The following is a 1,153,433-nucleotide window of genomic DNA, read 5'->3' on the forward strand; positions in this document are numbered from 1 at the left end:
TTTGCTCTCTTTAAATTATTTATCAACCCACTAAAGAAGGAACTAAAAATAACTTGGGGTTGTATGTTCCTGTAAAGAACAGTGACTCCTTTTATATAATAATGGCTATATTTGAAAGCTTTTCTTTCATTTACAGATATTTATTGAACACTAGCTATGTGAAGGGACTCTGCTAGACATTAGGAATATAAAGAAAAAATTCTTCAAGGTCTTGTTTAACTGTTTGTCTTTCTGCCTGTAACAGGCAGCCTATGCCTATTTAACTCATTTAATGTTTCCATCAAAATCAACTTCTCAATTGATTTTGTTTTCCATTCTTGAGCACTTTTGCCTTTATGGAAATGTCTCCCATGTGTAGATGCCTGGAACTTAATGTCAAAGGGCAGGTGTGTTTTCTGTTTTGGCCATATGCCATTCATCATATGGGCACATCCATATTTCATCTTGGACATCCGTATTATACGATATGCTCATGCCTTAGTGTAACCTTGGCTCACTTCCAGTGTTGCTGCTTTCTATTTTTCAGCACAAAATCTCTGTGGTTTGGCTTATTAAGTCCCAGATGTATTCATCTGGACTCCTTCCCTCAGGAAGCGTGGGGTCCTGGGGTGGTAGTGTCTGAGACAAGTGCTCAGAATTTCCTGTAATGAGTCCTGATTCTGGCTTCATGATGCTGTCACTTACCCCTCATAGGGAGCGATTGCTGCCAGGTCATTATTTCCATGCTGAAGCTGCTCCCTGCAATTCTACTTGGGAAGCTTCATACCCCAGCTTTCTATGTGGCATCCACATGAATCCATTTGAATTTCATGGTTGGAGAAATTTATTCATGAAACCTGGATTTTTTGCCTTGATGTGGTCCATTGATCTGTAGGTCTTTAAACAGATATGGTAGGCCAGAAGCTACTGCTTAATTATACTCTTTTGGGAGAAGTGAGTTGAGCGGAGATGAGGTGCCTGTCTCAAAGATCCCAGAGAGCAGAACTTCTGGGTAGATGCTTATAGAATATCACACTATTCACAGAAAAGTGATTTATATGGATCAAAATAAACATTATCATTATTTAGTGTAGAGAAAAATGGAACCCAGGTAATAAGCTGGGAAGTACTAACTGCCCTTTGATACAATATTGTTCTGCTGTCCTAAATGTTACTCTTTCTTTATCCATCTATATTTTTTATCTTTAAAGGTAGATTGCGTTTACAGAGTCCCCAGGGGCAGAGAGGAGGAATAGAAGTTACACTATTTCATAAAGGCAGGCAGACTGCCCTGCCATTCTGACTTCCTCACAAATACTGCAATCATGGCAACTTTCCCTTTTATGGAATGTGTTGAGAGACTTATCAAATTTAACACCATGAAATATTTCATAGGAGCTGCAAGTTTATACCTCAAGCCAGAATTCTTAAATGAAAAAAAAAAAAAAAGGTATGATGTCATGTCCAAGTTACTAATTGAATTAAGCCTAGAGTGAGCTTCACAGAATGAAAATATGTTTAATAGTGGGAGGAGGGAAATGATAGGCACATCATGAATCCTGTTCCAAAGATAAATTACAGTGTTATGACAAGGCTTGTGTTAATCTAACTGTGCTCTCAATGAACTATTCAGTAGGCAGGCAGCAACCATAACCTGCCAGTTGTTGCTTTAGAGCTGAAAGACCTTTATTCCCTACATATAAAATAAAATATATAAATGTATATGTTTGGGTGGACAGTTTTATGTGGAAATCACATTAAAAGAGACTGATATACAATTCAATAATCGACACAGTCTCAACTGCAGCAACCACAAATGTCCAAACTCATGCCAATGGGAAAAATAGCCCTGATTTCCTTCTACCCAGATTCCCCTATAAAATATATATAGAGAAGTATGTATTTAAAAGAGGAATGGAGAAGGGCATGGCAAAGAGAACAGGCAAGGCTGACATGGCAAAAGATAATGCATCTGTCAAAATGCCAAACAGGAGATTCATTCAGAAGACAAAAAGGCATGGATTTTGTTTAGACAGTCATATTTTGAAAAGAAAAGGGAAAGGGAGGGAAAGGAAAGGATGGGAAGGAGAAAAAGGAAAGGAAAGATGAGTTTATATGGGCCCCTTGCATCTGTTTATACTGACTCCATAGGAAATGCTTGACATTTCTTGACAAAGATGAAATAGAAGGGACCCGGGGGCCACATCTGCATGATGCCATCACTGGGGCCTCATGGGGCACCGGATGCCTCCATGCAGCATTTGCTGAGTGGGATCATTGCTGCCCATTTGATTTCCCTGGCTTGTATGCTTCCTTCCAAATAGGTGCTTCCACTCTAGTTCTGAACCACATCATGTTCAACACATGCTGGCTTATTAGTTCTGTCCCCTTCACTTTCCAAATCACCTGCCCAATTATCTCTTTTCCCTTTCCTTCTTTCTTAAATTACTCCACCTTGGATAAGTCTTCACTTAGACCATTTGAGCTTACCTGTGTATTTAATCAGAGCTCAGGGGCAATGACAACCCACTCCAGTGCTCTTGCCTGGAAAACCCCATGGATGGAGGAGCCTGGTAGACTGCGGTCAATGGGGTCACGAAGAGTTTGACAGGACTGAGCGACTTCGCTTTCACTTTTCACTTGCAAGCATTTGAGAAGGAAATGGCAACCCACTCCAGTGTTCTTGCCTGGAGAATCCCAGGGACGGCGGAGCCTTGTTGGCAGCCGTCTAAGGGATCGCACAGAGTCGGACACGACTGAAGTGACTTAGCAGCAGCAGCAGGGACTTCCCTGGTGGAACAATGGATAAGAATTCACCTGCTGGGGACACAGGTTTGGTCCCTGGTCTGGAAGATCCTATATGCCGTGGAGCAACTAAACCCATGTGCCCCAACCACTGAACCTGTGTTCTGGAGCCCAGGAGCCACAACTACTGAGCCTGCATGCTGAAACTACTGAACCCCACATCCTCTAGGGGCCCCCAACCACAACTACTGGAGTCCACTTGCCGCAAGTCTGTGCTCCGCAACAAGAGAAGCCACTGCAATGAGAAGCCTATGCACCGCAACTAGAGAGTAGCCCCCACGTGTCACAACTAGAGAAAGCTGCACAAAGTACTGAACACCCAGGGCAGCCAGAAATAAATAAATGAAATAAAGAAGGGCTCAGAAATAATTTGTCTAAAGAACACGATCACTTCAAGTTTTCTTTTTGTGATATCTGATTCATTCCAGTTGTGTGTGTGTGTGTGTGTATTCTTCAAATCCTATACAATTTTTCTGTAATATATTTTTCAAGACTCTTTGCTAAGTATCTGCTAAGGCATTTAAACTAGCATGGCCAAGAGAATAGTTTCTCATCCTTTTCTGTGTGGCCCTTGCTATTTTTACTCATTATTGATCTCTGGGTTTGGTGTTTTATTGTTTTAAGGCCTTGCAATTTTTTTTTTTTTTGAACTCCCAAGTACTCATATTCATGTTATATCTGAGTTCCTTTAGCCCAGTCTTTGTTAGCTAATATCTGTAAGAGTGTGTTTCCTTATATATAGACCACAGAATGCAAGGAAGAATTGCATTCTGCCTCATCTCCTTCCCTGCCTCCACTCCAGAGGCTCTGTGTAATGACAGATAGTGTTTATTTTTTTGTTTGATTAGAATTTTTAAGTGAAACATATTTTCCACAATAGGAAAATTATGAACGTCATGACATTTTTTTTTTTCTTTTATTCTTTTCTATCTGCCCAATCCACCTTTACCTTAACCAATCTACTCTTACAAGAGTTTGAGGACAGGGGATGAGACGATGACAATGGGGAGGACAGGAGGAATACTTTTGTTTAATGATTTTATTCTCCATGACATGCAGGCTTCAGATCCACTACTACAGCCTCATTCTCATGACCAAGACAGTTTGAGCTCTAATGTTAAGAATCCATCTGTAAGAGACTGGTGTTTGTTCAAATTTCTAGAGTACCAAGCAGCATAGTAAATAAACATATGAAAAGGTGCTTAGCTTAGTCATTCGAAAAATACAAGTTAGATCGCCACATACCTCTATTCACCAGAAGAATGGCTGAAATGAAGAAGCAGACAATAGCAAGTGCTGACACTACTGTAGAACAGCTGGAATGGTCATACACTCTGAGTGGGAGTACAAATTGGAAAAATCACCTTGGAAAAGCATTTGGCAATATGTACTTAACCATCTGATCAATGATCTCAATCCTAAGCACATGGCCAATAGAAAGACACATTTCCTCGTGTTCTGACAATACTATTTATAATGTGTCTATGGAGAAGCAAACCAGACACTACGTATTGTGCTCGGACGATGGAATGCTATATACATCATTAGGATGAGCAGATTATTGCTTCAGGAAATCATAGGAGTCAATTAAAAAGTATATACTAATACAGTTATGTAAAGTTTAAAAATAAAATTAAATTAAAAAAAAAAAAGATAAAAAAATAAATATAACAGAGAGGTGAAAAGCCAAAGCTGAAAAAGTATACAATGTACTTTGAGAAACAGAAACAAACAAACAAATGTGTTAGAATTCAGATATTGTTACCTTTCAGAAGGTAGTGCCTGGGAGAAGATACTTGGTTGCTTGTCATATTCTATAGCTTGATCCAGGTACTGGTTATATGGATGGCTCATTTTGCACATAATTATACACAACAAGCTGTATAATTACAGTTTGTGTGTTTTCCCATTGGTATAGTATACTTCAGTAAAAAATACCTAAAATAAAACAAAAGAATTTTGATATTTACTAATCATGTCCATTAACTGAAAATAGCAGATAACTTGGCAAATTACAAAAAACCAATGTTTTGCATAATTTTACTGAGGCCATACATTTTTTAAACACAGAAAACTAGTGAATAAAACCAGTAACTAAATATCTTTAAAGTGATGTGTAAAGTAAACAATAGCCACAAAGATACCAAAACTAATTATATTTTTCAGCATTTTGGAAGAAAATTATTTTCACTTCATTCTTGAAACGTGTATGTTTTTCCTATCCTGGATGGAGAAAATTGAAGCAAAATTATATTTTCTTGGCTCAGAATCCTTAGAAAGTCACTGGATTGGAAAGTAGATTAGTCTCATAATTTTGGTGGTTTAGTAGACATTTTCAGAAGTCAAAGGGATTTAAAAAGTAAACTTTACCCACTCCCCTAATTTAACATATTTGCCTGCCCATACTCATATTGTTAGCAATGTGCCTCATTTTAAATTCTTCACACATGAATGTAATGAGTAATACTAAACTCCTCTGCCTTCAAACTGTGACATTACTGTCTGATTTACCAAGGTTCAAGGAAAAGAAGAAACCACTTAGTAGTGAATAAATCAGCCAAACTAAATCTTTTAATTTAATCTGATTCTGTTGCAATCACATAGATATGACAGAAATTAACTCTTATAAAAAAAGGAAAAATGACAGTAATTTTTAAATGTTTTGTAAAACAATTATAAAACATGTAGTAAGAATCTCCGTCTAACTAAAATGGTATTTTTAAAAAATGAAGACAGCCTAGCTATTTCCACCGATGAATAACTGATTGATTGTAAATGATACATTCCTATTATTAATGAGACCTGACAATTCCATTAGAGTAATATGCAACAACTTCACTTAATTCTCTTGATGAGCTTATCATTCATTTTTCCAGAGCTGAGGAATGCTAAACGAAAGCAAGAGTATTTAGAAGGTGAAATGAAGGTACAACTGTAAGGATTAAAAAGACTGCTTCTCTTCTCCTGGATCAAATGATGAAGAAGAATGTTGAACTTCTAATCTATCAAGAGTTATGTTGTCACTTCTCAAGTAATCCATTAAATAGTTTTTATGGTTTGAATAGCTACATTTTAGCCCATCGATTTATTGAATATTAGTCTGTTCTTTCTAATTCTTTGGAGCCAGATGCTTAAACCACTCAAACAAATCAGAGACCACAAGCCCATGAGACTAAACTCGGTTTTATCCAGCTTAAAAGAAGAGCAATGCCCCCAGATTTATGATCTTCTAAGTAATCTGGGTTTAATAGGCTGATTCTGTGAGATTCAATGACTCTCTGTCCTTGAACAAATCACTCTACCACTAATGAGAGCTGGTTTTTGCACTCTGAATACAAAAGTGTCTTGAGACACTGAAGTAATGATACAAGGTACATCAAATAACAACTGGTTTCCATATGGCTAGATCTGTGAGGGTCCAAACAAGAATTCTATTAAGATAATAGCAGGAAATATGAGGGAAACACATGTGCAAATGAAACTACCAGAATTTGAAGAATACCAAATTTATTTTGCAATTTATTTAGCTACAAAAAGCAAAATACAAAAATTCAATTATATTCATAAGTGACAATTCCATTCCAAATGATTATTTACATGTCAATCTCCTTTGAGCTATATTTATGTATTTGTCATTTTGATGGAAATGTACTGAAATTTACTTAAAATGTACTTTAGGGAAACTATTTATTCATTCACTCTCTTGAGAAAACAATTGTTAAATACTCATGCTTTGTGCTAACTTCTTTGGAAGGAAAAATATCAAGTGAGACTTCATTTGACTCTCAAAGAGTTTAAGAGCCATTAGTGGAGAAATACTTCCAATGTTGATTTGGGTTGTATTAATAGACTGAATTTATTTCTTTGTTTTGTTGTTACTATAGAGGATGCAAGAGAAGTATTTTTTTAATCTACAGAAATGCAGAGAAAGTAGCAATCTCAAATGAATGACATGATCAGAGATGTTTTGAAGTAGGAGTACATATCAACCAGGCTTTCCAGGTGGCGTCAGTGGTAAGGAACCCAGCTTCCAATGCAAGAAACATAAGAGACACAGGTTCAATCCCTGGTTTGTGAAGATCCCCTGGAGGAGGGCATGATGACCCACCCCAGTATTCTTGCTAGGAGGTTTCCCATGGACAGAGGAGCCTGGTGGGCTATAGTCTACGGGGTCACAAAGAGTCAGACATAACTGAAGCAACATAGCATGTAGCATGCACACATGAAGCAGGGGTTACCAGCATAAAGGTTTGTGGGTGACAGGAGAGTGACATAAAGGAACAAATTGGGGAGCCATTTATAAGAAGAAGGGGAGTGGTAGAGACTAGGGCAAAAGGGAAAGTGTGTGCTCTGTTTAAAGGGAAAAACCTTTCCTTAGTTTTGGTTAATCATAACCATGTATTTGGAGAAGGAAATCTCAACCCACTCCAGTGTTCTTGCCTGGAGAATCCCAGGGACGGCGGAGCCTGGTGGGCTGCTGTCTATGGGGTTGCACAGAGTCGGACATGACTGAAGCAACTTAGCAGCAACCATGTGTTAGAATCCCTATGTGGCAAAGTCATCTGATTTCTCAAGTAGCCACAAATCTGGATTTTTTGGTACAATCTCTATCCTTCCAAATTTTGAAAAATTATATATACATAAACATGATATATAGTTATATGTAATTTGTAAAATTATATATAATATACAAACAGATTATAATATTTATATAAACACACATGTTTATGTGTGTACATATATACATACAATCAATTTTTAAAATATACCTAAAGCCCATATTTGAGCTGCATACAATCAACCTTCAATCTCAACACTATATCACTGCTTCGGTAAGATGGCTGAATGTAAGAAAATGGAGAAAAAACAGTTCTCTAGGAGAGAAAGCGATAAGGGGGAAAGTAAGGAAAGGTCAATTAACATTAAGAGGTCTAAACTGACTGTGTGTGCGTGTGTGTGTGTGTGGGTGGGTGTGTGTGTGTGTGTGTATGTGTGCGCGCGCGCGCGTGCGTGCATGTTTGTGTTTGAGCCAGAATCAGATACTGATGGCAGATTACATGGTTACTGAGGAACCAGAGATCAAATTGCAAACATCCGCTGAATCATTGAAAAAGCAAGAGAGTTCCAAAAAAAACCACATCTATTTCTGCTTTATTGACTATGCCAAAGCCTTTGACTGTGTGGATCACAATAAACTGTGGAAAATTCTGAAAGGGATAGGAATACCAGACCATCTGACCTGCCTCTGGAGACACCTGTATGCAGGTCAGGAAGCAACAGTTAGAACTGGACATGGAACAACAGACTGGTTCCAAATAGGAAAAGGAGTACATCAAGGCTGTATATTGTCACCCTGCTCATTTAACTTATATGCAGAGTACATCATGAGAAATGCTGGGCTGGATGAAGTACAAGCTGGAATCAAGACTGCTGGGAGAAATATCAATAACCTCAGATATGCAGATGACACCACCCTTATGGCAGAAAGTGAAGATGAACTAAAGAGCCCCTTGATGAAAGTGAAAGAGGAGAATGAAAAATTTGGCTTAAAGCTCAACATTCAGAAAACTAAGATCATAGCATCTGGTCCCATCACTTCACGGCAAATAGGTGGGGAAACAGTTGAAACAGTGGCTGACTTTATTTTGGGGGGTTCCAAAATCAATGCAGATTGTGATTGCAGCCATGAAATTAAAAGATGCTTACTCCTTGGAAGGAAAGTTATGACCAACCTAGACAGCATATTAAAAAGCAGAGACATTATTTTGTCAACAAAGGCCCATCTATTCTAAGCTATGGTTTTTCTAGTGGTCATGTAAGGATGTGAGATTTAGACTATAAAGAAAGCTGAGTGCAGAAGAATTGATACCTTTGAACTGTGGTGTTGGAGAAGACTCTTGTGAGTCCCTTGGACTGCAAGGAGATCCAGCTAGTCCATCCTAAAGGAGATCAGTCCTGGGTGTTCATTGGAAGTACTGATGTTGAAGCTGAAACTCCAATACTTTGTCCACCTGATGCGAAGAGGTGACTCATTTGAAAAGACCCTGATGCTGGGAAGGATTGAGGGTGGGAGGAGAAGCGGATGGCAGAGGATGAGATATGGTTGGATGGCATCACTGACGCGAGGGATGTGAGTTTGAGTAACCTCTGGAAGTTGGTGATGGACAGGGAGGCCTGGCATGTTGTGGTTCATGGGGTCGCAAAGAGTTGGACATGACTGAGTGACTGAACTGAACTGAATACCATAATAATGATCTTGGAACTTTTGCAAAAGCCCTAGAAACTGACAAAAAGTTTTCAAGAAAGGAGTGACTCAATACAATTACCAAAAAGAAGACATACAGATGGCAAACAAACAATGAAAAGATGCTCAACATCACTCATTATCAGAGAAATGCAAATCAAGACCACTATGAGGTACCATTTCACACCAGTCAGAATGGCTGCGATCCAAAAGTCTACAAATAATAAATGTTGGAGAGGGTGTGGAGAAAAGGGAACCCTCTTACACTGTTGGTGGGAATGCAAACTAGTACAGCCACTATGGAGAACAGTGTGGAGATTCCTTAAAAAATTGGAAATAGAACTGCCTTATGATCCAGCAATCCCACTGCTGGGCATACACACTGAGGAAACCAGAAGGGAAAGAGACACGTGTACCCCAATGTTCATCGCAGCACTGTTTATAATAGCCAGGACAGGGAAGCAACCTAGATGTCCATCAGCAGATGAATGGATAAGAAAGCTGTGGTACATATACACAATGGAGTATTACTCAGCCATTAAAAAGAATTCATTTGAATCAGTTCTAATGAGGTGGATAAAACTGGAGCCTATTATACAGAGTGAAGTAAGCCAGAAGGAAAAACACCAATACAGTATACTAACGCATATATATGGAATTTAGAAAGATGATAACAATAACCCTGTGTACGAGACAGCAAAAGAGATACTGATGTATGGAACAGTCTTATGGACTCTGTGGGAGAGGGAGAGGGTGGAAAGATTTGGGAGAATGGCATTGAAACATGTAAAATATCATGTATGAAACGAGATGCCAGTCCAGGTTCAATGCACGATACTGGATGCTTGGGGCTAGTGCACTGGGATGACCCAGAGGGATGGTATGGGGAGGGAGGAGGGAGGAGGGTTCAGGATGGGGAGCACATGTATACCTGTGGTGGATTCATTTTGATATTTGGCAAAACTAATACAATTATGTAAAGTTTAAAAATAAAATAAAATAAAATAAAATACAATTACCTTGTAAGACTTACCAGATTAGAGACTCAAAACACAGAGACCTCTCAGGTTCCTAATGTACTAGCTTAGTAATAAAGTGGCTACAGCCGAGCTGAAATCATAACTATAGCATTAGAGAGGAAGAAATGGACAGAAGAGATACTGTCATGGAGTAGGACTTGAGAGTGAATAGATATAATGAAAGGTTTATAATAAAAGATGTCAAGATTTAGTCTCAAATTTCTTATTGTTTTTTTTTTTTTTTTTTTTTTGCCTGTGAAGTCATAGAGACTATGTTAAGACAAAAGACTATGAGCTGATATGAAAAGATACTTATGGATTAATTTTAAGCATGTTCAAGTGGCAGCATTTGCAAAGTCCAAAAGACTAAGTGGGGAGATATTTCTAATAAGTTTTAAGCCATAACTGAGGTGGAAATAATGTGAACCCATTTTCTTTTATTTCTTATTGTTTTTAAAGATATAAATCCAATTCATGTTTTCAATTGAATTGAATTTTAAAATTCTGATTGATTACCTTTTAAGAACCAAGAAATGAGCTCTTATAAAAACAACCCATACTTCCAATTTGGTTTTGAGAAGGTCTCCATTATTGTAGGTAAGTCTAGTAAAATATGACCCCTAAAAATTAACTAAACATTATGCTTTGAATATTAACTTTGTAGCATACAAAAGAAGAAAAGTATCAGTTTTCATATTCATTTTGTCATAGATCTTTTGAGATAATTCCCATGGAATTAATTTTTTGGCAAATGGACTTCTCTGGATCAGTTTTGGAAACTTTAGACTTGGGACCAAGCAACTGCCAGATTGCCTCAGAGAGACAGCACTATCATTGAACATTCTAAAGTATGTGGATTGATGAGTAACTGGAGTAGTTGTGAAGCAACTATTTTGAAAAAGAATATGAGCTTGCAACAGATAACATCTATAATCAGATGACTACAACAGAAAATGGTCATATGGACCTAATTTTAGTGCTTCTTCCAAATTGTATTATACAAACTTGCTCAGTTGGGAAAGCTGAGACTTGCTGATTAATTGGCTATCGTATCAGAGTGCTAGGCAAAATATGGAGTTTTTTTTTCTTTTATATTTCGGTAAGCACTCAGTTTTTCCTCTCAATCTGGAAAAAATAGTGTTTCTTTTTTTAGTTATCTTCTAGAATTAGTTATTTGATATTTTCTTTCTTTGTTGTCCTTAGATTTTTATAAACTTTATCTTCTAGAATTTCTTCAGGTCTTTGTTATTGTTGTATTGTTTTGTGTATTCATTTTCAAGTAAACTTTTCGTATCTTAGTACCCGTTTTGTATAGCTCCTGTTCCTGTTTAATGAGTATAGTTTGTTTCCTAAAACTATTACCTTTTTTTTTTTTTTTCCTTTTTTGGAGGGGTGTAGTTTTCCTCTGCTATCTTCAATGTCTCTCTCTTTTCTGATTTCTTCCTTTTCTCTTTTTCCTAATCTTTGTATTTCACATTAAAATCTTATTTAAATATCTTGTAATCCTTGTGTGTTTCTTTAATGGTAAGTGAAGCACTACACAGATCTTTACAAATTCCATACAAATCTTTACAAATTGCATAGTTGGGCTTTGTCCACTGGTGGTTTTATTGTAGAATAAACTTGTTTAGCTATTTCATTTCATTTGAAAGCTCTAACGGCTGTCATCTATAGATTTTGTCTCTTGTCCCAGGCAGTTTCCTTGAAATGTCTTTAATTCAGAGATTAGCGAACTTTTTATGTAAAAGGCCAGAGAGCAAATACTTTATACTTGATCAGTTAGATACTCATTGCTGTAACTATTGCATTCTGTCATGATAGTACAGAAGCAGATATAGACAATACAACATGAAAGTTGTCTCTGTGTTGAAAAAAGACTTCATTATAAATAGTCAACAGGCCATTGTTTTCAGTCCCTGTTTGAATCTCCTGCTTTGGGCTATAAATTCAAATTCCAGCATTACATCTAGTGAAAAAAAGGGATGAAACATGGCTGCTTAATATGGTCTTCTAATAAATCCTTCTGTTTTCAATATGATATCCCATCCTCATCTGTAACTTGTGTTCTTAGGATTAAAGTGTCTCTCCTAATCCCCAGAAGGTAAATCTCCACTCCTTGGCTGTGAAGGGAGGTGGAGTAGGAAACTCTACAGAGTATGGGATATAGTCTCAGAGGCATTTCAACAGTAACCTGTTTTCACCATCGCTTGTTGCCCTGCTATCCAGCTGTACCTGGTGCCTTCAATCTGGAGCTTTTCCAGGGCTCTATATCATGAATGTGCCTTAAGGCTGGCCTCCCCCACTGATGGCTTAAAGTTTTCTCTGATCCTTAGTACCACCCATAATTTAATAATTATCCATCCAAATGTTGTCTGCTTTCCAACACTGTGTTGCTGTATCTTTCTCACCTACATTCTTTTTTGGGGGGTGGGGGGAAACAACTTTCAGGTTTTTACTTTTCAAAAATCCTTTAACTGACATTTTAGTAGAGATTCTCATGGGATTAGCAGTGGATATGCGTGATGAGTTTTCCATGTTTAACAGGAAATCTTCACAAAGCACATATAGATATTTTGATATTCTGAACTTTGATATTGTGGTCTAAATGTTATCCAATTGCAGGTGTAATCCCATTATACTCAAGAGCATACTTTTACATGTAGGTTTTCTTGATACTGTACTTGATACCATCTTAAAGATATTTCATATCTCTGGAATACAAGATTGCAAACTATGGTTTCGAGTTTTTACTCTTTCAAATTCCACAATTTCCCAAGTTTAAAAAAAAAAAAAAAAGATTGCTTTGAGGCAGGACAAACACAGTTTTATTTATGTACCCCAGCTAGGGAATTTCTACTTTCCTTCATGCCTCAGGTCATGAAAATTCTGTACTTTCCAGTACTCTCATAAAACGGAGTCTATAATTTTATATGTTTTCCCACAGGCACAGGCTATTCCCTCAAATCTGAACACTAGTCAGATGCTCATACTCATTTAATAGTTAAATAAAATGGATAAGCATCATTCCACTGTGGGAAACCTTGAACCCTTCTAATGCAGCTTAACCCTCTCTCTCTCCATCTCTTCTCTATTCTATTCCTCTTTTACACTCTGTCTTATGATTCTTTTTCTATGTCCATTTTTTTCGGCCCATCATTATTATGAGTCCTGTTAGTTTTCTATTTCTTTGTATCACATTACCACAACTTTGGTGGCTTAACACAGTACCATTTATTAGCTCACAAATGTGCATACTTGCATGAGCTAGGTTGTGTTTTACGCTCAAGGCTAAAATCATGGCACTGGCTTTGATCTCCAGGAAAGAATCCACTTTAAAAGTTCATTCATGTTGGCAGAATTCAGTGCTTTGTGGCTATAGGAGGAAGGTCCCAGTTTCCTGGCTGGAGGTTAGCCGTGGGCCTCATTCAATTCCTGAGGGCCATCACAACCCATCTCACTTCACCCCATTCATCTTCAAACAAACAATGGTGCAAGTCCTTCTAAGGTTCCATGTTTCTCTGACTTTCTTTTTTGCTATGAGCCAGAGGAAGCTCCCTTCTTTTATAGACTCATGTGATTAGATCAGACTGACCTGGATAATCTCCCCATCTCAAGGGCACTAGATGATATAACGTAAGAACAGGGGTGATATCCAGACGTGTAAGCAGGTTCTACAGATTAAGCTGGGGCATCACTGAGGGATCATTTTAGAAATTCCATCTGTTACACTCTATTCATTTTACAGAAATGCCACTGGAAGGAAAAGTATGTAATAGATTTTACTCAAAGTTAGAGTTAGCAGAGAGGACCATATCTCAACACACAGACTAGATTATAATAGACTATCAGATATCACTGTCCTGAAAAACTTACTCCCTGTTCCCTGCCTTGGGGACTTTCTTGATCAACTTGCCTTCAGTTGCACCCCAGGCTTCAGAGCTTTTGTTGGACTTGACTCTTTTGTTTTTCCTCATATCTCTATTTCATTAAAGCACCTCCATCATTAGACCTTCCAGTCTGGATAAAAATCTAGGTTACAGTGTTCTGTGTGTGGAAGTAAGCAGTACTTACAGACTCTCTCAGAAACACTTCTCAGACTGTTGGGCAAGTGAGAAAGTTCACCTTTCGTATCTAAATATACCAATTAAAAATGAACATTTTCAGAGAACAAGATGGTGGAGGAGTAGGTGGATGTGGAGTACCTCTCTCTCCACAGTTACATCAGGGATACACCTTCAGACACAGAAGTGCATGCAGAACACCAGCTGAGAGCAGACAGGAGTACCTGGCCAAAGGAAAAGAATTTATAGAACCACACAAAACTCGGTAGGATGAAGGACCTAGGGGGAAAAACAGGAGTGTTAGTAGGACTGGACCTGCCCTCAGTGGGTGAGGGAACTGAAGCTGGGGTCTGATTCTCACAGTGGGGCAATTGTCTGAGTCAGAGGAGAAACATTTAAGGCTGAGAGTGAAGCAGCTGATCTCTGGCAGCCTAAATGGAATGAGAATCAGACGGTCCTTGCTGCAGCCATACATACCCCAGAGAGGGATGCAGGTCACCAGAAGGCACAGTGACTGGGAGTTGGAATTTAGGGACTGTGGAGCAATCCCAGGGCAAGGGCTGCTGTTGACTGTGGAGAGATGGATGGAGGGGGTGTGAGGGAGGAGATTGTGGTGGGAAATGCCAGTGGAGGAAAGCCAGGCAGCCACAGAAGCAAGATGATACTGCTGAGTCACACATAGGGGTGGAGCCATCACCATAGCCTCTCTGCACCGCCCCCCCCCCACACACACACACACCAGCATCGGCCGCTGAACATTAGAGAGGCAGGCCCATCAAACACCTGGTGCACTGAACTACAGAGTACGACCCCACGCAGGGTGCCTCTTTAAGTGCCTGATGCACTGATCTACAGAGTAGGACCCCACCCAGGGGGGGGCCCTCTATGTGCTGGTGAGCCAAACAACAGAGAATGAACCCAGGTAAGGGAGCCATCTAAGTGCCCGAACAGGAAGAGCTACAGAGAAAGACTGGCCAAAGAGGCCTTCTGATTGCTAGCTACAAGAGGCTCAAAAAAAGACTCTGGTAGGGCCATAACTCCTGCAGCGGACGCAGTCCGTGTCCCTGTACACTTGGAGCCTCTAGAGTCCCAGCAAGCCAAGCAGCTGTACCACCTTAACACTCAACCCTCACTGGGGCAGAGCTGCCACAACCAAAGTCCTGAGTCTATATACACATCATCGCTTAGGTCGTGTCCAAGTTTGTGACCCTGTGGACTGTGGCCTGCCAGACTTCTCTGTCAGGGGGGTTCTCCAGGCAAGAATACTGGAGCACATTGGCCAATACTGGTTTCCATATGCTTCTAGAGCACAATATTTCCTGCTGCCCTAGCCACCAACTCCCCTTGAGAATTTGGTGCTGCCAGAACCCCTGCAACCTAAACAGCTGCACCACTTCCACACCTAGCCCTCACTGGGGCAGACCCAAGTCCTCCAGAGCAGCCTCAGGAGCAAACCCGAGTGGATGACCCACATGCAGAAATGGAAATAAAACCACAATTGAAACCCAGGGGCAGTGTGGCTAAGGAAGAAGACCCAAAATCTTCCCACCAGCTGCACAAGCTGCAGATTAAATCCACACAATCAACTAGGCATATTCTGTGTCTATAGGATATATAAAAGGATGTTGAGAGCTCCCACAAAAGAAAACGCACTAGTTTTGATAACTATAGACATTGGAAGCAAGAACACACAGGAGTAGGACCAGATTAGAATCTGAGCTGTGCCCACAGCAGATCCAGAGACCAGCACAGTGTTGGAGGGCATCCTAGGGAGAGATCAAGCCCTGAGCCTTTGGAATGGGAGCTCTGATTCCAAGACCCTAGACTACCAGAGAACTTATCCTGCTGCTAAGTCGCTTCAGTCGTGTCCGACTCTGTGCGACCCCATAGACGGCAGCCCACCAGGCCCCACTGTCCCTGGGATTCTCCAGGCAAGAATACTGGAGTGGGTTGTCATTTCCTTCTCCAATGCATGAAGGTGAAAAGTGAAAGTGAAGTCGCTCAGTCATGTCCGACTCTGAGCGACCCCATGGACTGCAGCCTACAGGGCTCCTCCGTCCATGGGATTTTCCAGGCAAGAGTACTGGAGTGGGGTGCCATCGCCTTCTCCAGAACTTATCCTAGGGAGTATCAAACAGTGAGCACTTACACAAACGAAACCACTTGAATACAAGATCCAGCATCACCCAAGCACCAGTAGCATCCTGTGCAGGACACCTCATCTAAACAACAAACAAAACAAAAACACACACCCAGTCATCAGCAAACAGGATTATCATCTCACTCAGCCTTGCCCATCAGAGGAAAAACAAGCATACAAACAAACAAACAAAAAAGCTCAGCACAAATCTCACCCTGGACCAACCTTAGGAAGACAGAAATCAAAAGGAAAAAAGAATTCAACCTTGAAGACTGGGAAAAGGAGACCTCAAACACAATAAGTTAAAAAAAAAAAAAAAAAAACAATGAAAAGGCAGAGAAATACTACACAAATGAAGGAACAAACTAGAAACACAGAAGTCCAAATAAATGAAGAGGAAATAGGTAAACTACCTGAAAAACAATTCAGAATGATGATAGTAAAGATGATCAAAACCTTGAAAACAAAATGGAGAAAATGCAAGAATCAATTAACAAAGACCTAGAAGAATTAAAGAATAAACATACAGAGACAAACAAAACAATTACTGAAATTAAAAATACTCTAATAGGAATAAATAGCAGAATATCTGAGGCAGAAGAACGAATCAGTGAGCTTGAATATAAAATGGTAGAAATAACCTTTGAAGAGCAGAATAAAGTAAAAAGAATGAAAATAACTGAGGATAATCTCAGAGACCTCTGGGACAATATCAAAAGCACCAACATTCGAAATTACAGGGGTCCCAGAAGAAGAAGATAAAAAGAAAATATATGAGAAAAATTTTTAAGAGATTATAGTTGAAAATTTCCCCAACATGGAAAAGGAAATAGTCAATCAAGTCCAAGAGACATAAAGAGTCCCATACAGGGTAAACCCAAGGAGGAACATGCCAAGACACATACTAATCAAACTAACAAAGAATAAATACAAAGAAAGAATATTAAAAGAAGCAAGGGAAAAGCAACAAGTAACATACAAGGGAAACCTCATATGTTTAACAGCTGGTCCTTCAGCAGAAACTCTGCAGGCCAAAAGGGAATGGCAGGATATATTTAAAGTATTGGAAAGGAAAAATCTACAACCAAGATTACTATACATGGCAAGGATCTCATTCAAAATTGATAGAGAAATAAAAAGCTTTTCAGACAAGCAAAAGTTAAGAGAATTCAATACCACTAAACCAGCTTTACAACAAATGTTAAAGGGACTTATATATAGTCAAGAAATACAAGAGAAGAAAAAGGTCTACAAAATCAACCCCAAACAATTAAGAAAATGGCAATAGGAACATATATATATATATATAAATAATTACTGTAAATGTAAATGGATTAAATGCTTCAATCAAAAGATACCAACTGGCTGAGTAGATACAAAAACAAGACCCATATATATGCTGTCTACAAGAAACCCACTTCAGACCTCAAGACACATATAGACTGAAAATGAGAGGATGGAAAAATATATTCCACGCAAATGGGAAGCAAAAGAAAGCTGAAGTAACAATCTTCATATCAGAAAAAAATAGACCTTAAAGAAGATTATAAGAGATAAGGAAGGGCACTAAACAATGATCAAGGGATAAATCCAAGAGGAAGACATAACAATTGTAAATATCTATGCATCCAACATAGGAGTACCTCAATAAATAAGATAAAAACTAACAGACATAAAAGGAGAAATTGACAGTAACACAATAATAGTAGGAGACTTTAACACCACACTCACACCAATTGACAGATCATCAAAACAGAAAATTAATAAGAAAACACAAGTATTAAAGGATACATTAGATGAGATGGATCTCATTGATATCTTCAGGACATTCCATCCAAGCAGAAGAATAGACCTTCTTTTGAAGTGCACATGGAACATTCTCCAGGATAGACCACATCTTGGGTCACAAATCAAACGTCATTAAATTTAGGAAAATTGAAATCATATCAAGTATCTACTCTGAACACAATGCTATGAGACTAGATATCAATTACAAGAAAAAAAAAATGGAGATTAAACAATATGTTTCTAAATAACCAACAAGTTACTGAAGAAATCAAAAGGGAAATCAAAAAAAATTCTAGAAACAAATGACAATGAAAACATGACAACTCAATACCTATGGGATGCAGCAAAAGCAGTTCTAAGAGGGAAGTGTATAGCAATACAATTCTACCTCAATACACAAGAAAAACATCAAATAGACAACCTAACCCTAAAAAAAAACTAGAAAAAGAACAACAACAACAGAAAATTAGAAGGAAAGAGATCATAAAGATCAGAGCAGAAATAAATGAAGAAGAAAGGGAAAAAATAGTAAAGATTAATAAAACTAAAAGCTGGTTCTTTGAGAAGATAAACAAAATCGACAAGCCTTTAGCCAGACTCAACAAGAAAAAAAGAGAAGAATCAAATCAACAAAATTAGAAATGAAAAAGGACAGGTTACAACAGACAATGCAAAGTAAAAAGCATTATAAGAGACTATTATGAACAACTATGTGGCAATAAAATGGATAACTTGGAAGAAATGGACAGATTCTTAGACAAGTTCAATCTTCAAAGATTGAACCAGGGAGAAATAGAAATTATGAACAATCCAATTACAGGAACTAAAATAGAAGCTGTGATCAAAAATCTCCTAAAAAACAAAAGCCCAGGACCAGATGACTTCACAGGAGAATTCTGTCAAACATTCAAAGATCTAATGCCTATAATTCTAAAACTCTTTTAAAAAAATTACAGAGAAAGGAACACTTCCAAACTCATTCTACAAAGCCACCATTACCCTGATACCAAAACCAAACAAAGGCAAAATAAAAAAGAAAACTACAGGCCAATATCACTGATGAACATAGATGCAAAAATTCTCAAGAAAATTTTAGCAAACAGAATTCAACAATACATCAAAAAGCTCATACACCATAATCAAGTTGGGTTTATTCCAGGGATGAAAGGATTCTTCAATATAGGCAAATCAATCAATGTGATACACCATGTAACAAATTGTAAGATAAAAACCATATGATAATCTCAATAGATGCAGAAAATGCCTTTGACAAAATTCAGCACCCATTTATGATTAAAACTCTTTAAAAAATGGGTATAGAAGGAATATACCTCAACATAGTAAAGGCCATTTATAATAAGCCTACAGCAAACATTATTCTCCATGGTGAAAAACTGAAAGCATTTCCCCTAATATCAGGAACAAGACAAGGTGCCCACTTTCACCACTATTATTCATGATGGTTCTGGTAGTCCTACAGGAATCAGAGAAGAAAAAGAAATAAAAGGAATTTAGACTGGAAAAGAAGAAGTAAAACTCTCACTGTTTGCCAATGACATGATATTATACATAGAAAACCCTAAAGATAGTATCAGAAAATTACTAAAGCTAATCACTGAATTTAGCAAAGTTGCAGGATACAAAATCAATACACAGAAATCACTTGCATTTCTACATACTAACAATGAAAAATCAGAAAGAGAAATTAAGGAATCAATCCCATTCACCACTGCAACAAAAAGAGTTAGATATCTAGGAATAAACTTACCTAAGGAGACAAAAGAACTGTACACCTAAAATTATAAGACACTAATGAAAGAAATCAAAGATGACATAAACTTATGGAGAGATATTCCATGTTCCTGGGTAGGATGAATCAGTATTGTGAAAGTGACTATACTATCAAACAGTCTACAGATTCCATGCTATCCCTATCAAATTACCAATGGCATTTTTCACAGAACTAGAACAAAAAATTTCACAATTCATATGGAAACACAAAGACCCTGAATAGCTAAAGCAGTCAGAAAGAAGAATGGAGCTGGAGGAATCAACCTTCCTGACTTCAGATTATATTACAAAGCTACAGTCATCAAGACAGTATGGTACTGGCACAAAAACAGAGACATAGACCAATGGAACAAGATAGAAAACCCAGAGATAAACCCATGCACCTATGGGTAACTTATTTTTGACAAAGGAGGCAAGAATATACAATGGGGCAAAGACAGCCTCTTCAACAAACAGTTCTGGGTAAACTGTGCAGCTATATGAAATAGAATGAAATTAGAACACTTCCTAACACTGTACACAAATATAAACTCAAAGTGGATTAAAGACCTAAATGCAAGACCAGAAACTATAAAACTCTTAGGGGAGAACAACAGGCAGAACACTCAATGACATAAATCAAAGCAAGATTCTCTATGACCACCTCCTACAGTAATGGAAATAAAAACAAAAACTAAGAAGTGGGACCTGGTTAAACTTAAAAGCTTTTGCACAGCAAAGGCAACCATAAGCAAGGTAAAAAGACAACCCTCAGAATGGGAGAAAATAATAACAAATGAAACAACTGACAAAGGATCAATTTCCAAAATATAAAAACAACTCGTACAACTCAATACCAAACAGCCCAATCAAAACGTGGAGAAAAGACCTAAACAGTCATTTCTCCAAAAACAAACACATAAAACAATGCTCAATATCACTCATTATTAGGGAAATGTAAATCAAAACTACAATGAGATATCATCTTACACCAGTCAGAATGGCCATTGTCAAAAGGTTTACAAATAGTAAATGCTGGAGAGGGTATGGAAAAAAGAGAATGCTCTTTCACTGTGGTGGGAATGTAAATTGATACAGCCACTATGGAAGATGGTATGGAGATTACTTAAAAACTAGGAATAAAACCACCACATGATCGAGCAATCCCACTCCTAGGCTTATACCCTGAGGAAACAAAAATTGAAAAAGACATGTGTATCCCATTGTTCACTGCAGCATTATTTACAATCACTAGAACATGGAAGCAACCTAGACATCCATTGATAGATGAATGAGTAAAGAAATTGTGGTACATATACAATGGAATATTACTCAGCCATAAAAAGGAATGCTTGTGAGTCAGTTCTAATGAGTTGGATGAACCTAGAACCTATTATTGGAGAAGGCAATGGAACCCCACTCCAGTACTTTTGCCTAGAAAATCCCATCGACGGAGGAGCCTGGTAGGCTGCAGTCCATGGGGTCGCTAAGAGTCGGACATGACTGAGCAACTTCACTTTCACTTTTCACTTTCATGCATTGGAGAAGGAAATGGCAACCCACTCCAGTGTTCTTGCCTGGAGAATCCCAGGGACGGGATGCCGGGTTGGCTGCCGTCTATGGGGTCGCACAGAGTCGGACACGACTGAAGCGACGCAGCAGCAGCAGCAGCAGAACCTATTATACAGAGTGAAGTGAGTCAAAAAGAGATAAATACTGTTTTCTAACTCATATATACAAAATCTAGACAAATGGTACTGAAGAATTTATTTACAGGGTAGCAATGGAGAAATGGACATAGAGAATAGACTTATGGACATGGGGAGAGGGGAGAAGAGGGTGATATGTATGGAAAGAGTAACATGGAAACTTACATTACTGTATATGAAGTAGATAGCCAATGGGAATTTGCTGTGTGACTCAGGAAACTCAAACAGGGGCTCTGTATCAACCTGAAGGGGTGGGATGGGGAGGGAGATGGGAGGGAGGTTCAAAAGGGAGGGGATATGTGTATACCTATGGCTGATTCATGTCGAGGTTTGACAGAAAACAACAAAATTCTGTTAAACAATTATCCTTCAGTTAAAAAATAAATAAATTTTTAAAAATGAACATTTTATTTCTAAAAAGCATTTTGCTTTTTTTCCCTATCTCTACCATTTCAAACTACTTATATGGTCTTACTCTTACAAACTCTCTCTTAACCCCAAGATTTTTTAAAAAATAAGTGAATAGTGGATAAAATAATACATGTAAACTTCAGTATAGTCTCAGAAACAACTAGAAACAAATGTTAGTAAACACTGTTATTGAAGATAGAACAACAGTGCATCATTTAGTATTTCTCAATTAACATCACTTAAAAAGCTGCCTATATGTAAGAGCACAGAGATGCATTAAAGTCAAATAGTTGATAATGTACTGTGCTTTTGTGAGACTGAGAATCAGAATAGGCCTTTCTTAATAGGTTAGACCTAGAGATCTGAAGTCAGATATGTGTGGTGATAGCCTCTATAATTATCCTGAATTGTTGATGCTGTGTTCTGAACTTCATAGCTCATCCACGCCCGTTTTGTTACACTTTGCGTCACCTAGAATTAGTTTCATGCCTGAACTGCTGCATCCCAAGATGGTAAACACAGCTCCATGGTCATTCCTTGCTTCACTAATGGCAACTCTGATCATGTAACAGATGTAAAGCTTAGTGAATAAATATATAATTATTCTCCATAAGGACAAACATTCTCCCTCCCCTGCCCCCTCTATACACACACACACACACACACACACACACACACACAATTCATATATATGACTTCCTGACTCTAAATCCAACAACTGCAAACCCTCTTCCCCACCCACTCTTATAAAATATTGTTTTCTTAAGTCATTGTCAGAGCACTGCATTTACTGGGTAAGAAGAAAATGATGTATGTTTTCCTTTCTGGAAATTTCAATATGTAGTTCTTTCCTGCTTCTCCATACATTTCATTTCATTTGTTGAAACTAGATGAAACACTAAATTTTAAATGTTTTATGAATTGATGAGGAAGAAATCATTTTACAAAATATATATTTTATGGTTGACAGTAAGATTTTTATAGTTACTGAAGTGTTTTAAAGCTAATTGGGAAAAATGAATAATTTTAAACCATTTACCTTCGGTAAAATATAAAGGAGTGATTGGTTAATTTTAAAGACAATAGCAAAAGTAGGTTTTACTTAAAACATAATGATGGTTTTAAGTCAATTCCCAAGGTCCCAGAGCTATTTATTTGCTTGGCTATATAACACTGAAAGGCTTTTCACTAGAAATTATTAAGGTTTTATGTTCAACTGAAGACATTAAAGAACAAATAGGTCATACCATTTTTAACCCCTATACTTATATTAATAGGAAAATGTTAAAGCCAATTGAAGTTGGCCCGTGTAGTCATTTTGTGATTGAGAAATCCAATTCAGGGTGATTCCAATATATGTGTAATCATTCCCAGCTAATTGCCACAGATGGAATTTCCTGCACACAGAAATCAGGGCTATTTTAAATATTAATATTCCTTCCAGGATGCCTTATTAGAAACTTATGTCAATCAAAACTCCAATGACTTTCCTACTGGAAAGGTCTTATTAGATCAGGGTAGCAGACCCACATCAACTCTAAACATGTACAACTTCTTTCAATAAAAGAAATCCTGTAGTTAAATTTGGGTTACATAGAACCACAAAGTGTTAGAGCATTTCAGGTTCTATGCAATTACTGAGCTGATAAATGATTTAAAAATGTTTTTAAAGCTTATATCCTGTGAACATTTTAAATATGGAGTATACATAAAAGTGGAAATAAACCCCAAAATGTTTTAACTATTTTTAAAAAGTGGAGAGAAAGAGAAGAATTATCTAGAAGCCTGGGTAAGACATAAGTGCTATGGAACAGTTCAGGAAAATATACTTGAATTGCATTCTGCAATTGTCTTATTAAAAATTGAACGATGAAATGTCATTTGACATATGAGATATGACACAAGAATGGTTTGGGGCCAAGAGCCTGGCAAAACCCCGTTATTGCTAAGATGAAGAAAATCTCACATAATTATTGAAGCAAAAGGGTGGGCATATTGGTGTGGAATTGTTTAGACTGCCTGATATCAACTAGATCTAGATCTTGACTTGTGGCCTTAAAAATGCTAGTGAAAAGCCTGTGGTGTACCCCTGCATCTGCGAGTAGTTTTGGAGTGTTCTCCAAGGCTGGTAGGATGGACACAGCAACTCACAGCAACTTAGTTTTAAAGATGATAAATATTCTCTTGGGTAGGGGGAGTGCTGTGGAAAGAAACTAGCAGCATGCATATTTTTGTTAGAAGCCAAGGAAATCTTTCAAGCAGGGAATTTGCTGCTCTCGGTGGAGGACTAGACTAATTTATTTGTCACTGAGAATTTCCTGTTTTTAGAGGATGACCAGCTAGGGTCCTAAATAAGAGACTCTAACACAGAGCACAGGAGTGAGCATAAATCTACCCATTCCTACGAGAGCCACTAGTTTTGCCTCTAATATGATAATTTTTGTCAGAGGTAGGGGGAAGTGAATGTATGAGGTTAGGGAGAGAATAGATTTTTCTCCTTAAAATTTAGAAAAAGTTTCACAGAAAATTATATTTTCATAGAAAATACTTTCATAGAAAAATTATAATACTTTAATCAACTACCATTTATTAAGCCAGGTGCTTTTTATTCTTCACCTATCTGAATACTTACAAGCTGTCATCAAAGTTTAGATGTTAATAGTCTCATTTTACAGATGTAGACACATGCTTAATGAAGAACAACTTGCCCAAGATCACATATACACTGAATCATGTTCAAAGCTGCAATCCCAGGCTCCAAACAGCGACCCTTTCTCTGATCTGTGCTGCTGTCTTAGCTTTCTCAAAGACTCAAGAGTATACAAGACCCTTGAGTATAAAAACTCAAGATACACTTAAAGGAAATACAAAAAAGAGGGGGTATATGCAAATGTATAGCTGATTTAATTTGCCATACAGTGTAAGTGTTAGTTATTCAGTGGTGTCCCACTCTTTGCGAGCCCATGAACTGTAGCCTTCCAGGCTCCTGTCCATGGGATAGAGCAGTCAAGAATACTGAAGTGAGTTGCCATTCCCTTCTCCAGGGTATCTTACTGACCCAGCGATTGAACCCAGGTCTCCTGCATTGCAGGCAGATTCTTTACCATCTAAGTCACCAGAGAACCTATGCAGTAGAAACTAGTACAATATTGTAAGGCAAATATACTCCAATAAAAATTAATTTTTAAAAAGATGTACTTGTGTTTGCCATGTGGATGGAGATCTCTCTCGTTTAATACATCCATCCAGTCTCTATGTAACATGTTGGTGAAATAAGATTTCTAAATTAATAAACATTTTGGTCAAAAGTCTGAAGTTTGGTATATTTATAACTTGGCTGTTACTGTTTCCTGATCACTGTCCACCTCTGTATTGTAACCTATTGTTTTTACTACAGTCATAAAGGTTGATGGCAATCATAGAGACAGCAAAACACAACAATAAAAACATAAGATAAGTGCATGGGATTACACTTTATAGGTAACTGTAAACACATCAGCTACCCATTATCTGTAGAGGTGGGGGTACACCGTGTGCCAATATGTCTCATAGGAACTGAGAATCATCTGAAACTTCAAGTAAAATGGCCTATTTTTTATCAATTCATTTAGTTGGTGATCAGCACGATGACTGTCAAAAAGCATTATTACCTACTCTATATTTTTAAATATCCAATTATTCTTTTTCTCTTCTGGACTTTCAGTTTCAAATGCACTAAAGTACTAAAGTTTGACTGTATTGATTATAGCCTACATTAATCTTTCAAAATAAGCACTAGATTTCAAAAGACCTCATTTGAATCAAGTATAAAGAACAAGTATCTGCTCTTTGGCATTCATGAAACAATATTTCATGCTTTCAGTATAAGCACTTTAGAAAACTGTAAAAGCCAAACACTCCTCTTTATCATTGTGATTAGACTGGTAAATGCTGTGACAATTAACTCCCAAAATCCTTCAGGATTTACCCTTGAAAGAAAGAGCCAAGGACTTACATGGTAGAAAGAAGAGGTAAGGTACACATCTCATGGTATTAAAACTCATGTTATCTTTTAGTGGTTGGGAAGAGAAGAACCTGGGCCAACTTTCCTTTGGCTAATGTGACTGAAGGAAACATAAGATTTATGGGAAAATCCTAGGCTAGATAAAATTCACATCAGGTGCTATGTCTAACACTGATGTCAATTCAGATGGGGCATTTAGGGATTTGGGGGTGATTTAAAATCTTTCTTAAGCTTTGACATAAATGGATTCATAGGTGGAGTAGAAAATGGAAAAGAAGAGGACAAAATACTTGTGTTTTGGAATTACTCAAAATTCTGATTCAGTTCTATGGCCGTAGAAATCTTCTACATGTGAATAAAATATGTTTTCTCTGACAAGGTCCTACAAGAGGGTTTTCTTTTTTTCATAAACACCCAGGTATGAAAGTTTTCATATATTTATTTGTCATTAAACATAAGTTTAGTGTTTTGGCATGGCCTTTAAATACACACAGCTTGCAATTAGGGGCTTGTTAGCTATTTCAACTTTAGGTTATAAAATGTTACCATGAATGAGCCTCTCAAATAAGACAGTTAGTCTCTTGATTCTAGTTTTACATTTTTAAAATATAAGATTATCATGAAGATCATCATTAATCAGTTCAAAGACATTAATGCCATGGCCCCAAGGAAAACAGTTCACAATGGGTGACAAATCTATTTCCTGCTTTTTTTACATATGCCCATGTTAAAATGATCCTTATTTTCAAATTTTGTGATTATAAATCCTTCAATATATTCATCATGAGTAGAAATACTTCATCTCTTTTAGAGTTGGGTTCATTTAAATCAGTTAACGGTGTCAACCTAGATGTGATAGGGAAGTGGTAGGTCTTTTCCCTTGGTGACCGTGTTATCACAATGGTGTTTAGGTCAGCCCACTCTGCACTATTAAGAAGAGAATGAGTTTGTCTTTGGTGCTTCTCCTCTGATTATTTCCATTCTTCTTCCCCTACCTCTCCCATCTGCATAAACACCTGGCTTATACCTTCCTGGCCTTTAGGATAAATAGTATGAATGGCCCCTTAAACTACAATCAGTTATTTCATTATATTGTAAACATGGAAAGGCTCCTTATCTTTGGCTAGAATTGTCTTAATTTCTGTCAGAATTGGGTATATTGGCCTGCTATCAAAAAAGTACATACTACAGAGCTCATCTTCTTCACTAGATCTCTGTTGGAATCTGAGAAAGAAACATTGTCTATATGTTCTCATAAACTCATTGACTTTCATCTCTGTGTTAATCCTTCCACAGAAATTATGTCCTAAATTCAATTTACAGAATATAGTTTTGCCATCTGTGTAGCCATTTTATAAGCAACTCTTTAGAGATAACTGTTTTTAAGATCATTATCTTTAATGAATATGTTGCAGAATATTATTTTTTTTACCATTTTGTCATCAAGAAATAATAGGAATTCTCCAGGAAACACCTAGGAGTCTCCTATCTGTCTACATTCACATGGCTATGACCACATCCAGAGGTTAATGACCATTCACTTCCACTTTCCATATCTTTCTGTATTTACCCTTACAAAGAAGCAGACTTCAGAAGATGCTACTCCAGATCTCAAAGGGAATGATAAGTGATTCCAGGATAACAGGAGCCAGTCCATTAAGGTTTTAAAATAAACTCAAAATGAATTAATGACTTAAATGAATTAAAGACCTAAATATAAGACTGGAGACTATAAAATTCTTAGAGGAAAATTTAGTCAGAACACTCTTTGACACAAATGGCCATAGTATCTTTTTTGATCCATCTCAAAAAAGAAATGGAAATAAAAACAAAAATAAACAAATGGGACCTAATTAAAGTTAAAAGCTTTTGCACAGCAAAGTAGTCATAAACAAAAAGAAAAGACAAATCACAAAATGGGAGAAAATATTTGCAAACAATGTGAATGACAAGGCATTAATCTCCAAAATTTACACATATCTCATGTGGCTCAATATCTAAAAAAACAAACAACCCAATTAAAAAATGGGCGGAAGACCTAAATAGACATTTCTCCAAAGAAGACATACAGAGGACCAAGAACAAATGAAATGATGCTCAACATTGCTAATTATTAGAGAAAAGCAAATCAAAATGACAATAAGGTATCACCTCACACTAGTTAGAATGGCCCTCACCAAAAAATCTACAAACAATAAATACTGGAGAGGATGTGATGAAAAGGGACCCTCCTACACTGTTGGCAGGAATGTAAGTAAACTGGTGCAGCCACTATGGAAAACATTATGGAGATTCTTTTTTTTTAGTGATTTTTTTTTTTTTTTAATTATTATTATTTTTTTTTACTTTACAATATTGTATTGGTTTTGCCATATATCAACATGCATCCACCACGGGTGTACACGTGTTCCCCATCCTGAACCCCCCTCCCACCTCCCTCCCCATACCATCCCTCTGGGTCATCCCAGTGCACCAGCCCCAAGCTTCCTGTATCCTGCATCAAATCTGGACTGGTGATTCGTTTCTTATGATATTATACATGTTTTAATGCCATTCTCCCAAATCATCCCACTCTCTCCCTCTCCCACAGAGTCCAAAAGACTGTTCTATACATCTGTGTCTCTTTTGCTGTCTCGTATACAGGGTTGTCGTTACCATCCTTCTAAATTCCATATATATGTGTTAGTATACTGTATTGGTGTTTTTCTTTCTGGCTTACTTCACTCTGTATAATAGGCTCCAGTTTCATCCACCTCATATAATGTAAATACTATATGTGGCCAGAAATGCCACTCCTGGGCATATATCTGAGAAAATCATAATTTCAAAAGATACATGTACTCCAACATTCATTGCAGCACTATTTATGATAGCCAGGACATGGAAGAAACCTAAATGTCCATGACAGAGGAAAGGATAAAGAGGATGCAGTACCTACCCACAATGCAATATTATTCTGCCATAAAAAGAATAAAACGATGTCATTTGCAGCAACATGGTGGATCTGGAGATTATTATACTTAGTGTAGTAAGTCTGAGAAAGACAGTGTCATATGATATCACTTATATGCAGAACCTAAAAAAGGTGATACAACTGAATTTCTTTACAAAACAGAAGCAGACTCACAGACTTAGAGAAAGAATTTATGGTCACCAGGGACAGTGGTTGTGGTTTGGGATGGCTATGCACACACAGCTATATTTGAAATTGACAGTAAACAAGGACCTATTATATAGTACAGGAAACTCTGTTTAATACTCTGTAATAACCTAAATGGGAATTTCTTTTTAAAGATTGGACATATGTACATGCATACCTGAATGAACTTGCTGTACACCTGAAACTAAAACATTGTTAATCAGTGATACTCCAATATAAAATAAAAATTAGAAAAATAAATAAAAATTTAAAAATTGTCTGTGTTGGGGGTTCCCTGGTAGCTCAGTGGTAAAGAATCTGCCTACCAATCCAGGAGACATGGTTTCAACCGTTGCCCTAAACTATAGGGCAATCTGATCTCCATCATATTCTGCAATTGTGGCAACACTCAAATACAGTACACTTGGATCCTCACTCTCTTTTCAAGAGCCCTTCATGTGTGGTATCGAAGAGGATCCCTTGGTGAGAAGGATAGGCTATATTTTAAGCCTTTACAGCAGAGTCTCAGTAGGAAATATTAGATCAGCATTTTCATCCATATATTTTATGTTTCATATATTTCAGTTCACCCACAGAGCCTGGCACCTCAAAGATGCCTAGTGCATATCAAGGAATAAATATATGAATAAGAGTGTCCTTGACATTTCTTTTACTATGTTCTTTGTGTCTGCTCTTCCTCAGCTTGCTACTTAGCATGTGCTCTTCCTTCAAATACTTTCTTTTCTTCCAGAAATGGATATTCTTTGTCCTAGGTATCCCCAGGTGGCCTCTCTCTGCCTCTTGTGTTTATTGCTTAATTCTCTCCCTACGCCAGCTCTAGTCACTGCACATGACTACTCATCTCTGACTGCATTCTGTCACCGAAGTCCAAGGAACTAGACTATAACTTACTTGATGATTAGTTCTAGAATGAATGAATTTAGGGCTCTGCATATGCTCCGAGAAAACCACAGTTCTAAAAGACACATGTATCTCAATGTTCATTACAGTACTATTTACAATAGTCAGGACATGGAAGCAACCTAGATGTCCATTAACGGGTGAATGATAAAGAAGTCGTGGTACAAATACACAATGGAGTATTACTCAACCATAAAAAGGAATGCATGTGAATAAGCTGAGCTGAACTGGATGAACCTAGAGCCTGTTATACAGAGTGAAGTAAGTCAGAAAGAGAAAAACATATAGTGTGTGTGTGTGTGTGTATATATGGAATCTATTATAGAAAGTCTATTACAGAAAATTATATTGATGAACTTATTTGTAGGGCAGCAATAGAGATGTAGACATGCAGAACAGACTTGGGCAGCATTCTAAACATTTGACTACAGACTGTTTTCTAATATTTATTTTTCCCCATTGCTATTAGAAGACTTTCTAGTCTTTAAAGCATGGCCACATAAGGGTTAAAAGACCCTTTTCCCCAAGCAGGGTAGGGGGTCTTACTGGATAGAAATTTGCCACCATCTGTACATTTCACCCACAAGTTTTTCCCCAGTGTGTGTTCCTGAGCCCAATGCTATAATCACAGAATCTCTGAGGTTGTTGTTGAAGAAAAAATGATAGAAGATTTTTAAAAATATCAAGCCCAATGTGAAATATGGAGATACTCAATTCATGGGAACTCATTTTACCATAAACATTCTAGCAGCACACTGCTTCCATAAACTTATTGTGGTTCAAGGGAAAACATGATATTGTATTTATGTTCGTCCAGTATTCTTGCCTGGAGAAGGAAATGGCAACCCACTCCAGTGTTCTGGCCTGGAGAATCCCAGGGACAGGGGAGCCTGGTGGGCTGCTGTCTATGAGGTCACGCAGAGTCAGACACGACTGAAGTGACTTAGCAGCAGCAGCAGCAGTATTCTTGCCTGGGAAATCTCATGGACAGAGGAGCCTGGTAGGCTCCAGTCCATGGGGTCACAAAGAGTCGGACACGACTGAGCGACTTCACTTCTCGTCACTTTGTTCTCATTGAGCAGATCCTATATTTCCTGAGAAATATTTCAAACTCTTTCCATTCCTGTTGTCACTTTTTTTCTCTCAGTCTCATCACTGTCCTATGAATTCTTTAATACCACTCCCTTCTTCAAAGCTTCATGCCTTTAGTTCATTTTCCACAATGCTGGTAGAACTTGGTCCTAAATATTAACCATATTAGCATACTTCCTCCCTTTAAATATTTTGATTGGCTCCCTCTTGCCTAGTTAAACTGCTTTATTTATTGTAAGTCTCCTTCAAGCCTTTTATTTCCTAATAAGCATTATGAATCTCTAAGATAGAGACATATGTCACAGTTATACCAATGCATTCGCACTAAAACTTTTCTAAAACAGCAATTGATTTAGGGAATTATTACATAGGAACACACAGGGTCATGCTATTCAACAGTAGTTAAGTCCAAACCTCTAAGTACTAATACACAAAATATGCTGGCAATCCTTTCTCAAATCTCAGCTCTCTAGGCTTCATACTCCCTTCAAACCTGCTATTCTCCAATAACATTCTTTGCAGTTTTGTCCTCCCGTTTGCCGGTGGTATTATTGACCTCAAGCACTTGCCCCAAATCCTAAACTCACTTCTCCATCTACTCAATCTGCTCAACTTGGTAACCTGCTTATTCTTTAAGAAACAGCTCAAATGCTATTTTCCTCTGAAGCTGTTTTATTCTTCTATCTCCTGAGCAATGTGAGAGATTGGGAGCTTAAAAGGAAGAATAAACAGTGTTCATACTTCTCATAATTTGTTCACATCACCAAGTGAAACTCTCTCTCTCTCATTCAAAACTAATTCCATATGGCAGGTATGGCCACGCTTCATCCTTTTTGTAGCTCCTTTTCTAGTTCATTGCCTAATATACAGAGATGGTGTGTAATGAAAGTTTACCAAAATATTTGCTAACTATGCCACTGATAAAAGACAGAATGGCATGAGTCACACATACACACATGTGTACACATGCACACAGAAAAACTGTCTCCAAGTGATTGTAGTTAATAACTTTTATCTTTGGGAAAGCAAGCATTTACTCTGATCCATGAATCTTCAGAAATTCTGATTTCCCTGTTTCCAATCATACACATCCCATACACTAGATCCCTCAGGAACCATAAACTCTGCAAAGTCACTGTAGAATATCCTCCTTAACAAGGACATGGTTGTTCTATTTTGTGCCAAATCAATGTGACAGCAAACCCAGGTGACATGTAAGTAAGTTTCTTCCTGAGCTCCCCACCTGCAGCTCCTGTGCAAAAGTGCAAGAGGAAGCTCCGACTGTTTCTGTGAAAACCCACTTTGTCATTTTTCATCAATGGTCCTCAAAGCATTGCCCACTTGTATCTCATCCCAACACTCAATAATGATTTCAACAGAAGAGCAGCTGTTTTGTATTGTATGCCTCTCTGTGAATAGCACCCAGGTACTGCCATTCCAATTTCTTTATGAAAGTGTGAGAAAAATGGCTGGTTGCCAAAGACAGCATCCACATGATTGTTTGAAACAACGCCCCAGACATAAAAAGAAAGAAAAAGAACCCCTCACAGAATACAGTGTGTACAGTTTCGGCTGTTTTGCATATCCTCTGCAGCTGTGCATTCATGATGCTATATTTAAGCAAAAATCTGTGTAAAAATCAGTCACTAGGAGATGGAAGCTTAGTGGCCACTTGCATGGTTTGGCTGCAGTGGCTGCCAAGATTCTCTGCATCTGAACAAGCTCTGCCTATCTTATAGTCAACTGGAGATCAGATGTGACCCCTTACCAGAATTTAGCATTTTCATACATTGTAGGACTTTCTCCAAAAATTAGCAAACCCTCATTATTATTTTTTTTTTCTGAAAAGGATTACTGTCACTTTGTGCCGGTTCTTTTAGAATCACAACTGTCATAAAGTTGGAACTCTGAACAGTCATTAAAGAGAAACTTTTGAAAAGTCCTATGTGTCAACTTAGTATTAACTTCTTATGCCCCACCTTTCTCACTCTGAGGAAACTGATGGTAAAGCTGTAATTAATGAGGAGAAGGTTGCTCAGTTGGCATGAACAAGACCAACTGCTTATCTTTAGGATGCAAATAAGGCATCACCAAATTCTCATTGTCAGCCAGAAGAAATACTTCAGACCAACTCTGCTTGTTAAGGAAGGAAAATAAAATATCCCATGAATTCATCTATAGATGAAGAAAGAAATATGATGATTAACAAAAGGGAAAATAATTAGTTGGGTTGTTATCGGGTTGCTATAAACTGCCTTGCTTTTAGGATATGTAAAAGCTGAAAAGTGAAAGTGTAAGTTGCTCAGTTGTGTCCGACTCTGTGACTCCATGGACTGTAGCTCACCAGGTTCCTTTGTCCATGGGATTCTTCAGGCAAGAATACTTGAGTGGGTTACCATGCCTTCCTCCATGGGATTTTCCTAACCCAAGGATCAAACCCATGTCTCTTATGTCTTTTGCATTTGCAGGCGGGATCTTTACCACTGAGCCCCCAGTGAGGTCCCCAGCAAATATGAGCTATCATTAAAAGTTTGTCTACAGTATGTACTCAGTAAAATTAGCTCTTTTCATTGCCTAAATGACAATTTATTTGTTGATAATTTTAGAAGCAATTTTCAAAGTGTACAGAGTTTATTGTAGAGATGCCAAATTAATTTACTAAAATTCATTTATACAGATAAAATGCCATTTTTGAATATTTACAATTCCCACTAACAGATTTCTAGATAAGTTATGAAATAGTTGCTATGACTTGCTTTGAATTTTACAAGGGATTAAATTGCATATTTAGTTTTTATATGGTTGCTTATTTTGAATGTAGCTCTGGGCTATGATTATCTAGTGTCACAGTTGACCGACTCTGTTATTTTTGTGAAAATTTAAGAATGTTTGTTTGCTGTTGGGTAGACAAAATCATTGAAAACTGACTGAAAAATAAAGCTACAATGGATCCAGACTTTGCAAGACATCCTAAAGTAGCCAATAACATTACTAAGTGAGAGGAACAAGAAGTGGCTGGAGAATAAAGCATGGAGTGCTGTGGCACTGACCCCATTAGGGTCAAAACACCCTCCTCAGCTCCAGAACCATCTTCCCATTTTTTAATATGAGCAATCATTTTTTTCAAAAACTTATAAAGTGTTAAACAATTTTTCTTGAAACACTCCCTTTTATTCCATTCAAAAGCAGACTGCCATCCCTAGATCCCTAATGTAAATAAATTCTACAAACACCCCTGGTGTCAGTAGGAACATTTCTATACCCGTCCACAAGGTTTGACTATGAGAGCCATAGACTCTTTACTGTGAATAAAGGTATTAATATATTGAATTCAAAAGCTGCATCAATATCAGTTGCTTTGAATACTCTAGCATGATGTCAGCCCCTCACTGAGTTCATCCTCTTTCCTTTCCTAGGTAAAGCTTCTTCCTTTAAATTCAGATGAGGCTGTATTTTGCCTCCTTGGAGCTGGAGAACAGAAATATTACCATGCCCTTAATTCGGAGAGGATCCCCAGAACTGGGGAGGCCATCTGATGCGCTGCTGATTTATGAATGGCCCACAGAGAAGCAAAGTCATCACTATAAATGAAGAAGTGTCACACAGAGGCAGGGTGGACTCTGACCACGTTTCCATGATAATTATTCCCCCCAAGTTCTTAGTTAGCCACCAGGGAAGCCCCATCTGAGACTCCATCCTGGCTTTAATTCATGGGGTCTGAATAAAACATTGCATTCTTAATTTATTGCATAAAACTATCCTTTGTCTTAATCCATCAACTAACCTCATGTATACTGGACTTGCCCTTAACCTACCTGAAAGCTCAATGAGGTTGAGGATCCCTGGGTGCCCTAAAATTAAACACAATGCCTACTACATGCTATATATATGTTTATATAGCATATAAACATATGCTATATGTTTAATAAGTATATGTTGAAAATTACATAATTTCTTCAGGCATAGCTCTTGGCTAAAGATTCAAAGTTGAACTTCTCTTTGCTCTGTCTTTGTATTGCACTCCTTTGGGGGAAAATGTGGAAAAATCAGAGAGTAAAGGGTGTTATCTTCACCAGGACTATGATAAAGTATTAATCAATTCCGTGTCTTCTGATGACTTCAAAATACAAGCAAGCGGAAAGAAATGAGGAGTGATGAGATGTAGTCTGCACAAAGAAGAGTTTTTCTGATTACTGGGAGAACTGGGGGATGGGGAGAAGCAGCACTGTCAATCAACTCAGTGATGACATGTAATTCCAATCTGGGAGCACAGCATCACTGAATCTGTTCCGGAGGCTTTGCCTCTTTTGCTTAGTGTTCTATGAGGAAAAGATGATTTTGCTGCTGCAAGGGCTGATCAGGTAAGTATCTGATACATTTACCTTCACAATCAGACATATCATATATATTTCCTGGGGAAGAGTGAACCATACATACAAGATCTGGCCCAATATTTTTAGAAGTGTGGGAAGGTTTCTAACACTTACAGAACTACAATCTTATTTATCATAAACAATTTCCAATATCATCTCACAGAGAGACCATTGCTTGAGTTTCCTGAATGGCTTCATAACATATATCTGGCCGTTCTCTAATGAATTTCTGCACATCACTGTGAAAATTCATCTTATAAAAATAAAAGTTTTTACAAAGGAGGGTTCTATCTTAAAAATATACATGCACACATGCAAATAAAATTAGTCATCCTTTACTGCCTACAGAACAAAACTAATCTGCTTTGTCTGGTGTGAAAGTGGAAGTGTGAGTTCCTCAGTCTTGTTCAACATTTTGTGACCCCATGGACTGTGGCCCGCCAGGCTCCTTTGTCCATGGAATTCTCCAGGCAAGAATAATGGAGTGGGTAGCCATTCCCTTCTCCAGGAGATCTTCCCAACCCAGGGATCGAACCTAGGTCTCCCACATTGCAAGCAGATTCTTTACTGTCTGAGCCACTAGGGAAAAATGTTGTTGCTGTTCACTCACTAATGAGTGTCCAACTCTTTGTGACCCCATCGACTGCAGCATGCCAGGCTTCTCTGTCCTTCACAATCTCCTGGAGTTTGCTCAAACTCATGTCCATTGGGTTGGTGATACCATCTAACCATCTCATCCTCCTAGACTGGGAATCAGATGGATCTTAGTTCAAATTTGGACTCCGCATTTATTAGATGGTCTGAAGACAGTTGCAGGCACCTCTCCTAGGCTCCCTATTTGTGAAATGAAAATGGTGATTCTCACCTCAGGATTACTAAAAACTTCACTAAGGTAATAATATACAAAGGTATCCAGACATGTCCAAGCCATGGTTCAGTGTCTGGAACGTAATAAGTTCTCAGTAAACTATAACCAGTTCTGCTTTTCATTTTACAATTAGTATTATTATTCTTCAGGCTCACTCATTCTTTCTTATTCTACCATTTTTATTATTACCCCATTGAATATATTATTTCATTTTCCTACTTATTCATTGTCCATTTGACTTTCTTCACTCCTTGCTTCATTCATATTATTACATCCTAGTCATAGGTAAGTATGACTATTTCTGCATGAGCTAAGATGGGGATTGTGATATCTGGTAACATTAATCAAAGTTAATATGCTGAGGCCAAGTGAAAGAGGTGACTGACCCATGGATTCAATCTGAGCAAGATCAGGTGGAGCAGATATGAGAAAGAACTATAACTAGGGAAAGGAAGGTCCTCTGAGTGCTCCCTGGCCCTTGTCTGCTAGTTGGCTTCAGCAGGCCAACTTTTCCACTCCTCCAGAACACAGACAGCCACAGGCAGCTCCAAGGTTCTCATCTTCTCAGCTTTACCTCATGAGGAAAATGAGCTTCTATTTTTAACTTATTCAAAATACAACGGAGAAAATCTGTGATTGGCTTACATGTGCCCAGTCCCAAATGAAAGGCCATGTTCAACAGAATGGACCACAAGTTGTATCTTAACACTATTCAGGTGTTCAGGCTTCACGTGGCTGAGAGAAGTATGTGTTAGTTGCTCAGTTGTGTCCAACTCTTTGGACCCCATGGACTATAGTCCACCATGGTCCTCTGTCCATGGAATTCTCCAGGCAAGAACACTGGAGTGGGTTGCCATTTCCTTCTCCAGGGGATCTTCCTGACCCAGGGATTGAACATTGGTCTTCTGCATTGCAAACAGATGCTTTACTGGCTGAGAAAAGAGAGTGTATCTAGAAGATGGCAGTTTTCTCAGGAACTAAATATTACAGTGTGGAGAGTGAACAAATCCAACAAATTAAAAAGCATGCTCTTTCAGAATAAGGCTTTGGTCCTTAGGAAAGGAAAAGGCAAAACAATGACCATCTACGAGCCAACTGTAGGCTTAACCACAGCTATCAATCAGAGCAGATCTGCAGAGCTCTATTTTGGTAGATCACATAGATAATCTAAGAAAGTCTTATTTGAGTAGTAAGCTTACAGTATTTACACTGTGGAATTAATTTGAACCCTGGGTTATTTTTTAACCCCATAGAGTTTAAGCTTAGATTCTGGTTATGTTGCTAAATTTCTATTTTAGTCACAAGAATTACCTGGGAATGGTAAGATTGTCTACAGGATCTGTTGTCTACACATTAGATTAGATTATGTTTATGCACATGCTTTACACTTTTAGGCGTTTAGTCATCAAGATACATTTTTTCAGTCTATTATATAATGATGACTGCTTTTGCTGTACTCAATACAAATTATCTCATTATCTCTTGCCTTTTTTCTTAGACCATTGCCTCCCTATGAATAGTCAAGCATTATGCCTTTCTTGGAGAGCCTCAAACAACTGATGATTATCTAATATGCATTACCACAGCCTGCAACAGAGGAAAAACCACAAGAACAAAAGCTCACCAATTAAAATCAACTTAGGGATCTTTCTCTTTTAACTGCACAATTTGTAAAATTCTTACAAAATTAACATTAATCACTGCTGGTGTAATTGCTAAGTCATGTCCAGCTCCTTGCAACTCCAAGGATTTTAGCCTGCCAGGCTCCCCTGTCCATGGGATTTCCCAGACAAGAATACTGGAGTGGATTGCCATTTCCTTCTCCAGATTTTCCCGACCCAGGGATGGAACGATTGTCTCCTGCATTGGCCCGTAGATTCTTTACCAGTGAGCCATCTGGAAAGGCCTATCATTAATTAGTAGCATGAAAAAATGAAATAAAAGAAAGTACACATCCATTAACTAATTATCAGTTCTGGAACAATCAACGTTATTTTATTTAAAAGTATCTTCATATTTTTGTGAATGTATTTTTGATTGTTTTTGATATAATCACATTTTATGTCTAACTTTGTGTTCTTCTGAATATGTACTAAATATACTAACATTAAGCATCTGCATGTTAATGCACAGCTTTCTTAATAATTTCAAACAGAGCAACATAAATAGTTGATGTTATTCACAATTTTCATAATAATTTCTCTTTGTACATTATAACGAAATTAAGATATTTCAAAACTTTTCTGCTCATTAAGTAATGCTATAAGTATTTCACATATTTTTAATCTTATTTATTTTTTCCTTATTTTAGATTTATAAAGTGAAATTCTAGGTAGAAATGTACAACTCTTCTTTTAAGAACTGTTACCCAAAAACATGTTTTAAGAAGTAAAGTAATCCACTTCCCCCCAGCTTTAACTTTATATTTTCTTCATAACCCATTGAAGTGACAATATAACCTAAAAGATTATGTCTTTCAAAAAATTCCTAGGGGACCATGTAAAAAAATAAAGGCCTCACAATTATTTTAAAGACCAGTACTTTGGCCACCTCATGTGAAGAGTTGACTCATTGGAAAAGACTCTGATGCTGGGAGGGATTGGGGGCAGGAGGAGAAGGGGACGACAGAGGATGAGATGGCTGGATGGCATCACCGACTTGATGGATGTGAGTCTGAGTGAACTCCGGGTGTTGGTGATGGACAGGGAGGCCTGGCGTGCTGCAATTCATGAGGTCACAAAGAGTCGGACATGACTGAGCGACTGAACTGAACTGAACTGATGGTAGGTAAGATGTGTTATCAAACTGCAGAGGTTCTTCCTACATGTCTGTTACCTTATTACTTCTTATTCATTGACAGCTCTTCAAAAACTGTACTTTGGAGTTGTAGCTGACATCCTGCTTTGCCTATTTTCAAAAATGTCAGTGAACTGATGCATCCAGGAAGTTCTCTTAATTAAGCTGAAAGAATCCCTCACAATTTTAGAAGATTTGTGCTGGGGAGACCTTATTCTATCAAAATATTTCCATCAGAGACTTCCATTCATTCCTTAATGTCTCCCAAATTATTTAAATCAAGTTTACTGATGTATCATTTAATTCTAATAAAATTGATCTCTTTTTAGCATCCAGTTCAACCAGATTTGAATAGCCATGTTTCTGCCACCACCAGGAAGATTTAGAATATCTCCATCATTCCTAGAAGTTTCCTTAGACACCTCTGTAGACAATCCCCTCGTCCCACTCAGTCTCCGGTAGCCAGTGATCCCATGGTACACTGGCACTCTAGCATTGTCTTTTCCAGAATGTCATGTGAATGGAATCGTGTAGGCTTTTGTAGCTAGTTTCTTTAACTCAGCATAATGCTTTTGAGATTCAAACATTTTGCTGCATGTATCAATAGTTTGCTCTTTTTTATTGCTGAGAGTAATTCTACTATATGGATAAACACAATTTGTATATCCATTTATCAACTAATCGGCATTTTAGTTGTTTCTAGTTTGTGGATGCTGTGTATAAAGCTGTCATAAACATTCATGTATTTATCTGTGGGTGGGAATACTTTTTGATTTCTCTTAGGTATGTCTAGGTGTAAGAATACAGAATGTTGTGTAAAGTGTTATTTGAATTCCTACAAAAATTATCTGCCCAAATCTCTTTAAACATTCATTCTGCCTGGTTTTCTCTCTCTCATCCCTTTAATGCTCCAATTATTCTTGTGTTAGATTGCTTAATATTGCCTCTAAGTCAGTAAATTGATCAGATCAATAATTAAACAGCTTGTGGGGTTTTTGTTGTCATTGTTGCTGTATTTAACTTCAGTGAATCACACTTCAGCAATGCCCTGATGTCAACTTATTTAATTTGGATCTTGGAGTGGAGTGTCCTATGACCTTTAATCTTTGATGGTCTCATGGTAAATCATGATTTTGTAGATTATCTGGATTTTTCATTAAAATGGAACAACAGAGAAGCAGAATGCCTCTTCAAATGATTTTGTTGGCACATCAATGCAGCTAAAATACAGCTCTGGACTTTCCCCTCCACATTAAGGTCAGAACAGTAAGACTATACAGGAAAAAAATAAGTTCACTCATTTTATTTTCTTTTTCCAGTTTCTATTTCATTCTAGACACTTTTGTTTTCTTTTTTGTTGTCAAATTAAGAATACCCCAAGTTAAAATATTTTTTTTAAGAAGGAATGGGAAAATGGCAATGTTTGGGAAGATGTTTTAAAATTCTCCTTGGAAACCATGTGATATTATTTTTCCAGTCAGATCAAATGACTTTTTGATGTGTTAACTATGGAAATTTTCCTTATGCCTTATCCAGCCTGGGATGTTGATAAATGATCATAGAGAAAGTATGTCAAAACATATGAGGAGAGACTTCTCATTGTCTTATAAATTTCCCAGCCAACATGGAAAGAAAAATAACACTGCTTTAACTCATTCTCTCATCAATCCCCAATACTATACAAGTCAGAGAATCTCCCTCTACAACCTTTGGCATATGTTTAAAATCCTGTTTCCCTATTGATAAATTCACAGTGGGAAGCCATTAAACAAGAGAAGAATATATACATGCTTTTTCATGAGTGGTTTTCTTCTAAAATCCAGCCTTTAGCCATAAAATTCCAGAAATCCCTTTTATTACCTCACATAGAGGCAACTGGACCCAAATACTTTTGATAATTCCTTACTAAAAACTGAAATGCCAATGTATTCATTTATTTAAAATAAAATCATGACTAAAATATACTTAGCTTTAAGCTTGGTATGTAGGATATACTCAATAAACATTGACTTTTTTCCTGCCATTCTGATAATTGTTGTCATTACTCTTATAACAATAGATGGACTGAAACCAAGACAGGGATCAGCTTTTGAAGAGGCAAGGCAGAGTGAACTGGCTGTCCACCAAAGCTCATGTTTCCTCTTCTGTAACAGAGTTACTATTGGGAGGTGGCTATCCAGTCAGTGATTATATTTCCCAGACTCCCTTGTGCCTATGTGTGATCAGATACCTAATTTTCACCATTAGGAGGAGAAAATTAAGCCTGTATTTCATATGTCTTTTTAATCTCACTTTTTCGGCTTTTATTGAATTTTACATTGTTCTATGATGAATTAGTGACTGCTTTCACTTTCACATGATGAATTAGAAATTTTAAGAAATAGTCCTTTAATATAAATGGTTTGAGTAGCACTTCAATAAAATATTGCTATTATCCCTTGCAGAAATAGCATCTCTTTCTGTGGTATTCTCAGGCACCTGCTTCTAGCTAAATAACTTATACAAGAATCCTCTCAATGCGACCTGACAGCCTCATCCTCTTCCACTCAAAGGATGAATTGTTTTAAACAACTTAGTTTAACACAAGGACTCCTTTGCAGGGAATATTTTTGGCTATCAGTAAAAAGTTATTTTCAAGTTTTCATAGGTTTTGAATTCCTAACCTTCCTTATTCACAGTTGCTATTTTTATCTCTTAAGAGTCTATTAATTCTTATTAATCATAAACAAAATATCCTTCTTTTCTACCTTTTCCTGAATTGCCTATCACCTGGCTCCTACCTCACAGGCCCTTTTCCACTTCCTCCAAAACTCCCAGGCCCTTCACCAAATATAAAATAAACAAACTGGCTCCCATGGCTTCGGGTGTCCGACTCTTGAGGCTCTGCAAAGTTTGTACATCACATGTATGTCTTTTCCCACAGAAATTCTTACTTTAACTCACTTTAAATATCTAAACATTTTGAAAATTAAACAATTTTATGTCTTCGAAGTATGGCTGATACAATTACATAACAGCTATTTCAACAACTGGACTTTTCCTTCAACAATATGAGGAATGCTTATTCAGACACTAGGTTCTATAGAAAATGCAATCTTTGAGCAAGAGAGGATCTCTTTTCTTCAAGTTGCTTTTAATGCCAGTTACCATAATATAGAATGGCAAGGGCCCTTATAACATCATTATCAACATATTGCATTGTAATTACCTTTACATTTATTTTTGTCTTTGTAATAGATGCTCTTATGTTCCTCAAATGCCACAAAATGTTACCTTTCTCTATCCTTTAAAAAATAGATATATTTTAATCTATGGTTCCTTCAACTGGTATAAAACAAACATTCAATAAATGTTTATTTTTAAAGCTTCTGAATTGCTCTTTTGGGAGACAAGAATCTTCACCTGAATATACTGATAGAATATTAGGGCTGGCTAGCTATCTCCTCTCCCATCTAAGGGCTGATAACCACAGTCTGGTAAAACTACCAGGGTTTCCAGAGCCAGAGAACACACTGAAAATCCTTGCTCCACTCTTTAGTCTTGAGTGAACTTAAGCATACCACTCAGCCTGTTTCAGCCTCAGTTTCTTTATTTGCTAAAATCTACCTCTCAGGATGTTATTGTAGAGATTAAAGAATGTGGCAATTACTAGACCACAAATACAAAAGGGCTACTTTTCATCTGGTTCAATCCCAATTATTTCATTCTGGCTGAGACTTAGCAAAGCAATGTGATATGTCCTGAAATTTATATATTTTTAAGTTAATGTAGCAAAGCTGGCCAGAAAATACTTATATCCTCAGTTTCAGTTTCATGATAGCTCATTTCTTTTTCTAAGGATTATTTATACCTCAGATAATTCTCCTAAGGTTTCAGGTCAGATCAGATCAGATCAGTCACTCAGTCATGTCCAACTCTTTGCGACCCCATGAATCGCAGCATGCCAGGCCTCCCTGTCCATCACCAACTCCCGGAGTTCACTGAGACTGACATCCATCGAGTCAGTGATGCCATCCAGCCATCTCATCCTCTGTCGTCCCCTTCTCCTCTTGCTCCCAATCCCTCCCAGCATCAGAGTCTTTTCCAATGAGTTCCTAAGGTTTAGGTGCCCAAAATAAAGTTCTAAGGAAAGATGAAGGCAAATTATAAAAAACATATCTGACATTAAAAATAAAAAGTCAAAGTCCTACGAAAAATCACATTGCTTGACTTTATAGGAACTGCTTCCTAATCTAAAATGTCCTCTAAGTACTCGTAGGAAGAAGGTAGTTCATGCTTTATGGAGTGGACCAGTGGAGATCAGTGAATAGTCGTCACTAGAAACACTGGCATGGAGCAAAAATTATCTTAGGTACTATAAATGCAAGGTCCTGAAAAAGTATATATATATAACATGGAAACATTCTGAAAATGTTCAGCTCAAGCTGTCATCGTTCCCTCTGCCAACTTCCCATTTCCATATCTTGCTAGCCCAGCCTCTTGTCTCTCTTACTGAACAGTGTTCTTTCATCTTTTCTTTTCATTCAAACCCACTTGGTTGTGAGGGGATCTGGGAAGTAGTAAAGAGAACCAAAAACAATGAGTGTTTCCTCTAGACATGGCACGGACTACTGAAGAAAGACATTTTGGATTTAACACTGTTAGCTTGGAATTTATTAGAATCAAAGCAGATGTAGCATTATTATACCTCAATAACCTCTGCATAATTTAGAAGGATGCGAAGTGTGCTTTTTATGAGAATGACAATGCCAAATGCTTACAGATGCTAAGATAGCAGTATTGGAGAAATTGGAAGCAATGTTATTGTCAAATCATATAAAAATGGGTCTGTGTGTAAGTGTGTTGCCATTTTTCAGCAGCAGGAAATGATACCACAAGGGAAAGTCTGTTCAGTAGTGAGGTAAAAGAAGAAAAATAATCATATTGATTTGAAGTTATGTTGATGAAGGAAAACTAGTGGAAAGAAAATATATAAAAGGGCAATGAAACTCACAAGAGGAGGCACTGGTCATAATTTTAATGGGTAAAACTTGCTGTCCTCTGTAGCCAGTTCTGTGGTCCTTTCCAATTTCCCTACACATTCTATTTCTCTGGTTGTCACCCTTTGCCTTAATATTTCTAGTCTCCATATACCTGCTTCTTTCTTTCTTTATAGGCAGTGATATCAGCACACTTCAAGTTTGTCCATCACGACAAACAGGCTGCTTCCTTTAGAAAGGGCGTAATCTCACCAATATGTGAAATCTTAAAAAATCAAATTCATAAAAGCAGACAGCAGAATGGTGGTTGCCAGGGACAAGAGGGTAGGGAAAGGCAGAAATGTTGGTCAAAGGGCACAAAGTTTTATTTGTGGAGGAAGAGTGATTTCAAGATTTCTAATGTACAGCATGGTGACTACAGTTAATAATACCATATCTGATACTTGACACTTCCTAAGAGAGCAGTTCTCAAGTATTCTCACTACGAACAAAACATATGATAACAATGTGAGGTGATAGATATGTTAATTAACTTGTTCATGGTAACAATTTCACTGTATACATATAATTTATAAACAAAAGTTGTATGTATTTAAGATGTAAGTCATATTTACATACATATATATTTATATTTAAAAATATATATGTCATTGTATACCTTACATACATAAAATTTTTGATTGTAAATTATAGTTCAATAAACCTAGAAGGAAAAGAAAGAGCTATTTTCCCAATGCATCCTGACAGGCCCATCTCAGAGCTTGTCTAGTTTTGTTTTTGTTTTTTTTTTCCTTTGGGTAAAGACACCTATTTCTGCTTCAGCCTCACTGACTTCCCTTCCTGAAGAAATCCTATAACGCTGACAAGCTCACTTTCCTTTGCATGTCCCTATATTTTCATTGGCCCTTCTACTAAGTGTAAAGCACCCAGAGCGTCTTGATGATGTCACTATGTTAAGGTCTAACAACACCAAAACCTGGGTTTTTGATATATTGTGTAATAAATGTTGGCTTGCAGGTAACTTTTTATACAAATTAATATGTTAAGTGGTCAGAAACAGGTTAAAATAGGTAACTTCCTGCTGCCAAGTTTGAAGTTCCCTTTTCAGGGGTTTACAATTTTATCCTGGGGAAGCAGCAAGTATATGTCATGTCTCACACTGTGTATATTATTTTTGTGTGCTCATATGATGGACAAAGGGGCAGATTTGAGACAAAGGCTTCACCTGGGAGTAGTTGGGAAACGTTTTATAGACATATCCTCTAAGATTGGTCTCATTATTATAAGGAGAACCATTATTTAATTATTAGACACTTTCTATATGCCAAGCACACTCTTTAAGTATGTTTTATTATCAGTGTGGAAAAGATAGCACTATGTCCTCCAGCAGTAGAAAGATGAATGAGCCTATCACTGGTGGGAAACAGATCTACTGAACCCAGGATTCTAATCTCTCTGCTTATAACACAGTTCTAAATCCCACTTGCTATGGCTCCCTGAGGCTCTCTGCTGATGAATCAAGAAGAGTTTACCAAATACAGGAGAGAGAAAAGGTCTCTGGGAGCTCTGCTCAAGAAAGTATCATTCATATTCTAGAAAAGTAAGCAGGTAGCGGGAGAATACATAGAATCATAAAGCAGGCACTTTTAAATTGGGTTTGAATGGTGAATGATTTTGGCTTCATAGCCATTGTTGTTAGCAACCTCAGTATTTTTCTCTGTCACCTTCCTATAAGAAAGGTATAAAATGGGTATGGAAACAAAAAAGACCCCAAATAGCCAAAGAGATCTTGAGACAGAAAAACAGAGCTGGAGGAATTAGGCTCCCTGATTTAAGACTATACTACAAAGCTGCAGTCATCAAGACAGTACACTCTAGGCAGAAATATTGATTGATGGAACAAGACAGAAAGCTCAGAGAGAAAGCCACACACCAGTGGTCAATTTATTTACAACAAAGGATACAAGACTATACAATGGCAAAAAGATGGTCTCTTCAATAAGTAGTGCTGGGATATTGTTCAGCTATACGTTAAAGAATGAAACTAGAACATCTTCTAATGCCATGTGTTCATGTTCAGTTGATCAGCTGTTTCTAACTCTTTGTGACCCTATGGGCTATAGCCCACCAGGCTCCTCTGTCCATAGGATCTTTCAGGCAAGAATACTGGAGTAGGTTGCCATTTCCTCCTCTAGGGTTCTTCCCGACCCAGGGATCAAAGTCATGTCTCTTGCTATCTCCTGCATTGGCAGGCAGATTCTTTACCACTAGGCCACCTGGGAAACCCTTGTGAAAGTGAAAGTCACTGAGACTCGTCTGATTCTTTGCGATCCCCTGGGACTATACAGTCCATGGAATTCTCCAGGCCAGAATACTGGAGTGGGTAGCCTATCCCTTCTCCAGTGGATCTTTCTGACCCAGGAATCAAACTGGGGTCTCCTGCATTGCAGGTGGATTCTTTACTAACTGAGCTATGAGGGAAGCCCCATCCGCAACAATAGATTAACATGATACACAACAATAAACTCAAAATGGATTAAAGACCTAAATATAAGACCAAATACTTTAAAACTCTTGGAGGAAAATATAGGCAGAAACTCTTTTTGACATAAATCACAAAATATCTTTTTTTGATCTACCTCCTAGAGTAATGAAAACAAAAATAAACAAATGGAATCTAAATAGACATTTCTCCAAAGGATACATGTGTGTGCTCAGTCACTAAGTTGTGTCTGACTCTTTGTAACCTCATGGATAGTATCCCGCCAAGCTCCTCAATCTATGGGATTTTCCAGGCAAGAATACTAAAGTGGGTTGCCATTTCCTCCTCCAGGGGATCCTCTCGACCCAGGGAATGAACCCATGTCTCCTGAGCCTCTGGCATTGGCTGGTGGATTTTTTACCACTGAGCCACCTGGGAAGCCCTAAAGGAGACATGCTGCAGATTGCCAAAAAGCACCTGAAAAGATATTCATATCACTAATTATTAGAGAAATACAACTCAAAATTACAATGAGGTTATCACCTCACACGTTTCAGAATGGCCATCATCAAAGTCTACAAACAATAAATGCTGGAGAGGATGTGGAGAAAATGGAACCCTCCTCCACTATTGGTGGGAATGTTAATTGGTGTAGCCACTATGCAGAAGAGTATGGAGGTTCCTTAAAAATCTAAAAATAGAGCTATTATAGATCTAACAATCCCATTCCTGGGTATATATCCAGACAACACCATAATTCAAAAAGACAGAGGCACTCCAGCGTTCATCGCAGCCCTATTCACAATAGCCAGGACATGGAAGCAACATAAATGTCCGTCAACAGAGGAATGGATAAAGAAAATATGGTACATATATACAACACAATATTATTAGCCATGAAAAAGGATAAAATAATGCCACATTTGGCAACATGGATAAACCTAGAGATTATCATAATAAGTGAAGTAAGTCAAAGAAAAATATCATACAATATCACTTATATGTGGATTCTAAAAAAATGATACAAATTAAATTACTTACAAAACAAAAACAGACTCACAGACTTTGAAAACAAACTATGTTTATCAAAGGGAAAAGCTGTGGGGGGGAATGGGTAAGTTGGGAATAATATATGCATATATATATATATATATATATATATATATATATATATATATATAGCAGATAATAGGGACCTCCTATATAGCACAGGTAACTCTACTCAATATTCTGTAAAAACTTAAATGGGAAAAAAATCTGGAAAAAAAATTCTGTAGACTCCTCTGATCACTAGCTTTCTACCTCTAACTTCGCTCCCAATATGGGACTTTAACAAAGTTTTGTTTTGTTTTGTTTTTTAATCAACAGCTGCCAGCTTTGTATCTTTCACCCTATAATAAATCTGGTCACACTGCAAGCCTTTTTCCACATCATAGCCAAGTGAGGGGGTGAATAAAATAAGGAAAAGCCATCTTTCCAGACACAAGCTGTAAAGCAACCTCTGAGACCCAAAGGTCCTGGGCACCTATGGCAACAGGCAAAAAAGCCACAACTCCAACAGTACTTGCAATGTAGAGTTAGGTATAAAGGATCTTAAGATTGACATGTGGTGGCTGGTGTCACACTTTGAAGAAGATTTTTGAAGCTGAATAGAAAAAAATAATTTTAACATGACACAACAAACACTTTCAAAGTATAGACTGCCTATCTCATCTGTCAAGGGTTGTTTTTACTGATTACCAGCTATTTTTAATGTATCAAGGTAGATTAGCCTATTGATCATGGAAAGAGAAGCTATTTCATGAAATTTTCTTGGCCCTGATCACTATCAAGTAATTACAGGAAATTACTTCCCATTGGTGTTCGAGAGGCTTCTTTCGGGGTCTGTTTGCCCATTTAGACTAGTTTTGTGTGTCACTGGGTTCTTGGGAGGTAATGGATGTGTTTTAATTACATTTGAATTGCCAGGCTTTGTGTCTAAGGTGCACATTTTTGCACTGAAAGGAAAAGCAATCAGCAATTTTTAATAAGGAAAATCTTTAGCTCTGACTTTGCTGTCACTACATATCTTACCAAAATAGTTTGGGGATGGTGTGGTTGACACTTAAAACATGCAGTGAGCTGCGAAGAGGGTAAATGTAAATATATTTCTCTATTTCTTCACAGAAATTGGTTCTTTGATGGGAGAAATTTTGTGAAGTGAGACTAATGATATTAAATTGTATCTGTAATCATGACAGCTAGCATGTACTTGAGCACTTTTACATCTCAGCAGAACCCAGAAGAGATGCCATACAACCTAGATCTCATTTAAAGAAAGTAAAGTTCTGTAAAAAAAAAAAAAAAAAAAAAATCAGTTAAGAGCCCATTGTGAGCCTACAAGAATTAGAGTCTGGAATATATACAGGTTCCTACATGTTAATAGGCTAAGGCTCTCACCATGGGTCCCTGACCTTGCATAAAGTGGCTGGAATGTCTTGAATAATCAAGAGAGTTCTTCCAGGAAAAAAAGTTCAGGAAGGAAAGCTCAAAGTTCCTCTGCATAGTGAGAAAGAAAAAATGTTCCTACTTGTCAGTTAATAGATGGTAAAAATTTCCCTATGTGGCTGCCAGGTATAACTCTGTGAATACTATTAAAGTATACAATAGATATTTATAGGACTGCCAAGTAAAGAGAAAACAGAATAGATCTATATATCCCAACATGACACAAAGCACAGTCTGTGCACAATGTTCCTATACATTTCCAACAACAATTTCATCTTTTTGCTCTAACCTCCCTACCTTTAAGGAAGACATGATGCAATTTAAAGACAAATTGCTACAGGCAGTGGACTGGATTTAGGGCCCCCATTCTAATAAGGGGAAAACAAAAACAAAAACAGGACAGGTACAATCCTAGGGCTATTTCAGCTTTAAGGGCAACGTAGAATAGAGTGGCTTGGAGATTATCTGCATATTCAAGGAAACATTCTGGCCCAGCATGCACTGTGCCCACTGATGATAACGCTGAATTCTAAACTTGATTGTTAGAACGATGAAACTGGTAAACATTCTTGCCCTAATTTCTGGCTCAGGAACTTGACGACAACCAAATCAAGTGGGGTAGGATTTCAAGAACTTTTGATATGACGGCTGAGTAAATCAGATCCCAACAGATTCATGGAAATATTTATAGGTTTAGAATCATGGAAATGGAAGAAATCTCTATGAAGTATCCAGTCTAGCTTTTGCCACCAAGTTAATTTTTCTTTTACCCAGGACCAAGGAAATGTTTTACCTCAACACAGATGCAGAGTGTAACATGTCTTTACTCCCCCTTCCCCAGGTTAAAGGAGAAGAAAAAAAAAAAGTAGATTTTTCTTCTTTTCTAATTCTATACATTTTACTATAAATGCTGCTTTAAGTGTATCTCACAAATTTTGATATGATGGGTTCAAATAACTTTTAAATGTTTTCTAAATTTCCTTGTGTTTTTCCCTTTGATTCATGAGTTATTTAGATGTGTGATGCTCAGTATTCAAATACCGGTAGCTTTTCATCATATCTTATTGCTATTGATTTCTGATTTCTCTTGCTATCAGAGATTGTATTGTGTAGGTATTCAATCATTTGTACTTTATAGCTTATTTTACTGTCCATTTTTGACCGACAGTCCATGTCTATTTGAAAAGACTTTATCCTGCTGTGTTGCATGAACTAATATAGAAATGCGATTGGGTAATGTCAAGGTGGATTTTAAAGTTTTTGCAAGGCTTCTATATCTTTATTAACCTTTCTGTCTAGTTTTCTTCCAAATACTGATCCGGGATGTTAAGATCTCCAACTTTTGTCTTTTTTCCCCTTTAGTTCTTCCAATTTCTGTTTCTTACATTTCCTAGACCTGTTTTTAGGTTCATGTGCTTTCATAGATCTTTGAGTCTTTCTTTAGAATTGAACTTTTTCTTAATCACATTGTATCATTATGTCTTCTAATATTTATTTTGAAATCTATTTTGTCTGATAATAATAATATAAGCAGTATGACTTTATCATGCTGTTTGCAAGACAAAAATTTTAAACTGTAATGTTGCTTCAAGCTATCTGTGTCTTCATATCAAAGTTCATCTTTTGGCACTGATACATTTCTCATCTTGTTTTCCTATGTTTACTCCGTTGGTGTTTGATAAAAATTGTTGATATTAATTGATTTGGGCATTTTGCTATTTTCTGTCCTTGTCACCTGTTTGCTATTCCTGTGTCCTTTCTATTCTGTCATCTTAGATTATTAGAATATTATGTTAGAATTTCAATTTTAACTTACTTATTAACATGTTGTTTCCTTGCTCTTTTAGAGAAGGGGATGACAGAGGATGAGATGGTTGGATGGCATCACCGACACAATGAACATGAGTTTGAGTAAACTCCAGGAACTGGTGATGGACAGAGAGGCCTGGCATGCTGCAGTCCATGGGGTTGCAAAGAGTCAGACATGGCTGAGCAACTAAACTGAACTGAATTGTACCTCACACAGTGCTATTGCTGTCATATATCACATTCATGTGTCATCACTCAAGTCATGTCCAACTCTTTGCAACCCTATGGACTGTAGCCTGCCAGGCTCCTCTGTCCATGGGATTCTCTAGGCAAGAGTACTAGAGTGGGTTACCATGTCCTCTTTCTGCATATCTTCCTAACCCAGGGATCAAATCTACATTTCCTAGGTCTCCAGCATAGCCAGATGGATTCTTCACCAAACTCTACAATATCTTGTTATAGGCTTTGATTTTAAAAGTCATTTAATTTTCAAAGAAATTAACAGAAGAAAATTCTATCCTCTTTTACTTTCACCAGTATTTATCATTTCTAGAGTTTTTCACTTCTCAGTTTGCATCTAGTAGAATTCTAAAGCTTCACCACTTTAGCATTTTTTATAGGTCTGCAAATGACAGATTATGCCAGTTGTCATCTATTGAAAATATCTTTAGTTTGTTTTTCTTCTTGAAGGATATTTTTTGCTGAATAGAGAATTCTGGGCTGATTTTCCTTTTTGGCACTTTAAACGTGCAATTATATTGTCTTTTTGCCTCTCAAGTCTGATCAGAATTTTTACTATTTTTCCCTTCCATGAAATTTGGTTTCTTTATCACCAGTTTTCAGTTACTTGAATTTGATCTGGCTGGCTATGACTCTCTTTGCATTTTATCCTGCTTGAATTAACTAACTTTTAAAAATCTATAACATAAAGCTTCACAATAAATAGAGGCCACAGAGCTTTTTAATTAATAAAATTATGTTTTTCACCAAATCTAATATTTTCAACAATTAATTTTTACATATTTTTCCTGCTTCATCCTCCTTTCCATTTAAAACTCAAAGTATACACATGTATGACAACTTTATATTGTTTTATGGGTTAATCATTTTTCTTTGCTCTTTTCACATTCAATAATTTTATGTATCTTCAATTTCACTAACTTTTATTTTTGCCATTTCCAATCTGACTCCATGTGTATATGGTGATTTTTTATTATAGCATTGACCTTTTACGTTTTAAAATTTCTATTTGGTTGAGGTTTTTAACATACAATTTTAATTCCTTACTAAGTTTCATTATTTACTACAACTATTCTTTTGAGCCCTTGAACATATTTAGAATGACTGCTTTAAAATCTTTGTCTGACAATTCAGATGTTTATGTCACCCCAGGCTAGTTTCAATTGATTTTTTTTTTTCCCCCTCTTGACTATGGTTCAAGAAAAGTTGGCGGTAACAGGTCACATTTTTTTTCTATTTCATTTTATGCCTGGCTTCTTTTCATTTTACACTACACATTTTGGAAGACACATTATAGAAATTCTGGATTTTTCTTACTTTCCTCTGAAGATGATTCAGTTTTATGGTAGAGCTAGTGGATCAAATTGGATTCAAACCCCAAGTTGTCTCTTCTCTGAGATGAGGAGCTGGTGAAATTTTGTCTTGGTTCATTCAGCCTTCTGTTACTTTTCTCTGGGCCCCATAATCAGTCCAATATTTGATCAGAATTCATAGATAGATTTGGGGCTTTCCTTCACCTAGTGACTCCTCTCTTTCCAGAATTTCCTCCCTCACCTTCCAGTTTCTCTGGAGCACTAAATTCCACTCCCTAACACCTCAGGTCATTCACATGGCAGCATCTCCTGTGTTCTACTTCACTCCATACAGACTAGGAATTTCAGGGAAAAGTTATCTTCATGTATATGACTCAGTGTAGTTTCCTTTTCTCAAGAGTCAACTCTCATCCTGTTTTTACTTTGCTCATAGAAAGTTACTCTCTGATTATTCTCTAGTACCTGTATGTATGTGTTTATTTTAAAATATGTTGCCAGTGTTTATAACTATTATCTGTGAGAGGATATGTTACAATTCATTCTGTAATTTCTGGAAGGGAAATCTCTTGTTTTCATTTCAAATCACCATCATCTTTCACCTAAAAGTATGCCTTTTATTTAATATTTCTGCTTCTTAAATTCTATTCCCTATCTAGTTTATAAAAATGATCTTTTCAAAACATATACTATATTGTCATCATTCATTTGCTCAAAAATCTCTAGTGGCTTTTCATCTTAGACTAAAATCTCAGTGTCTGATAACAGCATGATCTGGCTATGCCTTTCGAGTTCATCTCTTAATACTTCCCCATTCTTCCTGTTCCAGTCATCACGTCACCATTCATCCTTGCCGTTGTTCCCTGAACATGCCCAGTTTGACAGTCTTACTTCTTATTTGGGATATTTACACTGGTTATTAATTCTATCCAAACTATACCCCTCTGTACAGATTATCACATACATGGCTTCTTCTTGACTTTCTGATCTCAAATTAGAAGTGAATTGCCCAGAGGAGACCCTCCTAGCCACCCAATCATAAATAGCCTCAATTATAGTAATTAATTTCAAAGCACTGTTTTTATTCTTTGTATTAACTATCACCAACTGAAATTATCTAATTTACGTATTTAACATATTTATTGTATTTTATTAACACTGAATATAAGCCCTGGAGATGTGAGTTTGATTCTGGGGTCCAGAAGATCCCCCAGAGAAGGAAATGGCAACACACTCCAGTATTCTTGCCTGGAGAATTCTATAGACAGAGGAGCCTGATGGGCTACCGTCCAGATGGTCATAAAGAGTCAGACATGACGTAGAGATTAAACAAATAAGCTCTAAAACAGCAGTAACACTTTTTTCTCTTCACTTATATCCCTAGTTCTTAGCATTATGCCTGGTGCAGAGCTGACTCTCAATACAACTTTGGTGAATAAAGGAATGAGTGTATGAATTGCAAGCAATTGTTAGAAACGGACAGAGGCATTAGGTGAAGAGAGGCCTTTGGCAGGAGCACAAGCCTACCTTCAAGATGCTATATTGACTTTTAAGGTGTGAGGGCTTAATTACACTAACAATATGTCAAATCATTACACCCAATCAGGCCCCACATCAGCCCCACTGTGGAGACAGGAACTGGAATACATTTGACTAAGGCATGTGCTCCATGGTAGGCAGATTTGGTACATTCCCCAGAAGTTTCTCTCCTCACAGTAATTGACCTGTCAGCACTTTGCCTGCATAGCTGCCTTCTAGACAAGCGACAGTTTAGCAAGGAGTTCACTCCAGTACTCTAAACTCCAAGATTCCTGCTTTACTGTGTCAGAAAACAACAGATTTTAACTCAGAGAAGCAAGGGCATGCAGAGGTTGAATATCCGTAGCAAATGGACAGTTTTTAAAAGTAGGCAGAGAAAAATGATTACGCAGTGCCAAACTGGACCTTCAAAATCCCAGTGCAAGGTACCCTCTCTTGTCTGGGTCTTCATCAGCTTATAAAATTACAACTTGAACAGACTTGCACTTTCTTTCAACAATTCGCATAGTTTTTGTGCATGTGTGTGCTTGTGTCTGTGCCCAGGAGACTATTTGGTGCAAACTGTCCATCTGCCCGTGTTTTCCCAGATTTTAACACCATTTACCTTGGATCCCTTCTGATTGTATTTGTGCCAGGGTGAAGATTATTTATAAGCCCAGTGCTTATGTGAACTGTTGTGCAGTGGGTCTCTGAACTCTCTAACTAAAGTGATACTTTGCCAGTATTCAACTCATGAGCTGAGTTTTCCTATTGCAAACAGACATTTGCAGGAACATGGAAAATCATGCGGCAAAAAATAGCCTGTGGGGATTTGTAAATGACATCTAAGCTTCTGAAAGCTGACCTCATCTGAAATGCATGCCAATCAACTTGGCAGATTGGAAAAGTATGACCATTATTAAGAATGAGGTCAATATCTATGGATTGATTATTTACTATATAATCAAAGTTCAAGTCAATAAGTCAATATGCATTGATTGTTTACTATATGATTAGAGAGGGAGTACAAATGGAATATGTCAGTTCTTTATTACCCACAATATTAGCAAAAACAACAACAACAACAACAAAACAAAACAAGAAGTTTGGAATACCTGTTGCTGTAAGAAAGCTATTGTGTCCTTGTGGAGATGAAAGACTGGCCATGGACGAATGAATAAAGAAAAACAGGCATTGATTAATAATAACATGTAAACTCTGGACAATATTTGCAAACTATGAATGGGCAGCTCCTCGTCTTTACTTGGGCTATTTGGGGCTTACTTCATACAACATGCACATAGACATTAGCAATGTAGAGAGGAGGAGATCCTTTTTTTTTTGGAGGTCTTTTTCATAATGATAAGTGTGAAGATGAATACGTTTGGAGTCATATTGCTTAGGTTGGCATTCTGGCTTCTGTTAACTACATGTTAACTGCATAACTTTACTATGTCTACTTGAGAGAACATTGCATCATTTTTGAAATGAGGATAATCATACTTCATAATAATAATTTATAAGTACTTACACCATTAGGTTGGGAGATAAACGTATTCAATAAGTATAAAGCACTTAGAGAAGTAAAAGATCCCCAGTAACTTCATTGCTCTTGCTGTTAGCTATTCCTATTATTAAAATTATAACATTCCAGGTATGTCATCTCTCATCCGAATTAGGTGTTGCATCACTATCCATCTTTGGAGACAAATTCACGAGGGAAGGAGTGATGCAACAACTCGCCTGGGGTCACACAGCTAGGAAATGGCAGAGCCATCAAAATGGCAGCGCCAGAATTCAAACACAAGACAGTGTGAGGTGGAAAATGTATATAAAGTAACTCTTTTGTTATAATAACAAATGTATCCAATCTGTTTAATCCTGTGATGTTTTGACAGTGATGATTCCTGACAGTGGCCTGGTTCCCTTGTCCAGAAGGAAAGAAATTTCCAATGAATTCAGTTCTTTGCTTTTACTTCTAAAGGTGAAGAGCACTAAATATCATGGCAAGAATTCCCCTCTGATTTTAAAGCCCATGCTATTTCTTTTTATTCCATTCTATTTTTTTTTTTTTTGCCACTACATTTTTCCAGATCAAATGCAATTACATGACCCCCAAATTTCCTTAAGTACGTTTTTTCCCTCTGCACAGTTTACAAACACTGTAGAGAATAGTAAAACATTCTTTGTATCAAACTAAGGAATTGCATCATGAGAATCGCTGGGCTGGAAGAAACACAAGCTGGAATCAAGATTGCCGGGAGAAATATCAATAACCTCAGATATGCAGATGACACCACCCTTATAGCAGAAAGTGAAGAGGAACTCAAAAGCCTCTTGATGAAAGTGAAAGAGGAGAGTGAAAAAGTTGGCTTAAAGCTCAACATTCAGAAAACGAAGATCATGGCATCCGGTCCCATCACTTCATGGGAAATAGATGGGGAAACAGTGGAAACAGTGTCAGACTTTATTTTTCTGGGCTCCAAAATCACTGCAGATGGTGACTGCAGCCACGAAATTTAAAGATGCTTACTCCTTCGAAGGAAAGTTATGACCAACCTAGATAGCATATTCAAAAGCAGAGACATTCCTTTGCCAACAAAGGTTCGTCTAGTCAAGGCTATGGTTTTTCCTGTGGTCATGTATGGATGTGAGATTGGACTGTGAAGAAGGCTGAGCGCCGAAGAATTGATGCTTTTGAACTGTGGTGTTGGAGAATACTCTTGAGAGTCCCTTGGACTGCAAGGAGATCCAACCAGTCCATTCTGAAGGAGATCAGCCCTGGGATTTCTTTGGAAGGAATGATGCTAAAGCTGAAACTCCAGTACTTTGGCCACCTCATGCAAAGAGTTGACTCATTGGAAAAGACTCTGATGCTGGGAGGGATTGGGGGCAGTAGGAGAAGGGGACGACAGAGGATGAGATGGTTGGATGGCATCACTGACTCGATGGACGCGAGTCCGAGTGTACTCCGGGAGTTGGTGATGGACAGGAAGGCCTGGGGTGCTGTGATTCATGGGGTCACAAAGAGTTGGGCATGACTAAGCGACTAAACTGATCTGAACTAAAGGAATTGCAAATGACCAAATGAATGGAAGGAAACACATCTCTCTCCTCCTAGGCACATTTCCAGACAGGTAAGCATAGCTATGACTCTAGGCCCATAATTATATCTTCTATTTTAAAAGCACTATGAACAGTCACATTTGCTATTTAAACAAATATACATATGCCATTACTCTTCCTAGAAATGCATATGGTTTTTATTTTTAATGGCTATATTTTCCCCAGCATTCTCAATAGATACTCTATTAGTATAATGGAAAATTAAAACACATTTTAATCTTTTTCTTTGAATATGTACTAGTCATTATTATCAGCTCTCTTACTTATTATTATTCTGATATGTATCTCATTTAATTGGGAAACATTTCTTCTCCATAAGTTGTATAAAACTTTCAAAAATTTAAATATATTTGCAGTGAGCCTGATATTTGTGTTGAATTGTTCTTTTGAAGTCTGGGAAGAATTCATTGATAGACTGATTGATTAGAATTCATTAGTATCTGATGTCATTGTAAGTTACTACCATTAGGATGGCCCATGGGTCTATGCAGCAAGTGCCCTAACTCTTTACAAGATTTGTTTCACACTCCTTTTAGGACAGATTGCACTTTAAAATACTAGTGTTCAGCCTAGAGTTTTCTCACAGGGCCCATGTGTTCACAGAGATGAACTATTCTGCTGGTGAACAGACTATTCTTATAAAGACTCAAAGCGCTTCTATCCCCCTCTTTCCTAGCACCCTTTCTTGTGCCTCAACAATGCTCAAGACAGTTAAACAGAAGGTGCACATCATGGTTACACACAAGTATCAAGACTATTTTCTGAATGTCAAACAGCTGTGAAAATGCACTTGTTAAATTATATGACCAACAGTGGTTAATATTCAAGATACACAAACAGCTCAGACAATTCAATATCAAAAAAACAAACAACCCAATTAAAAATGGAGCAGAAAACCTGAGTAGACATTTTTCCAAAGAAGGTATACAGATGGCCAACAGGCATGTGGCAGGATGCTCATCATCTCTAACCATCAGAGAAATGCAAATCAAAACTACTATGAGATATCCCCTCACATCTGTTACGATGCCTATCATCAAAAATACTAAAAACAATAAATGTTGGAGAGGATGTGGAGAAAAGATGATTCTTGTATACTGTTGAAGGAAATGTCAGTGGGTACAGCCACTATGGAAAACAGTAAGGAGGTTCTTCAAAAACTTAAAATCACACCTACCAAATGATCCACCAATTCCACTTCTGGATATATTGCCAAATAACAAACACTATTTCGAAAAGATATATGAACCCAAATTTTTACAGCAGCACAATTTACAGTAGCCAAGACGTGGAAGCAACCCAAGTGGCCATCAACAGACAAATGGATAAAGAAGATACAATATATTCACACACACAGACAATAGAATGTTACTTGGTCATGAAAGATGAAAATCTGCCATTTGCTGCAATTTGGATGGAGCTACAGAATATTATGTTCAGTGAAATAGGTCAGAGATTTATTGTATGATATCACTTATATGTGGATTCTTAAAAATAAAATAAACTTGTAAATAAAACAAAAAAGGAATAGACTCAAAGATATAAAAAACAAACCAGCTATTACTAGAGGGAGAAGGAAGGGGGAGGGATAAGTTAAGGGTAGGAGACTGAGAGAAACCAACTGCTATGTATAAAATGGACAAGCAACAAAAATACATTGCATAGCACAGAGAGATAGAGCTACTATTGTTTAATAACTTTGATGTAAAGTCTATAAAATTGAACCATAATTTTGCATACATTAATATACTATTGTAAAACAGCTATATTTCAATAGAAAATTTTTAAGAAATATAAAATATGAGATAAAAAATAAAATAACCCTACCTACCTATAACCCCAGACTTTTCAGATTAAAATAAATGTGACTATTTGATGACAGTATTTTTAGCAAAATTTATATGCTCATACATGTGTGTGTATATATATATACACACACATATACATATATATATATATATCACACACATATATACAGACTCCAATTTCTTTTTACAAAAATAGATTTCTTGAATATCTCTATGCATAATGTATAAGAGCATATTATTCCACAGTAGGAGTATACTATATTTTGCTCCCTTATATGAACATTCAATTTATTTTTCCAATCTAAAAAAATATATAATCTATAAAAATATATAATCAGTATCTTGATGAACATGTCCTTAAATACTTAAAACAGATTCTCAAAATTAAAAATTGCTAAGCTGGGGTATATGTACATTTAATTTCTAGATGAGGCCAATTTTATTTTTCAAAATTTTATAAAAATTCATTTTCACAGTAGCAATCTATGAGTACCCATTTCAAGAAATCTTTACCAGTGAGGAACTTAATATACTCCTTAATTTTCATATCTTATGAATTATAAAAATGCTATCAATTTTTATAACTTGTATTTCCCTAATTGCTCGTGAGGCTGACCATCTGTTCATGCATTTACTGGCCAGTTTTATTTTTCTCTTCTATGAAATATCCATTTTTATCCTTTATCCATTTGTTTTTGGCCTGTTAATTTTTTTCTTTATTGATTTGTAATAGCTCTTCAAAAATTGGACATATTAACCCTTGGCTTGATTACACTGAGCATATTTTTCCGGTTAACCTTCAGCCCTCAATATTTCCATGTTTTCTATGCACACTTTAATTTTTTTTCAGGACGTTTATCCTATGACCTCCTCTGTATCTGTGCATTCTTCCTTAGTGAATTCATCTAGTCTTGTGGCTCTAGTTATTTTTATGCAGATGTTTCACAAGTGTCTCCAGCCCTGACCTCCACCTTGAGTTCCAGACCACTATATGTTACTGCTTGCTAAACATCTTCATGTGGAGATTAAATACCATTTGAAAATAACATATCCAGAAGAGAATTCTGTAATATATGCTGCCATTCTTGCCAGTCTTATATTCCTCCCCATCTCAGTAGATTATAGGCATCCTTAGTCACTCAGTTGCTCAAGCCAAAAAACCTAGGCATTATTTTTCTTTCCTCTCTTTCCTTCATCCTTAAGGCTCTCTTGAGTCTTTCAGCCAATTCTGGTAATCTAACTCTAAAATATGTCCTGTGTCTATCTTCTTCTCTCAGTATCTGTTATTACTCTTTCAGCCTGAAGCGCCATCAGCTATTACTTATTAGTGTAATATTCGATAAAATTTTCTTCCCTTTATCCATTTTTGTCTCATACCATGGAGAAGGCAGTGGCACCCTAGTCCAGTACTCTTGCCTGGAAAATCCCATGGACGGAGGAGCCTGGTAGGCTGCAGTCCATGGGGCCGCTAAGAGTCAGACACAACTGAACGACTTCACTTTCAGTTTTCACTTAAATGCATTGGAGAAGGAAATGGCAACCCACTCCAGTGTTCTTGCCTGGAGAATCCCAGGGATGGGGGAGCCTGGTGGGCTGCTGTCTATGGGGTCGCACAGAGTCGTACACGACCGAAGCGACTTAGCAGCAGCATGCGTCCTATAAACAACAGAGTAATATAATAACATTTTAAAATAAAAATTAGAACAATTTATTTAGACTACCAATTCTGATAGCTTCCCACTGCACTTCAAATAAAATTCAAATCACTTACCAGACCTATTAGAACCTAAATGATGTCACCCTTGGCTACCTCTCCTGGCTCTTTTACCAAATTTCCTCCTCACTCACTACATTCTTGCTTAGCATGTTAGGTGGCTTTCAGTTATTTAACATGTCATGCTTATTGCATTTTCAGAGACTTTAGCCTTATTTTCTCTTTCTGGAATGCCCTTTTATAGAATGTTCTATGGTTTTCCCTTATTACTTAGGTTCATGCTCAAATGCCATCTCCATAGAGAGGTTTCTCTGGCCATATTATCTAAAGTAGCAGCTCATTCCATTCTTATCTATAATACAGTCCAACGTTGCTATCTTTTTCAGCAGGCACCACTAACTGAAATTACTCTATTTGTTTGGCTTCCCTAGTGGCTCAGTGGCTAAAAGAAAAAAAAAAAAAAATTCACCTGCCAATGCAGGCGACATGGGTTTGATCCCTGATCCAGGAAGATCCCACACACTGCAGAGTAACTAAGCCCATGAGGCGTAACTATTGAGCCTTTGGTCTAGAGACTGGAGCATCAACTACTGAAGCCGGCGCACCCTAGAGCCTGTGCTCCACAACTAGAGAGTAGCCCCTGCTTGTTGCAACTAGAGGAAAGGTTGCACAGCAACAGGCTTCTCTTGTGGCTCAAACGGTAAAGTATCTGCCTACAAGGTGGGAGACCCAGGTTCGATCCCTGGGTTGGGAAGACAGCCTGGAGAAGGGAATGGCAGTCTACTCTAGTATTCTTGCCTAGAGAATTCCATGGACTGAGGAGCCTGGCAGTCTGCATAAAGCAATGAAGACCCAGTACAGCCAAAAATAAGTAAATAAAATTATTTTAAAAAACAAATGAAACACTGACAAAAGATTAATTTCTAAAATATACAAACAGCTTATACCAGAAAAACAAACAATCCGGTTAAAAAGTGGGGAAAAGATCTAAACAGACATTTCTCCAAAGAAGACATACAGATGGCTAACAAACACATGAAAAGATGCTCAACATGGCTCATTATTAGAGAAATGCAAATCAAAACTACAAATGAGATATCACTTCACACCAGTCAGAATGGCCATCATCAAAAAGTCTACAAACAATAAATGCTGGACATGGTGTGGAGAAAAGGGAATGCTCTTGCACTGTTGGTGGGAATGTAAATCGATACAGCCGCTATGGAAAATGATATGGAAATTCCTTGAAAAACTATGAATAAAACCAAATGACCCAGCCAACTCACTACTAGTCATAAATGCTGAGGAAATCAAAATTTAAAAAGACATATGTACCCCAATATTCACTGCAGCACTATTTACAATAGCTAGAACATGGACACAAACGAAATGTCCATTGACAGATGAATGGATAAGAAGCTGTGGTGCATATATACAATGGAATACTACTCAGCCATAAAAAAGAATGTATTTGAGTCAGTTCTAATGAAGTGGATGAATCTAGAGCTTATTAGTCACAGAGTGAAGTAAATAAGAAAGAGAAAGAGAAATATCACAGACTAACACATATATGTGGAATCTAGAAAGATGGTACTGATGAATTTACTTGTAGGGCAGCAATGGAGAAACATAGAGAACAGACTAGGAACATGGCAGGTGGGGAGGGAGGAAGGCTAAGGTGAGATGTATGGACGGAGTAACATGGAAACTTACACTACCATATGCAAAATAGATAGCCAATGGGAATTTGCTTCTATGACTCAGGGAACTCAAACAGGGGCTCTGTAACATCCCAGAGGGGTGGATCAGGGAGGGAAATAGAAGGGAGTTTCAAGAGGGAGGGGCATATACCTATGGTTGATTCATGCTGATATTTGGCAGAAAACAGAAAAATTTTATAAAGCAATTATCCTTCAATTAAATGATGAATAAATAAAAAACAAATGAATGCATATATTATGCTTTATGTCTTCTGAATGTTCTCTTAAAAAGCATTCCTCAAAACATATGCTTTAAATCATTTTTATTTACATTTATTTTTATATTTTGATCCAATCCATCTACAATGCATTGTTACAAGTTAATCAATGTGTGAGTCCAGAGGTTTCCATATGGATAACAAATCATGCCACTACCATCATTATCTAAATTATTTTAATGACATCTGTGTCATACATAATAGGCTTTCCAGATGGCTCACTGGTAAAGTATATGCCTGCCAATGTAGGAGATACAGGATATGGGGGTTCGATCCCTGGATTGGAAAGATTACCTGGAGAAGGAAATGGCAACCCACTCTAGTATTCTTGCCTTGAAAATCCCATGGACAGAGGAGCCTGGTGGGCTAAAGTCCATGGGGTTGCAAAGAGTCAGACATGTCTTAGTGACTGAGCATGCACACTTGTCATATATAACTGCATATACATTTGGATCTACTTCTGTAACCTTTACTCTATAATTTATTTTTCTCTTCTGTGCCACTATAACATTTTCCACTATAGCATAGTTATAAAATGCTTTCTTATATAGCATATATGGAAGCTTTCTTTACTTATGATTTACATTTAGTGTCATTTAAAAATAACTATTATAATCCTTTTTCCTAGAAATATTGTCATCGATGATTATCAATAATTGTTGGCATCCATTAAAATAATCATGACTTTGCTACTTTGGAAACAATAGAAAAGGTGAGGGACATTATTTTTTGTGCTTCAAAATCACTGTAGATTCTGACTGCAGGCATGAAATTAAAAGACGCTTGCTCCTCGGAAGAAAAGCTATGACCAAGCTAGACAGCTTATTAAAAAGAACAGACACTACTTTGCCAACAAAGGTCCATCTAGTCAAAGCTATGATTTTTCCAGTAGTCATGTATGGATGGGAGAGTTGGACTATAAAGAAACCTGAGTGCCAAAGAATTGATGCTTTGAACTGTGGACTATAAAGAAAGCTGAGTACCAAAGGATTGATGCTTTGAACTGTGGTGTTGGAGAAAACTCTTGAGAGTCCCTTGGACTGCAAGGGCATGAAACCAGTCAATCCTAAAGGAAATCAGTCCTGAATATTCATTGGAAGAACTGATGCTGAAACTGAAACTTTGGCCACCTGATGCGAAGAACTGACTCATTGGAAAAGACCCTGTTGCTGGGAACGTTTGAAGGTGGGAGGAGAAGGGGATGACAGAGGATGAGATGGTTGGATGGCATCACCAGCTCTATGGACATGAGTTTGAGTAGGCTCCGGGAGTTGGTGATGGACAGGGAAGCTGGCATGCTGTAGTCCATGGGGTCACAAAGTGTCAGACGTGACTGAGCAACTGAACTGAACTTTCTACTTTGATGTATTTTGTAATGTAGCATGTTTTAAAATTTCCTAATCTGAAAGAAGTCCTAAGACCTGCTTTTATAACATGCTTTTAATGTACACTTTATGTTCTCCCAGCTGATAATACATTTCCTTACTAATTATTTCAAAACTACTGTTGAGAATGGACAAATTATTACATAATTTTAGGTCAGCATTTCCTGCATTGTCTCTGTCCCTCTTTTTCAGGTAATAATAATCAGCATCGTTTCAGAATGAAATGACCTGAGTGAATGAAATTTCACCTGTTAGGTGTTTTTATTTTCTTGGTACATAAAGATGCTAAGAGATTTTTTTGAGATGTATTAAGTAATGTGAAAGATAAGAAAATACATAGATTCGTTAAAAACAAACCAGAATTGCTTCATCTGGGAAATTTGAAACAAAGCGTAAAGCAGACCACGAAGGATGGCTTTTCAAGCATTTTTTTCCAAGGAAAACATTATTTCTTGGTGGGAAACATTTGTTTTATTAGTTCCTTAACATTTCATATAGGTTGATTTTATATACATCATTTATGATGTTGTATATATGATTTTATATACAACATTGATCTAGAAAGTAACTTTGAATGGAAGTATGACCATCATCTACCATGAATGGTAGTGCCCATGGCTGCAGACGCTTTACCGTCTGAGCCACTAGGGAAGCCCATCATTTCACTAGGGTAGTGCTAATAGGATGATGCTGTAGAAAACATGACATGTGAGCTATTGGTGCCAATGTTATATCTTTGGTTCTATTAATAAAAATATTCCCTCTGTGAAGCAACTCTCCCTAAATCCTTCAATTATCATATTTGGCAGAGAAAAGAGACCTGGAGTGACTTGACTGTGGAAATCCATAGGGTCAGTTCTCCCTATCTTGTTCCAGGCCAGCTATGTTACATGGGAAAAATCCTTTGTGTAGTTAGGGACAAAGGATTTTCAGGCTTCCTTAGTTAGTAAAGCTGTATCTTGGGGAGACACTACAAGATTTTACAGGGAGTAGGGAAGACTGTGGGGACTATCAACAGTCTCGCAAGAGGCCCTCACAGCATTTAGAACATATGAGAGTAAACTCTCTAACTTCAACGGCAGCTACTTAATCCCCAAGAGAATCTCCTGACACTTCATTCCTTAGTTTTTAATGCATGTGGTTACTCAGCTATTCTTTCTTTTGTGCCTGCCACCATCTCCCTAGTGAATCTACATTTTACTCTCTCCTTTATTGTGATACTTGATTTCTCAAGGCTTGTGCTTATTGCATTCTCTCTACATGCTATTTTACTAAATTCAGTACCTTGTATATTTCACATTTAAAGTCCCCAAGAAAGATATGATCTGATTAGTTCAACCAGTTATTACTGAGTGTAAAGGAATAGCAGAGCTCATTCCCTGAGCCATGTGATAGTTCCTTAGTCTCAAATCAGTTGATTTCAGTTCAGTTGCTCAGTCATGTCCAACTCTTTGCAGCTCCATGGACTGCAGCACACCAGGCTTCCCTGTACAACATCAACTCCTGAAGCTTGCTCAAACTCATGTCCATTGAGTCGGTGATGCAATCAAACCATCTTATCCTCTGTCATGCCCTTCTCTTCCGCCTTCAACCTTTCACAGCATCAGGGTCTTTTCCATTGAGTCAGTTTTTGCATCAGGTGGCCAAAGTATTGGAGTTTCAGTTTCATCATCAGTCCTTCCAATGAATATTCAGGACTGATTTCCTTTAGGATGGACTGGTTTCATCTCCTTGTAGTCCAAGGGACACTCAAGTGGTGTTCTCCAACACCACAGTTCAAAAGCATCAATTCTTTGGCACTCAGCTTTCTTTATAGTCTAACTCTCCCATCCATACATGACTACTAGAAAAAACATAACCTTGACTAGATGGACCTTTGTGGGCACAGTAATGTCTGTTCTTTTTAATATGCTGTCTAGCTTGGTCATAGCTTTTCTTCCAAGGAGCAAGCGTCTTTTAATTTCATGGATGCAATCACCATCTGCAGTGATTTTGGAGCCCCAGAAAATAAAGTTGGTCACTGTTTCCATTGTTTCCCCATCTATTTGCCATGAAGTGATGGGACCAGATGCCATGATCTCAGTTTTCTGAATGTTGAATTTTAAGCCAACTTTTTCACTCTCCTCTTTCAATTTCATCAAGAGGCTCTTTAGTTCTTCTTTGCTTTCTGCCATAAAAGTGGTGTCATCTGCACATCTGTTATTGATATTTCTCCCAGCAGTCTTGATTCCAGCTTGTGCTTATTCCAGCACAGTGCACGCAGTCAAAGGCTTTGGTGTAGTTAATAAAGCAGAAGTAGATGTTTTTCTGAAACTCTCTTGCTTTTTCAATGATCCAGCGAATGTTGGCAATTTGATCTCTCGTTCCTCTGCCTTTTCTAAATCCAGCTTGAACATCCAGAAGTTCACGGTTCATGTACTGTTAAAGCCTGGCTTGGAGAATTTTGAGCATTAATTTGCTAGTGTGTGAGATGTGTGCAATTGTGCAGTAGTTTGAACATTCTCTGGCATTGCCTTTTTTCGGATTGGAATGAAAGCTGACCTTTTCCAGTCCGGTGGCCACTGCAGAGTTTTCCAAATTTGCTGGCATATTGAGTGCAGCACTTTCACAGCATCATCTTTTAAGATTTGAAATACCTCAACAGGAATTCCATCACCTCCACTAGCTTTGTTCATAGTGATGCTTCCTAAGACCCACTTGACTTCGCATCAGGATGTCTGGCTCTAGATGAGTGATCACACCAGTGTGATTATCTGGGTCATGAAGATCTTTTTTTGTATAGTTTTTCTGTGTATTCTTGCCACCTGTTCTTAGTATCTTCTGCTTCTGTTAGGTCCATTCCATTTCTGTCCTTTATGGTACCCATCTTTGCATGAAATGTTCCTTTGGTATCCCTAATTTTCTGGAAGAGATCTCTAGTCTTTCCCATTCTGTTATTTTCCTCTATTTCTTTGCATTGATTATTGAGGAAGTCTTTCTTATCTCTCCTTGCTATTCTTTGGAACTCTGCATTCAAATGGTATATCTTTCCTTTTCTCCTTTGCCTTTCACTTCTCTTCTTTTCTCAGCTATTTGTAAGGCCTCCTAAGACAACCATTTTGCCTTTTTTCATTCTTTTTCTTGGGGATGGTCTCGATCCCTGCCTCCTGTACAGTGTCCTGAACCTCCATCCACAGTTCTTCAGACACTCTATCAGATCTAGTCCTTGGAATCTATTTGTCACCTCTACTGTATAGTTGTAAGGGATTTGATTCAGGTCATACTTGAATGGTCTAGTGCTTTTCCATACTTTCTTCAATGTAAGTCTGAATTTTGCAACAAGGAGTTCATGGTCTAAGCCACAGTCAGCTCCCAGTATAGAGTTTCTCCATCTTAGTCTAATTTGGGTCAAATCCCATTCCTAACCTCCTCAATCTGTGTAGTGGGAGACAGTGGAATGGGACACTGAGATTCACTTATGGAGGACCATCCAGAAGAAGGATACAGGCAGGGATTGTTTTAACGGCACCCTCAAGATTTTGCTCACATATCAGATAAATTAATAAATGCCAGAGGTTTGAGTACCAACTAAATTGTTCTGTCTAGTTAAAAAAAGATGGCCAAAGGCATCTAATTATTCTTGGAAACTTCTTTCATGATTTCTTGGTTTGATACTTCATTTCTCCATGTCTTATTTTAAATTCTTGTTAAGATTCCCTGTATATATCATAGGTGGCATTAGTGGTAAAGAACCTACCTGCCAATGCAGGAGATGTAAGAGACATGGGTTCAGTCCTTGGGTCAGGAAAATTCCCTCGAGAAGGGAATGGCAACGCACTCCAGTATTCTAGCCTGGAGAATCCCATGGACAGAGGAGCTTGGCCGGCTACAGTCCATGGGATCGCAAAGAGTGGGACGTGACTGAAGTGACTTACCACGCACGCACACATGAATCACAGACTATCAGATTACAGGTATTTTCACAATGATGTGAAGAGCCGACTCATTGGGAAAGACCTTGATGCTGGCAAGATTGAGGGAGAAGGGAGTGATAGAGGATGAGATGGTTGGGTGGTATCACTGACCTAATAGACATGAGTTTGAGCAAACTATGGGAGATAGTGAAGGACAGGGAAGAACAGGGACAGAAGCCTGGTGTGTTGCAGTCCATGGGGTCACAAAGAGTAAGCCATGACTGACTGAACAACAACAAACAACAATACAATAATTTCCACAAACATTCAGTGATGAGTTTCAAAGTAAAACTATAGTGAGCAGATTGTTGGTCTGCCTAGGAAATGACTGTTTCGAATTCTATGTGTCTCTCTGTGAAATAACATATCCTACAGGGAGGGAGCAAAAATATAATATTCACCCTACCTCAAGTTGGAAGCTTTTATTTGGTTGGTTGGTTTTCTATTTAAGTTTAGAGGAAGATTATTTATCTACGCTTATATTTCTTACTGCAGCTGCAAAGAATACCTCACACAGTAGGTCCTTAGGGAACATTTTCAAAAAGAAATAGAGAATCTAGGACATAATTAAATCTAAAAGTGAATTGTCATTATGAAATCCCATTTCAAAGGAAACTCAAAGTACTGGAAAATCTTTGTGAATTAAGTAGGATACACCCAAAATGCTACAATATGGAAAAACATGCTGGTTTTCACATTCCTTCTCTCATAAATGCATTCTAAGGTCCAAAGCAAATTTGTCTTACTGCATATTGAGACATAATAGCATATTGCTATACACTTTAAAGCTCTTATCATCGTTTACATTTCAAAGGGAAAAATTTTGCTTCATCAGTTCATATCATGATGATCAGTAGAATCATTAATATGAAAAGTTAAATCCTCCATCAATTTTTTTGGCCTCAAGAGCTTTGCAAAATTCTAATTTCTTTAAGCTGATTCTATTTTGTGTTCTTTACCTTATCTTAAAAAAAATCCATGCAACCAGAGAGGATGATTTATGAAACACAATGATACAATGTTTACTAAATATACTTCAAAACTAATACTGGGAAGATTCAGCACAAGTGGTGAAAGTTTAATATGAAGTTCTTTGAGACCTTAGCTATTTTTTTCTTTTTTATGCATTTTGCTTAACTGGGTTTTTAATAAAGTCATGCATGGATTATTTATCTAGTCCTACTTAAAGTACTAGGTGATTCTCACACCCTCCTTTACTTCCTGCCTATCAGGTTTAAATATAATGAAAACAAAGGTTAAGAAAATAAAGCTTCATATCTTGGATACCTTTGCATTATTTCACTGGGTATAATTTTTCTGGAAAGTTGAAGGATCACACCCTATGTCTCCACGTTATCTGATCACGTAGTCTTTTTGCTTGTCACCAGTTCATATTTTCTATAGTTCCAAAATAATTGATTTTTTAAAAATTACTCATATTATAAATAAATGCAATCTCATTATTAAAAAGATTCACACAATATTTCACTATCTAAAGCATTTCAAGATAGTCAAATATTTTAAATAATTTCTTACCTTATGATATATCCCCTAACTTTATTTCTAAAACAAAACAAGAAACTCCCTCCCCATTTCATGTTAAAATTAACTGAGCCTTTTATTTCTTTTTTTCCTTTTTACCTTAGGCATCAAAAATTAATTAGAAGTAAACAGAAGTTTTATTATTTTAGTTAGTTTTCTTGTGTTTGTTAAATCACATTTCTGTATCTTGGGTTTTTTTCTACCATTACTGAAATACATCCTCAGCCATATTTTTCAGAGACTGAGGGGGGTAAAACCAAACCATTGCTTGTCTAAATTTTTTTTTTTGTCTTTCCACAGAAATATAATATGGTCAAGTATATCAATTCTGGTTCAAAACATTATTCGGCAGAAATTTGACAATAATGTTTCAATGTTTTATTGAAATCAATATTGCTATCAAAAATTCTGATTTAAAATACTGCGTTCCATCTTTTGGACAAATCTGGATTTAAATTTTGATTACTTGTGTGTTTTTCCTATGTGAATGCATTTAGGATTTTTCTGTTTATCCTCAGGTTTCTAAAATTTCATGACGGTGTAACTCACCCTGTCTTTCTACAGTCATCCTATACGACTTTTGGTGAGTCTCTCAGTTTGAAGACTTCTATTTTTCTTCAAATCTGAGAGCTCACTTTCTCTATTTTATTGCTGTATTTCTTTCTCTTTTAAATTCTCTATTTTCTTCTAAAACTCCTATTATACTGATGTTAAAAATTCAGGATCTATACTATTATCTAAGTTTTCTCATCTTTTATTTCTACACTATTTTGGACAGTATTCTGAGATAAGTCTCAGTTTTTATTATGTACAAATTTTAGTTCTCAACAGAGAATATAGTCAAAGAGGGTTCAAGTTCAAACATCTGTTTTCCCTGACTTAGGAACAGCCATTCATTCACTCAGTATACACTATATCTTTATCTCCAGGGTTTAAGATAGTTTCCTTAACCCAGTGGGAAATAAAGACAGAAATTAAACAAGGCCTCCGCCCTCTAGAAACTTTATGAGCTATAGAAATAAAATGATGCATGTGTGCCTGATGTATAGAAGTAGAAGAAAATGAAATAAGATCTGTTAGAGATGCCAGATTTAGGATTCATTCTAATCCCAAAGAAAGGCAATGCCAAAGAATGTTAAAACTACAGTACAATTGCACTGATTTCAAATGTTAGCAGAGTAATGCTCAAAATTCTCCAAGCAAGGCTTCAATAGTACATGAACCGAGAACTTCCAGATGTTCAAGTTGGATTTAGCAAAGGCAGAGGAACAAGAGATCAAATGGCCAACATCCATTGGATAATAGAAAAAGGCAAGATAATTCCAGAAAAACATGTCTGTCTGGTCAAGGCTATAGTTTTTCCAGTGGTCATGTATGGATGTGAGAGTTGGACCATAAAGAAGGCTGAGCACTGAAGACTTGATATTTTTGAACTGTGGTGTTGGAGAAGGCTCTTGAGAGTCCCTTGGACTGCAAGGAGATCAAACCACTCAATCCTAAAGGAAGTCAGGCCTGAATTTTCAATGGAATGATTGATACTGAAGCTGAAGCTCTAGTACTTTGGTCACCTGATGCAAAGAACTGACTCACTGGAAAAGACCCCGATTCTGGGAAAAATTGAAGGCAGGAGGAGAAGGGGACAACAGAGGATGAGACTGTTGGGTGGCATCACCAACTTGATGGATGTGAGTTTGAGCAAGCTTCAGGAGTTGGTTAAGGACAGGGAAACCTAGTGTGCTGCAGTTCATAGGGTTGCAAAGAGCCAGACATGACTGAGCAACTGAACTGAACTGAAAGATACCAGAAGAAACCAGATGATCAAGATCTTGAATGTCATGAACAGGAATTTAATGTTATCAGAAATATAGAGGGAAGCACACACTGAGTTTTAAAAAGTGCTAATGTGAGCTAGTTCATTATTTTTAAGATTACTCTGACTGCCTTGTGAAAAACAGATTGGAGGGAAACAAGAGTAGGAGTAGAAGACTATTGCAGGAGGTCATCACGTGGATGAGCTTAGCTTTATATGTTGGCAGTGCAGATGGAGAGAAATGGATAAATGTGAGATAAATTTAGGAGGTATGCATGTCATGAGTTGCTAATCAGCTGAATACGGAACATAAGAGAGAATGAGGAATCAAAGACAATTCTGGAGATTTTGACTTACATAATGAGCTCCAAGTAGATATGAGGGTGATGGTATTATTTTTGAAGTAATTTTTAAATTACTTAAAAATTAACCCATTTGAATGGGTTTTGAAAAGTAAATAAATGGATGAAAAATAAAAGAAAGGGTGCAGGGAGACCCTGTACCCTGCACCCTAGACAAGATGGTAGATGCAGTGGCAAAAAAAAAAAAAAAGAATGAGAAAACATGATGAATTAAAAAATGAACATGACAGGAGGAGCTGGATAAATGTATGGATCATTCATTTATCATTTTTTAATGTAGAACCCATGCCCTAAATCTCACTTTCCAATAAGACCTTACAATTTAGATTTTCTCAACTAAAATTGTTAATCTGAATTTATGTTAATACATATTTTCAAATGAGTATGATTTCCATTAATGAGTGTTGCCAGTTCATAGTCTTCCTTGGATTATTTTTTATTATAGTGCTTTATTTTTTATTATGTCCTATGAAGCCAGCTTATAAACTACAGAGAAATAATGGGGGAATATGAGGTGATTTGGAGTGTTGGTCCTTCTACCATCTGCTGGTTTCCTGGATTTCATTTATCAAACAAAAAAATGGACTTGTTTCAGAGACACATGTGAGCACACAAGAGTCCATGAAGTACCCGTGGAGTCTTTGCTCATGTCTTAGACGTACCTATGTTATACTGTTCCCATTTCATATTTGTTGTACCTTACTTTTTCCATCTTTTTCAGATCCTGAAAATAATAACCTGTTTTTCTAAAGATAAGTCACTTAGGTTCCTCAAAATTCTATGGCTCAAAATAAATTCCCATTCTTGTCAAAGTACTTTTCGTATACTGTATATTATATATGTATGAAAGTGAAAGTGTTAATCACTCAGTCATGTCCAACTCTTTGAGACCCCATGGACTGTAGCCCACCAGACTCCTCTGTCCATGGAATTCTCCAGACAGGAATACTGGAGTGGGTTTCCATTTCCTTCTCCAGGGGATCTTTCTGACCCAGGGATCAAACCTGGATCTCCGGCATTGCAGGCAGATTCTTTACTACTGAGCTACCAGGGAAACTCTCTCTCTCTTTCTCTCTCTCTCTCTCTCTCTCTCTCTCTCTCTATATATATATATATATATATATATATATATACACACATATATATATATAAATACATACACATATGTACATAACATAGATACACACTCTCTTCAGCTTAACGCAGAGTATTTGCTGAATTCATCATCGTATGGTTGAGTACCTTTTATTAAAAAATAAAATGTCTCTTTCCAAGATAATAAATTTCTCTATCACTGACTACTAATAATGGGGTAGAAACCTCTGATTCACAATGATATACAATCACAGTTGTCTAGGTAACGTCAGGACATTTCTCCTGACGGGTACACATCTTTGCTCATACATCTCCAAGGAAGATAAAACTACATAATAAGGAACATCTAGATTAGAAACTGTATAAAGAATTAAAGTACTTTTCCATGTGTCTTAAAATACAAACATTACTGTATGTTTTTAAGCATAAAAAATCCCTGTACTGTTTAGCATGTAAGGAATGATATTAATGCTAAAATTTTATTCAATTCAAATTCTAACTTGCAACAGGAACCCTTTCAGTCCTTTTTATATAATTTGCCCACCCTTAAATTTTAAGAATTTCTCAGAGTTAAATTTGGTCCTATACTAGACACTACAACTTCTGATACTGTCCACTGGAAGTTGGAAATATACTTCACATTCTTGCCTTGAATTTATCTAAATAGCCAAGCAATGCTTAGTTGTTACTTGTAGGAACATTTGATGCATTTACAACAAATAAATGACCTCTTATATTTCAAAAAATATTTTGTAAATGTAACTCAGAAGAGCAACATCCTGAAATATGTTTGATATCTTTAGGATTCATACTCATTGCTTTAGAAAAAAGGACATTCTTCAAAGCTACCGAGTAATATTACATATATGTTTTAGTCAGTTAAACACTATGGGCTTTTGACAAATGCTTTCCTGATTCATTCTTCAATCATAAGGTCTATAATAGTCCCCATCTGCCACTTTGCTATTTTCACAACAGTTTGGATATAACAAAGAATGTGGACATTTGCTTTGTCCACGCAGTTAATATGTGTATCCTATTTTCTAATAAAGCCTATAAGTTCTATTGATAGTGAACAAATTTGGTGACAAAAATACATGCATGACAGCTTGAATTGTTAAACACAAATGCACTCTCTTAAAATAACCAGGAAAATAGCAATGCCTTCTATGGACAACAGCTGGTGGGATGGAAATATTAGAAAGAGTATAGTGTTTGTAGCCAGTCAGAACTAACAGGGTCTGAATAAGATTCCTAAACTTCACTTTCTTTATGAATTGGCTAAGTGAAAGCTTACTTCAGTTCACAGCAGTGTCAAGAAAAGAGAATAGCTAAAGTAGAAGTTCCCAATTACTGCCAGTCAATGGAGCCACGAAATATCAATGGCCTGAAGTAGGAGTCTCCAACTCCAGTATAAGATTTAAGACAAAGGAGTATTAAGGGCTGGGAGGAATAGACAAGTTCAAGACTCTTTTAAAATATGTAAACTCATTAGTTTTATTTCCTAAAGTAATCTAATAAAATAGGTCTGCTGATAATTTTGAGAAGCCTAGCCCTGACCTCAGGGAGAGTGTCTGTGCTTCTCAAGTGCTCATAAGCAGGACTCTTGCATATTTCTCTTAGTTCAAGCCAGTATCATACTTCAAAGTGCCCACTTTTGCCTTTTTCACATCCAGATCAAAGATTTTAATTCAAAGAAAACAATGGCGATAAGGCTGCAATTTTCTCAGCTTGTCTCTTCCTGCAATTAATAACAATGTATCTTCCTTAATACTGGCTTCTTCACCTATTCTATTTCACCTGCCAGTGGTCAATCTCTCTAACCATGTTCTGGATCTGAACTCACTTTCTTCCCCATGGCTCATCCATCTATAGTCCCCTCTCGCTTATATGTTCAGTATCTTCTATTATAGAAATTCATCTGTAAACATATCAGCTTATTTAAAAACTATAATTATAAATCAACATAAGATGGTTCATAAAAGGGAAAAATCCATCAACTAGACTTCAACAAAAATGTTTTGCTCTTCAAAAGAACCTATCAAAAGGAAAGAGAGTTAATGATGAGGACAAAATACTTATAAACCACATGCCTGGCAAAGGACTATTATCTAGAATATACAAAGTATTTTCAAAACTCAACAGTAAAATAAACAATCCAATTAGGAAATGGACATGGCTATAAACCATAAAGTGACATAACTAAAAGCTTGATATAATTACTATGGATGCAGATGATCTTACAACATTACAGCAATGAGAGTAGATGGTAAATAAGGAGGACAATTTAATTTCATGATAATTTGTTGGCTAGAGTGGAGAGTATCAAAACTCTAGAAACAACTCAGCTTGATTTAAAAAATTAAAACAGAGAAAGAATAGAAATTGCAAATGAATATGGCTCACTACCTTCCAGGAAAGGTAGTGAAATTTAAAATTGAAAGACAGAGACTCCTTGAATTATCTATATACTAAAATGCGTTACATAGAGGCTTGAAACACTAGGCTACACTCTCCTTTCTCAACAGTCAAGTAGGACACTAAACGCAATGGAATGATGCCAAGAAAGTTCTGAAATGGAAGCATTTTGACCCAAAGATCTTATTCCTGGCTTCACCCTGAAAGCACCTCATCTCAAGCATGATCTGAATCACTTTTACTTCCTTTATCACATGATTCCTAACTCCATGAGGTGGAATACCTCTGGGCCTGCTGGGCATTCAAAGGTTAGGTGGGCAACTCACAAATGTGGAAATGGGAACACTCTATGGGTTTACCTTCAACTGATTAATAATGGAAGCTGATAGAAAGATTCACTCTCTTTTATCCTTCAGCTGAACGGTTTCTGAAATACTTTCTAAGGAGCCTCATAGGAAGTCCCAGAGGAACCATCCTAGTACACCACACCAGTGACTGACTCAGTTTCAGCCTCTGCAAGACTTCCATTCTGTGGGATCACTGGTCATAATAAATTGCTTTATATAAGACCCTTTCCTCCCGTTCTTTCTAGAGGGAACTCCGGCTGAAACATTTGATACCAGAAAAGTATCAAATAAGGTAGAAAACAAACACGGAATGATATTCTGGAACCAGATCATTCACAAGTGAGGTACTGCTAAGAACCCCACTGTTGATGCAAGGCAGGTAGTTAATCCGTGACATCCTGCAGATTCAGGATTATTGAGAGGCAGGTTGGGATGAGGTATGGGTGATAGTGAAGCATTGGCCTATTCAGCTGTTGTAACTCTTGGGCATTACAGGGTCAGTGATAAGGATTTTGCCTAGTGCTTTAACAGCCTTAAGGAAATAAAAACTGTCAACTCAAAGCATTCTGTGAAATGGAGGAGGCCTCAAGATTTACACATAAAGGTAGTACAATAGAACATCAAATGAGATAGGATATGGGATTGCACATACACGATGATGGTGGGACCTTGATATTTGACTAGATATACCTGATATTTTTATACCCCAGACTTTCCCATACAATCTGGACTAGTAAAAGCAGGTCCTTCTGCATGTTTATAAGCAAGCAGCCTCCTAATGCCTAGAGACACTACAAAGACCTCACCTGAGGAAGGGGCCATGCAAAAATGAAGCCTGGTCTCTTCAACATGCTTCCTACATTCCCTCTCAGATTGCAGGCCAAACACTACAGCTCAAATCAAGCACCAAATGCCTCTTCTGCTCTGAGAGAAAATAGCATTCATCCACAAAGAACTGTAATATTTGGCTTGTTGGTACTGACAGAAACCAGCAGAGTGGGTCTTGAAGGCATTGGACTGGGGAAGTACGGAATATAAGTCTGGATAGGGGAGAATTCAGTAACATAGAAGCCCTATTCTGGACACAGGATGTTGTGTTTTGGCAAGGAACTATTGTTAATTAACCATTGCTATGTAGCAGATTCCCGTCAACCTAACGGATGTAATGGTACACTCTTAAAATCCTTGTTTCTGTAGTTTAGGAGTCTGGGCTTCTCTTTGCTTCTGAGTCTCACAAGGTTACATTCAAGGTATTAACTTGGGCTGCAGTTTAATCTGAAGTTTTGAGTGAAGAAGGGTCCTCTCCCAAGCATATTCCATTGTTGGTAGAATTCACTCCCTATGGTCTACTGGACTGAGGGCCTTGGTTCTCAGTTGGCTATTAGCCAGCATGTCTGTCGCCTTAGTTTATTTGATTATTGCCTCTCAATAGGGCAGCTCACAGTATAGTTGCTCACTTTAAGTCAACAAGGGAGAGACAGTGTATCCTAGGAGAATGTGCTATGATGTTAACTAACATGATAACAGAAATGGTATTCTATCACCTTAGGCATAATCTACTGGGTAGAAACAAATCGGTTTCTGCCCAACCTAAGTGGAAGGGATTACACAAGAGCAAGAGGACCAAGAAGCAAGGGTATTTGGGGGGCATCCTAGAATCTTTCTGCAACATTAATACACTACTGGGAGGACCCAGGAAGTTTCCTCAATGGCCTCAGGTAAATAAGGATAAGATACTGGAACTTGAAAAAGAATTGATATAAAGTTCAGAAGACTCAAGTAGATGGGGATATTGAAATGAATTTAAGATATTTGATTGGCAACTCCACCACCTGATTGTTCCACAGAGAAACTCTCCCTTCACTAAAGAAGTAAGAAATAAGCTCCTGTAGAGGGGTAGCTGTTTCTCTCTACACATACTTGCTCAAAGGAGATGCTGCTATGGAATTGGGCTAGCTGGTATGGGGAATAATCAAGTCCTGTCATGGCAAAGGCCAGATAGCAGCATTCAACAGAAAGAAGTAAGATGGAAGGCATTGCTATGAAGGCAGCCAGGCCTTCACTTATACTTTATATTCCAGAAACAGGCACATAAGTTTATGAGAAAATTTTAGTCCAATTGTATCTTTGTTTGTATCTGACTCAGGATGTACTCATACATTAAAATGAACTCAAGCAATAAGAGTCAACCACATTTTGGAAATAGTTGTGAAAAAAGATACAGTACATGATTTTGTAAGGATTATGACATTGGAAATGCTGGCTAAACTTGTAAAATCTCAGGTTTTTTGGGTCTGTAGAATACTTAGATGTTTCTTTTGTGCCACACATTATTCCAAAAGCTGGTGATACAAGGCTGTGACACAAATTTACCGGGTCCCTGAAATGCTGGCATACCAATGGAGGATGTAGAAACTAAAAAGAATGTAAAAGAATATATAATGACCTTACTGACAATGTCCTGAGGGGAAAAAAAAAGCATGGTGACAGGTAAAGAGTTTTGAGGACTACTGTAGGTGGAATGGTGAAGAAATCAGATCTGAACAAAATGAGGAAGGCTTATGACTTCTTGGAAACAGTAAAAAGGCCCACCTAGAGAACATGACTGGAATATGTGAGGCATCTTGAGGAGGTCAGAGTGGTTGCTACTCAGGAAAACAGTGATAAAAGTGTTAGGAAGTAGGGGCACAGGAGATGCTAGAATTTATATTATTCAGAAAACTGTTTGGATGATTAAATCAGATAATATTTATAAGACTTTTGGCATACAACAGCATCCAGCTCAAAAGGTCATCTTGAGTTGTTATTTCATCTGATAACAAGCATATCATGGGAATTCTAAAGAACCAAGTTTAGGTTTCATAAATAAATCAAATTCTGTAGCTGGGGTGTCAAGACTTAGAGAAACTACAACTCTCAGATATAATGAATTGAATAATGTGTCAGGTTTATCACTCTATGTAAAGCTGGTAAAGAGACTAATGAAAGGTTTTATAATGAATATTCTCTTCAACAGAGTAAAAAATATATATATATATTTATATATATAAATATATATTATATAAATATATAAAATATAAATATATAGATATAATATAAAATATAATATATATATATATATATATGTATATATATATATTGGAGAAGGCAATGGCACCCCACTCCAGTACTCTTGCCTGGAAAATCCCATGGACAGAGGAGCCTGGTAGGCTGCAGACCATGGGGTCGTGAAGAGTCGGACACGACTGAGCGACTTCACTTTCACTTTTCCCTTTCATGCATCGGAGAAAGAAGTGGCAACCCACTCCAGTGTTCTTGCCTGGAGAATCCCAGGGACAGGGGAGCCTGGTGGGCCGCCGTCTATGGGGTCGCACAGAGTCAGACACGACTGAAGTGACTTAGCAGCAGCATATATATATATATATATATATATATTACTATAAACCCTGTTGTTTCCAACCAGAAGGGTCTTAGTTACCAAGGAGGCTAAAGTCAATAGAATGACCTGAAGAAGCAGTGACTGGAAATGAAGTTACTGGAGTAACTAAGCCCAATTTGCATTCAGCAAGCTTTGTGTCAGAAAACAACAGTCATGTCACAGATCAAACAAATAACAGGTCAAACAACTCAGGAACATTTGGTCTGGTGGGCTGAGTGGTCCTATGATGTCAACTTCTTTATCTCTATAACCTGTGATAAGTCACTCTATATAGCCGAAGAGACTTTCCAGATATGAGTAAACCTTAGGATCTTGAAATGGATAGATGATCCTGAATTATAGCAGTGGGCCAAAATATTATATTCACATGGGTCATTGTGAGAGGGAAACAGGAAGGCTAGAGTCAGAGAGAAAAATGGGAATATGCTGCACTGCTGGCTTTGAAAATGAAAAATAAAGCCATGAGTCAAGGAATGCTGGCAGCTGGACAAGATGGAAAACACAAGGAAAGGGATTATACCTGGTGACCCTCCAGAAGGGATGCAGCACAGGCGATGCTAGAATGCTTAGCCCAGTTAAAATGATATTAAAATGATTCTGACCCTCCAAACTGTAAGATAATAAAGATGTGTGGTTTTAAGCCACCAAGTGTGTGGTAATTTTGTATAGCAGCCATAGGAAGCTAATATATCATGGAATAGAAGGCAACAGTTAGTATGAAAAAAATAAAATTCCCAAAGATAATATAAAGAAAAAGTTCAAACCAGGAATTTTAAAGAAGACTCTACAAAGAATGGGAAAGATGTTGTCAAATCTCCCTAGATAACTTGAAGTCAAGAATGACAACCCTTGTCCAATTTCATTTCTAAGTATCACTGTGTTGAAAGGCATAGATTTAGATTAGATTATTAAAGGCATGTGTATTTAGATTATGGAATACAGTAGCTGATTGCATCGCTTCATTACTGTTTATTTTAATGCTTCACTAACAGAGAACAACATGGCTTCTGAAAGTCCCACAGCCTGCGTATGAATTCTGGCTCCATCACTTACTAGATCTGTGACTGAAAGAAGTCACCTGAACTTTGTGCCTCATCTCTTATCTATGAACACGTCAAGTTACTAATGTCTGATTTACAGAGTTGCTATGAGCACTAATCGGAGAAGGCAATGGCACCCCACTCCAGTACTTTTGCCTGGAAAATCCCATGGAAGGAGGAGCCTGGTAGGCTGCAGTCCACAGGGTTGCTAAAAGTCGGACACAACTGAGCGACTTCACTTTCACTTTTCACTTTCATGCATTGGAGAAGGAGATGGCAACCCACTCCAGTGTTCTTGCCTGGAGAATCCCAGGGACAGGGGAGCCTGGTGGGCTGCCATCTATGGGGTCGCACAGAGTCGGACACAACTGAAGTGACTTAGCAGCAGCAGCATGAGCATTAACAGAGAGAATATTTAAAAGCATCTAGAATGGTGTCTGATATACATTAAGTACATGCAAAATTTTTCATTTGATTCTTCAGTTCTCACATCACCAGAGTGAGAATAACACTTAATACACTAACATTTTCAAGACAAAGAGAAAAAGGTATCATGTGTCACATTCTAGCTAGCATTTCTCAATGGTTTTCCTCTTTTCATAATTATTTTATATTAACTTGTCTTTCATGAAATTCACAAATGCCATGTTACTGGACTGTTGTCAAAATTGAAAAAAAAAATATGCTTAAGAAAATACATCCAGGCATTAAGTTATGGGTGACAAAAATTCTGTACCAAAAAATATTCCCTAGAGGAAATATTTTCTTAATTCATTTTATATTAATTTATTGAGTTGTATTTTGGGGGAAATATTTCTGAATAGTTTCTTCTATGCTGTCATATAGAAGATCAACACAAAGAGGAGATGAAGATGGGGGAATAGGAGGACATTGAGCTGACCTTCCCTCACGAACATATCAAAAAAATATATCTATATCTGGAGCAACTCTTGCTGAAAACAAACTGGCATCTGACAGAAAGACTGTTATACAACAAAGGCTGTAAGAATGATATACAAGGAATCAGACAGGAAGAGAAGGGAAGAGATCAGGTAGGGATAGGCACCCCTATGAGGGCACACAAAAGAGAGGATTGCATAGACTGAGTGCAATCCCTGGGGAATGAGATGTTGAAATCACAGGCCAGAGCTATAGGGTCTGCTACTGGGTAAGTCCCCACTGACTGCTCTGAAGACCAGTGGGATTCGCAGGGGCAATGTGAGAAACTGGAACTGCACTCGTGAAGAGCATGCACGTGCTGAAACAAGGCAGAGAAAAATCTGAGGCAGCCTAGGACTCTTGCTAGTTTCCTGTGACTTTCCCAGCATCTGTCCCAATCCACAGTGAGGGACAGCTCTGGCGTATCCTGCTCTGTGGCAGAGACCCTCACCCACCCCCCGCCACTAATGGGAAGGCCAGCATTGACACGGAGCGTGAGCAACTATGGGGACAGAGCAGGCTTGATCCAGCACTACACTGAACAGTGCAAGAGCATCCCTTAGACACACTTGTGGAGGCAGAGGACTGGGAGCAGTCTGGGGTGCCATGCCAAGACTGCCAAAACACATACCCCAGCCCATACTGGGTGCCACTCTAGCACCTTTTATTTTAGCATTGCCGTCCTCTGGGGTGAAGGTGCCAGAGGAGAGATCACACACTTAGAGGGAAGAGAACCAGTTCAGACCAGAAACTCAGAGTTTCCTCCAGAGCCCAGGGACCACCCCCTGCCCCTAATCCAGTGGTATCGGCCACTGAGCCTAGGAAAGCCCTAACTCACATCTGGCTGTCTCTAACCTTGAAAGTCAAAGTGAAAATTTGGTGGTGTCCAACTCTTTGCAACCCTGTGGCCAATACAGTCTATGGAATTCTCCAGGCCAAAATACTGGAGTGGGTAGCCATTCCCTTCTCCAGGGGATCTTTCCAAACCAGGGAATGAACCAAGGTCTCCCGTGTTGCAGGCAGATTCTTTACCATCTGAGCCACAAGGGAACTCTCTAACCTTACCTCTCAGGAAAAAGAGAAGGATGTTCATACTCTTCACCTCTAATTAACATAGCATTGGTAGTCCTACCTATAGCAATCAGACAAAAAAAAAGGAATAAAATGCAACCAAACTGTAAGGAAATAAATAAAACCATCACTATTTATAGATGACCTGATACTTTATGTACAAAACCCTTAGGTTTCCACCAAAAAATTAAAAAAAAAAAAATGATGAGAACTAATAAATGACTTCAGTAAAGTTTCAGGACCAGAAATCAAATGATCAAATTGTCAACATTCATTGGATCATAGAAAAAGCAACAGAATTCCAGAAAAACGTCAACTTCTGCTTTATTGACTATCCCAAAGCCTTTGACTGTTTGGATCACAACAAACTGTGGAATATTATTCAACAGATGGGAATACCAGACCACCTTATCTGCCTCAAGAGAAATCTGTATGCAGATCAAGAAATAACAGAGCCAGACATGGAACAATAGACTGGTTCCAAATTGGGAAAGGAGTACATCAAGGCTGTATATTGTCACCCTGCTTATTTAATTTGTATGCAGAGTACATTATGTGAAATGCCACGCTGGATTAATCACAAGCTGGAATCAAGATTGCTGGGAGAAACATCGATAACCTCAGATATGCAAATGACACCACCCTATGGCAGAAAGTGAAGAGAAAGTGAAGTGCCTCTTGAGTAATGCACTAAAGTTTATTTCATAGTTTTGAAAAATGTACCATGGTTGTGTAAGATGTCAGCATGAAAAATAATAACTGAGGCCATTTGGACAAATGGAATATACCCTTCTTGAGTTAGACTTTATAGATTTCAAAGTTGTGGAACTCATGTTTGAAAAAAGTGTTCTTTATAAACATAAAAGACTAAAATTTGAAAAAAAAAAAAGCAATGCACGGGGACCTGTGAGCTTGTGCAAACTACCAGTGAGCCAGCACCACAGTCCACCTAGCATGGTGTTTGATAATAGGAAGTCTGGCAATCCAAGAGTGGGGCATGAAATCAATTTGGAGCCATAAAGCCTTTTTTTTTTAAATTTAATACAGTGAACTTTATAGATGTAAAAAAAAAAAAAAAGAAAGAAAGTAAAAGAGGAGAGTGAAAAAGCTGGCTTAAAACTCAACATTCAGAAAACTAAGGTCATGCATCTGGTCCCATCACTTCATGGCAAATAGGTGGGGAAACAGTGGAAACAGTGACAGACTTTATTTTCTTGGGCTCTAAAATCACTGCAGATGGAGACTGCAGCCATGAAAGTAAAAGATGTTTGCTCCTTGGAAGAAAAGTTATGACCAACCTAGACAGCACATTAAAAAGTAGAGACAGTACTTTGCAGACAAAGATCTTTCTAGTCAAGGCTATGGTTTTTCCAGTGGTCATGTATGGATGTGAGAGTTGGACTATAAGGAGAGATGAGCACCGTAGAATTGATACTTTTCAACTGTGGTGTTGAAGAAGACTCTTGAGAGTCCCTTGGACTGCAAGGATATCCAACCAGTCCATCCTAAAGGCAATCAGTCCTGAATATTGATTGGAAGGACTGATGGTAAAGCTGAAACTCCAATACTTTGGCCACCTGATGTGAAGAACTGAGTCATTGGAAAGGACCCTGATGCTGGGAAAGATTGAAGGCAGAACAAGGGGAATGACAGAGGGTGAGATGGTTGTATGGCATCACCTTCTGTATGGACATGAATCTGACCAAGCTCTGGGAGTTGCTGATGGTTAGGGAAGACTGTTTTGCTGTAGTCCATGGCAAAAAGTTAGACTGGGCTGAGTGACTGAACTGAACTGAACTGAAAGTTTCAGCATACAAGATTATCATACATAAACCTGCTGCTTATCCATATACTAATAATGATCTATAAGAAAGAGAAAGGAAGAAAACAATGACATTTAAAATTGCACAAAAATTTCTTTAAAAAGAGCAAAATACATAGGAGTAAATTTAACCAAACAGGTGAAAGACCTACATTTTAAAATCTCTAATACACTGATGAAGAAAACTGAAGATGATACAAAGATATAGAAAGACATCCCATGTTCATGGCTTTGAAGAATTAATATTGTTAAAATGTCCATACTACCAAAGAAATCTACAGATTTAATGCAATCCTTATCAGACAGAACTAAAACAAATGATCCTGAAGTTTATATTAAACCACAAAAGATACCAACTAGCCAAAGCAATCTTGAGAAAAAAGAACAAAACTGGAAGTTTCAGGCTTCCTGACTTCAGACTATACCACAAAGATACAGTAATCAAAACACACTCTGGTACTGGAACAAAAACAGACATAGATCAATGGAACAAAATAGCTCAGAAATAAAATCACATATGCTTAATCTATAGTAAAGGAGGCAGGAATGTACAATGGAGAAAAGATAGTCTCTTCTATAAGTGGTTGCTGGACAGCTACATGTAAAATAATACAGAATCAGAATATTTCCTCACACCGTATACAAAAATATTGTGGATTAAAGACTAAAGTGTAAGACTGGAAACCATAAAACTCTTAACAGAGAAAATAGCAGAACACTCTTTGATATATACTGAAACACTATTTGGGGGGAATCTGTTTCTTTCCCCCCAAAAGGAAACAAAAGCAAAACAAACAACTGGAACCTAATAAAATGTAAAAGCTTTTGCACAGGAGAGGAAACCATCAATAAAATGAAAAGACAACCTATGGAATGGGAGCAAATATTTGCCAATGATATGACCAATAAGGGGTTAATATCCAAAATATATAAACGGCTCATGCAAATCAATACATTTAAAAAAACTTGATTAAAACTGAGCAGATTACCTAAATTGACATTTTTCAGAACAAAACATATATATGGCCAACAAGCACATAGAAGGATGCTCATCTCCAATCATTAGAGAAATGTAAATCAAAACCACAATGAGATATCACCTCATACTGGGCAGAACAGCCATTATCCAAAAAAGAACAAAAATAGCAAATATTGGCAAGAATGTAGAGAAAGGTGAACCCTTGCACACTGTTAGTAGGAAAAGAAATTAGTGCAGGCACTATGGAAGAACAGTTGACTATTCCTCAAAACTAAAAATAGAACTACATATAATTTGGCATTTCCACTCTGTGGTATATAGCTGAAGAAAACAAAAACACTAATTCAAAAAGATGCATGCACCCTAATGTTCATAGCAACACCATTTACAATAGCCATTATATAAAAGCAAACTAAACGTCTTTAAACAACTGAATGGATAAAGAAGATGTGATGCATACATGCACACACACACACCTACAGACACACACACATACACACAATATGGAATGTTACTCAGGCACAAAAAGAAAAAAATTCTGCCATGTATAAAAACATGAATGCGCATAGAGGTTATTATGCTTAGTGTGGCTAAAGAAAGACAAATCTCTATATAATCACCTATATGTGGAATCTAAAAAATAGAAAGAGAAGAAAAAAAGAATATAACAAAACAAAATACTGTAAGATATAGAAAACAACTTAGTGGTTACCAGGGGTGAGGTAGACGAAAGAAGCAAGATAGGGGTAGGGGATAAGAGATACAAACTACTAGGGTATGAAGTAAATAATCTACAAGTTTACATTGTTCAGTACAGGAACTATAGCCAATATTTCACAATAATTTTAAGTGGAATACGCTCAATGAAAATATTGAATAACTGTTGTTTGCCTGAAATTTATATATATATTCTAAGTCAACTACACTTAAATATATTAAAAAAAAAAAAAAAAAAACCCTGAAGGGTAGAAAAGACAAAATCTGGAGAGCCTGGGTGAAGGAAACAATAATGTAAGCTTTGGGAGATACCAATGACTATCTGTACTGTTCACCATAATAACCCTGCTCCTGATTCAGGCCTTAAAAAAGAGTAGCCATTCAATTCATACTGTTAGATGTATGAATACACGAACTGAAACTTCCTGGTGCCAACTCTGACTCAGATTATCAGTTAATCCTCACAACAATATTGTATTCTAGTTTTATTGATACTCTTTATTAATATTTTTATTTCACTGATGATTAAAACTCATGCCTAGAGGATTTTACTAATTTGCTCAAGAGAACACATTATGACATTGGGATTCAGAACCAAGTCTACACAACTCCATCATCTGAAAGCTTTACATGCTGCTGCTGCTGCTGCTGCTGCTAAGTCGCTTCAGTCGTGTCCGACTCTGTGCGACCCCATAGACGGCAGCCCACCAGGCCCCACCGTCCCTGGGATTCTCCAGGCAAGAACACTGGAGTGGGTTGCCATTTCCTCCTCCAATGCATGGAAGTGAAAAGTGAAAGTGAAGTCGCCCAGTCATGTCTGACTCTTAGCGACCCCATGGACTGCAGCCTACCAGGCTCCTCCATCCATGGGATTTTCCAGGCAAGAGTACTGGAGTGGGTTGCCATTGCCTTCTCCAGAAAGCTTTACATAACCACATTAAAAATGCAAGCCTTTAAATAAAATGGCAGTCAGTATTCCCAGGGCACATATACATGGTTAGCCTGCACAAGGTGAGGAGAGCAAGGGGCTGAGTGACTTACCACTTTTGAAGTTGTCTGAATGATCACTGTTCCATCAACACAACTGAATGCTTTGCCTTTGAATAACAAATGGTTTCACCAATATAAGTTGTAATTTAGTTAGTATATACTACCCAAAGGGACTTCCCAAGTGGCACAGTGGTAAAGAATCCGCCTGCCAATGCAAGAGATGCAGGGGATACTGATTTGATCCCTGGGTCGGGAAGATCTCTTAGAGTAGGAAAGAGCAACCCACTCCAGTATTCTTTCCTGAGAAATCCCACAGACAGAGGACCCTGGTGGGCTACAGTCCATGGGGTCACAAAGAGTCTGATGCGACTGAGTGCACAGACACACACATACTACCTAAAACTGTGAGCATACTTTGTATCACGTTGCCACTGACCAGCAGAGGTATATTCATACAAATCAGGGCCTGTAAGTTCAGTCCTTTGGGACAGGCCAGTTCAGGTGAGGTAGATTCAATTAGAAAGAAAAATCTGTTTCTTAGCTGCAAACTGTTGTTCATAATGAAGTCCAGGCAGACCAGCTCAGATCCATCATCCCCTGCAGCCCGTACAGCTCTGTTACCTGCCAGGCTGATGGAGGATCAATAGCATCATCATATACAAGGGCTGCTCAAACATGAGCTTATTATTTGCTGACATGTTGATCGCTGCTGCCCATGCTCACTGCAGTAATTCCTCCTATGCAAAATTTATAGCTTCCATTCCTATGTAATATTTTTCAATGACATCCCTTATTTAGCTGACATTTGTGCATCTTTTTCTATTCTTTTCTTCATATCAACTCTACCCCAAGTATGGTAGAAAAGTTTTAGCTTTGATGGAGAAGATGCATCTTAATTCTCCATATAATGAAGATTTTTAGCATACAAAGTGTAGACATCTTCAGGAACTGCCTTTATAATAGAGATGTAGTTTTAGATTATGTTAGATAACCAACAGTGAGTCATTTTCACAGAGTTCATAAACCCGAGCTTCCAGATTAGAGTTATCTAGATTTAGTTCTGTTCAGTCATGATTATGTTTTTACATCACAATTTAAAACAGAAAATTAAAATACTGTTAAGTGTCAACTACTGAAAGATGATCCATATATTCATAAATATATGCAAAATACCAGAATATCAGGAAGCTTTTCCAAGTCCAGGGATTATGTCACATGCATCTATGTATCCCTATTTGCCAACTGTATGAGTTTTTTTGCATGTTTTAAACACCTGCTTGATGTGATTGTATTAAGAAGTACATATTGTGACATTTGAGAAGAATTAGCATAAAACTGCTGAAGGTTAAGATCTTCTTATCCAAGACATACCAGAAAACCCACATTGAATACATTTTTACATATTTGCCACCACACATTCTCACACTTAATATTCAGTTATTCCTATTAGTAAATCTTAAACAGAAATTTTTGTCTGGTGATCAGCACTGCTTATACACCCATGAAAATTTGGTGTGAAAAAATACTGTATGATGAGTTATGATTATGATAAATAATAATGATAATAGCTCTTGATTTTTTTCAATAGTCTGACTAGTTTTGTTTAAATAGTGGTCAAAGCTGCACAACATTTTAAAATATGGTAAATCTATTCAAGATAAAATATGACTTTTCTAATATTCTGGTTGAGGCATATTTATGTTCAGATATTTTATGTGGCCTTTTAAGATATTATCCATGATCTGCAAAGGAAGTACTTAAATTAAAAATATTCTGAACTTCCTACTGAATTTATAAAATTAGGAACTAGATTCATACATAAGCATTAACTAAGGGAGATTTGTTTTCATAATAAATATATCTGAATTGATCATCACTTGAATTTCATGGACATTCATATTAAATCAAAGAGAAATAAATGGATGCAAAGATATAAAAATCTATGATTTCTACATGCAGAGAAAGTGCCTATGTGAATTTTTTCCAGCTTACTTAAATGTAACTCAGAAAAAGAGCAAAGAATAAAAAAGAGCTAATCCAGAGTTATATATTTAAGTTTCCTCTATTTTCTTACAAAAAAAACAAAAAAACAAAAACAAACATTACCAGTCAAGGACAAAGTTGTGGCCTTCCGTTTTTATTTTCATTTGTGAAAGCCATTGGTGTGTTATCTATCAGCTCTCTTTAAATCAAACCAGTATTGGCTGATATAGATTAGCTGCAGAAACTAAGTAAGAGAGAATTGATAAAAACTACTGTGACAACTTCACTGTGGAAAACATAAGGACTCATCCATAATGTATCTATTGATTGAACAAGTACTGAACCTGGCTGTTTCACCAATAACCTACAGCAGATTGCAAAGTAATGAACTTCCCTTTTTTTAAGTCTACATTTCAATCAAGACAGTAGACTTTACACAAAACAGGCAGATCCTACACCAGATAAGTCAACAATCATTCTTCCACGCCTCCTGTATTTTCTACCCTTTCTTTTATCTAATAACCATTGTGTTGCTATCATATGGCCAGTTGGTTGTTAAATGCATACTTAGTCGCTTAGTCATGTCTAACTCTTTGCGATCCCATGGACAGTAGCCCACCAGGTTCCTCTGTCCATCGGATTCTCCAGGCAAGAATAGTGGAGTGGGTTGCCATTCCCTTGTCCAGATCTTCCTGACTCAAGGATCAAACCTGGGTGTCCCACATTGCAGGCATATTCTTTAGCATCTAGCCACTAGGGAACTCCAAGTCTGCTAAACAGGACATACCTAAGGAATTAGGACTCAGGGTTCTTACTGATGAATGTTAGCATCTTAGGTCAGTTCTTAATCAGATCTTATGCAGGTTGTTTTAACAGCTCCTTAAATACTCATCTACTCTATTCTTTTCTCAGTTGAATTTATTCTCCACTCTGTAGATAGTTTTCTCAATGACTGTGTGACTCACCTGTCTAAAAACTATTGTCTGTTACACACACAGATAACTCCTCTCTCATGCACTTAATTTTTTAATTTAATTTTATTTATTGAATCATAGTTGATTTACAATATTGCACCAATCTCTGCTGTACAGCTAAGTAAATCAGTTATATACATATAGACAATCATTTTTATATTCATTTCCATTACGGTTTATCACAGGATATTGAATATAGCTCCTTCGTACAGTACTTGATTTTGCTTGAATAGGTCATCAGATTGTCTGTGTTCATACGTTACAGACACATTTCCCATGTTTAGAAGATCCTCCCTTTAACACAATCTGCTTTACCAATTGTTCTCTATTATTTAACATTCACAAGGTATTTAAAGTTTCCTCTTCTGAATCTGAAATGAATTAGTTGTATCCTACATAGAGTTTTTATAGAATTGCATGCATGGCTCTTAATAACAGCAATATTACTAAGACTGCTATTATTTTGTATTTTATACCTTTTTTTCTCCTATGCTTCCTGAGCAAATAGATCGAGTATGGATATATTTGTGTCTCCTATCACTTACCATAACCTATACATTTTAGGTACTATATATCCTCTCCTTGCAGACAGATTCTTTACCAACTGAGCCACTAGGGAAGCCCACACTATGTATCAGTTATTTTCAAACCTAACTTTGTGACACAATCCCTTGTGTGATATTAAAAACATATTTGGAAGGGTTTTCCTGGTGGCTCAGTCATGAAGAATCTGCCTGTCAATGCAGGGGATTCAGGCTTGGTCCCTGATCTGGGATGATCCCACATGCTCCAGGACAACTAAAGTCAATGTGACATAACTCCTGGGCCAGTGCTCTAGAGCCCGTGAGCCACACTCAAGAGTAGCCTGTACTTGCTGCAACTAGACAAAGTCTGCATGCAGCAACCAAGACCTGCCACAACCATGAATAAATAAATCTTCTTTACAAAATGAAGAATTAAAATATATATATATGGAGAATGGCCTGAGCTTCAGGTAAAATGTTTTAAAGTGAAATTTAAATTTATTTTAAATTGGACCCAGGTAATTGCATTTCTACTGCACTTATGAAACCAAATAATGCCCCTATAAAGATTTCTGGGAAAAACAGTTTTATCAAGTTCCCACACATGGCAGCAGTTAAAAATATGATTTTGATTATATGGAAGCTGAAGGAATTGCCTCAGTCCCCCATTGTGTCTGGGAATGCACTGTTTCTTGAACCTTCTATAGCTAATCTGGCTATATAGTTGGTATTCTATGAGCTTTGTGAGTTTTCTGTGGGAATCTTCAGAAACCACTAATACTAATAATAGTATTTACTGAATACACATGTGTGACATGGTCCCAAATCCTCATTGAATATCTAAGTGTTCACAATAACCATATCAGTTATTAACTGTATTTTATAGTTGAAAAACCTGTACTTAGATAAAGTATGTAATCCATCCAGAGTCAAAAAGTTTGGAGTTAGGCTGAGCCAGGGTTAGAACACATGCAGTTTAAGTTCACAGCTTCTGTTTCTATACTGTCTCTTATGAAAATTCAAGTATGGAACTCATTCCGTACAAGTGAAGAGCTGAAGATCTACAAAATAACAAAAGAACTAAAATAGATCAGGAATCATTTTTAGAGAATTTAAATTTACACCCTAAAAGTTGGTTTTAAGAGTAAACAATGTATACCTTAAACCTAGGTAATATCATGCAACATTTGCAAGGACCTTGGCACAGCAAATACACCCATATATGGATATTTTTATTTATTTCAACAATTCAGTTAAATACCCTTATCTCCATGTGAGAGAGAACGTAAGTGACTTGCCCAGGTTCATACAGTTAGGAAGGAGTAGAATGGGACCCACACCAGGTCTAGAAATGCCAAGGTTCATTATTTTTGCTTATTTTATTTTTCCTCCCAATTTCGATATCTATGCCACTGATGGTTCTCTCTCTAAGATGTCAAAATTAAATAGCCATCTTTTATATACTATAAAATTCTGAAAGAGATGGGAATACCAGACCACCTGACCTGCCTCTTGAGAAACCTATATGCAGCTCAGGAAGCAACAGTTAGAACCGGACATGGAACAACAGACTGGTTCCAAATAGGAAAAGGAGTACATCAAGGCTGTATATTGTCACCCTGCTTATTCAACTTCTATGCAGAGTACATCATGAGAAACGCTGGGCTGGAAGAAGCATAATTTGGAATCAAGATTTCTGGGAGAAATATCAATAACCTCAGATATGCAGATGACACCACCCTTATGGCAGAAAGTGAAGAAGAACTAAAAACCTTCTTGATAAGAGTGAAAGAGGAGAGTGAAAAAGTTGGCTTAAAGCTCAACATTCAGAAAATGAAGATCATGGCATCTGGTCCCATCACTTCATTGCAAATAGATGGGGAAACAGTGGAAACAGTGGCTGACTCTATTTTGGGGGGCTCCAAAATCACTACAGATGGTGACTGCAGCCATGAAATTAAAAGACGCTTATTCCTTGGAAGGAAAGTTATGACCAACCTAGATAGCATATTCAAAAGCAGAGATATTACTTTGCCAACAAAGGTCCGTCTAGTGAAGGCTATGGTTTTTCCACTGGTCATGTATGGATGTGAGAGTTGGACTGTGCAGAAAGCTGAACGCCGAAGAATTGATGCTTTTGAACTGTGGTGTTGGAGAAGACTCTTGAGAGTCCCTTGGACTGCAAGGAGATCCAACCAGTCCAGTCTAAAGGACATCAGCCCTGGGCGTTCTTTGGAAGGAATGATGCTAAAGCTGAAACTCCAGCACTTTGGCCACCTCATGCAAAGAGTTGACTCACTGGAAAAGACTCTGATGCTGGGAGGGATTGGGGGCAGGAGGAGAAGGGGACGACAGAGGATGAGATGGCTGGATGGTATCACTGACTCGATGGACGTGAGTTTGAGTGAACTCCGGGAGTTGGTGATGGACAGGGAGGCCTGGCGTGCTGCGATTCATGGGGTCGCAAAGAGTCGGACACTACTGAGGGACTGAACTGAACTGATATACTATACCATCAGGCACAGGGTAGGAAGGAGTGAACGGAAAGGAGAGGATACAACTGCCTAACTTGCTTTAATGTATATTTATGCTTATCTCATTACTGATATTCATTGTTTTATTACATGATACTATGGCATTTTACTCATCCATTCATTTGTTTAAGGGTTTTGACCTTTTCTTGCATACAGTGCACTTTCTAGGCTCCAAATATATTGAGATTTATACAGATCAATAATTTCTTAGCTCATCCCATTGAAATATAATGCTCTTTCTCCCAGTTTTGCACAGATGTACTATAAATCAATAATTGCTTTTTACTTTATTCATTCATATTCCCAGTATCTTGACATTCACCATAGTACTGAAACACCAATTTTCTGTGTATTTACTGATTGGTTTCTCCTTTAAAAGTAGTAAGACAATTTGAAAATTATTAGACTACACTAAACAGCAGTAAAAGATGATCTGAAATTGATCTGTGAGTTTAGAATTTTCATTCCTCTAGTCAATTGTCTGTATGTATATTGGTGTGTTTGCATGTATAGACACTGATGCTTCTAAGGCATCAGAATACATCTGTAGTTCCAAAAGTGTATTTTCTTTGTTAAGAAAACACTACTATGCCCTGAAGCTAAGTATTAAAATGCCTGATTTATAACATAATGATGAGTTCTCTTCATTGAATGAAAGATACAATTGGAGACTGCATTAGCCTAGTAACAGCCCTTTAATGATGATGATGATCTCCAATAATTATCAGTGTAGCATTTCTTTCAGAATCATCTACTTCAGGTTTTCTGTCACAGTAATCTTTCTGAGGCAAATGAACATTATTCAATGTTTCCTTTTCTTAAGAAATTTATGGAAGCAAAGCTGAATATCCCTGTTGAGATGGAAAAATAGCTCTTGATTCTACCTCACATATGGTGGCATGTGCATGGTGATTTGTGGGTTTTGTATACTGACAAATACTTTGGTACAAAGTACTTTTCCACTTACTAAAAGGAACACATTTTTGAATGCTGTTCTGTTGCTTTTTAATGGATGTGTAAAGTGTTAGCTCTGGTTCATTATTGTTTCCTAAATTGAATTCACTTAGTCATGTCTGACTCTCTGCAACCCCATGGACTGTAGCCTACCAGGCTCCTCCGTCCATGGGATTTTCCAGAGAAGAGTATGGGAATGGATTGCCATTTCCTTCTCTCAGGGATCTTCCCAACTCACGGATAGAACCCTATGGATGCTACAAAAACCACAACAAGATAGCTTATGTTATTAGTTTTGCTGAAAAATAATATATAAGGAACCCAATAGACCAAAGACATGCTTGTTCAATATTAAATGGATTCCAGTAAAATCTGAAGGCTTTGAGAAGTACTTCTAAATAGTTCATTTCAGTTGGAAAACCAAAGAGCGTGAATTCCAAGAAAATCATTTTTTCTATAAATAATTATTTCACATCTTGAGAGATAAAGAAACAACATTTTCTGGATATGATTCATATTCATGGACCTTTGTGATTTTCCCAGGCTGAAACCCTCATGGAACAAGCCTCAGTGCTGGCAGGAAGCAAAGCAGTCACGTCTCCTTCCAGGTAGATGTTTCCCTGAGCCATGAGTACCCTGGCTCTGTAGGCCCCCCTGTCTTCAGTCCATGGGATATTTCCTATTCTCTTTCGGAACTGCCAGGCACCAACTAGCTCATATCATAGGCTAGGCTTAGCTTGTGCTGTCAAACCAAACTCATCTTCCTTTCCTTTTCTTTCCTTCAAGTCTCATTCTTTGTTCTCTCTTTTTTTCTGTTTCTTCTTTTCCCCACTCATGACTCCCTGAACTAGCTAAGGATGTATGCTTCACAAGTCTCCATGCAGACCCATCTCCAATTAGTGGTGAATTTCCATGCAAGCCGGCACTTTTTCCTGTACCCTCTCATTTTTTTCCCCAGCTTTCCTCTGTCTAAATCTTGCATTCCAGGATCTGACTTTTCTGGAAGTTTCAAAATTAGGCTTTCATGTTTATGAGTTCCCTGTTTACAGAAAATTTCATGTAAACATGTTTGTGCTGAATTTCCTGAAACAGTTTATTTCATCCTCACTTGAGATGTGCACCCATTTTCAAAGAAAGAACCAGATTGGATTTGCTGCCATTTAGATGATTCCCTGGTGGCTCAGATGGTAAAAAATCTGCCTGCAATGCATGAGACCTGGGTTTGATTCCTGGATTGGGAAGATCCCCTGGAGAAGGGAATGGCAACCCACTCCAGTATTCTTGCCTGGAGAATCCCAATGGACTGAGAAGCCTGGCAGGCTACAGTCCATGGATTTGCAAAGAGTCACACATGATTGAGTGACTAAGCATAGCATATAGATGATTTCCAGAAGGAATCCAAATGAGAAGCATACAGAAGGATCAACTCATAAAAGTCTGAGACTTTCTCTGCTCTAGTGCATCAAGCGTATTTGTTTCCTTCTGTTTCAAAGGCAATTAAATTTGGCTGTCTCCAGTCTACTGGTAAATTTTGTTAAGAAGCCAAATCCAAAATGTTAAGTTTGAAATATCACAATAGGCTCTGCAGTAGATAGTATGTCTTATTCTATAACAGGTATATGAATGTAAATAATGAGCATAGTATGGGGGGGCATACGAAAAATATTCACAAATTCCTCACTTCAAGTTTTCAGTGTAGTACTGCACAAAGTTCTATTCACCAATTCATAACAGAAAGCTCAAAAGTATGTGAAATAACAATGTCAAAGGTGAAATGTGTGCTAAAGTCGCTTCAGTTGTGTCTGACTCTTTACAGCCCTAAGGACTGTAATGCTCCAGGTTCCTCTGTCCATGGGATATTCCAGGCAAGCATACTGGAGTGGGTTGCCATGCCCTCCTCCAGGGGATCTTCCTGACACAGGGATCAAACTTGCATCACTTCTGTCTCCTGCATTGCCAGGTGGGTTCTTTACCACTTATAGTACTAATAGTTTTGAGACAGTAAAATCTGTTCACCTACAAAAATTCACATCACTAATAATCATCAGTATAAAAATCAAAAACCAAAACACAGATTCAATACTAAATATATCCAAGTTGTCAATTACATGAACACCATTTTACATTCCACCATTCTTTTATACCAAAGTTAGGCTCTTCAGAAAAAATTCAAGGGGAAAGAATGGGAAGTGGAGAATACTGGCAAATAAAAGATAGTAAGTAAAATTTTGTATTTGTAATTGTAACCATACACCACATATGTGTATACACAAATACACATATACAAATATATACATATATATTTCATATATATATATATATCACTCATACACAAGTATATGTGTGCAGGTGTACTAGGAAGAAGAACAATAACATTTGTTTTTGCATTGCTAAACATTAGCACCTTGATCTGAATGCACTGCCCACAGCATGATAATCTAGCCAGTTAATTCCTCTTGTCTGCAGTGACATCTGTTGGTGAGGGCAGAGCTGATTAACCGCAGGTTTGGCTTTACTGGCAAAAATCAACCCACAAGCTGTTTCAGTCTCTAGCAGATGTTTCCCTTCATTCTATTCATTCTGATTTTTGTATGAGTGAAAACCTTTCCAACTGAATTAATCTAGTTTTTGATAATGTGAATAAAAGCAAACCTGGAACTTCATAAAAATCTCAGTAAAATGCCGATCTGGTAACTGTTGTTTTAGCAGCTCTTCCCTACCCTCAAAATATGTGGAGTAGGACTGAGGTAAAGCTGTATTCTGATGCTGGAAGTATGTTTAGAATAAGAACTGTCAGGATGTATGTTAGCAGGAATTCAGTATATTCTCTTATGATCCCATGTCTTGTACTAAGATTTGTCAGGGAAATACTGAAAATACTAAACAAGGGCAAACCACTTATAATCTGGATCTCAGGCAAAGGGATGGGGTCTGAGGGATACTTTTCATGGAAGAGTGAGGGAGCTGGGTATAGGACCCTCTCCTTACCTGACTACATGTTATTAGACATCCTAGAAGAGGTTTTTTCCAACAGTTGAACCACACTCCAGACTAAATAAATCTTTCTTTGTGTGCTATGACCATTAAAACTTCTAAAAATCCTCTCATGAGATTTTAATTTGCAGCCAGGGTTGAGGACCATTAGCATAGAGGTTTTAAGGTGGGCTTTAGAAAATGCCAAGATAGTGCTGGACTTTCAGCTCTTTCCATAACCCGTCCTGAGATCCTGCCATCTCTCTGAGTCTCAGTTTACTCAACTTGAAAAAGAAGATTATACACACACAGTTGTTTAAAGATGAAAACAGATCAAGTAAGAGACTGTATCACATATTAAATGTTTAGTACTTTTAAATTTCTTCAAGTTTCCACTTCTGTGGCCAAATTTATAATTGATACATAATTAAATTTATCATATTTATTTTTCTTCTTTCACTGAGTTGTTTTCTCCTTTAAGATTTTTACAATGACTATTAATTTCTAAATTTGAAAAAACAATTTAAAAGTCCCATTGAAAGTGTTGGCTAGGCACATTAGGCTGCACAGCTAAAGATCTCCATGTTCCACTGTGATACATTTAGGTTATCTTGTTTTTCTACACAACCATTTCAGTGTGGCACTTCTGCCATCACATCAGTACACATGCTTTTAATGAACCTTGTTTATATATTATGTATACACTAAGATAAGGTCTTTTCCCCAAAGGGATGTGGCATATACTAAGAATTGATAATTAAAACTCAGTATAGTACCATTTCATTTTTCACTCATAAGTACTCAAATTTATTTTATTCATATATTCCTATTTTATAATATTTTTCAAAAATATCAGCACAGTCATAAAAGTATATGTGTGCATTTGTATGTTTGTGTGTGTGTGTGAATGTGTGTGTGTGTGTTGCTTCATTAGTCTGACTGATGGAGAAGTTTTAATATATGAGCATACATAAAACCTGTTCCTTCAATGAGGTCCATTCAAATGAAGACTATAATGATTATTTTCACTGCTCATTTTGTTTTTGTTATATGAAATTCTATAAAATTTATGATGGGGAGAAGGTGTTGAGAACAAGATTTAGTATTTACAACTGAGCACAGGATTAACTTCATGGCATTATAACAAAGTATTCATTGACTGGCAAAATAAAACTAAATGCTTTCATTGTAAAAGTGAGAACATGAGCCATGAGAAGAACAGGTCACAGTGCTTAAAAAGGACATTCTTAGCTTTTTTTTTTTTTCTTAACTAATAATAACTTTTCTGGTAAATGCTCATTATTAGAAATTCCAGCAAAATAAGAATGAACACAAGAAATTATTCACAGATAGATATGTATGTAAAAGAGGGATTTTACAATGCATGCTATTCTTAAGTGAAATATTAATTTCTTTTTACTTGAATTCAGTAGATAAAGGAAACAATGAAAAACTAAACAAATTTAAATACACTTCAATTATTCCTATACAAGAGATAGTAGTATATAAAAATGAAATATTTGAAAGAAGAATACAAACTTGCTGAGTATAGAATTATGACCTACTTTCAATTTTATATTTCCATTTTAAATATTATCAGTTGACTTCCTGATAAGAAATCCGATAAGGGACTGAGTTCTCCCACTTCTTCCTGGGGCTTCTGTGTTGTTTAATTACAGAGAATACCATTCACATTTTACAGCAATGACTCCCCTTGGAATTGTGCAATACAGCAACCATGATTCTTCTCACATTCCAAAGTGTGTTGGTTGTATGGTAAATATTTCCTTTCTCAAGGATAATAACACTTTCTGTTTTGTAACCATAACTATCACAGTTCCTTGGTCTTAGCTCTTTATTTAAATGGTTTCAATAATACTGTTTTTATTCATTTTACTGTTGGCTAGATTTCATGATCCATACATGTCTTCAGGAAATATCTGCACATTTACAGCCTCTGAAGGTTTTATTTTTATGTGTATTTATCTATGCCTTCATATACTAGTGTATATTTTATAATTCAAAGAATACATGTTAAAAGGATAACGTGAAAATTATATTTCCTTTCTACACATGGAGTACTTGTCTTTTGTGTCTCCTAGGAAAGAGCATCTCTGATGTTGGAGACCAGCCCCTACATGCTACATACCTGTAACAAGGGCTTCTTTTGGAAAGTCAGCTCATTTAAAGGCAGCTGCTACTGTGCACACAGACATTTCCATGCAGTTCTGTGTTTGCTTGCCATTTGCTTGTGATTTTTTCTACACACACACATTTTCTATTTCCAAATTCATATAGTTTTTTTTTTTTTCAGTTGCTTTTCATGAAACCATTGGACATAACCAGCCATGACAAACTTTTTGTGATGGCCAATTTCATTCTACCCATTTAATTTTTCATATGCACAAGTAGCAACTCAATCAGTATTTGAGAAATGCATGCAGAACTCAGCATGTAACCTTGGCACCAGAGTCCATGTGTGTTATATTTGGCCCCCTAGCCTGAGGGGCACTGCAGAAATACTATTCCTCCACACTCTAGACTGCTCTATGGACTTTGATCCATGAGTATCAGTACCTCCCCACACTAGCACTGTGGTTCTCAAAATTTGGTGAATATCAGGATTACCTGGAAAACACATTAAAAGCTAGACTCCTGGGTCCCATGCCCAAAGTTTATGATTCAATAGGTCTGGGTGGTGTGCAAAATCTTGCTCTGGTTACTAGGTGATTCTGATTCTGCTGATGGAAAAAAAAAAAAAAACACATTTTTAAAAACTACAATTTTCTGGCATTCCTAATTGCTAGTTTCCTATCTCCATGACAATGGGAATGACAAAAGCTTCTTTTCACAGTAAGGTATTTGGGTCTGACGGGCTCTCAGACAAACAACTAAGAAGAAGATAGCAATCGGCTGAGATTTATGTTTTATGATGTTTGTTGTACTTAACCATAAGCAAGTGAAGTCGCTCAGTCATGTCCGACTCTTTGCGACCCCATGGACTATAGCCCACTAGGCTCCTCCGTCCATGGAATTTTCTAGGCAAGAGTACTGGAGTGGGTTGCCATTTCCTTCTCCAGGGGATCTTCCTGACCCGGGGATCGAACCAGGGTCTTCCACATTAAGGGCAGACACTTTACGCGTCTGAGCCACCAGGGAATCCCTGTTCTTAACCATAACAGTCTCCAAACTTTTTGGCACCAAGGATCAGTTTCATGAAAGATGGCTGGGGTGGGGGGTGGGTGGCCGCAAGGAAGGGTTTCAGTATCGCCCAGTACTCACCTCCTGCTGTGGGGCCTGGATCCTAATAGACCATGAACCAATGCCTGTATGTGGCCAGGATGACAATTTGGCTGAACATGATATTTCAGGCTTATTTTAGGTTTTTCCCTCAGCACTTCACACACATTGCTTTACTGTGTTATGGAACTGAATATTGCAGATGCCAGCCTGAAGGTAACTGACTCTTCTCTCTTTATACCTCTAAAAATTCATTGTTTATATCTTTTATGTTCAATAACTTAACCAGGCAATGGCTTGACATCCACTGCGGCATCATTATTCCTGCAATTAAGTGTGGTCCTTTGAAATATATATTTAGTCCATCCTTCATTACAGGAAAATCATCTGCTATTTCATTATAATGAATTACCTTTTTTCACATAAGGTCATAATTATCCTTATTTAGGATCATCTTTGACTGTTTCCATATCAATCATCTTCCCTCTATCACTAAACTCTCTGATATATTTTCTCTGCTTGTGATTTATTGAAGCCTTTCACTATGTTAGTAACTTGATTTTCAATAGTATTTATTCTTCTCCTAACTGGCTTCCATTTTCACCCTTTAGTCCTATAATGAATCTATTTTGCTTATTAGTTTTTTTTTTCCCTTAACTAAGCAGATCAGACTATGGTTTAATCATCTCATTTTCCACTTTTGGCTTATTTAATTCATGTTCTTACTAAGATATTCTGAAGAGTAAAGTACATAGGAATACTGAACAGGAAGTTTTTTTTTTTTTTTTTCCACTCCTTGTGTTAAATTTTCTTTGGTTTGTTTTCACTTTTTTTTTAACTTTTGAATTTTGTTCTTTTCTGTTGTTCTTATTATCTGTTTGCTTGTATGCTTGACACAACTGCCATATTATGCTTTTTAATCTCTTTGATAATATATGAATAGATATGTCCAGACCTTCTTAATGTCTAACATAATACAGTTCAACACTCTTCAGCCCCGTTTCCTGCATTTTAAAACTTCTCTTTCCTCCACTGCAGCCTTTATTTATTCTGTCAACTTTTTTGAAGTTGTAAGATAATAAAGGGTTGTTGAAGAGAAGAGCTTGGCTGGTGCTCAAGTCCTGCACTGGAGCTGCTGCTGCTGCTGCTGCTGCTGCTCCAGTCCTCTGTTGCTGGAGTCCTGAACCATGCTTTCTAATCTTAGTCTCTGCCACCTGAGACAACTTGATCCCCACAGGGAAGAATCTTCTTTCTCTAATTTTAACTCTTCATCTTGACTGTCTAGTGGTTTTCCCTAGTTTCTTCTATTTAAGTCTGAATTTGGCAATAAGGGGTTCATGCCACAGTAAGTTCCTGGTCTTATTTTTGCTGACTGAATGGAGCTTCTCCATCTTTGGCTGCAAAGAATATAATCAATCTGATTTGGGTATTGATCATCTGGCGATGTCCATGTGTAGAATCTTCTCTTGTATTGTTAAAAGAGGGTGTTTGCTATGACCAGTGCATTCTCTTGGCAAAACTCTGTTAGCCTTTGCCCTGCTTAATTCTGTACTCCAAGGCCAAATTTGCCTGCTACTCCAGGTATCTCTTGACTTCCTACTTTCGCATTCCAGTCCCCTATGATGAAAAGGCTATCTTTTTTAGGTGTTAGTTCTGGAAGGTCTTGTGGGTCTTCATAGAACTGTTCAACTTCAGCTTCTTCAGCATTATTGGTTGGGGCATAGACTTGGATTACTATGATACTGAACAGTTTGCCTAGGAAACAAACAAAGATCATTCTGTCTTTTTGACACTGCACCCAAGAACCGCATTTCAGATGCTTTTGTTTACTATGAGGGCTATTCCATTTCTTCTAAGGGACTCTTGCTGAGAGTAGTAGATATAATGGTCATCTGCGTTAAATTCACCCATCCCAGTCCATTTCAGTTCACTGATTCCTAAAATGTCGATGTTTACTCTTGCCATGTCCTATTTGACCACTTCCAATTTGCCTTGATTCATGGACCTAACATTCCAGGTTCCTATGCAATATTGCTGTTTACAACATCGGACTTTACTTCTATCACCAGTCACATCCATAACTGGGCACTGTATTTGTTTTGGCTCTGTATCTTCATTCTTTCTGGAGTTATTTCTCCATTTCTATCCAGCAGCATACTGGGCACCTACCGACTTGGGGAGTTCATCTTTCAGTGTCCTATCTTTTTGCCTTTTCATACTGTTCATGGGATTCTCAAGGCAAGAATACTGAAGTGATTTGCCATTCCCTTCCCCAATAAGGAATTTTGAACTCCTTATTGAAAAATTCAGACTTAAATTGAAAAAAGTAGGGAAAAGCACTATATTATTCAGGAAAGACCTAAATCAAATCCTTTACAATTATACAGTGGAAATAATAAACAGATTCAAGGCATTAGATCTGATAGATAGAATCCCTGAAGAACTATGGACAGAGGTTTGTGACCTTGTACAGAGCGCAGTGATAAAGACTATCCCTAAGGAAAAGAAATGCAGAAAAGGCAACATGGTTGTCTAAGGAGGCCTTACAAATAGCTGAGAAATAATAGAAGCTAAAGGCAAAGGAGAACAGAAAAGATATACCCATTTGAATGGAGAGTTCCAAAGAATAGCAAGGAGAGATAAGAAAGCCTTCCTCAGTGATCAATGCAAAGAAATAGAAGAAAACAATAGAATGGGAAACACTAGAGATCACTTCAAGAAAATTAGAGGTACCAAGAGGACATTTCATGGAAAGATGGACACAATAAAGGACAAAAATGGTATGGACCTAATAGAGGCAGAAGATATTAAGAGGTGGCAGGAGTACAGAGGAGAACTATACAAAACAGATCTTCATGACCCAGATAACCACAATGGTGTGACCACTCACCTAGAGCTAGACATCCTAGAATGAGAGGTCAAGTGGGCCTTTGGAAGCATCACTATGAACAAAGCTAGTAGAGGTGATGGAACTCCAGTTGAGCTATTTCAAATCCTAAAAGATGATGCTATTAAAGTGCTGCATTTAATATGCCAGCAAATTTGGAAAACTCAGTAGTAGCCACAGGACTGGAAAAAGTCAGTTATCATTCCAATCCCAAAGAAAGGCAATACCAAAGCATGTTCAAACTACTGCACAATCGCACTCATCTCATGCTAGCAAAGTAATGCTCAAAATTCACCAAGCCAAGCTTCAACACTGCGTGAACCATGAACTTCCAGATGTTTAAGCTGGATTTAGAAAAGGCAGAGGAAACAGAGATCAAATGCCAACATCTGTTGGATCAGAGAAAAAATCAAGAGAGTTCCAGAAAAACATCTACTTCTGCTCTACTGACTATGCCAAAGCCTTTGACTGTGTGAATCACAATAAATTGTGGAAAATTCTTGAGGAGATGGGAACAACAGATCACCAGATCTGCCTGCTGAGAAATCTGTATGCAGGTCAAGAAGCAACAGTTAGAACTAGACATGGAACAACAGACTGGTTCCAAATAGGGAAGGGAGTATGTCAAGACTGTATATTGTCACCCTGCTTATTTAACTTATATGCAGAGTACATCACGGAAAATGCCAGGCTGCATGAAGCACAAGCTGGAATCAAGATTGAAGTCTCTCAGTCATTTCCAACTATTTGCAACCAATGGGCTGTAGCCTGTACCAAGCTTCTCTGTCCATGGAATTCTCCAGGCAAGAATACTGGAGTGGGTTGCCATTTCCTTCTCCAGGGCATCTTTCTGACCCAGGGATTGAACCCAGGTCTCACGCATTGCAGGCAGACGCTTTACCGTCTGAGCCACCAGGGAAGCCTGTTTGCTGGGAGAAATACCAATAACCTCAGATATGCAGATGACACCACCCTTACAGAAGAAAGTGTAGAAGAACTAAAGAACCTCTTGATGAAACTGAAAGAGGAGAGTGAAAAATTTAGCTTAAAACTCAGCATTCAGAAAACTAAAATCACGGCATCTGGTCCTATCACTTCATGGCAAATAGATGGGGAAAAAATGGAAACAGTGAGAGCCTTTGGAACTAGCGTGGGCTCTAAAATCACTGCAGATGGTCACTGCAGCCATGAAATTAAAAGATGCTTGTTCTTTGGAAGAAAAACTATGACCAACCAAGAAATCATATTAAAAAGCAGAGACATTACTTTGCCAACAAAGGTCCGTCTGGTCAAAGCTATGGTCTTTCCTGTAGTCATGTATGGTTGTGAGAGTTGGACTATAAAGAAAGATGAGCACCAAAGATTGATGCTTTTGAACTGTGGTGTTGGAGAAGACTCTTGAGAGTCCCTTGGACTGCAAGGAGATCCAACCAGTCCATCCTAAAGGAAATCAGTCCTGGATATTCACTGGAAGGACTGATGCTGAGGCTGAAACTCCAATACTTTGGCCACCGGATGTGAAGAGTTGACTTATTTGAAAAGACCCTGATGCTGGGAAAGATTGAAGGCAGAATGAGAAGGGGAAGATAGAGGATGAGATGGTTGGATGGCATCACTGGCTTGATTGACATGAGTTTGAGCAAGCTCCGGGAGTTGGTGATGGACAGGGAAGCCTGGCCAGCTGCAGCCCATGGGATCTCAAAGAGTAGGAAATGACTAAGTGACTGAACTGAACTGAACTGAACTTTTCATCCAACATGATTCAAGATACTGCAAATTAGCTTGCTCTTCTGAAATCCTCCCGTGGTAAGTGGATATCCAAGAGCTCACTTTATACCAAGTATCTATGTAATTCTCTATGTAATTGGTAGATGTTACTGAATATTATCAGTGTTTCATTTAACTCTTTCTCCATGCCTTTTGTGGGTCAGGAAGATCCACTGGAGCAAGGATAGGCTACCCGCTCCAGTATTCTTGGGCTTCCCTTGTGGCTCAACTGGTAAAGAATCTGCCTGCAATGTGGGAGACCTGGGTTCAGTCCCTGAGCTGGGAAAATCCAATGGAGAAGGGAAAGGCTACCCACTCCAGTATTCTGGCCTGGAGAATTCCATGGACTGTATAGTCCATGGGGTCCCAAAGAGTTGCACATGACTGAGCGACTTTCACTCACTCTTTCTGACTGTCGCAGTGTATTGAGAATCACACTGTGAAACATTTAAATGTCTGTTTTCATTTATTATTTATAATTTACAATTTATGTGATGAAATTGTATCCTTTTCCTTGGTCATTCACTCATTTTTATTCATTATTGTGAGCAATTGCTTCTATGTTCTGAGCTCACAATATATATTTAACTCCTAGAGTTCTTGATTCATGTATCTTCTCCCTCTCTAGACTATAAATCTCTTCAAAAGTAGACACTATGCTCTTTGTTCTGGAGTCAGTAAAATTACTGATAATGGTGTCTTTATATAGTGTACAAATTTAGTTGAATTTATTAAAACATGAGTTTTTAAAAATATTTTGTATAAATTTATGAAAATCATGCAGCTATCTAATTTAGTAATAAGAACCACCGCACTCCAGTACTCTTGCCTGGAAAATCCCATGGATGGAGGAGCCTGGTGGGCTGCAGTCCATGGGGTCGCGGAGAGTCAGACACGACTGAGCGACTTCACTTTCACTTTTCACTTTCATGCATCGGAGAAGGAAATGGCAACGCACTCCAGTGTTCTTGCCTGGAGAATCCCAGGGACGGCAGAGCCTGGTGGGCTGCCATCTATGGGGTCGCACAGAGTCAGACAGGACTGAAGTGACTTAGCAGCAGCAGCAGGAATTTATTTTAAACAAGTGGCAATAAACACATACAATTACCTTATATGTAAATGGACTAAAGAGATGGAAAGATATACCATGTTCTTGGATTGGAAGAATCAATTTGTTGAAACGATCATACTATCCAAGGTAAACTACAAATTCAATGCAATCACTACCAAAATACCCTGGGAATTTTTCACAGAACAAAACCAAATAATTTTAAACATTGTATAGAAACACAAAACATCCTAAATAGCCAAACAAAATCTTGAGGAAAAAAAAAATTGCTGAAAGAATCAAACTTCCTGATTTCAGACTGTAACACAAATCTACACTAATAAAAATAGCATGTTGCCAGCATAAAAACAAACATTAATATCAATGGAATAGAATAGAGAGCCACAAAATAACTCCATAAACTTATGGCCAAATATGTTATGATAAAGGAGGTAAGAATATAAAGTAGGAAAGCATTTCACCAATAAGTGGTCCTGGGAAAACTGAAGAGCAGTAAGCAAAAGAATAAAATAAAAACATTTCTTTTTTTTATTTTTAAACTTTATAATATTGTATTAGTTTTGCCAAATATCGAAATGAATCCGCCACAGGTATACCTATGTTCCCCATCCTGAACCCTCCACCCTCCTCCCTCCCCATACCTTCCCTCTGGGTCGTCCCAGTGCACCAGCCCCAAGCATCCAGTATCGTGCATCGAACCTGGACTGGCGACTCGTTTCATACATGATATTATACATGTTTCAATGCCATTCTCCCAAATCATCCCACCCTCTCCCTCTCCCACAGAGTCCATAAGACTGTTCTATACATCAGTGTCTCTTTTGCTGTCTCGTACACAGGGTTATTGTTACCATCTTTCTAAATTCCATATATATGTGTTAGTATACTGTATTGGTGTTTTTCTTTCTGGCTTACTTCACTCTTTATAATGGGTTCCAGTTTCATCCATCTCATTAGAACTGATTCAAATGTATTCTTTTTAATGGCTGAGTAATACTCCATTGTGTATATGTACCACAGCTTTCTTATCCATTCACCTGCTGATGGGCATCTAGGTTGCTTCCATGTCCTGGCTATTATAAACAGTGCTGCGATGAACATTGGGGTACATGTATCTCTTTCCCTTCTGGTTTCCTCAGTGTGTATGCCCAGCAGTGGGATTGCTGGATCATAAGGCAGTTCTGTTTCCAGTTTTTTAAGGAATCTCCACACTGTTCTCCATAGTGGCTGTACTAGTTTGCATTCCCATCAACAGTGTAAGAGGGTTCCCTTTTCTCCACACCCTCTCCAGCATTTATTGCTTGTAGACTTTTGGATCGCAGCCATTCTGACTGGCGTGAAATGGTACCTCATAGTGGTTTTGATTTGCATTTCTCTGATAATGAATGATGTTGAGCATCTTTTCATGTGTTTGTTAGCCATCTGTATGTCTTCTTTGGAGAAATGTCTATTTAGTTCTTTGGCCCATTTTTTGATTGGGTCATTTATTTTTTTGGAGTTGAGCTGTAGGAGTTGCTTGTATATTTTTGAGATTAGTTGTTTGTCAGTTGCTTCATTTGCTATTATTTTCTCCCATTCTGAAGGCTGCCTTTTCACCTTGCTAATAGTTTCATTTGTTGTGCAGAAGCTTTTAAGTTTAATTAGGTCCCATCTGTTTATTTTTGCTTTTATTTCCAATATTCTGGGAGGTGGGTCATAGAGGATCCTGCTGTGATGTATGTCGGAGAGTGTTTTGCCTATGTTCTCCTCTAGGAGTTTTATAGTTTCTGGTCTTACTTTGAGATGTTTAATCCATTTTGAGTTTATTTTAGTGTATGGTGTTAGAAAGTGTTCTAGTTTCATTCTTTTACAAGTGGTTGACCAGTTTTCCCAGCACCACTTGTTAAAGACATTTCTTCACAGCACATGCAGGCACATGAAAAGATGCTCAACATGGCTGAATATCAAAGAAATGCAAATCAAAACTACAATGAGATACCACTTCACACTGGTCAAAATGGCCATCATCAAAAAGTCTACCAATAATAAATGCTTGAGAGGGTTTGGAAAGAGGGAACCTTCCTACACTGCTGGTTGGAATGTAGATTGGTGCAGCCACTATGGAGGTTTCTTAAAAAACTAAACAGTTGAAGGTTTCTTAAAAGACTAAAAATAGAGTTACCATATGATCCAGCAATCTCGCTGTGGTACACATATCTGGAAAAGATGAAAACTCTAATTTGAAAAGATATATGCACCCCAATGTTCAAAGCTATGCTATTTACAATAGCCAGGACATGGAAGTGGACCTGAATGTCCACTGACAGATGAATGGATAAAGAAGATGCTGTGTGCACATGCACACACACACACACACACACACACACACACACACACACACTGGTATATTACTTAACCATTAAAAATAATTAAATAATGCCATGTTAGCAACATGGATGGACCTAAGGATCATCACACTAAGCGAAGTAGGTCAAACAGAGAAAGACAAGTACCACATGATATCACTTATGTGTAGAAGCTAAAAATAATGATACAAATGAACTTATTTACAAAACAGAAATAGAGTCACAGATGTAGAAAACAAACTTAAATTACCAAAGGGGAAAGGTGGGGAGGGGTATATTGGAAATTAGGGATTAAAAGATACACACTCAGATCACATCAGATCAGTTGTTCAGTCGTGTCCGACTCTTTGCGACCCCATGAATCGCAGCACGCCAGGCCTCCCTGTCCATCACCAACTCCCGGAGTTCACTCAGACTCACGTCCATCGAGTCAGTGATGCCATCCAGCCATCTCATCCTCTGTCATCCCCTTCTCCTCCAGCCCCCAATCCCTCCCAGCATCAGAGTCTTTTCCAATGAGTCAATTCTTTGCATGAGGTGGCCAAAGTGCTGGAGTTTCAGCTTTAGCATAATTTCTTCCAGAGATCCCAGGGCTGATCTTCAGAATGGACTGGTTGGATCTCCTTGCAGTCCAAGGGACTCTCAAGAGTCTTCTCCAACACCACAGTTCAAAAGCACCAATTCTTCGGCGCTCAACCTTCTTCACAGTCCAACTCTCACATCCATACATGACCACAGGAAAAACCATAGCCTTGACTAGACGAACCTTTGTTGGCAAAGTAATGTCTCTGCTTTTGAATATGCTATCTAGGTTGGTCATAACTTTCCTTCCAAGGAGTAAGCGTCTTTTAATTTCATGGCTGCAGTCACCATCTGTAGTGATTTTGGAGCCCAGAAAAGTAAAGTCTGACACTGTTTCCACTGTTTCCCCATCTACTTCCCATGAAGTGGTGGGACCGGATGCCATGATCTTCGTTTTCTGAATGTTGAGCTTTAAGCCAACTTTTTCACTCTCCACTTTCACTTTCATCAAGAGGCTTTTGAGTTCCTCTTCACTTTCTGCCATAAGGGTGGTATTATCTGCATATCTGAGGTTATTGATATTTCTCCCGGCAATCTTAATTCCAGCTTGTGTTTCTTCCAGTCCAATGTTTCTCATGATGTACTCTGCATATAAGTTAAATAAACAGGGTGACAATATACAGCCTTGACCTACTCCTTTTCCTATTTGGAACCAGTCTGTTGTTCCATGTCCAGTTCTAACTGTTACTTCCTGACCTGCATACAAATTTCTCAAGAGGCAGATCAGGTGCTCTGGTATTCCCATCTCTTTGTGAATTTTCCACAGTTTATTGTGATCCACACAGTCAAAGGCTTTGGCATAGTCAATAAAGCAGAAATAGATGTTTGTATAGTTTATACAAAATAAACAATAAAAACCTACTGCATGGCACAGAGAACTATATTCAATATCTTGTAATAGCCTTTAATGGAAAAGAATCTGAAAATAATATATATTATGTGTGTGTGTGTGTGTATACACACATATGTCAAAATATACTACCACTAAGATATTAACGAAATTATGAAATTGCTTTTGTGAGATCTGATTGCTGTTTATTTATTCATGTTTTCTGATAAGACCTTTAGGAAGACATTACAAGCATGGATGTCAAGAGGTTATGATTTTTAGCTAGACCTCTTACTAGTCATTACATTGGCCAAGTTACTTAATCATTCTGTGCCTCAGCTTCTTTATATGTAAAATGGAAATAACAAGTACCTAATAGATTGTGGGAATAGAATGAGTTAATACATGAAACACAGATAGTTCCTAGCATGTAGTTCATGCATTAGACACATTTGCTGCTGTCTGTTGTAAACAAATCATTGATTTACCAAGAGAAAAAAAAAATAAAACTTTTTAAAGAACAGTTTTCTATTAAGTATAGACTCTGAAAGATTTTAGTGGGCTTTACTATTGCCAAGATATATTCTCCCTTCCTGTGTATCTCACTATTTAACTTGAAGAAAATATCACATTCTCTAACGAAACTATCATAAAATAATTTAAATATTCATGAGAACTATACTTGGCAGTAATTACCACCTGATACTGTGCTTTGCTGAATACACTAAATAGAACAATTTGAAATGAAGATGGTCCTTCAAATATTACAATTACATTATAGGAAATAATTGGTGAACAGAGATGGACTGGATGGTTTCAATTGTGGCTAAGAATAAATCTGTTACTGTATTAGAGCCAAAGATTATTTACCAATATTGTATTGATACAAATAATACAATGCTTGTGTATATAGAGCTAGTGATTCTAAGATTATTACATTTCTGAAATTTATTAAATATGAAATAAAACAAGTGAACTCTATCTACCTCTACATTTTCCAGAGTAATAATCATAGATGAAATTAAGTCATTTATAATTGAATGATAATACAGATCTATTATTTATATAGACTTAATGGGGCATTATATTGGCTTTCATTCTCTGAGATACAAGACTCTTAAGGACTATTTCAGTGATGAAATATTTAACCAAAAGGTCTTTGGGGGAAATGAGGACATTTTAATATCATAAAGAAAAAATTCTATGAGCCAGGCAAAACTTACTTGAGGGTGGGACTGCTTTATGTTTATCAACTAAATAAGTACATTTTCAGAGATTATTATTATTACTATTTAGCCCAAAATAATATTTTGCTGTAAGTTTAAGTCCACAGGGTCACAAAGAGTTGGACACAACTGAGCGACTCAACTGAACTGAATGATTAAAATAAAAAAATTTTGTGTCGCAAGTTACTCCTAATAAAACTTGATTTGATTGCTTTTATTGAAATTGTAAAATTATCGGTGAGATTGGAGATATCTGAAGGAATATCTCAATTAGTAGCCACAATTTGTGCATATTTAAGCTTTTCCAATCATTTTTCAACAAAGATTTCAAATACACAAAAATATTGAAAGAATGGTGCAGTAAACACACATATATTGACCTCATAGATTCTATAATTAATAATTTACTATATTTGCTTTATCACATATCTGTCTTTGCAATTATCTATATTTATATCTATCTTTGTGTAGTTCAATGAGTCATGTCCAAGTCTTTTGAGACCCCTTGGACTATAGCCCATCAGACTCCTCTGTCCAAGGGGTTCTCCAGGCAAGAACAGTAGAGTAGGTTGTCATTTCCTTCTCCAGGGGATCTTCCTGACCCAGGGATTGAACCACAGTCTCCTGCATTGGCAGGTGGATTCTGTACCACTGGGCCACCAGGGAAACCTACATCTATCTTTATTTTGATGCATTTCAAAAAAACTTGCAGAAATCAAGTTGTACACATGTACACTTTGCCTCTAAATGCTTTAGCATGCATAACATCAACCAGAGTTCAATAACTGTATGTGAATTTTTTGGGCGGGGAGGTAACAAGGAGATCCAACCAGTCCATTCTAAAGGAGATTAGTTCTGGGTGTTCACTGGAAAGACTGATGCTGAAGCTGAAATTCCAATACTGTGGCCACCTCATGTGAAGAATTGACTTACTGGAAAAGACCCTGATGCTGGGAGGGATTGGGGGCAGGAGGAGAAGGGGACAACAGAGGATGAGATGGCTGGATGGCATCACTGACTCGATGGACATGAGTTTGGGTAAACTCTGGGAGTTGGTGATGGACAGGGAAGCCTGGCATGCTGCGATTCATGGGGTCACAAAGAGTTGGACATGACTGAGTGACTGAACTGAATTGAACTGAACTTTACATACCATGAAATATACAAATCTAAAGCATACCATTCCGTGAGTTATTGGGGGTATGTCTATTTTTGATTCACACAAATATTCAACACACATTAAGGAAAATATATGTTGAGGGTATTTTTTCAGAGAATCGGGACTATAAACATGAACAGCACTTTCTCATATAGAATAAACTAGAACAATGTAAAAATGTCTTTAAAATGGACCTCTGGGAATGTAATTATTTGTTTATCCAATTTTACAAATAACTTTCAATTCAAAATATAAGACACATATTTTTAAGTGGCGACAAAAGTAATCTTTACAAACAATCTAATTATATTACCTCAGCCTTTTCCTTATTCAGCTGATATAACACAGAAAGCACGATTTGACATATCATATACATGAAGCTCTACGTTATACAAAATGCACAAAGGAAAAAAATGCCACATATATTGATTTGCAGTATACATGTGTCAAATGCTATTACTTGACATTATACAGCTACAGTCTAAGACACTGTGAGAGAGGGTTTGTGCATGCATGCGTGTCCACAGTCATAGTCTCAAGGAAATAAGAGTTAGAGCATGTATAAAGTTTTATAAATACTCCAGTGTGTTCAAAGAATAATAATAGAGAGAAGACATCCTAGAAAATCATCTACATAATATATCATTGTTTAATAACCACCACAGCCATAACCCTTTGAGCATTAATTTTCATGTTGAATTTAAAATTGCTGTAATTTTTTTTCCTTGTAATTTATTTCCCTGGAAAAGTTTTAACTCAAAGGAGCACCTGCTCTACAGTCCTTGCCCTTACTGACCACTCTTTCCCATCATATTACAATTGGGTTCACAAAACTCAGGGTCACCAATAATCTGGCCAATGGTCCCAAGTGAATCATTGACTTAAAAGTTCTCTCCCCTGATAGACCAGTATTTAGAATACATCGTTAAAATTAACACATATTATAATATATCCCCAGGCTTTTATAAGGATATTATGTTCTTTTTAAGATATTTAAATAATGTCATTCACATAAATTTACTTGGAGATGTACTATTTCCAATTCCACATAAATCTACAACACAGACACATGTAGTTTAACCTTGAATGTCTCCTCCAATGTTAAAAATAAAAGAAGCAATCATCTTAACATTTATGAGATACTGACTATATACTTAGTAAAGGATAGTGCATATTAAACTAGAAGACTATAATACTAAGGGTTTAGCTTTTAAATTTTATGTGAAAGCTGTGTGGCCTCAGCAAAATCACTTCATTCCTCTGAGCCTCATTAATTTCACTTGTAAGAAAAACATGGTGATTGGCCAAAAGAAGTTTCCAGCTCTTTCCAACTCTGAGGTTCTCATATTCTAAGAATAATCTGTACAGGCAGACTTTCTTTGATCCTTTTTCTCTTTGGTAATTGTAATAGATTATAATACCATCTGGGGCAAGACATTAAGTTTGCAATTGCATTTTTTTTTTTTTTTTTACCTAATCAGTAGATATTTAAAATGGCTCATGTTCCAGACGTAGTGCTAAGCACATCTTTGTATTGGTTTGAAGTGGTTCAACCAGACATATTGAAGAGAACTGATATAAAATGGTGATTCCACAAGGAACATTTAAAGGAAGCAATTATAAGGTGTATTCGTTTAAGAAATATTTTGCCAAGTAGCTTTTCTTTTCATATTGTCTCACTGGCTGACCAACTATTAATCAAGCTCTCCATCTCTCAGTATGGGAAAAGTCAAATGAATTTTGTCATCAGCTGAGCCATCTGTCTCCTCATACTGTTCTGCTATTTTTCTTTTTCTTTTTGAAACTCGTTAACTGAAAGTAGAAATGGAGGAGGAAGGAAAGGTAATCAGTGAATATAACAGCATTTCATATGCTTTGATTATTTTTTAATACTTAGGTAATATGAGGTATAAATAGCACTTCATATACATTTGCTGTTTTACATTCAAGGTCCAGTGAATTTTTCTGGGAGAAATTAGATACTGCCCTGCAGTATAGATGCAATAAAATGTGTCTGCTCTAAGCTGAGCACAGTGGTGCTAGGCCCTGCATACTAAAAGATGTGAATTCTCTTAACCAAAGCAAAAAGAAGTCTCACATCTGTGTCTCTAGTATTTATCTGTTCTGGGAGGATAGAGTGCCTGGGGCTCTCACATCAAGAGGGTTAAGGCTTCCTTTATAAAGTGTTGACAATAATTCTTACCATTCTCTTGGCCATCTATCAGAAAACAACTACTTATTTCTCTTGGCTTTATTGGGAATCTATCTGCCTGAACTTAGATGTTTGAAATGAGAGTGAAAGATAGAGAGCAGAGCCAAGGAGATCAAACAGAAATGCACTCCCAAATAAAAGTCCCCTGAACCAATCTCCCACTACTATGGGAAGCCCTACTGCAGTGCTCTTGTTAAAGCCACATGGTTCTTAGGTGCATCCTGTGTGGACAGCTCTATTTATCTTAGGGGGCAGCCTGTCTCTTAACTGGGCAGCACCTACTGTCAGGAAACTGAAAGGGTGGAAGTGTTATCCTCTGTAATCTGGCCCTATGCCGCCTCCCACAAGTCTACCTTGATTTCTGTTTGCCAACTTACAACAAGCTGAAAAGAAGAAACCATTTTCCAAGGCAAGTCTCTCTTTACTTCAGGTAAATCAACAGTTCCTTTGGTGGGTCCCTATGCTTTCTTGTATCCTCAACCTTCTTGTTACTCTTTTTTGGACATTCTGAGTCTTTCCCAGGAATAATTATATTTAGGAATCCTGTCGGCTGCCTACAAATGGATCACTCTTTTTAATGAGATAGATTTTACTATATTAAGCATTGAATTGAGGAAAAATAGAATCTTTCCACTTCTATTTTGCATAGTTGAGTTGTTGAAATTTTACAATAAATATACAACTATTTTGTGACAATGAAATAATTTAAACAAACAAACAACAACAAAAAACCAAGGCCCTGGGTTCCTTCCTACATAAAAGATAAAGAAGATTCTTGGCATGAAAATTCTCTTTCCATCTTATCTGACTCAATGGTCATTTATAAAGTACAGATAGATTTATTACGGCATCTTCATGATTGATAGGGACAAATCTTGCTATATATGAGGGATTTAGGCTCAGAGGCTATCAGTTTTTACACTGTATTTTATATGTTTTCCAGAAAATATGCTGAGGAGTCATTCCTCTGTTCCTTTTTTTTTAAAAAGCCCAAACACATTTTCAGGTAGAGAGACCTCAAACTATTTGACATTAGACACATGCAAGAATATTCCATCTTGTTCTATCAAAAACAGCATAAACTTATCTTTGAACATTTAAAGCATACTAAAGTTTCAAAGCCATACCGTGCCAGAAATAGAATCCTTGAAGAAGGCCATTGGTAGATAGTCTGCCTCTCAAAATAGAACTATGTCTTATTCAGCTTCTGGTTTGGGGGGTCCTGCCTAGTGCCTGACCCATGAGAGGTGCTGGAGCCTAAAACCAACCTTGAGGTAAAGTAGCCTGTTATTAGTTTAGGGACAGTAGCTGGTGGCTGCTGCTTCTTTTCTCTTCTGCTTTTTGAATAAAATAGCACAGTCCTCTGAATATTACAGAGCATGGCTGGAAAAGGACATCAGTATTTCTAGATATCTTTTTCTTAGTATTTAATTACAAAATGGAGAACAAATAATAGCTGCTTGCTCTCTATAACACACATAGCAAAAGAACAGCTGCCCTTACTATGAACTCATCTTTCAGGCAGAAAAGACCTCAGAAATGTCTCTGAAATTCCTTCCTGGTTTAGGAGGAACCAATTTACAACATGGGAGAGGGGAAGTTAGGAATTGTTACCATTTGGCTGCGTGGGCGCAGGAGGGCCTAGAGGAGCTATCCCACGTTGAAGGTCAGGAAGGGCGGTGGTGAGGAGATACCCCTCGTCCAAGGTAAGGAGCAATGGCTGCGCTTTGCTGGAGCAGCTGTGAAGAGATACCCCACGCCCAAGGTAAGAGAAACCCAAGTAAGACGGTAGGTGTTGCAAGAGGGCATCAGAGGGCAAACACACTGAAACCATGCTCACAGAAAACTAGTCAATCTAATCACACTAGGACCACAGCCTTGTCTAACTCAATGAAACTAAGCCATGCCCGTGGGGCAACCCAAGATGGGCGGGTTATGGTGGAGAGATCTGACAGAATGTGGTCCACTGGAGAAGGGAATGGCAAACCACTTCAGTATTCTTGCCTTGAGAACCTCATGAACAGTATGAAAAGGCAAAATGATAGGACACTGAAAGAGAAACTCCCCAGGTCAGTAGGTGCCCAATATGCTACTGGAGATCAGTGGACTCATTGGAAAAGACTCTGATGCTGGGAGGGATTGGGGGCAAGAGGAGAAGGGGACGACAGAGGATGAGATGGCTGGATGGCATCACTGACTCGATGGACGTGAGTCTCAGTGAACTCTGGGAGTTGGTGATGGACAGGGAGGCCTGGCGTGCTGCGATTCATGGGGTCGTAAAGAGTCAGACACGACTGAGCGACTGATCTGATCTGATCTGATTGGAACTAGCTCTCCAGTGGCTCAGATGCAACTGGATTGATCTGCACCTACCTGGAGTGGTACATGTGTCATGTGAGTAGAATTTAAACTTTTGCTTAGAGTAGGCAGTGACTTTCCTGACAGTTCCAATGTCCAGGCAATCTTTCTGAACTATCCCTGGAGTGAAGGCTTGTTGTTGGCATACCTATTTTTAAATACTACAGGCCAAGAGAAATAAGGCAATATGTGTGTGTGCTCATATAATTGTAATATAACTAGAATCTGTTAAAATGTTGCTTTAAGAGTTTATGATCTAAAATTACAGGAACGTCAGTGTTTTATCAATTTATGAGGAGCCATGATGATGGCAACGGCACCCTACTCCAGTACGCTTGCCTGGAAAATCCCATGGACAGAGGAGCCTGGTACGCTGCAGTCCATGGGGTTGCTAAGAGTCGGACACGACTGGGTGACTTCACTTTCACTTTTCACTTTCATGCATTGGAGAAGGAAATGGCAACCCACTCCAATGTTCTTGCCTAGAGAATCCCAGGGACGTGGGAGCCTGGTGGGCTGCTGTCTATAGGATCGCACAGAGTCAGACACAACTGAAGTGACTTAGCAGCAGCAGCAGGCAGTAAATTAGTAAAGACATAGTTGGCCTCAACAATACCACCAATCACCTGGACAAAAAGGACACTGAAACTACTTCCAGCATTACCAAAGACACATTTATCCAAAGCTCATGTGGAATATTCACCAAGATAGACCGCACATTCTGGCCATAAGACACAACAAAGAATAGAAATCACACAATGTCTGCTCTCAGATCACAATCTGGTCTGAGACGATGAATTAAATTAGGCATCAATAACAGAAAGATGGATGCAAAACTCTAAAATGCATAGATTAAACAATGCATTTCTAAGTAACTCATAAGTCAAAGAAGACATCGCGAGAGGAATTTTAAAATGCTTTGAACTAAATGATAAAAAAACACAACTTATTGAAATGTCTCAGAAGCAGGAAAGCAATACTTAGATGGAAATTTATAGCACTGAAAGTATATACTAGAATGTAAGAAGATCCAAAGTCAAAAATCTAAGCTCACCTTAGGAAACTAGACAAGCAAGAGCTAATAAATCCAAAGTAGATAAAATAAAATAAGTAATCAAAAGTAGAATAGAAATCAACGAATCAAAAAGAGGAAATTAACAGAGAAAATCAACAAAACCCAAAATGGGTTTTCTGAAAAAAATAAAATAAAATTTAAATTAATGAAAACCTCTAAGCAGGCTAACTAGGAAAACACAAGAGAGGATACAAATTCTGATACAACAGTATCAGAAATGAAAGAGGGACAATCTCTATAGATTCTATGAATGATTAAAAGGATAACTGAGGAATACTATTGACAATTCTATGTCCACAGATTTGATAATTTAGATGAAATGGCCAAATTTTCTGAATGACACAATCTGCTGAAACTCACAAGAAACATACAAGCTAAATAGGCCTATATCTATGAAATAAATTGAATAATTAATTAATAGCATTTCAAAACAGAAAGCACCAAACCCATACAGATTGACTGGCGAATTATACCAAACATTTAAGGAAGAATTTATACCAATTATTTATAGTCTCTTTTGGAAGTTAGAAGAGGGCATACTTTCTACTGCATTCTATGAAGACAGTATCATCCGACAACCAAAACCATACACATTACAAGTAAAGAAAACCACAGACTGATCTCTCTCATGAACACAGATGCAAAAATCCTCAACAAAATAAGATATATTAAAAAAAAATTATATATCATGACATAGAGGGATTTATTCTACGAATGCAAGGCTGGTTCAACTTTCAATTAATTATTACTTCAACAGACTAAGGAAGAAATACCACATGATCTAATCAATACATATAGGAAAAGTATCTGACAAAATCAAATACACATTCATGATAAAAATTCTCATCAAACTAGTATTAGAGGGAAGTTTACTCAACTTGATAAAAAATATTTATGAAAAAACTACAGCTAACACAATAATTAATGGTGAAGAACTATGAATTTTCTCTATCAGATGAGGAACAAAGAAAAAGATACCCTCCTTCACCATTCCCTTTCAACATCATACTCAAAATCCTAGGTAATTCATCAAGTCAAGAAAAGGAAATAAAAAATGTAATGGTTGAGAAGGAATAGATAAAACTGTCTTTGTTCACAGATGACATGATTATATACAATATGTTGAAAATCTGAAAGATTTGACAAAACTCTTGGAATTAATAAACAATCATAGCAATGCAGCAGGAAACAAAGTTAACATACACAAAAAGCAATTACTTCCTTATATACCAGCAAGGAACAAGTGACCTTTGAAGTTAAAAACAATGTCATTTATAATACCACACCCCAAAATGAAATACTTAGGTATAAGTCTAAAAATGTGAACAAGATCCATGAGGAAAAACTGCAAAACTCTGATAAAAGGTATCAATGAAGAACTAAATAAATAGGATTCTACATTCATAGATAAAAGGATTCAGTATTGGCAAGATGTCAGTTCTTCCCAAGTTGATCTTCAATACAATCTCAACCAAAATTCCAGGAAGTTATTTTGTAGATATTGATGAACTGATTCAAAAGTTTACATAAGAATCAAAATCCTCAAAATAGTCAACACAACATTGAAAGGGAAGAACACATTTGGAGAATTAGTACAACCCAACTTCAAGACATTATACAGCTACAGTAATTGAGACATTGTGGTACTAACAAGAGAATAGTCAAATAGATCAATGGCAGGAAAAAAAAAAAAAATCAATGGCCGGAAATAGACCTGCATAAATACAGACAACCAATTTTTGACCAAAAAAAAAGTGATACAATGGCACAAAGTGAGTCTATTCAACAGACAACACTGGAACAACTAGATACTTACATGCAAAACATCTAAACATAGTCCTTATACCCTTCAAAAAAATTAACTCAAAACAGAACACAGACCTAAATAAAAAATGTAAAATTCTAAAACTTCTAGAAAATAACTTAAAAGAAAATGAGATGACTTTGATTTTGGTCATTACGTTTTTGATACAACACCAAAAGCACAATCCATTAGAGAAATAATTAATAACTTTGACTTTAAAATTAAACATTTCTCCTCTATGAAAGATACTGCTAAGAGAATAAAAAGACAAGCCATTGACTGAGAAAAACTATTTGAAAAATATACATATGATAAAGGACTGTTACCCAAAATATACAGAAATTCTTAAAGCTCAAGAGTAAGAAAACAAATGACTTGATTAAAAAAAAAAAAAAATGAGTCAAAGACCTTAACATTTCCTCCAAAGATGAAGTTAATACGGCAAACAGCCATATGAAAAGACACTATGTGTCCTATAACATGTATCATACAATTGAGCAATCATGTTCTTTGGATTTATCCAGAGGAGCTGAAACTGATGTCCACACAAAAATTTGCATGTTTAAAAATGGATGTTTACAACTGCTTTTATCATTAACTGCTGAAAATTGGAAGCAACCAAAATGTTTTTCAGTAGGTGAATGGATAAATAAACTGTAGTTCACCTAGAAAACTGAATATTTTTCCGTTATAATTAGAAATGAGATACCAAGCCATGAAAATACATACAGGAAACTTAAATGTGTATGATTAAGTGAAAGAAGATAATCTTAAAAGGCTACATACTGTATGATTCCACCTGTATGACATTCTGAAAGGCAATTATGTGCAATCAGTGAAAAGCTGAGTGACAGCCCGTGGTTAGGAAGGAGGGAGGTGATGACAAACTGAAATAACAATGAAGCAATCACAGTTCAGGCATACAAAAATGCGGTTGGATGTCCATTTAGTTTCTGGTCTCAGAACTGTCTCTGCACCACTGAAAACTTGAACCTTCTTTGAACTGGACCAGATCCAAGGATACTACCAGCCCTATTCAGAATAACACCTGCAAGCTACATTATGGCTTCAAGGACTACCTCTGTAATTGTGTAACCATTTCAGAATCCAATCAATACTTACTGAACACCCTTGCTTCTTGCAAGTTCCAATCATAATTCTTGGCAAATAGCTCATGTAACCAACTGTAACCTTGCTGTTTTTGCCTTTACAGGCCTCTCCCATTTCATAGTTCAATAGATGACAATTCAAGTGCTTCTTGAATCTGTGCTTCCCAGGCTGCTGTCCTATCAAACCCCAAATAAACATCCTTTTGTTTACATCAGACTCGCCTTATAGCTCAGTTGGTAAAGAATCCACCTGCCATGCAGGAGACCCCGTTCGATTCCTGGGTCGGGAAGATCCCCTGGAGAAAGGACAGGTGACCCATTCCAGTATTCTTGGGTTTCCCTTGTGGCTTAGTTGGTAAAGAATCCATTTGCAGTGTGGGAGACCTAGATTCGATTTCTGGGTTAGGAAGATACCCTGGAGAAGGGAAAGGCTACCCACTTCAGTATTCTGGCCGGGAGAATTCCATGGACAGTCCATGGGGTTGCAAAGAGTTGGACTTGACTGAGCGACTTTCACTTACCATTTCTAAAATTTTGGTATGAAGACAGGTAGAACACTGGGGATTTTTTTTTAAGTTTTTAATTGTAGAATAATTGCTTTACAATATTGTGTTGGTTTCTGCTGTACAACAATGTGAATCAGTTATAGGCGACATGTATCCCCTCTCTGTTGTGCCTCCCTCCCACCACTACCTCCTTCCTACCACTCTAGGTCACTACAAACTGAACTGAGCTCCCTATGCTATACAGCAGCTTCCCACTAGCTAGCTAGCTATTTTACACATGGTAGTGTCTATAAGTCAATGCTACTCTTTCATTTCGTCCCACACTCTCCTTCCTCCAGTGTGTCCACAAGTACATTCTCTACATCTGCATCTCTATTTCTGCCCTGCAATTAGTTTCATCAGTACCATTTATCCAGAATCCATGTGTGTGTGTGTGTGTGTGTGTGTGTGTGTGTGTGTGTGTGTGTGTGTGTTACTATACGATAATTGTTTTTCTCCTTCTGACTTACCTCACCCTGTATGACAGACTCTAGGGCCATCCACCTCACTGCAACTGACTCAATTTTCTTCCTGTTTATGGGTAATATTCCATTGTATATATGTACCACAACATTATCAATTCATCTGATAATGGAAATCTAGGTTGCTTCCATGTTCTGACTATTGTACATAGCTCTGCAATGAACACTGGGGTACATGTGCTTTTTTGAATTATGGTTCTCTGAGAAGGCAATGGCACCCCACTCCAGTATTCTTGCCTGGAAAATCCCATGGACGGAGGAGCCTGGTGGGCTGCAGTCCATGGGGTTGCGGAGAGTCAGACACGACTGAGAGACTTGACTTTGACTTTTCACTTTCATGCATTGGAGAAGGAAATGGCAACACACTCCAGTGTTCTTGCCTGGAGAATCCCAGGGACGGGATGCTGGGTTGGCTGCCATCTATGGGGTCGCACAGAGTTGGACACGACTGAAGCAACTTAGCAGCAGCAGCAGCAGGGTATATGGCCAGTAGTGGGATTGCTGGGTCATATAATAGTTCTATTTCTACTTTTTAAAAGGAATCTCCATGCTGTTCTCCATAGTAGCTGTATAAATTTAAATTATCACCATTTTTTAAGACATTGAAACTACTCTATATGATTCTACAAGTATGAATACAAGCAATTATACATTTCTCCAAAGCCAAAGAATTTACAACACCAAGAGGGAACCCTAATGCATACTATGGACCTTGGATGATTACAATTTGTTAGTGTATGTTCACCAATTGAAACAATTACACCACTCTGGTGGAAGATGTCAATAATGGGGAACACTATGCATGTGTGGAGGCAGAGGGTATATGAGAACTCTCTTTCTCTCAATTTTGCTGTGTAACCAAAAAAAGGTTCTAAAAAATAGTCTCTCTCTCTCTCTTTCTCTCTCTCTCTCTATATATATATATATATATCTCATATATATATGTCAATGAGAATTAACTATTTTTATAGGCATCAACGTGGATGAATCAAAAACATGATACTGAGTGAAAAAAAATAAAACCATATAAGTTTCAAAATCACCAAACTAATCAAATTATCATTAAAATCACAATATGGTAAATTTGGAGAGGGAAATGGCAACCCACTCCAGTATTCTCGCCTGGAGAATCTCTTGGAAAGGAGGCTGGCATGGTACAGTCCACGGGGGTCACAAAGACTCAGACACAACTGAAGTGACTTAGCACAGCACATGGTAAACTTTGGGGGGTGGTTGCCATATTTTGATAATACAAAAAGTTTTCTGGGGACTGTCAGTGCTCTATTTCTTTACCTGGGTGATGGTTTAATGCTTGCATTCACTTTATAAGTATTTATCAATATACACACTAATGAATTATGTATTTTTATAGGTATATTACAATTTGTTTAATTAACATGATAAATATTTTTATATTTCATTGGACTTATGAGATTTTTAAATAATTTAATTTCAAAAAGAATTGTATCTCTATTTCTCCTTTCAACAGAATTCTACCACTATATTTCATGATTATTTTTACTTTCAAATTTGTGGAGGACTACTCATATTAGCTTTCTTTTCAAGATTCCACTACACTAAAATGGCAACTGTAGAGCTGTATCAATAATGAGTAGTTGAGGCTTACTTTCTCTGTTTGGATCTTGATAGTATATCAAAAAAAAAAAAGTATTTAAAGAATGTATGGTTAAAAAAAAAGGTAAATAAGAATTTTTCTTTTTCAATTTTCTCATTTTATTCCAGGGTATATTTTAGAAAACATAACTGTCTCTGACACTAAAGAAATTAATATAATTTGCATGCATGACTTTTTAAAATAGTGAAACTGATCAAGAAAATAAAGAATGTGATTAGTTAATGTTTACAAATCAGGCTTGCAAATTTTTGGATAATAATGAATTCCAAGATAAAAAATAAGAATTAATGGAAAATACAGTTTAAATTGAAGTTAAGTGGAATCATTTAAATACTTGGTTGTAGGGTGAGATAGTTCATAGTGATTACAAGTAGACTTGGAAATGCTGGAGTAAAATACCACAATCTAGTAGGTAAAAAAGAAAACAGGCTAAGAAATTGATTGATACAGAAGAAAAAAGTGAAAATCATATATTGTGGTCCTTTGGTCTCACCTATATCGGAATAAAGGACCAAAATATTAACACTAGAGTAATATGCAGAAGAAAAATAAATCTCCAAGGAAAAATATAACCAAGTTTACTCAGTTTTAAGAAGTACAAGTTTTGTGTTTTCAGAAATGAATTTGAATGCTAAACTTACTATTGCAAAAAACTTAAAAGACAGGAAAATTTCATGATGAACTTATTTACAACCTATATATGTATAGGTTGTATATATATGTAAATGTATACATATAATATTGATTCCCCAGAGGGCTGAACAATTTAAGCCAATGGTCAAGGCTTGCAATCAACTCTCTGGAGAGAAACAATCAATAGCCCAGCTTCTACCTGGAAAACTGTAACTTCAATTAACATGATTCTGTTCATAGAAAGGAATGAATAAGAACAAACACTTCATTTAAAAAAAAAATAGTGTGGGTTTTGTTTATATCTAAGCCGACAACAATTGTGTAACTAAGATAATATTTGTAATTTCTTTTTAATTTTCATGACTGATGTACAATTCCCTAGGTTCTTCTCCCCTCCAGAAAATAATTGACTAGTGAGAGATTATCTTTTTTCCTAACAATTCACATTTTGGGTTCTGGTTTGCTAATAAGATATGTACCATAAAGAATTCTTACCAACCTGTAAAGAGGTTTTGAGACGTATCAAGTATTAAATTTCAGGCATACTTCTGTCTTTCCAAAGCAAAAAATTAATGTTAGAGAAGATATTTCTTAGAAAATCTCAACAAATATCTTTTATATTTTACATGAGGCAAAATTTGCATATGTATGGACACTTATCATATAGACATCCATGTGTTATACTTCAATACATTTAAAATTAATTACTGGTGCTTAAATAAATAGATATATTTATTTACATTCTGCCTTAAAAATCTTGAGGTGATTTTTTCTGACTTATATTCTTGGAAATTACTCTTTTGCTTGTTTTAGTCTTGCAGAAAGATTTCCTTAAGTCCTCAAGTATTTTTGTATGTGTCTGATAGGAGTTTTAAGAAATGATTGTTAATAGTTTTATCTCTCCCACATATGAATTCGTATTAACTTCAAAGGAAGCCAGTTTACATATAGAAGAGATAAGTACACAGAGGGAGCAGAAATCAGCCCCTCAGAATTTAGATAAATGGTAACTTTCAAGTTAATTCTGAACCACAAAAGCTAGGTAAGTCATGGTATATCAAATACAGAGAAGAAGAAAATCTGCAGCACACACATATATATATATTTTTCCCTAGCTACAACTGCTACATCTGCTAGAAATTGCCATTATAGCACCTTAGAGAGGATTTATTCAACAACAGTACTAATCTTCATGGAAATTTAATAACAAGAGTCTATTTTATCTCTGTCAGGTAGCCTTCTTACTCAGCCTCTAGGTCCTTTCAAACTGACACTTTTTAGCTCATTCTTAACTATGCAAAAAAAAAAAAAAAAGCTGTTGAGTACCTACTTAGTATTAGGGCAGTGAGTAGCACTTGAAGGGTCCTAAAGCAACATTTGCTGAATGGTGATCAAATAAATGAATGAACAAAAAGAAAGCTTTTTACTTTGAGAGTGCTAATGACAAGACAAAGATCAATCAGCCAGAAATCTAACCTTCAGAGTTTATATAGTCTGGCAGACTGGATGTGAACACCTATGGCTGGTTCATGTCAATGTATGGCAAAAACCACTACAATACTGTAAAGTAATTAGCCTCCAATTAAAATAAATTAATTTTAAAAATGGGATTTGCTCTAGATAGAAACCTCAGGAAGTTCAGAGAAGAGAGAGCTCACTTGGAGTTCTGAGGTTCAAAGAAGACTTCACGGAAGAATCAGAATTTAAGATTACCTTTGCTGTTGACAAGATTCAGGCCATGTGGAAAGAGAATAAATAGAATGTTGTGCAATGAGAAGACCATGAACAAAATCAGGGAAGTCAGGAAGAATAGAAAAGAAATTCCAAATAAATAATTCAGTTTGGCCAGAACACAGGTAGGCCATGAGAAGCAAGAGAAATAAAGTCAAGGTAAATATTTATCCACAGATAAATAAGATTATGTCTTACACATTATACTGAAGGATGGAATTTTCTTATGTAATCAACAGAGAACACTCAAAATTTGAGGGTTGAGGATAGATGGAGAATGACAGAAAATTAGCTTCTATTGCTATGAGGTTTATATTTTAAGTAAGGGGTATTTTAATGGTGTAACATATGAAATTTTTTTGAGCTTTAAAAAATACTTTATTATGTTTTAATCTAAATTTATTTATTTTAATTGGAGGCTAATTACTTTACAATATTTTATTGGTTTTGCCATACATCAACATGAATCCACCATGGGTATACACGTGTTCGCCATCCTGAACCCCCCTCCCACCTCTCTCCCTGTACCATCCCTCTGGGTCATCCCAGTGCACCAGCCCCAAGCATCCTGTATCATCCATCGAACCTGGACTGGCAACTCGTTTCATATATGATATTATACATGTTTCAGTGCCATTCTCCCAAATCATCCCACCCTCTCCCTCTCCCTCTCCCACAGAGTCCAAAATACTGTTCTATACATCTATGTCTCTTTTGCTGTCTCACATACAGGGTTATCGTTACCATCATTCTAAATTCCATATGTGTGTGTTAGTATACTATATTGGTGTTTTTTTTTCCTGGCTTACTTCACTCTGTATAATAGGGTCCAGTTTCATCCACCTCATTAGAACTGATTCAAATGTATTCTTTTTAATGGCTGAGTAATACTCCATTGTGTATATGTACAAGGCAACTCTCAATTCACTGCCGTTTCCTAGCAAGAGGCAAGATGAAGAAAGAAGAAGGGAAAAAAAAAAGCCAACTAAAAATTAAGTGATCAGGACTCTGACTTAATCTCAGTTCTGGGACACTGAATAAGTGAAAAGAATCACTCTGGACCCCAAAACAGAACTTATAAATTAAGGGATTAAGCAACAACCCCCCTTTTTTTCAAAATTCTATCGTAATTTAAAACATCTTCTTGCTTTGACTCTGACGTTTGTCAAAAGTTACTGTAGAAATTCTGAGACAAATCGTGAAATATGCCAAGGTTAACTAGAAACTTTAGGATCCTTATTTTTACATTCCGTTTAGTTCATATTGATGGAGTTTTAAACAATATATCTTATATCTCTGCTTACAATCAGATAATCTTAAACAATACCCTAAGCACTGAATGACTGATATTTTAAAATGCTGTTTAAAATAAAATTTTATACAAGTATATGTTAATAAACATATATACATTTTATGCCTTCACATACATTCATTTATGCAAATATAGTTTGTTTACAGTGTTGGAAGAATGTTACAGTGGACTTTTTGTCTATGGACTTTCTATGACAAAAAATAAAACTAAACAATAAATAAATAAATATACACACACATGTAACTGATCCTTGAACAGTTTTTCAATAAATAAATTAGAGAAATTGTGAAAGTATGAAAAAACTCAGGCTGAATAAGTATGTCATTAATGTATAAAATATATGTAAGCAAATACTAGTCTTCTCATGCATATATAAGGTGACTGATGCGTAACATAAAATCAATGATATGTTAGTTTTCTCACTGTTTTACATCTTTGTTTTCAAATAATTATATTACTATATAACATGTCTCTCTCTTGTAATTGGAGAAAATGCCCATCAGCTTATCACCAAAGGGGAAGAGGTGTAAAAAACATAATATTGTTTCCAATACTGTATATGAATATGATTGTAACCAGTCAGTCAGGTCAGTCACTGAGTCGTGTCCAACTCTTTGAGATACCATGGACTGCAGCATGCCAGGCTTCCCTGTCCATCACCAACTCCTGGGGCTTACTCAAACCCGTGTCCATCGAGTTAGTGATGCCATCCAACCATCTCATCCTCTGTCATCCCCTTCTCCATCTGCTTTCAGTCTTTCCCAGCATCAGGATCTTTTCAAACGAATCAGTTCTTCACATCAAGTGGCCAAAGTATTAGACTTTCAGCTTCAGCATCAGTCCTTCCGATGAATATCCAGGAATGATTTCATTTAGGATGGACTGGTTGGATCTTCTTGCAGTCCAAGGGACTCTCAAGAGTCTTCTCCAACACCACAGTTCAAAAGCATTAATTCTTCAGTGCTCAGCTTGCTTTATAGTCCAATTCTCACGTCTATACATGGCTACTAGAAAAACCATAGCCTTGACCAGAAAGATCTCTGTCAGCAAAATAATGTCTCTGCTTTTTAATATGCTGTCTAGGTTGGTCACAGCTTTTCTTCCAAGGAGCAAACATCTTTTAAATTCATTTCTGTAGTCACCATCTGCTGTGATTTTGGACCCTCAAAAAATAAAGTCTCTCACTGTTTCCATTGTTTCCCCATCTATTTCCCATGAAGAGATGGGACCAGATGCCATGATCTTAGTTTTCTGAATATTGAGTTTTAAGCCAGCTTTTTTACTCTCCTCTTTCACTTTCATCAAGAACTCTTTAGTTCTTCATTTTCTGCCATAAGGGTGATATCAGCTGCATATCTGAGTTTATTGATATTTATTCCAGCAATCTTGATTCCAGCTTATACTTCATCCAGCCCGGCATTCCACATGATGTACTCTGCATATAAATTAAATAAGCAGGGTGACAATATACAGCCTTGTTGTACTCCTTTCGCAATTTGGAACCAGTCTGTTGTTCCATGTCCAGTTCTAACTGTTGCTTCCTGACCTGCATACAGATTTCTCAGGAGGCAGGTCAGGTGGTCTGATGCTCCCATCTCTTTAAGAATTTTCCCCAGTTTGTTGTGATCCACACAGTCAAAGGCTTTGGCATAGTCAATAAAGCAGAAGTAGATGTTTTTCTGGAACTCTCTTGCTTTTTTGATAATCCAATGAATGTTGGCAATCTGATCTCTGGTTCCTCTGCCTTTTCTAAATCCAGCTTGAACATCTGGAAGTTCACAGTTCACGTACTGTTCAAGTCTGCCTTGGAGATCTTTAAACATTACTTTGCTAGCATGTGAGAGGAGTGCAACTGTGTGGTGGTTTGAACATCTTTGGCATTCCCTTTCTTTGAGATTGACATGAAAACTGACCTTTTCAAGTCTGGTGGCCACTGCTGTATTTTCCAACTTTCCTGGCATATTGAGTGCAGCACTTTAATAGCATCATCTTTTAGGATTTTAAATAGCTCAACTGGAATTCCATCACCTCCACTACCTTTGTTTGTGATGGTGCTTCCAAAGGCCCACTTGACTTTGCATTCCAGGATGTCTGGCTCCAGGTGAATGATCACACCATCGTGGTTATCTGGGTCATGAACATCTTTTTTGTATAGTTCTCCTGTGTATTCTTGCCACTTCTCCTTAATATCTTCTGCTTCTGTTAGGTCCATACCATTTCTGTCCTTTATTGTGCCCATTCTTGCATGAAATGTTCCCTTGGTATCTCTAATTTTCTTGAAGAGATCTCTAGTCTTTCCCATTCTATTGTTTTCCTCTATTTCTTTGCATTGATCACTGAGGAAGGCTTTCTTTTCTCTCGTTGCTATTCTTTGGAACTCTGCATTCAAATGGGTATATCTTTCCTTTTCTCCTTTGCCTTTAGCTTCTCATCTTTTCTCAGCTATTTGTAAGGCCTCCTCAGACAACATTATAATAATTACAATGACAGTAACACTGTATGTGATAAAAATGTTGTGATACATGTATAAGCTAAGTTACCATGAAGCAATTAAATGAATTATAATAGGCTACCATAAGCTAACCACATGGCTGATTCTTTGTTTTAAATGCATTTATTTTTATAACTACAAATAAATATAAATTTATTTTTTAATTTCTTTTTTCATGTCGAGTGTAATATGTATAGTATCTATTGCTTTTTATTGTATAAGATTCTACTGATATAGGTACTGAGAGAGAATTCATCTTGTAAAGAGACAAAATAAAATTATGGTGTCATTAATTACAGTACAGAACTATAAGAGCTTTTCTCTTAGGATTTTCCTAACACTTTCTCTGGCTTATTTTATTGTAAGAGTGTAGTATATAATATATATATAACATAGAAAATATGTGTTAGCTGACTACTTATGTTATTGGTAAGGCTTCCAGACAACAACAAACTATCGTTAGTCAGTAAAAGCTGCTCAGTCATGTTCGACTCTTAGAGATGCTATGGAATTCTCCAGGCAGATTCTTTACCAGCTGAGCCGCAGAGGAAGACCAAAAATACTGGACTGGGTAGCCTATCCCTTCTCCAGCGGAACTTCCCAACCCAGGAATCGAACCGGGGTCTCCAGCATTTCAGGCAGATTCTTTACCAACTGAGATTTAGGTAAATTTTGAGGGATTCAAAAATTAAAAAGCAAATGTCTGACTGCATGGCAGTCTGTGCTTTTAATCCTGCAACCCTTCTCAACGGCCAACTGTATTATGTTTAACAATGTCAGAAATCTTTTTCTTGAGATGCTTTTTATTGATTAGAAGTGATAAACTGAAAATATTTGAGAAATGGTCTTTCTCACTTGGTTACTTTTTAGAAATTAGGAGTTGTTTTTAATTACCTTGAATGTGTCTGATTAATCTTCCCAGGGGGCACTAGTGGTAAAGCAACTGCCTGCCAATGCAGGAGACATAAGAGGCTCAGGTTGACCCTGGGTTGGGAAGATGCCCTGGAGGAGGGCATGGCAACCCACTCCAGTATATTCTTGCCTGGAGAATCCCATGCACAGAGGAGCCTGGTGGGCTACAGTCTATAGAGTCACCAAGAGTCAGGCACAACTGAAGTGCCTTACCATGCACATACATGTCTGGTTACTTTGTACAGAATCTTTGGTACAGAATTTCTCATGTCAAGTTACAAAATTATTGGAAATCAGTATGAAGAGGAAAAGGCCCTTAGGATGATACTTGATTGCATGTATCTCAGCAAGCCCACACATTAGTTTGTAATAACAGAAAGCTTCTTGACAGAATACTCATGACCTGAATCTTCAGGGCAATTCACCTAAAAACTGTCATTACTCTATGGCTCTCTTAAATGCCTAATACCTACTTATGGACATCTTCAGTGTTGAAGAGTTTTCAAGGATCAAGAAGCCATCCTCCTTTGCTTCATTTACCATTTTGAGTAAAAAGCTATTTTCAGTCCTATTCTGAGATTTAAATTTCATTTAAAAACACCATATATTACATTTTTACCTTAATTTCCCCTTTCTTAACAGAATAAGTAAAATAACTTCTGACTGCAGAGCTCAATAAAAGGTTCAGCAATTTTTTGTTATTTCCTTCTCATGTCAGCTCAGGGACATACACTGAACAAATCCCTGAATCTCTCAGGTACTCTGTTTTTTAAACTGTGAAATGGGCATAGTGAGCTTGACTTGCTTCCAAAGGATCTCCTATGGAATTCACTTATTCATTATGATTCATTAAACTTCACTTCTAAAATATAACACATCATAAAAATGCAAAATATTATTATTAAATATTCAGAGTGAGTGTTTTTCCCTCTTACATTATTATCATGCTGCTCAAACAGATGCTAATAATGTAAACTCTGTGGGAAACAATTTCAATTATTCATGGCAATAATGTCCACAATGTGTTGTTGGTGGATATCTGGGCAACGCATTTTCACCTATTCAGTGTGATGGCTTCTGACAAAACCTCCCTCTCCAGGTAATATGAAATGAGATGCTTTAGGCAACTATTTCTTTTAACAGCTCTCTATCTGATACACAACTTTATAGGAAAGTTTCTGCAATCTGTGTCAAACTTCTTGTCTTCAGGGAGGCCGATTCACCTATATCAAACCTTCATATTCTCAAATGAATGGGAACGATTGGAAGGTGAGCGGGCTGTGCAGAGAAGGAAAAAGAAAGTGGCATAAATCAAGAGAGATTAAGTCAAACATATCCTAACAGGGATGAACGCAGAAAGCCATACCAAGGAAATGAAATATGCACTAAATTGACAGTTTATTACTTCCAGAAAGAACCTTCTGAATTCTGAAATTGTGAACAAAAAACTGGCATTAGGAATATTCCATACGTTTTACATAAAAGTGAAGATGTTATGAATAATCAAAATGGGAACAAAAATAGAAAAATGATTAATAAACGAGTAAATGTGCATATAAATACAAACTTCCTATACCTGGAAAATTACTTGTGAAATTCTTCATAATTTCATGTTTCCTAGATAAGTATTGTTGATTATATGTGTGAAAACATTAACTGTACCAGAGATCCATTTTTGGTAAATATATTTCACTAGACACAGAGATCCTTATTTGTAGAGTGATCCCAGGTTTCTACTGTAATACATACTTGGAAGGTCATGAGTAAGACAGATAATCATACTTTGGTGAAAGATCCAAGGAGTCAAAGATGTTTACTGCTTCAACTATTTCCTAAAGGCGCACCATTAGGAAGACACTTTTAAATGAAATCCAATATTAATACCATTTCTTTGAATAAAGACAGAGCTGTTGACTCTAAAACTCACTGTTCTTTCACAAACTGCTATTAAGAGCCACTTAGAAGATAGTGGTTATCCAGACTGATTCAGTGATTTTGCTTCTTAGAATTATTGAAAAACAAAAATATATGTAACAAGCTGTTTATAGCAAAATTATTTATCATGGTAAACTTAGTAAGTATTCAGGGTTTTAGGACAGCTAATGAGAATATTATGCAACTATAAATTCAACAACTGTGAAAACATGAATAACTACTGAAAGCAATAATTTTAAAATAATATATATACTTTAAAATTATAAACATTCAAGTATTATAATAAAAATAATGAAGTAAAACTAGATTCTGTCTAGAAATTATAAAACCATGAATAGATTTCAGCTTCTGTGATGTTTTAGTTTTAATTCTTGTGTTTACCAGAAAATAAAATCAAAGCATTAAGGACCTACTTAAGCCATCAGTACAATGGAATAAACACATATTTATTATTTTAGATGTGTTCAATAGCAGAGTAGAAAAAATAGAAAAGCTAATTATATATGGAGCACAGAGTGTGTCCCAGACACAAAACTGATTTAAATTTGTATCTCACTTAACTTTCACAACAAATTTAAAAGATAGTTGCTGGTCTTCTCCCTTACATATAAGAAAATTAATACTAAAAGACCCCAAACAACATGCTTGATGTCCCAGAAGTAGCAGAAGAGAGATAAAAACTAAACCTGACTCATGTATTTTCCACATCATCCACATTTTCTCCATTCAGATATGTGGGAATGCCTGGGAAGTGTAATTTTAGTTGGCATATCAGGGGAATTCTGGCAAGATGGTCCGTTGAGGAGCAACATGAGTCATGGAACCACCAAATCTTGGAGGGGAAGTGATAGGGTAAAGAGGTAATGCCAAAGGTACTTTTTTACTAACTCAGAATTATATTGGTTACTATGATTTCACATCTTTTACTTACTGACATTGTGAAATAAAATATCTAATATTATACAAAATTAAAGTAGGCATTTTAATTCACAAGTAGCTTGATTCATCTGGGACCCCTCTTCTCTCCTCGGGAGAAAAGTGCATCAAGTTCAAATTAATTATACTAGCTGGTGTCTCAAAGCGAACATTTGCTATAATATCTGCTGATATTTTAGGGCTGATTGCTTGGCAATAAGAAGGTATAGGAAATCAAAAAACAGACAAATGAAGTTGTACAAGATAGGAATATAGTCTCTGAAAATGAGGGTTTGCAGATACTTAGGACTCCACATTACACAATTGCAAAATATTATCCAGAGAGAATAAATATCCTCTTCACTGCATCAACAAAAAATTAGGTACATTGGTACCATTAAATCCCCTTTCCTGATCTCCCTGGAAATGGGAAACTTCATCCTTCCTGAGTGTAAGAAAGACAAAAGGAGAAAAATGAAAAAAAAAAAAAAAAGGAAAGGTTTGCAACACAGAGTCATCAAAATGAGCCAAAAGGTTCCCTGGTGAGAGAGAACACATATTCGAGTCAGACTGACCAGAGGTCCCCTGACCACACTGGTCATGACTGAGGCATCTGTTCATCAGGCTGGTGTAATCCCCAGATCTGGTATTCTCTGGAGACACAGGAGTGAAGGGATCCTGTGCCTGGGGACAGATTTCTCAAGTTACAGTAAACAGCTACTGCTTTGAATTGCCACCAATCAAGGCAAGATTAAGAGTTTCATCAACCTCCTCAAGGCTTTTGAGTGTTTCCTTAGCTCATTCTTTCTTCAAGGTACCTTCAAGCAGCACTATGCAGTAAGACTGGATGAATGAAAACATATCCAAATCACATTATCAATAAAAGCATCATAGTTACATAGGATACATACAGAGATAAACACGATCTTAAAAAGATATAAGTATAAATGGAAGTAGTGTCTAAAAGCAAAATAATGTTTTCAAGTACACTAATTAAGTCCTTATTTATGATTCTGTTTTGAAGGATAGCCATTTAAACCTTGCAAATATCCTATATCTTAATTTTAATTATGTGTCTTAATATATTGCTCAATTTTGTATGAATGGAGGCAATTCTTTTTTATAAAAGAATTTGTGAAATTCAAGTATTACATGAATGTCTTGGAGATGAGAATGAAATAGGACATCTTAATTAGCAAGTATTTTTAATTGGGACAAGAGGATAATTAATCATTTGTATTCATCTTCCCTTCTTGTACAGCCTGGTGGATTATAGCCAAGATGCATATACATAAAGGTTATATGGCATTGAGCCACTGTTTAAGAAGCACTATATACCTGTAAACATTCTAGTTCAGCTTCCTTATAGATTGTTTTTAAACTTCTCCATATTTCAAATCCTAAAAGATGATGCTATTAAAGTGCTGCAGTCATTATGCCAGCAAATTTGGAAAATGCAGCAGTGGCCACAGGACTAGAAAAGGTCACTTTTCATTCCAATCCCAAAGAAAGGCAATGACAAAGAATGCTCAAGCTACTGCACAATTGCACTCATCTCACATGCTAGCAAGTAATTCTCAAAATTCTCCAAGCCAGGCTTCAAAGTATGTGAACAATGAACTTCTAGATGTTCAAGCTGGATTTAGAAAAGGCAGAGGAACTGGAGATCAACTTGCTATCATTTTTTGGATCATCAAAAAAGCAGGAGAATTCCAGAAAAGCATCTACTTCTGCTTTATTGAATATACCAAAGCCTTTAGCTGTGTGGATCACAAAAAACTGTGGAAAATTCTTAAAAGAGATAGGAACAACAGACCCCCTTACCTACCTACTGAGAAATCTGTATGCAGGTCAAGAAGCAACAGACAGAATTGGACATGGAAGAACAGACTGGTTCCAAATTGGGAAAGAAGTACATCAAGGCTGTATACTGTCACCCTGTGTACTTAATTTATATGCAGAGTACACCATGCAAAACGCTAGACTGGATGAAGCACAAGCTGGAATTTAGATTGCCAGGAGAATTATAAATAACCTCAGATATACAGATGATACCACCCTTATGACAGAAAGCTAAGAACTATAGAGCCTCTTGATGAAAGTGAAAGAGGAGAATGAAAAAGTAGGTTTAAAACTCAACATTCAGAAAACTAAGATTATGGCATCTGGTCCCATCACTTCATTGCAAATAGATGGGGAAACAATGAAAACAATGACAGACTTTATTTTGGGGGACTCCAAAATCACTGTAGATGGTGACTGCAGCCATGAAATTAAAAGATGCTTGTTCCTTGGAAGGAAAGCTATGACTAACCTAGACAGCATATTAAAAAGCAGAGACATTACTTTCACAAAAAAAGGTCCATCTAATCAAAGCTATGTTTTTTTCAGTAGCCATGTATGGATGTGAAAGTTGAATTATAAAGAAAGCTGAGTGCTCAAGAATTGATGCTTTTGAACTGTGGTGTTGGAGAAGACTCTTAAGAGTCCCTTGGACTGCAAGGAGATCCAACCAGGCCATCCTAAAGGAGATCAGTCCTGGGTGTTCATTGGAAGGACTCATGCTGAAGCTGAAACTCCAATACTTTGGCCACCTGAGCTGAAGAACTGACTCATTGGAAAAGACCCTGATGCTGGGAAAGACTGAAGACAGGAGGAGAAGAGGATGACAAAGGATGAGATGGTTGGATGGCATCACTGACTCAATGGACATGTGTTTGAGCAAGCTCCGTGAGTTGGTGAAGGACAGGGAAGCATGGTGTGATGCAGTCCATGGGGTCACAAAGAGTCAGCCACAACTGTACTGAACTGAAACTTCTCCAACTTCCTTCACAGTCTCAACCATGATCTGATTTCATGGGCAAGTGCATAGGTTGCTTCAGGGAGAGTATGATTGAATATATCTACCCTGCTTTGTTTTTTTAAATATGACCTTGTAGAGTGAAAGTTTTCCAGCTCTTGTTTTAATTTTTTTAACTTTTTATTTCATACTGGAGTACAGTTGATGAACAATATTGTGTTAGTCAGGTATACAGGCAAGTGATACAGTTATGTGTATCTATATATTTATATATATACACACACACATGTGTATCTATTCTTTTTCAAATTATTTTCCCATTTAGGTTGTTACATAATATTGAGATTTCTCTGTGCTATATAATAGGTCCTTATTGGTTATCCATTTTAAATATAGTAGTATGTACACTCCCTAACTATCCCTACTTTTGTTGGTTTAATTCAGTTTAGTCTGCTCAGCAAATCCAAAGATTTAAATGACTTAATTTTTCATTGTGTAGAAAATGCTAGTTCCTAGCATTGAATGAGTTGTTGTTGTTGTGTTGTGCTGGTCACTCAATTGTGTCCGACTCTTTGCGACCCCATGGACTGTAGCCTGCCAGGCTCCTCTATTCATGGGGATTCTCCAGGCAAGAATACTGGAGTGTGTTGCTATGCCCTCTTCCAGGGGATCTTCCCAACCTAGGAATGGAACCCAAGTCTCCTGCTCTGCAGGCGGATTCTTTACCCTTTACCATCTGAGCCACCAGGGAAGCCCAAGAATACTGGAGTGGGTAGCCTATCACTTCTTCAAGGTATCTTCGTAACCCAGGAATCAACCTGGGGTCTCCTGCATTGCAGGCAGATTCTTTACCAGCTGAGCTACCAGGGAAGGATTGAATGAGTTGAGATAAAATATGAAGTTTAGTACTTAGAAAAGATGGTCCATTAAAAAGGAGAAGAGAAACTAGTTTCTGATGGGAAGAAACATGCTCATTGCAATAAAATTTAATCATTTGTGCAAAAGAGATAATAATGAAGTTCAATTAGTTCAAAAGTCTTTTTTAAAAATACTATGTTTCAAATTATTGAGGATGTGATAAGAATCATATCTACCTGAATTCATCATATTGTTAATTTATTTTAGCAAGAAATTTGAATTTCTATACTCTATATAGTCATTCTTGATCTTTAAAAAGTAGGCTTGAGTTTCATTTTCTATGAAAGATTTTTTTTTGCTGCGTTTTTAGAGTATGGATAAATTTATTTACTGATTGACATAAAAGAATTACATCACTGGGAAGCTAGAAAGTGCTAGTAGCTCAGCATTATTTCACAGAAAGAATGTCAGAGGAGATGCAATTAGGTGAGCACAGGGTTTAGTCGATCATACATATGTTTTGTGTGTGTGTGTGTGTGTGTGTGTGTGTGTGTGTACATCTATCTATCTAAATATTTATTGTCTATTGATCTATATATCAATGAAATTGGCCCATCAATCATTTATCAGAATGCTGGTCTGCTTTCCTGAGAGCCAACCCTATCTTTTCAGACTGTATCATAACATGGTAGGGGACTCTAAGGCAGTAATGGATTCAGCAAAGCTAATGTCTTTTTCATTATCTGGTTCTTTTAATAATTGGAGGTTTCAGTTCTTCTGTTCTTTCTCACTTAAGTCTTTTTGTCCTCTGGGACCTAGGTGTGTTAAAACTAAGGAGATGATGTAATTTATCTTTCATCTAAGGACAAGGACACAGCACTCTCTTCTTTGAGAGTAAAAGAAGACACCTTTAATAACACAACTGGGCAAATGGCATAAATCAGGAGAGACTCAGGAAAAGAGGGATCTATGGTCATGTTGTCAAAGATTCACATCTAAAATCCAACAGCATCCTCCCATCAGACAGTTTACTTTTATTTACCAAACTTGTGACTTGTATGTTTATGGTAGTTTCCCATTTGAAAGATTAGCTAACTTTATGTTGACTTCAGGACAGCCAGTCAATATGGCCTCTGGATTTATAAGTGTTGACTCTGAGCTCACAGGTGTCATGTTTGGTACTAAGAAATATTTATGAACTTTTCTGTCAAATGTGGCAAGTTATTACCTGCAAATGGCCAGATGCACTGTTTAAAGTTTCCAGATGGATCAGTGTTCAGCTGCTGTTACTATAATTTCATGGTGTGTGCTGTCCTTTCATTCTTGAAAATATTCTCTTCCAGGTGGCAATTTCCCTTCTCATTCCCAAATTACCAAAACATTTCAAGCAAACCAATGAATAGTTTATTATAAAAGTACCTCTGTGGTACTAAAAAACTGCATGAAGAAAACACCCCACATATATTTACCATTGGACTCATTTTAGGGCTAAGAACTAAATGAACTGGATCAAAAGTTGGTATTAAAAAACCTGTTTGTCTTATTGATCTTCATCACTATAAGGCAATGCAAAAATTCGACACTGAAGTTGAATGACATAACTTTTGGCTGGTTCTTTCCGTTTTCAGGTTTCAGCTCAATCAGCATCTCATCAGAGATACCTCCTTAAGCAAAATCTCTGATGTGGTTTCTCCCATACAGTTTCAGAAAACTGACATCGCCTTTTAATCTCAAATATAAAATTATTTGTAGTTCCATTGTCGTTTATTTTGTTTGATTGTATATCATTTAATTTAAGACTCACTGAAACTAGAGAATGGGGAGTAGAGGCTGGGACATTATTTGTTTTGTTCATGAAATATAGTAGGAAATCAGTATGTATTAAACAAATAAATGGTTGAATGACTAAATGAACGTGCTGCTTTCAGAAATGCAGGACTTGCTTATTTAAAGAGATATTTCACTTTCTAATATGAAGGCAGTGTCCTGAAAACTTCATTGTCTCCTTTTGATCCTTTCCTGTTTTATGTCCATTAAATGTCCTATTTGAATAATAAGATTCTGAAAGGTGAGGCTTTCAGATATGTAATCAGGGGCACCTCTCAAATATTCAGTGATTGTAGAAGCCAAACATCAGAATGGAAGCTGTTCCCATGATTCACTTGGAAGGGAATCTGTTGCTACTTTTGACCCAGGCCCCTGACCACAGTTGGACAAATGTATCACACAGCTCAAAAAGAAATTCATGTATAGGTCTGCCAGTGGCCTTCACTGTGATATAATGGCAAAATACCAAATAAGGAAGATGGTGATTAAGTTCAAAAGAAATGGATTACCTGGCTTAAAAGGAACAGCAAACAGTATAAGCCAGTTCACAATGACAGGAAAAGATGCAGAGCGATGACTTTCTGCTGCTGAGAAGTTGACACACTAATCCCTTCGGCAAAACTTCCAAGGATACTTGGAATCTATCTTGAGGTACAGTTCTCCTGAAGCTCCTGCTCTTTCTCAGAGGCACAAGTGTTTGTCTTTCACGAGCCTTCTTAAAGGTTTGAACTGTGTAATTCTGATGTGTTCTTACTGTAAACTTTCTATTGGAACAACCTGAATAAGTCTGTTTCTCATAAAAAGAAGAGCATCTTATAATCCCAAGTATTGGGTTGGCCAAAAGATTCATTCAAGTTTTGTTTTTTTTTTTCCCCCACAATATCTTACACAAAAACCCAAACAAACTTTTTGGCCAGTTCAATAATATAAATCTCCCTCATTACATTTGATTTAAATAATTATTTCTGTAGCTGGAATGTGAAAAGTGACCTGTTAGACTTTATGGGAAAGAACAATATTCTTTTTTTTTTAAACTTTACAATATTGTATTGGTTTTGATAAATATCGAAATGAATCCGCCACAGGTATACATGTGTTCCCCATCCTGAACCCTCCACCCTCCTCCCTCCCCACACCATCCCTCTGGGTCCTCCCAGTGCACTAGCCCCAAGCATCCAGTATCGTGCATCGAACCTGGACTGGCGACTCGTTTCATATATGATATTATACGTATTTCAATGCCATTCTCCCAAATCATCCCACCCTCTCCCTCTCCCACAGAGTCCAAAAAACTGTTCTATACATCAGTGTCTCTTTTGCTGTCTCACATACAGGGTTATTGTTATCATCTTTCTAAATTCCATATATATGTGTTAGTATACTGTATTGGTGTTTTTCTTTCTGGCTTACTTCACTCTGTATAATAGGGTCCAGTTTCATCCACCTTATTAGAACTGATTCAAATGTATTCTTTTTGATGGCTGAGTAATACTCCATTGTGTATATGTACCACAGCTTACGTATCCATTCATCTGCTGATGGACATCTAGGTTGCTTCCATGTCCTGGCTATTATAAACAGTGCTGCGATGAACATTGGGGTACACGTGTCTCTTTCCCTTCTGGTTTCCTCAGTGTGTATTCTAAACGAAGTTTTGATGATGATTGTCAGTATGGTGGGAAAGGCACTACCCAGTCTTAATCTCATGATGGGGAAAGTGAAATGTCACTTTCCAGATTCAAACAATGAACCAAGGATAGCAGTCTCCAATGCCCTTCTACTTTCTTTTCTGCTGTTTTCTTTATTCCTTTCCCTTCCTCTTCCTCTTCTCTTCTCATACTTGTTTTTGATCTTTTCTTCCTCTTCTCCCTCTAGCTCACCCTTTCAAATTCTGCCTTATCAGAGTGCTGTTACTATTTTCTCAGTCAAATAATATAAGTGATCGGTATTACTGTGTTATGAATCTTCGGCTCTATTTGTACCAATATTTAACCTAAAAAATGATGAAGTAAACAAAGTGTTATATGCAAGATTTGTAGTAGGACGTTTAATATTCAGAAAAGTGACTGCATATAATGGATATGTGTGCTTCATATATGTCCTTATATGTACCATCAATAGCTAAGTAGTGAATGTTAATTTTAAGGGTAATGAAAAGAATAAATAAATATTTATAACAATTGTGCCTTTGGTCTTTGATAGTAGGTCAGAATTTAATGCAATAAACTTACTTGCAAAGACGGTTACCATGTATCTGATTTCTGTACTCAGCTGTTTTCAGAGATCAGATCAGATCAGTCGCTGAGTCATGTCCGACTCTTTGCGACCCCATGAATCGCAGCACGCCAGGCCTCCCTGTCCATCACCAACTCCCAGAGTTCACTCAGACTCAAGTCTATCGAGTCAGTGATGCCATCCAGCCATCTCATCCTCTGTCATCCCTTTCTCCTCTTGCCCCCAATCCTTCCCAGCATCAGAGTCTTCTCCAGCGAGTCAACTTCTGGCATCAGGTGGCCAAAGTACTGGAGTTTCAGCTTTAGCATCATTCCTTCCAAAGAGATACCAGGGCTAATCTCCTTCAGAATGGACTGGTAGGATCTCCTTGCAGTCCAAGGGACTCTCAAGAGTCTTCTCCAACACCACAGTTCAAAAGCACCAATTCTTCGGCACTCAGCCTTCTTCACAGTCCAACTCTCACATCCATACATGACCACAGGAAAAAACATAGCCTTGACTAGACGAATCTTTGTTGGCAAAGGAATGTCTCTGCTTTTCAACATGCTATCTAGGTTGGTCATAACTTTCCTTCCAAGGAGTAAGCGTCTTTTAATTTCATGGCTGCAGTCACCATCTGTAGTGATTTTGGAGCCCAGAAAAATAAAATCTGACACTGTTTCCACTGTTTCTCCATCTATTTCCCATGAAGTGATGGGACCGGATGCCATGATCTTCGTTTTCTGAATATTGAGCTTTAAGCCAATTTTTTCACTCTCCTCTTTCACTTTCATCAAGATGCTTTTGAGTTCCTCCTCACTTTCTGCCATAAGGGTGGTGTGATCTGCATATCTGAGGTTATTGATATTTCTCCTGGCAATCTTGATTCCAGCTTGTGTTTCTTCCAGTCCAGCGTTTCTCATGATGTACTCTGCATAGAAGTTAAATAAGCAGGGTGACAATATACAGCCTTGACATACACCTTTTCCTATTTGGAACCAGTCTGTTGTTCCATGTCCTGTTCTAACTGTTGCTTCCTGACCTGCATACAAATTTCTCAAGAGGCAGATCAGGTGGTCTGGTTTTCCTATCTCTTTCAGAATTTTCCACAGTTTATTGTGATCCACACAGTCAAAGGCTTTGGCATAGTCAATAAAGCAGAAATAGATGTTTTTCTGGAACTCTCTTTATTTTTCCATGATCCAGCAGATGTTGGCAATTTGATCTCTGGTTCCTCTGCCTTTTCTAAAACTAGCTTGAACATCAGGAAGTTCACGGTTCACATATTGCTGAAGCCTGGCTTGGAGAATTTTGAGCATTACTTTACTAGCGTGTGAGATGAGTGCAATTGTGTGGTAGTTTGAGCATTCTTTGGCATTGCCTTTCTTTGGGATTGGAATGAAAACTGACCTTTTCCAGTCCTGTGGCCACTGCTGAGTTTTCCAAATTTGCTGGCATATTGAGTGCAGTACTTTCACAGCATCATCTTTCAGGATTTGGAATAGCTCAACTGGAATTCCATCACCTCCACTAGCTTTGTTCATAGTGATGCTTTCTGAGGCCCACTTGACTTCACATGCCAGGATGTCTGGCTCTAGGTCAGTGATCACACCATCGTGATTATCTAGGTCATGAAGATCTTTTTTGTACAGTTCTTCTGTGTATTCTTGCCATCTCTTCTTAATATCTTCTGCTTCTGTTAGGTCCATCCCATTTCTGTCCTTTATCGAGCCCATCTTTGCATGAAATGTTCCTTTGGTATCTCTGATTTTCTTGAAGAGATCCCTAGTCTTTCCCATTCTGTGATTTTCCTTGATTTCTTTGCATTGATCACTGAGGAAGGCTTTATTATCTCTTCTTTCTATTCTTTGGAACTCTGCATTCAGATGCTTATATCTTTCCTTTTCTCCTTTGCTTTTCACTTCTCTCCTTTTCACAGCTATTTGTAAGGCTTCCCCAGACAGCCATTTTGCTTTTTTGCATTTCTTTTCCATGGGGATGGTCTTGATCCCTGTCTCAGGGTACAATGTCACAAACCTCATTCCATAGTTCATCAGGCACTCTATCTATCAGATCTAGGCCCTTAAATCTATTTCTCACTTCCACTGTATAATCATAAGGGATTTGATTTAGGTCATACCTGAATGGTCTAGTGGTTTTCCCTACTTTCTTCAATGTAAGTCTGAATTTGGCAATAAGGAGTTCATGATCTGAGCCACAGTTAGCTCCTGGTCTCTTTTTGCTGACTGTATAGAGCTTCTCCATCTTTGGCTGCAAAGAATATAATCAATCTTATTTCCATGTTGACCATCTGGTGATGTCCATATATAGAGTCTTCTCTTGTGTTGTTGGAAGAGGGTGTTTGTTATGACCAGTGCATTTTCTTGGCAAAACTCTATTTGTCTTTGCCCTGCTTCATTCAGTATTCCAAGGCCAAATTTGCCTGTTATTCCAGGTGTTTCTTGACTTCCTACTTTTGCATTCCAGTGCCCTATAATGAAAATGACATCTTTTTTGGGTGTTAGTTCTAAAAGGTCTTGTAGGTCTTCATAGAACCTTTCAACTTCAGCTTCTTCAGCATTACAGGTTTGGGCATAGAGCTGCTTTAGTAGTGTCCAACTCTTTGCAATCTCATGAACTACAGCCTGCCAGACTCCTCTGTCCATGGGATTTTCCAAGCAAGAATACTGGAATGGATCACCATTTCCTTCTCCAGGGTATCTTCCCGACTCAGAGATTGAACCTGCATCTTTTCTGTCTCCTGCATTGGCAGGCAGGTTCTTTACCATTAGTACCACCTGGGAAGCCCATCTCATGCATAAGAAACGTGTAAAGAGAAATACTTCAAATACGACAAGATGATAGCTATTGTATCTGTGTATTTTGTCAGTATTATGTTATCATTACAACAATATAATTGCAACATCACAACAAACAAAATTTGCAAGTATATCTCTTAATGGTAAATAATAAAAATTAATTTTAAAGTCTTTGACTGTGTGGATCACAACAAACTGTGGAAAATTCTTAAAAGAGATGGAAATACCAGACCACCTTACCTGCCTCATGAGAAATCTGTATGTAGGTGAAGAAGCAAGAGTTAGAACTGAACATGGAGCAACAGACTGGTTCCAAATTGGGAAAAGAGTATGTCAGGGCTGTATATTGTCACCCTGCTTATTTAACTTATATGCAGAATACATCATGCAAACTGCTGGGCTGGATGAAGCACAAGCAGTAATCAAGATTGCTGGGAAAAGTATCAATAACCTCAGATATACAGATGACACCACCCTTATGGCAGAAAGCGAAGAGGAACTGAAAAGCCTCTTGATGAACATGAAAGAAGAGAGTGAAAAATCTGGCTTAAAATTCAAAAACAAAGATCAATGTATCTGGTCCTATTCCTTCATGGCAAATAGATGGGGGGGGGAATGGAGACAGTGATAGACTTCATTTCCTTGGGCTCTAAAATCATGGTGACTGCAGCCATAAAATTAAAAAGATGTTTGCTCCTTGGAAGGAAAGCTATGACAAGCATAGACAGCATACTAAAAAGCAGAGACATAAGTTTGCCCACAAAGGTCTGTCTAGTCAAAGGTACGGTTTTTCCATTAGTCATGTATGAATGCAAGATTTGGACCATAAAGAAAGCTGAACACTGACCAACTGATGCTTTCAAATTGTGGAGCTGGAGAAGAATCTTGAAGTCCCTTGGACTGCAAAGAGATCAAACCAGTCAATTTTAAAGGAAATCAACCCTGAATATACATCAGAATGACTGATGCTGAAGCTGAAGTTCTAATATTTTGACCACCTGATGAGAAGAACTGACTCATTAGAAAAGACCCTGATGCTGGGAAAGACTGAGATCAGGAGGAGAAGGCAGTGACACAGGATGAGATTGTTGGATGGCATCACCAATTCGATGGACATAAGTTTGAGGAAACTCTGGGAGACAGTAAAGGACAACAAAGCCTGGCATGCTGTAGTCCATGAGCCACAAAGATTTGGACATGACTTAGTGAATGAATAGCCACAGTATGTGACTCAAAATTCAATCCAGAATTTTATTTATCTGTAATTGAAAAGAATTAATTCATAATCATTTTAAAATTTTATAGAAAAATGAAACTCAAAGGTTTTATCTTTTAGTTCAGTTGCTCAGTCATGTCTGACTCGTTGTGATCCCATGGACCACAGACATCAGGCTTCCCTGTCCATCAGCAACTCCCAGAGTTTACCCAAACTCATGTCCATTGAGTCGTTGATACCATCCAACCATCTCATCCTCTGTCATCCCCTTCACCTCCAGTCCTCTATCTTTCCCAGCATCAGGGTCCTTTCCAATGAGTCAGCTCTTCGCATCAGGTGGCCAAAGTATTGGAGTTTCAGCTTCAACATCAGTCCTTCCAATGAACACTCAGGACTGATCTCCTTTAGAATGGACTGGTTGGATCTCCTTGCAGTCCAAGGGACCCTCAAGAGTCTTCTCCAACACCACAGTGCAAAAGCATCAATTCTTTGGCACTCAGCTTTTTTTTATAGTCCAACTCTCACATCCATACATGACTACTGGAAAAACCATAGCCTTGACTAAACGGAACTTTGTTGACAAAATAATGTCTCTGCTTTTTAATAAGCTATCTAAGTTGGTCATAACTTTTCTTCCAAGGAGTAACTGTCATGGCTGCAATCACCATCTGCAGTCATTTTGGACCCCCCCCCCCAAATAAAGTCAGCCACTGTTTCCACTGTTTCCTTATCTATTTGCCATGAAGAGATGGGGCTGGATGCCATGATCTTAGTTTTCTGAATGTTGATCTTTAAGCCAACTTTTTCACTCTCCTCTTTCACTTTCATCAAGAGGCTCTTTAGTTCTTTTTCACTTTCTGCCATAAGGGTGGTGTCATCTGCATATCTGAGGTTATTGATATTTCTCCCAGCAATCCTGATTCCAGCTTGTGCTTCATCCAGCCAAGCATTTCTCATGATGTACTCTGCATAGAAGTTAAATAAGCACGGTGACAATATACAGCCTTGATGTACTCCTTTTCCTATTTGGAACCAGTCTGTTGTTCCATGTCCAGTTCTAACTGTTACTTCCTGACCTGCATACAGGTTTCTCAAGAGTCAGGTCAGGTGGTCTGGTATTCCCATCTCTTTCAGAATTTTCCACAGTTTATTGTAATCCACACAGTCAAAGGCTTTGGCATAATCAATAAAGTTTTATCTTTAGGTTCATTAAAACTGGTTTGGTCCATTTCTGGGATAATTACTGAAACAGAATCCATAAATAAACACAATAGAAGAAATACTTTTGTTGTCTATTACCTTCTAAATCCATGGTTAATTCATGAAATATGTTGTCTGCACACATGAGATACAGAATTCAAGTCATCACATGAAGGGCCTTATTTTTATCCAATTGAATGGAAAATGAATTGGTCCTCCTTAATTTATTTCTTTGAGGAAGAGATATTCACTGAATTTTATTGTTTGTACCACAGCCATTATTTGCTAAAAAGTTTCCAAGTCTCATTTTTCTGCTAGCATTTTGCTGACTAAACCAATCATTAGCAGAAGCAACTATCAATATAAAAGTTGAGGTAGGCTCCATTCCATTTAAACATTTGATTTCAAAAGTTGGACTGCAGTATGCCATTCAGTTAAACCAATAGAAATTTGTGATTCTATGTTCCTTCAATACCAAAACTGTCAGCTCCTTTTATTTATTATTATTTTTTTTTTTACTGAGGCTGATAAAATTCTTTATTTTCCCTACTTTTATATCTGTTCTATGTTTATTTTTTAAAATTTGTCAGCTTCTTTTAAAGTCAAGTCTTTGTATCTTATTTTTCCTTCTACAAGCTCTGTCTATCTGCATATCTGTGCTAGGATTGTGTGATAAACAATCATAGGTATCTGCCTCTGGGTCATGCCCATCTACTCCTTTATTCTCTGATCCCCACACATCCTTGTAACAAAATGGGTGATCTTAAAAAATACATACAAATCAAGAGTCACTCATTGCTATAAATCCTCCAAAGACTTCTCATTAAAATTAGAATAAGAGACTAAGTCCTTTTATGGCATACAAGACCCCATATGACATAATTCATATTTCACTGGCCTCATCCCTTAAGCAGAGAAGGCAATGGCACCCCACTCCAGTACTTTTGCCTAGAAAATCCCATGGATGGAGGAGCCTGGTAGGCTGCAGTCCATGAGGTCGCTAGAGTCGGACATGACTGAGTGACTTCACTTTCAGTTTTCACTTTCATGCATTAGAGAAGGAAATGGCAACCCACTCCAGTGTTCTTGCCTGGAGAATCCCAGGAATGGGGAAGCCTGGTAGGCTGCCATCTATGGGGTCGCACAGAGTCGGACACGACGGAAGCGACTTAGCAGCAGCAGCAGCAGCAGCAGCAGCAGCAGCATCCCTTAAGAATATTTTCCATGTTCATTCAGCAAACTCCAGTGATATATAACTGTCCTTTGAGTTTACTGACTATTTTCCTGGATTAGAGTACTTTATACTATTTGTCCCTTCTTCCTGATGGCTGACTCTGAATCTTTACTGGCTCCTTCTTATCACTCAGATCTTGGTTCAAACGTTGCTTTTTCAGAATGATCTTCTCTGAATTCCTTATTTAAGCCCCAACTATGTCATTCAATTTTATTAGCTCATTTAATTTTCTTTATTGCATATATTGCTCTTTCTAGTTGTCTTATGAGTTTTTTTTTTCCTTTTGTGTACTTCTGTATAGATTTCTACATTCCCTAAAAGAATATATGATAGATAAGGGCAATTGTTGGTTAGTGTAGAAAAAATGAAAATAAATATAAAAATGAGTTTTTTCTCTTATCATCAGTTCCTCAGGTTCCTTTCTTGGCAATTTGATTTAGGTTTGCAATCTGTACATTTGACTTTGACACCTCTCTAGTCCATAAGTGTATCCCAGTCCAGAGTAAGCAAATCCTTGGAATATGCCTTAGTGATCTGGTGACCTAAACAGAAGTGTCAATTTCTTCCACCATCTCCATTCTAATGGTGAAAGAGAACTGATCTCTTTGTAATTATTTTCAATTGATCCAAAACAGTACACTAGGTTATATCAAGGTGAATTTTTTTTTCCCACATGGTAAATAGGCAGTTATAAATCCTCTGCTGGAGCCAGCTGATAATGGCTTGCAAGAGCCAGTTGTTCAATATTCAGAAATTTTGGGAGCCATTGTTAAACTGATATGAAAGAAGTATGAAACTACAAAAATTGGCAACTTGGACATATTAGAGTGTTTTTCTGCTCAGAGATACGGTTTATCAGCCTACCATCAAATATATTATCCTTTTTATGACTATCTGCAGGTGATTTTCAGGCTTCCCTGGTGGCTTAGTGTTAAAGAATCTGCCCGCCAATACAAGAGATGCTGGTTTGATCCCTGGGTCCGGAAGATTCCCCTGTAGAAGGAAATGGCAACCCACACCAGCATCCTTGTCTAGGAAATCCCATGGACAGAGGAACCTGGTGTGCTACAGTCCATAGGATTGCATCAGAGTCAAACATGACTTAGTGACTCAAATCTAGTTTTTTCCTTTTGAAGGATGTAATGAGACGTGTTTGTTGAAGACATGTCTAAAGATCACTCACCCTAAAATGTGATCTGTCATCCATAAAAAGCTAGAATTACCCACAGGACTCACTCTTAAAAACACCTAAACATTCTTAAGCTGATGAGGGTGAGTAAAGATTCACTTTTGTGTTAATCATATAGGACTGAAATTGCGGCTCTGCAGCACCATACTCTGACATGAAGGAATAGAGCAGAGAAATAGTAATCTACAATCTGAAAGCGTATGCCTTTAGCTATCAAACCCTAGAGCTCAAAGTAACAGGATGAGCAGTCATCTGTTAATCTTCCATGATAATCAGTCTCTTGGAATTTTAATAAGGCTAAGTTTTGGTTCACCCAATTAAGGAATTTCCTTTGTTATTTCAGTGTCAGTATGCGCTAGCAATATTGGTGTGAGGGGATCATTGTGGCACACAACAGCAACAGGAAGAGCTAGAATTTCCTACCTCTTTCCAGGGAGATAGCTGTGAGTTTCAGAAGCATCAGCCCATCGTTGCTAGTGTTATGAAGAATCAAGGCCAGCTGGCTTGCCATTTCTAGCATTTCTCCTCTTCCTCAAACTGGGGCCTTATGAATCCCACTTTTGATTAAGGACTGTCACGGATTCTGACTTCCCTGGTGGCTCAGATGGTAAAGCGTCTGCCTATAATGAGGGAGACCTGGGTTGTATCCCTGGGTTAGGTAGATCCTCTGGAGAAGGAAATGGCAACCCACTCCAGTACTGTTGCCTGGAAAATCCCATGGATGGAGGAACGTGGTAGGCTACAGTCCATGGGGTTGCAAAGAGTAGGACACAACTGAGTGACTTCACTCACTCATGGATTCTGAGGACTCCCCTGGTGGCTTGGTGGTAAAGAATCCACCTGCCCATGTAAGAGATGCAGGTTTGATCCCTTGACTGGGCAGACCTCTGTGGAGAAGGAAATGGCAACCTACTCTGGCATTCTTGCCTGGGAAATCCAGAGGAGCCTGGTGGACTATAGTCCCTGGGGTCACAAAAAGAATTGAACATGACTTAATGACTGAAGAACAATAGTTTCTGAACATTAATTCCTAACCTCCAATATAAGAGACCAAAATGTGCTGGGTCATCCAGCATGTAGCCTCCAGACCAGTCTCTTACTGCGGCTGCAACTGTAACCCAGCATATCAACACAAATGATTAGGGATCTAATCAGAGGGCCTCAGGAGCTATCTGGGAAGGTGCAAACTCCACAGTAGCACAGAAGTTGGATCTTGCTTTTGCACTTCTCCTCTTTACTGGTGACTAATAAAACATTTTTTCCCTTCCATTTTTCTGTAAGAGGATACAACCTATTCCATCCAAGAAGATGGAACAAAAAACAAAGCCTAAGGCACTGTGATTTTGAGAAGCAACAAGGCCAGTACTATGATGCATGGCTGGCTCTGAGAGCATCATCATTTCAAGCATGCAAAGCTCTCCTCTCCATCCAAATCCAAATCTATCTGTAGAAAATCCATGATGGCATGTCTGTTCACCCTTATACAAGTAGAACTTCACATGTTCTAATCACACACTACATGCTCCATAAACTTGGTTGTGGAAATAAACAAAAGCATTTCTCAAAAGGGGAGGCAGAGACTTAACATTTCTTTTTGAGTAGATTATTTGCATTGTCTCTGACATAAAACAGGAAGCTAATCTCATTAGCATGGTTAGAATGAAAATGTATCTGACCTTTCACCTTGAAGTTTCTTTCTTAAAATATGGGCAGATAAATTGAATACGCTCACCACCTTGCACTCTGACCTGGATAATTGTGGACTTCTCTTCCAGCCCACAAGAATATTTGTCTGACAAAGCCTGGACATTCCCAGAGGACTGGGTAAGCTTAAATAGGGAGGAAGGACAATCAAACAAAGGACATAGGTAAAGTGGTGTAATATCCTCAGCCTAAATAAGGGTGACTACTTTAATTCTTCAGGGGAAGACTTGATTTGAAATAACTGGCAACTGAAAATTAATTTACCACACACCATGGGCCAAAGAAATCAGTACAGGAGAAGGATACAGAACTGATTTTGGTTCCGCCTCTATCATTTACTAAGCCATATGGAATTAAGTCAATCATATAAATTATGTGGGTATCACTTGTCTCATCTGTAAAACAGGGACCTTAATACTATATTTCTTAAAGAGATTACAGAACAATTCAAACATCACTCAGTAAGGTATTTTAAGATTTTATTCATTTGTTCAAAAATTATTTACTGAGTATAAAGTTTTGTAACAAATCTGCAAACGCTAATGTCAGGTATAGTCCTATGGTACTGATAGACATTGTGTGATATGGTACCTATGTTAGTATTACTATTGTTGCTGAGAAGTAGAAAGGAGCAGTAGAATAGTCTTGCCTCACGGTACACAGAGTTCTTTTCCTATATGGAATTTTGAATGTCAGCAGCTAATTGTATCTACAACCCTCACTTTTCCAGTAGTCAAATATGGATGTGAGAGTTGGACTATAAAGAAAGCTGAGCGTCAAAGAATTGATGCTTTTGAACTGTGGTGTTAGAGAAGACTCTTGAGAGTTCCTTGGAGGAGATCAAACCAGTGAATCCTAAAGGAAATCAGTCCTGCATATTCATTGGAGGACTGATGCTGAAGCTGAAACTCTAATACTTTGGCCACCTAAGGCGAAGAACTGACTCATTTGAAAAGACTCTGATGTTGTGAAAGATTGAAGGCAGGAGGAGAAGGGGATAACAGAGGATAAGATGGTTGGAAGGTATCACTGACTCGATGGACATGAGTTTGAGCAAGCTCCAGAAATGGGTGATGGACAGGGAAGCTTGGCATGCTGCAGTTCATGGGGTCCCAAAGAGTCCACTCGCTTCAGTCGTGTCCAACTCTGTGCGACCCCATAGATGGAAGCCCACAAGGCTCCCCCATCCCTGGGATTCTCTAGGCAAGAACACTGGAGTGGGTTGCCATTTCCTTCTCCAATGCATGGAAGTGAAAAGTGAAAGTGAAGTCGATCAGTCGTGTCTGACTCTTAGCGAGCCCATGGACTGCAGCCTACCAGGCTCCGCTATCCATGGGATTTTCCACACAACTGAGAAACTGAACTGAATTGAACTGACCCTCACTTGACCTCAGGCCAGATAGGAGTTAGAAGGAGCTTCATAAAAGTAACTATGGGAAACAATTGTTTTCTTTTAAAATGTATTGACCTTGTGAACCTCAGTGTGGTTGAACTTGTGAGGAATGATAAAGATGGCAAGATTGAAGAAGGCTTCAGTTGCCCATCTTGACAAATGAAGTCTATCTCAGCAAATGAAGAAGTGTCTATCAATGTAAATATGATTCAATGATTCAGATTTTCCATTTTGAGCCAAAAGGGCAGGGGGACGTGTTCGAACACTGAAGAGATGAGACAACCACTTTTAATGATTTTTCTAAAGGTTCTAAAAGAAAGTTAAGTTGAAAGTGGTCACCACAGAGCATATAAAATTCCACACCAAACTAGGCCCACAAACTGAACTGAACTGAAGTCGCTCAGTCATGTATGACTCTTTGCAACCCCATGGACTGTAGCCTATCAGGCTTCTCCGTCCATGGGATTTTCCAGGCAAGAGTGCTGAAGTAGATTGCCATTTCCTTCTCCAGGGGATCTTCCTGACCCAGGAATCGAACCCAGGTCTCCTGCATTGCAGGCAGACGCTTTACTGTCTGAGCCACCAGGGCCCACAAATTCCCTCAATTTTTCTCTGACTTGAAGAAATCAGCTCCTGCTCTACATTTGCTTGATCACCTGTCTACACGGTGAGTACAAAACTTGTAATGTTTGATAATGCAAAGAACACAAAGGAATTTTTACATGCCTTTTTATCTGAAAACTGAGCTCTACCATGTTTTTGAACATGAACTCTTCTAAGAGGTTTTTAAGCTTAAAAAAGAAAAAAAAAAAAAACAACTATAATTTTAAAATCTATTTGGATGGCTTGCTTCTATGGATGTGAGTGTCTGCCTTTCAGCCAGGCCTGTGTATCTTTAGAGTAAACTCAGAGATAAACAACTACAAAACTGTTCTGCCATCATTTCACACCAAAGTTTTCAAAGGGTTGCCTGAGGGAAATAAAATATGTACCAAAATTATCAATCAGTAGCCTCTTTTGGCAAAGATGAACTGAGAGATTTCTGTATTTTAAGGGCCAATGTAGATGAAAGTGAAAAAGTGAAGGTATTAGTCATTGAGCCATGTCTAACTCTTTGTGACCCCATGGATTGTAACCCAACAGGCTTCTCTGTCCATGGAATTTTCCAGGCAAGAATACTGAAATGGGTTGCCATTTCCTTTTCCAGGGAATATTCTCAACCCAAGGATTGAACCTGGGTCTCCTGCATTGCAGGCAGGGAATGAAAGCATACACAAATTTTTCAGCAATATCTTACACACTTGGAGAGAGACAGACATATTTACCTTGGAAATGCATTTATTTATTGTGCCAGTAACCAGCTTATTAGAAAACTCTAACCCCTTGACAGTTGTTCTGAGGATCAGAAACAGTTCTTAGCCAGGTCAGAAGTTAATATCCAAAAAATGCACCACACCCTATTTTCGAAATCTGCTTCATGACCTTCAAGATCTCTGAACCCAGAGTCTGCCTCAAAATGGACTTAATATACACAAGTCAGTACCTGACAGGGATGAGCTTAGAATAACAACCTTCCTTCCTGTGGGAGTCCCAGCTTGCTATCTCTAAGAAACTTCATTACAAAGAACACAGGAACTCACACTGGAGGACAAGCACTTTTAAAACAGTAAGAAATCTGTGTGAAGTAGTCTATAGTCAATATAATATTTCCTCTTCTCCATTCTCTACCTCACTCCTTCTCCTTGCCTCGCCATTGATTCATTTTAGTTCTTGTGAAAAGTAAACAAAAAATATAAAGAATGACAGGAATTCAATCCATAATTGAAGCTTGGGATTTAGTAGAGGGTGGAGTTCAGCCACCTGTCACATCCTGGTTTCAAAACAGAATAAAAATTGATTTCTCTGCATTATGTTGTGGAGACACAATCTTCTGAACCAAAAAGGTTAACTTAAAATTCCTTACTTTGCATTTCCTGCTTGTTTTCTGGCTTTTTTCTGACTCTTAACTATATTCACCTCTGCCTCATCTCTGCCTCTCTTTTCTCTCAACATTTATTCCTCTTCATCCCCTACTGCCACTTTTTATACACCAAGTGACTCTGTTTAATTATTAACATGACCCACAAGTTAAAAAGCAAAAGAGACACATCTTTTAATACCAACGACTTTAAAAAAGGTCTATCTTTAAAAGTGAGTATTTTTAATAAGGTTACTTGAAGATCTAAAGAATTTATGAATACCACATATATGTTCTATATGCACATTTTATAAAATTCTAAAATTTTCCATATGTATGTATGCATGAGTATATACATATATGTACACACACACACACACATATATATACACATATATGTACACACTCATAGGTATATATCAGTGTGTGTATATTTACCTGCTTTGCTTTGAATAATTACAGAACTCTAATTACATAATTTTTAGAATTATGGTAATCATACACATTTCAGATCTCGATGGTCTACAACAAAATAGAGAATGTAAGTTATACAACCTAGAATAGTGCAGCCGGACAGTCTGCTCAAGATGGAGCATTTTTGACAATTTCATCAGCCTCGTTATATGGGAACCTGAGGACTTACATATCTTAATCCATAGTTTGAACATAGTCATTTTAAATGAGTTTTATGATATATCTCGGTTCCTCAAGCTCACTGCTATGGCTAATCTCTGACCCAGGACATATATATATCCAGTGCTGTCATTTTACTTTCTTGTTTCTGTGTCTAGATATTTAAAAAAAAAAAAGAGAGAGAGAGAGAGAGATGTGTTGTTTTTCAACAATGAGAGAATAAATATGGGATGGAGTGTTATATTAAAATGTTAGTCTTCAACTCCAGCCACACCAGTATTTTCCTTTCCCCTATAGTGACTAGTGACTCTCAGCAAAGCAGATACTCTTGGGGAAAAAAGTATTGTTTATGCAAAATAAAATGAACAATTCAGAATGAAGATCTTTTACTAGATCATACACAAATCACTAAAGTAACTAAAAGTGGGGTGTGGACCTGGCTGAATCTAAAAATGATCATCTTAGTCTTTGCAGCAATCCAATTACCATTCATTTATATCAGCAACTTCCTCCTGCCCTGCCTGCATGAATGATTAGGCCCTGCTTTATCTGACTTCCTCTCCCTGAAGGTTTTGAGAATAATAGATTCCTTCCTTGTTTAAAAAAGAAAACAACAACAAATCCTCTTTATAGTGTGTCCCTGAAATATCAGTCATTTCATCTCATCTCAGATTCTGCTTTTTTTTCCAGATCTTATGCCTGCTTCTCTTTTGCTGACCTTCAACAGAGCTCTATCACCAAGACTGTTTTTCTATGAATGACAGTTATTGAAAATTGCTAGAATTGACTCTCATGCTGAAGCTTAAGACTAGTGAAGCCTAATTTTCACTCCTAACTTTTATAGCTCCCCCTGGTACAATTTTGATCTCAGGGTTCTCCAAGCTTCGGAAGGTCATCCTAAGGCCAGGCTACTACATGATTACACAGAATGGACCAATAATCAACTATTTCCTCTAACCATTTCACTGATTTTCTCCTCTTCAAATCCAATCAGAATGAGAACTTATAAATGTTCCCTAGACTCATCCACTAAACTTGCTCAATCAATCTCTTTTCCAAGATTTTTTTCATTTCCTTCTCTTAGGCAACACTTAATTTGATTCAACTTCCCACTTATTTGAACTCCCTCCTTTTTTTAAACAGAAGCAAATAGAATATCCTTTCTCAAATCTCCCATTATTGTATATGAATCCTATTTCAATGTTCACTCATCTTTATTCATCCTTTAGCAACTGCCATGGTCATATTATTCTCACCTCTACTACAAAGCTATAGGTAGAATGTGCTATGTTTATTTCAATATATTTTCTTGGAGTCTCTTTTCTACATGTGTTGCATAGCCATAATTGTTCTCCTCCTAAAGTGTAACCCAACATTTCCAAGAGTTATTTTAATATGACTAGTGATCCAATATCTCTATGAAGAAGTGGGACCATTAAGTTTTTTCTCTTGTGATTGTTTGTTCTTTGTCTTGTTTCATTGTTAATAACTATCTCTCCAAGTATTAATTAAAATTGTCAAAGTCTTCATGATATTTTCTGTATAACCTCATTCTTTCTTGATACCGTCTTCCATGTTTCCTTCACATATAAACACACTCAGATCGAAGCACATACATGTGCAAGTCAGTAGACAAGAAGTAATATGCTTTGGTTGTTTTTGTTTTAGTGCCAATCCATAATAATGAGAAGTGATGGAAAAAGTGGACAAGGATAACGACAGAAACACTACATTCTAGAGCTAAGAATGAGTTTAAGAGGAACAAAATAAAGAGCACTATGACAAAGACCCAAGAGAGAAAAACTGGCTGCTTGTCTTGTAACAGTTTAAATAATAAGACTGAAGTTATAAAAAGCACACTGCAATTTGCATCTACCAGCATTAGTAGACTATTACGGCTTGTCTTGCTCTGTGACCCAGCTGACCTGACAAAGATTATCTACTCTCACACTTCAACTGTAAAGACTGTACATGTACTTGCCTTACAAATTTTTTGAAGCTAGCAACCTAGAAACATGAACCAGAAAATTACTGTATATTTCATCCTCATATTTTTATGCATTTAAATAGCTCAAGTCATTTTTCTTTATTTAACTTCCTACTTATGATAATCATTTACTAGAATGACTCTTTCTTTTTCCAATATAGGAATCTATTACCTTTGAAGCTGAATCAGTATTTTGAATCTGCTTGAATACCATGAAATTGGCATCTACCAAATATTGGATCTAGGAAAAGGTTAATAAAAGTACTATAAATAATTACTATTTTGTGTATTGCCATAATGTGACTGTCACCCAAATTGTACAGAATTCAGCTTTTAAGGAAATTTGTCCCTGCACTTTATTTTGTGTCCGTATTTTCATTTTTAAGGCTTCTCATCACCTCACATCTGCATATATATTGTTTCTTTACACCCTGTGATTCTTCATTTTCCCTCTGACCAGTTTGTCTTCTTTTTCTCAATCTTGTCATTCTGGATTTTTATCTTCTCACAAGTGCCAAGGCCTGAAATGAAACTGTTATGTTGTTAAAGTGAAAAGGATGAATATCATTGTTGAAGAAAATCCTTGTAATACAGTATTGCAGTATCATTTGTTTGAACTTTTTAATATGCCAGATGCTCCCTGAAATTATGATTTTAGAATTAGGAGTGCTATATAGTTTAGAAATTTTCTCTTTTTCCTCTTTCTCTCTCTTTGAAGGTCATCATATTGGAGGATATAAACATGCCGCCCTAAAAGACCGGATGAATGCAAATATTATTGGGTCAGACAATATTCATGGTATGCTATTCATGGTGAAAACACGAAATTTGCCAAAGAATTCAATGGCAAGAGATCAAAGTTAAAACAATATAGATTTAGGGAAGGACTTTTGGCATAGAGTAAGGCATTCTTATGTGATAAATTGTCCTGTTTACTCTAACTGGTTTCCATTTTGTTTGTAGTTTGATTTAGCATCAGAGAAATTTAGCACCCCCAGCTCCCATCCTTTAATATAACTGCTAACATAATCATCAAACCAAACATAGTTTCTTAAAGAATATCTGCAACACATGAGTGGCTATGTGTTGTAGAGATGAAGAGATAAAGGCATGCTCTCCACTCAAAGTGCACTGTACTCCTGAAGATATTTTGACTACTCTTAGCTTACTCAGGAGTAGCAGATTTAAACTCTAAGATACTCTCTCATGTTATTAATGTTGGCTGTCTGATGGGACATGAGAACTTCAAAGCTAATGTTTCACGGATACTTAAACATTTCCCTAAAATCTTCTAGTTACTTAATGTGAAAGAACATTAAATCTACCTATATACCTACTTACCTACCTATCAACATACCTACCCACCTACTATTTATCAGTCTTCTATTTCCTAATCCCTCCTCTTGTCAAACAGCAGAATATACTATACTAGATGATGATGTGACAACAAATAGCATCTCGGGGGCTCCAAAGGAATATGTTTTTTTTGTCTTCTCTCATGTATGCACATTTTGGACAAATGACAGCTCTGCCCCGCATCATCAAACAAGTGTCAGGCTCACGGAGAAGTCTATGATCTCTAGGTTTACAGCAGAAGGACAAAAACAAAAGGCAAATCATGTTATGGTTTTCAAGCCACCCGCTTAAGAAAGATATTCACACTTCTATTTATGAGTCAAAAAGCCACATGTGGATATAACAGGTTGGGAATAAATCCTCTTTTCTCAGGGAGGTTCACTGAATGGCTGCAGAATATGCTGCAAAAAGGAATGAATTCTATCAAACATATAATATTTTGACATGCAAGCAATGTGCATTTAGAGTACCCTTTGTATATTTTTTGTCTAATTTTATTGTGAAAAATTTCAAATATACACCCACGTTGAAAGAATTGGGCAGTGAATTCTCATACACACACCACCTACGTTCTACTATTAACATTTTATTATACTTATTTTGCGACATATTTATTCATGTATCATCCCTTTTTTCTAAACAAAGTAAACTGCAGACATCAAAGTATATTGCAGATATCAGTTTACTTTTCCCCAAATATTTCAGCCTGTACATCATTAATGAGAGTTTAGTATTCATAAAGAGTTTTTCAAATGAAATTTACATACAATGAGGTATATGAAAATAAATATTCATTTCCTGAGTTTTTATAGATGCATAAATCTGTTCAACCCAAACCCCTTTTATTATAGAACATTTCTATAGCCCTAAGCATTTCCCTCAAGCCCTATCAAGTCATTCTTAGCCTCCACCCATTTCCAGAAACCAACACTAATTTAATTCATCTTATCTATTCTAACACTTTGCATAAATGAAATAATATAGTGAGTACCTTTTGTGTAAGGCATATTTTTATTTGGCATTCTTTTTTTGATTCACTCAGTATTATATCTATAGGTTAATTGTAAGAATATACACAGTTTATTCATTCTCATGTTGATGGACATCTCATCTATGCCTTTTTTATTGTTGCTGTTTTTAATTTATTTTTGATTGGAGGATAAACACTTTACAATGTTGCATTGGTTTTGCCTTACAACAATGTGAATCAGCCATAGGAGAAGGCAATGGCAACCCACTCCAGTACTCTTGCCTGGAATATCCCATGGACGGAGGAGCCTGGTAGGCTGCAGTCCATGGGGTGGCAAAGAGTCAGACATGAATGAGTGACTTCACTTTCACTTTTCACTTTCATGCATTGGAGAAGGAAATGGCAACCCACTCCACTGTTCTTGACTGGAGAATTCCAGGGATGGGGAGCCTGGTGGGCTGCCATCTATGGGGTCGCACAGAGTCGGACACAACTGAAGCGACTTAGCAGCAGCAGCAGCATACATATATTACTTCCTTCTTGAACCTCCCCCTCCCAAAACCCCTTCCCAATCCTATCCCTCTAAGTAATCACAGAACATCTGGCTGAGCTCCCTGTGTTTACAGTAACTTTCCACTAGCTGTCTATTTCACATGTGATAATGTATATGTTTCAATGCTACTCTTCTCAGTTCATCTCACCTCCTTCTTCCCCTGCTGTGTCCACAAGACTGTTCAGCTATTTCTAATATTTTAATTATTAATAAAATGTTGTGTACATTTATATACAAGTCTTTTGGTGGATATAAGTTGATATTTCTTTGGGGGTAAGTTCCTATGAGGGGAATCACTGCATCAAATGGTAACTATATATTTATAAGAAACAACCAAAAAGTTTCCCTAAGTGTTTACATTTTAAATCTCCTCTAGCAGTTACTCATTAATGGCCTCACTGATATTTTTAAAATTTTACTATTTTAATGTCTGTGAAGTAGGTTCTCAATGTAGTTTTAATTTGCATATCCCAATTGAACATTGTGCTGGGGATAATTTCATGTACTTATTGGCCATTTATAAGTCATTTTTTATGAAATGTCAAATCAAATATTGCACCAGTTGATTTTGATTGTGTTATTTTTCTTATTATTACTGATTGAATTCTAGAAATAGATAATTTGTCAAAACATGCCTTACAAATATTGTCTTGCTGTACATGGCTTACATTTCATTTTCTTAAAGTCTTTTGGTAGTAAAAATCTTAAGTTTTGATGAGTCACACTTACCACTTTTTCTTTTAAGTTTAATGCTTTTTGTGTCATACCAACAATCTCTATCTGTCTCTAGGTTGTGAAGCTATCTTCTATATTTCCTTCTAGAAGCTTTATACTTATTGAATTGAATTTAGATTCATGATAAATGTCTTATGTTTCATTTCAAGTGATTTCATCGTTCTTTTTTTTTTTTTCAAAAAAATATCTAGTTTTATAAACTAACTCATTTACAAAACAAAACAAAAAATCAACTTATGGTTATCAAGGGGGTGGGAGGTGGGGGATAAATTGGGAAACTGGGATTCACATATACTCACTACTATACATAAAGTCGGAGAAGGCAATGGCACCCCACTCCAGTACTCTTGCCTGGAAAATCCCATGGACAGAGGGGCCTGGTGGGCTGCAGTCCATGGGGTCGTACGGAGTCAGACACGACTGAGCTACTTCACTTTCACTTTTCACTTTCCACTTTCATGCATTGGAGAAGGAAATGGCAACCCACTCCAGTGTTCTTGCCTGGAGAATCCACAGGGATGGGGGAGCCTGGAGAGCTGCCGTCTATGGGGTCGCACAGAGTTGGACATGACTGAAGCAACTTAGCAGCAGCAGCAGCATACATAAAGTAGATAACTAGTAATAACCTAATGTACAGCACAGGGAACTCTACACAATACTCTGTAGTGATCTATATGGGAAAAGATTCTTAAAAGAGTAGATACATGTATAACTAATGTACTTTGCTTTAGAACAGAAACTAATACAACATTGTAAATCAACTGTACTCTTATAATAATTAATTTTTTAAAAACCTCCTGAAATCATCTCTGCTAAGTACATTTTCAAAAACTCAAAAAAATAAAACAATCTAGTTTTCATAGCACTAGATGTTAGAACACCATTTCCCTCCAGCATGGTAGTACCCTTTTGAAAATCAACTGGCCATATATATGTGAGCTCATATTTTGATTCTCTGTATTTATACCAATATTATATTGCCTTGAAATGTAGTTTTCATTTAAGTACTGAAATAAAGCGTGTGTGTGTCCTCCAAATATGTTTTTATTTTTCAAATCTATCTGGCTATTCTAAGTTCTTTGCACTTCTAACTGAAGCTTTAAAATCAATCTTATGATTTCTACCCAAAAAAAACCCAAAAATCTTTCTGTGATTTTGGTTGAAACTGTGCTAATACTATCAACTTGAGGAGAGAGGACAGTGTGATAGATTAAAGACAGCCACAAAATTTTACTACTCCTCCTGTTAAGAGAGAGTTTCTCCCCTTTAATCTAGGGCTGGCATAAGCAACAGAACACAGAAGCAGTGACTCAGTGACTTCTGTAGTTGGGTCACAAAAATACCATGAATTCTACCTGATACCTGAGTTTCCACCTAAGGTGTATGTCTCATCACTTTGGGAGAGTCAGCTAGACATCTTTACCTTATTCCCAATTTTAGGGTAAAAATGTTCAATATTTTTCCATAGCATAATACTAGATACAGGATTGTCATATATGTTGTTTATTGTGCTTGGATGGATGATGGCTCCCCTTGCCAAGATGTTTAAATTCTAATTCCTGTGACCTGCAAATATATTATCTACACGGTAAATGATATTCTAAATATAAGTAAAGATTTTGAGATGTGTAGATCATCCTGGATTATCCAGGGGGCCCAATACAAAAAACAAGAGTCTTCATAACAGGGAACTGGAAGGAACAAGGATAGGAAAGGATACACAGGGACAGAAGCAGAGGTGGAAGTGATGCAGTCTTGAAATGGAAGAAAGAACCATAAGCTAAGGAATGCAGGCAGCCCTTAGGAAATGGAAAAAGACTAAAGAGCCTCTGAAGTATCCAGAAAACAATACGGCCCTATGACACCTTGATTTTAGATTTCAGACTTTCGAATCTGTAGAAGATAATATTTTATTATTTTAAGCAGATAAATTTGTGGCAATTGGTTCCAGGTGCAATGAGGAAATAATTCCAGATTTAGAAATAAAAATGTTACTGCAAGAACAATATTAAAACCAAATGGTAAAAGTGAGCATTGTCTTATTCCAAGTTTTAGGGAGAAAGTTCTTAACATTTCACCATTAAGCATAATGAAAGATGTATACACACACACACACACACACACCTTTTATCAAAATTGCAAGGAGAAATATCAACAACCTCAGATATGCAGATGATACCACCCTAATGGCAGAAAGCAAAGAGAAACTAAACAGCTTCTTGATAAAGGTGAAAGAGAAGAGAGAAAAAGCTGTCTTTAAAAAATATTCAAAAAACTAAGATCATAGCATTCAGTCCCATCACATCACAGCAAATAGATAGGGGGAAAGTGGAAACAGTGACAGATTTTATTTTCTTGGGCTCCAGAATCACTGCAGACAGTGATTGCAGCCATGAAAGTAAAAGATGCTTGTTACTTTGGAAGAAAAGCTATGACAAATCTAGACAGGGAATTGAAAAGCAAAGGCATCACTTTGACAACAAAGGTCCATATAGTCAAAGCTATGGTTTTTCCAGTAGTCATGTACAGATGTGTGAGTTGAACTATAAAGAAGGCTGAGTGCCAAAGAACGGATGCTTTCGAACTGTGGAGCTGAAGAAGACTCTTGAGAATCCATTTGGAGTGCAAGGAGATAAAACCAGTCAACCTTAAAGAAAATCAACCCTGAATATTCATTGGAAGGACTGATGCTGAAGCTCAAATACTTTGGCCACCTGATGTGAAGAGTGGACTCATTGGAAAAGACCATGATGCTGGGAAATATTGAAGGCAGGAGGAGAAGGGGTGACAGAGGATGCAACAGATGGATGGATGACATCATCAACTCAGTGGACATGAGTCTGAGCAAACTCTGGGAGATAGTGAAGGACAGGGAAGCCTAGCATGCAACTTAGGGACTGAATAACAACAATATCTTTTATCAAGTTTAGAAAGTTCTCTTCTAACTGTGAGTCTTCTCATCATAAATGGATATGAATTTTACCAAGTTGTTTTTTTCCTGCATCTATTAAGATGATAACATGAATTGTATCTTTGTTTTATATAAATTTCATTGATTGATTTTTGAATTGTATTTGGGATACATGCTTACTTGTATTGTAATAGTTTTCATTTCTTTTTTCTTTTCATATGGTCCTTATTTAAATTTGCTGATATTTTCAGGAGGCTTTTACATCTATATTCAAAAAGATATTTACCTATAACTTTTGTTTTTTATCATCTCTTTACCTTGTTTTGGTGTTAGGTTATACCAGTGAAAAATTCAGAAATTGTTTCTTCTCCTTTATTCTGAGTTTATGTAAGGGCATATATATCTTAAATGCTAGAAGAATACATCACTTAAACCATTAATCTGTAAAAACGATTATGACTATAAATTTAAGTATAGGCTTATTCTTCTGGAGAAGGTATAAGCTACCCACTCCAGTATTCTTTGGCTTCCCTGGTGGCTCAGCTGGTAAAGAATCCACCTGCAATGGGGGAGACCTGGGTTTGATCCCTGGGTTGGGAAGATCCCCTGGAGAAGGGAAAGGCTACCCACTCCACTGTTCTAAGCTGGAGAATTCCATGGACAGTCCATGGGGTCGCAAAGAGTTGGACACGACTGAGCAACTTTCACTTCACATAGGCCTATTCAAATTTTTATTTCTGTGTGTAAATTTTAAATGCAATTCTTAAGAAATTTGCCAATTTTGATTTATTTATTAAATGTATTGGTATAAACTTTTTGGGAAACAAATGGTCCTTTCATATTTTGACATGATCAGGGCTTTCAGAAGAAAAATCTACTGGCAACCTGGGTTAAAGGATCCGTGAAAGGCAAACAATCCTTGGCAGCTATTTCTAAGTAAGAGAGGTCTCCGGAGACATTCACATGCTTACATCCCCTTTAGCCATTTGTTTGCATTCCAAAGTGTATTGAACCTAGGAAGCTTCCCCACCTCTCCACTAGCAGGAATTGCTTAACTCTTGTGAGTTCATTCTGCCTTTCCAGAAAGAAGAGAATTAGCTGTTGTGTCAAACATATAAGCCTCAAATTTGTATCTTTAAGCTCCTATCTTGTGTCATGGACACCTCCATACGTACAGGTGATATCTGCCCTCAGTGTACCACTTCATGTGGAGTTGGGGTATGGGGAACCTATCCTAAGAAGCTTTCAAAGTAAATAATAGGTATTCTCTCTGATTTGAATCCCTATGTTTTGTCAGGATAAAAATACATAACAGATGCAAAAGCTTTAACAATAGTTCTTCACACCATTCTGAGTTGTATCTAGATGTGCTTTTCGTTCGATGCACGATACTGGATTCTTGGGGCTGGTGCACTGGGATGACCCAGAGGGATGGTACGAGGAGGGAGGAGGGAGGAGGGTTCAGGATGGGGAACACATGTATACCTGTGGCAGATTCATTTTGATATATGGCAAACCCAATACAATATTGTAAAGTTAAATAAAATAAAATTTAAAAAAAATGTGCTTTTCTTTCTGTTCACCTTACTAAGTGCTCACTAACTTGCTTGTATATCAAAATTAATGCATTTTATTAAATGCTGCTGCTGCTAAGTCGCTTCAGTCGTGTTCGACTCTGTGCAACCCCAGAGACGGCAGCCCACCAGGCTCCCTTGTCCCTAGGATTCTCCAGGCAAGAACACTGGAGTGGGTTGCCATTGCCTTCTCCAATGCATGAAAGTGAAAAGTGAAAGTGAAGTCGCTCAGTCGTGTCCGACTCCTAGTGACTCCATGGACTGCAGCCCACCAGGCCCCTTCATCCATGGGATTTTCCAGGCAAGAGTACTAGCGTGGGTTGCCATTGCCTTCTCCGTTTTATTAAATGGCAAAATTCAAATACTTTTTCAATATTTGCCCAATGCCCTCCAACCACTGCCTTCTTTATTGCCATGTTTTACAGCTGTTTACAGAAGGAGAAGTGGTTCAGAATCAGTTACTCCTTAATGGCCTGAAGGAGCATTGCAACCATCCATTTAAATAGTGATGGCTCTGAAATCAATGTATTTGGCCAGATTCCCTCTTCTAATTCCCTCTTCTTTTAATACATATGGTCAATTCTCTACAGGTTAACCATATGATGTCCCACATTGAGTTATCTCAAATTCAAAATTTGAGTCCACAAATAGGCTAATTTGCTCTTCCATCAATATTCTTTCCTTTTATTCTTTGTATCAGAGAACAGCATCACAAATTATCCATACTTCCATGACAAATATGTGAACATCAGTCTAAAATGCATCATTGTGGGGCACAGAATAATGGCCCTCCAAAGTGTTCACATCCTAATCTTTGGAACCTGTGAAACTGTTACCATGCATAGCAATAAAGAGCTTGAAGATGTGATTTATGCAAAATATTTGAGGTAAGATTATTGTGGTTTATCCTGGTGGGTGCAGTGTACTCAAAGGGCCTTTAAATAGCAGAAGTGAGTCATAAAGCGGAGGTCAGAGAGAGGATTTTGAAGATGCTATGTAGCTGGCTTTGATGATGGAGGAAGGGGTCATGGACCAATGGATGCAGGAGTCCTCTAGAAACTGGAGAAAGCAGAAAATAGATGCTCCCTTAGAGTCTCCAGAGAAAAACAAAACAAAACAGAGCCCTCTGTCACTTTGTGTTCAGCCCAGTAAAACCCTTCCAGGCTTTGATCTCCAGAACCATAAGATAGTAAGTGTACGTTAATTCACTAAGTGTGTGGTAATTTGTTACAGTATCAATAGAAAACTAATATAATCAACAATCTCCAACTCCTGTAGAAACTCTCTCACTCTCTTCCTTCCTTATCCAATGTCACTGATTATTCAGGCTCATCCCCAGATCTACTTCACTGGCCTTGAATCCTGTCTCCCTACTACCAGTTAACCTGCAGCATCCATCCCCCTAGTCATCCCATCCTAACTAAACTTTATGCTGCTGCTTGAGTAACATTCTATTATAATTCATTTTGGGCATTCTCTGTTTAAAACTCTCCAATGCATTATTATACTTTCAAGATAACTTCTGATCTTGAGGTTAGTACACAGACCCTTCAGTTTCACACTTTTTCCTCTTTTCTGTTACTACTGGTCCACCAGCAACAGTGTTACTCCAGCACTCTGTTCTTCACCTCTCTCTACTGCATCTCATGTACAATATATCATATCTCCTAATGTGCTCACAAATATGCTTTCCTCTCTCCTCTTCTGTCTGGGACATTCTGTAAATATCTATTATGAAAAATCTATGAATATAATATCAACATGAACAGCAAATTAATTGGATATTACGCATTTGGTATTCAGATTAAAGTATATGAATACATTTGTTTTCTTTCTGAACCACATATAATATTTCTTTACACAAGGCTAAAGCCTTTGTTTGTCCATGCTGCCCTTTACTCAGTATTCTAATGCATATTAGAAACTGGTTAAAGAGTTTATTTTAGAAATGAAACTAATGATAATATACAATTCTTTCATAGCAGTGGTCATTTTCAAACCTACTTCAGTTCAGTTCAGTCGCTCAGTCATGTCTAACTCTGCGACCCCATGAATTGCAGCACACCAGGCCTCTCTGTCCATCACCAACTCCCGGAGTTCACTCAAACTTATGTCCATTGAGTCAGTGATGCCATCCAACCATCTTATCCTCTGTCGTCCCCTTCTCCTCCTGCCCCCAATCCCTCCCATCATCAGAGTCTTTTCCAATGAGTCAACTCTTTGCATGAGGTGACCAAAGTATTGGAGTTTCAGCTTTAGCATCAGTCCTTCCAAAGAAATCCCAGAGCTGATCTCCTTCAAATGGACTGGCTGGATCTCCTTGCAGTCCAAGGGACTCTCATGAGTCTTCTCCAACACCACAGTTCAAAAGCATCAATTCTTCAGCACTCAGCTTTCTTAACAGTCCAACTCTCACATCCATACATGACTACTGGAAAAACCATAGCCTACTTAGGAATATTTATTAGTTTAACTACAAGCTATCTGTTTGGAATTATGAGAACATGACTCTTCTTACTGCTTACATACTGACTTTAACTAAAGCCTTTCAGAAATGTAGTTGTTTGTTCTTCATTAAAATATGAAAAATTTGATAAGGTCATAGTTTTCTTTAAAACTTGAAACTTCTTATGTTGTATATATTCTAAAGGAATAAAACTGACAATTATAACAAAGTCCTATCATAAAATTATATACATAGGAGAGAGATCTATAACTCAGATAGAGACTCTGGAGTCAGGATGCCTGGACTGAAATCCCACCTCCGTTCTTTCCTAGCTGTGTGACCTTGGGATTGTTACCATTCTTCTCTGTGACTATTTCCTCATTCTGTAAAACAGGAATAGTAATAGTATCTATCTCAGAGAACAATTATGAAAATTAAACAACATTTTTAAAGTGCTTAAACCAGTGTCTCCCCATTCTAAGGACTGCAGATATGTAAGATATTTTCTTCATATGTTTATTAGCTGTTTATCATTCTCATAGGGGCTTCCCCTGTGGCCCTAAAGAATCTGCCTGTAATTCAGATCACTTGCAACACAGGTGGTACGAGTTCGATCCCTACATTGGAGAAAGAAATGGCAAACTGCTCCAGAATTCTGTCTGAGAAGTCCCATGGACAGAGGAGCCTGGCAGGCTGTAGTCCATGGGTTGCAAGAGTCGGACATCACTTAGTGACTAAACCATCAACCACTAGCATCACCTTATACAGAATGTTTCTTTCCCTTGCAGTATCTTTCTCTGATTTTTCTGATAAAACATGAAAAAGCTTAGCTGGGAACTCAGAAGTCCCTGACATTCAGTTAAGATGACAGGTTAAGAGGAAGGATTCCTTTACAAAACCAAACTTTCTATCTGATCTATACAGACCATCATACATTTGCTGTGAGGGTATTAAAGCCTTCCCCACTTGACAAATGAAATTTCATATGCATCATAGATTTACAAGGTAAACGTTGTTGAGATTTACAACTAGAATCCTCAAAAATGTAACTTTATCCTCCAGGAAGTTATTTTTTTTCCCTTTACTTTATTAGAAATACCTAATAAAGAGAAACTTTTATATGCCTAAATCAAAATGTCAACACTTTCTCAAAAGTCTATGAATGCTATAGTCTGGCATAGAGGCATTCAGATAAATTTTTCAGCACCTAAATATATATCTTAACTTTGGGTAACTACAGTTGCATTAGTGAAGAGAGTTTTATGTTTTAAAAAATTATGATGGGTAGTAGTTTTAGGAGCCCTATAATTTATTGCTTCACAGAATATAATTTTTAGAGAATACCACCTACTATACTTTATGTGGAGAAATAACATATTTGAAGGTCAATTCCGTAATTTATAGTAAGAGAAAAAATGACTTACTATATTAGATTTCCCCATTTGATTCTAGGCGTACCTCCTCGAGACACCTAAGACAGAATTATAGTTCAGGGAGAGCTGTGCCTAATTACAGCCCTCGGTCAGAATCTCCATATTTTAACCAATAAAGTGACCTGTAATTGGGTCCATGTCCCAGCTCCTGCATTGTTGGCACCGCAACTTTCCTAAATATATCCAGTGAACCTCTCCAATTTCTCTCTAGCAGATTTTATATGTGGTATTAAATTCAATATTTTTATTATATTATCAAAATTACCACCAGTAGAACAGTTTGAAATGAGGGTTCTTACTAATGGCAGCTTCTACTTTTTAGACATTAAAAAAAGTTATCTAAAAAAACTCATGTGTGTTATGTGCAGACTAAAAGAATATCTCATTATATTTTCACAAAATCTGGTTTTAGAGAAGAAATGCATTGTGAAAGATAAGGTCACTGTTTTTTCTCCTTTCCTCTGTGCCGTTCTCTCTCACCCTTTGAGAGGCATCCACAACAAAAATTAGGTATGAAAATTTCTATACTGTTTTGATAATTTTGGGCCCACAGATAAGTACAGTCAACTTATTAGACTATTTTAAAAGTATCATGTAAATTCTATTAGAATGTGTATATCGTTCCACAGTAGATTTTCTTTTCATGTAAATACTATGCTTCTGAAAACTATTCAAACTGAAAAATTAATCTAATCAACTCATTCTGCTTTTGCTAAAATAGAAAACAAAACAAAACAAAAACACTTTGCATTGCTTATAGAAGATTGATAATTTGGATGACAGAATTCTCATCTGAAACCACGAATCCCAGAAGGATGTACACAACATGTGTCAAGTTACAAAAGAAAGAACTGTCAACCACCACTGCTTTATTCCATGATTTCATGATACACAAGTATACATTTTTGAATTCTCTGTACCACTGATCCATTCATCTTTTCTCTTTCAGTATGTCACAACTTTAATTATCCAGCTTTATAAAAAGAGTTGATATCTGGAAATCAATTCTCCCTTGTTTGTTTTTAATATATTCTTGGCTATTTTTTTACATTTATACTTCTATATAAAGTTCTATAATCAATTTGTCAACTTCTATAAACACTTGTTGGAGCTTTGACTGGAATAATGATAACTTCAAGATGGTGAATTTTCTCACCAATGAAAATACTATGGCTTTTCTTTAATTTAGGACATATTTTTATATCTTTTAAATAATACATTTTTTTTCTATAAAAATTTTACTTATCTTTTTAAAATTTATTTGTAGAAAGCATAAATCTGTTGTGTCTCCAGTAAGACTTAGTTTGTAATACCTTTCATTGTATGAATATCTCTTATATATTGAACATGATTTAAACACTGATTTGTGTATGTCACACAAAACAAGCCATAAATGCATCAAGCCCACTGCTTAATTACAAAGGTAGTATTTTATTGCAACACGAGACAAAATTGAGAGCATGTGAGTTACTGAGAAACAATATGTTAAATGTATTCAATATATAAATGTTTAAAGATTATTTTGATTGTACTAACATCATTGTCCTTAGAAATGTAATATCTTTTCAAGCTCGGTTGCATTTAGTGCATACACACACACATATACACACACCTAGACGTATATATGGATCTTCCCTCATAGCTCAGTTGGTAAAGAATCTCCCTGCAATGCAGGAGACCCAGGTTCAATTTCTAGATAAGGAAGATGCCCTGGAGAAGGAAATGGCAACCCACTCCAGTATTCTTGCCTGGAGAATCCCATGGACAGAGGAGTCTGGCAGGCTATATATAGTCCATGGGGTTACAAGAGTCAGACACGACTTAGTGATTAAACCACCACCAGACATATATATACATATATATTACATATATATATGTATCCACATATATTACATATATTTGTTATATTTTGATTCTAGGAATATACTCATTGATAGAGCACCTTGCTGAAGTTAAAAGTGATGGAGGAAACAGATGAAGTAAAATTTTTGATGTATATACTGCTGATACCTATGGCAACAGATGTTGTGTTTGATGGTAACCTTTGGGTAAGTACATTATACTCACATTCTTCTAACTTTCTAATGCATGCAGACATCCATGTTAAAGACATATATATCTATCCCAACTACTGGAAATAAAAGACATTTTTACCACTTGAATATATGGAAAAACTTACTAAGAACAATCTGAAGTAAATTTTAGGTAAGCAATCAGAATTGCCTAATCAACTACTGGGGAAAAATCTGTCATTATTATACTTATGAATCAGTGTCAGATTACTGATTTGGTAATGTAAATTCTATTAGAATGTGTATATTAGAATCAGGGACAGATTTTATTTTGGGGGGCTCCAAAATCACGTGGTCAGTGACTGCAGCCATGAAATTACAAGAAGCTTGCTGCTTGGAAGGAAAGCTATGACCAACCTAGAGACCGTACAGCATATTGAAAAGCAGAAACATCACTTTGCCTACAAAGATCCATATAGTCAAAGTTATGGTTTTCCCAGTAAAGAATTGGGCCATAAATTAGGCCGAGTGCCCAAGAATTGATACTTTGGAATTGTGGTGCTGAAGAAGACTCTTGAGAGTCCCTTGTATTTCCATATAAATTGTGAAATTATTTGTTCTAGCTCTGTGAAGAATACCGTTGGTAGCTTGATAGGGATTGCATTGAATCTATAAATTGCTTTGGGTAGTATACTTATTTTCACCATATTAATTCTTCCAATCCATGAACATGGTATATTTCTCCATCTATTAGTGTCCTCTTTGATTTCTTTCACCAGTGTTTTATAGTTTTCTATATATAGGTCTTTAGTTTCTTTAGGTAGATATATTCCTAAATATTTTATACTTTTCGTTGCAATGGTGAATGGAATTGTTTCCTTAATTTCTCTTTCTATTTTCTCATTATTAGTGTATAGGAATGCAAGGGATTTCTGTGTGTTGATTTTATATCCTGCAACTTAACTATATTCATTGATTAGTTCTAGTAATTTTCTGGTGCAGTCTTTAGGGTTTTCTATGTAGAGGATCATGTCATCTGCAAACAGTGAGAGTTTTACTTCTACTTTTCCAATTTGGATTCCTTTCATTTCTTTTTCTGCTCTGATTGCTGCGGCCAAAACAGCAAGGAGATCAAACCAGTCAATCCTAAAGGAAATGAGATGGCTGGATGGCATCACTGAATCAATGGACATGAGTTTGAGCAAATTCTGGGAGACAGTGAAGGACAGAGAAGTCTGGCATGCTGCAGTTTGTAGGGTCAAAAGAATTGGACACAACTTAGCAACTGAACAACAACAATACTTGTGATTTTTCCCTTTGAAATCTGTAAATTGTTAGCAAAAGAAAATTGGCTTAAAAGCCCCTTTCCTATTTCACCATTTACACACACTTTAAAACAGCTTAATGTAACCACTGCAGGTTATGTGTGGCTATATATCTCAGCCATTTTTCTTGGGATTGTTAATTTGAAATTTTTTGCTGTGTTGGTATCATTTATGTCTTGTAAAGAAATGATATTTACATGGTCTGGACCTTTGATTCAAGTACAGTGTAAAATTTAGATTAACATAGGTGAAGTTTTAGTTTACTTAAAATTTTTAAGAACTAAAGAAAGAGTTAATATATACTTATTGTAGTGACCAAATTGACTCCTCCAACTATCTGCTTTTAAAAAATTAAATATCATCAGTTTCATCCTTTCATATTTTTCCATGTGGTTGCCAAAGTCCCCTACACTGGATTGTAGTACAGTTTGATTTATGTGTGTCTGACTCATTGCAACCCCATGGACAGTAGCCAACCAGGCTCCTCTGTCCGTGGGATTCTCTAGGCAAGTATACTAGAATGGTATACTTCTCCAGGGGATCTTTCTAACTCAGGGATCAAACCTGAGTCTTCTGTATTACAGGCAAATTCTTTACCATCTGAGCCACCAAGGAAACCCTCCCTTGGTAAAGTCTTTGAGGAAATAAAGAGGCTGGAATGGGTAACTATAGCAATATAAAGAAACAAACAGGAAGAAAAGAGAAAGATAAATAAAATAACTTCTGTTGAGCAACTATTTTGTGCCCAGTAGCTGCATCAATCCTAAAAACAAGGTTGCAAAATTATTTATCTTTTGCAAAAGAGAAAAAGAAGACCATGAGTTAACATTATCAAGTCCACACAAGCAATGAGGAATAGGATAAGGGATTAAAACCAGATCTCTCTAACTCAAGTATCCATGTTCATTCCATTTTAAAGAGAATTTTAATAACCCTATTGCTAATGATTCTACAGGTCTTTAGAAATTTGGAAATGTGTTTAGGTTGTCAAAATGTTTGAGAATAACGAGTCATTGTTGGTATTTTAGTTAATGGGTGATGTTCTAGGATAGTGTCTAGACAGCCTGCAATATTAAGACAATCTTACAGAATAAAGAAATGACTTGTGTATTCTGTGATTTGAAAGTTTCCCTAGAGATTACCATAGAAAAAACAATCTATTAATAATTTTTACAAAACTCAAACCTAACTCTGCTTTGCATATAAACAGAAAGATTTTTTTAAATATATATTGAATTTTCCATAAATGCACATTCTGGATAATTCAAACAGAAGATTAAAATTTGTTTTGTTGAGAGATTTCCCAAGAGCTACCTGCCATTTAAAAAATCTTTTCACTCAAGATATTGCTGGTTATGGTAATAAAGTTACCAGTATCACTTAAGTCACACGTTATTAGTCTGCAACAATCATTCACATAGTCATGCCCTTATTTGGTTCTCATATTGCAATGTTAAATATAAAAAAAAAAAAGTCAAAATACTCTGGTTATTATTTTCCTCTTTATAAATACAACCTTATTTATTATGAAATCTTTGCAAGCATTCAGCTATATCATTATGCCAACTAGTATAGTTAATCCTTTGCATTCTAACAATGAAACACAGGGACCCGTGTTCACACACAGTTTGCAGGCTTGGGCCAGAAAAAGTCACACACCTTGAGGAGTGGGGTGGGGTCTGTTTTAGAAACCTGTATGCAGGTCAGGAAGCAACAGTTAGAACTGACATGGAACAACAGACTGGTTTCAAATAGGAAAAGGAGTGCTCCAAGGCTGTATATTGTCACCCTGCGTATTTCACTTACATGCAGAGTACATCATGAAAATGCTGCCTGGAGGAAACAAGCTGGAATCAAGATTGCTGGGAGAAATATCAATAACCTCAGATATGCAGATGACATCACCCTTATGGCAGAAAGTGAAGAACTAAAGAGCCTCTTGATGAAAGTGAAAGAGGAGAGTGAAAAAGTTGGCTTAAATCTCAACATTCAGAAAACTAAGATCATGGCATCTGGTCCCATCACTTCATGGTAAATAGATGGGGAAACAGTGGAAACAATGGCTGACTTTATTTTTCTGGGCTCCAAAATCACTGCAGACAGTGATTGCAGTTATTAAATAAAAAGATGCTTACTCCTTGGAAGGAAAGTTATGACCAACCTAAACAGCATATTAAAAAGCAGAGACATTACTTTGCCAACAAAGGTCCATCTAGTCAAGACTGGTTTGTCCAGTGGTCATGTATGGATGTGAGAGTTGGACTATAAAGAAAGCTGAGTGCCAAAGAATTGATGCTTTTGAACTGTGGTGTTGGAGAAAACTCTTAAGAGTCCCTTGAACTGCAAGGAGATCCAACTAGTCCATCCTAAAGGAAATCAGTCCTGGGTGTTCTTTGGAAGGACTCATGCTGAAGCTGAACAGTACTTTGGCCACCTGATGCGAAGAGCTGACTCATTTGAAAAGACCCTGATGCTGGGAAAGATTGAGGGCAGGAGGAGAAGGGGATGACAGAGGATGACATGGTTGGATGGCATCACCAACTCAACAGACGTGGGTTTGGGTGGACTCTGGAAGTTGGTGACAGACAGAGGCCTGGCATGCTGCAGTCCATGGGGTCACTGAGTCAGACACAAGTGAGTTACTGAACAACAAAAATCATGCCCTCTAACTTCTTACACTAATTTAATTTACACCAATTTAAAGTGACTTACACTAATTTACTGTAATTGTAATGGTCTTCTGTGTACACTTATGTGCCAAGCTGCTTTTTCTCAACTTTATTTTTGTAAGATGCATCTATGATTAGTATGTAGCTATGGTTCAACCTTTTTCATTGTTATGTAATATGCAATTATATTTTACTCCTTTCTACTGTTGATGGATATTTGTTGTGTTTTTCAGTTTCTGATTACTATGACTAGCTCTGTGACCATCCTGTGATGAATATATGTAAGCAGTTTGGTTCAATATATACTTAGGAAGGTAATATGTAGGGTATTCATATGCTCAATTTTTTAAATTTATTTTTTATTGAAGTATAATTACTTTACAGAATTTTGCTCTTTTCTGTCAAACCTCAACATGAATCAGCCATAGGTATACATATATTCCCTCCCTTTTGAACTTCCCTCCCATCTCCCTCCCCATATGCTCAGTTTCATTAAATACTGCCACATAGTTTTTCAAAATGTTGGTACAAACTTTTGTTTCTCCTAGCAGATTTTGAAAGTTCCAAATATTCTACATCCTCACCGACATTTGGATTCATCTGTTTTTCTATTTTAGCTCCTCTGATGGATTTATATTTGTAACTCATTAATTTAATTCACATTTCTAATGGCTACTGAAGGAGAATACATTTCATATGTTCACACAAACCCCCTTTTATAATGTTCAAATCATCTATTTTCCTAATTATCTCATTTTCTATTTTTCCCTATTTATTTGTAGGGATTTTTTAATTTGTTTATTTTTATTGAAGAATAATTGCTTTATAGAATTTTGCTGTTTTCTGTCAAACCTCAACATGGATCAACCACAGGTATACTTATACAAATTCCTGTTGGCTATCTATTTTACATATGGTAATTAAGTTTTCACGTTACTCTTTCCATACATTCCACCCTCTCCTCCACTCTCCCATGTCCACAAGTCTATTCTCTATGCCTGTTTCTCCACTGCTGCCCTGTAAGTAAATTATTCAGTAACATTTTTCTAGATTCCGTATATATGTGTTAGAATACAGTATTTATCTTTCTCTTTCTGACTTACTCCACTCTGTATAATAAATTCTAGGTTCATCCATCTCATCAGAACTGACTCAAAGGTGTTCCTTTTTATGGATGAGTAATATTCCATTGTGTATATGTACCAAAACTTCTATATCCATTCATCTGTTGATGGACATCTAGGTTGCTTCCATGTTCTAGCTATTGTAAATAGTGTTGCAATGAAAAATGGGATATGTGTATTTTTTCACTTTTGGTTTCATCAGGGAATATGCCTAGGAGTGGGATTGCTGGGTCATATGGTAGCTTTATTCCTAGTTTTTTAGGGAATCTCCATATCATCTTCCATAGGGGCTATATCAATTTACATTCTCACCAACAGTGCAAGAGTGTTCCCTTATGTCCACACCCTCTCCAGCATTTATTGTTTGTAGAATTTTGACGATAGCCATTCTGACTAGTGTGAGGTGATATCTCATTGTAGTTTTAATTTGCATTTCTCAAGGTTGTATATTGTCATCCTGCTTATTTAACTTATATGCAGAGTACATCATGAGAAACGCTGGGCTGTAAGAAGCACAAGCTGGAATCAAGATTGCCGGGAGAAATATTAATAACCTCAGATATGCAGATGACACCACCCTTATGGCAGAAAGTGAAGAAGAACTAAAGAGCCTCTTGAATAAAGTGAAAGAAGAGAGTGAAAAGCTGGCTTAAAGCTCAACATTCAGAAACTAAAATCACGGCATCTGTTCCCATCACTTCATGGCAAATAGATGGGGAAACAGTGGCAGACTTTATATTGGGGGGCTCCAAAATCACTGCAGATGGTGACTGCAGTCATGAAATTAAAAGACACTTGCTCCTTGGAAGAAAAGCTATGGCCAACCTAGACTGCATAGTAAAAAGCAGAGACATGATTTGCCAATAAAGGTCCATCTAGTCAAAGCTATGGCTTTTCCAGTAGTCTTGTATGGATGTGAGAGTTGGATTATAAAGAAAGCTGAGCACTGAAGAACTGATGGTTTTGAACTGTGGTATGGGAGAAGACTCTTGAGAGTCCGTTGGACTGCAAGGAAATCAAACCAGTCCATCCTAAAGGAAATCAGTCCTGAATATTCATTGGAAGGACTGATATTGAAGATGAAATTCCAATACTTTCGCCACCTGATGCAAAGAACTGACTCATTTGAAAAGACCCTGATGCTAGGAAAGATTGAAAGCGGGAGGAGAAGGGGACAATAGAGGATGAGTTGGTTGGATGGCATCACCAACTCAATGCACATGAGTTTGAGTAAATTCCAGGAGTTGGTGATGGACAGGGAGGCCTAGTATGCTGCAGTCTATGGGGTTGCTAAGAGTCGGACATGACTGAGTGACTGAACTGAATAATGAGCAATGTTGAGCATCTTTTCATGTGTTTGTTGGCCATCTGTATGTCTTATTTGGAGAAATGTCTGTTTAGGTCTTTTCTCCACTTTTTAATTTGGGTTGTTTGTTTTTCTGGTATTGAATTGTATTAGCTGCTCATATATTTTGGAAATTAATCCTTTGTCAGTTGTTTCATTGGCTATTATTTTCTCCCATTCTGAGGGCTGTCTTTTCACCTTGCTTAGTGTTTCCTTTGCTGTGCAAAAGCTTTTAAGTTTAATCAGGTCCCAATTGCTTACTTTTGTTTTTGTTTCCATTACTCTAGGAGGTGGGTCATAGAGGATCTTGCTTTGATTTATGTCATCAAGTGTTCTGCCTATGCTTTCCTCTAAGAGTTTTATAGTTTCTGGTCTTACATGTAGGTGTTTAAACCACTTTGAGTTTATCTTTGTGTATGATGTTAGGAAGTGTTCTAATTTCATTCTTTTACATGTAGCTGTCCAGTTTTCCAAGCATCATTTATTAAAGAGGCTGTCTTTGCCCCGTTGTATAGTCTTGCCTCCTTTGTCAGAAGTAAAGTACCCATAGGTACATGGGTTTATTTCTGGGCTTTCTATCTTGTTCCATTGGTTTATATTTCTGTTTTTGTGCCAGCGCCATACTGTCTTGATGACTGTAGCTCTGTAGTATAATCTGAAGTTAGAAATGTTGATTCCTCCAGCTCCATTCTTTCTCTGACTGCTTTGGCTATTCGGGGTCTTTCGTGTCCCATGTGAATCGTGAAGTTGTTTGTTCTAGTTCTGTGAAAAATGTCATTAGTAATTTGATAGGGGTTGCATTGAATCTGTAGATTGTGTTTGGTGTAGTCATTTTCACAATATTGATTCTTCCTACCCAAGAACATGGAATATCTCTCCATCTGTTTATGTCATATTTCATTTCTTTCATTAGTGTCTTAGAATTTTTTGTGTACAATTCTTTTGTCTCCTTAGGTAAGTGTATTCCTAGATATTTAATCCTTTTGCTGCAATGGTGAATGGGATTGATTCCTTAATTTCTCTTTCTGAATTTTCATTGTTAGTGTATAGAAATGCAAGTGATTTCTGTGTATTGATTTTGTATCCTGCAACTTTTCTAAATTCACTGATTAGCTCTGGTATTTTCCTGATACTATCTTTAGGGTACTCTATGTGCAGTATCATCTCATCTGCAAACAATGAGAGCTTTATTTCTTCTTTTCCAATCTGGATTCCTTTTATTTCTTTTTCTTCTCTGATTGCTGAAGCTAGGACTTCCAGAACTATGTTGAATAATAGTGGTGAAAGTGGACACCCTTGTCTTGTTCCTGATCTTAGTGGAAATGCTTTCAGTTTTTCACCAATGAGAATGATGTGTACTGTAGGTTTATCTTATCTGCCTTTTGCTATGTTGAGGTAGGTTCCTTCCATGTCCATTTTTTGAAGAGTTTTAATAATAAATGGATGCTGAATTTTTTCCAAAGGCTTTTTCTGCATCTATTGCAATTATCATATGGTTTTTATCTTTCAATTTGTTAACATGGTGTTTCACATCGACTGATTTTCATATATTGAAGAATCCTTGCACCCGTGGAATAAACCCAACTTGATCATGGTGTATGAGCTTTGTGATCTGTTGCTGAATTATGTTTACTAAAATTTTGTTGACGATTTTTGTGTCTATCTTCATCAGTGATATTGGCCTGTAGTTTTTCTTTTTTTGTGTTGTCTTTGTCTGGTTTTGGTATCAGGGTGATGGTGGCCTTGTAGAATGAATTTGGAAGTGTTCTTTCCTCTGCAATTTTTTGAAAGAGTTTTAGATGGATAGGCATTAGCTCTTCTCTAAATGTTTGATAGATTTCTCCTGTTAAGCCATCTGGTCCTGGGCTTCTGTTTTTTGGGAAATTTTTGACCACAGCTTCAATTTCAGGGCTTGTAATTGAGTTGTTCATAATTTCTATTTCTTCCTGGTTCCATCTTTGAAGATTAATTTTTCTAAGAATCTGTCCATTTCTTCCAGGTTATCCATTTTATTGCCATATAGTTGTTCATAATAGTCTCTTATAATCCTTTGTATTTCTCCATTGTCTGTTGTAACCTCTCCTTTTTCATTTCTAATTTTGTTGATTTGATTCTTCTCTCTTTTTCTCTTGAAGAGTCTGGAAAAAGGTTTGCCAATTTTGTTTATCTTTCTGAGGACCAGCTTTTAGTTGTATTAATTTTTACTATTGTTGCTTTCATTTCTTTTTCATTTATTTCTGCTTGGATCTTTATGATTTTTTTCCTTCTACGAATTCTGGGTTTTTGGGTTTTTGTTGTTGTTCTTCTTCTTTTTCCAATTGTTTTAGGTGTAAAGTTAGGTTGTCTATTTGATGTTTTTCTTGTTTCTTGAGATAGGATTGTATTGCTATAAACTTCCCTTTTAGAACTGCTTTTGCCACATCCCATAGGTTCCGAGTTATCATGTTTTCATTGTCATTTGTTTCTAGAAATTTTTTTATTTTCCTTTGGATTTCTTCAGTAACCTGTTGATTATTTAGAAACATATTGTTTAATCTCCATGTGTCTATATTTCTTATAGTTTTTTTTTTCCCTTGAAATTGATATCTAGTCTCATGGTGTTGTGGTCAGAGAAGATCCTGGATACAATTTCAATTTTCTTAAATTTACTGAGGTTTGATTCATGACCCAAGATGTGGTCTATCCTGGAGAATGTTCCATGTGCACTTGAGAAGAAGGTGTATTCTTCCGCATTTGGATGGAATGTCCTGAAGATATCAATGAGATCACCTCATCTAATATATTGTTTAAGACTTGTGGTTCCTTATTAATTTTTTGTTTTGATGATCTGTCCATTGGTGTGAGTGGGATGTTAACATCTCCTATTATTATGGTGTTACTGTCAATTTCTCCTTTTATGTCTGTTAGTGTTTGTCTTATGTATTGAGGTGCTCCTATGTTGGGTGCATAGATATTTACATTTGTTACGTCTTCCTCTAGGACTGATCTCCTGGTCATTCTGTAGTGTCCTTCCTTATCCCTTGTAATCTTCTTTATTTTAAGGTCTGTTTTGTCTGATATGAGGATTGCTACTCCAGCTTTCTTTTGCTTCCCATTTGCATGGGATATATTTTTCATCCTCTCACTTTCAGTCTATATGTGTCTTTAGGTCTGAAGTGGATTTTTTGTAGACAGCATATATGGGTCTTGCTTTTATATCCATTCAGCCAGTCTGTGTCTTTTGGCTGGAGCATTTAATACATTTACAATAATTATTGATATATGTATGTCCTTATTGCCATTGTCTTAATTGTTTGGAGTTGATTTTGTAGATCTTTTTCCTTCTCTTGTGTTTCTTGACTATATAAGCCCCTTTAACATTTGTTGTAAAGCTGGTTTGGTGCTACTGAATTCTCTTAATTTTTGCTTATCTAAAAAGCTTTTTATTTCTCTGTCAATTTTGAATGAGATCCTTGCTGGGTATAATAGTTTTGGTTGTAGATTTTTCCCTTTAATTACTTTAAATATATCCTGCCATTCCCTTTTGACCTTCAGAGTTTCTGCTGAAAGGCCAGCTGTTAAATGTATGGGGTTTCCTTTGTATGTTACTTGTTTCTTCTCTCTTGCTGCTTTTAATATTCTTTCTTTGTGATTACTATTTGTTAATTTAATTAGTGTGTGTTTTGGCATGTTTCTCATTGGGTTTACCCTGTATGGGGCTCTTTGTGCCACATGACTATTTCCTTTTCCATGTTGGGGAAATTTTCAACTATAATCTCTTTAAAATTTTTCTCATACATTTTCTTTTTCTCTTCTTCTTCTGGGACCCCTGTAATTCGAATGTTGGTGCTTTTGATATTGTCCCAGAGGTCTCTGAGACAATCCTCAGTTCTTTTCATTTTTTCTACTTTATTCTGCTCTTCAGCAGTTATTTCCACCATTTATCTTCTAGCTCACTTATTGGTTCTTCTGCTTCAGATATTCGGTTATTGATTCCTTCCAGAGTATTTTTAATTGCAGTAATTGTGTTGTTTCTCTCTGTATGTTTATTCTTTAATTCTTCTAAGTCTTTGTTAATTGATTCTTGCATTTTCTCATTAAGGTTTTGATCACCTTTGGTATATTATTCTGAATTCTTTTTTAGGTAGTTTGCCTATTTCCTCTTCATTTGTTTCAACTTGTGTGTTTCTAATTTGTTCCTTTATTTGTGTAGTATTTCTCTACTTTTTCATTATTTTTTTTAACTTGTGTTTGAGGTCTCCTTTTCCCAGTCTTCAAGGTGGAATTCTTTCTTCCTTTTGATTTCTGCCCTCCTAAAGTCAGTTCAGTGGTTTTTGTAAGCTTCATATCTGGTTAGATTTGTGCTGAGTTTTTGTTTGCTTTTCCTCTGATGGGCAAGGCTGAGTGAGTAGGTAGTCCTGTCTCCTGATAACTGGGTTTGTATGTTTGCTTTGTTTGTTGTTTAGATGAGGGGTCCTGCACAGGGTGCTACTGGTCATTGGGTAAGCCAGGTTTTATATTCAAGTGGTTTCTTTTGATTGAGTTCTCACTTTTTGATACTCCCTCTGGTTAGATCTCTGGTAGTCTAGGGTCTTGGAGGTGGTGCTCCCACTCCAAAGGTTCAGGGCTTGAATTCATTTTGAAAGTCAGAAGAACAAAATGGTTATCACTGGGCTATAATCAACGTGTTGGCAGGGCTGTGAACCTTCTGGAGGCTTCAGGAAGAAATGTTTCTTTGCCTTTTCCAACTTCTAGAGAGAGGTACCTATACTCTGTGAGGCCCCTTCCACCATCTTCAAACCTCTCTTTAACTCTCACACTCCTGTAGGGATTTTTTATATTCTGATATTAGTTAGTCCTTTGTAAACCACATGTATTATGAATATCTAACCCTTAATATCATTGTTGAAACTGGATTTAGGAGTTCTGTGCTATAAATATATAAAGATTGGCCCTTCAGGGTAAAGAAAGTCTTGATTTACAGTGTTTACTGACTTTGTGGTATAAATATTCGTACCATGGCCAGTTCAAGATAATAATCTGAGGTCACTGAACAAAAGTCTTAGGAATACAATATTATATAATATTTTCACTGCAGAATTACAAAAGATGGAAATAAGCTTGAGAACAGATAATAGTAAAATAATTACCAAGCTATATATTTTGAGTAATTATCATGTTTATTTTAATATACTTTATTTAGGTTTTAGTTTTTACAGTGGCCCAGGATCAATCCCTAGTTGGGGAACAAAGGTCTCACAAGCCACATAGCGTGGCTAAACAAACAAACAAACAAAAAACAATAGCTGAGTTTGAAAGCCAGCTCACAAAATTCCTGAAAATTAGCTGCTGGTTCTCACAAGTTAGTTCAAGCCAGATACAATACAACACAGGAATCCAGTTACCCTGATGCACCCTTCCTATGAACTCTCTTAAGCAATCACACAATTATTATTGTATTAAATAATGTGTTATTGAAGCATGCCACACAACAGGGAAATGCACATATATTACGTGTACAGCTGAATGTACTGTCACAAAGTAAGCGCGTTCATGTAACTACCTACCACCTAGATTGCAATAAAGATGATTACCAGCCCCAGAGGTCTCTCTCGTAGCCCTTCTCATGCATTAACCCACAAAAGTAACCATGACTGTGATTCAGCATCATTGATTGCAGGGGTCTTGAACTTGACATATGGAGCTATACATTTTTTTTTAATGTATAAAAAGGTTACTGTCAAAATTACATATCACTCCTTAATTAGTTGAGGGAAGTTTCCTTGAGGAAGTAGGTTTCAAAAGCATTCTGACTTTTGTTCATCAGGTTTGGTGACCCTGATATGTTCTAGAAAGATTTGCAAATGGAATGCTACCTGCCCACTGTTGTCATTTGAAATATTTGACTAGGTTATATTTCCAATAAAATGTATAAAACTGTCTCATATTTTAAATGCATGTGCAGTATGCTTTACTGAGCATATCTAACAAGTATGTGGGAAATCTATTGTATTCATTTCCACAAGGAACACACATGCCAGCTTTCCCAATCTACACCATAATGACTGTCAGGATAGGATTGTGACTGTGGAGGAACGTGTGAATTGTCTGAATGTATAAGTGAATTCCTCCCAGAATGTAATCCTCTGGTGCATCTGTTACATATTTAGACTTTTTTTACATAGTTTATTGTGAGCCAAGCAGATGTGCAGTTCTCTCACCCATGATATCACATAAAATGAAAAGTTCATGACTGTCCATAAGCTCAGAACAGTGAGGATCAAGAAAGGTAGACTTCTTTGCTCCCACAAACTGAGTTTCAAATCCATGGCTCTCATGGGGAATTTCTAAGTGGACTAGTGACCCTGGAACAAGAATGCACAATTTGGCAAAAGAATCATTTCTGCATTTTTTTCTAGTATCTTGACATCGAGGTCTCTTTCAGAGCCATGGTTTTGATTCTTGACAGGGAGAGAAAGTATAAAAATGTGACTAACACTCCCTTATTGGGCTTGAGAGTGAGATGGGGGGAGAGAGAGAGAGCGTGCATGAGCGATGTGGGCTCAACCCAGCTTTTTTTTAATGAAATGGTTTCATTTCCCCTCAAATATTTGTATTTCTCCTCACTTTTACATCTCACTCTCTGTTCTAAAAATCATGCAGTACATTATCACCAGAGCTAAGCTTTTGTCTCTCCTATTTGGGTCTGCTCTGATCCCCCACTCAACAGTTTGCTTATGAATTTAGTCAGTTCAATCAGCAGGAACACTCTCTCCCTAAGAGTATTGGAGTTTCAGGCCATTGGCATATAGCAAGAAGAAATTCCCCCTAAATTTCACATTGCTTTTCCTATTTCAGTAGTTCCTCTTAGTATTCTCATACCAGAAGTGAAAACTTCCAGAACAACCATATAAGAGAGAAGGGTTATGTGTCTGTGTTCCTAAGGGCATTTGTACACAGAAGATGCACCTCAGAATACAAAATTAAACCACTAACCCTCACAGCACTCCCATCATTATAATGACCCACATAATCAGCAGAAAGTAGCTACTGAGGGATTTAGGAGGTTTCTGTGAGAATATGGAGGAAATGAGAGGTTTCCTTCTTTGTGCCTTTGCTCTGTTCTCCTCTGTCTAGAGGCCTTTCCAGGTTGTTATCTGCTAGATACATCCTTTACATGAAATGTCTTATTTCTGCTTATAAAATAAGAGCTGTCTAAATGCTTTGAATATGTGACAACAGTCAGATACAGAACTGCTTTGTGACCTCTTAAATGCCAAACTTGATTTTAGGGCAATGGAGGGAAATGGTAAGATAGACTGTTCTGTTGCCCTACTCAGCATAATCTACTGCTGGTGTGCCTTCTTCCTAATAGCTGTGTGTGGGATGATCAACACCCTGTTGGCTTTTTAGTTTGCAGTCACCATCGGCTCATTAGGCTTCCTGTATGGGAAATAGCAGTCTCTGATTTACTGAGGCCACATACAACTAAACGCCTTCCATTACACCAGCTCCCAACACACTCTCCAAACATCTATAAAGGAATTCCTTAATCAGTGACTCATGCAGCCACATCTGGGGAAGACCTCAATCAGACATTCACAGCACATAATCATCACAGGGAAAAGTCATTAGGAAATTGGGATGGGAACTAGAGACATGGATCAGATTTCATATTTTCATAGAAATTTTTAAAAGGATACACCGCTGTTTAAAAACCAGGGTTAGTCTCCATCCTATTTCCCAGGCAATCAAGAATCAATCATCGATTTCTGGTATCTCAAAAAAAAGAAAAATCTGATGAAAAGAGAGCCATGATCACTAGTGATTCCAGGTTATCAGAGGTAATTTGTCTAGAAATATGTTCAAGAGGCACTCCTGTTGCCTTCATAGTTGTAATTCTACCTTCAGAATCAGTATTTCAGAGTTACAGACATATTAATGTCCCACTGTTAGAGATATGTCATAAGGAAACAAAACTTCAGAGTATTCTTTCCTCCTGCCTCTCAATGTACTAAGCATTCATTACCATAAGCCAAGGAAAAAGACAGTAAAGTTACTTAGCATTTGATTATTTTCATTACACATCATCAAGTCTATTTGGTATAATGTTCTTTAAACATTGATTTAAACATAGTCCCTACTTTTAGAGGATTAATGACTAAGGAACAGAGGGACATCCCCAAAAGCATAAGAGCAGTAGGAATCAAGAGTAGAAGGGTTATTCTTGCATTGCTGGTGGGAATGTAAATTGATACAGCCACTATGGAAGATGGTATGGAAATTCTTTAAAAAGCTAGGAATAAAACCACCATATGACCCAGCAATCCCACTCCTAGGCCAATACCCTGAGGGAACCAAAACTAAAAAAAGACACATGTACCACAATGTTCATTGCAACACTATTTACAATAGCTAGAACAGGGAAGCAACCTACATGTTCATTAACAGATGAATGGATAAGCTGTGGTATATATATACAATGGAATATTACTCAGCCATAAAAACACATTAATTTGAGTTAGTTCTAGTGAGATGGATGAACCTAGAGCCTATTATACAGAGTGAAGTAAGTCAGAAAGAGAAATATAAATATCATATACTGACGCATATATATGGAATCTAGAAAAATGGTACTGATGAATTTATTTGCAGAGCAATGCAAATGGAGAAACAGACATAGAGAGCAGACCTATGGACACGGGGAAGGGGAGGAGGGAGAGGATGAGATGTATGGCAAGAGTAATATGGAAATTTACAATACCGTATGTAAAATAGATAGCCAATGGGAATTTGCTATATGACTCAGGGAACTCAAACAAAGCTCTGTGACAATCTAGAATCTAGGGTGGGATGGAGAGGGAGATGGGAGAGAGGTTCAGGAGGGAGGGGACACGGGTGTACCTATGGCTGATTCTTGTTGATGTATGACAGAAAACCACAAAATTCTGTAAAGCAATTATCCTTCAATTAAAAAATAAAGAGGCAAAAAGAAAAAAAAAAAAAAACAAAAACAAAGAAAAGAAAAAGAAAAAAAGGTGAAAGGGTTGAATATGGAACTCACTTTTAAAATTGGGAGTTTGGGTTTAAAGGAAACTTTAAAAACAATCTAAACACCAAAAGCTACTAGCGCTGTGTTAATTTTGATTCACATTTTACATATATTTCTTTTATCTCCTTTCATTCTTCCTTCTTAAATTGAGGTAGTAAGCTTGACAGTGTGTGTGCTCAATCGTGTCTGACTCTTTGCAACCCCATGGACTATAGCCTGCCAGGCTCTTCTGTCCATGAAATTCTCCAGGCAAGAATACTGGAGTGGGTTGCCATTTTCCTGTCCCTGAATTTAAAGTCTGTATTCAATTCAGTTCAGTCGCTCAGTCATGTCTGACTCTTTGTGACCCCATGAACTGCAGCGTGCCAGGCCTCCCTGTCCATCACCAACTCCCAGTGTCCACCCAAACCCATGTCCATTGAGTCGGTGATGCCATCCAACCCTCTCATCCTCTGTCATCCCCTTCTCCTCCTGCTCTCAATCTTTTCCAGCATCAGGGTATTTTCAAATGAGTCAGCTCTCTGCATCAGGTGGCCAAAGTATTGGAGTTTCAGCTTCAACATCAGTCCATCCATTAGCCTGGGCTATTTATTTTTGTTTATAGCCCAGAATAATACAGGCTTTAAACTCAGATAAGAGGAGAAACTTCTAGAAGAACAACAAAAAAGCAAATATTTCACATAAGCGAGAAAGCAAAGCTGCATTACAGGATGAGGAACACATGTACACACATGGCTGATTCATGTAAATGTATTTCAAAAACCACAATATTGTACAGTAATTAGCCTCCAATTAAAATTTTTTCAAAAATGCATTTAAAAAAAAAGGAGGAATAAGGGTAACAGTTACAGATTAAAAGAGACTTAAGAGATTTAGCAGCCAAATTCCTTGTGTAGACCTTGTTTGGATCCTGATCTAAATAAACCAGTGTGAAAAGTAATTTTTGAGACAATTAGGGAAAATTGGACCTGGACTATCTCATAGGATAGTAAGGAGTTACTGTTAATTTCCTTCAGTGCGATCATGAATTATGGTTATTTTAAGTTCTTACAGTTAGAGCTACTTACTAAGATATTTACAAAAGCAATGATATAAAATGATATGTCTAGGATTTGCTAAACTGTGAGGGATAGTAGAATAGTAAAATAAAGCTGAGTGATGAGTTCAATAGAGAAAAAAAAAATGAAAAGATATATCAATACATTAAAAAGTGATTTAATGCTTATGTTTTTACTTTTCATCATTAGAGACTGGAGTTCCTAATGATAGGAGACACAGACAGATACAGGAAGGAAGAGGGTGGGGTGAAAAGACTGTTGGCAAAACACATGAGTTAAAATGTCAAAATTTGGACAGGAGAGTTTGGAAGGGGAAAAAAAGAAGAGTGCATTGCTCTTAAACCAGTCTGCTGCTGGATACTTAGGTTAGCTCTTAGAAAAGTGCTCAGTGAAAATAACAGAAGAAGGAAGACAAAGTGCCTTTTGGATCTTGCCTAGCTGATACCACCCTTATGGCAGAAAGTGAAGAGGAACTAAAAAACCCCTTGATGAAAGTGAAAGTGGAGAGTGAAAAAGTTGGCTTAAAGCTCAACATTCAGAAAACGAAGATCATGGCATCCGGTCCCATCACTTCATGGGAAATAGATGGGGAAACAGTGGAAACAGTGTCAGACTTTATTTTTCTGGGCTCCAAAATCACTGCAGATGGTGACTGCAGCCATGAAATTAAAAGACGCTTACTCCTTGGAAGGAAAGTTATGACCAACCTAGAGAGCATATTCAAAAGCAGAGACATTCCTTTGCCAACAAAGGTTTGTCTAGTCAAGGCTATGGTTTTTCCTGTGGTCATGTATGGATATGAGAGTTGGACTGTGAAGAAGGCTGAGCGCCAAACAATTGATGCTTTTGAACTGTGGTGTTGGAGAAGACTCTTGAGAGTCCCTTGGACTGCAAGGAGATCCAACCAGTCCATTCTGAAGATCAGCCCTAGGATTTCTTTGGAAGGAATGATGCTAAAGTTGAAACTCCAGTACTTTGACTGATCTGATCTGATAGCTGCTGTTACTATGTAGCACTTTGGATGGAAAGCTGAGCAAATTTACTAAATAAATAAACCTTTGGCAATGTATTTAAATTGTGTTGAAAACCAAAGCATTTCAGGATGCCGAGTAGTAGTGAATCAATAAAGTGAACTTTACCACATATAAATATATTCTACTCACATAGATCATTACCCAAAATTCACAATGATAGTCTGATTAATAGTGCATGGAGTAGATCTCCCAGATGCCAGCCAGATGTTCAAAGAAAACTAATGCTGTCTGACTTAAGGAGAAAAGTATAAATTATATGTTCTCTGACATATGTAATGGAACAAATGGAAAGCATCCCGTGTGAATTCCAGATTTATTTCATCGTTCTGTTTATATTAAAGATGAGACAGAAAATGCTATATAATTTTTAGGCCTACAAGAAAAAAGTAAAGGAGAAAAATACCATTTAAATATAGTCAGAGAGCATAAACAGTTAATTACACCTGTTATAACTTAACAATAATATTTTTGTTTTTTGTTAATACTTTCATTCTAGAAGATGATCAATGGTATTTTGCAACCCGCCATTGTTTGCTGAAAACTTCAAAAGTATAAAGTAGCAAATTGGCAATAATAGAAAAATTCAGTCCCCAACAGATCCAGATATGAAAGGATGTCTTCTAAATTTTCAATTATCAGAGGTTTTAAGGTTCATCAGACATTGGGTACAGGAACAATGATCAAAAGATATACTTCTAATATTAAAAAGCAGTTTTTCCTTTTGCTTATAGTTACTACAAATGACTAGAAACTAAGACTTTTTTTTTCAAAATAAATATATCAATTTCTACTTTGATAGACTTGTCTGATATTATGTTCAATTACAGTTCTTAGATTATAAACAACTTGGGGAACAGCAGCACTGGCCATCTGCACTGTTTAAAATCCACAGATAACATGCAGTCAGCCCTCTGTATTTCAGATTTGTCCTTATGTGTGGCTGTTTATCCGTGATGTCAATCAACATGGATCATATATTAGTATAGTATTTATTACTGAAAAAAAAAGTCTAAGTGTAAGTGAACCCATACAGTTCAAATCTGTGTTGTTCAAGGATCAGCTGTAGTTAAAAAGCCAATAGTTAAAAAAAAAAAAAAAAAGAAATGAGAAAGCTAGGTTAAAACAGATACTCTTTAAGAAAAGAGAGAAAACAAACAAACAAACAAAAAAAAACCAGTGGCACTCTAGGAAATTTTTAACAAATGCCATCAGAAAAAAAGGGGGCTGGATTCATAGTATGTGCCAATTCCCATGGTGTAAGTATGTAGTCTATTTTTGTGATCATGTTGCTATCATGATGTCAATGAACACAAGTGAGTGAAAGAAAACATGCTCCCATGAGCTCTGGCTCTAACACAAAAGAACCATACTATTTGCTCATTGAATAGAGCTAACAATCTATTGTTAATGGCCAGGATTTCTTCTAAGCCAGGGTGGCAGACAGCAGGGTGGGTAGATGGCTGGAACATACTTATGTAATATACTGCGGCTTGGTTGATTCTATAACAGAGAATGTTGTGGAGTGTAGTATTTCTCCTATTGGATGAGGAGATCTGTTATGGTATGCTAACGAAACATGAAAGGGTGAATAAAGACAGGCCTCGATAATGGAAAGTATCTATCATCTTCCCAAGAGAGTCAAATGTAAGGTTTGTGCTAAACTGATCAGGACCTGTCATCCATATTTTAACCTGTATTTACATTGTTTCTCTTCCTTTTATTTCTTTTTGTTACAAAAATAATGCAAGGTGGTCTATTTTTCTATTTTATACACACAGATTTCACTGAGCAATACATAAAACATTCTCTTCTACTCTATTTCATACTATGCTGTGCTATACTATTTTATATGTATTTATCATGACCCCTAACATGTGCCTAAATTCTTCTAAACAGTATGAAAGATAAAAATATAGGATACTATCCTATTCTTCTGAAGAAGACTCTTGAGAGTCCCTTGGATTGCAAGGAGATCAAACCAGTCAATCCTAAAAGAAACCAAGCCTGAATACTCATCAGAAAGACTGATGCTGAAGCTGAAGCTCCAATACTTTGGCTACCTGATATGAACAGCTTACTCATTGGAAAAGCCCCTGATACTGGGAAAGACTGAGGCAGGAAGAGAAGAGGGCAATAGAGGATGAGATGGTTGGATGGCATAACTGATTTAATGGACATGAACTTGGGAAAACTCTGGGAGATAGTCAGGGACAGGGAGGCCTGGCATGCAGTAGTCCATGGGGTTGTAAAGAGTTGGGCACAATTTAGTGACTGAACAACAACAAATCCTGTTCTTCTAAAAACTAAGTATCCTAATTATTATATAGCAACAATAAACAGATCAAGTATAGACCAAGAATTTGGAATGAGGCACCAAGAAAAGAATAAATGACCTTTTTGTATCCTAAAGAATAACTATATGATACTTTTATATACTAGAGCACAGAGATTAACATCATTTCTAGGAGTTTTGTCAAGCAGTTTTTATTTAAGATTAAAATATCATATAATATTTAATCTATTAAATGAAACTATTATATCTCATTCCTGTCTTCTTCATGATACCTCTATGCTCAACATGTAGGCCATAAACTGAAATACAATGTTCAAAACAGAAAATTCCAACAAGTTTTAAAATGATATATCTATTTATATTATTAAACTAAGTCTTCAAAAATATAAACTTTTCTCAGTTTCATATATTGACAATCTTGGATGCTAGACCTTTAATGACTGAGAAAAAAATCTGCCTTGACCTCCCTCCAGTGATATCTTTTGACAGATATCAAGGCTTTATAGGTTAAAGTTAGACTCAATAGGCAAAAGAGAGGAAACAAGTGTTATATCTGGGATAGTCATCAATTTCTCTAACTTCAGTTTCTCTTGCATGAACTCCTTAAGCTTTGAGCCCTTTTTCTTCCTTGAGATTTATAACATTTCATAACATTGTATGAATTACAAATCAAGATGTACTACAGAAATGACAAAGTATTGATTTCATAAAACGAGAAGCCTCGTTCTCGCAACAACTTTCAGAAATAACCTGATTCTTTTATTTCTGGCCCGTTTAAATGTGAATGAGCCTGTGTCATGACCTGTCTTTATAACTGTTTGCATACTTTCCTGCACAATATAAACTGTCCCTTGCTTTAACCCACCTCACCACAAGACAGTGCATAATTATGATGTTTCTTTTAGCTGCCTTTAACATTCTTGTTGGCTTGTGATCCAATATCCTTTGCCAAAGAGTACAATAAATCTTACAATAAGGGTATCTAGCTATGATATACATAATTGACATAATACTACTTGTGAATCTTATCTCCATAATAATAAATTAACCTGCAGTATTAAATGATGAAGATACAGATCAGTAGTAAAAGAGGGTACTGTGTAGAACACCACAAGGCTATGGTTCTTCTGACTATAATGCTTTGCACTGGAAAGTCCCATTGAGAAAGTTGTGAAGGGCATAATGTGCATACATCTTTTGAAAGATTTGGGGAAGACCCTAGATAGCAACTGTTTAAAACATTCATTTTTAAGTGATAGATTGACGATTTTGTCCCTTGCTCATGTAGCCAAGGCAAAGGTCTCCAGACTTGCTGTTCCCTGAATTACTGTGACTCCTTAATATTCTCTTGGCATCATGTGAGGAGTTACGTGGGATTCAGTCTTTCCCCGTGTTCTCTGAGGGGACGGAGGACCTCTTTACTCACTGCTTCCAGCAACCTTATGACTACAGAGTTCAGCTGTGCAAACCCAGTACTTCTTAGAATGGAAAACAGAAACACCACTGGGACTTTTCACTATCCTGGGGTCACTCAGCTGTTCCTTTCTGACTTGATAAGGATTCCATATGTTAACTTTGGAACTGCAGTGTACACATTTTCAGAAATGACACTGCTGACACCTTGAGCTTCTGGTATTCTTCTGTGATTTTAAAAAGGAAGGACAACTTGCCACTTTCCTCTTGACAAGGAAAAATAACCATAGTGCACATCCTGCCAAATGAATTTAATGGACTTTCTAATAAAAAGCAATTGTAAAGAATAAATGTTTGATATTTTTAGAGAATATGTTTAAGTTGACCACCAAATTAGTTTCTTGCTCAAACGAATGAATAGAGACTATCAAGGGACAAAGGAGGCATTCATAAAGGAAAGCCAAACTTTCCTACTTTACCTTTGGCTTTGAATCTGTCTATTGGCTATTTAATGGATACCAAAAATTATCTTGCAAACACCTTGGGAATTTTTGGAAGTTTGGCTTGTTACTGAAACTATTTAAGCCTTTGTGTTTCTCATCCATAAAAGATGTCCATAAAATGATCACATCCTAACATTACTATGAATAGCAAATGAGATAACACACATAAAGCACTTAGAATAGTTCATAGAATACATATACTCTCATATGAATCTCAATGATAATGATGATAGTGATGATGATGATTTATACACCAATATCTGAAGTAAAGTGTGTAGGCTGAAACTGTCTCAGTTCCCACAGGTAATGTATGATCCTATTTGCCAATGAATTTCCATAATTGGATTTCCTTTAGAGAATGATCAGAGTTGTACTAGCTAAGCTGCAAAGTTGCAGCTCAACTTGCAAAGTTGAGATTGAGAAACTAAATGTTTATGCCAACTAGCTCTTTACCCTAACGATTACAGTGGTATATAAAAATATAAATAAAAATTTCCCTGAATTTATACATGAATTATTTTATGTTTTTGATGGTAGAAGTGTCCTGTTGCAGGTACTGCAACTCTTTTTTCAAAACCCTAAAATGCATTAAACTCCAAATGTAAAGAGGAAAACATGCCTTAAAAGTAGCCTACACCCTTTCAGTTCTCTGTCATTTCCTCCTCTGTAACTTGGCCCTCACCCAGTGAAAAAATTAATGAAGCAACTCAAAATTGATAGTCAAATGAGGCAAAAGACCAAATTCCTGCTCCCAGTAGGAAACTAACATTTTGAAAAGACGACAGGTGAATTATTTCATTCTCCATTGCTCTAACTTTCTGAAAATATATTTACTGTTTTCAATAGCAGTGGCCTTGGCAAGAAACTTAAAAGTTTCTTCAGGGATTTGGACAACCACACACAACCATTTCAAACCAGACCAGCAGCCTTACATTCCTTCTCAAAGGCCCAAATTATATCCCGTGAGACAGAGCAGCCTGCTTCACTAAAAGGACAGTTCTTATTTCTAGAGGAAAGTTACAGTATGAAGCTATTTCTTCCCACTGTAATACTTGCTGCTCAAAGGGACACCTTCAAGTTTGTTAGGCTAAGAAATGGTGCGCATATGTGCTCAGTCATGTCCAACTCTGTGACCCCATGGACTTGCCTTAAATAATGGTCCCTGTGGCTTTCAGTGTACTGATTTTAGGCTATGTGTTTTATTGTAAAACTATTCTTGTCATAAAAGAGAGAAGGCAACATATGCCAGTAACATTCTCAGATCAAATAAACAGGTACTTCTAAGCAGTTATTAATTGCACAGTGTTCTACTAAGAGTTATGATCTCAAATGGAAAGAAACTGGACTCCCGTAGTGCTTTCAACCCACCTAGCTGCCCAATCTGGTGTAAATGCCAATGGATGTGATTTTGCTACACCTCTGATAAAAGGGAAACTGTGTTAAAGGAAACAGGTCATTTGATTGCTCAATTTTTAATCTGTTTTTCTTTAACATCATTTTCACTCTTCTTATGCTCATTGACCAATTCTATGGTATATAATTTAAGTCTCATGTCTTTTCCTGACCAGTGTATTTAAACTTCAACTTCCTTTTAATCTTGTTGCTATCTAATTTAATTTTTTCTCAATGGAAGTTATAAATATATAAAATTATCTTGTTCAATTATTTTATCTATTTTTCTTTAATTTTCTATCATTACAATACTTAAAACTTAATCAGCCCCACAAGAGCAGGGCATTATGTGGGTTTTTTATCTAGAAAAATGTCTAGGAGATGCTGAACAACTGTACAAAAAAGATCTTCATGACCAAGACAATTACGATGATGTGACCACTCACCTAGAGCCAGAATCCTAGAATGTGAAGTCAAGTGGGCCTTAGAAAGCATCACTACGAACAAAGCTAGTGGAGGTGATGGAATTCCAGTTGAGCTATTTCAAATCCTGAAAGATGATGCTGTGAAAGTGCTGCACTCAGTATGCCAGCAAACTTGGAAAACTCAGCAGTGGCCACAGGACTGGAAAAGGTCAGTTTTCATTCCAATCCCAAAGAAAGACAATGCCAAAGAATGCTCAAACTATCACACAATTGCACTCATCTCACACGCTAGTAAAGTAATGCTCAAAATTCTCCAAGCCAGGCTTCAGCAATAGGTGAACTGTGAACTTCCAGATGTTCAAGCTGGTTTTAGAAAAGGCAGAAGAACCAGAGATCAAATTGCCAACATCTGCTGGATCATTAAAAAAGCAAGAGAGTTCCAGAAAAACATCTATTTCTGCTTTATTGACTATGCCAAAGCCTTTGACTGTGTGGATCACAATAAACTGTGGGAAATTCTGAAAGAGATGGGAATACCAGACCACCTGACCTGCCTCTTGAGAAATCTATATGCAGGTCAGGAAACAACAGTTAGAACTGGACATGGAACAACAGACTGGTTCCAAACAGGAAAAGGAATACGTCAAGGCTGTATATTGTCACCCTGTTATTTAACTTATATGCAGATTACATCATGAGAAATGCTGGGCTGGAAGAAGCACAAGCTGGAATCAAGATTGCCAGGAGAAATATCAATAACCTCAGATATGCAGATGACACCACCCTTATGGCAGAAAGTGAGGAGGAACTAAAAAACCTCTTGATGAAAGTGAAAATGGAGAGTGAAAAGTTGGCTTAAAGCTCAACATTGAGAAAACGAAGATCATGGCATCTGGTCCCATCACTTCATGGCAAATAGATGAGGAAAGAGTGAAAATAGTGTCAGACTTTATTTTTTGGGCTCCAAAATCACTGCAGATGGTGACTGCAGCCATGAAATTAAAAGATGCTTACTCCTTGGAAGGAAAGTTATGACCAACCTAGATAGCATATTGAAAAGCAGAGACATTCCTTTGCCAACAAAGGTCCATCTAGTCAAGGCTGTGGTTTTTCCTGTGGTCATGTATGGATGTAAGAGTTGGACTGTGAAGAAGGCTGAGTGCCGAAGAATTGATGCTTTTGAACTGTGGTGTTGGAGAAGACTCTTGAGAGTCCCTTGGACTGCAAGGAGATCCAACCAGTCCATTCTGAAGGAGATCAGCCCTGGGTGTTCTTTGGAAGAAATGATGCTAAAGCTGAAACTGCAATACTTTGGCCACCTCATGTGAAGAGTTGACTCATTGGAAAAGACTCTGATTCTGGGAGGGATTGGGGGCAGGAGGAAAAGGGGACGATGGAGGATGAGATGGCTGGATGGCATCCCCAAGTCGATGGACGTGAGTTTGACTGAACTCCGAGAGTTAGTGATGGACAGAGGAGCCTGGTGGGCTACAGTCCATAGGGTCACAAAGAGTCAGACGTGACTGAAGTGACTTGGCGTGCATGTACTCACATAGATATAGATAGACAAAGACACAGACATAGATACAGACAGGGTTTCCTGTGTTAGTCACTTATTTGTGTCTGACTCTTTGTGACCCCATAAACTGTAGCTTACCTCTGTCCATGGAATTCTTCAGGCAAGAACACTGGAGTGGGTTGATATTTCCTTCTCCAGGGGATCTTCCTGACCCAGGGATTGAACCCTCATCTTCTGCGTTGTAGGCAGACTCTTAAGTATCTGAGCTACCAGGGAAGCCAGGGGGTTGCAAAGAGTAAGAAAGACTAACACTTTCACTTTCAGGGCTTCCTGAGTAGCTCAGTGGTAAACAGTTCACCCACCAAGTAGGAGATGTAGGTTTAATCCCTGGGTCAGGAAGATCCCCTGGAAAAGGAAATGAAAACCCCCTGCAGGACTTTCCTGGGCAATTCCATGGACAGAGGAGCCTGGCAGGCTATAGTCCATGGGGTCATAAAAAAGTCAGACATGACTTAACCACTGAAAAACAAATATAGATATATATTTCCCAAATATATATATTTGCTCTTTTTTTCCAGGATATAGAATGACTCAAGATTTTAAAAGAAAAAAAAAAACATGTTTAAGGTTCTGATAAAACTGCTACAAATTTTTATTCTAGTGCATAAAATCAGTTCAAAGGTCTCATGCCCTTTATATTCATGTTCATAGCCATAGTAAATTTAAAATCAAAGAAATAAAATGAAATAGTAGCAAGTCTCACAATAAAGAGTTTTTTCCCCATATATATTAAGTATATGTTCTGATATTCCCTTAAGAAAAAGTGAACAAGAGAAGTAGGTCTAAAGCATTATGTAGAGAAATAAAGTTTTATATTTTGTTTGATAAGAAATATTATGTTCACAATTGATTTGTAGCAGAATTAACCATATCATATTCATTTTTTAGATCTTCTACCAATTCTAATCTGCTTTTAAAATCATAATTACTATATTAACAGACATTTACTTAAGGCATACCCTATATTCCACTACGCCAAGGTTTGGAACTGTAGGTCCCTTGTACCTAAAGAGTAATAAATAGCTCTTTAAGATAAATATAGTAACTGTGATAAGAAGAGTTAAACAAATAGTCTTTGGAAACATAAAGAGAAAGAACTAACTCTGCTTTTCACGAAAGAGAGATCACTCATTCATAAATTCATTTACTTTCAAGTATCTATTGTGCCAACACTATATATTAATATCACAAGCTGTACTATCTGGTAAGGTCTATACACAATCTTTTTTAAAATTTATTTTTTACTGAAGTATAATTGAATATTTATAGACTTGAAGAAAATCTAGAAATTATAGACTAGAGAGGAAGAGAGAATTTACAATATGGTTGTAGCAAATAGTAAAACACAGAAGTACATAGAGCAGTTGAAAAGAACTCAGCTCACATTGGAAAATCAGGGAAAGCTTTAAAACATGACGAAATTTCTAATCTGAGAGGTGAAGGATGAACTGGAATTATGAAGTAATGATGAGATGTGCTGAAAAAGAAAGCCATGCAGATAGGCAAAGAGCATATTCAAACATGTAGAAAAGAGAATTTAAGATGTTCTAGGAACTTAAGATAGTTCAGCATGAATAGAGCTAATCATAAACTTGAGAAATAGATGAGAATTGAAGGAAGAAATAATCAGAAAAAAGAAAAAAAGAAATAATCAGAGGTTATTTAATACACCACTTGGAAAAACATGTTGAGATGACTATTGAAGTCTATCTACCCAAGAAAGAAGGAATGAACATTCCCAGAAAGAGAGACTGACTGGTACAAACACACAGAACTATGTAAGCCTTATTTAGCAAAAAGCAACTAAGTCTATAGGATGGAGTTAAGTGGTTACTGAATAAGTATGAAAGGAACAAGAGAAAATAATTAAGTCTTATCTGCCACTTTAGATCAAAAATAACCCTTTCCTTTGAACATTATCATTTATTGCCTTGAAAATTCATCACATATTAAAATCATAATACCCTTTTTTCTATATTTATCTATATTGTTATTTATGTGAATGTCTTATAATTTAAGGTGCATGATGCTTAAAGACAGAGATTGCCTAGTATTCGGTCATGAAATTATATTGATACTTGTTGATTTGTTGATAGAGTGGATAGGATAGGGAAAAAACAACATTTGAAGATAGCACGCTTGAATTTCTTTGTTAATTTTTTACTTTCTGGCACTTCTTAATGGCAGTAGGGAAAAAAAAAAAAAAACTTGAGAAAAGCCAAAACAGATACAAAGCAGAATCTGTCTATATCCTTGTTATAAATACCTACATAGAGATAAATACTGAGTAAATAACAGACTCATCCTATTCCTGAATTCCCAATAATATGCAAGCAAATATTACTAAAATTTCTCCCTACCTTACTAAATTTTGATACATATTACATTATTATTAATAAACTGAAGGAAGGAGAAATATACAAGACATACACTATTTGTTTCCTTTCATCTTCTAACTGCATCTAAAAAGATGTTGCTATTTCATAAGATATTTTGTACATTATATTTCATCTTCAAACTGACTACATTCACTGTTCATATTTGTTATAGGTGAGATCTGTATGTTTAAATGGATTATGACTCCTTTTTGTCATTTAAATCATTTCTGATTAAGGTAAATCATTACTAGGCCAATTTGTCATAATTGATGCTATTAGTATTTGTAGAGATCAACATAATCTGAATTATCAGGCTTAATTTCTAGTCTGTGACCACATGCAGGAGTTCATCCTTTTTCTAATCTAAATTAAAGCTGTTTTCCTGTTCTCTGTTCTAACTTCTTAATGATATTCTAATCTAATTAGCATAAAATATTTTTCAGTTGTTAAAGTAGCCAACAGATAGTGCTATGTATAACATTTTTATGTTAGTGTATAATATTTAAAAATATAAATTACAGCTGAGCTGCACTTTAATTACATTGTTAGAAGACATATGAAAGTAAATTTCTTGAAAATACATATTTCATAAAACTTGTAAGATGAGAAGAAAATACAAAGCCACTGAAGAATGAGTTGAGTCAGAGGTCACAGGCTTTTCAATTATGCATGCAAACCTGTCACAGTTTGGGATGTTTATGTTCATAAAAAATGAAGCTTAACGTTTGGTTTGATTTGGGGGGCCTGGAAGTGATCAACATGCTTCCTGTGACACCAACTGTCTGTCTGTTCCTAAAAAATCTTTCTCTGAAATCTTCTTTCTGCCTCCAATATCCTGTCTCTCCAATTCATCTTTACATGAATGACCACCACATTGACTTTTCAAGGTTTATCTTTTTGCATTTAGCAATGAGAAACCGATGATGGTCTTTGAGAAACTGAATAAAAGAATTCTAGATTTTCAATCTTGTTCTCCTCAAAGAAATACCTAATATACTAATTTTAACTTTTCACTTTTACATAGCTTGTATGGATAGCTGTTATAGTTATGCTCATCACTTTTGTGTGTGTGTGTGTGTGTGTGTTGTAGAATGTGCCAGGTGGATGATTTACTGGTTTTGAGAAGCTAAGTGTTTGTGGAATGGAAGGAGAAAGAACAAAAATACTAAAAAACAAACAGACAAAAAACAAAATCTATTTTTCAAGGAAGAAAGTACCGATTTCAGCCATAATAAAGTATTTTAAAAACTACACTAGGCAAGACAAATAATGAGAAAACAAATCTTTACAATTGGCATAGGTTGTAGCATCCAGGACATTTGAAAATGCCTGAATTCTCATACGTAGAACATTTCATTGGTTATTGTAAGCTTGTTAACCAATTTGTAAGCATTTTCACTTGACTTGTTTTTATATCTGTACTTTTTTTATATTTATTATTATTTGAGTCATTGTCTCTGTTCTTTGACTTCAGGTCAGTTCAGTTGCTCAGTTATGTCCGACTCTGCAACCCCATGGACTGTAGCACACCAGGCCTCCCTGTCCATCACCAACTCCCAGAGTTTACTCAGACTCATGTCCATTGAGTTGGTGATGCCATCCAACCATTAAATCCTCTGTCATCCCCTTCGCTTCCTGCCTTCAATCTTTCCCAGTATTAGGGTCTTTTCAAATGAGTGAACTCTTCTCATGAGGTGGCCAAAGTATTGGAATTTCAGCTTCAGCATCAGTCCTTCCAAAGAACACCCAGGGCTGATCTCCTTTAGAATGGACTGGTTGGATCTCCTTGCAGTCCAAGGGACTCTCAAGAGTCTTCTCCAACACCACAGTTCAAAAGCATCAATTCTTCGGCTCTCAGCTTTCTTTATAGTCCAGCTCTCACATCCATACAAGACTACTGGAAAAACCATAGCTTTGACTAGACAGACTTTTGCTGGCAAAGTAATGTCTCTGCCTTTTAATAAGCTGTCTAAGTTGGTCATAACTTTTCTCCCAAGGAGTAAGCGTCTTTTAATTTCATGGCTGCAGTCACCATCTGCAGTAATTTTGGAGTCCCCCAAAATAAAGTCTGCCACTGTTTCTACTGTTTCCCCATCTATTTGCCATGAAGTGATGGGACCAGATGCCATGATGCTAGTATTCTGAATGTTGAGCTTTAAGCCAACTTTTTCACTCTCCTCTCTCACTTTCACCAAGAGGCTCTTTAATTCTTCTTTGCTTTCTGCCGTAAGGGTGGTATCATCTGCATATCTGAGGTTATTGATATTTCTTCCGGCAATCTTGATTCCAGCTTGTGCTTCTTCCAGCCCGGCGTTTCTCATGATGTACTCTGCATATAAGTTCAATAAGCAGGGTGACAATATACAACCTTGACGTACTCCTTTTCCTATTTGGAACCAGTCTATTGTTCCATGTCCATTTCTAACTGTTGCTTCCTGTTAGGTAGGTAGAATAGGAGAAAGGAATCCAGAATGGTGATGGCTAAAAGACAAGGAAGGGAAAAGCCCGAGAAAATAGAAAAAAAGTAAGGTCCCAGGACTGGGTGAGGACCTCAGGTAGAACAAACAGCAATCCTGGCTAGCCCAATTTACACAGGGCAGGCCTAGGGGAGGAGAAAAAAAACATAAAAAGAGGAGCAATAGGGCCGGGGGTCTCTCTCTCGGGCACTCATTCTCTCTCTCTTCTTTTCGTGTCTTTTGCGTCCGCATGCCCTCATGCCTCGAGGATGTATTTTCCTTTATTTTCTAAATAAAACTGAGGTGTAATATGGAGCTGTAACACTGATCTGTCCTAGAGTTGTGACAATTAACGTCCATTGCTTCAAATTTTTGTTGTGACGAGACAGGACCAGGGAAATTACATACTCCTCTGACACTTCCTGACCTGATTTTTTAAAATATGGATAATTTCTAATTTTCAATCTTTGTCAGATAACTGGAGATTGTTTTTTCTGAGTATGAATTATGTTTTTAAAATTTCTTTCATTGTCTTGTAAAATTTTTATAGAATATTGGTCATTTTATATAATATAATTTAGTAATTTGGATTTGGATATTTTCTTACTAAACATTGTGGTTGTTTTGACTTGATTTGCTTGCTTGTTTAGCAACTTCTCTGGATTAAATCCCTGAAATTTGTTTTTCCATGAGTGTGAATTTTTTTTATTGCTTTTATTGTTGCATTTAAAAATTTTAAACCTGGATCCCTAGAAGTTTCTTCCTGTGTCTGCACAACTTGGTATTCACTGAAAGATTGATCAGAAATTCTACTCAAGCATACCCAGCCAGTACGTCTTCCACTCTCTTTTGATGGATCTCTGTGTGGCTCAAGGTACACATTAAAAGTTTAAATTATTTTCAGGTCTGCTCTGACTGTTATTTTATGCCATGCTCTCTTCCCATCTCCTCCATATGTGTGCACAGGTTCCCTTGGACAGTGATGCATGGGTGGCTTGCCTTTCCCCCATCCCACATCCTTGACTCTGCAGTGCATTAGCCCAGCCTTAGGTGAAGCTGTATAGAGCCCTTATCAGCTCTTTAACTCTGGCACTCCCTGGAAAACTATCTTGCTATCAGTCATTTGCTTGCCCTAAAAGGACCAAAACCTAAAACTACAAGATCTCTGGCCCTCCTTGTTTGCTCGATACTGACTTCACACTTTAACTGATGAGGCTTTATTTCAAGATAACCACCTGCAATAGCAGCAGTTGGACTGTTAATTTTCATGATCTGCTGTATCCCGGTTGAACCACTTGCCACAAGAGATGAGGTGTGTTTAGGAGCACTGCCAACACAAGTGTCATATACTACTGTTCCTATCCAATGTTCAGCAGTTTTCATGAATAAAAAGCCTCTGGTTTGTTGTACATATGTTATCTATTTCTCTAGCATTTAAACAAGTTGTTTTTGATAGTTCTGGGCAGTTTTATACTCACTGTCTGAATAAAGAATTTTTCAACCTCTTTACTTCACCGTGAAAAAAGTGAATCAGTACTTTTGTCCTCCCTAAAGAACATTCATACCAAATTCATCAATCGGTGGTCAGTCTAATAACAAATATGTTTTGTTTCCTCAGTTTGACATGTAATTCTACATAGATGACATACTCGCCACTGAGATATAAAAGTTGACCTAGTTAATTGGCTTATTTGTTTAAGATTTAAGGTCATTACTAGGGTTATATATTTGGTTTAATCTCAAGAAATATCCACCCAATTACTTTTGAAATGCATCTTTACCTCTGATTAGCTCATTTATATGATTTATACAAAATTTTCTCATTAAAAATAAGATAAAGCAAATCTTGTATTTCCTGCTATGATAATTTTAAAAAAGAAGTTAAAATACATTAGAAAGCAAACAGTTGTCTCTACATTAAGTGGTGTTAGAAAAACTGGATAACTACATGTAAAAGAGTGAAATTATAACACTCCAAACTCCATACACAAACATAAGCTCAAAATGGTTTAAACCCCTAAATGTAAAGCTGTAGACTACAAAACTCTGAGAGGAAAATAAAGGCAGAACACTTTGTGACATAAATCACAGCAAGATCTTTTTTTTTTTTTTTTTTGACTCACTTCCTAGAGTAATGAAAATAAAAACAAAAATTAATAAATGGGATCTAATTAAACTTAGAAATTTTTAAACAGCAATAGACACCATAAATGAGACTAAAAGACAACCTCAGGATGGGGGGAAAGATTTGCAAACAAAGCAACTGAAAATGGATTAATTTCCAAAATAAATAGCTCATGCAGCTCAATATCAAAAAATCAAACAAATGGATGGACAACATAAATAGACATACCGATGTCCAAGAGGCAAATGAAAAAATGCTCAACATCACCTATTATAAGAGAAATGCAAATAAAAACTTACACAATGAGGTATCACCTCAGTCAGAATGGCCATCATCAAAAAAATCTACAAAGATGTTGTAGAGGGTGTGACAAAAGAGAAATCCTCCTACACTGTTGGTGGGGATGTAAATTGATACAGCCATTATGGAGAACAGTATGCTGCTGCTGCTGCTGCTAAGTTGCTTCAGTCCTGTCCGACTCTGTGCGACCCCGTAGATGGCAGCCCACTAGGCTCCCCCGTCCCTGGGATTCTCCAGGCAAGAACACTGGAGTGGGATGCCATTTCCTTGTCCAATGCATGAAAGTGAAAACTGAAAGTGAAGTTACTCAGTCATGTCCAACTCTTAGCGACCCCGTGGACTGTAGCCTACCAGGCTCCTCCGCCCATGGGATTTTCCAGGCAAGAGTATGGAAGTTCCTTAAAAAAACTAAACATAGAACTAACATATGTCCCAGCAATTCCACTCCTGGGTACATACCCAGAGAAAACTGTCATTTGAAAAGCTACATGCAAGCCAATGTTCATTACAGCACTATTTATATTAGCCAGAATATGGAAGCAACCTAAATGTTCAACAGAGGAATGGATAAAGAACATGTGGTAGATACAGACAATGTAATACTATCCCTTGGTTGGGAAGATCCCCTGGAGAAGGAAATGGCAACCCACTCTAGTACTCTTGCCTGGAAAATTCCAAGGATGGAGAAGCCTGGTAGGCTGTAATCCATGGGGTCACAAACAGTCAGACATGACTGAGTGATTCCACTTTCTAAGCTGAAGGGGTGAAAGATATTAGAATATTTGTATTTATTTGTTTTAAAGTGAATTTACTCATATCTTTACATCATTTTCTTGAAACAAAAAATTGCATGATACTTTGGAGGTGACAGCTAACACTGCAGGAATCAGGATGTCATTAGGCTGAGATCTATTGAAATTGACTTTATTGGAGTTGGATAAGTTAAACATAATTTCCATGATTTCCTATGGTCATTCAGAGCTCTAGTTACATACTTGAAATTGTGGGTATAAGCATATTTTAATGTGGTGAGAAAATAACTGCGTCTAGTATTTTGATGTTTCATATGAAAAAGAAACTATTCATTAAACAATTGTGTTTCCATTACTATTATCTGAAAACAAAATAAAACATCAGTTTTAAAAGGGGGAAGTTTGTGAATTCCTACTTAACCTATTTTATAGAAAAAGATTCAGAAGAGAAATAGAAAACGAGGGCAAAATTAAGGTACATAAAATAATAGTTATTGGCTCGGAGCAAAAATAAAATACTTCAAAATAAGTATGTAAAATGTCAAAATATCCTTGAAAATATTAATTTTAATTTTTTGGATCCTTTATATTACATCAAATATAACAGGAAGAATTCTGATTTATTTCATTAAAACAGTAAATATATTGAGTCAACAGTTACCCTTTGTGCAATTTGGCTAAAGAATAGGCAGAAAAAAAGGCACATAAAAATTGTATAAAAATAATGAAAAACCCTATTTTTAATTTTGAAAATGTTTTGTGAGAAAGGCATTAATTCCACCAAAAATTTGTTCACAGTAAGTTATCTGTGCTCCTGCTGCTGCTGCTGCTAAGTCGCTTCAGTCGTGTCCGACTCTGTGCGACCCCATAGAAGGCAGCACACTAGGCTCCCCCGTCCCTGGGATTCTCCAGGCAAGAACACTGGAGTGGGTTGCCACTTCCTTCTCCAATGCATGAAAATGAAAAGTGAAAGTGAAGTCGCTCAGTCTCGTCGGACTCTTAGCTACCCCCACGGACTACAGCCTATCAGGCTCCTCCATCCATTTTTCAGGGGTTTTCCAGGCAAGAGTACTGGAGTGGGGTGCCATTGCCTTCTCCGAAGTTATCTACCATATTCAAATCACATGCATGTAAACTAGTAGCTCACTACAAGGTTGATGTTGGCTTTATTTAATGTCAAATAAATGACCTTTTAAGTTTTATTACCTTTTTTTATTTAGAGAATATTTTATTAGTTTCCGTAATCAAACCCATGTAGATAAGACTTTACATATTTAATACAGTGCATTACCCATGTACAAATGAAAAAAATATGTTTTTTCATTTAATATTTCTAGACCAATATGTCTATTAATTTCTGTACAATGCCAACCTTTTATACATTAATTTTTCACTTTTTACCATGTATTTTTGTAAATATTTTCTCTATAATATGACTTTTATAAGAAATAAATTGCTGCCAGATATCCAGCAGATTGGAAGCATATATTTCACTACCTTAAATATCTCATTTTTAACCAAATCTGGTTTATCAATTTTTATAAATACCTCTGCAGAAGTTTTCTTTCAACCTAAAACAGTGGCATTACACTCAGTTGCTTAACAGTAAATGACTCATAAGTTTCCTGACACAGAAAAAAGTGGACTTAATGTTTTATAAGTGCAACTACTTATAATAAAGATTTTTTTGCTCTGGATTTAGGTTCCAGAGCCCTTTGGACAACTGGAAGTATTTGATACTTAAACTGTCAACAAGGTAGTGTTTAAAAATGAAAAGACGCTTGCTATGGCTAACTTGCAATTAACAAACTACTGCTTCCATCAACCCCAAAGAATTAATTGAAAACTAAGTATCAATCATAATGTGCAGAACAACACTATTTACAATAGTCGGGACATGGAAATAACCTAAATGTCCATCAGGAGATGAATGGATATGTGGTACATATATATAATGGGATACTGCTCAGTCATAAAAAATGAAATAATGTCATTTGCAGCAATATGGATGGACCTAAGGCAATGGCACCCCACTCCAGTGCTCTTGCCTGGAAAATCCCATGGACGGAGGAGCCTGGTAGGCTGCAGTCCATGGGGTCGCTAGGAGTCGGATGCGACTGAGCGACTTCACTTTCACTTTTCACTTTCATGCACTGGAGAAGGAAATGGCAACCCACTCCAGTGTTCTTGCCTGGAAAATCCCAGGGATGGGGAAGCCTGGTGGGCTGCCGTCTGTAGGGTCGCACAGAGTCGGACACGACTGAAGCGACTTAGCAGCAGCAGCAGAGATTATCTTTATCATACTCAGTGAAGTAAATCGGACTTACTTTTGATATAATACCATATCAAATATCATATGATATCACTTATATTGGGAAAACATATTTTAAAAAATACAAATGAATATATTTTTAGAATGCAACTCATAGAAAACCCATAGAAACTAACTCATAGATCTTGAAAACCTATGACTACCAAAGGAGAAAGATTGGGGATTGGAATAAATTAGGAACTTGGAATTCACATAAACTCACTACTATATATAAAACAGATAATTGGCAAGGATCTATTGTTTAGCACAGGGAACTCTACTCAGCATTCTGTAGTAACTTATATGGGTAAAGAATCTGAAAAAAGAATGATATATATATATAACTGAATCACTTTCTGTACATTTGAAACTAAAACACCTTAAATCAACCAAACTCCAATAAAGTTTTTAAAATGTAATAATTTAATAAAGAAAACTGAGCATCAAGAGAAATTGAGGAAAAGATTTACAAAGATTATTCTAAGGCCCCAGCTCTTAATTTGTCACTGTCATTCATCCCTACTAATTGTCTCTACTGCGTATTCTTATTACTAGTAAGAGTTAGAGTTTGACATAAACTTTAAGTACAATTTTATAACCTATTAACTTAGAGTTTTGGGGAAAAACCCATAGATGAAGTAAACTTATATAAAGCAATATTGCACTCTAGCAAAACTTTTTTAAAAGGCTTCATTTTTAGGGTTGCGCTTATAAGAATTTATTAGCAAATGTTATATGCCATATGGTAACCTTGATTTATAAACTGCAGGTGTTTCATTCCATTTTTCCAATTATTAAATGAAAATATTTTTATGCCAGGGATTTTTTTTTCCTTCTTCTCTCCCAGTGCGTTTTTACTGAACAACTGCCCATTACCTCATTTAGCCACTTCTGTTCAAATGAGTTTTCACACAGTCTCTGTAGAGATTTTCCTTCAGTTCTGCTTAGAATCAGGGAAAGAGACCTAAATAGAGGATTCTCTTCAGAATATTGGTTCTATAATATAACCATTTGTGTGAATCTATACAAATACTCTTGAATGAATATATAATCAAAATTCCTTTCAGCATATCTCTCAGTGGTCTCAAAATGACCATGTGAAGAGCTGTTTGCCAAATCTCCCCTCTGCCCTCCAACCACCTTCTTCCTTCTGGCTCTGGTAAAGGCTGCTTTGTTTCCTGAGAAGGGTACTACCCATTTTTCTGTTAGATTCAACTGATACATGCTTAGTTGAGCTCAGTGAAAGAGCCTGCAGAGGTTTTTCTGTTTTGCTTTGTTTTTTTTCCAGCTATTCTTTTGTTCCACACCAAAAGCCATAAATTCTTTATTGAAATAACTATCACTTCAAGGGAGTGATTGGTCAGGAGCCAATTGTGAATGGAGGAGGTTTTTTAACTGCAACCTTGAAGCTACCCACGGAATCCTGACTTGCCGCAAGCTGGAAGGGGCCCCAAACAGAAGATATTTCAGTCAGTACACAGCTTCACAGAGTCCCAGGGTGGGAGTGGGGAGAATACCACTGTGTCTTTTAGACAAGATCTTGGCCAGGCCTCTGTCAAGCTATATTTAGAGGATTTTTTTTTTAAGAGTTAGCAGTTGGATTCAAGAAATGCAATGGATAAGGAAAGAAAAACTCATATCCCTTCTGTCTACAGAAACTTAGACTAAATAGACCCGATATTCTACAGCTACCAAAACACCTGAGGCTGGACGACATGGGAGCATTTTATTGGCAAAAGGATGTGGGGTCTTAATTGGATCATTTGCATCTAAACAAGTCCATGTGATTTGTGGCTTTTTACCTTAACCTGATGAAGAAATAATGACAAGCAACATTTACTGAACATTTAATATGTATCAGCCATTATGCTAACAGTTTTATGTGTTATTAAAATATATAAAATTGCCATGTAGACAGATTTGGGCAATTTCACTTAGTTCTGTGTGATTTTACTTCAATTGATGTTCACAATACTTATGAACAGATATCATCACACCAACCCTACAGATAAAGAACTAGTCTTCTCCCGACTTTTGTGGAGAAGGTATTGTTTTACGCATCTGATAAAAATGAACCCATTTATTTCAGTGACTTAATGAGATAGATTATATCCCGCATTAAGATTTAATTACAGATGAGAAAGCTGAGGCACAGAGTAGTAAAGCACATTGCTGAAGGCAGCACAGCTGGTAAGGGAGTAAAGAGGGAAACTGAACTGAAGCAATATGACCCCAGAGGTAAAACAGGAAAATACAGAAGATCAGATAACGTTTCCATTGTCACACCATTAGGAAGATACAGAGGCACAGTTCAACTGAGACCTTTTTGATTTTACAGATTATACTCTTTAGAACTATTCTATCTTGTGGTTGAGAACTGAACAAAGGAAAGCAATGCTTGGCAACCATTCTACAGTTACTATTAATAGAGATGAAGTATTTGGATTCTGTTTTATGAAAGAAACTAACATTTTTTGGACTGGATGAAACACAAGCCGGAATCAAGATTGCTGGGAGAAATATCAATAACTTCAGATATGCAGATGACACCATTCTTATGACAGAAAGCAAAGAACTAAAGAGCCTCTTGGTGAAAGTGAAAGAGGAAACTGAAAAAGTTGGCTTAAAACTCAACATTCAGAAACTAAGATTATGGCATCCAGTCCCATCACTTCATGGCAAATAGACGGGGAAACAGTAGAAACAGTGACAGACTTTATATTTTTGGGCCCTAAAATCACTGCAGATAGTGATTGCAGCCCTGAAATTTAAAGACGCTTACTCCTCAGAAGGAAAGTTATGACCAACCTAGACAGCATATTAAGAAGCAGAGATATTACTTTGCCAATTAGGTCCTTCTAGTCAAAGCTATGGTTTTTCCAGTGGTCATGTATGGATGTGAGAGTTGGACTATAAAGAAAGCTGAGAGCCAAAGAATTGTTGCTTTTGAACTGTGGTGTTGGAGAAGACTCTTGAGAGTCCCTTGAACTGCAAGGAGAGTCAACCAGTCCATCCTAAAGGAAATAAGTCATGAATATTCATTGGAAGGACTGATGTTAAAGCTGAAACTCCAATACTTTGACCACCTGATGCGAAGAACTGACTCATTTGAAAAGACCCTAATAACTGGGAAAGATTGAAGGTGGGAAGCCAAGGGGACGACAGAGGATGAGATGGTTGGATGGCATCACTGACATGATTTTGAGTAGGCTCCAGGATTTGGTGATGGACAGGGAGGCCTGGCATGCTATAGTCAATGGGGTCACAAAGAGTTGGACACAACTGATCGACTGAACTGAACTGAACATTTTTGGAATGTTCATTATATTATAGACACCTGACTGACAATTGAGTTACCAATTTCCATCCTTCTACAGGGAATTATTATTCCCATTTTAAAGATGGGGGAAAAGTAGTTTCAGAGGAGTTAAGGAACTTGTTCAAATTGGCAAAGCAGGCATGCAAGCCCGAGTCTGTGTCATTACATTTGATAATGTAGTGGAAGGAGCAGAAACTCAAGAGTTGGTATTATACTGAGTCTGAAATTGGGTTTCTGGGGTTGCTTAGCACCACAGGGCAGGCTGAGGTGGTCTTCAGGCTCTGCATATGCCTAGAGAGCTAGGCACCCTGGTCTCTTGCAAGGTGGACCAAGGAGTAATCCAAAGCCCCCTTCGTCATCCCAAGCTGTGCAAGACTCAGAGTTACAACCTCCATTCGCCTGCCAGTGTCTTTTCTTCTGCAGGAAGCTTTGCCCTGCAGGGCCAGGATCAAAACTTGGTCTCCACAGGCCTCCTCCCACAGATTGTTACCAAGAAAGTAAACAATCTAAAATAAAAAATTCTGCCCTGGAGGAGGCAGGAAAGATAAGAGGCCTGACTACGCTTGCTTATTGCAAACAAGACAGGTTGGGCTGCAGCTGGTGCATGGGAAACTCATTACAGCCACTTGAAGCCTTGACAAATGCAGTGGGTAACCTGAGAGCCCAGCACAGAGCCTCCTGGCCCAGGAGTCAGTCAGCCTGTCGGCAGGTCAAAGCAGACAGCTCACACCAGAGTGAGGCAGCAGATTAGGCCCCAGCAGTATGTATGGTCAGCTAAGTAGGAAAACAGGGCTGGGTCATGATCAGCAGCGATGGCAGAAGCAGCTCAGCACAGAATGATCATCAATTTCTCTGAAGCAGAGACCAGGTTTGATGAAGTACCCATGAGAAGGGTGGCTCCATTATTAATAACTATAATAACTATGACAATGATAATAATAATAATAGTATCAATACAATAAGTACTTTACAGTTATTAGTCAAGACCCTGGCAATAAACAGAACTCTGATCAGACAGATTCATCAAAAATAAAAAATATAAGGGCAGATTTAAGAGACCCTCAAGTAATGTTGAGATGCTTAGAATTTAGTAAGCCTGAAAGGTAAAAGGAGAAAACACCATGCTGCTAGGGATCAGTGATAGCTCAGGGGAGCTATGATTGTGCAGGAAGCAGCCACTGTCAGGACTGTGATGCTCAAAGTGGGAGGGAGTAAGGAGAATATTCCCCAACTTCTTTTTCCTCCCATGGACTGAAGCAACCCAAAAGCCACAATGGAAAGAAAGTCCAGCTGATGCAATCTGTGCAGATGAGCTGCTCAGAGATGGGCATACGGTGTTTCTGAGTGAGAAAACACATTACTCATCTACCATGATAAATGGTTCGGTTTTTAGAACAGTGGCATCAAAGGCAAGTATCTTCAGAGGATACACAGGTATGCAAACAGGAAGAGAAAGCAGCGTGGGTCAGTAAAGGGCTACTGAGTGTGTTCATCTAAGAGTGTATGGATACCATCCACATCACTGCCTTCCAGCCTCAGGGTAATATGGATCCAGCACTGCTAGAAGATCTAAGATCTATTTTTAGAAGTGAGGCAGAAAGTCCAGATTACTGTGTGAAATTTCCCTACTTTTAAATATTGGCAGTTCATTGGGGGAAAAAAGTAGAGTTCTGGATGATCAAACAAAACATACCTGGGAGCAGTATTAATGCTACTTTTTTGGAAACGAAGCAGATTATCCTGTGAGCTCTATTGATATTTTAATCATTGGAAATTCACTGAAAAAAAGATTGTGTGATAACCAAATAAAGAACATCTGTGTAGGGATCCATTCCGCAGGCCACCTATGTTGGATGACTCTTGTTCCCCCACTCACATCTTTCAGGCTCATGTTTACTCCAGACACTCATAAGGCAAAAAAGCTCCACTTTGAGGAACATACGTTTTTCAGCAGCACTGAAGAGATTTCACTTTTCTACCCCAGGACTTTTCTGGCCACCCCCCCACCCCGACCTCCGCTGAATTCTACAGTTGGAGGACTCACATATAGTACTCAGTAACTGGGTCTGAGTAATAAGAAATTCAAGTAGGTAAAATGATCAGTATAGTACCCAAGCTGGTTGATAATCACTCCTTGTCTCATGCTTGTCTCATGCTTGTCTCACGTTCAGATCTCCCTGATAGCTCAGCTGGTAAAGAATCTGCCTGTAATGCAGGAGACCCTGGTTTGATTCCTGGGTTGGGATGATTACCTGGAGAAGGGATAGGCTACCCACTCCAGTGTTCTTGGGCTTCCCTTGTGGCTCAGCCGGTAAAGAATCTGCCTGCAATGAAATGTGGGAGACCTAGGTTCAATCCCTGAGTTGGGAAGATCCCCTGGAGAAGCAAAAGGCTACACATGCCAGTATTCTGGATTGGAGAATTCCATGGACTGTATAGGCCAGAGGGTTGCAAAGAGTCAGACACAACTGAGCAACTTCCACTTCATATCATTTCCTTTTCTCATGCACTTGGCTGGACAATTCCAAGACTCATATACATGGCTCCTCAGAGAGTTCAGCTGCAATAATCCACAGTAGTAGACAAAGGATGAGAAAGCATCCTTATGCTGGTTTCTCTTCTCCAGTGCTTTGTTTTCCTGAGTCTCTCACTCAGGTACCTCTAGTAGAAAACCAAAACAAACCACCTGCACACAACCTCTTTCTTAGGCTTAGCTTTTGGAGAGATTGTTGCTAAGACCCTATCATTTTGCAAATTCTGCATGAAAAAAAACATCTAAAAAGGTTTATCTGGCTTTGTCTAAAAGACATATTATGTCCATAGAATAAATATTAAATATCACTGGATATATCACATCCAGTGACAGAGGTCCCACCCAACCCTAATTCTAAAATGTTTAAATAGGTGCCTTTAAGCTGAGATAGAGAATAGAAAGACAACCTTGGTGTTTGTGGCCAGTTACTGACCCAAGTTAAGAAATACATTCTGTTATGAGTAAGCATGAATGTTTGGTTACCTTTTGAGCTCTCATCCTTTAGGAAATCAGTAAGAAATCTTACCTCGAGATATTTACTTTTTTTATGTTTAAATGCTGATTCCTATGAGTTTTTGCACTCTTCTAGGGAAGCAAATGTATAAAAATATATTAACATCCTTCACAGTAATAATATTAGTGTGTAAAGCCTAACAAATGAGCATTTGATTAAAGAAAATAAGAGAGTCTCAAGTGATTTATATTCACAAGCTATATATTGATCTATCAATTCACCCATTTATTCATATGCTCAGTGTACATGTATTATGTATTTTGTGTATGTCAGGCACTGCTCTACACTCTGGGTTAGCACAGTGAAGCCAAAGCATTACCCCTGCAGGCCAGGAAGACCATGCAATGCTTGTTAAAGAGTGTGGTCTTTGGTTTTGAGGTAGTAAGGGGCAGAAACTCTCAGGTTTTCTAAGCTTTTTATGTAGGAGGGCATGGCAAAACCCAACAGCCAAGGTGAACCCTTTTCAAAGACAGGCAGGGGCTAGCTACTGGGAACAAAACACACACAAAGCATACTGAAGTTGGGAAGTGGGTTGGATGGTGGGGAATTGCTACACCACCACAGTAAAAAGGGATCTGAGGATTTCTGGGTGAAATGCTTTCATTATTCAGTAAACTCAGTACTTATCAATGTGTATGAGTCATTATAGCTACACACATTAACAAGCACAAATTATTTTGCAGTGTTATTTAATATTACCAATGCTTTTACATTATTTAAAATTATGGATGGCTTGAGTTGGGTAAAACAGAAACCAATATAATATTGTAAAACAATTTTCTCCCCATTAAAAATAAATTCAAAACAATTAACAAAAGATAATGTAAACTCTTCATTATACAGAATGTGTCTGTCTGGCACATTGACAGCAAAAATAGTTAGTAGCTGACCCAACTTGAAAAGTTTAGATGACCACAGAACCTATAGCTTCAGAATCCAGGTCTCCCTAAAAGTTAACATTTGCTTAGCTCCTCTTCAGTGGTATTTTTCTGCCCCCATCTCCTTGGCGTTGGGTGTAAGGTTCTCTTCTGGGCTGCAACCATGGGATCCCTGACACACAATGGAGACAAACCAGTTGCCCACCAAGCGATTTACTTAGAGCACATTTGCACTAATGCCTAGCAGTGGCCCGATGAAAACATGTGGAAGGCTGTCATCTTCCTCTCTGTTTCAAACATGGTCATGCTCTCCTTACAGCTCTAATTCAGCTTTTTGCTACCATTTACAGATTGCTGTAAACTCACAAATGATTAGCCCCAGGGCTGTCATTTTTGCATCTTAGGTTCAAGACAAGAAGGGCACCAAGGTACAAACACTAGGAGGTGTTCACTTTTCCATTCATGTCAATGCCAGCCCTGCCCTTGCAAAAACCTGAGACTGAGTGTCTCTTAAAACTGTGCACCCCAAGTGCCTTCCATCTCTCACCCTAAACAGAGCCTAGCCCTAAGGAGATTCATTCATGTAATAGCACAAAAAAGGAGGCACTTTCTCTCCACAGGTCAGAAATGGTTATCTTTCTCCTCACTCCTTTTCACATCCAGTGATGAATTTTGTATCATTAAACCATTCAAATCCAAAATGTATACACTCCAAAGAAAGAACAACACAAAACACAATCACGGCACCATAGGCATTGTAGAAATATGGCAGAGCTCGCATTCGAGCAGAGCACATACACATATGTAAAGGAGAAGAGAGCTTCTGTCTTCCTGTGTTGTCACACAGTAGATGAGGACATTATACAGAGTCTTTAGAAAATTACTCAGGTGTTTTTGTATCATTCCTTCATTCATTCATGTAATAAGTGTCCTGAATGCCAACTATACGCCGAACATGGAGTCCGGTGCTGGGGACACAAAGATGATGTAGATGCTGTACGGGTTTCATTTCAAGAAAGTAATTTAATCTCTCCTCCTGTCGCTGTGAAGATGACAGACCACTGTGACAGAAAGTTCATAAAAAAGTAGAAAAGGCTATTTTAGTAACATATCCCGTATTCTAACTGTCCTTTCAGCATCACAGCTCTCAGTGACTAAAGAACAATTTTCAAGTGGCAGATTGAAAATCAGACATGGCATGCGTAGTCTGAATGCAAAAGTGCTGATAACCACGTGCTGCATTTGAATAATAACTAGTAGTAGAAGCAATTAAATCAGTTCCAGGGAGAACTGGGAGATGGGATAATAAACTTGGCTTGAAATGAACAGATTGAAAAGAATTCACTTTACTTGCACACAGGTGTTTGCTGGCCTGGGTCTGATTACTAAACTTCATTTTAAGATGAATAATTTAAGTCTAAAATGTCAAAGCAAAATAAGCTCAAATTGTCAAAATGGCCAAGACTGTGGTTAGGATCAGAAGCTCTGGAACCCAACTGCCCAGAGCTGTTACTCAGCTTGGCCGCTTACCGTCTACTGCACCTTGAATGAGTTACTTAACCTTCTGTCAACCAGTTTCCTCATCTGTAAAATAGCTAAAATAATAATTTCTACTTCAAAGGGTTCTTATGAGCAATAAATGAGTTAATTGTAAAATTCTTAAATCAAGGCATGGAACATTGAAGCACTCAAAAAAATGTCTTGACATATTACTGCCTGGAAAAGATGAGTGATGTTTGTTTTTCTTGAGATATATTTGTGCAGGTACGTAAAACAGAACTAAATATATCAACAGTAAATTTTTTAAGTATTTATTATGGTAAAATGTATATGATATTAAACATTTTTTTTACCATCTAGTGTACAATTGAGTGGCATTAATTATATCCGTAATGTTGTCGACCATCACCATTATTTCCAAAATGCTTTCATCACCCCAAATAGAAACTGTAACCATTAAGCAATAATTCCCTATTCCCATTTTCAATCCCCATTAACCTCAAAAGCACTTTCCATTTCCATTAATTTGCCTGTCCTAGGTATTTCATGTAAGTGGGATCATATGAAATTTGTCCTTTTTTGTCTTACTTCATTGAGCATAATTTCTTCAACATATTGTAGTATGTTTTAGGACTGCCTTTCATTTTATGGTTGACTATTATTCATTGTATGGATATGCTGCATTTTGTTCCTCTGTTGATGGACACTGCATGATTTCTACTTTTGACTACTGTGAATAATGCAAGAAGAAATGCCAGTGTACAAGTACCTATTTGAGATTCTGTTTTCAAGTCTAGTAGGTATATATGAGTAGAATTTCTGGGATATGTGATAATTCTATGTAACTTTCTTTAGGGACCACCATGTTGTTTTTCCCAATAGGTCTACCATTTTCCTTTGCACTACTAAAAATTTAAGAGTTCCAATTTCTTCACAATCTCACCAGAGTTCATTGTTTTCTGAAGAGGATGATGAGTGCCATGTCAGAAAGTTGAAAGCTCATTGTACTTTTGATTTCTATTTAACTAAGGACAAATGATGCTGAGCATTTTTCCATATGCTTATTGGCCATCTGAATATCTCTATTTTTGGAAAAATGTCTATTTAAGTCCTCTGCCCATTTGTTAATTGGATTATTTGTCTTTGTTGTTGAGTTGTATGAGTTCTTTATATAATCTGGATATGAAGCCCTAATTAGACATATGACTTGAAAATACGCAAAGATTTGCAAAAGATTTTTCTTATTCTGTAGGATGTCCTTTTTGATGATAAGGTCTTTTGATGCACAAAAAATTTTAATTTTGATAAAGTTCTATTTATCAATTTTCCTTTGCTGTCAAGGTCAAAGATTTAGCTGTTTGTTTTCTCCTAAATGGTTTATGATTTCAGCTTGAATTATATACAATAAATTGTTTTTAAAACATCTATCATGTACTATTAAGTAGTACGCTTTCACCCAGATCTACCCGTAGGACATTAACACACTCCACTCTAATGATCTGTGGCAGAGATACTGCATTCATGATCATAGCATTCTCTAGGCATTGCACATATTTGTAGTAGTTTTAATCCTCTCTTTTAGTCATATATTTGCACCTGTTGGAAAGACTCAAATAAATGTAGTGGGGCAACTGTTTGTGACATAAACCTAGAACAAAGTGTTAGTGCTCCTGATCTCAAGTACTAGTGATTAGAAGACTTTAACCCCTGAAGATGCATAAGACAAAAATTAAGCTAAAACTTTGATATATTTAAGGAAAAGTTCTATAAACCCATGGTAGTTTTTACCAGATATTTCTGCAACACAGGAATTTCAAAAGTTATGCAAGACCTCAAATTAGAATTTTCCTTTACTGAATAGCTCTTCAATTATCCTTTCAATTGCCAAAAAATTCATCATAGAGTCATCATAATCAAAATAATAACTCCTTTAATGTATTTTTTAAAGTCTTGGTGTTAGTTAAAAATACTAATTAATGATGATATTAGAATCTAAAGCATTTCATAAGATCAAGAACATTTACATTAGAAAAAATATGGCATAGGAACGGAGATAAAAATGCCAACATCTGTTGGATCATCAAAAAATCAAGAGAGTTCCAGAAAAACATCTACTTCTGCTTTACTGACTACACCAAAGCCTTTGACTGTGAGGATCACAACAAATTGTGAAAAATTCTTAGAGATGGGAATACCAGACCACTTGACCTGCCTCTTGAGAAATCTGTATGCAGGTCAAGAAGCATCAGATAGAACTGGACATGGAACAACACACTGGTCCCAAATCAAGAAAGGAGCACATCAAGGCTGTATATGGTCACCCTATCTATTTAAATCCTATGCAGGGTACATCATGTGAAATGCTGGGCTGGAGGAAGCACAAACTGGACTCAAGATTGCTGGGAGAAATATCAATAACCTCATATATGCAGATGACACCACCCTTATTGTAGAAAGCTAAGAGGAACTGAAGAACCTTTTGATGAAAGTGAAACAGGAGAGTGAAAAAGCTGGCTTAAAACTCAATATTCAAAAACCAAAGACCATGGCATCTGGTCCCATCACTTCATGGCAAATAGATGGGGAAACAATGGAAACAGTGACAGACTTTATCTTCTTGGGCTCCAAATTCACTTCAGATGGTGACTGTAGCCATGAAATTAAAAGACTTCTGCTCCTTGGGAGAAAAACTATGACAAACCTAGACAGCATATTAAAAAACAGACATTACTTTGCTGACAAAGGTCCATCTAGTCAAAGCTATAGTTTTTCCAGCAGTCATGTATGGATGTGAGAGGCAGACTATGAAGAAAGTTTAGCACCAAAGAATTGACGCTTTTGAACTGTGGTTTGGAGAAGAGTTGAGAGTCTCTTGGACTGCAAGGAGATCCAACCAGTCCATTCTAAAGGAGATCAGTCCTGAAGATTTATTGGGAGGACTGATGCTGAAGCTGAAGTTACAATACTTTGGCCACTAGATGTGATGAACTGACTCCTTGGGAAAGACCCTGATGCTGGGAAAGACTGAAGGCAGGAGGAGAAGGGGATCACAGAGGATGAGATGGTTGGATGGCATCACCGACTCTATAGATATGAGTTTGAGTAAGCTCTGGGACTTCGCGATGGACAGGGAAGTCTGGAATGCTGAAATCCACGGGATAGCAAAGAAACAGACATGACTGAGTGACTGAACTGAACTGAAAGTATTTCACAAGATAAAGAACATTTGCATTAGAAAAACTATTCAGTTCAGTTCAGTCGATCAGTCGTGTCCAACTCCTCGCGACCCCATGAATCGCAGCACGCCAGGCCTCCCTGTCCATCACCAACACCCAGAGTTCACTCAGACTCACATCCATGGAGTCAGTGATGCCATCCAGCCGTCTCATCCTCCGTCGTCCCCTTCTCCTCCCACCCCCAATCCCTTCCAGCATCAGAGTCTTTTCCAATGAGTCAACTCTTCGCATGAGGTGGCCGAAGTACTGGAGTTTCAGCTTCAGCATCATTCCCTCCAAAGAAATCCCAGGGCTGATGTCCTTCAGAATGGACTGGTTGGATCTCCTTGCAGCCCAAGGGACTCTCAAGAGTCTTCTCCAACACCACAGTTCAAAAGCATCAATTCTTCGGCACTCAGCCTTCTTCATAGTCCAACTCTCACATCCATACATGACCTCAGGAAAAACCATAGCCTTGACTAGATGAACCTTTGTTGGCAAAGGAATGTCTCTGCTTTTGAATATGCTATCTAGATTGGTCATAACTTTCCTTCCAAGGAGTAAGCGTCTTTTAATTTCATGGCTGCAGTCACCATCTGAACCGATTTTGGAGCCCCCCAAAATAAAGTCTGACACTGTTTCCACTGTCTCCCCATCTATTTCCTATAAGTGATGGGACCAGATGCCATGATCTTCATTTTCTGAAAGTTGAGCTTTAAGTCAACTTTTTCACTCTCCACTTTCACTTTCATCAAGAGGCTTTTGAGTTCCTCTTCACTTTCTGCATTAAGGGTGGTGCCATCTGCATCTCTGAGGTTATTGATATTTCTCCCGGCAATCTTGATTCCAGCTTGTGTTTCTTCCAGTCCAGAGTTTCTCATGATGTACTCTGCATAGAAGTTAAATAAGCAGGGTGACAATACACAGCCTTGACGTACTCCTTTTCCTATTTGAAACCAGTCTGTTGTTCCATGTCCAGTTCTAACTGTTGCTTCCTGACCTGCATACAGATTTCTCAAGACTCAGGTCAGGTGGTCTGGTATTCCCATCTCTTTCAGAATTTTCCACAGTCTATTCTGATCCACACAGTCAAAGGCTTTGGCATAGTCAATAAAGCAGAAATAGATGATTTTCTGGAACTCTCTTGCTTTTTCCATGATCCAGCGGATGTTGGCAATTTGATCTCTGGTTCCTCTGCCTTTTCTAAAACCAGCTTGAACATTAGGAAGTTCACAGTTCAGGTACTGCTGAAGCCTGGCTTGGAGAATTTTGAGCATTACTTTACTAGCATGTGAGGTGAGTGCAATTGTGCGGTAGTTTGAGCATTCTTTGGCATTGCCTTTCTTTGGGATTGGAATGAAAACTGACCTTTTCCAGTCCTGTGGCCACTGCTGAGTTTTCCAAATTTGCTGGCATATTGAGTGCAGCACTTTCACAGCATCGTCTTTCAGGATTTGGAATAGCTGAACTGGAATTCCATCACCTCCACTAGCTTTGTTCGTAGTGATGCTTTCTAAGGCCCACTTGACTTCACATTCCAGGATGTCTGGCTCTAGGTGAGTGATCACACCATCGTGATTATCTGGGTCATGAAGATCTTTTTTGTACAGTTCTTCTGTGTATTCTTGCCACCTCTTCTTGATATCTTCTGCTTCTGTTAGGTCCATACCATTTCTGTCCTTTATCAAGCCCATCTTTGCATGAAATGTTCCCTTGGTGTCTCTAATTTTCTTGAAGAGATCTCTAGTCTTTCCCATTCTGTTGTTTTCCTCTATTTCTTTGCATTGATCGCTGAAGAAGGCTTTCTTATCTCTTCTTGCTATTCTTTGGAACTCTGCATTCAGATGCTTATATCTTTCCTTTTCTCCTTTGTTTTTCGCTTCTCTTCTTTTCACAGCTATTTGTAAGGCCTCCCCAGACAGCCATTTTCTTTTTTGCATTTCTTTTCCATGAGGATGGTCTTGACCCCTGTCTCCTGTACAAAGTCACGAACCTCATTCCATAGTTCATCAGGCACTCTATCTATCAGATCTAGGCCCTTAAATCTATTTCTCACTTCCACTGTATAATCATAAGGGATTTGATCTAGGTCTTATCTGAATGGTCTAGTGGCTTTCCCTACTTTCTTCAATTTAAGTCTGAATTTGGCAATAAGGAGTTCATGATCTGAGCCACAGTCAACTCCTGGTCTTGTTTTTATTGACTGTATAGAGCTTGCCCATCTTTGGCTGCAAAGAATATAATCAATCTGATTTCGGTCTTGACCATATGGTGATGTCCATGTGTAGAGTCTTCTCTTGTGTTGTTGGAAGAGGGTGTTTGCTATGACCAGTGCATTTTCTTGGCAAAAGTCTATTAGTCTTTGCCCTGCTTCATTCTGTATTCCAAGGCCAAATTTGCCTGTTACTCCAGGTGTTAGTTGCCTTCTTACTTTTGCATTCCAGTCCCCTATAATGAAAAGGACATCTTTTTGGGGTGTTAGTTCTAAAAGGTCTTGTAGGTCTTCATAGAACCATTCAATTTCAGCTTCTTCAGTGTTACTAGTTGGGCATAGACTTGGATTACTGTGATATTGAATGGTTTGCCTTGGAAATGAACAGAGATCATTCTGTCGTTTTTGAGAGTGCATCCAAATACTGCATTTCAGACACTTTTGTTGACCATGATGGCTACTCCATTTCTTCTGAGGGATTCCTGCCCACAGTAGTAGATATAATGGTCATCTGAGTTAAATTCACCCATTCCAGTCCATTTTAGTTTGCTGATTCCTAGAATGTCGACATTCACTTTTGCCATCTCTTGTTTGACCACTTCCAATTTGCCTTGATTCATGGACCTGACATTCCAGGTTCCTATGCAATATTGTTCTTTACAGCATCAGACCTTGCTTCTATCACCATTCACATCCACAGCTGGGTATTGTTTTTGTTTTGGCTCCATCCCTTCATTCTTTCTGGAGTTATTTCTCCACTGATCTCCAGTAGCATATTGGGCCCCTACTGACCTGGGGAGTTCCTCTTTCAGTATCCTATCATTTTGCCTTTTCATACTGTTCATGGGGTTCTCAAGGCAAGAATACTGAAGTGGTTTGCCATTCCCTTCTCCAGTGGACCACATTCTGTCAGATCTCTCCACCGAGTCCCACCTGTCTTGGGTTGTCCCCAAGACAACTAAGCATGGCTTAGTTTCATAATTGGTTCCGGGGTCAAACTGAGTCCGACGTAAAATCTGGCTGGGTCAAAGTCAGTCCAAATTAAAGTGAACTGGTAGTAGTGTGAGGCCTCAAGTAAATTAAAATTTGTTTTAAGGATGAACCAGCAGTTTAAATTTACCACAGATAATCTTGAATTACGGTGGCTGCAGTGCGGGAAGTTGAACAATCTCAGGCTTTACCGGTGTACTAAGAGCGGCGGCAGCTGAGACCGGCGCACTAAGAGCAGCGGAGCGGAGCTACCCCACGTCCGAGGTCAGGGGCAGGGTCAGGGGCAGAAGCTGGGAGGACCCCATGCCCGAAGGGCGGCGGCCAAGAAGAGTTACCCCACGTCCGAGGTCAGGGGCAGCGGCCGAGAGTGCCAGGCTGCAACGACGCAGGAAGGGAGAGAAGAGCTACCCAAGTCCGAGGTCAGGGGCGGTGGCTGGGAGGAGCTACCCTGCGTCAGAGGTCAGGGGCGGCGGTGGAGAGGAGATACCACTGGAATGAGGTCAGGGGCCACGGCCATGAGGAGCTACCCCACGCCCCTACGCCTGAGGCCAGGGGCGGCGGCCGGGAGGACCAACCCCACGTCCAAGGTGCAGTGGCTGCGAGCGCTCAGGAGGGCCTAGAGGAGCTATCCCATGTTGAAGGTCAGGAAGGGCGGTGGTGAGAAGATACAGCTCGTCCAAGGTAAAGAGCAGCGGCTGCGCTTTGCTGGAGCAGCCATGAAGAAATACCCCACACCCAAGGTAAGAGAAAAACTATTAACTTGTCCAATTTAAAGTAAGGTGTAACAATTATATTGTAAACGCTATCAGTAAAATTATCAAAATAAATAATGTGCTGACGAGACAGTAGAGCTTCTATGGTTATGTGTCCTTAGTGACTACACTGAATGGCTTACAATTACACAGGGATTTTTAATATGGATCAGCACATGTCTCGTTATTTTGTATTCCATACGTTTTTAGAGGAAAAGGCCATCAAGACCATGTATTTTTAAACTCATATCCCACTATTCCTTTCACATAGTGGGCCTTCTAGAAACATTTGGTGGACAAAATATATAGTGGTATACATAGCTTACTCCTTGGAAGGAAAGTTATGACCAACCTAGATAGCATATTCAAAAGCAGAGACATTACTTTGCCAACAAAGGTCCGTCTAGTCAAGGCTATGGTTTTTCCAGTGGTCATGTATGGATGTGAGAGTTGGACTGTGAAGAAAGCTGAGCACCGAAGAATTGATGCTTTTGAGCTGTGGTGTTGGAGAAGACTCTTGAGAGTCCCTTGGACTGCAAGGAGATCCGACCAGTCCATTCTAAAGGAGATAAGCCCTGGGTGTTCTTTGGAAGGAATGATGCTGAAGCTGAGGCTCCAATACTTTGGCCACCTCATGCAAAGAGTTGATTCACTGGAAAAGACTCTGATTCTGGGAGGGATTGAGGGCAGGAGGAAAAGGGGACGACAGAGGATGAGATGGCTGGATGGCATCACTGACTCGATGGACGTGAGTTTGAGTGAACTCCAGGAGTTGGTGATGGACAGGGAGGCCAGGCGTGCTGTGATTTGTGGGGTCGCAAAGAGTCAGACACGACTGAGTGACTGAACTGAACTGAACTGATACATTATCAGGGTGGAAATTAACAAATATTTGATCATTTAAGGAAAAATAAATTAAAATAATGAATATATAAAGAATATTATCATATTAATTATTTCAATTGTGGAATACAATGTATTTTTCCATTTCCTTGTATTGTTTTCAAATTCGTTCATCAAAGTTTTAGAGTTTTCAGAGTATAGTTTTTAAACCTCCTTGGTTAATTTTATTCCTAGATATTTTATTATTTTGATGCAGTTTTAACTGGGACTGCTTTTTTATTTTCCTTAACAGTTATTATCAAAAAACAATAAATTGCTGTATACTAATCAGTGTATTATTAATATGCTGAATCCTGAAACTTTACTGAATTCATTTGTTACTCTTTCACAGAATTAGAACAAATAATGCTAAAATTTGCATGGAAGTATAAAACTTCAAATTGCCAAAGCAATCTTGAAAAAAAGAACAAAGCTGGAGATGTCACATTCCCTGACTTCAGACTATATGACAAAGCTTCAGTCAACAAAAGAGCGTGGTATTTTAGTCTTTTAGTTGCAATGGTAAATGGGATTTATTCCTTAATAAATAAAGAAGAACTGGACAACTATGTGTAAAAGAATGAAATTAGAACACCATACACACAGGTAAAATGGATTAAATACCATTCTTAGAAGAAAACAGGCAGGCCATTGTATGACATAAATCATAGTAAGATCCTTTATGGTCTTCCTCCTAGAATAATGGAAATAAAAATAAATAAATGGGATCTAATTAAACTTAAAAGCTTTTGCACAGCAAAGGAAACTATAAACACAGTGATAAGACAACCCCCAGAATGGGATAACATAATAGCAAATGAAAGAACTGACGAAGGATTAATTTCCAAAATACACAAGCAGATCATATAATTCAATAACAGAAAAACAAACAACCCAATCAAAAAGCAGGCAAAAGACCTTACAACAGACATTTCTGCAAAGAAGACACACAGATGGCTAATAAACACAGGAAGAGATGCTCAATACTACTCATTATCAGAGAAATGAAAATCAAAATGACAATGAGCTATAGCCTCACACCAGTGAGAAAGGCCATAATCAAACAATCCATAAACAACAAATGCTGCAGTGGGTGTAGAGAAAAGGGAATCCTCTTGCATTGCTGGTAAGAATAAAATTTGATACAGCCACTATGGAAGACAGTATGGAGAATCCTTAAAAAAAATAGGAATAAAACCACCATACGACCCAATAATACCACTTCTAGGCATGTACCTTGACAAAACCAAAACTGAAAAAGACACATGTATTCCAATGTTTATTGCAGCACTATTTACAATAGCTAGTACATGGAAGCAACCTAGATATCCATTGATGACTGGATAAAGAAACTATGGTACTTATATACAATGGAATACTACTCAGCCATAAAAAGGAACACATTTGAGTCAATTCTAACAAGGTGGATGAACCTAGACCCTGTTATACAGAGTGAAGTAAGAGAAAAACAAATGTTGTACATTAATGCATATGTATGGACTCTAGAAGGAAGGTACTGATGAAACTGTTTTCAAAGCAGCAATGGAGAACACAGAGATAGAGAAAACTCTTATGGACAAGGGTAGGGGAAAAGAGGGAGCGGGTGAGATGAATGGAGAGAGTAGCATGGAAGCATATATACTAACATATGTAAATAGATAGCCACTGGGAATTTGCTGTATGGGGATTCAGGGAACTCAAACTGGGGCTCTGTAATAACCTAGAGAGGTGGGAGTGGGTGGGAGGTAGGAGAGAGTTTCAAGAGGGAGGGGACACATGTATACCTATGGTTAATGCATACTGATGCATAACAAAAATGAACCAATACCATAAAGCAATCATCAGTCAATTAAAAATAAATTTAAAAAATATGATACTGGCTTCAAAACAGACACAAAGAGTAACAGAATAGAAAGCCCCAAAATAACCCCACACACGAATAGTCAGTTAGCCTAAACAAAGAAGGCAAGAATAGAGAATGGAGAAAAGACACTCTCTTCAACAAGTAGTGCTGATAAAACTGGGCAACTAAATGTCAAAGAATGAGATTAAAATATTTCTTCATACCTTATACCAAAAACAAACTCAAAATGGATTAAAGACCTTAATATAAGACCTGAAATTAAAAAAAAAAAAAAAACAACAAACTCCTAGAAGAACACAGGTATAACAGTTAATGACATAAATTTTAGGAAACTTTTTTTTTTGCTCTGTATCCTAAGGCAAAATAAGCAAAAGCAAACATAAACAAGTGGCACCTAACTAAACTTAAATACCTTTCATAGCAAAGCAAATCAGCAACAAAACAAAAAGAAGGCCTACTGAATGACAGAGGTGTGTGTGTGTGCTGAGTCATGTCAACTCTTTGTGACCCCATGGACTGTAGCCTGCCAGAGTCCTCTGCCCATGGGATTTTCCAGGTAAGAATCCTGGAGTGGGTTACCATTTCCTTCTCCAGGGGACCTTCCTGACCCAGGGATCAAACCCACGTTGCTTACGTCTCCTGCATTGGCAGGTGGGTTCTTTCCCACTGTACCACCTGGGAAGCAGCACTCAATGAGAGAGAATATTTTCAAATAACATGATCAAAAAGGGGTTAATATCCTAAATATATGAATAGCTCATATTGACTCAATATATTAAAAAAAAAAAACTGATTATAAAACAGGCAGAACAGCTGAATAGCCAGTTTTCCAAGGAAGACAGACGACCAATGGGGATATGAAAAGATGCTCAACATTGGTACTCACCAGAGAAATGCAAATTAAAACCACAGTGAGTTATCACCTCACACCTTTTACAATGGCTACTATCATCCAAAAGTCTACAAATAATAAATAATGGAATAGATGTAGAGAATGCTGCTGCTAAGTCGCTTCAGTCGTGTCCAACTCTGTACAATCCCATAGACGGAAGCCCACCGGGCTCCCCCGTCCCTGGGATTCTCCAGGCAAGAACACTGGAGTGGGTTGCCATTTCCTTCTCCAATGCATGAAAGTGAAAAGTGAAAGGGAAGTCGCTCAGTTGTGTCTGACTCTTAGCGACCCCATGGACTACAGCCTACCAGGCTCCTCCGTCCATGGGATTTTCCAGGCAAGAGTACTGGAGTGGGGTGCCATTGCCTTCTCCAGATGTAGAGAATAGAGAACCCTTATATACTATGGTGCAGATGTAAATTGGTGCGGCCACTTTGGAAAACAGTATGGAGGCTCTTCAAAAAACTAAAACTAGAACTACCATATGATCCAATAATTCCATTCTTGGGTATATATTCAGAGACAAGTGAAACAGCAATTTGAGAAGGTACATGCACCTCAGGGTTCATAGCAGCATTATTTACAACAGTAGAGATATGGAAGCAACCTAAATGTCCTGCAACAGGTGAATAGAAAAATGAGATTTTTGTTGTTGCTGTTGTTGTTGTTTAGTCACTAAGTTGTGTCTGATTCTTTGTGACCCCATGTGTCCTCTGTCCATTGGGTTTCCCGGCAAGAATACTGGAGTGAGTTGCCATTTCCTTCTCCAGCAGATCTCCCTGACCCACGGATTGAACCTGCATCTCCTGCATTGGCTGGTGGACTCTTTACCAATGAGCCACCAGGGAAATTCTATCACTTATATATGTTTTCTAAAAAATAAAACAAAGAAATGTATATAACAAAACAGAAACAGACTCATAGATACAGAGAGGAGACTACTGGTTTCCAGTGAAGAGAAAAGTGAGGAAGGGGGAAAATAGGGTTGTGGGATTAAGAGATACGAGATACTAACTACTATGCATAAAACAGAAAAGTAATAAGGATATATTGCAAAGCACAGGAAGATATAGCCATTGTCTTGTAATAAACTTAAAGTAAAAGTGAAAGTCACTCAGTTGTGTTCGACTCTTTGTGACCTCCAGGGACTATATAGTCGATGGAATTCTCCAGGCCAGAATACTGGAGTAGGTAGCCTTTCCCTTCTCCAGGGGGTTTTCCCAACCCAGGGAATGAACCAAGGTCTCCTGCATTACAGGCGGATTCTTTACCAGCTGAGCCAAAATGGAAGCCCAAGAATACTGGAGTGGGTACCCTATCCCTTCTCCAGCAGGTCTTCCAGTCCCAGGAATCGAACCAGGGTCTCCTGCATTACAGGCAGGTTCTTGACCAACTGAGCTATGAGGGAGGCACACTGTAATAAATTTAAATGGAGTATAATATATAAAAATACTGAATCACTATATTGGATACCTGAAACTAATATGATATTGTAAATCAACTCATACTTCCATTTTTTTTTTAAAAAAAAGGTGTACACTGTTGAAAACAGAAGTAACAAGCAATTCAATAGCTCAGGGAAAGAGAACTAAAAATGATTTTTTGTGTGTGAATTAGATATACATTAATATCCTATGCATTAATACAAGGTACTTTATACATACAATCTCCAGAAATGAAGATGAGTTTTCAGAAAAATAATAAAGTATGGATGCCAGTTGGATAAAAATACATCTCAGGTGTGTACTGACTTTATTGTACAGTGCTCTACATAGTGGATAGTGTACTCATATGCCTATAAGGAAAGATAGTGTCGCTGAGTAAGAAGAAACCTTGCAGAACTAATGTAATCACTTCCACTTCAGAAAACAAGCTTTCAAATCAGAGTTATTTCTAAGAAACTAGAACACATGAAGCTCGAAGTTCAAACACTGGAACTGTTGTTGAGTCTCAAAAGACACTGTCTCTTTCATCCACAGATGAATATACATAAAAGAATACATATATTCTTTTACTTGTGCTAAGTTCAAAATCTGACAAGTACTTTTCACTTATTTAGGACTACTGTGGATGGCATACATCTAGGGTGACTTAATATGGGTTTTTTCTCCCCAAATAGTTTAACTGTGGTAAAATACATATAATGTAAGATTTATCACCTCAACCATTTTTTAAGTGTATAGTTAAACTGTATGCAAGATTAATTTTAAATGCACATTTTATAATATTTTGAATATTTACATTCTGCTGCTGCTGCTGCTAAGTCACTTCAGTCGTGTCCGACTCTGTGCGACCCCATAGACGGCAGCCCACTAGGCTCCCCTGTCCCTGGGTAGCCCTATCTATCTTTGCCCGGCAAGCTAAAGCAAACCTATGATTGCAGCTAGAATAAAAAAAATAAATAAAGTCTGCTGATGAAATATTTTCCTTCACCTAGTTACCTCAGCAAAACAACAATGCATTCAATGTAATAAGTGTATTCACTTTACTGTAATCCTTTAAACAAAAGGTTGGTTGTTTCTCTGAATTGACAGATATCTCAGGATGTATACTCATGACCTTACATAGAAACGTCTAGAGCCAAAAACTGGTTCACTGGTTTGGCACCTGAGAGAAACAAGCAATCTCTTTGGGTTGATTTTATTTTTCCATGAGACAGCATATCTTAGACTTCATCTTAAATCTATCAATCTTACCCCGTCTGTAAGAACTATGTCTTTTAAAATGACAAAACTGTGTCTTCAACACCTTTAACTGCCTTAACCATGTTTGAAGCAGGGTCTCGGGTTACTACTATGAAAATGGAGAGGAAGTTACAGGCTGTGATGGGAATGTATATTAAATTAGATCCTTCCTGAGCTGGTAAAATATATGAAAAAAAAGAAATGAAAATAAGAAATAATAGTGCCAGTCATTCATCACTTTAGAGACATATTTTAAAATACCCATAAAATTCTATACAGTTGAGAAACTCTTCTCATTTTAACAATATTATGTCTCTGAAGACCTCATAATGGAAATAAATATTTGCAATGAAAGCTCACTTTGTACAGTAAGGGCAATTAGATTTTTTTAAACTATTCTTTCTTTATGTCACTTTTGCCTTGCCCTGGTGAGTGACGAGGATTATATTGTGTATATAGTACATACTTGAGTAATGCAATTTTCCAACAGTTTTCTTTAAAATCTTGGCATGAACTGCAACTACAAAATAATTGTGTGCGTGGCAAGTGATCTTTAAAATCATTTTCCAAGACTGGTCTGCTTTCAGCAGAACCTTTTCGCTTTTGATTAATACTCTTTCCTGTTTTCTAGTTCAGAACACAGCTTCCTAGAGCTACAAATTCAGTTTATGGAGTGCCTTTGACCCGCAATCCACTGGATAAAAATAAGTGTCAATCCAGTGAAATGCAAAGATCTATTTCTTCAGCATCTTCAGGTTTTCATGGCCAATGCAGGGGCTCTGTAAATTTTCAGTTACTGTGTGTGCACAAAGTGCCAAGAAAGAGAGTTAAAGTAGCATTAAAAAAAAAATCTATTGTATTTCCTCTAATCTAGTCTGTCAGATGATTTTGGATGAAGTACCTATAGTGAGAAGAGCTCAAGAGTTCACTCCAAGTTCTTCATAACACAGAACAAAAGGGAAGTTCATGCTGAAGGCCTTTGGGTTTATATTCATTCAATAACCCTTCAGAGTTACTACTTAGATTTCACTAGCGCCAAAACTCACACTACTTTCTCTCCTTACTCCCCTCATTAATATCCACTTAACCATATTCTGATTATTCTGAAAAAACACAGTGAGAACCAAAAGGTTTCAATTCATTAAAAACAGTCATCAATATTGACAACCACTTTGTCCTCATATCCAAAGGGCATCTGCCACAAGACTTGAAGTTAGAAGGAGCCAAGTTTTTATTTCTTCAAGTCTACTACTTATATTCAGTTCCCCCATTTCTTTCCTTGTACATATGCCACCATCCCTTGCTCTGCCACCCATGCATAACAATGCACACAATTCTTTATGACAGCTGAGGAAAGGGACAAAAAATGGGAGAGCTAGGAGCGGATGAGCTGTGGGAAACACTGTACGTTGCTTTCAAAGCTTAAAACGCATGATAGGATATAAATTGTCTAAAAATACAAAATAATGTCAGTTCATCCCTGTTTCTGATACTTTAAGAATAGTACAGCACTTTCTGATATCCTGAAGGGTTGCAATACTCTAATGAAAAGCAGAAAAGCTACAAAGAAATAGTGACAGTAAAACTTACTGATTAAGACATGGACTTTATCCCTGGTTCAAATAGTGACCCATCGTGTTGTTGGCTGTTTCCTTGGACAAGTCACTTAAAAGCTCTAAGTTATAATTACCGTCTTTACCTCAAAGATGAAGAAACTGAAGTTTAGAAAGTTTAAGTACAAGCTTACATGAGACGTAAATAAGACTTGAAACCAGATACATCTTAGTACAATAGTCCTGCTCTTTCTCATTATTATGACATGACCACCTCACCATGATTATACAGAATATTTTTTTCCTACATGTAAACCCTTCCATCTAGGGTCACAAGCATGTCAAGTGCTGAGCAAATTTTGTCTATTAAAACTATGTTCAATAATCTTAACTATGCAAGGCATTTCAGTCTGAGGTGTGGCACAGTTGGAGATGAGAAGAAAAGATCGGCATTGGTTAATGTGGACAGACCTCCTTGTGCAAAATTTGCAGAATTAATTAGCCTGATGTGATAATTTTTGAAAACTCTTAGTCAAGCTGCCATAAATATGTCCAAGAGTGCCTTCTCTGTATGTTTACATAATTTTACCCGAAAGATGAGCAATTACTATTCATGTACATTGGCTGTATTTAGGTGCAAATGAGGTTTCCATGATTTCACAAGTGTCCAAGATAATTATTGTTTTGGTGAACACAGGCCTGAGAGGCAGAGTCTTGGCAGCTGCAACTGAAGTGAAGAAAGCAGTTTCAATCTCCTGCGGCAGAACTGTCTCAGCAGGGGCTGGGCTCAGGATGATAAAAGAGAAAAGGACAAAGCAATCCATGGACCAGGAGGCTTCATGTAAATAAGAAGCACATGATTTTTATATGAAGCTGAAATCTATTTCTGTATCACTCTTTGTAACAAAACCTTTTGTCAATGACATCCCTAACTTCACGTAGGGTGTATCTGCTATGACCTATGACAACTTACACTTTCCACAGCTTATTTTATTATTTTGTAGCTCTTTAGAAGTCATAGATCACTTTAATGTTGTTGCTGGAAGGATAACAAGTCATGATGAGTAGATCACAATATTTTTAAAACCACAATTTATATTCCATTTCACAATGAATAATTATGTGGGAGACAACCTAGTTAAACAGAAAAGGGTAAAGTAATTCAAGGGGCCAATTAGTAACTGCAAGCAACTGAATCACTTAAATATTATTTACATTACCTTGGTTTTTCCAAGTAGGAAAAAAATGACCTAAATCTTTTTTAACTTCATGACCTCAACTACTAAAATTATATAAGAACTCATACACAATTTCCATGAAGTAAAGAAGAGTGGCAAACCCATAATTTTTGTCTATTTATTTTGAGTACATCCTCAAACAAATGTTGACTGACTTACTTTTGAAGGGAGTCTTATAAAATTGAATGTGGTGTGACATTTGTGCAGAATGCAGTCCCTTACCATCTTGACACAAAGAGCATGGATAAAGTGATGACTTTTAAGTAATTATAGATTAAGATGACTGACTTCAGATAGATAAGTTTAAAGTGATGGGTATTTTTAGATAATTGAATAAGTCAACTAGAGCAGAATAAAATAACGTAGTTAGATTGTACCACTATTATTTATGATAGTTTTGTGATGAGACTCTCTTTTTCTAGGAATCTATATAAAATGTAGACAAATGTTGACGCTGGAAATCTGCTTGTATTTTATTTTGACAGCATTTTGTCACCTCTAGTTTGATAGATGTAGGAAATCTCCTGAGACTTATTGATTCTGAATGCACTAGTAGGAAAAAATTCATTTGCAAGGGAAATACTTGACACAGAGAATAAGGTACCATTTATGCAAAATTCAAAAAAAAAAACACACAAATTGTGTCAACTGTAGTCTTTTATAAATATTTATGATACTAATTACAGAAATTTGTCCTAGTTTGCTAGTGAATGGGCTAACCAAATCTCATTAGAAAAATAAAAATTCAGTAAGCAGAATCTTATTACATCTATAAACTAGGATGGGCATAGTATTTGAATGTCTTAACTTAAACATCCTTATATACATTATTTGACAAACTGAAAAGAAAAATATAATCCTGATGCACAAAAGCAGATATAAACAATCAATCAGAATATTTTAGAGTACCAAGCCAGGCATTTCAATGATCTTGACTGAGCTATAATCATCAAATAATATGTTCTCTACCTGCTTCTGATTTATAATAAATAATCCTAGAATCGGTGTCAGTATATTTCTTTCTCCAATTAATCAGCTAATTAGTCAAGTAATGCCAGTATTTACAGAACATTTTTTTTTAATCAGAAATATGTCTTTTGTGCTTTGAACATCATCATCAAAAAAGTAAAAAGATTTCTCCCACAAAATGAGAGAAAACATTTACAAATCATATTATCTGATAAGGGACTTGTACTTCAGAACACACAAAGAACCCTTACAACTCACTAATAAAATAGGCAATTCACACACTTTACTAATGAGAAAGGGGGTCTTCACTGGTGGCTCAGTGGCAAAGAATCTGCCTGCTAATGCAGGGGGCACTGGTTCAATTCCTTATCCAGGAAGATCCCACATGCTATGGAGCAAATAAGCCTGTGCACCACAACTTTTGAGCCTGAGCTCTAGAGCCCTGGAGTCGCAACTACTGAGCCCATGTGCTGCAGCTACTGAAGCACACCAGCCCAGAGCTGGTGCTCCACGACAAGCAGAGCCACTTCAGTGAGAAGCCTGCTACTGCAGCTAGAGAGTAGCCCCCACTCACCACAACTCGGGGAAAGCCCATGCACAGCAGAGAAAACTCAATGCAGCCAAAAATAAATGAATAAATAAAATTATTAAAAATGAGTATCTAAATGCATATTTCCTCAAAGAAACAGTTTCTCAAAATGTAAACCATAGAACTAGAAGATGATCAATAATTCTATTCCTAGATATCTACCCTAAATAAAATGAAAAGATATATTGCAAAGCAATTATCCTCCAACCAAACATTTTTTAATCTAATTAATATGATTTACACAAAAGCAAATACATGAATATTCATAGTAGCATTATTCATAGTAGCTGTGAAGTAGAAACATGCTAAATGCCTATCAACTGATGAATGGATAAATATATGGTATATACATACAATGGAAAATTACCATCAGTAAAAAGGAATTAAGTACTGAGATATACTAGAACCTGGATAAACCTCAAAAACATCATACTAAATGAAAGAGGCCACTTACAATGGCCATGTACTATTTAACTCCATTAACATAAAACATCCACAACAGTCAAACCTATAGAGACAGAAATTAGGAGTTGATTAGTGCTAGCCAGAGAGGTGAATGGGGAGCTCCTACTATTTGCTGCATTGTTTCTAGAGTGATGATAATGATGGTTACATTACTTTCAATATACTGGAAACCCATGAATTATATACTTAAATAGGTGAATTTTATGATGTGCAAATTATATCTCATAAAGCTATTTAAAAAGATTGTGTCTTTTTCTTTCTGTATTTGTATAACCCATATTCAAGATTACTTAACTACTTTTATTTTTTGTTTATTGCTTAATGTTATTTTTTAAAATATAGTTTTAATTTTCATATGGAAATAGCCCATTCAAAACTCATTGTTGGATGAAAATTCACTTGAATTAGTAAAACTTAATAGAATCATATCTACAGAAAAACCTCAAACACTTTATAAGAATTATCAGTTTGGGTATTCCATGTCATGCTGCTGTTACTGCTGCTAAGTCACTTCAGTCGTGTCCAACTCTGTGCGACCCCGTGGACAGCAGGCCACGAGGCTCCTCCATACACAGGATTCTCTAGGCAAGAATGCTGGAGTGGGTTGCCATTTCCTTCTCCACCATGTCATGCTAGAAAATAATAAATTTATTGATTCATATTAAATATGGGAATACCAGAGCACCTGACCTGCCTCTTGAGAAATTTGTATGCAGGTCAGGAAACAACAGTTAGAACTGGACATGGAACAACAGACTGGTTCCAAATAGGAAAAGGAGTACGTCAAGGCTGTATATTGTCACCCTGTTTATTTAACTTCTATGCAGAGTACATCATGAGAAACGCTGGACTGGAAGAAACACAAGCTGGAATCAAGATTGCCGGGAGAAATATCAATAACCTCAGATATGCAGATGACACCACCCTTAATGCAGAAAGTGAAGAGGAACTCAAAAGCCTCTTGATGAAAGTGAAAATGGAGAGTGAAAAAGTTGGCTTAAAGCTCAACATTCAGAAAATGAAGATCATGGCATCCGGTCCCATCACTTCATGGGAAATAGATGGGGAAACAGTAGAAACAGTGTCAGACTTTATTTTTCTGGGCTCCAAAATCACTGCAGATGGTGACTGCAGCCATGAAATTAAAAGACACTTACTCCTTGGAAGGAAAGTTATGACCAACCTAGATAGCATATTGAAAAGCAGAGACATTACTTTGCCAACAAAGGTCCATCTAGTTAAGGCTATGGTTTTTCCAGTGGTCATGTATGGATGTGACAGTTGGACTGTGAAGAAGGCTGAGCGCTGAAGAATTGATGCTTTTTAACTGTGGTGTTGGAGAAGACTCTTGAGAGTCACCTGGACTGCAAGGAGATCCAACCAGTCCATTCTGAAGGAGATCAGCCTTGGGATTTCTTTGGAAGGAATAATGCTAAAGCTGAAACTCCAGTACTTTGGCCATCTCATGCAAAGAGTTGACTCATTGGAAAAGACTCTGATGCTGGGAGGGATTGGGGGCAAGAGGAGAAGGGGACGACAGAGGATGAGATGGCTTGATGGCATCACCGACTCGATGGACATGAGTTTCAGTGGACTCCGGGAATTGGTGATGGACAGGGAGGCCTGGTGTACTGCGATTCATGGGGTCGCAGAGTCAGACACGACTGAGTGACTGATCCGATCTGATCTGATCTGATTAAACGTGAGGCCAATGTTCTGCATCCATCTAAAGGTTTTATTTTTTTGTTATTTTTTTATTTTTCTCATTCTTTTTTTCAGTTTTTTTTTTTTAACTTTACAATATTGTATTGGTTTTGCCATATATCAACATGAATCCGCCACAGGTATACACGTGTTCCCCATCCTGAACCCTCCTCACTCCTCCCTCCCTATACCATCCCTCTAAAGGTTTTTAAATGTGTGTGATTAGGGAAGAATATTAAACTAAGATTCTAGGCTTCAGATATTTAGAAAGAGTAGTTATTAGATGGTTCAAAATCTGATAAATTTTATAGTTAGGAATGTTAGTGAAGGAAAGGAAAGAACCTCAGGGTATCTGGAAAAACTTTTAAGTAAAGTCTATTTGTTGAAGTCACATAAAGGAATAAAAAGGTAGTGAAAAGTAGCAAATAGGAACAAATCATAGATAGTAATACATTTCAGGTATTTTTATTGAGAGAGAAAGAACAGATTTTTTAAAAAGAGAAGAAAGAAATAGAACTAATGAAACAAAGCATCGGGTGATTGATTTTCCTAACTGCCTCATGGTAAAGTAAATTGGGATCAGTTTGCCATGATAAATAAAAGACTACTGGAAAAAATTTACTTTACCATTAGTCCTTAGATACATATTTCAGCCTTATGGAGGCAGGAGGGCACAGAGAGGCAGCTGAAATCAGGCCACCTGTGTTGAATTGTATCCCTCTTACTGACAGCAACTTGAGGAAGTTAATTAATTTCTATTTTCTTTGTTTCCCCATGCAAATATCATAGAGTGATATCTGTACATCTTAGATATATGGTTTGGTTCAGTTCAGTCACTCAGTTGTGTCCGACTCTTTGAGACCCCATGAATCGCAGCACACCAGGCCTCCCTGTCCATCACCAACTCCCGGAGTTCACTCAAACTCATGTCTATGGAGTCAATGATGCCATCCAGCCATCTCATTCTCTGTCGTCCCCTTTTCTTCCTGCCCCCAATCCCTCCAAGTATCAGAGTCTTTTCCAGTGAGTCAGCTCTTCGCATGAGGTGGCCAAAGTACTGGAGTTTCAGCTTCAACATCATTCCTTCCAAAGAACACCCAGGACTGATCTCCTTCAGAATGGACTGGTTGGATCTCCTGCAGTCCAAAGGACTCTCAAGAGTGTTATCCAACACCACAGTTCAAAAGCATCAATTCTTCGGTGCACAGCTTTCTTCACAGTCCAACTGTCACATCCATACATGACCACTGGAAAAACCATAGCCTTGACTAAACGGATTTTTATTGGCAAAGTAATGTCTCTGCTTTTTAATATGTTATCTAGGTTGGTCATAACTTTCCTTCCAAGGAGTAAGCGTCTTTTAATTTCATGGCTGCAGTCACCATCTGCAGTGATTTTGGAGCCCAAAAAAATAAAGTCTGATGCTGTTTCCACTATTTCCCCATCTATTTCCCATGAAGTGATGGGACCAGATGCCATGATCTTCGTTTTCTGAATGTTGAGCTTTAAGCCAACTTTTCCACTCTCGTCTTTCACTTTCATCAAGAGGCTTTTGAGTTCCTCTTCACTTTCTGCATTAAGGGTGGTGTCGTCTGCATATCTGAGGTTATTGATATTTCTCCCAGCAATCTTGATTCCAGCTTGTGCTTCTTCCAGTCCAGCGTTTCTCATGATGTACTCTGCATATAAGTTAAAAAAGCAGGGTGACAATATACAGCCTTGACATACTCCTTTTCCTATTTGGAACCAGTCTGTTGTTCCATGTCCAGTTCTAACTGTTGCTTCCTGACCTGCATATAGGTTTCTCAAGAGGCAGGTCAGGATATATGGTATGCTATAATATAAGGCTGTTAGATAGGACTCTATTACTAGATGGCACTTTAACAACACAAATATAACTTAACCTCATTGATGAATGAGCAAGTAAGCACAGTGATGTCTAAGATTTCTTCCAGTTCAAATTTTATGCCATCCATTTTTTTAAAAATTTAGGATCTAGTATTAACAGTTTGATCTGTAGGCTGGCCTGCAAGTGGTGAAGATCAGACCTATGAATTCTATCCCCACAATTTGAATAGTCAGAGAAACCTCAGGTAGACTGTGAATGAGGAAAATGCCCAGTGGAAAAATCTAGAATAACACAAATCTATCTGTGATGGCCTTTTTACTGCATCAAATTAATTACTACAGTGATGAAAAGGAGTATAGCAGCTATTTTTGTAATACTGTATACACATCATCTTCTGGTTCTTCAATCAAACACTACCATGGACACTGCTGTGAGGGGACTATGCAGAAGTTATTAAAGTGCTAATTAGCTGACTTGAAGTAAGAGAGGCTACACTGGTGGACCCGACAATCAGTAGAAGCCTTTTAAAAGCAGACTTAGGCACCCCCTGAGACATATTCCAACAATTGGTGATCTACAATTTATTTTTCCTTTACTGGATTTTCCTTTCCTTATTACTTCTGAAAACAGCTTCATTCAGGGCCCATGGGGGTTTCAGTCTGCTCATGATCTTGCCTTTCTGACCATCTTTCCTCTGGATTGCAGACTTCCATCATTAGTTCCCACAACCACGTGTTCCTTGTAAGTTTTCTCTCCTTTTCCCACTGACAGATAGACTACACTTTTGATTAGACAAGACATTGACTACTTTTTTGATTAAACATTTCTAAGAGGTCCAGAAAATGTTTCTTTCTGTCCTCTCCACTTTGGTTCTTAATTCATCTGCTCATGGCAAGCACTTCTTCCATAACAATACAAAGGCCTAGGCATTGTTGTTGCTGTCCAGCTGATGAAATTCTAACTGAGAAAATAAACTAATAAAAAAGACCAGATATCAAGGAGTAAGTAAAAGTCAACAGATATAAATTCAGACTGCCTTATAAATCTAAATTTTCACCTTTAACTACATATCCTTGATCTTTACACATAATATCACAGTTCTTGAAGTTCTCTGCAACTCATATGAATTTTAGATTGTTTTTATTCTTTCTGTAAAAAAAAAAAAAATGCCAATGGGATTCTGATGAGGACTTCAGTTAATCTGTAGATTGGATAATAAGGATATCTTAATAATATAACATCTCTAATCCATAAACATGAGATTTCTTTCCATTTATTTGTCTTCAATTTTTATCAATATTTTTTAGTCATATATATATGGATATTCCATCTTCTTAGTTAAGGTATTCCTAAATATTTTATTCTTTTTATCTTACTATAAATGGAAAAATAAATAAATTTCATCCAAATCAGAGAGGAAGAAATAAAATTATCTCTACTTGCAGATGACATGATGTTATGTGCACAAAATCCTAATGATGCCACATATCCAAAGCAAACAAACAAAAAAATCTGTTAGCACTAATAAACTCAGTTGAGGATGCAAAATCAACATGCAAAAATCAGTTGTACTGCTATACAGTAACAAGAAACTAAATATGAAAAAAACAATCTCTTGTATTTTTAATTATTTATGTTAATCATCTTTGGGACATATAGGACAGTTTCCAGTAAAGAATGTTCTGGAAAATATGTGATTCTAAAGGTGTACTATACAAAAATGCAGTTTTGTTTGTGACCAAGTTCCAAAAAACTTCCTTCTGTTAAGGAAGTCAGAGTAGTGTTCAGAGAAGAGCTACACAGATGATAAACAATTGGAATATAGGAGCCGTTTCAGGAGCTAAAGAAACTGAGACTATGTCTGGAGACTGTTAAAGCAGAGGATTATAACTTCTTGTTTTCCAGAAAGTCCTGGAAAACAAGAATAAAGAAAATGGATTTACACAGAATGAGCCATATTAAAAATACATAAAATTGTCTTGGTAGTGACTATTGTTAATTACAGAAATGATTCAGGCCATAGACTCTCCTTCTTGGCAGACTTATAAAAAGTAAATGGTTTTGGTTCAACTGGGAGAAAAGGTAATGAAAGAATGGATCTCTGATGGATCCTATCAAGGTTCATTAATAGAAAACAACTGCTTAAAGGAACTTTTGAAGAAATAATATATCTCTTCAAAATAACTTGCAAACTGAATCTGAGTGATAACAAGTGACTGGCAGGTATCTCAAGGCTACAAAGGATATTTTTTTATCCAATGTATTTTAATGAACGAAACTGAGATTTATGAACTCATGATTTGCTACATGTATAATTTTGGAAAGCTCTAAAAATGTACTGTAAATTAAAAGATATAGACACATTTAAGGGAGTAAGTGTGCAAAAGTCACATTATATACTATGGAAAGCATTCATCTCTCTATAAAATATCTAAAGTACTTTCAAAGCTTGAGTATAGCAGATTGTTACAAATATAATAAATTTTATTAGAAAAGAAATCCAATACTTAGAAAGGTTAAAAAACAGAAATGATCCTCATCCTTGAGAATTCAAAATCTAAAAGTGAATCTGATTCAGTTCAGTTCAGTTCAGTCTCTCAGTCGTGTCCGACTCTTTGCGACCCCATGAATCTCAGCACACCAGGCCTCCCTGTCCATCACCAACTCCCGGAGTTCACTCAGACTCACGTCCATCGAGTCAGTGATGCCATCCAGCCATCTCATCCTCTGTCATTCCCTTTTCCTCCAATACTTAATTGCCTAATGCACAAAAATGTGATGCTAGAAATACAAAGAGTTGTAGGTGCATAAAAGATGGAGTTACAGCCTCTACTAGGGAACAAAATATTCAAAATGGATTTTATAGAATGAGCAAGAGTTTCTCAAACACATAAGGCAGTGGGCAGGCTAAGTAGTGAAAACCACAAAGGCATAGAAGAGAGAGAGAGAGGATGATATGCCAAAGAATGTGAAAAGTTTAGTATGCCTGGAAGGCAAAGTAACCACAGGAATAGCAGAATATTAGTTAGAACCAGACTATAAAGGTACCCTTGCCTGGAGAATTCAGTGGACAGAGGAGCCTGGTGGGCTGCTGTCCATGGGGTTGCACAGAGTCGGGCACAACTGAAGTGACTTAGCAGCAGCAGCAGAATAAAGGTAAAGTGTCTGGACTTAAACTGTTCAATGAAAATTCATGTGTAAATTAGTTTCCTTAGTCTCAACCCCACAGTTCTAATTGGGAAGATGACTGTGTTGCAGCTTTTCAAGGATCAAAGTTTGAGAACCTAGAATACAAGGCAATGGGGAACCAAAGAAATTCAAATTTTTGTGTTCCTGGGAAACCTAACAAACTCTTCCAGAAAATTTGTAAGAAGAGTCAATTACACCACTTTTCTTGATCCACAAATGGTTTCAAAAAGTGCTCAACAGGACAATAATGTCAACTGTGCCCCTAGACTGGAGAAGAAAACAGACAAATCTACAAAAATCTCCCAGGTCTAAATTCACTGCACAGTGCATTGGAAAATGACTGGATTTTTCTTCAGTTCCAAAGAAACAGAAGATGTACTTGGGCAAATAAAGTAAGGTTGATTAATTTACATGCATAGCTGCCTTCCAGGCTAACTGTCATCCATTTGACAGGATGAAGCAGCCTGCCATTCCAAACACGACTATTTCATAGCAAAACCATGACTCTTACCAATAAATAGCATCAAGGGTTGGCAAAGAGGGCAGTGAGAGATGTTTATAGTCGTGTTGCCACCGGATAAATACCCCCAACACCTGAAGTTAGCCTTGAGTGACAAAGCTTTTCAGAGGAAATATATAAGATATAAGGCTTTCAGTAAGTCAAAGATATTTAAGTCCTTGACTCTCAAATAACCATTAAGTGCTTTTGTAATTTTTAAAATGTGATGTGAAAAATGGTTAAAGATAATATGAATGATCTGCTATTGCTTATGTGATGAGAGAAACTAAAGACTGCATATTTTAGGACTTAATCCAATTGTATGGATTTGGGAAACAATGAAACCTAGGAGTAGAGATCACTTAGGCGGTATACTTGTACTCAGAACATGAACTAATGAAAGGCTAAAAATAAATAATTATAGGAATATATGTAGGGGTAGAAATATGAATCATTTGCCTCTAGGATAAAATTTTAATCATATGCCTTATAAAGTAAACATAATGACTTTTTTGGAGCCATACATAATTGATATAAGTAATGCAATAAAAAATACTTTGTAAACCTTTGCTGGGATTAAAAAAAAAAACAAAAAACACCTTTTATAAATCAAGAGGGAGAGAGACCAGTTTAGTCAGGTCCTTTTTATTAGTCTGAAATGAAACATACCTTAACAGAAAGTCCAGAATACCTGAACTGAATTCAGAATCGGCATTTTCAAATTTTCCATCTTTTTACTGCAGCTTTATTGTTTCTTACGCTTACTCCTTGGAAGAAAAGTTATGACCAACCTAGATAGCATATTGAAAAGCAGAGACATTACTTTGCCAACAAAGGTCCATCTAGTCAAGGCTATGGTTTTTCCAGTGGTCATGTATGGATGTGAGAGTTGGACTGTGAAGAAGGCTGAGTACTGAAGAATTGATGCTTTTGAACTGTGGTGTTGGAGAAGACTCTTGAGAGTCCCTTGGACTGCAAGGAGATCCAACCAGTCCATTCTGAAGGAGATCAGCCCTGGGATTTTTTGGAAGGAATGATGCTAAAGCTGAAACTCCAGTATTTTGGCCACCTCATGTGAAGAGTTGACTTGTTGGAAAAGACTGATGCTGGGAGGGATTGGGGGCAGGAGGAGAAGGGGACGACAGAGGATGAGATGGCTGGATGGCATCACTAACTCCTTGGACGTGAGTCTGAGTAGACTCCGGGAGTTGGTGATAGACAGGGATGCCTGGCGTGCTGCGATTCATGGGGTCGCAAAGAATCGGACACAACTGAGCGACTGAACTGAACTGAACTGAAAGAATTATGAATTCCTAGTATACCATAACTTCATGTGAAAGTGTAGTCGCTCAGTAATGTCTGACTCTTTGCAACCCCATGGACTGTAGCTTACCAGGTTCCTCTGTCCATGGAATTCTCTAAGCAAGCATACTGGAGTGGATTGCTATTTCCTTCTCCAGGGAATCTTCCCAACCAAGGGATTGAACCTGGGTCTCCCACCTTATGGGCAGATTCTTATTGTCTGAGCCACCAGGGAAGTCTAAGAATATTGGAGTAAGTTAGTCGCCATGCCCTCTTCCATGGTTACATGGAATCTTCCCAACCCAGGGACTGAACCAGTGTCTCTTGTGTCTCCCGCATTGTCAAGCAGGTTCTTTACCACTAGCACCACCTGAGGAGCCCGTAACTTTATACTTAGGTGTGAATATAAAACCATTGAAGAATTATCTAAGTATTATATAACAGGGAAGATTCTAGTATTTATTGTGACTAAAAAATATGGGAATAACAAAAAATGGATACTTTTTAAATGAGATAAGAAAATATTTGATCAGAAAGTCAATATTATGGATTCATATATGTACAAATAATAATTTACACTTAATTTTAGTGTGATCATTGGCACAATAAATCCAGAACATTCCATTACAATACATGTACACGCTTATACTCACTTATTTTCTAACTCTCTTCTATTTTCAAAGTATGGACAACTTACCAATTATTCTAGTCATGATGTGCTCTGTCTTCAAATTATCATTCTTATCCAGTCAGGGTGTTTGTTGTTCTGAATGTTCTAAGTAAGTACTTTAATTCAATGGTTTTCTAGGTTATGTGTAAACCGAATTCAGATGCAGAATATACCTCTTATATATAGAAAAAAATTTCAACAGTATCATACAAAATAAAGTTTATTTATTTCTCTGATTATTATTCAGTACATGACAATTTACTTCTCATGAGTGCAATACCATTGAAAATGCTAATGCCTGTGTTTGAGAGACACAGGGCACAGCAGAAAATCAAATTTTGCCCATCTGAATTATAAAGATGCTTGCTGTTATTTCATTATCTGGGTATCAGTTTCCCATTGATCTCAACTTATTTTCAAAAACACTGGCTTGATTACATAGATATAGAGTTTGGGCCATTAGTAAATTCTGTTAGTAGTCTTCTCTGAAGACCAGAGGATATCATCATTTGGTATAATGTGTGTAATATCAAGAAAAAGAACATGAAATTGAAAGATATTATTCATTGTTAGATTTAGGGACAGGAGTAAGTTCCAGACAAATAAATAAACTTACAGCTATGTTTTGCAGCATTCTGTGCATGTAAGCTAAGTTGTTTCAGTCATGTCCAACTCTGTGTGACCCCATGACCTGTAGCCTGCCAGGCTCCTCTGTCCATGGGATTTTTCAGGCAAGAATACTGGAGTGGGTTGCCATGCCCCTTCATTTTCTGCTAAAGGTTTTTCAAATGAATAATAAAGAAATACCTGACTTGCGTTTGCTGAAATTAGAAATTTCTGGACCTCAGATAACAGAGATCCCTTTGGTATTCAGCTCTATATAGTCTGTAAACAGCAGGATAAAGAAAGTTACTTTAAAAGCTTTTTTAATGAATTAAATTATTTCAAACACGGGCTTCTCATTACTTATTATATCTGATGCTGGCTCATCTCCGTTGTCTACTTTTATGTCCATCACATCACACTGAAAATCTATAGCCTGATATAATGACAAATGGTAACAGAGTTTCTTTTTCTTACAAGCCTTACTCTGCTAGTATCAAGTAAAGATAGCATCATCTATTATTCTTATTACTGAGGACATGTCATTAAGTGGAATCTTATGTTTCAGAACTATTTCCATGAGGTTCCAATTTTATAAAGAGAGAAGATAAGTGAATTCACTTTAGTTTTCTTGGGAGGGATTATAAAACCAAAAACGTATAAGGAATACAGCTAAGTGGACTTTACTAGGATCAAAATAAAGCTCTTGATATATCAATGCCTATGTCCTAGCTCAGTTCCCCTCTTGTCTTCCTCAGCTCTACTGAGGACTGCCAGCCTTCCAATCAGAATGATAACTGGCTACAGAAGGCTACTCAGTTCAGTTCAGTCGCTCAGTCGTGTTCAACTCTGAGACCGCATGAATTGCAGCACACCAGGCCTCCCTGTCCATCACCAACTCCTGGAGTTCACTCAAACTCATGTCCATCCAGTCAGTGATGCCATCCAGCCATTCCATCCTCTGTCGTCCCCTTCTCCTCCTGCCCCCAATCCCTCCCAGCATCAGAGTCTTTTCCATTGAGTCAACTCTTTGCATGAGGTAGCCAAAATATTGGAGCCTCAGCTTCAGCATCATTCCTTCCAAAGAACACCCAGGGCTGATCTCCTCTAGAATGGACTGGCTGGATCTCCTTTCAGTCCAACACCACACTTCTCCAACACCACAGTTCAGAAGCGTCAATTCTTCGGCGCTCAGCCTTCTTTACAGTCCAACTCTCCCATCCGTACATGACTACTGGAAAAACCATACCTTGACTAGACAGACCTTTGTTGGCAAAATAATGTCTCTGCTTTTCAATATGCTATCTAGGTTGGTCATAATTTTTCTTCCAAGGAGTAAGCATCCTTTAATTTCAGAAGGCTACTACCTGACCATAAAGACTAGTTGAGAAAAAGAGAACATCCAACGTACTTTTTGTATTAGAACCACTACTACGTGTAAACTGTTGTATGTGCCCTGCAAAAATCAATGCTGACTTTTTAAGATACAAAAAGTCAATTAAGAAACCGAAGCTTCACTTTTTTACCCAAGCTGTAGCTAAACATTATAGTCAATGTTTATTGATGCTGTAAGTTTCACTGGATTCTCATTTCTACTTGAGGTATAAGCTTTTTTAAAAAAATCTTTATTTCTTAACTCTTGTTAGTGAAGATATTGGAGAAGTACTTTAGGTAGAATTACATTGTCTTAAAGGTAAGATTTTTTCTGCCATTTTGTACTTTTTGTCTTAGCCCTTCTGGACAATTATCTAACAGGAGAATTCACTTTCAGTATCAGTGCCTTCTTAAGAATGAATATTCCTGTCATCAATCCTACCCAGCCTCTTTGCGAACAGCCAAAACTGCTTTTCTGGCTCTTTCTATAACTATGGCTATTTGTAGATGTATAATTACATGCATTTTATAAAAATAAATAAATAGAGTGTGGCTGTTTATATCACATGCCTGCCCCACCCCTGCTCCTCCTGGAGATTATATCCTCCTGGAAATTATATAAAAGCAATAAAGATTTTTTCCTACACACTCCATTTTCAATGAAACTAGGAGAGGAATATACTACGCATGTAACAAATAAATATGTACTGACTGTAAGTAGGTGAGATTTGGCAGAAGGTGCACAAGAGGAAGAACAGAGGAGAGAGTGAATAGAGGCCCCGTGGTAACAGTTCTTTGAAGGCAAAGAAAATATTTCCTGAAGGTGAGGTACTTATTCAGTACTGCAAAGATTATATACTTTGTATGCAGGTTGATACTGAAGCTTCTTTAATAAAGTTTAGAGAAAGGTAAAAATTACATTATATAATGCAATCAATGCAGGGCCAAAAGGAGAACATAAACAAAGTGAAAATAAACATAAGTACTTTTGTAATGTATATCTCTAATACAAACATTTGCTGTGTCATGAGCACATAGAACACTGCACAACACATAATAAATATTGGGTGAATTAATACATTAATTAAGTAGAAAAATTTTGGCAAAGACTATTGTTTGCAGAAAAGAGAATACAAATGGCTTTTATACATATTTTAAAATGTTCAAACACTAATCATAATAAGATAAATTATTCCCTTTTTATCTATAAGATTGGCAAAAATCCAAATACTTGATAAAACTTCCTGTTGGCAAAGCTGTGAAGAAACAGTTATCATCATACATAGCTGATGGGCAAAATCTGTACAAAGTTTTTAGAGAGCAAGTTAGCAATATCTGTCAAAAGTACAAAGGCATGTATCTTTTGTCACAGCAGTTCCAATTTGTGGAGTGTCCTAGAAACCTGTTCATGTGCATAATGAAGTATGGATAAGGTGAATCGTTGCATCATTATTATTATTAAAAGTGAAAGAATGGGAAGAAATCAAAGTTCCATTGACAGGGGAGTAAGACTGGTTAAATTAATTACAGTGCATTTACTCAATGGGAATATGATACAGCTATAGGAAGAATCAGAGCACTCCCTTAAGATCTTCAGGATATATATGATTAAATGAAAAAAGTGTAAGTCAAGACAGTATTTATACTATGCTACTTTTTGTGTTTAAAAAAAGGTAGAAAATAAGACTATTTATTTGTAGTTATTTGTTTATACACAGAGAACTCTGAAAGCACTCACAGGAAGCTAAAACTAGTTGTCCCCTATCTGAGTGATAGAAGTGGGAAGAAAAGAGACAGGAAAGAGATGTGGGAAAGATATATATATAGATATATAGATATATAGATATACACACACACATAGCTTTTAAATCTTGGAACTGTGCAAAGGATTTACCTATGAAAGATTTTTAATTTAAATTGAGAAATAAATTATGGGAGGAATAAAGCTAGGAAGTCAAATAATGTACTGATGTCCTGATTCCTCACAAAACAACAGTCTCAGATTTATAGCAGTATAAAGACTCAAGTCAATTATGCATGTGCTTTCTCAGTTGCTCAGTTATGTCCCTTTTTTGCCACCCCATGGACTGTAGCCTACCAGGCTTCTCAGTCAATGGAACTTTCCAGCAAGAGTACTAGAGTGTGTTGCCATTTCCTACTCTAGGAGATCTTCCCAACCCAGGGATGAAATCCACACCTGTTGCATCTCCTGCACTGGCAGGCAGATGCTTTACAACTGCACCACCCAGGAAGCTCCCAAGTCAATTATGTAATGCATTTCACAAAAGCTTATTGAATTACTCCCTCTATTCAAGATTATAGAGATGCCGTGCTGATCTAAACAGAAGTAGACAAAATGACTATTTCCCTAAAACTTCTATTTCAGTATGATAGGAAGACAGAAAATTAAAGAAAATAATAAAACCAGGATTATATCAGATGGTTTTAAGTGTTATTATGGAGACAAAACAATACAATATTTCATAGGCAGTGACTTGAGAGCTTTATTTTCCGGTAGAGTGGTCTGCGGAATCTCTTTGAAAATTGACATCGAGGTGCCTATATTTGAATCATGACATGAATGACCGGAAAAAAAAAAAAAAAGGTGCATCAGGGTTCTGAGTGGCTCTTAGAAGGGTTGTTACGGCTGCACATTCCCATAATCCATCAACTTTCTTGTTGGAGCATGTCTACCTAGCCTTCCCTGGGAAGTATGAAAATTGACACTGAGGTGCCTATATTGAATCATGACATGAATGACCAAAAAAAAAAAAAAGCTGCATCAGGGTTCTGAGTGGCTCTTACAAGGGTTGTTATGGCTGCACATTCCCATAATCCATCAACTTTCTTGTTGGAGCATGTCTACCTAGCCTTCCCTGGGAAGTAGGGCTTTGCCGCATCCCAGCTACATTTTTGTCTATTGGAGGCTCTACCTCATTCCCCCCACAAAAAAGAGACAATGACATGGAATTCACTCCCTCCCAGGAATACATCAAAAGTACATCTAAACATGAAACAATTCTCAATGAAAACTAAGTGGAAACTGTTAGAAATACCCCTGTACAAACAAGACTGTAAAAAATGATCCACGTGGAATAAGTAGGCAGGGAAGAGAAGGGATCAGGTTGGAACCTGTGCTCCTGAGAGGGGACTCAGAGAGAAAGGAAGGATATAAGGGCTGAGATCCTTGCTGGGGAGTTAGCAGTTCACACTAAATATTGGGCACCTAGTTCTGATGTCCAACATAGGGAGGATGAGTCCCTTTGGCTGGATGGAGGGCCCATGTGCCCAACAGGAATCCTATTATTCTGTGGGAATCTTGAATTCTGCTTGTGAGGACTGTGTGTGCCCTAGTTAGCTCCTAAAGAAGGGTGGAGAGGGTGGAGTGAAAATGAGTGTGTGGAGGGCAGGTTTCCCACCACCAACCTGCCATGCAACCCAGCCTAAGCTGAGCTAATACCCCAGCCCCACTTACTTCACACTGCAGCACCACACTGGAGCAAGGGCTGCCACAAAGAAAGAAAGGAGTTGGCCGTGACACACAGAGATGGCTCAGACTCAAGGCAGCATCTGGGTGGACATTACTGGCGCCTGCACAGGAAGTTCATCAGAAGCATCCCCACACTCTGTCTGTAGTTGGACCACCACAGCCCCAACCCTACACATGCCTAGAGCCCTGCAGGGTGGGGCAGTCCTACCCCAGGGTGAAGGTGCCAGAGGAAAAGCCAAGAAATCAGATATGAGGAAAGAAGGAGACTCAGATCCAAAGAAGACTCAGATCCATGGAATAAGGCAGGGTAGCTGCTACTGGAGTCAGAAGCAGCCCTGACCTCCACCTGGAGCCTCCACAACCCACACCACAATGCATGCCTAAAGTCTGCAGGGGCCCCTCTTACTGAAGCACTGCTCCCCTCCACAGCAAGGGTGCTGGTGCTAGGAGGAAGGAGAGCCCAGTCTTGAAGGTGACAGAGACAGATTGGACCTAACCTCAGGGCTTCTGATTCAGTGCCTTGGAGCCTGCCCTGGTAGGTTGGTGACAGCCACTGAGCAGAGGAGAAGCCCTGGCTCAAATTTGGCATCTGCCCTAGCTCCTCCTTCTCCAGGCACATGAAAAGAGGACATCAGAAATAAGGGGAATGCAAGTTAAAACTATCATAAGATATCACCTTCCACTAGTCAGAATGGTGGAAGATGGCAGCTTATTGCAGTTTTAACCTGCATTTAAACTAGTATTTGATTTTTTATCATCAAAAAGTCTATGAATAAAAAGTGTTGGTGAGAATGTGGGTAAAAGGGAACCTTCATACTCTGTTGGTGGGAATGTACACCGGTGCAGCCACTTTGGAAAACAGTGTGGGGATTCCTCAATAAACTAAAAATAGAATTTCAGTATTATGCAACAATTTCACTCAGGGTATCAATCCAAAGAAAATTAAAATGCTAATTTGAAAATATACATGTACCCCAATGTTCACATAGCACTATTTATAATAACCCAGATATGGGAGGAGTCTGTGCTCATCAAAAGATAAATACATTAAGAATATGTGTTATATATATAATAGAATATTACTCAGCCATAATCTATCTATTTCTGCTTTATTGACTATGCCAAAGCCTTTGACTGTGTGGATCACCATAAACTGTGGAAAATTCTGAAAAAGATGGGAATACCAGACCACCTGACCTGCCTCTTGAGAAACCTATAGGCAGGTCAGGGAGCAACAGTTAGAACTGGACATGGAACAACAGACTGGTTCCAAATAGGAAAAGGAGTACGTCAAGGCTGTATATTGTCACCCTGCTTTTTTAACTTAAATGCAGAGTACATCATGAGAAACGCTGGGCTGGAAGAACCACAAGCTGGAATCAAGATTGCTGGGAGAAATGTCAATAACCTCAGATATGCAGATGACACCACCCTTATGGCAGAAAATGAAGAGGAACTCAAAAGCCTTTTGACGAAAGTGAAGGAGGAGAGTAAAAAAGTTGGCTTAAAGCTTAACATTCAGAAAATGAAGATCATGGCATCTGGTCCCATCACTTCATGGGAAATAGATGGGGAAACAGTGGAAACAGTGTCAGACTTTATTTTGGGGGGCTCCAAAATCACTGCAGATGGTGACTTCAGCCATGAAATTAAAAGACATTTACTCCTTGGAAGAAAAGCTATGACCAACCCAGATAGCATATTCAAAAGCAGAGATATTACTTTGCCAACAAAGGTCTGTCTAGTCAAGGCTATGGTTTTCCAGTGGTCATGTATGGATGTGAGAGTTGGACTGTGAAGAAAGCTGAGCGCCAAAGAATTGATGCTTTTGAACTGTGGTGTTGGAGAAGACTCTTGAGAGTCCCTTGGACTGCAAGGAGATCCAACCAGTCCATTCTGAAGGAGATCAGCCCTGGGATTTCTTTGGAAGGAATGATGCTGAAGCTGAAGCTCCAATACTTTGGCCACCTCATGCAAAGAGTTGACTCATTTGAAAATACTCTGATGCTGGGAGGGATTGGGGGCAGGAGGAGAAGGGGACGGCAGAAGACAGAAGATGATGGATGGCATCACTGACTCGATGGACACGAGTTTGAGTAAACTCTGGGAGTTGGTGGTCACAGGGAGGCCTGGCATGCTACGATTCATGGGGTCGCAAGGAGTCAGACATGACTGAGCGACTGAACTGAACTGAACTGACTCAGCCATAAAAAATTAAATTCTGCCATTTGCAACCATATAGATGGTCTTGGAGAGTATCATGTTTCGTGAAATGTCAGAGTGAAAAAGGTAAATACTCTGTGTTATCACATATATGTGGAATCTAAAATATTTTAATAAATATTTTGAATAAATATAACAAAACTGAAACAGCCTCACAGATAGAACTAATGCTTACTAGTGGACAAACACATGGAGCAAGGTTCAACATAAGGGTGTGGGATTAACAGATACAAACTATTTTGTATAAAATAGATAAGGAACACGAAATTATTGTACAGAACATGGAAAATAACCATTGTTTTGTAGTAACATTAAATGGTGTATAGTCTATAAAAATGCTATCACTATGCTTTACTTCTGAAACTAATATATTATTATAAATCAATTATACATCAAAAAAAAATAAAAGAACATGAACAAATTTCACTCAGAGACTGAAGGAGAAAAAGCATGCTTGGGGTAGGCACACACCTAGCTTGTTTGAGGAACGTGCAATGTGCAGTATGAATACAGAGAAAGAAACAAAGACTATAGTGGTATGAATGAAAAGAAAATGTGGACCTGTGATGGGGAGCCATCCAGAGCCTTGATGGTTAGGGCAAGAAGTCTAGACTGCATTCTGTGTGAGATGAAAAGCTACTGGAAGCTTTTTCATACATGAATCATGTGATCTGACTCATGCAAAGAAAAGGCTTATGTGTGCAAGTTGCATATTTTATGGACAGAGAGCTGAAGCAAGGGTAACAGGTATTCAACTCAGGTGGACATGTATATTAAACTTCAGAAAAACTGAGTTAGGACAAAAAGATTTGGGGAACTGCCTACATGTAAATGCTATTTAAAATAAAATGAGACAAATGAAATCATATATGAAATAGAAAAGACATACAAGAAATAATAAACAGAATTCATCTCATAGGCCTGCCAACTTTTAGAACTGGGGAAGAAAAGAGATTCCAAAAATGTATAGATTAATTCATACAGTTCAGTTCAGTCACTCAGTCATGTCCAACTCTTTGGGACCCCATGGACTGCAGCATGCCAGATTTCCTTGTCCATCACCAACTCCCAGAGCCTGCTCGAACTCACGTCCATCAAGTCAGTGATGCCATCCAACAATTTCCTTCTCTGTCATCCTCTTCTCCTCCTGCCTTCAATCTTTCCCAGCATCAGGGTCTTTTCCAATTGGTCAGTTCTTCACATCAGGTGGCCAAAGTATTGGAGTTTCAGCTTCAGCATTAGTTCTTCCAATGAATATTCAGGACTGATTTCCCCTAGGATGGACTGGTTGGATCTCCTTGCAGTCCAAGGGACTCTCAAGAGTCTTGTCCAACACCACAGTTCAAAACCATCAATTCTTTGGCGCTCAGCTTTCTTTGTAGTCCAACTCTCACATCCATACACGACTACTGGAAAAACCATAGCTTTGAGTAGATGGACCATTGTTTGCAAAGTAATGTCTGTGCTTTTTAATATGCTGTCTAGGGTATCATAGCTTTTCTTCCAAGGACCAAGCATCTTTTCATTTTATGGCTGCAGTTACCATCTGCAGTGATTTTGCCACTCAAAAAAATAAAGTCTCTCAGTCTTTCCATTGCTTTCACGTCTATTTGCCATGAAGCAATGGAACTGGTTGCCATGATCTTAATTTTATGAATGTTGAGTTTTAAACCAACTTTTTCACTCTCCTCTTTTACTTTCATCAAGACGCTCTTTAGTTCTTTGCTTTCTGCAATAATCATCTGCATATCTGAGGTTCTTGATATTTCTCCCAGCAATCTCAATTTCAGCTTGTACTTCAGCCAACCAGGCATTTCTCAAGATGTACTCTGCATATAAGTTAAAAAAGCAGGGTGACAATATACAGCCTTGATGTACTCCTTTCCCTATTCGGAAGCAGTCTCTTCTTCCATGTGTGGTTCTAACTCTTGCTTCTTGACCTGCACACACATTTCTCAGGAGGCAGGTAAGGTGGTCCCATCTCTCTAAGAATTTGCCACAGTTTGTTTTGACCCACAAGTCAAAGGCTTTGGTGTAGTCAATAAAGAAAAAGTAGATGCTTTTCTGGAACTCTCTTGCCTTTTCAATGATCCAATGGATATTGGCAATTTGATCTCTGGTTCCTCTGCCTTTTCTAAATCCAGCTTGACTATCTGGAAGTTCATAGTTCTGTTGAAGCCTGGCTTGGAAAATTTTGAGCATTATTTTGCTAGCATGAGATGAGTGCAGTTATGTGGTAGTTTGAGCATTCTTTGGCATTGCCTTTCCTTGGAATTGGAATGACAACTGACCTTTCCCAGTCCTGTGACCACTGCTGAGTTTTCCAAATTTGCTGGCATATCGATTGCAGCACTTTCACAGCATCATCTTTCAGGATTTGAAATAGCTCAACCTGGAATTACATCAGCTCCATTAGCTTTGTTCGTAGTGATGCTTCCTAAGGCCCACTTGACTTTGCAGTCCAGGATCTGGCTCTAGGTGGGTGATCACATCATCATGATTACCTGGGTCATGAAAATCTTTTTTGTATAGTTCTTCTGTGTATTCTTGCCACCTCTTCTTAATATTTTCTGTTTCTGTTAGGTCCATACCATTTCTGTCCTTTATTGTGACCATCTGGATTCATGTCATAGACCTGTTCTCTAAGAATACATACAAACTTCATCTCAAAAGAGTCTATCCAGAGGGAGGAAATGAGAAGAATATATTTCCCAGTTTCTATCTCTCATTTGTCCAAATATGTATCCTTAGGGAAGCTGAGAATTCCCTAGACTTTCAGACTGCCTGTGTCCGGGCATTGAGAGGAACCCCATACTCTTTCTGTGCCTTTGGGATACAAAAGTAGGCCCTAAGATGGGAGGCATGAGGAGCAAGACAGAAGCATGAGGGAAGTCACTGTCAGGTTCTAGCTGTGCAGGTTTGTTGGCGCCCACCAAGAGTGGCTGGCCCCAAGAAGTGATTACAACAAGGCATCCAGAGGCTAAAAGGATGTGAAGTGGGACAGAACAGTGGTTCTCAAATTGCTGCAGCATCAGAGGCATCTGGAAGCTTTTTGGAACACACATCACTGGGTGTCTCTCCCAGAGTTTCAGATTCTATACTTCTGGGGTAGAGCCAAATAATTCTCCTTTCTAACAATTTTGTAGGTGATTCTAATTCTACTAGTCCCAGACTACATGTAAGACATACTTCATAAACCTGTATTGCATTCACCCCTCCTTCACATGTTCCTCTAGGGCTGTTAGTGTACAATAGTCAACTCCTGCAGTTCCTTCTGGGTGTAATTCATTTCCTCCAGGCCACGAACTATACTTTTCTGGTTACGCTGGAAGTTGACTCTGGTGATCTTCCTAGAGGCAAGGAAAATGGTATTTTCAGAGATAAGAGTCCAGGTGGTCTTTGTATAACCAGAAAGAACAACGAGGTTCATCTCTGGCAAGGTGAGAGAGTTGCTTGTGGCCAGTACAGAGGATACAATAGATTCCAGAAGATCAATGAATCCTAAGCCCCCAAATTCCTTTTTTTGATTACCTATCTTTTCTGTTCAGCTACACATTGTGCTGTTTTATGAGAAGAGGGAAATATTAAGGTAAAGTTTATTTTCAGTTTACCAAGCTCCATTTTATGTCCTTATGTATTTGTAACTGAGACTTTTAAGAATAGTAAGGGAATATTTTATCAAAGTGCTAATTGAGCAGTAAGTCTATCTAGAGATAAGAAACCTTGATATAAAAATAGGATCTCACAATATAGATAAATTGTAAAATGATGACTACAGTTGGAGAAGTGATTCTTTGCTTTTAATAAAGAGTATCTGTAAGGAATTTTTTGAGATCCCTTGAACCAATTAAGATAAGTATCACAAAAATCGCTACATATCATCCATTTAAGAACAAGTCTGCTAAATAAAAAATGAGGTTCAGAGGCACAGAGAAACATCCCATCACAATTATTTCCCAAGCAATTGCTCTTGCTGACCTCACTGCTGTAGAGTCCAGGTCCTTCCAGTAGCCCCAAGAGAGCATCTGTTTAATTGAATTAATAATTTAATCATACCTAGTAGAAAACCTGTGAAATCAAAAGTAAGGGATGAAACTATTCTAAAGAAAGCAGAACATTTGGACAATTTCCTTTCAGCCATTCAGTATTTATTGAACATCTGTCTTACATTAAGAACTTTGCTAAGTACTGTGAAGTACAAGGATGATAAATATTACCTCTGTCCTCTAGAAGTTCATGGTCTACTATGGGAGATGATAAATAAATAATTCCAATAATTTGTGCAAAGGACCTTTTTAAATTTAGGGCAAGTATGAGAGAATATTCCTTTTAGAAGTGCTATTTAGGTATTATGTAACCAAGACCATTCATTCTGGCTTCAGTTTCTAAACCCTCTCATACTTGTGCTTAGTCATGAAGTTGAGTCCGACTCTTTTGAGACCTTATGGACTATAGCCGGCTAAGCTTCTCTATCCATGGGATATCCCAGGCAAGAATATTTGAGTGGGTTACTACTTCCTTCTCCAGGGGATCTTCTTGAACCAGGGATCGAACCCATGTCTCCTGTACTGGAAGGTGAATTCTTTACCACTGAGCCACCAGGGAAGCTCTGGTGTAAACCTTATCCTTATTATTTAATTTTCATTTATTGTAAAGTGAATGCAGATCAAATGATAAAATGTATTTATGATAATCTATTATGTACACATGCACACAGAATATAATTCATGAGACACAATTTATTATCAGTATACTCTCTCTGTCCACCTTTCCTGAATCTGAACTTTTTCAACCTGCTTCATGATATAACACCGATATTCTGTGGAAATGGGGTAGAATGAAAGAGGTGAGGAGAGAAATTTTTAATAGTAAAAAATGTGATTCTATGCTGCTAAATGTAACTACAATTACTTGTTCTCATCAATTGTCTGATTGTTCAGGGTAGTTCAAGAAGTGGGAATTCTGGAAAGGCTTCTGCTCAAACTATGTCTTGCCACTTCTCCCATAATATACAAATTAAGTCATGGATACTGTGCGACACCTTAAGAAAAAAGGTAAATAGGATACAAAGTATAAATGGAACAGGATCCTAGAGGGGCCTTTCTTTTAGGGAATTATTTTGTTTATTTAATTTAAAAAATTGTAAAGGTTAAAGTTAATATTTTAATAACCTGCATTCTCTAAATATTAAATATAATTAGATTTTAAAAGACATATTCATTATAGCAATCATTAAATATTAATAGAATTATTAGATATGAATTATAGCTCATGAGGGCAACCACAAGAGAAGAGGAGATACATTTTTTCTCTTTTCTTCTATTTCTCCTCATCCTTCCCCCCTTTCCCTTCTCCCTCCCTTTCCTTTCTCCTTTATTAAATACAGAGTTCTGGTTTAGCCATACAACAGCTAAGTGCTTGGGGAGCTCAGAGGCTGTGATATTGTGCTAGATGAGGTAACATTTGACCTTCACATTAAGAAGAAGGGGCGGAGTTATCCACGAGCAAAATCACTCAGGTCAGAATTAACTAGTTGTGAACTGAGGACAGATGGGGATAGAGCCTGTCACTCACACTCACAGCGACCTGCATAGCTACCTGACACAGGCTCTGCCTGCATGCCACAGAACATTCGCATTTTTGTTACATGTCTTTCAATGCAGCCAGTTACAGATCTTTTGATTAAAAAGCATTGCTTTTTAACCCTTTGAGAAAATTAAAGTGGTAATATAACAGTCAAAACCAATTAGACAGAATTAGAGGGTTTCCTTCTTAACACCTACTTGAGAGCCTTGTGGGACCTTGGAAAACACCAGGCAGAGAAAGCAGGCCAAGAACATAGAATGAAAAAGTAATGAGAGAAGCTTCATCTTTATTTGAAATCCCTTATTTCAACATTCTCCCCATGATTAACCATGAGCCCTTAACATGGAGAATCTCTCTTCCTCTGTTTTCTGTTTGACCCCATGTCTCTTCTCACACTATTGCCAAAGACAATTTAAGACTCAGCAGTAAGACAGTCCCCAGTTGGTAGTCTAACTATGCTGAAGATACACAAAGACTACTTTGGTGGCTGGATCTGGGACCCTTTTTTCCATTTAGATACTGTTTTACCAGGAAAATTCATTTCTCATTTTCAAAGAACAAACCCAAACCTAGTTTGTGTTGGAAAAAAACTCACTGGTATGTTGGACACTTACATGTATAAAAATTCAAAGGACATGGGATTCATCCCTGGCAGTGACAACCTTCTGAGTTGGATTTTTCTTATCCAGTGGGCCTGGCAAGGACAATGGGAGGCAAGCACTGGTGAATCTTTCATTACATTGAATTTCACAGTAGATAATGCTAAAAGGTGCATGGCTATTTAAATGTCAGCTTTACCTTTTGTTGATTAGTTCATTGATAAGTTTTGTATAAAGTTCTAACATAAAATAATGAAATGTTTTTTGACTTCATACTGAGATCAGACTGTGTAGAGTAAATAATTATGAACGAAAGAAAAAATGTTTATAGCAATAAAAGGTCCATGAGAAACACGAAATTATACTAAAAGGACATTGCATTTCCTAGTTTGAATATTGTGAATCAGAAGTTTCAAGTATTGTAAACCTGAGTTAGAAGTTGGGATTGTACTGGTTTTTCTTTTACCATTTAAAACCTTCTTGAGGTTGTCATGAAGATTTGTCTAATTTTTGTAGTTCTATAATCCAAATCTAACCACAGCTTGCTTCCTCACCTTTTTCTCTTACTATTTTACCTCCAGTCTCCTCATAATCACCCACTGACATCTATTTTTATTGATACTAAATGTATTACATTTTTCTTAACACTTTGTCCTTAAACCTCTTCTGAAGATTACATCCTAACATCCTTTCTAAATGACCTTTCTTATTTCATTTTATATATATGCTAAAATAAATAAAACACTAATTAAAAGAATTCATTTGGTGGAAATGTCAGTATTTTTCTTTCATTTATCTTTCAACTGGAGGTGCAAAGTATTTTTGGCAACTAATAATAATGAAAAAACTGAAAGTCACTAAGTCGTGTCCAACTCTTTGCAACCCCATGGACTGTAGTCTATGGAATTCTCCAGACCAGAATATTGGAGTGCGTAGCCTTTCCCTTCTCCAGGGCATCTTCCCAACCCAGGGATCAAACCTAGGTCTCCCACATTGCAGGTGGATTCTTTATCAGCTGAGCCACTAGGGAAGCCAAAGAGATGCCATTATTGCAGAGGAAATGGATGCCTCTATGGCTTTACTTGTGTATTTGTATTGGAAAGTGAGTGATGTGGAAACAACACAACTTGAAATTTAAAAATCCTTATTCAGTTCAGTCAGTTCAGTCGCTCAGTCATGTCTGACTCTTTGTGACCCCATGAATCACATCACGGCAGGCCTCCCTTTCCATCACCAGCTCCTGGAGTTCACCCAAACTCATGTGCATTGAGTTGGTGATGCCATCCAGCCATCTCATCCTCTGTCGTCCCCTTCTCCTCCTGACCCCAGTCCCTCCCAGCATCAGGGTCTTTTCCAACTGGTCAACAATTTGCATGAGGTGGCCAAAGTGTTGGGGTTTCAGCCTCAGCATCAGTCCTTCCAATGAACACCCAGGACTAGTCTCTTTTAGAATGGACTGGTTGGATCTCCTTGCAGTCCAAGGGACTCTCAAGAGTCTTCTCCAACACCACAGTTCAAAAGCATCAATTCTTCAGTGCTCAGCTTTCTTCACAGTCCAACTCTCACATCCATACATGACCACTGGAAAAACCATAGCCTTGACTAGATGGACTTTTGTTGGCAAAGTAATGTCTCTGCTTTTCAATATGCTATCTAGGTTGGTCATAATTTTCCTTCCAAAGAGTAAGTGTCTTTTAATTTCATGGCTGCAATCACCATCTGAGTGATTTTGGAGCCCCAAAAACAAAGTCTGACACTGTTTCCACTGTTTCCCCATATATTTCCCATGAAGTGATGGGACCAGATGCCATGATCTTAGTTTTCTGAATGTTGAATTTTAAGCCAACTTTATCACTCTACACTTTCACTTTCATCAAGAGGCTTTTAAGTTCCTCTTCACTTTCTGCCATAAAGGTGGTGTCATCTGGAGTAACAGGCAAATTTGGCCTTGGAATATGGAATTAAGCAGGGCAAAGGCTAATAGAGTTTTGCCAAGAGAACACGCTGGTCATAGCCAACACCCTCTTCCAACAACACAAGAGAAGACTCTACACATGGACATCACCAGGTGGTCAACACTGAAATCAGACTGATTATATTCTTCACAGCCAAAGATGGAGAAGCTCTGTAGAGTCAGCAAAAACAAGACTGGGAGCTGACTGTGGCACAGATCATGAACTCCTTATTGCCAAATTCAGACTTAAATTGAAGAAAGTAGGGAAAACCACTAGACCATTTGGGTATAACCTAAATCAAATCCATTATGATTATACAGTGGAAGTGAGAAATAGATTAAAGGGACTAGATCTGATAGATAGAGTGCCTGATGAACTAAGGACTGAGGTTTGTGACATTGTACAGGGACAGTGATCAAGACTATCCTCAAAGAAAATAAATGCAAAAAAGCAAAATGGCTGTCTGAGGAGGCCTTACAAATAGCAGTGAAAAGAAGAGAAGTGAAAAGTAAAGGAGAAAAGGAAAGATATAAGCATCTGAATGCAGAGTTCCAAAGAATAGTAAGGAGAGATAAGAAAGCCTTCCTCAGCAATCAATGCAAAGAAATAGAGGAAAACAACAGAGTTGGGAAGACTAGAGATCTCTTCAAAAGAATTAGAGATACCAAGGGGACATTTCATGCAAAGATGGGCTCGATAAAGGACAGAAATGGTATGGACCTAAGAGAAGCAGAAGGTATTAAGACGAGGTGGCAAGAATACACAGAAGAACTGTACAAAAAAGATCTTTATGACCCAGATAATCACGATGGTGTGATCACTCACCTAGAGCCAGATATCCTGGAATGTGAAGTCAAGTGGGCCTTAGAAAGCATCACTATGAACAAAGCTAATGGAGGTGATGGAATTCCAGTGGAGCTATTTCAAATCCTGAAAGATGATGCTGTGAAAGTGCTGCAATCGATATGCCAGCAAATTTGGAAAACTCAGCAGCGGCCACAGGACTGGTAAAGGTCAGTTTTCACTCCAATCCCAAAGAAAGGCAATGCCAAAGAATGCTCAGATTACCTCACAATTGCACTCATCTCACACACTAGTAAAGTTATGCTCAAAATTCTCCAAGCCAGGCTACAGCAATATGTGAACCGTGACCTTCCACATGTTCAAGCTGGTTTTAGAAAAGGCAGAGGAACCAGAGATCAAATTGCCAACATCTGCTGGATCATCGAAAAAGCAAGAGAGTTCCAGAAAAACATCTATTTCTGCTTTATTGACTATGCCAGAGCCTTTGACAGTGTGGATCACAATAAACTGTGTAAAATTCCTCAAGAAATGGGAATACCAGACCTCCTGACCTGCCTCTTGAGAAACCTATATGCAGATCAGGAAGCAACAGTTAGAACTGGACATGGAACAACAGACTGCTCCCAAATAGGAAAAGGAGTACATCAAGGCTGTACATTGTCACCCTGCTTATTTAACTTCTATGCAGAGTACATCATGAGAAACATTGGGCTAGAAAAAGCACAAGCTTGAATCAAGATTGCTGGGAGAAATATCAATAAGCTCAGACATGCAGATGACACCACCCTTATGGCAGAAAAATCCTCATTATAATCAGTCAAAACCCAGCACTTTGAGCGCCTGCTATGAGAATAATATGGATTTGGATTTATTGTAATTCTGAGAAAGGAAGTTTTAATGCTGCAACTCTAGCACAGGGAAGGCTACTCAAAGGCACAGAAAACCTTAGGCAACAGAGTGAGGAGAGCAAAGGAAATAGCAGAGGAAAGTGATTTTTCAAGAGTTTATGACTACAAATAGTGTTTTTCATTTCAAAGTACACTCACCTCCAAGAATTATGGTGCTCTATCTAAACAACACACTTAAAATTATGAGTTTTTTCCATGAAATAAAAATATAACATATTAGAAAGTGTCCCACCTCAACACCCCTGTCCAGATCCTTGAACTCATTGAAAAATTACACAGTGACTAGGCCAATTTCAGTTTTGAGTTCAGCCAGAAGTAAATAAGAATTAATAAGAAGGAAATCTCTCTACGGGTCATATAGGAAAACCATGTCTCAGAGCCCAGATGTCAAAGCTTCAGGAGTTCAGAGAGAGTATCAAACCCTCTTGGACTTTCAAACATGCACCCTTCTCAGGGCCACCTGATTCTGTGACTAGGTTCCTGCAGGATTTGATTTAGGTTTTGTTGGCCTTACATTGGCTCAAGCATGCTTCATGTAGTTTTTCTTTCAGGGCTTTTCCAATGCTGTGATAAGGTGGGGAGGTGAGAGACAGAGTGGCGTGCACACACGCACAGCTCAGAAATACCAGACGTTACTCACACACCCAGGGAAGCTCCCCCACAAAAATAAGAGGAGACAAGTTGATTTTTCTGGGAAATTTCTAGTGGACAATTTGAGAAATATTCCATTTACTCCTCAGAAGGGCTCCTGGAGATCAAGTTTCAACAGCCATATCCAGTGAGCCATCTGATGGTATATTCTTATGGAGACTTGTGGTCTTTCCCTATTTATTCTCAGTGGTGCCTCAATGATGCTCCCTCAACTGATCTCCTTTCTTTCTCCAAATAAACCACCTATATGCAATTCCTTTGTTCAGGCTCTGTTTGTGGTTGGAAAACCAAGCTTCCCAAAGAGAATCTAAATCCTATTCAGAATACTCATCATGATTGTGGGGTAGAACTCTGTTTTCTCAATCTGCAGAACCATCAAGACTCATAACAGAGGTATATGCCCAGGCACAAGAGAGTAGAGTTTAAGATTTTACTCAGTGCTAGCAAGGCTTTGGCACCCCACTCCAGTCCTCTTGCCTGGAAAATCCCATGGACGGAGGAGCCTGGTAGGCTGCAGTCCATGGGGTCTCGAAGAGTCGGACACGACTGAGCGATTTCACTTTCACTTTTCACTTTCATGCATTGGAGAAGGAAATGGCAACCCACTCTAGTGCTCTTGCCTGGAAAATCCCAGGGACAGAGGAGCCTGGTGGGCTACTGTCTATGGGGCCGCACAGAGTCGGACACGACTGAAGCGACTTAGCAGCAGCAGCAGCAGCAGCAGCAGCAAGGCTTTATCTACAGAAGCCATCAGTCGAAGTTTCTCCTTATTCTTTTAATATTCTTTGCTTTGAATTCTTTAAACTGAGTCACTCCACAATACAGCAGAAACTAGCACACTGTTAATCAACTATACTTCAATAAAAAAAAGTTTTAAATAAACAACCAAGCTACCTCAAAGTATCTTAGTCTACAGAAATTTATTTTCCCTTTATTGAAACGTCCTCTCTGAGGTTGCACTCTTCTAGTATCTTAACCAAACCGCTTCAAGTCCAGCCACCTATTCCCCTTTTTGGCCTTCCTTATTATATTATTATATTATTTGGGAGTGACCTTAAAGTTTAAACCCATGAGTTTAATGGAAAAAACGAAGGCTCAGAAATGGCAAAATTACCCAAGGTACACCAAATGGTTTATAACCTACATAAATCACTGTCTATCATCTTTATGTCAAATGGACAACCAGAACTAAAATAATTTCTAAAAAATAATTTAGCATTAAATCAATACATATTTCTTCCATGATGTATGTTCTCATTATTCTGTTTTACTCTTTTCCCCTGATTATAGTAATGCTTGTGTTCTGTTATGTTAATCAGACATTGTACTTCATGTGCCAATGATATATATAGTCACAAATATTTTCCATAATTCAAATTGGTATTTAATAAGACATTTGATAATAGTAAAACAAAAATAACAAGTCTGCCTTTTACAAAAATGATATGCATGTACTGTAGCACCTTATTACAATTATTCTATATATAAGTAGAATAAGATAATGCCAAATTATCTGATTTGTGTTTGATTGTTTATTAATAGCTTCTGGGTTTCAGCTACAGGGGCTGAGTTTAGCAAAGTCATCAGTTTATTGCATGTAATGAACCTGTTTAATGAAAAAGTCCTCTCTTACTCTATTCATTCATTCTCATTTATAGTATCTTACTTCTCCTTCCTTCATCCCCAGGGAACAATTTTAATGTATTCAATGTGTTTCTGTTTATTTTAATATGCTTTTACGAAACATGAATTGTATAATGTGCAAATATTTTAATTTACTTAAATGGCAGTATGTTATGTATCTCATTATAGTTTCTACTTTTTTCATTGAAGAATTATGCTTAAAGACCCATCCAGAGGTTTTGCCTCTGCTTAGAATATAGAAAACTACAAGAGATCATTGCTGTCACCCAACAATAAAAGCTAAATACATATATATACACACACAAAGCAAGAGGTTTTTTTTTTTTTTTAATCCATCAGTAAGTTGAAGTCTCAAGGCAATGAGGTAAATTGAATTTCAGAGTGTGACAAACTCCCACAAGGAAAAATAGGACTTTGCCCTGACAAAGTACCAGATAGAGAAATAGCACCTATTAAAATGGGTAAGAAAAAAGAAATAACTGCAATGTTAACAGAAATGTAAAAGTAGAATATGAGCTAGTATGACAGGTTAAAAACCCCTGGAAGTTTCAGAAGCTAAAAAAGTCCCAGCCATTTGCCAAGTGTTTCTGATAAACCCTCACCAGGCATCCAAGAGAAAGAAAGGGTGAAGGCAATGAAGGATCCTTGAGGACATCTTCCCCGGCAGTGCAGCCTGCAGAGAACAATTTACTGGCTGCTTCTGTGCAATAGACATGAAACCCAGAAGGGACTGGGACTCTTCTCTCATAGTAACCCAAAGCTCTCTTCCTCTAGGTATGGGGCAGAAAAATCTTCCCAGAAATAGTTAAGGGGTCTCTGGAGAAGGGATGAAACAGAAGCTGTCTCTTAGGGAAGAAGAGAAAAATAGCCCTTCTTCCTATCCCAGGCAAAGGTTGGCTGCTGCTGGTGGGAAGTCTCTAGTTTTAAGTACTCTACAAAAATAAAAAGTGCTACCACCACTGGAAGAGAAGTAAGAGATTTGCTTGTGTCCAAATATCTCTCAGCAAGATTGCTCATCTACAGATGGTAGTTTGGCTATTGTGTAGGGAGGGAGAAAAATGCAAAAAATGAGCCCCCTTTGTACTCCTGACAGTTCAGGGTCACAGAAACTAATGACAATATTGTCTTAATCCCTCACAAAACCTGCCAGAAGCAGGGAACACTGATTTCTAAGACTCGATGTCATCTACCTTACTCTGTACCCTTCTTTTACACAAATGTTCAAAATCTAATTTAAAAAACAATATGAGACACAAATTGGAAAAAAAAAAAAAACACTAAAAGAGATATACTTATTAAGCTATAGGTGAAGATAAAATGGAAAAAAATTTAATTCTAATTTAAATAATAATAATTTAATTACAATAACTCCTTTAATTCTAAGGAGGGGTGAAAACATAAAATTTGAACAAAGCAAGAGTGGGATATATTGAAAACAAAAAGTAAGAAGAGATATATAAATGTATCAACATTGCTTTCATATTAACGTATCAATCCTAACATACAAATAAATGCTTTAACTGTAGTTTGTAATTTGTCTAAACACTGCTAAAACCAGGTAGAGATGTTCAGTTTAGCTAACAAAGCCATATCCAATTTTAGGCTATTTAAAAGTTAAGACAATGGAAAATGACACATCATGAAAGAGTAATGAAAAGAAAATTCTTTTGGCTATATAAATGTCAGATAAAACAAGGAATTTTATCAGAGAGTAAAATCAACTAATTCACATTGAAATAACATTCAACAACAGCACAATATTTTCAAGAGACATGAATTATTCAATAAGAGAGACTATAACCTCAGAGATCAAACCTCAACAAATATAAAAAAACTGAAATCATACAAAATAAACTGTTTATAAAAAATGAACTATACATATATAACAATATATGTGGAAAATCCTCAAGTAATCAAAGTGTACCAACACATTTCTATGTGGAATATGATTAAAAGAAATTGCAAAACAAATGAAACAAGATTTGCATTGAGTGGAAATGAAAATATAACATCAACATTTATGGAAGACAGCTGAAGCAATGTTTAAAATCAAATTTTTAGCAACAAATGTTTATAATTATACAATAAGAAGCCTCAAAAAAAGACACTGATTTCTAACACAATCAAGTGAAAAGAGTCAATTAATCTGAAAGCAAACAGAAGAAAGGAAACAATACTGGTCAGGACAAAAATGAATAAAACAAAAAAGAAAAAAAAACAAAGAAAAAAGTAAATAAAATCAAACTTTTTTTGTAAAGATTAATGAAACTGATAAGACTCTAGGCAGACTAATCAAGAAAAATATAGCTTACTAATATCAGGAAAGTATATAGCACTACTGTAGTTCTGCAGCAACAGTTAGAACTGGACATGGAACAACAGACTGGTTCCAGATAGGAAAAGGAGTACGTCAAGGCTGTATATTGTCACCCTGCTTATTTAACTTATATGCAGAGTACATCATGAGAAATGCTGGGCTGGAAGAAATGCAAGCTGGGATCAAGATTGCCGGGAGAAATATCAATAACCTCAGATATGCAGATGACACCACCCCTATGGCAGAAAGTGAAGAGGAACTAAAAAGCCTCTTGATGAAGGTGAAAGAGGAGAGTGAAAAAGTTGGCTTAAAACTCAGCATTCAGAAAACGAAGATCATGGCATCTGGTCCCATTACTTCATGGGAAATAGATGGGGAAACAGTGGAAACAGTGTCAGACTTTATGTTTTGGGGCTCCAAAATCACTGCAGATGGTGACTGCAGCCATGAAATTAAAAGACACTTACTCCTTGGAAGGAAAGTTATGACCAATCTAGATAGCATATTCAAAAGCAGAGACATTACTTTGCCAACAAAGGTCCATCTAGTCAAGGCTATGGTTTTTCCTGTGGTCATGTATGGATATGAGAGTTGGACTGTGAAGAAAGCTGAGCACCGAAAAATTGATGCTTTTGAACTGTGGTGTTGGGGAAGACTCTTGAGAGTCCCTTGGACTGCAAGGAGATCCAACCAGTCCATTCTGAAGGAGATCAGCCCTGGGATTTCTTTGGAAGGAATGATGCGAAAGCTGAAATTCCAATACTTTGGCCACCTCATGCGAAGAGTTGACTCATTGGAAAAGACTCTGAAGCTGGGAGGGATTGTGGGCAGGAGGAAAAGGGGACGACAGAGGATGAGATGGCTGGATGGCATCACTGACTCGATGGACGTGAGTCTGAGTGAACTCCGGGAGTTGGTGATGGACAGGGAGGCCTGGCGTGCTGCAATTCATGGGGTCACAAAGAGTCCCACACGACTGAGTGACTGAACTGAACTGACAGCTCTGCATATAGGCATTAGAAGATTGGTAAGGAAAGAACATGAACAACTCTATGACAATGTATTTGATAACAAGATGAAATGGCCAATTCCTTGAAAGATATAAATAACCAAAAGTCACACAAGAAAATGTATAATCTGAGTAGTCTCACAGTGTATGTTCAGTCACTCAGCAGTGACTGCAATCCCAGGGACAGTAGCCCACCAGGTTCCTCTATCCATGGGATTTTCCAGTCAAGAATGCTGGAGTGGGTTGCCATTTCCTACTTCAAGTCACATAGTAAAAAACTTAAATATGTATTTCTCAAAAATAAAACTTCAGGCTCAAAAGCACAAGCATTTGTCAACACTCGAAAAATCAATCAACATGATTAACCAACTACCACAGACTGAAATGGGTGAAACGGATCAAAAGGTACCAATTTCCAATTATGCAATAAATGTGCTGAGGAAGTAATGTATAGTACGATGACTATAGCTAATTATACTCTATTGTGTATTTGAAAACAGCTAAGAGACTATATCTTAAAAGCTCTCATCATGAGAAAAAAAATTATAACTATGTGATGATGTATCTTAACTAGATATATCACAAGCAATCATTTAACTATATATATATATATCAGATCATGATGTTACACACCTGAAACTAACATACTGTTATATATCAATCATATCTCAATTTGAAGGAAAATAATAAAAAAGAATTTCAGAAGCTCAACAGAAAAATACCAAACAATCCAATTAGAAAAACTGGCAAAAGAAACGAAGAGACATTTAACCAAAAAGGATATACAGATGGCAAATAAGAGCTTGAAAAGATTTCCAACCAATGATAAATTCAAAATGCAAATAAGTAACGCTGTGAAATGCCACTACATACTCAATAGAATGAATACAATAACACAAGCAGAAAATATCAAGTACTGATGTGTATGTGAAGCAACTAAATCTCTCAGATTCAGCATGTTAAATGGTAAAACCACTTAGGAAATGTTTAGTGGTTATTAAAAGTTAAGCACTCACCTACCAGATGATCATGCCATTTCACTCCTAGGTATTTACCTAAAATAAAAAGAAATATATATTCATTCAAAGATTTTTACATGAATGTTTAGAACAGTTTTATTTATAACACTTTAAAACTAGAAACAACCCAAATGTTAATCAACAGGTAAATTAATGAACAAATGGGTATATCCATACAATGGAATTCTAATTAACACTAAAAAGGAAGGAGATATTGATACATGAAATAGAAAGGATTAATCTTAAAATAATTAGGATGAAAGGAGAGAAAAAGGAACACTGTATGCTATGATTTGATTTATATCAAACTCTAAAATAAGTCAACTAATCTATGGCAACAGAAGTTAGTAAGGCCATTATTATATATTAAACACCCAACATATAATTTATGTGTAAATAATTTTAGATATATAATTAACACACAGTAGCACAGATTTAAATGGATATATATATTTTTTTTATTTTAATGAGTTAAGAATGTTTGAATTTCCAAAGCAAAGCAATTTAGAGTAATATTTCCTATTGTTAAAAAAGAAAAACTTCAATCAGAAAAGAAAAGAAGTGTAGAACAGATTGAAAAAAATAAATACAATTCTATTCTTATTTGACAATATCTACCACATTAAACATGGTCCACTGAAGAAGAGAATGGCAAACCACTTCATTATTCTTGCCTTGAGAACCCCAGGAACAATATGAAAAGGCAAAAAGATAGGAAACTGAAGGAGGAACTCCCCAGGTGAATAGGTGCCCAATATGCTACTACAGCTCAGTGGAGAAATAACTCCAGAAAGAATGAAAAGATGGCGCCAAAGCAAACACACACACACACACACACACACAAACACACTTGTGAATGTGATGGGTGAAGGACATAAAGTCTGATGCTGTAAAGAGCAATATTGCATAGGAACCTGGAATGTTAGGTCCATGAATCAAGGCAAATTGGAAGTGGTCGAACAGGAGATGTAAAGAGTGAACATATACATTTTAGGAATCAGTGAACTAAAATGGACGGGAATGGGTGAATTTAACTCAGTTCAGTTCAGCTCAGTCATTCAGTCATGTCTGACTCTTTTTGACCCCATGAATCGCAGCACGCCAGGCCTCCCTGTCCATCACCAACTCCTGGAGTTCACTCAAATTCATGTCCATCAAGTCAGTGATGCCATCCAGCCATCTCATCTTCTGTTGTCCCCTTCTCCTCCTGCCTCTAGTTCCTCCCAGCATCAGGGTCTTTTCCAATGAGTCAACTCTTCACATCAGGTGGCCAAAGTATTGGAGTTTCAGCTTCAGCATCAGTCCTTCCAAAGAACACTCAGGACTGATCTCCTTTAGGATGGACTGGTTGGATCTCCTTGCAGTCCAAGGGACTCTCAAGAGTCTTCTCCAACACCACAGTTCAAAAGCATCAATTCTTTGGCGCTCAGCTTTCTTCACAGGCCAACTCTCACACCCATACATGACCTCTGGAAAAACCATAGCCTTGACTAGATGGACCTTTGTTGGCAAAGTAATGTCTCTGCTTTTCAATATGTTATCTAGGTTGGTCATAACTTTTCTTCCAACAAGTAAGCGTCTTTTAATTTCATGGCTGCAATCACCATCTGCAGTGATTTTGGAATTTAACTCAGATGACCTTTATATCTAATACTGTGGGCAAGAATCTCTTAGAAGAAATGAAGTAGCCATCATAGTCAACAAGAGTGTGAAATGCAGTACTTGTATGCAATCACAAAAACAACAAAATGATCTCAGTTGGTTTCCAAGGCAAACCATTCAGTATCACAGTAATCCGAGTTTATGCCCTGAATAATAATGTGAAGAAGCAGAAGTTGAACATTCTATGAAGACCTATAAGACCTTCCAGAACTAACACCCAAAAAAGATGTCTTTTTCATTATAGGGGACTGAAATGTAAAAGTAGGAAGTCAAGAAATATCTGGAGTAATGGGCAAATTTAGCCTTGGAGTATGGAATGAACCAGGGCAAAGGCTAACAGAGTTCTTCCAAGAGAATGCATTGGTCATAGCAAACACCCTCTTCCAACAACACAAGAGAAGATTCTACACATGGACATCACCAGATAGTCAATACCAAAATCAGATTGATTATATTCTTTGCAGCCAAGGATAGAATCAAGAATACTGAAGCAGTTTGCCATTCTCTTCTGCAGTGGACCACATTTATGTAGTAGATATTGTCAAATAAGAACAGAATTGTATTTCTTCATTTCAATCTGTTTGCTCTACATTTCTTTTGATTTTCTGATTGATTTTTTTTCTTTTTTTTTTTCTTTTTTTTTAATACAGTCAGCAAAAACAAGACCAGGAGCTGACTGTGGCTCAGATCATGAACTCCTTATTGCCAAATTCAGACTTAAATTGAAGAAAGTAGGGAAAACCATGAGACCATTCAGGTATGACATAAATCAAATCTATTACAACCATACAGTGGAAGTGACAAATAGATTTAAGGGATGAGATCTGATAGACAGAGTGCCTGAAGAACTTTGGACTGAGGTTCATGACACTGAACAGGAGGTAGTGATCAAGACCATCACCAAGAATAAGAAAGGCCAAAAGGTGAAATGATTGTCTGAGGAGGCCTTACAAACAGCTATGAAAAGAAGAGAAGTGAAATGCAAAGGAGAAAAGGAAAGATATACCCATTTGAATGCAGAGTTCCAAAGAATAGCAAGGAGAGATAAGAAAGCCTTCCTCAGTGATCAGTGAAAAGAAATAGAGGAAAACAACAGAGTGGGAAAGACTAGAGATCTCTTCAAGAAAATTAGATACCAAGGGAACATTTCAGGCAAAGATGATCACAATAAAATACAGAATGGTATGTACCTAACAAAGGCAGAAGATATTAAGAAGAGGAGGCAAGAATACACAGAAGAACTATACAAAAAAAATCTTCATGACCCAGATAATCACAATGGGGTGATAATCCACCTAGAGCCAGACATCCTGGAATGCGAAGTCGAGTGGGCCTTTGGAAGCATCACTACGAACAAAGCTAGTGGAGGTGATGGAATTCCAGTCGAGCTATTTCAAATCCTTAAAGATGATGCTGTGAAAGTGCTACACTCAATATGCCAGCAAATTTGGAAAACTCAGCAGTAGCCCTAGGACTGGGAAAGGTCAGCTTTCATTCCAATCCCAAAGAAAGGCAACACCAAAGAATGCTCAAACTACCGCACAATTGCACTCATCTCACATGCTAGCAAAGTAATGCTCAAAATTCTCCAAGCAAGGTTTCAGCAATACATGAACTGTGAACATTCAAATGTTCAAGTTGGTTTTAGAAAAGGCAGAAGAACCAGAGATCAAATTGCCAAGATCCGTTGGATCGTCAAAAAAGCGAGAGAGTTCCAAAAAAACATCTATTTCTGCTTTATTGACTATGCAAAAGCCTTTGACTGTGTGGATCACAACAAACTGTGGAAAATGGTTCAAGATAAGGGAATACCAGACCACTTTACCTGTCTCCTGAGAAAATTGTATGCTGGCCAAGAAGCAACACTTAGAATTGGACATGGAACAACAGACTGGTTCCAAATTAGGAAAGGAGTACATCAAAGCTGTATATTGTCACCCTGCTTATTTAACTTATATGCAGAGTACATCATGAGAAATGCTGGGCTGAATGAAGCACGAGCTGGAATCAAGATTGCTGGGAGAAATATCAATAACCTCAGATATGCATATAACACCACCCTTACGGTAGAAAGTGAAGGAAGAACTAAAGAGCCTCTTGATGAAAGTGAAAGAGGAGAGCAGAAAAGTTGGCTTAAAACTCAACATTCAGAAAACGAAGATCATGGCATCTGGTCCCATTACTTCATGGGAAATAGATGGGGAAACAGTAGAAACAGTGTCAGACTTTATTTTGGGGGGGGGCTCTAAAATGGTGACTGCAGCCATGAAATTAAAATATGTTTACTCCTTGGAAGGAAAGTTATGACCAACCTAGATAGCATATTGAAAAGCAGAGATATACTTCGCCAACAAAGGTCCATCTAGTCAAGGCTATGGTTTTTCCTGTGGTCATGTATGGATGTGAGAGTTGGACTGTGAAGAAGGCTGAGCACCGAAGAATTGATGCTTTTGAACTGTGGTGTTGGAGAAGACTCTTTAGAGTCCCTTGGACTGCAAGGAGATCCAACCAGTCCATTCTGAAGGAGATCAGCCCTGGGTGTTCTTTGGAAGGAATGATGCTAAAGCTGAAACTCCAGTACTTTGGCCACCTCATGCGAAGAGCTGACTCATTGGAAAACACTCTGATGCTGGGAGGGATTGGGGGCAGGAGGAGAAGGGGACAACAGAGGATGAGATGGCTGGATGGCATCACCGACTCGATGGACGTGAGTCTGAGTGAACTCTGGGAGTTGGTGATGGACAGGGAGGCCTGGCGTGCTATGATTCATGGGGTCGCAAACAGTTGGACACGACTGAGCAACTGAACTGAACTGAAAATCACTGCAGATGATGACTGCAGCCATGAAATTAAAAGATGCTTGCTCCTTGGAAGAAGTTATGACCAACCTAGACAGCTTATTAAAAAGCAAAGAAATTACTTTGCCATCAAAGTTCCATCTAGTCAAAGCTTTGGTTTTTCCAGTAGTCATGTATGGATGTGAGAGTTAGACTATAAAGTAAGCTGCGCACCGAAGAATTGATGCTTTTGAACTGTGGTGTTGGAGAAGACTCTTGAGAGTCCCTTGGACTGCAAGGAGATCCAACCAGTCCATCCTGAAGGAAACTATTCCTGAATATTCCTTGGAAGGACTGATGCTGAAGTTGAAACTCTAATACTTTGGCCACTTGATGTGAAGAACTGACTCATTTGAAAAGACCGTGCTGCTGGGAAAGACTGAAGGTGGAAGCCAAATGGAACGACAGAGAATGAGATGGTTGATGGCATCACTGATGCAATAGACATGAGTTTGAGTAGGCTCCGGAGGTTGGTGATAGACAGGGAGGCCTGGCATGCTGCAGTCCATGGGGTCACAAAGAGTCAGACATGACTGAAAGCCTGAACTGAACTGAACTGAACTACATTAAAAAATCCCCCAAAATCTAGGTAGACCCACTTGAACTAATAAGTGAGTTTATCAAGGACTCAGGATACCAGCCAAAATACAAAAATCAATTGCATCCTTACATTCCAAAAAAGAAAATTTAACCTCAAATTAAATACACACTCACACACATATATAATGTTCATCCCATTGAAAAGCATGAAATAATTAGTGGTCAATTTAGCAAGTATTACCAAGAACTATATACTAAAAGCTATAAAACATTGCTGAGAGAAATCAAGCAAATGAAGAAAATTACACATTTTCCTTATCAGAAGTCTTAAACTTACTTATCTGCAAATTCAAAAACATTTCAGCATAATTCTTGAAGAATTTTTGTATTAATTAAGGAGCTGAGTCTAAAACGTGTATTGCAAAGCAAATATAAAATAGTAAAAACAATTTTGAAAAAGAACAAAGTTGGAGGACTCATATTATTGATGATAGGACTTATTATTAATATAAAGCTAGAATAATCAACAAATTATAAAGGTTTTACCTATAGGGTATGAAAGTTAGATAGATCTCTCAATGGAACAGAATAGAAATACACACAGAAATATATGCATACATGTGCCAAATTAATTTAATGAAGAAAAGATATTTTCAACTCAGTACTGGAAAAATTAGGCCTTCATATACAAAATAGTTACCCTTATTCTTACCTAATGTTGCACACAAAAACTAACTTAAAAATGATCAGAGACATAAATTTATGTATTCAACATATAAAATATATAGAAGAAAACAGAAAACTATTTGTGGCAACAAAATACGCCCTAAATATGATTCCAAAAACATCAACCATAAAGAAAAAATTAGCTAAACTCTACTACACTGAAATTAAAAAAAATAAAAGTTTTCAAAATAAAACTTTAGAAAATGAAAATACAAGCCCCCAGTTAGGAGAAAAATGTTTGCAAATCATATATCTTACAAAAGGACTTGTAGCCACAATATAAAAAGAACACCTTATAACTGAACATAATACAAAAAAGGCAAAAATCTGATTGGGACATGTCAGCATAGACAGTAACAAATGGTTTTAAAAGCATGTGAAATTGATGACCAAATGAATTAGCTATCAAGAAAATGTAAACTGAATCTGTAACACATGAGTAAACACATAATAGGATGGCTAAAACAAACAAAAAAAAAGGTTGGCATTAGCAAATGATGATGTAAACATAGAACTGGAAATCTTATACATTGTTAGTGGAAATTCAAAAGGGTATATCAATTGGAAATGAGTTTAGCAATTTCTTATATAGTTAAATATACATTTTCCATATAAGCCAGCTATTTAATTTCTAGATATTTACCCAAGAGGAATAAAAACATATGTTCTCACAGTATATGTATGCACATATTCATAGCAACTTATTCAAAACAGCCCAGATCTGGAAACAACCCAAATATTCATCACTTGGTGAAAGGATAAACACATTTTGGTTATAGCACAATAAGAGAATATTACTCAGCAATACAAAGAATTGTTATGTTTATAGCAGAAGAATCTCTAAAATGCTAAGGGAAAGAATAAGACTACACACAGTTCAATTCAATTTTTATAATATTCTAGGATAGGCAAAATGACAAGAAAGTTAATCAGTGATTGGTTGTACATAAATATAGTAGAGGGAATTAATTGCAAAGGGGCATGAGATAATTTGGGGGTTGATGAATGAATATTTGTATATCTTGATTATGCTTGTATTTACCTGATTGTAGAGGTTTATCAAAGCTCATCAAAATGCACATTTAAAAAATAATTTAATGTGTGTAAATTATTGCTCAATAAACTTAAAGAAAATCTATCCATGTTGCTATGACAGTGAAATTGAAGTAGCTCAGTCATGTCTGACTCTTTGTCACCCCATGGACTGTAGCCTGCCAAGTTCCTCCATCTAAGGGATTCTCCAGGCAAGAATATTTGAGTGGGGTTCCATTTCCTTCTCTAGGGTATCTTCCTGACACAGGGATGGAACCCGGGTCTCCCGGACTATAGGCAGACTCTACCCTCTGAGCCTCCAAGCACTCCACCAAGCCACCATCTTGCTATATGCACATCTAACTCATTGTTTTGAATCACTGACAGATTCACTATGTTACACATTTATTTACATGCATTTTACTAATGAAGATACTTAAATGGTCTCCAAATACTGCTAATCATAAACATTGCTGTAATTAACATTTCACACATGCATATGAAAAATCTATGGAATATATATGTAGTAAGCGCCTGAGAACAGGACTGCTGAGTCATAAGATGCAAGCAATTGGTATGCCTTAATATCATCAATTTGCCCACTTAAAAGACTACACCAATTTGTCTTTAGTTCTTCTATCTATATGGAAGATTAAAAGTGTGATGCATCACATTAACACACTAAAGAATAAAAATCATAGGATCATCTCAATAGATTTAGAAGGAAGCTTTTGATAAAATTCAACATCTATTTATGATTAAAAAATAAAAACTCTTCAAAAAGTGAGCACAGAGGGAACATATCTCAACATAATAAACTCTATATATGACAAACATGCAGCAAACACCATACTCAACAGTGAAAAGATGAAAACATTCCCTTTAAGATCAGAAATTAGGAAAGAATGGCCACTCTCACCACTTTACATCAACATAGTTTTGAAAGTACTAATCATAGCAATCAGAGGAAAAAAAAAAGAAATAAAAGGAATCCAAATTGGAGAAGTAAAATTGCCACTGTCTACATGAAATGATGCTATTCACAGAAAATCCTAAAGATGCTACCAGAAAACTATTTGAGCTCATCAGTGAATTCAGTAAAGCTGCAGGATACAAAACTAATATATTGAAATCTGTTGCATTTCTATACACTAACAACAAAAAAATAAAAAGGAGAGATTAAGGAACAATCCTAAGTATCATCACATCAAAAAGAATAAAATACCGAGGAATAAGCAGGTCAGGAAGCAACAGTTAGAACTGGACATGGAACAACAGACTGGTTTCAAATAGGAAAAGGAGTACATCAAGGCTGTATATTGTCACCCTGCTTATTTAACTAATATGCAGAGTACATCATGAGAAATGCTGGGCTGGAAGAAGCACAAGCTGGAATCAAGATTGCCAGGAGAAATATCAATAACCTCAGATATGCAGATGACACCACCCTTACGGCAGAAAGTGAAGAGGAACTCAAAAGTCTCTTGATGAAAGTGAAAGAGGAGACTGAAAAAGTTGGCTTAAAACTCAACATTCAGAAAACTAGCATCATGGCATCTGGTCCCATCACTTCATGGGAAATGGGGAAACAGTGGAAACAGTGTCAGACTTTATTTTTTGGGGCTCCAAAATCACTGCAGATGGTGACTGCAGCCATGAAATTAAAAGACGCTTACTCCTTGGAAGGAAAGTTATGACCAACCTAGACAGCATATTGAAAAGCAAAGACATTACTTTGCCAATAAAGATCTATCTAGTCAAGGCTATGGTTTTTCCAGTGGTCATGTATGGATGTGAGAGTTGGACTGTGAAGAAGGCTGAGCACTGAAGAATTGATGCTTTTGAACTGTGGTGTTGGAGAAGACTCTTGAGAGTCCCTTGGACTGCAAGGAGATCCAACCAGTCCTTTCTAAAGGAGATCAGTTCTAGGTGTTCATTGGAAGGACTGATGCTAAAGCTGAAACTCCAATACTTTGGCTACCTCATGTGAAGAGTTGACTCATTAGAAAAGACCCTGATGCTGGGAGGGATTAAGGGCAGGAGAAGGGGACAACAGAGGATGAGATGGCTGGATGGCATCACCGACTCGATGGACATGAGTTTGGGTAAACTCCAGGAGTTGGTGATGGACAGGGAGGCCTGGTGTGCTGCGATTCATGGGGTCGCAAAGAGTCGGACACAACTGAGCGACTGAACTGAACAGATCTGAACTGAACTGAAGGAATTAAGAGACCTGTCCTACATACTATGACACGGGTGGAAAAAAAAAAAAATGAAGACAACACAAATAGATGGAAAGATACACCGTGCTCTTAGATTGGAAGAATTACTATTGCTAAAATGACTATACTATTCAAGGCAACCTACAAATTCAATGCAATCTCTATCAAATTATCAATGACATTTACCACAGAAGTGGATTGAAAAAAAATTTAATTTGGAAACACAAATGGTTCAACTAGCCAAAACAATATTGACAAAGAAGAATGTAGCTGGAGGAATCAAGCTCCCTGATTTCAGATTATAGTACAAAGCTAAGGTAATTTAAACTGTGTGGGACTGACACAAAAACAAACACAGTGATAAATGGAACAAGGTAGAAAGACTGGAAATAAATCCATGAATTTATGGTAATTTAATCTAAGACAAAGAAGGCAAGATTATATAGTGCACAAAAGACTGTATATTGTGTCTTGAATAAGTGGTGCTGAAAAAACTGGACACCTACAAGTAAAACAATGAAATTAGAACATTCTCTAACACCACATACAAAAATGAACTCAAAATGAATTAAGACCTAAGAGTAAGCCTACATACCATAAAAATTCTAGAGGAAAACATAGGGAGACATTCTTTGACATAAATCAGAGCAACATTTTTGGGGATGTGTGTCCTAGAGACAATGGAAACAAAAGCAAAAATAAACAAATGGAGCCTAATAAAATTTAAAAGTTTTTGTAGAACAAAGGAAACCATATAAAAACAACATGATGACCTATGGAACAGGAGGAAATATTTGCAAATGATGCAACTAACTGACAAGGGATTAATTTCCTAAATATACTAGCACTGTACACAGCTCAATACCAAAAAAACAAGTGATCCAATAAAAAAAAATAGGTAGAAGATCTAAATAGACATTTCTCCATTGAAGACATCCAGATAGTCAATAGGAAAATGAAAATATACTCAACATTCCTAATTATTAGAGAAGTGCAAGTGAAGAAAAACTAAAGAGCCTCTTGATGAAAGTGAAACAGGAGTGAAAAAGTTGGCTTAAAGCTCAACATTCAGAAAACTAAGATCATGGTATCCAGTCTCATCACTTCATGGCAAATAGATGGGGAAACAGTGACAGACTTAATTTTTGGGGACTCCAAAATCACTGCAGATGGTGACTGCAGCCATGAAATTAAAAGACACTTGCCCCTTGGAAGAAAAGTTATGACCAACTTAGACAGCTTATTAAATAGTGGAGACATTACTTTGCCAACAAAGTTCCATCTAGTCAAGGCTATGGTTTTTCCAGTAGTCATGTATGGATGTGAGAGTTGGACTATAAAGAAAGCTGAGACCCAAAAAATGGATGCTTTTGAACTGTGGTGTTGGAGAAGACTCTTGAGAGTCCCTTGAACTGCAAGGCAATCCAACCAGTCCATCCTAAAGGAAATCAGCCCTGAATATTCATTGGAAGGACTGATGTTGAAGCTGAAACTCCAATACTTTGGCCACCAGATGTGAAGAACTGATTCATTTGAAAAGAACCTGATGCTGGGAAAGATTGAGGGCAGGAGGAGAAGGGGACAGCAGAGGATGAGATGGTTGGATGGCATCACCGACTCAATGGACATGAGTTTGAGTAGACTCCAAGAGTTGGTGATGGACAGGGATGCCTGGCAAAAGTCGGATATGACTGAGCAACTGAACTGAACTGAACTGAAATCAATACTATAATGAGGTACCATCTCACAGCAGTCCGAAAGGCCATAAACAAAAAGGCTACAAATAATAGATGCTGGAGAGAGTATAGAGAAAGGGAACATTCCTGCACCACTGATGGAAATGTAAATTGATGAAGCCACGATGGAGAAAAAAATGGAGTTTCACTAAAAATTTAAAAATAAAGTTACCGTATAATACTACAATCCCATCCCTGGACACACATTCATAAAAGAGGAAACTTCTATTAATAATTCAAAAATATACATTCACCTCAGTGTTTATAGCAGCACTATTTACAACCGCCAAGACATGTAAGCAACCTAAATGTCCCCTGACAGAAGAATAGATAAAGAAGATATAGTGTATGTGTTTATATATACATATATGTTGTTGAGTTGCTAAGCTGTGTCCAACTCTTTTGTGACCCCGTGGACTACAGCTCACCAGGCTCCTCTGTCCATGGGCTATCCCAGGCAAGAATACTGGAGTGGATGGCCATTTCCTTCTCCAGGGGATCCTCCCAACCTAGAGATCGAACCATGTCTCCTATATTAGTCAGCAGATTCTCTACCACTGACCCACAAGGGAGGTCCATCACATATATACACCCATACAATGAAATAATACTCACCCAAAGAAAGAATGCAATAATGCCATTTGCAGTAATGTGGACTGACTTAGCAGGGCTTCCCTGATAGCTCAGTTGGTAAAGAATCTGCCTGCAATGCAGGAGACCCCAGTTCAATTCTTGGGTTGGGAAGATCCACTAGAGAAGGGATAGGCTACCCACTCCAGTATTCTTGGGCTTCCCTTGTGGCTCAGCTGGTAAAGAATCCACCTGCAGTGTGGGAGACCTGGGTTTGATACCTGGGGACTGACTTAGAGATTGTCATCATAAGTGAAGTCAGACAAACAAAGACAAATATCATATGGGATCACTTCTATGTGAAATCTAGAAAAAAACAATGATACAAAGAAACTTTTTAACAAAACTTAGAAACACAGGAACTAACTATAGTTACTAAAGGGGAAAGGTGTAGGATAGGGATAATTTAGGGATTTGAGATTAACAGATACACACGATCATAAATAAAATAAATAAGCAACAGTGACCTACTGTATAGCACAGGGAACCATATTCAATATCTTGTAATAACTTACAGTGAAAAGAATCTATCTATCTATGTGTGTGCATGTGCATGTGTAACTGAATCATGTGTAACTGAATCACTTTGCCGTACATGGGCTTCCCTGGTAGCTCACTGGTAAAGAGTCTGCCTGCCAATGCAGGAGACACAGGTTCCATCCTTGGTCTGAGAGGATCCCACATATCACAGAGCAGTTGGGTCAGTGTGACACAACCATTAAGACTGTGCTTTAGAGCCCGTATGCCAACAACTACTGAGCCCAAGTGCCCCAACTACTGAAGCCTGTACACTCTAGAGCCTGTGCTTCTTAACAAGAGAGTAGCTCCTGCTCACCACAACTACAGAAAAACCTTCATAGCAATGAAGACCCGGCACAGCCAAAAAAAAAGTAAATGACTCATAGAAAACCATCAGCTTTTTTGTAGGTGACTTTCCATGCCATTAGCCTCACAAGCTACCCAAATGTCTTAATGGAGATTACTTTTGTGAACTTCTGATTGTTCTCTGTCCATCTGGTCAATAATATTGATTTTTATCATCTTTCCTTTGCTACATTATGCTTTCTGAAATTGGTCTTCCCCAATAAAATTGTATCTCATAGCAGTTTTAAATTCGTCTTTAAATTACTTCTTCTCTCTGATTTGTTCTGTCTTCTATTCAGTCTTGCTGGCTCAGTGAGAGATTATCTCTTTTCAAATTCGAGTTTCATTTCAATATTTTTCCTGTATATTCTTGCCCATGATTCTTATTTCAAGAGAAAAATAAATAAAACTCAGCTTAGTTGCTCAGATTATCAACAGTGAGTTATCTTGAAAAGCTCTTACACTCAACTTCTACCCTAAACCTTTTCTTTGTCACATTTGGAAAGATAAATTGAATGATTAACATCTACACTGCACATATATTTAAACACGCAGTTGGGAGTTTTAAGCTCAGATTGTTGTTTATGAGCAAAACTAAAGACATTAAATTTTTTAAATTTATTTTTATATAAACAATTAGAATATCTACAATAAGTCCCAATCCTTGAGTTTGTGGCAATTATTTTGTGCCTTTCTCAAAGTATTTATCAAATGATTCATGGATTTTTCTACCAGCTGCTTGATTTATATTCTGAGTTCCACTTCCTGCACCACATATCACAGTATAAGATAAAATTCTTCTGCTTTTCTGTAATTAAGCACAAGAATAATTCTAGTATTTACATTTGCTATACAATCTTAGGCATATCAAGGAATTTTTATTGAGGAGTTGAGTTTTCAGTTCAGTTCAGTTCAGTTGCTTAGTCATGTCTGACTCTTTGTGACCCCATGAATTGAAGCATGCCAGGCCTCCCACTCCAGGAGTTCACTCAGACTCACGTCCATCAAGTCGGTGATGCCATCCAGCCATCTAATCCTCTGTCATCCCCTTCTCCTCTTGCCCCTAATCCCTCCCAGCATCAGAGTCTTTTCCAATGAGTCAATTCTTTGCATGAGATGGCCAAAGTACTGGAGTTTGAGCTTTAGCATCATTCCTTCCAAAGAACACCTAGGACTGATCTCCTTTAGAATGGACTAGTTGGATCTCCTTGCAGTCCAAGGGACTCTTAAGAGTTGAGCCTTATACCATCTCTTTTTATGATAAAGGGAAAAGACAGTTCTAGTAGTCAACATTCCACTTTAATGAAGTGAATACAGAGCAACATAGTTTAATTCATTTTATGAATTTTGTTTTACATGGTTTTGTGTGAATTAGATACTCACTTATGAGTATTCTATTTCAAATAATAAATATTAGAGTAATAATCAATATATAAAGCACTGATCTACAAGAAGTAAACACAATAGCTATCTTCAAGCACTTTAGAGAAATTTTTTACTTCTGAGCAATATCATTATTATAGGCAACTTTCATAATTTATATTTCTTAAAACTTACATTATCCTTTTTAAGTACTCTAAGTTTAATAAAATTTTACTTTTTTAGTTGTTTTTAATTTCATTAGTTTATTTCTGAACAAGTAGCATATATAATTTAAGAAAAATTTCCTCCCTTTGACCCTGGGATAACACAACAGTCCTATTTTTCCTGGCGTTGATGGTGTGCAGAATAAATGAAGCAAGCAATTACAAACTAGAAAGCATAAGCATTAAAGATTCTTTCAGCTTTGGTTAAAGCTCACGTGTTCACTAATGTGCCTGTTTAAAACTGTCTCCAATAACCTGAAATATGCAAAAAGCAGAGGCAAAGCAATACAAGGAATTGTCACTAGGAGCATGTTCAGTAAATAGAAACCAAACCAGTAGACAAACTTTGACCAAGTAGAGATAGATGAATTGTTCGAAGTCTACATTGTAGGCACAAATGTACTCAGACACCGCCTCCTCTTCACAACCTCTGGATGCTCCCTCACTCTGGCATGTATTTATAAAGATGCTAAATTTTAAAACACTCAGTTTATTAGGCAACAATACATAACTTAGATCAGAAATATGAGGTCAAACAAGAATGAACTGTTTATTCAAACATAAAACAAGAAGCTATATCATTTGGGGAGTTTTACTCTCTGAGAGTAGAAACTACAAAATTGAATAGATAAGAGAAAGAAAAAAACAAATTGCAAATTCCTGAGAATCTGATTCAACATTCAATCCTTTTTAAGTCATTAGTGCTAACAACTGTCCTTTAATTTGACTTTCACAAAACTAATTACAACCAAAATATACTATAATAAATTTTGTTAGGGTTTTTTGTTTGTTTGTTTGTTTATGTCAGAGGGTATAAACTTCCATACTACAACCTAATTTTTTTGTCTGTTCAACACAAACTATTGTTTTCAATCATTGTTAAATTGAAATGGTCTTTCCAATACCAAATGTAGCTGAGTGCAGGAGTAATCTGACAGCGCTCTGCTCAGAGGCATCCCAAATCTCTTCCTCAACCTTGGGGTTTCTCTGCTATTACCTCCTGGGACACTCTGTAAACACCTGTTCAGGCATTCCAACGCATGCAAAAACTTAACAGTGCTTGCCAAGATGATAAAGCAAAACCTTGATGAGAGTGGATTAGCCTATCAAAAGGTGATATGGATGACACATTGAAAGCCCACTGGATTTTAAAGTTAGTTGGATAATTAGTTGTATTTCTTGGCATAAAAAAATGAACAGATAAGTGGAATTTTTCTCTGACAATATTAAATCTCTTATGGTCTAAAAAACTGGCATTCACTTCACAACATTTTATGTTTCCCAAGTGGTCGTCAGAAAAAAAAAAAAAAGTAGAATCTTAATTAGAAGAATAAAATGCTACCAGTATATTTTCAACCTGAACTTGCCTTCTCATTTTAATATACACACATAAAAGTATTTATTTAATGGTTGCTAGTTCACTGTCCACCAATGAAACAAAAAACTCTTTATCAAAGCATCAGAAACATCCTATTAATGGAATTGGAGAAGGCAATGGCACCCTACTCCAGTACCTTGCCTGGAAAATCCCATGGACGGAGGAGCATCGTAGGCTGCAGTCCATGGGGTCGCTAAGAGTCCGGCACGACTGAGCGACTTCACTTTCACTTTTCACTTTCATGCATTGGACAAGGAAATGGCAACCCACTCCAGTGTTCTTGCCTGGAGAATCCCAGGGACAGCAGAACCTAGTGGACTGCCATCTATGGGGTTGCACAGAGTCAGACATGACTGAAGCAACTTAGCAGCAGCAGCAGCCTCTATCTTAACATTCCCACAACATTATATCCAGCAGATAAAAATTTCAGGATTTGAATAGTCCCCAGACAAATAAGTTCATCAACTTTAGTTCTCCAAAGTGGTATATACAGTTATTTAAGTCAAAAACATGTTAACACATTCCACAACATACACGCACAGAGCTGTAATGCTATTCTGCTGGTTTCATTGTCTACTTAATGAACGGTATTAGTCAGTAGATACAAAGGAGCTATGAAGTCAATTACCATGAACTTGGACTTCACTTTCTAACAGTGAAGGAAACAGAATAGTTACTCTAAAAGACTTCATATTACAATGCTACTAAAATTGAATAAAACTTGATTTGAAAGATATTGATGGGTTCATACGGAGAAGGCAATGGCACCCCACTCCAGTACTCCTGCCTGGAAAATCCCATGGACGGAGGAGCCTGGTAGGCTGCAGTCCATGGGGTCACTAAGAGTCAGACACGACCGAGCGACTTCATTTTCACTTTTCACTTTCATGCATTGGAGAAGGAAATGGCAACCCACTCCAGTATTCCTTCCTGGAGAATTCCATGGGTTGGAATTCCATAAGCCTGGTGGGCTACACTCCACGGGGTTGAGAAAAGTTGGACACCACTGAGAGACTAACATTTTCTCGGTCGTAATACTACTGTAGAGTACAATAACTTACTCTCCTTTAGCAACCAGGAGTCATCATGCTCAGGAGGCACTGTTAAATTGGCAAAAAAGGATGCAGCATGTTTCAAAATAAACCTCAAGTTGTTAAAGTGGATGTTGAACGTTCAGTCTCTGGTGGTGATGCACCCCTTCTGTCTTCGCAGAATAACACAATCTGTTTCACGTGTTAGGCTACCTGCCTGCTTCCTGAGGGCATCTGTGTTTTTGAACCACAAATTAGCAGACTGTGCAAAGTCTGGTGCCAGGCTGATGACCTTTTGTTCCGATGAGGGCAAGCAAAAGAGGGCTTGCAGTGGAAGTGGGATTTGATAGGCCCAAGTAGGGAAATGGAAGGATGTTCAAAAGTTGCAGTTTCTGTTTCCCATCTCGACTCCCCATGTTCCAAACAGTTTGTTATTTATCAGGGATGTTCCCCTCTGTGTCTCTTGTACCACATGGAATCCAATGCCAGGTCCCTTGGATAAAGGAACACGTAGCTGAAATATCTGCGGTCATTTTTACATCCCTTTTGGCAGCTTTTCTGGTTTCTGACATTGCATTTACCCAGTCTCCTGGAGTTTGGGGTATCATCCTACACTATTTTTTTTTCCTGCAGCTGATGTTCCTCCAGATTTATTCTGTACAAATTGCCTGGAGTATCAAAATCAAATCTTTCCATTCCTAAATCACTGCACTACAACATCCACAAATTAATTAATGCAACAATTAATAGTGACCAATACATTTCTATACTTTCCATGCAATTAAACCCAGCTACATATTAAAAGGAGAATAATTGAATTATCCCACTAAAATAAACCATCCTAAACTGCAAATGACTCATTTATTATTGAGCAATTCTTTCAAGGGCTTTTCATAGATTTGGAGGAGAATATATGGAAGAAAAGTCTTTGAGCTTCCTTTTCAGCAACAGAGGGCAAAATAGCAAAGTTTATGGTTAAAATAATAAAACATTAAAGGCTTTCAACTGTTTTCATATGATATCCATTATGTAAGAGCTATAAATTCAGTAGTTATATAAGACAGAATGCACAATAACATTCCATATTCATATAAATAAATTTAATATTTTTTCAAGTAGTAAAAATACACCAACGATTCTGAGTCAGGGGAGTCTAGTCTCAATTCTTGCTTTGCCATCAGGTTGATCAGTGTCTTTAGCTTGCTGACTTTCTTGTTATTTTGTTTTCCATCATTAAACAGAAATGCAGTATAATGGCCTTTGAGAGGCAAATTTAGAAGCAAGATTTGACTCCAAGCTGTGGGGTATTTATTAAGTTATTGAAGTCTCATTTTGCTCATGCTCAAAGTAGGAGTAATACTGATAGCTTCAAATCCAAAGGATTTTAAGATGATTAAAATGGTATTTAAAAGCCTTTATCATGATATTTACCTTGGACATGAAAAGTGCTCAAAAAAGTTGTCTCTTCTTAACTGAAGAGACACACAGAAAAAAACATACAATCAGAAACTTATATTTTTTAAAACCTCCACTCTTTCAGTTTGATTATTCTACAGTCTTGATTTCCCCTACTTTTCATAATAGCTTCTCTAAATCTTCTCTATGACATAGATATAGACCAAAAAAAAAAAAAAACCCTAAATTGTATAAAATGTGTCCTGTGACTCTGGAAACAAGATACGAGAGTTGGTAACATTTCAATACTCATATTTTAAAATAGAGATGTCTCTGGCATAAATCCATTCAGCTTTGGCCTTATTATTTTGGGCTGAGTTACATTTGTATTGGCCAGGATAAAATGTTTGTTCTAAGACGGGTAGGATGAGCCTTGTTCCTAAAAATGATTGAATGACTTGGGAATGGAATTGAGGAAAGTAAGTAACAGTTTAAATTTAAAAGCCTACTGAGTGAATTTTGACTACCTTGGTCTTAAAAATGTTGCTAGAATTTTCATGCCATGAAGAGCTAAATGAAACGTTTCACATAATTAATATTCTAACACGAGTCCACAGACCACAAGAGCTACTTTAGATGGAAGTACTTAGCTTTCTTTCATATATTCTATGAGGTTCACATAAATATAATTTTATGACAAGTATGTTTCTGATTACTAAGAGAAATGATAGAGCTCCCTATTTGCAGAGAGAAGAGAAGGAAATGAGCCAAGGGTATATGGTTAAGAAGGGGAAGCTTTCAGAGGCGTATTAGCGAGTTTCCATCAAGATTCCAAAATTCCTGGGGGAAGCTAGAGTGATAGTGTGACCTTCAGCAAAAACATCCTCTTGCTTGTGTTTAGTGGATGTCCTTGGAGATAATTCAGAGGTATAGAAAGTAGGAGTGAATAAGGATCACTGAAGGTGAAAACGTGTCTCATTCACTGTATAAACAAAAGGGAGGGGAGTTGAAGTTAATGGAACAGAATTGTTCACAAACAAAAGGCAGTTCAGTTGGTAAAGAATCTGCCTGCAGTGCAGGAGACCCTGGGTTCAATCCCTGGGTCTGTAAGATCCCCTGGGAAGGAAATGGCAACCCACTCCGGTATTCTTGCCTGGAAAATCCCATGAACAGAGGAGCCTGGAGGGCTACAGTCTATGGGGCTGCAAGAGTCAGACACAACTTAGTGAATAAACCATCACCACCAAAATATTCACAACTTTGCCCAATTCGTTCATGCAAATATGTCTCTTTTCCAGTTCCCTCTACCACTTTGAAGTCTTTCACCGACGAAATTTATATCAATATACTAAAATCAAAACAGGATCCTGTTCATTTCTCTAAATGTTGCTCAACATAATCCCTTTTTGTTAGTGCCTAGTCCATAAAGAAGTCAATGCAACTTAGTAATTTATTGAGATGTCAGCTCCACAAACTTTGTTGGAGCCTAGAAAGACAGGCTACAGCATCGTTTTCCCTTTTTAAAGATGCATTGACTTCATGCAAGGAACACTTCAAGGAGTTTTGTTTGGATGATCGATAGACTTCTATATTTATAAGCCTAATCAGAAGCCATCTGCTTTTCTGCTAAAGCACTGCTCAGAGAGTCACATAATCAAAATTATAAACTTTGTTGCATTGATTTTTTTTTTTGTTCTACTTGTTACTCAGACCACAGAAATAATTAAATATTTTTGTTTTAATAACTGCAACTTGACACAAAATCATTTCTTTGGGAAATATTTCCCCAACATCAGGACTATGGTGTCTGATAAGCTCCATTGTGCCATTTTTTATCCTAATTATTAGACTTTAATAGGTCTAAAACTTGTTTTAAATGTTCTAGTCTCAAAATTTAACAGCTGTTCCCCAGGCCATATATAGAAAGCCAGTCAGCTGCCTTGAACTGACCTCAATGGTGCAGTCCCAGAGCCAGATCTCCACCAGAGACTCTGGCTTCACATTATAAATACTGCAGGGTCATCTATAAATATGTACATTTCACCATGTTTCACCTGCTGTTGTTTTGCTGAGGCAAGTGCCTGCTGTCCTTGTTCATGTAGCAGCAAGCACCTCTGGAGCAACATGGGGACTACAGAGCCTGTGGATGTCTCACTGGCTCCATCAAAATGTAGGGAGAGGATTCAAAGAAGAGAAATGAGGACTAACTTGGAGGAAACGTAACAAAATGAAAATGACATCTCACAATGAAAATGATAGTCCAGCCTTTCATTTGCTGTTAAGTCAATGTATCTTTCTATAGTATATGGTTAATCACATCACACTGGCCTAGGCACATTTATCACATGATTTACTACAGACAGAGTCTACATGGGGTTGTAATCAGATAATTTCTGCCTGCCACATCCAACTCATTGCCTCTACTCCCAGAATTTTCTCCACCAAGATGACTTTTCCATTTAGGGAGGTGAACCGTACCTGGAGACACCTACACGCTTAGTATTTTCACTTTATATTTGAATATGCTATTTGGCTAATTTAGGGCATATGATGTCTTTGCTGCTGCTGCTGCTGAGTCGCTTCTGTCATGTCCGACTCTGTGCAACCCCACAGACGGCAGCTCACCAGGCTCCCCCATCCCTGGGATTCTCCAGGAGAGAGTACTGGAGTGGGGTGCCATTGCCTTCTCCAATATGATGTCTTTACTAGGCAATAAATATGTCCTTTCAGACATTTAGGCTTCCTCAACTGTGGGATGGAGAAGGCAATGGCACCCCACTCCAGTACTCTTGCCTGGAAAATCCCATGGACGGAGGAGCCTGGTGGGCTGCAGTCCATGGGGTCGATAAGAGTCGGGCACAACTGAGCGACTTCACTTTCACTTTTCACTTTCATGCATTGGAGAAGGAAGTGGCAACCCACTCCAGTGTTCCTGCCTGGAGAATCCCAGAGACGGAGGAGCCTAGTGGGCTGCCATCTACGAGTCGCACGGAGTCAGACACGACTGAAGCGACTTGGTGGTGGCAGCAGCAGCAGCAGCAGCAGCGACTGTGGGATTCCTGAATCAAAAACTGCAGCTCCATTTGGATTTCTTAAATTCTTCAAAAGTACAAATCAATTAACATTTGTTTTCTCATAGCCAAACTAATTTGCATAAAATCAAGAGTAGATGCTCAAAATCAGTATCTTAATTTCAATTTTTAAAAGGAAAAATTATCATAAGTGCTTTTTGAAATATTTTATGTCCTTGTCATCTTAGCAGAGATATATAATATATAAATTGCTTCTATCTCAAAAATTTAAAAAGATTATTGTGTTTATTTTACTATTCAAAATTCTTTGTGTCCTATGTTAACATACGTAAAATTTATATTTTATTGACATATAAAACACACTTGATATATTTAAATAAAAAATTAAAAAATAAAATAAAGTACGCAATAAAACCTGACACCTATAAACACATACACACACACTTGATATTGTAGGTAAACTTATGAATGATGATCAATTCTATAAAGCTAAAAATGTACCATCAACTTTCCAGATGCCAAAAGAATCTTGTTTTTCTTTATGGAATATGTGTGGTTTTGCAAAATCTTCCCACAAAGTCAGTCTTTGGAGCCCTAACACAGTGAAACAATATGAATTCCAATAATAGCACACCACAGTGGTGAGTTTCCTGTAAATAGAGCTAAAATTCTGATTATGAAGATAAGCATAAATCCAACTAGCATAACTTGAGGCTTAATATGCAATATTATTTTCAAAAATTAAGGAAACAATTGTTTTAGATAAAAAATATTTTGTAGCAAGCATTCAAGTTATGATATTTTCTGGACATGCTTGGTGATAAAGAAAGCAGTGACCTCTGAAGAAATCAAAAGTATGAATGGTCATTTAGGCCCAAACATGCATTTTACGGCAGCTACATCATCTTCACCATCCACAGCACTTGACAGCCTAAGATAGTTCCTGTATCTCCTAAAACAGCCACTTTATATTGAGATAGCTTACACTGTTCAATATAACATCAACCAGGGATCTACCCCATTAGTACATTGCTACTGGTCACAGGCACAGACATAGTTTCTTTGGAGCCAAGTTTACTCCAGTTTATTAAGAAAAGACAAAACATTTGCCTCAACTTTGTATGTCTGCAAGGTTTTAGGCTCAGAGGAATTGTTGGGTTTAGAGAAATAGATTTGGGAATAGTATATTCAGTAGTAGGAGTCAAAATCCTATGAATGAAAGAGTTCCTAAAAATGAAGTATTAAACAGGAATGGAAAATATGGTACTGCCTGCTGCAGAATGTTATGTGGGGCATAAATAAGTATCTTAATATCATTTAATAATCCTGCATATACTTTCTACCTTAGAAACCCCAAAAAACCTAAGCAAACCATTTCATAAACCAAACCATCAATTTCTAGTACTATTATAACTTGGCATATCAGTGGCTATAAATGACATTATGTGACATAATCCAGAACAGTGGAGTAATTCTGTTTTTTTAATTTAGAAATATAGCATATGTAATTAATGATTATATATTACTTGATTGCCATATATATGTACATACACACATATATCACATGCAAACTTTTCCATTATTCCTTGGAACATTTAGGTTAATTCTAACATCTTTTACCATTATATTCATCCTAAAACTAGAAATTATATTTTTGATTAAAATGCTTATTATATGCAAACACAAATGGAAATTTTAAATGATTACAAGAACATTTTTAACAACAACAAAATGCATACTAAAATTGAGTTATTTAGCTAAATTTTTGTGTACATCAATAATTGTGTACTTAACTTTTCCCTACAGCAAAATTTCAGAAAGGCAATAAATGTGTCAAAACGAATGTTATCATCAGGCTTCTGATATCTATAACCAAAATCTCCTCCAAAACCTTGTATAAATTTATACTCCAATGGAAAGTGCACTTTCCATTGTGTTTGTTTCAATTTTGTGGTAAGAAGCTGGACTGAGGTGTAATTTATATACTATAAACAGCACTTTACATACTATATACTTAGTATTTATATACTTAGTATTATATATTTGGTATTGATATACTAAATATTATATGTATATACCATAAACTGGCATTTATATTTTAGTGACTTTTACTAGATGTATGCAGTTATATCACCAGCACCACCACCATCAGAGTAGAGCATTTCCAGCACCCTAAAAGATTTGTTTCTGACTATCTACAGTCAACCCCTGCTTCCATCCCTGAATCCAGGCAAACACTGCTTCCTGTCTCTCAGAGATTTGCCTTTTTATAAATTTCATATAAATGGAATCATCAAATACACTGTCTTTTTTTGTCTACTTTCTTTCACTATTTGTTGATACCTTTGAGATTGATCTATGTCATAGAATGTTTCTACAGTCTTCTCATTATCAATACTGAATAGTATTCCCCTGTATAAACATGGTGAATGTTTTAAACCATTCCACCAGGTGATGGATATTTGGATTGTTAGTTGTTGCTGTTTTTTTCCCCAATTCTGAATCATAAATATCTGTGAACATTTGTATCAGACACAGGTTTTTGCTGATTCTCTCAATTTCGTTAGAACCATTTTAACACTCTAGTTTTAAATGTGAGAATCTGTACATTCCCTTGTGAGGTGAAAACCAGTAATTCCAATATTTCTAGAAGTAGTGGAATTTTTTTAAGGTATTTATTAATAGTGATAGTTCACACTCCAAAGTCATTTTTATACCATATTTTCCCCTAACTTCGCTCTGCTGGAAGGAAGGATACTCTATTATTTAGACTGAAAAGAAGTGAGACTGTTTTCCTAAGTCCTTAGTACACCTATGTTATTCAACAATATATTAGAAAACACTGCTTTCTGAGTTATACATGCAACTTGAATTTTATTTTTATATTTCAAATTCATCTATCCATTCAACAAATGTTACTGATCCCCTACAATGTATCAGACATTGAACTGAAACTAGAGAAACAAAATAAAATATGGCCCTTGTCCTTATGGAGTTTTACAAAGTAAGGAGGCAATCATAGTTCAGTGTATTAATGAAGCGTGGTAGTCTCTACAAAAAAAAAAAAAAACTAATTTTAAAAACCTAGATCTACAAAAAGAAAATCTAACTCAACTTTAAGAGGTTAGGAAGCCTTGCCAGAAGAAGAAATATGCAAGCTGAGATCTGAAGGAAAGGTGGGTTATCTAAGTAAGAGGATGAGAAAATCAGTCCGGGGGGAAATTATAACATAAACAAAGGCCTTGAGTCAAAAAGAATACCATGTCTTTGGGAAAATACAAATAACTTTTATGGCCCAAGAAAAGCTTTTGAAAGGGGAACAATAGGAGCCAGAGAAACAAACCGGGGAAAATTTATGAAAGGATTCATTAGCCACATTAAAGACTTGTTAGCCAAATCTCCTTTCACTGAAGTTTACCAATGTTCTCCTTGATAATTTCTGTCCATATTATCAGGTTCAGCTAAAACTTAACTTCTGTAAAGAAAGTATTTGGGGGCCTTAAAGTCATGAGGGCACATGATACAGAGTTGCACTGTTTCACAGCTCCCTAGGATTCTCCCTTAGAATTTAAGTGAATTAGATATGAATGATAGATGTCTCTTCTATTAGGACATAAGCTCTTTAAGGCAGTGTTTTGTTTGCCACAATTTTAGTATTATTCCACACAGTAACTTGCTTATAAATGGCCCTCGACAAATAAGTGTTGAGTGCTGAAAGGAAAGGGTTTGCTCTTTAACATACAGATATTTAAGTTTATTTTTGCTTTGAAAAGGTCACTGTTCTGTGGGAAATGGCCTGAAGAAAAAGGACAAGACAGAATGTAAGAGAACAAGTTAATAGGAAATATGTATTCATAGCCAGATGATGTCCTGAGTGCCTCCTATTTTTTTCCTTTCTTTTTTTAGTCTCTGAAATACCACAACCCTGTAAAGTAGAACATTATTTTCATTTAAATAAGTTTAGGATTTTAAATCTTAAGCTTAGGAAATTGCATAAGATCACAGAGTGTATGAACTGGTTACCTTAAGAGTCCACAAGTGTCACAGGGACTAGAGACAGACAGAGCTGGAAAGGTAGACAAGCCAGAATGCACGGGCTTCTTTCTGTAAGCCAGGTTCATTCTCAAAACAATGAGAATCAACTGAACAAGACAGCATAACAATCAAATGAGTCCTTGAACAAAACACTGTAAAAGAAAACTGGTGAATGAATTTGGGGAGAGTGGCAGAAACCAGTACAAGAAGACAGAAAATTGATTCAGTTATCCCTGGGCAAAGGAGGTCAATATCCTGGACCATAATCATGGTAGTATATGTGGGAAATAGTGCATAGTCAGAGGAGATATGTAAATATCCAAGGCAATGGGCAGGCCACTCTGATCCAGGACCATAATCATGGTAGTATATGTGGGAAATAGTGGATAGTCAGAGGAAATATGTAAATATCCAAGGTAATGGATAGGTCACTCTGAAGAAAGAAGAGGTGGTTATGGGAACAAAGCTTATCTCAGAAAAACAGAACATGGTTTTTTCCTGAAAGAAAGGAGAAAAGGCTTGGTACATATTCAAGGAAGGAAGAATGTTGTGGCAGAAAAGTGAAGAAATTGTGTGGATTTTATTTACTCTGTGAAATAGGTAAGGCATCTGCTGAAAGTGAAGGGCAGATAAGATTCACTGTAAACCTCAAGGGTCAAGAACGGAAGTATAACTGTTTCAAACATTTTGCTTAACTGACTTTATGATGATGAGATAAGAAAATAACAGATACATCCTGAAGGACAATAAGAGATATATCCAAGTGATTCTGTATACCATTCCTCATGGAATATTCAGTATCATGCTGCTACTAAGTCTCTTCAGTCATGTCTGACTCTTTGTGACCCTATGGACAGTAGCCTGCCAGGCTCCTCTGTCCACGGGATTTTCCAGGCAAGAGTACTAGAGTCTACCCTCTGGGTGGATGGTTATTTGATGATTTGATTTTTAATTTTTTTTTCCTCTGTAAACTTATAACCTGGCTTTTTCCCATTTTAATTCCTGTGATTTATGCCAATAAAGTTTGCCATTATTTTCAAAAAAAAAAAAAAAAAAGAGTACTAGAGTGGGTTGCCATGCCCTCCTCCAGGAGATCTTCCCAACCCAGGAATCAAACCCACATCTCTTACATCTCCTGCATCGGCAGGTGAGTTCTTTACCACTAGTGCCACCTGGAAAAATATGGCAATTCTTATATTAAATTTTAATTAATAAAGTCACAATCAAAATGTCAATAGGACTATGATCTTAGATACAGGAAAACAAAAAGATCTAAATTTATATGGAAAACAAAATGTCAAAAAATATAAGACAGTACTTTATTGGATTTAAAACATTATAAAGCAATATTAAGTAAAGCATGGGTAGAATAAAATATAATAAAGTGTACAGAATAGGTTATATGTGTATAGGTATATATATTATACTATTAATAATATATGTGTGTGAATTTAATATATGTTTAAAAACAATAACACAAATGAATGTTGAAAATTGATTTTTCAATACATGGTTTTATAGTAGCTGCATTGAAAACAGGCACTTTGGAAAATAAATATATTGAACCACTATTTAATTCCTAACACTGAAATAAATTCAAAATGAATGGCCTATAGATGTATACAAAAATTATTTGTGAACAAAAAATAAAGAAAATTAAAAACATTGGGGAATGGCTAATTTTTTAAATAAGACATAAAACCTAGAAACCATAAAAAGTTTAATGAATTTTACCAGGCAAAATTAAAAACCACCTAAATGGCAAAATAAAAGCATAAACTATGTCAAAAGAAGAACAAACTTCAAAAAGTAATATTGCTGCATACATCAGAGGTGAGGGGTAATCTCCTTAATATAAAAATACTCACTGAAATTAATATTTCCAAAAATAACAAACATTTTAGAAAAAAAGGATAAAGGACACCAAACAGTTCACTTAAATGAAAATATAAATAATCCTTAAATATACAAAAGGGTACATAATGTTACTCATGCCAGTCAGAATAGAAACAGAAGTTACAAATATATTACACTTTACCCACTAAATTGTATTAAAATTGTGTAGGAAAATGGAAACATTATTTATTATTGAGGGGAATATAATTTAGTACATCAATGGAGAGAACACTGACAATGTCAAAATTTTAAATGTATATATTCTACTCTTAGGATTTATTATAAAAGTATATTTTTATGTTTGATTATTATAGATGAGCACATATACACATGCAAAAATATGTTATTTTAGCATTTTTTAACAAAACAAAAATTTTTATTTTGTAGTAAGACAGTGGAAACAGGCTAACTGCCCATCATATAATGACTAAATAAATTATGGCATATTATAGAATGGAATACAGTAAATCCCTTTTATATGAACAAGTTCTGCTCTAAGAAATTGTTCCTAAGTCCAAGTTGTTCATAAGTCCAACAAAGTTTGACTAGGTACCCAAATAACAAAATTGGTTATATAGTACTGTACTGTAATAGGCTTATAATACTTTTTACACAAATACAAAAAAAAAAAAAAAACAGACTAAAACATTTTTTTATGTTACAACATAGTACCTTGAAAACTATAGTAAAAGAGCTGGCACACAGGGGCAGTTTCGCATCTTTGAGAGTTCACAACATGAAGGTTTGTATATAGGGGACTTACTGTACCAAAAAAGACTACTGTCTCTTCAAAAATGAGATAGATACATAAAAAGCTCTAAGTAGCTTTTAAGAGAAAATTATCTTGTGTACATTGTACTCTTATTTGTGTAAAAATTTTCCACATACTTTTTATTCATTCATCTATCCATCCATCCATCCATTCACCTATCTTTGTAAAAGAATGGGTAGTCAAGAGACTCACCTCAAAACAAGGGACACATACAGACTGAAAGTGAAGGGCTGGAAAAAGGTATTTCATGCAAATGGAGATCAAAAGAAAGCAGGAGTAGCAATACTCATATCAGATAAAATAGACTTTGAAATAAAGGCTGTGAAGAGAGACAAAGGACACTACATAATGATCAAAGGATCACTCCAAGAAGATAAAATAATTATAAATAGATATGCACCCAACACAGGAGCACCACAATATGTAAGGCAAATGCTAACAAGTATGAAAGGGGAAATTAACAGTAACACAGTAATAGTGGGAGACTTTAATACCCCACTCACACCTATGGATAGATCAACTAAACAGAAAATTAGCAAGGAAAAACAAACTGTAAATGATACAATGGACCAGTTAGACCTAATTGATACCTATAGGACATTTCACCCCAAAACAATGAATTTCACCTTTTTCTCAAGTGCACACGGAACCTTCTCCAGGATAGATCACATACTGGGCTATAAATCTAGCCTTGGTAAATTCAAAAAAAAAAAACTGAAATCATTCTGAGCATATTTTCTGATCACAATGCAATAAGATTAGCTGTCAACTACAGGAAAAAAAAAAACTATTAAAAATACAAACATATGGAGGCTAAACAACACACTTCTGAATAACCAACAAATCACAGAGAAAATCAAGAAAGAAATCAAAATATGCATAGAAACAAAGGAAAATGAAAACAGAACAACCCAAAACCTATGGGATTCAGTAAAAGCAGTGCTAAAGGGAAGGTTCATAGCAATACAAGCTTACCTCAAGAAACAAGAGAAAAATCAAATAAGTAGCCTAACTCTAAAGCAACTAGAAAAAGAAGAAATGAAGAACCCCAGGGTTAGTAGAAGGAAAGAAATCATAAACATTTTGGCAGAAATAAAAGAAAAAGAAACAAAGGAGACCATAGCACAAATCAACAAAGCTAAAAGCTGGTTCTTTGAGAAGATAAATAGAGTAGACAAACCATTAGCTAGACTCATCACGGAAAAAAAGGGAGAAGAATCAAATCAAGAAAATTAGAAAGGAAAATGGAGAAATCACAACAGACAACACAGAAATACAAAGGATCATAAGAGACTACTATCAGCAACTATATGCCAATAAAATGGACAACTTTGAAGAAATGGACAAATTCTTATAAGACTATAACTTTCCAAAACTGAACCAGGAAGAAATAGAAAATCTTAACAGACCCATCACAAGCACAGAAATTGAAACTGTAATCAGAAATCTTTCAGCAAACAAAAGCCCAGGACCAGACAGCTTCACAGGTGAATTCTACCAAAAATTTAGAGAAGAGCTAACATCTTTTTTACTCAAACTCTTCCAGAAAATTGCAGAAGAAGGTAAACTTCCAAACTCATTCTATGAGGCCACCATCAACCTAATACCAAAACCAGACAAAGATGCCACAAAAAAAGAAAATTACAGGTCAATATTACTGATGAACATAGATGCAAAAATCCTTAACAAAATTCTATCAAAGAGAATCCAATTAAAAAAAATCATACATCATGACCAAGTGGGCTTTATCCCAGGGATGCAAGGATTCTTCAATATTTGCAAATCAATCAATGTGATTCACCACATTAATAAATTGAAATATAAAAATGATATGATTATCTCAATAGATGCAGGGAAAGCCTTTGACAATATTCAACATCCATTTATGATAAAAAAACCCTCCAGAAAGAAGGAATAGAAGGAACATACCTCAACATAATAAAAGCCATAGATGATAAACCCACAGCAAACAGTATCCTCAATGGTGAAAAATTAAAAGCATTTCCCCTAAAGTCAGGAACAAGACAAGGGTGCCCAGTCTCATCACTACTATTCAGCATAGTTTTGGAAGTTTTAGCCACAACAATCAGAGAAGAAAAAGAAATAAAAGGAATCCAGATTGGAAAAGAAGAAGTAAAACTCACTGTTTGCAGATGACTGATCCTCTACATAGAAAACCCTAAAGACTCCACCAGAAAATTACTAGAGCTAATCAATGAATATAGTAAAGTTGCAGGATATAAAATTAACACACAGAAATCCCTTGCATTCCTATACACTAACAATTAGAAAACAGAAAGAGAGAATAGGAAACAATCCCATTCACCATTGCAATGAAAAGAATAAAATACTTAGGAATAAATCTACCTAAAGAAACAAAAGACCTATATTTAGAAAACTATAAAACACTGTTGAAAGAAATCAAAGATGACACAAATAGATGGAGAAATATACCATATTCATGGATCAGAAGAATCAATATAGTGAAAATTAGTATAATACCCAGGGCAATCTATAGATTCAATGCAATCCCTATCAAGCTACCAACAGTATTTTTCAGAGAACTTCAACAAATAATTTCACAATTTGTATGGAAATACAAAAAACCTTGAATAGCCAAAGCAACCTTGAGAAAGAAGAATGGAACTGGAGGAATCAACCTGCCTGACTTCAGGCTCTACTACAAAGCCACAGTCATAAAAACAGTATGGTACTGCCACAAAGACAGAACTATAGATCAATGGAACAAAGCCCAGAGATAAATCCACACACCTATGGACACCTTATCTTTGACAAAGGAGGCAAGAATATACAATAGAGAAAAGACAATCTCTTTAACAATTGGTGATGGGAAAACTGGTCAACCACCTGTAAAAGAATGAAACTAGAACACTTTCTAACACCATACACAAAAATAAACTCAAAATGGATTAAAGATATAAATGTAAGACCAGAAACTATAAAACTCCTAGAGGAAAACATAGGCAAAACACTCTCTGACATAAATCACAGCAAGATCCTCTATGACTCACCTCCCAGAATAATGGAAATAAAAGCAAAAATAAACAAATGGGACCTAATTAAACTAAAAGCTTTTGCAAAATGAAGGAAACTATAAGAAAGGTGAAAAGACAGTCTTCAGAATGGGAGAAAATAATAGCAGATGAAGGAACTAACAAAGAATTAATTTCAAAAATATACAAGCAGCTCCTGCAGTTCAATTCCAGAAAGATAAATGACCCAATCAAAAAATGGTCCAAAGAACTATACAGACATTTCTCCAAAGAAGACATACAGATGGCTAACAAACACATGAAAAGATGCTCAACATCACTCATTATCAGAGAAATGCAAATCAAAACCACAGTGAGGTACCATCTCACGCCAGTCAGAATGGCTGCTATCAAAAAGTCTACAAGCAATAAATGCTGGAGAGGGTGTAGGGAAAAGGGAACCCTCTTACACTGTTGGTGGGAATGCCAACTAGTACAGCAACTATGGAGAACAGTGTGGAGATTCCTTAAGAAACTGGAAATAGATTTGCCATACGACCCAGCAATCCCACCGCTGGGCATACACACTGAGGAAACCAGAACTGAAAGAGACACGTGTACCCCAATGTTCGTTGCAGCACTGTTTACAATAGCCAGGACATGGAAGCAACCTAGATGTCCATCAGCAGATAAATGGATAAGAAAGCTGTGGTACATATACACAATGGAATATTACTCAGCTATTAAAAAGAATGCATTTGAATCAGTTCTAATGAGGTGGATGAAACTGGAGCCTATTATATACAGAGTGAAGTAAGTCAGAAAGAAAAATACCAATACAGTATACTAATGCATATATATGGAATTTAGAAAGATGGTAACGATGACCCTATATATGAGACAGCAAAAGAGACACAGATGTAAAGAACAGACTTTTGGACTCTGCCAGAGAAGGCGAGGGTGGGACGATTTAAGAGAATAGCATTGAAACATGTATACTATCATATATGAAATAGATCACCAGTCCAGGTTTGACGTATGAGACAGAGTGCTCAAGGCTGGTGCACTGAGATGACCCTGAGGGATGGGATGGGGAGGGAGGTAGGAGGGGGGTTCAGGATGGGGAACACATGTACACCCGTAGCATGGCAAAAACCACTACAATATTGTAAAGTAATTAGACTCTGATTAAAATAAGTAAATTAATTTTTTTAAAAAAACCTCCCTATTATTTTCAGAATAAAATTAAGACTCCTTAAAAAAAAAAAAAAAAAGAATGGGTAGAGAACATAAGAAACTGTTAATATTCTTACTTACAGGGAGAAAAAAAAAAGATACTTGAGAGATATAGGTGGAAGATAGTTTCATTTTCTCCTAAACTTTATTCTATTTTAGAAACATATTTTCTCAAATATCAAAGTGGACTGTGCTCTCTAGAAGGTTTTTAAAATAAACTAACTTCCAATTCAAACACATGAAATGTTTAATATTTGGCTGAAAAACTTTTGCACTTAATAATATATGGCTTAGAATATTTCACACTATCATTTAAGCTCAAGTTCACAGAATTATTAGTCTTTTTGCTTTGGTCAAGATGCTTGCAGAAAGAGAGGGAGCAATAAAGTAAGGAAAATTTAAAGAGTATTTTTAATAAAGACACGTTCTGAAAAGGAACTAGCAAGGTGTTGGGAAATCTTAGGACAGTGTAGTACTGTATACTAGAAATAGCAGGCTTAAGTTACTTTCCTTAGATTAAAAGTCAAGGGAAGAAAGTGTTATCAGACAATAGAGATGGGAGACTGTCTACAGAGAGTGTTTCAGTAGGAGCTAAAAACCATTTATCAAGTAGCATAACCATATCGCAGCAACTCTTTGAGGAAAGAGCTGGGAGAATAAAGCATTCAGCATCTTTCCTTCTTCTAGTCTCTTGCTAGTAGTATTTACCAAATGGCTAACCAACACACAAATAAATCCATTGGCACAGCAAGCCTCCTTGGCACCAAGAGAGAAAGAGATGGAAAAAGGACATAGAAAAAAAATGGATGGTATTATGCACAAAAAAACCTGCACACAATTACCTTCCCTCCATCCCGCCCTCTTTCTCTCTCCCTCTCAATCTCTCTATCTCTCCCTCCCAAGCAATTTCTCTCTCTCTTCCCTCCATACTCTCTGCCTCTGTCTTATATCTCTTTACCTTCCCCTTTTATTGGTCATGGTATATATATCCAGGCAGCATAATCACATTTTTATATTTTAGGTATAACATCTGAATTTTCACAATAACAGAATCAGAATTGTGTTAATATTTTTTCTTTATTTATATCACCTCCAAAATGTGTACAACAATAGTAATTACATTAGCATTGACTCTTGAACAATATGAGTTTTCACTGTGCAGCTCCACTTGTATGTGGATTTTTTTTCTAACTAATGCTGTAAGTACTATAGCAGTATATGATCCTTGGTTGGTTGAATCCGTGTGTGGTACAATGTACAATGGTACACTGAACCTATATTGTCACACCATAATCAAATCACCCAAAGTCCGTATTTACTTTGTGGTTCATTCTTGGTTTTGTACATTCTGTGGGCTTGAACAAGTACATAATGACATATATCTGTCAGTGTAATATTAAATAGGGCATATTCACCCCTGAAAATCCTCTGCTGTGCCTGTTCATCCCTTCTCACTCCTTTGGCCAACACTGTTTTGTTTTTTGTTTTTTTCCCCCTTACCTCTGTAGTTCAACCTTTTACAGAACGTCATATAGTGGAATCACAATATGCAGCCCTTTCACCTTGGCTTCTTTCACTTAGTAATATGCATTTAAGATTCCTCCTTTTCTTTCCATAGTTTGATTCCATAGCTTCATTTTAGTGCTGAATAATATTCTATTCTCTAGATTTTTCATAGTTTATGCACTTTTCTGCTGAAGGATCACTTGATTGCTTCCAAGTTCTGGCAAATATGAAAAAAAAACCTGTTAAGTAATTGTGTGCAGGTTTTTGTGTGCATGTACTTTTTCAACTCCTTTGGATAAGTCTCAGGGAGCACAGTACTGCATCATATGTTGTTCAGTCACTAAGTTATGTCCAACTCTTTGAGAGCCCGTGAACTGCAGCACACCAGGCTTCTCTGTCCTTCACTATCTTCTGGAGTTTGCTTAAGCTCATGTCCACTGAGTCACTGATGTCATCCAACAGCCTCATCCTCTGTCACCCCCTTCTCCCTCCTGCTTTCAATCTTTCCCAGCATCAGGGTCTTTTCAAATGAGTCAGTTCTTCAAATCAGATGGCCAAAGATGGGAGTTTCAGCTTCAGCATCAGTCCTTCCAATGTATATTCAGAGTTGATTTCCTTTAGAATTGACTGCTTTGATCTCTTGCCATCCAAGGAACTCTTAAGAGTCTTCTCCAGCACCACAATTCAAAAGCATCAATTCTTCAGCTCTCATCCTTCTTTTTGGTCCAACTGTCACAAACATACATGACTACTGGAAAAACATAGCTTTGATTAACACATCTTTGTCAACAAAGTGACATCCCTGCCTTTTAATATGCTGTCTAGGTTTGTCAATAGTTTTTCTTCCAAGGAGCAAGAGGTGTTTTAATTTCATGACTGCAGTCACTGTCCAAGGTGATTTTGGAGCCCAAGAAAATAAAATCTGTCATTGTTTTCACCTTTTCCCCATCTATTTGCCATAAAGTGATTGGACCAGATGCCATGATCTTAGTTTTTTGAACGTTGAGCTTTAAGCCAGCTTTTTCACTATACTCTTTCACCTCATCAAGAGGCTTTTTAGTTCCTTTTCACTTTATGTCATTAGGGTAGTATAGTCAGCATATCTGAGGTTACTGATATTTCTCCTGACAACCTTCATTCCAGTTTGGATTCATCTAGCCCAGCATTTTGCATAATGGACTCTGCATAGAAGTTAAATAGCATGTGACAATATACAGCTTTGATATACTCCTTTCCCTATTTTCCATTGTTCCATGTCCAGTTCTAACTGTTGCTTCTTGTCCTACACACAAGATTCTCAGGAGGTAGGTAAGGTGGTCTGGTATTCCCATCTCTAAGAATTTCCCACAGTTTTGTGTGATACATACAGTCAAAGTGTTTAGCATAGTCAATGAAGCAAAAGTAGATGTTATCTTGGAATTATCTTGTTTTTTCTGTGATCCAAGAGATGTTGGCAATTTGATCTTTATTTTCTCAGCCTTTTCTAAACCCACCTTGTACATCTGGAAGTTCTCAGTTCATGTACTGTTTAAACCTAGCTTAAAGGATTTTGAGCATTAGCTTACTAGCATGTGAAATGAGTGCAGTTGTACAGTAGTTTGAACATTCTTTGGCATAGCCTTTTTTGGGGATTGGAATGAAAACTGACCTTTTCCAATCCTGTCGCGACTGCTGAGTTTCCCAATTTGCTTGTATATTGAGTGCAATACTTTAGCAGTATCATCTTGATATTGTATGTTAGTTTTGTAGAAAATAGCTACTAATGGTCTTCTAATTTTACCTCTCTCACAGCAGTAAATGAGAATTCCTCTTGCTTCACATTCTCCTCACATTTGCTGCTGTTATATTCCACAGTTTGGCCATACTAGTGTGTAGTAGTGTCTTATTGACCTGTGAATTTCCATTTCACTGATGACATATTATGTGGAACATCTTTTCATATTTGTATTTACTATCAATATATCTCCTTTTATGAGATGTCTTAAGATATTTTGCATATTTTTAAAATTCTTTAGAGTTTTAAAAGTTCATATATTTTGGATAACAGATCTTTATCAGATGTGCCTTTTGCAAACATTTTTTCTCAGTATATGTCGTTAATGTGTCATACCTTTAGTGGTGTATTTTAAAAATCCTCACTGTACTCATGGTCGTTTAGATTTTCTTCTGTGTTATCTTCTAGGTGTTTTTATACTTTTATGCTTTACATTTTGGTCTGTGATCTGTTTTGACTTAATTTATGTGAAGGGTGTAAGGTCTGTATATACATTTGTGGTTTTGCAAGTGGTTGTCCAGTTGTTTCAACACTGTTGAAGAGACTATCTTTTCTCTGTTTTATTACCATTGCTCTTTTGTCAATAATCAGTTGTCCTATTTATGTGGGTCTACTTCTGGATTCTGTATTCTATTCTTTTGATCTATTTGTCTGTTATCTTGTCAATACCACACTGTCTTACTGTAGCATTATATTAAGTCTTCAAATTGGGTAAGGTCAGTCCCCCATTTGTTTCTCCCCTTTAATCTTATTTTGGCAATTGTAAATTTTTTGACTCTCTATTTAAACTTAAGGATCATTTTGCAACATTTTTTCAATATCCATAGAGTAACATTCTGAGATTTTGATTGATATTATATTAAATCCTTAGATTGGGTTGGCAAGAACTGACATCTTGATAATATTGAGTGTTCTTATCCATGAGCATGAAATATCTCTTCATTTAGTTAGTTCTTCGATTTTGTTCATCAGATTTTTGTAGTTTTTTTCAAATAGATTTTATATGTAGCTTGTAAAATTAACACTAAGTATTTAAATTTTGGTACTGTGTTTTTCAAAAATAATACTAATTCCACTTGTTTATTGTTGGTATATCTTATAATTTTAGTTCCTTCACTGTTCAGATCTCTCTCAATCTCAACTTTTTGAGTCTTAGATATTTCTATATGTTATCTCAGTTGGGGTCCAGTTGCAAGACACATCTCATCAGTTACTTGAACAAAGTAATGTGGTATAAAGAATGGCTAACTATTAATAGCTAAAATATGAGTAACTACCAAACACAGTAAAAGAATATTCTAAAGCATGAAACACAGCAAAGTTAGAGGCAGGAGGAGAAGGGGGAGACAGAGGATGAGGCTGGTTACTCCATCTTGAAGTGAAGTCACTCAGTCATGTCCGACTCTTTGCAACCCCATGGACTGTAGCCTACCAGGCTCCTTGGTCCATGGGATTTTCCAGGCAAGAGTACTGGAGTGGGTTGCCATTTCCTTCTCCAGGGTATCTTCCCAACCCAGGGATTGAACCCAGGTCTCCCACATTGTAGGCAGACGCTTTACTGTCTGAGCTACCAGGGACTCCATCTTAACTGGAATTAAAATCACTTAGCCATTTAAAAACCAATCAATACCTTTCAAACTTTCAGATGTTAAAAAACTTAGATTAGGATTTAAATTTTTCACATGTAGTCTTGTTTTCCATTACTCTTTATTTTCAAGATTTATATACTTATTTTTTATTAAAATGATGCTATATGATTATTAATAAAGTAAAACATCCATTTATGGTTAAGTAATCTCTTTTTCTTTAGAAAAAGGAAACTCCATATTAGACTTTGATCAGGACTCATGTATTTTGCTGTGATAATTTAGTCACTGAATATTTTATAGTTAAATTACAGAGAAACCTTGAGCAGTTGTCTGTTCCTTTTATAGTAGTTGCTTCTACAGGAGGGTAAATTCTATTAAAAGCCATTGGAAATACGCTGGATCAGAAAAGCAGACATGTCCTAATGAGACAGGGATAAGGAGTGTAAGAACATCAAGATTTTCTAACTTTGCCTGGTTATCATCTTGTCTTTCCTTCACCTTAATGATCAGCAGTGAAAAGCTTAAGTGGGAAATTTTGAAGTAATAGTCTTCAGGAGCAGCTATATGGGTGGGCTGAAGGTTGGGTGTCTAGGTAGATTTTTGTCTATCACTGAAGCAAAACCTAGCAGATAAATCCCTGAAAGGCAAATGTGGGCGAGGGCAGTTCCTAAAGAAGTAGAAATCAAGCTGAGTAGTTGAAGCAAAGAAGAAAGCAAAATACAAAACAATAGGCAGAGTCTGAACAGAAGACCTAGGGTTACGCACTGGAAAGCTCTCCATGAGGCTTACTCATTAGTCACTAGCCCAGAAATAACTGGTTCTTTCTTAACATATTTCATTTGGGGAAATTAGAAAGAAACTTCAGCATGCATGAGGAGAATGAATGAAAGAGGGAGGAATGAACTTCACTAATTTCAAAGATATTAGATTATTCTAAAGCTTATTTTTTTATTACTAGTTTTCTTCAACCACATTATTTGAGATTATGCATGGCTTGTCCCAAAGAAAGCTAAAGTAGTATAAAATCAAGGAGATCATTTGGCTTTTATAAAATCTAATACATTTTACTGATACTTACAAAGACACTGTTTAAAGTAACACCTGAAACCACTGGATCAATTTATTGGTTAATATTAAAGAAAAAGAAAGACATAAACACGCGTGTTTTTTTTTTTTTCCCCCCTGAAAAGCCTCCAGTCCAGATAGTAAAGTTAAAGTTGTATATTTTTTAGAGGAATGCCTTTCCTTCTGTACAATACACAAAATACTGTTCCTTGCAAGGCTCTGTAATGTTTATCTAGCTTCTCAAATCTGCCCAAGTTAACAATGGCAATTCTGCCACCCTCATCTAAGCTGCCATTTTCCTTTTTCTAGACATTGTAAATAGTGTCTTTTTTCTTCAATTACATGCCTATCACTTATTGCTTGATTTGAGAAAGGGTTATAAATTTGTACCTACTTTTCTAATCTATTACTTTACTGAAATCTTTGTTAAATCCTCTTATGGGCTGACTTGTGTACCCTAAAATTTGTAAGTGGAAGTGTTAACCTCCAGTACTTTGGAATGTGACTGTACAAAGGGAAAGTACCTTTTAAGAGATAATCAAGGTAAAATAAATTCACCTTACTGTGCTACAACCCAACACAACTGGTATCCTTATAAGAGAAGACCAGGACACAGACACAGAGGAAAGACCACATAAAACCTAGGAAGGCAGTCATCTACAACCAAGGAGAGAAACTCTCAGAAGAAACAATTAGGCACACATCTTAAATTCAGACACCTATTCTCCAAAACTATGAAGAAATACATTTCTGTTTTTAAACTATCCAGTTTGCACTACTTTATTATGGCAGCCCTGGCAAACTAAAACAAATTCTTATAGTTTTTTATTCAGCTTCTTCACTGTCTAGGTTCACATCTTATCATCTATCAGTTCAGTTCAGTCGTTCAGTAGTGTCCGACTCTGCGACCCCACGAATTGCAGCACGCCAGGACTACCTGTCCATCACCAACTCCCAGAGTTCACTCAGACTCACGTCCATCGAGTCAGTGATGCCATCCAGCCATCTCGTCCTCTGTCGTCCCCTTCTCCTCCTGCCCCCAATCCCTCTCAGCATCAGAGTCTTTTCCAATGAGTCAACTCTTCGCATGAGGTGGCCAAAGTTCTGGAGTTTCAGCTTTAGCATCATTCCTTCCAAAGAACACCCAGGGCTGATCTCCTTCAGAATGGACTGGTTGGATCTCCTTGCAATCCAAGGGTCTCTCAAGAGTCTTCTCCAACACCACAGTTCAAAAGCATCAATTCTCCGGCGCTCAGTCTTCTTCACAGTCCAACTCTCATATCCATACATGACCACAGAAAAAAACCATAGCCTTGACTAGACGAACCTTTGTTGGCAAAGTAATGTCTCTGCTTTTGAATATGCTGTCTAGGTTGGTCATAACTTTCCTTCCAACGAGTAAGCGTCTTTTAATTTCATGGCTGCAGTCACCATCTGCAGTGATTTTGGAGCCCAAAAAAATAAAGTCTGACACTGTTTCCACTGTTTCCCCATCTATTTCCCATGAAGTGATGGGACTGGATGCCATGATCTTCGTTTTCTGAATGTTGAGCTTTAAGTCAATTTTTTCACTCTCCTCTTTCACTTTCATCAAGAGGCTTTTTAGTTCTTCACTTTCTGCATTAAGGGTGGTGTCATCTGCATATCTGAGGTTATTGATATTTCTCCCGGCAATCTTGATTCCAGCTTGTGTTTCTTCCAGTCCAGCGTTTCTCATGTACTCTGCATACAAGTTAAATAAGCAGGGTGACAATATACAGCCTTGATGTACTCCTTTTCCTATTTGGAACCAATGTTTTGTTCCATGTCCATCCTTTCAATTTTTATACTTACTATTTATTCCACATATCTAATTGCTTTGGCTAGTATTATCAGAACAATGTTAAATATAAGTAATATTAGTGTCTACACTTCTATTTACTTTGTTATAATAGGATACACCTAGTACTTCATTACTGAATATTAATATTGCTGGCCTTAGACTTCTTATAGGCATTCTTCTAATATATTATGCATGCCCCCTCGCTATGTTTTTTCCCTAAATCAGGAAATATATTTTATCACACATCTTTTACATTTAGGGAATGCCATTAAATTACTGTCCTTTAACCTATAAATATTATATCAATAGATTCCTAATATTAAACTACTTTTACAACTTGGAATAACCCATACTTAACATTCAACCAGCCTCTGATTGCCTGACTGGCAAAAATGTTATAACAGCAATTGTATATTATTTGAAGGAAAATTAGACACAATTGTAAAACAATATGACAGTAGGTAGGATTTAGGGGTCATAGGCTACTAAGTGATAAACTACTACTTTTGCAAAGGATGTCCTCTGGCAAATTTCTAAGTTTCATTCTTAGTGATTATCCTATTTTTATTTCATATCACTTTTAAAGTTAATTTGAATAATATTTTAATTATCAATATTCCATGCACAGAAGCACAAATATTTTCTTTCATAACTCATTTTCTTTTTCTCCTTGCCTATAATCTTTCTAAACATACTTAAGTTTGAAATAAAAAATTCGCTTCTTTGTTCACCAATTATGTTTTCTAATATCTATTGATGTATTATCTAGCTACATTTCAAATAAACAGCTCTTAAAATTAGTCATCAAGTGATAAGACAGCTCTTTTCTATTTTCCAATGTATTAACAATGTTTTATTACTTCTATTATTGAAAATAAATTTTTCAGTGGCCTAGCATATAATCAAATTTTGCAAATGTTTCATGGACTTAAAAAATTAAGTGTATTGCCCACATTTTCAAATCACCACTTTTGATATTTATCTTTTAGATTCATTTTGTAAACATACATCTCCTATCTCCTATATCCTTATTTACTTTTTTCCTTTTTGATTTCAGTTAATCTACACCATACACCAAAATAAACTCAAAATGGATTAAAGATCTAAATGTAAGACCAGAAACTATAAAACTGCTAGAGGAGAACATAGGCAAAACACTCTCTGACATAAATCACAGCTTGATCCTCTGTGACCCACCTCCCAGAATATTGGAAATAAAAGCAAAAATAAACAAATGGGACCTAATTAAAATTAAAAGCTTCTGCACAACAAAGGAAACTATAAGCAAGGTGAAAAGACAGCTTTCAGAATGGGAGAAAATAATAGCAAGTGAAGCAACTGACAAACAACTAATCTCAAAAATATACAAGCAACTTCTGCAGCTCAATTCCAGAAAAATAAATGACCCAATCAAAAAATGGGCCAAAGAACTAAATAGACATTTCTCCAAAGAAGACATACAGATGGCTAACAAACACATGAAACAATGCTCAACATCACTCATTATCAGAGAAATGCAAATCAAAACCACAATGAGGTACCATTTCACACCAGTCAGAATGGCTGCCATCCAAAAGTCTACAAGCAATAAACGCTGCAGAGGGTGTGGAGAAAAGGGAACCCTCTTACACTGTTGGTGGGAATGCAAACTAGTACAGGCACTATGGAGAACAGTGTGGAGATTCCTTAAAAAACTGGAAATAGAACTGCCTTATGACCCAGCAATCCCACTGCTGGCCATACACACCGAGGAAACCGGAAGGGAAAGAGATACATGTACCCCAATGTTCATCACAGCACTGTTAATAATAGCCAGGACATGGAAGCAACCTAGATGTCCATCAGCAGACGAATGGATAAGAAAGCTGTGGTACATATACACAATGGAGTATTACTCAGCCATTAAAAAGAATGCATTTGAATCGGTTCTAATGAGGTGGATGAAACTGGAGCCTATTATACAGCGTGAAGTAAGCCAGAAAGAAAACACCAATACAGTATACTAACGCATATATATGGAATTTAGAAAGATGGTAACAACCCTGTATGCGAGACAGCAAAAGAGACACAGATGTATAGAACAATCTTTTGGACTCTGTGGGAGAGGGAGAGGGTGGGATGATTTGGGAGAATGGCATTGAAACATATATAATATCATATAAGAAACGAATTGCCAGTCCAGGTTCAACGCAGGATACAGGATGCTTGGGGCTGGTGCTCTGGGATGACCCAGAGGGATGGTACGGGGAGGAAGGTGGGAGGGGGTTTCAGGATGGGGAGCACATGTATACCCATGGTAGATTCATGTTGATGTATGGCAACACCAATACAGTATTGTAAAGTAATTAATCTCCAATTAAAATAAATAAATTTTAAAAAAAGCCAAAAGACCTGTGACAACATTCTGAAAAAAAAAAAAGAAGTCTTGAAGGTTAATTAGTTGAAGCCTACAATATTATCAAATATATGGCTATCACATATTCATATACCTAAATCTAACCATATTTATTAATAGTACTCCTTCAAATAATTAAAGCTTTATTTATTTGTAAATGTGATATTCTACAATAATAAGGATTTGATTCCAAATTCAAGCTCAATTACTTAATAGCTGTATAAACCCAAGTGAGTTACCAACTTTGCTGAGCCTCAGTTTTCTCACTTATAAAATGAGATGAAACTGTAAAGCATTAAAGATAGTATACATAAAACCTTGAATCTACTAATTAGCAGCTGCTATTAGTATTCTGTCCATTTGATCTGTTATTGAATCATAGTGACATACTAAAATTTCCATTATCATTTTTCCTTAGTAACTACTTTATTCCTAATTGCTTGTGGTTTTGTGACTTATTGCTGCTGTAGTTTAAACAATGTTTGTGATATGTCTTTGTCAGAGATCATCGTTTTTTCAATGTAACATGATTCTGTATCATTTAAACATCTTTTTCTTACTTGTGATACTACCTGCTTTTCTCGCCTTCTTATTTATCTTATATATTAATAATTATCACAGAATTAGGACATTTCTAGGGTCTTCTCTGATGGCTCAGTTGGTAAAGAAACAGGCTACAATGCAAGAGGCCCAGGTTTGATCACTGGGTTGGGAATGTCAACCCACTCCTATGTTCTTGCCTGGAGAATCCCTTGGACAGAGGAGCGGGTGGACTATAGTAGTCCAAGGGATGGCAGAGTCAGACACAACTGAAAGACTAACACTTTCACTTTCACTTTAGGACATTTCTAAAGATTAAAACATTCATACTAAAAATGTTTTGTGATATTACTGGAGAACTGTGCTCATTGAAATGTAGTCCATATTGCTATATTTAGTATTTTTCTTGCTTTATGCTTATAATTTTTTGCCATTGCCCTTTTATCTTTTTCCACTTATGCTAAATTTCTTGTTTTTTCTTAAATCATTTGAAGAAACAATTATCGTATTTAATTTCAGTGATGAATAATTTTTCTTCAAAAATTCAAATTTTAGTATTATCAAATTATTGAAGTCAAGATCAAACCCATTTTGGTTACATTCATGAGGGATGAGTAAGTCTCCAAATTGTCCTTTTATTCCTCACTTGCGTATGCATGCCTAGTCACTTAGTCATGTTTGACTTTAGCCCGTCAGGCTCCTCTGTTCATAGGATTTTCCAGGCAAGAATACTGGAGTGGATAGCCATTCCCTTCTCTAAGGGATCTCCCTGTCCCAAGGATCAAAACCAGGTCTCCTGCTTTGCAGGTGGATTCTATACCATCTGAGCCACCAGAGAAGCCCTTTTATTCGACAGTGTAAAGGAAAGCATGCATGGCTTCTTCCCTGACATACAAAATAAGTGAAAAAAGTGGAAAATAGCAAATGTAAGGCCAGAAAAAAGCCTTATCAGGACCCCCAAAACAGCTACATATCAAGAAATACAAAGAGTAACCACCCAGTTGTGTCTACAGAATAAAGCTACTTTACTCATTAGGGGTACAAAAGGAGAATTAAAAGATGACAAATATTATACTTTTATCCAACACAGCTTTTCCTGTCATCTCAGTTCAGTTCAGTTCAGTCGCTCAGTCGTGTCTGACTCTTTGCGACCCAATGAATCGCAGCACGCCAGGCCTCCCTGTCCATCACCAACTCCCGGAGTTCACCCAGACTCACGTCCATTAAGTCAGTGATGCCATCCAGCCATCTCATCCTCTGCCGTCCCCTTCTCCTTCTGCCCCCAATGCTTCCCAGCATCAGAGTCTTTTCCAATGAGTCAACCCTGTCATCTAGCATGGCTTTATATCTGCTGAAACAAATTAGAAATCAACTTACTATTTGCCTGTGAAACAAATAGGCAAAACGTCTTTAAACCAGTTTTACTGTGTATTAATCACAGTGACATATTTGCCTCAAGGGACTATTTTTTTTAATCCTGTGGTTTAGTTACCTGTAAAGTTATCATAGACATTGTTAATGGAAAGTGATGATTTTACTAATCATTTGAGGCCTAGTAATCAATGAAGCTTACAAAACCAAAGACAAATTTGACAAGAAAGATATTTTCTTGACAATTTTAAGAATGGGTTATTTAATTTTGAAATTATTTACCACATCAAAATTGAATTTAAATTATTGAAATGCACATTGTTTTCTTATTTAGTGTTGATGGATTTGGAGTGGAAATTGGGAGTTACTTGCAGTAATAGACTCAGAATACACTGGGACTCAAAGAGACACAAAGTTCATGCAGTCTGAAAATCCGCAAGATCATACACCATGCAGGAGGCCTGGGTTCAATCTGTCGGTGAGGACGCTCTCCTGGAGGAATGCATAGCAACCTATTCCAGTATTCTTGCCTGGAAAATCCCATAGACAGAGAAGCCTGGCGAGCTACAGTCCATAGGGTTGCAAAGAGCTGGACACAACTGAAGGGACTTAACACACATGCAATCACTACATTGATAAGAGGTTGCAATTAAATTTTTATTTCTTTTTGAGGTACAGAATTTTTTGTTCCAACAATAATAATTAGCAACAAGCAAATAAATATTTGAAAGAGATACTTGCAAAAATCAAAATAATATTTAAACATGGCTACAAATGCCATCACTTCATGGTTGCAAATATTTGGCAAATTAAAAAAAAAATAATAACGGACACTAAGGAATAGATGGATGACCAACCCTGAGCATTTTTCAATCTAATGTGAACCACTCTTTCATTTGATCTTCTAAGTTAGTAAAGTGTAACTAAAATCACATTAAATTATATACTAATCAGTGTTCATATTTGTTATTCTGTATTCATTCATGATCTACCATAAAGCTGTATCACAGATACTGATTTAAAGTATTTTATAAAATGACCTTATGCATGGCATTTCTGTTAATTAAAACAAGAGAAAGTAGCTTCAAAGCTTATTACTCATTTAATCTAACAGTTCAAAATCTATTTTTATAGATGTTTGAAGGAATAGCACACAAGCTTAATTTAATTGTAGATATCTTATTTAAAAAGCCAGAAAGACACTAATGCCCTTGATAAGCTTTTAAGAAAATTCTTGTCCAAACAGATGATGCTCGACCAGATGCCTTCCTATTCTCTTCATAAATGGCTATCTGCCAGTGAAGGGGCTTGCCTTAGTCCTCCTGCTAGACTCCTTAAATAGTTTACTTCTTGAGTTTTAATATGTATATACTCTGTTTAGATAGTAATTTAATACCAATGTACTTTTTGATTAACAAGAAGCATTTGCATTTTAATATTTCATTATCACATAAGCTTTCTGAATAAAAAATAAAATGTAAACAAATACATTTGACTGCTATTTTTAGAACTGTTCTGTTTTGTGAGCAAAATATTGAGATGATGTTCTATGTATACCTGTGGCTGATTCATGTTGATGTACGTCAAAAACCATCACAATTATGTAAAGTAATTATCCTCCAATGTAAATGAATTAATTGAAAAAATAATTATTTCAAGGCAATGGAATAGGTTTTCTTCCATAGATTTTAGAAGCGTTCATGAAGGTGGAATGCTAAGGTTCTAAGGAATTAATATACATGAAAGCGCTAACTCTACATATGCTATATTAACATTACGATGTTTGTAGACCTTCATTAAACACTGTCAGTATTTTTAGATGTATTTTCTACAATATTTTTCTTAGCAAATCAATCAAACAAAAATCACAATAAACAACCAAGAAATGAAGAGGGACAGAATCCACTTAAGTATCTTATTTTAAAAATGATATCCTAGTTCAATGCTCCACTGAAACAAGTCTTACTGAAGTCAATAATGATCTCAATTTTCCCAAATCTCATAGTCTTCATTTTACTTGAATTTTCAGCACCACCAACACTAAAACAATTCTTAAAACACTCTTCCCTTGGCTTTTATCATGCAATACTCTACTTCTTTACATCTATATATCTTAGTATATATTTTTCTTACTTTGTGTGTGTATGTTAGTCACTCAGTCATGTCCAGCTCTTTGTGAATACATGGACTGTGGCCCATGGAGGCTTCTCTGTCCATGGAATTCTCCAGGCAAGAATACTGGAGTGGGTTGCCATTTATCATACTATATATATTTCCTTCTATATATCTTCCCTATCATGTGCTTAATATTTACTTTGTAAGCGCTTGATTTGTTTAATAAACATTAATATTTTAAAATCTTTTACCTTAAAGTCTCCCCTGTCATTATCCCATTCTTTCTCCTTCTATCATCCATGCACATAAATTATCCCATGTACAGATAATTCACAAATGTATATCCAAGTCCATGCTTCTGATTTGGATCTGAAATTCTCCATTTATTATTTTCGCATTTGGACTTGGATGTCTCGGGGTGTTGATTCAAAATCAACACATCCAAAAGTGAACCCAAGAGTTCATTCAAAACACTGGTTCTCCATCGGTGTTTCTTTTATCCATGAAAGGCACTGCCATTTATCTACTCATTCAATCAGGACCCAGGAGTCAAGCTGACACTTCTCCCTACTTCACCCCTATTTTTAATCTATATGGGAGACCTGACAAATTCACTAAATACATAGATAAATCTCTAGTTATAGACACAGATATACAGATGTTAAATCTGACATCTTTACAGAGATGCATTCAGAAAAAAAAAAAAATTGGGGATTTAACTCTCTCAAGAACAATTAAATTATAAAAGATCCAAGAGAACGGGAGTCAAGCTGCTAGGCTACTAAATGGGGTACTTAATACTGAGGTCTTTTCCAACTTTGAAATTCTTAAATAATTTACTGATTTTGGACCACAGAGCCTTCATCTGTCAAAAAGAAACTATTCTTTTACACCTTTCAAGATAGCCTAGGTTTTGATGGGTTAAAGCACTCTCAAATCTCAGTGGCAAAAAAATGATATGGTTTATTTTCAATTTCTGCTACAAGTACATCTTAAGTGGCTGAGGCTTCTATTATGCAGCATTCATATTCTAGAGACAAGCAAATGAGGCAGCCATGATTAAGTATGATGTCTGAAAGAAACTGTGGATCAACAATGAAAACGGTATCAGTCAACAAATATAGTGGCCCAGAAGTAACATATATCACCCCTGTTCACAACTGATTTGCCAGAACATTCACATGTCCTCCTCCCCTCATAAAAGTGTATGTGCCTAGTAGGCAAAGAGCTGGAAATATTTGCTGAACAAATCTTAGTATATTACTTCTAAATATATTACTCAAAAGAACTGTTATTTTTTAAAAGATGTAATAAAAGATGAAACAGTTAATTCTTTGGATGTATTCATTATGAGCAAATCCTACTGATGCCCAAATCATTTTTTATACCTGAAATATTATATATGGGAGCAAATAATGTTTTACAACTTTAATTAAATTATAATTGTTAAAGATATTTCTATTTTTCAGCTCTTCAAATGTAAGCCTTCAGTTACCAACTCATCAACCATACAGGCCTGATTACTTGAGTTTCAATTACCATAACCTTGTCGTTGGGGAGATTTCATGGAAAGAAGAGCTTATCTAAAGAGAAAAACATCTCCCTAACTGGACATTACATACTTCTATATGTAAAATGCATAACCAACAAGGACCTACTGTATAGCTCATGGAACTCTATTCAATATTACGTGGCAGCCTGGATGAGAGGGGAGTTTAGAGGCGAAAGGCTACATGTGTGTGTACGGCCGAGTCCCTTTGATGTTCACCTGAAACTATCATAACATTGTGTGTTAACTGGCCATTGGAGAAGGCAATGGTCACCCACTCCAGTGTTCTTGCCTGGAGAATCCCAGGGACGGGGGAGCCTGGTGGGCTGCCGTCTATGGGGTCACACAGAGTTGGACACGACTGAAGTGACTTAGCAGCAGCAGCGTTACAAAAAGTTCTTAAAAAAATTTTTTTTTAAAAAAGAGAAACATCTTCCTTAGCCTTTGATCATTATCTCTCCTTCAGAACAGAGAAAGTCCTACTTCTTTGGGACTAAAATCCAATGAAATATTCTAAATCCTCACCAGTATCTGATAGGTGTTGAAGGACAAATAACATAAATTTTGAGATTTTCTTGGTGTTCTTTCATTTTTAACTGTTCTGCTTTTCTTCCACTCTGTCTTGTTTTGTTTTTGGCAGGATTCATTTACTCTTTTTAGTAAGTGGCTAGAAGCAAAAGAATTGTATTTCCTCAACAATTTATCTGCTTAAAATTCAACAAGTTTGAAGGAAGAAATGATGCACAAAATTTCAAAAGTACTTGAACTTTAGTCAAATTCCCATTTCAGGATAACAAGAAGCAAATCAGTCAATATATGCTGCCTCTGGCAAGCTCTTTTTAAGTGAGACTATGGTTACAATCATCTGTAACTTGGTTTCCAGACTGTGTCAGAAAAAATGTCCTTTCCATTCAGTATGAAGGATCCTTCTTCTCAGCTATGTGAGTTTCCTGACAAGACGATTTTTAATGCTCTCTTTCAGTAGAACATTGAGTAACTGCAATTCCATGATCAGAGAACAGTATGCCTGATTGGCCAAGGTTATCGGAACGTTAGCTAAATTCTTCATCAAGGAAAAAGAGGCACTTAGATTCTTTCCCCACAGCTATAGCTAAACCATATAATATGACTTGCAAGTGTAGATCACATCCCATTATAATATTTATGGGTTATAAGTACTATTAAAAAAAAATGTCATGCAACCTAGAGAGGTGAGATGGGGTGGGAGGTGGAAGGGAGGTTCAAGAGGGAAGGAGCATATGTAAACTTATGGCTGATTCATGTTGATATATAGCAGAAGCCAACACAACATTATAAAGCAATTATCTTCCAATTAAAAATAAATTTTAAAAAATTGTTATGAGCCCCCTCCTGTCAATATGTAAATGTAACTTTCATAGAAATTCTTTTTAACAGAAGATATTAAGTATAACTCAAAGTGCAAAATAATAGCTGTCCACTTTTGTGAACTGTTTAGCCTTATTAAAAGCATTCATTTCCGAAAGCCTCTTAACTATCACTGGGGTCATCAGAGGCTTTTATAAAATAAACTTGGATGTCCTTCTTTTTGAGCAGCACATTTTCATGGCATGTTATACACTTGGCTACTAAATTTTGACTGATCATCCAACAGAACAGAGAATATTTCCTCCAGGGAATATTCCAAAATAAAATATTATGGAAAATAAAATGTAGCCAGAAGCAATGAGTTAATAGCCGAAACATAAGTATGCATTTCCTTACCAATGATTAATCACTAACTGGTGTATATATAAACTTTAAATAAGTGTTTGGGGTTTTTCTCTCTTCCTGTTTTTCATGGGTTTATAAAGAAATAGCTTGGAAATTAGTTGACAAAGGGATTTGGCTCCAGAAGAATGATAGCAAGCAGAGAAAAACATCAAGAAAGGTTTCTCTGTTGTGTGCTAGTAACAACTAATCAATTGCATATTTGCTATTTGTCTTTCATGGAAAGCTGTAATAGTTATTTTATTTTTGTAGATAATTAAGACAGTTTTTATTCAAACTATTTTCACCTCTCATGCTGATAAAATGTTAAAAAGCAGAGTGGGGAAAATCATATATTTGAAACCCCATGTCTCTAGTTGTGTTTGTAAAGTACATGACTCTGCAAACTGTACTGGCTCAGATTCTGGAATAGCCTTGTTATAATTCACTGTTATTATCTGTCTAATCAAAGGGTAAAGACAGTGATTTCTGCACTTAGGCAAAACTCTCCTTAGGCCCACGATTTCTGTTTCCATTTGTGGTGGGTTAGTGTACTGCCCTGGTTTCTGATTTCTTTGTTTGACAATCTCAAGCTGAAACTCATCTTTTCTGGGCCTCTGTCAGCACTGTGTAAACCTACTATGCCATATAAATAGTACTCAGGGGTCTTCCATGAAAAACTTTTGTATGTAGTAAATTCTATCACCAACCCAAACTTGGAGACCTCTCTTAGATGCTGACCCCACAGCCAGCCACTGAATGAGCCTTGCAGGAGCTGTGCATGATATAAAAACAGATTTATATTTATTATTTTCTTATGAAAATATTACCAGCTATACCATTTGAAAATGCTTATAAAAATCAAATTGCAAAGCTGAATTGAAATGAGAAATGTCACCAAGTCTTCAAGGAGAATTATTACCATGGAGAGGGTTCTTTTACATGTTTCCTTTTATTTGGGGAATTGCTTAGAATGAGGTCATTATTGCTATGTTCTCTACAGACATAACTATCATTTAATAACAATGATAGAGATGGTAGAATTTAAAACACCATTTCTAATGTGGGACTCTGTATTCAAGGAACTTGAGAATACTGGAGACTGAAATGATAAGAGAAAATGAAAAGAGACGTTATTAGCACAGTAATATTAATTATTTGGGGTTACATACTTCCCCTCCTATGGTTAAATGTTGAGTTCAATCATGCCTATAAAAATGTTATCTAATGGTGAGCAACTGTTTTCCATTTGTACTGTAATGACTCTTTAAAAAAAAAAAAGCAGGTTTATTACCTGAGTTATCTCAATAATTGCCAGAACACTGTAATTTGTCTGTGGCACACTAGTCAAAACAAGGAAATAAAGCTAAAGTGACTATTAGGCTGAGGTACATCAACCTTCTGTAAGCACTGAGGCTTCATGCCTTTGTCAATAATGAAAAGTAAGGACTAGAGTTTTGGTTTTTTTTTTTAATTGGAATATAGTTTTTTTACAATGTTAGTTTCTGCTGTATAATGAAGTGAATCAGCTATGTGTATACAAATATCCCCTCTTTTTTAAAATTTCCTTCCCATTTAGATCACCAAAGGACATTGAGTAGAGTTCTCTGTGCTATACAGCAGGTTCTCATTAGTTATCTGTTTTATACCTAGTACTGTATATATGTGTAAGGACTAAAGATTTTCATGAAGAGGATTCAACTCACTCTTTTGAGATGACTAAGTATAATTGTGTCCAAAGGCAGGAAGATGAGCAAAGGACTTTGCCTTTGCTTCTAGCTTCATTCTTTCATTTAATCACTTCCTCATTTAACAGTTTCCTGTTCTGTACATCAAGCTTTGTACAAGGCACTAGTGATATGTAGAAAAAGATACAGATCCTGTCTCCAAGGAGATCCCAGGGATTTGGGTGAGGGATGCAATGCCAGTAGAAGGAGGGGCTTACTCAGAACCATGGGACATTTTGAATAAACATAATTATTATGCAACATAATTATAATCAAAGCTTTAGTATAACAGGGTGTATTTTGGACAAGTGAACATCAGGGATTGTTTGGTTTATTCCCTTGCTTAGCTCTGACCTCTACCCCTTCTGTATGGCTTCTCTGGTGGCTCAGGTGGTAAACGTACATAAATTACCATAAAGAATCTGCCTGCAATGCAGGAGACCAAGCTTCAGGAAGATCCCCTGGAGAAGATCCCTTTTGGTTACTCACTCCAGTATTCTTTCCTAGAGAATTCCATGGCCAGAGAAGCCTGGTGGGCTACAGTCCATGGGGTCACAAAGAGTTGGACATGAATGAGTGACTAACAGTGTCACCCTACCCCTTCTGAGTGTAACAGTACAGAAATAATTTAGAGGTTGAAAGAGTAAATAGTTAAAGAGCGGCTTTTAGACATCTCAAAAACACAATCCTTTTATAAGTGAAAATATATTTGAACCACAGCCATCTGAGGAAATTTGGAATTTTTTGGTTCTTCTTTTACAGAAGCCACATTCCCAGACTAAAGTTATTTTATTTGATCTGTAGAAAAAATGATAACAAGCCCTCTGAAGTTAACATTTCCTACTCTTTTACTAGGAATTAAATTTTAATGAATTATTTTATTTTTAAAACTACATTATAAATGCTGATTTTATAAAATGTTATTAGGCTGGGCAGGACAGGGAAGAAGGCCATAAGAGTATGGCTAATTTTGGTGACAATTTTCAACTAATATATCATAGTCAACATATATATAGTCAAAACTTATAATTTCTAACTAAAGATTACACATTTGAATATTTTTTTTTCTACTCAAAAAATATTTAGTGAATATCTACTATGCGCCAACAGTGATATAAAAGCTGAGGATAAAAAGTAAGAGAAACAAGAAATAAAACCCCTAGTTTTATGAGGTGCACATTTTAGAGGGGGACATACAAAATGCAAATGGATAAGTAATAGATAAAATATCTCATATTTGATTTTTATTATCATAAAAAGTGAGTGACCATTACAAAATTGAGATAGTCTCATAGATTCCTGAGGGTGCAGCAAGAAAATCTTGCCTTTGTTTAGTTCATTGAGTTATATTTATACATTGTAAACTGAGATTTAAGTAGAAAATCATAGAATGTTTCTTCCTACATGCACTTTAGACTCCAGTACCTTCAGACTAATAACTGTGTATTATAGTTGAAGGAGCTGCAAGACACAGATGTAGAGTGATTAGGGAAGGACAAAGACAAGAGGAGAGATAAAAGCAGGAATAGTAGAGGAACTTGAAACTTCTGGCATCTATGCTAAAATTCCTCTCTGCTGCTGCTCCTGCTAAGTTGCTTCAGTGGTGTCCGACTCTATGTGACCCCATAGACTGGACTATGCAGACACCAGGCTCCCCTGTCCCTGGGATTCTCCAGGCAAGAACACTGGAGTGGGTTGCCATTTCCTTCTCCAAAATTCCTCTCTAGATTAGCATAAATGCTCACCCCAAAGATTATCCTATACATCATGTTTGGCTGTCAACAAAAAAATTATAAGGCACATCAAAGGCAAGAAAAACACACTCTAAACACAAGCACCAGAACTAGACTCAGATAGGATGCAAATGTAAAAAATAATAGATAAGGAATCTGAAATAATCATACTTAATATGTTAACCACTTTAATAAATTGTGTAGCATAAGAAATCAAATGAGTAATATACACAAACAGAAAGTCTAAGAACTCAATAATAGAGCACAAAAAATGCTAGGGGAAAAAAATAGCAAAACTGAAGAATGACTACAGTGGGCTCATCGGTAGATTCAGCATAGACAAGCAAAGGATTTCTGAGCTTGAAAACAGTTGAAGAGAAACTTCACAGTCTGAAATTCATGAAACAAAAAATAAACAAGGAGAATATAATATCAAAGAACCATGAAACAATTTCAGTAGGTAAAACATACATGTAATGGTAATTCCAGAAGAAGAAAGAGAGAAGAGAACAGAATAAATATCTGAAGTAATACTGGCAATGTAGTGTCCTACATGGGATCCTGAAATAGGAAAAGAATGATAGGTAGAACTGTGAAAATCTGAATAAAATACAGTCTTTGACGCATAGTATTTATCAATATTGGTTCATTCATTGTGATAAAAATACCATATTAACACAAAATGCTAATAAATGGGGAAACTGGATATAGAGTATACAGGGGCTATATAGTCATCGGGTAACATTAGTTTTCCAGAGAAAAAGAATACACACACACATAGTGAGGAAATCACTCACTTGATTATATAGATTGATAAGTCCCACTATCTGCCCTCTATAAGCTAGAGACTCAGGAAGCCCAGTGGTTACTTCAGCCTGAGTCTAAGGACTTGAGAACTGGGGGTAGAGGGTGGGGTGTAGGATGATTTAAATTCCAGACCAAGGGAGGGCAGGATATAAAATAGCTCCAGCAGAGAAAGTATGGGGGAGGGAAGTGATGAAATCCACATCTCTCTGCCTTTAGTTCTATTCAAGGCCTTCAAATAATTAGATGATGCTCACCACATTGGGCAGAGTAATCTACTAAGTCCACTGATTTAAATGCTGATCAGTCCAGACACAGAGAGGAGGAAAGCACAGGAGAACCACTAATAGTCCCAGAAAGAATGAAGCAGTTGGGCCAAAGTAGAAACAACTCTCAGTAGTGGATATCTGGTGGTGAAAGTAAAATTCAACGTGCCAAAGAATAGTATTGCATAGGAATCTGAAATGTTATGTCCATGAATCAAGGTAAATTGAACATGGTCAAGCAGGGGATGCTAAAAATAAACGTCAACATCTTAGGTTTCAGGAACTAAAACGGACAGGAACGGGCAAATTTAATTCAGATGACCTTTATATTAACTACCATGGGCAAGAATCCCGTAGAAGAAATGGAGTAGCCCTCATAGTCAACAAAAAAGCCCAAATTGCAGTAGTTGGGTGCAACATCAAAAATGACAGAATGATCTCGGTTCATTTCCAAGGCAAGCCATTCAACATCACAGTAATTCAAGTCTATGCCCCTACTGCTGATGCTGAAGAAGCTGACCAGTTCTATGAAGACCTAGAAGACTTCCTAGAACTAACACCCCCAAAGGATGCTCTATTTATCATTGGGGATTGGAATGCAAAAGTAGGAAGTTAAGATATATCTGGAGTAACAGGCAAGTTGGGCCTTGGAGAACAAAATGAAGCGGAGCAAAGGCTAACTGAATTTCTGCCAAGAGAATGCACTAGTCATAGCAAATACCCTTTTTCAATGACACAAGAGACAGCTTTACACATGGAAATCAACAAATGGTCAATACTGAAATTAAACTGAGGGTTTTGCATTCAATATGTCAGCAAATCTGGAAGACCTAGCAGTGGTCACAGGACTGGAAAATGTCAATCCTCATCCCAATTCCCAAGTATGGTAGCACTAAAGAATGTGCTAACCATTGGACAGTTGCACTCATCTCCCATGCTAGTAAGGTCGTGTTTAAAAGCTTGCATGCTAGGCTTCAGCATTATGTGAACCAAGAACTTTCAGATGTCCCAGCTGGATTTATAAAAGGAAGAGGAAGTAGAGATCAAATCACCAACATTTGCTGGATCATAGAGAAAGCAAGGGAATTCCAGAAAAACATCTACCTCTGTTGCATTGACTACACTAAAGCCTTTGACTGTATGGATCATAATAAACTGTGGAAAGTTCTTAAAGAGATGGGAATACCAGACCATCTAACCTGTCTCTTGAGAAACATGTATGCAGGTCAAGAAGCAACAGTTAGAACCCTATATAGAACAACTGATTGGTTCAAGATTGAGGAAGGAGTAAGGCAGGGTTGTCTGCTGTTACCCTGTTTATTTAATCTATACCCTGAGCAAATCATGAGAAATGTGGGGCTGGATGAGTTACAATTTGTAATCAAGATAGGTGGGAGAAACATCAACAACCTCAGATTTGCAGATAATACCACTCTAATGGCAGAAAGCAAAAAGGAACTAAATAGCTTCTTGATGAGGGTGAAGGAGGAGAGTGAAAGAGCCAGCTTAAAACTAAATATTAAGAAAACTAAGATTATGCCATCTGGCCCTATTACTTCATGGCAAACAGAAGGGGAAAGGGTGGAAATAGTGACAGATTTCCTCTTCTTGGGCTCTAAAATCACTGTGGATGGTGACTGCAGCCATGAAATCAGAAGATATATGCTTCTTGGTAAGAAATCTATGACATACCTAGACAGTATGTTGAAAAGCAGAGATATTACTCTGCCAACAAAGGTTGGTATAGACAAGGCTATGGTTTTCCCAGTGGTCATACACAGTTGTGAGAGCTGGACCATAAAGAAGGCGGAGTGACAAAGAACTGAAGCCTTCAAACTGTGGTGCTGGACAAGACTTCTGAGAGACCCTTGGACAGCAAGGAGATCAAACAATTCAACCATAAGTGAAATCAGCCCTGAATATTCGTTGGAAGGACTGATGCTGAAGCTGAAACTCCAGTACTTTGGTCATCTGATGTGAATAGTTGACTCATTGGAAAAGTCCCTGATGCTGGGAATGATTGAGGGCAGAAGGAGAAGAGGGATGGCTGGATGGCATCACCAAAGCAACGGACATGAGCTTGAACAAAGTTTGGGAGCTGGTGAGGAACAGGGAGGCCTGGTGTGCTGTAATCCATGGAGTCACAGAGAATTAGACATGCCTGGGTGATTGAACACCACCACCACCACCACCCACATTGGGCAGCATAATCTACAGAGCCCAATGATTTAAAAGCTAATCTCTCCAGACATCATCACAGACACACCCAGAAATAATGTTTAATCCAGGCAACCCCTAGCCAGTCAACTTGACAGATAAAATTAACCATCACAGAAGTTCTCAGTAATATCTTTGCAATGTTCAATAACTTTTAATTTTAGAATAGTTTTATGTTTTTTAAAAAAGAATTCAGAAATATATTAGCCAATGAAAATTTATGAATTTCAATTTGATTTTGATAATTGAAAAACTATGACATGTATGAGGTAATTAGAACTGTTAACACTGATTGGCTATTTAATATTATTAAGTACCATCTGTAAGTTTTTGGATAGTATTTTATTTTCTTAAAAAAAGAATACTTTTGCAATAGCAATGCAAACTGAAATATCCAAGGATGCTCAATGTAATGTCAGGGATTAGCTGTGAATTAAGAGTGGATTGGGGGAAGTAGGTAAATTTATGGATGGAGCCAGACTTGCAAGAGTTAAAGGTTGTTTCCAACGGGTTATGGGTGTATGGGTCACACCCTGCTGTTCTGCGCTGTTCCATTTTGTATATGGTAGACATCTACCTAACAAAAGGATTTTTTTTAAAGTCTCATAAGGAAACATGCACAGCTTCTTAACCTCTATGAGGGCCTAAGAGTAAACAAAAGTTTAAAAAGACGAAACTTCTCTCAAGATTAATAAAGAGCAGTTTAGTAAAAACACTTAAAATTATACAAACTCAGATTCTTTAAATACAATAATTTCATTATCCTTGACAACAACAACAAAATACCATTCATTAGCAGACCATCTGGATGCTCATCTTGCCACCATACCTTTCATTCCTATCTGTACAGATACCAAGATAAAGAATAGCAATCCATACAGATAAAAAAGGTGGCCCTGCCCTGAAATAATACTGAATTAGACTAGAATATGGCAAGCAACAGGGAGATAAACAGCTGGAATGCCAAGTAAAACATCACAGGGCTACATATGAGTGAGGCCAACCAGGGGACCTAGGGTATAGACTTTCTACCTCCTCAAAAGCATTGTAAATAATTAGTAATGGGTGTGTGTAAAGCATTGCAAAAAATTAGTAATGGGTGTGTGTGTGTGCCTTTTAAAGAACATGACTTATAGTACAGATAAGATGAAAGCCTAAATTAGTACAAAAAATAAATTTTTTTATCATATCTGTTTTCCTAACTAGCAAAGCCAGTCTTTAGAGAAATATATTATACTTCTTAATGTGTCTATGAAACTACAGATGAATAGACTATACACAAATACACAGTTATTTTACATTAAAAATGAAGAATAAGACATATTAAATGTAAACCTCATGTTGAAATAAATGCAATGAAAATTTGGGAGAAAAAAATAGAGCTTTTATGAAACACTATGGAGGGCTCTCGGGTGTAACTGAAACTCAACTGTATAATAAAAGAGGTTTAAAACTATTCTGGCTTAAGGCTTTTTACACATCATTAATATCTACCACTTCAAGTCACTTCAAATTAGGCATCCCAGCAGTTAAATTCATAGTTTCCTTGCTTCAAGAAAAGAATAAAAAATGTGAGACCAAAAAAAAAAAAAAATTAAAAATACAGCATTTCAGTACTGAAATACAGGAATCTGGAACAAGAAACCTAATGGATTATAGAAAGAGCAAGAATCGGGCATCCTGAGCACAGAAGACTTTCTCTGTCCCCTGTTTCATTTTGTAGGAAACAGGCCTCAGCCTCCAAGACCTTCTCTGAGTTCCAAAGAAAGTAAGATATTGCTAAGTCGTGTCCGACTCTTGTGATCCATGGACTATAGCCTGCAAGGCTCCTCTGTCCATGGGATTCTTCAGGCAAGAATACTGGAATGGGTTGTCATTTCCTTCTCCAGGGGAACTTCCCTCCCCAAGAACTGAACCCAGGTCTCCAGCATTGAGGGAAGATGCTTTACCAACTGAGCTTTAAAGCAATTGCTATTCAGGGAAGGGAGAGGATGCAGAGAAAAGGTAGCAGCAGTCAAGAGACAATAGTGCAGCCTTGGATTTTGGTTCCCCCTCAAGGGATGCACATAACAGTATCTTTGAGCTCTTCTGCAGAGCTAAAACTTCCAACAAATGGAAGATGTTAACTACTTAATGAAACATTCTTCATTCCAGAAAGAAGGCCACAGTTTGATAATCTCAGAATCTCCTCAGGAGACCACCTGAGGCCAGATTAAGGCAACACAGGCCCTTTGATTCTTGACCTGCAGGTCAAGAAGCAACAGTTAGAACTGGAAATGGAACAACAGACTGGTTCCAAATTGGGAAAAGAATATGTCAATGCTGTATATTATCACCCTACTTATATAATTTATATGCAGAGTACATCTTGTGAAATGCCTGGCTGGCTGAAGCATAAACTGGAATCAAGATTGCACGGAGAAATATCAATAACCTCAGATATGCAAATGACATCACTCTTATGGCAGAAAATGAAGAACTAAAAGTCTCTTGATGAAAGTGAAAGAGGAGAGTGAAAAAGCTGACTTAAAACAGCATACAAAAAACCAAGATCATGGCATCGGGCCCCATCACTTCGAGGCAAATAGATGGGAAAACAGTGAAAACAGTGAAAGACTATTTTCTTGGGCTACAAAATCACTGCAGATGACTGAAGCCATGAAATTAAAAGATGCTTGCTCCTTGGAAGAAAAACTATGACCAACTTAGACAGCATATGAAAAAGCAGAGACATTACTTTGCTAACAAAGGTCCGTCTAGTCAAAGCTATGGTTTTTCCAGGAGTCATGTAAGGATGTGAGAGTTGAATCATAAGGAAGGCTGAGCACCAAAGAACTGATGCTTTTGAATTGTGGTGTTGAAGAAGACTCTTGAGAGTCCCTTGGACTGCAAGGAGATCCAACCAGTCAATCCTGAAGGAAATCAATCCTGAAAATTCATTGGAAGGACTGATGCTGAAGCTCCAATATTTTGGCCACCTGATGGTGTAAAGACGATTCATTAGGAAAGACCCTGATGGTGGTAAAGACTGAAAGTAGGAGAAGGAGGGGATGACAGAGGATGAGATGGTTGGATGGCATCACTGACTCAATGGACATGAGATTGAGCAAGCTCCAGGAGATGGTGAAGGACAGGGAAACCTGGCATGCTGCAGAGCATGGGGTTGGAAAAAGTCAGATAGGACTGAGTGACTGAACAGCAAGGCCGTTTATACACCCTGATCCTTATCAGCAACTGCACCCTTAAACTACAGCTATAAAACTCCTCACCTGGGACTTCCTTAATGGTCCAATAGATAAGATTCAGCACTTCTGAAGGAGGGAACAGAACAGGCTCTATCTTGAAAACAGGACTCCATCCTGGGCGGGACTGTGGACTTTGAGCTATATGCCCAGTATCTATGGAAAGGACAGAACAACTGGAAAACCAGACCCCTGGAAGGAAGAGCTCCAGGGCTCTCCATTGCCTAAAAGAATACCCTAATTATCTGTGTAACTGAATAGAATCATACATTCTATTATGCTTATTGGGGTATGACCACAGGCCTATTGATAATTGTCCACTGTTAACTACCTAGGCTTAAGGCATATGATCACAGATTAACTTTGATTATATCTTTCTCTTTCCTTTGTTCAGACTAGTTTCAAGGAACCTTATGCACTTAAGATATATAAGGTTTTCACAATAACTGGTTGGGGTCCTTGGCTAAGAGGAGACTCTGCCTTGGGCCCACCAGTATAATAAATTGCGCTCCACTATCTGCATTGTCTTTCTGAGTTTGTTTCCTGGAACATGTAGCTATAGCACAAGGAACATGGCTTAGATCCCTGGTCAAGGAGCTAAGATTTTACACACCATGTGGCATGGCCTATAAATAAATAAAATGTTAAAAAAATGAACGTCTCCTCACAAAAATATCCACCCAGGTTGGGACACACAATTTTTCAGGGCATGGGCCCACTGTTTCCCCTTTGCCTGGCAAAGCAATAAAGCTATTCATTTCTACTTCACTCCAGGGGATCTCACCAACCCAGGGATCTAACCCTCCTCTCTTGGGTCTCTTGCATTGGCAAGCATTTTCTTTACCACTGCGCCACCTGGAAAGCTCTTCGACATCAACACTGAATTGAAATTCTGTGGCTCTACAGATGTCATCTCACTTCCATAATTTTCAGTTTTGTGAAGATAGGTAATGGTTGAAGATGTATAAAATTGTAAGCCATGTTGAACAAAGAGGATGAGCTTCTATATGGTGGTGACAAGACTCATGGGAGATGAGCCATCACTAGCTGACTCTGAGTTAGAGCTGTTGACTAAAAAAGATATGCAATGTGAGAAGTGCAAATTAAGTTTTATTGGGGGCAAAATGAGGACTTTAGGCTGGAAGACAGCATCTCAGAAAGCTCTGAGGTGGTGGGGAAGGTCAATATATATGATATTAGTGAAGGGGAGTTCAATGCAGTCAAGCACTTATTTTACAAAAGGTTTTCTGCTAGTCATCAGGAGCTGACATCATCATGAATGGATTTAGTGCTTTCCTAGATATAAGGAGATGCAAAGATTGGGACCATGAAATCGGTTCATGAAAATATATAAGTATTAATATCTAAAGTCCTGTTCCACCAATTTCCCTGGAGCACAAAGTGCTTCATTCTCCACCCAGAACTCTCTTCAGGGCATGTCAAAGATCAACAACTGTGGCAGCACAGAATTCAATCTCTGCAGAGGCAGATGGCAAATGCCCTTGGAAAGCACTAATTTGTAGTTTATAGGCTTTTCAAAATAAGGCATCTCCATGTTGAAAAGGAAATGGGAAACTCATAATAATTCATTCTACTGAGATTTGGGGGGATAGTTTATAATTTGAATTCATATGTGATGTATATGTGAGACAATTCATATTTTATAGCAAGAAAAATTTAAACACAAAAAATTTTCTCTGCCCTTTGGCCTCCTCTCTCCCTTCAGTGTGTACTGTGTACCTACATGATGCGTGGATCAAGCCTCCCCCAATAGAGGAATACCTGCTCAACCACAAAGAGCAACATTCTTCCAGAATCTACAAGACAAAGTGAAAAACTAACCTTCCTTCTTGATCTTGTAAGGGTTCACATAATCCACCAGGACGATCCCTAGATCTGGATTATGTAAACTGTCAATAAAATATATCCTTTAATGTACAGCTCTCTATCTTAATGGAGAAGGAAATGGCAACCCACTCCAGTATTCTTGCCTGGAGAATCCCATGGACGGAGGAGCTTGGTGGGCTACAGTCCATGGGTCGCAGAGTCGGACACGACTAAGCGACTTCACTTTCACTTTCATTTTCTCTATCTTAAAAAACTTACATAACTGTGCCTTGATTTTCAACTGGCACAACAGTGCCCAGAGCTTTCTGAGATGCTCTTCCTAGGTTATAATTCTCATATTTGGCTTGAATAAAATTTTACAATTTTTTCTTAGATTGATTAAGTTTTGTTGATGATGCATGTTATATTTTGCTCTGTGTTAGCATATGTCCACACAGATTTCTTTGCAATGGGCTATTATTTAAGAGTATGGAGGAAAGTTAAGCATAAGTCCTGATAACCAAAACTGTTTTCCAGAATGAATTTACCCTCTCAAAAAATGTATAGATATATGGCCCAGATTATGGCAGTGGGCATAGGTCATTTTGAGCTGTGAAGCTTAAGGAAACAGAAATTTCAGAAACATTTGGGAGTCAAGGAAATAACCACAAACATTATTGTGGTATAAATCATGGGAATTTTTGTTTATACCATCAGAAAGATATAGGGAAGTTTATTTGTGAACACCTGGAAGACAACCAAAAAAAATGGAAAAAGAAAATGAAGAAAGACATGAAATTATTTCTTCAATGTAGATTTTGTTGCCAAGAGTTTCAATTAAGGAAGAAAATGCAATAGATGGATTTAGTGACTGTTAAAGTTTTTAATACATGGCCTCAAGGCATCTTACTGAATATTTAACTTAAATTGGCTTGAAAATGAACACTATCATCTCATAGAAACTGGAAGCTTGGCTGAGAGAAGATAAACTACAAATGCTGATCAAACCAAGGTAAATGAAGTGACTAAAATTGTAGACACTTAAGTCAATATTTGGCTTATTTTCCCTGCAAATGTTTTCTCTTACAAATGTAGTGATGGTATGTTCACATGGGTGATATTCCCTGCTCCTTTAAAACAAATGTCTTACCAGAAGAGATGATACACAGACTACAGTAGATGCAATCACAATTTCCTTTTGTTATAGCGAGGATAAAGTTCATACTAAGTAAGCAAAGAGCATGTATAAACAAGAACAGGAAGGAAAACACATCCCCAAAATGGCATATACAGTTTATCAGGATAAATACAGAAATGTGTCAAGAAGAGCCAGGAGTGGAATTGGCAGCCGCTCTCTTCTCTGTAGACGTGGTCAAATCAAACCTATTTCTAAATTCATAAGTGTAACTGAGCAGAACCCTTCCTGGGACAGCCTCTTGCCCCATATCCTCTGCTTTAGCTCCTTTCTGAAATACCTAGACAGCAGATGATGCACATTTCCTGAGTTGCTTTACAGATGGTAAAACCCCCATCAACCGAAAGACCCTAAGGGCTTGATGACCTTGATTTCAAATCCCTAGGTCTACTAGAACCTAAGGATTAATGATGTTAACTCTGAGACATGGTTCTGTTACCTAAACACCAATCAATCAGAGGACTATTCATGAGCTGATCACAAACCCTGAAATTCCCCTTCCTCACCTTGACTTTAAAAATGCTTTCCTGAAATCCATTGGGTGGGGGTGAGGGGGGCATTGGGCTTTTTGAGCACTAGCTGTCCCAGACAACTTATATGATGCCTTATAATAAATACTTCATTTCCTTGACTGCTACCCAGTGCCAGCAGATTGACTTTATTGGGCATGGGTGAGTAGACTTGAGTTTGGTTTGGTAACAAAAATAGCTGCATTCAAGTGTCCTTAAAATGACTTAAGAGGCCAAAAATCACAGTTGCTTAAACCACCAGGATTTTGTCCAGGGGATAAAATCTGTGAATAATGTAATCATAGAGGAAATAAAAATGTATTTTAAAGGAGGAGGGAGAAGATGACATCAGCACAGTTGAAAGAGAAGCATTTTCCGGTTGAAGTATAGAGTTCTATCCCATGTACATTCATGATGCATAGCTCCAAGCCCGATATTCTTCTTGCAGCCAAGCTGCCTAGAGTAAGGAAAGATTTACCTCCACTGAGAGCACCTTGCTGGGGATGGTATCAAAGAGAATGCTGCAAAGGAAGCTGAAGAAGAAATAAAATTTTTATTGCCATTTGAGAAAGTTTAGTAGATACATACTGCCCTTTCTCTAATAAGGGTAAAAGGAAATTATGGTCCAGAGTTGAGCTCCCTTAAAATAATTTTTGACACACTTATTTTTTAATATTATGAAAACAAATGAGGAAATACCAAAAGAGCTATGTGAAGTAACTCTCTAATATTTCTAATCCTAAAAGTTAGGTTAAAAATAATAATTTCATAATCTAACTCCAGTTTTCCCCACCTGCCTTTAAGAGAAAGATTATAAACTGGCAGCTCATGAATAAGTCTAGCCCATCCAATATGCCACCAAAGTTTTTTCAAAATAATACATTTTATATCAACATTTAAAAATTGGGTTAAAAATCTATTTTTAATCTTTTATTTGGATTTTTAAAAAAAAGACTAGGAATCCTAGGACACATCAGCTGAAGTTAAGTTGCTAAAGCCAGCTTTCAATAAAGCAGACCTCTTACCTCCCAACATTTCCCACCTGAGTCACTTTTTCCTTTTATTTCTACTGCATGCCCTTGCAGGCCGGAGAAGGAAATGGCATCCCACTCCAATACTCTTGCCTGGAAAATCCCATGGATGGACGAGCCTGGTGGGCTGCAGTCCATGGGGTCGCTAGGAGTCAGACATGACTCAGCGACTTCACTTTTACTTTTCACTTTCATGCCTTAGAGAAGGAAATGGCAACCCATTCCAGTATTCTTGCCTGGAGAATCCCAGGAATGGGGGAGCCTGGTGGGCTGCCGTCTATGGGGTCACACAGAGTTGGACACGAATGAAGCGACTTAGCAGCAGCAGCCCTTGCAGGCATCTGATATCTTCAGTAATGCAAACTCATGTGCTTATTGATACATTACATTCTTTAAGTAGAAAATAATTGTTCATTAATATTTGACATGTAATATTAAAAAAAAAAGTTCTAGTTGCATACTATGAGGAAATAAACCACAATGAGTTTCCTGTGTTTTCAATGACGACTGGTTGAATACATCAAGAATGCACCCACATGAGTTGGAGATTTAGGATCTAGGAAAGATGACCTAGGTTCCGCCATCTTTCCAACACTTAAAAAAGAACAAAAACAAATCACTGAATCAACAAGCCAAACACTGTACTCTTCTCAAAGTAGGGTTGGATATCAATTTCCTTTGTAACACCTGCTAGTTAACTACTCTGCTCAACCAAATTTCCGGTATTTTTTTTAAACTTGTTAAACATAAGTTACTTTAAATCCTAAAAGGCTGAAGCAACTAAGGGTTTTATAAGGGTAAGACTCTGTCAAGAAGTAAAATATATCTGGGCTTCCCTGGTGGCTCAGATGGTAAAGAATCCACCTGGGTTCGATCCCAGGGTTAGGAAGATCCTCTGGAGGAGGGCATGGCAATCCACTCTAGTATTCTTGCCTGGAAAATCCCAGGGACGGAGGAGCCTGGTGGGCCACAGGCTCTTTCTATGGGGTTGCAGAGAGTCAGACACGACTCAGCGACTAAGCACTATTAAAAAATATCTAGAAAACTGAAAAGCCAGGTGGAAAAATGACAACAGCTTGGAGAATAAAGCAGGACTCTCAGAATCCATTTAGCCTAAACATTCCTCAGTGTCTGTCCTGCAATATAACCAAACACTGCTCAGTTAATCAGAAGTGATTAAAATTATGAGTGGCCCAACTGGCTATGTCCCCTTCTTAGATCTACATCATACCCTGCTATTCTGCACAGCAAGTCCTAATTGGTCTATCCCAGGTCTATGCCATGGTTGGGTTTGCAACACCAAGCTGCTGGCATTCATTCTGCAAGTGACTTCTGAGACCACTCAAGAGAATGCAACCATGAAACAGTCCATCACTGAAGTTGCCAGAGGGCAACAAAAACTTCACTGGCCTGATTCTAGGAGCCATCCTGGCAGTTGTCCCCAAGTCAGGGTAACGGGGCAGGTATGACAGAATCCGGAGCTAGAAGCTGCCTGGAATGCTCTGGCAAGCTCCCTTCCACTCAGTTGCCTGCGGCACCCTCCTCACTGAAGGCCCAAATATCCCAATTAGGTGCTAACAAAGAGCAAGCTGAGCAAATACATTAGGCAGAGGGCTCTGCTGGGAAAAGAGGTGCTTTCACATTGATGCAAGCCCTGGAGCTGTTGAAGTCAAGCACTAGGTACTCTCACAGCAAGTACGCTGAGTATGTGTGAGGACTGCCAAAGCTCTCAGGGCACCAGGTTATTCCACCAACTCCAGAGGACTGCTGCCTCTGCTCTGCCAGAGGGCCAGGAATCACTGAGAGAATACCAGTGATAGATAGGCCAGAACTCAGAGGTAGTTCAATAGCAGAGAGAATGAAATCACAAGTCACACAGTGCATGAACTCTTCCCTCCTCTGCTCAGTGGTAAAGAATCTGCTTGCCAATGCAGGAGACCTGGGTTTGATCCCTGGGTGGGGAAGATCCCCTGCAGGAGGAAATGGTAACCCACTCCAGTATTGCCTGAAAAATCCCATGGACAGAGGAGCCTGGGAAGTGGAGCCTGGGAGGCTACAGTCCACCGGGTCGCAAAGAGTAGGATACAACAGAGCATGCACATAGGCAAAATATAGTAACTATAGAAGTATGCAGTAACGTGAATGAATTCAGTTTGCTGTATTTGTGATATCATCCATTTTTGTTAGAATGAGATTTTTTTACTTTATTCTCACAACGTGGGTGCACATCTCTGGGCAAATACTGTTCTTTATCATCCGTATAGAGAAAAATAATAATACATCACAAAGAATAACTTCAAGGCAAATACCAATGTTTGCCCTTGTCTACAGAATCTTTTAGCAATGACCTGATGCTGATTAGAAACCTAAAATGTGCTATATACTTATATGATGGATAAGAAGAAATATTAGGAAAACAAGAGATGCTTTCCATCTTGTTTAGATGCTTAGCAAAACCAACTTTAGTCAAATTTTCTTTCAGAAACTTAACTATTAGGGTAATTTTTTTTCTTATGGAATTTCTACAATTAATTTGGCCATTACTTGATATTTATAGAGTACTTTAAAATTTCCTAGTGTTTTACAATTGTTGCTTATTTTTTCTTTACAACATTCCCGAAAGGTGTAAGCAGTAAAACTTCTCACCAGAAACAGAACAGGAAATTCTAAACTGCCATTAGAAAAGATATTCTTATAAGGTGTTCTGGGTGGCAAACAGAGTAAGGAAGTCAGCTGCTTATATGCGTTTTACCAGGTTAATTTGGAGTAAAGTCTGCCAACATTTATTTAAACTCAGGTGTTACATTAATCTTCCCTGGTTTAATTATGATGAATTATAACAAACCCTGGCAAGGAACTAGAGTTTAATACAGGGGTCCTGAGACTGAGTCCAGAGCTAGAAGGACCTATAGAGGTCATTAACTCCAGAATAGCTGTGAAAGGCAGTCCATCTCTGATAGATGGGAATTGATTTTAAAATTTTCCAAATAACACCCTCTCTTCAAACTTCTCCAATTTAATGACTTTTGGTACAGAAATATTATTTTCTGATAGTCCATCCTAAAGGAAATCAGTCTTGAATATTCATCGGAAGGACTGACGCTGAAGCGGAAACTCCAATACTTTGGCCACCTGATGCAAAGAACTGACTAATTGGAAAAGATCCTGATGCTGGGAAAGATTGAAGGTGGGAGGAGAAGCGGATGGCAGAGGATGAGATGGTTGGATGGCATCACCGACTCAATGGACATGAGTTTGAGTAAACTCTGGGAGTTGGTGATGGACAGGGAGGCCTGGCTGCTGCTGTCCATGGGGTCGCAAAGAATCGGACATGACTGAACGACTGAACTGAACTGATAGCCAACCATAATTCAGGCTTTAAAATAAGCCTATTTCCTCTGGTTCATACCACATAGGAAATGGAGAAATTTGGTTACAAATTTATAATAAACTTAAAAAGTAATATTAGCACATTCCACAGATACTTACTTTGCAGTGGATATACTTGCTCTTTATACCACATGACCTTAACTGAGCTTTTTACTATGCACTTCCAGGCTCAGTTGGGACTGATTAAAACAGTTTCTATATATTATACCATAGCTTAGACAGTCTTTAAAATGAGCAGCAATAGAGATTGACAAAAGTTAATTAAATGTTGAACCAAAAAAAAAGTCACAATGACACCATTATAATACAATGATTTCAACAAGCATCTGATGAGTCTTTACACTTAATTCTGAGAAGTGGATGCTTCATGTAAAAGGAAAAAAAAAAAGTAGTTTCTGCCTAGAAGATGATTAAAATATATTATGGAAATAAAACCACATTTTAAACATTCAAACAACTGTAAACAATATAAGAAAAATGCAACCTCTGTGGTTTAGACAGAATTAAGAGAATGGCAATGTGAAGTAAGAAAGATTCTAATGAAGAGGTGGGATAGAACTAAAACTTCAAAGAGGAGTCTATATAACCAGAAAAGAAGGAAAACACATTCTCAATAAAAGAAGCAACACTTATAAAAACTATGTAATCAGAATGGTCTATTCTTAGGTGAGTGATAGAAAATACCTACATAAAATAATTCATACAGTGCAGCAAAGATTAACTTGAATAACAAAGGGAAGATTATCATTTGATCTCATGTAAATGACATAATTGTTCCATGTGAAAATTTTGATCTGTCTTAGAGATTAATATAAAAAGGCAAGACAATGATCAATGATGTACAACATCAGTAATTTAATGAATAATAAAGACACAAATAGGTCCACTGAGAAAGAGAGATGAGATAATATAAAGGAGATGATTTGATGGGAAAATAAGACACAAGAGAGGAAAACAAAATTATATTTTAAAAAGTCTGTTAAATGTAAATCTCTTAATGAATAAAGAGAAATGAAGACAACTATTACCATAATCTATCACCATAAACTATTACCAATTACCCAAATTGGACATCTTTTTATAGAATAAATCTATCCTCTTTCCATCTATCATAAAATTGTCTCTTTAAGCTCCTCTGTAATATTAGCTTCTTGATTCTCTTATTTTATGAGCTTCTCTACAAACTCTCCCTGGTGTTGCTTATTCAATTCACTGGATTCAACTCTTTTGAGCCTATGCACTTATAGAAAACAAACACGGGCCTCAGATTTACTTTTCTGGTATTGAACTTCTGGTTGAATGCTGTCAATAGATGTTTCACAGACCATCCCCAATATTCACTTCATCAAAAAGAGAATTCCAGGATTGCCCTTACAGTCTGGTGGTTAAGACTCCATGCCCCAAAAACAGGGGACATGGATTCAATCCCATCAGGGAAAGAAGATTCTGCATGCCCCATAGTGTGGTCAAAAATTAATTACAAATTGATTAATTAATTATTTTAAAAAGAAAGAGAAATTTCTACATTTCCCCCAAACCCAGAGCCCCTACAGCAAACCTCCATGTCTTCTAATCTGATGCCATCAAATAATTTAAGTCTACTTCTCACCCCACATTCCTTACAGCAGCCTCTCACTTAATCTCTCTGGCTCCAACTTTTCCCATCTTTATATTTAAACCATATGTTTGATCAAGTTACTTCACCACTACAAAATTCAGCGAGTTTTTTTTTTGGAGGGGGGGGAGTGGTGCTCTAGAACTGGTGATTTAGATGATAAAGAATCCACCTGCAATATGGGAGATGGGAATTCAATCCCTGGGTTGGGAAGATCCATCCCCTGGAGAAAAGAATGGCTACCCACTCCTGTATTCTTGCCTGGAGAATTCCATGAACAGAGGAGTCTGGTGGGTTACAGTCCATGGGGTTGCAAAATGTCAGGCAACACTGAGCCACTAACATTTTTACTTTCAGTAGAACATATGTCCTAGTAACATCCAAGATTTCCTTCTCCCTTTTCCACTTTTTCTCTCCAGAGACTCTACTACCTTCATGTTTTTTCATTTCCAGAATATTATCTGGAAATCTCTCTCCAATCTGAAGGCATGGCTACAGATATTTGTCCATATCTAAAAAACTTATTTTTCCTTAGAATTTTTTCTATTATTTAGAAGGCATCTTCTCCTTCAACCTCTCACACAGATTTAATGAGCAACTCCTCTAAATGACTGCTACACTTCCATCTAGCTCTACTGGAAATTTGAGTGACCACCATACTGGCATATTGTTCTACTGTGACCTTATCAGACTATCAGACTGCAGGTCCACAAGTTTCAGCCACAACTGTTCAATAAATATTATGATATTTTAATTGAGATCTTTCTGTAATCTAGAGAAAAATTTTAATTTCCTGGAAGTAATTGCCAAAGTAAAAAATTATGAGTACTTATCCAATTTTTTATGAATCTGTACATTTCTTTGCTTGTGAGATTTTTCTTACTCTTCCTATCACACTCTGAATAGTGTCAGCTCATTAGGCACCAAAAGATGAAAATAAAAAATAAATCAACCTAATTACATGGGAGAAGGGAATGGCAACCCACTTTGATATTGTTGTCTGGAGAATTCCATGGACAGAGGAACCTGGTGAGCTGCAGTCCATGGGGTCACAAGAGTCAGACATGACTGAGTGACTAAGCCATGACACCACCATTATAAAGAAAGAAAAAATAAAAAAATTGAGCACCACTGCAGTGCTAGTCACACAGCAGCTGCTCTATTTGTGTTGTTTACAAAGATTTCCAATATAACTAGTTAATATAACTACATTAGGAAAGAGTATTTGGATAAAGTAGAATAACAGACTTCAACATAGTTTAGGGTTTTAATGAAAACTAAATGTTACACAGTAGCAGTTCAGACACTGGAATGAGACAGAACAACTGATATCTAACATTTCAAGATTTACATACCTCATATGGCTGTTAAAAAATTAAATGAAATAACACAGGCAGAAAAGCTCATATATAATTACCTATTTTGATCATTACAATAATTATGATTGCATTATATATAAACTGGACAACAGAGGAAAGAGCTTGGACTGGGGAATCAGAAAGGTCCAAGTTTAAATATCTGCCAGATGTGTGACCTAGGATAGTTAATTAACTTCACCGAATTTTCTTCCATTTTTTTTTTAACTACAGCGATAACTAAAATTAGACACAACCTCAGACTTTTAAAATGAGACAGACATAGCAACTAGAACGAAAAATGGCATATAGAAAATATTAAAATATTGCTTCTTTTCTCCTATGTAAAAGGCCAATTTTCACTTTTATTTTTAATAGTTTAAGTTTTGAAAGATACAAAATATTCTCTACTAATTATATTAGAAATTAGTAGCCTATTAACAGAGAATAGAGATTTCTCAGTGTCACTTTCACCAGAGAGCCCTCACTAGAATAGTGTTTAGGGTTTGATTTTTCTAAAATTAATAATAAGCAGAAATTTAGTGGACACAGAATAATGGCACAAGAGATTTTAAAGTATATCCTCCACAATTATACATGAGTAGCCCCAAAGTCCTTAAAATTCCAGTAATTTTTGTCTCCTCCCCACAAATTAAAAAAAAAAAAAAAGAACAAATAATGAAAACCCATTATCCTTATTATCACCTAACTGACAATGTGTTTCCACTAATATCTAGATTTATTTTGAGATGTGTCTTTTAAACAGAAAACTCTCACTGTTCTAATCCTGCTCTTGGTGGTTGGGATTTACAGCCCTGATATTAATGATATTCATTACTTCTGAAGGAATAAAGACACAAGTGAGAAATATTAGAAGCAGGGAATGAAAGGGATAAAGAACTCCTTTATTAAGCTCACTTATTTTTACCAATGTTCTTCTAAATTTATTTGCATGATCTATAAATTTCTAGTTATTACACATTATTTGTAGTAGAGGGGAAACAATGGCAATATCCACTTTTATTTATGATTTTAGATGCTACGAAGAATTCAGAATGTCTTAAACAAGCCATATATGTCTTCCCTCAGTGAAATCAGTGCTTTGAGAGGATTAAATACTGATTTTTTTTTTAAACCAATTCTGAGAATACACAAATATTTAATTCCTAGACAACCTTTCTAGAGAGGCTAAAAGAGAACTCTCACTCTCCCTGATTTGTGTTTTTTTTTTTAAACTGAGGTCAATTTACTGGAAAAAATGGAAAAGGACAGAGAGTTTTTCATTTCCTCACCAGAATGTACTTTCTTCAATACCTCTTCTTCTACAAATCTCATTTATAGAAGTTGGAAAAAATAATTTTGATTAATGACCTAATTTTAAGCAAAATGAGTTTGATTAATCAACATTATCCCATGAAGTATCACTTTTAGAGCAAGATCCTTTCGTGACAGTTTATAGGAATTTGCAATCTTTAGGTACCTGTTAAGCTTCCTAAATATACCAACTGTAAGTTTTTCACAATCCATTGATTTAAAAGTATTTTGCACAGTTTTTGAGAGGAGTAGATTAACATGAAATGTGTCAGTAATATTGCCTTTCTCACAAGCTATAACTTTTGTAGAGTTGAGTCTGAATCTGTTTCTTCTATGCATACTGAGTATTAGCATGAATACGATTAGATCCAACTGAAAAATGCCCCTTGCTGCCTAATCACAAATTGTTATCCTCTTTCAGCTTTCACGGTATTCTCTTTGTGTTTGGATTTCAACAGTTTGATACGTTTACTTGTGATTGACTAATAATTGATCAAAAATTACCTAAAAAACCTTGAACTATTAAATCTCTCAGTCTTTGCCAAAGGGGTTATGTGTGCTTTTTGAGACACATTTTCAACGCTCTGTCAGAGAGTTTCCAACTCTGCCTTAGCCTTCACTTTCTACTTGTATATAGGGCCACAAGGTAAGCCAAAGGTGAAAGATAAGTGTCTTTCTCAACTCTTTCCTGGGCATGAGCATAACTCTGCCTATGGAAGTGTCCTTCTAGATTCCCAGATACATGTCAGAAGAGTTTTACAAAATTTTCTTTTGCCAATATTTCCTTTAAGTTTTTTTTTTATTTTTTTGGTAAGCTTCTTATTAGTGCCAACTGATATAACTTCCTTAGGCAACTAGAATTTAACTAATTGCTGCTGATTGCTTCTGACAAACACCCAAAGAATAAGGCTGAAGACAGAATATGGCTGCCTGTACTGAGTCAGGCCAAACAGAGACAGGTGCTAACAATGGAGGTTTTTAGAAAACTGTTATATGGGTCAAATACAGACAATGAGGCTTTTCGTAAGCTCCAAATCTATTCTGCTTATTCAGTGACTACCACACTACTGTTTTTCACAGCTACTGGGCTTGCAATGCTTTTGTTTTCAAAGTCACTACAGGTCTGGGAAGAGGGAGCTGGGAAAAAGGCAAGTTAAAACATGAGAGAGTTCGTTCAATTTACTGAGATTCCATTTTTTTTCTAAATTAAGTACTCCTTATGGTATGGACATAACAGAAGCAGAAGATATTAAGAAGAGGTGGCAAGAATACACAGAAGAACTGTACAAAAAAGATCTTCATGACCCAGATAATCACGATGGTGTGATCACTCACTTAGAGCCAGACATCCTGGAATGTGAAGTCAAGGGGGCCTTAGAAAGCATCACTACGAACAAAGGTAGTGGAGGTGATGGAATTCCAGTTGAGCTATTCCAAATCCTGAAAGATGATGCTGAGAAAAGTGCTGCACTCAGTATGTCATCAAATTTGGAAAACTCAGCAGTGGCCACAGGACTGGAAAAGGTCAGTTTTCATTCATATCCCAAAGAAAGGAAATGCCAAAAAATGCTCAAACTACCGCACAATTGCACTCATCTCACACGCTAGTAAAGTAATGCTCAAAATTCTCCAAGCCAGGCTTCAGCAATACGTGAACCGTGAATTTCCAGATGTTCAAGCTGGTTTTAGAAAAGGCGGAGGAACCAGAGATCAAATTACTAACATCTACTGGATCATCGAAAAAGCAAGAGAGTGCCAGAAAGTGCAGAAACATTTATTTCTGCTTTATTGACTATGCCAAAGCTTTTGACTGTGTGGATCACAATAAACTGTGGAAAATTCTTCAAGAGATGGGAGTAACAAACCACCTGACCTGCCTCTTGAGAAACCTATATGCAGGTCAGGAAGCAACAGTTAGAACTGGACATGGAACAATAGACTGGTTCCAAATAGGAAAAGTAATACGTCAAGGCTGTATATTGCCATCCTGCTTATTTAACCTCTATGCAGAGTACATCATGAGAAATGCTGGGCTGGAAGAAACACAAGCTGGAATCAAGATTGCCAGGAAAAATATCAATAATCTCAGATATGCAGATGACACCACCCTTAATGCAGAAAGTGAAGAGGAACTAAAAAGCCTCTTGATGAAAGTGAAAGAGGAGAGTGAAAAAGTTGGCTTAAAGCTCAACATTCAGAAAACAAAGATCATGACATCTGGTCCCATCACTTCATGGGAAATAGATGGGGAAACAGTGGGAACAGTGTCAGACTTTATTTTTTTGGGCTCCAAAATCACTGCAAATGGTGACTGCAGCCATGAAATTAAAAGACGCTTACTCCTTGGAAGGAAAGTTATGACCAACCTAGATAGCATATTCAAAAGCAGAGACATTACTTTGCCAACAAAGGCCCATCTAGTCAAGGCTATGGTTTTTCCTGTGGTCATGTATGGATGTGAGAGTTGGACTGTGAAGAAAGCTGAGTGCTGAAGAATTGATGCTTTTGAACTGTGGTGTGGGAGAAGACTCTTGAGAGTCCATTGGACTGCAAGGAGATCCAACCAGTGCATCCTAAAGGAGATCAGTCCTAGGTGTTCTTTGGAAGGACTGATGCTAAAGCTGCAACTCCAATACTTCGGCCACCTCATGTGAAGAGTTGACTCACTGGAAAAGACTCTGATGCTGGGAGAGATTGGGGGCAGGAGGTGAAGGGGACAACAAAGGATGAGATGGCTGGATGGCATCACCGACTCGACTGACACATAAAAAATAGAAATATGATTAAAATATTCCAGAATTTATTTATATAAGCATTTAACTATTTAAATTAATGGGGGATCCCCAAGTGATTGACATAATGATTATAGCCATAATGAAATACTCAAGAAAATATATATACAGCAAACTCATAAATTTGGACTATAAAGAACACCTCAATTTAATTCATGACAGCTATCTTACCCAAAGCAAGTCCTTCCCAACTTCTTTAGCCAGAGTCATGCTCCCATAGCACTTTAATCATAATTTTCTTATAGTATATACCAATGTAATTCATCTTTTTATCTACCTTTTTATCTACCACTAGACATGATAACCTCTGAACACAGATACTGCTACTGTGAACCCCCAAGATCTAAAAGATACAAATTATATGTATTTAACAATTGCTCCTTAAATGAATGAATGAATGAAATGCTTGAATTTACCTTCCACTTTGCATGGGCAAATAGAGACTCAGAATGGATAGGATAGCATAAACTTTATTCTGGAGGTGAATGTGTGTGTATTTAGGTCAACGGACTGTGTCTATTGACATGCAAGAGGAAAAACTGAGTTCAGCTACCTGAGGTACAGGGATAATTTTTTTTTAATCTGGGAAATTCTTTCCTGAGATAAATACAAGTGCCAAAACTTTGCTTCATAGAGTCTGGGAATGAATAAACACTATTCACATCTGGTAACTCAGTTCCCACCTCTGCAGAAAGAATAAGCCAGGAAAAGCCAGCATGGATTAAGAAAAATCTTCCTCCTTCTTATGCTGTCATAAGCTATGCTTTGAAGAGCTCTTAGGCCATTTGCTTTTATACCAAAAGTTAAAAAAGAGAGAGAGATAATCTCAGGGGATGGTACATAACCACTTCTACTTATTATTTTTAAATTTGGTGTTACCAGCAGCGGATGCAAAGTCTTCCCTCTTGGCAGAAATAGAGCCGAAGAATTCCATTGTTGTGAATTATCCACTGCAGAAACTATTCTGTTCATATCCATAATTTACCATAATAAAAAAGATATGTCCCTAAGTAGCAAAAGCAGACATAAAACTTATGAAGTTATACGTAGTAGATGTAGGTACAATGAAAAGAAAGGGTCAAGAATAGAATATTCTTACAAAGAATAGAATTATTCACTCAGTTACTAAGTGAATCTCATTTTCAAAAGTAAGGATGAATTTTAAAATGAGTATTTTTACTTCTATGATAAAAGTTCTTTAAGAAATAATAGTTTGTGAAAAATCCATAAGGACTGTACGTACAGTCATAAAGCCGAATCACGTTATATTACCTATATGTTACATCCATTATTTTTTTAAAAACTTCAGGTTCTCTATATCGAACTCTATGTTGTCTCATTAAAATTAGATAACTATAAATTATTTGATATTGTTTTGAGAGCACTTACCATTCCATTCTTTCTATTAAATACAATCAACTCTTATTATTATTATTAGTTTATATTACTGGCATTCCATCTTCAGTCACTGACTTGTTTTTCCTTTAACTTTAATGTTATCCAGTAACTGCAACAGACAATGGGGAAAAATAAGCTCCAAAAGTGTTCTCTACTGCTCTTTATGCATATTTTGGAGAAAATAAATGAGTTTGCTGCTTTGCATTCAGTCAAAATAGCTTCAATTTTAGTCTATTTTTTAGCAGATGTGTGTATGTGTGATTCCTGAGAATGGTAAAAACAGTTGCATATATATTTATGGCCAACATTTTTACCCTGATACTGACACATGAAAGTATAAAATCAGAACACTTTCATTTCTAATGAATGTTGTTTGATGGCCAAAGGGGCCCAATAAATAAATAAATATGCAAGCAAGCAAGCAAGGCTATCTTTAATTTCCTTTAGGACTCTGTTAGATTGCTTTGATTCATTCTTAAACTAATCCTTTTCTGAAGTTGTCTCCCAAAATCTCTGAACATAAAGAGACGCAAAGCATCATCTGATAAACCATTATCTAAAGGAAGCTACAGCAAAATGCAATGTGGTTAGAAACATGGAACTTCAAATGAGGGACTATCAAAATTAAAGTTCCATCAACATTGAATTTGCTGCTTGAAGAAGTTTCACTCTTTCTTGAATCAAACATCTAAGTGCTTCTTCCCTGATTCTCCTCCAAATGTTACCTGTGGCTGAAATCCTCCAGACTGCAGTAGGTCACTCTAGAGAAATACTTTTCATTAGACGAGAAGGAAGGAGGAACAGAGAGAGAGTGCAAAAGGGAAGAGGGAAGGAACTAGTAGAAGCCAGGACACAAGCAAGCAACGGAGGCTTCAGGAAGCTATAATAGCACCCGAGAACGGGCTGAGTTGCAGAGCAGAGCATATTGATTCTTTATACCAGTACTGTCCCAAAGTATAGTAAATAACAATTACTCTTTCAGAACTGCAATAGATGAAACACTAAAAAGCTGGACAGACATGTTAGCTGTAGTGCATTCTATTTTTTCATATATCTTTACACGTTATATGTATGGATACAATCCTCCCAAACCACGCCCCTACCACCGCCGCCATGACCACCAGTGAGATTCTCCTGTTGATTTGGGGGCAATGAGAAGCACAGACACAGGCCAGTGCTGGTACGACTTCATTTGCATTTTTCATATACCAGTGAACCTGGTGTCAAAATGAAACCGTGCACACAACAAGGCAGTAATGACTTCGTTCAATCTCTACTTTCATTCGTTATCTAAACATCAGAGGTGGGGGGTGGGGTACACGCATGTGCGTGAAGTAGAAGAAAGAAACTGAATTTTTTTTTTTTTAATCTGGAACAATTTTATTTTATTTTTTTTTATTTAATTTTATTTTTAAACTTTACATAATTGTATAAAGCTACAAAGAAACCTTGGTTGTTAGCAGCTTTGTGAGTTGCCTGCTCATATAGAAAGCAGTAAGGAAATACACAAACTTGGAAAAACAAAATGGAATGGCTTTACTCAGATAACAGACATCTGTGGAAAGCTGAAATGTTAAAAGAAGTCTTTTAGACTAAAGACGGTTGTCTTGCGCTTTTACAGAAGAATTTTTCTTGTTTCCTCCTGAATTTTACTGAGAACCAAGCAATAAAATGTATGTAACTTAGCCAGAATAATTTATTTTCCCATTTCTGTTAGGTTAACATCTTAAAAAAAAAAAAAAAAAAAAAACCTGTTCCCCCACTTATGTCACCTCTGCACTGATTTCTCTCATTTAAACAAGAACACACCTGATTAAGGAGCAGATGTCTTGTCCCCAGGTGGTTGGTTTATTTTTACATAACTATTACATTACAGAAAAGAGACTAAATTTCCTAATAACTGCACTTTAGTTAAATAATTCTTTGATCTGGTCTTTTCCACTTCTTAGAAGTGAACATATCATATTCCATACACAAAACCATAATACTACCATTACCAAAATCAGCTGAGAGTTTTATAGGAAAAGACTCTGAGCTTAAACAGAGAAATTCTTAATTGATAATTAACTTGGAAAGGTCCCTTAGCTGTTCCTACTCTCAGGTTCCTAATCTGTGGACACACAAGAGTGATAATACCTTTCAGGGTTGCTACAGAGGGTAGGCTATCCCGTGCTATGGTTGCCATGAAAATATCTAAGAGAATTATAATATTACGGTTGAAAGCTTCATTATCTGAAGGAATGATTTCAGCTTGGATCCAAGAAAGGAATGGCTCTTTCTATCAAAAAGAATTTAAAAACTCCCTGTCTTGTTGCCCTCAAAAACACAGGGAGAGAAATCACTTCAAAGAATCTAATCATGAAATCTATTATTGCATTTAGAAAGCAAAAGGGCTGTTGCACTGCAGAGCTTTTTGTTTGTTTTTAATCAATTTATTTTTTATTGAAGGATAATTGCTTTACAGAATTTTGTTGTTTTCTGTCAAACCTCAACATGAATCAGCGATAGGTATACATATATCCCCTCCCTTCTGAAACTCCCTCCCATCTCCCTCCCATCCCATCCCTGTAGGTTGATACAGAGCCCCTATTTGAGTTTCCTGAAGTGTTAGTTGCTCAATCATACCCAACTCTTTGTGACCTCATGGACTGCAGCCCACCAGGCTCCTCTGTCCATGGGACTTTTCCAGGCAAAAATACTGGAGCGGGTGGCCATTTCCTTCCCCAGGGGGTCTTCCTGACCCAGAGATTGAACCCAGGTCTCTTGCACTGCAGGCAGATTCTTTACCACCTGAGCTACAAGCCATACAGCAAATTCCCTTTGGTTATCTATTTTACATATGGTAATGTAAGTTTCCATGTCACTCTTTCCATACATTTCAGCCTCTCCTCCCCTCTCCCCATGTCCATAAGTCTATTCTCTATGTCTGTTTCTCCACTGTTGCCCTGTAAATAAATTCTTCAGTACCATTTTTCTAGATCCCATATGTATGCGTTGGAATACGATATTTATCTTTTTCTTTCTGACTTACTTCACTCTGTATAATAGGTTCTAGGTTCATCCAACTCATTAGAACTGACTCAAGTGTGTTCCTTTTTATGGCTGAGTAATATTCCATTGTGTATATTTACCACAACTTCTTTATCCATTCATCTGTCAAAGGACATCTAGGTTGCTTCCATGTTCTAGCTATTATAAATAGTGCTGCAGTGAACAATGGGATACATGTGTCTTTTTCAATTTTGGTTTCCTCAGGGTATATGCCTAGGAGTGGGATTGCTGGGTCATGGAAAAGACTCTGATGCTGGGAGGGATTGGGGGCAGGAGGAGAAGGGGACGACAGAGGATGAGATGGCTGGATGGCATCACTGACTCGATGGACGTGAGTCTGAGTGAACTCCGGGAGTTGATGATAGACAGGTGCCGGGAGCTGGCGAGAGACATTCCGCTCGTGACAAAGGTCATGAGGAAGGAGGCTCGGCATATGCAAAGGCGGGATCGAGCCTCGGGAGTCTCCCCAGATATTCTCGAGTATCTTCCCCCAAAAAACCAGAGTCTGCCTACTTTATTGCTTTGTGCTCTCACCTCTGACTCTACTGGGGGCTGTCCCCTACCACCATCTCGCTCTCTCTGTCAAAGAGTTAACTTACAGCTCCAATTAATAAAGTTCCTGGGCAATTAGGAGTGTTTAAATCCAAACCTCTCAGATGGCTCTCTAACTCGCCTGACAAGTTTACCCGGACTCCTGCAGCTATGCATACGATTGTTTACAGTCTCCCAGCCTCCAGAGGCACGGGAAGCTTAAGATATTCAAATAGCTTAGAGCCTCTCAGAGAGTTAGAAACTGTCAGAATAAAACTAGTAAAGGATTTCATTGATGAGTCAATGCTTGTTGCCAAGTTTTCACATCCCCTGAATTGTATCCTTGAATGTGTATTAATTAATAGTTGGTATGTAGAAAAAATAAGTAGTGGCCTTGGTGTTAGTAACTTTAGACCCTTAAGGTAATAAATTCTTTCCTTTGTTGTAAACCCATTACACATCCACCCTATAGGAATGCAATTTTATCTTTGGAAGATGGCACCAAACCTTAAAATAATTACTCTTAGAGAAAATAAGTCTTTGTTGATAAGTCCTTGTCAAGAGTCATAAAATGTTAGTAGGCCTTCTGGCCAGAAGATGATGTAAATCACCTAAACCATTTGTATACGATAAATTTGCAGGAAAGAAACCCTGGTTTTTGATAAGAATCAAAGACTGCTGACTTTGCATCCCCTATTATCCTCTATGTGTAACTTAGGGTATAAAAACCCCTGTTGAAAATAAAGCTATGGGCCTTGCTCACCAACGCTTGGTCTCCCCATGTCATTCTTCCCTTTAACTTACAGCTGAGTCTCCATCTGGAGCGCGGAACCCACCACGCTTACTAATTATGCCTGGGCTTCTCAGACCCACTCGAGAAGGTGTCTAGGGTGAGGCACCTTCCACTATTCGAGAGGGCGCCTGCGGCCTACGTAAGTGGTGCAAACTTCTTGTCTTGAAGTTTTATTGGTCTCCCGCGTAAACCAAGCTACTCAGCCTCGTTTCTCCACTGAATTTTCCTACTGAGCTATCCTCATTCCATTATTCTTTATATCTCTAATTAGCATATAAATAGTCGCCTAGGCCATCTCTCCTTCGAATACCCTGGATCAGCTGGGGCTGTTCCCCGGCAGACAGGGAGGCCTGGTGTGCTGTGATTCATGGGGTCGCAAAGAGTCGAACATGACTGAGTGACTGATCTGATCTGATCTGATCTGATGGTGGTTTTATTCCTAGTTTTTTAGGGAATCTCCATACCATCTTCCATAGTGGCTGTATCAATTTACATTCCCACCAACAGTGCAAGAGCATTCCCTTTTCTCCACACCCTCTCCAGCATTTATTGTTTGTAGCCTTTTTGATGATGGCCATTTTGACCAGTGTGAGGTCATATCTCATTGTAGTTTTGATTTGCATTTCTCTAATAATGAGCGATGTTGAGTATCTTTTCATATGTTTGTGAGTCATCTGTATGTTTTCTTTGGAGAAATGTATGTTTAGGTCTTTTTCCAACTTTTGATTGGGTTGTTTGGTTTTCTGGTATTGTTTGTTTTTTAGTCTCTAAATTTATAAGGTCAACTGGTTTTAAGGAGAGAATGCTATTGTTTAGTTGCTAAGTTGTGTCCGAGTCTTTTGTGACTCCATGGACTTTAGCCCACCAGGCTCCCCTGTCCATGATATCTCCCAGGCAAGAATACTGGAATGGGTAGCCATTTCCTTCTCTAGGAGATCTTCCCCACCCAGAGATCGAACCTGCCTCACCTGCATGGCCAGGTGGATTCTTTACTGCTGAGCCACCAGAGAAGCTCTTAAGGAGAGAATAGTGTATGGATATATGTCTTCTAAAAGAAGAGAAAACACTGAAGATTGACAGAAAATAAGTTAAAAACATGTGTAAACAAAACAAGGAATTACGATTTGGATTTTTTTTTCCACAGAGCAAAAACCCAATGCCCCACAGCAAAAAATGAACAAACATGACAGAAACTTGAGGCTGTATAAACTGTATAAAGCACAGATCTGGCCTGTATAAAGCTGCTTGTAGAATATCAAGGTGGCAACGGTGAAGCACCTACTCCATTATGAAAATATACAATTTGACACATATGTTGAAAGTTGAACAAAACTAGTGGAGGTGATGGAATTCCAGCTGAACTATTTCAAATCCTGAAAGATGATGCTATGAAAGTGCTGCACTCAATATGCCAGCAATTTTGGAAAACTCAGCAGTGGCCACAGGACTGGAAAAGGTCAGTTTTCATTCTAATCCCAAAGAAAGGCAATGCTAAAGAATGCTCAAACTACCGCATAACTGCACTCATCTCACACGCTAGTAAAGTAATGCTTAAAATTCTCCAAGCCAGGCTTCAGCAATATGTAAACCATGAACTTCCAGATGTTCAAGCTGGTTTTAGAAAAGGCAGAAGAACCAGAGATCAAATTGCCAATATCTGCTGGATCATGGAAAAAGCAAGAGAGTTCCAGAAAAACATCTATTTCTGCTTTATTGACTATGCCAAAGCCTTTAACTGTGTGGATCACAACAAACCGTGGAAAGTTCTGAAAGAGATGGGAATACCAGACCACCTGATCTGCCTCTTGAGAAATCTGTATGCAGGTCAGGAAGCAACAGTTAGAACTGGACATGGAACAACAGACTGGTTCTAAAAAGGAATAGGAGTATGTCAAGGCTGTATATTGTCACCGTGCTTATTTAACTTCTATGCAGAGTACATCATGAGAAACGCTGGACTGGAAGAAACACAAGCTGGAATCAAGATTGCTGGGAGAAATATCAATAACCTCAGATATGCAGATGACACCACCCTTATGGCAGAAAGTGAAGAAGAACTAAAAAGCCTCTTGATGAAAGTGAAAGAGGAGAGTGAAAAAATTGGCTTAAAGCTCAACATTCAGAAAATGAAGATCATGGCATCCGGTCCCATCACTTCATGGGAAATAGATGGGGAAACAGTGGAAACAGTGTCAGACTTTATTTTTTTGGGCTCCAAAATCACTGCAGATGGTGGCTGCAGCCATGAAATTAAAAGACTCTTACTCCTTGGAAGGAAAGTTATGACCAACCTAGAGAGCATATTCAAAATCAGAGACATTACTTTGCCAACAAAGGTCCGTCTAGTCAAGGCTATGGTTTTTCCTGTAGTCATGTATGGATGTGAGAGTTGGACTGTGAAGAAGGCTGAGCGCCGAAGAATTGATGCTTTGAACTGTGGTGTTGGAGAAGACTCTTGAGAGTCCCTTGCACTGCAAAGAGATCCAACCAGTCCATTTTGAAGGACATCAGCCCTGGGATTTCTTTGGAAGGAATGATGCTAAAGCTGAAACTCCAGTACTTTGGCCACCTCATGCGAAGAGTTGACTCATTGCAAAAGACTCTGATGCTGGGAGGGATTGGGGACAGGAGGAGAAGGGGACGACAGAGGATGAGATGGCTGGATGGCATCACTGACTCGATGGATGTGAATCTGAGTCAACTCTGGGAGTTGGTGATGGACAGGGAGGCCTGGCATGCTGCGATTCATGGGGTCGCAAAGAGTCGGACACAAATGAGCGACTGAACTGAACTGAACTGTTCAAAGTTGAAACATATGCTCACATGGCAGAAAAGGAAGTTTGGTTAGCTGGGAGCTAATAAATATTAATATTTTATTCCCTACCCTGCAGACACAGCTGCCTCTGAGTTCAACTACTGGTAAGGTTACAGGAGCAAAGCAGCCAGCAGTGCAAGAGCAGAAGGATAGGTAGTTATACATCATGTTGGCTTGAGGGGCAGAGCCATGCACCTTCTCTTCCTTCAACCTTGTGCTACTCCAATCAGCCCTTTAGGATTAAAGTGAGGTGCCCATTCATCATAAAACATCTGTCCTGCAATGTGCTATATATCTTGGGCTAGGGTTGAGTACATAGGGCCATGTGCAACTGCCCACCTTGCATGTCTGTCCTATCAGCCTGCCCCAAAACAGCCCTACCTCTTACTTCAGGCTCACTCCTGGCAAAGAGCAGCAAGGAGACATTGGGCTGGGAAACAAGACACCTTTATTGGATAAAACCTTCACGGAGACCAAGCAAACTTTAGGAACCAGTTCTTGGGGAAAAAAAAAAAGTTGGGAAGACTGTGTCTGCTTGATCAAGATCCAGTAATAGTCTAAGCCTTTTTCCCAGTTGAAGCATCAAAGGGATGCCAGTAACTAAAGTTCAAAATCATTATTAGACATGTGATCACACGTGCCAAATGAAAAGTGGCTACTGGTGGTGAGCTTATCACTAGTAAAAAGTATGTTTTATGAAAAACAAAAGCATGAATATAAATCTTTAAGATTGAACAGAGTTTCAGAAAAACATCTATTTCTGCTTTATTGACTATGCCAAAGCCTTTGACTGTGTGGATCACAATAAACTGTGGAAAATTCTGAAGGAGATGGGAATACCAGACCACCTGACTGGCCTCTTGAGAAACCTATATGCAGGTCAGGAAGCAACAGGAAACAGGCCAGGAAGCAGGTCAGGAAGCAACAGGAAGCAGGTCAGGAAGTTAGAACTGGACATGGAACAACAGACTGGTTCCAAATAGGAAAAGGAGTACGTCAAGGCTGTATATTGTCACCCTGCTTATTTAACTTATATGCAGAGTACATCATGAGAAACACTGGGCTGGAGGAAGCACAAGCTGGAATCAAGATTGCTGGGAGAAATATCAATAACTTCAGATATGCAGATGACACCACCCTTATGGCAGAAAGTGAAGAAGAACTAAAGAGCCTCTTGATGGAAGTGAAAAAGGAGAGTGAAAAAGTTGGCTTAAAGCTCAACATTCAGAAAACTAAGATCATGGCATCTGGTTCCAGCACTTCATGGCAAATACATGGGGAAACGGTGGAAACAGTGGTTGACTTTATTTTTGGAGGGCTCCAAAATCACTGCAGTTGGTGATTGCAACCGCGAAATTAAAAGACTCTTACTCCTTGGAAGGAAAGTTATGACCAATCTAGACAGCATATTAAAAAGCAGAGATACTACTTTGTCAACAAAGGTCCATTTAGTCAAGGCTATGGTTTTTCCAGTGGTCATGTATGGATGTGAGAGTTGGACTATAAAGAAAGCTGAGAGCTGAAGAATTGATGCTTTTGAACTGTGGTGTTGGAGAAGGCTCTTGAGAGTCCCTTGAACAGCAAGGAGATCCAACCAGTCCATCCTAAAGGAAATCAGCCCTGAATATTCATTGGAAGGACTGATGTTGAAGCTGAAACTCCAATACTTTGGCAACCTCATGCGAAGAGCTGTCTCATTTGAAAAGACTGTGATGCTGCGAAAGATTGAGGGCAAGGAGGAGAAGGGGATGACGGAGGATGAGATGGTTGGATGGCATCACCGACTCAATGGACATGGGTTTGGGTAGACTCTGGCAGTTCGTGATGGACAGGGAGGCTGGCATACTATGGTTCATGGGGTTGCAAAGAGTTGGACATGACTGAGCAACTGAACTGAACTGAACTGATCTTCCCTCAGCAGACCCAGGACAATATGCACACTTAGAGTAATCCCCTTTTTCAATACTAAAGCTCCAATTTCTAGAGTTTCAAAGATCCTTTAGACATAATATTTTTCAGTAAAGCCTATAATAAACAGAAGAATTATCACATAGGTAAAATCACTATCCTTCATATATAAGATTGTTGTTGTTTAGTCGAAAGTCTCATTTGACTCTTTTGTGATCACATGGACTGCAGCCCACCAGGCTCCTCTGTCTATGGGATTCCCCAGGCAAGAATACTGGTGTGGGCTGTCATTTCCTTCTTTAGGGGATCTTCCCAACCCAGAGATTGTACCCGCATCTTCTGTATTGCCAGGAGCCACCTGGGAAGCACACATGTATAAGATAAGGATTGATCATTTATCATTTATTTGGATTTTAAAAAGCACTGCTGATGCTTTATAAGTAAAATTTGGAGAAACTTTAAAAAAGTATATATAAGATAAATGATATATTTTATATAATTAAATATATGAAGATATCAAATAAAACAAATTTTACTGATTTAAAATGTAAGTATGAATGTAGCTATTGACTATATTTCTCATCCAAAGATGAGGTAGTTGGTTGGTATCACTGACTTGATGGACATGAATTTGAGCAAGCTCCGTGAGTTGGTGATGGACAGGGAAGCCCAGTGTGCTGCAGTCCATGAGGTCGCAAAGAGTCAGACATGTCGGAGTGACTGAACTCACTGAACTGATACTTCTCTTAAACAATAAAAGGTTTTAAAGGTAAGGAGAAAATGTTTCAAAATATAATTTGGATTTTGCTGGACACAAAGCTTTTAAGAAATATATTTGAAGCAATGAAAGCTGGAATTTTCTCAATGGTTTTTTGTTTTCCAAAATCTTTATTGAATTTGATACAATGTTGCTTAAGTTTTGTTTTATTTGGCTGTGAGGCATGTGTGATCTTAAAACTCTGCACAGGGATGGAACCCACACCCCATGCATTGGAAGGCAAGGTCTTAACCACTGGACTCCAAGCAAGTTCACTTCTCAATTCTTTAGAAGAAACAGCTGAGTCGAGGCTAATAGCAAGCAATCCCTTCGGAGAGCACTGTATAGACACATGTTAGTGTCTTAGAAATAATGATGTCAAATTATAAAAATGATATCATGGCCTTATCACCTGTCATCATAGCTTTCCTGTATAAAACAAGGGAAGGCATTTGAGTGTGCAAAACAGAGAGATAAGATACAAAGTAAGATGCTGTTGTCCACCTGTGGAGATTTATACTGGCAGGAGGAAATGGAGCCTAGGAGAACCAGTCCAGGAACAGACTTGTAAAACTAACCAAGACTGATTTTGGTGAGGGTTGGAAAATGATCAGAAGATTGGATAGCCAGATCTTTCTGACAGGTCTATTACCAAATGCATAAAACCATTCTTGTACTTTTGAAATTTGAGTTTCTTCATTATGCATAGCTAAAACCAAAATGCTTCATCCCAGTAGTGATTTGTTCTCTAGGTCTTAAATAGTGTTGTAGAAAGAATGTCTTTACAGGTTTATGTATAATGTGTAGATGGCTGTAAAGTTATTTGTGGCTCATGAAAATACATTTCAAAACTAGTCCAGAAAGTTGACCTTTTGTAGCTCATTTTTTTTGTTGTTCTTTTGAAATAACTTATATGTACCCTTCTTCTTTAGTTAATTGTAATGTTGATCCACTGCAGTAATAAAACAGTTATATATTGAGTATCTGGGTTGGACCACTCTGCACTGTTATATTATAACTGTTTATAACTTTTTAATGCCTTCATAAATGTGATTCATTACACTAATAAACATGCAAGACAACTACAGCATCTTGCTGTTTCTTTGTCCACATTGCTTGGCCTTGATACTTAGACATGACTTTTACCTCCTCCTTGGACAGAACTCCAGCAAGTCTATGATTTGATTTTACATGTTTATTTCCATTTATATTTTTCCAATATTATAGAAGCTCATCAGAGGAGCTCATCAAAATAGCTCATCATACACTGTAAAAGGATGAGTTAGGAGTACTTGTAATTAAAATCTCTCTCATGGGAGAATCTAAAAATTACTGGACAGTGAGAAAACAGAACATATAGTTAAAAATTTAGGGAAAAATGGGGATTTCCCTGGTGGTGCAATGGCTAAGACTCCATGCTCCCAATGCAGGGGGCCTGGTATCAAACCCTGATCAGGAAACTAGATCCCACATGCCACAACTAAAGATCCTGTATGCCTCACCTAAGTTTCAGTGCAGCCAGAAGAAGTAAAATCAATAGAAACAGTTTAGAAAAAAAAAAAAAAGAAAATTATTTAGACTGTAGTTAAGAAGAAGGATAGCAAATTATTTCCTTTTCAATAAATAATGGATTTTGGGAGGGGTCAAGGGAAGACCCAGTGAGTATTCCCACTCTATTTCTGGTGGAGATGGAGATAAAAGAAATGAAGTCAAATTGAAGACTAGCTTTTGGTGAGGGAGAGAAAGGCAGAGTTTCTGCTTTCAGTGTTTATGATTACTTGTAATATTAGAAGCACTATATAAAGGAACACTCTGCAAATACTCAGTGGAGTTCCTTAATAACACAAATTGAACTTCATTATCGAAGAATTGGGGCAGGGGGGCCTGGTGGGCTGCCATCTATGGGGTCGCACAGAGTTGGACACGACTGAAGCGACTTAGCAGCAGCAGCAGCGAAGAATTACACCTAGCATTTTTTTTTTTTTCCTAAAGTAGAGAATAACTGAATGGTCTGTGTCTGGCTTCAGCAGCCTGTTTTCTGCAAACTCCCATCTTTCAGATCAGATCAGTCGCTCAGTCATGTCCGACTCTTTGCGACCCCATGAATCACAGCATGCCAGGCCTCCCTGTCCATCACCAACTCCCGGAGTTCATCCAGACTCACGTCCATCGAGTCAGTGATGCCATACAGCCATCTCATCCTCTGTCGTCCCCTTCTCCTCTTGCCCCCAATCCCTCCCAGCATCAGGGTCTTTTCCAACGAGTCAACTCTTCGCATGAGGCGGCCAAAGTACTGGAGTTTCAGCTTTAGCATCATTCCTTCCAAAGAAATCCCAGGGCTGATGTCCTTCAGAATGGACTGGTTGGATCTCCTTGCAGTCCAAGGGACTCTCAAGAGTCTTCTCAACACCACAGTTCAAAAGCATCAATTCTTCGGCGCTCAGACTTCTTTACAGTCCAACTCTCACATCCATACATGACCACAGGAAAAACTATAGCCTTGACTAGATGAACCTTTGTTGGCAAAGTAATGTCTCTGATTTTGAATATGCTCTCTAGGTTGGTCATAACTTTCCTTCCAAGGAGTAAGCGTCTTTTAATTTCATGGCTGCAGTCACCATCTGCAGCGATTTTGGAGCCCAGAAAAATAAAGTCTGACACTGTTTCCACTGTTTCCCCATCTATTTCCCATGAAGTGATGGGACTGGATGCCATGATCTTCGTTTTCTGAATGTTGAGCTTTAAGCCAACTTTTTCACTCTTCATTTTCACTTTCATCAAGAGGCTTTTTAGTTCCTCTTCACTTTCTGCCATAAGGGTGGTGTCATCTGCATATCTGAGGTTATTGATATTTCTCCCGGCAATCTTGATCCCAGCTTGCGTTTCTTCCAGTCCAGCATTTCTCATGATGTACTCTGCATAGAAGTTAAATAAACAGGGTGACAATATACAGCCTTGATGTACTCCTTTTCCTATTTGGAACCAGTCTGTTGTTCCATGTCCAGTTCTAACTGTTGCTTCCTGACCTGCATACAAATTTCTCAAGAGGCAGATCAGGTGGTCTGGTATTCCCATCTCTTTCAGAATTTTCCACAGTTTATTGTGATCCACACAGTCCAAGGCTTTGGCATAGTCAATAAAGCAGAAATAGATGCTTTTCTGGAACTCTCTTGCTTTTTCCATGATCCAGCAGATGTTGGCAATTTGATCTCTGGTTCCTCTGCCGTTTCTAAAACCAGCTTGAACATCTGGAAGTTCACGGTTCACATATTGCTGAAGCCTGGCTTGGAGAATTTTGAGCATTACTTTACTAGCGTGTGAGATAAGTGCAATTGTGCGGTAGTTTGAGCATTCTTTGGCATTGCCTTTATCTTTATGCACTCCTGTATGTCATAGGCACTGATGTCTCTAATATTAGAGTGCCAATGAGTTACAAACACAGATCTGAAAAAATGCACCAAGACTTTGGGAGTCTCATTCTCAACCACAGAGGAAATTAACTCACAATATCTAGTCTTAGCCCTGGACAATTATGGCTCCTGAGCTATGGCTTTACCCTAGCGCCAACCACACCACATGCGTTCAGTTCATGTGACGGTGTTGGGTGGAGTCACACTGGAATTCTTAATCAGCCTTCTGTCTAGTCTACTTGACAAAGGCCTTGAAAATCTATTGTGTTCAACCTCATAATTCGGGGTTTGGATCATATTTGTTACACTCTTAATTGCCAGGTGGGGTCTTCCCTAACCGTTCATACTATCATAAGTTTGGTAGTCAGATGGTTGACTTTTTTATCCCTGAAATAGCAATGATAAAAGTCATTGTAGGGGGAGGAGCCAAGATGGCGGAGGAGTAGGACGGGGAGAACACTTTCTCCCCCACAAATTCATCAAAAGAGCATTTAAACGTCGAGTAAATTCCACAAAACAACTTCTGAATGCCGGCAGAGGACATCAGGCACCCAGAAAAGCAATCCAACTCTTCGAAAGGAGGTAGGAAAAAATATAAAAGACAAAAAAAGAGACAAAAGAGGGGGGGATGGAGTTCCGTCCCGGGAAGGGAGTCTTAAAAAGAGAGAAGTTTCCAAACACCAGGAAACCGTCTCACTGCCGAATCTGTGCCAAGCTTTGGAAGCACAGAGGGCAACATAACAGGAAGAAAAAATAAATAAACAATTAAAACTCGAAGATTGCGAGTCCTACGGTAACTCCCCCAGCGGAGAAGCAGCGCAGACACCTGCACGCGCCATTAGCAAGTGGGGGCTGGGCAGGGAGGCGCAGCGCAGGCTGCATCGCTTAGAGTAAGAATCTGGCCTGAATACCCTGAGCACTATCTGAGCGAAATAATTTGGGCTAGCAAACCAGACTGTGGGATATCTACCACGCGAAAAGCCAGCCCCAACCTAAGACACCGCCAGGCCCACGCACAGAACAAAGAATTGAACAGAGATAGCCGGCTGCAGACCTTCCCCCTCTGGTGACAGGCAGCCAGAGCCGGAAGGGGGCAATCGCAGCCCCAGAGAGACATTATCTATAAAACTGTAAGCAGGCTTCTTTGCTAACTAAAACTTTTTGGGGGTCTGGACGGTTAACATCTGCCTGAGAAGGTGCGCCGGTTTTACACCCAGATAACTGAGTGGCGGGGAGGTGATAAGTCACAGCATTGGCGCTCGCCAAACACCTCATCACTTGAGCTGCTCGGACCTGGGAAGAGCACAAAACTCAGGCCCAAATGAGTCTGTGCCTCTGAGGACTACCCGAGTGCCTGAACCTGAGCGGCTTGGACCTGGGAGGTACATGCAACCCAGGGCCAGCCTCGGATTGTTCCCGGCAGAACAACCTAGAGCCTGAGCAGTGTGGGCAGGGAGGCTACATGCGCCGTGAGTGGGGGCAGACCCAGTGTGGCTGAGGCACTGCGAGCGCACGCCAGTGTTATTTGTTTGCAGCATCCCTCCCTCCCTCCCCACAGCGCGACTGAACAAAGAGAAGAAATATAGCTCCACCCATCAGAACACCGACACAAGCTTCCCTAACCAAGAAACCTTGACAAGCCACCTGTACAAACCCACACACAGCGAGGAAAAGCCACAATAAAGAGAACTCCACAAACTGCCAGAATACAGAAAGGACACCCCAAACTCAGCAATTTAAACAAGATGAAGAGACAGAGGAATACCCAGCAGATAAAGGAACAGGATAAATGCCCACCAAACCAAACAAAAGAGGAAGAGATAGGGAATCTACCTGATAAAGAATTCCGAATAATGATAGTGAAATTGATCCAAAATCTTGAAATTAAAATGGAATCACAGATAAATAGCTTGGAGACAAGGATTGAGAAGATGCAAGAAAGGTTTAACAAGGACCTAGAAGAAATAAAAAAGAGTCAATATATAATGAATAATGCAATAAATGAAATTAAAAACACTCTGGAGGCAACAAATAGTAGAATAACAGAGGCAGAAGATAGGATTAGTGAATTAGAAGATAGAATGGTAGAAATAAATGAATCAGAGAGAATAAAAGAAAAACGAATTAAAAGAAATGAGGACAATCTCAGAGACCTCCAGGACAATATTACACGCTACAACATTCGAATCATAGGGGTTCCAGAAGAAGAAGACAAAAAGAAAGACCATGAGAAAATACGTGAGGAGATAATAGTTGAAAACTTCCCTAAACTGGGGAAGGAAATAATCACCCAAGTCCAAGAAACCCAGAGAATCCCAAACAGGATAAACCCAAGGCGAAACACCCCAAGACACATATTAATCAAATTAACAAAGATCAAACACAAAGAACAAATATTAAAAGCAGCAAGGGAAAAACAACAAATAACACACAAGGGAATTCCCATAAGGATAACAGCTGATCTTTCAATAGAAACTCTTCAAGCCAGGAGGGAATGGCAAGACATACTTAAAGTGATAAAAGAAAATAACCTACAGCCCAGATTATTGTACCCAGCAAGGATCTCATTCAAATATGAAGGAGAAATCAAAAGCTTCTCAGACAAGCAAAAGCTGAGAGAATTCTGCACCACCAAACCAGCTCTCCAACAAATACTAAAGGATATTCTCTAGACAGGAAACACAAAAATGGTGTATAAATTCGAACCCCAAACAATAAAGTAAATGGCAACGGGATCATACTTATCAGTAATTACCTTAAACGTAAATGGGTTGAATGCCCCAACCAAAAGACAAAGACTGGCTGAATGGATACAAAAACAAGACCCCTACATATGTTGTCTACAGGAGACCCACCTCAAAACAGGGGACACATACAGACTGAAAGTGAAGGGCTGGAAAAAGATTTTCCATGCAAATAGGGACCAAAAGAAAGCAGGAGTAGCAATACTCATATCAGATAAAATAGACTTTAAAACAAAGGCTGTGAAAAGAGACAAAGAAGGTCACTACATAATGATCAAAGGATCAATCCAAGAAGAAGATATAACAATTATAAACATATATGCACCCAACATGGGAGCACCACAGTATGTAAGACAAATGCTAACAAGTATGAAAGGAGAAATTAACAATAACACAATAATAGTGGGAGACTTTAATACCCCACTCACACCTATGGATAGATCAACTAAACAGAAAATGAACAAGGAAACACAAACTTTAAACGATACAATAGACCAGTTAGACCTAATTGATATCTATAGGACATTTCATCCCAAAACAATGAATTTCACCTTTTTCTCAAGCGCACATGGAACCTTCTCCGGGATAGATCACATCCTGGGCCATAAAGCTAGCCTTGGTAAATTCAAAAAAATAGAAATCATTCCAAGCATCTTTTCTGACCACAATGCAGTAAGATTAGATCTCAATTACAGGAGAAAAACTATTAAAAATTCCAACATATGGAGGATGAACAACACCCTGCTGAATAACCAACAAATCACAAAAGAAATCAAAAAAGAAATCAAAATTTGCATAGAAATGAATGAAAATGAAAACACAACAACCCAAAACCTGTGGGACACGGTAAAAGCAGTCCTAAGGGGAAAGTTCATAGCAATACAGGCACACCTCAAGAAACAAGAAAAAAGTCAAATAAATAACCTAACTCTACACCTAAAGCAACTAGAAAAGGAAGAAATGAAGAACCCCAGGGTTAGTAGAAGGAAAGAAATCTTAAAAATTAGAGCAGAAATAAATGCAAAAGAAACAAAAGAGACCATAGCAAAAATCAACAAAGCCAAAAGCTGGTTCTTTGAAAGGATAAATAAAATTGATAAACCATTAGCCAGACTCATCAAGAAACAAAGAGAGAAAAATCAAATCAATAAAATTAGAAATGAAAATGGAGAGATCACAACAGACAACACAGAAATACAAAGGATCATAAGAGACTATTATCAACAATTATATGCCAATAAAATGGACAACGAGGAAGAAATGGACAAATTCTTAGAAAAGTACAACTTTCCAAAACTCGACCAGGAAGAAATAGAAAACCTTAACAGACCCATCACAAGCACGGAAATTGAAACTGTAATCAAAAATCTTCCAGCAAACAAAAGCCCAGGTCCAGATGGCTTCACAGCTGAATTCTACCAAAAATTTAGAGAAGAGCTAACACCTATCCTACTCAAACTCTTCCAGAAAATTGCAAAGGAAGGTAAACTTCCAAACTCATTCTATGAGGCCACCATCATCCTAATACCAAAACCTGACAAAGATCCCACAAAAAAAGAAAACTACAGGCCAATATCACTGATGAACATAGATGCAAAAATCCTAAACAAAATTCTAGCAATCAGAATCCAACAACACATTAAAAAGATCATACACCATGACCAAGTGGGCTTTATCCCAGGGATGCAAGGATTCTTCAATATCCGCAAATCAATCAATGTAATACACCACATTAACAAATTGAAAAATAAAAACCATACGATTATCTCAATAGATGCAGAGAAAGCCTTTGACAAAATTCAACATCCATTTATGATAAAAACTCTCCAGAAAGCAGGAATAGAAGGAACATACCTCAACATAATAAAAGCTATATATGACAAACCCACAGCAAACATTATCCTCAATGGTGAAAAATTGAAAGCATTTCCTCTAAAGTCAGGAACAAGACAAGGGTGCCCACTTTCACCATTACTATTCAACATAGTTTTGGAAGTTTTGGCCACAGCAATCAGAGCAGAAAAAGAAATAAAAGGAATCCAAATTGGAAAAGAAGAAGTAAAACTCTCACTGTTTGCAGATGACATGATCCTCTACATAGAAAACCCTAAAGACTGCACCAGAAAATTACTGGAACTAATCAATGATTATAGTAAAGTTGCAGGATATAAAATCAACACACAGAAATCCCTTGCATTCCTATACACTAATAATGAGAAAACAGAAAGAGAAATTAAGGAAGCAATTCCATTCACCATTGCAACGAAAAGAATAAAATACTTAGGAATATATCTACCTAAAGAAACTAAAGACCTATATATAGAAAACTATAAAACACTGGTGAAAGAAATCAAAGAGGACACTAATAGATGGAGAAATATACCATGTTCATGGATTGGAAGAATCAATATAGTGAAAATGAGTATACTACCCAGAGCAATTTATAGATTCAATGCAATCCCTATCAAGCTACCAACAGTATTCTTCACAGAGCTAGAACAAATAATTTCACAATTTGTATGGAAATACAAAAAACCTCGAATAGCCAAAGCAATCTTGAGAAAGAAAAATGGAACTGGAGGAATCAACCTACCTGACTTCAGGCTGTACTACAAAGCCACAGTTATCAAGACAGTATGGTACTGGCACAAAGACAGAAATATAGATCAATGGAACAAAATAGAAAGCCCAGAGATAAATCCATGCACATATGGACACCTTATCTTTGACAAAGGAGGCAAGAATATACAATGGATTAAAGACAATCTCTTTAACAAGTGGTGCTGGGAAATCTGGTCAACCACTTGTAAAAGAATGAAACTAGAACACTTTCTAACACCATATACAAAAATAAACTCAAAATGGATTAAAGATCTCAACGTAAGACCAGAAACTATAAAACTCCTAGAGGAGAACATAGGCAAAACACTCTCTGACATAGATCACAGCAGGATCCTCTATGACCCTCCTCCCAGAATATTGGAAATAAAAGCAAAAATAAACAAATGGGACCTAATTAAACTTAAAAGCTTCTGCACATCAAAGGAAACTATTAGCAAGGTGAAAAGACAGCCTTCAGAATGGGAGAAAATAATAGCAAATGAAGCAACCGACAAACAAATAATCTCAAAAATATACAAGCAACTCCTCCAACTAAACTCCAGAAAAATAAATGACCCAATCAAAAAATGGGCCAAAGATCTAAATAGACATTTCTCCAAAGAAGACATACAGATGGCTAACAAACACATGAAAAGATGCTCAACATCACTCATTATCAGAGAAATGCAAATCAAAACCACTGTGAGATACCATTTCACACCAGTCAGAATGGCTGCGATCCAAAAGTCTACAAATAATAAATGCTGGAGAGGGTGTGGAGGAAAGGGAACCCTCTTACACTGTTGGTGGGAATGCAAACTAGTACAGGCACTATGGAGAACAGTGTGGAGATTCCTTAAAAAACTGGAAATAGAACTGCCTTATGATCCAGCAATCCAACTGCTGGGCATACACACTGAGGAAACCAGAAGGGAAAGAGACACGTGTACCCCAATGTTCATCGCAGCACTGTTTATAATAGCCAGGACATGGAAGCAACCTAGATGTCCATCAGCAGATGAATGGATAAGAAAGCTGTGGTACATATACACAATGGAGTATTACTCAGCCATTAAAAAGAATACATTTGAATCAGTTCTAATGAGGTGGATGAAACTGGAGCCTATTATACAGAGTGAAGTAAGCCAGAAGGACAAACACCAATACAGTATACTAACGCATATATATGGAATTTAGAAAGATGGTAACGATAACCCTGTATACGAGACAGCAAAAGAGACACTGATGTATAGAACAGGCTTATGGACTCTGTGGGAGAGGGAGAGGGTGGCAAGATTTGGGAGAATGGCATTGAAACATGTGAAATGTCATGTATGAAACGAGATGCCAGTCCAGGTTCAATGCACGATGCTGGATGCTTGGGGCTGGTGCACTGGGACGACCCAGAGGGATGGTATGGGGAGGGAGGAGGGAGGAGGGTTCAGGATGGGGAACAAATGTATAATTTTTTTTTAATTAAAAAAAAAAAACTCATTGTAGGTTTTCTGTGAACTAAATGAGATAAGACACATACATCTTGTATCTAGTTTGGGTTGGCCAAAAATTTCACTCAGGTTTTTCCATAATATCTTATGGAAAATCTCAACTGAAGTTTTTGGTCAACCCAGTTTATATATACACATCAGACAATCCAATCATTGGTTCTTTCCCTCTTATGCTTCCAAGCACTAACACTTACTATAACCTCTAGTGACATACCCTTACCAGTACAATTTACCCCACGTAGTCACTGATAACAGCTAAAATATACTACAGCCCTCTGAATCTGATGTAAAAATGGGCAAATAACATGAATAGGCATTTTTCCAAAGAAGACATACAGATGGCCAACAGGTACTTGAAAAGATGCTCAACACTGCTAATCATTAGAGAAATGAAAATCAAAGCCACAATGAGACATCATTTCACACTTTTCAGAATGGTTATTATCAAAAAGAACACATAGAAAATGTCAGTGAGGATGTGAACAAAAGGGAACTTGGGCATACTTTTGATGAGATTGTAAATCGGTACAGCTACTATGGAAAACAATATGGAGTTTTCCTCAAAAAACTATAAGTACCATATGATCTAACAACTCCAGGTCAGGGTATATATTCGAAGAAAATGAAAAAAACTAATTCAAAGAGCTATAAGCACCCCAGTGTTCACAGCAGCATTATTTACAAAAGCCGAGTTACGGATGCAAGGTAAGTGTCCATCAACAGATGAATGGATAAAGGAGACATGGGACACACACACACACACAGACACAGACACACACACACACACACACACACACACACACACACACAGAGGAATATTACTCAGCCATAAAAAAGAATGAGGTTCTGCCATTTGCAGCAATATGGGTAAACCTATCTTAATAAAGCATCTTTTAATATTTACTATCCAAGTTACCCTATCATAGACATACTAGACATTGTCAATGTTTCCCTTAGAGCTAGAATGATCCAGAAATGGCAGCAGCTAGAGCAGTGTATACCAGAGGGACTATTTGCCTTGGTCTGGACATTATATTTTTATAACTGCTACCCAGATTGCATTACCTCTGAGAAGCTGAATCTATAGTTCTGACTCATATTGAGTCAGATAAACTGACTCAATAATCAATCATTTTATCTCCCTGGGATAAGCATACGTATAATTCAAGTAAATTCAGGTTTTTCTTATACACCTATATATTTCATTTTTAAAATTAATTTTACATGTATAAATTTTAAAAGCTACTTCTGATTTTTTATTATAATCTTAATTAGATTCTTGGCAGTAACATTGTTTTTGTTCAGCCATTCAGTTATGTCCAACTCTTTGTGATCCCATGCACTACAGCACAACAGGTTTCCCTGTCCTTCACCTTCTCCTGGTGCTTCCTCAAACTCAAGTCCATTGAGTCAGTGATGCCATCCAATGATCTCATCCTCTGTCATTGCTTTCTCCTCCTGCCTTCAATCTTTTCCAGCATTCAGGTCTTTTCTAATGAGTTGGCCCTTCACATCAGGTGGCCAAAGTATTGGAGCTTCAACTTCAGCATATCTGCATCCAATGAATATTCAGGATTGATTTTCTTTAGGACTGATTGGTTTGATCTTCCTGCAGTCCAAGGTATTCTCAAGAGTCTTCTCCAACACCACTGTTCAAAAGCATTAGCTTTTCAGCGCTCAGCTTTCTGGTCCAACTCTCACAAGCATACATGACTACTAGAAAAACGATAGCTTTGACTATACAGACCTCTGTTGGCAAAGTAATGTCTGCTATTTAATATGCTGTCTAGGTTTGTCATAGCTTTTCTTCCAAGGAGCGTCTTTTAATTTCATGGCTGCCATCACCATCCACAGTGATTTTGGAGCCCAAGAAATTAAAACTGTCACTGTTCCCATTGTTTCCCCATCTACTTGCCATGAAGTGATGGGATGGACCTTCATTTTTTGAATGTTGAGTTTTAAGTCAGCTTTTTCATTCTCTTCTTTCACATTTGTCAAGAGGCTCCTTAGTTCTTCTTCACTTTCTGCCATAAGGGTGGTGTCATCTGCATACCTGAGGTTATTGATATTTCTCCTGGCAATCTTGATTCCAGTCTGAGCTTCACCCAGCCCAGCATTTTGCATGATGTACTCTGCATATAAGTTAAATAAGCAAGGTTACAGTATACAGCCTTGACGTACTGCTTTCCCAATTTGGAATTAGTTTATTGTTCCATGTCTGGTTCTAATTGTTGCTTCTTCAGCTGCATACAGTTTTCTCAGGAGGCAAATAAAGTGGTCTGGTATTCCCATCTCTTTAAAAATTTTCCATAGTTTTCTGTGATACATATAGTCAAAGGCTTTAGCATAATCAGTGAAGCAGAAGTAGATGTTTTTCTGTAACAGAGCATTTCCTATATCCAGTAAATGAGTAAAAGATTTTACTTTTTCCATTTCATTTACTACCTTTAGTGAAGTTACCCCCATATGTGTTTATTTGTTAGAAAACAGATACTCTACAAGACTAGGTTATTTGATGATCACCACAGAGAATAGAAAAGCTAGTGACTGAATCTATGTTTATCCATGCAAAAAACACATTCTTCCAGAACATGAGACACTCTCAGAGTGTGATACAGTAGTGAGTCTTTCTTTTAACATTACTCTTTCTGAAAGTTTGAAGACTAGGCCTTTCAGATTATTATCTTAGTTATTTATAAACAAGTTACAACAGCAGCACCAAGGACAGAGTTCTGTGACATGCCATCAGGGAACTCTTTTCTTGCATTGGCAATGACCCATTAGTCAATACTCTGAGAAAAAGAATTTTACCAGCCACAAGCTGACCTAATTTTGCTAAAGTCCAACACATATATCAGCATTATATGTACAAGAATACCATAAAATACTTTGTCAAAATTCTTGATGAAATTTGAAACATTCTGTCTACCTGCAGCATTTCCAAAATCCTCTTGCACTTGAGAACAAATGTGGGTCACCTTAATGTAACAAAAGTGTACTTGGTTTTAGCCCTTCAAGATTTTTCAGAGCCCTTACATTGTTAATGACCACTGTTCACAGAATATTTATTATAATGTACTTTGCCAGAGACCCTCTGTTTTTTTTAACATTAATGAAAAGGACATGTTTACCTTTATTATAAGACTGATGTCCTATGGAATATACTTTGCTAAACAATTGATTCACAGATTAATTTCAGTCTGAAATATCTGATAGGAAGTGATTTGCCATTAGTTTGATATAATTTTATATCATCAATGAAAAGCAAAAGTGAAAGTCGCTCAGTCGTGTCTGACTCTTTGCAAGCCCATGGCCTATACAGTTCTTGGAATTCTCCAGGCCAGAATACTGGAGTGGGTAGCCTTTCCCTTCTCCAGGGGATCTTCCCAACCCAGGGATCGAACCCAGGTCTTCCGCGTTGCAGGCAGATTCTTTACTAGCTGGGCTGCCAGGGAAGCCCTAGAATACTGGAGTGGGTAGCCTATCCCTTCTATAGTGAATCTTCCAGACCCAGGAATTGAACTGCGGTCTCCTGCATTGCAGGCAGATTCTTTACCAACTTAGCTATAAAATAAGCCCTGTATCAAAATATCATATAAGCACTCACATATATAAATGTTACTTACACACACACACACACACACACATACACACACATACACACATCACTAACAGGATTCTAGAATTCTGGTAGACATTGGCATCCAGTTAAATGATTTTGTCTCCTTTGGGCTGTTCCATATGTACAGTGCATTTGTATATCTATTCTCATTCCTCTGTGTAGACGCCACACATAAAAAGTGATATGTTTATCTCTACTCACATCTATTTTTTTCTTGAATTTCTAACAACCCCATGAATCTCCTTAACCATGTATCAACCACAGTCTCTATGTGATGTACCCTCAGAGATATAATAAATTGTATTTCCACAGAATCTTCAACCTCTTGAATTAGCCAAGTCACACAATAAATAAAAGCTTGCTGGCAGAAATAGAGACATACACACAGAGAACAAATGTGTGGACACCAAGAGGGGAAAAGAGGAGGATGGGATGAATTGGGAGATTGGCATATATACACTAGTGTGTGTGTGTGTGTGTGTGTGTATATATACACACACATATATAAATTGGTGACACTGATATATGTATACAGTAATACATATAAAATAACTTTGAGAACATGCTGTATAGCACAAGGGACTCTACTTAATGCTCTATGGTGACCTATGGGAATGAAATCCAAAAAGGGAATGTTTGTATCCATACAGCTGATTCACTTCACTGTATACCAGAAACTAACACAATATGGTAAAGCTATTATACCCCAACTTAAAAAAAATACTAATACCTTGCTTACTTGACTCCAAATCTTCCCAATACTTCTGCATAAAAAACTTTGAGAAATATTCTGTGGCCTCTTTCATTCTGTGTATTTCCCCCAGTGTTTTATGTGTGTTTATGATTTATTATCTCTGCCTTCAGATTCATTTTGCTTCTTTCTCCAATTTTCTCATAGACCTCCTTTTAAGTATTTGCATTCCAAGATCACCGATGCCCATGAAATATTAATCATGAGATAATGAAACAGGAATGTCTCTGAGCTACTTATCTCTTATAGAGGAGTATGATAAGATTAGTTCACAATATTGAAAAGAAAGTCTATTGGCCACTTCTTAGCCCCAACTCTGGTCCTGTCAAACTATCTTTCTCATCACTGCAGCAGTAGCTAAGCTCACATATATGCACCCTGCCAGCACCTCACCTCTATAGTATCCTGACTCACTAGATATATGTGGAAACTCTCATGTTACTCACATATATGGAATCTGAAAGGGCGAGTGACATACACATAGCTGACTCTTGACCTATGAGACATGACAGCCAATGGACAGAAGTGCCTCCCTATGTTTCTTTAGCAGACAATTCTGAAGCTTGTTCAATATGTCAGAAGGTCAAGCTCCAGCCACTCATCATGGCAGCAACTTGATTGTGCACCTTTGTACATCTTTAAAAAATTAATTTTCCCTCTGCCGTTTCACTCTGCAGTCTGTTGATCCTGCTCTCTGGAATTGTTTCACAAGTAAACCACATGGAGGTAAACTCTGGTCTGTCACTCTGCCAACTGAGGAAACCCAGGCTAGGACAGGAAGCATTATGTCCTTCACGTTTGGTACAATGTGACATTCATTTTAGCTCTTTATTTCAAGCACGAAGTTTTCTTGCCAAAATAGGATTAAAAATCGCCATCAAGTGTCCCAGTCTCCAGTAACCCTTGTGGTCTCACACAGAAATAGCAGCTACCAAACAGCACACAAATATAGTCGGACACGACTGAGTGACTTCATTTTCACTTTTCACTTTCCTGCATTGGAAAAGGAAATGGCAACTCACTCCAGTGTTCTTGCCTGGAGAATCCCAGGGACAGAGGAGCCTGGTGGGCTGCCATCTACGGGGTCACACAGAGTCGGATACAACTGAAGCAACTTAGCAGCAGCAGCAGCATAGACACAGAGGACACAGTGTACTTAGAAGAGGAAGATAAAAGTGCAGGGTCCCCACGAGTACTGAGTTTAAGATGGGACAAGTCTTATAATGGCAAACTTGTAGCTAGAAATCAATTGATGCAGTCTGGGCTACAATGCTGGGCTTCTCGGGTGGCGCTAGTGGTAAAGATCCTTCCTGCCAAAGCAGGAGATGCAAGAGACACAGGTTCAATCCCTGGATTAGGAAGATCCCCTGGAGGAGGGCATGGTAACCCACTCTAGTATTTATGTCTGGAGAATCCCATGGACAGAGGAGCTTGGCGGGCTACAGTTCATAGGGTTGCAAAGAGTTGGACACAACTGAAGCAACTTAGCACACACACATATAGAGGCTACCATATAAGCATATCATCATCATCTTTATCAATCCAGAAGTACCTATTTCAGTGCATCCTGGGTGGGAGAAACCACTGAGGAACATAGCCAGGGTATGGTGACTTGAGTCAAAATACTTTCTTTAGCTGTATGTGCTAATAGGATGAACTGATTGAAAATATTTCTTATAAATTTGTTAGATATAAAAGCATGCAATTGACGTTTAGAATTGTTTGCAGAAGCTTTTCATACTGTTGTCCATCTTTTAAAATCTAAAATTAGAAGACGCATATTCTAATCACAATGTACAGTTCATATCACCATGGGTTCATTAAGCTGATCTACCACAATTAGGATGTTTTTTATTTTAAGCAACAGAAACATAGGCTTCGACTGCACTAAGGATTAAAAAAGTGTTTTATCTGTTGTAAAAAGAAGACTACTACAGTGGGTTTCAGGATTCATTGATCCAGCAGCTCAGGGATGGAACAAGGGCCCAAGTTCTTTCTGTCTCCAGGCCATTCTTGCTGTCAGCTGCTTCCTCAGACTGGTAACAAGGAAGGTGCAGTTATCTCCAGGGTCGTTTTCATTCTGCCAAATGTTCAGATGTGGAGCAGGTACCTGGGGCTTTTTTGTATGAGTACAGATTCTTTTAACTGGAAACTCTGATTTCTCATTAGCAAGAATTTGGTTACATGACCCAAGTAAACTCACTGCTGTCAGTGGGAATGAAATCCCTGTGGGTGACTTAGACTAATGGTCTGGGCTGGCATGAATGTTGAGGAGTCAGCCACAGGGTCCAGGACACACACTTTGCTTGATGTATGTGTGCATGCTCAATCACTAAGTCCTGTCTGACTCTTTTGAGACCCATGGGCTAAAGCCTGCCAGGCTCCTCTGTCCATGGGATTTCCCAGGCAAAAATACTGGAGTAGATTGCCATTTTCTCCTCCAGGGGATGTTCCTGACCCAGGGATCGAAACTGCACTGCATCTCATATGGCTCCTGCACCGGGAAAGGGATTCTTTACCACTGAGCCACCTGTTTCCTTGATAATAAAGCCCACAGTTTCCTTGATAATAAAAATCAAATTCTCTTACATCTAGAGTAAACAAAGGTGGATAAAGACCCCCTTTAACCAACTCAAGTTTTACTACATCCAGCAGCAGCAGCACAAAATGATTTTTATGCCACAAAAAAACTTGGTTCAGAAAGATTTCCAGCACAGTTTCCCAGATTAAAGTCCCTTCTGCAAGATTCAGATCATTATCTGAATGCTGAGCATAATGAGGTCACTACAACAACACTTCGTTTTTGTGTTTATTGGCTTCCATGTCACAAAGTTACATACTAGAGTTCTTTGAAGTTCAAAAGAGGACAAATCAATAGCTGATGTAACAAACCTGCCTCATACCTTTTAGATTATATCCCTATATAATTTATGTATCCCATATATTCATTAGACTGTTGTGCAATTTCTGCACATTAGTCCAACTGCTGGCTTGAGGTCAATGAATACTTATTAACAAACCGGTTGCAACTCATACTGTGATGAAGTTCTGACATTTTACTGGGGGCCTTTCTGCAGCTTGAATCCTCTGTCATTTTGACAATTGAATCTCATTTGCAAGGAAAGGGTAAAAAAAGACAAATCTACATCCTGACATCTTCTGACATGTCTCTGGAGGTGATGAATCCCGGTTTGGGGGAAGGCTCAAAATAATTGAGTAATGGAAAGTAAATGAGAGAACAGTTTTCCAGTAGCTTCACTCTTAACAGTCTGTCAAAACATCTTGACAGGTTACAAAATAATGATTTAAATCCCAAATGCAACTCATCTTGCATCCATGTGAGGGACTTACACATGCATGCTGAAGACTCAGACGTGCATATATCGGAAATATTCGCCAAGGCTGTGGATTGTGTTACGTCTTATTCCCATATCAGTAAATAACATGAAAGAACACCTATATCCAAAAAATCCAAATCACTGTAACACAAAAAAGACACATTTGCTGTATTTATTTGAAACTGATTTGATCAACATTTTAGAAAAACAAATATTTTGTTTTGTGTTTAAAAGACTAGTCCCAGAGTCCCAGCATTGCTGCGGGTCATACAAGATGACAGGGCATTTGTCTTAGAAGGGTCCAAATTTTTTCATCTATAATATGTGTTAATGATTTATTATATGTCTATGCCTATAGAATGATCCCTTTTTTACTTCAATTTAAAATTAAGTATATCAAGAACACGTATTCCATAGATCTCTTCTGATTTATAAAATAAATAAAAATTTTATTTCTACAAAACTCCCCTGAATATTTATGTGTTCCTTGTATTTCTCCCTTGAAAGGAAAAATAAATGTACATTTTATAAATATTGGTTTTAAAAGGACAACTACATAAAGGCTGGCTGTCATTGACGTCAATCCTTCATTTAACAAATGTTATGGATCACTGCCTTCTAAATGCTGGAAAAATCATAACAAACAAGACAGAGTTTCTTGGCCCCAGTCAATCCTGCACTCCAGTGCCTGAATTTGTCCATCTAGGTCCTTGGGTGGGGATCCTGATGCAAGCATTGTCTCAGTTCCCCAACCACCTCCAGTCTGGGAGGATCGGGGTGTTCAGTGAGCTGGTTCTAGTTCTCCTGTCTCTAGAATAAAATGCACTGAAAGTCCCAACTTTTAAAATGGGAAATTATAGTCCAGCCTCATCTTATAATTCTTGAAAACTGTCTCCTTCCCCCTGTCTTTCTCTTTGAAATACACTGATTTATGTGAAGGTGAAACCTAAATTAAGGCATTTTCAAAGTACTACTTAAAGAAATTAAATACTAATATGTCACATTAAAAATTCAACTAAATTTTTTCACAAAGTAATTGTCCTCTCTTCTTCTGCCAATAAGGAAAGGCTAGACATCTCTCATCGGAGAAGGCAATGGCACCCCACTCCAGTACTCTTGCCTGGAAAATCCCATGGGCAGAGGAGCCTGGTAGGCTGCAGTCCATGGGGTTGCTACGAGTTGGACACGACTGAGCGACTTCACTTTCACTTTTCACTTTCACGCATTGGAGAAGGAAATGGCAACCCACTCCAGTGTTCTTGCCTGGAGAATCCTAGGGACAGGGGACCCTGGTAGGCTGCCATCTATGGGGTCGCACAAAGTCGGACACGACTGAAGTGACTTAGTAATAGAATAGTAGTAGACATCTCTCATATACATAAAACCAGCTAAAGACTATGGATGATAAGGAACCAGAACTCACAGAATCTCATATATGCCAATTTCACTACAGTACTTATTTAATTAGGAATTTGAAGCCATCCTTCTCATTTAAAGATAACTCTAAATGTGTACCATTATTATTTGGATTGTCTAATGTGGCAAATACAATGACAATGCATTAAGAACGTTTATACTTATTCAGCAAATATTTATTGAGCAAGTACTATGTATAGATTCAGTTTTAAGAGCTTGGCATATGGAAATGAAAAACAGAAACAAAACAAACAAACAAAAATAACACCTCTCTTGCTCTGGAAGAGCTTACATTTATTTAACACCCCTTGAACTTCTCATCCTCCAGTGGTACTAGTGAAGAATTCACCTAACAATGCAGGAGGAATAAGAGATGTGGTCTCCATCCCTGGGTCAGGAAGGTCCCCCAGAGAAGGAAATGGCAACCCATTCCAGTATTCTTGCGTAGAAAATCCCATAGACAGAGGAGCCTGGGGAGCTACAGTCCATGGGATCACAAAGAGTTAGACACGATTGAAGTGACTTAGCACAAACCTCTTGAAGCGTGTGCTGTTATTAATCATATTTCTTAGAAGATGGCATAATGGGATTTAGAAGTTAATTAATTTGCCTAATTAAGTACACAGGCTTTGAATCTAAGTCTGTATCCATCTAGAGCTTGAACTCTTAAATAAAAAACCCAATGGATCATACATTCTAGTTGACCACAAACTGGTAGCAATTTCCTTAAGGTCTTTAACATATAAAAATATGGAATTAATTATGATAAAAAGAATTAACCTGGCAAATCAACTACTTCCTTTTTGAGCCCCCCTCTGTAAAGGTTAATGGCTATGGTAACAAACATTAGAGATAGTGCGAAATAACATTAAGTACATGGGGTTATGGAGTCTGAGAAGCTTAACATCTGTTCTTTTCCTGCTGCTTGCTAGAAAGCTAGAGAGCATAATGTTGAGCATTCACATAATGCCTCAAAGTCTTGGTTTCCTCACCTATAAAATGGAGTCTATAATAGCACCCGCCAAGCAAGCCACTCTGCGTCTTAAGAAAGGTGGCTATGTGTAGAGAGCTCAGCATGGTGTCTGACAGAAATTGGACCTAAGTCATGTTACAATTATTCCTGTGAATAACCAGCTAAGGCAGGAGAACTATCCATATTTCAGTTAAAATAACCCGGTGAGCTACCTGGAGTGAGGATAAATATTGGATTTTTATAGCTCTTGGTTTCTCAGAGCCTTAGGAGAGTCTCAGGCATCTAACCCGAAGAGAAGAGAGTTGTTTTCATTTTAAAAACACCTAATTTGTTGCCTCTTGCTTAATTTATATGTGTATAAGCACTCATAATGCAAAAAAGCAAACTGGCTGTCTGAGGAGGCCTTACAAATAGCTGTGAAAAGAAGAGAAGTGAAAAGCAAAGGAGCAAAGAAAAGATATACCCATTTGAATGCAGAGTCCCATAGAATAGCAAGGGGAGAAAAGAGAGCCTTCCTCAGACATCAATGCAAAGAAATAGAGGAAAACAATAGAATGGGAAAGACTAGAGATCTCTTCAAGAAAATTAGAGATACCAAGGGAATATTTCATGCAAAGATGAGCAAAATAAAGGACAGAAATGGTATGGACCTAACAGAAGCAGCAGATATTAAGAAGAGGTGGCAAGAATACACAGAAGAACTGTACAAAAAAGATCATCATAACCCAGATAATCACAATGGTGTGATCACTCACTTAGAGCCAGACATCCTGGAATGTGAAGTCAAGTGGGCTAGTGGAGGTAATGGAATACCAGTTGATCTATTTCAAATCCTAAAAGATGATGCTGAGAAAAGTGTTGCACTCAGTATGTCATCAAATATGGAAAACTCAGCAGTGGCCACAGGACTGGAAAAGGTCAGTTTTCATTCCAGTCCCAAAGAAAGGCAATGTTAAAGAATGCTCAAACTACCACACAATTGCACTCATCTCACATGCTAGTAAAGTAATGCTCAAAATTCTCCAAGCCAAGCTTCAGCAATATGTGAACCGTGAACTTCCAGATGTTCAAGCTGGTTTTAGAAAAGGCAGAGGAACCAGAGATCAAAGTGCCAACATCTGTTGGATAATTGAAAAAGCAAGAGAGTTCCAGAAAAACATCTATTTCTGTTTTATTGACTATGCCAAAGCCTTTGAATGTGTGGATCACCAGAAACTGTGGAAAATTCTGAAAGAGATGGGAATACCAGACCACCTGACCTGCCTCTTAAGAAATCTGTATGCAGGTCAAGAAGCAACAGCTAGAACTGACCATGGAACAACAGACTAGTTCCAAATAGGAAAAGGAGTAAGTCAAGGCTGTATATTGTCACCTTGCTTATTTAACTTATATGCAGAGTACATCATGAGAAACACTGGGGTGTAAGAAGCACAAGCTGGAATCAAGATTGCCAGGAAAAATATCAATGACCTCAGATACGCAGATGACACCACCCTTATGGCAGAAAGTGAAGAAGAACTAAAGAGCCTCTTGATGAAGGTGAAAGAGCAGAGTGAAAAAGTTGGCTTAAAGTTCAACATTCAGAAAACTAAGATCATGGCATCCAGTCCCATCAATTCATGGGAAATAGATGGGAAAATAGTGGCTGGTTTTATTTTTTGGGGCTCCAAAATCACTGCAGATGGTTATTGCAGCCATGAAATTAAAAGACGCTTACTCCTTGGAAGGAAAGTTATGACCAATCTAGACAGCATATTAAAAAGCAGAGACATTACTTTGCCAGCAAAGGTCCATCTAGTCAAGGCTGTGGTCTTTTCAGTAGTCATGTATAGATGTGATAGTTGGACTATAAAGAAAGCTGAGTACCAAGGAATTGATTGCCGGGGTCCTGCCCCGGCTGATCCAGGGTATTCGAAGGAGAGACGGCATAGGTGAGGATCAGGATACAATAGCTTCAATTAGATATTAATTAAAGATATAAAGAGTAATAGAATAAGGATAGCTCAGTAGGAAAATTCAGTGGAGAAAAGAGGCTGAGTAGTTTGGTTTACGTGGGAGACCAATAAAACTTCAAGACAAGAAGTTTGCACCACTTACGTAGGCCACAGGCGTCCTTCCGTTCTCCCGAAGGAGAGGAGACACTGAGGCCTCCCCAGTCGGATCCTAGAAGCCCAGGCATAATTAGTAAGCATGGTGGGTTCCGCACTCCAGATGGAGACTCAGCCAGAGTGAGAGAGAGAGCGACATGGGGAGACCAGTATTTCGAGAAACTGATCCCAATTCTTTATTTTCCAGAGTCTGTTTTTATACACTGAGATGTTATACAAAAGTCACGTGGGGACAGCAGTCCTGACTTTTATTAAAGTCAGGTGCTTCACACAAATGTATACAGAGGTCTTAAGGGTGTTACATCATCTTCTGGCCAGGGGGGCCTGCTGACAATTTACGACCCTCTCCTTGTGACAGCGGTCAGTCAATCAGGACACTTATTTCTCCAGGGCTGATTATTCTCAAAACAGACGCCACCCAAATAAAGTTACATTCCTACAGGGTGAGGGTGTAGTGGGTTTTAGTTAAGGAAAGAATTTACTTAGCCTAAGGTCTAACGTGATTAATATCAAAGGTTAATACTTATTTCTTCTATATATTCATTAATGTGTGTAAAGGCAGGGGATGTGGAGACTTAGCAACAAACATTGGCTCAACAAATGAAAAACCCTTCACCAATACAATTTCTAATCAGCCCATTATACTTATACTAATAGTTTTCTAACTTTTCTAAGGAACCTGTTTTTAGAAGGTTTAAAGCATCTCGTGCCTCTCACGGTTGGGAGGCTGTGAGCAATCACATGTGGCCGGACAAGCCTGTCAGGCAGGCTAGAGAACCTTCAGAGGAGTTTGTAGGTTAAAACAGTCTTATCACGCCCAGGAATTATTATTAACTGGAGCTCTAGGTTAACTCCTTCTCCGAAAGAGGTCGTGGGGGACAGCCCCCCGTAAAGTCAGAGGTGTAGGTAAGAGCACAAAGTAGTAAAGTAGGCAGGCTCTGGTTATGGGGGTAGACGCTCGAGGATTTCCAGGGGGACTCCTGAGGCTCGATCCCACCTTTGCGTATGTCGAGCCTCCTTCCTCATGACCTTTGCCATGGGCGGAGTACCTCACTCTGGCCCCCAACAATTGATGCTTTTGAACTGTGGTGTTAGAGATGACTTTTGAGAGTCCCTTGGACTGCAAGGAGATCCAACCAGTCCATCCTAAAGGAGATCAGTCCTGGGTATTCATTGGAAGAACTGATGTTGAAGCTGAAACTCCAATACTTTGGCCACCTGATGTGAAGAGCTGACTCATTTGAAAAGACCCTGATGCTGAGAAAGATTGAGGGCAGGAGAAGAAGGGAACAGCAAAGGATGAGATGGTTGGATGGCATAACTGACTCAATGGACATGAGTTTGGGTAAACTCCGGGAGTTAGTGATGGGCAGGGAGGCCTGGTGTGCTGTGGTTCATGGGGTCACAAATCTTTTAGCTTTAAAAGATTAATTATCCATGTATTTGTTAGCATAAATAGATATTTATATATACATACTTGTATGTATATATCTTTAACTATATATATACATCCATATCTTTATCTACACCCATAGTGTTCTTAGAGTGTGGGCAGTCTATAAAATCCATAATAGGCAAGATAAATGTATCTGAAATCATAGAAAATGAAAGTTTTACCCAGAAAAAAAGGCAATAAGCAATGTTTTAAAATATATTATAGACCAGAAAAACAGTAACATATATGATATGCAAAATTATTTCTACTCAATGTTCAATAGGTTACTAAAAAAATGAAAAATAAAAAATTCTTAGGAAAAAGTAGGCAAATGACATAAAAGTGATTTCACACGAAGGAAAAACGAAACAACAATGGCGCTGCATATTTGAAAAAGTTCAGATTTACTCAAAATTGAAAAAATATAAATTAAAATACCTTTTTTTTTTTACAAAAGTGAACAGCATATATCAAAAGTAAAATTAATGCTCAGCATCAGAAATGCATGGGTAAATATGCTTTCCTTGTTCATAGGAATATAAATTTGTGAATCCTCTTTGGAAAACAACTTGACAAAATATTAAATATATAATAAAATACTAAAATGCAAGTATTTTTTCCTCAGTTTTCTATTTCTGGATTTTATTTATAGGCTATATATGCACAAAGATATTTACTTAAAAACTTTACCATTGTTTATGGAAACCAAGACTAAAATACATGTAAACCGCCATCAAAATTGCAAAAAAAAATTATATTAAGTCCAATGGTATAACAAAAATAGGTCTATTTATATAGGTTATAATGGAATTATGTCCAAAATATATGACAGAGAAATTTACTTAACATAATAAGCTCCCATTTGTGTAAAAAAAAAAAAAAATGTATCTAAGTATTACATAAAAAGGGAGATTTATGTTTCATGTCTACATTATTTACTATCATATTTTTTTATTGTTAAGCTAATAAAATATATATTAAAATATACTGTTTAAAGAAAAAGACTAATCTAAACAGCCAGAACAGATAATGCTGGGAAAGAGAGAGAGAGAAACAGCATGGAAAATAAAAGTGTAAGAGATACTGAGGACTAATTTAAGAGGTTTACAGATATCCATTTACTATGCATTCTGAAAAAATGTTCTGAAAAGAAGAAATGTGAATAATCATCATCCAATCCACAGATAAAAGTTTTCCAAAGCCAAAGGTCCTTATCTTTAGATAGGAAAAAAAAAGTTAGATAAATGAAAAAGATTGCCACCTAAAAACGTAGCTCTTCAGAATAGAGAGGTTAAAGAGAATGGCCTAAATACTCCAGAGAAAGAGAAAAAAATGGTTATCTCTCAAAAACGCAAATTTGGTGTAATATTAAAGATCTTATTTGCCATTCTGGTTTCTAAATACAGTAGTGAAACTTATCAAACCTCTGATAAAAAGCTAATTGTAATCTATAATTCTATACCCAGCCAGAATATCAGTAAGTATGAAGGCAAATAGGGAAGTAAGTATGAATATGAAAAGACTAAGAAATATTATTTTCTATGAGGAACCAGAGATCAAATTGCCAACATCCACTGGATTGTGGAAAAAGCAAGAGAGTTCCAGAAAAGCATCTATTTCTGCTTTATTGACTATGCCAAAGCCTTGGACTGTGTGGATCACAATAAACTGTGGAAAATTCTGAAAGAGATGGGAATACCAGACCACCTGATCTGCCTCTTGAGAAATTTGTATGCAGGTCAGGAAGCAACAGTTAGAACTGGACATGGAACAACAGACTGGTTCCAAATAGGAAAAGGAGTTCATCAAGGCTGTATATTGTCACCCTGTTTATTTAACTTATATGCAGAGTACATCATGAGAAATGCTGGACTGGAAGAAACACTAGTTGGAATCAAGATTTCCAGGAGAAATATCAATAACCTCAGATAGATGACACCACCTTTATGGCAGAAAGTGAAGAGGAACTGAAAAGCCTCTTGATGAAAGTGAAAGTGGAGAGTGAAAAAGTTGGCTTCAAGCTCAACATTCAGAAAACGAAGATCATGGCATCTGGTCCCATCACTTTTGGGAAATAGATGGAGAAACAGTGGAAACAGTGTCAGACTTTATTTTTCTGGGCTCCAAAATCACTACAGATGGTGAGTGCAGCCATGAAATTAAAAGACGCTTACTCCTTGGAAGGAAATTTATGACCAACCTAGATAGCATATTGAAAAGCAGAGACATTACTTTGCCAACAAAGGTTCATCTAGTCAAGGCTATGGTTTTTTCCAGTGGTCATGTATGGATATGAGAGTTGGACTGTGAAGAAGGCTGAGCACCGAAGAATTGATGCCTTTGAACTGTGGTGTTGGAGAATACGCTTGAGAGTCCCTTGGACTGCAAGGAGATCCAACCAGTCCATTCTGAAGGAGATCAGCCCTGGGATTTGTTTGGAGGGAATGATGCTGAAGTTGAAACTCCAGTACTTTGGCCACCTCATGCGAAGAGCTGACTCATTGGAAAAGACTCTGATGCTAAGAGGGATTGGGGGCAAGAGGAGAAGGGGATGACAGAGGATGAGATGGCTGGATGGCATCACTGACTCGATGGACGTGAGTCTGAGTGAACTCCGGGAGTTGGTGATGGACAGGGAGGCCTGGCGTGCTGCGATTCATGGGGTCGCAAAGAGTCGGACACGACTGAGTGACTGATCTGATCTGATTCTTCCTTTAAAATTAACTAAAAGATATATTTCAGGAGAATACAGTAATAATAAGAAGACATGCAATTCAAAAAGGACCAAAAGTAACATTAGAAACCAAAGAAAATAAAGTCATGGATAACATTTATTTAACTTACAAAAGAGAAATTTTCCCAAATTTGGATAGCAAATTACAGACTCTCTGGGCTTCCCTCGTGGCTCAGCTGGTAAAGAATCCGCCTGCAACGCGGGAGACTGATTTTGATCCCTAGGTTAGGAAGATCCCCTGGAGAAGGGAAAGGCTACCCAGTCCAGTATTCTGGCCAGGGGAATTCCATGGATACAGTCCATGGGGTTGCAAAGAGACGGACACAACTAAGCGACTTTCACTTCACTTCACTTCACAGATTCTCCAGAAGTTTTTCCTTAATAAGAAGCATTTAACTGATTTCACTGAGTAGGTAATGTAAGATGTTGAAATATTTTGGTAATAGAAGAGTGATTATGTATTTTATTCCTTTAAATTAAGTAATATTTAACTACTAAGATTATCTCTCCAGTATGTCTTTCTCTGCAGCTACTACTTCTTAATCTTAGTATTATGGCTTGTTTTTCACCATTATAAAGCATTTTTAAAAATCATACTATTTAATACTGGCAGTAGAATATTTATTCAATTTAGTAAGCAGTTTGCTTACGCTAATCCTAAGGGATTAGACCATTTGAAAGGGACAGTTTCATTTTTATAAGTGAATTCATGAAGAGTTGACCAAAACAAACAGACAGCCAAACAACAATAACAACAACAAAAAACCCTAATACTAAAATTTCCAAGCTGGAATAAACAGCAACAAAAATGAAGAACTGTGGATTTAGTGATGTGTCTTTAAAAAAAAAAACTAACTCATTAATTCCCTAATTAGAAACTACTTGAAAGCTAAGTATTTGAGAAGACATGCTATGACACTTTATGTAAGTTTAGTTTGAATTAAGAAAAAAAAAAAAAACTAAAGTTTTTTTTATGGAGAGTTAAAAAGGTGAAATCACTGGGATGCTGTTACAGCCAGCCCAGCTGACACAGAGAAACTGATAAAACATCACTGTCATCAGCTTCATGGCTTCAGCTTGAGCGATGTTTAAAGAAGGAAAACGTGCAATGTGTATAATTATTTGATTATATCACACTGCTGTGCAGAAGTTCTGATATAAAGAAAATAATTTTAAGTTACTTTCTCTAGACTTATTCATTTGATTCTAATGCCCCTCTTTCATCACCAAAGACTTTTAATTTTATTAAATGCAACTTTAAAGCAAATTTAAGTTAAAATGGATTCCAAATAACACATAAGACCTAGGAAATCATAGATTAGCTGATAACAGTAATAGATTACTCTATAAACTAATAGGCAGCCATATACATTAATACAAGTATGAGAATTTAAAAAAAAAAATCTAGATTAATCTTTAGGCTACTTATGAGCACTAACAACTACTCCCTCAGAAAAAGGGTCGTGAAATTGCATTAAGACACTAAACTATGAGTTGTGAAATCTGTTTAGATGCTTTCCCAGGCTCTGTGAGAGTACTCTTGCCTGGAAAGTCCCATGGGCGGAGGAGCCTGGTGGGCTGTAGTCCATGGGGTCACTGGGAGTTGGACACGACTGAGCGACTTCACTTTCACTTTTCACTTTCACGCATTGGAGAAGGAAATGGCAACCCACTCCAGTGTTCTTGCCTGGAGAATCCCAGGGATGGGGGAGCCTGGTGGGCTGCCGTCTATGGGGTCGCACAGGGTCCAGTGCAATCAGAATGGGATTTGCTAGGAGCGTAAGAAACCCTATATGCATTTGAAGAAGGAAATGGCACTTCACTCCAGTATTCTTGCCTAGAGAATTCCATGGACAAAGGAGCCTGGCAGGCTATATATAGCCCATGGGGTCACAAAGCGTCTGACATGACTGAGCAACTATCACTAATATGCATTTCTTTTCATGGGTCTTAAGGGGTAAGAAAGGTCAGAAGAATGCTTAGCCCTTTGATTTGATGAACAGTGTTTTGCGATAGGCATGAGCTCCTCTGTTCTCCCTTCTAGTGACTTCCTTATCCCTCTCTTTCCTGTGACTGACAAGTTAAACTGGGCCTGCAGCCATTCTCTCAAACCAAGTGGACCATGGGTAAAACACTCCAGCTCTTTTCTAGACAGAGAGGAAAACTCACTTCTTCTTAGCTCACGCAGTCGAGACTGGACATTCTTTACCACCAAAGCTATGAAACCTGAGACACGGATTTAAAAAAGGGTGTTCAACTAATATAGCTGGAAATCTAAACAAATCTGTCTTTTTATATATTTATACCCACTGACTAGCTCTATATAGTTAGCAAAAACAAGACTGGGAGCTGACCTGGCTCAGATCATGAACTCCTTATTGCCAAATTCAGACTTAAATTGAAGAAAGTAGAGAAAACCACTAGATCATGCAGGTTTGACCTAAATCAAATCCCTTATGACTATACAGTGGAAGTGAGAAATAGATTCAAGGGATTAGATCTGATAGACAGATTGCCTAAAGAACTATGGACAAAGATTCCTGACATTTTACAGAAGGCAGTGATAAAGACCATCCCCAAGGGGGAAAAAAAATGCAAAAAGGCAAAATGGTTGTCTGAGGAGGCTTTACGAAAGCTATGAAAAGAAGAGAAGCTAAAGGCAAAGGAGAAAAGGAAAGATATACCCATTTGAATGCAGAGTTCCACAGAAGAGCAAGGTGAGATAAGAAAGCCCTCCTCAGTGATCAGAGCAAAGAAATAGAGGAAAACAATAGAATGGGAAAGACTAGAGATCTCTTCAAGAAAATTAGAGACTCCAAGGGAACATTTCATGCAAAGATGGGCTCAATAAAGGACGGGAATGGTATGGACCTAACAGAAGCGGAAGATATTAAGAAGAGGTGTCAAGAATACACAGAAGAACTGTACAAAAAAGATCTTCACAACCCAGATAATCATGATGGTGTGACCACTCATCTAGAGTCAGACAGCCTGGAAGGCAAAGTCAAGTAGGCCTTAGGACGCATCATTACAAACAAAGCTACTGGAGGTGATGGAATCCCAGTTGAGTTATTTCAAATCCTAAAAGATGATGCTATGAAAGTGCTGCACTCAATATGCCAGCAAATTTGGAAAACTCAGCAGTGACCCCAGGACTGTAAAAGGTCAGCTTTCATTCCAATCCCCAAAAAAGGCAATGCCAAAGAATGCTCAAACTATCACACAATTGCACTCATCTCACACGCTAGCAAAGTAATGCTCAAAATTCTCCAAGCCAGGCTTCAACAGTACATGAACCATGAACTTCCAGATGTTCAAGCTGGATTTAGAAAAAGCAGAGGAATCAGAGATCAAATTGCCAACATCAGCTGGATCATCAAAAAAGTGAGAGTGTTCCAGAAAAACATCTACTTCTGCTTTATTGACTAATCCCAAGCCTTTGACTGTGTGGATCACAACAAACTGTGGAAAATTCTTCAAGAGATGGGAATACCAGACCACCTGACCTGCCTCTTGAGAAACCTATATGCAGGTCAGGAAGCAACAGTTAGAACTGGACATAGAACAACAGACTGGTTCCAAATCAGGAAAAGAGTGTGTCAAAGCTGTATATTGTCAGCCTGCTTATTTAACTTATATGCAGAGTACATCATGAGAAATGCCGGGCTGGATGAAGCACAAGCTGGAATCAAGATTGCCAGGAGAAATATCAATAACCTCAGATATGCAGATGATACCACCCTTATGGCAGAAAGTTAAGAGGAACTGAAAAGCTTCTTGATAAAGGTGAAAGAGGAGAGTGAAAAAGTTGGCTTGAAACTCAACATTTAGAAAACTAAGATCATGGCATCTAGTCCCATCACTTCATGGCAAATAGATGGAACAGTGACAGACTTTATATCTTTGGGCTCCAAAATCACTGCAAGTGGTGACTGCAGCCATGAAATTAAAAGACACTTGCTCCTTGGAAGAGAAGCTACGACCAACCTAGACAGCTTATTAAAAAAAAAAAAAAAAAAACAGAGACATTACTTTGCCAATAAAAGGTCCATCTAGTCAAGGCTGTGGTTTTTCCAATAGTCATGTATGGATATGACAGTTGGACTTAATGAAAGCTGAGCACCCAAGAATTGATGCTTTTGAACTGTGGTGTTGGAGAAGACTCGTGCGAGTCCCTTGGACTGCAAGGAGATCCAACCAGTCTATCCTAAAGGAAATCAGTCCTGAATATTCATTGGAAGGACTGATGCTGAAGCTAAAGCTCCAATACTTTGGCCACATGATATAAAGAACTGATAAGCTGGGAAAGACTCTGATGCTGGGACAGATTGAAGGTGGGAGAAGGGGATGACAGAGGATGAGATGGTTGGATGGCATCACTGACTCAATGGACATGAGTTTGGGTAAACTCTGGGAGCTGGTGATGGACAGGGAGGCCTGGCATGCTGCAGTCCATGGGGTCGCAAATAGAAGAACATGACTGAGTGACTGAACTGAACTGAATTGAATCTACCGGCTAAGAGACTGCATGGGGCTTGGTGCCAAAGTCCTTGCTAGTAATAAGTGTTCCTTTGCCTGAACTTGTCCCCTATTCATATATCATTTTAAGAAATGTATATCATATTTCTTATAAGAAATGACTCATACATCATTTTAAGGAAAGAAAGAAAAAAAGCTGGTAAAAGATAGAGCAATCCTCATTAACAGCTTGATACTTCTGCTTCTATGAATAAACACCTCTTGAAACCACTCCGAAATTCAGAATGGAGTGAATTTTCCTTTCACATTACCCATATTAGAATTTTAGACAATAGAGCAGAACAAGTATAAGAAGTAAATACTGCCTCTCTCAATATCATTTTCCTAGACCTGGGATTACTTTGAAAGCAAAGATATTTTCACATATTTTTGTAAATATAAAGGGTTCAAAATGTCAAATCAAAATCCAGAGTAATTATTATGCATGTGGATATAGAAACAGACTTTTGTGGTTAACAGGAAACATACTCACAACTGACTTTTGTAAGATATTACAAAGTGTCAAAATAAGTTTGCCCTTGGGAGAGCAAAAGTCTGAGAGTGCTTTTCTAAAACATACACCATTTGATACATTAGAAATCTTTATTTTAACCCTTGGCCAGTCAAAAGCAAAGAAAAAATACAATGCCAATTAATATGGAAAATGATCCTAATTTGTGGGAAACAATTACCTACAAAATTAATTGTGAGGAATTTAAGGTTTACTCAAAAAGCATATTTTCTCTCAAAGAATGAGCTTAAGTCACATGTATACTCATAAAAAATTCATAATCAGTATTTTGAATCATACTGTGTTTACTTTGAAGTAGTTTATCATTTGCTTCCATCGTTTTTTTAACCAAGTCAACTTCTCGAAAAAATCTTTAGTTTCTAAATAGCTTTAAAATACCCTGGATATTAGTTTATTCCTAATATAAAAGACACATTGATGGATTTGGACATTACACTTCTATTTTACTAAATGACTTACTACAAGAGTTATATGTGGGGGTTAATGTTTTGAACTCCTTTCTGTGGTTGGTCCCCTGATAAACCCTGACTTGTCAGGGAATCCTACAAGTCACAAAGAGACCAGTGATGTTTCACGAATTATATGGCCCCTCTACCTCCACAGCCTAGCTGCTGTTAACGGAGAAGGCAATGGCACCCCACTCCAGTACTCTTGCCCGGAAAATCCCATGGACGGAGGGCCTGGTGGGCTGTAGTCCGTGGTATCGCTAAGAATTGGACACGACTGAGCGACTTCACTTTCACTTTCTACCTCCACAGACCCAGTTGCAGAATGAATCAAAAAGCATACAGAAAGAACACTGGCCCAGTTTCAGGGTGCCGTAACTGACAATTCCACGTGATTTCCTTGATGCTTAACCAGGGGACAATGATAGTGTGTAGTATGTTTTAGAAAACAGAAATGCTGAACAATGAAAATATCATTCATTTTTGCTCAGCCTTAGCTTTCATACATCACATAGCATGAGACTTGCATTTGAGTCTGGAGCCAAATTACCTCTATTGATGTTTCATTATTAAGAGACTCAGAATAAAAGAGGATAGATGTGAAACGATCTCGTATATATTAATATTTGAAATATACTAGATTGCATCTTTTATTTTCTTGTCAGATACTTCTTTTTTTATACTTGTTTTATAATTTGACAAAGTTCTTTGTAGCAGAAGTACTAGTGCACCATGAGAAACATGTATTATAAGTAAGAAGAGTCATCTCACTTCCTCCATTCCTACTTGCAGCTGCTCATGTGACACATAACTTCAGATCATAAACCATTTTAGTTCTTTGTCCTTAAGGAGATATGCAGACACAATGTCAAATTGTAACTCCTATCTGGCTTCATTTAAAATAAACTTTCTACTAATATTAAGGATTAAAAATGTTTACTGCATATCATGCTAATTTGGGTGAAAAAAGAAGAAACAAAGAAGATCTGTACAAAGGAAAAAGGAATTTCCAAGGTATTAAAGTCACTGTTTTCTTTTTTTTAATATTGACATTCATGGCTTTAAAGTCATGCTTTTAATAACAGTAAAGAAAAAGATTTTCATTTGAGAGAGAGGCCATAGGACTGCAAAATTAACTACTAATGGATCTTTTTTAAAGATCCACCCTAAATTATGTGACTAAAGCCCTATTTCATGTAAATTTTCAAATAATTCACATCACTACTTAAAATTCAGTATTTGCATGCATGCTTAAATAACTGTCAGTGTTCACATGACTTTATTCATATTAGCTCAAAGTTAGAGTGAACCCAAATATCTATCAACTGGTAAATGGATAACAAACATATGGGATACTTCTGCAAGGGATACTGCTGGACAGTAAAAAGGAGTGGACTATGATATCACTACAGCACAGATGAATTCAAAACATTCACTCCAGTGAATGAAGTCAGCTACATGTGAGTTCAAACTATCCTTCCGTTCATACTACATTCAGGATAAGAAGAACTAGAAAGACAAAAAGCAGATCAGTGATTGTCAGGGGCCCAAGGTTAAGAAAAGAGAGGGGCCAACTGCAAAGAGCCAGGAAGCACTTTCTGTGTTGGTGGAAATGTTTTATATCTTAGTTGTAATGATGACATAATTCTGTACATGTATCAGAAATCAACTAGTGGTATATTTCATTTCAGTCACTCAGTCATGTCTGACTCTTTACGGCCCCATGGACTGCACCACGCCAGGCTTCCCTGTCCATCACCAACTCCCAGAGCTTACTCAAACTCATGTTCATTGAGTCAGTGATACCATCCAACCATCTCATCCTCTGACGTGCCCTTCTCCTCCCACCGTCAATCTTTCCCAGCATCAGGGTCTTTTTCAGTGAGTCAGTTCTTTACATCAGGTGGCCAAAGTATTGGAGCTTTAGCTTCAGCATCAGTCCTTCCAAGGAATATTCAGGACTGATTTCCTTTAGGATGGACTGCATGGATCTCCTTGCAGTCCAAGGGACTCTCAAGAGTCTTCTCCAACACCACAGTTTAAAAGCATCAATTCTTCGGTGCTCAGCTTTCTTTATAGTCCAACTGTCACATCCATACATGACTACTGGAAAACCCATAGCTTTGGCTAAACAGACCTTTGTTGACAAAGTAAAAAGTGGTATATTTAAATTGGGTCAGTTATGCTGTGCTATGTTTTATTTCAATAAAGCTAATTTTAAAAAATTAGGAAATTTCTATCAAGGGGATAATAGACTAGACCATATATCACTGAAAACAAGGTTGAAAAAATTAGTAACAACATGTGTGCACTAGCTTTAAAAAGCAGTTTCTATTAAAGGTAAAGTGAAACAAGTTAATATGACCACTCCAAAACATCCAAGTTGTGCAAAACAGGGACAATAATTTTAAATAATTCTTAGGATTAAAAAATTAAATGAAATGGTTAACATGCTTAATAATATGTGTCACATAGCAAGAGCCCCAAAAAAGTAATTATTTTATTATCACTAAGGCAAATTCTTTAAGCAACTGCTTATAGCATCAATGTCTTTTCAATTAGCCTTCTTAATATTTTATGTTATGTTAGTTCCATCTCTTGCCATTAAGTTCAAATCATGAAAAGTGCTACAAAGTGGAAAACTATGGCATTATACTGAATTATAACAAACAGAGGTCATATAGATTTGCAGTCTATTGGAGTCTTCTTTAAGAAAAGAATCCGTGAGCTGAGACCTAAAAGATAAAGGAGTTTGAAAAAAAGCATCCTGTGTACAGAGAAGAGCAACGATTCTACCAGAGAAAGTTTGACCAACTCAAGGAAATGGAAAACAAAACAAACAAAACCAAGACTGCTCAGTGGATAATGAGACAAGAGGAAAGCTGAAGGTGATAAGTGTGGAGAGGTTAACACAGCAGATGGTGGAGAGGTGGAGAGGCTGGGGGCCCAGGTTAACACCATCTTTCAAGTATCCATCCTTTTAAGATAACAGTAATAACAGTTATCAAGTGACTTCTATATAACAAACAGTATTCCAAGTGTTTTCCAAGAGCTGTCTCATTAAGTCCTCACAGAAACTCTATGTGGTAAGTGTTTACTATCATGCCCATTTGATAACACAGTCAACTGAATTTAAGAAATATGTCCAAGATCACAGATAGGATACAAACATCAAAGGTTAGCATCTCTAGCTTCAGAACCCACCCACTTAACCACTAGCTTCTCCCTGCCTCTCAGTTTAAGATGAAAACACGTTTCAACAGGATCTACTTTGTTAATTGAAAGGTTTACCCCCATCTGCTGTGGGAAGGATGGATTATAGAGGAAGAAGTGAGTGAATGGAAAACAAAAATTAATCGCGGAGTCAAAGCCAGCTTCAAGGCACATAAACCGTGCCATTGCACCAGACCCCATACTTAGAAGGGCACTGCTCTGGGCTTAACTCTGCTGTAGCTGTCATGAAATTCTAAATAATTACTGAACCTGGGGCCTTGCATTTTTATTTTGGACTGAATTTCACAAATTACACAGCTAGCCCTAGCAGTAGTCTATGCAAGAGATTCAAATGGCTTAGGTTTTTAGATTAATTCACTCACATTGATGATAAGAGCTCTTAATGCCCTTACCAATATCCTTCCTTGGGGGCTGGAGAGAATTGCCATTTATTAAGTACTGAGCTAGATAAGATCCTAGAGCTTTACATATAACATTCAATTAATCCACACAACCACTTTATAAAGTAGATTCTATTATCAGCATTTTGTTAAGTGAGAAAACTCTGTCTCAGAGATGATGAATAATACGATATAGCTGATAGATGAAAGCTAAGGCTGTAATTTCAAACCCATTCTTCTAAACCAAATCTTGTCCCCAAGACCTTGGTTTCTACTACCCACCCTAGCATGCCTATGCTATCACCATGCTCAGCCCACTGATTGGGATACCTCACCACTGTTTGGAGCCCAGAGGTCAACATTTTAAGCCTAACCAGTCACTGGAGGTTGCCCTCCCACATAAACCCACTGTGATGCCTGCTCCCTACTAGAGTCTGGACTGAACTGACATTTTCTCAGGTTTTAATAATCTGTGAATTAACAGACATCTTTCACTAACATTTTCTTAGAACAAATACAATAAAGTGCCATCCTCCAAATCTGCACCATTTCCTTCAAACCCTGGAATTTGTATGCTTACTGGATCCAGAGAGTTATGGAACCTCAAGGCTATTGACAACCAGTCTTTGTATGTGTGCATCTTATCTGCCCACTGAAAGTATCTGCGGATGTGACAACTCTGCTTCATTGAATCATAGTCTCTCTAAACTCTAGAGATTGAGAATTGACCCACAGTGAATCTTAATTTCCATTCCAATTCTCTTTAATATCAGAAAAAGTTTCATGTTTCAGCTGAGCTCTCCTAGCGGCAAGTACAAGAGAAGTGTAAGAATCAAATTCAGTCACTGATGGGGAATTTTTAAAGTTTTATTATGCAATGTAAACATTTTCACAAAACATGAAATATATCCTATTTACTGCCCAAGTTTTGGATTTCAGTCATGTATTAAAATAAGCAAAAAAATTGTTATGTTCATATTTTCAAAAGCAAATTTTAGTTGTAATAAAGTTACTAATTAATCAGTTCAGTTTTCCTAACAATTTCTGGTTAATCATGCAAAATCAAAATCAGTGTGGTAGCTATAATTAAATGGAACAATATTCAATATGTGTTGCAATTATTCATGAGAATTTGGTTCTCAAAATCTCCATTTCCATTCTGTTACATGCCTCAAAGGAGAAAATACAATTCCATTACACTCTTTTGAATACTGGAAAGAATAAGACCAAAAAAAAATGCTATCTTCTGCTGAGAGGAACTTAATGATGAATCATGCCCCATTTACTGGGTATTTATTGCTTAGGCCAGATATCCACTGAAAGGTGCAACATCCTATTCTTTTCAAGAATGGAAGTTTCATTCTCAGGTAGACCTGATTTGTTCATTGGAAGCAAAAATCAGGTGACTGCTAAAGATATTGTGCCTAATAGCATTCAAACTGAGCTCTAAGCCTTCTGCATTTTTTCAGAATGAAATTCAACTTGACACTTTTCACTTCCATAAAGTTGACAGTTTCAGTCTGTTGGAAAATGTTCTGGAACTTTGAGTTCCAACATAGGCATAAATGCTAACATTCAGTAGACTGCTTCACCAAAATAGAGGAGTCTTTCTTCTTAGTTTCTGGTTTATTTAGTGATTAACACGGAGTAAAAACTTTTCTTTCAGACTAATATCCTTTCAGTTCATTTCAATTCAGTTCAGTTGCTCAGTCGTGTCCGACTCTTTGCAACCCCATGAATTGCAGCACGCCAGGCCTCCCTGTCCATCACCAACTCCCAGAGTTCACCCAAACCCACGTCCATCGAGTCGGTGATGCCATCAGCCATCTCATCCTCTGTCATCCCCTCTTCCTCCTGCCCCCAATCCCTCCCAGCATCAATGTCTTTTCCAATGAGTCATCAATTGGGTTTTTTCAGTTTGCTGTAACAATTCCCCTAGTGAACAGAATGAGTCATGAAGATTCCCACATTCATCTCCTCATGCTTGAACTGCTGTTAGAACAGTATGCTAAATAACCATATCAGAATCGACTGGCATCTCGTCTGAACAAATAGAAAACTATTGAAAAAAAAAAAAACACACAGCAAAAAAGTCAAACTGAACTTATTGAAAGATGAACAAATTGTGAAGGTGTTTGGAACCTGTACCTGGTGTGATGGAAGATTTATTAGAAAATATTAGAGTTGGCAATCTACATTATTTGCTCCATAAATGATATATCCTCCAAAGATGAAACCTTTATGTAACTGATTAAAAGTGAATAGTCAAGAAGTGTTAATTAAAATTCTAAAGATCAATGAAACTATGAGCTGGTTCTTTGAAAAGATAAACAAAATTGATAAATCTTTAGTCAGATTCATCAAGAAAAAAAGGGAGAGGGCTCAAATTTAAAAAAATAAATTAGAAATGAAAGAGAAGTTACAACTGACATCACAGAAATACAATGGATTGTAAGAGATTACTACAAGCCAAAAAAAAAAAAAAAAAAGGACAACCTAGAAGAAATGAACAAATTTTTAGAAATGTACAATCTCCCAAGACCAAACCAGAAAGAAATAGAAAATATGAACAGATGAATCACAAGTACTGAAACTCTAATTTAAAAATGCTCAGCTAACTAAAGTCCAGGACCTGGCTTCAGAGGCTAATTCAATCAAACACTTAGAGAAGAGTGAACAACTATCCTCTAAAACTACTGCAAAACATTGCAGAGAATGGAACACTCCCAAACGTATTACATGAGGCCACTGTCACCATGATACCAAAACCTGATAGAAATACCATCAAAAAAAGAAGAAACTGATAGGTCAGTATCAGTGATGAACACGGGTGAAAAAATCCTTGACAAAGTATTAGCAAATTGAATTCAACAATACATTAAAAGGATCATATAGCACGACCACATGGGATTTATCCCAGGAATTAAAAGATTTTTCAATATCTACAAATCAATGTGATACACCAGATTAACAAACTGAAGAATTAAAAAATATATGATTATCTCAAAAGTTGCAGGAAAAATTTTGACAAAATTCAACACCCATTTATGATTAAGGAAAAAAAAAACTCTCCAGAAATCAGGCATAGAGGGAATATACCTCAGTGTAATTAAGATTATACATGACAAACTCATAGTTAGCATCACACTTAATGGTGAAAAGCTGAAAGCATTTCCTCTATCAGGAACAAAGATAAGAGTGTCCACTCTTAGCACTTTTGTTCAACATATTTTTGGAAGTCCTAGTCATGGCAATCAGAGATGAAAGAGAAATAAAAGGAATCCAAATTGAAAAAGTAAAAGTAAAATTTTCACTGTTTGCAGATGACATGGTACCATGCATCAGTTCAGTTCAGTTCAGTCGCTCAGTCTTGTCCGACTCTTTGCGACCCCGTGAATCGCAGCACGCCAGGCCTCCCTGTCCATCACTAACTCCCGGAGTTCACTCAGACTCACATCCATCAAGTCAGTGATGCCATCCAGCCATCTCATCCTCTGTCATCCCCTTCTCCTCCTGCCCCCAATCCCTCCCAGCATCAGAGTCTTTTCCAATGAGTCAACTCTTCCCATGAGGTGGCCAAAGTACTGGAGTTTCAGCTTTAGCATCATTCCTTCCAAAGAAATCCCAGGGCTGATCTCCTTCAGAATGGACTGGTTGGATCTCCTTGCACTCCAAGGGACTCTCAAGGGTCTTTTCCAACACCACAGTTCAAAAGCATCAATTCTTCAGTGCTCAGCTTTCTTCACCGTCCAACTCTCACATCCATACATGACCACTGGAAAAACCATAGCCTTGACTAGACGGACCTTGGTTGGCAAAGTAAAGTCTCTGCTTTTGAATATGCTATCTAGGTTGGTCATAACTTTCCTTCCAAGGAGTAAGTGTCTTTTAATTTCTATACTATGCATAGAAAATCCTAAAGATGCTACAGAAAAATACTACAGCATATCAATGAATTTAGTAAATCTGCAGGATAAAAAATTAATACACAGAAATCTCCTGCATTTCTATACACTAACAATGAAAGACCAGAAAGGAAAATTAAGGAAACAATCCCATTTACCATCATGTCCAAAAGAATAACAATACCTAAGAATAAACCTACCTATAGAAGCAAAGGGCTTCCCTGGTGACTCAGTAGTAAAGAATCTGCCTTCAAATGAAGGAGATATGTGTTTGACCCCTGGGTGAAGGAAATGACAACCCACTATTATATTCCTGACTGGGAAACACCATGGAAAGAGGAGCCTGGCGGGCTACAGTTCATGGGGTTGCAAAAGAGTTTGACACATCTTAGTGACTAAACAACAAGGAAGCAGTCCTGTACTCTGAAAACTATGAAGTGAGACGCTAATGAAAGAAATCAAAAAGCACACAAACAGATGGAAAGATAAGCTATGTTCTTGGATTGGAGGAATAAATATTGTCAAAATGACTATACAGCCTAAGGAAATCTACAGATTCAAGGCAATCTCTATCAAATTGCCAAAGGCATTTTTTTTTTGCTATATAAAACAAACAAACAAAAAATTAAAATTTGTATGGAAACATAAAAGAACCTAAATTGTTAAAGCAATCTTGAGAAAGAAAAAGAGAGCTGGAAAATCAGGCTACCTGACTTCAGGCTACATTATGGTATGCTGCTGCTGCAAAGTCGCTTCAGTCGTGTCCGACTCTGTGCAACCCCAGAGACGGCAGCCCACCAGGCTCCCCCATCCTTGGGATTCTCCAGGCAAGAACACTGGAGTGGGTTGCCATTTCTTTCTCCAATGCATGAAAGAGAAAAGTGAAAGTGAAGTTGCTTAGTCATGTCCGACTCTTAGTGACCCCATAGACTGCAGCCTACCAGGATCTTCCACCCATGGGATTTTCCAGGCAAGAGTACTGGAGTGGGGTGCCATTGCCTTCTCCAACACTACAGTATGGTACTCACTCAAAGACAGATTTATAGATCAATGGAACAGAATAGAAAGCCCAGAAATAAACCCACACACCTACCATCAATTTATCTATGACAAAGGAAGGAAGAATACAATGGAGAAAAGACAGTCTCTTTAACAAGCCATGGGGAAAAAAAAGGACAACTATGTGTAAAAGTATGAAATCACAACTTCCTCTAACACCACATACAAAAATTAATTGAAAATGCATTAAAGACCTAAATGTAAGACCTAATACTCTAATTCTTAGAGGAAAATACAGGCAAAACATTCTTTTGCCATAAATCACAGCAATATCTTCTTGTATCCACCTCCTAGAGTAATGAAAATAAAAGCAATAATAAACAAATGAGACCTAATTAAATTCAAAAGCTTCTACAAAAGCTTTAAAGGAAACTATAAACCAAATGATAAGACAACCCATGGAATGGGAAAAAAATTTGCAAATGAAGGGAATGAGAAGGGATTAATGTCCAAAATATACAAAGAACTTGTGCAGCCTCAGTATCAAACACAAAAACCCAAACAACCAACCCAATTAAATTCTAGGAAGAAGATCTAAATAGACATTTCTCCAAGGAAGACATAGAGATGGTCAAAAAGCACATAAAAGATGTTCAGCATAACTAATTTTAGAGAAAGGCAAATCAAAACTAGAAAGAGGTATCACATCACCTCAAACCAGTCAGAATGATCATCAATAAAAATTCTACAAAATGCTGGAGAGGTTGTGGAGAAAAGGGAATACTCCAACACTCTTGATGGGAATATAAACTGGTAGAGCCAATATGGATAACAGCATGGAGTCTCCTTAAAAAAACTAAAAATAGAGTTACTATATGATCCAATCATCCCACTCCTGGGCATACATAAGGGGAAAAATCACAATTCAAAAAGAATGTTCACCACAGCACTACTTACTATAGTCAATAAATGGAAGCAACCCAAATTTTAATTGATAGATGACTGAATAAAGAAGATGTAGTATGTATGTGTGTATATATGTGTGTGTGTGTGTGTGTGTGTGTGTGTGTGTGTGTACACACATATATGCCACAGTGGACTATTACTCTGCCATAAAAAGAAAGAAATCATGCTATTCGCATTAACATGGATGGACCAAGACATTATCATACAAAGTAAAGTCAGCCAGGAAAACGTCACTTACACATGGACTCTAAAAAAAAATGGTAAAAATGAACTTATTTTCAAAACAGAAACAGACTCACAGACTTAGAGAAAAAAACTCCTGGTTACTAAAGGGAAAAACTGGCAAGATGGAATAAATTAGGAGTTTGGGGTTAAATATACACACTACTATACATAAAATTCCAAAGAATGGCAAGGATACATAAGAAAGCCTTCCTAAGTGATTAATGCAAAGAAATAGAGGAAAACAACAGAATGGGAAAGACTAGAGATCTCTTCAAGAAAATAAAAGATACCAAGGGAACATTTCATGCAAAGATGGGCACAATAAAGGACAGAAATGGTATGGACCTAACAGAAGCAGAAGATATTAAGAAGAGGTGGCAAGAATACACAGAAGAACTGTACAAAAAAGACCTTTAAGACCCAGATGATGGTGTGATCACTCACCTAGAGCCAGACATCCTGAAGTGAGAAGTCAAGTAGGCCTTAGGACGCATCATTACAAACAAAGCTACTGGAGGCAATGGAATCCCAGTTGAGCTATTTCAAATCCTAAAAGATGATGCTATGAAAGTGGTGCACTCAATATGCCAGCAAATCTGGAAAACTCAGCAGTGGCCACAGGACTGGAAAAGGTCAGTTTTCATTCCTATCCCAAAGAAGGACAATGCCAAAGAATGTTCAAACTACCACACAATTGCACTCATTTCACATGTTAGCATGGTTGGAAATGGTTGAGCAACCTCCAGGAGATGGTGATTGATAGGGAACCCTGGTGAGTTGTAGTTCACAGGTTCACAAAGAGTTGGACATGACGAGCAACTGAACAACAATACATAAAATAATCAACAAGGACCTATAGAATAGCACAAGGAACTCTACTGAATACTCCATGATAACTTATATGGGCAAAGAGTCTGAAAAAATACATATATGCATATATGTATAACTGAATGACTTTGCTGTACACTTGAAACTAACATAACATTGTAAATCAACTTACTCCAAAACAAAAATCTTTTAAAATAAAATAAAATTCTAAATATAGCTTATAACTAGGGTAATCATATAATTTATTATCTAAAGAGACATTTTTTAAAGTAAAATGAGGGCTTAATTATTACATTGAAGATAGCAGGAATAAAATATAATTCTCATGAGGAAACCAGGAATATACAATTTAATCATTAGATGACTTTTACCTTCAGTGCATATCCAATTTAAAGAAGATAACTTACAAACTACAAAACACAGTGGACATGCAGATAGAATACTGGATAATTTAAATCCATTAAACATAAAATTGTATATAGGCAACATATGTATTCTGTTCTTAGAAGCTATGAGAACTATGAGCCACAGTGGTAGTTTGGGGAAAGAAAAAAAAAAGCACCATTAAGCACATAGTCTTTAACTAAAACAAAGGCTCAGGAAAAGAAAGTCAGACAGAAAAGTATCTAGGAAACATGACACAAGAGAGACGTTTGAAAAGCCTGTGGAGATTTAACCAGGAAAGAGAATATTTAGCAGCGGGTCATGTATTTTTGACGGAGGAGCCTGGTAGGCTGCAGTCCATGGGGTCACGAAGAGTTGGACGCGACTTCCCTTTCACTTTTCACTTTCATTCATTGGAGAGGGAAATGGCAACCCACTCCAGTGTCTTTGCCTGGAGAATCCCAGGGATGGGGGAGCATGGTGGGCTCCCATCTATGGGGTCACACAGAGTCGGACACGACTGAAGTGACTTAGCAGCAGCAGCAGCAAGTATTTGTAAATCCTTTGAGGACTGTCATGAGCAAGAGAATTATATGCGTTTTTGTGCCATGAGAGGTCAGAGCTAGGATTTAGTGTTGAAAAAAAAAAGGGGAAGTAGGTCTTTAGTTCAACAAAAGAGATCATTTTTGAACAGCGGAGAGTGTCCAAGTCACTTGAGTGATCTCTCCAGCACTAGCAGCACACAGGTAGAATGTGGACAATTATTTCTCAGGCATTTTGATAAATAGTTAATGAGCAAAGTCCTATCTGAAAATCACAACATTACTATAGGTTGGTCACTATTATAATCATCTGTTTTATAAATGAGGAAACTGTATCATGTCCAACGACACAGATCTAACATATATAATGTCTAATTGAACCAAATTTGATTTCTATATTTCCTTGTATAGTCAAGAAGGAAGTTATTTTCAAGCCCTGATTGAAACTGCCTTAAATACTAAAGCAGGCATCTCAAATAAGAAGTTCAGAAAACAGCATAACTATAGGTATGCTGCTTGGGTTTCTCTCATTATCTTGACTCTGACCTTTTCCCAGTGCTATCTTCATCCACATGTTGTTTGCAAGATATTGAGCTAATGTCAATCATCATATGCAGAAATAAGAGCATGCAGAAGCGGAGAAGAAATCTTCTCTTGTGGAATCACATTCTTACACATGAAAAATATTTTTTCTGTATCTAGCAGATCTCCTCTCACATGTCATTGGCCGGATGGCCACTAATACATCACTGGCAAGAATGACTGCATTTCAGCAAGTAGAAATCAGCCTTGATTCAAACGAGGAAGACATGGGCACAAATGAAACATTTCTGGCAATAAGGTGAAGAGAGTTCAGTGGGTGTTAATAGGATATGTAGTAGGCCTACAATCTTATTACTCACGGTATCTATGCACCTGGGAGCTTGGTTAGAAATGCAGAACTCCAAGCCCTACCCCAGATCCACTGAATAAATTCTGTGCTTAGGAATGAGATTTCTGTTTACATTAAAATTTGAGAAGGTCTTCCCCATTGTGTCTACTACAGGCAATTCCAGATTACTTCATCTTATCAAAACATCCTATAAAACAGTAAAATCACAATGACAGAAGTAAGTGTGAATTTGGGTTCTCAGTATGAACTGTAGAGTAAAAAAACCCTCTTCTTAGAACTCAGTTCAAGCATGTGGTACTGGCTATTTTGTCTTTTTATGTTAATACATAGTGGTCATAATCAGACTAGTTCCCAAAGGGCTTCATGAAGATTAGGCATATACAGATGTGCTGATATGCATATATTTTCATCTTTTGTTGGTGTGAACCACCAGATTGCTCTCTGAAACAGTCATACAATCACAAGTATGTCTGGCAATTCCACAGCCTCTTTCATCTGGATATTGATCAAATGCTTTATAGATAATTGGCCTTTGGGGGGAAGGTGGAAGACTGTGGTGATTTGTAAACTTGTGTTTGAGGTTGGCTTACTAGAATATTACCATAATTTTGAGATAGCTAATATGCAAAAGACAACATGGCTCTGGGGAGCCTTTTATGGATGGCACAGTAATTAACTGGTTGTGGCCAAAGGTTATTATCTGAGCAGCTGCTTCTTTATAGAATCTACATAATCTGTAACCAAAGAGTTATTATGAAAGGAAAAAAAAAAAGGTTTACTTGTGATACTGTTGGCCCCTTTAAATTAGGAATTTACTGTACGCCCTGTATGCCTTTCCTGTACAGGCCTTCTGCAACTCTGCCTAAGAGTAGAAGCAGCAGTTCAATCAGGTGGTTAAAATGTAAGGACAGAAGGTTATACTCTATTTAGAGTTCACTTCTCACCATGAGGGTTTCCCTGATAGCTCAGCTGGTAAAGAATCTGCCTGCAAAGCAGGAGACCCTGGTTCAATTCCTGGGTCGGGAAGATCCACTGGAGAAGGGATAGGCTACCCACTCCTGTATTCTGGCCTGGAAATTAATCCAATTGCCAAATATATCAATGTTTACTATGTCCTTGGGGATTGGATAAATGACCACAGGATGGGTGTGTAGACACAGTGCACTCAATGCAAGCCAGAATTCCCCTGATTCTCTGACCCACAAATGCCTCTGTTCCAACAAGGCAACTAGGATGACGGCTGTGTCTGCAGATATCAATGCCAACTAAATCTGTGCTCAGTAGTCTAATGATGTCTGCATTCAGCTCCTTTCTCTTATGGTGTATTCATGTGAGTAAATGGCTGGAGATCTTTGAAAAAAGTTGAGGAAATCATTAGAACATACACCTGACATAATCTTGTAAAGCCCTTCCTCCCCAAAGGGTTCTTAGTACAAAAACTGTTTTGGATTGGAAAACTTGAGCATAACTTTTTAGCACTTTCCATGTTTTGCTCCTATATTCATGCAGATCCCCTGGAGAAGGAAATGGCAACCCACTCCAGCATTCTTGCCTGGAAAATCTCATGGATGGAGGAGCCTGAGGGGCTACAGTCCATGAAGTTGCAGAGTTGGACATAACTGAGTGATTTCACTTTTTTTTTCTTTTATGCCTTTTTTAAAAAATTTTATTTGTTCAGCAGCACCTCAGACACTATGGCCTGTTGAGACACTATTATCTATTAAACATTTCACAACTCCTGGATAGTAAAGGCCCTTAGTTATTCCTCCTATCTTACCAGCTGCTATGTTTACTGTGATCGCCTGGCTTACAGAAGTGAAGCCCTGCTACCTGTCCATTCTTACTTTAAGGCCACATCAACCCATGAATAATAATGAGTCCAATTCAATACCACATCTATCATCTGTCTTGGCATGCCATCAAACTTCTTAGTGATGTTAGTACCCTTCCCACCACACATTAGTAGTAGCCTTGAAGAATCACATGTTCTTTGAGCCCCCTATGGAACATCATTTTGTAATGGATCCTCTAGACTTACATAATGTATCCATCCCAACATATCCACCTTTTCTGCCTCTTTATTCCTCCCTCTACTATTTTCCAGGGCAACTCAGGCATTTCTACTTCACTTGGAGTGAGCCACTGTTTATTCTAGGCATCTGAGAGCTAACCCTGTGGTAAGCTTGCCCCCTTCCCTGGGATTCTTGTGAGAACATTAAACACTAAGCCCCAAGAGAATGTACTTAAAAACAATAGTTCTTGTTCATCCAGACTTACATTCTTGCCCCTTGATCAAACATCCTCAAAATCTGACCCCAGTATTAATATCCTGGCTCCTGCTGGCATATGCAAACTAGTTATTGTAATTTCCTTAGGTTGAAAGACTCTTTTCTTCCTTAGAAAGCTCAACAGATCCTTAGCCAGGTTACGTTAGGATTTAACCCTAATTATCACATTCAGAACCAGGATAAAAAAGTGGAGGCAACTCTTGAGGGAGATACATTCTGTCTTATTTGGAAGAGACTTCTGCAGTTTTCAGGTTTTCAAAGTTTCAATTTTTCAAATAAATCATCATAGCTGCCACAGCAGTTCCTTCCAATGTGACATTTTCCTGGCCCATTACTAGGAAGTCCTTATTTATTGAGTTAAATCATCTATCTGTGTCCCATCCAATGAGTAGAGTGGCATCTTTTTCACCTGCCAGTTAGTAAGTAAGACAGCCTCACATCCCCAACATACTACTTGTTTTCTCTGACCACTTGGTACCACATATGTTCATTGATATGAAACAAAATGGCCAAGCAGCTGGTGAGAGCCGTTAGACAAAGATGTATGACTCTAAGTGAAGGAAAGGAGAAGAAAGTCTGGGCAAAAGGGACCTAGACTGCTGAGCAGCTTGAAGAAAGTTTGATAAAACCATTTAGGAAGCCTTAAGCCCAAGTCAAAGGCTTCCTTCATGGCTCAGATGGTAATGAAGCTGCTTGCAATGCAGAAGATTTGGGTTCTGTCCTTGGGTCAGAAAGATTCCCTGGAGAAGGGAATGGCAACCTACTCCAGTATTCTTGCCTAGAAAATTCCATGGGCAGAGGAGCTTGGTGGTCTTCAGTCCAGGGGTCACAAAAAGTTGGACATGACTGAGCAACTAACACAAACCAAAGTCAGCAGTCAATAAACTCCCTTGTATGTCATGAACGGGCCTGCCTTTGCCCAGCCACACTCAATCCTTTTCTGGGAACATTCTTTTGGAAACATGCCCTTGACTAGAACACAGAGATGAATTTCAGGCTAGAGCACCTGGGTTCAGGGTCAATGTCATGGGCATGTACCTTGGCAGTCATCCAGGGCCCTGAACTTGGAAAAAAATCTGTCCTTGCTAAAGTGCTCAGCTGTTGTCTTGACATTCTGAATAATTTCATCTTTGAATTTGTGTTTTGTAAGGGACCACATTGCATGTGCACTAAAAGAGGAAACATAGGCAATAGGTTTGTCTGCCATTCTCTGCTCCCCATTTACATATAGGGCTCACAGTATCCCAGAGCACATGTTTCTAGTAACTCCTGATGTGTTTAAGCCAGACTCAAAGTCAGTCCAAGGTAAGTTTGTTATATCTATGACAGTCAGCATAGTTACTGACATGGGCCAACAGGCCACTAGAACTCACTTCAAATCAGACAGAAGAAACACAGCATTGCTTACATGACTATTCTGTATTCAACAATTACTGATACTGAAAATTATGGCATAGAAAGAAAAGGGAAAAAATAGAGCAACTCATAGTTCCCGTTCCTTTCAGTCTTTCCCTGAATAAGCTGAATTACTTATTTTCTTGAATAAGTAAGCTGAAGGTAGAGAATGTTGGTAGGATGTGTGTGTGTCAAAAAGTAAAATGAAAACACTCCAGCTACTTTTGTGCAGCTTCCATTTTTCTGGTGAGACAAAATACATATGCATGCACAAGCTACAAAACACCAAGTGAACAACTCAGCGATCCTGCATGAACTTCAACATCCTTATATTTACATTTAAAATTGGCATTACTCAACATAAAGATAAATGATGAAACTCAAGATAGTAATTTAAAATTTTAGTATTTCTTTACTTAGAACAACATGAAGTATCAAATTAAAAAAAAAAAAACTGAAGAGTCAAGAGGAAGATTAAAGAAGAAGAAGAAAGAAAACAGATTTATATTTTCATGACACTTTGCCTTTTGAACAGTGGGCTTCACATTTTTATTTTAAAACAGGTCTTGCAAAAAATATAGCCAGCCTCCTCGAGGCCCTTGGTCAGTTATGGTCCCTATAGTTGGAGATATGCAGATTGCACTGTCATAGCTGTCAGCTGGGTTTTGATGTACAGAAAAGCCATGATGTAAACCTAAGACACTGGAATCACTATCATTTATTTACTTCACCAACTCACTCGTTTTCTCAGTAAAGCTGTCCACTTCTGTTTTTCTATCAAAATATATTTACACCTCCTAGGGTGTACTCGTCATATGTTCTACATCCTTAACCAGCATAAGTGAAAGATGGTGATGATCACGTGTATAAGTCATACCTGAAAAGGGAGTCCACTCTGTTCTTGCATCAAAGTATAGCCCACCTGCTTAAGAGACTGTTTTTCATTTCTCTTAGAGTATATGTTTAAATGTTGGGTTCTGTAGTCAGACTGCTTAGGTTACAATTCTGATTCTATAATGTGACCTGATATTTTTCAGAGGTTCAGAAAGTTTAATTTTCTTCATCTATAAAATAAAGCTATCATTCAGATTCATAAAGAAAAAAAGGGGAAATGTTGATTCAGTAAAATTAGAAATGAAAAAGAAGTTACAATTCACACCAGAGAAATACAAAGGATCATAAGATACTACTATGAGCAATTGTATGCACCAAAAATGGATGATCTAGAAGAAATTGACAAATTCTTAGAAAGGTACAATCTCCCAACACTGAAACAGGAAGAAATAGAGACTATGAACAGACCAATCACAAGTATTGACATTAAAACTGTGATTAAAAAACTCTCAGAAAACAAAAAGCCCAGAATCAGATGGCTTCACAGACTAATTCTATCAAACACTTAGAGAAGAGTTAACACTTATACTTCAGAAACTATCCCAAAAAATTGCAGAGGAAGGAACACTCTCAAACACATTCTATGAGGCCACCATCACTCTGATACCAAAACCAGAAAGACACCACACAAAAAAACAAAACCAGACAAAAAACTAAAGACCAATATCACTAATGAACATAGACACAAGACTCCTCAACAAAATATTGGCAAAGTAAATCCAATAATACAAGGATCATACACCATGATCCAAGTGGGATTTATCCCAAGGATGCAAGGATTTTTAAATATCTATAAATCACTATGATACACCACATAAACAAATTGAAGACAAAACTATACAGTCATCTCAACAAATGCAGAAAAACCTTTTCACAGAATTCAACACCATTTATGATTTAAAAAAAATAGTCTCCAGAGGCTCAGACATTAAAGTGTCTGTCTACAATGTGGGAGACCTGGGTTCGATCCCTGGGTCGAGAAGATTCCCCGGAGAAGGAAATGGCAACCCACTCCAGTAATCTTGCCTAGAAAATCCTATGGATGCAGGAGCCTGGTGCAGCAAAGAGTTGGACATGACTGAGCAACTTCACTTCACCTCAACATTATAAAGGCTATGTATGACAAATCCACAGCTACCATCACACTCAATGGTAAAAAGCTGAAAGTCTTTCTTCTAACATCAGAAATAAGGATGTCCACTCTCACCACTTTAATTCAACATAGTTTATTCCCCTAAGAAAATTCATCAGAGCTTTTTTCCTTTTTATATTACCAAAGTTTAAGTTAGAAGACCACTCAGGTGTCAATCCTTGGGATATGGAATCTGAACAGAATAAAACAAAGTCCATGTTGCTTCAGTCTCCTCACCTTAGCCATGATCCTGACAATAAACATATTATCATCTGGTCTTTCAGAAATGCACCCTTCTCTCTCATTTGGCATCTCTTCACTTTACAAGTGCCTCAGTTTTACTGCAGTCTTAAATCTTATTAACATGTGTAAAAACTTTAATAGGTCAGTAGTTTCAATAGTTCCTTGTTGCAGTGTTAGCCCTAACTAAAACTTGGGTTGAGCTGGAATTTTGTCAGCAAACAGACACAAAATAATGATCTTGGTCGATTTAATCAAGGCCCAAGGACATTGCTGAGAGTTTTAGTCTGGCACATAGTAAACACAGTGAAAGTGAAAGTCATTCAGTTGTGCCGACTCTTTGCGATCCATAGAATTTTCCAGGCCAGAATACTCGAGCAGGTAGCCATTCCCTTCTCCAGGGGATCTTCCCAACCTGGGATCAAATCTAGGTCTCCTACATTGCAGGTGCATTCTTTACCAGCTGAGCAACCACAGAAGTCTGGCACATTGTAAACACAGTACAAATATATTTTGAAAGAATAAATAGGGGAAGGGAAGAGGAGGGAGGAAGAAACAGAAAATATGAACAGACCAATCACAAGTACAGACCAATCTCTGTACAAAGAAAATAAAAGAGACAAAGATAACAAAAGAAGATTTGCTAAAAATTAGGTAGGAACTATTCTATCACCTGAAAGTTCAAACCTCTTTTAAAACTATCTGATGAATTCTCTTCAACTCTCTTTTTCCACATCTTACCCAAAATCACAGGCAAAAACACACGGAATGAGTGCTATAATACTTGTGATATTCTGCCTACAATTTATTGTTCTTCTCAATACTATTCAAAAACACCCAGGGACAAGGAAAGACAGTTTTAAGGTCTAACTAGCTGTGACACTGATTAATACAATACTTTTGAATCATGGTTCTTCAATGAATTAAAGTGAGTGTCTCAGAAAGTACTGAGTATTTTCAAAAGGAAAACATCGACAATACCTTTCCCAATAGCCAATCCCCTCTCTCCAACCCATTATATTGGGGGAAAATATATATGTACACACACACCAGAGGAAATAGTACAGAGATTATAACTTTTTGCATGTTGGGCAAAAATGCAGCAAGAAGGACAACTTAGCAAATACTGAACCATCACAAGAGTAGTTTGCAATATCAGTGGGCTAAACAGCCATGAAGAATAGCAAGTAATTTAGAACAAATAATAAAATATCTTTTTAAATGTAAGAATAAGTAACTCTTCTTTATTTTTCTTCAGTACTGAAAAGCATTAAATGTTGGAGGAAGTAATCTATTGACCGATTAGTGAATTTTTTCCACTTTCTTATGACTTTTAAAGATCCATAAATTGTCTTAAAAGTGGTAAGAGACAAATATTAGAAAAGAAGATACAGATATTTGAGCTCATCAGACAAATGTAATGGCTGAGAAAATACATAAAAGCTGTTTTTTTTTTTTCCCCTGAGGGAGTAATAAATAAATCTATAATATGCCACAGTATTTCTGGCTTTTAATTAATTAATGGAAGCTATTTTTCACTGGGAAGATTTGATGCTTCTCCCACTCTCCCACAGTTTTGTTAATTATCTAGGCCACTTTAAGGGGTGTGAGTGTGTGTGTGTGTTTTCCTACTCTTTGGTCACAGAGCTGGACTTACTCAGCTTATAAAATGTCTTTTTTTCATTAATTTCTTATCATTTTAATTTGTATGTTGACTCTAGGCAATTAATTACTTTTTTCCACTGACTCAATATTTTTAAAAATTTCACTTGACTTTTTCTGTTTCTTGAAAAACAACTAAATCAGATTTTAAAAAATTAAAAATGAAGTTTATACTTAATGATAAGTTTAAATAGCAATTAAGAAAAAAAATCCATATAGAGTTTTTACTTTTATAAGTCATACAACTGCATATTTTGACAGTGGTTAACAGGATCACAAGTAATGTAAATTGTTTTTTTTAAAAAAAGTGTTCTCCCAAAATTCATATATTGAAATCCTAATGCTTAATACCTCATAATGTGAGTATATTTGGAGATGAGGTCTTTAAACATTTAAATTAAAAGGAGGTCATCAGAGTGGGCCCTAATTTAATTGGTGCCTTTTTATAAGAAGAAGAGATTAGGATATAGACACACAGAAGATCAGTAAAGACATAGGAAATGAGAAGACAGTCAACTACAAACCAGGGATAGAGGCCTCAGAAAAAATCAATCACGCTAACACCTGAGCTCAGACTTCTAGCCTCTGAAAAGGTGAGAAATGATATTTTGTTGCTTAAGTCACCCAGTCAGTGGTACTTTGTTACGGTAGCCCTAGAAGACTAACACAGACTCCTGCCCTGACAACCACCATGGGTAAGGATGAGATGTCATAGAAACCAGTAACAACTGTGTGTTCTGTACAATAGCTAGATACAGACTTTATGCTGAGAAAAGTTGCACTGTGACTTTTCTGAACAGGGAAGTCTAGTATATACTTTTTTTTTTTTCTGTTTAAGAGTCTGAAAATAAAGCTATTCATTGGGTCCAGGTGGCTCAGTGGTAAGGAATGCCTGCCAGTGCAGGAGATGCAGGTTCAATCCCTGTGTCAGGAAGATCCCCTGGAAAAGGAATGGCAATCTGCTCCAGTATTCTTGCCTGGAAAATTCCATGGACTGAGGAGACTGGCAGGCAGTTCATGGGGCCACAAAGAGTTGGACATGACTGAGCGACTGAGCACACACAAGCAGCTCTTGAACCCATAATTATTGGAGCGTCCCATCTCAAAGCCTCACCCCTTGGCCTCTCTAATAACTCATGGGTTGTGCCACAACCATCAGTATGTTTTATGTCTGCAGGAGTTGAAGGGAGCAAGATTCTTATCAAACCCCTAAGTGGCATCCTCAAGCATCTTCAGTAAGGAGAACAAACCTCCCATAAGGAAGACTTTGATTACTTTCCTCACATTTAATTGTAAAGTCTCTGAGATATCCTGATAACTTCAAAGTATAATTTCCCTGAGTAGTTGGTCCTAATTCAAGAGCCTCAATCTTTACAGTAACTTTGAACATCATTATATTCAGGACTTAGGACAATATTTAGTTTAGGAGCTTTTACATGAGATCGTTATTTACTGCTTGGAACTTGAGAAAATCATAGTGTTATATAAATTTATCGTTATACATTTTGAATGACAATAAAAATTGCATTGCACCTAAAATAATGTTTCAATAGAGGTACGATGAAATACTGCTGCAGTTAGGGATGGCATACGTCCAGGAAAGAAGGGGATGGGATGCTGGAAAAAAATCAACTGGCAACAAACAGGACTTTTTTTTTTTAAGTTACTACTGAAGCCCTGTAGAGAGCAAGTATATTGTATAGATTTTGTCAAATAGTTCTGTGATACTCCAAATGAACTGGGAAGAACTGAACTTTAATAATGCCTTTGCTTGGCTAACAGAGAACCTGGAACCATTTGTCTCACGTCTGTAAGACAGTGTGGTCAGCAGGACAGAAGCAATACGTGCCCCTTGGGAACTAACAGCAACAAATGTGAAGCCTGAAACCAACAGGCTGTAACTCACAAGTGTCCAAACCCTGCCCTCAGATCCTCCTGGGCAGCTCCCACTGGGGCCTTAGCTGGAGAGTCAATTGAATTTCAGTGTCTGAAAGGAACCCTTGGCCTTCTGGGAGCAACTATTCTCTACTGAAATATGGGCAAGGAGTAGTAGGTAATCATCAGACACTAACAGTAGCCATCTGGATGAAAAATACAATTGTTTTCTTTCTTTCTCTTTCTTTCTTTCTGTCTCTCTCTCTTACAATCAGTTTGAGACCCAGGAAAACATATCAGAGGTAACTAAACTAAAACAACATATTCAGACTCTACTTCATATTAATTAAACATTATATATCCTGAAAATGAGCTTCATTTATGATTCCAGTAAGTGATGGGAATGTTACTAAGACAGCGCTCTCACTCTGTAAGAATCTGAGCCCTCTGACCCTTGCTACCCGGGAGATAGGGAAGTACATATGTAAGAGACCATGATTACAAAATGAATTATTGAGAAGTCTCTCCAAAGATAATCATCACAAATTAAACAGCTTCTATGGCTGTATGGCTAGAAGTGGTCCAGGAAAATGCCATACATATGGGAATTCTTAAAAACAAGGGGGTGATGGTGAACTCTTCATTATGTAAATCCATCAGGTAACACTTATGATAACCCACAATCTCCACATTTCTGTGAAAAAATATACCCTGGGAAAACTAGAAGTAAAACTAGAAGACATAGCCTTGGTATGTAAATCTCAATGAAAAACACAAATTAAGTCATAAATATAGATTTCCATCCCTATGTATGAAAGGATCCTAGAACAAAGAATAGGCATGAGACTATTAACATAGGTTTGAAGCAAGATAAGTTTTTTACTCAAATAGCTCTTAAAAGTGGGATATAACTCAGGGGAGAGAAAGCAAACTGGTACCCTGGGAAAAAAATGTACATGGAAAGAGATATTTCAAAGTCATAGACAATTTAACCAGTGAATTTTCTCAAAATAAAACTTCCTCCAGTGCATGACAAGAAACAAAAACAGGCAGATAACTGTAGTTGAGGTTGTTTTTCAGTACATAATGGAATATTTAGGATTAATGAAGACAACCGAAGCCTACCGTAGACCTCTTAATATCGAGTTACTTGGTAAAAATAAAACTTCCTGAATTTTTTTTTTTACAGAATAAAATTGTATACATATAAGCATAATATGTGGATTAACTTAAGCATTCACGTTGTTTTTGTAAGAATTGGTACGAGAGACCATGTAAAGGTAATGTAAATCATCATGTCCAAATCTTTTTTCCTGTTGGCCAACTTGAGTCTAAATGGAATCTTGAGTCAGAATAAGGTGGCATAGCCCTTTAGTAGTTTGCTTAAGACATATATTCTGCATGTACTTTGTTTTGCTTATTAAATATTTGTCCCATAATGAGCCAAATATACAGAACATCCTGAGTAATTAGCTGTCATAATATAACTCTGCCAATAGAGATGGCCAGGTGGTGAATATCTGCTTTTGTGAACTATTTGTGGACAAAGAAATTATCCACTTACTACAAACACTATATCTAATCAAACCTTCCCCCCAAAATGATTAGATATTCATACTTGGAAGTACTTTGCATTTAGCTACAGATTGCATTTGGCAGTATCTCTGAATTCAAAATCAATTTGAAAGGAAGAAGCATTTGACATTCTTAATGAAATGTGATGTTGTGCTTTCCAGTATTTAAACTGCAAAAAAATTGTACAAAAAAAAAAAAAAAAAAGGAAGAGAATGGAAGTGAAGGAAGGAGGAAAGTGGAGAAAGGAAGTGTTTCAAAGTCATCAGAGTTCATAAAAGATTTCCAGAAAAGATGAAATGAATCTATTACTATCTCAGTAACACAAAAGCTACCATTTGTCAATACTGGTTATGGTTATGGTGGATTCCTTTAATCAGGAGTACTTTGTACATTGGTGAAGAAAACTAAACAAGAAACCCCAAGCCAAGTTAAACGAATGAAAGGATGGTTATTCATGAAAACATACGAAAACATTATTAGCATCTTACTGAAGGCTACATCAAGTTTGAAATTCTAAGAAAATGCAAAATTCTGGTTTTGTGATGATTTCATGGTGAACATTGGTAGAAAGAAACACTAATAGGTTTCCTGATAACGATATACATATAGTAGAAAAAGCCTAGTAAAACCATTTTTGAAATAGTTTTACAAAAAGTATAATTATCATTTTCTAATTCCATCTTCTTCACCCAAGCCCCAAATTTAAATAATACCTTTTTCTAAATTACAGTGATTTTTTAATTGACATGAACCTGATTATGTTTTTCTCTATCATGCAGGATTAAAAGCATTTTGTGAAGAAGGACCCTCACGGAATCAACTTAGTTTATTTTATCAAATGTCATATATATATATATATAATAGCTCTCCATAATTGTTGATAATAAAAATGACTACAATGATCACCTGAATTAAATCATTTTAAATTTTAAATATAATTGTGCTTAATATGGCAGTATCATAAGTACTTCAAGAAAACAGCCTATATTCAAAAGTAATATATTCATAAAATTATTAAGATTTTTAAATTTGTATCCACTACACCAAGGATTTTGTTCAATCCTAAATTCAAACTCATGTTAGAAAGTCCTGTCTCAGAGATAAAGAAATAAGTTTTATATTTCTAGCAAAGTTTCAAATATTAATAAAGATACTTCCAGACTTCTCTGGTGGCACAATGGATAAGAAGCTGCCAATGTAGGGAACGTGGGTTCGATGCCTGGTCCGGGGAGATTCCACATGCTGCAGAGCAACGAAGCCCGTGCACCACAACCACTGAGCCCATATGCTACTGAAGCCTGCACACCTAGAGCCCGTGCTGCACAGTAGGAGAAGCCAAGGCAATGAGAAGACTGAGTGACACAATGCAGAGTAGCCCCACTCGCCACAACTAGAGAAGCCTGTGCAAAGCAATGAAGACCTAGTGCAGCCAAAAATAAATAAATAAAAGTGTTTAAAAAAAAACTAAAAGGAAAAAAAAAGACACTTCCTCTCAGCAGTTCTAAAAAACCAATTGCTACATGAAGAAAAATATTCCTCTGGAAGACATTTGTTTCTGTTTAGTTATACATACATTAACTATTTCACTAAAAACATCTGCACTACAAAAGTTGTACTAGGAATGAAAAAAAAACACACATTTTCAGTAATAATGTTGACTCCTATAAATGCCATTTATTATTCAGATTTCTTTCAGATATGGTTTGATGCAAGTTCATTGCACAATACTATTTAGTACAAAGAGAATAGAAGATAAGGCATCTAACTGATACATTAGCAGTCATTCCCACCTCCAACAGCCATCATTTTCTTCACAGGGGATCTGCGATGAACAAAATGAAATATGCACTATTTGTTCTACCTTATACTTATTTAGCAAGAGCCATTATCATCCATCCCAAGTACACACCTTTACAGAACAAGAGATGCATAAAGCAACAACGTTTTGAATAGCTAGTCCTTGTTTTATAAAGTGCTTTCAGTTTTGTCTTGGAATCTGGTCAACTTGAGCAGGTTCATCCTTGAGGTGCACAAATGGCCCTTCTATATTCATTGGTATGCACTGTTCATCTATAGGCATGTAGAAATCAGTGGACTCTTTCTTTTCTCCTTGCTTTAAGTAATATCCCCTTGGAGTTTGATCCTAATAATTAGTTTTGTGGAAAATGAATGAATAGGATTATACTATTACTACTTTCTGTGATTCTGTGAAGTGAAAATATGTCAGGTTTTCCATCATAAATGACTATCTCTAGAATTTTATGCAACCATTGTAAAAATAACCCCTGAGTTGGAATTTACTACTTCATCTTATATGTCTTTCCTGTTTTTCTGCCTTGGAAGAAATGGAAGTGTATTCTGAAGTAAAATTGGTTTTCTATTGCTAAGAATGGCAAATGGAAAAAAGACAGTACTGTTAAACTTATATCAAGGCTAATTGTATTTTTAAGTAATGTGCAAAAAGCTGCTTGCCCAGAAGGAGGATTTTTTCCCTAACAGTAATAACAAACCAAAAAGCTATGAGTATAAAATCTAGCCTTTGCAAATATTATTACGCCCTAGTGAAATGACTATGTTTCCCCAGGTTCTAGAATGTTCTGAGGTAAAAGCTGAGAGTAAAGTATGAGATGAGAGCTCCTTTCCCCATATCATTTTCAACGTGTAACCTTCTAATCTAAAACTTGTCCAAATTAGTACAGGGTTTCTGAAAAAGGCAAAGTCTTTGGGGGTACAGTTTAAAATCTGGTCCAGCAAGGAATTCAAGGATGTTGAATACCATGTCTGAATCTCAGGCTCCTCTTCTAGAGAAACAGTTACCTGAAAATATTTTATATTTCTATAGAGTATAGAATATACTAAACTATGTATTTTATACTATACTCTCTATATTTTTATCTAAGGTATATAGAATACTTTATATTCTACTATATAATGGATTCTTGGAGAAGGCAATGGCACCCCACTCCAGTATTCTTGCCTGGAAAATCCCATGGATGGAGGAGCCTGGTAGGCTGCAGTCCATAGGGTTGCTAAGAGTCAGACACAACTGAGCAACTTCACTTTCACTTTTCACTTTGCTGCATTGGAGAAGGAAATGGCAACCCACTCCAGTGCTCTTGCCTGGAGAATCCCAGGGATGGGGGAGCCTGGTGGGCTGCCGTCTATGGGGTCGCACAGAGTCGGACACAACTGAAGCAACTTAGCAGCAGCAGCAGCAGCAGTGGATTATTTCTATCATAAAGACTCCATTATTATTGTAGGGGATCCTGAAAAGTTTATATAGTAAAATAACAAAAGAATAAATGGTACAGACTATCTATGTACAAGCACACTCAATTATAAATATTCCTATGAATTATCAAAATATTATTGGGCAGCCCAACTCAATGATAAATTCATCAATTTATTCTTTAATTCAAAATTATTTACTGTGTACTCAACTTGTGCCAGGCTACATGATGCAGCCAAAAAAAAAAAAAGCTAATTCCTGTCCATTTAGATTTTACAGCGTAATAGAGAAGGCAGATATTAAGTAATTATCATAAAATTGGATTAATGTAATGACAGGGGAAAATTTTTCCTATCATGAATACATACACGTGTACAATTGTTCAGTTACTCTAGCATCTTGCAGTAACACTGAATAATACAATACTCACTTATTTTTATGAACCTTTTTGGAAAATCAGGGGAATTCTTAGAAGAAATAATAGCCCAATTGCTTTTCCTTTCTTTCAACACCTAATATATCTAACTTACCATGGAAAACACTCAAAACCCAGTTGCAATCTCATCTTATTGGCATTTTAGTCATTTCCTAATCAGATTTACTCAACTATACAGGAAGCAGTGAGGTTCTAGAGTATATCCATTTAAGGAAACCAAAATGATGCTTGATTGAAAAAAAATTTTCAGAATCATTAAGATCAATCAATGCTATCCTCAATCAGAGGATTCACTTTGCTTTTCTTCACTTACTCTGTTTTATTCTACCCACCAAGTATAATGCTGTAAATGGCAAACTACGACATGGTGAGTTGTTCAGTTCTATTTTCACTTAAGCTTTTCATATTTTATTCATATATAAATTATATTTGATTCAATATAAATTTATCCTTATGCATCACTGATTTGCCTATACTGTATTTAAAAGATTCATGGCCTCCAGATATATTCAGTAGCCCCTAAAAAATGCACAGTAAGAACAGAGTTGTCACACTCTCAAAAGAGAAAAATTAGGAAACAACCAACTAACCTATGATCCAAGAGAAAGCTTACTTAGTGTTACAACTAAAGACATTGAGAAAGTCCAGATGTATGCAGGCCCATCTGTAATTACAGATGTCACTGTTTGCTTCTTTTCTTACTCCATTATCTTTTGAATGTTGCATACCAGAGTACAGTGATGAGAAATCTGTAGAAAGATTTGCTAATAGTAGAAATACTACATGACGCAGTCCACATGTATTTGTAATTAGCTACAAAATAAATGTATAAGAAAGGATGAAGAGGTAAAAACACACTACGGTTGTGTTTTTTGTCTTTTTTTTTTTTTTTAGGATTCTGTTTTGATTAAATTTGTGACTTGCTAACTGAACCTATTTTGGCTTGTAGAAAGCTTCAAGTGTTAAAAGGCAATTACAGTACTGGAATTCAAAAGTAGGAAGTCAAGAGATACCTGGATGAACAGGCAAGTTTGGCCTTGAAATACAAAATGAAGCAGAGCAAAGGCTAACAGTTTCGCCAAGAGAACACACTGGTCATAGCAAACATCATCTTCCAACAACACAAGAGATGACTCTGCACATGGACATCACCAGATGATCAACACTGAAATCAGATTGACTATATTCTTTACAGCCGAAGATGGAGAAGTTCTATGCAGTCAGCAAAAACAAGGCCAGGAGCTGACTGTGGCTCAGTTCATAAACACCTTATTGCAAAATTCAGACTTAAAGAAAGTAGGGAAAACCACTAGGCCATTCAGGTATGAACTAAATCAAATCCCTTAGGATTATACTGTGGAAGTGACAAATAGATTCAAGGAATTGGATCTGAAAGACAGAGTGCCTGAAGAAGTATGGATGGAGGTTCGTGACACTGTACAGGAGGCAGTGATCAAACACATCCTCAAGAAGAAGAAATGCAAAAAAGCAAAACAGTTGTCTAAGGAGGTCTTACAAATAGGTGAGAAAAGAAGAGAAATGAAAGACAAAGGAGAAAAAGAAAGACATATCCATCTGAACGCAGAGTTCCAAATAATAGCAAGGAGAAATAAAAAAGTCTTCCAAAGTGATCAATGCAAAGAAATAGAGGAAAACAATAGAATGGGAAAGACTAGAGATCTCAAGAAAATTAGAGGTGCTAAGGGAATATTTTATGCAAAATGGGCACAATAAAGGACAGAAACAGTATGGAGCTAAACAAGCAGAAGATATCTAGAAGAGGTAGCAAGAATACAGAAGAACTATACAAAAAAGATCTTTATGACCTAGATAACCACGATGGTGTGATCACTCAGCTAGAGCCAGACATCCTGGGATGTGAAGTCAAGTGGGCCTTAGGAAGCATCACTATGAACAAAGCTAGTGAAGATGATGAAATTCCAGCTGAGCTATTTCAAATCCTAAAAGATGATGCTATGAAAGTGCTACACTCAAAATGCCAGCAAATTTGGAAAACTCAGCAGTGGACACAGGACTGGAAAAGGTCAGCTTTTATTTCAATACCAAAGAAGGGCAATGCTGAAGAATGTTCACACTACTACACAATTGCACTCATCTCACATGCTAGCAAAGTAATGCTCAAAATTTTCCAAGCTAGGCTTCAACAGTACATAAACCAAGAACTATCAGATGTTCAAGCTTGATTTAGAAATGGTAGGGGAACCAGAGATTAAATTGTCAATATCCATTGGATCATAGAAAAAAGCAAGAGAATTCCAGAAAAAAAAATCTACTTCTGCTTCATTGACTAGTCTAAAGCCTTTGAGAGTGTGGGCCACAACAAACTGTGGAAAATTCTTAGAGATGGGAATACTAGACCACCTTACCTGCCTCGTCAAAACCTGTATGCAGGTCAAGAAGCAACAGTTAGAACTGGATATGAAACAACAGACTGGTTCAAAATTGGGAAAGGAGTACCTCAAGGCCGCATACTGTCACCCTGCTTATTTAACTTATATGCAGAGTATATCATGTGAAATGCTGGGCTGGATGATGCACAAGCTGTAATCAAGACTGCCAGGAGAAATATCAATAACCTCAGATATACAGATGACACCAGCTTAATGGCAGAAAGTGAAGAGGAAATAAAGAGCCTCTGATGAAGGTGAAAGAGGAGAGTGAAAAAGCTGGCTTAAATCTCAACATTCAAAAAACTAAGATCATGGCATCCGGTCACATCACTTCATGGCAAATAGATGGGAAAACAATGGAAGCAGTGACAGACTTTATTTTCTTGGGCTCCAAAATCACTGTGGATGGTGACTGAAGCCATGAAATTAAAAGACATTTGCTCCTTAGAAGAAAAGCTATGAGAAACCTAGACAACATATTAGAAAGCAGAGACATTACTTTGCCGACAGAGGCCTGTATAGTCAAAGCTATGGTTTTTCCAGTAGACATGTATGGATGTGAGAGTTGGACAATAAACAATGCTGAGGGCTGGAGAATTGATGCTTTTGAACTGTGGTGTTGGAGAAGACTCTTGAGTCCTTTGGACTGCAAGGAGACTAAACCAGTCAATCCTAAAGAAAATTAATCCTGAATATTCATTGGAAGGACTGATGCTGAAGCTGAAACTTCAATACTTTGGCCACCTGTGTTAAGAGCTGACTCATTAGAAAAGAACCTGATGCTGGGAAAAATCTGGGGGACGACAGAGGACTAGATGGTTGCACAGCATCACAAACTCAATGGACATGAGCTTGAGCAAGCTCAGGGAGATAGTGAAGGACAGGGAAGCCTGACGTGCTGCAGTCCATGGGGTCACAAAGAGTTGGATACGACAGAGCCACTGAACAACAGCATTAATGGATATAGGCTTCAGCATGGTTTTTTACTCTTCTTTGATCACCCAAGCTCTCATGAACATAAAAGTAAAGGAAAGAAACTGGGTGGCAGGCATTTTTTTTATTTCTCAAAAAGCTGCAAGATGTAAAAAGAATAAAAATATAAATAACACTTCCAAGTAAAACCTGAAAGGAAATCTGGTTTCTTTTTAGTCTTGTTCCATTCTTGCTTTTGTGTTCATAACATGTTCACAAAAAAAAAAACGATTCCAATTTCTAGTCAGAATTTAAATCTCAAGTATTTCATGCACTCAGAAAAGAAACATACATAAAGGTACAGGAGACTTCTGTACCCAATTATGCTATGACAAAATGTTCCCCTGGAAACTAAATTAAATTATTGATATATTTTCAACTAGGTCTATTCAAACCTTTGGGAAGGGTCCAGCTTTTGCCAATATGAAGAGGATCTTTGAAATTCATTCTTTCTTCTGTCGACATAGTAAAATTTGCTGAACATTAGTTATTAAGTGCAGAAAAAATTTTTTTACGATTCTTATATGGTCATGTTCAACAGTCTGTAATTTCAACTTAATCGCCACTGCCTGTTCTCCAGGGTCCCCAACACTGACTAGGTTCCTAGACTACAAAGATAATGATATGATCACCTCAAGGATTTCTTGGTTTAGTAAAAGATAAACAGATTAGCAAACTGAAATTCATAAAGATCATACAAATGAAAATTTATATTTTATGATGGACAGTTTTGAATAAGACTTTTTTGTTCATTTGGAAGACAGATGTATAAATGGCATTGATAGTAATAATATTTTAATGCTGACTACTCAGGGTATCCTGGGGCCGTGGTGGCTAAGAGTCGGCCTCCCAAAACAGAGCAGGGCAGTTTACTTTGGCAGCCGGATTAGACTGATTGAGGAACCTAGACAGTGGAGGCAGCCCAATGGGTAGGTGAGAGGGACATAGTGTCAGAAGTCTTGGAGAAAAGGGACAGACACTTAGAAATAGCCAGAGCATTGCTGAGGAAGAAGAGTAGGCCTGAGAAAGGTAGTGGGCAGATTCTTCTGGCCTAAGTGACAATAACACAATCTGAATGTATTTAATCAAGACATGTAATCTACTGATTTGCATAACTGAAAAGTGTAGCCAAGGCCATGCTCATGAGGTTATTATGAATCTATTTCTCACTGACTGCTGTGGTCTACATTCCTGTGTTAGCTTCTTCTACAGGCAAGCTTAAGCCAGTGACAATGAGAGGCTACTAAGTCTCTAAATTTATAATCTATGACATTAACTATCCAAGCAAAAATACAGAATTTTCTTTCTCCAAATGGTCTGGCAATTAAACACTGATAAATCAAAGCACTGCCTGTATCATCCCCATCTCAGAAACAATCTTGGTGTATCTGTTAGTAATTTTAGAAATGATGTTCATCTGCTATAATGACAATAATTAAAGTAAGTCCAAGAATTATTTCTCCCTCATCTTAAAAGACCAAAGGAAGATACAGGTCTAGTATACCACCCTATAGTGTAAGATGTTAAGGATTGGAGAGAAAGACACAAAACTGTCATTATTTGGAATTTATAAAATTGCCCAAATAAAAAAAGATTCAGCATACTCTACACAGAAATCATTATAAGTAATGTAACTGGCAAGATTGTGGCATATAAAAATAACAGACAGCAATCACCTGCATTCCTATACAGTGACCACATAGAGTAGTAACATCTTATTAAGTGAAATAAAAAATCTTATTAGATAAGTCATTTTTATAGCAATATAAGTATAACATACTAGACTAAACATTAGTGACATGAATAATATTAACGAAAATCACTGTGTTATTTAAGCAACTTTAAACACTGGAAACATATGCATGTTCACAGATAAAATGATTCAATAGCATAAAGTTATCAGTATGCCCCAAATTAACCTAAAATTAAATGGAGTTCCAATCAAAATTCCCAATGGATATTTTTTCCCCCAAGAAACCTGAAAAATGTATACAGAAAAGCAGAGAGCCAAGGATTTTTTTTTTTTCAAGAAACCTGTCAAGAAAATTTATATGAAAAAGCCAACAACCAAGAATAGGCAAGATACAAAATATTTGTCCTACAGGCATCAAGGCTGTTATCAAACTAAAGCAATTAAGAAACATGGCATTGTCACAGACACAGGGAAATTGACCCATGAAACAGAAAATTCATATAGGTAAGTATATTATATAAATAAATAATGAAAATCATGGACAGAGGAGACTAATTATTTAATAAATTATTATGAATAGTGAATAAGTCAGGTAGAGAAAGACAAATACTCTGTGTTATCCGTTGTATGTGGAATTTTAAAAATGAATGACTATAACAGAAGAGAAACAGACTCACAGATACAGAGAACAAACTGTGGTTTCCAGTGGGGAGGGGTAGGGGGGAAGGTAAGATAATGGTAGGGAAGTAAAAGGTATCAGCTAGTATGTATAAAATAAATAAGCTACAAGGATATTTTGTACACAAAGGGAATGTAGCCAATATTTTATAACTTTAATAAAGTATAATCTATAAAAATATTGAATCACTATGTTGTATTCCTAAAGCTAATGTTGTAAATAAACTATACTTCAATTAAAATGAATTTTAAAAAATGACAAAATCTTTATGAATCAGCTACTGAATTTACTTAGGGATATTAAATAGGAATGCCATACATAAGGAGACAAAAGCAAAATGTAGATACAATAATCAAAATCAGAGGTCTTCATACTGCAGCCCAAAGGCCAAACCCAGACAACCACTTGTGGCTTTTTAAATAAAGTTTTATTAGAATACAGTCTTATTTGTTTACATATTGTATTTGGCTACTTTTGTGCTACAACAGCAGAGTTGAGCAGTTCTAACAGAGATGATACAGCCATTAAAACTGAGAATACTTACTATCTTTCCCGTTACAAAACTTTGCCAGTTCTCTAAATGGTTACAGACTTTGCTTATAGCATATAACAAATTTTAGCTTATTGTAAACAAGTATAAATTATTATTGTAAATAGATCATATCACTTAATTTTTAATATTTGAATATTAATATTATCCCCATATCAGATGAAGAAATTGAGACTGAAAGAATTTAAGTACATTTTTATATATCATTCTGAATAGTAGCAGACAAAAATAGGTTTCTCTGAATCAAAGATATATTGATTTAGACCCCACCAGAAAAAGACAGAGATGGACTCCAGAGCTCTTTATTTTCAGACTATACTCTTTTACTCTGTCACAACAGAGGATATTAAACCAAAGATTGGAATCAAGACAGTAAGAACTAAGATCCAATATATATAAAAACTGAAATTAAAAAGAAATATAAATTTTACCCCAAATGATCAGCTTAAAAAATTTCCCTCACAAAAGGAATGACACAAGTATACCATGTCCCAGTTTTTCTTCACTCTTTATGAGATACTGAAAGATGTGTGTTAACTTAAAAGAGCCAATTATATGATATGATAGAACTCAACAATTCTGTTTCGTATCTGATCCACACAAATCATTGACAAAATGTATGAAAATCACTGACATAAATTGAGCTTTTATAATTACGTAGAAGAGATAAAGAAAAATCTCCTCATAGACTGTAAATGGCTTAAGGATCATAACTATAAGTGTACTCAATACAAATGGCCAGGGAATTCATCATACTTAATCAAATCCATTCAAGCAGTATTTTAAAAAGTGCTTTGCCTAATACAGAGTCTCATCCTAGTTCAGAGCAAAGAAAGGATGAGAATTAGCAAAATCAAGGGATCTTAAGAAAGTGCACCACCCATCTGGACTATCCAAACAGTAAGAGAAGACATTTTAAAGCAAAACATGAGAAAGATGCAGTCTGGGGGTGATTTTAATATAACTGTGAGCCTTGAAACCTTGAAAGGGTTGCATTATGTGTATGAGGGAGGGCCATCAATGTAAAGGAGGAAAAAAAAAAATATATATATATATATATACACACATGAAATCTTTTTTTTTTAATTTATTTTATTTTATTTTTAAACTTTACATAATTGTATTAGTTTTGCCAAATATCAAAATGAATCTTGACAAAGGAAATCAAAGGGATAACAGTGGTCAGATTAAAGTAAGTTTTATTTTACCCTTTCATACATGCATTCTATTTTGATTTGTTGTGAATATTTCCAAACAGGGACCAGTCCTCACCACATGCTAAGAAGAGAAGAAAAATAACAAAAATCTTGGAGTTGGTCAGACATTTAAGATCACCCAACCTCTGCTGCTATATTATAAGAGAAATGGGATTTGGGAGAACCCCAGATTACACTCCAGGAGAAAGACCATGAGGGTCTCTGGACCTGTCCTGCAATAAGGATCTTCCTCATGCAAAGCCTTACCTTGCTGTTGCTATTGAAGAACAGGGAAGAACCTGCCAATCATCCTTGACTTTACTGCCTTTGACACATGGATTCAGAAGAAACACCAAATTAGCAAATGCCATGTTATTAGTCATTTATTATTTACTGTTACAGAAGTCAATTACAAGAAGAGATCTACTTAAACTCAAACTTCAAAACAATTTCTTTAGATGGACCTTTGAAGAAGAATGTGTGGGAGACAAAATTGAGTTTGGGCACAGTGCTCCCTGATAATGTTGGCTTTGGAAATTCTTGCAAGTTCTGCAGTGACACCCAGACCTTGGTAACTGAGCACAGTGACTTAGGCTTCTGGAATATTAGGAAGTTGTGCTATTGTTACGTATCACACACCTTCTTTGATTTTCAGAAACTCTTTAAAAAAAAAAAAGAAAGAAATGACACAGCAATCAGTAGCTAGGTGACTTTTCAATGGTCACTTTTCAAAACCGTCACCTTACTTCATTGGGTCCTGGTTTCTGAAACTGGAGAGTGAATGGATTAAAGATGATCTACCTTTGCAACCCTCAGTTTCTAGGAACTGAAATAGCTTGTTAATAATGCAAATACAGCTCAGCATAATTACAGAAAAGGATAAAACTTCTATAATGTAAAATCATCTCAGACGTCCCTCAGGAGCAACCATCAGCTTGTCATTTAATTGCAATGGCACACAGAGCACAGAAATTTCAAAGCAGGATTCTGAAGGGCTGGAGGGCAATGTTGTGCTAATCTGTGCTCCAGGCATTAAAACCCTTTCAGGGATTATTTTAAAGAAATAAGAGATTTAACTAAAATGTGGAAAAAAGATTACTTGAAGTGGAAGAGGACTGAAGAAGTGGGGGGAAAAAATACCTTAGGTGGAATTAATTTAACTGTGGGTAAAATCTGTGTGAAGGGATAAGGGAAGATGGAATGGACGTTATGGCCTATGGGAAAGAATTAATTCTCTTGAAAGGTAAAAGAGTAGGCCAAGTACATTTTAATGAACTCTTTCCAAGAGGAAAGGGGTGAAATATATTTCCAGCAAGTCCATGTATTAAAAATATATTATGGAAAACTACATTTAGGCATAAAAGCCACCATCTTCTTTGAAATATATTTTGGGCGGTAATTATAAATTTAATAGTTAAATTTACTCTTCAGTGTTTTAATTTTTATTCTAATAATCTCTAAGAGTCACTGAACTGAAGTTTTAAAGAGGAAACAAAATTCTGTGAGTGGAGTAATAATTCAGTCATTAGAATTGCCATCCCTGTGACCCAAGAATATAATCATAAGGCTTCACTCGAGGATGTATGGAGACTGCATACTTGACTTCAAGTTAGACTTGAACTAACCAGAGAATACCTGCTAACATCCATCTTTCTCAACTGAAAGAGTGCGTTAGGCCAACAATACAGACTGCTTCCCAGATGTCAATTAGAACCTTCTCAACAGGACTTGCGAAAGGCAGTATTTCAAACCAGAAGAACCAAAACATTTCCATAAGTTCTAAGACCATGGGTACATTCTACATTCTTCCAGAATTTCCACTGCTTCAGTCTATCAGATAAATACTGGCTTGCTTTCCAGGTTCACTTTGGATCATACCTTTAGCGCCTCAACCTGCCCAAGGATGCTGACTCCCGTGGGCTATGTCAGCAGGAGCCACTGCTTTCAGACTCTGGTTGGATGTGGCAAAAGGGAAGCTTGGGTAGCAGAGCAGGGGTTAGGATCCCAATCTTGCTGCCTGTGTCCATTTATCATCAGTGGCTGCCCCAGCTCACATGTCATTCTCGACAGGGCACTCTCCTTCCAAGTTCTGCTGCTTACTGCCCTCCTACCTTCAAATCTAGGGGTGATAACAGTTTCTCTATCGTCATCAGATCTCAATTTTTGCACTAAGTGTGGGTTCCCTACCCCACCTCCATAATTATAAATTGCCCCTTTGTAAATAAACCCTCTGAATGATCCCAGTGGGAGAGGACTACTGTTTGCTGATGATAGAATCTTGACTGCTTCATTTCATTTAAGATGTGAATAACATCAATAATCATCTCATAACTTTGTTATGATGGTTACATAGCCAAGTGCTGGTGGTATAAAATTGTCAATTAATGTGCTGTTTTCTCTAGAGAATAGAGCTTGAGGCAAGACTGAAGTGTGAATGCTTTATTGAGGGGAGACCAATATCCATCAGTAAAAGTAAGGGAAGGAAACTGGGTCCAGAATGGATGGGAAGAGATTAAAAGATGATGCATTACCTCCCTAGTAGTAGTAGTAGTAATGTCTGACTCTTTGCCACCCCATGGACTGTAGCCCGCTAGGCTCTTCTGTCCATGGAATTCTCCATGGAGTGGGTAGCCACTCTATTCTCCAGGGGATCTTCCCAACCTAGGGAGCTAACCTGGGTCTCCTGCATTACAGGCAGATTCTTTGGCATCTGAGTCACCAGGGAAACCCGATTTTCCCTAGCCATTTCAGAATAAGCTGTGAAGAAAAGAGCCAATTTTTGGCAGGTGACCCCAGGCACAAAAATCTCCTCATAGGCTATATGGAAAAGCTATCCCTTAAACCATCCTACAGAGAAGATGGAGAGGATGCCTTTTCTGAATGCCCCTCTCGTGTTTTCCACTGGTCCAATTTGGTCCCCCAAAGCATTAATTCTTCAGGCTTTCAGTTCACATCATTAGCCACACCAGTGGCTGCCTAGGAACCCAGATTTCAGGATGTGGGTTTCACCCATATTTAGAAAGAACAAACAAGGAGTTACCAGGAGATTTGAGGCAAGAGTTAAAGCAGAAAAACTGTTTGTGGGAGGGGAATAAAAATGAGGCATTGAGAACCTGAGAAAGTGCATAAGATCCATCTGGTTTCTAGATAAGGACATTATAATCATCATTGCTATCGTCATCCATATCTTAGATGCTAATCGTTGCTTTCCAACCATGCTACAACGTTTACATATCACAGTCCTTTCTCCTGGAGGACCCAGAGAAGCTAGTATACCATAGAATTCCAAACAAGTAATGGCTAAAGGAGAAAAGAGATAAGACCAAGCATTACCAAGAGGATCTAACCAGGTTTTCTTTTCTGGAAACTTTAAACTAGAATAGTGATTTTTGAAAGCGATGGTGGATACCCAGAAGATTACTGAAGAAACTAACAGTGGCTACTCAAACTCAAAGTCATAGAAATCTAAGACAACAAGCTGCATAGCACTTTGAGGAATGGTAGTAATCCTATTTCTCATCCTAGGTTACAGGGTAGGGATAAGCCACTGTTAGGCAGAAGCAGAGAAGTCATATGTATACATACAGAGCAGGTTCACAGAGCAGAAGTAAATGGAAGCAATTATCAGCAACCATCAGAGGCAAGAGGCCACCTACTCAACAGGGAATCAAGAAGGTAGACTTGGCTTCAGATATTCTATATCATCCAACTGTATCTTGCTTCCCATTCTCGGATTTTTTTTTTTTAACTTTCATGATGTCCCAAGTAAGAGTCAAAGATTTTTGAGGTTCTAGGCAACAGATTCTATTGAAACTTAAACAAAAACAAAAATAAAACATTCACACCTAAGTTTGGAATAGCTATGAATGTTAATTATCAGGTTACAGCTAGATCCAGGAATTTAACGATGTTCTTGTGTGTGTGTGCACAATCAGTCATGTCTGACTCTTTGCAACCCCATGGACTGTAACCTGTCAGGCTCCTCTGTCCACGGAAATTTCCAGGCAAGAATGCTGGAGTAGGTTGCCATTTCCCTCTCCAAATGATGTCTTTAGTAAATCTAAATAATCTCTTCCCCCTTGACTCTCTTTATCCCTCATAGACTTCACTGTCCAATTGTTCTGCAGAGTAGCCCCAATGATAATCCTCAACAATCTTCAATAGTCTTTACCTCTAGAGAAAGAACTTTAAATTTCAATGTTCATGTCAATCTTTCCAAGGGAATTGACTGACTTGTCTTGAATCAATCAAATAGTCCAGAAGGATAGGGTACTATGGACAGTCTAGCATAACTGTCAAGCACTTTAGTACTTAAAGTGAATCGATGTGATTGTCAGCTCCATCAAGTAGTAAATGGAAAATCTCTAAATGGGCAAGATTCTCAATGGAGCAAGAAGGTAAACGTTATTTACTATATTCCTCTAATTTGTTTTGGGGGGATCAGACAATCTCTTACTGCAAGATCCACACCTTCTGCAGTCTCTGACATACTTAATCCTTAAAAACAAACAAAAAAGTAAAACACAAAACATTTCTGAACACTGAGTAGTTGCCACCTCCACTGATGGACTAAAAAACAGGTACAAAATTAAAATACAGTGTAGTTAAGTCCGATAGCAATGTGTGTAGAGGATACAGAAAGGTTAGCCAGGACAACTAGGTTTTCTCTAATTCTCTTCATTAAACTGGCTTTCAGATATGTGCCATAAATGCAAACTTAAGTTATAAGGTTTTCTGGTTTAATGTAATTTTGAGAAGAATCAAACCTAAAATGGATGATCCTATGAACAGATACATGATGGGCATTAATTACCTGGTAAGACTGAATTTGACAAGAAACAAGTATTTATAGGAATAGAAAGGAAAGGCAAAGAGACTGTTATTGGGGATCTTCTAGATTCTTGCTAGTAGGCTGTCTGCTCCTAAGATTGGTCCTAATTTCTGTTACCAGAAATCTGTGAACAACCCTAAACACTGGGGATTCCCAGGTGGCTCAGTGGTAAAGAATATGCCTGCCAATGCAGGAGACCCAAGAGAAACAGGTGCAATCCCTGAGTTGGGAGTAGGAAATGGCAACCCACTCCAGTATTCTTGCCTGGAAAATTCCATGGACAGAAGAGTCTGGTGGGTTACTGTCCACAGGATCACATAGGGTTGGACACGACAGGGACTGAGTAAGCATGAGAGTTCATGGCATATGGTTTCTGTTAACTTGACTGTAGCCTCTCATGGCAGGAAGTGTTTTATTGGTTGTGCTAACCCTGGCCCTCTGAATGTTTCTGGAAAAGAGGCAGAGGAATCTCCCTTGTTGTCTCAAAGCCTCTTTATTCTCTGCTGCTTTCGGTTATTTGGGTCTTCAGCTACCAAATTCAGATTTTCCAACTGGTATTTAAATTCTTTTCAAAATTCTATGACTTATTTTAGAATTTTAACTATCTTATATATTGTAAATGTATACTGAAATTGCTTAATAAACCTGATGTTGGGAGGCAATGACAAATCTTGTTAAATAGAAGCTAAACATAATATGCCTAATTTGGTAATCCGCAGGCACATAGCGGACATCCACAAAAGATAGTTTCCTTTTGTTCTTGAGACTTATTTAACTTGGAATGTGTGTGTGTGTGTATGAATGGGTTTGAGTGTTCATATATTACAGAAGTTTTATTCTTCTAAAATAACTATTTTATTTTTTGGAAAACAAAGTATTTCTGGTATGTTTATTTTTAAAATTTTTTGAGGAGAAAAAAAGTCACAGAAACTTCCATTGTCTGCTAGTATTTTGAAGAATATAACACATGCAAAATCTTCCTGCTTATGTATCATGCTATACCTGATGCTGGGAGGGATTGGGGGCAGGAGGAGAAGGGGACAACAGACAATGAGATGGGTGGATGGCATCACCAACTCGATGGACATGAGTTTGAGTGAACTCCGGGAGTTGGTGATGGACAGGGAGGCCTGGCGTGCTGCAATTCATGGGGTCTCAAAGAGTTGGACACGACTGAGTGACTGAACTGACTAACAGACTGATACCATAATTAATAACAAGTCCATTTATAATAGGATTGTTTTATATCTTTGCAGCCCAGGGTGAAATTCTATACTAAGATTTAATTTAAGCTGGTGTTTACATTTCATATCCCCAAAACTCTTGAAAGGCCCAGGAGCTATAAATCTCATTTCTCCCTTATCTTCATTTGAAAAATAATGTTTAATTTCTTCTTAGAGTCATCAATGCTATATTGAAATGCCTAAGCATAATAAAGGAAACCATTTGGTAGGAATACAAAAATTGCCGGATAAATGTCAATTTATGACTCTATAAACATTCGATCTGTCCAGAAAGTGTGTACTGATTGAGTCAGTTTTGACAGATAAAGAGGGCTCACTGAAAATCCTTGCCTGAGAAACATCCTTCATTAATATTTACATTTCTCTTGACAGCACAGTTGCTACAAGCAGAGGTTGGGTAAATATAGCCTGCATTTGACAAACATACATAGTCATAGGGCTGCATTTGTCTAAAAATTCAAATATTGGCTAAGAATTCAAATACTTTGGGTTAAAAATATGCACCTGATCGTTTCTGTGGAATTTCTGGATCCAGAACCTTAGTGGGTGCACTGATGCAAAAAAGAAAAGAAAAAAAATTCCATAACACTTATTTTGAAGCATGGGGGCAGGGGGCACTTGCAGCCAGTTAATTCGTTATCGAAAAAGAACAAAGGCTTTCAATTCCTATATCCTCTCCCATTTTTTTTCTCTTCATTTTTTATTCCACTGAAAGCAGTCACTAAAAATATATCTGGTCAATAGGGGCAGGTAAAATTGGAAGGGTTGCTATAGGAACACACAAAGAGATGCAGAGAGATAATCACTCTCATTTGTGCTGTGTTTTCCTGTTGTGTTTTCATTATAGTTAAACTCAACTTCAAAAAACATTCCTTAAGAAAGATGCTACTTGAAATGCAGGGGACTCTTTCTAAGAGAATTTTATATACTAACTTTAAAAATAACAAACTCTCACTCAAGTAGAGCTACAAGGAGAAAACTGGCATTGCTTCAATTTACTCCATTATACTTTCAATGCACTTTGACTAAACTCACTTGTGCACAGTGAAAGGCCTGGGAATGCATTTCAAAGTGAGGAAAGTGTGAGTGAGGAGGACAGTGGCCTGCAGCAGCCCATAGTCCCTTCTCCCCAACTGCTCTCTCCCATTCTCGTAAGCAGTACCTCTGCTCCAATACTGAGACCCTCTTCATTCCCAATCCTGTTGAATCATCCCACTCAGAAATGATGCTCTCTTCAAATCTTGTTCTTTTCAAAAGGTGACACACACAAGTGCCTTGTTTCTGACCTCCATTCGATAATCCCAACGTAGTCACTGAAGGCTTTTCAGACAGACATGCCAAAATAACTTCACATTCACCAGACCCATGACTGAAAGGACAGGGTCACAGCCACACAGTTGCTTGAAAATCTTCTAGAGGGAAAGAGGGGGCTTTCTTCATGACCCAAAGCCTTATATGTGAGAGTGATTAGCTCAACCAAAGCTTACTCCTATCCGTTCATTTTTATGTGTTCAACTTATAAGCTCAGCTAATTTTTTTTCCTTTTTCTTCTCTCACCCAAAAGCAGTGGGTGTAGCCCATGAACAGTAGATTCTCAAAATGTGAGTGCAGTTTCTAACCCAGTGATCAAAAAGTCCCACAGATCAAGACAGCTCAGGAAACAAGATCTTTTACAAAATCACAGAAATGACATAGCTAGATGCTTAGAGTGTTTTATTTCCTTCTCCACTAAGTCTGAGGCATAGGTCAAATGTTCATTCTTTCCTTGATTTTTTTTTTTTTTAATGGAATGTTTTATGGTTGACAGGGGAAGAACTGCTGTTAATTTAACAGTCTTAACTGCTCCATCTGAGTCAGTTCAGGAAAGTGGTTTTACCTGTAGCATTTAGTTGAAGCCTAGGGTTTAAGGAGGAAGGGAGTAAGAAGCAAAGCAAACTCCCAAATGATACAAGTCACAACAAGTTTGTTTAATTTTTAATGTAAATTAACTAATGGGAGAAGGATCGGTAATTAATATGTTTTCAAATTATGTTTTTGTTATGGAACAAGCAAGCACATAATATTCACTTGTGGTAAAACACTCAAAAAGTTCAGCACTCGTTTATCCTGTCTGTTTAATGGCTATTTAAATGATGTCTTTTTAAGAGCTTTTAATCATTGGTGTATAAGCATGTTTAGGGGAGTGGGTAGAAAAGATACATAAAAGTAATTTCTCTGCAAGTACTCTTGACCAATCTGCAAAGCACTGAGACCAAGGTGGCACAGTGGTAAAGAATCTGCCTGCCAATGCAGGAGACGTAAGAGATGCGGGTTAGATCCCTGGGTAGAGAAGATCTGCTGGAGAAGGAAGCGGCAACCCAACTCCGGTGCTCTTGCCTGGAAAATCCCACGGACAGTAGAGCCTGCTGGGCTACAGTCCACGGGGTCACAAAGAGAGGACAAGACTGAGCATTCATGCACGTAAGGCCAAGGTTACGTTTGTCAAATATCCAATTCTTGCTTTACTGAAGCACCTAGTATCTATTGCAACATTGCCTCCTTTTGGTAAAATTGTACATAGAGTTCTGGAATATCTCTTAAAGACTTTTCCAGGAACTGAAGCAAAGCATTTATCAAAAACCTTGGACTTGTAGTGTTTTCCAAAACACAAATATCTAAAGTAGAAACACTTCCCAAAATCCCACCAAAAAACTCAGTATCATAAAGGACAAATAAAACGCATCATTCCAAAAAAATATTTCTTATGTTTAGAAGATCCTGTTTTTAGGTGAATAATCTTTTCACTTCAAGTCAGTGACAGGGAGAGTTGGGGGGAGGGATGGATGAGGGAATTTGAGCCTTCAAAGGCAAAGAAAGACCAGTTTATAAATGATACCTTTCATCTCCAGAGCTGTTAGCTGGAGGGCAACACCAAGTGTTTAGTCTGAAAAATGAATTGAAATCACTCTGCAGAATAAAGCTGCAGAGTTAACTAACAGCATTAGATACTGTGCTTTCCAATACAACCTATGTTGTTTTTTTTGTTTTTAAACTATGCTCAATATGTATAAACACGAAAGAAAAACATTCACATTTTTAACATCTATCACTGCTGCCTACACAAAGCACTAATTTTAGAATTAATGAACTGGCTTGTGTACACATACAATTATTTACTATTTACAATTCCTCGTTGAGAGCACACTGCCCCTTCATCATCTGTGGCATGCTGCAGTCAGTGGAGCTTGCTTTTAGCCAACGAGCATTTCTAGTTTCTTGGGCGTTGATATGCCTTTATTGCCACAAGGAGAAAGTAAAGACAGCTCTTTTGGGGGTTGACACAGTCCAAATAGCTGCCTATTCTCTTACTTGCTTACATTCAGCACCAATATAGAGAGTCATAAGAGTCAGAGAGACGTAAGTTTTCAAATCACCTTTATTCTTAATTAGACTAATACTGGTTCCTGTTTTGTAGGTTTCCAAGGCAGGTGGGATTCACCTTTGAATTACAAAGACTCACACATCCCAGGCCCTAGCTGTTTGGACTGACCACAGACCCACATGCAAGAGCTGGGTCTTCACATTTAGAACTTACAGCATGGAGGCTCAGAGAAGAATGTGTACATCCTGGCATGGGTTGGCTCCCAAAGAAAGAACAGAAAAAGAGACTGCACACAGTGAGATCAATTTATCCTTAAGTCCTCAGTCAGATAAATCACTTCTTCTGAGAAGTCAGTCAGTAGCTCAAAGAGTGGAGCCCATTCCAGAAAACAGCAGGAAGCCAAGGGGAAAAAAGAACCCTACCCCTCAATGCAAATGCCTTTCCCCACCTAAAAGGCAACTGAAAAAAGTGTGCTAAACTGAAGCTCAATAGTCTGAAACAATGAATTTGCCTTGGTAAGATCCTAATTTAATATGAAGAAGTGACCTAAATATCTGAAAAGATAAGCTCATTAATTTCTAACATTAAGCCATGTTTCCATTAGCATGGATCCTTTGATATTAGCCTTATCTACATGTGAATAAAAAAACTAGTGTAGAAGTTCAAAATTTTCAGACAGTTGATATCATTATTATACTCTGAAAAAGCAACACACACATGTGCACACACACACTCACACACACAAAGTGTTACATTACTCAGCCCATTGCATATGTATTAATGTTTAAATAAACCTTTCCAAGCATCCCACCCTTTCTATATTATAGCAAAACTTGCTTTGTTTAAATAGAGCTTATCTTGTCCCTAGAATATCTGCTATGCATTACCTTCTTATGTACAAAGATCATGGAGTCTCCTTTAAGCTATGCTAATATTTTTGTGCCTAATTTTCTACTGATAAATGTTTAGATGACTTACATTTAATATGAGTTGCAGAATAAAAATGCTTACAACCTTGAAAAATTCTCCTTGTCTTTGATTTCCAAATGCTTTGGTTTAGCCAAAAACTTGGCATATAAAGAAAATATGACATAAAGAAGGAAGTGGCTTATGAGTTTTAACTAGTCTCACATTAACACAGAACAAATAACCCAACTACAGCAGAACTGTACTGTCACACTCCTTCAGACATGTTATAACCAAAGCAACCTTGAGTCAGATGGGAGATGCAGCAGATCAGAAAGAGCAATTCACTCTTCCCTTGTATTATGTGCAGTTGGAAAATAAACACATCATGCAGGTGCTGTGGATATAAGATACATAACCGAGGGACTTAAAGGTATATATGAATTACCAAGAAGGTCAGCTTAGACAAAGTTATCTATAAATATTTGCCACAGGAGATACAGGCATACTGTGGTTCTCCTTGTTCAATGTAAAGATGGAGGTTTCTGAGAGAAAGAAATTACCTAAGGTCAGAGACACCATGGAAAACAACCTTGGAAGAAAGAGCAATGAAGAATAAGATTTGGATCAACAGACAGGCATATTGCAGTAACCCAACTGGGAGAGCAGAGGAGAAGTCTGTGTGCTGAAGAGTGAGACATAGATAAACTTGGGTTGCCGTTTCCTTCTCCAGCACATCTTCTCTACCCAGGGATCTAACCCGCATTTCTTACATCTTACTTCTTGGTCTGGCCTCCCCACAAAGCAGAGCTTAGGAAACAGGCTACCTAGCCTAGGAAATAGGAGTAAGGAATTAAGAGTGAAGCAGGCAAGGCGGAAGAGCCAATATAAGGATATATTTTGTAACTGGTGCCACTACATGCAACCAATTGCTCCAAAATTGGGAATATTTCCCCACGGACCCAACTTTATTTCAGAATCAGCTGAGAATGGATGGAGAAAGGAGGGAGAGTGGGAAATTTTTCATAAAGGCTTCCAAATGCCACTGTTCCAAACTCCTCTCCCTCTGACATTAACTTCCACATATTTTCAAGTTAAAAGTATGGGAGCGCGGACACCCAATGGGCTATCACTGTAGCACTAACAATAAAGCCCCAGGGCAGCTATCTTCACTACTAAGTTCAATGTTAGAGCCCTTACTCCATGAAAATATGAGCATGAACTAGAAATGGAGCTGGGAGAAGAAGACTGGAAATAGAATGCATGTTGGCATGCTTTTGTAATTGATTCAGCTGAGAAGGTCACACAGATGGGTACCAAGGCTGTGACAATGGGGTTGATCAAGGTGCTGGGTGGGGAGTCAGGGTACCTGGGTTCTGGTCTACTCCATATTCTGCCACTGACTCACTTTCTGACCTCAGACGTGTGAAATCACTTATCTGGTCTCAGTTTTCTTGCATACAGAATGAGATGAGTGAACCTGCCTAGCTTGTCTCAGTAAGTTGTGAGACTCAAAAGATCACATGTTCACAAAATGTGAGAGGTCATTATTATTACCAGAAGATATGAACAAGGGGAGTAGTATTGTTTTTTACTATAACATCACATCATCTCAGCTTAGATTTGAAGTCAAACACCAGGAAGAATCTTATAGGTTCTTATGCTCAGTTTTGTGTACACAGAGTCTGCTTATTGAAATAAACACAGTTGAGATAATTACCTAATTATTAGAAATTCCAGAAATTAAAAATTTGCTGCACTGAAGGAACAAAACTGTTCTCGATGGAACTCTCCAGATTGCTTAAAATAAACCAATTCCCTAACTTCTAAGTTCTCAATCACAATTTGCTTTGTAAGCACAAAAGGTCTTCATCTCTATAACTTGCAGAAATTTAGTAACCATCGCTTTGTCTCCACTAGCAAAGCTAAACTTTTCGAAACAAGATAATTATTTAGATAATAAAATCCTAAAACCCCATTCATCTTAATGGTAGGAAAAAATATGGTCCCTTTACCTAGATTATCAAGATAATTACTTCAATGTGCACTTAAGCAAGCACAGATCTCCCTGTATTTATCTCTATTATCTACCTCAAATCACTAGGGCCATTCTGGCTCAGTTCCATCATTAAACCACCAATACATCCCCTCTTCACATCCCACTTTTATCTCAGTTCATCTCCAGGCATAGGAAACAGCAAGGACAGTAAGTGGCATTTCCAAGTAATCAGTAATACCAGTACTTTCTTTCTCGGCTTTTAGCATCTAACAGATATAGAATTTGGTCTCTGTAAAGAAAATAGAACAAAGTCCTCAATGAGGACTTCTAATAACTGAGACATTTTCAGTTACTGCTCATCCATAAACCAAATAATTTCTGTTCTAGTTCCATTCTTCCACTAATTGATTGTGACCTTGGGCAAATAACTTGTCTGAGCCCCAGTTTCAGCAATTATTATTAAAGAGATTAGACTGGATGTTTTTTAAGTTATTTTCAAGCTGTAAGAGTCAATGGTGATTCAAATAGCAGGACAAAATTACTTTCCCATGAATATGATCTGTTATAATTTAGGTTTAACAGGGTTTAACTAGTTAAATGTAATATTAGCAAGTATTAGAAATAGCATTAATATTAATATTTATTAATATTAATATTAATAAAATTAACATTAGAAATAGCAGCCACCATAACTAAAGCATCACGCATGCTTAGTTGTGTCTTACTCTTTTTCTGACCCCCATGGACTCTAGCCTACCAGGCTACTCTGTGCATAGAGTTTACCAGGCCAGAATACTGGAATGGATTGCCACTTCCTACTCCAGGAGACCTTCCAAACTCAGGGGAGGAGCCTGCATCTTGTGTGTCTCCTGTACTGGCAGGCGAATTCTTTACTGCTGCCCCGCCTGGGATGCCCATAACTAAAACATGCTAAACTATAAAACTCGCTACAGTTGGCTGTTAAATTCATATATGCCTGAGGCTGATATATTCAACTGCAGGAACAAATATTTGTGAGGAAAACGGAACAACTAATACCACAAAAATCAGATGTGGTTAAGTACCTGGTCCCATTTTTCAGTGCAAAGTAATGTCTGATACATGCAGGAATATACAGCCTTGGCTTGCTTCCTATAGTGCAAATGAAAGTGAAAGTTTCTCAGTCGTGTCTGACTCTTTGAGATCCCATGGACTATAGAGTCCATGGAATTCTCTAGGCAAGACTACTGGAGTGGGTAGCCGTTCCCTTCTCAGGGGATTTCTCCAGCCCACAATACTAGAGTGAATAACCTATGCTTTCTACAGTGGATCTTCCCAACCCAGGAGTTGAACTGGAGTCTCCTGCACTGCAGGCAGATTCTTTACCTGCTGAATTACCAGGGAAGCCCTGTTGCCTAAAACTACCTCCAATTCTTACAATTCTTTTTTCCTTCTGGTCAGTTCAGATGCTCTGACATGAATGACTCTTTGTGACTGCATGGACTGCAGCATACCAGGCCTCCCTGTCCATCACCAACTCCCAGAACCTACTCAGACTCAGGTCCATCATATCAGTGAGGCCATCCAAACAGCTCATGCTCTGTTGTCTACTTCCCCTCCCACCTTCAATCTTTCCCAGCATCAGGGTCTTTTCCTGTGGGTCGGTTCTTCACATCAGGTGGCCAAGGTATTGGAGTTTCAGCTTTAGCATCAGTCTCTCCAATGAATATTTAGGACTTATCTCCTTTAGGATTGACTGGTTGGATTTCCTTGCAGTCCAAGAGACTTTCAAGAGTCTTCTCCAACACCACAGTTCAAAAGCATCAATTCTTCGGTGGTCAGATCTCTTTATAGTCCATATCTCACATCCATACATGACTACTGGAAAAATCATAGCTTTGATTAGACAGACCTTTGTTGGTAAAATAATGTCTCTGCTTTTTATATGCTGTCTAGGTTGGTCATAGGTCTTCTTCTAAGGAGCAAGTGTCTTCTAATTTCATGGTTGCTGTCACCAACTGCAGCAATTTTGGAAGTGAAGTGAAAATCACTGTCGTGTCCAACTCTTTGTGATCCCATGGACTATACAGTCCATGGAATTCTCCAGGTCAGAGTACTGGAGTGGGTAGCCTTTCCCTTCTCCAGGGGATCTTCCCAACACAGGGATTGAACCCAGGTCTCCCGCATTGTAGATGGATTCTTTACCAGCTGAGCCATAAGGGAAGCCTTGCTATGATTTCAGAGTCCCCGCCAAAAAGGTCTTTCACTATTTCCATTGTTTTCCCATCTATTTGCCATAAAGTGATGGGACCAGATGCCATGATCTTAGTTTTCTAAATGTTGAGTTTTAAGCCAACTTTTTCACTCTCCTCTTTCACTTTCATCAAGAGGCTCTTTAGTTCTTTCTGCCACAAGGGTGGTGTTGTGTGTGTATCTGAGTTATTGATATTTCTCCTGGCAATCTTGATTCCAGCTTGTCTTCATCCAGCCCGGTATTTTGCATGATGTACTCTGCACGTAATTGAAATAGGCAGGGTGACAATATACAGCCTTGACGTACTCCTACCCTGATCTGGTAGGATCAGAGCACCAGTCGGCTGTTCTGTGTTCAGTTCTAACTGTTGCTTCTTGACCTGCATGCAGATTTCTCAGGAGGCAGGTAAGGTGGTCTGGTATTCCCATCTCTTTCAAAATTTTCCACAGTTTGTTGTGATCCACAGAGTCAAAGTCTTCGGTGTAGTCAATAAAGCAGAAGTAGGTGTTTTCCTGGAACTCTTGTGCTTTTTTGATGATCCAACAGATGTTGGCAACTTAATCTCTGGTTCCTCTGGCCTTTTCTGGCCTTTGCTGACATTTTCTAAGTCCAGCTTGAATATCTGGAAGTTTACAGTTCATGTACTGTTGAAGCCTGGGTTGGAGGATTTTGAGCATTACCTTGCTAGTGTATGAGATGAGTGTAATTGTGCAGTAGTTTGAGCATTATTTGGCATTGCCTTTCTTTGGGATTGGAATGAAAACTGACCTTTTCCAGTCCTGTGGCCACTGCTGAGGTTTCCAAATTTGCTGGCATATTGAGTGCAGCACTTTCATAGCATCATCTTTTAGGATTTAAAAGCTCAACTGTAATTCCCATCACCTCCACTAGCTTTGTTCATAGTGATGCTTCCTAAGGCCCACCTGACTTCACATTCTGGGATGTCTGACTCTAGGTGAGTGATCACACCATCGTGCTTACCTGGATTATGAAGATCTTTTTTGTATAGTTCTTCTGTGTATTCTTGCCATCTGTTCTTTATATCTTCTGCTTCTGTTAGGTCCATACCATTTCTGTCATTTATTGTGTCCATCTTTGCATGAAATGTTCCCTTGGCATCCTAGTTTTCTTGAAGAGATCTCTGGTTTTTGCCATTCTATTGTTTTCCTCTATTTCTTAGCACTGATCATTGAGCAAGGCTTTCTTATCTCTCCTTGCTGTTCTTTGGAACTCTGCATTCAAATGGTTATAGCGTTCCTTTTCTCCTTTGCCTTTTGCTTCTCTTCTCAGGGACAGGTCTTTAGATAACTATATTTTCAGGAACTGACTTCATGATTCCAATCCTTGCATGTCCTCAAATATAGAAAAGCATCAGATCTTTTCATGATGACATCAGATCCTCCTGATTAGCAGGAAACCTTTTGTAAAATGAGTCCTTAATGGAAATGAACTCCCCCTTCACCAAAACCTATATATTGAACTTCTCCCACTGCAGTCTTTGGAGCAGTCTCTCAGAGCTATATGAGGTGCTGCCTCCCAGGCTGCAGTCCTCATTTTGCCCCAAATAAAACTTAACACAACTCTCAAGTTGTACATATTTTTTAGTCAACAAAACACACAGAGTAGAAAAATAAAATGTGTTTTTAGTCAGGAAGAAAGTTGAGACAATGAAAAACTAAGGTTAATAAATGTGAAGGTACCAGGAGATTAGTCAACATTTATGCCATAAAATCTTATGCAGATAGTAGAGAGATTTCAAACTTCTCACTTTCTTTCTATTAGTCAGCAGGTAGATGAAAATACGGCTAGTGATGTAACTTATAACTTTTGTGAGATAAAGATATATTTAGTTTTATCTTGATACCAATTTCTGTGGAGAGGCACAGAGCAATCTCTCCCCTAGATCCCGATGAAAAAGATCCTCTGTCATGTGGTGAACCAGCAAGTCAATTCCTACAGGAAACACCAATGTTACAGAGCCCAGCATGTTGTTTCTGATGACATCTTTCAATACAAGCTAATGGCAAGTCTGAGGGGCAACATACTGAAATTGACAACACACAGATGTTAATAGAATGTGGTAATCTGTTACCAAAGGTAGGTTTTACATTATTGAGAATATTTTGTCTTTCAGCCAGGCTTTCAATAGCTGTTAAGTCACACTGTACTTTAGATGATATGGTCACATATGCACCTGACCTGCAGGGTGATTGTTAAGTGAGCAGCCAAAAATTTTATCAACTTGCCAAGCCAGTAATAGAACTGCCTTTGTTTTATCAAAACTGAGGAGATTAACCTGGGATAACTGCCTGCAAGGAAAACCAAGCCATGCATGCTCTAAGCGTACTTACTGGAGACCCCATGGGCAAGGTGAAAGGTCTCCCTGGGAAGAGTGGTTACTGCGACAGAGGACAGGGAAGATAAGAGCCCTGAATTCTATGACACAAAACAGAACTGCAATTTAAGTCTGTGAACATTTTAAAGCAACTAAGACCAAACATTTCATCTTGCTCACTAACAAAAATCTCTAGAAAGCATCCATTTTAAGTCTAGACCTTTGCGCAATATAACCTCCTGATATGCCCTAGAAAGATGAAACTGTTGCAAGTTGGATTCCTAGGCATCAACTGGACAGAGATGACCTCATCATAGGTAGTATTAATATTTATACACCAGCTTGGAAGTAAAGTCCTTTTGAAACAAACCTGACATCTTAGTTTTAGAAGGGTTGATACGTGATCCTTTCTACTAAGAAGGCTGTTTCTAGTCTGGTATTAAAACCTTGCCATCTGCCTGCAAGAAAATGCTTAGCTTCTCTTATTTTTGGGGAAATGTATGGGTTGTGGGTGGTGGGTGTGGGTGGCAGAATATTTTTAATACGTATTCAATTGTTTATTCATTTGTTGTCTGGCAACTCTCCACATTCTAAGGTTCTTAATTTCCTCTTTCACCTCTACATTCCCTACTACTAAAAGAGGTAGGCACTTAGAAAATGGTTGGCAAATACTTATTGAATGATAAATGCATGTCCAAATAAGACATTCATAATTTACTCCACTGAAAAGAGTTATTATTACATAACAGAACAGATCTCACCTTTCTAGCTTAATGGTACAGCTTTAAAAATCCCTTGATAAACATGCATATATTCCTTGGCTTCCACTTAGAAATTACAATCTATTTAGTTTCTGGTGGGGTTCTAATGTCTGCCTTTTAACAGTAATCCCAGGTAATACGGATTCAAGAGATTCAGGAATTAAAATTTGAAAAACACTGCAGGAGATGTTCATGTAAGTTTTCCATGAACACCATCAACCCAGGTTTTTAGCCCACATTCATTTCTATTCATGATCAAGAACTACAGGGGTCAATAAGAGCTTTAAACAATCATGTTAATATTAACAATTACTTCTCAAGTTAGTACAATATAAAATAGAGGTCAATAATGCTGTACCAGTGTCAAAAATCTATGTTTACTTTGGAAAAATTTGCCTGAAAAAAACCCAGGGTTATAATTTATCAAGCAAAGCATTTTAGAAAGAATAGACGTTAAACTAGTAAGTCTATAATTTGGGATAAATAAAGGGTATACCTATCTAAAAAAGAGGCTTAATCACATTCTGAATTTATAAGCAAGTATTATGATAACCCAGCAAAAAGGATCCACAAATTTCAGAGCATTAGGAGAACTTTCAGCTAAATCCAAAGGCCTTACACAGATTTATTGTTCCCAAGACTTTATTTTGTTTTGGCTTGCATTTTAATTTAATACTCAAATATTCTCTGGGGTTATCTAGTGGTTCTAATGTAAACACTGTTAGGGAAGTAACTGAAACTCCTTTAATTTTAGGGGCCAGATACAAAAATACTGGCAATGCTAGTTATGGGTGGGCACTTACTAGAAGAATATGAATGTCTCTGGAAAAAACTCTGAGGCAATGAGTTTTCCTGTGAAACAATTAAGTGATATTAAATTCTATGCTTGGTGACATCAAATAAGTGTTGAGTTTCTGTTTTAGTCACTCACTCGTGGCCAACACTTTTGTGTCCCCATTGACTGTAGCTCACCAGGCTCCCCTGTTCATAAGATTTCCCTGGCAAAAATACTAGAGCAGGTTGCCATTTCTTTCTCCAGGGGACCTTTCTGAACCAGGGATCAAACCCGTGTCTCCTGTTTGGCAGAAGAACGCTTTGCCACTAAGCCACCTGGGAAGCCCATTGAGCTTCAATTAAATATCAAAAACTGGTTGGTGATTCAAATCAAAAAGACAATTAACTCACTATTATATTTAAAATGATAACCAACAAGGACCTACTGTATAGCACATGGAATTCTGCTCAATGTTATGTGGCAGCCCGGATGGGATAGGAGTTTGGGGGAGAATGGATGCCTGTATATGTATTGGTGAATCCCTTCACTCTTTATTTGAAACTATCACAACATCTTTGATTGGCTATGGTTTAGTTACTAAGTCATGTTCAACTCTTTGGAGCTCCATGGACTGTAGCCTGCCAGGCTCCTCCGTCCAAGGGATTTTCCAGGCAAGAATACTGGAGTGGGTTGTCATTTCCTTCTCCATAAGTGGCTATACCCCAATACAAAATAAAAAGGTAATAAATAAATAAATAAAACTCAACTCCATTTTAAAAAAAAATAACCCCCCCAAAAAAAGGTAAGTCAACTCAAGTGTCCACTTTCAAAAGCTCACATTCTGTAACTCAGTTATAATTACAACATAATATAGGCACAGAGTGCCTAAGGCACTGTTTACCTACCTACCCAAGAATGGCACTATGTCAGGCTCAAAGAAAGGAATGTCATAAAATAACCCTAGAAGAGGTGATACTGCAATTAAGTCTTAAAGGGAGAATAGGCATTAGATAGTTGGGGTTGGAGGAGACAACACAAGATATTCCAGCCAAGAACAGATGAACAGAGGCGGGAACAGCATGGAAGATTCATGGACTTACATTGATATTACATTATTGGAGAGTAACGTAAGAGCAGTCAAGTGATGAGACACAAGGCTGGAAAGTCATAAAGGAACCAGGTCATGCATTTTTATCCTATATAATAAGCCTTTGAAATGTTAGTATCAGACATTGAAATTCTCAGTAGAACAGGGAATCACTGCAAGGACAATGTGTTAGGAACCTATTTCAATTAGGAAAGTACAATGTATCATGAATACTCTTTTCAGTTAGGAATTTTGGTTCCCAAGAAAGGAAGATAAATAAGCCAATAGATTTTATTGCTACAATGTGCAGTTATATCAGAAAAAAAACCTAATTCTTAATGGAATAAGACAGAATTATGAAGTGTGATGATCACCCTTGGTTCTCATTTCTAGTCTTTCCTCTAGAGACAAATGTATATATCAGGAATGAACTGTCATTGTCCACCTATCTTCCAGGGATTCCCAGATCAAGTGGGAAAAAAAATCAGCAACCAATATTTAAAGTATTATAACTTTTTGGAAAATGATGGGGTCAACCTAGGAAAGAAGAATTATATTTTCATAATCATTGGGGGAATTTTAGTTCTTTGAAATGTTCTAGCAAAAATATTTCGGGATTATTGGATCTTCTTGACTCTTCCATTCCTGTGTCTCTGTTCTATGTATTTTAGTAACATTCTGTATTATTACTCTTCTCACTTCCCCCCTTTTTCATCATGAGATGAGCATTCTATTCAAATTAGAACAACTAAAAGCATCTTAAATTGAAGAATATCTTTTGATAGAACCATTCATTTTTAAAGAAAATTAGGTGGAGACAACAAACATTTAGAAAGGCAGTAGGTATGCATTAAAGGGTATTTGTCCTCCAGATTTATCTTTCACTCATGGATGACCCCATAATAAAAGGAATTAGCATAATTTATATCAATAATTTGTTTCAATGATGTGTGAAGAAAATAATACCTCATGGTAAATTAAAGATGCCTTTACAACTGCATTTTATTAGCTTATTTACCCTTATTTATATTTAGAGCTATAAAGCCATATTAATAGAGTTGTGAAAAAGGCCCATATGAGTTGTACCCCGATGGTACAAACATACATTTGTACCCCAAATGTACCCCACATGGCCCATAGTAATTGTGAAAATGGCCCACAGGAATGTACAGGATAGTACAGGAATGGTACTACACTAACTAATAGAAAGGCTTTGCTCAATTTGACTTTCCTGATTGCTGAAAAGCTGCTTCTAATGCTCTTGTCTCCAGTCTTGAACTGGTCAGTCACTTTGCCAAGCAGATTCATTTGATTTGTCTTTTAAAATGACCCTTTGACTTGTAATCAGTCAGATTCTCTTCATGCTTTATTTCATTTTATTTTGCTGGAGAGCATTTTAGAATTTTTGTCATGAAGAGAGCTACATAAATATTAATGTATTGATAGTGTTATGGCTTTTCAAACCTATATTTTATGTCACAGGTTTTAAAAGCTACAGAATTTACTGACTGCACAGAAAATAAAAGTATAAACAGATTTACTGAAATGCCCCAAATGCGATAAAATATATGAATTATTAACCCCCTGAAAGTTAGTGTGATTCTCTTTAAATGCCAAATTTTCTAAACTATTCTTGGAGAGAGAGAGAGAGAGAGAGAGAGAGAGATTTGCTAGCAGGGTTAAAGTTTTAGACATCTAAGAAATATAACGAGCTCTCTAATATGGGTAAATACTATGAAGTAAACAAAAGCATAAATTAGGACCTATGTAGAGTGACAAAGGCAATGGCACCCCACTCCAGTACTCTCGCCTGGAAAATCCCATGGATGAAGGAGCCTGGAAGGCTGCAGTCCATGGGGTCGCTAAGAGTCGGACACGACTGAGCGACTTCACTTTCACTTTTCACTTTCATGCACTGGAGAAGGAAATGGCACCCCACTCCAGTGTTCTTGCCTGGAGAATCCCAGGGACGGGGGAGCCTGATGGGCTGCCGTCTACGGGGTCGCACAGAGTTGGACATGACTGAAGCGACTTAGCAGCAGCAGCAGCAGCAGAGTGACAAAAAGACTTGATCTCAGTTAGTCTGGCTCTGTGCTCTTACTCTGAACCCTACAAAGGGGCATGAGATCAAAAGTCATCAGGATGAGAATTGTCTCGTGATAAGCAATTTTGAAAATAAATTTTTTTGGATAAAAAATAAAATCACACTTCATGAGCATTCAATACAGCCTAAAATGTATAAAAATAGCTCATCTGGAGATATTCTTCCTGTTGTAGCAAGGAGGAAAAGTTAAGGGAAGAAAGATTCTGTACAACTGCTAGACTTAAATACTGAAGTATTTATGTTTAATTGTATAAATCTGTATAAAACTGACAGTCCACTCAGTGCCTTATTATCATGTAGTAATGGCAAATCCATAGAAAAGAGAAATTAGATAAAGCAATTATTAAATGTTCTAGAAGTTCTTGTTTCCCAGTGTTGACAATAGGGATTGTGCTGTACTAGGGACTGTAATAAATACAAAACCAGAATATGGGGCTTCTACTCTTAGTGAAATTAAATTAGTGTTCAGGGAGACAAAGCAGCCATGAAAATACACATGGAGGATAGAAACAAGTTAACATCTGCCTGCCAGGTCAGAGGATTAACTACACTGGCAAAATGCTGACTCGTGAAATTTGTCTGGTATAGGGTCTTCACTTTGGTTGGATGGAGATATATTAATGTGTTAATGAAGAATGAACTAGGTGATACACTTAACGGGAAAATTGCAGCATGGAGCAAGTCAGAAGACTAAGAAGTAGTGAGATACTTGAAATGCAGAAGTAACCCATCACTTAAATGAAAGATTAAATAAGATTTTTGTTTTTGTCTCAATGGACGGACTACACATTAGTTTTGGAGAAACAACATGCCAGTATTTCAATAACAGTTTCCTCTCTACCACTTTCATATCATGGTACTAATTATAGACTATGCCCTCTAATAATAAACTAATATATATTATCCCATGTAAGTGTCACATCAATTCTATGAAAGACAATTTTTTCCTCTTTTGACAGATAAAGGAACTGCATTTTATAAAAATGGCAAATGATGTAGCAACGAGATGGGTTAGAGGTAAAGAGACTTCATCCAAATTTTCCAAAAGCTTTTCTCAAAGTGTCTTTTGAAAAATCATTAAATTGTTAACTTCAGACTCTGCTTTGAAAATTGAAAGCCTTAGGCCTGAGGCCTCAAATCTCTTCCCAGCTCCCCCTTCCCCTTTGCTTCATTTATCCCCTGTCCAAAAAAATAGAGTAGAAGAGGAAGCAATGGACCAATTCTTTATATGTGTAAGGCAGTCAAATAAATATCAGCCTCAGTGTTTCTGGAGAATACAACTCAATGAATAAGTTAAAAAGTTACAATAGAATTTGTAAACAGAGATGAGAACAAAACTTGCTGGAAATAAAGAAATAAAAATTGCTAACTGAAAAAGAGAAAATGAAAATTTTATGTAACAGGAAAAACAAGTATACAAAATGATTGATGAGACATATCTGGTTTGAATAACAGAAAATTTTTTTATATATTTTTAAGGCAGAAAAACACTAAGAAACTTCAAAAAGATGAAGTGAGAAGAGAGGGAGATGGGTAGAGTGGGGCTGCTGGTGTAATAAACTAGCTCGAACTTGTCCATAGCAATGGTCTCAACAGTACTCGGAGGGAAAAATACAGTTCTAAACAAAAATTGGTTTACACAGTTAGATATTCAAATGTAAAGAAAACATTTTAAAAAATGAACAATATTGGAAATCATGATCCCTGTTTGAAAACAATACAACAACATAATTGATTCAGACAAATTATAAATGGAAAAGATGTGGGAAAATAAAGATTAGAATTCAGTTGAACACAGCAGGGGTAATGTATATGTGTACACACACACACACACACACATATATCTGAATACTAATTTATATGGAAAATAAGAGTTTTTAAAATTTGATGAAAAATCACTTAAACATCTGACAATAAAGAGGCATAAAAATTCACTTTATATGTCACACAAAACATGTAATGAAACAAGCTGCTTAAGAAAAGTTAAAAGCAAAAAGATGGGCAGATTGAGAGGAAACAAATGCTACTAGCAAGAAAGTTATAACAATATTATTGATTTCAAAGAAAGTTTAATACAGGAAAAGGTTTTAAGGCAACAAGGAGAACATGAGACTGTAACTTTAATAAATCTTTATACAAAAAATAAAGTATCATAATACCTAAGTAGTGAAATGAAAAAAAATATGCAAAAAAATCAACAGCAAGCAGATATTAATTCATATCAATAAGACTGAAAAATCTAGTAAACAAAATAAAAATATATAGTATTTTTAAAGATATGAATTTATTTATACTTATATATTTGACATTTGTTACATATCATTGATTATGTTTAAATTTACTTTCTTTGTATATGTATATGTTCCAGATCAAATTCTATGCCTTCCAAGTAAAATATATAAATTCTTTTCTAGTATCGATAAAGCAGTTTTACACTGACCGTATTTTTGGATGTAAGAGAAATGTTCTCCTACTTCCCAAAGTGTAGGTAGTGTACATGCTGTAATTATACTTCAATGTAAAAATTCTATTTAATAATAATAAAAGGTTAAGCAAAAATAATCTGGCAAAATATACTCCAAACATTCCCCAGGTTAAAGAAGAAACCAAAATCTAAACTGCAAAGTTGCAAATGCATATCACATTATATATGATAAGGGTAATATTATGCCCCAGAAGTTAATGTGTAACTGAACCAAACAAATTAAAATCAATCAATTAAAGGTCTGAATCAAAAAGGTAGCCTTAAAATGACCTATAAAACAATAATGTATCCTGTAGAAGGAAGCTTATAAAGAAAATATCAAAAAAAAATTAAAGAAATGGGAAAGATAGAATTAATACAGGAATACTTATTTTAAAATAGACATAATGGATCATGGAAAGCACTAAGAAAGAATAAAGGGAAAAACAAAAGAAAAAAAATTAGTACATTTGTGGCAATAAATAGGACACTAATGATAGCTCTTGAAGAAATTAAAATAATCATGATGGATCTATTTTAAAATTTTGTATTAAAAATTTTAAGCTGAATTAAATAAATTATTTTCTATGGAAACATTACAATTGATCACTGAAGCATGTGGACAAAGATTCAAAATAAGTGGTTTATCATAAAAATTTGTTTAAGATTGCAATAATAAATAATTCTGACACTAAAATACTATAGAGAAAAATGTATGTCTTTATACTTTGCTACTGAAGCCACATAAACTCTGACAAATGATATGTGACAAATACACAGTACTGACTAGTCTCAGAAATAAATGTTAGTTTTAAAGGTAACATTTTTAAATATTGGAAAAATGGAAGTCGGTGGCCTATAATAACAACTCAGAATCATGGGAAGTTTCTTACAGAAATACAACAGTGACTAAGTAATGTCTACTAATGTAATATCCAACATTAACATGCCAAATGAAAATGAACACACAATCTTCTCAATGTCAGTCAGACATCTGTCAAAATTGAAATCCATTCCTGATTTAAAGCAAAAAAAAAAGAAAAAAAGGACTAAATCCTTGTTGCTGCTACTGCTGCTAAGTCGCTTCAGTCATGTCAGACTCTGGGCGACCCCATAGACGGCAGCCCACCAGGCTCCCCTGTCCCTGGGATTCTCCAGGCAAATCCTTAGCAAGATACAGATGTCTATTTCAACCAAAGTTAACATGATTGTTCATGGTAAAAATGAAAATTCTCCTACTTAAGCCAAGAACAATAACAACAAAAATAATAATAAAGAGTTCTAATGCCCCTGTATCTAATGCCCCTGTATCACCACGGTTAGTTCCCCCTAACCTGGGAGTACTCATGTAATGGGCACTTGCCATTTGCTTCCGTTTCCCAACACCTGACGAAGCAGAGCTCATATCACTTAGCAGAACTAGTTTCGGCTTCCCTAGTCCTTGTGGCCAACAGAAAAAGAGATACATGACTCTGGCAGGAGTCTGCAATGCAAAAAAAAAAAAAAAAGCAAGGAGAGTGAAAAATCAAGCAAAGTGTGGGAAATAAAGCATGCAGTGGCAGCAAACTAGCAATTCCAGGTTCAGAAGTACTGCGTTAAGTTCTGGTAGTATTGACAGTTTAAGCCATGGCAGCAAGGCCGTCACCAAAAAGTTTGCTTTATTTTTTCTGGCAGTATTTTGCTAGTCTTTCATTTAATCTATTGTCTAAATTATTTGTCTGAGTAAATAAACCAGTATCAGTTGCTAATGCTTCACCTAAGAACCCTGATTCATACAACTAGCTGACATCAACTGATGACAGAAAATGATCAAGTAATGAATACTAAACTGGAGGACAAAACCTTGAAAGATGAGTAATTGTCTACCTAATAATCTCAAGAGTCTACTACAAATATAAGGAAAAAATAGCAGAAATCAATAGAATTATTCATATTCATATATAAAAATTAACTACATAAGTGCTATAATAGAAAAGAATATTGCATTTTCAATGGTACCCACAAAGAAAAAAATACAATACAGTGAAGTAAGCATAGCAATGTGTAAGACATATATGGAAGAAACACTAAATGACATAAAATCATATTTAAATAAATGCAAAGATATAATGTGTCCTTGGTTAGGAAGACTGTGAAAGTACTAATGGACTCCAAACTACTATGTAATGAAATCTGATTACAATTAAACAATGAAAGGCAAAATGTTATCAAGCTCCCATTTGAGAAAAATAGGGAAATATCTAAATCAATTCTGAGAAAAGAAGACAGATGAAAAAGGAACAATCCTACTAGACAGTAAAATATCTATGTATTTTAAAACTGTTGACATATTAACATTATTAAACCCAACTTATATGAATATATTAAAGCATTCTGGAACTCTATGAATAAAAAGTAATTGAATGGCGCAGGAAAGAGGTCACGATACATTTTAATAAGTAGGGGATTTTGGTTATCCCTAAGGATGGTGTTACAAACCAGTGGGAAAAAGATGAGGTCATGCTGGATTACTGTGGGTCCTAATCCATGACTGGTGCCCTTAAAGGAGCGAAAACAAAGACACAAAACAAGCGAGAGTATCATGGAGGATGGAGTCAGAGATGGCAGTGATGTTTCCATAAGCAAAGAACATCTACTTTTTTTCTTTTAAACTAATTTCATGGAGACAGAGAAAGTTCAGTGAAATGAGAACACAGAGGAATTTGTTGCAAATGAAAGACCACAACAAAGTATCAGGAAAAACAACTAATGAAACAAAATAACTCACCAGATAAAAGTTCAAAGCATTAGCAGTAAGAAAGCTAACTGAATGAAAGCAAATAATAGATGAATGCAGTGATAATTCTAACAAAGACCCAGGAAGGATAAAAAAGAGAACCAATCAAAACTGAAGAATACAAAAACTAAAATGAAAGAGGAAACAAACACTCTAGAAGGAACGAACAGCTGACTGCTAGGTGACCCCGAAGCAAGCATAAGTGATCTGGAAGACAGAATAATGAAAATTTCCCAATCAGAACAGCAAAAGGAAAACAAATATTTTTTTTTAAATGAGAACAGTTTAAGGGACTTCTCCCACATTCAAAAGGATCAATATTCATATTACAGGGTTCATGGAAGCAGAAGAAAAAGAGAGAAAGGGAATGAAAATGCATTTGATGAAATTACAGATGAAAGTTTCCCAGACTTGAATAAGAAAAAAGATATTCAGGGACAGGAAACACAGAGGGTTCCAAACAAGATGAACCCAGACAGACTTGTATCAAGATATATAAGAGGTAAAACAACAAAAGTTAGAGAATGTAAAAGTAGCATGAGAAAAACAGACTCACAAACAAGGGAACCCCCCATTAAGCTATAAGCTGATTTCTCTGCAGAAACTTTGCAGGCCAAAGAGAGTGGCATGATATATTCAAAGTGCTGAAAGGGAAAACTGCAATTTAGGATACTCAATCCAACAAGACTACAGTTTAGAACTGAAGGAGAGATAAAGAACTTCTCAGACAAGCAAAAACTGAGTAGGTCAATACTAAATCAAACCAAAAAGAACTGTTAAAAGGTCTCCTTTAAGTGGGAAAGAAAAGGCTACAAGAAGTATGTCGTTCGGTCGCTAAGTTGTTTCCAACTCTTTGTGATTCCATAGACTGTATCACGCCAGCGCTCCCTGTCCCTCACTATCTCCCAGGGTTGCCCAAGTTCATGTCCAATGAGTCAGTGATGCTATCCAACTATGTCATCCTCTGCTGCCCTATTCTCCTTTTGCCTCCAATCTTTCCCAGTATCAGGGTCCTTTCCAATGAACCAGCTGTTCTCATTAGGTGGTGAAAATATTGGATTATCGCTATCTATCAGGTGGCCAAAGTATTTCCTAAGCATCTATAGGAAAGGGAAAATCCTAGCAGTAAAGCAAATAAATAGTAAAGGCTGAGGATCAGTCACTCAAAAAACACAAGAAAATTAGCTTTCCACCATTAACTGCATTACAAACTGTAAATACACACACACACATACACACACACATGTATACACAGAGACACATACATAAAAACTCTTTCAAATATAATTCTTTGAACTTATCAGCACTCTTGAGAAACCTATATGCAGGTCAGGAAGCAACAGTTAGAACTGGACATGGAACAACAGACTGGTTCCAAGTAGGAAAAGGAGTACGTCAAGGCTGTGTATCATCACCCTGCTTATTTAACTTATATGCAGAGTACATCATGAGAAACATCAAGATTGGCGGGAGAAATATCAATAACTTCAGATATGCAGATGACACCACCTTTATGGCAGAAAGTGAAGAGGAACTAAAAAGCCTCTTGATGAAAGTGAAAGAGGAGAGTGAAAAAGTTGGCTTCAAGCTCAACATTCAGAAATGAAGATCATGGCATCCGGTCCCATCACTTCATGGGAAATAGATGGGGAAACAGTGGAAACAGTGTCAGACTTTATGTTTTGGGTCTCCAAAATCACTGCAGATGGTGACTGCAGCCATGAAATTAAAAGACGCTTACTCCTTGGAAGGAAAGTTATGACCAACCTAGATAGCATATTCAAAAGCAAAGACATGGCATTGCCAACAAAGGTCCGTCTAGTCAAGGCTTTGGTTTTTCCAGTGGTCATGTATGGATGTGAGAGTTGGACTGTGAAGAAGGCTGAGTGCCGAAGAATTGATGCTTTTGAACTGTGGTGTTGGAGAAGACTCTTGAGAGTCCCTTGGACTGCAAGGAGATCCAACCAGTCCATTCTGAAGGAGATCAGCCCTGGGATTTCTTTGGAAGGAATGATGCTGAAGCTGAAACTCCAGTATTTTGGCCACCTCATGCAAAGAGTTGACTCATTGGAAAAGACTCTGATGCTGGGAGGGATTGGGGGCAGGAGGAAAAGGGAACAACAGAGGATGAGATGGCTGGATGGCATCACTGTCTCGATGGACTTGAGTTTCAGTGATCTCCGGGAGATGGTGATGGACAGGGAGGCCTGGCATGCTGCAGTTCATGGGGTCGCAAAGAGTCGGACATGACTGAGCAACTGAACTGAACTGAACTGAAGGGGCTTCCCCAGTGGCTCAGGCAGTAAAGCGTCTGCCTGCACTGCGGGAGACTGGGGTTCGACCCCTGGGTCAGGAAGATCCCCTGGAGGAGGAAATGGCAACCCACTTCAGTATTCTTGCCTGGAAAATTCCATGAATGGAGGAACCTTGTAGGCTACAGTCCATGGGATCACAAAGAGTCGGACATGACTGAGCAGCTTCACTGGTTGCATAAGTAAGAGTTTTAATTCAGAAGCCCTTGAGTTTTAACTCATCTTTAGATTGACTTCCCTCAAGTTTTGGCATCAGTAACTAATCATTCTCTGGTGGGTCTTTCCACATCAACACTCACTGACATGAGAAGAGTGAAGTGAAAAAAGAGAACTTCTGCATAAAATTCTGGATTAAGTCACTTTATAAATCAAAGAGCAAGAACTCCACATGATATCAAAAATAACAGTCACAGTCCTTGCACTGATCTTAGAATTTGAAGAGATTCCTTTTGCAATGCTGCAGTTGGTGGTCTGTGACAGTAAACAACCATGGGGAGTTTGGATTCTTCATCTTTCAAACAGAAGTTGTCTTTGTTATTATTCACTCCAACACCTCCACAAAGCAAGGTGGGAAAATACGTGGGCGAGGAAAGATGTTTAGAAAATGCAAAACAAATAATTTTTGCCATATCACACATGACAGATGACAGCTAAGAGCTCACATTGTGGGTCAGGGGGCTCTGGCCTTTCCTCCCAGCTCCACTGTGACTCGGTGTATCGCCTGCAGCATCCCAGCATCTCTGTGTGTCTTTCCCCATCTAAATCAGGGACAATACAAGTCTCTTCATAGATTTGTTCTGAGTATTAAGTGAACTGCTGCAGGTGCTCAGCACAGGATCTGGGAGATAGCCAGTATTTGTTAAATGCTGGTCATAAAAAATTATATTAGAAATATACACAGGATCCAGCTTTTTACTCTATCAGCTTTATAATAAATGAAACAGATACCATGAATAAGTCCAAGGGATCATGCATAAAAATTTCATTGTAGTTGGCTGCAGGTTTGGGATAAAAATGATTATTTTAAAAGGAACAGACATGCACATTTAAATGATGTTAGAAATAAATTGTGTTGTGTTTTCTACATAATGGTTCCACTTCCACTACATAAAGCACATTTTAACTTCTGATTCAGAGTACACGAGGCCCAAATCAATAATAGAGTTAGAAAAACTAAAAAAAAAAATAAACATTATCCCATATTTCAACTCGGGGTTGTTCTTTTCACTTATAACTAATTCATGACTATATATTAGGCACTCTAGGAATGACCTGGATTTCAGCAACAAGGTAAGTGCTGTTTGGCTTTCACAGTGCTGGTTCCCTTGCTTGTTTGCGTGTTTGCTTTGTGACCCCTGGTGATACTGCACTCCTGAGGGAGGTGATGTCCTGATAATCCACTGAGTTTATAAAAGTCATCTTGTTTTTGCAGAACGAGCAGCTTGCAAGACCAAAAAAAAAAAAGAAAAAAAATGGCCTCCTTTAACTTTTTTATACTGATAGATCTTTAAAATCAAAATGATACTTATTTATTTTAACCTCTTCCTCGTATACATTCTTTTGCAGTTTAAAAGGACACAGTAAACTGCCTCCATGAAACTCGGGGCTGTCACCACATCTAAATAGAATTGCAATGAGATGCTGGATGCTTGCAGAGAGTGACCAGGCACTTACAATGTATTCTCTAGAGTAGAGACTTTAAGGGTTGCCAGACACCCCACCCCCAAATTGGTATGTACATTTTATGTGTATGTACATCAATTTCATTAGATATTCAGAGGGCTTGTTTACCTAAAAATGATTCAAAATTGCAGTTCTACAGAACACGCACACCGCAAAGTATTTTAGAGCGTTCAACAAAATGAAGCCCGGCAGTGCTTACCTCTGAGGTACAAAACAGATTGAGAGACCAGTAACGGATAAAGTGAGCTGAGAAAGGGTTTGTGTTTAGAATAAACAGTTTGATAATTCACTTGAGATGGGTAATGAAACCTCCATTCAATCTAGCATGGGGCTGTTCACTGAAGGAAGAGGTCTTGGTTTTGCCCAGCTCACAGAGTATTGGTCACCAAGTAAGCTTAATCATGGTTGAAGGTTAACTTACTGTTTGTTTTTAATTCTGTTTGACTTCTTAGCTTTAAGTTTAACAGACCAAGAACCATTTTGCAAACCTAAACTTCTACTTAGCCTTTCTTTTTTCTTACTTCTACTTAGGAGAATTTAAAATGAATTTTCAGTAAGGGCAGGGAAATTGAAGTATAAATATCTGTATGTTTCTAACACCTTTGCCCCTGTAGCTGGATTTATGTGATTTCACACATGGGGAGAACTGGGTGCAAAATGTTCAAAAATGTTTAAAGATAAACAAATATTAAATCATAAAGAGGCATGAGATATACAAATTTAATTTGCATCTGTATTTTTGAATTAAATTATAGTTAGTTTGATATAATTGGAAAAGGCAATGAAAAATAAAAACTTTTGTCCTTTTATTGCAACAGTATATCATGGGGAAAAAAAAAAACATTTGTAGGTTAGCTTTTAAAGACTTTTTAGGGTTATGATGATTTTTATTCTCTAGTATACAGACTTGGAATCCTCATTTGAGCTGTTATGGAATCTGATAGTAGTATACTCAAAACTTCTCTCTGAGGTTCTGTTAGGGAAAAGAGTTGGATAACTCCATCTATTCAGGTTCAAATTATGAATGTTTTAACTCTATCTGGGGCATGTGAGACAAATTATGTATCCTGGTCAGCACACTCCTTTTGGGACGGAGCTGCCTGTTTGTATGATTGTCAATGCACTCATAAACAAAAGAGGACATCTCTTCTTTTTTTTTTTTTAAATTTTATTTTATTTTTAAACTTTACAATATTGTATTAGTTTTGCCAAATATCGAAATGAATCCACCACAGGTATACATGTGTTCCCCATTCTGAACCCTCCTCCCTCCTCCCTCCCCATACCATCCCTCTGGGTCGTCCCAGTGCACCAGCCCCAAGCATCCACAATTTACAGTCCTGAGTGTAAAATGCACCAAAATAATGTGGCTAGACAAAGCAACTTAAATTCCCTTCTGATTAGAGGTCATAAAATATGAACGTGCTGTTAAATAGAAAAATGGGAAACAGACTAGATTTTCTTATGGTAAAAATGCTCAGCTTTACATACATTTGTGGAGAAAAAATTAAAAGCATGTAAGCCAGATGCATGCTAGGAACAGATGCCTATGAACTGAATCCATTTTTTGAACAAACATGCATGATCTTCCATTTCTCAGCTCTATGTGGATTAGAAACATTGCACATCTGATATGTCTTCCAAAGCTAGCTTCTTCTTGACTTTATCTTACCTCTTGGTGTTCACTGGACAAATTGTTTTATTGTTCTCAGCCAATCATTACTCATATGTATATGCACATTCTCACCACTTAAGAAAGCTTAGAAATGGTTTAAAATAATCGTCAGTGTATTGATCACCTAGCTAGTAAAGTATGAGATAAAATTCTAGTTCACTGACAACAAAGACATCAAATCTGGCACTTTTCTGTGAACAGCTAATAAATTCTAGTTCAATAGACACCTCCGCAAAATATAAGATTTTATAATCACCCCCTCCCCAAATAATCAACCTGAGTGTGCAAAATAAGAGTGTCTAGAGAATTTACACATATTACAACCTAACCAAAAGTCAATCTCCTTTCTATCATCACCGTGAACTAGACATTTTCAATAGTATCAGTGATCAGATATTTTACCTGAAAAAATATTTTATTGGTCTAAGTTCTAAGTAACTGATTCGATTATTATTGTTTTAATAATAATTATTTAATTTTCAAAATGGCACACTGTTATTACTTGTGATCTACACAAGAGTCACTTTGGATAATTCCTCTTATGCTGTCAGCTCTGACAGATAATAGGTGTGGACACAGGTACTCACATGTACTGGAGAGAAGGTCTGTGATGACTCAAAATTGTTCAACCCTAAGTTGACCATAGTTCTTATCTCCACCTCTGTGATACTAAGTATTCCTGAGCCCACTTGGTTTGCAATAAATATTGAGAGAAACAAAATCTGAATATGTCAATTCTTTCTTTGAAACCATTTAGAGTTTTTAGTTGCCTTTAAAATTTAAAATAGTGAAATAAAATATGGAATGTGACATGTAAGACTTTCTTTGAGATGGATACATTTTAGTTAATTTTACTTAACTTGAATATTACCTATAATGCTGATGTGGATTATTCTTGTATAATTTTAAATTGCAAAACTGTAAGTGAATCCAGAAATATTATAAATAATATTGGGATAATTATTGTTTTAAAATATCCTTTTCATACAAAAGAAGGAAATATTGGCATATATATTAACTATGACACTGGTTGTAAGTTTAATCTCATGTTAATTATAAAATATTTTGTGACTCTCATGATAAACCAAATATTATATTACTAAAAGCTTTAAAGGAGCTACATTATATAAAATAGTTTCCCCAGCCAAAATCCTCTGTCTCCCAGAATCTGGGCTCTAGGCTTTTTTTGAGACACACGGCTCTTTCAGGCTGCTGAATTCAGAGATAGCAACTTAATGGGAAATTGTACTTAGTGGGAAAAATGCGACTCTTAGTCCCCTAGGCCGTGTGCACACACAGGCACACACATCCATGCACACATGCACATTCACAATAATACAAGCTTCCCAGACTCCTGTTTTGGGGCTGACACCCTTGTTTCCCTTTAACACATTCAATAATAGGATTCCATTTTATAACTCTGCTTTAACTTCCTTTAATCTGGACTACTGCCTCTCTTTATAAACAATGTAATCAAAGATTGCAGGCTCTTGTGCAGTTCCATCTTCATGCTACAAGTTACCAAATTTCTAGTCTACTTACAACAACTTGGGAAATAAGAAAAACAAAACGTGTCCTGATTATGACATGTAACAAGGTTGAAGCCTTTCTGATGTGATAAGTCCAACACCCCAGAGCACTCTCATGCTGCCATCTCAGTTATGTCTTATATTATGTACAATCTGTTGTTAGTAAGATACAGAACAAGAAGATATACTTTCTTTGTTGGCATAGCTTCTCACTTCCAAAAGAGTCATCTACAGTTCTTTCCCAAAGCATGCAGATATTTTGCTAAAATATGGACTACTTGGCCAAGGCCATTTTAAAACTGGGCATGTTAATGCCCCATAAAAAAACTTAGAAGAGAATGTGTGGCCTTCAAACCCTGTTAAAATGTCATTACTGCCAGGAATGTGATATATGGGATAATTAGTGACTGTATTCACCATGGATGCTATAAGCCTGTATTCTGGAGTGTTATGGAACAAGTCTTCTCAGCATAGTTGAAATAATTTGGCAACCTTCTTTATGACCAACTCTAAAATGAGTAGGCCACAAACAAACACAATGAAAGTTAAATTAAAAATAACTTCTTATTCTCTCATTGTTCACTTAGTTCATTCTCTGTCAGTTTTAGAGCAGGATTTTTTCTTTTTTTTTCCAATCTTGAAGAGTATATAGTTGCTCTATTCTCAAGAAATGGATTAGTGTCCACTCTCAATGGCTGTCAATCTGCTCAGTTTCCAGTTATCATTGATCTAGGCAGATTGTCTCTGAGTAAGAAATACACCTCACTGAATTTTGAGGCAATCACTCCAGAAAACTAACATTTTTAATATAACCACCTCTCACCTTTATATTTTCCTTAACTAAACCTCAATTGGCTATAAACGATCCTTTTAATGCCATTAGTATGATCTCCTCTTCTTTGTCAAAGTTAAGGAGCTGCTTTTTGGTTACTAAGAATTTATTAATTCAGACATTTATTGGTTTAGCCAAAACATTCATTTGATTTTTTCCATACCATCTTGAAGAAAAACCAAATGAATTTCTTGGCCACCCCAGTATTAGACGAGCAGTTGGCAAACTAGAGCTCATGGGTCAATCCAGCCCACCTCCTGTATCTACAAATGAATTTTTACCAGGATATATTCACTCCTACTCACTTATGTATTTTCTCTAGCTGCTTTCTCACTACAGAGTTGAGTGGTTGTGACAGAGATCACATAAAGCCTAAAACATTCACAAGATGCCCTTTAAAAATTAGTTTCCCAACCTGATATTAAATAGATATTTACTGAACACTGTTTTATACTAAACATGGTACTGGACACTGAAAATATAGCTGTAATAAAAGTTCATAATTAGAGTCTTGTATATTTGGTAGCAGAAAATATGAGTAGGAAGACTAAGGACACGTTATATAAAGTACTCAGAATGACAGTGTAAGATCAGAAAAGGAAGGCATTCTCCATAATAAAAATATTAAGTGAACCTATTATGTATTCCTGAGCAGAAGAAGAAAGGCTCAAAACTTTAACTACTCTTTTAGTTCTTATGACTCCTGCTCTTATTGTCTTCAAGGACCACATGATTGGAGAAACTATCTATCAATATTCCACCAGGGATTATATTTCAAAGTGATATCTGACCAAGGAGAGAAAAAAAAATTAATTTTTTATGTGATTCTCTAAGGCTTTTGTTCTACCTGAAAATTATTTTATATCTTTCTTTTACAGTGGTAAACCAGAATACCCAATTTTTCTTTGCACTGTGAAGGTTAAACACAGAGATGTGGATGACATTGTCAACGTTTATGTACAATTTATTTGTATTTTGTTTCTTTGAAACAATGATTATGTGGTTATTTCCAGTTAACTGCTCTCTATGACAGTAAGCCACCCATCTTGTAACTGGTCTGACCTAACCCACTTTGAACCTTGACTTTGATGTTCACAGATATAAAAATACAAAACAATTAAGCTATGCGTAACAGTCTAGTTTTAGAAACATAAATCTGAAATACACATAAATAGTATTAATGTGTCTAAGAAGCAATGCACAAACAACTGTCCTCATTTTTTGTGACCTCCAAAGTATTAGAAGGATGGGTTTTCTTCTGACCATGGGATCATCATCTTCTACACTGTAAAAAACTTCAATTTCCAAAACATAGGTGAACTTAAATTTTTTGGTCTTAATAAGACTGTTTTTGTGTTTTGTGTGCATGTCTGTGTGTGTTCTGGTTTTTATTTCTTTAAATCATGACTCATTCAGGTATTCAACAGAGTTTTCAGGAAAAACTTTTGAGAGGTCAAGTCTATTGTCCAAATAGGTATAAGTAATTTGGTGTTAATAACAACCATTAAATAATAACATTTTGATTATAACTCTGTTATACCCGCTTCTAGAAGTTATGTCAAGTGATGTATCATAAAAACTTGGCTACAAGATGTCTGCAAATATTAATGGAAGCCTAAAAGCAGGGATTCACAAGTAATATGGAAGAGCAGGAGATAGCCAATGATTGCAAAATTAGTAAACAAATTAGTTACACATTAGCGAGTAAATGCATCAGAGGGAAACCATGGAAATGTAATTTCAGATTTAATGAAGAGATGTAGTTTCTATAATGCAAAAGTTATTTTTAATTATTTTAGAATAACATAGGTTTGTGATTGAGTTAATAATACAGTGTCTAGCACAGTGGGCGGAGGAGGCAATGGCACCCACTCCAATACTCTTGCCTGGAAAATCTCATGGCTGGAGGAGCCTGGAGGTCTACAGTCCATAGGGTCACTAAGAGTCGAACACAACTGAGCGACTTCACTTTCACTTTTCACTTTCATGCATCGGAGAAGGAAATGGCAACCCACTCCAGTGTTCTTGCCTGGAGAATCCTAGGGACGGGGGAGCCTGGTGGGCTGCCGTCTATGGGGTCGCACAGAGTCAGACACGACTGAAGCGACTTAGCAGCAGCAGCAGCAGCAGCACAGTGTGTATTTAACTGTGTGTTAAATAAATGGCCAGGTTAGTGTAAAGCTAGTTCTGATGGAGTTTATTGTTCAAGTTTAACACTAGTTAAATTTTCTGTGGGTAGCTAATGAGGACATAACGTTGACAAGGCAATTTCATATTCATTTTAGTCCACAGAAGATTCTGTTGTCTTTTTCTCATTATCATAGTATTATACTCTCTTCACATTTTCTAAGTTATCTTATACTGATGACATTATCATAGGAAATACCTGAATACTTTAGTTAGCTCAACATCAAGGTATAAAAGTTACTACAACTAAAATAACTATTTCATCTTCATGAAATCTGCTCAGCTATCTCTATCCCAATTTTTTGGATCCCACTTTCTTACATTATTCTCATTTTAAAATAAGATATACTGAAAGGGTAGGAATTCAATTTAGATTGTGATTCAGACACCTGCAGTATCAGACTTTGTGTTGTGATTTTCTTAAATCTTCAACATACAAAGAGGAAAAAGGCTTTTCCAGGGAATTCATAAAAGATTCTTATACAATTTGTGATGCAACTTAATCTGGATTTGCACTTAATAGCATTATATAGTATATATTCTCTTATAATTCTCTTATTTTCTAGCTCAGTATTACATATTTATGAGTCATTCTTATTGATGTGCATAATAGTATTTGCATCATTTTGATTGATAATATTCTATTGTATAGATATCTGATTTATTTATACATCTAATTATTAACAATTGGAACTCATTTGCATATACAGTGTTTCTTAGTAAAAATTTCTATAGTGCAGTTATTCAAACTGAGATTAGAGAACCATTAATGGAAGATGAAATCAAATTATTAATATATAACAAAAACCATATGAAAATGTTACATGATAGAATTAAAAATGCTAAAACACTAGACACTGTAGGAATAATGATTGTTTTATGACATTTTATCTCCATGTATGTTCTGTACATGGTTACAATGTAAAGCTCATAAAAAGAGTTGAAGAAGTTCTACATCTACTATACAGCTAGGAAGGTAACTGTACATGTTCAGCTTCAGGAAAATTAATGCACTGGTATATACTTCCTGTATAATAATTCCCACTTCTCAACATCTTCACCAATACCTGTCAATGCAAATTTTGCTATTAAGAGGATGTATACTGCCTTCATGGATCTTCCCTGGTGGCTCAGACGGTAAAGTGTCTGCCTACAATGCGGGAGACCTGGGTTCAATCCCTGGGTCAGGAAGATCTCCTGGAGAAGGAAATGGCAACCCACTCCAGTATTCTTACCTGGAACATCCCATGGACGGAGGAGCCTGGTTAGACTACAGTCCATGGGGTCACAAAGAGTCGGACATGACTGAGCGACTTCACTCACTCACTCATACTGCCTTCATAGAATGCATATGGGGCATTCCCTCTGTTTATACTTTGGGTTGCTATATGATTGAAAAGGTTCTTTCTTGAGAATATCAATAATTTATCTGTAAGATCACTGGATTCTTCATTTCTTTATGGGAAGTTTTAAACAATGTATCCATTTATACAGGTTTCCAACCTGCTTATTTGTCATTCTTACTATTTTTTATATATTACACCTCTTTTTCTTTGATTCATCATTCCAGGGCTCTGTCTGTTTAATGAGCTTAAAAAAAAAAAAAAAACTTTTGCCATATTGATTCTATCTCCTGCATTTCTGATGTCTCTTTCATTAAGCTCCTCCTTTATTTTTATTGTTTGATGATAAAGTGCTCATGCCTCAACTGACATTATGACTTGGTGGTTCTGACAACATTCTCCTTATAATGAACAGTACAGCTCGCGTAATAAACTGAAGGCAGATTTAAGGAATACTAGATAGTATAAGTGGGCCTGAGAAAGCATCACTATGAACAAAGCTAGTGGAGGTGATGGAATTTCAGTTGAGCTATTTCAAATCCTGAAAGATGATGCTGTGAAAGTGCTGCACTCAATATGCCAGCAAATTTAGAAAACTCAGCAGTGGCCACAGGACTGGAAAAGGTCAGTTTTCACTCCAATCCCAAAGAAAGGCAATGCCAAAGAATGCTCAAACTACCACACAATTGCACTCATCTCACACGCTAGTAAAGTAATGCTCAAAATTCTCCAAGCCAGGCTTCAGCAATACGTGAACTGTGAACTTCCAGATGTTCAAGCTGGTTTGAGAAAAGGCCGAGGAACCAGAGATCAAATTCCCAACATCGGCTGGATCATGGAAAAAGCAAGAGAGTTCCAGAAAAACATCTATTTCTGCTTTATTGACTATGCCAAAGCCTTTGACTGTGTGGATCACAATAAACTGTGGAGAATTCTGAAAGACATGGGAATACCAGACCACCTGACCTGCCTCTTGAGAAACCTATATGCAGGTGAGGAAGCAAAAGTTAGAACTGGACATGGAACAACAGACTGCTTCCAAATAGGAAAAGGAGTACGTCAAGGCTGTATATTGTCACCCTGCTTATTTAACTTTCATGCAGAGTACATCATGAGAAAGGCTGGGCTGCAAGAAGCACAAGTTGAAATCAAGATTGCTTGGAGAAATATCAGTAACCTCAGATATGCAGATAGCAGCACCCTTATGGCAGAAAGTGAAGAGGAACTAAAAAGCCTCGTGATGAAAGTGAAAGAGGAAAGTGAAAAAGTTGGCTTAAAGCTCAACCTTCAGAAAACGAAGATCATGGCATCTGGTCCCATCACTTCATGGGAAATAGATGGGGAAACAGTGGAAACAGTGTCAGACTTTATTTTTGGGGGTTCCAAAATCACTGCAGATGGTGACTGCAGCCATGAAATTAAAAGACGCTTACTCCTTGGAAGGAAAGTTATGACCAACCTAGATAGCATATTCAAAAGCAGAGAGACTTTACTTTGCCAACCAAGGTCGGTCTAGTCAAGGCTATATTTTTTCCAGTGGTCATGTATGGATGTGAGAGTTGGACTGTGAAGAAAGCTGAGCACCGAAGAATTGATGCTTTTGAACTGTGGTGTTGGATAAGACTCTTGAGAGTCCCTTGGACTGCAAGGAAATCCAACCAGTCCATTCTGAAGGAGATCAGCCCTGGGTGTTCATTGGAAGGAATGATGCTAAAGCTGAAACTCCAATACTTTGGCCACCTCATGCAAAGAGTTGACTCATTGGAAAAGACTCTGATGCTGGGAGGGGTTGGGGGCAGGAGAAGAAGGGGATGACAGAGGATGAGATGGCTGGATGGCATCACCAACTTGAAGGACATGAGTTTGAGTGAACTCCGGGTGATGCACAGGGAGGCCTGGTGTGCTGCAATTCATGGGGTTGCAAAGGGTCAGACACAACTGAGCAACTGAACTGAACTGAAGATAGTAAAAACAGTGATTATAATTGAGAAGCCAGAAATCAGAAGAAATATTAAAAAGAGATCATATTGATATTGATAGATATCAATATCTATCAATTGAAAGATACAATATTGTGTTCAAAATTTCAAAGGAAATTCAATAACTGGAGACACCATTTTCTTACAAAGCTGAACAGTAATAATGATTGAATATGTGAAGAAGTGAGGAAATGAAAGTCTCTCAGTTGTGTCCGACTCTTTGCAACCCCAAGGACTACACGGTACATGGAATTCTCTAGGACAGAATACTGGAGTGGGTAGCCTTTCCCTTCTCCAGGGGATCTTCTTAACCCAGGGAGGAAACCCATGCTTTCCATATTTATGCTCTGTATTTTGATTCATAAAATAGAGAACAGTTTATCTTGGAACCACATCTTCTATTAACATTAAACCGGGAAACAGGGATGACCTGTGTACTAAGGACAACTCTAAAAGTTGGGCACCATCTAAAATAGATTTTTTTAAGACTTCAGAAATATACTAAATTAAAAAAAAAAAAAACAACACACACACTGGCCCTGCTCTGGGAAAGGATATGTGCTGAAGAACTTGATCCACACTTTAAGTGACTTCTGCTTCTGAGATACTGAGAGGCTGAATGTCACTTGTGAGTCACAGCTACAGACTGCTAAGAGGAAAGGCATTTGAATCCAGGGTCAGAGAGGGATAAGGAGCTATTTAACCTTTTTCTCTCTAAATGGGGAACCAAAACTGCTATTCCCCAGAGTAAGAATAAACCAGATGAAGACAGACACTTGCAAGCACTGTAGTTCAGCTCAATTTCAATTTCTAAATTTTATTCATATAACTCCCAGCATGTTAGAATTCCCAGTTAAATGGCATTAGCAAAAAAAAAAAAAATGTGGTGGAAGATAACATTGTCCTGAGCTTTAGATTGATTCCACAATCAATTTTGAAAATAAAATATCACACCCCAAATGATATGATACACCGTGAAAGGAAAAAAAAAAATTCAGCATGAGAGGCAATATAAGCAGTCCCACTGGAGAAAACAGATACAGCAACTACGTGATAGAATTTAATATGCATAAAGAGAAAAGACATTATTAAAAATTATTTACAACAAAAACTTCTTTAACAGATATACTAGAAACCAAATGGAGAAGGAAATGGCAACCCCTTCCAGCATTCTTGCCTGGAGAATCCCATGGACACAGGGTTTCTGATGGGCTAGTCCATGGGGTCGCAAAGAGTCAGACACAGCTAAGCAACTAACACATGCATAGAAACAAAAAGTGCAGTAACCCAAACTAAGAATTCAGTAGATGAGTTTAACAGTGGATTAAACTCAGCTAAGAGAGAACTGGGCTAGTGGAAAACTGACCAAAAAAAAAAGTATCTAGAATGAAGATGAAAAGCTAAGATGATAGAAACTTCATGAGAAAGTGATCAACATAAAGAATACAGTGGGAGCATTTAAACTTTATAACTTAACTCTTGGAAAAAAAAAAAAGAGGCAATAAGGGGGTAAAAGTTCTCCTTTAGGAGATAATGGCTGAGAACTTAATGAAACTTTGCAAAACTGGAGATTAGATATTACTCCATCCATTTAAGAGGCCCTATGAACTCCAAACATCCAAGCACACTATATAAAATCCTTAAAATACCCACAGTAGAAAGGTATTTTTTAAACATTTTTAATGGGGCAACAAATAGCCTATTTCTCAAAAAAAAAAAAAAAAGCAGAGACAATGGAATGATATTTTGTTATAGCATTTAAAGATAACTGCTAAGCTAAATTTTACTTTACCCAAAAAAATACCCTTTGACAATGAAGCTGCAATAATTATTTTCAGACCAGATTGTCTGAAACAATTCATGACTAGCAGTCATGCATTTAAGGAAATTTGAGATATTAATCAAGTAGAATGTAAATAATCACACATGGAATGTTAGAGATGCATTAAAGAAATAAATAAAAAGTGGTAAAAATGGATTTTGCAATGAGTAATATGAGTTATTTGGTTAAAAAATTTCTACTTTTGGATTAATAATCATTCCTAAGTAAGTGTATAGTTTTTTGGTTTGTTTTTTTTTTTTTTTTTGATGATGCTGGCTCTTGGTTAGTCACTGTCACACTTTTGCTGCTGCTGCTGCTGCTGCTAAGTCACTTCAGTCATGTCCGACTCTGTGTGACCCCATAGACGGCAGCCCACCAGGCTCCCCCGTACATGGGATTCTCCAGGCAAGAACACTGGAGAGGGTTGCCATTTCCTTCTCCAATGCATGAAAGTGAAAAGTGAAAGTGAAGTCACTCGGTCGTGTCCAACTCTTAGTGACCCCATGGACTGCAGCCTTCCAGGCTCCTCCGCCCATGGGATTTTCCAGGCAAGAGTGCTGGAGTGGGGTGCCATTTGACCTTTCCTCATTGCCTGTGTGACTTTTGTGTCACACAGAAATTGAGCATAGGAACTACTCAATTTGGGGTTGTGCATGCAGGAACCTCATAGAGTTCACCTCTCTGCAATGCATAGGAGGTCCCTAACCATCTTGGAATCAGAATTTCCAAATAGCCTGCATAATCCATAAAATAAAAGGTTCCTTAATTGAAAACTAACAGAATAATTGCAAACTAAGAGAATCTGAAACATGAGAATGAAAAGAATTAGCATCTATTCTTATCCCTGCCCTTTTTCCTGATCCAGAGACTATAAAAAACAGTGACTTAATTTTATTTAAAGGCTGAAGTATAATTGATTTGAGGAAGGTCTCTGGTTATAAGCCAATGCCTGTGTTCTCTAGGATTCAGAGTTACCACCTGACCTCGGAAATCTTTTTTTCTTTTTCCTTCTTCTTCTTCTTTTGGTCAGTATCCATATCCTGGGTCCAGGACCTACAAGTAGGCTGTATTTATGCATAACACATAAGGTTATCTATGTTTCCCTGCATCAATGATATAGCTGGCTTTGCCTCATCTCTGCAGGTTTATTAAAAGACCAGTCCTGGCTCTCGATCACCTGCATTCATGTCATGTCTGTACTAAGGATAATAAGAATTAGAGAGGGGAATTTCAGAAAGAGGATACAAGCCACATGAAATAAAGAGAGAGAAGCATGTGAAAGTAACTATGAGGTTTCAGCGCAAATTTCATCTATTTGCAAGAATTAGTATGAAAACCAAAATGATGCAGTAGAACATTTAAATCACAAAATAGTAAAATGGCATTGCTGCTGCTGCTGCTGCTGCTGCTAAGTCACTTCAGTCCTGTCCGACTCTGTGAGACCCCATAGACGGCAGCCTACCAGGCTCCACCATCCCTGGGATTCTCCAGGCAAGAACACTGGAGTGGGTTGCCATTTCCTTCTCCAATGCATGAAAGTGAAAAGTAAAAGTGAAGTCGCTCAGTCGTGTCCTACTCTTTGCGACCCCATGGACTGCAGCCTAGCAGGCTCCTCCGCCCATGGGATTTTCCAGGCAAGAGTACTGGAGTGGGGTGCCATTGCCTTCTCCAAAAATGGCATTACTGTTCAATAAATATATAATTTTTAAAAAGCTGTCCTATAGGTATGTGGCAGTTCTCTTGAAGAAAATAACTCATCACTGATATGTGGATATAGATGGTTCATTAATCCTGAGTCCTAGAAACACTGTACATTGTATATTTTCCTGGAAATCTGTTTATACTAGCAAGTTGACTAGCAAATTGTTTTTGTTTTAAGTAACATTTTTAAGTTTTGGCCCTCTCTCTCCCAATATAAATAATATTAACTGTCAGTTAAATAAAGATAAATGAATTTATACTAAAAGTGAAAAATTGCTTTGTCTCTATCTAATAGGCTCTATGTTTAAGCTACAGATCAATAACCTCCTTAAATTTAGTAATCAAGTTACTTAAGTTATTTGCATTCTCTTAAAAATAGAAATACAACAAAATTTAACAGGGCTCAGATATTCTTGTATAAGATGCCTTTTTTTGTATTTTAGAAGATCTATTATTCTCTAGTGGCTTGCTATTTATCATAGGACAATGCCATCTTCTGGAATGTTGGCATGTTTTCCCAATGACTTTCTAGGCAGGTGACCAAGCTTCTTTGGAAAAAACTGCTCTTTGATTCTGGCCAACTTAGCGCTGTAGCAGTGCTCACCACTAACATTCGTAAAGGAGTAACACTGCCAAGTATTTCAAACTTCAGACATCTGAAACTTATTGTTCAGTGCTTTCTTGAAACACCTTCATGAACGTTTGATTCTGCTATAAAACACGCTGCCTGCAGTGTCTGAACTGTAAACAAAGGATGACTGCCCACTGCCCCATCTTGAAAGAGATTTTTATACTCATTAACTCAGCAACACTGTCATGGAGGTGCTCAGAAGGGAATCTGGGAATTTTTTTTTTTTTTTTTTGCATCGTAGCCAGCAAACATCAAATATACCTTATTTATTATCCTCCTGAAATTATTGTCATAATGCAATTATGTAAATGAGGACTTGCAATCACACTGAGTATTTGTTCCGGTTTTGAGGCAAATACTTATTAGATCAGAGCGGTTTAAGGAAAACAAGGACTCAACCACCAACAGAATTCAGGGAATGTGAAAGAGCATGAGAAATTCCCATTGGAACTGTTCCCAACGTGTTGCATAAATAAAGGTAGGGTTTGTTGAAGATTCCCTCCCACCCCCTCCATTTTCTGAGGGGAAAAAAAAAAAAAAAGCCTGCTTAGTTTGAGGAATGAAGTATGGCTCAGGCAGTCATCCCCACCTCTTCTATCCTGAGTTCTGGGAGATGTGTGTGTGTGTGTGTGTGTGTGTGTGTGTGTGTTTTCTTTTTAGATCCACCATTTCTCTAGCTTTCTCCAGGGGCTACTCACACCCCTCCTCAAATCCACAAAGGATTTCCAGCAGAGAGCAGCTGGTGCCCTGTATTGGCTGCTTTCCCCAGACTCAGGGGGGCTTTCACAGGAAATCAATGGCTGCTTATTTTCCCCTCTACTGTGGTTTTCTGTGCGGACTGACATGGCCCCAACCATACCAAGCCATTCTGCAGAGCTATTTCCATTCAGATGTGCCTCTTTATAAACAGCGGAAATTACTGGAGGGCCAGTGTCAAACTGCTTGTCACATCTTGTTTTCAATCTGTTGAAATCAGGTTTATAGTGTCCTATTGAGAAACCTAGGCTCCTTTTGAGTTGCACAATGCATTTCAGGAGTTCTATCAGGCGAGAAATGCCGAACTTCACGTTGCTATTAAAAAATAATCAAAATGATTAGGCTTTTGAATTTTTTTGGAAGGAACTTATTTGCATGGAATTTGCTGTCTTAATTGCACAACATCATTTATTCCTGGTTATTCATCTCTCTGGTGTGTAAAAGTATTCCTAGTTCATCTGTCAGTAGGAGAGCCGTGTAGTGTGAATGTGTTCTGGTGATTTAGTAGCAATGAATGAATGACTAACCAAGTACTGAGGGCATGAATACAGTCAATACCACACCATACCATGCCTGTATCCCTCAAGCCATCAAACAAATAGTAATTAACATTTCTTGAATGCATGGCATGGACCTAGGCCACCAGTAAGTGCTTAACAACTCATTCAATTCTCACAACACTCTGAGGTAGTCACTATTATGATTCCCATTTTATAGATGAGGTAATTGAGGTTTAAACTGATTAAGTAATTTTCTCAAAGTGTCACAGTCAGAGGTGAGCCAAAGACTCTAACTCCAGAGACCACAAAGTAACCCTCATGCCATACTGATCCCTTGTAAAATGCGGTTGATTTAGCTTCAGGGTCATTTTTAATATTAAGTGTATAAATGTACCCAGAAAGCTAAGCAGTTCCTAGATTTGAACCTGACATTGGATGATCACAGTCTATGGATAAAAATGTAAAGTAAAACTTGTTTCATTTGTTTAGTGTCTTAGTTCAGAGACTTCCATGAGAAAATAGCAGGTTTCAATACAGTACCAAACTGTGATGAAAGAGAGGGTTAGCCGAGCTTAAAATAAGAAGATAAAGGGAGGGGAAAGACCTTCTCCGTAACAGGGTGAAGCAGAAGTACTTTTAGGAACAATCCACATGGGATCAAGAGTGCAGATTCACAGAAAGGCTTTCTTTATGCAATGTTCCAAATAGGAATAACTGCTCCTACTAGAGAGGAACATTGCTTCTAGTAAAAACAATGCAATGTTTCTAATAGGAACTGGAGACTCTTAGAGGGAGTGTCATCCACTGGGACACCCTCTGAGGTTTAGACAGGGCTGACTTCTGTAACGTGAGGCTTGCCCTCCCATCGAATGTAAAGCAATGTTTCCTCTTTTTTTCTAAATAAAAAATACTTAAGGAATTAGTACCCAAAAGCAAAATAATATTAAGACAAAACCTTTGCTGTTTGAAGGGTTTTGTGGGGGCAGGGGGAAAGAATAAGATGTCATAAACAAACTTGAAACCTAAGATCTTCTTTCTTTCCAGAGATAACCATCATTGTAAGTAATGTAAATAATAACTAGTACATATCTTTATACTTTTACTACCTGAATATGTATACATACTACCTGAATATGCATCCTTAATATGCATTTGTTTTGTTCTCTAACAAATTTAGTAGGCTTCACTGGTGGCTCAGACAGTAAAGAATCTGCCTGCAATGCAGGAGACCTGGGTTCAATCTCTGGGTCAGGAAGATCACCTGGAGGAGGGCATGACAACCCATTTCAATATTTCTGCCTGGAGAATCCCCATGGACAGAGGAGCCTGGTGGACTACAATCCATGGGGTCATAAAGAGTCAGACGCGGCTGAACGACTAACACTTTATAACAAATTAATTTCATCTGTTTTGGAAAATTTCCAAACAATACCATACCATACATAAAATGTAGCTTATTCATTCCATTCTACTTTATGTTTTGAAAATCTAGGTTGAATATTATACAGTTGACCCTTGAACAACACGTGGTTCAACTGGGCAAGTGCGCTTATACATGAATTTTTTAAACAGTAAATACTATAGCTCTACATGGCCATAGGCTTGTTAAATCCTTAAATGTGCTGAGCTTGTGCCTAGTTGCTCCACTGTGCATGACTCTTTGTGACCCCATGGACTGTAGCCACTAGGCTCTTCTGTCCACGGGATTCTCCAGGCAAGAATACCGGAGTGGGTTGCCATGCCACGCTCTCCTCCAGGGGATCTTCCCAACCCAGGGATCAAGTTCAGGTCTCCTGCATTGCAAATGGATTCTTTACCATCTAAGCCACCAGGAAAGCCCAAGTATACTGGAGTGGGTAACCTATCCTTTCCCCCGGGGATCTTCCTGACCCAGGAATTGAACGGGGGTCTCCTGGATTCCAGGAGGATTCTTTGCCAGCTGAGCTACCAGAGAAGCTCAAATCCTCAGATACGGAACTGTAAATAAAGAACTGCATATTCAGAGGACTGGGAAATTTCTAACTTGAAGTTTTCAACTTCATGTAGGGTAGGTGCCCTACCCACTCCATGCTGCTCAAAGTTCAACAGCAGATATTCTTGATCACTTAGGAATATATTATAATTTATTACTGTGTTTGCTACTAGGTACTTGTTTGGTTTCCAGTTTGTGTGGTTTCTACTACAAATAATACTACAATGTAGAACTCTCCAAATGCCCCCTTGTACAAATGTGTAGAAGTTATTTTTAGGAAACATTCCTAGGAATGACAATGCTAGGTCATGAAGTATGTGCAATTTTTAATTTCAGTACATTTGTCCACATTGTTTCCCTAAGTAGCTGCAGCAATGTATACAGCGTCCAGTAATTAAAAGTTCTTGTTTTCCAGTGGCCTCTCAACATGTATTGTAATTGTTTTTGCAATACAATATATGAAGAAATTGTACAGTTTACATTTTCTTTTCTAGAATTATTAGTGAGGCTGAAGTTGAGCGGAATCCTGCAGCCCATCCCACCCCCACCCCCAATTTCCTTGGTTTCAGGGTACAAAACCAAGCAGTTAATGACTAGGATAATAGTCACAGATTCAGTATCTGATACACATTGCAGAGCTGTTTTACACATACTATAACTGCCACCAGAGGGGGAAAAAGCTAACTGCATGATGACCAGACTGCAGCCATGACATAGGCTGCTCCATCTTGAGCAGTGCTGGCTCTATGGTTCAAACAATTCTAAGACTAGGCCTCAAGAGAATGGGATTAACATTATAGCTCATAATAATCTATATCTTTGTGGGCATCAAAATTATTGTACCTTGTTCTGCATGTATATGTTAGTGAAAAACTATAATTGTCAGGGAAGGACTGCTACAGATTCAGGTTGACATCTTATACTCTGAGAATATGGTACCCTATGTCAACATGAAGAAGTTATAGAAGATAGACCTTCACACCTTAATTCCATAGAAATGGAATGATATTCTGAAAAGTGGGTATTTGTAAGCAGCTCTTTGCAGGAAACCGCCCTCAGTAGGAAGTTTCATTTCTTGTCACTTCAGCAAAGCTATATGTAACTAACTTTTAAATCAGGCATCCCCATACTCTACTCATCACCAGCCCAAACACACCTTTCAAATCTTTCAAGCACACAATACCTTGCCTAACTTGTAAGTTCTTTTCATAGATCAAGTAGAAATAAAGAATAAGTAAATGACAGAGGACCAGATCTCCTCCCAACCTTTCCATTCAATCACCTCTTGAATAAACTGTGTAACCAAACTGTGTGAACAAGACAGCATCTAGAAGACTGCAAGAAAGCATTGAACCTGTGTGCAGGAGAAGAGGGTAATGATTCTGACCCTTCATCTCAATGATTAACTGTGATTACCTCCCTTTTTTCCTTTAAAACTTTCATGGCCACATAGAGCCTTCGGAGGTGGTTCTATGGGGCTGCAGAGTCCACCATCTCCCCAGATAGCCAGCATCGTAATTAAAGGCACTTTTCCCTTCTATCAACATTTGTGAGTATTGATCTTCTAAGTGGTGAGCAGTGGGACCCCCGATTTGATAACAAGGTTAAAGATATTTATTATGATCACAGCCATTCAGGTTTTCAACTTTTACCTGTTTATCTAAATTCGGTTATAATGTTGTTGTTTTACTCATTTGCATAAATTCATGATACAAATTTATACTCATAAATACATTGCATGTGTGTATGATTTATACCTATTTCAAATATATTCTCTGAATCAGTTCTTTTTTCCTTTTAATGTCTCAATTTTACAATTGGTTCAAATTAAAATGTAGTTTGATAGATTGTTTTCTTTCTGATATATAATTTTCCATATCTCACTTAAGAAATTCTTGTGAAGATGAAGATAATGAAGATCTCTTCCTATATATTGAGTAGCTCTGTAACTTTTGCATTATTGCTACATTTATAGTGTAAAGCACCAAAGAATTGATGCTTCTGAACTGTGGTATTGGAGAAGACTCTTGAGAGTCCCTTGGACAGCAAGGAGATCTGTCCATCCTAAAGGAAATCAGTCCTGGATATTCATTGGAAGGACTGATGTTGAAGTTGAAATTCCAATACTTTGGCTACCTGATGCGAAGAGCTGACTCATTTGAAAAGACCCTGATGCTGGGAAAGATTGAAGTCAGGAGGAGAAGGGGACGACAGAGGATGAGATGGTTGGATGGCCTCACCGACTCGATGGACATGAGTTTGAGTAAACTCTGGAAGTTGGTGATGGACAGGGAGGCCTGGCGTGCTGCAGTCCATGGGTTTGCAGAGTCAGACATGACTGAGTGACTGAACTGAACTGATGGTGTAAAATAGTGAATGGTAAAGAGGAATCTAATTCTGAAGACTTCATATTGGAAAAAGAATTCTTTTAAGTCTACGCAAGATGCTCACAGAAGAGGTAGACTTCATTCCAGCCTCAGAATTCATAAAGCTGAGTAAGTGGGCTCTGAGAGGACCTGTCCTTTGCTTTCTACTAAATTGCTCCAACTGCAAAATTCGGTGCTATCATTCTCTTAGTAAGTTGTCACTGTCAAAAAAGTTGAGCTTCAAGTTGTCATATTATTATTTTATGTGAGGATGAATTATTACTTTTTTCTCTCTCCATACTGGGGTGGGGCTGGGGTCCAACAACAATTAAAACAAAATGATAAATTGGGGGCAAGTAATATGGTTTCTAGCACCAACATTTCCAATGACAAGCTATTTAACCTTGGTCAAGTTAATTAACTTCTTTTAAAAGTTCTCACCGAAGCCTGCCCTGACAGACTAACAAACTTGCCATGAGAACAAAAACAAAACAAAAAAGTCTTGAAAAATGTTGGCCTAAAGTAAGGTATTAATAATATTACAATTTATTTCATTCATCAGTACTTTTAACGAATCGTTCCTAGACCATCAGTTATAATCACCGCATACATACACGTGCATATATAAAAGTTGAAGGGCTTCTCAATTTTCTCAATCTTCCATGAATAAACACTATAGAATATATAACAGTCTGCTTATCATTTTAACTATCAGCATTTATTTTTACATAGTCTGTTTTGGCTTCTAACTTCCCACTTCATTTTTTTTTACTGAATGCCATCAATATTTCTTCCATTTTTTTTCCCCTTTAGTAGCCCACACACATACCAACTAAAAATGAATCTAATTGACTTTCCCTTTTTAAATTACTCTCAGCAACAAAAATATTAAATGCTCATTTTCTCTGGCCAACTGTGAATGTTTCAGTGAATATAATTGGGAAAAGTTCCATTTGCCTAGATTTGTATTATTTATTCCCTTACACTGACTGCAAAAATATATAAAAGAATAATGTTCAGGCTAAAAAAAAAAATGACCTATCAAAAGAAACCACTTGGTGATTTTCATTTAGAATTTTTAGGTATATCTAAAAGACAGCTTCCTAAAATGCTATGGTTTGGTCTTGACTTAAATGACAAAATAAGCCAGATGAATTTCTTATATCATAAATTACAAAACTCTGACTACCATGATGGGTTTATTGTTAAAATTTATTCCCAGAAGGTTAATACATCAATGACTATCTTTCCCCAGTAGAGAAAAGCTTTCATTGTGGGGAAGTTGGAGAGAATGTACACAGACTGAAATATTTTATGCACCATATGTTCTCATGGAATTCTGAGTGCAGAGACCTAGACAATTCTAAATGAAGACTAATGATATCAAATACTTCTAAGAAGCCCACCGAGTTTCTTGGTGAGTTAAGCAGCTGACATGTTCTGCATTGCTTTCAGGATTCACTACTGATTTAACCATCAGAGTAGAAAGAGGACACCATCTCTTTGGTCTGTCCTTATCACATCAACAGCTATACTAACTGCAAAATGGTAGGGTTGTCAGATGAGATGGTACTAAAGGTTGAACATCACTTGAGGTTTATGAAAAAAAGGTTCTAGAATTGAAGGGCAAGGCATAAGCAAGACTGGATACAAAAGAAAGCATAACCAAATTATTAAATTATAATAAAAATGATTTATATCTAAAATTTCCTCCACACTAATATTTAATCAACTATAAAGGAAAAATTATTAAACATACAAGGACTTGGAAAACTTACCACTCAAAGCCCTTTCTCAAACAATTTTATGAGAATATTTTAAGGCAAAATGAAAAAGAAATAAAAAGCAGAAGACATGGATTGGGTTTAAAATGTTAAAATATACTCCTCAGGAATAAAAGGGAAAGTAATTTCAGAAGGTGAGCTGTACAGATCAGATCAGTCGCTCAGTCATGTCCGACTCTTTGCAACCCCATGAATCGTAGCACGCCAGGCCTCCTTGTCCACATACAATACACCAGTAAATAATATCTCAATTTAGAATAGATTATCTAGAATAATATGAAGTATGGTTAAGGCACCAGATACTTCTATAAATTTATATTAATCATATTTTTCCTTATTAGGAACAGGTCAATGGCAAAGCTCTGTATCCATCACTTTAAATCTTTCTAGCTACTTGATTCAATACCTAATGTTTACATGATCATAGTTTTATAAATATTAACTCGGCCTCAATTAGACTCAAACTATAGTAAAATTTGGAAGACTAAATTGTGTCTGTATACTATAAATGTAGATTATATAAATAATATCATGGTATATTAAGTTTGCAAGATGTTGAAAGAAAGACAGTGGGAAGTGGAGGAGAATACATTTTATCATCATAAATAGTCAGGTGATATAATCTTGACTAATCAAAATTATTACTACATTAGAATATCATGACACATTCATAATGCTCATCATACTATTCCTATTACATATGTTTATAATGATGACCAGTAGAAATATTTTAAATGGATCTGAGAGAAGTAATTTTGGAAATGTTTTAAGAGTGAAAAAATGTATCATATTATATGTTAAAGAGTCTGTGACTATCTAAATTTGATAAATCAAGGAAATATGTACAAGTGGATTATTTGCAAGGTGGAGGCAGCAAGCCTCACTGGCGGTATCACAAACAAATGATGACGTAAGGCAGCTGAAGGAAGAGGCACCAGGATTTGTTTTCTATTACGAGTTAGTACTGCTTTGGTTTTCATCACCGACAGGCAGTTACTTTCACAATTAAAATTATGGACAGAGAAAAGAGGATATATATATTTTTTATGTTTTAATAAACTCTGGTTTATGCAAAAGTGCTGGTCTCTGGAGCTATTCAATAAAAATCTTAAGCATTCTATGTCTATGCTGTCCAGGACCATCACTACTAACCAGATATGACTATGGAGCACTTAAAATGTGGCTACTGCAACCAACGAACAAAAGTCGTAATTCAGTCATCCTAATTCATCTAAATTGGAATGACTAGCTGTGTCTCATGTCTACCATATTGGTCAGTGCAGCTCTTGAAAAGTAGTTCCCCATCTTTTACCATCAAACAATTTTTAGTGTTTATTTTCTGTGAGAGCACCCTCCCCCATGTTTTTAAGAATTTGGTCAATCACATTTCAATAAAATCTATGTACGACTCTATTCAAATCATGTAACTGTTAATTAGAGCTTTGACGAACCTGAAACTCTATAACCTCACCAAATCTAACCAAACCCAAAGCAACCTGACACCCTTGAAGGGAGGAGTTTATTCCCAATTTGGATATAATTTTCATTAGTCTTTGTGAAACAGCAAAGTGCTTCACAGACTCTCTGTTAGTGTTATGTGAACCCAAAAGGGCCTGGCAATTTCTGCTGACTCTTAGTGTTATAAAATCTTACGAATTGGTTCCATTTCAAGTCTCTGATAGAATTATGAAGGATGCTGAAATCTAAAATAGACCTCTACACCATCGGTCCATCTATAAAATCCTCTGTATCCTTTGAAGAGCTCGACTGTTCTTTAACTGGTGTCCCAGAAATCAGTGAAGCTCACTAAAGCACTGGGACTTGATCCTGCTTGAGACATACATTAGCAGATCCTAAAAGCTGCAAATAACAAGCGGCAATTATCCTTGAGGCCTGGTGTACTGCAGTCCATGGGGCAGCAAAGAGTCAGACACGACTGAGCAACTGAACTGAATTGAACTGAAAGATACTTGAGACAGCAGTCGCTCCCTGTCCTAATCCTAAACACATGCCAAAGAGTCATCCTCCACCTTCTGTTCTACCTCAAAGGGAAAAAGTCCCTATACTGTTTTCTCTTGCAGCCATCATGGAGGGAAGAAGGCATTCTTTTAAGAAAAGTTCTGGCACTGTTCCATTTCAATTCTATTCTATCCAGGCATCAAGAGGTCATTCGGTAAAACTGGTAACTTGAACACAGAACAAATAAGAGTAACCTACTCACATGGTTTTTCAGGCACCCTGGGCTAGCCAGCTTAAGTAGGTCACAGATTCAAAGGCTAGATTTCAAGCTGACCACATCAGTTTATGGACATTATTATTAATTATCACTATATAATGTGAGGGCTTCCCTGGTAGCTCAGTTGGTAAAGAATCCAGCTGCAATCTCCTGCAATGCAGGAGACCCTGGTTCTATTCCTGGGTCAGGAAGATCCCCTGGAGAAGGGATAGGCTAACCATTTCAGTATTCTTAGGCTTCCCTGGTGATTCAGACAGCAAAGAATTCATCTGCAATGTGGGAGACTTGGGTTTGATCCCTGGGTTCAGAAGATCCGCTGGAGGAGGGCATGGCAACCCACTCCAGTATTCTTGCCTGGAGAATCCCCATGGACAGAGGAGCCTGGCAGGCTGCAGTCCATGGGGTTGCAAAGAGTTGGACACGACTAAGCAATTAAGCATGCGTGTTTATTATGTGAAAAGTTAAAGGAATTGCCTGCTGTTCCAGTTTTTATGCACTGGTAGAGTCAAGAATTGTAGAACTGCTTCTATTTCAAGCAAGGTAAACAGGGTCAGCACCTTATAAAAGCTGGTTTACACGACAGGAGATGGGACAGGTGACAATCACACCCAATTAAGTGGGGTTGGGAGCCTGTGACTGTAAAAAGAGCATATACATACTCAGTAAGGAGTTATTTGAAATAATAGATTTTTGACTTGAAGGAATAAGTTCATTTCTCGTGATTTGGGATTTGAAATGAGGTGTCTGTTGTCAAGTCAGAGGAGGAGAAAGAAATAAGCATTGTTCTCAACACTAATGAAACACAATGTCCTTGCCAGTCAGCAGCAGCAGCAGCAAGCTACTAAGTCACTTCAGTCGTGTCCAACTCTGTGCAACCCCATAGACAGCAGCCCACCAGGCTCCCCCGTCTCTGGGATTCTCCAGGCAAGAACACTGGGGTGGGTTGCCATTTCCTTCTCCAATGCATGAAAGTGAAAAGTGAAAAGTGAAAGTGAAGTCGCTCAGTCGTGCCCAACCCTCAGCGACCCCATGGACTGCAGCCTTCCAGGCTCCTCCGTCCATGGGATTTTCCAGGCAAGAGTATTGGAGTGGGGTGCCATTGCCTTCTCTTAAAATTTACGTAGTTAAAATTAAAAAAAAAAATAGGGGGAAATGGCACTGCCATTTCTCTATTATGACATCTGTGATATTTTATTTCAATTTTATAGTACTTATTTCCTTATATCCTTATCATTCTATTTGATAAGCAGATATTCAAAAATAGGAATTGCATTTTCTGCTTTTTTTACATTACTAACACTTAGTTCAGTATGTGGCATTAGATAAATCCTTGTAGATTTGTTTGAAAATTTGTTAAAAGAAGTAATGAATAAATAACCCATGGCTCTTATCCTCAAAAAGCTTAAAAATAAGTTATGGACATAATTTTATTATCTCTCTCTTTTACTCCTTACTATCCTTTATCACCCTCTCTTTTATCATTTATTTCATCAACTTCCGCCCCAATCCAGCCCTATATACTATAGATTTTGTTCCTAAAATATCATTCTAAACTCCCTTTTCATTTTTATTCTCATAGCCACTAATTCCACACAGGTCCATTCTTTCTCAAGTGGTTTACTTTTAGGATTTCTAACTGGCTTCTAGTCAGACATGACTAGAGTGACTTCCCTTTCACTTTTCACTTTCATGCATTGGAGAAGGAAATGGCAACCCACTCTAGTGTTCTTGCCTGGAGAATTCCAGGGACGAGGGAGCCTGGTGGGCTGCCGGCTATGGGGTTGCACAGAGTCGGACACGACTGAAGCGACTTAGCAGTAGCAGCAACTGGTTTCTATCATCAAAATTTTCTCTGTTTTCCAGCCCAACCTGTCAGGTAAGTGTCTCTCATCATTCGTTGAGGTAGAGCTGATATGCCAATCCCAAACTCCCACACAGCATTGTTAATAAACTATGCTCCAATATAAAACAAAAATTTTTTTTAAAAAAGCACTGCCAATGAATGTTAGTGAAGTAAATGATAAAGAAGCTCATTCATAAAATGAATTGAAGGCATGCTGGCACTATTTTAACACTCAATAATTTTTAGAAATAAGTATAGAAAAAGGGAGAGTAAAAATAAATGACATATTTATTCTTATTGCATTAATATCATCATGAAAATATAGAAATTGTTTAGAATAATAATCTGACATCATTTCTGAGGTGATATAAATTTGTTTGTGTAATCTTTTGAGGTAGATAAATTATATGATTCTAAATTCATTGAACAACTCTTGAAAGTAAGAACCAACCAAGTGATTGTTTGGTTTACTTATTGTGCCTGAGCCATATTAGATGTTCATTCTATATGAATTTTAAAATTTATTTATAGAAAAATGCAAACTGAGCATATAAATATGGCAAGCAAAACACTTTACTATGGCTACTGTTTGGTTTGGAATACTAGCTGTTTCATAACCCTAATATCAATGAAGTCATTTTTCTTCTAAATTAAAGATTATGTACAATACTGGAAAAGCATTTATGGTAGTCATGGGGCTAACTTTGTTTTATGATAGCTACACCTAATCCATTCTGCTCATTGTTAACATGACTAGAGCAATATCAACAATGAATACTTGTCAGAAATGTTGAGGGAGTCTGCAAATTCCGAAGGGAGCTGATTTTTATTTAGTATTTCCTCACAGAACATAAATATAATTCCCATTTGGCTCCCAAGGCTGTGAGGTCTATTTTTTATAAAAAGGAAGAAATAGCACATTTGAGAGGAGAGTGTTCAGAGGCGAATACTGAGCTGAATAACCTGCCTGCTAAAGAGTTGTGAAAATAGATGATACTTCCAGAGAACTATTAGCATAAACAAATCTGTATATGAACCAGCATATAGATGCAGCTTGAAAATATTGAAAACTGAGAGATCAAGATGGCTGAATACGTGGATGTAGATCTCCACTCTGCCCTGCAAACACATCAAAAATACTTCTACACATAAAGCAATTCTCACTGAAAACAAATTGGAGAGTGGCAAAAGGAGTCTTCTACAACCAAGATTGTAAGAAACATCCACAGACACAGAGTTGGGTAGGAAAGGAAAAGAAAAAATTAGGTCAAGACCTGTGTCCCAAGGAGATGACAGAGAGGAGGAGGAATACCCGGGTCCGCAGATTCTACCAGGGGAGTGAGCAGTTTGACTCACAAGCGAGGCACCCCAGCTTTGTGGTCCAACACCAAGACGTCAAGTCTCCTTAGCTGCTTTGAAAACAGTGAGACTGACAGAGGAGCAGTAAGAAACCTAGATGTGACTTGTGAAGAGCAGGCACATGCTTGCTTACTCCTGAAATAAGGCAGAGGAAGGAGCTGAAGCTGCCTACGACTCTGGCAAGGTTTGCGTGGCCTCTCAGCATTCATCTCAACAGGACCTGAGCACCTGCTCCAGGCGCTCCTGCTCTGCGGTGCAGCTCTCCACTTGGGTGAAGGCTGCTGCAGTTGAGAATATGCATAGTTGCAGGAATCAGAACTAGCCAGGTCCTGGTGGGGACTGGGGAGGTCAGGCACAGTCTGGGGTTTGACAGGTACCAGGATTGCCCAAGTGGAAGCCCAGTCCATGTCAAGCACCCACTTTGACACCTCATGATCCAGGTCATCAAGGTCAAAGTATCAGTACAGAAAGGTGGAAAGACTACACTTAGAAGAAAAGGACCTCCTTATACATGATATTTAGGGCTTCTGCCACCATTACCCCCGACTCCAGTATTCTTGCCTGGAAAATCCCATGGGTGGAGGAGCCTGGTAGGCTGCAGTCCATGGGGTTGCAAAGAGTAGGACATGACTGACTTCACTTTCACTTTTCACTTTCATGCATTGGAGAAGGAAATGGCAACCCACTCCAGTGTTCTTGCCTAGAGAATCCCAGGGACGGGGGAGCCTGCTGCGCTGCCGTCTCTGGGGTCGCAGAGTCGGACATGACTGAAGCGACTTAGCAGTAGCAGCAGCAGCCACCATTACCCTGATTCCAAAACCAAACAAATATACAAAAGAAAATAAAAAGAAAATTATAGACCATTATTTCTAACAGATATAAGTGCAAAATCTTCAATAAAATATTAGTGAACCAAATTCAACAATACATAAAAAGATCATATAACTAGTGTAATTTATTCCAGGAATGCAAGAATGGACCAATATCTGCAAATGGATCCGCATTTCTGTACCACATTAACAAAAGAAGGATTAAAAATACAGGATCACCTCAATAGATGCAGAAAAAGCATTTCACAAAATTCAACATTCATTCATGATAAAAATTCTCAACAAAGTTGATATAAAGGAAACATATCCCAATATAATAAAGTTCTTTTATGACAAACCTACAGCTAATATACTACAGGGAGAAAATATGAAAGCTTTCCTTTGACATCAGCAACAAGACAAGGATGCCACTTTCACTATCTCTATTTAATGTAGTTTTGGAAGACCCAGACAGAGCAATCAGATAAGGAAAAGAAATAAAAGATATCTAAACTGGAACTGAAGAAGTAAATGGTCACTATCTGCAGATAACATGATATTATAAATAGAAAACCCTAAAACTATTAGAACTAATAAATGGATTCAGTAAAGTTGCAGAATATAAGATTAATATACAGATATTGGTTGCTCTTCTATACTCTAATGAACTATCAGAAAGAAAAGGCAAGAAAACAATCCCATTTAAAATGGCAAGAAAAGGAATAAAAGGCCTAGGAATAAACTTAACCAAGGAGGTGAAAGACCTATATTCTGAAAATTATAAAACACTGATGAAGGTAACTGAAGATGAGAGGAGTAATAGAATGATATCCTGTGTTCACAGATTGGAAGAATCAAGAAAGTTAAAATGGGCATACCACACACAGCTGTCTACAGATTTAATGCAATTCCTATCAAATTACACATGACACTTTTCCACAAAAGCAGAAAAAATAACCATAGTATTTACATGGAGCCATAAAAGATCCCAAATTGCCAAAGCAATATTCAGAAAATAAAACCAAGAAGGGGGTATCATATTCCCTAATTTCAGACTAGACTGCAAAGCTACAGCAAACAAAACAGTGTGGAACTTGTACAAAAACAGACATATAGGTCAAAGGAATGGAATAGAGCTCCTCAACATGAACTCACACACTTATGACCAATTAAACTATGACAATGGAGGCAAGAATATACAACAGAGAAAAGACATTTCAATAGGTGGTGAGGTCAATAAGTGATGAGGAGAAAACTGGACAGCAATATGTAAAAAATAAAATTAGAACATTTTCTCAAACCATATTAAAAATAAACTCAAAATGATTTATAGACCTAAATGTAAGTAAAGTAAAAATTAACAAATGGAATCTAATTAAACTTAACAGGATTTGCATAGCAAAGGAAACTATCAATAGAACAAAAGGAAAATCTACCAAATGGGAGAAAATATTTTCAAGAAAGTGAAAGTGGAGAGTGAATAAGTTGGCTTAAAGCTCAACATTCAGAAAACGAAGATCATGGCATCCAGTCCCACCACTTCATGGGAAATAGATAGGGAAACAGTGGAAACAGTGTCAGACTTTATTTTTCTGGGCTCCAAAATCACTGCAGATGGTGACTGCGGCCATGAAATTAAAAGACGCTTACTCCTTGGAAGGAAAGTTATGACCAACTTAGATGGCATATTCAAAAGCAGAGACATTACTTTGCCAACCAAGGTCGGTCTAGTCAAGGCTATGGTTTTTCCTGTGGTCATGTATGGATGTGAGAGTTGGACTGTGAAGAAGGCTGAGCGCTGAAGAATTGATGCTTTTGAACTGTGGTGTTGGATAAGACTCTTGAGAGTCCCTTGGACTGCAAGGAGATCCAACCAGTCCATTCTGAAGGAGATCAGCCCTGGGATTTCTTTGCAAGGAATGATGCTAAAGCTGAAACTCCAGTACTTTGGCCACCTGATGTGAAGAGTTGACTCATTGGAAAAGACTCTGATGCTGGCAGGGATTGGGGGCAGGAGGAGAAGTGGACGACAGAGGATGAGATGGCTGGATGGCATCACCAACTCAATGGACGTAAGTCTGAGTGAACTCCGGGAGATGGTGATGGACAGGGAGGCTGGTGTGCTGCGATTCATGGGGTCACAAAGAGTCGGACATGACTGAGCAATTGAACTGAACTGAATACCCAAAATATATAAAGAGCTCATACAACTCAATATCAAAAAAGAAAGAAAGAAACAAGAAACAGGCACAAGACCTGACTAGACATTTCTGAAAAGAATACATACAGAGGGCCAACAGGCCATGAAAAGCTGCTCAGCATTGCTAATCATCAGGGAAATCAAATCAAAACAGCAATGAGATATAACTTCATATCTGTCAGAACGACTACCATCAAGAAAGACCATCATGTTAGTGAGGATGTGGAAAAAAGAGAACTTCAATATACTATTGGCAGGAATGGAAATTGGTGCAGCCCTATGGAAAACAGTATGAAGGAGCCTCAATAAACTAAAATAAAACTATCTAGTATCCAGCCATTCAACCCTTGAGTACGTAGGCAAGGAAAACAAAGCACTCATTTGAAAAGATACATGCAATATATACACAATATATACATACCAATATTCACAGCAGTATTATTTCCAATAGCCAAGATATGGAAGCAACTGAAGTGTCCTTTGACAGACAAATGGAATTAGAAAGTGTGAGATATTTACATATATATGTGTCACATATATATATACACACGCATGTATATATACATGCACAAATATACACACACATAAAAACACAATGGAATATTACTCTGCAATTAAAAAGAGCTGCCTGATGGTTCAGATGCTAAAGAGTCTGCCTGCAATGCATGCGACCCAGGTTCAATCCCTGGGTCAGGAAGATCCCCTGGAGAAGGGAATGCTAACCCACTCCAGTATTCTTGCCTGGAGGATTCCATGGACAGAGGAACCTGGCAGGCTACAGTCCATGGGGTCACAGAGAGTTGGACACAACTGAACCTCTAAAACACATAAAAGAGAATGAACTTTTGCAATATGCAACAACACTAAAGGATCTGTTTGATTACCAATCTAGTGATTACCAGTAGGGAAAGAAAAGTTGGGGAGGAATAAGGTATGAGTAGGGAAGTAACAGATACAATCTACTGTGCATAAAATAAATAAACTACAAGGATATATTGTACAATACATAAAATATGAACAATATTATATAAAACCTTTAAATGGAGTATAATCTATAAAAATATTTAATCACTATATTGTCTATTTCTAACTAATATAAAATAAATCAAACACACTTCAACAAAAGAAGAAGTTAAATGTAAGTACTGATAGTCAAATCAAGTTTCAACTTCTAATGAATATGGTTATACTAGTATTTTTTAATTTATTGTTTTCTTATTTTGTTTTCATGACTTTAATATAAAATTGTACAATAAAAACTCTGATTCACATCCCTGCAGCCATCTGCCTACTAACCATCTATATCTCATATAATCTCTTCCCTTAATATTTTCAGAGTTCTTCCAGGATTTCTGTATTTAAATAATGCAAATAAAACACACTTTAAAAACTTGTCTCCCTTTCTTATAAAAAGAAAACACACACTATGTCCTATTCTGCATTTTTTAATTTAAAATTTTGCAATATGTAAAAAATCTTTTCACATCAATCAATCAATAGAATCTCAATTATTTTTGTTGCCAGATAGTATTTCATTAACATGCTCATATTTAGTTGCTCAGTTGTGTCCGACCCTTTGCGACACTATGAACTGCAGCCCACCTCTCCTCTCTCTGTGGGATTTTCCAGGCAAGAATACTGGAGTGCATTGCCATTTCCTTCTCCAGAGAATCTTCCAGACCCAGCAACTGAATCCATGTCTCCTGTGTCTCCAGCATTGCAGGCAGATTGTCTACCACAGAACCACAGGGGGAAGCCCAATCTATTGTGTGTGTACGCATGTGTGTGTATATATATACATATATATTCATATGCATATACGTGAATATACATACATATATATACATATTATATATACACATATATATATTGTGTGTATATATATACACACAACCATATATATATATATATATATATATATATATATATATGGAGAAGGCAATGGCACCCCTACTCCAGTATTCTTGCCTGGAAAATCCCATGGATGGAGGAGCCTGGAAGGCTGCAGTCCATGGGGTCGCAAAGAGTTGGACACGACTGAGCAACTTGACTTTCACTTTTCAGTTTCATGCATTGGAGGAGGAAATGGCAGCCCACTCCAGTGTTCTTGCCTGGAGAATCCCAGGGACGGGGGAGCCTGGTTGGCTGCCGTCTATGGGGTTGCACAGAGCTGGACATGACTGAAGTGACTTAGCAGCAGCTGCAGCAGTATGTGTATGTGTATATATATATATATATATATATGGGCTTCCCTCCTAGCTCAGTTGGTAAAGAATCTGCCTGCAATGCAGGAGAACCCAGTTCAATTCCTGGGTCGGGAATATCCACAGGAGAAGGGATAGGCTACCCACTCCAGTATTCTTGGGCTTCCCTTATGGCTCAGCTGGTAAAGAATCTGCCTACAATGCAGGAGACCTGGGTTTGATTTCTGGTTGAGAAGATCCCCTGGAGAAGGGAAAGGCTACACACTCCGGTATTCTGGCCTGGAGAATTCCATGGACTACACAGTCCATGGGGTCGCAAAGAGTCGGACACGACTGAGTGACTTTCACTTTCTTTTTATTATATATATATATATATATATATATATATATACAGTTGTTACTTAGTTGCTCAGTCATGCCGGACTCTTTGTCATCCCATGGACTGTAGCCTGCCAGGCTCCTTTGTCTATGGAATTTTCCAGTAAGAATACTGCAGTGGGCTGCCATTTCCTTATGTGTGTGTGTGTGTGTGTGTGTGTGTGTGTGTGTAAATTATTTAACTAGCCCTTACCAGGGAATATTTGGGACATATTTAACATTCTCTAAGGAAAAGCAAGATGATTAATAATCAGGTATCTGATTATTAGCATTCTGAATAATCAGGAATCTATCTCATTTTTTTTCCTTGTGCAGGTATAAATGTGGCATACATTTTTTGGCATCTATATAGGAAATACAAAGCACTGAAAAAGGGCAAAATGTAGGACAGTCCTCACATTTTTACACAGCAGCCATCAACGACAGCATACAGCTGAAACTGTCTTGTCTCTCATGGCAATTATACTCTGATAAATATGCTCTCCAAGTAAAGGAACACCATATACTCATGCAGAAAACCTCAAGTATCCATAACCTTCAGTCATTCATGGAATGACCATTTGAAAACTAAATACAAGCAATGACTCAAATGAAAAAAAAAAGAGCTTTAATGATGAGAGTTGAATATTTTTAGAGAGTAAACCAGTAGAAGCTCTAAGTATTATAGAAATCACATAGTCAACATAGCAAAATATAAATACCATGTAAATATAGTAATAAAATTAACAAAGTAAGATGAAAGAATGAAGTAGGGAGCTACTTGGGGGTTCTAATACTTACATTTGCATAGCAAGGAATCAGTCAGAATTGTTTAAAGTGTAGAAGTGAAAAAAATGAATATTCTAATCTCAGTGTTTCCTTCATAGTCTCCTTCAGTGAGAATGTCTTTTAGAAAGTAAAGCCTTGTTGTAAAATGATTCTTCAAAGAACAGTATTTCTTTGAATTTTCTTTCTTTTTCTTAATGTTTAAAATGAAAAGTGAAAGTGAAAGATGCTCAATCATGTCCAACTCTTTGCGACCCCAAGGACTGCAGCCCACCAGGCTCCACTGTCCATGGGATTTCCCAGGCAAGAATACTAGAGTGGGTTGTCATTTCCTTCTCCAGGGGATCTTCCTGATCCAACGATCCAACTCAGGTCTCCTGCATTGTAGGCAAATTCTTTACCATTTGAGCCACCAGGGAAGCCCCTAATGCTTAAAATAAGTAAGAGTAAATGTAATAACTTTCTTATAAATTAGATAATATTATAATTATAATCAAATCACCATCAAGCATTATTTTTTAGATCTCTATGTACCTAACTTTCTATTTACATTATGCATATATACAAAAAGATATCTGCCATTCAGTCCAGTTCAGTTCAGTCGCTCAGTCATGTCTGACTCTTTGCGACCGCATGAAATGCAGCACGCCAGGCATCCCTGTCCATTACCAACTCCCAGAGTTTACCCAAATTCATGTCCATCGAGTCAGTGGTGCCATCCAGCCATCTCATCCTCTGTCATCCCCTTCTCCTCCTGCCCCCAGTGCCTCCCAGCATCAGGGTCTTTTCCAATGAGTCAACTCTTCACATGAGGTGGCCAAAGTATTAGAGTTTCAGCTTCGGCATCAGTCCATTAAGGTCTCATAATATAAGTAATGTTAAGTTATGAATTGTGACTTGCTATTCTTATACTTTGTTGCCTATTTCTGTATATTCTGAGTTTCTTAAAATCTTAGCAAAAGGCAAGTATATTTTTAAAGTATGATTCCTACATAACATGTTTTAACTATTTTGCATAATATAAGAGGAATGTATTCACTGTAGCTTTATCAATAATTTTCTTATTAGAAACAAAATAATTTTCCAATAATTAGGAAATTATTAACTAAATAAAGAATTATCAAGCAAACTGATTGCTGTGTAAAACATACATTGTAATTTTGAAGTATGTGGGCCAGCAAGAAATAATGTTCATTTTGTGATGTTAAATGAAGAAAAAGTCAGAAAAATTATAGTTGCATTGTGAATCCAAGTACTTAAAATATATTAGTAGACAATACAAATGTATTAAAAAATTTTCTGAACTAAGGTAGTGGTGATGTTTTCAGGTGTGACTCATTTCTCTTTATCATGTTTTTGTAGTTTTCTTAATAGTCTCTTTTTGGTTATTTTTTTTTACAATTAAAAAGAGTTTATATTAATATTCAAAAGACTTAACTAACCCACAGTCATTTATGGCTTTCACAGAATTGATGGTGTGAATTTAGGTAGCTACCTCTTGTAGAACAGTTTTGACATAAATGAGTCCAAAAGGCTTCTCTGTAATCATTTATAATAGGTCACGGTGCTTTTTTCCCAAGGAATCTGTTAAGCTAATTCTTTATTTTTAATTTATGTCTAAATAAGAAAATATTCTAGAGAGTGATAAGAACACATTAAAAATCATAACCCAGATTCTTCTCCTGACTTAAGATAACATGGAAAACATTGGAAATGTGAGAACATATGCTTTATATTTGGAATGGTTTCTAATTTTTGACATTTTTTTTGTAATGCCCTGAGATTTGAAAATGAATTTAATTCAAGTAGATCCATCACTCGGAGAAGGCAATGGCACCCCACTCCAGTACTCTTGCCTGGAAAGTCCCACGGACGGAGGAGCATAGTAGGCTGCAGTCCATGGGGTCGCTAAGGGTCCGACACGACTGAGCGACTTCACTTTTACTTTTCACTTGCATGCACTGGAAAAGGAAATGGCAATCCACTCCAGTGTTCTTGCCTGGAGAATCCCAGGGACAGGGGAGCCTGGTGGGCTGCCGTCTATGGGGTCGCACAGAGTCGGACACGACTGAAGTGACTTAGCAGTAGCAGATCCATCACTAAAGATATTGAAAAAGCATAGCTAGTTTTAAATGACTATATATTTGTGCAGATTATAATCCAAAGGGAGGAGAGAGAAAAATGTAAGACTTTCTATCACCTGCACAAAGCTTGCACAATATACAGCCACACAGCAGGGCATTATCTACTCAGCCTTGAATCTTGAATTCTGTTTTGTTAAAGTTGAATACAATTTATTATTTTCCACAAAACAATGAACCCGTTAGCTACAACTATGCTTTTTTTTTTCCTTTTAATATCTTGTATGTGGGTTCTCTCTCACAAGTTAAAACAATTCTTCCAATGGTGCCATGTAAACAATGTAAGTTACTGACTTCACTTGACCCTTGCTTGTTGTTGTACACCAAAAGGTTGCTTAGACATTTACTCTGCCCTCTGTGGGCTCAACAAGGAAATGTGTTGATCTCCTTCACTATTTTTCAGGTCTTCTGGTGGGTAATTTGATACCCAAATGGACTATCAAATTGCAATTGTAAGGTGTGAGAAGAGGGTGTTTGCTATGACCAGTGCATTCTATTGGCAAAACTCTGTTAGCCTTTGCCGTGCTTCATTTTGTACTCCAACCTTTCATTTTGTACTTATATTTTTTGCAGCCAAAGATGGAGAAGGTCTATACGGTCAGCAAAAACAAGACTGGGAGCTGCCTGTGACTCAGATCATGAACTCCTTATTGCCAAATTCAAACTTAAATTGAAGAAAGTAGGGATAACCACTAGACCATTCAGGTATGACTTAAATCAAATCCCTTAGGATTATACAGTGTAAGAGACAAATAGATTCAAGGGATTAGATCTGATAGAGTGCCTGAAGAACAATGGATGGAGGTTTGTGTCATTGTACAGGGGGCAGTGATCAAGACCATCCCCAAGAAAAGAAATACAAAAAGGCAAAATGGTTGTCTAGAAGGCCTTACAAATAGCTTAGAAAAAAAGAGAAGCAAAAGAGAAAGGAGAAAAAGAAAGCTATACCTTTTGAATGCAGAGTTCCAAAGAATAGCAAGGAGAGATAAGAAAGCCTTCCTCAATGATCAATGCAAAGAAATACAGGGAAACAACAGAATGGGAAAAACTAGAGATCTCTTCAAGAAAATTAGAAATACCAAAGAAACATTTAATGCAAATATGGACACAATAAAGGACATAAACAGTATGGAGCTAAAGAATCAGAAGATATTAAGAAGAGGTGGCAAGACTACACAGAAGACCTGTACAAAAAAGATTTTCATGACCTAGGTAACCAAGATGGTATGAACACTCACCTAAAGCCAGACATCCTGGAATGCAAGGGCAAGTGGGCCTTTGGAAGCATTGTCTGGAACAAAGCTAATGCAGGTGATGGAATTCCAGCTGAGCTATTTCAAATCCTAAAAGATGATACTGTGAAAGTGGTGCATTAATATGCTAGCAAATTTGGAAAGCTCAGCAGTGGCCACAGGACTGGAAAAGGTCAGTTTTCATTCCAACCCCAAAGAAAGGCAATGCCAAAGAATGATCAAACTACTGCACAATTACACTCATCTCACATGCTAGCAAAGTAATGTTCAAAATTCTCCAAGCCAGGCTTCAACAGTACATGAACCATGAATTTCCAGGTATTCAAGCTGGATTTAGAAAAGGCAGAGGAACAAGAGATCAAATTGCCAATATCTGTTAGATCATGGAAAAAGGAAGAGAGTTCCAGAAAAACATCTACTTCTGCTTTACTGACTATGCCAAAGCCTTTGATTGTGTGGATCACAACAAACTGTGGGAAATTCTTAAAGAGATGGGAATATCAGGCCACCTGATCTGCCTCGTGAGAAATCTGTATGCAGGTCAGGAAGCAACAGTAAGAACTGAACATGGAAGAAGAGATTGGTTCCAAATAGGGAAAGGAGTATGTCAAGGGTGTATATCGTCACCCTGCTTACTTAACTTATATGAAGAGTACATCATGAGAAATGCTGGGCTGGAAGAAGCACAAGCTGGAATCAAGATTGCTGGGAGAAATACCAGTAACCTCAGATATGCAGATGACACCACCCTTATGGCAAAAAGAGAAGAAGAACTAAAGAGCCTCTTGATGAAAGTGAAAGAGGAGAGTGAAAAAGTTGGCTTAAAACTTAACATTGAGAAAACTAAGATCATGGCATCTGGTCCCATCACTTCATGGCAAATAGATGGGGAAACAGTGAAAACCGTGACAGATTTCAGTTCTGGGGGCTCCAAAATCACTGCAGATGATGACTGCAGCCAAGAAATTAAAAGATGCTTGCTCCTGGGAAGTAAAGTTATGACCAACCTAGACAGCATGTTAAAAAGCAGAGACTTTACTTTGCCAACAAAGTTCCATCTAGTCAAAGCTATGGTTTTTCCAGTAGTCATGTATGTATGTAAGAGTTGGAGTACAAAGAAAGCTGAGCACCAAAGAATTGATGCTTTTGAACTGTGGTGTTTGAGAAAAATCTTAAGAGTCCCTTGCACTGCAAGGAGAACAAACCAGTCAATTCTAAAGAAATCACATTAACAAGTGGTGCTGGGAAAACTGGTCAACTACTTGTAAAAGAATGAAACTAGAACACTTTCTAACACCATACACTAAAATAAACTCAAAATGGATTAAAGATCTAAACGTAAGACCAGAAACTATAAAACTCCTAGAGGAGAACATAGGCAAAACACTCTCCGACATACATCACAGCAGGATCCTCTATGACCCACCTCCCAGAATATTGGAAATAAAAGCAAAAATAAACAAATGGGACCTAATTAAACTTAAAAGCTTCTGCACAACAAAGGAAACTATAAGCAAGGTGAAAAGACAGCCTTCAGAATGGGAGAAAATAATAGCAAATGAAGCAACTGACAAACAACTAATCTCAAAAATATATAAGCAACTCCTACAGCTCAACTCCAGAAAAATAAATGACCCAATCAAAAAATGGGCCAAAGAACTAAATAGACATTTCTCCAAAGAAGACATACAGATGGCTAACAAACACATGAAAAGATGTTCAACATCACTCATTATCAGAGAAATGCAAATTAAAACCACTATGAGGTACCATTTCACGCCAGTCAGAATGGCTGCGATCCAAAAGTCTACAAATAATAAATGCTGGAGAGGGTGTGGAGGAAAGGGAACCCTCTTACACTGTTGGTGGGAATGCAAACTAGTACAGCCACTATGGAGAATAGTGTGGAGATTCCTTAAAAAACTGGAAATAGAACTGCCTTATGACCCAGCAATCCCACTCCTGGGCATACACACCGAGGAAACCAGAAGGGAAAGAGACACGTGTACCCCAGTGTTCATCGCAGCACTGTTTATAATAGTCAGGACATGGAAGCAACCTAGATGTCCATCAGCAGATGAATGGATAAGAAAGCTGTGGTACATATACACAATGGAGTATTACTCAGCCATTAAAAAGAATTCATTTGAATCAGTTCTAATGAGGTGGACGAAACTGGAGCCTAGTATACAGAGTGAAGTAAGCCAGAAAGAAAAACACCAATACAGTATACTAACACATATATATGGAATTTAGAAAGATGGTAACAATAACCCTGTGTACGAGACAGCAAAAGAGACACTGATGTATAGATCAGTCTTTTGGACTCTGTGGGAGAGGGAGAGGGTGGGAAGATTTGGGAGAATGGCATTGAAACATGTATACTATTATGTATGAAACGAGTCGCCAGTCCAGGTTCGATGCACGATACTGGATGCTTGGGGCTGGTGCACTGAGACGACCCAGAGGGATGGTATGGGGAGGGAGGAGGGAGGAGGATTCAGGATGGGGAACACATGTATACCTGTGGCAGATTCATTTCGATGTTTGGCAAAACCAATACAATATTGTAAAGTTTAAAAATAAAATTAAAAAAAAAAAATCGTCCTGAATATTCATTGGAAGGACCGATGCTGAAGCTGAAACTCCAATATTTTGACCACTTGATACAAAGAACTAACTCATTTGAAAACCGGGAAAGATTGAAGGCAGGAGGAGAAGGGGACAACAGGGGATGAAATGGTAGGATGGCATCACCGACTCAATGGACATGAGTTTGAGTAAACGCCAGGAGTTGGTGATGGACAGGGAGTCTTGGCATGCTGCAGTCCACGGAGTTGCAAAGAATCAGACATGACTGAGCAGCTGAACTGAACTGAACGGGCTTTCTAGGTGACTCAGTGAGGAAAGAATCTGCCTGCAATGAAAGAGTTGTGGGTTCAATTCCTCTGTCAGGAAGATCTCCTTGAGAAAGGCATGGTAACCCACTCCATTATTCTTGCCTAGAGAAGCCCATAGACAGAGGGGCCTGGTGGGCTACTCTCCATAGGGTCGCAAAGAGATGCACAAGACTGAAGTGATTGAACACATGTGCAGGCACGTGTAAATAATATCTTTCTTCCCTTCTAGAAGCATCTTGGGTGAAAAAACTGGTTTTAGTCCCAGATCAATTCTCAGCACCTAGAAGAATGTCTGTTATGTACAGCAGATGCTCAATAAACATTTTCTGAATGAATAGTCAGGGGCCACATATTCCTGAATGCTTCAAAGTAGTTCTGTAATCAACTTTAGAAGCAAAAAAGGATACTAACTAAACTGGCCTTGGTTGTAGTATTCAAAAACTCAAGGTAGATTTTAAAAGATTGCTGGGTCTTAGAATAGGATGACAGAATGTGGTCCACTGGAGAAGGGAATGGCAAACCACTTCAGTATTCTTACCTTGAGAACCCCATGAACAGTATGAAAAGGCAAAATGATAGGATACTGAAAGAGGAACTCCCCAGGTCAGTAGGTGCCCAATATGCTACTGGAGATCAGTGGAGAAATCACTCCAGAAAGAATGAAGGGATCAAGCCAAAGCAAAAACAATACCCAGCTGTGGATGTGACTGGTGATAAAAGCAAGGTCCGATGCTATAAAGAGTAATATTGCATAGGAACCTGGAATGTCAGGTCCACGAATCAAGGCAAACTGGAGTGGTCAAACAAGAGATGGCAAGAGTGAATGTCGACATTCTAGGAATCAGCGAACTGAAATAGACTGGAATGGGTGAATTTAACTCAGATGACCATTATATCTACTACTGAAGGCAGGAATTCCTCAGAAGAAATGGAGTAGCCATCATGGTCAACAAGAGAGTCTGAAATGCAGTACTTGAATGCAATCTCAAAAAGACAGAATGATCTCTGTTTGTTTCCAAGGTAAACCATTCAATATCACCGTAATCCAAGTCTATGCCCCAACCAGTAACGCTGAAGAAGCTGAACGGTTCTACGAAGACCTACAAGACCTTTTAGAACTAACACCCAAAAAAAGATGTCCTTTTCGTTATAGGGGACTGGAATGCAAAAGTAGGAAGTCAAGAAACACCTGGAGTAACAGGCAAATTTGGCCTTGGAATACGGAATGAAGCAGGGCAAAGGCTAATAGAGTTTTGCCAAGAAAATGCACTGGTCATAACAAACACCCTCTTCCAACAACACAAGAGAAGACTCTACACATGGACATCACCAGATGGTCAACACCGAAATCAGATTGATTATACTCTTTGCTGCCAAAGATGGAGAAGCTCTATACAGTCAGCAAAAACAAGACTAGGAGCTGACTGTGGCTGAGATAATGGACTCCTTATTGACAAATTCAGACTCAAATTGAAGAAAGTAGGGAAAACCACTAGACCATTCAGGTATAACCTAAATCAAATCCCTTATGGTTATATAGTAGAAGTGAGAAATAGATTTAAGGGCCTAGATCTGATAGATAGAGTGCCAGATGAACTATGGAATGAGGTTTGTGACACTGTACAGGAGACAGGGATCAAGACCATCCTCATGGAAAAGAAATGCAAAAAAGCAAAATGGCTGTCTGGGGAGTCCTTACAAATAGCTGTGAAAAGAAGAAAAGCAAAAAGCAAAGGAGAAAAGGAAAGATATAAGCATCTGAATGCAGAATTCCAAATAGCAAGAAGAGATAAGAAAGCCTTCTTTAGCAATCAATGCAAAGAGGAAAACAACAGAATGGGAAAGACTAGGGATCTCTTCAAGAAAATTAGAGATACCAAGGGAACATTTAATGAAAAGATGGGCTCAATAAAGGACAGAAATGGTATGGACCTAACAGAAACAGAAGATATTAAGAAGAGATGGCAAGAATACACAGAAGAACTGTACAAAAAAGATCTTCATGACCCAGATAAGCACGATAGTGTGATATCTGACCTAGAGCCAGACATCCTGAAATGTGAAGTCAAGTGGGCCTTAGAAAACATCACTACTAAAAAGCTAGTGGAGGTGATAGAATTCCAGTTGAGCTATGTCAAATCCTGAAAGATGATGCTGTGAAAGTGCTGCACTCAATATGCCAGCACATTTGGAAAACTCAGCAGTGGCCACAGGACTGGAAAAGGTTAGTTTTCATTCCAATCCCAAAGAAAGGCAATGCCAAAGAATGCTCAAACTACTGCACAGTTGCACTCATCTCACATGCCAGTAAAGTAATGCTCAAAATTCTCCAAGCCAGGCTTCAGCAATATGTGAACCGTGAACTTCCAGATGTTCAAGCTGGTTTTAGAAAAGGCAGAGGAACCAGAGATCAAATTGCCAACATCCGCTGGATCATGGAAAAAGCAAGAGAGTTCTAGAAAAACATCTATTTCTGCTTTATTGACTATGCCAAAGCCTTTGACTGTGTGAATCACAATAAACTGTGGAAAATTCTGAAAGAGATGGGAATACCAGACCACCTGATCTGCCTCTTGAGAAATCTGTATGCAGGTCAGGAAGCAACAGTTAGAACTGGACATGGAATAACAGACTGGTTCCAAATAGGAAAAGGGGTACGTCAAGGCTGTGTATTGTCACCCTGCTCATTTAACTTATATGCAGAGTACATCATGAGAAATGCTGGACTGGAAGAAACAGAAGTTAGAATCAAGATTGCCGGGAGAAATATCAATAACCTCAGATATGCAGATGATACCACTCTTATGGCAGAAAGTGAAGAGGAACTCAAAAGCCTCTTGATGAAAATGAAAGTGGAGAGTGAAAAAGTTGGCTTAAAACTCAACATTCAGAAAACGAAGATCATGGCATCCGGTCCCAATACTTCATGGGAAATAGATGGGGAAACAGTGGAAACAGTGTCAGACTTTATTTTTTGGGGCTCCAAAATCACTGCAGGTGGTGACTGCAGCCATGAAATTAAAAGACACTTACTCTTGGAAGGAAAGTTATGAACAACCTAGATAGCATATTCAAAAGCAGAGATATTACTTTGCCAACAAAGGTCCGTCTGGTCAAGGCTATGGTTTTTCCAGTGGTCATGTATGGATGTGAGAGTTGACTGTGAAGAAGGGTGAGCATCGAAGAATTGATGCTTTTGAACTGTGGTGTTGGAGAAGACTCTTGAGAGTCCCTTGGACTGCAAAGAGATCTAACCAGTCCATTCTGAAGGAGATCAGCCCTGGGATTTCTTTGGAAGGAATGATGCTGAAGTTGAAACTCCAGTACTTTGGCCACCTCATGCAAAGAGTTGACTCATTGGAAAAGAGTATGATGCTGGGAGGGATTGGGGGCAGGAAGAGAAGAGGACGACAGAGGATAAGATGGCTGGATTCCATCACTGACTCGATGGACGTGAGTCTATGTGAACTCTGGGTATTGGTGATGGACAGGGAGGCCTGGCGTGCTGCGATTCATGGGATCGCAAAGAGTCAGACACGACTAAGCGACTAAACTGAACTGAACTAAGAATAGGAAGCCATAAGGTCAGAACCAAATAACAGGAAACCCAATTAGCCCAGATACCCCACACTTAACATACCTTGCAGTCTACTTTAAGCAGAAAGAGAAATACATAAAGACATATCTGATTTAAGTAATTTCCAAGCATCAACCAAAAACTATCACAACTTCCAGGGTAAGAAAGGCTCATAGTGCAGTAGTTGAAAATCATTTGACTTGAAGCCTGGACACTTGATTAGTACTCAAGAGTTTGGTCATTAATGAAGTGAGTACATTTAGGTAAATAATTTGAAGACCTGACAATGTCCATCTTAAGAGAGCGAGTGAATTGCAAGGACCTCTTATAGTGGAAACAGTATGCTTCTCTAGCTTAGCGGCTGCACACAATTAGTAGCATCCCCACCAGGCCTATGCAGGCCAACTGCCTTGTTCTATATTTAACCAGGGCAATGTGCTTTAAAGTTCTTTGTTTTCAAACTGTGGTCCTTAGACCACCTGATATGCCACATTTGGGAGACTGTTACAAAGGCAGAAACCCTGGCCCCATCTCAAAACTATCGAATCAGTACCTGAATTTTTACAAGCTCCCTAGATAATTCTCTGCTTGTTACAATTTGAGAAGTAACAACCTAGTTGACCAGAGGGCATACTACTTTCCATCGTATCATACCCTTCAGAGTCACATTAATTTACTTGAATGGCCCAAGGAGGCCCTTTATTTTTTGATTCCCTATGTCTTTTAATGTGCAAAGGTTACTACTCTGCTTTGAAAGCAGTCCTACTGGGTAGAAACCTAGCTCCAACACTAAGGCACTGTGTCATTGACATTTTATATAGCCTCCATGAACTTAACTGCGTAGAATGGCTAATATGGTCTTCCCTGGTAGCTCAGACGGTAAAGCGTCTGCCTGCAATGCAGGAGACATGGGTTCAATTCCTGGGTCGGGAAGATCCCCTGGAGAAGGAAATGGCAATCCACTTCAGTACTCTTGCCTGGAAAATCCCATCAATGGAGGAGCCTGATAGGCTTCAGTCCATGGGGTCGCAAAGAGTTGGACACGACTGAGTGACTTCACTTTCACTTTCATGGCTAATATGAACATTCAACAAAACTATTCATGCAAAGAACCACATATGGAATGTTCTCAATAAGCATTAGGCAAACATCATCACTACCATCATCACTGTTATTATTATTATGACTGCCATATGGTAATAGCCAGAATCAACATCATTAAATAGGTAACAGGTTCCTCACAATCAAATAAAGTATGCTTACTATATTCATCTAGAATATTCCTGTCACAGTCTAGAGGATCAAGTTGTAATATCATTTGAATGTACATTCAGAAATTATTTTACTAATATATTTTACTAATATTTTTCTTATTTTCAGAGACACTGCAGAGATTTGTGAGCCGAATATATGACAGCATCTTCTAATAGAACCCAATTGTTGGAGGATATATTTAGGAACTGATCAAATGACTCTTTGTCCAGGAGAGGGCAATGAGTTTGGAAAAAGTGACATCTCAACTAGATTCATATGGAAAATAGCTTTTGGTCATAAAGACAAAATTCCAAATTGAGAGAAATCCCAGTGAATTAGTCACCAAGGAAAAATTCCTCTATGAAGAATGATTTCAGCCAGCAATTCTGGAAAAGAAAATGACAATAAGGTTCTTGATATACAATGTGATATCATTAGCTACAGTCAGCTCATGTACTGTTGATTACTTCAGCAAAATCACATACAATAACTTTACCTCCTAAAGGATATAAATAGAAAACAGATACACATGTTCAAATAATTTCTTCAAATCTGTGCATTAATGCTGCTTTACCAAAATCAGTTTGCTCACGAGAATTCAAGAGTAAATGAGCTGTGCAAAGCAGGTACCTCTGTCTCAGGTTTCAGGAGGTAATAGAGATCACAATATTTAGTTCAGACACTAATGTCCATATTAATTAATTGTCATTTTAAAATCAATCACGATCAATGCCAAACCTCTTTCTTCTCACGTGACATATTATTGGCTGGCTTAGCAAAAGAACTTGTATTACATCTGCCATTGTCGTTTGCAATCCCAACCAATTGTGAACTAACCGTGAGATGCTCGTAAATACTTCACAATACTGACGAACACAGGAGTCTCAGGGCTGGCTAAGATAAGTTTTAAATATCAACCGAATCAATCATGTGAAGACTCTGACCTTGAGTAAGCCATTTCTAGAAAGCCTCAGGCATACAGCAAACCAGAAAGAAGAGCAAACCAAGTGGATATGTGCATGCTATGTCATTTTAGTCATGCCTGACCCTTTGTGACCCCGTGGACTGTAGCCAGCCAGCCACCTCTGTCCATGGGATTCTCCAGGCAAAAATAATGCAGTGTGTTGCCTTACCTTCCTTCAGGGGATCTTTCTGACCCAGGGATCAAACCCACATCTCCTACAACTCTTGCATTGACAGGCTATTCTTTACCACTAGTGCCTCCTGGGAAGCCCAAACTGAGTGGGGAAGGGACCCAAAGTGAAAAGCTTAAAGCAGGGAAAACACCCACCGCCTGCCACAGACACTCCAGGTCTAACCCTCACTGAAATTATACCCTCTGGGCTCTATTTGATGGCAGGAATTTCTAGGTCTTTTTGTGCTCTGCACCTTCTGGATGCCTGCTGTTTTAAAGGGAAGTTTCTTTATCAAATCCAAAAAAGTTTAACAAGCAAAAATCTAGACTAGTTCCTTTATATTTTTTCCTATATTCTCTTGAGTGCAAACTCCTAAGGCATTTTCCCTCTTAATTCTTCCTATTACATTAGGATACACTGAACATAAAACACCTTTTTTCCACATTCACACTACCATATGAAAAATAATTGTTAGTGAAAAAGTTATTATGTCAGTCTCTCTTTCTTTAAGTAAGAGCCCCACACAATTATAATGGCCCTTTATTTCAAATAGTGCAGACATCATATACATATAATTTAGTAGAAACCATTTCAGTTCAAGGGTACCCTGCTGCAGTTATGAAAAGAGACCACCCTTATAGAGGTCCCTTTACACTCCAATGGTTTCATTGTCAAAATTATATAATAGGATAAAAGTTGGACTGAAAGAGAGGGTCAGTAGGGGGAGAAGTGGGAGGGAGTAAGGCAGGTGGCTATTCCAGGACTTCAAGTTCGTAATAAAACACTACAAAATTCTCATTTTCCTCCAGATCCTATAATTAGCAAAGCTCACAATGGTCTGCGGATTCTAGACCCTTGTAGGTAGGAAGGTTTAGAAAAGAACGCAACCAAAAAATGTAATTCATATGCCAAGAAGCTGTTGTCACAGCAGCTTTACAAACTGCTCATTCCCTTCCTGCCTTCTCAGCCCCTTCTCCCTGTGTCTTGTTCTTTTCCTGCAAAGTGTGGCTACAACACAGTTCCCAGTGTGTCTGCCCCTGCACACCCACATCAAACCCACTCTCCTCTGTGTCCTTTTCCCATTTCTCAAACTAGCTGTTGGGAGGGTCAGATTATGTTAGAGACCAATATAAAAGTCTTTGAACTAAACCACTTGGAGGTGAGGAAAAAGTTGGAACAGTAACTTGAAAAACATTTTAAGATGGTTTCCTCTCTCTAAATACAACTGTTATAAGTATACTGTTTTCCATATCTTTCATTGCTCTAAAGTAGAATGAATTTTCTTAGTTTTATTTTTTTTTCTCCTCTTACTTCTTATTCTCTTCTTCCTCATCATTCTTTTTTTGCTAACTTATCTTTGGAAGGTTCTGTTTTCTAAATTATGTCTTGACTTTACATTTTTCTGACATAAGAACTCTGTCTACATCTTTCTATTTCCTTGCTCCAAACTGCGTTTTTACTAATTAAAGGAGAATTCTGATTACCTATTTTCATATATATGATACATTTTACTCCTGTTAGAGTACACAGTCAATTCTTCTTACTTGCAGTAGTTATGTTCTACTAAGTCACTGTGAACAATGAATCAGTGAATACTGAAACACTGTTCTTAGGGGAAATACACAGTTAGGTTCCTGCAAAGCTCTAGTCACAGTATTTTTATCAACTAATCACTACATGTGCTGTGCTTAGTCGCTCTGTCGTGTCCAACTCTTTGAGACCCCATGGATTGTGACCCTCCAGGATCCTCTGTCCATGGGGATTCTCTAGGCAAAAATACTGGTGTGAGTTGCCATATCTTCCTCCAGGGGATCTTCCCAACCCAGGGGTTGAACCCAGGTCTCCCACATTGCCGCGGATTCTTTACCAGCTGAGCTACCAGGGAGGCCATACTCTTGTTTTGTATGTGTTTAAAGACATCTTATTTACTATATATAGTTTATTCATTAGTACTGAAATCTGGAGCAACAGCAGTATAACTTATTATTGCACAAAGTTTGTCTAACACCCGCATTTTGTCCATAAGTGTCACCACAGCTTTCTTGAACACTAGCATTTCAGAACCATGCATGCACTCTTTTTAACAAAATCACCACCAAAAGCATAAAATGTGAAAATCGTAACACTACATAGATCAGGAAAAGGATATTTATTGACAGTAAGAGAGCTCAAATAAGAAGGCAGAGTATCCCTTTTTTCAACCTCAACTAGGAATGTGTGAATCACATTCAAATTTTTGCCATTTTGCACATGCCCACAAATGACCACCAAAGCAGTGGCGGGGTATAAATTTTGGCTTACAAGTAATTTTTAGCAAGTAAGTGAATTTACAAATACATCTTAAATAGGCATATTTCTATTTTTGTCTCACTTGAAATTTTGGCTCATCAACTTATGAATCAACATTGAGTTAGGGGTAAATAATTGAATAATTACTTGTGTTTCATTTTCTTAGCTAAAGGCTTTTCATGAAAAATTAAGAGATATTTTAGTCTATTATTGCAAGACAGTAGCTGCCACTGAGTACTATAGAGATCTGTTGCTATTGTTTTTCTTTCAAAAGGATAAAGAGAAATGAAGAGTGTATTTCAAAACAGGGGCTACCAGAAGCAGAAGTAGGGGTCTTGAAATGAGAAGCACCGAAGTGTTAGTTCCAGTGGCCCAGCACCTGAGGAATATTTGTTATGGTAAGGAAAGCAAATAAATGAATTTAAACACAAGGACAGAAGGAGGGTCAAATGGAATAAAACTATTACAGTGTGGTCAGGTAATAGGAAGTTCTGAGTTACGAAAAAAAAAAATCTGCTGAGCAGACTTTTTTGCAGAGCTTTTACCTAGGACCATATGCTGAGCATAATGGTAAAGAATGTTTGCCTTGCAGGCCAGGCATATCAATTCAGCAAAGACTGGGACCAGAGAGGGCCAACAGAAGCCTACTGAAGTAACCTAGAAAAATAAAGCTGAAAAAAAACAAAGTATCAGAGCAATCTGTGAAAGCCATTTGGGGAATTAGTAAGTATTTTTGAATTAATTTAAGAGGTAGGCAAAAATAGATTCGTTTAAAATGATTTTTATATTTGAAATTAGTTGAATAGAGAAATGGGCACAGCACTGAAAGAAGCAGGGGAAACTGAGAGGAGCTTTGAGAACACCTAAGGATCCAGAAGTAATCTAACTCATGGATGTATTCAATAACAGTATCCATGAGACATGATTTTTCTCCCAACTTTAATGATACAAAATATTTTCTGTTTTTACAGAGGAGTATGTTTTATAGTAGATTTACAGAGGCTAATTATTATTATTTGGTACTTTATTCAAATACTTCCTTTTAAAAATTCTATCTATTTGCATTACCACTGTCACTTGGATCACCTCAAAAGTCTTCTGTTCTCCATACTGGTCATGTATATAGATATTTGAAGTGAATTATCAAGCATCTTTGGTCTCCTGTTCCAAAGGTAAATATTCCTTACTTCTTTAGTCTCATCCAATAAATCCCAGGCCCTTCATCATTCTAGGCCTTTTCTTCTGGATGTACCCCAGTCTAGCAGCATTAATCTATGTCGCTCAGAAATTAACATCAGTTAGAAGAAACACTATGATGAGTCTTGGGTAGAGCAGAATTGTTTTGCTTTTGAAATAAAGTGATTTTTGATGTCTAAGACCCTAGACAAGTATCAAGAGGGGAAACGAAGTCCACTCCCACCTGCCTGCACTTCCCTGCACTTGTGTAACTAGACCTTAGAATCTAAATCCAGAGTTTTACATAGCAGACAGAGGACCAGAAACTATGCTCTGATAATGCCTGATGTTAGACGACAAGAGAAGTAGGACACAGGAAAAGCAGAACAAGCAGAGCAAATGGAGAGATGATGGAGAGGAAGGAGGGAGAGCCAGAACTGCTAAAGGATCAAAAAGTTAAGTGAAACAAGTTTCAAAATGAAAGACAATATAAGTACATCAAAAGAAGAGTTTTTAAAAATTGGATGACTGAAGAAAAGGCATTCATGTTTGGCAATAACATGGCTGGTCTTAGAAAGCAATCTCTGAAGCACGCTAGGGAGGGAGTTAGATTTTAGGGGTTAGGAAGAAGTTAATAAAGGAGTCACACAAAGTCCAGAAATCACACAAGGGGGAAATTAAAGAAAGTATGTAAATCCAACAGTAGCTAGACGCATCATATGTTTTCACTTAGGTCATGTTCTCTAACTTGATGTCATTTGTAATTCTCTCAGGGCATTTCAGATTCTGAACCTCCAATACAAAAATGAATCAAAAACAAAAATCTTACTCAGGCAACATTATAATTACACCTGCATACAAAAGCAAAATATTAATGATTTTTAAATAAATAAGCAAGAGGACATGAACCCCCCTGCCCCCACTCTGCCAATTACCTTGTGAACTCACAATAGAGTGTGGTTTCAATTACAAAACACCACCATTCTTGGAAATGCTTAAGAAGTTGCAGAGATATATTTGGGTTAGTTATTTTTAAATGTCTCCTTAAAATATACTATTATTGTATGATGATATAACTCTAGGACTTGTGGATTTTCAAAGACAAATTAAAGAAAAGTATTTATTTGAATACTTGGCCACAGATTCACTGTTGTTTCAATGCTTTTATATTTTGAGCACATGCTAATATCTAATGTATAATCTGTCAGAAGACACAAAAAGCTTACACTAATATTGTCAGGACCATATCCACTCCTTTTAAATACAATTCTAAAATTAAACTGGCAAAGTCTTCCCTTTTCCCATAAATGACATAAATTTCTTAAAAGAAAAATAAAAAGAATTTTTAGTGGGAACCTTAATGTATTCCTGTTGAGAATACAAACTGATAAAATTGTATTAGGGAGCAATTTGGTAGAAGGTAGGTCAATTATGCTTATATATAGCCTCTGTCCAATTATTCCACCTCTGAGTGGGTACTTCAGAGAAATGCTCACAGTTCCATAAGTGGTGATGAGTGAATGCTTTTGCTTCAGAGCTGCTATGATAGTACGGCATCAGGGGTAACCTAGATGTTCAAATCTGGGAACTGGATAAGTCAAATGAGGTGGATGTGTATAATACGCAATACTACAGAGCAGCAGGAAGCAAAGACACAGATATGTTTGTTACTATTGCTAACATGAATACATTTCAACAAAATAGCTAAGTAGGAAAAAATAGTAAAAGAATAAAATCTACACTGCAGTATCATTTAAGAAAATAAAACACACAGATATATAAATTATTATGGTACATCTCTCCAGGCTACAGAGGGTGTGACGGAAATACAAGAGAGGATAGGAGATGAAAGAAACAATAAAATCTAATGAAAAAAGCAAGCACAATAAACTTAGAATGATACTTAAATCAATGCTGCAACTAGTTAAAACTACAGGAATTCTGAAGTCACTGTAGGGGACAAAATGTTTAGTACTATGTTAAAATGGGAGTAAGCAGAAAAGAAAAAGATACAGCAAAATGCATTTTTTATTGCCCTCTAAAATATTTCATGTTGCTCTCAGGGAAACAGAAACAGTATATATTATGTACATGGTAAGTTATGAGTAAGCAAATATATCATGAATGCAAACAATGTTTACTTTGGCAAATAGCCAAAGCAGGGACTTTTCTTTATAGGAGTATGTAGCGATTGTAAACCATTTGATACTAGATTAAGTGGCTTTGTAGAATCCCATATTACAAGCCTAGACCAAACACCTGACAACATTATGATGCCTTGATGAAGAGCAGCACAACTGTGGCTCCTTAGACTCCAGAATCTTGGAATCTTAAATCTTCAAATTTTGGTACATCATATCAGAAGTAGCAACCACATTTTCCCAATTTCTCAGAAAACCTTTCAACATTTATTATTCCTGATATGTAAAGAAAACAACCAGGTTTGCGTTTCAAATAGCTGATTATGCTTAGTTATGGGAAATAGATGGGGAAACAGTGGAAACAGTGTCAGACTTTATTTTTCCGGGCTCCAAAATCACTACAGATGGTGAATGCAGCCATGAAATTAAAAGATGCTTACTCCTTGGAAGGAAAGTTATGACCAACCTAGATAGCATATTCAAAAGCAGAGACATTACTTTGCCAACAAAGGTTCGTCTAGTCAAGGCTATGGTTTTTCCTGTGGTCATGTATGGATTTGAGAGTTGGACTGTGAATAAGGCTGAGTGCCGAAGAATTGATGCTTTTGAACTGTGGTGTTGGAGAAGACTCTTGAGAGTCCCTTGGACTGCAAGGAGATCCAACCAGTCCATTCTGAAGGAGATCAGCCCTGGGATTTCTTTGGAGGGAATGATGCTAAAGCTGAAACTCCAGTACTTTGGCCACCTCATGCAAAGAGTTGACTCATTGGAAAAGACTCTGATGCTGGGATGGATTGGGGACAGGAGGAGAAGGGGACGACAGAGGATGAGATGGCTGGATGGCATCACTGACTCGATGGACATGAGTCTCAGTGAACTCCAGGAGCTGGTGATGGACAGGGAGGCCTGGCACACTGCGATTCATGGGGTTGCAAAGAGTCAGACACGACTGGTCAACTGATCTGATCTGATAGCTTATTATGCTGGTTAGAAAGACTAAATTGTAGGAACAAAAACATATAACACCATTTGTACTCACAATCTATACCAAGCACCATGCTTGGCAACATTAACATTTGCTCAGTAAATACTGTGAGGCACCCTTGTGTTTACAATCTCACTTTGTCTTCTTAATAATTCAATAAAAAGGTTAATATTAGAAATAATTTATAAAGAAAAAAAACAAGACATGGGGAGATCGAGTAATTTTCAATTGTAACACAGATAAAATTTGGCAAACTAGACCTTAACCATGGTGGGTACATATCTCCACTCTATTATATAATGCCCTGTGATTGATCACTTGAATACCAACTCAATTCCTTTTTGAATCTTTATCATTTTTGTTCCTTAATACAGTGGCCAATTGAGCCAATCCCCTAGTCCTACTCCTTTCCATTAAACCTGAAGAAGTTTACACTCTTAAAACAGAAGAGCTTACTAACTCAAATATTTTCAACACAGAACACAACAGAAGTTAGCAAAGTTTAACTTTCTGAAAACAAATTGATGTTCTTAACACACATTGACTTCTAAAACATAGAAGCACTGCATTGTGGCCAAGACCAGGGTAACAGGATAACAGCACTTAGATTACTAGAACATATTTCATTAGCAGGGATATAAAATCAAGATTTACACAGGCTCCTTCTCTGCAATCAGGAAATTACATTTCCTTGCTTAGAACAGTTACAACTGATAAGATTCTTTTTGCTCACTGCCTCACTCATACTCTGTTGTTCACAATCAATTAGCTGAAATCAGGTAAATCCATTTGAGATCAGTCAGGGTGAATATAGCCCTGGTTGCTCTCTCTCCTTCTGTCAATTTTTAAGGGTGCTATGAATTACCTCTGGACCTAGCTTTTTAGTACCTTTCAAAAGGTTGGGAGTGAACGCATTTTTCTTACGCTACATATTATATATTTTATGACATTGATTTATTCCTTTGACAGATTCAAGAAGATTATACCATTATAATATCTATAATATCAACTAACCTGAGTAGAACAACACACTTGGCTATGAGATTAAAACTGAGCATGCTGGAAAAATCCTGAGCAGAAGATGGCAATCAAATTAAAAAATATATATATGCTGCTGCTAAGTCACTTCAGTCATGTTCGACTCTGTGCAACCCAACAGATGGCAGCCCACCAGGCTCCCCCGTCCCTGGGATTCTCCAGGCAAGAACACTGGAGTGGGTTGCCATTTCCTTCTCCAGTGCATGAAAGGGAAAAGTGAAAGTGAAGTTGCTCAGTCGTGTGCCCGACTCTTAGCGACACCATGGACTGCAGCCTACCAGGCTTCTCCGCCCATGGGATTTTCCAGGCAAGAGTACTGGAGTATATATATATAAATATATATATCTCCCAGAAGGAAACCTTTGTACAAGCTCAAGTATAAAAGAACCGAACCTATGAATACATTATAAAGAATTCCCGTGAAAGGAATGGGACAAATAGCCAATATCAACACAACTGTAGTGGAATAGTTCAATCCATATCTAGAATCTGCTTGGAAAACCTTCTAAGCATCTTTTTGTATATATCTCCTAGCTATTTCATAGTCCTTTCTATGACTTGTTAACTTTTTTTCAATTTAAGGTTATTTTACCAAGATCCAGGCAGTACCTTTGGAAATCAAGACAAATATCTTCTAACACTATTACATCTAGTGCTGGATCAGAGGCTATAAAAATGCAGGAGATATGTCAAATGCTGAACTCACAGAAGTTTCTTTGCCAAAATCCAAATGAAAAAGTTAGACAGAAAAATAATCCATGCCACACCCTCTGAGCAATCTCCCTTAAAGAAAAACAATTTGTTTGCATGGGAAATTTAATGCTGTCAACTTGTTTCAGAACCAGTAGACAAATATATGACCTTTTAAACTTTATTCTTCACTTTCTACTTATAGAACTGCTATTAAAATGAACAGCAACAATACAAGAATCAGGAAACTTACTCATTTAATAGATAAGCTTGCTCTGTTAAATATATGTTAATTTGCATCTCAACTTTTTAGTCTCTTATACACATCATTAATTAAGAAAATTAAGCAGAAACAAACTAACATTTGTAGGTGCTACAAATTATATAAACGCATTTTAATTAATGAAGTTAGCATGGATATTACCTAAGAGTTGAGCAAACATCTTAATGTAGAAGCAATTGGCATTTTACCAAAATTTCATTGTGGAAAAGAGAGCTAGGTGATGGTAAATAGACTACAAAGCTGAATCTTTAAGCAAAGAATTTAAAGTTTATAAAGTCTGGAAGTCAAACATAGGAATTAACTGACTATAAACTCCAAGGTCTGCAAGATACTATAAAATTTTAAAAAATATTTTGATTAAAAAAAAAAACTTGGTAATAATAGGTTTTTTTTTCTGTTTGCCATCAATAAATTCTCTTTGTTGCTTTCTTTAAAAGTTAATCTTTATTTTGACTTAAAAATCATCCTTATCAAACTGATAACCTTATAAAACTTATCATACTTATCAAACTGATAACCTTGGTATGGATGTGGGAATTGGACTATAAAGAAAGCTGAGCGCCAAAGAATGGATGCTTTTGAACTGTGGTATTGCAGAAGACTCTTGAGAGTCCCTTGGACTGCAAGGAGATCCAACCAGTCCATCCTAAAGGAGATCAGTCCTAAATATTTGTTGGAAGAACTGATGCTGAAACTCCAATACTTTGGCCACCTGATGCAAAGAACCAACTCATTGGCAAAGAGCCTGATGCTGGGAAAAATTGAAAGAGGGAGGAGAAGGGGACGACAGAGGATGAGATGATTGGATGGCATCACTGACTCGATGGACATGAATTTGAGTAAGCTCTGGGAGTTAGTGATGAAACAGGGAAGCCTGGTGTGCTGCAGTCCATGGGATCACAAAGAGTTGGACACGACTGAGTGACTGAACTAAACCTTGGAAAATGATTTTAAAAGTACTTTTACCAAGATTTGCGCTTAACTGACCAGATATATACCAAGCGGATCCAATACAACTTAAAGATACATAGCCCTGTCTGAGTATTTTGGAGGACTGTGTTTTAATTCATGTAGGTGTATGTGTGTGTTTTAATTCATGTATCTCTGGCTCATATGGCAGAGATTAATATCATTCTCTTCTTTCTCCTTTAATAATAGCATCTCAAAACTTTAGCAGACATATGACCATTCCAATAAAAAAAAACAACAACAATTCCAATAAAAAAACATGTCTTAACCTCAAGAGTATATACTCCTTTATACCCAGACACTCAAATTCTAGAACTTGGGTCTAAAGAAATAACCATGGATATGGGGCAAAGATTTAGCTATGGGAACAATCATTGCATATTGTTTATAATATTGAAAAATTGGAAAAAACTTCAACATGGAAAATGATTTTTATACAAACTATGGAAATTCAGTTCAGTGGACAACTAGCAATCCTTTAAATGTGGTAACAGAATGTTAATGACATAGAAAGATGTTGACTGTGTAAATAGTAGAAGTTATAAAAAGCAATTACAAAAACATGGCATGAATCTAAAACATGGGCCTGATTTACCCTAAAGGAAATGTTGCAGAGAAGAAGGCAATTCTGACTCCATGTTGGAATTGTCTCTTTCACTTGCTTTTCATTGCTTTTGTTATTATAATCATACACAATGGCCTGCCTCTGCCTGACTGTTAAAGTCAAGTGCCTTTGTTCAGAGCCTTGTCCACCTGTAAATGGCAGGAAGGAAGAAATGAACACATCCCCTGCCTGAGGCTTGCCATTCTAGGAGATGTTTGCAAGACTAATGGTTTTTTCGCTTGGTTTCCTCACCTCCCTCACCTCACCATTTCTGATCTATAAACAACCTGGCATCCAGACCCTGAGAAGACGATTATTTTGAGGTGCTAGCCTCCCATGTTCTTGGTCAGCTGCTTTCTGAATCCTTTTCTTTGCCTCAACACCTCATCTCTCAGATTCACTGACCTATTGTGCAGCGAGCAAAGTGAACCTGGACTCAGTAACAGAAGGGCTGAAGAGGACATGTGAGTGAATAGAAACACGTGAGTGTATAGAGTAAAGGCTGAAAAGATGATTAAAATGTTTGAAATGTGAAAAAGAAAAAGACGACCTTGTCCAATTTCTTTAGAGCCCAGGGTTGCCATGTGACCAAGGTTTGGCCAACAGGTTGGAAGTGGTAATAACACAGAAGCAGTGAGTGCAATTTCTGGGGTCACCATGAAAGAAAGGGGTACACTGTGGTCTTGTTTCCCCTGATTGTGTTAACTGGACTGTAGACGGAATGGCTGCAGTTAGAGAAACCATCTACGCACAGTGGAGCAAAACATTAAGACTGCTGATTTATACCCCACTTTCAGTTTCTTAGTGTGAGAGAAACACAGAGTTCTGGCCTAGTGTGTTGACTGCTCACAGTGTACTCAGCAACACAAGCTCCCTTTATCTTATTCAGCTATTGTAACTTTGACTTCTCTACTTGGAGTCAAAAAAAAAAAAAATTCTCATTAAAACCAAAGTATGCTGATATGAGTCATCCGGAAATATCTGAATTGCAGCAAATTTATACTTTAGATCATGGGAAATAACTAGGAGATGTAGATATTTTCCATAACATTTACAAAGTTGGCACTGTCACCTTGAAGGAATTAATGATTCAAAGACTCTGAACCTTACCATCTCTGATGCAGGCAAAATGATAAAACTGACAATTATTACCTGCCACCACGCTCACTTTCTTTACAAGCTCTATCACTCTGTCCTCAGGTCCCCAAATTCTCTCTCTATCCTTAACCCATGTATTAGGTAGACTTATAATTAAATGGTGGTGGTGGTTGGTGGTGTGTTTTTTTTCCTGCTTTAAATTACTGGAAGCATATAGCATAGCCCTAGCTCAGCAGTTCTTTGTCTTTCCCCAGGTTCTACTAGGCTTTTTCATTTATTCCACCTTTTCCTCCCATAATAAGGAAATGGAAGGACTTCCCTGGGGGTCCAGTGGCTAAGACTCTGGGTTCCCAATGGAGGAGGCCTAGATTCAATCCCTGGCCAGGGAACTAGATCCCACAAGCAGTAACTAAGAGTGTGCATGCCACAAATAATGATCCTGCATCCCACAACTAAAAAGACCACACATACCGCGAGGATTATCAAAGATCCTGAAAGTGGCAGCTAACACCTGGCATAGCCAAATGGATAAATATATACATAAATATTTTAAAAAGAAAGAAAGAAAATAGAAGAGCTATAAGGATCCACAGAGATCAAGTAGGTCATTACTGATGTAAAGTGAAACTAGAAATGTCAAATCAGCCAAAGCCAATAAGTTAAATATTCAGCAACACCTGGATTAGAAGTCTTCTCTCTGGAGAGTGAAACCACTGCTATCTTACCTTTGCTGGACAGATGCCCATTGTCCAGCTGTGTCCTGTCCTGTCCTCCTGTCAATCCTGTCCTTTTCGTGTCCTTCTGTATTTCTGTCCTGTGATAAAGACAGAGAAAGTGTTTAAGGGTAGAAAGAAAGAGAGTATATTCATGAGCTAGCAGCACATCTCGGAGAAGGCAATGGCACCCCACTCCAGTACTTTTGCTTGGAAAATTCCATGGACAGAGGAGCCTGGTAGGTGCAGTCCATGGGGTTGATAGAGTCGGACATGACTGAGTGACTACACTTTCACTTTTCACTTTCATGCATTGGAGAAGGAAATGACAACCCACTCCAGTGTTCTTGCCTGGAGAATCCCAGGGATGGGGGAACCTGGTGGGCTGCCGTCTATGGGGTTGCACAGAGTCAGACACGACTGAAGCGACTTAGCAGCAGCAGCACATCTGTACAATGTTTTTCATTTTTTATTATCCCCTTAATTGAATCTCTTCAAATAATTCGACTTCCATTTTCAAGAGACTAACTTTGGTTAATCTGTTTTTGCAGAATCCTGAAATGTCCTACCATAGTAGAGCTCTCTCTTCCCAACGCCATTGCAAGTATCCTGTATTCTTTCTCGGTAACTGGTAGTATATCTAGGAGAGAAATCTGAATATCACCCTTTGCTTCCCTCTGTAGCTTACCCTTCATATTCAGTTAGTTAATGTGTGTGCATGCTAAGTCGCTTCAGCTCATGTCTGATTCTTTGCGACCCCATGGACTGTAGTCTGCCAGGCTCCCCTGTCCATGAGATTCTCCAGGCAAGAATACTGGAGTGGGGTGCCATTTCCTCCTCCAAGGAATCTTCCCAACCCAGGGATCGAACCTGCATCACTTACATCTCCTGCATTGGCAGGCAGGTTCTTTACCACTAGCGCCACCTTGGAGGCCTCATTTAGTTAACAACTACTATCAATTCTCAGTTCAGTTCAGTTGCTCAGCTGTGTCTGACTCTTTGTGACCCCATGGACTGCAGCACACCAGGCTTCACTGGCCAACACCAACTCCTGGAGCTTGCTCAAACTCATGTCCATCGCATCAGTGATGCCATCCAACCATCTCATCCTCTGTCATCCCCTTCTCCTCCTGCTTTCAATCTTTCCCAGCATCAGGGTCTTTTCCAACAAGTCAGCTCTTCACCTCAGGGCCAAAGTATAGGAGTTTCAGCTTCAGCATCAGACCTTCCAATGAATATTCAGGACTGATTTCCTTTAGGATGGATTGGTTTGATCTCTTTGCTGTTCAAGGGACTCTCAAGAGTCTTCTCCAACACCACAGTTCAAAAGCATCAATTCCACCAAATAGTTATTTCTTAAAGCAACTCATCTCCATCACTATCCCTGCTCACTTAGTCCTTCCTTAGGCTATAAAGCAACTTTCAAAATGGCCTCCAAATCTCTAATTCTATCTGTATTGAATCCCTTCTATACCTTTCAGCTAGTGGGGTCATTCTAAAAGGCAAATCTAGTCACAGCTACATTAACTCCTTCAGTTCAGTTCAGTCACTCAGTCGTGTCCGACTCTTTGCAACACCATGAATCACAGCACGCCAGGCCTCCCTGTCCATCACCAACACCCGGAAGTCACTCAGACTCATGTCCATTGAGTCAGTGATGCCATCCAGCCATCTCATCCTTTGTCATCCCCTTCTGCTCCTGCCCCTAATGCCTCCCAGCATCAGGGTCTTTTCCAATGAGTCAACTCTTCGCATAAGGTGGCCAAAGTACTGGAGCTTCAGCTTCAGCATCATTCCCTCCAAACAAATCCCAGGGCTGATCTCCTTCAGAATGGACTGGTTGGATCTCTTTGCAGTCTAAGGGACTCTCAAGAGTCTTCTCCAACACCATAGTTCAAAAGCATTAATTCTTCGGTGCTCAGCTTTCTTCACAGTCCAACTCTCACATCCATACATGACCACTGGAAAAACCATAGCCTTGACTATAGATGGACCTTTGTTGGCAAAGTAATGTCTCTGCTTTTCAATATGCTATCTAGTTTGGTCATAACTTTTCTTCCAAGGAGTAAGCGTCTTTTAATTTCATGGCTGCAGTCACCATCTGCAGTGATTTTGGAGCCCCCAAAAATAAAGTCTGACACTGTTTCCACTGTTTCCCCATCTATTTCCCATGAAGTGATGGGACCAGATGCCATGATCTTCGTTTTCTGAATGTTGAGTTTTAAGCCAACTTTTTCACTTGCCTCTTTCACTTTCATCAAGAGGCTTTTGAGTTCCTCTTCACTTTCTGCCATAAGGGTGGTGTCATCTGCATATCTGAGGTTATTGATATTTCTCCTGGCAATCTTGATTCCAACTTGTGCTTCTTCCAGCCCACCATTTCTCATGATGTACTCTGCATATAAGTTAAATAAGCAGGGTGACAATATACATCTTTGACGTATTCCTTTTCCTATTTGGAACCAGTCTGTTGTTTCACATCCAGGTTTAACTGTTGCTTCCTGACCTGCATGCAAATTTCCCAAGAGGCAGCTCTGGTGGTCTGGTATTCCCATCTCTTTCAGAATTTTCCACGGTTTATTGTCATCCACACAGTCAAAGGCTTTGGCATAGTCAATAAGGCAGAAATAGATGTTTTTCTGGAACTCTCTTCCTTTTTCCATGATCCAGTGGATGCTGGCAATTTGGTCTTTGGCTTCTCTGCCTTTCCTAAAACCAGCTTGAACAACTGGAAGTTCACGGTTCATGTATTGCTGAAGCCTGGCTTGGAGAATTTTGAGCATTACTTTACTCGCATGTGAGATGAGTGCAATTGTGCAGTAGTTTGAGCATTCTTTGGCATTGCCTTTCTTTGGGATTGGAATGAAAACTGACCTTTTCCAGTCCTGTGGCCACTGCTGAGTTTTCCAAATGTGCTGGCATATTGAGTGCAGCACTTTCACAGGATCATCTTTCAGGATTTGACATAGCTCAACTGGAATTCCATCACCTCCACTAGCTTTGTTCATTGTGATGCTTTCTAAGACCCACTTGACTTCACATTCCAGGATGTCCGGCTCTAGGTCAATGATCACACCATTGTGATTATCTGGAGAAGGGAATGGCAAACCACTTCAGTATTCTTACCTTGAGAACCCCATGAACAGTATGAAAAGGCAACATGATAGGATGCTGAAAGAGGAACTCCTCAGGTCAGTAGGTGCCCAATATGCTACTGGAGATCAGTGGAGAAATCACTCCAGAAAGAATGAAGGGATCAAGCCAAAGCAAAAACAATACCCAGCTGTGGATGTGACTGGTGATAGAAGCAAGGTCCGATGCTGTAAAGAGCAATATTGTATAGGAACCTGGAATATCAGGTCCATGAATCAAGGCAAATTGGAAGCGGTCAAACAAGAGATGGCAAGAGTGAATGTCGACATTCTAGGAATCAGCGAACTGAAATGGACTGGAATGGGTGAATTTAACTCAGATGACTACTGTGGGCAGGAATCCCTCAGAAGAAATGGAGTAGCCATCACGGTCAACAAAAGAGTCTGAAATGCAGTACTTGGATGCAATCTCAAAAACAGAATGATCTCTGTTCGCTTCCAAGGCAAACCATTCAATATCACAGTAATCCAAGTCTATGTCCTAAGCAGTAATGCTGAAGAAGCTGAAGTTGAATGGTTCTATGAAGACCTTCAAGATCTTTTAGAACTAACACCCAAAAAAGATGTCCTTTTCGTTATAGGGGACTGGAATGCAAAAGTAGGAAGTCAAGAAACACCTGGAGTAACAGGCAAATTTGGCCTTGGAATACAGAATGAAGCAGGGCAAAGACTAATAGAGTTTTGCCGAGAAAATGCACTGGTCATAGCAAATACCCTCTTCCAACAACACAAGAGAAGACTCTACACATGGACATCACCAGATGGTCAACACCAAAATCAGATTGATTATACTCTTTGCTGCCAAAGATGGAGAAGCTCTATACAGTCAGCAAAAACAAGACCAGGAACTGACTGTGGCTCAGACCATGAACTCCTTATTGACAAATTCAGACTGAAATTGAATAAAGTAGGGAAAACCACTAGACCATTCAGGTATGACCTAAATCAAATCCCTTATGATTATACAGTGGAAGTCAGAAATAGATCTAAGGGACTAGATCTGATAGATAGAGTGCCTGATGAACTATGGACGGAGGTTTGTGACATTGTATAGGACACAGGGATCAAGACCATCCCCATGGAAAAGAAATGCAAAAAAAGCAAAATGGCTCTGGGGAGGCCTTACAAATAGCTGTGAAAAGAAGAGAAGCGAAAAGCAAAGGAGAAAAGGAAAGATATAAGCATCTGAATGCAGAGTTCCAAAGAATAGCAAGAAGAGATAAGAAAGCCTTCTTCAGCGATCAATGCAAAGAAATAGAGGAAAACAACAGAATGGCAAAGACTAGGGATCTCGTCAAGAAAATTAGAGATACCAAGGGAACATTTCATGCAAAGATGGGCTCGATAAAGGACAGAAATGATATGGACCTAACAGAAGCAGAAGATATTAAGAAGAGGTGGCAAGAATACACAGAAGAACTGTACAAAAAAGATCTTCACGACCAAGATAATCATGATGGTGTGATCACTGACCTAGAGCCAGACATCCTGGAACTCCTTCAGAGACTGCCCTAAGCTTTAGGATATCAGGCCCTGTGTCATCCAGCCCTGCATGGAACTTAAGTACCATCTTTGACTCATTTCTCTACCATTCTACTCTACATGCTTCTCTATTACTTCAGGGTCTTAAATGTGACATGTGTTGTTCTTTTGACATATGTTTTAACTGTCAGGCTTAAAATAAATTATAATCAACGCTTAACATGATCTCTGTGAGTCTCCAGTTTTAGCTCAGTACATATTTCTTATATTCCAAAAGCGTCTTGTTCATGCTGGTATGATAGCATCCCCATAATGTAACACATAAGATGCAAAGGTTCAGACTCTTTCCTTCTCTACTGGAAGCAGCTTAAAGAAGAAATTAGGTATTCATCCTTTGATTACAAGTAACTAGCAAATGGATAATACATGATAAGTATTCAATAGCAATTGCTTGAATTAATGAAAAACAAATACATTAACAAAGACCAAAATTTGTGCTTCCAGCCTGGACACAATTAAGTACTGAATATCTTAATCAACCTTGACCTTGCTATGAACTAACAACTTCAGCCTAAGCTGCCTATGCCACATATGCCACTATGAATGTATATGCGCACACACACACACACAAGATATAAATAAATATAACTAAACAGTAACATCTTTTCCAGAGTTTAGATTCCCTTCCTCTAATTGATATCACAGACCATTCTTTTCATGACAAATGACAATAGTAGTTCAAGAGGACGAGCTGCTCTAACATTAAAACTAACCCATCATAGTGTCCAACTTTACAGAGCTAATCTCTAGCTCTTCCAAAATAAAAAGCATGATAAATTAACACCTGCCAACAAAGTTATCCAAAGTGCCCAAGTAGACTGAATACAAACATTATCTGAGATATCTCCCAACTCCACACCTAACTTAAAGGGAAGAAAATATTTGGGAATGGAGCGACAGACATGATTAGGCACTTTTTCGAGACGGCATCTGGGCATAGTATTACTATAACTACAGCAGATATAAAGGCCAATTACATTAAAATATCTCCAGTTACAAGATGAAAAAAGAAAATAGAGAAACAAGTTTGCCAATGGGAGTGAAAAATTTTAGGCTGATAATTGGATTACAGAGTTCTAAGTTTTATTATAGCAATAGAATGCTATGTGGAAATGTTCACTTTTCCCATATCTCGGCTGCTGAAATGTATGCATACCAGTGATCCGATTGAAATTGCTTTGTATAGACTCCTAACTACCTATTAATCTCAACAAAAAGAAACATTAAAAAATGCCAAAAAGTCTTTAAGAATTCCAGCTGTCTCCTTTCTGCCTAGAGTAGTTTTACAATGTGCTAATGTGACCCTACTAAAAATATATAACAAACAACTGAAGCTAGAAATAAACTGCCTTTTTCTAAAAACTAATTATTTTTAAGAAATTTGTATTACCAGTTCAAGTTGTCATGATATCTTAATATATATTTTAAAAGAAAGAAAAAAAAAAGCAATATAGTCTTTCTCATGGTAAGTGGTGTTAACAGCTTGCTTCAGAGATCCTAGTTCAAGAGATTCTTGCTTGAACTTTTATGGATTGAAACCACTGTTACTGTTAGAAGCAGTATTGTGAACCAGTTTTCTTTGCCTGAATCTAAACTTTACACATATTATCTTCATAAACTAATGGAGTTACCTTTTCTACTATGCAGACTATTTTTAACATGTTTCCAGGCACTAGAACTATGGCAAATACGGAAGAATTTAAATACTGGGGAAAAGATTTCGAGTCAGAAAGATGCAGATTAGCTGACTTCACATAGAAAACTATGAAGGAAAGCTGTAACCTTAATTATGACAGTCAAGATATAATTTTTTTCATGAAACCATCAAAATTTTGTAAAAGAGGTTGGAAAGACACAGAAGAAGGGAATCCACCACCATTGGGAAGTCAGTGACCGTATTAGATTTATTTCCTGAGGATTTTTACTCCAGTATCTGTACCATTTTGTGAAGGTATTATGCTTAATATTTCACTACTAATGAATCAATCCTATGCCATTCATTTTACAACCTTTTTATAGACTAGTTGTTAAAGTCAGCTGGGGTTTCAAGAGCAAGTAATTCAGCTAGGCACAAAACAAAAGAACAGAGTGATGCAGTTTTACATAATTAAAAGTTTTACTTTTAAAAAGTAAATGAAAATCTAACTTAGTCAAACCATTTTTTTGTCCTATAACATTTCTTGTTCTATAACAATTTTACGGGCATAGCTCAAGCTGACCTTTAAAATCATATTACTATTAAGATTAAATAAGGCACTCTCTGAAATTGATGGTCATGGTATTAATATAATGTGAAATGGAATATGGAATCTACCTAAATTCATCCTTTATCAGAAGCAATACAGTATTTGGACACTAATCAGATGTGTAGGCAAGAGATTCAGTTAAATGCTATTATTAAACACAATTTACTGGAATGAAATATTTCATACCAGTAACCATTGCAAATAATGGGCAGGGGTCTTTTTTGCACATTCTCTGAGCAGATCAATTTCGCTGCCTTTGATACATAAATGGTATGCATTTTATAAAATATAGAGAGAATGTTTAAGATCTGCTTAGTTATTAGGCCTATTCTAAATGTTCAAGTGATATTTTTTTTTTCTTTTTGGCCAGTGTGAGGTCATACATTTGGCATCTACATTTAAAACTGAAATAACATGTCTATGTATTTTTGAATTTTGTTATATTAGTACATCAATGGATCTCAAAAGGCCACTGACATTTAGACACCAACTGACAGGAAGGTTAGCAAAGAATTCTCACAAATCTAATATACTTTCTTAATTATAAAACATCATCATTTTAAACAAGGTTTAGCAGTACAAACTATTTTTGGAATCATTACTTAATATTAACTGCTGTCTTAATGACTCTTCCCAAATGCAAAATGCATAAAATACATATGCATGCTTGATTTTCCATGAAAAGAGAAACTTACTAGTTATCATTAAGAATCAGAACTCAAAAATAAAGTTGATTAATTACAAATGACAATAGGTGGGCAATATAGTCTAATAAAACATTCCAATAAGTAATAACATCAGCCTGGGCAACTAATTTTTGTTTTGAAACTGACCTTGAGCAGCCCAATTTTGAGTCTTTGAGCACTACCTATAAATATATATAATATTATTTCATTTCTTTGGCTTGCAGAATAGACATAAAAATAAGAGAATATGTATTCAGTAGCACCACCTTGAGAATTTAAATTGGGAAATCTGTCAGAACTGGTTAAATGATGAATAAACCATCACAATAAAAATTTTTTAAAAATCTGAAGTATGATACTAAAAAATTTCTGAATAAATCCCCATTTAATATTTAATAGTACTTTATCCTCAAAATAAATTTGAGAAACATTTCATTAATCTGAAAGAGAATTCTATAGTTGTTCCTTTAAGTTTGTGGAGGAGGTCACAAATGGTGGAACTTCCCATGAAAACAGGACAAACTGAATCTCACTTCCAAAGTTCACATATTTTTAATATTTATTCTTTAATTGAAGGATAATTGCATTACAGTATTGTGTTGGTTTCTGCCAAACATTAGCATGAATCAGCCACAGGTATACATATGTTCTCTCCCTCTTGAACCTCCCTCCCACTTCCCTCTCCATCCTACCTCCCTAGGTTGTTACAGAGCCCAGGTTTGAGTTCCATGAATCATTTGCAAATTCCCATTGGCTATCTATTTTACATATGGTAATATGTGTTTCCATGTTACTCTGTCCATACATCCCACCTTCTTCCCCCCTGCCCTCCAACCATGTCCATATTATTTCAAAGTGCTTAGAGATATACTAGAGCTCATCTAAGGCTCCCATTGGGCCCAGATTAAGAAATATTACTTTATAGACAACCCTAAGAGTGGCAGAAAATACTTGCAAATGAAGCAATTGACAAGGGATTAATCTCCAAAATATACAAACAGCTCATGGAGCTCAATTTAAAAAAAAACCAAAAACTGAACAGAAGATCTAAGTAGACATTTCTCCAAAGAGAGACAAATGGCCAAAGAGCTCACCATCACTAATTATCAGAGAAATGCAATCAAAACTACAATGAGGTATCACCTCACAGTGATCAAAATGACCATCACCCAAAAATATACAAACAATAATGCTGAATAGGGTGTAGACAAATAGGACTCCTCTACCCTGTTGTGGAAATGTAACTTGTTACAGCCACTATGGAAAAGAGTATAGAGATTCCTTATAAAACTAAAAACAGAACTACCATATGACATAGCAATCCCACTCCTGGGCATATACACAGAGAAAAACAGAATTCGAAAAGAAACAAGCACTCCAATGTTCATCACAACACTATTTACAATAGCCAGGACATGGCTATTGTAACAGAGGAATGGATAAAGAAGAAAAGATGTGGTGTTTGTGTATATCTATATATACACACACATGGAATACACATATATATATACACACAATGGAATACACATGTACATAAGGTCATTTGAAGACACATGGATGGACCTAGAGATTGTCATTCTGAGTGAAGTATGTCAGACACAAAAAGACAAATGTTATATGATATAAATTATATGTGGATTCTAAAAAAGAAAAGGTACAAATGAACTTATTTACAAAACAGAATTAGAGTCACAGGTGTAGAAGACAAACTTTAGTTACCAGGGGATAAGAGGGGAGGAGGAATAAATTGGGAAATTGGGATTGACATATACACACCACTATGTATAAAATAGATAACTAATAAACACTTACTGTATAGCACAGAGAACTCTACTCAATACTCTGCAATAGGCTATATGGGAAAAGAATCTTTTAAAAAGAAGAGTTGAGATATGTCTATATATAACTGATTTTCTTTGCTGTACACCTGAAACTAACATGACATTGTAAATAAACTATACTAAAATAAAATTTTTTTAAGAAATTATTTCACAGAAAATTAAATTTTTAGGCACATTTTGTTTTTGTTTAGGTAATATTTTTACATATCATTGCATATACACTATAAGGAAAATATTGAGTGTTTACAAATACATATACGAACAAAGGTCTGTCTAGTCAAGGCTATGGTTTTTCCAGTAGTCATGTATGGATGTGAGAGTTGGACTATAAAGAAAGCTGAGCGCCAAAGAATTGATGCTTTTAAACTGTGGTGTTGAAACTGTGGTGTTGGAGAAGATGCCTGAGAGTCCCTTGGGCTGCAAGGAGATCCAACCAGTCCATCCTAAAGGAACTGAGTCCTGAATATTCATTGGAAGGAATGATGCTGAAACTGAAACTCCAATACTTTGGCCACCTGATGAGAAGAGCTAACTCATTTGAAAAGACCCTGATGCTAGGAAAGATTGAAGGTGGGAGGAGAAGGGGACGACAGAGGATGAGATGGTTGGATGGCATCACCAACTCAATGGGCATGAGTTTGAGTAAACTTTGGAAGCTGGTGATGGACAGGGACGCCTGGCATGCTGCAGTCCCTGGGGTCGCAAAGAGTTGGACACGACTGAGCAACTGAACTGAACTGATGCCTAAGTAACTCAACTCACTCCAGTATTAATCATCAGCGAAACTTCCATCGTGCTCCTTCCAAGTAAAGCGCGGCCTCACTCCCTGCACCACCAACCAGAGGCAATCACATTTCTTTTCTCACCAAGGTTAGTTTGACTGATAGTAGAATTTCATATAGGTGGAAACATACAGCATGCCATTTGTTATGTATGACTTTCTCTCAGCATAATGTTTTTGAGTTTCAGTCATATTTTTCCCTGTATTAATTCACTCTTCTTTCCTATGAATATATCAGCCATTGATGAACTCCTGAGCTGTTTACAGATTTTGATTGCGATGAATAAAACTTCTATGAATGTCCTTGTTGAATTTGTTTTGTGAATTATGCTTTCATCTCTCTTAGAAAAATACTTTAGAATTGTTAGGTGATAAGGTAGATATATATTCAGAGGTCATTTGAAATGCTATCTTATATCTTTTATAAGATAACGCCAGATCATTTTGCAAAGCTGTTTGTAATATTTTTCACTCTCACCAACAACAAAGGGATCCACTTTCTTCACATCCTCTCCACTATTTATTGTGGTCAGTCTTTTTAACTTTAGCTATTTGATGAGTATGCAGCAGTGTCTCATCATGGATTTAATTTGCATTTCCTTGAAAATTAAGATTAATGAAGATGAATGTTTTTACATGCTTATTGATCATTTGCACATACCGCTAGTGAAATTCAACTTATCTGCTCATTTTTAATTGGGTTGTTTACACTTTTATTATTCAACTGTAGGTATTTTTAGTATATCTGAACACTAATCATTTTCAGCATTGCTTTATTAATATTTTCTTTTAGCCTGTCAGATCAGATCAGATCAGTCACTCAGTCGTGTCCGACTCTGCGACCCCATGAATCTCAGCACGCCAGGCCTCCCTGTCCATTACCAACTCCCGGAGTTCACTCAGACTCACGTCCATCGAGTCAGTGATGCCATCCAGCCATCTCATCCTCTGTCGTCCCCTTCTCCTCTTGCCCCCAATCCCTCCCAGCATCAGAGTCTTTTCCAATGAGTCAACTCTTCACATGAGGTGGCCAAAGTACTGGAGTTTCAGCTTTAGCATCATTCCTTCCAATGAACACCCAGAGCTGATCTCCTTCAGAATGGACTGGTTGGATCTCCTTGCAGTCCAAGGGACTCTCAAGAGTCTTCTCCAACACCACAGTTCAAAAGCCAAATCATTTTCTCAATTGTGTATTTTGATGAGAAGTTGTAAATTTTTTGAAATTCACAGAGAATTCTCCTAGTCTATTTTTAAGTTTCTTTTTTTTAAATTTTATTTTATTTTTAAACTTTACAAATTGTATTAGTTTTGCCAAATATCAAAATGAATCCACCACAGGTGTAGATCTATTCCTGAGCTCTCTATTCTCTTCTATTAATTTATGTGTCCTCTCTTTTGTCAGTACCATACCCTCTTGATGGCAAAGTTTTATGATGAATCAGTGTGAGTCCTCAAACTTCATTCTTCTTTATCAAGATTATTTTACTTATTATAGTTCCTTGGTATTTTCATATAAATTTTAGAATCAGCTTGCCAAGTTCTACGAAAAAGCCTGGCTGGAATGGTGCCAAATGTATCAATCAATTAGGAAAATGTTATAATCGTTTCACCAATTTGTCTATGTAACTTTTGAAACAATAGCATTACTCAGTTGCGTCCAACTCTTTTGACCCCATGGACTGTAGTTTACCAGGCTCTTCCATCAGTCGGATTTTCCAGACAAGAACTCTGAAGTGGGTTGCCATTTCCTTCTGCAGGGGATCTTCCTGACCCAGGGTTCCAATTTGGGTCTTCAGCATTGCAAACTGTTTACCACCTGAGCTATGCTTTAAAGCAATAGAGGCAATTTGAAATGCCATTACCACAAAGGCCCAGCTTAGCATCAGCCCGCAAGGACACTTTGATCCAATCTGAATTTTGTCTTGATCTCTACTATTCTCACCTTTAATAGCATCTCTCAAGACTTTTTTTTTTTTTTTTCCTAAATAGCATCAGAAGGTGAATCAAGCCTAAAACAAATGACAAGCTAGTTCTGGGATAGCTTATTGTTGAGGTTTCCCAATAGTATTTTGAAACAGCCGATGACCTATGGCTGCGCTCTTTCCCCAAAATGTTCACTGCCTCTTGATAAAATTCCTTAAGAAACTAGACTGACTTTAAAAAATGTTTACTATTTTATTTTTGCCATCTAATTGACAAAATTATGCTTTCTCCATTTGAGGTCTTAACTGTACTGGTCTTTCTTGCATGATCTTTAAGGAAGATTGCAGTGTGTACTCCTGAAGGTGAAGTTAAATAAACACTTAATTTTACTTTAAAAAAAAAGTTCCACTGAACTCAAGTAAAAAACTTACTATATGAACTATTTCATACCTTTGAACAAAGTCACCTTTTTAAATTATGTATGCTGAAAGAAAGAAACAACATATTTTTGAAAACAGACATTGCCTTAGAATTATCTTATTTACATATATTGGAGGTAGAGCGAACATAAATTTTTAGCTTCTCGGTGATCTGCTGCTCTTTAGGAAGTGACAAATGAACAAATGCCAAAAATGTATATCTATTGATTTAAAGATTCAGAGACACATCTCCAGCTAAACCTCCAGTTCGATATTACTTAGAGGAAAGAAAGAAGTTACGCAGCTGCTGCTATTCTAACACGTGACAAGAGTAACACAGGATTTTCAAATACATTTGCCATTCCCCTTCAGCCATCTCTTTAAATATTCTGACACTATTTCTCACATTATCAAGTAATCAAAGGGACAACCTCACACATATAGAAGATATTCATCAAGTTTTCAAATGTATTAGAGCAGCTCACCTACCAGACACTGTTAAGCCCTGAGACTAAAGTTTGGGGGGGAAAAAAAAAAAAAAGGCATGCTCACTGCCACTGCCCTCATGGAGTTCTTATTATTCAAAAAGAGACATACAATAAATAAATAAACAAAAGTAAACATTTGAATAACTCCCCTGAAGGAAATAGCAGTTGAGGTATAAGAAATAAGCAGGTGGGCAATTTTACATAGATTAGTCAGGGAAGGAATATTTGGGAAGAAAAATGACATATAAGCTATACCTAGAAGATGAGAAATTTCTGGCAATGAAGGTATTTTGAGAAAGTAAATTATTGTATTTTGTACTCTTATACAAAAGGATGAGGGTAGGGGACAAGAAAGTTTTTCATTAAAGCTAGCTATGAAACCCTGTGGCCTTTCTTTCAGCCACAGCCATCAATATTACCTGCATTGAACACACTGTGCTAGGTCAGTGTGAGGGAAAGTAGGTCATTTCCATTCACCTGAAGTCAGAGAGACTTGACATGGTGCTTCCAGTTCAAAAATTAGATCGTTTGAAGGTTATACAAACTGACTCCTGCTAGCAACTCAAATTAGTCTCAAGGATCCTATTCTTACCGTGCTCTTCAGTAGCTCGTGTAATGCATAGACAAAGACTGAACAGTAAAAGATGAGCTGATGATGAATCCCTTTCCATCTCTTCCAAAGAGTGATGCAAATCAAAAATCCAGAGTCACTGATCTGACTTCAGGAGTACAAAAGAATGGATTCATTTAAAAATGATAAATCTAATAACCACCATAGTAATGGGATTTTATACTTAATACACTACCAGGCTTTCATACTTTACAGAGAAATAAACTGGAGGATCATTCTCTTTGCATTTTTATTTATTTAGCTCAGAATAATGAATTTTATGTGACTGAATGTCTGCCTGTTCATATAAAAATTTTAGCCATAGAGTTATCTTGTTACAAAATTTAAGATGGCAAGATATTGAAGACAAGGAGCTGTAAAATATGCATGCACATTCTGCTTTACATTTAATATAGTCATAGCCCACAAACCCTGTTCTCTTTTAATCATGCTGGGTGTTAGATTTACCTTGAGTCCATCATAACTCAGGTGTTTTTTTCTTAATCATGATAAAATAATGCAATGCATACAAAAATAATAAATGTCATATGTTTCAGTAATTTATAAACTCAAGCTGAGATGAGAAATTTTAAGTGGGTTTTACAATACTTGTAATTTAGTAATTTCTTGACAATATTTTGGGAACAGGAAAGAGAAAAGGGAACACATAAATTTATTAATATAACCAATTGTTCCTCTATATATAAAATCTTTTTATTCTGTCCTTTGACTCTTTCATAGGATTTAATGGTTTTAAAGACATTAAATGTTAAGCTGCCAATTCAGAAGAGGTCTTGCTTCAGGGAGAAATAATGAGAAATGTTTGAGGACCTCCAAAGATTAAGAGCCTATGATTTGGCTGATATTCTTAGGTACCTGGAAAGCTGAGAAGGTCTGTGGTGTGGATGAAAGGATTTATTAATAACTAAGGAGGGAAGGTAAAAACTCAACACTGGTCTGTCTTCCCTTATGAGATAAATGATTTTCAAGCTATAAGAATGTTCTCTTAGCAGAGAGCTACACAAAGGGCTGGCCCTGAAATTCTTTGTTACCAGTCCCTGATATTACAAGGAGCTTGTGAGAGAATGTAAGTCAACTGTATCTCTAAGCATTTTGTTCAGTTCAATTGACATTTTTCTTCCCAGTAGAAAAATCTTCCCAATGAAAGAAGCAGTGTGCTTATTTACATGGTCTAGGATCCCCATCTTACCATGAAACTCAATTCACAGTCTAGAGTCTGTCCACGGACCACACTTTTAATAGTCTAGAGACAATACAAGATGCTTGTGATTTAGTTTGGTGGCTACAGTTCACAAGGCCTATGAATCAGAAGAGCTCCATGTATGGACTCAACCTGTTCTACAAAGAAGTCAGTCAGCTAGTGATCATCTTTGGATCCCCTGAAGACATCATTTATAAATATCAAGAAAAGAGAAATAGAATTGTTATAACCCTGAAAGGGACAACACATAAAATGATAGGTGATTAGCAGAAGACTGATTCCCTCTCATGTTCACGGACGCACACACATACACACATACACTTACATATACACACCTCCAGGCAGGTACACACACAGCCACACACTCCCATATGCAAAGAGGCTCAAAGACTCCAAGAGACCAATTCTACCAATTTTACATCATCTGCAGCAGAAAAAGTGCATCATCTATAACAAGGTATCATTGGTGGGGTTGTTAGGTGAGGTACCAGTACATTCTTATCATGCATAGAGCCAGAGCTCAGAAGCAAAGCCCAGTTCTGGTGGCAGGAGCCCCGAGCCCTTTGCTGTATCCTCCTTTGAGCAGAAAGCAGCAGCATTCTCAGGATCTCCACCTAACCATGGTCCATGGCACAGGCGGTGATTTCAAGGCAAAAAGGCACAATGGAATAGTTGAAGACTCACTCCCAAAGCCAAGGTGGTGCTTCCCAGGTGGCACTAGTGGTAAAGAACCCCCTGCCAATTCAGGAGACGTAAGAGACACAGGTTCAGTCCCTGGGTCAGGAAGATGCCCTGGAGAAGGCAATGGCTACTCACTCCAGTATTCTTGCCTGGAGAATCCCATGGACAGAGGAGCATGGTGGGCTACAGTCCATGGAGTCACAAAGAGTCAGACACAACTGAAGTGATTTAATAGGCATGTATACAGAGCCAAGGTGCAGCCTGATGGGATGGCTGCTTTGAGGAAACCAGAAGTTCATTGAGAAGAAAAGTGGAGTTTTCCCTCACAAGAGGAAAGACAAAGGAGGTTCATAAGAAATCACAAATAGCTGACACTTGGACTGGTGGGGGTTGAGGAAGGTGACAGGTAATATGCACCCCTACACAGAGCAGGACACATGCTCAACTTGCGGCATTAAAACCTTTAACTTATATCACGACCTTTTCAATAGTATTTTCAAGTAATTTAACATTCTTAGGGAGAGATGTATGTTTAGTTTAGGACCAACCACAGGAGGAAGCAATTTTGACTCTTAATTTTGTGTTTCAAACTTAATTGACTGAGGTCTGATGACTTCCCTAGTTTATACCACACATTTTCCTAGATAATTTTCTTTCTTCCCTAGGCTACTCTTTGAAGCTCTGACTATATTTTCTATCAAAGGGAAATCATAAAAGAGACCCGAGAAAGAGGGTGAGTTTAAGTGTAATCAGCTTCATAAAATTGTTTCAATTTTATTATAAACAATGGCCTCTGGGAATGAGATGGATGGGTCTTACCTGGAAGAAAGCAATCAAGAATGTTCATCCAAAATAGAATTCTGTCTTACAGAATGGGATTAGTGAAGTCATCATTCAGTTCAATTATGTAAAATTCCCAATTATCGTATTAGTGACATCAATTTATTGCACAATTTTAAAAGAAATTAGATGAAAATTTTTATTTTTCTTCTTATCCTCACTTGGTTCCGACCTTCTCCCCAGTAATAAAAATGAGAGGAATGTATCCATGTACCTTAAGCCAATTAGGATCTGGTTGTTTCCTCCATATTGCCCTTAATATTTTTCCTTTTTTACGAAAGACCTGACAAAAATTACCCTGACAATTACACTGATGAGAGGGACAGATTCTGACAGAGTACTGGGGAGGAAATATTTTTCATAAACAATCTCACTCTGGCTTCCAACTCATCCCATTAGCTCTGAAGAATGAGGCAACTAATTATACAAGAGGCTGTTTCCAGAAATTCTGACATGCTATAAACCCTTTAAATATAGAGACTGACAAACTGAGTAATAAATTCTGTTTGTACTTCACATATGGCCTGTGATCATGCTGCTGAAAATTTCAAAACAATAATGTAGTAAAAATAGAGCACCAGCACAGGCATCCTCCAGGACAAACAAAGTCAAGGATTCACAGGTACGAATGATCCAGCCATGTGTCCTTGCATTTCCTGGCGTGTCTCAGGGCGGTGGTGAGAGGTGGTGCTGCCTGGATGTTATCCTTGGAGGAGGCCTACAGTGACATGTCTGCAAGAGCAGTCAAACGAGTGGTTTTGTCCATACACCTTACCACTCTGCTTTTCATTTTTGACCCATTTTACACTAAGGCTAAATAAATGAGGGCTAAAGTATATCTATATCCTATAATATCAACTAATTTTTATAAATTTGTCACTCATATTTTTTTTTAAAATTGAAACAAATCACATTGTTCCCCGTAAAAGCAGGATTGAACTCCTGGCTTTTATGAACAATTTAACCAACCAACCTACTAATTAAAAAGATCCTGAGTCATACAGAGTCCAGTCAAAGGTTTTGCTGAAAGAACGAATGAACTAATCATAAAAAGTATTTGCTGTGTTTGGGTCACTGCTTCCTTGAAGAAAGTACTTTCTGTGATTGTGTAGAATTCTTCATACTATAGATCATAAATGGGAATTAGCAATTTGACAATAAAAGTTGTTTTCTCAAAAAGGACCCATGTTTTGGATGAAAAGAATGATAAAAACATATTTGAGGGAAGTGGAATATTATTTTAAGTATATTTCAAAATATCAAGATGAGCCAGAAACAATTATAACTTAAGGGGAGTCAACATTTTTGTGAACAGCTAGTGTTTCTTAGTATTTGCAGTGATCAGCTTGAATATTTTCACTCACACTCAGTGGCCATGTTGTTGCCTGTAATGTCAGAGAGCTGGGGCCCTATTATGGTTACTCAGGCAGAGACAGTGTACCCCAGAGGAAATTATAACAGTAAGTAAAAGTAATTGTATACTTGTCCAGGTCTGGCTTGGCTTTAACTGAGATCAACAGATTTATCCCTGTTTATATTATAACAGCCTCCTGTACTATGAAACTCTCTCGGTTTTTTTGTTGTTGTTGTTGTTTTGTTTTGTTTTTTATTTTTTTTTTTAATTTTATTTTTAAACTTCACAATATTGTATGGGTTTTGCCAAATATCGAAATGAATCCGCCACAGGTATACATGTGTTCCCCATCCTGAACCCTCCTGCCTCCTCCCTCCCCATACCATCCCTCTAGGTCGTCCCAGTGCACCAGCCCCTTTTGAAAGCCATCAGTATCGGCAAACCCAACAGCTTACAAGGCCACTTTTATTTTAGTCAGTTATCACTCAAGTTGTCTCTAAATTAAGTAGACTCAGGAAGTGGAGTCAAAATCTCCATTTTCCTGAGGTCACCAGTTTTCCAGATTATCTGTGATGGTTTTCTATCTCTGGGGGTATATATATGTCCCCCAAAATTTTGCATTTTATTACAAGCAAACATCCCTTGTTCTTATATATTAAAATTCAGCTTGGTAAAAGGGAAGAGTCCTAGGAAGTCATTTTGTTTCTGGTCAGAGATGGAGCACTGGTTTATAAAATTAATGAGCTTCATTGTAACCACCTACAAGGGTTGAAAAAGGCACTTCTTAGCATGCAGCAGTCTTGGAATTTAAGATCCTTACAATGACTGATTATAGATACCCTGGGTTTTATTTTATTTTCCATTTTAAAAGCCTATCAGTTTGATTTTTTGTTCAGTTACTGCTACTTAAAATACTGTCTAAAAATGTAATCCCTAGAACGGTGTTTTTATTGTTTGAAACTCAGAAAAACAGCAACGTGATCTTTCAGCTTGTGTGTATTAGCAAAAGCTAGGTCACCTTCTTGGGGGTCAACATCAGTTTCTCTTTATGTTAAATTTCTGCCTTTAAATGGAAAAGAAAGACACGGAAAGGGGGCTGAAGCTTTAACCTACAATTAACCAGTGGACCCACCCAGCCCTGGCTTAAATTGAGTATTCATACATCATATTTTACTCCTTTTCAAAAAGATTTTTAAGCATAATGAGTAAGCTAGGAAGGAAAGGTAACAATAGATGCAGCTACAGCGATACTCACAGACCTTGCAGGGCAGGGGCTTCTCTAAGCCAAGTTTCCTTCCCATCCCAGGTGTTGCTTGACTATTGAAAGGGTACAAACAGAACTACATGAAGGAAGTTATCCGACAGTAACATTGCAAAGGAAGAAGAGAATTCAAATAGTGCATGGAGAAAAAGCTGATTTAGGAGAGAAAAAAGATAATCAAATAAAAACATATTTTTCAAGGGACAAGTATCAGTTGGAGAGTAGGAAATGTTGAAAATATACTGATATGAACATTACAGCTTATTGAATTGACATGTTTGTCTCAGCCAATGTTACCTTGGAGAAGTATATAATGGGTTTAGTTCAGCTAAAAAAAAAAAAATAATAATCATTTGTGTGGTCACTCCTGGTGCTGAGATAAAAAGAAGAGTAAGGGGTGGTCGCTTCCCCTTTGGAACTGGCATTCTGAGAATTATCAGACTGTATACAGTTAATTTCAGTTTAATGTGATAAATGCAGAAACAGTATAAGAATGGGAATTTGGGACAGACCAGGGGATCAAGGAAGATTTCCTGGAAGAGAAAATGCTTGAACTCTTTCTTTAGATCAAAGCTCAACATTATTTAACTCTGTGCTATAGGGCAACTCACATAATCCCTTTGAGCATGCTTCCTCATTAATTAAAAGTGGGTGCAATAATACCAATCTCACAGGTTTGTTATGAGGATTAAAAGATTAAACAAATGAAGTGCTTTGAATGTTGTAAATGTCCAATAAATGTTTTTCTTCCTGCTCCCTGTAAAATGTCAGCATTGGAAGGACTTTGAGATGTGAATGACTTATGTTGTTATTTCATAGAAGGGCATGAAGGTTGTGTAACTTGCCCAGCAGCAGACCATTCATACTAGTTAGCCACAGAATAAGGTGTCCTCATTCCTAGCCTGGTACCATCTCCACAATGTAATGAAGATTAAAGAATGACCATGATGGGAAGTGCTTCGGGAGGAAACATGTATGGTAAATGTAGAGACACTTGAAGGGAGGAGGCAGACTTTATAAAACCAGTAAATAAATATTAAAAAAAAAGTCTAAACAAAGACTTAAGAAGTCACAAGCAAATCAAAAATCATGGGCATAACAGGCACAAACAATATTCAAGGGTTACCAAGAGTCATTTTAAACAAATTTGGATGTGGATGGAACTAACATCAGGGGGCAGAGGATAAGTTAAAAATCTAAGCTTGTGTAGCTTCTTTAAAAATTGTTTATGTGTAAATTATGATATTAAAATGTTCACCTTTAAAATCCTCTAAAAAATATGCAGTCATTGAGTCTAATATTTGGAAATGACTTTAGAGTTCACTTCATTGAGAATTTCTTAATAGTATGTATCTTTGGGGCTGGGGTAATTCTTTGAATTCTTTGTTGTGGAGGCTGTTTTGTATGTTTGGCAGCAGTATCCAGGGATTCCACTCACAAATGTCAGAGAAGCAACATCGCCAACTTCAAAGTTGTGACATCTAAAAATGTTCCTAAGCATCGCCAAATGTCCCGTGGGACAAAATTACCCCCAACTGAAGATCTCTGATCTAGTAAAATGTTCTACACACTGTAGGAATTCATCCTTTCTGGTTCCTACCACATCAAGGATTAGAAAAGTTTGCTTTTCAAGCATTCATTCTTCTATCTGAACAGCCTTAATCATTTGGACAGTTATTTTACTGAGTTGAAATCTAGTCTAGTGCATTGTTGGCCCATCGTGTACACTTTTCCCTCTTAAAAATGAGGAACTTTCAATCCCTCTTCTACTTTCAAATATTTGGAGGCATCTACCCTGTTTGCTTTCATATTCTTTTCTCCATCATAAACTTCCCCAATTTCCTTAGCCCACACTGTCTATATGATCATTACATCTATCATTATCTTTGTCTTCAGTTTGTAGCTGCTTTGATTTTGTTAACATCACTCATATCAATGTTAGCCCCTTTACCCCCTCTTGGCAGGTAAGAAACTTGTAAACCAGATGGATTATTTTATTTGTTCAAGTTCACATCCATAGAGAGGAGAAGGGGTGAGACCAGAGCCAGAGCTCCTACTTCCTTTCATACCACACACAGTCATTCACACCCTCACAAGCAAAGTGAGAGTTGCTGGGAGTGGGAACAGTTGTTCCTCAAAAACTAAGCAATAGTTCTTCCTAAGTCAGAATTTCCTCCAAAACCAATGGGAAATTGACAGGACAGAAGCAACACACACCATCCATTAAGATTTTCTCAGAACACTACCGCCTGGGTTCGCTTGGATACCCACCACCTGGGTCAAGCTGTTGCAAGTAATTGCATAAACCAAGTCACCTAAGTCTTCACTCAAGTTCCCCGTCTCCAAATTAGATACCTTAGTATGACTTGGCTCTTACTGCAGCACAGAAAATTATCAATAATATAAATGTTCAATCAACATTATTATAATTAACTGTAATTACAGGTCAAAGTATTTCTCTAGTTTCTTCTCAACCATTACACCATATATCATGGATATAACATAAAGGGTGATGAGCTAGCTAAAGGAAGAAGACAAACATGTAAAGTTGAAGAACATGTATATTCAAATAAGTCTGGGTTTACTAGATGCCAGGTTTTGTCAGAGAGCACAACCTGAGTGTAACCAAAATCTTCACTTCTAGAACTTGTGAAAAAGAAGCAAAGGATTTAGAAGATTTTTAAAGTACAAAGGGAGCCACATGTCAGTAAACAGCCATTTCTATTGCTGTTATCTCTTGATCTCAAGGAGGCTTTTGCTTTTGGGGTTTTGTTGGGGGTGTGTGACTGCTAAGTCAGAATCTCCTTAAGCTGAGAAAACAAGGACAAACAGCCCATGCTCAGAACCAGTTCATTTTATCTCTGAGTTGGGAATCTTAAGAGACTGATGACCAAAATATGGTACTACTTCTGAGGATCATTGATTACTATCTTAAAGCCAGTTTGCTTCATTTCAAATTTGAGCACACTGACAAAGAAGGTTCTCTGTGACACAGCCTCCTCTATAACCTTTGTCACAGGAAAATATTTTTGTTCATCAGGATTAAATTGGCCTGTGCATGCACCTCTTAAGGCAACCTGGGCCCAACTGCCTCTCCTCTTTGCTTTTTGCATGCTGCCTTATTGTAAAGCCTCCATTCTGCCATGAAGTCAGCTTCTGTTTACTCCAACCCAGTAGGCGATTTCCCTACAGTGACCTTCCACACAGGAACTCCTCAAGAAAACCAGGTGTTGCTTCAAAAAGAAACATTCAAAACTCATCTGACTCCCACTCATTATTTTTCACACTGCTGAGGCCCAGGCCTTGCTGGTTCTTAATTTGGTTGCCCAGTTCTCCTCTACTGCTGGAGGCCTTTGAAGTTGCCAACAGCATGCTCTTTGATGCCGTTGGAGAACAGCATTGTGAGGTATGATTTGCTGAGTATACTCAGTATACTGCAATCAGTTCAGTTCAGTTCAGTTCAGTCGCTCAGTCATGTCTGACTCTTTGCGACGCCATGAATTGCAGCACACCAGGCCTCCCTGTCCATCACCAACTCCCGGAGTTCACTCAGACTCACATCCATCGAGTCAGTGATGCCATCCAGCCATCTCATCCTCTGTCGTCCCCTTCTCCTCCTGCCCCCAATCCCTCCCAGCATCAGAGTCTTTTGCTATGAGTCAACTCTTCGCATGAGGTGGCCAAAGTACTGGAGTTTCAGCTTTAGCATCATACCTTCCAAAGAACACCCAGGACTGATCTCCTTTAGAATGGATTGCAATATTCAACTCTATATTGGCACTGCAACAGTTTGTAGGCATTTGGCACAAGAAACAGAGAAGTGTATTAATATAATGGATATGTGTGAAATGTTAGCTATCCATTTTAGACTCCCTTCTGATTTGAGGGGAAGCCCCCATTTTGAGAGTCTTGGCAGGAGACAGGGTTTTGACTCCAACTCATCCCTAACAGTGATGGCAGTGATGGCACCAAAAGATGGTACTACTTCTCAGTAGTATCACATAGAATCAACTAATGTGCTGCTCTTGTTCAGGACTGAGGAACCTGAGAGTTTGCTGCTAGAATAGAAATCATTCATAGCATAGACAACTTGAATGGAGAAGTCAGCCATGAAAACAGATCATGCCTGGGACAGCAAAGCCAAGAGTGACATATAATTTTTCCTGCAGCCTAATTTGGGTTGTGTTTTTCTACTGCATAGAATGGTTCAACTATGTGTCCAGGCTTCTTCTCCAGTCTTTCAATCAATTCTGGGAGTATTCCAATCCTTCCAATAAATATCCAACATGGTACCATCCTGACTAGCTGCCTGACCTTGAGCAAGTCATCAAACAGTACCTGCCTCTAACATGCTTAGCAGAATGCCTGAGGCACAGTAAGTGCTAAACAGATGTTACCTATGAAAGTGAAAGTGAAGTCGCTCAGTCGTGTCTGACTCTTTGCAACCCCGTGGACTGTAGCCGGCCAGGCTCCTCCCTCCATGGGATTCTCCAGGCAACAGTACTGGAATGGGTTGCCATTTCCTTCTCCAGGGGATCTTCCCAACTCAGGGATCAAACCCTGGTCTTCCACATTCCAGGCAGACGCTTTAACCTCTGAGCCACCAGGGAAGCCCTCTGTAGATGTTACCTATAGTCCTTTCTAAATCATTAAAACCCTAAATTTTTAGAAAAGAAACTTTGAGCTGGAAACTAAAGGATGAATGAGTCGACTAGCACAGATGGACAAGAAAAGGCAAGATGAAGGCGGACACCTTTCGTGGGAACTGGCCTTTTCTCTGTTACATGGAAGAAAGCAAAAGAGGCTGGGCATATCACCCAGTCTTTTCAGAGGAATTTGGGTGATTTCAAGGTCAGTTATGAGTCTAAGAAAGAGACCTAGATGTTTCTGAGGGAACCAAGGTTACTATTTAGCCCTCCTGTCTACATGTATAATTAACTAGTATGCTATCAGCAACACAGAGCCAGAAGCCTTGGTTCACCTAAGAGAACGTTATCACCACCACAAATTAACCTCTAAACTCAACAGATCACATACAGAACAAATGTCATCTGGGGTAGGTTTGAGTTTTTCTGTAACTACACAATGTCAATGTAGATTCCCATGTCTGTGTGGAAGAGAAATGGCCTTCAGAACTTCAGAGAACTTGGCAACAACTGAGTCTCAGGATAATTTCATCATTTCTAAACTTGTGGTGATTACCAATCTCAAAGCCTCTGGCACAACAATCTATCCCCTCCGGGACGTAATTAATTAAAATATAAGTAAATGCCTAGCATCATCACCTCTCTTTTATATTCTTTATCTAGAAAGTTTGGGGGTGCAACAACACATATAACTAGGGTGTTCAGTTTCCTTCTATTCAGAATCCAAGATTTCTAGATTCATTCATGAATATATTTCTTCATATTTAATGAACATGTAGATATCAGGATTTATGCTAAAAACCATCTTAGGTACACAGACGAGTAAGACATTTTTGCCATCAAGGAGCTCCCAGTCTAGTGCGTGAAATAGAGGCATGGAAATTGTTAATTACAAAGTAATATGTTTAAATTTTTTTTTCTTTTTTACTTTCTGAAATTCTGTTCCTTACCTACCTGGTAGTACTTAGTAAATAATTCAATGAGAGTAATTTCAGCAAGGTAGTGCTCAAAGTCCTTCAAACTAGACTTCAACAGTACGTGAACAGAGAACTTCGAGATGTTCAATCTGGATTTAGAAAAGGCAGAGGAACCATAGATAAATTGCCAATCCGTTGAATCATAGAAAAAGCAAGGGAATTCCAGAAAAACATATACTTCTGCTTCACTGACTACACTAAAGCCTTTGACTGTGTGGATCACAATAAACTGTGGAACATTCTGAAAGAGATGGGAATACTAGAACACCTGACCTGCCTCCTGAGAAGCCTTTGTAGGTCAAGAAGCAATAATTAGAACCCAACATGGAACAATGGACTAGTTCCAAATTGGGAAAGGAGTATGTCAAGGTTGTATATTGTCACTCTGCTTATCTAACTTATAGTCAGAGTACATCATGTGAAATGCTGGGCTAGAAGAATCACAAGCTGGAATCAACATTGCCAGGAAAAATATCAATAACCTTAGATATGCAGATAACACCATCCCTGTGGCAGAAAGTGAAGAAGAACTAAAGAGCCTCTTAATGAAGGTGAAAGAGCAGAGTGAAAAAGTTGGGGCTTAAAAATTCAACATTAAAAAAAAAACTAAGACCATGACATCTGGTCCCATCACTTCATGGCAAATAGATGGGGAAACAGTGGAAACAGTAACAGACTTAATTTTGGGGAGCTCCAAATCACTGCAGATGATGACTGTAGCCATGAAATTAAAAGATGCTTGCCCCGTGGAAGAAAAGCTATGATTAACCTAGACAGCATATTAAGAAGCAGAGACATTACTTTGTCAACAAAGGTCCATCTAGTCAATGCTATGGTTTCTCCCAGTAATCATATACGGGTGTGAGAGTTGAACCATAAAGAAGGCTAAGCACCAAAGAATGATTTTGAATTGTGATGCTAGAGCAGACTCCTGAGAGTCCCTTGGACAGCAAGGAGATCAAACCAGTCAATCCTAAAGGAAATCAGTCCTGAATATTCACTGAAAGGACTGATGCTGAAGCTGAAGCTCCAAAACTTTGGCCACCTGATGCAAAGAGCCAACTCATTGGCAAAGACCCTGCTGCTGCTGCTAAGTCGCGTCAGTCGTGTCCGACTCTTTGTGACCCTATGGACCGTAGCCTACCAGGCTCCGCTGCCCATAGGATTTTCCAGGCAAGAGTACTGGAGTGGGATGCCATTGCCTTCTCCGGCAAAGACCCTAATGCTGGGTAAATGACCCTAATGCTGGGAAAGATTGAGGGTAGGAAGGGGAGGGGACAACAGAACATGAGATGTTGGATGGCATCACAGACTCAATAGACATGAATTTGAGAACACTCTGGGAGATAGTGCAAGACAGGGAAGGCTGGTGTGTTGCAGTCCGTGGAGTCAGAACGAGATGAACATGCCTGAGTGACTGAACAGGAACAACATTTTTTACCTTGCCCCATAGTTTCAGATACCAGTTCTGTGTATATGGTATACAGTCTTCTGAATGAAGTCATAATAGAAGCCCTCCTCCAATCTAGAAACAGTGTAAGAGCAAGGAATATTTACTCTGCCTCTTCCAAGTTCAGAGTAAAATCCATACAGTACACACCCAGTGAAAGTGTGTTGAATACACACACACATGAACAAAATATGGGAAAACTGCAGAACGGTCCTCTGCTTCAGAATCACAGGCTAGAAATAGTCCAAGAAGCTTTGCCTGAGGTTACCACTAATATATGGGTTTGCTAGTCTCTTTCTTGGCCAAAATAACCTTCCTCTCCTATCCACTTCTAGGAAATGCAAGCCCAGATTCCCAACCACTGAGGTGTGCAGTATGACCAGCAGATTGGAGAGTTGGTTCTCTCTGGTAGCTCATGACTCAGGAAGTTGGTAGAGAAATGTCTATGGAAACTAGATAAAATGTATGATGCTAAAGAATTGACTTTTTGTATTATATAATTCCTCTAAATAATTAAATAAAAATGAACATTTTTGTCTATATTTAGCCAAGCCTAGTTTTACATCTTGAAGGAAAAAGAAAATGTTCACAATTTCATACTGAGAGAGGAAAATGGTAGGCCCAACTTTATACATCAGTTATACTATAGACATAAAAGATTTATTTTTACACATTGAAAGAAAGATTAAATAAATGAATAAGCAATAATAAATGTATGAACTCTAGGCATGTGAGGGGATTTTCACAAAGGAAGTCAGTTATAATACATTATGTAAGAGGAAATCTTAATTCCTGATACTACCAGATTAACTGAAATAATAAGCAGATTCTTTCTTGGTTTTCTGTGTCAAAGGAATTAGACATAAAACCACAATCTATATAGATAAATTTCTGTTCAGAGGAGTAGATGTACCAGTTGCTTAGTCTTCCCAGTATTATGATTACTAGAGAGGTATGAAGCCAACTTTGATTTTCAAACCCAATGGCAAACTTAAGTAAACTTTCCTGTGGTCCTGTGCATTTCCACCCAGATAAAACAAATCCTATCTATCAAGTTATAGCAGATAGAGATGCCACTCATCCTTAACTCGGGCTATACAGCATAATCACTAATTGAGACTTTAAAGACTACTATTACTCCCTGGGCCCCATCCTGACAAATTAAATCAGATTATCCATCATATGAGACTTGGTGACATATATCTTTTTAAATGCTTCTCAAGTGTTTCTAATCTGTAGTCTAGATTAAGAAGTACTGAAATTCACTCACACCACCTGGTCAGCCAGAATACAGGGGCAGTAACCAATGCTTCTCAAACTTCAGTGTGTACACAGGCCATCCAGGGAGCTTGTCAAAATGCAGATTCTAATTCAGCAGGTCTAGGCTGGGGCTGGAAAGTCTGCCTTGCATACAAGCTCCGGGAGATGCTGCCGATGCTGTCTGTCCATACACCTGTAGTAGCAAGTGCTAAACCATTCATCAACTGTGGCCTTCCACAAGCAGCTGAGAAAGAATGGACCTCTACAGAGACATCTTCAGGGATGACAAGAGCTGGCCGTATCAGTTGTTCAAGTAGCGAAAGTCTTTTGTTCAGCTAGGTAAAATCCGTGGCTTTGAGGTCCCCAACCTGGCTAGCCTAGACTTCATCCCAGGAAGCCCCACATGCCACAATTAATCTAGCAACTACAGTGTTCAAGTCTGCCTCATTAGCGAACCTTGAAGACTCTGCTTCAGCACTGATTTTTTTTCCCCTTTCTGATTGTTCAGAGTCTACAGAATTGGCTATTAAATCTTTTAAATGTGACTCTTGAGCACCCTACAAATATACGATCTCTGGATGGGTCAAGACCTAGAAAGCTATCTAATTGCTGTCTCGAGTTGGTACTACGTTGAAAGATGATCTATTCCATCACTAACATAACTGAGTTTTGGTAAAAGACAACATGAAATCAGCAGGGCCTCAGGACAATAGACAATTTGGGTGAAAAAAACATGAACCGGAGTGAAAAAAAAGATCTAACAAAAGTGAAAATAATGATCTATTATGCAAGTTGATCATCAGCAAGGATCAGCAAATAATGAGAGGAAAAGCTCAGTTTAATTAAAGATTAGAGATTTGACAGAAGTGAAAAGAATAGGAAGCATTTGTTCTACTGTCCTTGACATAAATCAGAGGCCTAGCTAAAAAATTATGACAGTTTACTGGCAACATATTTTTATAAGGCTTTGCCATACTCTAACAAACAAGTAACTGCAATACATCATATGTATTACAATAATCAGCTCCCCTTATAGCTCAGTCAATAAAGAATCTACTTGCAATGGAGGAGACATGAGTTCGATTCCTGGGTCAGGAAGATCCCTTGAGAAAGAAATGGCAACCCTCTCCAGTATTCTTGCCTGAAGAATTCCATGGACAGAGGAATCTGACAGGCTACAGTTGATGGGGTCGCAAGAGTCACACACAATTTAGTGAGTAAACCACCAAAATTTAAGATAGAGTATTTGGTTTAAAACATTTTTTATATTAGTACTTATTTTTGTTCAATTATTATTGTAAAAAATTTTAAGAAAATTTTAAGAAAAATTTTAAGAAAAAAACTACAAAAAGTCCTAGATCTTTATTTTTTGTATATTTCATTCCAGTCTAACTAATCAAGAAACAAAATAAGAAAAACAAGGAAAACTAAAGCTAATTGAAGATGTACGCCTGGGTTCTTAGGAAACCTCTTTAGAAAAACTTGACAGAGATTACTTGACAGCAAGACAATGCTAGTTCAGAATAAATCTACAGTGGTAGTAGGTCCTCTGTTCTAATGCTGCAGTATTTTTATTAGTTTTAACTCTCTAGTCCGGGGGCACTGAGTCAGTATAACATATTAGATGCAGATAATGTGTTTTTAAGGCATCCAAAAATCTGTCCATTAGGGTTGACTTTGTAGCCAGTCTCCCGATAAGTCTAGATCTATGGCTTTAAGAAGCTATGGCCATCTATCACATACATTACTCTGAATGATTTTTGTTTCCACTTACATTTATGTTAACTTGTACTTTACCTCGATCTTTTTTTAAAGCACCGCCAAATGGCTACTGTGATTTCTGACTTCTTTTTCCCTTTTTCCTGTGGATCTAAATCCAATACAGTGTTATTGGTAACATACTTGACAAAAAGAGGCTTTTGAGGCTCAGAAACATGTATGGCAAATTATCTATAACCAAGAAACTATTTCTCACAGCTTTCTCCCCTTTCCTGCAAGGGCTATCCCCCCTTGCTAGCACTTCTAATATCAGGATGTGAAAATCCTCCCACCATATGTCAGAGATATTTGATCTTTTTCTGTCTAAGCCTGTGGTAGGGCTTACAGTTCACACTGTCTGCTATGTCTGATTCTTCCTCAAGGGAGTCTGATTGCACATTCTAACTGGCCGAAATAGACTTTAGAAATAGTTCCTCCTTGCTAGATTCAGAAAAGAAAGATCATGAAGAATTAAAAGAGAAACACAATCAGGGTCCTCATAACAAAAACGAAGCCCTCTATATGACCAGCTCTGCTATCTGACCATCTACAGCTCTCAGAGCCACACTTCAATTGTGCAATCACCCATCTCAAATACAAGCAGAAATCCAGTATCAGACTTGCCAAGCATGGAGAGATGGGACACAGAAGCAGGTCTTTCCAACCCCCTGCTTACTGCAGACAGAACTTTATCTGAAGCCTAAAAGCTGAAGCTTTTCTAGTACACTGAATAGGAAAATGTTTTAAGAATGTAACATAGTATTAAGAAAAAAAATTCCTTGAATTGTATAAATTCTATGTCCAGATTCAAAAGAAACAAAATGTCTCTGCAACATGCTGCTCTTTTTTAAACAGGATGCAGTTTGTGCCCTTCCTACTGTGGCTCACAAAGAATGGTCCTGTGATGGCAGATGAGATCTTTGTGGCTTCTGGGGTAAAGTTTTCTTATTATGTTTTTAACCCTAGCAAAGACTAATTTAACCACATGTTGCCATCTTGAAACTGCAGACAGCTGGGACTTCTAGTGAATAAAATTTCTTTCACACCCATTCAGAGCCCCATCTGCCTCCCTGTGCAAATTCTGAAGGGTATATTTTAATCCCCAGGCAACAGACATAGACTGACTGAGGTGGTATTCAGGACTGAGCACAAATGCAAAAGAAAAAAGACCTCCACTTGGGCCAGGATTGCTCTCCACTAGGATCAGGATGAAATCATGTCAGAGATATTAAAGAAAATAACTGGGTTGTAAGGACACCTGGCTGAGTAATATTGTACTGAAGGGAGGAATACACAGGCTGGTCACACCTGCAATCAGTGAGCCTTTGGATGCAGGAATATTGTGCGCCCCTTTCCTCTTTCTCCCTTCCCCTTCTGCCTTCCCAAACCATCCTTCAACTTTTAGCACTGTCAGGCACAACATATATGATCCAGTCTTTTTACAGAAAACTAGAGTTCTGCAATTCTACCAGAAAGGAAGAACAAGCAAAGAAAACACACAAGTGACCTTCACGGAAAGGTCTTTTGCATTATGTATTTTTCACCAGTGTCTTAGAATGTATCAGTTCAGTCACTCAGTCATGTCTGACTCTTTGCAACTGCATGGACCGAAGCATGCCAGCCCTCCCTTTCCATTGCCAACTCCCAGAATTTACCCCAACTCATGTCCATTGAGTCAGTGATGCCATCCAACCATGTCATCCTCTGTCATCCCCTTCTCCTCCCACCTTTAGTCTTCACAGCATCAGGGTCTTTTCAAATGAGTTAGCTCTTTGCATCAGGTGGCCAAAGTATTGGAGTTTCACCTTCAACATCAGTTCTTCCAATGAAGACTCAAGACTGATCTCCTTTAGGATGGACTGGTTAGATCTCCTTGCAGTCCAAGGGACTCTCAAGAATCTTCTCCAACACCACAGTTCAAAAGCATCAGTTCTTCAGCACTCAGCTTTCTTTATAGTCCAACTCTCACACCTATGCATTACTATTGGAAAAATCGTAGCCTTGTCTAGATGGACCTTTGTTGGCAAAGTTATGTCTCTGCTATTTAATATGTTGTCTAGGTTGATCATAACTTTCCTTCCAAGGAGTAAGAGTCTTTTAATTTCATGGCTGCAGTCACCATCCGCAGAGATTTTGGAGCCAAAAAAGAATAAAGTCTTCCACTGTTTCCCCATCTATTTCCCATGAAGTGATGGGACCAGATGCCATGATCTTTGTTTTCTGAATGTTGAGTTTTAAGCCAACTTTTTCACTTTCCTCTTTCACTTTCATCAAGAGGCTCTTTAGTTCTTCTTTACTTTCTGCCGTAAGGGTGGTGTCATCTGCATATCTGAGATTATTGATATTTCTCCCGGCAATCTTGATTCCAGTTTGTGCTTCTTCCAGCCCAGTGTTTCTCATGATGTACTCTGCATATAAGTTAAATAAGCAGGGTGACAATATACAGCCTTGACGATCTCCTTTTCCTATTTGGAACCAGTCTGTTGTTCCATGTCCAGTTCTAGCTGTTGCTTCCTGACCTGCATACAGATTTCTCAAGAGGCATGTCAGGTGGTCTGGTATTTCCATCTCTTTCAGAATTTTCCACAGTTTATGGTGATCCACACGGTCAAAGGCTTTGGCATAGTCAATAAAGCAGAAATAGATGTTTTGCTGGAATTCTCTTGCCTTTGCAATGATCCAGCAGATGTTGGCAATTTGATCTCTGGTTCCTCTGCCTTTTCTAAATTCAGCTTGAACATCTGAAAGTTCAAAGTTCATGTATTATTGAAGTCTGGCTTGGAGAACTTTGAGCACTAGTTTACTAGCTTGTGAGACGTGTGCAATTGCACGGTAGTTTGAGCATTCTTTGGCATTGCCTTTCTTTGGGATTGGAATGAAAACTGATCTTTTCCAGTCCTGTGGCCACTGCTGAGTTTTCCAAATTTGCTGGCATGTTTAGTGCAGCACTTCCACCTTATCATCTTTTAGGATTTGAAATAGCTCAACTGGAATTCTATCACCTGCACTAGCTTTGTTCATAGTGATGCTTCCTAAGGCCCATTTGACTTCACATTCCCAGATGTCTGGCTCTAAGTGAGTGATCACACCATCATGGTTATCTGGGTCGTGAAGATGTTTTTTTGTTTAGTTCTTCTCTGTATTCTTGCCACCTCTTCTTCATATCTTTGCTTATGTTAGGTCCATACCATTTCTGTCCTTTATTGAGTCCATCTTTGCATGAAATGTTCCCGTGGCATCTCTAATTTCCTTGAAGAGATCTCTAGTCTTTCCCATTCTACTGTTTTCCTCTATTTCTTTGTACTGATCACTGAGGAAGGCTTTCCTATATCTCCTTGCTATTGTCTAGAACTCTGCATTCAAATGGGTATATATTTCCTTTTCTCCTTTGCTTTTCATTTCTCTTTTTTCACAGCTATTTGTAAGGCCTCCTCAGACAGCCATTTTACTTTTTTGCATTTCTTTTTCTTGGAGATGGTCTCAATCCCTGTCTCCTGTACAATGTCACGAACCTCCACCCATAGCTAATCAGGCACTCTGTCTATCAGATCTAGTCACTTAAACCTATTTCTCACTTCCACTGTATAATTATAAGGGATTTGATTTAGGTCATACCCAAATGGTCTAGTGGTTTTCCCTACTTTCTTCAATTTAAGTCTGAATTTCACAATAAGGAGTTCATAATCTGAGCCACAGTCAGCTCCTGGTCTTGTTTTTGCTGACTGTGTATACCTGTTTACTAAAATAAGTTTCTTTGCAATAAACAAGAAGAAATGAAATTGTCAAATGGTGGAGTAGGAAGATCCTGAGCTCACCTCTTCCAAGAGACACCAAAATTACAACAACATATAGACCAACTTCTCCAAGAATGACTGCAATACTGGCAGAACAGCTCTTCTAAAACAAAGGATATAAAGAAAAAAATAAATAAATACAAACACACACACGGAGATCGGTAGGAGGGGGCAGGGAGGTGATCCAGCCAGGACACACACCCCCAGCACAGGGATCAATGAGTGGGAGGGAATTTCACAAATGTAGAAGTTCTCCCTAAGGAGTGAGAAGTACAAGCCTCTGTGTACTTCTTGCTTTAGGAAGAGGAGCTCCATTAGCATCTAGCTTTGAAAACCAGCAGCAGGGTTCCCATGCAGAACAGCCAGTGGGCTATAGGAAATGGAGGATTGCTTTCCAAGGGATAGTACACAAACTCATTCACTTTATGTCTCAGTGCAGAGGCAATAGTTTGAAAAGCCCCTGTCTACATGAAGGACATTCATTTCACTAGCTTAAGTGTGAAGGAATAAGTAGCAGAGATCTGTTGGAACTTACTCCAAAGACGGAAGTACCATCAGGCACTGTTTGTTTACTATTATTAAAATTCTTCTACCTAGATGGCGCAGCACTAGTGGGTGCCATCTGACATTCACCATCCACCTTGCGAGCACCACTCACCTTTCCCCAGAGTCTGCTTGCTGACCTGCCCTGCACATCTGGCGTGCCCAGGCTGGCACCCCTTCAAAGTGGCTCCCAGCCCACCACTCTCAGTAGGCAGACTCAGCTGATTCTATCAACCACACAAGGTGGCTCTCACCCCCAGGTGGTCAACCTTGCCCACCAGCTCATGCACAGCACACAGGATCAGGCCCCACAGTCAGCCAGTCAGGGACCAGCCCCCAAAACCAGTTCAGTTCAGGTGAATTCAACTGCTCAGTCATGTCCGACTCTGCAATAGCATGGATGGCAGCACACCAGGCTTCCCTGAATATCACCAACATCCAGAGCTTGCTCAAACTCATGTCCATCAAGTTGGTGATGCCTTCCAACAATCACATCCTCTGTCATCCCCTTCTCCTACTGCCTTTAATCTTTCCGAGCATCAGGGTCTTTTCAAATAAGTCAGTTCTTTGCATCATCTGGACAAAGTATTAGAGTTTCAACTTCAACATCAGTCCTTCCAATGAATATTCAGGACTGATTTCCTTTAGGATGGACTGATTGGATCTCCTTGCAGTCCAAGGGACTCTCAAGAGTCTTCTCCAACACCACAGTTCCAAAGCATCAATTCTTTGACGCTCAGCTTTCTTTATAGTTCAACTCTCACATCCATACATGATTACTGGAAAAACCACAGCTTTGACTAGATAGACCTTTGTTGGTAAAATAATATCTCTGCTTTTTAATATGCTTTCTAGGTTGGTCATAGCTTTTCCTCCAAGGATCAAGCGTCTTTTATTTTCATGACTTCGGTCACCATCTGCAGTGATTTTGGAGTTCAAGTTAATAAAGTCTCTTACTGTTTCCATCGTTTCCCCATCTATTTGTCATGAAGTGATGAGACCAGATGCTATGATCTTAGTTTTCTGAATGTTGAGTTTTAAGCCATTTTTTTCACTCTCTTATTTCACTTTCATCAAGAGGCTTTTTTGTTCTTCTTCACTTTCTTACATATGGGTGGTGTCATCTGCATACCTGAAGTTATTGATATTTCTCCCAGCAATCTTGCTTCCAGCTTGTGCTTCATCCAGCCCAGCATTTCACATGATGTACACTGCATATAAGTTAAACAAGCAGGGTGACAATATACAGCTTTGGAGTACCCTTCTCCTGGAACATTTGGAACCCATATGTCATTCCACGTCCAGTTCTAATTGTTGCTTCTTGACATGCATACAGATTTCTCAGCAGGAAGGTAAGGTGGTCTTGTATTCCCATCTCTTGTACAATTTTTCATATTTTGTTGTGATCTACACAGTCAAAGCCCTTGGTGTAATCAATACAGCAAAAGTAGATGTTTTTCTGGAAGTCTCTTGCTTTTTCAATGATGTAACAGATGTTGGCAATTTGATCTCTGGTTCCTCTGCCTTTTCTAAATCCAGCTTGAACATCTAGAAGTTCACAGTTAACATATTGTTGAAGCCTGATGTGGAGAATTTTGAGCATTACTTTCCTAGCATGTGAGATGAGTGCAATTGTGCAGAGCATGAGCATTCTTTGGCATTGCCTTTCTTTGGGATTGGAATGAAAACTGATCTTTTCCAGTCCTGTGGCCACTGCTGAGTTTTCCAAATTTGCTGGCATGTTTAGTGCAGCACTTTCACAACATCATCTTTTAGGGTTTGAAATAACTCAACTGGAATTCTATCAGCTCCATTAGCTTTGTTCATGGTGATGCCTCCAAAGGTCAACTTGACTTCACATTCCAGGATGAATTTGGCAATAAGGAGTTCATGATTTGAGCCACAGTCAGCTTCCTGGTCTTGTTTTTGCTGACTGTATAGAGCTTCTCCATCTTTGGCTGCAAAGAATATAATCAATCTGATTTTGGTATTGACAATCTGGTGACGTCCGTGTATCGAGTCTTCTCTTGTGTTGTTGGAAGAGGGTGTTTGCTATGACCAGTGTGTTCTCTTGGCAAAACTCTATTTACCTTTGCCCTGCTTCATCCTGTACTCCAAGGCCAAATTTGCCTGTTACTCCATGTACTTCTTGACTTCCTACTTTTGCATTCCAATCCCCTATAATGAAAAGGACATCTTTTTTGGGTGTTAGTTCTAGAAGGTCTTGTATGTCTTCATAGAACCATTCAACTTCAGCTTCTTCAACATTTCTGTTCGGAGTACAGACTTGGATTACTGTGATATTGAATGGTTTGCCTTGGAAATGAACAGAGATCATTCTGTCATTTTTGAGGTTGCATCAAAGTACTGCATTATGGACTCTTTTGTTGACTATGATGGCTACTCCATTTCTTCTAAGGGACTCTTGCCCACAGTAGTAAATATAATGGTTATCTAAGTTAAATTCACCCATTCCAGTCCATTTTAGTTCACCGATTCCTAAAATGTTGATGTTCACTCTTGCCATCTCCTGTTTGACCACTTCCAATTTGCCTTGATTCATGGACCTAACATTCCAGGTTCCTATGCAATATTGCTCTTTACAGCATTGGACTTTGCTTCTATTACCAGTCATCTCCACAACTGGGTGTTGTTTTTGCTTTGGTTCTGTCTCTGCATTTTTCTGGAGTTATTTCTCCACTGATCTCCAGTAGCATATTGGTTACCTACTGACCTGGGGAGTTCATCTTTCATTGTCTTATCTTTTTGCCTTTGCATACTGTTCATGGGGTTCTCAAGGCAGGAATACTGATGTGGTTTGTCATTCCCTTCCCCAGTGGTCCTCATTTTGTCAGAACTCTCCTCCATGATGCATCCGTCTTGTTAGGCCCTACATGCCATGGCTTATAGTTTCATTTAGTTAGACAAGACTGTGGTCCATGTGATCAGATTGGTTGGTTTTCTGTGATTGTGGTTTTCATCCTGTCTTCCCTCTGATGGAGAAGGATAAGAGCCTTATGGAAACTTCTTGATGGGAGAGACTGACTGAGGAGGAAACTGGGTCTTGTTCTGATGGGCAGGGCCATGCACAGTAAATCTTTAATCTAATTCTCTGTTGATGGGTGGAGCTGTGTTCCCTCCTGCTATTTACCTGGGGCCAAACTATGGTGGAGGTAACGAAGGTAATGGAGACCTCCTTCAAAGGATCTGATGTATGTACTGCTGCACTCACTGCCCCCAACCCTGCAGCAGGCGACCACCGACCCATGTCTCTGCTGGAGACTCCTGGACACTCCTGGACAAGTCTGGGTCAGTCTCTTGTGGCATCACTGCTCCTTTCTCCTGGGTCCTGGTGCACACAAGTTTCTGGTTTTGCCCTCCAGGAGTTTATTTCTGAGTCCTGTGTAAGTTCTGGCTGCTCTATGGTGGGGTTAATGGCGACCTCCTCCAAGAGGTATTATGCCATACCCAAGTCTGCTTCACCCAGAGCCCCTGTCCCTGCCGCAGTCCACTGCTGACCCATACCTCCACAGGAGATACTCAAACACAATTCTGTCTCAGTCTCTTGGGGTCCCTGAGTCCTGGCGGGCACAAGATTTGTTTGAGCCCTCTGAGTGTCTCTGACTGGAATGGGATTTGTTTCTAAACATGAATTTGCCCTTCCTACCGTCTTTCTGGGGCTTCTCCTTTGCCCTTGGACATGGGTATCTCCTCACAGCCACTCCAGCGCTGCACAGCCCCCACTCCAGCACCTATCGTCCTGCTGGGGTTTCTCTGACCTTGGACATGGAGTATCTCCTTATGGCTGCTCCAGCGCCATGCAGCTGGAACTCATACAGCTTAATATAAAAAAGCCAAACATCCAATCAAAAAATAGGTAGAGAACCTGAACATTTTTCCAGAGATGACATACAGAAGGCCAACAGGCAAATCAACAGATGCTCAATATAACTAGTTATCAAGGAAATTCATATCAAAACCACAATGAGCTATTACTTCATTCTGGTCAGAATGCTATAAACAAACAGACAAGAAAAAAACAAGAACTTCTGAGGATGTAGAGAAGAGGGACCTCTTGTGCACTATCAGTAATCCAAACTGGTACAGTAATCATGAGAAACAACGTGATGGTTCCTCAAAAATTAGTATAACTAGCGTACAATCTAGCAAAGCCACTCCTTGAGTATTTATTGGAAGAGAACAAAAACACTAATTCAAAAAGATTTATGATTACTAAGTTCATTGTTTATAATATCCAACATATGGTAGCAACTGAGATGTTCGTCAATAGATGAATGGATAGAGAAATTACACACACACACACACACACACACACAGGAATATTAGTCAGAAAAAGGAAAGATATTTTGTTATTTGTGATAACATGGTTGGATAGTGTGTACTATATATTACACTAACATAATTCAGACAGAGAAAGACAAATATCATATGATTTCACATATATTTAGAATCTAAAAAGTAAAGTAAGTGAACAAACAAAACAAGATACAGAAATCAAACTGGTGATTGCCAGGGAGGAGGAGAATGAGAGGGCGGAGGTAAATAAGTGGAGGAGATTAAGAGGCACAAAATTCCAGCTACAAAGTAAATAAATCATGGTGATGTAATATACAGAATATGGAATACAGTCAATACCATTGTAATAACCTTAAATGGTGACAGATGGTAACTAAACTGACTGATGATCATCTTATAATGAACATAAACGCTGAATCACTATGATGTACACCTGAAACTAATAACATTCTATGCCAATTACACTTCAACTTAAATAAAAGTACAAAGAAGAAATATGGCTCTACAGCAAAGATCACCTACTACTCACTCTGAATGCAGCCTCTTGGGAGAAGTACATAAAAGTAACATTACTGTTCAGCATTTAAAAATTTTAAGTGATGTTTAACTTTCTACAATTGTCCAAGTTACTTCTCTTGGAGAAGTGACAGACATCACAATGAATGTGCAATTTGCTTATAAATTTGGGTCAACTGGATAAAAGTGTTCCTGGAAATTAAGAAAAGATTTTGAAAAGCATAGGGAAAGAAAAAACAAACAGAATGTAATATATAATACATTTTTTTCTCTGCCACACATGTAGACAGAAAGATCAGAACTTTATGTGGACTTCCCCAGAGGAACAAGCATGCACACTTTAAGCCAGAATGCATTCATACTGTGGTACAACCTTCTTATTTAATGTTTTTCTACCTTATGTCCTTCTTACATTACCCACAGAGGAACGGTGACAATGAAGGGAATTTCGTAGGGAAAGATATTACCTTTCACATAAACTTCTTCAAGTTACCCAGTTTCCATTGCTAAATATTATAAAGCAAAAAATTGGCACTTGTAATATAATATGCTTCTCAAAAAACTAAGATCATGGCATCCAGTCCTATCACTTCATGGCAAATAGAAGAGGAAAAAGCGAAAGCAGTGACAGATTTTATTTTCTTGGGCTCCAAAATCACTGCAGATGGTGACTGCATCCATGAAAATAAAAGATGCGTGCTCCTTGCAAGGAAAGCTATGACAAACCTACAGTGTATTAAAAAGCAGAGACATCACTTTGCTGGCAAAGGTCCATCTAGTCAAAGCAATGGTTTTTCCCATAGTCATGTACAGATGTGAGAGTTGCATCATAAAAAAGGCTGAGCACCAAATAATTGATGTTTTTCAAATTGTAGTGCCAGAAAAGACTCTTGAGAGTCCCTTGGACTACAAGGAGATCAAATCAGCCAATCCCAAAGGAAATCAATCCTGAATATTCACTGGAAAGACTGATGCTGAAGTTGAAGCTCCAATACTTTGGCCACTTGATATGAAGAGCCGACTCATTGAAAAAGACCCCAATGCTGGAAAAGATTGAAGGCCATAGAAGAGGGTAACAGACAAAGAGATGGTTAGATGGCATCACTGACACAATGGACATGAATCTCAGTAAACTCTGAAAGATAGTGAAGGGAAGGGAAGCTTGGTGTGCTGCAGTCCATGGGGTCACAAAGAGTCAAACATGACTCAGCAACTGAACAATGCTTCTCAAAGACCCATAAGGAGAGACTGGGTTGTCCCATAACTGAAGTGTTCTGGTTTCTTTGACAGTTATATCTCTCATTGTATATTCACTATTTCAATTTGTTATGCACTGTACTTTAGAAAATATCATGAAAATACTGAGAGATCTACCTGCACTCAGATTCCTAGAAAACAGAATAAGACTCTTCTTAAGATTGTGAGGATAGACCAAGTCTTTTCAGCCAAGTGGTCACTCTCTGCAGCCTCTTGGAAAGCATCCTTCTGGTCTTCTCCTGTTGATCACTCCTATTTTCATACTTTTTTGTCTATTATTTCATGTGCTTTCCAAATCACAGCCTTAATATTGTATGACTGAATGCTGAAACAATGCAGAGTCAAACAGAGCAAGGGGCAAACTAAAATGCCTTTAGAAGCCAGGCTGGTGACATAACTGTGTGAAGCAAGTCAGCTACAAAGGGCCCTTCCACTCCTTGGAGAACATGCTCAGCCTCAAAGCTTGGCATTTAAATTCATAAAGCTCATCAGTAACAACATCACTTGTGACCAAAGTGTGTCTGAGGACCCACAAGCTGTCAATTTCAACAAAGTAGTAAGGGCCTCCTTCACTCCCCTTCCTGGAACTACTACACATTAAATAATTTCAGAACATCATTTATGCACTCTCCTGTATATGCTTGTGTACTACGCATGTATATGATTACAGGTATGTTTGATTAAATGCTATCATACCATTTAAAAGGGCATCTGGTCCCATCACTTTATGGCAAATAGATGGGGAGACAGTGGCAGACTGTATTTTGGGGGGCTCCAAAATCACTGCAGATGGTGACTGCAGCCATGAAATTAAAAGACGCTTACTCCTTGGAAGAAAAGTTATGACCAACCTAGAAAGCTTATTAAAAAGCAGAGACATTACTTTGCCAACAAAGGTCCATCTAGTCAAAGCTATGGTTTTTCCAGTGGTCATGTATGGATGTGAGAGTTGGACTATAAAGAAAGCTGAGCGTCAAAGAATTGATGCTTTGGAACTGTGGTGTTGGAGAAGACTCTTGAGAGTCCCTTGGACTGCAAGGAGATCCAATCAGTCCATCCTAAAGGAAATCAGTCCTGAATATTCATTGGAAGGACTGATGTTGAAGCTGAAACTCCAATACTTTGGCTACCTGATGGGAAGAACTGACTCATTTGCAAAGACCCTGATGCTGGAAAAGATTGAAGGTGGGAGGAGAAGGGGACAAAAGAGGATGAGATGGTTGGATGGCGTCACTGACTCAATGGACATGAGTTTGAGTAAACTCAGGGAGTTGCTGATGGACAGGGAGGCCTGGTAGGCTGTGGTCCGTGGGCTCAAAAAGAGTTGGACACAACTGAGTGACTGAACTGAACTGAGGGAGGAAAAAATAAATAACAAGACAGTATGCAAGAGAGTATACCCATGTGACCAAGGCATGTTGCCTCAGATGTCTTGACAAGAAAAGAATGGACTGAATAAGATTTGCATAGGTTTGCAAATATCACAGTGACTGGTGCATTAAATATAGACTTAGGTACAAAGTAGAGCCTATAAAAAGCAAAAGGATGGAAGATGAGCTATGTGCCCCAAAGGCAGCAGGAGATTATTGAGGAAGATGGCTCAGACTCTGACATGAGTACCAGCAGGACAGAGAAATTCAGGTAGAGTCAGGTCAGTGAAAATGAACTGACCTCATTTGTAAAAGATAAAACCATAATGGCACAGAAGTCCATACAATGAAAGAACATCACTGATACATTATTCTTAAAAAAGAAGAAGAAAAATCAAAGTAAGAGAAGGAGACAGCAAAGCAAATTCCAATGCTAAATAAAGAAGACAGAATTGAGTTTAAGAGCAAAAGGATTGGAAACTTCAGAAGTGAAGGCTTTCAGAAAAAAAGTAAATCCTAAGGGATCATCAACCATTCTAAAGCTGGTGAGCTTCAGACAATATTAGCTACTCTTTAAATCATATTCATTATGAATATTCATTTATATATTCTCCAGCCCTGTATAAAAATGTTGCATCTTTTCATTTCCAAAGTTAGTTCTTTCTCCTTCTTTCCCTCTCTTGCCTAAAGAAACATGGGCTAATACCAACGAATAAAAAGAGCTAACCATGCCCTGCATATGTCAGCATTGAAGTCACAAGGCTGAACAGACATCTTCCCAGCTCTTACCTAACAGTAGTACTGCACCTAAAAAGATCTGAATCTGTTTCTTGCTCTGAGGACATCTACTTAGCTCTTTTAAACTGTATGCTTACTATATGTAAGTAAACCTCACACCTGACCTGCAGTCCTCCTTTGGATATATGGCAAAAATCACTGTCTTCTTACTTCACTTTTGCCCTAACCCTCCCAAGGTTAATCTTTTAGAACATCCCTGGAAGCAAAGTGCTGGGGAGGTGTGGTCTCCAGTCACTTCCAAGCAAACCTGTTTGTAGCATATCTTCAAGCTCAGGTTAATGTGTAATTTAGTCTCTAGCCTTCTGTAACTTTAAAGGTTGGGCTGGCTGCCTATTTAAAGTGATCCATGAATCCATGTTCAACTATAAATTTTAGATGTACATATGCATTCTAATCAAAAGCAGCCTTCAATACAGCAGCTGGCAGCAGGCTATAGCTCACACTGCCTGCCAAGGACTCCAGGCATTGGTGTGTTCACAGCCTTGGAGTTACTGCTACTCTAACAACCAGATTCACGTTAGTTCTGAACTTCTAGCTGATTGGTTTACTTGGCTGTACTTGTGTTTATTTCTTCCAAAGCTTTTGTTGTATTCCTTTGACAGTCTCTTATGTGGCATTTTCTCCAAGGAACCAACGAGTCAACATATGTAATCTCATGGGCTCATGGACTCATTTTGACTTTCTGTGTAGCATCGATACACAAGGAAAACTGCAAGCAGGCGGTATTTATAGAGCTGTTTTATGTCACCTAAGGACAGGAAATTAAGGTAATCACTCAGCTCTACCAGGCTTTGTTGTACTTAGGTACTGAGGCATAAAATACTAGACTTTTTGGTCCTGGCAACTGTCTATCTTTTTTCTTCTCATTACCACATAGTTAACCATAGTTGATTCTGTGTTTTCCTCTTAGGTAAAAGCTCTCACAGATCTTCTGCCCTCTTTTCTACCTCCATTTCCTCTTGTTACAAAAATAGCTCCTCCCGTTCATTGTTACTTCTCCAGTCTACCCCACAAAGTCCTGTCAAATTAATTTCTTCACACTCTGTTTTGAAATCTTGTGCTTAAAAACTTCCATGGGGTCCTGATTTGCCACTAAAGAAGAAGTTCTCTTGCAAACTTCTGATCCAACCAAACAGATCTAATTACTCTTCAGAAACATTCTGACCACACCCTGGCTCTGACTCTTGGCTCACTTTTCTCTCATTCTTTTAGCTAAGTAAATGCAGCTTTGAAAGTAGTGTGTTAGTTGCTCAGTCATGTCCGACTCTTTGTGACCCCATGGACTATAGCTCTCCAGGCTCCTCTGTCTATGAGATTCTCCAGGCAAGAGTACTGGAGTGGGTTGCCATGCCCTCCTCCAGGGGATCTTCCCAATCCAGGGATTGAACACAGGTCTCCCACATTGCAGGCAGATTCTTTATTGTCTGAACCACCAGGGAAACCCAAATGTAGCTTTACTTCAAGCATAAAGCTCAACTAATTTTACTCTGCAACGGCCCCTCTGTCACCCCAGATCCCCAGAGGTAAGTATATGAGCCAAGACTCTTGTTCCTGTTCCTTCCCAATAATGTTATCTTGTGGCTCAGCTGGTAAAGAATCTGCCTCCAATGCAGGAGACCTGGGTTCGATCCCTGGGTTGAGAAGATCCCCTGGAGAAGGGAAAGGCTACCCACTCCAGTATTCTGGCCTGGAGAATTCCATGAACTCTATAGTCTGTAGAATCGCAAAGAGCTGGACACGACTGAGCGACTTTCACTTTCACTTTCAAGTGTTAGCTATTATAAATTTTACCTCGTATGATTCTCACAAAACACCTATGAGGAAAGCACCCTCTGTCATCCCACTCTATGGATAAGAAAAGTGAATCATGTGTACAATGATGTCACGTATCTATTGTTACATGGCTATGAAGTGGTAGAGCCAGTGGTCAAATCCTAATCACATCACTAAGGCACCTCCTCCAAACAACTTCTTTGAGATTTCCCTAGTTCACTAATTTGGCCAGTTTAATTTGCATAATTTGCATACAGTTTCCATAACTTTTAAAGTCATAGCCTTTTAGAGGCAAATACCCTCTTCCCAGTGCCTTATATGTAATAATTAAGTGGAATAGCTAACTATCCTGTTGTTCAGTTGCCCAGTCGCATAGGACTCTTTGTGATCCCATTGACTGCAGCATGCCAAGGCCTCCCTGTTCCTCACCATCTCCTGGAGTTTGCCCAAATTCATGTTCATTGCAGCAGTGATGCCATCCAACCATCTCATCTTCTGACACCCTCTTCTTCTTTTGCCTTCTATCCTTCCCAGCATCAGGGACTTTTCCAATGAAACATCTGTTCACATCAGGTGATTATAATTGTACTGTCCTCTCCATCAAATAGCTCTGGTTCTGCTGAACATACAAGACAACTGTACCGCACAACTCTTTTTTATTTTAGCATCACCACATGGCTACTTGTGGTCAATAAAATGTGAGTAGAAGTGATTTTTTTTTCCAGGTGGATACTTTAAGAGTGCATTTCACACCTCTTTTTTTCTGTTTGCTGTGATTTTCAAAGAAGATCCAGATAAATGCCATTCTGAGACCCTGAGTCCTGGAGTGAAGACCACACAGAGCACATGGACCATGCTAGGTCTGAGAAAACACACATTCCTGATTTTATCACTGAGGTTGTTGGGGAGTCATCTGTTACTGTAGGGCAACTAATCTATCTAACTAATAACAGCATACAACAGTTATCTATAGAGGATTGTAATAATGATTCACATGTGTCAGCCAAGATCAAAAGACCTCACCAATTATATCTGAAACAGCCAGAATTTGTCTGCAAGAAAGGTGGGAAAGAGAAGCAGCTTTTTACTCAAAAGAATCTGGGAAAACTGGTCAACCACTTGTAAAAGAATGAAACTAGAACACTTTCTAACACCATACACATAAATAAACTCAAACGGATTAAAGATCTAAATGTAAGACCAGAAACTATAAAACTCCTAGAGGAGAACATAGGCAAAACACTCCCCGACATAAATGGCAGCAGGATCCTCTATGACCCACCTCCCAGAATACTGGAAATAAAAGCAAAAATAAACAAATGGGACCTAATTAAACTTAAAAGCTTCTGCACAACAAAGGAAACTATAAGCAAGGTGAAAAGAGACTTCAGAATGGGAGAAAATAATAGCAAATGAAGCAACTGACAAACAACTAATCTCAAAAATATACAAGCAACTCCTACAGCTCAATTCCAGAAAAATAAACAACCCAATAAAAAAATGGGCCAAAGAACTAAATAGACATTTCTCCAAAGAAGACATACAGATGGCTAACAAACACATGCAAAGATGTTCAACATCACTCATTATCAGAGAAATGCAAATCAAAACCACAATGAGGTACCATTTCACGCCAGTCAGAATGGCTGCGATCCAAGTCTCCAAGCAATAAATGCTGGAGAGGGTGTGGAGAAAAGGGAACCCTCTTACACTGTTGGTGGGAATGCAAACTAGTATAGCCACTATGGAGAACAGTGTGGAGATTCCTTAAAAAACTGGAAATAGAACTGCCGTATGACCCAGCAATCCCAATGCTGGGCATACACACTGAGGAAACCAGAATTGAAAGAGGCATGTGTACCCCAATGTTCATCACAGCACTGTTTATAATAGCCAGAATATGGAAGCAACCTAGATGTCCATCAGCAGATGAATGGATAAGAAAGCTGTGGTACATATACACAATGGAGTATTACTCAGCCATCAAAAAGAATACATTTGAGTCAGTTCTAATGAGGTGGATGAAACTGGAGCCTATTATACAGAGTGAAGTAAGCCAGAAAGAAAAACATCAATACAGTATACTAACACATACATATGGAATTTAGAAAGATGGTAACGATAACCCTGTATGCGAGACAGCAAAAGAGACACAGATGTATAGAACAGTCTTTTGGACTCTGTGGGAGAGGGAGAGGGTGGGATGATTTGGGAGAATGGCATTGAAACATGTATAATATCATATAAGAAACGAATTGCCAGTCCAGGTTCAATACAGGATATAGGAAGCTTGGGGGCTGGTGCACTGGGATGACCCAGAGGGATGGTACCGGGAGGGAGGTGAGAGGGGGATTCAGGATGGGGAGCACGTGTACACCTGTGGCGGATTCATGTTGACGTATGGCAAAACCAATACAATATTGTAAAGTAATTAGCCTCCAATTAAAATAAATAAATTTTTTTAAAAATTTAAAAATTAAAAAAAAAAAGAATTTTTAGCTCCATTGTGGTCCCAGACAGGTGCTGGATCATATAAGGAGATTCCAGTCAGACCAGTTTTTATTTCACACTCTTTTTAGAAGTTTGGTATATATCACATTCTCCTATTTGGAAACTCTATTACTTTTCTATTTTTCCTTCATACAAACAACTATGCTCCAGTCCACTCTAACCATTGTTCTTCTTACTCCTCAGGTTTTAAGAGTCTCCAAGTGTGTACAATAAATGTTTTCATCAGAGAGTATGCCCAGAGCAGTCTTCTATAGATCATAGTACCATTTCCAATCTCTACAAATGTAAAAATGTTAGAAAAAAGCAGGGCACTCAGCCCAGTTTAATCAGGGAGAGTAGGAGGGTCTGGGTAACTGAGTTTTCTCATAGTTAAGGATAACCCACTCTCAACTTATGTTGAAATATACTGTTTTTACCTCCATAGTTTAGCTTACATTTTACAGTTAAGATAACGTAATCACTGCTTTCATATGTGAACCAAGTTCTCCAGACCACTGAATATTGTATAGTACTATAGCTACAGCTAAAAACAGTATGAGCAATTATCTGAATATACATTTATTTCATAGCATTCCTGGAAGACTAAAGATAAATACTTTATTAAATATTTATTGTAATTTACAACTATAAATATGCAAATCTGTGATAAAAACATAATTGCAGAAGAGTCTTCATTTTAAAAGTTCTATTTAATTGAGGCTACCAGGTTTTACTGTTGAGAAAGGGATTCCCTAAATATAGATTAATCGGAATGTTCATGGAACTCTTCCTAGTAATGACTGATAAGATCAGCATACAAGGAACCATGTATTCTGACTAGATATTCTAGAAGGTCAGACAAATACATTCCATAGCTAAACAGCTGTAGATTGCCAATGTATGGGTGAGTGGTAAGGGTGAGGAGAAGGGAATTGGAGAGATTCCTGGGAGAAACAATGACATTGAAAGTATACTCCAGAGGCAAAAATACGATTGCCTTCACCTTTCTATTGCTAAGACCCACAGCTGATTTGAAACCTTCTCAGCCAAGGGTCACTGCAAACTAGAAACTGGCACTTGCTACTAACCAATTTAATTTGGACTATCTCAGCCAGCCTTATTGAATTCTCTCCAAGCCCCCAGAGGCAAAAATGTACTGCTGTACTTAGCTATTCAATAAGGTTTACTTTTAGGGCTTCTTGGTGCACATAGGTTGTACATTCAGCATCATCTAGTTTAAACACATTGAGCAATCAATTTCAACTTGTTATTGTCACTGGGGCTTGAAAATTTAATAAGCAATTACCTGAGCACATTCCTTTATGTTTTTAATTTCTACTGAGATGTTGTTCCATTTTCAGGCCTAAAGCAATCATGCCCTCCAGAATGTTTAATTGAATGAGTCCATAATGTGAGTCTTTTTCTTGCCTGTATTCTCCCAGTGTGATTTATGAATCTGAAGGAAGTAGTGTCTTCCTAAGGAGGGAGCCAAGAATAAGTGAAAATTCTGTGATCAGATATGGGTGGATGATGCAACTCACCTTGTTGATATGGAAGGAAGCAGTGGGCTCTCCTTAATAAAGAACACCTTCTGGGCTTCCCTTGTGGCTCAGCTGGTAAAGAATCTGCCTGCAATGCAGGAGACCTGGATTCGATCCCTGGGTTGGGAAGACCCCCTGGAGAAGGGAACAGCTACCCACTCCAGTATTCTGGGCCTGGAGAATTCCATAGACTGTTTAAGTCCATGGGGTCTCAAAGAGTCAGACATGACTGAGCGACTTGCACTTCACTTCAGTTTCCTATAGGTAAATATGAAATGCTTCACCCTCCTGTTTTCTGAGGCACTGCTGCAAAATTGCACATTATACGTACATATGTATATGTGTGTGTATATATATATGTAATGTATCAATACAATTACATATGCATGCATATATAGCACATATTTGTACTTACACATGTATGAAAAATGAAAGTGTTAGTCACTCAGCTGTATCTGACTCTTTGCGACCTCATGGACTGTAGCCCACAAGGCTCCTCTGTCCTTGGAACTCTCCAGGCAAGAATACTGGAGTAGGTTGCCATTGCTTTCTCTAGAGATCTTCCCGAACCCGGGATTGAACCCTGGTCTCCTGCATTGCACATAGACTCTTTACCAACTAAGCCACCAGGGCTTAGCTGTTGTTTTGTTGTTGTTGACCACACATGAAGTGGTGGTCTATCATTTCTAGAAGTCTTTGATTACAGTTGCACAAAATCATTCTGAAACTTTAAGCTGAAGGTTCATTTTATCTCATTATTTGTTTTCTTTCTGTATATCTAGAAGCGGGGTCAGTATACTTTTTCTGGAAAGGGCCAGATGGTAAATATTTTTGGCTTTTCAGCCATACAGTCCTTGTCTCAGCTACTCAACTCAGCTGTATGAGTACAAGAACAGCCCTGGACAATACGTAAATGAACGGGTGTGGCTTTGTTCTAATAAAACTGCATTTAAAAAACACAAATGGCAGGCCAGATATAGTCCACTGGTCATAGTTTGCTAACCTCTGGCTTAGAATATTTAATAGAACAGATATTTCTCTATGTGTGATTTTTATTGGTTCATTTCATTGGTTAGTTGGTTTGGGCTTCTCTGATTTCATTTTGTTTTGAGGGGATTTTTTTTTTTTTTTTGGTAGGAGGAAGGCATGAACTTCCTTCCAGGCTTTCTCAGCAGGTCTTCTTCCATCATCTACCCAGTAAATGCCAATATTTCAAAGAAATATTTTGTTTGGGCGTACTTTTGGGAGGATTCACTTTTTTAAATCATTCCTATGGCTTCACTTATCATTTAAGAAATGATATCTCTCAAAATGTACTTTTAGTCCAGATCTTTCTCTTAAATGCCACCAGTACCATACCTAACTCTACATAAAATAAACTACCCAGTGACCCATGTATATACATCTTAAACTTGCATCACTCTAAATATGTCCAAATTAGAACTTGTTTTCTTTTTTAACCAACTTACAATGCCTCCTATTCAGCTATGAAAATATAAGTGCTCTCTGAGGTACATTTATTCTTTCCTTTCCTTCCAACCCCATATCAACTTTTGCAGATTTATCTATTAAATGACTCTCAATTTTTCATCTTCTCCATCTCCACTGTCTCTACTCAAATTTCTAAAGTCTCATTGCCTCCTCTCAGAAGTATTGTGAGAATATACTCACTGATCCCCCACCCTCTAGTCTTTTTCCTTTTTCAGAGGTACATCCTACTACACTCAACTCTTTCTCTAAAATGTTACCTGTCAACGAAAGACCTTTGATTATTTTCTTTTCCTACAAAAAGATCATCATAGAATTAAAAGCTTTCTCAGCACAAATCTACCCACCCTTTCTTAATTCCCTTTGCCCCCATTCACTCCAACCCCACCTTCTCTGGAATTCCATGCTGGGATCATGCCTCATAGCACCTCTCCTTCTCCAGAAAGCCCAACACTCCATGACTGCACCTTCTCTATATTCCAAAGGCTATGCCATTGTCTGTGTACACAAACATGAAAAAGGTAAAAGTTTATAGCATAACTGGGATGACCAAACCAAATAAATAGATATAAAGAGACAGATAGAGAAGCAACACAGTGTAATAACTTAAACACATAGTGGACTATGGACTGACATTAACTAAATTTTAATTCCACAGTGTCACTTAGCTGAGTGACTTTTGGCAGGTTACCTAGCCTCTCTGTTTTACTATTCTAATCAGTAAAAAAGTGATATAAAGTAACCTTCCTTAGAGAAATGTTATAAGGATTAAATGAGTGAATGGTTTATAAATCACAGAACAATGTCTGGCCTAGGAAGAACTAAAAAATATAAATGGCTAAATAAGCAAATTCATATATATACCCATAAATATGTATGTGCCATGCTTAGTCGCTCAGTCATGTCTGACTCTTTGCAACCCCATGGACTGTAGCCCACCAGGCTCCTCTGTCCATGGGGATTCTCCAGGCAAGAATACTGGAGTGTGTTGCCATGCCCTCCTCCAGGGGATCTTCCCAAGTCAGGGATAGAACCTAGATCTGCCGCATTGCAGGTGGATTCTTTACCATCTGAGCCACCAGGGAAGCCCAAGAATACTGAAGTGGTTAGCCTATCCCTTCTCCAGGGGATCTTCCAGAACCAGGAATCAAATTGGGGTCTCCTGCATTGCAGGTGGATTCTTTACCAGCTGAGCTACCAGGAGAGACCAAAATATGTATATTTATATGCATATTAAAACTCAACTTTCAGTAAACTAAGATCATGGCATCTGGTCCCATCACTGCATGGCAAATAGATGGGGAAACAGTGGAAACAGTGACAGACTTTATTTTGGGGGGCTCCAAAATCACTGCAGATGGTGACTGCTGCCATGAAATTAAAAGACACTTGCTTCTTGGAAGAAAAGTTATGACCAACCTAGACAGCTTGTTAAAAAGCAGAGACATTACTTTGCCAACAAAGATCCATCTAGTAAAAGCTATGGTTTTTCCAGTAGTCATGTATGGATGTGAGAGTTGGACTGTGAAGAAAGCTGAGCGCTGAAGAATTGATGCTTTTGAACTGTGGTGCTGGAGAAGACTCTTGAGAGTCCCTTGGACAGCAAGGAGATCCAACCAGTCCATTCTAAAGGAAATCAGTCCTGAATACTCATTGGTAGGACTGATGCTGAAGCTGAAACTTCAATCCTTTGGTGACCTTATGTGAAGAACTGACTCATTGGGAAAGACCCTGATGCTTGGAAAGATTGAAGACAGGGGGAGAAGGGGATGACAGAGGATGAGATGGTTGGATGTCATCAGTGACTCACTGGACATGAGTTTGAGTAAACTCCGGGAGTTGGTGATGGACAGGGAGGCCTGGTGTGCTGTAGTCCATGGGGTCACAAAGAGTTTGACACAACTGAGTGACTGAACTGAACTGATATATATATATACACATACACACACACACACACATACATGTATGTGAAGATATATTATCATTAATCAATTAAATCCAGAATAGGAAAATCAATGCTAAAACATGTCTTCTTAAGGTATTTCTTTCTGCTGCTGCTGCTGCTAAGTCACTTCAGTCGTGTCCTACTCTATGCGACCCCATAGACGGCAGCCCACCAGGGTCCCCCGTCCCTGGGATTCTCCAGTCAAGAACACTGGAGTGGGTTGCCATTTCCTTCTCCAATGCATGAAAGTGAAAAGTCAAAGTGAAGTCGCTCAGTCGTGTCCGACTCTTTGCAACCCCATGGACTGCAGCCTACCAGGCTCCTCCACCCATGGGATTTTCCAGGCAAGAGTACTGGAGTGGGGTGCCATTGCCTTCTCCAATTTCTTCCTGAGGAAATACTTTAAAAAGGAGGTATTTCCCTGGAACTTGAGGGAAAACTAACAATTACAAAGCAGAACCAGGCTTTACCCCATGTCAATCTTACTCCAAAGCTCATGTTCTGTGCACGTGTGCTTTCAGGATTGGCTTTCTATTAAGGAGTAAATTAGTTTCTTACCCCAGAATTCTTCTCTATAAAGAGTCCACTGCAATGTTCTTTGTTTTCTGCATCATATCTAGACTTCAATAAGAACTCATTGAAATGAATCTTGGAGACTTTGTCAATTACGCTAGCCTTCATGCTATCCTTACACTGGAAGCAGTTCTAAAGGAGAGGAAAGAGCTGCAGTCCCAAGTCTTGGGCTGCAGCTTTCTCTGTGGCTTGGGGCAAGTGACTACCTCTGGGGATAATTTTCTCATATGTAAAGTGGAAGTAGGAGTACTTTCCTCACAGCACACAGGAGAGAATCAAAACAGACACTGCCTGTAAAAACACCCGTGTATTCTGAAGACTTCTGGTAGTCTTCAGAATGGCAGTGTTACTGTCCCCCAAATCCCACATATCATTCAAGATGCATTCAAGCTCCAGAACTTTCACACAAGTTTTCCTGTCTCTTCAGGCTCAAGTATCACCTGCTAGTATAAATGAATCATTGATTGTCTGTACCACTGAGGCAATTCTTAATTACAAGCCTTTTACTTTTATTATATCACTGTTTTATTATTTAATAGTTTGCTGCTACTGCTGCTAAGTCGCTTCAGTCGTGTCCGACTCTATGCAACCCCATAGATGGCAGCCCACCAGGCTCCCCCATCCCTGGGATTCTCCAGGCAAGAATATTGGAGTGGGTTGCCATATCCTTCTCCAATGCATGAAAGTGAAAAGTGAAAGGGAAGTCGCTCAGTCATGCCCGACTCTTCGCGACCCCATGGACTGCAGCCTACCAGGCTCCTCCATCCATAGGATTTCCCAGGCAAGAGTACTGGAGTGGGTTGCCATTGCCTTCTCCATTTAATAGTTTATCTGGGTATAATTATTTACCCAGTTAGAATCAAAACACCTGGATGATACATACTGTGTATGTATGTGTTCATAGGGGATATCCTGCTTTTCAAAGACTGTGCTAAGCACACAATAAGGTTAATAAATACTGGTTAACCATAAAAGAATGAAATGAACACAAGGAAACAGGATCCAATGTCATCTTGAATAATGGGACACATATATCATGCCAAATTAATTCTAGATTTACTCGCTATTGTTGCAATTTATATAAGAAGCTAGATTTTGTTTGCTTATAGAAACCATTAGTCACTAGGTTAATTCCAGAAAATTGCATGAACACCTACTGGGTGCCAGTGCTTAGGCCAACAGGAGGGAACAAGCTGACGGGAGAAAATTCAGGGAGAAAACGAGTGAGATAATTCCAGCCTTACAGCAAAGCCCATTTAGAAAAACCAAATCAACTCTCTATAGCAGCACTGAGAAACTGGCAGACTAAAGTAAGGCCTAACACTTAGTATGTACCTGGTTAATGAAGGTGTTTAACATAATGTACAAGACGTAGAAAAACAGCAATTTGATGTCAGAGGACAGTAAAACAAATGAATGAATATAGAGACCAAAGTTGAGTTGCATGGGAGATTAAACATAAGCAACACACTCTTAAAGAGTATAACTCAGAAGGGACTTCCCTGGTGGTCCAGTTAAGAGTCTGCCTCCCAATGCAGGTGGTGCAGGTTCCATCCCTGGTTGGGGAGCTAAGACTCCACATGCCATGGGGCAACTAACCATGCTCACAGCAAAGAAGACCCAGCACAGCCAGGATTTTTTAAAAAGAGTATAGCTTAGAGACACTGATGTATAGAACAGTCTTATGGACTCTGTGGGAGAGGGAGAGGGTGGGGAGATTTGGGAGAATAGCATTGAAACATGTATAATATCATGTATGAAACGAGTCGCCAGTCCAGGTTCAATACACGATACTGGATGCTTGGGGCTGGTGCACTGGGACAACCCAGAGGGAGGGTATGGGGAGGGAGGAGGGAGGAGGGTTCAGGATGGGGAGCACGGGTATACCTGTGGCGGATTCATTTCGATATTTGGCAAAACTAATACAATATTGTAAAGTTTAAAAATAAAATAAAATTTGGAAAAAAAAAAAACAGTGAAAAGTCATGTTGATAGCACATAAAAAAAAAAAAAAGAGTATAGCTTAGAGAAAAGATACTGACATGGCAAAGTCAGAACAAAATCAAAAGTGCAGAGCTATGCAAGACTTTTCTAGCAAAAGCTTTCACCAAATGTTTTCCATGGCACTTGTCAAGTTGTACTTAAATACTATGATTAAACATTCAAATTTTAGCTAAGTATATCCTCTCCCCCTTAGCACTTCCTTATAAAACCATGTCTTATTCTCACATTAGTATTTTGATAAAGTAGGAATTTTCATTTTCTTTCCCTTGATGCACTCTAATTTTAATGAAAGGAGAAATCACAGGCCTGAACAGAAAACATAAATATGTCATGTCATTGGAAGAAAAGAAGGAAAATGAAGATTTATTTAGTGTAATTATGAACCTAGGAGAAGGAAATGGCAATCCACTCCAGTATTCTGGCTGGGATAACCCCATGCACAGAGGAGCCTGTTGGGCTATGGTCCATGGGGTCTCCAAATCAGACATAATTGAGCATGCATGCTTACAAAAGCGTAGATTCCATGTGGATTGACTGTTCAGAGCTGGGTTTTTAACTCATACTGTACATGGCTAAATGGCCCACAAATGGAAAGGTGACTGGGGTTTCAGGGATCAAAAAACAGTGATACTCTGCCATGCTACATAAGTATACAGAGCTTTAGAAAGCCCAGGATCCTTTGGGTATTAAAAAAGCAAGCCCTGTATTCCACTTACTTTTGAAATATTCACTAAAAATATTCAAAATCTAAAATATAGTTAACTAAACTCTTCTTTCAGAGAAGGCAATGGCACCCCACTCCAGTACTTTGCCTGGAAAATCCCATGGATGGAGGATCCTGGTAGGCTGCAGTCCATGGGGTCGCTAAGAGTTGGACACGACTGAGCGACTTCCCTTTCACTTTTCACTTTCATGCATTGGAGAAGGAAATGGCAACCCACTCCAGTGTTCTTGCCTGGAGAATCCCAGGGGTGGGGGAGCCTGGTGGCTGCTGTCTGTGGGATCACACAGAGTTAGACACGACTGAAGTGACTTAGCAGCAGCAGCAGCAGCAGCAAACTCTTCTTTGGCTCTTTACTCAAGGCAGCAAACTGACCCTGATTAAGTTGAACCGCTTTCATTTTCAATATTCATTTGCTATAGCAATACTAGCACAAATGCTTCACAGTGTAAAGAAGTTCCATTTTACCCCTGATTTTGGAAAGATGAGAAGTAATGGGAGATGGGAAGTAAGCATCATAGCCATAAGTTGCACAAGACATTCCTTATGCAAAGACTTTACTTGAGTTCTGATAATTATAAAACAACTACAATAAACTGTGTCACACGCTAGTACAGTAATGCTCAAAGTTCTCTAAGCCAGGCTTCAGCAATACGTGAACCATGAACTTCCAGATGTTCAAGCTGGTTTTAGAAAAGGCAGAGGAACCAGGGATCAAATTGCCAACATCCGCTGGATCATCGAAAAGGCAAGAGAGTTCCAGCAAAACATCTATTTCTGCTTTATTGACTATGCCAAAGCCTTTGACTGTGTGGATCACAATAAACTGTGGAAAATTCTGAAAGACATGGGAATACCAGACCACCTGACCTGCCTCTTGAGAAACCTGTATTCACGTCAAGAAGTGACAGTTAGAACTGGACATGGAACAACAGACTGGTTCCAAATAGGAAAGGAATACATCAAGGTTGTTTATTGTCACCCTGCTTATTTAACTTATATGCAGAGTACATCATGAGAAATGCTGGGCTGGATGAAGCACAAGCTGGAATCAAGATTGCCAGGAAAAATATCAATAACCTTAGATATGCAGATGACACCACCCTATGGCAGAAAGTGAAGAACCACCAAAGAGCCTCTTGATGAAAGTGAAAGAGGAGAGTGAAAAAGTTGGCTTAAAGCTCAACATTCAGAAAATGAAGATCATGGCATCTGATCCCATCACTTCATGGCAAATAGATGTGGAAACAGTGAGAGACTTTATTTTCTTGGGCTCCAAAATCACTGCAGATGATGATTGCAGCCCTGAAATTAAAAGATGCTTTCTCCTTTGAAGAAAAGTTATGACCAACCTAGACGCATATCAAAAAGCAGAGACATTAATTTGTCAACAAAGGTTGATCTAGTCAAGGCTATGGTCTTTCCAGTAGTCATGTATGGATGTAAGAGTTGAACTATAAAGAATGCTGAGAGCTGAGGAATTGATGCTTTTGAACTGTGGTGTTGGAAAAGACTCTTGAGAGTCCCTTGGACTGCAAGGAGATCCAACCAGTCCATCCTAAAGGAAATCAGTCCTGAATACTCATTGGTAGGACTGATGCTGAAGCTGAAACTCCAATACTTTGGCCACCTGATGCGAAGAGCTGACTCATTTGAAAAGACCCTGATGCTGGGAAAGATTGAAGGCGGGAGGAGAAGGGGACGACAGAGGATGAGATGGTTGGATGGCATCACCGACTCAATAGACATGGGTTTGGGTGGATTCTGGGAGTTGGTGATGGACAGGGAGGCCTGGCGTGCTGCTGTTCATGGGGTCACAAAGAGTCAGACACGACTGAGGACTGAACTGAACTAATGCAAATTTAAGGTAAATCACAAAGAAGAAAGTTCCTTGTTTCCATACTCTCTCTCTCTTCCCCTCTCTCATTCTGAATTAAAGACAAGTGTGCTGAGAAATCCTCAGGGTAGAAGAATTATTGTATCTCCTAGATTTCAAAAGTGAAAAAAAAAAAAAAAAGAGAGTTGTCTTGAAGAAAACCTTTAATATCAACCCTTGTACCTGTTTTTTCTTAATCTAAAAGTATGCATTACTTTAAAAATACAAATATCTTATTCACCGACCGATTTCAACAAATGCAACAGCTCTGCTCATCTTTCTCAGCTCTGCATTCCTTCCATTACTTTACTGCTTTAGATATTTGTCCTGTGGAGGGGTGATCAATTAGATGAATAGGTCCCATTACTTTGTGGTTAATAAAAGATTTTATATTCTGAGATGCACACAAAAATAAGTCAGAGTCAGCAGTGGATTTATGGAATTGGGAGCAGAAGGAAAATTGTTTATCTAACAGCTCACGGTCTTGAAAAAGCTTTTATTGTCTTGGCAGGCTCGATTTCCATTGCCTTTGCCTTCCTGAGCCAAAGAGAGAACTTGTCCAGGTTACAGATGTGAAGACCAGAAAGCACTTATAAGGTGGGGCCACCTCCTCCCTGCAATACTGTCTTTGACAAGCTGGCATTCTGGCAAGGCCTCTTTTATTAACAAGAAAGATGTTATCCAGAGATCTGGATGTTCACCCCAAGCCATCGCTGTTTTCCTCATGTTGTGAGTGGCCAAGCATGTCCATACCCACAGTGTGTTCTCTTCATCTACGGCCCATCACCACGCCCGATTACCCTTATAATAAATTCCTCTCCTCCAACACCAAGCTCCAAGACGACCAAAAGCCAGTCTTTTTACTATTTCCTCTGTGCGATCTGTTTTTTCTCTACTTGCCCATTGAAACAGCCCCAATACTCCCAAGCACTCTTCCCATCATGCCCAGCAGTGTGTCAGTTGTGATGCCAGCAGATGAACTCAGGAGCCTGGAGCCTCAGAAAGACCCGTGATGCAAAGGAGAGGACCGAGTGCATTTGGGAGGCAATTCTCTACAGAGGGAGCCAAAAAGTTTGAACCAACAGCAAAGGAATGGAGGAGTGGATCCAAAGGCAAAGATGAAGCCTGGCTGTGTAGCTGTCTAACAGAGAAGAGATCTGGCAGCAACCGACATGTTGTCCTCAGAAGACCAGTAACGTGCTGGGGAAAACTCCCTGACTCGCTCTTGCAATAACATGGATGCAAATGAATATGGCTTTTTGTTCAACAGCACTTGAGAAAAGCTAAAGGGAAATTTCCTGCCCTGAATCTTGAAACACTTGTTCTAATAGCTTTCCAGGTAATCCAAGTTACACATGTGTGCATTAGAAACTGTGAGTGTGTATCCTCTCCAGGCACGCCTCATGACTGGACTAATTATGCACATGTTTCAGCATCCACAGCAGACTAAAATTTCTTGCATCTCCACCCCCTCCTCACCCAATAGGAACAGCTTTTCTAACTGAAAAGTAGGAGAAAAGTTTGAGGTTTCTCTAACTTGTGAGGGGGGTAAAAAAAGCTGTTCACAGTGAAGTCAAACATCTTTGTGTAGAGAGAACTTCCTAGAACTAGAATGCATGCGTGCCTGTTAAGTCGCTTCAGTCATGTCTGACTCTTTGTGACCCCGTGGACTATAGCCCACCAGTCCAAGGGCCACTGTCCAAGGGATTCTCCAGGCAAGAATACTGTGGGTTGTCATGCCCTTCTCCTGGGGATCTTCCTGACCCAGGGACTGAACCTGTGGCTCTTATGTCTCCTTCATTGGCAGGTGGGTTCTTTACCACTAGTGCCTCCTGGGAAGCCCATGGTTAAAATGAGGCCCTCCCAAATGGGAACTCTCCCAACTTATATTTAAGAAGGGGAACAGAGATGGGGGGAGGTAAGGGTGGAGAGAGGAATGGAAAAGAAGGAGAGGAGAAGGAGAGGAGAGGAGGGAAAAAAATGTTGGCTACGGGGATGGGGAGGATTGTACAATTTTTTTTTTTCCTAAGAGAAGCCTCCAGACTGGTACTCTATGCATCTTTGAAGTTGTACATTGGCTTTACACCACATGAGTCTATCAAGAGACAGAATAGGGGTTGGCTCTTCAGGAGAACAAAATGCCATCTGCATTCATATCCATGCCATTCTTTGTGTCAAGTAAGAAGACGATCCAACAGTCCCTGTGGTGAAAGGATTCACACTTGCCCACACAAGTCCCACCCCCTCAACCCATAATTAGCAGGGCCAAGTTTGTGACATGATGGTCAATTTCATGTCCAAAGTATACACACAAGTATTGTCACATTTTCTACCTACATTTTATGCCTTGAGATCCCAGCATGTCTATGGTGGTTTGCTGGACCCATGTAAATTTTCTTTCTGATTTGTTAAAGCAAACACGGGTTACGAAGGACCAGAGTTCCACTAATCTGCACTTCCTCTCAGGAATCTCATAGGAAGGTACTTTATACTGCATGAATCCTTCACTGAAAATAAAGTATTTCCTTGCTGTGTACTCCTTTAAATAAATAACCATGAAGCCATCCTTCATTTTGAAATATGACCAAAATAAATACCTGAGTTAATGTTCCCATATTAACATTCCAGACAATCAGTCTCGACCATCTCTCATAGTTGAATGCTAAGCTTTCCCATTAAAGTGTATCTAGCCCCCAGATTTTGTTTTGCAAGATCCTGAACTGAGCCATGAAAAACTTTCCAGGAACATCAATATTTTCTTCTTCCTGTACAGCTTTCAGCACTATGGGGGACTAACTGTAAATAATCAAAGAGGAAGCTTGCAGCCCATGCCACCCTCCCTCTAAGGCCTGGGATCCATATCTGCAAAACAGATTAGGATGAGAGGGGGTGTGTTGAGTCAGAAGTTAATGATAGAAGGCAAGTCGGTCTTTACGAACAGTATTTATTGGTACAAACTCTCCCCTGGTCACCCTGGCCCTGAGTCAGTAATAGCACAAGATTGCAAAATCGAGCAAAACACAGGAACTGAGAAGGAATAAGCTAAGTCAGACAACTTGCAGTTTTTATTTTATTTCTGACTTATTTTAAATTAAGTCAGAATAGTTGGCATGTTTACCATGCTAACAAGGACATGGTAAATATTATTGCATGGCCGAAGGACTGATCCTCAGCTTTTCCAACCCAGAATGGAAACCAGGATGAGAAATAAGAGAGAGAGACTGGTTAAGAGGGCTGACTGAGGCTCAGCAAAAGGAAGATGTTTTCTGACAACCATGACCAATGCATGAAATTATTCACTGCTGGATGACTACCCCCACAGTGAAATTAGTAACTGGGGGTGACTTGTCATCACAAAGTTCTATGCATAGGCAGAAATCTATCACTGAGGAATACCCTTGGAGTAATTCCTGCCACAAGTAAAGTGGAATTAGCCTAAGTCTTACGAGCTTGAACCAAGAACAGCAGCAGGAGTCTCCCTGCCTCCCTTATGCCTTCATAAGGAACTGTCTTCCACCATCCCAGCACCCACCACAACAACTCTTATAGTCACAGAATTAGATAAACTTATGTTTTCCTCAGAACTTATGTATGCATCCGGAAGGCAGCATCAGTGGGATAAATTCAACATAATTTCAACAGTTAATCCTTTCACTTATTTCAATGTGGAAAGAATCGTCAGTTCATAATATAAACTTGGATGTGGTGCTTTCTATGGAATAACAGAAAACTTTTTTTTTTTAAAGGAAGAATTTGAGAAAATAGAGCAGCCCTCCAGTTTGGAAACCAGTGGTAACCATGTGATACACATAGAGCACCAGATGTCCCAGTGTGCTGTGGTTAATGGAAAGCCACAGACCCCACAACCACAGTCAGTCTCACACATGGTCTATTAATTTGACTGTCATACTGGTTTATCCATTCATCCTGGAGCGTGGAATATTCCCTTTTACTCTACTCCAACTTTTCTTCTCCCCAGCAACTAAACCAGATATTCTTTCTGTCTCAGGGGCATGCAAATCTCTAGGGCCTATAGTAGGGACTTTGAATAGACTGACCTGAAAAGTTTCATAGTTTTCCATGTTTATGTTTCTTTAATTTATGAAAGATGTAGCAGACTCGAATAATTTATAAGATCATTTTGTTAAGAACAGAATCTTCCCACTTCAGTTCAGTTTAGTCGCTCAGTCGTGTCTGACTCTTTGTGACCCCATGAATCACACAGCACACCAGGCCTCCCTGCCCATCACCAACTCCTGGAGTTCACTCAGACTCATGTCCATCGAGTCTGTGATGCCATCCAGCCATCTCATCCTCTGTCGTCCCCTTCTCCTCCTGCCCCCAATCCCTCCAAGCATCAGAGTCTTCTCCAATGAGTCAACTCTTCCCACTTCCAGAAGGTCTTATTTCTAGACCACCAATGCAATCACTTATTAAAAATACCTGAAAGAAATGAACACATACACACATATGCAGGTACACTTGTACATATGCACGCAAGTGCACACACACACACAAACACACACAGAGCTCTGAGTACCTGGAGTTTCTGTCATGAGGACTCACAAACAAGCCATTCATGTGATGCCATGGAGAGCCTTAGTCTGCCACCTAAATTGCTAAAACTCTTAAACATACAATTTCACTATGCTTGTGTACCTGGCTTCTAAGCCGTAAGCAAACTATGGGAAACATACCAAGGGGTGTGATATGACTTAGGAGGGATACTGGAGACAAAAAGGTACATAAAATAAAAACCAAAGCAGAGACAACTGACATTGCCTGACTGAAGAGAAAACCTGAACAACATGAGAACTGTAAGAACGTTACTGTGCAGAAGAAGTAGGAATGTTCAATCACATAATAATTTGTCTGATAAGAATGACTTTTTTGAGCTGGCAAGCCAATGCTTTGCCCCTTGACCGCATTAACTTTGGAACCAATGACATCCATGGTTTCAATGGCAGTAGGGCTCAGCCAAGTTCACGAGAGTCATCACTTGGCATGAAGTTTCAAAACAGAAGTCTTAGGCCAATGTGAAGCATAATATTAAAATAAACATTTTTTATTTTAATGGAACTAGGTTTTATTGAAGGAGAAAAATCATCCTTAAAAATACAGAGATAGGGCTTTTGGAAATATGCCATTATGTCATGGGGGACTTCAGATCACAGAATTTCTTCTGTAAGTCATGGAATAAGAAAGCAGTAAGATACAATACAAGCATAGCTCCAAAAAAAGAAAGAGCAAAGCCCTCTGGGTACTGGAATACACTAGAGAAGAGTAAGAGAAAGGCAAAGGGTTTGATGGGAGTAATGTTGTCTGATGCTTGCTTCTCTCCAAACCCAGACCTGAACATCAAGGGGTGAGGACATCTTAAAAACAGCTGGATTGGTTTAGAGAAATCTCAAAATATTGTGTGCTGGTACCTTGTTTCTCTGGGCTTTCCTGGAGGCTCAGCAGTAAAGAACCTGCCTGCCTATGCAGGGCATGCAGATGTGGTCCCTGGGTTGGGCTACCCACTACAGGACTCTTGCCTGGGAAATCACATGGACACAGGACCCTAGTGGGCTACAGTCCATGGGGTCGCAAAGGAGTCAGACACAACTGTGCAACTAAACGACAACAACGTTGTTTCCCTAGGCTACTGTAAAACTCTCACGGGATCTGCAGTGACTATTTGGGGGGCAGCACTCAGACTCTAGATTGCTTTTACCACTAAATTTATCCTTCAGACTTTGGGTGGTTTCCTGCAGTCAGTGCCCATTTGTCCCTCAGAGGGTTGCCCCACTGGAGAGGCAGAGGTGCCTGAAAATTTACAGTCCTTTCAGGATGGCTAGGAACCAATGATGACAGTCAGTGGAGATGTATGAAAGGACTCTTGTCTCAAGATGAAACAAACTCCAAGGTAAAATGTGTATGCCTCATGCTCCACAGTGGCTCAGTAAAGGATCCTCCTGCCAAAACAGGAGATGTGGGTTCAATCCCTGGGTCAGGAAGATGGCCTGGAGAAGGAAATGGCAGCCCACTCCATTATTCTTGCCTGGAGAATTCCATGGACAGAGAAGCCTGGCCAGGCTACCATCCATAGGTTCACAAAGAGTTGGACATGACTGAGCACAGCACAGCATAGCGTGGGATTAGGCAGAGTCTACAACTTCATGCAAAATCATAAGCTGCCTTATCTGCTTTTCCTTCAATGCCCTAATTCTCCCACTTTCTTGCTGCTTTCTCCAGAGAACACTGTTTTAGTAAATCACTGGCATTCCAAATTCTTGGCTCAGAATCTGCATCACAGAAACTTAATCTCAAACAGTTGGTACATGAAGCAGTCTTAGAAGGCAGACTCTGTGGATGGGATTCTAGAGTTGGGTCACATATAGCCCAGATATCAATGAGGATCATATCATGTGGATACATGGAATGTTGACAAGCCCTAGAATGCCATCGGAGAAGGCAATGGCACCCCACTCCAGTACTCTTGCCTGGAAAATCCCGTGGACGGAGGAGCCGGGTAGGCTGCAGTCCATGGGGTCGCTAAGAGTCGGACATGACTGAGCAACTTCACTTTCTCTTTTCACTTTCATGCATTGGAGAAGGAAATGGCAACCCACTCCAGTGTTCTTGCCTGGAGAATCCCAGGGATGGGGGAGCCTGGTGGGCTGCCATCTATGGGGTCGCAGAGTCGGACACAACTGAAGTAACTTAGCATAGCATAGAATGCCGTAACCATGTTGCTATTGTTTAGCCATCCGAGATAAACTAGGAAAGGATACAGGTAGAAGAACTTGTACTGGCTTTTGCAAGAATCTTGGCATTTGAGAGGTGTAAGGGGGAAAGAGTACTTATAAGGACTTTGAAATTAGTGGTTGTTGCTAAGTGACGTTGATAAACTGAAAAGAGAAAATGACAGGCTAAAGTTAACCAATTACCAACTTAAAGCACAATGTGTAAGTCAGAGAGCCTCCACAGCAGCACATAGAGAAACACTTAATGGAGCTTGGCCAAGATGGCGGAATAGGAAGACCCTGAAGCTCACCTGCTCCCACAGGCACATTGAAATTGCAACTATGTACCGAGCAACTATTGATGAGAAAGACCAGAATCTACAAGAAAAGACATTCTACAACTGAAGATACATTTTAAAAAAACATACAATGAGACACATAGGAGAGGCATGATCACAGTATAGTCAAGACCCATACCCCCCATGTGGGCAACCCATAAACAGGAGAATAATTACAATTGCAGAGGGTCTCCCTAAGCAACAATGAGTACAAGCACCACACTGGGATTCTGTCTCGGGTCCTTCACTGGCAACATGAGCCTAAAACAGTTGGCTTTGAAGGCCAGCAGGGCTTATTTTGGGAAATCCAGAGAGCTGTGGAAAATAGAGACTCTACTCTTAAAGAGCTGACACAAAATACCACCCATTCCAGGGCCCAAGACAGAAGCATAATTTGAAAGGAGTGTGGGTGAGACATATCTGTTCATCTTGGAGAGCCTCCCAGTGAGGCAGGAGGCAACTGGAGATCATCCTGGGGACATAGACAATAGTGGCAGCCATACTGGGGAGTTCACTCTAATATGTGGCCACTGGTGCTGGCAGCATCATTTTATAATCCGCCCTCTAGCTTATCAGCATCTAGACTGAGAACCACTCACCAGCCTACAGGCACTAGGACGCTGGAATGCAGCCCCAACCATCCGCCAGCAGGTACACTGTCTGAAGACTCCCTCTGGTGGCAGCCAGACCAAGACATGGCCCTTTCTACCAGAGGGTCTAGGACCTGGCTCCATACCCAAGGCCTTGCAGCCAGAGACCCCAGGACCCACTTTCACCCACCAGAGTCATGGCACTAGTCCTAGGAACAGTTTCACACAACAGCAAGCAAATAGCACCCCACCAAACCACCAGAGCCATGCAGCCTGCCTTGTCAGGACCCAGAAAACCCAAAGCAGGTTAGCACCAGCCCCAGGACCACCACTGATCCAGCCCCACCCATCAGCAGTCTGACACTGTCATTAGAGCCTCTAAGGCCCTGCAGCCAGAGACTTTGGGACCCAGATCACCCATTGCAATAGACAGACCCATGTAGCCCACAGGACACCCCTAGAGGACATATCCCTGGTGACCAAAGGAGAGTGCACCTCTTGGACACATAGGACATCTCCTACGAAATGCTACTTCTCCAAGCTTAGGAAATGTAACCAATATAACCAATATATAGAAATTAAAATAGTAAATTAGGGAAAATGAGGTGACAGAGGAACATGCCCTGAGAGAAAGAACTATATAAAGTTTCAGAATAAGAATTAAGTGAAGCAGAGATGTGTGTTTGTGCTTAGTCACTAAGTCATGCCTGATTCTTTGCTACCCCATGGATTTTAGTCTACCAGGCTCCTCTGTCCATGGGGATTCTCAGGCAGTAATACTGGAGTGGATTGCCATGCCCTCCTCCCAGGGATCAAACCCACGTCTCCCACATTGCAGGTGGATTCTTTACCATCTGAGCCACCAGGGAAGCCTACCAGCGAAGTGGAGATAGGCAGTCTAACTAATAAAGAGTTTAAGGTAATGATCATAAAGATGATCTCTCTGATCCAGGGATTGAATCTAGGTCTCCCGCATTGCAGGCAGATTCTTTACCATCTGAGCCACCAGGGAAGCCAATCATATATATGTGTGAATATAAAAATTGCTATAATAACCCTAAAATAATGAACAAAATGGTACTAAGTACATACATAAAAATCATTACTTTATATATAAATGTAATAAATGCTCCAATCAAAAGACACCGAGTAGCTGAATTAAGCCCCCAAATCAGGACCCATATATATGCTGCCTAGAGGAGACTCATTTCAGATCTAAAAATATACACAGACTGAAAGTGAGGAGATGGAACAAGGTATTCCAAGCAAAGGTAAATAAAAAGAAATCCAGGATAGCAATACTTATATCATACAAAATAACTTTAAATCAAAGATTGTAACAAGAAACAAAGGAGGAAATACCACAGTAATAAAAGGATCAACCCAAGAAGAAGATATAACAACTATATGCAACTATCTGCACTCATCAAAGAGGTAACTAAATGCCTACAACAAATATTAGCAGACCTCAAAAGAGAAATGAACATTAGCCAAGTAACAGTAGGGGACTTTAACACCCATTTACATCCATGGACAGATCATACAGACAGAAAATCCATAAGAAAACACTGTCCTTAAATGACACAGTAGCTCAAATGGACTGTATGTATATGTATGTGTGTGTGTGCATACACAACTTACATTTACAACTACAGGGATATAAACATATCAACCAAAAGAAGTGGAATAAACACTGAAGTGCACATGGAACAGCCTCTAGGAAACATCACACAATGTCACAAACAGAAAGTCTCAGCAAATTTAAGAAAACAAATTATATCAAGCATCTTTTCCAACCACAATGCTATGAGACTAGAGAGCAACTACAAGGAAAAAAAAAAAAAAACCTGCCAAACACATAACACATGGAGGCAAACAGTATGTACTAAGCAACAAATGGATCAGAGAAGAAATTAAAAATACCTGGAGACAAAGAAAATAAAAAAACAATTCAAAATCTATGGGATGCAGCAAAAGCAGTTCTAAGAGTAAAGTTTAGAGAGTTTATTTTCTTGTTTCCTCAGCCTACCTCAGGAAATAAGAAAAACCTCAAATAAAAAAAAATATCCTAACCTAAAGGAACTAGAAAAAGAACAAAAACCAAAGTTAATAGAAGGAAAAAAAAATCATAACTATCAGAGCAGAAATGCCATAATATACTGAATTAATAGAAGGAAAAAAAATTATAACTATCAGAGCAGAAATAAATGAAATAGAGACTGTATAAAAGCAATAGAAAAGACGAATGAAAACCGTTAGCTGGTTCTTTGAAAAGATAAACTTGATAAACCTTTTCCCAGATTCATCAAGAAAGAAAAAAATAAAAAGGAGAACCTAAAACAATAAACAACAGAAATGAAACAAAAGAATAATAAATCTGCTATCACTTTATATAGGACCTAAAAATAGAACAAATTAATAAACAGAAACAGTCTCACAGTTACAGAGAACAAACGAGTGGTCACTAACAGGGAGAAGGGTTAGGAGGAGTTGCAAGATAAAAGTAATAATAGATAAAAGTGATAAGCAGGTACAAACTACTGTATACAAAATCAATCAGCTATAAGGATCTATTGCACAGCACAGGGAACATAGCCAGCATTTTATAATATCTTTAAATGCCAGGGCACTGTGGTCAGAGAAACAGTCCCTTTTCTTTTTCAATCCTGATAAAAATCGCTTCCTTTTCCAGGATGAAGGGGATCTAGTGCAATCAACTTGCCACAGAGTAGCATGTAGGTGGTAGGGTATCGAGGACTTCACCTTGGTCTCTTTTGCTGACATACCGGACAGAATTATTTAGTGTCAAAAGCAAGATCATCCTTAATGAGAAAGAGGCCCATGAATACCTTCTATCCCTAACACCATACCTACTCTGTTTATGAATTCATTATTCAAGCACTGTGTAATCAAGGACAGATGTCACATGATATTGATTTTGAGTCATTCTGGTCACCTAATTATTAAATGCCCCTTCTGCAATGGATGTGTCATGGTGGGTATTAAACTGTGATACAGATGTCCTTTTCTATGGCTGCTCTTACTCTACAGATTAATACATTATTGTAAATCAACTATATTTCAATAAAAAAGAAACCATTGTCACTTAAAGCCATAGGAGAAAAACTAATGGCCAAGTAGATGTACTTGGCCACATATTGCTACTTTTGATTGTAAAGTAGCATAACTTCAGAGAAGAATGAATTTGCAAGCTGGCAAGTCCCTCACTACAAAGTCAGGTGCCTCATATAAATGGCGGGTACCTGACACTTAGGATAAAAATATCTGGTAGAGATACTTGATGTACTAGTATCCACAAATTCTATGGAACCTTCTGGATCTGTTAGAGGACAGAACACACTATCTCCCTCCCTATGCTTGCTGCTGCTGCTGCTAAGTCGCTTCAGTGGTGTCCAACTCTGTACGACCCCATAGATGGCAGCCTACCAGGCTCCCCCGTCCCTGGGATTCTCCAGGCAAGAACACTGGAGTGGGTTGCCATTTCCTTCTCCAATGCATGAAAGTGAAAAGTCAAAGTGAAGTCGCTCAGTCGTGTCCGACTCTTCGCAACCCCATGGACTGCAGCCTACCAGGCTCCTCCACCCATGGGATTTTCCAGGCAAGAGTACTGGAGTGGAGTGCCATCGCCTTTTCCACTCCCTATGCTTAAGACCATACAGATGCCTCAACCAGGTCAGAAATCATACAGGAAAATACGATTCTCCTCAAAATCTGCTATCTCCCACGCTGAACACCAAACCAAAAACTAATGACTATATTGGGCAAATTTATCCTGTTGAAAAAGGAAAGGGATTTTACACTGAATAATGTTCACTATATTAAATGAAATGAAAATACCAGAACTGACCTGACTCAGTATGAAAGATGAGAATCAAAGGCTCAGAGAAGGTGGCATGGTCATGTCCATCTACTTTTTAATATTTCTCCCTCAAAATCACCAATTTCTTATCTTCAGTATGGCCTAAGGGGCACTCTACTTATTAAGGTAATAAAAAAACACATCGGTACAGTGGTCATCTGTACTGTTGTGGTGAAGGATGTACAGCAGTAGGAATGGACGACCAGAGGATCTTCTGGTCTTACTACCTACCACACAGTTCAGAAACTACTGGCCTGAGATATCCTTGAATAGGCTTTTAAAAGCACAGCTAAGATTCCATCTTAGAGATGACCATCTCTGAAAGTAGGAGATTGTCCCTCAAGAGGCAATATAAACCTTAATGTGATGGTGATTATTCACTTCTGGGTTCCCAACCAGTATAACACGTGGGCCCCAGAACCAAAGGGATAGAAGCAGAATTCTCTCACTTATTGTCACACCCACTAACATATTTGAAGAATCTATGTGCTCCATCTCTGAATTTTTGAGCTCTGTGGATCTAAAAGTCCTAGTACCCAGAAAGAAATGATTCCATCAATGCATATAGTAAGAGCACTACTAAATATAAAATTTTGGTTGGCACTGGGTCTCTTCAATTCCTCATACAAACAGAACAGTATGCAAAGGAAAAGACTGACCACCTTGACAGGGGCAGTTGATGCCAATCATCAAAATATTGTGTTGAATATTATGCATCAGAGCTAGGATTTGGTCCTCAGCCTCTCTTAGTGTTCCGATGACCAGTGTTATTTCAGATGTATCTTGTTTTAATTTCAGAATTTCCATTCGGTTCTTTATTATAGTTTCTAATTCTCTGCTGAGATTTCTTATTCTTTGACTCATCATAAGTATATTTTCCTATCATTATTATAATAACCATTGCAAAACCTTTGTTAATTTCAAAATCTGTTTCATCTCAGGGCCAGTCTCCATTGGTTGTCTTTTTGCTAGGAAATGGGTCAGTGTGAGGAACAGTCTCTTGTTCCCCCTTATTTCAAGTTATATTGAATTGTATCATAGACATCTTAAATACTATACTGCAGACCCTCTGAATTCTGTTATACTCTTCCAAAGATCTTTATTTATCTGTTTTACCAGGTAATTAACTTGATGGAACTAAAACTAAAACTGTCTTTGTGTGTGTGTGTGTGTGTGTGTGTGTGTGTGTGTGTGTGTGTCTGTGTGTGTGTGTGTATGTGCACATGCTAAGTTGCTTCAGTCATGTCCGACTCTGTGTGACCCTATAGACCGTAGCCTGCCAGGCTCCTCTATCCATGGGATTCTCCAGGCAAGAATACTGAAGTGGGTTTCTTTGCTCTCTTCCAAGGGATCTTCCCAATCCAGGGATCAAACCCATGTGTCTTACGTCTCCTGCATTGGCAAGTGGGTTCTTTACCACTAGCGCCCCTGGGAAGTTCCAGGTGTATACACACGTGCACTCTAAAGATGGTCGCTTGTTCTGTCCACCTTAGGTGGTTCAAGAGTTATCTAGAGGTTTTTAGAGTTTACACACAAAATTTTTAAGGAACTTGGGGTCTCCTCTCTCTGGATGCCTCCTTCCTGTGACCCCCTCCTGGATTACCAGCTATTGTAGATGCTGTGTGAGGGTTTCTCATTGCAGTGGTTTCTCTTTTTGGACAGAACAGATTCTAAGGCACACAGGCTTCAGTAGCTGCAGCGCATAGGCTCATTAGTTGCAGCCTCCAGAATCTAAAGCACAGGCTCAATAGCTGTGGTGCACAGGCTTAGTTGCTCCACGGCATGTGGGATGTTCCTGGACCAGGGACTGAACCTGTGTCTCGTGTATTGGCAGGCAGATTCCATACCAGGGAGGCCCTCTGGCAGTTTTATGTGCTCTGTATGGTACATAAAAAACCTGCCCACAGGCTACAAGCTATGAAAATGAGAAGAGTCTTTGATCCATACCATTCCCTTCACCAAACTGCTGACTCCTCTTCAAAATTTTCCATTTTTTCAAATTTCCTGCAATTCCCTCAGGTCGTTGTTCTTTTGTATTTCATCTTTTGTATTAAGTATTAGTATATAAGAGCATATACTTCTTATCGGAGTGTCACCCAGTATCAACTTACTGGATCATACAGGAAGTACCGATCATCCTTGACTTATAGTGGGCTACGTCCTGAAAGCCCATTGTAAGTTAAAAATACTTAGTTGAAAATGTACTAAATATACCTAACCTCATTGTGAGTTCAGAACTATACATCGCAGCTTAGCTTAACCTACATTAAACATGTTCAGAATACCTACATTAGGCTGTAGTTAGGCACAATCACCCAACACAAAGCTTATTTTATAATTAAGTGTTGAATTAGTATCTCGTGTAATGTGTTGAATACTACGCTGGAGGTAAAAAAAAAAAACAGAATGGTTGTGTGGGTTTATACTGGTTCAAAGTGTACCAGCTGTTTACTCTCAGGACTGGGTAGGTGACTGGAAGCCAAGGCTCAATGCTGCTGCCCAGTATCAGGAAAGACAATTTACCACATATCATTAATGGGGAAAAGATCAAAATTTGAATTCTGAAGTATGGTTCCTACTGAATATGTGGCACTTTCACATCATTGTAAAGTAGAAAAATTAGAGGTCAAATCACAGTAGGTCAAGCACTACTTGTATATGATAGAGACTCCTGACGAGGTTTAACTGTGACTGAGCAATCACAGCAACCTTAAGTGTGGGTAATCAGAGCATAGGCTCCTCAAATAATGGTCTGGTTTACCTCACAGTCTTCTTCTAGAACAGCAGGAGTGCTAGCTACAGGCGAGTCTGAAATGAGTCTTGAAGGAGATTGTGAGAATCAGTTTTGGCCATGGGACCAATTATACCAGAGGGGATTAAAGCTTGTCACACCAAGCCCTAAATTTTTCCATATAAATGATAGCCAATCATTTTATTTTTAAAAAAACTTTCAACTTAATGGTAAAGCACTGGAAGGTGAACATTAGAAAACACAGCTGGTCTCTTGTCCAAAAACCACCTCAAGTCTCATTAGCTCTACATATCCACCTCTTAACTTCTGCTGCTCTTGCCAAAAGTTTGCATCTATGGTCTTTAACAGGGGACCATCTTCAGGTTAAGAGAACAACCCTGCTGGAAGTGCCAGGGAGTTTATTATCAACTGCCCACTCCATCCCAGCCTTGTAGCCAATGTAACTGATTCAATAACTGATGCAGGAGTAAAAAAAGCCCAGCTCCCCTGGTACAGGATGAAACAAGCACCAGGTATAATTTATTGCTTCAGAACTCCTGCAAAATCAGGCTGATACTAGCACTTTATCTGACCCTAAACTCTTGCTTGCTTTTTTCTGTTTTGTTTTTTTTTTTTTTTTTACCCTTCCATATCCTGCTTTCCTGCTTCGTTATCAGTTTCTTCTGGGAGTACTTCCTTAGGAATTCATATTCGCTCAAATCCCTGGCTCAAGGTCTATTTCCTGGAGACCTTGTCTGAAAACACTGTAGATTCAGTGTTCTGCTGCCCGTAAGAGGGCATGAGCACAGTAGAGTGCCGAAGGCTGGAGGAAGACCCAAGGATAGCCTCACGGAGTCTAGCTCATGCATCAGAAAACGTACCACTGCCAGTGTAATGCCATCAATGACAAGGTGTGACCAGCCACATCTCAGCAGGTACGGTAACCTGTCCAAACTAACAGATGCAGGAATTTGTTCAACTATGGCAGAGACTAGCAACACTGTGAAAGATAACTCAGGAAAAGCCCCTGACCTACTGTCTACACTGTTTTAGAAGCATCTTTTATTCAAGATGTCCCAAAAAACATAGCAAATGGAAAGGGAACAAATCTTGACAGTTGAGTATGCCTATGTTCTGAACTATAAAGTGCATAAGATAATAATAAATATTTGTGAGAAGAAAATAGTCAGATCAGACTGAATACACCAGAATGTGAGAAAGAAGTTATTTAGTCTTTGAAGAGTTGAGTCTGCAAAGCAAAGGCAAGGTCAGTTACATAAAATTCATTAATATTTTAGACTTTTGCACATCTACATCTTAGGGTTTAAATTTTTAATCCACTTAAACTTCAATTAGATGAAATTTTAAAATTTCAGAGTAATTTCTATTTAATGAGGAAGGTAGGAATTTGTATCCCATTAATGGAAGAGGAAAAAAAAATAGCTTTAAACGGTTAAATGACTAAGGTCACAAACAGCAGAGTTAGTGCAGGACATATATTCAAAGTAATTTTCTGATTTTGAAATCCAATTCAGTGTATTTTCAAACTTAGAAGCAGTGGATCAGTTAGTAACTTAAGCCTAGGCAAGATAGTTAATCATTCTGATTCTGACACTTCTTTTAATATCTCTAGCTTGGTCTCCACAAGGTTCAATCCGTACCCCTCATAGCAATCCCCGGAGCCAAATTGTATTATCTCAATGGCTGCGGACATACTCATGAAAGGTACTGCTCACTTCTTCAGAGAAGTACTTTAAAATTCCCCTAATATACCTGTGAGTTCTGATGATCCAATCCAGATTTTAACAAACTTTTTTGTTCGTCAGAATTACATAGAGGTTTTTAAAAAACAAAACAGTGAAGTACCTGTGATAGAAACCCTTCTCATCCCAGTTTAGACTTAGTGGATCAGAGGTAAGCTCTTGATGTCTGTATTTTTAACATTTGCTCTGGGTGATTCTCATGCGAAACAAGGTCTGAAAACTCCCCCTCCTACCTAACTTTGCTTAGTTCTGAACTCTCATCTCACAATTTTCTTCTCTTTTCTTTGGCCCTGGGAACCTTGTCTGGTTTCTCCCTTAACTCCTGGTTCATCAATGATCCTGGTTCATCATTGGATTTAATTCAGCAAACCCCCGTGAGCTTTCCTTTTTAACATGAGTAATCATCTTCCTCTTTGAAAATTACTTTTAAAATACAGACAAACTCATTTAAACCCACAAAAATGACCTCCTGATTAATGGCATCAATCTTAAAGGCACTGCCATATTTTGTCTCTTCCATTATAAGTAGTTAGAGATTTTTCTATTATCAGAAAATTAGATAATATACTGCATGAAATACCCTCTTTTCTCAAAATACCAAAGAATGGTTTGGGCAGGGGTGGGAAATCCCAAAACAACAGAAAACTATGTGATGATAACTTTAAGAAAGTCATTTATACTTAACTGAATATTATTTCCCTTTAATCCAGTGGTCAAAGGAGGGCTCTGAGACTGGTTTTTCTTAGTGGCTTGAAGGATTCTATGTCTTGACAAAAACGGAAGCAGACAAAGGTCAGGATCCATGTTTGTAAACATGTAAAGGTCACATCAGATAGGAGGCAGGCGCTCTAGGGCAGAGACATAAGTCTAGTGTTGCAAACACTCAGCAATTCTGGACAAATTAATCTGTGACTCTTTCATATAATATACGTTTCTCTTACTCCTTCCATCTACAATCAACACAGTCCCTCTATATGTGCGAAATCAAGGAAAGGCCAAACTAAGCACATAAATGAATCACAGAGTAAGCCCAGAATAAATCACAAGAACTTGTGTATCCCAACAAGGAAGACTGCATACGTAACAGCAACACTGCTGTGGATCCTGGAAAAAGGACATCAATAGGCCTAAAGTAATTTCATCCCCAGTATCAAATTTAACCTGAAAATATCTGTAAGATATAGACTTGAACAGTCCTCCATAAAACATTCCCTAAGTGATATGCAAATGAACAGACTCAGAATAATGTTTACCACACACCCAGATTCTATATGTATTGATCTCAATATCACCAGTCTTATAAAACTAATAGCTCTGCCTAATTTAGAAAAGTTGCTGAAGAGATCTACATAGATATTTAACTTACTTTAAATTCAAAGGCTGAAAACAAAAGGACTTTATCATAAATGCAGAGATTACCATCATAATTTTATCATAAAAAGTAGAAGATGATTTAACATACCTATTCCTTTTGAGAGCTCAGAAGCACAACACTACTAAATCAAAGCACAGTGTTCCAGATATTTCCAAACTTTATAAATTTTGTTAAAACTGACTCTTCCAAAAAAGTAAATTTAATGATAAAAGTTCCTGATGTGCTCATTTTTACAGGTGTTGGCCAGGAGCTAGCCTGACAGAACAACAGTAGATGTGGTCCATGGTACAGGTACAGTACAGAAAATTAGGAGGAGTCATGGGCTTTTCATCTTTTAGGATTTGAAATAGCACAACTGGCATTCCATCACCTCCACTAGCTTTGTTCATAGTGATGCTTTTTAAGGCCCACTGGACTTTGCATTTCAGGATGTCTGGTTCTAGGTGAATGATCACACCATCGTGGTTATCTGGGTCATGAAGATCTTTTTTGTATAGTTCTCTATATTCTTGCCACCTCTTCTTAATATCTTCTGCTTCTGTTAGGTCCATGCCATTTCTGTCCTTTATTGTGCCCATCTTTCCATGAAAAGTTTCCTTTATAACTCTGATTTTCTTGAAGAGATCTCTAGTCTTTCCTGTTCTGTTGTTTTCCTCTATTTCTTTGCATCGATCGCTGAGGAGGGCTTTCTCGTCTCTCCTTGCAATTCTTTGGAACTCTGCATTCGAATGGGTATATCTTTCCCTTTCTCCTTTAGCTTTAGCTTCTCTTCTTTTCTCAGCTATTTGTAAGGCCTTGTCAGACAACCATTTTGCCTTTTTGCATTTCTTTTTCTTGTGGATAGTCTTGATCACTGCCTCCTGTACAATGTCATGAATCTCCATCCATAGTTCTTCAGGTACTCTGTCTATCAGATCTAATCCCTTGAATATATTTCTCACTTCCATTGTATAATCGTAAGGGATTTGATTTAGGCCATACCTGAATGGTCTAGTGGTTTTCCCTACGTTCTTCAATTTAAGTCTGAATTTGGCAATAAGGAGTTCATGATCTGAGCCACAGTCAGCTCCCGGTCTTGGTTTTGCTGACTGTATAGAAATTCTCCATTTTTAGCTGTAGAGAATATAATCAATCTGATTTCGGTGTTGACCATCTGGTGACGTCCATGTATATAGTCTTCTCTTGTGTTGTTGGAAGACGGTGTTTGTTATGACCAGTGCATTCTCTTGGCAAAGCTCTATTAGCATTTGCTCTGCTTCATTCTGTACTCCAAGGCCAAATTTGCCTGTTATTCTAGCTATTTCTTGACTTTCTACTTTTACATTCCAGTCCCCTATAATGAAAAGAATATCTTTTGGGGTGCTAGTTCTAGAAGGTCTTGTAGGTCTTCATAGAACCTTCATAGGACCTAAAAGATGATGCTGTGAAAGTGCTGCACTCAACATGCCAGCAAATCTGATAAACTAGCAGTGGCCACAGGACTGGAAAATGTAAGTTTTCATTCCAATCACATAGAAAATCAATGTCAAAGAATGCTCAAACTACCACACAATTGCACTCATCTCACTCACTAGTAAAGTAATGCTCAAAATTTTTCAAGCCAGGCTTCAACAGAATGTGAATCATGAAATTACAGATGTTCAAGCTGGATTTAGAAAAGGCAGAGGAACCAGCGATCACATTGCCAACATCCATTAGAACATGAAAAAGAAAGAGAGTTCCAAAAAAATATATACTTCTACTTTATTGATTATGCCAAAGGCTTTGACTGTGTAGATCACAACAAACTGTGCAAATTCTTCAAGAGATGAGTATACCAGACCACCTGACCTGCACCCTGAGAAATCTGTATGCAAGTCAAGAAGTAACAGTTAGAACTGGACATGGAACAACAGACTGGTTCCAAATAGGAAAAGGAGTACGTCAAGGCTGTATATTGTCACCCTGCTTATTTAACTTATATGCAGAGTACATCATGAGAAATGCTGGAATGGATGAAGTACAAACTGGAATCAAGATTGCCAGGAGAAATATCAATAACCTCAGATATGCCGATGACACCACCCTTATGGCAGAAAGCGAAGAAGAACTAAAGAGCCTCTTGATGACAGTAAAAGAGGAGAGTGAAAAAGTTGGATTAAAACTCAACATTCAGAAAACTAAGATCATGGCATTCGGTCCCATCACTTCATGCAAATAGATAGGGAAACAATGAAAACAGTGCTATTTATTTGGGGTTGGGGGGGAGGGCACTCCGAAATCTCTGTAGATGATGACTGCAACCATGAAATTAAAAGATACTTACTCCTTGGAAGAAAAGATATGACCAACCTAGACAGCTTAGTAAAAAGGAGAGACATTACTTTGCAAACAAAGGTCCATCTAGTCAAAGCTATGGTTTTTCCAGTAGTCATGTATAGGTGTGAGAGTTGGGTTATAAAGAAAGCTGAGCACTGAAGAATTGATGCTTTTGAATTGTAGTGTTGGAGAAGACCCTTGAGATTCCTTTGGACAGCAAGGAGATCCAACCAGTGCATCCTAAAGGAAATCAATCCCGAATATTCATTACAAGGACTGACACTGAAGCTCCAATACTTTGGCCACCTGATGTGAAGAACTGAGTCATTGGAAAGACTCTGATGCTGCAAAAGATTGAAGGCAGGAGGAGATGGGGATGACCCAGGAAGAGGTGATTGGATGGCTCATAGACTCAATGGATATGAGTTTGAGTAAAATCTGGGAGTTGGTGATGGACAGGGAAGCCTGGCGTGCTGCAGTCCATGGGGTCACAAAGTTGGACATGATTGGGCGGCAAACAAAACAAGGAGGCCATAGGCTGTAGGCTGTGACCTATAACCTTATGCTAATACCTTTTAAACATGCTATTTACCTACCCTGTCACTAGAAATGAAAAAAATCTTTTATCTCAAACTATGTTTAAGTTCCAGTATTATGTGAAATCTAAAACTGTTTCAAACACACTTCAGTCCTGTTTCCATTTAATGGTGCAACTTCAAAGATAATTTGGAGACAGATCAGGGTCTTTATAATTTTATCTAAGAAAATCTAGTCTTCACCTTGTAGTGTGATGAGAATTAATATCATTCTCATCCCTAGCTTGTCTGCAATAAAGAGAGCTCTGTGGATTCTAAGGATGATCATCAATAACTAGGCCACTTGAAAGATGTTTATAACTTCCCATTTTGTACTACACATTCTGAACTTGAAATAGCTCAATAGACAAAGTACAGCTTTCTTGCCTAATTTGTTCATTTATGTTTCCTTGTGTCAAAATGCTTGGTAGGGTTTTTTCAAACAGGTAAACTGTACCCAGTGAAATCTCTGAAGTGAAAGCATTTGTTGTGCAGTCATGTCCAACTCTTTGCGATGCTATGGACTGTAGCCCACCAGGCTCCTCTGTGCATGGGATTCTCCAAGCAGGAATACTGGAGTGGGTTGCCATTTCCTCCTACAGGGGATCTTCCAGACCCAGGGATTGAACCCGCATCTCTTGCATCTCCTACATTGGTTCTTTACCACTGGGAAGCCCTGGGAAGTGCCACCTGGGAAGCCCTTTGTCTATGTAATTAGTGGTATTTCTTATGTCTATCCATATAGAACCTTCAGGTTCTGGGGTTCTCTCTGCTAATTATCAGTGCATGAAATGCATTTCTTCCCTTCCATACCACCCTCAACTTGGAAATTTCAGCGACATTTTCTCTGTAGAATCTAGTTGGCTTATATAAAAACACATAGTCAGTACCTTCTTGATGTTTTGCTACGGCCCTAAGGACAACCTGCAAAGCAGGCTCAATGTAGGATTTAAAAGTAAATGTGCTGAAGAAAAATCATAATTTGAAAAGATACATGCATGCCAATGTTCACAGAAGCATTATTTACAATAGCCAAAACATGGACACAACCTAAATGTCCACTGACAGAGAACTGGATAAAGAAAATGTGGTGTGTGTATACATATACACACATATACATACACACACACACGCACACACAGACACTGTAATGTTACTCATCCATAAAAACTCATGCAGGAAATAATACCATCTGCAGCAACATGGTTGAACTTAGAGATTATTATACTGAGTGAAGTAAGATAGGCAAAGACAAATATCTTAAGATATCATTCATATGTGGAATCTAATTTTAAAAATATATAAACGAACTGATTTATAAAACAGAAACAGACTCACAGACTTCAAAAACAAACTAATGGTTACCAAAGGGAAATATGGTTTGGGGGAGGGATAAATTAGGAGCATACACACACTATTCTATATAAGACAGAGAAACAACAAAGACCTACTGTATAGCACAGGGAACTCTACTCAGTATTCTGTAATAACCTATATAGAAAAAGAATCTGAAAAAGAATAGATATATGTATATGTATAACTGAATCATTTGCTGCACACTTGAAACTAACACAACACTGTAAATCAACCATACTCCCATAAATTTCCTTTTTAAAATGAATGAATGTAGAAGATAAAGTGGAGAAGGCAATGGCACCCCACTCCAGTACTCTTGCCTGGAAAATCCCATGAACAGAGGAGCCTGGTGGGCTGCAGTCCATGGGGTCTCGAAGAGTTGGACACGACTGGGCGACTTCACTTTCACTTTTCACTTTCATGCATTGGAGAAGGAAATGGCAACTCACTCCAGTGTTCTTGCCTAGAGAATCCCAGGGACGGGGGAGCCTGGTGGGCTGCTGTCTATGGGGTCGCACAGAGTTGGACACGACTGAAGCGACAGCAGCAGCAGCAGCAGAAGATAAAGTCTAGGACAGTACTTGAAAGATAGTGAGAATTGGCCAAAGGAAGGAGGAGACAGAGAGCAGAAAGCACAGTAAGCAGAGGGAATAACACAAGCACAGGAATGGGGGAGTAATGCAGGTTGGTATAGAGGGAGGAGCTGTGAGCAGCAGCAGGAGATGAAGCTGAAGGATGAAGCAAAGCCAACTCATGGAGCCGCAGCCAAAGAGTTGATATTCGGTTCCCATCAGAGCACCAGCTACTGCAAAATGGTGAACACAGAGGAGAGCAGGCTGACCAAAAATGGTGAGGAGGCATGGCAAATGCAGGGAAAGTGACTCTACTATTCCCCATCACTGTTTCCAAGACTAGCTGTGGCGATATAGCTAATGTATGACCTGTGCACCTTAACCTCTACATTGGCAGCACTGCCCATGAGAGCAGTGAAAGAAGATTTTCATCAAAGACCTTCACACCTCTGCAGGGAAATAGTCATAGTCATCATTAATTTTTATAGTTGTCTTGCAACTGTATCTTAAACAATCATGGCTATAATCGCCTCAATAGTCTTAAAAAAGATAACCACTATAGATATCTTTACTAAATAAAAGCCATTTTGAATATATGAATATACATACATACATACATTTTTAAACTTTTCTTTAAGCAAAAAATTACATTTATAGCACCATTACATGACAGAATGAGAAAAAACAAGTACCATTTATAGAAATAAAATACTAAATGATAATGCCACAACTATGCAATATTAAGGAGGCTTAGATATCATGAAATATTTTTGTTATAAAAGATTTCAAATGTACAGACAAGTACAAAAATAGAACATCTTCTTATTCACCATGCATATTTAACAACTGTTAATATGTTATCATCTTTACTTTAGATTTTTTAAGATAGTTTTCCAGATATAAGTGAACATGTTTGTAGTCCTCCCCATTCCTAGAACTAAGTGCCTCTTCAAGTTCAGGTTTATGTGTTTATTTCACATTTTTTCAGCAAATGTGTGTATCTAATAACCATATATCAGAGAAAGCAATGGCACCCCACTCCAGTACTCCTGCCTGGAAAATCCCATGGACAGAGGAGCCTGGTAGGCTGCAGTCCATGGGGTCTCGAAGAGTCGGATACAACTGAGCGACTTCACTTTCACTTCTCACTTTCATGCATTGGAGAAAGAAATGGCGACCCACTCCAGTGTTCTTGCCTGGAGAATCCCAGGGACGGGGGAGCCTGGTGGGCTGCCGTCTATGGGGTCGCACAGAGTCGGACACGACTGAAGCGACTTAGCAGCAGCAGCAGCAATAACCATATATAGAGGGTTCTTTTATTGACATACATGGTATCATACTATAACTTGCCTTTTTCCCTAAAAGTTATGTTTTGAAATTAATGCATGTCAGTACATGGAAACTGGCTATCCATTGTGCAAATAAATGACAATTTATTTATCCACTCCTCTACTAATGGGATTTGTTTCTAATTTTTTCTATTGCACACAATGCTAGAAAGCATCCAAGACTTTCCCCTAGGTCTATATGTAAAATAGCAATTGTTCAGTCATTGCTGATTCTTGCTCAATTTTACGAAAAGTTATCAAATGGCTCTCCAAAATTATTACTGAATTCATACCTTCTTTGACATAATATACTACAATAGACAGACTTACTGTTTCTTCATGCTCTTATCAATCTTGATATTGTCAATCATTTATTTGCCAATCTTATGGATCAAACCATATCTCACTCTGGTTAAATTCGTCCTTCCCTGAGTACTGGTGAGGCCGAGCTTATTTACATGTGTTAACCAGTCCTTCATATTTCTTCTGTGAACTGCCTATTCATACCCTTTGCCCATTTTTCTATAAGTTTTTCCTACTTTGCTTAGTTTGTGTAAATTCTTCATCAATTTTGGATTCTACCTCTTTGTTCAGTAGTACTTTTTTTACAAATACCTTCTCCAGTTCTTGGCTTAAATTTTTTATTAAAAATTTGATGTAAACACACTATTAATATTTTATCATTGTGTTTTTTGTGGCTGAAGAATACCTTACTACCCTAATATTAGAATGAAAGCCTTATGTTTTAATATTTTATAGTTATGTTTTTCAAATTTCTGTCTTTACTCCTTCTGGAATTTACATTTGTATATAATGTCAGATAGGAGTGAGATTTTTTTTTTCCATATGAATAACTACTTGTCTCAGTGCTGTTTAATGAATAGTCCTTTTGCCATTGCTTTGCAAAGGCATCTCTGCTGTATGCCAAAATTTCATTATATGCTTCTTTCTGGCCTCTGTCTTCTGTTTTATTGATACATTGTTCCATGAGCTAAAAACATAAATGATGATTTTTTTTTTAAATAGTAGCTTAAAGGTTAATGTTCAGCTCAAATTCCACAGATAGCAATTTAGTGCCACTGAAACATATATTTAATGAATTTTCTTTAGCGGTAGCATCTAGTAAAGGGACACACACGGTTTAAACTCCAATAGTCCTGGGCTAGTCCCAGCTGGCAAGGAGCCATCAACATGTGGCTAATTATTCTCTGCCCCTCCCTATGTTCTTATCTATAAAATGGAGGAAAAAAAAAGTCCCCTGCCTGCTTATGATCTATTACTCTGCTTATCTCCTTCCTTTCACAGACCTTGTCATAGGCTATAGTAATTTTCATTTGCTTACTTATCTCTCCATATAAATAAGAATATAGAAGCCCTTCCATTTACCACTGTGTTCCCAATATCTACAACAGTGATTTATACAAGATATATAGTCTGAAAATGTATATCAAATTATGAATAAATAAACGAATTTCTGGATTTAAAGAAGCTTAAAAATAAACATAAAAAAAAACCTTGGAAATTTGCTATGAATAGCATTTTACAATTTTTTAATGTTGGAAAATACTTTAATACTATTATAAAACCTTATGATTATCCCTTGCTAAGATGAATGTGACAGATTCTACCTCCTAAAGATATTGAGGGCAGGAAACTGCAATATATGTTAAAATGGTCATGAAAGGTCTCAGGGACTCTGAGAAAACTTCTGAAAAAAAAAATGAATATAGATGAGCAGCAAAGACTTTACCAATAAAGGGGACAGCAAGACAAAAAAGCTCTCACCAGGAAATGAACATGGAATGATTGAGATGAGAATTTTACAAAACTGTCAGTAGACATTGAAAGATGTGAAATACAGTTTTTAACAATTTTACCCATTAAAACACTTCCCCTTTCACTGTTATATATATTTTTTCAGAGGCATTAATAGTATACTTAAACTATTTCTTTGTGATAAGAAAGTTAGGTGAGAGTTTGAAATCCTGTATTCCTCCAGTATCAGGATACACACAGAACATTAAAATCCCGCTGACCTGCAATCTTAGAGAAACCAGCCCTTCTGTTGGATTTCCGGTACTTCCTGTTTCTTGATAGGATGTGTTCTGAGTATTCTAACAGTGTAATCAAAGGAAGGGATAATTAGACCTTTCATATTATTTTAACACTGACTTTATCAAAGTAAAATAACATTGATTTTGAGTAGTAAATTAAATCATTTCAAACAGGCAGAATTCTATTAAACCAAAAAATTATTTCTACATAGAGGGCTTCCTAAACAGAGTTTGATTTTCACACAGTTCATATTTTTAATTAAAAATGTGTCTCTTTATCCACTGTAATATCTAAGTAAATTTAGTTCATGTCTAATATTAAGAACACTGTGATATTTCCTCAAAGTAAATGCATGAAAATTATATGAAAATCTGTCACCCAATTAATCAGAGATTTGTCAATATCATTAGCATTTGTATTTATTGCTGTCTATAGAAATCCAGCCACTTTTCAGTTGTCCTTTTTTAGTTCTTCTTCTCTCTTTCATTAGGCTAGTGGCCCCTTGACTAATTTCCCTTGCTTATATCAAAAGCAAAAATTAGTCTGACTAAAGTTCAAGTTCTTAAAAACAACAAAACATGGAATCATAGGCAAAGACTTACTTAAATAGAGGGGAAAAAATACTTGACATTATATGGGGCTAAAGATTTTGATTCTGCCAATAATTTCAAGAATCTTAAAATGTTAATAAAAGGTCAATTCTTTAAAAATCCTTCTGACCCATCAAAACACATTTAACTATTCAAATGCCATTAGGAGGCAATGAAATAGACTTTTCTTAAGCAGATGACCTAATTATGCTACAGTTCTCATCTCTGTGTGCTTAGTCACTCAGTCGTGTTGAACTCTTTGAGACTCCATGCACTACAGCCTGCCAGGATCCTTTGTTCGTGAGGATTTTCCAGGCAAGAATACAGGAGTGGGTTGCCAGGCCCTCCTCCAGGGCATCTTCCCAAACCAGGGATGGAACTCAGGTCACCCTCATTGCAGGCAGATTCTTTACCATCTGAGCCACGAGGGAAGCAAAATTCTCATCTCTAACACACTGGAAATATTTATCTTATCAGGTATATTTAAATAAAATTCTTATGCAATAGATATCAGTTTCCCTGTTTTAGAAAATGAAGTTGAATAAAAATAAGACTAATTTTAAATGGTATCTAAGAATAGTAAAGTTAGAGAAAATCTCAAAGAACTCAAGAAAGAACTTTCTGAAAGCAATTTTACTACTCTTAAATTGATCATTATAATCAGTATATCAACTGAGCTGTCAAAGCAACTAATTTCATACTGGTTTCTACCTTTTCACTATAGAGATCTCACACAAATTTATTTTCTAATTTCTTTGTATCCTTGCCAAGCACAGCATTAATTCTGCCTCTGTAAGCACAGCATATCCAACATTCAGCCCATAAAGGTGTGTTCTAGACTCTTAGTGATGTTATGCTCATGAACTGGTTTGGAAGGGGGATAGAAAGAGAATGGAAAATATATTTTGTCTAACACTGCTAGAGACAGGACTCGGTGTTAAGGGGAGATAAAACTCCTTTCATGGCTACTTCCCCACACATACACCTTCTCACTCAGGCTATAGTAAGAGCTTAGAATCCAGTTCTGCTGACTAAATTCAATGTTCTTTGACTTTCCTAGTGGCTCAGACAGTAAAGTGTCTGTCTACAATGCAGGAGACCTAGGTTCGATCCCTGGGTTGGGAAGTCCCCTGGAGAAGGAAATGACAATCCACTCCAGTACTATTGCCTGGAAAATCCCATGGACAGAGGAGCCTGGTAGGCTACAGTCCATGGGGTCACAAAGAGTTAGACACAACTGAGCGACTTCGACTTCACTTCTTTCTTTCACTTTTCCACTGACTAGAACTGTCACTGATTTTCCATTAGTATATCTAGAGTGGTTAAACACAGAAAGTAGCTGGGACTATAATTCAAAGATTTATTCATGAATGCAGTATGATATTACATAGTCCATGGCCATCTAGAGTGAAAAATTTAAAATACACTGGGAATCAAATTTTAGAAGGCACTATGTGATCTTTCTTTGAATCAGATTTACTACTCTCATTAGTTTTCTATGCCTCAACCTCAGTAATTAGGGGAAATTTCAAGAAATATACTGTATAAAAGAACTCAATGGGAATTGTGATTGTCAAAATTTCCTGCTCTGTTCATTTCTTATTAATTAGCTGCTTTCTCTCTCAGGGGGGTTTATTTCTTCTTAATGAGAATTATCTGAACTAATCTCAGATTAGTCATGGTTAATCTTTGGAAAATCTTACTGTTGTCCAAGATCCTCCTTTCTCTAAACTTAAGCAAAAACAAGGAAATGGTAAAAGAGAAAGAAAAAAAGAAGGAAAAGTCAGATAATGTCAAATTTATAGAAGCATATAGAAAATGTCCATTCTATGAGAGGTATCAGAGAAGGCAATGGCAACCCACTCCAGGACTCTTGCCTGGAAAATCCCATGGACAGAGGAGCCTGGTGGGCTGTAGTCCATGGGGTCGCCAAAAGTCAGACATGACTGAGCAACTTCACTTTGACTTTTCACTTTCATGCATAGGAGAAGGAAATGGCAACCCACTCCAGTGTTCTTGCCTGGAGAATCCCAGGGATGGGGGAGTGTGGTGGGCCGCCATCTATGGGGTTGCACAGAGTCGGACATGACTGAAGCAACTTAGCAGCATGACAGGTATACAAACACTATAGGAAATCTCTCATATTCTGAAAAAACGCTAATGAGCTAAAACACACCTTATAAAATGATGAAATACAAAGTTACATGAATTAAAAGATTGTGGCTCTGCCCTGTGCACAGATCAGTAGAGTAGATCAAGTGTCTCAAATTCTTTGCAACTGAAATGCTTCTCGAAAAGTTTTCCATGGACAAAATTTCATCAAAAATACTCCCTTCTTTATTCACCTCTTAGAGATTTGCAACTTTAGCATATTAAAGAATCTGAGGAGTATTTCTCTATAGAGCCTGTTTAAACTTATATAACCCTAAATTCCCCAAGCTTGCATGATCATGAAACCTTTCTAAAGAACATTTCTAAAATTACCTTCCAAACAACATCATTTGGAATATGCTGAACTAAAGAATATGTTAGTAAACCCGGTAGGCATGGAAATATAGAATGTGGAAAAAAAAAAAAAACTTAAGTCAGTAAAAGATGATGGGATGAAAACTGATACTGGAAAAACTGACTGTATTTTTAAAATTTCAAGATGCTATTTCTCTACCTTAGATCTTATACCAAAATAAACTTCAGGCAGATAATAATGTTAAACATGAAAACTATACCTTTAAATTAAAATATATATTTATTATGTTAAGAGTATTGGGGAAAGCTTTCTAGACCTAAGGAAGAAAACTTTATAAATATCATTACATTATTTAAAACTTCTACACAGCACAAAAACAATACAGTAAGAGTAAAGTCAAAATTAAAAGTGGTTAAAACTTTTAATTTGCAATACATACAAGGGCTCTCACCCATCAACAGTAAAAAGAAACAGAAAAACGGGTACCATAGTATGATGGAGAATTCATAAACGTGGAAATGTTGATAGAATTTAAATTCTAAAATGATGGTCAATTTAACTACTAATAAAATAATGCAAATTTATACATTTTTTTCACCTTTCAGATTAACACAAATTGGAAAAAAAAATAACATTACCAAGGGTTGATTAGAAAATAGAGTGATGGAATGTTTTATCCACTGTTGGTAAGCACTCATAAAAAGTTTCTAAGGAACAATTCTCAAATAGCCACCACATTTTAAAATGCAGTTACCTTCTGCTTCAACTCCACATCTAGAACTATATTTTCAAGAATATGCAAAGATGTGTATAATAGGGCATACTGATTAAACAACTGACTTAGAATGTGATGACATGAATTTTCTTCTGTTTGGATGTGTGTGTTTTTACAGATATTCATTCAGTATATACGGATACAGATTTAATCAAGATAAAAGGCTCATGATTCATGAACAAAAAAAAAAGCAAATGAGAAAGAAAACTCACCAGGAAATAGTGATCTGCAAGTAACAGAGCAACTACTTTTACCCTAAATGGTCAGGAACAGTAATTCCTAAGTGTCCTTTAAGCTAAAATCTGAGTGATAAGAATAATTCAGACGAGAAGGTCATGAATACAGAGTTTTTATTTTATCCTAATTATACTGAAATTTTGCTGTAGAGATGTTTAATAATGAAATTTCCATTCTAGAATCATCACTGTTAACTGCTGTGCTAAGAATATTAGACACATTAGAGGGCAACCTATATGAAGATTCCTGCTCTAGGCCCAGTGAAATACAGTGAAATCTTGGTCTACAGTAGCAATACCAAAGTTGGAGAAAGTGAGGGGGGGTGGAATATATTGCAGCAAAATTGATAGTGCTGACTGATCTACTAGATATGGAGATGAGAAAAATACAGGATTTTAAAAAATGATAATTTTGACTTAAACAAGAGGAAGAAAGATTGTGTCTTAGATGAGAGACAGTTCTTTAGGGGCTATGGGGAATTAGTAAACAATGCTTCTGCTTTGACTAGTTATGGGGAGATGCCTAACCCATATCTAAATAGATGTTATCAATCAGGCAAGTACATGTATGATGTTAGGACTCTAAGAGAAGACAGATCTGGAAAAAATTTTAGAATCACATAATTAATTTTAGGGCAAGAACCAGAATGTGATTACCTAGGAAGCAAGGAGAGGAGGAAAGAAGTGGATCTGAGGCCAATATTAAGCACTGACCAGGTGAGAAGAAGAGAGTCTGAGTCGTATTTCTGCAACCTCCCAAGCTCTACAACTGTATCCACATTAGCTTCTCTGCTCCTCAGTTTCATCACCTATAAAATGGGGGTAATTATAATAAAAATTCCCAAGGTTTCTTGGAGGATTAATGGGGGTAACTATAAGAGAACTGCACAGCATCATCTCCATCACACAGGAAGTGCTCAATGATTGATTATTATTTGTTTCATGGCAAAGATATCAGCAGTTTTAACAGCATAGAAGTAGAAGCAACCTAAATCATAATAAAAGTAATAAGTTTTAACAATCAGTGAAGGCAAAATTATATGCAGATTGAAAAAAAGAAAAAAAAATTCTAAGTTGGTATGAAATTACTAGTTAGAAACAGAAACCTACTGGAAGAAATAAAATCATATTGGTTTTGTTCCAAATGAAGAATTAGAGAAAATTATAAGGAAGAAAATCCAAAAGCAGCTCAGTGGAAAAGGGCCTCAGAATGTAACTGATTGGTATCTTAAAGGCTAAAACAATAAAGAAGTTAGGCTCTCTGCCTCACAGCAGCATTCTACATTAATTATTATACCTCCACCCAACATTTAGTCCATAATATATGTTAACCATGTAGCTCTAAAATTCAGGTACGAGGCTTATTTTACAATTTTCACTGCAGTTTTTAAATAAAGCATCTGTTCATTTCATCTTAATTTTTAAAACTGTACAGACTGATTGGAGAAGGCAATGGCACCCCACTCCAGTACTCTTGCCTGGAAAATCCCATGGATGGAACAGCCTGGTAGGCTGCAGTCTATGGGGTCGCTAAGAGTCGGACACGACTGAGCGACTTTACTTTCACGCGTTGGAGAAAGAAATGGCAACCCACTTCAGTGTTCTTGCCTGGAGAATCCCAGGGACGGGGGAGCCTGATGGGCTGCCGTCTATGGGGTCACACAGAGTCGGACATGACTGAAGCGACACAGCAGCAACAACAGCAGACTGATTATCTTGAATATAGGGGGGACCATCTTACTATATTTCCATTTCTTTCATTAGGTCACTGGAGGGAAACATTAACACTTACAACTGAATATTTTCTTCAAAATGTACATGGCTTAAGGCTACTAAAAAATTAAGAATTTGAATATTCTAAATAGTGTTAATGAGGTCTAATTATTTGCATTTTGATCAACATTTCAACAAAATGATGTCAAGAAGAAGCTCAATTCTCTTGCTCCTTTGATTTATCTAAATCTTTTTCTAAGAACATTGCTTTTCCTCCTTCCATTCAGGGGTAATATCCTGCACTACCCAGAGTCACATATGAAAAGACAAAAAAAACTCCCTATTTGTGTAGTCACTTATGTGCAGCTGCTGAACTCTCCAAACAACAGCTGGGCAATTATGACTATCACCCTTGTATTCTAGAACAGTCTGAAAATCATTTGTATTTAAGTTAGAGCTTCAGTGCTTCTGCTATGTGTTAATTCTCTCTTCTTTTTATCATCCCCCTTCACTCTTTGCATTCTGCCCACCCACTTCCCTGCCTCCTTCCTTATTTCTCAATACAAAATTATATCAAACCCACTGAGCATCATTTTCCCTTAGGGGAAACAATGCTAAACTTTACTGCCTGTACAGTTATTTTGGCAACTTAGGATAACTTCCAGCTTGGATTTTTCTGTCAAAAAAGCATTTTGAAGGAAAAGCATAAAAGTGTTAATATGCTTCTAGGAACACGGGGGATTTAATCTCACCCTTCATTTTCAAACTTTTTCCATATATACTTCTTATAAAATTAAAGTGAATGAACACTGATTCTGAATTGTGTATAATCAGGGAAATTGTAAACTTCAAGAGGTATTTGAAAACTTGTATGACTGCCCATGAATTTATTCATATGAATTTTACACTCTTCCCACTTGAAATAAATCTTTAGCCTGTGCCACCCTGTCCTTTGATCTTAAGGTTGCTGCTGCTGCTGCTAAGTCGCTTCAGTCCTGTCCGACTCTGTGCGACCCCATGGACTGCAGTCTACCAGGCTGCCCCGTCCCTGGGATTCTCCAGGCAAGAACACTGGAGTGGGTTGCCATTTCCTTCTCCAATGCATGAAGTGAAAAGTGAAAGCGAAGTCGCTCAGTTGTGTCCAACCCTCAGCAACCCCATGGACTGCAGCCTACCAGGCTCCTCCATCCATGGGATTTTCCAGGCAAGAGTACTGGAGTGGGGTGCCATTGCCTTCTCTGGATCTTAAGGTTACAACCTTACAAATTAAATGAGACAAACTTCCTCTTCCTGCACACCTAGTCAATCATTACACTTCATCAAAGAAAGAAAACCATAAAGCTCCTGACTAATGTCAAGGCATGGAAAACTTTGTGTCTGGGGCCCATCAAGTTAGACAATTGAATATTATAGTGTAACAATATTCTCACTCCCACCTCTGGCATTCCCCAATTCATTTCATTTATACATATACCTAAGCATCTTTCTATTTCTACTTCCCAAAAATAGATGAGAGAGGGAGAGGATGAGAGAGATGGAGGGAGGGAAAAGGAAGGAAAGAAGGGACAGAGGGAAAAGAAAAGAATAAAAAGTAAGGAGAGGAGAGGAGAAAAAATACAAGAAAAGGGTAAAACTTAGGTTGTACATCTTTTTGTAGAATGAACAAGGAGATAAGAGAAGCTATAGACATTGTAATGGAATTGGAATATTATGCATCCTTTAATCCTTACACCAATCCTTATACCTGGCCTTTCTTACTCACTTGCTACCATCAAGGAATTTAAGAAATTGATCACCAGAGGGCTTGTGCAATCTACCAAAGATTACATACCAAGAAAATAGGAGGTGGAAGGACCAGGGCTGAGGGTCAGATCTGATAGATCCCAAGCCCCAGACATTTTCAGTCCATCTTCCTTGGGATGTTTCCATTTGCAAATGGAAGGGTGAATCTTTCTCCTTCACACAACCACATAGGCACATCTCTGCAAGTTTGTGTGAGATTGCTACCTGGCAGAGGAGCAGCCAGCACTCTTATCTGGGGTCAACACTGATCAAGAAACACCAAAGAAGTTATCTGCTAGTGTCTCCTTAACACCTTCCCTTCCAAACTCCCAAGAGTCTTGTCCACCAGGCAGGGGAATCCCAGGAGCCAAAAACTATTGAGTCACCTATTGCTAGGAGCCAAAAAGGGAAAGAAGAAGTTGAACTGGAGTTAGAGAAACTGTGCAGTGGGAAGAATCTGCAGACATAGAATGGTGCATGAGTACCCAGTGAAAAAGCAAGTTTTGAATTACGGTCACATTCAGAGATGTGGAAGAACAGGCAAATAACAGTAAGTGACAGAATCTAGACTTCAACTTGAGACTTTCTAACTATAGACTGTGCTGCAAACCATTATGCTATACTGCTTGACAGGTTAACAACACTCACCCCCAAATCATTTTTCATTTTAACTGTGTTCATAGGAATTGAGCTCAACTATGCACTACTTAGAGAACACCAGAGAATATTTATTCACAAAGATTTTTTTAATCTTATTTGGAAGTATATATGACACAGAAAAGAAATATATACTGTAATATCAAGCATTAAAAAACACACAAAGAATGAATTGAAGGAACTACACCAGCATGTCTTAATGTTTGACAAGGGAAAGTGGAGTAAGAAATAGGAGTTATGGTTCAGTTTTTTTTTTTTTTCTTCTTCTTTACATGATATTTTCTACCAATTCCCTGAAATGATCTTGACTGTTTTTATAACTACCAAAAAAAATCTAAGCAATTTAGAGGAGGAGTTCTATGCTATTATACATTTTATATAGATTGTATAAGAATTTTATTGATTTGGCTGATTCTGAAATGACTAGAAACAGTCCAAAAGTTTTAAAAGTTAGATGTTTATAAAGCAAGAAACTTAATCTAACAAGGAATATTTAAATGGGCAGCTGAGTGATTCTCAATTGTTTGAGAGTTTATAACTTCCATGCCACCTCCTAAAATTTGATGCCATGCTTAAGCATTGCCATGGTGCCAAATTGTGGTTACAGATGTGTATTTCAGTTACCAGCAAAGAATGTTCAGTAAATAACCTTATGGTACAGGGTTCCGTAAGAAGGCAAACTCTCCAAAAACGTATAAATTGCATCAGGGGGTTTTTCTAAAGTTATAAAATGTGAAGCTAAACTTACAAAATCATCAATAGTATACAAGAGTAGTTTTCTGTGGGCACAGAGTTAACACAGATTTCAAATGCAGAATGAGGCGAAATCCATTCCCACACATCACAGCCACACAGTAAAGCTACTGGGGCCTCTTGCAGCTGTCTGGAAGGCACAGCAAAGTCAGAAATCGCTTTCAGTAAGAGGCACTGAAAGTCCTTTTGTTTCAACGCCACATTCCCTCCAGTGCCTCTCAGTTTCATTCAACTTCACACAGTATTTTGGGTAAAGTTTCCTCTGTGTATAATACCTCTCTGAGGTCAGAAAAATAATATTGTAATGACCATTTGGGCAACTGTCTTATTACAAATTCCCCATGTAATTTTGCCAACAGACAGACTGGAATGTCTGGCAAAACCATTTTAATTAGAACAGATCTAACCTGCAAAGCATATCTCAGGAAAATAGCAGGCCTGGAGGTGCATGGGTGTTCACAGAGCGCCAGGAAGAGAGCCCTCAATCACTGGCTTCCCCGTCCAGCTCCGATTCATCCTCTTGTGCCTTGGGTGCCCTGTTCATAACATGAAAAAACTAAGAGAAGCATCCCCTTCTGGGATCTGCACAGTATTTTCCTGAGCACTATTGAAAGACTTAATCTCACAGAAGGAATAGATGCAGGAAAAATATTACTATTATTATGTGTTGTAGCCTCCTCAACATTGGCTCTTATATAAAACAGTAACTACAGGTAAACTTTAAGCATATGCCCAGAAGTGGTTTTATTTAAACAGCAGTTGTCTGAAATACGATTCTTTGGGGAATTTTCTCTCCATGACCCACACTCCATTTCCCCTGACCTCTATATAATCTTTGTTCCTTGCAGTTTTATGGTTTCACTGATGACAGTATTTAGGTTTTTTCCCCTTTCTCTAAAGAATTTATAATTTAATTATTCTACTTTTTATATAACCTGTGTGTACAGATAGGAAATATGAAATGAATGTTAGCTACAGAAATATACTATGTTATGTTTAATATGATCTAATATAATTTAGATTTGGGGGACTCGTTTTACTAATGGATAACACATCATGTGTTTTCTCCTCCATTTAATATATATTTTGTTGAATTTCTGGTTTAAAAAAAAAAAAGTGGTAAGGAAAGCAAAAGTCAGAGAATAGTGCTTATTTAAAAGAAGATTTACAAAAAAGATTTGGGGAGAAGGAAAGAGAGGTAGCCCATGGTTTGTAAATGGAGAAAATAAGAACATTGTAGAATCTTTGTCCTACAGGATATGATAGTAAATGCTACTTCATTCTAAGGGTGAGGGGAAAAAAACGGACTAAGACTTTGCATTCTGGAATTCAGAGGAAAAAAACGTGAAGCAATGAAAAGTCAGTAGTAAAACTGTTACAACAGGATACGTTAATTGTATATAACTATTTTTTTAGACACTAAACTCAAGTACTACACACTAAATAATAAAAAATAAACATTGTTGCATCTTTCAGTCTTCAGCAGATCAATAGTCATAAGAAAGACAGAGGAAAGCTGGCTGACCATGATGATGACAACTTCTTCTACATGAATAAAGGAACAAATATCCATTCAACATAAAGCATTTCTCAGAACAGCTGGGTAACATTACAGCTCTCTGTAATTCACATCTTTTAATGCCAAGACTTAGCAACTGAAGACTTATCAAAAAAAAAAAAAACACGATAAATAGGCAAAATATACAATAGTGAATATGGCCTCATCTCGAAGCAGAACAGACTTTTATCCATAAAACACTTTATGAACCATGTAAAGAGTTTAGGCTCGTCCAGGCTCTTAGGTTTGCACTGAACATGCCTTACTGAAAGCTCCAAGATGCTCCAATATTCTGACCTTGAAGCTTCAAAGATTCAGTTAAGGTTCATGTAGTATTTAAATCTCAAAATAAATCTTAAATTGTTACTACCCTTTGAATCATTTCATTTTCTAAATACTGCATAGTTCCTTGAAATTCTTTGTTTTCTAAGCATCTTTTCACCAACGAAGTAAACACCCCTAAGGACTTTGCTTCTCATTCGTTCCCCTTGAAAATAAATCAGGTTGGTGTCATAGTAAATTTCCTGATGGATGATTTCTAAAAAGTTTGTGTGCACATCCCTGCTGTATTTTAGAATTACCTGCTCTCCTCACAAATATTTTCTTCCCTCTGTAGGATAGACTGTTTGGCATGAGACTCTGCATAATAAGGGGAGCACTCCAGGGCCTCAAATAAAGAAATTAAATCAGGTCAGCTAACAGCCCAATGTTTACCTATGGATCTTAAAATTACCAACACTGAAAAGCCCAGAGAAAAAAAGAAGATTATAACTGGCATAAGAACTCCAAGGTAGAAGCATCAGGGGCAGAATATGGCTTAGCATTTAGTTTACAAAGGATTAGCTAATTCTTCCATAAAAGGATATTTTTAATGTATACCTGAACAATAAGAAACTGTGGAAAGAGGATGGTGAGTGATGACAGAGTTACTGCCTCAACACTGGAAAGAATGGGGTGGGAATTGAAGTACCAAATACCTCTGGACCACCCACCACCCACTCTATCCACCAAGAATAAAGCAGCCTCTGAGGGTGATACAAAGCCCAAGGATGATTAGGAGCTAAGAAGAGATGTTTGTTGGGACGACCCAGACTTGAACCTAGAGGAGATAAAAAGACAGCTGTGATGGCTACTTTCAATCTATTCAAAAACTACAACTCTAGCAAACACAGTTAACAGCAAGCATCCTCAAGGTCAGGGGCTCCTGAAGAATTTTTATAACCATATCCTTATGAACAGAGAATGATCTTTAGAATGAATGGTGGTCTCTAACTGGTTAGCTGGTAATTGGTGTCATATACTTATGCAAACTGAAAGAGAAGACAAACTTGATGGGGGAACAGGTGGAAAAGAGTACCTACATGAGAAAGGAAAGTGTGAAGTAAGAGGAAAAGTATAAGAAATAAAGAAAAAAAAGAACAAGGAGAAAATAATGATAAAAGATGGAATATAGTACAGCCCAAATTTAGTTTCAAAGAAAAACTAAAGAAATATGAAATAATTTAAAACTTTTTATAAATATAAAGTAAGTTAAAAAGAAATGTCATCTTTAGTCAACTGTAACATTAATCTAACTTAATCCTAAGTATTTAATGAAAAGAAATGTATACAATCCCTTCTATTCTCATCTGATCCCATTACTATCTCATAGGCTTCTTGTGGTTTGAGGAATCACTCAATTTTTATCTATATTTTTTTAGAGCTTAAGGAAATGCACAACAAAAATCCAGGCTTCATTTACACATACTGCTACTGCTAAGTCGCTTCAGTCGTGTCCGACTCTGTGCGACCCCATAGACGGCAGCCCACCAGGGTCCCCCGTCCCTGGGATTCTCCAGGCAAGAACACTGGAGTGGGTTGCCATTTCCTTCTCCAATGTATGAAAGTGAAAAGTTAAAGGGAAGTTGCTCAGTCATGTCCAACTCTTCTCGATCCCATGGACTGCAGCACACCAGGTTCCCCCATCGATGGGATTTTCCAGGCAAGAGTACTGGAGTGGGGTGCCATTGCCTTCTCTGTCATTTACACATAGGTATTTTTAAAAATCACACAATTTCTAATGCAACAGGAACTCCATATATTTTTTAAAGTAATTGCTTCAGAGTCTGCTGGTGTTTTAACTCAGACAAAAACAAAGAATGAGATGCTAAACACACTGGGGTCACTTTTTTTATGCTTTGTAGTTACATAATGGTTTAACTCTATCATCTTCAAAAATCAATTTGAGGGAGTCTGAGCTCAAAAACTCAGTGGTATGTTTGTGATCTAAAAAGTTGACCTTCATTGGCTATCCACCTTCCAAACCTCCTTGCCTGTCACCTGAAGATATGGCTCAAACTCAACCAACCAAAGGAATCCCTAAGCTACTTGTTAAAGTCCAGACTCTGAGCCCCATTTAAGAATTAATACTTCTGAGTCTAGGGTGAAGGGAAATTTGCCTTTTTAGTAAAGGTCCCAGGTGATTTTAAATTCAGCCACACTTAAGAACCACTGCCATAGGAGCAGTCCTTATAGTATAAATCATGTGTGATTTTGTTTTCTCATTTTGAGTGATATATGACAGCAAAGACATTTTGTGTCATGGGAACTATTACAATAGACATATAAAACTTTCACGAACAGCCTTTCCAAATTATGTACCAAACCATCATTTGATCACCTTTAAAAAATCTATATAGGAGCCAGATAAGTATCCTATGGGAACAAGTAGACTTGAGGGAAAAAAAAAACTGCACCCCTGATTGCTTCTGAATGTAATTAAGAGTAAAGTGTTCACTCCAGCCACCTGTGAACAATCATGCTTGACATGTGACGTGGAGAGCAGTCACTTGTTTTAGACTCCACGCCAGCACTTCTGTAGATTTATGGTGATAGAGATAGAAATTCATTTCCTTAGCTTTTAGTCCAATAGAAGCTAAATTCTCAATTTACTACTTCATGACCTTTGCCAGAAAAACCAGTTGAACGCTATAAAGAGAAAATTCTTTCTTTGGTTGTGTAATATGCGGCCACAGAAGATGAAGGACTTGAAAAAACAGGAAGTGTTTTCAGCGTGGTGTCTCAAGTGGCATAAGGAAATTCTAAAAAGTAAAATTTTGGCTAATCTAAGAATTGATTACAGTGTTTGCTAAATTCCTCCAGAGCTAATAGTTACTCTCTAAAGCTTTTTAGATTGACACCTTAAAACTAATTGGCTTAGTTCTTTTTAAAGTTCATCACCTATAATTAATGAACTAAAAGACTGGGAACATGAAGATTTTCAAGTCTGCAGTTTATAATCCCTTGGATTTTAGATTTACGTGACCTTTAGCCTCTCCTTTCCTTTAAACATCACATTTAGGCAAAAAATGGAAGAGAAGTTGCTACTCATTGCATTGACCTCAGAATCCTAGTAAATAGCTGAAATGTATCTTTAGATGTTGGAGTCTCCTCGTCCCAAGCTTTCTTAATTCCTACCTAGCACTAGTATCGCTCTCTTCAACAAAACATTAATTTGCGTCTTCATTTTGCTGACGACAAAATGAAACAAAGATGGACTAAAGTCCATCTTAATATCCTCAAAAAATCATCTGCTGTGTCCAACACAGACCCAGACACTGAAAGGCAGTCTTAGGTTAAAAGATATCTCTTCATTTTTACAATGTGACTTGATTAAATGTATCCACATTATAACAGAAAATAGAATCTAAGCCTAAGTAGTAATTTTTAGAACACTATGGCAATCCTAACAAATATGATGTAAAATAATTACTATCCAACCAGTCCATTCTAAAGGAGATCAGCCCTGGGTGTTCTTTGGAAGGAATGATGCTAAAGCTGAAACTCCAGTACTTTGGCCACCTCATGTGAAGAGCTGACTCACTGGAAAAGACTCTGATGCTGGGAGGGATTGGGGGGTGGAGGAGAAAGGGATGACAGAGGATGAGGTGGCTGCATAGCATCACTGGCTCGATGGACATGAGTCTGAGTGAACTCCAGGAGATGGTGATGGACAGGGAGGCCTGGCATGCTGCGATTCATGGGGTCGCAAAGAGTCGGACACAAATGAGCGACTGAACTGAACTGAACTGAATATTAATATCATGGGCTTCCCAGTGGCTCAGTGCTGAAGAATCTGCCTGCCAATGCAGGAGACGTGGGTTTGATCTCTGGGTTGGGAAGATCCCCTGGAGAAAGAAATGGCAACCCACTCCAATATTTTTGCCTGAGAAATTCCATGGAGGGAGGAGCCTGGTAGACTACAATCCGTGGGATTGCAAAAGAGTCAGACACAACTTGGTGGCTCAACAGCAACAACAATATTAATATCTAGCTACAGTAATATTTATGTAAACCAGTTTGAGATTACTCTTCTAACAGTAAATAAAATATCAAATTAAAATAATGAATTTAATATAAAAATAAGAACAATGATTTATTGAGCACATGCTATATACCAAGCATTATTCTAGAACTTTATATACACATACTCTCTTTTTATACTCATTTTACAGGTGGAACACGTGTTTTGAGAGGTTCAGTAGTTTGCCCAATTTATCAGACTGTTTAAAAATGAAATTCAAACTTAGGTCTGTCTGACCACAAAGCTCATCTTCCTAAATATTATACCAACTCCTCTCTCCTTTCCTTAACTTTGAACACATTTTTTTAAACATATCTTACTAGATTTGAATAAAGTTTCTTAAGAATTAAGACATGCGTGTTAGCGTTCCATCTGTGGTGAAAGGAAAAGATGCTGTTTTTTATAGTCAGAAGGTCTACTTTGTTTGAAAACTGCCAGTAATTTCTTTTCAGAACCTGAACAGTCATTTGTGGACTCCGAGCTCAGTGCCTTCTCTCATAGGTGATTAGGGTGGGATGGTACTATCACCCCAGGACTCTCTGGACTGTCCAGACAAATGTTCATCCAAAGCCAACCTCAGTAGTTATAACCACCACTATCCTCCATGGGGTCCATGGCAGAACAAGTTTGACTGCTGACTTCACATTTTATAGAAGAGGAGACAGGTGTTGAGTGTACTGGCCCCCAGAACATCATAGGGTAGAATGATCTGAGATACCAGGGAAACTAGTACACAACAAATTTTGAAATTTAAGAAATTTTGTGTTACTCAGTCTTAGAATACAACCCATAAAAATTAACACAATTTTCAGTCATCACTGGGAATAAAACTTCAGCACTTCTCATTGTTTGGCAAAATTCACCTTTATCACCACAAATTCATCGGTCAGATTTGTCTGTCAGTCCTGTGTAGTTCAGGTGATATGTATCTATATTGAAACTGGCATTATAGTTACATTAAATTTAGCTTGGGCTACCACTTTGACCTTAAAACACACCCTCCATTATACAACATACATGCACAGCCTAATGTGACATTAAATGAAACCTTAAAATCTGGCTGGCTGAATTTGCTATGAAAATGTCTCCAAAGGGAGAGATTGCCATTATCCTGAAAATAGGGACATTCTGAAATGACTTAATAGGGACAGAGATTTGAATAAAACAATAATAATGTCAGTATAATCACAATTATCTACCAGAAGAAGAATGTGACAAATAGCAAATGCTCTAAGTTGTTTGTGGTTTTGTTCTGTTTGTCTTGGTTTGGTGTGATGTGATGACGACAGGATACCCAGGGCAAATAAACGCGAGGACAGCACAAACATGGTCATGAAAGTCGAAAGCAACTACAAAGAGGAAAAATGCTTTTTTTTCTTAAACTAAAGTTAGGGATAACCAGAGAGATTTTCCATTTATGTGTTAAGAGGCGAGACGTAAGATAAAAGAAGGGTTTGGCCCATTGCTTGGGGTAAATGGCTTAAACACTAAAAGGAAGCAGATTGCTTTTTTCTAGTAGGCTATCAAATAGGATAATCTTTGCCCTGAAAGTGTAAAACAGAGAGGGTTAAAATTGGTGCCCAAGATAAGGAAAATGATAGTAGGTAAACACTCTGCATTAATTAATAAAGCTCAGTTTCGAGCCCCATACAAATTACTTCTCAGCAAGCGGAGAAAACTTTGAAGATGTAATTGGCTATTCTGCTCTCGATTATCTTTGAGGAATCAGCTGACTGAGTTTCCATGGGCAAGTGTTCCAAGGGTTCAAAGGGTAAATTTCAGACTTAGAGTCTGACTTGATACAGATACTAGCAAAGTTCCAAAATTATTCTTGAGCATTTAGAAAGGGTATAGTAGAGGACTGCACAAATATACTACAAATAAAGAATGGGACTTTAAAAATAAAAATGCTCTACTGACATTGCAAGGCAAAGCTGTAGACACAGTGCAATATAATCCAAACAGAAATCTGACAATATCTCCTACAATATTCTTGTTTACAGGATGAGGATTATAATTGCTGAGATGAAAGCAAGGTTAGTTATACCCTCAATCTTACTCAAGAAGCAAAAACACAAGTGATGTGCCGTGTAACTCTACTGTTGACCATATCCTGATCAATGTCTATGTTAAATGGCATAAAAGGAATGTTGAAAAGTCAACTTACTGAATTGATGACAAATCTCCTGGTTTGTCCAATTGATTTAATTATAGAAGGCTAATTTCAAAAAGATAATCAGATTGGAATAATAATAATAATTCAAATGAAAACATATATACACACAAATATGTACATAAATACAAATATTTCTAAAACATTCATAAAATTATTTGTTTAATAGATGAAAGGGAAAACGTTAGGAAAAAGTTAAGAGTAGTTAGGGTAAAAAATAACTAGAGGACTTAGTTGACTATTAGCTCACCACCTAGACAAATGAATGCAATACTAGGAAGCACATTTAGGATCAGTACCCTCTGGCTCTCTAGTTCATCTTTATCAGCAATAAAGCTGATACCTTTACTCCTCATTTATACCTGCATCAGTTTTTCAATTGGACCAAAAATCATGGGGTAGAAAGGTATTATCAAACTCATGCAACTGGGTTAAAAAGCTGATTGCCTTCTACTCTCACTGTCATTTTACAGATGAGAACACTGAGGCTTAGAAAATGTGCCTACTTACCTCAAGTCAGCCCATAAGTAAAAGCAGGACTTGAGCCTGGATCTGATCTACTCTAAAGCCTTTACCATTAACCACTATTCTCCAGTCCTCCAGGAGGAGGGAGATTATAGTCCTTTCCACATAGAACTCTTTTTTTCAGAGAAACATGGGGCAGCTGAAGTGTAGCCAAAGAAGGAAATGGGGAGAGTAGGGCTAGGGTGAAAGAGATTTGAACACTATGTAATATCAATATCAGCAAAAGGAGGCAGAAAAGGTTTACTCTGAAAGGAGGAGGAGACACAGAAAGGACAAGGGTACTTCATCATTTCAAAGGATGGAAAACCAAAGGAGGTTGCAATGTTCTCATGGTGTAAACAGAAAGCCGATCTCCACAGGTGGAATAAATGGAAACCACGGGAGGCTGATTTTCATCAATATTTAAACAAACATTGCAGCTGAAACTACTCATGGTGGTCCAGTGGTTAAGAATCTGCCTGCTAATGCAGGAGACAGAGGTTTGATTCCTGGTCCGCGAAGATGCTACATACCACCGGGCAACTAAGCCTGTGCACCACAACCACTGAGCTCATGCTCTGGAGCCCAGGAAGTGCAACTACTGAAGCCCACAGGCTTTAGATCCCATAAGCCACAAGAGAAGCCACTGCAATGAGGAACAGCCCCCACTCCTTGCAACTAGAGAAAGCCCATGGGCAGCAATGAAAACCCACCACAGCCATACATACATACATAAATAGAATTTTTAAAAAAATATTCCTTGCTTCTTTGAATTCCATCTAGAACAGAGGCTGTACTGTCAACTTTTAGAAGAAATGTGTGTCCTGGATTAATTTATTTACTAGAGATGAACTGAGCATCTACTAGGAACCAGGCACTCTTTTAAATGATGAGGATGCAATGTTGAACATGAGACATGGAATTCTAAAATTAAAAGTATAGTGTTGAACAAGAGGCAGGACCCTACTCTCATAAAGTTCCATTCTGGAAAGAGTGAAAAAAACACACAAGCAAATAATGAATAACTTATGATACTGATAAATGCCATGAAACAAACCAACAAGTCACGATGATATAACAGGTAAGACCAAGGATAGAGGACTACTTTGTGCTTCCCTAGTGGCTCAGACAGTAAAGAATCCACCTGCAACGCAGGAGACCTGTGAAACCTGGGTCAGGAAGATCCCCTGGATAAAGGAAGGACAACCCACTCTAGTATTCCTGCCTGGAGAATTCCATAGACAGAGGAGCCTGGCAGTTTACAAACAGTCACACATAAACGAGCCACTAACACTTTCACTTTCAGGGGACTGCTTTAGACAATTCTCAAGAAAGTCTTCTCTGACTCAGCCATTGAAAAGAACAAGGTAATGCAGCAATATGGATGGCCATGGAGACTGCCATATGGATAAAGCAAATCACAGAGAGCAAGAAATATTGAATGACATTCTTTATTGACATGCATGCATGCTAAGTCAGTTTATTCGTGCCTGACTCTTTGTGACCCCAAGGACTGTAGCCTGCCAGGCTCCTCTGTCCATGGGATTCTCCAGGCAAGAATAAGGGAGTGGGTTACCAAGCCCTGCTCCAGGTAATCTTCCCAACCCAGGGATCAAACTGACATCTCTTATATCTCCTGCATTGGCAAGTGAGTTCTTTACCACTAGCTCCACCTGGGAAGCCCCATGACATTCCTTAGATGTGGAATCTAAAGAGAAATGATACAAACTTATTTACAAAGCAGAAACAGAATCACAGACAGAGAATGAACTTATGGTTGCCTGGGGAAAAGAATGAGAAGAGATAGTGAGTTTGGGATCGACATGTACACACTGCTATATTTAAAATGGATAACCAACTGTCCAACTGTATAGGTCCTGTTGTATAGCACATGGAACTCTGCTCAATGTTATGTGGCAGCCTGATGGGAGGGGAGTTTAGGGGGGAATGGTTTTACGTATATGGATGGCTGAGTCCCTTCTCTATCCACCTGACACTGTAAATCGACTATACTCCAATACAAAACTTTAAAAAGTTTAAAACTTGAAGAAAAAAAAAATAGCTCCCAATGTGTGAATGTCCAGACTTACCTTGAATGCTGCTTCAATTTTCACATTTGATTCAGCTGTATCTGAATTACATTCTTTATTGATTTTCTTGCTGTGTATTTCTGAAGTATATCTTCTGAATAAAAGAGCAAGCTGGAAAAAAAAAAAGTATGTGTCTAATCAATAGCTATTTAAATGGAAGAGTACCCAGGATATATTGTTAAGAGGAAAAAGAAGCTGCAATATCATCTGTACTAAATAGTCTAGTTTTTTAAACTCTTTTGTATTGGGGTATAGTCAGTTAACAATGTTGTGATAGCTTCAGGTGAACAGTGAAGGGACTCAGCCACACACACACACACACACACATATATATATATATACACACACACACACACACATTTTGTCTCATTTTTATACAAACAAATAATTGCAAAAAAAAAAAAGTCTTCTCTAAATGACACTCTACAAAACCAAACAAAGTGTTTCATTACAAAACAGAGTTTACAAAATCTACAGGAAGAGTATTTCAGTTGGGCTAATAGCAGGGAAAAAGGTCCTTAGGCTCGAGTGGGCTTGTTGTACAGCAGGAAATTCACTATAAATAATGAGTCACAGGCTTAACTAAGAGGGTATGCTTACATTGCATTCTAATATTCTTGATTTGAAAATATGTCCTTAGCCAGTCTAAATTTCTAAATCATAGATGCAACAGAATTCAATGATATAAATGTGAAAAATTCAGGACATCAGCTGTCAATGGGAGAATAATATATTTTGCAGCAAGTTTTTAAGCTCTACTCATCAATAATTTGTCACTTATAAACCTATGGAGAGTATTAAACTTATTTTCCATTGATTGTAACACTGAATTCTTTGCTGAAAGTGCATTTTCAAAACAGATGAGAATGATGTGTTCTGGGACCCCTCTCAGCCTAGGCTCGTGGACTGAGCACCACACAGAGAGGTGGGAGCCCCCATCTAGTCCTCATGCTGCTACTGACAAAGTGTATGATGTTAAACTCAGGTCCTAATGTCTCAAGAGTCCCAAGTTTCTCCACTTGTGAAAGGAGAGGATTACAATATCTGCTTAACAAACTGATGTAAGAGGAAGATAAATCAGATGATGAAAATACAACTTGAAAATTTTCAATTATTAAACAAGACAAAGATTTAAGCAGAAATTTTACCATTATTCTGAAATAATAACAAAGAAATCCTTATAATTTTTCTATGATTTTCAGAGAATTTGAAGCCCAAAGCACGCCTCTACCAAAGAAGACATAGGAAAAGAAGCAAATTGAAATGTAAGGGAAATATTGAAAGGAAAGAGACAATTGAATGGCAGGCATCCAGAGGAGAAGGGAAGAGAGAGAGTGTGTTGTTTAGAGTCAATACAGTGGCACAGGGAGAGTGATTTAGAACTCTGTAAAATGAAGAAGAAAACTAGGGTAAAACCATGGTGATACATCAAGAGGAGTGTACTATAGCACTAGATCCCTTAACATTTTTTTTCTATTTTTATTAAAAGGAAAATAATACCTTGATACCTATACTTTGGGTACAACTCTGTTACAGTTCACTTTTATCTGTAGAAACAGAAAATGTATGAATTTTTAAAGGTTTCATCATATTTATTCCCTGTGTTCTCTGCCAGAATGGTATTATTAAACTTCTTTTTCCTCAAAAAAGTCAGTATTATAATGTTGCAGATATAGACTTGGATCCCTCATTGCCTCACTAAAATAAATAAGCAGTCTTATTTCATAAGAACATGATGATTATACAGTTTATGAAGGCACTGTATCACTTTCCAGGCTATGTACAGAAAAAAATGAAAATGATAAATTGAGGACTGCCAGGAGACAGACAAACACATAAAACCAATAAAAGATCAATACTTTAGAGGGTAACAGAGAATTAAGAAGGTTAAATGCAAACAAGGCTTTAAAATGCAACAAGTTTCCAAAGGCTGGTTAGTGATGATTTATGAGTGACTTTATGTAGCTCACATATTTTTGATATTCCTGAAGTCTTCATACAGTTCATGACTCCCAAAAGCCTAGGTAGAAAATGAGATCCAGAAAGACCTCTACTCAAATTTTCTACCCTTCCCACATTCTCATCACCTCCATCCCTGAAACGGTCTGGAATACTATCATATAAGAGTCTTTTGGTTTAAACTTTATAGATTTCTAAGCACATACTGCTGCTGCTGCTGCTGCTGTTGCTGCTGCTGCTGCTGCTGCTGCTAAGTCGCGTCAGTCATGTCCGACTCTGTGCGACCCCATAGACGGCAGCCCACCAGGCTCCCCCGTCCCTGGGATTCTCCAGGCAAGAACACTGGAGTAGGTTGCCATTTCCTTCTCCAATGCATGAAAGTGAAAAGTGAAAGTGAAGTCGCTCAGTCGTGTCCGACTCTTAGCGACCCCATGGACTGCAGCCCACCAGGCTCCTCCATCCATGGGATTTCCCAGGCAAGAGTACTGGAGTGGGGTGCCATTGCCTTCTCTGAAGCATATACTAGCAAAGGACAAACACCACGTTCTGAAAAGTCTGACTCACAAAATACTTCATCAACTCAGTTTCTTGTGAAATGAATAAGAACGAGAGGTACAGGGGAGTTGTGTTTTGGGGGGAGGTGGGAGAACCAGTGTTAGAAGACAAAGATTTGTTGGGTAGAATAAAGGATCCAGGAAAAGCGAGTCTGAGTAAATTGGCATTTAGACTTTACAAGTTTCAGGATGATTTTGGATTAGAATGAGCAAGCCAAAAAAAAAAGTATGCTGAGAGAGGGTATGAGAGCAGGTGTCAAAGAGACAAGTGTCAAAGCAGGACTTAATCTGTGTTACAATTATCCTCCAGGAAATGGTCCTGTAGTTCTGTACAATAAAGAATAATTTTTAAACTTTCATCATACAGTACTGACAACAGAGAAGAAATAAATACATGAAATTGAATGAAGAGAGTCAGACTAAGAAAAATGCCTGATAAATCATATGTTTTTAAAGGCCACGAAAAAAATTACCCTATATGCTACCTCACTAACTTGAGAGAGAGGGTATTAATACAGGTACCTCTTTAGTGTTGAGTCAGTTCTTTTAAATTATTATTTTTAAGATGCAAGAGGGGAAAGAAACAGAAAGAAGAAAATGTCAAGTTGAGGATGGGTTGAGAGCAGAGGTCCCAGGAAGAAGGAGACAAAATACAATGTCAGAAGCAGACTCAGTGGGGGGAGGGGTTATACACAGAAATCAGTCCAGAGCTGTTTGACATATTATATATATGTGCCAAGGGTAGTTTAGTGATTCTGGCAAATTCCATGGTAGCCTTTGAAACTCCTCTCTGCATAGCTCTGCTTTCTCCCATCCTCACCTTCATCAACACACTTTCACTTTTTTTTTTTCCTCCTACGCTATAGAATATGGATTCATCACAGTGATGAAATACGACAGAATAAACACAGGACAAAATTTTTTAAATTAGACAGCAAAGTAATTAACCTTGAAAATCTATGCAGGGTGAGGGTGAGGTTTGGGAGTGGAGCCTGGGTTTCCCAGTAGGGCTGTTGACATTCATAACGCAGGAAGCCTGGGAGCATTATTACCTTTGTACCAGGGATTCAATTCCCCACTCTCTAATTCTGTGAAAAGTTTGATAAGCGTATTTTTAAACGATTTTCCAGCTTTCTCAGCCTAATTTCTTTAAAACTGATTACCATATTCTTAATTTAAACGTGCAAGTTCATTTTCTTCAAATCTTAGAAAGAAACATGTGTGTGTAATAATGTTTTTTCATCCCTAGATATTCCAGTGCAAAATAACTTTCCAGGCCCAAGCTGAAGCCACTCCTTCCTAGGGGGTCACTTCAGCGAACCTCGCAAAACTCAGATAACTCTCCTATCTCTGTAAATGCTCTGCTTGACCAGAAGCAGCATATCCAGTCAGCCAATCGCCAAAGGCCCAACCACCTGCGGGCCCTTTCACCTCAATCATGCCCCCGGCCCAATCACGTAGCTTCTAGTTTTCTCTTCCTGGTTCTTTCTTCTTCATCCCATAAAACCTTCCTGCCTTCTGCCCCATCTTACAGTGCTCTGAAAGGAAGCTGTCTGCTTTATGATGTGATAAATCAAGTTTGTTCGTATCACCTAAATTGTCCTATCAATTTTTAAACAACAGCTTTGGAACATTAGTTGCTGCCTTATTTTATGTAATCCTTATCACATTACTCTATTTTAAAAACTGCAAGCAGTATAAAATAATGATGCTTCTATTATTTTGCACATCATAAATAAGACATTTTATGTTCCCAGTCTCCATTTCTTGGCCCATACTAACAAATACTTAAAGGAAAAATAAATCATGTTATCTTCCTTGGAAATAATCTTCCCTTTATTCAGGTCAGAAACTAACTTCTAATGGCATCCATTTACACTGCTGCTAATGCCAACTCCCAAACTTTGAAGGACACACAGCATGACAGCATATTTAAACAAACTTTGCATGCTTCAGAGAATGCCTAAAGTTTGGAGATCTCCATTACTTGCCCACCACATATTTATGATTCCTCTCTTCTTTCTTTCCTCTCTTTTTCAAGTTGTTTTCCCATAGCATTCTTATAGCAGGACATCTCTGTCAGCCATAAACTTTTAGAACTATATTTTTAACCCTTGCATTTGTACCCTATTTCATTTATAGCACAGAAATCTGTCATACATAACAAGCTCCCTCTTTTAAGTTCCACGCTGCCATTTCAGACTGACCAGTTGGACAGACACTTCATTCAGTCACACACAGTTTGTTCTGGATACAAGGGTGCAGCTGGCAGATGAGAACTTTTTTCTGTCACTGAGCAATTTTTATTTGAGGAAGATTTACTGTCTTCAAAAATGAGCTAATTTACTCCATGTATCCTTAAAGCGCTATAAGCAATCTAAGAATTGCCCAATCACACTTTATTCCTGCTACATAGGAAAAAACAAATAAGTGGGAAGAACAAAGTGAAAGAAAATAAAAAAGGAACTTGGGGGGAAATGTCCACAGTGATTTATGTTTGCCACATTTTTTGAAGACAGTTGCACAACTTTCACTTTGGGATAATCGCTTTAAGAGAAGCCAAATATGCTTTATTTGGCTAGAATTCACGTAACTTCAACAATGATTTATACTGGAACTAATCAATACAAATGGAAAAAGATAATGTTCCCATTCTCAATAGTCTCATGAGAAATCTGTTGACAATAGATAATTCTAATTGCAGTTTCCACCTGTGCTATGGAAGCACAGAAAAGGACTTATTCCAATTTGGGTGATGTGGCATGGGAGGGCAGGTCAGCAAACTCTCTGCTGAAATAAATCCTGACCTGAGTACTAGAGAATGATTAAATTTTATTAAAGTAAAGAGAAGGGGAAAAGACTATTCCAGAGAAAGAATAACTGGCACAGAGCTCTGAGTTTGAAACAGCATTGTATTTATAGAAAACTCTACATTGATCTGTGTTTCTGGAATTCAGAGTTGTGGGGTATAAATTTCAGGCAAGCAATGGAACTGAAGACATGAGCAAGGTCTGGTAGCAAAAGTCCAGGGGCATCATGCTAAGAATTAGAACCTTGATCTGTAGATGAACAAAATCATTGTAGAAACAAATATGCATTTTTGATACATTATATCATTGGCAAAACAACTTTTAGAGGAGCAAGATCAAAGGCAAAGATATACAAGGAAGAAAAAACAACTTGTTTCCTCTACTCATCTTAGGTTTATTGACTGGGGCCTCAAGTTAGAAGGACAAAGGAGATTAACAAAAGAGAAATCGATGTTTAATAACATTTGCATTGTTCCTACACATGGGAGTATTCAGTGATGGGTAACTCAAAGTGGTATTTGGAACTTGGGCTTATACAGCATCTTAGCAAAGAACAAAACATCTGTAGAGAAGTAGCAAGACAAATGGAGAAAGCAATGGCATCCCACTCCAGTACTCTTGCCTGGAAAATCCCGTGGGCGGAGGAACCTGGTAGGCTGCAGTCCATGGGGTCGCAAAGAGTCGGACATGACTGAGCGACTTGACTTTCACTTTTCACTTTCATGCAGTGGAGAAGGAAATGTGAACCCTCTCCAGTGTTCTTGCCTGGAGAATCCCAGGGATGGGGGAGCCTGGTGGGCTGCCGTCTATGGGGTCGCACAGAGTCAGACACGACTGAAGTGACTTAGCAGCAGCAGCAGCAGCAAGACAAATGAGAGGGCTGTGAGCCTTTAAGGGTATAAATTGGAGGAGGAGGCAAATAGATGGAGAAAATAATGGTAGATAAGTACTGGTTGGAAAGTTTTGTTGGTGTAGACTCTTTCTTGGTGCCTCTCTGGGTTCAGAGGGCTCTAGAGGTATCTCTGAGCTGAGAAGTCTCTAGAGTTGTCCCTGGTGGTTGACTTCTGCTTTGGTGAAGAGCAATAGAGGGACAGATCAGCTTTACAAATTTACAAAAAGGTAAAGAACAACTTTTCCTGTATCTTCTTCTCCTCAATTACCTTCAGCTCAAAAGAATCCTTTTGCCAAAGAAATATATTTTAGAGTGGCATTTACTGCTAGGTTTCAGATGCTAATGTGAGGAAGACAATAAATAACATGTCAAACGGGATAGGGTTCTAAACAAGGTAGAGACAGTAGGGATGAACAGCGGAGGACACAGTCAATGTAAATTTATAAGACAAAAAAACATCAGTACTGTCTGATTCTGTAGCAAAGAAAAGGAGGATTGTGGTATGAATGACTATATGCATGGCAGTCCTATCAACGAAGGGGAATATTAAAAAATAATACATGGCCCTGAAAAAGATTAGTCCATCTTTAGATTACAGATGCCCAGAAGGAAGTTGGATTTCTCAATATAAATCACATGGAATGAAGCCAAGTCTAAATTAGGAGTTGGTTATGAGAGGTGATTAAAATGAAGAATGTGCCTGAGATCAAAGAGGGGGTGCTGAATAGGAGTGAAACCAGAAATCGTCACAGACAAGAGACTTCCAGACTAGCAAGGTTAAAGGATACTGAGGAAGAGTGTCAATCATGCAGAGGAACAGGAGAAAGTAAAGAGTTACAGAAGTCAAGCGAAAATGGGAGTTTCAAGGACAGAGCAGGCAAAAATGTCACTGGAATGGCTATCTCCTGTCAAATACAAACTGGAACTTTTTCCTATACTCATTTAGAGGTCCATGGGGATCTCTGAGGTGGATGGAGGGGTAGGGGCACTTTCACTGCAGTGTAATGGGTAATAGAGACTCATTACTCATTTTTTAAATACACATGGTATCAAAAATATGTATGCCATAGTCTGAATATATAGTCAAAAAATTCCACTCCCCCTCACCTTTCCCATGAAGGGCCACACACTTTTGTTTTGTTTAGTTCTTGAATGGGAGGGATGGAGATATTCACAAGGTGAGGGAAAGAGCCTGTACAGAAAACACATTGATGATACAGAGGATCAAGGATAATTAAGAAGCAGTGGGAGGAGAGGCAATCGATTCTAGAGCCAATGTAGAGGAATTTTGCCTTCTAAGGAGGAAAGCCACCCAGCCTTAAAACTCCAGGGAAGGAAAGACCAGTGCATGCTTAGGTGGATGCAATCATTGGATTAACCTGTTCAAATTTAGTGTGCAACTGTTGCTGCAGCTAGCAGCTAAGTCACTTCAGTAGTGTCCGACTCTGTGCAACCCCGCAGACGGCAGCCTACCAGGCTCCCCTGTCCCTGGGATTCTCCAGGCAAGAACACTGGAGTGGGTTGCCATTTCCTTCTCCAATGCATGCAAGTGAAAAGTCAAAGTGAAGTCACTCAGTCGTGTCCGACTCTTCGCAACCCCATGGACTGCAGCCTACCAGGCTCCTCAGCCCATGGGATTTTCCAGGCAAGAGTCCTGGGGTAGGGTGCCATTGCTGTTGCTAGGCACCATCAAATGAACCAAAGCTACAAATCTTTACTTTACCATTCCCCAGGCTACTCTCAGGAGCTTAAGCACAGATAAATGAAATGCCAAGGTCAAAGTGTGCTAATAAAGCAGAACTGCAAAAAAGTAAGCTAAAATTTCAGGCTTAGACATAGCATTAATATCAAGCAGCTAGTAATAAATATTAAGTACTTACTATGTCCAAGGGACTGTGGTAAGCATTTATAGGCATAAAGTAATTATCCTCATTCATTATTCACAATAATAAAATTAATTAGTCCTATTATGGTTCCCATATCATAGATGCGACAACTGAGTCTTGGTGAAATTAACTGATTTGCCCACTCAATGTTTCACAACCAATAAAAGCATAAAATGACAATTATTGTTCAGGTCTGTCTGACTTCAAACCTATGTTCTTAACCATTCTATCAAATCCCCACATTAAAGGTTCAACTCAACTCTCAGTCCCTTCCCTCTTAAAAGACTATCTCTCTGCAATGGATCTAATGTTTGTGCATGTGTTATATTCCTAATTTTGAATGTGGTGATATTAGGAAGTGAGGCCTTTGGAAGCTAATTAGGTCATGAGGGTGGAGACTTCATGAAGAGGATTAATAGCCTGTATAAAAAGAACCCATAGAGCTCTCTAACTCTCTTGCTGCCCAGTAAAGATTCAATGAGAAGATGGCAGTTTGCTACCCAAAGAAGACTCTTTCCAGAACTCAGACATGCTGGCATCCTCATCCTTGGACTTCCAGCCTCCAGAATTGTGAAAAGTAATCTTCTGTTTATAAGCTACCCAAGTCTATAGTACTTTGTTATGACAGCCTAAACTGACTAACACACTCTCCTTATAAATATCAAGTGCAAACACCTTAAGATGCCAACTTTCCTTCCTTTGGATGTATCTATAAAAGTACCTGTCATTCTCTCCTTCATTCCATCCAAAGTTGGCCTTTCATCTACTCCCTGATGCAATGACATGAGAAATCATGGAAGTCAACTTGATCTAGCTGTCATCACAGCTTTCAATGACTTACAAGTTACTCATAATGAGAAAAGACTTAGAGACAACTGAACTGAATAAAGAGCTATGAAGCTTATACAAATTAAAATCTGAGGATCTCAAATGAGGGGACTGTGTGTTAAAAGGATTTATATATTAGAAAAGAGAAAGTGGTGCCTTCTATAGATCCACGCCATGGAAAACTATAGGATTGGAACCTAATTATTAGCTAAGGGTAGATGACAATGGAGGTGGAGAATATGATGTTTAGAATGGGTCCTTCAAACCAGGCTGCCTAGAAAGAGCTTCACAGAAAAGATACCTGACAGAGAAAGAAGCAAAGAGGACCTGCAAACAAGGAAGTGCTCTTCTCTTTCAGAACCTATGAGCTTGGATTTAAAAACAAAAGTCTTCACCAGTACATTTCTCTTTACTCACTAATATTGCCAGAACTTTTTTATTTTAATTTTCTCCATCTTTCTGGTTATCTTGACACTGTTGAATTTCTAGCAAGTCTCATTTGAGAGGCCTCTTTCAAAACCTCTGTCCTTCCATATCTTGAGTTAAGTAAAAGGAGTTTTTTATCAACAATATGAGGTGTTAGATGCTTTAGTTGGCTCTGAAGGGCTCTGTGACATCTCCTTCTCAACTTTAATTTGAAAGGACAGATTCTTTTCCTAGTTTCACTAAATCTGCCCTGATGAGAAACAGAAAAACTGAGCTCTCAAGATCTTTTGATTTTTATAAATGTAAGTAGTCATCCAAGTTCAATAGTTTTTTATTCTCAGTCTTGAAAATAATTTTCCAGTGAACATCAGGCCTCTGCAGCTTTCATTAACGCTCTCTGCCCTTACATATATCCTTTCCATTAACTCTCTAAATTAAGGAAAGGGGAACAACTATGTCTTTCTAAACTGTCTCCCTCCCTTTTCCTTCACCACCATTTTTAAAATCACGACTCTATGGAACCACTTTTGAGAATGTTTCAAGGATTTATTAAGTAACTTTTGGATGTTACCTTTAATCCACATACATGTATCTTTTGTTAACCACTGAGAGGGGGGTTGTTTTGACAAAATGAATGACTGCGATCTCTTATCAGACAAAGTCAATTTGAAACTTGCCCAGGGATGGAATTTTGTTAAGTTAAACAATGTAGTTCCAATAAAAATTTTGATCATACATTTCAAGAGATGGTAACTATTTATTAAATTATAAATCACCATCTCAGTGACATACACTTACATGAGACAATCTTATTTATATATCAGGAAAGGGTCATTGTATTTATGATATAGCCTTGAGTAATAATTCTCCTTGGAATTAGATGCTAAATGAGCTCTAATTTATTCATTTTCAGACACAATCACATTTGGTTTAGAGTCATGTATACACTTTTGCAGTGAATGAACATTAAAAAATAATGAGAGTAAATTGATTGGTTCCTATTAGTTATGTGAGGCAATGCTGTGGTTTATGAGGGGATTTCTAAGATAGCTGAACATTTGGCTATATTTATTTTCTTGATAATTGTCCTACATAGACTGATGTTTGCTATCTATTCACTTATTTCTTTCCTTTTATGCTTTTAATAAAACAAATTTCAAAAACTTGCCTCAATCCTAAAAGATAAGACTATAGGAGAAGGAACAAAGAAACTATTAAAATGCAGAAATTATTGATTTAAGATACCAGATTAAAATAATTAAATTTCTCCCACCTGACTATATAATAAGTAAGCTACTCTCTGCATTCAAAGTGAAATAAAGGATTGTAGCAAATTTATTTGCATAAGAAAAGCCAAAAATGTCACTTTTACCTAAAATATTCCAAGTATTAATGGTAAGATGCTACTATATTGAATTATGCAAATAATTAAAGTCTGTCATTTATAATGAATATCAAAATTGTCTTCCAGTTCCACAGCTCTGTGACATTATTTGAAAACAGACATTGAGTGTGTTTTCAAGAAGGAAAACATGGTAGCCCCTAGTTGTTTAAATAAGAACATAAAAGTTAGTTTGTAAGATAAGACATTGTAACACTAGAAATAAGACTGTTAGCTAATAAAATATTTAGTTTAGTAAATTGGTTTCTTAGGGACTAGTTAAGAGTCAGGAAGATCATCCATCCATCTTTACTATGAATGAAATAGGAACTGTGCTGCTTGTTAAAATTATCCATGTAATTAATGACCTTTTTCCTAGGCTCTGTGACAAATGGACTTGATGGTATCTCCTATCTTGACAAGAGGTACTTAGCCTGGATTGGCACAAGCCATGGTCTTCTTTCTACACTTAATTCTTCTACTCCTGCTGGTCTCCTGGCTCCAAAATTGTCACTGTACTTTGGACTATTACAATTATTCATGTCTTACAGAAAAGAGCTCTATCTTCAACCTCTTGGTCTCCTCCACCTTGATTACCTACCTCAGTAGACAGGAGCCACCACATGTTATTTGTTAAATATTTAGTATCTTTGAGCAGCAGCTCCAAAGTACTAACAGAACTTTATGTACTGACCATCATCTAGATACACTCTTCATAATATCTACAACAGGGCTAGCCAACAGTATCATTTGGCATACTTTCTTTTCCCAGTTGGCAATGAAAAAAGCTGTTTTTAAATATTTATACCTGACTTCAATCAGCTATTCTTGAGAGATTTTTCATACTCATTGAAAAACACGGTGTCCTATGCCGAAAACTGTTCAAAGGTATTTATCAGAATTCATGAACCAGCATTTGCATGACTTTGAGGTGTTAGATGCTCAGGCCACAGAATGCTTATTTAATGATCCTTAACAACTAAAATTGTAACTAATGGAAGTTTAAATAGGTAGGCTAGTGATTATATACCTCATTGCGCTGATAACACATTGATCTCACCATGTAAAAAAGTTGGGGTTTGAATCCTGGAGCTTCTAGAAAGGTCAGGAGAAAAACGAAATCATTCACAAGTCCAAACACTCACACAGGTGGACCTGAATGAACAAAATAGGAGAAAATAATGATTGTCTCCTCCTCTCATAGAAGAGGGGACCCATATCAAAACAAAACAGAGGTAGACAAAAGATTATGGAAAGCTTTAGAGGTCTGAACAGAGTCCATTAGCAGTTCTTCATATCACACAGTAAACAGGCTGCCCTGAATCCTGCCAGTGGCAGAGGAACTTTGCAGAAGGTCATGAGGCATGTACCGGCATTGAGAGATGCCTTAACTAGATCCCACACTTAGAGCCAGCAGGTAATCTAACTCTGAAGCCTTATCTCATAAAAAATGATATGTTGAGGGAGAATTACATTCCTAATGAAGGAATCCTGATGAATGGAATGAATATTTTTCTTAAAGAGGTTTCCAACCATGGGAACATAAGAAAATTACACTGCAAACAGGTTAAAGCTCTCAATACTTTTAGTCTTGAAACACAATCGATGGTTTCCATAAGCACAATGTCTATTTTTAAAGCTTGATTTTATTTTATAATGTGTTCCATAGCTAATGAGGAAACGCCATCATGATATATAGTTCAATATACTATGTCACATACATTAAAAGTATAGAAGGGTTTGATTACATATGAGTGTGTGTGTGTGTGTGTATAAACTTTTAATTAACTTTCTTATGTTTTACTATCTCATCACTTTAATACCAACATCAACATCTTTAGCACTATTCATAATGACAGGCTTACAGCACTTCTGTGAAATGAGCAGAGGGACTTCTGGACAAGCTTGCTGTATGTAGCCTGAGGTACCACTCTATTCTGACATTTTCCATGTTCAAGGAACTCCAGTCATTAAATTCCTCCCATTCTACATATGTGGTGCCCTACTGAGCTGGCCCACTTGTAGACCACATAGAAAGGTACAGGGAGGAGTCACTCTGTGGGACCTTTGTGCAATCTCTTATGTACCATACTCCTGCCTCCTTCCCCACCAATGCCCAGCATCATTCCTGCACAGCGCAGACTGGGGCTAAGGTGAACTACTCTCAAGACATCCTCAGAGGGAAAGGAGCAGATGTAGCAGCGTTTCTCAAGTGCTTGCATTCAACAATGAACACTTTCTAATCCAACCAAAATTTGTGTAGGCACTTTTGCATATGCATTTATAAGTTACATGAATGTGCAATCTATTCCAAACTGCTTCTTCCTCTAGTATTTCTCTTTCTCCCCGAGGAACAAGAGTTGTTTGGGCCTAAGAGTTGACCAGATGGACCACAAAATGGTGCGCTGATTCTATTTGTGCAATGAATGGAAGGGATGATCTCAGAACTCACCTTATTCTCAAAGGAACCAGGCTTCCATCTGTTGGGAATGGCCAAATTCAATCCTAACAGTCCAGTGGAAATACTAAATTCAGTCAGTGACTTAGAGGACTCCCTGGTAGATGCCAGTTTTTAGCTAGTTTCCAGCTTTAGGTCATGATTTACAGCCCGCATTCATGAGGCAGTTAAGGTCACAATAGGAAACACGGGACACAAGTATCCAAGTAAGGATAACACATCTGTTCTCTTAGAGAAGAAAAGGAAAAGAGGCACACGATAGAAAAAGCAAAAGCTCCAGTGGTAAATCAAGGGCAGAGCTGGGAGGAGGACTCACACTTTCTAGTTCTCACCTATGACAACGTCGAGCACTCACACAAGAGGAAAGTCGTATTGCTTGTGACAGCAGCCCGGTCAAGGACAAGAACGAGGACCAACAGCTTCTGTTTTTACCATTGCCAACACCCTTCCCACCATTGTTTTGAACAATATCCTTTGGTGTTAACTCCTTAAAAGCCACCCATCTGTTTCCGTGGAGGTGACTGTCTATTATCCTCTGCAAAAAAGTCCCTGCACAGTCTGTCTGGAATTAAAAAGGAGCAGTGGATCTCGCCAGAATCTCGATTGTGCAAGTTGTCATTGAGAAGAGACAGCAGTGGATTCAGGGCCCCTCCAGCTCATTTGAAAGAGAATCTTTGCCTTGGCCTGATGACCGGCTGAAGGTAGAAAAAAAGACCAGTTGGAATACACACACACGGGAGGCTTAGAATCCACAGTAAAAGAGGTTGCCTCCCCGACAGCTGGGATTTCTCCACTTCAATAACTAGGGTGGAGTACTTAGTGTTTTTCTGCACTGCTCAAAGTTACAGGAGCATGCTGGAAAGGCAGAAAATTAGACTTTGAGGGGAGCTGCTCTCTGGTTTTGCTCAATACAGATCCTCTTGTGAAATGGAGGCAGGTTCAGAGTAATTCTTCTAGCTGGGGTTAACACTGCCATGATTCACAATCCTAATGAGAATGGAGTCAGCACAGCAGGGTAGAGATGACCTAGACACAGAGGGGGACAGAGAAAGGAATACTTTCCCCAAGCCTACCTGAGCTGCGGAGAACTTACTTTCATGCTCCTCTGAGCAGACACACAGACTTTCTTCACTTAACAGTTCTGTTTGACTACTAACTAGGGCAACTCATCTGCAGATCTAGTGCCCCTCATTCAAATGGAAGTATGTGTCTCCAGGAAAGAAGACACAGGACACAGTTAAAGAGTACAGATTTTAGAGCCATGCTGCCTGGTCCATCACTTCAGGTCCAGAATCCCTGGCACATTACTCCATCTCTGTACCCACCACCACATAGGACTCTCCTGAGGTACAAATGAGCTGATATGTGCAAGGAGCTAATAGCTGTGACTTTGTGCCTCTCTCACCTCTGTCCCTATTGCCAGCAGGAAAAATGTCTGAAAAGAGGCCTTCAACATAATTTTCATACAATTCTATTCACACACTACAATCAAAATTCTAGAAATTAGTGGCTTTGGAGTCTGACAATCTGGGTTCAAATACTGACTCAGCTATTCACTGTACATAATTTTTGTAAGTTTCAGTTCTTTTACATGTAAAATAAGGACAATAATGTCTAACTCTTCACTGTATGTGTTAAATTAAGTATCAGCTATTGCATATTCTCCCTAAACCTTAGAAACTATGAGAGAAACTGCAATAGAGCAGCCCATTTCCACATCCTCAGAGTTGAAAACAATTTCTAAGATGACAGGGAAACTGATAAGAAGACATTCTTGCTCATGATCTCTTCTACCACTTGAACAATTGTTTCTAAATATGAGTTGTCACAGGTGCATTTAAAAAAAAAAAGGAGAACTCTGTGCAGTGTCTGAATCTTAGAATTTACTAAGAGCTACTGGTTATCAGTTGGAGAAGGAAATGGCAACCCACTCCAGTGTTCTTGCCTGGAGAATCCCAGGGACGGAGGAGCCTGGTGGGCTGCCGTCTATGGGGTCACATAGAGTCAGACACGACTGAAGCGACTTAGCAGCAGCAGCAGCAGCTGGTTATCAGATGGGGGCTACTGGACATATCCCAAAGCAAGTAAATTCAAACTCCACATCATACATACATATCATACCCTTGTTCTCTGACTTCCTTGTTTGTTTGGATTTTGGCTTCTTGGTTGGTTGGTTTTCACTTGATTGGTTCTCTCCTGACCCTCTTGCCCTCATCCAGATTTCAGTTTCACATCCCATAGCTGATGACTCTTTTCTGGACTGCCTTCCAAACACCAGATTCTGCAGTAACTCCCCACTGTGACTCCCAAACTTGCCTAATCTAATCCACCATACGCAAAACATACAAATGCCTTCCCAAGCAACAATATCCTTTCTCTTTGGGAAAAAATTATCATTACAGAGAATGTTCAATAGAATGTTTGTCACACATTAAACCCTTACTCTATGGTAGCCATATAGAAAATGGTAAGGTTGGATATAGAAAGCTGAATAGTCTCCTGCCCACAAAAAAGTCCCAGCTAGTAAGACACAGAATATTAATTCCACAGTTAAAAGTTCATGAAACGATGCACCCATGTGGATAAACAGATAGCCATGTGTGCCAAGTAATCCTTTTTAATTCTTTTGATACCATATGCCATTCTGTCTTGGCAGAGGGAGAGGGAATAAAAGAAACAAAATGTTCTGCATTTTTCCAGCGCATACATTTCATTCTCAGTTGAGGTGAACTATCTTCCAAAAAATGTAATAGCAAGCACACATAGGCTTTAACTTGACCGTTCATAATATACAGTATTAATTAATACTATTCCCTTCTTAAGCTTCCTTATGGAAGGAATACGGTATGTTTGCAAACAATCTCCTGTCCTTCCTCAAGTCACTGCTGGTATATATGCATTCACGATTTGAATCTAAAATAAAGTTGGCAAAATCTGTTCACAAATGCATTTACCCAAAAATTTAGGTAAGAATTGGCTCTCTTTGGTTTAATCCTTCAGCAAACACTTATCCAGATGCACTTACTCCACCCTGTCACAGGAAGGAACTAGTAATTGTTTCTGTGAACTGATATGCTCTTATAATTAAGGCTTTGGGGATGTGGGTAAAAAGCTGCTTGGTGTATTTAATTAAAATTAGTAGGAAATTTAACACCAAACAAGCATTGTCAGTAGTACTTGGTATTTAACACAAAGAAACCCAGGTGCTTTGAGATGCGAACTAGAGGAAAGGAGAGACTTGCTATATTCAGAAAGAAACATCATGTACTCACTTTTCCAATTTCTTTTTTAAAAACCTATAGACTCTTGGATAATGAGTAACTAGAACTGTAATTCTGTAAATCAATAGACTAATCAACCAAACTGGAATTGTTTGAGTACCTACTACGGGCTCAATCCTTACCTTAGATTCAATGTTTAATGTTGAAAGTAAAGAGAAATCAAAGAAATACAAGAAGTTATTTCTTGTCTGGGACATGACACTAAAGAAGAAAAAATAGGCAAGTGAAAGTAAAAGTATTAAAATTAAGCCCTGTAATGTGCTGCTAACTTCAAAGTACAAGAAGAATTCAGAAGGAACAACAAAACTAAGAGTCATCAAGAAAAGACTCATCGATCAGCATTTTGCAAGGCTTCAAGAATAACAGCCAAGTTGAAGGGGCCCCAAAGGCCAAATTTTGGACACTTTGAACTAAAGAAATAATAATAATAATGATTTTTTAACCCATAGATAAAAACAGAAATTTATTAGTCCATGCTGCTATAAATAATGTTTAAAAATGGATAAGAGAGAAACCAAATTTTCTATGGCCGACTTCTAATTGACAAATGCACAAGACATGGTGGAAATTGTATCTGATCTTTCTGCAACACCACAGCAACACTTGGTGCAAGCAAGAATCATTTTGGATCCTAAAATTAGCCGACAAAAGGGTAAGGAGAAGCAAGATATTTGCATAATTGCAAAGTAACTCCCCTCAAAGTAGCAAAGATACGAAAAGAAAAAGAGTAACTCCATTGAACTGGATAAAATCCCTCCCAGAAATTCACGTCCTACCTGACCTCAGAAGGCAGTCTTACTTTGGGTCAGTACAGATGCAATTAGTGAAATTAAAATGCAGTTACCCTAGAGTAGGGTAGATCCTTAATCTAATTTGACTGGTATTTTCGAAGAAGAGAAAGATACAGAGACAGACACGAGAATGCCACATGTTCATCAAGGCAGAGATTGGATTTACATTGACAAAAGCCAAAAAAATGCTGGGGCTATCAGGATTTGGAAAAGCAAGGAAGAATCCTCCCCACCAAGAGTCTTCCATGGGAGAATGTCCCTAAGATAACCTTCGCTTCAGATGACTAACCTCTAAAACTTGAGAGAATAAATAAGTGCAGTTTGAAGCCAACCCAGCCTATAGTATTGAATACTGTTATGGCAGTCCTGGGAAACTAATGGTAACTTTAGAGAAGGAAAACTTGGCATCTACCACTTTCAGTGATTGAAATGAACATCACTAATAAAAAGACATGTCAACAGCATGTACCTCCTGATACAATGTACTGAGAAGGGCAAAATTGCACTTTTGTAGTACTCTTGATAAAAATATATAATATTAATCTAACAAGAAGGAAATCAGAGGACCTAAAGTTGAGAAACGTTTTATGAAATAATTGGCCAGTACCTTTTGAAAGCACCAAGGTAGTCAAAGGCCAAAAGTAACAGAAGAGAAAACTGTCCCAGGTTGAAGGAGACTAAAGAGATGTGACAACTGAATGGAATGTGGTATCTGGGATTCTGAACATTGGGAAAAAAAGCATAGGACTTTCCCATTCCCACGTGGCTCAGTGGTAAAGAATTCACCTGCCAAGCAGAGGACATGGGTGTGACCCTTCAGTATGGTAGATTTCCCTGGAGAAGGAAATAGCTACCCACTCAAGTATTCTTGCCTTGGAAACCCCATGGACAATGGAGTCTGGGGGTCATAAAAGAGTCAGACACGACTTACCAACTAAATAACAACAATGACAAGGGATGACTTACGAAATTTAAAGAATGTCTTTACATTAGTTTATGTCCTGGTTTAGATCTTTGCACTATGGTGCCATAAGATGTTTTCATATGGGGAAGCTAGGGAAAGGTATTCAGGGATTCAGTGTATTATTTTTTTCAGTTTATTCCAGTCAAAAAGTATTTCAAAAGAAAACAATTGTGAATAAAATCTAAGGGCAAAAATGGCCAGGTCAGACAAGATGGATAAGGGAAGGGTTTCTTTGCCACTAAAGGACAGGTCTGAACAAAGGCAGGGGAGCCCAGCTGACTGGCCTGTGCTGCAAGTGACAGGAGGGTGCCAGGGAGCCTGCATATTTGCTTCTGGAATAGGAAGACCATAGAGGAAACTCACACTGATACAGAATGGAACCTGCATAGGGTTTTGAGCCGAAGAGTGATGTGATGAAAGAATTGTTAAATAACAATATGTCTGGCAGAAAAATGCAGGATTCTCCTCATCTACACTCTCTGTGTCAAATGAATCTAATCCCCTTTAGGACAATAGCTGACTGAGGAGTTTTAAGGGAGAGCATCTCCATATTTCTCTCACTATTCTAGGATCCTTTCTCTCAATGGTTCTATTTCCTCCTTTCTTAAATGCACAGTGGAGGTTTGTGATGAGGAACAAAACAGACATCAGAAATGTTGTCCGAAAAGCACTAATAGGAAAATACATGTGACAAACAGTACTTAGGAAACAAAAATTAAAAATACAAATACAAAAATATTTAGGAAATAATGTAATATTTAGTGTTTCAGTTCAGTCACTCAGTTGTGTCTGACTCTTTGGACCCCATGGACTGCAGAACACCAGGCTTCCCTGTCCATCACCAACTCCCAGAGCTTACTCAAACTCATGTCCATCGAGTCAGGGATGCCATCTAGCCATCTCATCCTCTGTCATCCCCTTCTCCTCCTGCCCCCAATCCCTCCCAGCATCAGGGTCATTTCCAATGAGTCAGTTCTTCGCAACAGGTGGCCAAAGTATTGGAGTTTCAGCATCAGAACTTCCAATGAATATTCAGGACTGATTTCCTTTAGGATGGACTGGTTGGATCTCCTTGCAGTTCAAGGGACTCTCAAGAGTCTTCTCCAACACCACTGTTCAAAAACATCAATTCTTCCACACTCAGCTTTCTTTATAGTCCAACTCTCACATCCATACACAGCTACTGGAAAAACCATAGCTTTGACTAGATGGGCCTTTGTTGGCAAAATAATGTTTCTGCTTTTTAATATACTGTCTAGGTTGGCCATAGCTTTTCTTCCAAGGAGCAAGCATCCTTTAATTTCATGACTGCAGTCATCATCTGCAGTGATTTTGGAGCCCAAGAAAATAAAGTCAGCCAGTTTCCACTGTATTCCCATCTATTTGTCATGAAGTGATGGAACCAGATGCCGTGATCTTAGTTTTCTGAATGTTGAGTTTTCAGCCATCTTTTTTACTCTTCTCTTTCACTTTCATCAAGAGGCTCTTTAGTTCTTCTTCACTTTCTGCCACAAGGGTGGTTTCATCTGCATATCTGAGGTTATTGATATTTCTTCCGGCAATCTTGATTCCAGGTTGTGCTTCATCCAACCTGGCATTTTTCATGATGTACTCTGCATGTAAGTTAAATAAGCAGGCTGACAATATACAGCCTTGATGTACTCCTTTCACAATTTGGAACCAGTCTATTGTTCCATGTCCAATTCTAACTGTTGCTTCTTGAACTGCATACAGACTTCTAAAGAGGCAGGTCAGGTGGTCTTGTATTCCCACCTCTTGAAGACTTTTCCACAGTTTGCTGTGATCCACACTGTCAAAGGCTTTCACATAGTCAATAAAGCAGAAGTAGATATTTTTCTGGAACTCTCTCACTTTTTTGATGATCCATTGGATGTTGGCAATTTGATCTCTGGTTCCTCTGCCTTTTCTAAAACCAGCTTGAACATCTGGAAATTCTCTGTTCACATTCTGTTGAAGCCTGGCTTGGAGAATTTTGAGCATTACTTTGCTAGTGTGTGAGATGAGTGCAATTGTGCAGTAGTTTGAACATTCTTTGGCATTGCCTTTTTTTGGAATTGGAATGAAAACTGACCTTTTCCAGTCCTGTGGCCACTGCTGACTTTTGTGATTTCAACCCTCCTACCATTTTGCTGGGGCTTCTTCTTTGCCCTTGGACATGGGGTATCTTTTATTGGTGGGATCCAACATTCTCCAGTCAACTGTTGTTCAGCAGTGAGTTGTAGTTTTGGCTTTCTTGCAGGAGAAGATGAGTGCCCATCCTTCTACTCTGCCATCTTATGCCACATTTAGTGTTTAGGAAACAAAAACAAATATTCCAGGTATAAAAATAATAGAAACTGTGTGGGTTAAACCAAGGAAGAACTTAGGGTGAGAGCAGTGGCACTGTAGGTAGCAAACATGACCTAAATTCTTGCAGAATTAGTGGAACAAGAAGGAAAAATGCAAACCATTCTCTTTGTCTATTTAGGGTTGGAGTGACTTTTTCTAGATTACATTTTAAGATCTAGGCCACAGAGTAAAGACAGGTATAAAAAACAACAAAGGATTGAAAAAGACAAGTGACCAGGAATTGAGAGGTGTCAGGAATAACCGTAAGTAACAAAAGGTCCTAAAATAATGCAGTTTAAAAAGACTAGGGAGAAAGGGGATTAAAAAGGGACACTGCCATCATAGAAGCTCATTAATTTCAGCTCAAGTAGTGGAATTGGCAATCATTTACCATAGATTAGGTTAAAGTTTACCTTTGCACTATCTCAAAGAAATATTTTGTCAAGCAGATTCATATAACTAAATAAGGAACTATTTAAAAAGCTTTTGTGTAGACCTAGGAGGCCCTAAAAGGGAAAGTAATAATAATGTTACAGAGTAAGACTCAAACTTTGCTGCTGGCTTATTAAAAAGCTAAGCTCTCACTTATTTTTAATGGTGTTTATGATGAAGCCTAAATCTCACTGTTTAAAATCTCAACTTTTTTCTCTCATTGTCTATATTGTCAGTCCATAGGGAGCTCAAAGTCATGAAGCAATAAAACCTTTGTGAACCAGCTGCAACTTTTTTATCTTGCCCATCTGCCTCGAGGGAGTCTACTTGCCCTAAGTTAACCACAGGCAACTGAACATGCCACTATCCACAGGGATTTGTGGGATGGTGGGAGGGTAGCCAAGGGTATGGGGATCTGTACTACAGAAGAAAGCCACTGTTAAAAAAAAAAAAACTCAAAGTTATACAAAAGGGTTATTTTGATCTTTTCTTTCTTCAGTTCCTTAAATTAGAAAAACCCTTCCCTCCTTTCCCTTGAAATGAGCCATTGCCCACAGCCAGCCCTTTTAGGCACCCAGACTCCCCTGAGTCTTCCCACGTCATATACTTCCTTGGAGGAGAGAGTAAATCATTGCAGCTGGCCCAGTCTTATGTTCCTGGGGCCCAGTTCCCTGGCAGTCCCCTCATGAGGGCTTGCACTGATGTCTGAGAGTCCCTACAAATCCCAACAACCACCCCCTACACTCTGCTCTTAAAGCTTCAGAACCTCGGGCAAGGACAACACACAGAAAATCAAGATGCCTTAAAATAATGCCACTGAAGCTTCTAAGCCTGAAGTTTGTCTCATTTTCCCAATGATCCCTAATAGGAAAAACTCTGGAGCTTGTTCAAAAATACAGTGCTGCTCTGTGGGAGCTCTGATTCAGTTCTTTTCTTTCTGTTCCCTTAGGTGTACATGTTTGGAGTTCTTGGTGATAATGAAGGCTCAAGAGAAGGCTTAGGTTATTCTTGGCTTTTACTGTTTCAAGGCAGCAGACTTGCTGACAAGGGGTCTTTGCAATTGGGTGTCCCTAGGAATTCCTTAAGTACCTAGTTGTATGAAGTGCATACTATACTTTCCCTGCCTGAGGATTAATCTGAGGGATTCTGAAAGAAATAGATACTAACACACACACACACGCGCGCACACACATAATCACTGGCCTCTAAATAGTGGTGAAGTTAACATCACATCCTACTCTTCTCAAATTCCTAATTTAATAATCTCTGCAGCTCTCAGGAAAACTAGTAACTGGTATATTTAAGACGTCAAAGGCAGCTAGATCCACTTGTAACCAATGATTAATTTTATCACCTGATGCCTCAGTTGGATGAGACATAAGACTTATACATTTTTGGAAAATTAATATTAACAAATATATTTCCCAGATAATTTTTAGTTGCAAATGGTAGAAGTTCAACCCAAACTGGCTAAGTTGCAAGAGAAGAAGAGACACGTGGAGAGGAGTGGGCTGGAAATGGGGCAAAATGTATGATAAACCCCCACTTTTGCTGTTATTATACATTGCCTTATAATATCAAATGGTGTTATGTAGAATCTTCTCTCTTAAATCCACCTTCTTCTTCATTGACATTATTCTCACACAGATTGCCTCAAATAATAGGAAAATGTCCTCTGAACTTCCAGATTTACATCTTCTTACTCAAGCAATCATGAAAACAAAAGAGCATCTCTTCACACAGTTCCAGCAAAAACTCTCAAGTTTAAATCTCAGGGGTAAATACATGTGTGCAAGCACGCACACACACACACACATGGGTAAACCATACTACCACCATCACCACCACCAATAACAACCATCACTAACTAGCCTATCTGCTTCCTGTGCCAATATCTAGAACTTGAAGTAGCTCACCTGTGCCACGTGAATACGGAATGGGGGTGGAGTCACTCCCCAGAGGAAAATCAAGGTGGAATTACCTGAAGTAAGGGGAATGGATATCGGAGATGCAAAAACTATGATCTCTTCCAACTCAGATTTCAAGCTTCTGATCATCATAGCATACATCAGGGTTTTTTTCTCCCAATACCACTATAAAATCCTATCTATAATAAAATACCTAGATCCATTTTTAAAAGTTTCTTCTATAAGATACTTGTATAAAGCACTGTGATAAAGTAACACCAACTTTTACAACCAAAAGTTGTAATAACATATGTGTAGAAGAATAAATGAATAGCCATTAGGGTCTAATAGCCATTTACTGAGGGCTCTTTTATATCAATTTGCATGACTTTGAGATTTTAGAAAACTATAGAATTCCAGTTCCCCTAATGTAACAGAGAATATAAACTGAAAACTCTTCTGCTAAAACCATTGTGACATACTAGACTAAGAAGATACACTGATATGCTTCTGAAAGGGCAGTGTGAGGAAACCTATTCCTCAGAAACAACTGTAATTAAAATTAGTGGAAAAGTTACTAAAAAATATAAAACCATCCAAAGTCTTTGGAAGCTGTGCTCAGAGCATATAGCACATAGTAGGCTGGATTATGGCTATCAAAAGAGATCAAGTCCTAAATCCTCACACCTGCGACTACTGTAAGAAGTGTCCATCCAGATGTGACTGTGTTAAAACAGGGAGTTTAACTGGATCATCCAAGTGGCCTTAAATTCAATCAAAAGTGCCCTTACAGAGTCCGAAGGATATTTAATGACAGAAGCAGAGAAGATAATTATGACCATGGGCGCAGAGACTAGTGATGTGGCCACAAACCAAGGAAAGCTGGTAACCACCAGAAGTTAATGTATTCTTCCTCAGAGACCTCAGGAAGCCTAAAATTGCTGACTCCTTGATTCCAGTTCAATGACAACTAATTTAGGACTTCTGCCTCTATAACTGTAATAAAATAAGCTTTGTTGTTCTAAGTCACCAGGTTTGTGGTAATTTCTTACATCTGCAACAGGAAACAAATATACAGCAAATAAGAAAATTGACTTAATCTTAGAACAGGCAGAGCCTGGGATACTTGAGCCAAAATCCAGTGTTCTTTTTTTTTTTTTTTTAACTTTACATAATTGTATTAGTTTTGCCAAATATCAAAATGAATCCACCACAGGTATTGTTCTTTTGATATTCAAACCAGAAAAAGACAGCACAAGGGAAAAAAGAAAAACAAAGCTATAGAGTAATTACTCTTATAAAAATACCTGTAAAAATCCCCAAAATATCAGCAAACAAAATCCAGCAAAATGTAAAAATGATTATACACTGTGATTAAATGGAATTTATCCCAGGAATATAAGGTCGTTTTAACATTTATATCATGAACAAAATAAGGATGTCTCAACACAGCAATTCTGTTTAGCATTGTACTGGAAGTTCTAATCTGGAAAACCAAGCAAAAAGAAAAAATAAAAGACATCCAGGTTGAAAAGAAAGATTTAATGCTATTTCTATGTGTAGATAACATGATCTTACATAAAGAAATTCCTAAGGAATTCACTAGAAATTATTAAAACTTAAAAATTAGCACAATTTAACAGCACATTTTTAATATTTTCTATTTAATTAAAATAATAAAATATTTGATTAATATAGAAAAATCAACCATTTTTCTGTACTCTTGTGGTGAATAATGAAAAATATATAACAAGAAAAGAATTCTATTTAAAATAGTATCAAAAATGGGTGATTTAACAAAGAAAGTACAAAACTTTCACTCTAAAAACTACAAAACAAGGCTGAAAGAAAGGGAAGATATAAATAAATACAAAGACATTCCATGTTCACTGATGGAAAGACTTAATATTAAGATAACAAAATTCTAACTTAATCTACAAATCTAGTACAATCCACATAAAAATCTCAACTGCCTTTTTTCCCAAAGCAATTGATAGGCTAATCCTAAAAGTCTTATAGTAATATAAGATATCCAAATCAAAACAACCTTGGAAAAGAACAAAAAAGCCTGGAAAACTCTTCATTTCAAAACCCTGCAAAGCCCCACTTACCACACATCAAGACAACGTAACATAGGCATAAAGGCAGAAACACAGACCAAAGTAGTAGAGAATCTAAAACCACACATTCATATTTATGGTGTTGATTTTTATCAAGGGTGCCAAGATTTTTTCAAGGGTAAAGAATGATCTCTTCAATAAACTTACAAGGAGATTAGATATCGAAACACAAATGAATTTAGGATAGGACCCCTTACACTTCACATCATATACAAAGATAAACTCAAACCTCATCAAATACTTAAATATAAAGGTTAAACCTATAAAACTCTCAGAAGAAAACATAGGCATAACTACTTGTGACCTTAGATTAGGCAATGGTTCCTTAGATATAAGGCTTCTCTGGTGGCTCAGGGGTTAAAGCATCTGTCTGCAATGCGGGAGACCTGGGTTAGATCCTTGGGTCAGGAAGATCCCCTGGAGAAGGAAATGGCAACCCAATCCAGTGTTCTTGCCTGGAGAATCCCATGGACAGGGGAGCCTGGTAGGCTACAGTCCATGGGGTCACAAAGAGTCAGACACGACTGAGCGACTTCACTTCACTTCACTTCCTTAGATATAGAGCCAAAAACATAAGGAAAAAAGAAAAGGTAGGTAAATTTGACAACACCAACATTTAAAAACTGTATTTCTAAGAATAGCAAGAAAGTGAAGATTCAATCCAAAGAGTGCAGAAAATGTGTGCAAGTCAAATATTTTATAACAGATTTGTACCTGGAATATATAGGAACACTTAGAACTCATTAAGACAAATATCCTATGAAAAGATGGGCCAACGATGTGAATAGTTAGTTCTCCAAGTAAGATCTACAAATGGCCAATAAGCATGAAAAGATGTGCTGTATCATTAGCCATCAGGGAGATGCAAATCAAATCCATGATGGGATACTAGTTCATATCCACTAAAGATGGCAATCAGTCAAAAGAAAAATAACAAGTATCAGAGAAAATGTGAAGAAGTTGAAACACTTACCCCCGGCTGGTGAGACTGTAAAATGGTACAACGTCCTTTTAAAACAATCTGGCAAGTTTTCAAAAGTTAAACACAGAATTCTCCTAAGATCCAGCAATTCTATCCCTAAGTATACCCATGGGAAATGAAAACATGTATCCACACAAAAAAACTGTTCATGACTCTATAATCAGTTCAGTCGATCAGTCATGTCTGACTCTTTGCGAGCACATGAACCGCAGCACACCAGGCCTCCCTGTCCATTACCAACTCCCAGAGTCCACCCAAACCCATGTCCATTGAGGCGGTGATGCCATCCAACCATCTCATCCTCTGTCGTCCCCTTCTCCTCCTGCCTTCAATCTTTCCCAGCATCAGGGTCTTTTCCAATGAGTCAGCTCTTCGCATCAGGTGGCCAAAGTATTAATAGTATTACTCATAAAATTAAAAACGGGAAAGCTACCTAAACATTCATCAAATGAAGAATGGATAAGTGGCATGTGGTATATCTAAACTACAAAATAGTACTTGGTAATAAAAAGAATTAAGTACTGGACATGGGGTCTCAAAGACTCAGACACAACGGAGCAACTGCACAACAAAACTGGACATGGTATGCAATGGATGAAACCTGAAAACATTATGCTAAGTGAGAAGTCAGTTACAAATGACTACATATTATGATTCTATTAGTAGAAAATATTCAAAATAGGTAAGTCAATAGAGACAGAAGGTAGATTAGTGACTTAGGCCTGTGGAAGTTGGTGGAATCAGGGAGACTCTTGTGGGGTTTCTTCTTGGGGTGATGACAGTATTCTAATTTGACAGTGGTCAAAATTGCAAAAGTCAACATACTGAAACCCACTGAAATGTTTTCTTTAAATGGGCAAATCTTTAGTAGATTAAGTATTGAAAATCCCACGGACAGAGGAACCTGGCAGGCTACAGTCCATGTGGCCATAAAAAGGGTCAGGAATGACTCAGTGAAAACAATAAAGTGTTGGGTTGGCCAACACTTTATTGGGTTTTAAAACATTTAAAACATTTTAAAACATTTGCGTTTTAAAACCCAAATGAACATTTTGGCCAACCCAATGTATCTAAAAAGCTATTTTAAAATGCTTAACTGAACTTCCAAAGAAAGGAAAGGAAATCCATGGACCAAAACAAACAAACAAAAAAGAAAGCTGTGAATTCGAAATTAGAGCAGTGAACATGTGAGAATGTAGTTTCCCTTGGCAGGATTACTGGTTTCATTTCTAAACACCAAGAAGAAAAGACCTTGGATGTAGGAAAAGCAGAGATTTGAAAGGGAAGCATTTCTGCATTTACTTGGACCCTGCAGTGAGAGTCTCACTGGAGCTATCAGTTCAGTCGCTCAGTCATGTCCGACTCTTTGCGACCCCATGAATCACAGCACGCCAGGCCTCCCTGTCCATCACCAACTCCTAGAGTTCACCCAAACTATTGTGCATCGAGTTGGTGATGCCATCCAGCCATCTTATCCTCTGTCATCACCTTCTCCTCCTGCCCCCAATCCCTCCCAGCATCAGGGTCTTTTCCAATGAGTTAACTCACCACATGAGGTGGCCAAAGTACTAGAGTTTCAGCTTCAGCATCAGTCCTTCCAAAGGATATTCAGGATTGATTTCCTTTAGGATGGACTGGATGGATCTCCTTTCAGTCCAAGGCACTCTCAAGAGTCTTCACCAACAGCACAGTTCAAAAGCATCAATTCTTTGGCGCTCAGCTTTCTTCACAGTCCAACTCTCACATCCATACATGACCACTGGAAAAACCATAGCCTTGGCTAGACGGATCTTCGTTGGCAAAGTAATGTCTCTGCTTTTCAATATGCTATCTAGGTTGATCATAACTTTCCTTCCAAGGAGTAAGCGTCTTTTAATTTCATGGCTGCAATCACCATCTGCAGTGGTTTTGGAGCCTAAAAAAAAAATTAAGTCTGACACTGTTTCAACTGTTTCCCCATCTATTTCCAATGAAGTGATGGGACCAGGTGCTATGTCTTAGTTTTCTGAATGTTGAGCTTTACACCAACTTTTTCACTCTCCTCTTTCACTTTCATCAAGACGCTTTTTAGTTCCTCTTCACTTTCTGCTTATTGCCAAATTCGAACTTAAATTGAAAACAGTAGGGAAAACCACTAGACCATTCAGGTATGACCTCAATCAAACCCCTTATGATTATACAGTGGAGGTGAGAAATAGATTTAAGGGACTAGATCTGATAGACAGAGTGCCTGATGAACTATGGACAGAGGTTCGTGACATTGTACAGGAGACTGGGTTAAGTTAGAGGGATTTAAAAAGAAACCAAAAAGAAATTTTAAAAAATGAAAATAATTATTAAATTTTTTAAATACAGTAGATGGATTGTCTAGTAAATTAAACAAACCTGAAGTGAAAAATCAGTGAACTGGAGGTAGATATGGAAAATTATCAAGGATTAAGCACAGAGAAATACAAGCCGAAATATGGAAAAGTTGTTGAGACACATGAAGAATAGCATAAGGAATTCCAAACAACTTCTAAAAGGATTCCCAAAAGCAGATAATATGAGAATGAGAAGATAAAGTATTAAAAGAGGAAATATCTTATTCTTTTAAGATAAGATTTGAGTCTGAATTTAGAAGGCAGAAAAAATTCTAAACAAGATAATATGTAGATATATCAGAATGAAACTGCAGAGCAATAAGGATGATGAAAATATCTTGAAAGAAACCAGAGTAAGGGTTTACCTTTATTTACAAAGACCACAAATTTTGTACTGATAGCAGAATTCTCATAAGCAAGAGTTGAATCCAGAAAACAGTATACTATTTTCCAAGAATTGAGAGAAAACTGTCAACTCTGACTTCCATAACTTATAATGAAAAATTTTAAATACTTCAAAAATTAAATTTTTTTTTAATGATAACATTTAATAAATAAATACCTCATCTCATTCTTCTTCCTCCCTCCTACCTCCTGTTAGGGCCCCTCATAGGCCAAACCCACCTAAAAGCCACAGAACAAAAAATGAAAGCTACAGTACATGTAGATTGGACTCCCAGGAAAGTAGATTAAAAAGAATATAAACAGATCTGGAGGAATAGATGGAAGTTCCTCCAAGTTATATAATATCCTGTTGTGAAGTATAAATTATTAAGTTTTGGGGTAACTATGATATATATATATATATATATATATATATATATAAAAGAAGGAAATGGCAACCCACTCCAATATCTTTGCCTGGAGAAACCCATGGACAGAGGAGCCTGGCAGGCTATATACAGTCCATAGGGTCGCAAAGAGTCGGACACAACTGAAGCAACTTAGTGTGTGTGTGTGTGTGTGTGTGTGTATATATATATATATATATGTATATACACATACATATATAATGGATTATAATGTATGATACAAATAAAATAAAATCGTATACATTGATATAAACAAACAAACAAAAATAAACAAAACCAGAAGAAGGCCAAGAAATGAATGTGGAAGAATGGAGTTACAAAGTCGCTGTTTGCAACCATTATCGTGATAACTGATTCAGGCAACAATCAGCATTGAACACTAAAACTAGTGGGTAAAATCTGATGTTGTTGTTTAGTTGCTAAGTTGTGTCTGACTCTTTCACAACCACATGACCGTAGCTGCTCTATCCATAGGATTTCCCAGGCAAGAATACTGGAGTATGTTGCCATTTCTTTCTCCAGGGGCTCTTTCTGACCCAAGGATGGAACATGTATCTCCTGCATTGGCAGGTGGGTTCTTTACCACTAAGCCACCAGGGAAGTCCTAAAATTTAATTAGGTACAGGGTATTTACATAGTCAAAAATATCTCTTCTCAAATAACCTTTAAATTATAAAAGAAAACATTAATGTTTGAGTAGGGAAATCTGGTGTAAACTACCTTAACCAAGTGATCAAAGTTAAAAGGAGAGTGATATCATGAGCCTTCTAATATAACACACTGAGGACACATTGTCCAGGCAGTAAATGCATAACTTGAGTTTAAATAGAAGAAAACTTTAGACAAGTACAAACTGACAGTCTATGAACTAATTTACATGTACATATCAAAAATGTCAATTTCATTGAAAACCAAATATAGCTGGGTAATTGCTTTAGGTTTAAGAAAATTAAAATGACAGGACAACAAAATGAAATGTATAATCTTGAATTACATTCTGGACTACAAAAAAAAATTCTCTAAAGGACTCTAACTGTATAATTGGTGAAATCTGTTTACATCCTCTAGCCTGCATAAGAGTACTGTATTAAACTTTGATAAATTCTCTAATTTTGTTCACTGTTTTGAGGATATGTAAGAAAATATCCATGTGTTTAGTAAACAAAGACAAATATGTTCGACAGGTATGACATCTGCAATGTACTATCAAATGGATTTGAAAAATATTTATACATAGAAAGAGAGAATATGATAAATAATGTGGCTGAAGTTAACAACTGATGAATTTAGATAAATGATACATGAGAGTTTTTTTACTATTCATAAATATTTAAATCTGAGTTATTTCAAAATAAAAAGATAAAGACAAACAAAAAATAATTTGGAATTATAAAACCTTACTAATCTAACTATGTAAATCTTAGAAATTTTCACCAACATTTAAAATAAGCTTACTGACATGAGGCAAATTTTCCATGTGTAATATATATGTGGGATGAACTATGAATGATCAAAAAATCTAGTTCAAAAAGTCAGATACAAAGTAGCCAAGTTTAGCTAGTATACCATTTCCTTTTATAAAAAATGTACCTTTGTTTCCACAAATACATAATAGAGCTTTGAATTAAACTGTCTTAAGACTAGTGGCTGTTTCGATCTTTTCAGCAAACCTGTAAATGTTTCAAAATATTTTTGTGTGTAATCTCTTTCATTAAAATAGTGTTAATAATCTACCTGTAATTATTTTTTCCTCTTCCAATAATATTGTGCTTTTGTTATTAAATATTTTATTGAGTAAAAATATTTGATGTCACTTGTCTCTTCATTTCTCAGAAATAAAACAGAAAAAGACAGTGGCACTCTCTCAGTTCATAAATGCAGCAAGCAGCCCAACATGGTGGCACTCGAGGCTCCCCAAAGCTAACTGTATCATCACAGGGGAGGAGCCGATAAGCCAGGTAGAGCCATGACCCAAGCATGCTCCCAGAGCATCTGGCTGTCCAGGCCCCGGTCACTGACTGGAGTGACATGATGCCCACTTACACATAACGCTGTTTTCTATTCATTGCCCTTGATTCTTGTTTTTATTTTCCCAGCCCAATTTAAATCCCACTGAGTACTATAAATGTCTACCACCACCTCCTTCTTACCCCATGAAGAACAAAAACAAAATATGGCCACCTGAGGTAAGCTTGGAAAGTATCTTGAATAAGGAATTTTACTTCTTAGTCCATATACACACTAACCATCTTTGAACAACCCGGTGGCATGAAAAATAAACTAGAACTTAAACTTTTGATATCCTAATATTAACAACCTCTTCAAACCCTGCAACAGTTAGAAACCTTACAGATGACTCACATTGATTTTGTCACCAAGAAAAAATGACACGGTTGCCTAACACCTTAGAGAGGAATCAGGTAGGATGGGATGGAAGCGAATGTAATGGATGCTGACTGAAACAGAATGGAATTTATGTCCCAGGGAAGGAAAAAAGGTGGCCGTCCTCAGTCATTTAAGCATGATGAAGTATATGATCTCACGCAAATAATAAACCTTGGTATTGTGAAGAAGTATCCCTTCACCAGTGTATCTCATATAATAAGAACCCACCTTCTAAAGCTTACATTTAGCAAATGCAAAAAATTGTTTTAGAAAGGTTAATTTGGGGCTTGAGCTAACAGATAGTTTGGATTTTGTGGAAAGATGTGGGTCAGAAAGGATGGTAATAATTTTAAAAGGCACTGTATAATAAAATACAGTAAGTCTCCTGCTTATGAACCTTCAAGCTGCAAACTCTCAAAGATGCGAATGCGTGTTGCATAGCCAATCCTGTAAGTTCAGGGGTCTGCGTACATTGTCATTTGTGTGCATCCTCTGCAAGTGGTTGTGCTTTTGTGTACTTTACTGTGCACTACTCTACAGTATTATTTCAAGCCCAGAATCTCCAGAACCACGTGTAAAAACAGTGATGATGTAGCTCGTATCACTGTACTATTCAAGGTACTATACTGTAAAATTAAAAATGTTTTATTTTTGTGTTTTTTTTATGTAGTATTTGTGTGAAAGTATTATAAACCTATCATACACAGTATTGTATCAGTTCAGTTGCTCAGTTGTGTCTGACTCTTTGCGACCCCATGGACTGCAGCATACCAGGCTCCTCTGTTTGGAGTCTGCTCAACTCATAGAACTTGCTCAAATTCATGTTCATTGAGTCGGTGATGTCATGCAACCATCTCATCCTCTCTTGTCCCCTTCTCCTCCTGCCTTCATTCTTTCCCAGCATCAGGGTCTTTTCCAATGAGTCGGCTCTTCACATCAGGTGGCCAAAGTATTGGAGCTTTAGCTTCAGCATCAGTTCTTCCAATGAATATTCAGGACTGATTTCCTTTAGGATGGACTGGTTGGATCTCCTTACAGTCCAAGGGACTCTCAAGAGTCTTATCCAACACCACAGTTCAAAAGCATCAATTCTTTTGCACTCAGCTTTCTTTATAGTCCAAATTTCACATCCATACATGACTACTGGAAAAACCATAGCTTTGACTAGATGGACCTTTGTTGGCAAAGTAACGTCTCTGCTTTTTAATATGCTGTCTAGGTTGGTCATAGCTTTATTTCCAAGGAGCAGTGTCTTTTAATTTCATGACTGTCGTCACCATCTGCAGTGATTTTGGAGCCCCCAAAAATGAAGTCTCTCACTGTTTTTATTGTTTCCCCATATTTGCCATGAAGTGATTGGACCAGATGCCATGGTCTTAATTTCCTGAATGTTGAGTTTTAAGTCAACTTTTTCACTTTCCTCTTTCAGTTTCATAAGGCTCTTTAGTTCTTCTTCACTTTCTGCCATAAGGGTGGTGTCATCTGCTTATATGAGGTTACTGATAATTCTCCTGGCAATCTTGATTCCAGCTTGTGCTTCATCCAGCCTGGCATTTTGCATGATGCACTCTGCACATAAGTTAAATAAGCACTATACTATATGGCCTAACATATAGTAATATATATACTAATAAGTATATACGATATACTATATGATAGTATTATATAGGCAATAGCGTTAGCTGGATACCTAGGTTAACTCTGTTGGACTTATGAACAAACAGGACTTAACCAACAAAATGGACTTAATGAACATGCTTTCTGAACAGAACTCACTTGTATGTAGGGGACTTGCTGTAGACCAAAAAAGAACAATGATGTTCTTCATCCAAGCAAGAAGGAAATACATTCAGGGAAAAAAAAAAAGAGAGAGAGAGAGAGAAATAAAGCAACAGCAGCAGCCTGGAGTAGAAGTTTAAAGCAATGCCAAGGGCAGTTCACAAACAACAAACACTTGCTGAGAGTCTGAAGACTCTACAGCTCTTCTACAGAAGAGCAGTTTTTATCCAATCTCACATGGCTACACCTGGAAGAGAGACAAGGGTAAGATTCCAGAGAAATAGAAGACAACACAAATGATGAATGAAGAGAACCAGACTGATATATAAGATTTGTCACATCAGATTCAGGGGAAACTTTCTGAACTTATACATTGTCTACCTGGACATATTTCAACACCCATTCTCCCAACATTTAAATGCAGTGCTTTGGTTCTCTAAATGGGTAACTAGGGGTGTAATGCCAGTTGAGCTATTTCAAATTCAAAAAGATGATGCTGTTAAAGTGCTGCACTCAATATGCCAGCAAATTTGGAAAACTCAGCAGCGGCCACAGGACTGGAAAAGGTCAGTTTTCACTCCAATTCCAAAGAAAGGCAATGCCAAAGAATGCTCAAACTACCGCACAATAGCACTCATCTCACACGTTAGCAAAGTAACGCTCAAAATTCTCCAAGCCAGGCTTCAACAGTACATGAACTATGAATTTCCAGATGTTGAAGCTAGATTTAGAAAAGGCAGAGGAATCAGAGATCAAATTGCCAACATCCAATGTATCATCAAAAAAGTGAGAGAGTTACAGAAAAACATCTACTTCTGCTTTATTGACTATGCCCAAGCCTTTGACTGTGGATCACAACAAACTGTGGAAAATTCTTCAAGGGATGGGAATACCAGACCACCTGACCTGCCTCCTGAGAAATCTGCAGGTCAAGAAACAACAGTTAGAACTGGACATAGAACAACAGACTGGTTCCAAATCAGGAAAGGAGTATGTCAAAGCTGTATCTTGTCAGCCTGCTTATTTAACTTATATGCAGAGTACATCATGAGAAATGCCAGGTTGGATGAAGCACAAGCTGGAATCAAGATTGCCAGGAGAAATGTCAAGGGTAGACGAAACTACCCTTATGGCAGAAAGCAAAGAAGAACTAAAGAGCATCTTGATGAAAGTGAGAGAGGTGAGTTGAAAAAGTTAGCTTAAAACTCAACATTTTGAAAACTAAGATCATGGCATCTGGTCCCATCACTTCATGGCAAATAGATGGGGAAACAACAGAAACAGTGACAGACTTTATTTCTGGGGGCTCCAAAATCACTGCAGATGGTGACTGCAGTCATGAAATTAAAAGATGCTTGCTCCTTGGAAGAAAAACTATGACTAACCTAGACAGCATATTCAAAAGCAGAGACATTACTTTGACAGCAGAAGTCTGTCTAGTCAAAGCTATTGTTTTTCCAGTAGTCAGTATGGATGGAGAGTTGGAATTTAAAGAAAGCTGAGCACTGAAGAATTGCTGCTTTTGAACTGTGGTGTTGGAGAAGACTCTTGAGAGTCCCTTGGACTGCAAGGAGATCCAACCAGTCCATCCTAAAGGAAATCAGCCCTGAATATTCATTGGAAGGACTTATGCTGAAGCTGAAACTCCAATATTTGGGCCACCTGATGTGAAGAATTAACTCAGTGGAAAAGACCCTGATGCTGGGCAAGATTGAAGGCAGGAAGAGAAGGGGATGACAGAGGATAAGATGGTTGGATGGCATCAGTGACTCGATGGACATGAGTTTGAGTAAGCTCCAGGAATTAGTGATTGACAGGGAAGCCTGGTGTGCTGCAGTCCATGAGGTCTCAAAGAGTTGGACAGGACTGAGAGACTGAACTAAACTGAACTGAATGAGGAGTGTAATGTGTTCAGCATCTCTGGTGAAGAAGTCAAACGGTCATAGAAAGAGAAAGACTTCAGTGTCATACCTAAGCCCTGATTTTAACATGAAACAAGAGGGAAAAGCTGGCATACCCCTGATATGAAATGCAAAATGCTTATATTTGTACATCACTCTGTAGTATAAAAGTTTCACTAACAGGATGAGCCTCACAAAACCTCTTGAGTAGAGAAGGCAAATACCTACAGATTTTGAACTGTTTGCTTTCAACAAAGGAAGAAGTCACATGACTTTACTCATGACTTTGTGGATTACTGAAGATTTTATAGGTTATCTGACACTAAATCAGAAAAATAAGTCCCTGATCACATGTATCATGGCTACACATACAAACTGGAGATAAACCCCTAATCCCTCTTGTTTTTTGCTCTTACTATCTTATTATTCATGATAGTCTATTGAACACTGACAATCTGAAGTGAAGTGAAGAAGTGAAGTATTAGTCACTCAGTTGTGTCTGACTCTTTTGCAACCCCATGGACAATAGCCCGCCAGGCTCCTCTCTCCATGAACTTCTCCAGGCAAGAATACTGGAGTGGGTTGCCATTTCCACCTCCAGGGGATCTTCTCAACCCAGGTATCCAACCCAGGTCTCCTGCATTGCAGAGAGATTTTTTATCATCTGAGCCAGCAGGGAAGCCATAAATCTGAAAGTTCCTAAAAAGTTACCATAAATTAAATCATCATATTAAAGTTACCATAAATCTCAAAGTTACTATAAAGACAATCTGAAAGTTACTATAACAAGACCTTCATTTATCCTCACATAATGCAGTAATTTAACTATCAGTGCTCTCCTTTACTTAAGAGAAAACTCAGAATGTCTTTTTCAAGTTTGTACTACTAATAATTATCTGTCTATAATAGACTAGGTAGTTAGTCTATTTGAATCTAGGTAGCTTTGGTTTCAAAGTTGGTATGCTTCATGACTATGTTATACTGTGGTTAACCAGTTCATTTCACTTTCAGCCCAATAAGGCTCATACATTGTACTGTCATTCATGACAATATAGGTAATTGTACTTTACAATTGGGAAGGTTTTACTATTTCACTATGACTATATAAAAAATGTGCTATTTTGATCAACTTTCAAGTTATACTAAACTAAGCCCAGAAAGAGCACAGTCATAAAGCCACAGAATTACAGTCAATCCTGAAAAAATACTCAGACAATGCCTGGCTCCTATCACCTCTGTATTCACCATTATTCACTATTATTACTGCAATCACTTGTTACTCTGTGTGCCCAGTCAAAAGACAGGCCAAAAGAACTCCCAGGGTGGTTTATGCCCCTAGGAGCAGCGCTTACCAAATGAGACAGGACTTTATGTCTAAATATTCAGTTTCCCCATAGCTAGTGTGAGAGATCTCTGGGGCATGGTCTAGGAAGTGCCCCTAGGGCCCCAGTGGGAACAGGCTCCAGCTGCCCATAGCAGAGTCTGCCCATCAATAATCCTTGAATTGGTTCTCTCTCTTTTTTCACTTCTTTACTGCCCTTTCTAGGGATCACCTCTCTCTAAAAATATACTTGGGTTTCATTGTTCCACAACATGAAGGCATCAATTTAGGAATTAGACATGGTTTTACACATTAAAAAGAGGCAACAACTGCATTTTCATATCCCACAGAAATATATTCTCTGCCCTTCTTCTCTTATAGTAAATATATCCTCCAAAGATAATGAAGTAAACTAGATTGTCACTTATTATTGTAAATCAACATCGTGGGCTGCACTGTCTCTCCCCACTCCCCTCCCAACATCAAAATTCCTACATTGAAGTCCTAAGTACCTCAGACAGTGACCATATTTGGAGATAGGATCTTTAAAGAGGATAAGCAAGTTAAAATGAAGTCATTATGGTGGGTCCTAATACTCAAGAAGCAAAGTCCTTCTAAGAAGAAATCTGGACACAAATGGGTAGAAGCAAAGTCAAATGAAGAAGAAATCTGGACACAAATGGGTAGAAGTCAAAGTCAAATGAATGGCCATTCACAAACCAAGGAGCAGAAGGCATGAGCTAAGACCTCAGAAGGAAGCAACCTGCCAACACCTTTATCTCAAATTTCCAGCCTCTAGAATTCTGAGAAAGTATCTGTTTAAAGCAATTTTTAAAGTAACATTTAAAGCAATGTCAGAAACATTACTCTACCAACAAAGGTCTGCACAGTCAAGGCTATGGTCTTCCCAGTGGTCACACACAGTTGTGAGAACTGGACCATAAAGAAGGCGGAGTGCCGAAGAAGTGATGCCTTCGAACTGAGGTACTGGAGAAGACTTCTGAGAGTCCCTTGGACTGCAAGGAGATCAGACCAGTCAATCCTAAAGGAAATAAACCCAGAATACTCATTGGAGGGACTGATGCTGAACCTGAAACTCCAATATTTGGTCATCTGATGTGAACAGTTGACTCACTGGAAAAGTCCCTGATGCTGGCGAAAATTGAGGGCAGAAGGAGAACACGGTGTCAGAAGATGAGACGGCTGGATGGCATCACTGATGCAATGGGCATGAACATGGACAAACTTCGGGAGATGGTGAGGATAGAGAGGCCTGGAGTGCTGCAGTCCATGGGGTCACAAAGAGTCAGACATGACCAGACGACTGAACATCTGTTTAAAACACTAAGTCTGTGATACTTTGTTGTGGGAACCCTAAGCAAAGTAATATAGTCAGAAACTGATTATATTCAGATATTCTCATTGTATTACAAGCACCAGTTAAATATACACAATAATATTAATAATAACAATAAAGAAATTATCATGTATATAATACCTATTATGTGTTAGCAATGAGGCTAGGCCATTTACATGTATTATTTATAGCTATGGTAACAAATGTGTATTTCAGAAAGACATGATTGTCCCCATTGTGCTGATGAGAAAACGAGAATTTTAGGAGGATAAATACCTTGCTAGGGTCCCACATAGTCTTATAAAAGAGAGAAAGACAGTGAGATTGCAACTTAGATTTGTGTATGAGTCACTTAAAATACATCAGAGTATCTGAATCTAATCCTTATACTATTACTGATGTACAATCAAGGATTAATACTTTCATTTCTCCATGATGTAGTTTCTTCTTCTTTAGTAAAAATTTTTTAAAAATGTATCTATTAGGACAGGAATAAACTACAGGGAAAAAAGGGTAAATTTCAGAACACAGTTAAAGATACTTGCATAAAACTTAAAAAAAATTAGGTGAACCAAAAGAACTATTATTCTTCAAGCCGCTGTTACAATTACACAGCAGTGGCAAAGCAGCCTTTCCGTGTTCAGTTTCATCAGTGTTCTCAGTGTTACATTTTACTCTTTCAGTCTGAGCAGTAAGTCATCCACGTTCAATCTCTTCATGCAAAGTCAACCTAATCAGCCAACAACAGGGAGTTCACAAGTGTACAGGGGTTTATTATTCATCATCTCTGTGAAGCAGCCACTGTAGTCCTAGTGATTAAATATTTAGTGGCGGTAATATAGGCAACAGAGAAAAGAAAATACTGCACTTCTTAAATGCCTTGGAAAGCATATTGAAGGCAGCCAGTCAATCACATGAGTGACAGGGCTCTGAACTACTTCATTAAAGGCGTAAAATACAAAATGTATTCCAGATCATTTGCACTCACTCTCTCCCCATTAGGACTACTTGGGACTCTCTTGTTTGGATTTTATATCTAGTGTAGAGTGAAACGGGGCTTCCTTCATAGCCCAGTCACTAAAGAGTCTGCCAGGGACAAAAAAGTAGAGGTGAGTCATACATGATGAGCTTTACGACCAACCCTAGCTGAACTCGATGTATTGTCTTCTGCTGCTGCTGCTAAGTCACTTCAGTCGTGTCCGACTCTGTGCGACCCCATAGACGGCAGCCCACCAGGCTCCCCCATCCCTGGGATTCTCCAGGCAAGAGTACCGGAGTGGGTTGCCATTGCCTTCTCCATGTATCATCTGAGGGATGACAATGCTGAAGAGACTGAGAGCTGCCTGTCTCTCAGAACACCAGACAGCTGACTCGAATCCTGGGAGAGCAGAATATCCTGTGTCCACACCACTGCCTTCTTCCCAGAATAAACTAATGCATTAATGCCCTGGCCTCTAGATCTTCCTAAACTAGATACGTGCATAACTGCAGCAAGGTATGGGGGAAATACTTGCATCTTTATTCCTTGAAGCTAGTGCAGGCCATCTCAAGTATGCATATGAAATTGTGGGTTCATGTACATACATTAGACCTCTTCAGACTCCAGAAAAGGCAGAACTGATCTAGAAATGCAGAATCTGCTGGATTTGTAGATCAGGCACATGTGCTCAAGCTGGGTTACCAGACATGGGTCAGGGTCTCACACTAGGGGTTCAGGCCATATTAGGTGGGCTCACTCTGTAGTTTTGAGGGGACACTGAGTGTGCCACAGGCTAGAACTCTCTGTGTACTCATGGTATAAAAGGATTTGGGCTCTAACTGCTGTGTCCATCTGCTACTGTATCTCAAACCCTTGAACTAGCTCCTTCTCTCTACCGGGACATGTAAGCACAAGCATTAGCAGCCGTAGGGAATTCCATTCTGTACTAAGCAGAGGGTTATAAACTCTCGGCCAATGTCCTTCTGCTTCACTGGGAAGCACTGATCTGTGCTCCTCTCTTGGCTATCACAGTCGTTCTTTGCCTTGTACTGCTTGTCCCTACAAGCCTTAGGGGTCCTACAAGGAGACCCCACAGAAAAGCATAATCACGTAAGCATGTGTCTCAAGATCAAGGGCCCAACAATGACTATTCCTTGAACACAGCCCTCTTGAGCATCCATGCTAATCTGGGGCCCTTTACCAGCACTGGCTTAATCTCAACCATCCCACTCTCCACACCCTTCTGATAACGGGGCTTAATGATTCCTCCAGATTTCATTTATTATCTAGTCCTACTGAAAGGACTCTGTTTTTCCTGACCTCTACAATCATTCCCGTCTTTTCAGAAGCAAAGAAAGAGCATTAGGTTCAGTTAAGATAATAGTACTCTTAAAAATTGATGCACACCTCTTCTACAACCTTTCCCAAGACTTTGAACCCCTGCTCTATCATTTCCTTGAAAGTCACATGGGGAATGGTCCTGAGTTCACACATCTGTCCTCTGGGTCTCAAGGTCTTTGGTTCCCATTACACAAAATTACAAAGGAGCAGGGAACGATTTGAAATATGGTTCCACCAACTATACAGCCACATATTTTTTTTTAATCACACATACATTTCATTCTGAAACAGAAAGTCTAGCCCTGCACATCGGCCATGATAAATAATCAGAATCAAGCAAACAATTTTCTAATTTTTGTGTATATGAAGAATAGCTGAATCCATCAGTTTATGGTAGCATCATTAAATGTGCATTTGTCAAATAATGCCTAGAAATTCACCTTTAAAAAAGAAACTGAAGACTGTAGGGAAAAATCCTTTTTTTCATTGAAGGATCATTAATACATTTACATTTTAAAATTACATCCCGAGGGAACCTGGAGAAACTAGTTATTTCTTATTTTAAGTGTCATTTGGTATTCCCTTTATTGCCATTCCTCTGTAGGTCAGGACAGTATAAAGAACTTGAGATGTAAACCACCTGATGACAAAGATATAAAAGTCAAAAAGTTCCAGTAAGGACAGAGATATTGAACTTGTATGAGAATGAAATACATTACCCACAAGTGAGCTTCAGATTCTCTTTTCTGAGCTGTGAAACAAAGGTGTTTAAGTATAAACAATGCACTACCATCAAAAGGAAAACCCCTCACCCCTTCAAGGAAGAAGTCTCTCTAATGTTTTTTTTTTTTTTTTTAATTGTGCTGAGTTGCTTTTGCAAATGGAGCCTGCTTTGTCCCACTGAAACAGAAGCCCTGTTTCAGAAACAGTTTTAAAAAAATAAAATAAAAAAGCATTTAATATGACCATGGCTTGGGTTGACTTGCTGTAGCCCCAGGGTCCAACTTGGGACTTGAATAGAGCCTGTGTGGCTGGTTTCCATGGTCTGCTGCATCATCATATAGCAAAACTGAATTGTTTTGATGAGAGTTGGTGAATAGGCTATGTTTGGACAGACTGGGTCTGTTTTTAGCCATTAAAAGGGGCTATTAAAACTGCTGAGCTGTCATTAGAGCACATTGTGAGGTGCCCAAGACAAAGCAGCAAGAAGTAAATTGGATTTTTCTGCATCCAGAGGCCCCGAGTCTGGAAGGACATCGCACTGTCAGGCGACCTCTACTTAATGACGCAGAGCAAAACCAACACTTATCCAGGTGTAAGTGAAAGGAGCTCAGCTTGAATTAGACTCTGGAAAAGTGCTTTGGGTTAAAAGAAAGAAAGAACAAGAAAAACACAGCTTCAGATTTCAAGTCTTGGTCAGCAAATTGGGCAACGGTTCTCCGGGTTCACTCTGTGTTATAGTAAAACCTCATTAGTTTGGAATAATTGGGAGAAGGAAAAGTGTCAAGCTCTCCAAACTAAACTAAGGAGTTATATAATATTTTTGGCCCACTGCCGGTGTATTACTTTATAGCCTCCAGCTAACAATTGTTATTAACCAAACAGCCTATTTAATGTCCATAGTCTAAAAGAGCAATTTGTAATTAGCACATCACTGCTGGTACACAAAGAGAATGCTTTGCTTTTTTTCTTCCAAGAAGTCTTCAGTGGGCTAAACATTCCTTTCAAACTCTCTTTGCACTATTGATTTCATTGGTTAAGCTAGGTAAAACACACTAATAAAACCTGTCACAAGATAAACTTTAGCTCTGTCCCCATCTGAACAATCTCAAATTCTGATGTGGTCTAAATTAGTAAGTCCTAATAAGCAACATTTTTATGTTGTTTTGAAATAGAACAGATTTGATTCTGCTGAAAAATTAGAAAAGCAATGTATTCCCCTTCCTGGGGCCCTTTACTTTCCTCCTTCTCAGAGTCCTAAGCAAACAGCATTGTTCTACTGGCTCTGTCTTATCCACATTTAAACAGATTTTAGTCTTTCCTGCCTTTAATGTTTAAGTCTCCCTAAACTTCATGCCCATCTCAAGGCATCACCTTCTCTCTTTCTTAAAACCAGATTTCTGAAAAGTGTCACCTACACTTTGGCTTCCTACTCTTATACTCCATACTCTTAGACAATTGAAATTTGACTTCCTCCGTTGTCATTCTGCTGAAATCACTCCACCTCACAGAAATACCTGACATTCAGTCCTTATCATAGTTCACTTTTCTTCCTGTGCTAGAGAGGACCAAAAGACAATGTTGAATATGAATTGGAACAACAGGCCTTGTTAGAGTATTTCCAACTAAAAAGACAATACTTCTATTTATTTTTTTTTAAACCAATCAACTGATGTTTTTGGTTGGTTAAGACTTTTTTCAAATAATAATGAGGAGGAGATTCAGATGCTAAATTAGGAAGATGTTGGGCTTACCTCCCTTCATGAACACATCAAATCACAAGTACATAGAGAATAACCCTTGCTGAAATTGAATGGGAACTAGCAGAACAACTCTTCTGTAACCAAGGCTGTAAAAAAGATCCACATGGAGTCTGGTAGGATTGGATGAGAAACAATCTGGTTGGAATCCACACCCCTAGCAGGGGACACTGGAGAGAAGAAGGAATATCACAGGCTCAGGGATCCCCCGCCCTGTCCCCGAAGAGTGAGGGGTTTGAGATACATATTGGTTAACCCAGTCCTCATGTCCAACACCAAGAAGATGAGCTCCCTTAGTTGGAAAACCAGTGGGGCTTACCTGAGGGCCATAAGAAACTGAGACTTTGCTTTTAAGCAGCAAGCACATAGGCTTTCTCACTTCAGGTCACAGAGGAGACATCAGATTTAAAAGTGTCTGAGGCTCTGGGCCACTGGCCAGGACCACCACAGCACAGCCCCCAGCCCACACCAGGTTTCTGTTCCAACCCCTCTTTCTCTGGCATTGCTCCCCACAAGGACAGAGCCCGTCACTGCCAACAAGAGCGTGCACATGCATAGGGAATGCTGGCTCACACCCAGCCTCTGGCTGCCGTGTGGGCACACGCTTAGAAGGGAGAGAGGTCAGCTACGAGGTAGAAGCCACGACCTCCAGAGCATGTGTCCTTGTGCATTCTCGGGAGTGAGTGAGGCTCCCTCCAGGGCACACTGCCTGAGCACACATCCTGGTGCACACTTGGGAGGGAATGAGGCTAGTTCAGTGGTGTGGCACTGTAACAACCTTTAATCAAGGTCCACACACTGGTGAAAGGCTTCCCAGGTGGCGCTAGCGGTAAAGAACCCTCCTGCGGACGTAGGAGACATAAGAGATGCGGGTTCGATTCCTGGTGGTAAGATCCCCTGGAGGTATACATGGTAACCCACTCCAGTGTTCTTGCCTGGAGAATCCCACGGACAGAGAAGCCTAGCAAGCTACAGTCCATGGGGTCGCAAAGAGTCAGACATGACTGAGCATGCACAGGCACTGGGGAAAAAGTGAAATTAACCCAGAAAGGTAGACACAAGCCCTCAGGACCTGACCATGTCCTAAACCAAGGCAGAGACTTCCATCATACCCAGGAGAAACCCAACTCCCTCAGAGCTTCTGCTCTACCCCATGCCCCCTACTTCCCAACTGGCCAGTGATGGACATTAAGCACAGGAGAAATCCTATATAACTAGCTCTGGTTCTGCTCCCTCTGACTCCAGCCCTACCTCCCACTAATGTGGTTAATGCCTGCATGCCCTGGAAGAAGACCAGCCCAAGTTCACTTCAGGTCCAGCTCTCCTAGCAAAGGCATTCACTGGGAGTGATGCTCCCACTCAAGGACATGCCTTCGAGGTAACTGTTTCACCTAATTTCACAGAGACAGAGAAAGATAAAATAAGAGGACAGAGATGTTTCAAACAAAAGAACCAGGATAAAAAAACCTGGAAAAAAATAATGAAATCTAATGTACCTGATACAGAGTTCAAAGCGTAGTAATAAGAATGCTAACTGAACTGTGGGAAAGAACAGATGGACATGAGAGTTTTAATGAAAACCTAAAAATATAAAAAAACAAGACAGAGCTAAATAATGCAATAATTGGAATGAAAAATATACCAGAGGGGTGATAAGGCCAGTATATCCCCTAGTTATTCTCATATGTCCTCTGCAATAAAATGGGTTTATCAATCCCAGACAATATTGTGTGGGACATCTGTTGATAAATCAGGTATTCTGCATGTGCTCCTTTGCAGGAAAATCCAACTCATATCCAGAACAGATACTGATTCCAGTAAAGCCATTCTTTGCCCTCCCTTTCACTTGTAAATGAAAGGAATCTCTGGTTTAATTGATTGGTCTCTGGGTAACGTGTGCCAGACAAAATGACACCTCAATTTAAATTTCAGATAAACGTGAATGATTTTTGGTAGAAGTATGTCCCAAAATGCTTATACCAAAAAGTAACATTGTTTATCTGAAATTCAAATTTAACTGGGCATCCTGTAATTTTATTTGCTATGTCTGGCAACGCTACTCTGATCCACCCAAAAAATGCTGCCAGATGAATTCAATATACATCTGCTGTTGGCCAGTAGGACACTTAGCAGTGGCTATAACTAAATCAACCTTGGTGCGAGGAAGCCCACATAGTTAAACACATGAACAGCCATCATTCCTGCCATCATGGCCACTGTCTCTTTGCCCATCATGACACAAGAGTGAATGAAGAGGGATGTATGACTTCCACAGAATGAGCCATCCTGCACATTTGTTCTTTGAGAGTATTCTCTAACATGAAACATGGAGATTCAGGCACTTTCATGCCAATCCAATTAGCCCAACATCAGGCTGCTTTTCTAGAATTCCTTGACCAGCTGGACAAACAACTTGCCGTTTCCCAGGACTGCAGCATATGCTGATTACTTCAGTCAATTATCTCTCCAAACAAAGTGAATGACCAACTGTTTGTCTGCATCTCTGTCTAATACGAAGATTTTAATTTCTACTCTCCTACAGTACTAGCCTTGATGGGAACTGCCGTGGTTCATTCCAGGCTGTCACCAGTCCTGAGTTTTTCCCCTATATGAGTTGGTTATAGAGGAACCCTTAAAAAGCCATAGTGTGGGCTGATAAAGAGGGTGATCCAATAGAAGAGGGGAACACGCAGGTCTGGCCCAGCTATTTATGTGATTTGTTATTATCTTCTGATTCTATATCAGCTTGATCCCACGTATGGCATTTTCATCAGACAGTGGCTTGCCACTGCCTTGCCTGATCGCATGATTTGGTGCATCTGATGATACACAGCTCATGATGGGTAGGTCTGGCTGCACAAACAATGGGCATCCTCTAGTCAGACCCTCAGTCTCTACTAGGGTCAAGCACACCAGGAACAGTGTTTCCAACACAGAGTACTTCTTTTCTGTGGAAGGCATGAACTTGCCACAGAATTTTCTAATACACATTTTCCAGAGATGCCTCATGACACTTTTATGCATAGTGGATACTTTGAGCTTCAGAGCCATTATATCTGCTGGGTAATAAAAACTAAACAGCAGGACAACCTGCATCTACTGCAGAAATCTTTTGATCCAGCCCCTACTCTAATCTGTTAGCTTTGAGACTCACTCAAGAATAGGTCAGAGCAGCAGTCTCAGATATGGCACAGGCTGACCACAACACTCCAAGGGGTCCAAAAGGTAGATGATCTAACAACCTGCCCTTTACCCTACAGGGGGTGTCCCACTGGGCCCATGAGACTGGCATGAACACCATGAATGAGAATATATTAGTTTACCACTGTGGTATAACATATTACCACAAGCTTGGTGGCTTGAAACACATGTTTTTATTATCTACAGTTTCTATGGTTCAGAGTCCAGGCTTGGCTTTACTGGGTTCTCTGCCCAGGGTTCTTTCCAGGCTGCAATCCAGGTGTGACTAACTGAGGTCTCCTTAAAGGCTTGATGGAAAAATCCACTCCCAACCTCCCTCAGTGGCTTGCTAGAATTCCTCTCCATATAGCTTTATGGCTAAGTCCTCGTTTTCTTACTAGCTATCAGCAGAGGCCATGGTTAAGTCCCAAGGCTGTTCATAGTTCTGTGACAAATGGAAAGTGCTCACAATATGGCCATTTACCTCTAGCAGGAAAATCTGTCTGTCTTCAGGAAGGGTTTAGTTCCTCTATTATGGACTTTCACCTAATTAAGTCTGGCCCAGCTAGGATAAACTCCTTTTTCACTAACTCAAAAGCAACTGATTTGGGACACAATTACAATTGAAAAGCCCATCACCTTTGTCATACAACATAACTCAATCACAGGAGTGAAGTTCCATCATATTCACTATGTCCTGTAATCATTAGCTAAGGGTATATCTGTGTGTTGTGCATAAAATGTCTAATACACTAAAGAGAACATGACATTTCACTAGTGATTTTTTTTAAGTTTGAAGTGACTGAAATATGACTGAAACTGATGTTTGCATGTTTTAAGAATTTTTCAAATGTCTATTTTAATCATTTGCATAATTTAAATATTTAGAGGTTTCTCTGCTTGACAGATTTAAAATTTTAGAGTGTTCAACATTAAACAACAGAATAGTAGTAGTAAATAACCCCTCTACACACAGGAAAAAGTTAGTGGATAATTAAAACTTGTTACTGGAGCATTAAAAATCTTGGCAATTTAATTATCCACTAATTTTTAAAATTTTAATGCCACTTTTTAATTCCTCGGAGTTCATTTTTTTGTGATATTTGCCCCAAATCTTTTTTTTTTTTCTTTTTCCAGTTTTATTAACATATAACTGGGATTTATCACTATATGATTTTTAGGTGTACAACATAAAGGTTTACATCCTGGGAGTTCTTTGCACATCTGTTACAAATGTATTTCCCCCACCACCACCTCCGCCCCCACCCCACAATCATCTCTAGTTCTTTCCCTGTGGTTTCTATTTCTCTGGCTTCCCTGGTGACTCAGACAGTAAAGAATCTGCCTGCAATGAAAGAGACCCAGGTTCAATCTCTGGGGTTCCCTTAAGAAGAGAACAGCTGCCACTCCAGTATTCTTGCCTAGGAAATTCCATGGACAGAGGAGCCTGGAGGGCTATGGTCCATGGGATCCCAAACAGTCGGACACGACTGAGCGACTAACACACACCAACGAGGTGCAACTGTGAAGGTATTTTGTAAATGTGATTCTAAGTTTATAGTAAGTTGACTTTAAGTAAGGAAGATTACTTGAGATCATCTGGGTGGGGCCTGATCCAATCGTTGAAAAGCTTTAAGAATAGAACTGAGGCTTCCTTGAAGAAGAAATTTCACCTGTGAACTACAGATTCAGTTCATGCCTAAGAGTTTCCATGCTTTGCCCTTCCAGATAACCTGCCTTGTCATCTGAGTCACCAGGGAAGCTCCAGGAAATGAAACCACAATGAAAGAACCAGAGATGATGGGGCGGGGTGAGGGGGGGTGGGGCGGTGCCCACATTTGTAAAAGATATGTAAAGAATTCCCAGGATGTAAACCCTTATGCTGTACACCTAAAAATCATACAGTGATATATGCCAATCATATTTCAATAAAACTGAAAAAAAATCTGGAACAAATATCACACACAAAAAATGGACTCCCAGGAATTAAAAAGGGGTGTTGAAATTTTAAAAAGTAATGGATAATTAAATTGCCAAGATTTTAATGCTCCAGTGGTAAGTTTTAATTATACAGTATGTCCCTGTTGATTATCTATCACAATCACATAAGCTGACTGCTTGCCAAAAATGTTCTTATGTTTATCTCTTACTTAGTTCACTTTTGACTAATATATATGACACTTTGTACTAGATTTTATTTTACATATATACAAGTAAAGTACATACAGACATTGAAACTTGTGTTTACTTCCTTATTCAAAATAGGCTGAGACAGATTTTAAGACCCTAGAGAATCTTAGTAGAAAAACAGTATATTAAAAAGATGTTTTTACATTCAAGGAAACAACTGCATGTTTTCTGGGAATGTGGATGATCAGTGTGGGTAGTACTCAAGAGCTGGGGCTGCAAAAAGACAGGGCTCTATACGCTCAATTACAGCCTCATTTTCTACCCTGTCTCAGTTCCCCAGGGAACAGTCCTTTCAAAGACTAAATCAGCACAGTCTCAATTATGCACAACATTCTCTTTACTTCTCCCACCCCCAACTTATGGAAGAAACAGCAAGCTGGTAGAAAGATACAAAAAGGATTGAAAAGTAACAAGGGCTTGGAATATAAAGCAGGAGACAGAACTGCAACTCAATCTTGATGGCCTAGAAAAGAAACTCAGCAGATACCATGACTACAAATTCCGTAGAAATCTTCAAGTAACCATAACCATGAAATAAGGACTTCCTTACCATGAGAGAAAATGCTAAGGTAAGGCAAAAAAGTTTGGGAATAAACAGTTCCAAACAACAAAAGTGCTCTTAAAGGTAAGAAATTAGAGAACACGAGTCACACGTTACTTAAAATGCGCACAGAAATGGAGAGATGAGCTGTCAGCTAATTTGGTGAATAAGTACAAATGCTACAAACATTTTGATTGAAGTTATGTATAATTATAATAAACATGAAAACAAAGCAAAACAAAAACTCTCGATAGGATTTCAACTATTTACTTAAAACTAATGATAAATTCCCACATGTAACAATGAGAGAGACTAGCTCAAAAATTATACCCTAGAGAGCTATGACACTGTCATTTCTGGTGTGGTCCTTCTAGTGGCAGCAGTAATATCCAGAGGCCTATTAGAAATGAAGCTTTTCAAAACAGAACCCTCCTACGCTGTTCACGGGTATGTAAATTGGTACATCCACAATGGACAATAGTATGGAGGTTCCTCAGAAAACTAAAACTACCATCATTTCAGTACAGTCGCTCAGTAGTGTCCAACTCATTGTTACCCTATGGATGCAGCACGCCAGGCCTCCCTGTCCATCACCAACACCCGAGTTTACTCAAACTCATGTCCAGTGAGCTGGTGATGCCATCCAACCATCTCATCCTCTGTCGTCCCCTTCTCCTCCTGCCCTCAATCTTTCCCAGCATCAGAGTCTTTCCAGTGAGTCAATTCTTTGCATCAAGTGGCATAAGTATTGGAGTTTCAGCCTCAGCATCAGTCCTCCCAGTGAATATTCAGAACTGATTTCCTTTAGGATGGACTGGTTGAATCGCCTTGTTGTCCGAGGGACTCTCAAGAGTCTTCTCCAACATCACAGGTCAAATGCATCACTTCTTTGGTTCTCAACTTTCTTTATAATCCAACTCTCACATCCATACCTGACTACTGGAAAAATCATAGCTTTGACTAGATGGACATTTGTTGGGAAAGTAATGTCTCTGCTTTTTAATATGTTCTCTAGGTTGGTCGTAACTTTTCTTCCAAGGAGCAAGCGTCTTTTAATTTCACAGCTGCAGTCACCATCTACAGTGATTTTGGAGCCCCCAAAAAGTAAAGCCTACTTCTACTTTATTGATTATGCCAAACCCTTTGGCTGTGTGGATCACAACAAACTATGGAAAATTCTTAAAGAGATGGGAATAACAGACCACCTGATCTGCCTCCTGAGAAATCTGTATGCAGGTCAGGAAGCAACAGTTAGAACTGGACATGGAACAACAGACTGGTTCCAAATCAGGAAAGGAATACGTCAAGCCTATATATTGTCACCCTGCTTATTTAACTTACATGCAGAGTACATCATGAGAAATGCCGGGCTGGGTGAAGCACAATCTGGAATCAAGATTGCCAGGAGAAATATCAATAACCTCAGATATGTAGATGATACCACCCTTATGGCAGAAAGCAAAGAACTAAAGAGCCTGTTGATGAAAGAACTACCATATGATCCAGCAATCCCACTCCTGGGCATATATCCAGAGAAAACCACAATTCAAAAAGACACATGTACCCGAATGTTCACAGCAGCACTATTTACCATAGTCAAGATATGGATCTATTTGCAATAGCCAAGACAAATGTCCACATACTCAAACCCATGGTTTTTCCAATAGTCATGTATGGATGTGAGAATTGGACTATGAAGAAAGCTGAGCGCCAAAGAACTGATGATGCTTTTGAACTATGGTGTTGGACAAGACTCTTGAGAGTCCCTTGGACAGCAAGGCAATCCAACCAGACCGTCCTAAAGGAAATCAGTTCTGAATATTCATTGGGAGGACTGATGCTGAAGCTGAAACTCCAATACTTTTGCCACCTGATGCAAAGAATTGACTCATTGGAAAGACCCTGATGCCGGGAAAGATTGAAAGCAGGAGAAGACGGGAATGACAGTGGAAGAGATGGTCGGATGACATCACTGACTCTATGGACATGAGTTTGAGCAAGCTCTGGGATTTGGTTATAGACAGGGAAGCCTGGTGTGCTGCAGTCCATGGGGTTGCAAAGAGTCAGATATGACTGACTCAACTGAACTGAAGACAATGAATGTCTATTGACAGAGGAATGCATATAGATGATGTGGCACATATATTCAATGGGATATTATTCATCCATAAAAAAGAATGAAATGTGCCATTGGCAGCAACATGGATGGACCTAGAGATTATGATACTAAGTGAAGTACTCAAAGAAAAACAAATGCCATATGATATCACTTACATGTGGAATCTAAAAAAGGTATACAAAATGACCTTATTTACAAAATAGGAAAAGACTCAAAGTCTGTGAGTCAAAGTCTAACTCACAAACTTATGGTTACCAAAGGGGAAAAGTAGCAGGAAGGGATAAATTAGGAGTATGGGATTAATATACACAGTATTATACATAAAATAATCAACAGGGATCTACTGTATAGCACAGGGAACTCTATTCAATAATCCTATAATAACCCAAATGGGAAAAAATCTGAAAAAGAATATATGTATATGCGTAACTGAAATCCTTTGCTGTACACCTAAAGCTAACCCAATATTGCAACATCAACTATACTCCAATATAAAATAAAAATTACATTTTTAAAATTTGAAAATATAAAAGAAATGAAGATTCTCAGGCCCCATCTCAGATATACTCATCAGATTCATACTTAAACAAGATTCCTTGCTGATACATGCACACATTAAGGCTTGAAAACAGCTAGAAGAAAACAGTAATGCTCATATGCCTTTGCAGCCTTGAAGAAACTTAAAAGATATAAAGTAAGAAATTTCTCTAGTAGAAGATCATTTAATTGCCTTTTTGCCAAAATGATCAGTGATGATATTAATATCAGTCTTTATGTTAGTATGATTTCAATATTATATTCTGTGCAATATTAGTAAATTTAAGGTCTGTCATTGACTAACTCTGCTTTTTACTAATCACCTAATTTTTAATTTTACACTCTGCCAGTAGACACAAATGGTCAACAGTTGTCAAAAATAGTAATTTGACTAGGAGAAATACATATGTTTTAATAAGTCAGGGTCTCTGAAGCTATGTCACTGAATGGTTTTCCTTTACATGACTTAGTAAGGATTTGGCAGAAGAGAACTGAACCACGTAAGCATGGGCCCTGCAATAAGAGACTGGATAATTTGATGAGAAGCCCCTCAGCTTTACTAAGTCATTTCTTACCAGCCAGGTCAACTTGCTTCATCAATTCACTTTTGTGAGTTTCAGTTGACTTATTGTAATAGAGAAATACTGTTTCCCCTTGTAGATGAGAAACTAATAAAATGATGCACATGCAAGGATTTTATGAATCCCCATGGACAGAGGAGCCTAGCAGGCTACAGTCCATGGGGTTGCAAAAAGTCGGACACGACTGAGCAACTAAGCTCACATGCAGTCACGCCTAGGTAGGTGGTTAACCTGCATCTCAGCGGAAGGTTGGCAGTCTGCGGTCACCTGGAACCTACCAAGCTCTGATTCAGACAATCAATTTCATCAGAGTTCTGTGATCTGCAATTGCTCAAAGATTAAGAAGATTTCAAGTTTTATTCTATTTTAGGAATCTAATGAAGGTTTATCTTGAGTAGAATATGAATCTTTAGCGCCAGTGTCTGGCTTTCCCTTTGACAAAGGAAGGAGTAGTCTTTGTCCTTCAGATAATCACTGAGGTCTAGGTACTTGATTTCATCAAATATTATGTTCCCAGAAAACAGCGAGCCAAGGGCACTAATGTAAGTATATCTAAAATCTTTTTTAAAATTTTATTTTACCTGGAGGATAATAAAGATGGTACTGATGGAACCTATCTACAGGGTGGCAAGGAACATGCAGACATAGAGAACAGACTTTGGACACAGTAGGGATGAGAGAAGATGGGATGATTTGAGAGAAAAGTATTAAAAAAATATACATTACCATATGTAAAATAGATGGCCAGTGGGTATTTGCTGTATGACACAGGGAACCAAAAGCCACTGCTCTGTGACAACCTGGAGGGAAGGGGATGGGGAGGGAGGTGGGAAGGAGGTTTAAGAGGGAGACATGTGTATAGCCAAGGCTGGTTTATGTTGATATATGGCAGAAATATCAATAACTTCAGATATGCAGATGACACCACCCTTATGGCAGAAAGTGAAGAGGAACTAAAAAGCCTCTTGATGAAAGTGAAAGTGGAGAGTGAATAAGTTGGCTTAAAGCTCAACATTCAGAAAACGAAGATCATGGCATCCAGTCCCACCACTTCATGGGAAATAGATAGGGAAACAGTGGAAACAGTATCAGACTTTATTTTTGGGGGCTCCAAAATCACTGCAGATGGTGACTGCAGCCATGAAATTAAAAGACGCTTACTCCTTGGAAGGAAAGTTATGACCAACCTAGATAGCATATTCAAAAGCAGAGACATTACTTTGCCAACAAAGGTTCGTCTAGTCAAGGCTATGATTTTTCCAGTGGTCATGTATGGATGTGAGAGTTGGACTGTGAAGAAGGCTGAGAGCCGAAGAATTGATGCTTTTGAACTGTGGTGTTGGGGAAGACTCTTGAGAGTCCCTTGGACTGCAAGGAGATCCAACCAGTCCATTATGAAGGAGATCAGCCCTGGGATTTCTTTGGAAGGAATGGTGCTAAAGCTGAAACTCCAGTACTTTGGCCACCTGATACGAAGAGTTGACTCATTGGAAAAGACCCTGATGCTGGGAGGGATTGGGGGCAGGAGGAGAAGGGGACGACAGAGGATGAGATGGCTGGATGGCCTCACTGACTCGATGGACGTGAGTCTGAGTGAACTCCGGGAGTTGGTGATGGACAGGGAGGCCTGGCGTGCTGCGATTCATGGGGTTGCAAAAAGTCACACATGACCGAGCGACTGAATTGAACTGAACTGATGGCAGAAATCATCACAATATTGTAAAACCCAAGTTTTCAACCTAGCATTTCAATTGTCTATTTTATTTGTGCCACAACAGTGTATTTTTAAAAATTATGGCCAACCTCTAATAACAGAGATTATTCACATAAAAATCTGAATTGATTCTTGAATCCATGCTGAAAAATCAGATCAACAACCCTAAATCTAGTTGCCAATATAGTAGACAATACTCTACTATAAATGGACATGTGTATCTGGGCCCCAGGTACCACAATACCCATTCTCAGGCTCCACTCATTAATTTTCTATAGCTATAGCTATTTGACTTAATTAGTTCTGATCCTTCTTTGACTTCCTAGGTTTCTCTAAGTTGCTCCCAAGTGATGGGGAGTATCTGCAGCAAGGTCAGCTGCTCTCCTCTGAAGCTTCCCTGTCTGACTGGCTGAAATGTATGTACTCCATGATGGGGGCCAGGAGACTGAATCCCTGAGCATGAAAGTATGAAGGGTGAGCTGTGCTTGGACATCCACTCAGCTCACCAAGGCATCATGTTCTATCACCTGGATGTGTGTGGATATCCTCAGGAATATCTGAAGCACTAAATATACTTCTCTTTCTTGTATAGTTGTTCCTTTCCTGAGCTCTTTCTTCTTTGCCCAGGTGGACAAACTGTTCTCTGATGCACATTGCTCCTCCTGGTTCAGAATTAAAGCCATTTAGGAACAACTTGGGAGAAGGCACTGGCACCCCACTCCAGTACTGTTGCCCGGAAAATCCCATGGATGGAGGAGCCTGGTAGGCTGCAGTCCATGGGGTCGCTAAGAGTCAGACACGACTGAGCGACTTCACTTTCACTTTACACTTTCATGCATTGGAGAAGGAAATGGCAACCCACTCCAGTGTTCTTGCCTGGAGAATCCCATGGACAGAGAAGCCTGGTGGGCTGCAGTCCATGAGGTCACACAGAGTCGGACACGACTGAAGCGACTTAGCAGCAGCAGCAGCAGGAACAAACTTGAAGCAGGTATATCCAGGGAAATGGTGGTGACTCAGCCAAGGGAACAGGACCAGTGACTCATGCAGTCAGATGTTTTTCATAGCAATGCATCTCTGACAGGACAGATGTAACCACAGTCACCCATATTACTTATCAGCAATCATCATCAGAGGGGTTTAAAACTGCATCAGATACAAAACGATTTCTGCTCTGCCTCTTCATCTGCTTTTTCTCCTTCAGGTCTACTGCACAAACCAAAATCAGACAACCATCTTTTAGCTGACCAACAACAATTGTGACATCAAAACTAAAATATACCACAAAGAAAGAAGAGATTATTATGAAATTAATCACACAGATTCAGTGGAAAAAAAAAAAGTGCCTGAGATGGGGTATTTACACACCTTCTCACAGATTTAACAAATGTCACTGGAGTCCAGATAACTGTATGGGTATTTATTCTTAATGTAATTAAAGTCTATGAGCTGTTATCAGAGTTGACAATAACAACACCTCAGATTGGTTCCAGTTGCTAAAATGCTGATGGGAGCACATGGCTGCATTTGACTCTTCCGGGCCACACAGAAGGGCTTATGAGGAATACATTCGGGATTAGTCACAAGCTCCATGGATGTATGCAGGAGTGGATGAAATGTGATGAAGGGATGTGTGATCTGTCCCAACTACTATAACACTGATTGTCCTATGACTGCTAGCAAGCATCTACATAAATCCTTATAGGCTCCGAATGAAATCAATAGTGCCTACAGAGGGCAGTGCTGCAAGTATGTCCCAGTCATGACAGATTTGTGATGCCTAGCCCTACACCAGTGTTCTTGCCTGGAGAATCCCAGGGATGGGGGAGCCTGGTGGGCTGCCGTTTATGGGGTCGCACAGAGTCGGACAGGACTGAAGCGACTTAGCAGCAGCAGCAGCCCTACACCAGGCACCGAGGACGCACGGACCTTGTCTTCTAAGATCGGGGCAATACAGAATGAGGAAACAGATTCAACACTCTCTTAGCCCCAGAGTCCTTACCATTAGCATCTATGGTTCATGAAAGCAGGAACTGTTGCACTCCCAAAACCTACACAGTGCCTGACATATAGCAAATGCTTTATAACTACGTATTGGTTGAATGAATGAATAATAGATGAGTGAATGAATAAATGAATGACTCTAAAACTACATGCTTCCAAAAGATAGATAAGGAAGCTTTTTACCTAGGGGGAAAGGGTGAAACCCAAAGGAATGAATCATGCAATTGACAGGCCCTGTGACACCGACACCCTTTACTCCAAGGTTCAAGAGGCTGTCCTGGACCACACCCTCATCAGCCTTGTAGCATCGTCTCTTCCCTTTTGTTCATTGACTTGGATTGCAGCACCACGATCCTCATCCACTGATGAAATTATGAATTCAAAGAAAGGAAAAACAAATTCTATTTTGAAAAAAGATGAAATTCTTAAGAGTTAGACTCACAGTGAGTCTAATATATTCAAAGCTTCTAAAAATCTACAAAAGGGACAATATTAATTAGTTTATCTCTCTCGGCAGTATGCCAGACGTTTTCTCCATGCTGTTTTAAATTTCATACTCATATAGGTGCATTAGTAAAGAGAAAATCTCTTAAATGGATTTTGATACATGTAGATAGGTTAGCCATCCTGATCTGCCTGCCTTTGGCAGAAGGTATCCAACTTTTCTTTATTGTATCTGGAAACAGTCAAACTCTGGTACAACTGACTTGTACCAGATTATTTCTCAAATATGGTTTTGTACCAAAATAGTACCCTGATGAAGCAATTCAGGTGAGTGACATATGGCCATTAGGATCACTCTGGCCATCAAAAGCCTACAATCCACCCAGTTTAACTGATTCACCTTTACCTTCTCCCAAATGACTGGCCTAACAGTTCAAAAAAGCACAATGAACCACAATGGTTCAGGATGTTTGTGCTCCTGATGCTATGTGGTTAGTAACCCAAACCTTTTAACTGAACTTTCTCTAACATGGTTTAGGAATCAGCTGTTCGGAATACAGGTTTTGTATTTATCTTATTTTCTTTTTAATACTGCAAACTAAATTCAAAAAAATGTTTTCAACTTTCAAACACAACACTAACACAAAAATAAGCATTGCATCTCTTCTTCAAAGTAAACATCTGTTAATTACTCCAGTGCAAGAGCTGAAAAAATTCAGATTGTGTGAAGATTGTACAGTTTAATAAAACAGGACAGAAAAACAGCCAACATGGTGGTACCATTAGACTAATTGTTTTCTGTAGATACATGGAATATGTGAATAGTAATGTTTCCCTTCTTAACTTGTTGACTTGAAGGCACGATCAAGTAGTATATTTTTGATTAATCCAGGGCCCAGTCCACATAGGCACATGTGCAGAGTTCTGATAAGGTGAAGAAAGATGTGTTTCCATGTTAACAATTTAAAGGTTGGAACTATTTTGAGTTGTTAATATAAACTTTGATATTAGCTCATTGACTTTGATGGTTTTGCAAAGAATAAATTCTAACAGTTACAATAACTGCTGAAATGCATTAAATCTCTAGAGAAGGGAGAAAAATGTGTGTGCATACATGTTTGTCAATCATCTTTTGCTCTGATTATGTGACATTACCATGTGATTTTGTTAAAATAGAAAATGACAGTATAGTATTTCATAATGGACACATACTCAAATATTCTAAGACTTTTTATATGGTCCTCCTGTGTCTTCATGTAATGACACCCCCAAAAAACAACAGCTACATCTTGAAGCATCATACCATCTCATCAGCTTATTAATACTCAAAAACTACATCATTATCATAGCTACAGGCAAGAATATTTTTGGCAGTAATTAAAGAGTCATGATTCCATCCCTGGATATTATCCCAAATCAGCTCTTCTGTTTTTCTTCTCAGGGACTCCCTTGCTGCTAAGTCACTTCAGTCATGTTCGACTCTGTGTGACCCTGTAGACGGCAGCCCATCAGGGTCCCCCGTCCCTGGGATTCTCCAGGCAAGAACACTGGAGTGGGTTGCCATTTCCTTCTCCAATGCATGAAGGTGAAAAGTGAAAATGAAGTTGCTCAGTCATGTCCGACTCTTCGCAACCCCATGGGCTGCAGCCTACCAGGCTCCTCCATCCGTGGGATTTTCCAGGCAAGAGTACCTTACTCAGAGACAAAAGAACAATGATCTCATGTCAGGACTCCTGAAATATCAAGAGGAAGAACGAAAAACAAAAGCAGAAGAGATAGTTTGTCAATGATTATGAAAAGCCTAACATCACTCTCAGGGATTTATAGAGCATATATAGAGCTCAAGGCATGTAAGTGTGAAGAGAGGCCAGAAAAAAAGAGATTCAGGGCAAAACTAAGAGCAGAGTTAAGGGTCAAGTCAGTAAAGTTTAACTAGGAAGGGAAAGTGGAGGTAGATTTGGGGAAGAATGCAGGATGCATTGGTGCATCCTGCATGCACCAAGAATGCAATGGTGCAGGAAAGATTTAACGTACAGACTAATTATTCCCCAAATTCTCATTTCAATCTTCCAAGAATAATTAGTATTATATTACCCTGGTTAATGTCTGATATTCACAAGTAGTGGCTATAAGAATGTACCTCAATGTTCTCTGAGTCCCCAGGGACTGTCTTCTGACAATCCCACCTTCCTTGGCATCTTCCAGTCCCAAGTCAACAATTAAGTTTGGCAGGAGATTCAGGCAGACAAGTTCTTGGGAGACACAGGACTCCTAAGAGGCAACCTTGGCTCCACAACTTCTGATGCCCCTGACAAACTTTCCTCAGAATTGCATGATGGTCTAAGACTCTTCCATCCAGCATTCCTTTCTTCTTTCCATCACTGAAGTCAAACCTCCACTGTGGTCTGATGATTTCACCAGCCTGTCCCCACTCCACCTCCATCTTCTCTGAGAAGCATTTCCTTAAGAAGTCTTCTACGTATTTATTCCATCTGGGCATCTATTTCTTGAAAGACCAACATTCACTCACCCTTCCAACTATCTTCTGTGTTCCCAAAGATTTTGTGCTCAGACACTCAGTCGTGTCTAACTCTTTGTGATCCCATGGAATGTAGCCTGTCAGGCTTCTCAGTCCATGGGATTTCCCAAGCAAGAACACTGGAGTGGGTTGTCATTTTCTTCACAAAATGAAGATTTTAGGATAAGCAATCAACATTTGTTCAATATCACCTATATGCCAAGTAATTTATAGATATTATCTAATTTAAATTAATTTACACATCAATTCTGCCAGAGAGTATTATCCTACATTTAATACTTGAAAAAGTTATACTCAAAGAGCTTAGGAATTAGACTAAACCATATGAAAGTGCCAGTTTTGTAAGTCAGAAAATGTCAAATGCTGGCAGTTTCATGAGGTTTAACCCATATAATTTGCCAAGGTTGCACAGCCACTAAGCACAAAAAGTTAAATCTGCTTCTAAAACTCAAGTTCTTTTCACTCTGCCATAATGTTTCATAGTAGTCAAATAAGAGGGAATATATGTGTAAATCTCCCCCATGAGATTATTCCATGTCATATTTGACATTATATATATTGAAGGTGTCCATTCAGTCACTCAGTTGTGTCTGACTCTTTGTGAAACCATGGACTGCAGCACACCAGGCTTCCCTGTCCATCACCAACTCCCAGAGCCTTCTCAAACTCATGTCTATCGAGTTGGCAATGCCATCCAACCATCTCATCCTCTGTCGTCCCCTTCACCTCCTGCTTTCAATCTTTCCCAACATCAGGGTCTTTTCCAGTGACTCAGTTCTTCATATCAGGTGGCAAAAGTATTGGAGCTTCAGAGCAGGGTAAGCATCAGTCCTTCCAATGAGTACTCAGGTTAACTTCCTTTAGGATTGACTTCCTTTAGGATTGACTGGTTTGTTCTCCTTGCAGTCCAAGGGACTCTCAAGAGTCTTCTCCAACACCAGAGTTCAAAAGCATCAATTCTTTGGCGCTCAGCTTATTGAAGGTATCAGAGAACATCAAATATACTAGGGACATGAACATGCTAGTTCTAAGTCTTTCTTCGATGGTCCTAATAACAAGAGTTGCAAAACAATGCAATTAACACATATGCGCATAGAAAAAGCCTAGAAGCCACTTGTGGTAGGGATTGGGGAATTTTTGTTATTGTTTTTGTTCATTTATAGTTTATCTTTTCCACAGTGAGCCCATATTTCTTGTATAATAAACAGTTATTAGAATAAAACATAAAACTGTATTGCTAGCAAATCATTCTCCAAACACATCCATGATCCCAGCGCTATTAAGCACAGACTCTAGGCAGCAAATAGACTAGTGTATGAAGGAAAAAAATACATCCTCAGGAAATCCTTCCTGCTCTGCCTCCAATGTCTTCTGGTCATGGACCTTTTTGGCTGCACTCATCTGGGCTCATCCTGAGGACCTTGTTCTGTGCCTAGCAGAGACAGTGCACCTCAGTGAGAACAGGTCAAGAGAAGGCAGTCCACCAAGTCACACAGAGCTCTGGGCTGTGATTCGCACAGCTCCCTTTGGAGTGCAGGAAACATGAGCTTTACAAAGATTCCTGGATGAACTCCTCAGTTCTGCACCAAATGGAGCCTACTTGCTATCCTTTGACTATTTCCAAAGACAGAATTCCAGTTTTGCTCACAGCTGTTTGTTAACATAAGGTTAAAAAAGCAGACATTTCTGTGATGACAGCCATGCAATAGAGCTGCACTGGGTAAATATTGACTTGAGTAAAGCCTAAACCAATATTTTATCTTAGGTAATAAATCTTGATAGTCAGAAAATCCAGATTCTGTTTCCTGCTGTAAACATTATTAATTTTAGAGGCGATAATAATCCCTTTATCCTGACCTTGAAATTTAATTGGAGAAAAGTTTAGATTTAAGATCAATTATTCTAAAAGAAGGAAAAGGCATTTTAGCAATAAAAGCATTTGTCATTTTCTTCATTTCCATACAGCTCTGTACATTCCTGTGGAGCAGCACAATGGATTAGAAAAATGTGCCCTTGCCTATGATCTGTCATTAGACTTGGTGCTGCATGATGGCAAAACCCATGAACAGTCCTTAAATAACACCTCTTTTCCTTAACTGAATATGTGATACCTAATCCACACCTGGAAAAAGCTGGCTTAAAGCTCAACATTCAAAAAAAAAAAGATCACGGCATTCAGTCCCATCACTTCATGGCAAACAGATGGGGAAACAACAGAAACAGTGACAAAATTTATTTTTTTAGGCTCCAAAATCACTTCAGGTGGTGACTGTAGCCATGAAATTAAAAGACATTTGCTCCCTGGAAGAAAAGCTGTGACCAACCTAGACAGCATATTCAAGAGTAGAGACATTACTTTGCCAACAAAAGTCCGTCTAGTCAAGGCTATGGTTTTTCCTGTGGTCATGTATGGATGTGAGAGTGGGACCATAAAGAAAGCTGAGCATCAAAGAATTGATGCTTTTGAACTGTGGTGTTGGAGAAGACTCTTGAGAGTGCCTTGGACTGCAAGAAGATCAAGCCTGAAAGAAATCAATCCTGAATATTCATTAGAAGGACTGTTGCTGAAACTCCAATACTTTGGCCACCTGATGCAGAGAGTCTACCCATAAGAAAAAGCCCTGATTCTGGGAACGATTGCAGGTAGAGGGAGAAGGGGATGACAGAGGACAAGATGGCTGGATGGCATCACTGACTCAGTAGACATCAGTTTGAGCAAGTTCCAGGAGACGGTCAAGGACAGGGAAGCCGGGTGTGCGTTCATGGGGGTCACAGAGTTGGACACAATTAACAACAGCAATCCACACCTAACAGATACGTACTAAATTGGGGGGGGAAAGGAGGTGAATATGTAATAAAGCATTACAGGTTACTCATTTAATTCTTATGGGAAATGATGGAGAAAGGTGCAAGTAGCAAAATATCTACTAAATTCAGTTACATCTTTCAACATGCTAATGGCAAATGATTGACTGCCCTATTAATTTCATTGTAACTTAAGGAAAGCACTTCATTTCCCTAATATTCAAAGAACACAAATACTATTACTATGTAATGTGTTATGTTAGTCACTCAGTCATATCTGACTCTTTGCAACCCCATGGACTATAGCCCATCCAGCTCCTCTCGCCGTGGAATTCTCCAAGCAAGTACACTGGAGTGGGTAACCATTCATTTCTCCAAGGGATTTTCCAAACCCAGAGATCAGATTCGTTTCTCCTGCATTGCAGAAAGAATCTTTACTATCTGCGCCACCAGGGAAGCTCATCAAATAACCGTCTAAAAGGCTCATATGTTTTCTTTAGAAATTCTAATTATTTTTTAATATTAGATGACTTTACATTCTCTCATTTTCCACCCCAGAAGGATATCTATTGAGTATGCTTCTATGTTGGATAATTTACACGTATTACTTTATATCATCCTTCTAATAATTTTATAAAATATGGACCATCACAGTCTCATTTTCCAGATAAGGAACTTGAGGCCACAGAACAGATATGTGCTACTTCCAAGGTCACAGAGCTGGCATTATCACCAGGATTTAGCCCCAGACCATCTAGTTCCAGAGTCCTTAAGTTTATGTGGTTCAGATCAGAAGATCAGTCGCTCAGTCATGTCCGACTCTTTGAGACCCCATGAATCACAGCACACCAGGACAGGCCTGCCCTGTCCATCACCAACTCCCGGAGTTCACTCAGACTCACGTCCATCGAATCAGTGAGGCCATCCAGCCATCTCATCCTCTGTCGTCCCCTTCTCCTCCTGCCCCCAATCCCTCCCAGCATCAGAGACTTTCCAATGAGTCAACTCTTTGCATGAGGTGGCCAAAGTACTGGAGTTTCAGCTTTAGCATCATTCCTTCCAAAGAAATCCCAGGGCTGATCTCCTTCAGAATGGACTGGTTGGATCTCCTTGCAGTCCAAGGGACTCTCAAGAATCTTCTCCAACACCACAGTTCAAAAGCATCAATTCTTCAGCTCTCAGCCTTCTTCACAGTCCAACTCTCACATCCATACATGACCACAGGAAAAACCGTAGCCTTGACTAGACGAACCTTTGTTGGCAAAGGAATGTCTCTGCTTTTCAATATGCTATCTAGGTTGGTCATAACTTTCCTTCCAAGGAATAAGCATCTTTTAATTTCATGGCTACAGTCACCATCTGCAGCGATTTTGGAGCCCAGAAAAATAAAGTCTGTCACTGTTTCCACTGTTTCCCCATCTATTCCCCAGGAAGTGGTGGGACCGGATGCCATGATCTTCGTTTTCTGAATGTTGAGCTTTAAGCCAACTTTTTCACTCTCCACTTTCACTTTCATCAAGAGGCCTTTGAGTTCCTCCTCACTTTCTGCCATAAGGGTGGTGTCATCTGCATACTGAGGTTATTGATATTTCTCCCGGCAATCTTGATTACAGTTTGTGTTTCTTCCAGTCCAGCATTTCTCATGATGTACTCTGCATATAAGTTAAATAAACAGGGTGACAATATACAGCCTTGACATACTCCTTTTCCTATTTGGAACCAGTCTGTTGTTCCCTGTCCAGTTCTAACTGTTGCTTCCTGACCTGCATACAATTTTCTCAAGAGGCAGATCAGGTGGTCTGGTATTCCCATCTCTTTCAGAATTTTCCACAGTTTATTGTGATCCACACAGTCAAAGGCTTTGGCATAGTCAATAAAGCAAAAATAGATGTTTTTCTGAAATTCTCTTGCTTTTTCTATGATCCAGCAGATGTTGGCAATTTGATCTCTGGTTCCTCTGCCTTTTCTAAAACTAGCTTGAACATCAGGAAGTTCACGGTTCACATATTGCTGAAGCCTGGCTTGGAGAATTTTGAGCATTACTTTACTAGCGTGTGAGAGGAGAACCCAATGAACAATATGAAAAGGCAAAATGATAGGATACTGAAAGAGAAACTCCCCAGGTCAGTAGGTGCCCAATATGCTACTGGAGATCAATGGAGAAATAACTCCAGAAAGAATGAAGGGATGGAGCCAAAGCAAAAACAATACCCAGCTGTGGATGTGACTGGTGATAGAAGCAAGGTCTGATACTGTAAAGAGCAATATTGCATAGGAACCTGGAATGTCAGGTCCATGAATCAAGGCAAATTGGAAGTGGTCAAACAAGAGATGGCAAGAGTGAATGTTGACATTCTAGGAATCAGCGAACTGAAATGGACTGGAACGGGTAAATTTAACTCAGATGACCATTATATCTACTACTGCGGGCAGGAATCCCTCAGAAGAAATGGAGTGGCCATCATGGTCAACAAGAGAGTCCGAAATGCAGTACTTGGATGCAATCTCAAAAACGACAGAATGATCTCTGTTCGTTTCCAAGGCAAACCACTCAATATCACAGTAATCCAAGTCTATGCCCCAACCAGTAACACTGAAGAAGCTGAAGTTGAAAGGTTCTATGAAGACCTACAAGACCTTTTAGAACTAACACCCAAAAAAGATGTCCTTTTCATTATAGGGGACTGGAATGCAAAAGTAGGAAGTCAAGAAACACCTGGAGTAACAGGCAAATTTGGCCTTGGAATATGGAATGAAGCAGGGCAAAGACTAATACAGTTTTGCCAAGAAAATGCACTGGTCATAACAAACACCTTCTTCCAACAACACAAGAGAAGGCTCTATACATGGACATCACCAGATGGTCAACACTGAAATCAGATTGATTATATTCTTTGCAGCCAGAGATGGAGAAGCTCTACACAGTCAGCAAAAACAAGACCAGGAGCTGACAGTGGCTCAGACCATGAACTCCTTATTGCCAAATTCAGACTGAAATTGAAGAAAGTAGGGAAAACCACTAGACCATTCAGGTATGACCTAAATCAAATCCCTTATGATTATACAGTGAAAGTGAGAAATAGATTTAAGGGCCTAGATCTGATAGATAGAGTTCCTGATGAACTAAGGAATGAGGTTCGTGGCATTGTACAGGAGACAGGGATCAAGACCATTCCCATAGAAAAGAAATGCAAAAAAGCAAAATGGCTGTCTTACAAATAGCTGTGAAAAGAAGAGAAACAAAAAGCAAAGGAGAAAAGGAAAGATATAAACATCTGAATGCAGAGTTCCAAAGAATAGCCAGAAGAGATAAGAAAGCGATCTTCTTCAGTGATCAATGCAAAGAAATAGAGGAAAACAACAGAATGGGAAAGACTAGGGATCTCTTCAAGAAAATTAGAGATACCAAAGGAACATTTCATGCAAAGATGAGCTCGATAAAGGACAGAAATGGTATGGATCTAACATAAGCAGAAGATATTAAGAAGAGATGGCAAGAATACACAGAACACCTGTACAAAAAAGATCTTCATGACCCAGATAATCACAATGGTATGATCACTGACCTAGAGCCAGACATTCTGGAATGTGAAGTCAAGTGGGCCTTAGAAAGCACCACTACGAACAAAGCTAGTGGAGGTGATGGAATTCCAGTTGAGCTATTCCAAATCCTGAAAGATGATGCTGTGAAAGTGCTGCACTCAATATGCCAGCAAATTTGGAAAACTCAGCAGTGGCCACAGGACTGGAAAAGGTCAGTTTTCATTCCAATCTCAAAGAAAGGCAATGCCAAAGATTCTCCAGGTAAGAAGAGGGTTCTCCAGCGTTGCCATTTCCTTCTCCAATGCATGAAAGTGAAAAGTGAAAGTGAAGTCGTTCAGTCATGCCTGACTCTTAGCAACCCCATGGACTGCAGCCTACCAGGCTCCTCCATCCATGGGATTTTCCAGGCAAGAGGACTGGAGTGGAGTGCCATTGCCTTCTCCAAATACATACCATAATACTTGTAAAAGTTTCCTCTAAACCTTGGTTCTTATAGGAGAAGAAAGAGCACAGAGTGAGGCTCAAGTATTAACCTAATTATTTGAGAGCTCACAAGAAATTTACTATTTATCCTGATGCTGTTACTTTTCTTAATATCTTTCTTGAAGTATTTATCTCTTCTTGAAGTATTTACCTCTAAAAATATGTCTAAAAATAAGGTGCAGCTTGCATGTACCAATGGCATGCTTTTATTGGCTCTTAAAGAGCGGGGAAAAGCAGCCCATTATAGAGGCAAGTCTTTGTAAACAAGGGCTTCCCAGGTAGTGTAATGGGTAAAGAATCGCTGCCAATGAAGGAGACTCAAAAACTGCAGATTTGATCCCTGGGTTGGGAAGATTCCTTGGAGTAGGAAATGGCAACCCACTCTAGCATTCTTGCCTGGAGAATTTCACAGAGGAGCTTAGCAGACTACACTCCATGGGGTTGCAAAGAGTCAGACACGACTGAGCGATTGAACACATACTATAAACAAAACTCTGGGACTGAGTTCTACATCATTAAGCTAAAGCTTATTGCTCTAACAAAGAAGCCCTACCTTAACTCAGAAAGAAATACCTATCTAAGCTAAGAAAGATCAGCTTTTGGAAAAGAAGGGGCAGGGTAGAGAGATTGAAAGGCTTACTTCACACAGTCATCCAAAAATCCAAAATCAGTGCCACCATCTTCAAATCTGGCTTCCAAAGCTATCTGGCATTGAAACCCAATCAACAGGAAAGGGCAGGAATACAGACATACCAGCTTCTTAACCTCTTGTCTCTCCAATGACTGACATAATTTCCACTCACATTGCACTGGTGAGAACTGGCCAAATGGCCCCACTTTGCTAACTAGGGGACAAACATCTTTTGCTGTGCACTAATTTTCTGGTAGTCACTCCACCTTGTGGAAGGGAGCTGGACGTCTTTGATTTACAACCAGCCATCTCTACCACACTTGTAACTGAAGTCTCTAGGCTGTCTCACCTTATTCTTCCTTTTGTGAATTGTGGATATTGAACCAGATGATCTGTATTCTCTCTCCCAGGTCATAGAAAGTTCTATGACTCACCATTTTCAGGTCATACACATTTTTATTTTAGGATTTAATTTAATCTGGATTCCTGAGTACATATTCTTGGGATCATTAATGTCTCTCTTCATCATCACTGACATTAAGTGATTGAGCGCTGATGGTTCATAGCCTTTGCTTCTTCTTTAATGTCATTGTTTACTCACTGATATTTTAATAGCATGTTATTTAGAGTTCACAGCCTTCAGTGCTGGATTGAGAATACTGTTTTTAGAGTATGTCCATGTAGAGATTCCATCCTAAAGAGAATGGGCCTTCAATGGCATGGCATATGTTATCAGTCTAAGAAAAATGAGGGACTGCCAGCTGAAACTTCAACAATGAGATTTGGTCTCATTCTCGAAAAGATAATCTGGTACCTTGTATATATTTAACCGTATTTAATCCTCACTAACAAGCCGGTGAGGTAAGTGTCAGTCTCCATTTTAGGAAGGAAAAAGGAGACTGCAGGAGAAAACTGGTCTGTAAGAATCAGAGCTGATACATAAACCCAGGACTCCTGGCTCTCAATGCCATGTTCTTTTATTGTACTAAGAATCCTCTTACTGTACTGAGCCTCCCTATCTCATTCACTTCTTTCCTGTTTTATCTCCTCTGACCTGATGAGCTTTCCCCTGATTCCTGTTGAGTGCCTGCTTTGCAGCTGCCTCTCAATACATGGTTAATTTCCCAGCATTTTCTGTGAGCAGATGTTCTGAAGGAGCAGAGCTGTTACCCCATCCCTGGCACTATTTCCCGCAGATTACCGGATTGAACACAGTAGCTGCTGGCCATCCTTTTGATCTGAAAAGAAAGACTTCCCCACTGGGATATTCCTCATGATGATGTAATTAGCTTCCTAGACATACCTAACAAATTTCTTTCTAATCACAAGGGATGAGCAGAAAGGAGAAAGAACCGTTCATCTTGGACCGTGCGCAGCTATTGCCATGCACATGCATCCTCCTCGTGCAATGTCTTCTTTGGTGACTGTTCAAAGATTCAGAGGCAACAAGCTGCTCTTCAAAAGCAATGGGGAACTTCACATTCATAAAGGGGGCTCAGGCACGATTGAATTGCTTTTTCAAACCTGGCAAAGACATTAAAACTGCCAGTCCTTTCAGCTCCCAACTGTCTTCAGCATTAGGAACAGGTGAAGCTCTTAATAACTTTTGGAGATTGTGTTCGATTCAAAGACACAACATGGAACATTCTGTACAAACAAATCCAACTGTTCAAAATTTCCAGGCCTGTGGGTACAGCAGGCGTGTATTTTTGCCCATCATTATGTCTTAAGGTATAGTCATGGATACTGTCTTTTTAAAATCAAGTACCGCATATAAAAAAAAAAAAAAAAACTTTTAACTTACATACATCATTTTAATAATAAATCACACATGTTATCTGAGGCCGGCCTTTTATCATTAATGCAAAGGCTATTAAATGTTGAAACAGACAAAGAATGGAAATCAAGGATGGCTGTGAGTGTTGGTTCTGTGGATTGCTAGTGAAAAATACTGGTGAGTGAAAGAGGGGGAGATTGGTTAAAGACAGTCTGTCTGTTAACCCGATGACATTTCATTCGAGACCTAAATAGCATGGACCACCACCTTCTTTCAAAGGCATGCTTAAACAATTCACAGGACTAGAAGCAAAATGCTATCAGTTGTTCCTCTTATGAACGAAGGCAATGAGAAAGAAAATGGCCTGAAGCCCATCTCCACATCTCTTCGCATATAACATTTAGCCTTTTATCAGAAATAAGAACTCACTGTGTGCACAGGGCAGCTCAAGAGGGTGAAGAGGTTGGAGAGAGGATTAAGAAGGGTTAACTGAGACAGAAACACTGGAAGACATTTAAAAGCGCTATTTCAACAAATAATATTTATATTCTGGGTTTTGTTCTTGAAGTTTTGAATGAGTCTTCTTGCTGAGATAAATTTTTAAAAAATGAACAGTGAAATTCAGTTATATGGTCAGCTGAGCACCCATGGGACTGTAGGATCAGGAAAAAATAATTCATAAACCGAATGCTAAATTTTCCAGGCTACAGAAAGTCTGTCGTGTTCCTCCCCTGTCCTACAGACACTTCATTTGGGAGGCGGTGACTAATTTATGTGTCTGTTTTTCTCTTCCTAAATGACCACCGTGAGTTTTTAAGCCTTCCAACAACTGTCCCTGCTACTGCCTGAAAAGAATCATGCTGAATTTCTTATCACAGTATTTTTTAGAATCTCCAAATAGGTAGCCTTAGGTCCTTTATTTGATAATGGAGATACAGATGAAATTAATAAGATAACATACACAAACTCACTCGGGGATTTGTGTGACATATGATAGAAGCTCCATATAGATAGCTTATAGATACGGGACTGCCCTGGCGGTCCAGTGGTTGAGACTTCCCATTTCCACTGCAGAGGGCACAGGTTCAATCCCTGGCTGGGAACTAAGATCCCACTTGCCACCTAGCATGGTCAAAATAAATAAGTAAATAATTTTAAAAGATACCTACATTTAGAATATATAGATATAATATAGACAAGCAAAATGCAAGCTTTCTTGGTTTTTTGTCATCATACACATTCATGGAGCTTTCCAGATGGTGCTAGTGGTAAAGAACCCGCCTACCAATACAGGAGATATAAGAGACACATATTCAATCCCTGTGTCAGGAAGATCTCCTGGGGGATGGCATGGCAACCCATTCCAGTATTCTTCCCAGGAAAATCCCATGGACATAGGAGCCTGGTGGGTTACAGTCTATGGGGTCACCAAAGAGTCAGACACAACTGAAGGGATTTAGCATGCATGCATACATATTCACATATACCCTAAATAGTCACAGTCAGGCTAATATGGCAAGATACCAATAAAAATCAAAGCTGGAAATGGTCTCCAAGATAGGGCTGAAGATGTTGAAAAGGAAATGGCAGTTACATCCTCTTTGGCTTAAAGTCCTCCATTTGTCTTTCCCCTTTTTTTATTGCTTTTCTTTAGCTCAAAGAATCCTCCATATCACATGTGCTTTGAGTCCCTCAGGGGTCTCTCTGCCTTCTATGGGACGCTTTGTTACTGTTTTATTTAATACTACAGAATTATAGAATTTATGACCCATTTTTAGCATGGTTTAGTAATTACTTCCAAATGAAAAGTTTTTTCTTTGGGGCGATGGACCATACATTAATTTGATTAACAAAAATTGTCAATGTGAGAGGAGGCCCTTGGACTCAGCTGTCTGAGTCAGGAGACACCATTCTCCTTCCAGCTAGAGGAAAGATAAGCTGAAATGTTCACAAGGACTCCAGGGCATGGACACAGAGGTCAACGTGTTCGATTCTGTTTAAATCATAATCCTGTTTCCAAAATAACAAGTTTAGCCAGTGAAATATCACTGCCATAATTGCTCAGTCAGTTTTCTTCCTGACATTCAAAGAATAAATTGAATGAAAATGTATGAGATTGTTGCCACAGAATTTTCTCTGGAAAACAGACATTTTTGATTTGGATTGTCATAAAATTGTCTCAAAAAAACTGGCATGTGTCCAACTTTGTGGATATATGTGGATTTAAAAAAGGAAGAAATGGTAATAAAAGAAAGAAAACAAATTAAAATTGAGTTAAGTTCTGCCTTCTAGACATTTCTCTGAATGGCATCTATAATGCAATGCAAACTTTTTCCACTTCCAGAGAAATTAGTGATTTAAAAATAAGTTCTATGTGCAAATATACTAGTCTATACCTACATAAAATAAAATGAATTCTCAGGCAATATCTGAATAACTTGATCCAATAATCTCCTTGCTGCACTGTGTTTAGTCACTCAGTCGTGTCTGACCCTTTGCAACCCCATGGACTGCAGCCTGCCAGGCTCCTCTGTCCATGGGAATTCCCCAGGCAAAAATACTGGAGTTGGGTGCCATGCCCTTCTCTAGGGAATCTTCCCAACCCAGGAGTCAAACTGGGGTCTTCTGCATTGCAGGCAGATTCTTTATCAGCTGAGCTACCAGGGAAGCCCCCAATAATCTCCTACTTCCCTTCAAAATTTAGAGTGGGGCTTCCCCAATGGCTCAGCTGGTAAAGAATCCCCCTGCAAGGCAGGACACACAGGAGACGTGGATTTGATTCCTAGGCTGGGAAGATTCCCTAGAGTAGGAAATGGCAACCAACTCCAGTATTCTTGCCTAAAAAATTCCATGGACAGAGGAGCCTGGTGGGCTACAGTCCACGGAGTCGCAGAGTAGGACATGACTAAGCAAGCAAGAATCCAAACTGACAAGAATGTTATACTAATACATCTGGGCAGAACCCTCAATGTGAAGGCAGTGAATGGGTTTGAGGACATCAAAACCCTAGACAGTGAAGCTAAATTCACTCACTCACACAAGCATTTCAGCTTTGTATAGACACTCAAAGGTTGTTCTTTCATATAGAAATTATTTTAACACAAAAGTAAGTCCTGTCTTATCACTATCTTCATTTTTATAAGACAGTTTTCATGTCAGCACAGAGCACTCTCAAAATCTCCTGAGTCTTTGGAGACTTAGAAGAAAAGTCCTAGTATCTATACCTCAAATTCTGCAGTACATTTCTCTACCATAAATTATCTCTATGATGAATTCCTTATTAAGCAAATCCCATTTGAACTGATGGCCTGGGAGCTGAGAAACAGACTATCAAGCTAACATTCATTATTGAAGATAAATATAGTTTTCATTCTAACTACTGTGCCCAGATGCCTGCTGTGCCCATGTACCTGTGACTTTCCACTGTGAAGAGGAAATCAGATCATCTTCAAGAAAAAGGAAATAAAAATTGGGAAGATTCTCCAAAGTGTGTGTGTCATTGGCATGATTATGTTGAACAGTTGAATAGTAATAGCCTGGCATCACATCCCAGGCCCAGCTAAAGACACAGTAGAGACAATATGGACACAGCTTTCCATTTGTGTGGGTTATTTTCATTTCACCACAAGTCATTACTAACTTTATAAGCAATTTCATTCTATTTAGTTTCTACTCTTAATTAAATGCAAAGTGATCAGAAGCATTACTGAGAAGTGCATTTTTAGTAAAGTTTGTCACAACACTACTGTTTAAAACTAATTCCTATGCTTTCCACAGAATCTCCTCACTCCTTACCTTATTTATCACCTGAAATAGCTATGGAATATCCTTGTAACTTCCAGTCTTTCCTCTCTAACTCATTTTTAGACTACTACCAAAGGGTCTAGCCTATACAATCTCCCTGTGACTTATTTTATAAGAAATTTATTTATAAACAAGGTATATAAATTTATTTTACAAATAAGTTTCAGGAGCTATGGTAGCTGGTAGATAGGCACAGAGAGCAAATGACCAGGGAGGGAAGCAGTAAACCAAAATAGGAGAGATATAATTAAGGAAAGGCAAGCTGGAAGCAAAACACTAAGCTAATAATTCCTAAATCTAGGAATCCAGAAGCAGAAAACATAAGCAAGAAGGCTGAGGATCAAGGTCTGTGAACAGTTACTGGAGAGCAGGAGGTAAGTGTAATGAATACTCAAGCCACTTACTATTTATTATACATGCCTGGGGGCTTCCCGGGTGGCTCAGACAGTAAAGAATCTTCCTGCAATGTGGAAGACCCAAGTTCGATCACTGGGTCAGGAAGATCCCCTGGAGAAAAGAATGGCTACCCACTTCAGTATCCTTGCCTAGAGAATTCCATAGACAGAGGAGCCTGTAGGGCTAGGAGATCAAAAGAGTTGGACAAGACTGAGTGACTAACACTTTCACTTTCTTTCATACATACCTGGCTTTATAGTACTTAGCATGACGTTGAATTAATGTAAGTCAATTGCATATAAAGGACTAGCAGCACGCAAGATACATTTTCTTAAATATGCCAGTAAGTACATGACTCTTCAGCTTAAAATGTTTAGTATTTTGTCATTATCTACCTTCTTGATCTAGCATGTAAGAATCTATCTTATCACCAAACTACCACTGCAATACTATTTTTCATTAGGATTCTTCTTGAAGTTCCATATGCTGGTTTGTGGTATTTACCCTGCCTGAAGTATAAGAAAAAATCAGGTCTTCAAATTAAAAGGGCTCATCAAGTGCCTAACAGGATGAATTTAAAAGCCCACATTAAAACACACATTACTGAAATTTCCTGACATTCGGAAAAAAAGAAAACAATTCCAGAAACCATCAATTTTTTCATGCTTCTCAGTAACTGTTTCATAATTTTTCACTCTTCAAAACTTCAAATCCTCTCCCTCGATCTGCATTCACAGATGACGATCTTCCTTCTTTGCCAGGAAAACTGAAGCATGTGGGAGAGGGTTATGGGGATAAGGTAACCCTCCTACACTGTGGGCGGGAATGTAAATTGGTACAGCCACTCTAGAGAGCAGTATGGAGGGTCCTTAAAAAACTAAAAACAGAATTACCATATGACGTAGCAATCCCACTCCTGAGCTTATATCTGGAGAAAACCATAATTCAAAAAGATACATGCAGCTCAACTTTCACTGCAGCACTATTTTCCAAACCCAGGCCATGGAAACAACCTAAATGTCGATCAGTGGAGGAATGGATAAAGATAAGGTACATATATGCAATGGAATATTACGCAGCCATAAAAAAGAATGAATTAATAGCATTTGTAGCAACATGGATGGGCCCAGAGATTATCCCTTGTCTGAGGGAAGTCAGACAAAGAAAGACAAATATCCTATGATATTGTTACCATGTGGAATCTAAAGAAATAGTACAAATTAACCTATTTACAAAACAGAAATAGTCACAGATGTAGAAAACTTGTGGTTATGAAGGGCAAAAGAAGAGAGAAGTATAAACTTGGGAGATTGATATATATACACTACTATATATTAATGTAAAATGGATAACTAATAAGGACCTACTGTATAGCACAGGGAGCTCTACTCAATACTCTGTAATGACGTATATGGAAATAAAATCTAAAAAGGAGTGGATATATGGGCATGTATAACTGACTCACTCTTCTGTACAGCAGAAACTAACACAATATTGCAAATCTACTGTACTGCAATAAAAAAATATTTTTAAAAAGATAGAAGACAATTTTCAGACTCATTAACCACATCTACTTACTATCAGCATCTATTCCCAGGACTTTTGCTCTCTAACCTTTCAGAAAAAGAATCAATCTATTTTCTCAACTTAAACCAGTTTCTAGGTTCTTAATCCCATTCACTCCTGCATACTTAAGAATATTGTTCAAATGAGTATGCCTCTTTTTATGATCAGAATTTTCTTCTCTATTTGATCAATCCTATCAGATACAAATATGCTTATCTTTTACATCTTACACCTACAAAGCCACAGTCATCAAGACAGTATGGTACTGGCACAAAGACAGAAATATAGATCAATGGAACAAAATAGAAAGCCCAGAGATAAACCCACGCACCTATGGACACCTTATCTTTGACAGAGGCAAGAATATACAATGGAGAAAAGACAATCTCTTTAACAAGTGGTGCTGGGAAAACTGGTCAGCCACCTGTAAAAGAATGAAACTGGAACACTTTCTAACACCATACACAAAAATAAACTCAAAATGGATTAAAGATCTAAACATAAGACCAGAAACTATAAAACTCTTAGAGGAGAACATAGGCAAAACACTCTCCGACATACATCACAGCAGGATCCTCTATGACCCACCTCCCAGAATATTGGAAATAAAGGCAAAAATAAACAAATGGGATCGAATTAAACTTACAAGCTTATGCACAACAAAAGAAACTATAAGCAAAGTGAAAAGACAGCCTTCAGAATGGGAGAAAATAATAGCAAATGAAGCAACTGACAAACAACTAATCTCAAAAATATACAAGCAACTCCTACAGCTCAATTCCGGAAAAATAAATGACCCAATCAAAAAATGGGCCAAAGAACTAAATAGACATTTCTCCAAAGAAGACATACAGATGGCTAACAAACACATGAAAAGATGTTCAACATCACTCATTATCAGAGAAATGTAAATCAAAACCACAATGAGGTACCATTTCACGCCAGTCAGAATGGCTGCGATCCAAGTCTACAAGCAATAAATGCTGGAGAGGGTGTGGAGAAAAGGGAACCCTTTTACACTGTTGGTGGGAATGCAAACTAGTACAGCCACTTTGGAGAACAGTGTGGAGATTCCTTAAAAAACTGGAAATAGAACTGCCATACGACCCAGCAATCCCACTGCTGGGCATACACACTGAGGAAACCAGAATTGAAAGACACACATGTACCCCAATGTTCATCACAGCACTGTTTATAATAGCCAGGACATGGAAGCAACCTAGATGTCCATCAGCAGATGAATGGATAAGAAAGCAGTGGTATATATACACAATGGAGTATTACTCAGCCATTAAAAAGAATACATTTGAATCAGTTCTCATGAGGTGGATGAAACTGGAGCCTATTTATACAGAGTGAAGTAAGCCATAAAGAAAAACACCAATACAGTATACTAATACATATATATGGAATTTAGAAAGATGGTAACAATAACCCTATATACGAGAAAGCAAAAGAGACACAGATGTATAGAACAGTCTTTTGGACTCTGTGGGAGAGGGAGGGGGGTGATAATTTGGGAGAATGGCATTAAAACATGTATAATATCATATAAGAAACGAATCGCCAGTCCAGGTTCAATGGAGGATACAGGAAGCTTGGGGCTGGTGCACTGGGATGACCCAGAGGGATGGTATGGGGAGGGAGGTAGGAGGGGTTTCAGGATGGGGAACACATGTACACCCGTGGCAGATGCATGTTGATGTATGGCAAAACCAATACAATATTGTAAAGTAAAAAATAATAATAATAATTAAAAAATTTAAAAAAAAATCTCTTCACCCGACTTAACCTTGAACTATCAACATTTCTTTATTCTTTTTCTAAGCAAATTTGCTTATGCCTTGCCTTTAGTTCCCCTCATTCTTTCATTTTCCAGTTTTTCCTTCCTACACCAATGAGACTTTTGCTATCAAAATCTTTCCACCAAAATTACTTTTGTCAAGGACATCAATCATGCCTAGATGCTAAATCCAAAGGTCTAGTCTTAATTCTCTTTTTATTTGATCTGCCAGTAACATTTAACACAAATCATTAATATTTCTTTCTTCTTGTGTTTTGTTCAGTTGGCTTCAGGACACTACACATTCTTCTATTAACTTCTATTTAGATAATTGTTTCTTTAAAACTCCTTGCTCTCCTCCTTTTCTTCTAGATCTTTTATTGTTGGCATACCCTGGGACTTAGTCATTTTCTTTCCTCTCTTTTCTGTACATACTTGCCCCTTAGGATATTTCATTCATCTACATGAAGTAATTTCCAAATTTTTATTTTCTGTCCAGAACCTTTGGTGAATTACATTGATACATAAAACTGATGACGTGACATCTCTAAAAGTGAACTCATTTTCCATTACCTCAAACTTCTCCCATCTACTTTCTTCTCATCTCACTGAATGACACCTCTGAACTTTGAGTTGCTGAGGCCAAAAATCTTGGAGTCATCCTTGACTCCTCTCATGTCACACATCCAATCTGTCTAGAGATAGTATTGCCATTACTCTCAAAATAAATCAGGAATCCAATCAGTAGACACCACCTCCTGATCTACGCTACCAAGTCTTCTTATTTTGTTTTTGCAATAGCCTCCTTTCTGGCTTCCTTGCTTCTACCCTTGACCTATTTCATCCTATTCTTAATACAGCAACTTTTTAAAATGTAAGTCACATTTTGTTACTCTCCTGAAAACTTGGCAAATCATTTCTCTCAGACTAAATGCTCAAATCTTTAAAATGGCCTACAAAGCCCTCCACAGTCTAGTTCCCTGTCACCTCTCTGATCACATCACATAATAGTCTCCCCTGGCTGACTCTAGCCACATGACATTCATGTATAAAAATATAGATGTATATACACATGCTATATAGAGTGAGATAGGATGAAATTATGTACAGTAAACAATTGGAAAAAGTTATCTTGGGAAAGAGATGGAAGATGAAATAAAGTAAAGGCTTGATAGTTGGGCACAAGAAGGGGTAATATACTTAGATGTAATATATATGGCCATACAAAGGGTGGTGATAAAGTTACTTGCACTGTGGTGAAGTTTCTATATTTTATATGAACTGATACCAATTTAACCCTAAGTAGACTGTAATAATTTACCTGTGTATGTTATAATTATTAGAGCAACTATGAAAACAAAACACTATATCCAAAAGCTAATAGATATTTTTAACTGAAAAACAAAAATTATTGGAAAAAATCTAAATGAAAGTAGAAGGGAGAGACAGAAAAAGTAGTGCAAAGCAAATTAGTTAATGAAGTAATGGATACAAATCCTATTATAATAACAGCAAATGTTACTTGTGTAAACCCCAGTTAAAAGGCAGATACTACCAACAAGAATGAAAAAATAAGATTTGAATCTACAAATTTGTAGGAACTAAACAACACTCTTTTGAACAACCAGTAGGTCAAGCAATCAAAGGGGAAATTTAAAAATATCTTTAAACAAATATAAAGAGAAATACAACATACCAAAACCTATGGGATACTACAAAATTAACTGAGAGGGAAGTTTATAGTAATAAATGCATATTAAGAAATTAGATCTCAAAGAACCTAACTTTACAATGAAAAAGATGAAGTAGAAAAAAGGACAAATTAAGCCCAAAGTTAGCAGACAGAAGGCAATAATAAAGGTAAGAGCAGAAACAAATGAAATAGAAACCAGAAAAACAAAGAAATGATTAACAAAATTAAGAGCTATTTGATTTTTTTTTAAAAGAAAAACAAGACTGAGAACCATTTAGCTAGACTAACAAAGAAAAAAAGACAGAAGATTCAAAATCAGATAGGAGAGGAGACATTATAACTGATGTTGAAGAAATACATAGGGTGATAGAAACTGTCATGAACAATTACATGCCAATACATTAGATAACACAGTGGAAATGGATATATTCCTAGAAATGTAATGTACCAAGACTGAACCAGGAAAAAGTAGAAAATCTGAACAGACCAATAATCAGTTGAAGTGTCACTAGTAAATTCTAGTAAATAGTTAAATGATTTGTATTAATACTTCTCAAACTATTCCCCAAAAATGGAAAATTAAAAAAAAAAAAGATCTGATTGTATGCCACCTACAAGAAGCACCCTTTAAGTATGAAGACTGACAAACTGATTTAAAAAGAAAAGATATATGATACAAACAGTAAGCCTAAGAACTATAAACTGGTTACTATAACACAGACCTTAGAAAAGTAGTTAAAACAAAGATAAAGAAGGATGTTTTACAATGATGAAAGGGACAATTCTTCAAGAAGAAATAAAACTTATAAATTTGCACATTTATTGGCAACTGTGAATCTATCTGGTGTGTTAGAAAATAATATGCATTAATTGTTTTAAAACAATATGCTAAAAAGAATTAGAATGATACGGAGCATAGTCACTCACCACAAGAAAGTCAAATTAGAAACTGTTAATAAGAAAACATCTAAGGAAAATAGTCGTTAGGCCTCTGTACCTGCAAGGAAAGAGGCCTTGTCTTGCAAAGTCTACAGCTGGGCTGACTTGCTCAGAAAAATGCTGTCACTAAGAACAGAGAAATAAGCACAAGAACATAGTCAACAGTCTGCCACAAATGGCAACAACCAGTATATTGAGAAATAAAATAAATCAAGTATTGTCAAAGCTATGGTCTTTCCAGTAGTCATGTATGGATATGAGAGCTAGACCATAAAGAAGGCTGAGTGCCAAAGAATTGATGCTTTCAAACTATGGTGCTGGAGAAGACTCTTGAGAGTCCCATGGAAAGCAAGATCAAACCAATTAATCTTAAAAGAAATCAACCCTGAATAAGCATTGGAAGGACTGATACTGAAGCTGAAGCTCCAATACTAGGGCCACCTGATATGAAGAGCCAACTCATTGGAAAAGACCCTGATGCTGGGTAAGATTGAAGGCAGAAGAAGAGGGCACCAGAGGATGAGATGGGTGACATCACCGATTCAATGGACATGAACTTGGGCAAACTCTGGGAGATGGTGAGGGACAGGGAATCCTGGCATGCTATAGTCCATGGGATTGCAAAAAGTTGGACATGACTTGGCAACTTACCAACAAGAAAGAAGATAAAATATTTAGAAGGCTATTTGTATAGTTGAAGAAAATATACTCTGACTTTAGAGCTTCAGGGGCTTCCCTGGTGGCTTAGATGGTAAAGAATCTGCCTATAATGTAGGAGACCCAGGTTCCATCCCTGGGTCGGGAAGTTCCCCCAAGAGGAAATGGCAGCACACTCCATTCTTGCCTGGGGAATTCCATGGACAGAGGAGCCCCGAAGGCTACAGTCCATGGTGTTGCAGAGTCGGACACGACTGAGCAACTAACACTTTCACTTTCATAGATCCTCAAGCAGATTTTAAGTTTTGATTCCTTTAAGTAGAAAATTTTCTATGTTGAAGCAACTTTTTGACCCTTTCTTAATCTTTTTCAAAAAGGAAAATGTTATTAATAATGATCAGGTATATAATGGGAAGGAAAAGTTGAAACTATGAAAAAATTTATGCCTTTGGAATAAGCATTCCTAATTACTCAATTTGTTTGTCACCTCAGCCTCCAAGTTCCTCAAAATAATTATTCTTAAAAAATGTATTCTATACTCAAACATAAATTTATCAAGTATCAAATTTACTCAAGTAATAAAGTTGACACTTCATGTGAACACTTCAGTTCACTTCAGTCGCTCAGTCATGTCCGACTCTGTGACTCCAGGGACTACAGCACACAAGGCCTCTGTGTCCATCAGCAACACCCGGAGTTTACTCAAACTCATGTCCATTGAGTCAGTGATGCCATCCAAGCATCTCATCATCTGTCGTCCACTTCTCCCACCGCCTTCAACCTTTTTCAGCATCAGGGTCTTTTCCAATGAGTCAGTTCTTCACATCAAGATGCCAAAGTATTGGAGTTTCAACTTCAGCATTAGTCCTTCCGATGAATATTCAGGACTGATTTCATTTAGGATGGACTGGTTGGATCTCCTTGCAGTCCAAGGGACTCTCAAGAGTCTTCTCCATCATCACAGTTCAAAAGCATCAATTCTTCAGCACACAGCTTTCTTTATAGTCCAACTCTCACATCCAAAAATGATTACTGCAAAAACCATAGCTTTGATTAGACGGACCTTTGTGGGCAAAGTAATATCTCTGCTTTTTAATATACTGTCTGGGTTGGTCATAAATTTTCTTCCAAGGAGCAAGTGTCTTTTAATTGCATGGCTGCAGTCACCATCTGCAGTGATTTTGGAGCCCCCAAAAATAAAGTCTGACACTGTTTCCCCATCTATATGCCACGAAGTGATTGGACCAGATGCCATGATCTTAGTTTTCTGAATGTTGAGCTTTAAGCCATCTTTTTCACTCTTATGTTTCACCTTCATCAAGAGGCTCTTTAGTTCTTCTTCACTTTCTTCCATAAGGGTGGTGTCATCTGCATATGTGAGGTTACTGATATTTCTCCCAGCAACCTTGATTCCAGCTTGTGCTTCCTCCAGCCCAGCGTTTCTCATGATGTACTTTGCATATAAGTTAAATAAGCGTGGTGACAATATACAGTCTTGAAGTACTCCTTTCTAGATTTGGAACCAGTCTACTGTTCCATGTCCATTTCTAACCATTGCTTCCTGATCTGTATACGGATTTCACAAGAGTCAGGTCACATGGCTTGGTATTCCCATCTCTTTAAGAATTTTTCACAGTTTGTGGTGATCCACACAGTCAAAGGCTTTGGCATAGTCAATAAAGCAGAAATAGATATTTTACTGGAACTCTCTTGCTTTTTTGATAATCCAACATATGTTGGAAATTTGATCTCTGGTTCCTCTGCCTTTTCTAATACCAGCTTGAACATCTGGAAGTACATGGTTCACATATTGTTGAAGCCTGGCTTGGAGAATTTTGAGCATTACTCTGCTAGCATGTGAGATTAGTGCAACTGTATGGTAGTTTGAGCATTCTTTGGCATTGCCTTTCTTTGGGATTTGAATGAAAACTGACCTTTTCCAGTCCTGTGGCCACTGCTGAGTTTTCCAAATTTGCTGGCATTTTGAATGCAGCACTTTCACAGCATCAACTTTTATGATTTGAAACAGCTCAACTGGAATTCCATCACCTCCACTAGTTTTGTTCATAGTGATGCTTCCTATGGCCCACTTGACTTCACGTTCCAGGATGTCTGGTTCTAGGTGAGTGATCATACCATTGTGATTATCTGGGTTGTGAAGATCTTTTTATACAGTTCTTCTGTGTATTTTGCCACCTCTTCTTAATATCTTCTGCTTCTGTTAGGTGCATACCATTTATGTCCTTTATTGAGCCCATCTTTGCATGAAATGTTCCCTTGGTATCTCTAATTTTCTTAAAGAGATCTCTAGTCTTTCCCGTTTTATTGTTTTCCTCTATTTCTTTGCACTGATCACTGAGGAAGGCTTTCTTATCTTTCCTTGCTATTCTCTGAAACTCTGCGTTCAAATGGTATATCTTTCCTTTTCTAATTTGCTTTTCATTTCTCTTCTTTACATGGCTATTTGTAAGACCTCCTCAGATAGCCATTTTGCTTTATTGCATTTCTTTTTCCTTAGGGATTGTCTTGGTCCCTGTCTCATGTACAATATCATGAACCTCTGTCCATAGTTCTTTAGGCACTCTATCAGATCTAATATCTTGAGTCTATTTCTCATTCCTGCTGTATAATCATAGGGGATTTGATTTAGGTCATACCTAAATGGTCTAGTGGTTTTCCCTACGTTCTTCAATTTAAGTCTGAATTTGGCAATAAGGAGTTCATGATCTGAGCCACAGTCAGCTCCTAGTCTTGCTTTTGCTACCTGTATAGAGCTTCTCCATCTTTGGCTGCAAAAAATGTAATCAATCTGATTTCAGTATTGACCATCTGGTGGTGTCCATGTGTAGAGTCTTCTCTTGTGTTGCTGGAAGAGAGTGTTTGCTATGACCAGTGTGTTCTCTTGGCAAAACTCTATTAGCCTTTGCCTTGCTTCATTCTGTACTCCAAGGCCAAATTTGCCTGTTACTTGAGGTGTTTCTTGACTTACTGCTTTTGCATTCTAGTCCCCTATAATGAAAAGGACATATATTTTGGGTGTTAGTTCCAGAAGGTCTTGTAGGTCTTCATAGAACCATTCAAATTCAGCTTCTTCACCATTATTTGTTGGGCATAGACTTGGATTATCATGATATTGAATGGTTTGACTTGGTAACAAACAGAGATCATTCTGAGTTTTTGACATTGCATCCAAGTACTCCATTTTAGACTCTTTTGTTGACTATGATGGTTACTACATTTCTTCTGAGGGATTCTTGCCCACAGTAGTAGATATAATGGTCATTGAGTTTAATTCACCCATTCCAGTCCATTTTAGTTAGCTGATTCCTAAAATGTCGATGTTCACTCTTGCCATCTCCTGTTTGATCACATCCAATTTGCCTTGATTCATGAACCTAACATTCTAGGTTTTTATGCAATATTGCTCTTCACAGCACTGGACTTTGCTTCTATTACCAGTCACATCCACAACTGGGTGTTGTTTTTGCTTTGGCTCCATCTCTTCATTCTTTCCTGAGTTATTTCTCCACTGATCTCCAGTAGCATATTGGGCACCTACTGACCTGGGAAGTTCATCCTTCAGTTCACCCTTCATCCCTATCTTTTTGCCTTTTCATACACTTCCTGAGGTTCTCAAGGCAAGAATACTGAAGTGGTTTGCCATTCCCTTCTCCAGTGGACCTCATTTTGTTAGAACTCTCTACCAAGACCTGTCATCTTGGGTGGCCCTACAAGGCATGGCTAATAGTTCCATTGAGTTAGACAAGGCTGTGGTCCATGTGATCAGATTGGTTAGTTTTCTGTGATTGTGGTTTTCAGTCTATCTGCCCTCTGATGGAGAAGGATAAGAGGCTTATGAAAGCTTCCTGATGGGAGAGACTGACTGACGGGGAAACTGGGTCTTTTTCTGATGGGCAGGGCCATGCTCAATAAATCTTTAATCCAATTTTCTGTTGATGGGTGGAGCTGTGTTCCCTCTCTGTTATTTACCTGGGCCAGACTATGGTGGAGGTAATGAAGATAATGGGGACCTCCTTCAAAAGGTCCCATGGATGTACTACTACACTCAGTGCCCCCAACCCTGCAGCAGGCCACCACCAACCCACGCCTCCCCTGGATACTCCTGGACACTCCCGGGCAAATCTGGGTCAGTCTCTTGTGGGGTCACTGCTCCTTTCTCCTGGGTCCTGGTGCACACAAGGTTCTGTTTGAGCCCTTCAAGCACTTAGATCAGGAATAAAACTACTCATTTTGTCCTCCCTGTGACTTTCTTGGTTCTCCTAAAATCATTTCACAGTGTTCCTGACAACACACTATGGTCCAGATGAATCTGGGAAACTGATAGCTAAACAGTTTCACAGAGGAGCCAACTTGATCTAATAAATCCCAACTTGTGGACTACATCAGATATACAGTTATTAGTCAGGCATAATGCAAACAGGATGGGTTTCTTCATTCTCTGAGATATTTTACTACCTGGATTTTACCCAGTTGGATTAATCAGAAAGAGAAAAAGAGAACCTCACAAATGTCAACATTATACAAGATCAAGTTCAGTAACAAAACCTTAGAGAAATGAAGCTAGACAGTAACTTGCATAGCCATAATCCAAATACCTATTGTTTTGTTTCTGTTTTGTTTTCAGATGAGCAAATTGAGGTTCAGAGAGCTAGAATAACAAGCAAAGTCACACAGCTAACTGTATCTGAAGTGGATTCCATAGGAATTTTAGGAGGCAATTGTCTGTGCTTAAACTTACAAATCATCAGTTGGTCTTTGTTAGCATCTTTCTCTGTTTTGGTATTGACCCACATTGCTATGTTTAAGCGGCTCCCCTGCACATTTTTATTTCCAGTTTTCTTCAAGCAAACAAAAATGCTCTATATTCTTTTGGGGAGTTTATTACAGTTGGCATAGGGGGAAATGTAATTTGGTCAGAGCAGAACTTACTACTTAATTAGTAATTGTGAAGTTTGAAGATTAAAAATAAATGTTCTGACTCTGGAATTTGCCCTAGACTCTGAGAACTGCCAGAAAAATTGGAACCAGGGACACCAGTGCCTGTGCAGCTGTGTAACTACAGGGTATGTGTTCAGGTAGGGGGAGCTGGCTCTTATTTTCCTAAGAATTCCTCTTCCCCTGGATGCTAGGACTGCCTCATATTCTCTGCATTATCTCAGAACTGAGGTTACTGACCTTGCACCTCCTGAAAAGCAGAGACAGTGACAAAGTCTTTGTAAGCTGAAGTCCAGTTCAGCTGGCCTGTGGCACCTGCTTCTCCTGCCTACAGGGTGTGACCTCCGACCTCTCCTGCAAAGACTTCCTAACCAGTGCAGTACTCACCAATTAGCCTCTGCCTAGAATCTCTGTCTGATCTTTTTCCAGGCAATGTGCACTCTTTTTCTGGAGAGTGTCCTGGAAAATACTACACAATTCAAGTGATATCAGTCCTTTGCATTTAATTATAAATGCATCCCTAGATGTTCTTAAAGCTGAATTTAAAGGTGAAATCACAAGGAGGTCAGGGGTTTCTCCAGTAACCAGCAAGGTATCCCTCCAAGAAGGAATAAAAAGAAAAAGAAAAAAAGATGTTAAGGCTGAAAGGCACATAAATAATTCTACTATTTTAAATTTAATTTTAATAATCAATAATTAAAGTGAAAATAGTAGAATAGACAAACATAAGTAGTTGTATGAAACTAATGTCTCAGTTATATACACTTGAATCCCTGTGATTGGTTCTCTGTGTATATAATATATATTTGTTTTTGTGGGACACACTTGAAAATTTTCAATGTCTGAGAGATATATATAAATTAAATTTTTTTTTTTACTTTTTTTGTTCTTTAGGAGTTTACTACTGCTAAAGGAAAAACTCATTGGAAAAGACTCTGATGCTGGGAGGGATTGGGGGCAGGAGGAAAAGGGGACGACAGGATGAGACGGCTGGATGGCATCACTGACTCGATGGACGTGAGTCTGAGTGAACTCCGGGAGTTGGTGATGGACAGGGAGGCCTGGCGTGCTGCGATTAATGAGGTCGCAAAGAGTCGGACACGACTGAGCGACTGAACTGAACTGAACTGAACTGAAAGAAAAAAAAATAGTTTACTACTGTTACCTAGTGACAGATTAAGATAACCAAATGAGGCTAAATTATCAAAATTTCTTAACTATTGTAGCCAGGTATACAAAACTATTAGAAGCCCTGCAGATTAACTAAGTGTTCTTAAATTAGTTATGCACAGGGGAATTAGGGTAAAGGTTTATATTAATGTGATTCAAGCATTTGGTATCATTGATTTTCTTAAAGACAGATACATCTGTATATTGCATTATATATATTATATATAGGTTAACCTCAGAAGCTTACCCTATTTAAGAATTACCACTTCAACTTCTTTTGTCTCTGAGTTGAAATAGCTCCTTGTTTAATCAGTTGACTGCAATGGCCTCCCAGTTAACTTGAAGTCAAAGCCAAAGTCCCTCCTGAGGCTTACAAAATCCAGCACAAACTGGTCCCCTGTAACCTTTCACACATCTTCTCTCACTACTGTCCTGGATCACTCTGATCTAGGCACACTGGTCAACTTGCTGTCCCTTAAATATACCACGTATGCTCCCACCCTAGAGCGTTTATTCTAACTGTATCTACTTCTATTTCTACATTCAAATGAGTTCAAATACAGGAACTCTATTTCTACAAATGCTCTCTTGAACCAAAACCAAACAAGGACACTTCAAGAACAGAAAATGACAATATCCCTAAAGATTATAGATGCGAAAATCCTTAACAACATTTGATTTTCATAAACAAAAGAATGACAGAATAAATTTTATGTATTATTTATGGTATGTTTTGACTTTTTATAATGAATGTGTATTTTTGGAATTTTTCCCAAAGTCAATAAAAAGTGCATCTTAAAGAGAAAGAAACATAGACAAGGTAAGTATGTCTGTGTATGTGTGTGGAGGCAGTAGAGAAGGAATCACTTATATCGTTAAACCACTAATAACCTTTAACACCTTAGTTTGGTTTCATATCACTGCATTCATTGTGTTAATATATGAGAGTCTGATAACATTTGGATGACTTCCCACTTTTCACTTGAATAAACCCTTTGAACAAAACTCCTGCTTTCAGGGAACTTTCATACTGGTGAATGGAAGCAGATGATAAACAGAAAAATAAATACCATATTAAGAAATGATGCATATTATAAAGAAAAGTGAAACGATTTAGAGGTGAGGAGAATGATAGGCAGAGGTAGAGTGGTGGGAAGGCACAATTTTATCCAGGATAGTCATGATACAGATGGTCAAAGATTTTTATAAGTGTCATCAAAGCAGAGACCTGAAGGGAGTAATGAATCAAGGCATGAAGATACTGTGGGAAGAGCTTCCCAGGCAAACGGAAAAGAAAATCCTAATGCATCAGCATGGCATTGGGTGCCTATTTTTTCAGATGTCTGCCAACACTGGGTGTTTACAGTTTGACCAGTTTGTTAGCTATATCTAAGTTTTAATGGGCTTCCCTGGTGGCTCAGCTAGTAAAGAATTTTCTTGCAATGAGGGAGACCTGGGTTCGAACCCTAGGTTGGAAAAAGCCCCTGGAGAAAGGAACAGCTACCCACTCCAGTATTCTTGCCTGGAGAATTTCCATGGACAGAGGTCTTATTTGCCTTCTCTTTAATTTTCATTTGAAGTATTGAACCGAAACTTAGAAAAATTTCCCCAAATTAAAAATAAATAAGTAAACAGGGCTTCCCTGGTGGTCCAGTGTTTGGGAGCATGCCTGCCAATGCAGGGAACAAGCGTTCAACCCCATGTCTGGGAGGATTCCGCACGCCCATGCTGCAAGGCAGCTGAGCCCAAGCAACACAACTACTGAGCTTGCTCTCTGGAGCCCATGAGTCACAAGTACTGAAGCTGGTGTGACTAGAAGCAGTGCTCCACAACAAGAAAAGTCACCGCATGAGAAGCCCAGCACTACAAGGAAGAGTAGACCTGCTCATTGCAACTAGAGAAAGCCTACATACAACAGTGAAGACCCAGTGCAGCCAAACCTAAAACATAGATAAACTCAGAACATTTTCTAGATATTTTTCTTTACTGGATAAGGTAATAAATTCACTAAATGATCAAACATGCACACAACAAAATAGAAAACGATTATGAACAACTTTACTAGATACATTTTGTTTTCTTTAAAAATAAAAGTATTTTTATTTTTTCTTAAAAAATAAAAATAAAATGTATCTGCATTGCTAAGAACCATGTGTGTGGCACATTTTTTTCCAGAGAAGAAGCTGGAAATACTTAGTACTTATTGATTATTTATCACATGTCAAGTACTGCTGTAAACCTGCAGTCAGATAAGGTAGCCACTAGCGATACATATTACTGAAAACTATCTAAACACAATTAAATTAAATTAAAATATGAATTCAGTTACACAGATAGATTGGCCACATTTTAAGTGTTCAATAACTGCATGTAGCTAATGGCTAAAATATAGAGCAATTTCGTCATCACAGAAAGGTCTAGAGTAACCATTTAAATTCTTTCAACATCCGTAAAGCATAGTTATTAGTTTTATTCTTAGTTTATAGATGAGAAAAATGAGCCAGAGAAGTTAAATGACTTGCTCAATAACTATTACACACCCAGGGGAATTTAGACAATTAATCTACCTATCTTTTTCCAGAAATAAAATAAGCCAATACCCAAACACTCTTACTGAATTTTACACGCACATATGAATTTTACCACCATAAAAGAGAGTAGTTAAGAGTTTCTCAAATATGATACAAAATCATCTTCTAACATTGCTTCATGCTGTTTCAACTCCAATCTTGAAAAACACAAATACACAGTGGGATGTTGTCTAATAAATGGAAGAGGTGAGGATGCTTAATCATGTATTATATTGTGGCAGTAACTGGAGATTAATGTGATTTAGAACAGATTTAGAATAGATAAACTGCAATGTAACAAAAATGTTACTTTGCAGATAGACTTAGGATCTGATTTTAGTAGGCAGCAATGAGGAAAAGGTATTCCATAGGGTAAGAATGCAGGGAAGGCTGGACCATAAGGAGTCAGACATGGCTATCATAAAATACGGGTGAAATGTTAAGTAGTGAGAAATAAGCTCAAAGTTGATTAGACATGACACATGGAGGATCTGGAATGTATGAAGCAGATACTGTTGAGCTACCTTTCCTCATCCGCATGATTCAGTGATATTAATCCTATCCCCAACCCCAAGATTAGTAACCCTGCTGCTGCTAAGTTGCTTCAGTCATGTCAGACTCTGTGCGGCCCTATAGATGGAAGCCCACCAGGCTCCCCTATCCCTGGGGTTCTCCAGGCAAGAACACTGGAGTGGTTGCCATTTCCTTCTCCAATGCATGAAAGTGAAAAGAGGAAGTGAAGTCTCTCAGTCATGTCCAACTCTTAGCAACCCCATGGACTTCAGCCCACCAGGCTCCTCCATCCATGGGATTTTCCAGGCAAGAGTACTGGAGTGGGGTGCCATTGCCTTCTCCACATAGTAACCCTGCTGCTGCTGCTGCTGCTAAGTCACTTCAGTCGTGTCTGACTCTGTGTGACCCCATAGATGGCAGCCCACCAGGCTCCTCTGTCCCTGGGATTCTCTAGGCAAGAGTACTGGAATGGGGTGCCATTGTCTTCTCCGATAGTAACCCTATCCTCCCTTAATTAGGAGTCAGTTTAGAAGAAGCACATGGCCCATCAGATGAAAGAGTTGTCTGCTTATGGGCCTGCTAGCAAATGTCACTTTGTTCTTAAGCTTCAGAAATGGTCCCTCTGTTTTCAATGTATATATATATAGCTGTCTTATCATCAACCTTTAGATGAAGCAAACAAGAGGAAGAATATGGAGCCAAAAGAACTGCTTAGGAAAAAAGATTGGAATCTATATCTGAATTACTTAATATTTGAGATATAATAAATCCTTATATTGCTTAATCCATTTAAATTGGATTTTGTATATTTTGCAAGTCAAAGCATTTTAATACACCAAGGCAAAGGCATTTGGACTTACTCATAATACAGCAGACATTGAGGAACCATAGAATTTAATAAGTAAAAGATGAGTGGGAGATTCATCCAACATAGCATGTGGGGTGGATTCAGGTAGGGGGGAAGTGGTTAGAAGTTAGTTCATAGACTGTCTAGGTAAGAGGTAATGTAATTCTGAACCAGGATGGCAGCATGAGACAGAAAGCTTTGAATATATATGAAACTGTTAAAACAAAAGTGGACCAGCAAGAATATCTACAGGTGGTGGGGGGAGAGCCAATAAAGAAAGAAAGAGGAAACAATAGTTATACTCTAAAATAAATACATCTTGCTCATTTCTCAATTCTCTGAACTCCCAATTTCTCCAAAATGGACTGTCAGGAACCATAGTTTGTGTGGCTTTTTGGAGAAGCATCCTACAGATTGGACCACCCAGCGGCACTTTGCTGCAGCCAGCCCAATAAGGTGTCTTCACATTTCCCTCCTGCCCTGTTCCTCTTATACCCAATAGTAAAGCAGGAATACCCAAGCTTTAGCCTCAGGCTCTGCTTTCAGGGGGAACCCAAAGCCAAGACGCTGTCCTAAAATGAAGATTGGGTCAAATAATACTAAATTACCTTCCACATTTAAAATTCTGTGATTCTAATAAACAAAATAATGTACTCTCTAAAAGCACGTGCTGCGCAGAGAAGGTAAGGTGATTTCCTCTCTCAGGAATGCTATTCAAAGTGAAAGCCTATTTTTACAGAGCAACACAGAGCCTCCCAAGTCCCTTTGTTTCACTGATATTTTCTTGAGTTTAATATTTTTTTATTTCCCTATGTTACTAATCTTAATTCTGAAAATGTTTTTTCCATACTGGGGCATTTATCCTGATGGTTTCATTGTGTTGGCATCTTTATCCTGTGGTAAGAATTCTAGCACATTCTCGAGAAAGTTCTCAAAAAATATATCCCAATCTCCAACTGGATTGACTAATAAAAATAAAGCAAATGAAATGGAAGGAAGGCAACAGGATCCAAATTATCAAATATGGATGTGGTGTCATGGTTCAAAGGTCAGCTAAGCAGTTTACACAGTAATCTACATGTCTGACCACTGCCATCAGTCTCATCCATTTCAGGAAGACAGTGATAACCTCTCACATGGTGGTTACTGAAGTGAACCAAGAACTCAGACTGAGAACTCCACTCACAGCAATCGTCAGTTCACTGCACAAGCAAATTCCTTGCGGATGAGACTAGTTATGAGAAAGACAACTCTAGGATAACAAATACTCAGAAATAAAATATCCTTAGCATTGAAAGACTGGATCTCTAAAGGAAAAAAATAAATGAAGAATCAGCATGGATTTCACTCCCCAAAGGTGGCAGATGGGTTTTGCCATTTAATTTTAGAGATGGCCCAGTCAGATAATGAAATCACTTGACTTAAACTGAATTGATTTCAAGGAGTTTCACCTGTTTTTGGTAGCATGGCAATTTTTGCTGTTGTTGTTCTTGTTTTTTTTTTTTTTTTTTTTAAAGAGCACCTATGAAATGTGAAACATGGGCTAGATTCATTCATCCAGAATTAAGCAGTAATGTTCTTGTCTCTGACATTCAGTGAAGAGATTACTAGAGAGTAGAGGCAAACCCTGGTGTATGTAACAGGATGTAAACATGCTATTCTCACACGCCCAGTACCTTGGCAATTGAAGGACATGGCTGAGCTGGTGAGACGCATTATTAGACAGTGTAGGCATTCACTTAGATACACAGCAAAGCTTGCCTTTTTCTCTGTAAGATTTGGTCTTGCACAAGACTCTCCTTTCTTACCTCTCTTGATCAAAGATCTGGTTTTTTCATCATAAGCATCTTTGCCACAGACATCTTTGCCCTTTGCCATAAGCATTTATGCATATAACTAAATGGGCAATTTTGTTCTAAGATATAAAAAAGGGATATAGTATTATATTCTTTCTTTTTTATGCTTGCTGCTTCCTCCCCTCATTCAGCATCACTATTTTTCTTTTTTGATAAAATTTCTTCCTTTATTAAAGAGGTGTCAATTTCCAAATAATTGGATGCATAACTGTAACTGAAGTTTGCACTGTGCTGTAAGAGTTTTGCATCGTTGTTTATATCACATGACCATTGATAGACACCCCAAAGTTCTATAGGAAATGTGGGTTCAACTCTGCTCCTTTCTCTTCCAATGTAGTGTGTTTCAAAATAAGAAACTCTTACTGAAAAAAAATTAGAAAAGATCAATGAAACTACAACGTGGTTCTATGAAAAGATAAACAAAAATTGGTAAATCTTAAGCCATACTTATCAAGATAAAGAAGAGAGAGAGCTCAAATCAGTAAAAATCAGAAATGAAAATGGAGAAGTTACAACCAATCCCACAGAAATACAAAAGATCACAGGAGACTACTGTGAATAACTATATGCCAATAAAACGGACAACCTAGAAGAAATAAAGAAATTCCAAGGAATTCCCAGGACTGAACCAGGAAGTAATAAAAATATAAACAGACTAATTACAAGTAACTAAACTGAATGAGTAATAAAAAAGCAATTCCAACCAAAAAAAATTTTTTAAAGTCCAGAACCAGATGTCCTCACAGCTGAATTCTACCAAATATTTAAAGAGCTAACACCTATTCTTCTCTAACTATTCCAAATAATTGCAGAAGAAAGAACACTTCTGAGCTCATTTTACAAGACTAGCACCACCCTGATACCAAAATCAGATAAAGTCTCAAAAAAAGGAAGTTACAGGCCAATATCATTGATAAACATAGATGCAGAAATTCTTAACAAAATATTAGGAAACTATATATAACAATTCATCAAATAGATCATACACCATGATCAAGTGGGATTTATCCCAGAGATATAAGGATGGCTCAATATCTGAAAATCAATCAATATGATACTCCACATTAAGAAATTGAAGAATGACAATCACACAGACCACTCAGTAGACATAGAAAAAGCTTTTGACAAGTCTGTATCCATATAGGATAAAAATAATGCAAAAAGAGGTGGACATGAAGGGAACATACGTAAATATAAAAAAAGGCCACCTATGACAAATCCAAAGTTAACATCATAGTCAGTGAAAATTTGAAAGCATTTCCTTTAAAATTAGGAACAGGACAAGATGCCCACTCCTTGCACTTTATTTCAATATAGTTTTGGACGTTCTAGCCACAGCAATCAGACAAGAAAAATAAATAAAAGGAATCCAAATTTCAAAATGAAGTAAAACTGTCACTGTCTGCAGATGGCATAATACTGCTGCTGCTAAGTTGCTTCAGTTGTGTCCGACTCTGTGTGACCCCATAGATGGCAGCCCACCATTTCCTTCTCCAATGCATGAAAGTGAAAAGTGAAAGTGAAGTCGCTCAGTCGTGTCCGACTCCTAGTGACCCCATGGACTGCAGCCCACCAGGCTCCTCCATCCATGGGATTTTCCAGGCAAGAGTACTGGAGTGGGGTGCCATCGCCTTCTCCAGACATAATACTATACATAGAAAATCCTAAGGATGGCACAATAAAACCACTAGGGCTCAATTAATTCTGTAAGTTTGCAAGATACAAACTTAATATTACAGTAACCCATTGCATTTTTATACATTAACAATTAAATACCTGAAAAAAGAAATTAAGAAAATATCCCCATTTACAATCACAACAAAAGAGTAGAAAATCTAAGAATAAGCCTACCTTAAGGGATAAAAGATGAGCACTCAGAAAACTAAGACACTGACAAAAGAAAATGAAGATTACACACAGAAGGAAAGATATACCATGTTCCTTAATTGGAAGAATATTTGTAAAATGCCTATATTACCCAAGGGAATCTACAGATTCAATACAATCCCTACCAAAATGCCAGAATTCCTCACAAAACTAGAACAAATAATTTAAAAATCTGTACAGAAAAAAAAAAAAAAAAGTGAAAGTCAGTCATGTCCAGCTCCTTGCAATTCCCTGGACTTTAGCCCACAAGGCTCCTCTGTCCATGATATTTTCCAGGCAAGAATATTGAAGTGGGTTGCCATCCTCTTCTCCAGGGGATCTTCTCGACCCAGGGATTGAACCTGCGTTTCCTGCATTGCAGGCAGATTCTTCACCATTTGAGCCACCAGGAAAACCCACATAGAAACAAAAAAGACCCTAAATAGAGAATCTTGAGATATAAGATCAGAGCTGGAGGTATTATGCCCCTTGACTTCAAACTCTACTACAGAGCTACAGTAATCCAAGCATAATTGCACAAACTAGACACAAAGATTAGTGGAACAGAATGAAGAACCCAGAAGGAAACCTATATGCTTATGATCAATTAACTTATGACGAAGGAGACAAGAATACACAATAGGGGGGAGGGTGGTCCCAAGATAGCAGAGGAATAGGATGGGGAGACCACTTTCTCCCCCACAAATTCATCAAAAAATCATTTGAATGATGAGCAACTTCCACAAAACAACTTCTGAACACTGGCAGAGGACACCAGGCACCCAGAAAGGAAGCCCATTCTCTTCGAAAGAAGGTAGGACAAAATATAAAAGACAAAGAGAGTGACAAAATAGCTAGGGAGGAAGACCCATCCCTAGGGAGGGGAGTCATGAAGGAAGAGAAGTTTCCACACAGTAGGAAACCCTTTCACAGGCTGATCTGTGGGGAGTTTTGGAATCTCAGAGGGCAACATAATCAGGAGAAAAAAAAAGAAAAACCACAGAATACGCACCTAACCACAACTGTCAGTGGAGAAGTAGCCCAGACGCTCCCATCTGTCACCAGCAAGCTGGGGCTGGGCAGCGAGGCATGGGCTGCATCATCAGTGCTTAGAGTAAGGACAAGGCCTGAATGCCCTGAGGACAACCTGAGGGAGCAAACATGAGATAACATCCCAAACTGTGGGATCGCCAGAAGAAAAAAAGAGAGAGAGAACTTTCCTGCAAGAAGCTCTAACACACAGCCTGGCCCGCTCACAGAACAAAGGCCTGAGTGAATATCAAAGGGACCCTGAGGCAGAGAGGCAGGCATGAGATAGCCAGAGCCAGAAAGCAAGGGGCTGCTGCAATCTCGGCCCCAGAGACAGCATCCTCCACCAAACTGTGAGTAGGCTCCCAGTTGCTAACCACAACTTCCTGGGATTCTGGATGGTTAACATCGGCCAGGAGGGTCGCAGCCTGAGATCAGCTCCCTAGAGGAGACACACATCACACCTGAGAGGGTGCTCTTACAGCACACCTGGGAAATTGAGTGGCTGGGACCAGGGAGGTGATTAAGACACACACTCCACCTGGGACAATGTACTCGCCAAGCACGTAGTCTCCTGAGCTGCTCACACCAGGGAGGGGCACAAAACACATGCCCAACCAAGTCAGTGCCCTTGCAGAATACCCAAGAACCTGAGCAGCTTAGTCCTGGGAAGTGCACGAAAGGCAGGGCCCACTTCAGACAGTACCATTGCAAAGCACTCTGGAGCCTGAGCAGTGTAGACCCAGGAAGCACATGCCACCTTGAGCTGTGGCAAACCCAGAAGTGGTCCATACACGGCAAGCACTCCCCACACATGCCAATGATATTTGTTTGCATTGTTTCTCCCCATCCACAACACAACTGAACAAGTGAGCCTAAATAAGTGAACACCTTCGCCTGCTTGTGTCAGGGTAGAAATTAGACACTGAAGAGATTTGCAAACAGAGGAAGCATAAACAAAGAAGAGGGAACTGCTCTGGAAGTGACAGTGCAACAGATTAAAACCCTGTAGTTAACATTGACTAAGCATTGGAGGGGGCTTATAGACCTTGAGAACAAGTAAAAGCTGGAACAAGGAACTATCTGAAACTGAACTGACCTCACACTACCCACAACAGCTATATATATATATATATATATATTTTTTTTTTTTTACTATTTTTACCTTTTAATTTTTTTTCAAATTTAAGTTATTATTCCTTTAATTTTCATTTTTATAATCTATCACCTTGCAAAAAAAGGCCCTATTTTTAAAGCAAATTTCATATATACATTTTTTTTAATTTTTGTGATTTTGTTTTGTATTTTTTATATTGTATTTTTAAGAGTCTAACCTCTATTCCAGATTTTTAATCTTTGCTTTTATGTATTTGTTATCAATTTTGTACATTTAAGAATCTAACCTTCAGTATCCATTTTCACTTAGGGATGTGATTACTGGCTTGATTGCTTTCTCCCCTTTTGACTCTCCTGTTTTCTCCCCCAGGTCAACCCGATCTCCTTCCTCCCCCTTTTCTTCTCTATGTAACTCTGTTAAACTATCTGGGTGTTCTAGGCCGTGGAGAACACTTAGGGAACTGGTTACTGGCTAGATTGCTCTCTCCCCTTTTGACTCTCCCTCTTCTCCTCCTGGTCACATCTATCTCCCTCCTCCCTCTTCTCTTCTCTATGTAACTCTGTGAACCTCTCTGAGTGTCCCTCACTGTGGAGAATTGCTTCACCATTAACCTAGATGTTCTATTATCTGGTACTGTATGGATGGAGAAGTCTTGAGGCTACTGTAAAAGAAAGACTGAAAGCCAGAGGCAGGAGGTTTAACTCCAAAACTTGAGAACATCAGAGACCTCCTGATTCCAGGGAACAGTAATAGACAAGAACTCACACAAAAGCTTCCATATCTACACTGAAACCAAGCTCTACCCAAGAGCCAACAAGCGCCAGTGTAAGATATACCATGCTAATTCTCCAGCAAAGCAGGAATACAGCCCGGAGCATTAAAAAACAGGCTTCCCAAAGCCATGTCAAACCCATAGACACCCCAAAACTCACTACTGGATCCTTCATTGCACACCAGAGAGAAGAGATCCAATCCACCAACCAGAACACAGACACAAGCTCCCCTAACCAGGAAACCTTAACAAGCCACTACTTAAACCCCACCCACAGGGATCAGGCTCCACAATAAAGAGGAAACACAAACTTCCAGCCTACAGAAAGGGCACCCCAAACACAGCAATCTAAACAAAATGAAAAGGCAGAGAAACTATTCAGCAGGTAAAGGAACATGATAAATGCCCACCAAACCAGACAAAAGAGGAAGAGATAGGGAGTCTACCTGAAAAAGAATTTAGAATGATGATAGTAAAGATGATACAAAATCTTGAAAACAAAATGGAGCTAGAGATAGACCAGAGAAAATGATTGAGAAGATGCAAGAAATGTTTAACAAGAAACTAAATAATAATAATAAAGTCAATCAATAATGAATAATTCAATAACTGACATCAAAACCACTCTGGAGGGAACCAACAGTAGAATAACTGAGGCAGAAGAGAGGATAAGTGAGGTGGAAGATAGGATGGGGGAAATAAATGAAGCAGAGAGGGAAAAAAAATTTAAAAGAAATGAGGACAACCTCAGAGACCCCTGGGATAATGTTAAATGCCCCAACATTTGAATCATGTGTGTCCCACAAGAAGATGACAAAAGAAATGAGAAAATACTTGAGGAGATAATAGTTGAAAACTTCCCTAATATGGAGAAATTGCCACCCAAGTCCATGAAATGCAGAGAGTCCCAAACAGGATAAACCAAGGCAAAAACACCCTAAGACACATATTAATCAAACTACCAAAGAGCAAATATTAAAAGCCACAAGGGAAAGTCAACAAATAATACACAAGGGGATCCCCATGAGGGTAACAGCTGATCTTTCCCTAGAAACTCTTCAGGCCAGAAAGGAAGGGCAGGAAATACTTAAAGTGATGAAGAAGAAAAACCTACAACCCAGGTTACTGTACCCAGCAAGGATCTCATTCAAGCATGAAGGAGAAATCAAAAGCTTTACAGACAATAAAAGCTGAGAGAACTCAGCAGAGCAGCACCAAACCAGCTATTCAACAAATGCCAAAGGATCTTTTCTAGACAGGAAACACAGAAAAGGTTTATAAACATGAACCCAAAACAACAAAGTAAATGGCAGCAGGATCATACTTATCAATGAGTACCTTAAATGTAAATGGGTTGAATGCCCCAACCAAAAGACAAAGACTGGCTGAATGGATACAAAAACAAGACCCCTATATATGCTGTCTACAAGAGACCCGCCTCAAACCAAGGGACACATATAGACTGAAAGTGAAGGGCTGGAAAAAGATAGTTCATGCAAATGGAGACCAAAAGAAAACAGGAGTAGCAACACTCATATCAGATAAAATAGACTTTGAAATAAAGGCAGTGAAAAGATAAAAGAAGGACACTACATAATGATACAAAGGATCAATCCAAGAAGATGATATAACAATTATAAATATATATCCACCCAACATAGGAGCACCTCAATATGTAAGGCAAATGCTAACAATTATGAAATGGGAAATTAATGGTAACACAATAATAGTGGGACACTTTAATACCCCATTCACACCTATGGATTGATCAACCGAACAGAAAACTAGCAAGGAAACACAAGCTTTAAATGATACAAAGGACCAGTTAGACCTAACTATAGGACATTTCTCCCCAAAACAATGAATTTCACCTTTCCCTCAAGTGCACATAGAACATTCACCAGGGTAGATCACATCCTGGGACATAAATCTAGCCTTGGCAAGTTCAAAAAAATTGAAATCATCTCAAGCATCTTTTCTGATATCAATGCAGTTAGATATCAACTATAGGGAAAAAAAAAAAAAACTACTAAAAACACAAACATGTGGAGGCTAAACAACACACTTCTGAATAAGCAACAAATCAAGGAAGAAATTAAAAAGGAAACCAAACATGCATAAAAACAAATAAAAATGAAAATACAACAACCCAAACCTTTGGGATTCAGTAAAATCAGTGCTAAGAGGAAGATTCATAGGACTACAAGCTTACCTCAAGAAATGAGAGAAAATCAAATAAATAACCTAAGTTTACACCTAAAGTATCTAGAAAAAGAAGAAATGAAGAACCCCAAAGTTAGTAGAAGGAAAGAAATTATAAAAATCAGAGCATAAATAAATGAAGAAGAAAAAAAAGAATATAGCAAAAATCAACAAAACTAAAAGCTGGTTCTTGGAGAAGATAACTAAAATAGACAAACCATTAGCCAGATTCACCAAGAAAAACAGGGAGAAGAATCAAATCAACAAAACTAGAAATGAAAATGCAGAAATCACCACAGAAAACACAGAGATACAATAAGCGACTACTATCAGCAATTATATGCCAATAAAGCGGACAACTTGGAAGAAACGGATAAATTCTTAGAAAAGTATAACCTTCCAAAACTGAACCAGGAAAAAATAGAAAACCTTAACAGACCCAACACAAGCATAGAAATAGAAACTGTAATCAAAAATCTTCCAACAAAAAAAAAGCCCAGGACCAGATGGCTTCACAGGTGAATTCTACCAAAAATTTAGAGACAAGCTGCTGCTGCTGCTAAGTTGCTTCAGTCGTGTCTGATTCTGTGCGACCCCATAGATGGCAGCCTACCAGGCTACCCCGTCCCTGGGATTCTCCAGGCAAGAACACTGGAGTGGGTTGCCATTTCCTTCTCCAATGCATGAAAGTGAAAAGTGAAAGTGAAGTCGCTCAGTTGTGTCCAACTCTTAGCGACCCCATGGATCGTAGCCCACCAGGCTCCTCCATCCATGGGATTTTCCTGGCAAGAGTACTGGAGCGGGGTGCCATTGCCTTCTCTGTAGAGACAAGCTAATACCTATTTTACTCAAACTCTTCCAGAAAATTGCAGAGGAAGGTAAACTCCCAAGTTCATTCTATGAGGCCACCTAATACCAAAACCAGACAAAGATGCCACAAAAAAAGAAAACTACAGGCCAATATCACTGATAAACATAGATGTAAAAATCCTCAACAAAATTCTAGCAAACAGAATCTAACAACATATTAAAAAAGATTATATACCATGATCAAGTGGGCTTTATCCCAGGGATGCAAGGATTCTTCAGTATTCACAAATCAATCAATGTGATACACCACATTAACAAACTGAAAGATAAAAACCATATGATTATCTCAATAGATGCAGGGAAAGTCTTTGACAAAATTCAACACCCATTTATGATCAAAACTCTCCAGAAAGCAGGCATAGAAGAAACATACCTCAATATAATAAAAGCCATATATGATAAATCCACAGCAAACATTATCTTCAATGGTGAAAAATCAAAAGCATTCCCCCTAAATTCAGGAACAAGACAAGGGTGTCCTCTCTCACCACTACTATTCAACATAGTTTTGTTAGCCCAAGCAATCAGAGAAGAAAAAGAAATAAAAGGAATACAGATTGGAAAAGAAGAAGTAAAATTCTCACTGTTCACAGATGACATGATCTTCTACGTAGAAAACCCTAAAGATACCACCAGAAAATTACTAGAGCTAATTAAAGAATATAATAAAGTTGCAGGATATAAAATTAATACACAGGAATCCTGTGCATTCCTATACACTAACAATGAGAAAACAGAAATTAAGGAAACAATCCCATTCACTATTGCAATGAAAAGAATAAAATACTTAGGAATAGATTTACCTAAAGAAACAAAAGACCTATATATTGAAAACTATATAACACTGAGGAAAGAAATTAAAGATAACACACATAGATGAAGAAATAGACCATGTTCACATATCAGAAGAAGAATCAATATAGTGAAAATGAGTATAGTACCCAAAGCAATCTATAGATCCAATGCAATCCCTATCAAGCTACCAATGGTATCTTTCACAGAACTAGAACAAATAATTTCACAATTTATATGGAAACACAAAAAACCTCGAATAGCCAAAGCAATCTTGAGAAAGAAGAATGGAACTGAAGGAATCAACCTGCATGACTTCAGACTATATACAAAGCTACAGTCATCAAGACAGTATGGTACTGGCACAAAGACAGAGATATAGATCAATGGAACAAAACAAAGCCCAGAGATAAATCCACACACCTATGGACAACTTATCTTTGACAAAGTAGGCAAAAATATACAATGGAGAAAAGACAATCTCTTTAACAAGTGGTGCAGGGAAAACTGGTCAATCACCTATAAAAGAATGAAACTAGGACACTTTCTAACACCATACACAAAAATAAACTCAAAATGGATTAAAGATCTAAAAAGTAAGACCAGTAACTATAAAACACCTAGAGGAAAACATAGGCAGAACACTCTCTGACATAAATCACAAAATCCTCTATGACCTGCCTCCCAGAGTAATGGGAATAAAAGCAAAAACAAATGGAACCTTATTAAACTTAAAAGCTTTTGCACAATGAAGGAAAGTATAAGCAAGGTGAAAAGAAAGCCTTCAGAATGGGAGAAAATATTAGAAAATGAAGCAACTGACCAAGAATTAATCTCAAAAATACACAAGCAGGTCAGGCAGCTCAATACCAGAAAAAATAAATGACCCAATCACAAAATGGGCCAAAGAACTAAACAGACATTTCTCCAAAGAAGACATACAGATGGCTAACAAAAACATGAAAAGATGCTCAACATCACTCTTTATCAGAGAAATGCAAATCAAAACCACAATGAGGTACCATCTCATGCCAGTCAGAATGGCTGCTATCAAAAAGTCTACAAACAATAAATGCTGGAGAGGGTGTGGAGAAAAGGGAACCCTCTTACACTGTTGGTGGGAACACAAACTAGTACAGCCACTATGGAGAACAGCGTGGAGATTCCTTAAAAAGCTGGAAATAGAACTGCTGGGCATACACACCAAGGAAACCAGAACTGAAAGAGACACATGTACCCCAATGTTTATTGCAACACTGTTTACAATAGCTAGGACATGGAAGCCACATAGATGTCAGTAGGCAGACGAATGGATAAGAAAGCTGTGGTACATATACACAACAGAATATTACTCAGCTATTAAAAAGAACACATTTGAATCCGTTCTAATGAGGTGGATGAAACTGGAGCCTATTATACAGAGCGAAGTAAGTCAGAAAGAAAATCACCAATACAGTATATTAAGGCATACATACAGAATTCAGAAAGATGGTAACAACAACCCTATATGCGAGACAGCAAAAGAGACACAGATGTAAAGAACAGACTTTTGGACTCTGTTAGAGAAGGTGAGGGTGGGATGATTTGAGAGAATAACATTGAAACATGTATATTACCATATGCAAATAGATGACCAGTCTGTCTGATGAATCAAACAGGGCACTCAAAGCCAATGCACTGGGACAGCCTAAAGGGATGGGATGGGGAGGTAGGTAGGAGGGAGGTTTGGGACTGGGGGACACATGTTACAGCTGTGGCTGATTCATGTCAATGTATGGCAAACACCACCACAATATTGTATAGTAGTTAGCCTCCAATTAAAATAAATAATTATTTTTAAAAGAATATACAATAGAGGACAGATAGTCACTGCAATAAATAATGCTAGGAAAACTGTCTTAAATGAAATTAGAATATTCTCTAACACCATTTACATAAATAAATTCAAAATGGATTAAAGATCCAAATCTAAGACTGGAAACCATAAAACTCCCAGAAGAAAACATAGACAGAATGCTCTTTAACATAAAACCACAGATTTTTTTTTTTTTTTTTTGCCTCCTAAGGCAAAGGAAATGAAAGCAAAACAAATAGGATCTAACTAATTAAGCTTAAAAGCTTTGTACACCAGTGGAAACCATCATCAATAACAGAAGACAACCTACTGAATGGGAGAAAATATTTGCAATGATAGAACTGATGAGGGGTTGATATCCAAAATATATAAACAGCTCATATAGCTCAAAATAAAAAACAAACAACCAAGAAAAATGGGCAGAAGACATGCATAGACATTTTTTCAAAGAGGACATGCAGATGGCCAATAAGCATGTGAAAAAATGCTCTATATCACTAATCAAGAGAAACACAAATTAGAACTACAATGAGCTATCACCTCACATCTTTCAGAATGGCTATCATCAAAGTAATTACACATAACAAAAGTTGGTGTGGATGCGACCTCATACACTGTTGAAAGCAAAAGTCACTCTGTTAGTGGGGTGTAAATTGGTAAAGCCACTGTGGAAAATGGTATGGATATTACTCAAAACAAACAAACAAGAAACCTACCATATGACTTAGAAATTTCACTCTGGTCATTTATCCAAAAAGCATATAAAAAACAAGAAGACTAATATTAAAAGATATATGCACTCCAATGTTCATAGCATTATTTAGAACTGCCAAGATATTGAAGCAACCTGAGTGTCCCTCAACAAGAAGAATGGATAAAGAAACTGTGGTGTGTATATATAATGGAATTCTACTCAGTCATAAAAAGGAATCAAAATCTGCTTTTTGTAACAACATGGATGAACTCAGAGTATTATGCTGCTTGAAGTAAGAGAAAGACAAATACCATGCAATGTCATTTATACGTGGAATCTAAAAATTAAAACAAACTAGTAAATTAGCAAAAAATAAAGAGACTCAAGATATAGAGAACAAACCAGTGGTTACCAGTAGGGAGAGGGAAAAGGGAGGGGCAAAACAGAGGTAGGAGATGAAGAGATACAATCTACTATGTATAAAATAAATAAGCTACAAGGATATGCTGTACAACACAAGAAATACAGCCAATATTTTTTAATAGCTATAAATGGAATATAACTTTTAAAAATGTGAATCACTATGTTGTACACCTAAAACTTACATAATATTGTACATCATTAACTGAACCTCAATAAAAATTAAACTTTGGGGGCAAACCACTGTCATCTGTCAGCTCAATAAAGCCATCAATAACATCCATAACTAAAAGAAACACTAATGTGCTTCAATCAATTGAAACCAAACTGTCAACCAAGTTGTGTATCTTTTGTAGCAAAATCACCTCACAGCCAATTAGTTATGCAGTGAAAATGTCTGTGGTGAAGATGTTTGTGGCAAAAATTCTATGGCAAGATGCCTAAAGTATCTAGAAATAGTAAACTGATTCATAGCAATGTGAATGATGATCACATATTCTAATCTTGTATAACCCTGAGAATGATATACTGTAGGATGGTTAATTTAAAAGTTCTCCCAGGAATATGTGCAGTTATTTTTCTCCATTTAATGAAAAATATATATATATACCAACTGTAGAATTGTAGGTTTAACAAGTAGTAGAAGGAAGAAATCTGGGGATAATCCAGGTGCCATATTCCCCAAAATAACACCAAGAAGTCCATTGTCCTATCTGGCCTTCACATTCTACACTATTCACTTTATTATTGCCTTTTCTGAATGGCAAAGACCAACCTGACTGCAAAAGATCTACTATACAGAAGATTCAAATAAGCAGAATGGATGTTTTCACTCCTCCCTAAGAATTCTTCACAGGAGAAAGAGGGAAATGATGTGATTAGTCTGCTGCTGCTGCTGCTAAGTCGCTTCAGTCGTGTCCAACTCTGTTCGACCCCATAGACGGCAGCCCACCAGGCTTCCCCGTCCCTGGGATTCTCCAGGCAAGAACACTGGAGTGGGTTGCCATTTCCTTCTCCAATGTATGAAAGTGAAAAGTGAAAGTGAAGTTGCTCAGTCGTGTCCGACTCCTAGCGACTCCATGGACTGCAGCCCACCAGGCCCCTCCGTCCATGGGATTTTCCAGGCAAGAGTACTGGAATGGGTTGCCATTGCCTTCTCCGGTGATTAGTCTACTATCATGCAATTTTTCTTGTAGACAGAGCCTTTCTCAGATGTTTCTTCCTTCCTTCCCACCTCCACTTCTCTTGCGGGCCCCCGGTATATGAGTCAAGTGAGAGGGAGCCAAGCTAACAGGAGGTCAGAGTCTGGGCAAGGGGCCTAAGATGAGCAGGGGGGCACTGACAGGTGTTAAAGAAAGAGTTGGGTTTGATAACCAAGCCAAGTTCGAGTCTGAGAACCAGAGACTCCGTATGGACTTATTAAGTCAGGAAACACTCAATACTTATTCAGTCCTTATAGATTTGACCATGGGGACCCAAAAATAAAGATAAAATTTTTTCCTGTCTTTCTTGGGATAGTGGAAAGTAAAGTAAATGTCGCTCAGTCATGTCCGACTCTTTGTGACCCCATGGACTGTAGCCTACCAGGTTCCTCCGTCCATGGGATTTTCCAGGGAAGAATACTGGAGTGGGTTGCCATTTCCTTCTGCAGGAGATCATCCCAACCCAGGGATCGAACCCGGGTCTCCCGCATTGTAGACAGACACTTTACCATATGAGCCACCAGGGATAGTGGAATAGCTCCTCAAATCAAGGCGCAGACTCTAGAGAAGAATGGTTGGGCCCTGACAACTGCTGACTGGTACTACAAACCCAAAAGGGTAAACATTCCCTGAAAGCTTTTGTTTTCTATTGTACCTTACTTTTAGTGAAATGGTCTTTGATATTCCTTTAAATGTTTATCCTGTTTTATTTACAATTTCCAAGGTGTATTCAGGACATTTCTGTGTGGGTATTTGAAGCTAAGAATGATACCCTCTCTAGTATTCCTTTGGAAAGGCCATCTCTGCCACTGATTTTCAAGTCGAATGTATTCTAGTTTTTAAAGGAAAATGTGTTTTCCTCTTTTTATCCTGCAGCCTTCAACTCATTTCACAAAATGTGAACCTTCCTTCATCGTGTTGCATACCGGCTCCAAGAAATGTCATCAGAATTGCAAAGTTATTCAGTGTCGTGTGACTGTTTTGCAGTATTTACCCAAGTCTCCTTGCAGATCTACCCATGAATAAATTTTGCATGCTCTATAAAGCTAACTGCATTCTCAGATATTGCCATTCATAGTTTTATGAGATACTAATTGCAAGAAGTGGATGTTTTGCCTGTCACATATATGTCCTTGTTGATTCTAGAGTATTTTACTGCGGAAAACAGCTAAATGGGCATAAAAACAGCACGGCAACCCAGCAGTTGCCAGCAGGGAATGACATGCTTAATTACCTCTGGCTGTTGTCCTTTCAACAAAAGAGATAACCTCTGTATCACTAAAAACACACCTACACATATGAATTCTTCCCAACACTAATCATGTCTAAAATGCAAGGAAGTTAGCAATCCTTCCCAGTTCTATCAAATCTATGATCCCTTTACTTCCGGTCTCGCTCAGGGAGACAGCTCAGGATTTATGTCTAAGCTCAGCATTAATACCTCTCTCATCCGCTCTCTTGACTCATGGAAATGACCAGGAGCTGTTGCTATGTAAGTACAGGGCCCATCAGTGCGCCTAACTGGCTTGCTTCCCAGATGGTCCTGCCATCTGTTGGAAACACAAACCAGTAGAAACAGAAGGTAGGCTAAAAAATGCACTTTTCCTCATGTCTTCAAAAAAGTGCATTGATCATGCTTTAATAATTAGCCATGTAAACAGGTCTTAAATCATGGCCTCAAATACTATAATAAACATTGCTTATTTGTTTGTTTGTTTCCCTGCTGGAAGGAAGCTCAGCCTCGTGATATATTTAAAGAAAGCATCAATCTCTTTGTCTCCCAGCTCCATAAAATGCAACATAGTCCACTGAAAGAAGAAATCATTGGAAGCAAAAGGCAAAATGAGAGAATATTTTTTGCAGAAGGAAGAGGTCAATTAGGAGAGAAGGAATGAAAGGAAAAGCAGTTTGTGAGCAAGGCAAGAACTGTTTAATTTCTCTTACCCTGTGGTACAGAGCTCTTGGTAAAAGTCACTGCTGGAATTTAGGTGTATATCACAGGATAACAGTTGATTCAGTATCATGCAGACACAATAAACAGTGTTTTTCAGCATTCATTTTCTGAACTATAGGAAAATAAGTTGTATGAGGCTTCACTCCTCCCAAAAATATGCTAAAAGTAGATAAATAATCAGAGCCCTAGACCAGGAGTTCTCAAATTTCAGTGTGTATCAGAATCAGCAGAGATGGTCCACTGCAGAGTTTTATTCAGTACAGGGCCCAAGAATTTTGATTTCTCACAAGTTCCCAGGTGAAGCCATGTTGCTCTCCTATACTATAAAGCACAAAAAGTAAGATAGTGAGAATTCAGAGAAGGGAAAGACTCATGCAGGCAGAAAGAGAAAGCCTCTGAGGATTACAGTCTTAGAGCTGAATGGGATATTAGTGTTAGTTGCTTCTAAACGCAACTCCCCCCAGTTAACAAGTTGTAAAACAGAAGCCTTTGGGATCCCCTGACTTGCTTAGAGTCGCTTATTGGTCAGTTCAAAAAAGGGGCAGGTGAAAAGCTTGGCTGCTTTTACCATGACTCTTAGGAATAAAAACAAACCAGAATTTATAGTGAAATGTATATGCTGGTTACATGCACTATCTCTGGATGTTTTTCCTGTCAGAAAAATTTAGGACAATGCTCAAAGCTTGGGGGTGGGGGGTGTCACGAGCCTGACCCCTGACCCCTGGAAGGTCATGTCCTTCTGGATCAGGGAAGAAGAAGCACCCTAAGTGGGCCCCTTTGCCTGGTGAGGGGAGGAATTCAGAGGGGATCTGGCAGAGGAAGATGCTGATGGGTTGATTCATCTACCACTTCCAGTGTCACTCTCCATTCGGTCTTCCTTTTCACAGTGAACTGCAAAAGGCACAGCCCTGTTCCCGTTATAAATTGCCCAGGGCCTGGTGCTCTGACTGTCCCAAAGTGCTGCAGTAATTTGTCCAGCAGCAATCAATTCCCATCTGAGTGGAGGATGCTGATGCTGAGCGAGATGTATGGGAGCACCACTGGCATCCTGCAAAAGTGCCTAGAGCATCTTCATAAATGCCATTTCCCTAAAATACCGAATACCAAGATGCTGCTGCTTTTAAGAGTAAAATGCTTGCTACCAACAAACCCTGAAGGTGTGTTATGTAGACTAGCAAAACCTTGTCCAATGTATCTAGCTTTGCAGAATAAGAAATTCCCTTTTGTTACTAACATGAGGATTCATTTACATAGAAGGGATTCCTTAACAGTCAAGGCTCATTTTTCCACTAATCAACCATTACTTAAATTTTGGTTCTGCATGAACTACATGCCCCTAACGTAACTTTGAACAGCAAAGGTTGAGTAAATGCAGTCATAAAATTCCATCATACTGTGCAGCTCTCAGGCGGGCCGAGCAAACCAGGGACAAGAAACGGGCAGACGACTATGGCAGAGGCTACAGCAATTCAGCTGTGTCCTATGTTGTTTCCATTTGAAAACACTTAAACGTTGGAGACATAATGAGCCCTTGTTGCTGGTTGCTATTTCTGAGTGGTTCTGAGAGGCCCAGGCTCTCCAAGGGCACATCTGGTCACACTAATGGCTCTCAAAAGGCAGGGTATTGCCCTGTCTGACAGAGCCTGTGAAGACAGGAGGAGGGCACCTCTTGCACCCCAGGGGCATCCAGCTCATCACACAACCGTCTGTGGTCCTGGCCGTTTGCCTATGCAGAGAAGGGCACTGGAGCAGAGGCCAGGGGCTGGGGGTCAGCCCAAGGCATGGCTTTAATGAAAGGTCAGCAGGAAGCCACACCGAACAGCAGCTTGAGTCTACAAAGCCACTCAGCAAGGTAACTTGGAGGGCATCTGTCACAATCCTTTCCCCTGATGCTAAGCCCTTGATATGCCTGGAGAGAACCCTTTGAAGTATTTTAAAATATTTACTGTCTACCTCTCATGTTGCCCTTAAACAGATCTGAAACCATGACACAGGGCTCGTCTCTCTCCTCTCCTGAGTGTCCACATGACAGTTGTCCAGGCCACCCCACATACTGAAGACGGGGGAGGACTGCCTTCCCAAGCTCTGGTTGGGCAGAAACAAACAGTTCATGTGTCATCCCATGAAGTCAAGCTCTGGAGCCTAGCGATCCACTCACCTCCAGCTGCTCTCAGAATCACTCTATGGCCTGAACTGCTCAGGAGATGGAGCACTGTAACATGGGTCGACATACACTGTTAAATTCCCCGATGTCAGAATTTGCGTCACGTTTCATGGATAAATTGAAAGCCATTACATACTTTTAAGAAATGTATTAATGTTCCTTCTATTGGCCCAATTGTATTATTTTTTAAGTTTTTTAAAGGGAAACATTTTAAAGTGATTTTTAGACCATTGAATAAAGCATATTATATACTTGGGCAGATTTCCAATTTGCCACCATGGGAATGAAGCTATAAAATAAAATAAATTAAATAAAAATAAACATACTCAAAAACAATATATAAGGCACTCTCAAGACCTAAAACATAGTAATCCAGACACAGCCAGAGCCTCTATTATCTGGAGTGGGTTGGATGATAAACCAGCATCAAGATGAGTGAACAGAGAAAACCCGAGCTGAAACAGGTCTTCCCCACCACACTGTTCCCAAGGAGAAGAGAAGGCTCAACTTACACCAAGGATTCATCAGCCCCATAGCAGAGCTAACTGGCTCTGAAGAAGATTCATTTAGTGTAACCAGAATCTCCTTCTTACATATCAACCAGAAGGTCTTTGCAGCTTATTTGATTTACATTCTTATTTATATATTCTCAGTGTGCCCTACATGATTCATTCATTTTAGAAGTGAATGTTAATTGAGCACCCCTAATGGGCATGTTACTGGACTACAGAGAGCTGCAAAGACTCATAACTTAACTGTTAGTTTCAAAGGTAGGATTATATCTTATCACATAAATAGATAAGGATGCATGTGCCCACCATCTCCTGTTCAGGTCCTGCTTGCCAGAGTCATCCTGTGGCTCCCATCTCTCCACCTCCAGTGGTCCTGTAATGTTCTTCCCTCTCTTCTTCTCAGAGTACTCACAATCTCTGGGGGTTTTCCCCTCCAAGTTCCTTAGCCCCAACTGTTCTGAGAAACCAGATGTTATCAAATAAATGAAGGATAAACTAAGGCCAGGGATCCAGTGTCAGCTCAATAAATGTTTGGTGGATGAATGAATGAATAGGTGAATGAGGGAAATAGAGGCCATATTAGGAGTAATCTTATGGTCTAAGTGAGATATGTAATACCAATGCATATGTTTAATAAGATAGCCAGAGATGCCGTGATACTGAAAGCGGTAGAAATCAACTGATTGTGGTGTTTCATAACTCGAGGAATAGATACAACTTTCCGAAACCGGGGACCAAAGCAAAACGAAAATAAGAACAGTGGACAACCATAAAGTCCACTGCACTGCCTGGAGCCAGCCCATTGAGTTCCATTGCTCAGGATGCACACATTATTCCCGTCAGTTCCATAGATCAAAGATAAATTGAAGGATAACCATCAAATCAACCACAAGATCCTCTGGGAGAAGTTTACACACAAAACTGGAAAAGGTGACAAGGAAGAGGTCTTAACCATGGAAGAAGTCGCAGAAGCCCCATCGAAACTGTGAATTCCAGGTGTCTCCATATCTGGGACTTTCTAGAAGTTATTGAGTTTGCTTTTTTTTTTTTAATTTTTAAATGCTTCTTAAATGTTTTGTTTACTGTGTTGAATGTAGCATTTTTAAATTGTTGTGAGCATTTTTATAGCATTCTATTATTTTTTAAAATGGGGCTCCCCTGGGGGCTCAGTGGTAAAGAATCCACCTACCAAGACAAGAGACACAGGTTCAATCCCTGGGTTGGGAAGATTCTCTGGAGAAGGGACTAGCAACCCACTCAAGTTTTCCTGCCTGAAGAATTCCATGGACAGACGGGCTACAGTTCATGGGGTCGCAAAGAGTCGGACATGACTGAAGTAACTAAACAACAAACAATAAGGAAAAAGTGATGCATCAAAAGGAATTATTAAGTGCAAGCAAATTAGAGAGAATACTGTCAGATCAAATCCAATTTAATTCATTAGTCTGGAATTACTTCAAGTAACGCTCGTTTTGAGACCTGACGCACACAGCCACCATCGAGCACTTCAAACCATGAAGGCCTCATCTAGACAAGAACAGCAGAGAATTTCATGCACTCAAGCTCTTGAGTTAGAATGGCTGGATTCATACTACCTTGGCGCTTACTGGCTATAGGAACTTGGGTAAAGTAGTAACTCCAATTTTCTGTTCCTCCGGTAAATAGTTGTACCTACTGCATAAGGACATGGTGAGGACAATGTAAGATGATTATGCAAAGCACTTAGACCAACAATTTCTCAATAAATATTAGACGTTATTATTATTGAAAAATACATGGGTGATATCTCACATAGGGAAACCAACAAATTCTTCCAGTGACTTGTTGAAGGTGTACATTCAACTTGCTTGGTTCCCTGCAGTTTTATCCTTCTCAAGTCCTTCCTGAGCAAAGACTATCTAGTTAATGAACACGATTTCACAGAGCTATGTAATAAATGTGACACAGGTACACTGAACAGCCAGTAACACACAGGTCCTAAGGGAAGGGTTCTTTGTACAGACAAAAGTTTGGGGAATGTTTTACACATATACACATACACAAAAATACATAGTGGAATATGGAAGGAAACCCCCAGAGATCCTGTGGATATGAAACAATTAGATAGTACTTACTGAAACTGCTTTCAATCATCCACATAAGAAGCCATCACAAAGTTTTAAGTGGAAAAGTTAAAAATGTAAAATGTATATGTTAATATCTGAGTTAAGGTCTCATACTCTAGAGGGAAACCTCATCTCTCTTTTTGGGAGAAGAAATTAATGTATGTTTGTTGAGTAGTGTGATAATATAAATTATAATCATGCCTTTCAACCCATTCCGTGTGGTGATGGTGAGCAAATCTCTGTAGAGGACTGTCATTTACAACTCAATGGGTTTTACTGAGGCTAAAAGCTTTACATTCAAGTAAGCCAAAGGCAAATTCAGAAAATGGTTTTAAGGAATTTGTTTTAAAATGGGTGAAATAACAATAGATAAAGTAGCAGTAATTTCATAAATCTGTCTTAAAAGAAAGCTAACATACTTTTCAAATGGGACAGAAATTGGAAAGTCTCCAGCACACGGATAGCATTTTTTTTGCTTCTCAAAATCAAAAATGGGGGAAGTCACTTTCATAAAAGCAGAAGAAAAAAATTTCAGACTGAGATCAAAGTCTTCAAGCTTGAATCTAGGAGGAATTTTAATTCCCAAACAAGTGAGAATGATTTTAAAATATTTTAATCATTCCTACTTTTAACAATGGGAACCTGCTCCAGTGCCAAAAGGAAAAAAAAAAAGTATCTCATATGATCTTGTTCCTGTCTCCAAAGTGATCATTTTCCAAGCACTCAGAAGAGTTAAATGAGGGCTGTTACAGAATCTCACACAGGATCGTCAACAATATCAACGCAGAAAAGAATCTCAATTACTGAAGGGAACTTCCAGCTGTGGGCAATTAAATATTTACCATATTAACAATGAGAAGCTTCCAAATGTGGGAAAATAAAAAAAAAAGAAAAGAGGCAATTTGCAGAACTTACAACTTCAGTGGAAACAATAGTGTAATCAAACTTCTGACCCAGAGACTTTACGAAATAGTTGTGTTGTATTATCAGATGCCCTTGCCTCTGGATCAAATGCTGTATAAACTCAAAGATCATTCGAGTACCAGAATGGTTTTTTTTAAGTTTTCATGACCAGGGAACATTTAGAAATGTCAACTGCTTACGGGAGTCCAGAAGTAGTGGTGGGAGTTTTTTTATTTTTCCACTCTCCCTCCCCACAATTCACATGTAGGTGGAGGAAATAGAATTCCCTAGGTAAACAACCTCTAACTAGCCTTGCCTTAAGTGCCTCAGGCTAAAATTTTCATTTCCCTTCTTTTCTTTATGGCAGTACTCCCCATTTAAGTGACTAATAAAGTAAGCACTTTTCCTGAGTTCTTTTTTTTTTTTTTTTTTACCCAGTTACTCTTGAACACTGTAAAATAAAAGCTACAGTAATTCTAAACATTTGCAGGCTTGAGCTGCAAATAACACAAGTCTAAAATACATGCTCTGGGAACAAGTTATTTTGAAGTAACAGCCATGTATATTACGAGTAGCTTTCAGTGGATAATTCCTCTGTATATGTAAGTATAAGGGGGTCCCAAACCTACTCACACCACAATTTATATAGGTCCCTTAATTTGTGAATGAACAATCTACTTTTCTTACTGAGCCCCTGCTGGCTAGTTAGAAAATTGAGTTCAGGAAAGCTATTCAATTTAAAATATATTTTGGCCCATTCTTTAAAAAAAAAAACAAAAAACAACAATCCTTTAAAATAATGTTATTTCATCTTTTTCAAGTGTTCTAGATTCGGCCCCCTCATCAGCACCGCTGGGCGTGTCTGAGGTACAGGGCTAGATGAGGGCAATGGCTTCTAAAACCTTTTTGTGAAGAGAAGAGGCGGCTTCCCCTGGCAGAGTCCTCTGTTCCTCTCAAATCTAGCACGGTGGTGGGTAGCCGTACTGCTTCCTTCTCTTGGCTTGGCAGGGGTCTGGTTTTGGTCAAGGGGACCTAACCTGGGCTCTTCTGTGCACAGACACACACAAAGGCTTGGACCAACCTCCATTTCCTCTCCCAACTGAGTGTTCGACTCTCTCCCTTGGCCATATGATCGCACTGCTCTTAACTAAGGCAGGACCCATGACACTAATATGGCTTTCACCTCTGCTGTGGGTGTAAGAACACAGCAGTCTCTGCCACACTCGGGAGACGGCCTCTCCAGAGCCACCTCACTTACGTGTCATGAGGCAGTCTATAGACTCTCCCTCCCAGGATCCCATCGCAAATGCATGGAGACGTCCTCTGTCCTGCTTCTCCTGGCCCCCAGCTCCATGGTCGGGTCTTAAGGGCCATGGTAAGGAGAGGTATTCTCCCTACCCCTTGAGTGAGATCTACAATCTCTCACTTAACCTATTCTAATCCTTTGTTTCTCTTTGTGGAAGGAACAGAGTCATACACGTTCTTTGTACACTGCACTGTCCTTGTGAGAAGAGAATGATTTCCTGGGGCTGAAAGCAATTTGTAGATGACAAATACAGGAAATGGTAAGCCTCTTTCCTCTCAAACTATAAAATCAGTCATTCTACATTGGAAACACATAAAGCCAGTTGTGTGACATAAGCATTTAATCTCACTCTATTTGCAGAGTTTTGTCTCCAGAATCTGTATCTTTACTTAGAGAATCTTAGACAGAGTCATCGGATCAGAGATTATCTCCCACCAGGGTGTTCTAGCAACTACTAGTTCACTAGAAAGTCAACTTCCCACAGTACATTAAAACAATTATCTTGTGCCTTCAAACCAGCACAAAAAGAGAAATGGATATCAGTGAGCACCCTTATATTTAGTGGGTTCACTGCTAAGAAACTGACTTCAGGTCAGGTCCCAGTCCCCAGTGACTATGTTCCAATAGGAATGGTCATGTGGGGTTAAAGAATGTAGGAGTAAATGATTAAAGGAATGTTATTTCAGGAGACCTATGTTTTACACAGTGGAACAAACCACAGCTCTGAACTGGAAGATTCCCTGTTCATAAAGACAACCTAGACTTGAAACTCACCACTCTCTCTGGTCTCTCATAATAGTTTGAAACTACTATGAAAATAAAGAACATAAATTCTTCAATTCTTTATTTTCCTTCTAGTTAAGTTTCATAGTACTAAATGTACTAAATGTTTCATAGTACTAATAGTACTAAATGTAACAGACATAAGGGAAATTTTTCTAATTTTTAATGCAAAAAAGTCTTTAGTTATTCTAACTTTTCTCATGTCAAAATGATTATATGACAACCAATCATAATATATAATTCACTAGGATAATTATTTCCTACCACTGATAAAGAAAAATATATCAAGATAAATACATATATCTTATATTTGCTTGTCAGAGATTCAAAAGAGAAAAGAAAAAATATTGCTTATTTCATTATCTAAGCCAAAACCTTATTGTCTAACTAAAAGTGAATTTTAGGGAAGAATAACTACCTGTCTTAAGGTAACATAGTCATCTTGTTTTATTAAAAGCAATACTTTGATCCCACATACCAACATTCTAAACTTTTTTTCAATGATTACTTAAAAACCATGATCACATTTCTTCAAGGCCCACAAGAATTTATAATTCCATCCAATTATTCCAACTAAGTTTTCCCAAGTGGTTCTAATCAGTCAAGTTTAAGAACCTCTCCTCTTATCTGACTATTCCTGATTAGGTTCAAGTCTCTGCTCCCTTAGCCTGCATCCCCTTCCCATGGCCCACTCTCCTTGGGAGTATAATCAAGTATTGAATAATCCACCTCCCACTTCTCACTATGAGTTTGTGCTTTTAAATTTTAACTTTCCCTGAGTATTTGTGTTTTAATAGAAGACTCACTAAGAATAAAAAGGCTTTTATAATCAAAGTAATGAATCCCTGCTGTAAAAAGTTTAGACACCTCAATCAGTCAATTCTGGTCTTTTCCTTATGGCCATGTAACATGCTTTTGGGACTCTGTATTTTTACTCTGAATGTAAGGGAAATAAGACACCACAACTGACAACACTGAGAACCTCCAGACTGACATTCAGAAATTAATATTCTTTCCCAGAAAATAATCCCCAGTCAGGAGACAAACATCTGGAATAACAGAATTTGTAGTTTAATTTACAATGGAATGCAAAATATTTTTTGGTCCATTTTTATTGAGAGGGCCAGATGCAATGCATTACAAATCGTTTGCCTAATTCAAACCATAAAGAAAATTATCTCTCTTCCCATACAACATCAAATTGAGAAGAGGGAGTTTGGGTGTGGAGCAGTAATAACGCCTGCCTTTCGGATCGTGGGACTGCACATAGCAATTTCTTCAATGTTACATGAACATTCTGGAATGTTGCTCAAGATAAGCTTTTGCTTCTTCATTTCTCTAAAATAAGTTATTATATACACCACAGATTTTACTCATATGAAGGCTACAGTATACATGTAGCACAAATATGACCTCTAAAATGATAGGTACTTCCATAAATTTGATTAGTAGATATTTTTAGACAAATGAGGACCTTTGTATAATTCCTACATGATAATACCTTTTTTTTTCAAGGCAACCTGTATTATACATCCCCAAGAGATATTTGATGATATAAAGTGGTTTAAATATATGAAGAAGGATTAAATACACAAAAAAGAAAAAATTATTCTATGAAGTTGTTGTTAATAGGTTCATCCTTTCTACCAAGTTCTTCATTGACTTGTAAATTCCTCCTCTGGCTAACTTAACCATCTATGAAAAAAAGAGAAAAACCTAAGTCCACATCAATCATAAAGTTTCAGTGGAACAAAGCAGCAAATGGATTAATTCACACATCGGATCTATGCTGCTGCTGCTAAGTCGCTTCAGTCGTGTCCAACTCTATGCAACCCCATAGACAGAAGCCCGTCAGGCTCCCCCGTCCCTGGGATTCTCCAGGCAAGAACACTGGAGTGGGTTGCCACTTCCTTCTCCAATGCATGAAAGTGAAAAGTGAAAGGGAAGTCGCTCAGTCGTGTCTGACTCTTAGTGATGCCATGGACTATAGCCTACCAGGCTCCTCCATCCATGGGGTTTTCCAGGCAAGAGTACTGGAGTGGGGTGCCATTGCCTTCTCCAGATCTATAGTTTCCTTCAAATGTATCAGTGCAGATGCTGAAGTCTCTTTTACTGGATCTATTACTTAGTCTCTTGCTAGACTAGCAAAAGAAGTCATTATTTCACTAAAATGAGAATATTATATTTTACACATCTTAACATGTTTTGCTGTATATGGCACTATGCTAAATGTTGGAGGAGTATAAAGAAGCATATGAAACCCAAGGTCGATCACTCTCTCAACAGGGACAACTAAAAATATTGAAATAAAAATAGAAGGTTAATATGATGTGATACTGAACAATTTGGTATATGTTACTGAAATTCACATAAAAAATAATGGATATGGACAAGAGATGACAGAATATTCTATGAAATATGAATATGATTGCTGAATTGCTAATAAATAGGCAATCTGGGGGCCTAATTTGGCTTAGTCAAATTATTCTAAGACTGCGATCTACTATATTAGGTGCCATAAATGGAAGCTTAACAAGAGCTGATCTGATAAATGGTGTTTCAACTATTCACCATGAGGTAGTATTCAAAAAATATCCCTAGTAAAAACAATAGCTGTGGTTAAAGAGGATCAACAGTTTATAATCTGGGCTAAAATGAATTCTGATAAGTTTAGCTAGAGATTATAATTATTTTACATGGTAAGATCCATGTAAAAAGGACCTTATCCAGCATAGCTCAGATTGCCTTTAAATCTCCAAGGACAAGCGGACAGGTTACTTTCACCTAAGTGAAACTGACTACAGAGGTTGAAGTTCAAACACCAGTGTAGTCTTCAGTGAGCACACTCTGTGAAGTCCTGTCCCAGGTCTCAGTCTGGGCACCCTTCTAAGGTCCCCTCAGCTTGAGGCACACACAGGTCCGTCTAGATCCAGAAGATACTCTCCAGCTTCATGGCCTTCGGAACATCTGGCCAATGTGACAGCTGCCACTTTGAAGTAAAGAACTGCCTGAAACAGGATGAAAAGTGCTTTGTTCCTTCCTGAGCCCTTGCCTAACCCACAAATACAAATATGCAGCCATAGATACTCCATCTCAGACACTTGGAAAGGGTGACGCCATCACTCCTGCTGTGTGACAGCCAGGAAGACACTGATGACCAATAACAGAATTCTCTCCAACTGAACCCAGATACAGCCTGGCCTACAAGCCTCAACCCAGGATTCCAGGCAGCCACTCTTGCTTATTCACAGTTGGCATATGACACAGAGTCTGTTTGCCATTTCTGGCCTAAGAACTACTCAGGGATGACTAGGGAAGCCCTAGCAAAAATAGACTTGGGGACAGTCACATAGCAATCTCGGGTTTTTGAGGGGCTACATTTACTGAATGTGGATCAAACTGTTAGAGAAAGCAGTTGCTATGGAGAGAATTATAAAGTTTTAAAGACTAACAATAGGGGAAGAGAAAAACCAACCATTGAGCTTGGGGTTATCATTTGTCAATTGCAGAATACAGGAAAGGCCAATTACTATTTTTTAATTTTAAGGAACCTACAGATTGATTTGACCACCCAAAGTCTGAAAGCACACTTAGCTCTCAAGGAGAAAAATGACTTGTCAAGGTCATTTAAAAGAGTCAAGACTTTGAACTTGAACTTACCGTGCAGAACCATAAAACAACTGAGCCTGCTGCAGTTGAGTGTTAAAACTTCCAAAGAGCAAATCAAGGCCTGTCTCAGCTACCTTTGGAGAATGCCTTCTTTAAAGGCCTCTTTCCAGAACATCATGGTGAACACAAAAATCTTCTACTTGGCAAGAAATGCTTTTTAAGGAAAGTAGAGTTGCGTACTCGGCGAAAATTCAACTGTTCTGCCTGTAAGTCGATTACAGACAGCTAAATCTCCAGCTGCAGCCGACCATCGCTTAAATGTGGTTTCCATTCTCATTGATCTTTGCAATCTTGTCACTGTCAATGCCATGAACAGTATGAGCCCCGAGGAGGAGAGATGCAGAGAGCCCATTGCCGCAGGTGTAAATAAAATCAATCTGCTCCTTTGGGCAAATGTCTTATTGATTTGAGCTGTTAAATATATGCTTCCCCCTCCATCTTCATCCAGAAAGTGGATACTTTTATGCTTGGACATTATGGATCGAGCAGTGTGCCTGCATTCCTGTCAGAACAGTTATAAGCACCCATAATAATATGGCAGCAGATAAACTGAAGTTCAGACATGTTAAAATGAGAAATCAATGGGAAATATGGGGACAAAAAGGAGCACAACGTGAGGCATGATTAGTCAAAGGCTATCAATGCCAGCATTATGAATTGCATCACCATTCCCACATGCACCTTTCTCTGTCAGCTCACACAAGACAGAAGCCAAATGAGAGATTCAAGTTTAGGAAATCCCCCAGTGTTCCTGAACCTCAACTTCCACTGCCTTAAATCTAGGCAGCATAATTCTTACCTCCGAGGACTGTCTGACAAGTAAATGAGGTGATATATGCAATGTTCCTCAGAACACCAGGCACTTAATGAACAATTTTGCTCCCTTCTACTCTGAAGCCACTTTATCTGCAGGGCAGTGAGGGCCTTCCCTCCTATGCAAATGGTGCTATGATCTAAGATCTTCTAGCAGTCAGAACTTTTTAAGTTTCAAGGGAGAGAAAACCTGATGCAAACTGACCTTTATAAATAAATGCATGGCTCCTGTAACCACAGACTCCAGAAGCAATGTTGGTTTCAGGCAAGCTTTGAAATGTTTCTCCAGGAAACAGCTCTTTCTCTGTTTCTCCCTTCTGCTTTCCAGGATCAGTTTCATCTTCAGACTCCTGAAGGGTCACCCAGCAGCTCCGGGCTCACCCCTCATGCATCAGCTAAATGAACACAACTTCCAGGCACATGCTATACTGCCCCCACTGTCTAGAGGAAAAGCCCTCTTCTGCTTCACCACCCACCAGGCCTAACATTCATTATATGGTATGTACAGCCATCCCTGAACTAATCTCTATGGCCCAGGAATTGGAAAATATCAAATCCAAACCAAATGCAGATCCAAGAAGTAGTGAGGTATAAAAATCCAGGGGACTGGCAAAAAGTGAAACCAACAGGCAGCATTACTGTCAATTACCTACTAGCGATGCCAGGTCCTAAATGCTGACCTAACAACCTATAGTCATGAGCAAAACTGTTTGCTGTTTTAATACACTTCATTTTGAGAATGGTATGCTGCATAGCACTACTGGGGTAATAACTAGCCAAGACAGTACACAATAGATGACTAGTACAGGGGAAATAAAACGGTAGCTGTGAGTGAAAGCCATGTAAGAGACATGATAATACCACATTTGGGATATCTTAAAGGTAGAAACCTCAGATTTGAATTGAATTGACTGAATATGCTGTGTAAGAAAGAGAGAAGAAACAAAAAAAATCGCTTCTCTGTTTTCAGCATTAGGAGTTCAGTGAATAGTGGTGCCATTTATTATGACAAAGAACTCTGAAGATGGAACAGATTATTGGGGAAAGTGATAGTAATCAGAGATCCAGTTTTAAACTTGTTAACTTTACTTTTGAAATGCCTTTAGATTGCCCATTGGAGATGGGTAAGGGTGTTGAATATATGTGCTATCTATAAAATGGCAGACATACTCCAAATTCATTTCTAATTTAACATTTTGAGAACTGTTACCACATTTACAATCTTTAGATTTTGCAAGTTTCAGCATTAGGTGATTTCTATTTCCAATGTTTTATGCTGAGGATATTGCTTTTACCTGAACTAGAAAGCCAAGAGTAGGAATCATTAGAGAATACAATGTCTCCTAGACAACAAATTGCCACGTAGTTCAAATGGTAAAGAATCTGCCTGCAATGCAGGAGACCTGGGTTTGATCCCTGGATCAGGAAGATCCCCTGGAAAAATGGAATGGCAACCCATTCCAGTATTCTTGCCTGGAGAATTCCAATGGACAGAGGAACCTGGAAGGCTACAGTTCATGGGGTCACAAAGAGTTGGACATGACTGACTAACATACACACACCATACCCTTGGGCTTTTCTGGTGGCTCAGTGGTAAAGAATCCACCTGCCAATGCAGAAGACGCAAGTTGGATCCCTGGATCAGGAAGATCTCCTGGAGAAGGAAATGGCAACCCACTCCAGTATTCTTGCCTGGGAAATCCCATGGACAGAGGAGCCTGGTGGGCTACAGCCCATGGCTCACAAAGAGTCAGACACAACTTAATGACTAAATGACAACCATATCCATAGGTTATGGGTCAGCCCTCCCATGTGGCATTCAGAGGTAAAAATTCATTTTTGCTCAGTGGGCTGCCAACTTCCCTAATGGAAGATAAAATACTTACCTCTGGACCTCTCAACAGGCACAAGAAATAGAGGCACCTTTCTAAGGACGGACACTTCAGAAGTTACCATCCTTTCTTACTTCAAAACCCAAACCTGTATGATATGAAGGGTTAGGCTGCCATTCAAGCTCAGCCAGTATGCAAGCTGAGTCCTGGATGATGGCTAATTCTCCATGGGCTTCAAGTCCAACAGTCTTAGAAACTCCCAACATCTGGCAGCTGCAAGTTATTTTGTTCCATAAGTAAGTACTACCTGCCCACATGATCCTAACCAGAGGAAACACCATCTAACAACCACAGTGTGCATGACAAGTAGATCTGTGGGGTCATGCTAAGCAGTACCTTTCACACATTCCCAATTAAGAAGGAAGACAGGAAATATCCCTGGCAGTTCAATGGCTAAGATTCTGAACTCTTAATGGAGGGGGCCAGGGTTCGATCCCTGGTCAGGGAACTAGATCCCACAGAGAGCAACTAAGACTGAAGATCCTGAGCGCTCCAGCTAAGATCCGATGCAGCCAAGTAAATATTAAAAGAAAACAGAGGGAGGACAGCAAGAACTGAAGGACAGAGAAGCAAAGTTTGAGACCGTTAACAGCAAGTTTCAGGTTAAAAGAGCCTTACAGTAAAGAAGATGCTACATTTTTTTAGTATGATTAGGACTTTCGGAACTAAGAGAGACCTGAGAGAGTTGCCTGGAGAGGTCTGAAGGTTGGAGTGTCTCGGTCTCAGTTTTTTTGCCCTATCTTCTCCATCTCCACTCTCTCTCCCTAGGTGATCTCAGCCCATTCCATCTCTTAAATATCATCTGTATGTCAATGACTCCCAAATTTATATCACTGTGACCTTTCCCCTGATTTATATATTAATATCAAATTGCCTACTTGACATCTCCACTTGTATGTCTAAAACCAACCTCTCTACCACCCCAGCCTTTTTCTTCCTCAACCCCAGTTAGTTCAATAAAATCTAGTAGCTCCAATAAAACTAGGCTTCATCCTTGATTCCTCCATTCCCCTCAGCTAATGTATTTACTCCATGAGCAAGCCTTGGTTAATTTATCCATAACATGTATCTAGCTTTCCTACTTCTTTGCATCTATACTGTCATCTCTGTTTCCTGATTGGATCCTTGGAAAACCCTCTCTGTTTCCATTCTTCATCAACAGCTAACAGAACCAGTTCATGCAGATAGAATCATAATTCTCTGCTTGAAATGCTCAAGTGCCTTCTCATTTGTTTTTATGACAGAGTCCAAACTTGAACATGGCATAAAGCCTCCAGCAAACCTAGTCCCTGAGTATGTTATTGCAAATTTTAGCTCCACTAGCTACCCGCTCATTCATACTGGCCTTTTTCTTCCTGAAATAATCCAACCTTACTCCTCCCTTGAGGTCTTTTAGACCCAGTGTAAAAAGTCACCTCCTCAGTAACACTTTCATGCTCACCCTCACTGAGTAGTGAGATCCACAGGCCTGCCAAGGGCTATCGTGGTACCCAACTCATGTTCTTATCATTAACCCATCTTCCAAGTTATGTTATTTACTTGTCTTTTCCTCTCTTTCTCTCTACTAGAATATAAACTTCAGGATATCAGTGACTTTGCTTTGGCCTATTATCCCACTATTTTTTTGCTCCCAGCAAGTAGCAGCTCAATGACTATTTTTTAAATAACTCATTCATCTATTTCAGTGTTTTACAAAACACCTTCTTTGGAGTTCTGGAGTTTTGCTAAAGTTCTTCAGTGGCAGAGGAAAGAGGCAGAGAGTGAAACCATGCTGGTAAGCTTTTAGCCTTCAACTCATTCAACTGGAATATTCTGCTTTTACCTGTTTATGCAATGGCATCCATATAAGAGATTTTTGGTTCCCAGGGGAAGAGTGTGAGGAAAGGACAGTTAGAAAGTTTCAGAATGTCATGTACACACTGCTATATTTAAAATAGGTAACCAACAAGGACTTACTGTACAGCACAGGGAACTCTGCTCAATATTCTGTAACAACCTAAATGTGAAAAGAATTTGTGAAAGAACAGATACATGCATACATATAACTGAATCACTTTGCTGTATACCTAAAACCAACACAACATTGTTATCCAACTATGCTTCAATATAAAATAAAAAGTTTTTTAAAGATCTTATTTGTTTAAAAAATGTATGCTATTCAAAGCATTTGGCAACTAGTAATCCCTTACCATTATCTCGTTTGATACATGAGCTTCTTGCCCATGACCTCAATTTATGTTGATGCAAACCCCAACCAAAATCCAGGTTCCCCTGACAAAGATGCACAGTCTCTTTACTACATCAAGTTTGTTCCAAGTATCCTAAGTCCAGAATGCAGCTGTTATTTCTCAGTGCTATTAAATAGTAAAATCACACTTTCCTTGTTACTATGAAAAACAACACACTGTTCAGTCTGGTAGATTGTCTCCTACACCCACTAAAAACTTAATTGCAAATGACAGAACTGGTGATCTGAACCAAATCCTAGTTGGCTATTTACACGTGTTTTTCTAAGCAAATAGTTAAGACTAAATGAAGAAATTGAGATTTCTTTCACACGTAATGTCTTCCTCTGCGAATCAAGCTGTCAAGTGATAGAATACACCTCATAGCTACAATGTAGAATAAATGTCAAACAGATTGTAAATTATGATATTTTCACAAACTAATATACAAAGGGTTAATTCAAAAGTATTAACTTTAGCTTAATTCATAAAGGCGCCTATGAATATAAGATAATAAAATATACGTCTTCTGTTTTATAATACTGAGGAGTCTTGAAAGGGTTTATTACAATAGGAAGAGTTAATCAATCTCTCCCACCCTACTGAGGACTTAAATTTACTACATTTCCTAAAATACAACAAATTGTGTGAATGTCACAGAGTACATTCTGCATGAGGTAATTTGAAATAATGCTTAAACCTCAAAAACTCAATTTGCAGTTAAACTCAGCTTTAGGAAAATATATACAATATTCAAATGTTGGAAGTAACTGCCAAAGAAATGTTAACAAAAACTGTAATTAAAAAATAAACTATAAGAAGAGATAATACTGAAGAGTAAAAGGAGAAATTGTGATTTACTCGAAGGAGCATCTTAGAAGTTAAAAGTCTTGCATTCAGGTACTGTTAGTAACCAACAGACAGGCCATTTCAATCGCTATGTCCCAAGTGCCCTCCCTGTAACTTAACTACATATTGATCATTTGATGGCTGCCTTCACATCATCCGTTTTCACTGAGGAGCCATCCAATGCCATCTTCCACACCATCCAATGTCTAAATTCCAACCATCCTGAGGTTAAGATGTGGCAGATTCTGCCTGCACTCGAGGGGTAGATGTTTGATGACTTAGACTAATCACCATATTCCATTCCCTCATCACAACTTTTGGTCAAAAAATGAGTCCAAACCCTAATTAGAGTCAATGAGCCATGAGGAGACTTTTATTAGAGTTTCCAGAATCTTAACTCCCTCTCTGTTCCATGGTGACCAGAAGGCAAGGAAGCCCTCTCTTCTTCTAGATGGTGTGGTATTAAAATATGCAACTAGAAAACAACACTGCTATGAAGAAAGCCTGATGACAAAGATGACGCTGACCTTCAAAACTGAGGAAAGTTCACAGACTCATAGAGAGATGAGGCTGAAACCATGATGACATCCTGAGCTTCTGCATATAAATACACCTGATAACAGTCTACTACTACTACTAAGGATTCGTTCAGTGGTGTCCGACTCTTTGCGACCCTGTGGACTGTAGCCCACCAGGCTCCTCCGTCCATGGGATTCTCCAGGCAAGAGTACTGGAGTGGGTTGCCATTGATAACAGTCTACACCTCATCTTTTTAATTATTGAGCCAATAAAATCCTTTTGCCAATTAAGCCATTTTAGGTGGGGTTTTGTTTTGCTTAAAGTATAACATATATTAGAACTACTCATATCTGAGGCCATTTTTATCAGAAACTGCTGAATGCCACCACATAAGAGTCAGGACCCCTGTCTTGTCCCCTTCTCAGTAATGTTAGACAGAATCAAGGTTGATCCCTATCCCCAGTCTGTGCCGGAGTGGAGATGAGGACGGGTTAGTCAAAGCCAATCATTCCCTCCAATGCTTCTGGCCAAAGGTTTGCAAAAACGGAAATACATAAAGAGAATTCTACTGGAGGATGAGATTAAGATTTTAGGGAATAGCTTTTTAGGCCTTAAAAAGAGACATGAGGACACTGCTGTATCAGGCATCTATTATGGACTGAAGGTTTGCTCTCCTCCCCCAAAATCCGTATGCTGATTTATTTTTTTTTTTAATTTTATTTTTTTTTTAAACTTTACAAATTATGTATGCTGATTTATATTTGCATGTGATTGTGTTTGGAAGCAGGCCTTTTGGGAGGCGATAAGACCATGAGGGCAGACCTCTCAAGGGGGATTAGGATCTTCATAAGGGTGGCTGAAAGAGATCCCTGCTTCTACCACCATGTGAAGATACAAGAAGATACCAACAGTCTGCAACCCACAAGAGGATTCTCACCAGACACACAATCTGTTGGCATCTTAACCTTGGACTTCCCAGCCTTTGGAACTATGGGAAAGAAATTTTGTTTTTTTAAATTGCTGTTTGTGGTATCTTGTTCTAGTAGACATCACAGAATAAGACAGCATCAAACTCCCAGAGAGATAGTTGACCATGAGGCGAGCTAGATGGCATGCTAGAGGTGGGAAGATTTTATAAAAGGAAAGTGCCAGAATCCATAATCATGCCACTGAACTGCCGAGTTGGCCAACCCTGTAGCTGCCATACTCCTGGGCTTCTTGTTAATTAAAGATGACAAATCTCCTTATCCTAAAGCCACTTGGAACTGGGGTTTCTATTACTTGCAGATGAAAGCATCTGAGTTGATATACCATGCTAGTTCCCAAATATTTATAATAATCAAACCTCACAATAGTATAGGACATTTCACTTTTTAAAATTGTTTTTAAAAACATTACCTCATTACTCTCAAACTTGTTATATAAGGATAGGATCTTCAATCCTTTTCTACAGATTAGAAAAGACCTGAAAACTTCCCTAATATTCCAAAGCTTTCCGACCCCTAAACTAGTGCTATTTCCACCTTCAATTACAAAATGATAAGCACATCTTATCATAACATCAAACATTTAAATACACTTGTTTCTCACTGATAACAAATAGGGCTTCCGTGGTGGCTCAGATGGTACAGAATCTGCCTACAATGTAGGAGACCCAGGTTCGATCCCTGGGTCAAGAAGATCCCCAAACCCATATTCTTGCCTGGTGAATTGCATGGACAAAGGAGCCTTTTCAACATGTGGCAAATATAAATGGTGAGATAATTGGCACAAAACTCTGAAACAGTAACAGTAATAAATATCAACTAGAAATTTAATTAAGTAATTCTAAGAAGCCCTAAGTACTAATGATCACCACCTGACATGAATTTTATGTTGGGCTTGCTAAAAGTTACAGTTACATAGAGAAAATTTGGTTCAATATTTAGCATTTAGAAAAAAGCAAGATGGATGTGCTAATCATGAATCTTGTGGAATGACAACTTATTCCAAATGCTCAATTTATTTTTATAACACTGAACCCTATTTTCTTTCTTTCTTAAACTATAAACTAGTCAGCTGGTAAAGCAATGCATCCTGAGTGTGAGAGCAAACCTATACGGACTCTTGTACAAGTGGATCCTCAGACCTCTCCTCCAGCTACATTTCATGTGATTATCTGCTTTGCAGGCAAAAGTTGTATTAGATTTTGATCCTGCCACCCACTCATACACATGCAGAAATGAAAATAGTGCATTGTACTGGGTGGTGTGAGGAAGGTGGAGGAGTAGTTTGTCTCTGAGCTTTTAATATAGGAGGATTAAAAGAAAATGTTTCTTAGGGTTCATCACTTGCTACAATATCAAAATGTATCCCATAGTGCCCTCACCTATTACATAATCCCCATCCATCTTGCAACAAACTCATCTGTTCTGTGGATGTCTTTAAGCTCTACTCCCCTTCAGAGTCCTCATTTCAATTTTCAGTCGCTCAGTCGTGTCCGACTCTTTGCAACCCCATGAATCGCAACACACCAGGCCTCCGTGTCCATCACCAACTCTCGGAATTCATTCAAACTCATGTCCATCGAGTTGGTGATGCCATCCAACCATCTCATCCTCTGTCATCCCCTTCTCTTCCTATCCCCAATCCCTCCCAGCATCAGAGTCTTTTCCAATGAGTCAACTCTTGGCATGAGGTGGCCAAAGTATTGGAGTTTCAGCTTCAACATCAGTCCTTCCAATGAACACCCAGGACTGATCTCCTTTAGGATGGACTGGTTGGATCTCCTTGCAGTCCAAGGGACTCTCAAGAGTCTTCTCCAACACCACAGTTCAAAAGCATCAATTCTTCAGTGCTCAGCTTTCTTTATAGTCCAACTCTCACATGCATACATGACCACTGGAAAAACCATAGCCTTGACTAGACGGACATTTGTTGACAAAGTAATGTCTCTGCTTTTTAATATGCTATCTAGGTTGGTCATAAATTTTATTTGGGACTATCTAAATGACCAAGTCCTTACTTTTTAGGATCCATTGGGCTGAATGTAACTCTGTCTTAGTATAGTCTTCTTATCAAACTTTGGGACTCCCAGGTTTGAGGTACCAGGGACTGCAGCAATATTAAATTTTTGTAAAAGAGTTTCTTGGTCACCGTAGTTTATAAGTTTTTACTTAAGTTACTTCTGTTCAAACTTAGTTTGAAAAAAAAATTTTTTTAAAACAGCTGCAAAAAAAAAAATGTATTGTTTATCATTTATAAAACTTGGGCCCTAAATTATCAAAGAATATCTTCTGAATAAATTTCCATGAATTCATTGCCTCAAATCCCATGAGAAAGCTGAAAGACATTTTTATTTTTCTCCTTAAAAATCCCCTTTCTTTTGGATGTTCCTTTGGGAGGAGCAGGCAGTGTTGTTTCATAGGAAGGTGGGACAACCACAGCCAACCCACAGCAGCACATAATTCAGACAAGAGGACTGAAGCACAGTGGGAAAAAATCACTAAAAAACCTCATCAACTCCTGAGCACACTGCATTTCTTCCTTTTATTTTTGGTCTATATCTTTTCCTTGCACATCACCTAGACTTAATCTCAAAATTTATAATGTATTCTGTCTCTCATAATTATATTCTGACATACAGTCTGAACCCAGACTATTGCCTTTTGGAAACTAACCAAATTTTCAAAATGCCTGATTGAGATTCTCTACTTCAGAATGTATTATTTCTCACCAGAAAGATGGCGAGTGCTTTAAAAGACAAATGATAAGAGATGTAGCTTCTAGTCTTTAAAAAAAAATTGGAAATAAAAAGATTTTAATATAAAATATGATTAGTATGGACTTCCATGGTAGCTCAGTGGTAAAGAATCTGCCTGCCAATGTAAGAGAGTCATGTTCGATCCCTAGGTCAGGAAGATCCCCTGGAGAAGGAAATGGCAACTCACTCCAGTATTTTTGCCTGGGAAATACCATGGACAGAGTTGCCTCGCAGGCTACAATGGGATGACAAAAGAGCTGCCGCCGCTGCCACCAAGTCGCTTCAGTCGTGTCCGACTCTGTGCGACCCCATGGACAGCAGCCCACCAGGCTCCCCCGTCCCTGGGATTCTCCTGGCAAGAACACCGGAGTGGGTTGCCATTTCCTCCTCCAATGCATGAAAGTGAAAAGGGAAAGTGAATTCGCTCAGTCGTGTCCGATTCCCAGCGACCCCATGGACTGCAGACCACCAGGCTCCTCCGTCCATGGGACTTTCCAGGCAAGAGGACTTACACACATATTAAAACTGTATTGCCTATTTCCATATACATGTTTATTCATAAATTTGTACACATGTATTATCTATAAAGATATGCATGTATGCTTTAAAAATGGAAAATTCTGAATCCCAGCTAATGGTACGATTCACCAAACATTAATCGGCATCAGACATTTACACTAAGGAGAGAAAAACTGACAATCTTTTCCATCAGTTTGGAAGCTGTTTTCTGAAAGTAACCATAAACTCAGACTCCAAGTGATTTAGGCAGGAAAGACATTTATCTCATAATAAATAGAAAACCCTGACTTTGCTGATTTAGTGACTCAGTGACGTCATAAAAACCCCAGGTTGTCTTCTTGTCTCTGGGCTGCCTTTCACAGCTTCAGCTAGGCCCACTTTTGACTGAGGGATGGAGGCCAGCAGCAGCTAGACCAGCATTCAGTGAAGAGGAGGAGAGATTTCCACAGTTATGCAACTGCAGTCCTTCCCTTCAAACCGACTAGCCCAAATTACACTAGAACCCATGCCTGGACTGAAAATACTGGGTTCGCCAAAAAGTTTGTTCAGGTTTTTCCATAACATCATGTGGAAAAACCCAAATGAAATTTTTGGCCAAACCAGCATTTCCAATCAGGTGATTAGCTCTTGTCTAAGTCCTGAGATGTTTTGAATTTAGCATCCTTCAAGTAAACTAAGTTGACTGAGAGGTCAAACTAAAAGAAAATGACGTTCAGTTAGAAAGGAAAAGGTAACTGAATGGATACTGAGTGGGGAACAAAGAAGGCTCTCTGCAATTCCATGACTTAAAAAAAAAAAAAAGGCCAAAAAATGTTAAATATCATGTATTTAAATATTATCATCATGAATGGACACAATGACTGACCTGTTCACAATTAGTATTTAAACCATCATTTTCTGAACCATGGCCAGGAAATTAAAGAGAGACTAAGTTCCCTTCCAGTTGAGCTATTTCAAATCCTAATAGATGATGCTGTGAAACTGCTGTACTCAATATGTCAGCAAATTTGGAAAACTCAGCAGTGGCCACAGAACTGGAAAAGGTGAATTTTCATTCTAACCCCAAAGAAAGGCAATGCCAGAGAATGCTCAAACTACCGCACAATTGCACTCATCTCACACACTAGTAAAGTAATGCTCAAAATTCTCCAAGCCAGGCTTCAGCAATATGTGTACTGTGAACTTCTAGATGTTCAAGCTGGTTTTAGAAAAGGCAGAGGAACCAGAGATCAAATTGCCAACATCCGCTGGATCATAGAAAAAGCAAGAGAGTTCCAGTAAAACATCTATTTCTGCTTTATTGACTATGCCAAAGCCTTTGACTGTGTGGATCATCACAAAGTGTGGAAAATTCTGAAAGAGATGGGAATACCAGACCACCTGACCTGCCTCTTGAGAAACCTATATGCACGTCAGGAAGCGACAGTTAGAACTGGACATGGAACAGCAGACTGGTTCCAAAGAGGAAAAGGAGTACATCAAGGCTGTATATTGTCACCCTGCTTATTTAACTTATATGCAGAGTACATCATGAGAAACGCTGGGCTGGAGGAAGCACAAGCTGGAATCAAGATTGCCGGGAGAAATATCAATAACCTCAGATATGCAGATGACACCACCCTCATGGCAGAGAGTGAAGAAGAACTAAAGAGCCTCTTGATGAAAGTGAAAGAGGAGAGTGAAAAAGTTGGCTTAAAGCTCAACATTCAGAAAACTAATATCATGGCATCTGGTCCTATCCATTACCAGCAAATAGATGGGGAAATAGTGGAATCAGTGGATGACTTTATTTTGGGGGGCTCCAAAATTACTGCAGATGGTGATTGCAACCGTGAAATTAAAAAGACGCTTACTCCTTGGAAGGAAAGTTACGACCAACCTAGACGCATATTAAAAAGCAGAGATGTTACTTTGTCAACAAATGTCCATCTAGTCAAGGCTATGGTTTTTCCATTATTTACGCATGGATGTGAGAGTTGGACTATAAAGAAAACTGAGCACTGAAGAATTGATGCTTTTGAACTGTGGTGTTGGAGAAGACTCTTGAGAGTCTCTTGGACTGCAAGGAGATCCAACCAGTACTAAAGGAGATCAGTCCTAGGTGTTCATTGGAAGGACTGATATTGAAGCTGAAACTCCAGTACTTTGGCTACCTGATGTGGTGAGCTGACTCATTTGAAAAGACCCTGATGCTGGGAGGGATTGGGGGCAGGAGGAGAAGGGGATGACAGAGGATTAGATGGTTGGATGGCATCACTGACTCAATGGACATGAGTTTGGGTAAACTCCGGGTGATGGACAGGGAGGCCTGGTGTGCTGCAGTTCATGGGGTCACAAAGAGTTGGACACGACTGAGCTACGGAAGTGAACTGAAGTTCTCTTCCCCTTGGTTGGCTATATCCACCTGCTCTGTCTCCAGATGGATCTGATGCAGTGGAGTTCAATTCTCCAAGTTACCGAGATGAGATGACAAATCCATCCCACCTCAGAATGGACAGGATTGCTTTTGCAGCCACTCTGAACTGAGCTCACATCACAGATCTCAGGCTCTGTGGCCAATGCCTACCATATTGCCTTTGCATCTAAAGTCAGCCTGCCCCTTACCACCACCACCACACACTGTGCAGCAATGCTATACCAGGCAGAGCTGCAGCTCTAGTCAAATTGCTGACACTAGGATGAAGCCAGAACAGGAGCCCCAGTGTGCAATTCAACGAGGCACTTGTGCAATTGTGGGCACCTCTTTTATGTCACCCCCATCCTAGCCCTGGTATTTGCCTGTTTCTCCCAAATTCACCTTCAACCACTTGCTTATCACTCAGTTTCATAAGCTTTCAATCCAGTTGAGTCATCCTTGTATTTTAAACTTTCTTACCTGAAAATACTTTCATTTTATAACTTTAATTTATTTTCCTGAACAAAGTGGAACACTTCACGCTACTACACTTAACCCCATCCCCACCCCCAGCAAGAGGGGTTTGGGTGATTATGTGAATGTGTGACATTCTTTTTGAAGTGTTTTGAGCTTTGTGGATGAAAGGTGTTCCATGAGTTCAAAGCATTCCCATGATTATTTGTCGACTATTCAGGACAATCAGGGTAATTTGGCAACAGCCTTTCTCTCTGGCAGAAGAAAAGGCTGATTTCAGAGGTGGCATTATGTTCAGTTTATGCGAGGTTAAGGTCACAGGCAATGCTCAATAATAAAGCTCTTTGTTTTATGAATAAATAAAAGATTTCTGATTTATCCTCTTACTTTGGAACACCAGCATACTCATTTTTTAAATGTTTGAAATACTTTCCGCCCTCACAGCATTATAAGAAAACTTTCTTAAGTTATAAATTATCCATAGTTTTTACTTTACAGCTATGAATCTTTACTGTCCAACTGAACTTTGATGCAGATTTTGATATTCGATATAAATCGTGTCATCCTCAGTGGTTCATTGCATTAGTATGTATTTGTTTAGAATAATATCTTGACTGATATCCATAAGCATCCATATGCATCTATAATGCAGGGACATTGGACATCACTAAAAAGAGTGATCAGAACCTCAGGACTATTTGCTTCTAGTAGAAAATTAAATAGAAATCAGTCACTGAGGAACCTGATTCACTTGACTTACATCCTAGAGATATGTCCAGTAATTCTTCAGCTTGCAAGGATAACTGAAATGCACTGCCAGTGCAGGAAATTTAGCTCTCATCTTCCCCAGAAAAAGTTTTCAGGAAGATAAATTTCACTCACATATATCACAAGGAGATTTTTTTTGCTGTTGTTGGCTATTTGCAGGTATTTTATTATGCATCTCTGTTATAATTAATTTTAGTCCAGACACCTTTCTCTTTGAACAGCCTTCTACTTTTTAGAAGATAAGTCTTTTCTGTTAAAAACGGTGGCCACTTCACACCTGGAAAAATGTATTGATTTCACTAACATCTGGTCTAAACACTAGGAGTTGTGATGATAGATATTCACACATTGGTCTGCAAGTTGTCAGTGGATTATCTCCTGCTCTGTCTACTCATGCACCAACAGGGATAATTAGAAGATAAGGGCGTTTCTAGTAAAGCTAAAACAAATCGAATTTCTACTTCGTCTAAAGGAGATCAAGTAATATTACATAAAATTAAGTGCTATTTGGTTCGATCCCTGGGCTGGTAAGATCCCTGGAGAAGGGAAAGGTTACCCACTCCAGTATTCTGGCCTGTAGAATTCCATGGACTGTATAGTCCATGGGGTCACAAAAAGTCAGACACAACTGAGCAACTTTCACTTCACTTAAGTGATATTCATATTATTAAATGAAGTTTTCCATTCATATATCTTATCTCTGGATAAAAATATAGCAATGTACTCCTTTTATAACATTTATTTCTATACAAAATAATATACAATAATTTGGCATAATCATAGAGGATAGCATTCCTTCATTCTCACTTTCACACACATACAAACAGATATCATATCCTGATCCATGACATTCAGGGTCAACCATATGAATATATTCTATCCCATGCTCATAAGTATGTAAGATTCTTCCCAAAGCATAAACCATTCTACATCTGAGTTTGAAGCAGGACTCTGTGTCCACATCTTTTTAACTCTAGACTCTTGGATGTTAAAAGCCTTCATCTTCAGCAAGTCTCTTCAATTTACTGTCTAACTGTAGAACACAGTTCTCAACCTCACAGGAGACTTCTGATGACAATATGATTCATAAGAGATCTAGAGTTTCAAGATGAAGGATAACAGTGGTGCTTCACTTTTACAACTCCCTGTACCCATTACGACATATTCCTTCTGACGTCATTACAATGCTGAATTAAAGACTGGCTGGAAATGAGGTGTGTGAATAAAAAATCCTATATTAAAGAAAAGAAACTACTTCCAAGTCCATTGCTATACAGTAGTTTACTTCTTTAGTGCAAGATCTAAAGAAACTACAATACAGCCACTGAAGAACTGTTATCCCAAGTTGCCCTCCACTCTCAGTACTCTGCAGTCATGAGAGATGGGCTCCTGGCCTGAGACTCCGGAGAGACCCACATGAAACCCAAACCCTACAGTGTCTATTCCTTTAAACCTGTGCATTATTTGATACCAATTTTGGATGTCCTCTTGCTTCCATCAAAAATATAAACTTTCAAGTTAACAAATGGTTTCAATCAAGAGCCGCCTTGTTTGATCACTGGTCTTGACATCTTGTAGTAGCCAAGAAGAAAACCAAGAAGAACTGCATTCAAACCAAAGTCACTACTGTTGAAATTCATGGTCCAACCTTTTACTATAATGGCTAATAGTTTTGCGATAACAAATCGCTCATTAGTCCAGTTAATTGAATATTAGAATTGTAAGGCTGGTTTTGTCAATTTACTTAATTTTCATTGTTTAAAAGTGGAGCAGGCTATTTTGTTACAGTTCCTATATTTTGGTTTTCTTTTTCTCCAAAACAAAGAGATGTATTCTTCCTTTGTGTTATAAAATTTAAGGCCATGATTATTATATATCTTTGCATCACAGTAAATGCAAACTCTTTTAAAGAAAGGTTTGACCAAGGATGGTAGGATTGGTTGCCTCTCTTCCCAGCAGAAGTATCTGGCCTTCTGTTCATATACCTATCCTCATATTCACAGAAAGATGTCAACCCTACTCCAGCTTTGATGATGACTAAATCAGTAATGCTGAAGAAGCTGAAGTTGAACGGTTCTGTGAAGACCTACAAGACCTTCTAGAACTAACACCCAAAAAAGATGTCCTTTTCATTATAGGGGACTGGAATGCAAAAGTAGGAAGTCAAGAAACACCTGGAATAACAGGCAAATTTGGCCTTGGAGTACAGAATGAAGCAGGGTAAAGGCTAATAGACTTTTGCCAAGAGAATGCACTGGTCATAGCAAATGCCCTCTTCTAACAATACAAGAGAAGATGGACATCACCAGATGGTCAACACCGAAATCAGATTGATTATATTCTTTGCAGCCGAAGATGGAGAAGCTCTACACAGTTAGCAAAAACAAGAGGGGGATCTGACTGCGGCTCAGATCATTAACTCCTTATTTCCAAATTCAGACTTAAATTGAAAAACATAGAGAAAACCACCATTCAAGTATGACCTAAATCAAATCCCTTACGATTATACAGTGGAAGTGAGCAATAGATTTAAGGGCCTAGATCTGATAGACAGAGTGCCTGATGAACTATGGACGGAGGTTTGTGACATTGTACAGGAGAAAGGGACCAAGACCATCCCCAAGAAAAAGAAACACAAAAAAGCAAAATGGCTATTTGAGGAGCCCTTACAAATAGCTGTGAAAAGAAAAGATGCAAAAACCAAAGAAGAAAAGGAAAGATATACCCATCTGAATGCAGAGTTCCAAAGAATAGCAAGGAGAGATAAGAAAGCCTTCCTCAGTGATCAGTGCAAAGAAATAGAGGAAAATAATAGAATGGGAAAGACTAGAGATCTCTTCAAGAAAATTTGAGATGCCAAGGGAACATTTCATGCAAAGATGGACTCAATAAAGGACAGAAATGGTATGGACCTAACAGAAGCAGAACATATTAAGAAGAGGTGGCAAGAATACACAGAAGAACTGTACAAAAAAGATCTTCATGACCCAGATAATCACGATGGTGTGATCACTCACCTAGAGCCAGACATCCTGGAATGTGAAGTCAATGGGCCTTAGGAAGCATCAATACAAACAAAGCTAGTCGAGGTGATAGAATTCCAGTTGAGTTATTTCAAATCCTAAAAGAGCATGCTGTGAAAGTGCTGCACTCAACATGCCAGCAAATTGGAAAACTCAGCAGTGGCCACAGGACTGGAAAAGGTCAGTTTTCATTCCAATCCCAAAGAAAGGCAATGCCAAAGAATGCTCAAACTACTGCACAATTGCACTCATCTCACACACTAGTAAAGTAATGCTCAAAATTCTCCAAGCCAGGCATCAGCAATATGTGAACCGTGAACTTCCAGATGTTCAAGCTGGTTTTAGAAAAGGCAGAGGAACCAGAGATCAAATTGCCAACATCCGCTGGATCATCAAAAAAAGAAGAGAGTTCCAGAAAAACATCTATTTCTGCTTTATTGACTATGCCAAAGCCTTTGACTGTGTGGATCACAATAAACTGTGGAAAATTCTGAAAGAGATGGGAATACCAAACCACGGCACCTGCCTCTTGAGAAATCTGTATGCAGGTCAGGAAGCAACAGTTAGAACTATACATAGAACAGCAGACTTGTTCCAGATAGGGAAAAGGAGTACTCCAGACTATATATTGTCACCCTTATTTAACTTACATGCAGAGTACATCATGAGAAACGCTGGGCTGGAAGAAGCACAAGCTGGAATCAAGATTGCCAGGAGAAATATCAATAACCTCAGATATGCAGATGACACCACCCTTATGGCAGAAAGAGAAGAAGAACTAAAGAGCCTCTCGATGAAAGTGAAAGAGGAGAGTGAAAAAGTTGGCTTAAAACTCAACATTCAGAAAACTAAGATCATGGCATCTGGTCCTATCACTTCATGGCAAATAGATGGAGAAATGGTGGAAACACTGGCTGACTTTATTTTTGGGACTCCAAAATCACTGCAGATGGTAACTGCAGCCATGAAATTAAAAGATGCTTACTCTCTGGGAGAAAAGTTATAACCAACCAAGACAGCATATTAAAAAGCAGAGACGTTACTTTACCAACAAAATTCCATCTAGTCAAGGCTATGGTTTTTCCAGTGGTCACGTATGGATGTGAGAGTTGGACTATAATGAAAGCTGAGTGCCAAAGAATTAATGTTTTTGAACTATGGTATTGGAGAAGAACTCTTGGGAGTCCCTTGGACTGCGAGGAGATCCAACCAGTTCATCCTAAAGGAAATCAGTCCTCAATATTCATTGGAAGGACTGATATTGAAGCTGAAACTCCAATACTTTGGCCACCTGATGCGTAGAGCTGACTCATCAGAAAAGACCCTGATGCTGGGAGGAATTGGGGGCAGGAGGAGAAGGGGATGACAGAGGAATGAGATGGCTGGATGGCATCACCAACTCAATGGGCATGAGTTTGAGTAAACTTCAGGAGCTGGTGATGGACAGGGAGGTCTGGCGTGCTGGAGTCCATGGGGTTGCAAAGAGTCAGACACAACTGAGCAATTGAACTGAACTGAAAGCTCATAATTCTACATTTATTGGCATATTAAGTATATTTGTTTTGAATATGTAGTTTTTTATACAACAATAAGACTGATCAGAAGTTTATTTAAATTTATTAAATTTAACCTAAAAATTTTAAATCTTCATTCCTTTCTTAGGCTTATAAATATAGGTAATCAATCCAACCATCTATTTTATATCTAGCAGATTATATCAATTATTTATAAAAGGGTCTTCAAATACTTTGTTGTATTAACAAATCTAGCTAAAATCATTTAAGCACATTAATCTGCATTTATTAAATTTGTGACTTTTCCTTCCTTATTTTTTCTCTGACTTAATAAAAATGGCCCGTATTTAAATACCTTGTAAACATAATTAAGTTTGTAAATAGAGTGACTCTAATATTATTAATATCCCAACATTGTTTATGCACTTGGTAAAATTTCTTAAAAATCATAAGACTGAGTCAGTTACACAGTTACACATTTTTCATTACAGTTGCAGGTGCTGCCAAGTTTATGTCACTTTCTCTTACATATTTATAAACTACTAAAAATATCAAATGTACAAAACTCTTTTTTAACACAAGAAGATTAGAACTATGATTCTGGGAATGGATACCCACTTCAGGAATCTCACCTGGAGAATTCCATGCACAGCGGAGCCTGGCAGGCTATAGTCCATGGGGTCACAAAGCATGAGAAACGATTGAGCAGCTAACACTTTCACTTTCAACTTTCTAATTTTCTTAACCTTATAAAAACATCTTGGTTAATATTTTAAATCTAATATTTAATATTTTAACAGGATAGATGTAATAAATATATTAATTGTAAAGCATAGACAAAAATGAATACCTATGAACCTACTACTCAAGTCACAAGTACCACATAGTGATCTCTAAGCTGAAATCTACCTATGAATTCCATGCCCATTCCATCACCCTACTTCAGCCCAAACAAACTAAAAAGTACTTGAATATTTTAATAGGCTATTATCCCTTTGCCTGTCTCTGTGTACATAATATCTTACCACATATGTATAATTTCCAAACATATTTAACTTCTCTCTTTTGAGGTCTTGTGCAATTTTTTTTAAATCATTTGTACATAATTCTAAATTATCCTATAGTTATAAAAGGCATTTTCCCAGAAGAGTCCAGAAAACTATGGCTACTCAGTCAATATTCTTTTCAAACCTAGAGAGGTTCTTATTTCTATCAACTGCTATACAGTAATCTTTTTGATATTTCCTGTATCATGGGTTTCAGAATTTTACGAGGGAATTGTAACTTACAGAAACATAATGGAATTCTCTGCTCGGAGAAGTCTGTGACTCTCACCAACATTAATCATTTGATTCAATTTTATATTTTATTTCTTAAAATATGAAAATTTCTGTTTAAAGATTCTTGAAATTTATAAGATTATGCTTTATTTCCTGTCTGAAGTATTTGAATGATATTACACTGATACTGTGAGATCTCAATTTGCTTTTGCTCATTTGGGATCATCCTCCCACACCAAAAAGAAAAAGTGTCATTATGGATGCTTTTAACTTACCCTAACTTTCAATCATAAACCACTTCTACTATCTTACCAATCCAAAATAGACTTCACTGTTTTACTTAACCCTCACAAGATCAAAGTAACTTCTGTACATGCCTCTAAAGTTCTGGATGTTTACTCTTAAAATGAAGCAAGCTGAACCCTGTACTTTCATCCTACATAAGTAATTTCCACCTTGACCCTATTTAACCTAGGAATTGGACAATAAACAGAGAATTTTAGAAACCCAAACATCCACACCTAGCCATTCCTTTCATTCCTTTTAATAAACTCAAGGATTGTCAAATTTTAGCATGTTTAAGAATTATGAGCCTTCCCTGGTGGCTCAGACGGTAAAGTGTCTGCCTACAATGTGGGAGACCCAGGTTCAATCCCTGGGTGGGGAAGATCCTCTGGAGAAGGAAATGGCAACCCACTCCATGCTTGCACATACAAACATGGATATTTTTCTTTACAGGAGTTTTAAGAGATTTTCAAAAGTCAATCTAACTGTACATGATTTTAGCTATAGGCACTAACTGTAAAATCTGAGCCCTTGATGAAAGATGCTATTTTAAGCATTTACTCTTAATTTTTAATTCAGTCTTACCAAATACTTTTCAAGTGCTCAACTCAGAGAAACAATTTTTGTGAAGAATTGCCTGAAGTCTTTCCATTCACTAAGGTAGAGATTTAACTGCAGGAGTCCATGAGTAGTTTTCAGAAGACCTAAAAATGCCCCCAAATTATATGTAACACTGGATTTCTGTGGATATTTTTCAGGAGAGACAGTTTTCACTACCTTAATCAGATTTTATAAGTCAGAACTTACCAACATTTTTCATGTCCTGGTACAAAAAGAAAATTAGATTTTTTTTGTATTGCATGCTGAGGGATTTTGGGCAATCTAAGTTGCAAATGACTTTAAAATTCATCATATTTTCTTATATTATGTAATTATAAACATGAAATGCAAAGCATTAGAGAAGATAGTAATTATTAGATATGCATGTGTCCAAATAAAAATTTTCAAATATTTAATGAGACTCTTTAGCTTGCTTTTGAGAACCAAATTTTTAATATTCTTAAAATAGCTAGATGCAGCTCTCCATTAAATTTTTAAATAGGGATTGTATTCAAAATCCTGAGAGTCACCATCCATGAGAAAATTGCTACAAATAGGTAACAAAAAGTGTGAAGCCAATCCAAGATGAAGCAAAGGAACCTGGTTTATTCGCCCACTTGAGAAAAACAATCAGTTCAGTTCAGTTGCTGAGTCATGTCCGACTCTTTGCGACCCCATGGACTGCAGCATGCCAGGCTTCTCTGTCCATCACCTACTCCCGGAGCTTAATCAAACTCATGTCCATTGAGTCAGTGATACCATCGAACCATCTCATCCTCTGTTGTCCCCTTCTCCTCCTGCCTTTAAGCTTTCCCAGCATCAGTATCTTTTCGAATGAGTCAGTTCTTCGCATCAGGTGGCCCAAGTATTGGAGTTTCAGCTTCAACATCAGTCCTTCCAGTGAATATTCAGGATTGATTTCCTTTAGAATGCACTGATTTGATATCCATGCAGTCCTAGGGACTCTCAGGAGACTTCTTCAACACCACAGTTAAAAAAGCATCAATTCTTTGGCACTCAGCTTTCTTTATAGTCCAACTCTCACATTCATACATGACTACTGGAAAAACCATAGCTTTGACTAGACAGACCTTTGTTGGCAAAGTAATGGCTCTGCTTTTTAATATGCTGTCTAGGTTTGTCATAGCTTTTCTTCCAAGGAGCAAGCGTCTTTTAATTTCATGGCTGAAATCACCATCTGCAGCGATTTTAGAGCCCCCCAAAATTAAGTCAGCCACTGTTTCCACTGTTTATCCTTCTATTTGCCATGAAGTGATGGGACCTGATGCCATGATCTTAGTTTTCTGAATGTTTAGCTTTAAGCCAACTTTTTCACTCTCTCACTTTCATCAACAGGCTCTTGACTTCTTCACTTTTTCCCATAAAAGTGTATAATCTGCATATCTTAGGTTATTGATATTTCTCCCGGCAATCTTGATTCCAACTTGTGCTTCATCCAGCCTGGCATTTCACATGATGTACTCTGCATATAAGTTAAATAAGCAGGGTGACAATATACAGCCTTGTTGTACTCATTTCCCAATTTGGAACCAGTCTGTTGTTCCATGTCCAGTCCTAACTGTTACTTCTTGACCTGCATACAGATTTCTCAAGAAGCAGATAAGGTGGCCTGGTATTCCCATCTCTTTAAGAATTTTCCACAGTTTGGAAAACAAGCAATAATTACACACAAAATATATTGACAAATAATATCCAAGAAGTCAGACATCAGGAAACAAGGATGGCAATCTCTGAGAGGCAGGCTTGCCTAAGTCTACAGCCTTGAAATAACTTCAGGGAGAAGAAACCCAAGTAGTACTCAGACAACTCCCTGAGTTGAGAAGATGATGGAGGTGATAACTCAGGAGATTAAGGCAACTGAAGTTCATGGACAGGCCACCAGAGATAAAACACAGTGTAGACAGGATACACAGAGAACACTGATGATCTGTAGACAGCCCCACACAGCTACTCAGTTGGTAAAGAATCCACCTGTAATGCAGGAGACCCCAGGTCGATTTCTGGGTCAAGAAAATCTGCTGCAGAAGGGATAGTTTACCCACTCCAGTATTCTTGGGCTTCCCTTGTGGCTCAGCTGGTAAAGAATCCACCTACAATGTGGGAAACCTGGGTTCAGTCCCTGAGTTGGGAAGATCGCCTGGAGAAGGGAAAGGCTACCCACTCCAGTTTTCTGGCCTGGAGAATTCCATGGACTATAGAGTCCATGGGGTTGCAGATTTGGATATGACAGAGTGACTTTCACTATCACTTTTCAAAGTACCATCAGTGTAAGCATGTGAAGAAAACTGTCCAAAGTCAGGAGAAAACCATCTGAAAGAATAGGAAAACTAATAATTCATAGGGTATCTAGTAGAATAATGAAAAAGACCCTGACCCAGTAATAGGGGAGAATTAGTTCTGGTGTGACCATTACCCCGGACCCACCTAAAAAATCATGAAATCATGACTCAAAAGGACCAGAGTCTTCCCAGAGAAAAAGCACAATTTATAGGAATATAAAAAGATTCAGCATCTCCCAATTAAAATTTACAAGATTTGGCATCTAATCCAAGATCACTGGTCATTGAAAAAGAAAACACAGCCTAAAATGAGAAGATTAATTAGTCAAAATAGACCCAGTACTGACACATACGCTAACATTCATTGGCAAGAACTTTAGAATGGTTATAAAATTGTATTTATGCTTTTTTTAAAAAGTTAAATAGAGACATGGAAGATGCAAAAGCATTCAAATAAAACCACTAGAGACAAAAACTATAATGCCTGAGAAGAAAAATATGCTGGATGGGATTAATGGCAAATTAGACATTACAGAAGAAAAGACTGGAGAACTGTAAAACACAGCAACAGAAATTAATCAAAACAAAACACAGTAAAAAAAAAAAAAATTAAAAAGTGGAAAGAGCATCAGCAAAAAAAAAAAGGGGAGGGGTGGACTTTAAATATCCCAATATATATATACTTGGATTCTCTGAAACAGCAGAGGCGGTAGACAGAAAAAGTATTTAAAAATAATGACCTTAATAAATAATGACCTAATAAAAAATAATTACAGGCAAAACCTGTAAACCTGTAAGAACCAAAATTATCTCCAAACATATAAATCAAGAAACAAAAATGCACCAACACAAATGACTCAGTTTTAAAATGATAATCTTAAAAGCAGCCAGAGAAAACAGATATGTTTACTACAGCAGAAAAAATTAATATGGCAGGCGTTTTGTCAGAAACAATGCAAGTGAAAACACAGTGACAGCATCTTTACTACTAAAGGAAAAAAAAGAGTCAACATAGAGTCTAGAAACAATGTCTTTAAAAACAGACTAATTAAATACATGCAGACAGGAAGCTGAAATCATTATCCTCATCTCATGTCATATAAATGGAAATCCTTCAGGCAGAATGACACCAACTGAATATAAATCTAGAAAAAGAAATGGAGAACACCAGAAATGGTAACTACATGGGTAAGCATGCAAACCATTTCCTATTATTTTTCATCTGTTTAAGAGAGAATTGATTGTTTAAATATAAAAACTGTAATGGGGGATGGAATTATTCTATTATAAAGTTTATGTATAAATGAAGTAGTATTATGAAATTATGAAACTAGTCAATGGAACTATGAGTCATGCCGTGTAGGGCCACCCAAGAAGGGTCATAATAGAGAATTCTGACAAAAGGTGGTCCACTGAAGAAGGGAATGGCAATATTCCCTTGGGAATAAAGAGAAAGGCAGTATTCTTGCCTTGCTGCTGCTGCTGCTGCTGCTGCTGCTTCAGCTGCTAAGTCGCTTCAGTCGTGTCCGACTCTGTGCAACCCCATAGATGGCAGCCCACCAGGCTCCCCCGTCCCTGGGATTCTCCAGGCAAGAACACTGGAGTGGGTTGCCATTTCCTTCTCCAACGCATGAAAGTGAAAAGTGAAAGTGAAGTTGCTTAGTCGTGTCCAACTCTTCGAGACCCCATGGACTGCAGCCTACCAGGCTCCTCCACCCATGGGATTTTCCAGGCAAGAGTACTGGAGTGGGGTGCCATTGCCTTCTCCATTCTTGCCTTGAGAATCCCATAAACAGTATGAAAAGGTAAAAAGATATGACACTGAAAGATAAACTCCCCAGGTCAGTAGGTGCCCAACATTCTACTGGAGAAGAGTGGAGAAATAACTCCAGAAACAATGAAGAGACAGAGCCAAAATTAAAACAACACCCAGCTGTGGATGTGACCAGTCCATCCTAAAGGAAATCAGTCCTGAATCTTCATTGGAAGGACTGATGTTGAAGCTAAAGCTCCAATACTTTGGCCACCTGATACGAAAAACTGACTCACTGGAAAAGACTCTGATGCTGGGAAAGATGGAAGGCAGTAGGAGAAGGGGACGACAGAGGATGAGATGGTTGGATAGCATCACCAACCCAATGAACATGAGTTTGAGTAAGCTCCGGGAGTTGGTGATGGATAGGGAGGCCTGGTGTGCTGCAGTTCATACAGTCACAGAGTCGGACACGACTGAGCAACTGAACTAAACTGTTGTTATTATTCTGTAGTACATCCTATATTTTTCTGGCTCTAATTTTTACTTTTTCCATTGAATTGTCTGAGTCACACACCTTCAAAGAGTGTACAACTCTCATTACAATGCCCAATATCTTAAAATGTGACACCGTGCTTCATTTTACTCTTGTCCCTATATCTACAAGGTACACATCTCATCTAAAGCAACTGATGATCAGACTGAATGCAAGCATCAATTAATCAGAGCTAAACATAAGTATACGTCATGATGAAAATCACCAGCTTCTCACACATTCCAGGCCTGCCGCTGCTGCTGCTAAGTCGCTTCAGTCGTGTCCGACTCTGTGGGACCCTATAGACGGCAGCCCACCAGGCTCCCCCATCCCTGGGATTCCCCAGACAAGAACACTGGAGTGGGTTGCCATTTCCTTCTCCAATGCATGAACATGAAAAGTAAAAGTGAAGTCACTCAGTCGTGTCCGACTCTTAGGGACCCCATGGACTGCAGCCTACCAGGCTCCTCCATCTATGGGATTTTCCAGGCAAGAATACTGGAGTAGGGTGCCATTGCCTTCTCCCATTCCAGGCCTACTTTGAATAATTTTGAATTTGGGGAGTAGAACACCATACTGAATAGTATATATGTGTCTCTGGCTAACAGGAACAGATTGTATTCAAAAGTCTAATCATATATGGGGTATTTGGGCAAAGGAGATGGGCAATGTATTACTAGAAAGAAATAGACAATGGAAAAGGATTGTGCCTCTCCTTTCCTTTCTAGAACCTAAAAAATAAGAAAAACAAATCCTCTGACTCTACTAGAGCAGATTTCTAAACCTTTACTGCATAGAAGAATACAAAAGAACTTATTAAAACAAATTCCTGGGCATCAGGCCTATATATTCTCACTTAGTAGGTATAAAACAAGGGCCTGAAAATTAGCCTATATAACAACTTCTCCAGTGATTGCTAATACTGCCTGACCAAGAAGTGTACTTTGAGCAGTTCTGTCCCAAAGGAGACCTCTTCTACTGCTCAGTCCTTCTTTGCTGAGCAACTTTCTCTTCTCTCCATATCGCTTTTCAGAGGGTTATCACCTATACAATTCTCTATTCTTAATCATCGTCTTCTTATCCAGGCCATAACACAAACAACTTAGGCAGTCGATTAAAAATATATATATATCATATTGCCATTTTTTTAATTTGCTTTTTCTAGTGCTTTAATAAATCGTTTGCATAGGTAAATACATTTTGTTAGAGCTATAAGACAACATGAAAACTAGACAAGAAATGATGAAAATTAGAAAAAGCATTCCAAATCTTTTCAAAATAACTATATTGAGGAAATTCTTGACTAACCGTTACCTTCAGAAATACCCCTACCCCTTCTACTATAACAATTTGTGTAACTTTCAATGAAATCATTTATTACTACAGTTTATCCTGAACATTTTCTTATACTCCTTGAAAGCCTTACTTCAAAAACAAGAAGTTTCCATATAATTCTGTAAATAAATAGTAAATGTTATTGTACCTGAGCTTAAGAATTTTAACTTGTCTCCATTGGTTTATTAATTTCTAAAGTAAAACCTGAAATTAACATTCATTTCTGGACTGTAACTACTGATAGTCATTAGAATATTTTAATATTTGATGTAAAGAACGTTTCCGATTAGGGAAGAGGTGACAAAATTTTCTTCAAACTCAGAGGAAAGTGAGTTTGCTGTAACATAACGAGCTCTTAATTACCTGAGCTACTCAAGGGGAAACTTGGGCAGGTTACTCAGTTGGAAATCCTGCTTGCCCTGACTCTGGAGATGTGTGTCTGAAGACGTTGACCCCACAGGCAGCCCTTTCTCAAGATGCTCCCCACTCTCTCTGCTCATATTGCCATTTTTATCCCATTTAAAAGAAAGGTTTATATGTATTTTTTCCCCTTAATGTCTAGGAAGCCTACTTTGGGACAGAGGTCTTAGCAATAGTTCTCAGCTTACCCACAGTCCTGCTGTATGCCTGTTGTCCCAGTGCAACTATGAATAGCTTTTGCTTTCATTCTCACAAGTTCCCTGACTTGGCTGATAAATTACAGGGTCACCCTAACCAGAAAGGACCACAGAAAGTTGTTTTGATAATAGCTTGCCGTTTCTTATGTATATAGAAACTGGGTTGAAACACTTCAGAAATCACATATCTTACTACTTACCATCAAACCCTAAAAGCTAGGAATTATTACAAGTATTTTCACACAAAGAAGCATTTTGAGAGTTGATAGTAATTACAAAGCTAGGTCTCTCTGACACCAAAGCCCATCAGTATATCTCACTGATTAGATAAAACTGTGATAAATGAGAATCTCACCTATTAACTAACGACTTTAAGGCAATATCAAGGTTCACGATTGACAATGAAAACGGAAGAGTTCTGTGATTTAACTGAATGTAGAAAAGGAAAATCAAATCCCTTATGACATTTAAAAAAATTTATTATAGACATTGAACTTTAGATGACATCAACTTCAGCATTCTTCTGTTTATTGTTAAATTCTCAACCCTCAAGCAGATAATGAAGAATCGTTCCTTCGGTTCCGATTTCCTTGAGTTTATCATATTGGCTGAATAATAACTTTCCCAATACATTTCATTTGTTAAGAAGAAACAAAAGATTAAATAATGTAACAACCATCAGAAGATGAAAATACAATGTCATTGAGTAAAAGCCTCCCTATCCATTACCAGGATCTCATCCAGTTTTCTGTTGATTTTATTGTGCATTTTTCCTTCTGCGCCTTCACTCACTCCAAAACCATTACTGGGTGTCTCTTACATGCCAGATAAAGCCCTTTGAAAAGTACTTAAGATTGTAGAAAGCCTTTTCATTAGCATCATCCTTACTATTAAAATCTATCCAGTTCTAGGTCAGAGAAACCTCTCCTTTACAACAGAGAAATCTCAAGTAATTTTGAATGTGGAAAAGCCTGTTTCCAACTTTCTTAAAAAACATTATCCTTAATAAAACATAAGCTAAGACAATAGATGGCTCAATATTACCAAATTTTAAGTGCTCCCTACCATTAGAAGTATCTTGGAGAAGAACTGTGTTTTTCAGTGTATAATGAAGACACAAAATATCACGAAAAGGGAAAATAGCATTGGCTAGTGTGAATTTAGGTAAAAACGTATTTATGTGAGCATCCTTCTGCTAACACTGCTTCCCTTAAAACATCTAGCTATTTCTTTTTAATTGAAAGTTGTAGCAGAAAATGATATCTGATTTACATTTCAAATTTCTACATATCTATAAGCTTTTATAGTGTTGAACAGATGTTGATGTGAATTTCACAAAGCTGAGAAATACTCTTCAAATTCGTGTCAGAACAATGTCAAATTGAAGCCAGGAAAAGAAATACTAGAAGATGAGCAAAATCCAGTGTTTACTAGGATCTGCTTAACATGACATATCTTTTTTCAACTGAAGTCCTAAGTGACTAATAATTCAAAAAATTTGCATGGATGTGAATCAAAGTTTACAGATTGAAGCTTGAAACCAAGCTTAGGGCTATTCAGTTAGTAAGCGTGTGCACACACACATATGCAAATCAAGATTACAGGTTTTGTGCACACTTTCCTGGATTTCAAAAAAAGTTTAAATGTCAATTACAAAGTTGTCAAGGACTGAGGCTTAATAAATCTTGACATTCACGTTAGCAGTCTTCAAAAAGAAACTAGCAGGAACTGGCCAGTCACAGAAGAAATGTTGCCCGATCTCACCTCTGATATGCCTGATCAAGTTTAAAAAAATGTTGACATAATAAAGCTCGTGTGAACTCAGAATTGACCCCTTAGACTCTTCCCTCCCCTGCTTTGCATTCATTTGAATTAATTCTAAATTCATAAGGAGCAACTCTCAAAAAGATAGGAGTCAGGCAAACAGATAAACAAAGGAGTTTATCTGAAGAGCATTCTATGAATAGAAAAACAGTCTGTGCTAAAAATACAAAATATTTAAAGTCATTGTATAGGTCATTTTAAAACCCCAAAAGGAAATCTAGGACACAAAGTAGCATCTAGTTCCCTGAACTTCCTTTAAGATGATGAATATATTAGTCCTTGGCCTCCTAAGTCTGAGAACTTTTGCTTGAATAACAGACCAAATTCAGGATTTTCTTATTTCATCTGTTTCTCCCAAAGCTCAGATTGATTGTGATGTATTATTAAAGAGTATGCTGCTGTTATTTAAAGTAACAGATAAGGGTACCGGATATTGCCTGCAGAATATCATCTGTTAATTCTCAGATCAGTAAGACCTAGTAACAGGCTAGACTGTTAATTACATTCACAGTCTGACGAGATCTGTTTTGCACCCAACTATTTTCTATAGCTGAGCAAAAGCATCCACAGGGGTCCTTGTTTAGGGTTTGTTCTTCCACCTACAATCTCCACATAAAATTCCTAATAACCAAAATCATTAAGTCGGTCGTGAACCTCCTTCACACTTTAATGCCATTTTATTAGGTTTTCTATTTTACTTCCACTTGTGGTTTAATCATTTCCTGTTCTCTCCACTCCCATCCAAGGAATCATCGCACGGTATTTACCAGGCATTCATTGGTCCTGAAGGGTTGCCATAGTCCTGACACCCAAGTCATAAAGCATCTATGCGGAAGCAAATGGTACTCCAACTGCTGTTATTTTACATACAAGCAAGAATCACCCAAGGGGCTTAGAACAAACACATCATTGTGCAACACAGGCCAGCTGGGTGGCTAAATGTGGCCCCCAGCTGTCAGCGAGACAACTGATGATAATTAATTACTAGAGATTCAGAAAGATGCTGCTTGTGTGCAAGTCCCTGGTCATACGACAGGCTCTCTAGGAAGGTCTGTTTTCATTTTTTTCAGACCATAGGGGAAGTTTGGGGCATGAAGGCAGAACAGCAGATGCATCAGCAATTCAGATTTCTCTCAAGTCTTGTGGTAAAAATAAGCCTGTGGAATGTGAATTATACATTTCTTTATACGTAAGAGGATTTTTTTAATGGCAACCCAACTGAACTCATTTTTTGAAGGTGATGTCTAACAATATTCATTTCCCATGTATATACTTCTTTTTTAATAAAAGTATCTTAGTACATAAAGGTACTCACGGAATGTGGGGGAAATTTTCTTTCATTTCTAAAGTAGTTGTGGAATAATGAAAAAATTCTGGTAAGAAATTTAGAAAGTCTCCACCAGTAGGTAAAATTTTACACCATGCTCAGCAGAAACCTATAGCAGTGTGTCTCTGAAGAATGGCTTATTTGTAAGAGAGAGCTCTGCCCTGTGTTCTTTGATACTCTCCATGTACTTTTCAACCTTGCAGCCAAGGTTGCCGGTCTCTTGTGATTTGTCCAGAAACTTATTACACTTCTGGGAATGTTTATTGTTAGATAGGGCTGCATGGCCACCAATAATGTAACTGGGATTTTGAGCCACCATTTGTAAATTCTGGATGCAAGAAAGGATTCTTTCCAGTGATCTCTATATCTGACGTTGGGGAGGTTGGTCCTGGGAACCTTTCATATGTGAATTACTCCTTCTTTCAGCACAGATAATTCAAGACCACTTTTAAGTTTACAGGACATAAGCTTGCTCCTGTTGTTTTGACGTATGATTATGTCACACTACACTGAGTGTGTATATCTTTTTATCTCAACTGTAAGACATAAGATCTTTGCAAATAAATGAGTACTAGTTAGAATATAACAATATTAAGAGAAAGAAAATTACTTTTTAAATGGTACAGAGTTTTGTTCTATTCTGCTTTGCTTTTTATCTTAACTAGCTCAGATTTTGTTGAGTCATAGCAAAAAAAAAAACAAAAATCAAAAGTCTTTCTAGTACTCCACATGACTGTAAACTTTGTTTAATACATATTCTGTCTATCCCTTCTCATCTCTCTTGCTATGTCCTGCATAAACTTGGCACTTAGTAATATTAGGGTATGAAATATCTGAGACTAAGTACAGGACAATCTTCTTATGACGCATTCTGTAATGTCAGGAAAGGCTAATATCCTGTCTACAGAATGAATGCTCTCGATTCACCACCATAATCATTGCCATGGGTATCACCACACCATCACACCAGTGTATTTAGTTCCATTCCTACTTCCCTTTCATGCTGTAGGAAGAATAAGAAAAATTATTTATACTTGCATTTTGTTCTCAAGATTGCCTTGACTCATATTCATTTTGCTCATTTTTCTTTTATTATAGATCTGTCTTTACTATACCTTTGCAGAAAGACACATTAATATGGAATCATTTAGGAATAAAGTGCCAATTGGGTTGTACTGGCAACAAAGAAGCTACTTACATGTAAAATAGCTTTCTCATTTCTTTTTACTTAAAAAAAAAAAAGGCCCACTGCTAATCAAAGAAGAGTGTTATGATGTAGACTTTACCAGATGAACATTCATATGAGGCATAAAAAAATCCTAAACCATTCAATTTTATTTAGATTTGCTGTAACACCAGGGAGTTTAATTTTTCAGGCCAAGATTATGTTGGTATTAACAAAGAATTCCTACTTCTTAGTATTCCAACAAATTACACTAAAATTCAACAATTTTGCAATTATTTAAGTTAAAATTTTGCCTGGAGTAGGATTTACATACAGGCAGTTTCCCCCCCCCCCCCCAAAATATACAAAAACTAACCACTGAAAATATCCTATTGGAAGAGTTTTGTTTCATATTTACTATGAGATAAAAATTATAAAGTAGGTGCTCCTGAGAATTTACCCACTAACTTGCTTATTTTCTCTGGATTCTGTTTCTAGAAAAAGCCTTAACTATCACTCTGCTGACAAAGGTCCCTACAATCAAGGCTATGGTCTTCCCAGTGGTCATGTACGGTTGTGAGAGCTGGACCGTAAAGAAGGCAGAGTGCCAAAGGATTGATGCCTTCAAACTGTGGTGCTGGAGAAGACTCCTGGGAGTGCCTTGGACAGCAAGAAGATCAAACCAGTCAATCTTAAAGGAAATAAACCCTGAATACTCATTGGAAGGACTGATGCTGAAGCGCCAGTATTTTGGTCATCTGATGTGAACAGCTGACTCGTTGGAAAAGTCCCTGATGCTGGGAAAGATTGAGGGCAGGATGAGAAGAGGGCGTCCAAGAGGATGAGATGGCTGGATGGCATCACCAACGCAATGGACAAGAACTTGGGCAAACTCTGGGAGATGGTGAGGGACAGGGAGGCCTGCAGTGCCTCAGTCCATGGGGTCACAAAGAGTCGGATATGACTGAGCAACTGAACAACAATACTTATTTTCTACTTACTTACGTTGATCACAATATATCCTGGACAAAGAAAGGATGTAGGGATTCTAATAATTTTAACTCCTACCTACCTCCCAGGGGCTGGTTAAAATTTGTGCAGTTCACTAGGATTCAATTACTATACTAGTTTAACTCAAGAAATGGAGAAGAAATGTTATAAAGAGAAGAGTGATGAGGTAAGGACAAAAATAAAGACACAAGAAATTTTAAAAAAAGAAAAATGATAATGCAGGAGAGAAAGAGGAGGACACACAAATGACAAGTTGAGAGAAGCTGGAGTCAAGTTCAAAATGTCTGGAGTTGTACTTCATCAGCCAGGGAGATGAAACATCCCAGGGAGTGGTCCAGAATATATTTAGCCAAACACAGCATAAATGCATGTATACAGAGAGAGAGAGAGAGAGAAATAAAGATCTTAACAGAATCAGAATGGAAATACAGGGATGGGGGGGTCTTCTACAGTATCTTCCCACAGGGAACCAGTATGCACATCTTCCTACAAGGTTTGAGTGTTTCAGTGTAATCACAAAGAATTTTACTAAATGAATTCCCTAAATTCAGCCTTTCACTTTCATTGGACAGCCCAGTGGAAGGGTAAAAAAAAAAAAAATTAGTTTTCCAGTTCAATTTTAACCCATTCTGTCCATAGATTCCTATCCTTGGGCTCTGATCACTACATAAATGAAATAAGATAGAGCTTCCACCAGAATATATAGCAAAATTTACAGTTAAAAACAAACAAACAAAAAAAGATTTACCAACATATACTTCAGGGAAATGAGCAATCTCTCAGTGCCTCCAAAATTCTGGGAGCACTTCTGACAGTCTTTCAAAGGATGGAAGGATTGGTGGGATCCAATATCGAGAGAAAGGAAACAGCAGGTAGGAAAGTGCAAATGAGAAAATCACCTCCTGCTCATGTCTGCATTACTGACTAGAGCAGAAGGACCGAGGAGGATAATCATGTAAAAAATGATAGTGGACATCTGTTGTTTGTGACTGCCTGGGACTCCATTTCTCTTCTTTCCAAGTAGTTTCCCGATTTTCTCGTGGACAAATACCCTTCTTCCACTTGTAATGGACATGGTTTGGGTAAGACAAAGGCTCAAACGTTAGCACGTGACCCAGGCCTGGCCAATGGGAATAGTATATCTCTGGCAATACAGAGATCAGTTCAGTGATGAGCATGGGAGTGAAACCAACCCATAAGAATAATGCCAGCAAGAAGAGGAAAGTTTGAGGAGACGCACACTCTTTCATCTGGTTCTACATAAAGCTGGAGCTACTAGTGGTGAACTCTGCACTACAAGGGAAGCTGCCAAAGGAGAAGGCCAATACAAATTAAAATACCAACCATACATAGAAAGACGCAGTTTTCTAACAACTTTCCTTGAACACCCTGGATTCAACTATGCCTGAATCCCAATATCCTCTGGATCTTTCAATTATGTGAGCCAATAAACTACCTTTTCTAATTAAGCCAGTTTGAATTGACTTTCTGTTACTACTAACCCAAAAGTCTTAACTGATACAGTGAAATACATGAGATGGGGGAAACCTGATGATAGAGAATTTTGAGCTCCAATCTGAGACCCTGGGCCATAAAATCCAGGAATGTAGGAAAGGCTTGTGTGTTGGTAAAACGACGATAAGTTCAAGGATTTGAAAGTTTGCGTTTGGGGCAAGTTCGTACTACATTTCTGGCACTTTAGTTAGCAATGTAACCATGAGCAAATAATTCAATCTTTTAAGGTCTCTATGTTCCATCAGTAAATAGGGAGAATAGTACCTACCCTAAAGGGTATTTCTGACTATATAATGAGGTACTATGTACGTAAGCACATTGCCTAGTGCTAAGCACAAACTGTTTCCCTTCCTCATCCTCTTCTGGAAATGCCATGACCAATATCCTTACACAGCCTCTGGAAATTCACGTTATATTCTGAACATCCCAGTATAACCCATCTTTCCACGATGATACTAAAATATTACACCCTTTACCATTACAAATGCCCCTATTCCTTCTCAATATAGTTTTATTCATGAGATGTTACACATACTAAGAAAGTTTCTATTTTAAGGAAGGTCAATTAAAATAGAAGCACCTAAACCTGTAAGAATAATTTCCTAAGGTTGACATTTTAAGCATAATTGGGGCAAGTGTTTTGAAACAGGCAATGAAACTCACCTTGATGTTAAAGTGTGAAGAAACAGAAATAGGTCACCAATCAAGCCACAAACACATAAGAATTTTAAATTTAGAGAAAAATGATCAGCAGGAAGTAATTCAGCTGAATTAAATAACTAAAATTACATGTCTTAGAATTATGATGTTGTACATTCAGAAATTAAAAGAATGCCAAGAAAGTGAATGTATACTTAAACACTGGTAAACACTGAAAACAGCTAATCATTTGGACATTGTTTGTCCTGCCTCATCTTTCCCTCACCCATTCAACTCAAGACAGACTTCATGAAACTGAGCTAATGACACTGCAGTGATCCAACCTGCCTAACCAATAAGCCACTTTGGTACCACTTACTTCTCCCATCTTACAACTGTGTCCAATCCCAGTTCCTCTGCTTCAGCCTTACCTAGTCCTCTTCCTTGTTCCCAGGTCTTTATTGTTTAGTTTTCTTGAATATCTTAAGAGCTAAATGAGCACTCCATTGCTACTTAGTTGCTGGCCAGTTCCAAATCATTATGCCTAGCTTCAGATTTTTAAATGGATCCAAGAACACCTCCACCGGGATTTCCCTTAGATGTTTTGTTTTGTGTTTTCTGTTGTTTGTTTTTAACATTTTATTTTGTATTGGGTATGGCCAATTAACAAACAAGATTGTGATAATTTCAGGTGAACAGCTAAGGCACTCAGGCACACATACACATGTATCCATTCTCCCCCAAACTCCCCTCCCATCCAGGCTGACATGTTAACATTGAGCAGAGTTCCAAGTACTATTCAGTAGGTCCCTGTTGGTTATCCATTTAAAATATAGCAGAATGTATATGTCCATCTCAAACTTTTAAACACAGATTCCTCTAATCCTGTTCCTTCTACTTCATTACTCTTAGTGACTAGCACTTCTATCCACCATGTGCCCTAGCACACTTAGGTGAGATTCTCAACTTCTTTTTCTCAGCCTAATACCCACGCACTCAGTGAGCATATCTTGTAAACTCTACCTTCTAATCCCTTTTTCATATCTCACCTCACATCTCCATTCCTGTGCATGTCTCTTATTTTTAACATAGGCCATTAGCTCTCACCAAGAAATGGACTCTAATATGATCTGCTGCCTCTAATCTCATATTTCTCCAATTCTTTTGCCACATCACAACCACAGTATTTTGTTTTTCTAAGATGCAAAGTTGCTCATGTCCCCCATGTCCATCTGTTTCATGTCACCACGTCTCTATCTCAAATCCCCTTCCACACTTTAAGCAATGGATAATCACTTATTTGTAAGCCTCATCCATTGTGATCTCCACTATTAATCTAATGGTGATCATACATCCTCCTGGATTTTGTACCAAACCAGCCTGAAATGACTTCTTCCCTCAGTGTGTTTTTATACTCCACTTTGTTTGTTTGGATATCTGTTTTCCCTACTCCATTTGCTAAATTGTAAACATTCTCAGGACATGAAATGCATTATATTCATATGCCCTTACCCAAAGACTAGATGCACGGTAGGCGCTTAATAAATATTTATTGTGTATACATGATGTACAAGGAGAAACTAGACAGCAACCCAAGCATAAACAGCACAGTGACAGAGTAAGCAACGGTGTGCAGCTCATCTTGTAGCCACAGCACAACAGGATGGCGTGGCTAACATCTTATCAGAGTGGGGTAGAAACTTCACTCCAAGAGCTGACATGTGTAACATACTATGACAGATAGTATTATCCAAACTGTTGCTAAATATCTGCCCCGGCTCCCATCTGACATGGCCTTCTACATCATTACCTTGATACTCCTCCATCAAGAACTGGAATGTCTATGTCTTTGACCCTGGGTGGGTCCCCTGACTGCCTTGACCCTAAGAATACAACAGATGTAACGCTGTGCCAACTCTGGGTACAGCCCTTCAGGGGCCTGGAAATTTCTGTTTCCTGCTTCTTAGAAGCTAGCTATGTTGCATGAAGTATCACCACTAGACCACCATTCTTTAAGAAGCCCAGTCCACGTGAAGAGGAAATAGTATGAGGACCGAGGCAGGTGACAAGTGAATGAAGGAGTCATCTGATGTGGTATATCACAATGGAACACTACTCAGCCATGAGCAGAACAAAATAATACCATTTGTGGCAACTTGGATGAACCTAGAGATTATCATACTTAATGGAGTAGGTCAGACAAATATCATATGATACCACTTACATGTGGAATCTATAATACGTCACAAATGAACCTACCTATGAAACAGAAACAGACGTATAGACAGTATAGACCTGTGGTTGACAAGAAGGGTTGGGGGAGGGATAGAGTGGAAGTTTGGGGCTAGCAGATGCAAACTACTATATACAGGACGGATAAACAGGGTCCTGATGTATAGCACAGAGAACTATATTCAATATCCTGTGATAAATCACATGCAGTTCAGTTCAGTTGCTCAGTCGAGTCCGACTCTTTGCGACACCATGAATCGCAGCACACCAGGCCCCCCTGTCCATCACCAACTCCCGGAGTTCACTCAGACTCACGTCCATCGAGTCAGTGATGCCATCCAGCCATCTCATCCTCTGTCGTCCCCTCTTCCTCCTGCCCCCAATCCCTCCCAGCATCAGAGTCTTTTCCAATGAGTCAACTCTTCGTATGAGGTGGCCAAAGTACTGAGTATATTTAAAAAGAATGTATATCAATGTATACTTGAATCACTCGGCAGTACAGCAGAAATTAACACAGTACTGTAAATCAACTATATTTCAATTTAAAAAATTGAATTGGTGTCTAAGATGACACCAGCCCAGGTGAGCTTTCAGATGACTGCAGCCCAGGTACCATCTACCCACACAACATGAAGGATCCCAAGTGAGAATCACCCACCAGGGCCCAGGCTACTCAGAGAACCAGAGAAAGAACAATGAACTATTGTTCAAAACTCAGAATTTGGGGGGTGGGGTATCTATATACTACAATAGATGACTGAAACACAGAATTTCATTTTCAAACTTCTTCAGCATTTTTAGAATTTCTAAATTGGATAAATCATAACAGAATCTACCTTTCAAGTATTAAGTCATCTAGCAAATTCATGAAAACAAAATGAGAATGCAAAGACAACAGTAATAAAAGTAGAGCAATATCTAAAGGTCTTTTTAATTGAAAATATTCATTGTCTTTAAATAACAAAAACAGAGGGGGAAAAAAATCAATATCTACTTATGTTGAACTGGTCAAAATAAAATTACGATGTCCCCTCAGTGGAACATTATTTACTATAAAAGGAATCCTTTAGCTTATAAAATTAAAATGGAATGATGCCAAAGTAATAAATTAAGTTGTAAGACAGTATGTACAACGTGGATCTCATATTTTAAAGGAATATGTATTTATAAATTCAGAGGGAAAAACTAAACATGTGCCTACAAGGACATGATTACCTCTGCAAAATTGATTGGATACATTTACAATGAATATGTACCATAGCTTTTGTAAGAAAAACACAAATCTGAAAAAAAATGTTTATTAAGCGTCTAATTTTGTCTCTTTCCTACCCTCCCTTCAAGATGGCCTTATCTAGTTCCATCTTTAAAGTAATTTCTGTACATTTTTCATCTTTAGCTTAATAACACCGTAGAATGCCAGAGTTTACATAATTTTATTATTATTAGGAGTCAAACTATTTGGCAAATTCACATCCAAACTCTTTAACCTGGAGACAGAGCCATTTACAACTTTATTCTAAACTATCAACACAATTTTTCCCATTTCTTATATGCTTGATTCCAACTGAGCAAACTTACATCTGTTCCCAAAACTCTATTTTTTTCTGACATCTGGGCAGCTCATACTGTTCTCACAAAATGCACTTCCTCTGGCAACACCCCCACATGTCCACACACACCACCCATCCTTCAAGGCCACCCATCCAACAACGCCATGACTCCAAGTAGAGGAAAAGCAATATCTTATCTGCTTTTTCATGTGCGTCACTTTCTACCCAGTGCTTTTTGGCATCACTTTAAATTTAGCTAACATTGTAAACAGTGAATTCACATGGTTCAAATTCAAAATGTATTTTTCAAGATACAGTGAATGATCTCTCCCTCCAGCCAGTCTCTAGTTCATTCCTCCATCAACCCACAATTTCTTTCCTTCTGCTCCTCCCAGGGATGGTTCATGTACACACAAGAACATCCATGTTTATTTTCCCTACCTTTCACACAACAAGTGTTGTATTGTAGGTTTTGCTCTGCATTTGCATTTTGCACCTCAACATTTACATTACAACCACACGTACAGGCAAAAGCACATACTGTTTATCAGGAACTGTTCTGGGCACTGGAGAAACAGTCATAAATGAAAAGTTTCACCCTCATGCCGCTAACATTCTAATGAAGGAGACAGACAAGGAACAAGGCACACAATGTACAGTATATTAGATGATAAGTGCTAAATTTAGCACGTTAATATTAAAGCAAACAAGGGAAAATAAGTATGACGGGGGTGACACTTTAGATAAGGTGACAAGTAAAGGCCTCACTGAAAAGTCAGTTTTTAGATAATACCCTAAGGGAAGTTTGGATACTAAGCATGTGTTCTCTGGGAAAACAAGCATTTCAGACAGAGGGAACACAAGCAGAGGCCTTAAGTTCAACTGTACCTGGTGGGTTTGAGAAATAGAAAAGAACTTGTTGTTGTAGCAGTGTAAACAAGTGACCTACTAATATTTTAAATATCTTTCTTCATGTGTTGCTTGTTTTCAAGACTAAACGCTGATATACCTTAGAAACATTAGTATACATGGTTCACACCTTAGTTTTCTTCTAGAGCTTAGCTGAAAGCCTCATAAATACAAAGTGCTCAAGAGTTGCCTAGAGATAAGTAGACATAATGAGTGAATAAACAAAGGAACTAATGAATGATGCGTAATCTAAGGCCAGTGATACTTAACAGGTTCAGAGCCTTTGCACTCGCCGCTTAGCCTGGAATGCTACTGACCTACATACCCACATGACCACTGCCCTGAGTTCTTTTGGGTCCTTATTTACATATCACTTCTCAGTGGTGCCTCACCGAAACCCTAAATCTATAATTAACCAAACAACAGAAATAAGCAAAGCAAGACCAAAAAGGCTGACTAATGGCTTCCACTGACGCTTCTGAATCAGAAAATCTTGGCATTGTTGCACAATTTTCTAGCAAGCTGATTCTGGAGGCAGAAGGAATGCTAGAAAAAGACACAGCATAGACAACTTCCTATCCTTCCACTGCGAAGGTCATGTAAATGTGTCTCATCAGTTATGAGGAACTTCAGAATATTTATTAGGTGGTGGGTTATGTCTGTAATACACTGACAGGCATGATCCAATTTTCTCAAATGCAAACCTGTCATCCCATGACAAATCGGTGGGCTTGGGGTATTTTTCAGTGTGGCTTCAAGGGATCTAAATACAAAATTTTTCATTCGTCTCTTATATGCCATATACATATATTTTCAGCCTCTCTAATGAAACTTGTATCTGCTAACCTGACATCAACCATGTCTCTCCCTCGATAACATTTCAGAAAGAGAAACAACTACTGGATTTAACAGAAAGGGGATAGGCAAAGAATGTAAATTTCTTAATAAAATCTCAGTTGCAGTGCTCTTGTGTAAGGTCCCCACTGAAAGCAAAGTTAGCTCTCATTTGTTGAATCATTGCCACATCTGGCTCTGTTTTCATCTCATTGAAATGGAAGCTTCATGAAAGAAAGCTTTAAATTCTGAAAATTGTTTTCCTTGCAATGTGCATTAAGGAAACTTGTTCCATAAGCACATCTGGTTCCATCACAGCACGCTGTGAGAAGAATCTATACATTATCTCAATGCCCCAACATTAAAACTTTTGAGATGCTCTTCCTTCACTAAAAATATCCAAGGACAGCTCGTGTCAATATCTCCAAACCCTTTAAGCCATCGTGTTATCCTGGGATGCACACTGTATTGTTTTTCTTGTGGTTTATCATCAAGGCTTACAAGAAGGCTGAGAATGCTGCTCTGCTTTCTTAAGTATGTAGAGTGAACCATTATTCAACAGATGCTACAAAGCACTCACTGATCTCCAAGGTATTTAACACATAGGAGAAAGCCAAAATCTTGCCTATCGTCATACATTATAAAATCCCTAGTTTACATCATTGTTTATAGGCTCCTCTATTTTACCACCCTGAAAAGTGTATCTCTCAATTATAAATCCACTGCAAGAAAAATCATGGGCTAGAAACTTCCATGGAATAGTTCTCTATACACACTAATACGACAGCATATCCCTACCTTTCCAAGATCTATTTTATGACTAAAAGTTATTTTCAATAAATCTGTTTTTACATTAAGGCAAATATACCACACATGGGAAAATTATTCATCTTTATTTTTATTCATTGCAAGTACTTAGCCCTAAAAAATTGACATAGGTGTTGTAAATTTCAAAGAAATGTTTTAAGTGACTTAATAGGTGTACGAGTTATTTAAAACTGGAAGATAATTTCATTTGGAAAGAAAATTGAAATGATCAGACATATAAGAAAGTGAAATCTTATGAGGGGTTTATAGAGGGATAAAGTAAAATTTTTGAGAAGAGTTAAATATATTTTTTAGATTTGATTCTTAAAAGTTACAATAGCAAAAAACCTTAAGATAAATTTTCAACTTCTATATACGTTTTCATTTATCAACATTTCTTTTAAAATATTTCTACTTCTCACCTTATTCCTGAAACTTTAAAAGTTTAAATAACAAAATTAATTTTATCAAATATTAATTATGTAATACCAAATATTCATTCAGAATGAAGAAATAATCATTGAATCATGCTGAAGTCTTCATAAATTTCTCCTAACACATCCAGTTATAGAATATGGTTTTCTGATATACTATTTTCGTAAGATATCATTAAAATGTTAATTACTAAATGAAATAGAACTAAATAAACTGAGGGTAAGTATTTCATGTTCAATTTCTACAAAATAAGGTAAGTACATTTTCCCAATGCCAATATAAAGGCAAACCCTCATGAATATTCAGGTTGAAAAACTTTACAGATATTTACAACTTAAAGCTATTTCAGGTGAGCTGCTCTGTAAGCACACTAGCCAATATATGTGATAGGTGTTTAAGCCAGGGTTTAGGTACCTTAGCAACTTCTTTCTCTTTTTACTCATTTAAAGCAATATTATTTAAGTACCTCTTAAGTACTTCTTGGAGACAGGGATCAAGACCATCCCCATGGAAAAGAAATGCAAAAAAGCAAAATGGCTGTCTGGGGAGGCCTTACAAATAGCTGTGAAAAGAAGACAAGCGAAAAGCAAAGGAGAAAAGGAAAGATATAAACATCTGAATACAGAGTTCCAAAGAATAGCAAGAAGAGGTAAGAAAGCCTTCTTCAGTGATCAATGCAAACAAATAGAGGAAAACAACAGAATGGGAAAGACTAGAGATCTCTTCAAGAAAACCAGAGATACAAAAGGAACATTTCATGCAAAGATAGGCTCGATAAAGGACAGAAATGGTATGGACCTAACAGAAGCAGAAGATATTAAGAGGTGGCAAGAATACACAGAAGAACTATACAAAAAAGATCTTCAAGACCAAGATAATCACGATGGTGTGATCACTCACCTAGAGCCAGACATCCTGGAATGTGAAGTCAAGTGGGCCTTAGAAAGCATCACTAGGAACAAAGCTAGTGGAGGTGATAGAATTCCAGTTGAGCTATTCCAAATTCTGAATGATGATGCTGTGAAAGTGCTGCACTCAATATGCCAGCCAATTTGGAAAACTCAGCAGTGGCCACAGGACTGGAAAAGGTCAGTTTTCATTCCAATCCCAAAGAAAGGCAATGCTAAAGAATGCTCAAACTACCGCACAATTGCACTCATCTCACACGCTAGTAAAGTAATGCTCAAAATTCTCCAAGCCAGGCTTCAGCAATATGTGAACCATGAACTTCCTGATGTTCAAGCTGGTTTTAGAAAAGGCAGAGGAACCAGAGATCAAATTGCCAACATCTGCTGGATCATGGAAAAACCAAGAGAGTTCCAGAAAAACATCTATTGCTGCTTTATTGACTATGCCAAAGCCTTTGACTGTGTGGATCACAATAAACTGTGGAAAATTCTGAAAGAGATGGGAATACCAGACCACCTGATCTGCCTCTTGAGAAATCTGTATGCAGGTCAGGAAGCAATAGTTAGAACTGGACATGGAACAACAGACTGGTTCCAAATAGGAAAAGGAGTACATCAAGGCTGTATATTGTCACCCTGTTTATTTAACTTATACGCAAGTACATCATGAGAAACGCTGGGCTGGAAGAAACACAAGTTGGAATCAAGATTGCCGGGAGAAATATCAATAACCTCAGATATGCAGATGACACCATCCTTATGGCAGAAAATGAAGAGGAACTAAAAAGCCTCTTGATGAAGGTGAAAGTGGAGAGTGAAAAAGTTGGCTTAAAGCTCAACATTCCGAAAACGAAGATCATGGCATCCGGTCCCATCACTTCATGGGAAATAGATGGGGAAACAGTGGAAACAGTGTCAGACTTTATTTTTTTGGGCTCCAAAATCACTGCAGATGGTGACTGCAGCCATGAAATTAAAAGATGCTTACTGCTTGGAAGGAAAGTTATGACCAATCTAGATAGCATATTCAAAAGCAGAGACATTACTTTGCCAATAAAGATCCGTCTAGTCAAGGCTATGGTTTTTCCTGTGGTCATGTATGGATGTGAGAGTTGGACTGTGAAGAAGGCTGAGCACAGAAGAATTGATGCTTTTGAACTGTGGTGTTGGAGAAGACTCTTGAGAGTCCCTTGGACTGCAAGGAGATCCAACCAGTCCATTCTGAAGGAGATCAGCCCTGGGATTTCTTTGGAAGGAATGATGCTAAAGCTGAAACTCCAGTACTTTGGCCACCTCATGCAAAGAGTTGACTCATTGGAAAAGACTCTGATGCTGGGAGGGATTGGGGGCAAGAGGAGAAGGGGACAGAGGATGAGATGGCTGAATGGCATCACTGACTCGATGGACATGAGTCTGAGTGAATCCCGGGAGTTAGTGATGGACAGGGAGGCCTGGCGTGCTGCGATTCATGGGGTTGCGAAGAGTCAGACACAACTGAGCAACTCATCTGATCTGATCTAAGTACTTCTTAGTACCTCTTAGTTCTAGTCACTGTGCTAACCAAGTATATTGGTAAAACAGACTAAGAAGGTCACATCCCTCAAGGAATTAACCTTCTAGTGAGAAAGGGGAGACAGTGGAAAAAACAAAGCAACTGCAGGTAGTAATGAAGGCCATGAAGAAGTAAAACAGTGTTCTAAAACAGAGACTTACTAAAAGGGCTCACAGCACTTTAGAGCCAGTGATCACAGAAGATGATATTTGAAAGGAGAGCTCCACAATGATAACGAGCCCCACACTTCCCACAAAAAGAAAAAGGATATAGAAGCAAAGTGTTTTAGATACAGTTCAGTTCAGTCACTCAGTCCTGTCTGACTCTTTGCGACCCCATGAATCACAGCACACCAGGCCTCCCCGCCCATCACCAACTCCCGGAGTTCACTCAAACTCATGTCCATCAAGTCGGTAATGCCATCCAGCCATCTCATCCTCTGTCATCCCTTTCTCCTCCTGCCCCCAATCCCTTCCAGCATCAGAGTCTTTTCCAATGGCCAAAGTATTGGAGTTTCAGCCTCAGCATTGGTCCTTCCAATGAACACCCAGGACTGATCTCCTTTAGGATGGACTGATTGGATCTCCTTGCAGTCCAAGGGACTCTCAAGAGTTTTCTCCAACACCACAGTTCAAAAGCATCAATTCTTCAGCACTCAGCTTTCTTCATAGTCCAACTCTCACATCCATACATGACCAGTGGAAAAACCATAGCCTTGACTAGACGAACCTTTGTTGGCAAAGTAAAGTCTCTGCTTTTGAATATGCTATCTATGTTGCTCATAACTTTCCTTCCAAGGAGTAAGCGTCTTTGTATTCATGGATGCAATCACCATCTGCAGTGATTTTGGAGCCCAAAAAATAAAGTCTGACACTGTTTCCACCGTTTCCCCATCTATTTCCCATGAAGTGATGTGACCAGATACCATGATCTTTGTTTTCTGAATGTTGAGCTTTAAGCCAACTTTTTCACTCTCCTCTTTCACTTTCATCAAGAGGCTCTTTGGTTCCTCTTCACTGTCTGCCATAAGGATGGTGTCATCTGCATATCTGAGGTTATTGATATTTCTCCCGGCAATCTTGATTCCAGCTTGTGCTTCTTCCAGCCCAGCATTTCTCATGACATACTCTGCATAGAAGTTAAATAAGCAGGGTGACAATATACAGCCTTGATGTACTCCTTTTCCTATCTGGAACCAGTCTGTTGTTCCATGTCCAGTTCTAACTGTTGCTTCCTGACCTTCATATAGGTTTCTCAAGAGGCAGGTCAGGTGGTCTGGTATTCCCATCTCTTTCAGAATTTTCCACAGTTTATTGTGATCCACACAGTCAAAGGCTTTGGCATAGTCAATAAAGCAGCAATAGATGTTTTTCTGGAACTCTCTTGGTTTTTCCATGATCCAGCAGATGTTGGCAATTTGATCTCTGGTTTCTCTGCCTTTTCTAAAACCAGCTTGAACATCTGCAAGTTCACAGTTCACGTATTGCTGAACTCTGGCTTGGAGAATTTTGAGCATTACTAGCGTGTGAGATGAGTGCAAAATGTGCCAATTCTTTGGGATTGGAATGAAAACTGACCTTTTCCAGTCCTGTGGCCACTGCTGAGTTTTCCTAATTTGATATATTGAGTGCAGCACTTTCACAGCATCATCATTCAGGATTTGAAATAGCTTAACTGGAATTCCATCACCTCCACTAGCTTTGTTCATAGTGATGCTTCCTAAGGCCCACTTGATTTCACATTTCAGGATCTCTGGCTCTAGGTGAGTGATCACACCATCGTGATTATCTGGGTCATGAAGGTCTTTTTTGTACAGTTCTTCTGTGTATTCTTGCCACCTCTTCTTAATATCTTCTGCTTCTGTTAGGTTCATCCCATTTCTGTCCTTTATCGAGCTCATCTTTGCATGAAATGTTCCCTTGGTATCTCTCATTTTCTTGAAGATATCTCTAGTCTTTCCCATTCTGTTGTTTTCCTCTATTTCTTTGCATTGATCTCTGAGGAAGGCTTTCTTATCTCTCCTTGCTATTCTTTGGAACTCTGTATTCAGATGTTTATATCTTTCCTTTTCTCCTTTGCTTTTCGCTTCTCTTCTTTTCACAGCTATTTGCAAGGCCTCCCCACACAGCCATTTTGCTTTTTTGCATTTCTTTTCCATGGGGATGGTCTTGATCCCTGTTTCCTGTACAATGTCACGAACCTCCGTCCATAGTTCTTCAGGCACTCTATCTATCAGATCTAGTCCCTTAAATCTATTTCTCACTTCCACTGTATAATCATAAGTGATTAGATTTAGGTCATACCTGAATGGTCTAGTGGTTTTCCCTACTTTCTTCAATTTAAGTCTGTATTTGGCAATAAGGAGTTCATGATCTGAGCCACAGTCAGCTCCCAGTCTTGTTTTTGCTGACTGTATAGAGCTTCTCCATCTTTGGCTGCAAAGAATATAATCAATCTGATTTTGGTGTTGACCATCTGGTGATGTCTATGTGTAGAGTCTTCTCTTGTGTTGTTGGAAAAGGGTGTTTGCTATGACCAGTGTGTTTTCTTGGCAAAACTGTATTAGCCTTTGCCCTGCTTTATTCTGTACTCCAAGGTCAAATTTGCCTGTTACTCCAGGTGTTTCTTGACTTCCTACTTTTGCATTCCAGTCCCCTATAATGAAAAGGACATCTCTTTTGGGTGTTAGTTCTAAAAGGTCTTGTAGGTCTTCATAGAACCATTCAGCTTCAGCTTCTTAAGTGTTACTGGTTGGGGCATAGACTTGGATTACTGTGATACTGAATGGTTTGCCTTGGAAACGAACAGAGATCATTCTGTCATTTTTGAGTAGAAAGAGACTTGATACAAATTTAGCATATTTGAAAAGATTAAATAATCAACTTCCAACATTGGCTATAAAGCTCTAATGGGTATCAGACTTAAAACTCCCATTGTAACTATAAAACTTGGCAAAACTATGTAAAATAAATTTTCAGACACTGAACAATCAATAATAGCACTTGTGTATGACTCTTGAGTGCTTGTGAGTTGAGCTCCATATTTTTCCTGTTTTTCATCCAGGACACTCTCCAAATTGTAACATCCAGAGGGAAACAGCCAATAGACAGGAGTTGTCTGGCTGTGCAAAGTGCACAGAGTTCTGAGTTCAGTGCTACTGAGAGGGCTGGAGTCTGCACAGGAAGTTTAAGAGAAAGAAGCTGCACAGAAATCTGCCTGACTCCCCTTGAGTCTTGGGCTTAAATACTAAGCTATATATCTAGGCCATATTCCATGAGGCATGTAGCTAAAACAATATGTCTACTCCTGGGGTTGAGGCACTAAAAAGAGATTCTGGAGGTTTCATAGCACTAAGATGTGGGAGTTCTGGCCAGCCATGGTGGAAAAACCTTGCTGAACATATCAAGCCAGTAATTCAGACTGCAAAAAGGATTTTCCTTTTGAATAGAGTTGTTCTCATTCTAAAGTAAATGCTATTCTGCAATTGCCATAAAATAAGCCTAAAATCAAGTCTTCACAAGTACAAGTTAAGACTCCAATAAATTTACCACTATCCATATTAAGTCCCAACAATTGCTAAACAAAGGTCACACAAGATTCTCAATAATGTAGTGTCTACAACAAAGAGCATATGATAATACAAAAATTAAATTATTAGAGAAATGAATTTGAAAACATGACCTAAAACTAGAGAGAAAATATTAGTCCATAGAAACAATTCTAGAGATGACACAGATGTTGAAATTAGGAGATTAAAAACAATTTTTAAAATTATTATGACTATGCTCAAAGACAAGGGAAAAGATGGACATGCCAAGAGAACAGTTAAGGGACCCCAAAAGAAAAATAGAAATTATTTCTTAAAAAACAAACAAATGCAAATTCTACAGTTGAAAAATGTCTCAAGGGAAAAATTCACCTGAGTACAAATGGAAAACATCAAAAGGGAAAAAAAAAAAAATCAGTGAACTTGAAGGCAAATCAATAAAAACTATCCAAACAAATATAGAAAGAAGCAATGAACAGAGCGTCAGTGATGTGTAAAACAAAGCAAAGTAGTTTAAGATACAAGCAATTGGAAATCACGAGAGAGGGAAAAATGAGATTAAAAACAAAGAAAAAAGTCAAAGCAGTCTCAATATGATTTTTAAAGATAACAATGCAGAGATATAACCTGCCCAGTAAATCCACAAAACACACACACACACACACTCACTACATATGGAAATATTTAATCTGATGTGGGAAAAAGTGGAAACAGTGACAGATTTTATTTTCTTGGGCTCCAAAATCACTGCAGACAGTGTCTACAGCCAGAAATTAAAAGACGCTTACTCCTTGCTATGACCAACCTAGCCAGCATATTAAAAAGCAGAGACATTACTTTGCCTACAAACATCTGTCGAGTCAAAAGTGTTTTCTCCAGTAGTCATGTACGGATGTGAGAATTGGACTATAAAGAAGGCTGAGCCCTGAAGAATTGATGCTTTCAAACTGTGGTGCTCAAGAAGACTCTTGAGAGTCCCTTGGACAGCAAGGAGATCAAACCAGTTAATCCTAAAAGAAATCAACCCTAAATACTCATTAGAAGGACTGATGTTGAAACTGAAGCTCTAATACTTTGGCCACCTGATGCGAAGAGCCTACTCATTGGAAAAGACGCTGATGCTGGAAAGATTGAGGGAAGAAGAGGGTGACAGAGGATGAGATGGTTGGATGGCCTCACCGACTAAATGGACAGAAGTTTGAGCAAACTCCAGAAGACAGAGAAGGACAGGGAAAGCCTGTGTGCTACAGTCCGTGGGGTCACAGAGAGTCAGACATGACTGAGCAATTGAACAACATACTCAATTTTTTTTTTTTGATTGTTGGATTTTCTTCTTGTATTACTTTAAACAGTGTTAGAGTTTTTCTGAGACACAGTTACTAAAAATAAGTGGGATCCTTTCTAGACTTCCTTATTGTCTTTGTTTTGAGTGTGTCTGAGGTCCTCTTTGCTGCTGCTGCTGCTAAGTCGCTTCAGTCGTGTCTGACTCTGTGCGACCCCATAGAAAGAAGCCCACCAGGCTCCCCCGTCCCTAGGATTCTCCAGGCAAGAACACTGGAGTGGGTTGCCATTTCCTTCTCCAATGCATGAAAGTGAAAAGTAAAAGGAAGTCGCTCAGTCGTGTCCGACTCTTAACAACCCCATGGACTACAGCCTACCAGGCGTCTCTATCCATGGGATTTTCCAGGCAAGAGTACTGGAGTGGGGTGCCATTGCCTTCTCCAGGGGTCCTCTTTAGTCCACAGCTAATATACTCCTCTATTTCTTAGAATAAGTCTCCGGCTCATGTTTAAATGATAATTGTTAACTGCTGTCATATAATTACTTATTCCTTCAAATTAAAATAATATGTTCCTCAGATATTTCCTATTTCAATTCAAAAAAAGTTTATTATCTGTCTCTGAAACTCTTGAGAAATAATAGGCTATATACTTACCTATATTTTCAAGACAAGCAGAAAAAAGGCTGGAGTCCTAAAGAGGATGTGAGAAGATTTTAAAAGCACATAGTAACTTCAGCTGCAATTTTCAAACTCTGATTCAGATCAAATGTCCTTCAAATGTGTATTTTGCTTGCATTCTATTTGTTAATTGGTTTATAATTTAAACCCCAATTCCAAAAATATATAGCTACTTACAATTTCAAAATGCCTAACAAACAAGACAGCAAAAGCAAAACAAAGTGAATAAAAGCTGCCACCTTTTATAAAAAGCCCTTAAAATATATGCTTGTCTTGGGTTTATTTTTTGGTGGCTAGAAAATAGGTTTAAATTGTTTCAAATATAAAATCAATATATGCTGATTACATTCAAAATTCACATAAGAATTTTGAAATACAGTTGACCCTTGAATAACACAGGTTTGAACTGCGTAAGTCTAGTTATATGAGATTTTTTTTTTTCAATAGTAAATACAAAGGTACTATGTGATCTACAGTTGGTTGAATCCACAGATTCAGGGGAGCCATGGATACTGTTTTCCTATGTTACATGTGAATCTCTGACTACAGAGGGCTGGTGACCCTAACCTCCGCACCCGCCCCCCTCCCCGGCCACCCCAGATAGTCAAGGCTCAACTGTGGATCTATTCAAGTGCTTTTCTTCTTCCTGTTTCTCCCTCACCTCCCCCTCCTTTTTTCCTGTATGTGTGTGTACTTTAAACAAAATTGTATTATATTGCGCAGAATTTTTTAATTAAGTCAACCTATATGGAATTAATAAAATCTTGATAATGAAACACTGCCATTAGCAGATGAACGGATAAACAAATTGTGAGATCTATATATATATGAGGGAGTATTACGTAACCATGAAAAGAAAGCACTGATACACGGGACACATGGATGAACTTTGAAAACACAGAATGAAAGAAGCCAAACACAGATGTCGCACACTGTATAATTCCTTTCATACAAAATGTCGCGAACAGGCAAATGCATGCAAACAGAAGGCAAGTCAGTGTTGTCAGGTGCTGGGTTGGGGTGACGTAGGGATTGACTGCTCTAAGGGGATGGGGTGTGTTGCTCTAGGGTTATGAAAAACTTTTGAAATTAGAGAGCAGTGGTGGTTACACAAATTGCAATTGCACTAATGCCACTGAATCATATACTTTAAAATGGCTAACTGTATGTTATTTGAATTTTACCTCAATTAAAGAAAATCAGTCTATCACAGCAACAGTTCTTACTTTCACCACAGTACAACACACTAATGAATAAAGATGTATTTTTAAAAATAATGAAATTGTACACAGGATCAAGTCACACTAAGAGTTAAGTCCACAGTACTGGTCATGTCACTGGGCAAAGGCTTTTTTGGTGACTCCGAGTTTATTATACCACCTGCCATAGCCTCTGATGAACTATAGATCCATCAGAAAGGAATGCTGTCACTCAAGGGGTTTGCACACCAGTTTGAATTTTTCCATACAACGAAAGCACAATGACCTGAAAATATTTACTAGTAATGGTGGAAGTTATTTTTATTATTGAGATGTATTTGAAAATAACTTTTGACGTGAAAACTTTCCATTACTGCCATCTGACTCTTGAGAAACTAACTCAAACCAGGTGAGTGTCATCTTTTTCACCACCTTAGTATTCCAGTGCCAGCCCTCCCAGAGCTGGCCAATACCTGTGAATCTTAACACTCCATGTCATACGTAATAGGAGGTCAGTGGGAATGCTGGCTTATTAAACCTGAAATTTTAACACTAGGCTTGCCCATAGAAACATTTTCAGGTTTTTTGGTTTTGTCCTCCACTCTTTATTCAAATCCAATCTGACCAATTCAATCATTTTCAAAGCAAAACATGAGCCTTTGTATTTCCATTACACCATGCTCAGTGCTAACCACCTAACAGTCTCTTAATAAAAATAACTAATTAATTGTTCTTGACAATACGGGTTCCACGTGCAGTAAAAATCAAGTTCATGTTACATCTGATTTGTAATTACCTCAAATATATGATTCAATGGGTTTTTCTCAGAGAAAACATTCAGAGAAGCACCAAAAAATGTGAGAAGAGTACAACTACAGAAATTTTGGATTTAATATATTTATGGTAATTTTTATCCAGATATAAAATTAGACTACACTTCTAAAAGGAATCAGATAATTTCCCAAGAGAACTCTCTGCATTGGGCCAAAATATGAACATAGAGAAACCCGACTGACTTTCCAGTACATGTATACTGCAAAAGGACGCATCCCCAGAGGAATGACTAATTACTTTTAAAAAAGGGAAAACCCATAGAAATGTAGTAGAGACCACTGTTTCCTCCTTCCATGTTAGTAGGAGTATGTCCAGAATACATTTCTCAGTCTCTCCTGCAGTGATGAGTCAAATGACATTGTGGGCTCCCAGGGAATGAAAGTGTAAATGGTGAACATCACTTCTGGGTAGGGACTTTTAAGAGGGAAGGTACTTGACAACTAGCTGCCGATTTTAATCAGGTTCCAGTAGACTGCAGTGATACAAGTTGGAAGAAACTCAGATTCCTAAATCATTGTGTGGAGAAAAGCCACCTTGTAAACATCAGCATCTGCCTTGGACATGAGCAAGAATTAAAATTCTATTGTGGTGATCCATTATATAGCTGAGGATATATTTGTTACAGCAGTTTAGCATATGCTGTTGTTGTTTAAATAGCTAAGAAAAAGTTAACAGCAGGGACTTAAGAAAGTCTCTGGAACAGACCTAAAACCTTGGGTCAAAAGGCAAGCCATTGCAAAATACCATCCCATAATAAAAATTACAACTCCCTAGTTTCCTCAAGCACTAACAATGAACTAATAGTTTACAAAGGTGGATCCATCATTCTGTTAGCCATACCGCCAAGGACCTGGTTTCTGCAGGCTTAGTCTACATATCATGCTAAAGCCCACGTGACCACAGTGTCTCACTGCAAAGAGCTGGAGTCCTTGACTTCGACTAAGTAAATATTGTAATAAAGCACATTGCTCTGGATAACTTAAATGTAGTGATTTTCTTTCCAAACTGCTTTCCAAAATACTTAAGTATTATTTTCTGTTACCATACTAGGAAAAGATACAAAACAAATCTGTCTCTAGCAAGTGGCCATTCAGAAGCCAACTTATTCATTCTGATGAATTCTACCTTTATCTGAAATAATCTTCATTAGAAGAAAAAATTTTTAGGAAGCTCTTTCTGAGTAGCCAAGGCTTCCTCTCAAGTAGTGCCACTTTAGTTAAGTGATGTGCCGTGACAACTCACTAGTCCTAATCTCCTTCTTTGCCCTTTTCCTTCTCATGTCTCTCCTTGTAACTATCAGGTCTTTTCCCCCTTGCGTCTGCTCGCTGAGCACTTAATTGGGTGCAAATGTTAAGTACTAAGAAACAGGAAAACACTCAGACCTCACATATTTTCCAGAGACTACAGATACTAAAACTATAGTCTGCCAAAACAGGGGAAAGGCAGAGAGAAAGCATTGCCTCTGTAATGATCTATGGCATTTGTCAAGGCTATTGTATACAGTGTTAGGGAATTGGGGGTAGGGAGGTGGTTATTGACAGGAAGCACATTAAGACACTCCCAATTTAAGGCCCCTGGCTCTGCAACAAACTCAGGAGAAACAGAATAGCTGTGTCTATTTAAAAAAAAGAATTTGCAACTATAAAGAAAGAATTTTTTATGAACTTGAAAAAAAGAGAAGCTGATATTAAGACAACATGAATTAAAAAAAAAAAAAAACTCCTTCTGGGGAAAGTACTGATCTGCAGAGACACCAAAAGTACACAAAAGTACAATACACAGGACTAAGACAATTAATAAATACATGTGGATAGGTATGAGAAATCAAGCTACTTAGAATAAAATAAGGGCCATTGTCAACCAGAGAGGAATCTAGTTAGTGATGACAAAAAATAACAGAAAAGAAAGAGATGGATGTTGAAGGGGAATGGGCAAGTCTAAAAGGAAAGGATGGGGTTGGAGGAAGATATATAGGTGTTAAGTTATCTTTCGAAAAAAGCAACCCAGAGATCAGAAACTTCAGTGTTTCTGCTTCAGATCTTATAGGAATATATAAATAGTCAATTTCAGAATAATTCACAGGCTAAGTATGTGCTTGAGACCACATAGGGCAGATAATGATGCCCAGATCTGCCACTTGGAAGATTCAAAAAAATCAGAAAAATTCCAACAGAAAGCACAGGAACCAAAAATCTCAGAAATCATGACAAAAATACTTGTTGGCTACCCTTCATGATGAGGTTTGAATGACTGGAAATTTGCCAGCAAGTGGCATTTTTACCTCCCATACGCCATAATCTGACCTCAAATTGTTATTTTTTTGTTAATTTTTTTTTCCATTTAATCTTCTGGTAAGAGATACCAAAAAGAAAATTCCATACCTTGTGCCTTTTCCATGCATAAGTTGTACCAATATTGCTTGGGTGTAGTAGATAGAGGGTGAGGGCTTAGAGGTTTTGAAAAGATATGCCACCCCGATAATGCCTGGTGCGCATCACTATTACTGTAGTTATTACATTACTGTAACCCGGTTTTGGGTTTCGGCTTATGTATTTCTTGTTCTCCTACTAGATTCTGAGCTCCATGAGGTCTGGAAGGCATCTTACTCTTATTCCCTCTGGGAGTCTAGTATCTGGTGTGTTTGTGTGTGTGTGTGTTTGGGATAGTCACTCAGTCATGCCTGACTCTTTGTGACCCCATGGACTGAAGCCTGCCAGTCTCCATCGTCCATGGGATGCTCCAGGCAACAATACTAGCCTTGCCGTGCCCCTCTCCAGGGGATCTTCCCAACCCAGGGATCGAACCCGCATCTCTCAAGTCTCCTGCATTGGCAGGCAGGCTCTTTATCACTAGCGCCACCTGGGAAGCCCCTAGTACCTGGTACAGACTTGCGACACAACAAATGCTTGTTAATTGGATGAATAAAAAAAAAAAAAAAATCAATCTAGCTACCCAATGACCTTATAGAAACTTGGAAGAACATTTGTGTTGAAAGCATATGAGCATTTTCACCTCCAGGGAAATGGAGGAGATGTATTTTTCCTTACACCTCTCATTAAGTACAACTAAAATACCTTTATCTTTGTTAGAGAACAAACACAGCAAAATTCTGAAAAGTAGGAAGAAGATAGACAGCCTAGAGAACTCAGAATCCTAAGGAAAGTTATGGTGGTGATTTCTGAAGCTCACCCACCCTTCACACAGCCCAGACTTGGAGGCGAAGAAGCCAGGTACTTGGTAATGCCAACGGGCACAGACAAGTGCCAACAAAAGTTTGGTCTTTCAAGTCAAAGGACCAGGAAGGGCTCGCTTAACAATGCAGAAAACTTTCAGCCAATAACAGTGCTACTTTAGTTAGGCACCACAGTAAAGTGTGTCCTGATCCACACCAGGCTGGAGAAGGCTGAGTAGAGCACGGAGATGACACTGGCCGGGTTACCACTGAAACCGAGCACCACAGAAGTAACAAAGCTGATGACTGACACCAACTCTTGAGTTTGTCTTGCGGAGCAACAGATAAGGGGACCAGCTTGCTAAAAAACCCCTCTGCTTGTAAAGTGCCTTCAGATTATGCTTGCTTTAGTTTTTTTTGTTGTTGTTGTTCTCCCTCTCTTTAATTGTATACCTGGCTGGCTTCACATAGCACAGTTATTTTAAGGGCAACTTCCAGTCAGCTCTTGTTCAGAAGGAACTCGCTACAGCTGGCTGGGACGACCAGCCCTAAACCCGGGCCAGTGCTGACTGGCCTTCTGACGTTGGAGGGCTGGGAAAACTCCACCCTCAGATCATGCTAAGCGCCCCGCTACTGGTTACGCATATAACCCAGATACACTTGCACAGAACTCCAATTACCTTATCTTTTCCCCTGCTTCCAATCACCTTCCCCAAGCCTACATCGACCCTCACTTCTTATTCTACAAATATTCTAATGGCCTCACCTTCAGGAAGGCAGATCTAAGACATGTTCGCCCATTTTCTTACTTGGCTACCTTGTGAATCAACTTTCCTGGCACACAAGTCTTGGCAAGCATGTGACTTGCTGCACATGGGGTAGATGGACCTGGTTCAGTAATATACTGAAGCACCTCCATCCCCCAGCTAGATTGGTATTAAGATTGAACCGAGAGCCTGGACTTCCGTTCCCACCCAGCATCAGTGAAGCAGCTATTCCTTTCCCTGCTAGGATGCTATCAGACTCATGTAAGGAGGACTGAAGATTTGCATCACTGGCTCAAGTCCGTAAAGAATCCTCCTGTAATGGAGGAGACACAGGAGATACCATTCAATCCCTGGATCGGGAAGATCTCCTGGAGAGGGAAATGGCAACCTGTTCCAGTATTCTTGGGAATTGCAATGGACAGAGGAGCCTAGCGTGCTACAGTCCAAAGGGGTGCAAAAAAGTCAGAAACGATTGGGTGACTAAGCATGCAAGCAGTAGTAATGAGGCCATCCCTAACCTACTGCAGGCCCCTTGTGGTAAGGGGAGACTATGAGGGAAGCAGAAACAAGGCACTTCCATCCTTAATAGAGGAGGAGTAGCCTTAAGCAGGAGGAGTGTCAGTAGAGCCTCCTGGGGAGCCCACAGTCCTAAACTAACCCCGTCCAGAAGTAAAGAAGGTGGGGATGTAAAATGGTATAGCCAGTATGGAAAACACTACGACCATTTCTTTAAAAACTCAACACGCAACTACCATACATTAAAGCAATGGCCCTCCTGATGATCTAATAGAAATGAGAATTTATATGCACAAGAAATTTTTACTTTTTCAGTGTTTTAACAGCTTTATTTATCACAACTGAAAAGCTAGAAATGATCTAAGCAGCCCTCTGTGAGTGAACTCAACATTCTGGTTTATGTTCATACCACAGAATACTACTCAATGATCAAAGGGAATGAACTATTGATACACAAAACAACCCTGGGTCAATTTCCCAAAATTTTTGCTTAGTTACAAAAAAACTCACTCCGGAAAGTTACATACCATATGATTCCATTCACACAGCATTCTTGAAATGACAAAATTGTAGAAACAGACAAAGACTGGGGTGATTTCTAGTAGTTAAGGACGGTGTGAGGGCAGAAGGCAAAATCATTGTGTCTATAAAAGGGCAATGTAAGAGGCCTCTGTGATGACGAAAATGCTTTCTGTTTCAAATGTATCCGTTACATTGCATTACAAAGTTCAACTAGTCGTGCTACTATACTATAGGTTTTTAAGATGCCTCACTGTAGCAAACTGAGAAAAGGGTCCATAGGACTTCTCTGTACTGTTTCCTAGAACTTCATGTGACTCTCTAATTATCTCAAACTAAAAAGTTTAATGGAAAAACTGTACTTTCTTACAGAGCAGAAATAATACCTAAGGCCAAGTTACCTAGAAATGTAACGGTCAATTTTTCACGGAGCCACGTTCTTCTTTTATATTCAATGTGCCCTCCACAAATCCGGTATTTCTTTTAATACCATTTTGTCGTTCACCACAGGGGATATGGCATTATGATTACTTCTGAATTTTTGCTTTACAAAAACTTTAAGATTATTTTTAATATGTTCTCATTTTTCACAAGAAAAAAAGGTGAAGGTTACATGTATAAAGTCCATATTAACTGGAAATGGAACTATAATCGAGATTTACAACTGTGTCAGCACAGAACAATGACAAACAGTAGGATATAAAATGCCAAAAATCTTTCACTTAGAGCATTAAAATCTACTGTAAATCAATTTTTCAATCCAAGATACAACAGCTTTCAACTATTAAAATCTCTTCTATACCAGTGTTGAATGGTCTTCTGAATAAGAACTAGAGTTTCTATTGAATTTTCTCACTGAGTTCATAGGGTCATGTGAATTTTTTGACAGCTCCAGTCCTGGTTTGGGAAGCAGAAGTTATTGAAATTTTTATTCCAAGATCTGACTCAAACTTGATGGCTAACTTTGAACAAGATATAGTACATTTGCTTTTCCTGAGAGGTTTATATATATATATATATATATATATATATGAATCACATGTGCAAAGTTTCTTTAGTGTCTTTTTTAACCTTTTTATTCTCCTCTTGGCCAGGCTTAGGAAGAATAAACTGGAGAACTCCAGCCAGAATCATGGCCATGGTTGATGCAGAAACAACACAACAGGGACCCACTGGGGGAAAATCAAAACAGCTGTCATTCAACTGGAAGATATTAATACATGCCTCCCTTCTGTCAAGTCAATTTCAACTTTTGCCTTCTCCTCTTCCTCCAGCTTCCCTTATCATTGGCAACAAGTTCCTGTGGACCTTAAAGTCCCATAGAACCTGCTCACACAAAGGAATGGATGTTCAGTGCCCATTTCTTCTGGGACATTAGGAGGACATACAAGATATTCTTGGACTAATCTCTTCATTTTTTCATTTCTTCTTCTACACAGGAAATGGAGAGAGGGGAAGGATGAGTCTGTAAAATACTAAATTTTAACCCATTGTCAGGTCTCTGACAAGAACACATCTAAGATCATTAAAAGAGAAATTGCCTACTTAGTGAAGAAATGTTTCTCCATGAGTTCTTCCAATGGGTATGAAGGGTTGAGCGGGGAGCTCATATGTATGTTTCTACCACATTTAGTTTGGAAAATTATTATTATCTTAGAGTGGTGTTTCCAAAGAATATTCAAGGAATCATCTCATCAGAATCACCTGAGGACAAATTAGAACTACAACTTCCTGGGCTCTGGACCAGACTCACTGAACAAGAGCTTATGAGGACCAGAACCTGGGAATCTGCATTTTAGAGAAGCTGCTGCAGTGATTGCTATGTGCACTCAAACTTGACAATGTCTTTGAAGTTGTACTTTTTAACTGATTGTACTCAGGTCTCATCTGTCGATCTTTGATGATAAATATACACTTTGCATCCTTGGGAGACAGAGCTCTCAGTTGACCAGTTCAGTTCAGTCGCTCAGTCATGTCCAACCCTTTGGTGACCCCATGGACTTCAGCACACCAGGCCACCCTGTCCATCACCAACTCCCAGAGTTTACTCAAACTCATATCCACTGAGTCAGTGATGCCATCCAACCATTTCATCCTCAGTTGTCCCCTTCTCCTCCTGCCTTCAATCTTTCCCAGCATCAGGGTCTTTTCCAGTGAGTCAGTTCTTGGCATCTGGTGGCCAAAATATTGCAGTTTCAGCTTCAGCATCAGTCCTTCCAATGAATATTCAGTACTGATTTCCTTTAGGATGAACTGGTTGAATCTCCTTGCAGTCCAAGGGACTCTCAAGAGTCTTCTCCAACACCACAGTTCAAAAGCATTAATTCTTAGGCACTCAGCTTTCTTTATAGTCCAACTCTCACATCCATACATGACCACTGGAAAAACCATAGCTTTGACTAGACCAACCTTTATTGGCAAAGTAATGTCTCTGCTTTTTAATATGCTGTCTAGGTTGGTCATAACTTTCCTTCCAAGGAGCAAGCATCTTTTAATTTCATGGCTGCAGTCACCATCTGCAGTGATTTTGGAGCCCCCAAAAATAAAGTCTGTCACTGTTTGCATTGCTTCCCCATCCATTTGCCATGAAGTGATGGAACCAGATGCCATGATCTTAGTTTTCTGAATGTTGTGTTTTATCTTGGTTGATATCCCCCAACTAATACCAATTTCAAGAATATTTAAAATAAGAACTACATTAAAATGTATTAAATTACAACATTCACACTCAAATCTTCCATAATCTCAGGATTTCTGAGTAAACTTCAATGAAAATCTAGCAGAAAGTGCCACCTTCTAGAGTAACATTTGTCTGTGAACATTCTTTAAAGAAAACTTGGTTTTTCTTTAGCCTTTGCTTTGTGAGTTATAACTGACTTGTCTAGTTGAAGTTGCAAAGTGATATACAAATTTCTTTCCTTAAATCGCATGATTTCTCAACCTGACCATGTATATCTAGCAAAAGTCTTCATAAATGGACAAAGAAGCTTCTTTGGATCAGAACATATTTGAAGACTCAGATTTGAAGGAAAAAAATTAGCTTTGTAAACATCATGCTGGTCCTTTCACTGCTTAGAGTCAAAGAGGTGTGAGTGTCCCAGAAACATGACATGCAGGTCAAATTTCTCTTTAAATAAATGGGATTTCAAATTAAAGAAAGTAATGTGGATATTACAGAACATCATGTATCCTGCTCAACCTGCAATAGTTTAAGTTGTTTCTATTTATATTATAAATTGCACTGCTATTAAAAACTCAAATGGTCAAAAACTCAGTCTCAAGTCAGTTGGTTTTGAGGTCTGTTTGAGCAGAAAGGAGGGACTCATGAAAAGTTCTCACTGGTGGTAGAGACTGAAAAGGAACAACATGACTGCTAACACTTGAGATGAGAAAATCTTTCAGGATGCAAATTGTCATCGAACCCATAAGGATTTGCATCTAAAGGATTTGAATCCAAAGGTGTTCATCTCAGAAATGTTTCCCATCTAAAGTGTTAGAGGCAGGACACACTTCTATAAAGTAAAAACTATATAAAATTCAAAAATAAATCCACACAGTAAGTAAGCATAGGTGAGAATACAGGTTAAGTGAGTACGATGACCCTTTGGAAACATGAAACATGATCTTCTCCCTGCTCCTGGAATATAAAGCCACACAAGCATTTGTCACGTTTCTGATAACAATACAGAAGTTAAATCTTCCCCTGAACAGTCTCCGTCTCTTTGCTGTAAAGAGTAAATAGCTGAGATATGAAGACAAGTTGAATTTATAGTCTAGCCAGGTTGTCTTTATGAGTGTAGCAATGTTTAAGTTTGAGAAATTAATGAAAGATTGAACTGTAACTTCTGTAAACACTAAAATGCCTTTTTCTTGAGTGACATCACAAATGCAGTAGCTACATATAGATGAGGTGGCTTGATTTATACATGCATTGTTCTACAAAAGAGTTATGCAGATTTTTGCTTCTCAGCTTCATTCATTAGGAACTGAGCAACTAAGCCTCCAGTTAATGAGTCTTGAACACTAAAAATTATTTCAGTAATTATATTAGACAAGAAAAGACATAACTTAAATGCTACAAATTGATGACCTTATTAACCATAACCAATCAAAGTTGCCAATCTTTGCATATAATGTCTTTTATCTCACTTAAAATGATGAACAAAGAATTTCATTTTTATAAACAGTGGCACCATGAGAAGGATCCATGTCATCCCAGGGCCTAGATAGTGGGGGAAGAAAAAACCTTCCATGGATGAGTGCTTTAAAAGTGGGTCAGAGGCTGGAGTGAAGTCTGACCCACTTATTAGGGTAGTAGCAATGTTACCAACCAACATGAAGTGAGAAAATGAGTGTAGTTAAACTGGTCAAGTCCATTGCACACTCACATTTTAACTCTGAGAATGGGTTATGTTTCTCAATATGCCAAAATGCACTCACTGTGATTTCACTTCTCCCCAGGGGACAGGAAAGCTTATATAAAGAGCAATATTTATGCAGAAGAATTCATGAGGGAAGCTTCCAGGGAATGAAATATGTATGTTGGCTAGTGAAAAGAAAACTGTCTTTCCAAGACTCATGAATAATCCTTGTTTACTCCATAATAGCTATGGAAGTATCAAATGCACACATGCGCGAGCACACACACTCACACACAGAATTTGCAGGAATCATGATTGAGGAACCAAGTACTGCCATCTTGCTGAAAAACTAAATAATATGATTTGTGTTTCAAAACACTCTTTGATAGCCTAGAATTATCAAAATTAAGGATGGTAATAATCTGGTAATTAACAGCAATTTCTTTTATCACCACAGAAATGGCATGATGCAAACAGCAGTGACCTATAATTTCCCTCACATGAGATTTGCATATATTATCACCATATTTGTAATTACCCCAGCAGTCACCCAAAATACAGCTCATCATTTGCTCATAAGATGTCAGAGATGTTCAAGTAGACTGGATCTCCTTATTTTACAGAGCTATTGAACAAAAGGTCATTGCAAAAGGAAAAGCTAAACATGATGTGACAAGTACAGTGAAAAAGGTAATTAGCACCATTATCTCTTTCTTGCCAACTCTTGGGTAACAGAAAAACATGCATGTGTATATATTTATGTATATGAATAAAATTTTTAAAAGCTAATTTATGTTGCCTTTTGTTGCTTCTAGTGTAATTAAAACTAGAATTAAATAGCACAGGGTTATAAAGCTAAAATAAGCAATGACTAAATTCTAATAGAAGGGATTCCTCTCTGGATCTATGCCTGGATCTTCAATCCCTGTGGAGTCCACTTGTGAATGAACACATTGCTACCAGGGAACTTTTTATCTCAGCCCCCAGCAGTCGAATTTCGAAGTTCTCTAAGGACACTATACTCCCGGGTTTCCTATTAAGTAGCCATCCAATCTCTTCTCCTGTGGAATAACCCGGTAGAGGACTGCCGTACCTTGAAGCACAACTCATATCCTAATACTACACATCCATGTTCTATGTACATTTCTAGAGCATCCAACCTCCTGCCAAGTAGAAGGATATCAGTACCACGTCCTTACGTTGAAATTGAACACTGTTAACAGGGAAGAACAATCTGACTCCATATTAGATTTGTTACTTTCACTTTAACCTTTGTATTCTATTGCAAAACATGTTCTCCTCAGGATTGAGGAGTATAAAAGAAAAGGGGGGACTGTAATTGAGCAGGATCCAACAGGGTCTTCCTAGGACAGGCCATCCCCCATATCCTCTGCTTTGGCTCCTCTGTAAAGTACCTAGATAACAGATGCACATTTTCTGAGTTGTTTTACAGATAAGAACCCCTACCCCAAAAAATGGAAGATATTAACTATTTAATGACCAGGAGCATATAGCCCCAGGCCTCCTGGAGCCCAAGGATTGAAAATGTTCACTCCTGTGACTTCACCATCAGCCAATCAGAGAAGTGTGCAAGAGCTAATCACATACCCTGTGGCCCCCGCTCCCTCACCTGGCTTTTAAAAATGCTTTGCCAAAACCCTGCAAGGAGTTCAGCTCATGGGTTTTTTAGTGCATGAGCCACCCATCTATTTTCATGGCTCTGCAATAGACCTTTCTCTGCTCTAAACTCCCATGTTGGGTTCGTTTGGCCTCACTGTGCATTGGACACATGAACTTAGGCTAACAACATCAGTGTCTAAGATCCCTTCATATATATATTTGATAAATAGCACACCTGAATCCCACATGGCAGCATGAGTGTTACATAGCTACTTCAGAGGCAAGAGAACCTGAAATTCAACCTACATACTCTGCCTACTCTAACAGAGCCAGTGAGGGGTGGGCCTTGAACGCAAGTGGACCCCCGGGTCTACACAAACAGCCATTTTCACCATTCATGGGTTTAATTTGTCCACCATATTTATGTCAAACAATTTAAAGAAAAAGAAATCTGACTGGATACAATCATTTATCATGATGAAGAGAAGAACTTCCCACAGAATAAAAACATAGATGCCACTATTTACAGAAAGTTAATGAAAGGCAAGATTTCAAGAAGTAATGTGCTATTTACCCTAATTTTGTTTGCTCATATGCCTAAGGTAATAAACAGAGCATAATGTGTTTCTTTGACTGCTTGATTGGTTCACATTTTTTTTTAAAAGAAATAATTTAGATGACAAAACAAACCAAACAATATAAAAAAAGCAAATCAAAGGAAAATAAATTGGAGCAATGCCTCTTATAGTTAGCTTACATATCCCAGCAGAATAAGAGCCCCCTACACACACACACACTGCCTGCCTGCATGGAGGGCATCATTTTATTCCAAACAAAAAGCAGCACACTATACACTGTTTTCTTCACCTTGTTTTTCACAAAGCAATAGAGCCTAGATAGTTTTCACTTCAGTATATAAACCTGCTTCTTTCTCTTAAGCTCTACAAGGTTTCTATTGTATGGCTGTACCATGCTTCATTGAACCTAGACCGGATCAAAGAACTTTTTTGTTATTTCTGCAACTGTGCTATTACAAATGATGTATCAATAAAAATCTTTATGTAGACATCTTTGTGTAAACATGTAGATATCCTGAAATTATGGTAGTGAATTATATTTTTCTTAAATCAGTGTTTATAAGGATGCAAACCCCAAAGAAATTTGACCTTAAAATACAGCTTTTATTGAGACTTCTTGAAATTGATAAGAAATGTGGTGTAAAAGAAAAAAAGTCAAATTCATATAAACAGAGAGTAGAAGAGTGGTTGCCAGGGGCTGCAGGTGAGGGAAGGGGAGATACTGATCATTATAAAAGTATGTGTTATTCATATAATAATTCATATAATTTTCTATATCTTATGCTTCCATTTAATGAGGTACTTTGAAGATATTTACATAGCAGCACATACAGATCTACTTTGTTTTTTAAAGTATCTGGTACATCATTACATGAATGCTGCTGCTGCTGCTAAGTCGCTTCAGTCATGTCCGACTCTGTGCGACCCCATAGACGGCATGCTGCTGCTGCTAAGTCGCTTCAGTCATGTCCGACTCTGTGCCACCCCAGAGATGGCAGCCCTCCAGGCTCCTCTGTCCATGGGATTTTCCAAGCAAGAGTACTGGAGTGGGGTGCCATTGCCTTCTCTGCATAGACAGCATAGTGAAGTACAATTCATTTATCCAGTTCCCTCTAAATGACACTTTAATTGTATAGTGTTATTGATACACTAAATAATTCTTCAATGAACATTGTTCACTGGGATATTTTGCAAATACGTTCACAAAGTAAATTTTGTATCAATATGTATTTTTAATAAAATTTTTTTCTTAACAAAGCCTGACAATGAAACATAAATATGCACATTTCTTCAAATCCTCACTAGTACTTGTATTATCAAATTTTACATTTCTTTGGAAAGGAAAAAAATGACATTTATTCTTATTTAGATTTGCAGTTAATCATGAATGACTTTAAGATTAACGTTCCTGCCTCCACACACACACACACACACACACACACACACAGCAGACTGGCCAGTTCAAACCTCTCATCATTTTCTATTGGGCTGAATTTGATGTCCTGCCTCACAAGCTCTTTTTCCCTTCCTCCTTCTAGAATCACTTCTTTTCTCTTTTTCCAGTTGGAATTTACGTTGCTATAGGAGTGAGGAAGGAATGTTGCCTGATTTCCCTCTCCCTACACTAGCACCTAATGCTTTCCAATCACACCACTGCATAATGCCTTTTTTTCCTAAGGATTTGAAGTAGCACTTGTACTGCACACTGTATTCCCAAATATATTTGGAACTGCATCTGAACTCTCCATCACAGACATTCCTAGTATCTATGACATTTCTAGCCAGTGCTTCTCAACTCCTTGAGGTTAGGCAAAGACATGGCTGACCAAAGGACTTCATTTTCAGGCTAATACAGGGAGAATAACTATGTGTCTTTCCCCAGACTACCTCATCCTGCTCTGAAGACCAAAGACAAGCTCTGTGTTCCAGGGAATGCTGCTAGATCCCTAAGGAATGAATACGAGATTGGTCCCTGGTAGATGATCTAGTGCTGAGCCTCCTACAGTTTGACTGACCAACAGCAACCTTGGGGCACAAAGGAGAAAGGAATCTCACTATGTCAGTCCCTACGATTACAGGTTGGTTTTAGGGGTTTTTTATTTGCTTTCACCTAGACTATTCCAATTAATACACACTTACTTTTCTTGATTTATTTTTTTCTGTGGTCAAATATTTAGTTGTAGTCATTATTTTTCTAAAATATCTTTTAGGTTATTATCTTCTCTAGTCTTCTCAGAGTTTTTCTAGATGGTCTAATACTCTTCAAGATCAATTTTAACATTGTTTCAGGTTCTAAAAAAATCAAGTATTTTCATAGAAATTACATGAATGCATAATTAGACAAAGTTGACACTGTGGTCATGTATGGATGTGAGTTGGACTGTGAAGAAAGCTGAGCACCAAAGAATTGATGCTTTTGAACTGTGGTGTTGGAGAAGACTCTTGAGAGTCCCTTGGACTGCAAGGAGATCCAACCAGTCCATTCTGAAGGAGATCAGCCCTGGGATTTCTTTGAAAGGAATGATGCTAAAGCTGAAACTCCAGTACTTTGGCCACCTCATGCGAAGAGTTGACTCATTGGAAAAGACTCTGATGCTAGGAGGGATTGGGGGCAGGAGAAAGGGATGACAGAGAATGAGATGGCTGGATGGCATCACTGACTAGATGGATGTGAGTCTGAGTGAACTCTGGGAGTTGGTGATGGACAGGGAGGCCTGGCATGCTGTGATTAATGGGTCACAAAGAGTCGGACATGACTGAGCGACTGGACTGAACTGAACTGACACTCTTAAGAGTTTAAAGAAGTTTTCCACAGAGCTCTACACAATTTTTGTTAAGTTTAAATCATAATATTTTAACTTTCAGGTTGCTTTCAGAAATGAGATCTTTCAGTTCTATTTCCTAACTAATTATTGTTTACATATTAGAAAACAATGGATTTTTACAGGTGATTTTTAGAACTGCTCATTTACTGATTTCTCTTAATCCTATAGTGTTCCACACAATTATCTGGGTGTGTTTCATATAAATATTATCTCTACAAATAATCATTTCTTTTTTCTTCATTTCAAACATTTTTACACCCTATTTTCTTCTCTAATCTAACAGTATTAACTACTATTTTTTAGAACAGTAGAGAAAAACAGTGTTGCTAGAAAAAAATTCAAAGGAAGACAGACAAAATGGAAAACACAGGAAAGAAGAAGCAAATGAAATCCGAAGATGAAACAAAAAATGTGAGCATGGGAATTTGTAGAAAAGACAAGGACCAGATTTAAAACCAGAGGAAACAGCCTTCAGACTCACAAATTCTTCAGGTAATGCTTTTTCTTTTAATTGACACTGAAAAAGAGGTAAAAAGGTATCAAAAGCTAGAGTACATATAAAGCAAAAAGATATATATATTCAGTGCTGTTAATGCTGCTAAGATTTACTGCTAAAGCACAGCCAATAAAAATTTTTAAATTCTATTTAATATGATCCACATTATTTAATTATGTATGTAATGTTTTTCTCTCAGTTCCTGAATCTCTTTATCTGTGTCCCCTTCCTTCTTTGTCCAGCTCCTTCTTAGCTTTCTCTATGAATTTTGGCGTTGTTTCTACTTGTCTCCAATTAGCAGCTGTTTCTTTAATATTACGCCTTTCTGGGGCAAAAAGAGTCCCTGTTTTTTTTTTTTTTCCCCTAATGCTTACATTTTGAAACTTTCAATAATGTGGTTTTAGGCAGACTGTATACTCCCAGAGTTGCCCTTGCATCATGATAGACAGCATTTCAGCCCTAGCCAGTGGTGTGCCCATGGAAACTACAAGTCATCGTATCCTAGGATACTATGGCAACCAACAGAGACAAAATGAAAACAGGCCCATTGTCATCATTTTTAACAAGTTAAAGATGCTGAGTATCCTCTACAATGAATCCAACTGCCATTTGCCAAAAAGAAGATGCAATTCAAGTCAGAGTCGATAATTAGAACAAGTATTTGAAAGCATACATATATGATTGTATCCCTAATGCTTTATGACAATCAACACTTATTAAGTTTGTTCCTAAAAATAACCAAGATTATTAAACAGATACGATCAGCTGTTATGAGCAACTCCTAACAGTGTTATTAAATACATTGCTCTGGCCAATGTTTTAACAGTTTATCCATGTACACAGATAAGTGGTTGTTAATGTAGTACAAAGATGCCCAAAGATAATTTTGATCTCTTCTGTGGTTCTGTATATATATAAATTACTTGAAAAATGAATTTACATTCTTACCCTTCAGTTCTGGCCTCTCCATATGCATTCAACATTTAGCCCCCACTTTTATGTACAGTCTTCCTCAGATTCGACTCAATAGTTTAGCTGTCTAATCAAACCAAGTTAATGAGAAGCCATACAGGTCATCCATGTAGACATAGCATCTATTATTTTGACAAATGAGTTTACAGCATGAAAGGAGATCTCCCACTGCACTGCAGTTTGTTGAGTTCATTTATTTTGCATATCACAGAAAGTTTGCCTCTAAAACTTCTCTCCCCAAGAAAATCTGGGTCATATCTTTCCCTTTTCCTTACAGAACTATGAAAAATAAAGCTTACAAAAGGCCTGTGTATGTGCGTCTGTGTACATATCATTCTAACTTTACCTTTTCCTTTACAGCATGTCATGTGACATTTATTAAGCTCTAGCAGCTCCCAGAAAACAAAGAGGAAAGAAAAATGTAGAGTATTTGTGGTGGTGCTTTGTAAACTGAAGGGTGCACCTCCACAAGTAGTGTTATACAAAGGGAAAAAAACAGTCAAACCCTTAGGAGAAGCCAGTGATAGTGAATGGCATTTATTGTGTACAAGTATTTGAAAGCATACACATATGACTTTAATCCCTACTGCTTGATAAAGTCAGATCTATTCCTTGGTAAATCAGAAAATCAGAAAAAGCTGAATAGATGAACATTAACTTAACCATTAAAAAAACAGGAATTCACAAATATCAATATGAGACCAAAGCCTCTCCTTTGATTAGAGTTCCCTATCTTCTACCTTTAGAATAATTTCATTACCTATAATCTCAAGTTTTAGTTCTTTAAGGAGCACTGAAAAACTTCATATCCTTGTAAAACAATGTGAGTATAAAATCCTTCTGGAGTTGTACTAGTTTCGTCCTTTCACAATTTTCTCTCTAGTATCTACTTTGGAAGCAGTATTAGCAATTTACTTTTCCAAGAATATATTTCATAGAAAATATTGTCTTTATTTCCAAACATACATATTGTTTTATATGGGGTTGCCCAAAAAGTTTGTTCAGGTTCTTCCATAAGATGTTACAGAAAAACCCAAACAAAATTTGTGGCCAACCCAATACAATATTCCATTAAATTATTTAAGTTTCATCATAAACAACGAGAATAAACAGGTTTGAGAACAAGTACAATTGCGTATTAGAAAGTATAATCAGAAGGGAACAGAATCATGCAGACACACTAGGGTGTAGCCTACAGTCTACACTCAGTAGAATGAAAAATTGTGTGCTTTAGAGTGGAAATCAAAAGGTGTTGAGTTGTGTTGACACCAGTAAAAACAAACTTCCTATAGCATACATTCAATTTTGGGATGAAGGCTGTGTAGGGGGTACCTCAGTGGTATCTAGGTTGCCGTGGGAATGTAGGGGCTGGACCAGAGTTATGCACATCAACCTATCCTCCAGTTGATGCTTAATAAGCTTAGGAGACCATCATATACATGAAGTAGGTATTTTGCATATGCTATGTGTTCCACTTTTCAGTTTCATGCATTGGAGAAGGAAACAGCAACCCACTCCAGTGTTCTTGCCTGGAGAATCCCAGGGACGGCGGAGCCTGGTGGGCTGCCGTCTATGGGGTCGCACAGAGTCGGACACGACTGAAGCGACTTAGCAGCAGCAGTGTGTTCTCAAACGCCAAAATCTCTATTTTATCCAGTTGTAGCTCAATAAGGACAGAATAAAGAATTGGGTCTATTCAAATAAAGTACAAGCCATGAAATAATAGTTTGAAGATTCACAAGGGAAAAAACGGCTTTGAAAAATGATCCACACATGTACACCCATGGCGGATGCATGCTGATGTATGGCAAAACCAATACAATATTGTAAAGTAAAAAATAATAATAATAATAAAAGAAAGAAAAAGGGTCCATAGCATGGAGATAAAAATTTCTAAAAACTGGATGGCTCACAATGATCTAAAATAAAGCTGAGGATAAAACTTTAAGATATGTAATAGATACATAAAAAATGTTCTGAGTGTGCAGTGGGTGGGGCCCTGGGGCTGCCTGGGAAGCCCTTGATGGGGAGGCAGAGAGCTGGGCACAAGCAAGATAGTCCTGGTGTCCTATGAAGGGATGGCAAGAATAGGGCTAAAAAAAAACTTTTTTAATATGCTTTTAATGTTTTAAAATTTTTTAAAAGGAATGCTTTCCTAAGGAACTAATGTCTTACAAGAAAAATATTAAAGTTCATTTGCAGTAAACAACCAGAAAGAAGATCTTGTGAAAACTCAAATCTATGACATAAAAGGAAAACTCCAATTATGTTTCCCAAACACAGAAGGAAATAATGAGAAATAAAGTTTACAGATATAAAAGACAGAAGTAAGAATAACTGGCTAATTTGGGTTCCTAGAGAATAGAAGGGAACAAAACCAACATTCACAGGTATAACTGAAGAAATTTTTCTGAGCTGACTAAAAGATGTAGGCAAAGTGGATGGCTCACTGCATCTTTGGGGAGAATTATGTCCATGCATATGGTTTTGCCCTTTTCCATCTCATCCTATTTCTTTTTTTAATCTAAAAAGAAGAAACAAAGCAACACTGCCTATTATTACTAGTGTTATCTTATATAATGCTAGAAGTACTAGCCAATGAAATTCGAAACTAAGGCAAAGGAAATTATAACTTTTATAGTAATAGTACAAAATAAGTATTATTCTAAGATATGATGTATCCTTGAAAAAAATCTGAAAATTAGCTACCATCATTGTAAAATATTAGAACAAGTGACTAAAAATATAACACTAAAGTCAGACTGCTTTTTCAAATCCAACAGACAATTTAATCTTTTCAAACTTTAGTTTGTTTATATGTAAAGTATATCTAAATTTCTACCCAACTCAAGAGTACTGGCAGAATTTAATTAAATAACTGCAAAATTCCTTGTCATAGTAATTCACACCTTAAATATATTAACTCATATTAATATTAATAATTTCCTCTATACCAACAATAAATAGGTGGAAAATATGGCGAATATTGTTTATAAGTAACAAAAATTACACAAAAATAAAGTTTTGTTGAAAGGTATAAAAGGAAGTGGAACAAATGTAGCATGCTCCTCAGTAGAAAAGACATTGTTTTAAAATGTTACTTCCTCACTAAACTGCTTTAAAATTTAACAGAATCACAATTCCAATGAGAACTTCTGAAGAACCTGAAAGATAAGACCCATGATCATCTAGAAAAAAGAAATGCAAGAATAAATTAGATTTTTTTTAAGTCTACTGCTGCTGCTAAGTTGCTTCAGTCACGTCTGACTCTGTGCGACCCCATAGACGGCAGCCCACCAGGCTCTGCAGTCCCTGGGATTCTCCAGGCAAGAACACTGGAGTGGGTTGCCATTTCCAAACAATAAATGCTGGAGAGGGTGTGGAGCAAAGGGAATCCTCTTACACTGTTGGTGGGAATGCAAACTAGCGCAGCCACTATGGAGAACAGTGTGAAGAGTCCTTAAAAACCTGGAAATAGAACTGCCATACGACCCAGCAATCCCACTGCTGGGCAAACATACCAAGGAAATCAGAATTCAAAGAGACACATGTACCCCAGCGTTCATCACAGCACTGTTTCCAATAGCTAGGACATGAAAGCAACCTAAACGTCCATCAGGTGATGAATGTTGTGGTACATATGCACAATGGAATATCACTCAGATATAAAAAAAAGAACGCATTTGAGTCATTTCTAATGAGGTGGATGAAACTGGAGCCTGTTACAAAGAGTGAAGTAAGCCAGAAAGAGAAACACCAATACAGTACATTAACACATATATATGGAATTTAGAAAGACAGTAACAATGACTCTATATGCAAGACAGCAAAAGAGACACAGATGTGAAGAACAGACTTTTGGACTATGTGGGAGAAGGTAAAGGTGGGAAGATATGAGAGAATAGAATTGAAAATGTATCTTAACACATGAAAAATAGATAACCAGTACAAATTTGATGCAGGAAGAGGGCACCCAAAGCTGGTGCTCTGGGACAACCCAGAACGATGGGTTAGGAAGGGAGGTGGGAAGGGGCTTCAGGATCGTGGGATATATATACATCCATGGCTGATTCATGTCAATATATGGCAAAAACCAGCACAATATTGGAAAGTAATTAGCTTCCACACACACACACAGTCAAATAAGAAAAAAAAGAATAAACTAGATTTTTTTTAAAGATGAGAAAGAGTGGGAAATAATCCCATTGGTTAACACATATGATTTAAAACTATAGTAATTAAAATTCAGTGACCCAGTTAAAAAAAAAAAAAGATGACCCATAGATCAGAATGGAAAACCAATAAATAGGCTGAAAGCACTATTTCAAATAAAAAGAAAATGATGAATTATTTAATAAATTATGCTTTAAAAAACTGTCTCTAATTATTTGGGGCAGTGGGGGAGGTTATCTACTTTAAATCTTACCCTAGAGTAAACTCTAGCTAGATTAATGATCTAAATATGAAAAGAAAACTATGACATGTTTTAAAACATACAGATAAATATTTATTTACTATTTGGTGACGAAGTTTTCTCTCCTAAAAATGTGACCATAAGCAGAAACCCTAAGGACAAAGAAAAAAAAAAATGGATTGCTTTGACTGTGCACAATCTAAACACACAGAGTTCTATTTCCACTTAGAATGCATAAAGCTGTATCTGAGCGTCACTTCCAGTCTAACAATGAGAAAAAAGATAATCTGCAAACTCATAACTTTCCTGGGTCTGAACCTGTTAAGAAAACAAATGAACAAAACTCCCAAGAGCACAAGCCCTTCTCAGGCAAAACGTTATCAACTGTTTCCCCTCTGATGGAGGAAGAGGTAGCCACCATACAAGCAGGCAAGAAGAAATCAGCTGAAATTTCTAAAAATTTATAAGGGCTAACTATGACCTAGAGTTCAGGATGGAATAGCTGGCAATTTCAGACTCGAGAAGTATGCATTCCTCAGCTAGTTCCCCCAACACGGAAGACTGGAGGCAGGGCAGGGGACACCAAGAAACTCCCACCACCGAGAAGTGGGAGGTGACCCATAGCTGCTGGGGGAGAGACACACCCAGGCCTGCTTCCCGGGGCCCTTCTCACCCAAGAACTGAATGCTGGCAGAGGGTGCATACCTTCCTCCCTCCGCCTGCCCCCAGGGTCCAGGCAGTCATCCACTGTTTTCCTGCAGGTTCAGGAAGCTCTCCTTCCTACAGGATATAGGCAAGGATCTACTGCTACTGGATAAGGAATCCAAGTAAAATGCTTTGCCTTAGAGGAGGCATAGAGAACTCAACTCCCTCTGGTCTTTTATGTTCATATAACATAGAATTAATCATTTTAATGTATATAGTTGAGTGACATTTAGGGCATTTGCAATGTTCTTCAAAAATCACCCTTATATTATCACAGAATACATTTATCAACCTCCAGTGTGTGCTTAGTCACTCAGTCATGCCCAACTCTTTGCGACACAATGGACTGTACTCCACCAGGCTCTTCTGTCCATGGGAATATCCCAGGCAAGAATACTGAAGCGGGTAGCCATTCGCTTCTCCAGGAAATCTTCCTTGCCTAGGGATCAAACCTGGGTCTTCTGCATTGCGGGCTGACTCTTTACCATCTGAGTCACCAGGGATTTGATAAATATCTTGTAAATGAGTGAATAAATAAATAAAGTAGACAATATGTCTTGCCTATCAGCTTGCCAAAATTTAAAAGAGCTATTAATCTAAAGAACAAAGTGGAATATAAAGAAAAGAGCAGTGCCATATAATGCTGGAGAGAAGTTAAAATGACAAACTTTCTTGAGGGCAATTTGGCAATAAGTATTTAAAAGCTGAAAACTGCATATTCTTCCGTGCCAGCCATCTACTCCTGTATATTTATACTAAAGAACAAGATTTCAAAGATGTGGGCTGAAGGATATTTTTGCAGCATTTCAAAAATAGCAAGATGAAGAATATCTATAATATCCAACCATAGGAAAGTAGTCCTCCTACAGGGCATCAATACAAAGAACTGTACTGCCCATTAAGAGATCATGTGTACATATTTTTTGCTGTGAAAATACATTCACAGATTTCTGTCAATTAAAAAAAAAAAACTGGTTACAAAAAAGTATACAGAGAAGAATCTAATTTTGGTAAAAGTGATGTATATGGTAATGAGAAAGGGAGAGTATGAGATCAAGATCATAAAAATTATCACTGGGTGATGTGATGGTAAGCAATTTTTTTCTTCTGGCTCATAGCTACTTTTTTTAAGTCTTCTAAAAGTTATATTTGTATTATACTTGTAAAAAACAAATGTAAATAAATAATAACCTCAGGCATATATTAATAGTTCTTCTCTTGAAGACACGAAACAGAAATAAGGCATTTATCTGGGCATGTACATAATTTAAGAAAACACCAAACTGTGTTGGAATTTTCTGAATTTCAGAATACTTAGAGCCTCTATACTGACTCCCAGTAGTCATGTATGGATGCGAGATCATAAAGAAGGTTGAATACCAAAGAATTTATGCTTTCAAACTGTGGTGCTGGAGAAGATGCTTGAGGGATCAAACCAGTCAATCAACCCTAAAAGAAGTCAACCCTGAATATTCATTGAAAGTACTAATGCTGAGGCTGAAGTTCCAGTACTTTGGCCATCTGATGTGAAGAGCAGACTCATCGGAAAAGACCCCGATGCTGGGAAAGATTGAAGGCAGGAAGAGAAGGGGACAACAGAGGATGAGATGGTTGGAAGGATCACCAACTCAATGGACATGAGTTTGAGCAAGCTCCAGGAGATGGTGAAGGACAGGGAAGCCTGGCGTGCTGCAGTCCATGGAGTCACAAAGAGTCGGACACGACTGAGCAGCTGAAAAACAACATAACTGACTCACCACCTGTATGAGTTATTACTGATATTAATACTCATTCACATTATTAGCATCGTAAAGTTCGTCTAGTCAAGGCTATGGTTTTTCCTGTGGTCATGTATGGATGTGAGAGTTGGACTGTGAAGAAGGCTGAGCACAGAAGAATTGATGCTTTTGAACTGTGGTGTTGGAAAAGACTCTTGAGAGTCCCTTGGACTGCAAGGAGATCCAACCAGTCCATTCTGAAGGAGATCAGCCCTGGGATTTCTTTGGAAGGAATGATGCTAAAGCTGAAACTCCAGTACTTTGGCCACCTCACGCGAAGAGTTGACTCATTGGAAAAGACTCTGATGCTGGGAGGGATTGGGGGCAGGAGGAGAAGGGGATGACAGAGGATGAGATGCCTGGATGGCATCGCTGACTCGATGGACATAAGTCTGGGTGAACTCCGGGAGTTGGTGATGGACAGGGAGGCCTGGTGTGCTGCGATTCATGGGGTCGCAAAGAGTTGGACACGACTGAGCAACTGATCTGATCTGATCTGAAGTATGACCAATAACTATTTTTTCACTCCTAAAATTTTCCAGGTCTAGGTGGGTGAGGGAGAGATGGACTGGGAGTTTGGGGTTAGCAGATACAAACTATTACATATATAATAGATAAACAACAAGGTCATACTATATAGAACAGGGAACTATATGCAATACCCTGTAATAAACAAGAATATAAAGAAGAATGGGTGCGTGCACGTGTGTGTAACAATCACTTTGACGACACTGTAAATCAACTATACTTCAATTGAAAAAAGAAAAAAAAATTCCAATTCTGGTAACAGCACATTATAAATCAATCCTTTTCGATTCCGTCACTAAGTCATAGACACACACACTATGCCTGTCCTTTCTCCTGGCCAAACTCAAAACTTCCTCCAGGAAACTACAGTCTCACTTTCTGCTACACATTGAGAGCATGCTAAGTTGCTTCAGTCCTGTCCGATTCTTTTGCAACCCTATGGACTGTAGCCTGCCAGACTCTTCTGTCTGTGGGATTTCCCAGGCAAGAATACTGGAGTGGGTTGCCATGCCCTCCTCCAGGGGATTTTCCCAACCTAGGGATCAAACCCACATCTCTTGTAGCTCTTGCATTGCAGGTGGATTCTTTACCAATGAGCCACCAGGAAACAGGAGCAAAGTGCATGAACACCCTTGAAAAACAAAAACTCTAGAAGCCTGAAAGAGTTCAGCAACTTGCAAAGATATATCTTTCCATCAAGGTATAAATAACTTCAAAGGAAGAGCATCTCAAAGCACAATGTCTAGCTGGACCAGATCTACACAAGTCTTGATGTCTACAAGATCAAAGCAAGTTGACAAGGTCAAGTGTGGCGAGGCAGAGGGGGCGGCAGCAAGCTGAGAGACCTAAGGAACCTGGCGGTTCTGGGTCACCCGGTGATTCATTAAGACTCTAGGAAAGAAACCAGGCCCGAGGTCTTGGTCTGCAGCACACATCAAAATTCCAGGCCTAGAGGTTTGTGGCCTGAGGCACATCTCAGTCACACCACCTGGCTGAGGGAAGAAGGTTTCCTTCACGGCCTTGACTCAGGTAGGCTTGCAGCTGATGCTCCGCTCAAGATGAGCAAGGGCAGTGGAGGGGTTCATCTCTGGCTGGGACAGGGAGGGAGGCATCAGTGATTTCCCCCATGAGGGGGCAAGGGGAGGCAAACATTGACACTGAGAATGATGCTGCGAATGACATAAGGGTGGAGAAAAAACAGATCCCTAATAAAGTAATCACGATCTAATTGGGAAAGACAGCAGACAGAGCAGAAATGTAAAACCTCACACAGTGAAAATGGGGTAGGATGCATTTTGAAGAGGAAAAATAGCTGTGGCAAATCTTGGAGGCCTGAATGCAGTGTTTCTATTCTATCCTACAAATTTAGGAGAAACCATTGAAGTTTCTGTGTGAGTGACTTCACAAATGTAAGGGATGGGTCTGACTGGAGTGGGTAGGGAGAGACAGCCATCTTTTCCTAAAGATGTATTTTTAAAGCACAATTTGTCTTCTGTCCTTTGGGGTTTTTCTATCTTTCCTTTGTTGTTTCCTTCAAGATTCCAGGCTCTGCTGTGTCATATGCACAGCATTCTAGCATTGTAGGACCTTGATGTTCCAGAAAGAAATACAGTAATAAAACCTGAGTGTCTGATGACAGCAGTCACAAATATTTTGTAGCCATATAGAGTCATGCTGGAAAACAAATGTCAAATTTATTTAGGGATTTGCTAGAGGTAGACAGAATCTGCTACTCTTCACTTTTCTTTTTGTTTTAATTTATTTATTTTAATTAGATTCTAATTACTTTACAATATTGTATTGGTTTTGCCATACATCAACATGAATCTGCCACGGGTGTACACATGTTCCCAATCCTGAACCCCCCTCCCACCTCCCTCCCCGTACCATCCCTCTAGGTCATCCCAGTGCACCAGCCCCAAGCATCCTGCATCCTGCATCAAACCTGGACTGACGATTCATTTCTTATATGATATTATACATGTTTCAATGCCATTCTCCCAAATCATCACCCCCCTCCCTCTCCCACAGAGTCCAAAAGACTATTCTATACATCTGTGTCTCTTTTGCTGTCTCGCATACAGGGTTATCGTTACCATCTTTCTAAATTCCATATATATGCGTTAGTATACTGTATGATGTCAAAGTTCCAACAGCCCTAGCTGCTAATGAGCAAATGCCCAGAAAATGAAGTCGCTAAGTCATGTTCAACACTCTGTGACCCCGTGGACTGTAGCCTGCCAGGCTCCTCCGTCCATGGGATTTGCAGGCAAGAATACTGGAGCGGGTTGCCATTTCCTCCTCCAGGGGATCTTCCCAACCCAGGGATCAAACCCCAGTCGCCTGCATTGCAAGCAGACTCCTTACCATCTGAGCCACCGGGGAAAATCCAAATGCCCAGAAGCTAACTGCAAAACATTTTGTCCTTTGTTGAGAGAATAAGGGAAGCCAGAAAATCACAAGATTCTCTGCAGTGATGCTAACCCAACTGTGAGTTAACCACCTACCTCATTAGGATACTTCTCTAGAGAACCAAGCAATGGACCTCACAAAATGTAATGTCCTTAGCCACCCCCCTTTCCCACGTGAGTCTCCTGAGAATATATAGATTAAAAAAATGTATATATCATCTTCCCTGCTTTGTAGGTTGCATGTGACGGCCACCTGTTGCAATTCCCACCCAGTCTCCAGTGTCTTTCTCTCACTCTGGGATTAGGTCCATCTTTCCTTTTTATTTTAATTATCTTTCAGACTTCCAGACTTGTTCCATCCCAAGCCTATGACATTCAAGGGTCTCAATGTTCTAAGAAGTAACAGTACTGTCAGGATGACAACAGAAACAGTCACCCATAATGACAACATTCTGTACCCACTATCACTATATAATTGCAAATTGATTGCAAAGCTCTTGGGCTTGAAGGAGGACAGAGAGGATGAGGTCATTGAGAGCATTCATCAGTCTCTCTAATTGCCAGTGTGCAGTTCCAAGGTTTCCAATAGAAACCCTATTTTCAGGATTTTATAACTTGGCGCTTGTGTTTCACTGTCTACTTAAAATTAACATGAAAGGCCCCAGGCACAGGAGCATAATCAGCTCGCTCTGAGTTATATTAAAAATATGGAGCACCAAACCTAAACTCCAGTCATTCACAAACAGCACTGTTTAAAAATGATATTTTACAAGTGGCCGTTCCTCGAGTGACCATTCTGCCAAGGCTTCCATCACCATCACCATCCATCATCCACAGAGAATTCTGGAAGGCAGGAGCCACATACACTGCTGAAAAACCTTTGGGGCTGTTCAGGAGAACAAGTGATTTCAAACCAGATCTCTGTCTATCGTTCCAGGCATGTGAAAAATTATCTCCGTATTAAGGATTTTATTACTGTTTAATTTTTCAAAATGTGTAGTTGTACCAGTAATCCAATTTCAAGTGCATTTTGCAGAAGTCTCTGTACTTCTCCTCCCTCATCAGCGCTGGCCTCCTGGTGATGACTGGAGGCCACAATTAACCAACCAGCTGCCCTCGGCTAGCCTCTGTCTGGGGCATTCAAAGCCCATCAGATAACTCTCCACACATCATTATCATCGCTAAGCAACAACTGGCTGGAACTGACCCTGCCTGAGTGAAGCAAATGGTGTGTCAGAATTTTACAGAAAAGCATTGTCATGCAGAGACCTAGCCGACCACCTCAGGAAAGAAAAAAATAATAATAAAGCAATGCTCAGGAAAATAATAATGACAGTACAGTCTATTTCAGGATACACATATGAAAAACAAAAGTCCACCACACCCCACTACCAGAGGCCACTCAAGCTGACCGGACTAGATTTTCCTACCCTACATGCATTCATTGGTCATTTGACACGCAGGCAAAATTATCAAAAGTCAGGACAGAATTCCCATCTAAAGGGATTCATGCAGGGACTTCCCTAGAGATTAAGACCACTGCAGGGGGCACATGTTCAATCCCTGCTCAGGGAACGAAGAGTCCCGCAAGCCCTGCAATGAGGCTAAAATGAGAGGGCTGTGCACTATGCCACAAAGTACTATTTCTGCTGCTTTTTAAGGAGACATCTTAGAATTCTTTGGTTAACCAGAGAGAAGCAGATGTAGAAGAAATAGTAGGGGAGATGCCAGGCAATATTTCTTATCTATGTTAGGGTCCTTCCAACCACATTTTCCACCTGGGGTTATATATCAACTTCATTATCCACTTTAGATTGACAAATATGGATTAAACTCCAGGTGGCACAGCGACAAAGAATCCACCTGCCAATGCAGGAGACTCAGGAGACCCAGGTTCAATCCCTGGGTTGGAAAGAGCCCTCTAGAGGAGGAAATGGCAACCCATCCAAGGTTCTTGCCTGGAGAAACCCATGGACAGAGGAGCCTGGCAGGCTATAGTCCATAGGGTCACAAAGAGTCAGACATGGCTAAGCATGCATGCATGCACATGCACGTGCACACACACACACATACACAGAGTACGTTCATGCCCTAGAAGAGAGTCAGCCTAAGCACAAAATATAAACAAACACACATTAAAATATGGCTGACCTAAACAGAATGACAGGGGGAAGGACATTAGGAAACCCACATGTATTGGGCACATACCAAGTATCAGGTTTGGTGTTTAACATTTTCATGAATTGTCTCATTTAGTTTATCAGCAATCCTACAGGAAAGTACTACTATCATCATTTTAAAAGTAAGACACAAAAGCACAAAGGTCATTTTTCCCAAAATCACACAGAGAGAAAGTGATAGAGAGAGGCTTGGATCCCAAATCTTTCTCTATAAGCCTTTGGCTTAGCTTCCAACTCATGCTGAGGTCAACAGACCTAACTATCAAAAGGGAGAGGTTTACAAATTTTTCTACCAATGGGGCATCATGATTGCCTCCAACAATTCTTTCTAAATCAGTGGTTCTCAAACCTAGTTGGACATAAGAACCACTTGGGGAGCCTTTGAAAATCCAGATGGCTAAGCTAAACCCCAGCCCAATTAAATGAACCTCTCTCCTCCTCTGCTAGAAGGGAACCCATATTTAGTTCTCAAAGCCCCAGGTGAAGTGATGTGCAGGTTGAAGATCTCAAAGATTAGTTTACTTTTAACTCAGAAAACTGCTTTAGGAAAAGTTCTGCCAGGGCCAATGACTATATAGACAATTACCTCTGCCTTGGAGACTGGGCATACTAGGAAGAACTCACTTTTCAATCTAGTTCTTCAGATCAAAATGTCCCATTTTAAAAACATTTTCTGAGACTTCTTAATTCAAGTATAGATTTCTGGTACTTTTAACTAACCAAAGGAACACACATGAATAGGTCTGGAGCTGTTTGGCTGAACCTCACTTGAAAAGCAGGTTCAAAATGAACTGAGTTCATTCCAGCTGTTGCCACATCTGCCATGTCCTGTTTATTCCCTTGGCGGCTGCCACCAATACACATGTTCTGGGCCTGAGATCAAGAGGGTTTCACTGGATTCTGAAATGCCAAGGGGAGGAATCAGAAGATGATATCCTCTAACATCTGAGCACCTTCAAAGCATGGTCTGTTTATCCATCAATGCCAAGTGCGGCTTTAATTGGGACCCAAAACATCTCAGACTGGGATTGTGGGCAAGCCTGCAAAACAATCATTTACCCTAATGCTCTGTGTTCTTTTAGGAGCACTGGTGCCACCTCCTCCACAAGGAGGCACAGGGTCGCCAGTTCAGCCTGTGGGATCTCCTGAATTGCTCTGATCACCACTCATTAAGCAGACTACTTTTTTTTTTCTTCAATTCCCAGTTCTTAATTCAGGGTTACAGAATCCAGTTTATACATCATTTTTATCACGCGTATCTACGTTTTCAACAAGAGTTCTAAGGCTTCTCATTGAATTCTATGATTAGATTTCCATTGTTTAATTCTCTAAATTTACACTGGTTTCAGTGAACCCAGCCAATCTTCTGACACTTGTGTTCCTGTGTTTTCCTTTTTGCTTGATCAGCTGGATTCACTTTCAAGGACCCTTCCAAGAAAGGACACACAGTGCTACATCCTTTAGAGTCCTTTAGACTCCTATCTCAGAGTCTTGGCAGAGGCAAACCACCTATCCAGATTTTAAGCAGCCTTATTCTTTAGATTCTTCCAGCTCCTGCTAGATTTATTCAAGTATCACCAGACAGTGACTTCAACTTATGGACATGGGGAGAGGGCAGGAGAGGGTGAGATGTGTGGGAAGAGTAACATGGAAGCTTACATTACCATATATAAAATAGATAACCAACAGGAATTTGCTGTATGGCTCAGGAAACTCAAACATGTGCTCTGTATCAACCTAGAGGGGTGGGATGGGGAGGGAGATGGGAGGGAAGGGGTGTATGTATACCTATGGCTGATTCATGTTGAGCCTTGACATAAAACAACAAAATTCTGTAAAGCAATTATCCTTCAATTAAAAAAAAATTTTTTAATAAATAAAATAAAAATTAAAAGAAGACTTCCCAATTTCCAATAGGAGCCTCCAGAGGGGAGAGGTTAAAAATGCATCTAAGGTGAACAATAAGTGACTGCCTCATTCAAAGAGAAGGGAACCTTCCTAGCACCAAACAAGATGATGGGCATGATAACCTAACTCTAAAGTGTATTTTCTCCTCAGAGTGTCACAAATTACTCCTCAGAACCCCAACAATTCAAGACCTGGCTCCAACACATGCCAGTTACACGGCCCTTGCAAATTACTAACCATCTCCCAACTCGTCTAAGATGGGATTGTAGTAGTTCCTATCTCATTGTGAAGAAGGCAATGGTGCCCCACTTCAGTACTCTTGCCTGGAAAATCCCATGGATGGAGGAGCCTGGTAGGCTGCAGTCCACGGGGTCGCTAAAAGTCGGACACAACTGAGTGACTTCACTTTCACTTTTCACTTTGCTGCATTGGAGAAGGAAATGGCAACCCACTCCAGTGTTCTTGCCTGGAGAATCCCAGGGACGGGGGAGCCTGGTGGGCTGCTGTCTATGGGGTCGCACAGAGTTGGACACGACTGACGTGACTTAGCAGCTATCTCATTGGGTCAGTACAAGCTAATGCTCAGAACAGGGCCTGGCAAACAGTATATTCTCAATAAATCATAGATTATTATTTCTATTAGTATGTTCCAGACAATTCATGCCTCTGGGTCTCATCTACACACATGTGACAAGTTAAAGCACTGGTGGTCTTCTTATTCCCAGTTGTCCTTGGAAGCTAAGGAGGCAGTGATTTTAAGAGCACTAAGTTGAATGTGGCTTTATTTGATAAAAAGTCAGAACAAAATAAAGGAACCCAGAAAGCCAGTTGTGTGTGCACAGGTCCCTGGATACAGCCTCTGTGTGCTGCTAAGCAAGCAAAGCAATCTCAGTCCTCCCTCGCTCTCGCCACTGGTGTACGCGCTCCCCTCGCTCAGTCTTCTCACCGCAAGCTGCTTTAGAATTCTGGCCAAATGGGCCAACTTGATGGGTATGTTCAAATAAAAGCATCAAGGAAAGAGTAAAACCATGGCACAGACGTGCTTAGGGCCAGTGACATTCATGCATTTGAGCTCTCAGAGCTTAAGCAAAGTCTGGACTTTATAAAAAGCATCTGCTGAAGAAATGGACACGTGCACTGGGTCAAATGCCCCAAGTGATAAAACAAAGTCCTGATTTTCTTTTGCTTATCAAACTATTTGTGCAATGAAATCAACTTTGTGCTAAATTAAGGACAAGGTAGTAATGGTATTAAGGAGTCAAACAGGCTCATTGATGAATATTTTGACCAAGTAATATTTTTTGTTAGTTTTTCAGGAACTTCCATAGGTAATATGCAAAGGAAGTAAGTATGTCTCAAATTGTCCTAAAAAAGTAATCTTTTAAAAAACATTTAGATAAATCCATTGCATCTTAATGAGGGATAGTAGTATACTGGTTAGTAACGGTAATATGGGTTCAAACCCCAGCTGTGCCACTTAACTGCTGGGTGACCTCAGGCAAGGTAATGACACTCTCTGAGATTTCTCTCCAAAACTGGAATAATGATACAAGTACTACCACATAGAATTACTTTGATATTAAGTAAATTATCTTTAAATCAGTTGATATATTTGAAGCACTTAGACTGGTACTTATTAATGCTATTTAAATATCGGCTTTCATTTTTATTTCATAAAATACTGAGGAAGTCAGTCTTCTTTGGAGGTGATTACTGCTGCAGTATAGGCTTGTGGGGGTGGTGGTAGTTTCTTCCTAAGATATAAATGACGGAAGTCCCTCTTGGGTTGGAGTTCACAATAAGGATTTCTAATCTCAAGTGCTAGATCATTTAGAAGGTTTATTTTTCCATTTATCATTTAATGTTCTGTATGTTTTTTACTTCAACATTTAGATCTCAAAGACACTCCAGGCTTTTTCAAGGAAGCATGAATATTTGGTTTCCTAAACATCTAACATCACTTTGCACTCTAACATCAAGTGCAAAGTAATAATGCAAATCTTTGGATGACTGGATGAATGAGCCTTATTCATTGCTAACTAATATATTTGTATATAAACTGGAATGAGCCCATAGGTTCATCACCCAATTAACTGATGACCTGAGATTATTAGCTTATTGAAGACAATTTAGATTTATAGGACACAAGTCCTCAACATGCATGTAGGAACTTCCATAATCAACATTCTACTTTCTAGCCTCCCTTATCATTTTAGTCTGAGTAAAACTAAACTGGTTATATTTTCCTAAACATATCAGACTGCAAATACCTCTGTACTTTTGCTCCTACCAATTCTTTTTTTTTTTTCCTATGGGTAACTCAAACTCATCTAACTCAATAAAAATAAGTGACCTCCATACATAGAAGGTAATATTAAGCAATCAACTTTTAACTGTAAGAAACCTCCCCTTGAATACATAGACCAGTTCTCTACTTTAGCATAACCACTACCCTGAAACTTTTAGTAGCTCAAAACAAGGTTGTTTTTTTTTTTTATTATTTCTCATGTCTCTAAAGGTTGACGGGGCTAGCTGGATGGTTCACATGCAGCATTGTCCTCTAAGTTTGCAGTCAGATGTCAGTAGGGCAGCAGTCATGGAAAGGTCCAAGTGGGCTGGACACTGAAGATAGCTTTTCCACATGGACAATAGCTAATTCTTACTGTCAGATGAGAGTCTAGCTGTGTCTGGTAATGGAAGTACTTGCACATGGTCCCTAGGTGGACTGAGAGACTCTCATATCGTGGCAGATGGGCTACCCAGGGGGAACACTGCAAGTGTAAGTAATCCTGGAGACAGGAAAATGCAAGCTCCCAGTGCCTTAGTTACCAAGTCCAACCAGAGCCAAAGGCAGGGAACAAAGACACCCTCCTTTCAATGAGAGAAGCATTAAAGAATTTGTAGCTGTCTTGTCAACTGCAGTAGTTCTATGTGCTCCTTTAAAACCCACCTATACCTATCTTGGGGCTTCCCTGATAGCTCAGATGGTAAAGAATCTACCTACGGTAGGAGACCCCGGTTCAATTCCTGGGTCAGGAAGTTCCCCTGGAGAAGGGATAGACTACCCACTCCAGTATTCTTGGGCTTCCCCAGTGGCTCAGATGGTAAAGAATCTGCCTACAGTACGGGAGACATGGGTTTGATTCCTGGGTTGGGAAGATCCCCTGGAGAAGGGCATGGCAACCCACTCCAGTATTCTTGTCTGGAGAATCCCATGGACAGAGGAGCCTAGAGGGCTGCAGCCCATGATGTCGCAAAGAGTCAGACATGACCGAGCAACTAGGCACCATACAGCATACCTATTTTTAACACAGATTATGTTTTAACCAGAATAGTTAGAGTATAACATAAAGGAATTTACAGTGAAAGAGTCTAAGTGGCTAGCACTGTTCTGGAAACAAATTAGATACCAAGTACATGTAAATTAACAAACTTAGAAGAAACATTATTTTGGAAGAGAGATACAGGATTCAAAAGTCTCTAGAGATTAGTATAGACCAAAACTTATTTTGAATTATAGGTCTAGAAAATTCTGTGCAGTTCCAATAATAATAAAGGATTGAAGACTTAACTATATATTTATAAAAACTATTTACTTGTATATATGACGGCAAATACAATTAAATTGACTCCCTCTCAAGTAACACATCCAGTGCATTTCCCCCAGATTTCCTCTGACTCGTGTTACATTTATGTCTCTGCCTGCCCAACCAGCTTTCTATAGTCAGCGTCTGCATCTCTAGGAGGGTGGTACCTGAAGGACTGCCAAGAAGTAGTCCTGACCCAGTGACTGATAGATGAGGAGATATAAATACTCCAGCTTCTTTGCAGGATAATTTTAAGGCTTATGTTTTATGCGATTTTCCCAACGTTTCTCTATGCAATTGTCACCCTCCATGGGAGGCCGTTTAATAGTTTACATGTATTTTCTATCTTTCCTTCCCTATATCAGTTCCCATTTCTTGTGCCAGTGCTCCTTGACCTCCCAGGAACTTCTTGCACTCAAATTATTGGCTCAGGTCTGCTCTGGGAAAACTGAAACTGAGATAACCAGGGAACAAATTCTGGAGAAAGCAACATGTTTTACCCGTGACTAAAACTTCAGTAAGATATAAACTTAATCTAACCCAAGTCACTCTCTGTGACAGATTTAGAAACAAGATATCCCATAAATAGGCCACTACTTGTCACATCTTAGTATTAACATTTAGAAGTAACAAGCAGGACTTTTACCCTGTGGCTGAATCTTGCAGTTAGGTAGGTTGGAGTAATCACCTGAAGATCAACACAGATGAACCTAGGAAACTAAAGTTTTTGTTTGTTTTTCAATATTACAAAATCAAGCAGCAGAAAATGGCCCCCCTGGGGCTCCAAGCTTTCTCCTTACTGTCTCTACTCAGACAATATCATGTGGACCTGTACAAGACTATGTGTTTGTATGGGGTGATCAGGATACTCCAGAGATGGTCAGACTGTGAGGAACAGAATCAAGCTGGTTTCTTTGTATGTACCAAGTAGCCAGTTCTCAGCTCAGTAAGGGCATCAGGAAGGAAAATTCAGAATAAAAAGTATGTCAGACATGATCAGTTTCTCTAGCCATTTCAAGGGGCCAGTCCTATTATTTTTTTTTTCCCCATACTTCCTGGAGAGAGGCTTGTGCTCTGATTTCCAGTACAGGAAGAGAATGAACATGAGGGTCAGGATGGGGACTTTTTGCCTACTGGCTTCCCTGTACTAAATGTCCTTGTAGCCAGGTCACTCGGCTCTACCCCCAGCTTTACCTCCTATATTCATGATGCTCCACGGGCAAGGGTGAGGAGCAGGGACATGGGGAGACACCACCCTAAACCCAGCCCTGAAGCTCCAAGTGATCTGAGTAGCAAGGGGCTTGCCCCAGCTTCCATAAACACTGGGCCTGTCACCAGTCTAAGAACTGACCCTCATAGCCTGACAGTCACATTTCTAGTCTCTGACCCTTATTCCATGAGGGCCAGGTGGGCTAGCACAGCCAGGTGATCAAGAGGGAAGTTAGTTCAAGGGCCAGAGAGCCTAATGTGGAAGCCCCCTGCCTCTCCGTTACTGACAATATCACCTGATCATGTCACTGAGGAATAGAAGCTGAGGCTCAGAGTAACTAAGTTTTATATTTAAATGAATTCCACTTAACTTGATTCTGGGCACTGAAGAAGCATCTGATAAATGGTAAGCATTACCTTTTCCTGCAATGCTTAATACACTTTCTCAAGATTCAGTCCTGGTCATGTTTATTAGCTAGCCATGTCTTCACACCTATGTGAGAACACAAGCTTTCTTCAAATATTTGAAGAGCCCTAAAATAGCTACTGCTTTATATGAAATGGTTAATCATCTTTTGCATTGCTCTGAGATGTAGAAACTATAGGTACGCAGATTTAATCTCAAGGTAAGAACTTGTAGTCATTTCCCCTTAGAGAAAGAGCCTCTAAAACATAATGAGTTTCTAATCACTAGAAATGTTTAAGTCAGACCAAATGATTACCTTCAGAAAGAGCTTAGACTCGAGATCTCAAAGGTTGCTTCTAGTCTAAGGTTTTATGAATTAGGATTCAGTTCAGTTCAGTTGCTCAGTCGTGTCCGACTCTTTGCGACCCCGTGAATCGCAGCACGCCAGGCCTCCCTGTCCACCACCAACTCCCGGAGTTCACTCAGACTCCCTTTTGGAATAGAATTTCCCCCTTTTCCCATGGACCATGGTCAAAGAAATCCTTTCAAATGAAGCAGAGGGTTTTCAAAACTCATTTGAAATAAGTGAATAAAAAACAGAACTAAAAAGTATTTCTTGAACTTGACCTTAGTACTCAGATTCCTAAGAGTGCATACAAAATAATAAATGAGACAGTCTTTAAAAAAAGACCAACTGTATCTCTATGGCTGAGCTCTTTAGTTGTAGATATTTTGGACATGATTAATACATAGCTACAAAAAATCCTGTGCAACATTGTCTTTGTGAGATAATTCCCATATCACATACTTACTGATAGCATCTTCCTATTCAGAAGCTCACATAAAGTAGACAAATGCTGGGTCAAAACCCCAAATTCACAAAAAGTTATTTAGAGGGAAGGGATTAGAGAGTCCCTACGAGATGTCATTCAACTCTCAGAAAAACATTCAGTTCTGGTTTTTTCAATGGAAATACATCAGATACTTTCCATTTTTATTGTGCAGGGAAAGAATGTTAGATATGCATTATGAAAATGAAAGTGAAAATCGCTCAGTCATGTTGACTCTTTGCAACCCCATAGACTAAACAGTCCACAGAATTCTCCAGACCAGAGTTCTGGAGTGGGTAGCATTTCCCTTCTCCAGGGAATCTTCCCAACCCAGGAATCAAACCAGGGTCTCCTGCATTACAGGCAAATTCTTTACCAACTGAGCTATCAGGGAAGCCCCAGATATGCATTATGATTCCTACCAAACCAGCTCTCCACTATGGTAAGAATGCCGTAATGGAACATTTTTAACCAGTTTCCTTTGGCGTTCACTCAGGAGCTCAGGTGGTGCTAGTGGTAAAGAACCTGCCTGCCAATGAGGGAGACATAAGAGACTCAGGTTCATTCCCTGGGTCAGGAAGGTCCCCTGGAAGAGGGCATGGCAACTCACTCCAGTATTCTTGCCTGGAGAATTGCATGGACAGAGGAGCCTGGCAGGCTGCAGTCCTTGGGATTGCAGAGTCAGACACAACTGAAGTGACTTAGCGCAGCGCACAGCACAGCCCATGTTGCTCCGTGTCACTATCGGAAAGAGCAGTAGTTACTTCTCATCTGTTAATCAGGATTTATTCCTCTTTGACAAGAGAAAATAAAATATTTCCAAAATAAACAACAATCACTTCAAGAGCCTGATGTTAAGAAGCAAAGCAATAATTTGTAGCTTCAAAAAAAGACTTCAAAAGCATCACAAGTGAAATGCACCCAATTTTTTCCCACACATTTGACTTCAAACTTAGAGAAAAGGATAAACATGAAATGTATTTTCTCTTCTTTATGCCTAGCTTTACTTATTCATATGGATTAATTTTGATGAATGGATTAAATTTTTCTCTGAGTTGTATCTTGTCTCTTTTTCTTTGCTTAGAGCTTACTTCAGTCAAAGAATTTAGAGATGGAGATTCTGATTGTCCTCAGCACCGGAACAAATTATATTAGCTACTTATGAATAGTCAGGGAAAATACAGAAACCTGTCTTTTCATTTTGTGCATTTGCTACTCTCTCATCCATCCTGCTGTAAGTTTGTCAGTCTGGCTTTTGCCCTTTTTAGAGCCATTTCATAAGATGCCCTACTTATTTTGATAAACCTCTATAGCAATTTATATGCATACAAACATAATCAGACTTCTATTATTAATATAACAGATTTAAATACCATTATAAGGAAGACAGTGGAATAAACACGCCATTTGATTGAGGTAATTGTCTGAATGTACCTAAAATAAATTGTTATTCTTGAGAAAATAATCACTTCTCCTAAATTAAAGTCCAAAATCTTGTTATAGATGGCTGGTGTTCAAGCCTCTAGGTAAGCTGATAACAGGCCTGTCTTAGGATAAGTGTTTGGTGAATGAACCACTGAATGTATTCTCCTGGGAAGTAGTAGACAAACTCTGGATGATTCCAATACAGGAACATTTTCGTTTTCAAATTTTCTTTGCAACCCTGAAGGTACCACTAATTGGTACAGAAAATAAGACTCTAAAACATCTATGTTTAATTATGCTATTTTTAATACATGCAATCTGTGATAAATGTATATTCAGTCCAAAATGGTTGTCAGTTACCACTATCCCTTCCAATTTACTGATGTAACACCCAGAAAATCATTGAAAGAGATCAAACTCATAACACTGGGGGTCGGGGGGTGCAGTTGGAAACTAGGAAAAATTGGAAGAAAGAGCTATAAAATCTATGGAGTGATTTTGGATTAGATACTGGCAACCAACCGACACAGGCTTCCCTAACAGAAAGCACACTGATTCACCAGCTTAAAAGCGGCCAGGGAGAGTCTTTTGGTAGGGCTGTCTTTTACCCGTCCCCTAACTAGGTAAACCGGCTCTATACTAGTCAGTTTAGCCACTGCCCCACAGCTAAGGGGTGGCTGGAGGAATACCGTCTAATGGAAGTCCTCCTTACAGTCACTGCAGTTTCAACAACCTCCATAATAAAATAGGAAGCCAAAGAAGGAAGGGGTCATGCTCCCTTACATGTGGGCAGGTTTACACAAAAGTCAAAGAATTGGATAGTCAAGATAAAAACCTCACAGCAGTATATTCCTGAGATGATATATTTTCATGTGTTCTGCTGGATCAGATTGTCAAAGAACTGGTATTAACATGGGAAGAAAAGTTGTTCATATATCCACTGGCAAAAACAGTCTGTAGAGATTGTCCCTCATTCCAGGATGAGTAAGCAAGAAAACAGCAAAATCAAAAAGATACTTAAGAAAATATACATTAGGACAATGAGAAATATCATCCTAAAAATTTAGAAGATCATAATGGTTATTTGTTGAGCGTGACTACCAAATATTTAATTCCTCTCCCTAATAGCTCCCCTTAATATCTGAGGGACTAATACTTTCTGGGTATAGCATGTGTTTGAGGCCCTGCAGGTCCCTAGATGCAAATTATGATGCAAGTTAGATGAGATACTCTTGCCTGGTATTACTGTCTTCAAGGGTGGTTGAAATTTCCATCCCCACCATCAGTGATGGCTCCTCCCACCAGTCAGACTGATACGGGGGCTCCTTCCAGTCCCACTGCTTCTTTGAGCCACTTAGAGGGTTAACTCTGTTCTCTCTCTTTTTTGTTTTTTTATTTGAGGGAGATGGGAGGGGGGTTCAGGATTGGGAACACATGTACACCCGTGGCAGATTCATATTGATGTATGGCAAAACCAATACAATATTGTAAAGTAAAAAAAAAAAAAAAAAAAATCTGACAATAAAATTAAGGCCATTAAAAAAAAAAAAAAAAACTCTGTTCTCTCTTGACTTCCCTGGTGGCTCAGATGGTAAAGTGTCTGCCTGCAATACGGGAGACCCAGGTTCGATCCCTAGGTTGGGAAGATCTCCTAGAGAAGGAAATGGCAACCCACTCCAGTTATTCTTGCCTGGAGAATCCCAGGGACGGAGGAGTCTGGTAGGCTACAGTCCATGGGGTCGCAAATAGTCGGACATGACTGAGCAACTTCACCTCACTTCACTTAGCTCTGCTGAGTTCATCAAAAGAACCAACTGACCCCAAAGAACACTAAGATTCATTTCTGAGGGCAATGAGAAAAAGTGTTATAAGTTTTTTTCTAATCTACAAGCAGGTAGAATAACTTCCATACATTGCTAGTGGGGATTTTAAATTGCTGTGAAAACTTCAAAACAATCTTTGGTGGTTTCTAAAAAAGTTAATATTTTCCTGCAACTCAGAATTTCACTTCTAGGTACCAACTCAAGAGAAATGAAAATCCATGCCCATAAAAATCTTGTATAAGAATGCTCACACTAGCCTTTTTATAATAGCAAAAAAACTAGAACTAACCCAAATTTTTATCAATAGAAGATTGGATAAGCACTGTGTGGTACATTTTCTTTATCCTCTCAGTGGGTACAAGGAGAATGTACTTCAACATAGTTAAGGACATATATTACAGGTCCATAGCTAACATTATACCCAAAGGGAAAAGCTGAGCTTTTCCTCTGAGACTAGAGATGAGACAAGGATGTCCACTCCAGCCACTCATGTTTAATATGGTATTGGTAGTCACAACAAGTAATTAGGCAAGAAAAAGAAAAAGCATCCAAATTCAAAAGGAAGAAGATGGTGCAATCTTATATAAAGGAAAACCCTAAGTTAAGTGAAGGTCCCTCAGTCATGTCTGACTCTTTGTGACCCCATCGACTATACAGTCCATGGAATTCTCCAGGCCAGAATACTGGAGTGGATAACATTTCCCTTCTCCAGGGGATCTTCCCAACCCAGGGATCAAACCCAGGTTTCCTGCATTGCAGGTGGATTCATTACCAGCTAAGCCACAAGGGAAGCCCAAGAATATTGGAGTGGGTAGACTATCCCTTTTCCAGCAGGTCTTCCCAACCCAGGAACTGAACCAGGGTCTCTGCATTGCAGGTGGATTCTTTACCAACTGAGCTATCAGGGAAGCCCTGAAAACCCTAAGGACTCCATCAAAAAACTCTTAGAATAAATTCAATAAGGTTGAAAGATAGCATCAAAATCAGATTTCCATATACTATTAACTCTACAAAATAGAAATTAAGAAAAAAACCTAATTTACAATAGCATCAACAAATATTCCTTAGGAATAAATTTCACTAAAGAGGTGAGAGATCTCTATACTAAAAACTCTAAATCACTGATGGGAGAAATTGAAGAAAACACAAATAAATGAAGAGATATCCCATGTTTGTGGACTGAAAGAATACTGTTAAGACATCCTTGTTACCTAAAGTTATCTTTTAGATTCAGTGCAATCTCTATTAAAATCCCAGTGCGTTTTTCACCAAAATAAGGAAAAATCTGAAAACTCATGTGAAACCAAAAAACTGTAAATAACCAAAGCAACCTTGAGCAAAATATGACAAAGTGAGAGGCATTACACTACCCGATTTCAAAATTGACTGCAAAGCTATAATCCAAACAGCATGATACCGGCATAAAACAGACATACAGATCAATGAAACAGAATAGAAAGCTCAGAAACAAACCCATACACATATGGGTAATTAATATGACAAAGGATCCAAAAACACACAATGGGGAAAGGACAATCTCTCCAATAAACGGTGCTGCAAAACCTAGACAGTCAAGTGCAGACGAATGAATAGGATCAATAGGACACTCTCTAATACCATACAGAAAAATAAACCCAAGATGGATTAAAGACTTGAATGTAAGACCTGAACCATAAAACTTCTAGATGGAAACACAGGCAATAAATTCCTTGATTACAGTTCTGGCAAGGATTTTTTTTTTTTTTTTTGGATACCAAACACAAACTCAACAAGTGAAACTAAATCAAACTAAAAAGCTTCTGAACAGCAAAGGAAGCCATCAATAAAATGAAAAGGCAACTCACTGAAATGGCAGAAAATATTTGCAAATCATGTGTCTGATAAAGAGTTAATATCCAAAATACATAAAGAACTCATACAACTCAATAGCAAAATAAACCAAGTAATCAAATTTTAAAATGAGCCGAGGATGTGACCAGATATTTTTTCCAAAGATGATGTAAAAATGGGCATCAGGTACGTGAAAAGACATTCAACATCATTAATCATCAGGGGGAAAATATCAAAATCACAATGCAATATCACCTCACACCTGTTATCTTTTTTTTGGTTGTTGTTCAGTCACTCAGTTGTGTACCGCATGGACTGTAGGACGCCAAGCTTCTCTGTCCTTCACCACCTCCCAGAGCTTGCTCAAACTCATGTCTATTGAGTTGGTGATGCCATCCAATCATCTCATCCTAGTAACAGTCATTCTAACAAGTGTTGGCAAGGATGTGGCAATAAGGATACATAAGGATTTATGTACTGCTGGTAGGAATGTAAATTGGTACAGCCACTACAGACAAGGGTATGGAGGTTCTTCATGATAAATATAGAACTGCCATACAATTCAGTAATTCCATTTCTGGGCATTTATCCAAAGGGGGGAAAAAAAAACTAACACAAAAAATATATGTACACCAATGTTCATTGCAGCATTACTTACAATAACCAAAACACAAAAACAAACTATGTTTCTGGGAGGGAGGTTCAGGAAGGAGGGAGGGGACATATACATACTTATGGCTGATTCACACTGCTATATGGCAGAAACCAATACAACATTGTAAAACAAATATCCTCCAATTAAAAATGAAAAAGAAAAAAAAAAACAACTAAGCTTCTATCAATGCATGAATGGATAAAGAAGTTGTGGTATACATAATGGATAATTATTTAATCATGAGAAAGAAAATCCTGCTTTTGTGACATTAAATATAAATGTACCCTGGGGGCATCATGCTAAATGAAATGAATCAAAACGAATAAGATAAATACCACATGCTTTCATTTATATGTGAAATCTAAAAACATATAACTTAAAAAGTAGAAAGTCAATTGTCAGGGGCTGAGGAAAATGGTAAAATATTGATCAAATAGCACAAATTTTCATTATATTTATGGAAATTTTAAATGGAAAACACACAACTATTTAGTGAACCTCTTAGCCACCCGGCATATTAAAAGGTGACAAACTGGGAATCAGACCAGTTGTGTCTGGAATACAAAGCAATAGTTTAGTTATAATTAGCTCAAGAAAAAGGACTTATTTCAACAGTTTTTATGACACATTGGAAAAAAATGCTCTTTTGGTATACATTTATAAAAATTGATATGAATAAATGCTATGTTCTGTAGGAATAATCATCTGCTAAAGAAATATTTCATCAGTTAAATGACCCTAACACAGTAATCAAACATTTTCAATTAAGAGCCAGATAGTAAATATTCAAGGCTCTGCAGGTAAAAGGGAACAAGCAACAACTTTTCAACGCTGTCGTGCAGACACGAACTAAAGGATGTGTCGTTCCAACAGAACTTCACATAAACAAGTTGCAGGCCAGACTTGACCCAAGAAGCATCATTTTCCAACCCCAACTCTAAAATATTATATTCTCACCAGTTAACATGTGTGTCTTCACACCTATGTGTGTACACAATGACCTATATGCGTACAGAAGCGTGTACCTCTGTACTTTCCCCAGAACCACAATTACTCACTAGTTTATTTTCCTTTGAAGACTCTTAGTTGGTATCAAAAGTGAGTATTCACCTCAATGGCCATACAGCACATCATGTGATAATGACACACCCCAAAATACAAATGGATTTCAACGCTGGACAAGATCATGACAGTTGTGAATCAGTAAACACATCTCACACAGATGATTACCGTATCAGTTTTCCATAATGAAGGTATTTTCCTCCTTAGAACTAGATCTTTTTCCTCCTTAGAACAATACCTCAAAATTTTGGTTTTTTGTTTTATTTTCTCTTCATTTTCTTATTTCACATGCGTCCTAGGATGTGAACATCATATGCAAATCAAAGAAGCCTGGTGAAATAGATTATAATTTAGTGATGATTGTATTTAATAAGAAAAGGTTGAAGTAGTACTCTAAAGATTGTTTCTCAGACTTTGAGAATTCTTTTAATTACATATTTATATAAAGTGAATGCTTTCCCAATTTCAAACACCCTGAAAATTTTGTTAGCTCTCTTTCTCAGCTTAAGTATAATCACAAAGTGTCTCTCATCAAATCAAGGCTGAAAAGTGCTACCACGTACTTTCATTGTATTTGATTTTTCTTGTGAGTTCACTGTTCAAAGTGAACCCTTGAACCAAACACAGGAGGAGGAGACAGGGCCAGATTGGTTGTCAGCTCAACAGGATCCCACACTTGGTTTAATGCCCTCCTATCACCATCTTAAAATTCTTAATTTGAACACTAGCTCCCAATATTTGTTTTGCACTGGGTCCTGAAAATTGTGTAGCTGGTCCTCCAGAGCAAGCTTATAACTCAAAGGTAGAAAGGCTTTCCAAATAATGAAGTTTAAGTTCACACACTGAAATCTCAAGGATTCATTTGCTTGACTTCAAAGAAAGTTCCCTACGAATATCAATTCTTCAAAAGGTGTAAAAGGTAAGACAGGCATCGGGACAAAGGGAAAATTCTTTTTATTTCTCAAAAACAGATAACTTAGTTGTTTTGTCTCTGTTAACATGTCAGAAATAGCCAGCTTGATTATTTAAGATCAACTTTTCCTCTGAGTGTATTTTTCCCAATAAGGTGAATAGAGGACAAGTAGGCAGCATGATTAATGTAATTCATAAAATGATTAAGAGAAAAGAAGGTTGTTCTTTTCTTTTCCAAGGCTTTGGAATAATTACAATAATGGAGGTAGTAACCCAAGGACACATTATTATATTAACTTTATGGCTGAGAATTTCTTTATGTACCACATAGCCCAAATCCTGAACCCTTAGTAAGTGTTACCTCAATTCCAAAAGACTTCAGTAGGAAACCTAAAATCAGGAGCCTGGTTCCATCCTAAAACATTAAGAGTCACAGAGGAGCAGATCAAAGGACAGAGCATGCAAGATCAGCAGAGTGGGCATGAGTCAAAGTGGTAATAACCTATCCTACAAAAAGCTCTAACCCATTTTCCTGCTCTATTGCACTTCACCTTCTACCATACTTTAAGATTTGTTTTTTTGATGTGGATCATTTTTAAAGTCTCTTGAATTTGTTACAATAATGCTTCTGTTTTATGTTTCGATTGTTTGACCATAAGACATTGGGGATCTTAGTTCCCTGATCAAGGATCGAACCAGCTACCTCTGCATGCAAAGGGCACATCTTAACCACTGATCCACCAGGGAAGTCCCCACGATACTTTTTAAAGCAAGCTTGAAAAAGACTGGAATCTTTTTTCACTGACACATCCGAAGCTGCTAGAACAATGCTTGGCACAGAGTTGGTTAAATGAATGACCAAACCAGTAGGAGGATTCCTCACTGCACTTGCCTTGTTCCCACTGGGTGATCACAGCTACAAATCTAAAGCTTAGAGAGGAAAAGCAGGCTGTAGTGAGAAAAGCAGTGACTGATAATTATACTGGAAAAACCCCCAAAGAATGTGAGCCGGATTTGAAAATGAGTATGACAGAAATTGCGGGCTTCCCAGATGGTGCAGTGATCAAGAATCTCTCTGCCAATGCAGGAGACACAAGAGACACAGGTTCAATCCCTAGGTCAGGAAGATCCCCTGGAGGATGGCACAGCAACCCACTCCAGTATTCTTGCCTGGAGAATCCCATGGACAGAGGAGACTAGTGGGATACAACGCATGGGCCGCAAAGAGTTGGACAAAACTAGGCAGGCACACATATAGACCACATGACAGAAATTGCAGGAGTCCTCTGTTATTCATCATCTGTGCTCCCAAACTCTTTTTAAAATGTTAAAACCTAAATCATGTAACCACAAAGCCTACTTTCTGCTTAGAGTTAACTGGTATAGGTCAACGCATGGGTTAAAACTGTCTTCTAAAAGCCAAATACTTCTACTAACAGGTTAGCTAATGGAACTTAATCCTTGCTGGATGCCTCCGGCTTACTTATGGCTTTGGTGGCTTATTTGTGACTGCTTCTCACATCAGGGGCCCAATTACCTCTTTAGTGCTCCCAGTCATCCTTTGAGGGGAGGGCTGGAGGGGTGGGGGGTGACGATTCTTAAAAGCTTTCAGCCTGAGCCATTCTCTGTCCCTGCTCCAACCCCTTCCTTCCCACTGTCTGACCTGAATATGTTAACAAAATGCACTGGTTCCATTATTTCTCCTGCTCAGAACCTTCTATGGTGAAGCAGCTTTCATAACCCACAGCCTGCTGGGCTTGCTTAGTTGTGCTTTGGGTGTTTGTTTTATACAACAGAATCACACTGAGCAGAATCCAGAGCTGGGAATTCAGAGCTGCTACCACTCTGTCAAGTTCAGGGTCTTTATATGTCAAGTACGGGTCAAAGCTCCTTCCCCCAGTGCCTCAGAGGTCATCCTTCATGCAAGGTCGGAATGAGATAATGTGATAAAAATATGTTGCAGGCTGCAAATGCTAGCTAGCACGGACCTGGTGTGAGCCTCGCTGTTGCTTAGGTTTGACTGTGGAGCCTATGGGTTGGGTTTGCTAAGCATGCAGGAATTTTTCATGACAAATAATATGAAAGCAAGCTTATGTGCTGAAGCTGAAACTCCAATACTTTGGTCACCTGATGTGAAGAACTGATTCATTTGAAAAAGACCCTGGTGTTGGGAATGACTGAAGGTGGGAGGAGAAGGGGATGACAGAGGATGAGATGGTTGGATGGCATCACTGATTCAATGGACATAAGTTTGAATAAGCTCCAGCAGTTGGTGATGGACAGTGAGGCCTGGCATACTTCAGTCCATGGGGTTGCAAAGAGTCGGACACGACTAAGCAACTGAACTGAACTGAAGCTTATGTAAGTAAAAATATGTGAACTTGTTACATTCATGATTGGGATCAAAGAACCCAAATTCAGACCTCAGGAAGGATCAGAAAGTGGACAGCCTTGGGGCATGCTTCATTTGCCTATCTGTGGGTCCATTTGCTCCTCAGTTTACTCCATGCAATGTGGTCCTATCCATTTCTGAATTTACATGTGACCACTCCATCTGGGTTCTAATTACCCCATATCAGTCTGATTGGCTAAGTGAGAGCCAGATGTCCAACCCTGAACTTCTCTACTAAGGTGGGGTAAGTGACCAAGGCTGCTAGAGACATACCCTCTGTAATGACACCCAGAGTCCCTCACAGGTTCTAGGGAAATTCCTGAAGGGAAATCACAAAACCCTGAACCTAAAGAAAAAAGAAAACTGAGGCAAATATTATTTAGGCTTCAGGAGTTGGCATCTGACTGAGGCCTGATTTTGAGTCTGTCATATGCAATGTCCTAAACCCAATGAAATTGTCTGAAAAGTCCATCTGTATTACTTTCCTAGGGTTGTCAGGAACAGATTCCCACCAAGTTGGTGGCTTAAAATAGAAATTTATTCTCTCAGTTATGAAGGCTGGAAGTCTGAAATCAAGGTGCCTACAGGGTCACAGTCCCTCCAAAGGTTCTGAGGGAGAAACTTCTTGAAACTCATCTAGATCCCAATGGCTCCAGCTCTTGTGTTGAGGCGGCAAAATTCTAACCTGTGGCTCTGTCTTCATGTGACCTCTATTTTTCTGTCTGGGTCTTTTCTTCTGTCTCTTCTAAGGATACTTATCATTGGATTTAGGGTCCACTTGGATAATTCAGAGTGGTCTCAAGATCGTCAAGAAAAACTCTTTTCCAAAATAAGGTCACAGATTATGGGAGTCGAACATGAGCTTATATTTTGGAGGGGCCACCATTCAACTCACTACAGCATCTGCTTCACTCCATTTCAAAGAGCTCCATTTCAAAGCTCAGAATCTATGTAATCTATGTGAGGTAGAAAAGGACTTTTTTATTTGGGGCTTATGATTGAAACATGTGAAAATATGGATAGAAAATCTCCAACATCAGAAGAAGATAAGGGCATTGGGCCTTCAAGGATCGTACTGGCTCCATAAACAGCATAAACAGCCCAGGCAGCAGCAGGTCTGATGACCATGAGGATGAAGATAGGAAAGATTCCCCCAAGGAACCCCAAATTATTGAATACAATGCTGAGAGGGCCCAGTGCCTCACCCCTGAAAAAAAAATTCATTTAAGTTTTCTTATGATTGTTGCTGATCTATTACTAACCACCATAGGCTGGTGTATTCTGAGCCATCTGGGTTTTAAATACATATATGAAATTAAATTTCTCAGTTGCTTTTTTCTTCTAAACAGCTTAACATCATAGTTTTGCAAAGGATATAAAATTTTTTTTCCTAAGGAAAGCAATACAGCAGTCCTCTTAACACTTTAATGTATATTTGGTTCACTGGATGAATTTTTTCCCTAAATAGCAATAAAAACTAAGCCAACAGACAAGGGATAAGCAAGCTTCAATGGGACCATCATTTATCATGAGCACCCTGCTCTTTAAAATCTCTGGGCAGACAAACTGTAGGACTACAAAGGAACCGCATCCGTTACCTTGGATCTACAGCATCCCTGTCCTACAAAACAAGAATATTTGCATCCTAGGGAAACAAGAACCAATAGATGCAGTTAAAAGCAGAGGAATGGAAGTTTACAGAATGTTGACTGCCTCTTTCACTGTTTTGCTCAACATGATATTTTGCTTGATTAAACTAATCAAAATATAAAACATCAACAACAATATTTCTAGGTATGATGAGTACAAGAAATGTAGGAAAACTATTGCCCTCTTCGTAAAGGAAAAAAATACTGCTAAGAGAAAACAGTAAAAATGCAGATTTTTCATTTTAATATTTTTGTTTGCATTATCTTCACACAAACCTGTGTTTTTGGTTTTTTTTTTAATTGTTTATGTAAGCCCACTACATATCCACTATGGATATGCAAACACCTAGCTATAAATCTCATAACGTAAACAGTCAAAACTGTTCTTACACTTTCATCTTTGTCAGGGGTAACCAGGCTATAGACAGACTGGCTTCAGGTTTTGCTGATGGAAACAAATCTCCTTATTTTAGTTATAACTCCATCTCTAATAGGCATACTATTAAAAATAAAACCTCACATTTCTCTCAAAGTACATTCTCTCATTTGCAAAATCTCATCTGACATGAGAAGGCGTTTTCCAACATTCCTTCTCATTGGAATGCCTGGGCTGGTAACTTTGGGGAGTCATGGTTCATTGTCTGAGATCGCAGACTGTAATCCCAGTATAACAGTTCGAGCCCTTACAGCTGCCATATCTTGTCATGCAGAGGACAGAAAAGGGACTGTGTAACTGAGTGAGGGGGGGGGGTGGGGGTGCTGGGATTTGGAGTTGACATGGGGAAGACATCAAGAAAGCAATACAGGGCATGGCAGACACTCTGGTCTAGTAGACAGGTACCCAGATAGTGTAATTCAAATAGGCAGAAAGATCGCACAGGCAATGGTCATCTAGACACATGGGGCAGTCCAGGATGCAGGAAGGCCATCAGCACTTTATCTGACAAATGACATCCACTCACGTGCATCCCTCAATTTTTGTCATCATCATGTACCAATTCCCCACTGTAAGTAGTTACTGTTTTCTTGAAGTACATATATTTTATTTAAATTTTAAAGAATATTATGCTTGTGAATGAAAACACAGGATTACCTGCCATCGATAGTAGGTAACCAAAGCAATAAACAATGCTGTTAAATGCTGGTCACCCCCATTTTTCTGCAGACCTTTAGCCTGCTCTAAAGACCTCTAACAAAAAGACCTCTTTCTGTCAAAAGATTAGCAAGTTTTAAAGTGTTTGAAAAACAAGCTAGGCAGCAACTTTCTTCTGGATTTACATGGAAATGTTAAAAGTCAATTGACATAGACCATGCCCAGCCATGGACCGTCAAGAGTAGTGCCCAATCCACACTTGGAAAATTCCAGACTTGGTGTTAACAAGTGTCAGGAAATAGCAAGTTGCAGGCACTCCAAGTCAGTAACAGGACTCCAGGCCTCTGGATAAAGAGGGCTCTAGAACAAGGGAGGGGGCACGTTTGCAACAGAAAGGAAGCAAAGGAGCAGAAGAGGAAATGGAGAAAGGTCCAGTGATAAGTTAGAATGTATACCAAATCTCTAGTATAATTCACTATGCATTATATTATTATATACTCACTATGAAGTATATATTGGGCTTCCCTGGTAGCTCAGCTGGTAAAGAATCCACCTGCAATGCAGGAGACCTGGGTTCGATCCCTGGGTTCGGAAGACACCCGGAGAAGGGTAACAGCTACCCACTCCAGGATTATGGCCTGGACAGTTCAGTCCACTATACAATATGAACTGTATAATCCATGAGGTCACAAAAAGTCAGACATGACTGAGCAACTTTCACTTCCACTATGAAGTATATATTATATACTATACATCACCAGACCACCTGACCTGCCTCCTGAGAAATCTGTATGCAGGTCAAGAAGCAACAGTTAGAACTGGACATGGAACAACAGACTGGTTTCAAATCGGGAAAGGAGTACATCAAGGCTGTATATTGTCACCCTGCTTATTTAACTTATATGTAGAGTACATCATGAAAAATGCTGGACTGGATGAATCAAGATTGCCAGGAGAAATATCAGTAAACTCAGATATGGAAATGACACCACTCTTATGGCAAAAAGTGAAGAAGAACTAAAGAGCCTCTTGATGAAAGTGAAAGTGGAGAGTGAAAAGCTGGCTTGAAACTCAACATTCAGAAAACTAAGATCATGGCATCCGGTCCCATCACTTCATGGCAAATAGATGGAGAAACAGTGGAAACAGTGAGACTTTATTTTGGGGGGCTCCAAAGTCACTTCAGATGGCAACTGCAGCCATGAAATTAAAAGATGCTTGCTCCCTGGAAGAAAAGCTATGACCAATCTAGACAGCATATTAAAAAGCCATGACATTACTTGGCCAACAAAGGTCCATCTAGTAAAAGCTATGGTTTTTCCAGTAGTCATGTATGGATGTGAAAGTTGGACTATAAAGAAAGATGAGTGCAGAAGTGATGCTTTTGAACTGTGGTGTTGGAGAAAACTCTTGAGAGTCTCTTGGACTGCAAGGAAATCCAACCAGGCAATCCTAAAGGAAATCAGTCCTGAATATTCATTGGAAGGACTGATGCTGAATCAGTGATCCAATATTTTGACCACATGATACAAATAACTGACTCACTGGAAAAGACCCTGATGCTGGGAAAGATTGAAGGCAGGAGGAGAAGGGGATGACAGGATGAGATGGTTGGATGGCATCACCGACTCAATAGACATGAATTTGAGCAAGCTCTGGGAGTTGGTGATGGACAGGGAAGCCTGGTGTGCTGCAGTCCATGGCATTGCAGAGTGTGACAGGACTGAGTGACTGGACTGAACTGATACATCACTAGGTTACAGTATACAGGTTGTATAAGGTCATAAGTGCCTGGATTGTCAAGTCTGCTATGTAGGATTGAATCCAATCTCTACTACTTCCTAGCTTTATGAACCTGGATGAGCTAATCTCTTTGAACCATAGTTTACTCATCTAAAAATCCACCTGAAAATGGGCATGTAACTAGGATCTATCTCTGAGAATTGTTATGAGGTTTAAGTGAGACAACTATATATAGGGAACACTAAGAATCTGCGAGAGAGTAACCACAATGTAAGTGTTTGCTGTGTGTGGTAGGCAGAATAAGGCTCCTCCACAAAGATCTCCACAGCCTACTTCCTGGAATTTGTGAAAATGTTACTTTATGTGGAAAAAGTGACTTCAGTGATATTATTAAGGTTAAGGACCTTGATATGGAAAGATTGCCTGAGACTACCTAATTATTTGGGTTCTCAGAAGAACCCTCTTTAGCTGAGGTCAGGGTGGGAGGGAGACATGACCATGGAAGAAGGGTCAAAGAGATACAACACTGCTGAAAATGAACACGGAAGCGGTGACAATACCAAAAGCTTCTGTAAGTGGCCTCCAGAAGCTGGAAAAAGGAAACTAGTTCTACTCTGAAAAGTCAAAGCAAAAGGGTTATCACTCAGTCATATCTGATTCTTTGTGACTCTGAGGCCCACCAGGCTCCTCTGTCCAGGGGATTTTCCAGACAAGAATATTGGAGTGGGTTGCCATTTCCTTCTCCAGGGAATCTTCCTGACCAGGGATCGAACCTGGGTCTCCTCCATTGCAGGTAGATTCTTTACCGTCAGAGCCACCAGGGAAGCCCCCCAAAAGAATAACCCTATCAACATCTTATTATAGTGTCCAGTGAGGCTTGTGTTAAGACTTCTAACCTAGAGAACAATAAAGAAATAAATTTGTGTTATTTTAAGCCACTAAAAGAGGTAACTCATTATAGCAGCATTAGAATATATATTGTGATTACTACAAGGTGAGGACTTGGACTGACCTGTATGGCAGGTACCTAACAGGAAGAACTGAGACACAGATTAGAGTTGAGTCTATACCATGAGCATAGATTATACCTTCTCCGTCCTCCCCTGACTTGTAAAGGAATCAGTTTCAAACCCAGAGGCAAGGCTATATTTCTTTACATGGAGGTTGTGGGGTAGAGGCAATGTTATTTAAACTTCTCTTTTCCTCCTGAGCATAGGAGAAAACTATACACATTTTTTTTTTTTACCTATGTCTTGGGAAACTATTCTGGACAATGAATTATATAGAGAAGTCAAGTCTGCCACTTCCAAGCCTGGTCCCTCAGGTACCTGCAAATGATCTTCTATGAGCTCTTGGTCCAAGCATGCTCTAACCACATGGTCAAAAATGCAGCAGCACTGAGATCCCCAGGTGAGCAGTTAGAGAACAGTTGCCTCAGACCACCTTCCACAACCATTTCCTACTGTGTCGTAAGCAAAACAAAATAATTTTTAATTGTATGGATGGTTGTGTTTCTCTTATGGTAGCTCACATTACTTATACCAATATAGACCAGAGACAGGGCAACAGCATTAAGCTCCTTGCATCAACCATATCACAGAACAGGTGAGGAACCTAGAAACAAGTTAAGGATGGCAGTGGCATCTGTGGATCTGTGAGCTGTCCACCTCTCCCATGACTTATCAGTAATCAGCAGCACCTCCTTGTGTCAGGGTCCCATTCTGTTAGGGATGAATCGGTGAGAGAAAGAATAGCTGCTCTTTAGCCACTCTCAGAAGGTAACAGACCCCTGATTTAAATACTGCATAGTAACTGAGAGGAGGATGAATCTTAGCAAATCTATCTAGCTTCCTTTTAGGACATCATGATAGCCTCCATAAACAATACGTGCAGTCTCATTTTATGTCTCATGTGATCTTTTCAATCACAGAACAAGGAAGGATGGTCCAACTATGATCTTGGTGGCATGACAAACCAACTTGAAAAGTATTAGTTACTCAGTCGTGTCCGACTCTTTGGGATCCCATGGACTGTAGCCCATAAGGCTCCTCTGTCCATGATATTCTCCAGGCAAGAATACTGGAGTGTATTGCCATGCCTTTCTCCAGGGGGGTTTCCCAACCCAGGGATCGAACCCAGATCTCCCATGTTAAAGGCAGATTCTTTACTGTCTGAGCTACCAGGAAAGTTCAAGCAACCTCAGGTCTGTGCTAAAAAAAAAGCAAATATCAAGACAAGGAGATCTGTGTGGGTCTCTCCCATGTGCATGGATCACATCAGCATTCTGCCCACTCAGGGACATCTCACTTTAAATATATTAAGTAACAATACAGGAGGTATGTGTATATAGCAAAAAGTTTTGAAGATGTTGCATCTGAATGAATGAAACTGACAATGTTTTCCATAAAATTTTCTCATCATGTGTCTCATAACATTTACACTTGTTTGATAAATTGCTACAGTTAGAACTCTAGAACAGAAAACATTTTACATGTCAGTAACAATCGTTGATGCAAAGCAGAACTAGAGACACAGACACAGAGAACAAACATATGGTACAGGGGCGGGGGAAGGGGAGGGTGGGATGAACTGGGAGACTGGGGTTGACATGTATACACTACTGATACTTTGCATAAAATAGATAATTAATGAGAACCTACAGTATAGCACAGGGAACTCTACTCAATGCTCTGTGGTGTCCTTCCTTCCTTGGAAGGAAATCCAAGAAAAGGGGGATATATGTCTATGATATATGTATATATATAGCTGACTCACTACACTTTATAGCAGAAACTCACATAACAACGTAAAGCAACTGTTCTCCAATAAAAATCTATTTTAATTTTTTAAATTTATAAAATAACTGAGGTATAATACTGCTATATATGTTATAAATTGATTTTGTATTTAATGAACTAGCAAATGATTGCAACATGATTTATGTTATCATTATTTATTTATTTTTCTGTTTACATTTAAAGTCCAAGTTTGCTTTTATTTCTCTTAATTTATATTTAACTTTTGCAATACTCCTTCCTAAATACAAAACAAATGTGAAGAACAGCTTCACAACATCTCACTATTTAAAAATGTTTGATTCAAAGTTCTTTCATTTTGAAACCAGAAGTTTTTTACTTGCTGTTTCTATAAGCAGGTTTCATGAATACAGTTTTTGTCTTTATCACAGATCTTATATTATTTATAATTCATGTTTTCTTTCTCTTGGATCTATCTAATGGCACTATGATCAAATACCATTCCAGCATTACTTTTTGAAAGATACCCTTTCCCCACTGAATACCATGGCATCTTTGTCAAAAATCAATTCCTATATACGATCAGTCTAATTCTGTTCCATTGATCTATTCATTTATCTTTATGTAAATGTCATACTGCATTTATTACTATTACATTATAGTAAATTATAAATTCTGAAGTGTAAGTTCTTCAACTGAGCTATTTTCTAAATAAAACTCTGACTCGTGGGTCATTTGTATCTCTGGAGATATTTAGAAAAAACTTCTCAATTTTTAATTAAAAATCCACTGTGGTTTTCTAACAAGATAGCACTGAATCTATAGATAAATTTGAGAAGAATTTATATTACAACAATATTGAACCTTTCAATCCATTTATATAACTCTGCATTGATTTAGTTTTGATTTGCTTCCTCTGTGTTCCATATTTTTCTGAGGACAAGGTCTTTCCCATATTTTGTCAAATGTATTCCTAAGTATTTCATACTTTGTGATGCTATTGTAAATGAAATTCTTTAAATTTTATTTTCTAATTATTTATGTCCCTGGTAGCTCAGACAGTAAAGAATCTGCCTGCAAAGCAGGATCCCTGGGTCAGGAAGATCCCCTGGAGAAGGGCATGGCAACCCACTCCAGTATTCTTGCCTGGAGAATTCCATGGACAGAGGAGCCTGGTGGGCTGTAGTCCATGCAGTCGCAAAGAGTCAGACACTACTGAGTGACTAAGCACAGCACAGAGTCTAGAAATAACTGATTTTTATATTTTGTAATAAATAAATAAATAAATACAATGGAAGGATTTCAGTCAGGATAAGTGTAAAATAATAACTAAAGACAGACATCAGCAATGCAAATAGTAGACTAGGAAATACAGACCATACAGAAGTACAGGTGGGAAATACCTAAGCAGCATAGTAGACTTGAGTAACAGCAAGAATGGGTACTCCAAAGGTCCCTTTACGTGGAATGTTAGCAAGCTCATTTCAGACCCATTTCCTTGTGAGAGGTACTATTAATGCACACCACCACCAAGGATACAAAGTTGGACACACAATTTTAGGCCAAGTGCCATGGAAGGGAAAGAACTGGAAGTCCATGAGTGGGTCTCGGCATGTTTTTTCTCACCTTTCTCAAGACTAGGTTGAGAGTGGGGAAGAGAAGGTAGCCAGCAACGTGGTTGAGAAACACCAGTAAGGACATCGGAAGAGGCAGCATGAAAGGTGGAAAACCAATTTGTGTGTGTGAAACCAGCAAGTGACAAAGATCAACTAGATGGGAGCGGCTGGTCCACCTGAATGCTAAGAATAATGCTGGCAAGTGAACAAAGATGTGACTAAAAATTTGCCTTAGGGTAGGGGGCAGATTGATGTGGTAATGGTGGGAGTAGAGAAGGGGCTGAATTGGAGATGGCACTTTCCCTGGTGGTATATAAAAACGGAGTAAGGCTATAAAATGACTGTAGACCTTGTTCATGAGGAACCTAATGATCCCACTAAATGAAAAGGTTACCGCTGAGATAGTCATCCTCATGAGACATAAATGTTTAATAAAAAGGGGCCTTCCTTTAGAATATCCTAACAATGTTTTCCCCATATAATTTGTGTACTTCATTATGAAGTATTAACGGGATTTTTCACTCAATTAAATACTGTATGCAAATGCCATCAAAATGTAATTAGCAGTAAATTAAAAATGGCCATGAAATGGAAATTGGTGTGAGAATCACCTATCCCCTATGGATTAATAAGAGCCACCATTTGTTGAGTGTTGACTATGTACCAGGCAGTATGCCAAGGACTTAGGAGTCATCATTTTTATGGCATTTAGTCCTCCCATCATGCACATAAAGGTAGATACTAGGTTTCCCCAATTTAGGAAAGAAATTGATGCACAGAGAAATCTAAGTAACCTATCCCAAAAGATTTGGCCAGTGATCGAGTAGATCCAGTCCAGGTTCCTCTGACTTAAAGTCAGGCACTGAACCACCACACTGCTGGATTCCCTGCAGCCCTGTCATGGTGTTAGGCAGGCAAAAAGACTGCTTCTTTCTCTGCAGTGCTCCACTGCTCTTTGATGGGCTCTGGAGTACTCCCAGGAAAACAAGTTCTACCTCCTATGAATGAACTCTCGGCTAACTTCCAATAGAAAAGTCGAGCAGAGAAGAGGGTTGAGGTCTACCAGCTTTATGACCTAGGGAGAAGTTTCTGGTCCTCCCCATCTACACCTGTAAAATATGAATGATGATAAAAGTACTTACATCCTAAGTGATGATATGATCAAAAGATTTAATGGATATAAAGCTCAGAACAGTAAATGGACACAGGAAGCACTCACTAAGTTCAGTAACTGCATACTAATACTGCACTCAAGCAAATAGAGCAAAGAGATTTTTTTCCACTGTCTTGGAATTCCTGGGGCCCCAACCTGAAGACTCTTTCAAAAGGTGTTCCTTAGATGCTAGTAGCTCGTCTCTTGAATAGGAGAAGGCTAATTACTATATAATCCTGGACCTTTGTGTCCATGGATAACCCTTCTCAAATATAACCTTACTCTTCTCTAATACTTCCTGGGGTTTCTCCCTGCTCCCAAACTCTGATCAGGCTTTGCAGATCACGTCGAGATTGCAGTACAGTTTAAAAGAAGCACTTATCACAGCCCTCCTTGTTAAATTTTAAATCTCAAGGTAGCTTCCAAGATGCGTGCATGCATGCGTTGCTATGTCACTTCAGTCATGTCTGACTCTGCAACCCCATGAACTTTAGCCCACCAGGCTCCTCTGTCCATGGGATTCTCCAGGCAAGAATACTGGAGTGGACTGCCATGCCCTCCTCCAGGGGAATCTTCCTGACCCAGGAATCGAACCCACGTCTCTTATGTATCCTGCATTGGCAGGCGGGTTCTTTATCAGTAGTGCCACCTAGGAAGCCAAGCTTCCAAGATACTCAGTCCACAATCAGCTCCCTCCCATACCCTCTTATCTGCCCTACCCACCCATCGTTCCCACTGCATTTGTTCCTTTAAATATGTCAATCTAAAACACTGATCTAGGACATGTGTACATATTCTTCATCTTTGTTCATCTCACACTACTCTGTCTTCCCATCCCGAAATATATTCCATATTCCACTATTTGTTCAAGAAATTATTTTTTTAAAGAACTCATTAAGTGGTATTGTGTCTGGGGTCCCCAAGACTACCCTAGGTTCAGCTGACTTACATGACTCAGCACAAAGACATCAGTGAAAGAACACAGAGCAAAACCAGCAGAGGGAAAAGGCACAAAAGGGTAAAGTCCAGAGGACGTCTAAGAATTCTCCCCTAGCAAGGTCACAGAAGACATGCTTAATTCCACCAGCAACTAATTGTGACAACAGCTGCAAAGTGTTGTCTACCAAGGAAGCTCAGAGACTCAGCATGCAAGTTTTGTTGGAGGCTGGACATATAGGTACCCTCTGCCTAGCACAGAATGCAATTCCAGACTCCCAGAAAACAGGTGTTCTGCATAAACCATTTTATCTGCACAGTCTAGACTCACTGAGCCACCCTTACCATTTAGGAAAATCTTATCAATCAATGTAGGAACTCTTTAATCAGTCAAGCTCCCAGATGTCAGCCAAGGCCAATCTTAAAAACAGACCTTTCAGTAACAGCAGTCTTGGGCCCAGCTATGTTAACATTTTTCTGCACAGGCAAAATAAAATGTGACATCTAGAATGTTCCTTTCAGCTTCTTGGAGTTCTTTTCAGGAGTGGTCTGTAATAATGTGAGAAGGTCCCAAGTAACTGAGTGTTAATAATCATTAAAATCCCCAAATTTACTTATATAAATTAATGAGAATTCAAGGCCATCCTAGACTAATGATACTTTACTGCTTTCTACTAAGACTTTTTTTATAAGAGAGAAAGAACTTCAGATACAATTAATGCCCTGAGATTTGCACTGGGCAGGTCATCACACTTCTCATTTGCTGCAGAAAAGATAAGTTGAAAGTCTGATCTAGTTAAACTCCAATTAAGAGATTTAGAAACTGAGACTCAAGAAGTGCATTCCTCATTCTCAGGTGGCAGCCAGCTAATAAGGGGTAGATACATAGCAACAGGGATGCTGCCTTTGAACTTAAAGTAGTCCCTTATGTCTAAACCTTTCCTTCTTTCCATTACAGAGAATAGTGATTTTGCTTGTTTCCTTCTCAGTTTCTTGATGGTGGCTTGCAAGAATTTTTTTAGGTCAATGCAACATTTAGCAAGGGAGCCAAGAGTATTCAGAGGGGGAAAGGATAGTCTCCAATAAACAGTGTTGAGAAGACTTGATAACCACACGCAGAAGAATGAAATTGAACTCCTACTTATACCACTCATAAAAATGAACTCAAAATGGATTAAAGGTTTATATTTAAGACCTGGAATCATATAACTCCTAGAACAAAGGGGAAAATGCTTCTGGACACTGATCTCTGCAATGAATTCCTGGATATGACACAGGAAGTACAAAGGCAAAAAAACAAATTGAACTACATCCAACTTTAAAGCTTCTGCACAGCGGAAGAAACAGTCAACAACATGAAAAGGCAACCTATGAAACTGCAGAAAACATCTGTAAGTCACAGATCTGATAAAGGGTTAATGGGTGGTGGTGCTTTACTCGCTCAGTCATGTCCAATTCTTTGTGACCCCATGGACTGTAGCCCACCAGGCTCCTCTGTCCGTGGAAATTTGCCGGCAAGAATACTGGAGTGGGTTGCCATTTCCTTCTGCAGGGGATCTTCCCGATGGCAATCAAACCCAGATCTCCTGAATTGGCAGGCAGATTCTTCACCACTGCCTACTGTTAAAAACATGACACCGGGGCTTTCCTGGTGGCTCAGGGGTAAGCAATCTGCCTGCCAATGCAGGAGATACAGTTCAATCCCTGGTCTGGGAAGATCCCACGTGCCGCTGAGCAACTAAGTCCGTGTGCTACAACTATTAAGTCTGTGCTCTAGAATCCAGGAAGCACAGCTACTGAGACCACATGCTACAACTACTAACGCCTAGGTGCCCTACAGTGCTCAGCAGCAAGAGAAGCCACTGCAGGGAGAAGCCGCGTGCTGCAACGAGAGAGTAGCGCTCGTTCACCGCAACTGGAGAAAAGCCCACACGACAATAAAGACCCAGTACAGCCAATAAATATATCAAAGATTAAACAAAGACACCAGGCCCAAAGTTGAGTCACTTAAGCTAAGCTCCCCATCACCAAACCAAGACTTAATTACAGTTTTGGCTCTCCCAGAAACTGCATCTTAGAGTCCAGCAGGAACCCCCCCGAAGAGCACTAGTAGGTAATCTGCTTACACCTCCCTGCCGTTCACTAGAGAAAGTCACCTTACACCAGACAGAAGCAGATTAACTATGACCACTGCTTTGTTACCACTTCCTTCTGCCAACACAAGTCTTCCACTTCAAGCTGTGCTCCTTTCTACCTGCTAGATGAGATGCGTCCTGATTGAATCAATTTTGTTCAAATAAACTCCCAACCTTTTTAATATACCTTAGTTCCTTTGGACAGTTCTAGTTTTATAGGCAGACTTCCCCAGTGACTCAGCAGGTAAAGACCCACCTGCAATGCAGGAGACGTGGGTTTGACCCTGGGTTGGGAAGATGCCCTGGAGAAGGAAATGGCAACCTGCTCCAGTATTCTTGCCTGGACAACCCCATGGGCAGATGAGCCTGGCAGGCTACAGTGCAAAGGGTCGTAAAGAGCCCTCAGACCCAAGCATCTTTTCTGACCACAATGCAGTAAGATTAGATCTCAATTACAGGAGAAAAACTATTAAAAATTCCAACATATGGAGGCTGAACAACATGCTGCTGAATAACCAACAAATCACAGAAGAAATCAAAAAAGAAATCAAAATATGCATAGAAATGAATGAAAATGAAAACACAACAACCCAAAACCTGTGGGACACTGGAAAAGCAGTGCTAAGGGGAAAGTTCATAGCAATACAGGCACACCTCAAGAAATGAGAAAAAAGTCAAATAAATAACCTAACTCTACACCTAAAGCAACTAGAAAAGGAAGAAATGAAGAACGCCAGGGTTAGTAGAAGGAAAGAAATCTTAAAAATTAGGGCAGAAATAAATGCAAAAGAAACAAAAGAGACCATAGCAAAATCAACAAAGCCAAAAGCTGGTTCTTTGAAAGGATACATAAAATTGACAAACCATTAGCCAGACTCATCAAGAAACAAAGGGAGAAAAATCAAATCAATAAAATTAGAAAGGAAAATGGAGAGATCACAACAGACACAGAAATACAAAGGATCATAAGAGACTACTATCAGCAATTATATGCCAATAAAATGGAAAACGTGGAAGAAATGGACAAATTCTTAGAAAAGTACAACTTTCCAAAACTGAACCAGGAAGAAATAGAAAATCTTAACAGACCCATCACAAGCATGGAAATTGAAACTGTAATAAAAAATCTTCCAGCAAACAAAAGCCCAGGTCCAGACGGCTTCACAGCTGAATTCTACCAAAAATTTAGAGACAAGCTAACACCTATCCTACTCAAACTCTTCCAGAAAATTGCAGAGGAAGGTAAACTTCCAAACTCATTCTCTGAGGCCATCACCCCCCTAATACCAAAACCAGATAAAGATGCCACACAAAAAAGAAAACTAAAGGCCAATATCACTGATGAACATAGATGCAAAAATCCTTAACAAAATTCTAGCAAACAGAATCCAACAACACATTAAAAAGATCATACACCATGACCAAGTGGGCTTTATCCCAGAGATGCAAGGATTCTTCAATATCCGCAAATCAATCAATGTAATACACAACATTAACAAATTGAAAAATAAAAGCCATATGATTATCTCAATAGATGCAGAGAAAGCCTTTGACAAAATTCAACACCCATTTATGATAAAAACTCTCCAGAAAGCAGGAATAGAAGGAACATACCTCAACATAATAAAAGCTATATATGGCAAACCCACAGCAAACATTATCCTCAATGGTGAAAAACTGAAAGCATTTCCCCTAAAGTCAGGAACAAGACAAGGGTGCCCACTTTCATCACTACTATTCAACATAGTTTTGGAAGTTTTGGCCACAGCAATTAGAACAGAAAAAGAAATAAAAGGAATCCAAATTGGAAAAGAAGACATAAAACTCTCACTGTTTACAGATGACATGATCCTCTACATAGAAAACCCTAAAGACTCCACCAGAAAATTACTAGAGCTAATCAATGAATATAGTAAAGTTTCAGGATATAAAATCAACACACAGAAATCCCTTGCATTCCTATACACTAATAATGAGAAAATAGAAAAGAGAAATTAAGGAAACAATTCCATTCACTGTTGCAATGAAAAGAATAAAATACTTAAGAATATATCTACCTAAAGAAACTAAAGACCTATATATAGAAAACTATAAAATACTGGTAAAGAAATCAAAGAGAAACTAATAGATGGAGAAATATACCATGTTCATGGATTGGAAGAATCAATATAGTGAAAATGAGTATACTACCCAAAGCAATCTATAGATTAAATGCATCCCTCTCAAGCTACCAACGGTATTTTTCACAGAGCTAGAACAAATAATTTCACAATTTGTATGGAAATACGAAAATCTTTGAATAGCCAAAGCAATCTTGAGAAACAAGAATGGAACTGGAGGAATCAACCTGCCTGACTTCAGGCTCTACTACAAAGCCACAGTCATCAAGACAGTATGGTACTGGCACAAAGACAGAAATATAGATCAATGGAACAAAATAGAGAGCCCAAAGATAAATCCACGCATCTATGGACACCTTATCTTTGACAAAGGAGGCAAGAAAATACAATGGAGAAAAGACAATCTCTTTAACAAGTGGTGCTGGGAAAACTGGTCAACCACTTGTAAAAGAATGAAACTAGAGCACTTTCTAACACCATACACAAAAATAAACTCAAAATGGATTTCATTTTGACATTTGGCAAAACTAATACAATTATGTAAAGTTTAAAAATAAAATAAAATTAAAAAAAAGATCTAAACGTAAGACCAGAAACTATAAAACTCTTAGAGGAGAACATAGGCAAAACACTCTCCAACATAAATCACAGGATACTCTATGACCCACGTCCCAGAATATTGGAAATAAAAGCAAAAATAAACAAATAGGACCTAATTAAAATTAAAAGCTTCTGCACAACAAAGGAAACTATAAGCAAGGTGAAAAGACAGCCTTCAGAATGGGAGAAAATAATAGCAAATGAAGCAAAGCAACTGACAACTAATCTCAAAAATATATAAGCAATTCCTGCAGCTCAATTCCAGAAAAATAAACGACCCAGTCAAAAAATGGGCCAAAGAACTAAATAGACATTTCTCCAAAGAAGACATACAGATGGCTAACAAACACATGAAGAAATGCTCAACATCATCATTATCAGAGAAATGCAAATCAAAACCACAATTTTGATACCATTTCACGCCAGTCAGAATAGCTGCTATCCAAAAGTCTACAAGCAATAAATGTTGGAAAGGGTGTGGAGAAAAGGGAACCCTCTTACACTGTTGGTGGGAATGCAAACTAGTACAACCACTATGGAGAACAGTGTGGAGAGTCCTTAAAAATCTGGAAATAGACCTGCTTTATGACCCAGCAATCCCACTGCTGGGCATACACACTGACGAAATCAGAATTGAAAGAGACACGTGTACCCCAGTGTTCATCACAGCACTGTTAATAATAGCCAGGACATGGAAGAAACCTAGATGTCCATTAGCAGATGAATAGATAAGAAAGCTGTGGTACATATACACAATGGAGTATTACTCAGCCATTGAAAAGATCAGTTCTAATGAGGCGGATGAAACTGGTGCCTATTAGACACAGTGAAGTAAGCCAGAAAAAAAAAACACCAATACAGTATACTAACACATATATATGGAATTTAGAAAGATGGTAACGATAACCCTATATGCGAGACAGCAAAAGAGACACAGATGTATAGAACAGTCTTTTGGACTCTGTGGGAGAGAGAGAGAGTGGGATGATTTGGGGGAATGTCATGGAAACATGTATAATATCATATAAGAAATGAATCACCAGTCCAGGTTCAATACAGGATCCTTGGGGCTGGTGCACTGGGATGACCCGGAGGGATGGTACAGGGAAGGAGGTGGGAACAGGGTTCAGGATGGGGAATACGTGACGCCCGTGGTGGATTCATGTTGATGTGTGGCAAAACCAATACAATATTTTAAAGTAGTTAGCCTCCAATTAAAATAAATAAATTTAAATTAAAACAAAACAAACAAACAAAAAAGAGCCCTCAGACCTCCTCAGGAGCAGTGAGCAACCAGATGAATGCTCCCGTGCATTCCTCTGAGCACCACTTGCTCACCACCTCTGGAGGGGATAGCGAAGCCTGTCATGGACCCTAACTTCTCAGTTTCTGTGTTAAAAGCTTTCAAACTTCAAGCATTTCTTGCCAACACAGGAGAGCATGACACAAGGGGACCCAAAACAAAGGGGCCTTAATTCTTCAGGTCAACAAGCAGTTTAACCTTACCAATGATGATCTTGGACTAAGGTGGCCACAGTGACCAAGTTTTGACCTAGGGACTGGGTTGGCCAAAAAGTTTGTTTGGGCTTTTCCATATGCGGCTTTTCCATATGCTGTCGTAGAAAAACCTGAACAAACTTTTGGCCAACCCAGTAATTCACGCATTTATGAGATGACCTGGAGGACAAGGAGTCTCAGCAAAGCCCTCACCATCAAGAGCAGAAGGAAATTATTTTTCCTCCTCTACAGTTTCTGGAGATGAGGAACAATTCCACTGAGATAGGATCCTGGGAAAGTTAGCAAAGGGTAAAAAGTCTTACAAAAGTCAGCTCTCTCTAGATATTTACATGTGGAGCTTGGTGACAGAAGGTAAAATTTCACTTTGCCCCAACCTTCCCAAATTCGGGTTGGCAGGCAAAAACATATTAACACAATATCTCTGAACTGTGACTTGTGAATCTGCTTTCGGGTACCCATTGGTTATCAATCATTTCTCTCCCAGGGACAATACTGCCTTCTCTCACCTTTTTGTCCTGAGAGCTGGACTTGGCACATCAGGTTGGAGGCCCCAGAAACATGGACAGAATGTGGGTTGCCCCTCATTTGTGCTTCAAGTCCTCCTGACTGTTGCTAGCTCTCAGTGGAATTGTCTTTCTTTTGGGTATCTCTGGGAGTCGCCCTGTATCTTGGGAAGGTAGTATCTCTAGTAACTTTAAGAATCCCTCTGATGTGCATGAATCTGTTCAATACTCTGCCAGGGATATTTACTGCTTGTCCTGGCTGAAACCTGACAAGATATTGGAAAGGCTATATGAAGAAGCTGGCCACACTGGAAGCTCATATTTAGAACATCCACCAAAAACAGTCAATTATTAAGTCTTCAGTGAAGGAGAAGAAAAGAAATACACCCTGAGTAAAATGAAGGAAGAAGGAAAATGAGTGGATGTAGAACAGAAAAGACTCACTTGGTGTTTAGGATTTACTGGAAAGAGGACCTAAGATTGCATGAAAACTGAATTCTCAGGGAAAGTCAATGAAAAGAACCATACCAACTACTCTCTTCCATAAAATGAGTGGTCACTCTTTCTCCTGTGCTCCCATAAAACTTTGTTTATTCTCCTATTCACAAGCAGTCATCACAAAAACAGTGTACTGTTAGTCTGCCTTTCATATACTCACACAAAGCAGGACTCAGTCCTAATAATTTTGGGACATTCAGGCACGAGCACAGAGGCTGCTAAAAGGAAGGAACACCTAAGGCTCTCATTAGAATGGCCTGTTAACGTAGAATAAGTACACACAAAAAACTGTAAGAAACTGAATAATTTTTTAAAAGTGGCCTGAACAGACTTCAATGCGACACTGAAATTTTCTACTGTGAAGGACTTAATAATTGTAGAAACTGTTGCCAGACCACTGTTGAGAGAGAGGCTTCTGGAGCATTTTCTTGCCTCTATTGACATCTGTCTTCCGGCCTCAACTGTTCCTTTCATTTAGCTCTATTAGTAAGGTTTCTACTTGCTTCTCTTTAACACAAGTTCTGAATCCATGCAAAACTGTGTGTGTGCGCATGTGTGCATGTGTAAAGGCAGAGGTGAATGTGTGTAGGCGTAAATGTCTGCACATGTGTCTTAAAGTCTCATTTTATTTCTGGATTACTATGCTGGTCATGCTAATCAGAAAAAAAATACAGTTGTTTTTAAGCTTAAGTCCCAAGAGAAAGCACCTCCTCCAGCTAAAAATGCATTCCAAACAGCATCCAGGGGTCTCCTCTAAATAACCATGCATCTGTCTGCAGATGGCTTTAAATCATAAGACAAACTTGTACCTTCTGCTCCTTGGCTGATAGAAAGTCATATTTAATATTATTTCTCTCTGAGCTTCAATTACGAATGATTTTTTTTTTATTCCATGTACTGAAAAAATAAGCAAAGCAGCTGGGCTTGCAATAAATCACCAGATATATGTGCAGAAACTGTTTAGACCAAACCAGGAGACAAGCACAGCTGCTATCACTGGGACATGCCCGTCCATGCCAACAAGGCTGACCAGAGACACCACCTCACCATCAATAGCACTTCTCAGATCACTGGACCCTAAAAGACCTACCTATATAGTCAAAAATGACCACAAGTCATAAGGAAAGTGCTATCCTGGAAAAAAACGAGTCAGTTAATGTTTGAAATTTCTCTGGCTTACTTAATCTATACTTCTATCTTTAGTTAATATACAAGAGAACACAATATTCTTTGCCCTTTAAAAGTCATTAGCATGGTGGAGAAAACAAATCTGAAAAGACAGAATGGTCTAAAGCATTCACCAAAGGTCTAAAGGTTCACCAAAGATGCTTTCTACAACCAGCACCCACAAGGATGTTCTCAGGTAGAGAATAAGACTATGTAAGAACTTTCCTGGTGGCCCAGTGGTTAAGATTTCGTGTTCCAAAGTTGAGGGTGCAGGTTTGACCCCTGGAAGGGGAACTAAGATCCCATATGCCCCAGGACCAAAAAACCAAAATATAAAACAGAAGTGATACTGTAACAAATTCAACAAAGACTTTTAAAACAGCCCACAAAAAAAAAAAAAAAAAAAGACTTCATAAGCCTGAGTCCATTCCACATTTCCCTCTGTAAGCTGGGTTCACACCTGTAGAGTGCAGCCAGCACCTTTACAGTAGACAAAGAGGACTTTGTTTCTCATGCTAAGTGAAGTTTGATTTATTTATTTTAATTGGAGGATAATTACAATATGTGATGGCCCCCCCATACATCAACATGAATTGGCCATAGGCATACATGTTTCCCATCCTTCCTGAACCCCCCTCCCACCTCCCTCTCCACCCTACCCCTCCAGGTTGTCACAGAACACTGGCTTTGGGTTCCCTGCACCAAACATCTAATTCTCACTGACTGTTTTACAAATGGTAATATATATGTTTCAAAGCTATTATTTCAAATCATCCTACCTTCTCCTTCTCCCACTGTGTCCAAAAGTGAACACAGAAGACTTCTGCCAGACACTAATGGGCGATAAAGGACACCAGCAAAGGGAGAAAGTGGAGAGACATGCCTAATAGTTTACACTCATCCTATTTCAATCCACTTCAAGGCAATTGTAAAACTGGCATTTCCTACCTTGTATTCCCATCAGTCTGCTTCAGGCAACATTGCTTTTCTATAGCCACAAAGGGTTATGAACAATTAGAACATGTAAGACAGAAGGGAATAGGTTTTTCACTTCAAAGTTTATTAAGAAGCTACATATTCCACATGTTAAAGATGTTCAAGCTATATTCTGACTAATCTGACCTGAGTTCTGATTGTAAAGATCAAGGCAGTTTGCAGATAAGGTCATCAAAACCCACATGTGCTTAGCACATAGAGACTATCAGTTCCATGAAATAATTGGTTTTAAATAGTTTTAAATTCTCAAGATACATTATACTTGATAAGATGTGAACCTTTTATAAATAGGACGTTAAGAGCAGGTTAGGTCTGTGCTGTCAAGTGGAAATTAGACAGTGTTTATTATATTAGATTAATACAGTCAATTGGTAGAATTAAAACACACTTGAGCACACGCAGGCCTGCTTTTCCTCAAAAACTTTTTAACTCTTTCCGGCTAAGAAACCACAGACACAGACTGAGAACTATGTTCCCGACTGCAGCTCTGAGTGCTGACAGATTAACACTGCTTCACAACTCACTCAAGGGAGTGTTTTGGGCGCTGAAGGAAACTGGCTCTTGAAGTAGCTTTTTTGTAAGTTACTGGTATGCTGCTTTTGAAATAATCTCTTTTCTCCCACATTAATGTACCTCCCGCATTTCCCTTCCTGCTCATGTTAGTGGCTCCAAGCCCTGAGTGAGACGCTGGAGCATCTTAAAGACTGCAGAGAGCTGTCAACCACAGCTGGGACTCACTTTCCCTGGGCAGAGAGCAACTATCCAATGGTAACAAGTGGGGCAGAAGTTAGGGAGATGAGAAATCTCAAACAAACAGATATTCTTTTAAGAGTGCTTTTAGCCAGAAATATGTCAAACTCAAAATAGCATTAAAGAATTACCAAGCAGACAATCTCTGACGCACAGCTTCTCAGCCAGAGGGAAGCTGTCTTTTCAGTTTGGAGGGGTTCTTTGTTTTAGGAGTAACTTGATTCTTTTAAAGTAACTTTTGGTATTCATACTTACAGTCTGAAAACTAACCTGTTCAACACTGTCAACTATCCATCAAACTGTGTTTGTTGTGATGTAGTTTAGAAACATTGCTCTCAGAACCTCCCCATTGCTTGAGCTGATCTGATTTTTTTCTACTGCACAGCCTGGGCCCCAAAACTCCCCTCATTCAAACCTGATACCCACAGTAGGGACTGAAAAACTCATGTGACTTATTTTTATTTGTACCTGGATGAGTTCCTTTTAAAGCATAAGTTTCTCAGGAGTTGTGTTCAACTTCCTATGTGTTCAGTAATGAGGGAGTTCTAACACTGAGTTAGGAGACATCATCTCAACAAGATTCTCAGAAGATTAAGACATCCGATGATATATTCACAATGTAAATTGCATCAAGCGGGTGCAGGAGAAATACTTAACTGAAAAGCATATGTATTTGTGCTCCCCTTTTAAGTGAGTATATAAAGATATGCCTCCATGTAAGTTATAGCAGAAAGACGGTGGGAATCTAGATGTGTGAACTCTTATTTCTATTCTGGAAAAAGATGACCTCAGAGATTCAGTTTCTCCCACTGTACATAATGTGATGACAAGAAGTATGGATATCAAACACCCTGTCTTTCCCCCATATGGTATTTATATGTTAACAATGGGGGCTATTAGGGATTCCTGCAAAGCAATCTCAATATCTGATGATCAGGGGAAAGTCACATCAAGACCAAAAACTGTCACTTACCATCCACCATGCTGCATATTTTGACTTGTTTTAAGGAGGTCTTAATGGAGAAGGCAATGGCACCCCACTCCAGTACTCTTGCCTGGAAAATCCCATGGATGGAGGAGCCTGGTAGGCTGCAGTCCATGGGGTCGCTAAGAGTCGGATGTGACTGAGCAACTTCACTTTCACTTTTCACTTTCATGCATTGGAGAAGGAAATGGCAACCCACTCAAGTATTCTTGCCTGGAGAATCCCAGGGATGGGGGAGCCTGGTGGGCTGCCATCTATGGGGTCGCACAGAGTCAGACACAACTGAAGCGACTCAGCAGCAGTAGCAGCAGCAAGGAGGTCTTAAAGCCTTTAGAATAATAATAAGCAAGCGAGTTTAGATACTATGTATTATATTTCATTTAACTACAGCCTTTGCAAGAATCATATTGGAAACAGACTTTACTTTGGAGGAATGCTTTTTAACACTCAGAAGGACAAGTTTATAAGAAATCTTGAGTATGTAATCTCAGGTATGATGATATCTCATTTTATGGACATTCATGCTTAGAAGTTAACACTGGAAGGTTTATCAAGCCCTTGAAATCAATATGAAAGAGAAAGGAAAACCTACTATAAATATACTGTGTATTTATATATGTATATTTTAAACACACATATATGTATGCAAAAACACACATATACTTCCATATGGAAAGGTCTTCAACATCAATTTTCAAGTAACTTTCATCAATGAACTAAATTTCCTTTGAAAAAGCAAAGTAGAATCAGAGGACAAAGAAGATATTCAGATTTTGAAGTGTTCTTGAAACACCAATAAATCTGACTTTAAGAAAAAAATGAATAATTTTATGGTTAACTTTAAAAATAATATTCTTTAAGTTTACACTCAGGGACTGAATAAAATAGACAATGGTGAGCTTTCATAAAAATTAATTGAAAGAGAAATTACAAGGAGCTCACATCTGTGCCATACACAATTTGTTTTCATTTCATTCAAATCATTTAAATTTGGGGGGAATTTATATGTTATGATTCATTTCCACACAAATCATAAAAATACACTGAATGATGTATTTTCAAGAGTGTCTAATAATGTTTTATATTTTTTCCTTCAATCACAGAAAGAGGCATATTGCCAAGAAGACAAGAACTTATACATGGTGTCTATAACTACTGCTCACCTGCTCGGGGGTAGGAAGTTTGTGGGCTACTGGGGAACAGTGGTTTGAAGAGTAATAATGTACCTATGGGTACACGAAGTTTGCAACATTTTCTGCTCATGGAACTGGTGGTGTGGTGAAAATCTAAGAGCATTAAGCAAAATTCTTCTGGTTGGTTCCTGTACATACATACCTAAGTGACCAAGTATATAAAAGGAAATACTTTACCCATGAGAAGTAACTATGCTTTGTAAATTATTTCCTCTACTTGAAATTAATATCTTTTTCATTGGTCAGTTTCCATTCCACTTTTAAGTGAGATTTTTATTTCTGGAGGCAATGTGCTCACCTCCCCTATAAAGAGGTCTACCCAAATTCATCAGGTACGTGAAGAGTGAGAGAACCTTCTGGTCCACAATGCTCGAAGCTTATCAAGAAAAATGGTGGCAGAGATTCCTTCTAACAGTCTCACTAATTCACCGTACTGTCATCAGAACTCAACTAACCAACTGCACTCTTCTCTCCATAGATTATAGTACCTATTCCAAGCCACTAAGTAATCTGCCAGTGGAGAAGCAGCAGTCTAACTCCTGATGCTTACACAGTCTGGCCTGACTTAACGGCCATGAGTCTGACTCTCATCTTTTGTGTCCTAATATTCTCCAGTATTACTACCTAGAGTAGAAGGAAAGAGGATGAAAGACAGCTTTGTAATCAATGACAGGATAAGGTGAGGTTGAAATAGATACCAAATAAAATTATATAAATTATAATCATCACAATTTGGTATTTGAATTATACCCCAAAACTGAGCCCATGTATTCAGAAAAGATCCAAAATTTAATTAACAGAAAGCCTAAGAAAGTCCTGTGCTCCAGATTTCATACTTATGAAGGTCTTTTAAACACTTAGGAAGCCAAGAAATGGACCTCCTTGACTTACTGAGATGGCAGCAGGAGTGAATGCAGCCTGAAGGGAGGTCCATGTGACATGGAGGAGAGACTCAGGGCCTCACAGAGCTTTGGATCAGGCAGCATAACTCTGTCCTAGGGCAGGGAGGAGGGAACCTTATTTGAGACTGAATCATGGAGTCAGAGCTCAGAGAGACATAGCTGGGAGGAAAGATTTCCAACTAAGAACTGCCAGCAAGTGCCAATCACTTAAACTCCTTTATCTCAACACTTCTTTTTAAAAATTATCAAGCCTCCTCAAAGAGAAATTTTACATGGGTTCTTTCTTAGCATTTACCATGTGCTTAGTTGCTCACTCATGTCCAGCTCTTTGTGACCCCATGGACTGCAGCACGCCAGGCTTCTCTGTCCATCACCAACTCCCAGAGCTTGCTCAAACTCCTGTCCATCAAGTCGATGATGTCATCCAACCATCTCATCCTCTGTCGTCCCCTTCTCCTCCTGTCTTCAATCTTTCACAGCATCAGGTCTTTTCTAAGGAGTCAGTTCTTCGCATCAGGTGGCTAAAGTATTAGAGCTTCAGCATCAGTCCTTCCAATGAATATTAAGGACTGATCTCCTTTAGGACTGACTGGTTTGATCTCCTTGCTGTCCAAGGTCACTCTCAAGAGTCTTCTCCAACACAACAGTTCAAAAGCATCAATTCTTTGGCACTCAGCTTTCTTAGAGTCCAAATCTCACATCCATACATGACTACTGAAAAACACCATAAGCTTTCACTAGACAGACATTTGTCAGTAAAGTAATGTCTCTGTTTTATAATATGCTGTCTAGGCTGGTCATAGCTATTCTTCCAAGGAGCAAGTGTCTTTTAATTTCATGGCTACAGTCACCAACTGCAGTGATTTTGGAGCCTAAAAAAATAAAGTCTGTCAGTGTTTTCCTGTCTATTTGCCATAAAGTGACAGAAGCAGATAACATTCAAAAAACTAAAATCATGGTAAGTTTTAAGCCAGCTTTTTCACTATCCTGTTTTACATTCATCAAGAACTTTTGTTCTTCTTTGCTTTCTGCCATAAGAGTGGTATCATCTGCATATCTGAGGTTATTTATAATTCTCCCAGCAATCTTGATTCTAACTTGTGTTTCATCCAGCCTGGCATTTCACATGTTAGGCTCTGCATATAAGTTAAATAAGCAGGGTGACAATATACAGCCTTGACATACTCCTTTCCCAATTTGGAACCAGTCTTTTGTTCCATTTCCAGTTCTAACTGTTGCTTCTTGACCATCATACAGATTTCTCAGGAAGCAGGTCAGGCAGTCTGGTATTCCCATCTCTTGTAGAATTTTCCAGTTTGTTGTGATCCATGCAGTCAAAGGCTTTGGCATAGTCAATGAAGCAGAAGTAGATGTTTTTCTGCTATTCTCTTGCCTTTTCAATGATCCAACAGATGTTGGCAATATGATCTCTGGTTCCTTGGCCTTTTCTAAATCCAGCTTGAACATCTGGAAGTTCATGGTTCATGTACTGCTGAAGCCTGGCTTGGAGAATTTTGAGCATAACTTTGCTAGCATGTGAGATGAGTGCAACTGTGCAGTAGTTTGAACATTCTTTGGCATTGCCTTTCTTTGGGACTGGAATGAAAACTGACTTTTTTTAGTCCTGTGGTCACTGCTGAGTTTTCCAAATTTGTTGGCACATTGAGTGCAGCACTTTAACAGCATCTTCTTTTAGGATTAAGCTCTATAGCACCTATGAGTTTGAAATGCCTACTTTTTAATGAATTTTTCATTTACCATTTTAATTAAAATTACTTTGAGGATGGATATTCAATTTAAAGACATTTTTGGCATTTAAAGAGTTGATCTAATGTTCTCACTGGAGAACAAATGCAGTAAATATAGTAAAGAATACAGTAAAATAATAAGAAACATTGTATGACATCCAACTAGACATGCATTCCCAGAACAAACCCTTGGTAATGGATTATGGTATTAACACACCAGCATCCCTTTCCTTGAAGGACTACCTCTTCCCCATTCCATGTTATTTTAACTGTTGCCAGTAGAGAAGGACACAGAGACAAAGCCAAGAAAACAATTAAGTGGGCCTTTGACTGTGTGGATCACAATAAACTGGAAAATTCTGAAAGAAATGGGAATACCAGACCACCTGACCTGCCTCTTGAGAAACCTATATGCAGGTCAGGAAGCAACAGTTAGAACTGGACACGGAGCAACAGACTGGTTCCAAATTAGAAAAGGAGTACGTCAAGGCTGTATATTGTCACCCTGCTTATTTAACTTATATGCAGAGTACATCATGAGAAACGCTGGGCTGGAAGAAGCACAAGCTGGAATCAAGATTGCCGGGAGAAATATCAATAACCTCAGATATGCAGATGACACCACCCTTATGGCAGAAAGTGAAGAGGAAGTAAAGAGCCTCTTCATGAAGATTCGACAGAAGAGTGAAAAAGTTGGCATACAGCTCAACATTCAGAAGACGAAGATCATGGCATCTGGTTCCATCTCTTCATGGGAAATAGATAGAGAAACAGTAGAAACAGTGACAGACTTTATTTTGGGGGGCTCCAAAATCACTGCAGATGGTGACTGCAGCCATAAAATTAAAAGACACTTACTCCTTGGAAGAAAAGTTATGACCAACCTAGACAGCAGAGACATTACTTTACCAGCAAAGGTCTGTCTGTTCAAGGCTATGGTTTTTCCAATGGTCATGTATGGATGTGAGAATTGGACTGTAAAGAAAGCTGAGTGCCGAAGAATTGATGCTTTTGAACTGTGGTGTTGGAGAAGACCCTTGAGAGTCCCTTGGACTGCAAGGAGATCCAACCAGTCCATCCTAAAGGAGATCAGTCCTGGGTGTTCATTGGAAGGACTGATGTTGAGGCTGAAACTCCAATACTTTGGCCACCTCATGCAAAGAGTTGACTCATTGGAAAAGACCCTGATGCTGGGAGGGATTGGGGGCAGGAGGAAAAGGGGATGTCAGAGGATAACATGGCTGGATGGCATCACCGACTCAATGGGCATGAGTTTAAGTAAACTCCAGGAGTTGGTGATGAACAGGGAGGCCTGGCATGCTGCAGTCCAGGGGGTCACAAAGAGTTGGACACAACTGAGTGACTGAACTGAACTGAAATGAGACAGAGGTGAACATGCAGCACTAAGGTCAGAGTTCTCTCCTGGGTTACCTGCAGAAGTTCTGGAAGAAAGAAAGTCTCATGCCGCTGACATCACTGAGTTTGGAAAATGTCAATATCAAGCTGTTTTCAGCCATCTTCCCTCTCCCTCAAAGGAATGTGTCATCAACTGTTAATAGATAACTGTGCCACATCAAAATTTAAGAGTCTTATTTAAGTAAGGTGTGCTGTGCTTAGTCATCAGTCATGCCCAAATCTTTACAACCCCATGGACTGTAATCTGCCAGGCTCCTCTGTCCATGGGGATTCTCCAGGCAAGAATACTGGAGTGGGTTGTCATGCCCTCCTCCAGGGGATCTTCCAAACCCAGGGATCAAACCCAGGTCTCTCTCATTGCAGGCAGATTCTTCATTGTTTAAGCCACCTTCCCTTATGCCAATTCAAATTGGACTGCATGAAACTAAAAGTAGTTAGGAACCTTTCAGTGATGGGAGCTGGGATAAAGCTTTTAATAGAGAATATATAGAAGCAAAGCAAGGAACTTAACTGACTGTCTATCACTTAGGCAGTTGCCTTGTCTGGGAAAGCCTAGTTGGCTGTTTGTGGTTAGTTGTTCTTAAGCTTCATTCTCCCAGACTTGAGTGCAACCACTTTGACTTACATAGGTTACCAAGGCATTAGAACCACCTAAAGTTAATAGTGTCCCTGTTTAATTACTTTAATATAACACACAGGGAGGAGAAGAACTGAAAAACAAAAGGACACATTGTCCCAGCCCATGAATACTTTTATGTCCAAAGCTAAACTCAAGCCTGCACTGATTCTATAAACCAATATTAAGTCTAGAAGGATTTCAGTAGACTTCTTCAATTCTATCTGAAAGTTTTCTATTAGAGTTGTCTTATCAACATTCATGAGTAAGAGTAATCTGTTTTATGTAGAAGCAGATAGGTGGGTATTGATTTTGTCAAGGTAGATTTCCTGGTGGAGTAGGGTGGGGAGGGAACCACATAAAACAACACCAGAATAGCAGAAATAATAAAGGGATTATTTGTTGCATAAAGATTTAAAAGAATTCCTCTGTGAAGGCACACAGTTCAAATCTTTTCAAGGCTTTTTAAAAAAATATTCTCAACATTTTCAGGATTATTCGTCTAGTCAGTTTAAACTTTCTAGGAAAATACAAATAAAACTAAGAAAAAGTTTTTAATCTAAGTTTTACATAAAGTCCCCTATTTTTGTATAGATTCTTGATATCTTCTCTAACTTTACGTGTTTTACATTTCTCTTTCCTAATTAGGTTCTTGGGCATTCTTTTCCTTGATTAGATGAGCTAATGACTTAATGATACTAAGATCCAATTGTTTCATTATAAAAATGATTATGTACAATACTATTTTTCTTCTAATTTATCCTAAGCCTAATTTGTTCTTAATCACTTTCTTTGACCTGCATGGTTAATTCTTTGATTGATATTTAATTTCCTCTCCTGAGAATCATGTCAACAACTAGTTCCCCATAAAACCTAGTTCCACCCATATTCCACTAGCTCTTTTCTAACTTTTTCTTTAGAAAATTGATCCTTTCAGCTGGCATAGCTGATGCTCTCCTATTTTTTTCCTGTGGTTAGTCAGAAAGAACATTTCTTAATTCTTTCAGAAAATCATTCAGCCAGGTACCAACCTTAACAGAAACACAGATGGATCAAATAAGCCACCTTGGATTCAAACCCTGCACAATCCGGAAAATAGCTCCAAGAAACATACAAATAATTCTGTCAAAGTAGAAGCCAATTTGGGACTTGGGAAAGAAAGCTAAGACCCTTGCTAAAATATCTTACATCACTTCACTTTGGGTACTGGGTTTAATCCTACAGGTTTATTGAATTAAATGTCCATTAATCTGTCTTTAATACTGAAATTGCCAAAATGCCTCAATCTGTTAATGGAAAAAATTACACCAACACATCGAACAGAAAACCAAGGATCTGTTCAAGGGAAAATTGTTTTTGTAAGAATTAAGTATGAAGCATTCAGCCATTTCTAAGAGGCATTACAAAATCAAGGAAAAAAAAATCTTAAACAGTTTTACTGTCTATGAAAGAGTATTTATAATAGCTATGGTTTTCCCAATAAAAATGTGCAGGAGACAGGTCTCTAATGTAAACGTATGGCTCCCTGCAAGTTCCAAGGGAAAAAACAAAATGCTTCAAGATTTTGTACTATTGTCTGTACCCTGATATAATTATCAAAACCAGAAGAGTTTTCAGTCAGTTGAGTTGGGATTGCTAAACCACAGGGTTTTGTAATATATTCAGATGATTTCCAAAGAAGCATTTCCAGAATATTGTGTCATTAATACAAGGGGTAAAGTGTCCCCAGAAGGCCTCTGACAAGATAGATCATAACTTCTTCCAGAGAGCCATTCTAGTCTAATCTGCTGGTGATCCTGAGATTGTGTGCCTGTGCCTAAGGATGGGCAACCCGAGAGAAGGGCCATGACTGAACTGGATTTCTTTTGTCATGACACCAGGAGGAGTTCATCTGTTCTTGCTTTCTGTTTTAAATAAAGGAGAGGAAATTATTCAGCTCTGGACAAACTTCTACCCACTCCTAAACTCCTCTGTGATTACAGCTGAATAAAAAAATTCATCCTCCCTCTCACAGAACGAGACCACTGTCTCCTGTTCCTGGGTATTCAACAGCTGCTGTCTGCTGTGCCAGGGGAGAGGGCTGCCATTCAGAGATTAATTGAAGTAATTTCCTTAGAAACAGGAGAACTTGTGTGGCTAAGTCAGACTGCAAGGGCCAGATGAACTTGGTAAAATCATACCCAGCCTTCATTTACTTACAATAGAATCTTAGAAATCTTCCAATCCAGGGTGCATCTTGGTAATGTTTTCAAGGCGCATTTTCCATAGTATATTTGATTTGAGGTTACCATTCCCATTTTAGATATAAGAAATCATAACTCCAAAAATAAATAAATGACTCAAAGTTACTGTTAGTTTCAAGACCAGTAGTAGGCCTGCAAGTGTCAAAGCATATGCCTTTTCAATAGCATCTAAATGACAGAACTACACAGATGAGGAGCAACTAGAAAAGAAACCAACCAGTACAATTTTTTCTGAATTAGCTCAGATAACACAGGTCTTACATTCATTTCCTTTCCTCTCCATCCTTCAAATTCAAAACTCTTTCTCCCAGCTCCAGGTTCTTCTGTACAAAAGGATATCATTACAAAACATTTTCTTTTTCTAGTTTATTTAAATATGAGTCTATTTGAAGAATAACAAACGACAGCATTTACTGAACGCTTAGTATGTTAGGCATTGTGGTAATCACTTTGTATTTATCATCTACTAGGTTGGCCAAAAAGTTCGTTCAGGTTTTTCCATAAGATGGTATGCTGCTGCTGCTGCTAAGTCGCTTAAGTCGTATCCGACTCTGTGCAACCCCAGAGATGGCAGCCCACCAGGCTCCCCCACCCCTGGGATTCTCCAGGCAAGAATACTGGAGTGGGTTGCCATTTCCTTCTCCAATGCATGAAAGTGAAAAGTGAGTGAAGTCGCTCAGTCGTGTCTGATTCTTTGCGACCTCATGAACTGTAGCCTACCAGGCTCCTCCATCCATGGGATTTTCCAGGCAAGAACACTGGAGTGGGTTGCCATTTCCTTCTCCGATAAGATGGTATAGAAAAACCCAAATGAACTTTTTGGCCAACCCAATATTTTAATTTCCCCAATAGCCCTAAGTGACACAGTAACCCCCATGTGAAAAGATAGAGAATCAAGGCAGAAAGCTGCCTTAAGAAGCTCACAAAGATGGGAGGTGCTAATGTTGAGATCTGAACTTAGAAGAGATTTGGACTCAGATTCAATGGTGGTTCCATGTATATTTTTCAGCTCTGGGGTTTATGGCGGGGGGCTGGGGTACATTTAGGAATAAAAGAAGGACAGGAAGGGAGGGAGAGATTAGAGAGAGTTAAAGAAGGACAAAGCCAAGTGCAGACCAGAGGAGTAACACTACCTAATCTAACAATTTATATTGTTAACAATAACAAAGAGACTGTTGGAGAGTTTGGAAGATTAGATTTATAAAGCTAGTTTTTGTTGTTGTTGTTACTTAAACACAATTGTTTTTTGTTTTTTATTTCTCTGTGTTACTCTGGTATTCAAATATTGGAACCAGGACTCAGAGTCTATCAAAATACAATCAACTAGCCATTATCTAAAAGATTGTAGGGGCTTGTCAAAACCTCCTTTTAGAACAAGTTTTGCCTCAAATATGGAGTTAATTTGTATAAGCGATAAAAAGAATTAATGACCACCATCTACCAAAAAAAAAAAAAAACAACACAAGAAACCAGAAACAACAGAAAAACTGTGTTTTGAAAACTTGGCAGCTGAAACCATAAAGATATATTCTTCCTTGCTTTGGAGAAGGCAACCTCCTTATTTAATGTAATTATTTGTACTGAGATGCATGAAATACCCATCAGTCTCACTTGATCTGTTTCAGAAGTAAAAGACAAGGCCAGAGCAAGGCTGACAGCACAATGGTCTGGTCCAGCAGCAGCCAGGACTGAGAGTCCAAATGGTTATGAAAATCAGCATGAATACTGAAAGTTAAGGTGCAAGAGGTCCTAGACCAAAGTGGTTAATATGATGGGAGACTCAAACAGCTACTTGTTCACATAAGTGTAACCGAGATGCCAGCCCGTTTTCTGACCAGAAGTTTCCTGCAATCCCTCCAATTTCCCTGCCCTTCTCAATTCTAGCTTCAATACTCTACTCTATAGATATTTACATCAATACTCCTCTCTTTAAACTTGTGGCTTCTTTCACCCCTCCCCTCCACTCTGCATCAGATGTAGACAACTTAGTTCTCACACACATCAACACACACAGACGCCAAAAGCATTTCTATGTAGTACACGTCGCTAAAGGCTTGGGCAAACCGGTGGATTTATTTCCTAGCAACTAAAATAAAATCTACAAGTTCTCCAGCCACCTCACCACGTTGTCATCTACTCTCCCCTCATTCCCAGTCCCTTCACCAAACCTCTACCCCTGCACCCCCATCCTTCCAAATCCCTGCTTAATTTGCATGAACAGCAGATTAGCAATCATAATATCTGCAATTTACATGCCAAGGGACTCAAAGTTATTTTGGCATTTGTATTTTCTAAACAAAGACAGACTCCCACCTAGTGTTGGAACCACCCTTATTACCTTTACCATCGGTTTTACTTACCCAGGGTCAGGAAGATCCTCTGGAGTAGGAAATGGCAACCCACTCCAGTATTCTTACCTGGACAGTTCTATGGACAGAGGAGCCTAGTGGGCTACAGTCCATGGGGTTGCAAAGAGTCGGACACGACTGAGCTCACATGCACACAAGGTCAAGTTGTCTCCTGATTTTTCCTCTTGGTTGCTGAATCCTCTTCTTTCTGACCGCCAAATGTCAGAAGGACACCAGGATTCAGTATTTTGACTTCATTTTCTATTTATACTCTATTCCAATGTTTCTCATGAAGTCTCAGGACTTCAAGTGACAAATATAACATTTGGGAATCAATAGTTTATCTTCAGATTTCATCTCTTCATAACCACTGATTTCTATACCCAGTGATGTCCCCTGCATCTCTCCTGGATGTCAATTGTATTCTTTTTAAGTGAAGTGAAGTGAAGTCGCTCAGTCGTGTCTGACTCTTTGCGACCCTGTGTACTGTAGCCCATGAGGCTCCTCCGTCCATGGGATTCTCCAGGCAAGGATACTGGAGTGGGTTGTCATTTCCTTCTCCAGGGGATCTTCTCAACCCAGGGATCAAACCCAGGTGTCCTGCATTGCAGGCAGATGCTTTCACCTCTGAGCCACCATTGCTTTATAATATTGTGTTAGTTTCTGCTGTAAAAATCAACCATATGTATACATATACCCCCTCCCTTTTGAGCTTCCCTCCCACTCCCCGAACCCTCCCCTCTAAGTCATCACAGGGCACCGAGCACTGTGCTCTATAGCAGCTTTCTGCTAGCCATCTATTGTACACACGGGAGTGTATATACATCAATGCTCCTTTTTCAATTTGTCACACTCTCTCCTTCCCCTGCTGTGTCCACAAGTCCATTCTCAATGTCTGCATCTCTATCCCTGTCCTGCAAATTGGTTTATCAGTCCCAAAAACAGTGGTTAGATGCTACAAAGGAGCTGGAAATGCCTTAACCATATGTGTGTTGTCAGGCCAAGGGCTTCGTGCATCTCTGTCAAGGGAGTACTAACCTTTCCTCCTTTCATATAACTCCAAAATAGTATTCTGGATTACAGTTCCCCAACCTAATTTTGGGCTTCCCTGGTGGCTCAGCGTTTACCATCTGCCAGTGCAGGAGCTGCAAGAGACGGGTTCCATCCCTGAGTGGGGAAGATGCCCTGGAGGAGGAAATGGTAACCCACGCCAGTATTCTTGCCTGGGAAATATCATGAAGAGAGGAGCCTAACAGGCTACAGTCCATGGGGTCGTAAGAGTTGGACATGGCTTAATGACTAAACGACAACAACCTTAATTCTACCCCAAGGTTATCCATTCCAGTAAATAGAACCATCATGCATTCAGTGGATCAGATGAAAGCATAAAAGTCCTATTTAACTGCTATTTTCTTCCCAAATTTGATCCCACCTGCCAGAAAAATCCAGTGGATTCTGCCATCAAAACTGTCAGTCTGATCACTTATCCCTACCTCCACCACTAAATTAATCATCATTATCACTGACCTGCATATTTTAATAGCCGCCTAACTGCTCTCTTTTCTCCATATAGTCTTTCCCCCCTCCGTACAGTTTAATCTCTACACTGAAGCAGAGTGATTCTTTCAAAATATAAATGAACATGTGCCACTTTCCTTCAAAACCCTACAACAGCATCCCTCTGTGCGTGTGTGTGCGCTCAGTCGCTTCAGTCATGTCTGACTCTTTGAGACCCCATGGCCTGTGGCCCACGAGTCTCCTCCATCTATGGAATTCTCCAGGCAAGAATACTGGAGTGGGTTGCTATTCCCTTCAGGGGATCTTCCTGATGCAAGGATGGAACCTAGGTCTCCTGTGTCTCCTGCATCGGCAGGTGGATTCTTTACCACTGAGCCACCAGGGAAGCCTGACATCCCTCCACACAGACTGAAATCAGAAGTCCTTGCTGTCTCTCATGCCCTACTTTCTGCATACTCCTCTGACTTTGAAGATCATTCTCCAGAGTTTCTCTTATTTCTGCATGTCTTTGCAGGTAAAGCACAAACTGCACTTTGTTCCAGACTATATTTAAGGTGCTTGTATAGCAAAGAGCCTTAAAAATTGAGTGCCTGCCTGTGGAGCAAAGGGTAGGCATACTTACTTCCCATTATAAAAGATTTGGGTTCCATGAACTCAGGGTTCTTCACCTATAACACAACCCATTGAATGAGCATCACCTTTTTCGTGTTGCCATTTGTACTCATCTCACACGCTAGTAAAGTAATGCTCAAAATTCTCCAAGCCAGGCTTCAGCAATATGTGAACCATGAACTTCCTGATGTTCAAGCTGGTTTTAGAAAAGGACAAGGAACCAGAGATCAAATTGCCAACATCCACTGGATCATGGAAAAAGCAAGAGAGTTCCAGAAAAGCATCTATTTCTGCTTTATTGACTATGCCAAAGCCTTTGACTGTGTGGATCACAATCAACTGTGGAAAATTCTGAAAGACATGGGAACACCAGACCACCTGATCTGCCTCTTGAGAAATCTGTATGCAGGTCAGGAAGCAACAGTTAGAACTGGACATGGAACAACAGACTGGTTCCAAATAGGAAAAGGAGTACGTCGGGGCTGTATATTGTCACCCTGCTTATTTAACTTATATGCAGAGTACATCATGAGAAACGCTGGACTGGAAGAAACACAAGCTGGAATCAAGATTGCCAGGAGAAATATCAATAACCTCAGATATGCAGATGACACCACCCTTATGGCAGAAAGTGAAGAGGAACTCAAAAGCCTCTTGATGAAAGTGAAAGTGGAGAGTGAAAAAGTTGGCTTAAAGCTCAACATTCAGAAAATGAAGATCATGGCATCCAGTCCCATCACTTCAAGGGAAATAGATGGGGAAACAGTGGAAACAGTGTCAGACTTTATTTTTCTGGGCTCCAAAATCACTGCAGATGGTGACTGCAACCATGAAATTAAAAGACGCTTACTCCTTGGAAGGAAAGTTATGACCAACCTAGATAGCATATTCAAAAGCAGAGACATTACTTTGCCAACAAAGGTTCGTCTAGTCAAGGCTATGGTTTTTCCTGTGGTCATGTATGGATGTGAGAGTTGGAACATGAAGAAGGCTGAGCACCAAAGAATTGATGCTTTTGAACTGTGGTGTTGGAAAAGACTCTTGAGAGTCCCTTGGACTGCAAGAAGATCCAACCAGTCCATTCTGAAGGAGATCAGCCCTGGGAGTTCTTTGGAAGGAATGATGCTGAAGTAGAAACTCCAGTACTTTGGCCACTTCATGCAAAGAGTTGACTCATTGGAAAAGACTCTGATGCTGGGAGGGATTGGGGGCAGGAGGAGAAGGGGACAACAGAGGATGAGATGGCTGGATGGCATCACTGACTCGATGGATGTGAGTCTGGGTGAACTCCGGGAGTTGGTGATGGACAGGGAGGCCTGGCGTGCTGCGATTCATGGGGTCACGAAGAGTCGGACATGACTGAGCGACTGATCTGATCTAATATACAAATAGCACCAAAAAATTTTGCTGTCCTAGCTAATGGTAACTGTCCTTTGTCTTTGCTTCAGGAGTATTATATCTTCAACTAGCATCCACCCAACTGTGGCAAACTAACTTAATATCTTGTAAAGAAAATAGACTCATTAATTTTAAATCCATAACGTAACCACCCAGTCCATAACCTAGCCACTCTACTCAAAGGCTTAAAGTGAGTAATAAAAATAGATACACTGCTATCAACTCTCCAGGGGTAAAAAGAGAATACAATAAATACTTGTATGCCAATAAGTTAGAACCTATATAAAACAGACAAATTCCTAGAAACACACCAATTGCTATGCTAAAGCTGATTCAAGAAGAGAGGAAATCTGAATACACCCAAACAAGTAGAGGGACCGATTCAAATCACAAACTTCCAACAAGAACAAAAATGTCAGACTCTTAAAGGAAATTTCAGTGTAAATCTTCAAAGCTGAAGTAAGCAACAGACTCTTAAACGTGACACCTAAAGCAAAAGAAACTAGTGGATTAAAAAAAAAAGACATCAAAATTAAAATTTTTATACAAAGAACATTATCAAAAAAGTTATTATTTACAAATGGTATTTGACTGAAGTCTAGAATTCATAGGCAAAGGATTTGAATAAAATACACAATAGCCAATAAGGTGTGAAAAACACTCAGAATCATTAGGCATCAGGGAGATTTTTAAAAAAAAACAACACTGAGATACCACTCCATATACCCACTAGATGACTATAATTTTTAAAAGTTACAAAATAAAACTTGTTGAAAGGATACATTGAAATTATAATCTTAATGTAGGCAAAAATGTGTACTAGAACAGACACTTGAAAACAATTTCACATTTCTTCAAAAAAATTAAAGTTATAATCCCAGAAGTGCTATTCCCATGTGTATACCTATATACCCAAAAGATTTAAAAACACAATGAGGTATCACCTGATACCCATCAGAAGAGCCATCATCAAAAAGTCTACAAACAATAAGTACTGGAGAGGGCGTGGAGAAAAGGGAATCCTCCTACACTGTTGGTGGGAATATAAAGTGGTGCAACCACTAAGGAAAACACTGTGGAGATTTCTTAAAACACAGAAAATAGAGCTACCCTATGATCCAGCAATCCCACTCTTGGGCATATACCTGGACCAAAATTGTAATTCAAAAAGATACAGGCATGTCTAAGTTCATATCAGCACTATTTACCCTAGCCAAGACCCGAAAAAGACCTAAATGTCTATCAACAGAGGAATGGGTAAAGAAGATGTGGTACATACACACAACAGAATACTATTCAGCCATAAAAAGAACAAGATAATTACATTTGCGCAATATGGATGGACCTAGAGATTATCATATTAAGTTAACTAGAAAAAGACAAATATCATGAGATCACTTACATGTGGAATCTAAAAAGATACAGATGAACTCAGTCACAAAACAGAAGTGGACTCACAGACATTAAGAAAACAAACTTACGGTTGCCAAAGGGGAAGCACTGGGCTAGGGTGGGATAACTTAAAAGGTTGGTATTAACATACAAACACTATATATAAAATAGACAACCAGCAAGAACCTACCTTATAGCACCTTCTATAACCTTCCTTATAGAACTCTACTCAATATTTTGTAATAATCTATATGGGAAAAGAATCTGAGAAAGAATGGATATATGTCTAACTGACTTACTTTTCTGTTCACCTGAAACTAACCACAACATTATAAATCAACTATACCACAATAAAAATAAAAACTGAATTAAAAAATAGATGTTCATACAAGAGAGTATATATGAATGTTCATAGTAACATTATTGATAATAGTCAAACATTGGAAATAGTCTATTATAGAAAAATAGACAATATGTTGTACATTTACTGGAATGCTATCCAGCCATAAAGAGGAATTAAGTAATGACACATGCTACAATGTGGGGGCACCCTAAAAGAACATTATGCTAAGTGATAGCAGACATAAAATCCATCTGTAATATGATTTAATTAATATGGAGTGTCCAGTAGAATAGGCAAATCCAAAGAGATTAGCAGTTGACAGGAGATGAGATCTGTGATTTCTTTTGAGGGTGATGAGATGTTCTGGAGTTAAAAAGTGATGTTTGTGCAACATTATAAATATAATAAAAAGCCAGCTTATTATAATTCATTATATGTATTGAATAATTATTTATTTAAATAAAAACTCATAAAACTGTCATTTTAAAAGACTAAGATTTTCAATATATTATAAATTAAATATAAATAATTGTAAATATAAGATATTTTATCCACAGAACCTAGCACAGTGCCCAGCATCTAGTATGTACACAAATATAAATTGATAAGTAAATCAAAGATATCAAATCCAAAGAAACAGATTAATTCAGATCGAATTGTACACATACTGAAGTTCTACATGCCAAAACATCAGTCCTAGGAGACTAGATTAGATGGGAAGAATCCAGTGGTGCGCTAGTAAATGTTTGACAGTCAGTCTTCTCTAAGGGAGAGCCTGGTTTGTAAATACTCTCAACTTGGCTGGTCTCAAACTACCTACCATCACTGAACATGGCGATATGAGATTTGCACAACATCGGCTTTTGTGGGCTAGGACAAGCCAGCTGCAACACATCACGAGGAAAACTCCAAGTCAGGGAGTAGAGAAAGAAGCACTGGTGAGCAGTGTTTAGAGAGCTTATTTCCTGGGACTGAGGCACTTCGCTGTCTGCACAGTTATGAATTATAATGAAAAAAAATATTAGACTCCTACAAGCATGTACTATTCTTGATTAAGATGCAAGCACTTCCTCACAAAGAGGGGGTGGGAGAAAAAAGAACAGCCACTACCTTTGGTCACTGCATCTTTGATCCACATAGGCACCTGCTGGCCGACACCTACAGACACATCACAGACAGTCAATACAGATTAGAGCTCTGCTTTCAGAAACACAGACTCACTTGCAGGAACACTGTGGAAGCAACTCAGGTCTCAGGGCACAAGTGAAATTTCTTTGTGTTTTAAATTAATTTTATACATTAAAATTATATGTCCATCCTGAGCCAGAGGATTCAGCCTGCCTGTTCCACACCTGCCTGTTTATGGTTCCAAGTGGTTAGGCTTCCAGATGACCATCTGAACTGACTTGGAGAAAGCAGTCTAAATGCCCATGTAACATCTTCTGAATGTGTTAAATTTATCAGAATGTGTTAGTTTTAGAGGCTTCCCTGGTGGCTCAGTCTCGTAAAGGTCACCAGAATCTATCAAACCTGAGCAGGGAATTCTTTGGCTCAGGGTGGAAGGGTAACCAATGTATCCCACACTTACTGAATGAATCAATGGTTTGCGACAGATTGGTCTGGGCAGTGGAAGCACAGTTCTAAGCACAGTATATGACATGCAACTTGTAAAGTGATTAAGATATCAATAATAAAAGCCCTCAGAGCCTCCAACACACACACACACAGACACAGAACCTTGCTCAAGCATATTTATCATGAATTCAGCCCACTGGTGAGCACCAAGATAAAAGTTCCTAATACAGCTGCTGCTGCTAAGTCGCTTCAGTCATGTCCGACTCTGTGCGACCCCATAGACGGCAGCCCACCAGGCTCCCCCATCCCTGGGATTCTCCAGGCAAGAATACTGGAGTGGTTTGCCATTTCCTTCTCCAATTCCTAATACAGCACCCCCCCCAAAAAAAAAAGTCCACTGTACAGGATACAAGCATCTTCTCCCCATATGCATCTCACCACCTCCTCCACTTCCACACACAAGGAAAGGTGGAAACCAAAATGAAGCTTTTCATTAATAATTCACATTCTTAGAAGACCTCTAGCGCTGCAGCAAAACTCTCTCCTCTAGTCATTAATGGACTAAACAAACTTGACAACTGGATAAGAAGGGAAGGACAATGACCAGCCAGAAGACATGTTAATTAATGGCATGCCTTTCTAAGGATGTATTGCTTTTCTGCATCAGCATCTTAAATAATTGAGCAACCTCTGGAGGCAGTCTTTGGAGCCTCTTTTTTTAACAGCAACAATGTTTAAAACAATTAGAATGAGCAGCTCTAGTCAGTGGAATGGTGTGAATATAGACTTTGAAGCCACAAATTAATAGTGTTTCAACCCCAGAGCTGCAACTAAGTGGATGGAACTTCCTGACCCAACTGTGCAGAAAGACAAATCTTGCTTATCTATAAGTATTCAGAACCACAGGGTAGCAGAAAAGCAGGGGCTTAACTTCAGCCAGCATGTCCCAGTTTACGCTCCTACCAAAAAAAAAATTAGTATTCCTCAAAGATGACTTGGGTTAAAAAAAAAGTTTGGAAAATACTCCATGCTGAATTTTCTTTTTAGAGATGGAGGGTATTAAGTCTGAGAGACTGTACAGAATTAAGAGTCTGACTCTGTTTATTCCATCATTAACCAAACTCATTTTTCTAAGCATATGGCTATATCTTAAGGTAGACAAGCACTTCTCAGAATACAGTTCGAAGGCATTCACAATAGCAGGTTTTTCTAACCCATCCAAAATGTACTTTAAATGTAGCTTCCCCACGTTTACGCCCAAGGGAATCCAGTTGAATACTCCACCAATGAGTAATCCCAATTCTCTAAAAAGGCTCATCGGAAATAAAATGGCCACAGGGACAAATGTTAGTTATGCATGTGTGTGTACCACGTGGGCAGTGACCACGGAAACGGCCCATCATAAAATGAAGAACCAGTGTAGTCATGTATAATATTAACAGCTGTCATGGACTGGAATCAAACTTGCCAAACTTAAACTGCATTCTCATTTTTACTATATAGTATAATGTATATTTATGTATGTATATACACATAGGCACAGAAACACCTTTTTAATTGACCAATAATAATCATTTCCTAAGAACTGCGCCACCCAAAAGCATACCATTCTAGTTAACTGAACAAAAACTTATTACTTGCACCTAAGGGGTGCTACGGAGAAGGAAATGGCACCCCACTCCAGTACTCTTGCCTGGAAAATCCCATGGATGGAGGAGCCTGGTAGGCTGCAGTTCATGGGGTCGCTAAGAGTCGGACATGACTGAGCGACTTCACCTTCACTTTTCACTTTCATGCATTGGAGAAGGAAATGGCAACCCACTCCAGTGTTCTTGCCTGGAGAATCCCAGGGACGGGAGAGCCTGGTGGGCTGCCGTCTACAGGGTCACACAGAGTCGGACATGACTGAAGCGACTTAGCAGCAGCAGCAAGGGGTGCTAAACAATATTAAGATAATGTGGGGGTGCTTAACAGTATTAAGACAATGTGTAACGGGGAGATTTTTAAATTATAACTCCTACCAAAAGGTAAGCTCCTTGAGGAACACATTTTTTTCTTTTACCTTTATGTACTAAAATGAACACATGAGGATGAAGAGGTCACAGACAGGAGAGGACATCAGGTAAGAGGAGAGGTTTTGAGATCAGATAAGTAGCAAAAGCTATTCTTGTAGCTTAACCAACAAAGTAAGCAACCACCACTTTACAAGAGTAAAACTCTGGCAAAGGCTGTACTCAAAATAAACAAATGCAAAAAATAAAGCAACTCACGTTTCTCCAAGTGTGGTCCATGAACCACATGCATTTAAATGATCTAGGCATATCTGTTAAAAACACAGCTATTTGGACCCCCTCCCAGACTTATTAAATCTGCATCTCTGCAAGTGGGTCCAGGAAGCTGAAACTGTCTTCATTTTTTTTTTTAAATCAAGATCTCTAGTAGATAATTCCAAGGAACTTCATCACTTGAGACTCACCAAACTACCAGGGAGGCAGTAATAAAAATCTACATCATCTTATGGAGCAGCATAGAGCAACAATGACCTCAGGCACAGAAATGGAACCCAAAGCTCAGACAAGAAGGAAAGAGGTACAGATTATATACAGGACAGCAGCAACTATGTTTTTTGCCACCTTAAGACATATGAAGGCTTTTCATAAGAAAAATCTGAAGTTGATGAATATCCATCACTACACATGTGGGGGTGTTTGTATATGTATATATGAAATGTTAATTAAATGTGTACTATACTAATGTTATAAAGAAAGAAAAACATAAAGCTGAGTGCCAAAGAATTCATGCTTTTGAACTGTGGTGTTGGAGAAGACTCTTGAGAGTCCCTTGGACTGCAAGGAGACCAAACCAGTCAATCCTGTAGGAAACCAGTCCTGAATATTCATCAGAAGGACTGATGCTGAAGCTCCGATTCTTTTGCCCTGATGTGAACTACTGACTCCTTAGAAAAGACCCTGATGCTGGGGAAGATTGAAGGCAGGAGGAGAAGGGGATGACAGAGGACGAGATGGTTGGATGGCATCACTGACTCGATGGACATGAGTTTGAGCAAGCTCCAGGAGTTGGTGATGGACAGGGAAGCCTGGTGCGTTGCAGTCCATGTGGTTGCAAAGAGTCGGACACAACTGAGAGACTAAACTGGAACTGTGTGATGTAGATGCGCAGACTGAAGGCCCAAATGAGAATTAAGAACTCTCTTTACCTCCTAGAATGGGCTTGCTGTGCAAAGGACTGGGGCAAACAGCAGTGTCACCTGGTGTAAGCTAGAACTCAAAGAAGAGGGGTCAGAAGAGGCATAGGTCTCCCTGCAGACAGGGGGACCCAGACTAGTAGGCCTGGGCTCACATGGGGCCAAACTAGAGGAATGCTGTCCCTTCCCCTAAGACAAGTTTGAGAGCAGCTTTGCAAGTGGCAGTTAGTCACCTGAGCTGGGCACCTGCATTTCAGGGAAGGCCAGGTGCTGACACTTGGTGTGAAGCTGAGTTTAGCTGCACCCCTTTCTTGCATGGAGGAGAAGCTACCTGTCCAAGAGAAAGTCAAGTTGAGGTGTAGGACCCCTCCCTGGGGTAAACCTCTATTTCCAGCTAACCCATGACTTGACATGCAAAAAGATGACCATGCCTACTCCATTGGTCACTCTTTCCAAAGGCAGAGTCCAATAAATGCACAGAAAGCCAACTAAACAAGAAAGAATCCTATCTCAAGGTTAGAGACCTGTTCAGAAACATACACAGCTGGGCTAACACACCCACAACTCCTTTCATGATTTATCTTCATAATATGTAATAACTTATGTTTCCCAGGGCTTCCCTAATAGCTGAGCTGGTAAAGAATCCACCCGCAATGCAGGAGACCCCAGTTCGATGCCTGAGTCTGGAAGACCCGCTGGAGAAAGGATAGGCTACTTACACCAGTATTCTTGGGCTTCTCTGGTGGCTCAGCTGATAAAGAATTCACCTGCAATGCGGGTGCCTCTGGGTTCAATCCCTGGATTGGGAAGATCCCCTGGAGAAGGGAACAGCTACCCACTCCAGTATTCTGGCCTGGCGAATTCCATGGACTGGAGTCCATGGGGTCGCAAAGAGTCGGACATAACACAAAGACTTTTTTATCTTTTCAAAATTCGCCAGTTTTTTCTTGGGTTTTCAATAAGTTAGGTTAAATTCAAGGGCTAGACTTGGTTGTCCAAGTTTAAGAGGCGGTGACAGCATTCCATCAACAGGAAAAAGAATGACCCCAAGGTCAGAAGACCAAAATGAGTCTCATAGGCTACACTTTACTGCACCCACCCTCAAGGCTGCAGGCAAAAGACTGTGCCAGATCCTATCACTCGGTTTTCTCATCTGGAAATGGGGAGGATGGGGTGTGTGATAAGTATTAATTAATGTCTGTGAAGCGTTTTTGAGATCCACTGATGAAAGGGACAGAGCATTATTTTTCTCAGCATGGGCAAACAAACACTTGGTACAAATCCAGCTAAATCATGCTGTGTTAATTACCTGTAAGACTTGACACTGCTGCCTCAAATCTATGTTGCACTTTCCAGCCCTAGGTGGATTAGCACCTGTTGCGTCTTACTGTGAATCACCAAGAGAAGCAAGCAGACATATTGGGTCAACGGGTCTGAGTGTAGTTCATGTAGACTCCTGTTTGCCAGACAGAATTCTTTGAGTAGCAACAACAACAAAAAAAATTTAATGTGCAATTCATTTGGAGTTATAAAGGCAACCTTCAGCAACCATTAGTAAGCCTACTAGTTCAAATAATGAGTGAAACTGAAGATGTCAAACTACAAAAAATACCTTATTTTACTTATCCCCTTTGGGGGATAAGTTAATAATTTCAAAATAGTATTACTAGGCTGTTAACTTAAAAACATTTCTTAGAAGTCCCAAACCAGCTAGCCATTTGATTCAACAAACACAACATCCCGAGTCAAGTTGACTTGTATTTCACTTTCTAAGAGAAACTAAAGTGACATATTGCAGCCTCAGAGTAAGGCTGTTTAAATATCATTTTGTGAGCCAGCAGACAAGCAGTACTTGAGTTCAGGCAGTGCAAAGAAAACTCAAAACAAAAAGAAAAACAAGTCAGGTTAGAGGGACTAGAAGGGTAGCAGTTACCCTTCAGAATTTAAAGCAAGTAGCAAGCAGTTAACCCTCCAGCTAAATTTGGTTGAAAGCACAATTCGAGACTAAAATATTGAACCAAAAACACTTACCAGCTCAAGAACTTCAGTTTTGTTTTACAGAAGGTGAGCAGGTAACTCTTCAAGTCCTTTTAGAGCCAGAGAAAGCTAGTTTTGACCTAAGATGGTGGGAGAGAATGCTAGCAGAGAAAGGCCCAAGCGTTTTAGCAAAGGGCAGGCATGGTTTGAAAGCCTGAAGATCTGGATGTGAAATCAGCATCACTTGAAACTTGTTAGAAGTGCAATTAACAATCCTCACTGGAAACTCTGGGCCTGGCAATGTATGCATTGACAAGCCCTCCAGGTGATTCTGATCTGAAGATTTTTTTTTTTTAATTCTTATTTTAACCTGCTGAAGTTTGAGAATCAGTAAATTATTTCAAAATGGTATCGCCCTGAACGTGATGAGCCCTACAATTCAATTGGTATAAATCCTGAGAAAGTTAACAAAGTGAGAAATGTAAGTCAAGAGAGCTGTTACCCATGAGACTTGGCTACTTTTTTTCCCCTAGATTTATTTATTTGGCTTAGAGGAGTCTTAGTTGAGATGTTCATTGCGTCACGTGGGATTGCGGCAGCCCAGCTGACTCTGGTTGCAGTGGGCGTGGCTCCAGAGCTCAGGGATTCAGTGGTTGCAGTGCTCAGTTGCCCTGCAGCCTGTGGGATTTTAGTTCCCCAACCAGGAATCGAATCTGCACTGCCAGGTGAATTCTTCACCACTGGACCGTAAGGGAAGTCCTGAGACTTTGCTTTCTTGACTATGCGTGTTTAGTGCACAGAATCTGTAGCAAATAAAGGCAGGGTACTTTTTGCTACCAGAATCATTCTCCCATAGCATGTAAAAATAAATCAAAAGCTGTAAGCAGTTAAGGCAAAGTCCTCCAGCTGCCCACCAGAATACACTGTCCCCACCTAGAGGGGTAGGATAGGCTGGTGGGGTGGGAGGAAGGCTCAAGTGAAGTGAAGTGAAGTCGCTCAGTCATGTCCAACTTTTTGCAACCCCATGGACTGTAACCTACCAGGCTCCTCCGTCCATGGGATTTTCCAGGCAAAAGTGCTGGAGTGGGTTGCCATTTCCTTCTCCAGGGGATCTTCCCAACCCAGGGATCAAACCTGGGTCTCGGATCGAACCCGGGTCTCCCGTGTTGCAGGCAGATCCCTGGTCCCTCTAAGAGACCAGGGATTTCCAAGGATTTCCTTTCCCTGGAAAGGAAGGCTCAAGAAGGAGGCAATACATGAATACTTACCGCTGATTCCCATTGTTGTACAGCAGAAGCTAACACAATATTGCAAAGCAATTATCAGATCAGATGAGTCGCTCAGTCGTGTCCGACTCTTTGCGACCCCATGAATCGCAGCACGCCAGGCCTCCCTGTCCATCACCAACTCCCGGAGTTCACTCAGACTCACGTCCATCGAGTCAGTGATGCCATCCAGCCATCTCATCCTCTGTCGTCCCCTTCTCCTCCTGCCCCCAATCCCTCCCAGCATCAGAGTCTTTTCCAATGAGTCAACTCTTCGCATGAGGTGGCCAAAGTACTGGAGTTTCAGCTTCAGCATCATTCCTTCCAAAGAAATCCCAGGGCTGATCTTCAGAATGGACTGGTTGGATCTCCTTGCAGTCCAAGGGACTCTCAACAGTCTTCTCCAACACCACAGTTCAAAAGCATCAATTCTTTGGGGCTCAGCCTTCTTCACAGTCCAACTCTCACATCCATACGTGACAACAGGAAAAACCATAGCCTTGACTAGACGGACCTTTGTTGGCAAAGTAATGTCTCTGCTTTTGAATATGCTATCCAATTTAAAAAACTAAATGTAAAAAATGTCTTTTAAAATAAAAATGTTTATAATAATAATATTCCCCCAAAATATACTCTCCCCTTTCTGGGCCCACGCCTGCACTTCCCAGCACCCTTGCAGTTACGTGTGGCATGCAGCTGAACCCTCTCTGGGCATATTAGCAGAGGTGGCGTGTGCCACTTTCAGACCAGACCCATTAACAGCACCCAAGTGTGCTTTGCTCCGCTCTTTCCGCATTTAAAGAGACTTCAATGGCAACACTCAGGACCCCCTGGAAGACACGTGTTCAAGATGTCAGAGCAGCCAGCAGCCTTGATTTCTGAATCAAAGCATGGAGGAGAGCTTCCCTAGACATAAATTCCCAGCCTGAACCTTTGATAAGAAACAGATCAACTTTTCATTCTGTAAGTGACTGAATTTCAGAGACCTATTTCTTTTTAAACCTCAGTTTACCTACCGTAAATAATATATTGGTTCTTAGGTCCATGATCTATCTTCCCACAACTAATACTGTGCATGAGCATGTTGTTAAAATTTACATGTATATTCTGAAAATTTGATACTTCTATAAATCTTTCCCTAGAACTTACAAAGGTACATACACATACACACTCATACACACACACACACACACACACACACACACACTAGTAGGAAGGATATAAATACTGCAGGCCTTACTTTCAATATATGTATATTGATACATTAAAAAAACAAGACATTCAGGCTAACACATGACTTTTCTTTAACCATCATCACATAAAAAACATCCCTTCAAAGAACAGTGTGATATATCAGGAGCTTCTACAGTTACCTTTTCAGAAAAGAGAAAGAAAACCAACTATAATGATCATGCACAATTGAGTAACATTTACTCATCTAATTTTAATGCTCCTCCAATTTAAAACATCAAACTTAAGTTTGTTCAACATAACTGTTTCTACAAGTTGTTGTTCTAACTCCTAAAAACAGGGCCTATTCTTCTTGACTGAATACATTCATGGTCTGTTTGTTTTGAGGTAGTTTAGTCTTGTTCTCATGCAGGTCTGGGTGAGATTCAGTGAAGTCAGTGTACCTATGACACCACATATTCAACTACTAAAGGGAAAATATATGATTGGCCCCTTCCGTCTGTGATGTAAATATATGTAAAATACCCAGTGACCTAAGTTTGGGGTTCCTTGGGAAAGGAGAGCACTAGGCGGAGTGGATTCTGTACACCTGACAAAGCAGGGAACCCACTGGCCAGTCTCTCCTAACCAGAACAGCACCCACTTCACAAAGTTGACTGTTCTACAGTGACTAACATCACAGCCTTCCACATATGTAGGGGGAATTCTGGTGTCATCACGGTTCGGAGGTCAGACAAGCTTGGGCTTAGAAAATCTTGGCCCACCACTTAGCTTTGTAGCCCTGGAGGTTTCTTCTTGGGAGTCTCAACTTTCTTATCAGTAAAACACACCCACTTTAAGTCCTTCAGGGCCCCCACATCATGTGTAAGAAGTGAAATGTTCAGTTCACCTTCCTAACCCGTCACCTCCTCTGTCCCCTTCAAGCACCAGGCAGAGTCCTTGTCTGTTCCTGAATGTGAGCTCCTCTGCCAGCTGTCAGGCCTCCCCATCACCCCGAGACTTCCTGTGTTTAAGGAATGAAAAATCACCTCCTCAGCAAGACACTTCCAAATGCCCCTGGGCATTCAGTTTCTAGCTTTTGTGATCTCATCACATGGGCACACCTTCGTTTAAGGCTTATTATCCTCAGCTACAATGATTTATAATTACTTTGTTTGTTTAGCTTTTTCACCACAAGAGTGTTAACTCCTGGAAGGCATTACCCTTACTCCACCTTAAAGCCTTTAACCAGGTGTTCATTCACTTCCTCATATCTTTGCTCAAATATTAGCTTCTTGCTGAGACCTCACCAGCAATCCCTGTTTAAATGTGCAACCTGGCCTTCCTCCTTCCTTGAGCCCTTGGCCAAGCCCCTAATCCTTTGTTTTTTCTATTCTAACACCTTTTAGAATGCAACATAATTTACTTATTAGTTATTTTGTTTATTTATGAGGATTTGTCTATCTAAAATACAAATTTCATGAGAGTAGGACTCTTTAACTGTAAGTTATTGACAGATTATAAGCACCTAGAATTATACCTCGGAGAAGGCAATGGCACCCCACTCCAGTACCCTGGAAAATCCCATGGATGGAGGAAGCCTGGTGGGCTGCAGTCTATGGGGTCGCATAGAGTCGGACACAACTGCAGTGACTTAGCTAGCGGAAGCAGCAGCAGCAGAATTATACCTAGCACATAATGGGGTGTGTAGGAACAAGGTGACTAAGTGAATGAGTGAATTTTTTGTATCTTAAAGGGGCTGGTGGTGGTGATGGTTTAGTCACTAAGTGATGTCCAACTCTTGTAACCCCACGGACTCCTCTGAAAATGGGATTTCCCAGGCAAGGATACTGGAGTGGGTTGCCATTTCCTTCTCCAGGGAATCTTTGCAGCCCAGGGATCGAACGTGAGTCTCCTGCATGTCAGGCAGATTCTTTACAGACCAAGCCATCAGGGAAGCCCCTTAAAGGGCCTAGAAGCTCAATAACCATCCATGCATTGAATGAATGTACAAAGGCCTGTACCAAAATAGTTTTCACGCACAAGAAAGAAGGAATCAAATGAAATTGATCAGAAGAAGAACTAGGCCCTGAGCTGATTTTCTCTTTTCCTTGAGAGAGGTGTGGCTAAGAGCATGAACTCAGAGAGAGAGAGGGCCGAGTTCTACTCCCAGCTGAGATGCTTTGGTTCTCTTTAGCCTCTCCTGATCCTTAGTCACCTCAGTGTTTGGTAATATTATCTACCTCTCGGGGCTGCGGTTCAGAGATTACACTCTCCAAGCACTTAACCACAGATTGCTGCACATTGCAAGTACTTTGTAGATAGTAGCTGCTATTATGATTGCATGGTCAGTAATGAGATGCTCTTAATATGACACACTTGGCTCCCAAAGACCTATCTTTGAGAACCAGAAGCCTGAGACTATGTTGGCCACAGTCTCACACTCTGTCCCTCGAGGTGTTGACTCATATCTCTAGGGTAGCAGAGGAGGGGGCCATAGGCATTTCTCTGACATTCACTGTCCCCTTTCTCCTAACACACTACCTCCTAAACAAGAACAAAATGAAATTATGTGCCCTCCAAATAATCACCAAATCAAACTAAAATCCTCTAATTTTACTCAAGTAGTGATAATTATTTATTTATTTTTGTTGCACTCACACACTTGGCCATCCACTCCACAGTATTACGGATGCTCACCCTTATGCTAAGCACCAGGTGTAACGGCAGTGGATCAGTGAGACCAGGCAGCAGCCATCAGAGCTTCCAATCTAATGGGGGTCACAGGCAATAAGCAAGCATATAAATATTGAATCACAAGCTAGAACAGATGTTCTGAAGAGAATAAGCGAAGTGTATTGAGAGATAATGACAGAAGGTGAGGATAGATCTAATTAAAATGGTGTGGAGAAGAGGGGGTTACCTTTAAAAGTGAGTAATGTAGCACATTATAATAGTGCCAGATTTGCAGTTGGCTATTTCTTACCAGTGGAGAAGGCAATGGCACCCCACTCCAGTACTCTTGCCTGCAAAATCCCATGGACGGAGGGGCCTGGTAGGCTGCAGTCCATGGGGTCGCTAAGAGTCGGACACGACTGAGCGACTTCCCTTTCACTTTTCACTTTCATGCATTGGAGGAGGAAATGGCAACCCACTCCAGTGTTCTTGCCTGGAGAATCCCAGGGACGGCAGGGCCTAGTGGGCTGCCATTTACAGGGTTGCACAGAGTCGGACACGACTGAAGCGACTTAGCAGCAGCAGCAGCAGCAGCAGCATTTCTTACCAGTCTCTCCACGTCTCAACTAGACTGCAAACTCTTCAGTGGCAGAAAGGTCTGAAACTAGGTCTATGAGTTCTACACTTTTTTGCGCAGGATTGCACATACCTTAGGGGCATTAAATAGTGCCTATCGAGTGGGTTTTTACTGACCTTTAGTATATTCAGGAGAGAATGGAGAAATGAGATTACTAAAATCTGTAATGTTATAAATGCTACAAAATTTTAAATGTAGTGTCACATCTGATTAATTTTTTTAAACCTCTGAATTATTTAGTTTAATTGTTATAGACCATTTTGCTTCTCATACTGAAAATAGAACCGTTTCTTTTATGTTTATAATTGTCGTAAGTTATTCAGAGTGTTAAATAGATTGAACAGGGAAGAATATGCTTCCAAAGAAATACAAAACTCCTACGTTTTGAGGGCACTGACCTTAAATGCAGTTGACATAATAAAATAAAATACTTTCCTATGACTATTATTTTACATACCAGATAGACTTGCATTTATAGTTGATATTTTATAAAATGAGACAGGGATCTTGAAAAGGTTTGACAATGTTTCTAAGATGAGCTTACACAAAAAGAGAAGAAAAGAACAAAGCCCAAGAAATAGCATAATATGACCGTTGGCATCTTCTTTTTTTTCTCTCCTGAGAATAAAGACAAAGACAATTGGGATCCACTGGAAAGAAAAACTGCCTCATACTGTTCATTCATGAGTTTTCAGCTGTAATTAAACATCTAACGCTCCAGATGGCTAAGTATTCAAAATTAGTACATTTCAGCTCCACTGAAAGTTTATTTTGAAATGTTCAAAATACTATCCAGCGGTGCTTAACAACTGAGCAAAGGAATCTTTCAAAACTCTGAAAGGTATATTAGAATTTCTCATGGAAAAGTTCATGATACAATAATACTTTTTTATCATTTTCTTCTTTTTTTCTATTGATCTATATGATGAGATTCTTCAAAATTAGATGTGAATATAGTTGTGTTGCACATAACTCCCATCGGACTTTAAGACAGAATCCGTTATCTTTGCCAGGTAAGAGTATAGTCTCTTGGTCTCAAGGAGTAAAGTATATTTCCTTGCCTCTTTAGATCTGGTTATGCAATTTGTTTTGGCCAATGGCCTCTGGGCAGAAGGAACAACATGCCAGTGCTGGTCTAGGCTTTCACAGAATTATATATTTCTGCTTACACTTTCATGCCTCTGCAAGTGCCATGAAAAGGTCCCTCAAAGACATCTGATGTCTCTACATTCTGTCCCCAAAATGAACACGCAGACAGCAAAAGTAAGTGCAACCCATATCAAAAACTCATGTCCAGCTGGACCCAGCTTGAAGCAGGGTTGCCTAGCTGAGCTCAGCCTCTATTAGCAGAACCCCAGTTGGAGAGGAGACACATGAGTGCAAAGAAATAATCACTATAATCAGTCACACTTTGGAGTAGTTTGTTAGGCAGCACCACCTTACTGATACATTCTCACAGCCCCAGTTCCATAGGTGGTGGGGGAAAGACGCTGGAAAGGAAAACATGCAGGCTACATAAAAGAAATATCAAAAATTATTATTTTAAGAGTATTTGTCTTACAGCCCCTCCATCCACTTTTAGACTTCTTTGGTCTGAAAAAAAGCTTGTTACTGCTCTTTGACACACCAACAATAGCCATTTAAAATTTTGTTGACTTGGTTTTACTAAAACATCTTTGGTACAAGTATCAGTACAAATATTTTCTTAAACAAAGATCCATGGTTTAATAGTTTTCTCTTCCCTGCAAATCCATTTCAGGCCCAAAATTTTAGAAAGGGCCACTTTTAAATGTTTTTGCTAAATGAAAAATGTGGTCATGTGATTAAAGCACTGTGATTATCTATTCAAATATCCCTGTGTTATATTACCACCACTTTTCTACTGGACAATTTTCATAAATGATTTAAATATTTAGAACAATATTGTAAGGTCAATTGTCATCAATTTCAAATTAATGAATAGATTCAGAAAGGTTACATAACATGCTCAAGACAACATAGCTAGATAGAGTTAGGTTCATGCCAGGGTCATTTAATTCATAAGTCACCCCAAATACTACTGTATCTTCCAAGAAATAATCAACAAACCTAGTACAATAATTATATGATATATATACATATATTTGTATCAACTGAGCACTTTTATTTTGACATCTTAATGTTAACTTTGAGACTAACAGACACCTTTTCATGTCTCTTGGAGAAAGATCATTTTCTTTACATGTATATTGTCTTTCAAATGATCAGAATCACATTCTATGTGCAGAGTGAAAAACTCCTCAATTACACACTTTATTTGTAGCCATTTGACGTCTGTCGTCTTATCAACGAGTAAGATTCACAGGACAGGGCTACATCTATCGTATGCACCGTGGTTTTGTTCAGCACAGTACTGACAAAGATAAAAGCTAAGTGCAGGGCTTCCCTGGTGGCTCAGTGGTAAAGAAGCTGCCTGTCAATGCAGGAGACATGGGTTCAGTCCCTGGGCCAGGAAGATCCCACATGCCATGGAGCAACTAAGCCCGTGTGCCACTGCTATTGAGCCTGTGTCCCAGAGCCTGCGCTCCACAACAAGAGAAGCCTGAACATCACAACTATAGAGTAGCCCCCTCTTGCCGCAACTAGAGAAAAGCCCATTAGCAATGAAGATCCAGCACAGCCAAAGATAAATAAAATAAACAAATCTCAGGGGCATATTTGTTGACTAAAAACTAAATGAGTAGGTTCTTATATAGTTCACCGAAATTTCTCCTTCTCTGCCTCCCTAACACCCATACATATAAGAACACTGCCCTAGAAACTTACCCCAATGTACCCCAATCTAATTTAAGATCTGTTTTCTCTATTGATTATATCTTACCTGGTCTGCACATTGCTTCTTTCTCTACTCAATTAATTCATTCTGATTTGATCATTTTCAAACTCTGAGTCTACATGAAGAAAACACATTTCACTGAACTCTCGGGACCCACCCTCAAACTTATTAACCTGCATGATAGCCTAAAAAAATTGATAAATTTGCATGAGAATCCAAAAAAGAAACCGCTATTGAGTTATAATTAGCAAAAGGTCATGTGCCATCAAAATAAGTAGGAAAAAAAAGCAAAATGAGAAATCTGAATGGGGAACCACCAATTTTATTCTTAACCCACCTGCCTCTTTGGCTTAAGAATAAAACATTGAAATACAGAATTATGACAGTAAAGGACGTTTAAGGTTTTCAGAAATGTAGAGCAAAGGCAGAAATTCTTGAATGGTAAAAAGTCTTGGTTAAGTAGCAGTTTAACTTGGTTAAGTTAGTAGCAGTGTTATGAGGGTAAAGAGCAAAAGTAGGAATGAAGAATCAGGTGGTATCAAAGCTCAGCGGAAGAGAATTCTTAGCCAGATATTCAGTGATCTCTGTAGAAACTGCCCACTGGAACAATCTGGAGAAAGGCAGACAGTAACCGAGCTTTTTACTGTCAGTTTTAGCCACTCATTGGTTCTGCTATTCATCTCTCCTTTTGGGGACTCAGCCACTCTGGGACTGTGCCTTATCTTTTCTCTTTGTGTGTCTGCAGTTTCTATCTCTGCTGTAGACATGAGTAAACTACATGTATGTACTGGCCACTACAAAGAATGGTCAGGGGGAACATTATAGGTGAAGGCTGAAGGGTAGCACGGGGTGGGAAAGCACAGCAAGACTTCCCTAGGATAGGAAATAAGGTAGACCTTTCATGAGAGAGACAAGGTTAGAAGAAATATCAAAAATTATTCATTACAAACAGCACTGCATCAGAGGTTATCTAGCCCAACATCTTCATTTTATTGATTATGGAAAGATAAAAGGGGAGGGAATTCTAAATGTAAAACACCACTTTGAAATGTTATTTTTAAAATACTAGCTCAAGACCCTTAGAGTAAATCAATGAATTAAATACATCTAACATTACTCACATGGTAGCAGTAAACAATTTTAAGTATTTTGGGTCAGATTTGATGTGGTTTTCTAATAAAGCAAATTCTTGCTTAGAGTGGCTCTTCATTAAATCCATTAAATATGTGAAAACACTGTGCATTGGGGAAAAATTAATTTGAAATTTGTCATGTTGTGTTCCTCTGTTTTGACTGGCTGTTTATATTTAGAAATAGAGCTTCAAGGTTGGGTGAGTTCTTCCAGTGTTCAGATAATTTAATCTGCAACTATGTTTTAAAAGTAAGATCATCTCATTCTTGTTATTAAGAGACTGTTGATTTAAATTTAAACACCTCTGGCTCAAGTCACCAATCAATCTTATTAAAAAAGCCACCCGGGAGCTGGATTCTTCTCTTTGGACATAGGGACTATTGTAACCTAATACACTCCTTTGTTAGGCCCTGTTTTCTAAAGTGTCTAAGTATGTTGTTTTTACTGTGAGCTACTTCAGTCCTCACTGAGAGTAAGAAGAAAGCAAGTCCTTAAATAGAGGCAAAGTGAGTCATGTATGTGTCAATAGACAAGCTGTCAAAGGATTGGGCTTATCTATATGGCCAGAACAGTTCTGCCGGTTAGGATTTGGGAGGAAATACAAAAGTACCACCCACTTCACAGACTGAAAAAAGAGAATACAGATAAGTTGTAACACCTGGTGGCTTCCTAATTTAAGAGGAGAAAAAGGCCATTTATGCCTCTCTGATTCTGAGTCACAAAATCTAAAGATTGGAGCAAACTTTCTGGCTCATCCAAACCTATTTTTTTCACTGGATGCTGGAATGCTCCAGATTCTGTACTCAATCTCTAGTTGAACATGCCCAGTGAGAGACCCTGGACCCAGTGGAGGCAGTGCATACCTTCACTGACTGGCACTCTTCTTTACAAGGTCCTTCTGAAAAGTAGGTCCAAATCTTTCTCCCTTTCATCATCATCCATTCACAGGGCAAGTCATATTTCTCTTTTACAACCTAAAATCCTAAGATGTGTATCTGCTATCTTGGTTTAGGATGAGTTCTGGCACAAAGACAAAGAAATTTACCTCCCATGAGCTATCAGCTATGAAGTACCATTCATAGCTTTATGGATACCTGCTTCTCAACTCGTTGTCTTTTTTCTGTTTTTCTCTTACTTTGTTCCCTTGTTACAAAACTACACAAAAGTTATTGAGGCAGAAAGCTTCTATAAATTATCTCTAGTCATTTTTTCAGCTCTAGTTAAGGGATTAAGGGCTTTCTTCTCCTTAAACCTTGACCTTGGAGTAAAAGTCAGACCATTTAGACTGTAGCTTTCAGAGCTACTCTGTCAATATGGTAGTTACCAGGCACAGGCAGCAATTGAACCTATGCTAAGTGTGACTGGAGAACTGAATTTTTATTTTCATTTAATATTTAACTAATTAAAAATAAAAAATTAAAGCAGTGTAAACTGTTTCCATTAAACACTACTGTTTTAGCAGATTACATTTTATTTTAACCACGGCATTTTGTAAGATAAAATTATTGTATGATAGTGCATTTCTGTCCCATGCATCATTTTGACCATACAAGTTAATGACCAATGTCAATGTCATGAACAGTCTCCTAGGTTTCAATGGTGTGATTCAGTTTGAATGATTTTTTTTCTATGCACTGATATAGCACTATCATATATTTATTTGAATATTTTCTATAGACAGCAGAAGTTACAGTCATGGAAGTCCATTTGATAAGTAAATTAATTTTTTTAAACATAATAAAATTAAACCACATTTCTAGTACAGAAAATAAGTATGGAAAATTTTCAATTTTAAAATGGTGACATACTACTCATACAAAATCAACTGTAACTTAGGAACTAGTATTCTGGCCATAATAGTAGGAAGGAAAAAGAGAAACTGGAAGAAAATGTCAAAGTTTTCACAAAGAATGACAATTACAATTTGCTACAGCAGAGCAAAATGAAAAACCTGCTTCTTTGCTATATTATAAAATTGTACACATTTAAGTAAACAAAATTAAGAGCATTTTCAGTATTCTTTTCATTATGAATTTGATTTAAAAAATTAAAACTGTCAAAAAGTATACAGTGAAATTAGTTTACTGACATCAGATTCAATGTCCAATAAAGTTTTAAATGATTTTTCAACAGCTTCTGAGTTTGTAAATGTGACTAGATATATATCAGTTTGGATCCTCATACAAAATAGAACACCATTTGTAAATGAAGATATAGTAAAATAAATTATTTACTATTAAAATTTTATTAGAAAATAATGAGAAAAAAATTCAGTATTAGCAAATGCAAACTATTAAATGGGCTTCCCTCATAGCTCAGTTTGTAAAGAATCTACCTGCAATGCAGGTGACCCGGGTTAGATTCCTAGGTCGGGAAAATCCGCTGGAGAACGGATAGGCTACCCACTCCAGTATTCTTGGGCTTCCCTTGTGGTTAAGCTGGTAAAAAAACCACCTGCAATGCGGGACACCTGGGTTCGATCCCTGGGTTGGGAAGATCCCCTAGAGAAAGGAAAAGCTACCCACTTCAGTATTCTGGCCTGAAGAATTCCATAGGCTGTATAGTTCATGGGGGTGTGTGAAAAAGTTGGCTTTAAACTCAACATTCAGAAAACTAAGATCATGGCATCTGCTCCCATCACTTCATTGCAAATAGATGGGGAAACAATGGAAACAGTTACAGACTTTTTTTTTTTGGGTGCCAAAATCACTGCAGATGGTGACTGCAGCCATGAAATCAAAAGATGCATGCTCCCTGGAACAAAGTTATGACCAACCTAGAGAGCATATTAAAAAGAAGAGATATTACTTTGCTGACAAATGTCAATCTAGTCAAAGCTATGGTTTTTCCAATAGTCATGTATGGATGTGAAAGTTGGACTATAAAACAGCTGAAAAAGTGAAAGTGAAGTTGTTCAGTCATGTCCAACTCTTTGGGACCCCCATGGACTATAGTCTTTCAGGCTTCTCTGTCCATAGGATTTTCCAGGCAAGAGTACCGGAGTGGGTTGCCATTTCCTTCTCCAGGGGATCTTCCCAACCCAGGGATCGAACCCGGTCTCCTGCATTGCAGGCAGACACTTTACCCTCTGAGCCACCATGAGCACTCATTAAAAAAAAGCTGAGCGCCAAAGAATTGATGCTTTTGAACTGTGGTGTTAGAGAAGACTCTTGAGGGTCCCTTGGGCTGCAAGGAAATCAAACCAGTCAATCCTAAAGGAAATCAGTCCTGGGTGTTCATTGGAAGGACTGATGCTGAAGCTGAAACTGCAATACTTTGGCCACCTGATGTGAACAACTGACTCATTGGAAAAGACCCTGATGCTGGAAAAGAATGAAGGCAGGAGGAGAAGGGGATGACAGAGGATGAGATGGTTGGATGGCATCACCAACTCGATGGACATGAGTTTGAGCAAGTTCCGGGATTTGGTGATGGACAGGGAAGCCTGGCATGCTATAGTTGGACACAAGTGAGCAACTGAACTGAACTGAAACTATTAAATATAGGGTAGATAAACAACAATGTCCTACTGTATAGCACAAGGAACTACATTCAATATCCTGTAATAAATCATAGTGGAAAAAAATGAAAAAAGAATATATGTATATATGCATAACTGAATCACTCTACTATACAGCAGAAATTAACATTGTAAATCAACTATACCTCAATAAACATAAAAAATCTCTGATGAAAAGTTTTAAAAAATGTTTTACAGAAAATAAAAGATCTTCAGTTAAACCAAATGACTCCACATAGAATCCAAGATCTTACTAACAATATTAAAGATTAATTGATTCAAATTTTTTTAATTGCCAGTTTTTATTATTGATTATGATATGTCACTGCCTGATTAATATTTTGGTTGTATTTTATCTCCAAGGACTTCCAAAATTACCAAAACATGTTGTTAATTCCCAGCCTAAAAAGATCCAATTCATGGCATAGGTTTTTTAATTTTTAAAAAATTATCAAATAATTTTAGGTGGACATGAAGGAAACATAGCTCCTACTATGACATCATTCTAGCTATATTAGGTCAAATGACCTGGATTTACTGTAATTTTAAAACAAGAAACTAGTGTCTTATTTTTGTTTTATATTAATATATGATACATATTGAAAGTACCCGTAATCAGCTTTCTGAGGCAGACTACATTTAAAGTGTGATGGATAGAGTTCTGAAAATCATTCTGTGCATAGCAAATGAAAATCATCCCTTTCTGAAACTGTTAAAAGAAACAGCAAACAATTTAATGATCTTTATCCTTTGCAAATACTCATTGGTTAACTCATGGGAGAGTTTTACAAAGATTTACTGTAATGTTAATTGTAGTTCAAGATTCTCTTGAAACAAAAGAAATATGAAACAAAACAAAAGAATATATGCCTGCCAAATATTCAATAATCAAAGACGAAAAATGACAGTATGCTGCATGCCACAAAAAAATAACAGTGTGATTTATGTTTTCTCACTGATATGACACTGCATATCAATGAGCTAAATTTGATGCTCCAAAGAAAGTAAAATTACTTCATGACCTAGCAATACAGTATGGGGATTTATGGTGGAATAGAAGCTTTTCATAATAAAACTCAATAATACTTATTTGCAATTATTTCTAATATGAATCAGTTTAGCAAAGATTTTGACTATAACCAACAGTGTTAGGTTAATTGCTTCCAAAGCTAAAAGAAAAATTGAATAATGCTTTGTTAATTGTAGTAAATTTTAAGATCTTTTCATTTTATGCAAACTATTCAATTTGATGGTGATAATACTGAGTTGACAGAAGAGGTAGTGAATTTAATTAACTTGGATATAGTTTTAAAACTATGTCAAATTAATTCTTCTTTAAAAAATGGGTGAATTTTGTCAAGCAGATGCAATTATTAAAGGAAAAAGATTTTTTGGCACCTGCTTTAATTACTGGAAAACTTTTAGGTATGTTTAGATACTTGGGTGTGTAAATCTACTTTTTCAGTTGAAGATTTTATGAAATCTAAATCTAGATCAAGTATTTCTGATGAAAATTTAACATCCAAATTTGATGTAATGTAAGTGTAAATTACATGCTAGATTTTGAAGACTTTATGAAAACAAAATAAAAAATATCTCATAAATGTTTCATATTGATTATCAATGAAATGGTAATTTTTATCTATGGGGTTAAACAAAATATATATCTAATTTTTTAAATAGTCATGAATTTATACTGCTATAAATAAATAAAGAAATGAAGGAGAATTGATAAATCTCTCACATGGAATTCCAAATGGTTTATGTAAATACTCTAGCTTCGAGGAAACAGAATGTAACTTCCCCACCCCTTAAGCCTTCCTTCCAAAGAGTATACAGTATGGAGAACTGGGGGAGTAACTTCACAGGGAATAAACCTGACTGGTTTCCCAAGTTAGGGCTTCCCAAGTGGTACAGCGGTGAAGAATCTACCTGCCAATGCAGGAGACACAAGAGAGGCAAGTTCAATTCCTGGACTGGTAAGATTTTCTGGAGGAGGAAATAGCAACTCACTCCAGGAACCTTGCCTGGGAAATCCCATAGACGGAGGAGCCTGGCAGGCTACAGTCCATGGGGTCACAAGGAGTCAAGAGTCGGACACAACTGAGCAACTGAGAGTGCATAGACAAGCAAATTTAACATTATCCGCAGATTTCAATTCTATCTACCTGGAGACATCATCATACCCCACAGATGAAGGGCACAGTTTAATCAGACTGAGCCCTCCCCACCCCACTTCAGACACCAATCACAAGTCCCCATCGTTACTTGCACTTCTGACAAACCCGCTATAGATCTGAGATTCCAAGTACCCTCTTGGAATAAAAATAAACAATTTTACTTATTAGATTACTAATTTATTACAAAATATACTAAAGGACAGGACTGAACAGCCAGATTTTTCAGTCCTCATGGAATCTGGGTCAAGTGGATGAGTGCAGCTGCACTAGCTTCAAAGCTCTTTGAACCATTCCCTTTGGGTTTTATGGAGGCTCATTATAAGGCATGAGTAAATCATTGACCATTGGAGATCAACCTCCAGCTCCTTCCCTCCTTAGAGGTCAGCGGGTGGAGCTGAAATTCCAACTTACCAATCACATGGTTGGTTCCCCTGGCAAACAGTCCCCAGACTTAGGTGTTTTCCCAAAGTCACCTCATAAACATAAACTCAGGTAAGGTACAAAGGGGTTTGTTATGAATAAACAAGATACCTCTATCACTTTTATCACTTGGGAAATTCCAAGGGTTTTAGGACCTCTGTCTGAAATGGGACAAAGATGATTTATGGATCATTATGTCACAATTCCTATATAAACATGAGAGAAAATCAAACAAACTCCAATTCAGGAACTTTCTGCCAATATCCTCAAAACTGTTAAAATCATCAAAGCAAAGAAAGTCTAAGAAACTGTCAAACTGTCGTGTCCAAGGAAGCTAAGATGTGATGAATATCCTGGATAGGATGCTGGAACAGAAAAAGGATGCTAGGTAAGAAAGGAAATTTGAATAACACATTGTTGTTGTTCAGTTACTCAGTCGTGTCTGACTCTTTGCAACTCTACGGACTACAGCACACCAGGCTTCCCTGTCCTTCACCATCTCCTTCACCATCTCCCAGACCTTACTCAAACTCATGTCCATTGAGTCAGTGATGCTATCCAACCATCTCGTCCTCTCTTGTCCCCTTCTCCTCCTGTCTCCAATATTTTTCAGCATCAGGGTCTTTTCTAATGAATCAGCATGGAATAAAGCATGGATATTCCTTAATAATAAAACATCAGTATGGATTTATTAGTTGTCATGAATATATCACACTCATGTGAAACGCTAGTGCTAGGGAAACTGGGTATAGGGTATACAGGAATCTCTATCTTTACAAATTTTTTCTAAATCTAAAACTACTCTAAAATGAAAATATTATTACAGAAGTGTAATTTCCCCTGTTTAATTTTTTTTAATGAGGCTACCAAAAATGTTTAAATTTCACATGTGGCTAAAATTCTAATCCTATTATAAAGCACTGCTCGAGAGAATGGAGTTGCTATGGAGGAAAGAGCAGTGAAGCTATTGTCTGGAGATCTCTCATTTGAAGCCTTCCCTCTTACCATACATATCACATTTAGCCCAAGGTCCTCATATGTATGATGAGAATAAATTGGCTGCTTCAAGGATTGCATAAATGCTTTATTTGAAAGAAACTAGCACAGTTCCTGGCCTATAGTGAACAAGCATTGATTGACTACTAACATATGCTAGCTTCTTGCTCTTGCAAGAGGAGAAAACTAATTGCAAGGCAGCACAAAGCCCTGGGGATTGCAGAGAAAGGAATGACTACAGAGTCAGGAAAGTTTCCCAGAGAAAACAACATCTGAGCTGGATCTTCAAAGATTGCTGTGGCGACTCCCACACACAGACCCGGAACACCGTGGACTCCCATAAGTGGGATCTCCAGTCTAAATGTTAAACATGTCATGAGACTTACTTTTTCCTCCCATCTTTATGGCTCAGTTCCCATCCTCTTGGTCACTGCTTTCTCTATTGCCAAACTACCTTGTTCTCCTTAAACTTGTAGAAAACTGGCACTCTAAATTCCACAATTGATCATTTAACTTCTGTATCACATGCTAAATTTCTGCCTAGAGCCCACAAAATGATAACTTTAATGCATAGGAATAAAGGGGATTAGTCATCATATACTGCCTAACCTAGTCACATAATACTTGCATTTGTTCAAAATTAGGCATACCACTAAGAAATATGGCCCATGGTTTTCTTGCCGGCAACAGATGGACAATGAATTTCATTCCGACAGAATACTTCCGTGATGATGGTCATGTCTCCTGAAGCACTTGGCTTTCTAGCCATCCATCCATCTTTGATTCTATCCATTCATTCTGGTGCTTCAAGAATGTTGTTTGAGTGCCTGACATGAATCAAGTCTTTAGGACACATTCTTCTGCATGAATGTGGTTTCATGTCTTTTTCATGTGTTTGTCCTATTTTTCAAGGACACTATAAACAATTTAAAGACCTGATTGATGGCTCCTCTCTCTTCTGCAGTCACCTTGATCTCAAATGGCCTCAGCCTGAAGCAGCATGAAGCAGGGCTTCGGTTCCCAGCCAGAGATTGAGGTTGGGTAGTGGCAGGAAGAGTGTTGAATCGGAGCCATTAGAAGACTTGGCTCTTTGGCGTTGCAGAAAAGAATTCCCACAAAGACAAAAAGTAGTGAAACAAAGTGTTTGTTAGGAGGAAAAAGAGTAAAGTGCCTGTGGATAGACACACAGATGGGCTCAGAGAGAGTCCCACAGGCACAGTCGTTTGAATCACTTTCATGGGGCAATTCTTCTAGGGTTCTTTTAACCAATCATTTTTCCTTGCCTGGTTCTGAGTCAGTATTTGATTTATCTCAGAGTCTTCCCATGTGTGCACGCTCACCTTTTAGCCCAGATGGATTCCAGCAAAGAGGACTTGCTGTGGGTAGGTTGACACCACTTACTATGAGATGACACCCTTTCCCTCCGACCTCCAAGGAACTTTTCTGTGCACATGGAGTCAGGGAGGTCTCCTTAACTTCGAGAATGAGGAATGTAGTGGTCTTTTATCTCTTATCTGGGCAGGGCCCAGCCTCCCTCCTCATCCTACTTTTATAGTTTCTGCTCTTATGGATTTTCTGTCCACAGGGGAGAAACTGTTCAGTCTGCAGCCCATCTATCTCCTGCTTCAGTCTTACCTGCTGGCCCTCCTTCCTGCCTTAGGCACTCCCAGCACTCACAGTCATGGCCATCACTACCAATAGCTCACATGCTTTCTGATCTAGAAAAGGGAGAATGATGTGTTTTAAGCTGAACTGCAGATAAAGGAGAAAGGAGTGAATTATAAGATTGACTCATTCTTTTTCTATCAGGCCTTCTACTCTCCCCTTCCCCCAGATTCTAGACTGTAACTCTTGTTGTTGCGCTTTGACCATGAAATCCAGTTTTCAGAAGTTGTGACTAAATTCAGGCTTGTCTCTTGGCAAGGTACTCTTTTATTTCATAAATCACAACAAAACAAAAACAAAATGTGAGCCAAACCAAGTTGACCAATCTTAGAAAAGTGAGACACATTCTCCATCAACAAAAACGAGTTTTGTATGACATTTCAGGACCTCCCATCCAACACATGTTGTCGTTGTTCAGTCATAAGTCATGTCTGACTCTTTGTGACCCCATGGACTGCGGCACACCAGGCTTCCCTGCCTATCTCCTCTCCACTGTCTCCCAGAGTATGCTCGAATTCATGTCCATTGAGTCCGTGATGCTACCTAATCATCTCATCCTCTACCACCATCCAGGACTTGCTGTGGTACTCCCACCATGGTTTCATACCCACGAGGGCCAGGGGTAAGTTCAAGGCACTAATCAACAAATGTGAACTAGCAGTTGATTAGAGTTTGACACAAACCAGATCACAGGCACTGAGTGTTGTTTAACTTAATGACTCTTCCAGTACAGAGCGAAATGGGAAACTGGGTTCTGCCATCAGGGCCAGCCTTCTTGACTGATCAGATTGTTAAACTGTAGAGGAAATCAGTCACTTTGGGGGACGGGGTGTCTCTTGGTTTCCTTCCTACTCCTGGATTATTATTCTGAGGAATGCATTTAATTACAGAGAGAACTTGGTTATTTGCTCTCTAGTCTCTGGCTCTTTTTTGGACATTCCTACCAGCGGCGCCTTTCCTTTGCTGAAAAACAAAGGCCTGTTTACAGGGAGACCACATCTTCTGGCTTCCATTTCAGAGCTCTCGCCCACACCAAAGGGAAGCAAGGTAGTGTGATGCAAATAGCACCACAGTAGGCCATCTCTGCCAACCGGGATGTATTTTCAACTGCATGCAAACTAGAACTCTCCGAAGACCTGTGAACTGTAAATAACTCTGGGCTGTGAAAGGGGTCAACTTGGTTTAATTTAGAGTTTCACAGAGCTTTTCTATAGAAATTCAAACGCCAGGGAACAAACTCCTCTGGGGCCTTTAAAAAAAATTTCCAGGGCCAGCACCTCTATTTACTCTTTAGACTCCTGCCTGTCTGGTGGAGGTCTGCTCTTAAAAGCTAATCAGCTTTTCTACGCTGGCAGCCAGGGCTCTCTCGGAGGCAGGCCACCTCCTCCACACAGCCCCTGAATTCGGCTCTCCCAGCATAGGGCCAACTGGGGAACGGGGTGGAGGGGAGGCAAGCACAGGAAAAGCAGTGCTGAGGCCTGGGATCCCCGCCTGGTGGCCCAGCTGAGCCAATCTCACATGTCCCCCAGCACAGTTCCCTCCTTGTGCAATGGAGAAAGATGCCCGATCCTACCCCATCACTCAACAGATCCACTCAGTAATCCCAGATCCCTGTGGATTACCCTCACTGCTTCCTTACGCATATATATGGAATTTAGGAAGATGGTACTGACGATCCTACAGGCAGGGCAGCAAAGTAGACACAGATAAAAGAACAGAATTTTGGACTCAGTGGGGGAAGGCGAGGGTGGGATGATTTGAGAGAATAGCACTGATCCCATACATTCAGTTCAGAAACATATACCTTACCGTATGTAAAACAGATGACCAGTGCAAGTTCGAGGCATGAATTAATACACCCAAAGCTGGTGCTCTGGGACAAACAACCCAGAGGGATAGGGTGGGAGGGAGGCTGGGTGGGGGTGTTGTTCAGGATTGGGGAGGCACACATGTATACCTGTGGACAATTCATGTTGATCTATGGCAAAACCATCACAATATTGTAAAGTAATTATCCTCCAATTAAATAAATTTTTAAAAAAGTAAGAAAAGTGTGCTTAGTCACTCAGCCCTGTCCAATTCTTTGCGACCCCATGGACTGTAGCCCACCAGGCTCCTCTGTCCATGGACCTCTCCAGGCAAGAATACTGGAGTGGGTAGCCATTCCCTTCTCCCTTTACCATCTGAGCCACCAAGATATCCTCAATTCTACAGTAGCCAGAAAAGCAAAAAGGAATACTGAGCATCTTCATTCCTGTCTGTCTCTTCTTCAGAAGTTACAGAGTACCAAAGGATCACAAGGCAAAGTTATCCAAACAGATAGATGGCAGAATCAGAAAGGTTCTAAGGATGCTCAAGTCTCTGCAGACATACTGGTTTCCCTCAAGCCCTGAGGGGGAAAAAAAAATTCAGTCTAGACTCTCACTTTAGCCATGCTTAGAAAATGGCTGAAACTGTGGCCAAAAACAGAGTTAAGTTAGCTCTTAGGAGGAACATTTTCACTGTAAGAATATGAGGCATGGGATACTAAATACAATTTTTAACATGTCTCCCTCTAAGAATATTTAAGAGAGAGCAGAGATTTTGACTACTTTTCCTGAGGTTAGAAGAACAGTTCTGCTTTGAACCACACAACTCCTGAAAAGTGGCAAACTCTGCAAGATTTATTGGTAAAGACAGCTGCCTACTCTGGCAAGGAGAATGAAAAATATCCCAGCATACACCATAAAGCAAGTTAATACCCCATTATGATCACAACCAGAATGGCTTTCCCATGAAAGAAAGTTGAACTCTTTGGCATACATGGCTTCATTCTGTGATCTTTCTGTATTGATTTATCCTGCAAGGAGATACCCCGACAAGCTTCTGAGCATCAGTACTGATTCATCTGATGAGGGCAGCAGGTCCTGTTTTATTCAAAAGCAGCATAATCTTCTACTTGATCAGGCAAGTAAATATCTGCTGGGTTGATTTCAACGGACCACTGAGCCTTTATACTGGGAGAGCAGAGGCTGTGGAAAGTCTGTGTGTCTCAAACGTCTACTCTCTCCAACCCCAATACATGAAACAATGACAGCACCGGATTTTCTTTACAAAGTCCAGCTTTGAATCAGCCTTTCATTAAGGCTGATAACTGCATCTATAGTTGTGCAAACACTAACCCAGAAAGGGAAATGTTAAATCCGTTAGTATCCTCATGGTGCAGAGGTGGTGAATAGCAACCCTACAGAGCTGCCCAGGACTACCTAGCAGAGATCAGAGCAGGACAGCACTTAACTAGGAAGGGTTGGGGGAGAAGGTGGCGATGAAGAGAGAGGGAAGGAGAAAAGGAATGAGAACACTGGTGAGAAGCATGAAGAGGAGCGGTAATGGATGAGTGCAACACAGCAAGCAAACTTAGTCCATGCTGTAGCTCTGTTTTGTTTGGGACAGTCTCATCCTGCTCTGCCAGGAGCTTGCTTTGACTTTCGCACTAGACGATGAGGACCTAGACACCGAGGGGTGAGAAGGTGAACCTGGACAGACGACAAGAAAAACTATAGCACTTTACAGACCCCAGTGGAGCAGGGAGGCAGGGCCAAATGTTTCCCCTAAAGGAGAATCACAGAAATCCATCACCAGTGCGACTGGGACTAAAAAGGAAACTCTGAAAAGCAGCTGTTCTTTACTATGACATGCACAACCCAGCAGATATGATGTTTCCACCTGCCCACACAAAAATGAGCACACTCACAAGAATGTACGCATATGCGTACATGTATTTACAGTAATATACTGAACAAGGAAAGCTATGTGTGCCAACAGTTTGCCCTTTTTCATATAAAGAACAAAAGAATACACACACACACACACACTGATAAAGACCAAAAAAGCTGAGTTCTAAAGTTCAGTGCTAACTCCTAGAAACATCTAATCTCAGTATTTCCTTGATTCCTTTCCCCTGCCAAGTCCGACTTCTCTCAGTTGGTTTCATAGAGTCTAGGTTTGATTTCTTGATAGTAAAGGGCTTCCCAGGTGGCTCAGTATGGTAAAGAATCTGCCCACAGTGCAGGAGACCCAGGTTCAATCCCAGAATAGGGAAGATCTCCTAGAGAAGGAAATGGCAACCCACTCCATAATCTTGCCTGGGAAACTTCATGGACAGAGGAGCCTGGTGGGCACCCCATGGACAGAGGAGTCCATGGGGTCCCAAAGAATCAGATATGTCTTAGCAACTAAACAACAAAGGCTACCAAATGCCCACCTTTAAGCTCTGTTTTCTTTGGTCTTGTATTGGCCTCCCACCACCCATCAGAATTTGAGCCATGGAAGGGAAACCAGAGACTCTGAGACCTGGGCCCATTGGCTCCACAGACCCCTAGTGAGATTGTAGGTCCTGCCTCCAGGAGCAGGTGAGTCATGCTCGCTGGGTACTTAGTTGCCTGACTAAGCTTCCCTTGTGGCTTCCCTTGTGGCTCAGCTGGTAAAGAATCCGCCAGCAATGCCAAAGACCTGAAATTGATCCCCAGGTTGGGAAGATCCCCTGGAGAAGGGAAAGACTACCCACTCCAGTATTCTGGCCTGGAGAATTCCATGGACTGTATAGTCCATGGGGTCGCAAAGAGTGGGAAACAACTGAGCGACTTTCACTTTCACTGAACTAAGCTGCTGCTGCTGCTGCTGCTGCTAAGTCGCTTCAGTCGTGTCCGACTCTGTGTGACCCCACAGACGGCAGCCCATCAGGCTCCCCTGTCCCTGGGATTCTCCAGGCAAGAACACTGGAGTGGGTTGCCATTTCCTCCTCCAATGCATGAAAGTGAAAAGTGAAAGTGAAGTCAGTCAGTCGTGTCCGACTCTTAGCGACCCCATGGACTGCGGCCCACCAGGGTCCTCCGTCCATGGGATTTTCCAGGCAAGAGTACTGGGGTGGGGTGCCATTGCCTTCCCTGCACTGAACTAAGCAGTCCTCCTGAAAACCCAAAGTGACTGAAAGCAGATTGCCATGCCTGCACCTTGTCCATGAGATTACCTTAGCTTCCAAGCCTAACCTCCCTAGTAGCTGATGTGAACCAGGTTGATTGTGCATCCTATTCCCAGGTCCTTTCTTTCGATCTCAACTGTTTGATAAACTTTGATACCCTTCCCTGACTTTGCCTTTCTCCTTTCTTACCCACATATGCTATTCCAGCTTACACTTTTGACCCATCAGCCACTGTGCTCTCCTCTCCAAGTAAGTTTTTCTGTCTTTAGAATCTCCTCCTTTGGGACATCTCTGGTGATCCAGTCATTAAAAATTTGCCTTGCAATGCAGGGGACATGAGTTCAATTGCTGGTTGAGGAACAAAGATTCAACATGCCATGCTGGGCAGCTAAGCCCATGTGTCACAACTACTGAGCCCACGCACTCTGTAGCCTGAGTGCCACAGTGAAAGATCCCACCTGCTGCAACCAAGACGCACCACGCCCAGATAAATAAACAAACAAAAGTAAATAAATAAATATTTAAAAACTTAATCTCCTTCAACGATGACTTGACGTTGCAGAATTCTTGACTATCGCAGATAAGACTCCACCTTGCATATTTCTATTTTTCTGAAAGTAAACAGGCAATATGAGCTACTTCCCAAGTGGAGCTGGTGGTGAAGAATCTGCCTGCCAATGCAGGAGATGCAAAAGACGAGGAGTGGGTTGCCATTTCCTCCTCCAATGCATAAAAGTGAAAAGTGAAAGTGAAGTCGGTCAGTCGTGTCCGACTCTTAGAGGCCCCATGGACTGCGGCCCACCAGGATCTCTGGGTTGGGAAGATCCCCTGGAGAAGGAAATGGCTAACCACTCCAGTATTCTTCCCTGGAAAATTCCATGCACAGAAGAGCCTGGTTGGGCCCATGGGATCGCAGAGTCAGACACAACTGAGTAACTAAGCATAGACACATATAAACAGTAAATTGAAGGAGGAAGTCAAACAAGACTGATTGGAAATGGAGAGGAAAGGAGGAGATACGGCTGAGTGAGGCAAAATTCGGAGAATGCAGTATATGTATTACAGAGGAAAGAAAACAATGAAAGAAAGCAGGAATGACCAGGAGGGGAGAGTAAGCAGCTAAATCATTTAAAAGGTTAGACCGAGGCTGGCTACATAAAAGGGCATGTGAACTAAACTTTTAGCCTAAGCAATAGTTACTTGTATTTATTTAACCTTAGAAAACCATCATTAACCTCAAATAACTGGGATGAGGGGGGGAAGGGTGTGGAAATAAAGGACTTAGCAGAGAGAGGCAAGAGAGAAATACAATTTCCTAAATGCCTAGGGAAAAAAAAAGGAAATGAGAGAGTCTGAAGACCATCTGTGGGAAAATCCATAATGGGGAAAGACTGGGAAAATGTTTGGAGAAGTGTCAGAGGAGCAGCAGTCATTCTAACTCTCTCAGGGCACAGCCCCTCCACAACAAAGCCTCTGCAGTTCATCCGTCATTCATTAAAAGCGCACCAAATGAGCCTTAAGAGAGATAGATGGCCTTTCATATTTTTTCATGAATAATGTTATTGATGGTGTCTTTCATCATCACAGAACTGCTCAGGGCCTCAGATAATTTCCAACTCTCTCTGTCCTCAACACAGAATGAAGTGTAGGGCCCCATAGCAGGAGCACCAGGAATGCTAAACATCCATTTACTATTTAATTTTACCAGAGCGTCCCATCTTTACAAGTCGGTGTCTACCGTAAAATCTCTCTGGTGAGTCAGCTTGTTGCTAAATTCTTATCTTAAGCCCTAGCACAGCTGTGGCATGGACATAAAAATATAGCTTCTTAAACTATAGAAGTAGAGTCCATGCTCCTATTGAGAAATAGCCCAGCAGGCTAAGGTTTCTTTTTTTCATCTGAGTACTGTCAGTAAATTGAAACATCAGTCACTAAACAAGATTCTTAGAACCTGACAATGAATAAATGGAATTTTAACAGTGATGAAAGGGCATAACTCAGATGATTAGGAAGCTCTAGGCAGTATAGCCGTACATAGATACTAAATATTAATACTGTAATGGAATTTTAAGTTAATTTCAAGTTCAGATCTCCTAGAACTCTTCAGGCTATATTAGGTATTCCCTTTCTGATGAGTTCTTAGTAAAGTGATTTTCTCTTCTTAATCTAAGCAAAAGAAAAGACTTAGAAAAGATTTTAGTTGGGGTTAGTTTTTCTTTTAAACCAAATGTGAAGAGTAAAAATCTGAACCTTGAAAACTCAAATACCTCTTATTAACTGTTGCCTTTTTATGCAGAGAAAACATCTTCCATTCACATTGTTTGAGTAGTTATCTTTAGTTTTCAACCTAAAAACATTTGCACTGCTGAATTTGCTATGGATGAGAAGATCTATCCATGAACAAAGTATATTTTTGTATAAATACTTAAAAAACAGTTATCCACCTGTAGACCACCTCATTCCCCAATATGTCAACAATTTCTCAGTATTTCGATAGAAAAAGATGATAAAGCCACAGTAAGAGAAAAATGAAATAAACGAAAAGGACAAAAGAAATGAATAAAGAGAGGAAGGGAGGTACCAAAGGATGGAGGGATTTAGATTTAGAGGAAGAAAAAGAAAATAAGTTAGCTTGTGGCCTCTAATGAAGCCTGTTTATGACCCATTCATTCATGCTTTCTCCTCCTGGAGTCAACCTCTAAAGTGCTTTGTGTTGAAAATAACCAAAGTGTGCACATGGTGAGTTTTCAAGAACAAATACAGACCTCTGTCCCTGTGAAGAAGACAATTATTCACATCTTTCATACATGATAAACCTATCCAGAAACATTTTTTCTTTCATGAGTGCAACTGAGGAGATGAGAAGGAAAAGGCTCGAGATTATGGTGGTAGAAAAGGACCAGCCACATTGATATTTGCCATAGAAGGGCATAATTCAGAGAGCCTGAAATAGCTGTCTCCAATTTCTACTTATCTCCACACATATGTCCCAGGGTCTAAGTTCTATCTTTAGAAATTGCTCTGCCTCATAAACATTTCTTAGTAAAGACTTCTTATGTTACATCTTTCTGACTAAAAGTAGATTTAGTAAGGTTTATTTGAAATACAAAAAACTATATATATTTATGTATGTGTGAGTTGATGATGGACAGGGAGGCCTGGCGTGCTGTGATTCATGGGGTCGCAAAGAGTCGGACATGACTGAGCGACTGAACTGAACTGAATGTGTATAAAATGATCAGTTTTGATACATATGCACATATGTGAATTTACACATGTGAAACTATCACTACAATTAAGGTAATGAATATATCTAACATGCTAAAAAGTTTCCTTGTGCCCTTTTGAAATCATTCTTGAAAAAAAGTAATTTAGGTTTTTGTAATGGTGGCCCAGCTGGTAAAGAATCCACCTGCAATGAGGGAGACCTGGGTTCTATCCCTGGATTGAGAAGATCCCCTGGAGAAAGCAAAATGATATTTTTAACATTGTTCTGGTTATTCTAGGTTCGTTGCATCTCTCTGTGAATTTTAAAGCAGTTTGTTGATATCTACAAAGAAATCTGCTGGAATTTCACTGAAATGCTGGGCATTTCACTTAATCAATAGATCAGTCAGGGTAGATAGACATCTTAACAATACTGAGTCTTCCAACTCATAAAGATGGTGTATCTCCTCATTTATGTGGATCTTCTTTGATTGCTCTCAGCAACATTTTATAGTTTTTAGAGAACAAGTCTTTCATATCTTTTGTCAGATTTATCCCTGAGTACTTCATGTCCTCATGCTATTGTATGCGGCATTTTTAATTCCAACTTCTGGATATTCTTTGCTGGTATTGATATATAGAAATACAGTTAATTTTTATATTGATCTTGTATCCTGCAAATTTGCCAAACTCAATTATTAGCTCCAGTACCTTTTCAGTACTGGAGAAGGCAATGGCACCCCACTCCAGTACTCTTGCCTGCAAAATCCCAAGGACGGAGGAGCCTGGTAAGCTGCAGTCCATGGGGTTGCTAAGAGTTTGACACGACTAAGCAACTTCACTTTCACTTTTCACTTTCATGCATTGGAGAAGGAAATGGCAACCCACTCCAGTGTTTTTGCCTGGACAATCCCAGGGACAAGGGAGCCTGGTGGGATGCCATCTATGGGGTCACACAGAGTCAGACATGACTGAAGTGATTTAGTTTTTAGTTAGTTTTTTAGCTTTTCAGTACACTCCATCTTATCTACCACATAGACTATCATACCATCTGAACATAAAAATAATTTTACTAAGTTTTTTCCCATGTAGATGCCTTTCATTTCTTTTTCTTGGCCTGAGTCCATTGTCCACATTTTCTGGTACAATGTTGTGTAGAACTGGTGAGGGTGGACAGCCTCGTCTTATTAGTGATCTCAAGGGGAAAGTCATTCAGTTTTCATAATTAAGTATGATGTTAGCTGTAGATTTTTCATAGATGCCCTTTATCAGATTTGTCATAAATGTCTCTATGGTTGAGCACAGAAGAATTTTGTTTCTATTTCCAGTTTGCTGAAAGCACTTATCTGGAGTAGATGGTAGATTTAGTCAATTTTCTTTTCTTCATTTATTAAGATTATCACATGATTTTTCATTTTTACTTAGATAGCACATTGAATTATATTGATTTTTTAATGTTGAACCAGCCTTGCATTCCTAGAAGAAGCCCTACTAGACATAATGTATCACATTTTTTTACGTATTGTGTTTAGTTTATTAAAATTTTATTTATAATTTTTGCATCTGTGTTCATGCATGTGTGCGTATGTGTTTAGTCGCTCAGTTGTGTCTGACTCTTTGCTACCCTGTGGACTATAGTTGGCCAGGCTTCTCTGTCCATGGGATTCTCCAGGCAAGAATACTGGAATGGGGTGCCATTCCCTTCACCAGGGCATTTTCCCAACCCAGGGATCAAAACCAGATCTCCTGCATTGGCAGGCGGATTCTTTACCACTGCACCATGTAGGAAGCCCACCGATGTTCATGAGGGATATTAATTTTAGTTTTATTTTCTCATAATATCTTTATTTGGCTTTAAATATCAGGGCAATAGTGGTCTCACAGAATGATTTGGAAAGTGTATTCGTCAAGGTCAAATGAGAACAGAGATATTTTTAAACAGGAAAATTTAATATAAAGAATAATGAGCTAAAACGGGCGAGTGGAGTAATGAGGTACTGGCAAACAAGTAGTAAAAAAAAAAGTCTGTACACCTGTGGCAGATTCATGTTGATGTATGGCAAAAGCAATACAATATTATAAAGTAATTAGCCTCCAATTAAAATAAATAAATTTAAATTAAAAAAAATAAAATAAACTGCAAAATGGGAAAAAAAAAGTCTAAATAGGAATAGCAGTCACTGCGTGTGTATGTGCTCAGTTGCTCAGTCATATCCAACTCTTTGTGACCCCATGGACTGGAGCCCACCAGGCTCCTCTGTCCATGGGATTTCCCAAGCAAGAATACTGGAGTGGGTCACCATTTCCTACTCCAGAAGATATTCCTGACCCAGGGATCGAACCCATGTCTCCTGTATCTCTTCTGCATTGGCAGGTAGGTTTTTTACCACCGAAATACCTGGGAAGCCTTAACAGTCCTTAAGAGCAACAAACAATCCCTAGGGCTGAAATAGAGCTCCCAAGGAAGTCATCCCTGCCCTGTGGCTGAAATCCAGATCTTAGTGAAGAAGGCGTGGTTTTAGCTCACTGATGACAAACTGGTCTCTATGGTGCATGAGTGCCTGTGTGCTAAATCATTTCACTCGTGTCTGACTCTTTGTGACACTATGGACTATATATAGCCCACCAGGCTCCTCTGTTCAGGAGATTTCCCAGGCAAGAATACAGCAGTGGGTTGCCATGCCCTCTTCCCCAGGGGATCTTCCTGGCCCAGGTATTGAAGAAAGGTCACCTGCACAGGCAAGCGGGTTCATTACCACCAGGACCTTTACAGTGACATTACATAGTCACTATGGCACACATAAGTAAAAGTTGATAGGAATCTACCTCCCAGGGAAAACCAATCACAGAGTCATGTCTCCCCAGGGGTACTCCACTATAAGACTGCTGAGGGAGAACTGGGAGAATCTGCTGGCCACAGAGTGCTGGGAACACTGTACACCACAGGAGCCAGGAACGAGAGAAGCCTGGCCTTCTTCCGGAGCTTGCTGCAGGAGAGAAACCCCAACACCAGGCGCTAGGGAAGCAGGGCATACTACAAGGGCCAGAGGCTTGAAGCTGTTTCACAGCTCAGTTTTTCATTTTTTTAATTCTCTTTTCTCTCCATTTCATTTTCAGTAATCTCTATTACTATTTGTTCAAGTTCACCAATCTTTTCTTCTGAAATATTTGTCTTCCATTAATCCCATCTAGTATATTTTTCATCTTACACATTCTACTTTTCATTTAGAAGTTCAGTTTTGGTCTTTTTAAATGTCTTCCATGCCTTGATGACTTTTGAACATAGGGAATACAGGACTTACACGTTCTTGTCTATTAGGTCTATCATCTATGTCATGTCTGAGTCAGTTTTGATTGATTTTTCTCCTCATTTTTGGTTGTATGTTCTTGTTGCTTTGCTTGCCTAGTGATATTATTGGATATTATGAATTTCACATTTCTAGGTGTTAAAAATATTTGTTTTTCCATAAATATTCTTGAGCTTCATTCTGGAACACAGTTAAGAAACTTGGAAACAAGTCTCCTGTAATTGTGTTATACTTTCATAATTTAAAAAATAAAAAAGGGAAAAAAAGAAAGCACTGGGGAAAAAAAAAAAGATACTTGGAAACAGTTTGATCCTTTCAGGGTCTTGCTTTTAAGTATGAGACAGATCAGTGTTTAACATAGGCCAATGTTAGCCTCCCAAAGAAGACAAAACCCTTCAAAATACTCAAACCTTAAGCCTCATGATTTATGAGGTTTTCTGCTTTGACTAGTGAACCATAACCCCTGCCCTGGGGGAACACTGGAGATGTTTCCATTTTACTCCTTCCACATGGTTCTTTCTTGGGGTGCACTGATTCACACCCAGCCGTAGACCTGAGTAGACAGAACGGACTGTCGACCGTTCTCTGAAGTTATCTGTTTCTGTGCAGTGTTCTCCTCCTGAGTACTGTTCCCTGCAAACTCTACGTGCTCTGGCCTCCCTGAACCTCTAGCTCTGTCTCTTCAAATCAAGGGCGCTGCTGGGCTCTACCTGTGTTCTCCCTGTCTGTGTGTGTCCTGTAAACTCTCTCCAGGCAGTGAACAGGGCAATCACTGTCCTTCATTGCTTGATATCCAGTGCTTTGTAAACTGTCATCTGATAAGAGTTACCTTTTTTTAGTTCCTTCAGGCAGGATTATGAAGTCAGCCCCTGTTATTCTATATTGGTCAGAAACACACATCCCAATATATCCTTTCTTAAAATAAAAATATCTGCATGGTAGAACCCAAGTCCTCAATCAACCAACGTTTAATAAATTAGATTAAAGCATCATTAAGAAAAAGATTGTGCTGAAATGAGATCCAGAATTAGATATTTACTCATGTATGTTTCCAGGGGTCCAGAAAGATGAACACCAGTATTAAAGGTGACATTGGTGTGGGAGGTGAGATAGTGGCTGCATCAGAAACCTCATGTCCATCTCAAATCTTCTTGACTTGACCCATCCCACACAGTCTTCGCATTTCACAGCTGAAAACTGACAACGTGTTGTTGTAGAACTAATCTATGGGCCTCTTCCTTCCTGCTCAAGGGCTTCTATGATGCCACAGCAGACAGTACCACCAGGAACCTGCCCAGTACCCATACATGTGCAACCTGAAAGGAACTATGGAGAAATCCCTTCCTTGTCTTTCACTTGAGCAGATGTTTCTATGGCATCTTCCACAGTAGTTTTCAGGAGGTCCTGTTGAATTTCATGCCAATTGCCTATAGCAACGGCCAACTTAGAAATAGATTCTTACCTTGGCCTTCTCTCACTGCCCATTTCACTCCCTGTGGCAGATTGAGCTGTTGGCCTCAATTCTTCACTTGTCTTTAGTAGTTTTTTATATTCACATCCATGCTGGTACTCATGGTGGGCAGATTATACTTTTCCACACTATGATTTTTCAACTTGGCTATCTGACTTGGTTTGGCCAGGGGATTCTGGTAAGCAGGACACAAGTAGAAGCTTGAAATATTCCCTCTTGGGCTTCAGCCATCCCCATGTGGAGAAGCATTTACCCACTTCCCTTTCAATTCAGGTCCTAGAATGAGTCATATGAAGCAGAACTATCCCAACTGGCCCCAAATGATCCAATGATACATGAGCAAGAAATAAATGCTGTAGGCCATTGGAGCTCTGTAGTTGTTAAAATGCTATAAAAGCTGGATGACATCAAAAGTGGTATCTACAAGTAGGGGGCTGCTGGGACACAGTCTAAAATATGTGGCATTGATTTTAAGATGGATAGAAGGCAATAAAGATACTGCCTTAGGACCTATGTCTGGTGATAATGGTGCAAGGAAATTTTAGTGATAACAGAAGTACAGGAAGTATAGAATGGGAGGTGAAGGAGTGAAGACTGTAATTGTTCCACTTGTTTTAAGTCTCTGCAGATATTGTAAATGGTGAATGGACAAGACTGAACACCTCTTATGTATTGCTTCAAATCCTTCTGGCCTTAACTCATTCTAGACCTTGCTACCGCAACTAGTTTTGGGCTAAGACCAAGTTTGTGAGCAAGTAAATTGATAGTGTCTCACCTTGGCCTATGGCATGTACTGTCCTTCTGGCTTCTTACCTCAGGGCTTCCCCGATGTCATCATATGAAAATTTAGTGGTTACTCACTTGATACTCATATGCAAATGACCCAGAAGTTCAGGGGAATTACTGCCCCAGAGACCACACTAAACTAGCTGGGGACAGATCGTGCTTAGAAGGTCCCGTGGGACTGCACCATCAGATGTTAGTAGCAGCAGGTAAGTCAACCTTATAACAGCTTTCCCTCCTTCACTGCATAGTGCCCCACCCCTCACTCCTGCTCCCAAGATCACATTCCAAAGAAGCTGTCTATACACCTGATGCAAATAGACAATTCATTGAAAAAGACTCTGATGCTGGGAAAAATTGAGGGCAAGAGGATGAGATGGTTGGATGACATCACTGATTCAAAGGACATAAGTTTGAGGGAACTCTGGGAGATAGTGATGGACAGAGAAGCCTGGCATGCTGCAGTTCACGGGGTCACAAAGAGTCAGACACAACTGAGAGACTGAACAACAACAACACAGACTTTATCTGAGATTCTGCTTTGAAGAGAACCCAGATCAAGACTGTTTCACAACTGAAGGATGCTTAGTGCCAGTGACTGAACTACCAAAGCCTCTGAGAAGAAGTATGCATATTCACTCATTCATTTAGTCACTCAACAAAAAGGCTACTATATCTCTGACACAGTTGTAAACAGACTGCTCTTATCAAACATACATTCTAGTAACAGAAGGTCCACAATAAACATATATATTATGCCAAGTAGTGTTAAATGCTAAGAAGAAAAATAAAGCAAAGTAGTAAGAGACAGAGAAAGATGGGAGATTGATCTTTTTAAGTATGGTCATTAGGTCCTCTTTAATAAGGTCACATTTGAGCAGAGAAGTGAATGAAGTGAAGAAACTGGTCATGAATCTGTATAGGTGAAACACATTCTAAGAAGACAGGCTAGTAAGTGAAAAGGCTCTGAGGCAGAGACATGTGTGACAAAGAAAGAAAGAAAACAGAAAGAAAGCTAGTGAGACTGGCTGAGAAGACTCAGCAAAGAGGAAAGTGAAAGGAGGTAAGTGAGAAAGATGGTGCAGAGCCATATTGTATAGGACCTTAGAGGGTTTTAGGGGAAGGTTTGGAGTACAGGATGCTAGTTAGAAGGGAGAAATAGGAGGAAGCTGTCAGAAAGCCATGGCAATAATGTACATAAATGAGGATGGAAAACTGCTCTGTGGTATCAGTGGCAGAGCTGATAGGAGGTAGTTGAATTCTGGAAACATTTGAAATATGGAACAATCTGGATTTCTCAGTGGTTTGGATGTGGGTTTTGAAAGGAGGAAATCAGTCATGAAGCTTCTCTGATTTTTGGCTAGAAGAGCTTAAAAAGTAGAGTTGTCTTTTAGTGAGACAGGTAATTTCATTCTATAAGCTCAGACAGGCAACAGGCAAGGAACAGATGGCATTCTTCTCAACCTGTGCACTCCTTCAGCTATTATCTTTCTCTTCCCTCACCTATCCTAACAAGGCTGCCCTCAAAGGAAACTATTTTACCAGAACCTAAGTAACTTGGGGGAAGTGAAAGTGAAGTCGCTCAGTCGTGTCCGACTCTTTGTGACCCCATAGACTGTAGCCTACCAGGCTCTTCTGTCCATGGGATTTTCCAGGCAATAGTACTGCAGTGGATTGCCATTTCCTTCTCCAGGGGAATCTTCCCAACCCAGGGCTCGAACCCGGGTCTCCCACATTGTAGACAGACGCTTTACCGTCTGAGCTACCAGGGGAAGGGAACTACCCAATTAAGACTCTCTAAAAGCCCAAGAGTCATAGGATTATAGATGCTTTCTCTCACCCACATTTTTCACCATATCAATAGGGCTTCTTTATCATAGTAAGGGATTAAAGCTATAAGTACTCCAAGATCCAGACTCTATTTAAAATATCTCTAATGATACCCAAGGAAAACAGAGAAGACAAAACCAAGGACATTAGGGGAAATTTTAATCTCTGCCTCCACAGCTACAACTAACAATAAACACACCCTCACCACTAGCCGGATTATAATAATTTCAATATATAATATACTATAATAATTTATACTATATAATATAAATTATTATATATAATATAATAATTTCAATATATAATATAATAATTTCAATACATAATATAATAATTTCAATATATAATATATAATTATACTAATTTCAATAGAAAATTATAAGACATGCTAAAAGACCAAAAAAAAAAAAACAGTTTGAAGAGTCTAACCAAGCATCAGGAAGCAGATTTAGATATGGCAGAGATGCTGGAATTATCAGACCAGGAACTTAAAATAACTTTGATTAAAGGTTATAATAGAAAAAGTGAACAACATGCAAGATGAAATGAATATTATAAGCAGGAAGATGTAACCTATAAGAAAGAACCAAAAGGAAATGCTAAGCAAAAGTCCTATAACAGAAATGAAGACTGCCTTTGATGGGCTCATCAATAGACTCAACACAGCTAAGGAAATGTAAATCAGACCATGTGCTTCTCAGTTTGAAATTATTCAATGGTTTTCTTCACTAAGAATAAAGTGGAAGGCTTACAATGGCCTATAAGGCATACAGGATTTTCCCCCACTCCACACCTTATATCTCTGCCTCATCCCCTATTGTTCTGCTCCAAACCTATTCACTCCACTTCACTGTCCTTCTTGCTATTTCTCAAACATGCCAGGAATAGCTCAACATTGAATGTTACTCCCTCTGCCTGGAATGTTCATCCCCCTGATATCTGCACAGTCATCCCTTCTCCTCATTTTAATATGCTACACAATGTACTTGCTAATTTTGTTTAGCATTTATTGTCTTTCTCTTTCACAAATCCCCTGCTAAAGCCACCCTGCTCTAGTATATAAATTCCACTAGAGAATGGATTTGTATTTATCTGTCTTGTTCTTTGATGAATTCCAAGAACCTAAAATAATGTGTGGCATGTAGTAGAGGCATGATACAAACATTTAAATAAAAGAGTAATGTATCAGAGCAACTAAAGATATCAAGCAAATATTAAAGGAACAAAGGAGAGAAAGAGATAGCAATACAGCAATAGCAGAAGATGTCAATACCCCATTTCCAAGAATGGATAGATCATCCAGACCCAAAATCAATAAGAAATCAGTAGACATAAACAACACTGTAGATAAAATAGACCTAAAAGATGTATATAGAACATTCCGTCCAATAGCAATGGAATATACATTATTTTCAAGTGTATATGGGACATTCTCCAGGATAGATCATATGTTAGCCCCTAAAACAAATCTTAACAAATTTAAGAAGACAGAGACCATGCCAAGTATGTTTTATCACCACAACTGTATGAAAGCAGAAATCAATAACAGGAGGGAAACTGGAAAATTCACAAGTATATGGAATTAAACAAACATTCCTGAAAAACCAATGGGTGAGAGAAAAAAGTCAGAAGTCAAAAAGGAAATTAAAAATATCTGGAGACAAATGAAAATGAACATAGAACTTACCAAAACTTATGATATGAAGCAAAAGCAGTTCAAGATGGAAGTTTATAGCAATAAACACCTTTACTAAGGAAAGAAGGAAGATCTTAAATAAATAACCTATTTTCACATCTCAAGAAACTAGAAAAAGAACAAACTAAATGTACATTTAGCACAAGGAAGGAAATAAGAATGATCAGAGAAGAAACAAAATAGAGATGAGAAAAACAGTAAAGCAGATTAATGAAAATAAGACACAGTGTTCTGAAAAGATAAACAAAATTGACAAACTTTGGGCTAGACTGAGAAAAAGAGAGTGAGATCCAAATAAATAAAAGTACAAGCATACTTCAGAAATATTGCAGATTTGGTTCCAGACCACTGCAAAGCAGATATTTATGTATATCTATGACTTATTCATGTTGAGGTCTGACAAAAACAACAAAATTCTATAAAGCAATTATTCTTTGATTAAAAAATGAATAAATTTTTAAAAAGCATGTTTACACTGCTACTGCTGCTGCTAAGTCACTTCAGTTGTGTCCGACTCTGTGAGACCCCATAGATGGCAGCCCACCAGGCTCCCCCATCCCTGGGATTCTCCAAGCAAGAACACTGAAGTGGGTTGCCATTTCCTTGAAAGTGAAAAGTGAAAGTGAAGTCGCTCAGTCGTGTCTGACTCTTAGTGACCCTATGGACTGCAGGCTACCAGGCTCCTCCGTCTATGGGATTTTCTAGGCAAGAGTCCTGGAGTGGGGTGCCATTGCCTTCTCTGACGTTTATACTACAGTCTATTAACTGTGTAATAGCATTATGTCTTAAAAAGCAATGTATATACCTTAATTTAAAAAAACACTATATAGTTAAAAAATGATAATCATCATCTGAGCCTTCAGCAAGTTATAATCTTTTTGCTAGTGGAGGGTCTTACCTCAGTGTTGATGGCTGTTGATTGATCAGGTTGGTGGTTGCTGAGGTGGTGGGGACTGTGGCAATTTTTTAAAGTAAGACAATGATATTTGCCACATCGATTAACTCTTCCTTTCACTTGTATATTTAGAGGCCACAACCAGTCCATTCTGAAGGAGATCAGCCCTTCGATTTCTTTGGAAAGAATGATGCTAAAGCTGAAACTCCAGTACTTTGGCCACCTCATGTGAAGAGCTGACTGACTGGAAAAGACTCTGATGCTGGGAGGGATTGGGGGCAAGAAGAGAAGGGGACGACAGAGGATGAGATGGCTGAATGAAATCACTGACTCGATGGATGTGAGTCTGAGTGAACTCTGGGAGTTGGTGATGGACAGGGAGGCCTGGCATGCTGCGATTCATGGGGTCGCAAAGAGTCGGACACGACTGAGCGACTGATCTGATCTGATCTGTAGGGTCATTAATTGGTCTGATTTCAATATTCTCTCAGGGAATAGGGAGTCCGAGGAGAGGGAGAGAGATGGAGGAACAGCCAGCCAGTGAGACAGTCAGAACTCACACATTTATTAAGTTCATCATCTTACATGAACATGGTTTGTGATACCCTAAAACAATTATAATACTCACATGAAAGATCACTGATCACTGATCACCATAACAAATACAATGTTAATTAAACAGTTTGAAATCTTGTGGGAATTACCAAAATGTGACTCAGGGACACAAAGTGAGCAAATGTTAATGGAAAAATGACAAAAAAAAAAGCCTTGCTTGATACAGATTTGCCACAAACCTTCAATCTGTATAAAACAAAACAAAACCAGTACCTATGTGGTGAAATAAAATGAAGAATGCCTGAATAAATACAGAGAAGACATTACAACTGACATCAAAGAAATACAAAAGGTCACAGAGACTACCATGAATGTTTCTATAACAACAAGCTGGATAACCTAGAACACATGGATAAGTTCCTAGAAACATACAACCTACCTTCTTCTGAGCTATGAAGAAACAGAAAATCTGAACAGACCAATAATACTAAGAGACTGAAACAGTAATCAAAAAATTCCCCAAAAATAAAAGCCCGGGACCTGATGGCATCATTGGTAAATTTTACCAAATATTTAAAGAAGAGTTAATGCCAATGCTTCTCAAAGTCTCTCAAAAATTGAAGAGAAGGGAACACTACCAAACTCATTTTACAAGAGAAGTATCACTCACTTACCAAATTATAAGAAAAGAAAACTACAGACTAATATCCCTGATGAACACAGATGCAAAACCCCTCAGCAATATACTAGCAAACTAATTCAAGAGCACATTAAAAGAAGCACAACCCATGACCAAGTAAGATTTAACTGAAGGATGCAAGAATGGTTCAACATACATAAATGATGTGATACAACACATTAATAAAATGAAGGATAAAATTATACGATCATCTCAACAGATTCTAGAAAAACATCTAACAAAATTTAATGCTCTTTCATGAGAAAAACTCTCAACAAATTAAGTACAGAAGGAATGTACCTCGAGAAATAAATACCATATTTGACAATCTCATAACTTCTAATATCATATTCAGCACTGAAAAACTAGAAACTTTTCCTCTGAGATGGGGAATAAGACAAGGATGTCTACTCTTACCACTTCTATTCAGCATAGTACTGGATGTCCTAGCCAGAGCAATTAGGCAGGAACAAGAAATAAAAGGCATCCAAGTTGGAAAGGAAGATGTGAAATTATCCCTTTTTGCAGATGACATAATCTTATATAGAGAAAACCCTAGAGATTCTACAAAAAAAACTGTTGAAATAAATAAATTCAGTGAAATTGCAGGATGCAAGATCAATGTACAATATTTATTTTCACTAACAATGTACTAACGGAAAAATAAATTAAGAAAATAATCCCATTTACAGTAGCATCAAATAAAATATTTAAAATAAAGTTAACCTTAACCAAAAAGGTTAAATCTTTACACTTAAAACTATAAAACATTAAGGAGAGATATTTGGGAAGACACAAATAAATGAAAAGACATCCTATGTTCATGAGTTAGAAGAATTAATATTGTTAATGTGTTTATACACACTAAAGGCATCTATAGATTCAATGAAACCCCTATCAAAATCCCAATGCATTTTTCATGAAAACAGACAATCATCCTAAAATCCACATGGAACCACAAAGGACAAGTAGCCAAAGTAATCACAAGCAAAAAAATTAAAGTTGGAGGCATCACATTACCTGATTTCAAAATACGCTATAAAGCTAAAGTAATCAAAACAGCATGGCACTAGCATCAAAATAGATATATAAAGCAAGGGAATAGAATTAAGTTTAAGAATTAAAAAAAAAAAAAAAAAGACAGGCCAAAAAAGCCTGGGTAGACATTTCTCAAAAGAAAATATACAAATGGTCAAAAGATATACGGAAAGATGTTAAACCTCACTAATCACCAGGGAAATGCAAATCAAAGCAACACATTTATGATCACTGATCTTCCACAAAGTCGCCAAGAGCATATAGTGGGGAAAGGACAGTCTCTTTAAAACATGGAGCAGGGAAAATTGGTTTACTGCATGCAGAAAATGAAATTTGACCTTTATCTCATATCAGATACAAAAATCAACTCAAAATGGACTCAAGACTTAAATGTGATAGCTGAAAACATAAAATTATTAGAAGAAAACATATAGGGAAATTTTGATACTGGCCTGGGCACTGATGTTTTTGGATATGACCCAGAAAGCACAGACTCCAAAAGCAAAAGTAGACAAATGGGATTTCATCAAACTAAAAAGCTTCTACACAGCAGAGGAAACCAACACAGTGAAGAAGCAACCTATGGAATGAATGACAGTAAATATTTGTAAACCATACATCTAATGAGGGGTTAATATCCAAAATATATAAGGAACTCAAACAACTCAATAGCAAGAATTAAGTTTAAGAATTAAAAAAAAAAAGGCCAAAAAAATCTGGGCAGACATTTCTCAAAAGAAGATATACAAATGGTCAAAAGATATATGGAAAGATGTTCAACCTCACTAATTACCAGGGAAATGCAAATCAAAATAACAATGAGATACTACTTCAGCCCTGTTATAATGACTATTATCAAAAAGACAAAAGATGACAAGTGTTGGTGAAGACGTGCAGGAAAAGGAACCCTGTGCAACTGTTGGTAGGACTGTATGGAAAGTATGGTGATTTCTCAAAGAGCTAAAACTAGGGTTACCAATCTCACTTCTAGGTATTTATTTGGAAGAAATGAAATCAGGATCCAGAAGAAATATCTGCATTCTTATGTTCATAGCAGCATTATTCATAATAGTAAAATGGAAACATCTGAATGTCGATGGAAGGATAAAAAAGATGTGGTATGTGTATACATGGGAATATTGTTGGGAATACTGTACAGCCAAGAGAAAAAAGGAAATCCTACCATTTGCAACAAAATGGATGAACCTATTGAGCATTACTGAAGTGAAATAAGCCTGAGAAAGACAAGTACTGTATAATCTCATTTATGTATGTAATCTAAAAAAAAAAATGAAGGAAAAAAGTTGAATTCATAGAAGCAGAGAGTAGAATGGTGATTACTGGGGACTGCAAATGTGGGAGGAAGGGGGATATACTGGTCAAAAGGTACAAAGTTGCAGTTTTATAAATGAGCATGTCTGGAGAATCATATGCATGATGACCACAGTTAAATTAATGTTGTATTGAACACTGGAAATATCCTAACAGAACAGATTTCAGATGCACTTATCACTAAACAAAGACAATTATGTGAGAAGATATGTAAATTAGGTTGACTGCAGCAATCCTTTGACTGTGTATATGTGATGGTCACATCATGCTGTGCACCTAAAATATACACCACTTTTATTTAAAGAAGAGAATAACGTGAAGGTCAAAGTGGAAACCATATCAGATCAGATCAGTCGCTCAGTCGTGTCCGACTCTTCGTGACCCCATGAATCGCAGCAGACCAGGCCTCCCTGTCCATCACCAACTCCCAGAGTTCACTCAGACTCACGTCTATCGAGTCAGTGATGTCATCCAGCCATCTCATCCTCTGTCGTCCCCTTCTCCGCTTGCCCCTAATCCCTCCCAGCATCAGAGTCTTTTCCAATGAGTCAACTCTTCGCATGAGGTGGCCAAAGTACTGGAGTTTCAGCTTTAGCATCATTCCTTCCAAAGAAATCCCAGGGCTGATCTCCTTCAGAATGGACTGGTTGGATCTCCTTGCAGTCCAAGAGACTCGCAAGAGTCTTCTTCAACACCACAGTTCAAAATCATCAATTCTTTGGCGCTCAGCCTTCTTCACAGTCCAACTCTCACATCCATACATGACCACAGGAAAAACCATAGCCTTGACTAGATGGACCTTTGTTGGCAAAGTAATGTCTCTGCTTTTGAATATGCTATCTAGGTTGGTCATAACTTTCCTTCCAAGGAGTAAGCATCTTTTAATTTCATGGCTGCAGTCACCATCTGCAGTGATTTTGGAGCCCAGAAAAATAAAGTCTGACACTGTTTCCACTGTTTCCCCATCTACTTCCCATGAAGTGGTAGGACCGGATGCCATGATCTTCGTTTCTGAATGTTGAGCTTTAAGCCAATTTTTTCACTCTCCACTTTCACTTTCATCAAGAGGCTTTTGAGTTCCTCTTCACTTTCTGCCATAAGGGTGGTGTCATCTGCATATCTGAGGTTATTGATATTTCTCCTGGCAATCTTGATTCCAGCTTGTGTTTCTTCCAGTCCAGCATTTCTCATGATGTACTCTGCATATAAGTTAAATAAACAGGGTGACAATATACAGCCTTGACGAACTCCTTTTCCTATTTGGAACCAGTCTGTTGTTCCATGTCCAGTTCTAACTGTTGCTTCCTGACCTGCATACAAATTTCTCAAGAGGCAGATCAGGTGGTCTGGTATTTCCCATCTCTTTCAGAATTTCCCACAGTTTATTGTGATCCACACAGTCAAAGGCTTTGGCATAGTTAATAAAACAGAAATAGACGCTTTTCTGGAACTCTCTTGCTTTTTCCATGATCCAGTGGATGTTGGCAATTTGATCTCTGGTTCCTCTGCTTTTTCTAAAACCAGCTTGAACATCAGGAAGTTCACGGTTCACATATTGCTGAAGCCTGGCTTGGAGAATTTTGAGCATTACTTTACTAGCGTGTGAGATGAGTGCAATTGTGTGGTAGTTTGAGCATTCTTTGGCATTGCCTTTCTTTGGGATTGGAATGAAAACTGACCTTTTCCAGTCCTGTGGCCACTGCTGAGTTTTCCAAATTTGCTGGCATATTGAGTGCAGCACTTGCACAGCATCATCTTTCAGGATTTGGAATAGCTCAACTGGAATTCCATCACCTCTACTAGCTTTGTTTGTAGTGATGCTTTCTAAGGCCCACTTGACTTCACATTCCAGGATGTCTGGCTCTAGGTCAGTGATAACCATCATGATTATCTGGGTCATTAAGATCTTTTTTGTACAGTTCTGTGTATTCTTGCCATCTCTTCTTAATACCTTCTGCTTCTGTTAGGTCCATACCATTTCTGTGCTTTATTGAGCCCATCTTTGCATGAAATGTTCCTTTGGTATCTCTGATTTTCTTGAAGAGATCTCTAGTCTTTCCCATTCTGTTGTTTTCCTCTATTTCTTTGCATTGATCGCTGAAGAAGGCTTTCTTATCTCTTCTTGCTATTCTTTGCAACTCTGCATTCAGATGTTTATATCTTTCCTTTTCTCCTTTGCTCTTCACTTCTCGTCTTTTCACAGCTATTTGTAAGGCCTCCCCAGACAGCCATTTTGCTTTTTTGCATTTCTTTTCCATGGAGATGGTCTTGATCCCTGTCTCCTGTACAATGTCACGAACCTCATTCCATAGTTCATCAGGCACTGTGTCTGTCAGATCTAGGCCCTTAAAACTATTTCTCACTTCCACTGTATAATCATAAGGGATTTGATTTAGGTCATACCTGTATGGTCTAGTGGTTTTCCCTACTTTCTTCAATTTAAGTCTGAATTCGGCAATAAGGAGTTCATGATGTGAGCCACAGTCAGCTCCTGGTCTTGTTTTTGCTGACTGTATAGAGCTTCTCCATCTTTGGCTGCAAAGAATATAATTAATATGATTTCGGTGTTGACCATCTGGTGATGTCCATGTATAGAGTCTTCTCTTGTGGTGTTGGAAGAGGGTGTTTGTTATAGACATACCATAATAAAACAGAGAGGGTGAATTTCAAGGAAACAAAGTTAGTTCTTTCTCCCCCTTTGCAAAACTAATAAGGGCTCAGGGCAACAAGCAAATGATAAGCTAGATTTTAAAAAAGGAATGTATCTGCTGAATTAGTCAAGATCCCAAAAAAGCAGAGAAAGATAGATCACAAAAGGGTGAGAAAAAGCACGAGTACAGAAGTCAACAGAAAGAGAACCGGAAAAAACCATTTTGAGGAATTTGAGTACAAGGATTCCCCCTAACACACACACCTTATCCATAGGTATCCCTGGCCTTAGGCACCAACTTGGCCCAGAATCAGAAATTTGGCCTCATGGAAATAGTAAAGGAAGAGGGTAGTTGGTTTTATGCACCAACAGCTCAAAATAAACTGTTAAAATAATATAGACCTGAGGGAATAGACGTCACCTCCCCTATTTATCTAATATTTGCAGACTGGTGGATGAGACATTACGATCTGCCATCTTAGTACATTCTATGAGTCTAACTGCATGAGTCAGGTGGGAAGACCTATCCTACCTCTGGTGTTAAGTAAAACTGCAGTGGTGTCCATACTGCCTGAGTTTTAGTGCTGCTGAGAAAAGATCAATATAGAAATAACTCTGACCACATTGCACAAAAATAAACCCCCAAAGCAATTTGTTCTAACTCCACAATGGGGGTTACATAGAACACTTTCATGTCATATTTTCACTACCAAATTCAAACAGCAAATTATGTATAAATCAACTCCAGGGGACTTCCCTGGCAGTCCAGTGGTTAAAACTCCACACTTCCAATGCAAGGGGTACAGGTTCAGTACCCGGTTGGGGAACTAAGATCCCACATACTCTATGGCGCAGCCAAAATGAAATGAAACAAAATAAATAATGAAACAGATAAATCAACTCTATTACAGAGCTGAGGTCTAGAGATCTAATAGGGTAGGGTGAAGGGTAACACTTTTGCCAAATGATTGCACTTCTGATTTTTAATGTATAGAAGTCATTCCCTGATTTAAAAAGAACATTGCCATTTAGAGAACAAAAGAGTGTTTTTCTTAATAAGAAATAAAGCAAGAAATATACTGTAGCAGAACAATCTCTGGGTTGGGAATTAGAAGATCTCTCTTCTAATCCTCAATTTACACTCATACACTGTGTCACTGGGGAAGTTGCTCAGCCTATTTAAATCTCATTTCCTCCTTGTAAGATAAAGATGATTATACCTAACTTGTATATTTCATATTGCAATTATATTCATATTATAATCCACTGAGATTATATGAACATGTTTGGGAAAATGTAAATTATACTTGATATTTTTGTATCTTTGTAATATACTCTATATCTAATATTACATTTAATTATGAAACAACCATGAATATACAAGTTATTATTTTATATAGTCTTTAACATTATGAACAGAAGTCATGACATGATTCAATAGATCACATGTGACTGGCACATTAATTCCCCACCATATGGAATACAGTCATTTAAGCTAAATTTAAAGAAAATCATATTTTAAGGCATCATTTTTTTCCTTTCAAAGAAGACATCCAAAGTGGCCTTCAAAAGTGCACTAAGCAAGGAACAAATAGAGGTAGGACAGTCATAAAATCGCTTCGGATTTGCACTTCATGGAACTTTAATGTCACAGAGTGCAGTCATAAGTAGTGAATATATTTTCTCTAGCCATCTACACTGCTGTAAAGACACAGTGAAATATATCTTTATCTGGTTTGATAGCACTTGGTAAATATTGTTCACTTAATAGACATTATAAATTACTCACAGCCACGTAGGAAAAAGAAAGTAGGCCTTTATAACTATGAAGTAATCAAACTGCTATATTTAAAAACTTGGAGGCCATAGTCATAAAGTGTGATTTAACTGAGGATTTTATGGTATACTCATGAACAAGTAAATCAGATTCTGCAGTGTTTATCTCTGATAACTTCTGGTTCCATAACCCATTGCCCAGAAATGGGCTGCTATAATTAACCTCTAATACAGAGATACAATAGGCAACCCACAGATAATAAAAATGATAACAGATTCCCCATCTTTTGGTGTCAGTGAGGGGATACTTTTGAACTTCCTTCCTTGATCAAATATCAGATCTTGAAGGGAGAAAAGGGGGACAATATCTGAAATATTGTGGATCTTCTCAAAATTCTTATTTATATATGGAAAATTATTTTTCTGAAAAAAACTGTCAAAAGTTATTCATGGAGCTTAAATATTAACAGATCTTAATCTACTTAGGGTTCCGCTATTAAATAAAAATACTTACATTATCTAAGGAATATCCTAAAATAATTGTTGGCAGACTTTTTCCATAAAGTCCACTTAAGAGTATTCTAGGCTTTGGGGAAGCCATTCAATCTTTGTCACAACTACTCAACAGCCATAGACAATACTTAAATGACCAAGCATGGCCAGGTTCCAACAGAACTTCATTTATGGGCACTGAGATTTGAATGTGCTTTTGAATTTGGCTTTTCGTGTACTATGAAATATTATTTTTTATTTTTACCTACCATTGAAATGAAAGACAGGAAGCATGCAGGATTTGGCCTGAGAGCTACTGGTTGCTAACTCCAGGTCTAAGATATCACAGAGTATTACTCCAATGGACAGAGATATTTTTCTTGAAGCCTGTGCGTTTTCTACATTTATTTAATTTTTGGAAGAGAAAGAAAACCTATGTCCTGCTTCTATTATAAGCACTGATGTTGTAGCCACGCGTTCCGGGAAACAAACTCACTCAGAAGGACAATGCAGATAGTGGAGTGCAGTTTATTACACCGGCGGGCCCAAGGCAGAGTCTCCTCTTAGCAAAGGACCCCAACCAACTTTTGTGAAAACCTTATATACCCTAAGTGTACTGCTCAAGCCCACATCCCCAAATTCCTTAAACCTAGCCTGAAAAGTGTTAAAGGGAGACACAATCAGGTTACAGCCATGATTCATAATCAAGGGTCAGCTGGTTATACATTATAGCCTACCCCAATGGGTGCGGTAAAGATTACAAAGGTGATTGACTACATAGGGGATTATTACATTGTTTCTGGCAACGGGAAATCTTGGTGTAGAATCTGGTGTTTATCAGTCCAGGAGGCCAGTTCGGCCGTAGGTATGTTATCCCCATGGCTACCAGGCACATGGTCCAAAGCTCACTGAAAGTACAAGATGGAATTTCTTTTCAAGATGGAGTCAGCTCAGCCTGTTTACAGAACAATCCCATCACCCCCAAAACCTCTCCATGCTATCCATCTATGGGATTATATCCTCTCTACCCCAATACACATTCCACTGTTCTATTCTCTATCACTATAGGGTTGTCTTTTTGAGAATGTCATAGAAATAGAATCACAGGGTATGTAACCTTTTCAGAATGACTTTTTTCACCAAGCAAAATGCCTTTGAAATTCATCCAAGTTTTGTGTGCATCAATTGTTTCTTCCTTTTTATTGCAGAGATGTTTAGTGTTCCATTATATGAAGGCACTACGGTTTGTTTACCCATTCGCCCACTGAAGGACATTTCCAGTTATGAGTGATTATAAACAGGGCTTCTATAAATATTCATGTATAGGAGTTTATATGTGAACATAAGTTTTCAATTTCAGTTCACTTAGAATATTATCTAAAAATAGGATTGCTGGATCAAATGATAAGTGTACGTTTAACTTTACAAGGAACATGGCTGTACTATTTTGTATTCTATTTACTTTACATTCTCACCAGCACTTGGTATTATCAGGGTTTTTTGTTTTTTAAATTTTAGTCACTGTAACAGGTATGTGATGATTTTAATTTGCATTTCTCTAGCTGCTAATGACATTGGGTATCTTTTCATATGTTTATCATCCATATTTTCTCTATAAGTGATGTCTGTTTAAGTCTCAAACCAACTTTTAAACTGGTTTGTTTTCCTAATGTTGAGCTTTGAGAGTTTTTTATATGTTTTTGATACAAGTTGTTTGTTGGATATGTGATTTGCAAGTATCTCATCCCAGTATCTAGTCTGTCTTTTCATTCTCTTCAAGTTTTTGGTTTTGGTAAATTGTAACTTGTAGATTTTTTCCATTGATATCATATCTAAGAACTCTTTGTCTAACTCCAGGTCAAAAAGACTTCTAATGTTTTCTTCTAAAGATCATATCGTTTTGTATTTTACACTTTTTTTTTTTTTTTTTAAATTTTTAGGCTACACAGCACAGAATCTTAGTTCCCTTGACCAGGGATTGAACCCAAGCCTCCTACAGTGGAAGCATGGAGTCCTAACCACTGGACTGCCAGGGAAGTCCTTGCATTTTATTTGTAGACGTTTGATCCATTTTGTACTAATTTTTGAAAGAGAGATTTAGATCAAAGTTCTTTTTTTTCACATACAGAGGTCCAACACCGGGAGACTCTGCCTTCTCTGTTGTTTTGCTTGGCACCTCTGTCAAAAACAAATTGGCCATATTTATACATGTGTCTATTTCTAGACTCGACTTCCCTGGTGGCTCAGACGGTAAAAGCATCTGCCTACAAAGCGGGAGACCCAGGTTCAATCCCTGGGTCGGGAAGATCCTCTGGAGAAGGAAACGGCAAACCCCTCCAGTATTCTTGTCTGGAAAATCCCCTGGACGGAGGAGCCTGGCAGGCTACAGTCTGTGGGGTTGCAGAGTCAGACACGACTGAGCAACTTCACAACAATTTCTAGACTCTGTTTTGTTCTACAGACCTAGTCCTTCATAAATATCATGCTATCTTTATGTTGCAGCTTTAGAGTAAGTCTTAAAATTAGGTAGTATGATTTTTCCAACCACAGTTCTCTGAGACCTTGTTTCTTTCCCTATTTTTAATACTAATTATGTCTGCTGTTCTGATTGGGTAAAATTATCTGCCTTCAAGTTCACTGATTTCTCTATCTCCATTCTGCTATTACGCCAACAGGTAAGTTTTCAATTTTGGTTACTGTACTTCTCGATTCTAAAACTTTCATTTGAGACTTCCCTGGTGGTCCAGTGGCTAAGACTCCTCATTCTGAATGCAGGAGGCCCAGGTATGATTCCTGGTCAGGGAACTAGATCCCAAGTGCCACGACTAACAGCTAACATGCCATAACTAGAGACCCTGCATTCCACAGCAAAGACGGAAGATATACTTGCTTAGACTTTCTACAATTCCAATTTTCTTAATTCATCCTTACTTGTTGGAGCATTTTTATAATAACCACTTCAAAGGCTATGTCAGATAATTCTAATACCTGTGTCACCTTGTCATTAGCATCTATTGACTGTCTTTTCCCATGCGAGTTGAGATTTTCCTGGCTATCTCTGTGCCAAGTAATTTTCAGTTATATCCTGCACATTGTGAATATTATAAGATTCTGAGTCTTAAATTGTATGGAACTCCTTGCTTCAGTAGGCAATCAATTTGGTTGAATTTAAATCTCAAGTTATGACCTGCCTTCAACTGCTGCTGTGGTTCCAATGCCAGTTCTATTTTCAAAGCCTTTGTGATGCTATTTGGATCTATCCTGTCTGCTATCCACTGACCAATCTGGGATCTGGGCAGTGTTCTATCCTGTAATTCAGTCCTCTTCAAAATCTACCATTTACTGTCTCGAGTAGGATACTCACATGTGTGGCTTAGCTGTGATCCCTGGAGCTCATACACATCTTTATGGAGTCCCTTTCCCAAGCTCCTTCCTCTCCTAGGTCTCTTCAGTTCTCTTTGGTTCGCTGAAGCTCCCCTTTTGGATCCCATTTTTAGGGAATGGAGGCTTTTTTTTTTTTAACACTGCTCTGCACTTCTTGAGACTGTGTCACATCAGGGCCAAGATGTAAAAAGACAGGGTAAGAAAGAAAATCAGCATTTGTCCCATGCTCTTGAGGCCACAGGAAGGAACTTACCCTCCCTCAGAGCCAGGAAAGGACAATTGAAAAGCCCAGTTTTGGAACCCTCATGCACTCGGCCTCCTACATCTCTGTCTCAACTGATTCTGGTCTTGCCCCATAAAAACCGAAACTGGGAGTATAACAGAGTTCGGTGAATGCCACTAATCTTTCTGGTGAATAATCAAAATGGAAGATGGTTTTGGGAACTCCCTAAACTTGAAATGGGTGCCAGAAGGGAGGATGGTTTGTAGACTGTACCTCACCGTAACATTCTCTGCCCCCTAACTGGATACATTAAAATTGGGGTCAGCCAGTGATGCGGTTGTCTTTGAATATAGTTTATGAAATTATCCAGGCATCCTCAAGACTCAGGCTTCATCCCAGAACTGGAGAAAGAGGGTGTCAATGAAAATACTCCCCAGGGAATCCTGGTAGGCTCCTGTAAGTAAAACCATGGCCACTGGCATTCTTGATATTTTCTAAATAAGTAACAAAACAAGATAGCAGGGAGTTGGACAGAGTTTATAAGTTGATTGCTTTATCACTGTCCTGCTTAAAAGCCTTCCCTGGCCTGCCATATCTAAGTAATAAATCATTTCACATTCTCTATTCTCTGAGATCTAACCCCAAACCAGTTTTACATCCTGCTGCTTCCTTCCACCCTGTCCCAGAGATTCCTGCCCCACTCTTCTGATTTAATGGTTTATGGTGGGGTTCTGGAATTAATTTAACTTGAAAGTTCCCCAAACAATTCTAATAGGGATCCAGGAGAGATAAGCTCTAATGCTTAATTTTATAGCCAAATAAGATCACTGTTTATTATATTATATAAACCTAGTATAATGCCACATTTTCTACCTCTGGAAATCCATACATTCTTGAAGGTCCAGCTCAAAAGACAAATTCTCCAGGTAGCTGTCCCTGATCACACTAGACCAAAATTAAGGTAGACTTCTCCAGGTTCCCAGAGCATTTTCTTTGCATGACTCCACAGTACTTTTCACAGTCTGCAATGTAATATACCTGAGCAGCTGCAATGTAAGGAAAGTATAGACCCAATATCAGCGCTGTGAATTGCCCTGTGATTTTAGTAGTCAATTTTCAGTTCTCAAAGCTTTGAATGCTTCATCTATTAAATATGAAAAAAATGATTATCTTACAGTGTTATTATAAGGTTTAAATAAGACACTTCTGTTATCCCCAGCCTTCTTCATGTCACTGTACAAAGGAAATATAACTGAACAGTTTTTTGGTGAAAGATATTTTGGCAAGAGCTAACAGGCTGTGAGCTCCACCTACTCCAGGCCTCTCCCAACAGCTCCAAGAGTCAACAAGATCAGTATCTGGACATACCTATAATCCACTCAAGAAATACTGATTGGCTGCCCATTGAAATCACATGGAGAACATTTAAAACAAATGATTGGATATTATCCCCAGATTTATGATTTAATTTGTCTGGGCACAGCCTAGGGCATTAAGAGTTTTTGAAGGTCCCCAAGTGATTCTCATATGCATTCAAGATTAAGGATCACCGTTCATAAAAATATGGATCAGAAACATCATTAAGTAAAACTTCTAGGTTATAAACTTCTTGAGGGTGAAGAAGGCACACTGTTCATTTCTATAGAACATTACCCAATCCCCAATCCTCACCAACATTACCCTTTCAATAATATAGATGTTCAATAAATATTTTTGGAATTCAATTTAATTCAACAGAGAAATACAATTTAAAAGTTCAATGTGCACTGTGGAGATCACTGGAGAAATCATTTCCAAAATACAGCAGACATTATCCAGTGGATTCGGGAACCCTGCAATTCCAATCCCCATGCTCTACCTACCTCGTGTGTGCAGTGTCAGCTCCCAGGCTTAGTAAACAGACTATGTCCCCATATCATCAAGATGTCACTACTTTTCTCAATCTAACTACAGAAAGTAAAGTAATAAAATGATGTTAAAGAAAGGAAACATTACATATAGCCAGGAATGTTTTGGGGTATTGTTCTTTAAGTGCAAGAAAGCTGAGCATCTCTAAGTCTTTAAAATTCATACTTCTCAACTCATGTTCTTGGGTATGATAGTAAAAAGGATTATCTCTTATGGAATTTGCTTCCAGTGTTTGGAAAGCTTGAAAGAGAGGGAAGAGATTTGTCACTAATTCCAGTTCTGATTTCTAAAATTACTTAATGTAAATAGTCCATCTTTATTAATTCATCAGAAATGCTAAAACTCATAATTAATTTCACGTATATTCAACAGACCCTAGATATATGTCTATAGAATATTTTCATGTAAGATAATAGATTCAACTAACCATTAGCCAAGAAGATCAGAGAGGTCTGTCTAATCAAAGCTATGATTTTTCCAATAGTCATGTATGGATGTGAGAGTTGGACTATAAAGGAAGCTGAGCGCTGAAGAATTGATGCTTTTGAACTGTGGTGTTGGAGAAGACTCTTGAGAGTCCCTTGGACTGCAAGGAGATCAAAACAGTCTTAAAGGAAATCAGTCCTGAATATTCATTGGAAGGACTGATGCCAAAGCTGAAGCTCCAATACTTTGGCCACCTCATGAGAAGAACAGACTCATTGGAAAAGACTCTGATGCTGGGAAACGTTGAAGGCAGAAGGAGAATGAAGGCAGGAGGAGAAGGGGATGACAGAGGATGAGATGGTTGGATGGCATCACTGACTCAATGGACATGAGTTTGAGTAAGTTCCGGGAGTTGGTGATGGACAGGGAAGCCTGGCGAGCTGCAGTCCATGGGGTTGCAAAGAGTCGGACATGACTGAGTGACCAAACTGAACTGAACTGATCACAAATGAAGCATTCCATCTCTGTGTAAAAGTTTGAAATGCATCAATCAGGATAAGCCATGTAAACAGTGTAAAATATGTAAAGGAGGATCCCTACCCCACACACACATACATACATACAAACCTCAGTTGTTATTTGTGCCATGCGGAGGACACAGAGATCAAAAAGCCAACATCAGCTGGATCATAGAAAAAGCAAGAGAATTCCAGAAAAATGTATACTTCGGCTTCATTGACTATGCTAAAGCTTTTGACTCTGTGAATCACAACAAACTGTGGAAAATTCTTCAAGAGATAGGAATACCAGACCACCTTCCCTGCTTCCTGAGAAATCTGCATGCAGGTCAAGAAGCAACAATTAGAACTGGACATGGAACAATGGACTGCTTCCAAATGGGAAAGGAGTATAACAAGGCTGTATATTTTTACCCTGCTTATTTAATTTATATGCAGAGTACATCATGCAAAATGCCAGACTGGATGAAGCACAAGCTGGAATCAATAACCTCAGATGTGCAGATGACACCACCCTTACAGCAGAAAGCGAAGAGGAACTAAAGAGCCTCCTGATGAAAGTGAAAGAGAGTGAAAAAGCTGGCTTAAAATTCAACATTCAAAAAACTAAAATCATGGCATCTGGTCTCATCACTTCATGGCAAATAGATGGGGAAAAAATGGAAACACTGACAGACTTTGTTTTCTTGAGCTCCAAAATCATTTTGGATGGTGACTGTAGCCATGAAATTAAAAGACACTTGTTCCTTGGAAGAAAAGCTGTGACAAACCTAGACAGTGTATTAAAAAGCAGAGACATTACTTTGCTGCCAAAGGTCCATCTAGTCAAAGTTGTCTTTTTTCCATTAGTCATGTATAGATGTGAGTTATCATAAAGAAGGCTGAGCACCAAAGAATTGATGCTTTTCAACTGTGGTGTTGGAGAAGACTCTTGAGAGTCCCTTAGACAGCAAGGAGATCAAATCAGTCGATCCTAAAGGAAATCAGTCCTGAATATTCACTGGAAGGACTGATGCTGAAGCTGAAACTCCAATACTTTGGCCACCTAATGCAAAGAACTGACTCATTGGAAGAGACCCAGATGCTGGGAAAGATTGAGGACAGGAGGAGAAGGGGGTGACAGATGATGAGATGGTCAGATGGCATTACCAACTCAATGGACGTGAGTTTGAGCAAACTCCGGGAGATAGTGAAGAACAAGGAAGCCTGGCGTGCTGCAGCCCATTGGGTCGAAAAGAGTCGGACATGGCTGGGTGACTGAACAAGTTTGGTAGGTGAAATACTTGGGTTTAAATTTAACTCTTCTGCCATGTGATAGTGGACATACTATTGAAACAGGTTTCTGGGCCTCACATTCCAAATCTGTATAACGAGAGGGCCATGACATTACTCCTGCCCTTTAAGCCCTGATTGTGACTTCATAAAATTTCTTAAGTAAATGAAAGGACAGCTAAAATTTAGTGAGTGCTTGCGTTTGGAAGTTAATCATGCAATTGCAAAAAAGAAAAACATACCTAAGCTAGCTTAACAAAAAAGCAACTGTTTTGAAAAGTATAAGTAATACTCAAATGCAAGCATTTAGAATAGGGCCTGACAAGGCACTAGGTCCAAGAAGTGGGTGTTCCAGAGCCAATATGTGTGCATGCTGCGTGCTCAGTCACTTAAGTCACATCTGACTCTTGGTGACCCCCCATGGACTGTAGCCCACCAGGCTCCTCTGTCCACGGGATTTCCCAGGCCAAAATAGTGGAGTGGATTGCCATTTCCTCCTCCAGAGGATCTTACCAACCCAGGGAATCAAACCTGCATCTCCTGTGTCTCCTGCATTGGCAGGCGTACTTTTTTTTTTACCACTGGAACACCTGGGAAGCCCATATGACTTTCATAAAAATTATAGCCCACACAGATTCTCGTTGCTCTTACTTTTCTCTGAGTGTTGCTTTTATTTGTCCTTTCTCTTTGATTTTCTTTGCATTAGTGAAAAATGGCTTCAATGGTAAAAAAGCAAAAAAAGAAAGAAAGAAAGAAAGAAATAGCCAACACATCCCTGGCTGACCAATGACCTCTCATCTTCAGAGCTGAAGACCAAATAATAGTCTCCATGTCCCAATTACAAGTGACCAGAAAAGAAAGTCTGACTGGTCTAGCTTAGATCAGCCACCCAACCATGTCACCTAGGGAGGGAAAGGATCCCATAGCTCTACTGGGAGGTTGAGGCCCATCCCCACCCTGAGGGTTGTGAATTATAGACACTCTTACAGACAGTACCGAGGTATCTATTCAGACCCTGGTTGCTAGGCCTTTTTATGTGTTGTCTCCATCTTTGCAACAATCTGAGAACACAGGATTTTAGCCTCATTTTGAAAAAAATTTGTGATGCTCAATGACTTGTCAAAGACCACATAGCAAGAGGCAGTTTTGGAGCCCATGTACTTTCAAGCGAAAGATCTACATCCTTGGTGAAGTTATACAGTTGGTTGGACCCCCCTATATATTTTGGTTAATAAAGCAAAGGCTTCAAAATGATATAGTTTTTCAGTGGTTTTGTTTGATGCATTCTAGACATCATAAACAATATCTTGATTGTATTTTTTTAATGAAAAGCTATAACGAGTATTACTGTAAAAGCTAATAGTTTCCTTTTGTTAGTATAGACTTTATGGGAAGTAACAAACAGAAAAAATCATAATAGTTCCAGTTATCTAGCACTGCTCTGCATCAAGCAGGGTGCTAAATGCTTTGCCTACATATCTCACTGAGGCCTCAAAACAAGCCAGTGATGGAGCTACTCTTATTATCCTCATTACCCAGATGAAAAACAGGCTTGAGAGAGGCTAAATAACTTGTTCAGTCACCAAGTCGTGTGTGACTCTTTGTGACCCCATGGACTATAGCACACCAGGCCTCCCTGTCCCTCACCATCTCCTGGAGTTTGCCCAAGTTCACCTCCATTGAATTGGTGGTGTCTCCTACTATATGATGGTTGAGTGAGCATTTGAATTCAGGTCCACTTGACTCCATAGCTCTTAATCACTAGGCTATGCAGCTGCTCAGACTTAAGCCAGGAAGCACATGAGAGTGAAATCTGAGTACAAGTAAATGATCACTAACATAGATATATTTCAAATTTTACTTTCTTTTATATCTGTCCTTTGCATGTTATGTACACAAATATGGCATTTATGACAGCATATATTAAACTGATAACTAATACTTGGCATATATTCAGAAATACCAGAAATAACATTTTGCCAGAAGTTTTTCATCCAAAATATACTGGCAATCTGTTCTGTATCAAATAGAGCTAGGTAACTTATATTTTGATGTCTTATAGACACACTAGAGTCAACTGATCATTTTTCCCCAAGATACTGATCTGATTTCCTAGGAAAAAATGAACAGATCTTACAAAGGAAACAAATCTACTTTCTTTTTCTTTGTCTCTGAGAAGAAAAGGAGTAAAAGCCTGTCAGTTGTCAGCAGATACACCCAGCTTCCTCTGGTTTGTAGTTTTTAAAGGACTACAGGCCAGCCTTTATCCTAACACAGAGGCATCTTGAACTCTTATTCTCTTGTTGTTCAGTCACTCAGTCGTGTCTGACTCTTTGCAACCCCATGGACTGCAGCACGCCAGGCTTCCCTGTCCTTCACTATATCTCCCAGAGCTTCCTCAAACTCATGTCCATTGAGTCCGTGATGCCATCCAATCATCTTGTCCTCTTGAACTCTTACTTTCCTAGTTTCTTTCTTCACTAATACCTAAACTTTGCTATGCTTACTCACTCAGTCATGTCTGACTCTTTGTGGCCCTATGGACTGTAGCCTGCCAGGTTCCTCTGTCCATGGAATTTTCCAGACCGGAATACTGGAGTAGGTTGCCATTTTCTTTTCCAGGGGATCATTTCAGACCCAGGGACTGAAACCATATCTCTTGCATCTCCTGCATTGGCAGGCCGATTCTTTACCACTAGTGCCACCTGGGACGGAGAAGGCAATGGCACCCTACTCCAGTACTCTTGTCTGGAAAATCCCAAGGATGGAGGAGCCTGGTAGGCTGCAGTCCATGGGATCGCTAAGAGTCAGACATGACTGAGTGACTTGACTTTCACTTTTCACTTTCATGCATTGGAGAAGGAAATGGCAACCCGCTCGTGTTCTTGCCTGGAGAATCGCAGGGACGGGGGAGCCTGGTGGGCTGCCGTCTACAGGGTCACACAGAGTCGGACACGACTGAAGCGACTTAGCAGAAGCAGTGCCACCTGGGAAACGCCATACCTAAAACTAGGGACATATAAATCAGCAAAAGAGAGTAGGAAGACTACAAAGAAGTAAATGAAGTCATTAATAAAAGCAACCTAATTTAACTTTTGTCACATTTAAAGAAACAGAAATATCAAATGCTTCACCTATCTGTGTTTTAAATTAAGAAAAGACCATTAGGGCTAGGGCTTCCGTGGTGGCTCAGGGTAAAGAATCCACCTGCCAATGCACAGACATTGGCACACATTTGATCCAGGACACAAATTTGATCTAGGAGGATCCCACATGCGGTGGAGTAACTAAGTCGGTGCACCACAACTATTGAGCCCGTGCTCTAGAGCCCAGGAGCCGCAACTACTGAAGCCCAAGCGCCCTAAATCCTGTGCTCAACAACAGGAGAAGCCACCGCAATGAGAGGCCTGCACACAGAAACTAGAGAAAAGACTGTGTAGCAACAAAGACCCAGCACAGTCAAGATAAATAAATATTTTTTTAAAAGAATGGATTTAATAAGTATTATTTTCACAAATAGTCGGACACGGCTTAGCAAATGAACAATACAACAATGAGAAGTTGTGTGGACCAGTTCTGCTAAGGTAAAAATCACAGAAAGGAGAAAAGAAAAAACAGGAGGAAATCAGAGAAAACAACACAATCTACGAAGGATTACATTAACAGAGACGGAATAAAGCATTAGTAAAAAGAGAAAAACTCTAGTCTTACAGATATTCAGAGAGTTCTAAATTAAAAGAGAAAATAAACAGAGTGAATGCTAGAGGCAAACTGAAAGATAGAAAAGAATATTGAAAAAAAAAAAAAAGACCAAGAGCCTCATCACTTCAAATCAGCGTTGTTCAGCATGTATTCAGAGAAGCATGAAAACTGCCTGCAGCATTTGTTCAATCCCAGACTGTTGGACCCGCCCTAAACCTCTGAGTCAGACTCTCGGGGCTTGGGCCCAGAAATCTGTAACGGACATAATCTCCTCAGTTAGTTCTCAGGCACACTAACACTTATGAACCCCCCCTTGAGGATCAACATCAACATGAGTGGACCCCATGGTGCCAAGATGCAACTTCAGAGTTTTACTAAGCCCTAAGCCAAAACTCTTGATTGCTTTCATAATATTTTCCATCGTGAATAAGGATGAAGACTCTAATTTTTTTTAATAGCATAAGTTCACAAATTTATAACGCAAATACTGTGTTGCCAAATACTCTCAAATACTAATTTTGAGAGCATTCCGGGGTCATTTTTAGCAGAGGGGAAAAAAAATCCCACTTCCTGGCTGGATGATGTCAAACATTAAATTTTATATTCACGATTAAGACTGTTTATTTTCTAATATTTTACAACAGAAAATATCTGAGAATGTCATGAATCATATGTGAAGTTTTATGTTAACATATTTTCTGTTTTACTTTTTGTTAAAGAATGAAAATGTGAAAATGTGCACAAAATGTACAATTCAACAACTTATCACAAGGTGAACATCAAACAAGCATAACTCAGGTCAAAACCAGAAAACTGTCAGTACCCACAGAAGGCCCCTTTTGTTCTCACCCAATCACTAGTCCGTCTCACTTCCAAGAAACCACTATTACAACATGTTATGATGATGTTCTTGCTTTTCTGACATCATCAAATTTTGGCAAGAAAATGAGTCAAAAGGATACCTTACATTCTATTTGTAGGGGTATAAACTTGCACAACAAATCTAAAGTCAGTTTGGCGTCATTTACTAAATGTGAAAATTTGCATATGCAATGATTTCAGTCTTAAGTACATGCCCAACAAGAATGAATGCATTCATGTATATTGTTCATATAACAAACATACAATAGTCTAAACGTTTACCAACAGAAGAGAGCATAACTAAACTGTGATATATTCATACATTGAAAGAATAAAGCATTATAAATGACTGAAACCACATACAATCAAGATGAATTTCACAAACATATTAATGAAAGCATAACCAGACACACAAAATACTGTATGATTCAACTTATAGAAATTTAAAATAAATATATAGTGTTTCTTTCACATATATTCAGTTTTATGAATAAAATGTTCACAGGATTTATCAGACGTTCAGATTCTATTATTGACTTTCTCCCAAATCAACTATTTCTTAAAGTTAATACTCAGATTTTGAAAAGTCATGTTGCAGACTTCCCTGGTAGCACAGTGGATAGGAATCTGCCTGCCAAGGCAGGGGCAACTGGCTTGACCCCTGGTACGGGAAGATTTCACATGCTGCAGAACAATTAAGCCCGCACACGGCAACTACTGAGCCCGTGCTCTAGAGCACACGAGCCGCAGCTACTGAGTCTGTGCCAAAGCTACAGAAAACCACATGCTTAGGGACCCTAGAGCTGCAACTACTGAGACCGAGCCCTGCCACTACTGAAGTCTGCACACCCTAGAGCCTGCAAGCCACGGCTACTGAGCCTGTGTGCTGCAACTCCTGAAACCCATGTGCTTAGAGCCTGTGATCCGCAACAAGAGAAGCCACCACAATGAGAAGCCCTCACACCGCACCAAAGAGCAGCCCCTACTAACTGCAACTAGAGAAAGCCCACACGCAGCCACGAAGACCAAGTGCAACCGAAATAAAATAAACAAGTAGATTTTTTAAAAAACAAAGGTGAGGGAAAGATCCCTTAAAAAAAATTAAAAAGTCACGTTGCATTTTGGCTACAATAGTCATGTAATTCTGCCGGTTTGATTAGTCTTTGCTTTTTTCCTATGTTTCACGTAGTTCCAGTGTTAGTTCATGTCTACAATTTTTTCTTGATGTAAAGAGTTCAAACTCCTTCATGTACCCATGTTGACATCATTGTCTAGAATTTTCTTTTGACACTGGAAGAAATGAGTATTTTTTAAACCCTCAAATGCAATAGCTCAAAATGCATACTGCAAAGCCAGCCAAGTTCCATGTATGTTTAAAGTTCACAGATTTTCCATTCTTTACACAGATTCATAAAAGGAAATTTCATCAATTGTTAATAGCATCATTTATCAAGTTTATTGCGCCAGCAAGTCTGATTTCAGAATCTACCTGGCTGAATGACTTTTGCATGGTCTTCTGGCAAAAATTCATTTTGAAAATTTTGGCACAAGATGAGGGTACAAGAAATTGTATACATCCAATACGTACAGTTCTTGGTATATCGATTATATCTCAATAAAGCTGTTTAAAAAATAAAAAAACTAAGGAAAGAAAGATGAGAGCACAAGATACTCCAACTAGCACACATTAACTCCACAAATTTATTTAGACTGTGAAACAGTAGATGACAGAGATCCATCCCTTGTTTTCTTTACCAAGTCACTCCCCCCCAACTTTAGTTATAAGAAAATATTGCAAATCATATATTCCAGCCACCCTACAAATTAACCAGAATGATTATGAAAACTGGAACTCAATTCATATTTCATGCTTCCAGAGAACATCCAATTAATCACACTAACAGAAGGATTTTTAATGTACCTGCCATATCTTGCCAACCAACACCTGCTTACCCCTAAGTTCCATGAGCACCTTTCACAGACACAGGTTCAGAATCGGCCTCAGCTTAATATATGTTTTTTATAATATAAAGTAGTATAATCAGCCCAGTACGTGTTTTGTGTATCTTTTATTTGCAATGACAGCAGTAATACTTATTTATAGTTGGCCTTTTCCAATGGAGAAAACATATATTTATTACTGATATAAACAGTTTCAAAATATTTCATTTCCCTTTTCTTCTCCCTGCAAAATGAAACTTTACCAACACTTAGGCTTTTATCAACATTTCATTTCTGGGGGTGTCTTCATCATCTCCAGGATCATGCTCAGGCTAATTTGACTTCATTAACAGCCACTGGGGCCCCCAAGGATATGACTATGTACCACCATCTGGTGGTCCTTTTCCATTCTAAAACCAGAATGTACAGTTGTAAGGGAGGACAGATTCTCATCATTCTCGGAAAAATCTGCATGGCATTCCAGAAAACAGGAAGGAAATTTATTTCATCAGTCTCTCCGATGCTGGTGTGACAACTAGAGCCCAATCAGCACCACCCATGTCTAGTGAACTCCCTTCCCACCCCTGCCTTCAACCCCCACCATGAAGATTCTACTTTAGTGGTTCTGAAGTAGGGTTCAAGAATCAAGGTTTTCAGAATACTTCTCAGTAACACTGATAAGTAGCAACTCGGGGGACCCAATGAATTAAATCACCCTTGAGAGTTTTCAAAACCTTTATCTTAATTGCTTGTACTTGCTGAACAAATCATAGAAATAAACATGTTCCAAATCAGAGGTTGGAAGCAAGGATTGCCCAGTCCCCACTTCTGCATGCTCAATGGCAATACATTAGGGTATAGTGCCTGATGGATGTTGTTTGTGACATTCTGTGTCTTCCTTGTCCCCAAAGCTCTTGCCAATCCCTCCAGAGCATAAAGCTTGGTAACTACTTTTCTCAGGCTTCCATACCAGTGAGTTCCAGCTGGACTCTATCAATGTCTGGCAGTTATACTCAGTTTGGAGGAATGAGAAAGAAAAGAAGAAGCCATGCCTCTCCAGCAGCAGTTACTGGCAGGTGTGTAGTTACAAGTAAATAGGTGACTATGGTGTTTGCCATCAACTTCTAGGAGCTGAAGATACCCAAGACCTCTGGTGGTGGCTTTCTTAATGTTACTGATCACAAATTTGTCTGCCGGATTCACAATGAGACCAAATAAGCCAAAATATTGGAGTTTGGAGCAGGGAAAGGTTTATTGCCAACTCAAGCAAGGAAAATAGGTGGCTCATACTAAGAAACTCCTAAGCTCCCAGAAAGTGTTTCAGCAAAGCCTTTTTAAAGGCCAGATAGTGGGGCAGGGGTAGTGGGGGGGTGGACAGGGGGCTGTCCCAGGGCATGTGATCAGCTCGTGCACAGTTCTCTGATTTGTTGATGGAGGGATAACAAGATGGTTAACATTATTAATCCTTAGGTGCTAGTAGGTCTAGGGGCTCATGATCATCAAGTAGTTAATTTCTTCCATTTGGTGGTGATTTTAGCATCTGTAAAATAACTCAGAAAGTGTGCGCCAGATACTAATATCTAGGTACTTCAGAGAGGAGCTACAGCAGAGAATAGCAGGGAAGGGTCTGTCCTGGGAAAGCCCCAGAGGGTCTTGCTCAGGTACATTAAGATTTCCCAAAAGTGACCTTCCTAACCTAAACCTCTTCCCACTGTCCCACATTTGCAATAGTTATGTCTCAGTCCTCCCTGAATCTGAAGTGGCTGCTGTTGTCTTGACATGGCCATATTAGTCATATTCGTACCTATTTTCCTGCAGACTCTCTTGGAGCTGAAGATATTAACCCGGGAATTTGCATACTGAGCTCATAACAGTTACAGCCTAAGAAAGCTAGAATCTCCCAGAAATGTACAACAAAAAATCACAAAGCCCAAAGCTCCAGTGAGAGAATACACAGGAATCGACTCATTGAAAATCCACAGGCACCCTAGTGTGGGCCACAAGAGCAAAGGTAGAAACGCTCTTCCTCAGGGGGCTGGTTGTTGCATATTAATAAAGTTTCAGGAAATTTGGTGAACGCCATCCTGGTAGACTCTAACACTATGCCTCAACCCCTCACTTGGTGCACTGTAGGGTTCTCCTATGAAAGTCTGGGGCAACTTCAAAGAAAAGTTTAACTCAAACACTGGAAAGCTGAGTATCTTCAAATACTGTATTTTCATGGGCTTGGGAAATATTTTTTTCTATTAACTTAAGAAATGTTGGACTTCCCTTGTGGCTCAGCTGGTAAAGAATCCACCTGCAATGCTGGATACCTGGGTTGGGAAGATCCCCTGGAGAAGGGAAAGGCTACCCACTCCAGTATTCTGGCCTGCAGAATTCCATGAGCTGTATAGTCCATGGGATCGCAAAGAGTTAGACATGACTGAGGGACTTTCACATTCACTTCCTTTCACTTAAGAAATGTTAGCTGATGACAGATATAAATATACGGATTTTTCCCTTTCATTGGCCAGAGTTAATATATTTTATGTTTTCAAAAGCAATGTACAATTTCAAAAGACAGGAGACAACCTGGAAAATAAAGCTGTTTAGTCCACCACTGTTCACTAGAACTGTCTGTGATGATGGAAACGTTCTAAATCTGGTAGCTCCCAATCACATGAGGCTGCTGAGTACCTGAAATATGGTTAGTGCAACTGAGAAAATAAATGTTCAATTTTAATTAATCTAAATCTAAAATTAAAGTCACATGTGGCTACTGTATTGAAGAGCACAAATTTTTCAAGGCTTTGCAATATGTCTTTGTTGTTAAGTCATGAAGTCATGTCCAGCTCTTTGTGACCCCGTGGACTGCAGCACACCAGACTTCTTTGTCCTTCACTATCTCCCAGTTTGCTTAAAATCATGTCCATTGAGTTGGTGACGTCATCCAACCATCTCATTCTCTGTCGTCCCCTTCTCCTCCCTTCAATCTTTCCCAGCATCAGGGTCTTTGCCAATGAGTCAGTTCTTCACATCAGGTGGTCAAAGTATTGGAGCTTTAGCTTCAGCATCAGTCCTTTCAATGAATATTCAGGGTTGACGTCCTTTCGGATTGACTGGTTTGATCTCTTTGCAGTCCAAGGAACTCTCAAGACACTTCTCTAACACCATAATTCGAAAGCACCAGTTCTTCAGTGCTCAGCCTTCTTTATGGTCCAACTCTCACATCCACACATGACTACTGGAAAAACCATAGCTTTAGCTAGATGGACTTTTGTCAGCCCAGTGATGTCTCTGCTTTTTAATACGTTGTCCAGGTTTGTCATAGCTTTTCTTCCAAGGAGCAAGCGTCTTTTATTTTTGTGTCTGTGGTCACCATCCTCAGTGATTATGGAGCCCGAGAAAATAAAATCTGTCACTGTTTCCACTTTTTCCCCTTCTACTTGCCATGAAGTGATGGGACTGGATGCCATGATCTTAGTTTTTGGAATGTTGAGTCCAGCTTTTTCACTCTCCTCTTTCAGCCTCATCAAGAGGCTCTTCAGTTCCTGTTCACTTTCTGCCATTAGAATGGTATCATCTGCATACATCTTACAATGACACAAAAACTGTCATGTTTAAATACATTTAAGAAAGGAATTAAATTACTCAAAACATAAAGCTCTTTACACAGAGTCAGTAATAAATTGATTGCCTGTAGAAATTCAGTATATATTTTACTCATAGCTATATGCATCTTTCCAATTTAAAAATTAATTGAATTTTAATTTTAAAAAGTATACATGAGCTCATTCTTTCAAACCCCTCAAACAATGTAGGGTTACATGAAGCCTCCCCACTCCCACTCCATCAGGTATGTGGACAAAGGATATGTCCATTCCACACATCCTTTGAGGGGGGCCAGAGGAAACACTATTATAGGTTGGATAAGTATACTTTCAGAATTTTTATATGTCTTTAAACATTATATCATATCTATATAGATATGATATAATATATATATTCATGCTAGATTACAGTATATTTTACTGCTCTCAATATGTGTATGTGTGTGTGCATATATAATATATAAGTAAGTAAGTAAGTGTTAGTCGCTCAGTCATGCCTGACTCTTTGCGACCCCATGGACTTCAGCTCACCAGGATCCTCTATCCATGAGATTTTCCAGGCAATGATACTGGAGTGGGTTGCCATTTCCTTCTCCAGGGGATCTTCCCAGCCCAGGGTTTGAACCCAGGTCTCCTGCACTGCAGGCAGATTCTTTACCAACTGAGCTACAAGGGAAACCATATATATATATATATATACACACACACACACCCCTAATTCATTTTCACAGCTGTGTAACATTTCTAATGTAGACTTTTTGTTTAGCCTATTTGACCACTCTAACCATTCTTCCCTTGCTAGAATTTTAGTTTATGTACAGCTTTATTCTACCACAAACAATGCTACTATAAGCATTTTTTATGAGTGCTTGTGTACAATTTAAATTTTAATAGATTGCAAAATCCCCCTCTATAAATTAAGTATAATTTATATTTACCATATCTTCCCTGATATTATCAACACTGATGAGTCAAGAAGGAAACTTATTTATGTTATTTCTCTATTTAATAATGACGTTAAGCAATTTTCCATATGCCTGCTGAATTTCATCTTTTGTGAATTGACAATATAATTTATGTCATTTTTTTTTTCAATTAGGAAAACATATACTAAAATACAGCAAGACCATGGCTAAATTATTTTTCCTGGAATATACAGTGCCTTGTATATAGATCTTCATAAATAATTATTGAACAGATGAATAAAACAGCCAACATCATGAAAATCTCTCTCAAAACAGAAAAGAAAAATTGAATCCACATCATTTTTAACACAGGTTCCATATTTCAGAGTATCTGGGTAGACAGATAAATGATAAGTTTATATCACTACTCTTCGAACTTCCATTATTCTATTACAGAAATAAAATTTTAAAATCCAGCTAAATAAATATTCATTCCATAGCCCCCTTAAGAAATATTTCTGATAGAACTGTTATTCTAACTCCAAGCAATTTTTTCTCTCAACCTCAATCTCCCTAACATCCCCATAGCAAAATAAGAATATTTTAATTGATGTTCCTTTCATACTTTACAGTACTGATTGCCATAGCTATCAATCTGGATAACTCAAAGTTCTACCACAAATACCTTCAGAATGTTTCCACTTCTGCCTTTTAATGTTTGGTCTTTCCCTTTAAGAGTAACTTTATTTTCTTTGTGAATTTTCTCCTCCCCCTTCTCAATTCATGTGGCTTCTATGAGGCTGACTCCAATTCCAGCCCTAAGGGTGAGTTTAGAACCAAAAATTGGCCCAGAGAGCCTAGTAGAACCAGTCCTACCTAACCCCATATCTTTTGCAGGCTCGTAAAGAGAGGCATTCTTTCTCCAGTGAAAATTCAAAGTGACCAGCAGAAATGCTGTCATTTGATCTAGAAATCTCCTGGAGAATGAAATCAATTCAAAGGGAACCAAAGTGCAGATGGAGAAGAAAGGGAAGGGAAGAACCAAGTCCTGATATTGACATTTAAACCATCAGATCAAGTCACACTTAAAGTCTACATCTACCCCTGAACCTTTCAAGTATCCTAAGTGAAAAATAAGACCCCCTTTTTTGCTTGAGATCATTTGAATTAGGTTTTTGGTTACTTGCAATGGAGAGAAACTCAACTAAAACACTTGGACAGGAGGCATTTTTAAAGGATCATTCTGAATTATCCAATATCCAGATTACCATAACTTTATCTACTCTGGCTCTCTAGTCAGTATATACATTGTCTGAATCTGCATTTCTATCAGTCAGTTAGTTCAGTTGCTCAGCCATGTCTGATTCTTTCCGACCCCATGGACTGCAGCACACCAGGCCTCTCTGTCCATCACCAGCTCTCAGAGATTACTCAAATTGATGTCCATAGAGTCGGTGATGCCGTCCAACCATCACATCCTCTGTCGTCCCCTTCTCCTCTTGCCTTCAATCTTTCACAGCATCAGGGTCTTTCAAATGAGTCAGCTCTTCACATCAGGTGGCCAAAGTATTGGAGTTTCAGCTTCAACATCAGTCCTTCGAATGAACAGTCAGGAATGATTTCTTTAGGATGGGCTGGTTGGATCTCCTTGCCATCCAAGGGACTCTCAAGAATCTTCTCCAATACCACAGTTCAAAAGCATCAATTCTTTGGTGCTCAGCTTTCTTTATAGACCAACTCTTACATCCATACATGACTACTGGAAAAACCATAGCCTTGACTAGATGGACCTTTGTTGGCAAAGTAATGTCTCTGCTTTTGAATATGCTGTCAAGGTTGATCATAACTTTTCTTCCAAGGAGTAAACGTCTTTTAATTTCATGGCTTCAGTCACCATCTGCAGTGATTTTGGAGCCCAGAAAAATAAAGTCTGACACTGTTTCCACTGTTTCCCCATCTGTTTCCCATGAAGTGATGGGACCAGATGCCATGATCTTCGTTTTCTGAATGTTGAGCTTTAAGCCAACTTTTTCACTCTCCTCTTTCACTCTCATCAAAAGGCTCTTTTGTTCTTCTTCACTTTCTGCCATAAGGGTGGTGTCATCTGCATATCTGAGGTTATTGATATTTCTCCTGGAAATCTTGATTCCACTTTGTGCTTCATCCAGCCCAGCATTTCTCATGATGTACTCTGCATATAAGTTAAATAAGCAGGGTGACAATATACAGCCTTGACGAACTCCTTTTCCTATTTGGAACCAGTCTGTTGTTCCCTGTCCAGTTCTAACTGTTGCTTCCTGACCTGCATACACATTTCTCAAGAGGCAGGTCAGGTGGTCTGGTATTCCCATCTCTTTCAGAATTTTCCACAGTTTATTGTGATCCACACAGTCAAAGGCTTTGGCATAGTCAAGAAAGCAGAAATAGATGTTTTACTGGAACTCTCTTGCTTTTTCCATGATCCAGTGGATGTTGGCAATTTGATCTCTGGTTTCTCTGCCTTTTCTAAAACCAGCTTGAACATCTGGAAGTTCATGGTTCACATATAGCTGAAGCCTGGCTTGGAGAATTTTGAGCATTACTTTACTAGCGTGTGAGATGAGTGCAATTGTGCAGTCGTTTGAGCATTCTTTGGCATTGCCTTTCTTTGGGATTGGAATGAAAACTGACCTTTTCCAGTCCTGTGGCCACTGCTGAGTTTTCCAAATTTGCTGGCATATTGAGTGCAGCACTTTCACAGCATCATCTTTCAGGATTTGGAATAGCCCATCTGGAATTCCATCACCTCCACTAGCTTTGTTCATAATGATGCTTCCTAAGGCCCACTTGACTTCACATTCCAGGATGTCTGGCTCTAGGTCAGTGATCACCCCATCGTGATTATCTGGGTCATAAAGATCTTTTTTGTACAGTTCTTCTGTACAGTTATTCTTGCCACCTCTTCTTAATATCTTCTGCTTCTGTCAGGTCCATAATATTTCTGTCCTTTATTAAGCCCATCTTTGTGCGGAATATTCCCTTGGTATTTCTAATTTTCTTGAAGAGATCTCTAGTCTTTCCCATTCTATTGTTTTCCTCTATTTCTTTGCATTGATCGCTGAGGAAGGCTTTCTTATCTCTCCTGGCTATTCTTTGGAACTCTGCATTCAGATGCTTATATCTCTCCTTTTCGCCTTTGCTTTTGACTTCTCTACTTTTCACAGCTATTTGTAAGGCCTCCTCAGACAGCCATTTTGCTTTTTTGCATTTCTTTTTCTTGGGGATCATCTTGATCCCTGTCTCCTATACAATGTCATGAACCTCTGTCCACAGTTCATCAGACACTCTATCAGATAGTCCCTTAAATCTATTTCTCACTTCCACTGTATAATCGTTAGGAATTTGATTTAGGTCATACCTGAATGGTCTAGTGGTTTCCCCTACTTTCTTCAACTTAAGTCTGAATTTGGTAATAAGGAGCTCATGGACTGAGTGTCAGTCAGCTCCTGGTCTTGTTTTTGCTGACTGTATAGAGCTTCTCCATCTTTGGCTGCAAAGAATATAATCAATCTGATTTCAATGGTGACCATCTGGTGATGTCCATGTATAGAGTCTTTCCTTGTGTTGTTGGAAGAGGGTGTTTGCTATGACCAGTGCATTCTCTTGATAGAACTCTATTAGCCTTTGCCTGCTTCGTTCTGTACTCCAAGACCAAATTTGCCTGTTACTCCAGGTGTTTCTTGACTTCCTACTTTTGTATTCCAGTTCCCTATAATTAAAAAGACCTTTTTGGGGGGTGTTAATTCTAGAAAGTCTTATAGGTCTTCATAGAACCGTTCAACTTCAGCTTCTTCACCATTACTGGTTGGGACATAGACTTGAATTACTGTGATATTGAATGGTTTGCCTTGGAAACGAACAGAGATCATTCTGTCGTTTTTGAGACTGCATCCAAGTACTGCAATTCAGACTCTTTTTTTTGACTATGATGGCTACTCCATTTCTTCTAAGGGATTCCTGCACACAGTAGTAGATATAATGGTCATCTGAGTTAAATTCACCCATTCCAGTCCATTTTAGTTCGCTGATTCCTAAAACATCAACATTCACTCTTGCCATCTCCTCTTTGACCACTTCCAATTTGCCTTGATTCATGGACCTAACATTCCAGGTTCCTATGCAATATTGCTCTTTACAGCATTGGACCTTGCTTCCATCACCAGTCACATCCAAAACTGTGTGTTGTTTTTGCTTTGGCTCCATCTCTTCATTCTTTCTGGAGTTATTTCTCCACTGATCTCCAGTAGCATATTGGGCACCTACCGACCTGGGGGGTTCATCTTTCAGTATCCTATCATTTTGCCTTTTCATATTGTTCATGGGGTTCTCAAGGCAGGAATACTGAAGTGGTTTGCCATTCCCTTCTCCAGTGGACCACATTCTGTCACGCCTCTCCACCATGACCCATCATCTTGGGTAGCCCTACAAGGCATGGCTCATAGTTTCCCTGAGTTAGGAAAAGGCTGTGGTCCATATGATTAAATTGGTTAGTTTTCTGTGATTGTGGCTTTCTGTCTGTCTGACCTCTGATGGAGAAGGATAAGAGCTTATAAAAGCTTCCTGATGGGGTAAACTGACTGAGGGGGACACTGCGTCTTGTTCTGATTTGGGGGGCCATGCTCAGTAATTCTTTAATCCAATTTTCTTTTGATAGGTAGAGCTGTGTTCCCTCCCTGCTATTTACCTGGGGCCAAACTATGGTGGAGGTAATGAAGATAATGGTGACCTCTCTCAAAAGATCCCATGCATGTACTGCTACAGTCCATGACCCCAACCCTTCAGCAGGCCACCACCAACCCATGCCTTCACCAGAGACTCCCAGACACCCACAGGCAAGTCTCCTGTGGGGTCACTGTTCCTTTCTCCTGGGTCCTGGTGCACAAGGTTCTGTTTGCTCCCTTCAAGAGTCTGCATTTCTATGGTTGACAACAAATAGCACCGTCTCTTATATGTGAAACATTTTCCCTATGTTAAATTCTCTCATGGAATTAATTACACAGAAGCTATATAGCTCAAATGCTATTATCCTTGTTTCATTAATAAGAAGAATGGAGACACAGAAAAGGTAATGATGTTCAAGCTCTGGAACAATATCCAAGACTTCCAACTTGTTGCTCTTTTTTGAGCCCATGCACTTCCAGTATGATACTAAAGGTGAAGGGGATAAATGGGAAGACCTGAGACACTGTGGATGGTGTGTGATGCCACCCTGGACATTTTCCTGTCCTCAAGTAGTGGAAATCGGCTTTCAATTTGTACTCTAAATGACATCACTTTGCTGTCAAAGGTGTATGAAACCTCACTCTCCAATAGTAACAGCATGCAGCAGAGACTGTCACCACTCATAGTCAACACTGATCCCAAGTCAGTTAGTAAATTCAGTCACTTAGTCATGTCTGACTCTTTGTGACCCCATGGACTGCAGCACTCCAGGCTTCCCTGTCCATCACCAACTCCCAAAGCTTGCTCAAACTTATGTCCATCAAGTCAGTGATGCCATCTAACCATCTCATCCTTTGTCATCCCCTTCTCCTCCCACCTTCAATCTTTCCCAGCATCAGGGTCCCTTCCAGTGAGTTGGCTCTACACAGCAGGTGGCCAAAGTGTTTCAGCTTCAGCATCAGTCCTTCCGATGAATATTCAGGAATGATTTCCTTTAGGATTGATTGGTTTGATCTCCTTGCAGTCCAAGGGACTCTCAAGATTCTTCTCCAACACCACATTTCAAAAGCATCAATTTTTCAGTGCTCAGCTTTCTTTATAGCCCAACTCTCACATCCATAGACAACTACTGGAAAAATTATTGCTTTGACTAGATGGACCTTTGTCAGCAAAGTAATGTCTCTATTTTTAATATGCTGTCTAGTTGGTCATAGCCTTTCTTCCAAGGAGCAAACGTCTTTCAATTTCATGGTTGCAGTCACCATCTGCAGTGATTTTGGAGCCCCCCAAAATAAAGTCTGTCACTATTTCCATTGTTCCCCCATCTATTTGCCACGAAGTGATGGGACCCACTAAATGACTCTATAAAAACACACCAGAGATGGATAAAAAAAAAAAAAAAAACTCAACTAAAACAATCAGAAGTTACTGCAGATCTCTGGCATCCAGCTTTTACCAGAACCAGGGTAAACAGTATAGTGGAGAAGTTAGGAACATGATCTGGAGTTAGATCCATGATGTTTGAACATGCATGGTGCTTGAATGTGGGCTTTCTCACTTAGCAGTTTTGTGTCCACTAGCATGTCAATCATGCTTTCTATTTGATTCTTACAACCTCCTCTGAGTTGGCTCAACACCCCCAGGTCCTGGGATGTGGCAGAGATGATAGTCATCTCAGCAACTGCTCCAGCCTTGAGACAACCTACCAGAGCACCAAGGAAATGAGCCTCTGTCATACACCTGACCTACCTAGCTTCCTTCCATGCGGTGATGACGTAACAGTGGGTAACTACACAGTCTAATACCTTAACTTGTATTAGAGTCAGAGATGCAAGAGCAACCTGCACCACACCCAGAAGCTGTCTTACCTATAGGCCCCAAAGAATCTCATTCTTTATCTGCATCATAAGCCCCTATAAAACTCCTCCCCAGGCTTTCATATTAGGTGAAACTAAGGGGGAAAAAATGAGCTTGACTCTAAGCACCATTTGAACAGTTTGTGTATTTGTTTTCATTGGAATGCCATGCATTTGGAGAAGGGTTCCCATTGTCGGCTCAGAGAGTAAAGAATCTGCCTACAAGGCGGGAGACCTGGGTTCAGTGCCTGTGTTGGAAAGATCCTCTGGAGGAGGGCATGGCAACCCACTCTAGTATTCTTGACTGGACCATGCCACGGACAGAGGATTCTGGCAGCTACAGTCCATGGGGTCACAAAAAGTCGGACACAACTGAGCGACTAACGCTTTCACTTTCCCATTTCCAGGAATCAGTTGAAGGGCATGAACATCACTTTGGATCCTTTGCCTCATTTGGTCAGACTTCAAATGGGTCAAATGTAAACATTCTGCACTCCTCTTTCACTCCCTACTTCATTCGTTTCTCTATAAGATTCTGGAGGTGTGCACATCTTTCAGTGATTTCGCTCATCTAATGTATCTCATTTCCACTGACTCAGATATCTCCTCTTTACCATAATACAGTGACTTTCTTTACTAATGAATATTTCAAAAGCCTGTCCCCTCTGAACCTTGATATCACCATCTATAAACTGGGCATGTATGTGTATAATTGAATCACCTGGCTGTATACCTGAAACCAACATACCACTGACGTGAACTATACTCCAATATAAAACAAAAATTTTTTAAAAAACACATTAATTTATTTTTCCAATCCATGAACACACACACACACAAATGGGCATGGAGGGAGGGGAAATTTTGTGCTTAAGTGGAAAACTATGCATTATCCAGGGGATGTCTCTCCAGGGAGCTATTCTACAATTCTGTATGTCATACATAACTGACAGCAACACAATACATTTCTTGTCTACAGAGATGCAAATTCTGTTCAATTAAGAAGAAGATCAATTGACTTTTTTATCCTGCTTTGGAAAACGTGTTTTGCCTCCATTTGTACACTCACTTCAATGGTTCTGATCTACAAATGTGTTTGTGTTCTGGATTCTCTTTTAAATAGGTTGTAACATCTGCATGTTCCTCTCATTGATTAATAACAAAAACCTTTAACGGACATCCTTTTTTTAGATCTGTATGATAGTCATGATTTTACCTTTTTTGAAAATGATTTCTAACCTAAGTGAGAACATTACCAATCTCGGAAAGCTAAAATGTAGATTTAGCATAGTTGGAAATATCAAAGAGTTACAGCCACTCTGTCAATGAAGTAATGTTTATAAACCTTAACATGCACTAAACAGCCAATAAATGTTATCTATCATTATTTCAAAAGAGAAAGCCAGTCATTCTTCAACAATTCCTTTTTTTTAATAAAGCTTTAGAGAAAGAATTTCATATTAGAATTGCTAACTATAGAGATCTGGGGGGGAAAGGACATTAAAAAAAAATTGTTACTAACATTGACTCTCAGCCTGGGAAACTAAAGACCAGTAGTCCACATCTTAGGCAATAAGACCTTACGAAAGCTTTCTCCCATCTGAACACATTCCTCATAACACATAGGAATCAAAACGTGATAACACACATTTTACAACTGGCAACAACAGGGAATCAGTGTGAAAAGTGGAAGTAATTATTTCTAAGTACAAAATAAGAACGTGCTCCAAAAGCAAATAGAAAGGTTAATTCTCTGGCTTCTGGCAGATCGGTACTATATTTTTCCAAGGTACAACAACCTAACTGACACTCTGACAATAATGATTTGTTCCAGTTTTAATTCAGAAGCTTCCAGCTAAAAAGATTTCCCCATACACTTGTGGTTGCTTATTACCAATGGCTGGCTTTTGTTTAACCAAGGACAGAGGTTCCATCTGACGGCCAGGGTAACAGCAAACAATCTGAATGATTTTATCACTTTTTTTCATAATAAAACAACCTCGTATGTGACAAATGATTATTTTTCCTGCCACTGATGTAATTTAAAAGCTGTATTTCATCTTATTTTCCTAAGTGTTAATATTTTCAGTATTTGAATTTCTGTCTCATTTCTCATTTATCTAAGGTGCTATTGTCTGGTCTTTAACTTTCACAGTAACCTCAGCCAAAGAAAACCTGACTGCAAGAATAACAGCCACTGAAATGCTTTATATGTAAGGTCCTAATATTATACAAATTCCAGAGAGATTTTGTATTTTTCTAATTTTTTTTCTTGGTCTCCAAAAAGCATATCCTGCCTCCAAAAAGATACCTTAAATTTTTACCTTATTGATTTAAAACTTTCATATTAACATGATTTCCTTTTCAGTGATGATGCCCAGTCTTTAAAATCAAATTTTTTTCTGGCCTGTCAGTGTAGGTGTTTGGGTTCTAACAGTAACCAGGAGATAGAACGGCCATGTGTGTAATTCAATTAAATGTTTTAAATGTCACAATAGCTGTCACATTATGCAGTCATGCTAATCCCACTGAATCAAATGCACTATGCACATTCCATTGATTGCCTCCCTGATTAGTCGCCATTATGGCCTAGAACTGCAGTCCATGGGGTCACAAAGAGTCAGACACGACTGAGTGACTGAACTGACTGAACTGATGACCTAGAACTGTCATCAAAAAGAAAATCATCAATTCAAGTATAGCATGTAGGCCATTGACAGGACAGATATTCTAGAACCAAGTCCAGCATGGTGAAATTTATAGTATAGTTGGAAATATCAAAAAGTTGCAGTCACTCTATCAAAGGTTTAGAAGAACATTCTCAATTAAACTTAAAATTATTTTATAATAGATGCTGTCACCTCCTCCCACCCCTTTAGACCCAACTCACACATCCATCCCTCACAGAAATGGTACCACCGAGGCAGTGTTTCAATGATGCACACTGTTTACAACAATTACTTCTAACCTACAACCTTTTCCAATAAACTTAAATTTGATAGAAGTGCCTTTGTCCTCATTTCCTTATCATTCATATGAAGCATATTTGAAATTAACCATATGAGAGAAGAGAAAGATTAGTATGAACTTTGTTAATCAGGGAAAGCTTCTTTAAACACACAGAATTAGTCCTTTGTTCTCTTGTACTGCTTTGTATATCTTTTTTTTTAATTATGCATATACATGTATTTCAGAGAAGGCAATGGCAACCCACTCCAGTACTCTTGCCTGGAAAATCCCATGGGCGGAGGAGCCTGGCAGGCTGCAGTCCACGGGGTCACTAAGAGTCAGACACGACTGAGCAACTTCACTTTCACTTTTCACTTTCATGCATTGGAGAAGGAAATGGCAACCCACTCTAGTGTTCTTGCCTGGAGAATCCCAGGGACGGGGGAGCCTGGTGGGCTGCCGTCTATGGGGTCCACAGAGTCAGACACGACTCAAGTGACTTAGCAGCAGCAGCATACATGTATTTATTTATATGCATGTGTGTGTGTGCTTTGTTACTCAGTCATATTCGACTCTTTTCAACCCCATGGACTGCAGCCCACCAGGCTCCTCTGTGCTTGGAGATTCAATACTAGAGTGGGTTGCCATGCCATCCTCCAGGGGATCTTCCTCACCCAAGGATTGAACCCAAGCCTCCATTGCAGGCAAATTCTCTACCGTCTGAGATACCAGGGAAGCCCAAAAATACTGGAGTGGGTAGCCTACCCTTCCTCCAGGGGATCTTTCCAACCCAGGAATTGAACTAGAGTCTCCTGCATTGCAGGAGGATTCTTTACCAGCTGAGCTTCCAGGGAAGCCTGTGTGTGTATGTGTGTGTATACATATCAGTTCAGTTCAGTCGCTCAGTTGTGTCTGACTCTTTTCAACCCCATGGACTGCAGCATGCCAGGTTTCCCGGTCCATCACCAACACCCAGAACCTGTTCAAACTCATGTCCATCGAGTTAGTAATGCCAAAAAACCATCCCATCCTCTGTCATCCCCTTCTCTTCCTGACTTCAATCTTTCCCGGCATCAGGGTCTTTTCAAATGAGTCAGTTCTTCACATCAGGTAGCCAAAGTATTGGAGCTTCAGCTTCAGCATCAGTCTGTCCAATGAATATTCAAGACTGATTTCCCTTAGGATTGATAGGTTTGATCTCCTTGCAGTCCAAGGGACTCTCAAGAGTCTTCTGCAACACCACAGTTCAGAAAGCATCAATTCTTTGGTGCTCAGCTTTTTTTACGGTCAAATTCTCACATCTGAACACGACTTCTGAAAAAAACCATAGCTTTAGCTAGACAGGCCTTTGTCAGCAAAGTAATGTCTGTGCTTTTTAATATGCTGTCTAGGTTGGACAAAGCTTTTCTTCTAATAAGCGAGCATCTTTTAATTTCATGGCTTCAGTCACCATCTGCAGTGACTTTGGAGCCTAAGAAAATAAAGTCTGTCACTGTTTCCATTGTTTCCCCATCTATTTGCCATGAAGTGATGGGACCAGATGCCATGATCTTTGTTATTTGAATGTTGAGTTTTAAGCCAACTTTTTCACTTTCCTCTTTCACTTTCATCAAGAGGATCTTTAGTTCCTCTTCACTTTCTGCCATAAGGGTGGTGTCATCTGCATATCTGAAGCTATTGATACTTCTCCTGGCAATCTTAATTCCAGCTTGTGCTTCATCCATCCTTGCATGATATACTCTGCATATAAGTTAAACAAGCAGAGTGACAAGATACAGCTTTGACATACTCCTTTCCCAATTTGGAAGCAGTCCATTGTTCCACATCCAGTTTTAATTGTTGCTTCTTGACCTGCATACAGATTTCTCAGGAGGCAGGTGAGGTGGTCCAGTATTCCCATTTTGAAGAACTTTTCAGTTTGTTGTGATCCACACAATCAAAGGCTTTGGCATATTCAATGAAGCAGAAGTAGATGTTTTTCTGGAACTCTCTTGCTTTTTCTATGATCCAATGGGTGTTAGCAATTTGATCTCTGGTTTCTCTGCCTTTTCTAAACCCAGTTGAACATCTAGAAGTTCTCTGTTCACGTACTATCGAAGCCTCACTTGGAGAGCATTACTTTGCTAGCATGTGAGATGAGTGCAATTGTGCAGCAGTTTAAACATTCTTTGTCACTGCGTTTCTTTCAGATTGGCACTACGCCATAAAGGCATCTTATTCCCTTTTATTTTCTCACCTCCTAAACCTGTCACATACATAGTTGAAGCTCCCTTAATGGAGTGACATGAGCATGCCAGAGCACTAGGTAGGCTCCGGGCAGGTAGTGCTTCCCCTAGAGTTTGGTAGCCTTTTGCCCTGTACACCTGTTGGTGCCACCTGCACATTTTATTATCATTAATAAAGACATAAAAGCAGAATAAGAAAAAAATCATTGTTCCTATGAAAATCAAAGATGTGCTTTGAAAAATGATACAAATCAGTCACTAAGAAAAAAATGCTGTTAAGTTAGTTGTGGGCAAAAGGTAAATGGTCAGGGGAAAATACAGGCCTCTGCACTCAAATTGATTTGCATGTATATTTGAGTTCTTGCTCCATTTTAAATATATCCCTGATAATGGAAATCAATGACAGTGCATTATGGTCTAGTTTAAATGAGAAAAGCTATGGAAAACTCCAAGGAATAGCCATGGCCAATATCAAAGATTAATAGATGAATGTATATTTATATATGTCATATTAAAATACAATACTTAAGTTAAAAAAGATATTTTTGTGTGATTCCCCTGCTTTGACTTTTCATTCACTGACCCACTGCCAGTCCCTGTTGCTTCAGACAAAAAGTTTCTATTATAGGCAGCATTTAAAAACCTGTTAAATGAAGGACTCACTGATTAAATTAATCTAGACCATAAAGGACCTATAGATGTAGGAAGGTAGAGTGGTAGGATTGTCCAGGGGTCAGGACAAGGCTGTGATGTGTCACAGCCATGGCCCTTGCCTTTTCCACATGCCTGGCTCCAACTAAGCAGTTTCCTATGCTCAGCTGGCCTCAGTTCAAGGGACAAAATCAAAGATCATTATCTTCCACTCTCATCTTCCTCCTGGGGCATTACTTACCCCAGACTCACTTTCAATTACTTGTTCATTAGCTTGAGCTACTTAGAGGCATTTTAAGATTTTTCTTAGTCATCTTATGTTAAGTCAAAATATGCCAAAATGTCGATACAGGGCATATCTGGATCCAGCCTTTGGTAACACACTGGTTATTTTTAACCTTTTATATTACTTATCAAGAGGTAAAGATCTGGTTTTGCTCATTAGCCACTTTGCAAAAAAATGCTCCATCTAGTTAGCATTGATTTTTTTTATGAGAAATAATTCTTTCAACATTTGTTAACTGGGAATGTTTTCAGAAATTCCAGACCACAGCATCATATAAAAACTGGTTTATAAAACTCTGCCTTTCCAAGGTTTGCGCTAAGAAAAAGAAAAATGCGATAACAAAGGCTTTGATAAAGATTCAATAACTAAATTAATTAAAATCTTTTACCACATTATAAAGTTTACCTTTCCAAAATAAACAAGGATCTATCATATACCTAGTAAGTATTCAGAGCTAAGATTTAAAACACCCCCAAAATCGACAGCTCAGAAACACCTGTGAAGATCCTAGATAAGCATCTCTCCCACCCATTTGCTCACTGCTCACAAACTTTTTCTTTAATAATTACTATGGGCCGGGCCTGGGAGACACAAGTAAATCTTCCCCAAAACATTCAGATGTTTACTCCAAAGTCTATATATGTGAGCCCAATCTCTGCTTTAAAGTCTGTCAAAAGACACAAAAAGGCAAGCTGAAAAGAGAACACAGTCATTCACAACCATAATTGTGACAGAGTTTTGATACTCCACATTTTTAAATGTTGGTAGAGTCGGACACGACTGAGCAACTGAACTGAACTGATGATCCCTTTCCCTCCTTCATATATATTTGATTTGATTTTTACTTTGGGTATAGCAAGCATAGAGCTTTCATTTATCTTTAAGCAATCCTTAGGAAATGGGTCAGTGTCACTATTTGGGGAGATAGATGGATGATTGGAAATAGAGATGTATAGTTGGTAGTTTCTGCCTATAAGAAACAGCTACCTAAGGTATGAAATTGAACCATGGGTGTATTCCAAACATAAATATTAATAATACAGATGCCATTAGTTCCTAAAAAGTTGTTCTTCTCAAAGTACTGATTTTCCATATTACCCAACTCTCCCAACAATGGCCGGTGGATAAAAGAATCTGAAATCAAAGTACCAATATTTTGATAATGATTTCCATAAATAGTTCTGGGTAAAAAACATAGGAGGCGCTAGCATCATTTTTTGTTTTGTCTGTAATTGTACTAAGCACCCTACAACGGCTCCAGTGTTGTCGCCTTTTCCCCTATTTATTGAAGGGCCGAGCACACACTGGAGCCTGCAAGACACGGGTCCCACACAAGTCGGCTATTTCAGAGGCACTGGGCTCTAGTCTTTTCGTCTGGTTCAAATTGTCTTCTCTTATATTCTGTTCTTCTCACAGACATTTTGGGGGAATTAATTTAACCCTAACATTTTATTATTTATCATTAACCACAGGTCACCTTTAAAATCTGTCTACATTATCTTTAATAAACCATCTCTACCACATTTTTTGATGCCGAATTACAGATGATGTATAAGCAATAACTCAGTATGTTAACATCTGCTAACACCATCTAAACTCAGATTATATTTAGTTGTGATCTAATTGGTCTGACTATAATGTGATGATATATATTCATAAGAATGCAAGGAATGGTAACTACATTTTCAGTAAAGTTTAATAAGTATTTTACAGTTTACATACTGTACAATAAACAGGTGTGGGGTTTTTTGCTCCAAACAGCTAATAAAGTTTCATTCAACAGGTTTTTAAAATAAGGTAGCCCAAAACATAATTCTTCTTCCATAGTAAACAGATGAGCATGCCTTTAATGTATGCAGTATTTCACTGACTGTACTTGCGTGAATGAAATTTATACCTAGAAAGTGTGTGTTGATGTCAAGGGCTCTTGCTCTTTTGGTTCTAATAGTTCCTGCCCTTAAAGCAGCATCTCCAGTTAACAGGGCCATAGCTTCTGGACCTGCAGCCAACTAGAGAGTCTTCCCGGTATTTTCTGAGCTTCCAACTTGTGTGAAATCAAGACTGCCGATGAACCTATTTGCAGACAGGAATATAGACTCAGATATAGAGAACAGACTTATGGACACAGCAGGGTAAGGAGAGGGTGGGACGAGTTGAGAGTAACACTGAAATATATACATTACCACATGTGAAATAGATAGCTAATGGGAAGCTGCTGTATAACACAGGGAGCTTCCTGTCACACAGGATTTGCTGCAGGACACCTGGTGCTATGTAACATCCTAGACAGGTGGGCTGGGGTGGGAGGTGGAGGGAGGTTCAAGAGGGAGGGGACATATGTATACCTATGGCTGATTCACTCTGATGCATGGCAGAAACGAACACAACATTGTAAAGTAATTATCCTCCAATTAAAATTAAATATTTTTTTTATAGTTTAAAAAAAAAAAAGACAAACACACACACACAAAAATAAATAAATAAACTTTCTTCTTCCAGAAAAAAATAAAAAGTATCTTAGACTCAGTCAAATTGTAATTGAAATCTCCAGGATATAGACATATTTATGAGTGATGTTTGAAAGACTCAGAAAGACTCTTAAGAACAAGAGTGGGGATGGCAAATCCATGTGTATCAAACTCTGCTATCCCTCTCTTTCCTTCTAACTAGAGCCAGCCTCCAAGCCCTTCTTAGAATAACTATAGGAAGTCTCTGCCAACTGATCAAATGCAGCACTCAAGAAAACACCTATTAGCTACTCTGCCCAATTGCATTTAATGACACAGTCATTTCACACAGTACTGGTGGGCCAGAGGAGAAAAGGTTAATAAAAAGTAAGCAGTGTTGCATCCTCCTACTTTGAGGGACTTACATTTTTGGAAACTAGAACTTTAAAGACCTAGAGGACTCCTACAGTAAAGAAGTTGGATGGCATCGTTGACTCAGTGAACATGAGTCTGAGTAGACTCCGGGAGTTGGTGGTGGACAGAGGGGCCTGGCGTGCTGCAGTCCATCGGGTCGCAGGGAGTCGGACGTGACTGAGGGACTAAACTGACTGACTGACTGACTATAACAGTTATATTATCTGACTGTATACATAATTACCTATGTGAAAGTAAAAATTAAAAACAAAAAAAGAAGAAGCCTGTTTCCTTTGCTTAACCCAGCATTTCTCACACTTTCAAACCAACAGAAGGTCCCTTGGAAGTAAACTGCAAAACCTCTTTTAGCATCCCCTTTTCCTACATGGAGAAGGCAATGGCACCCCACTCCAGTACTCTTGCCCGGAAAATCCTATGGATGGAGGAGCATGGTAGGCTACAGTCCATGAGATCGCAGAGTCGGACACGACTGAGTGACTTTACTTACTTTCCCTACATGGGTGAGGCCAGTATTTCCCATAGCCTCGTGATTGAGGTGGTTAGAGAAAGAAAGCACCATGGTAGCTTCTGTGCTTCCAACATTCAATGAGAAGTTCCCCAGGATGCTCAAAGTCTCCAGAGATTTTTTCATATGAAAAGGAGTGCACCGAAGCCCCAGGACAGTCAGCAAGCGCTGCATAGTAATAGTGATACAGCTTCTGGCCTCTTGGCTTCTTGCCCTGGCGAGTGCAGCAAACCTCGCTGTGTGGACTCCCTCAATACATGCTGTACTTACTATTCACTCTGAATCTTCTGTGACTATGGTTGGTTTTTGAATTGTTGGTCAAATACCATAAAATTATTTTCTAATACACCAAAGCTTTAAATCATCATATTTAAATTGGATACATTGCAGGTTGAATTAGTGGAAATTAAAGAACAAGTAAATCAGAATTGTCTGCCTGACAAAGATCTCAGAGGTTCTAAACCCCTCATTTTACAGGTGAGAGAAAGGAAACCCAAGGAAATGAAATAAATGTCAAAAGACATTGATTTTATTGTTTGTAAGAACCAAGAACCAAGAATAATACAAACTAGATGCTGACAAATCATTAGCACACAGAATGGGCTTTTTGTATATTGAATATTAGATTAAAGGAGATTTGGTGTTGAGAAAAATCTTAAAACCTGATTTGTTGTCAAGCAATCATAGAACTTTCCTTCAAATATACTTATTCTAATTATTTTGATAACCTTTTTATCTCTTTACCGTCTCTCTCTCTATATATATGGGTATGTACACCACCCTTATGGCAGAAAGTGAAGAGGAACAAAAAAGCCTCTTGATGAAAGTGAAAGTGGAGAGTGAAAAAGTTGGCTTAAAGCTCAACATTCCGAAAACAAAGATCATGGCATCTGGTCTCACCACTTCATGGGAAATAGATGGGGAAACAGTGGAAACAGTGTCAGACTTTATTTTTCTGGGCTCCAAAATCACTGCAGATGGTGACTGCAGCCATGAAATTAAAAGACGCTTACTCCTTGGAAGGAAAGTTATGACCAACCTAGATAGCATATTCAAAAGCAGAGACATTACTTTGCCAACAAAGGTCCGTCTAGTCAAGGCTATGGTTTTTCCTGTGGTCATGTATGGATGTGAGAGTTGGACTGTGAAGAAGGCTGAGCGCCAAAGAATTGATGCTTTTGAACTGTGGTGTTGGAGAAGACTGTTGAGAGTCCCTTGGACTGCAAGGAGATCCAACCAGTCCATTCTGAAGGAGATCAGCCCTGGGATTTCTTTGGAAGGAATGATGCTAAAGCTGAAACTCCAGTACTTTGGCCACCTCATGCGAAGAGTTGACTTATTGGAAAAGACTCTAATGCTGGGAGGGATCGGGGGCAGGGGGAGAAGGGGACGACAGAGGATGAGATGGCTGGATGGCATCACTGACTCGATGGACATGAGTCTCAGTGAACTCTGGGAGTTGGTGATGGACAGGGAGGCCTGGCGTGCTGCGATTCATGGGCTCGCAAAGAGTCGGACATGACTGAGCGACTGATCTGATCTGATAATCTTGGTATACGTATACCTACAAAAGTAAGCTTTATAGTGTTTAGCGCCTTAATTGGTTTTCATGTAAGAAATCCTGAGGCTCTCCCATTGAGTACATGTTCGATCCAGGTTATGGGTTTGCTTCATGATGATAGAGTTACAGATAGATAGATCATACATACATACTATATAGGTAAATAGATAGATATAGGTATATAGATAGAAAGATATGTCAGGTAAATAGATAAAATTTGTCAATTGTAAATAGTAATAATCAAGAGATAATTTAAATTTCTTAATTCTTTCTTAAATTATAAACATTACATTAGTTCCTAGCTTTATAATTTGCAAGTGGTTATAAAAAATCCCCAGTATTGCTTATGAAAATATCAAGACAAATATGCTGTGAGCTCATTGCAATAATAACATAGAAGCTAAAACAGCAAGTTGCAAAGCAGAGCCTCATCTACACATGCATTACACACTGCATTCAAACCTATGGTTGTTCTGTGTTGAAGAGTGAAAAAGCATCAGAAGGTCGGGTTTTCAAGGATCAAACTTTCCATTGTTCTTTGAATCAGAGATTGTATGTGAGTAGAGAGCTTTGCATAAGAATTAGTCCTCTACCGTGTATCAAGTCAGCTATTTTCAGCTCAGCCTAGCAATCTTTGATTTCTTGGTTTGTAACTATGGCAATAAGATTAAATGGCATTCAGTAAAATTCATTTTACAAATGAGCTTGGGAGGGTGTCCATGACTGTGATGAAGGAGCAATGCAAAAATACTAAGAAACAAGGGAAATTAAATTGGGTTTTGTAATATTCTTCAAAATAATCCCCCAAATCATCTAGTGCCATATGGCAATTTGTGAGTAATGTATGGTGACGTGAAATAAAAATGATCAGATAACTACTTGATAGATTCCTTGGCTCGGCTTAAGCCACTACACCTCTCCACTTGCCCCTCGACCGTCATACGATATCCTTTGTCTGTGGACGCCTATGTGTCTATGGGTTTGCCAGAGTGTTTGATCTGGGACTTTTTATACTAAATAACAGTCAAATCAATTTCAAACACCTTCATTACAGTACACAGCTCATTATGTTCTAGAAAAATGTTTAGCTCCAAGCCCCAGGCCACGTTATAATGAGGACAGGAATGCACACTAGTCCACATGCTCTATGAGCGTCTCTGTATTTCTAGGCGATACACAATCACCACAGGCCTACGTGAAAAACAGGCATTCATTTGCAGCCTTTAAAGATGGTTTCCTAAAGTTTAAAATCAATTGCCATAAAACATAGTTTTAATCTTGCAGTGCTGTTAATGCTTTTCTTTTCTGTCGGGAACTTTTTTAAAAAGTGCATAAGTCGACGTGAAAAACAAAAACCTGGATAAACATGTTTTCAAATCCTTAATGAGCGACATATAAAATTTTATATATTGTATACAGGTATATATACATATATAAGTATTTGTATATTTTATATAAAATATACAAAGTAATTCTCTTAAATCTATCTAAAGATTATATATATATATATATATATATATATATAGGCATAGACAACATTGTATATTCAAGCAACTTCTTTTTAAAAGACAGATTTAAGAGATTTACTATATTTGAAAAAAAAATCAAGAGTAGAGTCCCATCTTATCCATTCTTGGTTTATAAAGAAACTCAAGCGCCTTGTTAAGCAAATACTTTTATTTATGTTTGCCCTTCTGATTTTGGGGAGGCAGGAATATGAACATAAACCTTCATGACCTCATATCTGTTCTCTAGTCTTTGTGTTTCTTCAATGCCTCAGTGGCCACCCATGAAACTTTTGACATTACACTTGAAATAAATGTAACACAATGTTGGCCATCAGTGTTTTTTCACTCTCATTTAATTATAAAGTCTTGCTAAAAGCCAGTAATAGGAAAATTACTTCACTGGACACATAAGACATTATCAAAATGACTTCTGTTCTTCTGTTGTTGGAAATATAAGCTAGTGTGTAGAAGTTCTTTTTGCTGTCACAATTGATTATCATAAATTAATTGTATATAACTCTGGATGGGAATAAATGCATACTGGCATATAAATAACCATAACTTGTTTTCTTGCCAGCAAGCCACAGTCAGCTTGGTATCTTAGAAAACACTTGTGTAACAGAGGAATGGCAATGCTTTTTTAATAAAAGGATTGTTACAAAGATAAAACAGATTTTTATGCAGCATAAGCAAGTGATAACAGTTTCCATGTTAACCTTGAAACTCTATTCGAGAACAGGATTCAGCAGTATTTTTAGTTAGTCATGAATATCTTAGAAGGATCACTGGGAAGAAAACAGTCTTTATGTAAAAGAAGTGTTTGAACCATTGGTTGTAATGTAGTGTGACAGCCAAGGTCTGGCACAGGGGGCCAGATTACTCAAAGCAGGATATTATCTGCATAATCCAGGGTCAGCAAATGGAGATGAAACAAGCCAAAGGGAAACCTGAAATCAAGCCCTGTCCTTCAACACATGTCATTAGGAGACTTGGTTTCAAGTTGCAGGAGTGATAGTATCTGGAGAAAGCTCCTGCTCATTAAGAATGCTGCTCCAAGTTGGTCCATGAAGGTTAGCTGGGCCCGTAACTTATTAACAAATGTTGAAACTAAAGACAAAATGCCAACTAATGTCTGAAATAGGGAACTATCTTTCACATTAAGTACAATGAAGATATAAATCTAAATGCATGGAAGACAAATTTTTTTGTCTTAAAAACAGGTTTATCTTATTAGCCTTATATACTATGATTCTAAGATAAGGGTTTGGCATATGCAACAACATTTGAGGCACTAAAATGCATTCCACACCTAATACTTTGAGGTCATATATAAACAAAAGACACATAAATTTCAATTACAAAGACTAAATGTTAGTCTGTCTATAGGAGTTGTTTTATAACTTAGCCTAAACGTTCCTATAGATGAAAAACTGAATTGCTTGGGATCAGTATGAGATAAATGATATATCTTAAAATGCAAAGATGAACTTGGTTTTATTAACAAAATAGGCATTAATGACTTTAATCAAGGTACAAATTATTAAATAGCAAAACACTAAAGAATGTGAATTTTAAAAAGGAACATTAGTACTCTAGAACGTTGATACATATAAAGCTAAATACACAGATTCTTCTGTAATTATTGAAGATTATTATAAATCAAAGAAGAAATTTGTATTCCTGCTTCATAGGTGGTAGCACCTCCTCATTAGACAATAGCAATGCTTATAGTTTGTGAAGAGAAAAGAGACTTCCTAAATAGGTGTCAACATAAACTACTTGCTACATTTCTGATCTTTCAGAGAGCTTTAGGACCTCATAAACAAGAGAAAAATGCAAGAAGACAGGTGTCAGCCTCATACATCGCTGTCAGAGATGTAAAATGGATCAGCCATTTTGGAAAACAGTTTGGAAGTGCCCCCAAAATATTAAAAATCAAGTTAACCATATGACCTAGCAATTTCACTCTTAGGTAAATACCAAACAGAAATGAAAATAGATGTCAACACAAAAACATGCACATGTATGTTCATAGCTGTGTTATTCATAATAGCCTCAGAGTAGGAACAATTCAAATGTCAATCCCCTGATGAATGACTAAACAAAACGTGTTCCATCCACACAGTGGAACAGTATTCGGTGATTTAAAGAGTAATGCAATTCTACTGCAACATGGACAGACCTCGAGAGCATCATGCTAAGTGAAAGAAACTAGTCACCAAAAAAACGTACATTGCATGTTCGTGTATGAAAGATTCCACAGAGTCTATGGAGACAGAGAGTAGATTAGTTGTTGCTTAGGGCTGGTGGGGGAAGGAGAGAATAGGGCCTGACAACAGTGGGTACTTCCTTTTGAAGTCATAAAAACAATATAAGATTATAGTGATGGCTGCACAAATTCATAAACTAAAAACCACCAAATTATATACCTTAGGTAAATTTCCGTTCAGTTGCTCAGTCGTGTCTGACCCTTTGCGACTGCATGAACCGCAGCACTCCAGGCCTCCCTGTCCATCACCAACTCCCGAAGTTTACTCAAACTCCTGTCCATTGAGTCGGTGATGCCATCCAACCGTCTCATCCTCTGTCATCCCCTTCTCCTCCTGCCCTCAATCTTTCCCAGCATCAGGGTCTTTTCCGATGAGTCAGCTCTCCACATCAGGTGGCCAAAGTATTGGAGTTTCAGCTTCAACATCAGTCCTACCAATGAACACCCAGGACTGATCTCCTTTAGGATGGACTGGTTGGATCTCCTTTAGTCCAAGGGACTCTCAAGTCTTCTCCAACAACACAGTTCAAAAACATCAAATTTTCAGCGGCAATTTAATGGCAAGTAAACTACATGGCTGGATGGCATCACCGACTCGATGGACGTGAGTTTGAGTGAACTCCAGGAGATGGTGATGGACAGGGAGGCCTGGCATGCTGCGATTCATGGGGTCGCAAAGAGTCGGACACGACTGAATGACTGAACTGAACTGAAACTACAACTCAGTAGTGTTGTTGTTTTTTTTAAGACATTTTGTACCCAGGTCAAAAAGAATGCTTACTGTAGCAAGGAAGCTGCTATACAAAAGTAGTAAGAGGTTTCAAGCAAAAACCTGATTTTAATTACCAGTGATTCACCTGCCCCTACCCTACTCCTCAAGTGTTCCCTATGTTAGCAATACAGCTCAGCAGCCTATATATTCTCTCTCTCATTGCTTAAAAAAAAAAAAATTAGACAACAATACACAGACAAAAACTCCAGGTTGACCTGGGATAGGCTATATCAGTAACCTGTGCAAATGTTGGCTGCTCCCCGTCTTTTAATTATTGAAGGCACTGTGTTCCCAGAGCCCACCTCTGGCAGGAAGGAGTGTCTGCTAGTAACAGGAGCCTGTGTGGATAAGGTTTTCTCTCCCTTCTGTCTGGCACAGGGAGAACAATGTACAAACAGAGCCTTCCTTAGCTGACAATAGAGCAGATCAGAAAGAGCTGATGCTTATCTGTGACTGAGAAGGCTCCACCATAGTATTTCTTAAAAACCTAAGTAATTTTAAACCCCTTTCAATTTTTTTTAATAAATAAGAAAGGAAACTCTGCCATTAAATAGAAGGAGCAACATTCTTAGTACTCCTGAATAGCAGAGGGTGGAAATTTTTACCCATTCTTGAAAAAAGATAGGTGTTATAGGCTCCTCATGGCAATATTTCAGGGGAAGAAGGTCTTTGTTGTAGTTCCTTGTGGTTTTTTGTGTTTTTTTTTTTTCTCCCCTGGGACAAACCTCATACATTCCATTCATAGAAAAGGTTTCCCTGGAAACTTCCATTCAGAGTAAAAAATGGACAGAGAGATGCAAAGTGAAAGCAAGGGAGAATGTTAATGAAGACAGTGAATTTTTTCAATCTGTTGTGAGATTTCTGTATTGACAATGACCAGGAATATCATCTAACAGGAGCCTTCAGAAGAGTGCTTCTTCTGTATTCCACTGTCTGCGCCCCTTGACTACAATGGCTTGAACACTCTGCCTTATCATTTGGGCCATAAAACGTCTCTTCTTACCTGTCAACATGGAGATTCAAGTCTGTCTTTTCTCTCTGTGTCCCAGTCATTGAACCTGATTCTCTCCCTCCAACATTAATGGTCTAACCTATAAAGAAACGAATTCCAGCATGTCTCTCCTGTACTCATGTTGCTTACAGCCTCTTCTCAAAGTATCTTTATGCATGGCTTCAAGATTAAGGTAAGACCAAGTGGGCTTTATCCCAGGGATGCAAGGATTCTTCAATATCCGCAAATCAATGTAATACACCACATTAACAAATTGAAAAATAAAAACCATATGATTATCTCAATAGATGCAGAGAAAACCTTTGACAAAATTCAACATTCATTTATGATAAAAACTCTCCAGAAAGCAGGAATAGAAGGAACATACCTCAACATAATAAAAGCTATATATGACAAACCCACAGCAAATATTATCCTCAATGGTGAAAAATTGAAAGCATTTCCTCTAAAGTCAGGAACAAGACAAGGGTGCCCACTTTCACCATTACTATTCAACATAGTTTTGGAAGTTTTAGCCACAGCAATCAGAGCAGAAAAAGAAATAAAAGGCATCCAAATTGGAAAAGAAGACATAAAACTCTCACTGTTTGCAGATGACATGATCCTCTACATAGAAAACCCTAAAGACTCCACCAGAAAATTACTAGAACTAATCAATGACTATAGTAAAGTTGTAGGATATAAAATCAACACACAGAAATCCCTTGCATTCCTATACACTAATAATGAGAAAACAGAAAGAGAAATTAAGGAAACAATTCCATTCACCATTGCAACGGAAAGAATAAAATACTTAGGAATATATCTACCTAAAGAAACTAAAGACCTATATATAGAAAACTATAAAACACTGGTGAAAGAAATCAAAGAGGACACTAATAGATGGAGAAATATACCATGTTCATGGGTTGGAAGAATCAATATAGTGAAAATGAGTATACTACCCAAAGCAGTTTATAGATTCAATGCAATCCCTATCAAGCTACCAATGGTATTCTTCACAGAGCTAGAACAAATAATTTCACAAATTGTATGGAAATACAAAAAACCTCGATTAGCCAAAGCTATCTTGAGAAAGAAGAATGGAACTGGAAGAATCAACCTACCTGACTTCAGGCTCTACTACAAAGCAACAGTCATCAAGACAGTATGGTACTGGCACAAAGACAGAAATACAGATCAATGGAACAAAATAGAAAGCCCAGAGATAAATCCACGCACATATGGACACCTTATCTTTGACAAAGGAGGCAAGAATATACAATGAATTAAAGACAATCTCTTTAACAAGTGGTGCTGGGAAAACTGGTCAACCACTTGTAAAAGAATGAAACTAGAATACTTTCTAACACCATACACAAAAATAAACTCAAAATGGATTACAGATCTAAACATAAAACCAGAAACTATAAAACTCCTAGAGGAGAACATAGGCAAAACACTCTCCGACATACATCACAGCAGGATGCTCTATGACCCACCTCCCAGAATATTGGAAATAAAAGCAAAAATAAACAAATGGGACCTAATTAACCTTAAAAGCTTCTGCACAACAAAGGAAACTATTAGCAAGGTGAAAAGGCAGCCTTCAGAATGGGAGAAAATAATAGCAAATGAAGCAACTGACAAACAACTAATCTCAAAAATATACAAGCAACTCCTACACCTCAATTCCAGAAAAATAAATGACCCAATCAAAAAATGGGCCAAAGAACTAAATAGACATTTCTCCAAAGAAGACATACAGATGGCTAACAAACACATGAAAAGATGCTCAATATCACTCATTATCAGAGAAATGCAAATCAAAACCATTATGAGGTACCATTTCACGCCAGTCAGAATGGCTGTGATCCAAAAGTCTACAAGTAATAAATGCTGGAGAGGGTGTGGAGAAAAGGGAACCCTCTTACACTGTTGGTGGGAATGCAAACTAGTACAGCCACTATGGAGAACAGTGTGGAGATTCCTTAAAAAACTGGAAATAGAACTGCCTTATGACCCAGCAATCCCACTGCTGGGCATACACACTGAGGAAACCAGAAGGGAAAGAGACACGTGTACCCCAATGTTCATCGCAGCACTGTTTATAATAGCCAGGACATGGAAGCAACCTAGATGCCCATCAGCATATGAATGGATAAGAAAGCTGTGGTACATATACACAATGGAGTATTACTCAGCCATTAAAAAGAATACATTTGAATCAGTTCTAATGAGGTGGATGAAACTGGAGCCTATTATAAAGAGTGAAGTAAGCCAGAAAGAAAAACACCAATACAGTATACTAATGCATATATATGGAATTTAGAAAGATGGTAACAATAACCCTGTGTATGAGACAGCAAAAGAGACACTGATGTATAGAACAGTCTTATGGACTCTGTTGCAGAGGGAGAGGGAGGGAAGTTTTGGGAGAATGGCATTGAAACATGTATAATATCATGTATGAAATGAGTCACCAGTCCAGGTTCGATGCACGATACTGGGTGCTTGGGGCTGGTGCACTGGGACAACCCAGAGGGATGGTATGGGGAGGGAGGAGGGAGGAGGGTTCAGGATGGGGAACACATGTATACCTGTGGCAGATTCATTTCGATATTTGGCAAAACTAATACATTATTGTAAAGTTTAAAAATAAAATAAAATTTAAAAAAAAAGATTAAGGTAAGATGTCAAAGGTCTAGTTCTTCAAAACCCTTAAGTGAATTTTTAAAAAAAAAAATAGAGATTACATACTTGGATACCACAGATATTTTACTTGCTGTGAAAAAAGTCTGATTTTAATTGATATTTCAGTTGACTCTTTCCTTAGAGGAAAAAACATTTTTTCCATGATGTCTAAAAAACATCTAGAGGATATTTTTATTGGTGTTTCCTAAAAAGACAATTATGAATGATAGTGGCCATACGTAACATTGATGGAGTCACTCACAAAGAACTCTCAGGTTCATTGCCTCACTGGAAACTGCCAATAGCTGTTTGAAGTCCAGAAGATAGAATGGTTTCATAGGTGAGGAAGGAAATGAGCCTAGAGAAAGGAGAATGCTCATCAAAGACATAAAAGAAGCAATAAGAAAAGCCACGACCATAACCACATCCCTGACCTTTCATCCGAAACCAATTTCCCTCTCTCCATGAATGACCATCACACCTAATTCTGCCCCAAATGCAGCCTCGAGTGCTTTCCTCCTGGTAGGAGGAGGGGCAATATAGGGGGAGGGGATTAAGAGGTACAAACTATTAGGTATAAAACAAGCTACCAAGATATATATTGTACAACACAAGGAACACAGCCAATATTCTATAATAACTTTAAATGAGGTATAATCTTCAAAACTTGTGAATCACTATATTGTACATCTGTAACTTATAATGTTGTACATCAACTATATTTCAATTAAAAAATTAATGATTTTTTTTAAAAAGATTAGCCCTGCATTTGACAAAAGCTACAATAGTTTAGTCAATAGGAAATAAGATTTTCTACTTGGAAAGTTGTCAAGAATAAGTGTTGGAATTAAGAAAGAATAAAAAGAGAACATCTGCAAGGGACTAGAAGGTCACTCATAAAGAGGAATCACAGAGCTGGCTCCTCTGTCTATGGTCAAACTTGAGTTTCCAAGGTGTACAAGCTAAAATGCCAATTCTTCCAGAGAGCCTCAGAATTCAGCAATCAGAAGTAATGTCCCCTCCATGGATGTCACATGTCTTTTGCTATTGGACATACTGCTTACCAATCAGGAGGGAAGCTGCTCTTTTCAAGCACTGGGTCTGGAGCCAGATGATTTGAGCTCCATCTCTAACCTGGAGCATGTGACTTAACCTGGCTGCATCTCCATAAAAAGAGACAGAATTCACTAGAGTTGCTGTGAAGATTAAATTAACTGATACTTCCAAAGCACTTGACAAATAGCACATAATCAATGTTCGCCATTAGTGTTATCACTATTACTCTAAAATTCCCATTTTACAGAAAACAGAGACATAGACAAAAGAAATACTTTGCACTGAGGCAAAACCATGTAAATAATAATAGTACCCAACTCACAAGATGGTTGTGATGATTAAACATATGTGGCATATTCCTTATGAAATGTAAGTTATTTGTGTACATATGTTCATACACCATTTGGATGGTGTATCCTTGAAGGCAAGAATGGTATCTCCTTGATCTTTCCCCTCCTCCAAAGCCTAGAAGAAGCCTTCCACAGATATAGTGCAAAATTGGCATTAACCAAATTAATTCTACATACAGTCACTTCAAAGGATGTCAGATGTCATATCCAGAGGTTATAAATTACCTAGTTTATTAAATTGATTGAATCTATGCTTTCACAGACTCAACCAAGAAGGATTTTTTCATTGTATTATCAACAAAACAGCACTGACCATTGATATGGTAGGTGACCGGCCTGCCCTCCAGTGTAGGGAGCCTTGGAATCATCTGGAGCACCCTGGTTGCTAAGGAGATATTTTTTCTCCTATCAACTGAGTCTAAATGTCTAACTCTCAAGCATTCATCCAAGTGGAGTATGAACTTTTTTTTTCCAGAAGTTCATCTCTAGCAAGACTAGGGGGCCAAAGGTGGGGTCCAGGAAAACCTCCTTAGCAATAAATACTACTCTGAATCATAGTCCTCTGATACTTGCAACTCATTGATTTTTTCCAAAATTCATGGCTTACTTCCTTAATTGGCCTCTAGCCAACACAGTTTACTTGTTCAGGAAAGTTCTCAATTGAAAGATTTCCAGTGGGCCTTGCTAGGGAAGGGAGTTACACAGGTCCACTACATTCATCAGGATGTCCCCAGTGCAAAAGTGCTCAGAAGAGGCTATGCTGATGCTGTCTATCAGGGAGGAGGTAAAGACAGAAAGGCTTGGGAAACTTAACAAGTCTCCTGTTCGAGATGACTCCTGGTATCAGTTGAAAGCCCTGGTCAGAGAGCTGTGGGTGAGCTGGCATGGCTCATTCCCTTAAGCTGGTATTGTTCATTCTCTTGTTCACACCTGGTCTGTGGAAATTCATCTCAGAACTCCTTCAAAAACAATAATTTTGTCCAGGAGGAAAATCAAACCCATGACACCTACCCTAGGTATTTCAGAAGTTCCAGATTTAATGTTCAGTATTGGCTCAGATGGTAAAGAATCTGCCTTCAATGCAGGAGATCCAGGTTCAATCCCTGGGTTGGGAAGACTCCCTGGAGAAGGGAACAGCAACCCACTCCAGTATTCTTGCCTGGAGAATTCCACGAAAAGAGGAGCCCGGTGGGCTATAGTCCATGGGGTTGCAAAGAGCTGGACACAGCTGAGCGACTAACCCATCACAGATGAGACTAACATGTTAGATTTTTATCCCACCTTTTCTTCTTTGTTGTCAGTACTGCTCTAGCATCTGGATGCAGTGGTCTTTCACATTTTAAACACTGGTTCCAGCACCTTAGAGAGACAAGTCAACCTGAACGCGGTTATTTATGAACAAACTGAAAATAGAACGTTGAGTCACTAGAAGAAGGAAGGAATCTATTAATTCCCTTTTCTGACCAAAAAAGAAAAAATCATTCCCTGAGTTTCACACTCCAGTCCCTCTTAGAAATTATTCTAGGAACACAACACAAAATTATGGACATCCAAGGACACTCTGGCTAAACAAGGAAGAAAAGTAGGTGAGCAATGAACCTTATTAGCATGTGTCCTCTCAGGCTGATGACTGTCATTAGGCTGCTAGAGGATGACATCATTTTCTCTAAGAGGCAGTCAGCTCGAAAATGTCAACTATCTCGGTGAATTAATTCCTGCAGCTGCTTTATGTTGCCTTCTGCTCCTTGCTAAAAGAAACGGACATATTTCATTTCTGGGATCTGTCAGACATGTTGCTGTTTTAAATATTACATCTGAAGCCCAATCCAATCTGAACATACTGTGTTTTGAGAAGCCTGGTGAAAAAAAAATCATTGACTTCAAGAAAGTAAAAGGCCAAAGACTAAAGGTCCGTATAGTCAAAGCTTTGGTTTTTCCAGGAGTCAGGTATGGATGTGAGAGTTGTACCATAAAGAAGGCGGAGTGCCAAAGAATTGATGCTTCTGAACTGTGGTGCTGGAGAAGACTCTTGAGAGTCCCTTGGACTGCAAGGAGATCCATGCAGTCCACCCTAAAGGAAATCAGTCCTAAATATTCATTGGAAGGATTGATGCTGAAGCTGAAACTCCAATACTTTGGCTACCTGATGTGAAGAGCTGACTCATTGGAAAAGACCCTGATGCTGGGAAAGATTGAAGGCAGGAGGAGAAGGGGATGACAGAGGATGCGATGGTTGGATGGCATCACTGACTCAATGGACATGAGTTCGAGCAAACTCTGGGAGTAGTGAAGGACAGGGAAGTCTGGTGTGCTGCAGTCCATGGGTCACAAAAAGTCAGACACAACTTAGCGACTGAACAAAAGGCCAAGGTGTAAAACTCTGCAATCTCATTTGAAAAGTAATCCCTTTGGGAGGTTCAAATTGCTTTCATTTTAAAATGTCATTTTTTCAAAAACTTGGCCAGTATGAAATTAGTAGGAACATTTATACTGTACTAATTCAGTTATAAAATAGTCATATGTGGAGGCAAGGGTAGGAATGAGAAGAAAAAGAAATGTGTTATGAGAGTTGGAATCAAGATTGCCGGGAGAAATATCAATAACCTCAGATATGCAGATGACACCACTCTTATGGCAGAAAGTGAAGAGGAACTCAAAAGCCTCTTAATGAAAGTGAAAGTGGAGAGTGAAAAAGTTGGCTTAAAGCTCAACATTCAGAAAACGAAGATCATGGCATCCGGTCCCACCACTTCATGGGAAATAGATGGGGAAACAGTGGAAACAGTGTCAGACTTTATTTTTCTGGGCTCCAAAATCACTGCAGATGGTGACTGCAGCCATGAAATTAAAAGACACTTACTCCTTGGAAGGAAAGTTATGACCAACCTAGATAGCATATTCAAAAGCAGAGACATTACTTTGCCAACAAAGTTTCGTCTAGTCAAGTCTATGGTTTTTCCTGTGGTCATGTATGGATGTGAGTGTTGGACTGTGAAGAAGGCTGAGCACCAAAGAATTGATGCTTTTGAACTGTGGTGTTGGAGAAGACTGTTGAGAGTCCCTTGGACTGCAAGGAGATCCAACCAGTCCATTCTGAAGGAGATCAGCCCTGGGATTTCTTTGGAAGGAATGATGCTAAAGCTGAAACTCCAGTACTTTACTTTGGCCACCTCATGCGAAGAATTGACTCATTGGAAAAGACTCTGATGCTGGGAGGGATTGGGGGCAAGAGGAGAAGGGAATGACAGAGGATGAGATGGCTGGATGGCATCACTGACTTGATGGATGTGAGTCTCAGTGAACTTCGGGAGTTGGTGATGGACAGGGAGGCCTGGCGTGCTGCGATTCATGGGGTCACAAAGAGTCGGACACGACTGAGCAACTGATCTGATCTGATGAGAGCACAGATAATACAACTGTAAAACACAAGCCATCCAAAAGTTCTGGCCTCTGAATGTAGCTGTTTCTCACTTCACCAGCCATATAAGGAAAAGAAATAGTGTCATTTATTAATATTTTCAATAAACATTACTGAATGCCTGTATTTTTTCAGAGCCTGTGCTGGGCACTGATTTTTTAAGATACTTCCCACTTTTAACAGAGCTCCAAGTGCAATGAGGGAGAGAGACATGTCAAGGGACACGTCAAAAAATAATTTGGAAGTACCATAAAAGAAAAAGACTCTGCAGAAATTTATGACAGTGGGTTATAAAGGAAGTTTTGGGGGTTTTATTTTTTTATTTTTTTGGCCACACTGCACAGCTTATAGGAAAATCCCTGACCAGGGATCTAACCCTGGCCCTTGTCAGTGAGACTTCAGAGTCCTAACCACTGGACTACCAGGGAATTTCCTAAAGGAGGATTATTAAAGGAAGTTTAAAGACACACCCATACAGTCTTGTAGGTAGATGTAAGTGAGAGGATGTGGAAAAGAAAGAAAACTATCCTTAATAAATAACTCCATAGGCATCAACAACAATCTTCACAGGTGAATAAACCAGCTGGCTGTGACGTCAGAAGCAAAAAGAACCTTGCAATACCCCCAAATAGCTCTCCTGTCCTCCGTGCAATGTTCGCAATACTTTGACCTGAAAGCAAATACTTTAAATCCACTGACTGCAATAAACATGAAGTATAATGAAATTATATTCTGTTGTCTTTCTGATTGTAAATTTGCAAAGAGCTGACTAGGAAAGCTTAATTTGTAAAGTAATAGGAAATAAAGAAAACTAAGAGCTAGGAAAAAATGATGTGCTTCCTTCCATGCTTTTCTTTTAAATTGTTTCAACTGATACTCAGTGAAACGCACAGATCTTAGATGTTACAGTTTGATATTTCATGAATGCAAACCCTTCTCAAGCATCCCACACAGCTTCCTCCATTCCCTTTTAGTCCGTTTCTGCTGCCCTCCTGGCCAAAGGCAATCACTGTTCTCATTTTTTTCACCATAGATTAGTATCACATATGTTCTTAAATTTTATATAAATAGAAATATTCTGTACACACTCATTTCTTGTCATGGAACACAATGTATTCACTGTTATGAAAACCAGTAATTACTTCCTTTTTATTGCTGAGTAGTATTCCATGGTATGACTACACTACAGTCTGTTCATCTAGGATCTACTGTTGATGGACATTTGGATTGTTTGCAGTTTTTAGCTATTTGAATAGAGCTCTTATGAACATTCTTATACAAATCTTTCATGAATACATGTGTTCATTTCTATTGGATAAATAACTAGGAATGAACTGCTGGGCTCTAAGGTCAGTGTGGGCTTTAACAATTTTGTGGGTATTTACCATGGAAGTTGGGGCATTTGAACTCAACCTTGAAGGATGAGATAGAAAAGGAAATAAAGGCCACCCAGGCTCTAGCATAAGGATAAACAAAAGCAGAGGTAGAGGGGAAGTGTCTGTGGAATTTGGAAAGGTGAACAGTCAGATGTGAATCATAAGGGGCATGGAGGGTGTTCTTTCTGGCAAACAGCTCCTGGGATGTTTCCAACGTCTGTGTTATTGTCAGCAGAGTCTAGAGTCTGAAATAATTACTGGAACTTCTGAAAGTGTTATGAAGCGTCTCAGAAAATGTCATTGTTTCTGGGAAGCCTAAGAACACAACAACAACAACACAACCTTACCTCCTATTCAAGTGTCTGCTTCCAGGAGAGCTCATTTGGTAGAACAGGTATCCAGGTGGGTGTTGGTCCCACTCCCATCATTTCCACTGCTTCTTGAGCACAGGATCTGGACTAGAACAGGTCTTCCCCTGGTGGGACCCAGTCTCAACCACTGTGAGGGCACAAGCCAGTTCTCTGGCCCCCTTTGCACACTCAGCTCTATACTTAAGAGCTCTATACTTCCCGGGGAAGATGGAGGCCCTGGAAGGGTGTTGAACCTGGAGAGGACATGGATGCTTTCCCCCACCCACCCTCCACCCGTCTTTTCAGGGAGTCTGGACGTTGTTGCCGTGCAACAAGGCTGGCTGATGCCACTGAGGATGAGAGGCAGTGAGGAAGGAGACCCCAGCCACCCAGGCCAAATTGCCCCCATGCAGCATTGTGAGTATGATGAGTCCTTTATATTGACTCTCCCTGATCTGTTCAGCACAGTGGGGACAATCCCTACAGTCTCTGCTGGGGAAAGGAATGCAGAGAGAAGAAATACAGCTCCACCCACCAGAACACCGACACAAGCTTCCCTAACCAGGAAACCTTGACAAGCCACCTGTAGAAACCCACACACAGCAAGGAAAAGCCACAATAAAGAGAACTCCACAAAGAGCTGTGGGATCGCCAGGGTTGCAGGTAATGTGGGTTAACTTGGCTGGAAATGTACATCCTTCAAATACTATCAGTTCAGTCTATTTTGTCAAAGCCCCCTTTAAGTTTCTTAACTTTTTTCAATGGGTTGAGATTTTTACATATTACTTTCGGCCATTAAAAGAGAAGTTCTTGAATGATACTCTCTGATTTGGTTTCTGGATCCCAACAAATGGTTCATAAATTGGGACCAATAGCTGGCATTCTGGGTCTACCTTATTTTCCTTGATTTTACTAACTATTCTTCAAGAAAATAAACTTCCAATCCACAAATTCCCTGAAAAGAGCTCTAAATCTCAAGAAAGGTATGTAATATTTATAAAATTAAATATAACATTGTAACAACAATCACACACACCCAAACATATACATTGGAATAGGAAATGGCAACCCACTCCAATATTGCCTGGAAACTCCATGGACAGAGGAGCCCGGTGGGCTACAGTCCATGGGGTCACAAAGAGTCAGACACAACTGATCGACTAAGTGTGCAAGCATACACACACACACTACAAGTCTGTGAAAGAGTAGATAGTCAACAGTTGTGTGTGGGACTCTGCATTTGGCATTACACCCACCTCTTCCTTTCAAAGGAATCTTACATGTCCACAGGACTCTATTATTCATACAATTAGTCATACAAGAACCAGATAGCCTGGGTAGGTTGCACTGCAGTTACAGGGAAAAAGAAATGTCAGAGACAAATAAAAGCAGAAGCTTACGTCTCAGTCCCCTACTCACCTGCAGTAGAAAGGAAAAGATATTAGGAGCCTGGGAACAAATGTTTCAACCCCCAGACACAGGCCTTGGGTCAAGATTTTAACCTCTGAACGAAATGACTTAATCTCTAAAATAAGAATGTTATGCCAGATGATTTCTGAGATCCCTTCCAACACTGAAATTCTGTAACAAACAAAGAAAAATCACCAAATTACAAGAACACTCATCAAATAGGCACATACTTATTGGACTGAACCACAGTTTGGCTGCTCCAATTATTTTGGTCATCTCCATGATCAATAATGTTCCCGGTGGCCCAATCAATTACGCCACAAGCTGTGTGGACCAGTAAAGCGACTAAGGCACCCTGAAGGACTGGGCATGGTCCCTGCAGCTCCATGCTCAGCTGGGGCTAAAGGGGAAAATGCCCCAGCATCCCTTTGACTAGGGTTCTTTTTATCTCTCCTGTGGTCTTGGTCCTCTTTTATTTTTCAAATGGAAAAGAATAACAAGGTCACAGGAGTAAAAGAAAGCAGCTGAGAAGATGGAGTCAACATTCAGTGTTGTCGTCTTGAAGAACTCCTACCTGGCAGACACTGGCTCAGGAAAAACAAGCTCTGAGTAAGTCTGTGCTTCTGGCAGTCTACTGTATAGGTCAGCAAAGGAAGAAATAATTATGCTCTCAAGCCACAAAAAAGCATGGAGGGATACATATTTTTATGCCCCAAAGATCTTGTCTGAAAAGACTACACGCTGTATAATTCCAACTATATGTATGACATGCTGGGAAAGGCAAAGCTACAGAGACAGTAAAAAAAAAATCAGTGGTTGCCAAGGCCCTGGGAGGAGAGAAGGAGGGATGATTAAGGGGAGCAGAAAGGAATTTTTAGGACAGTGCAACTATTCTGTATGATATTATAAAAGTGAATACATGACATTACGCACATGTCAAAACCTGGAGAGTTTGTTAACACAGAGAGTGAACCCTAATATAAACTGTGGGCTTTAGTTAATAGTGATACAGCAGTATTGGTTCATCAGTTGTAAGAAGAAAACCACAACAGGCAAATAACAACTACATGGGGAGGTAAGAGGTGAGTCAGAGCTTTGTACTTTCTGCTGTTTTTCTACAAAAAAAAAAGAAGAGTAGGTTTTCTAAAATTACTCTAAAAAAATACAAATGACTCTAATACACATAAGCAATATTTTCAAAATTAAGAAAGAAAAAAAAAAGCAGAACCTCCAAATGCTAAAGATCTGACTATCCACCAGAGGAAAGAAGGGGTTAGGATGAGGCAAGTAGAGAAGAGTAGGGACTGATGCTGCAGACTGTTTCAAGACCTACCCTAGTGATAGAAGGTCACCTCAGAATTCAGCCGACCTAGGCTTCAGTCCTGACTCTGCCACTGCCCTGCTCTCCTACCCTGGACAAGTTTCAGGACTTCTCTCCCAGAGTTAGTGTCTTCCTTTTAAAAATGGTACTTCTTAAGGGCTCTTGCAAGAATCCACTCAGATAATGCATGTATATATTATAACAAAGTGTCTGGCCCATTGTAGGATATCAAGAAAGACATATTATCACTAGTCATTTTAGTTAAATTACTTAACTATTTTAAACCTGTTGATGTGTAAGAATCAAGGCCACTAAGAACAGGAAACACTATGCAAGCTGTTTCACTCTGATGCCTGGCCACTGTCTAGGTGAGCCCTCCAATTACTGTACAGATAGAATGTGTTTTATAATCAGACTGGTCCTTTTCTGACTTGAATCTTTATCAGCTCGCTTACAAGTTTTACTTTTGTCGAGAGGGTCATGCTTTTCAATAATCGCCAAATGCTACCAGTTTATGAATGGCTCTCTGGGAACAAGTTAGGCCCTTTAGCAAATGACATCAATCAACTCTTTCAGGCCACATGGGTATTCACTAATAAATATTCCCACAGTGCATTAAAGAGTATCTTTGTAGTTTAGGTCAGTTACTATCACATTTCGTACTTATTCCCACAGGGTAAATGCTTTGTATATTTGGAGAATATAACATTATTTTATGAGGATCATCAGTGCCAAAGTAGAAAGGTCCCTTTTTCTATGAAAGCATACCCAAGTTCCTTCAAATACTCTGTTACTTATTTTATTAAAATAAAATAAATCTAAAATAGTCATCTCTGTTCACAGTAAAAGTTGCCGATTGTGTCATTTTTAACTACTCAGCATGCTTTCTTCCTAATCTTTCCAAAGCCGTGAAATGTTTCAGTACTTTCAAAAAATAGTTTTCATTTATAAAATCACATACGCTTTTTCTATTGGGATCAGCTCAGTCACTGTATTGAAAACAACTAATTAACATCCTGTGTCACTGATTATAAATAGCACCCAATACTAATCATTAACATCTACTCTCAAATTTGCAATCTTGTTTCCTCTTTCACGACATGAAAGATTTCACTGGAAGTGCATGAGCCTTATCGTAGACTCAGCCATTTATCACCAAGAACTGTGGCTTCTTTAATCAACCAGCCTTAACAGGCATTGGGTTTGTCACAGGAAGTAGGTATAGACTTTCATCCCCTCGACTTACCATTATCTAATTAGGTAGGTGAAAGCAAACTGATTCTTTGAAGAATAAAAACCTAGATGCAAATACTTTAAATAACATTTCTTATAGATCATGGGATTCCCTGGTGACTCAGTGGTAAAGAACGCTCCTGCCAATGCAGGAGATATGGGTTCAATCCCTGGGTTGGGAAGATCCCCTGAAGAAGGAAATGGTAACCCACTCTAGTATTCTTGCCTGAGAAATCCCATGGACAGAGGATCCTGGTGGGCTACAGCCCATGGGATTGGAAAAGAGTCAGACATGACTGAACAACTAAACAACAGCATCTTGTAGATCATATTCTCTTTAAATGATTCTGACTGATACATAAATATCAAGCAAAACATTTTTTAAAATAAGGGTAAAATTCATTCAAATCCACTGAAAATCACCTCATCTATTGGGAGAACATCCTTGATAATTAATCATTCATTGCCTTAAGAATGAAAAATCCAAAAAGTTTTCAGAATCAAAATTGAGGGATATATCTAAGCCTCTAGTTAAAGCTACTCTTGGCATGTATGCATGCTTAGTCACTTAGTCGTGTCCAACTCTTTTCGACCCTGTGGACAGTAGCCCGCCATAGGGTGGGGCTCCTCTGTCCATGGAATTTTCCAGGCAAGAATGCTGGAGTGGGTAGCCATTTCCTACTCTGAGGAGAGCTACCCTTGGCACAGACAGACAAACGTGCTTGTGCATTGTCCTATTATTTATTTTTCAAATGTTAGAGCACACCATCCAGGATGAATGAATTGCTATAGCTGCCTTTCCTGGACAAATGCCAAACGGCTTTTTTTTGGCCACTTAGATGCATAATGATGGGCAGTCCAGGAAGCTACCAGAATAGGGGAATCCAGTCAGTGCCTTGTTAGGTAGTCTAGGCAGGAAAGGATTTGGATCCTCCAGGTTCACTTTTTGAAAAAAAGAAGTATGTGCAAGAAGGTAAAAAGATTCAGAGAAGTAAATAAAAAGGTCCCAAGAGCTCAGGTGGGGAAATAAAGTGCAAAGTCATAGTAGATCATCAAAGACACAGGAAAGAAAAAAAAAAGAAAATCATGTCATAATGCACTGAGCTAGCAAGCAGGGTTATTTTATCCAAGGACAGATTTTTGCAGTTTCTTACCACTTTTCCATGAAAGTCAGGCAATTGGTGCCTAATATACACCAAGACCTAGGCAACAGCAGTGAACAAGAAAAAGTTCCTCTTCTCCTGGAGTTTATATTTTAGCCATAAAGTGCAGATAATAAGCCAGGATATAAACAATACAATTTTAGAAAATAAGACATGTTGTGAAGAAAATAAAATCAGGAATGGAATAACGGGAGGAAACTAGAACTGGGGGAGTGAAATGTCAAGCAGTGTTTGAAGCAGAGATCTCAACAAACTGTCCAGGGTCCTCCCCAAAGGAGCATCAGAATGGCAAGGCCAGAGCTTCCCAGTACCAATATGGAGACAATTGTAGGTGATTAATGGGTTTAAATAGTTGTGTATATCTTCTGTGCTATCTTTTTATGGCAAAGTATACTACTTCTCTATTTTAAGATAGTGATGACAACTCTTAATAAAGTTATTTAACGACAATAAAAAAAAACAGGGACTTAAAACTATTAAGTAAATAATGGTGCAGATAATATACAGACAAAGGGAAATCATGAAAATAGCACAAGAATAGCCGAATTAGTCAACTGAGTGTATCATATCACTTGTAATTAATATCATCAAACTGGAACCTACATACAATGTTAGTACTCCATTTGGAACCCCCTCCTTTTTTCTTCAGATCAAAAGACAGAAAAAGAAGGGCTTCCTTGGTGGCCCAGTGGCAAAGAATCCACCTGCCAATTCAAAGGACACGGGTTCCATCCCTGGTCCAGGAAGATCCCATGTGCAGTGGGGCAGCTGAGTCTGTGTGCCACAACTACTGAGCACGCTGGAGCCGGCGAGCTGCAACATCTGAGCCCCGTGCTGCCACGAGTGAAGCCTGTGCATCCAGAGACCACGCTCCACGACAAGAGAAGCCAGCACAGCGAGAAGCCCAGCAAGGCACCTAGAGAGTAGATGACGTCTGCTTTAAAGTTACCTTTATGTGCTTCAAAAACATATGGAAATGCTACTACTCCATTAGAAAGCGTGACTGACAGAACTTTACAGGGACAATGCTTTGCATGGGGGACTGACGACACTGAACTGCAGTCTCACAACTGCAGTGCTAATATACCAAAGGCAACTAGAGAGTAGTTAAGACAAGAGCAAACACTTCCTCATGGACTCTAGGGAAAAAATGCAAAATTCACAGTTGTGGATATTGTTTAGTCACTAAGTTGTGTCTAGCTTTTGTGACCCTATAGACTGTATAGCCTCAGACTGTTCTGTCCATGGAATTTCCCAGGTAAGAATATTGGACAGGGTTGCCATTTCCTTCTCCAAAACTCATTGTGCTATATTTAAAAATTGCATAATTCACCTTGCCTTATGTCCCTGGATATGTTCCAGTGTCTCCTAGTTTATAGTTTATGGGAACTTGAATAGAATGTATATCGTACTGTTGTGTGAAAACTGTATAAATCTTAATTATACTGAATTGGTTCATAGCTTTTCAGGTATACTATATGCTTCTACTTAACTGTATATTCATTGAATTAATTCAAATTGAGAGTTTGATATTGAAACTCCAACTGAAAATCTTAATTTATCTACTTAGAAAAATAATTGTAATATATAGTAGAACTATATGTAACCTTTTTCTATATTTTCCAAGTCTCCTGTAAATGTGTTATCCTACTTTTATAATTTAAAAAATAAAAAAGGAAGAGAAAAAAATATAAATAAATAAAAATTACATGATTCAACTAGGATCTTACTTCCCTCCTAAGCTGTCCCTTCATACCTTTACTTCCATAGCTGGGCCTCAGGCAATCATGGTCTCTGACTGAAGGGCAGTAGCCATGTCTTCAGTTCAGTTCAGTCACTCAGTCGTGTCTGACTCTTTGTGACACCATGAACCACAGCACACCAGGCCTCCCTGTCCATCACCAATTCCCACAGTTTACCCAAACTCATGTCCACTGAGTCAGTGATGCCATCTAACCATCTCATCCTCTGTCGTCCCCTTCTCTTCCCTCCTTCAATCTTTCCCAAGATCAGGGTCTTTTCAAATGAGTCAGCTCTTCACATCAGGTGACCAAAATACTGGAGTTTCAGCTTTAACATCAGTCCTTCCAATGAACACCCAGGACCGATCTCCCTTAAGATGGACTGGTTGGATCTCCTTGCAGATCAAGGGACTCTCAAGAGTCTTCTCCAACACCACAGTTCAAAAGCATCAATTCTTAGGTGCTCAGCCCTCTTTATAGTCCAACTCTCACATCCGTACATGATCACTGGAAAAACCATAGCCTTGACTAGAAAGACCTTTGTTGGCAAAGTAATGTCTCTGCTTTTGAATATGCTATCTAGGTTGGTCATAACTTTCCTTCCAAGGAGTAAGCATCTTTTAATTTCATGGCTGCAATCACCACCTGCAGTGATTTTGGAGCCCAGAAAAATAAAATCTGCCACTGTTTCGCCATCTGTTTGCCATGAAGTGATGGGACCGAATGCCATGATCTTAGTCTTCTGAATGTTGAGCTTTAAGCCAACCTTTTCACTCTCCTCTTTCACTTTCATCAAGAGGCTTTTGAGTTCCTCTTCACTTTCTGCCATAAGGGTGGTGTCATCTGCATATCTGAGGTTATTGATATTTCTCCTGGCAATCTTGATTCCAGCTTGTGCTTCTTCCAGCCCAGTGTTTCTCATGATGTACTCTGCATAGAAGTTAAATAAGCAGGGTGACAATGTACAGCCTTGACGTACTCCTTTTTCTATTTGGAACCAGTCTGTTGTTCCATGTCCAGTTCTAACTGTTGCTTCCTGACCTGCATACAGGTTTCTCAAGAGGCAGGTCAGGTGGTCTGGTATTCCCATCTCTTTCAGAATTTTCCACAGTTTATTGTGATCCACACAGTCAAAGGCTTTGGCATAGTCAATAAAGCAGAAATAGATGTTTTTCTGAATTGAAGAAAGTGGGGAAAACCACTAGACCATTAAAGTATGACTTAAATCAAATTCCTTATGATTATATAGTGGAAGTGAGAAATAGATTTAAGATCTAGAAATAGATCTAGATCTGATAGATAGAGTGCCTGATGAACTATGGACGGAGGTCCGTGACACTGTACAAGAGACAGGGATCAAGACCATCCCCAAGAAAAAGAAATGCAAAAATGCAAAATGGCTGTCTGAGGAGGCCTTACAAATAGCTGTGAAAAGAAGAGGAGCGAAAAGCAAAGGAGAAAAGGAAATATATACCCATTTGAATGCAGAGTTCCAAAGAATAGCAAGGAGAGATAAGAAAGCCTTCCTGAGTGATCAACGCAAAGAAATAGAGGAAAACAATAGAATAGGAAAGACTAGAGATCTCTTCAAGAGCCATGTCTTACATTATTTTGTATTTATTTTATGTCCTGACACAGTTTATTCCCTAGATTATAGGTTAAATAAATATGTACTAAATGAACAAATTGATTAATTAACATGAATTTATATTTGTGAACTCTCATTCACGATAAATAGAAGAGATTTTTACACAGTTGGAACAATATCCCTAATGACAAATCAGTGTCACTTCTGGAAAAGCACTAACATAAGTTATAAGAGTGTGTTAGATGCTGTTAAAAACAAAAAAACAACATGAATATGCTGATCAAAATCTTTGGATAAGAGAAGGCTCACAACAGTGGGATGGAAGGTGAGCAGTAGAATTAAACTCAGAAGTAAGTCTTCATAAAGAATTTCACCCACCAGATAGAACAGTGTAATCTGAGGTCAGGCAGTAGGATAGTTTCAAAACACTCTGTATTCAAAGGTCAGTATGTTAACAGGCAGAGCCCTGTAAAGACAAGTCTAACAGCAGGCAGTAGACCCCCAACCACCAAGATGAGACTCAAGTAATGGAAACCCAACCCTGAGAGCAGGGAGATGGAAAGAAGTCAGGTAACATTCAAAGGGACAATAGTACTGCTACATTTTCCACTGGCAATAAGCCTAACTACAAGCCTTTAGTGAGTGCCATAGTAGGTACCAACATCTTTCCAAGGCTTTTATATGTATTATTTAATTTGAAGTTCATAATAACCTTCTGAGACAAGTACTGCTATTATACTGGTTTGACAACTGAGAAATCACAAAAGCATGGAAAAGCTTGCCTGAGGTTAAACAGCTAATAGGTAGAAGATTTGAACCCAGGACCTATGGTCCAGAATCACTATGCTAACTACTACCTGTTACAGGCATTTATAGAGACAGAAACACAATCACAGAAGTTCACTTAACAGAACTTGGTACAAGGTAAAGTCTCAGGCACAAGGCGGAAAATCCATGTGTCAGAGCCAAAGCATATGTCCAATGATAAATTATCATCAAAGATAACTTAGCGGTGCATCCTAGCATGCTAGGCTAGACTTCCAAACGTTTCTTCTGACTCAGGTTAGAAACTGGTCCTGAGACTTAGACAAAGCTAATTAGGTACACAAAAGGGTATGGCTGCAGTGACCTGAAAACCATGCAGGTCTTAAATGATAAAGGTCATAAAATGCTTTATTCCAAGGTCTACCAATAAGTGCAACAAGAGAGAGAGACAGAATACATACTTAAAACATTCTGCTGTCATCATGACTGAAAGTAAACCATAAGTTTTCTCATCAAAGTCAAGAAGAAGATAAAAATACCTACAATGATTATCCTTAATTAGTATCATTTTCAAGTCTTAGCCAAAGCAATTAGACAAGAAAACAAAATAACAAACAAACAGAGTGATGCATATAAGAAAGGAGGGAGGGAAATTTATCAAGTTAACAAACAATACTACTATATACTAGATTTGAGTGAAAACTCAAGTCACCTGAAATTCCTAGTCTCAATATCTCATTTGTGTCTCTGACCCTATGTTCACAGCATCCAAGGTGGTTCCTCATCAATCTATAATAAAGTAACTGTGTGTCCTGTGATAACTAGAAGTAATCCTTTGTCTCCATCCAGCCTAAACAAAAAGAGTATGTTTTATAGTCAGTCTCTAATCTAATTAAAATGGGACCAAATCTGAAAAGGAAATCTGTCATTTGAGTAACTCACTCAACCAAACAATGCTCGCTAAAAGCAATTCATTCTTTTGTCATACTACCCAAAAGATGTTTCCCCTGTTTCACTACTTACATTTAATTCTGCAATTAATACCTAAATGTGGAAAGAGGGGAAGCTTTATTAGTCACATTTCTAGTTAAATATTATCATATTACTATGTTTTATTCTAGTAATAGTTCTAAAATTAGGCTGCTTAATAACAATAATGAATGTGTCTTTCTTCTAAATACAGTTTTGCAATCTTAGACTGATAGCAGGCTAATTTAAGAGCTGAAGTGCATTGTAAATTTGGAAGCTATCCCCAAGCAATCATACAGAACAAACCTAATCTTTTTTCCTCAGGATAGGATATTCCTTCCTCTTGACCCAGACCTTCCTTTGCCAGGATGCTGATTTGCACGGATAGCAGCCAATTTCACTGCCCCGAACTGCCCTGCAGAGGCCTGTGGGTGGAAGTGAACTGCCTTCTTTCTTCAGAGCATCCTGTACGTCAAACTATTGTACTCCACAGTGTTTGTGTGTGTGTATGTGTATCTGTGTTTGGGGTGGGACTTGGTGCATTGCCTGAGTTGAGAGAAAGCTTCTTTTATCCAACAACCTGAGGTTACCAGCTGGAATAGCAGACAGAAGCAAAACATTGAACTTACGTCAGATCAAGGGATGGAAAGAAAATGCTGGCACCCAGCTAGTTAAAAGACGAGGGAAAATAAACACCTTTTCATGGACTCTGGAAAGAAAAGCACATTTAAAACTCACTAAATGATTGAAATGGAAGAGTAACTGTGAATTATTTTCAAAGAAATCACATTTCTGTTTTTTATGAGATATGTACCAAGGTATATACGTTTGCAAACGGAAATATATTTCAATTCTCCCAGGTGTGAAAGGAATTCATAAGGCTGGCTTTGTGCATCTTCACAAGAAAAATTGCTGTCAACAAGAGAATCTTAATCCAAAACTCCCTGCTGAACTTGGTACAGAATCACTGCTCCATGAGAGCTGGCATCCTGCCTGATGCTGGGAGAGAGAAGGGCTGAGCCTAGGAGAGGTCAGGGCTGTTTCAGATCAAGTTCTGTCTTATTCCCAATATATTCTTCAACTTGGAAGATGAGCCTCCGCCTCTGTGGGGAACTTCACAGAGATTTCAGAGAACTAGAGCTTAAGTTTTTACACTTAACCCAGATGCAAGAGGCACTGGAAACATCCTCAAACTTGGAGTCTGGGGATGTGAATTCGAGGCCAGGAGCTTCCATTTAGTGGCCCTGTGCCTTTGGACAAATCATGCCATCTTCCCTGCTCTACTGCATATGCTGAGGTACCTGAGAACGCGGTAATTGTTTAGGTAGAGAATAAACAAGATGCTGAGAAGAACATTTCAGTTAGAAGGGACAGCAAGTGCCAAAAGCCTGGTGAGGTCTAGTTACATAAACTAAAAGAATATCTGTGTGATTGGGGTGCAGAGTGTGGGGAGCATGGTGTGAACTGAGGCTGGGGAGACAGCCAGATCATGCCGGCTTAGGAGGTCACGTTAAGGTTTCTGGTCTTTACCTGAGGAGCAGAGGAAAGTCATTCAAGGGCTGTAAGTCTGTGGCAGTATAATCAGATTTGCATTCTGAAAAGATCCTTTGGCTGCTGTGTAGAAGACACATTCAAGGTCAAGAGTGCATTGCTAGAGACCAGCTAAGATGGTAGCTCAGACCAAGGCTGTGGTGACAGACCTGGCCCTGTACAATGCAGAGGACCTCGGCACGATTTTGGATGGGCTGAGTCCTCGGCACATTTGAGATCCAAATTGAGATGTCAAATAGGCAATTGGATAATAAAAGTCTAAAGCTGAGTGGAAAGGTCAGGACTGACAATAAAATCCTGAGCTAGAGTTTACAAATGAACTGTGAGACCTGGCCAGGAATGAGGTTATCTAATGAGACAATGGAGGGAAAGAATAAACAACCTCAGAATCCTTGTTTCTTCAGCAGTAAAATAGGAATTGCAGCAGCTGTTGCACAGAAATTTTGTATCTGAGTTGTAGTAGACAAGCGATAAAAATATAGATAAAATTATTAGGAGGATGATATTAAGAATATTAAAATTGGCCAATTACCATGCAATTTGCAGTAGGATCCCATTTTTTTCTATTTTTTAAAAGGTATCTTAAGTCATGGAAAAATAGACGGAGGCTTTACTTTCCATTTACTAATGATCATTGTCAGGTAATCAGATTAGAGTGAGTGATTTACATTTCTTCTTTGTGTTCTTCAATAATTTCTAAATTGCCTGCAATGAGCATGCATTTTTTTTTCCCTACAGTGAGAAAATAAAACATTTTGCCCTTGCAATTATATGAAAGTACTTTTCCAAGGGTGGAGCCAAAAATGATGAAATGAGCTGAAACAACAGACTTGGGACTGGCACACTCCACTCGGCCGAGTGGCTTTGAGTCCAGTTTGTGTTTCCAGGTCTACTCCATAGAGATGGAGAGGTGAGCTGTTGGGAATGGCACCAAATGACTGAATCTAAGCTGACCCAACTGGGTTTCCACAGCACACGTGGCCTGAGAACCATCGGCCTTGCCAAATCCTTTGTTTATAATTCACAAAGAATCACCACAGCTTCAGAGTCCTCAGAGTCCCGGAAAAATCCATGCCCTATAGCCACACACACCCTGTTTTTACAACCAAAAATCTGGAAATTTGTGATAAGCTGCATGCATACTAACATACTCAGAGTGAGCATGCTCTTAGGAAATATGGCTCTGAGTTACCTAGAATGCACTGTTTGTCTCCCTGCTTGAGTTTCCCTGGCCTTTTGCATAAGGCAGAAGAACCAGCTAAGCTGCTGAATGGTGAGTGCGTGGCTCATGCCAATAAACACAGCACAGTATCATGGAGGAGGCTCGATCATGGGAGTCAGGAAAACTAAATCCTGGCCCTAACCTTGCACAAATAACCTGTGTGAACTTAACCAAGCTCCTTGACCTCTCTCTTAGTTTCTTTTTCTTCTTTCAAACTGTAAGGTAAAAACCATTCCTTATGAAAGATGTCATGCAATGCATCAGTTGAATCCATCTGTTGGCACAGAACCTGTATACATAACTCTGAACGTTTTGAGACACACTGACAGTGAACATCCTACTAAACACACTACCACCAACATCACCGTACCCATCACCTCCACCTCACTTCCCCAGACATCCCTAACATATTCCCCTTGCTCTGCTTCCTTCACAATGCATTTAACAATCAGGAAGTGGGGATTTTTTGTTTGTTTTTACGCATCTATTTTTTTTTCCCCCTTCTAAGAGGAAGGGCTAATATTTTCTATCTGTTCCCTGTTGTATCCTTATGTGTAAAATACAATGTGGTTCATGGTGCTCCCCCAAAGTGTGGAATGAATGAATTTGATGGTCATATAATGTCCTTTTTTAAAAATAACATGAGATACGCAAGTTTCCCAGAATAAAGAACGTGTAGGCATAGAATGGACGCTGCCCCACACTACTCCTTTGGACGCTCAGCCTGGACACATTGAGGAAAGAGATGCACAGAGTATACACAACATGTGACTCAGAAGATCTGGTCTTGGCTCCTCTGCTTACTAAATGTAATAAAATCTGTGTGAACCTCAGCAGCTACATCTATAAAATAGAGATAACAACAGTACTTACCTCACAGGATTGGAGTAAGTAAAATCAGAAAGTAAGTAAGATCAGAAAAATTGGGGAAGGGAGTATAAAATGGAAAAACATTATCTAAATGTGGGCTATTGTTAATAAAGAACCCAGGACATTCTACACTGTCAAAATGAGAAGGTGATGCCAAGATAAAAACACATATTCTCTTTGACTTAAAGACCCATGAAAGGGCACCATACTAAGTGGGCTGCATTGTATTTCAGCCCTTTAAAAAATGAAGATTTTGCAAGGTTTATTGACATTTCCAAGGAGGCCCTTTTTTTTTAAGCTTTGAGCATTTACCTATTTTCAAAATATTCCTTCCAAAATGGGCTAGGATGTCTTGTTTTCTTCCGCAAATTTGCAAGCATTTTTCATGTATGTCTGAACTTAGCAAATAATCAATTTAATGTTAAATTATTGGGATTTTACTTTTGTAATATAAATATTATAATTTAAGGTGGTCATGGATGATGACGTGTTCCATGAACGGAGACCATGAGCCCAGAACTATAACTGAGCCACAGCTGGCTGCCCATAGTGTTTAGCAAAGAGTTTTCCCAATAGAACAAGTCACTGCCAGGATGTGATCATTACATTAGAGAAAGGTATTTCAAAGGTGGGGCAGTGGTGGGGACGGGAAGTTGATCTTCTATTCTATGCCTATCAGAAATGTTAAGCTTCAACCTTCGGGAAAAAATTAGAAAAGCAGACATCTGTGACTAGACCAATTGTTAAATAATTTTTAAAACATGATCAATAGGGGGTGTCTTCCTTTCTGTTTTTGTTTTTCTAGATCAAAGAACTCACTAAAAGTAACCTTTGAGAACTTTTTTCAAATACATTTGTAAATTTGACCTAAACCATATGCAATTGAAAGCCCTTGACTTTTGGCCTTTGTTTTTTCCTCTCTTTTTCAAGGGAGCTTCAAAGTCAGAAGCTGGTGGCTTTGGGAGAACCCTGCTTTGAAGAGCGAGGAGGAGGAAAGTCAATTAAAAACAGGTCACAGGATGTAGCCTTTCAGTGAAAATGGCTGCTGATTCTTATGTACTGGAAGCTTTGAGCGATCAGCCCCAACTTCTTAATTGCAGGCAAGCAATTAGTAAAAGATCATAACATCTTATCTTTCAGCAAAAGTTTTGACTTGCAGTGATTTCCCCCCTTATTTTCTGACAAGCATGATTATTGGTAGAAAAGATCAAAGTAACTACTTACAGGGTATAGTCAGATTATACTCCTTAAACCAGCTAGTTGTTGGTGGGCCTGGGCCAACCTCCTGCCTCCCCAGCCCTGCTGGACGATGAATGACCCTCCCAGGCTGCCTGAAAAACTGGGCAGGGGAAGACAGATCAGAGGGCAACCATATGTAAAATATTTCTTTGGAGACAGTAATTTCACATAATTGTAGGGGGAAACAGAATTTGTTTTATAAGCTGAAAACAATCAAACCAAGAAAAATCACCCTTCTCCTTCTCCTACAGCTGACTCGAATAAAATTGCAAACCCTTAATTAGAACCGCTGTTGCCATGACCGCTGGCTCTATTCAGATGCAATCCAGGGTCACTGAATTTGAAAGCTTCATCCGTGTTCTTAACAATCCCTGCTTCCTTTCTCTGTCTGACACCTCCCTGTACTAGCTACATGTGCTGTTGTGTGCTTAGTCTTCATTCGTGTCCAGTTCTTTGCGACCCCACGGACTTTAGCCTTCCAGGCTGCTCTGTCCATGGGGATTCTCCAGGCAAGGATACTGGAGTGGGTTGCCATGCCTTCCTCCAGGGACCTTCACGACCCAGGGATTGAAGTCAGATCTCCTTCATTGCAGGCAGATTCTTTACCGACTGAACCACCAAGGAAGCCCAAAAATACTGGAGTGGGTAGCCTATCCCTTCTCCAGGGGATCTTTCCAACCCAGGAATCGAAGTGCAGTCTCCTGCATTGCAGGCAGATTCTTTACCAACTGAGCTACCCACTCAGTTGGTAGTCCCACTAGCTAGCTACGTGGGACTCCCAGTTTTCTTAAGGTGTGGTTGGTCTCATAAGAGCCTTTTCTATGCTCTGTGCTTAGGAATCCGGGGACTGCTTCTACCGGGGGATGTATAGGACCCTGGTTTATTCTCTCAGACGTGTCCACATTGTCATACAGCCCTCCTCATGCTCAGACAGCCTCCTTCTCTCAGGGGCAGGTGGGTTCCCATCAGTGACACACAGCCCTGCCATGGATGACCGACAGGTGCCACACAGACAGGCCATGCTGCTGTGCCACAGAGGCACCAAGGAGGGTCCTGAACTGGGGCTGGCAGGACTTCTGGGATTTGGCAAGCTGGTGAGAACGTTCCAGAGGGGAGGAAGGAGAGCCTGGGCTGGCTGTGGGAGTTCTGCCCTCGCAACACAGCTTTCACCCAGATGCACGTTTTTCCCTCAAAGCCCCGGGACCTCACACATTAAAGCCAGTCAGCGGCTGGGAGGATCAGAGCTCTGCTCAGGGAAATGGAGGTGCCCTATGTCTATCCCACTGGTAGGAACTGCCCTTCCTCCTGAGCCATTCAACAGAGAATGAGAGTCAATGTCATGGAAATTTCCTATATTAGGAAATCAAGTGGCTAATCTGCCTGAATTCTGGGTACCTTTTCTGACTTCTATATACTAAACAGAACCTTTGAATTTTTTTTTTTTTTTTTAAGGTAGCTTCACTCTCTCTGATAGGAGTTCTTAAAATGACTTTGGAGAAAGAAGTTGGGACATTGAGAAATGCTACCTGTGGTTCCTGGTCACATGTCTGGTGGGACAGGTGGTGGGGTGTTACTTCCTACTAATGACTGACATGTACCTCAGATGAGGGCAAGAGAGACAGAGGCAAGTAACTGCCGCTTCCAGCACATCACATGGAGACAAGCAGAGAAACCCATGGACTTGCCTTGAAGGAAGAGAAATTCTGAGACTCCTTCATAAGCACTGACAAACTCCCATAACTAAAGTCCACGCTAGTCCAAATTAGAGACATTTGATATGATCCAGTTAGTCCTTTATCATGTCATATGTCCTAGAGGCTAGTTCCTAGGGGGGCCTAACACCAAGCATGTTGATTTTCCTTAAATCATAGTGAAGCTAAGTATGAAAGCCACAGAAAATGTTTACAAAGTCATGTTAGGTGAAGAAAGTACAAAAGTCCTGGGCATAGGATGATAAGTTGGCAAATCATGTCAGTAATTTGTTCCGATTATTGTTTTGATTATAAAACAATATTCTCATTGATTCCCTTCATGTTGTTACACTTTGATTTGTTGATCCGATCAAGGGTGTATTAAGTGTTAGTGTGCTTACTTTTGTGTTAAGAACACATTGGTCTGTGGGCCCCAGATCAGTTCGATTCTGCTAATGAAGCAAAACTACAAGAAGGAAAAAGGGCCAGGCCCCAGATCTGATGAAGTGGTTCGAGGCTTGTGGTCACACCCTGCTCGGTCCCTTATGAAGAATCACAGCGGATGCAGGGACTGGTCCTTGGCACGCTGGGATGTGACCATGGCAACAGCACACAAGAGTCCTCCAGGCCCACTGCTCACGACTACACATCTCCGCTCCCGGGGAAGCCAGGCTCAGAGAAGGGAACAAAGTCTTCCCGGCTTCCTGCAGCCACACACAGGAGCCCACCAGGCTGCCAGAACAATAAATATCAAGACTTCAAGGAAGGACGTAATCTCCACACACATTAGGAACTTGGGGAGAGCCTGCTGGTTTTTCAACTAATTGCTTCGTTGCTGAAGAGAAGGATGGGGGTTGGCCAGTCCCTTGGCAAGGGCCAGCTAGAACAGTCATTCTGTACCTTGCTTTTGGTTTGCCCGCCCCCCTCCCAGTACTCTATACCATAGGTTTATTTTATTTTAAATAGATTACGCACATACATAACCCCCATGTATCACAGAGTAGGCATCAGTTGGACAGGCCTGCTCCCTACTAGAGAACTGACTTTATCTCCTCCAACAAATAGGAGATGGAGAAGATAATTACATATCCCAGTGCATTTACTCTGTCTTTCAGATTTTTAAACAAATCATCAAAAAGAAAAGGGAGGGGCAACAAAACTTGATCCAAGGAAATAGAAATTATCCTAGCAGCCTTTTACAGCAGTAATAGAGCTTTGCTTCTATGGCTTCATAGGCAGAAATAGCTTAAAATTTCTGACAGAAAAACAGAGTAAATGAGTTAGTGGCTGTGAGGATTGTAACAGATCGGGTCTGTCCTAGGAAGCTTTCCCAACCTCAAGCTTATCTTTATGACATTTCTTCTCTCTCTTGTCTTTGAACTCCAGACAGTGCACCTCTGCACACTCTTGCTTTTGAGTTACATCAATGTCATTGGCAAATGGATATGTAAATTTCAAGTTTGAAGGGAATTTAGAGATCATTCAGACTCTTGGTTAACTGAAAGTAAAGGAAACTAAAGATCAGAAAGATTATTAAATGCCCAGCCTGTCACAAATTACACTCATGCATGCATGAGTGCTCAGTCACTCAGTCGTGTCCGACTCTCTGAGAGCCCATGGACTGTAGCCCACCAGGCTCCTCTGTCCATGGAATTTTACAGGCAAGAATACAATACTTGTTAGCAAATCTGGTCCTACGACCAACCCAGTGACCTTTCACCACTTCCACACATCAAAGATGACACTGAAACTGTTAAGACAGTAAATATACTCTAGAAACTAGTTATAAAAATAGTAAACTGGGGGCAGAAGGAGAAGGGGACGACAGAGGATGAGATGGCTGGATGGCATCACTGACTCGAAGGACGTGAGTCTGAGTGAACTCCGGGAGTTGGTGATGGACAGGGAGGCCTGGCATGCTGCAATTCATGGGGTCGCAGAGTCGAACACGACTGAGCGACTGAACTGAACTGAATACACAGTAATCATTATTATTTTAAAAATAGTATCCATTTATTAAAAAGGTTGATAAAGAGAACTTTCAGATCTTTCCTCTTGTTTTATTTGCTCTAACATAAACCAAGCTCTGTCTGTGATTCAGGCTCTTAATATGTGTAACTTAAGTTTCACATCAGTTTTAGAAGTTTTCATTTTTTAATCCAGAAAAACATGGAAAGGAAGGAAGATTTATAATCTTACTATGCAAATAAACTCTGATGGTGTTTTAAAAATAATAGTAATACATGGCCCTGGCCGGAAAACTTAACAGAGGAAAAAAATACAAGTAGTATAAACCTTCCTCCTGACACCTAACTTTTCACCCCTCTCCTTCAAACTAACTTTTAACTGTTTCTTATGATTCTTATCACTCCCTTTTTGTTATGTACATACTAGGATGCACATGTCCTCAGGTAAAACTGCTTTATACTTATTTACAGAAAAGGAACACAAACATACACAATGCCCTCCATCTTGCTTTTATCCCTTATTATTTATAGACATCTTTCCGCATCAATATATATGTCTCTATTTTTAGAGTTTATGTAGTACTTTCTACTGCAGATGTCCCACAGTTTATCTGACTGCTTCCCTCTTTGTAGTCCTTAGATTGCTTCCACTTTCTTCTACTAAGTAGGCATTCCCCACTCCATTTCACAAGGAGACTAGGGCTCAAAAAGACAAATGAGTTAATTGCTTGAGACTGTTCTGTTAAAAAAAGCATGCGAGCTAGCACTACCTACATCCAGGTTCCCATATTCGTATGATTGCTAAGTCTCTGCTTTTTCTGTTACACTGAATGTTTACCCAGCTCACCAGCTGGGAGAGTCTTTTGGTTGTTCCCTTGATACCTTCCCCTAGGAATTTTTTTTTTTTTTCCTATTGAATCCATAGAAATTGGCTCAGAGGCTAAGTGACTTGTTGAAAGTGCCACCGTTAGAATGGCCCATATGGTGATAAACAATTCACCTGAGAAATTCTCCCCTCATTTCTTTGTACTAAATAAAAATCGACCCTTCCAAATGCAAGAGTTCCTTGCAGGAAGGATGATGGGGGGCAGGGAGGGGCGAGTGGAGAGAAGAGGAGGAGCAAGCATTTCCTCCTAAAGTCAAGGTGGGAGGATTTCCTGCAGGGTGCAGAGGCATTAGCTAAACACACAATTCTGTGGGGAGGGGAATGATGGCCCCCTGAGGAAGGAAAAAAAGGCTGGGATCTCAATTGTTTTGGTGATATGGGACCCAAAATTCACTAATTATTCAGAAAGAAGGGGGAGACTGGTTCTCAACTGGCTGGGTGGGAGGGGGAGGGGGCAATGGCCTCAATAGGGCCACACAAGTGAAGCCAGCCCTCAATACAGGATAATTTCACACTTTCCCGCAGGGGGTTAATGACTTTGTGTGTGGCTGTCCGGAGCCTGTAACTCCTGTCAATAAGCCTTCCGTTGCTATGCAAAGCTATTGAGTCTTGAATAATTCCGAGCAAGGTAAAGCGCCCTGCCTCCCGACCCCTTTGTAAGAAACTGTGCTGCCCCTTGTTCTTGCTCTGGCTGAATATTCCACCTTCTTCTTGTAAATAGCTGCCACTTCCGAAGGCTGGTCTGGCAATGGCTCACAGCAAGGCCACCGGATGGCCAGCTGTATTGCGATTTGCCACCATATTCACAGGCCTGTCTGTTCACAGACCCCCGCGGGGCTCCCTAGCCTTCTGTGCAAACTGAACACACTCATCATCACAGCCTGAATCTTTCCAGACCCTAGAAGCCAAAGAAACTGGGGAGTTCGATGTATGAGTGCTATTCAAAGTAATAGCTCTTTCCAAAATGGGATAACATAACAGTTATCAATTAACAATTTCAGAGATAACATATTCCAGAGATCATAACATGGAATGATATTTTAATATTTGTTGACAAAAAATTGAATACATTTGGGCATCACATGACCAGACCACTGAGTGAAGAATAAAGATTTCCTCAGTGCCTTGGAAACAGACCTTCTAAGAACCTAAGTGGTTTCCAGCTTGCCATCCTCCAGTCGTGACTTCTGAAGTCAATTTTTACAGCCCCTCACTTCCCTCTAACGGTAATAATCCGGCACAGTGATTTACAGTTTCTCGATACTTTCACATAGGCCATTTCATTTGTTACTAAAAAAAAACAAGTGATTCGAAGGATTCCTAACTTGTATTTACCTGAGACTATTTTCTATGGGAAAACACAGCTCACTACTACTGCTGCTGCTAAGTCGCTTCAGTCGTGTCCGACTCTGTGCTCAGGATTTGTTTAAGTCGATGATCAGAGACTATTCGTCAGCTTTCTCATGTTTCTCCAAACTCTGGGAAAATGGTTTGTGTGCTGGTACTGTAAGAAAGAAAGTGTCTGCTCTGGGATTAGTTCCCCACATGTAAGTGCTGGCAAGAAGTGAGAAGATATTTTGCTTCAAACAGAGCTACATCTCTCAAGAGCTACAAATCCTTGTTTTATACAATCTGAGGCCCATCAGGGGTCTGAATAACACTCAAAAGCTGTTCTTGTTGAGAGCATCTCCATTTGCCAAAAGCCCAAACGTGTAGACAGCAGACAAACTGAACAGTGCCAGGCAGGATGCTGAGTGGAAAGAGTGAACTGCGAACCTGGGACAAATAACACATTACTTGAGTAGAAAAGCTGAGAGTTTTCAAGACATATGGTCCTTGCTGTCAGATCTTTATGACTTATCCACTGGGGCTTTGTCTGTTTATATGTGCAGTTTGCTCATTGTCTTTCCATTTATATTTGGTTTCTGTATAGGGGGCTTAACGCCTATGTATTTATATAGTTGGCAAATCTCCCTCTGGTGTGTCTGTTTTTATTCTTCGACCTAAAATACTTCTAAAGACGTTCCCATTTTAAGTCCCATACTAAAGTCGGTGGCGAAATGCAAGATTCTTTTTAGCAATCGTCTGTCTCGGATTTTCGCTTGGGTTAACCCATTCCGTGTTTTTAAATGGGACTCAGAAAAAATAGGGTCTTTAAAGTGGGGGGGAGGTGGAGATATAACCAGACACCTATTTCCAAAACAACACAGCAGGCTTTGCACATGTCCCCAGATGGCCCTGGTAATCTAAATTGCAGATAAGAAAATCACTCTGCGGATTATTAGAGAGGAAAGTTTTACCTTCAAGGTAAAAGAAAGATGATCTCTCAAAGCTTAGAAATACAACTAATAGATCCCATCTGCAAACTCACCTCTCCAGAGGAACCTCAGAGGCAGTCATTTCCTTGTCTTAGACCCACTGCCATTTTAGCTGGAGGGATGTTCTGGAGAAAGAAAAAATGCTAAATATTAACATGAATAAGCAGATAACCTGAGTTCAGACTGTGTGTCCGGCACCCAAAACATTCTCCTTTTTTAACTCTTATTTTGTATTGGGGTATAGCTGATCAACAATGTTGTGATAGTTTCAGGTCAACAGCAAAGGGTCTCAGCCATACATATACACATGTCCATTCTCCCCCAAACTCTCCACCCATCCAGGCTGCCATATAACATTGAGCAGAGTTCCCCACAGCACTCAAAGTGTTCTAAAAGTGAAAAAATAAAGGACACCAAGATGAGCTTGTGACTTTGTCATTTAACCCAGAGTCTGGTTGACCATGTTTATCCTATTACAAATTATTAAGACTTCTAACACTGGAAAAGACCTTGATGCTGGGAAAGATTGAGACCAAGAGGAGAAGAGGGGGACAGAGGATGAAATGGTTGAATAGCATCACCGACTCAATGGACATAAATTTGAGCAAGCTCTGGGAGATTGTGAAGGACTGAGAAGCCTGGCAGGCTGCAGTCCATGGGGTCACAAAGTTCCATAAGTCCCATGGGGTCCATGGGACTTAGCAACTAAGCAACAACAACAAGAACAACAACAAACAATGGAAATGATTTTGATGTCAGAGGAGCTCAATCTAGTCTGCCTCTCATAATACAACTACATCCTGCATTTTTAGTGAAAATTTTAGGGTTTCATAACCACTGAATCACAACTTCACCCAACTGACTTTTCTGCTTTAACAAGATTTTTCCAGTTAAAACATTTCTTCTAAGCTTGGGATGTCAATTACTCAAAGTTGTGTATATCCCATCCCTTTCCATGTAGAATCTAACCGTCATGCTAACAATATCTAACTAGACAGACATGGTCCGTGCTTGAATGCTGCACATTCATTTACAGCATCACTAGGGAGTCATGAATCTTGTCTGCACAGAACAGCAAAGGTATCCCTGTAGTCTGGCCTTCATCCTTTTACTACCTCCGTCTCTTGGGGTCTTCAGGAAATCACTGTGTTGAATTTGCATTCCTGGACAACAGAACTGACATTGTTCCTTGGCTTCCAGAACGGGTTTGGGGTGTTGCTTCAGAATCTGCACCTTGTGTCTGCAGCTGCTCCCTTCTTCTGACAATCACTTCCACATGCCCCTTCGGAGAGCTGAGAGGAAGAGTCCTTGAGTGTGGTTTGGCCACACACATTGAGCAGGTCCCTCTCTCACGCTCAAGTGGCATTTAAAAATGTTTTATGGTATTTACTTAAAAGCTAGCTTTTCACAAAGGTCTTCAGTCTAGGCAATCCCTAATGCTGTTCTGTTGAAAGAGTGGTTATCTTGTAGCCAGAGAACTTTACAGCTTGTTCCAGAGAACTCAGTAAGAGAATCTACCCCTTAAGAGAGAAACCCAAAGGTCTAAGGTGTGTTTTTAGCAAAGCCATTGTCAACAGTTCCAGCGGACCTGCAGAGGGAATTTGGTTTAAAGCTAGAACAGAGACTCACCAGAGGAGCTACTGGTCACTGGCTTTTTCAGGGATAACTAATAAGGTCCCCAGAGAGCTGAAAATGTTGGTACACAGTAGATTTCGAAACAACATTCACAGTAACTGAACACATTTGTCACAAACAGCTCAGCCTCTGCTCTGCACCTTCAGGAGCACCTTTCAAGGCAAGTGTAACACACTCCTCTCCACTTTCCAGACAGTCTGATCTGCTGTGAAGCAAAGCAGATGCAAATTTGAAAGGCTTAGCAAGTAAGCGGGTCACTATCCTTGCGTGCAGGTAAGTGAACTACTAAATCAGACATATCTTGTTTTTTTCTCCCCTCTCTCTTTAATGGACATCTCCAGGTGAATTCTAGATAGGTAGATGTATGATGTTGGTTCACACAGACGTATCCTATTTTAAGCAAAGGTAGTATACAAAAATACATGTGTATGTGAAAAATGGTGTGAATTCATTTGCATATGGATCTTGACTGCTTTACCATGTCATTTAAAACAGAACTCTGGAAGATGAAAGTTTTCTCACTGTATTTAAAATTGTGTTATGTTAGCCAAAATTGCCAAAATTTCTCAAAATCACTTTTATGTCCTAAGCTAATAAAAATACTTTTATTAATCCTAAGAAATGAGGCTAAGCAAATGCCTTGAGCACAGAATAATATTTATTGTTAAGAATTAATATCAGTCATATGTTTCTGGACCCTGCCATAAGCAGACCCTGTGCTGGTCACCATGTGGGAGAGGTAGAAAGGGTAATTCATTGTCGCTGTGCAGGAGGAGCCCTTGGTCATCTGAGGAGGCACAAGGACAGATAGAAGGTAATACTGAAGATACCAAGTTTACATGATTTTTCCCAAGATCCTGAAGTAAGTCAATTACAGCCTGGCTCTAAAATCAAAGTTACTTTACCACCATGCCTCTCAAACACTTCTTGAATTTTCCATTGGTCATCTCTGCTCTGGTCTTTGATCAATCTGTTACCAAGACTATTGCCCTAGAACCATACCCTCACCCGTCTCTTGATTAGAAGCCAATTGGTCTTATCTAAGTTTCAAGAGGAAGTTGTCAGGAGAAAAAAGGACTGGTTAGAGCCAACTAGACCCAAGATGGCAGAAGATTTGACTTCCAGTAGAACTTGAGCCTCATTAAATGCTCATTAAAATATATTAGCATGCTAAATGACACACCCACATACACCAAGATGCTTGCCAGTTGCTATGACAAGCAGAAAAGCCCGTAAGGACCTTTTTATTCCAAAGGACTAAATTGCATCAATTCTGGGACAAACAACACCCCTATTCTTGGATAATATGTGAGTAATCGTTCCACTCTTTCCAATTGCCTCCCTTTAACCTTGGCTCTCCTATGTATATATACATGTTGTCTCCTCCAGAATTGGGTTTAGAAGCTGATTTTCAATCTAGGTTCCCACTTCTCCATTCTTAGGACATTGAATAAAGCTTTTACTGTTCCAGTCTCCACATCAGTTTCATTGTTGCAAGAAACCAATCAGAAAAAGAACCTCCCTGGTTCAATGGTCCAATGAACCATTGAACCATTGGTCCATTGCTCCAATGGACCAATCTGGTAACAAAACTGTGGCCATAGCAAACCTTTAGACCTGTGTTCTAAACATAAGGAAAAGTGAAAGAGAAGAGGTCTAAATGTCTAGTAAGAGATGAAGTGAGGTGGTTGGTGAACAGGCAACAATCTGCCAGGCCTCTTTTGAATGAATGTGGAACTTTTAAATAATGATATATCTTTAATGTATATGCATGTCATATATACAAGTAAGAACTATTTGAGTTTGGACTGGTTTTTAGGTCAATTTTTTTGTGTGTGCATAGAGCTTTGCTTGATATATTATTTTCCTAGGATCCCTGGATATCTAAATAGAGGAAAACATAATTTTCCACCACCAAGTCAAAGCCTTAAACAAGAGCGTTTGGTGAGCAATGCACCTGAGAGAGCTACTAAGGAAATACCAGTGAGCTCAAAGGTTTCATATTTTTACATTCCTCATGAGACCCCAGCTCAATTCCTGGGTTGGGAAGATCCGCTGGAGAAGGGATAGGCTACCCACTCCAGTATTCTTGGGCTTCCCTGGTAGCTCAGCTGGTAAACAATTGCCTGCAATGAGGGAGACCTGGGTTTGATTTCTGAGTTGGGAAGATCCCCTGGAGGAGGGAATGGCTACCCAATGCAGTATTCTTGCCTGGAGAATCCCGTGGACAGAGGAGCCTGGTGGGCTGCAGTCCATGGGCTAACAAAGAATCGGTCACAACTGAGTGACTAACACTTTCACTTTTCTGTCTCACACTACCATGTCAAATGTCATTCAGTCTGACATACATAATTGTATTAAGCTACCATGATGATCTCTAATGAGACACTGAATTTCCCCCCAAAGAATCAGTCACTAAAGCACATGTTTTTCCTGATGAATTAATAAAATATAGGACTCCTTATGCAAAATATAAACAAATGGGTCCCAAGTGTGTCCATGCCCTAACCACTCTGAACAAAAAAAAAAGCTGAGGCTTGAAGATGATACGGTAATGAGCACGGATACAGACAATTTCACAAGCCTTTTCTTACAGAACAAGCGTGTGCTGTGCTGCAAGCAAGGCAAACAGAGCACAGCCAGACTACTGCCATGAGGGGCTTTCCAATTCAACACAGAAGAGGAGTCTCTCAGCTTCCCCAGTTATGTTCTTTAGGCTATAAAAGGCATCTGCCAACATTGCTGTCTGGTTAATGTTGGCTGACTTCTTTAAAGACTGCAATTACAAAAGGATATTTTTAGAGAGTCAAATATACAAAGATGCATGTGTTTAACTGGAAAATACCTGCTCTGAATATACTCCTCTCTAACTGCAAAAGAGTTGTATATGTAAGCCCCTATAAAGCCAATATAAAATTACAGCCTTAAATATTCATCAGTCTCTGTTATTCTGGGGCAGAATTAGACCCCACTTGTCCCAAAGTGCTCTGCAAAGTGATAAGCTGGACATTGAGAGATCAATGACCATGCAAGTGAAAATCCAGCAGCCATAAGGTTGCCATTGTTGAGATGCACAATCTTGGACCCCAGAGATGGTTTCTACCATGAAGGATCAATGCCAGGACATCAGAATGCTTCCAAGCCATGCAGAGCTCCCACCTGGACCCCAAAGGCTGTTGACAGAAGTGTCTACTCAAGTACTGCTTCTCATTTTACCCTTCTGACACAGAAGAAGAAGTACTAAAGTTTGTAGCAAATCCAGAGAAGCTCCCCCAAATCTCCCAAGGTTTGATTTCATCCCATTCTTTGGAGAGTCTTATTTCCCAAATTGTCAGAATTCTCAGTCCCCTGGGGTACCTCCTGTAGCATCAAGTGATGGCAACACAATGTGAAATCAATGCCCAGAGCTCAAGATTCTCTGCATCAGAGATGAGTAACATGGCTGAGTCATTGTTTCCTTCTGGCTTTTCAGAGCTCTCTCCAGAAACCACCTCATAATGGGTCATCTCAGAGCTCATTGCTTACTGTAATATTGATGAGCCGTGTCTCAACTGTGCCATGACAACATTTCTCGGGCTACCTTAACCTTCACTAATATGATCATTTATCCAATTTAAAGGTGCATTTCCTTTTTCTATTATTTTTAGAGTGGGAGGTATTGTTCTCTCATTCTTGCTTTTTTTTTTTAAGAAGTTGAAACACAAGGTCAAACAAATTCTCAAAAATTCACATAGCCTGTACTTCCTGTTCATTAAGTCATACCACCTCAACTTAAAATTTGCTTGGTTGAATCCAATTTAAGGGAAAAGAAAAACCTTCCCTGGAGGCAGGGAATATGCGTACAGACTCTGAGTCATTCCATCAACAGCTCTGTACTGACCACACGCTGTGTGCCAGGCCCATGGTAAACAAGAGACAGAGAAAGGATCCTTGAGATCATAGAGTCCATACCCGTGGACAGTGGTGAGAGATAGGGAGAAAGAGACTGATGCATAATATGAACACACACACAAGAGAGAGAGAAAATGGGAAAGAAGCCCAGATAATGGAAAACGCAATGCCTGGCAGATTACCAGGGTGTCATACAATCCAGGATCACCTAAGGGTTGTCCTCAGAGCAGGTTCCTCATAAACTAAGCCCTGAAGGAAAGAAGGATCAGAAAAGCCAGGGTCAGAATCTGGGGGAAGAGAAATCCAAGCAGAGAGAACAACGAGGGCAAGGGAAAGACAGAGCTTCAGCCTCCTCTCCAACTCTGGTGTGTGACATGTTTCTGCCCACATCACAGCCCTTTGTGAAGGTCATTCTTTAAAAGGGTCGCACTAGCTAACTCATAGGAATTTATAGGGTTATTTATTAAACAGCACATGGTAATTACTCGTTAAAAGAGATTTGATTTTCTTTCTTGACAAACACTTTGAGATTTAAAGGCCAGATTTAAAACTCTGATTTTAAAAGCAGATTTTATGCTTGTATTGATTTATTTATTTGAGCAGAGAGGTTGCCAAAAGAACATCAGGAAACTTAAAATCACAGAAGAGCCAGATTTTGAGTTCCTGGAAAGCTTACGATTCAAGGCTAAATTTATTTATAGGAGAAAATTAATAAGCTGTCAATCATTTGCAGCAGGGCTGACTTGTCCATCAGGTACAGTGCTTAGGGTTCACAGTACTACTGTGGGGATAGGGGTGGGGCTTCAACAAAAACGTTCTCATTCCTTTAAAATCAGAAGAAAAGTGAAACTTAAAATCAAAGAATTTTAAGATATACATATTTACCTGTGAAAGTGAAAGTGTTAGTAGCTCAGCCGTGTCTGACTCTTGATGACTCCATGGACTATAGCCCAACAGGCTCCTCTGTCCATGGGATTCACCAGGCAAGAATACTGGAATAGTTGCCATTTCCTCCTCCAGGGGATCTTCCCAACCCAGGGACTGAACCCAGGTCTCCTGCATTGACAGGCAGATTCTTTACCATCTAAGCCACCATGGAAGCCCCATATTTGCCTTTATTCCATCACAATTATAAAATATAATTTTTAACACTGTCTTTAGGGGGAGGGGCCCACAAAAACAAAATCTCAAGGACCCAGGAAAGTCAGAATGTGGCTGTTGGGGGCAGCTCCCTGTCTAGTAGAAACAGCTGGAGGGAGGCCATCTGGTTGAAAGTGGAGCTAGTTCTGCACCTCAGCTCGCACAGAAAGTCCTTCGTGGCCACTTAAGAGGATTGGTTTACGGAAGTTGCTCTGGGGCATGATGGTCGATGAGTGAGGAAGCTGAACCCAAACTGGAAACAGTCTCAGAGATACAGTGAGGTCCCACCTCAACAATCTGGTGCATCTAAGTCACACTCTATTCTGCTCCCCATTTTATCCCCCTACCCAGACCCTCTGCAGCTTCCAGCTCTTCTTTCACCTGCGCCGCAGCCCACCCTTCCTCCTTGCACCCTCTCATCTTACTTTCCCTGCTTCTCCCCTGCCCTGCTTTACCTTGGACCCCTCAGCCCCAGTCCTCGCCCAATTTCTCAATTCCTTCATTGCTCGAAGCTCAGAGATTCTGTAGCAAATCTTCTCGAGGCAGGGTGACCGCCGTGAATCAGCCCAGATGCACTGAAAGTACACAGAGCACGTGGGGCCACTAACTTATCATCAGGTCATTTCTACCAGGAGGGCCTGGAGGTCCAGTTCCCTGGCAGATTGGGTGCTAAGGCAAGCAGGTTTGGCGTTTCTGGATTGTATTTCAGCCGAGATGACATGGTCTTGGTCATCAAAATTCACAGATTGTTGAGATCATTAAGAAGAAGACATATGGTCACCATTGCAATGAGGAGCTCTTGGCTTGATGTTTGGTTTTGCCTTGGTTTCCCCCCAAATCTGAACTCTATAAAAATTTACCAAAGAGATGAGCTGCTTGGGCAGGACTTTGGGTATAGATTTCAGCAAAAATAAAACAAAATTTTAAAAGCTGGGAAAACCCTCCTCACACACACACACACACACACACACACACACACACACACACACACACACCCCTTAGCCAGGGTAACCCTCAGAAGAAATATAAAGCTGACTCCAAGATAAGCCAGGCTGCCTCAGCTCTGAGCCTGCAGCCTTGCTACCTACCAAACAAAAGATGACCTCAAGGAGACTCTCACCATTTACACCTTCCTGGAAGGTGAGCTTTCCTTGTGACCCAATCCAGGATAATTTACATTTCAATTCTAACTGTACTTGTGAATAAAAGGCAATAAGGAGGACTTCCCTGATGATCAGGTGGTTAAGAGTCTGAGATCCCAATGTAGGAGACGGGGGTTTGATCCCTGCTCAAGGAACTAGAATCCACATGCCCAACTAAGACCTGGTGCAGCCAAATAAATAAATATTTTTTAAAAAAATAAAAGGCAATAAGGGATTATATGCAGCAAGAAATAAGTAAAAGTCTCTAATTTGGGGACCACTGTAGGCTTTCCTAAAACTGAAGTTATTCTTTTACATTTTTAAAATTAATTTTTAATTATAGAAGAAATCCATGGATTCGTATTTCTTTTCACATTAGAGACATACAGATATGGCTCAGTATTCCCATTATCACTGCTCATTCCTTATAGCTTCTGTTCTCGCCTTCCTGAGAGTGTCGGTATGGTTTGAAATTTCTCTTGAAAGACCTCAAGACCTTGTTCTATTCATCTGCAATCATGTATGCATCGTCACAAGTAAGAGATATAGCATTGCTTGGTGACTGTTTGTTACATAAATGAAATGAAAAATACTTTTATACATTTATACTTTGATTTTACTTTAGCAGTTAGAACCCACTGTGTATCTTATCATTTTTATAATAACTATGCTGGCACTTATAGAGCATAAATACACCAAAGTTTCTGCCGTTTCCCTACTGATGGACCTGAAATCTTCCTTACAGGTGAGCTCCTTTCTCCGTCTTCTTTTCAAACAAGTACCTGACCAAAATCATGGCAGAGAAGGAATCTAATTAATGTACTAGCAACATAAGATTAGAGTACCAGACTTCCAAAGTCCTATTTTGAAAAAGTAACAAAGAAAGTACCAAGAAAGGATTCTGTTCCCATTTGTTGCTAAAAGCTAACGTGCATTTACAAAGAAAGGTTGTAAAAAGAAAAATCTTTAAAGGGAAAAAAATTGCTGAGCGCTGGAGAGTGGAGAAAAGTGAGGCTGGCTTAACAGCATTTAAAATCATGGAAGAATACTCATGGAAAAAGTTACACTTGTGGATTTTATGGGACCTGGGCTTTGTTGGCTGCACCACCCTCACTCCTCATTTGAGAGAATAGTTTCCCTAAGTACTTTTTCAACGTTCACATAAATTGGCAGAAGAGACTCTTTCCTAACTGTCTCTGAACTTCGGCTTGTCTAGTCTGTGTTAAATATAGTTAATTCTTGGGTGTGGACCGTGTCGTAACAGAAAGGTACAGTACACAGCAAGTGCACAGCCAAGTTCGTGCTGCTGGTATGTGGCACTTTGAGTGTCATCGTTGCCAAGGGGACATGCTCAGAGCCCAGCTGCCAACCTCTAAGCGTTCCCAGATAGGAACCCTAAAATTCCAGAAAGAAGTAGAGTTGGAGGCCAGAGAAAGGGTGCGGTATGGAGTAATGGAAACGGAGGTATGCACGCTCCAGTCAGTGGGTGGCAGGTCAGCCCCTGGGCCTCTGGATCCCTGGGTTTGAGTCCCAGCTCTGCCTACTCATCACCTGTGCCATCGTGGTCCTGTTAAGCATCCTCTTCATGCTTGAATATATCCATTTGCAAGATAAGGATAATCGTGTTCTTTCACAGAACTGTGAGAATTAAACTCAATAGTTTATGTAAAGTGCTCACTCAGTGCAGTCCTTGGCATATAACAAACATTTGATAAATATTCACTTTTATTAACCTAAGTAAAGCACTTGGTATTAAGCACACAGATTCTGTTATTTAAAGGTACAAGTGATTTTGGTAAGTATGACTTCTGATTTTTTTTAACGTAGACGACCTTGATAACCTGCACTTTGTTGTTGCTGCTGTTGCTGTTCAGTCGCTCAGTCCTGTCCGACTCTTTCCAATCTCATGGACTGCAGCACGTTACGCTTCCCTGTCCTTCACTATCTCCCGGAGCTTGCTCAAATTCATGTCCACTGAGTTGGTGATGCTGTGTGACATCTCATCCTCCACCACCCCCTTCTCCTTTTACCTTCAATCCTCGGGAAAAGCTGTATACTGACTTGCTACATCATGACTCAGCCACTGTTCACCATGGCTCTGTAATTCCCAAACTCCAGAACAAGACCCAAAATTTGAGGTTTTCTAAAAAGTGTTATTTTACATTGTAATCATTTTGCCCTGGGTTCAGCTCCCAATTCTCCAGAATTCTCCACCATTCCAAATCTATTTAGCTCTGAATATAAGCTTGAGAAATATTTTTTTCAATGAGCCTAGGGCTAAGTGACAGCAGGACAGACAGACTCTCTCAAATGAGGCTCCAGCCAGCATCTGGGCTCTCCAGCAGAGCCAGTCTGCTCTCTCAGGAGGGGGAAATCTAATCCCCAGAAAGCAGAGAGAGGTAGAGAGTTCAAAAAGAAAGTGAAGTACCTGCTAATCTGCCTTAGCCATTTGCATCTCTGACTTCTCCCATTTGCTGTCACCTCCTGCAAACCCCTGCATTACTGAGGGCATGCGTGAGTGCCTGATTCTATATCTTTGAACAAACAAACTCATGACTCAAGAGTAAAATTTGAAATTTGTCAAGAAACAGTGAGTGCTGTTTGCCAGTGGATGGAACTCCCGTGTCAGACTCTGCCCGCGCCCTTAGCTCCCGACCACACCAGTCAGCTGAGTCTACTCAGTGTCTTGGTTTCTCTTTTCAAGGAAATCAAATGTGCCTCTCACTGCTGGATTTACAATAAAGAGGTATGAAATCCCTGAAATTGAGTCGTCTGAAGTAACATTCTGTAGAGGTCACAAAGGATGACCTTGGAGAAGGCAGGGCTGCAGCTAAAAGCCAGCTCTAACATTTCACAATCAAATTGCAGTTACAACCACTCACACACACAGACACACACACACACAAACACAGCCAGTTCCCTTGATGTTTCCACCAGTCGAGTCCTCTAAGATGTGAAAATCAGGACTCCTTCTCCCCTCTGCTTTCTTCTGAAGAATAAAGCAGGATTATACCACCAGCTGTTTTCTTCTCCTTCGTTTTTGTTGACGGTTTCTTTAGCTAAATGACACCGAGAGGATTGGAAGCATAAGGTTCTGTCATGGTATTTTTGCTGCCTCACTTGATTCCATTAATCCTGAAGCAGCGGGGCAGGTGGTTTCCAGGGGATCCCCTGCAGACTGGCTGCTCAGTGGGCTTTGGGGGCATGGGTAAGAGGGGCTAGAGGGTGCACCATCAACCAGCAGCTGAGCCTCTCAGCCCGGCTTTCTTTGTTGGGAGAAAAGACTTTACAGGTCTCGCTCAGCCTCAAAAGGGATGGATGGCAAAGAGCCCCAGAATGCAAGTCTCGGGGGCTGGGGGTGCTGACTCCCAGGCACTGGATCTGCAGGGGAGCGTCTGGCTCTATGCTCCAAGACCCTACTCACTAAATGTACAAAGTCAACTATTCCCTAAGTGCCTGGCTCAGTTAGTAATAACAATTATTTTACTGCAGCCCTGAGTCACATAGCACCCCAGTCAGGCTATGACGGCTGAGAATGTTTTCAGTAAATCTGAAAAAACTGCAGGAAGCAAATCAAGGCAGCACAACATCTGCTGGCCAAGTTGCTGTTTAAGTCCTGCGACATCAGCTTTCCTTGATGGTGATACTGACAAAATATTGCGAGTGGACCTTCCACTCGCAAGCAGCAGCTGCTGCCACAGTCTGACCCAGGGCCTCCTAACAAGACCCTAGGTATAGTCAAGACTTCCAGAAACTTTCCCATTCTATTGCAAGTAGGTCAGCCATATCCTCCCCAGCAGATGGAGCCTAAAAGATAACTGAATCTCAAAATTTGGAAACCATAATAGCATTATGTACAGAACCAATAAATTATAGTGGTGCTAACTGAAGTGTTTGAGTTTCTATTGAGAATCAGATCCGTCAACACTGAGCCCTCTTCCCTGGAGGGCAAGAATCACACAGGGTCGACTTGTCCTCAGACCATTAAGATGATGCCAGGGTTCTCTCACTCCCCACAGGGGCCACCAGCCAGTCCCTCTTGAGTCCCCAGAGTCTCCACTGCTTGCTCTTTTCTTGTGCTATCTCGATTTCACACATGCCCGTTGCCCACTTGTGGCATTTACTACATTTTGGCTTTATCACACATCAACTCTTACTTTATGTAGACGATCGTGTACAAGTAGACTGTACCTTTTTGGAAGAGGGTGTGTACAGGATCACTGTATTTCTTCTGAACCTTCTACCATGCACTTTAAGTGATTGATTTATCTTAATATGTACTAACCTGTTTTTTAAAATAGAAGAATCATGGTCAGTCATTTCTCCTTTAGTATGAATGAAGAGAATGAGAATAGATTCAGACTTAGAACTGAGTAGAGAGGAGGGAAGGTGAAGATGGACACCTAAGACTCAAGAGTCTGGAAATAGTATCTGCCAGCAAAACTGATCTAGCTTGGGTCTAGCCTACAGATTTGCTGTTCTGCCCATTATTTCTAAAACATAAATGGAGGGAGAGAAAACATTTAAAAATCAGTTCATCAGTGGCTGATTCTAGGGAATATACAAGATAAGCCTGTAGCATCTTAAAGCACCAGATAAGAAAATAAGAAAGTGTTAAAAACAACAACAGCAAGCCAGAATGATGGGGTTATAACTAGGAGTCAACTGAAAGAGCTCCCCGTGGCCAGTGTTGGAATCATTTGAGTAACGAAATAAATAATGGCATATTGAACTATAACTCAAAATATAGAATAAATATCTCTGAGTCTAGACTGATAGTAAAAAATGACTGAACAAAGTAATAAATGGAGAAAGAAAGACAAATCTCTTAGGTCGAGGAATTCTACATAAATTATGTAGATTCTCTACCTTCAGGCAGGTGAAGCTAACTCCCCTCTGTCTAATTATAAGAAAACGTCAGATAAATTCAAATTTATGGGCCTTTTACAAAATACCTGACCAATATCTTCAAAACTTTCAGGGTCATCAAAACAAGGAAAGTCTAAAAAATTGTCACAGTCAAGAAAAGGCTTGATGACTAAATGTAAAGTGCTATCTTGAATGGGATTCTGGGTACAAAAAAGATATAAGGTGAAAATCGAGGAAATCTGAGTCAGTATTAATAATAATATACCAATATTAGTTCAATAATTTTAACACATGCACCCTACCAATTTAAGGTATTAATAATAGAGAAGATGGGGTATGGAATATATGGGATCTCTCTGTACCATCTTTCTAACTTTTACATAAAGTTAAAATATTCTACCATAAACGTTACATTTAAAAGTCAATTTATTTCCCATTAAAATCTTTTAAATTGAAGAATAGCTGATTTACAATGCTGTTTTAGTTTCAGGTGTGTAGTGAAATGATTCAGTTTCACATTGCATGCATTCTGTTGTGTCCGATTCTTCGCGACCCTATAGATTGTGGCCTCCCAGTCTTCTCGGTCCATGGGATTTTCCAGGCAAGAATACTGGAGTGGGTAGCCATTTCCTCTTCCAGGGGATCTTCCCAACCCAGGGATCGAACCTGTGTCTCTGGTGTCTCCTGAGGCAGGCAGGAAAAACTGTAGGCAGATATTTCACTGCTGAACCACTAGGGAAGTCCCTATATACATATACATACACATACACACGCACGCACAATCTTTTTTCATATTCTTTTCCCTCATAGGTTAATGCAATGTACTGAGGATAGTTCTCTGCGCTATACGGTCGGCCCTCGTTGGTTACCTGTCTTATATATAGCAGTGTGTATCTGTTATTCCAAACATCTAATGTATCCTGTCTTCTCCCTCCCCTTCAATAACTATAAGTTTGTTTTCTATGTCTGTGGATCTACTGCTGTTTTGTATGCAACTTCATGAGTATCTTTTTTTTTAAATTCCACATATAAGCCATATCACATCGTTTCTAGTTCTTCATGAACACAATACTGCATCAACCAGCCCTTGGCCCCTGCAACAGCTGCCTCTCTACAGCCTGCAACCTGATTTCCCAAGTGAAACAGGAACAGAGATGCCTCAGTCCCATTCCCCACGTTTCACAGAAGTATGTCTAACTGGCAGAACCTAATTCACCCATAGGACCTTCCGTATAATCCAGAAATGTACAGGAAAGCATATGGGGAAACACTCTGGGTGCTGAGCAGCCAGAGGAGGCAGAGAGAGCCCCAGTGCACTTGCTGTCCCCAACACTGAGGCCAAATGTGACCTGCCATCCATGTATGTGCCCACATTATTCTCACATGTGCCTCCACACCCCTCATTTATGTTCCACTCCCCTCCCCAAGTTAAGGACCGTGGTACCATTTAGAAGGTGTTTCATACATGCAGTGGGTAAATTTGGGAGCAATTAAAATTTTCATTGTAATTTTACATAGTCAACAAAACATATCAAGCTTAAGATACTCTGCTAGGGGCTATAGGGCGAAAATGAAGAAGACACTTCATTTTTGTGAAATAATTCCCATCCTAGTTAGTGGGAAATTGTGTGAACATGAATCACTCGATCACAGGACAGAACACTGTAATGTCATGTATGTTGCCCGAACAAAATACCGCAGAAAATTGTCATGTGAATTAAAGCCAATGGTGGGATGAGACTTTGAAAAGGACAATTAAAACCATTAGTATTATTATAGATATACCGTCTATACATTGTCACATATAACCACCCATGTAACTATAACTAAAGGCAACTTTACATTTTAAATTTAGTTACATATACTGTATGCGAGACAGCAAAAGAGACACAAATGTATAGAACAGTCTTTTCGACTCTGTGGGAGAGGGAAAGGGTGAGATGATTTGGGAGAATGGCATTGAAATATGTATAAAATCATATAAGAAACAAATCGCCAGTCCAGGTTCGATGCAGGATACAGGATGCTTGGGGCTGGTGCACTGGGATGACCCAGAGGGATGGTATGGGGAGGGAGGTGGCAGGGGGGTTCAGGATGGGGAGCACGTGTACACCCATGGCAGATTCATGTTGATGTATGGCAAAACCAATACAATATAGTAAAGTAATTAGCCTCCAATTAAAATAAATAAATTTAAATTTAAAAAAAAATTTAATAAATTTAGTTACATAAATTAAAAGATATTATGTGTAAAGATTTTCAAACCATCATCACACCATTTATTTACTGAAGTTTTATAAACAAGGAATTCTACCAATTGTCTCTCTGATTGCCTTTCTTATTTGATGAGCTTCAGTTCAGTTCAGTCGCTCAGTCATGTCCAGCTCTTTGTGACCCCATGGACTGCAGCACGCCAGGCCTCCCTGTCCATCACCATCTCCCAGAGTTTACCCAAATATATGTCCATTGAGTCGGTGATGCCATCCAATCATCTCATCCTCTGCCATCCCCTTCTCCTCCCACCTTCAATCTTTCCCAGTATCAGGGTCTTTTCAAATGAGTCAGCTCTTTGCATCAGGTGGCCAAACTATTGGAGTTTCAGCTTCAATGTTAGTCCTTTCAATGAACACCCAGGACTGATCTCCTTTAGGATGGACTGGTTGGATCTCCTTGCAGTCCAAGGGACTCTCAAGAGTCTTCTGCACCACCACAGTTCAAAAGCATCAATTCTTGGGTGCTCAGCTTTCTTTATAGTCCAACTCTCACATCCATACATGACTACTGGAAAAACCATAGCCTTGACTAGATGGACCTTTTAATAAGAATTTTCTCTAAACCCCTTTCTAACATTCTCAGGTTAGATCTGTCAAGAAGTCCCTTTACCCCTGGGAATTCAAACATTATTTGTAAATGTCCACCCATAAGAATCTTGTAATAGCTTACAGGCAAATTAGCTGGCAGAAAACAAAATCCTGGTACTTGTAGGCAAAGAAAATCCTGACTAGCATGTCTGGCTATAGTCATCTGCTCTTTTTGCTAATATTTTATCATTAAGATAATACCTGTTTGGTGGCAAACATGCATACACAGCACCAATTTTCTTCTCTATTTGACAGGTATTGCTTTCCTAATAGAAAATAGCCCTTCAAGAAAATGTTCTAGCTGGGACTTGAAACCTACAGGGAGATATGAAAAACCTACTAAGAGTCAGAACATATGGAACAACAGAAGTCATCTACTCCAGTATCTTAGCCTTACATAGAATCTGACAAACTGCACTTGATGCCTTCCACAGATGAGAACCTCACTGCCTCATGAGGTTCTTGGTTTAAATGTGCAACGAGCTCTACTGGATAGAAAGGACTTTTGCTGGATAGAAAGGAAATGGCCTCCTTCTGCTGACTGTTTTCAGGAGCTAGACAGAACACAAATGTTCCTTCCCTTCCTCTCCCCTGGAGCCAGGAGGATCACTTAAAGGAACCAAAAATAGGAGATTCTGTAAGGTATTCTGGATACTCTCAAGATCTGGCCAACCTATGTCCTTTCATTGGCAAAGATACTGTGCAGCTTAGAAGCTAGACATGCTAGCCTAATGTGGCTTGCAAATTTTAAGAAAACTAAGAAATAAGGATCACCATGTAAAATTCTCCTTGAAAAGAAAACAATAGTAACCACCTCTGTGGGTCCAACAAAATATATCTTTGTAATCTATTTATCCAGGCACCCGAAGATAATTCTTGAGGTTTTCACCAAAGTCCCATTTTTTTTCAGGGCTCATCCTGAAATTCTTTTACTGATGCTTGCAGGTCACAGTCTCCTGGGTCCCAGCTTAGAGGCGGTGTCCCAGGCTCTGGTCTTGGACAAGCCTGGTATGAAATCCTAGCTCAAGTTTATCAGCTGTATGACCTGGGGCAAGATTTTTGAATGCTCTGAGCCCAATTGTTTTCTTCTGTGAAAGACTGAGAGCACAGCTCTTAAAACCTTATGAGAATGAAAAAGGGGAAGAATGGGATGCGTGTAAAATGCTCCGTAGAGAGCCTGGCCTAGAGTCAGTCCTTACACAGAGTAGCTTGAAAATTCCTTGTCACGCTTCTCTGAAACACTCTTGTTTGTGCATGCTCACTTTGAAAATGTATTGTCCAAAGGAAAACTGTTCCTGATGCGTTCTGAGCAAGAGTCTGACGAGCCAGTTACTTAATTACATTACAATCCTGGACTTCCATTAAAGCTATGTGGGACTGTTGTTTTAATAACTGTGACATGCTGTTGACTCAGCTTGTGACCACGGATTCAGGGGCTCAAACCAAACCATCTGAAATTAAACAGTTGTGGTAACTAATGACTGGCCTCCCAAGTTTATTAGGAGTGTGGGTTTGAAGTCAGAGATTATGTGTTTTTGAATCTTGGCTCAGTTTCCCTTTCTGTAAAATAAGGATAATAATAGAATCTACCTCATAGGGCTATTACGCAAACCAAATGAGATAATGGATATAAAGCCTTTACAGAGTGCCTGGAACATGAGCACTCAAGGCACATTAGCGATGATGATGATATTCATGATATCAAAATATCACAATGGGCAGATGACTCTCTGAGCCGAGAAATGTTTGTTCAACAAGATATAAATAATCTAATAGAACTATTAGTCAGTCTCTATTTGGCACATTTCTTGGGTCACTCTGTCAAAACACAGACAAGACTATAAGAAAATGTCCTCAAGAGCCCGTTCTCAGTTAAGGTGCAAATGACTTAATGGACTCCTCTGCCAGAAAGTTAGCCCCCACTTAAGACCCCATGCCTGTCTTCTCAATGGCTTATATATAAAAATAATACCATCTATAGCTCTCAGACTCCTGCCTGTCCCACTATTCTCTGTGTGTGTGTGTGTGTGTGTGTGTTGGTGTGGAAGGAGGGTGGCAGGTGGGGCAGAAGTTGGAAATGACCTTCACTCCCCAGATCACAACACCCTGAAAATATCTGATCCAGGTATGGCGCTAGGAGCTATAGGTACAAAATAAGATTTTTTTCCTGCATATAGGAATACATAGAGTGAAGCTGCTCTTCCCCAGATATGTCTCGCCTTCTCCCATTTCATCCCTACTTCCTCTGCTCTTAGAGGTACGTTTGGAGCTTCTGCTATTCTAAGAACTACTATTATCTCCATCTTTATACTTAGAAAAGCACCATGTGCTTCTAAAACAAGTGAAACAAGCCAAAAAAGCACAAAGAGAATGAAATGGCTAATCCGCCCCCCCAGGCCCCTTCTTCCTTGATAGAATGAGAGTGACCCCTAGTATGAGTTCACCCGACCTGTTTCTCCACTCTGAGACCAACTCTTATCACAGATGCAGACAGAGGGCAGACTCTGTTTCCTTTTGGTTGCTGCGGATGCCATCTGACAAAACTTGAATTAGAATATACATATCATTTACATTGCTTTTCCCTTTTAACAATACCTCATGGCCATCCTTCCAAAACTAACTGGAATTTTAAACAGGTGCATAATATTCCATTTTAAACATGCACTATAATTTATTTGGCCGTTGATGGACACTTAGCTGTTATCTTGATTTTGCTGCTAAAAAAGAATGCCACTACAGGTATGTATGTGTATGTCCGTGTCCCCCTATATACAGATTCTTTTATTTCTGACACTAGATTTCTGCAGGGACTACAGAGTCAAAAGAATATGTTACTGAATTTTATTATTTTATCAGAGTATATAGTTGGACCCTGCCTGACTTGAGGTTGTTTTTCCCCAAGACCCTGCCTCCCTGAAGATCCCCACAGCTCCACGCATAGTGACCCACAAGAGGTTCTGCTTAGGCCTATGCCAAGGCTGGAAGCCCCAGGGCATTCAGGGCCCTGTGCCACAGATGCCTATTATCCTGGCTGGGTAAGAAATTCCTATTGTTCCTCTAATGGAAGATCAGGCATTCAGACCTCAGCCCCACTACTGAAAGAACAAGGATGTGTGTGTGGCATCTGGCGTTGAAACTTCCCTCATATAGGGCATGGAGAAAAGATAACCCTCCTACTGTGATGTTGGAGGGTGCAGCCACTATGGAAAATAGCTCTGGAGGCTCCTCAAGAAACTAAAAACAGAGCTACCATATGATCCAACAGTCCCACTCCTAGGCACACATTAAAAGAAAATCATGGTTTGAAAGGGTACAGGCACCTGAGTGTTCACTGCAGTGATGTTTATAAGAGCCAAGACAGGGAGGCAACCTATTTGTCCAAGAACAGATGAATGGATAAAGAAGGTGGTACACACACACACACACACACACACACACACACACAATGGAATATTACTCAGCCATTAAAAAGAACAAAATAATGCCATTTGCACCAACAGGGATGGACCTAGAGATAATCATACTAAGAGAAGTAAGTCAGACAAAGACAAATATTGTGATTTTCCTTACATGTGGAATCTAAAAATATGATACAAATGAACTTATTTATTAAACAGAAATAGATACAGAAAACAAATACAGATCACAGATACAGAAAACAAACTTGCGGTTACCAAAGGTAGAGAGGGATAAACTGGGAATTTTGGATTAACAGACACCCACTCCTATATATAAAATAAACAACAACGCCCTACTGTATAGCACAGGGAACTATTTCCAACATCTTTTAATAACCTATGATGGAAAGGAATCTGAAAAAGTTTGTGTATATGTGTGTATACACAAATTATATAGCAGATCAGTTATATAGCAAAGTGATTCAGTTATATATGTGTGTATACACACATATACACAAGCTTTTTCGGATTCCTTTATATTTATGTATATTTATGTATACACACATATATAACTGAATCACTTTGCTATATAACTGAAGCACTGTAAATCAATTATACTTCAAATAAATAAATAGTAAACAGACATCAAAAGCAGTGCTATCAATGCCAGTACAGTACTAAAAAAAAATAGAAACTCCCCTCATTTTTCCACTGAAATAACTTTTAGACTGTAGTTACTTGGAGTTAAAATAACATCATGATAATACTAATACCAAAGGACATTTACATTGAAGCGAAGGATTTGTGGGCCAGTATAGAAATCTACCCACTATTTGTACCATGGCTTTGATAGGAAAGTGCACTTTAAATGCCAAACAGTGAATGAACTTTCAAAACTCTGCTGGCATCTGAGCTGGGAACTTCTCCTGGCATTTTAAAGAGGGTATTTAGAAACAGGAGAGTTTAGCCTGTAGCATGAAGCTAATGGTAGACTTTAAGGCACAGTTACAGATATGGTCAGCTGATCACTCTGACTACGGAAACTCCCTGCTTTCATTCATAATGCTTCCTTGGGGCCAGGGGGACAGTGGAACAGAGGACCCCTACAGAGAGGCAACCCACAGTGTGACTCCTAGACCCAGGAAGAAACGTGGAATCTGGATGCCTCACTCTAGCCCCAGGTATCAGTAGGACTCTGTAGAGATCTGGGAGAAAGGGCAGGGAATCACACATTTCAGGGGAGCTTCAAGTACAAAAGAAAATTTCTATTATTGGCACACAATTCCCTGAATACAGTCATGGAAAGACCTAATCTTGGAGTAAGCCTCAACAGAGCCTGACTTTTGACAAACGGTTAAGCTCTCTCAGTTTAAGTTGCCTTAGTCAGAAAAGGCCAATAGTACCAATAGCCATCTCATAGGCATAAAGTGAAGATTAAAGGAAATAATGCACAGAAAATGTTTATCAGATATGGTACATACTAAGTGAACAGTAAATATAGAGACAACTGCTCTGACCACTCCATCACTACACCTATTCTTGTTGCTCCTCTTCCTCCTCCAGAAGCCCCCTAGAGTTCTCTAGAACAAGTTTATTCCCAGTCCATCTCAGCAGGCTTATCACACAATTGCTGTCTCTCAATGATTGAGATCGCTAGCTGCTAGGGGTTAGCAGCAATTAGGAAGACAGCAGCAATGATACAAAGAGCAGGCAAGCATTTTTCCAATGACTTAAATCCATGGGTAATTATGCCTCCAGAAAAGTATTGAGGAAAATAAAGACCATGAAAGAATTATGGCTGGGGTGAGGGGAACGAGGCCATAAGGAGCAGAGTCGTGGTGAGACTGGTTCTTAAGAGTGGGATAATAACCTATATGGGAAAAGAATCTGAAAAAGAATAGATATATATGTATGCGGATAACTCAATCACTTCACTATACCCCTGAAACTAACACAACATTGTGAATCAACTATACCCCCAATGTGAAATGAAATGAAATTAATGAATGAGTGGGGTTGTTCAAAACTGATTGGAGGACTTGGATTCTGGAAACCTGCACGGGGTCCTTTGACAGCTCATCCTACCCCTCTGGAATGCTTTTTAATTCATACAAAAGGAAGAGCTGAACCTGTGACCTTAAGGTCTCCACTTTCTTAACCATCTTCAGTTCCTCTCCAACAATGCCATTTGGAGTCTGACTTTACAGCACTCATTGGTCTCTGCTGTCTAAGTTCTGATGAAAACGAGGCAAAGCACTTCCTGCTGTCCTTCAACCAGCTTTCTACCACTTACCAGCAGGTGCTGCAAGCTGGCAGAAAGTGAGGATAAGAGAGCCATCTTGTCTTGGTGCTCAGTTCATTATTCCCTTTCGATTACTATATGCTGGGTTCAGTCATTTCTGGAAAGACAATGATTCCCATGGCCATCATATTAGTAACCACATGAAATGGGACAACATTTTCTTTTGTCTTCCTGCCAAGTTTCCAGCTCCAGAGACATGGCTTTTAGGATTTCCCATGAAAGCCCAAACTGGCAATATAAATAAACCCACCATGATAATTATCCACCCCCTCTTCTCCATCTTTCCAGTGGAAACTCTTATCTTTCCTCTCAGTAGTTATTCTTCAAGAAGCTCACTCAGATTTATTACTTATGTGGGGCAATTCATCATCTAGGCTAAATACCACCTTCCTCCACTGGGCAGGCCTGTGCTTCAGGTGGCTGTCATTTCTGTATGGGATGCATAATTCAATTTGGGCTCCAGTAAGACAGAGCTGTTTAAGATAATGGGCTATTTTCTTTGGGGTGATATATTTAATTAAAAAAAGCAATTTACAATGAACTTTATTTGTTTACTATATCGTATGCTCTTGGGCTTCTTGAAGGATGTAACTTGAGTGTTTTGAGTCAGTATGGTACAGTGAAAAGTGGGACATTTGGAATTTGTGTGATCCTGAACAAGTCAATCAAGTACCTCCAAGCCTCAGCTTCTTCATTTCTTGTACGGAGATGGAAATTCCGGTGGGCTGCCATCTATGGGGTCGCACAGAGTCGGACACGACTGAAGTGACTTAGCAGCAGTAGCAGCAGCAGGATTACTGTACAGATTAGAAATACTATTTACAAACTATGCCTGGCACATAGTTGTTGAAATAAATTGTAGTTCTTGTGACTGTTTTCAGATAGTAAAGAACTAGATCTTGATCCTCTGAAGAAGAGAGAATTTTCAATGTATTAGCTTAGTTTTTCAATATTATGTTCTATGAACTTTGAAAAAAAAAAAACAATACACCTTTTACGATATGTAACAACCAAGACTGAAGTGAGAGAATCATTTGAAGACAGTCTGGAGAGAGACTCTGTCTTGGCCTTGTCCTTAGCATGGGGATTTCAAAAAGAAGTATATTTTTCTTTTAAGACTTTTTTTCATGTAAACCATTTTCAAAGTCTTTATTAAATTTGTTACAATTTTACTTCTGTGGTTTTTTTGGCCACAAGGCATGTAGGATCTCAGCTCCCTGACCAGGGTTTGAACCTACAACTCCTGCATTAGAAGGCAAAGTCTTAACCACTGGACCACTGGGGAAGTCTCCAAAGAGAAGTTTTGACATAGTTCATCCCAAACCAGGGAGCTATCCCCTAAAGGGGAACCAGGAATGGTGGCAACTTGGTACCAAAAAAAAAAAAAAATGAACATTGATCTAAGTGTTAAGTCTAACTGGTTGTCTCTCTTTCTTGTTAATTAACATATTCAACAAATGTTTATTAAGCAGCTCTGTCAAGCTTTGTTCTAGGTCTTAGACTAAAACAAAAGAAGTCCCTGCTTTCATGGGGCCTCTGACCTCTCATAATATTCCCATCACCAGACAAACAGCAGAGACCCTGTAGGTAAATGTTCTGGAATGTCAAAAAGGGTTGGTAGCAACTAGCTACATAGGGTTATTCAAACTCAATTTTTTATTTAATTAGAATTGAATAACTCTAATAGCTCTAATAACTCTAATAGCTCCTCAGTTACATTAGCCACATTTCAAGGATCCAATATCAACATGTGGTTACCCTAATGGACAGGAGAATTATAGAGTATTTCTATCATCAGAGAAAATTCTACTGGACAGTGCTGTTCCCAGAAGCTGTCCATAGCCATCTCGCCTGCTTGAACTCTTCCAAATGTGCTCTCCATTGAGGACTGTAAGCCTGGATGCTCTCTGCCCCATTCTACACTAACTCTTCTCCTGGAACAATGCTCAGGCAGTAAGGAAACCCTGGCTCATTGATACCCACATTCACATTTTCTTCCCTGGAAAAGCACACCTCGTGCCTTCCAGCCCCACCAGTTCCTCTTTAGATCTTATCTGGCTAACCACCAAGCAAAGAATAGAAGGACCTTTTTACTGGCCCCCATTCTCCTCTGACTATACTTCAACCCACCATGGGCCCACCATTTTGGTTTTTCGATGGAGCCCCAATCTTGTGGCCCTCACATTTAATTTCAGATAACTATTCCAGGTCTTCATAGAACTGTTCAACTTCAGCATCTTCAGCATTACTGGTTGGGGCATAGACTTGGATTACTGTGATATTGAATGGTTTGCTTTGAAAAACGAACAGAGATCATTCTGTCATTTTTTGAGATTGCACCCAAGTACTGCGTTTCAGACTCTTTTGTTGACTATGATGGCTACTCCATTTCTCCTAAGGGATTCTTGTGCAGGCAGTAGATATAATGGTCATCTGAGTTAAATTCTCCCATTCCGGTCCATTTTAGTTCACTGATTCCTAAAATGTCAATGTTCACTCTTGCCATCTTCTGTTTGACCACTTCTAATTTACCTTGATTCATGGACTAACATTCCAGGTTTCTATGCAATATTGTTTTTTGTGCATCAAACTTTACTTCCATCACCTGTCACATCAACAACTGGGTGTTGTTTTTGCTTTGGCTCCATCTCTTCATTCTTTCTGGTGCTATTTCTCCATTCTTCTCCAGTAGCATATTGGGCACCTACCAACCTGGAAAGCTCTTCTTTCAGTGTCCTATCTTTTTGCCTTTTCATACTGTCCATGGGGTTCTCAAGGCAAGAATAGTGAAGTGGTTTGCCATTGCCTTCTCCAGTGGACCATGTTTTGTCAGATCACTTCACCATGACCCGTCCATCTTGGGTGGCCCTATACGACATGGCTCATACTTTCATTTGGAAACTCAACAGTGGCCACAGAACTGGGAAAAGTCAGTTTTCATTCCAATTCCAAAGAAAGGCAATGCCAAAAAATGTTCAAACTACCACACATTTGCACTCATCTCATACGCTAGCAAAGTAATGCTCAAAATTCTCCAAGCCAGGCTTCAACAGTACATGAACCATGAACTTCCAGATGTTCAAGCTGGATTTAGAAAAGGCAGAGGAACCAGAGATCAAACTGCCAAAATCCGTTGGATCATAGAAAAAGCAAGAGAGTTCCAGAAAATATCTACTTCTGCTTTATTGACTATGCCAAAGCCTTTGACTGTGTGGATCACAACAAACTGTGGAAAATTCTTAAAGCGATGGGAATACCAGACCACTTGACCTGCCTACTGAGAAATCTATATGCAGGTCAAGAAGCATCAGTTAGAACTGGACATGGAACAACAGACTGGTTCCAAATCAGGAAAGGAGTATATCAAGGCTGTATATTATCACCCTGCTTATTTAACTTATATGCAAAGTACATCATGCGAAATGGCAGGCTGGATGAAGCACAAGTTGGAATCAAAATTCCCGGGAGAAATATCAATAACCTCAGATATGTAGATGAAAGTGAAGAAGAGCTAAAGAGCCCCTTGATGAAAGTGAAAGAGGAGAGTGAAAAAGCTGGCTTAAAGTTCAACATTCAGAAAACTAAGATCATGGCATCTGGTCCCATCACTTCATAGCAAATAGATGGGGAAACAATGGAAGCAGTGACAGACTTTATTTTCTTGGGCTCCAAAATCGCTGCACATGGTGACTGCAGCCATGAAATTAAAAGATGCTTACTCCTTGGAAGCAAAGCTATGACCAACCTAGACAGCATATTATAAAGCAGAGACATTACTTTGTCGACAAAGGTCCATCTAGTCAAAGCTATGGCTTTTGTAGTAGTCATGTGTGGATGTGAGAGCTGGACTATAAAGAAAGCTGAGCACCAAAGAATTGATGGTTTTGAACTGTGGTGTTGGAGAAGACACTTGAAAGTCTCTTGGACTGCAAGAAGATCAAACCAGTCCATCCTAAAGGAAATCAGTCCTAAATACTCACTGGAAGGATTGATGCTGAAGCTGAAACTCCAATACTTTGGCCACCTGATGTGAACAACTAACTCATTAGAAAAGTCCCTGATGCTGGGAAAGATTGAAGGCAGGAGGAGAAGGGGATAACAGAGGATGAGATGGTTGAATGGCATCATCAACTCAATGGACATAACTTTAAGCAAGCTCTGGGAGTTGGTGATGGACAGGGAAGCCTGGTGTGCTGCAGTCCATGGGTCGCAAAGAGTCGGACATGACTGAGCGACTGAACTGAACTGATTCCAGACCTTTCTGCCTAGTCACCATGCCTGGACACATATCATCAGCTCTGATCCCTGGCAGGTTGTCTCAGAACCTTTTTGTACACCCCCTGGCCCTCACTGGCCACTTGGTGCTGAATGTCTCATACCACTTGGGAACAGTCAAGATGGATCAGCTATATTAAAAAACCAGGATATTCTTTTATAAACCTGTGTGTCATAAAACTATACAGTATCTACCACATACCAGTCAGAAAGGCCAGCATCAAAAGTCTACAGACAATAAATATTGGAGAGGGTGTAGAGAAAAAGAAACTCTCTACACTATTGGTGGGAATGTAAACTGGTAAAGCCATTTTGGAGAATGGTACAGAAGTTCCTCAAAAAAAACTAAAAATAGAGCTACCATGCTGCTGCTAAGTTGCTTCAGTCGTGTCCGACTCTGTGCGACCCCATAGACGGCAGCCCACCAGGCTCCATCGTCCCTGGGATTCTCCAGGCAAGAATACTGGAGTGGGTTGCAATTTCCTTCTCTAACGCATGCATGCATGCTAAGTTGCTTCAGTTGTGTCTGACTCCATGAGACCCTATGGACAGCAGCCCACCAGGCTCCTCTGTCCACAGGATTCTCCAGGCAAGAATACTGGAGTGGGTGGCCATTTGCAATCCCACTCCTGGGCATATATGCCAAGTAAACATAATTTAACAAGATACATGCACCCTAATATTCATAGCATCACTGTTTACAATGGAAGCAACCTAAATATCCATGGACAGACGAATGAATAAAGAAGAAGTAAATATATATAAATATATATACACACACACACAAAGGACTATTACTCAGCTGTAAGACTGAATGAAATAATGCCCTTTACAGCAATATGAATGGATCCAGACATTATCATACCAAGTGAAGTAAGCCAAACATAGAAAAACAAATACATGATATGTGGAATCTTAAAGAAAAATAATACAAATGAACTTATATACAAAATGGAAATAAACCCCCAGACAGAAAAAAAACCTATGGTTACCAAAGGAAAGGTGGGAAGAGAGACGAATTAGGAGTTTGGATTTAACATATACCCACTACTATGTAACCAACAAGCACCTCGTGTATAGCACAGGGAACTACACTCAATATTTTGTAATAACCTATAAGGGAAAATAATCTGAAAAAAAACAGATATATATGCATATATAACTGAATCACTTTGTCACATACCTGAAACTAACACAACACTGTAAATCAACTATATTTCAATTTAAAAAAATATGGTAACTGGATTAGTGTTCAAAGTGTTCTTGGATGAATGAGGTTAATCATGCAGAATTGAACTTCTGGCATGTGAACTCACTGTTGTGTATACAGGATTAATTGTTACTCTTTCTAATTTGTAACTTGGAAACAACGCAGGAAACTCAATACAATCTCTCAGGGTAGAAGAGCGCAATAACTTGGATTAAAAAAAACTTTCGTTTATTTCAGAATGACTAAAAGGATAGATTCTTTCATGTAACATATTTATCTTCCTAGTTACTTTATGCTTGGGCTAAAATTAAAAACCACACCCTTTGTTATGCACCTATCACCACATAGGAGGAGGGACCAGAAGGTAACAGCATGTCAGAAAAGAGCAGGGAGCATGGTATTTTAAGGTTCACTGGGGAAAAAAAGTCCACAAAACTGACAATTTTTATAGAACAAGCAAAGAGCTAATAGTATAGAATTAAACCTATTTGTCCATCATATTTTTATATCACTCTTCTCTTGATTGCGTCATTACCTCCCCCACTATTCCAAATGCCACTTCTCCCCCAGCTGGCCTGACCTGCTGGTCATTTTGCCTCCTGGTCATTTCCTCCCTTTGAGCTGACCCAGCCTAGGTGCCCACACAGGCACCCAGTATATCTTGGCATAGCCTTTCACTCTGAAAAGGTGAACACATTGCTCCACCTTCTGCAGTGAGTCTGACCCCTGGCTGCCTCTCCTACTTCATTTCCTGTCCTCTTTATCTTGACTCACATCTGGCCTTCTCAGCTCCCCTGAATGCACCAAACATATCCCCACCTACAGCACTAGCACTTAGTGTCCAGTCTTTCTGAAAAAATGGTCCTCCAAGTCTGTACAACATTCAATCCCCACTTCATTAAGTATTTTTCTCAGATGACTCTTTCCTGACTGTTCTACCTGCTCTCTCTCTCTTTTACAAATTTTATAGCAGTTTCACAAGCTGAGATTATGCTACATATTTTTATATACTATCTCTCCCTGCTAGAATATAAATACTTGAGGACAAAGATGCTATCAGCTGACTCTTGCTGAGTTAATAAACCACCCCAAAACTTAATGGCTAAGAACAGCAACCATGTATCTAGCTCCTAATAATATAGTTTGGTAATTTGGGCTGGGCTTAGCAGAGTGGTTCTCCCACCTGGAGCAGTCATAGTTGGTCTTGACTAAACCTTACTCAAACATGTACACTCATTAACCAAGTCAGCAGAAGGCTGGCCAGTTCTCAGTTGGCCCATTTTGTTTCTTTTCCAAGTGACCTCTTACCCTCTGGCTGCCTAGCTTGGGCTTGTTCATGTGAAGGTCAGGGTTCCAATGCACAAGTGCTTTTCATGCACTTGTGAATGAATCACATCTGTGACAGTGCCATTGGCCAATCCAGATTCAAAGGGTAGAAGAACAGATTCCATCTCTTAGTTAAAAGAGTCTGTGACATCAATCCTAAAGGAAATCAACCCTGAATAGTCATTGGAAGGACAGATGCTGAATCTGAAGTTACAATACTTTGGCCACCTGATGGGAAGAGCTGACTCATTGGAAAAGATCCTGATGCTGGGAAAGATTGAGGGCAGGAGGAGAAGGGGACGACAGAGGGTGAGATGGTTGGATGGCATCCCCAACTCGATGGACACAAGTTTGAGCAAGATCCAGGAGCTGGTGCTGGACAGGGAAGACTGGTGTGCTGCAGTCCATGGGGTCTCAAAGAGTCGGACACGACTGATCTACTGAATAACAGCAACAGAAGAACAGATTCCGTCTCTTAGTTGGAAGGACCTGCAACATTGCCTTGTCCTAGATGCAGGGAGGGGAATTTGTGGTTATTTTTATAAACTATCCCGGGGACTGTATCTGTTTTATTCACTTCTGTATCTCTACCATCTAAAAGAATAGCTGGCTCAGAGTAGGCTCTCAATAAATACTCTTTAAAAGAATAAATAGAGGAAACTCCAGAAGGCCAAGAAACAGGAAACACAAAATCTGCCAGAACACCATCCCAAGTGGATGTTGTTGCTATGACTGTCTCCACTAAATGCCACATCACTCCTGGCCCCACCGCTCCCAGGGAAGTCATGCACCAAGGCTGTCTCCTGGCCTCACTGGCTCAAGGCATGAAATCATCTGGAGCTTCTGTTTGGCCACCTAACTTATGTGACTGTCCTGGCTCCCACACGTGAGAGAAGATTGCAGCTGTTGGTTAGTCACTCAGTCGTGTCAGACTCTTCTGTGACCCCATAAACTGTACCCCGCAAGGCTCCTCTGTCCATGGGATTTCCCAGGCAAGAATACTGGAGTGGGTTGCCATTTCCTTTTCCAGGGGATCTCCCCGACCCAGGGATCAAGTTCATGTCTCTTGCAGGCAGATTCTTTACCACTGAGCCACCATGGAAGCTACACAGTGAGGAAATTCCCATAAAATAAGAAGGAGATGGCGGACTCACAGACAGAGAGAACAGAGTGGTTACCTGTGGGGAGAGCGAAGGGGGAAGTGGCATTATAGGGGTGGGAGAGTAGGTGGCACCCCCAGGGAGTGGGAATAAGAAACAACAAGGATATGTTGTACAACACAGGGAATATAACCAATATTTTATAATAACTCTAAATGGAGAATAACCAGTACAAATTGTGAGTCACTATATTGAACATCTGTAACATACAATATTGTATAACAAGTATATTTCAATAATTTTTAAAAAATTTTTAAGAGGAGATAGATTCTGAAGAAACTAATCCTCCCTAAGTCCTCACAGACATCCAGTACAGATATACTCTCTTCTAGTGCATTTTTGTTCATTGATAACAATGGTTGGTATCTATCTCAATTACACACACACATACACACACACACAAATTAAATAGCTGATGAGGGAAGCTTCAAATTCAGTCAAAGAACTATTCTTCCCAGAAACAGCTGTTAAATGAATGAATTACTTATTTTATTTCTAAAGAAAAAAAAAGCATTTGGATTGCATATAGAAGCTGCAAACTTCTCTGTGCACAGAATGCTGGCTACCCGTTTGTGTCACAATGGAATCATTCAAATGAGAGGATAAAAACATGCTGTAACTACCATTTAAAGTAGTCATAGAGAATAACACACCATGACCCTGTACTCCAGTCACTGGAATAAATATATGTATTAAACAGTGCAATACCTAGAAGTGGTTACTGCCACACAGAGCAGCAGACAATTTCAATTGTATTACTTAGAGATTTAGAAGCAATAATAGGATCTTGTGGCATTTAAATCAAAGCTTCTTTAAATCAAAGAAGAAAAGGGAAGCTAAAGAAAATATCTAACCCACACAAACCGGGTATAATTTTTCATGATTTCCTCCTGCATTTAGAAGACCATTATACAACGCCCCCCCCACCCCCCCCCCCGCCCTACACACACACATTGAACAATGTTCCAATTTAGATCTAATATCACTTTTGGTTCTTTCATCTATCTGCGCCTAGAAAGGAGAAACATGCTGGTGAACTTGAGGCTCAGTTAGATGCCCAGTCAGGATGAAACTCCCAACTCCACAACCTCTGGTTTCAAAGACCAAGGAAGCTTGAAGAAGGTCAGGCAGGATCCCAGTGCCCTGCCCCATCTGCTTGTCCTTTCCTTGCTAGTAGTTTCTGGCCTCATTTCCACATGCCAGCACCTGCCCTTCTCTTTCTGAGGGCCTTCTCTAAGCACAGAAAGCATCCTGCCTATTCAACAGGCCAGAAACAGCAGAGAACACTCTCCAACCAGGCTGCCCTCAACCAACCAACAAGCAAGGGAGTAGAATATAAATGCCCAAGCTTCCCTGTCCCTTGACCAGGATAACTCTGGGGCTTGTGTTCTTCCATAAGTTTCCCCAGTGGGGATGAAGTTCCAGGAGCTCTCAGAGGTCACAGCTCAATAAAACAAGCTTACTGGCTGCCTACCCTTTCCTATGTGTGTCCCCCAGTCCACAGCCAGAGACCCCTTCACCTCCAACTTACTGCTCACTCAGAGCTGGCTTTCAGAAGAACACAAACTAACACAAAGCTCCAGCCTTCCAACCACCTGTTTCCCCCTCGACACACAGGTTTGCCTAATACCTTGGCTTGGTCTCTGAAGCTCCTTGGTCTTAGATGAAGTCACGTGAAGATGCAGAGCCCCTGAGGGAAGCCTCCCAACTGGCACTGTGGGCTATTTATATCCTAAGGAGCAGAAAGGATGAGGCTACAAGCTAGGTGGATGGGAGTGGATGGGATGAGAGATGGGCATGGAAGAAGGCACACCCAGAAAAGGGGAGGTGGGGACTCAGCCCTCCACTCTCTCCCTTGGTTGTGCAAAGTGGCCCTAGAGTGGACATGGTTCTTACACCAATCGGGGCTCTGCAGGTGAGGAAGGGCTGATTTCACTGTCAATTCCTGGTGGTGCTGTCACCTCAGTTGTGTCTGACTCTTTGCGACCCTATGGATTGTAGCCCTCCAGGCTCCTGTGTCCATGGGATTCTCCAGGAAAGAATACTGGAGTGCGTTGCCAATTCCTCCTCCAGAAAACAGATTGGTGGTTGCCAAAGGGAATCAACTCCTGTACTTCCTCTAAAACTCAATTTCCTCATCTTTAAAATGGCAATAATAAAAAATAAATACATAAAACCACCCACCTCTGAAGGTTGTTAGCATTAAACAAAATATTACACATAAGCATGGTACCTGACACATAATAAACTTAATCCTTATTTTATAACAAATAAATACTTCCTCATGATTACCTTCTCTAAATCCAGCTTGAATATCTGGAAGTTCACGGCTCAACCTATACAGCATATTAAAAAGCAGTGACATTACTTTGCCAACAAAGATCTATCTAGTCAAAGCTATGGTTTTTCCAGTAGTCATATATGGATGTGAGAGTTGGACTATAAAAAGAAAGCTGAGTGCCGAAGAATTGATGCTTTTGAACTGTGGTGTTGCAGAAGACTCTTCAGAGTCCCTTGGACTGTGAGGAAATCCAAACAGTCCATCCTAAAAGAAATCAGTCCTGAATATTCATTGGAAGGACTGATGCTGAAGCTGAAACTTCAATACTTTGGCCACCTTTTGCGAACAAATGGCTCATTGGAAAAGAGCCTGATGCTATGAAAGATTGAAGGCAGGAGGAGTAGGGAATGACAGAGGATGAGATTATTGGATGGCATCACTGACTCAATGGACATGGGGTTGAACAAGCTTCGGGAGTTGGTGATGGACAGGGAAGACTGGTGTGCTGCAGTCCATGGGGCCACAAAGAGTCGGACATGACTGAGTGACTGAACTGAACTGAACATGATTATCTTTATCATTTTAAAAATGTAGGTAAACCCTGAATTTCCGATTTGTCCTCCTGACCTGCCAAAGAGCCAAGATCCAAAGCCAAGGGTAACAAGAGGTTAGAGGAGCAGCTCTGTTTCCCTGACTTCTCCTTCACCCTCTCGGGGTTGCATACACACCAGCCCTGCTGACTGTTCTCATCCATTTCCTTCCTGAGCTGTGACATGGGAACCCCAGAGCAAGGGTGTAGAGGGATGGGAATCTCACGTGCTTTGAAAGATGCAGAGCAACTGCAACAAAAGCAGAACAAGGGAGAAAAGACCAGGGACATTCATGGTCGCAAGGTTAAAGTCTCGTGTAAATAGCCCATTACCCTGCATCATCTCTGGCCCAGCTCCACTTCAAGGGGTGAGCCATTCTGCAGTGCCGGCAGCCTTCCAGAACCATTTTTCGGGTGCTTTTGCAGCAGATGTGATCATTATAAAATGCACCATCAGAGGAGGACTAGAGTATTTATTTGTTTTCCTTAATTTCAATTTTTACTACCTTTCCTTTAAAGACAGCACGATACAGATTGAGCCATAAACTGTCAGATTTTGCATCTCATGAGGCTACCAATTTCCTGAAATGTGAGATGATTTAAATTTCCAATCAAAGAGACAGGAAAATGCCCTGCAACTCCAGCAGGAGTTGTAAAACTCTCAAGCCCTGTTTTTCCCCCTTTTCATCGTTATCAGAGCAGACCACTGATGAGAATATGGAGAAAATAACTACCCGTCCAAAATGAGAGGCGGTTCATCAGAACCAAATCCTGGGTGGCCTCACCCACGACTACCTCTTTTTCTCCGATCCCAGTGGGTTTAGACCAACAACATGCTGGGTGTGATGTCAAGAATCAAGAAGACTGGGTAAACAGCAAGTTAAGAATCAGGAGGCAGAATGGCTGGAATCCTGCCTGGAAAGTAGTTCTGGAAGCCAGCCATATAAAAACTAATACATGTGCGAAGACCAATTCAGACAATTAGGACGAGTCCTCTGTGGGCAACATAACAGGTGGTCACTAGTTTTTCGTCGCTGTTGTTCTCGTTTGCTTGTTTTTGTCTGGTGGTTTGTTTTTCCTTTGGATGGACAAGATGAGGAAGAAGGCAGGACATACACTCTGGAGCCTGATTTCCCAGATGGAACCCTTCGCCTGGCAACTTTACCACCTTGAAGCTCGCCTGGCTCTGGCAGATAAGGATTTGAATGCTAGTAGCTGAGCTGGGAAGCGATCCCAGCAGTAAGAGAGTAGGAGAGTGAAGCAAGGAAACAGAGGCCAGGAGCCAGAATAGAGTGAGTTAATACACAGAGTTTCATGGGTGCCACAAGGACTCAGTCCTTTTGGAGCCTGTCAGACTCCAACAAGCTTCACAGCCTCCCCACTCCAGAGGCGTCGAGGCTGGGGTATTCAGCCACGGTTCCTGAGTGAGAGCTGCTTCCAGGGGCCTTAACTCTGAAGATGGAGCTGGGCCATGGGAGTCTGCAGGGCAGTGCCTGCTGACGATATGTGGGCAGAGCCCCGGCAGCATCTGCTCCAAGCTCCTCTCTTCAGCTGTCTTCCGTTTCAGGCATAGGAGCAGCTGGTGGCCAGGAGCCAAAGCAAGCACCAGGAAAACCCGATTCCAGTAAGAGCCAGCAGCCCCAAGAAAGGAAATGGTACTAGGAACATGTGGTGATGTTTTGCTAGGAGCGCTATTGTGGGCTCTGAAAAGGCTCCTGTGAGAGGATTTGCAATGCTTCTCAAACCATCCAGCAAGGAGCTTCCAGCTCAGCCGTGCGATGGTGTTCAGTGGGTAACAGGCATGACAGGGCCAAGGCCTCCTGGGACCTCGAGCTAATTAAATGCAATCCCATCTCTCCTTCCTCCACTGCTGAAACACATCAGCCCGAATCTTCTAAAAAGCCCTAACTGCAGCCATATTCATCTCTTTAATTACTGTGTCTGGTTTACTTTATTTGTAATCACGGGAGCTTTTTACAGCATTTTCACATCTTGGTGCAAAGTGTGAAAGAATCGTCAAGGCCTTAGGGAAGGGGGAGGGGAAATGCTCATTCCGGCCAATGACTGTGCTGCTGTTGGCCCTTTCTCTTGGTCACTGAAAAGATATTTAAAACACTCAAAAATGGAAGGGAACGTAAGCTGGCAGAGCACTAAAGCTGGAGGGACCCTAGGACTGGATTTGAGTGGAAAAAGGGGCAGCCAGAGTAGAATGTGGAGTGAGGACTCGGGTATATAATGACATCTCCCTCCTAGGGCTTCCTTTCCAAAGAGGGTTATGGGCTCATAGCTCATAGCCTGGCCCCTCTCTCGGGATTGTCTTAGCCAAAGGGAGCACCTGTACCCAAGGGTACCTCCCCTCCCTATTGTAACTGAGTAAGACCCTATAAAGCCTTCCCAGAACAGACCCCCTCACCACTTGCCTCTTGTCTGTAGAAAAACTTTAGTCTCCTAGGTTTTCCCTAAGTTCTAAAGAGTACATTTAAACAGAAAAGTGAGAAAATGCAGAAAGGAAAACAGTCAAACAAGACAAAATAATAATAGTACAGCTATTAAACAAAGTCAAGGACCTTGAATTTCTCCTCCAGGGCCATAGATAATCTTCTGAGCCAGGTCCTTTGAGCTGTTTTGCCAACACTGAAACTCCCACCAAGTGGAAGAAGTTAACTGTATGCTGACCACCAGCATGGAGACCCCAGACTGGTTGGAACCAGAGGTTGATGATGCTGACTCCAAATTACCTCACCACCAACCAATCAGAAGAATGTCTATGAGCTGATCATGCACCCCACAATCACACTCCCTTATCCTATACTTTTTATTTATTTTATATTTTTTTGGCCATACCACACGACATGTGAGAACTTAGTTTCCCAACCAGGGTTCAAACCCATGCACCCTGCATTGGAAGCACAGAGTCTTAACCACTGGACAGCTAGGAAAGTCCCTCATCCTATCTATGAAAACCTTTCCCTGAAAGCCTTCAGGGAGTTTGGGCCTTTTAACCACTAGCTACCTGGACTCCTTGCTTGACGCCCTGCAATAAAAATGGCATTTTTTCCTTCACTACAACCCAGGGTCAGTAGATGGGCTTTACAGCACGTAAGCAGACCCGAGTGACCCACTTTCAATGACAAGTCTATGTGGGGTACAACCCCCTTCCACCATACATCTCTGAAGGACAGTCCCAACTCCAAAGCCCTCACCCTCTCACAAACATTGAGAGCACTCCCTAGATCTCCTGTATGTAAAGTGCAGCCAAAGAGTCTGTGTCTTGGGGTACCCAACCTAAGGCAGCTGAACACCAGGGACATTGTCTGAAGTGGCAGAAGGGCTGAAGTCTTCTTCAGGTGTTTCTGGAAAGCACTATATTGAGGAAAATATGCTAAGGGCAGAAAAGACACACCAAAGGTGGCCGACAGGCCCTGGATCCCTGGCATCTCCCTATAAATTATCCCACAGTGATCACACAGCATTCTGAAAAATTAGCACACTCAGTATCATTGAAAATGTTCATACATAAAAAATGTTCAATTTATGCATTGTAAAATAAAGGACTAATACCATAAAGAGGGTAACAGGACAAGTGAGCAACTGGGGAAGTGTTTGCAATATAGATGACAGCCAAACGGATAATTTTCTTAACATATAAAGAACTTTCAAAAATTAATAAGAAAAAGAGCAGCGATGAAAAACTTAGACAAAGAGAGTGAACTGAGTTTTCAGAAAAACTAATGACAGAATGGCCTTTTCATCCATAGGAAAGATATCCAATCTTACTCCTAAGAAAACACATGCAAATTAATACTAATCCAAGATGTCATTTTCACCCAACAGATGAATCAAGATCAAAAAGTTGAATAGCGTGCTACGTTGGCATGTGTGTGGAGTAATATGTATTCTCATAAAATCCTGGCAGGTATATAAATCGGTACAATCTCTTTGGAAGGCAAACTGGCAGTATGAAATACACATACCCAATGACTCAACGAGCATTTGGCTCTTCTAAGGATTTATAAATCTAAAAATTGTGCAAAGATATACATACAGGGTTATTCATTTTAACACTGTTTATAGTCACAAAAAGACCAGAAATTACCAAATGCTCATCATTACATGCTAAAATAATACATTTATAGCAAACTCATCATAAAATACTCTTCAGCCTATCTCTGTCCTGCTTACCTTGCAAAAGATCAGTTCTAGGGGCCAACCAACCCTGAGGTCAGAGAGCTGACTGCCCAGGGGGTAAATCAGGCCTGGCCCACCACCCCAGGACCTCCCCAGGCCCCCAACTTCTTTCTTGTTCAGTTCAGTTCAGATGCTCAGTCATGTCTGACTCTTTGCGACTGCATGAACCACAGCACACCAGGCATCCCTGTCCATCACCAAATCCTGGAGTTAACCCAAACCCATGTCCACTGAGTCAGTGATGCCATCCAACCATTTCATCCTCTGTCGTCCCCTTCTCCTCCCACCTTCAATCTTTCCCAGCATCAGGGTCTTTTCAAATGAGTCAGCTCTTCCCATCAGGTGGCCAAAGTATTGGAGTTTCAGCTTCAACATCAGACCTTTCAATGAACACCCAGGATTGATCTCCTTTAGGATGGACTTGGATCTCCTCGCAGTCCAAGGGACTCTCAAGAGTCTTCTCCAACACCACAGTTCAAAAGCATCAATTCTTTGGTGCTCAGTTTTCTTTATAGTCCAACTCTCACATTCATACATGACTACTGGAAAAACCATAGCCTTGATTAGATGGACCTTTGTTGACAAAGTAGTGTCTCTGCTTTATAATATGCTGTCTGGGTTGGTCATAATGAGCTTGATCAACTTTACCATCCTTCTGGGCAGCAGAGCTTAATTAAAAGCTCTTCTCAATTCACTTAGCTCCTTATGATAAACAATGGATCTGAAAACACATCATATCACCATTTGTATTTTAACAGATATAACTGGCTGTTTTGACTTAGTCTCTCACTTTAAAAAATTATTCATAATGTAAGTTATATTTAATTTTTGTATGTTCAAACCAACCCAAAGGATTTTTCTCAGTAATCTTTCATTGGGGAGTTTATTAAATAGCTTTCAGTCATAGCATGATTTAAAAGCAAATCTTTCCTAGGTTCATCCTATTTGTTATGGTCTTGAGCATCTTTATGCAGAAAAGTTCTAAGGGTTTTATATAATCTATATCAGCCATAAATTTCTGTGTTAAGGGAGCAAGAATCTTTGAAGCAAAACTCTCTTAAAATATTCTGCAAGAGACTAATTCCTTAAAAAATGAACAGAGAAACAAACCAGAACTTGCAAAGTCAAAAGCCTCAGAAATGTTCACCTGCCTCTTCTCGGCAGGAGTGACAATTCTTTAAAAGCCCCGGATGTTCTTTAGAGACAAAACTACAATGGTGGAAAAGAGATAAGCACATCCATCCACTGCCCATCCACTAAAGCCCGCTGTCCTTCCCACACAGAGGCCAAGCTGTCTATTTCATGGCAGGTATCATTTACACAGACATGTTTTTCCAATTCTGTGCTACATAGACTGCATAGTACTTGGTAGAAAAATGTCCAAGGTACATAAACTCAGACTCACACAGTGAATTTCAAATTTCCTTAAACCTGGATTAGCACACACCACTCACAGACTCAGCTGCCCAGATAAATCCTTTGGATGTTGCCACAAAGGATTGAAGAAGAGATGAATCGTACCGGGTCTTGTCAATTCATTTCAAATATCAAAGTGACATGAGGAGGCATGGGGTTATTTCTTTATTGGTGCAGCTCTTGAGATAAGATGGGGGAAGGAAAACCCCATGTTTTGGAGCAAGGAACACCCACCTCTCATGTTACACAAACTATGCACCATCAAGCACTAGTATCTGAAAGGATTTCTGACCACGTAATGCATTCTCCTCTCTGGACTATAACCTGCATATTGTTGTTAATTGCTATAGCTAACTGCAGGAGAGAAGGCTTGCTTTGAGTTCAGATGGCAACTCCTCCACAGGATCTTTTGGCAGCTTAGCAGTGAGTGAGTGTTCTTGGCAAGGGGACTTTCTTAGCTGCACTTTGATTAATAACTTGCTCTGCCCATCCTCCTTCTCTTCCCTCGGCCCCTCCCCGCTTCTCCCAGCCCATTTTCCCACAAAGCCCTTGCTCCCTTCAATCCCAGGCCAGGAATCTGCTGCAAGGCCTGGAAGCTCGAGCGGGAGGCAGGGCTGGTACTTAAGCCACAGCAAATGAAGTGAGTGCTGGGCAGCTGGCGGGACGCCTGCTTCTGCCGTCTTGGGCTGATGGATCGTGGGAAGCTGTGCCAGGAACTGGTGGGGACAGCCCGTTTTATTAGGAGTCAAGGCTGTGACAAGGAGCCCTTCCAAGGCGTCTTTCATATGTCCTTGCCACTCCTCTAATATACTGGGATTAACCTTAAGTAAAGCACACTGCTGGAAACAGCCTGAAAATGGTATCTTGCATACATGGCCCTGAAATGTTGGTCCTGCTTTTGGCAACCACAGAGCTAAGTGAATGTGCAGCCACTAGCTTGCCTCCCCTTCTTGGAGTGGGGGGCACACCTTCTAGGAAGCAGCTTTATGGAGTGGTGTCCCAGCCTGGGATGCCAGAGTACTGACTTGGCTCCTGCTCTCTAAAACCAACACCTTTCTGTAGGGCAGAGCCCCCTCCTCAGCACACCCCCTTACTGCCTGCCAGGGCTGCTGCAGGGCCTGTGACCTGAACAGCTGCCCAAGGTCCTGGGCTCAGCAGGACTCCACCATGGTTTCCTGCCTTGTGGCTGCCATCTTAGAATTCCCACTACTTCTTGAACAGGAAGCTCTGAATTTTCATTTTGTACCAGGCCCTGCAAATGAGGTAGCCAGTCCTGCTCCTGCCTTTTTGGATTCTGCAACCTCTGCTGAAACACCTCCTGCGTTTGTTTTTTAGAGATGAGGGCTCTGGAGCCAGTAGGGTTCTTATAACCTCACTGTGATGGGTTTCTTTATTGCAAAGCCCCCTTTGGCAATATTTGGAAACACTGAAGAAATTAATACTTTCTGTATGATGAGTACATTCCAGGTCCTGTTCTGAGCGCTTTACATGCATTTTACCATATAATCCTCAGGAAAGCATCATTACCTCAGGCACCATCATTACTCCCATTTTAAAGATGAGGAAATGGACTCTCAGAGAGTTCAAGTAATTTGCCTCAAATCAAACTCAGATGCTGTTAACTCTAAAGCATGCAGTTTTAGCCACTAAACCATATAGTTTAACTATAAAAGGAAAATATGTTCTTCATTTCATTGGCAGTAAGATTCATGATTGATATGTTGACTGAGATGAGGTCTGATTGGAAAGCAAAAATAGAAAAAAAAAAAGTTCCTCTTTCTCCGCTGAGGACACAGGAGAATATAAATTGATATTCTTTTATGACTTTTTCCTGTTCACTTGGGTCAAGGCTCTTAGCTTGGATAACTGAGTACTTTGGTTCTAGACCTGTGGGATTCATGACCCCAAAATGGCTCCCAGACCCCACAATTCTGTCTTCTCAAGTCCATTTAGCAGACCAAGGATATGCCGAGAATACAGCATCAGGCAATTTTCTATGATACTAACCATCATCTAATAAAAATCAAAGCCAATATTTATTAACTGATAGTGAGCCAGTCAGTCTACATATACAAATTCATTTAATCCTCACAACAACCATATAAAGTAAGCATGATTCCTAAACATTTAAAGATGAGGAAACTTAGGCCCAGAGAGACAAAGTAATTTGCTAAGGTCACTATAAATAACGGGCTTCCAGGTGGTAAAGAATCTGCTTGCAATGCAGGGGACCCAGATTCAATCCCTGGGTTGGGAAGATCCCCTGGAGAAGGAAATGAGAACTCACTCCAGTATTCTTGCCTGGAAAATCCCATGGACAGAGGAGCCTGGTGGGCTACAGTCCACAGGGTTGCAAAGACTCAAACACGACTGAGTGACTAACACTGGTGGCTTAGTGGTGAAGAATCCACCTGACAATACAGGAGACCCAGGTTCAATCCCTGGGTTAGGAAGATCCCTGGAGAAGGGAATGGCAACCCACTCCAGTATTCTTGCCTGGGAAATCCCATAAACAGAGGACCCTGGCAGGCTATAGCCCATGGGGTTGCGAAAGAGTCACACACAACTTAGTGATTAATAGCAACAACACTATAAATAAGCTGGAAACTCTTACAGCCAAGATTTTTTTTTTGGTTTTTTTTGTTTTTTTGAAGATCACAAAGGATTTCATATTTATTACTGCCATTTTCACGTTTTCTTTTATTTTTTTTTTCCTGTTTCTACTTCTTTTTAAATTAAATTTATTTATTTTAATTAGAGGCTAATTACGTTTCAATATTGTATTGGTTTTGCCATATATCAACATGAATCTGCCATGGGTGTACACATGTTCCCCATCCTGAACCTTCTTCCTCCCTGTACTATCCCTCTGGGTCATCCCAGTGCACCAGCCCCAAGCATCCTGTATCCTGCATCGAACCTGGACTGGCGATTCATTTCTTACATGATATTATACATGTTTCAATGCCATTCTCCCAAATCATCCCCCTCTCCCTCTCCTACAGAGTCCAAAAGACTGTTCCATACATCTGTGTCTCTTTTGCTGTCTCCCATACAGGGTTATCGTTACCATCTTTCTAAATTCCATATATATGCCTTAGCATACTGTATTGGTGTTTTTCTTTCTGGCTTACTTCACTCTTTGTAATCGGCTCCAGTTTCATCCACCTCATTAGAACTGATTCAAATGTATTCTTTTTAATGGCTGAGTAATACTCCATTGTGTATATGTACCACAGCTTTCTTATCCATTCGTCTGCTGATGGACATCTAGGTTGCTTCCATGTCCTGGCTATTATAAACAGTGCTGTGATGAACACTGGGGTACACATGTCTCTTTCAATTCTGATTTCCTCAGTGTGTATGCCCAGCAGTGGGATTGCTGGGCTGTATGGCAGTTCTATTTCCAGTTTTTTATGGAATCTCCACACTGTTCTCCATAGTGGCTGTACTAGTTTGCATTCCCACCAACAGTGTAAGAGGGTTCCCTTTTCTCCACACCCTCTCCAGCATTTATTGCTTGTAGACTTTTGGATCGCAGCCATTCTGACTGGCATGAAATGGTACCTTATTGTGGTTTTGATTTGCATTTCTCTGATAATGAGTGATATTGAGCATCTCTTCATGTGTTTGTTAGCCATCTGTATGTCTTCTTTGGAGAAATGTCTATTTAGTTCTTTGGCCCATTTTTTGATAGGTTCGTTTATTTTTCTGGAATTGAGCTGCAGGAGTTGCTTGTATATTTTTGAGATTAGTTGTTTGTCAGTTGCTTCATTTGCTATTATTTTCTCCCATTCTGAAGGTACAGCCAAGATTTAAACCAAGGCAGTCTAGAGCAAAGAGTTCACTTGTAACCTGTACTCTATAGGAAAGCTGTCCTCTGTCAAAGGCACTGTTCTGAGGACAGAAATCTGGAAAGATTAATAATCAAGAGTAGAATAATCAGCAGTGCAATCTCCTGACCCTGGAACCACAGTGCTCTTTCTCTCCTGACTCCCGCTTACTTAACTACCATTGAATGAATGGTGTTCACCAGGAACAGAACTTCTCAAAACACAGCATGGTCAGCACCAGGGCCGAAGTGGTTCTTCATTGATCTTTCTTCCTCCATTTCCTAACTGGACCTATGAGGGAGTGATAACTAGTTGATCTAAGGGAACCTAGTTCTTGACACTAATTTCTTATAAAACCACTCACCTCAGGATAGAATTCCTAAGTGAACAGAGAAGATGTGTCATGAAGCCTGATGCTTCTCATTTGATTTCTGGGCAGTCTCATGGAGAGAATGGTACCATTATCTCCACTCTAGAGATGAAGAAGTGGAGGTTCAGGAAGGTTAGTAACTTGTCCCAAGTCCCACTGCAAGTAAAAGATGGAGCTAGGGGTTCCGATCCCAACCCCCTGAAGTAAAACCCAGGCTCTAAGCCCTGAGTTGTGCAATCTCCCCCAACACTGTGTTGTAGCCTAGCACCAGACACCCCCTCATGAAGAACTGTTCATCATCTCTCAGCAGGAACTGTGCTCGCACGGCCATGTACAGCCCCAAACCCTCCAGGCCACCATTTGCTAATCAATACCAGCTATTCATAGAGCATCTCTCACTCCTGAAAAGATTCTTCATGAACCTTTTCCCTTAAGACTGTATAATGTGTGTGTTGTGTGTGTGTGTGCGCGTGCTAAGTCGCTCAGTCATGTCTGACTCTGCATCCCCGTGGACTGTAGCCCACAAGGCTTCTCTGTCCACAGAATTCTCCAGGCAAGAATTCTGGAATGGGTTGCCATGCCCTTCTCCACAGATCTTCCTGACCCAGGGATCGAACCCGCATCTCTTATGGCTCCTGCTTTGGCAGACAGGTTCTTTACCACTAGCACCACCTGGGAAACCCACAACTAATTCAGAATCGTTTTAATAGGAAAGTTTCACGTTTACAGAATATAGTCATAACAACTTACCTTCTACCAAACCTGTTAGTCTTTTTTCCTCCTGTCATCCCTCTAATTCTGTGAATGTGGGAACTGAGTTAAACTTTAGAATAAGCATCACGCCAGATGTTAACTTTGCAGCCATAGAAGTGACTCTGAATCAAAGACAAGCAGAAAAAGAGAGCTTTCCTCCCTGCTTCTGTTCACACAGCATCATGACACAGATGCAAACACCAATGCATGCACACACTTATACACACATTCACACAGGCAAATCCTTAAAGTACACACACATGTGCACGCTCACACATGCCTGCACACCAAGGTCTGCATATACCAACATACATGTGCACACACACACACAAGCTGTTCACTCCCTGGGATGCACCAGCTGGATGGAGGGGTTCCTAGAAAGCAGGTCGTTCAAGTAAACAGCGTTCAGTTCTCAGAAACCACTTCTGTTCTCTCCTCTCAGACACTCCCTCTCCTGACTGGAAGCCTGCCTCAGGGACCTACCTGGTGCATTTTATGAAAACAAAGGCTACAGTCATTTTCCAACAATGACAGCAATGTGATTACACATTGTAAACAGAACTTTTGTTGAGCAATACTTTTCTATTGGTCAACAACTTCTTTCAGATATGTTTCCAGTTTTAATCTAGACATGCAATTATAAAAATCAAGAATTGTTACTTGGAAGTGGTGCGTAAGTCTTATAAAGGATTCACCATGCTTTGAAAGGGTCACAGCACATAATATGACTACAGGGATAGAAATTTAACTCTATTCTTGGTTTTTCAGGATTACCAGTATCTAAGCATTACATTCTGGGGGACAATTGCTAATGGACCCACAGGTTGTTAAAACTTAAAATTCTTCTGAATAAACAAAAATTATGAATAGAGAAATGTTTGATTTGAAATCAAAGTGAAAATGTGCTGAGTGGAATTAACTGCTTTAAAAAAAGAGAGAAAAGTTAAAGTTACTTCAGAATACACTCAGAAATTCTAAAGACAAACTCAAGGAAGAAAAACAGATGTAGTCCATAGACCTCCAAAAGCAGGGCAGCCCCTAGGGTCCTTTCCTAAGAGATGCAGTCTTGAAGCTACCTCCATTTCCAACATCCAGATCTTTTTCTTTCTATGCTGCCAGCTGGCCCCAGGGTCATCAAGCCGTGCTAAATACAGGCCAGTCTTTTTTGTTTGTTTTTCTCTTTGCTGGGGAAAGAGACTGTATTCAAGTCCAGATGAAAGCAAGGCAAATGACTACTTTCCCTGGAAAGCATATGTTTATACAATGCCTAATTTTGCAAGAACTAGGCAGGGTAAAATTCAGTTTATTAAAACATCAATTTACCACATTTGCAAGTGCGGTGATATTTATTCCTACTAAACTTGAAATTCTCTTGGATGGTAAAAGAGATCTTTAATTATGTATAGACACTGGACAACAGAACAGTGCATCCGTTTGTTTGTTTGTTTGTTTGTTTTTTTAGTATTTCCCTAGCTCAGGAAAATGACAGGTTAAGTGTTCAATGTTCCTGAAGTCTTCATTTTCTTTCCATCAAGTTCTGGAGTAAGTAAAATTTTTATTCTAGCCTTTAAAAAATTCCACTATATGAGGTATATAGATTTACAGTTGGCCTGATGTTTTACCATTGGATTCAAGAGGATACTAGGAACTCACAAGTAAAGATTTCTCCAATTTTCCATGGCATCCAACTTCACATCTGGAATCAGCCAGAAAGGAATCACTGTACATGTGTGAAGTGCTGGTGAGCTTGCCCAAGACAGGTACATAGAGCCTTTCATAACTCTGTGATCCAAGCTCAATTACTCTCTCTCTGGACCCACCCACAAGGATGGAGTTAGCAAAGTCATATAACAACCAGAAAATCAAGGGTTTGAGAGGTGAGGCAATTTGACCAAAGTTTCATGACTCATAAATGGAGAAACTGGGACTAGAATTCACACTTTCCAGCTTGGTCCTTTTTGACTATTCCCACCACCTGATTCCAATTTTCCAATGGCGTCTGGTGGCCATCGGTCTGTGTGAATGAGAGATTTCTTAACAAAGAACTTCCATGGTGCTGCTAGAGAGTTATTCTTTCAAAGAAGTTCCTTCTGAGAGGCTGAGTGCACCCCCAAGCCCCTTCCTCACCCAGCTTCAAACAGCATGTGCTCCAGTCATACAGGAATTGCCTCTGATTTTCCTCTCCCCTGCCAACCCCAGGAGAGCAGTGTGACCACCCAGAGTGCCACGTGAAAAAGGCGTCTTTGGACGATTATTTAAGACCAATGAGCAAAAGTGCCAGGTGCACCAACCAGCACACAAGTGCAGGAGATTGGAGTATGACCTGAGAATTAATTTGTGGCTTTGCTTTTCATGGGGTGTTTGTGACCTGAACAGACACATTTTCTGACCAGCCTGGCCCCCAGTCCTGAATACTTAGGCTGCATGTTATTCTAACTTCAGCTGATTGGAACTCCCTTCAGAGTACGAATCCTTTTTATTTTTCTTTTGAAGGAAGGTGGGTGGGGGAGAGAGGGAGCCCACTGTATAAATCGTATTCAACCCTAGAACTCCACCACCTGGAGCAGAATCTTTGTCAGGCCTGGCAGAGGATTCAAACTGGAAGCTGTCACAGCTGATGGACGCCTCCCCACAGAAGTGTTTTCTTGGGCAAGCTCTGAAGTCAGTAGTGCCCGCTACTAGGCAGCTCCACACAGAGCACTTGGTCCCCTGTCCATGACGGGCACCCCTGCCAGAGGACACCCACCGCTTACCTGCCTGTGTGAGCAGTTGCCTGAGCCTGTTCCCCTGACCTCTTGTCTCACATGCCGAGGACAAGGCTTGAATATATTTTCTGACGAGGGTTGCAACACAGAGTGGCAAGTTTCAGATCCAGAGAAAATGGGCCATCTTCTCTTTGGGGTAACCCAGCCATAGAATGAGAGTGCAAAGGGGCATCTGCTAAGCAAGGCGGGTTACTGAAATACAATAAAAATATACAGACATGACAGTTTTGCTGAAAAGACAAGCACCACAGTGAGTTTTTAGTCTTGCCAGCACTGCTCATTTGCAAACAAGCTGATCCTTTAGTATCCAACAGCATCAGAAAGGGGAGGTGCTTTTCCCTCTCTCCTCCCCGACCCCCCACGCCCAGCACAAAGGTAAATAGGATTGACAGCGCCATTGGCCAGGCAGGTAGATTTCTCTCCTAATCCCAAAAGCAGGGAGTGCATGACCTGGAGACTAGTTTTCTCCTTTATGGAAATGCTCTCTCCTTTACCTGCTTCCTGAAAAATAGTCTCTTTAGAGCATCCCTGTTCTTCTGCCCCATGCTCCCTGCTACATACACCCCCATCCCCGCATGGAGTTTCTACTGCTTCTGATCTCTTTTTGATTAGCTCATCCCTTTGCATGTTTGGATCTCTTGTCTGTCTACAGTCTTCTTAAATTGATGAAAAGGCAAAGGTAAAGCAATACATTCTTTTATTTTCTTCTCCTGCAGGTGGAAGATGAATTCTAAGTTTATTTTTATAGAAGGGGCTTACTTCCTCCTAGATTTCATTTTCATGATGCTAAGAAGGCAATTGTGCAAGAGTGAGCCTTGCAAGAACTACAATTGCAGCCATGCATCAGATGTGAGCAACTCTCTGGCTGTGTTCAGAGTTGGTGCATTTAACAAAGAGATGTATCTTTTCCTGGGCACCTCTTTTCTTTACTTTAAAATCTGAAACTTCAATAAGAGACAAGATTATTGTTATTTTACTATTAATTTATGTTTGCTTATTTATATCTGCTTTGTTCCAGGATAGATTTAAGGCAGCATCATGTATGAATATATGATCTATTTGCAGGAGAAGTCCCATTTAATTTTCTTATTAAATCCACTTGTTAATGATTGATATGTTAATGATTTGATTAATCCATGGGGTCTGATCCATTTCCATCATCATTTACATTTCATCAAGGCATGTTTTCAAGGAGACACTTGACATCCTTCTTGAAATGCTCCATTTCTCGACGTAGGGAACTTTTATTTTCCATAAGCAAAAAAACCCCTGAACCTTGGAAGTCTGACTGATGGGAAACTGAAATCTGAGTGTGGTGAGGTTAAGTAATCTCACCAGGCATTCACGAACTCTGGAGGAGCCAAGTTTTTCTTATATCTGTGTTTTTGCCATTAGGTACACTTCCCTACATGGGCTTCCCTGATAGCTCAGTTGGTAAAGAATCTGCCTGAAGTGCAGAAGACCCTAGTTTGATTCCTGGGTTGGGAAGATCTGCTGGAGAAGGATAGGCTACCCACTCCAGTATACTTGGGCTTCTCTTGTGGCTCAGCTGGTAAAGAATCCACCCACAATGCAGGAGACCTGGGTTTGATCCCTGAGTTGGGAAGATCCCCTGGAGAAAGGAAAGGCTAGCCACTCTAGTGTTCTGGCCTGGAGAATTACGTGGACTGTATAGTCCATGGGTTCACAAAGAGTCGGACACAACTGAGCAACTTTCACTTTCACTTTACACTTCTCTACAAGATACATAAGTTTAGACAATTTCTTAAAAAATTATATTATTGAACAATAGCCAAGTACCCCCAGCACACAGAGAAAATGCTCTGAAAGCCTCAGACCCCAGGCAAAGGGCCTGCTCGGCACTGGTGCACTGATGCGCCCGTGCGTGTCCTTCTGCTGAACTGCACAGTCAGGACATGACCTGCTGGGCCTTCTTGGTAGGTACAAGTCAAGTTAAATTCATGTGAAATAGAGACGTCGGGCCACAGCTGTTTTATTTGAGATTATTTAACAGACCATCAGAAAATTTGGAATGCATGGTTAGAAAGTTGTTTTTGCTTTCATTTTCAATTCCCTTTCAGTGTTAATAGATTTTGAACCCCGCTTTCGCTCCTGCTAAGCTCCACTGTCACCCAAGAGTCAGCCTCAGGATGAGACTGGGCAAGCAGCAGCAGCCAGCGACAGTCCAGCGATCACGCGCCGCTCCCGCCGCACTGAGATTTACCTTTACCTTCACTTTCTATCAAGTGATGCTAGTGGAACATGTGAAGTAGTCATACAAAGCTATCTTTAAAAATAAAGGTATTCTGGACTTCCTCGGTGGTCCAGTGGTTATACGACTCCACACTGCCACTGTGGGCGGCATGGGTTTGATTCCTGGTCTGGGAACTAATACCCTGCATGCCAAGAAGAGTGGTCAAAAGAAAAAAAAGTGCATTCAAGCATTTTTTTAAATCAATTTAAAGAAAAAATTAAATACATAATTCTGTAACTGATACATTAATGATTAAATTTGGGGTAAGAGGGGAAAAAGGGAACAAGCCTTCAGTGAAAGACAAGCAGCTGTTGTCCTGAGAAAAAATGTTGGTGTTCACCCCTGAAGAGCTGAGTCTGAGGCCACAGGAGGTGAGGAATGTGTAGTGACTGGTGTACCCACCGCTCAGCTGTATATGATAAAAATACTAACTTAATTCACAGATTTTTGGTTAAGGATCAAGTGACAATTGGTAAAGGAAAGCCTGTTACAAATTGTAAAGTACTGTGTGTGTTATCGCTCAGTCGTATCTGACTCTTTGCAACCCTATGGACTGTAGCCTGTCAGGCTCCTCTGTTCATGGAATTCTCCAGGCAAGAATACTGGAGTAGGGTGCCATTCCCTTCTCTGGGGATCTCCCTGGCCCAGGAATCAAACCAGAGTCTCTCACACTGCAGGCAAGATTCTTTACCATTTGAACCACCAGGGAAGCCCTGTAAAGCATTATCCCCATGTTAAGGGATGATCATAATAAACAAGTGATGAGAGAGGGATAAGAGAGGATAAAAGTAAGTTACATTGAGGGAGACTGGCTCATTAGCAAGAAAGAAAATTCTGCAGTGGCTGGAGCTACATGGGCCTGGTGCTTGGAAAGGCAGGAAGCACCCTGAGTTGTGATTCGTTCTGCACAAGGGTAGGGGAGTCAGGAATTAAAAAAAAAATCAAAACCAAACAAAAATTACTTCAGGAATTCCCTGGTGGTCCAATGGTGAGGACCCCATGCTTTCACTGCCGAGGGCATAGATTCGATCCCTGGTTGGGGAACTAAGATCCGATAAGCCACACACGTTGCAGCCAAAAGGAAACCAAAACAACAAAAATTGCTTCCATGTGAAGATGCACCAGGAAAGAAGAGGAGATAGAACTCAAGTCTGAGTGCAAATGTCCAAAGGGTAAATACGCCACACAAAATAGGCTTTGTGCCCGCTCGCTCCCCGCACGCCTGCTCTGGCCTGTCCACATGTGGTTGCACCTTGATAAGGCCTAGCACCACCAGCAGCCAGGCGGTTTGGGTCAATTCCACATCCAGCTGCCAAGTGAGCAGCTCAAGCTGTCCTAGATGGAAGGGGACAGAACAGCAGGGTGACCCTTGAGGCCACAACACTACTGGCTTCCCTAGGCACTTAGTGTTCAACAGCCAAAATGGTGCCCGACAGAGTGGGTGCCCGCAAACATGCGTTAAGTGAATAAGATGGGACTTTCCTGGAGGTACAGTGGATAAGAATCTGGCCGAAAGTGCAGGGGACCCAGGCTCGATCCCTGGTCCGGGAAGATTCCACATGCCACAGAGCAATTAAGCCCCCACTCCACAACTACTGAAACCCACATGCCTAGAGTCTGTGCTCCTCAATGAGACAAGCCACCGCCACGAGAAGGCTGTGTACCACAGCTAGAGAGTAGCCCTGACTCTCTGCAACCAGGGAAAGCCCGCATGAAACAGTGAAGACTCAGAGCAGTCACAAATTCAAAAATAAATAAAAATATGAGTGAGAGGAAGAGGAAAGGGAGGAGGAAAGGAGAGAGGAGCAGGGAAGGGAAGGGAGATAGGCGTCCAGTTTTCCAGGCAAAGAACTCAAGAGCTCAGGTATTGGAGTCAGGGGCTGAGCATTCCTCCCAGGCCTCCCTCTCCTCTCCCTAAAAGGGACAGCATCCTTTCTTTCACCTCACAGTCCACAGCAACTGAACTTCATTTCACCTTGACCACTGACTAGTGTGTGACACTGAGCACACACTCCCTAACTTCTCCACCTGTTCCCAGCTTCATAGAGTCATCTCCAATACTACATGAAATAAAGTATGTGTACGTGGTGGACAGGCCAGAACTGTAGCTCTCATTATTACTGCTGCTGTTGTTGGGATTACCTAGCCTCTACGAAAAGGCAGAGAAATTATTTTGATTCTGTTAAAAGTGTGACATGATATGAGTCTCCATTTCATAAAGAGATTCGTATACTTTGCTTCCTAATTAGACTGTATCTGCCATGTCTGTAATTTCTGTGTAATTAAATTGAAATTAAATGTCAATTTACTTTGAATTACAGGGTAATTCTATGTATACATGCCATGCAATCTGCATTTTGTTAGAAGATGACAACCAAAAATATCCTGACAGTCCCTCTGTAATTACACAGTGATCTGATTAAGATTAGCCTGACAAAAATACCTGCCAAGACCTGAAGGAGAAAAACAATGAGCAGGTAAAGGGATCGGCAGAGGTGAGGTGCAGGGGGGTATGGGAGAGTATGAGCTCATGCATGACTTCACCATTCCCCAGGGACCCATGAAATCCTGAATCAATGACAATCACTTCTGCAGGCAGTGGAGGTGATCTTTCAAAAGAAAAAAAAAAAATTCTTGATTACAGAACATGCTAACAGATACTGCTTCCTCTTTACTCCAACCCAGCTGTTTTAATTAGGTGGGTATCTGGAAATCTTGAATCCCTCTGCCTCAAAGACAGTGATAAATATAAAGAGAATATTCAAACATCACCCAGGAATTTCATTTTTCTGTCATATACAAAATGGCTTCCATCCTCTGATTTAAAAAAAAAAGACTGTATATTCTATTCTTTTATAATGAACCAGCATGTTGATATTTATGTCATTCCTGAACACCAATGGGAACAAGAAAAGATGAGGGAAGCAGGGCACCAGGGCAGGAGAACCTGGTCAGGAGCATGCAGTGGTGTTCCTGCAAGGGCCCCAGGCTCCAGTCTGCTGAGACGCTCACAGCGTGCAGCACAGAAATGCAAACACAGCCACCTGTGCTCCCCCCACCGGGGTCTCCTTCCCCCAGATCCAGTCCGTGCCCAAAGGAAGTCTCATCCGCTCTGCCTCCCTTTCCTTGGCTTTGCCCCTGAATACCATCCTCACCCAGATGTGGCTTATCTCTGACAGTTCACCAAGCTCTACCCTGGCAGTCCTTTGAGATGAGGACTGGGTACTTCCCATTCATTCAGCAAAAGGCTCCTTTTCGACTTGGGAGGCCCCAGACATTCTCCTGGTTGAGTCTGAAGGACCCCTAGCATCAGTCCTCAGATATAGGGTGAGAGATTCATTCTCAGAGCTACAGGCCAGCAGTACCCCAGACAGAAAAGGCAGGTCACAGGACCCCGAGTCACCCCTACCCTGCAGCAGCAGGAACTATAAACAGCATGAAATCCAGAGTCCTGAGTTCCAGAACGGGCTCTACTTCTTACTAGCTATGACCCAGAGCCAAGTCATTTAACACTTATGAGCCTCAGTTCTCCCATATACAAATGGAAATTAACATAAATTGTCCTGACTATCGTAGAGGGTTGTAGGAAGAACAAATTAGCTAATGTAGATGAAAATTTTGGAAAGAGTAAAGACCTGTCCAGGCCTTTACTCCTCAGTCTCAGGCCCAACAGAGTGGCACAGGACTGCTTTAACTCACACTCTCCCAGCTTAAGTTCAGCGGGAAAAAGCACATTCCAGAAGCTCTCCTGCCAGTTCTAGGACTCATTCTGCTTTGGTCAGTTGTATCATGTGTACTCACAAACCACCGTGGCCACGGGGCTCTGGGGCACTGGCTCCAGTCCTGGCACTTCATCATCTGAGCTATAGAGATGGAGCAGGAAGAGGATGGCTCTCAGCGACTGGGAAAGAAAGAATGGAACCTCAGCAGGATGATCACACACACCCACTCAGAAGTCAGGGAACCTGTGGTTAGACAAGAGCTTAGAGCATGAAGTGAGCAGAAAAGCAAATGTGGAGAGCGCCCCAGGTAAGGATGACAGAGCAGGACTGACTGAAAACAGCAGGGAACACAAGGAAATGGATATAAGCCAATGTGTCCTGACTTGGTACCACTTTGCCACTCTGGAACTGGACACTTTTCTTCCAGAAAAAGCAGTAAGAGCAGCCACTGATTGATACAAAGAGTACCCAAGTGGTAGAATGAGCTCCCAAATCCAGGTTTCCTGCATTGCAGGCAGATTCTTTACCACATGAGCTGCCAGGGAAGCCCTTCCAATGTGGGGCTAGGAGTTTTGGAACTCAGCCTCTGGATTTCATGCCATTTGTAGTTCTTGCTGCTGCAAGGTGGGCATGACTCGGGGTCCCGTGACCCACCTTTTCTGTCTGGGGCACTGCTGGCCTGTAGCTCTGAGAATGGATCTCACCCCATTCTCTGCTTTCACATCCAGACACAGGACCCCGTCTCTGTATTGCTAACCCACTCCGAGCACTCGTGCGGCAGCACCATCAGAGTGTTTTTGAGGCCTTCCCATTTGCCACCTGACTCCTAGTAATACATCTCACTTCCCACCATCATGTTCCCTGGCTTCCCTTTAAATCAAACGCTAATGCCCATCCCTTGACTGGCCGTTATAAGGGCGGCATTTAGCCAGCTGTACACCAGCCTGCTGGCCAAGGACATCAGCAATGTGAAACGGATTCTGATACATCTGCCTGCAAACATTTTAAGGTCACTGTGCTTGTCACATGTGCTTCTTGTGTTCTGCATATTTCCGAATTTTGCATAATGGGCAATGTGGAAAAGTCAACATTTTTCTTGTCTGCCAAATTCCATGGAAGGTCTAAAACGTACAACATTTCTGTGGAAAGGAAATTGTTTAAGCTGAATATCTTTTCAAATGAAGCCAAACACTGCTCGAAATGTAAAGTTATCTATCATCTGTGATTGCCTTCTCTGTCTAGTTGGTCGCTTTGGAGTTAGAGAGAACCCAAGTGGATCTCTAGGACTTCAGCTCTGCTTATTATGAGGTTGGCAATTCCTTGAACGCGAATGTGAACTCGGCATGGTTCTCCTCATCCAGAAGGTCAACTCAGCTGTTCACAAATGACTAGAGCTACATATTTGTCCTTGGCTTCATATTTTCCTTTTTGCCTGGCTAATTTCTATCCTGACATGGAAATTTAAAATTCATAGGCTATATAAAGGGATGCATTGCAAAGAAATGACCCCCAAACCTCCTGCCCAGAGTCTGTCACGAGTAAATACATTGGTGCTCTTTCACACACATGAATGTAACATGTGTTACATTCTACACATAACTATACAAACAGCTTATGCACATATTTCACTTTTTCCAGAAAGGCAACATAGAATATCTTTATACTTGCTGTTGTCTGTTGTTCAGTTGCTGAGTTGTGTCTGACTCTTTGAGACCCCATGAACTGCAGCATGCCAGGATTCTCTATCCTCCATTACCTACCGGAAGTGGCTCAAACTCAAATCCGTTGAGTCTCTGATGCCATCTAACCATCTCATCCTCTGCCACCCCCTTCTCCTTTTGCCTTCAATCTTTCCCAGCATCAGGGTCTTTTCAAATGAGTCAGTTCTTCGAATCAGGTGTCCAAGTATTGGAGCTTCAGCTTCAGCATCAGTCCCTCCAATGAACATTCAGGACTGATTTCCTTTAGGATTGACTGGCTCGAACTCCTTACAGTCCAAGGGACTCTCAAGAGTCTTCTCCAACACCACAGTTCAAAAGAATCAATTCTTTGGCTCTCACCTTTCTTTAGAGTCCAACTCTCACATCCATACCTGACCACTGGAAAAACCATAGCTTTGACTATATGGACCTTGGTTGGCAAAGTGATGTCTCTGCTTTTTGACATGCTATCAAGGTTTGTCATAGCTTTTCTTCCAAGGAGCCAGCGTCTTTTAATTTTATGGCTGCAGTCATCACTGTGGTTATTTTGGAGCCCAGGAAAATAAAATCTGTCACTGTTTCCACTTTTTCCCCATCTATTTGCCATGAAGTGATGGGACCAGATGTCATGATCTTCATTTTTTGAATGTTGAGTTTTAAGCCAGCTTTTCTCTCTCCTTTTTCACACTAAAGAGGCTCTTTAGTTCCTCTCGCTTTCTGCCATTAGAGTGCTATCATCTGCATATCGGAGGTTGTTGATATTTCTCTCAGCAATCTTGATTCTAGCTTGTGCTTCATCCAGCCCAACATTCTGCATCATGTACTCTGCATATAAGTTAAATACGCAGGGTGACAATATACAGCCTTGATGTACTCCTTTCCCAATTTTGAACCATTCCATTGTTCCGTGTCCAGTTCTAATTGTTGCTTCTTGACCTGAATACAGTTTTCTCAGGAGACAGGTAAGATGTCTGGTACTCCCATCTCTTTTAAGAATTTTTCACAGTTTGTTGTGATACACTCAAAGTTTTTAGCATAGTCAATGAAGCAGAAGTAGATGTTTTTCTAGAACTCCCTTGCTTCCTCCATGATCCAACATATGTTGGCAATTTGATCTCCAGTTCCTCTGTCTATTCAAAACCCAGCTTGTACATCTGAAGTTCTCAGTTCACATACTGCTGAAGCCTAGCTTGAAGGATTTTGAGCATAACCTTATTAGCATGTGAAATGAGCACAATTGTCCAGTAGTTTGCACATTCTTTGGCATTGCCCTTCTTTGAGATTGAAATGAAAACTGGCCTTTTCCAGTCCTGTGGCCACTGCTGAGTTTTCTAAATTTGCTGACATAGTGAGTGCAGCACTTTAATAGCATCATTATCTTTTAGGATTTGAAATAGCTCAGCTGGAATTCCATCACCTCCACTAGCTTTATTCATAGTAAAGCTTCCTAAGGCTCACTTGACTTCAAACTCCAGATGTCTGGGTCTAGGTGAGTGATCACATCATTGTGGTTTTCTGGGTCATTAAGATCATTCTTGTATAGTTCTTCTGTGTATTCTTGCCACCTCTTCTTAATCTCTTCTTCTTCAGTTAGGTGCTTACTGTTTCTGTCCTTTACCATGTTCCTGCCGGGGCCAGCCCCAGCTGATCCAGGGAGTTTGAAGCGGGGACGGCATCGGCCAGGATCAGGATACAATAGCTTCAATTAGATATTAATTAGAGATATAAAGAATAATAGAATAAGGATAGCTCAGTAGGAAAATTCAGTGGAGAAAAGAGGCTGAGTAGCTTGGTTTACACGGGAGACCAATGAAACTTCAAGACAAGAAGCTTGCACCACTTACGTAGGCCACAGGTGTCCTACCATTCTCCCAAAGGAGGGGAGACACTGAGGCACTGAGGCCTCCCCGGTGGGATCTTAGAAGCCCAGGCATAATTAGTAAGTATGGCGGGTTCCGCGCTCCAGATGGAGACTCAGCCAGAGTTTAGGAGAGAGAGCGCATGGGGAGACCAGTATTTCGAGAAACTGATCCCAATTCTGTATTTTCCATGGTCTACTTTTATACACTAAGATGTTATGCAAAAGTCACGTGGGGTCAGCAGTCCTGACTTTTATCAAAGTCAGGTGCTTCATACAAATGTATACAGAGGTCTTAGGGGTGTTACATCATCTTCTGGCCAGGGGGCCTGCTGACAATTTATGACCCTCTCCTTGTGACAGTGGTCAGTCAACCAGACATTTATTTCTCCAGGGATGATTATTCTTAAAACAGATGCCACCCAAATAAAGTTACATTCCTATAGGGTGAGGGTGTAGTGGGTTTTAATTAAGGAAAGAATTTACTTAGCCTAAGGTCTAACGTGATTAATATCAAAGGTTAATACTTATTTCTTCTATATATTCATTAATGTGTGTAAGGGCAGGGGATGTGGAGACTTAGCAACAAACATTGGCTCAACAAATGAAAAACCCTTCACCAATACAATTTCTAATCAGCCCACTATACTTATACTAATGGTTTTCTAACTTTTCTAAGGAACCTGTTTTTAGAAGGTTTAAAGCATCTCGTGCCTCTCACAGTTGGGAGGCTGTGAGCAATCACATGTGGCCGGACAAGCCTGTCAGGCAGGCTAGAGAACCTTCAGAGGAGTTCGTAGGTTAAAACACTCTTGTCACACCTAGGAATTATTATTAACTGGAGCTCTAAGTTAACTCCTTCTCCGAAAGAGGTGGTAGGGGACAGTTCCCCATAAAGTCAGAGGTGTAGGTGAGAGCACAAAGTAGTAAAGTAGGCAGGCTCTGGTTATGGGGGTAGATGCTCGAGGATTTCCAGGGGGACTCCTGAGGCTCGATCCCACCTTTGCGTATGTCAAGCCTCCTTCCTCATGACCTTTGCCACGGGCAGAGTGCCTCACGCCGGCTCCCCGCATTCATCCTTGCATAAAATGCTCCCTTGGTATCTCTAATTTTCTTGAAGCGATCTCTAGCCGTTCCCATTCTATTGGTTTCCTCAATTTCTTTGCATTGTTCACTTAGGAAGGCTTTCTTATATATCCTTGCTATTCTTTGGAACTCTGCATTCAGATAGGTATATATTTCCTTGTCTCCTTTGTCTTTCACTTCTCTTCTTTTCTCAGCTATTTGTAAGGCCTCCTCAGAAAACCACTTTGCCTTCTTGCATTTCTTCTTCTTAGGGCTAATTCTGGTCACTGCCTCCCATACAAAGTTACAAACCTCCACCTGTACATCTTCAGGTACTCTGTCTACGAGATTTAATTTCTACAATCTATTTGTCATCCTCACTGTATAATCATAAAGGATCTGATTTAGGTCAGACCTGAATGTCCTAGTGGTTTTCCCTACTTTTTTCAGTTTAAGACTGAATTTGCAATAAGGAGCTCATGATCTGAGGCACAGTCCACTCCAGGTCTTGTTTTTGCTGAGTGTATAGAGGTTCTCAGGCTTCAACTCCGGGAAATAGTGACGGACAGGGAAGAATGGCATGCTGCAGTTCACAAAGAGCTGCGAAGAGTCAGAAACAACTTAGCAAGTTAACAACAATAGAGCTTCTCCATCTTTGGCTGCAAAGAATATAATCAACTTGATTTTGCATTGACCATGACCATTGGTGATGTCAATGTGTAGAGCTGTCTCTTGGGTTCTTGGAAAAGGGTGTTTGCTATGACCAGTGTGTTCTCTTGACAAAACTCTGTTAGCCTTTGTCCTGCTTCATTTTGCACTCCAAGGCCAAATTTGACTGTTATTCCAGTTATCTCCTGACTTCCTACTGTTGCATTCCAATCCCCTATGATAAAAAAGACATCTTTTTTGGCATTAGTTGTCAATGGTCTTATAGGTCTTCCTAGAACCATTCAACCTCAGCTTCTTTGGCATCAGTGATTGGGTTGCATCAACTTGGATTACAGTAATGTTGAATGATTGGTCTTGAAAATGAACCAAGATTATTCTGTCATTTTTGAGATTGCATCTAAGTATCACATTTTGGACTCTGGTTGACTCTCAGGGCTACTCCATGTCTTCTAAGGGATTCTTTCCCACAGTAGTAGAGATAATGGTCATCTGAATTAAATTCACCCATTGTCATCCATTTTAGTTCAATGATTCCTAAGATGTCCATATTCAATCTTGCCATCTCCTGCTTGACCATATCCAGTTTACCTTGATTCATGGACCTAACATTCCTGGTTCATATATGATACTGTTCTTTACAGCATCAGCCTTTACTTTTACCATCTGACGCATCCACAGCTGAGCATCATTCTTGCTGTGGCCCAGCCGCCTCATTCTTACTGGAGCTATTAGTAATGTCCCTCTGTTCTTCCCCAGTAGAATAGTGGACACCTTCCAACCTGAAAGGCTCATGTTCTGTGGTCATATCTTTTTTTTTTTTTTTTGTCTTTTCATACTGTCCATGGGGTTCTCCAGGAAATAATACTGGAGTTGGTTGCTGTTTCTTTTTCAGTGGCCCATTTTTTGTCAGAATTCTTCATGATGACCTGTCCATCTTGAATGACCCTGCATGGGATGGCTCATAGCTTCATTGAGTTATGCAAGCCCCATCACCATAGCCTTGTTATGGTGTTAACAAGGCTATGGTCCATGAAAGGGATATTTATATTATCTTATAATATATCTATAACTTGCTTTTGTTTTTTTAAAATTGAACACTATGCCTTAGAATGCATTTCATACCACCTCTCATGGGATTCTTTTTTCAAGCTGTTATTAATAAACTGTATTTTGTGATTATAATGATGCTTTTAGATTAATTTCTAGTAGTAGAATTGCTTCATAATCTCCTATGTGCATTTTATTGTATTTTTAAAATTATATTAAATTCTAAAGATTGAATATATTCACACTGTACAAAAATTATATATATATATATATATATATATATATATATATATATATATAAAGTAAGTTTCCTGAGTACTAATATTTGAAAGCCATTCAGTTCTCATTCCTGAGGCAAACTCTGTTACCAGCTTCCTTTATATATGCTGAAAAATTCAGTCTTCTGCACGTTCCTTTTATCAACTACAAATTGGCACTTGCCATCTACATCTACAAGGATTAAAGCATGAGCTGCTACAGCTGCTGGTCAACACCCTCTGAAAGGAGTTCAGGGTGGAGAGCAGAAATGAGGCACTCTGGGCTCTGTGAAAACCTTGCAGAACAGGTCTTCAAATAGTTAGATACTATTAGGAACTGATTTTATGAGCCCAATTCTTGTATTTCATCATATCAAGGAAAACACTGAAATCCTTCATGGTAATGTCTGCTCCTCATAACTAACAGAAACCTTCTGCAAAAATCATGTATTTAACTGCACATACCCCACCCCCTTCACCAAAATCATGTTACTAACCTTCCCCCCTACCTCTTTGGAGCAGTTTCTTAGCACTATATGAGATGCTGTCTCCCAGGCTATAGTTCTCATTTTGCCTCAAATAAAATAACTAGCAACTCATGAGGCTGAGCATTTTTTTAAGTTGACATTTTTCTCATCTAACCATATATCTTGGCTATACAACTGTGTACCAGCATGTAGAGAGGCCTCATTCTTTTTTTTACAGTGAGTAGCATTCTCCAGAGCCATGTGTCATAATTTCATCTAGCTAGTCCTTCTGAAGGATTTGTAGATTATTTCCAGTTTTTTGTTAGTTCAAACAATGCTATAATAAATAATCTTCTACACACATCATTTGGCAAAAAAAAAATGTCCAAAGGAGGATATATTTCTAGAAATAAAAATGTTGAGTTAACAGGTAGTTGTATTTTAAAATTCAGTAACAATTGACAAATTGTCCGCTATAGAGGTCATACCGATGTATATTCCCAGCAGAAATTTATAGGAGTGACTATTGCCCCATACTCTCAATTTACCAAAATATACATAATGTATTAAGAAACGTTTTGACCTTTGCCAAACTGAGAAATTAAATGGTATTTCATTATGATATTAACCTAAGTATCACTTCCTAGAATAAGCATTTTTAATATGTTTTAAAAATTTTATGTTTCCTTTTCCATGCTCTAACTTTTTATGTTCTTTGTCTTTTTTTCCTATTGGTTTGGTGTCCTCATCCTTATTAATTTGTAGCAGATTTTTACTTACTAAGGAAAGCAGCTCTTTGTGTGAATTATAAGTTTCTATTTGACATTTGCTGTTGACTTTATTTTCTTGTGTCATGCAGAAAAACTGATTTTTATTTTTATTATTTTTTTAATTTTATTTTATTTTTAAACTTTACAATATTGTATTGGTTTTGCCAAATATTGAAATGAACCCGCCACAGGTATACATGTGTTCCCCATCCTGAACCCTCCTCCCTCCTCCCTCCCCATACCATCCCTCTGGGTCGTCCCAGTGCACCAGCCCCAAGCATCCAGTATCGTGCATCGAACCTGGACTGGCGACTTGTTTCATACATGATATTATACATGTTTCAATGTCATTCTCCCAGATCTTCCCACCCTCTTTTTATAGTTTAATTATCAGTCTAGCATGTTAAGGGTCTCATGTCATTCTTTATAATGTCTTCCCCATGTGGAGATTTTTGTTTTAATTTTTTAATATATTTTTCTGGTATTCAGGTTTTATAGATACTGATAAATTGTCTTGCAAGGGGATTATACCAACCACTGCTCCCAGGGGCACTATATGTTTTCTCTTTGAAGTGTCTGTTTATCTTTTGTAAATTGTCCTAAATCTAACACCTTTGAGAGAAAAGGTTGTCTTCTACTTAATAATGAAAAAGGAAATGGCAAACCACTCCAGTATTCTTGCCTGGGAAATCCCAGAGGAACCTGGCAGGCTATAGTCCATGGTGTCGCAAAAGAATCAGACAGGACTGAGATACTAAATAACAAAACAATTACATAATGTATCATGGTACCAAGCACAGGGCTGTACACGTGAAGGACAATCAATAGGGTTTTCTTTTTTACTGGGAATAATATGTGACCAAGAAAAGATGCTTGTGTCACATCTCTGATCATCTCTTCATGCAAACCAAGTGCTGCTGGAAGGATGGGTCACTGGGCATCTGCAGTGACATTTCTGAAGCGCAAATTAGAATCATGATCTACTGATTTTCAGATTTCAAAAATTTATACATAAAGATTCACAAAGCAAAATAGCAAAAGCCTTTTAATTGCATATTACTAATCTCCCCTATTGAGGTGATAAAAATGCATAAAATTGAGGATACTCCGTAAAGTCCAAAATACTACAAATTAGGAAACTTGAGAAATTTCACTGGTCCCTAAAGATTGGTTTCCTGGGAAAGTGGAGAAAGCAAAGAGAGAGATCACTACCTGCTTAAAAGTATGTTTAATAACCAAATAGGATGTCTATTTTTGTATAATAGAAGACCTGGCGTGTAATATATAGACTATTATTAAAATTATTAAAATTGGACCTAATGGCACAGAGAGGCTCTCAAAAAATAAATCTGTCTCCTGTGGTCTGCTCTCCCTGGGTTTCTATGTAAGCTCAATTTACTCCACTCAAATGTTTTTAAGAAGATAATTAAAATATAATTAAATATGGCACTTTGGCACAAGGTAAAAGCCTTCTGATGACTTGAACTTTCCCATCACAGGCAAAAAACTAGACAAGAAAAAACTAGAATTGCACAAATTGGTAGAAGAATCTGGAGGAAAATCCTATTTACATCTTTCTTAAGCTACAAGATTTCCCCCTTAAAAGAAAAAGCCCTGGCTTAGTCTTCCCTTCCTAAGATTCAGTGACAAAGTCTCTAAGGTGGGAGGGCTCATAGTTAAGGGACTTAGGACCTCATAAGATGTAGTGGACACTCATTTATTGTCCTTTGGCTCCTCAGCATGTTTGTTCTTCTGATAGCTACCTCTCGACATTTCTTGAGGGAATCACCTATCTCCAGTTTCTGCGTGTTTTGGGGATGTGCCTGATCCCAGCCCTAGAGAGATGGGTGTGTTTAGGCATAGCAAATCACTGTACTCTATTCCTTAGCCGTGAAGTTAGGTCAGGACTAGATATGTGATCCAAATTACACTTGCTGAGACTTTTACTGGACCTACTGGGAAACAGAAGTGCTCTTTCTGCTGGGATGGCTAAGTTGGGAGAAATAGTTTCCAGGGCCTCCTTGGGAATGAAATGAACTAAGAGGAAAGTAAGACTGAGTGACATAGGGGAACAGAGCCCTATTAATTAAAGCATGGTATGAATCCCTGGATCTAGCTATGCCAGACACAGGACAACAGATTAATTTCTGGGTTATTATAAGAACAAAAAAAAAAAAATACATCCCTCCTTTTAAATTTTACTTTGAATTGCTGCTGCTGCTGCTGCTGCTAAGTTGCTTCATTCATGTCAGACTCTGTGCAACCCCATAGATGGCAGCCTACCAGGCTCCCCCGTCCCTGGGATTCTCCAGGCAAGAACACTGGAGTGGGTTGCCATTTCCTTCTCCAATGCATGAAAGTGAAAAGTGAAAGTGAAGTCACTCAGTCGTGTCTGACTCTTAGGGACCCCATGGACTGCAGCCTACCAGGCTCCTCCATCCATGGGATTTTCCAGGCAAGAGTACTGGAGTGGGGTGCCATTCCCTTCTCCATAGTTTGAATTGGGTTTCTATCAATTGCAACCAGTAGAGTTCTAACTAACACAGTGGAAGAATTGGGTGAATGAAAGTCTGATCATGAGGAAATCTATAAAAGAGTTCATAAACATGATCCCACATCAATCAAGCAAAACAACACAGTAAGGCCAAGAATATCTGATGTTTTATAGAATCAAATTTTGCATTAATGAGTAAATGACATTAATTTCCATTTGTAATCTCCCACCAGAAACTTTTTCTGGCTTTTCCTCCCTATAAGTTTCAGTAAGATGCCAATATCTTCATTTTCCCTTAGTGAAAGATAAATATGCATGCTTAGTCACTCCAGTTGTGTCTGACTCTCTGCGACCCCATGGACCATGGCTTGCCAGGCTCCTCTCTCCATAGGATTCTCCAGGTAAGAATACTGGAGTGGGTTGCCGTTTCCTTCTCCAGTGAGAAAGTATGAAGTGAGTGAAGTGCAGTCGCTCAGTCACGTCCAACTCTTTGCGACCCTGTGAACTGTAGCCTACCATGCTCCTCCATCCATGGGATTTCCCAGGCAAGAGTACTGGAGTGGGTTGCCATTTCCTTCTCCAAAATATACATCATAAAGCATTTTCTGTGACTCAAAGTGCAATCCATTCAGTCGAGAAAGAGGTACACAGCCATACATGAATATCCACATATGATAAAATTTTATTTCACATAGCCTCATCTTCACATCTTGGAGAAGGAAATGGCAACCCACTCCAGTGTTCTTGCCTGGAGAATCCCATGGACGGAGAAGCCTGGTAGGCTGCAGTCCATGGGGTCGCATAGAGTTGGACACGACTGAAGCGACTTGGCAGCAGCATCTTCACATAGGTTATAATGAGAGCTTTATGCTTGCTCACCTGAAGCACAGATGATTTAGAAAGACAATTTAAGAAAGGATTTAGTGACAATGAGAAGTACTGGGACTAGACTACTGGAAAAGCTTCCAGACTCACGTACTCTGAATCTGGGAATCTTTACTTTTTGCAGGGCGAGGGGGGTGCCTCACCGCATACAGGATTTTAGTTCCCTGGGTGGGTGAAAGTCGCTCAGTCGTGTCTGACTCTTTGCAACCCTGTGAACTATACAGTCCATGGAATTCTCCAGGCCAGAATACTGGAGTGAGTAGCCTTTCCCATCTCCAGGGGATCTTCCCAACCCAGGGATCGCATCCAGGTCTCCTGCACTGAAGGCAGATTGTTTACCAGCTGAGCCACAAAGGAAGCCCAAGAATACTGGAGTGGGTAGCTTATCCCTTCTCCAGGGGATCTTCTGACCCAGGAATCAAACTGGAGTCTCCTGCATTGCAGGTGGATTCTTTACCAACTGAGTTATCAGGGAAGCCCCCTTAGTTCCCCGACCAGGGATCAAACCCTTACTCCCTGCAGTGGAAGCATGGAGTCTAATCATTGGACCACCAGGCAAGTCCAGAATCTTTACTTTTTAAAACGAACTATGTTTGAAGGCAAGAAAAAATTCTAGACCAATAGTTCTCAAACATGTTGACATGATTTGGCAAACATGTGACATGTTGACACAGAAAACTGTGTGTATATCATCTCTCCCATGATCTTCCCAACCCAGGGATCAAACATTGCAGGCAGATTCTCTATCAACTGAGCCACCAGGAAAGCCCTTACATCCTCACAATCCTATGGCACCCTTAAATCTTCACAATAACCCATGGAGTAGGTTGCTACTAGGCAATGAAGTAGTTACAATTGCCATGTCTCTTACTAAAGATTAAAAATACAAAGAGTTTAAAGACTTTTTCAAGGTCACATAACAAGGCCAATCCAGGATTCCAAACCCAAGACTGTTCTGAATACAGATATGGCATAGATGCATAAAAACAATAACTGAACTTTACTAATAACATCAGTAGAGAACTGGATAGAATAAACTGCTTGCAAAAGGAAGCTGGGTGATGGAAATGGCATTCCTAAAAATAAAGACACGGAACCCCTCAGAAGCCAACTTTAGAAGAAAACAGAAGAGAACTATGGCCCACTTATATTAAAAGTTTACATAGAAGAGACTCTATATTTTCCATTAACAAGAAGACTTGTATCTCAATCTCTTCCTTTAATAGCTAGTTCAAATCCCAACAGACACTCTAGATGCTAATGTCTGGGCCCAGAGAGGAGCAACCTACATCATCAACAGCCATAGGGGTGGAAAGGGAGGGAGTAGATTTTTCCAGTGTATAAATTACATAAACCCTTTGTTTTTCTTCTATTTCCATTAACTCTATAAACAACATCAAAAATATATCTTTTTGGATGTATAGGATACAAAAAGATTAAAAAATCAACTAGAAATAGTAGCAACCTGTAGATTATGAAGAAAAGATTATGGTGAGAAAACAAAATTATAAGTGTTTATAAAAGACAGTTTAAGAAACTTCTCATACATATGTAAGAAAAAAATGACTATACAATCTCAGGGCCCTCCTCAGTTCTGATTTACTTCATCTTCCCTAGGACATGCTTACTGGGGAAGTTTTATTTTTGTCGTGTTAATAAAATCAGGAAAACTTCATGATGTTGCACTGGTTATTTATATCACAATTCTATGCCAGTGTCAGTGCATTTTGTTTAAGCAGATCTTTGGTCTTTCATCTCTGGCCATCAGAACCTCTAATGGGATTGGTAGACTGCCTGAGCATTTTTAATGGCACGCATCTGATACATCACTGGTTGCCAACATCCATATGCTTTTGCAAAATGTCCTGCTGATGGGTACAGAAAACCTAATGGAAAAAAATTGTTCTTTGATAATAAAACATCAATGCTTGACTTTCTGGCTTCATAAAGCTTTTTTTTTTTCACATTAGGGATGGCAAATGGGACATACCATGTCTCTCACAGAGATATACACAATCGTCCTTCAAAAATTTCTGATAGTGGATTGATGCTTTGGGCAAGTCTTTCACATTTTTGTATTTACATTCCTCCTTATTTATGACAAGGAAGGTCTTTTGGTTCCCTAAAAAAATAGGAGCACTCATTTATTGACCCCTACTGGATGCCAATTACTGTGCACAGAGAATACATCCTGGTCTTCAAGGTTTAATCTAATGAGCAGTGAGGAACAGTAGGCAAAGAACTAAAAACCAGTACGAGCCTAAATAAGCAAATACTGTATACAAATCTGGAAAGAGGACAATGTAACCAACTGCTTTGGAGGCTGGGGGAAGACTTCCCAGAAGAGGCGATATTTTGAACTGCATATTGAAATAAAGGTAAGAGTCACTTGAGAAAACAAGGGGGAAAGACATTCCAAAACAGGGAGTGTGTGCAAAAACAAGACATGTTAAAGAACATGGTATTCCTGGGGTTCGGAAAGTACTTTAGCAAAGCTAAGCAACAAACGCCTGAAAGGGCATGTCAGGAATATATACTGTCAATACAGCCAGTGGTAGATTCCTTGTACTGCATACTGAGGAATTTGAACATGACCTTATAGGCAAGAGGAAGCTGTCTGTGAAAGGGTTTGAATTCAGTTCTAAGCTTAAGTGAGGGTTATGTTCAGTGTTACCTCATCTCATTGAGGTAGAAACAAAATAAAACCTTGGTTACTCTGTGCCATGAGAAACTTCATTGAGGTACAAAGGATTATTTTCCGACAGTAATGTTTGCTCAATATTGGAATGTGTTCCTGAGTGAGGTTGGCATATCACCTCAGGAGGTCTTTAAGAATAGACTAAATTATAATTTGCCTTAGAAGCTTTAGATGTGATTACCCATTAGGGGAAGGCAATTGACTCCAAGTCCCTTCTAGACTTACAGTTCCATTGTTCACAGAATATTGCAGTGAATAGAGCTCTGGGTTGACTAGCAATTTGTATGTGATCCTGTGGTTGCAGGTTGATTACAAGATTACAGAAGCTGAATGTTCGCTTGAGAAATACGCTTCGAATGAATACCATATGCAGAGGAAGCTACTGAGCTAGTCAAGACAGAGCAACCTGGTTTATGAAAGAAGTGAATTTTCCCCTTCCTTTCTCATAGGCTCATGATATAACCTCCGTGTAACTCCATCTGTCAGAAGGCTATCTGAATACAGAAGCAGGTCCCATCAGGGATGAGGAAACACAGTAATGAGCTATAGCAGAAATAAAGGAACTCATCCTAGATTTACTCAGTATGTGCGGGTGTCATGCGTCATTGCCCAGGAAATTAGTTAAAACTAGCTATTATTAAAGGTGCCCTCTGAGACTATTAATAATCCCTAGAAATTTTTTAGTTTTAGAGGTAAGCAAGAATACGCACATCATTATTTTAGCTGTTCTTCCCAAGAAAACCGAGGTAAACAAGGCTTTGCAAATGAGGACACTGAGGCTGAGAGAACTGCAGCAATCTGTCCACTCTACATAGCTACTAAGAAGGAAACCAGGGATTAACCACTCTCAGAAACACTTAATCTGAATCTCAGTTCCTGTAAGTCCTTCCAAAGCAAGGGAAAACAGTTTGGAGGGGATAGGAGAAAGGGAGAAAATGAAAAAACAATCTACATAAAATAATGCTAAATAAAATGATGCCTGAAAACCAGAATTTAGTTTTTTTATAGGCTCATGAATAATATCAAACTATATTATCAACTTGCAAATACCTACTTTTGGTAAACAGCCTTCAGACTAAGAAAAATCTCCTAAAGTACTGGTAAGATAATAGATTATGGATAGGCTAATAATAATAATAGCAAGACCTCTAATAAAGTTTGATGTGACATATCTCACTAGCAAAACAAAATAACACTGGATAGTTTAATTAAACTAGTACAACAACTGAATTTTATAGAAATTAAAATACCATTAATTCTAAGATGCACTATTACCCTCTGTTACTACAGAAGAAAGAAAATTGCCAATTAAACTGCAATATGATGCTCATTTTAAAACATGTTGTGAGTATTGTTCTTCAGCTGCTAAGTCATGTGAGTACCAGGATGCTCTTTGGAGAAAAGTATTCCACATTTTAAAATATACAGAGTATAGCAGTTAAATGTATTACACAGAGGTTTAACAATAACTGGAGACACTGAGGGGCCACATCAATTCAGGTATCAGAGTGATCTGTTCTGAGCTGGAGCTGGATTTTAGATGAATAGAGTATCACTCTCATAGTAATAAAGATGTCATGGTCCAGGGGCTTAGTTTAAGGTCAGAAACATAATCTTTAGAGGTAGAAGGCAGAGGATTTTGCTCTGAAAAAATCTTATACAAAGAGATAATAGTAGAGAAAAGGAAAAAAATATTGATGCAAAACATTCTAGGAACCATGGAGAATGGGTCCATCTAAAGATATATGGGGTAGCAATCTGACCTACAAAGTCAAACTGTAGAGAGAAGCTATCTCCTAAATTGAGTTTTGGACATGAAGAAGCCAAGACCTAGAAGCAGCAGGTGACCAAGGAATCCAGGTGGCCTGTGTATTTACCTAGCCTGTTAGTAAAGAAACTTTAATATAATAAATCCTAGAAGTAGCATTTTTCTGCCAAAATGTACAAATATTTTTAAATGTGATAAATACTACCAGATTGCCTTCCAAACTATAATAGTTTATAAGCATAAAAGTATACACAAATTATTTTCCTATAACCTCACTAACTCGGAATATTATCAGTTATTAGTAGTAGTAGTAATAGTGTTAGTCACTCAGTCATGTCCGATTCTTTGCAATCCCACGGACTGTAGCCTGCCAGGCTCCTCTGTCCATGGGATTCTCCAGGCAAGAATTCTGGCTGCTGCTACTGCTGCTAAGTCGCTTCAGTCGTGTCAGACTCTGTGCGACCCCATAGATGACAGCCCACTAGGCTCCCCTGTCCCTGGGATTCTCCAGGCAAGAACACTGGAGTGGGTTGCCATTTCCTTCTCCAATGCATGAAAGTGAAAAGTGAAAGTGAACAGTGAAAGTGAAGTCGCTCAGTCATGTCCGACTCTTTGTGACCCCATGGACTATAGCCTACCAGGCTGCTCCGTCCATGGGATTCTCCAGGCAAGAGTACTGGATTGGGGTGGAGCGGACTGCTATTCCCTTCTCCAGGATCAAACCTAGGTCTCCTGTGTTGCAGGTAGATTCTTTACCATTTGAGCTACAGGAAAGACCCTATCAGTTATTAAATGATTGCAAATAACAATAGATGAAATATGAAAAACTATCTCATTTTAATTCAAATTTAACGATTGGCAAGGTTTAGAATAGTCCCATTTATTTGTTGATCATCTAAATTAACTCTTCCAAACCATCTATTTATTCATTGGTTTTGTGTGGTTTCCTATTGGTCACTGTCTTTACTTCATTGGTTTATAAAAACTCTCTATATATAACTAATGTGATGCTGTATATATGATTATATTATATCCATATGCAGGGCTTCACAGATGGTGGTGGTGATAAAGAACCCACCTGCCAATGCAAGAAACATAAGAGACATGGGTTTGATCCCTGGGTCAGGAAGATCCCTTGGAGGAGGGCATGACAACCAACTCCAGTATTCTTGCCTAGAGAATCCCATGGACAGAGGAGCCTGGAAGCCTACAGTCCAAAGGGTTGCAAAGAGTCAGATATAACTGAAGTAACTTAGCATGCATAAATGCATATGCATATTCATCAAAGAGTAACCTGTGATATATATAATACATTATATTAATAATAATACCTATAGTACTAAATAAGGAAATATATATTCTTTGATCTGTCATTTTTGTTTTTTTAACCATATCAAGATTTCAAAATTTTATTCAGTACTACACCGTAATCTTTTTTTTTATGACTTCTGAGTTCTGTGCCATATTTAAAAGGCCTTAGTTATTAAAGATAATAAAGTACTGTCTGTAGCACTGTTGCAGAGAGGAAGCCCGTTCTGACTCCATTGTTGGAGTTTGTTGGAAACTGTTTCTTTGACTTGCTTTTATTATTATTATAGTCATATTCAGTGGCTTACCTGGAGGACCCTGCCCCTTTGCTTGACTATAAAATAAGTGCCTTTGTTCAGCTCCTGGAGTTAGTTTGTCCCTGCCCACCTGTGAATAGAAGAGATTAATACCCTTCCAAAGGCTGGACATTCCCTTGGAGATGTTTTGCAAGACTGAAGACCTTTTCACTTTACTTCCCCACTGCATCTCACTCTCTTTGCTGCCTTTGACTTTAGTTCCCTATTGCTTCTTTCTCTCTGATCTATAACAGAACCTGGCATCCAGACCCCCAGTAAAATGGTTATTTTGAGGCTCTAGCCTGCCATCTTCTCAGTCTGCCGGCTCCCCCATTAAAGTCTCTTCCTTGCCTCAACACCTCGTCTCTCGGATTCTTTGGCCTATCGTGCGGTGAGTAGAGTGAGCTTGGATTCAGTAACAGTGCTTTAATTGTTCCATTTTTTTATGGTCAGATCTTTAATAGAGCTTATTTTATATTTGATGCAGGTAGATATTTAAATTTTTATTTTCAAAGAGATCCAATTGTCCTAACACCGTTTATTATAAAATACACTGCTCATCCATAGATTTCAAATGCAATGTTTTTTTCCTATCTTAATAGACCCCTTTAACTCTTTCACTGATTTATTTGTTCAACATGGACCAATGCAACAATGTTTCAATTACATTATTATAAAATTCCAAACACCTAGAAAGTTAAATCTCTTCTTAAGAAAGTCATTTTCAAAATATTACTGAGTAAAGCTGCACATGCATACGGCCTTTCAGGTAATCATTTTTTAAAAATTAGCGAGTCTCCTTCTACTGACTTCCTACCAAAACCATATTAAGGTTATAGTGAGATTTTCAGAAGCCTGATATATGAACTTGAGAAAGATGATATCTTGACTACATTTGTGTGTGTTAGTTGCTCAGTCATGTCTGACTCTGTGACCTCATGGACTGTAGCCCGCCAGGTTCCTCTGTCCATGGAATTCTCCAAGCAAGAATACTGGAGGGTGTTGCCATTTCCTTCTTCCCAACCCAGGGATCGAACCTGGGTCTCCTGTATTGCAGGCAAATTCTTTACCATCTGAGCCATCAGCTGCTAAGTCACTTCAGTTGTGTCCAACTCTGTGCGACCCCATAGACGTCAGCCCACCAGGCTCCCCTGTCCCTGGGATTCTCCAGGCAAGAACACTGGAGTGGGTTGCCATTTCCTTCTCCAATGCATAAAAGTGAAAAGTGAAAGTGAAGTCGCCCAGTCGTGTCCGACTCCTAGTGACCCCATGGACTGCAGCCCAGCAGGCCCCTCCGTCCATGGGATTTTCCAGGCAAGAGTACTGGAGTGGGGTGCCATTGCCTTTTCCGAGAGCCATCAGGGAAGCCCTTAATAAATGTATTTCCACTAAATTTTTAAAAACTTAATGTTAACTTATTGCTGATTTAACTGAACTATCTTATATATTTCCCTTGCTTTCAAACACTTCTGTGAATTCTATTATGCATTTGAATACAATTTCATTTAGATCTGTTTGACTTTCTATGCATGAGGTCATGTTTTCTATGTATAATGATAATTGCTTTTTCTATAAATAGATGTTATTTATCATATTACTGCATTACTAGAATCTTCAAAAAATGTGAATCAAATGACTATAGCATCTACCTTCTCCCCGAATTTAATGAAAATATATTTATTATTTAATTTATTCTTATTTATGTATCTAACACTGTCTTCCATATTCAGGAATTTGTCAGCTTTTCCTATCTGCTTTTGAGTTCCTACCATGAATAGGTGGTAAATTGATAGGCTGATTTGATAAGACTGGACTATTCTTGTATTCCTTGAATAAATCCCACTGGATTTCACTCTATTGGCTAAAAATAATTTAAAGCATCCTTGCACTCCTAGAATAAATCTCATTTGAGCATGAGAGATTTCTGTGCATCACTCTAAATGTACTGTTTAAGATTTCTGCACCTCTAATCATAAGTAAGACTAATTGTAGTTTGGGCGCCACCCTTGTTGTTGAACCCAGAAGTTCCCCATTCTACCATCGCTGTGGGAATCCATCAGCCTTTGCCCCTCTTAGTGGAGTCTCATGTCATGCATACTCAGCAAAGCCTTAAAGGAAACCCATACAGTTTTAGAGCTTTTGTTTCTCTGTAGGGCTTCACATCTGGAATTCTGCATTACAATTTCTGGTTGCTTCTATCTCCCCAAACTCCAATTTCCATCTCCACAACTCAGCAAGGCTTTGAATGGGTTTCTCCTCCCAGTGCCTATATCTGAAAATTGCCTCCTAGCATTAAGCCAAGAAGATCCACGGGCTTACTTCATCTGTTCCCTTCTCTCACAGACCATGGTGTGCACTGCCTGATGTCCAATAACTAAAAACAGACATTCCATATCTTTTGTACAGCTTTATGGAAGGTTAAAACTGGTTACTGTTCTTCCTCATAGGATGAAAGCAGAATTTCTGGTGACTTTTTGATGGCAGATATTTAAAACTCTCATTTCTTCAGTACTTAATTCTTTGATTTTTGTTTCTGTCATTTTCTCTTGAAGTAATTTGTTTCATTTTCTTACAAAGTGATCTAATTCATCTAGATTCTCAAACTTAAATAATTATTCTCTTCCACTGAAACCACTGCCAGAATCAGCAAATAACAATATGGAACACACAGTTAAACTTGAATTTCAGATAAACAATGAACAATAATGTATTAGGTTATTATATATATTGTATATACATTTTATCTGGAAAGCCTATCCATTAAACATCTTTGTTAAAAGTCTTTTTTTGGTTTTATGATTAAGCCCAGTGGTTTACTAGGTTTTTCGGTAGGCGTTTTTAAATATAGTAATTTCTGCCTCATATTTGTTCATTTCTTGCTCTCCTGCTTTCACTTGTGGTTTGCTATTCTTTTTCTAGTTTCCTAAGTGAAGTGCTTGATTCATTTGTACGAAAATAATTAAAAAGTTTAAAGTCATGAATTTTGCTCTGAATGCAGTTCTATTCACATTCATGGAGATTTCTCAATGACAAGGGCTCATTTGCATTAATTGCTGAAGCATTTATAACCTCAGTGTTTTATTTCCTCTTGATTTAAGAGCCATTTAGAAAAAAATTTTTCCAAATTTTAAGTGGGTTTTTATTATTTTGTTGGGCCACTGAAATCTAATATTTTGGTTTTGGTCAGAGTCTTCTATTTTGGGAAGAAAATGTTAAGAATCTTCACAGGACAAGAACATAATCAAATGTTATACATGCTTTATAAGCATAAGGAGAAAAAATCCTTCTATATAGGTATCTATATATATTCCCTCTTTATTGAGTTTAGAGAAACATAACAAAGTTGGTTAATCATTTCATTTAAATCTTTCAAATTTGTACTTATCTTCCACCCAGTTTACCTTGAATAGGGCAGTTGATAAAGAATCCACCTGCAATGCAGGAGACCCCAGTTCGATTCCTGGGTCAGGAGGATCCCCTGGAGAAGGGAAAGGCTACTCACTTGAGTATTCTGGCCAGGAGAATTCTATGGACTGTATAGTCCATGGGGTCACAAAATGTTGGACATGACTGAGCGGCTTTCACTTTACCTTAATCTTGAACAAGTTCTCAACAAACAGAAACCACACTAAACTTTTGCTCAAGACCTCCAAACACAGCAAGCTTTTCTCTCCATGATTTATGAAGCATTTTTAAACATGGCTGACCATCTATGAGAAAGTGTCCTTTTATAGGTATTAATTAGATACTGTATCATTGAAAGCCAGTTAATCTTCATTCAGAAGATAGTAAAGGCCAAAAACAAGAATGAGATTATGTAAAAAAAAGTGCCTTATACAACTCACTGAAGCCAAACTTGCCCATTCTTTCCCATAAAAAAACATGAGAGTTCACTGTATTCATCAATGGATTATATGAAGGGATATAAAGAAAGCTTACAAGAATTTTTGTAAGATTTTAAATCAACTTCCAAAGTGAAAGCCTGGAAAGGCAAAATCAGAGCTTGACCCTGTCCTAACAAGCTGGGGAGAAAAAACAACAAAGTACTAGAGGTCGGATTTGACTATTGCTAACTAGTCCATCATGAAATGAAAGCAAGGGCCACATCCACAGGTAATTATAAAAACTTCCACAGAGAGTTCAGTTCAGTTCAGTTCAGTTCAGTCACTGAGTCATGTCTGACTCTTTGCGACCCCATGAATCTCAGCACGCCAGGCCTCCCTGTCCATCACCAACTCCCGGAGTTCACCCAAACCCACATCCATCAAGTGAGTGATGCCATCCAGCCATCTCATCCTCTGTCGTCCCCTTTTCCTCCTGCCCCCAATCCCTCCCAACCCATCAAAAATCTTTTTGAAATAAAGAGATTGGAATTTCAAAAGGTGGAGCTGTTTTTAGTCTTTGGAGCTTTCCAGTGGATGGCAACCATCTTTTAGAATATTTCCTGAACTGCCTGGAGGGATATTATTAACACAATTGTATAAACAGAAGGAGGCAGAATTCTGCCATACACGAATGGAGCTTGTGCTTTCTTAACTCTCCAACTGTCTTAGGGAAATCAAACCTACCGTGCATCACTAACCTTCATCAACCCTATCATACAAGGTTCAGGTGTCTTTCCCTAGGAGTACAAGCAGGCCAGATTTTATTGCACTTTGCTTGACAACACAGGTACTGTATTTTTTCACAGATACTGCATATTTTACAGTTTGAAGGTTTATGGCAGCCCTCCATCAAGCAAGTTTTTCAGCTCTATTTTTCAAAGAGTATTTGCTCACTTTGTGTCTCGGTGTTGCACTTTGGCAATCCTCACAATATTTCAGATTTTTACATGATTAGTATATTTGTTATGGTCATCTGTGATCAGTGATCTTTAATGTTTCTACTAGGACTTGCTGAAGGCATAGATGATGGTTAGCATATTTTAGCAGTTAAGTTTGTTAAACTATGCACATTTTTATACATAATGCTATTGCACACTCAACGGACTCCAATATAATGTAAACATAAGTTTTAAGGCACTGGAAAACCAAAAAATTCACATGACTCTCTACTTGAGAGATTCACTTTATTGCAATCCTCTGGAACCAAACGTATAAAATTTCCAAGGTAGGTCCATATAACATAGTGGTTAAAGCAAAAGCTAAGGAATTAGACCTCCTAGACTCACATTCTAGCTCTGCCACTTCACAGATAAACTAATGTCTCTAAGGCTCAGTTTTGTAATTTTAAAGTCAATAATAATGATCGAGCTTTCTTCCAAGAATTTGATGAAATGTTTCTTTTGAAGCCTTCATCACAAACCTGACAATAAATATTACATATTTTTAGGCAATATTTTGTAAGCATCATATTTTGCTTTAGTTCAATCTTTAAATAGAAATGGTTTTCACATGGCTTCTTTAAAGCCCTTCAACATCCTGGTGTTCAAGTGTTTCAAGAGCAATACTATCTGTGGTGGCCCCAGGACGAAAGAGCTGATGAAACCAAGGAGAGTCTTGGAATATAGGAACAGAAACACCAGACCCTTATCAACCTTCCATCCCATCCCCAATGTTGTTATTATTAATGAATTTCAGGTCCTTCTGACCAGTATAACCTGTCTCCCCTCCAACCCTATAGGGAGAAGGTATTTGCCTTACTCTTCTCCCCACCCAGTATACATGCCTCATCCAATCAGCAAATGACCCGCAAGACCCCTATCCCATTCCTGGTACCCTGGCTATAAAAGTGGACTAAGGACCCCTGTTCAATGTCGGTTCTCCCCTGAGCTGGCCTGCTGTTCTAACAGCATCTCCCACTCTAATAAACTTTATTTCCCTCTCATTCTGTCTCATGTCTGGAAATTCTTTTCCAACCCATGCATGGACCACAACACTATCCATGCCTTTCATAAGAAGCAACCTGGTCAACTATGAAGATGACCAGTGATGCCATGTTCCAATTGCTGCAACTGTATACTCTTTTAGAGAATTGATGAAAGGGCTTTACCTGAACCACTGACAAAGTCAATTCAACAACCTCGAGAATATAATACAAACAACTTTCCAAAATAAGACACTGGCAAAAATCTCTCTTCAACTGATCCCAGAAGAATTTGATAACTCACTGTACACTGGAAAAAGCTCTGCAATTGGACTGCACAGTCCATGAGAGACAGGATTCTGTCTTTTTCTCCATGCTGTATCCAGAAGTTCAAACAATACCTGGTCCATACTAAACATCACTCATACACACACACACACACACACACACAGAAAAAGAGGGAGGGAGGGAAAGAATCAACACATAACATGATATTCGTTGCAGGTGCAAAACATAACGATTTGATATTTGTATATACTGCCAGATGACCACCACAGTAAATCCAGTTTACATCCATCATCCATATATATTTTTAAACAAATTATTGAAAGGGATACTTACAGCGAAATTAAAGGAAACTCAATTTTTAATTCCTTAAAGTTTACAAAGAAATAACATTTTAAGATCATCCTTCAAAGCTAGCCCAGCAGTTGCAAACGGGAACATCAAGTCTGACATTCAGAAATTGTGTTCAGCTTACAGAGGAAGCAAAGGGGACTAGGGAATGTTACGGCGTGATGGAAAGCCCATAAGGTGGACAGCAGAGCACTCGGGTTTCACACTCAGCTTGCTTGCTGGCTGTCACTTCTTCCACCCCAGCCTCAGTTTCCTAGTTTGTAAAGCAAAAGTTGCCATGCATGTGTCACAGACAAGTTCAAATCAGACGCTGGATTGAAAGGCTTTGAAACTTAGTACTGCACAGTACAAAGAGTGTTTAAAAATGTAAAGTACAAGACCTGTATTAATTACACCAAACACATAGAGAATAAGATAAATTATAAGGGGAAAATTGCAAGAAATACAAACATTCAGCAAAACTATTTTGCTAAAAAACTGTGTCTAGATAGCTGATGTTTACTGATGGATATTTGAAAAGAGGGTCTAATCATATACGCTGAATTCAATGCTGAGAAAAACCACTTTGTTTCGTATACTTTTTCTTCTTCATATTTGCACAGGATTAAACTTATTAATTGTCTTTATTTGTAGAATAAGAAATAGGTCCATTGCTTACATTGCTCCTTTCCTAACTTCCCAACAGAGCCCAGAAAATGTAGGAAACATGCTGATGAAAGAATTCAACAATCTCTGAAAACACATCTCCTATTCTATGCATAAACATAAAAGACGGCAAAAGCAAGAGGAAGATAAAGAGGACACATACACACTAATTCCTTCTAGCATGTCTCTGCAAAAAGCAACAAGGAAAGAATTTTAGTAAACTTTCACAACTGTTTAAACTGCTGGGCTAGCTAGTGACACGGTTGTTTTGTGAAGAAGTTGGGGTGACACTGAAATGCCAGTTGAAATGCCTTTCTTTCACTAGTTTGTTTGATGGAATGTTCTTTATAGTGATCCCACCACTTAGAAAAATCTTTGGCTTTATGGATAAATACTGAGAAAATAAGCTATGGACAATGTGAGTAAATGTTTAGACCAGGGATAGAATCTCTTGATCACAAATGTCTAAATGTTTTGTTCTTTTATATACATGTACAAACGTGGCCATTAAGAAAACACAAGATCCATGATTTATATTTTGGGAAATAATGTTTCTGAGGGGCAGGAAAAAGTATTTTCTTAGTTTTAGACAGTGAAAGTTTTATGTATCATTTCCTTTTGGCTAGTGTCCACCACAGTTGAGCTAACCTTGTTAATTCGGTGTTTTTTTTTTTTAATCTATATTTTGTTTCCCTTCATTATCTTTCCTGGAATTATTATCTACACTGAATCATTTTCATCAGCACACAAATATCTTCTTGTTTCTTCCATTTCAAAAAGTACATGGACCCCATGAACTCTTCTAGCTATTACCTTATCTCTCTGCCTCTTTCTATGTCAAAACTTCATGAAAGAAGTGTCTATGCTTGGCTATGCTTCCTCACAGTCTCTCCCCAGCCCACTCCAAGATGGATCTGATCTCATCACTACACTGAAACCACTCTTGCAGAAGTCACCAAGAAGCTCCATCTTGCCAAACACCATGTTCAACTTTCAGTCTCATCTTACTTGACCTTTCAGCAATGAACACAACTGCTTGTTCCCTCCCTTTACAAATATGTTCTTCAGCTGGTTTCCAAGAAAACACTCCTGTTTTCTTCCAGTGTGATGAAACACTGCATTTTAGTTTCCTTTGCTGTAGTCTCCTGCTTCAAACACCTAAATATTGGAGTGTCCCAACATTTAAAGTCATCTCCTCTCCTCCCCACTTTTCTATGGTGAATCACTCAGAAGTCTTTTCATCAAATTCCGTGATGTTAATTTCAAATGATTCCCATATCATTCCCACATGTTAGCCCTGACCTCTCACCAATGCTCTAGACTTATACATACAACAGCCTTCTTAACATTTCCACTTTCATGTCTGGTAGATTTCCCAAGTCTAACATTTCCAAAAGAGAACTCTTTAGTTTCCCTCCCATTCCAGATTTTCTCTTCTCTCAGTTTTCTACATGTCAGTAACTGAAAATCCCAGTCACTCAAATGCTCAGGCTTTAAACACAAAAGGCATCCTCAGTAACTCCCATTAACCCAACCTTCAGCGAGTACTTGGAATTGACCTGCATCATGTGTCCTGACCTTGGTCCCTCTTCACTGCCTGCACTACTACAACCCATGTCAAGCAGCCATCATCACTCACCAGTCTTTCCTTCCCAGTGGTCTCTTTATTTTCACTTTTATCTCCTGAGGTCTTTCTTCATCCACTATCCTGAGTTATCTTTTAAAAACAGGAGTCTCATCATATACTCTCTTAATCATAATGTTCCAAACTCATCCTATCACTCAGAGTACAATCCAAATTAATCAGTTTACACTTGTTTAATCCCCTCACTACATTTAAGGTTATCGGTCAAATAACATCTCCTTACAGAGACCTTTCCTAGAAAAAAAAAAAAAAAAGCCATTCTCCCCCAACTTTATCACTATTTATTTTCTTCAGCAGCAAATTTATTTTTCTTTATAGTACTTATCAAATTGCCAACATCCACTGGATCATAGAGAAAGCAAGAGAATTCCAGAAAAACATCTACTCTGCTTCATTGACTATGCTAAAGCCTTTGACTGTGTGGATCACAAAAAACTGTGGAAAATTCTTCAAGAGATGGAAATACCAGACCACATTCCCTGCCTCCTGAGAAACCTGTATGCAGGTCAAGAAGCAAGAGTTAGAACCAGACATGGAACAATGGACTAGTTCTAAATCAGGAAAGGAGTATGTCAAGGCTGTATATTGATTGTCACTCTGTTTATTTAACTTATATGCAGAATATACCATGCGAAATGCCAGGCTGGAAGAAGCACAAGCTGGAATCAAGACTGCCAGGAGAAATATCAACCAACCTCAGATATACAGATGATACCACTCTAACGGCAGAAAGTGAAGAGGAACTAAAGAGCCTCTTAATGAGGGTGAAAGAGGAGAGTTAAAAGGCTGGCTTAAAACTCAACATTTGAAAAACTAAGATCATGAAGTCCTATCAGTTCAGTTCAGTCTCTCAGTCGTGTCCAACTCTTTGCAACCCCATGAACCGCACCACACCAGGCCTCCCTGTCCATCACCAACTCCTGGAATTCACCCACCCATGTCCATCAAGTCGGTGATGCCATCCAACCATCTCATCCTCTGTCATCCCCTTCTCCTCCCGCCCTCAATCTTTCCCAGCATCGGGGTCTTTTCCAATGAGTCAGCTCTTCACATCAGGTGGCCAAAGTATTGGAGTTTCAGCTTCAGCATTAGTCCTTCCAATGAACACCCAGGACTGATCTCCTTTAGGATGGACTGGTTGGAACTCCTTGCAGTCCAAGGGACTCTCAAGAGTCTTCTCCAACACCACAGTTCAAAAGCATCAATTCTTCAGTGCTCAGCTTTCTTTATAGTCCAACTCTCACATCCATACATGACCACTGGAAAAACCATAGCCTTGACTAGATGGACCTTTGTTGGCAAAGTAACATCTCCACTTTTTAATACGCTGTCTAGGTTGGTCATAACTTTCCTTCCACTTTATGGCAAATAGATGGGGAAAAAAAATGGATGCAATGTCAGATTTTATTTTATTGGGCTCCAAAATTACTGTGGACAGTGACTACAACCATGAAATTAAAAGACGCTTGCCCCTTGGAAGAAAAGCTATGACAAACATAGACAGCATATTAAAAAGCAGAGACATCACTTTGCCAACAAAGGTCCATGTAGTCAAAGCTACAGTTTTTCCAGTAAGTCATGTACGGATGTGAGAGTTGGACCATAAAGAAGGCTGAGCACCAAGGAATTGATGCTTTTGAATTGTGTGCGGGAGAAGACTCTTGAGAGTCTGCCAGACAGCAAGGAGATCCAACCAGCCCATCCTAAAGGAGATCAATCCTGAATGTTCACTGGAAGGACTGATGCTGAAGCTGAAACTCCAATACTTTGGCTACCTGATGCAAAGAGCTGACTCATCGGAAAACACCTGGATGCTGTGCAAGATTGAAGGCAGGACGAAAAGGGGGCAACAGTGGATAAGATGATTGGATAACATCATTGACTCAATGGACCTGATTTTGAGTAAACTCCAGGAGATAGTGAAGGACAGGGAAGCCTAGCGTTCTGCAGTCCATGGGGTTGCAAAGAGTCAGACATGACTGAGTGACTGAACAACAATAGTACTTATCATAAGGGGAGGGACTATTTGGGCAAGTAATAATTTGAGTATGTGGCTGTGGTTTAGCCAGTTACTGAGGTTACTGGCACTGCTTTTCATACACCTACATGATGGCTAGATAAGAATAAGAATTGGTAACATTTTCATTTGTCTATGTCCACATGGTCAGAAGCATAGGGGAGTGCTGATTAAAGACTAAAGTAAAATTTATTCCAGTCACCGAAGTTAAATACATGAAAATTTATCATTCTCAATATCCACATTTCCAATGAATATATGAAAAGGTGAAATCTCATTAATAACTTAGAAATGCAAATAAAGCTATAATGAGATTCTACTCCTCAGTCAAAATGGCTAGAACTAAAAAGACCCACAAAACCAAGTGTTTGTAAGGATGGAGAACAAAGGGAAATCTGATACACCGCTGATGAAAGTCTGCTGCTGCTGCTGCTACGTCACTTCAGTCGTGTCCGACTCTGTACGACCCCATAGACAGCAGCCCACCAGGCTCTGCCATCCCTAGGATTCTCCAGGCAAGAAAACTGGATCGGGTTGCCATTTCCTTCTCCAATTCATGAAAGGGAAAAGTAAAAGTGAAGTCACTCAGTCGTGTCCGACTCTGCGACCCCATGGACTGCAGCCTACAAGGCTCCTCCGTCCATGGGATTTTCCAGGCAAGAGTACTGGAGTGGGTGGAGGTGAAAGTCTGAATTGGTACAATTAAAATGGGAAACTGCTTAGCAGTGTCAATTAATATTTAAATTGATAAAAATATCTAGGTGCAATGATTCTGAGTTCTAGAACCAAGAGAAATGCAGCTATGTATATATCCAAAGACCAGCATAAGAAATGGTCACAGTACCAATATTTGTAATAGCAAAAAACCCTAGAAACAACCTGAATATTCATTAATAGTAGAAGAGGTAAGTAAATTGTGGTGTATTCATACAACATACTCCATTCACCAGTGTACATGATTAACTACAACACCATTCAAAATATGAAAGCTGATTAAAAATAATAAAAAGTGCACAACTCTATTTTTATAAAATTTTAAAAACAGGCCATATTAATTCGTATTATTGGCAATCAGGAAAGGAACAGGAAAGGGAATGACTCAGGGCGGTGGGCGAGAGAGCAGCTTCCAGGGGCTAGTGATTATATATTTCTCAATTTCAAATGTAGTTGCACAGACGTGTTTAGTGATAATCCATTGCTATACCCTTACAATTTATACTTTTTTAATATGTGTATTTATTTACATTAGAAATTTTGTTCAAAAATGGCTGTACACCTGGTTCATCTTTTCATTTTATTAGCCAACATACAACTCAGCATGAGAATTTCCCAAGTAGCTCAGTGGGGAAAAGAACCCACCGGCAATGCAAGAGACACAGATTTGATCCCTGGGTCAGAAAGATCCCCTGGAGAAGGAAATGGCAACCCACTCCAGTATTCTTGCCTGGAGATTCCATGGACAGAGGAGCCTGGCGGGCTACTGTCCATGGGGTTACAAAGAGTCAGACATGACTGAGCAACTACACAACAACAAAACTCAGCACATCCATTTTCCTGACCAAATGAACACAGGCTTAACCCAAAGAAGCATCAGAAGACAACAAACCACAGGAGTCAAATTTACAAGTGGTGGCAGTGTAGCAGTGTAGAAAAATAAAACAAAACTTCTTTAAATTGCATCACAGAAAGTTTTTTTGAATTGAAAAAAATATGCTTCTTCACTGAAAATAAACCTTGACTATTCATCAGGATATAATTAAATTTTAGGTATGCTGACATTTCTCAGTCAAATGTTGTTACTATTTAGTTGGTAGTTTCAATGTGTTTTTTGAAGCATATCTGTAATAAATTAGTATCTTATTTACTGCTTTGTTCCCAAGGCAAATAGTTACTTGGAATGTTATTTTCCTATTTGTGAGATATTGCTATTTTTAACATATATTAGACATCCTACACACCTTGCATATTCAGGTAAGGTGTACAGGAAAAAATAAGGGACAGTTTTCATGAAGTAGCTATGAAGAAATACACACACTATTGAATTTTCACCTGTTGGCAACCTAACTCCTCTGCATTTTCCCTTGTACATCATCAAGTCAAACATGAAAAGCAAATCCTTTTTGATAGAATTCCCTGTCCAATCTGATTATGAAGTACCCAATTTTATATATATTCTGCTATCTACCACATCCATTTAAAAAATTGGCATAGAGTTAACTTTATCCTCTTTAAGTTAGCATTAAAATTTGTTTTATGTATTTGTCATCTACAAATTGGTGCTTGCCATCTACCTCTCCCTTCTGGCTCAAGCTGGTAAAGAATCCACCTGCAATGTGGGAGACCTGGGTTCAATCCCTGAGAAAATTGCCTTGAGAAGGGAAAGGCTACCCACTCCAGTATTCTGGCCTGGAGAATTCCATGGACTGTATAGTCTCTGCTCTCTGCTTTGCTAAGTCGCTTCAGTCGTGTCCGACTCTGTGCGACCCCACAGACAGCAGCCCACCAGGCTCTCCCATCCCTGGGATTCTCCAGGCAAGAACACTGGAGTGGGTTGCCATTTCCTTCTCCAATGCATGAAAGTGAAAAGTGAAAGTGAAGTCGTTCAATCGTATCAGACTCTTAGCGACCCCATGGATTGCAGCCTACCAGGCTCCTCCATCCATGGGATTTTCCAGGCAAGAGTACTGGAGTGGGGTGCCATTGCCTTCTCCGGTCTACTGCTACAAGGATTAAATCATGTGCCTGCTGAGGCTGCTGATTTTCAACACCTCCTAAAAGGAGTTCAGGGTAAAGAGCAGAAGTGAGGCACTCTGTCGTGCTCAGGAGGTGGGTGGGGAACTGGAAGAACAGGTCTTCAGATAGTTAGACATTTTCAGGAGTCCATTTTATGAGTCCAATTCTTATATCTTCTCATATCTAGAAAAGCACTAAAATCCTTTATAGTGATGACTGTTCTTACAACTGGCAGAAATCTCCCGTGAACAAAAAACAAATCTGTGCTTGATTGCATGTACTCTCCCTTCACTAAAAGCATATATACTGACTTTCCCTCCTGCCTCTTTGAAGTAGTTTCTCAGAGCTATCTGAAATGCTGACTCCCAGGCTGTAAGTCTTCATTTTACCAAAATAAAACTTAACTTGCAACTCTCACATTGTGCTTTTTTTTTAAGTTGACATATATAACTTAAATGCCATTATACTTCACATACACCCTTAGGTGAACAAAGAGGGTGTGTGTATGTGTGTGTGTAAAATAAATTGTAGTATATTTACCCAATATAATGCTATTGCCAAGTATAAGTAAATGAACTACCACTATATCCAAAGGCTAGATGAATCTCAAACACAATTAAGTAAACACAGTAAAAGAAACTGACACAGAGTGCACAGTATGTGATTCACTTTTACAACATTTTAAAAACAATATTATTTTATGTTTTGGTAATCAAGAGAGGAAGAGGAATACAAGGAAATAATATTTATGTTTTTATTCGAAGCAACTAATTCCCCTGATTTTTCTTCAGCCCAATTTGTACTCTTCTCTGTAACTGAAATTGTCTCCTGGCTTGATTGGCAAAGGTTCTCCAGGAATGTGGGACAGAAGAGAATGGGAGTAGAGCATGAACTCAGGCCCAGAGTAGAAAGCGTAGTTCATTCCTGGAGTACTTATTTGCATTCAGCTTAGAGGCCAGGCTGTCAGCATTCCAACAGAAACAATTCCATGCCCCTGCCCCTCCTCCCCCCAAGTCCAGTCTTATCCTGGAATCCTCTCTGAATTACTCCTTTCCCTTCCTGCTGCCCTTACTCTGCACCAGGGAGAGCTGCATAGTTTTGATGGGACAGGTGATTTCATTACTGCATTTAGTTTGTAAAAGGCTTTGCAGTATGTGGGGTTGAAAAGCACTTTGGAAATATATGTGATTATTGTTGCATTAGAAGTAAACCCAGGATAAGAAAAAAATCCATTAACAAGTGTTTCTGCTAAACGTTTTCTCAGGTGGCCATTCAAAATACATTTGAAGATGCAAAACAGAGGAGGCCCAATTACATCTTCCCCATAAGAAACACTTGAAGCATCCAACAAGTGCTAATCACAGAAAGCCATCAGAGAACTGCAATTTCTAACACAAGCCAAAAAGCAAATTCCTTCCTCACAGGCAACAGCCTAAGACTTACTTAAAACACACCATTTTAGAGACTTCCATTTTAGAGACCTTTGCCTGGGTAAATAAGTTGCCTATATTTACCCAAGTAAAGGTCATAATAACCACTTGATCTTACAGTGGGCACCAGCCTAGGAGATTTGAAAAGACTGGAGTTTTATATCACTCTTTTAAACATAACATTAGGTCAAAGGCTTCCCTGGTGGCTCAGACGGTAAAGCGTCTGCCTACAATGCAGGAGACCCGGGTTCGATTCCTGGGTCAGGAAGATCCTCTGGAGAAGGCAATGGCACCCCACTCCAGTACTCTTGCCTGGAAAACCCCATGGACGGAGGAGCCTGGTAGGCTACAGTCTATGGGGTTGCAAAGAGTCGGACACGACTGAGCGACTTTACCTCACTTTTCCCTTTAGGTCAAAGCCCAGGGTTGAGATGATAGTAGAAAATGCGGTGTCCATTTTAACATTAACCAGATTTCTTATTTTGTTAAAAATTCTTTCGATTTTCTAAATAATATATAATCTCAGCCTTTGCATATGGCTGAAGTTTCACTTTTCAGCTAAAAAGTGAGATGACATCTATAAGCCACTTAAGCCACTGAGCACATAATATGCACCCAATGAATGTTACTTTTCTTTCCTTTTCCTTGAGGGCTTATCTTGTTCTCTCAAATTCTTTTAATCCAGTTTGAAAAAGAAAAACAGAAATAACAACAAGAAGTGCCATTCAGTTGGTGTTTAGTGTATATCGTCATCATGGAAACCAATGTACATTACACATGCTCTAATTTGTACAACTCTGTGGCACAGATCCTATGATTATCCTCATGTTACATATGAGCTTAGGGAAATTGCCCACAAATTTAGATAGCAAGTTTTAAAAAGGTGGATTACCTCCTCTCCCAAACTAGTCAAAAAGGAACATCCAGAGATTTCTGTGGACACACTGTAACAAATTTGCAAGACTGAAGACTGATGGTTCTAAACCACACACTCTTTTCTTCAAATTTTTATTTTATATTGAAGTATAGTTGATTTATAATGTTGTATTAGTTTCAGATTACAACAGTGATTCACATATATATTATATATATTCTTTTTCAGCTTCTTTTCCCATGTGTTAAGATTATATAATAATGATATATATTATATAATATATATACATATCCTTTTTCAGATTATTTCCCCATATAGGTTAATATTTCCTGTGGTCATGTATGGATGTGAGAGTTGGACTGTGAAGAAGGCTGAGCACCGAAGAATTGATGCTTTTGAACTGTGGTGTTGGAGAAGACTCTTGGGAGTCCCTTGGACTGCAAGGAGATCCAACCAGCCCATTTTGAAGGAGATCAGCCCTGGGTGTTCTTCGGAAGGAATGATGCTAAAGCTGAAACTCCAGTACTTTGGTCATCTCATGCAGAGTTGACTCATTGGAAAAGACTCTGATGCTGGGAGGGATTGGGGGCAGGAGGAGAAGGGGACGACAGAGGATGAGATGGCTGGATGGCATCACTGACTCGATGGACGTGAGTCTGAGTGAACTCCGGGAGTTGGTGATGGACAGGGAGGTCTGGCGTGCTGGGATTCATGGGGTCGCAAAGAGTCGGACACGACTGAGTGACTGATCTGATCTGATCTGATCTGATTATATAATAATGATTATATAATATATATATACATGTTCTTTTTCAGATTCTTTTCCTGAAAGAAAATAGGTTATCACAGAGTATTGAGTAGAGTTCCCTCCACTATACAGCAGATTCTTGTTGATACCTATTTTATATATACTAATGTTTATATGTCAATCCCACCCTCTTAATTAAAACTGTGCACTGTTTGTGTGCTTTATATAAATTCTAGAAGAGTCAACTTGTTAAAGAAGACTGTTTAGTGTTTCACTGCTTACAGAATTCATCTTTCAGGACTCTGTGTTTGTGGTAGATAGCTAGATGCACAGAGAAAGGGTTTGGAAAACTTCTTATGGCTTTTCAGAGCAAATTGTTTATTCTACTTTCTTAAGGGCAAATGCATAGCCTTAATTTATGTAAGCCTTGAGATGCAGCCATATAAATATGCACCATATGCCTTGGATAGCAGATCATTCGGGACACTGTCGAGGCCAAGTGGAATCATATCAACAAGTCCTTCAGAGTTCAGTTCTTCTCATCCTTGAAAATGAGTTTAAATCACCTTATTAGCGAATACTGCTCTGTGATTCCTGATTGCTCTGCCAAGCAGTGACTACACTGTGTTTCATTAATTACTTCCAGCTATTTATTACATTTTCTTTTAGAGCAAGGTGATTTTATTTGTGGGATCATTTTTCATCATGGAAGAGAATGTCAGTCTCCAAAATAGGTCACATTAATTCTTCACTAATTATACCTTCACTCCTGTTATGGCCCTTGTTGGAAGAGCCATACCCCAATCTGAAAGTGAAATCAAAGTGTTAGTTGCTCAGTCTTGCCGGACTCCTTATGATCCCATTGACTGGGACCACTCAGGCTCCTCTGTGCATTAGGGATTCTCCAAGCAAGAATAGTGGAGTTCAGTTCAGTCACGCAGTCGAGTCTGACTCTTTGTGATCCCATGAACCGCAGCACGCCAGGCCTCTCTGTCCATCACCAACTCCCAGAGTTTACCCAAACTCATGTCCATCGAGTCATTGATGCCATCCAACCACCTCATCCTCTGTTGCCCCCTTCTCCTCCTGCCCTCAATCTTTCCTAGCATCAGGGTCTTTTCCAATAAGTCAGCTCTTTGCATCAGGTGGCCAAAGTATTGGAGTTTCAGCTTGAACATCAGTCCTTCCAATGAACACCCAGGACTGATCTCCTTCAGAATGGACTGGTTGGATCTCCTTTCAGTCTAAGGGACTCTCAAGAGTCTTCTGCAACACCACAGTTCAAAAGCATCAATTCTTCTGAGCTCAGCTGTCTTTATAGTCCAACTCTCACATCCATACATGACCACTGGAAAAACCATAGCCTTGACTACAGGGACCTTTGTTGATAAAGTAATGTCTCTGCTTTTGAATATGCTGTCTAGGTTGGTCATAACTTTCCTTCCAAGGAGTAAGCATCATTTAATTTCATGGCTGCAGTCACCATCTGCAGTGACTTTGAAGCCCAAGAAAATAAATTCTCTTACTATTTCCATTGTTTCCCCATCTATTTCCATGAAGTAATGGGACCAGATGCCATGATCTTCGTTTTCTGAATGTTGAGCTTTAAGCCAACTTTTTCACTCTCCACTTTCACTTTCATCAAGAGGCTCTTTAGTTTTTCTTCACTTTCTGCCATAAGGGTGGTGTCATCTGCATATCTGAGGTTATTGATATTTCTCCCAGCAATCTTGATTCCAGCTTGTATGTCTTGCAATCCAGCGTTTCTCATGATGTACTCTGCATAGAAGTTAAATAAGCACGGTGACAATATACAGCCTTGACGTACTCCTTTTCCTATTTGGAACCAGTCTGTTGTTCCCTGTCCAGTTCTAACTGTTGCTTCCTGACCTGCATATTGGTTTCTCAAGATGCAGGTCAGGTAGTCTGGTATTCCCAGCTCTTTCAGAAATTTTCCACAGTTTACTGTGATCCACACAGTCAAAGACTTTGGCATAGTCAATAAAGAAATAGACGTTTTTCTGAAACTCTCTTGCTTTTTTGATGATACATCGGATGTTGGCAATTTGATCTCTGGTTCCTCTGCCTTTTCTAAAACCAGCTTAAACATCTGGAAGCTCACAGTTCACGTATTGCTGAAGCCTGGCTTGGAGAATTTTGAGCATTACTTTACTAGCATGTGAGATGAGTGCAATTGTGCGGTAGTTTGAGCATTCTTTGGCATTGCCTTTCTTTGGGATTGGAATGAAAATTGACCTTTTCCAGTTCTGTGGCCACTGCTGAGTTTTCCAAATTGGCTGGCATATTGAGTGCAGCACTTTCATAGCATCATCTTTCAGGATTTGAAATAGCTCCACTGGAATTCCACCACCTCCACTAGCTTTGTTCATAGTGATGCTTTCTAAGGCCCACCTAACTTCACATTCCAGGATGTCTGGCTCTATGTGAGTGATCACACCATCATGATTATCTGGGTTGTGAAGATCTTTTTTTGTACAGTTCTGTGTATTCTTGCCACCTCTTCTTAATATCTTCTGCTTCTGTTAGGTCCCTACCATTTCTGTCCTTTACTGAGCCCATCTTTGCATTAAATGTTCCCTTGGTATCTCTGATTTTCTTGAAGAGATCTCTAGTTTTTCCTATTCTATTGTTTTCCTCTATTTCTTTGCATTGATCGCTGAGGAAGGCTTTCTTATCTCTCCTTGCTATTCTTTGGAACTCTGCATTCAAATGGGAATATCTTTCCTTTTCTCCTTTGCTTTTTGCTTCTCTTTTTTCACGGCTATTTGTAAGGCCTCCTCAGGGAGCCATTTGCTTTTTTGCATTTCTTTTTCTTGGGGATGTTCTTGATCTCTATCTCCTGTACAATGTCTCGAACCTCCGTCCACAGTTCATCAGGCAGTCTCATCAGGCAGTCTGTCTATCAGATCTAGTCCCTTAAATCTATTTCTCACTTCCACTGTATAGTCATAAGGAATTTGATTTATCATACCTGAATGGTCTAGTGGTTTTCCCCACTTTCTTCAATTTAAGTCTGAATTTGGCAATAAGGAGTTCATGATCTGAGCCACAGTCAGCTCCCCGTCTTGTTTTTGCTGGAGTGGGTAGCCATTCTCTTTTCCAGGGGATCTTCCTGACCCAGGGACCAAACCCAGGTCTCCTGCATTGTAGGCAGAGCCTTTACCATCTGAGCCACCAGGGCTTCGGAAGTCACCAGGGAAGCCACACCCCAATCTACTTAAATTCTAATCATGGTCCAAGGTCTACTCAGGTTTTGCCTCAGGGCAGCCTTCGCTTGCCTGCTTTCTGGATTACAAACGCCTCACCTTTCGCGTGGCTCCCTCTCGAGGCCTCTGTTGGCCTTCTGGGTACAATGGCTCTGAAAACACTGTTGATGACCTGTCATTAGTGGTCTGTCGTACACAGTCCAGCACTGAGTCATTTGTTGTTTTATACTGTTCACCTCTAAGTCGTAAGTGTTGGTCTGGAATATTTAACTAAATTACTAGTCCCTTGGGTACAAACCATCTTTATGATCTACTAACACACAACTAAAAACGCAGTAAATACTGGGGGAATAGAACCCTTGAATTGTTGAAGGCGCCATTACACACACACACACACACACACAGAGTTATGAAGCCTAAAGAAAATGACTTATGCAAAGTTTGTTAAATAGCAACCTCTTAGCAAAAAAGCACTTACCGAGTGCCCACACATGCTCAATTTTCAGTTAACTAAAGACATCTTAGTTTGAAACACAGCCAAGTGACAAAAATGTAAAAGATGAATCATAGTGTTAGGGAGAGTGTGGGGAGAAGACACTTCCATAAACTATGAAGAATTAAAAAAAAACACAATGTAACCTTTTAGAGGGAAATTTGGCAGTCCAAAGTGAATCTACAGTCATCTTTTCCTTAGATCTTTTAATTTTTTAACTCAAACTGTTTCCATAATAAATAGACCTATATTACTTTCTAACATTTATATTGTTTTTTGCATTTATTAAACATGATGAATCTAATGATCAGAGATAAAATGTCTCAAAAATAAACCCCAATAGTACAAATAGGTCTTACACTAATAAGTAAGGCTTTAGACAAAATAAAAATGGTACAGAGTGGCTGCTGAACTTTTGTACATGGGTTTTCTTTCTTTCTTTTTTTTTTGGCCACACAGCAAGGCAAGTGGAATCTTAGTTCTCTAACCAGTGATCAGACCTGTGCCACCACCCCCGCCCTCCCAGCTCCCTGCAGTGGAAACACAGAGCCCGAACCACTGGATTGCCAGGGGAGTTCCAAAGCGTTTTCTTTCATTGGCCTGCATTAGAGCTCTCATATTGAAAATATTGAGACACTACAGCAGATTAAGAGTACAGATGCTGGAATCAGACTACTTAAGTTCAAGTGGCAGCTGTGTCACTTACCAGCTATATGACCACGGACAGGTGACGTAACCATTCTATGCTTCAATTTTCTTATCTGTAAAGTGGAGGAAATAGTAGTAACAACTGAGGACTGTGGTGAGGATTAAATGTGTTCATAAATATACCACTTGGAGTAGTGCTGTGAAGTGTTCTGCAAGGGTTCATTTTATTATTACTATCACTACTTACTGAACTCCCATTAGATGCTTGGGGCTGAGCATGCAGTGGTAAAAAACTCATGAAGCTTTTTCCTAATGGATGAAATTATATAGGTTGTTGAGTAAATGAACAAATACATATATTCTTAAAATCATAACTATCCTAATAGTAAAACTGTGGCTGACATGAGAATTAACAAAGGAGGTCCCAGTTGTACATTACAGATTGGCAGTCATGAAGGATTATCCAAGGACTGGTGGAAAGAAAAATCTTCCAGGCATAAATGACTCAGATATGGAAAGGCACATCCAATAAATGGAAAATACCAGGATGGCCCAAGACCAGTGAGTGATGGAAAGAGTGTCAGATGAAGTTGGAGAGGTTGGCAGAGTCGAACATAGAGCCACATGAACCACGTCAGAGATTTGGGACATTGTCTAAATTCACATGAAAGTCAATGAAGAGTTTTCGGCAGGGAAATGACATGATCAAATTTACATCTTAATAAAAATACTCTTGGCTGGAAAATTATGTTGAGTTCTTGCACATGTGCCCAAAAACATATGTACAAGAAAATTTCTATACTTGGAGTAATTCAACCACACAATCTCTTTTTTATTTATTAGAACACTATGAATTGCATATCACATATGAATGTATGTCATACTATACATGCTTGTATATATTATACATTTGTACAAATGTATGACAGGGCACTTCATGGGAAATAGATGGGGAAACAGTGGAAACAGTGTCAGACTTTATTTTTCTGGGCTCCAAAATCACTGCAGATGGTGACTGCAGCCATGAAATTAAAAGACGCTTACTCCTTGGAAGGAAAGTTATGACCAACCTAGATAGCATATTCAAAAGCAGAGACATTACTTTGCCAACAAAGGTTTGTCTAGTCAAGGCTATGGTTTTTCCTGTGGTCATGTATGGATGTGAGAGTTGGACTGTGAAGAAGGCTGAGCGCCGAAGAATTGATGCTTTTGAACTGTGGTGTTGGAGAAGACTCTTGAGAGTCCCTTGGACTGCAAGGAGATCCAACCAGTCCATTCTCAAGGAGATCAGCCCTGGGATTTCTTTGGAAGGAATGATGCTAAAGCTGAAACTCCAGTACTTTGGCCACCTCATGCAAAGAGTTGACTCATTGGAAAAGACTCTGATGCTGGGAGGGATTGGGGGCAAGAGGAGAAGGGGACGACAGAGGATGAGATGGCTGGATGGCATCACTGACTCGATGGACGTGAGTCTGAGTGAACTCCGGGAGTTGGTGATGGACAGGGAGGCCTGGCGTGCTGCGATTCATGGGGTCACAGAGAGTCGGACACAACTGAGCGACTGATCTGATCTGATCTGATGACAGGGCAGGTTTGTACTGCACATGGTAGAAGCTGTTCTGGACCAAATCCACTGTGGGAACATTTTCCCCACACCTCAAACAGGAAATTCTTGGAAACCAGCATGTGTCAGAGAATCTAACTATTTACCCAAAGATAGCACCAGATTCCACAAGTGAAGAGTTCACACCTACAAGACCGCACCCATCTCCACCACTTCAGACACTGGTCAAACTTCCGGTTTATCTCCTGTCCTTCTGGGTGACCAGCTATAGATGAGTTCCCAATACACCTTTCTTGGGTTCAATTAATTTTGCAGAGCAGCTCACAGAATTCAGAGAAATATGTTACTTACTAGCTTACCTGTTTCTTATAGAAGGATATAATTCAGGAACAGCCAGAAGTAAGAGATGCATGGGGTAATGCATGGGGAGAGGCCCATCCATGCTTTCCATCCAGGTATGCTACTCTCCCCAAACCTCCACATGTTCACCAACCCAGAAAGTCTCTGAACTCTCCCCTTTGTGGGTTTTTAATGAAGGTTTCACTACATAGCCAGCGCTTTCATCAACTGTACCTATTGGCGACCCGTCTCAAACTCTAGCCCCTCTTCCCCCTCCAGAGGTCGGCATTGGGTACTTAAAGTTCTAACTCTCTAAATCACAGGACTGGTTCTCTGGGCAACTAGCCCCCATTCCTAAGTACTTTCTGGAAAGTCAACTCATTAACATAGCAAAAAACCTCTTTAAGGGTCTCCTCAGGTAGGAAATTCCCAGGATTTTAGGAGCTCTGTGCCAGAAACAGGGAGGAAGACTAAATATTTATTATAAATCACATTTGCAACATGTGGTAAACCAACTACTATTACTTAATGAATTTATGTTCATTTCACTTCTAGGGGCCAACACTTTACCTGTTGGCTTCAGAATTAAGAGATGCAACTACACTGTTAAATGATGCTCACTGTGCATTGTTTGTAAAGAAAAAATATATCTATGATTATCCATATTTGGGAGATTGGTAAAACTGTAACTACTAAGCAGCTATAAAATGAATAATGTAGATGTGTATAGACCAAACTGGAATAGTGTTAAAAATATCAAGGGGGGGAAATAAGCTCTAGGAACATAAAATTAGCAATCAGATTTTTGTGAAATAAAAATTATATGTGGATAAATGTATAAAAATATAAACATCTATTTATCCCAATATAAAAGTATACATAGCAAACTAGTAACACCACTTACTCCTTAGGGTTAGGGGACCAGTGAGCACTTATTTTTTACTTTAGATGTTTCTGATTGTTTGAATTCTTTATAATGAATATCTGTCCATTTTCACTCAAAAGAAAGTGATAAAGACATAAAAATTAATAAAATAAAGCTTGATTTTAAATCTTTTGAACAGAAGTAATTTATAGCATAATATAGGACTGAAGTGAGACATAGGTTGTGAAGTGAAAAGACTAATCAAAGCTATTTATAATTTTTCAAATTGTGGCATGTAATTAGGGTATTTCCTGTTAGCTACTGGTAGGCAGAATTAAGGGACTGCAGTCATTATTGATCGCGTAATGTAACGCTGTCCAACTGCTGGATGAGCTGGGGGTAGGGGCTGTGTCCTACAACGGCTGCCTCTCCCTTCTTTTGGTAATCCTCTGCCAGCTTCAACGTGTTTGTTTGTTTGTTTTGAGGGTAAATGGATATTAATAGACTCTGATCAGACTGAATGTAAGAAATGGCAAGTCTACAAAACAGTATTCCTGAGTTGTGTATCCTTTACCTGTTCACAGGTGTCTGAAGAAAATCTTGGAACTTCTTAGCATCTGTTGTAATTAGAGGGAATAGCTAATTATATCTTAGTATCAAGATGGAATCAACAGAGACAAGAAAAGTTAAAGCCATCTAATTCAGCATGATTCATTCCTATGACTTAGCTGAATGATGGGTCCCAAAATACCAGCCTTGCCATTTAACAGTTTGAAGGTATTACTCAGAAATTGTACCAACAAAAAACTTTGGTATCATTTCAATGAATCCACCACATTATAGGCCATTATGCACTCCAGAACACTGATTCTGAGGCTATTTAATAGGTATCACATGTTTTTAAAACGGGTGGGGGTGAGTTGCTGATTAAATAAACTTCAAAAATGCTGAGTAATATGAAGTTAAGGAGATTTTAAACTGCGTTTCTCAGAGCCATTATTACAGTAATGTGAATTATGAACCTTTAAGATATTGATATAACAAGTAGTAATGTCCAATTCCAAATTAATTTTCTAGAAAATCCTTCCATTGGTACTATATTAGGAGCATATTAAGAGACAATTATTGTTTTGGAACCATGGACATAGCCCCATGATCACACCTATATTTGGTGCTTTATGCCGTGAAACAAGTTTGGTTGCCTTCAGGCTTTACTCATTTAAAAGGGTTGTATAACCCATTAAAATGAAACTTTGCCATGTTGTCATTTCCCCTAAAGAACATTTTTCTTTCTTCAATCTATTATAAAGGTACAGAATATATTTAAGTTTAAACTTCAGAGAAAGCCAAGGGATACTGAATTCTTTTGATCTCCCTCCCATTTTTTATCCTGAAGTTTTATGACCAACCTAGACAGCATATTAAAAAGCAAAGACATTACTTTGCCAACCAAGGTCCGTCTAGTCAAGGCTATGGGTTTTCCGTTGGTCGGGTATGGATGTGAGCATTGGACTATAAAGAAAGCTGAGCACCGAAGAATTGATGCTTTTAAACTGTGGTGTTGGAGAAGACTCTTGAGAATCCCTTTGACTGCAAGGAGATCCAACCAGTTATCCTAAAGGAGATCAGTCCTGGGTGTTCATTGGAAGGACTGATGTTGAAGCTGAAACTGCAATACTTTGGCCACTTGATGCAAAGCGCTGACTCATTTGAAAAGACCCTGATGCTGGGAAAGATTGAGGGCAGGAGGAGAAGGGGACGACAGAGGATGAGATGGTTGGATGACATCACCGACTCAATGGACATGGGTTTGGGTGGACTCCGGGAGTTGTTGATGGACAGGGAGGCCTGTCGTGCTGCGGTTCATGGGGTCACAAAGAGTCAGACATGACGGAGCAACTGAACTGAATTTACAATAAAAAATGCACATGCATGAAGCTTGATCTTGGCCACAGCAAATACCGTTAATAACCTGAAGATACAGAAAAACAGGCCTGGGTCTTCAGTTTCAAAGAGGATTAGTATTCCTTAACCATTAATTCATCACTAGCAGATTTCTTAGCTAAAATTTTATTCACTTGTTAAAATATAAACTTACACTAGTATCTGGGTAATGGATGTTGAATTCACAATAAAAATCAAGAAAACACTGTAGAAAACAATTTGGCAACACCTACTCAAAAGTCTTAAAAATGTTTCTTTCCATTCATTTACATTTGAGTCTACTTTTAGAAAACCGGTCACCAATATAGATATAAAGATGGTCATAGACACATTTGGAGAAGGCAATGGCACCCCACTCCAGTACGCTTGCCTGGAAAATCCCATGGGTGGAAGAGCCTGGTAGGCTGCAGTCCATGGGGTCGTGAAGAGTCAGACACGACTGAGCGACTTCACTTTCCCTTTTCACTTTCATGCATTGGAGAAGGAAATGGCAACCCACTCCAGTGTTCTTGCCTGGAGAATCCCAGGGATGGGGGAGCCTGGTGGGCTGCCATCTATGGGGTCGCACAGAGTCGGACACGACTGAAGCAACTTAGCAGCAGCAGTAGCAGCATAGACACATTATTCATAATGGTCACAAAAAATGATACACTCATGCAAGGGAACCATATTTAGAACTTTAAAATGATACCTCTGCACATAACAAAAAAGCATAAATGTCCATTGACAGATGAATGGATAAAGGTGTGGTACATATATACAGTGGAATCTTACTCAGCCATGAAAATAAATGAAATTATGCCATTTGCAGCAATATGGATGGATCTGGAGATTATCACACTAAGTGAAGTCAGACAGGAAGACAAATATCATATAATATCACTTACAAGTGAAATCTAAAAAAAAAAGATATAAATGAACTTACTTACAAAACAGAAATATACTCACATACATATTAATAGAAAACAACTTATGGTTACCAAAGGGAAAAGGAGCAGGAGAGGGATAAATTAGGATTTGGGGATTAACAGCTATACACTACTCCATATAAAATAGATAAACAACAAGGACCTGCTGTATAGCACAGGGAACTATATTCAATATCTTGTAATAATCTATAATGGAAAAGAATCTTAAAAAGAATATATATACATATATATGTGTGTGTGTGTGTGTGTGTATAATCAAATCATTTTGCTATACACCTGAAACATTACAAATCAACTCAGTTAAGTCATTCAGTCATGTCCAACTCTGTGACCCCATGGACTGCAGCACACCAGGCTTCCCTGTCCATCACCAACTCCCGGAGCCTACTCAAACTCATGTCCATCGAGTGGGAGATGCCATCCAACCATCTCATCCTCTGTCATCCCCTTCTCCTCCCGCCTTCAATCTTTCCCAGCATCAGGGTCTTTTCAAATGAGTCAGTTTTACCATCAAGTGGCCAAAGTATTGGAGTTTCAGCTTGAACATCAGTCCTTCCAATGAATATTCAGAACTAATTTCCTTTAGGATGGACTGGTTGGATCTCCTTGCAGTCCAAGGGACTCTCAAGAGTCTTCTCCAACACCACAGTTCAAAAGTATCAATTCTTTGATGCTCAGCTTTCTTTATAGTCCAACTCTCACATCCATACATGACTACTAGAAAAATCATAGCTTTAACTGGTCGGACCTTTGTTGGCAAAGTAATGTCTCTACTTTTTAACATGCTATCTAGATTGGTCATAGCTTTTCTTCCAAGGAGTAAGCATCTTTTAATTTCATGGCTGCAATCACCATCTGGAGTGATTTTGGAGCCCCAAAACATAAAGTCAGCCACTTTTTCCATTGTTTCCCCATCTATTTGTCATGAAGTGATGGGACCAGATGCCATGATCTTAGTTTTCTGAATGCTGAGTTTTAAGCCAGCTTTTTCACTCTCCTCTCTCACTTTCATTAAGGGGCTCTTTAGTTCTTCACTTTCTGTCATAAGGGTGGTGTCATCTGCATATGTGAGGTTACTGATATTTCTCCCGGCAATTTTGATTCCAGCTTGTGCTTGATCCAGCCTGGCATTTTGCATGATGTACTTTGCATATAAGTTAAATAGGCAAGGTGACAATATACAGCCTTGACATACTCCTTTCCCGATTTGGAACCAGTCTGTTGTTCCATGTCCAGTTCTAACTACACTTCTATTAAAAAAAAAAAGTAAAGGATTAAGAAATAAGTCTAATTATATTAAATGTGAAAAAAAATGATGCTATAGAAAACTGTTAACATGGGGAAATGTATGTGTCTCATGCATGCATCTTAAAAAAGCAGAAATATGTACTTAATTACATAGATATATACATACTGGCTTAAACTTGTATTTGCATAGATTATCCTGAATGGTACATAAACTGAAAATGGCAGTTGAGTCTGGGGTGGAGAACTGGGAAACTGAAGGATAAATGAGGACAGAGAATGATCCTTTCTCTCGATCCTTTCTCTCTATCCTTTCTCTCTTTTGTACTGTTTGAATCATTTAGGACAAATAAAGTAAAATAGGTAGGAAGACAGAAGGAAGAGAGAGAGAAATCAAAGAATGGAGGAATGGAGTGATGGGTGCAGGGCCTCTGTGATGGTATAAATTGTGAGACAAATAATATGTCTTATATCCTGAATTGTGTAGCCCCAAGTAACCAACTCATGATCCTAATAGTTGAAGGTCATCAAGCTTGATAATTATTATTCAAATTCACTATAGTTTTATTTTAAACTTTGCTTACTTGATCTGTCAGCTTCTAAACAACATATATTTCACTCCTACTTGCAGTGATTTCTGACTTAGGTAACTTGACTTTGGTGTTCATAAAGTATACTTGTTGTTGGTTTGGACCTTTTTCAACATTATGTACATTGCTTTTCTCTTTAATTAATCTTGACCTTGAATTCTATTTTGTCTAATATTAATATATTACAGTAAGTTTTGTTATCATTATTGGTTTTTATTAGTATTTGCTTAGAATATCTTTACTCATCCATATATTTTCACCAACTAAGGTCACTTCATGTGTCTCATAAGGAACACAGCTGGATCTTCATTTTTCTCACCCATAGTTTTGTTTTTCACAGAGTTACTTAAACCATTTACATTTATTTCTCATACTTTGAATTTGTTCCAATCATTATTTTTGTGTGTATTATATTTATTGTCCATTATTATTTCTTCTTATTTTACTATTTGATAAATTCATTAGGTTGTTTATATTTGTTTTACACATCGTGTTTATTCCATGTTCTTCCTTTAATTATTTAGAAGTGATATTTCCTATCTCTTCTATTTGAGTAGTTTCACTCAAATTTCTACCACGTATATTCAAAATTTATGTAAAACTTACATTTACCTATTGAAGCCTACTTCTAATCCACACTTACAACCTCCTATCCTCTCCCTTTTCCCCTGAGCATCCACATGTAGAAATTATATGAGATTTTAGTTCCAAATTTTATCACACTTTAAATAATTAAGATTCAATTATAAGTTATGCTTTTTTTACTCAGTACTGCTTCCATATTTTTCTTGAGTTTATTTTTAACAATGCTAAAGTATATTCTCTATTATTTCACAATAGTATTCACAAGTAGCATATTTTGAAGTGTTTTGTTGTTTAAAATGCCCTACTTTACCTTCATATTTGAATGACAGGCTGATAGGGTGCAGAATAGTATTTTCACACAGACCTCTGAAAATACTAATTATACATATAATTACATCCCTTCAGATATTCCTTATTTCTAAATGAGATGCCTGTTTTTCATGATGGTCCTCCTTTCATGTGTCATGATTTGGGATTGTGAGGTCATCATCTTATTACCTGTTTCCCATTAGCCTGTCTATAATCACAGCCTCTCTCCAAACCATCATCACCCTAGAGTCCTGGCACAGGGGCCATCATCCTTTGTGGTGTCATCAACCACCCTGGGCATCACCCCACCTCCCAGAGGAGCAGCTATTATGTAAAAGAGGGAAGGAGGCCTCTCACCTCAAAGATTCGTTCACGCCCCTCTTCTCTCCCCACCCACCACCTCTAGCTCCAGCTCCCTCAGGGCCCCTGTCAAGTCCTTCCACACCTTCCCCTGCACCAATTATAAGGAGTGTCCCTGGTGGCTCAGACAGTAAAAAATCTGCTTGTAATTCGGGAGACCTGAGTTGGGAAGATCTCCTGGAGAAGGTAATGGCAACCCACTCCAGTATTCTTGCCTGGAGAGTTCCATGGACAGAGAGGAGCCTGGAGGGCTACAGTTCATGTGGTTGCAAAGAGCTGGACAGTTTGGGGCTGTGGATTCCTTTTTCAATCTGATCTCACCTAAATTCTAACTTTCAGAGATTCCTCATAATTCCTGACCCACTAATACTACCCTTTTTAAACACATTTAAACGTTATATCTGTTCATTCTAAGGGGTGGCATGGAAGAGAATATGAGTCTGCACAATCCATCCCTTTGGCCTAATTCCCACCATTACTAACACTGTTTTAAGTTACACACCCTCCATATCTTCATGCTAAATCTAAATAAATTAGGTCTGTATTGCACACTCTCACAAACAGTAAAGTACACTATTTCAGTGACATGCTTGCATTAGGCAAACTTTCTTAATCTTTCTACCCAAGAAGTAATAATTCCCTGAATTTATTTTTACCTTTTGGAAAGGAGATTTAGATCCCCTGATAAGAAATCGCTGCTTCTTGGTTTGGTGACCCTTTGAGGCATCACTGCTTCTTTCCTTCTCCTGTTCTGTCTTATCAAACTCTACAAGTCTGCACAGGCTGATCGTGGGATTTTGAGGTATGTTTTAAGACTTTTTTCCTTTTCTCAAAATCCAAACCATAGAATTTGCATTAAGATGAAATTACATAGACCCTATGTCAGGGCGCAGAACCACACACCCAGGGTCAGAGAGACCTGACTACACAAATGAAGTCCACTCCATTTGCTGCCACATGCACACAACCAAGACGAGTGTGTGCATCTCACATGTATCAGCCTTTCCGTCTAAGGAACGTTCCTAAGTCACGAAGTTACTAAGAATTCCTCGATTCTGTGCAGAGATCTGGAGACCAGTGCCTAGGCTGAATCTGTTTTGGGTCTCTGTGACATGTTTGTTTGTGACTGCTAAGTACTGACTGCTACATATCTCACCCACTGTAATATGAGTGAACAAACAAAAAATGTTTCAATGAGTGAATACATAGCAAAAGGCAATCTAGTGGATGTGATTAAGAGCTGAGACTCATGTTGAATTCAGAGTTTTCTACTTATCAAATGTGTGGTCTTAGCTAAATTATGTATCCTCTCTGCCTTGGTTTCTGTATCTATAAAATGGAGACAACAACAGTACCAGATTTTGAGTGTGCAAAGCCTAGAATGGTAGTTGGCACACAGCAAGCCCCGTTTAAGTATTTGCTCATATGACTAATATCACCAGCAACTGCTGTTACCATGTTCACTAGAATGGGCTAATCTGTGGCTCTATTTTTGGAAGGAGGGCATCTCTCTTGGCACTTTTCTGATTTCCCACCTGGAGATGATAGGAATGGGCATCTCCGCAGGGCAGACCCTAGAAGGGTCACAAAGTTGACAAGTCACCGTCAAAATATTGGGCTGATGCCCAGGCACCCTCTGGAGAAGTGTGACTCTGTGTCCTTCAGAGCTCTTAAGAAAGTCCAGAACAACTCCCTGCAGCTCAGCAAACTCATCAACCCACATCTGCTTTGGGAGCCAAGTGGCCCAGAAGTGCAGAGCTGCTGCATCTCACATGCTCTCCAGGCACAACTCAAAGAGCCAGTCCCGGGGCTCAGACAGCCGGCTTCTGCCTGATCACATGCAGTGTCAGGTCCTGCAATTTTAGGCTCAGTAAACGGCAATCAGCCATGAGCCCGATCAAGTCATACTTTGCTTTAGACAGAGAGTAATTCTGAATCAGTTTCGGGGGTCCAGGGTGACTAGGAGCACCCTCACTCCAGGCCCTGCCAAGAAGCCCCTTTTCAGGTTCTCGTCTTTGTGCAGTCAGTATCCCCTGGATGCAGAATGCTAGCTTAAGTGCCCAGGAAGGGTGGGGAGGGACTATTAGAAAGGAGTGAAAGAAGGTGCTGTCCTTGGGTCACAGAAAAGAATAGAACCTGCTTATGGTTCTTGGTTAGTTAGAAGTGAATCGAGAGACCAGATGGATGAATCTTTTTTCCTTTCTTCTTCTTTAACTTTTTATTTTACATTGGAGCATAGTTGATTAACAATATCATGTTAGTTTCCGATGTACAGCAAAGTGACCGGTTACGTGTATACGTGTACCTATTCTTTTTCAAATTGTTTTCCCATTTAGGTTGTTACATAATATCGAGCAGAGTATCCTGTGCTATACAGTAGGTCCTTGCTGGTTATCTATTTTACATCTAGCAGTGTGTACTGGTCAATCCCAAACTCCCAATCTATCCCTCTCCCATCGACCCTTGCCCCTGTAACCAGAAGTTTGTTCTCTAAGTCTGTCACAGGCTTCCTTTCTTTTCACACAGACTGGATAGATTATAGTTTGAGCAAGTATATCCGTGGCTTTCCCTCTGCATCTTCCATTGTCACTTCTGTCTCATAGGCTCATAGGAGGATGCATTTGTTTGCATTTCTCATTAATGCAATAGTTCTATTTACTAAATCCTAGAAAGCAATTGTCTAGTTTGAAGACATGGCCCCTGCCTTGCTTTCCTGAAGATGTTCTCTCAAGGCACGGTCTCTCAAGCCTTGTACACACACACACACAGCTCTCTCATTTCTTCATCAGGAAACACGCAGTCCTAACCAAACCAGGTCAGGCAGCAAAAGCAACTATCAGGAAAACGCTTTTTGTCAGAGCATGCCAGTACCAGGTGAAGATATGTGGGTGCCCCAGAGACTAATACTCGGCTTTCTCAGCCCATGCACAGTCATTAAATTATTAACAAAAGCACATCTGCTGAATGGATTAAGAGGAGAGAAGAACGCCCGTGGCTGCTTTCCCCTTCTCCACTGTCCTGAGCAATTCACCTTCCAGCCTCAAACTTGTATTCACAACTTAGCAGAACAGAAGTCCCACAATTAACCAAATCTGTGCTCTTCAGAAGGCAAATTAGTAACTTTAGGACCTGCTGGTGGTCTCAGGTTCATTACCCTTCTCCACACAGAGTGCTACACCAAATTATTTCAACAATTCAATCCAAACAATTCTTCTCCTAAAGAAACTCTGGTCAGTGTGAATTTCCCCCTCTCATTAAACCTCCGAGGATGCTTTAGTGGCTCTATAGATCAACACCCCAGACCACCCTGGGCAGTACAGAATGAGGACCACGTAGAAAACAGGAGCGAAGGTGGGAGGGCCGCTGTGTTCTCAGCCTCAGGACAGGCTAATTGGTAAGAGAGGCAGGACAAGGGGACCCATCCTGTGAGCATGAGGCCATTTTTTTTTTAAACAAAACCTTTAAGAGTCTAGAGAACTAAAGGGACCCAGAATGTACAGTCATGGTGAAGTGGCAGCTTCAGTCATATGGAGCATCATTCAGAATTTATGGGAATTGAGTTTCCGGTTTCCATTCTGATTTTCTCCCTTTGCAAGCTCCTTAATATGACACTTGAATTGGTCTCAGGGAAGAGTCCTGGAAAAGGACTCATTGTAAAAGACCCTGATGCTGGCAAAGATTGAGGGCAGGAGGAGAAGGGGATGACACAGGATGAGATGGTTGGATGGCATCATCGACTCAGTGGAGGGATATGAGCAAGCTCCAGGAGATGGTGAAGGACAGGGAAGCCCGACATGCTGTGGTCCATGGGGTCACAAAGAGTCAGACAAGGCTGAGTAACTGAACAACAGCAACAAAAATGCCTGGACTCCCCCTCCTCAAGAAGTGCTGTCCAAGAGAAACAAGTAAACCACATCATGCACTTTTAAGTCTCCTAATAAGCACATTTTTAAAAGTAAAAAGAACCAGGTGAAATTAAATTTGGTAGCTTAGTAACCCAATATATCCAAAATAGCATCATTTCAACCTATAAACAATATCTATTATTTTTTTCATACTGTATATTGGAAAATGCGGTTATTAAAGCTCCCTGCTTCCAGGGAGTTTTCAGTCTGAAGAGACAGTGAAAGTATGAAGACCATGTATATGTGAGGTGGTTATCTGAAGGTTTATTCCAGAAAAAAAGAGGTGGGATAGTTGAGTGATTTAGGGTCAAGGAGGCTCTGAAGTCAGACACGGAACCTTGGCTCTGCGTCTTAGGGGTGTGACTTAGAACAATTTGCCTAACTTCTCCAAGCTTCAGTTTCTTCACCTCATAGGGTTATTTTGAGGCCTGGCTCTAATTAGCGACAGGAAAAGATCAGCTCCAACGACATAAATTATATAAAATCTTTACTATCATTGATATTTTAATTAAGAATTTGGCATATTCTCTTATCTCTAAATCCTTGAAAAAGATCCAATGGCTGACAAAGTCCTAGGATGAGAGAGAGAGATAACTAACTAGTTATCTCTAACTAACTAAACAAGAGGGGAAAGAGAAGATGGAAATGAGAAACAAGCCCAGCAGAAGGAGAACAGGAATTCTCTGTAGACACAGACCCAGACACCAGATTTGTCGTGTTTTATGTCTAAAATTGGGCTTGGCACTGTAAAGAACCTGCCTGCCGATCCAGGAGACATAAGAGACATGGATTCAATCCCTGGGTCGGGAAGATTCCCTGGAGGAGGGCATGGCAACCCACTCCAGTATTCTTGCTTGGAGAATCCCATGCAGAGGAGCCTGGTGGGCTACAGTCCATGGATCACAAAGAGTCGGACACGACTGAAGCAACTTAGCACACATGTCTCAAGACACTGAAGCAACAAAGAATTCAGGGTTTAACGAATGGAGGTATTTCCTGACTACCATATGGCTGGTACATAGGCAGCAAAATGGCCAGATCAGCTCAGAGCACAATTCCATGGTTTATGGAAACAAAAAGGAAGAAAGGGAACAAGGGGAGCGGAAGTTTGTGGGTACCCCAGAGGGTACTTCACCATCCAAGCCCACCCATCCTAGGGAATCAGAGCAGTTCTCCTAATACATTTCCTCTTCCCTGTCTGGATTTCTGGGCCACAGTCTGTTTTCAATACTAAATGACAAAAAGATGGTATGAATTAGGACATCAATGGAGGGAAACATCCAAGTCTCTGAGGTTGTGGGAACTTAATCTAATCTCCTATCTTATCTCCCCAAGCCTCTTCTATGGTACAAGATCTTTTACTCTGTACTTGGCCGTTTGTCCAGGTAAGCTCTTCCGATGACAAGGCTGCTTACAACTCTACAGTCTAGAGAGGTACCCCCAGTATGGAGCCACAGCATGCCTGTGCTCTGAGCTCCAGGTCACTCTGCCTTTGTTTGTCTTCTGGACATGCGTAATATCACCTCTACAAGCTGATCTTCCAACACACAAAAGTAACCATCACATCTCCCCTTGACTTTTTTTTTTTTTTTTGATGCCAAACTAAATGACTCTTTTTATTTCCTTCCACTTATTAGTCAAGGTTTCCAGGCCTCTCCTTTGGCCTTCGCAGAATCTGTTACTTTTTTAACAGTTTTCTTTTAAACTACAAGGCACGGCGTGGAGTGCACCCTCCGTACAGTAGACTATTGTTTGCGACACTCGGCCCGGCAGCCCCATCGCTCAACCGCCTGACCGCGCTCCCGGCTGATCAACCCTCCTTCTTCCTCTCCCACAGGACATGCTGTCTAGTCTCCTTCCACGATGGTTCTCACGTCTTCCCCGACCTCACCCGCCCCCTCCTCACCCCTGCCTCAACCCAGGGCCTCATTACCCTCACCTGGATTACTGCAATGCTCTCCGGTGGCTTTACTACCTTTACCCTCTCACCTTTGCAATCCATCTTTCATCCTGTTCACCCTTTCTGATCCATAAACAAGTTCACATCACATGCTTACAGAGACACAACCCTTCTGACTTCAGAATATGTCTTTAACTCTGCGGTCTAGCCTTCAAAGCTCTCAGTGATCTGGCTTTAAGCCATCTGCATTGTCCTCTTCACCCTTCTGGCCATGCCGGGGCCCCTTGCCCTTTTCCTCAGCCTCAAATATTCATATTTCCTCCCTGGTTATACAGAGTTTTTGGTCATCCTTCAAAGTCCAAAGTAAATGTCATTTCTCCACGATTCCTTCCGTGTTCTCCTCCTTAGAAACCCTACAGCACATCAGCTGTACTTCCTGCTGAATCATTCATGTACTATTTCTTTTGCTCTTTTTTGTTCTTTTTAACCAGATAGGGTTCCTGTGCTCCAGGAGGTTCGATCTAACAAGAGAAACAAACAAGCAAAGAGCAAACAGAATCCTGATGTTCTAAAGGGAGACGGTCTGGGGATCTGGGGTGTGAGTTGTTGTTATTTAGTTTCTAAGTCATATCTGACTTTTTGCGACCCCTGAACTGCAGCATGCCAGCTTTCCCTGTCCCAGGGGTTTAACCAAACAGACTTTGGGATCAAGGAATGCTTCACAGAGAAAAAGACATTGAAACTGAGTTGTGACATAAGTGAGAGCTCCAGGCAGAGGGAGTTATCTGTGAAAAAGCCACATGACAAGTGAGATGATGGGTCATTTAGAAAAGTGAATATTTAACTTTGTGTCTCTTTGTAGCCTGAGGATGGAGTGTGGTAGGGATGAAGCTGAGAAATTGACTGAGGTCAGCTCAGATAGGGCCTTGAAGGTTATATACAGTAGCGTCTGGGAGTCATTTCAAGGTTTAAGCAGGCAGTTGACTTTCAGAGATTCTGAACTTAGAAATACCATTTAGCAAACACATTGGAGAATAGTTCACAGCTAGTTTGGAAGGGAGTCAGAGAGATGCTGGAGAAGTCTCTTTTGAGAGTCCCTTAAACAGCAAGGAGATCAAACCTGTTAATCCTAAAGGAAAACAACCCTGAATATTCACTGGAAGAACTGATGCTGAAGCTCCAATACTCTGGCTCAACCTGATGCAAAGAGCTGACTTATTGTAAAAGACCCTGATGCTGGGAAAGATTGAGGGCAGGAGAAGGGGATGACAGAGGATGAAATGGTTGGATGGCTTCATCAACTCAATGGACAAAAATTTGAGCAAGCTCCAGGAGATGGTGAAGGACAGGGAGACCTGGTGTGCTGTTGTCCATGGGGTCACAAAGAATCAGACATGACTGAGTGACTGAACAACAACAGGGAGACCTATTATGATGATGGAAGAAAACCTAGATATGGCAATGGGCCTAAAGATATGGCAGTGGGTCCAAAGATTGGGCAACAGACTCAACATCTACTAGGCAGAAACTGTACATGGTGGACTTGAATGTGAACAGAAAGGAAGAAGGATAAATGCTGTATCTCTGTTTAGCTCTTATTCTATTTTGTCTTATTTTTTGTATAAACCACTCCCAAAGAGGCATTACTACCCTCAGCAAAGTTTAAAGTCCCTGATAACAGGCTGACCCTGATAAACAGGCACAGTCTTTCAAATCAGCTACAGACACTTCATGCTGCCTCCAGTGGTATCTGCCTGTACCTAAGTACAGTCTAAATTAGCTTTTGCCGAATTTGCCGAAACACCGAATTTTCGGTAGGCAAGCTTAATTTATGATGTCATATAGGACACAACTTTTGCAAAGGAATACTTCTACAGGAAGATCACTTTGAGAAAGACCTACTGTTGGGTCATTCCATGTTCATCCATCCACTTTTCATTTCACAATTGTCTATTGAGTATCTCTCACAAACAGGACAACAAGCTTACTGCCTGAAGCTTATTCTATCAGGGGAGGGAAAAGACATGGAAACAAATAAAATTAAAATATAAATACATATAGGTATAGTTGCCAAGGGGGGAAAAAATGGAGTAAGAAGTGAAAACAATGGACTAAGGAGGAGGTAATAATTAAGCTAAAAACTAGGTGATAAGAAGATGGCAAGATACATGAGAAGAATATTCTAGGCAGAGAGAAGAGTGAAGTGCAGAGAGCCTGTGTATCTGGGACTTAAAGGGGAGGGGGATGGAGCCTGGGGGTGAGTTCAGAAAGGTGGGGAGCTCATGGAGGGACTCCAAAGTCATGAAAGAGAATTTGGATGTTCAGATCAGCATGATCTGACCATGAAGATATTTGTCTCCCCAGAGATGCTATCTAAGCCCGTTCCTCATACCCTGGGAGGAAAGAAGAGCAGTTTTCCATGACTGTGCCTTTCCTGGGAAGGTTCCACAGGGAGCAGGCCACATCATATCTGTGACCTTCATGTAGTAACATTTCACCTGGGCTGTGCTCCAGCAGCTTCGGCAATCGTAGGAATTATTTACCCAGGCACAGGAATGTACATAGCACTTGGTCCACCGGGGGAGCTGAGCCTAAGAACAAAGTCTCTGTTGTGTGCCTGCTTGAGTAGGGAGCCCATTCCTCTGTCCCCTGCCTCTCCCTGGACCCTGAGGACCAGGGACATGATGATGGACCAGAGCAGAGCCAAGGAGCCTGCAGTGACTAAAGCATCACACAGAGATGCTAGAGAAGAAATGGAGGGCAGCGCTCCAGACGTGCCAGATGGCAGCCAAGTGCAAAAGCAATGGTTGTAGATGATGAGCCTGAGGTTGAAAGGTGGAGAAATGATGGCTGAGGAGAAAATCTGGCTTTGAGCCTGTTACAGCGGAACAGTATCACAGCATCAGAATCACAGCTGTGAGACACTGGTCTCTTCTGGTTTCCCCAAGAAGAAACAAGCGATTGTTGGTTTCCCCAAGGAGAAACAAGTGATTATTTCTGAAACTCCAGTGGAAAAAAAAATGAAAGAGTCAAAGACAAGTTCAATGATAAAAGCAAAACTGGGTGTATCAGGCCCCCATTTTCCTCCATCCTGTTTTCACACCAGGTCTTCTCTAAACCTTGAAGAAGCAAGAGAATTTCTTAGAGTAAGAAAAAGAGACAGAATTGGAATTCTTATAAAGAGGGAAAATATCAATGTCAAAAGGGCTCTGGTGAGTAAGATTTGTTTTATTTTCTCTTATAAAGATTAAAAATATAAGAGCATGCAATGGTGTTTTGGTCACTGTCATTCTCCCTCTGTCCTGACCCTCTCTCCATAAACAAAAATATCCCCCATCCTTAGAAGAAGCCTGTTCTCAATTATTTGTAGATTCAGAGATGATGGCTCCTTTCGCTTGTTGTGAATGTGACTGGGACCATACCATCCACGCTGGGGTCTTGAGCTCTTTCGCTCAGTCACCAGAATTTCATCAATGCCCTCACAGTTGACTGGTGCCCACGTGTTGGTGATCTCACAGATACACCATTGTAATGCTTCACTATGGTTTTTCCTTGGAGGAGCAAGTGGGGGTGGGGGTGTCCTGCATAGGTTCCAACATGTACAAAACACTGCTGTCAGAACTGTACCCAGTGTGGTAGCCTGAGCATATCACTGTAATCACAGGGGAACCACATTGGCTCCTGGTCAAATGCTGAAGTGATTTTAAAATTGCTTTGATGACTTATATATTCAGTGCACAGTTTGGGGCCCCTGTTTATCTCTCCATATGAGCCGAGTCGCAGCTTGAGAGCATTTGATGCTTGCTCTATTGGCCATTTGAAAATATAGGTTTAAGTCACATGGAGCATGTGCTTTCAGTTGCTGTCTCACATTTGGAGTTCATTCCTGGCTGGCCTCCAAAGCACTAGATGAATAGATCTCTTTAAGATGAAATTTCAGTTTTATCTTTACACGGAATGCATTTGAGTTAAACATATACATAAGTTGTGCATGATCTTATTTTGGGTTATACAGCACAGGACAGCTTGAAAGAATAGAAGAGGAAAAGAAAAAAAAACATCACCCAGCCTATTGGTTACATTGGTCACATGTTCCCTGGTTTACCTTCCAAGTTTAGCCAGGTGTTCCAGCCAGCAGGAGGTCTGCCTTTTGCCCAAGTCTCCCACCAGGAAAGAGAAGACAATCTTGCCAATGTAGAGTGAAAATTCAGCATTGGACCAGAAAAATGAGACTTCTGTTCACTGAGGAATTGATTCATAAAAGAAAGGAGGAGGGAACTGAAACAAAAACCCAGAGGAAATCTGAACTGCAGATCTGGGGGACAAGCTAAGCTTTTGTGCTATGTGTTAGATTAGCGAGGATGATAATTACCTGAAATCAGGAAAACGAAAAGCAAGACAGGAATGTGATAGCCTGAAAAACCAGAGTCCCCAGAGTCCTACTTGTCCTGTCATGACTGCCTGATCTTGCACAATTTTTCCCAGGGTGAGTATAACACAGAATTCCGCATGCTTAGGGACATGTTTGATGGATTAAACTAAAATCTAACCTGGGATATCCATTACATTGCAAGATGCATGCTTAATATACATGGAGTTGGGAGGAAAGTGTTTATGATGGGAGGCAGAGATGAGTCAAGCCTACTTTTTAAAATTCATAAGATTAATGCTCATGTTACTCAAGGTCCAAAGAGTTCATGATTTCACTTTCTGATCATGCTTTAGTTCCCATCCCCACTAGAAAGATGTCAGTTGTTTCAATCCTGTCTCCAGAGAACTAAAATATCCTGAAGTCATTTCCAGGGGTGTAAAATGATAGCAAGCAAGCCCTGAATTAGCATTCCTCAACCCTTTCAGGGCTCAGTGTCCCCTGGAAAAGAAGCACAAAGAAAACAATGTTATAGCCAATCCTGGTGATGCTCTATCAATACCACTATTTTGTCTTCCAAAACACGGGGCCTAAATGCTGAATATGACAGAGACAGGTATATTAAAGCTGGATCAGCTGGCTAGGGTATGAAGACAGCTGAAATATTCACATCTCTAAGGTTGCCAATCCAGGTGATAAAGGGTTAAGACCTAAAGTCAAGGAAAATATGATCAGGTGGTCTGGACCAGTCAACACATTTCAGAATAATGGTTTGAAGTCTGAGCATCGAAGATAAATTTCCAGTGGTGCTCAGGACACTTAAGTTTCAGGGCCCCTCATTTTGTACAGATTCTGAGAGGAGCCCTAAGTATGTGTTCCTGTGGCCGTGTGTTTTCATAAAACTTGTAAGATACCTTAATTACCATGGATACAGACTGCCATATCTTTCCACTTTGTCTTGCCCTCCTTCATGTTGGGAGGCCATGTACGTTTTGAGTGTCTGATAATGGGAAGTCAAGTAGGCGATGCCTTGGCTTGGGTTTAGTATGATATACTTACGAGTTTTTCAGTAACTTCTGTGTGTAATTATCACTAATCATCCAGGGTAACAATGACTTCTAATAATGGACATCTCACCCACAGGTCCAATTCATCCAGTTGGGTCCTAAAGGTCCAAAGTCTGAAGTAGTATTGTGATATGAATTAGTTCTACAGTACCAGCACCAAATGGAGAAGGAAATGGCAACCCACTCCAGTACTCTTGCCTGGAGAATCCCATGGACAGAGAAGCCTGGCAGGTTACAGTCCACAGGGTCACAAAGAGTAGGACACAACTGAGCCCACACACACACACCCCAGCACCAGAAGTTTGTGGGTAGCAAAAGAGAAGCAAGTTCTATAATGCATGAAGCCAGAAGCTTTTCTGGCTTCTTTTCTGAATTTGTTGATGTTTGTGGTATCTGACAGCCTTTTGAAATGTCGAAGTTTATTTCTTTTTTGCATTCTACATAAATATTTCGTTTCATATCTACTTTATATTACAGCTGTGTAGAATAATCTTTTTTCCAAAGGAGTTCTAAAGGCTTGGACTTATCCCTGCCAATCATTCAGGGTGGTTTCCAGGAAGTCACCAAAGAGCATCATAGACAGTAGGCAGAGGGTTAGTATAGCAACATTTTTGGAACCTGAGATTTCAGAAGCTGAAAGAGCTATATGATCAACATTGCTAAAGATTCTGGTGTAGCTCTGACTAACCCTGCCTGACCAGTTCTTCACTGGATTCTGAAAAAAGTCTTTCACTTACAAACAGCCTCTTCATAGGAAAAACAAAGCATTTTTAAAGGAGAGCCCGGTTCTCCCAGGGTTATAAATTGCATACCATGTTTTTTTCCTACCAATGCTGTCATGCTCCAAGGGCTGGACAGAGTACCGTGTTGAAGAAACTGTGATAATCCATAACATATATTTGGTTAAAACTTCTATTATCACTGAACCCTAAGTATTGGGTTGGCCAGAAAGTTTGTTTGGGATTTTCTGTAAAATGTGATAGAAAAACCTGAACAAACATTTTGGCCAACCCAAAATGAGGTCTCAAATCCAGCAGCCCCTCCCTCTTGCCTCAAATCCCTGTCTGTGCTCTACCAGGATGCCAAGCTCCTCCCACCTTCCAGGATAAAATAAGGACATGAAAACCAAGCTCATTATGATTGACTTAATCACTAGAACACATTCTCTCTTCCATTTCTAACAACCCTGGAGTATTCTTTTGCACAAACACCAGGGTTTGTTTACTGTCCTGACATGTTTTATTAGATCTCAACCTATTTCTTTCATAGTTCATCTATAACCCATACTCCAAAGAATGTTAATTCATAAAAGTAGCTGATGGAATACAGTGTGGTGTCAGGACCTATTAACACACATCTTTCTGCTGTACAAGGCATAATTTGGACATTAAGATCTCAAGCTGTTTAAGTCCAGCCCATGGGTTAAAGTAAGGTATCTTCAGTACAGGCAAGGTATTAAGAATTACAGCAAACTGGCTACAATTTAAGAGAAACAAGACCTAATAACCCAGAAAAAGTGAAGAAGAGGCAAGTTTAATCTCACATATTAAAACTGACCAAAAGTTTCTGAGAATTTAAAGCTACTTTTAGGTATACATGCATTATATGGATACTTTATATCATGAATATTATGCATGTGGCAGCAACCAGTTATAAAGCTACATTCTGAGATATGTTGCTGTCAACTATCAGTTTAAAAAAAATTAATCATATGTTCAAAGTGATCAGAATGAAAGAATAAAACATAGTTCCATCATTTTAAATGACAAGTAAAGACAACACTCAGTATGAACACCACGCAACACCCAGAATACTTCCTCTATCCTTTACCAACACAAAACAGTAAAGTTTTACTGGAAAGGTACCCAAATCATAAACAGCATCTGATGATATCTAGTCTTTAAATGGCCACCAATGATCCCTGCCTCCTAGTATTCACACCCCTGAAGTCTCATCCCACACTGTATTAGATTTGGTCTATATGGCCAGCAGAAAATGGCAGAAGCGATGACACATTACTCTTGAGATTAGGATATGTGAGACTGTGGCTTCTTGGGTACTCTCCTGCTTTTCCTTTAATCCCTGCCTCCCTCCTTCCCTCTCTCCTTCTCTGCCTCTCTTCCTCTCCTTCCCTCTCTCCCTCCCCTGCCCTCTCTCTCTCCTTCTTCCCTTCATCACTTCTGCGGAAACAAGCTGCCATGTTGTAAACAGACCTACGAAAGGTGCCGAAGATAGGGAAACTGAAGCCTCCAGCCAAGAGCCAGGAAGGCACTCAGCAGTGCTTACATTCACCTGAGTGGAATGAGATTTGATGGTACACCCTACCCCCTACACACACCAAGTCACTACTGGCAGAGGACCTACCTCTGTGACCTCCCAGAGATGAGAAAAGCCCAGGTGGAGACTTAAAACTGAGACGGCCACACGCTAAAAACTATCCATCTCCCTTATTCAGCCACACTATAAACAAGTACACTTAGAGGCCAAGAGAATGGGGTAGAAGAAAACAAAACCATCAGTGGTTCTGTTCTGTTTCCAGTTCCAGTTCACACATCTTCCTTTTTTTATTGGAAGATAGTTGCTTTACAAGGTTGGGTTAGTTTCTGCTGTACAATGAAGTGACTCAGCTATATATACATATATATATCCCTTTTCTCTTGGGCCTCCCTCCCACCCCACCCCCCATCCCATCCATCTAGTTCATCACAGAGCATTAAGCTGAGTTTCCTGTGCTGTAGAGAAGATTCCCGCTAGCAATCTCACATGTCTTCTTAATCCAGTAGAAAACTACAAGCTCAAGCCCCACACTTTAGAGGCACATTGAAATCACATCGCACCAGATTTCTTACAGTCAATTTCTTTGAATATGACTTTGCATTTGCTATGCATTTAGAGATTGTTTCTGATAAGTCAATAGCACTTTTCAGAAACTGTTAACTTATGCAATATGTCAAGTAAGATCAGCATTTTTTTAACCTACCAGGGGAACAGAATATGAAACATTCAATTTTGAAAGTTCCCAAGGTAGAGGCACTAGTGGCTAATTCACTGATATTTCTGGTGCTGATTCTATAGACAAGAAATCAATATTTCTAATCCTAAACTTAGGAGAAAAACAGAGTACATTTCTAAGTGATGATACAGATTTTAGGATGCCCTTTCCTTTTTCTTTCTTCCTCCTTCTATGAAAGACTCTCATTGGTGACTTTTTTGCTACTATACTCTGGAATCCCTCTCACACTGCTCATTACAGAGCAAGCATATACAAGACATATCAAATGGTTTGATCTTAATCACGTCCTTTCCAAATCAAACCTAATGAGATCATATGAAAAAGAAAAATAAACAGTAACATTTAAAAACAGTATTATATAAATAACAAAGACAGCAAGAGAAGTAATACAAAGGCACATTGTAATATCTTCTGAGTGAATTCTAACTTGATTCAAAGATGAAATACATGCAGTACGCTGAAGAACTAGAGCTGATATGTAACCAAGAAAGACTGAGAGCCAAAGCAACATATAGTCTTTATTCTACTAAGCTATCAAAGCAAAGGAGAGATTGTTCTGATTCCATAGAAATTACCAGTCTTCACACATTGGAAAAAATGAAAACAAGAGAAGTGCTATACTTTTACAGGTAATAGTGAGTAATTCTTCCCAAGTATGTCCCAAGGCTTTTCCATGGAGCATTCCCTGCTACTCAGTCCTGGAAGTTGTCTCATAAACTCCACACAGAAGTCCACTTCATCTTCCAGGAGATGCTATAAGTCATAAACTTCTCATTCCAAGCAACCAGGAAATAGAACTTTATTTACAAAGTTAAAATAGAAGCTGCAATAAATAATTCTTGTCAGAAACCTAAAAATAATTTTTAACTCCTAATTACTATAAAAATAAGACAGGGCAATGTTGGAGCCCAAGTTTCCAGCACTTCCTGGCTATGCAAATATCAAAGCGTCACTTGGCAACAGCTGGACAAACAACAGAGTTTTGTGTCAACCAAGACAAAGCAACTGGCCATCACTGAGATGCCTTTAGGGGAGGACGGGGTGGGGGTGGGGGACTGGCAGTTCCTTGATGAACAAGATTATTATCTGTAACCCACCCTAGCCATTTCTTTCTTTCTTTTTTTTTTTTTTGCTTTCCCCAGAAGTCACTTGTTAATTTCCCATTAGACTGAATCCAAAGGCAACACTCTCAAGTATTGAATCAGCATCTGGCCATAATGCAAAGCAACTGTGTCAGTGAATCAGCACCTTTCTAAAACTGAATTTGACCAATGAAGCAAGCAGTCTGTTAAGAAGTTTTGTGTTCAACAACATCTGTCACTCATGGAGAGATTTCCCACTGCTCTAAATTTCCTATTTGCTAAATAGTTCCCACATCACTGATAAGTTCAGTCTGATTTTGCTCAGCTAATACTCTTCTGTGGAATTAGATGTCAAGTATTGGTGGAATTACCCAGCAGAATAGACTGCCTGGGTTTGAACCTCACTATACCGTATACTAGTTTTGTGTTCCTGGGCAAGTAACTTCATCTGATTTCAGCAGTGGTAAAGAGGAAATAACAATAGAACCCGTTTTAAAAGGTGGCTCTGAGTGTTAAGCGCCAATGAGCATGTCACATGCTGGGCACAATGCCAGGCATTAAGCAAGTGCTCAGGAGGTAGTAATCCTCCTCATTCTTGTTTTTTTCAGTCTTATTTCTATTGTTGTTATTATTACTGGTGCCAAACTATGAGAGTTCATTTCCTAAAATGGATGCCTAGTGTTAAAGTTATTAGCAATGTTAGCAATGTTATTAGAAAGCACACTTATCAAGCCCAAACGTGTACAGGCTTACAGTAAGTAAAGAAGAAATAGGGTATGGGCTTTATACTCTCAGAATTAATCACGGGTACTCTGTTGTTCCATTTGAGTCATGGAGCTGTTTCTCTCAATAATCTGCATGATGATTACTTTACATCTCCTGTTAAAACATATTCCAATCTCTTCTTAAACCCAGACTCATACTCTGCATAATAATTCTCAACTTCTCCAGTGATCGAATCCACAGGATAGATGATGAAAAGAACTTTGAGAAATTCATCTCCACTCCAAAGAACAAAGCCATAGCCAACAGGGAATCTATAATTTACTCATGTTCATATTCAAATTTATATATGAAGGCACCAATAAGGAAAACCCAGGGAAGCTGTAGGCTAAATAACTCATCCACAAGAAAAAAAAGGTGAGGGGCTCTGAAATGATGACTTCTTCATAAAAGCAAAATTCCTGCAGGGCAAGTGACCTGATTGGTTTTTAATGGAGTGCAGAGGTTAATCCAATTATATACTAAATCACACTGAAATCAAGTCAGGATCCCTCTAGCTGATTATAAAAATGAATGAATCTAAGAAGATGCCATTCTATTGCTCTCCTAAAGAACTTACTCTTCCCTTCACGCTACGGTCATCATTCCATAACATACAGAGACAACTTGCAGGCAACTCTTTGAGTCAAGATACACATTTAGTCAACTGCCTTTTTGGAAAAATCCTTCTTCTCTTTCTGAGGTTGGGGAATAATGAAATAATTCATTTCAAATAATATAAGGCAATATACTTTGACAAAGGGTTGTGAGTAATAATGCAAAAGTCAACTGACATCTATTTGGAGCTTAGCAAAAATAAGCCAAGTAACTGATGTGTTTGAAGTTCCTACGTAAGTAGAGGACTAACATTTACATCAATGGATGGAACTCATCTTGCCACGGTAAGAAAAAAAGAAAGAAGAAGTAAAGAATAACCATTTGTTGAGAGCCATTATGAGTTGAACAACTGTAATTTATGTAGACTGTCATTTACCTTTCATAACAATTCTATGGTGAAAAGACTTGTCTCCATTTTAGGAATGATGAAAGAAACTGACATCCAAAGAACTTAACTGACTGGCCAGTGCTCCATAGCTACGACAGACTGAGCCACCAGCGAGCAAAACTGTCCATGTTCTTTACACAATGTGTGTGTGTTAGTCACTCAGTCATGTCCGACTCTTTGCGACCCCATAGACTGTAACCCGTCAGGCTCCTCTGCCCATGGATTTCTCCAGGCAAAAATACTGGAGTGGGTAGCCATTTCTTTCTCCAGGAGATCTTCCTCACCCAGGGATGGAACGTCGGTCTCCCACATTGCAGGCAGATTCTTTACTGTTTGAGCCACCAGGGAAGCCCGCTTTACATTTAATGTTAACCTGCAAATAGACCAAGCTATTACATATCCATGGACATTAACTTTGAAATAAGTTTAAAAATTATTAATTTGGGTCTTAAGAATGTACAGTGTGTTTTGATATAGAAGTATCAATGACAGACTGGAAGATCAGTTTGCAAACAATTAATGAAACCAAAATTTCATATAAATGCTTAATCGCTGCTGCATTAATTGTTGGTGATTTTGCTTTTCTTTACTTTCTTGGATTAGGTGTTTGGGTTTGTTGTGGGAGAAGGAAAGCAAAAAACTGCAATTTATAACTCCAGGTATTAGCCAGGGACTATCTGATTGCAAGAAACAAAAACATTTAAATTAGTTTCAGGCAAGTAGGAGGAACAAGAGGAATGAGGCTCAGATGGGAAGCGAGCAGAAACAGACATTCTTACCCTCCAACACTGAGGGGGTCACTGCTAGCCTTTGCTCTGCTCTGTGAGGTTGCTTCTTTCTTCTCTCTCTCAGGGTAATTTTCTCTGCCTCTCCATACTCAGGGGAAAAAATGTCCTACTTTATATCATGTCCCAGTTCAAATACATCCTTAAAAAAAGCAACCTCTGAATAGGTTAGTAAATACTCTCCGGAATATCTGGTTCACTGGAAGCTTGTATTTATTTTCTGCTCCAGCAGCAGAAAGGTACTCTCCAAATTCTCAGAGCATCAACTGTGTGTCTTAGTCTGCTCAGGCTGTTATAACGAAAAGCTACAGACTGCCTGCCTTAAACAACAAACATTTATGTCTCACAGTCTTGAAAGCTGGGAAGTCCAAGATTAAGGTGTTGATAGATTTGAAAGATGGTAGACATCTGCCTTCTGTGACATCCATGTCTTCCTATGGACGAGAGAGAGATCTGGCATCTTTATCTTCCCGTAAAGACACTAAATCCCATCTTGGAGATCCACCCTCATGACCTCATATAAATCTCATAACTTCCCCAAAGTCTCACCTCCAAATACCCTCACATAAGGGGTCAGGACATCAACCTGTGGATTTGAGGATGAGACAAATATTCAGTCCATGACAACTTGTGCCACCATCACCTTGGCTCTTAGGCACACACACCCCCACCACCATCACCAGTGTCCCCACATTTCCTAGCCCTCTTTCTGATCTTTATCCTGCTGCTAGCACTATTTCTAGAAGTGAAATAGATCTTCATTAACCAATATTAACCAATAGATCTTCATTAACCAATATTAACCAAAAAAAGCTTCAGGAAGAGTTGTTGGCCAAAGACCTTTGGAGAAGAGTAGTCTGGGTCCCTGCAAGTTCTAACAGCATCTGCACATCTCCTGGAGGGGTCCCTGATGGATGAATCTCCAAAAGCAGCATTCTTTGGGCAGACTTGGGGATACCCATTTTGGATTCTATTTCAGGTACAATCATCAGACACAGTGCCATGGAAAAACTTCTTTCTTCTAAACATCAGTTAAAAAGCCTACAGGATCTGAGTAAATGACCCCTAAATTCTATAGTTCTGTGACATGGACACTATATCATTTAAAGTCAACATAAATATACTTGATGCTTAAGCTACATTTTCTCCCATATTCCAAGTTACTTTACCTATTTCTGAACTTATGCTGTACACTTATTTTTAGTTCTTCAAAAACCACGATCAGTCACAAAGTTGTGTTGCTTGTATGAGTAGTTCGCCTCTGGTTCTAGCACTCCAGGGGATTCATTTATTCATTCATTCTTTCAACCACTGCTTAGTGAGCACTTCTGCCAGGCATAAGGAAAAGTGCCAGACATACCAGGCCCTCACAACAAGCTGAACCTCAAGAAAACTGATCACCACAAAACAGCAGCAAAGAATACTAGCAGCTTCTATGAAGGCTAACAATATGTCAGGCTAAAATATCTTTAGAGAACAGGGAGAAAATATAACTGATGTTTGTCAAGTACCTCTGTGGCTGAGAAAGCTGAGTCCTTACCAGACTCAAAGCAGCTTCATTAAGCTGTCTTCAGACAATTAACAATGTCACAAAGAACTCATATACAAACATGCAGAAAGGGAATGGGGAGGGGAGCGGTGACGGAGAGGAACTGGTGATTGGTTGGTTCCTAACCTCTATGCGCTTCCATTTTTATTTTCTTGCTAGGAGTGCAGACGGGTGTGGTGGAGACGGAAAGCATGTCAGACATCTGTCATTCATTATGTGAAAAGTGAAAGTGTTAGTCGCTCAGTTGTGTCTGACTCTTTGTGACTCCATGGACTCTAGCCTGCCAGGCTCCTCTGTCCATGGAATTCTCCAGGCAAGAATACGGGAGTGGGTTGCCATGCCCTCTTCCAGATCTTCCCAACCCAGAGATCGAACCCAGGTCGCCCATATTGCAGGTGGATTCTTCACTGTCTGAGCCACCAGGGAAGCCCAAGAATACTGGAGTGGGTGCCCTATACCTTCTCCAGGGGATCTTCCTGACCCAGAAATCAAACCGGGGTCTCCCACATGGAGGGTGGATTCTTTACCAGCTGAGCTACCAGGGAAAGCACACTGTAACAAGGATGGTTCCCTGAAGTCCTAGCCAGCTAGCCAGCTGTGCAGGGTCTTCCTGGGCATTTCATGAACACACATCACCATCATAAGCACAGGTCCAATAACAGAGACCTGTGCTTCACGTGATTGAATTTTTCCCTCCCTGTATTAGTCAGACTTCTCCAGAGAAACAGAAATTGAATATATACATTTTTTCAGAGACAGAGACAGACTGATTTATTTTGAAGAATCCACTCAATTATTGGAGGCTGAGAAACCCCCAAAACCTGTCCTCTATAAGCCCTGGAGACTCAGGAAAGCCAATGAGGTCATTCAGTCTGAGCCTAAAGGCCAGAAAATAAGGACAGTCAATGACGTAAATCCCAGTCCAAGGGCAGGGAAAAGATGAGATGAGATGTCCCAGCTCCACAGCAAGGCAGGAGAAAAGTGGCATATCCTCCTCCCCTACCTTTTGTTCTCCTGGACAGACTGAATGACAGCCACCCACACTCAGGAGGGCAGTGTTCTTTACTGCATCCATTGACTTGAGTGCTAATCTCATCATAGAAACACTCCAGACACACCCAGAACTAATGTTTAATATGCTCTTTGGGCATCCTGTAGGCCCCGCAAACTGACACAGAAAACTAACCATCACATCACCTAACACATCTCTATGGGTTTGTATTCTACGTGAATACTTTATAAGGAGGGCTAAGGTGAGATGGGGCCCAGAGTAATTACAGAAATGTGATATAAAAGCAGCCATAGGCTTCCCACAAGCCAAAAATGTGCCAGAAACCTAATTAAGGAACAAGAAGGAAGATCTGCCAGGCTCTGCTTCTCTTTCCTAATATCTTCATGTTCCCATCTCCTCTCCATTCCCATGCTGCCATCTTGACTCATTGAAACTGGGGTTCCCCGTGGGCCTCCCTCAAGTTATGTTTTCTGTTCTTCAATCCTATTTTCAAAATTTAGATTATCTTCCCCTACTGAGTCCATCACAATCCTCCTGTCTCAGAAATCTGATTCTGTCCATATTAAATATGTGGACCTGGCATTCAAAGTTTCCTGTTCTCCATTCCCGTCAAACTGGTCTCACTCCTACACATGGCATGCTCACTCCTGCCTCTCTGCCATACTCCTCTTCTTGAACACTTGACTACCTTACCATCACGAGCTTGAATCTTTCTGTCCTTTCTACTCCCTGCACGAAAATCAACTGTGACCACTCTGGCCTTCCCCAGTTGAAGGTCCTTTCACTGAACACCTCCAATGCTGTATCAAACAATTTTGCAAGTTATGATGTATTTTAGCATCTTTTAATCTTGTCTTTCCAGTTAGACTGTCAATATCTGGCACTACACGTGTGATATAAACTCTATAGGTTTTCAAGAAGTGAAAGAATAAATGATCATACAGGCCATATCATCTATCTTATTTATCCTCACATATTGAAGTCACCCAAGGTAAGTACCAATGTTTAATCCAAAAGCATTTATTAAATGGTTTCCAATTATAGCACCTGGAAGAGTCCTGGAGTAATAATAATGTAGGCAAACTCATGCCTTCACAGAGCAGAGCACATGAGTAAGAAAGATGGCATCAAAAGTATAAATAGTTAGCTGAACAATCTGGATATATAGAAGATGATAAGACAGCTGCCATGTACAAGCCAAGGACTCACTCAAGCAGGAGAGTGGATTTTAGGGCAGTAAGATGAAGGCAGAGAGCAAGAAGTGTCAATGGATTAATAATGAAGAAGGGCATAGAGAAAATTGTCCATATTTCAGTTTGGACAAGAGAAGGGGTAAAGTAATAAAGAAAACAGGCAAAAGATGTATAGGCAACCAGAGACCCATTTAGCCCTGTCTCCAAAATGAGACTATGTGCCTGTCAAGAGTTGGAGCAGGGGCTTGTTTGTTAATTTGTTGATTCTAACTCCAAGTATCAGCATATATATAGTATCTATTCATTGTTTCCAGGTGTTCTGTGTGGGTTCTCTTGGTGATTCATTGGTTCATTTACCATTTTATTAGGTACTTACTGTTGGTTAGATTTCCTGCCAGGTGATGTTAAAGCATACAAGACACTGGGCTGGCCCTTCAAGTGAAAATAAGACTGACAAACAGGAAGAAAAATGATACTGCAAGAAGAGAATCAGAGTCCTCATGGGTGGGGCAGGAGTAACCTTTCAAGTGTCCAGAGAAAGAAGAGCCAGCTTCGGAAGCAGCTGCCGTTGTGGAAATTGTTCTACGCAATTTCTAAGAGTTGTTCAAGCCAGCTTTTTAAAATGAGTTTAAGGTGTACATTTCAGTTTTACACTTTATTCTAAGTGGTATCCAGATAACAATAACAACAAATACTTAGATAGCACTTACCGTCTGCCAGGATGTACTTTAGATGCTCTTCAAATGTTCATTGATTGAATCTTCTCACAACCCTGTGATGAGATAAATACTATCTTCAGCCACATTTTAAAGGTGAGGAAACCAAAGAAGAGTTAAGACCCTTGTCCAACCAAGGTCACAGAGATTGGCCATGGTGGAACCAGCACTCACAGTGGGGAGCTGGGCTCCAGAATCCATGTTCATGAGCAATACATTTAAGGCAATATCACACATGGACATGGAATACATCCCAAACACTACTTAAATCAAAGGTGATTGTACAATCAACGGGTCCTAAAAATCCAAGAACTCTGTACTTTGATATGTTACATTGAATTGGTATAGGAATTTGGCTTGATTTAGCAAATATTTATTTAGCTGTGGCGGATTAAGAGATGAGTAAGATGCAGTCACTCTCCTTAAGGAGGTCAATATGTAGTGGGAGACACAGATAAGCAAACAGCTTTTCACAGCGCACTGTGCTAAGTGCTGTAGTAGTATTTCTATTGTGTCAACAAAGCTTGTGGGCTGCTGAAGACGAAGGGATTAATGCTGTCTGCCAGGTTTCACAGAGGCGGTAACCACTGAGCTGAGGCTTCACAGAAGAAAGACTGCACTCAAGTAGGGGGGGGGGCACGCATGGGACAGAGGACCTTCCAGGGACGGCTGTGCAGAGAGCTGATAAGGAATGATCATAAAACGGTATCATCGCAGTCCCTAAATTCTGCTTTGGCCTCGCCAGTCCTTTTCCTCAAGATCTCTCAGGGTATATGTGCACAATAAAGGCAAAATCAGGCCAGCTAATATTTCCTACTTAGTTTCCTGACTCCCCTTCCCCGCATCTTAGTAAAAACTCTGAGAAGCTGAGACCCATGGAAAATGCCTTTAAGTCAGAATGGCTGAAACGCCCTAGAATCGCAACACAGCAGAGAAGGCCTGCTTTACTTCACCCCAAACCCAAAGTGTCTGTCTCATGACTCTGGCTGGAGAAAAAGTCAATCCTGAATATAGTGCAGAGTAAAAGGAGCCAGACACAGAGAGCGGGACACAAGGACTTGGGTGGTGGGAGACACACAGAGAGGGGAGCCTCCCAGGCCTTCAACAACTCCAGCCAAGGAAGGGGAAGCCGGGGATGCAGGAAGGAACGGGAGAGAGAACCGGGCTGCGGCAGGGAGTGGCCTCCGTGCCCGTGTCCACTCCTGCCTTGTGAGAGCCTCCCAAGTGTTCACAATACATGCACTGCTGCTTTTATTTTATTTTTTAAATAGAGTGTACTAAACTCTTCAGCCACTGGCAGTTCTTATTAGGGACTGATGAGAGCACCCACTCCTCCCTAGAAGGAGAATGAGGGTAGTGAGGGGGAGGCTGTGAGAGCAACACATCACATCACACGGAGGCCTCAGGTCCCACCGTGGGTTCAGGGAATGGGTCTAACCACACTGTGCAGAGCATCCAGCTCATGGGGAAGAGTTAAAGCAATGAGGTCACGTCCCTCTGACAGACTCAGTTTCTCCATGTGAAAGTGAAAGACATTGTTTTGGCATCTCAGTCGGCAGCACTGATTTCTGACATCCTAACAATTTCTGCTCACAGCTGGGGTGACAGAGAAGGCTTAAAGCACGGGATTTCCCTTCCCACCCCTGTGGCCACAGACTTGTTACAGACCTCCCCAGCCCTCTTGAGAGAGAGACCTCAGTAAGATGGCAGTGATGCCTGCCCCGCAGGGTGGGTGGGATGAGTCAATGAGAGAAGGTCAAGGGCCTCACCAGGAGCCTGGCCCACGAAACTCACTGGTGGTTCCTCTATGAGGACCATCCTTGCCCGCCTATTCTATGGGCATGGACATAATTAATGTTATTTATCATAGGATCAGGGCAGGATTGAAAACTAACTCCATGTATTTTGAAGCAAAATGAGTTTAATACAGGGACCGAGGGGTTTATAAAACCACTGAAAAGAGTGAGAGATGTCTAGAGCAACCCAGAAACCTAGCATGGGGCCTGCTAACTCAAAGGCACAACTAGAGCCACAGCCCAGAGTCTAATCTGAAGCCCCTAGTGCAGCAGGAAGCAGGAAAATGGACATGAGGAGCAGCACTCAGAGATGAGACACGAGATCAAGAAGGGGCCACGACCCACACTGCTTCTTGACAACCAGTTAAGAGGGGATCAGAAGTCAATGCAGGAAACCCACGGTCTGGCTGGTCATTAAGACAGTGGGGATCCAAAGGAAGCCCAGCTCTCTTCTTCCAAATTTCCTGGGAGAACTTCTTAAGTGGAACTTAACTTTTAGGCAGACTTTTAGCTGCAAGGGAGGCTGAGAAATATAGTTTCAAAGTAGACAACCATGTGCCAAGCCAAAACTCTGATTATAAAAGAAGGAACACAACTGTGGAATTCAGTACACAATGGGAGGATGAGACATGTGAGAGCGGAGAAGAATATCACTGAAGACCCAGGGCAAAGAAAGAGGAATCAGCAAGAACAACTGGGTAACTGCTACAGAGTAGGGTAAGAAGGACTCTATAAAGCAAGCTAGAAACCAGATATCTGACATTGCCTAGAAGCTAAAATAGAGACCACTTCTGACTTTCCACATTTCCCCGCTTTAGAACAATGAAAACTTATGATCCTTTCTTAAATGTTCCTCTTCCCCTGAAATCCCCAAATCCCGTTTAAAGTCTCATTAACATGTCACTCTTAGATAAAACCTCATTGACTGAGTCAGAAGAAAAACAGAGATCCCCTCCTCAAAAACCTGCTCCACACGGAGCCAGTTCCAACAAAGCCGTATATGTTATCTACTTAGGTTCAATTAATGCACAAAGGAGGGATTAATAGTTACCTGTCACTAGGTTTTATGAATTTCTCTTTTAAATGCACATTTATTGTTATTGTTAGTAGTAGAAGTAATAGTAGTAGTATTCAAGCTGTACTCCTTAAATCAAGAAGGCATTTACTAATTGAGCAGCAGGAGAGAAAGCAGACAACAGGTGATAATTACACATTTATCAGAAAACATTTTATATCTCAAAGTGCAGCCTCTGATGGCTGCAGCCAATTTCTCTGCTCATGCCCAGGGTGCAGGGAAGGGTTCTAGTTCTTTACTGTAAAAACAGGGTGGCAGAAACTAACAAAATAGACAGTATTGTTTTGTTTTGTTTTTGCACTCATGTCCCTAGACAGAAGCATGCATTTCTCACATTTGCTTTCTCAAGGCCTTTATTGTCTGAGCTTCCTGTTAAAAAAATCAAGCTAGTGATAGCAGACCCATGCTATCCCATCAGAATACTGAAAGCTGTGTATTACAGTACCAGGCAGAGAAGTGAGGGCCAGACAACAGGCATAATAGGAAAATATTAACACCCAAAGAAATCGATAGTAAGCGGCAGGCCATCACCACTGCAGAGCCCAGGCTACGTCTACAAAACAAAGACACCAGTATCATTGACAGAGCTTCACAAGCAAGAAAACCAAAGAGGCTGAGGGGACACAGAGATGATAGAAAGAGGCTGACGAAAGCCAGCTTTGTCCCTCCCAGCTCAGCCAGGGCGCTTACCGGGTCTCTCTAATTTAAATCAAGTCTGCATCACTAGACACAAGCTTAGCTTGGACACTGAAAGAACAGTTTTGAGCGAAACTGTGTGAACAAAGAAAGCTGGATCCATCAAACAGATAAACATGTTCAGAGTCTTTGATCTATTTTTTGTGCATGCTCTGTGTGCATTATCAACCATAACATCTATTGATAACTCCCTTCTTTGCCGGAGCAGAAGGGGCAAGAAGAGAATGTCTTTCGGAAGCACAGAAGATGAACTTTAGGGTTGGTCCTTAAGGGCTTTCTAGACTCCCTTGACCCTTCAACGCATTTAAGAGGTAGCAGTCAAGAGAAAGATCAGCAAGCAGATAAACAAACAAGGTTAAGGATGAGTGATTCTTCTGCTGGGCCTTGAACATGTACCAACAGAGAAATTATGCTGGAATATTTCCAAATCATTAGACAGTGCATTTCGAAAGATGTAGATACAGAGCACAGATACATAACCTCCACTCACATTAAACCGTGTGCTAGAGAAGGCAGGCTATCACTTGCAGAGAGATTGATCTGAAAGTCTCCATCAAGGTAATTACTCCAAGAAAAGAAAAATCCACCTTACCCCTATCCTCCTGCCTGGAACCGATGTCAAACCTTTTAAGAGACAGAGGACACATCTTAATCACATGGAGAAGATGGAATAGTATTTAGAAATATACACACTTAACTGAAGTCACAAAGTAGGAAACTCTAAGGTAATTCAAGTAAAACAAAATACCTTTGCCTTAAGATCTATATAAATAAAAATATAAAACTTTACGGGAGGACATAAAAGAAGACGCACCCCACTGAAATAAATGGAGAGATATGCCATATTGCTAGGTAGGAAGACTCAATGTTGTAACAAAAAATGCCAATTCTTTCTAAATTAATCTATAAATTCACTGCAATCTCAAGCAAAATCCCAAGAGTTCCTTTCATAGAACTGACTAGCTGATTCTCTAGATGTCTAAGAGAAAATGTACCAGAGGAATACAAAATATTTTTAATTAATTAAATGTGTGACTGCATGCTCAGTGATGTCCAACTATTTGCAACCCCATGGACTGTTACAAATGGAGCCTGCCAGGCTCCTCTATCCGTGGAATTTTCCAGGCAAGAACACTGGAGTGGGTTGCCATTTCCTCCTCCAGGGGATCTTCTCAACCCAAGGATCAATCTTGCATCTCCTGCACTGGCAGGTAGATTCTTTACCACTGGGCCACCTGGGAAGCCCTAATTAATTAAAATAAGCAATGCAGGAGACCCCGATTCGATTCCTGGGTCAGGAAGATCCCCTGGAGAAGGGACAGGCTACCCACTCCAGTATTCTTGGGCTTCCCTGGTGGTTCAGATGGTAAAGAAGCCGCCTGCAATGTGGGAGACCTGGGTTCGATCCCTGGATTGGGAAGAGCCCCTGGAGGAGGGCATAGTTACCCACTCCAGTATTCTTGCCTGGAGAATCCCCATGGACAGAGGAGCCTGGTGGGCTACAGTCCTTGGGGGCACAAAGAGCCAGACACAATTGAGGACTAAGCACACACACACATGCTAATTAAAACAGTGCATAATTAGCACAGGAAAGTCACCTAGAACAATGAATTAGAATAATGTAAGGAATATCTGCTGAATATGTGTATATGGGGTTTTATTTTAAATTAATTGGGAAAAGAGACTAAATGGTATAAATACAATTTAATACCCATCTAGAAAATACAGGACCAATCCCTACTTCATAACATATAAGTTCCAAATGAATTTTAAAAACCAATTAGACATTATCAGAAAAGCACAGAAGGCACAAAATTTGGAAGAAAAAAATAAATTGACAAGTATAACTATGTAAATCATTAAAAAATACTGTAAAATAAGAAAGACAAGGAAGAGACCAGAAGAAAATATCTGGAACATGTAACAGAAGAAGGGATAATATTCACAATGTATGAATATATCGTACAAATTAGTAAGAAAAAAGAGGGAGAGCACTATAGTCAAATGGGCTTCCCAGCTGGCTCAGTGGTAAAGATCCAGCTGCCGATGCAGCAGATACAGGAGACGTGGGTTGGATCGCTGGGTGGGAAAGATCCCCTGAAGGAGAAAATGGCAACCCACTCTAGTATTCTCGCCTGGAAAATCCCATGGACAGAGGAGCTTGGTGGGCTGTAGTCCATGGGGTGGCAAAGAGTCAGACATGACTTAGCGATTGGGCACACACATGCATGCAGTATAGTCAAATGGACAAAAAGCCTGAAAGTCAACCACAGCAAACACCAGGGAAAGAAGCTCCCTTGGCTCCTCTCTTACTCCCCACCTCACATACAAATCATCATCAAGTTCTCTTCCTCCAGCCCCAGCACCGCTACTCTAGTTCACACTCGCAGCAACTCTCTCCCTTCTACCATGACAGCCTCTCATTTAACCCCCGTGAATCTATGCTCCTTCCAATCAGTCTCCACACTGAAGCTGGGCTGAGCTTGACGAAACATGTGCCACCTTCGTGCCTGAATCCCAGCATCCATTACTTCAGGGCCGAGAGCCAAGACCTCCCCGGCATCTACTCTGCCCCACAAAGTCTGGCTTCTTACCCACCGCTTACTTTCTCAGTGTGCATGCTCCTTCCTATCACAAAGGCTCCAATCAAGCTACTCAGCTGCTCTGGATCCCTCCTTCCCCCTCATCCCCATCTTATTTGAAATCTAAACTCAGTATCATCACTTCCCCAGTGAAACCTTTTCTGACATCCTAGATTAAGCCCTCGTTCCCTAATAAATGGTCTTCTATATATACCTCTTCTTTATGGTACTTGTCACATTTGAAGTACTATATTCAGTTACATGATCCTTTAATTAATGTCTCTCTCCTGCAGTAGGCTGTAAGCTCCATGAGGGGAGGGACTACATGTGTTTTCATTCATCATGGTATGCCACGGCCTAGAACTTAATAGGTGTTTGGCAAATAATGTTGACTCAATCGATTTTCACACACACAAAAATGTATTTACATAGATGGGTGTCTGTGATTTATGTTTGTGTCATATATAAAGTGCTAGAACAACACTGTAAATCAACTATACTTCAGTTTTTTTTTTTTTAAGGGCTGGAAAAGTAAGCATTACGTTTTAGCAGATTTTTCCACTGGCAATTTTTAGGGATTTTTTTTTTTTAACCTCATTTGAACTTTCAATAGTATCTACTGGACTTCTCTGGTGGCTCAGATGGTAAAGAATCTGCCAGCAATGCAGGAGACCTGGGTTCGATCCCTGGGTTAGGAAGATCCCCTGAAGAAGGGAATGGCAACCCACTCCAGTATTCTTGCCTGGAGAATTCCATGGATAGAGGAGCCTGGTGGGCTACAGTTCATGCGGTCACAGAGACATGACTGAATGACTCACACACATACTGCAGTTAGAGGCTAAGAACATTAAGTTATTGCCATTTGGAAAAGACATCCTTAAAGGTAAAAATTAAAGCTCTATCACTATATAGCAGCTGGGAAACTTTAAAATACACTAAACTTGAGATAATGATGACTGTATTCCTTTATTTTTTACTTTATGTTAGATGGCCAAAGAGCCACTTGTCCAGCAACTCAAACATCTACACCTGCAGAGTTTTCAGGCCACTGGATCATTTACTAGCGTGGCTTCATTTCTGTGACTTAAGTTTTTGCCCACACTTGTTGTTGTTGTTGTTTTGCTATTGTTATTATTAGGCTTTTTTAATTCAGTGAATCCACTTTAATTACTTACTGCAAATACCACCCACTTACCTGGCAAAAGAGACTTCTCATTCTGTTTGAAAAAGCGGCCTAATTAGCAATACTGCCAACAAGAAACAAGAAGGAAGAGGGTGGAACAGGCGTTGGGAAGAATAAGAGAAAGGAGTTTGAACAGTCGAAGGAAGGGGCTCTAGAAAGGCAAAGACCACCCTGATTTCTGAGTGACTGGCAGGTCTCTGGAAGACGATAGGTCTCAAATAATTGCCAGGTGGAACCAGGAAAGATGTTAATTGACTTCCATGAGTACAGCCTCTTTTCACCTTTGCAGAGTTACTCAGGGTAATTGCAAGGCAGCTGTGGGCTACCCTCTTCTGAATCCATCTCTATAGGATCCCAGCAAGGGAATGGGTTGTGACAGATGAGAGTTAATGAAATGAGAAATTTCAAATTAAACGTTTTAGACTTTGTCTTCAGCCTTTGTAGGATTTCATTCCCCTTGAAACACTGAGCACTGTCAGGCACTGGACCACATTTTGACAAAATTAAACCCATGGACCAGTTTTAAACCTTGGAGAACCCTTAGAAATCCAAACATTTGCTCTGATTTTTAGAGCTATTATGAAATTATTACAAATTTCACCCCCAAAATTAATAATAAGTGACACTCCATGAGCATAATTACATTGTTCATCTTTCCATAATCCATAATTCCTCTGCGTGTAATAACATGTGAGCAGGCCTTCTTGTAACCCAGCTGCTTCACATAATTGCTTGCTGTCCTACTGAGAAAAACTTTTAATAAATGACACATTAAGCAAAAGAGTGCAACTCTGTTCTCATAGCTACAAAATCAGAAATGGTTTTCCCCTAGAATTGAATCCAATGATTGTCTCTCCCTTTTTACAACAGCATTGGGTGGCTGAGGAGGAGAGAAGATTCAAGTATTTCACTTAGAACCCCCACAGTTCTTTATCATACTACCAGGACTTTGCCACTAATTGAAGAAATATATAACATGTGTCTTTCCTTCAGCGGCTCTTATTTCCTTAATAGACTTTTTTTTTAGCAACTTTAAGAAATGTTTCCCTTTGAAATACAGCATCGCATAATGGGCCCCATCTGGAATGGCAACTTTGCACACAAACTAAAAAACTGGAAGATGAAAAACTCTTTTTTTTTTTTGTCTTTGTCTAGAGTGAATAATTGCAATTAACTACTGCAATCTCTATATGTTACTACCATAGAAAATGAGCAAGATTTCCCAATGACTAGGGACTTGAAATTTTGAAAGGGCTGATATCCAATGAGATAATCTAGTAAATTTTATTTATTCAAACTGGAAGCATTTTGCTTTCTGTTTAGTTCCATTTTACCTTCATTTTTTTTTTTTTTTTGATAGTTTGACTTTTCAAAAAACATCCATTTGGAATAACATCTGAACTTTCTAATCTCCTTCTTCAAATTTGAATGAATTACTTACTGAAATACAATCATTTTTCTTTAAGTCAACATAGCATGCAGAATTTCAAGGGAAAAAAATGACCTCTGAAATTTTGTATCCTAGTGCTGGGAAAAATGAAGAGCTGAATAAATAAGGGGAAGGATTCAAGACTTATGGAAGGAAAATATTATATTAAAACAGCACTGCTGAATCTCTTCATTCAGGAACAGTTTCCTAGGTCTGCACTCAAAGAAGCATGAGAAGTCCAGGCATAATTTAAAACACTGAACACTCCCGTAATGCATGAAAGCTGGGGCTCAACAATGGAAGGCTATGTATTAAAACCAAAGATGAGGGTTGCAAGGAAGCTGTAGATATATAATGAGGTGATTATTATCTTAAAAGCAAATCGAAAAGGGATTCCTATAGTCCTGTGTGGGAAAGGGCCCCAAATTTCTAATTATGTCAGTGGGATAAAATGCTAGTTGCGTTAAGTGAAATCCTTCATCCCAGCTTTGGCAGATACTCAAAGTTAGGGTCACATTGCTGCCACTTCAACACAATTTGTGTTTGCTTTGTCTTTCTCTGCCACCAGTGGGACCAACTCTGGAGGATTGTTTCAGGCTTAAGCAGCCAGTTCAACCCTTTCCTTTAGTTCTATGTTATGACATGATTCCAAATCAACTGTTTTTTAATCCATTTTTGGCAGACTTTTGTCCCCCAAGAAATTAAGGCAAGGTATGTTCCTTGGCAAATGAAAAAAAGAGGGTTAGTTCTAATTAAAAACAGAACAGGAAACTGACTCAAAAGCATCAGGTTATGAATTCTCCCTGTCATTCTATCTGAAGTCCTTTGTAAACCTAGGCATCATCCATGACAACCAGAATAAGAAGTCTTCTCATTCTTCCTGAGCATTTCTATCAAACAGTCTTGGGACTGCTGACTGCTGAAATGTAAATCCTATTACAATGCCCTAATGTAGAAATAGCAAATGTCTTCCAAGATAAAACAACGAGTTCTAAGCTCAAGAAGCAGTAAAAGGAAACTATCAGTATTTTCAGACCTCAAAGGACTATGTATCTTTTGAAGATAATGACATTTTGGACACAAAAATAACTACTTTACAACAGAAATCTCTGATATCCAATCTGCCTCTGTCAACATATGTTTAGAGCCAATGCCTGCTGCTTATTTCATTAAATCACTATAAATCTGGGATTGGACTCACCATACTGTTACACTGTAATGCCTTTTTCTAAAGCGTAATGTTCCCCATAAGTGTTTACTTTCATTCTTTATTCTAGCCCTCTAACTTATTCCCCTATTTAAGACAATTATCCATGACAATAAGAATTGCCTGATGGTGTAATTTTGTAATCCAGGAATATACGGGATCATGCAAAAGTTTTACAGTTAACTTCAGGAGATGAGATCAAAGACTCAGCCATAACACTCTGCAACTGAACAAACAGCCATCACCCCAGAAATAAGGTAATAAGTACCTTGGCAACATGGAAGGCTTAACATGTAAAAAATTCCTTCATCTGTGTGTGGCTGGGATCCTCCCAAGATGTTGTCCAGCTGCCAGAATCCACAGGCCAAAATATTACCTTTCCCAAAACAAGGGGTGGATCCCAAAGGGTTCCTTTGAAGACATAGATATTATCCCTTGAGGGTGACCTGCCAAGTCATTCAAACTCAAGTTCCCACTTAACAGAGGTGACCCCCAGTAAAAGTAATGCTCCAGAGCGTGCTTTCAGGATAGGTAAAACCAGAATCTCTGTAATTAACATTTGTCAATGTTTCCTTGGAGAAGAAAAGAATTAGATAAATACACTCTGAATTTTCATAACAGAAAGTGGAACTGGTCTGATTTCTGCCCACCCACCCACCGCATAAACAACTGAGAAACAGGGCACCATTAGTAAGCTCCCCGTGGGCTTGATTAAAGGCACGCTGCACTTCTCCTAAAACCTCATATCATGACACACTTTCCGGCAAACCCTGAACCCTGTCATTACCCTCCTTAGTTCAACAACACTCAGAAACCTTGGTCCGCAGGACGTTGTCATGTTTCACAAAGGGCCACACTGTGTCTCCAATTCCTACTCTCTTCGTGGCTCATTTATATGCTCTGCGTGTGCATTTTGATTTTCAGAACATGACTCATGCCACTTAAGTTTCTCTGCGAACCTACAAATGCAGACAAGGAGTAATGGGTTGGCTGATTAGAAGTGAAAGAAGATGTCCTTCATCCCCCGGACAATATGACTTTTTAAAGAAAGCGCTAAGTGACTTCCTGGCTGACCTAGATCAATAGGATGTGACATTTGAGAAAGGACAGGAATCGTGGGTGTTCTCCTTACATTATTTTTAGACAGATGATCATTTTTTTTTTTTCAAACAGAAATAAAGCTTTTTTTTTTCCCGCTTTTCTCTCAATAGAATAGCAGAGCAACATAGGATGTCAGAGCTCAGCTAGATCTTCAAGACAATTGTGTCCAATCTAAAGCTTTCATAAGTGACCTATTTAAAGTTATAGTCAAAACATATTGGACACATCTTTAAAAAAAAAAAAAGAACATACGGGGCATGATTTTGTTATCAGTGTTCAGCCCTGATGGGGTCAAGGATTTAGGTAATATGTAAATATTTTACACTTTTGGAAGGAGATGAAGATAATTTGTTCTCTGGATTCACTTAGGAAGATGTTTTCATTGTTTGAAAGAGCGCCATGTGGAAGAGGGGAGCCCCACCCACCATCAGGGCTGGGAGGGGGGGTGTCCTGCTTGAGATGAGGAAAGGAAATTTGTTATCTGACTCCCCTAAGGGCTTAGGGGGAAAAGGAAATGGCAACCCACTCCAGTAATTTGCCTGGAGAATCCCACAGACAGAGGAGCCTGGCAGGCTACAGTCCATGGGGTCGGACACGACTTAGCGACTAAACCACCACCACCAAGGGGTTATAGATGTGGGGTGTCCAGAGGTAGATGGAAGTGAGGAGGGGGAGGAAAAACAGGGCTTCAAAAACAAGCTCTCAATCTCCCCTGAAAAGAGGTGGTTACTTCAGACAACGCCTCCTGAGCTGATTCACACTGTCTTCACTGTGGCCATGTGAACTCAGTCCCCCTGCACACCCACCGCACTCTCACCCAAGCCAGCAAAATCTACTGGCATATCTGGGATGGATAATGATTGCTGAGATCAGTGAGGAGCTGAGTTTCTCAGTGCTGCCCAGATTAAGCAGCAAACAGACTTCCTGTAAGATATGGAAACCCAAGGACAGAGGAACCAGAGGAAACCTGGGGAGCCTGCAGAAATCTTGCAGGCTTAGGATGACTGGGGCCACCCCTGCTGCAAAGCTGGAGATGGAGGGAAACAGATCCGATCTAGACAACGAGAGAAATTCCAGCTACTTCTAGATTATACTTTTTTGCTCTCTCAACATTTACACAGCATGTATGTATTTCTTACATGCATATTTTGTATACATTCTTGCCTGGAGAATCCCAGGGACAGGGGAGCCTGGTGGGCTGCCGTCTATGGGGTCGCACAGAGTCAGACACGACTGAAGCGACTTAGCAGCAGCAGCAGCAGGTGTGAGTCTCTACATGTCTAAGAGAAAAAATTGGGGGTAGTATATGACCCCAAATATGAGCTCACTGCTCTATTTCATTTTCTTCCCCCTGGCTAGGAGAGTCACCAATTTTAGACAAATCTGCTAAAACTTGGGTGAAAATCCTGGGCCCTGCAGAGAGAACTTGGCTTGTCGTCAACAGCCCTGACTGTCCTGGACTGGAATGCTCTGATGTCATAGCAGTCATAAAACTCTTTGTTCTTTTATTGTTTTGACGTGTGTTTTTATGCCTTTCAAGGGACTTCCACATCTATGAGGCCATCTCATACTGATGACATTCCTGCGAGATAGACGGACAGGTATTATTGTAACTCGGTCACTCTCCTGCCGTTGGTCATGGTTCTTGATGGAAGCCACCATGTCCCACAGCAGGGAAAGCAACCCCATCATTTTCTGGTCCTCTTGGAAAAGTCCACCAAGGCTGAAGATGTGGCCAGGCTTTGCAAGTGGCTAAAGGAGTCCTGAGAAAAGGGCAGCCTGCCCAGATGGGTGCACCCCAACAGCTCTGTCTGGCAGGGGTGGGTGAGCTAGGGATGAGAGCTGGCCTCCAGTAGGGTCACTTTCTCCTTCTGAGTCTATTAGGATCCCCAGAGTACAAACCCTTAGGGGGACAAGCATGAGTCTTGACTGTCTTCACTCCACCTTGTCCACAGCAATGTAATGGGACTGGAACGAGAAAGGGGGACGCCTCTCCTCTGCTTGGAGCGCTTTCTTTGATGAAGCAGCAAGAAAGCAAAAATCTCCAAATTTCAGGGAAAGACACATACACTCTTTTTTTTTTTATCCTAGCTGGTGATGGTCAAGTTTATGTATGCCAAATGGCTGGATTATTTCATGGCCAGATGAGTCATATTATCTTTTTCAATACGTTTTATGTTAACAGCATGAGGTTTTAAAACAACATAGAGAGTTATCAGTCTAGCACCTGGTACACAGTACAAGTTTATTAAATGCCATCTATTGTAATTACATGCAGAAGATCTACAACAGAGAATATAAATTGGTACATCTGTTGAAATGGCTAGATTTGCCACATAGTACATAAGTGCCTAGGCCTGTATAGATAAGGCTAACGGCTTTAAATGTGCAAGACAAAGGTCCTGTCTGCCCAGAAACAGGGTAAGCCAAGCATGAACGGAGAGACCAACATGAGCAAAATTACCATCAAGCTTTCTCCACCAATCAGCCACTGCAAGTGTTCTTGTAAGCAGAAGAGCATCTTTACCTGGCACTCAGAGGTGCACTAGTTCATTAGAATGAGGGAAGCAGTGTTACTGAATCCAATATGCCTATTGACATTTGTTTAGTAATCTCCCTTATCACACACAATTTCAAAGGCAAGAGCCTAAAATGATTTTTAAATGTATCCAATTCACAGCCAAGTGAAAATGTTTCTGTACCAAGAATAATCTTACATTAAACTTTTTTTCAGCAGCCTAAATTTATCCAGTGGGAATTCTTTTTTTTTTCTTTTTAAGATGCTATTCTATTCAACTTTTAAAAATGAAGTATCTGATTCTAAAGTGAAAACTGTATTTAATCAAAGATGGGACACAGTGTCCTTGGCTTAATTATTCTTTGGAAATTGAACACCTTTACAGGCTTAACAGGTTGCAAGAGAAACAAATTGCAGAAACTGTATTCCAGGTATAATGGCCTGGATACACTGATTCTGTCTGACCTGATAAAACCCTAGGGAACTCACGTTGCACTGCTATTGCTCCTGTGTTGAAGCGGCACGTGGTGTAATAGTCAGTGATAATGTACCACATGCCCACACACATAAGGAGAATTAAAAGCATGGATAAAGTGATAACACTTCACAATTGCATGACACTTTGCTTCATAACCCCCTGTAATATCTATCCCTCCGTTTTATTCTTTATCAGCCCTGGGAGGGACCAGTAAGTAGAATTCAGGTGAGAGAGATTGTGATCATGACCACCAGCTTATAGGTGGTAAAGCAAAGACTTGAATCCTCCCTTTCCAAAGTACTTCATTTTCCTAGTGAATGTTGAGACCCAGTGGGCAGGAGGTGCAACAGCTGTCCTTACGGAAACTGCCTCATAAAAAAAGAGAAGGACAATGGATGGATGAATGATAGTCAAATTCAGTTGGAGCCCTGACCATATTTTTAAGACATCAGAGTGACCTGGGACAAGGGCCTGAAACACCCAACACCTCCAGTTTTCCACTCTCAAGAGGGAATGTGAATCCTGGTTCTATCTTATGAAGTTGTAAGCAAAGAAGGAGCCAATGAATAGGAAGCTATTTTAAAAGACATTAACCTTTTTCAAGAGACATTAACTCTTGCTCCTTGGAAGAAAAGCTATGACAAACATAGACAGCATATTAAAAAGCAGAGACATTACTTTGCCAACCAAGGTCCGTACAGTCAAAGCTATGGTTTTTCCAGTAGTCATGTATGTATGTGAGAGTTGGACCATCAAGAAGACTGAGTGCTGAAGAACTGATGCTTCTGAACTGTGGTGTTGGAGAAGACTCTTGAGAGTCCCTTGGACCACAAGGAGATCAAACCAGTTGATTCTAAAGGAAATCAGTGCTGAATATCCATTGGAAGGACTGATGCTGAAGCTAAAGCTCCAATACTTTGGCCACCTGATGCGAAGAGCGGACTCATTGGAAAAGACCCTGATGCTGGAAAAGGTTGAAGGCGGGAGGAGAAGGAGATGACAGAGGATGAAATGGTTCAATGGCATCACCAACTCAATGGACATGAGTTTGAGCAAGCCCTGGGAGATGGTGAGAACAAGAAAGTCTGGCATTACAAAGAGTCAGACATGACTGAGTCACTGAACAACAACTCTTTTCAAAATGTGGTAATAGAAATAATTTTTTAAATAAGGTATATTGCAAGTTAACAGAAACACTTGGATTGAATGAATGCACTAAAATCTCTCAGGTCCAAAATAAATAAAACTACAAGGACATACCCCCTTAAAAAAATCTATGAGGTCCAGTGTGCTGCTGGCTATTGAGATGACTCCAGGAGTCAAAAGTGAGGTGGACAGCTGCTTTCTGGTCTGCCTGACTTCCATTTCCCTTCAGATCATAAAAGACACAGATTTACTTTGGGATATGTCTCCCACCAGACACAGACAACAGAGGAGCTTCACTGAGGGACTCACTTTCCTAGGACCAAGTCATACTCCATGGGAATTAGAGCTGTGAGCCAAGGAACATGGTGCCCATGATCACTCGGAGCTCATTCACGCCAGGGCAGGCAGTGAACGAAGTGGCTTGGAAGTGGCTTCCCACCTGCTATATTCCTGGAGCTCCTGGCTACTCGGCCTGCCCTTCCTGGTTCTTCAGCCTCCCCTTTAATTCTGGAAACACTTTCAGATCCTTGCACCTCTCGTTATTATTGGTTTTTCCTGAGTTGGCTCACGTTGGTCTCAGTTACTTGCAAACAAAATACCTTAACTGTGAAAGCAGCAACACAGATCTGTGTGGCCAGAAGAAGGTGAAAGAGGAGAGGAAATCAATAAAATCAACCCATTTGATCACCTATTAATCTATTGCACTAGGAAAGGCAGAGAAGACTAACCAGGTAAATGAGTCAATTGCTATACAGCCATCATACTTTAAAATCTCCCTTTATCCTCTTTTGGTAAGTCAATAAAAGTTGAAAAGTTCAAGCCAAAAATAAAAACACTGGTATGGTTACAATAAAAATTAGTTTTAAAAGCAAATTATGTCACATGCATATTCTACCAAGTTGTTTTTAATGCCACCCTGTAAATAGTACTGTTTAGCACTCATTTATAGAAAATATCCTAGTATTTCATGTTAATGAAGTTCTTAACTTTTGTACGAAAGTTACTCTCTTCAAGACCTAGTTTTTGCTAAAGTGTATTTGATGGCACTGTATCACCACGAAATCAAATCACAAGAACGTGCTGCATTGCAAAGTCTTCATAAATGTTCTGATGAATATCTAGAGATATTTCTACAAAAGAATGTTTAATATTAGGAATATCAAATGTGAAAGGGAAATTCTAATAAAGAAAATAGTCAATAAAATCACCAGTCTCATTTAGTATCACATTTTCTTCGCATCTAAACACTGACTTGGTTCCAATATTCCGTGTTTCAAGAAATCTTCTGTTCTGATAACTACTGCTATTTGACAAATCACTCTAAGACTTAAAGGTGTAAAAAAATCCATTGTAAGATGCTCAGAGACTCTTTGGGTCAGGAACTCAGAGAGTGTGTAGCAGGGACAGCTTGAGTCTCCCCCTTTATGTTCAGGACCTGAGCTGGAAGGACTTAATGGCTGGGGGTGCTGAGTAGCTGAGGGGTACTCAGCACCTAGGGGCTAGAATGCTGCGGAGGTGACTCTGTCACATGTCCACTGCTGGTGCTGACCACTGTCAACCAGAGCGCCTACAAGCTGCCTGCCCATGTGGCCTGGGCTTCCTCAAAACATGGTGACCTCAGGGGTAACTGGAGGCTCAGGACTTTTTACATGATGTCCCAGCACACAGGGTGGAGCTGAATCTCCTCTTTTGGCCCAGTCTCAGAAGTTCTATGGCATCATTTCTTCTGTGCACTGTATCGGTTATGAATGAGTCACAACCCATTTAAGGAGAAGACATCCACGCCTACTGTAAATGGGAAGAGTATCGATGTCTCAGCTCAGAAGAGCATGTGGGATGGGAGATACTGTGTGGCCACCCTTGGAAGATACAATCTGCCACGTCTTCAGAGATCCCTCATTTCCAGCTAGGAACAAGGTATCCCTCTCTCAATTCTCATAATGTTCCATTTTCAATTTGATGCTGGCCAATTTCCATCTTATAAATGTCATAGACATGTTTCATCTTCACCTCTCCTCTACGAGCATCTAGGGTCTTCTTTGCTTTTTTGTTTCTTCACGGTGCCTAACAGAGCTCCTGGCACTTAGTATGCGCACAAAGTTTATTGAAGAAATATACATAACTAGTCTCAGGTATGATTATTTTATACAGGAGATATAAGTGCTTTTGGAAGGAAGGAAAGAAGTAAGAGGGGGGAGGTGGGGAGGGAGGGAAAGGAGGAAGATGTAGGAAAATTGGTAGACATAATTGTTTGAAGTGGCTCCCTCATTCTCAGAACATTTAAATTGTTGCATTTTTAAAGTTTCCAAAGGAGAAAAGATCCAGTCTTCCACCTTTTATGTACATCAGCTATGCAGATGAAGATCCCCTGGAGAAAACACACGATCATGCTGAGAGGCTTCCTTTAAAACCCATGACCTTGAACCTCAATGCTGCCAGCAACTGTGCAGTGCTTTCCTCATTCATTCATATCTCTGCTTTCCCGGACATCTGATTCACACCTTCTCCCCTCTCCTCAACATCAACATCTTCTCCTACAGCCTCATTCTCAGTCGATGACCTTCTTACTTCTCTGAAACAACAGAGCAATTCAAAGAGAGTCCCCATCCACCCCTCACCCTCTCATGTTCCTGGTACCAGCCTCTGCTCATAGGCCCTCTGCCTTCCATGGATGGACCATCCATGCCCCATTCTAAAGCCAGTCCCTCTGCTCTAACACTGGATTCTGTTTCCTCCCACCCCAGTGCCCCCTGAAATCCATCCCTCTGCCCACTATATAGACAACTCCATCAGCACATTAAGATGCTATTATTTCCCCCATCTTAAAATAATGCTTCTCTTGACCACCCTTCTTCCATCAACCCAATAGCTTTCTTCCCTTCCTAAAAAAGAAATCACTTCAAAAAATTGTTTATACTCACCATTTCATCTTTATCTCCATATTCTCTCTTAAATTAATCTCAATGAAGTGTTCATCCTCCCTACCCCATGAAAACTACTGTTGTCAAGGTTACCATGGACCATCTCAGTACTAAAGCCAATTTCTCATTCTCAATCCCCATATTGCTTGACCCACCAGCAACATTTGATGTGGGTGACCTTCTCTTCTCCTTCATTTACTTTCTTTATTTGTTTTCCAAAACACTACATTTCCTCCTACCCCACCCCAACCCATGACCTCCTTGAAACTCCTGTATCTCCTCTCTTGGTTCCTTCTCCTCTTCTTTACCTATTAATGTTGGGTGCCCAAGCTCAGACCTTGAATTCTTCTCTATCTACCCACATTGCTTTGTTAAGCTTTTAGCTCATAGCTCATCATGTGTATGTGGGGAATTACTTCCACAGTATCCTTCCACTAGAATGCTGCCAAACTCCAGACTCAACATCTCTACCTGAGACATCTAAAGGACACCTGTTCTCAACATGCCCAGCTTTGAGGTCCAAGATCACCTCCCATTCCATTGCTCCTGCAGTCTTTCCCATCTCGGATGATGGCAACTCCAATTATTAAGTTGCTTATAGCAAAAACACCAAAACCATTCTTGGCTTCTTTTTCTCTTATATTCCATGTCCATTACATCAGGAAGTCATGTATCCAGACTATGAGCACTTTTCTTCACTACTCGAAGCCACCATCATCCCTCAACCTGGTGATTAAAATTGCCTCTTATTGGTCTCCCACTCTATCTCACACCCACCAACTGCCTGTTCTCAACAATGCCACCAAAATGATTAGTTAAAATGTAAGCCATAGCAAGTTTCTCCTCTGGTTAAAGCTTTGCAATCCCTTGCCCCACTTCGATCAGAGGGAAAGCCAGAGTCCGAACAACGACAGACAAGCTACTACATGGTTTGACTCCTGGTTACTTCTGTGACTTCACCTTTTATTGTTCTTCTACTCCCTCACTGGTCTTCCACCTCATATTAAACATTCCAAGCATGCTCCTACGTTAAGGCCTTTGCCTTGGCTTGTCCCTCTTTGTGGGCTGCTCTTCTTTCAAATATCTACATAGCTTAGTCCTTTATTGCCTGTAAGTCTTTACTATCAGTGAGTCCACTTAGAACATTCTATTAAACCTGCAGTGACCTGCCCCCAGTATTCCCCAACCTTCCTACTGTGCTGTTTCCCATACCACTTATCATCTAATAGATCATGTAATTGACACATTTATCATTTATAATACTTACTGCTGGTTCTCTATCCCTCCCCCTTAAGGCTCATAAGCTCAGGGACTTTTGTCTATTTTGCTCATGGACGTGCCCTCCCAAGCCTTCAGAACATCATCTGGCACTTAGTAGGTGCTCAATGAGTAATTTTTGAGCAAACAAATAATCTGAGGACAAAAATCTACACAGAAATGGAGTAGAAAGGAACTTACAAGGTATGATTTTTAGGGACATGATGGGGGTTCTCTTGTCCCAAAGTAGCTTTCCCACAACAATACCAAGGCATTACTGTCCTCTACTCTCTGTCCTACAAGTCCTAATTAGATTCAGTAATTATTAGTCCAGAATAGTGAACCAAATAGCTAAAACACATGTTTATCATGAAATGCTGGTAGGAGCTCAGAGAAAACTTGGATTGAGGTTGGCAAAGAGGTGAGGAAGATGGGAGACAGCGTGATGAAGTCAAAGGCCACTGAGCCTGGGAAAAGATACACAATCTTCTCGCCTCATCTGAAAAGTTGAAAGAATATACTATGATCACTACGTTTCATTCATGCCATGGAATAAACAATCACTGGACAGGAAATCAGACTGGGAGATTCACATTCTAGCTTTCTCACTTAGAAGACTGAGAAAACTATCTAACTTCCCCTCCACCCTGAATAATGAGCAGCATGAAGGCCCTCAGAACCTGAAAGATAATATTCAGGGTATATCCTTGGAAAAGATGTTGAAGAGTTTGGGAAGCACATGGACAAACATGACTGCCTCCATCATGAAGCCCATGTCTGTCATGTGAATGTGGCTGTGACAAACACAGTCTTCATCTTCTTTAGAATGCTCTAGTGTTCCACAGAGGGCACATAATGTGGAAAAGAGGAAAGATGCTGTTATTTGGTCATTCGTTTATTATCGATCACTTTGGTGAACACCTAGAAGTAAACATGTCCCAACAGACATTTGTTGCAAAGGAGACGCAGGTCACTACTGTAAAATCCAGCCAGGCCAACATCCTGGGGTCCTCTTGAGGTTCACGGGTATCTGGACCACATGTTCATATCACCACGGTACAGCCAAAGCAAGTCAGTTCAGCCAGATTTTCATTCAGATCCAATTTACTTTCTCACCTAAACAAGGTCTCAAGTAGTCACTAATACAGCTGGTTTATATTGTTATTGTTCAGTCACTAAGTCGTATCTAACTCTTAGTGACTGCAGCACACCAGGCTCCTCTGTCCTCCACTATGTCCTGGAGTTGGCTCAAATTCATGTCCATTGTGTCAGCGATGTCCATCTAACCATCTCATCCTCTGCCACCCCCTTTTCCTCCTGCCTTCAATCTTTCCCAACATTAGAGTCTTTTCCAATGAATTGGCTCTTCTAATCAGGGGGCCAAAGTATTGGAGCTTCGGCTTCAACAACATTCCTTCTAATGAATATTCAAGGTTGATTTCCTTTAGAAATGACTGGTTTGATCTCTTTGCTGTCCAAGGGACTCTCAAGAGTCTTCTCCAGTAACACAATTCAAAAGCATCAATTCTTTGGCTCTCAGCCTTCTTTATGGCCCAATTCTTACATCCATACATGACTACTGGAAAAACCATAGCTTTGACTACACGGACCTTTTCAGTAAAGTGATGTCTCTGCTTTTTAATATGCTGTCTAGGTTGGTCATAGCTTTTCTTCCAAGGAGCAAGCATCTTTTAATTTCATGGCTGCAGGCACCGTCTGCAGTGATTTTGGAGCCCAAGAAAATAAAATCTGCCACTTCCACAGATGAACCACCCACCCCCCAGGTCAGAAGGCATCCAATATGCTACTGGGGAAGAGCGGAGGGCAATTATTAATACCTCCAATAAGAATGAAGAAGCTGAGCCAAAGCAGGAACATTTTTCTTGACACTCAGCTGTGGATATGTCTGGTGGTGAAAGTAAATTCTGATGTTGTAAGAAAACAATATTGCATAGGAACATGGAATGTTAGGTCCCTGAATCAAGGTAAACTAGATGTGGTCAAGCAATAGATGGCAAGAGTGAACATCAACATCTTAGGAATCAGTGAACTAAAATGGACTGGCAAATTTAATTCAGATGACCATTATATCTACTACTGTAGGCAAGAATCCCTTAGAAGAAATGGAGTAGCCACTATAGTTAACAAACAAGTCTGAAATGCAGTACTTGGGTGCAATCTCAAAAATGACAGAATAATCTTGGTTCATTTCCAAGGCAAACCATTCTATATTACAGTAATTCAAGTCTATACCCAACCACTGATGCTGACGAAGCTGAAGTTGACCAGTTCTATGAAAACCTATGACACCTTCTGGAACTAACACCAAAAAAAGATGTCCTTTTCATCACAGAGGATTGGAATGTAAAAGTAGGAAGTCAAAAAATACCCAGAATAACAGGCAAATTTAGCCTTGGAGTACAAAATGAAGCAGGGCAAAGGCTAATAAAGATTTGTCAAGAAAATATGCTGGTCATAGCAAACACCCTTTTCCAAAAATGCAATAGACAACTCTACACATGGACATCACCAGATGGTCGATACTGAAATTAGATTGAGTATGTTCTTTTCAGCCAAAGATGGAGAAGCTCTATATAGTCAGTAAGAATAAGACCTGGAGCTGACTGTGGCTCAGATCATGTGTTTTTTATTGCAAAATTCAGGCCTAAATTGAAGAAGTAGGGAAAACCACTAGGCCATTCAAGTATGACCTGAATCAAATCCCTTATGATTATACAGTGAAGGTGATGAATATATTCAAGGGATTAGGTCTCATGCCTAAAGAACTATGGAGGGAGTTTCATAACATTGTACAGGAGGCAGTAACCAAAACCATCCCAAAGAAAAAGAAAGGCAAGAAGGCAAAGCTGGTTTATACTCTCCCCCAATTCTTCATGGGCTGCATCACTTTCAGAGTAGCAACAGACAAGCGGTACCCTCATACACATTCTCCCTCTCGCTTCCCCATTCTTCCTCCTCCCTCCCCGGCCTGCCTCCTTCCCTTTCCAAAAACTGGCTTAGAAACCAGCACAGCATTATTTGCAGAATCAAGAAACTAGAGTGCTACTAATTGAAAAGAAACCAGATCCCACCAAGTGTCTACGGTGTGACTGCATGTGCATCAAGTTCAAACCCCAGCAACGCTCGTGGATGATGTGAGAGGTCAAAACTGTAGTTTACTAGGTAGGGGCTGTGACTGGGAGCTCTGAGCTCTCTCCATTTGGGTGCCAGTATACTATAATGTACTTTTCTGTATGTTTATTCTGTGATGGTGGTTTAGTTACTAAGTCATGTCCAACTCTTGCGACCCATGGACTGCAGCCTGCCAGGCTCCTCTGTCCATGGCATTCTCCAAGCAAGAATACTGGAGTAGGTTGCCATTTCCTTCTCCAGGGGATCTTCCCGACCCAGGGATGGAACCCAGGTCTCCCACATTGCAGGCAGATTCTTTACCAACTAAGCTACAATTTGACTATAGAATAAATGTTTATTCTACGTCATTTAAAAAACAAACTGTGAGGCATTTCTGGGGGAACAAACTCCATTTCATCAGTAAGACCCAGTTCAATCACACTAAAATGAATATTGTGTTCAATCCATTCCAAAACTGAGCACAGAAAAAAAGTCACAGAAGTGAAAAAAAAAATCTATTACACCATCACATATTTAAATAACAGCATGAATGCTTATAATATTCCAGTATCAAATTATTCAAATATCTCAAACAGCAAATCTCAAATATTCATATTAATATGGTAACTATTGCCTAAAATACTAGATATATGCAACACATGAGTTTAATCAGCATTTGAAATTTTTGACAAAGCCAATGCATGGTCTGAGAGCAAAGGAGAAACTGAATTCTAATAGATCTTCTGAGATATATTGCTCAGAAAAATCCCACATTCTAACATTTCAACAAAAATTGTAATATAGGACCCACGTTCTCAGCCCAGATTCTGGACCAGTGAGTACAGGGGACTGCCTCTGCTGCAGTAGAAGAGACCATCTGCTCAGGGTAGCTGATAAGCCCCACAAGAAAGGAGGATGCAAGGAGAAACTCACCAAGTAGGCAATTTCATACCCTCCTCCTCCCCACCCCAAGGGTGGGAAGAAATGAGTGCAGGTTGAGATACCAAAAATAGTCCAACTCTATCCTCATGGAAGGAAACAGCAGGTCTAAACTTCCTCACTTACGGATAACAAGATGTAATTAATAAATCTGAAAGCAACTTTGGGCTTCCCTGGTGGCTCAGCGGTAAAGAACCTGCCTGCCAAAGCAAGACACATAAGAGACACAAGTTCAATCCCTAGGTCAGGAAGATCCCCTCGAGGAGGAAAGGGCAACCCACTCTGGTATTCTTGCCTGAGAAACTCCATGGACAGAGGAGCCTGACAGGCTACGGTTCATCGGGTCACAAAAGAGTCGGACACAACTTAGCAACTATACAACAACAACAACAAAAGTACCTTTAAATGAGGTGTGTGCTAAGTCACTTTAGTCATGCCTGACTTTTCGCAACCCCATGGACTGTAGCCCCACAGGCTCTTCTGTCCATGGGATTCTCCAGGCAAGAATAATGGAGTGAGTTGCCATGCCCTTCTCCAGGGGATCCTTTCAACCCAGGGATCGAACCCATGTCTCTTACATCCCCTGCACTAGCAGGCAGTTTCTTTACCACTAGCTAAATGTCATGGTTATTGCTGAAAGTACACTTTATAAGCCAAAGAAAACTGTGTTAGCCCATGTCACAGGCTCAGCTTCACATAGAAGTGACTGAACCCCAGTGCTGCTTCTTCCTATTATTTTCCATGTGCCCCATGTTATACTGGGCTTGCCAGGTGGCTCTAGTGGTAAAGAACCCACCTGCTAATGCTGGAGACACAAGAGACCTGGCTTCGATCCCTGGGTCAGGAAGATCCCTTGGAGAAGGGAGTGGCAACCCACTCCAATATTCTTGCCTGGAGAATCCCATGGACAGAGGAGCCTGGGGGGCTATAGTCCATGGGGTCACAAAGAGTCGGACACAACTGAGTGACTTAGCAGGCATGCCTGTTATATCAGACTTTACATCTAAGAACTAGTTAAGGCACATGACTACCCCAAAATGTGCGTGATTATGCTCACTGTACATGGGAAGTAACTGACTTGAGTTTGAAAATTTAAGGATCGTGCCCATGGGTACTAAGCGGTGGGTCCTCTCCTTCTGTGGGACACACCAGCCACTCTGCCTGGCTGCAGCCTCAGCACCACTGTTTTAGGAAAATGATGCAGAGGCACAAAGGAGCAAGGAGCTCCACGTGCAGGGGGGTGGAGAGCATGTTCGTGGGGATGGTTAAACCAGGTGTCTCCACGGGGCCTGCAGGAGCAGCTGCTCAGGAGAAAACTGATGATTCTTTCAAGGACTGTTTCCCTGCCATGAGACTGGCACCTGCACCAAGGAAGGATCAGGCTGCCGCTGCCTGCCTGAGGACCTCCACTCCAAACTGCTGGGTGCAGGGCCTCAACGCAGTTAGACAAACTCCTACATCGCTTCAAGGGACCAACCTGTGTGCCAGTCGCTCAGTCGTGTGTTCGACTCTTTGCGACCATGGACTGCAGGCCGCCAGGCTTCTCTGTCCATGGGATTCTCCAGGCAAGAATACTGGAGTGGGTTGCCATTTCCTTCTCCGGGGATCTTCCCGACCCAGAGATTGGACCCAGGTCTCCCACACTGCAGGCAGACTCTTTATAGTTTGAGCCCTCAGGGAAGTCTAGATAAACTCCTACACTGCTTCAAGGGACCAACCTAGAATACAGTACATGTGCCCTGGCGGAGCCCAGAGAGGCCAACTTGTCTACTAGGAAAGAGATCAGGTTATGAGAGGGCAATGGCTGAAAGTCAGGGACGGGAACAAAGGAAAGACCGTGTGACATCATGGTTACAAGTCAGCCTCGGATGGACTCGGCCCTGCTCCCTCAGCTACAGCTGCACCCACACAGGCGAGATGCTGGAACTCTGCACCCCTCGGGTTGGCCATAGGCAAAATGAAAAAAACAGAATTATCTCAGAGGCTTATTGTAAAGTGTGAATAAGCATATGTATGCAAAGTATTTAAAACACCTGCTACATACAAAATGCTACCTAAGTTTTAGATGTTTATTAATAGGGATCATCAATAATAGGTAATATAAAAGTTAAGGCAGATTTGGAAGCCTAGAAATACACATACTTTGGTTGTTTTGATTTGTTTTTCTAACTTATCAAGGGAGAAAATAAACAGGGATGCTCAGAAGTAGTATTACTTGAGCAATATGAAATTGCTGATATTCAGCCAATTTTTTGTGCCTATGCAATAGCAATTTCATGTAGCTTGAGTTATGATTAATAGGAGAACTAAAAAGTTTTCTTTTCTGGTCATTGAAGTGTCTGGACCTGCCTTGAACATAAGACTAAGAACTGCATGGGGATCTGTGGACCCTAGGCTCATACTCCTTACCCTCAGGATAAGTGTGCACAGTGTGCATATACACTCACTGGCAAAAATACGTGCAATCGGCCACAGATGCCTTGGGAGACACTTTCCTCTCATCTGAGCTTTCCACTGGGCAGTGGAGACTGAGGAAGCTCAAAGGCATTAACAGTGGTATCCAGGCTAGCTGACGGGCTTTTCTCAAAGTAGTTATATTTATACAATTTTTAAGTTCAAGGGAATGCCAGAAGACCTCCTTCTGTCACAAATTCCAGTCCATCGCTGAGAGTGTGGTGGATAAAAGGTAAATACTCAGCCTGTTTCAATGTGAACAGTTTTGTTTTTTTTTAAATATCCATCCATAAAGGTATAAAATAAATACAAAGTCTTTTTCTCCAACCTTCAATAATTGATACCATCCCAAAATAAATAGTCTTAAGAGTTTCTTAGGTATTTAACCAGAAAAAAGTGTTGTTTTTACCAATATTTATGTTGATGCTTTTGAGAATTTTCACAAATGGGATCTTACCATGCATGCCGCTCTTCTGCTTATTTCAAGATGGACGTGGACATCATCCCACTGTGGACACAGGGAACCATCCTGGAGGATGGGAGGAGTGACTCTGAAGAGTCAGACGGACCCGCATGTCTGTTTGGGAAACAGGTGTCTGTTGGGGAAACAGTTGTCAGTTGAGGAAACAGTTGGTCGTGTTATGAGAACAGTGACAGTCCTGTCATAAAATTAGCTAGAAGCTTCAAAGGCCAGAAGAAAAGAGATCTACCTGTGGAAAAATCTAACTGCATAGATGTGCCCCTAATATTTTTTAAACAAAAAAGTTCCTATTCATGACCTTTTTTATCCTCCCAGTCCTTAGTTATTAAAAATGGTGCTGTAGTACTATCTTTGGCTCAGGGATGCACTCTTTTTTTTAAAACCACCTGTTTCTTTGCTGGACATTCCAGTTATTAGAAAATGAACCCTAAAATTGATTAAATATCCAGCACTCTTTGAGTTCAAAGAATTGGTCATAATTTATAATTTTAGAGTCAGCAAGACAAATAAACACGCAAAACGACGTGCTCTCACGTTGTAAGACACTGCCAGTTAAGTATGTCTACATGTATCATGGGTGGACTTAACAGATTCAACAGACAAAATACAGGGAGCCCAGTCAAACTTACTTTCAGATAAGCAATGAATACTTTTTTTTGTATAAATTTGTCTCATGTAATATCTGGGCATAATTATATTTAAAAAGTATTCATTATTTACCTTGAATTCAAACTTAACTGGTGCCCTGTATTTATGTGATAACCATACTTCAGAGTTTCTTCCTGCAGCTACAATTGTCCAATTCCTGTGGCCATAGGATTTTATTCCAAGACCCTCTAGCATTGGAACATTATTTAACCGTGATGGAGAATTCTAGAGAGTCCCAGAGCTGCTCCTTCCTGCCATTACCCCATTCAGGACTATGTCAGACATTTGCATCCATCTCATAAAGACTGTGCCTCAATCACAGACCCATGAGGAAACAAGCAGATGTTTGGATCCTCTCATATCAGAAAGAGAGAGAGAGAACCAGAGTAAAGAAGAATGAACATCTCCACTGTCTAAAAAAATGTGTCATCAGAAAACCAGCTAAACCAGCAGGGCTGCTTTGTGACCTCACTTCCTTGGGCCACAATTCTCTCCAATATAAAAAGAAGCCATTAGACTGGAATTCTTCAGGCTACATGTAACACAAAATATAATACTATTGCATTTTGTTTAATGCAAACGCTAGCCTTTTATTATTCAACCCACAATTGAAGTTTCTTTTATATGTACATATTTTTCATAACTTTGTCAAATTGTTGGTTTATCTTTGAAGCTTTTAGAGTAGCCCAAGTGGGCAGGTTTCCATAGACAGATCATGTTGCCCCTCAATTAATTATTCATCAATTCGACCATGTGAGCTGGGGCGCAAGCAATGTATCCATTTATTTTGAGACTTTAACTACCAGTTTGGATTAGCCATGTTGCTCATCAACTGAGTTCAACCGGTTGATAAAGAGAGTAAACAGAAACCGGTCACAGGATGTAGATTTGACTCCAATGTTAACCCGTGAAAAGCAGTGATTAAGAGAGGGGAGAATGTGGAGTAAAAGGGAAGCAGAAATGGTAAAGGAAAACGGGAAGAAATGGCTGAGATAGGCTGGACAGGGAGAAAGCCAACTGTTCTCCAGACTCCTAATCCAGGTCGTTTCCTATTAGGCAATTATTTTAATAACCCAGATAAAACAGAATCATAGTACATTTATCATTCTGCAACTTCTTTTTCACGCCACTATACTTCCTGAAGATTTTTTTCATGTTAGCACTTACAGAGCTACTTCACTGTGTTCACTACTGCATCCAGTGTCAATTTTAAAATACACCACAGTTTATTTAGACCCCTACTAAGCCGCTTACCTTTACGGCTATTATAAACAATGCCGCCGTAAATATCCTTGTTCGTTCTTTCTCATGCGTATTCAAGAGGCTTTCTTCAGTGTAACTTCTGAAAAGTAGAATTTCCAGGTCAAGGAAAAGGAACAACTTTAATTTAAATAGACACTGCCAATTTGGAAAATGTCTGTAGGATAATAATTTGTCTTCTGGGAGGGGACTGGGACTGGTGCCACAGCCAAAAGGAATTTTCACCTTATCTGGAATGCTTTAATTATTTTTTAAACGAAGGGAATGAGTTCACTTATTAATTATACAATGAAAAAATAAATTTTAAAAAGAGATTTTGGATACGAACACATCCACATCTTAAATAACCTTGAGAATCAGAGAGATTCAATCAACCTGCTCATCCTGTCAGGGTCCCATGAGGGGCAGTGCGTGTGGGGTGGGAGGGGAATAGCTGCCCTATTGAAAGGAGGCCAAGCTTGCTAGATACCCTTACACACACAAACACAGAAATAAACACGCAGTCAAAACGGAACCCTTGATCAGGCCAAACACTTGGCTGCTGCACCTAAATCTGGTACAAGTTGCACTCCTTGGGGTTGGGGGTTTCTGAGAGAGCCAACAATGAGTATTTCCCGACTCATGCTCTGAATATGAATAATTTAAACACAGAATTAATGGAGAAGCCAAAATGTCTTAATTGAGTTGATTTTTTGTAGGTTTGAGGATGCAGATTCTACATGCGGGCAGGGGTCCTACTGAGAGTGATCCTCAGAACCAGGCAGACTTACTCACCAGTAGGGGTGTGTCTGGAGCTTGCAGCGGGCCTGTCCCATGTCACTGTGCCAGTCAATGAGGGTCCCAGCAGCACTCAGAGGACACATTCAAATCTGGATAATCCCAAGAGAATCCATCAGAAGGGTGAGCAGGGAAAGTATTCTGAGCTGAGGAAGAGCACTGTCCGAAGTTGGTGCCCCAGGAAAAGGGCTCTGAAAGAGATTTAGCAAACAGGAAGTTTAGTGGGGCTTACACTCAAGAGCTATGCCTGTTGCGGAGGGGAAGAAGTGGAGCTGGGCCAGAGAGGTGCTGAATCCCTAAGAAGTGTCATCTAAAGCCTCATCTGACCCAGAGACTGGGATGAGCCTTCCCAGATGTCCTGCTTGATTGACGCAAGGAAGCTGGGCTTTTACCCTCATCACACACGATGCAGGCTGCCTGTGGGAGTGGAGTGTGACCTGCAGACAGCATGACCTGTGGCTCTCTGTGTTGTTGTTCTTGTTTAGTCATGTCTGGTTCTTTTGAGACTCCATAGACTATAGCCTACCAGGCTTCTCTGTCCATGGGATTTCCCAGGCAAGAATACTGGAGTGGGTTGCCGTTTCCTTCTCCAGGGGATCTTCCTGACTCAGGGATCGAACCTCCATCTTTTGCATTGGCAGGTGAATTCTTTACCACTGAGCTACCAGAGAAGCCCTTCTGTTGCTCTCTTTAGGGGAAACTAATTCCCAGAGAGGCTTCATCTCAGAGGCACAAGTCACTCCCATTCTCAGAAGCCGGGAGAATGAGCTCCTCTTAAAGGGGATCCTGCAGAGTCCCCATCGTACTCACTAGGGTTCAGTGCTGAGCCACCTGGATCCACTGTCTTCAATAGTAAAATCTGGGAACAGCTTCTCCAGGATTCTGGCTGGCCTGTTTTTCTGGGTCAAGTTACCAGAGGAAAGTTAGTGACATGAATTCCAGCTCCTGTTGCTGCAGCTGCTCTCCAGGTAACAGATACACACCATCCCGCCACTCTGCTCCTCGTTTTAGATTTCGCTCCCCCTCGGCTAGCCCCTCTGTTGGTCTAACCTGGTGGGGTCATCCTGGCCCTCAGCAGCAAGATGATCTGAGCCCCTGGTCACTATGCCCTTCTCAGACTACGGATACTCCTTCATCCACTTATTCTTAAAGTGGGCAAGGGGGTTCCAAGAGACACCCCAGTATGTTATAGCAGCCCTACCTCCTGATCATTAGGGTCAAGTACTCCTACTGGGATGGAAACTAGTTCCCTTGCTTGATAGACTTTGGCACAAAGGTCAGTCAGTATGATAGAACTTAAGAGCTTAATGGGACACCCAACTGGATTTCCTGATAGAAATGTTCTCCCTCTGGAAATCAAACCCCCAAAGCCTAGAAATGCAGTAACCCAAGTGCAGGAAGCACAAATTCCCTAAGAGGGTCACTGAGAGTGATATAAGCAGAGCCACACCCACTTCTACGCCTAGGTTCCAGATTCACGGTTGCTACTGTGGACACTGCGCTCTATAATAGTTGTTGATGTAGGGTATATACTGTGTCCTAGGGGATGATGCCAATCCTCACAGTTTAACATCTCTAAGCTGGATCTGCGTTAAGAAGCTATTTACACAGACAACAATTTCTGGATGATGCAGCATGTAATGAGGTCAGCAGATTCCAAGGTCATGTGCCCACAGCCACACCTCCTGGTCTATAACCAGGCTCTTCAGTTCACAGAAGCCCTGTGGCAGGGGATCCAGCACTCTCTAAGTCCTCTGTCACGCAGATGCTTTCAGGCAATTTCGTATCTGCTGTGCATGCTGATTCAGTCAAGACCGACAGCTGCTCCTTCCAAGATCGGAGGGGTCTGATGTATTGACTTGCCACCAAGTGGCTGGTGGGCCTCTACAGGGGACGGTGTCAAATCAGCAGCTCAGTTCTCATCTCTGCTCCTAGAAAGCTGGGCTTTCAGCAGTGGCAAACCAGCCTTGATGAGAGGAAGCCCATGCTGTTGAGTCAATGCACAGCTTTCATTCCTAATACCGTGGCATGAAGCGCATTTTGCCAGTACTGAGTATCCATTCAAGGATTGAATTCAGCTGGATAAGTCACTTCTTCAACTTGGTTGTTTAGTGCCTCTTCCATGGTTAATACATGCTTTCTGTTGAGCATTAATATCTGATATAAAGTCTGTCACACACCATGCTCCAGCCCATGGATGCTTCACAGGCTTCTTCCCCAGATCTCATGGTCCTTAATTCTCCAATCTTCCTCTTTCCAGGCCTTGATCAATCAGATATTTGTTGTTACTTTGGGCTATTTCTCTTTCCATGCGTGAGTGAGTGCAGGCTCAGTTGTGTCCCACTCTTTGCAACCCATGGACTGTAGCCTACCAGGCTCCTCTGTCCATGGGATTTCCCAGGCAAAAGTACTGGAGTGGGTTGCCATTTCCTACTCTAGGGGATCTTCCCAACCCAGGGATTGAACCCGCATCTCCTGTGTCTCCTGCATTGGCAGGCGAATTCTTTACCGCTGAGCCAGCTGGGAAGCCCTCTCCTTCTATACATAGTGGCAGATCAGATATATCTCTCAAATCTCTGTTGGGAGAATTTCCCTTCACTCTTTCTTTCAGGGCCATCCCTGAATGGAACTGTAAGAGAGCAGCCCACTTTCAGTTTATACTCACATAAAAAGCCAATCCATCTATGAACCAGTGTGACCTTTTACCTTCAACATCAGATGGTCACAGGCATCTCGTTGGAGGAGTTCACAGAGAGAATCTGACCTCCAGTTGACCAGAGAGCTGGACTTAGGCAATGGGAAGCTCCCCACCTCCTGCCCCTCCTTGGAATGTACATGCTGCCCATCATTTCCACAGTTGGAGCCATTTTCACAGGCACAGCCTTGAGAGATCAATGTGTTGTTGAGATCCTCTGGATAGTATACGTGGCTGAACTCAGTTAAGGCCTCCATATAAACTTCAGGATTCTGCCTGGAGATCTACTGGTCTTGACAAGCCTTCTATGTAAATTCCCTTGCTTGTGAAAACTGCCACCTTCCAATCTGGAGTGGTATGCCTCTTTCTTCTCTTTCCTTGCCCTGCCTGTTAGGGTGCTAGTTTGCTCATCAATAGCCCTTCTCATGCCCTGTAGCCATAGATGTGAACTGAGGCCTCAGTGGAAGGATGGGAGGGGAAATACACCAGGCGACCTGCTCATGTGGTTTCTGTGCCCCTGTCCCTGCTTGTGCCCTCTCCCTGATGTAGCCCTTCCACTTGGCCATAAATTACAGTTGGGAGTGTAAGATCACACAATGCAGTGGGTCTGACAGAGGTGTAAGGACCTCATGGATGTAGACCAGCCTCCTGGAGCTTAGAGCAGGGTGGACAAGGTTAGAGAGTAGATTTACAGGCAAACAGAAGGCATCGGGCATCCCCAAACCATGCCCACCCCAGGGGCAGAGCCTTGTGGGACCAGCGGAACTTGTTCTCAGTGGGTAACCCATTGCAAGTTATTCTTCCCAAACTGACCAATCAGCAAAGCATCTGATTTGCTGGAGTAGACTCCCTGGAGTAGACTGAGTAAAGAGTCAGACAGAGGTCAGAAATCTGCTTAGAGGAAACCTATCCCAGTGGAAACCCAGAGTAGGACTAGAATGTCTGTTGTGATAGGTCTGGATTTCAAGCCCAGAAGAACTAAGTGCAGGCTACAAGGAAGAGGTCAAATTAACAACTAGAATGTTCCATCTCCACCGTTAGCCAATAACACTTTCTTTCAGTGAAGTTGAAAACATGCTAGAAGCCTGTGCCATCCAGAAAGACTGCCGCTAGCCACATGTGGTTACTGATCCCTGACATGTGGCTAGTGTGATAGAGGAACTAAATGGTTTGATTTTATCATAACTAATCTAAATGTAAATGGCCACACATGGCTAGGAGCCATAAGAAAACACAGAGGCAGCCTTGACGCTAGCAATAAAGACCTTTAGCAGCTCAATCAGACAGGGTCCTATGGAACTAATGAAGCCACTGGACGCTTTACCTAAATCCCTTGAACTTGATGTAGCAGAGCTTTTTTGGCCTGGGGTATGGAATAAGCTTTGAAGTCTTTCAGGCCTCAGCCACACTAACCAGCTGTGTGATTACAGGCAGGCTGCTTTATCCTTGACTCAATTTCCTCCCCTATGAAAAGAGAATCATAAGGCTGTTGTGAGTAGGAAATGAGAGGACATCTGAAAGGTACCTGGTTCTCAGGGGGTCATTTCACTAATATGTCTTCTGATAGCAGCCACCAGCCTCAACTCTCTCCTATGCCTCCTGTTTCTCTTTAGCAAGACCCCAGCACATCAGCTCTGTTCTTCGGCCACAGCCTGCCATCCCACTGTGGAAGGGTGAAATATGCAAGGTTCTGCACTGCGGACACTCGCATTTACTGATCTCAGAGAATCAGGTCGTGGGTGACCCAAGAGTATAAGATGGAGGGCAATGCGGTTACTTTGGCAGGGGTGGGGGTGGGGTTATTCTATTATCTCACAAACATGGCATTTCCTTCCAACACCATCCCAATGACTTGAACAACAAAATTGCCTAATAGAAATCAGCAGCCTCACTGCATCAGTGGAAGTGAGATTCTCACCTATTTTTGCTGCCAGCTCTTCAGAGTAAAAGTCTAAGATGAGAGGATGAAATTTGAAGTTGAGGGCCCTTATCTGGGAATTACGTAATTCCCGCAGGGCCAGCAGCCAGAAGCCAATTTTGGCAACTGACCAGGGCTTACTAGAAGCCTGTCCCGCCCGCCTCTGTTTGTGTGGCTGTTTGGCGCATTGCTTTTGTTTTGGTTTGGGATGTTGTGAGTGACATTTGGAGCCTGAGTGTTCTCAGGTCTGCCTTTTCGCCTGTTGTTGTGGGAGGAGAGAGAAGCTCTTCCTTTGTTTGTGGAGCTCAGCTGATGCTCTTGTTTTCTCTGTGGCAGGAGGGGCCTCGAAGTTCAGGAGTTCAAATTTTAATCCAGCTCTGCTCTGGGTCCTGCTGATGAATTTACGTTTTAATTTTTCATCCGCGGCTCGGCACCAGACATCACACAAATAAATGAATGCATAAATAAAATTCATGAAGTCGGGCTGGGGATTTGAAGCTGAGAGGTCTTGCTGCGTTTCAGGGACGAGTTTGAACATCAGAGCCTCCTCGTCCTGTTATTAATAACTATGCAGAACCCTGTAACGAAGGGACAAAGTAGGTCAGTCCCAGCTGCAGCAAAACAGAACAGCGGAGGAATTATCAAAGAAATTAAAAAGCCTGCATGGCCACCGCAAAGCACACTTTTATAGGCTTTCTTCTGGTGATAATCCTGTGAGTCAAACTCATGGCAGTGGATTGACTTTTCACCCTTTTCAAAAAAGCAGCAATTCACCAGCATTCAAGGTTTGTGTGGAAAAGGGCGGCGAGCATGTGAAAATTAAAAGCATAGAAACCTAGAGAAGCTTCCACCCCAGTCTAATGTTATTCTTACATCACTTTTTGCTCTTTCTCGGGGTTCTGTCTTCCTGTATAAAATAATAAAATAATTTCAGTTTTCTCTCAACTCCAAAAAGTCATTTTGTACTCGTCTAGGGGAAAAAAAAACACACCCATATTTGGATAGAATTAGCCAACGTTTCTTCAGATTACCCGCATTTAAGTAGTTCTGGCAGTTTGCAAATCTTTGGAAAGATGAAGAAAAAGGGTTTGGTAATCTGTCATCTTAAAATAAGCTAAAGTCAAATCCCTGGAGATAAAGAAAAAGTGGGATTAATTAAAGTCCCAGGGTCTTAAAAGACAAATAGAATGAGTGAAGACCTAGAGCGAGCAAAAGGAAAGAAGAAATTACATCCTAAGCAGATTATGGGTTTTCCGCTTCAGAGGTTTTCCTCCAAGAAAAGTCCCACATTAGAAAACATATTCTCACAGAAGTTGTCTTAGCTGACCGATGCAGAGGATCCGAGTCCATCTTCTGGGCTGAGAGGAAGCAAGCACTGTCCTCTCTGGTTCTAAAAATGCAGGTGAAGCAAGGGGCCATGTACCCGACTTGCTGCACCTGGACAGTACTTATAAATTCCCTTCTCACTCATCTCCTTTTCCACCTCCATTCAGAGGGCCACCTGGGGAGGAAACCCACCTCTAAATAGATACCCAGAAAAAGCAAATAACAGTGCTTCTACAAAAACATCTCTGCTAAGGACATGGGAACCAGTGCCCTGTTGTATATTTGCCCAACAGGCAGGATGGTCTGAGTTTCTTTCGCCCAAAGAGAAGGTGCCTGCACTGTTCCCTTCCTCTACCTCCCCATCCCCACCCAGGTATCTGATAGCTCTATGCAATCAAGCAGCTTATGCAGCACATAACACTAGCGTCATTATTTATAACACCTCTGCAAGATTCTTCTGCCTCCCAATGTCACTTCAGAGGGGAAAAAAAATCCTTAAAGAGGAAAGGAGAGAACTAGGGCAGGTGGTTAGGAGCCATGCCTGCTGAGCAGCAAAATAGCCCTTCTCACCTGTGTTGCCGTCCTTGGGGACTAACATACATACATATATAGATATATACATATATATGTGTATATATATAGAGGGAGAGACACACACACACATGCAGCCCCTCCCCTGAATTAACCATCATAAGTGAGGGGCATGTCCTTTGAGAGCATTGGCTCCGCCCCTGGGCAGCTTCCTGTCTCTAGAGGCCAGCCCGGATGGTACAATCCTGGGCCAAGTCAGAAGCAGATCCTGTTTCAGCTTCTTCCAGATGCACAGTCTTGAGCAAATTACATAACCTCTTTGAGCCTTCTTTCTTCATGTGTGGATAATAATACCTAGTTCACAGAGTTGATGTGATGTGCATTACAGTGAAAAAAATAGCAGGGTTGGTAAGAATGACCATACCCCTCCCCATTCCCAGCAGTCCCACTCAGGAGAGTGAAGACAAGTCTCCCTATCTCCACCCTGAAGCATTTGGGAGTCTTCAGGCCCTGGGTTCATGTCACTTTCTGAAAGTGAAAGTCACTCAGTCATGTCCGACTCTGCGACCTCATGGACTACACAGTCCATGGAATTCTCCAGGCCAGAATACTGGAGAGGGTAGCCGCTCCTTTCTCCAGGGGATCTTCCCAACCCAGGGATCAAACCCAGGTCTTCTGTACAGCAGGCAGATTCTTTACCAGTTGAGCCACCAGGGAAGCCTGAGGGTTCATGAGGCCCTGAGTTCAGTCACTTTCTCCTTTGGTGGATACAACAGCACATGAACACGCTGAATTCATCTCCTGCCACCCCTGTAACAGCTAACTCGTCCATGCTAAGCGGTGAATAGAGAATAATCAAAGAAAGAGAATAAAAGAAGAAAACATGCAAGATGTGTTTCAGGATGGGTGTCTCTCCTTTATCTTGAGTTGGAGACTGGAAGATACCTGGGTGGTAGTCAGAGACTAGGTGGTCCTGGAGAGTCGCCAATGACCCACCCATTCAGTGCCTGGTAGATATTTAAAGCAAGCAAAATTTTTTACATTTTTGAAAAGGGTGTTGACTTTTGAATCAAATTCAGTGTGGTTCAACAACATTCTCTCCCTTGACCTGTGTTGTCCTTGGGGGGAGGTGAAGGTTGCCTTTAGTGCCTTTAGCTGGAGATTCACAGAAGTGGGGGATTTTGTTTCCTTAACTCCAGGCATTATAGGTGTTTGCACGCAGGCATGGATGAGCCAAGGCAGCTGCACTGGACTCGCTTAACCTGCATATTCCCCCAATGAATGCTTGACTCTAGCCAACTAGCATCACATAAAATGAAGCCAAACAGTTTTTTGATGACAGGTTGGGGAAAAAAAAAGAGGAGTGGTATTGGTTTTAAAATATGTTTCCTTCATTATTAAGAATTCTTCCCTTTGCTTTTATCTCAGGTGAAATGACTGTCCTCTCATTATAAAACTGCAGGAGAGTGGGAAGCAAAAGGAAATAAACTTCTGGTAAAATAAGTATTGCAGTGGCTTCCCCCAGCACACACCCCTCCTCCCCCATAGCTGTGATAGAAGAAATGAAATACCTTTTACAATTTCCTCAAATTATAACTCTGAGGAAGTTCACTTGACCCATTGAAAACGGTACCCCACTCTGCACACCCCGCATTCCAGCTCTGAAGGGACTAATCAGCTGATAGCATTCCAGTCATCACACTGGGAATGGTGTGACTTTGTAGGGAGCCCAGTGGCATGATTTTACCCTGTGCTGTCCGGCCTTTCTTTAGTGTGTACTGAATGAGAGAACAGTTGACAGAGGAGTTTCCCTCCTCGGTGTGACCTCTGGGGGCTTCTTGACTTCCTAACAAGGCTTGCAGAGAGGTCACACCACAAGATTGAAGAAGCTGGGTACCACAGTCTCTGGCAGTTCTCCCCATTTGCAGAAGGAACACACATCCTTACCATTCTGCATGTTTGCCACTGAGTTCTCTGCACCCTCTCCAGGCAGATCCGGCTATTGTCAGTGAACACTGATGAGAATACCAAAGCCCAAACCTGAATTTCTGCTAAACAAGAATCCATCTTTGCAGGGTTGGGAGGCCCCAGTCTCAGGAGCCAGATGAGCCTGCCTGATTTAGAGGCACTACCAACCTGATCCTTTAAATTGTTTCCTAGCAGAATGTAACCAGCTCTTTTGAAAGTCAGTCTGACTATAATTTGCTACTAATTGTAGTTTAAAATGAGCTGCTCTGGGCCCAGCTGATAGCCAAGCATAAATTCAAGTGGCTGCTCTCAGGATGTCCTTGGATTAAGGGGAGCTTGAGTATTCTCACAACTTGAGCTTCTGGAAACTGGATCGTTTCCATGTCTACCATATATATCACTCTACTCATCAAATTAAGGTAAGCCCCTAGACAATGGGAAAGCTAAGAATTATTTGGACAGTGTTTAAATTTCATCAAAGAACACCACCACAGTGGTGAACTGTACATATGCTTCTATTATACACGACTTCTGCTGGCTGCCCATCTTCTAAGTTTTTTTTATTGTTCCTTGAACCACTTACTCCTTAGGGTGATATTTGCAAAGTGTGGTCTATGGAGCACCTTGGCTTCTTGCAAAAATGCAGCTCCCTAAGCCCTCTGGAACTATGCTATGGAATCAGAACTTGGGTGTGTGGTGGGGGACAAGTCCCAGGAATCTTCATTTAAAATAAGATCCCTGAAGGGGGTGATGCACACTCAAGTTTGAGAACCACTGTCTTATAGACAGATCAGGCTGGTTCATCATTGGGAGTTTTTAAGTCAAAAAACTGAGTGCTGATGGGAGTAAAATTGAAACCTAGAGGACAGTGTGGCATAGAGGTGCTAGGATGAGCCCCTATAACTCCCTCCAACCCCATTATCACTCCAACTCTTGTCACACCTCGACCTTGGGCACTGAAGTCCCAGGCTGAGCCGGCTGAGTCAAGATCACAGACCACCTGTCAGGGTTCTCCAACATTTGGTTTTGATCTCCTCCTCTCTCTCAAGCACACACCACTCCAGTCAGGCTGGTGGCCTCTCTTGTCCTCAGGGCAGCCGTCTTCATGCCAGTCCCCAGGTCTTTGCTCATCGGGTCTCCCCTTACCACACATAAGGTCTCACTCTGCCCTGTGATAATCCCAGCCCCACATAGCCCTCCTCACTCCATAGGAACCTCTTCTGTCCATTTCAGAACACTTTCATCTCTCCATCCTCTGAAACTTTACTTCCCTTAAAACCAGTCTGGGTTTTTTTTTAATCTTTTCAATTATCACTTAATTATGATATTTGTATAAGAATTCATCTTGCCAGCTAGATTTTGAAATTCTCTAGGCAAGGAAACTATTATTCTTTTCACTATTTCCCTCGGTTTTTAGCACTGAGCACAAAGTGAGCATAAGTGCAAATCTAATAAACTCTTGTGAAAGTACTGATTGATGGAATAACACCTCCCTGGCTGCCTAGAGGATTATGTGATAATTTTAGCCACCACGACCCCCCTATAATGTCTGGCCCCAGTCATCACCAGCTGAATCAGTGGCGCTGCAGGGGACACTAAAGCACAAGAAACACGCACGAAGAGGAGACCACTCAACCGGGCACTGTTTACTAGGCACCAACTCTATGCCAGCCATTGGGTTGGGTACTGAGAACGCAGTGATCAGTAAAACGTTCTCTTTATGGAGTTCTGGCCCTCAGGGTGGAGATAATTATTCAGGTGATCATAAAAGTCAATATAAGAGGACAACATGATACATATTAGAAGACAAGGATATATGTGGGTTCTGAAAGCAAGATGCAAGAGGACCTGAACTTGCCCGTGGGATCAGAAGCCAGGGCATCATACTGGAATGAGAACTCTGAGCCTCCAGGTTAAAACTGTGCAAATCTCCCCACATTCTCCACCTCCCCTAGAAATTAAAGTAACACGACCTTCCCTTTGGGGGCATCCAAACAAACACATGCCTGCGTCTCTGTGGCTGAATTGTGACTGTCCAGTGAGTCATCTGCCAGTATTTGGCTACATTCCTAGAATTCTCCTTGGACTTTCTGGCAGGAAAATGGGTACAATAGAGTCCTACTAAAAGCACACTGTGAAGATTAAGGAATAACTGTAATGCATTTGAGCTCCTGGAAACATAAAGCAATCATGGCCCCAAGCTAGCAGAGATTTATGCCCAAATTTCTTCACTAATCAACCTCAGAAAAATGTGAAGGAATGAGGCACAAGGGCTCTGTGTGTCTGCATATGTGTGTGTGTGCACACATGCGTTTGCACATGTGTGCGTGTGTGTACATCTAATAAATAAAACTCAGCTGCACCTTTCAGCTGCTCTCTTGTGACCTTCTGTGGTTACAACAAAGGGACATTTCGAGGGTTCCACAAAAGAATTCTCTCAGGGAAATCTGGCCTCCTAATAGATGGCAGAGAGTATTGTTTAATCCTGAATAGCTTTGTCAGCAATAGGCAAATTCAACAAGACAGTTACCCTGAAAACTCAGTGTGTAGAAAAAGCAATAACATATGGAGACAGAAAAGTGTTTTTATTATCTTTCTCCGGAGCTTGCATAACATGTGCTACATGTCGCTCTCTCGAGAGCATGTGGGAAGATAGAAGGGTTGGGGGGGCCCCAGGGAGTCAAGCAGGCCACTTAATATAGCCCTATTCAGTCAGGTGGCTGTGTTATGCAAACTCACACATTGAAAACATTCTTTTCAACCTTTAAAACATGACATTCAAAATACCATTGTAATAAGACCTGGAAGATTTAAATAGATAATGCCTCTGATTTAATTTAACAAAAAACAAAACACTTTCAAAAACTAAATCTATTCTAGGAACACCTTTGATTAAATCTGACTTGCTTTTCATAGCCATTTGACTATTAATCAAACTGTAAAAGATAACTATTTTTACAAATATATGCTTTCCTGGTCCATCTAGATGTCTTTCTTTCTAATACTCAAATATTTCACATTTACAAGACAATTTAATAAGAAGAAGATGTGCTTACATTTTGCTTTCTATGTGTCCAGCAACTTCCAGAATCTTTGGGTATCTTGACTCATTTACTACTTGCAACAGCTCTCTAAGGAAGATGTGAACTTTACTTTCATTCATAGATGAAGAAATTGAGGCACAGAGAGGTTAAGCAGCTTACCCTCCATCACAGAGCTGACAAATAATAAAGTCAGCATTTGAATCCAGGCATGTGGATGCCAGCATCCATGTTCTTACCCTCTCTGCCATATTCTCTTTCTAAGGCTTATTAGGAAGAGAGATGGCTGGCAGTAACTGCAATTGTCTTGGAACAGGTTGGAAAAATAGAGTATTTCTTGAGGCCTTCCATAGGTTAATTTTTAAAACTCTTGTTTAGCTAGATGGTTAATGATAAGGTGGCCACAAGTTATCAGCAAACTAAATATCATAAATGAACTACGGATGGCTCATTCGTACCACTTAAGTCAGAATATGCAATGAAAGCAAGGAGGAGGAAATGTTTGAGAAAACTGTCTTCAGAGAAAAAAAGCAATAAGTTAAAATTGACTCCCGGAGGTAAAAAGACTCTACTCTTTGCAATTTACCCAAGTGCTTGGAGGTGACTTACAATTCCCAGCCTCCACTCAGATCCGAGTTTAAAAGTGCTTCTTTTAGCAGCTCTTGCAGGATAAATTATGACTTCAAAGTAGAAATGTCTCCATTCACAAAATGGGTCGCTGACAAGAGCTCTAGGGTATGAAGAAGCTATAACAAGCAAAGAAATATGGTAACAAGAAAAATGAATTTTTAGCCCAGATTCTGCTTCCACTTATCTCTTTCACACTTTATTACAGTGAGCCTCATTCTCCCTCCCATCACAGTGGGAGGAGCACAGGAAAGGGAGTAGACTCAATTAAAGCCCAAGGGTCTGGTCCACACAGAACGATGCTGGGAACAGTAGAGGCATCGTGTATGTCTCCCAAGGCCTGGGTGGCTTTTGCAGAGAGAGCTGCTGGCCTGAGGCTGCATCATCGTGGTTGACGGAGACTTGAAGACCAAGCCTGGGGCTGGGAGCCTGGGCCAAGTACAACACAGAAAAACCCTAAGGAAGCTTCCCATGAAGTCTGTCTGAGACAAGAGATTCCAGGTCAGTTGAGGATCCGTACTGGCCTGCAGTTCTTGCTGTGTAACGCTGGCCACCTCCACATCAGGATGGACAGGAACAGCCAGCGTCGACATTTTTCAATTGCACACACGGAAATAGCTTTAGAAGTGCCAGTGTCTACAGTCTGGGTCTCTGGGCTTTATCTCTTTCCAGCCTGGCACTGCAGCTCTTTCTGAGCATTGGAGCATAGCTAGAATTCACACCAGTTGGCTGAGGTGCTGACAGCTCATCTAGATCTTACCATTGTCCTCCTTTACCCTCCCAGGGCAAGAACTTTCTCTTATCCCAATGCCCAAGAAAGAAAATTTGTTGAAACAGAGCTCCATTTCATGGACGTCTTGGTTCAGAGAGAATTTGTGAGAATTCCCAAGAAACCATGTCCTGCCTGTTGATGTCACTCTGTGAAAATCGTAACCACCTGCAGACCGGGCTTTGTGCCAAGCACTTTAGTTCATCCTCACCTCTAACCTGGGAAAGAGATATTTTTGTTCCTGTTTCAAAGATGAGGAAACAAGGCACAAAAGGGTCATGGTGTACCCTGCCCTAAAAGGTGCAAGGGGCAGGGGTCAAATCGAGAATTTGCTCTGAAGTGGTACATTTCTTCCAAGACATGCCGAATGCACTCCCCCACCTTGCTCTGCTTCCCCCTTGCCACACCCCTGCTTTTCTCCAGCCAAGGTACCTGCTTCAATGTCACTGGGTAAGGCAGTGGAAAGAAAACATGATCTGATCAGTGAGTCAGTTCTGCAAGGCAACTGGTGTGATGGGAAAAACCTTCTCTTACAACTAAGAAGAGGACTTCCTTGGTGGGACAGTGGCCAATGCAGGAGACACAGGTTCGATCCCTGGTCTGGGAAGATTCCACGTGCTGCAGAGCAACTCAGACTGTGCCACAACTACTGAGCCCGCACTCTAGGGCCCACAAGCTGCAATGACTGAAGCCCACGTGCTCTAGAGCCACACACCACAACTACCGAACCCACGTGCTCTAGAGCCACACACCACAACTACCGAACCCACGTGCTCTAGAGCCACACACCACAACTACCGAACCCACGTGCTCTAGAGCCACACACCACAACTACCGAACCCACGTGCTCTAGAGCCACACACCACAACTACTGAACCCACGTGCTCTAGAGCCACACACCACATCTACTGAACCCACGTGCTCTAGAGCCACACACCACAACTACAAAACCCACATGCTGCACTTACTGAAGCCCTCTCACCCAGAGCCCGTGCTCTGCAACAAGAGAAGCCACCGCAGTGAGAAGCCTACGCACCACAACAAAGTGTAGCCCCTACTAACTGCAACTAGAGAAAGCCCGTGCACAGCGATAAAGACCCAGTGCAACCAGAAACAAATAAATAAAATGTTTAGAAAAAGAACTAAGAAGACACTTCTCCAAAGAAGACATCCAGATGGTCAAAAAGCACATGAAAACATGGTCAACATCACTAATTATTAGAGAAAAGTGAAAGGGTTAGTTACTTAGTCATGTCCGACTTTTGTGACCCCATGGACTGTAGCCTGCCAGGTTCCTCTGTCCATGGGATTCTCCAGGCAAGAATATTGGAATGGGTAGCCATTTCCTTCTCCAGGGGATCTTCCCAACCCAGGGATCAAACCTGGGTGTCCTGCATTGCAGGCAGATTCTTTATTATCTGAGCCAAGAGGGAAGCCCACACACTTATTAGAGAAATGCAAATCAAAATTACAATGAGGTGTCACCTCATACCAGTTAGAATGGCCATCATCCAAAGTCTACAAACAATAAATGCTGGAGAGGATGTGGAGAAAAGTGAAGCCTCTTGCACTGCTGGTGGAAATGTAAATTGATAGAGCCACTATGAAGACCAGTATGGAGGTTCCACAAAGAACTAAAAATACAACTACCATAGGATCCAGCAGTCCTACTCTTAGGAATATACTCCCACTTCTGGATAAAACCATAATTTTAAAAGATATTTAATACATACACCCCAATATTCATTGCAGCACTATTTACAATAGCCAGGACATGGAAGCAACCTAAATGTCCATGAACAGAGGAACTGATAAAGATTTGGTACCTACATACAATGGAATATTACTCAGTCACAAAAAAGAAAGAATACCATGTGCAACAACATGGATGGACGTAGAGATTATCATACTAAACGAAGTAAGCCAGGCAAAGACAAATATCATGTAATATCACGCATATGTGGAATCTAATTTTGAAGAAATGATACAAATAAACTTATTTACAAAAAGAAATAGACACAGATTTCAAAAACAAACATGGTTACCAAAGGGGAAACATGGCAGGGAGGTATAAATTAGGAGTTTGTGATTAACACACACACTACTATATGTAAGACACATAACCAACAAGGACCTACTGAATAGCGCGAGGAACTCTGCTCAATATTCTGTAATGACCTATATGAGTAAAGAATCTGAAAAAGAACGGATATATGTATAACTGAATCACTTGGCTGTACACCTGAAACTAATACATTATAAATCAACTATTCTCCAATACCAAGTTTTAAAAAGGAAAGCAAATCAATAAAATGAGATTTGGGGGGAAAAAAAAAGAAAAGGGAGGGAAGAGTCTGTTAGCATGACTTAATATTTCCCTTCCCGTCATCCTACCTCCTCCCTCCACTTTCGTGGTAAACTAAGAAACAATACAAAGTCAACACTTCAACTCTTCCTGCAATCTCGATTTAGCCAGAAAAACATTGAAAACAGATCCAGCTCTCTGGGAACAGAATATTGACAAGAAAGAGTGGAAAGAGTTAGCTGGGAGCCCAGTGAGGGGGAAAACTGGATGCATCAGGAGAAACAGAAATGAAAACAAGAGTGAGTTCTTTTATCTCTACTAATACACAGTGTCAAGATACAGATGGAGAAAAACATATGGGGAAAGATAAACAAGAAAAGTAAAGAAAGAGGAACATTTTTGTAACTGTGTCTCTTCCGTGTCTTCAGCCACTGGCAGTCAGAGCTGATGATCTGGTCTTGGTTGTATGACACTGGCCAAGACCCTGCCTGTTTCTGGCTTTCATTTCCCAGTTCTGGTCAAGCTACAATCCAAACAAACATTCCATCAGTTCTTCAATCCACTGGCACCTACCCATCCTAAACTTCTCCTACACTTTATGTCCATGACATAGAAAGAAGCAAAAGGGAAGGACGAAAACCGCTATACTTCAGTTCAGTTCAGTCGCTCAGTCGTGTCCGACTCTTTGCGACCCCATGAACCGCAGCACAGCAGGCCTCCCTGTCCGTCACCAACTCCCGGAATATTCGTCACCTTCTTTCTTGTTCGAAGAAAGACTTTTATTTAATACTCAGGAAATAATTTAACAGTCACCTTTACATATTAACACACACACAAATGCTTTCCCTGTGCTTTTTGAAAAATTTTGCTTGTACTGACATTCAAAAAATAAATGAGTAGGTGATATACGGTAAAATTACTACTACTGGGGTTCAATTCTGCCATCATTAACTATAGTCAGGCAGGATACAGACAGAGCTGACTAGGCATGTGGACTTGTCAAAAATAATGCAAATTTCACTTTCAGGAAGAGTACAAATCATTTCCTGCAAAGAAAACCATGACTGGGGGACTTATCTTACCTTTTTCTCTCTTTCTAGAAATTAGGAAACAATCTAGGCACAATTTTCAAGTCTGAGGACACATCTTCAGAGTACATCCTCGCTTAGCCATGAGACCATCACCCACAGTTTCTGTTAAATACACACACTGTAAAGGAGACAGGCATAACCATGGCGCTTTGTATCAAAGTGAGTCTCTCTACAGTTAATTGGAACTTTGAAAATTCTCTGAACTCTGTGATTAATTTTTGATGAGAGCAGAAAACTCAAAAAACGGTAGATAATGTCCATACACTCTACCTTCACCTACAAGATGCAACGTGGAGAAACACAAGGAGTCGCTAATAACCTCCTGTGACATGTTCTTTATTTAATGCACTCAGCTACTTAATTAGTATGCCAATATCAATCTTTAAAAGAGCTGTGTGCAAAGTCAGCAGGGGGTCTGAGTCCTGATGTTATTTTTCCCACAGCTGAATAAATGATTTTCCCTACCACCACCACACTCGTAGGCTTGTCCTCATTAGTATGTATGAAATGAGTGGAATACGCATCGGGAGATTTATACTATAGCATACCCAACTTAATTAATAAGAAAGGGAGCCAACTTTGAGAGGAGGAAGTACAGGTTCACAGGTTCCTGTACTTTGGTGTGATTAATAATATAAATCCATCATAAGAAGACTCGAAATGTGCCTTGTGCATTTTCTCTATTTATTAACCAAACTTCAGTAACTTACAGATGTTCAGGTGCTATGATTCTCAGGTAGAGTTTGCAATTTAGTCATAATATATCCTTAGCATCCCTAGCCCACATCCAACTCACTCATTCAGGGAATAGTAAGTGAGTGGCCACCTTGGCCACTGTGCTGTGTACCGGGGACAGAGGAATGAACAGGAAGAACCAGATTTTTAGGTAACTTTCAGGTAAGTAGAAGAGTGCATGCATGCTCAGCTGCATCTGACTCTCTGTGACCCCATGGACTGCAGCCAGCCAGGCTCCTCTGTCCATGGAGACAAGGATATAAAAAAATGTGATCCAGGGAGGGGGGCTGTCTGAAGGGAGATGTATGTATAAATTGCTAAAAAAAAAAAAAAAAAAAAGCCTCAGACAATGGCACTAGGGAAAATGGAGCATAGAGGGAAGGCAGCTGGAGAAAGTTTCACAAAGGAGTAACGATTTGAAGGACACGTGTCCATCTCGGCCCTTGATGCCATGGAGGCAGGATTAAGTCTTGTCCGCCAGTGTATGCCCTGCACCTAGCACAGAGCATGTGCACAATAAGATGTTCTAAATGAGCCAACTGTAAGTTAGAGTAAGTCTACCAGGCATAGAAGGATGTGACAGCATCTCAGAGCAGGTACACAGGCAAGGATCAAACAGTTCTTGTATGGTCTGAGAATCACAAATAACTTGTTACAATGGAGAATGTGGTTTGAGTGAGGAAGCGATGAAAAGTGGGACTGGGAAGGGATGATAAAAATCCTCGCTTATAAAACTGGGTAAAAATAAATGGCCACCTTCCAAGAATTTTTACTCCACTAAAACCCAGAGGCAAATCAGAGCTCATGTCAACCTTATACATAAATAAAACCAAATACCAGCAGCGCCTCGATAGCCATCCTGTGTTGTTCCTTGACCTGTTCACACGGCCAGAAGAAAACAGAGTCAGGAATCTCAACAACAAAAGCGTATTTCTTTCAGTTTGGAATAATGAAAAAGTTCTGGAGATGGATAGTGTCGCTGGTTGCACAACAATGTGGATGCACTTAGTGTCACTGAATTGTACACTGAAAATGATTTAAATGGTGAATTTTATGCTATGTATATTTTACCACAAGAAAAAAATATTTTTTGAGTACCAACCATGCACAATACACACAGATTTTATCTAGAATTTTGGTAATGGTTTGACACCAAGCTCACTGCAGTTAATTCATTATTTTTTATTGAGACACACAATCCTAAAGGAAATTAACCCTAAATATTCATTGGAAGGACTGGAGCTAAAGCTGAAGCTCCAATATTTTGACTACCTGATGTGAAGAACTGACTTATTGGAAAAGACCCTGATGCTGGGAAAGATTGAGGGCAGGAGGAGAAGGGGACGACAGAGGATGAGATGGCTGGATAGCATCACTGACTCAGTGGACATGAGTTTGAGCAAAATCTGGGAGATAGTGAAGGACAGGGAAGCCTGGTGTGCTGTAGTCCATGGGATCACAAAGAGTCAGACACAACTGAGCGACTGAACAACAACAACATACACACAAGCCTGAAGTATACAGTTCAATGCATTTTTTATATGTGAACACACCAGTATCCAGATAAAGTTCCCACAGCAAGGTGTAGACCACTGCCAGCACTCCAGAAGGCTCTCCCCTCTCCCCAGGCACTCTCCACGAAGCTAACTGCAATCCTGATTTCCAGTTGAAAAACCTTTTTTCTTCCTTTGAATACACTTGTTCATCCCTCACTTTTTCCTGATTTTACTCTGTAGATTTTTGTGCCAATTGTTGACACTGACACTGTTGAGTTTTCTATTACAGTATAATGAGTCATCACAAACTTATTGACTTAAAACAACACAAATGTATTCTCTCTCAAAGCCCAGGGGTCGAAAGTCCAGGCTTGCGTTAAATGGGCCCTTTGGGCTTCCCTGGTAGCTCAGCTGGTAAAGAATCCACCTGCAATGCAGAAGACCCCGGTTCAATTCTTGGGTCGGGAAGATCCACTGGAGAAGGGATAGGCTACCCACTCCAGTATTCTTGGGCTTCCCTTGTGGCTCAGATGGTAAAGAATCCACACGCAATGTGGGAGACCTGGGTTTGATCCCTGGGTCGGGAAGATTCCCTGCAGATGGGAAAGGCTACCCACTCCAGTATTCTGGCCTGGACTGTATAATCCACGTGGTTGAAAAGAATAGGACATGACCGAGTGACTTTCACTTTCACTTTGCTCGGGACATTGCCAGGTGTAGTCAAGATGTAGACCAGGGCTGCTGTCCGCGTGGAGGTGCGGTGGCTGCTTGGTGGCTGCTTGGTGGCTGACTTCATTTCTTACAGCTGAATTCCTGAGGCTCCTGGTTTCTTACAAAGTGTCAGCCAGGGATGGCTCTTAGTTCTTA

The 1,153,433-nt window shown here is 38.9% G+C and overlaps 2 long non-coding RNA genes and 2 other non-coding genes across 4 annotated transcripts; 1 reads left to right on the forward strand and 3 right to left on the reverse strand.

Moving 5' to 3' along the window:
• Positions 1 to 3,795: 3,795 nt before the first annotated feature.
• Positions 3,796 to 607,162, reverse strand: LOC132345831 (uncharacterized). The gene is made up of 6 exons (XR_009495412.1): positions 607,056 to 607,162; positions 587,397 to 587,474; positions 505,696 to 505,784; positions 265,650 to 265,688; positions 4,550 to 4,722; positions 3,796 to 4,118 (listed from the first exon to the last, which is right to left on the reverse strand). It is a non-coding gene; the product is annotated as an uncharacterized lncRNA (long non-coding RNA).
• Positions 607,163 to 855,033: 247,871 nt separating this feature from the next.
• LOC112447627 (U6atac minor spliceosomal RNA) lies at positions 855,034 to 855,157 on the reverse strand. The gene has a single exon (XR_003035818.1). It is a non-coding gene; the product is annotated as a U6atac minor spliceosomal RNA (small nuclear RNA).
• A 212,944-nt stretch (positions 855,158 to 1,068,101) lies between these two features.
• TRNAC-ACA (transfer RNA cysteine (anticodon ACA)) lies at positions 1,068,102 to 1,068,174 on the forward strand. The gene has a single exon. It is a non-coding gene; the product is annotated as a tRNA-Cys (tRNA).
• A 36,803-nt stretch (positions 1,068,175 to 1,104,977) lies between these two features.
• LOC104969151 (uncharacterized) lies at positions 1,104,978 to 1,135,076 on the reverse strand. Its single transcript, XR_003035746.2, has 5 exons — positions 1,134,875 to 1,135,076; positions 1,134,062 to 1,134,255; positions 1,133,282 to 1,133,369; positions 1,131,356 to 1,131,494; positions 1,104,978 to 1,105,040 (listed from the first exon to the last, which is right to left on the reverse strand). It is a non-coding gene; the product is annotated as an uncharacterized lncRNA (long non-coding RNA).
• Between the last annotated feature and the right edge of the window lie 18,357 nt (positions 1,135,077 to 1,153,433).

This window comes from Bos taurus, chromosome 7, assembly GCF_002263795.3.
Source record: "Bos taurus isolate L1 Dominette 01449 registration number 42190680 breed Hereford chromosome 7, ARS-UCD2.0, whole genome shotgun sequence".
Taxonomy (NCBI): Eukaryota; Metazoa; Chordata; class Mammalia; order Artiodactyla; family Bovidae; genus Bos; species Bos taurus.